The sequence below is a fragment of the Drosophila ficusphila genome, unplaced genomic scaffold (genome assembly GCF_018152265.1).
Source record: "Drosophila ficusphila isolate 14025-0441.05 unplaced genomic scaffold, ASM1815226v1 contig_414, whole genome shotgun sequence".
Taxonomy (NCBI): Eukaryota; Metazoa; Arthropoda; class Insecta; order Diptera; family Drosophilidae; genus Drosophila; species Drosophila ficusphila.
In genome coordinates, this window is record NW_025064328.1 from 17,968,299 (window position 1) to 19,072,537 (window position 1,104,239).

Sequence of the window (1,104,239 nt, forward strand, 5' to 3'; positions counted from 1 at the left end):
GGTTTTTCTCAGTCACCTTATAGTTTTTTCAATTTTTTTATTATTATTTCTTGGCATGTTTTCTTTTCGCTTAACGGCGGCAGATTTGAAAAGAATTTCTGCTCGCAAATGAAATTGTTTCCTGTTAAAAGCTGAAAAGAAGCAGGCAAGAAAACAAACTGAACGGGCGGAGTGGGTAAATGGCGAAGGACGGGAACATGGATATGGATATGGATGTGAATGTGGATGTGGACGGCACCTGCCGTCGCAACGATTGATGAAATTAAAAGGTATAAATAAAAATCTTTTTAATGGTCTGGGATTTGGAACTTAATTTTTTAATTAAACAAGCCACCGAGGAGGAGGCTGCCGCCGGCGGAGAGATAGGCTGGAATCCAAGGAGGCTGGGGCATTTATGCAAAGCAGAAGCCACTTGGCCACTTGTGTGGTCTGTCCACGGTCTGCTGGCCATGAAAAGGAGGAGCCCGCTCGTAGAGGAGCTCCATCAGCGGGTCCCATAATAACTGTGTTTGCCATGGGCGCTGGCCAACACTTTTACTGCCCGAAGGAGTCGAGGGCCCCGGCCATAACATGTTAATCCCCCAGCACCGATGTCAAATGTCAGCACATGTGATTTGTCATCTTGGCCAGGAGGAGCCTTCGCTGCAGAGGACTCTGCGTCGGTGGTCGACTCCTTTGCATTGTCGCCCTGGAGAACATTTGTCACTGGAGGCGGGGACCACCTATCTTGTTCTTGACCGCAGTTTACATGTCCCTCCAACACGGCCAGGAATGTGCAATTGATATTCTACGAAATCAGAGGACCAGACCAACGACTCTGATGTAATTATTCTTTGGCGGACGGCAAAAGGTGATAAGAAACTCTAGAGCTTTAAAATCAAGCTTACTTACTTTTCAGTCCTTAGGAATAAATACGAAAGTCGCTTTGAATTTATATATATTTTTTATTTATACGATTTCTCCGCACACATTCGTAAACCAACAAAAAGGAAACAACTGAGCATTTTGAGAATAGTTTTGAAAATGAAGCAAACTTAAACGAGAAATGAAAAGTGTTGAATATTTTGTTGAGGCTTTTTATTCAATTTCTAGTGTGTTGTTACTCGTTTTAATACAAAGAAATGCAATTAAATAGTCGTTTATATAGTCGTATATATAAGATAGAGATTAATAGAGTTGGGGAGTTGGGGAGACAGACTTGGGAGAAAGTGGATGAGAGTGGGGGTGGCGCAGGTGTTATACATGGGCGAAAGAATCATTTTGCTTTTATACATAAATAATTACATTTAATGCTCGGCTTAGGATTAAAACATATTACAATGTACAATGGTAGAAGTGTTAACTTAGGCGTATGATTAAGTAGTTAATTAAACGTAATTAGTAGAAAGAAAAGTGCAAATGAATTTACAAATGACAAATGACAATCGGTCCCCGCTCCACTCCAATCGACGCGATTCGTTTCGATTTGATTCGGTTCGATATAGGTTTAAATAAATAGTTTCTGCTGTGGTAGATATAGTCATCGGTTAATCGAGTTCCCTCTTCGCCGTCGATTCAACATAAGAATTTTGTTTATATTACAGCAACGCGCATACGTATAAGTACAGTAGTTCAATTCAAGTTGTGTGTCTGTGTTCCGGATTCGATTCGGTTTCGGTTTCGGTTTCGTTTTCGGTTTTTATTTAGTTGAGTGCTGCTTCAATGCCTAGTTAAGTTAATAATTAATCGTTCAATTGTTAAATGGTTTCTTGTCTTAAGTACACACTAATTAAATTTTCACCTAAGCATCTTGCTTTAACTTCTTTTTGTTTGGGTTTTCTTTGTTCACTTTAAATTTACATTCATACATATCTCTACATATAAACTTGACGCTTCAGTTTTCGGTTTTTGTGTTTACGCATTTCCCTTCAAATTGTTTTAATTTCGCATATTTGGTTTGCTAATATGTTTGAACTATTTATTTTAAATATTAATATAAATATATGAGAAACAATTTTTGCATATCTTTTTCCATGTTCGTTCACATATGCCTATATGTGTCTATATATATATATTCGTATGTAGAAAAGCAGCAGTTGGTTTCTTTTTGCTGTATTTTGATTCAATTTGTAGTTTTAGTTTCTTAGTTGTTCAATTGTTCAATTAATGAATATAACGTTGCTTATTCAGTGTGAATTTTGGTGTTTGGTTGCAGTACATATCCGGATACATACGTTAGTAGTTCTTTAAAATTTTCCATTGCTCAAAATTTGTTTCCATCCGCCCTCCAATTTGGATATTGCCCGCAATCTGTGCCCTAAAATCAATTTTCCATGCTGACCACTTCAACAACTCTTTGTATTTGCTTAAAAAATTCGGTTTATTTTGAATGGAGTTCTTCTTTTTCGTTCATCTAGCCCAATTTCGATCGCTTGTGCCTAGTAAAATTGTTTAATATTTAGTTTTTACCTTTTCTTTTTTGGAAGTGTTTTGCTGTGCGAATTTGTTACCGTTATCGTTATCGTAATCGTTATCGTTATCGTTACCGACTCTTAGTTCTGCTTGCGTATGAATTTAAAAAACTTCTTCATTCGTTTCCCGTTCGATTTTTTAAATTTGTTTGCTAATTGGTTTTTGGTTCGTTATAAAATTTTGAAAATATATGCATATATGTATATAATATATATCGATTTTTGTTTGCATTTGTATTTATTAATTCTCATTGCTAATATATTTAATTGATTTAGTAAATCAAAAGTTTGCTACGCTTTTTCAGTGCATTCGAAACGTTTATTTGCTTGCACTTGAATGTCGCGCTTTCATAATTTCCATTTCAACAATTTAGCATTTTGTTTTCGATTATCGCTATCGCTTCGGTTCATCATTTGTTTTTTTTCTTTGTTAGTTTATATAGCACATACTCGTAAATAAAAATCTTATTGTCTTTTCATTTATAACTATGTAGCAGTTCTGCGAGTTCGTTGACTGCGGCCTCCCGAGTGCAGTTGGTGGAGTCTTCACTGTACTCGCTACTGGATGAAGTGCGGCCTGAGTTATCGTTATCGGTTCTGCGCCCGCCGCCGCTTCCGCTTCCGGTTTCGCTTGTGTGCAGTGTGCTTTTAGGCGTGGTGCAAGTGCAAAGTCCTGTCTGAGTCGAGGTACTGAACAGTAAGCAACTCCTTTGTATATCGAGTTCTATATATGTTTATATATATGTATCAGTTCATTATAAATTTGAAATATTTATCCATAAGTGTGTTTCTTCTTCATTTATTTTTGCCTAAATTCATTTGAAAACTGAGTACTGAGTATAGGTATGCCTCTCTTTAGCAGTTCTGCTTTGGATTTCACTTTCACAGATATTGCTTTGAATTTGAATTGAAAAGTTTACTTTTTGTTTAAGCTTCTGTTCTCCATTTCGGATTTCTTAAATTTGGTTTGGAAAAGTAATAAGAAAGAATTTTTCTATCTATGGAAGTGAAACCGATAGTAGAATTGCAATCAAAGAGCTATTAGCCAAATATTGCTAGTCCCTAACTACTACGCGAATCTCTGGTGAGTGAACCAGTGCAGTGTCTTGTTCGGCCTGATCCTGTTCATGCCGATGCGAATGGGTTCCGTCAGATGGGAAGTGGTCGAGGTGGGCAGGAAGCCGCTGAAGCCGCCGTCGGAGCTGTTGGTGCCGCCATTCCCCTCCAGGTCGCCATCGTACACCACGGGATACACGCTGATGTTGTCCAGGTTGTCGATGTCGATGTCCCCGCCCGCATTCCGCACGTAGGTCAGCTGGTGGTAGGGCGTGGCCATCAGCTTCCGGGTGAACTTCCGCACGGGCTTCTTCATGGTTGTTGCCGCCGTAATGCTGGATGTTGTCGCTGCCGTTGGCGATGCCTCCGTCAGCGTGTTGTTCAGGTTGCTGTTGATGTTCTTGTCCACGCTGAAGAGCGAAGGAGCAACATGTTGCTGGGGTGCTGTTGCAGCTGTTGCAGGAGTGCTGGGTAGCTGCTGCTGCTTGGGAGTTGCCAACGAAGTTGCTCGCGTGCTGCCACGTGTTGCAAGCGGCGGCTGCAGGGTCCAGAGCAACTTGCGTGGCTGCTGTGGCTTCACCTCATTCTCGCCCGCCAGCAACATCTTGGAATTGCCCGAGTTTTCCGGGGGATTTTCCCTGCTGTTGCTGCGACGCCTGCTTGGCTGTTGCGTGCTCTGCATTTTTTCAGTCTGACTGGTTGCCGTTGGTGTTGCCCGCGTGCTGCTGCTGCTCATGTTGTTTGTGTTGCTCATGTTGCTGGTGTTGCTCCTGGCCAGCGGCGTCTGCTCGATCACCAGCTGCGATCCCGCCGTCGAGGTAGTTGTGGCCGCTGTTGCCGCTACTGCTGATGTTGCTTTGGTTTCGATTGCTGCTGTGGATTCCGCCTCCGAATACGAATCGTCCACCAACTCGGGCTCGTACTGCAGCAACTCGGTCTCGTTGCCGCCCATCTCGGGCGTCTGGGCCGAAGCCTCGGCCTCCAATTCGGTGATGTAGGTGGCCCAGGCGTCGTAGTTGCTGCTGCTGCTGCTGCTGCTAATACTGTCTTCAGATGTTGCTGTTGTGCTGCTGCCGCTGCCGCTAAAGCTATCGATCGTGGACCAGGTGGACCAGGGCTCCAAACTGGAACTGCTGCTGCTGCTGTTGTAGGGCTCCAAGTCCTCAAAGCCCGTGCTGCTGCTGCTGCCGTAGAGGGTGTCGTCGGTGTACGGCAATGTTGCTGCTGTGGCAAGCAGCTGCAACTGCTGTTGCTGCTGTGCCTTCGGCCTGACCTTGCCCTTTCTTCGCCTGCCCTTGCGCCTGCTGCTCAGTGTTGCTGTTGTTGACAATTGTGTTGCTGTGGTCAGCGATGCTGTTGCTGCTGCTGCTGCTACTGTGGATGTTGCTGTTGCTGTTGCCGGGGATGTGGCTGCAATAGTTGCTGTTGTTGTGGCAGACATTCGCTTCGTTGGACTAGCTGATACTCGTTGTTGTTGCTGCTGCTGTTGCTTCTGTTGCTTGCGTCGCTTCTGCTTCTTCTCGTGTTGCTGTCGTCGCAGCAGCAGCGATGGATCATTGTGATGATGTCGCACCTGGTGTTGCTGCTGCTTCTGCTGCTGTTGTTGCTGCTGCTGCTGCTTCTGCCGGTTTATCGCTAATTGCTTTTTGTTAGTGCTACTTAAACTAGTACTACTATTATTAAGAATAACTTTATTATTATTATTATTATGGCCATGATGCTCCTGTTGCTGTTGCAACTTTTGATTTTGGTTATTCGATTTGTGGCGATTGTTTTTGTTGTTGCGCGGGGGCTTCCGAATGTTGCTGTTGCTGCCACTGCCATTGCCACTGCCACTGCCACTGCCACTGCCACTGTTGTCGTTGCCATTGTCGTTGTTGTTGTTGTTGTTGTTGCTGTTGTGGTGATGGCGGTAGAACTGCTCGGCATCGATCTTGTTAAACATGTAGCAGGCATCGTTGACGCTCTTCTTGGGCCCCACAGGCTTACCTCGGTGCGTGAACCCGACACGTCGCTGCAGATCGACAACGGAACGGAACACGAAATAACCGTGCACGATGGTCTCGTTGAAGTAGCAGGTATCTCGCAGTTCCCTCTGCAATCGGAAAAGATACATAGAGATATATGGCGATTAGCTTCCGCGCACTTCACATGCAATTTATGAGCGGCGTTTCCGTCCAACAAAAGGTCCACAAGGTGTTGTATAGTATATTGTTTGTGGTGGATGTGGATATTCTGATACGCGTATCGACAACGATGACAGCGACATCATCGTGTGAGGAGCGAACGTTTAGTCTGCCTTCTGTTTATTTATAAAACACTTGAAATCTCGAAACGACAACCAAGTGAAACGCGGCTTATGACTTGGATGTTCCAATACCCTGGGATTCTCTTATTCGGGGATATAAGATTGCTCTTCTCTGCTGAGTGGGTTAACTGTGATTTTATAAACAAAAATTATAGGCAATGGGAGTATTGGTAATTTTAAGATTTTTTTACTATATCGAAGTCTGAGGAAATGGTTCTTACGATTGATTGTTAATCTGCTCCACATTGTTAATAAGCTAAATGAATTTGATAATTCCAGGGTACTTAATGAACCTATATTCTATCTCACAGCCTCTCCATCAAAAAGTTTGAGCGCGTGTTGCTGTCGTGTTGGCCATTTCTGCTATCAGCGGTCCGATCTGATCGCTCAGATCGCGGCGATTGCGGCCCAAAGTGTTGCGAACGACGCAGATGGAACATTTCCCAAGCAATTAAGACCTGTGCCATATTTGGCGACGGACTGCTGCTCTTGGCCCCTCGCATATTTATAGCTCTTAATTGCTATTTTTGAGATGCTTCTCACCATTGGTCAAGTGCGCCAGAGTGTTTGGGGTAAACACAGTCGTTCTATTTCGAGAAGCGATCGAGCAGTAATCAATATGTGACTCACATCCCGACTTAGCGACCTCGGCCCACACATTAACCTTCCCGAGAAAAGCCGCCTAAGATATCGAATGGCGTGTAAATCACTGTTATTGTTTGCACAATAATTCAGCATGGATTTTGCGGTCATAATCGAAAGCAATAGAACAGCAATAGAACCGCACTAGAGTGACAAGTGACCTTAGGTGGGCCATTGTTTGCCCAGAGCTCGAGTGCGGTTTAGCTAACTAACTGTACTGCGAGAGTGGGGGAAAGGACATTGAAATGTTTTCGCAATTACCACATAACTCCGGCGATTAAGTGCCGCGTCATCCGACTGATTGATTAGACATATCAAACCGTCAATTGCGAGTTGTTTGATTTTTATGATGGAAAATCTCGTACCTCGAGTGCCGGCACTTCAACGGCTGACATTGAAACGGGCCCGCGAAACTGTTACAATGTCTCGAAAATTTGATTTTCCATTTCCACCGAATCGATCCCCCAAACAGTTTCAATCAATTGCTCCACGCGATATCACGCATACGCCGCGTAAACGTATCTCCACATCTGTGCCACATTCGGCCGTAATTGCATATGAAATTGTTCGCATTTTCGAATTACAAATTACAAAAATATTGTAATAAATATTTTGTTCGGCCCGCTGACAGATTTGGTGCAACCGCAACAGGTTTTCACCCATTGTGGCTGACAATTTGGCCAGGTCGCCGTAATATGGGTATTGTCGTATAAGCGATCGTTTGCATAAAGCCATTATGTGGAACATGTCATAAATTACAGTGTTTGTACAGTTAGTTTGCATAAAAATTAAGCCGGGGAAAACGGAAAAAACGGAAAACGCTTGGCGCTTTGCACTTTGTCAAGTACGAATGCAATGCAATCAAAATCGCTGCAACGGGCCTTGGCTATATCAGCATCTATATACCGGCAGAACAAATATTGTCGAGCATATAATTATGGCTATTGCCGGGCAATTTGCTTGCCCAAGATGCCATAAACTTTATCTATCCATAAACAAATCGTGAGGAAATTCCCTTTCATCTTGGCGATGTGCTTTATCTATTGTGGGGATGAACCTCGAGTGATTCACTTCTCTTTTTGTGAATGGAGAACCCTCAAATTTACAACATACTCACCATGCCAACTAATCTCCAATTGTCGTTGAAACACAAATATCTTTGAGTTTCTTTTGCGTGCAGTGCTATTTTGAATTCGTTGTTCAGATAATCCGGGAAGCCGACTATCGTTATATTTTCTGAAAAATACAAAGGCGAAAACAACAAATTAATGCCATTAGTTAATCAGCTTGGCGAGCGTTTTAATTGATGTAAATATTTGGCGGGCAAAAACATTTTTAATTAAAGGCAAACATGGCTCTTTTCGTCGAAGTGATTAAGCGTGCCAAAACGGAAGGGGGTTTATCATTAACATTTAGGTACAGGTGTGTACAAGACTCGAACTTTGACCTTAGACAAGCCACGTGCATAGGCGGATATTACTTAACGAACGTTTGTTATCTACATAAAATGCTTCAATGGAAACGGGAACACATTAGCATCCTACATATATATTCATATACACTAAGCTCATTGGATTGCAAAGTCTTTTATGGATTGCTAAATTAGTCAAAGGAATAACTTCATTCATGGCTTGATACATTGACTTCTTGAAAGCGTTGTTTTATTTGTCTTCTGAAATTTCAAAGACCAAAACAATTTCCCAAAATAGTCTGAAAATGCATTAAACGTCTAAAAGTCAAGTAGCTAAGGTGCGCATGCTCTCTCCGCTAATTATAAACGAACAATGTAAGTCCGCAGATGGATCCGCAGTATCTGGCGTTGTGTGTTACAGATACAGATACAGATACAGTATCTGTATCTGGCCTCGGCAGGCTATTGAACTTCGGCGGGGAGGACGAGGGATGCGGCCACAAAAGTCACTAATAAGTAAAGCACTTGAAAAGCCAAAGAAAAAGGCAACACGAGGAGAAAAGCCACTCGAGTTAGATTGATAGGTGACTGGGTTCGGCCCCGGTCGCAGTTTCAGTCTCAGTCGTCTGCCATTCTGCCAGTAATTAAATTTATGCACACAAATTCTTGGCAAGAGTCGCTTGGTCTTGGTCTTGGTCCGGGCTATGAGTTCTGGGCTCTGGGTTCTCAGCTCTTGGCTCTTGGCTCTTGGCTCTTAGCTCGTAGCTCTCATATTTCATAAGCCGAGGCAAGCCGAGGGCTTGAGTGACTCTGTGCTTCACACCTTTGGCCGCCGGTGGCAGCCACTTGTGCCTCTTGCCCCAGGGAGCTCCCTCCGTTGTTATTCTTGTGATTCACGGCCCGGCCGCTCGACTGGCTTATTGATTTCATTAGTTTGGCGACACAAACGGCACAAACCAGTGGAGCACCCTCCGCAGGCAGGCTGCACTTGTGAGTGCGCACTTGGTTGAAAACTGGGAGAAAAAATGATATCCTTCAAATACAGACATAAAGGCTATATACGATACTTTTAGAATAAACTAATTTGTCTTCAGAAATACTTAAACAAAGTATTTGTGGTACAAGGAGGAATGCATGCTGAAAAATACTTTGAAATAAATTTATAGTTTCACTGTTAATTTTATAAAACTTTTCCCTCAGTGCACTGCCACTTGGAGTCTCGGTTACAGTACCCTTTTTATTTGCCCCCTGGAGGCAAACTTCGATCCACCGCCATTGTGACATATTTGCCTACTTGATTTCGCAGCCGAGCAGGAAGTGCAAGTCCATCGAGGGTCTAGATGTACAGATAAGCAACGGTAATATTGTTGCGGTCTTGACGGCTTGGTTAAGCCAACAGTCAAGAGCCAATATCGTTGAACTCCGAATGACTTTGACATTGAAAGTGGCAGGGTTCCTATTCCTAACATCTGATTTTAGTGGGCTGCCCCTCCGAAAATAAGCCCCAAACTAGAAAAGCCAAATGTTTATTTTTATTTACCCGACACAATCCGCCGACTCCCAAAAAAAGCCATCAAATGCATTTTAGGCTTCGGAATTTTTATGGGCCTCGATCTTTTTGGATATTTTAGAGATCTTCGCTACGGGTTTGTTTTTCACTCAATAAAAAGCCACGATCGGGTCGCATTTTTGCCGCATGTTATTAAGATTTTAACAACCAAATCTTCGTCTTCTGCCGAGTTTCTAATTAAGTTATTAGTCATGGTGAGTGGAATTTTCGTCTCGTCTCGTTTCGTTTGGCTTCGAAAGGGCGTTCGAACAGAGAAGTGCATCAGCATAAATATGGCAAAATAAAGCCAACGAAAGGCGTTTTCAGATGCTATCGATAGCGATTGAAATGGGGGCGTGATTTGTTTTTGAGAAGTAAAGCGATGGATATAGAATTTCGAGCGGGTCGGTCGTTCTAATTTATTGGTATTTATGGCTTTGAACGATAGCGACTTGTTGGCCATAATTTAATTTCCACTAAATGAAGGCTGCGACGTCATATTATTGACGTCACTAAATGGCGCAGATCCATAAACAAACGATACGAATTTCGTACCTGGTGGGTGAATTGCGAATTTGTTAAAATCTTTATTATTAGCTGTTTTTTAACCCTCATATATCATAACATCAGTTAATAATTTCCTGCTTTTATTCGTTTCTGAGTTTTTATAAATATCTCAGTTTTTGAAACGGGCCACCAGCTGCGCACAGCTTTATTTTGTGGGTCGTAAAAACACAGGGTTTGATATATAATATTGAAAGCTGGAATATGTAACAAATGACACACTCAGAGGGAAGCCTAAAACGAGCGAATCAGGCATTACTATATGCTGGAATGATCAGGAAAACAAAGAACCCGGCCAGCAAACAAACCATAAAAAACACAGCCAGAAACAACGGTCGAATCGCTAATCAAATATGCAAGCAATGAGCTTCATCAACATAAAATTAAAAAATCATAAAATGCTAAACTGCACAGCATGAACAAAATCCTAAAATCAAAACCGAATCGAAATAAAACAAAAATCAGATATCTCGCCAACGAGCCGGGGCGTCAAAATGCCTCGTAATTGCGGCACATGTACGAAACTCATCAGAAACGAAACTCGGAAAAAATTTTACGATCCAGCCGTGTACATATGGATATGGTTAACACCGACTCGATCACTTTGTCATTCCATCAGCATGGTCTTCGCCTCCAACTCCGGTTTGAGTTATGGGATCTGTGTGGATAGTGGCCAAGAGATCGGTGGGCGTTGCCAACTCTCATCTCTTCCCGGCCTGATAGCATAAATCGCAGCTTATCGATCTCTATGATAATCAAGAGCCATTTCCGTGGCATATTTATCGGGCGGGACTAGCCCTATTCGATTTTACTTTCCAGATTCTACTTTCACTCTTGTGTGGCTTATTTATGCGGAAAAGAATTTCACGTCGGCTTATGATTTAAGGAGGAGATTTACAGAGTTGAACTTTAAATAAATGCAAACAAATGACCGGAAATGCAACTTAGATTTTAGAAGCAGGCGATACAAAATCTCTGCAGGTTAACTATAGCATATTCCAAGCTGGCTTTGTATCAATGTAAAAACCTAATGTTATCCTTGGCTTTGGAGCGTAACTTCCCCCAGATCATTGCCCCTAGGAGTCCCAATAGTTCCAGGAATGTCGTCTGAGGCATTCACTTCGATGGCTGCATTCCCGGAACTTTTACGCTGACGACTGCAGTCGGGCTCTTTGGGTTCTGGAGTCTGGAGACTGGGGTCTGTAGTCTGGGGTCTTGCGTTTTGAGTCTGGGTCTGGGTAAAGCGTCTTAGATTACACTCGGCCCTAAGTAATTGCATTTTGCATTTTCCATTTTGCATATGCTGCAACGTCAACAAACAACTGCGATTTGTCACATGCTGCAACTAGTGGCCCTGGTCATCATCGGTATTGCTTTTGGTATTGGCTTGCGTTTTAGTTTTGTTTTTGTTTTTGTTTTTGTTTTAAGTGTGGATATTGGTATTGGCATCGTCATCGGAATCGCCGTAGTTGCAGTCACTATGCGCGGCATAAAGTATACGTGTAGTGGTCGCCAGTTATTGACGATTTTGTCACGTTTCCTGGAAGAAACCGTTTTATTTGCTCGCCTGGTGCCGCGGCTGGCATTTCGGTTTGTTTTGTAAGCGGAGAGCGGCAAACAAACTGCCCTGGGCCTGGGCCAAAGGAAAACAAACCTCAACTTGCAGCCATTTATCAGTTTCGACCTCCACTCGACTCCGCACCCCGCTCCCCGCTCCCCGCTCCACACCCGGATTGCACTACTAGCGCTAATTGCATTGGCACGCCCTGCAGACGAGACCTCGACTCTGGTTCCAGCTCCATTTCCACTGGCCGGCTCCAAAGTCAGCTCGAATGCCACGAAATTAGCGCCATTTAATGTGGAGCGTACTCGGGTTTTACGCACGATTCTTCCACTGACGCCACTCGAATCGCTGCCCCCGGGAATTGGTTGCAGTGCATTGGGGCACAGGGGGCGAAAGGGGCGCAGAGGCCACGGTGTCAATGAGTTAATTAGCGCACGATTTGTCGCCCCCACAACAGTAGACATGCACTGAGAAAAAAGGGGGATAAAGTATAGCTAGTTTAGATCTCCAGAAAAGAAGCACCCATCATTGATGGCATCGTCAAAACCTGATATGATATTTCGTTCTTAATTATCATGCAATAATTATTTCGAATTCACATTTTTATATATTGTAGTTTTTCCCAGTGTATTCAAGTGCAAAGAGGTGGTAGAGAAGAGTATTCCCTCTGCTCTTCATGTGGGTGGTTCCCCTCCAGAAACTCTTGTGAAAGAAAATCTCTTCTTTTATTGGAGTCTCGCAGCCCATTTCTGGGTCACATATCTTGGACTCTACACGGCGTTTTATTTGCTTATAATTTATGTTGCCCCGATTGAATTTTGTGGTCCACCAAATCAAGAAAAAGCAATTAAAATTATAGAAAAATTCGAGATAAAATTTATAAGCGAGACCGTTTCAAGAATTTTTGTTGAATTTGATTAAAATAACCGTAAAATGTAAAAGCCTAAAAGCATTCGATGTTGCTCCAGTTTTTTGTGTTTGAAGTGCAAACTTGTAGTTTTCTGAGTAAAGTGAGTTAGCAGTGAGTTCATAAATGTGTTCTGAGACATTTACGTGATCGTAACGCTTTTGTCATTTCCTTGAACACGTCACTTCAGGCTACTAATTAATTTATTTTATTAATGGAAACCCAATCAATTCGCTGTCTGTTACAATCGAATGACTCACAACTGATCTTTCTCAGCTATAAAATTACTCATCCTGGATATGTACTGTTATTTCAGGGCCCCCCGCTGCTGCTGTTATCGATACACCCGGGCATTTATCAATCGAATGGCCTGCGGACAACATCGATGACAAGGGCAGCAATAAAGGCCGCCTTTTGTAGTCGATACTGAAGGAGGTACGGTATTTTATTTATTTACTCTTTTTGCAGACCACACACGCAGCCCGCTCCGCAAGTTATTTACAGTTAATTGCTGCTGGCGGCGAATGAATGTTAAATTACATTGATAGTTCCATCAGCCGCAAAAGCAATTTTTTTCCAGAGCCCGCTTTTGTTTATTTACTCGGCGGCGATATTGTTGTTTCTGCGGTTTCGCTTTCATTGGCACTCCGGCCAGTCGGGCAGTCAGGGAGAGTAAATGGAAAATAAATTGAAACTGGCATTTAATTAAGTTAAACCGCCCGGCTCGATGGCAATTTATTAAAATAAACACAAGAATATATTGCAGCGAGCTACACTAATTGCAGTGTTATCTAAGCAAGGACGCGGGCAACCCGAAAACGCAAATCAAGCCCCAAGTTGCAACATGGGCAACAAAGTCAGAGTGTGGCACGGATTTGCGGACTTTATTAATTAAGTGCAAACGTGGTCACTTACAAGCCGTTTAAACTGCGTGTTAGCCAACTTGAAATGGCCCGGCTAATGCGCCAACAGCAGGTCCAACCCAAGAGTGAAAAAAACAGAGCCTCAAAAACCGAACCACCCGAAAATTTACTTGGAAAAATTGTCAACCCGGTCCACATAAATTTTGCCGACGGCTGCAGTCGCCGTCACTTGTTTACGCTTTTCGGTATCCCATTTAATGGGTTAACGTTAACACTCTGCTTTTGCAGTTGCAGTTGCAGTTGCAACAGTCGCCGCCACTAAACAGTAAAATTTTGCTGGCTTCCTTTTGATCGTAACTCGCTGAGTTATTGTGACAATTTGAATTGTTTCATTTTTTATCACTTATTTTTCTATTTTGCCGAACTCTGCTGGCCCGGCCATTAACATTTGCCATCGCCTCGGATCGCGACGCACGCGAGCGATCTGAGTTATGGCCAAGATAGATGCAGAAGCATTGATTACGTCACCATAAATTGAGATATAGTTGTCGCGAGATTTATGCAGACAGGTGTTAATATCCATCGATTGGCCAATGATCGTAATTCTCGAGGAAGTTGCGTGGGTGCCACGCCGATCGCCCGGAGTGTTGGCCCCGCGAAAATTTGTCAACTAATGGGTTAACAACAGATAATGCCGGCTTTATGGTTATGTATGGGGTGATTTTGGCACAGCTCCATAAATATCGCGAATTAATTTCCCACAAATTCGTCTCGCAATGGTCTTGTAATTGAATTTCCGCTCACTTCGGGGCGGCGCAAAATTTATTGTTCGCCAAATAGAGTGGCAAATTTATGCGGTTTTAATTAAGAGCTCAAAATCGAATGTTCTTTATCTGCGCATTCCCGAAACGGTACTCTAATTACTTAACAAAATGGAAAGACATTAGCAGTTGATTGGCGGGATTTATGGATTGGAAACTGGGCTTTCAGAACTGGGAGCTGATTTTTCAATCCATAAAAAGCGGTAAAGAATTTATAGCCAGCTTTAATCTTAAAGGAATTTTTTGATAGGAAACTTCTGAATTGTGTTGCGTGGAAAGCTTTATAAAATAGTTTCCGAATATCTATAGAAACCAAAACCCCCAAAAGAGAATATTTTACTACAAATTCAGACCTTCCCTCCTTCCTTTTCCAGTTTCTTGAGACTGGCGACTCAAGTGGGACCACCCAAATATTCCCGGATCGGGATAAGCTGTTTACTTTGGCGCAGGATCCAAATGGGCGGGCGTGTCTGGACCACTTACAACATAATTATCCTTTCGAACGGCTGAAAGATAAACAGAGAGCAGCATTAACATGTCCGAGGGACTCCGAGCCCTGTAATGAGGCCATCAATTAGCTGAAATTACCAAAGCGGCGAGAGAGAGAGAGATGGAACAGAAATGGCTTGTGCAGTTCTAGCACCCTGAATCCCCCCGAGCGCCAAGGATAACACCTTTTGATTTACGCTCCCTTGGCCCGTGGGCCGTAAAACAAAAGTTTAGGGCCAGAACCGAGAGATCTATGTAGAGGAGGTCTAGGGTTACTCGGCAGGGCGCCGTCTGTCTTGCAATTCGTATTTCTTTTTTCTCGTTTTGTTCTTTTTTTTTTTAGGTTCTGGCCTAGAGCAAAAGTCAGACGCTGGGCATAATAAAAACGTCATGTCCTTGTCCGCCCGGCTGGCCGTTTGACGCTGTGTGGCCAACAGGATCGGACCAAAAAGGTGCCAAGTGCGGCCAGCTGGGTTTTGCCCTGGCTCCTAGCCCACTTTTATTGTCTGTCATTTTCGCCAGCCAACATTATTTCAGTTCAGTTTTCGGTCCTCGGTGCCTTTGTTTTATTGTTTTTCGCGCGTCATTATTTCGGCTTTAACATTTGTTTGTTTGTTTTCCAGAGATCCTTGCCTGGGCCATCTCCTTTTCCAGTACTTTCGGCCAGGACTTAATTAAGGCCTCAGGTGTAAAGGGCTCGTAAAAAACGTGGGATCGCAACTCTTTTTGAATTATTTGCTTATTCTCCACCTTCCTGGGAATATTCGCAAATTGATTCGTTGGAAAAATAAACCTGTAATAAGGCCTAAACTGAGCAGTTGTTACCTAGGCTCAGTTTTCATGTTTTATGGCGAAAAGCATGTCACTTAAGCTATGGGAAAATTTTATGCGAAATCGGACTCAATGGCGACGCATTGGACAATTTTATTTATGTTTGCAGTTATGAATTGGAAATGTTACAAACTCCATTTTGTTGAAAATATAATTTGTAAATATTTGAACTTAAAACTGACTTTTATTTAAAAGTTAATATTTATTTGATTTATCATTTAATGCTCACTAGTAAAGGTTTTTGTATCCTCTATTAATTCGTACTATGTATGTGTATTGAACTTCCTTTCGAAGTATATAAGTATCTTTTTCTCAGTTCTTCGATCTTTCTACTCCTTCTTACTCCTTTTAGACCTTCTCCATTCTGCTAATTCCCTTCTTTGTCTTCTGTTTTAATGGCGCTTCCTACTCGTTTAATAATTTCTGCTAATCTTCGCCCCAATACTTTGGGTCAACGGCCGGAAACCCTTTCTGTTTTAGTCTTAATTTTGGTTTATGTGGCCAAAACGACGGTCGAATCCTGTTTCGCGGCACAGCAACCCTTTAATAAGCAGATAAGAGAACATTTTATGTGCCGCCTGATCGGCACCAGGATAACTCTATTAAAGGCCTCGTTTAAAGGCCAAGACTGAATGCCAGTTCCGGCCAAGGCGTCTGAGTGTGGTCTAGACCCGAAGCCGAAGCCAAGTTCATGGTTACGTCAGCGGGTAAATTGTGTGCCAATCGAAAGGCAATTTGCCCCCGCAATCGACAATTACCAGCGCTACAAATGTAGCTGGCAAGGTGTCGGCAGGCACGCATTGTCATCTAACAGATACTTGGATTAAATGGACGAGGTGGGGCTCTTCTGGGGGAACTGGCTTGCGTGCCACGGAGAACAGGCCGAAAGACACGCAAGCCGACTCCTCCTGCCATTAACAACTGCCCAAAATACACGGGTTTTTTATGATTAAAGTACCCATTTGCATGCCCGAAAAACCAAGGAGGTGAATGGGGAGGGGGAACTCAGCCGTTTGAAGTTCGAGTTTGAGTCATGCGAAGTGAGCCACTATACCATTACCATCGCAAGCTCATTAAACGGTAGTGAGACTCGATTCGATTCCGACTGCAGGACCCAGTTGAATTTGCATACCTGCACGCGATCCCCATCCCCAGCTCCTTCCCCACTTTTCCACTCGTTTTCCCTTAAAGACTTTACGTAATTGGAAAGTGGCAGTTGCGCCGAAAAAGAATTCATGAGAATGAAGGAGCCATCTTAGTCGGCGACTCCGCTGCTGGCCAACTGAATTGATTTATTTGGCCGGCACAAGCCAACCGACAAATGAATGCATTTCCGTTCTGCCGCAATGATCAACTGACAGATGTCTTGGCTTTGACCACAATTTATTTACGATTTTTATTTATTTGCCCCGAAGCCTCGAGAGCTTGCGACATTTCCTGCCCAATGACACGGAACGTTTTGTTCTGGGAAGCGATTCGGCTGGCGAATGCTTAAAATAAATTAGGGTAAATCAATTGAACAGACACTCGAGATTATCGATTGGGGGATGGATGTGAATCATGTGCTGGCCGAAAGGGGGCTTCCAAAAATAAATGCATTTACACTCTGAATTAGAAAGCAATCCTTTGGAGCAAGCAATCTATTATTCAAACTCGAATTGGATGGGTATAATAATGGATGGATGGTATAATAGTAAATAAACTTAATAGAGCTTAATGGTTTCAATTGACATACCAAATTAAACATACATTTAATTATCTCCTGATATGTAACCTTTTCTCAACTTTAAATGTACAGTAAAACAACTTATGTATGTTCTTTAATTATTTAGGACACTCAAGAGCAGCTCCCAAGCATCCTTTCCTAACAACAGATGCCTGATCCTCCACTTCAATTTCACATCCCTAAAGATAGCGTATCTCGCCACTCAGGACCAGGGTTAACTCCTCCGAAAAAAAGCGGAAGGGCCCGCCGATATAAATGATGATAAATGCGGTGTGGGGGAATTAAGTTCAATTTAAGGGGTATTTAGGGATCAACAACACATCGGCGACAGCAGATCAGGTCGGTCGATCTATCGATCGATCGTCTCTGCGCGGCAGCGAACACAAAAAGGTAAATTCCATTCTGGGAGTGACGAAAGATCTTGTCCATTAGGTCGTCTGCAGGCAGTTAATGGCTTGCACCACAAAAATAAAAACCAAAACCAAAACCAAAAAAAAACAGGAAAAAGGGCCAGAACGGTGGCTTAGAGAGATTGATATGTTTCCTGGACCCACAGACGATCGGCGCTGATCATAATGCCCTGATTATAGTTTGTGGTTTTTAATATTCATGTCGATCAGCAGGCAAAGCGATATTTGTTTGATGAATTTATTGCCCCACTGATCGTGGAATAGCTATCGGTGATCGCTGATCGGCGGCGTTTTGTTTTATCCGCGGCATTTCTTTAATGGCCTTTCGGTTCTGGCTTTGGATTTGGCTTTGCTTTTGTTTTTGGGCTCGTAAAATGCACAATTTAACGGTGTGCGGCGTGGAGTGTGCTACAGTTATGGGTCTGAGATGGGTCTGGACTCGATTATCTCACAGATAATCGGGCGGCGATGGGGCATGTGGTGGGTTTTATTGATTAGAACATGATTCGGTTGCATGTTTATCTAAAAACTCGGTGGGTTTTGTTTTTATCGGGGTTCAGGATGGGCGAAGGATTAAACAAAGCCAACCCTTTTTCTTTGGTTTGGGTGATTAAGTGATTCCCATTTACAACTCTTGTTGTGAGGAATTTGTTCTTGTCGAATGGGTGCTCTATTAAATTGCAAAAAGTTAGAAGTAAATCGAACTCAATATTTTTATATAATTAATAGAACAAATAGTTTGACTTTTAATACGAGTTAAAATTATATAATTTTCCTAACTGAATCCTCTCATTTCCAACAAAATTATCGTCTTCTCTCCCATAAAACGATGTCGCTTTGGTCACAGCTCTATTCCCACGCTAGACAATTACAGATTCCGAGAACTTTTCTTTCGATTTCCAAGGGATTGGCTGACTAGCCCCCCATTGAACCCTATTGAACGGCTCCTTGGAGCTCCATTGTCAGCCCGGTTTTAGCCGTCAAGTGCGTAATTGCTGACAACCCGGCTCCTTGCTGCCAACCGAAGATCAAACGAACCAATCGCTCATTACCAAAATCGAAGCCGGGAAAGGTCTGGGGAGAATTCGGGAAAGAAAGCCAGCTTTGAAGACGAGCCGAACGGCATTGTTATTCAAATTCAAGGGGGACACTTGACCGGGCCAGAAAGAAAGGGAAGAAATGAAGGGGAAAAACTACCGGGACAAGAAAAACTACATCAAATTGGCGCTTAAATATCTTCTGACCAACTGTGGGAAACAATAATATTGGAACAGAGAGAGCCAGGAACGAAAGCGCATTTGCTTGAACAGTGAACTTGTCCACTTGAGTTTTGAAGCGTTAAGTGGAAATCAATGCAGGCCCCGGCAATACGTATGTGTATCTCTCATTTTCCAAAACTCCCAACCAATTCCAGCCAAGCCGAGCGGACGGACGATCGAGTGAAGCAATTGACCAAAAACTGTCGAACTGACGATCGGCAAGCGGTACACTTGTCCGGCTTTGTTGTTGACCATGTTTTCTTAACCGTTTGAGCCCCTTTATTCCATCGTCTTCTTCGTTTTTTTTGGGCGCGCGGTAGGTAAAAGAATATCGCAGTCGAATCTGTTTGGGAATTTTTCAACATTTTCTTTAGCTTCGTCGTCGGCGTCTCTTGGAAATTTGTTTGTGCCGGCCAACGGAAATGCATTTATTTGCTGACGTCTTGGACCGAAATGAAGGGTCGCTCCGTCTCTTTCTGTCCCTGATCGCCCGTCTCGCTCTCCCGGGGCGTTAATTGATGAATCTGCGCGATCGAACGCAGACGGACTATAGGTTCAATGACTATACCCTTACCCCCCAAAAAGACACCATGTGCTATTTCTTGGAATTTCTTTCGAGCCATGATTTCCTTTTCGACCAAGTCGAACTTTCTGTTCCATCTTTCTGTTTCTGTTTCGGTCGCCCTTTTTTCCCCTGGTTTTCCCTTTTGGGTGTTCATGTTAAATACATCTATTTATATTTTAATGATGTTTGTAATGATGGTGCTAAATATTTCCCACATTATTAGCACCTCTTCGTCTGGGTCTCGTCGCGGGTCTGGGTTTTTGGGCTCAGGGCCAGGCGGCAAAGTCATTGAGGGATTTTCTTTGGGAACGGGTTGTGTGCGATCGTGTCACAGAAGGTAAGCCTGCTGGTGCCGGGGTAAAGTTTGGTGCCAAGAAAAGGATTAACAAATTTGTTTAAGACAGGTTTGGGTAATGCCAAACCAAACACTAAGGAAAATGAATGGCCAACATTTTTGGATAGCCAGAACCAAAGTGATTAGAAGCTATTTACATAGAAAATCTTATTTTTAGTTTGGGAATTTATACAACACCTCAAGAGATAAAAATCTTATTGATCGATGATACCCCAACGATGCTGAACAATGCTAAGCAAAGCATTGAAAACTCAGAAAAATCTGACATGCAAGGGTGTCAAAATTTTGACCACCGCCAAATTTAAATATATAATCGCACATTTTTAAAGAATCCTATCACAAACATTTAGAGTTATGCCACTTTGAAATCGGATGAAAGCTATTGAAAACTTGGAAAAGTCTGACATGAACAGGGGTCAAAATTTCGACTATCTAAAATTGAAAAACTTTAAATGTAGTTGTATCCATGGTACAATTATACAAGCATGGTACAATTATACAAGGTAGTCTCGTCGGCTGCCTATTCATTCGGCTTTTTAGTCAGTGCGTTCGTGCTTGTTGAAGGATGAGCACGCGTGCGGACGAATTTTTTCAGAGTATTAACCCTTGGGCAAAGATGTCGTTCTGCCCTTGGCTGCAAACTTTTTTTGTTTTTTAACATGTCGTTTCAGATAATTTTAGTATAACAAAAAATATAAAGGAGAAACTATTAATAGCTACTAAGAAACATTAATTTAGATATTGCAAAAATTTACTTTAATATTGACATTTATTTTAAAATTAAGAACCTAAACAAAGAAATAACTATCCAAAAATAAAGCAACGTTTAATTTTAAAGTCAAAACTATTAAAAATTAATTTATTAAAAACTTCAACTCCTATTACTATAAATGAGCAATTTAAGACCCATGCACCCATGGTACAATTATATAAGGTAGTCCCGTCGGCTTTTCTTTCCCCCTATCGACACTACAATTAGAGCGAGAGAGAGAGTGTTTTCCTATGGGTTCGGGTCGATAGGGGGAAAAAACCCGAACGATTTTGCAGCCGACGGGACTACCTTATATAATTGTACCATGCATGCACCATCTAAGGGCTAAGCAAAAAGCTCTTTTGTCGTTTCACTCGCACTTACTACGCAGACTCCTCTCACTCGCACTTGTGGTGAGTAATGAATAAGGGAGTGCTTTTTGCCGACGAGACTACCTTGTATAATTGTACCATGGACGAGACTACCTTGTATAATTGTACCATGGTTGTATCAAGGATACGATTACAAACGCTTAGAGGTATGCCACTTTGCAATCGGACTAGAATTGGAAAAATTTACACGCATCCCGTGGTAAGGGTAAGGGTTAGGTGTTGATTGGGCAACGCCCTAAACATACTATATAGCCCGATCCGATAGATGTCCGACAAGAGGGGAGCCAGAACTGATTGCGTTCTTAAATTTATGGCCGCACATGATGAGCTATAAAATGTTTTATGGTCCCCGGTTGCAGTTGCGGTCCTAGGAAAACTACGAGGGGCCTTCCAGCCACGCAGCCCAATCCACAATCCACAAGCCACCTCAACAATTTTCGCCTTCTGTTGGTCTGAAATAAAATCGTGTGATTTATTGACGTGTGGCCCGCTTCTGTTTTGGAAAATGGGAAAATGTTGTGGTTTCCCGTGTGTGTGTTTTTGTTTTCCTTTTCTCTTTATTTTTTTTGGGGTGGTGAAAGTGCCACCTCCCTTTCGATTCGCTTCCCCCAAATTGATTGAGATGTCAGGATTCATTAGCAGCCATCCCCTGTTTTATTTCACCGCTGTTTTTCCGGCTAACCGGGGGTTCGGCTGACCGCCGTAAATCTGCTGGGGAAATTCCCGGCCAAACAAGTGGGACAAACCCGAGGGCCGAGCAGCAGCTTAGTTTTGGTTAGGATCAGGGATTATCCCCGACTACCTGAGCTTAGCCATGCAAATGAATGAAGTTTTCAGGGTCGTCGGCTGCCAAGAGGGCGTGCAAATTGACAAAGGAACTTTTCGCACATTAGGCCTTAAGTGGTCGAGACCCTGTCCCGAACCAGCTGGAAATTTTCACGCGCACTCGCAGCAAACAAAAATAGTTTTGCACCTGTTGTTGCTGCATTTTCCAGCAGTTTGCCCGCTTCTTTTGAACACCTCCATTGTCCTTTCCTTTCCTATTATCCTGTTGTGCGAGGATGCGTAGCTCGTGCTGGTCCTTGTGTTTCTTTTTTTCGGGGTTTCGAGGCAACAGCTGCAGCGGCTCTAATTGGCCATGGCAAGAGCCGAAAAAAGGTTGCGTTGCGTCCAGTGAAAGTTGACCCAAAGCGTAGCAAATTTTTACGATTTTCTTCTTGCTCTTCAGCCATGCTTTGTTTTGCTGCCAGTTTTTGCAATAAATTACGCGTTTTACGGGCGGCCCAAATAAGTGTTGCATACGGAAACGTATTTCTCTGGTTCAAAGTTGTAGGTCAACCTTTAAGTTGGAAATAACTTGGGAAATAGTTAAAGAAGTAGGAAATACATTACATTGAAAGCTGTTTCTTTTGAGTTCCAGTACATAAGATCTTTTCTACCAAAGTATTAAATATTCAAAAACTTCTCACAAGCCCTAATCTCTGAAATACGTTACATAAAAGAAGAAATGTCGAGGTACTTAATAGAAGCCCTAAAAGCAGCTTCATTTGCATTCCATTCTCTGTTGCGGCATCTCAAGTAGCTTTCGTCACGCGTTTGACTGACAGTCTGCAACATTATTAACAACTCGAGTAGAAAAATATTCAACAATTGTGGCACTTTCTGTTATTGTTGTTACCGACTTTTGGACAAGTCAAGTGGAATGCTCCCCCGCCCCCTTCACCCGAACCCATTGTCATGGAAATCGAAAGCAAACAAACAGCAGCTACAAACTACTGTAAATTGTCGAAATATTTTCGTTTTCGGGATGGATATATAGTATTTTTGTGAAAGGTTTGGAGGGCACAGCAGAAAAAGAAAGAGTAGAAATTGTAAATTAGATGGCAATGTGAAGGCATTTCCTGCAGACGTGTCGATAAACAAAAAACACATCCGAACAGGAGACGTGGAGTGTGGACTGTGCAGTGGGGCACTTGAGGTGTTGGGGGCACGAGGGGGTTAAGTAGTAAATTTATTGGAATACTTACGTATCTGTGAAGTGTCCGTCACTGAGACTGTTCCTTCCGCAGCTAGGTATATGGCTTTGTTGTGTGCACACTGTGACATTATTACGTAATCTTCTACTGTACATAATGCACCTGAAATCACCACCTGAAATAAATGGACAGAAAGCTTTAGTTTCTATCAAATCTAAAAAAACTTTAAATTCTTTATTAAACATATAAAGGATGGGCTTGCATTTCGTTAATAATCTATCTTTTTCGCAGTGCAGTTTAAGCGTTTTCTCTTTGTTTTCTCCACTATTTGTGGCCACCTTATCGGCGTGGTATCTGCCAACCGGGCCATCAATAATTGTATCTATCAGATACCAACGGCAGAAAGGGACCAACGGCAATGAGTACAAAATATCAAACCTAAATTGCATACCAATGTTTACACGTTGTCACGACAAATACTTTGATACCCAGGGCACAGTGCAAACAAGGCACAAAAGTATTTCACGTTGTTTGTTTGCCTGTTCCTCTATTGCCATCTTTGAGTGTCCCGCCCCCTTTACCTCCCCCCGCCCCCTTTGCGGCGCCCCTGAAGGGGCGTATGTCGGTAGCCTTTACCTTCCCCCCGAAAGCGCCTTTGTTGGGTAATTTATCATGTTTGATTAGTTGTCTCTTTGGTATTTTATTACATTCATTAATAATCGCGCCTTTGATTTAATGAATTTATTGTTTCGCCAAGCGGGCGGCGCTTGTGTTTTCCCCCTTTTCCTCTTTTCCCCCTCTTTTCCCCATTTGGGTGTTGTATGTTATTGTGTCAGGTCAGGTTGTAAATCAAATCGGACCCAGATTTAACTGCGATATCTGGAAGTCAGGTGCTTCTGGGCTTACGGTAATGTAAAGGTGGCCTTTGGCCATGTAATTTCGATAATTATTGCGCATTGCGAATTTTTTTTAGATTTATTCGCAGATTTATGATCCCCACTATCTCCTCAGGAAATTGTAAAAGTCAGAATGGCATTTTATCTTTATAGATGGTTACGATGTGTTTTCTAAAGTTTCTCTATCTCGAGTTATTTTATAGTTGGGTGTTTTTGAAGCTAGTAGTTTTAAGTTGAGTGTTGTTGAAAACAGCGTGAATAGGCGCTACAATCGTTTCTTGGATATTCCCCCGCCTCCCCTCCCACCTTCTCTCACACATGCCACACCTTATCTCCATTCATAATTTCATCAACCCAGAAAGAAACCCAAAACTTTTGTGTGGGGCCTTGCTACGCTTTATTTATTAGAACTCTGTCGATAATTACAAAATAATGCGTTTTGTTGCCCCTAGCCCCAAAAACCCGGCAACCCTTGCTTTTACCACCACTTCACTTTGCTCCGCCACCCACCTAGAGTGTCTTCAGGTACACTGAGAGAAAGTCTTGCAGTTCAAGGTTCCCATTTTGTAAGTGTGTTTAAAATAATACTTTGATATGTTTGAAATTTGAAATGGTTTGGTTCTTATGAACTTTTTTTTCGGTTGTTGATTAGTTTTTACATAATTTTTTACAGTGCATCCGTGCTTGGGAAAAGCAAGCGTGCACATTGGCTACGGGGGATCGAAACGAGGTTACACCGGGCATAAATTCGAGGCGAGGAAGTTCTCGATAGCATTACAAAGCGTGCGCCTTGATAAGATTTCGAAGCTACCAACTAGAGGGTTTTTCAGTGGGGGTTTGGCGGCTCTCAGTTGAGTATTGAGGAAGTGTTTGGCCCGGGGGTTCTTTGTAACTTGATTGAGGCTGCGGTTTTTCTCGAGAGGCCTTGATAGGTATTGTTTAATAGATTTCGAGGGTAGTGCCATTCGAGTACTTAACACGGTGGCGCTGCAAAGTAAAGAGATATCGCAGTGGCGCCAGTCACTTTAAAGATTTTAATAACGAAAAAAAAAAACCATAAAAAACCATATGATTCCTCTAGGTTTTATAGTAAAATGTAATAATTTTGATTTGGAATTAGCAGATCATTACTTGCTAATTACTATAAGCTAACCATGTTTAAGAAATAAACCCATTGCTACCACTTATGTTCAATACTCCTGGAGTTCTAGAAAAATCGATTTGGGAAACGTGATACATCCTTCCTTTTTGAAGTGTTACAAGTGCCCGCTGTCATAACTTTCGGGAACCCATTACAACCATAATCTAATAATGCCACTTCACCTTCACGCGGCCGGGCCATCGATCATTGGCAATACTCACAATAAAAAACAGCAGTCTCTCTAACTGATTCGACATTCATTCGGCGATTAATGTACATAATTTTAACCCATTTACTGCCGGCACAGAGCAGTAAACTAAAATTCAGAGGTGTCGTGGTCGCTGGTCAAGGGTGATAACGTGCTGGCTAATTGATGTGGCTGACATTGGGCACTTTCGGCGCTGTAATCCCCGTGTAATCGCCCCACTTGACCGATAGCCCCCCGGCTATATGTTGTATATTGGCAATATTCTGCGATACTTTTGCGTTCAAAGCGAAACGAAATCGAAATCGAAATCGAAACTCATTTCTGGCCAACATACACACATACACACACACACACGTGCACACTCGCGGATTCACACACACGCGATGTACTTCCGCTGCGCTTGCAATAGCAATCAAATAATATATATTTCTTATTCAAATTTTTATAGGGGGCACGTGTGTTTTTTTCTTTTTCTTTTTTTTGTAGTTGTTGTGGGGGATGTGTAAGTCGCGTAATGCTCGGGAAATTGGAAGTTGGCTAAAAAGTCGGGCGGTGCGGCAGCGAGACGTTGGACGTCTTGGCAGGGCGATTGAATTATCGAGACTAAACCCAAGCGAAACGTGCGACATTTTTTGGCTTTGTGTTTTTCTTCCTTTCCACACAAGCGGCAGCAGCAGCAGCAGTCGCAGCAGCGACGCCAGCAGCAACGGCAACAGCAGCAACATCGGGCGCAACCAGCAACATTAGTTGGCGCAGCAGCAACGGCAACAGCAAAAACAACAGCAGTTTGAAAACTTGCGCATTTGTTGTTGTTGTCCGCCTGAGAAAGTCTTCGGCTGTGTGTGTGCGAGCGCGGCCATTGCTGCTGCACTGTTCCATTTATTGCATGCGATATTCGCACAGAGAGCAGCGTGCAACACGCTCTGTTAACCGACAGCTGTTGTCGCTCGAACCTGTTGGTTGCGGTTCGAGCTGTTAAAGCAGTGGCCGCTGTTAACGGGCCGTTACGTCCAACATCGAACTCTGTTAACTGCTTGACTCTTGAATTTCAAGTTTTATAGAAATCGTAAAATTATTAGCATTTATTTAATAAAAGTTAAAGAAATGGCACTAATCTTTTATCCTAAGTGTCAATGCCTCGAAAGAAAGTTTAATTAATTAAATCACATTTAATTACATATTTTGGACGCCTTTCCAAAACTCAGTAATAATTGCCCATAATGAGTTTAGCAAACTAATTAGATGGCTAATTGAATTAACCTACCGAGCTTTCTTGGTGACTTCTTTATAAAAGAAATCGTAGTAGCTTACAAGTTTTTCAAGATGTCACTGGTCAAAATCATTCTTGTTATCATATTTCTAAGATTAGTTTGGACAACACCAGATATAATCATTAAAGAATTGACTTTGAAAATGAACATTAAAACACATATTTATTTCGGCTTTACCAAAGACGCATTTAAAGGACTAAACTTCTCTGACAATACACCAAAGTTGTTGATTTATATAAACACAAGTGAAGAGTTGAAAACTACACACGACGAACCAGTGCTTTTTATAGTGCAAATTGTCGAGGACTTCAATATCAATCAGGCAGCTTTGAAAGTGATAAAATATTTTCTCACCGATAGGCAATTCAACGAAATACTGCTCATAGATAATGGTTCACAAAGTGTAGAAAGCTATAAGAAAATTTTTAAGGCATACTGGGATGAAGGTTTTCCTCATGTGCTAATTTATAATCTGCAAAAGCAACTTTGGTCAATAAAATCATATCCCTTTTTGGAAATAGAACCCACTGATTTACTGAGCTATATAAGGAACAGAAAGAAACACAACTTAATGGGTTATCCCCTCCGTGTTTTAGTGACCAATGACCCACCGCATTGTTTTGTAGATGAAAGGGAATCCCCGAATTCATCAAATCGCTATAAGGGAAGTATTATAACCATTTTCAAAATATTTGCCGATCAGCTGAATGCCACTTTCGAAGCGGTTCCTTTCCCTGGACTTCGTCGCTATAACACCGCTGAATGTCTGCAGATGGTGAAGGATAACTTAACCGATGCCTGTGGCAGTATCTTCATAAGGACCTACAGATACGCCACCAGTCAGCCAGTTCGCCTGAATCGAGTGGCTATAATGGCGCCATTTGGCAGCCCCATCGAGAAGTTCTACTACTTCTTCAGACCCTTTGACTTGTACGTTTGGATCGCAACCGGCTTTGTAGTGGTCTATATATCCATAATGGGTTCTTTGCTCCATCGCTGGCATTTCAAGAAGTGGGATGTGGGTCAGTATCTCCTGCTGGCCATTCAAACTCTGCTGACCCGCGAGCTGAAATTGCCGCATTGCTCAAGTGGCTCCAAGCTGATTCTGCTGCTGTTGCTCTTCGCCATCGGGTTTATTCTGTCCAACTTGTACGTGGCTCTGCTCTCCATGATGCTGACCACAAAACTCTACCAGCGCCCCATCGAAAACTTGGCTGACTTGAAGTCGGCCAATGTGAATATACTTCTGCAAGCGCATAATGTCAGACCAAATTCATTTTACGGCGGTTCAAAGGAGTTGAGTGAGAGGTTCCTGCTGGTGGATGAATCCCTGCACAAGGAAAGAAGAGATTCCTTGGATCCCAGTTACGCCTATGTGGATTCAGAGGACAGGATAGACTTCTATCTCTATCAGCAGAAGTTCCTGCGAAGGCGCAGGATGAAGAAGCTATCGAGCCCAGTGGGTTACACCTGGGCCGTTCAGGTAATCAAACAGAACTGGGTGCTGGAACAGTCCTACAACGATCACATACAACGATTGTTCGAGAGTGGCTTGCAGAATAAGTTGGTGGAGGATGTCCACGAGTTGGGCGTAAGAGCCGGCTTCCTGCGCTTCCTCCCCACGCAAAGCCAAACCATCGAACCCCTGCGACTCGAGGACATCGTGATGGCAGCCATGGTTCTGGGCGGAGGACACGCCCTCGCCGGGATCTGCTTCCTGGGCGAGCTGCTCGCCTAATGGGCTCAATCTTAATCTCAATCGCCATCACAATCACGGGAATGGCAATAGTTCCGGCTGGCCGCAGAAACGGTTAACACCCACGCAATAAAGCGGAACCACCCCTAAGTGTATCACAATTTAAAGCGATTAGGGTCACAATAAAGCAACAGAACAGAACGAGGACCCGCATGCGACATCCGCTGCCAGGACACTCGCAAAAACCAATCCACTATTTTCAGCTCAAATATAAATTAAAAGATAATGCTACAATTAAAAATCACCTTTATTAATATTCCTTTCTTGTAAAATATATGCACACATACTTATTTCTTTTCAAAATGTTGTTGATATTTGCAAAATAAAAAGCGCAGTTTCAACAACAAACAATCATATATTTAATTTCGAGAAAGTTATATTAAATCTGTATATTTACTGTTTGTTCAACTCATTATAAATTTACATTGACCAAGTCTCACTCTTTTTTCCCAAGTGCACCAGAAGTGTGTCAATTGGGTGGCATTATCCCTCTTCTCGCATCGGAAGTTGCCAAAAATGCAGCAGTTGATTGAACATTGATTGACAATGGCTCCCGGACAGGATGCGGAACCCAAGAAGGGGGCGCGGTCCACTGACAATCGATTCAGGGACATGGACATCCTCGTGGATGTGGATGTGAATGTGGGTGTGGAAGTGCCACTGCTCCTTGCGATTCCTTTTGTTTGACGAGACAATGGCGATTTGTGCACCGTGAGCAGTCCGCTCCTCGCTCTTTTGTTGCCCTCCTCGCCATCCTTGTAATCCGCCGATAATGGGCCATTGTCAGCTGGGATGTTCGATGTGGACGCCTGATTTCTGATTCCTGATTCCTGACGCCTGCCGATGACGACCAATGACAGCCACTTGGCTCGCCAGTTGATTGCTGACGCACTTTGCCACAGACACGATTCCATTCGACTGGATTGGATTGGATTGGATTGGATTGGATTGGATTGGATTGGATTGGATTGGATTGCCCTACTGGGCGGCACTTTAAGCTCATTAAAGTCCGGCGAAATTAGGTATACGACACTAAGAGCGATTGTAGATTGATTGGAGGGGTGTGAAATAGCCAATAATTAGCCTGCTTAAAAGGATTACCTCGCTATAGTTCGAATAACGGTTAAAGGGGAAGGGCTACATTAAAAGAACAAAGATTTTTAAGTACTTATAATCCAACCTACGGTTAATGAAGGAAAGTACATCTGCACTTGAACAGAATCCGCAACTAGTAAACTCCATTAAAGTGGGGTCTTGTTTCTCAAATAGACTCATGTACGTTTAAAAAGAATAGGAATCTACCCAAATCAAACATGTGGTCAGCCGATGAGGATTGAATCTGCACACCCTGGGGGTTAAAACTTCTAATTCCAATAAAAGCAATGTGACATTTCAATTTCCCCATTTCAATAGTCAAGAGTCACGTTCAGTACTCAAAAGATAATTACACTTTTCAAATGTGAAATGAAAATAACAGAGACCTTAAGTGGAATTAAGTTCTGATGGTTCCAAAGGTTGCTCCTTAAATATTTCGCTGCACCGATTTCATCACACCCGTGACTCAGTTGCCATTTTAAATGGAACCTCTTCAAGGCGCCGTCGACCCGCAATAAAATCGTAAACAATTACTTTTCGCTTTTTGGCCCAGTTATCGGGGCTGTTGCCAACTGGCGAGACCTGTACAGCAGCTCCCCAGTATTACGGGTAGAAAGTCGTCTGAAGTTTCGTGAACATATTGGCCAGAGTCACGGGCCAAAAACAGATTGCTGGATTGCTATCGCTGTGACGTCACAAGGAATGTGCCACGGAGATTGCCACCGATTAGATTCGCTTACAAACAACTCGAAATATGTTAAGTTGTCAAGTGATAGCCGAGGGCTGTTCATTAGCGAAACAAAGTTCTTAGACTTGGCTGTCCTCAAGATTGCTGGGATGTGTTTTTTGCCTACTCAAAAGAGCCAATTAATCGATATTATGTGTTGTTCAGGTCGCTGGGTTCTTGAGATCAACGAGATGTTTTTACAGGGAAATTCTTTGGAAAATTAGTCGTGGGGATTTTTTTAGATTACTGTTGGACCTTCATTTTGGCAAGATAGTGGTTGGAATTTATTTATTGCCTTATCTCTCGATTGAGGGCAAAAACGTGATTTGTATTGGTTAATAGGTGATATAATATCAAATTGCTTTCCTATCTTTGCAGCTGTAATTCGTTCGTTCTTGTTGGCTATGCGAAGCAAAAAGGTTTCTAAATTAAAAATATATTATTTTTAACCCAGTAACATCCTCTTTCCAATCTTTGCTAAGCAGATTAACGATGACCCTGCTGATGCTAAAACAAATACCAAACTCAAATCAATCTTTGTTTTGGCAACTTTTTCGCAGGGCTGGCCGGCAATCAAGCGGATACCGCAAAAAGCTAATTAATTTTTTGCTCTGACCGTTTTGCCGTCAACGGCAGTCGAAAACGCTCATCAAACTAATTGGCCGGCCGACGACGTGGGTGGTCGTTTTCAGCTTTTCAGCATCTCAGCAGCTTGGCCAACTACTCGGCTTGGCTTTAATTGCATGCGCCGGTCGCCGAGAACCTGCCAAAGACAGGCATTTAAAAAGTCGCAGCTTATTGTCTGCCTAATGGCTTCCAGTGAGCCGCGCTGCCGTTTTGGCCAAAACCCATAGCCAACCCAAGGCCCGGCCAAAAGCGTTTGTATTTTCGGTATCTTCGCCGTTTGCCGTTTGGCCTTTTTGACACCGGCGTGTCAACCAGTCGCTGGTATCGTTTAATAAACTTAACAATTTAATTTGCCATTTTGGCAAACAAATTGTTTTGTTATGTCTCGTTTGGCTTCTCTGTTTTGTGAGAGAGTTTTGATTGGTTGGCCATGAGGAGGTTTACATTTTGGACTTCATAATGAATTTAAGTATGATCAAAAAGCTAACATTTAGAGGTCTTAACTAAATATTTTTTAATAGAAAACACTTATATTGAGATTGTTTTTCTGAAAGTGCAAAAGCTTTTCCCACCTCTGAAAAATCTATTAATTCTCGCAAAGAAATAAATATTTGCAGTTGATTATCGCGTTGACAGCCCCATGCGGTTGTGGAACGAGTTGGCAATTCCTCGTTGGCCCCACTTGAACTTTGCGGCCAACTGCTGACCAGCTCCCTAATCGCCCCTCTCCCTCGCACAGCTCCCTCTCTCGCTCGCACACTAAGCGCCGCTATTTGCTGTCAATCATTGGGGTTTTTTTTTCCTTTCATTTTCGAGGCAGTGGGGTGGCGGGGTATCGCCCCCAATCAATAACAATGACTGATTACGATTAAACTCCGTGTCCACGCGCTACTTGGCCATTTGGCTTTTGGCGAGCCTCCATTTGGCAAGGTTTTCACCTGCCGGCGAAAATGCCTGGGAAATGAGTCATACCACAGAGGTATCGTGTGGCCAAAAGTTATAAGGAAACGCTTGACAGTTGGCGCAGGTGAAAGTTTTATTCGGAAGGCTCAGTAAGATCGATGGGGTGAAAACCTTCAAGTGAGCCATTATTACTAGTAAATGCTAGAATAATTATTTTGTTTGACTGTAGTTTGCCATTAATCCTACTTAGAATTGCTTTGCAAATTATAACACACAATCAATTTCGATACGGAAATAAGTTATTTTTGTGGGAGGGTAATAAGTATCAACTAGAATTGAATAATGTTAATTTGGGTTTCAAGCTTCCTATAACATTTCATGCTATATAATTTGTTATGCCCCATTTCTTTGACCTCTAAAATAGAGCTAAGTCAAATAAATGGAACTTAGAGATTCCCGTTCAAATACTGCAGGTGACAGGGCGTTATTTCAGAGTACCTGGTACCTTATCAGTCGATTGGGGACGAAACTCACACCCCGTCTGGGCGGAATGACGTGCGAATCTGGCTTTCGAGCGCCACAGCTGGCGGAGATTTATGGTCCGCATAGTGGAAGCCCCAATCTTTATGGGGCCCGAATGGCAAAATCAAAATAAATCGTAAATAAATCGCGGCGAAATTCCTTGCCAAAGATTCCGTGACACCGCCTCTATCGAATCGTCTCCAGTGGCATCCGCCTTTCTACGCCGGACTTTGCTATCGAACCGTATATTAGCCGTGAGTTCGACGGGCGGACAGCTGCCTTATCGGCCGAGTTTCCTGGCTATTTTGGCCAGGCTAATGAGCTTTAATTGATTCCCTTCCAGACTGGTTTACGACCGTGCCCAGATATCTGGACAGGATCTTGCGGTTTCCGTGTTTTCGGCTTTCTGGCACGTGGCGTCCGCTCGTATCGAATTTTTCGGCCCGACCGCAAAAGCCAAAAGCATATTGAATTTTACACACACACACACATTTGTTGTTCCCAAACATGTAAACAAAAAACCGCAAAGCCAACAAAATATCCACCCCCCGTTTCCCCCCGAATGCGGAAAATGTGGCCTGCGGGCGAATCGTGTTTGACAAGTAATAAAGGTGATTAAAGCAAATCTAAACACTTGCCCCAGGCTGCCCGTTGGCCAGTGAATGAATGCGAATGCCAGTGCTCCACTGGGGGATAACATCCGAATTACGACGGGGACAGGGGTCGAATCATTTGTTAATCAAAATGCAAATGTAATCAATAGAACGGAAGTGCTTGCCCCGCGACAGACCTGTAATTTGGTTATTGTAGTAAATGTAATAACATAATGGATCACTCCCCGGTGAAAGGGGAAAATTGGGTGTTCAAACAGTGGGTGAGGTCTTCAGTTTGGGGTGCATCAATGGAGGGTATACATTTGTAATGAATAAAAGCAGAAATTAGTGGACGAAGATATTTTGAAAGCTACAAAGATCTTGGCTTTGTTTTAAATTGATTGAAGGGGTTCCCTAATAAAAAGTATTAATAATTTTACAATGGATAGAACAGCCGCATATATTTTATAATGATTTTTAATCCTTTTATATATATTTATGATTTTTTCATCTATCGATTAGCCCCACTGTTAGTTGGCTCTAAAAATCGCCCCTTTGCGTAATGAGTCTAGCCGTCGCTCTCCCTTAGCTGCGACCCTACTGCGCCCCAAGTTGCATGTCAAACGGCATGAACATGCTGCAAAAGGTCGCTCCACCTCCGAAAATTCCCCCCCACCCCACCTTCACCACCTGGTCCGCTGGCCTTTTGGCATTTCGGCTGCCATTTTCCTGCGGAAATGTGCGCCAAAATGTTTGCGTGCCTCCAACGAGTATGAGAATGTAATATGTTGGAATATTTGAAATTTAAGAAAAACAACGCGCCAAGGAGGGGTTCGTTTTTTTTCGTATTTTTTGGATATATGTATGAAGGGGGCTGGTTGGGGATGACTTGGCAAACGGCGCCGGCAAATGCGTTCATTGAACTGCCAGAGCGATGCAATAAAATCAACAAAAAACACATTTAAAAGGAAAATAAATATGTGTAGGATAACTGGCGACGAGGAAAAGTTACGACGAAGGGCAGTTGGCTGGGAAAGGGAAAAGGGAAGGGGGAAGTGGGCAAGTGGGAAATGGAAAATGGGAGTGGGACGATCTAAGACAAACAGTGAGCGGATTTATGGGGTCGCCTCGGGTCGCAAGTAAAACGGAAGCGGAAAGACGCGAAACTGGCAACTGACACACAAATGCCGGGCAGAGGGGGGTTAAGACAGGAGGGGGGTTAAGACGGGAGGGGGACTAAGATGGAAGGGGGGAACCGCAAAGGAAGCTGTCGAAGGACTGACAACCCTTGCTGATACGTCTGGCTACAGAGAAGAAAAAAATTAACTGAATAACTGAGCAAATAACAATTATTTAGATAATATATATTTCCTATTAACACATTTTTGTTTAATAAACCAATCTTGTCATTTCAATAATAATAATTGCTTACCAAACCAGTTCCCATAGCTTACTTATTCGATTATCAACAATTCAACATGTTTGATATTATTATCTATCTTCATCTTATGTATTCAAAACAAAACTTTAATGTAGGTGAATTCCTAAACCCAAAGTTTGTTTCCCAGTGCAGTTATCCTTATGAGTTTCTGTCTTGCCTTTTTTGTTGTTTTTTGTTTGGATTGGCAAACGGAAGCGAATTATGTTGCCTTATGCGGCGAAAGGGTTCAAGACACAAGCTCCGTCCGAGGAGACACCAAGCTCCTGGGGTGCAGCGCGTCCTGGGTTGAAATTGATATGCGGACGCAGATGGGGCTCCAAAAAGTCACAGATACTGTATCTCATAGCCTGTTTAATGTGCAGAAAATTTCAGATTTCGGATTTTAATGATCCATTCGGGTATCGGATTTTTCAACGCCCCTGCATTACTTACGCCTCGATGGGCGAGCAATCGCCGAGAGATCTGTAATTGGCACGGTTCGTTGCATAAGCGGTACAACGCGGCGGATTATTAATATTTGCCAACTTGCCGCTGGAAATTCAAAAGATAATCATGCTGGCAAATTATTGTGAACGGGGCCAAACATTTGTAGATTGATTTCCTAATCTGCACTCGCTTCCCGTCGTAAAACAGACTTGCTGCTCCAAAGTATTCAGTAAAACACAAATCAAATCAAAACAGGAGTGACTTCTCGCCTTGTCCAAAACGATAAGATTTATTTGAGCACACTTAGAACTCTGATATAAAATAATTGAACAGCGAAATTCCTCCTGCATTCGATCAGATACTTGCTGCTCAACGATGATTAATCAAATTCCATTGGCAAACAAATAGAGTATGCTTTATATTTAGCGAATGATCACGGGAATTCTCTGAAAACGAAATATCACTTATTTTTACGGCTAAACACGTCACTTTTAAATTCCACATTTGAGAAGCATCCATAAATTTGTTTCGTTTAAGGCCACATAATCCACAAATCAAAGTTGTCACTTTTTCGGTTTCAATGTGAAGTTAAAAGTGAGAGTGAACGATTTTCTTGTCAGCTGCCTGGAAATAAATTCCCAGCGAATATGAAAATCTCTTTCAGTCAGATAGTGAAGTAATCAACACTTAAAGACGCGGTCAAGGTGAAAAGTATTGTTCGTTTCTAAAATAAAACTAAGAGGTTATTAGAGCAATCTTTTTTTAAACCACAAATTATATTTTTAAACTTAAGGAAATCAGTCCACTTCTGGCACCCAGTTTTCCCTGCTATTTTCCAGAAATGGGTGTGTCTGGCTGAAACTGAAACTGTGGCAAATGCCACGCCCCCTTGGCAAAAGGGCAATTTGTTGCGCTTCGTTGCGCGTGGAAATTATGATTTTTGCTTTTGTGAAAATCTCATTAGGCGGTGGAAAAGGATGCCGATTTTTGTGGCCATAAATATAGGTTGCCTGCCCGCGATTTGCAACTCAACTTTGAGCGAAATTGAAAATCTCGACCGCCGTCCTGCGCTTAAACGCGTTACGTGGCATTTTAATTAAGCGCAACGTTTTATGGACACTTCTTTAATGGCACCGCATAAATTCTAGAGGAGAAGTCGGCGGCTTGGATCGGCGGTTTTAGGACCTCTTTTCAGATCCAGGGCATAAAACGCACGGCGGGCAGTCGGAAAGTGAATTTTATGCCAATCATTAAACAAAGTTGTGGGGCCGAACCGCTTTGTATCGGGAGTTTTGTCGTTGATAACTTTATCCCCAACTTTGTAGCGAAGCGGAGCGATCGTCTGCTTATCGATTGCCTGATAAATGTTTGACACAGTGTGCGAGAGCTCCACTCGAGGGTGTCATTCAACCCGACTGCAACTGTATCTGCTGTTTGTATCTGTATCTGGTAAATAGGTTTTATGGTTCTTAAAGCCATGCTCTGTGCGACTAAATGTTTGTACAAGCATAACGTATTGGTCACTGCCGTGAATCACTATTAATGTAAATGTCTAAATATATTTTGAAGGAAAAGTGTTGTTCCCTGCAATATTAGTCACACTTTTAGATGCTTCTATTATATTAGGAAATATGAACTATATAAGAAATTGTCTGTTCCCTAATGCTTTCAAAGAAATACTGAATCAGTGATTTGCTCTATCCCAAACTCAAAGTTTATGAATAAAGATGGTTATTTATATCCACTAAATTATTGGTCTTATGGAAAAATGGCTGTATGCATTCCATCGTGTAAGTTAGTAAACAAACGTCTCATAAATTTTCTAAAAATATTTTGTAACTAAGTGATTCATGTTTTAGGAATGCAAAACTGCTTCTGTAGTTTAGGTAACACTAGTGAATTGGATTATCCATTTATATACGATTTAATTTATAATGAATGCGCAGCCACAAACTGCTCGTGATCAGCGCTGATTTGGCTCATTTGTACCTTAAACGATTCGGAGCTCATTTACTCCTCGATTTTTGCATATCTCGCGAGCAGCACGAATTCCGAATTGGAAACGGAATGATTTATTTGCATATGCAACACCGAAATGCACTCACAAAATGAGCTTTTAAGTGGCCGGCCCTCGACTCTTGACTTATTTCGTTTTTTTTTTTTTTTTTTTTTTGGGCCTGCGTTGACTTTACCCTTTTGGGGGAAAAAAACCCAAAAAGTCGCCGCGAACTGTCACCAAGTGCTCCACATTTGTGTGTAAAGCTTATTAAGAAATGCTTATTCCGCTTTCCGTCCCTCTCTTTTTGGGGGAGCCTCCATCTCCCTCTCGTTTTTTATCGAGTTTAATGGATTTTTAATGAGTCTGAAGCGCGGCTTTTGACGGCATTTTCGGAAAGTGCAGTTTCATTATCGCTTAATCCTGTTTGCCTTCCAGGAAGGCGGAAGATAAATATATTCCGAATGCCAGCTGAGAGGGAGCGTTTTTAAGACCACTGAGATCGGATGTTCGATTATATTATCGAAGTTTTTATTGATTAATCCGATTGTGATTTCGATTTCTATTAAACACTATAAGCAAAATTACCAAATACAAAAAATTTCAATATTATGCAGTAGACTCGAAACTTCTTCCACTCTGGCTTTCACTTTCATCTCCGGACAGTGAATCTTCGTCATCGATTACCACAGTCAACTCGGTATAGTAGGACTTCACCACAATTAGGGAGTAGCCGAGCAACACTACAAAATAAAGTTCTTATTTCTGTTCTAGATACTAAGTGCGACCTTACAGGTTCTTGCGACCATCCAGCCATCTAGCAAAACGGTAATCAAAGTAAACAGAAAAATCATGTAGTTTATCAGCAGCCAGATTCCGATAATAATGCGATTTTTCTAAATCGTATAGACCGTGTTTACATTGCCAATGAGATCCTTTTACACTCACGTATATTGCGGCATAGATCAGCAGGAAGTGATCTATCATCAGCAACCAAAGCAGAGTCGAGAATCCGGCTATGCAGGTCTGGGTGTCCATGGTCCGGAAGAACTCGACCACGTCATCCGGATATTCATTCGCGATGACCATATTAAAACCAATGCCGCCCGTGACAAGATTAAAAATGCCGAACACAGCGCCCACTGTCATCGTGCCGTATTTTAGGGGCACGCAACACAAAAATTTTCGCAAGTGCATGTTTTTTCCAAAATTATTTATAATAAAATATAACGCAAAGAGCTTGTGATTCAAGAAATGTATCAAAAATTGTTGCCTACTTTCCGGTGCATTTTTAGGTGATTTTAAACATTAAAGAAATTATTACGAAAATCCCTTGCAGCACCAACTAAAATTGTTTTAAGAGCTTAGCTTGCTCAATATACGTTATAAATAGGATTCGTGGAAATTGGAGTCCAAAAGTCAATTCGATACTGAATCACCTGTCTGTCGGAAAGTGGCGAGCTTACTGAAATTACAGTTAGTGGTAGCCCGTAATCCTACACACTCGTCTCTAGTATTTGGCCATCGGACAGTTCCGAGAAATCTAGGTTTGTAGACAGCAATTAGATAGACAAAGACAATGCCAAACAAATCAAGTCAAATACAATTACAAATACAAGTACAATAAACGGCCTGGCATTTTATCAGCTCCGAATCAGACGTAACATCAGTCCCAGAGTTCTCGAGTGTCGGGCCCTCAGATCGCCAGGTTTCGGTTTACAACGCAAAAGCGAAAAGAATGTAAAAAGGGTTTGCTGCCCCCACATTCCTTTGATCAAACGAGTGACGCGGAAGCGACGCAGATAGCTGATAACAGATAGCAGTTGGCATTCCAAGACCTCGCCTACGTTAGTCATGGCTAAAATATTTGGCCAAAACCAGCCAGCCCCTTGCATAATGGGGCGCAGAGTCAAGACCCCGAGTTAAGGTCGTTCGCCCGGATCGATCGGATCGATAAGCGAATTTGGTACTGCAAAATGTGCGATCGAGTGGGGGAGTCGAGTACTGGTACTTCACTCCAATTATCAGCTAGGAATTTTAATTGGCCTTCATTGGCTTCAGATCATCGAGACTGCCCTGCATTAGCTAATTGTACGCGATCATCGAGACTGCATTATATTAGCTAATTCAACGCGACTGTACTTCAATAGTTACCGAATGTGACTGACCTAAGTCACACTGATTATAAAACTTTTTTTTAACCTAGGCACTGAAATAGACGGACCTCTGGATTGAGGTTAAGCAAAATAGATCGGTTTTTAATGCCACTCCAGCAAAAGTAATCTAAAATAGCATCATTTGCCATATGTAAACCGTGGTCAAGCTTGGGGATTACCAGGGTTGTTCCTTTCCCTAAAAATAATCTTCATTCATCGGGAGGAAAGTTAGAAGATACAAGGTTAAGTACAGTTGAGCCCGGTTATCGAAGAACCCGTTTGGCGTGTGGCAAGGCTTTCACGCGGTGCTCGGTATCGTTTTATCGATATCGCAAAAAATGTTACTTCAGTGGTTAATCCAAAATACAACAAGGTATTTGACAACCGTACTAATTGATTTGATTCTCGTGCCAGCGGGTTGCGGCAACAATATGTTGGGAAACCATGGCCGATAACCGAAGTCATGATACCCTGTAAAAAGTAAAGTTTTTGGTAATTTAAAGCCTAAAAAGCTATTTTTAAGAAACTTATTCTTTTAGCTTTTAATTAAAAACGGGTTTTTAAGTAATAATTTAAGTATTCTCTGGACATTTATCTATTCATTGATTTTAAGTACTATATTTCTTTATTTTCAGTTTATTTGACAATTAGTTTTACCCAAAAATCGGTGGAAAATTTTCGGTGCATTCTAAATACTTGGAATTCCTTTGGTATAAATATTTACATTCTAGACCCGAATTAAGACCTCATTACCTTCAAGCTTAAAACTAAAGCCTGTCGGAAAGCAATGTAAATTCCCTATTGCTAAGATTTGTTTTTGCGCAATGGAATGTCAGACATTGCTAACACCTAGAACCAAGAAGAAGTCTGGGAAGTTGGATGAAAATTTCCCCTTGGAAACTAGAGGTGTGCATAATTTCGGTGTGGAAAAACCAAGGGAGTCAGCAGTTCCACGGGCGAATTCCAGTCTTTTGTATCTGTTGATAGACAAATACAGCGCTTCGCAATGTGGAATATTCCGAGAGCCTTTTGGGTTCTTTAGCCGCCAGTTGCCTCACTGATAAGACAAAATGCGTTTTGCAATAGCGGAACACGGCTTTATAAGCCCCCATGAGCAGACCTATTTTCTGTTTGCCTTCGAGGAACGGAAGGGGGAGGGGGAGGGTTCTCGGAGGTCTTCGCCTTGCATGTTACAGGAAATAAACAACAGCCCGTAATTATGCAGCCCAAATAGTCGTGTTTATAGCAGATTTCCAGCCCAGACGCTCAGCCAAAACATCCGAATCATGGTAAACCGTATCGCATGGATACGAAGAGTATGGCACATGGCATATGGCACATGGCAGAAATCATCATCATAAACAGCTCGTCGGCTGTCTTTGGCTGGTTTTGTTGTCAGCACAATCACAATTACAATCACAAAAAGACCGCCTGGCGCTCTACTATATACTGGTAAAATCGGTGGGGGCGGGGATACACTGAGCGGAAGTTTGGCTAGCGATAAAAGCCAGCCAGAAAGGGAGAGTTCTCTGTGCATAACCCAAAAAGAAAGCTGCGGTTCCTGCGGGGCTTTTGTGGCTTCGGAGGCAGTAAAATAGGCGGAGTGGGGGATCCCCAAGTGGGTCGCTTGCAGTTGACACAAGCTATTGCAATGACAGGTGGGAGTGCTTGGGGAGACTTTAAAAACAACTGGGGAAAGTGATCGTGGGGAGTCTGAAGTTGTAATAGTGTAATTGCAGGAATTACTGCTGTAAAACACATGAATTGCTTATAGGGAAAAACATCTAATAACAATTTACGAGTGGGATTCACATTTTTTTGCTAAGGAATTTTAATAAATTAAAAAATGTATTTCCAAGACACTTTATAAATATTGTACTCAACTTCATATTTAAGTAGCTTTGGTAATGTTGAACAAGATAAGCACCTGTTAAAATTTCGAAACATATTCGTAGAAATTCCATTCATTTTATTACGTGTGGTTTCGAAACAAAATTCCTTTTGCAAATTTATCAACGATAATTTCCAATGGCCCCTTTATTGAACAGAAGCCATTGTGTGTTTCCGTTTCGCGATAATTCTGCCCCATAAAAAGTGTCCCCGAAACAAAGCTTCCGAACTGGAATGCCGGCAAACAAAAAGCACCTGAAAACCAATCGATTATCACTTTTGATGGGCTGCCAAAAATGCGCTTATCTAAGTGCGCAAATAGCACTTTGGCTAACGCCAAACCAAGCCCACCGGCACCCCCGGAATTTCGCTCAGTGCACTGTCAGTCATCCAGTGAACACTTTATCGATACGGCGAGGGCGCCAAAAGGCGGAGAAATGCGTGTCAGATGGGACAGTCCAAAAGGAGCTCCCTATCTGCCGTTATAACAAATAACGAATAACGAATAACAAATAACAATAATATGAAAAATAATTGTGTCTTTCTGTTTGCTCTGCATGTCAGCCCGAAGCGCCGGCCAGGTGAGAAAGGTGCTCCTCCAGCTCCGGAGGGCCAGTGCTCAGCCTTCCCATTTAGATACAGATACCGCGGCAGTGCGCCGATTGGGCTGTCAGTATCTTTATATTAATCAATAAGAGCAGCCCGATAAGATTGCCGAGCCGCGTCTGCTGCTGCTGCTATCTGGTGGGGCAAAGTGGGTGGTGGGTGGTGGGTGCCTAGTAAGGGGGAGAACTGGGCGGTCAGTGGGTGGCTATCCTCCAAAACCAGACACTTCGGCCACTGAGTAGGAAACTTAAGATAAATAAGTTTCAGTTACTTAAATTGAAAATAATATTATTTATTCTCAGTAGAAAGCACAAATCTGTTGATCCCAGAAAGAAGAAAGGGAAATAAACTTTTTGGTAAAATGTATTAAACTTTCTTTCAGTGGACTCGATAACATTCCTTTTTGACATTCGCCCATTGATAAATGCAATGTTTGTGCAGCATTTATAAGTGTATAAATTATATTGTTTCTCCATCTTGGGGGGTTCTTCTTGTCGTGCCCCCAACTATGTATCGTGAACCACTGTGCCCCATCAATTTCGTGTGCGACAATAATATTTACATAAAAAAGCAAATACTCGCCAGACCAATTTGTTATTCAAAGTAATAACAGGCGAATGCCCCGCAAAACATCTGCGCAGTAAAAAGGCTATCGAAAGGTGCCATTTGTTTTAAGTGCTGTAAAGGCTAATTGCTCAGAAATATGGCAGCTTATATAAGGGTTAAGCATCTTGTCCCTTAGTTGTCCTAGTCTAAGTTTGTTTGTTATTTCTGGCCTTTAAGACCAAAACATCGATAAGAAGCCGAAGCACATGTCTGGCCAAGTGCGAGGGAATTAAATTTATATAAGGTGTGCGATTGGCAAATTACTGGCGGTATTTATAACATTTTAAAGATATGATAGCAAAGGATAGGCCAGAAGCGATTGGCAAAAACAACGATTTCCAGACAATCAAAGCAGTTGGGGGTGTTTATCTGTAGGATATCAATTAGTAAACTTTCAGCCAGACGACATCGATATCAACATGAATCCAGTGGAACGTTTCGTCCCAGGAAAAGTGGAAAAGTGCAGTATTTGCCCACACATTAGCAAAGTCAACAGCGGCAGATTGGAGGAATAAAAGGAGGACTCCGCCACTTCGAAAAGCGGAAATCGCGGCGTGAAAGTCGGAAAAGCATTTTACAGCAAAAGCCTTTTAAGGCTGAAGACCGAATTGATTCCACCATCGAATGTTCCAACGGGGAGCATAAATCAAAATCACTGACATTGTCAAGGGGCCTTAGCTTCGTTTGATTTCGAAGAAACAAAACTTAATTTACGACTTGGCCCCTGGATCATATCATGTTCATATCATATCAAATTATGTCCAGATAGCTAAGGCCCTTGTCCACTTTTCGTAGCCATTCGTCTGGGTCAGCATTATGTTTCTACGTTCCAAGATTGGCAGCTCTGTCTTGATTTCGGGATTTATCTCAGTTTTGGCATCAACAATAAGCAGAAGTAGAAGGCTAATTTGTAAATACCATATTTGTTTATAAACAAGTAAATAATAATGACTAAGGGAGGTAGGAATCCCCAGAGGCGAAGGTCACTCCCAACTTGTTTGTTCGATTTAAAATTCCTGATGCGTAATGACCTTAAGGTAACCCCAAGCAAATGGGTTTTCCGACATTCCCGAAACAACTATCGTTGTCTCCAAAGCTTGTGGCACTTTTATTGAAGCCCAATCCCATTTATCAATGCCATTGTGAGTGATTGCGGAAAACACGTTTCTATTCGCAATTTCCTATCGGCGAGCACGTTTTTAAAACGCGAGGCGAAACTTTCCGCTGTTGACCAAAACAATGCCGATCAAGATAATCACCGATTGGGCCAGAACCGATCACCGATATCGAGACTAACAATGACAAGTTTGGGGCTTTGGATACTTCGGTGGATATGGCCTTGGTTGGATGGATTTCCATAACGAGAAAACCGACCAAATTCGAACCGAATTCTTATCTGGGCAATGCAATTAGAGACCGACTTACATACACTTAGCTCTCGGTATTTATAGAGGCAATACCAAGAAGTACGGGTATATATTCTGGGTGTATATCTCTGGTACGCCTTTCGTTCTCTGCTATCACCGGTTGCCAGAGGGCCAGACACCAAAACAGTTCTGCCTCCCCATCTATTGACAATTCAATTAACGTTTTGAAATTATTTCGTGATAAGCGTCGCTGTTTTGGGGCAACGCCACAGGAAAAAGAGAAATTAAACAGCACCCAATAATGCCCCAGCAACTTACTAATAAAACAAGAACCAGAGCTGCGAAGAACGGAGGTGCATGGTTATCACTAATTGAGCCATAAACGTGGCTCTCAACTTCTTGTTAGACCATTGAAAGAATCGCTCTTCAAAATAAAGCTGTTGTTAACATTAACCCGAATAAATCCCATAGCAACCCAGGATGAATTTCACCAAGGGTTCTCCAATACTTGAGTGGGATTTAACCAGAACAAAATCAGTTAAGGTAGAAACATGACGGAAATTAGGAAAGAGATCCCAAGGTATCTCCTAATGGAAACTTTTACAAAGTTTACGTGAAGTGAAATCCCCGTGTTATCTGTTTTTCATTGATGAACTTCAATGTTTAGACAAAAAGATTGAAGGTCTGGAAAAGAAATAAAATATGAAATGATAAGATTATTTGGAGTATGGGTATAGCCCGCAAGATAAATAAAAATTGTTTGCAAATTAGTATTGCTAAATTAGAAACTAAAGCTACTATGTTATAGGTTGATATGATTAATATTGGAGAATATCTTCTTAACAACATTTTAATGACTGTAAGCTTTTAGAAAAAGGGTTAACATTGCATAAAACTTTTCTTAATAATTTCAATTTGAATTGAATTTAAAATTCAATTTCATTACGGACAGTCGAGATTTCTTGGACTCATTTCTGGATATCTTTGTCTGGTCTTTACGGCGAGGAAGTCACCTGTGAGAACGACAATTGCTTGCCTGGCGCCAATCAAAATCGACACTATCGAAAGCCCCATGTAAAGCTACCATAAAAAGTGCCGCTAATTTGGCCCTTGATTGCTCATTTATTTGCTCGGCGGGCGTTCATTGCCATAATCGGCGATTCCCCAGCAAATATATATTAAGCCCCGGGCACTCCGCTTGCATTAGTTATATTAAATTCCAGCCATCCATCAGCTATAAAGGACACTTCCTTTTCCCGGAACAGCGGAGTATTTCGAGTGAAGTGAGTCAGAAAAGTCAAGGTTCGAACTTATATTGACCCATTAAAGTTTGATTTACGAAGAAATTTAAGCCTATAAACTACTAAAGTTTTGTCAGTCCCAGAATTAATATCTGCCTTGAGTGAGTAGACAAGCTTTTATAATGGGAAATAAAAAAGAGATATGTGAAAGAGAAAAATTAATAAAGACGTTTAATATTACCGAATTACCAAAACAGAAAAGTTTTCATTTATATTTGCTGAAGCCGTGTTAAAATTCCTTCAAGAGTAACGATAAAATGAATTCCCTAGAAATTTAGCACACTTTTGAACGTTTCTCTTTGGGCCATCTTCACATCCGCCTTAATTGCAAGTGGAATTTTACGCATATTGAATACTGCCAAAAATAATCGCACCGGGTCATAATTTGCATATTCGATTTATGAAGGGGTTCAGACAGTGGCGGAGATTTGCGGAATGCCTAGGGCACGATAAATACCTCAGCGGTACAATAAATAATAATAAGAAATACTCGAGGCGTTGAACGATTCAATCAACTCGAAGTCCCAGCCTCGAGCCAACTCATGCCAAAATAATGTTGTTGTTCATTTAGAACAAATAAGCAAATACTGGCTGTAAGCGAGGTGGGTTCAGGAAAAACCTCTGTAGACGGAACTTGGCGAAGACGTCGCCCAGTTTTTGCTTCACGGGTAAGGAATGCCAGGTATTCCAGTTATTTATTTCGGCACATTAACAACCCACCAGACATGGGGACATCCGACCTCCCGCCGACCCCCTTGCCCCTTTGGCCACAATTCAAATTGATTGCCAAATAAATTAAAAGTGTAAGGAGAAAAAACATCCACAAACAGCTGGAGAAAACGTGTAAGAAACGGAGAACAGTATAATTTAATTAGCGTTCGGTTGTTGGCATTTTATAAGTATTCGACACTCGACGCTTCCATTGTAGTGCTCGCTTATTATTATTATTATTTTTTGTCAAATATTTGCCCAATCGCAGCTGATAACGATGTTGAGCGATCGATGTTGGTTTGTGATTTGCAGGGAAATTCCCTTTGATAAAATAATTGGCATACTTTCGGAACCGAAGGTGCTTTTCCCCATCCCCCTCAACAGAAAAAAATGGGCTTGGCCTGGCTTGGCCAAGTTTGTTGCTCTCTGGCGCGACGAGGATGATGATATAACTTGTACAACATTTGATAGTATTATCGAATATTTGCACACGCGTCAATATTCGCCCTGAAGGGCACTCCAACCAAATATTTGATTTCCCGCCGGCGGTGTAAATATCTAAATATGTTTATCAAAACTGTTGCATTGAATGGGCGAGTGTGATGAACTGGCCAGAGAGCCAAGGATTCTGGCTGAGTAACTTGAGATGTTGTCATCAAATTGACACTCATCACCTTTAAATTGTTTTCGACTTACCATCAGGAGGTAAATAATCTTGGCATAGACCGTAAGCTGTGGTAACCTGAAATGAAGAATTGTACTTAGAAGCTGGCAGAAAATTATTAAAACTTATTTCTAAACTTATCAAGGAAACTAAAGAATTTGTAGGTGCAAACTTGCAAACTTATATTTTAGCTTGTAAATCACAATGTGAGATTTATGGTGCAGTAAAACCTTGTTCTACTTGCCGAAAAATCCCCTGCCTAAATTTAGGCAACAACTCTCTTTTAAGATTTATCTGCCACTTAAACTCGAACTTGTCTTTCTCAGATCTACATTTTTGGTTGCAAGATAAACTTAAAGATTTATGCATAACTCGGGTGGAATATAATTATTTGCACAAGGTTGCGCCATAAAATATTATATATACCCAAATTTTAAGCTTAAATAAATTATGTCAAGCAATCAAATGCAAGTAGGGTTAGTGATTTAAGTTTAAATAAATTATGTCAAGCAATCAATTGCAAGTAAGGTTAGTGATTTAAGGCTGTACTTCTCTTGATTTCCATGGACTTCGTATAAATTGAAACCGCAAACAGGAACACCCACAGCACATTCAATTATGACAAAACAATATTATGTGGAGCACTGCGGGCACGTGAGCCTCCAGTTATATGTACATATGCATAAATCACCTACATCGAGCGACTTTTTGACAACGCAAATTAGGAAGGACAGTTGCAGGAGCAGCACCATAAATTCACTTGAATTTATTATGCAATTAGTTAAAGACCTGCATTGTCAGATGGCAAAGGTTCCGGCTGAAAGTGGAGCAAGCCCGGAGGTCTGTTGGCTGTCAGAAATGTTCGGAAGAAAAGAAGGGGACCTTGAGCGGGCTTTTCACTTAAATCTCGCTGGGAAATCCCTGTCGTTTTCTCAGACTTTTATCAGCCTGAACTTGGTTCTGCTCCACCACTCGCAAGAGGCCAACAGAAACCTTGAAAAGTTGAAACTTCGAGACCCGTTGGCCCCACCCGTGACCCACTTGAGCAGCTTGGATTCGCGTTTTCCATTTCCATTTAATAGAACTTTATATCCAGCAAGAAAGTGGCCACCGAACGACGCAGCCTGCCCTTGGGCTTCCCATAGTAATTTGTGTCGTTCAGGCGGTAGAATCCCGCGGGCAAGTAACCCGGAATGCTGTGGTTCTCCAGCCGAAAGTTGCGCACGTTGTAGAAGGCCTGCGGGGAGAAACTTTGACCCAGGCCTTCCAACACATTCAATCACATTGGAATACAGTACGCACTGGCTGGATGGGACAGCGGTCGGCCAGGCTGCCGTACTTGAACACGTTCCGCAGCCAGACCTTCATCAAGCTGGCCTGCAGGAGTTCCCGCAGGGTCTTGCAGGTGTCCATGTCGTAGCTGAAGAGCATCTGGTACCGACTTCTGCCGTCCAGCAGCTGGAGCAGACTAATGGTGGTCCTCAGCCCGTTCCTCAAGGTGCGGTTCAGGTGGATGTCCAGGTTGAGCTCACCTCTGGGGGTCAGCCATCCCCGGATGCCCGAGCAGAACTCATCGCTGCACTCCGCACTCACATTGGTGAACTTGCTGCGAAGAGCTTTCTTATTGTTTAGGAATAATATCTATTACTTTAGCTGCTAGTTACTCACTGAAGGCTTCGCAAAAGAACAGTATTAGCAAGAGTATGAGCAACATATCCAAGTACTGACTAGTAACTAATTTGAATAGTATTTGGTTTGATTCATATTCCACTTACTGAAGGCACTCATTAGTCAGGCTCGAACAATTGACTAATTTCACTAAAAAACTAGGTCATTAATGAATCAAAACAATTTAAATTAGTCAAAATATAATTCATGAAAGAGAAATTTAGTTAATCAGGGAACTACTCATATTGGTACTCTGCTCAGTTCTCCTGCAAAATTATCTTGTGAAATTCAACAGAAGAAATTCCGAAAAATACTTGACTCCGTATCCACCATAAATTACACCACCAAACAGTTAGCAGACAGCGTTTAACACCGATTAAGCCACACTACTCCAGATCAGCGGAAAATCTAAGTCAGCCCCCCACGAAGACCCATAAATCAATCGGCAGTCCATCAATCAATCAATCAGCGGGCCATCAATTACTCAGTCTGTCAGTCCGTATCACACTCCGTCCAAATGGCAGAGCTCTGATCTCGATCTCGATCTGGATCTGGATCTAAATCAGACTTGGGGGACGGGGCTCCAGGCCGATCTGTCTGCCACATAAAGATTCAAGTTCAGTGCAACCGAGTTGCGGGGTAACCGTAAAGCAAACTGAAAGTCGCGCTGACGTTTGGCTGTTCCACGTTGTTTTGGCTCTCTGGGTTGTTTGGGTTGTTTGGCCGCGTTGTTTGGCTAAGCGGCGTTTAATTGGAAACACAGTTGGGTGTTGGTTTTGACCGGTCCGCTGTCTTCATCGCGGGCCATCAACTTTCAGCAGCTGCGGACAGCTGATGGACGTGGACATTTGGATTCTCGTCGTTCTCAGCCCGACTCCTGCGACTACCAGATAAACCCGTTCAAAACTCGACCAGGCTCGGCGATTCACATGCGAATCAGATGCGAATATTACGCATACGTCGTGTGGTCGGTCTTGCGGCGCTTTTGGACACGGCGAAATGTTTGCCATTTTTCTCACTCCCCCGTCTACACTGGCAAAAATTTAAAGTAATTTTTTTCAACTTGATGTGTTTTAATTAGTTAGTAAAAAAATTTCAATACAAACTTTGATTTGTAGGATCTTTAATACTTTCTGATGATGAGAAAACTTCTATTGAGACATTTTGGATTTCTACTGATGTGAATAACAAACCAAGATATTTTCCTCTCTGCACTAGCTCTTCCCCTGCTGCTTCCCCTTGACTCCTTGCTTAATTGCCGAGCCGCGTGGAGCGTTTAATTGCAAATTATTCAAATGCCGCAGCTGTCACTGCTGTCATAACCAGTCGGCGCAGCTGTCCCCTCCGTCCCACTGTGCAAGTCCCCCCTTCCCCTCCCGCTCCACCTTCCCCTCCCCCTTCCAGCACCCCACTCATCCTGGGGAGCTTGCAATTATGTCTCAAATTAACACAGCAGCCACCACAGAGCGCCCCACCAATCCCGCGATTGCCGGCGCCGCTAAAAAAAAAACAACACCAAGAAAATGTGTAAAGTTATTCCCCAACTTTAGCTTTTCGGCGTTGTTGTTGTCAGATGAAATTAGGCATGAAATGTAGTTTGAACCTTTGTGGAAATATTTTTTAGCAGCACTCACAAGTGTTCGCTCTCTTTTATGTGGCCATGTGTGTAAGTCGACCACGTGGACGGGTTGCTGGGTGGTGCTTCCAGTTGGGCTACCTTAATTGTTGCCAAGTCCACTCGGACTGTATCAATATTTATATTCCGGAGCTGATAAAAGCATTTGCCGATCGCCCTCAGCTATCTTTATCTGTTTAGTACTGACCACAGCAGTCGGAGAACATGCCATTATGAACTATATGGCAAATGCAATTCCGATAATCTTTACGGCCTAGCACAGTGGGATAAATTGGGTACAGGAAATGGGAAAAGGTCTCCGATAAGGTGATCAAAAACTCATTAGTACGTATCTCACAAGAACAAAACTTGTGAGCTAATTTGTCTTTGGTAATATGGAAATAAACCTAGAGAAGTAGTAAGCCTTTTGTACTTGTCCTTAGGTTCATATTTTGTGGGGGTGATGGAAAAATACTCGAGATACAAAATGAATTTCAGTACGGAATTAAATTTTTAAATATTGATAAGACCTTTTTAATCCTTTCATTTAAATTTATTTCTGGTGTTGTTGTCCTGCGATTTATTGTTGATAGGGTTTCAAGATCTGTTCCACGGTGGGTCGGCAACATTTTCCGGCAACATTTAAGAGGTGGGCAACATTGCAGCTGCTGGTTGCTGCTGCTGGCCAGCGTCTCAGGTTGCATTTATATGCAAATAGCTAAAATTGTTTTCAATTTGCCACCGCCGAACGCCTTGGCCATCGACAACACATTCCTTTGGCCAACTTGCGGCTAATTTAATGGCTAATTGTCTGCCTGCTCGCCTCTCCGGTTGCAGTGGTTGCAGTTGCTTGTTGGCCGCATTGATTGCTGATGAAGTTGTGATATTTGCGATAAAAAATGTATGTGATAAAAATTACTGAGCAGCCGGGCAGGAATTTCTTAATTGTCTGAAAGAACGGCCTGCTGCTGCTGCTACTGCTGCCCCCTGAATTAATTGTGTGGCAAACTCCACGCACAAGGACACCAAACCTCGGCGGTGACAGCAGCAACATTATCAACGGGAGCAACATTTGCGAGGCGCGACATTAGCGGCGAATGTCAAACGCGCTGAAAGCTTTTAATTAACTTTATGCCAGGGTGTGGTTTTCCAGTGAAAGATAATCGCAAACTGGTTTAACCCAGAATCGAAATGGAGGGCACAGGAAGAATAGGTCGCTAAGTGTTTTTCGTAACTATGTTCTGGGTTAACCAATTTAGAAATTACCCCCATTAAATCATAATAAAACTGGCGAATTCAAAGGTGCTTCTCCAGGTTAAGCTATCCATGAACTACTATTCTACCCAACCCAGGAAAATCCAGCACTTTAGAGGAAATTCTTCCAATTGAATCGAGAGACGTCTGGCCTGGTTGGCGTTTCAAGGAGTTCAAAAATCGAAATATACAACCTCGGGAACTTCAGGGCCACTTGAGCAAGCCTAAAAATAGTCGACCATGTCATTTGCACACAGATTTCCGGGAAACTGCGTGCTATCTATCCGATCTATCGATCTATTGGATCCATTGGGTTAGGCTTAGCCCTTTTCAGCACACACACGCACACACACACACACCCCGCACAACAAACAATAAACAACAAGCGATCGGGCAACGATCGGATCGAATTGAAAATGCGCAGTATGATGTCCGATTTACATTGGCCGAGCAATGCAAATGTGATTGCCATTTTTATGAGCCACCGGCAACTAAGTAGTGGAAATGCCTGAAGTTGGTATTGAGTATTGGTGGACGTGGTGTTTTAGTGCCGTTTCTGATTACAACTCTAGTTTAGTGTATTGCCCAACGAACTTGACATAATGACAACCGTTGCCAGTTCTTGATGAATTAACCGATCTCGCTTTTATGGCCCAATGGGGTGACTGCTGGCCAAGATTTATGCAATAGTTCGATTGAATTGAATAATATGTTGCACCTCGGATAGATTATATCAACGGGTTAATGGCTTGATCGGCGCAAACCCGTTTGACGGGTGTTGATCTCAGGGGTTTCGAGACTACGAGAACACTATTGGATTCGATTTAAGGTGCTTTATGTAAACAATAAGTAAGTATGAATCATAATAGATTAAGTTCCCTTTAACTTTTCTAAAACTATCTCTCCAATTATTCCTCCTTTTCTCAGTCAATTAAGAACTCTTTTCTGTTCACATCACCCTCTTAGAAATGCAATCAGATTTTCATTGAATGCCAAACCCATAAGCATCATTAACATCATCGCCTTCAAATTGTCATTTAATAAAGTGAGTGCCAAGAGCCACGAAGCGAAAACAATTCAAGGGGGATATAGCACACACATTATGTTTGTGGAAGGGGGGAAAGTGGGGGAGCAATCCCATCTAAACGTCTGATGGCACTTTACAGTTAGAGATTCGAGCAGATGCAATTCAATGTCAATGTTCCTTCCACGGAACCCCACCGCCCCCTTCAGCCACCCACAACACTGGCTTTCAGCGTCTGGCAAACTTGTTGTTGTTGTTGGCTCTTGACTGCATATAAATATCCAATAATTATTGGCGTCTAAATGCTTCGCCTGTAATTGCATTCAACATGTGCGATTGCAATTGGCGGCGCCCTCAGTGGAAGCGCTGATGTTGTTGGTTTTGTTAACTGAAGTAATTAAATGGCAATTGAGCTTGGCAGAACATATCATCAAGTGCTCGAAGGAAGTTGTTGAAAGGGTGGAACCATCACTTAGCGGGGGCTTAGCTGGAAATCAAGGGGAAATTATAGGTCTGCAAGTTGCGATTATTAAAGGTAAATGGATGAACTAAGCGCCCTCAAGAAAGCACTTTGATAAATGCAAAAAGGTATAGAACTTACATTTGTACATTTGTAGTTTATTAGTGACACATTTTAACTGCGACACAGCTTTACACCCTCACCTGAGCCATTGGAAAACTCAAACAAAATATCCCCCTATCATAAAATCAGAACTATTCCCCGCTGTTTATGGTCCTTAACCCCTTAAAATTATATTGCCCCCGCCGCCAAGTGCCACTGATTCACACCCATTAATTATTCGGGTAGCTTAGGTCAGTAATGCGCTGTGGAATGCAAAACAAAGCGAGGCAAGACATGTGATCGCAGGCGATAAAATACTTGACGCACGTTTTATTTTTAGTGGATGTCTAGACCCACCTGGTATTTTGGTATTTAATCGATAAATATTGCCAATTGTGTGTTTATATATATTTAGCCATATCATCGTTGTACTTTGCCGTTCGGTTCGCCAGCCCTTGCGAATGCCAGTCGAGCGGCGAGAGCTGTGGAAATATTTTCCCATGGTGTTGAAACAACGCCCACGATCAAGTGCATCTCTCCCCACTCCTTTCACTCGACGGCTTTCCCATGATTCTCCGCCGGATTCCTCGCCTTTAGCAGCCGCTGAAGAGCGGCCCACGTTCTCCATTCTTCGGAGCTCTGTGTGGAGCTCGCATGTACAAATTGGCAAACACGCAACTCATGATCAAGTGCAATCTTTTTGACATTAATATGACAACGGCAGCAGGAGAACACAGGCAGCTGACCAGCGAACAAGCGGCGAAAAATCAATTATGCGCACGCGGCACAAAGGCAAAAGCCCCACCGCACCAATGACAACTGGGACTCCGACTCCGACTCGAAATGGGACTCCAACTGCGGAGTCGGGAGACATAACTCCTGCCCCACCAACTCCGAGTTCCCTCCGCTGATTGAGTATGCGACACAGGCAGCTCCAAAGTGGCGAACGCTGATGAATGTCTGTCAAATTGTTGACACGCCACGCAGACGCAGATGGGAAGATGGAGAGACATCGCTGACATTGACACAATGCACGCGGAGTGGAGGGGATTCGAAAAGGGGGAGGGGGATATAGATTCAGAGGAACCAACCCATTGATACCCAGTAAATCAAAACATCAAGAGGGATATGGATATCTGATATCTGAGTAATTTAAATAGAAGTTCAAATGATTTGTTACACTAATTATTTTATTTGATCTTAAATATTTAGAAAGGTAATCCGAAAGTCTATCATCCCCATTGAAATGCCACATTTTCCAGGGAAACTCCACTCGAGAGGCGACAAAGTTGCACAAAGTCTGCCCATGATGATCACGATCGTAATCAGGATCGGCTGATGATCATTCGCGGAAATATTTTATGCCATTTAATTTCAGGCCTCCCCTCCCCCGCGAAACCATCCCTGTCTGCCATCTAATTGAGTTGTTAGCCAGCTATATAGCTACACAGATATATGGATATATATATGCGAAGATCCGAAGAGAGTCGCACGATGGCTGGCAAATATTTATCGGCATATTAATGCAGCATATTTCAAATGCAAAGTCGACTCTCATCTGACTGACTTACTTCCTCAGTAAGCGGCTCCCAAACATGTTTATGCAATTTCCCCGCCTGGTCTTCGCTCTTCGCTCTTCAGTCTGCCTTCTCCGGTCTCTAGTCTTCAGTCTTTGGTCTTCGGTCTTCTGTCTTCGGCCTCCTTGGTCTATGGCTTGTCTTATCAAATGATTTTATTTATGCTATGGGCGCGCATGTGTGCGATAATTGGATTATTTACTTTCGCGGCTTAGCAGCCAGCGAGTTGTGGAACTCGTGGAAAATTGTCGAGTTTTCGCTTTCTATTAAGTCGACCCAACGGAGACGCCCCTTACACGAGACACTTAGTTTTCAAGTTATCCAAATTAATCCGCAGAAAACAACGAAATTGTTTACAGAAATTGAAAAATGTTTTTGGGTAATCGAAAGTGGGATGTGGCAAGCGATTTAAGCTATTTATGTAAGCTATTATTTGTTGAATTTTGTTGAGTATTAGCACTTAAGTAGGAGCTATTATTTTCAAACAGTTGCAAGTAAAAGAATGCGGAATTTGTTTCGGTTCTTGAACAAATGTTGAGCTGTTTATTTCTGTTACTTTGCCGAAGTTAAATTACCGATTTGACACCTCGGGACGGGAGCTACAAATCAACGGTCATTCCTGCCCACTCGATTCGGGTGGGGAACCAACTGCAGATCCCAGATCCCATTATGTCGGTTAGTTTCTGTGGGTCTTAAGGCTACTTTGTAGCAACACCCAGTTGGCTACCAGGCCGCAGAAAGACGGCCAAGACGCTGGCTTGGCATTAATATGTATGAGCGGTGTCAGGAGGCAATGCCACAACGCGTTTATCAAACATTTGAAACATGCGTTGACTCCTCCCCCGCCCCCCTCCATCCACCCTGCCCTGCCCCCTTTGCTCCCCGCCCCCTCGGGCTGGTTGACCCAATTAACCGGGCATTATAAAGTCGTAAAGCATATTGCCAGACGTGTGCGGGGTGGGGCAAGTGGGGAGGAATTAGCAAATAGTCAGGCCCCCAGGCCAAAGACCGGGCTACAGACAGAGATAGATATATACAGACAGGAAGAGTGAGAAGGAGAGTGAATAGATGCACAGAAAATAAATATTATCGTTGTTGTAATATTGTATATTTGGATCAATGCTACATCATTTTTGTATTCTGCGTACAAAATGTATAAATATATTTATTTGATTTTATAATCCAATTTTTCTGTGGCTAACGTACTTACTAAGTGATTTTGTTGAAATGTATTTGTGCAACCAATTATATCAAATTACTTTATGTGTAAAAATATAGGTGACAACCGCACCCGCCAAATCCCATTCAATATGCAGGCGAAAATCGAGTGAACTCATAAATCACAAATCACTTAGGCAAACTCTTTTTGGTAGCTGAACAAGATGTTAAATGGGCCGCGGAATGCGGGGGCGCCTGCCAATGGTCATGTTTTGTGCGATAATATTGACAAATTGTGCAAACATTCGCACACAATTAATAAGCGCCGCACAGATGGAGCTCCCCCCCAAAAAAAATAAAGAAACGCAAACGGCGGCAGACATTTTCCGCCCACGTGCTGCGGCGCGTGTTCGCATTTTGCAGAAAGTCAGAAAGCCAGAAAGCCAAAAAGGCAGAAAACCAAAAGCCATCTGACAAAGCCAAAAGACAAAGCCAAACGGAGCAAAAACACAAAACAAAGAGCCGGGGGACATGACAACATAATTCAGATTCAGATTCAGATTCAGGGAGGGCGCATTGGCGCTACCTAAAAATAAAGGAGAAATCAAGAATGTCGCCAAGTGTCAGCAGACAATGGCTCGAACACAGTGGTGCAAGCTATTGTTTTAAATCGATATATACCCAAATATTTTGGGGCTTCTTTCAATACATTGCGATACATGATTATATACCAAATAATATTCATAGTAGAAATATTAAGCCACAATGCATTTAATACATTAAACATTTTTCTTACTTTTAATCATTAATACTTATAAAGTCCGATTATTTTCCCCAAGCAATCAATACGATTTAGATCCTATCATAAATCATGTTGCAAAGCCCTCAAAATATTTTGAAGAGCACCTTCCACTGTGCAATTGGACTTACCCCCCATAATTGTGCATCCCACCGAGAATCGCGAGTCGAAGCACGTAAGAAGCGCCCCCACAGAAGGAACTGGGAGCTCTGGATTCGAATGCCTAACCGAATCGGGGAGCATTTGCAGACATGAGTTTGCAACTTTCAGCCGATTGAGTGACCAAGGATGCACACCCTTCCCCCTTCTGGCTGTTTGATTGATGATTGCAGTTAGCGATGCGCCGACGGGCCTTTGAAGTCTTTGAAGCGGCTTTTGGAGCTCGGCCAGCAGCAGCAGCCGACTTTCGTTTTCCAGCCAAAGACTAAAGTCGGCGATTTATGCCGGCATAACTCGTGTGTTTAGGCCAAGTCGCGGCGAGTAAGCGGCTTAGTTGCCCAGGAAGCCGCGACGGACATTTGTGTTGACAAATCAATTAAATGCGAAATTTAAAGGCGCACACAGTAGCGCCGAGAGGCGAGTCGGCACGCAAATGCTGCTCCGAATGTCGGGACTCCCGGGCTAGAGAACGGGGCCGAAACCAGGTTCCACCGCCGACTCCCAACGAAACCTTGTCGACGCTTATCGAAAACATTGATCCGGCCATGCAAATCGTAAAGTGTGAAAACAAATTGCCGAGAGGCCCCCGAGGGAAACGCGAGTGGGGAAGCGAGAACCCATTGGGGGATTGGGGATTGGGGAGACTCATTGCAGCCGTCCCCTCGGATAATTGCACTCGATTTGTAATTCAAGATTAAGGGCAGACAGCTCGTCCGTTTTCCGTTTCTGGACTTAATTTATGTGCAGATCTCGGCCTGGCCATTGTTTCTCCATCGACCCGATGGTAATCACCTGAAATGTGGGCCATGAGTTAAGTGATTATGTAAATTTTGGTTCGCTGACCAGCTGAGTTCGCCAACTGGAGTCTGGATGGATGGCATAACCTTCAATTGGCTTTGGCCAGACTCTTGGTAATTGCGAGCCCACCAGTCAAGATTGATGGCCAATTGGGGGGAGTTAGTGAAAGTCAGCTTTACTACTTAAAGTTATTTTAAAAAAAGTCGAAGAATTCCTTTTCTCCACTGATAAGTTTATTCTTATTCTTAAACATAACTTACTCTTAATTTATAAAATGAAACTGCATACTTACATCGTATTTACTTGACCTCATTTTACCCATTTATTTTGCATCTAATTTTCATTCGTATTTCGTCTACGCTTCTTTGTCAAATTCAATCCAGTCGAACATTTAGAATGCGATTTCGGTGAATCGATTTTGGGGCCAAATTTTCAATGTTCTCTTCGATTATGTGTGTATTTTGGGTATACTAGGCTTAACAATTTTGAACACTTTGCAATTGCGATTGATTTAAGCACTTTATTAATTTGTGTCAGTTGATATATCAATTAAACAGTCTTTCAATATTGTTGTGTTCTGAGTGGAGTGGCGACTGCAAGGGATAAGGAGCCCCGAAAAGAATATTACTCATACGACACGTGCCACGTGAAAAGCAGCAGCTGACTGACTGAAATTGAAACCGAAACCAAGCGAGCTGGAAAACCCCCAAAAGCGAATGGAAGTGGCAAGAAGCAGAGGTAGAGGCAGAGGCAGAGGCACAGGCAGAGGCAGAGTACGGAAAATGGACTACGGAACACGGAAAACAGGCCAAAGGCAGGAAATCAAAAACGATTCCGATAAACCAGGCTGACTTGTACTTTCAGCTGGCTCCCCGCAGAGCCCAAAAACTGTTTACGATTCGCGATTTACGGCCACCTTGCTGTTAATGTTCTCTCGCTTCTCTCGCCGCCCTTTGGGCTTTTCATTTTGGCTTTTCCTTCGGCCTGACACGTTTCAGTCCGCCGTGTTGTTTGCGGGAAAAATCGTTAGGCGGCAACAACAACAACAGCGGGAAAGCCAGAACGGCAGCAAAATGCCAAAACTGCACGAAACAGACGAAGGGAACACTGAGAAAAAAAGAAGCTAGAATCGGTATTTCTAAGACTAAATAGAGGACTATAAGCAAGGATTAAATAAGATGTATTTTTTTACAAATTAATCACTGAAATGGTTATTATGGAACTAATACATTTGAATACTTTTTCAAATTAAATTCTACTAAATTTCAAGAATAAGTTCTGTCGCCTCACATTGAATTTAAAGGTTAAGATCTTTGTAATTTTTTTTTTTAGTCTGGGATTCCTCAAAAGAGGGATTTTCTCTCAGTGAAGGGGGACAGCAGCAGCCACGTGAAAAATGCCGGAAACAGAAATCGATTTGCAGCAGAAAGAAGGCCCCTAAAAAGGGGGAGGTTCGGGCGCGTGGTGTGTTATGCACTCTGAGGTCATGATAGCGAGGCTCGTCTGTGGGGGAATCCTTAAATTAAAGTTCTCGGCGAACAGCAAATTATGTCACACACACGCAGCGCACGAAAGTAGGCAACGATTCGGACTCGATTTACACCGCGAAAGTCACACATTTCCGGTAAACAACATTTTCGAAAGTCTTTTGCAAATGGCAAAAAAATTGTACAATTTTTTGCTGAAGATTTTACCCGATTTTGTGAGCGTTTTACCCGACGTCGCTGGGCGCTGCTGCCTCTGCTGCTGCAGCGCTGAAAATTCACGTAACAATTGATTTGTGTGTCAAAAATGTCACAAGTGTCAAAACTGCGTGGAAGCCCAAGCTGCGTTTTACAGTGGAGAGCGACACTGAGAGAAATGGAGAAGGCGAGAGATTCGGAGAGATGGAGAGCCGGCCGAAGGGGAGCACAACAGCTGCGCCGCTGCGCAAAGAGAGAATAGTTCTCGAAGAGAAAGCCAACAACACGTGTGTGTCCTGCGAAGGAGAAACTAAGCCTTAAGGACAATTCGATAAGAGAATCAAGAGCTTTGAAAGTATTTTAAAAGAAATGCTGATCAAAAAGATCTAACTAAAAAGTTTGACAAAAATAGTCACTAATTTTAAAAGTGAAACTAAATGTCGGTTCTGAGTTTAGTGAACCTACCGAATATTTATTTTTAAACTCGTTTAAATAATAAATGTTTAAAAACTATGCAAACTAGTCATAGTTTAGTGGGACTTTCTAATTATATTACTAACATTAAAGCTCATATTGTAATATATTTCTCACAAGTATATTTGTTATTTAAACTAACTGACCAATAAAAACATTTAAACTTGTTTTTACTTTTGGCAAAGTTGTTTGCGTTAGTACTCACTGTACCCATAACTTTTCCACCTATTTATGAATCACTTGACCATCCCCCGAAAGTTTCAAGCGGAAACCCATACTTTAAGTCCTGGCAGCTTAGCCAAAAAGGGGTTCGTTTTTCGTCTATTCCTTCAGATCCTGGCTAAACGGCTTATAAGGCTCAAATGAACGCAGGGAAAACGTTTTTCTCCTTCATTTTGACCGCAAGTCAACAAGCAAAACAACAAACTGCAGGGGTGGCCAACAAGGTGTTAGGCTCCCAGCGCACACAACACTTTAAAATAAGTTGTCTTTAAGATTTGTTTTGAATGCTAAATATTAGCATTATTAGCCTTAGCTTGGGTGCTTAAAAGGCATAATTATTTTTGGTTTATTTGTAGCGTTATTGTTTAATTGATTAAACTCAAGTTATGTTCGTTAAATTCGACTTGGATTCCGATTTCAAACCGATTCGCGACTGCGGTTTGTTATGTTTTGTTGTTGCGAACCCAACTAAATGCGATGCGAAACTGGCCAACAAAATGCGATATTTTTTTGCTGCCTCGGCTGCAGTCGCAGCCTGCGACGCTGCCTCTGCCTGCGTTGACTGAAGCAGAGCATTGGCTTTTCTTATTGGAACAAATACTCAGGAGACTTTGCGACCGGCCAGTTTTTAATAGTTCCTGGGGAAAGGGGGCGTGGCAGGGAGCGGGCAGGGTATGTGCTTACCACTCGAGGCTAATAAGAAGAAGAACAGCCACAACAACAACAGCCGCACTGAGAGCGAGTTGATTGCAATATATAAAAGAGAAAAGTTTTCGCTCTTTCAAGTTTGCGGAAGCCAATCAGAGAGGAAGAGAAAAGGATAGAGAGCAGTAAATCGCTAACGGTCTATATCAGAAAATTGCATGCGATTTTATACTTTCTTGCGATTACTCTTAAGTTGCACAAAGGAGAGCCGAAAGTTTCTTGGGGTTGATTTTTGACTGACCAGTAAACATTTTTTATAAATTTTTGTCATTATGGAGTGACCATAATCAGGACTTGGAAGCTGTCAAAAGCTCATTGGAATAGTTTGCAATATTTTAGCGTTCAAAATTGATTAATAAAATCAATTGAAAAGAAAGTAATTTATATGAAATTAAAATGGTAAAAGTTCAAGTACATATAGTGCACTTGTTGATTTCAGTATTCTTCATCATAGATTTTAAAAACAATGCATACTCTCTTGTTACAAAACCTCCACAATTATTAATGATAGATCTCTTCCTGCTCTTTAAATTGAAACCCACTAAAAAAGACAGTTAAATTTAAATTTTAAAATTCAGTTAAAACTGGTTAAATCTGGTCACCCCAATTGACTCTCTGGGGGTTGATTGGGCTTTCAGTTTCAGTTGCAAATTTGGCGCCTCTCGCATGCGATAATTGCCCATCAAGGAAACAACAACAGGTTTGAGTTGGCCGACGCAATGGATGTTGCATGAACGGAGCAACATGTTGCAAAGCGGCAATGAGTCAAGCTGTTGGCATTGAACGCGTTTTTGTGTGGTTTTTTTGGGGCAGGATCCCTTGGAGGGAGTAGAGATCATCATTACCCACATGCGGCTGATTACTCACGCGATGCCAAGCACACGCAATATCATCGGGATTGGGATTATAGACACCTTAGCATATGTGATCCGGGGTCGGTAATCGGTTAGCGCAGTGCATTGTGCGTATTGTGATATATTGACAGCATTAAGGCAGCGATAGTCGCGCTTCATTAATCATAGATCCTTACGGATCGAGGCCTATTAATTTGGACGCCACGAAACAAAACAGCTTCCCTTTGGGCCATCTTTAATGGTGTGAACACGCCAGCAGTAACAAATTGCGAAATGGCTTACACTGAGGGAAAATGAATGATGAAGAACTTTAGAATTAAACAAACATTTAATGACAATTGAATAATTATATAAATTTGAAAAGGTAAAGAGTAAAATTATTTTAAAGCTTAACTTGGGTATCCTTTTATAATTCTTGAACCCTCCAGATACTTCCTAATTTTTTCTCAGTGCACAGAGTGAGGGAGAAAGCGCTGGTGAACCCTGCAGAAAGGGAGAGCGATAGCCACCCGCTCTAGACAAAAGACAAAGCGATCCGAAGGACAACAGCAGAGGGAGAACGGCGAAAACAGCATCGTAAAAAAAAGTTACACGCCTGCGCAGCGGGTGGCGCTCGCTTGTAATAAAAACACGCCGGCGCGGAGCGAAAGAGAGGGGTGGAGAGGGAAGAGAAGAGAGAGGGGGAGAGGGAAGATAGCCCGCTCACATATCGAAGCTTTCGATCAAATGGCCTATCGGATGGCCGGGATCCCCAGACTCCGCCGACGATCTCTTCTGTGTTGAAAAATTCATTTTAATAAGCGCCCGTAAAATCAAGCGCGCAATATCTGAGCAATAAATAAATGACAATTATGAATTGTTCCCCGGCCTAAAGCCAAAACCCTTTTCCCAGCTCCTTTCGCATTTCCATCGGCGCCCGTCGAGCGGTATGTGGAATTTAATTCTGGCGCTCACTGTGCGGGGCTGTCATCGTGCAAGGGCATTAATTTGTTGTTTATCGCACCTTGTTAAAAACCTATCTTCCAAAGCGGAAAGATGAGATGGCGATGGAGATGAGATACCTGAGGAATTCCATAGATTCCCTTGACAAATCAAAGGAAATAGCCAAGAACCAGCTTCACGAAAAATAGATTCCTGTTAAAAACTAGACAGCAAACACAATTACAAATGTTTTAGTTTATTAAAGAAACAATAAAGCAAAAAAAAAAAATTCTAAAATTAAAATACTTCAGTGAGCAAAATGATTTGTTATTGCGAATCAACCGCGGAAGCTAAAAATAGATAATATTTATGATCCGAGGTGGTTAACCAAAAATAAATCATATTTAAAGAGTCATTGGGGATTGGTTTTATGACCATAGATAGACGCCTGCGATAACAGAGGAATTCAGTATCTCCACCTTTCTTCTTTTTTCCCAACAATACAAAGAAATTTCTGATGCAGTTTATTTGTTGGGAATTTACCAAGCGATAATATAGGAGGTATCTTATCACGTAAATTGCAAAATAATTAAAACAAAATCTGTTTGTATTTTGGTATTCATACATCAAATAAAACTTTGGACCCAAATCCGGCACAAAAATAAATAGATATGCGATTATTAATAAAAAATACGCAGACCAATGATACTTATCATGGACAGCATACAAAACGCTTGGCTATTTATTTACACAACAAATTCCACGGGCTACTCCAATCATTTTAAGATTATATTTTGCGTTTTTTTTTGCAATTGCGCGTACCAAAAATGTCAACGTTGGTTAAAAGGGGAAAAAAGGAAAAAAATTGACTAACCTGGGAGCAAGATCACGAACTAGTAGGGTAACCTACTACACTATTATGGAAAACGGGTATTTTTAATTTTGTATTCAGCTTGGAAAAGTTGGTAACAAGTAGGATAATAATACTTTGTTTATTTAATTATGTAAGGTTTATAGTACACATAATACATACAAAAAAATATATGTATTTAAGTGGTATTAAAAAACCTTGAAGAGTATTTATTTTCGCTTTGAATTAGGTGTAAACATTTCAGCTTGTTTTTGTCAAATTCCGTGCGTATTTAATTTACGTTTTTTCATTTTTTCCCGACTCTATCTGTATTTTCATATTTTCTGTACAAGTTTATCGCGCTGCCTGTTGATTTATGCAAATTATTAAACGTTTTCTAATAACTCATTATGCCGCGTAAACAACGTGCCGCATGACTTGACAGTCCTCAGATACCGCGGAGATATAGCGCGGGGTATAGCTTCGTTATTGGGAGGCCAGTACCAATAGCCGATAACCAATAACCAATGGCCAATAACCAGAGCCAGAGTTAGAGCCAGAGTTCCATTTCCATTACACCTTCAATTGGCAGTCACTACTGTTGCGTCTTTTTAGTGGAAACTTTTTGTTTTTAACACTCGTCGCCGTTGTCTTTTGTTGTTTTTCCGCTGTTAGCTGTCAGTTTTCGCATCTGTCTACCGTCTGAGTGGCGGAGTTTCGTAGCAGCCAGCTTGGCTATATGCTGGATGTCAACGTTTCTGGCGGCGTGCAAATATGTTTCCATCCGTTTGCCTGGTAATTAGGTAAATATTTTCCTACCGGGGGTCTCTCCATTTGCATAGATTTCAGAGTGCCGTGTGTTGGTTTTTCTTGACCCAACACGATGGCCAAGCTTTTACTTTTATGTGCAAACTTTGTGCTCCGGGGTCAACTGAGGTTGCGATCGCTGGCGGGACATGAACCCCCGTGAAAGGACAGCAAAAGTGTCTGAGGGTCCATAAAAATCGGGTGCTTTAATGTGCGTTACAACACCCTAAGAGAGTCTTAGAAAATTCCACATGGCCATGCGAAAAAATTCCGTAAACTTGGTGGGAACTAGACGGCAACTAAACAGCGATATTTAAGCTTTCTCACATTTTTAATAGCATTTGCACAGTCGCTTCGATAACTCGGCAAATCTTACTCCACTCGCCGATTGACAGATAATCGTTGGCCAGACGTGATTTTGAAGTCCACAAATATTGTCTCATTGTGGGCTTAGCACCTATTTAAGGGTTCCAAATTTTCCACTGAAGAGACATTCAAAACAGTGCTTCGGACTCAAATGTACGTAGAAAAGTAGCCACAAAAACTCAACATATGAAAAGTTTTCATAAGTTATTTATAAATTATCACTCATAAATAGCAGAGGATGTACACTTTAATTTATTTGCCACAACTTCCCAAATCCACAACTCAACTAGCTGCAACTTTAAGCTCAAGGACTGACCTACTAAACAATGGAAGCGGCACACAAGTCGCGGCCAAAACCCAACCAAACCAAACCAAACCAAAGCAAAGCGAACCGAAGCGAAGTGAACACACCTAGGCCAGGTAACACCACATAACAAAGTCATAACAACAAGTGCAACAGCCGGTCGAGAACCACAAGTCAAATGATTTGACCAACATGGAGCTGCGAGCCAAGATGCAATACCCACTGCCACATGCAGATGCAGATGCAAATGCAAATGCAGATGGAGATGGAGATGGAGATGGAGATGCAGATGGAGAGATGCAAGTGCAGACACATTGGTGGGGCAACTATTTGCATTTGCATTTTAGCACTTCAACAAGGTCCGAACCAAAGAGGAGGTGGCTGTGGTTGGGGTTTTGGGGGCTGTTTGCACTGATTGCGCATGCAAAGTCACAGATTCGGACTCCGACTCAGACTTTGTCTGCTCGAAAGCGGGAAAGTGGGACTGGGACCTAGAAGGCCCAACAATCGACTCAGAGTTGCTGGGCTTTCATATAGACATATAGCTTAATTCCCGACCACGCCCACAGCAGAACAAACGCGATTGCCTACAGAGAGGAAAATAATACAGATAAGACCTAGAAATTATTATCAACTAAAAGCAAAAAGGAATAAAAGAATATTAAATAAAAAGTAAACCATTTGAGCTTACTATGTTTTATGACTTGCTATTTATTACTATTTCTAATTAGACTTCAAAACATTTTCACTCCTGTGTAGATTATGCTCACCTGTTAGAGCCTGTGTGGGTTGCTTTGGCGCGTATCTAATTACAAGCCAAGGAGAAATGCCACAAAAAAACAGGATGGAAACAGAGATATAAGCGAAGTCAGGCGCTGATTTCAAAGATAAATTGCCGACGACAACGACGATGACGATGACTGGGGACTTGCACTTGGACTTGGAGCCATCGGTGATGGATGTATTTTGTATTTTTCACATTTTTGTTGCTGTTTTTTGTTGTACTTATGCGCTGCTGCGGCGACGGCGACGCTAGTGAAAATAAACAACAGTTTATTGGCATTGGCAGTCCGCCTCCTCCGGAGTTCTGGCCCTCTTTTCGGACCCACTCCCCTCGTAACTCTTCGCTCCACTGCAGTCGGGGCATTTTCATTGTTTAACAACATTTCGCAGCCGTTGGAAGGTGTCGGTTTTAGGTCCTCTTTTCTCTGCCAGCCTAGAAAACTTTTAGCGGAATTTTTATGAGGAAGCGATTTTTATCGCCCGTCTCCTTGACTCCTCAACTCCTCGATTCTTGGACTCCTCCCGAGACAAAATGACTGACAGCACACGGCGCTTTGCCCTTCGCAAATGGGCGACATTTGATTTATGTTACAGTTTGACCGACGCATTTTGTCTAAGTTTTCCATGTTTTATTGCATGTCTTAGAGGTGGATTTGTTTGGTTATTGCTTAGAAATTTTCCTTGGCAGATTAACTATGAGAGGAGGTTCTAGGAGGGACTTGAAAGCAAAGTCTTTCTGAGCCCCAGGAAATCTAAAGTTGACTTCGGTCATTGTAGGATATTTTGAAAAGAAAATGAAAATATATACAAATTTCTAAAGGAATTTTAGTTTATGAAGACTGACTGTAGAAAAGTATTTCAATTTGTTCATTGTTTTTTACTTTCCTGTCAGCTGCACATAAATTTTAAAAAATAAATACTTGTAAGTCATTGAAAAGTATCCTTTGTTGTTGTCCTTGAATGAAGTGAATCCCGGTCTTAAGCCGCACTTAAGCTGCCGGTCCAGCAGCTCGATCGCATCGCCCCCTCAAGCTAAAGACAACAGATCGAAGTATCGAAGAGTCCGAGGATCGGGGACTCGGCGGGGGCTTCCTCACATAATTCATCAACGGACAAGAACAGCAGCGCGAACAATCGCTGGGGGAATGTGCATATTGAAACAAAAAATTAAAAACTACACTTGACCTCAGCAGTTGAGTCGCTCGTCCGTCTGTTGGCCAGTTGGTCTGTTGGTCCGTTGGTCTGCTGGTCCGTCACTTCCACTGCGGAGGCTGACCAATGATCAAGTGGCTTTTACATGGGACTGGGAACTGAGAACTGGGCACTGAGAACTGGGAACTGGACTGGGAGTATGGAATGGGTCGGTTGGTTTCGTTAAGTAAACATGCCACGCTACGACGCGTTCCTAAAAACCTGGCCGGTGGATCGGTGGACCCATTTCCATTCCCATTCCTTTGGGCTCATTACGATCTTCATCATCGCCATCGTTGTTGGTCATCAGCATCGACAGATTGTGTCGGCTTCGCTTTGCATCTTTTTTCATTTTAGTTTAAATATTGCCTGCCTCCACTCGTTCCCCTTTCCACCACACTCTGTTTGTCCGCCAAAGGAGAGGCGACTCGACTCGAGATGCGAGATTCGAGCTGCGAGTCGAGTAGAGTAGAGTCCCAGCTGCCAATAGTGCATAGCGTTTCATGCACTTTTCATCTTTTTCAATCAATGTGCCCGTCCGTGGGCACTCCGCTGCCACTTCTGCCACATCGGGAACTTGGCCAGGGAGTTGGCCCAAACTGGACAGCTGAGGCAGCCACCGAAGGAGCCGGCTTCCTCCCGATAAACAGAGTATTTCGCCTTTCGAGGGCGCTAGTTGCGGGTTACCCCCGCTCCTGGACTTGAATACACTTAAAAAAAATAACTATGTCAATAAATTACTTTTGTAAATAATATATTAAAATATTTGTAGCTCTGGTGCTTCTTGCAAAAATTTATTATATTGATAAGAATGCTTAATATTACTTTAAGGAAAACTGTTCTTAGATTCGCCTAGCTTTATTTTCCACATCAATCTTAGAAACATTTTATTAAATAATTAGTTTGAAATTTTATTATTTCTATGACCTTTTTCTTTCAGTGTCCGCATTATTTCCCATTTAACCCGTGTGTGTTTTGCTTGGCTCCCTTTCCTACCGTTTGCCTTAGTTGCTCAATATTTTTGTTGAATGTTTGAAGCGCACTTAAATTAATCTCGAAGTTAATTGCTTTTCATATTTTGCTTTGCCTTCTCAGTAGCTTCGCCCTAGTGGTTATAAATATCATTGGACTATTTTTAGTTGCAGTTAGTTTAAACTGTCATTGTTGAGGGCACCTCCGAAGGGCTTTTAAAGTGGTTAGCAACTGACTTTTGATTGCTTATTTAGGGCTGCTGGAAATGTTACCAAGAGTAAGTAAGAATGGGGATTACCAAGTGTCGGACTTGTCGAACACGAATTCCAGAACAACAGTTAAGTCTGGAGCATAACCAAAAGCGTTAAGTTAAGTTCCCCACCCAACGAGAGCTGTCCACTTTGGTCAATTTATGCACAAGTGTTTTGTGGTTCGGCTCTTTGTGCCTGGGCGGAAATGCTGTGCAAAATTTACTGGCCAGCCGAAAAAACAAAAACAAAAAAAAAAACAGAAAAAACAAGGCAAGAGGAGAAACCCCGAGCAATGGCTTAAAAGTGAGGCAAGACCCAGTCCCAGTCCGAGTCCCAGTGCAGGTTCCCCCGGCGGAGAGCGATCCGTCGATCGCGGCGCGCGCACGATAACAAGATTAGAAAATAAGATTTATCTCATAGATTGATAGATTCGATTACACGCAGCGTAGCGGCGACTTTAGCGGCGACTGGGCGGGCGTGTAATTACAACAAAAGCAACAGTCGAACAGCGAGCAGAGCGAGCCAGAACAAAACGAGCTGGGCCCCCGGCCTCAGACCACGAACATCGCACAGTGGAACTTGGCCAGAACGAAAACACGGTTTACTTTTTTATTTCATACAGAAACACCCCCTTCTAGAATGAACTAACATATACCGCACATCATCATTTACTCACTTTGTACTCACTTTAAACAGAGTTCCGTTTGGAAACATGGCCATATTCAAATTAAAGATAATAATTACAAACCAACTTCTTGGGAAATCATAGTTTTTGCCTTAGGTTAAATTTTATGATTTTGTAAGTTTTATGATCACCATTACAATCATTGTAAAATTACAATAGTTAAATTTAATTTGTTTTTAAGTACAAACAAAGTATAAAAGGTAGGTAATTATATAGTAAATTAGAGAATACTATTTAAGCGAAAAATAGTTACATATGTTTTACCCCAAAAATAAATAATGTTTTCTAATAACATTCTCTTTATTACCAATATTACCAACAATATCACTGACAATTCAAAACTTAATATTCTTAAGTAATTGAAATTCTGCAAATGGTAATTGGTTTAAAACTTAGTCATACAATTTTTATTATTATTAATATTACAATTTTATAATATCAGCACCAACTAAAAGCCACTGTGTCAGATTTGGCTGCGGGCAAACTCTTTTTCTCCCTGGCGTTTTAATGGACTTTTAACTGGTTTTGGAGCCTGCCTGAGTCAGAAGCCTGGCTTCGGCTACAGCTCCAGCTGCACCTGCAACAACTGCGGGCTGCGTCGAGATCTGGGATCTGGGATCTGGGAGCTCGGATCTCGCCTCTCGCCGGGCGTTGCATATTTACTAATTTAATAATTCAAAAGCATTTAAATTCCTAATCATATCCAGCAAAGCGGCCGCCGCCTGCGTCTGGATTAGCCGGCTTTATCCTCCCATCCTCGATCCAAGTCGAACTGAACCGAACCGAACCGAAACCCAACCTCATCCTCATCCTCATCCTCATCCTCCAGCAATGCGAAATGAATCGCCTGGCGCAATTTGTGAAAATTTCTCACCATTTTCATGGCCACGCTGGGAGGTGAGGCGGTGGGGTGTGTTAGATTTCCACTTTACTGTCTATGCAATTTGTTGGCTAACTAGATGGCTATCTCTGCCCAGTTTGTGGTAGTTGTTCTCGACCCGACTCCACTCCACTCCACTCGACTGGACTGGACTGGACTTCCCTGCGGAATCCGTGGCTCTTTTCGTGCTATTACTACTTGTATTTTATGCATCGCATGGCGTTAGTATTTTGCGTCTTATTAGACTCTAATTGCACTGCTAGTTTGGCTGCACTTCGATTTCGAGTTGGGAATGGGGAGTGATTGGGAATTTCGGTTATGGGGCCCTGATCATGGATCAAAAGGGTTCTCCGGCTCAGCTGGCAACCTTCAATTATGGGCCAAATGAGCCGCTAGCTGGCCTAGTTCAAACCAATTAACGGAACATTCTTTAGCCAAAATAGTTTACTGTTCAAGCAAAGCATTTACAAAGTGAAGTGGGTTTTTCTAGAGATATTAAATTCTTTAAGTCACCCCAATAATGTATTTTTATAGAAAAATGAAATTATTTACAGAGTTATGCAGTCATATAATTGCTAAATAAAATCCAAATATATATTAAAGTAGTGACTCATTCGCCTAACCCAATAAACATTATAATTAAAACTTTATTGTTTATGCTCGGCCATAATCGTAAACTATTTTAACCCAGCTGCAACCCACTGACCCCGTGAACGCCTCCAATTGGCATAATCCACTTAACGCCACTCCAATTGGATTTAGTCCAACCAGCGCCAGTTGGTCTGCCCCTGTCCATCAGGAAAACCACCGCAAGGACGCACAGCCAACTCGAATTCGAGCCACTTTTGGAAGGTGGGTGCAGTTTTTCCTTCTTTTTTCTGGCGTCAGCGGTTTCGTGAGGAAAATATCTTACGCAATGCACTTGCCATCAAAGTCGGCAAACAACGGGCGGCAATTTCATTGACGCCAACAGCCCAGAACGACGTCATATAGTAGATATAGTCGTAGTGGCGATGTCATGTTCAAAAGTCCTGACGGAGCCAAAAGCTGGCGTCACTTCACCCATTTGTATGCATTACGTATTCAAAATATTTGAGGTCAACTTAAGGCGACGCCACCTCCTTCCATTCGGCCATAAAATATTCAGTTTTACTCGCGGCACTTTATTAGTTTCAGCCTAGCAGCACCCTGATGGCTTTTCATTCTATTTTTAGCCAAGGCCTAAACGCGACCCATCCATAATTGGGCCTATAATTTCGCGTGGGCCAGCTGAACTTGAAAGGGCTTTTAGTTTGTTAAGCGTTAAAAGGTTAAGGAGGCAACAATGTGATCGAACGCTCTTCAAAATAAATAATACTAGAGATGTTCCGTAAAAGAGAAAATGAGAATTCATTTAAGTTTTGTATATAATATATTGCAATCTGTAGATAGCCAAATAAAATCATTTCAATAGACTTTCAATATTTGATCTTTCTCTCAAAACTCTTCTATTTAAGCTCTAATAATAACTCTGAGAATCGGAATTCGATATTATTTGCAGATCCTTCTTGGAACAGCTATGCCTTCACAAAGTGTATAATCATGAGACAACTTTGGCCCACTTGACAGATTTATTTGGCTGCCCGGCCCCCGACCCAAAGTCTGGCTACTAAAAATAAAACTTTTGTCCAGGACAAACTTATTTCTGTACTGCCACATTCATTCAGAGAATTTCGGCAACTTTTTCTGTGTGTTTGCACGACTATGAAAAGTTTTTGTGTAGGCGACGCGGTGTCTGGCAGTCGAAGGAATCGAGGTCGTTTGGGTGGGCGGACAGGGATGAGATTGGGAATGGGGACTCCTCCCCCCGCATGCCACATGATGACGATGCAGCTGTTGTGGGAGTGAAGGAGCCAGGAGAAAAGAGCCAGGAGCCTCAGGGTTCTGTGTCACGTTTCAATAAGCTTTGATTGCCGGCAATTATCTGGTCGCTGGCATCGGCGGGCCTCGAATTTGTCGCTTATCCCTTCGGCATTGTATTATTTATGAGTCCGTGATTTGGGTCCTGGATTCGCTTTCAATTACTGGTACCCGCAGCCAACTGGCTGCCAAAAGTTTCCACATCAGCCTTTGTCGAGATCTGGGACCCTAATTGAATGATTTCGAGAGGAAGGACATTTCTTTTGACGTTGGTCCACGGATTAGGCAGACAGAGGGTTTGGGTTGGGTTTAGCTCGGAATAAAATTCCTAACGATTTCTGGCCATGATACTTCTTGGAATGCCATACCATATCAATTGGCAAACGACTGGCTTTATTGGGGGGCCAACATGTGCGATGATTTATTTGGTAGTGGAATTATATCATCCGGATGTAACGAGTGGGCACGAGTGTTTGCCGAGTGTTTCAGTTTCGCAGCCTGAGTAGTTATGGCACAACTTTGTTAACTCTAGGAATTACTCAATAGATTAGTGGGGACTTACGTTACATTAACTTATATTTGCCGTTTGTTTTGAGGAGCGACGCAAAACAAAGCGATTAGTTGTTAGCGCATATCGGACTCACTTATTAGGCAATAACGCTTAATCGATTATTGGTATTACAATTATATGGGCCTAGTTTTCGTGAAGTAATATTTGTTTTTTTCGTTCAATGAACTTGAGAACGGAATTAGATATATTAGATATATTTACAGATAACAAGAAAGGAATGCCCATGCAGTTCTTAAAGCTTAAATAACTACACTCTTCCTTACATTTAAAGGTTTAATATTTTTGTTTATCATCAGTATGTAATTAAATTTGTAAGCCTTTTTAAATAATACAGAGAAACACGAGACTTAAAATCTCTAAAAACAAACAAAATAAACAAAATAAAAACACAATCTTTCCCCAACTATTTTCATTTAACATTCGTGAAAACTTTTGCATTCTTTAGCCTTTTGAGAGGCGATAAAAAGTTCACTGAACTTTCCCCGAAAAACCACAAAGCTATGTGTGTTTTTTGCACCTTATTTGAGCTCAACACCACCCACTTCTCGGCCCCTGTTCTCGCCTCAGAAAAGCGGAAATGCGACGCGGCAGACATGTCTGCTATTTTGTATTCAAAAAAAAGGACAAAGTAGTCAAAAACGGAAGCAAAAAGTTGATTAAAATTTCATGGCGACGCATTTGCCTCAGGCGAAACGAAGAAGAAGCCAAAGACGCTGCAAAGTGCCTGCAAATGCGAAGGGAAAACATTTTAGCATGCAACAACTGGAGGAGAACCTGAGGTGCATGTGGTGCAAAAAGTTGCTGAAACTTCATTGAATTATCGCACCCGGAGGAGCTGGAAAAGTCAGAAGAGGAGCTCACTCTCGCCCGAAAGAAAGGGAAATTGCAATTCCTTTGCCACCACCACGGAGCCATTTTCCAGCTTAAGAGCTTTTCCCTTCTTAAAGTGAAAATGGTAATGGCCGCGCGAGGGAAATCATTGTGTGTGAAAATTTAACAAGGGTGAATAATTTTCACTCAGCTCCAGCCATACGATTCAATTTGGAGCTGCCATTAAAGTGGGTGAACCTTCTGAACTTGACAGTCATGTGTGCGATTTGATAAACTCCAATCTCCCCTGGTAACTTATTCGCTTTTCATTGACTGTCTGAAATGCTGGTAAGAGGACTTTAGATTGCTGTTTAAGTTCGTCTTCGGATATGGATCTCAGCCAATTTGAGGAGGTTTGAGGCAAACAAGTACATAAATCATTTATCAGGCTCCTTTGGAATAAGAGCAAAGTTTTCAAAGGAGTTTGGGTCCCTCAGGATGTGATTCACCTCATTGTTATCTGCCAGATAGTGAAAGTTGGGACACGAAGTTTTGATAACTTCAAGTTTGGAAAGTGGAAAGTTTTACTGTTCTAATAACAGAAAAGCAGATGGAGAAGGATGGTCTTCACTTTTCACCTTTTCACCTTCATTCCGTTTTCCACATGTCAATTTCACAAATGTCACTTAATCCTGGCGCAGTCAATAAGCCAGGACACCTTTTCACGAAAAAGGCAACACAAACAAACAGGGCTGACATAAATTTCATATGAATTATGACACTTGGAACTATAATGCCAATGCCACACAGCGTCACCTAAAAAAAAGGAATCATATCCCTTTGTCACAAACAAACGAATCCGAAATCGAAACCCAAACACCGGCAACTGCAGCACGTGATTGTGAGTTGCAAACTCGCAATTCCCCTTTAGCGAATGACAGCTCCATAAATATGAAATATGCTGCCGGGCAAAAGTCACGTGCGATTGACAGACAAATTGAAAGTGCCATTGCATTCGGTATTGGCATTCGGCAATTGTCTAATTGCCAGTCATTTATTTTCGTGCCAAATTGAAGCGCGCACTTGTCAATGGCCGAAACGTGTCAGCGCTAAGGATCCAATTAGTTGAATGGGCCAGGAAATCAATAAGCGTTTTGGCAGCAGCGCGAGATGCTTCTCCCAAGGGCGTGCTTCAGTCCGTAAATACTCCGGCTTAATGTGGATGATTTCAGCGGTTCAACAAGTGAACAAATGGATATGTTCATAATACTTGTCGGGCTATTTTTAAAAAGCTGAATTGGCATTTATATAAGCCTTTAATAGAAAGTTTCATTGAAAATAAATCTAATTAAATTTTTTTAATTCAAAAAAAAAAAAAAGGAAGCAGTTTAATAACTCTTTTATGTGAGCTTAAACAATCAGCTGTATGAAATGCTTTTCGAATCATTTATTTAAATGAAAATCACCATGAGAATTACGAATATATAGCCCGTGCCAGGAATATGGCAACCCAGACATTTATTTGATGAGCACCTTGAACATCTCCTCTGATTCTTCCTCAATCCCCCACCCATTTACCCATAGGCTTCAAGTGGTTCCCAGGTCCCTGCGATAAGGTCGGGGATCCAGGTCCAAAAACAAAACCAGTGCCAGTTGTTGACTAAATGTTTTTGGCGTCCGTTAGTGCAAGGCGTAGAAGAAGAAGATTTTGAACGCAAAGATGACCACACTGAAAGAAAAACTATATCTTAAGACAACCATCATATGAAAATACTTGTGTCTTATGTAACATGTTCTTAAAACTAAGTACACTTAATCCCCGATAATGTATCTGATTTATTTAATATGCACCTATTAGATAGGAAACTAGAACCTGTTTCTTACTGAAAATCTATTCTGGGCCAAGACAATTTTTTCTCTGTATCCAGCCACATTTTCTCAGCCGATTGCCAGGTAATGCGTCTAAAATGAACTTCAAACGGCGCCTTGAGATAAAGAACATTTTCCCCTTCGCTCGATTCTTCTCATTCCTTCTCGCTCGGCTGTTTAAAATATGTAAATATAGTTCATTGATGATTTTAGTTGGAAATACGGGTTTATCGATCGATTTGGGTGAGTCACCCATGTTGAATCACTGGATTTAACGAGAAAAATTTCGAGGAGCAGCTGCAGCAATTAAAAGCGCCGCCCACGCCCCTCAAAAATGCAGATCAATTGGGAAAGCGTGCTATTTTGGACCCGTGCCAAGGATAAAAACAATATGTTGTACGAGTATTGTTTGCACCAGCTGTTTCTCCTGCAACAATGTCGCACAAATTAAAGCCAGAGACAATGGCGGAGGAAAACGGCATTAAGGCGGCAAATTGCGGTAACCGAGAAAGGGAGAAAGGCTGGAAAACTGGAAAACTCGGGGAAAGGTGAAAGTGTGCCGGGGTGCGTGTGCCCTTCAGGTAAGAGTTGGCCAAAAGGACGAACATGCACACAAGCTGCGGTCGACTATAAATTATGGGTGAACATTTCATGCCAAATTATTGCGGACCATTTGGAGGCGGAAAAGCCGTTTCGCCACGCCCCCGATTTCGGCTGCAATTTAAAATTGATTTAAATTCGCCTTGGCCTTAGGCTCTGAATGGGGAAATTATTTGCTAATGGGACCCGGCCGACCCATAAATCTCTGCCACCTTTTCCGCCTTATTTTCTGCACATTTTACCCGTAATTTTCCGAGTTGCAGTCAACAAGAGTTGCATACTTACGGGGCACTTTGCATGTACAGTTGTGATTTAGTGGCAATTTCCCAGTGTCAACCTTGGAAACGAGGATCTGAAAGTGCGCTAAATGGGTCTCATTAGAATTCCTTTTCAGTTTGAGGTGAAGGTGAGGTCGATATAAAATACGTTCTCATAAAAAAGAAAAGTGATTTAAATTATGCAAAATAATTCGTGTAGGTTGATTCATTATTGAAATTCAAGTGTATGGTGATAAAGTTCAAACAAAATAAATGTTTATCACAATTTTCACATCCATTAGATTATAATTAAATCAAAAGCTAACAGTGATTAATAAATCAAGTATTGATTTTTTGGGGACCACAAAAAATAAATTATTAAGTGTCCTTGTATTCAGGCTCAGGTTCAATTCGATTTTCCCAGAAAATATATAAGTGGCCGACTCATTAGTTTTACCAAAACAATAATTTTCCTGGTTTTTCCCCAATGGTTTTTCCCATCGCCCTGGCAACAATTGAAATTATGATTTAGGTAAGTGTTTTGATATACGGCCACCAAACAAGTCACGAAAAAAATAAAACATATGGAACGTTTTGATTAATAGCCGCAAATGGAATCCTTCACAAAGGGAAACGAGCCAAATAAAAAAAGAGAAACAAAGGCAGATAAACGAAATTCATTGATTGGCTGGACCGCACACAACGTTGAGAGGAATTTTGATTTATCAGAGGCGGCGGCCATTCGAATAGAGAAATAGAGGGAAATTAGTTAAGGAATTCCCGGCAACACACACCGCACACCGCACAGGTAGAAAGGTGGGGATGGCCAGGAGGATCCAACAGGTGCCCTCGGCTGCTAATTGAGCTCCCTATCCACTCACACACACACAGACAGCTGGCAAATTAAGTTTTCAGCCAGAAAGGCCACAAAGGTAACAAACTGTATGCAAAGGAATTCCCTGGCCCGTCCTCCACTTTTCTCCTCCTTTCGGGCCGCTTCGTTTTTAATTAAGTACAACAACGCAGCAAAATTGATTTCCAGAGTTTGCTTATCGCCGGTTAAGGATCTCTAAGAGATGCGATGCCAGCGATAAGGTCCGCCCCACCCTCCCCAACCTAATATAGATGGTACGATGTGTCCGTGGTCGGTCGGCTAAGGATGGTCCCATTTCATGTTCTGCCGCAGGAGCAGCGAGCCAAGAAGTTGCCAGGTCATTAGGACCTTGCTAATTGCAAGTATTAATAAAATATACTTGATGGGTTTATCCTGCATTATAAATTAGTGAACAAAAATTATTTAAAAAAGCTGGTGTGCAGTGGAAAATTTATGCTTTCAAAGTTCTGGTCGCCAGAGATTCGTATCGGTCAACTCGGAGAAGAATCCACCAGACATTGATCAAAGCGATGATAGTATAAATTCCAATTAAGCCATCAAAAGTGGGGGGAAAACCTAGTGAGATAGATCCAACGGTAAACGGCACTGACAATGCCAAACGAACGTATAAATTTTCCACGTTCTTATCGGATGGGAAAGTATCTAGGGTCTAGAGTTCTCGCTCTCCCCATCCGATGGCCAATGTCTCTATAAAGCGATCATTAAAATTATGGCATATCGGTTGACCGGCGACCGATTCCCGACGTGGCCCTAATGAAATTATTAAAAATGCATTTAACTCCGAGCTCCGGCCAGAGATATTCATATGAGATGCATAAAGGGCCGGGGAACGGGTCTGGCCGACATAAATAACTAACCTCATGCCATCGTGGCCATCTTGGGGAGCAAACTAATTATGCATTCATTTTGTTTGCCAACAATTAAGTGGCCCGGGGGCGTGGCGCATTTTTCATTTTACTTATTAGTAGTCGGACATGCCAGGGCTGCCAGGTCTGCCAGGTCTTCCATGGCCCTCGAGCAGATCCTGTGCTCCGATTTTGATTTATGGCGGGCACGCACTTGATTTAACCAGCCCGCAGGATCGTTAGTGCGGCCAACTAACTCCAGAATCATGACCCACTTAGGGGGATCGCTCCAAGGAGACACCAAGACACTTTGATATTATTGGTCGAATTCGGAGTAAGTTATTTGCGAAATAATCAGAAAGGAATACTCACCGCCAGATGTGGAATTGGTGCACTGGGAAGCTATCTGAAAAATAGGAAATAGAGTTGGTTGAAAATTCATTGATTTTTCTGCATATGCTTAAAAATGGTAACAATACTTTGTAACCTGTGATTGATGTAAACCAAATAAATTATGATATTGCTGCTTTATTAAAGTAATTGCTTTCTTTGATATTTTTTGTCAGTGACCGCTAACCGGTTTGGCAATCAAATGACCATTTATTCAAGCCACATTCGGTTGCAGCGGAGAAAGAACCACCCACGCGACAATTACTTTCTAAAAGCCGAACGATGCCGCCTCGGAAATCAAATTTTGCACCAAATTAGGCGCCAAATCGGTTAAAACGTTCAAATTGGAAGCCACCGGCTTGTCTCGGCTCGGCTCTTGGCTCTTTGCTCTTGGCTCTTCTGTTGGCCAAATGCCACATGCTGTGTGCCGTCCCGTGGCCGCAAAAGAATTCCATTTCATGGGCGTTTTTCTAATTTCTACCAGCAGCCGCTGCTTCTGCCGCTGCCACCGCCACCGCTGAGGCATCAGAAAATTCCAATGAACAAAGTAATGCAGAAAACGCCTTATCCGGTCTGTTTTTATTTTTATTTTTTTCTGTTCGATATCGCGGAGGGGGAGTCTGTTGGCCAGGGGAGCGCAACTGTCAACGCCGAGAGTCCGAGTCCAAGTTTGAGTCTGAGTCGGAGTCGGAGTCGGAGTCCAAGTCGAAGTCGAAGTCAATGTGGCGGTGCCCACCCATGTTGCCGCTGTCCATTGGCTTCTGCGGTGCATTCATTTGACAAACGCTGACAGCGGCGACAATGTCCCGTCCCAGCAGCAACATGAGCAACACGAGCGACACGAGCAACACGGGCAACATGAGCGGCACAACGGCAACATCAGCCGATTGCGGATGCAAGTGGCCATCGTTGGCGGCTATTGGTATTGCTTTCTGAAGAGCCAGCTATCGGGGGAAATGGGGGGAAGTCGCGGGGCAAACCGAAGCGAACTTGATTTCTTATTTGAATATTTATTTCTGGCGGCAGGGACGTTGTCTTCGGCGTCGCCATCGATCGTGACAATCGCCAACGCAAGTGCAAAACTCTTCACTTCATGTGTCGCTCTACATCGGGGCGGTCTTGGATCGCGATATGGTCCGCTACAGTTAGCCAATCGTGCGCTGCACAAACAGAAATCACAGAGGTCTTTCAGATAAATATATCCATCCACGAAGTCATTCAAAAATGATCTACTGTCTTTTAAACCACTTTGATATTAGGTTGCTTTCAAAATTGTTTCAAAACTAACTTTTGCTTTTCATCAAAGTAATTTGATTTTATTAAGTAACAACCTCTTTTGCGGCAGTGTACTTGGCCTATCATAGACGATTAAAATTGACGTTAGTGGAGTTGTGAACGCGTCGCTGCTTACACATCCCCCTCCAAAGTCCCGAAACCCCCCACGTCAACACTTTCTTTGGCTAAACGTTTTCATTATTTATGAATTTATCAATTTGTTGCTGCCGCTGCAGTTTGGCCCTGCAACTAGCGACTCTCATCGGCGACCATCGAGTTGCATCGTTTGGTTTGTTTGTTGTGGCCATTAGCGTCACTTGATCGGGGCTATAGGCCCCCCAATGCCTCTCCCCTCTCCCCACAACTCAACTTAATTTATTTCAAATTGTTGCGGCGCGTCATCAACTGCAAAACTATTTACCCAACTAATTTATGCAGATTTTTCAAAACGTTTCAACTTAGTTGAGGAGTGGGAAAGCGGAAAAGGGGGGTTGGCAAAGGGGTCAAGGGTTCAGGGAGGGGTAGTGAGGGGCTGATCACTAAAATCGGTTGATAATTGTCATTGACTGGAGGTTAAGTGAGGATTGAGTATCGATATTGCAATGGCAAGTGCAGTATAATTTAAAACTCTAATATGCAAGTGGTTAGTCAGAAGCTCTTCTAATTTGTTGTTTGTTTTCAATTTAGAATTAGTTATAGATATTCAAGGACCTCCGCTGAATGAAATTTTAACAGGAGTAAACTGACTGCATGGCGTGCCCTACATTCCTTATCCGAATCAGCAGCAGTTTGAATTTCAGGATAAATGCGTTCAAGGCTGCCCAATTACCGCCAGATATTAACGTACACGACATATATCATTGACATACATCTGACAATGGGCTGACACTTATTTGCTCTTGCGGCCTTTTGTTTCTGTTTATGGACACGCGATGCAGGTGCGGCAATTAAAACTCGGATCCATGCCAGTCGGGAGCCCTTGGCAGAACCGAACCGAGTCTGCCCAGTCTACCCAGTCTACCCAAAACCCCAAGTCGAACTCGGAGCCCAGAGCTAATGAGTCGAGTCAACTATTTGGCCACTCAATTAGCACACAGATGTTAATTTAGGACAGTCCAAACTTTGGCCCCTCTTGGGTGTGCTCGGAATGCGAACGCGGATCGTCATAAATACAGTAGAGCCTCCATAGCAAGGAAGGGCATCTGCTAGATTCCTAATAAGACCTAGTTCTTAAAATGTTTAAATAATAATCACTCTTTCGATTTTATATTAGCCAAAGAATAGTCATTGTATTCTTTTAATACCTTCAAAGTGCTTATTGCTTATATTTAATGCATACATGTTATATGTTACATTCCACTTATTGTGGCTGGACTGTAATAAACTCAGCGGCCAGTTGTTCGTTGACTTCTTCTAAATATTGGTGTCACTCGGGTTGACAGGAAGGCCACGAGACTTCCTCGCAGCCGGATTGCCGGAACATTTCCAGCGGAACAGCTATACTCCTCGTATAGCCGCATTTTGAGGATTGGTGGATTGCAACTGGCCCCGGGGCAACTCCCCACATTCTGGGTCTGCTTTCTTTGGCCGTGTGTATTCATTTCCAAGCACGTTGCGGTCAGGGTTGAGTTCCTGTCCTGCCTCGTCCTTTCTCGTCCTGGCCGATTTCAATTGAAAAACCGCAACCGCTGCAGGGCGATCCTTTGTTGCCGTCAACCGGAAGCCAAGTCCATGTCCAATGTCCTGTCCTCCGTCGACGGGCTTTTATTTAACATGACGCAACAGAATGGGCGAGAGAAAGGCCACAAATGTCCTGCCGAAGTCTGCTACCAAATCACCCCTCCGTTTCACCTTTCACCTTTTTCTGGCCGCCGGCGAAATTCTGGAACAACATTCGTCTCGTGATTCTGCGTTTTTCCCCTCCCTTCCCATTGTGACATTCTGCATAGAGATTTCTGCCTCATTAGTGACTTGAGGCCGCTTTAAACCAAAGGAAATCGAGCGGAAGAAAAACAGCTATTAGCTAAAAAAAGACAAGCGAAACGGAAGGAAATTGGCGATTTGATAGGCAATTAAGTTAGGGAAACGATTGCAGGCTCTCTTTCCCGAGGAAGGAAATAAGAACTTTAACAATCACAAAAATAAAACGTTATCTGGAGCTTATCAATCAAAAGGAAATTGCCAATTAAATACGACTTTACCTCAAAAAAAGAAATAATAATAAAAAACCAAGTGTATAAATAATTTAATAGCAGGGTAATTATCACATTAAGTATCTATTTATGATTAGTGAATCATATTCTTCTCGAGAACTTTAGCTTAACTTTAACATAAAACTCCCCAATTTACACCTCGATCACTGTCAAGTCACATCCGTCTTACGCATCTGGAATTCCCGATAAATCGAATATATTTCCTGCTGCTATCAACATTCCTCGATAAACTTTACACGATAAGGACATTCGCGGAAAAGGAAAGTAGGGTAATGAAATCATTTTTCAGGTATGTGGAAAAGCTAATCAGTCAAAAGGCCTGAAACCTTTAGGCATTTCCTTTAAGCAGCCATATATTTAGCCACTTTGTTGTTTATTTTTGGCCATGGCTTATCGCAGGAGCTATTTGGCAGTGGGAATGTTGGAGGGAAATAACCACTATCCGGTGCGAGTGATCTGTGATCAGTGATCGAGCGGCGACTGCGGATGTTTACACTTCGATTCGGTTATCGCCGCGAGAAGAACATGCGTTTCCAAAACCGAATAAAAAGTATTTCGCACTTGGCACAACCAATTATCGGCGGCGATAACCAGAAGTTGGTAGCCACTAGAGAACCGTGACCTACTACAAAGCCCCGGCAATCGCAGCCGTATGGTGCAATTGGTCAAAGGCGGCGCCTTTTGTGGCATTTACCGAGTACCGGAGGCATTAAGAGCCAGCAATCGTCCGAGGTCCCATTTAAGCCCCATTCGCCGGGCGTAAACAACCTGTAAGCCTCCGCGCAGGTTTACATATCGGACTGCAGGGAGCTGTACTAGGTATATGTCTATATATATCTATATCGGGTGAGAGGGAAAACCGGCACGATCTCAAGGCATGCCGGCGGACTCGAGGTTGTCAACTGGGTATTACAGCCGGGTCTTAGGAGTTCTCCAAAACAAAATAAACCCCAAATAAGATAAAAGTTCGGCTCGTTTCGTTTCCCGTTCAATTCCAGAAAAGCGTTTATCACGAGTTTTTCAGTCAACTATTTTGAGAATTTAAGGTTATAAGCGCGGGCTTATTTGAAAGCTAAAAATAAATGGTGTAATCTATTACGTCCTTTTTGCATTTACCAAATCAGATGATGAGCTGTTTTGAAACCCTAAAATATAATTGACCACACCATCTAAATATACTCATATTACCTTTTTGTTCACCGTTTTGACAACTCGTTTTATGAATGTCATGGCTAAATTTTATTGCAGTCTTTATATCACTAATTGGGTTTATGGCTGGACTGATCAGAACATTCCAAACGAGTGGCACTCGAGAAAGTCACGTGATATATGGAGCCCATAATAAGTAGCTGCACCAAAAATTGAAAATCCCATGGTTTATGGATCTTTCAAAGGCAATCGCCAAATGGCGTCATGTACTCTACTTTCTTTGTGCTCAAGTGGTCGCCCAGTTTGATTCGATTCCGTCACCTGAAAGACCTTGGGTAATCGGTTTTCTGAAGAGGAATGTAGTAATTTTTCCATTGAAAGCTATATAAAGCAAGAGCATTCCTATTGGCAACAAGATTCGGAGAAGGATCTGGTAACTTTTCCATTGAGGGGCGCCAACGGCTAATTGAATGGCTAATTGGTTTTATCAGCTGGAACTGGTGACATCACTTTCCACATCCTCTTGGGCGGTCATTAAGTCGCAATTGGGCCAAAATAAATACCTTCGTCTGACTATCACCTATCGATTAGAAATGCGACTTTATTAACATTAAGGGGGCCCGTTACGCAAACAAAACCTGGCCACTTTTATTGGCCTCCTTTTTGGTTTATCGTTGGCGAATCGTAAATACCTTTGCCATTAGCTGTTGTTTGTTTATGGAGGAAAGGCTCTCTCTGTTGCCGTGGTCAAGCCCTAGACTCCAGATTGGATTTTGTGGTGCTAGGTCAAGGCCAAGTTATCGCATATCCAGATATGCGCAAATGCGTTTGTCAAGCTTACTCGGCACATTCGATAGCCCATAAATACCTGATTGCTCACCCAGTTTAAGGAGGTGTTTTTGGTCAACCAGCAGTGATCACCAATGCGCTTATCAAAACGGAGTTTAATATGGGGACTTTTATGATAGCCAAGTACTAATATTTACCTTACTTTGTGGCAATAATTCACTTGATCCATTTAACGATGTGCTTTAACTACGTAGTGAAATTGAGAAGCGGGAAACCCCTTTTCAATGCCATTTTCGGATGTACTTGTTGAAGTACAAGTTCTCTTTGAGGGCTTCCGCAACTGCGTATTAGATTCGAAGCTAATCAGACATTCCATTTAGCCCTGACCATAGCAATTTGATTCCAGGAATTTACAGGCTAAAAATACAATTATCACCTATCGATTGAGGTGAGTCAGGAAGTGAAAAGATCGGAGGTGCGTCCGCTTAAATTCTATTACTTTTTTTAATCGGAGTGAACTAGGAATGCTAACTGAAATTTACAGATAACGGAGAACCGGTTAAATCCGGTTACTTTGGCTAATTGCGGACTTATCGACGCACTTAGAGCTTAACAATACAGAATTGTCCACTAAGTTGGTTTAGTGCCCGGCGGCAATAACACTCGAGTTGGGTTCACGTGGAGAGGTGTGTTCCGTTTGCCGGGGATTATGTCTTTATGGAGGCACATCCCTCACCCAAGAAGTTTACGAGCCGACAAATCAATCAACCGACCTTGGCGCTAGCCACAATTATCCGCAATTAGAGCCATAGATCAAAATCAAGTCAACGGGAAACGGAAGTCGGAGGCAGCTGTTAATTGGCTGTAGTCAATAAAAATCCGATGCTCAGTCTATCAATGGACAAATAAATCACTCGAATTACAAGGCATCGATCCTTTGATATTCGGCCGACTGGCAAAGGCACACGACGATCAGAGTCCTGAGCAAGGACATCAATGGAATTAAGTTTTACCAGGAAAATTACATACCTATTACCTGGCCCAGCAGTTGCAAAATGCCAAAGGCCTCAATTATGCACGGTCCGTCGCATAAATTGTCAATCCGTTGGACATTTGGGCCAAGTTGGAACCCGGCTTCTACCTGGTTCGCTCCCGTTATCGCCTCATCCCCCGTCGTCCTTTGTCGCATTGTCGCTGCCTTTGTGCAGCTCCCTTCTTCTCGACTTTTTTGCAACAGTTTTCCGAAGCAACTCCTGAGTCCAGATAGCTGGCTGCTATCTGAGGGCAGAAGTGTTTTATCTGGCCCTTTACTTTTTTACTTGTAATTGGCCACGCTGATAAGGAATCCGGGATTGGGTTTGGTTCGGTTAAGTCTTGGGTGGCAAGTGACCAAAAGGTTGGTAGGGGTTTGAATTTTTTAACTATGGTACAAATGTTTAGGGAATACCAAATTGCTTACAATTAAATTTGTTAAGCTACTACCAAAATAGATATGAAAATTATTTATTATTTAAAAAGAGAAATTTTATATAAAGCTTCTATGCTCTGTATGTATTTTGTCGATAACAAAAATTAGAAGACTTCTTCCAAGCTTCCTCACCCCTTATAAGTTCTCTCATTAAGACTCATTAGAGATCACCGAATCACAGCTTACAAATCATCAAAATCATGTCCAACACGCAAAGCCTATGACAACAACAGAAATGCATTTGGAAATTTACATTTTCAAGTGTGTAGCCACCAAAAAAGTTTGGAAAACCTTCTGGCTAACGAACTTTTACTACTTTCTAACTGGATCGCGGGAAAACAAAGTCCGCTCAGCAGTTGGTCGTGGGTGAGTCAAGGTTTATGCTAATTTCGTGCATTTCCCAACCAAAATTTACGGCTACATATTTTAGACACTTTATGTGGGGAAAATAGTCGGCGAATTCCGAAGGGCTGGCTGACTGTGCGACGAACTGACAGGAGGCGACAAAACATTTTGACATTTTCCCAGGCCGGCTCCTCCACAAGATTCCTGCCCCGTCGGGTTCCCTGAGATTTTTTTATTGAGAAAGCCATTAAATTTTAAATAATATTGGCGCGAGAAATTATTTAAAAATATTCTTTGCTTATTCAAATGCGCCGGTCCCCTGATTGACTGCCATGAAGTCATCAGCATTCAGCATTCGGCATTCAGCATCGGCGTCATGATCACGATCATCAAATTGATCGGCCCAATCAAGTTCTCAGGCGGGCGGCGAACAACAAAACCCCGATCGATTGGATCGATTGGATCCATTGGATCGATTGGAACCTGTGACACGGTCGAGTGCCGGGGACAAGTTTTTGAAGTTTGCTCCGGGTTATTGTTCGAGGGCGTCAATAGAACGGAATATTGACACCTCAGCGGAACGGGAGGGGGTCTGAAACTATCATATCGAGATTCTTCCCGTCCACCGATCAGGGAAAGACGGGATTTAATGGTGGACTCGCTGATGTAATTACCAATTCATATTCAAAACTGCTTTATTATACCACAAACTACGTCAAACTACGTCAGAATAGGTAAAGAGTTGGCTCAGTTTGGTAAAACAGGTATGTTTAACTTCTTTGACGCAGATGAAAATTATAAACAAATTAAAAAACAACTCCATTGATAAACAAATTAAAAATTTGCCTATAAATTATTAAAGAGCATACCCTTGTTTAACCTAAAAACCTACATAAACAACATTTAACATATTTCAATTAATAACATTCAGATGATCAGATATTTGATTCTTCATATTTCTCTCGAAATATATATATATATTTTTTTAAGCCTCCACACAGATTAAACTGGATTTCCGTTTTGGCGAGCCAAACAACACATTGTTCAAAAACCCTCTTTCCAATAAGAAGGTAACGGTTAACCAGGCAGCATATAACTCAAACTGAAAGCTTTTTACTTTATCTGATTAGGAGGTGAATAAATCAAAATGCCCCACACCTACCGAAGGGCTTTGGCCGAAACCTCTAAGCCGACTCGACCCAATCAAAAACGCATTAAAGCCAAAGGGCCGACAAATAAACAACAACAATTTGTCAAAGTGGCAACAACAATCAACGCCATTTAATTAGATGCCATTGATTAGGAGCGAAGGGAATGCGCATCTTCGAATGCATTTCTGTAATTTTTCTCCGCGGCTTTTCCCCGCTCATTTCCTACCACTTGAAAACTCGTCGAGCTTGACAAATTTGACAGGCCTGATTGAAAATGAAAAGTTGGACACAAAAAGGTGTTCGACAATAGAAAGGGGCCCCTTCCTCGCGAAGAATCATTAAAAGCCGAAGCTTTTCGGCCAACAAAAGATGGCCCAAACGGCCTGTAGTTTCGGACATTTGAAAGTCTGGGAGTTGGAAAGCAAATGTCAAGTAGGTGGCACTTTCAAAAAAAATAAAAATAAAATCGAACAGAAAAATCTCTGCGCGCCTGGGCTTTTCCCATTGCCTTCGATCGGCTTGTTGCAATGGGTGAGAATTTATGTAGATTTTTTTGCTGCCACCTGGGCAATTTGTCAAGCAGTTAAGTCTTTAGTCCATGAGGGATTGACAGGCGGGCTAACTATCTAGCCGGCTAGCCTCCGTTTCAATTTGGCTTCCACCTTGCCACCTTGCCTTGGCTGCAAAACCCCGGCCCAAACCGAGACTCTCTGATATTGTGTGAATATTTTATGTCTGTGACGCGGCTGCCACGTAAACAAGCCGCTTAGTTGTACAGTTTCTGCAATTGCTGCCACCTCCTTCCAGGTGGTGGCAAATATTTGAAATATTTTGGCAAAGTACAGGCAAATTGCCAAGGCAGGGGGCAATTTTTCAGAATTTAAATGTAAAATACGATGCATAAAGTCGATACGTAAAACACAAGAAGTAAACCAGTGCTCCATATCGAGTGCCTATTTTTTCTGGAACAACCCTAACTCATAAATGTTTATACTAATAAGCAGACACATATTAACTTCGCTTTGGGTAAGGATAAAACTAACAAATGTTAATTTACGTCTTTTCACTCTACATTTACCATTTACATAAGTCCCACCTGAGTTAATCGGTTGAAGTAGAACACGTTTAAAATTGGGAAAAACTGGGACATTAAAATGCTTAAAGACTTTAACCTACTTTAAACGGGGCGTTAAATACCTGAGCGTAAAGGAACAAAAAGAAAAGTAATAGAAAACGGAAAAGAAAATCGAAAAAAAAAACCGAAAACTTATCTTAGAACACAATGAGCTACTGACGAGCTGAACAGTTATGATTGTTTGCACAAGACACATACTAAGTGGACTGCCGGCGAAAACTGGCTTCGAAAAAGGTGCCAAAACCCGAGTTCTGCCAACTGCCAACAGCCAACTACCAACTGCAATGAGGAAGGTCAGTGTGCGGTTAATTACCGAAGCGGACCAAACCCAAAGCAAACAGTTGAAACAAACAAAGATTTTGCTCAGTGAAACTGATTTGAATATCAATAAAATGTTTAATCACGAGATCTCTGTAAATATAGTAAAAATAATCATGAATGGAATAATAAAATATATTTCAATAGAATCCCATTTTCTCGCAGTGCAGCTACAGATTCGCAATCCAAGTCGAAGTTGAAGGCGACGTCGAACTTAAAGTTAATGTCGAGGTGGGAGCAACAGTTAGCATTCCGTCAGTGCAAGTGGCACAGCAACAGATGGCCAAGAGTCTGGGCTAACTGTTTACCGCCGTTTTTACGATGGTCAAGTACTGATGAGGGGGCGGGGGGGAATTCCAGGGGGTTGGATGATGGGGGAGGAGTGCTGATGGGGCGAGGGCGTGGCCAAACATTGACAAATCATCTTGACACCTTGAGACTGTCATAAAAATGGGTTACGGACATGATTTGCAATGCAATAAACTTAATTGAGTGCGCGTCAGATTTTAATTTTAAACTCAGCCCCCGAAACCGGTTCGCCCCTCGCAATCATCGGAATTCCCACCCATCGGATCGTATATAGAATGCACAAAAAATTTCTACAACAGTATCGCGGAATAAGCCAAAAGAACGAGCTGGTTCTAAGGCGCGAAGTCGTAAAACGTTTTTTTGATGCCGTCATGGTACCCTTTCGATATTCGCTTTAACGATGCCATTAAAATCTCCGACATTGTTGTCGATATATAGAAGACAGATTCGTTTTTCGGGGATTTAGTTATTGCATTATAAAAAATCGTGTTAAGATTTTGTCGCCGTTTAAATGGCGCCAAATTGTTAATAAGCGTCGCATATTTCTTTTGGTCATCATTAACGCGCTTTCTGTGACTTTAGTGGCTTGCTATAAATATCATTATAATGGCCATAAATCGGAACTGATTTAATGGGCCAGCTGCTTACGTATTTGGCGAATATATCAGCTTTAGTCACCTGATACAAAGGGACCGTTTTTAAAAGACCTCAGACAATGATTTATAAATATTAATAACCTTGAGGAATAAAAAACCTATTTAGAATCGAAATATCGTAACATAAATTTATAGAATCATAATTATTCACAGCTTACCACATTTCTTTGTAAATCAAGTTTTATTGCAAATTAATTTTCCCATAGCAATCAGCTGTCTTGGATGCAACTTTTCCTTTATGCAAATTTATTTAATTTGCAACAATTAAATTAAGATGCAATCTAATCCCCCGTAATTGCCGCCTGTCGTCGGAGTTGGCTTAATACCCGCTTAAGCTGCACTTGAAAAATGGTTAAAAAATCAACATGAATACGAATGACTTCAAATGTGGGGAAGGGTATGAAGTCGGCAAGAGTGCGCTGGCATTTCCGTCACTAAAGCCGCGGCTTAAAATGTTTCTTCATTAGAATAAGTGTCATAAAAATAAACGCATAAAAACATCTCGCCGATACGGGGCCATAAGCGGATCTAATCATTTTCCCATAAACAGCCGGCGATGCTCAACTAAAATCTGCTTAAATTTCACCTGACACGCTAATTTGGCTAATAAACATTCGACAACAAAAAGTTAAGTTGAGCTGAGAAAAAAATGTAACCACAAAATTCAAATGAAATTTCGGAGGCGCCAAGCCAGAAACCACAAAAAATGTTTATACAAGAAAGTTATAAAATTGTATTCGATGTATACGAATATATCCACCGACATTCCAGCCAACTTTGTTCACGTTGTTCTTGCACTTGGGCTTGGGCTATAAATTAAACTCGAAACCAGTGAGCTATTTGCCGTTGAGTTATTTTGACGCCAAGCCGAGACGTATTCTAATGCAAATTTCGAATTTTATTTGTTTGGGTTTTTGATATTTCCCACTTCCTTCCCCCCACCACCAAAAAAACCTGCTGATCCACCCAGGAAAGGTGTAACATTTAAGTGCCGAGCGAAGCGTTAAACTTATGCGATGGGTGGGTCTAGTCATCTTTTTAAGTTTCTAGGAAAAAATTGAAAAACATGTTGCATGAATAATATTACAGGAAAAAGTTCCGGAACAAGCCTATGTAAATAAATCTTTTGATAGCCAAGAAGAAAGTACAATTTGCAAATGTGACAATGTTACAACCTTGAGAACATTTGTTGTTTCAATCATCTCTCTCCTTATAAACATAAAATTAAATTATCACACCTTAGATCATTGACCTTGGATCAAAAACCCATTTATCCAATGACGAATTCCCCGGCTAATACGCCAATGATTCTATCATCAATTCTACAAATAAAAGCCAAGCCGTGAGAGCATCTCGATAGCCTCGTAGACTGATCGCAGATCGCCGATCGCAGAGCGCCTTACAAAAGTGGCAAGTGCTTCGCGTATTTAAATTTATTGCTTAACAAATTTATTTTTTGTTAAACAAATTTATAAATTATTGCCGCGAGAGTATAATAAAATTTCATTAGCGGCATTTGCCGACTCCGAGTATCCGAGTGAATATCGGTCTAAGGCGTTGGCGTGGCGTGTTTCGTTTCGTTTGGATTCGTTTTGAGCTTTTTGGTTTTTCGCTTAGGGGCGCGATCGGCGAGCGCAGACCGGCGGCGCCAGTTGGCCAAGAGAGAGCTTTGTTTGGGCCAAATCTGTCGGACTGGACGGACAGCTGGTGGCTGGACACTTCAAGCGCAGGTTGCTGATAAATCCGATGTGGGGCCCGAAAAGCTAGCTAGCCAAATTTGCATGTGTCGCTGCGACACAGAAAACGCTGGTTAATTAATTTCAGACACGCCATACATCTCGGGTACTTTGCATAAATTAATATGAAATCTTTATTTATGATTTATGCGGTGTCAACATGGTCCGGACATCTATCAAATAGTTTCCACCGATCGCTGGATTTCTGTACGCACAAAAGAAGATGTGATGGAAATATTCGAAAATCGCCCACGCGTTTTGCACGCGACTTTGCGGCGACTTTGGCCGCCAGATAATAATAATAATTTATTGTTATCCGAACCGATTGAGGTCAGGCAGTCAGGAGATTTACACATTGTCACATTGTTGTAGATTCTTATCAATTGTTACACGATTTTCGAATTAATTTTTGATTCATTCGATTTTTACGATTTGCTGGAATGCGCATTTTGAATGTTCGAATTGGGTGACCACAAAAATCTGAATATGTGGCCATCGGATGTTTCCGGATTGCGAGATGATCTTGGGAAGATATTTCCACAGGCTAGAGAAGATTATAAAATGCTGAAAATGATCAAAGAGTCCCCCCACTATTTTCGAAATAAATATTGCATGTTTGTATTGTACTATATGTGTTTCATATTTATTATTTTGAATTCGTATCGTTTCATCGTCATTCGCAAATTGCTCATTGTAATTACTATTATGGTTATTGTTTGTCAGCAGCCCACTATCATTACCATTATGATTCTGATTATCGTTAACAACATTAATATTTTCGTTAGGGTTATCAATATTAAGTTGTTGCTGCTGCTGCTCGTCGTGTTGCCGTTGCTGTTGCTGTTGCAGTTGCAACTTCTGCAGGCCACGAAGGAGTTTCTTTAGAACTAGCTCCTCGTGCTCCTCGTCGTTCGGATAGCTATCGTCGATTATATTATTAGCATCAATATGATTGCGATTCTCCACGACAGTCTCGCCAACTGTCTCCCCCTCACCTTCACCTCCGCTCACTGATGTCCCAACTTGGCTGGCAGTCGAAACAGGGTCAATTCGATCGTTTAGTTGCTTAAGATTATTGTCAATATTCTGATTGAACGCGCTGTGGCTATGGCTATTGCTATTGCTATTGCTATCGCTATCGCTATGGCTAGGGCTATGGCTATTTGGACTATCGAACTTAGGGCTATCGTCTAAACTACTAGAATCAGTCGTGCTACTTTTAGTATTCAAATTATAATGCTCGTTACTGTACAAGTAGTTGTAGTTTTTTGGCAAGGCAGGTATTGCATGATTAACATTAGCGCTATTACTATCAATTAGTAGGTTTAGGTTTAAGTTTAAGTTACTATTACTATTAACATAGGCTTTTGAGTATTCGTTTGTGTGTGGTGGCTCGTCCTGCTGCTGCAGCTGCCGCTGCGAGGGTAGCTCCACCAGTTGCATATCGGCAGCGGGCGGGCTGCTGTTGCCCCTCACTCCCGCTGCACCACCACCACCTGTGGCACCACCACCAGTGGCACCACCTGTTGCCGCCGTCGAGCGTTTTCGCCTGTCCCGCTTGCGACGACTGGCGGCCATGATGGCCACCAGATTGAAGGCGCTCGGCGCCAACGAGGCGGCCGTGGCGGTCAAGGCCGTCGAGGAGAAGGACGTCGAGGAGGAGGAGGACGAGGCCGAGGAGGCGGCCTTGGGCAGGTGCTCCGCCCGCTCCCTCTCCCGCTCCCGCTCGCCCGCCTCCCGCTGCTCCTGCTCCCACAGCTCCCGCTGCAACTTGTGTTGCTGCCGCTCCAAGCGGCGACGGCGGCGGCGCTCCATCGCGGTGGCATTGTTGTGGTGATGGCGCACCACCAGATTCTTGGGCTGCGGATGGGCCATCACACCCACTGCGCCATGTGGCCGGTGGCGACGGCGATGCTGCTGTTGCTGCGGCAACTGTTGCTTTTGTTGCAACCTATGGCGGCGTTGTTGCTTGCGATTCCTCTGCAGGATCACCTGCTCTTGCAGGTTCAGCTCAATATTGTTGTTGCTATTGGCTTGGTTGTAGGACTTAAGGCTATTGCTGTTGCTCAATTCTTCAGGGATGTTGCTCTTGGTACTATCGCTATTAATACTTGTTGGGCGACGCGACTTTGAACGCGCGCGTTTTGTGACCGCCATTGGGCTTACTGTTGTTGTTGTTGATTTTGTTGTGGTTGTTGTTGTTGTTGTGGAGCTGATTTTGGTAGTACTGGGTGGTGTTGTTGTTGTTGTGGTTGATGTGGTTGTGGTGGTGCTGGTGGTGGTGGTGGCGGCCTTGTGTTTCTCCGAAACTTTCGAAAGGATTCCGCTGAACTTCTGCTCATCCGCAAGAAAGAAGGAGAATATGGCCTTCTCCATCACTCGCGGCTTGGCCAAATCCTTTGGGCCAATTTGCCGAAAGTTGCCCTTGAACCCCAAACGAAGTGACGGATTGTAGGCGCTGGTGTATTCGTGATAGCCACCAACCATCCTCTCCCTGAATTGACAGTCCTTTGTGGCGTTTTTCTGGAAATAATAAAAAAAAAATAATCGATCCTAAGTTAGTTGGTTGTGAGCATTATTTAAAATGTAGCAAATCCACTTTAATAGGTAAGTTATTAAAAGATTAACTACAAATATATTTCTGTTGAAATCTAGATCTTTTAATTGATTATTAAAGTTATGGATTATAGAAATCCCATGATTGCATCTGCGAAAACTCACCTTTCCAACAAGTCTGCCTTGATGGAAGCACAGATAGTAGTTTACATCCGCCGCATAGATGGTCAACTTGAAGTCCGAGCTCAGCACATCGTTGACACCTTCCATCGTGAAGTATTCTAAAGGAGAGACATAAGAAATCCGAAATTTAATTAATTATTGGCAAACAAACACAGGCGACGGCTATTGTGTAAATATTTAATGAAACTGGAACTGGAACCACTTGAGGCGCATACAGATAACCCAATTAATTGAAAGGTTTTCGATAAAGTTATGAAGGGGCTTTCGATTAGAATGAAACTATATGGAGCATTTAATGAAATCAATTACCGGCGCTGAGTCGTTGAACTCCCTCCTGGCGAAAGAGTTTAACCCTGAAAAGCGCCTAAGCCCGATAATTCCGAGCGATTTGGCTGGAGTTTCGGTTTGGATTTGGGTCTTGGGTCTTGGGGGAAGACCTTCGAAGACCCAGCATATCGATCAAACTGCCTCCGAATCACCTGCACTCCGATAAGATAAAAAGCCGAGCTGACAATTTGTTTCCGTTTTTGTTTTCTTTAGAATTGTGGCTTAATTTACGCATAAGGGCGGTGGATCGGTAAAAGTCCCTTCTGACTTATCAATGACGCAAGACGGCGCCCGATTTTGTCACTTTCGCTCAGCCATCAACCCACAATGTGCAGCGAGGGCTGCTCGTGAACTTCAGAACTCCGCAGCTGGGAAACCGCAGCAAATGAATTCCGAATAAATTAAGAGCGGCTGGGCAAAAAAAAAAAAAAAAACAGAGAAAACAAAACAAAACCGCAATGGGCGCCGCTCGAGGCGGTTCATAACATCAATCAAATATTAAATTACCAATAATTTAATTAAGCACACAATATGCACAGCCACAGACGAAGACCCAGACCCAGACAGAGTTCAAACTGTACAGTCGGAATTGGCTATCTTGGACTTGTTTTCAAATATGTAGTTTTTCATATATAAGTTTTAATTATATATTAAATGTGACAAATCCTATTGTTAACTTCTAAGAAACCCATTTAAATGAGAATAAATTCTTTTATACTTGAATATTTTTTCACTTTAAGGAATACATACTTTATCTCTAAAGATACGCATCTGAAAGTACTTGTATAAATGCCAATTTAATTTAAATGCCAATGGCAATTGACGAACGCGAGTTCGCATGAGTAATGCCTGTCTCAGTTCGGTTCCAGTTGGGAATGTTTAATATTTTCCTAAAGCTACATATAGTACACACTCGTATAGTATAGGGAATATTTGGAAGAGTACTTACGATATGTTAGCAATATGTTCGCGGCGGTCACTTTGCCGTGCGAATTGATGTTCAGCGCACGTTCCTTGTTCTTCAATGTTAAAACATAGCGTGTTTTCGCGGCGCATGTTGGCATCGCCAGAACAACCACAGCAACCTGCAAAGGGAAGAGAGAGAGAACTTCGATTAATGGCCGATTCATCTGCATTACAGCCACATCTGGCGACTAATCCCGCCCAACGGAACCCTTTTTGCCCCATAAATTCCCATTAATACGATGAGCTTTTTATTACACCGCCCCGCACATGCGACACGAAGTTTTTATGGTCAAAGTTGAGCCCACTGGCCGGCCAACTGTCCATTAGCCGGGTTATGGTAGTCCAGGTAATTGGTTTCTCAATGGGATCTGTTGTCCTAAGCTTTGACATTCTGCAGATAATCGGACAACCGGCGACTGCGTTCCCATGCATTTAAATTGGCGAGGAGCAGGTTACAGCGAAATGGAATTTAATTGCTTGCGAACTGTAGGATTGCGGAAGGGATTAAGAGAACAACTGGATTTTTCTGGAGATTACTGGAGGTGGTATTTTTAACCTGAGAAATGCGGGTTCCCGAATAGTATTTCACCACCTGACACGTGTGTTCTCCATGGCTCTAATCACGGCACGTTTTCGACCTTTGATCAATCGAATTTCGACGCACCACTCGAATGATATCACAACTATCATTCGATAAAGAAAAAATGCAAATCAGCAAAATAATGCGCTAGGCATATGACATATATAGCGTGGTGAGTGTAAATCGAGTATTTATCGGGGCTTAGATCATACATCAAATCGTTCATAAGGCCTATTTACCGCACGGCCCCAAGAACCGCCAGTAAGCATTATTAGCTATTTATGGGGGAATGGCCGAAAATAACGCAGGACTTTCGGCAGAGGGCTTAAAAGGTCTTTCGGGTGGTAAGCGATCGGTTTTTTGGACACAAGCCAAAACAAATTGACCTAAGCACGGAGATCGAAGCGTGCCGATCGATTTATCGGGGCTTAAGCAATCTATTCGAGCTCCCCAACTTGTTGACATTCCTCGTGTTTCTCATCTTTGAGTTGACGTTGACACAATGTCAGTTTTCCAGATACAAAGACGGATGGGGGGAGAGAGGCCTTCTGTTTGCACTTCCAAAAAACAGAAAAAAAAAAAACAAAATAAAGTAGAGAATGCCTTGCGACCTTTTCCATAGTTCAATGACGTTCCTCGGCGTGTATGTGTAACAATCTTAATAATAATTATTATTATTTTTTATGGGCCGCCTCGAGTGGAGAGACCCCACAAAACCGAGAGCCACTCCAATGTACACACGCTCCCCATATCAAAACTCCGAATGGCTTCGCCCCCCACTCCGATTTCGATTACACACACTCAATCTCTCGAACTTATGAAAATATATTTTGACATTTCTCAAGATAATTATTCAGAGTGTGTTGAAAACAAGGCGGCTTTCGATCGAGATTGAAGATCTCCAGATGGTTTTTCGCCCAGCCAAAATCCGAAATTGGAACAAGGCTTTGGCTTTAGAGTTCTTGGGCAATAGTTCATGTAAATTATGCTAACTATTCATAACCCATAAAATACTTACCATCAGTATAAAAATAGTCCTGACATTGGGCAGCGTGAACTGTAGTAACCTGCAAGTAGGCGAAAAATAATCGAAATGAGTATTCAGCATTCAGTAGTATAGTATTCAGAGAAAAATTACGCTAGCCACTATAAATAAAGAGTTGAGAGTGATTCAAAGGAGACACATTTGCATAAATCTTACAGATTATTATTAATGATTATTATTGGTTTTATTGATTTGTTTTCAACTTTATTCGTCTCGTTTTGTTTTGTTTGCCGAGACGGACTTCCGTCTTAAACAACAATTAAGTCATTTTACTGCCGACGAGATCGTGAGATCTTTAAATGTGTATTTAAATAAAAAATGCGAGACGAGTCCATCGGATTTCCATGAAGAGCCCTTCCAGCGGCTCTGGCTGTGGCTCAATGTCACCCCATCACAAGTGACCACAAGTGGCCACTCGGAAAACGCCAGAGAGAAATGTGCTTTACTATATTTTATTTTTTGCCTCTTATTTTATCGATTCGGGCGAACAAGTCTTGCCATATTTTTTGCACTTTCCGCACTGCATATTCTGTTTCACGAGCAACTAATCCCCGGGACCAAAAGGTCATTGATTTCAGCTTAGCACTGAACTGAACTGAACTACAAAAACCAGCGGACAAGAACAGAACTCAAGACCCAGAAGGGTAGTTTCTTGAGTCGAAGGTCTCTCTGTTTTGCGCTTGAAAAGTGAAAACGCAAAGAATCGAGCCCAAGAAATCAATATACGGCGACCGAGAGTCAAAAGTTAAAAAAGCCCCCGGAGGAGGCGAATTTGCATTGCCTGCAATCCCGGCTCCGAATCCCTAACCCTCTCAGTAGGAAGTCCAAAAAAAGGAAAAGAAATAAGACCAAAACAAAACCCAGCCAAATCAAATGCCTGGTGGCGTGCGATTTTTATCATTTTTCAATTTCACAGCAGACAATAAAGTTCATTTGAAATGTGCAAACACACTCGGCCATTCTAAACGAAATTTCACAATGCCCGTCGAAAGAACAACATTTTTTCAAACGTTTTTATTATTTTCTTTGGTTATTCTTCTTATTTTGCCTTTGCAGGCAATTAAATCGGTTTGACGCTTTCGCAATTTATGCTAAGCTGGCTCTTTCTGTAAATTATGGAACCGCTTTTTCAGCCGATGCCGAAGCTACTTCTGCTGACAGATCAATAAGGTTGGCTTACGAAATTTCAACTAGCTCGGGTAGTTAGACAAAGGGAAAAGCCCTTTTTGTGGGCTGGCAACCGCAGAAAAGGAAAAAACCGAAATTGAAATTGAAACCGAAACTTCAAAAGTTCAGGAGTTCTCTAAGACCAGACAAAAGGCCCAACGCATGAACAGCGTTTGTACAGGCAGAAAAATATAACATTTGATTTATAAGAAATGATTTCAGAATATAACTATTCATGAAATTAAAGCTCGGAAAGTTTACTTCTTCAAATGGCTGCTGTTTAATGGGTGTATTTAAATGAAATCTCTTCGATAAAAGCAATTATTTTGCGCTGTGCACGAGCGGTTCCCATGTATGTAACTCGATACCGCTTCTATGGGCAGTCGCCTCTGTCTGTGCTTCACTTTTGTTCGCTTCTGCAACTCATAATTACCTTATTTGGTATGCAGACAGGAGCCCAGAACCCAGAACGGAGCCACAAGGGTCTCTGCAGTTTCCTCGCTCGGCTTACGCAATGTCTAAGGGCCCTGTACCCCAAATGTGCCCTGAATACCGAATGCCTGGCAATAGTTTTGGATTGGGAATAAGTTTTCCTTTCGCTACGTGCTCACATTTTTTTCTACTTTTCCATTTCGATTGGGACCACCCGAACGAGGAGCTTTCATTCATTCACGGGGCAGCAACGTCACAGTGAAACCTCCTTTCGTAATGTCTACGTCACAGCGAACACATTTGAAATGTGCAATCTAATCGCCGGCGACATTTTCAGGCCTTTAATTAGTTTGTCCACTCGATGGTGCTGGCTTTTGGCTGTCGGCCCCCAGCACATATAAATCTGGAAATTAAAATTAAACTCCAAGTGTTTCGCCCCGATCGCATCGATCGATAATACTCGTATGCTAACCACCAGGTCTTTTCAATCCCATCCGATCGGAATCGAAATCGAATCGAATCGGAATTGGAATCGAATGGAAACTAGTTTGGGCCTCGAGTTGAATCTCGAGAACGGGGCACGTGTTGCCATCTGGACTTTAACACTTTAACACTTGTTGCTTCCAACTCGCAAATGGCCGCATAATTGCGCTCGTACTTTGTATTTATTTAAACAATATAAAATGGCATCTGCGGAATGCGCGATTAGATTAGGCCGCAAGTATTTGGACAGAAAAATGAATTGGCAGAAAGATTTGGCAGATAGGCCAAAGTGATAGCATTGAACTCTGATTGCGGGCACGTGTTCTTGGTAATCCATCAAGTAATTAAGGTCCTGTAACTGCCGATTTTCCCTGCCAACTGCCACGTGTTGTGGTGTGAAATTCAGCGCTGTCAATTGTGCGTATGATTCTGATTGAGCTCGTGATGATTATATAGATGATGATGATGTTGGCCACCCTATATTGTATTTTTTTCTACTTTTTTTCGTCGGCCTGCCCTGCTGCACTTAATGCAATTTTTTGCCTTTGTTTTAAGGGGTGGCTCGCAGGGAACTGGCTGTTACTTAATACTCTTACATCATCCACCTTGCGCTTTTCGCCGAGCCGAGCAACCCCCGAAACCCCTCGGAACCCCGTCCAAATCCCCGATATTCTCCGGCTGCAACTGCAACTTTTTACGTGTTTGCCCTGTCCCGTTCCGTTCCCGTCTTAATGAAGTTCCAGCCGAAAGGGATGGATACACACACAACACACAGCACACACTATGTGTGTGCACAAGTACTCAACTGACTTTGACAGTTGCCAGTTTTGTGTTGCCATTGTTTTTGCAGCAGGGCGCCGAGCTGGTGGGCATTATATGAAAATATTTATATAATGCACATAATGCACAGCAGCAACTGCGGTTGCAACTGCAACAGGCAGTGGGAGTTGGGATCGGATTCCCACTCGGATTCGGATTTGGAATGTGAAGTATGTATTTCAATGCGACTCGAGAAGTAGAACAATATGCAAATCCGATCGGGCGACGCCAAGAGTTGCGGAGTATAATAAACAATAAAAGCTCTTTGAAAATGTTGCAAAGTTTCCTAAGATATTTATTTAATTTCCCTACATTTTCTTGGCCAATTTCCAGACTACTTTAATTAAAACTTAAGACTTAAGACGCAAGATTTCCGTTGGCAGGGCAAAAACTTTGCATACTTTTGGCATCAAGAGGGCTCTCTCCAGCAGCCATCGCTCGTTTGCCCCTCTTGGCCCAGAACCTCTTGAACTTGGAGCCGCCAAAGCAACGCCCCAAATATAATAGAACAGGGAGCACCACCACCACCATGGCAATGGGAATGGGAATGGGAACGAGAGTCCGTGAGAGTTCAGTGTACCCCAGCGATAAGCTAATGTTGTTTTCAGACTGTTCAGTAGATATATAGAGGAGAACGGAACGAATCGGTGGATGTCAAGGCTGCGGGGGAGATGCCGGAATTGCTGGAATGCTGAAAAAGTTGACGTGCCGCCACACAAATCTCGCCTCATTAGCAAGCCGCCCCTATCACCTTTGACTGCACTGAGAAAAAATGGGTTTACCTTTTAAGAAACTCTGAATACCCATTAAATTGTTATAAGATAGATGGTTCCATGATTCATTTGCAGAATCCTCTGTAATTCCAATTTGCGAATATAATTAATGATTATAGGTAAGAGATATTTCTCGCCGTGTTACCACCCCCTTTGTTCCCCCCTCCCACTTTAATCCCACCAATGAGGGGTTGTATCTAATGCGATTTTCGCCACCGGGACAGCTGCACCGACGGAGGTGATAAGCGGCTTTCGGCGCTGCTCTCAGCCCTTTTGATAAGTCCGGGCTACTTAAGTGGCAGCAAATACATATACTTTGTTGAGCATTCAGCAACTTTCCCAAAGTGTCAACACGCCGTCCCAGACGGAGCGAGCGGGATGGGGATAGCGCGGCAGAAAGAGACGGACGATGGCGACGAAATCAATGGGACGATGGCGAGTTTAAGGCAAACATGGCAAGTGCATCCATTGAATTTGTCTAGGGACTGCGAGTTGCGGGCTACTCAAATATGACACCTTTTGCTGGAAGTAAATAATAATTGCCTTGCACCTGAACTGGGAACTGAGAACTGAAAACTGGGAACTCAGAATTGGGAACTGAGAGCTGGCAACTGGGAACTGGTAACTCGGTTTCCATTCCGTCTAAATGGCCGGCTTAAATGGCTAAGCAAATACATTTGATACGGTTCCGCTGGGGATTCAATCGATATATCGAAATCGGGCGCCTTATCAGCGGTTATGGTTCCATAAAATAAAAAGCCAGTTTTACATTACTGTAAATATCTGATAGCAGGCGATAGAGTGTTGCCAATAAATCACCCAGACAATAAAAGCGAAAAGATAAATCAATCGCTAAGCTGATTAGTGCTTGGGGATTCAGAGAAACCCCAACGAAACTTTCTAATTCATCAAAATCTCCCATCGATGCGCTTTATCTCCGATGATTTTTCCCTCTTTTCGTGGGACCTCAAAAAGTGGGTGTGTGGCATTTACGAAACACTGTCCAAACAATGACAACACCAACTTACCAACAAAACAACCAATGGCCAGCATTGTGGGTCAGGTGCAACGGCAATCGTGTGCAATGCAAATATTTGGCATAAATTCGAACAATTAATCGTCGCTCTCTGTCGCTCCGCAAATATTTCAAATTGCCGTCAAAGAAAGCGAACTTATCAGCGTGGAAAACTTCATCGAGTTGTAAAAGCCCCCGCAAAGCGTAGTAAACCTTTTTTTGTGGAGCCCTTTGAGGGGTCGAGCCGTTTGGGGGGAGGGGCTTTTCTGATAGGGCTTCGCCAGTTCTGTGCGAAAAAGCAAAACAAACTATAAACACTTGACGGCCGCATGGTTCTTTTTTGGCGCATTGTTATTATTTTGTATGCATACAGACATGTGTATATATATAGTATAGTGTGGGGAGATATAACTACGCGTAGTACGCCGTGGCGTATATTTTGAACGTGTTCCACGCCGATAAGATAGTGACGAACTCGTTTTTTATTTTCAGCCGGGAGAACTTGGCCGTCGGCTCAGATCAGGGGTTTATTGGGGTTAGCTTGGCCAGATCTTGGCCACTTAGTCACTTCGTCACTGGCATTGAGTCGGCCATAAAGGCATAAAGCCGAGCAGACCGAAAATCGATTGCGAATCGGAGATCGCCAAAAGCCAATCGAGATATCCGTGGCGTGTGGTAGACTCCTATTCCCGGTCTTATCGGCTCGAGAACTCCACTACTCTCAGGTTCAACCCGCTGCAATCCAGACGGAATTAAATCAAACAGGTGGAATGGAAGAGAAGTGACTCTGGAATGCCCTTACCAAATTCCACACGCTGTAAAGTGATAACAGCAAACAAAACGAACTAAGATGCGAATTTGCCGTCGGCTTGCGGTGTATATAAACTCTGATCTCAGCTGTCTATAAGACTAATATTGATATGCCCTGCAAGCTCGACATCATCCTCTTATCTCCTAAAAACTGCAGGGCACCGAGGAACGTGCTTTCCCAGTGCTGATTTTCGATTTCTGCCTCTGGCGTCATATGTTTGGGGACCCAATTATTTAAGCCACTTTTATTTTTCGCAACCCACTCCCTGTGTACAGCTTTTTTCATCCGCGCGTAACCTAATTATAAACCTGGATGTGACATTGTTTTCATTTAGCGGCTTTAGACGCCAACAAACTTTTGTTGGTCTGGTGATTCCCAAAAACTTTCGTACACTTTACATGAGCGCACTGTGAACCTTTTAGAGTAAACCAGGAACTTGACACGTTTAATGATAATTCAATATTTTTAATAGCAATTAGCATAATCGGGTTCAGTGCGTTCTACGAATTACATGTAGTATACCTTACAAATACATGTACTCGGTGAACTTGTTGATTTTCCGACAAGTCATACCAGCTAAATAGTGAAGTTTACTTGGCCAAGGCTGTCTGAACTCCATGAACGGCAACAAATGAGGCGAGATTCGGTTTCTGGGCTCCTCGATTGCATTAATCAAAGCTGCAGAAAAATATGTGCCAAGTCACATGTGTATTTATGGTGTTTTTGGCATTCGAGCTCGTGCCTCTGGCCAAATCGTAAATCTCAATAAAAATCTCGAGGGCCTAGATTAATGTGAGTATTTCGAGGGGTTCCGTTCGATGATCTACTCCTAATGGATCTTCTTTTCCACCTCTGCTTTTCGTGCTTATCAATCGATTTTAGGCCAAGCCCGTGAATTGTGTCTCGAGTGCTATCTCAAAGAATTTCCGTTTAATTAATAAAAGAAGCGAACAAATTCGAATTATCAAATCAAATACTGTCTATTTTTACAAGAAAACGCGTTTGGGTCTTATCGTCTTTCGAGAATATTTTCGGTGGGGCGTGGCTTATGCACTGTTTGCCTTGTGAAATGTTGAACTTGTTTATGATTCGGAAATCGGGCGGGGGACTGCGATCGAGATTAGGCACAATTACTCTGAATTAGTCGGTATTAAAGGACTTAGCTCCGTTTAGTTTTCCGTGCGAGTTGTGCGAGCGATTTTAGCGGAGGGTTGGCGCGTTTGCAATTGATTTATAACTCAGGTAAATGTCCTGAGATCAGAGCACGCCACAAACCCTCGAAAGTTTTTCGAAAAAGGGGTTGTACACACACAGGAGCACACAAGCTGATTTATCCTGACAGCTTGCATGTGTTGGTGCCATAACAAGTTATAAACGGCAATTATGGACCTGAACCTGAACCTGAAACAGAAACAGAAACACAAACTGAAACTAAAACTGAAACTGAAACCGAGACTCGGACTCGAACTCAGACTCAAAATCAACTTGGTCTTCGGCACATTCATATTTCTTGTCTCGAACATATAATTGTGCTTTTTATGTGTGTTTGGAAATTGTTTTTTAAGTGAAATTGCGTTGCGCCTGATAAACAGCCCTCCGTTTATTATATATATTATTTTTTATAGTTGCGTCTGTGTTTGTGTGGAAATTGTGCGAAAAATAAAGGGAGCGAGGAACACAGGTCATGGTATTTGCGAATTATTCCTTTGATTGCGTACGGTTTGCCTTCGGTTTTTGGTTTTCGGTTTGGGATATGGCGTGTTCCACTCTCTTCCCTTCGCACGTGGTTTAAGGATTTTCCCCTTTTCAGCTTAAAACAACATCAAGGATTTATGCCCACAAAAAACTATAAACGAAATTGTATGACTAACACATTTGTATTTCGATGAAAGGATCTGATGATTTTTACAACACCATATTTTTGCTGATATTATCTTTTTATAAGCTTTTCCTGAAAGCATGAGTCTAAATTTCTTTGGAGCGATTTTTATTCGCTTGCCTATTTTTATTCATTTATCAAAACCATATAACATTTCCTTTGAATACTCGCAAATAAAATTAGTGTGTGGCTATCGTAATGTGCGGATTTTAGGGAATTCATATCTATCATTTTATTAATTATATTCAACACTTACATCGTATACTTCTGGCCGCATTGTAGCCCCCAAATTTAAGGGTATAAATTATAATCCAACATGGGTTTGTGCGTAGTATCGTCGCGAGTCTATCATTTGACTGACGAAAGAGTTTTGTTTTCTGCTGATTTTGGCAAAGTCCGAGCGGAAATTCAGAAATCAGAATTCATACGAACTCGAATATGCATAATAGTGTTCACTGCGAGTCGGAATCTGATACTTTGGGACAGAATTGCAGCGTTGAAAATTTACAATTACACCGCAAAAAAATGCAATCAAATCCGGGCGTGTAACTCTGTTTTTGTTTTTTATTCCGATTTCTTGCAATTTGCTTTTCGTCAACCGCACTCTGTGTACTTTCAATATTTCGCCTTGGTTTGCGTATTTAATTACTTTTGATTAACAATATGTAATTGGTTGTTATAAATATATTATTATTCGGTGTATATATACTTGTATGGTATTGCACTTTTGTCAACAGCGACGCAACAACGACACGATATTTAGTTGTATTTATTCGAATATAGATTTTGGGTATTATCGCGTTGCACAAATTTGATTTATTTGCGGGAACTTCTTGCACTGTCACTGGGGCACTCGAAAATATATTTTTCAACTGGTTTTGGGTGTGCGATTTTTAAAACAAAATCAGTATCTGTGTAGCAATGTAGCAATGCACTTTTCACCTCTGGCTAATTTCTCGAACTGAATCGGTTGGCTTTGTGGCTTTGGGTTTTGGGCTTGGAATTTTTCAAAAATATTTTCCAAGGCATTTGTTGCTGGATACTGGCTTTGGTTATCCGTTGGTTTCGCTGGCAGCGATCTTTAACCGTCGAAAGGTGAAAAGAAACTGAATCTGAATCTGAGAGTCGTCGAACGTGGAGCTATAGCGTTTGTCGTCGCTACGAACCGAACCGAAATGTTCGGCTCGCCGCACAGTGGTCGAAAATGCCTGTTTTGCGGCAAAATGTTAATATGTTCTTAGACAAGAAACATGTAGAAACAAACTTGACATGATGGTATAAGTATTTACTGACAAGAAAATTTTTGTGTAGTTTTATTAACATAACATATTTAGACTAAGCCATAGTTACAAAAATTAATTTAAAATTTGGGTAGATATTTTCTCGAAGGGGTTGCTTTTGATATTAGATATAATTCTTTCCTTAGTATTTGTATGGTATTTTGTTGCTTGCTCAATGGAATGAATTCACCACTGTGCACCGCTCGACTAACATCGAACCGCCCCCGCCCCCGCACACCCCCTCTCATTTACAGTTTGTCGTTATAAATTCTTCGAGTCGAGTCGCAGACATGTCCATGTGGGTGATAGATGGTTCGGGGAAAAGGCTGGCCGGAATTCCTAGCCCGCTTTTTAGTTCCTTGCAGATCGCAGAACGCCTTAAGCTTTATTAATTTCAAGTTAAGTATTATATTTTATATGCTAAATACAATTAATAGTTATTATTTGAATCCTTGCTGATTTTATGTTAAAGAATATTTTCTAATTTATTTAAAGTATTATTCTTGGATTATTATATCAAACTAAATGTTCTCACTCCCAGAAGAAATTCAACCACAAACTCAGCCCACTTAACTTCAGTGATCATAAATAAGGAGACCGACAAGTTTGCGTCTGTCATTCCTTGAAATGTTTGCTCCATTTAGCGGAACTAGGTCTCCCGGCCAGATAATGATCTCTAGGTGGCGTCCACCTGCTCCACTTTGCTTTACCAAAAAAAAAAAAAAAAAAAAAAAAAAGTAGTAGTCACCCACCCAATTCGAATACCAAATTTCGAATGCGCCAGGAAAACGCCAGACGTTATTGGGCAAGGTCCAGTTGGCGAGCCATTAGCAAAGTTGCCCCTGCATTTTGATATTGATCGATTAGCCAGCCAGTTGTATCAGGCAGTTTTATTGATCATGCTGTAAATCAAATTGTGTGTGTTGCCAACGACCCAAAAACAAAGCACAAATCGTACATAGATTAAATTAAGCAATATTTATTTTGGTCACCGAAAGGAGAAAATTAAATGACGTATGCTATTTAGCATGCGGATAATTGTATAATATTTATGATTCATTGTAATTCATTATTTTGTTATTAGTTTCTATCGCTGTTTGATATTAAGTACGTCAGCATCTCGAGAGTTTGTCACAAAATAACCCGAGAGACCCCCGACCTTATCACAAGGGGAACTTCCCCCGAAAACGAGAACAACATCTCTGTGGACTTTGTCTCATGTTTCAATTTCCAATTAACTCGTTACCTAGATAACTGCACAAGTTTTGTGATAGGTTCAATTAGAGCAGCAGACTCTTGAGCAAAGATCTGGCCATGAATGAGTAGAACTGCTCCGAAAAAAATCCAGTAGCATTGCTCCCTGTTATCAGAAACACCACTGTGATCACGAATATTCGATGGTGCCAACTATTTGCTTACGCAAAAGATTCCGCCTCGTAATTATGACGCATAATTGGGGGCGAAATTTGAATGGCTTAGAATGCCGATGAAATGCGAGAACAATGATGAAATTGCAGAAAAATCGAAGCGGATAGCTCTGTTTATTTGTCTTGAATTCTTCGCCCCATATTGCCACCCATAAAGCTGATGAAATTGATAAAGGAATTAGGTTTTACATCCGATAAAGTCGTTGGGAATTCAGTTAACATGGATTTTATGGGAAATTCGAAACTTCCATTGACATTTAACAGCTCGAACTTGTTGCGGCTGCAACATGTTGCTTGTCAAGCTGCGTTTCACGACCAACATAGCCCTGTTATCCGGCAAGCAGTGCGCTGTTCAGCAAGGCCAAGCAGTGCGTGTCTAAGCCAGCTGTTATTCGGGGGTTTTCTAACACGTCGGCTCGATATCGAACTTCGAACATGTTGCACAACATTCTGCTTTAAGGGTGAAATTAAACATGTTAAAATTCGCCTAGATAACAATAACACAATTTAAGCTTAAAATAAAAGTATACTATATTATATATTTATATACTATATATATTAATGTAAATTTCGATGTCCAAAAATTTGCATTTGATAATAAAAAAAAAAATATTTTAAAAATAACTTTCGTTTTGATTTTTGTCCTCAGCTACGTTTGCCGGGGAAAACAAAAATGGGCAGTTCATCGAAAGTGTAATATTGTAGTAAAACAATTTCTTGTTTTTCCAGGTTACCCGATCAACTGGCCAAGGTAAGCCATCCCACCCAGATTGTGTTTATCGAATAAAAGCAGATCCAACCGCACAGAAAATTCCAAGTAGCCACAACTGCATAATCGCAGATAGGATTCTTATTGTGGCAGTGCGGCCCTCGTTTTATTTTTTTGGCCAGCTCAGCAGGGCATAAATGGCAGTGGAAATGTCTGTGGCGCCACGTCGCGTCAAAGTGAAAAAATGGCAAACGAGAAAATGTGTGAAGTCTTCACGACTGCGGAAAACAAAGAAAACGAATTCAAATATTTATGAGGATGTCAGGTGTCCTGACAAGTCAATTTTGGGTTTTTTCTCCTTGTTTTCCCAAGCAAAACGCAGCCCTCTGATTTATGAGTCTGTGGGTGTCCTTCCGAGACGAGCTCGTCATATCTGATGCAAATGTGTCACACTCACGACCGAGAGATAATTCCCGCTTTTTGGCCCAGGCGCGAGTTTAGTCCCCTTTTTCAGCGGAGAGAAAACAAAAACCCTGAGAAATATTTTAATTAAAATTCACTGCCCCAAAAAAGAGAAGAAACGAACGAAACTACCAAAACCACAGGCAGACAGGATAAACTTGAGCCTAAAGCCGAACCACCGCCGCCTGATCTCAACTGATAAACGCGAAAAAACCAACAACAACCAACAACCAACTGCAAGAGCGGTCCAAAGGGTAAGGTAAATGCAAAGGTGGGCGTTGGTAAAAAACGATCTGCAAAAAATAAGTAAAGCACAAAAGGAGACAAATGCGAAGGGGAATGGTTTCCAAAGTGACATTGCTAAATACTCTTAAAAAATATATAGATGAAATGAAGGTTAAAATCCCTCAGAGTTATATATCTAACTTTGTGTACAAATAACAAGAGTGTCTAAAGAAAATACATAAATATCTATAAAAATATAAAAATAAAATGCAAAAACTAATCAGGTAACCCCAACATTTTGTAGGGCATCAAAGTCGTAGCAATCGCCGCGTTCCGGGGAACTGCAAGCGATTGTCCCTGGACGAGAAGTGGTGCCGAGTTAACCTTTCAACGCCGATGGTGTTGCTGATGGGCTGAGGCTGCTGGACAGTGCAGCTCCGCAGGATAACACATGATCAATCCATGGAACTCTCCTTCCCGAGGACCCGAGGGTCCCCCAATTTACCGCTTCGCATATCGCACGCATCTCCTTCACTTTTATTGTCTCCGGGTTTGTTTGCTTTCGTGTGCAGCAAATTCAATTGAACCCACAATGCGCAATGAATATTTTTCTGTTTTCGGTTTGGGAACCCTTTTTAATTACCGAAGAAGAGGCACCCGTATTTTGTCTCTTTCGGAACTGGCCAACTGTCGAATCGAATTGGTCACTAACAAGAGTTTTGTTAATGAAAATGTAGTCAACCCCCTTTTCCCACAATTTTCCCTAACCCTCCAGTTCATTTTCCGTTAATTTATGCGTTGGGCATCATTGGGTTTCCATCCGAAGTGAAAGTGATCGGAACTTCTGTTAACATTAACGCGTGGCTGACTTCTGTTTGATCTGGTGAATGGGGTTGAATGTGATGGAGGATCCTATCCCAGATCCTTGATTCCGATCAAAACTGCTTAGCAACTGTTAACAAATGAAGTGAACACAGCGAAGACCTCAGACAATTGTTGATCCCTAAAGATAACAATCGAGTTACCCCTATAGTATGGAAAGTTCCTCAAGCCAGGGTTGGTTCATTTCACTTTCCAAAAAAAATTTCTAATCTAACAGGCTGACAAATTTTCGAGTTTGCCGCCGTCTGATGATCCGCACCTGAAACACGTGTATTTGGGCAAACAATTAACAAACCTCCAATTGCGATGTGAGAAGTCTTAACGTGAAAACAATGGCGATGGTGATTTGCGATTTGCACAGATTTACATAAATATAAGTACGTTTAATTTTATGCTTGTCAATAACGGAAATATGCGTAAACACCGCAAGACGAAAATAGCGATCGATGGCCAAATCTTTATTTAAAAATAATTGCAAAATAAATGTTTTTTATCTTGTCGTTTCCCGAAAAAGCTTAGCAAATAAATTCCGGAATCGCACAAACAGCAAAATTATTAAGAAGAGACGCGTGTGATCCGAAATTGGTAAAATCATGTATCCCCTTTAATTTGGAGCTGGCGCCAGTCTATATACGTTATATTTATGACATTTTACGACTTCTGTGAATCAGCATCATCAAATCGAGATTTGCGTTTTTAATATTTTCGCTGCGAATTATCGCTCTTTTTTCGCGAAAGGTTAAGGCCAAGGCGAAAAGGTTAATGTGTTTCTAAATGCCTTGCTAATTGGCGTGCGGTTTTCGCACCAACAAAAGGGTCTCCTCTCCTTGATTAAACAGGCAGGTATAATAATTTTAATAGAAAACGTATAATAATTAGTTTCGATTGGGCTAACTACGGGTCAACTCAAGTAGGTCAAAACATTTTCAAAAGCTGATCTCAATTGTTGGTTACTTATCACACTTATTGGAAGTAAAAATAATAAGACAGATCACATATAAAAAATGAAAAAAAAAAAACAAAATTGGATACAAATTGGAAAAGTTATGGGCTTAGAAGTGCTGGGGTCTGGTCATTTTTCGCGATTTTGATAAAGGGGGACATCATAAAAAATGGCAAAACATTGACCAAAAAATTTAAAATAAACTAATGATGCAGCTAAATATATATTTTAATAGCAATTTCGAAGAGGTATGCCACTTGGTAATCGAATAAAAATTGGAAAAGTAATGGGCTTAGAAGTGCTAAGTTTTGGTGACTAGCATTTAAACTAAGCAAATGAATATTTTTAGAAAACGTTTAGCACACTGTTTTACATTTAGCCATCTATTTACTGAATAATTTACAAGATCTAAGAAAGTTGTTTCCGAATATAAGACAGAGATATCTCCGCCTGTCTATAAATAAGACGCTTCCTAGTTTGCATCTAAATATGTGGTAATACACACCTCCAACAAAAGCCATTAGCTTACTAGTCGCTTCATTACAAGGCCATTAAGTCGAAGAAGCCACCAGACCGTGGTGATCATGCCGATGCTAATGCTGATGCCGCAGGCAAATATTTTGATCGACAGTTGTAATTTGATGCGCAATATATCGGCGTTTCCCACCTACAAACAGAAAAACAGAGGCGGGTGAAAAGACACACGTATCGAAAATAACAAAAAGCGATGTTAGAGCCAAACATTTTCATTAACCGAACAACTCATGACACCCACAACTCCGATGCTGTTTGCACGCTCATAAGAAGCGGGCTCATAATTCATTGAGCCAATAGCCAGCGCATTGGTAGCTGCTGTGGGCCAAGAAGAGATGCCTAAAACGCTGAATGAAATATTCGGGGCTTTGCCTTACCAATTTTCGCCGCAGTGCGAAGTGCCACAGCCAACGACGCCGGATTATAAAATCTCTTCTCGCTTATAAATACCCCACTAACCAAGAGCCCAAAACCGAACCCGAAAACCGAATAAATCTCGAGCTGACGAATTTCGCGCTGCGACTCCTTATGATATTTAACTCAAATTTGCATTTGTCTCCGCAAAAAGCCAGTTATGCATTCCTCTTCTAATTAGTGAACTCCGATCACTTCCATGGGAATTTGTCTGGAAGTTTATTGGCAGTAAAGCTAATTAGCACGGGAGGCAAATATAGACAACAGGTGGCCGATGTCTCGTGGTCAGAACCAAATCAAACGAGATTTTGCTTAGTTTATTATCTAAAATAAAACCGAAAAATAAATAATGTTCTAGTTCCGGTTGTGATTAATTCAATTAACACTTTCTGTATAATTTTTGATTAGATCATGCAATTTAAACTCTGAGCTAAATAGGTTATTTTTGGAGCACTGACCACGCTTATACTTTTAAAGTATAATATAATTTGGGTTAGTATATAATTACTAGAGTAGGTATGCTAGTCTATCTTCCCTTTCCCAATGATAACGATGATCTTTCAGCATCGGAAACCGCCTCCACGTGGCAAACTAATCAACTCAGCTTGAAGTGCAACTGCCTGCAGCCTCTGGCCATCCAGTTGGCCAAGTTAACCAAGTTCAGGAGCCAATGGCCAAATGAATGGCAATCGGCTGGCAGTCCTTACAGGGCAATCAAGTGAGAAAATTAAAATTACATGACCATGGCTGCTCGACTGCGGATCCGGGGATCCGCCGATCCCACATTTAAAGGTTCATAACTTCCAAGTCAATTACGCGATGCGCCCGCTGCGAGATTCTGGATTCTGGACTCTCGTTCGAAGTTCTGGGATTCCTGGGATGTGAATTAGAAAAATTGCACGCTCAAGTGGAAGAGAGGACCTCTGGTTTAGTCTGGTTTGGCCTGGACCGTTCTGTTCTGTTTAGTTCTGTTCAGTTCTGTTCGGTCTGACTGACTGACATAACTCACGAGTGGCAGACGCGAAAGCAGACGCAGATACTGATGCAAGCAAACACAGATACGGCCTCCGCATTTAACCGCTGCTCCGCTGCAGGTGAACTAGACAAGCAGGAGCAGATCCTCAAGAGCACTCCACAAATAAAAGGGACTACTGTGGGAATCATGCCGATCTGGCCAGAACCCAACCGAACTGAACTGAACAGAACACAGGCTCGCCATCAGCGAATTAATTTGTGACGCGCGCTCTCCACGGAGCTCCGCCACCTTCCCCTCCGCGTCCTCCGTCCCAAGGGACCCATACCCATGGCCATACCCATCCCCATCTTCTTGGCCAGCCATCCCAGTCCAGTTCCAGGTTCCCAGTTGCCGTCGAGGAGCCACGGCCTGGAGGCAATTTACTCTCTTCGCTCGGCGGTGCACGCTGTGGTAGCCAAACTCGTGACTGCAACAATGCACAGTGGTTAGAGGGTATTGAATATGTCCTTCCAAAAATTAAGGAATAGTTACCTTACCTCAAAAGTTACCTTAACAAAAAGGTTATTGCACATGATAGATCAATAATGAAACGAAATAAAATTTTGAATATTTTTTTTATTCCAAATAACACATAAGTTTATTACTTTATTTTTTGAAATGCAAAGGTATTGCACTTTTGATACCTTTGAAATTTTGCTTACCTCTTTTTACTCTATTTTGAACCACTGTGCAGCGGCGTGCTCGTCTTCGTCATCGTCGTGTGGCAAGTGGCTGCTGCTTGACTGCAGTTGCAGTTTTGGCCTCTGCTCGAGCCTCATCTGCCTGAGCTTTTACTTCTTCCGAAGCTCCCTCTTCTGGGCCCAATTCTTCGCGGCCCTCTTCGCGGTCTTCTTAGTCTTCTCGGTGTTCTCGGTCTTCTGGGTCTTCTTAGTCTTTTTGGGGCATCATCTTGGCGGCTTTGGCGCTGGTGTCAAACGTTTTGTAATCTGTCACGTCGCATCGTTTTAATATTTGTGCGCTCATGGCCCAAGTACGAGGAAATGCACTCGGCTGCGTGTAAAAATAGGCGTAACCCTTCGGTATTTATGGCCTGGCCGGCTGGATGATCCCACTGTTGCAGTCTGGGCCATCCTCCCTACAGTCTGCACTGGAGCACAGTGAAGCATCCGCGGCGGCGCTCCCCGGTTCGTTTTGTTTGGTTTTCAGCAGCAGAATCCGATGCCTTTGGGCCTCGTTTGGTGGTAGCAACAGGTTCAAGTGCTTCGCATCGCAGTTGGTCTTTTGGTGGCTTTGGGCCAGCTCCTTGGTTTCTGCCTTCTGCCGCTCATCCAGTCTCTGATTATCTAAATCATTATTAGTTTGACCTTCAGCCCCGGGCTGGATCCGCGCTCGTGCAAGTGCTTCTCTTATCTTATTAATTATTTGCTCTTTATTGCGGGTGGAGTGGGTCGCTGGACTACTGTGCGTATGAGTCATCTGAGAAAAGCCGATGTGGGGAAATCAAAGGAATGTTGGAGGAGGAGAGAAAAACAAAGTAACTGGATGGGAAAGGGAAAATTATGTAAAATCTGTAGATAAATAAGAATTGAATAGTTTCTAGCTGATGTAAACAAAATAAATCACCTTATTTCTAACATAGAATATACATATAATATAACGAATACGTAATTAAAATAATGATATACTAATAAAGATGTTAGGATCAATTTTTAAAAAGATCTATATACTCTGAATGTTCTTTGTATTCAAGGTATTTGCATTTCCGTATGCTGAAACAATTATTACCGAAAAAACGAAGAACGGGAAAAAGAACGCAAAAGCTCAGCTCGAAATATTTCATCTGGCTGTCAGCTGATTCGTTCCTGAGATCCTTCACCCTGTTCCGTTATAATTAGCCATCGCTAATTACCACTTTCGCGAAGACCACCAGAACGTTGACCCACTGAACGAAAGAGTCTTCTTGCTCAAATTCGATTCCCACCAGCTGTCCGTGGGGCATTGAGCACGCAGCTCAGCGCGTAAGTTGCCGACCCTACTCAAAAGCAATAACCAAGCAGAATGCATCCGAAAGATACCATACAGTAGTTGGCCATTACAATGCCTGACAACCTTTAATCAGGCGCCACAAATCAGAAGAGAGCGAGCAGCACACACACTATACTATATAGTATACTATAGGAAGGGGGATTTCCCTGGCTCTCTGATTGGATATTTAGTTAGGGAGAAAATGGCGCTGCAGAGTCTGTGATTTTCCATTCACTCGCCGGATTCGTGATGGCAGCCGCTTCCCATTCCCATGACTGCTCCTTTGTCTCTGCGCGAAAATATTGACACGATCAGCCCCGATTTTGCACGCGCATGAGAATGGATAAGCTAAATATACACACTCGTAAATACCAGCGAATCGAATCACATTGTGATTGTACATTGTGTGCTCCTACCAGTAAAGTGCCCCAATTGCCGCCGAGGATGCGTGGGTGGGATCGTGCTGGAGTGTTAATTGCCCCAGACTCAATCAGGTGGAATGGAATGGAATATTTATGAGGTTGGGCAATCGATTAGACAAAGTCCAGCCCTGTACACTCTGGTCGGATCAATCGTCGGTGCTAATTGAGTTCGAGACTGCGAAAAGAACTGGACAAAGGCGGAAGTGGTCGTGACTGCCGAAAAGTGAGTGCGGAACAGATGTAAGGCTCTCGATGGAGGTGTAACTTGAACTGGAGAAGCACAACAAGTAGAGATCATAATTGAAGTGATAAAATCCAAAGCTCACTGTTAAAGTAGATAGTTATGATACTTTGAAACCTGCTACCAAAAATGTTATTCAAAAACCTATGCAACGGTAAAATATATACTTATTTCAAACTCAATAAAAACAAAAAAACCACTAAAATTAATCTTAATCTTTCCTAGTTCTAATCAAAATTATAAGATCATTTTTCTATAATTAATCCATCCAACCTTTCACTTTCCATTTCATTCCTCATCTCTACCTTAAGCTAACTGAAACTTTTAAGTGACTTTCCTTTCTCTATATCTTTCAGATGATCCTTCAACCTTCTATCAATCTTCTCTTGCCTCTGCTACTAATGGCTATCCCTTTTATAAAAGCTGAAAGTCTAAATCACATTATAAACGAGCTGAACAAACGTTTACTTATCACCACAAACATTTTATATTGCAACCAAACCAACAAACTAGAAAAATTCGAGAACAAGTATCTCCGGCATATGCCACTCATCAACCTTATGATCTTCACCTCAACTGAATCCTTTAACATCAGCCAACTTGAGTATAACCTAGGAGCTGATAACAAACTCTTTCTAATCCTGTGCGATGAACCGCCCTATGATTTCTTTCGGGTCTTAGACTTGCACTTTCAGCACGCTGAATTCGTTTTGGTATTGGATACTCCTTTGGATCTGGAGAGCGACACCAAGTGGTTCGACTTCGTAAGACACCAATGGCAGCAGGGTTACGTACAGTTTCTGTTCTATACCTCCCACGACGAGAAACTCTATCACAAAATCATATTTCCTGAGTTGGTCATAGAAGAGGTGTCCATAGAGACCTATGCATCCTTCCGCGGAGCATTCAGAAACTTACATGGATATCCGATTCGAGTGGCTGCCTACAACAATGTTCCGCGGTGCATGCTTTATACAGATCGATGGGGCAAGAAGGTGATCTCAGGGTTCTACATGAAGTTCCTTCGGGCTTTCATCCACTCCAGGAACGGGAGCTTTGTGCCGGTTCTCACGCCGAGCGATTCCCCCGGAAATTGTACGCTGAACTTGAGGAACGAAACGGTGGACGTGTGTTCAGATGCCCTGGCTGCCAATCCTGCGGCCTTCAGCCTGACCCACGGATTCAGGATAGCCTCGGCGAATGTCCTGGTCACCCATGCCAAGCCCCTGCACTCGTATCGATATCTCACCGCTCCGTTTCAGCTGAGCGTGTGGCTCTGCTTGGCCAGCTATGTGGTGCTGGTGGTGAGCTTCCTCAGCTTCATCCACTGGTTCAAGTGCAGCAAGTGGGACTTCAGCAAGCACCTGCTCGAGGTGTTCAGCTCGCTGCTCTTCAGCGGCTTCTTCCTGAAGGAGATCCGCGGCAGGGAGAGGTACATCCTCTTCGGAGTTCTCTTCATCGCTGGCTTCGTCTACTCCACGATGTACTTGGGACTGCTGAAGAGTATGCTGATCTCCGAGGTTTTCGAGAGGCAAATCGACTCCTTTGAGTCGCTGGTGGACAGTAATATCACCCTGATGGTGGATGCTTACGACAAGACGCTGTTCGCCAAGTACAACATGCCGGAGATCCTCCTCACCATCATGGAGGAGGTCAACTCGGAGACGCTCCTGCGGCACAGAAACCGCTTCGATCAGGACTACGCGTACATCCTGTTCTCGGATCGCATGGCCCTGTACGACTACGCCCAGCAGTTCCTGAAGCACCCGAAGCTGCTGAGGATCCCCATCGACTTCTCGTTCCTCTACACCGGCATCCCGATGCGGAAGAGATGGTTCCTGAAGGCCCACTTGGGTCGCGCCTGGTACTGGGCCTTCGAGAGCGGACTTACGAGGAAACTGGCCCTGGACGCCGACTTCGAGGCGGTGCGCGTGGGCTACCTCAACTTCCTCGTCACGGAGCACCAGGAGGCGCAGCCCCTGGACGTGGATTATTTCGTCATGCCGGCCATCGCCCTCGGCGTCGGCTATCTCCTGGCCCTCATCAGCTTTGTCATCGAGATGACGGCCTGGCGCATGAGCGGATTCCTCGGATGCAAAATGAAGATGGAGAAGAGTGCCGGTTGTCCAGACAGCGCTGATGGTGATTGTGATGGTTATGGTGATGTTGATTGAGTGACGGATTGATGTTGTGTTGTGTGCTTTGCATTCAGTGCTTTTTTGCCATTCTCTTGATGTCTAAAATAAATCCACAAGTCCTTGTCTGCTTATTAAAAGAAAATATGTTGCAAAATAGAAAACTCTTTAAAACAAGAAAGGAAGCTAGCTTCGGCAAGCCGAAGCTTATATACCCTTGCAGTCATCAAATATGTCGAACAAAATGCATAAAGGTTAAACAACATCGAAGCTAAGACGATTTTTCTATTCATTTTCCATATTTTCGACTATAGATCATATGGGAGCTATATGATATAGTTGTCCGATTTTGATCAAATTTAATTCGTAATTCAAGAGTCGTAAGAAAACTCTATATTCCAAAAATCATACTTGTCTGATGAAAAACAACGATGTTATCATTTTATTTATAAACAAATCTATATAGTTTTTTTGATCTTTCTTATGGCAGCTATAAAATATAGTTGTCCGATTTTTATGAAACTTTTTTCTCAATATAAGGGTTGTTAAAAAACTTGATGTTCAAAAAATCAAGCTCGTGGGATAGAAAACAACGATGCCATCAATTTATTTCCATTAACTCTATACATATATATTTTTCGATCTCTCCTATGGCAGCTATATGATAGAGTTATCCGATTTTGTTCAAATTTAATCCGAAATTCAATTACAGTTAGAAAACGCCATCTTGAAGAATTCAAGTCGATCTGATCAAAAACAACAGAGTGAGAATTTTTTATTTCATTCTCTTGTATTGGAGCTATCCGATATAGTCGGCCGATCCGGCCCGTTCCGACTTATATACTGCGTGCAACAACTACACAACTTTTGGGAAAGTTTCAGCACGATAGCTTTAAAACTGAAAGACTAGTTTGCGCGGAAACGGACAGACGGACAGACGGTTGATAGTCATGCTCAAGTAACAATAAACTTTGAATTACAATTATCGAACTCTTTTGCTGTTTATAAAATGTATTACTAGTTATCTGACCCCCACTTAATAAATTTTTGTATCTTTCAGATGATTTTCAACGTAAAAAACATTAAATGGATGCTTCTTGTAATTGTACAAACAGTTCTTATTAACGGAGAAAGTTTGTCTCACGTAATAAACGAGCTGAACGAACGCCTTGAAACCTCCACTAACATTATTTTCTGCAAACAATTTGATCAATTTCAACTCGTCGAAAGCCCCGTATCGAGAATCATATTCACCACTACGGATAACCTACGTATTATCAGTCTTAGAAACCACGAGGGAGCAAAGAAAAGGCTCTTTATAATAGTCACTAATGAGCCGCCATATATACTTATGCTAAAGCTTGAATCGCGATTTCAAAACTCTGACTTTCTTATAGTGATCGATAATGAAATCGAAGAGGACAAATGGAAGCACTTCTTCAATTTTGCTTGGCAGCTTGGATATGTCAAATTCATAGTTTACTCCCTGCACAGCAGAATTGCCTATGATAAACTATTCTTTCCAACATTAAGGATAAGGGAAACCAGTATCAAGGACTATGCAAACTTTCGTGACTTTCGGAACGTGGAAGGGTTCAAGGTTCGAGTGGCGGCCTACAACAGCATTCCCAGGAGTTTTATTTACCAAGATGCCAGGGGCAAAACGATATATGCTGGGTACTATCTGCGATTTATAAGAGCCTTTTTAGACACCAGAAACGCGACCTTTCATGCTGTTTACCCCTCCGATAATTCCCCAATGAATTGCGTACTTTCCCTCAGGAACAATACCGTGGATCTGTGTGCAGATGCTCTGGTTCGAACGCCTAATGTTTTCACCATCTCCAAGGAAGTCAGGCTCTCGTTTGCCAATGTGATTGTGCCTTCTGCCAAGCCATTGAGTTCTTTTCGATACCTTTCTGGTCCCTTCAAGCTCCAAGTTTGGGGTTTGCTCCTCATGTACGTGATTCTAATCACGGGATTTCTGTCTCTTATACACTGGATAAAAAGCGAAAGATGGGGCTTCACCCATACTTTACTCGAGGTGTTTAGCTCAATTTTAAACCTCGGATTTCACCTAAAGGCGATTCATGGAAAGGAGCGCTCAATACTCTTTGGAATCTTATTCTTGTCAGGATTTGTTTTCTCCACCATTTACTTGGGGTTCCTGAAGAGCATGCTCATATCTGAGGTCTTCGAGAAGCAAATAGAAACCTTCGAGGAGCTGCACGAACAAAACATTCCACTTCTAATCGATCACTATGATCGCACGCTCTTTTTGAAACTCTATTTTCCAGAGCCTCTGTGGGCCGTCGTGCAATCGGTTTCTTCGGAGACTTTGACCAACCGTCGAAATAGTTTTGACACGGACTATGCCTATGTGATGTTTCCAGATCGAATCGATATGTTTCACTATGTGCAGCAGTACATGAGACATCCAAAGTTCCGGAGAATTAAAATTGACTTTTGCTTCTTGTTCGCCGGATTCCCGATGAGCAGGAAGTGGTTCCTCAAACACGATCTGAGTCGGGCTTGGCTCCATGGATTCGAGAGTGGCTTGTTGAATAAAATGGTCGAGGATGCGTACCGCGAAACCGTGTTGCATGGATACCTGAAGTTACCTGCCCCAGAAAAACTGGAAGCGAAGCCTTTGGGCCTGGATTATTTTCTTATGCCAGCGCTTTCCTTGGCTCTGGGTTATTTTTTGGCTTTATTGAGCTTTGCACTGGAATTAATTACTTGGAAAATTCGTAGCATTCTTTATTAAAATTTTATTTATTAGATATTTGAAAGAAAAATTACCTAACCAGCTTTTTTATTATCATAGATGTGTTTTACAAATCTAGATGTTGTCTTACTAATATTTTTGCTTAATAAAGAAGTTTTAAACATTTACTTCATTTCCGGATTTACTTTTTTAAATCATCCAACCAAAAAGACAGGTAAACCCGGGGATCAAACTTTTATGCTGGCGCTTATCTGACCAATTTTCCTCGCAGCTTCGGGCAGTATCCAAAACCCACCCACAGGCACCCCATAAAACCATGAGATGGAAACCACCCTGTGGCCGGGAACCCTTCAAAATAAATAGCACTTGAGATGTTTCCAAAACATTTGCCAGCCAAGTCTCCGAGCAATTTGCCCAGCCCATTGTATGCAGTCCGAATGATAACACAAAAATAAGAAGCTGGCCGGGAAGTAAGGGGTGACTTGTCCCAAAATGGAGCTGACTTGCACAAATATTTGCCGAAAATGGAATTTTCGACTCGGAGGCGTGGGTGGAAACCTCCTCACCCCCGTCAGTGGGTGGATTTTTCCTCGGGGCAGCGCATTTTAAAGTTCGTTGACACTCGAGCCTGGCACATTTTCGTGTGTTTTGTCGCTGTGGCGCCATTAAGTATGCAGCAGCAATGTGGCGACAATAAAGTTTATGCCACGGCGCCATGGCCAAAAAAAGAGCCAAGTTGCAATAGCCAAGGATAAGCAGATGGCCTGGAATGCACTCAGTGGGAGTATCAACTGTAGCAAAGTCGTGTGATCTAAAACACCATCATCAGCTCTTCGGGATTTATGTGCACTTTAAGAAAAAAATGCAAAATATAAACTGCTAATATTTGAATTCGATGAATTGCAACGTTCAGAAAATTACGAAGTTTAAAAATGTAAAGGAAATGTTAATGAAAGTTATTATTTTGAAGGCAAGTGTGATTTTGTAATATGCATTTATTTAATACTGCGGTATTGTGTTCTCTGTGTGGCACAGTTTCGAGACAATGGAGTTGGCAACCAGTTTGTATCCCGGTTTGTAGGACTCCTCTTAATGAGTGGGAGGGTTCACGTGCGTGCCTCGCATCCATATTGCAGAAATCGACAATAAACTCTCGCCCTTCAGCCGCTTTAATTGCCCAATTCGTGTGTTTTCAACGCGCTTCGAATCGAATCGAATCGAACTGAATCGATTTCGTGATTGCCCGATCTGTATCGGCTTTAAAGCAAACATTTGTTTTTATCTGGGGGCGGCTTTTAATTAAGATTGCGTACGGCGATAAATGGCAAGTGATGCAGGAGTTCCCCGAATCCCGTTCCAATTGAGGGTAAGTAAAGGGAACTCGAAGGCTTGTCCTCTTTTCCTTGCCTCTGCGTTTTCGTTTAAATAAATATTTATTTTATTTATAAAATTTTATTTTAGCTCACACGAAAGGAGAGAGCAAGCAATTACCCTTAAATACAAAAGACTAAATATTGTTATCTGCTTTTATGTTTTTTAAAGCTGTTGCAATTGTTTGAACACTTTTGTTCTCTTTCATATTTTATATTTACTTCTCTGGCTTTTGGTTTCACCTTATATTTGCTTTAAGCCTGGTGCATCACCTCCTCCCCCTCCATTGTTACCTCGCTTTTCCGACCGACAGTTTGAATGCGTCTGCTCCTGATCCGTCAACTCTTTTATCAGCCAGACAGGACGAGACCGTAAATCACCTGGGGAGCAGACAAAGGGACCTCGACAACAATTGAGAGCTCGGCCTGGTCGGAATTGATACCAGTATCTCTGATTGACTCGATGGATTTTGGCCCGCCCTCGGCTCCCTTTGCCGGCTAATTGAAATGACCAGGTAATTGTCGCCGCTTTTCGCAGCCTTTGCCACTTTCGTGGGGGCTGGGTGCAAAGTTAAACACTATTATTTAAATCAATGCCGCGCTTCCCTTTTTTGCGCCGCCCCGCCACATTCGAGTATGAGATGGCAATTTATGGGCCGTGCCTAATTGTCCGCACCGGACTTCAAAGTGGCCTCGCTCCTCGATCTTGGCCAAGTCCGTGGAATGCAATTATCGCGCTCCAAGTTATGCTAAGATAAATGGCCCAAGTCCGGCACAGTCGGTGGAAATTGGCAACACTTTCCAGTCGTCTTTCGCGGCCATAAACTAAACAAAACGAACGAAGAAACGTATGAAAAAATCGTGTGAGTAGGGAAAAGAGATAAACCGCACGCAACTGACAATTGGCAATTTTTGGTTGATTCAGCAATTTATGGCAGCAAAAAGGGGCGGGGGTGTGTCACTGGTCTCGAGTCGTCGGCATGACCAAAAGACCCTCATAATGATCTGGTATATAACCCTTAAAGGAATCACACTCCACACTAGAGGAGCTACATATATATTTATAAGAATTTGTCTTTGGTTCGGAAGCTCAATTTGGTACCTTAAAAACATACATTTAAAACATAATAAGAAACTAAAATAAATAATCTAAAAGAAGATTTCGCCTGATCTCCTTTTTAATTATCTTAATTTTATTCCAAAAACTGCATCATCCTTTTCCACTTTTTCCCCAATCAGCTCTCAAAAATGTACCATGAAAAAGCCTCCTGCCACCGCTAATCGAATGAAGATCTTTTGCGGACATCCCTTGGAGCGTTTGATGGCACTTTCGCTGGATGCCATTTGGCCATGTCTTTGGGTCAGTCAGACGCTAAAAATAAGGAGTGAGGAAGGCAGGCTAACCAAACCGTCCGTGGCACAGCCGCGAAATGAAACGCTGTCCAATTAAGCGCAACAAACAACTTTACGCCACATGCCACACAACAGGCGTTTATCGGGCAGTCAGATCAGATCCCAGCCGATCGATTCGATCCCTGTTCCGTCCATCGGGCCACATCCCGAGCCTCCTCCTCCTGCTCCCTCGAATCCATCGCGATGCCATTGTAATGGCCAACGATTTGTCGCTGTCCGAGCCTCGGACCCTGGGCCATAATGACAATCGTTGATCGTGCGGCCCCGATAAGATTGCACAAAGATAAAGCGCCGATATCGGAACCCGAGGGCTTCGGGACAAAAAAAAACGTAAGGCGATGGGCGGAGGCGACAGCAGCAGCATTTATGCTAATAAGTTGACATTTGACCACCATGACGAAATAATGAAACGATCAGGAGCCGTCAACGTGACAGGTACTTCAAAAAAGCATTACCATGGGCGATATGTGTGGTATACTATGAAAATATCTAAATAATTATCACAAATTTAATTTACTTTATTTACAAATTTAGTTTCACTTTAGTTGAGCAATATTTAAAAGTTTTAAATCAACAATTATGTATGGTTTCCTTATCCCATTGTATTTTAAATGGATTTTGTTAGAACCTTGGATTGTTCGGGATCTGATTACACCCACTGTAAGTATTAAAGGTTTTGCCAGGCAATCTCGACATTTGTTTTGACACAGGAGCAGGCCCACAGGCACCGCTTTGCACGATGATCACTAATTTCCTGGAATTTCACGCGCTCTCCTCGCTTATCGAGATGCAAATTTTTGCCGGCTTTTATTGTATCTTCACACGATCTGAGCCGACTGCTTGTTAACTACCATAATTTGGTCTCAGCTTGATCGTGTCGCAAATGAATTTTAATTGTTGTACTCGTTGTTGCAGTAAATTAGCAATAATTTACAAATTGCTCAACATGTCAATGGAAATTTATTACGTTCTAATTGGCGTTTTGCTACAAAAATACAATTTTAGTTGCAAAGTATCCAGCTACTCTGCATGCTCTTCGTTAAAGTGGGGTCTGCTATTGATGTTCGTATAGTTTCGCTGATAATTTTGATACCGGTCGTAGCCTCTTGATTTCTGCTGATACCCTGCTGATCTGTGGTTTTGATACACGTCGTTTCGATATCCACGTTCCTGCCGATTGCTGCGGAAGTTATTCCCAGTCCAGTCCTGTTCCTGATCATAGCCATATAGCTTTCTCGATCCCTGCCAATCTGAACTGTTATCCCTGCAGTTCTGGTAGTAGCTTCGATTATCCTGTCGGTTGTCTCTGCTGTTCTGATAAGGGTTGCGATTATCCTGTCTGTGGTTCCTTGGTTGGCATCGCTCATCCGAATAATTTCTCGTTTCTCCGTTGATCCAATTGTGGCTGTTATTATGGGAATTTCCGTATGGAGAATATCCTAAAACGTAAGCACACCATGCGGGATTGTTTTGAAAAATAATTGAAACTCTAGCCAATAAAAGAAAGCTAACTTTAACTTTAAAAAATCATGGAATCATTGTTGTTTTTTTTCTGCGAAATAAAAGTATGCCGAAAACCGAACTCAATTTAAAATTGTTTAAGCTGGTCTACTGTTGTAATACATACTGAAGTTATTGCCACTTTGGAAACTTCTTGCTTGCTGGCGCCAATCTTCATAATTGTGACTGGACGTCTGCTGATGTCTGCTGTTATATTCGTTATCGTTGACTCTGGAAAGAGAAGACCCCTCACTCGCACTTCGATCCGGTAGATTCTTCAAGGATTGCAAGTAGTTCGGGCGCTCGATCCTATGGCCACGGGCAGCAGAAAACGCTGCGGATCATATACAGGGTGTGAATAGTTAAATTGAATTGCCAGGATCAACTCCAGGACCCTACGCACTCTGTATCGCTTCCTCGGGGGACGTCTTCATTACGGAGATCATGAAGTAGCAGATCAGGTAACCAGTTCGATTTACTCCGTGTGTGCAGTGGACTCCAATTAGTTTGTCTGTAGGATAAAGATAAGGCGATTTGACAATAAAGCAATACACTTTAATTGAATTACTTCTTATAACCAAATGCTATTTGTTGGCCTCCTTTGCCAACCGAGTTTTGTGATATTTCTTCCCCGTTTAGAGGCAATGGCACAGGCTTTCTGCAATGCCGCATGCTGCTGCAAATTGCTACAAATTTCATTGCAAACACGGCCACAGGAATGTCCCTCCCCGGCTCCCAGCCCGCCAGTCCCGCTCCACGCCCATTTGGTAACACCCACGCGGCGAGACCGCAACAGAAAACCGGCCTGGCAATTTGGCATAAAAGCAGAAGCGACCTGGGCTAAATCTAGAAAACAGCGCGCTCTGCCAATAATAACATTGGCTATAAATTTCACAAAAACATGTCAGCAGGAGGGATTCGCGAGGGGCGATCGGAGGGGCATGGACAACCCACCAGGTCGCGGTGGCCTGCCTTTGTGCACTATGCGGGTGCTTTGGGCTTCGGGACTCGGGTTTCTGGTTTGGCTTTGGCTTTGGCCTGGTTGTTCGATTCCCTGGTCATTGGCAGCGAACCAAGCTGCCAGTCAGTCAGTACGTCATGTTTAGCGTGCTTTTAAGCCAACTTACAGGCAAAACGAAAAACGAAATTAAATTACGAGAGCGCGCAGCGCATCCTTGTCAAAAAATTAACAGTGGGTGTATTTTTTTTTACCATTCCCAGCGTTGACAAAAATTATCTCAGAAAAAATAAATGATAAAGCTCCTGAATACATAGAATGAAAACATGGAAAAGGATAATGTTAATGAGTTCAGAAAAATATTTTACCAAAATATTATGCAAAGGTTTAAGCATATTTTAATTTATAATCTCAACTTATTTCCACTGTACGTAGACAACGGCTTTGCCTTGTTTTAAGCCTTCTACTCTACCTCATTGGTCGTTGACAAGTTGCGACCACCTTGGATTTGATTTGTTTCGTTGTAAATATGTTGGCAGCCCTCGTGTATTTATTTATTGTTTGCTCTACGCGGCTTTAAGCGGCGCCAGATCGTGTTTTAATTAAGCCCTAGAACGGCATCAGAATCTGCTAAGGCATTTCGGTTGGAATTTTTGCATATTGTAAGGCAAATCGGTTCGCACATATATTAGCGCAAGATGAAAGTGCCTGCGAACCAATAGGCGTCTCTCCGCCCACCAACCCAAAATATTTTCAAGCCAGGACTGAAGTTGGGATACCCTAGGCTATTTTTACAACTTCATATAAAATCAGTCAACTGGATTTAATAAAAACTTTGATGCAGCATATTCATAAGCAAATATTTTTGGGTTCCAATTTTCTTGACTCGTCTTGCAATTATGAAATATATTTAAAGATCGACCTACTGAAATTCCTTTTTCCCCACTCGCTGCATGACTAAGCTCCGTAAGTGATTTGTTTGCCCGGCTCCCGACTGGCAGACAGATTCAGCCACAAAGGCCAAAGAACTGACTAGCTGACTGGCTGACTGGCTGACTGACTGATTGAGTGTGTGCGCCCACATCGGTGCGCCAGTTGGCTGTTAAAGGGCTAAATAGAGTATTTCTCTTTGCAGCCACTTGGCCGCGAGCGCATTTCACCGCTTTGAGCCGTGTTTGCTGTGCGCTTGCCGGCTGATAGGAATCTCTGGAGGCAGTGCAGCCCGGGATTAGGATACGTGGTAATTGCGGTTGCCCCTTTTGATACTATTGCTTGCATATCTTACGGCTCTAATTGCGTGGACAGATATGCATCTGAATTTGCATTGTTGACGGGAAAGCGTTTCCCACGGCTACGTGGCCCAAAGATCAAGATGTGTGGGATGTCTTGTCAGCACTCACCATTATCTGCATTGTTGGCAAGGAAGTCGGCCACGTAACTGCAAAATCTGTAAAGAAATCAAGCGAATATTGACCAGTTTAATCGTGTATAGACATATTAAAGCTAATTAAATGTTATTTGCTTTTACATTTCTTGAGTCTTTTTACTGAAACAAATTATTGATTTAAATTTGCATGTGAGATAAGTTAATATAAATCTTTGAGGTAGAAACTCCTAGATTCTGATTTCAAACTAACAGTTATTATGAAAGGATTCTTAGGTATATATTTAATTAATTTACAACAGTTATGCTTACTGCTCTGCCAACCGACGTGGAGGCGTCTGTTTCCCGGGGATCATCAGTTTTTGGTGGCGCACATCGTGGTTGGTCAGGGAACTGGGCTGATAGTATCGGTTCGTGTTGGTCAGATCGATGATGAGGCCCAGATCGGGAATGGACTGGAGCAGGGACTCGGGCGCCAGGCGAAGGCTCTCCTCCACCTTGGCGTTGACATGCTGAAAGGGAGCAGGTAAGCAAATACACGAGGGCATTACAATGCGCGGCTAAAAATTGCTCAATTTATGCGAACTGCCCGAAGGGCATGCAATTAATAAAGGCAGAAGGCCTCCGCGGAGCCGTGGCGTTATTTAATTAAGCAAAAACAATTTAATTTAATATTCATGTGGGGTCCATGTTCCAGTTGCCACTTTTATGCATAATTATAATGCACAAATTTCGTCGTCGTTCGTTTATTTATTTTTAGAGGGCCGCGCAATGTCGGTGGTCCTTGGTTTTCAACGTCCATCAATCGGTCCTTCTGTCAACCGGTTTCTTGGATCTCGGTTATGAATTTGGAGTGGGGGCTGTCGTTGACTCACCTGGTGCAGCGGCACCTTGAAGGCTATGAAGCGGGTGCCGGGAATACGCTCCCCAATCGGTTTGTAGTTCAACCATCTGTAAGTTCCGGATAAAACGTAAATAAACCGGAAACAGTGGTTTCCGTGGGGTTCCCCCACCTGATACATCTAAACTCTACTCACCGATCTGGTATGGCTTTGGCCATTCTAAAAGCCTGGATTCGAACTTAGTTTACCTTTCTGGGAGTCACTATTTGTAAATATATGTTCTATTTTGGAAAATGTGTTGTAATTAGAGATTAGCGATGGTACCATTGTACTATTCACAGGTGGTAACTATCGATTCGTATTGGTCACACTTAAATATCGATGCTCGAAACTGAATCGATAATTGAAGTGACCATCAAAAATAAAAATATCGTTATTTTGGTTTGGTTATTTTTATAAAATATAAAGCAACCATACTTTAAACCTTTGGACTTTGTTTTGTTGTTGTAGAGGTAAGAGCATTAAGTAAATATTAATAAACTTAATTAATTAACCTTATCCATTCCCGAGCAGGAAAAATACTACCAAAAATGTTCGCAAGCAACACGCGTAATCTTATGCGCAGCAGCATTGTAAGTGGAAAATTGAGAAATTAAAGATAAAAAGCGCAGGCGCTATTTGCTTAAAATGAAGTTTGATTTAAATAAAACTGAATAATTTGATTCCTTATTTGCAGCTGCAGCGATGCAAGAGCACTTTGGTTGTTGCCGAGCACAACAACGAGGCCCTTAACCCGATCACCCTGAACACTATATCCGCGGCCAAGAAGATCGGTGGTGACGTCACAGTTCTGGTCGCTGGCACAAAATGCGGACCTGTAAGTTAAAAAAAAAAGTCCTACAATATTGGGAGCCCTTCAAGAAACCGCCTTAATCGCAAAGCTATGGGTCTTTATTGAGTTGGAGTGAAAAAGCAGCCAACATATGCCGGCAAACATGTTATATAAATACTTGTTTTTACTCGCACCTAATAAATATTTCTTTTTTTCCCAGGCCTCCGAGGCTCTTTCCAAAGTTGAAGGCGTGTCCAAGGTTCTGGTGGCGGAGAACGCTGCCTTCAAGGGATTCACCGCGGAATCGCTGACTCCTCTGGTCTTGGCCGCCCAGTCCCAGTTCAAGTTCACCCACATCCTAGCCGGAGCCTCGGCCTTTGGCAAGAACGTGCTGCCCCGCGTAGCGGCCAAGCTGGACGTTTCGCCCATTTCGGAGATCATCGATGTCAAGTCGGAGGACACCTTCGTGCGCACCATCTACGCCGGAAACGCCATCCTCACCCTGAAGTCCAAGGACGCGGTGAAGGTGATCACCGTGAGGAGCACCAACTTCCCGCCCGCAGCCACCAGCGGAGGAAGTGGTGCCGTGGAGCAGGCTCCGGCTGGGGACTACGCGACTAGCCTCTCGGAGTTCGTCTCCCAGGAGCTGACCAAGTCCGACCGCCCAGAGCTGGCAGGAGCCAAGGTCATCGTGTCCGGCGGAAGGGGCCTCAAGTCCGGGGACAACTTCAAGCTGCTCTACGATCTGGCCGACAAGTTCGGAGCCGCCGTGGGCGCCTCCCGCGCTGCAGTGGATGCTGGCTTCGTGCCCAACGATCTGCAGATCGGTCAGACCGGAAAGATTGTGGCCCCAGAGCTGTACATCGCCGTCGGCATCTCCGGCGCCATCCAGCACTTGGCCGGCATGAAGGACTCCAAGACGATCGTGGCCATCAACAAGGATCCCGAGGCGCCCATCTTCCAGGTGGCCGACATCGGCATCGTGGCTGATCTTTTCAAGGCTGTGCCCGAGCTTACTGGAAAGTTGTAAGGCGAGATTGTCACGTGATGTAGTATAAAGATACGATTATGTACCATTGAATCGATAACTGTTGCATTTATTTGAATTTCTGCTAAGTCCACGGAAGATTATCCTCTCAAATTTTGTAATAAAACCAGCCGAAGACCTACTCTATGTATACATGGCGCAGTCTTATCAGTCAAGAAAAAAGACAAACAAAATAAACACAAATTTCCTTATCAAGATCGCTCCATATGGTAACTTTGCCATTAGCTTTCATTAAAAACTTTATAAATTAAATAAGAATAACCAAACCAAAGCTAAAAGAACGATAGGTTTTAATTAAAAATACGATTTATTTACACTATCGGTGTAGTTAATTCAGTTAAACTACTATTGACATAAATTCTTTAAGTTCAGTTCGTAAATCGTTGGTATATTTTCGGTATTATCGTGTTAATTATGAATCGTAAAACCATAAAAACTAGAATCAAGCCAAAAATTACTCCTATGACCAGCGTGGTCCACTCCAGAGGATTTAGGCTGTTGCTAGTGGGTAAAACGTGTGTGTTGATGCCGCTCTTGAATGGGAAAATATTTAAATTAATCATTTACCATCATAAATTTAATGAGAAAGACCCACCCAACCGCCGTTCTCGTTGATCCAGGGCACCAGCTCGTCCTCGATCACCTCCGAAACGCTCTCCATCAACTTGGGCAGGTATTCCGGGTGTCCTTGGCGCACACAATCCACCGACAGTCCGCCGGCGATGGCAAACAACGAGATCACCTTGCTCCAGGTGATCTCCACCCGGAAGAGCTCTCGACCCACGGCTCCCAGGAGCAGGCTCACGGCATCCGGAGTGTGGAACTCTCCGCCAGGACTCCGGCAAATCTGACGAGCGACTCCGTTGTAAACTCGCGGGTGCATGCGCTCTAATTCGTCGCCCAACTGAGGAATAAATTTACGCAATTAAAATATATTTGTGTAGTAAATAAATTAAATTTATTACCACTTGAACAGCTGGAAATACATCCCGCACTATGCCCATGGAGGTGGATCCTAGAATGCTACGTATGCGTTGTAATCCCAGCTTTTTATTGAACAATCCCGATCTTCTCAGACGTCGCTTGATATAGTGACCGCAGAGGCAACGACCCTTGGGGATAAGAAACATATTTGTATTTAGGATAATATCCCAAGTTTAACATCTTATTTTGTAGAAACACCAATCCACCTGTGTGATGATGTCCTGCGCTGGAATCTGGGCGGCTTTCCAACCAATCGTATAGGACAACTTCCTGGTGACCGCATCGCTCACGTTGCTCAATCTCCTCCGGGTGGTCTCCTTTGGGCCACCACCCACTTCCAAGAGCGATGCGGAATGCAGTGTGGCGGGAAAGCTGAATTTTCTCCGATTCTGGGCCTGCAGCAACCGCTCACTTTGCGTGGTGGCCATCGGAAATCCGTTGCTGAAATTATCATTATTCGTGGGATACGAGGTACCAGGCATTTTTTCGCAGGCGAAATCGGTTGAGATCCTAGGGGGAATTTGCTTATAAGTACGGCAAGAGTTGGCAAGACTAAAATCATAAGATAAAAGCTAGTGAAAGATCCAGTTTCAGTTTTTAACGATCCCCCACGAAGTGTGGAATAGAGTGCCTTGTAAATTCAATTAATTGCATTCAATTTGGCAAATCTTCGCCGCTGGGAATAATAACCAGCTGCAGGAAAAACCAGTCCCACAGTTACATCAAAAATAATTGGCTTAATACATAAATGTCATGTTTAGCCGATTGGAAGCCCATAAATGTCGTCCGAAAATGTTGAATGAACTCTGAAATCAGATTATAGGTAAAGAGAACTCTTCCCACGTGTACAAGTGCTTAAAGATCGATACACAGAACACAATTTATAAATATTATATATTAAAAAAAATCGAGTTACTTAATTATAGCGTTACAACTGACAACATTTTGTAAGTTCGTAAAAATAACTATAATAACTGAATAAAATTATTTTCAAATGTTGTTTCTTAACTTATGAAATGCTCTAAGTTTTTCTATGTTTAATTTTTGTTTATGACGCTCCACAATGAATGTTTTCTTGAGCCTGCCCAAAATGGTCACCTCAGCGGACAGATTGTCGGCTCGTTAGGTTTGATTGGCTTCTGGCTTACAGCGGTCAGAAATCCGCAATATGGCCAAAACGCTGCTGTGTCGCAGCTGTTGTCATTAGTTGTCCACAAGCGAGATGTCAAATGGCAAATGATTTGTGGGACGCCGGCAAGTGAATCGAAGATGGAACCGAGCTCGGATCAATGGACACTGGTGGCCCATTCCCCGGAGAGCACTTCGCAATTAGCTTTACATAACCTGACCCACTCAACGCACTCGTGACCAAGGAAAGTCTGTTGCTACAACGAAATCGTGGGGCACTTTTCGATTTTCGGGGACTACTCGTCCATTAAAAGTGATAGCTGCGAAAGTGCGAGCGTCCAGAATAATTTGGTATCAAATGAATCCAGGTCATAGGCGTCACGCCTTCGTAAAGCCAACCTAAAGCCTTTAAAAAGAGTATCACTTTAGGGCCGATCAGTCAGTAATTGGTCAAAATGTCAACCAAGTGGACGTCTCTAGTCGCAGCCCTTGTGGGATTACTAATCATCAAAGGAGCCCTCGCGGATGTGGCCCACTACTTTGCACCTGCTCTGGATCAATTCGGAAACTATCTCCATGGCCAAGTGCCCTTCCAAGTGGGACTATCTTCCCCCCCATTTGTATGGACCTCCAGCTGCGGTTCCCGTAACTCCTGCCCCGGTGGCTCCGGTCTCCACCACCGAGTTCAGTCTGCCGGAGATCATCGAGAACCGCAGTGTCAAGTTTCAGGGAACAGGACACGGCAACTTCATACCCGTGAGCCAACATTATCTGCCGCCTGCTGTGGAGGAGCGTCCCAACTACGAGAGTCCCAAGCCTAGGTTAGTATAACACCTATAATACAGATACTTCTTCATTTAATAAAGTAAGTGAAAGAGTGTCTAAAGATCATGTTTCATGTCTAATTCATCTTTTGGATCATTAAAAATAATTAAGAACTTGACCCTACTCCTAGTAATCGGATTGAAAGCTCTTCAAATAACATCTCGCATCCATTCTTTAGTGAGGAGACCTATCCAGCTTACTACTATCCCCAACCGCCAGGAGGCAGCATCTTGACCACCTCCACACCCACATCGACCACCACCTCAAGACCCATCATTGTTCAAGATCCTGGCGAGGATATCGAGAACATTCCCTCTCCTGGCTACGATTACCATGCTCCAGTGGCTGTTTTTCCCCAAAAGCCTTCCACTCCTGCTCCAGTTTATTTACCGCCTAGTGATGGAAACCAGGATCAAAACCAACTGAGACTCAGGCTCAAGGACATGCGTTGCCTCTCGGGGGCTTACTTTCGAGCTGTTCTCAAGTTGGATAGTTTCCTGGGAGCAGCACCCACTGTGGATCAGGATAACGATGACCAGCAGGACAAGCGGTGCGAAATGAAACTGTCTCGAAGCTTTCTGCTGCTGGATATTTCTGGAGAGAACTTTGAACGCTGTGGTGTTAAGTCCTGTGGCCAGGATCTCTGCCTACGCCTGCGATTTCCCGCCATCAGGGGGTTAAGAACCGGAGGAGATTCCATCTTAACCCTGCATTGCAAAACCCAAGAGAGAGTGGCTGTGAAAACGCATGCACTGAAAATGGGAGTTGCTAATGATGTGTAGGTTATAGTTTATATTCAAAAAAATGGTGTTATATCTTAACCTTGTTTAACGATTCTTTAGACAAGCTCGCAGTGGAGGTAGCTATGCCCATGGTGGCAATCAGAATGCCTTTCGCACGCATGTGGAGTTATTGAGAAAAGGAAGTACTGGTTATACTCGACATTTGGAGAGCAATGGTGCCGTCCAGTTGGGCGAGGAACTCTTGTTAAGAGCCCATGTTTTAGCTGGAGATGGTAGGTATTCTAAAGACTAATAGTAAGAGATTTCAAAGATTTACTTTTTCAATAACCAGGTTGGAACTACACCAAGCTCAGTGATGTCCAGTTGCAGAGGATTTCAACAGGAGGAGAAATCCTGAATAATGTTCAGCTAATCAGTTCCAGGGGTTGTCTTAATCCCGCAATGCAAGCAATTTGTGGGCATGCCCCCATTTTGGAGCCTCCCCTTGGCCAAAGACTCCACTTCAAGGCCGTGATGTTCCCGGGAATGCGGAGTGGAGATGTGCTGGTCATCTCCATGCGAATTACTGGTTGTCTAGAGCGCGAAGATTGCCAAGTTACAGCTCAAGATTGCCTGCCATCAGTGGGTCAACGGAGACGACGGAACGTTTCACATGGAAACTCCACCGAGATTTCGGAACTATCCCATCTAACATTCAGGGTTATAATGCCAGGAGAAGAGGATGTATTTTCGAAAGAAGGAGATATCCAAGATGTAAATGTGAAGGTCAGAGATGTATCCAAATCCCTAGCTCTCTTTGGTAGCTTGGGTTTTATAGTAATGCTGTTGGGTGTTGCCATTGTGGCTCTATATAAATTTGGAAAATAGTAAAATGAGTTTATGTGAACCTCTTCTTAAATAATATTAATTATCTTTGGTGTTAAAAAACCATACCCTCTCCAGGGGTATAAAAATCTATTAGCAAATGAAATACATAATTCCCTCATTGTAAAACTGGCCATTGGAAGCACTCTACAAAATCTCCATCAATGGCAATCGAAGGCGCCAATCTGCACCACTGAACCACTGAACCTGTCTCTTATCCATCTGTCTGCCAAGCAAATTGACTTATCGCCCCACTGGAATCGGCAACGAGCCAGTGTTTGCCCATTTCGAGCCTAAAACAGAAATTAGCACTTAATAAAACTTTATTTATGTTCATGTCGCTTGTAATTGAACGGGCCTGAGAAAAAGTCTCAAAATAAAATGTAGAAAACCTTTAAAGAGCCAGTAGGCAAACCAAAAGTCTGACTGATTTCCAAACTGCGAGCGCAATTCGCAAATTGCGATCTGCGATTTAGTTTTGGCCAGATAGCCAAACCGAAATTCTATCACGTTTTCACGCTTCGAGTCCGGCTAATGAAACCTCGCTCGCAGCCGTCTTTTGGCTTTGTTATTTGGTGCAATTTGTTGTCGGTTTTCGTATATGATAATCCATCCATTTGGTGGCTGACAGTTTACGCTTAATGGGCATGAAAATCGCAGCCAATTAGCCGTTGATTTTAGCCGCTTTTGCTCGATGGGTGGTCGAAAGTCAACGATAGTTGCAATTTAATTACTCTCTGGGGGTTTAAAAGATAGATGCAAAGGTATTTTGGAATTCGGTTAATCGCTTGGTTGCCTTTAGAAAAATGTATTTATTTATTTTACTGAATTAAAACTAATACTGTAAGCTCTTTGAATACTTTTTATTCATCGCTTGGATGATAATAAAATATTTAAAAATTACTTTAGGCTTACAGAGGAAATTCCTATAAAAGAATCCCATCTCTTTGCATTTTCGCTGACCTAACCCAAGCGTAAAATGCATTCCCACAGCTGAGATCATCGACGGCTCGCCGAGATGCCCTCAATGGCATCCCCATCCCCAGTTCCAGGGGAATGTGGCCCGATGTTTCGCAGGCTTCACCTGCGACGTTGGCTAATTAATAATCCCGACACGTTCCGGCACGAACACAAACAGAATCGGGGAAATCGGGGAAATCTGGAGGGGAACTGGCCGGCGCAGGCGAGGCTACTTTGTCTTTGTCGCCTAAATGGCAGGCAAAATGTTTGCTGAACATAAATTAATGTCGTCCCCAACTGGCGCTTAAGTTCGCCTGAGTTTTCAGCTTGGCCGCGATCCGTGTACTCCACTCGATGAAGTGAAGTTGTGGTGAGTTGGCAAAGGCGCACTTGCCGCTGCAATTTACACTTTTCATTCAGCAGCCAAATCGGCGCAATGGTCCAGTGGACCTGGCCTAAACAATTTTCATGTCTGCTTAAATTATCGACTACTTAGTGCCCGGTTTAGCAATGCCTAATAAATATTTATGAGCGCACTTCATTTTAGTAAGTTTTTAACGGACAAGCAAAACGCGACTCTCTGTTTGTTTTGCGGTTCTATGAATGGATCGGTGTTCATGACTGCAATCGCCGATGTCGCCGATCATTAAAGGCGGTTGACAATACAGAAGAGCCTAATTAAATCATTAAGTTCCCTTTATTCGATGGATGAAGAGTAAAATATATATAACTCATATACACCAGTAATTCCTTTAATTGGATTACTAAATGTCTAACAGATTTATGCACAATTAAAGGGGCTCCCCTCTTGAACCCATTTATACAATGCTCTCCCATTGGCCAGACTCTAAAAAAATAACTAAATCAACATCTCGGAATCGGCGAGTTGCTGGCACTCATTAGCAACTTTTATTAACCAAAAGTGTCAAGTGTTTTATCTCGGGTTTGGATTGGCCCAAACCGAGTTGCCTTTAAAGCGTCGTTAGGCATTTCGATTCATTTTTTTGTTTTGCCATTTTTATTGGCTGCCCGACTCGTTTTTGTTGGCTGCGTTTTTAGCATTGTGAGCATGTAAACATTTGTGTTATTGATTTTTTACAACATTTGACAGTTACGCAGACTCCGATTGGAATTGCGTTTATTTTTTATATTTTTCCTTTGCCTCGAATTCGGAGCGCAAGACAAACGATTTGGAGCAATTTGACTTTCGGTTGGTGATTGGTTAATCAAATCAGAGTTCATTAAATTGCCATTTTGCATTTAATTGCATATTCGATCGCCGGACAGGCGTGACAGCTTGCTGTAATATTATATCTTAAACGACACATCAAGTGTTTGAAAATACTTAAGTCTATTTCAGCCGCAATCTTGCGGCTTTACGGTTTTCTCTGTTTTGCTCAGCTTGAGGCAGAATGAAAATGGGAAATTAGTAGTAACGTCCCGGCTTGACATCGTTGGCAATTGGAAATTTACACCACCCTCAGGCGTTACAGGTAGCAAACATTGTTCAGATCATTAACTGTTGATTTTGCACTTTTGCAGCCGCCAGTTTGCGTCATTCAAATCGATCGTGAACGGCGTTAAAACATGAGGTTTACAGGTTAGGGGAAGGGCAAGGTGCCACAGGTGCTTTTCGCCAGTTAATTGCATTATTTCCACAGGCATTGTGATATATGTACAAGTAGTACGGTCTGATCTTGTTTACGGCCTTAAAACAGTTGCGCTCACAGATCTTAAATGGTTTTGAAAATTAGTAATGCAATCCGGCCATATAATTTAAAAATAACTGCACTGCATTTAGAGTTAAATGGAATAGTGAGTTCAACTCACTAATATTAACAAATTAAAAGGTACTTAAAATGAATAAGTTTGCAATTAAAAGGCTCAAAAAATAAAAAACTAGTTTATTTTTTAAATGTAAAAAATTACAAAATTATTACAAACAAAGAAAGCACCTAATTGTGGTAAATGGCCACAATAAAACCATATTGCACTCCAAAGAAATCTCAAATTTCCCAAACAATCATTGAAATACAGCACGTCAAAATGAATCAAGCTCAGGCATTAATTTTCGCTTAGGTCCATAAATAATTTTCCCCGAATAGACCCACAAAATTAAAGTGTCCAACGCCTTTGTCAATAAACATTTGTCGTTCCACTAATTGCCAACGTATTTCGCCGCTCGGCAAACAAACAAACACACTTAAAAAACGAAGCGAAAAAACAAAGTGAAATCATTTATGGCAATGTCAATTGCTATCTCTTTCGGCGGTGTAGGTGGAAGCATTACGCAGATTATCCAGCAAGAGAGCAACAACAAAAGCCGTATTACACATTAACTGAGCACGCACACAAAACAGCAAAATTTAATTAAATTAAAATTGCTGTTGGTCTGTTTCTCCTTCAGCTGTTGATTTTATTCCGGCTTAAAAAGGGCGTTCAACCCTATGGTTATTATTTACTTGTACTTATTGGTATTTAATTATTAATTTTCTTTATTGATATTCTTCATTGTGTTTTAAAAGAGGTCAGCGTGAATTATTTTTTAAAGGTCATTAACATTTGTACACTCTTGTGTAAGTTTTATTTAGGTTTCTCACATTTTAATTGATTTATTTGTTATTAAATTATTGCAATATATATTTTTATATCTTCCATAAGATTGTCGTTGGGTAAATCTGCTAATTTTCGAAGCATATTAAATATCACCACTCCTTTTATCGGCTTATCATTTATTTGGCAATGGATCGCATTGATACGGATGTTTATCTTTGATTGTCGGATGCGCAATTTGCTGATAATGATAATGGTTCATTTGCTATTATCTTTTTTCCAATTCAGTTTACGACGAGCGAATAATAAGGGAGAACTGTTAAACTCCAGCTGAGCAGCATGGAAATTACTCAATTATTTATGCGCGCCGCGTTCTGGTTGAAAATGGAATCGGAATCAGGTTGCTGAATATTCACGGTCAGGCTTTGTCAGTTGAAGGTTTCCTTTTAATAATCACCGAAATCACCGGAAACCACAAATAATTTATAATGTTGATTTTTGTTAAAGAACTAACCGTTTATTTTTTAACGAAAGCAGAGGTTTGAGAAGCGTGGCCGAAAAGCGCTGCCGCAACGTTCCGAACTCGCCAAAGACTGAAAATGAATTGAAGTACTCAGTTCAACTGAGCCCGAAAACGGAAACCAAAAATCAAACTTACCGCGTAATCGACTGAAATCAGTGTCATCTCTAAGTGATACCGTTTTTGAATTTTGTTTTTGTCTGGTCTGGCCACACTGATTTTTGACTCGAATTTGTTTACATTTGGTTTTGCGAATTTCTGCGTTTTTTTTTGCAAATTGTGGAGTTTTACGATGGCTGATGATCCAGAAAACTCAGTGGACCGACCATCGGAGGAAGGCGATGGAAACAAGATGTTCACCCTGAAGAAGTGGAACGCCGTTGCGATGTGGAGCTGGGATGTCGAGTGCGATATTTGTGCCATTTGCCGCGTTCAAGTCATGGGTAAGTAAATAATTGTTTATTTTTAAGTTTTATCAGTCCTAATATTACTTAAAAGGTTCCCAAACGAATTTAGTTTCCCCTGGCAGCAACTGCTGAAAATCAAATTCATGTCAAATCCATAAAGACAAAGGGAAAGGCAAACAATAACAATCAGCAGTTTATACCCTTTCAAAAAGCGTTACAACTTTTTGAGCAATCTTACAACATTCAAGCAATTGTGCTTTATGGCCCTAATAATTAATCATTAACATTAGTTTAGGAGGCAAAGCATAAAATTATTTTGAGAGCCATTTGGGAATTTTTCTAATCGATATTATAAAAATAAAAAATTATTCCAAACGTCGACGTTCTAATTTTTTTATCATCATTAAAGTTCGGTTTTTTGGATAGTATGGATTCTTCTAATGCTAAAAAAGTGCACTAACCAAATCTTTGCCCAATTCACATTTGCTGATTTTGGGTTTCCCAGTTAAGTTTGCCCAATTCAGTTTGCCCAATTTTGTTGGCCCAATTCTGTATTTCCGATTCGCTTTGTGGAACTCAGTCGTTGAACCCTCAATATCTCTGGCTGAGCCTATAAGAAGCAGACCTATATTTATTCAAAATACTTTTACAAAAATTAATTAAAGCTTTAATATGTTTGATGGGCTCAAAGGGTTATCTAAGAATCCTCTATAACCACCAATAACGCATTTTATTTGCGTCATTGAAGGGACCTATCACTTGGTGACAACGAAATGTATTTTAAAATCAAGTTTCAAATCAGATGTCGATTGCATGCGATTGCATTACCAGTTGAAACTGACTCCATCAATGAAAGGACTTAACGCAAATCAGTTAAATATTATACTATATCACCTATTTCTAGAGGGAACATTTCATAATCGTCCAGTCGTTACATGGATGCATCTTTCGCAATTGTTTATTCGATTTTGCAGCCGCTTAATTGTCTACCGATAAGACTCGAACCTGAACAGATCCGATCCGCCGCGAGGACCATGTAATAATGTTCCCCCTTATCGAGGCGATTCGGTCGAGCGTCAGCAGCGCGATTTTCGCGATGATTGCCAGTGCAAAATCGAGCAAATGCGTTTCTATTTTTGCATTTCATGTGCCTCTGGAATGGCCATCTAACCAATCGGTATATAGACATTCATATACATATATTTAGACCCGAGTGCGGGGACATATTCGGAATGAAACTCACGTTTCTGAGGCGCTGACATTGTTCGAACTGTAAACCGCATTCTGAAGGTCGTATGCAAAGCGTATTTTCCCACTCAATTGTAGCGATTTTTCGACGAAAGTAAACGTAACTTGGATTTGCTTTGATTTGTATTTTAAATTAGTCTACATATAGATACACTTACGGCTTAGATATAGTACAATATATATTCGATTTATAGCCAATTGGTGTATTTTCAGGGAGATTGTATGTTTCTTGGGGGTTTCTGTTGCACTACAACTAACTACGATTCATGTCATTTTTTACACCGATTAATATACGCAACATTCATCAAAATGTCAACAAATTAGTGCTAGAAATCATAATTTACATAATAAAACTATGCACTTAATGATTTTAAATAATAATAACAGTTATGCGTGTAGAAAGGAAATTCTTTTGCTAAGCATTACAAGTTAGCTAGGACTAACAATTTTAGAGCGCCTCGACGGGGGTCCTTGTAATGTTCTCTCGTTCCGCGAGGAGCACCCACATCGCTCGCACGTTTCTTAAGCACTAAAGGCACTAGTCTAGTATTTGGTTTGATCGCGTATTCAGATCCTTGGCAACACGCCGTTTACATGTTGAAGGACAATGGCTTGATGTTGGCCACCGAGGACATGCGGCGCACTCGGCCCATCATCTTCCGCTCGATGTCCTCCAGCGTCTTGCCCTGCGTCTCGGGCACGTAGATTATCACAAAGAAGAGGCCGATGAAGCAGATGGCCCCGAACACCCAGAAGGCTCCATGGGCGCCCATTGCAACTGCACATGGAAAAAACATAAACACATTAACAAACTTTTTCCTTAATCATCCTGGAGTTTGCAGTACTCACCAGTCATGTCCTTGAAGGTCTTGGTCACCACAAACGTGCAGGTCCAGTTGAAGGCCGTTGCCACGGAGGCGGCCGAGCCGCGAATCTTGGCCGGCAGAATCTCGCCCATCATCAGCCAGGGAATGGGCCCGAAGCCCAGAGAGAAGCCCAGGATGTAGACGACGAAGCAGCTCAGCGGCAGCCAGCCCAAGTGGGAGACATCGGGACCGTGCACCTTGCAGTAGAAGAAGCCACCCAAGACGAACAGGGTCAAGATCATGGCAATGTTGGAAACATACAGCAGAATCTAAAAGAAGCAAAAACCAATAAGAAACAGACTCATTTAGTGAGCTTCTTCGAACGCACCTTTCTGCCAGCCCGGTCGATCAGCACGATGCCAATAAACGTGGCCAAGAAGTTGACCACACCCACGATGATCGTGCAGACATTGCCGTCGATGGTGGAACCCGCATCCTTGAAGATCTGCACCGTGTAGAAAATGACCGCGTTGATGCCGCTCAACTGTTGGAAGAACATCAGACCCAGCGAGATGGCCAGTGGCTTCAGGTTGTTGCGCTTCAGCAGCTCCATCATGGTGTTCTGCGTGGCCTGGCGATCGGCATCGGCCTGGGAGCGCATCAAGCCCTTCAGCTCCGGCTCCACATCGGCCTCCTTGCCACGCAGCCAGACCAAAGCCTTCCTGGCGCGCTCCTCGCGACCGCGGCTCACGAACCAGCGCGGTGTTTCCGGGATCATGAACATCAGGATGAGGAAGGGAACGGGCAGAGCTGCTCCCAGGAAGGCCAGCATCGACCAGTCCATGTAGGTGCCCGCCACGAAGCAGAGTAGGATGCCAATGTTGCCGAACGCCGTGGGCAGGAGACCCAAGGTGCCACGCACCTCCGGCTGCACAGTTTCGCCGAGGTAAACGGGCAGGGACAACGAGGCAATGCCCACGCAGAATCCGGCCAGGAATCGTCCGCACAGAACCATGGCCACGTTCACGGCACAGGCGATCAGCAGCGAGGACACGATGAAGGGCACCGCCGTGGCCAGGATGGTGTTGCGCCGACCCAGGTATTCGATTAGAGGTCCACCGGCTATGCCTCCTGCCAATCCAGCGAGTGGCATGATGCCACCAACCCAGGAGCCCTAAAAGAACAAAAAAATTCGGGTGATTAGATAAAAATATAGGAGCTTTTTATGGGTTAGGTAGAAATTTGAAATCGTTTTCTAGAGAAGAATTACATCATATGAAAATTGCAAGCTTGTTTTTAAGCTCTCCGTAATATCAAGAACTTTAAGTAACATATTTCCTTGAAAAACGAGAACAAAGAGCTCAACATTTTCCTAGGAAACAGGTTGTTGTCTGCGTAAACTGTACTTACAGCATCTTCGGTGACCTCGAACGAGGTGATATTCCTATCGGTCATCGACACAAGAGCAGGGGAAGTATAGGCGCTCGAAAATCCGACCACGAGGGAACCCAGTGAGACGCTCAAGGCAGCCAGGACCTGGAAAGATAAGGGTTCAAAGTTAGATTAGTAAAGGTAACTGCTTCCTAAAGTGAATTTAATGTGAAGTGTATGGGAAAATCCTTAAAGCACCAGTAGATTAGCAAACAATATACGGAATTAAATGAGTTAGGCACCTGGGAGAAGGTACAAATGGCCTTGGGCTCCTCCACGGGCACGGAGAAGGACACATGGGTGTCCGCGCGCATTAGGATCTTCATGATGCGGATGTGACTCTATCTGAATCGCGAAGTGAAACCGTTTTTGGCTGGCGAAACGAGGTCGCCGATTTAGCCGATTAAGCTGTAGCTTGCTCTAGCTGGCTGGCTGGCTGGCTGGCTGCCTTTCACTTAGCTCCTTGGAATGGAATGCTTTCAGCGCGTTCGCTCGTCAAAACTCAACTGAAACTTGTCATTTTGCCCGAGTGCAGCGGCAGTTGCATTTTCGCTAGTTTTTCAGTTTTGAGAACAGTTTTCGCCGTGATTCTATGCGGCTCAGGCACGTACACGAAGCCACCGAATGGCTGATCGATCGATATCGCCAATGCGAGGAGAGGGAGATTCTGATTCTGTTCTGTTCTGTTCTGTTCCCAAAGCGACTGATCAAGAAGCGAGCTTATCAGTTTGTTTTCCTGCGACAAAGACAATGGCGATAAGCCGGATTTCGAAAAGCGGTTTGAAGCTGTTTCTGATTCAGTTTCAGTTTCAGCGAACGTCGCCAGCTCGAGTGCAAACTGCAACTGCCAAACATCGGCGGAAGTTGCAGGCTCGACTGTCCGCGGTGGCTCCTCACCTCTCCTGTATGCTCAATCTATTCCGATACGATCCATCCATCAGCCGGCTAGCGGTATTTTTAGTCCGGCCATAACTAAATGCGTTAATTTCAATTAAGGCAAGAGCGACTCAGACTTGCTATGAGCGCGGCGGCGGCATCGTGCGAAAATAGCTCGAAATGGCCCACACGCTCGCAGCTCAATCTGGAGGCCCCTTAAATTGCTCAACGAGTGCTTTATGGTCGCATTAGTGCCATTCATAATCCCGGGACCCGGGAGGCGCCAACGAGCTTAACGAGCGGACAATGCGTGTCCTCCACCGCCCCTTGGACTTCGATATGTCGCCCCCGGAGGAGTACACGCAGAAAATATGCTTTACGAGTAATGCAAAAGTAGTATTCAAAAAGAAAGGTTTCAGATAGTTTCTCATAAATTGAAAAATAATTCTTTGAACCTAATAGGTGCTTTTATCTAGATATACAACATAAACATTCAAATCCCCCTTTAATGAGCATGATATTTTTGCGTAGTGTATGTGCGTTTTGACCCACCTGTGTCCAAATGAAGATGGGATTCGTGGTGGGACGGTAGACCTCCAGCTTGGGCTTGCCATCCTCGGTTATCTGGCGCACGAAGGGCACCGCATGACGGATGTTCTCGCCGCGCTTGTTGCCCATCTCGTCCATCTCGTACAGTCGTCGGCTGAGGGGGAGGGAGGAGAAGAATAGAGGTTGCAAAATTGCGTGTCAGTTTCGGATTGGCTCGGAAGGTTGCCTTCGCTAACAGTCACTTATTGTCCGGCTCATTGCGTAGGCGTAGGCGCGTGTACGGCGGATCAGCCCGAGCCGGAGATACTATAAGATCGCTCAAAATAGTCCGAGCGGCGTCACGGGTTCCCAATTTGTATGCCACTCGGATTAAATTGATCAACGAAAGTGCGCAAATAGCTTGAGGGCAATCTTGGACATGCGAGGAGCTAACTATTCAATTACACTGACTATTCACGTTTTGCTGTGGTTTTATTTTGATTAGCATACTATCTATTTTGAGCCCTGATTAACATGCTTCTTTCAATATTTAATGTAAAACTGAGCTAAGCAAATGAAAGGATTAATAGAACGAATTATGTTGTCTGGAAACACTTTTTTGACTGATTATAGATCTTTCTTGGAATTCAATGGCTCACTTTTCGAAAACTTATCAGTTCTGGGAAATATTTGATTAGTGACTGCTTTCCCTGAACATGATAGTGCGAATCGTCCACAAAGATAAGGAGGTATCCAAAGATTATCAGTTATAAAATATACTTCTTACTTTCCTTTCAATTTGTAGCTTCTGTGCTCTACATTTCCTGTTCGAATTATGTATATATTCTGCCCAGAAACGCAAAAAACGTGTTCAAGATAACCCCCGATTTTGACCCATCGGGGGTTTCCATCCCAATGCTGTCATTCTTTGTTTCTGGTCCCTGACTATCAGTTATCAGCATGTGGACGACACTCACCTCTTGCGGGAATCTGTGCTGATGGAGCGCTGCTGCTGGAAGTGCTGGCGCGAAGTGAGGAAGTCCTCGTCGCTCTCGCTCTCCAGATCCTTGAGATCGATGATCACCGGCTTGGTGATGTCCTTGGGCCGGTGGATCAGGCGCTTGTGCTCGGCGTCCTCGCCCTCCTCGTCGCTGTCGGTGCTCGAGCCCTGAAGGACCTTGTCGAGCTTGAAGGTGACGCGCGGGTCCAAGCTCTGGTGCTTGCGTCCCTGGAACTCCCGACGGGTCTTGTGGAACTCCTCCTCCGAGGAGGACTCCTTCAGCAGGTCCTGCAGAAAGCGGGTGCCCTTCACGTCCAGGGAGACGTGCTTCTTGGCCTGGAACTGCCGCCGGTTGTCGTTGGCCAAGATGTGCTTGAGGTCCTTCAGGATACCCTTGTGGTCGACACTCGTGGCCTTCTGCTGCTGGAAGCCACTGCGCTTCTCCTCGAAGCTGTCCTCGTCGCTGCTCTCGGCCGCTTTGGTATTGCTATTGGTATTGCTATTGCTGTTTCCGGTGTCCCTTCGCTCGAAGGACACCCGTGATCCCTTCAAGCTCTGCTTGCTGCGCTGCAAGTCGTCGCCCTGGGCGCTCCTCTGCTGGCGATCGCGGTGCTCGCGGATCTCCAGGGATGTGGGCGGTGGCGGCAGGGGGGTCAGCTCCAAGCTGCCACTGGCTCTCAGCGGAGTCCTGTGCTGCTGCTGCTGCTGTGTCGGTGGCTCGTTGATGTCGTCGTCCTCTAAAAGTGGACGGAACGACAGCGGTGGCTCGTCCTCCAGCAGGCGCTGTGTCCTCACGGTCTGTGGATGCCTTTGGGGCGACACTTGGGGGAACAGGAACGGATCCTCCGGCAGAATTGTGTCCAAACTGGTGGCTGTGTTCGAGGTGGACAGGTTGCTCTCCACACGATGGTAGCCCAGCTCGTCCTGCGGATCGAATCGATTCGAATCGAGAGACAGTCGCGAATTAATTAAATCGAATCATAAGCGTGGCATAAGCATTAAACCTCTCCATCCCATCAAGAAGCCGCTGCCAACGGACCGAAAACATTGCGATAAAGCGAAATGTGTTCAATCTGTTCTTAAATCTCAATCTCAAAGGTTAAACAAGATTCCAGCATATTCAGGCATGTGCGCAATTGATGCTGCTCTCGTTAAATCTGGTTTTCAACATTAAATTTTACTAACAAAATTTTAAATATTTAAATTTAAAGCATTGATGGTTCTCAGTACTCTTAGTCAAGTAACTCAAGTAACAAAACAGTGTTAATCTCAATGTTTAGAATTTTTCAAGTATTTCTTTTGATTGGAATTTCATTTCTAATGGACTACCCCAATAGACAGTTCTTTGGGATACTTACACCTACTCGGGTCAGCTTCTCCTTGAGCTTGCCCATGGCGCTGCTCAGCGGTTGATGACCGCCGCCGCCACCGGCTCCTCTATTGTCGCGTCCGCTCATCTTATCAGCTCAACAGCTCTATAACTGAACTTGAACTAGTCGCTTTCCTTGGGGAGTTTGTTTTGCCTCAGATTTTCACTTGTTTTGCTGTCTTTACTTGACCAGTAAACAATGTATTCCTCTCCCGATTAAAATGATTTCTTTGTCTTTGCTGTAAGTAAAAGAAAAATATTTAAAAATTAGTTTCAAGGTCTAAATAAATTGTTAAGGGTTTATAAATTAACCTAGTTCGGTAACCTAGTTGTTCGCTTTATTATGAAATCAGCCACTTCAATAGTCTGGGAAAATTACATTGATTTTATCATTTGATTTGATAATTGCGCACTCGAAGTTCATAGATATGCCAATGCTATATATAGTATTAAGGGCAGACGTCTAAAAAAAATTCCAACCAGCCAGCCTAATAATTTGGTGCGAAAATAGTTAGGCACTCGAAAAGATATAGATAAATGCAATGAATCAGCTGTAGCCTGTCTACTTAAAATCGTCTGATGTCTGAGCTGTTATCGGCAAGAAATTTATGGGTTGGGTTTTAGATAACGTTCGAGCCCCCTCAGCACCCAACACACCCACTTTCTGCTGTCGGACGTCCTTGATTTCCACATGTGACCAACTTTTGCGGCAACAATCGAAGAAACTGTTTTTCTCACCGTAAGGTTGTTTTTATTTACTTTTCACGAAAAAAATTTAAGTGTGTGGCTGTTTTGCCCGGCGGCGTGAGTTTTATTTATGATCTTTTATATTCGGCATGCGGCAGTTCAGTTAAAAATATAAAACGTATTTCAAAAATTTTCCACAGCCTTTCCTGTGTACATATATTAGCTGATTAATGAGCGCATCGAAGAAAAAATGGAAATATTGAAATATTTTCATTTGTTTGGTTTTGTCAAATTTTGCCGGTTTTTTTTTATTTGTATTCATTTTGACTTTTTTTGCGTCATGTGATGCCCGGGAAATTGTGTGGGCGCCATGACGTCGACGACTTTTCTATGCTTTTTTTTGCTACCAATTTTCCGCCCGTCTCTTCTCCACTATCTCTTTCATTCTATTACTGGGAAAGTGGGTGTCATTTTTTTCTGCTTTTCAATTCTTTATTTGGCTTTCGTGCAAATATCGTCAGGCGTGACATAACGTTATGCCCACTCATTGGTGAGGGGGCGTGGCCTCCCACCCGAAAGGTTAATTGCAGTCTCATGGAAAGAAATATATTTTGTTATTTTATTTTTTTTGTGAAATATCATTCGCTATCTATAAATAATCGATCAAAACATAATCTATTTTTGCAAGAAAAAATAACAAAATGTAATTATATTATTAGTCAAACAAATTATATATTTTCTGTGTGCGGTTTTCTCTCAAAATACTAAATTAATTGTTAAATGAACGTGCCATCGTCTAAAACGCAATTGCATCGCCTGTGTGTTTATATGCAAATTCTTTCCCTAAAGGCGCTAAAAGTTGCCATTGACCTTGAAGGCCGCCAGAGTGGGCGTGTGGGCGGCAAATGACACATATTTTTGGGGGCCTGCGAGACAAAGAGATCGCAGCACGTTTCTCCCGCTGACGCTCTCTTAAGCCCTGGTTAAGTCAAACCGCTCTTTAACCAACTGTCGCGTGTTCTCTTAATAAACCAACTCACGTGCCGACTGAACCCCACTCTTACACACACGCGCACACAGGCCAAGCCAAAACCCACACAGGTGCGAAGCCTACGTCAACAGTGCAACGTTGCGATTTCGTATTTTGTATTCGTATTCGTCATGATCTTGCGGCCAGTTTTATTTTTAAAAAACGTTTTTCATGCTGACAGCAGATTAACAAAACCGTAATCGAAACTAAAATTAACAAAAGGCAGCCGCCAGACGAGTATTATAAGCAAATTCGCTTCAATTAGCGAAAAAGAACGCCCACACTTGAATTTTAAATTAAAATCATTATTTTGTCCGTTTTCAAACTTTGTTTTCACTTTTTGCGCGGCACTCACAGTCACTGCACAATACAAAATTGTAAGAGATAAAACCAAGTGTCTTGTCTAAATTTAAGAATTTTCACGGTCGCCACTCTCCCAAAAGTTTCTCGACTTTTCTTATGTATTTCCTCGAAAATTGCATTTTACCCTTGGCAAAATAGTCTTTGTCATTTCTTTTTCGTTTGTTGCTGCTTTTACAACATTTTTTCGCACATTACGTAAAATAGTTTGTAGTCCGCAGCAGGTTCGTTAAAATTTCGGCTCATAAATATTTTGTAGTTTTGACGCAGTATGCAAAAATGCGCATAAATTGGCGAGTTTTTTATACGTTTTTGCCAGACAGGCTAGAGACTGTGGTTTCTTATCTTTGTATTTATTTAAGTAGTTTCAAATTTTTCAAGAAACGCGATAAAGTAGCGACCGGAACTGTTCGGAAACTAAATTATAAATAACCAACTGGAATGTAACACTGAGTTTCGTTTGAAATTATGTTTTCTCGCTATTCGTTTTCAGATAAAATTTGCGGCGATTCTTGTGTTTTTTACCTTTGAACAAACTACTAAATGTTATATCCCACTATTGTGGCACTGAAGTTCGAGATTCGAATGCGCAACGCTTATATAGCGCACACCGATTCCGCTGCGGAAGAAGAAGAGACATTTGCTCGAGCTTTTGTTGTTCCCCAACGGTAAAACAGGCACTCTCTTCGCCGTCTCTTGCTCATTTTCTGTTTGTATTGGTGAGTTGGTGAGAGTTGGTTTTTTGTGAGAGAGAGAGCTCCACCGAGCGAAGGTCGAAAAGAAGGCATGAATGAATGGGGCCCGTCGGTGTGGGCCTGTGTCTCTTAGTGTGCGTGGGACGCCTCCTAGTCGTAGGTGTCTCTGGGGTCGTTGTTGTTGCTCCTGCAATTTGGAGGCTGCGAGAGAGAATGACGCGTGTTCTTAAAGAGAAGTCGCGACTCGCGACCCAGTGGCACCATCCGAAACCCATTTTCATACTCTTCGCGGAGGGAGTATCCTGCCTTAACCATAGTCCTAGATCCTTGATTTTCTGTCATTGTTGTAAATATATTATCAAGATTTTAACCCTACTTTAAAATAGGCTAGGACAAAATTAGCCTAAAACTGGATAATTTCGGTTCCATTGAAACGATTCAATTAAAACCAATATGCCAAATTTTACATTGGTCAGTCATACATATTCTATAAAAGGAAATTGTCAAACGTTCCACATTTAAAGTAATGAATTATTTAAGGGGGGGGTAAGGTTTTAAAGGCCAAAAAAAGGGCCATGTTTGATTTTTTTTTTGCGGCAAAATGAGTAAGCTTATTTTATTGAGCTTAATTACATGTTATTGTTTAACTTTTGAAGAGTATTAGAAAAAAAAGTTATTAAAAAATATTAAGAAATAAGCCTGTGGCGGTTAATCTTCCGAAGCGCCTAAAGAAAAAGTTGTTCTGCGGTGAACATCATAGGGCGTTAACGGATCATCTTAAAAATAAAATGTGATATGCGTTGTAAAGATAATGAATTTCCCGAGGTAATCAGGAAGAGTTTTTTTTTAAATTTATTTTTTGTCTATTTTTGGGAGCACTTGAAAGTGAAAAGTGCGATTTTAGCTTAAAAAATCGCTGTTAATTTATTTTTTTAAAAATAGAAAAAAATTAAAAATTAAAAAAAGCTCTTCCTGATTACCTGCGTATTTATGTTGAGAATTTGTGTTAAAAATTTGAAAAGGATCGGTTCAGTAGATTTTGAGTTCTAATGTTCACCGACTTTCAAAATAACGTCTTCGGCAAAATCGATTCAAAGTATTTTTATACGTGAAAATACGCCCACATACGGTTGTTTAAAACGCTGTAACTCCGTTAGTTTGACTTTAATTGACTCAAAATTTTTACACAATGTTCTCGACATATTAATCATTCAGAAAAAAAAAATAAAAATAAAAATGTAAAAAAAAAATTTTTAAAACCTTACCCCCCCCTTAAGTTTAGCAAGATCATTAAAAAAAAAAAAAAACTTATATCTCATAAAAAATCCCAAAACAAACCAGACATTAATCATGCATTTTACTAATGAATGACTCTTGACAGACGTAAACTATAAATATGTATTTCCTTGAGAATGCAAGTGTTTATGGTTACCAACCAGAAATAATTGGTAAGGATAAATGCGCAGTCGGTGCGCTTGCCTCTTACTAAAGTTTATATTTTTATTGATTTGTTTTGGCCGCTACGTGGTTATAGTTATGGTTATGTTATGCTCAATGACCAATTGCTGCGGACTGGATGCTGAGAGTTCCTCGGTGGCATTGTATGAGTGCCTGCCAATTGATTTTTATTTACACACAAATTTTCAATTGATTGTTATTAAATTGACTTTGAGGCGCGTGCAAATTTCTGGAAGCCTTGGGAAACATTTTGCGTGCGACTCCATGTGTCCGCCAGTCGAAGTCAATATCAATTCACTCAGTTTAGTTTTCGGGGGCCTGACGCAAGTGCAACCAAAACAAACGATGATGAATGGTTCGATGAAATGGGGGGAATGAGCATTAGGCAAATAATTAACCAGGACAAGTGCTTCGTGTTTCTGAGACACTCTCGATTGTTTGTTATTTTATTTTATTGGTTTATTTAGAGTTCGGTTAAAATGCCAATCGCGCCCCCAAAAAGCGCGGGGGGCTCGTCTCTCTATTTCATAACATGGTATAAACATTACGCGCAATGAGACGACACAATTTCCAAGTACCAGCCCGCCAGCCGGTTTTGTTTTATTTGCAGATACAGATACGACCGAGCAGCAACAGATACGGATACAAGGCGTTGCTTTAAACTGACTGGTCACACGGGGTCACCCTGACCAACCATAAATACGCAGAATTGCATTTCAACAATATGATTGTTAGGTTCTCAACTAATGAGCAGTCGACTTTTCTTTAGATTGATTGGTTTATGCATTGAGTGCTTACTAACTTTAGCTATTATTGGTCACATATTAGATTACAACCTTTAAATCTAAACCAATTTCCATCAGTTAAAATGTTACAGATAACAATTTTATCAGCTTATATTCTAGCAAGTTCCCACGATTTCGTTATTAATTTCATTTTTTGTTTTTAACAAGCCCCTCTTTTCAAAATGGGACCCCTGCTGCTATCCGCCTCTGATCGAATATTTTGAACAATTAACGGAAAGTTTTTAATCACGATTCTTCGTAGCACGCGTTTGGCATTTCGGCGTTTTAATTTCCACCACATCGACCGTCATTTGCCCTCGACTCTAAGTTGCGATCAATTCGCAGCGGAGCGGAGGTCTTGTGTTTTTGCAGTGACTCAAGGCTCAGCCGGATTGGAGAAAAAGTAATAACACAAACAATAGCAAAGCTCTTAAAATTTTGATGGATTTTGCCGTTTCTCGATCTGGGGAAGGTCAAGTAAAAAATGTTTGAAAACAAAACTTGATTGGCAGGAATCGAGTGAGGGAACGAAAGAGAAAATGAGCTGGCGAAATAGGAATTTAGAGTGGTGAAAAAACCCAAAGTGCAATGAACTTTTAAATAATTGCACATATGTAAGGGCGTACTGAAGTTTTGCATTTGGATCAGCACTGTAAAGAAAAATCGAGGCTTATCGGTAACACGTATCTATAATAAACCACTTTCTTTCGTGATTCATATAGCATAATGAGGTGCTGGCATTAAAAGGGCTTTTCGAATTCAAGGCTTTTAACTTATCTCTCGGAAGATAGTCCTATCAGTTCTGTTTCCCAGCACATGACGTAATTTGAACGGAGCTTTCTCGTAATTACCGAACTGTACTCGCAAATCACAGACCCACTTCCTATTTGGTCTATTTTTAATAGCTCCACCAGTTTAAAAAATAAGCGAAAACCACAGCAGAAATGCCGAAACAAGCGCAGAAAATGCCAAAAGAGACGAGCCCCCAGCAGCACGTACCATTTACGATAAGGGGGCCAAAGGGAGACGGGCGACTATGTATAGTAAGAGAGGGGGCTATAGGGAAAGAGAAGGAGGGTAGAAAAAGGGGTAGAGCACCTGGCAACAGTACAACAAAAAAGAGAGACCCGAAGAGAGTGCATCAACCTATGAAATTTGTGAGGTGGCGCAGGCGCGCGATTTAAAAGCTGATGCAATTGCGCATTTATTGCATCAGATTGTCCCAGCGAGAGTCCACTGTAAAAATAAAACCAACACATATTCTTGGACGTGAGCGGAAATTTTCCAGGCGCTAATTAAAGAACTTCGACAAAAGTCAAATTGAAACAAATGGCAAAAACCATTAAAAGCTTATTTATCTAATTGGTATTGGAGTCACATCAATTTCAGCGAACAAGAGAGTGGCCAAAAGAGAGGCCCCAAGTACACATACACGTGATGACGATCTCTTTCTGCGCTCTTTTCGCTTTTTTGGCAGCTAAAATTAGCGTTAAGATATCAAAATATGTAATGCAAAAAGAGACCAATAAGTTTAGTTAAGCATGTGATGCCGCCCCCGTCTATCTTTCTTCTTGCTTTCTTCATCACGCGCCCAGCCAAAAAGTATTTCGTTTTTTACATAAATAAGCAACAACAAAATTTGTATGATATGATGAGTCATATATTATGTGTACCGTATAATATTAAAAAACAAAGTACATAAATGTAATTCTGATATTAACCTAAGAACCTACATAAATTCTTGCATATAGACATAAAGAATTTTTGTTTTGTTTTTTATATTCACTTTTTTTTTGTGCACGTATCAACTTAATATGTATTTTGCTGAATATACAAGTGCTCATGTGTGTGTGGTGACGTTGCTGCTTTTGGCAAACCAGACGAGCCTCCAACTAATACAAAGAGAGCCCCCAACACACACACAAGCTACATTTACGCAAAATAAAGCTCGACACGGTGACTTTGCTCTACTTCTACATTCTCCAATCAGACTTTGCCTGGTACCTTCAATTTGATTTGCTGATTAGATCCGATTATGACGAACACTTTGGTTTTGCAAGAATTTTTACAATCGCAGCACGTACTTTAAACTTAGTCCAAGTCATTGATACATCCGACGATCGATCGAACGCTGCCCCCAAGTAAAAGCTCTTCGTTTCTCCCGAAAAAAGCTCTATTCGCCAACTAATCATTAGAATTTGACTTTTGTTTTCTATTTATACACGGCTAATTTTCAATGGGAAGTGCTTACCTAGTACAACAACTAACACGTGTGCACATGAGACCTGTTTAGTTATATACGGAAAAAAATTAGACATACTTAGATAAGATTAAAAATAATATTTTTTATTTTTGAGTTACATTTAGGGAAAATTATATAAAAAATGTATAAATTGCTGTATAACAAAAAATTGAGAATGTTGAATCTAATCGACACATTTTATAGTATCAGGTGCTAATTGAAATATTTTTCTGTGTACTGACAGATAAAAAGTGAGACAGCAAGAGGTACTCAGACATCCAGGTAATTAAGGCGAGCTAAATGGCAAGACCGGTGCCCTTCAGCCAAGGTCAAAGTCGCACTGTTCGCCTGTCGGTCGGAATTTCTGTCACCAGCCGCCGGTGACCAGTTCAAAGTTGCGAAGTTGCGTCAGAGCGCTAATAGAAAACCCAACTCTACATACATATATGCACGATATTCACGAGATACATATATGTAGGAATAAACCCACACACGAAACGACGATCAACGGCGTCTGGCTTGACTAGTTAGTCATACGGTTTTAGTCTGCCAGCCAGTATGCAAAGATTAAAATACTTAACAGAGTCTGGTTTTGGCGGCATTAATTGATGGCGTTTATTTATAAATTGTCTCATGAATATGCGCATTCCTTGGAGGGTAAAAAATATAGGTTCCGTTTGGCATGGAAAAAGAAAAGGGGTAACAGACTATCGTACGATAGTCTGCTGACACTAATAAAACTGTTTTAAATGTGCTAATTAACTGGTTTGCGAAAAAGTTGTAAAATAGTTTCTGGAAGTTTACCTATATCCATCTATTAAGCACCAAACATTCCAAAGCATGTCTATTGCTCAGAAAAGTCAACAGTTAAAACTCAAAAATGTCAATAGAACCTTTTATTGTTCGAATCAGGGCGCATTATGTGCTAAGTAATAAATAATAGCCTTGACTTACGTGCAAAAATGTTCATCGCTTTGCAAATAATTTCGACATCGTTTCGTTTTCGAAATACAAAAACAAAAACAAAAGCCTGTCGGGCTAACTAATCCGAAATCCCGTAATTACTCTCGCTCGAGAATTCGCCACGTGGCCAGTCTCAAGTTGCAATCCGTCGGGGCGAAGAACATAGCCTCGGTGGCGCAGTTGGCAGCGCGTAAGTCTCATAATCTTAAGGTCGTGAGTTCGAGCCTCACCCGGGGCATGTAACATTTTTTGTTTTTTTTTTATTTATATATATTATTTTTTTACCTCCCTATAAAATTGTATTTTCAAAAACCTTTCAAATTAAGGACGGCAATAAAATTCAGAAATCATATTCACGCCAAAGCAAATTTAAGGCTAAAAGGAACCCTGGAAAAATTCAAGTGTGCCATTTCGCAAAACAACTTTTCTTTATTTACTCCCTTTTGCAACAGCTGTTGTTTGTTTTAAATATTTTCATTTAATCTAGAATATGCAGTCTAATTTATTTTCTATTTATTTCACTCAAATATTTTGACTGCGTGCAAGCATCTGAGAATCCCTTCCATATTTTGCCATTGCACCACAGAAATCTGTCATAAAATTACGCTGGCGTGCGGCTGGGATTATTACGGTTACAAAAGCCAGTCCCGTAATTCAGTTACAGTTAACGTAAACTAGGTAATTAGCCGGCCATTACGGCTGACATTAGCTTCTTCCCGCTAGCAACGGAGCCACGAGATCGGGACAAAGCAAACAGAACCCGCCACGGGCGGTGCAATGATCAGATCAGGGCGAACAGACCCGGACCCGGGATGATGGGGAATGTCAATATTTGTCGGAAACCCACACCCACGCCGACTGAAAGTCACGAGGCTGTCAGTGGGTTAAGGCTGTTCTAACCAGATTTTTGACATAGGTCGGAGTTTAGGATTATCTGGGCTTTTAGCAGGGGGAAAAAGGCGATAAACAAATGCATACATAATTATAGTAATAGAAATATAGAACATTAGGCATTCTTGAAAACATTTTTAACAACGTTTAATATAAAGAATGAGAAACATTCTATATTTTTCCAGTGGAGCGCTTAATTTCCCGGAACTGCAGCTGTACAGGATTAGATTTCAAACCCTAGTCTGTTTTGAATTGACTTTTTGTTTCATATGACACCTTCTTGCACCTGCCCGAATCGCATGGCTTATGTAAAGCGTGCCAAAAACCCGAAGCAAGGTCAGCAAGATCCGGTAAAATTATGTTGGTTTTCGGAACGCAAATACTGATAACAGAACTAAACACTTGGGGGGAGACACTGCAAGAGATCTGTTGAAAACAGATGTCTGGGGAGTGCGAGTACCAATTTAGGGTCAGTGGAAAATTTCATGGAAAATTACCCGCGGCATTTACTCACAGCGACACAGTACCAAATGCAGGAGTGCAGAGATTTCAAAAAATTCCTCTGAAACAAAAACGAAAATCAAAATTTTCCATTCAGCGACTGCAAGTGATCTTTGAGTGCGAGAGCGAGTGAGAAAGTACCCCAGCCTCACATCGAAACACTTCTCTTATTTTTACCCCCCTGAGAAACGGGAACCCAACCCATCCATCGATTCGGTTCTTCGGCGATCGCCATAAATTTCAAGTTTGCACCGCGTTCGCCTCGTTCTCCGATCTCTGCACATGTGATCGGTCATGTACGTTTGGTATCTGTGTGTATATGGTATAGTATCTGAGTGTGCCAGATATTGCCCACTCGTAAGTGGAACAAGCCAGAAATTGCTACGCTGAATCTTTCATTTGGTATGGTATCTGCAGTTTCGCAGACCATATGCAGTGCAGAAAGGTTCTCGAGATTTTTCTCTGCAGTTCGGTCTTTCCGGTCTCAAAATGCCCTTCTTCATTGACCTTGAAAAGTTGGTGCCAAAATATTGTGTTTCCAAATATTTGTTATGATTTTTATTTCTGAATAATAACAGTGAATGTAGTACACATTTTAAGGAAGTGACCTACGATGTTACTTGCTAAGTTTAAAAATAAATTATTAGCAAGCAAGTGGTTGAGATTAAATCTTACCAACTGTTTGTACACCCAATCAAAGATCACCCACTAATTGCCTGGTCTTAGAACTATAAAATAATATTTATCTTAGCCTTTGTAGTACACTCCCAAGGCATTATCCCTTTGCTCTTGGCTTGTTAATTTCTTCTAAATGCCTGAATTATTTTACTCACCGCCCGACCACTCTGCAAAAATTAACGTTTATCCACTAACATTCACACCTTCAATTCGGTCACATGTGCGACTTTCCACGAAACGATATCGCAGTGTGATCTGGCTGAAGATATGACTGAAAACATCACCCTCACAAAAAGATTCCACGTGTCACAGTTAAAGATTTCCATTATTTATTTGTTTTTACGAAAATTCCAAAAGCTTGACAAGCTAAGATAAATGTTTAAATCGCACAATTTGACTTTCAATAATATTTTGTATAAAAATATTTTGTATAAACAAATATGTAGTGAACATTTCGGTTAGTTATAAAGAAGTTTTTAACCACTACAAAATGCAATGATCCAATTTTTTGGTATAGGGGATTGATTCAATAAAGCAACTCTTTTTTGATGAGGATGCACTTAAGAGAGGATTTTAGCCGAGAGCTAAGAGCAGAAACCCAAAGAGCAGAGAATGAAGAGCGGGTTTTGGGGGCACGTTCGTTGGTTGATTTTCATTTTTTTTTTCACTTTTGTTGTTGTTTTGTTTGCTGGCTGCTGGGGCGACAAGCCCCCGTGCATGACGTCACGTAAGCGAGACCGTTACAGCAAATGCGAAACGGGTTGTACCAGGGGGGAAAGAGACGAAATGAGCCAAACGAAAGAGATAGCAGCAAGTGCAACGTGACACGCTAAGCAAACTAGAAAATAAATAAAATATTAAAATAATGGCGAGCATGTGACCAATTTGTCGGTGAATCGACGGCTGCACCGATAAGACGCATTTATTGCCGCCCCGATAAAATAGCCATCGAGGTGTGGAAAAGGCGGGTGCCCAAGTGCGAATTTTATCGAGCACTCGCTATATGCCACGATTTAAAGGCTATATTTAGGCCCGCTCCCAGACGGATTCGCCAATGCACCCGCCAACCTTGAACTTATACTTGCATAACGGCCAGACATTTCGCATTTGCATATTGGCGTGCACTCGATTAGATCCAATTCCGATTCCGATTCCGATCCGGTCCGATTCGCCTATCCTTATACATATATCTTAACCTATACAGTCGGCGAGTGTCTGGTCAGGTGCAGCAAACTGGAATTTTTAATCGGTCGGCTGTCGACTTGTATCGGCAGACCTGAACTCGAAGCAGTAACGATTTTGTCAGGTATGTCGGACAGGTTTAGCCGGCGATCCACCGACTCACTGTGGAATACAAGGGGTATATGGGTTTAACGGTCATTAAAAACCACTTATCTTCAGGTTTATTTTGGCAATTATCAATCGAACCAAAATTGTACACAAATCGTAGCATACTTTTGGAGGCATTTTTGAGTGGTTTTGAATTTGTTTAATTTTATAATTGGTTTGCAAAATCTCTTTATACCAATTATGAGGTTTCATAGGTAAAAAGATCTGTAGAATCTGTACTTTGAGTACGTACAACAGTTCCGAACTATCGTTACGTCGTTGGGCAAACATTATCGAACGCCCTGAGACCACTCGACTTAGGAACTCCAGGCAGCCAGACGACCGACCAGCTTCCGGCTCGAAAAGTCAGGTGAGCTCGAGCTTGGCTCAAATCGGCTGAGGTGGGCGCGACATTGTCACGTTTCGTTTGTCGGCGATCCGACAGCCAATACGTACGAGTACGAGTATTGTGCAATTAACTCGGTCCGAACGCAATTGTCGATTTGCCTAATGCATATGCATGGGCCTATAAACGGAGTCAAATACCGATCCGCCCGACTTGCTTTCCAGATTCCCAGACACGCCCCCCTTCTCGCCCCCGCCCCCGCCTCTGCTAAAAACTGCTAAACGATGGCAATTGAACTCGAAGAATACTTTGTAGATTGTAGAGCGAGAAGTTCGCAGATTCGAAGATTTGCAATGACGCAGTTCCATTGGTGCGCATATTTTTCCGCTAACTGTACCGTGGGTATTCCATATCGTTCTGCCTAAATGAATCAATTTGCCATACGGGTGTTTGTTTGAATGAAAACTGCCTCCGGACGGCTGTTTGATTGATTATGCACGAGCTGAAAGCGAAATATATTTAATTCCTCTGCCCGGGACACTTTATTTCTTCCACTGTGCCTAGGCCGAGCCCTCTAAAAAATTTTCCACTGCCCGTAATTGTTTATTGACTTGATTGACTTTAACTTGCCACACAGACTTTTATTACGGCAAGGAAATCAAATCGTTGGTGTATGCAAATTGAAACCGGCGATGCCATTCCATCGAGTGTATTTGGTATTTGGAGCTCTTAACTTACGCAATCTAGGGCGCTCCAAACAGAACTAAGAACAACTTGGTGACGCCCGCGTTTCAGTCGACTTTCTCGAAAAACACCTGTGTCAATGTTCGGGCGACGCCGTAGGCATAGAAGGTGAAATCCAAGCGGTACGTTCCGGCGGGCACTGGCATACTAATCTGGCTAAAATTCAGGGCAAAATTCTGAACAGTCATGTGGTTCTGAAAAATAATAGAAATAAGGATTAAACCTTTTATAATAATAAACCTAAACTCACCTCCCTCCACGGACAAGTTTGATTAAAGTTACTCTGTTTTCGGATGGCATCGAATATAAATCGCTCGAAGGATAACTGGTAGTTACTGCTGGCCATCAGCTTGCAAAAATCGAACAGAATGTTGTACATAAACGGTCTATATCCATCCCGCCTTTGAAAGCATTGCAGTCTGGCGGTCAAGTTGCGGATGGGAATCTGCAGCAAGTTGACCTTCAGGGAGAGTTCCACCTGATTCCTGCGCACCACTTTCAAACGACAGTATTCGTATTTGGTAAAACCACGGGAAGTTGGCAGATCCATGCACTTGACGTTGGTGAACTTCAAAAGGCGAGTGGCCTATAAGAAATTTGATAAATAATAGAAACTACCTAATAAACTTATCTTACCATTGAGTCCTGCATTAAAAAATAAACGAATATTAAGCTGCTTAGCTTACTCCGCAACATTTTGAATTGATCTTTTAATGGCCTTTGGCTAAACTAACAAATCAATTTTGAATTGTGAAAACAACATTACCCATTAACCCCAAATCAGATAGCAGATAAATATACAATTATTATAAAATTTAAAAACAATTTAGTAATCATTCTTCTCCTAACTAGAATTAACCCCTCAATAGTTCAAAGACCCAGAAAAACAGCAGTCCAGCAGTTTTGCGGATAGAACGCATTTAAGCCCTCGATTAGAGCCATAGTTCGTGACCAATGGCTATTGACTTCTACTTCAGTTACAAAAAACCATGAAATTCTTGGAAGTATGTTAACAATTTCCTGTTGTTATGATCGTTTTTCGCTTACCCAAAAGTGCTAAAACCAGGGGAAATGGTGAGGCGATTTTCACACCAAAAAAACATAATTCCTTGACTCACGCTGGGTGTACGATTCGCGTGTTCGTTCTTTTTTTTCATTATTGAAGTATGGTTATCGTTGTTTTTACTTTTCTCCGGGTCAGCAGAATTCTCCAGTGCAACGGCAGCCAAAGCGGCGTATACGTGATGCCTCACAGGCCGTCCGACGACGACGCATTTACCTTACCTGCTTGTTCTGTTGATTGTCGTTTTCGAAGGTGTATTGTAAATTTCTGCCGACGCGCTCGTATTTCGAAATGTCAACACCAACACCTGCAGCAGGTATCCCAAGCGGATCGGGTAATGCCCGTTACACGGCAGAAAAAATCTATTTTTAAATAAATATTAAACATAACTTTATTTAATATTATAAAAACAATCATCTCTGAAACTGGGTACTTATGTATACGAATTTAAATTAATAAGTTTGTCAAAATTAACGTATATTTCTAAAGTAAGAATTTCTTGGATGACTATTTCAAAATGAAATATAAACCAATTAAATTTTCACTCTGTACATAAATTGAGCCACTGATTAACCATTTTTGCATTGACTTGTCGAATTTCGGCGGTGGTTCTGAGAAAAATATTTATCGCCAGTGAAAACCGATGCGTTCCCAATTCTGGCCGCCAAGTACAGTGACCTCTCCCACCGAAAATCAACCGAAACACCTGAAATTAAAAGCGGGGGAAGGCTTACTGAATTGTGATTAAGTTTGCACTTATTTTTTATGTGCCCACCTTTTGTTGAATGAACTTTTTTGCCGAATTTGGTGTGAATATTTACTGAATGAAGGCATTTCCGCTGGTCAAGAACATTAATATCGAATAACTGCAATCGGAGGACATTTTCAATAGCTTTTGGCCATAATCAATTCACAGGAAATCGTTCTGGTGTCAAAGATTCATTTGCGTCAGTGGCGCAGAAGTTTGAATTTGTTTTTAGCTAATTGTAACTCAAAGCCGCCAGTGACGCGTTTTGCCAAGAGCACTTGCTGATCACTTGTTTGCACTTTTGACGGTATCGTTCTATTTTTAAAGTGTTCTTCCGAGACACTCGACCCTTTCAACCCATCTCATTGGTTCAATTAAGAGGATTTCCATAATGCCGACAGAGACGAAATGTGGGGTTCCACCTTATGATGATACATCAATCGAATTAGAATTAGTTACTTAAATTCAATGAATTATATTTCTTGACCAATTAGGAGAGATTTTACAAAACATATTTTATTTTGAACACTTTTATATTATCTACAAGTATCTTTAATAATCTTTAAGTATTTATTGGTGTATATCTGCCAACTAAACACCGATTTATTTTTTCCTTTTTAGATTCCTGCCTTCGCTGCCAGGCGGACAACAAGCGGGATGTGATGGGTCGCCAGGATTGTGTGGTGGTTTGGGGCGAGTGCAACCACTCGTTCCACCATTGCTGCATGTCGCTGTGGGTGAAGCAGAACAACCGCTGCCCGTTGTGCCAGCAAGAGTGGTCCATCCAGCGTATGGGGAAATAAGTCCCTCCACCTCAATTTACTTTACTCTGTCTAAGAATCGTGAACAAATAAAAATAAAAGAAAATAAAAACAAAAGCAAAAAGTTTACATGCCCCGGGTGAGGCTCGAACTCACGACCTTAAGATTATGAGACTTACGCGCTGCCAACTGCGCCACCGAGGCTATGTTTGTCGTCTGGCTAAAGAGCAACTCAACCCCCAAACGTTCTACATCGAGAACAAAGCTGTTCTAAACTCCGAAAAAATACTTCAATGTATTATTTAATGTACTTTTTAAATAATTAAAGATGAGAGAAAGCTTGTTCATCCGTTTCGCAGCTGCAAAAACTCCCCCTGGCTCCTATGAGTCATTGGAAAGCCGTCCACCACCTGTCCCTTTGGCGCAGAGGATAGCGCGTTGGACTTCTAATCCAAAGGTCGCGGGTTCGATCCCCGCAAGGGATGAAACACTTGTGTTCACGTAAATTTTTTGGCGTATCTTTTTTTTTTTTTATTGATAACAACTTTCTAATTTAGATAATCTCCCATGGAGGGCAACAACTCTAGGTCTTTGGCTGCAGCGAAGGTGAAAGATTGCGTTCGAGCACAGGACTACTGAGTCGTAATTTCTCCACATTGGCGGCATTTGAGTTCAAACTTTCTTCCGTCAACCGTTTGGCGCGCAACTCTTGTATGGATGCTGTCGGGACATTACAAATTAGGAATATACTTCAACTGGAAAGTTGCCTTTTGGCGCTCGAAAACTCACGACTGTAAGGGGTGTATTTGTCGGATAGCATACTCTCCAAATTGTAGCCGATAAAACCCACCACGCCGGCAATGGGTAAAGTGATGTACACGGCATTACGCCTCAGCAGAGCCATTATAATGGGCCACATCTTGTTTTATCCTTGCTTTCTGTAAATTTGAAGAAATATTTCGAGAAAAACACGAAATATGCGGCGTGCAGAATTATAAAATCAGTCGGACAGCTGATTGGGTTGCCAGATCGTGTGAATAAGTTAAGGCTCAAATGAACTAGTTCGGAAAGAGTTCCAATTGGCAGCTTTTGGTGGATTCCCACGGACAACCATTCATTTACAAAAAAGTGTTTTAATACTGTGTCTACGTGCGGAATCAACTATTAATTAATAATATTAGAATACATCTGCACCGTGTGCACATATGTTTTGTTGTTTAATTCTCTGTTTCATAGCATTTGAAAATTCCACCCGTTCCTCTTTTATCGGCCCGCTTCTAGGCTTTTCGATAGTTTCGGCGGAGCGAACTAATCGATTATTATCTGCCAGCTCCCACCTCTGATCTGTTTCTGCTGCCTCATCTTTGAATTTGACTAAAAGTGCCGATTTTCCAGCTCAACGAATTGCCCGAGTAGCGACGAATTGTACTATTAAGTTAAAAAGTTAAACCGCAACTATTTACCATGGCAGATTCCAAGGGGTAAGTGAACTGGCCGCCCAAAAAGATGCCGACAAGTCGTAACTCGCCGAGTTAGTGCAATTTCGCGCAGTCATTGGCCTGAAAAAATATGCAAGGGCCACATCGCAGACAAATTAATATTTTCGATGGTAATGTCGTTTTCATTACCGCGAAAGCAATATTTTTGGGACTTTTTCGCAGCTCGGTTGCAAAACGTTGCAAAACTAGGGCAAACCGAAAAGCCAAGAAAAAAACACGCCAACGAAAATCGCCATTTGCAGTCCATTGTTGTTGTTGTGTGGTGTTACTGCCCTTGCAGTTGTTGTTGCCGCCTGAAAACTTTCGGTTTTTCTTTGTTGTCCCGAAATATAATTCGTCCTTTTTCTGAAGGATATTATTTTTGAGGGGGAGAGTACGAAGCTGTCGTAATTGGTATCTAGAATCGCTGGATAAAGATTACCATACTGGATAAAAGGAAACTTTTTTTTGTCAATAAGAATTTTGTGAAACTCAACTGTTTTTCTAGAAATACAAAAAATATCCATAAGTATTTGTCTTCTGATGTATTAGATTTCATAATTTCATCACTTCTAGAATAATCATCAAGTTTTGGGTGTCAACAATTACTAAACCAATTAAAAATTTCTCTAAATCAGCAAAATATCAATAAACCAAAGTCCTTATCTGGCAATTTATCTCTTGAATTAACCTAAAATAAAAGGGTTTTTGATACAATTTTATTTTTAGAAAAGTTGTTCTATCAAAACAAATGGCGCCAAAAAGAGTTGGCAGCGAAAGCGAGAAACACAGTCCTCTTTAACTAAAGCAAATGTCCGCCACAATAAAATATAGAATTATAAAATATGTTTGCTTTTTGCTAAGCTCAAACAACTCAATCTCAAACAATACATTTTTCAAAACCCAAGAGCTCATACTCCCTAAAAACCAATACGTTGGCTATGAAATCTAAATCGGCAAGCTGACTTTCCCCGAGGTTTAGTTCCGTTTTGGTTTGTTTGGGAAGCAGTTTCCACAAATTTGATTAAGAACAACAAGAAAAAGGGGAATCCCAAACAAAAAAAAAGGAGGATGTCGGGCAGCAACGATGACAAGATGGATCAGGATGGGGATCCCAGGAACTTTGTGCGGGGCTATCGCAGCGAGCAGGACGAGAAGATGAAGCCAAAGGCCTCGTTCGAAAAGCGGTTGGGAATAGGGAACAAGCTATATTATCCAAGAAAAGTCTAACCAGATCCTTCCCTCCTTCTCCTCCGCAGTGAAGATCTGGCAACGGCGATCCTGAAGCGCAAGGACCGTCCCAACCGTCTGATTGTGGAGGAGGCCCAGAGCGATGACAACTCTGTGGTGTCGCTGTCGCAGGTAAGATTCACCCTCCCAAAGGCCACGTCATCCCAAAGAGGTTAACCACATGCTTGGCCTTTCTTTCCATCTGCTCGGCATTGCAGGCGAAGATGGACGAGCTGCAGCTCTTCCGCGGCGACACTGTGATCCTGAAGGGCAAGCGCCGCAAGGAGACCGTCTGCATCGTGCTCTCGGACGACACCTGCCCCGACGAGAAGATCCGCATGAACCGCGTGGTGCGCAACAACCTGTGCGTCCATCTCTCGGATGTGGTTTCGGTGCAGTCCTGTCCGGACGTCAAGTACGGCAAACGGGTGCGCATCCTGCCCATCGACGACACCACCGAGGGCGTCACCGGCAACCTCTTCGAGATCTATCTGAAGCCGTACTTCCTGGAAGCCTACCGGCCCATCCACATGGGCGACAACTTCATCGTGCGCGCCGCCATGCGTCCCATTGAGTTCAAGGTGGTGCTGACCGACCCGGAGCCATACTGCATCGTGGCCCCCGAAACGGTGATCTTCTGCGACGGCGATCCCATCAAGCGCGAGGAGGAAGAGGAGTCTCTGAACGCCGTGGGCTACGACGACATCGGCGGGTGCCGCAAGCAGCTGGCTCAGATCAAGGAGATGGTGGAGCTGCCGCTGCGCCATCCGTCGCTGTTCAAGGCCATCGGTGTGAAGCCACCGCGTGGCATTCTGATGTACGGTCCCCCCGGTACCGGTAAGACCCTGATTGCCCGCGCCGTGGCCAACGAGACTGGCGCCTTCTTCTTCCTGATCAACGGACCCGAGATCATGTCCAAGCTGGCCGGAGAGTCGGAGTCCAATCTGCGCAAGGCCTTCGAGGAGGCCGAGAAGAACTCGCCGGCCATCATCTTCATCGATGAGATCGACGCCATTGCCCCGAAGCGTGACAAGACCCACGGCGAGGTGGAGCGCCGCATTGTCTCGCAGCTGCTGACCCTGATGGATGGCATGAAGAAGAGCTCCCATCTGATCGTCATGGCGGCCACCAACAGGCCCAACTCCATCGACCCGGCCCTGCGTCGCTTCGGCCGTTTCGATCGTGAGATTGACATCGGCATTCCGGATGCCACCGGTCGGCTGGAGGTGCTGCGCATCCACACCAAGAACATGAAGTTGCACGATGACGTGGACTTGGAGCAGATCGCCGCCGAGACCCACGGACATGTGGGCGCCGATCTGGCCTCGCTGTGCTCGGAGGCTGCCCTGCAGCAGATCCGCGAGAAGATGGACCTCATCGATTTGGAGGACGACAAGATCGACGCCGAGGTGCTGGCCTCGCTGGCCGTGACCATGGAGAACTTCCGGTACGCCATGACCAAGTCGAGTCCGTCGGCGCTGCGCGAGACCGTGGTGGAGGTGCCCAACACCACCTGGACCGACATCGGCGGCCTCGAGAGCGTGAAGAAGGAGCTGCAGGAGCTGGTGCAATACCCCGTGGAGCATCCGGACAAGTTCCTCAAGTTCGGCATGCAGCCCAGTCGCGGCGTCCTCTTCTACGGACCCCCCGGCTGCGGTAAGACGCTGCTGGCCAAGGCCATTGCCAACGAGTGCCAGGCGAACTTCATCTCGGTCAAGGGACCCGAGCTGCTGACCATGTGGTTCGGCGAGTCCGAGGCCAACGTGCGCGACATCTTCGACAAGGCCCGCTCGGCGGCTCCTTGTGTGCTCTTCTTCGACGAGCTGGACTCGATCGCCAAGGCCCGTGGCGGCAATGTGGGCGATGCCGGCGGCGCCGCCGATCGTGTGATCAACCAGATCCTCACCGAAATGGACGGCATGGGTGCCAAGAAGAACGTATTCATCATCGGCGCGACCAATCGCCCGGACATCATCGATCCGGCCATCCTGCGTCCGGGCCGTCTGGATCAGTTGATCTATATCCCGCTGCCCGACGACAAGTCGCGCGAGGCCATCCTGAAGGCCAACTTGCGCAAGTCGCCGCTGGCCAAGGAGGTGGACCTCACCTACATCGCCAAGGTGACGCAGGGCTTCTCGGGAGCCGATCTGACTGAGATCTGCCAGCGGGCCTGCAAGCTGGCCATCCGACAGGCCATCGAGGCTGAGATCCGACGCGAGAAGGAGCGCACCGAGAACCAGAACTCGGCGATGGACGTAAGTCACCTTAGCTAGATGGTCAAAAGAATATCTATTTTTGACTATTTTCCCCCCGTAAACACCAGATGGACGAGGACGATCCAGTGCCGGAGATTACCAGCGCCCACTTTGAGGAGGCCATGAAGTTTGCACGTCGCTCGGTGTCCGACAACGACATCAGGAAATACGAGATGTTTGCTCAGACCTTGCAGCAGTCCCGTGGTTTCGGACAGAACTTCAGGTGAGTAATCAAATCTCCTTCGTTTTGTAATTGATTACTTATTGGACACTTTATGGTATTTTAGATTCCCCGGTCAAACCGGCAACACCTCAGGATCTGGCAACAACTTGCCAGTTAACTCGCCGGGCGACAACGGCGACGATGATCTTTACAGTTAGATTTCTAGTTTTACACCGCAAAACAAAACCACAAAAAAATAAGAAACTTTTTAAATGAATTTTTTCCTGTAAAACCGAGCAAGCAAACAAATCACATTCGCATCCTGGAGGCGGTTAACTACAGCAACCATTTGGCTAAGACATTCAGCCGACAGCGGAATCAGATAAAATACCTAATACAATAATCACTCTTTTTGATACCATCCTTGGTCTTGGTCACGGATCCGTGCAGCAAGATGAAATATTCTGAGGACTTTGGACTTTGGACTTAGGCCTGCCTAATCCGGAACCCAATCGATTGCGACCCAATCCGCGCCCCACACTTATCATTCGTGCATTGTCGGTAGAGTGGCTCCGATATATGAGTTTCTATAAACATAATTATAAACGATACACATACACACATACATTTAAAGATAAATACATATATTAAACACCGTAAAATTATAAGTGTATTTGGAGCTACGTTTTTAAGTGAATAAAAATTATAAATTCAATAAAATGAGCTGGTTTTTTTATTATCTAGGTCAGTCCCGTCTACCCCATTATATAATAAAAAACCTTATTTTGTTTTATCGCATTTATTAAACTTGTATTCATTCGTCATGTTTGCTTTTTCTGGTTTTCATTTATTTTTTCACTTTTATTTTCATGAATGCGTTGCGACATAACAAGGACATCTTAATATGAAGTTAGTTGGATTCTTTCATATTTTAATAATCATCATCATCAGCTTCCGACTTATAAATAAACTGCTATGCCATTTAATTAGCTGCTGGTTTTTTAAATCAATGTTTTGGCATCGGTAAATTAAGATAAAGAAAACCAAAAGGATTTTATTAATGGCAAAAGCAGGAAACTTTAGATTTGATTTGCTTTTTAGTGTATTATTGCAGCTTCTTCGGCGCTTAATTTAAATCAATTTTTGTTTCCTTTTTTTCAGTGTCTACACCTTGAATTTTCCGTTTTTTTTTTTGTATTTATTAATACATACTCTTTTTTGTTTTTCTTTTCGTTTGTATTTGTTTTTCATTTTTATTTTTGTTACACATACATAATTAAATACGCTTTATGCATAATTACAACACAACAGTTAAAATACGAATAGGCTTTACTATTTTTTATTTTATGTATCCTTTCCTCAGTGACTTTAATTTGAAATTTGCGCGTTTAGAGTTTGACATCGGTGATTTCAACGATTTGTATATATATTTTTTGAGCTTTGCTTGATGAAATTATCAGTATGGCTTTTGTGTGCGTGTGTTTATATTGTGTGCGTGTGTGTGGGTGTATTGGCTCGTGTGTGTGTGCGTGTTGTTGTGGTTGTTGTAGTTGGTAAGTGGAAGAAAATGGCCAGCACTTTCTGCATCTTAATTAATTTCTATAATTTTACTCGCTTGATATAATAGTTATTATTTATGTTTTTCTCGAACTCCATCCTCGAGTTCATTTTGCTTCGAAAATTTTCCAAGAATTTGTTGCTTTAAAGTCTTGAACATAGACTAGACACCAATTAGGATTAAAAACATACTTTTATATATTTTAGTTGTATTATTTATTGCTGACAATTTGAACGACTTGTAGCAACTTTACATGTATGATATTTTCGGTTTCTTTATATGTAGTTTCTTTTAGCTTTGAACACCTGTCGACTGTTGGTATGCCAGTTGAATTGATTTAATTTAATATTATACCTACATATGCAAGTTCATTGATTATCCCACTAAGATTTGTTTAGTTACGCTGTTTGTTCAAAACAATACGGTTACACTCATATAAAGTAGTTGGAGTCGTTTAGGTATAGGTTTAGGCTTTACCATAGTTTAAGCTCATTCAGTTATATAAATAGAGATATACAGGCGTGGGTGTATAGGGTAGTACAGGTAGTACAGGTAGTATTGAACAGCAACAAAAACAGGGACATACTAAGTACACATTATCCAGGCCGTCGATATTGCTTTGATTCGTTTTCGCCGGGGGCCCGAAATTAAAAGATATATCTTTGTATACATATTTGAAAGCGATCTAAGCAAATGTCTCCCAGGTGCATACAACTTTTCCCCGTTCTCACTTCGCGCTCTCTGCTAAATTTCGTATTTTTCGCTAGTTTTTCTCAAAGTTTTCTAAGTTGATCCCATGCAACGTATTGATTGTGCCTTTAGCATTACATTTTTGTTTTGTCCTTGCGTTCCGAGAACTGAATAACAACAACATTCTCGTGAGCCTACGGTGAGATCGCTCAAGGAAGTGGAAAGCCTACATCTCGGGGACTCGCAAATCTGATATCTTTTCCTCCCACTCTCTTCAGATGGCCGAAACACCTGTCCTCCAGCTGCTTCATGTATAGACTAGTTCATACATTAATTGGTTGTTAGTATCTGGGGTTTCCCTGGGCGAATACTTTTCGATTTTCCGGGTAAGTATCTCTCGATATACGAGTACCATCATATAGTATGTGGGAAAAGCATCGCTGATGTGTGTGTTTGTGTTCAATTTGCTCTTATGTGATATATTTTTGCTTACTTTTCGCTTATTACTTAATTAGCAGCCAATGAAACAAGTGTATGCGTTACTTTCTAAATTATCAATAAATCAATGGATAACAAAAAGGTATGAATAAACAAAACTTAAATTAGTACTTTTAACATTCCCGTTGAGCCAATCGTTTGTTGTTTCGGTTTGCTGATTGCGTTTGAATTCATTTTCGCCCAATTAAATACATTACAAATTACAATTGCTAAATACATACAATACAATTCTTAACTCGCTTTTTAGCTTGTCTCTCTCTTTTTTTTTGATTAGAAACATTGCTAAGCTTCTCCCCAACATGATCAACACTCTCATCATCATCGTTATTACCGTAGTATTATACTCATTACTCGTAGATTAATTTCAATTATCAAATATTCATGATTAAGTTTAAATGATTTTTGTGTCCTTGTGTGTGTTTGTTTGGTATTTGTGCATTGTTGTGGATTGTGTTCTGCTGTTATTAGCTGTCTGTAGTATTGCTCAATTTGAAAGAAACATGGTTACAAAATAAAATCCTAGAAGCCTGCAAGTGACCTTTTTCAGTTTTAGTAGCTGCTTAGCTGTTTGTTGTAGCTGTTGATGGTGGTTTTGTTGTTGTTGTTGTTGTTGGTTGCTTGGTTGGTTGGTTGGTTGGTTGTTCAGACTTTTTATCGTGTGTCGGTGATATTGTTTTTGCTGCCAAATATCTTCACCAACTGCGACTCGTAGTCGTCAATGTTGCGCTTCATAATATCCATGCAGGGACCCAGCAGACGCTCAAACGCCTTCACATCGAGGACTAAATGGAATAAGAGTCATATAATTAGTCTTGGAAATCTATCTAAAGGAATGGAAAACACTCAGAGCATGCTGGGATTTCTGGGGAAAGGTGGGTTAGTAATACTTAATTAAAAACATTTTAGCACCAATCACCAAACCAATTCCACTTCAAATGCATTCCTTGATCACCACAGGCCCCACTATATCTCAATTAGATATCCTTCTCTTACCGATCCATCAACCTTTAGATGCCTGTGTCAGCTTCAGACATTCAAATTTCAAAGTGCTGTGGGTTTTATTTTTGGGATGGTGAGGGATTGGCCCATAACATATACTCCTGTATGCGTGTGTGTCCGAAAAGAACTACATTTTATTACATACTTAACCATTAAGTAATTAATTTTGAATGGTTCCTTATTAAGTTCGAAATAATTTAAACAATTTGGAATTTAGAATAACAACCTATAAAAATAAAAACATTTTAAACTGATTTTAAGCTGATTCGTTCACAAATTCGTATTGCGGCGTGCCATGTCGGTGAACATTTGCTCATAGATCACAACATTGCGTTTCAGCACATCGGTGAGGAAGCCCATGATTCGTTCAAAGGCCTCGGTGTCTAGGACTGGACGGAGTTTTGAGTTAAAGTCAGGTTTATTTTAAAGTCTACAGACCCATTTTCATGACCTTATTACTTAATAAGAAGCAAAACTTTTAATTGCTCGTAAATAGCTAACTACTTCTGTTTTTGGGGGTCATGAAAAGGGAGTTTGGTCTACTGTAAAACTACAATTACTACTTCTACTACTAATTAGTGGCTAAGTGGCCAAAGTATTCGCGCAGATCCTCCTCCAGGTAGCGATACCCACTAATGCTACGCTGGATGCCCCCACTGCACTTTCCCATGAGGCGCTCGAAGCAGATTACATCCAAGACTACACACAACACACAACAAATACGAGGTTATCGAGCCGGGGAACGGGGACAGGAGGACAAAGAACGAATAAACAAAAGCATTAGGGATTAGGTCAAGCGGGGTTTTCGGGCTGGGGACGAATCGTCGGCTGAAAGGCTTTCCGTGTAGCCAGTCCGCCGGCCAGGACACTCACATGCCAGCTTGACGACGCCTCCTGTGGCGTAGACCGAGGCGGCCCGGGGTCGATGTGTCACCAGCGCCAGCTCGCCGAAGTACTGGCCCTTGCCCAGCTGCGAGATCTCCACCTCGGCGTCGTCCTGGTCCATTCGCACGGACACGGTGCCCTCCTCGATGAAGTACATGCCGTCGGCGGCGTCACCTGGGAATGTGCAGAAAAATCGGTGTCATTAGCAGGAACCCAAAAGGAACAAAAGGGAAGAACATTCTTCACTATGAAGATATAATAAATTCAGTAAATATAGTAATATATTTCCAAAGCTATGAACAGTAGGGTTTGTATTCCATTCATTGTACATACTCCATAAATAACTTTCAAGTCACAAATTTGCATGTTAATAGAACCTTTATTCACTTAGCTAAATGCCCTGTAACTTAATTATTCACTCACCCTGCTTGATGATGCGTTCGCCGTTGTCGTAGCTCTTCGAAACCAAAGCATCCGCCAGATTCATGCGTTCGTAGTTCTGGAGCAAAAGGTTGGATATATACATTATCGATTGGGTTGAGGATGGGTAAATAGAAGAAAGGGGGGAGTGAGGGTGGGGGAGGGACCCACCTGCAAGGCCTTCAGCATGGGCACGCTGTTCAACAGCTCCTCGTACATTTTCCGCTTCCTGAAGGCCGACTTCAACAGGATGCGTCGGAAGGTCTGGCGATCCATGGCCCAGAGTAGACCACTCGTTTCCGCCTGAACGGTGGCCGCTCTACATATTTAAATTCATCATTAGAGACACGTTCACACAGATGTGAGTATACGAGGAGTATATAGAATATAGAGTCATTAGCACATTGTAATTGTGGTTCAGACAGCGCGGAAAATTTGGCATAATGAATCGATCAAATAGAAGAGGGTCGCATACCTGGGCATATTGTAGAGCAGCGCTAATTCACCAAATAGTCCAGTGTGATTGTAGGTGTTAATGTGCCTGTCATTAATATAGACTTTGTAGACGCCCCTGCGGAGTACGGAAAAGTTGAGTTGAGGGTGTTAAGCGACCAGAAAAACACGAAAAATCCACTTTAATCGAATGCAATTTTTAATTGACGCGGTGCGTGTGTGCCCATCAATACGTAAGCACTCATTAATTGCCATATCAAATACTAAGTCCCATTCAAACGCAAATTAATTAAGCCCCACAAAAACGAATGAGGTTGGCTCTGTTCGCCTGAGTAATTATGCGGTTTTACTCTTTCGATTTCGTTCTAAAACGTTTAATTTGTGATGTAAATTATGGGAAATTCATTGGGTTGCGATTTAAAGTGGGTGATTATAAAGAAGCCCTTCAAAAACCTCATATAAAATATTAAAGCTTAAAGTTAATTTTCTACAATACCCAAGAGTTTACAATTTTGCAAAAAATATTCAAAGGTGATATATGAGAGCAATTTTGATTGTTATGTTAACGACAGACAGCCTATTCAAAATCACAAAAAGTTACCCCAACTTCTAGTTAACTTTCGGCAAACAGAGAGTGTATGCATTATTCATCGAGTTTGATTGGAAATTTGTTTTGTTTTACTTACGATTCAATAACATAAAAGTTATCGCCGTCGTCGCCCTGGCGGATGATATAGTCGCCCGGCTGAACCTTCCGCTCAAACATCGCATCCAGAACTTGGTTCATCTGCGAAAACAAATCAGTTACAAGGGGATGATTACCAGGGGAGTCAATGGGGGATGGGGAGGTGGAGGGGGAAGGGGGTGTAAATGGGAGGCCTTATGGGGGATAATCCCCCGTAAAAGGGAAACCGCAGGCAGACACTTATTCGGGTTAAACGTCGATGCGTGTGTGCCTTAGCTCCTTCCCTTTTTTGGGTGCTCCTTTCCCCTCCCCGCAGGACTTATGATTTATGTAGTGTGGATGCCACCAACCTGCTCCTTTTCGAGGGATCGGAAGAGGAGGACGTTCTTCACCGACTCCACCAGGCGGGCCCGCTGCTCATCTGTCTTGGGGAACACGGCGGTGGCACCATCATCGTCGTCATCCGCCTCCGGATCGTAGGCCTCGGCGAAGACTGATTTGCGCCGCGAACTGGCCATAACTGGTGGTTCTGCTGCAAGGATAAACAAATACGAAATACGTAATCACAAATCAGAAGTGAGAGTTATTTGAGCTTGGTCTCGAATCTAAACGGGAACCCCATGAACTGCCGCGTCTGCTCCAAATGATCCATCCGAAAATAGCCTCCCTGTTATCTAAACGATGCCATCAGTCGGGAATTTGCTGCTCTGGCACATCTCCTGCTGGGCCACAATTGCATTTCAAATGGAACTGCAGAGGAGCTCGCATATCAACGGCAGACAGCATAATCCAATGGAATTTTCTGCCATGTACGGCAAACTTTGAAAGCATGAGCACAAATTTTTCACTCTGCCTCGGAATTGTACACCGGTCAAAAGTCGAGTTTAGATTTAGATCTCATAGAAATATTTCAATTAAAATTTACCAACTAAAAATCAGACTGCTTTTTGCTATTATTTTATATCTTCATAGCTGAACTTTAGGTACAATTTAAAACATATTAAAATTTAAATACTTTTTCCCTCAGTGAGTCTAAAACCCATCTCGTTGCTTGTGTCTCTGACAATTAAAATTGCATAAATATGAGGCGCTGTCCAGCTGAGATTTCCATCTGAGAATATTTGTCAAACAAGCTGGAGAATCGTCTTCCTTCCCTGCTACAGATATTTAAATGTTTGCCCAGGTTCACATGACCGCAAAATCAATTGCTGTAATTATACATTCGGGCCGAACACAACACCTTAAGTGAGCATGTTTTCGTCTACTTTATTTTGTTTTTGGTCAACGAAATTCGGTCCACGATACTCACCGGCCAATAAATTACCAGACACCTGAGTGGACATTTTCAATTGCGGCGCTGCTTTGCGAGTATGTGCGTGTTTCCGAATTTAGTTACGATTTCAAATCGGTTGCAACGAGCGCGAAAATGAAAACCAGTTAGGCATGAACACGTTTAAAAATAACTAGAAAAAAAAAACGACGTGTGTGTGTTTATATTTTCGAGGGGTGTATGGTAGGTATATGTGACTCAAGGTGACTGATGTAGCGACAACGAAAAACATACACAAAAAGAAAAAAAAAATCAAATCCAGCGCAAATCGCCAAGCGCTTGGCTTTCCCGTCACACGCTGCGTATGCGTAATAAATATTTATGCACTCTCGAATGTTTGGCGAAGCCTTCAGCAAGTCAGTTGAAAATGTTTGTATATCTGTGTTCCTCCGCACAGCAAAATCAGAGAGTTCGCTTCGTGATTCGGTTGGGGATTTGGATTGGCAGAAAATGTTTGCACTGCAACCCGCAGTTTTCCACTCGCAGTCGTGTCAAGTTGCCAGTTAGAGTGTCAACCTAATGATGCAATTACCAAACAGTTACACAGGCACGCATTCTGGATTTCCCTCGAGTTTTCCCCTAACACCCCCCTCCATCCTCCCTACAACTAAAGCCACAAAAATTGTAAACCAAGACGGCCCAAGTGCACGTCTATTTTGCCCTCAAGACAAGTATTTATCCAAGCCCTGAATATATATACTTATGCCCGTCGTCTGTTTGCATTGTGTGAGCAAAAGCAAAGACGCCCACGTCTGAAATCTTGGACAGCAATTGCCCCCGTGTTCTGGCTTTTATTACATCCTAATGTGCCAGGTTTGTTCAGATTTTTGATTTACAGTCCGGCAATTGGAGGAAGATTTTCCGATGTCCATCAATCAGTAGAATTTCCATTTCCCAATTTGTGGCATTTGCAATTTTTCAACTTGGCAGTACTGGAAAGATTTCCATCAGATTGTTTTGCCAATGAAATACTGCGTTTCCGACTTTTACGACTGATCTGAAGATCATTGTGCCAAATTATTTACTCAGGAGAATATCTCATAATTGAATTGTTCGATTCTGATTTGTACACTATAAATTGAAATTTCGTTTAATTATTGCTCAAAAGCCTTAAACTCATTTGATAAATGCATTTTCCACACAGATTAACATTATGCTCGGCAGGATCTTAAACTTCAACTGAGACCCCTTGGCAAAACTTTGAATATCATTTAGTAATTGATGCAACGAAAGTATTTCAATTAAACAAGTTGCCTGCCCTGCAAACACACACATGCACTCAAGCAAATAAGCTGGGAATTCAATTAAGAATGGCAAATAAAAAGTTGGCTGCATTAATTTCATTAGCAGAATGAGACAACAGCGACGAGGACGACTGCGAGTGACGGCGACGAGATCAACGGGATATATATATATATATATATATATACTGGTATATATATATATAAATATATGTATGTAGGAGGAAAACTTCCGACGCGAGGCGCAATGAATGGGGGAAATTGGCGACAGGGAAGCTGGCTTAAAAAACTGAGTGACAAACCGACTGAAGGACGGTTTCGGATGTGCGTGCTATCCTTGTGACGTCCTCCGAGCGACTGAAAGTGCCAATGGTGCCACAAGAGGCACAGCATCACAAACCGCTGGAGTCGCTGGCGACAGGCAAACGTCAAACCAAGGCGGAAATAGTGCCTGTAAGTAGGCAGCACAACACGCCACTCAAGCGGTCCAGTGGTTGTCGACCGTCTATTTATACAGGCCCCACTGTACACCGTACGGCGTGTGTGTGTGCGCCAGCTGTCTGTCGCTTTGTTGGCCAAGCACTGAGAAAAACAACAGATGAGTTAGCTTACAGTTGGGTAAATACCCAAGCGAATTATTTCCATTCAAGAAACTCTAGTTAAAAAACAAGAAGAATTATATTTTCATTTCCTTGCAAAAAGTTACATTGAAAATTAATAAATTTATTTTTCAATCAATAAACTTTTTTGTGCCGTTTTACTTAACAACACGAATAGTTTTTTTCGCTGTGCCGCTTTATAAATAGCAGCAACACTTTGCTTTGTCTTGATTAACATGAGCATTCCCTCAGCTTTTTCATATAAGCATTCATATACACATTATTATCAAGCGCAACAGGAGGACAGAAAAAAAAAAGGAAAACAGAGAGAGACGGCGCTTCCGTTCAGGTTTTGCCATCATTGCCACCAAAGAGTGGGCCCAGAGTCCTGCCACAAGCGCTGCTGGCATGTCAATAATGTTGAAATGTAACTCACTCCATTGTGGCACGTTCCCCCACCCACTTTTCCTCCCCCCCCCTCCCCTCTTATTCACCCCCTCTTATCCTTTGGAGCATTTGGCACCGCCCTGCGGGGCGTGTCATGCGCCCTGTGCGCCCGATGAAGCGTGTGCGACTGCTGCTGAGCTGAGCTGTTCATCAGTATGCTCCAGTGGTCCTGCCACTCCCGCCAGTCCTGCAAAACATATAACCTATAACCAACCCCCCTTCCTCCCCCTTGGAACACTTACCCCCCGTTGCGAACGTTTTTCCCTCCGCTTGGAGGCTGTGGCCAACAGGAGCGTTAATAAAATGTACCTTTGACCACTGCGCCAGCCGCACACACACCTTATTAGGCCAGAAAGGCCCGTGCGGCCTATGCGGCGTATGCGCGATATTAATGCCCAGCCAACTTTAAGGCCCAAAGTTAAACAAAAAACTTTGCAGCAAGGTTTCCGCTCGCAAATAGACATCAAAGCATAAAAATACAGACACCGATCGATGGCAGCAATCCGGAAAGGTGGGCGGTGGGCGGTGCTCCGTAAGGGGGCGTGGCCCGGAGCTATTTGCGTGCCATTTTCGCTCCAGTTGAGGTTGCAGCGATGAAGCGATTTCGCTGGCTTCACTGCGCAGCGATTGCGGCCAAAGTTGGCCAAGAGGGCAGCCAGACGTTAATAGTGAGACACTGGCTCGCAAACTATCATAAATTGAAGGCTTTGTGGTCTTACTTTAAGGTAAACTAAACCCAAGTTTTCGATTAAAAGTAAGCCACTTAAAAACCTTTGAAAAAAGTAAGCAATAGTTTTTGAGGTCAACAAATCAGAAATTGTTTTCTCGCCTTTAAAGCTGTATGTATGCTTTATAATCTTCGAGGAATAACAACTATTTTATGTTCCTTTTTCTCTTAAATCTCTGCTTATAACCAACCAAACTAAAGTCTCTTTAATTGACATTTTATGGGGTCCCTCGGATGTCTGGCCGTAAGTGGATCTACTATTCAAGCAGCGAACGGATTGGCAGCTGCAAGTTGGCTCAGCTCTTCGGTCTGTGTGCTGTGTGTGCACAATTAATAGATTTTTAATGACAGGAGCAGCTTGGCCCATTTCATTTTCCGCCAGCAGCCAGCATATAACAGCTACCAGCCTCCTGCCACTTGACGTGGCAGCCACCTCCTCCCCGGAGGACTGCGTGTTTGATTAACCGGAAGATAAACACGCAAAAGGAAGCTGTGAACAAAAGCCGGCAGACGGAGAAGGCCGAATGGAGAGGGGGCCTGCATGCTGAATGGGGGGGAATGATGGAGCAAATTGAACTCGGCTAAAGCTTCATCGCCATCATTATTTAATTTGGTATTTTGTATGCTCGTTGTGGGAGCAAAAAGATTTATGGCCATATGCGTGTTGGCCCAGGCTAATTATCCAACCGAAAACGTGCCGAAGAAAAGCTCTCGGAAAGAAGGGAAAATATCGTTCGCTGCCCGAGAAAACTTTTCAATTTTGCGGCCGACAAATAAATCTTGATTTCCCCCGACCTGCGCTCATAACCGAAAACAAAAAATTGGCCAGAATTGTCGGGGGAATTGCACCAGCACCAGAACCAGCACCAGATTGTCTATATGTCGAAGCAAACTGACATTGCTGATGTCAGAGATTTGCAGCCACTACGCAGCAATTCGCAGCAGTTCGCAGCAGATTGCATGATGCGAAAAGCGAAAGCGAAAATAAAACACAAACTGGGCAGAAGGCGCTGTAAAACTGTAGTAAAAGTACGTGAAAAGAGTAAAAATATCCGAGGCAAGTATTTTGCAACACGCAGCAGAGGCAAGAAATGCAAAGCTAGAGAGCTGGAAAAAAGTCACGAGGATGGCAGTTGAGGCAGGAAAAACTTGACAGGACACGCCATCGAATAACTTTGGGCACCAAACCATGGGATTCCGACAGTTTAAGCAGGCAGTTGAAGAACTCGCAAGACTTTAAAACTCCACTTACCATCGGCATCTTGTGAGTTCACGCTCAGCTGGTCATCGGTACTATTATCTGTGTGACCCACACTTGGACGTTCGGCTTGGAGTTTGGTGAAGTATTCGACGGCGTAGTCGATCACATCCGGGGGCTGTTCCACCAGGAAGGAGATCGAGAACTGCAGCAGCACCTCCTTCAGCTCCTCGGGCACCTGGATCCTTCGACTCGAATCGCTAGACATATTTGTGCTGCAAGAGAATCGATATAGAAATTAAATAAATATTTGATACAAAAGCAAGAAATGTATATATTCTAAGTAATAATTATAAACTACTTTGTTTAAATACTTTCAATAACTGCATATCATCATAATCAGATTAAATCGTAATTGCACTTCTGTTTAAGCTTATCCATTTTCATGAAACGAGCTTCATTTGATCTACAACCGCGTTCAATGGAAAATGGAAAAACACTGAAAGTTAAGCCCTGCCCCCTTTAAATTTACTGCACCTCATGAACTGCAATCGGAGACCCGAAAAGTGTCCAGAGTTCAGAGCTCCAAGGCATCGGGGTTTTTCAGGGGGAAGGGGAGATGCGACATTGGATGGAATTCCGAGCTCGACCTGCGGCCAATGGTCACCTGCTGGCTGTCGGTCATTTAGACGGCAATTACCCACCCGCTGCTCCCTGCTCCACCAGCAGCACCACATCGCTGTTATTGTCGTCGCCACCACCAGTCATCAACCATCGCCCACCAGCCATCAGTCAGCCGAAAACCCAACTCGGCTCATGATTCAACAGTGCACAATTCGAGATTTTGGTCCGGTTGGGTCGTTCGGCGACAACGACAGACGTGAGATTCATGTTAAATATCTGCGCCACCCAAAAACGAGCTGCGACAAATATAATTTACGAGTAATTCACTTTTCACTTGGGTTTCTTTATTTTTATAGAAATTGATTTCGCCGGCAGTGAATGTCTGTGCGATTCTCAGTAAAAAGGCGACATGAGGTCACAACTGCTGATGCAGTTAAAAACGTGCTTATAGAACACTTTCAGCCAGAACAGATAACGAACTGATATTCAGTTTTCTATGAATGACGTGATATAATTAGGTTGGTAAACAAAACGCTTCAGCTTCAGTGATATATACAAAACAAACCCCTTAAATTAAATATCAATTTGACAAATTATCGTGCTTGTTAGACATTATATTATATAATTATTATTAACCTGCAATCATTTGTTTAATAACTAAATTGTAAAGAACCTTAAGTAGTGATAAAATAATTTTCCTGATTCTGGACTGCTGGCTGATTATTTGTAAACCTATTTTTCCGAGCTCTCTGGTAAAAACTTCCCCATTCCCCTTTTTCGCCTAGAAAATCACAAAGAACCTCATTTTTGAGGCATCAGCATAAATATTTATAAGTTTCCGTCGAATGTGCGTAATTATGTAAATTGAGTATTGAGACTTGGTTTTTGTGGGGGTGGAATAATTTCTGGAATAACTTCTTGTGCCCGCAACATTTTATTTGGCCCAATTTGAAAATGAATTCTTGCCGGGGCACAAGACTTCAGGATATTGTTCCTGTTCCCTCTGTTGTTTTAGCCAAACTTTTTCAATTAAGTTCATTAATATTCAACTTGCCCTGCGGCCTCCTGGCGGAACAAATAAATATTTAAAACTAATAAAGGTTTGTGCCGCGCCCTCGTTTGCGTTGAAAATTTAATCGAAAAACCTCTCGACTCGACTCGACTCAATAACCAATTGGGCGTTTAAGTGCCTCCACTGATTGGCCAGGTTAAAAGCCGTCTGTCGTCTGTCGTCTGTCGACTGCTTTTTTCAGTTGCCTTTCGTCTGGCTGAGAACATTAGGCATTAGGCGGCGGTGCGATTGCAATTAGAGTGGGTCAAGGTGGTTCACTCAACGCACTGCAACCACACGAATGGCAATTGCACAAACATCTGAGAAAGCTATAAATAGTCCGACTCAAGTAATAAGAGGCTGAATGAAACCCCGCTCCTCCCCCAAACACCCCTCGCTTTTCCCCATTTTCCACCCATCAGTCAAGGATTTACGTGCGGACTGGCCGCAGTAGAAAAAAAAAAAACTAGGAAAAAGAAGCGGAGAGCACACAAGAAAGAAAAGTTAAACCATTTTCATTTCCTCACAATTTCCGCAGCTGCCGGAGAACGAAAGTAAAAATGCACAACCATTTGGCCGACAGTTATAGACGGTATATATGTACATACATACATATATATCTACACACTCGTAAAATAGGAGAAGTCACCTGACTCAGACTTTAAAACCTTTTCGCGACGAAACTGTAAGGTAATTTCTGCCGCTTGCAGGTAGCTCAGTTCAGTTGAGTAATGCTGATTAAATTTGATAAAAAGTTGAAAACTTGATTATTGGCAAGGGAATTTGTTCAATTTTCTCTAGAGTAATCACATTTTACTGGATTTTATTTTTATGCACTAGGGGAAAATCAAGAAGGGAAAAGCTGTTTAAAATATTTCAGCATAAATGTGTGTTCTTGCGTATCTAACCTTTCGTTTTGCTGATTATGTTTTATGAAAATTACACAACTTTACCATCGGCCATAAGCGATTTTAATGAAAGGGATGTTAATTTTTTATTTCTACTAAAAACAGTTGATGGGAATTCTGTGAATATTGTGAATATTTTTCGCTATTGCTGCAGCTGTTTTATATTGGCATTTCCATTAACATTTTCATTTATATTCGCGTTTTGCATTCGCACTCCCATTCCCCCTAATGGAATTTCCCGGGATTCGGTTCATGTCTCTATCCGCTGGTCGAGCTGGCCATCATTATCATTACCATCATCATTATCATCATCATTGTCATCATCATTGTCATCATCATTGGTATCATCATCATCAACACGGTAATCATTAACAGCTGCAGCATGCAGCACTTTTATGGGATTAAGGCAAACTAATTTCGCCACCAGCTCCTCCACATGGTAAACTGTTGCACCCACGGAGGACCCTCTGTCCCCTCCTGATCCCAAGCCCGATCCCAATCCCCATTTCATCCTCCCTCCAGAGGGCCATCAAAATGATTACGGCTTGGTTTTGCGTGGCGAGTTAACCATGTGCATATGACTTCCACTTTAATGTCATTTTTACTGCTGCTGCTGCAGGTGGTGGTGGTGAAATGTGAAAGCACCTGACCGCACACACACCCTCCCACCACCCACCACCGCCCACCACCCACTGTGGGTGGAAAGTGGCGTTCGGTTGCCTGACCCTTGACCCCTCCACTTCGCCACCCATGTTTGCTCTTTTACAAAATTGCGGATTTCAGTTTTGCGCCAGCAACAAAATTGAATTCAACTTTAAAATTGCATTTACATTTGGAATCAGTTTTTTTGCTGTTCACCCATAACTAATCGGTGGAGTTATTTAAGGGGGTTTAAAGGAAATTTAAAGATGTGGTTAACCATTTTAAGTCCCGCTTAAAAACCACTGAAATAACTTGTATTTAAATACATAGTTTAAACTCTTCGAACACAGTTTAATCTTACTAATATTTTAACATAAATATCTCTATCCATGTTGTCCCTTTGATATCGAATAACAAAACAGTTACTTAACCAAAATACGCCACAGAACAGCCTTGAGGACTTCCTGGACCCCAAAGACCAGATGACACAAAATCCCGATGGTAAGTTGCCAACTGGCGTTGTTTTTGTGACTCAGGCGACCTGTTTTCGGGATCCTTCGTCGGAATTCTGTGCCAGTTGGCCTATCCAATTACGTCAACAATTCAGAAATGGGACACCTGTTCGTGGGTTTTGGGTTTTCGGGTTTTCGGGTTCAAGAGCGACGGACGCAACAAACGCTGCTCCGAATGACTTCATTAGGGAACGGCGAACTTAAAATGTGTGCGCCTAATTAGGCAGCCTACATGGACATGGACACATCTCGGATTTGATGGTCAGGCCGTGTGTGTTCAACAGTTGGAAGACCTCAAACAAAGAGGCACTCAAGGCGGCCTAATTATTATGCATGTCCCATGACCATATATCGAGGTCTGTCCGTGTCATTGACAGTTTTTCACCCAGACCCAAAGGCAGCCCGCCAACCCCGCCAGCCCAACCCCACTTGACCTCCCCACTCTATTGAATTCGAATTGGGTTAAGTGTCTTGATGGCAGAACCGGCAGGAGGAAATTCGGATTTTCGAGGAGAAGCTTTTCCAGCAAGGCTACAGTTCGTGTGCAATGTCATTGTCTGTGATTTTATTTCACATATTCATATGGAAACTATCTGCCAAAAACGAGCCAACAATTGAATTCATTATAATTTCCTACAGAATGCAATTAAAAATGCAAGAAACTGATACTTGATAATTGTTGATGGATTAGGAGAAAATTAAGTTACTTTAAAGTTTGCAATTAGAAAGGTCAGTTTCCCTAACAATATGCTTTTTGCAAAAACAATATTTATATTTTGTGCACAACCTGCAGTTTTCGTTTTAATTTTATATTGTTTTAAGGTACTTTACGTTGCGTTAGTTAGACTTCTCATCATTTTGTTTTATTACAGTTCAGCTTTCCCCAGAATTGGCACCTTTCGGGTTTCTCTACCCCGAAATTGAACAGCGCTCAGAAAAGTTTCAGTGCAGAGCTTGTAACGAAACTAAACTTTAGCCCAAAAAGATAAAATAAATCCCTTGATGAAAACATTTCCCAAATGTTACCTGACCTTTGCTGCTTTAATATTTCCCGTTGGCCCTGCCACCGATGTTTATCTTCCCGGCCCCCCGATTCAAATTTTCTGCCATCTTTAACTTCGGGGGAAAATGTTTTCCCTTCTCTTCCGGTCAATGCGTCAAAGTGGCAGCCCGAGATGGAGCAAAAAAAAAAAGAAAAGTAAGGCGGCGAGCACTTAATTCCCGTTGACATTTGGCCCTTAGCGGGTGGCTTTCCATACAGCCAGTCGTACGTATTCGAATGCCCATATGAATATGTGTTATATACATGTTAGTATTTTGACAACAAAATATCGCATCCACATCAAAGCAATTTCAGGGCATACTTCAGGGCGCCGCCGGCACTTGAGCTCAAAATGCGCCACATGACGAGAGAGGTTCCGACTTTGGGTCGTTTGCTCTAAATGTCAGGACTTTACATATACATATGCACATACACATGCACATACACTGACTTCTGTATATCCTGGGCAAGGAGAAGAAAAAGTCCCGCGAGTATTCGACGCAAATTTCACTTCGTCACGCAACTTTAATGGCGAATTTCTTATTTGTTTCTGCCACTGCCATTCTACCCATCTCCCTCCTTTTTGATCATCCCATCTCTTTCTTCATGGGGCATGCCATCTCCCTCTTTGAGGTTAAAGTGAAAAGGTTATCGGCTTGAAAATGTTTGTCAAAATACTACGCCTGGGTATTGATTTATTAACGCCCAGCAGAACACATGTCGTATGCGTAATGAGAGGCTCACTAAACGGTTGCGAAAAGTGGGGGAAAATTGGGGGAAAATCAGGGGTGAAAGCGCGGTGATGCGGTCTGCTGACTCACACATTTCAAATGCCTTTTGTTGCAGGGGTTACATGTACATGTTTACAGAGAAAAAAGGTTTCCACTATTTAAAAGCTTACAAGTAGGTACAGCAAATTAATAATGCGGGCACTTAATTAGCGAAATAAATGGTAAACAAATGGGATTATTTAAAAGCGTAGAGTAGGTATTCATATTTTGTGTATACAATGCCATCTTCTTTTTTCTCAGTGTATGCACATATGGGTTTTCACAACGGGAATGGAACGCTTAAAGCTGTCAAAAGGAATTTTACGGCCCACGCGAAGCGAAAAAGAAAATTCACCAGGGCATACACACGATTTCATATCGAATTCAAACGCATGTCTACATGGCGCCCTTCGCATTCAATTTTAAAATGGAATGAGTGGAGTTATGGTGGCAGTGAGACAACGACTTGTCAGTTAACCTTTGTCTTTTTACTTTTCCCCGGCCGGATCCACCGGTCTCAATTGTTCTTGGCTCTTTTCGCTTTTAGCTTTTTCGCTTTGGTCTGAAGTCGATTCAATTATTTTTTAATCTATTGGATTTCAAGGCGCCCTACAAAATCAGCTCAAATCACTTTACGATATTCTGAAATATGTCTGGCAACTTTTACGGGAGTTTAATGGCATTGTCTCTTGGCCAGACTTTAAATCCTTCCCGTCGGATGATTAACAAGAGTCTAAGTTCCTAATTTAGCTCCCTTGGCGACTCTCAAGATTCGTCAAGGACCTGTCATCTGTCTCCTGCTGTCAGGAGGACAGGAGGACAATCCATCTGTTGGCTATAAATAGTTAATTCCCATGGCTACCTACGCAATGCCTTCTCCCCTGATCCTTCCTGCCATCCCGTGATTATGGCCAGAATGATAAACTGCTGGATGGATGCTCAAATTGATGTCCATTAGCGTTAAATTAGTGAGCAATTATGTTGCCTGTTCGCTGAGGCGGGCAACAGATACAGATACTCGGATACTCGTCTGCAGCTGGAGATTGAGATACTTTAAAGGTGGGAGCTGCAAAACCAACAGCAGATACGCGCGGATACATAAAACGCGACTGCTACAGTGGGCACTTATAGTAAAGTAATATATTTTAAATAATATCTATAAACTACCAATAATAAATTCATTTAATAAACAATTTCCTTGGAAATTCCTTAGCATGTAGTACAGACTATTTCATGAATTTAACATGGAAGATCTTGGGATTATTTTCTTTTCCTGGTGTTTACTGTACCCTCCACCCTTCTCTGTGTGCGTTAACGGATGTACTTGTATCTGTATCTGTGTTTGTATCCATCCTAGGAGAAGCGATTATGGGTTGTAACAAAACGTTTATCTACATTTGTTCCCGCCGACGCTCTTACCCCATAAAAACATTTCTATTCGACGCTGTTGCCTGTCGTTTTCTCAGTTTAATTTTAAACACGGCTCCTCCTTTCCACCGCCGACCGTCTCCCGAAAATTTGTTGCGCGTGGCAGTTTTTAACGGCGCGTGCTCAAAGCAAACAAGCCCGGCCAAAAGGCAAAAAAGCGTTTTGGGGGGAAAAATACCGAAAAACCGAATAAACGGATAGCAAAACGTGAAGAAAAGTAGAACTTGTACCCAAGTTTTTCGGCAATTAACAACATGGCAGTATAGATAAAAGCAAAGGCACACGATAAATAGCAACAAAAGGCGAGTGGCTGAGTGTTTTTGTAGTTCCAGTTCCAGTTCGCTTGCCGCATTGATTGCCCATTGCCATTGCCCAATTCAAGACGATAAACTAAGGGGGCCAAAAACCGGGGATTACAGCCGGGCAAACAGCGCAAAGCAGGCCAATTTGTCTGTGGATATTATCTGTTTGGCTGTTTGCCCCGGGCCTCGGGTTTTCCGATAATTAAAAGTGTTCCAAAACATAATTAACAACACTGTAAAAGCGCTGAGAACCACGTTTTCGCGTGGCCAAGAATAGAAGTATATACACTAAATACATTAAATAGTCAAGATGTGAAAATTAATCCGCATTTCCTAAGCTCTAGCTTTTAATATTTAATCTACTCTTATTACGAAACCTTTGCTAACTGCAAAGTCCTGATTACAGACAACACGACCGCATTGTTCTGCAACATGAGAAACAAAAGCGTCATTTGACGTTCGCAAATTTGCTTGCAATTTGGCAATTACAACTGCATACATTGCGGCATCCTGGAATGGAAATTTGAAAGGCAAACAGAGACGTGTGCTGCATCTACACATTTAGTGTGTGGAAAATAGGAACGCCTACGCAATGCAGCTAAGCCGACTCAATTAATTAGACCTCAGGCGGGGAGGCGAGTTAAATAAACTGGAAGCCCTTGCAAGCGGGCTATAATTATTCCTGGCGGAAATATCTAAATATAAGCACTTGCGTATGTTATGTGCCTTTTTGTAACCAGGTCGCCTTGTTTAGTGTTTGCGTTTCCACCTTCTGGATAATTATGCAAAAAGCCGTTTGAGAAAGGCTTGCTGCCTTGAAACTGGCAAAAAAGACCACGAACAATAGACAAAACAAGGCTTTCCTTGGACGACCCCCCATTTTTTGCATGTGGGTTAATGTGCGAAATGTGCTAAGCGAACGCAAATTTGTGTTTCAGTTTGAGCCATTTTGATGATATGCATGGGGCTGGCTTCCCATGGCCACAACTTCACTTTATTATCCACCGTCGGCCGACACTTATGCAAATCAGTTTCCCCCACTTGGCCTGCATTGCCGCTGACTGCATTGGAAATCACTTAGCCAACAAGACAATGACGTCATGTGCATACAGTTACAGGTCAAACTTTTGTAACCAGAATTTGCAACAATAAATATGTGAGAAAAAGGTTTGTTTTTTACCTAAAGTGTAAAAAAACTTAAACCTCATAGCAATTTCGTACTTGTTTTTAAATTTGCGGTTATTGAAACTATAATTATTATTACTATACTTTAAAAAACATTCTCTTAATTTAAATGCCAAATTTACTATTCTCTTTTAACAAAGTAAAACTTAAACTATCAATCCTACAATAACGATTCGTTTTGCATAGTTTATAGTTTGATTTACTGGGGCTTGCTTGTATGTCCAAGTGGCAGGAAGAGGACTCGACAATTCGCCCAAGGCTGCAATAGTGATTGCCGCTGCGACTGGCGGTGACACCGAGTGCTTGTCCTGCTTTGGGCGCCACTAAATTGGCACTTGAAATTAGTCCGATTCGCAGGTTCGAAGGGAGAGGGAAACAAAGCAAGAAAAACCACAGAAAACAATCGGATAGGTCGAGCGCTTCGAAAATAAAACTGTGGCGATTCATAAGCCGATGACGTGTTACGCCTGTCATTGCACCAAAAACGACCAAATAGTGGTAGAGGTGGAACAAAAAAAAAGTTGAAAAAAAACAGCAAGTATGACAGCCATTTGAAACGGTCGAGTGACATTTGTCGTGCGATAAACAAAACTGAGGCCATTTAGTCGACAGCGACACTCGTCGTGCCCCAACTTCCACTGAATGCATATTTAAATATTCAAATCGCTCAGAAATTCTCGCCATTCCACGCCGAGTACCACAAATTCACGGATTCGGGTATTTGCGTACTTAACTCAAAATATGTGCGCCCCAGACAAATGGGACAGTGATTAGACACAAGCCATTGACAAAGGCCGCAAATTAATTGCATAATTAGCAATTAATCGGGCAGACACAAAATGCTGAATTGTTTTTTTATTATCCAACGTTGTGTTAAGTGTCCAAAAAATTAGCAGCACAAATATTTCAATTGATTTCAAAACAAATGCTTATCGATGCGATTTAAATTGGGTATTTACGGATAATTACAAAAATATCTATTTAAACACATATTCGTATTTATTTAGGTATTTGCTTTTAAAGAGTGGAGTAGATGCTAAGTGGAAAATAATAATTAATTAAATAAAAAAAAACATTTAAATGATAATTCAAATTGACATTTCAAGTGCTAGCATTTATTGTTCAACAGCGCAGTGAAAAAAAATCAAATATAACTTACTTAAACGACAAACAATTAAAGTGACTAATTGAATCAAATCCATCTGCCAGAAAACATTTGGTTGCCGAAAGTTTGACCAATTAAGTTTTAACGCAATAACTCAATAACAAAGTCAGCAGATAAATAAATTGAGTATTAAACTGCCAGGCTCATTAAAATGTGATAAATATTACTAACCGAGCCAAAAGCAACCAGCTGAAAATATTTAAATTCAGAAGCCGTCGATTGTCTGTGGAATAAAATCCAATTGACTCCCCTCCTACGATTTTTAGCCCACTCAAAACTTTATCTTCGCTTTTTTTCGCACTCCCCTTTCGACCGCAGCAACAATGGAAATCGAATAAAAAACACATGCATATCTATGTAAATACATACGAATATGAATATATATAAAATGTACATATGAGAGAAAGAAAATAAGGAATATAAAAACTGCTGCCTGGCGCCCATAAAGAAAAAGAGCATCGAAATGGGAACACCAGCGACAACTTATGTTTATTTATGGGTTGCATATGTTCTGCGAGTTTGTGTGTATTTTTCTGTGGGTGTGGCAGACGTAGAGTTTGCATATGGTGCACGTACATACATATATATATATATATACGTATATGTTTTAAAGAGTCAGCTCAGAAAAGCGCAACATGTAGCTTGGATTTTTATGCCCCCAAGTTCTTCTATCCTGGCAAATATTTTCACTTGCCTCCCCTGTTTGGTATGAAAAATTAAATTTACTCAGCTCGTCGCCTTTTTTTTTTCTTCGGCGGCCTTGCAGGAGCTTTATGGCCATTACACGTGGCGGAATTTGCCAAAACTTTTCAGGTAAAAAATAATGTTGCCCCACAAATTTGGGGTAAGAAAAACCCAAGGTAGATACATAAAAAAGCATGCCAGAAAACAGGGAAGTTGCAAGTCAGATTCCCGATAAACTTGAACACGGCTTAAACTTGTTTAAAGGCTTTAAGCCGCCGGACAATGCAACAAAGGTCCCAGACCTTTGGCCAAAAAGGACAAAAAGCAAATAAAAACACACTTCACAGAACAACGAGATACCAAAAAAAAACAAGCTAGAGGACAAAAGGTTCAAAACGTAAGTAAATAATCTTAAAAACAACCAACAAAGGAAAACGAATTTACTACTGCCGAAAATAAAGAAAACAATTCCAAAGTAATGTCAACAAAAAAAACAACATTTTCGGAGCGGAGATTTTCGCAGAGTACACATGCGCCCAGGATTAAATAATAAAACAGATTTCACATCTCAGTTGAATAAATATTCCATAATTAAATTGCCTGCAATGTCTTGGGGCACTGCAGCTCGATTCAGAGCGAAATAAATTAAATCGTGCTCTCAACTCTCGAGTCCCCGGGTTATTGGGGAGTGGGGCTAGACAGAAAGCCCTTAAATTATCAATTAGGATGCCCCAAAGTCAGCCATGTGGGGGCAGTTATTCAAAGGAAATTCCGGAGAAAAGGTCACCCCGGTATTCCATAAATACATTGAAGTCTGGGCGGGCTTTCTGTTTGCCAAATTGGGTTAGTGGCTTCTTTGAACATTTTCAAAAAGGTGGACCTCTAATCAAGCGCTGCAAGTTCATTAGCAAGCGTTTAAAGTCTTCTTAAAGTTTTGATAAAGCACTAAAGATTTAAAAATAGTTTGTTAATGAAAAATGCATACCTTTCAAAGTAAGTTAACTTGTCACAAAAGCCCCTCAAAATGTTTGCCTTAGCTTCACACGCTTGAGCAGAAAATAACCACCTTTCGCTTGGACAAATGAATCTAAAACAATTATCCAATTTTTGAACGACAATGTGTAGTTGTGAATAAGTGTATGTAACTCGGGGAGAAACTCGCCAACTCGCCAACTGGCAATAGATTACACTACACACTGTACGTGGGCAAATAGAAGTAATGCCGGCCCGTTTTGGTCTGTTCGGGGATGTGTGGGTCGCTCCTCTGACCACACTCTCTATAAGACGGGCCCCAAACAACTGCCACCCACTCCGGCGGCCTTCGGTTCGTGGCTCCAATTGACGTCACGCAGCTGCTTGACTTTTGATGTTTGCCTGTGGGCAACACAACAAGCTCGTCACTGGCCTTCGGCCAGGGGATTGCGGAGCTGGGGGCTGGCGGTCTTGGGTTTGAGTTTGGGTAGCCGGGGTTAAGGGAAAAAATTGTTAAATCGATTAAAGCCAAAGTTCTGTCAGTTGGCCGACGGCAGCGACTAAAGTGCGTGAGTGGAGCAGCCCGCAAGTGAAACAGACCAGCAACAGCAGCCAGATAATGTCGCTGGCCATCAGTCAGTCAATCATTTCCATCCACTTGCCCCCACCTCAGAAAGAAAAGTGGATCCCCAACTTAACCTGGCCACTATAAAAAGCAAAGTTTTGCAATCAACAAAAGTTAAAAGTTGCCAGCGTACTAGAAAAGTTTTTCTAATTAGTGGCGACTCGGAACCGCAGGTGTCATCAGCCAAAAGGCGTCATCAAATCAAACTCATTTCGCCAGCACATAGACACGATACAGTGATAAGCCAAGACTTTGGATATAGATAATGGTAATATTTAAAGCTGCCTGGTGTGACTAATTTTGTTAAAGGGAAACAAGAATCAGTTGAGCACAGTAATAGTAAACATTTACTAGATTAACATTCCTACTCCATGGAGAAACCAAATTTTCCATCAAAGCACATAGTTTTTTAAAGATACTAGTTCCTAGCTAACTTTAAATGAAGAAATGCTTGTATTCATCAGAAAGTGGCCAGCAAAAGGCAGAAATGTTGAGGGCAAACAGCGTCATCAAATCAGAACCTATTTAGCATGCACATAAGAGGTATTTGTATATACAGTGATAAGCCAAGACTTTAGATATAAGTAAGTCCACGGTAAATGCGTCAGTGGAAGCTAGATAAGATATCAGTGGCCGGGGATTTCAGATTGAGACTGACTCGAGACAAAAAAAAAAAACTCAGTGGGTCAATCTGGCCCCGTTTATTGCCATACTTCTTCTCACCAGACTGCTGACATATGCCTTAAATATATATAACATATATATATGTATTTGGGGATCCTATGCGTGGGTGGTTTTTCATTTCGGCATTCAGCGTTTTCTGCTGAGCTGCAGACAAATGCCGTGCATATTAAAAGCCTCACAGAGACAATGAAATTTATGAGTTTCGCACAAAAGCAAGTCCAAATTTACGACTAATAAACCGAGGCGGGCAGAAATGAAATGAAAATGCGGCCAGCTTTTGGTTCGCATTTGGCCGATGACACATTTCAGGGGACCTGTCATCGGTTGCCCCAAAAGAAGTGACATCTGTGGCATATTGACAACCTGGGAAAACTGAGACCGAAATCGAGAAACCTAATGGGGATCAATGGCTTGTAGATCGCCAGTTAATTGGCTGACGGCGGCGTATACTTAATCTATTTTGAACTCTGTCAACTAATAATAGTTTCTGCCTCACGTGCCGCGTCTGCTTATCTCGACTCTGCAACTTTATCGTTTGTTTAATATATATATACGTGGTGTATATACATGGGAAAAATAAAACTTAATCAATATAAGTTTGCCGGGGGCGAGGAGGCCAAGTGGTTGGCATCAGACGGAGGAAAGCCAATGGAAACTTTGGCCCTGCCATCAAAGCAAAATGCGGTTGCCCTCCTAATTAGTTCCAAAAGGTCTTAGACGGCAACGAAAAGAAAACTACGGAAAACTTTCCAAGTTCGTGTAATCAAATGAGCTAAGAAAATGAAGCTGGTATACGGAGAGGCTTCCGGAAAACACGACAAGTAAATCCCACTTGGCACACAAAAAGTTGACAAACAAATTTGTTTGGCATTTCTGCTTTTAACTATTTAAGAAATGGTTTTTAGGTTGTTTGATAAGGTTCGAACCATAAATGTATTCTAAGACCTAAAACCCCAAAATCACATGCTAATAATGTGTCTAATTTCTGGGGCTGTCTCGTATCGATTTTCCCATTCTAATTGCTGGAAGGAATTGCCTCGACGCCATAAAAAAGAGAATTGCTGAAGAGCTTCCCGAATCTGAGCAGAAATCTGGATGCCCCTTGCCCACACTATACGAATATATAGAACGTACATCAAGAAGGAGGAGGGCTGGGTTGGGTGGTTTGATTTAATTTTTTGTTCGCTTTTTCTTGGCCGAAGGTCGTGGCTTTTATTGGCCGTTTTCGTTCCGTTCGTTTCTTCTTTCCTTTTGGCCAAACAATTAAATTTTTGCTGTGTGAATATTTCTTTTCATTTCGTTTTTTTTTGCTCTGATTGGGGTGCTGGGTGGGCAGCGGAGAAAATTATGATTATTTATTCAGGCAGCCACAAAAATTTGTTGGCCACTTTTTGAAGAAGACGCAAATTATGCGCAATAACTTTTCGAAGAGTGTGACTCACTTTGGGCATGAAAATGTTGTATTTACACATAATTTATCAACATCCGTCAGAGTTGCGAGGCATTATCACCGCAACTCACAAACTTGTGCAACTAATTAATAACATCAACTTAAGTTTGACTGCGCTCCAAAGCTGATTTCCATGTTTTTCGGCCAGGTGGAAATTGAATACACAGCAAATATTGCGCATACGCCGTGTTGCCTTTTTTGTTTACCCGATGTGTTCTATTTCTGGATTGCAAAATTAATTGCGAATCAAAATGGAAAAACAATTTTCCCAGCCAATTGTTTGGCATAAAGGGGAAGAGAAATAAAAGATGTATATCGCAGGGAATGAAAACAAAAACGAGGACAATAAAAAGGCGTTTCTCGCCGCCTTTGTCCTTTCAGTTTATGATGAGTTTTTCACGTGCCGCGCTGTTCACCCTTGTCAATTCCAGTTTCAGGTTCCCGAAAAGAAAATAAATAAAAATGGATATGCAACATGAAAGGAAGCCAAAGGAAGGACTCTTGTCAATAAAAATGCCTTAAAGCCGACTGGCAACTTTTTCATTTAGTTTTTTTTTAAGGGGGCGAAACTACAAAATGTGTTTTTGTATTTTTAGAACATTTCCCACTGCCGAACAAATATTATTGATGACTTTCTACTCCGGTACTCGGCCCATTGGCGGAGAGCAGAATCAATCAATAAACGAAAGGAATCCCAGCTGAAACTAAGCCGGGCCATAAGCTCCGCGGGTCCAGGAAACGTGAGGACATGACAGGAATCTGCTCTCGTCCTACGACAATGAAAGAAGGGAATGGAAATGGAAGTGGAAGTGGGCCCACAGCCATAAGCGGAATAAGGGCCTTTCAAGGGTGGCGACCCTCGGGCCATTGAATCGAATACGCATTGAAGTCGTCCTGCCACCGATTTATACATCTATACATACATACATAAATACATACATACATATATTTGGCCCACAGCCCCGCCCTCCCAAGTTGGGATTGAATTTGGCCTGGGAATTGTGTGTTTTGCCGCTGATGGATGGTTGTCTCTCTCGCCTGTTGTCCAGCTGTATTGCCAGGTTTTTATTCTCGTCTTCCCGTTTTCGAACGGAATGGAATTAATTACGAATACAGCTCATCGGGGACGAGCAGAGGAATTTGTTATCGCGATTTCATTAGCAAAAGGAGAAAAGAGGATTTCAAACGAAGAAAAATAGTTGGATTACTGCAAGGGGTAAGGACTTTAGGACTTGAGGTGATTTTAGCACAACATATTTACTATCTAAAGCAATCAGGGAACTAATTATCTTTTTATGAAAAACACCACCTCAACAAAAAATTATGAGTTTCGTTAATCTATAAATCTATTTTAAACTTTAATGAGGTTAGACAAACCTTTTTTATATTGCACAATAAATACTTCCTAAAACATTTTATACAGTCGTATACCTGTTCACCTAGATTTTGGTAATTTTTCCGAGAAAATGAACATTTTTAAAAACATCTTTTTTCGCCAGCACTCCTTTTAAAAAAGCCTTTGATTTTCTGTGCTGGCTAATAATGGAGATATTTATCATTTAGTTAGTCAAGTTATTCATATTTGGTTTCTAAGGCCACTAGCACATATTTCTGCTATCAAAAGTTCCATTATTCCGTATTTTTTTTAATATCTGTTCGGAATTCCGAGCCCACCGATCCCCGATCGCTTCACCTGCTCTCCCGCCTGCTTAAGTAGGCGACTTTTGCTGGCTGTTTTAATTTCTGTTTGCTTTTTAGTTGTGTTTGTTTATCAAGCAATGCCAACCCTTGAGCAATTGATAAGCGCGTGAAATATTTAATCGCACGGGGAGGCAAACAGAAATGGCAGCAGAATCGTAATGAAAATGCGAAAATGAAATGGACTCGAACTCGAAGCGAGACTCACCTGACTTTCTGCTCGGCTGTCACCTGCTGGCGATGATGGTTTCTGTTGGGTGGGTGAATCTTCTGCGTCCACCTGTTTCACCGCCTGGTTTTCCTTTCCCTTACTTCTTGTTGGCCTTTTTCCTTCCTCTTCTCTCTCGGTCTCTTTACGGCTAAAACCAAATTTAATTTGTTACTTTTGTTGATTTTGTTATTTTTACTTTTATTTCGACTGGTTGGTTTTAGTTGTTGTTTTGAGCATTGACTTTGATGTTTTAGCAGAATTTCGTTATTACATTTTGATTTACAAAAATGTATTTGCTGAGGTTTCAATACCTTCTGTTTTCTACACACACCCAAAATGTCAATAAGATGAGAAAACTACTGCCATTAAGCTAATTGAAAAGGTGCACAGCGCATGTAATCTATGATTTATTATTCGGTTTATTTTAAATAAAAGAGAAGTTAATTAGGCGTTTTTAGTGTTTAATTATCCTTTTCTGTATTTTATCAATTAATATCCCAAAAGGGCAATACACAAGATTTTGTTTACTCTTGACTTTTATTGAGCCATTGTTTTAAAATTGTTACCACAGTAAAAAACGTTTTCGGTTTTCAGCCATTTAACGTTTAATTAATTGTTTTTCGTTTAAACAGACATTTTTTGATGTGTATTTTAACATTCAGAATAATTTTAACAGCTTAAGTTTTTATATTTCTTATGGCGAATTTTTGCAACTCGTTAAGCCAATAAAAAAATTATTGAAAAATAAACCAATCTTATCGGAATTTGGCAAGGCGCATGCTTATCAATGATATATGGTTTAATTTTGTTCATCATTAAAAAAAACTGGTTTTATGATTTTTCGCCCATGTAATTGTTCAGTTTATTTCGCATAAATAAAAATGTTTGTTTGTTTATATTTCACTCGGCTGAATTTATCTTGAATTTTTTGCTGTTTGCAACTCCTACACTGGACCCCAAAAACTGCTATAATTTTTTCGTTTCTAAAAGTATATGGGCAAATTCTGATTGGCATCTTGCAAAGTAGGCGCCCATGACCCAATTACCGATTATCGATAGTAGTCGATAAGTCAAGCAGCACTTGCATTTTGCAGTTTTTTTTCGACTGTGTGTCAAGTTACTTTATTTTAAAATGAGATTTTGATCTTGTTAATTAAATGTCTGCTGATTAGGACAAGTAATTAGTAAAATGATCGTAGCACTTGCTTAATAATTGGGGCTAAAAAAAACTGAGCTTAAAACCGGCATTTGAATCATATGCGCAAGCCCCCCTCTCTGCACTCTTTTCTCCCACTCTCTCATTCAAGATCCCCCTGTTTCCACCTGCAATTCACTCTCTCCTCTCGTCTCCTTGCCTCTCCGCTCTCTTTTTCACACGCAGCTCTCGTGTTTATTGATTGTCCCCCACCGAAAAAACCTTCAAGTAACAACAACAACACCAACGGATAGGTAGATTTCTGTATGTATGTATATTTTGTATTTTTTTTGGGGAGGGGGCCACCTACACCACCCCCCGCCCACCGACCACCTCGTTTTTTATTACGCGCACGTAGAGTGTTTTTTTTTTTTTTGTTGCTCTCTTCTCTCACATTTTTACATACACTTGCACAACTGAAGAGAGAGGGGCGTTGAGAGCAGGTGAGGGGGCGGTGGCGGGGGCGGGGCGAAGCTGGAGTTAATTGGCGAGCACGCTTTTCGGTTTTTTGGCTTGCAATTACTTTTTTCGATTTTCAAATGCACATAATCCACCGATCCGACGCACAACGGCTCGCGTTCTATATATTTTTTCCACCGGCGATTTAACCGTAGTTATTTTTTAGACTTCTTTTCAAAATGTTTAAGCCAACGTAAACAAGTGCGGGCGGTGAGATATCGAATGCAGAGCCTCTATATTCCGTGTCAGGCAAAATTACATTACATTGGATTATTTTTGCGAGTTGCTTAAATAGACTCGTTGCTCCCCAAAAAGCTTGCTCTCAGCGAAAGTTCTCTCTTGAGGGGGACTCTGACTTTGGGGGCGAAAAAATACCAAATAAAAATACCGAAACGTAAGAGTGGGGCTTACTTTTACAATGAGTGGCAACGCTCGATATTGAAAATGAATATGTTTGAAATTATAGATAGACTACAAGAGTCAGTAAGTGATTAAAAAAATAAACTTTATTTTTTATACAAAATTATCAGTACAAATTTCTAGTTCAAAACATGAATTCTTAGAACTGTAAATTTAATTGTTTTTGATGGATTGTTTTCAAGGATTTTAGCTTAATCACTATTTTACTATTGTCTCATTGTTATTTGACTAGGTTGCCGAAAAATTTGAATTATAACGTTAGCTGTACATCCTAATTTTCGTTTTGCCGGCTATAAAAATATTCAATGGTTCCATAAAAATCATCGGTGCTGCCAAGCTGTGGAAATCACCGATAGTATCCCACAGTCACGGAGTTTGGTGTCAGCACTAGTTTCTCCAATTTGACAAGCCAAATTTTGTTAATTTTAACTGGATGAGCACAAAAACTGGAAAATAATAACAAAAATGGCGCTGCGTTAAGGTGAAAAGCAGCACCTGTCCTCCCGAAAAGGGGAAGCAATCAGCGGATAGCGCCGAAGAGTGTTTGACAACAGCCAGTGAATCATCTGGCAGATAAAGAAATTGGATTGGCCACAGAAGCGCCCATCTGGAGGAGCAGCCCTCACAATAGAAGCCCTATCGAGTACCCCCAATTCGCTCCAGCTCCAGGTGGAGGTGACCCCAACGCCCCGAGACACACGCGCTGTAGCCGAAGTAGTAGCCCACATCAATAGAATGGGCAACGACGACCATCGACGACGAAAGACACCTTGTGGCTTTTGCATGGCGGTCTTCAAGTGGATCCCGGTGCTGTTCATTACGGCGGTGATCGCCTGGTCCTACTACGCCTACGTGGTGGAGCTGTGCATCCGTGAGTTTCTCGTACAGCGCCTTGTTTCAGCTTAATCTTTATCTGCGCTTTCCTGCCACTGCAGGCAACTCGCAGAATCACATTGGCATGATCTTCATGCTGCTGTTTTACCACCTCTTCCTAACCCTCTTCATGTGGTCCTACTGGCGTACCATTATGACCTCCGTGGGCCGCATACCGGATCAGGTGAGTGAATCACACGCCTTATCGGCTCCCGTTATCTAAAGAAACCGGGACAACCCCACTAATACTATTGTTTACCTTTTTTTAGTGGCGGATACCAGACGAGGAAGTGACTCGACTTTTCCGGGCCGACAGCCCCGACACTCAGAAACGCATTCTCAACAACTTTGCGCGCGATTTGCCAGTCACAAATCGGTGAGGATTTTTTTAATTTTTACTTCGAACTCCAAGCATTTATTAAAAAATTGAAGTACAAAAATGTCCGAATTAACAGACAATATTTATGATTAATTTCGGATTTATTGGTTTCCAGCACAATGAACGGCTCTGTGCGGTTCTGTGAGAAGTGTAAGATAATCAAGCCGGACCGGGCGCACCACTGCAGCGTGTGCAGCTGCTGCGTGCTAAAGATGGACCACCACTGCCCCTGGGTGAACAACTGCGTCAACTTCTACAACTACAAGTACTTCGTGCTGTTCCTGGGCTACGCACTCGTCTACTGCCTGTATGTGGCCTTCACCACGCTCCACGACTTTGTTGAGTTCTGGAAGGTAGGTGCCGTAAGTTTCCGATTTTTCTACTCTTATTACCAACCCATATTTTTACGCTTTTATATAACCGCTGCATGCCAAGACCTGTTAGTTAATAAATATATTCTCTCGTTTCGCTGTAATGTTGTCTTAACTACTTGTACTTACTGATCCAAGTACGATAATAATGGTTACTCGGCACAGGGACAGTTGAATGCCAGCGGAATGGGGCGTTTTCACATCTTATTCCTGTTCTTCATTGCCATAATGTTTGCCATTAGTTTGGTGAGTTTGTTTGGCTACCACATCTACCTGGTGCTGGTGAATCGCACGACGTTAGGTGAGTCAGTAATACCTTTAAATTCAGTAATTTATTTTAATTCATTTTCCATTTAGAGTCGTTTAGAGCTCCCATCTTCCGCGTTGGCGGACCAGATAAAAATGGCTATAACTTGGGTCGCTATGCCAATTTCTGCGAGGTGTTCGGCGACGACTGGCAGTACTGGTTCCTGCCCGTCTTTTCCAGGTATGTCTCGATTATGTTCGCACACTATTCTGATCTTTGGCATACTCACATTCCCATTTGTACTAATCCGTGCTGCACTAGAAGCTCTTTCGCCTTTTAGTTGTTGTTTTTGTGCGCTTTTGTTTTATTTGTTTTAACTTACTTTTTTCGACTTTTTGTTTTTTTTTTAACAACTTGGCAAATTAAAGGCACGCTTCACAGCTAATGCTTAGTAGTTGAAAACCTTTTCTAATTCTCGATGTGTGTTCTGTGTGCTAAGTTAAAACTAAACGGCAAATCTGCTGAAAATCACTAATTTTAGATTAATCAAAAGCAATTTTTAACTTTATTATTTGTGTAAGAGAAAAAATTAATTTGTATGTTTAATAGACTGAGAACAAAAAAGCAACGAAAAAATGTTGTCGATCTCCTTTTGTAATTTAGTTGTAAGCATAATCAAAATTGCCACTTCATTTCCCTTACCTTCGTTGTTTCTGTTTGTAAATAAAAAGAAAAGACTTTGGCCAGCGAGCTTTAGAGATAGCAACTTATACCTAACAAAAACCAGCTTAGTGTCGAGTTGTTCGCGGGATTTAAGTGACCAATTTTAAAAGCCGAAGCCCGTTTGAAATTCTGCGAAAACCCGTGTGTCCTTCAAGCTAATACTAAAAAGCCAAAACACTTGCCACACAAGATCAATCGATCGAATTTCTATATTAGTCCATACACATTCGTACAAAATTATATAACAAACTGCAAGCAACAACAAAAGCTACAACTACAAAAAGCTAAACTGTAAAAAAAAAATAACAAAACAAACAACAAAAACCAACTCGAAAACGATAATTTCTTTTTCAAACTCTCTGTTTAACGCAATACCACCACCTAGTCGCGGTGAAGGCTACAGTTACCCGACCTCCAGCGACCAGAGTCGAGTGTCCACCGCCTCGCCAGTCCAGCGGTACGATGCCATGGGGGAGACGGCCACCAGCAGGTTAGATGGCAATCCGACAGATAAGTTGATTGGCGCTAGTCCCCTCGACACCACTAACTATCACCACAACCAATCGCCTCATCAAGTAAGAAGCGTCAGCGCGCAGGCAGTCCAGCAGTTGCCGATGCAGCCACCATCTCCAAGCCGGGACGAGCGGCTGGCAAACGGCCTGTCATCCAGCAACTCCAGCAAGGCAGCAGTCAGGTCTAGTCAGCCGACGGAGGGAGGAGCCAATGGGGCGGCCGTATACATCGACATGGTCGGGGATCATCCGTTGGCAGACTCCGATTTAGCGAAGAATCCCCCTCGCCCGCTGAATGGAGATCTGCCAGTTTGAATTTCCCCATTTGTCATGTTTCTGTAGATCATTGTATTATGTGTTTGTACTATATAGCCGGGTTAACTGCCAGATTTGTCAGCATTGCAGATTGTAGCAAGCCAATACGTTACCTCTATGCAATTTATCAACTGTTCAGTATAAGCTACTTTTATGTTGAAAGGGCTGGGACCACAATATTTGGCTTAGATATAAATCGTCGGGTATTTTTTATTCACAACCACTTAGCTACATTCGACTAAGATAACATTAAGCAGTATGTAATTGTTACTACACAAGCATTTATCGCTGTTTTAATAGATCGAAATTTGTAATCAAAACTGAGAGATCTTGGTGGTTAAGATCTTTATCCTGCTCAGACATTTGTACCTTGTTAAACACATTCATGGAACCAATCATCCTTGTAGATACCAACCTATCTTCAAGACTTAAACGTAATATTAAGTATGAGATTTCAGTACACTTAATCACACACAGAATTCGGGAATTTCTCTTTGATTTTAATTTATGTAGTTAGTTAATGTTTGAAAATTGATTTTTGTATTTTTTTATTCTTTTGTACACCTATTATACCTAAATACATATTCTATTGAGTAAACTTGTCGACAAGTGACGATCTTGAAATGGATGGAAAATATACTTAAAGCATCAACAAAGGTTTGTTTTTAATTTGCCAAAAACAAGAAAAGAAGTTCAAACGCCTTGCTTCCGAATCACTGCACTGCACCGAATCATGAACCAATAATTAAGTAGCGCACTCATAACTAATCATTTTTCCTGTATGATATATATGATATATAAACTGTTCCATATACATGTTATTCCTGTCCTGATCGAATATAATGCACAACATCCTTTAGCTTTGGCGACGGCAAGACATTCCCGATCCGACATATGGAAGAAGACACAGAATCTTTGCTGGGATATCACAGCGACACGCGCATCGAGCTGGAGGAGGACTTTCTGCCAGAACCGCGGTTCCAGGACTCGATTCCATAGCTAATCATGACTAGCGACAATGTGGCAACATATTACATTTAGAGATTCTGTTGTGAGGCCTTTCTTCGACGGTTCAAGACTCTCTTTCCGACATTCATTTTCAATGTGTAAATAACAGATAGTCAGTCCATCCTATAGGGACAACTAGGTTATTATGTTATGTTTAAGCTTCGAAAGAGTGGATGCAAAATTCTAGTGTACATTTATGTAAGTAAAGTAGCTGGGCGGTTAATTGAAGACGGAAATCCAAAATCTAGCTTTGACATTCGCGTTGAAACTTTTTGAATGTATTAATTTAGTGTGTAAGTAGAAAGTTATTAGGGCGTTAGCAAGTTATGCAAACAAGTACGGAATATATAATACAGATAATAGTTTAACGCCTAGTGGGAAAACAATAAAATCAAACTCGAAACTTTAGGCAACACATATGGATCTGTATATTTACAAAAATAAAATCCCAACTATTCCTTCAATCGAATCGACTTAAGTCGTCATTTGCGCTCGACTGTCGTGCTTCAGAAACTGTGGTGGAGGAAACTATTTCAAAGTCGTCTTCTGCAGGGCTTGATTTTTCTAAACTCTCCGAAGGATCGGCGAAAGGATTGGCAGTTTTTCGAGCCACTTTGATTACAGGTTTTGGAGGTGTAGGTTCGTCATCCACTTGAGCTTCTGTCGTGTCCTCAACCACCTTCCTTTTCTTCTGCTTTTTGCTAACCAAAACATCTCGGCGCACTGGTAAGCCAGTATCCTCACTTTTGGGTAGCAGATCACTTAAGTCGGTCTCAACGTCGGGCACTTCCGGTTGAAGTTTTTCCTGCAGTGCCGCCAGGGCAATCAGTAAGGCCTCTTCTGTGCGAATTGTCCGAGAGCCCTGGCGTGGCAAAACGTTTACATAGTGATCGAACAGCAGCTCCGGATCGTCTACAGTCAGCTTCTCGTCGTTGGCCAGTGCGGATTCAAGGCCCTGCAGTCCGCCAAAGACGATGAGCATGTGCTTAAAGCCATACGATCGGTTGGGCACCTCATGCACGTTGGTGCCACGATCCGAGGTTCCCAGCGTCACATCATAGCCGGAATCGTATGGAGATTTTGTGAAAATCTCCGACAGTGAGTGGGCAATGCGCACCTGGTAGCCCCAGTAGACGCCTGTTTCCCGACGCGGCTCATCTGGGCTGACAAGGGTTCCACGTTGCTTTTTGCTGGTCTCTGGGGTTAAAAAAATCAATAAGATTGGAATTTTCTCCAGAAAACAAAGATTTAGGTCGTACCACTGGGAGGTTCCATTTTAACAGTAACCCTGACGCCCGGTTCAATGGCCTGGTCCACCAGAACGTCGTTGAGCAGCCCCACGTTGGCGTAGCTGTGTCCCTCCTTGGCCTTCTTGTCGCAGATAACGCCCTCGCGGTAGCGGAACTTGCTCTGCTGCCGGAGATGATGCGGTGTGTCTAGGGGGTTAAGTAGCCCCGAGTACTTTAGGTCCTTGTGCAACGGGAAGAAGTATTTGCGCAGGTACTGCGGACACTCCAGGTACTGTAGGATGCGGGCCAGCTGGAGGGAACTGCTGCGCACCGTGCCACTTCCACTTCCCTCCGCGTCCGGCTCGTAGCTGCGCTTCGTTTCGCGGGCAGTGGCTATGCCCACGTCGTCGAAGACGATCACCTCGTTTACCCGGAAGATGCAGGCGGCACGGGCTATTTGTCCTGCCACATAGGAACGCAACTCTGCAGATTGGGCATTCTCTAGTATGGAGCCGGGCACGGCTATGCTCAAGGTGGATGGATTAGGCCTGTTCTTTGTCTGGGCTCCATTGGCAGCCTGCTCTGCTCGACTTTCCGCCTCCTTCGCCTGGTTCAACTCCTTAAGCAGCTTGTCTTGCTTCCGCTGGCGCTTCAGCGCCTTCCGCTCCTCGTTCACCTTCTTCCAAGACTTGTGGGGCTCCGTCTGCTTGCCATTGCTGCGGTCTGCGGGAGCGGCGGGCATGGTTGTTATTTAAAAATTATTAAGTTCGCAACAACCGCTGAAAACAAACCACGCACGTGCACAATAACAAACTTTCAATGTGGCCAAAGCATCATCTTTATTTAAATCTGGTATTTTTTCCTTCTTTCAGCTGGTTTAACGCTCATTTTGGTACATGATCTATGAGTGGATTTAATTTGGGGAGCCAAATTAATGCCTAAAATATGAGCAAGCCCAACGTATTTCGCCGGCTTTTTCTTTTCTTAACTACCATGAGAAATAAAAAAATTAAAACAGCCTCGTGTTTCAAACCCAACCGTTCCCCAATCGCCGCTAAATCTCCGACGTTAAGTTGTTGCACATGAACTTGTCAACATTGCCGGCTTTTTTCTTTGGTTGGAAGTTCATTCGTTTTCGGGATATCCCCCTGAATACATGCTCCTTGGTTTTTTTAAGTTATAATGAGTCGCGAAGTGGTATCCCCGCCTGTCCAAAAAATGAGCCACAACCGGCGCTATAGAGTAAACATGGTACACGAAGATTTCGGAGGAGACAAGTGGAACGGCCAAAATAAAATGGCTAAAAGGGAAAACAAGGCCTACGAGGAGCCAGGTAAGTGGCTATCTTTGTCATTTAATCCATCATAAACATATTTCTTCTCCCAGATTTGTATGGTGAAGACGATGACGAGGAAGATCCAGCTGCCTGCAACATCGAGGAGTCGCCAAATGGCGATTTTAAGTTAGCGCTTCATGTGCCCAAGTAGGTAAAGTTATAGAAGAGAATGACAGTCCCTATAAAATAGTTCCTCGCAGATCATTCTACGGAGGCTTAATAGGCCTCAAAGGCTCCACCAAACGGCGCATCGAGGAGGAGACCAGAACAGAGATCTACGTTCCACGTCATAACGAAATTTCAAACGACATATTGATCAGAGCCAAGCAACGCAGCCATGTATGTGGTGCACTGCGGCAAATCCGTCATATAATCACCTCGCTGCGAAAGAGGATGAAGCCCACCCACTTTTTGGCCGTGGCTCTAAACTCTGGGGAAGTAAAAGATCGTTTTGTAGAACTTAAGGTACAAAAGCATTGGAAAAAATGGTAATAATCATTTCTAAATATGCACTCCCTTTCCAGAAAAGCATTTTGGAGGCCCAGCTGCCAGGCATTGATGAGGAGCTATTCATCTCGGAGCGCTCCATCCACCTTACTCTAGGGGTCTATGTTCTTCTAGATGATGATGAGCGCAAAAAGGCACTAGATGAGCTGGAGGCCTGTCGTCCGCTTCTGGCTGACCTCAACACTCCATTTGATATTAAAGTCAAGGGCTTGGAGATCATGAACGACGATCCCAGCTCCACTCGTGTTTTGTACGGTCGCGTCGAATCTTCTGGCTTGCAGAAGTTCGCGGATCAATGCCTAGCCCATTTTCAGACTACCGGACTTTGCGCCACCGACAACAATCAACGTGAATCTATTAAACTTCACATGACTCTGATGAACAACCGCTATCGCAAGGAGGCGATGAAGTCCGGCGACTCCTTCGATGCCCGCGAAATCCTAAAGCGCTTCGGGGACTTTGACTTCGGTACGGCCAAGTGCCAAGCAGTACACTTATGCGTATTGAAATCTCGCGGAGAGGACGAGTTCTACAAGATAACCGGCAGTCTAGAATTTTAGAAAATTTGTTTTCCACGTTATTTTTTTCAGTTTTATACATATATAAGATTTCAGCTGTATGAAAACATTGAACATGGTCATGGATAAACAAATATATTTTCCTATTATGAAAAATTAATTTCCCTTTTTTTCATCAATAAATGAAATCAAACAGCTACACATACACGATTTATTCGTCGAATATCAATGCTTAAATTGGTTTGTATATCTGATGCAACTGGACTGCATATCGAGATTTTCTCGACAATCAATCGAAACAAATGTGCGAGATTTCTCTTACGGTTAGAGTGGTTTTGTTTTCGTTCTGGTTTTACAAGAAATATAAAAATATATCGTTTATATGTGAGGATTTGTTGCGGAAACATTTATTGGAACTAACAAAATAAAAGGGAAAACAAAAATGGTATATAAAGTGCTTGCCTAAGAGCTACGGATTAGGAAGCCACAAGTGGGAGACACGAACATTTACAAAAAGATGTGGACCAGCTAAAATGCCGCGTTGGGAAGTATATATGGAAGCTGGCTGGAATATCCTTTCCAGACACACTCGCGCAGTTGTACAAAAACTGGATTAAATTGAATATCAAAAACAACTTGACGGCTTACTAACTAACTTTAGCTAGACACAAATTGCTTGGCTTTTGTCTTTCTTTTTTTTTTGTTGCTTAGTACTTGTCAATAGTTTCAGTCTAAAGTTAAGATTTGGTTTACTTTTGTTTTTCGCAGAGCTCGCAAATGACAGTCGGCTGAAAATACAACAAGAAATAGATATTCTTCACTGAGGGGTTTGACTAAAAACTGAAGTCATTCAGTCTTGTCTGTGCCTTTTCTGAATCCATTTGTTAATAAGCTGTTGCTTGCGAGCCCCGTGGATTTTACATTTCTTTTGCTAGAAGAGGATATCATTGGTTCTACTTGTCACGTGACGTTGACGATTTGTTTTCGGTTCTTTCGGGCGGGATTTTAACTACAATAGTACTGAAGTTTGAAAATTGGTTTAGTTGCTCGCACATAGACTATATGGTAAATATTTCAACATATGCTGGTTTACCTAAATATATATGGATTCTATCAAATTGCACGATGCAAACAGCGCGTTTCAAATCTTATTTTGGTGTTGTTAAAACAACTCGTAAAAAAGTTTTGCAGTTGGGTTCAGTCGGCTAGATTTGGATGATTAAAGATCTTCTATCGTTTGGCTTGGCTTGATCAACTTTGGGTTATCCCAGTGGATATGTCTAGGGACTAGCTTTAAAACGCACTGTTCGCCTCAGGACATGGTACTTAACAAATAAACATCTACAAACGTACATAGATTTCTTTTCAACAACAATTAGAGTTTTGGTGCACATTTAGTTAATTTGAACATAGGTTTGGCTGCTGGTATACCAAATATAAAAGTGTATCTTATTTATTATTTGGCTTATAAGCCGCCTTGGACTTCAGTGTAAACAATCTGTGTTCTAAACGACTATCAACTAAAAGTACTCCATTCAAAGTGAAACCAAAGAGTGTCTGCCGTTTGTGTGTGAGCGTGTAGTGTGCGTATATCGTGTGCGTGTCGGATAAACCTGTCAGTTCAATTTATCTATTAATCAGCCAATCCGAGGTGCAGCACCCATTTTGTCCCCTGGCCGCCTCCATTCCCTGCCGTGTCATCTTCTTTGTCGTTGCTTGGTTCGGTCTTCCCACACCTGCTGATCGATGCCACTATTTTGCATGACCGTTGCTAAGCACGGCCGGCACTGCCTGCTGCACCACCGCGTTGATCACCTCGATTTCCTTCTTCAGGAAGGCGGCGCCGTTTTCCTCGAGCGGATGATGGAGGTCGGCGGGAGCATTGCCAGAATCTGTGCCATTGTCATGGACAGAGGATATGTTGCGTTTGCGGAGACCGCCGGTCGTGGAAGATTCCAAGGCAGCGCCGTTGCTGCCGGGCAGCTTTAGTTTGGGAAACTCGATGTCCCGCATCAGATCCTTTTTGAATTCCACAATGCCGCTGACGGTCTCGGTTACAGTCTTATCAATAAAATCCTCAATGTTTTTGGTCTCCGCGTCGATCTTCTCCTTCAGCTTGCTGGACAGTTGGTCCATCTCGCACTGGTCATGGGGCACACTAACTGCGTCGCGTGCGCACCTGATCATCGGCTTCTTCTCCAGATGTGGCTGCTTCTGCTGCTGTGGGCGTGGTCGAAGGTTTACATTGTTCGGTTGCTCGATTGGCTGTTGTTCGGTTGTGTTGTGTAGAACAGCAGTTGACTGCTGGTGTGTGGGCGTGTTGACTTTACGTTGAGCGTGCTTGTCGTCCTCCCTATCCTCGTTGAGATCATTGTCAGCGGTCAGGGCGGCAGCAGACTCCCCGTTTGCGGTCGTCTTCAAGGCGGCATCCTTGACATTGCCTCTGCCCGCCAACTGGCCGTTTTCACCGCCACTCGTGCGAACCCGGCGTTCGCCGCGAATAAACATGGGTAAAATAAATATGGTCACTAGTGAAATGATGTGAAGGCACAAATAAAATCTCAGGTACAATTTGATGCTGCCCTGTAAGACAAGAAAATTAAATGTGTTAAGTGTATTCGAAGATTCGATGATTCGATTAGCAGACTCACCATAAATTCAAGCAGAACGAATGGGAATGTGGCGTAGCCCAGTACGACGCGTGTGATCAGGCAGGTGAGGATGTCGTAGAACATTCGTGTGACCTGCGTGCTCTGGAAGCGGTGGCGGAAGAGGCGCCGGCCGGTGCGAGCGGCCGTCACAACGACGGCACCGGTGGCGAAGGTCAGGTAGTAGCCCGGATAGAAGCCGTGCCAGACGGCGCTGAGGGCGAAGGTGAGGAGAGTTCCGTACTGCTTCGGCACCCGCTCGTAGACAAGCGTTCGCAGCCAACGGTTAGTTCCGCAATTCCAGTTGTTAATGGCATCGCGCATGTTCGTCGAAAACTGTTAAGAAAGGAGACAGAATTAAAAAACGCCTTTAATTTCAATGGACGGAGATACCCACCTCAAACGACAGCACATTGATGTTGGATATCAGGTCCCACTTGGAATTGCCCTCCTTATCGTAGCCAGTGAAACCGAGGCCTGAGTTGTTGCATATGGCATCCGCTAGGAGCCAGGCGTGATAATACTTAAAGCGTATGCAGGTGGTAGCCATCATGGCGTACCAGTACTTGTAAACCATGCTGGTGTTGTTCAGGAAGTCGTCCTCCTTCATGTCTTTCACAGGATACATTTTCACGAACTTCATGAATATGAACGCGCACACCAGACTGCCAACCACTTTACGAATCACCGCCTTAGTAGGTGAAGGCTCCAGCACTACTTCTCTCTTGCTGGTATCCAGATTTCCCTGAGAATTAGAGTTGATTGTTTTCCTTATAATTCTTAAAAAGCAATTATTTTGTATAAGCAATTATAGCACAATGCGTCATTAGAATCTTTAGTTTTTAAATTGGAAAAAGGGAGATTAGTTCTTAATTAAGTGAGAAGATAATTAAACTTACGTTGCCCGGGGGACTGCTCAAAAGGTTGTAGCCTTCCACGAACTCAATATAGTCTTTGTAAAAGACTAGAGGACCTGCCAAAATGCTTGGGAAGTGCCAAACGTACGAGAAGTACTCCAAGGCCGTGGGCATTTTGCGAATGGCGTGGTACTGCTGGGCCTTGGTGAGTTCCTGCCAGGCGAAGAAAAAAGATATTAGGCCCATGATTGATAATAATATCACTACTGCACTCCCACCTCATCCCGCCGCACGAAGCCATCGTGAATGCTAAAGGCCAGACTGGTCACCTTCTGGGTGATGATCATTAGGGGCCCGGTTATGTCCAGGGCATAGGATCCGTAGTCGTAGAGCTGGCGCATAAGGTGCACGCACAGCAGATAGCTCATGGCCACCAGCAGGACGGCTCTGAAATGAAAAGTAATAAGCTGAAGGCCTCAGAATCAGTGGCAAGTGACGATTACCTTTGGACGATGCGCGGATCCTGGGTGCGGATGACGATGTAACATATTGCCGGCAGTCCGGCAATGTGGATTGCCTGCTGGCCAAAGCAAAAGTAGCCGAAGGCCAGGCCAATCGAAAGGGCGAACGTGTGGCGCAGCTTGCTGGACACCTTCGAAGGATGCAGAACGGACCGGAAGAGCGAGGCCAAAAAGAGAGCCGATATTTGACAAATCAAAAAGTTTACCTGCAATGCGGAGAATAAGGTTTTATTGAAATTGGAATGAAATTAAGAAAGTTTTTTTTTTTTTTTAATGTTCATAACAATACTTGTTCTATAAGTTATTCGAAATCTTTGGACTCATTAAAAACCCGAGCACATGTTTAGCTAGACTTGCAATTGAAATGCGAGAACAGCATCCCCCACTCACCTCATCCCAGATCACCACAACCCCCATCGAGAATTGCGGCCACAAGTGCTCGACAACCAGCGCACTTGATCATGGCGATCGCCGATCACGATCACGCTATGTGATCAATGTTCGTTCTCCTCCACTTTTGCTGACCCCCATTAGCCTTGGCTTCTATTCCAATGCAAATGCTTAGGAAAATTAAAGGGATCTCTGCGCAAAAACTATTGCCATTGAAGACCGACCGAGGGGTTTCGGTGTTATTTTCCGCTAATTTGCTTTTTCGCACGGACCCGTGCCAATGAATAAGAAATGGGGGGACTCAAATTAGAACGGTCGAGTGCCGTTTAATTGATATCAATTGCTTGACGCTTTGAACTTGATTCCTATTCCCTGAAACGCATTTTCAACTGCCCTCGATAAGGTGCGATAAGAATGGGTCTTGTGGGGGACCTCACACCAATTCGGGCGTTGTTTGTGGACAACATCATTACCGAAAGCCAAGCGGATGCGACGACTCTGGGTTCGAGGCGCCCTTATCATACAGACACTTTTACAATTTGCTTGCCGTACTCACAGACACAAAATTGTGCTATTATATAGACACGAGTAATCTCGTACACATTCACAAACAGCATACGACGCTCAAATCAAATACTTAATGTAATCGCATTCATTAATTAACAATTTGATTGCCACGATTATGGAGTCAATGACTTAAAAGAGGTCTAACATTAACACACTTTATATTTTATGCGCAGTTTACTTATTATTCTTTGATTTTGTAGTACTTTAACTGTGAGATAGGTGGCATGTAATTAAATCTATAACTAGTTCAGAATTTGAATTTGAAACGCATTTTCAAGATTACTATTCACAAGTCTAGAAGAAATGGCTCAAATTAAGATAGCGGTAAAATCTACGGCTCCCAATTTTTCTTAAAGTAACCCTTGTTCTAATCTACAACCGCTTAAAATTCGACGGTGGCTCTCGTGTGAATCGGTATTCAGTTGTTCACTAAGATTAAGTGCCGATTTATTCACTATATTTATATATGATTTATATGCTGTTTATTGAGTAGGTGGTTACTGTTGGTTACGGATACAAGTTGCATTGCAATCTCAGGCCTCATCCCAGTTGACTCAAGACGGCTGAGAGTCTCAGTTGCGCTGGGCCGGGCAGTTCAGAACCTCGCTTCGCGGAAGGCATTCCCCTGCCTCCGAATCGTACCACAAACCGTAGTTACACTTGCGCAGCAAGCGGCGACCGGCACGGCACTCGTAGTACCTTCTGCAGTGATTTGGATCCTGGACAATAGTACCCTCGGCGCGTCCAACGCACATGGCACTGGTTCCGATCGGAAGAGCAGGTTTACTAATGGAGCTGCTAGAACCATCAAGGAGATCCTTAATTGGCTTGGCAATCACTTGATCGAGGACACTGTTATCACGCTTCGAGTCACCAGATCCGCAGGCGGGTGTGGTTGTCTCTGGTTCACAAGGTGGCGGGGTTGTAGTGGTGGGATCGCAAGGGGGAGGTGGCGCTGGCGTAGTTTTTGGCTGGCAAGGCCTAGGAGGAGCGGGGGATGAAGATGTACTTGTTGGAGCACAGGGTGCAGTTGTTGTTGTTTTTGGAGCTTCTGTAGTGGTGGTCGTCGTTGTTGTTGGGGCTTCAGTGGTGGTCGTTGTTGTTGGAGCACAGGCTTCAGTTGTTGTTGTCGTTGGAGCTTCTGTAGTGGTGGTCGTCGTTGTTGTTGGGGCTTCAGTGGTGGTCGTTGTTGTTGGGGCTTCAGTGGTGGTCGTTGTTGTTGGAGCCTCAGTGGTGGTCGTTGTTGTTGGAGCACAGGCTTCAGTTTTTGTTGTCGTTGGAGCTTCTGTAGTGGTGGTCGTCGTTGTTGTTGGGGCTTCAGTGGTGGTCGTTGTTGTTGGAGCCTCAGTGGTGGTCGTTGTTGTTGGAGCACAGACTTCAGTTGTTGTTGTCGTTGGAGCTTCTGTAGTGGTGGTCGTCGTTGTTGTTGGGGCTTCAGTGGTTGTTGTCGTTGTAGCCTCAGTAGTGGTCGTTGTTGTTGGAGCACAGACTTCAGTTGTTGTTGTCGTTGGAGCTTCTGTAGTGGTGGTCGTCGTTGTTGTTGGGGCTTCAGTGGTTGTTGTCGTTGTAGCCTCAGTAGTGGTCGTTGTTGTTGGAGCACAGGCTTCAGTTGTTGTTGTCGTTGGAGCTTCTGTGGTGGTGGTCGTCGTTGTTGTTGGAGCCTCAGTGGTGGTCGTTGTTGTTGGAGCACAGGCTTCAGTTGTTGTTGTCGTTGGAGCTTCTGTAGTGGTGGTCGTCGTTGTTGTTGGGGCTTCAGTGGTGGTCGTTGTTGTTGGGGCTTCAGTGGTGGTCGTTGTTGTTGGAGCCTCAGTGGTGGTCGTTGTTGTTGGAGCACAGGCTTCAGTTGTTGTTGTCGTTGGAGCTTCTGTAGTGGTGGTCGTCGTTGTTGTTGGGGCTTCAGTGGTGGTCGTTGTTGTTGGAGCCTCAGTGGTGGTCGTTGTTGTTGGAGCACAGACTTCAGTTGTTGTTGTCGTTGGAGCTTCTGTAGTGGTGGTCGTCGTTGTTGTTGGGGCTTCAGTGGTGGTCGTTGTTGTTGGGGCTTCAGTGGTGGTCGTTGTGGTTGGAGCACAGGCTTCAGTTGTTGTTGTCGTTGGAGCTTCTGTAGTGGTGGTCGTCGTTGTTGTTGGGGCTTCAGTGGTGGTCGTTGTGGTTGGAGCACAGGCTTCAGTTGTTGTTGTCGTTGGAGCTTCTGTAGTGGTGGTCGTCGTTGTTGTTGGGGCTTCAGTGGTGGTCGTTGTTGTTGGGGCTTCAGTGGTGGTCGTTGTTGTTGGAGCACAGGCTTCAGTTGTTGTTGTCGTTGGAGCTTCTGTAGTGGTGGTGGTCGTTGTTGTTGGGGCTTCAGTGGTCGTTGTTACTGGAGCACAAACTGTTGTTGTTGTTGTCGTTGGAGCTTCAGTGGTCGTTGTCGTCGCACATGGTGGAGTTGTCGTTTCACATGGCGGAGTGGTCGTCCGCACGCAAGGAGGCGTAGTTGGCTTTGGCTTTGGCCTGCTGATTCTGCGGGCAGATCCGGCACTGACAGCCACAGATGCCACAAGGGCCAGAAGGAAAAGGCTTGCTGCAAGGGATAACTTTAACGACGAGGCCCGCAACACTTTTAAGAAGTCACTTACACAGATTCATCGAATATTTCAGGCGGCGCAAAAGGATAACTAACTGCTGTTGGCTACTTTACCGCTTTCGCTTCGGTGCTCTGACAACTAACCCACCTGCAGCATCTTTTTATACCCATACCCTTGAGTGGGTGCAATGTTTTTGGCTACCGAGTTACATGTTACATTCTACATTTCTTCAAAAACATTTTGCCAATTTGCAAAGTGCAGAAAATTGTGTTCAACGAAGTTACTTAATGCACTTGTACGATTTGAAACCGTGGTCCCAAAAAGCTTCTATTGATTATTATTATGTTATGCAAGCACCGCATAATATCCGTGAACTTAAATGAGATGATTGTATTGGTTTTACTCCTGGGAATTACTCTCCCTTGAAAAATCGAATTGTGATTCCAGGAATTAAATGAAATACACCACTGCAACGCACTGTATTTTAATTTCTCTTTCAGCGGCTATCTTAACATGTTTTTTTAGCATCTTACAAGTTCCGCTGTTGAGTTTCATAATGGGCAGGCACACTTCGACCGTTTCAACCGTTTGCCGATAACGCGTACCCTTATTATATAGATATACTCGTACATTATCTGCCTTTGTTTATCGGGAAGTAGCTCCCACAAAGGGGCCACGTCCCCCAAGCCACACTCACGCCATAGGACAAAAACAAAGGCGCCCCTGCCATGATTTCTGATAGCTAGTGACAAGTCGGGCAGAGCAGCAAAGTCCGTCAATTTACAAGGCTGTAACCGCCAAGTTAAGATTAAAGACCTTTGGGTATCGAACTGATTACAAGGTGAATCACTATAGCAAGAAGAATAGCCATCGAAGCAGCAGTTTTCCCATTCGGACGCATGTTGTAATCATCATTCGAATACCTCATGCGCAATAAGTGGGCTCGCAATGCCGCTGGTCGAAAACCGGTTCTTTGTTGCCTCAGCCCAAGCGACTTGGCTTAAGCACAGCCAAACGAAAGGAAAATCTTGCTCAAGAATTATGGTTCCCAGCTGGGATGAAACACAAAAAAGGGCAACAAGTCAGTGAACACTTGTTGGTTTGGATATTTATAAAATAATATTTTATTAAATGAGTTGTTTTATTATTAACAATACAATTGTTATTCGATCTTATAACCACTATATTTAAAGGACAGGGCTTCTGCGCGAATGGAAATAATGCGGAAATTATCTTCCTAGCTGGTTGGACAAAGAGAAGGGGACGCTTATTGTACTCGTAATTACAGGCAAATCGTTTCTTTTGGAGACCTTGAACACAATACTGGCATTCCTGCCCTGCGCTCGAGTTGAAATAACTATATTGGCCATATACATTTTCAGGTGCAGAGAATGACGATAAATCGAATTTCGGGGCACGCAGTCTAAAAGCCACATGGCGAATTCCAATTACCAAGATATTCCCATTCAACATCCTGCAATATATACTTGATATACCAAATGAACACGACAAATATTGTCTATCGGACAGGCAAACAGTTTAAAGTCAAATGTGTGGACCCAGCCCTTCATCTTCCGTTCAGGCGCATTGTTTCCGTAATTATGGGTAGGCAGCCATCTGCACGTCAAGATAAGATGTTTCCATGGTTTCGGCCAGCAACAATGCAACATGGTTTGCAACGACAGCAATTTCTGAGTACTCATCTGCCATTGTTCACCGGGATTCCTTAGCTACAAGTTTAGCTTAAGTTTCTTGACTTAGCCCTCTCTTCAACCAAGAGATGTCACTGTTATGCACCAAAGGTTTTCCTATGAAAGCTATTACCCTTTGTAACAAAATACAACAAATTGTTAACGACAAAAGCAGAAACGCAAACAGATCAAAGCATTAAAAAACTTTAGATTTATAACCAAGTTAAAGAGCTTAAGAATTAAGATAATAAAGCTTGTACCAAATAAATAAGGTTGCTATTTTGTGCAAAAACTGTCTGAATAACTAATTGTGTTAGTCCATATGATTGGATTGATTAAATATCTCAATCAATAGTGCAAGCAAATATGATAAATCCACGTGCATTGCGAATGAAAACAAATCATAAATCATTTGATTAACATGCTGTATTCCCCATTGCCAAATATTGTACGTAGGATGGCGCAAGTCGGCAAGGGGTGGCAATAAACGAACCGAAAAAAAGTGGCGTGATCACTATAAATAAAACAATGGAAGAACCCGCAAAAGATATACCCAAGCTTCAGGCGAACGCACGATAAAATCAAAAGTCAAAACACAAGCAGGGCGCAAATAAAAAACAAATTGCGAAATTAGTTAAGAATGCAGAGATATGGTAATCGTTTGAGAAACATGAAAACAAAACAAACGGGAAAAATGAAAGAAATTAATTCAAGATTAATACTTCAGCGTAAATCATTTCTGATTTGTTGTGTATTTGATATACCCAAAGTGAAGGGTATGCAAACAACAGATAGAGGCGCCAAACAGCTGTCAAAAGCAAAAAACATAACGCACACCGCAAAACAGAGAAAAAGCAAAATCAACGAGTTCAAACAACTGCGGCACCCCAAACTCAAGGTCACTGAAATTATAATAACATAAAATGCATTTCGGAGCGTTGGGGAAAGTGGGGTGCGCACTGCGCAGCAATTGCATGACTCGCCCTTCATCTTTCTATATATTATTTCCCTTTTATTGGCTTGGCATGCACTACAATCTCAATTGATATTTGTTGGCTACACAGTCTCGATTTTCCCTTTTTAAATGCCTATGTCATCATTCGAACCGGTTAAATATTTCCACGGCAACGCAAAAGTTGGAACATATTATTATTAAATGTATACGGCAGTAAAACAAGCACAACCGTGATGAGTTGTTTATTGATGTTTATAAATAAAATGATCGAACAACACAGACATCAGCGTTTGGAATGCTGTTATGAAAATCTTGAGAAATAAAAAAAGATTAGGACTTTGTTAACGAATCTAAATAGCTACCAATGAACCGACAGAATTACAATTTATTATATTTGTACTAAAGCTACTATTATTTTGAACGCAACTGTATCAAGAAAGTCGGAGCGTGGGAGGCGAACACAAGATTGAGAGAGTAAAGCAAAACAAAACGGTTGAGAATAAAAAGCAACTGACCGGCCGGGACTTCATCTTTGGCCATTAACGCCTCTCGCGATCCTATTAAGCACTATTTGTCCCCTATTTAAGTACTATGTATATAGACGCCTTAACATGGGACGATTCGACGGTACAATTGGCCAATTCACCGGCATTTGCGCAGTTGCGTGCTGCGGCCTTCGCAGCGAATTAGCGTAATAAAACGAAAAAGTGAATAAAATATCAGGCGCAGCGATTTCCAAAATAGTGTCGCCCACCCATATAATCATACTACGAAGTACGGTCTACTCTCACTTAAAAGAAACTTAAAGATGGTATTTTATTTACATAAACAAACATACATACATATTAAGGAATATATTTTAACATAATTTTAATTAAAAAAATGCAACGCGGTACTTTTACTATGAAATTTTATTAGCTTTGCTCGGTTAACTACACCCACCAGTCACCGTTTTTTGGTTTAAAAAGACCGACTGACTGACTCATGGGGTCTACATCAGCTGAGCCAAAACAACTAAAAAACGGTTTACAAATACACAGGCAGCTGTTGATATTTGTTTGCAAACAAAAGAAGCGCTAAAAATTCAATTATCTTGGACGCAGAGTGGGAATAAGAGATATATATGTATATAGTTGGAGCCAAGTCAGTCAAATTGGATTTCGCACAGCTCTTGATAAAGACAGTTGCGAGATAGCAGAATTAACACGGGTTACTGTTAGTGTGCGCGTTTTTGTTTTCCTTACATCGGATGTTGGCATTAGGTCATCGGAATTGAAAAATGTGTCGATTACGAACGTGTATGTCACTTGATTTGGGCCAGAAAATGCCTCAGTATGAATCACATTTCTATATGCCAGCTGCAGTTATGCAAATCGCATTGCGGCAAACGAGTGGACTACGCTACAGCCATGGACAGATAAATAGCACAAATCAGTCAAAGAGGAGTAATGTCCAATATGTTATCGAAAACGCAGCCTATCGGGATAAAGGATATAGTGATTCCATAGTTTATTAAGTAAACTCTGTAATAACTAAAAAATAGTAAATTATTTGACGATAGAACAAAGTTTATAGCTTTTTTTGTCGAAGAGCCTCCAAATCGCATGGACACATAAATAGCACAACATTTTGAAAAATTTTCTTTTTTTAAACCGGAGGTCCTTTTCGTCTTTATTTGGTGTTGAATCCTTCGTAAAGCTCTACCGCTTCACACCTTTGGCTTATCCTTCCCACCAGCTTTCGACAAGAGTCCTTGCAGATAGATTTACAAACTTCTTGGATTCCTGCACAAAATTCATCCAAATTTTAAAATTTCTCATTACTAATTCAAAATTTTTCTGTGATGCAGACGCTTAATATGGTATTCTGATTCAATCTTTGGTTCGGCCAATCCAAAATATCAATTTTTTCGTCCTACAGCCATTTTTTAACGACTCCAGCAGTGTCCTTTGAGTTGTTAAATTGCATAAAAGTCCCTTATACCGGCATATTTTAAATAACCAATAGCTCAATTTCCTTCTGCAGGATATCCAAGTTCTGTAATCGACCCATTAAGCCATTGGATGAGACTATTGGGTCAAAGCCAGGTCAGGAAAACGCAACCCAAATCCCCATTTTTCCTTCTGCATGTTTGATGGTTTTGGTGGTACATCTGTGGTTCAGGAATTGGACTTTAGGGCGACTAATAATGGTTTTTCCATCAAGTTCTACCCTATTTATACTAATTTCATCGGTTCCAAGTTCATTCCTCCAAAAACTCATTGACTCGTTCCTGTGCGCCATAGCAAAAGTTTAGATTTTTTCGATGTGGGGCTTTGTCAAGTATGGCGTTTTTTTTCCAATGCGTTAAAAAAGTGAAACTTTGTTTATTCTTCTTGAAACCAGTTCTCTGGACACATTGAGGTTATATTCTGTGGTAGAATCATTTCCAATTTGACAAAAATTAAAATAGGATCAAGTTTTGTATCCCGCACTGTGAGTCATTCGGTGTGTTTGATCGTTTCTCAAGAAAATTTTTCCGAATTTGGTTTTTAATCGTATAATAGTTACTCTGCCTTTCTATTTTGTTGACAATAATAACAATTTTTGCAGATAATTTTTAAATTTCTGCAATTTCAGCAACGGTTTTGCCGGATTCACTAAGTTCATTACTAAATGTCCTTTTTTGAGAGTACAATGTATAACGCGGCTAATTTTTTCACGAAAATAGTTCAATTAAGTCTCATCTTTAATAAATATAACAAAAAAAAATTAGTATTAAATTTTTACCCTTTGAAAAATACGTGTAAGACCAATGTGTGCTATTTAAGTGACCACATCAAATGGAAGCTGATTTGTTCAAACCATAATAAAAAAGCAATGACAAAATGTAATAAAATTTTGTTTGGCACAATTTGATAAGCAAAAGTACGGAATATATAAGACCTCAAATAATCCAGAGAAAGCTCGCTTAATAACAAAATAAATTGAAGAAAACATTTGATTTTACATTTGTGCTATTTATCTGTCCATGGCTGTATATTGGGGGTAATGAGATGTAAAGCGGGGAAACGAGAGAGAGGTAATAAGTGTGCCTGTGCGACACTCTCTGCGAGGAGATTAATCACCACCCCTTCCCACACCGCACTATTAAGTGATGCAAAACATTTTAAATTTAGCGAAATCAACGGTGCGTCAGTCACAACGGTAGTTATTTTAAAATTTTACGCTAGACAGCCCGCGGCATGGAAAATTCCACAGACAATTCTTGTCAAGTGATAAGCTCTTCACATTTCAAGTTGTCTAAATTAAATTAGAAAACTACAAAGTAGGGAAAATAAAAACGAAATGCCAAATTCGATTAGCTGCCAAATGTAGCAAATGTAAATATCTAACAACTTTAAGGTACAGTGCACCCCGGCTTTAGAAATCCGGAATATTGTTGAAATTTAGGAACTTAAAACAAAAAAAAAAAATACGGTAAAGTTGTGCTTTAGCGGCTTTTGCTAAAAATGGTCTAGGAATTTTATTTTTTTTTTTTTTTAAAGGATACCTTGGGGCCTAAACATTAATAAAAAAGTGGCGGAAAGCTTGATTTTTAATTATTTATTTGTAAAAATAGCAAAAAAGCAACTGGCCATAGCTTTCCTGGGTATTCACTCAGTACTATAAAATCACTCTGAGTCATTTCGCAACCTTTACATCGTTCAGTACTAATATTGGCAGTGTCTGACATGGTGAAATTGTTTAATTTCTTTTGTTTTTAAATTTTCACTCAATTGCAGCACTCTTCATTCACAATACATTTTTCGCGGTAAAGTTTTTCGCTTGAAAAACATGGCAATGTTCTAAAACGGGTTGTCTCGCGGCAGTGATAATTGCTGTTTTAACACATAAATAATTAAAATTTACGCTTTCCGCCATTTTTTTTATTAATGTTTAGGCCCCAAGGTATCCCTTAAAAAAAAAAAAAACATTCCTAGCCCGTTTTTAGCAAAAGCCGCTAAAGCACAACTTTACCAAAAATACTACAATAATTTGTACACAAAAATGAATTTCTAAAATAAATACACAGTCCGCTCTTAGCTTGTTTACTTTATACGGGAACTGTGTTTGGAAAACCGGTAGTATAATTAATTCACTTAGCAGTTGCCAGGTAAATTAATGCTTCCAAAGAACTTATCTTAGGAATATTTTCCGTCGTCCTTTAGGAACCGCATTGTTCTTAAATCCTGAGATTTATACAGCCATTTTTATCCCGTATGATTGGCACACAAACGCGTATACACACGCACACGTGCACACGCCCGATTCGTAAAGAGAAGGTGGGGGTGGGGATTAAAGAACCCATGGAGTTTTGGAGTACAGATAGTAATACTCACCAAGTCCACCGATAGCCCCACCATATCCGCCAACCAGGTGAAGGTCCGGCTGCCGTTGTAGCAATCATTCTCAATGAATTTCGGCGGTTCTAGCATTTTGGTGTGTTTTCTTTATCCGTTCTTTTCTGTTTCGTTGTTGTTGCTGCTGTCGGTCGTTCCGATCTCAGCGCTTCATTGGGAAAACTTCGCGATTCACGGACACTTTCCCCGGTATTTCTGGCCGCCGCCGAACGAACAAGGTCCCCAAGTGGGTGAAGGGGCGCGGGGCGTTCACTTATAATTTTGTGCAATAATTTAAAAGTTTCTAGCTGCTCGGAACAAATCTCGTGCCCGTGCGTATAAATGGAATATTCGAAACGCAATAGCGATGGGCGCGTGTTCTGCTTGTCAGCGATGGCACCCACAGTCGATAGCACTGTGGGTTATCGGGATATTTGCGCACTAATTCAAATATCACAAGAAATAGACGGACTCCACTGAGACCTTAAATATATATATATTATAAATTTGACAGAAAGCCTACATGCTTGAGGTTTATAATGCGAATTGAAAAACAAATAAGTCAACATTGTACTAAAGGGATCGGTTAGAAAAGCTCAAAAAACGTATGTTTTAAGCGGTGGTGTAAAAATGTATGCGATTATTTTGAAGTTTAATTTGATAAGCAAAATAACAACCCCACTACCAGGGCTGCAGAAAACCTATCGGCCAGCTGTCATCTCTAATCCGCGCACCCACTGCGAACTCAGATTTTCTGGAATTGTTATTCAAATCGACTAATTTACAAAATGTTGGGTCGCAGCAGTGTCATTGTACGCAACTTTTCCCAGTCGATGGTTCGCATGAGCGGACACGGCGGAGTTCCCGGCGAGGTGAGTGCCGGAAAAGAACCTTTTCCGGTGGTTACATAATTTTCATGACCACATAGGACAGGATGGAAAATCAATCGTAATACCGTAAAAACCATATTTTCGTTGCAGAATCTGCCTTTTGGACTGACCAACAAGTACAGAATCACCGCTCTGTTCACCATCGGCACTGTTTTGGGATTCGGATCTCCCTTCCTGATCGTCAGGCACCAGCTGCTCAAGAAGTAAGGTGCTCCCCAGGCGACAGCAACAACAAATGTAAGGTTAGTAAAAAGAGATTATGTTATTATTGCTGATCTTTAAAAAATCGTTATTTTTCAGATGTAGCGATATCTTCTGAAGCTGCCGGGAGGCTATTTCAGTGTGTTACAGCTTAGATTTAAGTGAAAAGTGGAAACGAAATAAAGTTACCCGTTACCGTAGACAAAAACAAGAGACGTTTGCATTAAAAAATCCTTGTAAGATGGTTATCAACCTCAGAGGAGTCTATTCTATAAATGAACTAGTAACCTGACGTCTCGGAACGAACCCCTCAATATCGTTTCATTTAAAACTTGATTAGTAGGCTTTTATTTTAAAGTTTCTACTGTCATTTAGTGGAGGGAGAGCATGAATCACATTTTCATTCGCAATCTGTAGAATAACGACAATTCTGTCTCTAAAAGCTGCAATTTAAAATTAAGTTATGTGGACCGTCTTGCGCAAACCTATAAGCAAGCTTTGCGGACCGATAAAGCGAAATGGACATGGGTACTCGGGCGGTTGTCCCGGTGCGGTAATTAAACCAAGCTAAAATCAAGTTGAAGCAAGTTTAGACTATCCTTTATCATAATAGAATTTGCCGTTTGGCTTGGACAGCCCCATGCGTTTCACAGTGTGTTATTTGATTGCGGGTATCGTGGGATTTGGAGCTCCGTTCTTAGTGATTCGCCACCAAATGCTCCGCAATGTTACCGACGATCCGTAAGTACTACCTTTAGAATCCAAGAAACAGTGTCATTTGTTTGTTTTACAGCAAAGAAGAAGAGGGATAAACCAATTGTGATGTAAAACACTTGTTAATAAAATTTAAAGGACATTGCACATGAAATTTATTGTCGTATCTACTTGTTAACAATTGGCATGGTGGTTTCATTACTTTAACTAAACATAATTTTCGTTCGAAAAATCAGTACGAAGATCAGCACTGGCGGCGATCAAGGAAATTCGTTAATTGACTAGGCTATCACTGGACAAGCTACAACTCCTCCTTGCCATCGAAGTCGTACTCCTCCTGGACGGGCGAATCGTCGCAGTACTTTGCCTGTTCCGAACAGATCTTGATATCCAAATCGTTGCTTAGTTCATCGGCCTGGAAGGCTTTTAGGAATATCTCATCGTTGTCCTCCAGCACCTCATTGCAAAAGTGACCCAGGCTCTTGTTGAGATCGCCATCTTGTACAAAGTCAACCAGCGAGGAGTCTGGATTCATTTGGCCATTGATAATCATCTTCAGGAGTGTGAATTTACCATTGCTTTTGTAGGTCGCCTTTAGGTAGTCGTCCATTTTTTCGCCTGCAAGAAGGTTTAAATTATAACACACATTTGGACTATTTTTGATTCACCAAATCAAATGGACCTAAGGGTAAATGCACTCACAGATATTCTCCATCAATTCGGTAAGATACATCTCGGATTTTATCAGGCGCACTTTCTTGCTGATCGAATTTCCTTGGGCATCCAGGCGGAATCCGCTAACATCTGCCATTTTATGACTATCCTCCTTAGCGATTGCCTCCTCCAGTTCCGTTACGACGGCCTTGCACACTGTAATTTATAGAAAAAATCCAATTATCGGGTTGTCAGGGTCAACAAGTGCACAGCCGCCTGTTGCTGATTTATGTGACATTTTCCCTTACCGTGGCACTTGACCTCGCGGGAAGTGAAGCTGTATCCTTGAGCCAAGGCCAGCAGTCCGAAAAGGATAAGCGCCTTGATCAGCATGTTTCTATTTATTATTAATTATTTTAAAGTGTGGAATTATTGGCAACCACCACGTCAGCACAGCGCGTCCGATTTGAAAGTGCGGCGTTGATAAGTCGTGTGCCGTATTAACGACAACTTAGGAGCGACGTGGTTCTCAACGCTTCTTTGCGATAAGTGTGGAATTCTTCTTAATTTATGCCCAAGTGAAGTGGGGATGGCGGTCTTAGGGCAGTTGTCAGAATGTCTCTAGTAAATATTACTAAGAAACCTAAGAAACCCAATATCTGTCTATCGATAGGTATTCCTGGCAATAGTCACTTTTGGTTATCAAAATATTTTATGGGTTACCATCTCTCGGGATATGTAGGTTCTTGAGTAATTAAATTCACTATAATTATTTTGAGAATAATTCGTACATAAAGCATGTGTTTTGTAAATATTTGGCACTAACAAGCCAAATTTATGGTATGCTGTTTTAACTGACTAAAATGGGTTTTCATTTAGATCAGCTTCTTATTTTTATTTCTTACTATCGATAAACAGAGCGCAAATTTCAAATTGGTCAGCATTGCAATTCGAAACTGTAAATATCACTCGGCTTTTCTCTTAGCTCCTGATCGGAAACGTCTGCCAATAATATACTATATAGTGAGCTGATAACTGAAGAGTCAGTTCTATTGGGATATTGCTCGCGAGTGGTTGCTGGGGTTTTTGGCTCGCCACGTGAGTTCACTGGCAAAACGTTCGTAAATTAAAGAAACCCACAATTCAGTCGCTCGCCGATAATTTCTACATACTCTTATTAACCATTGTAATTGGCGTTAATTAAGTGTCGTGTATGTCTCTCTCTGCGTGTTTCTCTTTCTTTTTCCCTTGTTTGTTTGCTGTGTCGATCGTTTTTAGACGACTGTTTGTTTGCTCGGTTAATTGATAAGAGCAAATTGTAGTCGCAATTTGCCATATTTACATAGCAAAACACTAGAAAAACCAAAATGCAACGGAAATTGTTGCTATTCCTTTTTAATTCGCAAAGGTTTAATTTTTTGACCCTGCAAAATGGATCGGTGCTGAGAGATAAGAGATCATTCATTGCGAATAATTTTATGAATGGATTCGATGCACGAGGAGAGTTTTAGTAAAATTATAATCTTATTTCTTATAAATTTAGGTTTTTTCATTTTATTTTTATTTACTTAATATTTAAACTGTGTTCATTACTTTTTTTTAAGTTGTTACGTGCAATGACAAAATCCGTTTACGCAGATCCCAATTCCTCTGCTAAAATCAAAACAAAATAATAAACAATCCCAAGTTTCACAGATGTCTGTTCGCCTTCGGGAGCGAACATTAACCTCCTGGATAGGATTCCCCGAAAGACCTTTCCATAGCTGTTGATCCTTGGCTTCCTGGGGAATATCTTGGGCCTGCATTACGCAAATCGCAGCTAATATTAGAGCCAGGATAAATTTGATCTTCATGGTGTATTGCAAAGTAGACGACTGTTTACCTGTTTCAATTTTCAATGGGCTTTTATAGTTAAATGAACTGCTGATAAAGATTGATTTAATAGTTGCAAAATTGTAAGATAGTGACAAAAACGGTTTCCGTTAAACGAATTTCTAGACATTGTCAAATAAAGCCGTAGAGTGACATAATGATAAAAAAAAACCATTCACTATTTTCTAAATAAAACTACGCAAGGGTGACACAAAGGTTGACTTTTATTTATTTTCAATATTTACACATATTCAGCTTGGCTTGAGGTACAAATCTTAAGAAAACTTCAAAGTTTGCCATTTGGCAAATGTCGATTTGTGGCAGAAATGAATTTTAAATACCTGAAAATGTATGATGTTTAATTCATAAAAAAATAGAATTGATTAAAGGAAACATTTTTTTAAATTCAGTTTATTTAAGGTACTTTATTCTTTTAATTGTTGGTTGAACAGGACTTTTTCATACTTGGTTTCTCGGAAAATTGTCAATTACCAGTTCTGGTACGAAATCACTTTCGGCAAACACAGACGGCCTTGTCGTTGCAATAACCCCCCTTGAACCGCCTGGCGACACAGTGGGCGGCACAGGCGGTATGGTTCCAGTTCCACTTGGAGAGCAGATCGCAGGTGGCTCGCTTTTGGCGACTGTGCTGCACTACCTGCTGGTGGGCATCCTGAATGTCCAGAAGAGAACCTGCCGGATAATTCTCCACCACGGCAACGGGTTGAGCCTGCACCATGCAAGCCATCAAAACCATAGCGAAAGCCAAAAGAGCAAAGATCTTCATGATGGATTGTCAGTGGTGGTACTGTTGTGACCTATCATGGTTTTCCTGAGTTTATATAGCAATCGCGTGGGCATATCGATTCGCCCAGGGAGTCCCAGTCGGTGACTTATTTGCCCATTGTCTCTTTTGCTATGCAGGAACACACGTCTCGGGGATTTTTAATATTTGTAGATCACTGGCAAATGGGAGAAACCCCTGTATAGAGCATTAATTTTATTCGGTTTGCTCTGAGAATATTGACAATCTTTGAAGATAAGAATGGAGTTTTATAGGCAAAGCAAATCGTTGTAATAAGTCATGATTACTTTTCGAGTTGTTTACGGCACACTCATTTAAGAACTTTACGAGAAGTTATTCTCTAAACAAGTCTTCAGTCATCTCAAAAATTTAAGTATTTATGTATGTATTTGTTCAGAAAATGTAAAACTTCCCTTAAACCCTTTTGTTTCAGGATATGCCAAAAACATAGAAACAAACACACATACCACTAGGCCCGAATAGTTTATATTCGCTGATCTAGGGAAATTGTGCCGATTTCAAGCTAACTGTTTCATTGAGTACCAGTTAAAGGGCTGCGCACTCAGATCCACAGACACAGTGAGATACGCAGATCCACAGATACACAAACACAGGCGACAATAAATAATTTCTACCGAAAAGTCTCTTCATAAAGCCAGGCAAATAAACAAACAAGAATCACACAATGATTAGTTGGGCACACAGCGGCCGGGGCGGGAGTTCTTGTATCTGTATCCGTATCGTGCATCTATATCTGTATCTGCATCTGGTTCTGAACCCAGTCGAGCTGACAATCCCGACAATCCCGATCGAATCCCACGACCGGGGTTTTTTTTTTAACTTGCTCCTTGGCTGGCCGCTGGCCGCTGGCCGTTGCCTGTTTACCTTTGTTATCGACCAGGTTGTCTTGTCTTGCATTTTGGCGTCATACTGTCTGCCAGTCCACTCCACTTGAGTTTTCACCCCGCCCCTTTTAACCGTCTAGCGTCTTCTTCGTTTAGCCATCTTTACACGGAGAGAAAGTATTATATACATGAAGTAATTTGTACAAGTTTTGAACCGGGTTAACTCTGAGATTTTGTATTTCCTAAGGGATTGAGTGCAATATTTTTGTAGGTATCAGAAGTTAATCAGAAGATAAACCCCATATTTGGTGCTAAAGATCTCGAAGATAAAATAAGATTCCCCGCAGTTCAAAAATTTATCTAGTTATGTGCATATTTTTTCGAAGTGCATGTACGATCGCCGAAGAAGGCCACAAAACGGAGTGTGGCACAGCCGAAAACAATGCGGAGGCAGGGGCGGGTGTTCGGTGGGTTGGGGTACAAGGAGTGAGAGGGGTATAAGATAGACAGAAGGAGGGGGCAGTTATCGCCGCCGTCAGACTGTCTGGCAGGTTTCACACTGAAACGGAGGCGAGGACCGGCAACGCTACCTTCACCTCCGCCTCCGTCTCCTCGAAATCCTCTCCAGTCGGACTCCTTGGCCAGCGGCTCTATAAATCACAGGAGCGGGGCCCTCGGCGGCTCACGTTTTCCCCCGACCCCCCACCTTTGCCACCCCTGCCCCTCACTCGATGGCTGAGCAGCTGGTGCAACTGTTGGCCGCTTTGTTTTAGACGTTTTTTGTTGCTTTTGTTGGTGAGGCAACCTCTTGAGATGCACAAAGGAAGATAAATTTCACACGCACACACAAGTGCTCTCTCTGTCTGCCGGTGTGTGAATGTGATCGTTTTTATGCTGCTGCAGTGAAGTTTGCCTAAGTAAACCAAATCAATTAGTAATAGAAAAATAAATAGTACCTATATACATATGTATAGAAAAATAACATAAATATTTAAAAAATTTATTGTAAATATCTGTATCTGAAATTAAGTCAAAATATGGAGTCAATTGCTTTATGTTTCTTCTTAGAGGGTTTTCACTGTCCTAGCTGTGCAGTGTCCAAGAGTCGAAGTGGCAAAGATAAGATATTGGAAGCGACACGCCAGACACTCTGGCGGCGACGGGATACCGCTCTCTTTGGTTTCGATGCCGATTCTTCGCCCACAACCTCTCTCTGGGGGACCTGGGGCCTCTCTCCTCTCCTCTTCTCGTCTCTCCTCTCCTCTCCTCTAGTCTCTGCTCCGCTCTTGTGTTTTGGGCCACTCCACTCCAAGGCAAATGGCCAGTCGTGTGTGGAACTCGACTACGATCGGTTGGTTTTTGGCCTGGTCCGCAGCTCAGTGCTCCTCGCTTCTTCTTGATTATTTTCGGGCCGTTTTCCAATCGAAACGAACCAAAATCGCACACATAAAGACACACATTATATAAACAGAAGATCCACAACACCTTAATGCACACGAACACACCTCTCGCACTATAAATAGCCCACGGAAATTGGTAAATAAATAAATCGGAGAGCGGCAAAGTAAAAGTTCTAGGAAGAAAATCTAATTGCGACTTTGCAAAAATGATGGTGAAATAAGCGAAAAACATTGATTATAATGAGTGAAAAGCACTTAATGTAACAACGCGCGTACTTAAACGAATCCGTAACCACAAGAACAGTTAATTGTCGAAATCGAGCTGCAAAGCGAAATGTTGGCGAGATGTGTTTTGTTGGTCACCTGGCTGGCGGTCTTCTTTGCGACTGGAAAAAGTGATGATCAGTTGGTAAGTAAGGAGATATTCAAAAATTAAGCTTAATTAGACTCCGTTTGCCCAATTAAGAATGATTTATTTTATTTTAAGAATCAGTTCCCCAAACCTCTTAGGGCACCAACTAAAGGTCTAAAGACTTTGTTAAAAGAATGTGATATTTTAATAATTTAATTTACTTACAAAAAAATACAGTCCTTCTAAGGAGAATTCTCTTGGGTAATCAATTTGCAGCTCAGCTTAAAATCGCATAAAGAATAATTGTGGGGTTGTAGCGTGCCCAGCAAAACTTTCTGCAAAGACATACAAATGATCACTTCGTAAATCCCAAGAAAACACTTGAATATTCCAGGTATCAAAGGTACCAAAAGTCAGACAAAGAAGAATCTGCGGCTGTTGTTCTTCTCATTCTCCTCCTCTTTCTCCAGCTTGTTCGCCGCCGCGCTGTCTGCCAAACTCCGAAAAGAGAGTCTGCCGGCTCCGTTCTTCTCTCCTCTGCGACTCTTCTCCAGTCTTTAAACCCACACCTTGATTTTTGTTTTTGTTTCATCTGACCGACGGACGAACGTGTTTCTTGTTCCTGCTGAAAAGAAGAAGAATAATAAGAGAAGTTGCAAAAAGGAGCACACAAAATGGTCACAAGTCAAAAGCGATTTCTTTTCTCAGCTTTTTTGCTCATCTTTTTCTATACCTTGCAAATGCAATTAAAGTATCTTGTCAAAAGTACTTCAGATTTAAAATATATACTTAAATTCTAATCTAAAGAATTCGCATATTGTTTCCAACAAGAAGTAGTTTAGTTGAAGTATTCAACCACTATAATAATGTATCTGAAAGAGTATTCCAGCTTCTGTCTTTCCATCTAGCTGTCCTTTCTGGTTTTAATACTTTATTTTTTGCCAATGCCAATAAGCTGGCTGATGATGACAAAGTGTAAAGAAGTATTTAAAGTGTGGAGCTTGTTCTTCTGATTATTCTCCGCCCATCGCAGCCTCCACTCCACCTCCTCGTTCGGCGAGCGTGAGAACTGTCAGTCAATAATTTTGTCGATATCTTGGTAACAATCCTTGAGCTGTCTCCGTTTATAATTTGTGGCTCAAAGGGAATGGAAGACGGGGGTAAAAGGGTGCAACAAGGTGGGGATTTTTTAGTCCAGGCACGTTTTCGGGATAACGCCCTATTTAAAATATAGACAATCGCAAGCGAAGTTGTCATTTGCATTCCTAATCAGACATTTTCAGATGCAGAGGTATCGCAAAATGTATTTAAAAAGGGATTTATAAAAATATAATAGAAGTAAATGAGTATTGGTTATCTGCCTAGTTTAGGAATATTCAAATTTATTGAGAATTTCTTCAAGTTTTTTTATTGTTATTACTTTAGCACGAAAATTTAAATACATAAATAGGTTGAGTACTCAATTCTCAGGAAATACAATATTATTTTATGTGCACTCTTCGAACACATATTTGAGTATTTAAATCGATGTCTTGAATTTCCCAATGTGTTAATTGGCTAATGAGGTATCCGTGTTCGACTTCATAACCAGATGCCCCACACCTGAGTTCTGGGAACAGCCATCGGATCTGCCGACTGCAGCAATATAGTATGCCGTGTTTATATATGTTTGCCCGATATCTGTCTGTGCCCAGTTGGGAGTCGAAAATCACCTGCGCACTCCGATTTCCAGGCAGCGCGTGCTCTGCTGCCCACAAAAAGAATTCGAATTGTTTACAGACACTCTTCATTATATGTTGGGGCAACGAGATAACGATGGGACAGGTATTATTTGTGCTTCTCATAATTGTATAGCATTTCTTGTCGAGCTTCTGGTGTTCATATTCTTGAGGGTAAAATATTGATTGCTCGTTAGGGTTCTCCATAAAAGTACAATTACTAAGCTGGATTATACGGTTTCGATAGTTTTAATGGCTGTTTTATTATTTGATATTCCTCTCTTTTCGCCTTTCGTAAATTATAGAATATATTCCTTCTATGATATTCTACACCGCAAGTATTTATTAATATCTCAATTTAAAGGTTTTGTACTTGGGTTCGAATAAGCTGCCAAAATGAATAATTTGCAAAAATATTTAAATAACCAGAAATTCGTACACAAGTTCGACTTTTGATGCAAAGCTCACATACATTAACTTCCACGAGCACCTCAATTAGTATGCTATATCTTATCCGAAACATGTTTCAGTTATGGTACATTTAGATGGCTTGACGCATTTCACTTTTCAATAACAGCGAAAACTAATTAATGTCCGAGTGGCACGACAAATAAATATCTGTGGGCTGGCCGCAGCAAATTGGCGACAAAAGGCGCTGCACTGGCAAATCCCAAAGTGCTGGGCCTCCCCATCTATATATATATATATATAGATTCGTACATATAGATAAAGATATTTGCGATTTACATACAGACGTGTATGTGATTTTGTGGGCTAAACAAGAATTTGCTCACTCAGCAGCCAGTTGGTCGACGAGAGCAGCAGACTGCCATAATTTTGGTGCCGATTTTGGGGGCTGTGTATTCGCGATGCCGTTCGAGTTATGGGCCTGACAACTTTGATTTTCACATTAGCCGGGTAGCTGGTGGCTTGCCACCCCCGGAGCCCCTCCCCCTTTGGATGCAGCCCCTCCCTCCACACCTCAAAGCCCCTGTCACCACCGCCCCACCAGTCAGCCGTTGGCAACATTCGTATTCCAGTCAGCGAGGCAAAAAGCCCAGACGCTTGGCGACTCGCAGACCTGGCCACAAGTGCAGTAAATCATTTTACGCGTGTTTGAGCACCCCACCTTCTGGGGCTGCCATTTAGCCGAGACTCGGACTGACACCTACCCCGCCTTCCTCCGATCTCTCCCCCCGCAGATGAAGCTCCCCGCCTGCGCCGCCAAGCAGGGCGAGTGCGATGATAACGAGGGTCCCGTCTGCGGCACCGACGACCAAACCTATCCCACCAGGTGTCTCCTGCTGCGGGCCCAGTGCGGCGGCCATCAGGTGAGCCTGAAGTACGGCGGCCCCTGCAATCGTAAGTACATCATATCGTCTTCCTATACTCATACATATATAGTATGCAAAGCTCCAAGAATATAAATCCTTTCCAAGAGATAAAGATCTTAGCTATTAATACCAACTCTTTTGGATTAATTGCTGTTTCCAAAAAAAAACATTTAAAGCTTGAATTAATCCTTCGTTCAAGCAGTAAACTTTCTTTACCTATACCCCATCTACACTTTTATATTGTAATACATTATTTTATATTTCAGCTTGCTTGGAGGCGGTGAAATTCGCTCGTCGCCAGCAGAAACACGATCCCGGATACTTTGTGCCCAGGTGCAGGAAGGATGGCAACTATGCCGCGATCCAGTGCTACGGGAACAACGGATGTTGGTGCAGCGATAGCCAGGGCAACCCCATCGCGGATGACGGCAGGCAGTTCCGGCGGAAAGGAAAGCTCCGCTGCAGGGCCAATCGACGCGATCGTCGCCGGCTGGCCTCCCATCAGATTGGCTACAGTCCGGACACCTCTGCCTCCAAGGGCAGTTCCGAGGCGGGATCCACGGCCCATCGGCCCTGCAGCAAGTCGGATCGGATGATGTTCAACAGCAATCTGATGCGGATGTTCCGCAACGAGGCTCAGATCTTCTTCCGCCAGCCATCGATATCCGACTCCCACATCCTGGAGTGGAAGTTCTCCAAACTGGACACGAACGGCAACAAGTTGCTCGATCGCCAGGAGGTCAGGGAGCTGAAGAAGGTCCTCAGGCGGGTAAGTAATTTGTTTCTATTTCATTTTGCAATGCTAAGAGGGAATTCCTTTTGGTTTAGAACGTAAAACCACGACGATGTGGACGAACCTTTGGCAAATACTGTGATGTCACCAAGGATGCCAACCTCAATTGGCTGGAGTGGAGCATCTGTTTCACCAAAGAGATTCACAACCGTAAGTTGAAAGCCCATATCATGCTATAAATAAAGGAAAGTAGAATCTAACAGCATGTTAATTAACAATCACGATCCATGTTCTCGAACCTTTAAACCATCTTCCATATGTGTGTCACCTAAATCCAGGTAGTGCGATTGTTAATCTTCTGGCGAGCAGTGTAGCCACCGCCCCACCACACTCCACCCACTATAGCATCCACAACACCAACTCCAATGGCCACCACCGAGGTCCCACGAATACCAACACCATCGGTAGTGGCAGTCCTCACTTGTATTCCGAGGATGCGAGTGGCAGTGACGAGCACGAGGACAACTACGAGGACAGTGGCACGGGCTACGGCGGAGAGGAGGACGACTCTCAAGGAGCGGATCTGCCCAGCTCACGAACCCATATTCCATCATTATATAGTACGTAGAATTGTGAGCAAACTAACCAAAACCCAAAAACCTTACATAAATCATAAAAAATCGAAAATTCTATTGATCTATTGAGTTTTGTAAGAAGTATTAATTGAAAAGAAAATGAACTTTTTTATTTAAACAATTACATTTCCAACAATTCGTTTAAAAGTAATTTTTGTATACCTAAGAAGGATAGCATATATCATTTTCTGCATTTAAAATTCAGTTTTCCATTCATCAGTATGAGATAAGATCAGTTTGACCCCAAATTCATATTTTTTTTTTTGTGTTTGCTATCATTTTGCATGCTTCCAAAGGACAGAATAAAATGTATGTCAACGCGCAAATCTTTACAGTGTTGAACTCCAAGCCAGAGGCAACAAGCCAGGACATTGAGAACGACTCCAGCTGCTGGACGGATCAAACGGTCACCCTGGAAGAGCAGGGCGTAAGTATTGCAATTCCCATAACATCACACCTGGATTTAAATATTCACATTTTAATCCAATAGCACGGCGGAAAGAACGTTCTGTTTGTGCCGCAATGCCTGCAGGATGGTCGGTATCAGCCCATCCAGTGCTACACCTCCACCACCTCCTCCACCACAACCTCGTACTGCTGGTGCGTCAACGAGGATACGGGCAAGAGCATCCCGGGCACATCGGTGAAGAACAGGAGGCCGCAGTGCGACGAGAACGTGGCGGTGCGACCCATGAAGGGATGCACCGAGCCGCGCAAGACGCAGTTCCTTAAGGAGTTGAAGGCCTACCTCAACACCTCACTCCTGCCCAGCAGCACCACCAGGTAGGATAAACTGTGTTTATTATGTTATTATTCTCTCAGATAAGTAGAAGATCTACTTCCTTTCTTAACTGAAGTGTAAGCACAATTAAATAAATTACTTTGGAAGGGGTTATATGTTGGACAAATCAATTAAATACCTATATTATAAAACTATTTTTTGTATTCCCAAAATATCATAGTACCAACACCACCATGTGGAAGACGGAAGATGAGCGAATCGCCACGCTGAGTTTTGTCTATCTGGACAAGAACAAAAACAAGTCGTGGGATCGCCGCGAGTGGAAAAACTTCCGTGATTTGGTCACCAGTGCCAGGTAAGCCAATCTATTGAAACCCTTCCTGCAAAAAGTTCACAAATAGTATCCCGTTCCACAGCAATCTGCGCAGATGTGGCAAGAAGATGCCGCGCTACTGCGACGCCAATGGGGACAAGAAGATCTCGCTGGCCGAGTGGCTCAACTGCCTGCAAGCAACTCCGCGGGAAAGTGCCACCACCGCCAAACCGGCGCAGTCAAGTGGGTGAAACTATCATTAACTAAATATAAAATACTTATTCATATTAAATTCTAGATGAGACGGCCAGTCCAAAGCTTCAGGGAGTTAACCCGGTGGAGCGATATCTGAAAGATTAACTGGGAAGGGCGATTCTCTATTTGTGCTGCTGCTACTACTACTCATTAGATGTCGTTGTGCCATGACACACACAAAACCACACGAAAACACACCCTACCACCCACCACCCACAAAAGGGTGGGTCGATTTATAAATGTTGAATATAGACATTTCCGCAATTTAAATTTTGTTCTAAAGAAACATAATTTCAACCTTGGAGAACTAAAAAATACACTTATACAATAGATTTTTGTTCAATATGTTTTAAATTTTGTAAGACACTCATCAAGTTTATTTTACAAGATTATTTAGTATCAATTATCTATTCAATATACAAGAGGTAGAAGTATAATTCTATAGCTTCCGATCAAACTTAAGTCAATTTTTAATTAAGTCATTCTATGCAGATAAAATACTTTTCATTACAATTTCTTGTCAAATCCTTTGAGTATAGATAGAAAGTTTTCTTTGGTTTTTAAAGAACTAAAAACTATCATTTTTATATACAAAAAATCGATCCACCCTGACCCTTACCTACACACAGACACATTCCTAGCATTAGATTCTATAATTTACAAGTGTATGCTACTAATTCTTAATTAGTGTTGTAAATATTATCGGATATAAATGTTTAAGCGTAGCCAACAGTTTTCTCAAGGCGGTTTATGGCTGGTTCGGGTTAGTGATTCTTGGCACTGATCACCTCCCAGTGGATGAGGCGTAACGGCAGACTTCTTATGTTGATTTCCTCCCAAGGGAGTACCAGCAGCAGCTGCTTGGCGGCATAGAACAGCACGAGGATGACCAACGTAGTAACTTCCATGATGACAAAATGCGATATTGAGGTGCCGATGTCCAGCCAGGATCCCTGGTTACGCACTAGGAACAGGAAGTTCAGACCCATCACATCGCAGATGAGCAGCAGGCAGATGAATATCTGCTCCTCGTGCTGGCGGACAAACTCGCTCTGGGCATAGACCACCGACATGATCAGCACCACCGGCACGAGAAGCTTCAGCAGCACCAGGCCCATGATCACAAACGGAGCAAAGTGGCTGAGGTAGCAGCGAGCGATGTTGGGATCAAAGGAGCTGATGGAGGCTATGTTGCCCGAACCAAAGAGCGAGAAGAAAGTGTACAGGAGCAGAGTGAAGGCCAGTCGGAGCACCGACTTCTCCGCCTGTGCATTCTGGGCACTCAGCGATATACTCAGCTCTAGTGTCAGTAGTTGGACAAATACAGCCTCGTATGAGGTGCATAATGTGGCGTACAGGGATCCCAAATTAAAGCCAATCTGGGCCAGACGCAATTCCAGTCTTGATTCTTTGCTCAGCACAACAGATGCGAAGGCGTATACCAGGAACACCCAGCTGGTTACATTAAGGGGTAAAGGAATGTTTCTCCCGTGTGAGTGCAGATAGGCACACAAAATGGTTTGTAGGAGGATCAGAGCATTGAAGAATTTTGTGTGATTGCTGTAGCTTAATCTCGTCCTTGTCTTCCAAAGTGAGTTCAGGAGAATCACAATTACCCCAGCTCCAAGTAGGTAACCATTCTGATAGCCCACTGACAGCGGAAGCAGGGGGAAGAAGGCCAGGACTACGACCAACGTTAACCAGGTGAAAAAATCCCTCGACTTGGGCTCGAAGTTACTCCAGCCATTATAGCAGGCGAAGACGAAGAACGAGAGCGAGATCAGGCGGCGCTCAAAAAAGGTGAATACCATCAGCTCCGCACAAGCTATAATCAATATGAGCTGCCACATTGTGGTCTTCAAGGCTGGAGCACTGTACGCCGATGCTGGTGAGGAGGAGAAGCAAAGATTCCATGGCTGCAAAGCCTTCAGCCAGACGAAGAACGGGAGCAAAAGATAAAACGATATATCCAGGGGTGTTCCTTGGCCCAGCAGAAATAGCACTAACAGCACCACAGAAGTTCCAAGGCTCGTTCTTACGGTTTTTGTGCTCCTCTCCAGAATGAGCTCTACTTTACCGGCCCGGTTCCGAGTCAACAATCGGTACAAATAGAAAATCCATCCGAGGAATGTTGAAGTGGTGCACAGTAGGAGAGCTCTACGGTAATAACCATGGTAGTAGTCAATGCCGTCGAGGGCTTGTGCCATAATGACTTGACTCCTAGCCAATGCTTTTGTATATTCCCTGTTCTTCTGCAGCTTTACAATGCTGTCCTTGTAACTTTTGATTGCTTCCGTGGAGAGAACATTAAACTCGGATAAAACCATCGCAAACATTCCTTTTTTGTGTACCTCTTGAAGGGCTACATATTGCTCCAGCAACTGCAGAGCGTTCAAATAGTTCGCTATTGCCTCGTACTCCTTGCTGACATTCATGTAGCCTATGGGCAGCGTTCCAAAGTTGTTCATTGGCGGAGCCAGGCCCACCAAGGCGGACATCAAGGGTGTGAGCTGTGCCTGCTCCAGTTCGTACATTGGCATCGCGGGACCTTCATTGTTGGGCATAAATGTGCGGCCTCCGGGATTGGGAGCTGTCCTGGCAACTCCTGCGCCCCACAGTACAAAAGGCGTGTCCGTTTCATGGAGCGACCCAGCTCCATGCGCTCCTGTACAACAGAGTTTGAGTTAGTTTGATAAAGTAAAGTTCTATATCGCATACCTGAATCAGTCATTCCATGGTCAGCTGTCAGTAGGTAAGCGGTTCGCTTGTCTGGAAACACCCGCTCGAACTCCTGATAGATTTCGTAAACTCCTTTTTCCGTCTTGTCAACGGTCTCTCGAAACTTCGGTGATCCCGGCTTGTGCACATGTCCCGAGGTGTCCAAGCCCAGGAGATGCAGAAAGAATACCACATTCTTTGACTGCTGCAGAGACTCACTCTTGTCCTGGAGCAACAACTTGACTCGCTTAAAGACCCACTCATCCAGTTCGTAGGCATTGTATCCCGGCGAGAAGTCCAGGTCGTCGAAGTAGGAACGGAAATGCATGTTCTCCCCTTTCGAGATTTTTGAGAACACATGAAGCACATCTTCGGCGCCCCAAGCGTATGTCTGTGAGCTCCGATTGAATACCGTATCGAAGTCGATGGGGTTTCTCTTCCAACCACGCAGCACTGCGGATGGATCTTCGTACAAACCGGCGATCAGGGTTATATGCCCGGGTCGCGTTTCCGTGGGCACACGAGTGCGTGAGACGCCCACCATGCCCTCACGCAGGAAGATCTCGCGCAGGTGCGGCACATAGCGGCAATTTTCCTCAAAGAAGGAGTCAGCGCGGAATCCGTCCAACACGATTAGAACTAAGCGATTCGCCGGTGGCTCCAATCCGTAGAATAATGGACGCTTCTGGGGAGTCAAGCCCGTAATCACCGGTGAACGAAAGTAGATCACAAATATTGAGCCCAGGAGCAGTACGTGGACCACCAGGGCGTAGGGAATCCACATCTTGGCCGCAATGTTTGTTTTCAAATGCCAATCAGCTGTCAGGGGGAGTGAGTAAGCGCCCGATATCGATACAGGCAGTCAGTAATGGCAGAAATTTTAGAGCTAGTGTAAAATGTAAAATAGCTAGAAATGTCAAAAATCTATTTTTACAGTAAGGAAAATGATTAAGAGAGATTTTTATATTTATCTTGTTTTAATCATTTTAGGAACTCACATTTTATGATTGTATTGAAAAATAACAAGAGTTGTTTTAGTTTTTTTTTTTTAAATAAACGACAGCACTGTTTTTGGGTGTATTCGATAACATCCAGCTGTTTGGTTATCAGCGCGTGCCTGCCATCTCTAGTTGTAAAATGTCAGCGGCACGTTTGTACGGAAGTTTTCGTTTATTTTCTTCGAGCGCCGTTCAGCGCAATGCTGTCGGCGGCAAGAGCCTAGTGGAGGCCGTGGCTGTGACCCGGAATGGCCGCACTATTGTGGCATGGCACCCGGACACGCCGATTCCCTACGAGAACACCCAGCCACTGCCGAAGATCACAGAGGTTCAGTCCTCGTCGGTGGTCAAGGAATCGGCGCTGAAAACTGCTATGCGGGCCTTCAAGAGCAAACATCCGGAGGTAGCGCGCCAGGAACTGATGCAGCTGACCCACACGACCAAGCACCGATGGTTTCCAAGGGCCCGCGACAGGAAAGCGAAGAAGACGCCGATGGACCGGCCATTCCTTTAGTTCTCTACCCAGTGCGTTGCATAATGTAATCTACAAATAAATTCGTTCTCGTTTAATCCATGCGCTGGCGCTTAATGAATACATTGAGCAGATCTGAAATGGGAATATCGGCAGGCGGCTGAGCAGGTGGAGCAGCAGGCGTATTGTTCCTGTGCTGCGGGAAAGTGGGCATCATGCGGGGGTCACAAGCTAACATGAAAAATTCCATTAGTAAGGAAAACCAATTGGATTCTATGCAAACTTACCCTGCGGGGGATCCACAAAGTATTTGCTGTTCAGACACTCCTCTGCAGTGGCTCTGGTATTTGGGTTGTAGATAAACAAGATGTTCAGGAGATTTCTGCCCGATTGGCCTAGCATGTGAAACTTGGTCTTGAGGTTATTGTATGGCTGCTGGCTTAAAGTAAAGTTCTGCACCGCGGGCAGATCGGCAAAACCAGGCCAAATAGACTCGGAGGGTGCGCCCAAAAGATCGATTATCAAGTCGAGCTGTGCAATCTCTGAACTGCCGGGGAGTAGTGGTTTGCCCAGCAGCAGTTCACCTAAGATACAGCCAAATGCCCACATATCCACTGCAGTATTGTGTGTCCGACAACCCAGGAGTAGTTCTGGCGCTCTGTACCACAAAGTAACCATCTGTGGGGTCATCGGTTTTGGGGGATTGCTGAACATGCGCGCCAGGCCAAAATCAGCTAGAAATTTATTTGATTAGATAGTAAAGGATTTAAAATTGTTTCTTTAACTTGCCAACTTTGATGCAACCCTTGTCGGTCATCAGGAGATTGGAAACCTTTAAATCCCTATGGATCATATAGCGCGCATGGAGGTATTTCAAAGCTTTGAGCACTTGTAGGGTGATACACTTAACCTCGGACTCGGTGAAAGGTTGAGACATGTTGTCCAGCACGGAGGCCAAGTCCTGCTCGCAGAAATCCATCACCAGGAATATGCTGTCCAAACTTTTTCCCACAACCACTTCACGCAAGCGGACAATGTTCTCATGCTGGCATTGTTTCAAGATCATGATCTCTCTAAGCCCACTGACAGGCAGGCCATCCTTTTCCTGATCCATACGCACCTTCTTTAGGGCCACAATCTCATTGCTGCGGGTGTCACGTGCACGGTCTGCATAAGATTTCAGGTCAAGTCAGTGATTTAATGGCCTTCTTAGCTGAACTTACAAACAATTCCATAGCTGCCTTCGCCCACGCGGTTGAGTTTCTCAAATTCGGAGACTGGACGACAGCGGCCAAACTTAAAAGACACCAAATATAACAAAAATCTAGAGGGGATTAGCCAAGCGAGCCTACTTACCACATTCTGCTCTGGAATGGGCATTGGAGAACCACTGTTCAGTGAAATGAGGAATCCCTTGCGGGTAATAGGCGCCTGGGGATCCGGTGCTGGATTGCTGTCCATTTCGTTCGACTTTAAGCTGGACATAATTCAAGAAACCGGCATTAAATATTTTCAGGCCAAGAATGTTTACAATTTCGTATTAGAGATGATAGTTCTTGCTCGATAGGTCCCTTCCATCTCGATAGCCACCTAGAACTTCCAGGCCGGCTGTCTTTGGCGCGCTTTTGCATAACATTTGAAATCTATTCTGGGGAAAATCGCCAACAGACAATTACCTAAAAATGAGGCTCAAGTCGTAATGTCTTCGTAATGTCTACTAATCAAAACAAAAACAAAAGCATCTAGAAACGCGGGCACGACTTATGAAAGTGAAATTGCACTAGTTTAAAGAAATTTCAAATGCATGTTTTGGGCATTAAACTCGTCATCCGCCGGGCTCTACGCATGTGTGAAAATCTGCGCGTAAAGCCGCAACAGCGCTTCAATTATCACCCTGAACTTGGAGTGGTCCGCCGATAGCCGGTGGTATATAAGCTGGATCCCCGGCTTTGAGCTGCATCATTCGGTTCTGCAGCGACCATCAAAAGCTAAAAGGGATACGAGCTATTTCATCTTCACACCGACAACAATCTATTGACAAAAACATCTACAACCATGCACAAGAACATTATTTGGTATGGAGCAGTGCTTTTAATCGTCTACTTCACCCTGGTATTCTGTGAGGAGACCAAAAACGATGAGCCCCCAGCGGAATTGGATAACCAAGCGGAGGATACCTGGGAGAATCTCGGTCGGGAGTTGATGGAGTTCGAAGGACGTACTCGTCGCCATCGCCACCACATGTTCTGGTGTAAGTAAAATTATATATTCTTCACAAAAAAAATTCACAAAAAGCTACACAATAATAATCAATTAGAAACTTATAAGTTTTGAGTTACTAACCATCTCCAGATGGTTATCAAAAGAGCCCCTTTATATAACAATTAGCAAGCAAGTATTACCATTATTCTGATTGTACAAAATCAGCATAATCAGATCGCCTAGGCGTGAACCATCCCACTTTCTTTGGAAAGTTTCCCCACAGTTCAAGTCCCGAGCCAGACGCACCTCATCCAAATTGGATGATCACGTATGGCTCGCAATTAACACTTTTCACTTTCAATCTTGGGCATAGATGTTGTTTAATAAACGATCGTGAAATCCTCCTTAAAATATAGAATATCGAGCAGTGAAAGTTTCTTAGGTCTGATGCAATGGAAAATTATTTAACCTTCTTCATGTTTATATATCTTCTTTCACAGATCGTCACCTGTGGCCCATTGCGATTGCTTACTGGATCAAGGTGAAAGTGGTGATCGTTTCCTTCTTCGTTGGCAGCGCCATTTACTTGGGCCTCCGCTATTTCTGGCCTCATTCCAGGTGCAACCAGGAGATCATCCTGGATCATCCGTGAGTGGTCTTAAATGATGCGGTCTATTCAGATTTAATTACACCTTAGTTCCTCCTTGTAGTCCTTCGTCTTTCTCCCATCACGATCACATTCCCTACTCCTTGGACCACGATCACTCAGATCACTACGAAGGACCCACTTCCTATGACTCCGGCGCCAGCTTTGAACCCTACTCCGGATACAGCAGCTATGCAGGATCGGACATTGTTTCCGATGTGCACAGCAGCGAATACCACAGCGAATCCCCCTCGGGTCCTGGCCCAACTGGTCCCGTTGATACCCGTCGTCGTGGTCGGCGCAGTACTGAAGATCAGGTTCATTTAATCCAGGATGAAGAGCAGCAGGAGGACGAGCAAGTGGAGATCGTGGACGAAGAGATCTCGGAGAGTGTGGCCCGTCAAATGCCCGCTGAAGAGCAGTAAGTGAAAGTGCTTTGATTATCCACAAGACATGGTTTAATTTCTTGATCCCCTCTAGAATTGCCGACTTTATGTTTGCCTTTTTGGGTCTGGACTCCAAGGCCTGCCGTCGTCGCTTTGTCTGTGAAATGGAGTTCCGTTCCAAATTGAACCCCATGACCAGCATGGCCTTCCGCATTGTAGGACGTGGCTTCTTCGAAAAGTACACCAATGCCAGAAATCCAGTGGCCAGGGCCACCAACTTTGGCGAGTGTGCTGACGTGAATCCCGAGTGCATTTTCGTGGAGAACGAGAACGCCGAGGAGAACCCAGAGGCGGAGGCACATCAGGAGGAGCAGCAAACGGAAGAGGAGGTGCAGCAGCAACAGCAGGAAGAGGAGCAAGCGGTGACGGAGGAATCCGCCGTTGAGGATTCCCAGAACGAGATCAACCTCCAAGCGGAAAGGCGACATGCCAAGCACAAGAATCGCAAACTGAGCTCTATTGCCGAGCACATTCTGATGCACTAGAACAGCCGTGTTAAATTAATCTATTTATTCGTATTTATTTATTTTAGCTATAAGAGTGGATAACGAACACAAAATAAACTTGCCTCAATATCTGTATGAAAAATGAACAAAATTCCAAGTCTTTTTAAATGCAATTCAAAAGTAAAAGTTTAAGTTAAGTTACAACAGGGTTAAACAAAATCTCACAGAAAACAAAACCAGATGAATACCTACCGCAAATACCTCGAAATGTGACTAAATTGATCAACTAATGCGACTATCAGTCGGGACTAAATCTTCTTGGTCTTTTTCTTTTTGATGGCATTGATTTGATCGGCCATCTGCTCGATCTCGCGCTGGTTGATTGGCTCGTTCTTGCGCACCTGCGTCTTGCTCTTCTGTCGCTGGGCAAGATCGGCGGCCACATCGTTCAGCTTGCTCCACACAAAGCTGAGGAAGCTGGTGGCCAGATCTTGCTTGAAGAAGGCGATGGCCACCAGGGCGATGAGCACCAGCGCCGAGATGGAGTTCTGGTTGAGATCCGCTTCGGCGGCGCGCACTTCAGGCTTGAACTCCAGCTGCAGGAACACGGAGCCCCGGTCAGCCACGAATGTCGCCGATGGGAGCTTGTAGGTATATGTTTTGTCGGAGAGTGTGGACTGCAGCTCTACCACGTAGCTTTTGCCGTCCAGGGGAATGCGTGGGAAGAAAACGGTGATGCCCGGATTCAGTCTGGCTTTGGGGTTCACTGGAGTGCCGACCCGCTGCGAGAATACCGGTGAATCGGAGTTTCCCTTGCGGTACATCACAATGCGAAGGGTTTTGTAGTGGTCATTAAGTGTGGCTGTCACCCTGGCGGTGATGTCCACAATCTTAAGGGGGCTAATAGCCACCAGGTTAATGTCGCGCACATCTTCGCTGCCCACCTTCACCGAGTGCTGGGCGGGAATGGAGCGCTCGACGGTTTCCTTGTCAGGCACCACGCGAACGGAGTAACTGCAGCCGGGCTGCAAGCCGCGAATGCGGTATTGTCCGTTCGCCTCGCTGGTGGCCTCCTCCTGCTGTTGGGGACAGCCATCCTCAGCGGTGGCCTGAACATTTACGCCGGCGAAGGGATCACCATTGAGAGAGCTCACTGAGCCAAAGATGGAGTAAGCATAGCGCTTGCCACTGCGGAAATAAGGAGAGTGATAAGTCCATAGTTCAAGCAAGGTTGTTAAATCAACTCACGTTAGGGTAACAGCAACAGTCTCGCCATCCTTAATCTCGATCATCTTGGAGTTGGGCTCGAATTTGTACTCCTTCATCATGGGTCGCAGGTAATATTGCGATGGCGAAAGGGAATGGAAGTTAATCGCACCATTGTCGCCGGTGACCAGGTTCTTGCGATAGCTCTCACCACCGCTCAGCGAAAGGAGTACTCCACTCAAAGTCTGACCAGCCTCATCCTTGACAACCACAGCAATTTCGCACAGTTTGTGGGCACTGAATGAAGCCGACTGGCGGTTGTAATCGCTGAACACGTACGACTCCTTTTCGGCCTTAAGATCAAAGGCCAGAGACTCCTCAATGGGACCGAACTTGAACTCGCCCGTGATCGAAGTAAGGGTTTCCAGGCTCTGCAACTCTGGCTGATCCGGGAAGGACAGTGTGATCTTGGCATCCTTGATGGCAGGAACGACCTTTCCGCGCAGAATCAAGCCCCTGGTGGCCACAAAGTTGAAGGCAATATCCACACAGTCGCTGCCTCCCACAATCTCTTGTTGCTGCGGCGCAAACAGAAGGACATCGCTCACTGGTGTAATGCGAAGGACTTGCTCCGGTTTCAGATACGTTTCATAGCGGTAGGCGAACTTGCCATCCACTTTGTGGGACTCTGCAACTGGTGTGATCACCTCCTGTCCCAGCGCCTCGGATTCGAGCACAAGCTTAATGGACTCAGCGGTGGGTTCGGTGGACAGAACACGAATACCAGTTTTGTGGGCCACTGCATTAATGATCAGAGTTTGCAGCTGATCGGGCTCCGGGGTAATGAATTTGCTGGGCAACGAGCTGTCATACGTGTGGCATCCCTCCAGCTTGAAGTCGTAGCTTCCATATTTGTTCACACAGAAAGTATTTACCCCTGACGCAATTTTTAGGGTTTCGGTAGGCGCCTTGGGTTCAGAGGGTCCAGTTACATGGGTGTATTTCATCTAGGGAGAAATAGGAGTAAGTTATCATCAATCAAAGTAGCTTTTATTAGCAGATTTACCAATGCACGGTGGCTGGATATGATGGACACCTCATAGCCCTTGTGCACAAATGGTGGCGCATCTTCTTCGGCTGAGGCGACATTCAGGAACACACGGGTGGACTCGTAGCAGAGATTTCCCTGGGGAATGGTCAGTTCATAGGGTCCTGGCAGCATATCCTTAAACACGTACTTGCCACCTGCAATTAAAAAAGCATAAGTTGAATGATATGCAATGTTTTTCTTTGATAGGGTTATCTTAAATAAATCTTAACGCCAACAAGAGCTTATCTGTTATTGTAATTTATGGCACTTATCAACGGCAAATGGTAACGTGGTTATTTGTGTCAGCTAAATTTAAAATTCCACTTACGATGAGCTCTGGCCTTCCACTTGTTCTCGGTGGGCTGACCAGTGGCATCCAGAGCCTGCAGAGTTACTTCAGCGGATGTGCAGGTGCCGGTGGCGTCGGGCAGGCACTGGAGTTCGCCGCGGATCTTGGCACGCAGCTGTGAGAAGGTTATGCCATTAACTGGTGCATTCCGAACCTCAGTCTGCTGTTGAACGGGGAAGAACTGCACTCCAGCGGCTTTGTCTGCATCGGTAGTCAGCACTTCAATGGTGTATTTTCCCACAGGCAGGAAGGCACACCACTTTCCGGTCTCTGCCTTTGTGGTAGCCGTCGTATGGAAGGTGGAACCACTCTTTGTCAGTCCCACATTGTGGGATTTTGGAGACACAACTTTGCCGCACACCTCGTAGGCAGATGGCACAATTGTGGGCAGAGAGGCGGTGTTGATCTGGATCTTGACTTGCAGGGGAGTGAACTGGAGCTGGGAAGACTCCACTTCGATATTTACGGTGCCAGCGCTAAGGTTCTCCAAAGTATATGTGCCCTGGGCATCAGTCTCAGCCACCTTCTTGCCATTTACCTTGACCACGGCTGCCTTTAGAGGTTCGCCACCAGCTGAAGTCAGAACTTGGCCAGAAACGGTAAAGCCTGTGATCTTGAACTCCTCTTTAAGTTGCAGTGTGTCCTTGCCGACTTCTAATTCCAAAAACTTGGGGCTCAAGTGCAATTTCAGCTTGGAATCGAGGTTAACAGCTTGCAACAGGTATTTGCCAGAGGGTACATTCTTAAAGTTATATTCTCCTGATTTGTCCAGCTGGGAAAAGCATGAGGCTTCAGATTCGTAAGCACTGTTGGCACTATTTGCCGGCGCTGACGGGGCTTTCTGGCATTTTGGCACTAGAGATTGCTGAGAAGTAGAAATTTTATATTTATTTAGTTTTTTTTTTAAATTAATGTAATGTAAAATTAATGTAACTTACTCCTTTTTTCTTATAAATAGCCACACCCAAATTTCCGGGAAGTTGTGTGCTGGAATCAAAGCGACCCACAACATCGAAACCGGAGACCACAATGGAGTTAGCCGGCAGCTCGGTGTTTCCGCTGACCACGACTACAGTGTGCTCCGCCTTGGAAAAGTGCCATCTAGGATGCGAAGCCTTCACCACGTACTTCCCGGGAATAATGGGAGTGAAGGAAAACACCCCGCTGGCATCCGTCTTGGTACGTCGAACTTCGCCCTGCTCCGATTTAAGTTCCACGTCCACGTCACGAGCTCCGCCCCCGGAGGCAAGTGCCACCTGTCCAGTGATTCCAAAGCCCTTGAACACAAAGTTCACATCGTGGCCCTGACTGCACACGTCAGTCTTGCCATCAAAGCTCAGTTCCACCTGTTCAGGCTCGAAACTCCATCCCGGAGGAGGGGAAATACTCAAGAGGTAGTCGCCCTTATCGTAAATGGGCAAAAAGTAGTATCCATTTGAAGGCGAGCAATCCGTTTTGTCCTTTAGTGATCCCTGCTTCGTCAGCCTGTGAAACAAAGGAAATTAGGTTAATCACATACGGGCTGGTTAATTTATTATTCAATTAGCGGCCACCATGCGACCAAATCTTATCAGGTCATCCCCACTTTGGTGGGTCATCTACTTACAGCTTGATCTCCACCCGGGAAAAGTCGATCTCGGCGTGACTCTTGATGAATCCACCGCAGCCGACGACTTCCACCTCGCCAGCGTTGGCATTTTGGAAAAGTTTAATTAATAAAATTAGAAAAACGCCGGAAAAAAACCTCATTCTGACTACTAGAGCTGGGTTCACCACTCACGAAAGTATCGATAGTGAGCGCTAGGGCTGCAAAATACTCGGTATTTCGATAAAAAAAAAAGAATCGACTACATTGAGTGTAAGAGGGAGAGAGCAATATCCGGCTAAAGAAAATGTACTACAGTATACCACTTATATACCAAAAAAAATAACGGTCTTATTCAATTTAAATGACAAGCTTAATTAATAAATATTTTAATGACCCTATGTTTAATGTAATTGCGATTCAATACTTTTGAGACTTTTTTAATTGTTGTGTAAACATAAATTGGTTTTGGGAGAAAGGCTTTGCGCTATCTGAATTAACAATTAAACTATAAGTCAACTCCGTAATCTAAGAAGCTTAACATATTTTCAATAGTTGATTTTTAAACACGCATTATTATTCAAAATGTAAAACATAATATCTTCTATCAAATGTAAACCGTATTATCGTTTAACTTTGGTCATAAAATAAATGTGATCGCCCGATAAAGTGAATAACATTATCTTTAAACGTTTGCCATTTGGCGCGTCGACATTGAACACACTTTGTTGAAACAGATAATGGCTTGTCGTATATTAATTATCGTAACCAATTTCCAGCACCCCAAAGCGATATAATAACACACACCCAAATGTACATTGCTGAGTGTGCGAATCAATTCGAAGTAAACCGATCTGAGACCTCAGTCCCCGCGATATAGTTCCAAAGAAATTCATTTCAAGCATCGGTGGTGCTATTGGGGCGCTTGTCTAATAAATTTTCTCGATGATCGCTCTCTAGCACATAAAAAATCCACAATATGGAAGACACTTTGGGTATGAGCTCCAGAGTCTCTGATCCAAACAAAGCCCAAGAGTTGTGGAGCTCTGACACATGCTATAATACCGAGGGGGGAGAGACGACAACGGAATGACTGTGTGTATCTGTAAGTTTGCAACGTCAATTGCCCGGCATTGACTTTGAAAAGTGCGCCTTGAGATCGTCTTGCTTCTTGGCTACGCTCGATTAAGTGAGTCTCGGGTTAACCCTCTGTGCAATCACGTGATATATCTAGATCATACAAGATAATGAGTCTCATTTATAAGTTTGTATCTTGAAGATGTTTCTAACCAGAACAGTAATCAGTCGTCTAATGGGGTTTCAGACAGATGAGCATAATTTTATAGCAGCCACTGAGTATTACTGAGTAATTCAAATGCAGAATAATTTTGTGTAAAATAACATATTTTGATGTTATAAAAAGGATACATTGTTTTTGAAGTGAAACTTCTTTAGGCGCGTTATGGATTTTCGGGGACGGAGTAAAACCGATTCATGACCGTCACGAAAATTACCGTCACGAAAATTGCCGTCACGAAAAAGCGAGGATCCCCATCCCTTTCTAACCGCTGACGAACGATGTCTCTATCCTCCTCTATCCTTTCTCGCTCTCAGCGCGCTCTCAGCGCGCTCGCACAAAGTTGCAGTTGAAAAAGGGGTGAGAGGTGTGAATGTCAAAAGGAATTCAAATCGAACAGGTTGCATACAGATATTAATTGGCACCATAATTTCTATCCATTTTATTTGACCTAGAAATGAAAACACATATCGATATGTATTTGTCTTCTTCTTCTTCTCAATCAGTTTGTTAACTTTTGAGAGTCGCCAGCACATTTCGAGACCTCTAAAATGAAGCGTATAATAAGGCTTTTATTCGGTTTCCTACAGAATTTCAATTTTAACAAGAAAGGAAGCTAGCTTCGGCAAGCCGAAGCTTATATACCCTTGCAGTCATCAAATATGTCGAACTAAATACAAAAAGGCTAAACAGTATCGAAGCTATGACGATTTTTCTATTCATTTTCCGTATTTTCGACTATTGTTCAAATGTCGACTATATGATATAGTTGTCCGATTTTGATCAAATTTAATTCGTAATTCAAGAGTCGTAAGAAAACTCTATATTCCAAAAATCATACTTGTCTGATAAAAAAACAACGATGTTATAAATTTGTTTCCATTATTTCGATATAAATTTTTCGATCTTTCCTATGGCAGCTATAAGATATAGATGACCGATTTTTATGAAACTTTTTTCTCAATATAAACGTTGTTAAAAAACTTGATATTCAAAAAATCATGGGATAAAAAACAACGATGTTATCAATTTATTTCCATTAATTCTATATATAATTTTCGATCTCTCCTATGGCAGCTATATGATAGAGTTATCCGATTTTGATCAAATTTAATCCGAAATTCAATAACAGTTAGAAAACGCCATCTTGAAGAATTCAAGTAGATCTGACGAAAAACACCGGCGTGAGAATTTTTCATTTCATTCCCTCGTATGGGAGCTATCCTTTATAGTCGGCCGATCCGGCCCGTTCCGACTTATATACTGCGTGCAATAATTACACACCTTTTGGGAAAGTTTCAGCAAGATAGCTTTAAAACTGAGAGACTAGTTTGCGCGGAAACGAACAGACGGACAGATGGACAGACGGACAGACGTACAGACGTATTCCGATTCTGCTCGTGATGCTGATCAAGAATATATATACTTTATGGGGTCTGAGGTGTCTCCTTCACTGCGTTGCAAACTTCTGACTGAAATTATAATACCCTTTTGCTCTGCAAGTGTATAAAAATGAGTAGTGATGAAGAAGTTTCACTTCTGTCGTGCGTAGGCTGGACACACCCCTTTTTTTTTTTTAATTTGTAGCTTTCTGCAAAAGGTTTTGATATATTCATTGATTTATTTTATAAATCTCATATATTTTCATAATTATAATACACCTTTAAGAAACTGCTAGAATTGATGGGTTAATTGTTGCACCGGAAGCGTGTGACTCTCCGCTCCCCGCTGTTTTGGCCACGATTCTACCTGTGGCTACCTGTCGTCGCCGTCGATTCGAAACTAATTAGCTGACCAGCGCCGGCATTTGCATCTTTCCCGGTTCGCTCGGGTGTCGGTCAGATTTACGATATGGGTCTTTTTGGCAGCCGGCCGGACAGACAGATTGTCGCGACAGTGGCAGATCGGATCGGATCAGCATTAGGTTTTATGGCTTGCCTGCCATTCCCGCAATTAGAACCCGTACTTAGACGTGGCGCTGATAAGCCGGCCAGCGCACTAAGCAATAATAAATACGGTTTTAATGAAGTGCCAAAAGTTCGTCGGGCTTATCTGTGGGTTATGTCAGCGATTCGACGTTTTTCGGAATTCAATTAGCTGCGCCACGGAGATCGAAGATCGGGGATCGGTTCCATGTCCCAAGTCACAAAGGGGGCACAACAGAAGCAAGCCACACGAACAAAAAAAAAAAAGAAACCCTAGGGCTGTGCAGTGAAACTAAACCGCTTACAGTGGTGCATATTTCAAAAAGCAATCAAGCCACCCCTATTATTAACCAGAGGGAGGTTTTAAGTACACAAAGCACAAAAAAAAAATAAAGAAATCAACGGAAAACACTGCGCAAAAAGTCAAACACGCTTTGCTACTTACGATCTCAATATGGACAAGGGGAAGTTTGTACAGTGTGACAAGGTTAAGATAAAAGTGGATTTTGTTTAATGTCCTGAACCTCGAAACTTTGCTTTATATTATACAAATTTCACCATTATAATATTTGAAAAAGAGACTTAAGCAATGAGCTAAACTTATAATGTTTCTTCAAAGAAGGGCTAGCTTTTAAGTATCAACTTAAATTTTTTTGTTTTTGATCTGTTATTCATTTCGACCCAAACAAAATTGTAATGTCCCTTTTAATATAATTTATCCAGAGACCACTGTGTTTCAACTACACCACCACCGGAAGAGTCTTGCCAAAAATTAATCACACAAAGTAAATAGCGCAGGCGCCCTTAAGTATGCCTAGCATCCTCGACATGCGCGGAAGCGAGAGCAAGAGAGTCGCTCCATCTCCCTCTCTCGCCTGCCTGCTCTCGTATGGGAAAGCAAGTGCCGTTCGCTCAGTTCCCGTTCTCAAAATCATTCTCTTTCAAATCGCCAACGCGAACGGACGTTCGTTAAACAAGAAACCGGTAAAATCGAACATATAGGGGCAGGCGCGTGCGTGCGTGCCTAGCAGAATAAGTAAACCTTTTTGTTTAACTACCAAGATCGAATTTCGCCATCGGGTAAATTACTCAAAATAAGTGCAAGTCGTCAACTCTGTGCTTTGCTGGCCTTTTATCGCAGACAAGAACTGATAAAACGAGAAAAATATCTCGCAAAACTCGTTCTCGCCGGTTCTCTTGTGCAAATTGCCGATCGCGGAAAATAAAAACAAGCGGCACCGCGAAGAAAATCCGTCCGTCTAGACAAAGAATATATAGTTTCTCTAAAAAGGGCATCGTCAGCAGCCCGAGAGGGTAATCTCCGTAGATGTCGCAGCTTATCTAAAGCTGTCTCTGAGGCTGTCCCGAGTGCCGCCGGTTTACATAGTGTATATATATAGTGAGTGGATCGTACATATATAGTGTACATAGTGCGACAAAGCTCGAGTGGGAACAGCTGTCGAGTGCCCTTGAGTGGGTGGGCAAGGCGAGATCGTCGTCATCATCGTCAGCAGCATCGTAAGCATCTGGAGGCCCCGGTCGGTCTAAAATCCGCAGTGCTCACCAATTATGACAGCCGAGACCCTCAAGCCGTTTATAACCCCCACGAGTGCCGACGATGGTTTTCCGGCCAAAGCGACCACCACGGCGACCGCCCAGCGCCGCACCCGCCAGCTGATCCCCTTCATCTTGGGGGTCATCGGTCTGGGCCTGGTCGTCGCCATTCTGGCTTTAACGGTGAGTTTCCCCTCAAGAAACAGCAGGTCACCAGATCAACTAGGTGCAGATACTAAAGCCATCTTAAATCCTTAATAGCAGATCATTGAACAATCTTTATCATACCTACACCTTTCTTACCTTATAAATGATATCTCTATTCTACTTTCGATAAATGATCATTATTATTTTAGATACTTTTTCATAGGAAAACAAAAAGTTACACTCAAAACTTGAGTCATGAGAACTCTTTGTTTGTTATCTACCTATAGTGCGAAAATCATAAACAATTTCTGTCAATAATTGGAGTAGTTTTCTTGGCGTTGTATCTGTGATAAGGCGGCCTTTCGTGTGAAGAATGCTATAATTGTATTGCCTATTATCAACTCTCAAAGGGACACAATAATACAAAGATTCCCATTATTGATTTCCGAGTGGAGTAGCAAATCTTCATTTGTTGTTGTTTTGCTTTTGTTACCATGTGGTAAACCATGACTGTTGGAATTCCGAAAGGTGTGGAGATATCAGTTATTGGTGGGTGTTTTCCCCGAATAAAGATATGAATGAATCGTTATTGGCTATGTTGTTAAAAGATATTTCAAGACCCAAAGTGGAGCTATCATGGTTATAATTGCTTTATATGATCGCTAACTTTACCACTTTTAAGCTTACTACTATTTAATAGTTCTCTGTCATCATTAAAAACACTCCAAACGAGCTTAGTTTTAATTTCATTTCAAGATTAAGAGATTCTTTTGACCATGAACTTTTTTTGTAGACTCTGCTCAGACTTAAATCACAGATCCCCCCGATTCTTCGGAAATGTTTATTTCAGTAGCTTGCTAATAAAATTTGCAAGTATATATGTATAGATGCAAATTGGACTTTAACATATATACATATATAGACACCCCCGAATTCGAATTCGCAATCTAAAAATATTTAACCTCTGGCACGCTTCAGCTTATAAAGCTGTTTGTCACAAAGTCTTTGTTGATGCCAAATTAAAAGCGAAATTCCCCAGATGCATATATTGAAATAAAAACAGATTTTATGATCCGTGACCAGATCCGTCGCAGATACATTAACTATAATTTGGCATGAAACTATATTTAGAGTGGGAAAGTCGCCGGCTTCTTGGCTGATCAAGCGATGTCATCACCGGCACGTCTTTAGGCCAAATCGGTTCCTAATGATCCAGCTAATCCAAATAAAGCGGATGCAGATGCCGGCCGAATGTTTATCTGTACTTGTCTGTTTTGTTTTCGTTGAGCCAATTTAAATGGCACTGGGGATTGTTCTGCTCTGCACTCGTAGCCGATAAATCTTCGACTGGGATGGGATGTTGGGTCATGTTTTCGCCTGATAACTTTGTGGATGACTCTGCTCGCCGAAGTGCGATTTCGAATTGCTAAAGATTAAAATTCTAGAGCTGAGTTTGCCGGCCCCCCATCCCCATCCCCAATCTCCATTCCAGAAATCTCCCAAGACCCACTCAGCTTTGGCTTAAGTGAACGGAAATCGTACAATTGTCAATTGACTTGTAAATGATTGGCTTCAGCCACTGACGTGGGCCATAAGTTTTGTTTTCCCCATAAATCTCTGTTATGTCTTAAAGTTTCTGTTGTTTATTGTTTTTTTTTTTTAATTCAATTTTTGCTTCCCGTTTCTGACATCCAATCGAAGTGACCTCGACGGACGACCCTCATCATCTGGGGGTCCCTGAGAAAGTGACAAACTGCAGGCGCTTCAATCGATCTACAGATCGGTCGATAAGACCTAATGGAAAGTGGTTTACTGGAATCCAAAACACGAGCCTCAAACAAGTTTCTTGGGCCGTGGTGTCCATAAATTATACAAGAATTCAGTACAAGTTTTTATTTGTATATTTTTCCCCGTCTGCGCACAGTGGCTTTAGTTGAGCCATTCTTTTTTGATTTCGGGTGGCAGTCGAAACATGAGAAGTGTCTGTATATAAGGCCTGTGCTCGGCCCGAATGTTAATGATCCATTAAGCAGATTATGTGCCTGAGTGGCGATGTCGGTACCTCGGTGTATTTTCTTACGAAACCCCACTCTCTCTCTCTCCTCTGATCCCCCATCCAGTCTTTATCTGTTTGTTCAGTTATATTGTTATGTTTTTTGGGTGTCAAAAGTTCGCGGCACGGAGTGTTATATGATGTGCTGCGCCTTCGCACAAACTATAGATGTTTAATTGGGGCTTACTCAATTAATTGCCAAAGTGCTAATGACTGAATGATTACGATCTAGTTTGGATAAGTCTATATCAATTTAATTCAATTCCAGATCTGGCAGACTTCGCGGGTCACGCATCTGGAAACGGAAATTAAGAGTCTGAGGCGGGTCGTCGATAATCTCCAGCAGCGATTGGGCATCCATTATCTGGATGAAATGGATGAGTTCGAAAAGCAGGTGAGCCATTGTATAAATCACTCTTAAGCATCAATATTTGTATTTTTTTTTCTGTTGCTTCGGGCCGTCTGTAACATTTGTCTGAGGTAAATACAGATCTCTCGCTTTGTTTACAAAGTCGAAACAAAAAATAAGTTGTTATTCTCTGAGGCAAGTACTTAAGATTTTTTAATGAGGGTATGCTGGTCTTTTGTTGTTGAGTCTTTTATCAAGATAATTTTACATACACTTTTTATTGCATTCATTTAACGGTAAAGAACACCCAAGGTATTTCTTAGTCGATAAGACTTGTATTGCTCTTTTAAAAAGAATGCCTCAAAAAATGCCCAGATATATTTTGTGGTTATTGTGTGGGACAACAAAAAATATTTATAGAAATATGTGCTAAAATATAAATTCGGAGCGTTTTCATCTGTTTTTCCGTTTTTTGCCTTCGCTGCCTTACCAAAAGTCTGCTGGGAATTGTGATAGATTATTTTAATTGTATTGTCTCTTTCCCCTGGGAAACAATCAATTAAAATATTAGAAACATTTGGCGCCAGCCGCTGAAAGTAATTTATGGGATGCAAATGCCCCAGTGACACAAGGCAAAAGCCCCAATAATTCAGGAAAGCTACTATATCTGCAGATATATAGAAGTCGTTCAAGGCTCGCGATGGCTATTGGTTTTATGTGACGATTGATCGGATCTCGAATGGCCTAATGGCAAAAGATCGTTTCAAGATTTTGAGATTTATTTATATTTTAATGGCTGGGCATCTGTGGAGGCAATTCGCCCAAGAGTTTGTACGCCTTTAAATATATCTATATAGATATATGTATGTGTGGGTATATATAATATGTTTTTGAGGGAGGCGCCATCAATTAGAATGATGACGAAACAGCTTTTGCCGCGGGCGTGCGTCTAAAAATGAAACGCGCAAATGAATGTGCGACTTGTGGCAGGATTGTTGTGCCAGCTGCAGTCACGTAGTTGACCCAAAATGCTGACCCCGTCCCATCTTCGTTGCAGTACGAGAATGCACTCATCGACTTTCCCAAAAAGTTGGAAGACCCCCTAGACGACGAGGACAGCGACGACGTCGACGGCCAAGATGTGGATCCCATTGAGGACGAGGAGGAGGACGACGAGGTCTACAGCTCTCAGGACGATGACGATGGCATGGACTACGAGGACTACAGCGATATGATAAACAAGCTGCAGCAGGCACACACTGAGCAGACCACGCCCACATCCGAAACCACCGAAGAGGGCGAGGGCGAAACGGACAGCGCCTCCTCCGCCTCCAATGACGACAATGTGTTCGACGACTTCACCAGCTACAATGCCCGCCGCAAGAAGCAGGAGAGGTGAGCAAAGCGGGGATTCCCGGGGATGGTGTGTACTTAATTAATTCATGGATTTCCCTCCGCAGAAAATCTCGTTCGATTGCCGATGTGCGCAACGAGCAGCAGAACATTCAGGAAAACCGCACGGAGCTGCAGGAAAAGCCAGCCAATGAGCCAGCTTCCAAGGAAAGGTAAGAATATTAAATTAGATACATATGCTTAAAATAGAAATATAAATTATAAGTAGAAGAGTACATCTTTATCCCTTTAATTAACTACTAAAATTGTTAAATTTTCACCCACAGCTCCACCCCACTTCACCATCGTCGCAGAATACACTCCCGTCAAAGTCGACTTCTATTCCGCAAAGGTGTGTACTCGAAACAAATCCTTACAATTGGCAGAAAACGAATACCAAATCTCCATTTGCCCCTCTGTTAATTTGCAGGTGAATCTCTTATTTCAGCCAGATCCAAGGACTCGATGCCAGCCGCCCACTTTCACCTGAGCAGCAGAAGGCGTCACCAAGGAAGTTCGGGTAAGAGGACACTTATTCTGCTCCCCGCCGAAATCAATTTAATCATTTAACCCTATTCGATTCCTCAGGCTATCATGGTGACATGTACATAGGAAACGACAACGAGAAGAACTTCTATGAGGGGCACTTTCAAGTGCACAACGGCGTGTTGACGGTGACCAATCCGGGCCTATATTACGTATACGCCCAGATATGCTACAACAACTCGCACGACCAGAACGGGTTCATCGTCTTTCAGGGCGACTCGCCCTTCCTGCAGTGCCTGAACACGGTGCCCACCAACATGCCCAACAAGGTGCACACCTGCCACACCAGTGGGCTGATCTACCTGGAGCGGAACGAGCGGATCCACCTGAAGGACATCCACAACGATCGCAACGCCGTCCTGCGGGAGGCGAACAACCGCAGCTACTTTGGCATCTTCAAGGTGTGAAAACGATCGAGAGAGAGAGAGAGAGAGAGATTATCCCTGGTCAGAGGAAGCCAGCTCAAGCTGCTCAAACTGCTCGTGAATGTGGTTAATCGTCAGCGTTGATCCATTAGTTCGTAGTCCCTAGTCTTAGTCACTCATAACCTAATCTCAATCCGAATCACGCATACTGCATACTGCAAACCACACGAAAATCGTATTTATTTTGTATATACTCTTTGACCTTAACTGAACGATAAAAAAGTGAATAAAATCTAGTTCAACTTAGCTGGAAAGTGTGTGATTCAATAGGGGGAATCTAATACTTTAATAGTCATTACAAATATATCATCCAATGACTGATTTATAATGCTTGTTTTTCTGTTCAACTGAAAAGATAAAACTTAAGCTCCTTAAACTAAGAACCTTTCAAAGGAGATTAGTTTAACATCAGCATCTCCTTCTCGTGAACAGTGTCCTAATTGAAATACCAGCTTACTGCGCTCTTTATTAAAAATTGTATAAATAATTTTGTCAATGGGCCAGTGGACCGCAATGCAGGTGAATAATATCCGGACCGGGATTGTGCAGCGAGTTGAGCTCCTGCCCCGGGAAACATTTGGTGCATCGCCATGGGAACCACAAGAAAGCACCTGCTCCGGATATTTCCGTTCCCTTTGGGCACCAGTTCCCCGAATCCACCTGTACACCGGATTTCGGACAGTTGGACGCCAAAAAAGGGGAAATGCCGAGGGGGCTCGATGCCAACTCCAATGCTGCTGCGCTGCAATCACGATTGCAGATTGAAAGGGACTAAAAGTACAGTCATCACGCATGCACATTAAGATGTACACAGGACAATATTAAGGTGGCATAACAAGCTGATTCGCCCTCAAACAAGCACCTCACAACAATGAAAGAAAATCAAATGGCAAAGCATTAGTGTTGGCTAGTGTTAATAGTAGCTTTGACAAATCTGTAAAAGTAACAAATTTTTAATATGAATAAACCTCGCATGGGAAATTTCTTTTCAATTTTATATGAGTCTGTGTATGAAAGCTATGAGTATTGTAAGAAAGCTATATTATGATTAAATTCTTATTAATATACCATTACGAATAATTTTGTGATAAAATTGTACACAAATCAAAAGATGAATTGCAAAAACCTAAGACTTGATAAAAAAGCAATAATGCTCTGTTCGAAAATTCCAATCCAAGTTGAGTGTGTTACTGAAGTTCACCCCAAAAGCAAATAGTTGAGGAGTTCGTCGGCGGAAATAATTCTGGGAGGAGTGGAGGTCCTCTGGCGAGCGGGCTGAGTAACAGGTGGCTTTTGCACGGGACCAGCTCCACCAGATGCGAAGAGAGCAACAGTTCGTTCCCGGAACAAGTGTGTATGTGCTTTCGGCCTGGCCAGAACGTGTGTACATGCTTCCCAGCTGCTGCACCGCTTTTGGCCAGCCGACACATGTTTATGGCCATGCGCAGTGGCGATAAATCGAATCGAACCTGGACCGAATCCGCTGGGGAAATGGCAGACAGTCGGACGGGAAGCTTTCCCACTATTTACCTGACTTTCTGCCATTTACCCCCGATGCATCAGAAGTCGGAGTGCATTTATTTGGTTGCAAAGCCAGCCTCATTTGCAGTGCGTTTCTGGTTTCGGTGCAGTGCGGTTAACCTTTAACTCCGCGTGTTCAGTGATTTTCAGGCGAGTTTGCAGATTTCTAGTTAACAGGAATGGTAAGCCAGCCATCGATTTTGAAGGTTAAAGCCATCAGCTCGGTGAAAGCTAACAGGTGTCACTTCATTACAGCTAAGCTAAGCTAGCAAACTTAACTGTTATCCCTTCATCTTTATAATAATACTAAAAAAACAAGAAAAGAAGCTAGCTTCGGCAAGCCGAAGCTTATATACCCTTGCAGTCATTAAATCTGTCTAACAAAATACATAAAGGCTAACAACATCGAATCTATGACGATTTTTCTATTATTTTTCCATGTTGTTCATATGACAGCTATATGATAAAGTCGTCCGATTTTGAAGAAATTTAATTTGTAACTCAAGACTCATTAGAAAACTCTATATTCCAAAAATCATGATTGTCTGATGTAAAACAACGAGGTTATAATTCTATTTCTCTTATTTCTAAATAGATTTTTCGATCTATATGATATAGTACTCCGATTTTTATGAAATTTTTTTCTTGATTTAAGAGTATTTAAAAAACTTTATGTTCCAAAAATCATGGTCGTGGCATTGAAAAGAACGACATTATAATTTTTTCCCATTATTTATATATATATTTTTTGATCTCTCCTATGGGAGCTATATGATAGAGTTATCCGATTTTGATAAAATTTAATCAGAAATTCAATAGCATTTAGAAAACGCCATCTGGAAGGAATCAAGTCAATCTGATCAAAAACAACGGAGTAAGAATTTTTTATTTCATTCTGTCGTTTGGGAGCTATCCGATATAGTCGGCCAATCCGGCCCGTTCCGACTTATATACTGCGTGCAATAGCTACAAAACTTTTGGGAAAGTTTCAGCGAGATAGCTTTAAAACTGAGAGACTAGTTTAGGCAGAAACGGACAGACGGACAGACGGACAGACGTACAGACGTATTCCGATTCTGCTCGTGATGCTGATCAAGAATATATATTCTTTATGGGGTCTGAGGTGTCTCCTTCACTGCGTTGCAAACTTCTGGCCAAAATTATAATACCCTTTGCTCTGCAAGGGTATAACAAAGTCTAAGTAAAGCATTGAGATCATTTATACGAACACACATATATAATTTGTACATGACATACTAATCTGTAAAGGGAACAACAAATTTACAACATTGGTAGACATTCCCAGTTCTTCTCTCAAGAAGATTCCCAAGTTCTATACTTTGACAACGAAACAGCTATTCCTTCTTCTCGCCCAGCTTGGCCTGGATCTCGTTGAGGGTCTTGCCCTTCGTCTCGGGAATCAGGAAGAGTACGAACACAAAGGCCACTACCGCGAAGCCGCAGAAGATCCCAAAACAGGCAGCTGCCCCAATCTGCTCGTTGAGCACCGGGAAGAGCAGCGTGACGACGAAGGCTGCCAGCCAGTTGGTGGTGCCGGCAATCGATCCCGCCAAAGCCTTTACGTCCTCGGCGAACAGCTCGGCCATCATGACCCAGGGAACGGGGCCGAATCCCACCGAGAAGCCGATAATGAAGACGCAGATGGCCGTCAGAGCAAGCCAGCCGATGTCCGAGCTCAGGAAGAAGCCAAAGTAAAGGGACATGGTTAGGGTGCTGATACCCATCAGAAAAGCCGAGATCAGCAGCAGTACCTTGCGGCCCAGCTTCTCGATGAGGAAGATCGAGATCACGGTGGCGATGGCCATGACAATGCCCACAATGATCGTGGAGAAGCGGGGCTCCAGCGAGGATCCCGCCGACTCGAAGATGAACGTCGTGTAGAAGACGATGGCATTGATCCCGGTGAACTGCTGGAACACCATCAGGGCGATGGACAGGAAGAGGCCCTTCAGGGTGACCCTTCGGCAGAGCCGGCTGCTGATGCTCGACTGCTCCGTGGGATTGTCGGTGGCCAGGGTCTTCATCTCCGCACTGACATCCGCATCCTTGCCGCGCAGGAACTTCAGCGACTTCTCCGCCCGCTCGGACTTGCCCTTCTGAGCCAAGTAGACCGGCGACTCCGGCATCCACATGAACATCAGGAAGTAGACAACGGGCAGAATGCCGCAGGCGATGTTGAACCACCAGGCATTGGCGAAGGCTCCGATCACATAGGCGTATAGGATCCCGTGGACGATCAGCAGCTGGAAGAAGCAGCCCATGATGCCGCGGTACTGCAACTCGGCTATTTCGGTGGTGTATATGGGGCTGGCCACGCAGAAGGCGCCGCCGCAGAACCCCACCACGAAACGTCCGAGGAGCAGCATCGCGATGTGCATCGCCAGTAGGATCAGCAGCCAGCCGACGACGAATGGCGGCAGCAGGAGCAACATGGTCACCTTTCGCCCGATCCTGCCGATCAGGATGCCCACCGGAATGCAGGAGAAGGCCGCTCCCAATGTCATCAGGGATCCCACCAGACCCCATTCCGTGGTATCCGGGGTGAAGTCGTAGGCATCGCCGCTCTTGACCTCGTTCTCCACGGGTCCCGACCATCCGATCACAGCTCCCAGGCAAAAGGCTCCGAAGGCGGCGATGGCGCCCACTATGAACTGGGTGGCGACTCCCATTTTGGTAGTGAAACGCTACTCAAGTTTTAGTTCGAAAAGTCCTCAGAATCATAAAATACGCACAGAAATGTTTAACAGAACAATGATACGAACACTAGATTGTAAACGACTTATTAGGAGGTAATAAAAAAAAGAAAGAATTTTTAGATTCTATGTTTAAAAAAAATATATTATATGTAAAGATATAAAATTGAATTTGTTACTCTTTTTTATTTTGTCTGTTTAGATCTGTTTTTATTTCAAGAACACAAAACAATTGACATTCTAACCTTTGATGTGGTGTTTAAAACGCATTTTTCATTTATTTATTATTATTAGTTAGTATTTTTTCCACTGTAAGTCTTGGCCATCCTCAACCTCTTTTTTCTCCCTTTCCCAACGAAGCTTGGCTGCAGCTGAAAGCTTTCCTTTCCTCTCCCTTCCCCTCTTTCCCCTCTTTCCCTCGTTTTCCCACCTCCCACACGAAGGCCTTCGGGTGGCTTCGTGTCCTTTCGGCCGCAGCGAGTCCTGTATAAAACGTGGAAGCTCCGGGACTGGCCGACACTCTTGGTTCCGCCTTGGCTGAGCACAGAGGTTGAGAGTAACAGGTACAGTGGCAACTGGCTGGCAGCGACGAGCGCTTCCTTTGTGGTACTGGCGTAGGCGTGACGCCATGTTGTGAAAAGTGTCTGGCGAAAAGTGAAAAATTCGCACGGAAAACTGCACTCGAACGTCGCGAAAATAAACAAAAAACCCCAGAGCAATCCAAGTGAGTTCAGGAAAGTGCAAACTTTTCGGCCAGTGTTTGTGTGCGGGCGAAAATTACGCAAATACTGCACAGGATTTTCCATTTCCATTGATTTCGCTGAGGTGGGCGTGTGTATATATATATATATATATATATAGAATATATATAGATATACGGAGTGTGTTTGTTCGTGGGAGGAAAGAAAGCAGCGCCGACATAATTCCGTTTAATTTATTTGCAACTGCCTGTATTCACTAATTGGACAATGAAACTGATGAATTGTTTGTTGGCCTGTTGACAAAATACCTTGGGCACTTCCCTGAATAACTGATACATACACACACGCTGGCAAAAAGCCTGGCTAACAAGTTGGCAACTTCCCCGAGGACAGGACGTCTCCTTCGTTGGCTTTAAATATTTAAAGCCAGAAAGCTTTTCCCGGCCCCCTAATTAGCCGCTTCCTCCGCTGACAGAATGCATTCACTCAGTTGCCGGCCAAAAGCCCGATTCAATTTGGCCCAATTTTCACAAAAAGGCCCTTTTTTCTGGCCCAAGAATATATATAAAATATCTGTTTGTACGGAGTGGTAGTAGTATCCATGGTTGCTGCGACAAATTCAATTAGGACGCTAATTTAAATGCCCTGCTGGGTCGCATTTGTTCGCTCTGGAAATCTGATTGTCGCTGAAACTCAATAAATTATTAGCACTGACTCCGCGTTTGATGTAGGAAAACCTAAGACGACAGCGGAATCAATCAATATTAATCATACGACCCGTGGGCCACTCGGGATGCGATTTCCTATACCCGTTCTACCTTGAGTCCTCTATTCCTTGAATCAAACCAAACCGCACTTGGGTGGTTTACACTATTAAACTTGGATGGGATCTTAAAAGGAAGTAATTTATATTAATTTATGTTAAGCATACGCCCTGTTGTCCTAGCACACCTATTGATGTATTTGTACAAAAGAGATTTCATGCAAGCAATTCCTATAATGTTATTCTTGCGTTCAAAACTCTCACCTTTCCAATTAAACATGTTACTAGGGAGTATTTAATCTTTAGGATTAATGATTACAAACTTAACGTTATAGATTGTTCTGAAGTGATTTGAAAAGATTTAATGGGATGTCATGAAGAGGAGCTTGATTTAATTTCCCAACAGCACTTAAACGCTCTATAATACCCAAGTTATAAGGACCGCATCACCCCGAGCAACAGGCGAGTGCCTGGCGAAACCCTGCCTGAGAAACCCTTGCAATTGAGGGAAATGGAAATGGAATCTGCTTTATGCAGCTGCAGCTGCGTTTAATCTGGATTAGAGCTGGAAAAACAGACACAAAACCATCAACATCAACAGCAACTGCTAGGGGACTGGTCTTCTTAGACAAAAGCCAGCCAAGCAGCAATAATACAATGAAAGGGGCAACGACGAACCAACCAACAGCTGCGGGCGAGACGCAAAATAAGGTTCTTCACTACAAGAGCGGGAGTGGCCATAGAAAAGCGCTGGAAAGCAGAAAGGAAAGCGAATGAAAGGCGACGGCTGCCTTGACATTTAATGGGGGAAAAATGAAAAGCAAACGTGGCCACAGGTACGAGATAAGTGGGAAGAACTATGGGGCTGAGAGGTAAGGGGAGATCCAATGTGATTACCATATATTTTCCCTCCATGTCATATGTTCTCCGCTTCCAAATGCGTAGCATACTTATGTGCGCCACCATAAAACGGAGAAATGGAGAAAAGGAGAAAGGAGAAACGTAAAACGGAGAGGGAGAGGGAGAAACAAGGACGGGATGAGCATTTCAATGGCAGTTGGCATCCGAGCAGCAATTCAAGTTTCCCATAATTGTCAGCCTGGCTTTTGTCAGCGGCCAAGAATGCGGGAAAGTCAGGAGAAGGCAGAAAAGTCCTGTGCTCCTGCGATGAAGTTTTCCCTCTAATTTGCGAAGAATGCCGGGCATTTGCAGGCACATTGGAATTTTATTGATTTATATGTCCCCGATCCTTTTGTATATGCATGAGGCTGCGGGATTTGCTTCATTAGTCAGTCGACGGAGATGGGCAGATTATTCAAATACCTTTCGCAGTCCCGAAAATTTCGGGTTCCTGCTGCTCGTTTGCATAATTAAGCGGGGAAATATGGAATTTCACACGCCATCAAGTGGCCGCGAAAAGATGACACCTGATACACACACACACACACACAAACACCAACTAACAATCCACCCACACAGTGGCACACATACACGTACAGAAACAGCGAGGACCTCACTTTAAAGTGCAAATGTAATTAAAAGTTTTTACGCACCTGTCGGAACGTGGCAGGCATTAAAATCCGTTTTAATACCTCCTTTTCAACCGTTTTAACTGGATTTTTCCAAACCAACTTTTTCCTTTTCTTTAGAGTTTATCTCTAGAAAAAAATGGGTATTAATTCAACTTGGCTTAACTTGGGAAAGTATAGCTTTTTTAAAAAAATGTCTTTGCCATTGTTTCTATTTCCATGGAATGAAATTTAACAATTATTCTAAGCTGGTATAAGAAAATGCTTCAATTCAAAAAGCGAATAAATTGTAACCATTTATTTTTCTTGAACTATTAACACTTTAAGATTTATAATGGTTTTCAATCAATTCATACTTTCAGATTTAAATTCAAATTCTAGTTTACGAGAGGGTGGCAGCTGCTAGCGAGCCGATGGCCAAACGATTTGAAGGACCCGGTGGTGGGGCGATGGCGGTGCTGCTGGTGGCAGCGGTGGTGGTGCAGTGCATCCAGGCGACTCCGCAACGCACCGCCGCCTTTTCGCTGCAGGCGGCCGTGGACGAACTGCATCGAAGGGAGGCGGCCAAGTATCCACTGAACGCCCCACCGCCACCCAATCTGGACGAGTGGGACGAAGGTGAGTGAGATGGCGTGGGAAAATCTTGCCGGGAAATTGCTTCCCTTAGGGAAAACTGGAGACCTTCACCTTTGCACTCGCGTTAGCTGGCATAAGTTGATCAAGCAATATCCCAAGAAAGTTGAACTTTGATTAACCTTCAAGAAAAAAGGGAGGCAAGTCCTTTCCGTTGTTGTTTGTTTTGTAGTATATCAATATCAACAGATTTCTTGGTATTGGATGATTAATTATCTTGCTTTTGTTGAAAACTGTTTTAACTATGTTGTTGAATAATTAATGGTTTCAAGGATGCTTATATCATCTTACTAAAATTAATCTACAGAAAACTCCAATCTTGGCTAAAAAACTTTTGTTACAAAATTTAAACTTTTAAACAACTAAATGACTCAAATGAAGATTAAAATTAGAGTTTAAAGCTTATTTAGTATTTGTATTTTATAAAGATAAATACACTTTATTATGAGATAATAATTCAAACCTTAACTTAATAAACCAAAAAGACAAAGGCACTCACCTAGAAATTGTTTGACACTTTTGGTATGAGTCAAAATAATCTTGTTATTCACAATCATCTAAAGCTTTCATGTTTAGGCATTCAGTCTCTATCCATCTGCCAATTTTCAGATATAGTTGTTATTATTAGATTTGTGTGACTGGGTTTCGGGACAGGCTGTCAACTGCATGTATAGATTATATAAGAGCAAGTCGTGGCCGAAATCTGAAAGTGATATCCCTCACAGACGGAAAGTCAGAGGGAAAGCGAAAAGCGAGAAGAAAAGTAGGAAACCCGCATGTGGAGTGCACGTGCCTCGGAAAGGCAAACCCTAAGCACAGATTTTCCGGATTTTTCCCCCGCCCCCACCACAGTCACATGTACCGTTGTTACTTTTCCTTCGACTCCCTCGTTTCTTTTCTTTTTTCGGGCACACCTCCACTCACAACCACCTCCACTTGCAACTCCACCCCGCACAGATGGCGATTTGTTTGGCAAGAATAGGAATCGGAATCGCCATCGAGTTAATAAGGCACTTGGCAAGTACTTAGAACGCGACGAGGACAACTACGGCCAGGATCGCAACCTGGGACTGGGATTGGGTCTGGGCCTGGGCCTGGGATTCGAGAACGGAGCAGACGACTTGGGCGTCAATAATCTGCCATTGGGCGATGAGAAGAGAAAGCGCTTCTCCTCATTTCGGGAACGTGACGAGCAGTTCGGTAAGTAAAAGCCACAGAGCGCATAAGCACGCACCACGAAATGGATACTGCCACTATGGAGGTCCTTCAACTAGCACTAGTGCACTCGCCAACTTAATTTAATTAGTACAATTAAGAGATACTCTTCAAGCACGCATGTGTATATCAAATGTTATTCAAGAGCACTTAAATTAAGCCCTTGCAAAGATTACATTTTCAGTTTGAACATTAAGTAGTTTTAAGTCAAATGTTCTAACCAAACGACCACCACTTTCGGGAATTATCCTTTCAAGAAAAGCCTGATTGAGAGCCCCACTAATGTACAATTTTTAGCACCTCACTCGAGTGGCTACTTTTGAATGCGAATGGCCGAAAATAATTTATGGCTCTAATCCCAAAGTGCTTCCTACCGTTCTGACCCAAACTGTACATATCTATGCGTGCGTTCGAGCATGTGTCCACTTGAGGCGCCAATGGCGGAGGCACGGAGTGGATTTGGCCAACAATGGCCTGGCTAAAACCACTTAGCTCCGATTAACTTGTGAGTGCTGAGTGGGAGGATGCCTGTTGGTCCGCTCGAGAGTCCCAATCCCGATGATGAATGCAATCAGCTGGAAGCCGCTCACAGCCGACAGATCCTGCCTGTCTTCCTGTCATTTGATTTAATGGCCGGCCCAACAACTTGATGCATGTCCCGCACACACACACAAGCGCACGCACTTACACACACACACACACTTACACAGGAAGAAGATTTATCGACAGTCTTTAGCCGTTTTTCTGGACTGCCAAGGTCAAAGTGAAGTCATTGCTCATTGATTGGGAAAATAAATGGTCGAAAATCAAGATATTATCAAGTTTAAAGCCGTAAAATACAGGGAAAATGCATTTTATTTAAGCTAAACTTTATTTATGGTGTGATAAGGTGTTGTTTTATTATTTTTCTGAACTTGAGTAATCCATTAGGCTTAACTTATTTTCAAAAGAGCTTTAAATCAATTATTATTTACTTTTACAGGCAAGAAAGGGTTAAAATAAGTTCTACAGTATTTTATAGTATTTTAAAATGTATGTTTCTTTCTAAAAAAGGTATAAATTAATAGTTAATGGAACCACTAGATAAGAAATACATGGAAATTATACATTTGTTCCCCAATCTCTTCCAGATGGACCCGTTCCATCGGCTTTCCGTGAGCGCGAGAACCAGCCATTGAACGCAGAGCCCGCGCACAATGAGCTGACGGAGCAGTTCCTGCGCGAGATCGAGGAGGCCAGGGACCGTGATGCAGTGCGTCAGTGGTGGCGCCATCTGGACCAGGCCAAGAACCAACAGGAGCCGGAGCCCCAGGACGCCGAGCTGTTCGAGCAGAAGAAGCGGATGCGAGTGCCGCCCTACTACCTGCTGATGCAGAAGAAGCGCTCCTACCCGGTCCTCCCGTGGCTGCCCTACAACGGCGACAAGAGGAAGCGCTTCCCGGTGGCCAAGAGGAGCACCACCAACTCAAACCCGGAGTCGCCGCTGGGCAGGACCGATGAGCGAGTGGCCCAGGAGCTGAGCGAGTTGTTTGGCAAGCCCAGCGAGACCCAATCGCACGCCGAGGAGAAGCGCAAGCGATCGGCGGACGAGGAGCCGAAAACCGCCAGCCATCAGCCGGAATCTCCGCCAGCCACGGCCACCGCCTTGGGCGACATGCGGCTGGAGATCAACTTCCAGCGGGTGAACGTCACTGCCAAGGAAGCCTCCACATCCGCTCCCCCGACGGCTGGCGAAATGGTTCAGCACGGCGGACACGCCGGTCACCACGGTGGTCATGTGCCGGGAATGTCACCCGAGTACCGCCACCGCAAGCGCAGTGACCACTCCGCGCATGGCGAGAACGTCGAGGATCCGGAGGCGGATGAGCACGACGAGGAGGGCGAGGAGAGCTCCGACGAGGACGATCATGATGAGTTCGACGAGGAGGATGGCGAGGGCGACTTGGATGGCGATGAGGCCGAGGAGCACCGGCGCAAGAAGAAACGGGCTGCTGCCAGTCTGTCCGGCAGCAGTGGTGGCTCCAAACACCTTCGTGCCCCCACTGTAGGCCACCTGATGCTCCGGGCCAAGAAGTCCATCGATTGGTCGCAGTACTTTGGCTTGGATCGCAAGAAGAAGTCCGCCCAGAAGAATGAGTGAGTTTGCTTGAGGTTCTAATTTCTAAAATACTTTTATTACTATATCTTTGTTAACAGGGAATTCAAGAAGCGGAGCGAGACGGACAGCAGTGGCAACAATGATGACAACGACGAGGATGAGAGCCCCGAGGAGGAGAAGAAGAAGCGCGACTTGGATGTGGAGAAACTGGACAGCATGGACAGGAAGCTGCAGTCCATCGAGGACTTCATCATCGACGAGACCATCAAGTACACGGGTGCCCACGAGGGTCTGAACAGCAAGGAGGATATCCGCAGGATTAAGGACCATGTCCTCTCCCGCTTGGCCACCGCCTACAGCTTGGAGAAGATGCGTCGGGCTCTGGACAAGTTGAGGAGGTCGGTGGAGAACGACAACCACCTGATGCGCAATGCCATCGAACCGGAATCGGAGGAGAACGCCTTGGACTCCAACTACTGGCAGGCCAAGAAGTCCGTGAAGAAGGATCAGGCCGAGGATCTGGCAGAGTAAGCAGTGGTTTACTTGTTAATTAAATATTTATAATCTTTAAATTAATCTTATGTTCTAGGGATGAGAAGCCTCCGAAGGACATGGAGAAGAAGAAGCGCAGTGGCTACTTGCGCTATCCGGAGCAGCCAAACACTATGGAGGAGGCTCTCAGCCTGGGCAGTGCTCCATACGAGACCCTGAACGACGCCTACTTGGGCAACAAGAACTACATCGTGGGATCCAACCAGTGCCCCATCATCGAATCGATGGCGGAGCGTTGTCGCGGCGTTGATCTCATCTCCGGGGACATCAATCAAGAGCTCTTGCCACTCTGCGGCGTTCACCAGATATGCTACTTATGTGTAAGTTATTAAATATTTATTAGGTTTACAAACAGCTCCTGACAATACAGCTTGAATTTCCTTTTCAGGGCGCTTCCCAGGTGGCCTGCGACTATCAGTATTTGGCGGAGGCGGACGGCGTGTGCGGCGATAGCCACGAGTGCCAGTCGGCGGCCCGCTCCATCCTGATGATCCTGCGCGGATCGCCCGGACGGCAACTGGGTCCGCGGGAGTGCTTGAAGAACCCCTGCTTGTACAGGGCCATGAGGGAGATCGGGCTTTAAGCGGACTGTGCCGGACTGCCGCCCAGAGTTTTCCTAACGTCTTTTTGTGTGCGTTTAAAAAGAAAAAACAAAAATCGAATATCGAAAAATTGGAAAAATGGAAATAAGAAAATAATGCCGTAATGCAACCCAGAGAGAGAAGATTTAATATGAGCCCAAACAGAAACAAAATACAAACCATGCTGAACTGGCGAAAATCAAACCAATTGATTCCAAACTAAACAGTCGTCGCATATAAAGACATAATATTTTGATGGATTTTCCTGTCTGCCTTTCGGGGCAGCAGCAGCCAACTAGAGTTTACCAGATACCTAAAGAGATACATCTATATATATATATATACAATTTCGATTCTGTTCATCGCAGTAGGCGCCCGAATGTGGCCCGATTTATTTCGTTTTAAGTGTTTAGTGGGAAATAACATTTTTCGAAACATATTTGCAAGTTTTATGAATGTTTAAGTGTACAAACGTGATCATAACCGAAACATATGCGTAACCAAACAAACAAGTATTTAATCCTCAACCAGCTTCAAGTAATTTGTTTCGCTTCGACATCTTACGGAAAGCAGAGCTCACATTGGCAGCTACTCCTCCAAAGTCATCGCTAGAATGCTTCCATTCGGTTCGACTTGGATGTGCATATATATCACCTATATCGCAAAACAACACATTACACTTATAACGATTTTAGCCTACACCGAGGAATGAACTATCTGTGCGAAACTCACTGGCAGAGTAACTAACTATCAGAGACTTCTCTCTCCCCGCATTACTCTTCTACAGATGAACATATACATAAATGTGTTTCAACGTGCTTACAATAAATGGACATAACTAAGACAAATATTTAAAACTCTAACAAATCTATAGATGTGATTATTAATATACAAGGAGTTTAATAAATGTATAAATCTTTTAGGGCAGCATATACCAATCTGAACAGCAGCAAGACGTTTGGTTGCAAAATCAAAATATTATATTATATTACAGTTTGAAAAACAAAACAAAAAGAACGTATTTGAAAATATTTATTGCTATACAGTTATCATAAATGTCGAATATAAATATATCGGGGAAATCCCATAAAACAATTGTGTTTTACTTGGGGTTTGCTTTTTTGTTAAGCTAGCTGGAGATTGTCTGTCATTCGTAAAACATCGTTTTAAATGTTTTCACAAAATCATGAGCATCAAAGTCACTCCTGCATAATGGATCCTTCTACACAGGCTGTTGTTCCTTTGGGACGCAAAGATAATAACATCCTCTTTCGAAGACGCATTTCCTTTCCCATTTACCGGCGCCCTGGACTACAGAACAGATCAGTTTCCTCGTCATTTACTGCAAACTATCTCAGGAATGTCGAAAAAACAGTAATGGACTAGCGTAATAATTATATTTATTTATCTCTCATAACATTAAACTCATCATATAAAATAGTTCTCGTTACTTATTTTGGGTAACGGCAAACTTTTAAATTTAAATTTTTGTGCTGCCAATCAGACGTCGTCAATGCTGCCAATGTTCTGCAAAAGCTCTCTGCAGTGGTTCGGGTCCTAGTTACCCAGCTATTTACTTTGGTTTTGTTTAGACAATACCGCAAAACGGTCACACTTTAGTGAATACACCTTTGTGTTTAGCCAAGACATGTTCCCAAACTAGCGATGACGTTCTTAGGCCTTTTCGATAGTACCGAACACGCAAATACTTTGTTCCATCTTCAACACGTTAAAAACAACTACTACAACGTCAGAAATATTTTTATTTTTATCTAAGCGCAGACAAAAAATAAATCCAAAAACTTTCTGTTAAACACAGAGATTAGTGGTTCAACAAAACCAGCAATTGCAAAACAGGAAGATTATTTTAATCACATATTGACCCTCAAAAGTTTCCCACCCTGTGGTAAGTAAGAAGCACAGCCAGGCGATTTATTCGCATGACTCATCGCGAAACGAGTTTTTATCAGTCCGTTGTTTGTACTTTTCTCTCGTTCATTCCTCGAAACACAGTTTGACGTCATTGCTTGGGCAATCATGAAAACACCAGTTTCCGCTGCTGCGAATTTAACCAACCCAAATGCTGCCAGTTCTGGAACAGCAGCCGTGCAAATCGTACCAAAAACAGAACCCGTCAGTGAAGAAGGAGTCCCCATGTCGCTGGACTTTCAGAACGCGAACCTTACAACATCCACCCCGAATACCAATAAACGTCCCGGTTCCCTGGATCTGAATAGCAAGGGCGCCAAGAACAAACGGATTTTTGCGCCGCTGGTCATCAACTCACCAGATCTGCAGGCCAAAACACTAAATACCCCCGATCTGGAAAAGATTTTGATGTCGAGCAACCTTATACAGACGCCGCAACCGGGCAAGGTATTCCCCACCAAGGCGGGGCCCGTCACCGTGGAGCAGGAGGCCTTTGGCAAGGGATTCGAGGAGGCTCTGCAGAATCTACACACCAATTCGCAAGCTTTTCCGGCCGTCAATACTGTTCAAAACACCACAACAACTGGCGGAACAACCATGACGGCGGTTAACAATGGCATCAGCGGAGGCACCTTCACCTACGCCAACGTAGGCGACGGCTTCCCGGTGATCAAGGATGAACCTGTGAACCCAGCCGGCTCACCGACTGTCAGTCCCATTGACATGGAAACGCAGGAGAAGATTAAGCTGGAGCGCAAGAGGCAGCGCAATCGTGTGGCCGCCTCCAAGTGCCGCAAACGCAAGCTTGAGCGCATCTCCAAGCTGGAGGATCGCGTCAAGCTGCTCAAAGGCGAGAATGTCGATCTGGCGGGCATTGTGAAGAACCTCAAAGATCATGTGGCGCAACTGAAACAAAAGGTAATGTTGCACATTGAAGCCGGTTGCACAGTTCCCCCGAATTCGACGGCCTTGCACGCGGACCAATAACATTTAAGGAATTCGGATGGGGAGGAGAAGGACGATGGAGAGGAAGATGTGGCACTGGAGACTAATACTCCCTCGAATCGAGAAGTTCCCGAGCAGTCCACGCCTCTGGAACTCTTTTTAAGTGCCACCACAAGTGCTCTAGAGCTGGAGGACACGCAAGATATCTCCATAAACAATAGCGACCTTCTGGGGGAGAATAGCGAGAACGAACAGCCCCTGGTGCTCTACATTCTCTCGGACGATGCAACCTGAGGATTTGTGCCTTTTCACTTCGTACCACGGCTTTTGGTCACTAGCTGCAATATCTGGAATGCTTCTTAAGTGTTTTGTTTACTTAGTTCTTAGTTTAAGCTACCATAAATCAAGTATTATCTGTGTTGAACGTAAGATAATATATAATGTAAAAATACACGTATATATTTGTATGTAATTGATATATACATTAAAAAATTAATTCTACACCTAAAACTAATTTATTCATCATCCTCCTCTTCGTCATCATCGTCGTTGTCTTCCATAGCCTCTGCGTCCTCTTCCATGGCGCTATCGGCCTGATCCTCGTCGTTCACATCGTCCTCTACGTGCAGTTGGAAGCCCTCGCCCTTGGTCCACGAGCACTTCATGGTCAGCCGGAACTTTGCCATCGGTTTGCCGATTAGTTTCAGGATTCTCGCCTGCTCGGGCGTCAGTACCTTGCCCTCCTCGCAAACGGTGTAATCACTGTACAGTGTTACGATTCCCTTCTCCAGTTTTGTGGGCAGACCCAAAGATCGCAAGTGCGGCTCCATTGAGTGGGCAAAGTCTTCCAAAGCACCAGCTGGCAAAGTTACTGTCTCCGTGGCCACAAAACCACTGCGCGCGTACTCCACGGCCCAGTAGTTCTCTGCCCACTCTAGAACTTCCTTCTTGGATTTGTCCGTAAAGAGCAGACCCACCTGTCCAGTCAAGCGCTTGGAGAGCTATATATTTACCATTAATACAAGAAATATTAAAAATCTTGTACTCTTTATTTACCTTGTGCAAATCCGACTCCACTTCCTCGCTTTTGGTGCGACCAAGACCAATCTGCATTACGCGATTCTTGCCAAATATAAACCGAGAGTTCTTTTTCCACTCCTGTCGCAGATCCTTCAGCAAACTGTTCCTCATATTTTGAACTTGGAAAACGAATATGTTTGGGTATTTACCCACACAAAAGCGAATGTCGTCCACAATCCGCTGTTTCCAAGCCAGACCTTTGCGGTCAGTTTTGGTCAGGGAAACTATATCAAAGGAATAGCAGTTGGTTAAATGTCAAAATCAGATCCATTATATTTAAGCTCTCACCTTTCTTATCACGTTTGGAGCGCGGCATGTCTGTATCTGTTCAAAATCAACTTTTTCTGAGCTAAATAGTTTCGCACAACAAGTAAACACGTGCGGGCAACTAGAGATGGTATCGATAGACCATCCAACTATCGTCCATCGGAATTTCGCGCCAAGAGTTGGAAAACTCCTGCGTGCCCAGCCCTGTCCACTTCGACGTTTTCCAACACAGCTGCGCGTTGAGAAGAGGAAGAACTTCAGGTCCGAGCCGTAAGAGGTGAATTAACTAATTAATAAGTGATCAAACGGTGTAAGCCAAGTCTGAAATCAAGTGCTGTGAGCTCAAGGAATACAGAAACGTTTAAAATTCGCTTGAAAACCCAGGCGCAGTGAGTAAATTCACCTAGTGCGTCGTGTGTCGGCTTGCGACCGCCATATTGTCGGCGGTCGAAATTTTCCCCAAATAACTGCGCCCACGCACTTTATTGATTCGCTGGGCTGCTAATTGGATGCTAGCTGCCCTTGGGCCTTTAATATACTGTTGCGTGTGGTACTCGCATTGCGAAAACCCCATTACAAAGGGAAATGGACATAGCTAATTTTCATTACCGAAAGCAAATAGGACGCCGATGACGTAATTTTCTCCGTCTTGTTCTTTGTGAGCCGTAGTAAAAAGTAGGGATGGGGCCGTGAGCCAAATCTCCTTCAAGTCACGCACGGTTTTCTAAGTTAAAATTGCTTCCAGGAATGTAAAAAGTCAAAATATTAAGTTTGGATAGACAATTAATACTCCTGAATAGATTCTAGTATTTAGAAAGTCAGTGTACATTATTGTCATCCTTGGTTTCTCTTTATGATAATATTTATAATTTTATAACATAGCTGAACAACAAAAAAAATTGGGCATTATAAAAAAAATTCTAAGAAAAAACTCAAAGAGAAAGCAATAAAACAAGTCCTGGCTGTGGGTATAACGATTTTGGTTTGGATTCCATTTAGAAAAGCATTAGTAGCGCTGATTTCTGGTTTTATGTATGAGTGCATGAATTCAATGAAATCCAAATTAAAATTAAGGCAATTTACCGTCACCCCCTTATCAATGGCATACATCTCCCGATTAGTTTCCTCCTTGCGGAGGCCATAAAGTTAAGATAAAAGCGTAATCTGGCAGATAGATAAGCGCTCGAAAGTTTCAACAGGTTGGAAACTAACTATAAAATATTACTTCATAAACTGATGAAAAAAAAAGTACATTGACAACAACAGCAGGCTCTTTTAAAGCTTTTTATCTGCAAGTTTCAAGACTGCCGTTAATTAGTATATTGTATCTCAAAGTTTGGGTTTTAAGTTCTACCTGCACACCTGGCAACATTACTGCCGCCGGCAGGTTGGCAACCCTGAGGTCTCTCCTCACTCGCTCTCGCCTGCGCCATTCCCATATGCTGCTTCTCTTTTGCGGCGGCGCATGAGCGTGTGTGTGTGGGGAGAGAGCAGAGGCGAAACACAGATACAGCGGCGCGGCGAGTGTGTGCAACCTTTGCCGTCCGTCATTCTCATTCGTTCGTTGGTAGTGTTCGTTGTCGTTTCAGTTTCAGTTAATCGAGAATGTAAGTAACATTTTTGCTGGCCCAGAGTTGGATGTATCTATGTGTGTGCAACTGATGAAGTGTGTGTATGGAATTATAAAACGAAAATTGCTAAATATCCCGAAGGAAAAACACGTGTAAAGCCGACTATGAGTAATCACTTACATGCATCTATACTTGGAACGCAGAAAAATCGAAATTCGCTCCACCAGGCATCGATCCGATGCCGAAAAAAATTCTACGCAAAAAGTCAAAAGTGTGAATTTGTGCAAAAAAAAAAAAATTGGAAAGAAAGAAAAGAACATTCCCCATTTGCCCAAGTATTGGTGCATGTATGTGATGCGGTGAGATTCGCTTGTAGCTTCGTATTTCTCATCATCATCAGCAGTTCATCGGTTAAGTTGTAGGCGGCGGACATAGCCGACTTCTATATATACGCATATATAGCCAGCTATATGTACACACAGTACGCCAAGATATAGCGATACATATATATATAAACTTGGATGGGGACACGCGGTTAGGTGGGTTTCCTCGCCAAACTCAACATACTTGGCGGCCGCCTGTGGTAGATACATTTTCGGCCTCTCTGCGGCGTTTGTTCGCTCTCTTTTGGGCCCCCTTGCTCTCTTGAGCCCCCTCTTTTCTCCCGATTATTTTTATAATTCTGTAGCGCCGCACTTGGAAACACGATTGGCGGCCCCACCAACACCATTACCACCACCCAGAACGCACCAATACGAACGCACACAGCCGCACGCACACAGCCCCCATAAAAGTTAGTAACTTTTTCGTCCCATGTAGAGAGCCGTAGTAGCGGTATCTACAGTGTAGAGGAATTTCTACATCTTCGGGGAGGGGGAACTGGGTTCTTTGAGGTTCTTAAGCTACTGCGCATGCTGTTCGGCCGGCGCAGATAAAGTTTAAAGTGTACCCGTCATCATCTCGCAGCTTGCCTATGGTATTTGCAAAGTTTTCTAGCCCTACAATTAGCTTGACCATATGGGTTACCCCTCCATAACGCGTATCTAAAACATTAAACCCTCTCCCACCTGTGATTTTTTTTCCTTTCACTAATTAATTCATTCAAGCAGATGAGCAATCTGCGTGGTTGAAACGAGTTTTTTCTTTTGATTTATCCGATAAAAACTACACACATATTTATGCCCATTTAGGGAGTGTTACGTTAATTTACGTTACGCCTGGCTTAATGTTTTGGCATTTGTCGAACAGCCAGAAAAACATGTCAATTGACCTAAAAACGCGTTGGCAGACCGCACCCACCCCCTTCCATCGCCACGCCCCGCCGCCTTTTGTTTTGACAAAGGGTCAATGATTTTTCAATTTGGCGGTCGATCCGTGTATTTGTGTACCAAAAACTTTCATTACTTGATTTTTATGTAACCGTACCGCAATGGCTTCTTGATACCCTCAAACTTATATGTACAAAAATTTATCAGCTTAAATATTTTTCATAGTTCATAACAGTCATATCTTTAAAGTTGTTTTTCGTTTTGAAAAAGATGCTGTGAGTCATTTGTTTATTTAAGACTTTTAATAAAATAAATCATTGTTTATTCGACACATGTTTTGGCCCCAGTTAGCCAAGCTGGACTGTAAATCCAATTGAACGCGGTATTTGTGGGATGGTTGGTGGTGCTTTTATGACGCCAATGTGTGCCAACCAGAGATTTTTCCATTTCAATCATCAGTTGGCTGGCTGCATTAGCTGGCATTCTTGTGCTTGGTTTTCGAGGCTTCCGCCGGGCGGGCAAACAAAATGTTTTTTGTCCAGAGCGCAAGTTGTCTAAAAATACCAGCAACGCCCATATGCATTTCCACACACCGATTTTCACCCCCTCCAATACAAATTTTGCTTTCAAGCTTTCTCCAGGTCGGGCGGAAATTAATCGATTTTCTGTCCTCACGTCCCTTTCAAAAAGCCAAACAGGAAGTTGATCCTCGGTCGAAAGTTTGGATAGATCCTATCAGAAAATTCTAATTGGATTACGTGTGACGTGTGGATTAATGACTGTCGCATATTTTCTTCCTGTTTTTTGTTTATTTTTTCTTCTTATAATTACTGCACGTTTAATCGATAGAAGTTTACTGAGTGGGCAAATAATTGAGTGCGTCACTGTATGGGGACTACAAACAGACTGTCTTTAGCACGTACATAAATATCTATCTTTGGCACACACACAAAAATATATAAACGCATTAAGGCGAGCCGACTTTTGCTCCATTTCTCTCTCTTTTTTTTTTATTCATGGTTTATTTTTATCATTGTTGTCGAACTTGTGTATTTCACATCACACTGCGAAATACTCTCTCCACCTTCGGCCTTCCATAACCCATAAACTGAGCTTCGAATAGTTGCATAGTTGTCACACGTGCGACCATGTCCAGTGCTGGTTTTTTCCTTTTTAAATTAGCCATTCCGTCAGCGATTAGTCAATAAAGACCAGCTGCGAGTCGATGAGTCATCGCAGCTTTAAATTCAACACTTTCCTCGAGCGGAAGCATGACAACAAACTAAATTCGTACGGCATACTCAGGAGTTATCGTAGCAAGTGCATCGCGGGTATATTGGACATGTCTGAAATTTGATTTGTCTTTATCAACAATTGGCACTTCCTGCTTCCTTGGTTGAAGTTATCTATTGCTTAAACCTTTTCAAACGAATGCCTAAACCTAAACCTAAACCTTTAAGCAGTATTTTCTGATACCTTAAATAACTTTCATTGGGTTTAGTTTGAAAATTAGAGTAAATGGTCGCGATGATAGTAGGTGCCTATATACCCCTGCTGTGCCAACTGATCACTACAACTACTTGACTAACAAAAATTCGCAGTGTTGTGCAACTACTGTTGGCTGTGGAATTTCAGCTTAATAACAGTAATCCGCAACAGAAGTCTGTTAGTCAGTCAGGTGTTTTTTAAAGCAAACTGCTGGAAACCGTTAGTCGAGATAACGGGTTAAGGTGGACTCACCTACATTTCTCCTCCACTTAAAAACACACTAATGCTCTTGTTTACGTTCTAATTTATTGCAGAAAGCCATTGTAAGCAACTTTTGAGCGGCATATCGAACTGCGTGGCATATTTTATTAGTTTTGTGAAGTAACCGAAAAAAAACAACAAACAACAAAATGTCGACAGTCGATAAGGAAGAGCTGGTCCAGAAGGCTAAACTGGCCGAGCAGTCAGAACGGTAAGCTGGTACTTTAATATGTCAATCATTTAATTTTGAAAATTGGTAAATAAAATACAATGGAGGGTTTAAAAGTGTTTTTTGGTTTTAAGTTTAGATAAACCTTTAAGAAAATATTTGAACCTATACCATGAGACTCCATTGGGAAAATTAAAGAACGTATTTTATCTCGTCCTAAATTTATCTTCTTTATTTGTGTGACATTTTGCTTTCGATTTCTGTGACACACGAGATTAAATGTTTTTTCAATTACTAATGGATTTATCTCTGTTTAGCTACGATGACATGGCCCAGGCCATGAAATCCGTCACAGAGACTGGCGTTGAGCTCTCAAATGAGGAAAGAAATCTGCTCTCCGTTGCCTACAAAAATGTGGTCGGTGCCCGCAGGTGAGTCGATCAATCACGGGCTGATTAATGTCGCCCCATAGATTGGAGTTCAAGTGCTAAACTGTAAATGTTCTACCCCATCTCCGGGTGTGTTTAACATGTCCAAAACCAGGTCATCGTGGCGTGTCATCTCCTCCATTGAGCAGAAAACCGAAGCATCCGCTAGAAAACAGCAGCTCGCCCGTGAGTACAGAGAGCGTGTGGAGAAGGAGCTGAGGGAAATCTGCTACGAAGTTTTGGTAAGTGGTGGTCCACAATTCTGCGCAAGTCTCTTTTTGACGGATTTATGGGGTTGTAATTGGTGGTCCATCTAATTATTTTTATACCTACAACTCACTTGGGCGTTCAGCTAAGTTGAAGGTGATGAAGCTGGCGAACCTGTCAGTCGCCTTGATGTATATATTTATGTATATCTGAGGACCCCCGCCCTTGGCAAGCCCAGCTGACGAGGGTGTTGCTTTGGCTGGGTTTTCCAGAGGGCGGGCCCCGTTTTCTGCTCTTCTTCCTTGCTCTAGTGAAATATAAAATTTGTTACAATCAATAAATCTATTTTTAAAATGAACATTTTCCATGTTCCCCACACACACTGGTTTTTTGCTTGTGTGTATATGGATTTTATATTGCCTTACACGGATCAGAAAATAGACCATGGCCAGGGTTGAACTTGGGGTTTTCCCCCACTCGCACTTCTTGTGATTGGGGTTCTTATATTGGATTAAACTCAACTCGTGCTTGATGGATTTTTAAATGAAAAATGTGGCAGTACAGGGATATCAATAAGCCAGGCGGCTTATTTGGTTAATTGTTGCGATTGTGCGCTCGTAATTGATCTGAAATTAATTGAAGTGCTTGTTTTCTTTGCTTGCAGGGACTTCTGGACAAATACCTTATTCCAAAAGCCAGCAATCCCGAGAGCAAGGTCTTCTACCTGAAGATGAAGGGTGATTATTACAGGTATTTGGCCGAGGTTGCCACAGGAGATGCACGCAACAGTAAGTATTTTGGAAAGCACTCGATTACAGTCACCCAAGTCCCATTGATACACCTGAATTTTACAATAACCAATTTTTTATAAACCAAACAAAAACTATTCTTGCAAACACAGCCGTTGTCGATGACTCGCAAACCGCTTACCAGGATGCATTTGACATTAGCAAGGGTAAAATGCAGCCAACACATCCCATCCGTTTGGGTCTGGCCCTCAACTTCTCAGTCTTCTACTATGAGATTTTGAACTCGCCAGACAAAGCTTGCCAATTGGCTAAACAGGTTAATAACACACTCCGAGTCTTCTTTGCTCGATCAAGCGAAATGTATGGCAAGCGTATGGCAGCGGGCAAGGGCACACAAAGAATCACTCTCCATCGACATTTAAAACTTTTCTGTTCTTTAAAATTGTTTCTCTAACATTTTGGTATTTGTTTCTTACTTTTTTACATAACTGAATCATGTGTAAATCGTTAAGCCGTCGTTGAGGACTCGAAAAAAGCCTATCAGGAGGCGTTCGATATTGCAAAAACCAAAATGCAGCCCACACATCCAATCAGATTAGGTCTTGCACTCAACTTTTCCGTCTTCTATTACGAAATTATCAATTCACCAGCGAGGGCTTGTCACTTAGCTAAACAGGTTCAGTTCAACTTATACATGTCTCTTCTATGTATACTTAATATCGCGCTTACGATTACTAATAATCCAATGGAAAGATTCAATTATTGTTGTTTTGTGACTAAACTGAGTAAGCTATCCAGCGACTAATCACCAACCTAATAAGCTTTAATCCCAGGGAAGATGTATACTTAAATACCAAGGCGTTGAAAAAGAACATTTTTACAACATTATTAATGACTATTAAAATGGACAGATTACATTTCCACTTCACAAACAAACAAAAAACTAACTTTAGCAACTACTCCCCTTCATAGACAGACTTTTTGAGCCCTACTGAAATTCCACACTTTTCGAAACGCCAAGTATATCCGACCTCCCATCCTCCCCCAAACTGCATGAGAAATGCCGAAAACTTTGCCTGTGAAATAACGAACATGCGGCCTTTGCTGGTGAACACTTTGTTTTTTATTTAGTTAAGGACAAAACCACTCTTTTGTTGTTTTTATTTTGATTTACACACACTTGCTTTCGAGTTTAGTTCGATGAAGTTGTTTAGTGAAGCCAATTATGAATGTATGACGAACCTAACGCCACTTTGAAAATGCTTTTGTTCTACCAACTTGCATTCGCCTTGCCAAACATTTCCATTGATTAAATACTCCTGAGAACAAATACTAACAATAACTTTTTTTAATGCCCAACTAGGCGTTCGATGACGCGATAGCCGAGCTGGACACACTCAACGAGGACTCCTACAAGGACTCGACACTCATCATGCAGCTGTTGAGGGACAACCTGACCCTCTGGACGTCCGACACCCAAGGCGACGGCGATGAGCCACAGGAGGGCGGCGACAACTAACCAAACAACTAAGCAAATGTTTCCTTTTTGACTATGCAAATATTATTCAGTAATACAAAACAAACAAAAACCAGAAACAACAAAGAGAAACAAATATTATAAAACGCAAACCAGCAAAGCAAAACAATTTGAAATGAAACGATAATCCAGGCGAGAGCAGCAGGCAGGCAGGATGCGCGAACATTTGAGACATTTACATACGAATTGAGGGCAGGATGCTTCAGTTCATTTGGGGCCGATGGGCCGGCATTTGAGGCCCTTCCCTCGATTGTCACGGGTAGTTGTTAGCCGGGCTCTGATTGCAACAGAGCCCAAAATACATAGTCAAATGTATAGACAGATGCCGGCCGATCCGACTCAAATGTAGCCTCTGCAACTGCTTAAGAAATACAGAAAATACAGCATCGCCGGGTGGGCCGAGCTATTGCGAAGTGTCCCGGAGTTTGGAAGGATTTTTTCCGATTTTTGAATCAAATTAATCTAGCTGATAATTCGTAAATGTGTGTTTTTCCCGAACAAAACTACCAAACTCTGGGTGCTTCAACTTTGTTCGCCCTGGCGATGCCTCGTGTGGACTTCCTCCTTACAAACAAACAAATAAATAATATTCCTAACTGTATACACAAGAAATGAAATGAGATAATCGGTTATTTTACGTTTTTTGCAAGTCTAAATTAATTATTTAATTTTCGTATGGCAACAGAAACAACTGCAAAAGATACAGCAACAACAACAACAACCAAGCGAACCAAATGAGAAAAACAAAAATAAAAACAAAACTTATGTATTATTTGTAATTCTTTTTCTAAACAAATAAAACCAAAAAAACCTAGTTTCCCGTTTTATGTTTTATTTCAATTCGAGATCCGTTTGATTTTGGTTTTCAACCTCCCCCCACACACACAAAACAGATGCAAACACAGACACACACAGACAGGGTTGCATTTATAATGCACGTGCGGAAATCGGTTCAAATCCCATGAATCAGGAACCATATCTGTTAGAGAAACGTGGAGAGAACGGAAAAATACAGAAAATATATAATTGTTCATTGCTATTTTTTATACATGTCTTACATAAAACAAAAGGGTTAAATCTACAATTGCAATTTCTTTGTTGTTTTCTCTTGGTATAAACAATTGTGAAAAGCATAACTCATATAATACATACATATACCCAACTGTCGGTCAAATGAGTTTTCGAACGAGTAGAAGTCTAATTGTCCGGATTCGGAAGTCAAACAAATTTTGTAAATGTGCAACATGGCGAAGGCACGAGTTTTATTGTGCGGCAATGTCTGTACAAGTTTCCAATTTATTTGGGTATAACTCTATGAAGTACTTAAGCCCAGAAAACGTTTCCCCAACAAAGAAACAGCCATCAATTGTTCCTAAAATCTGGCGATTGTTTCTTAAACTTTAATTTTATCGTTTAACAAGTTTTCGACTTCTTCAATCTATAACAATGCAGCCTGCAAATCAGCAATGGAAATATTATAAAAAATTTAAATGAAGATCGAATCAAAATACATAAATATTGTGAACTAAAACTATTCAATTTTTTAATTTACATACGTGAAAACTTTGCATGTGTATTGAAAGAAAATATATTATTGTCCAACAAAACGGTAACATACAGAACATATGTATGTATGATAAAAGTAAATGTATATTTTCGCAATTGAATTTATCGCTATATTATGAATGTGAGGAATATAAAAAAAAAAAAAAAAAAAAAAACAAAACAAAAAAATATATATTTAAATAAATGAAACACTTTTGCCGCAACGCTAATAAGTCGAATCCCAAAACATATAAAATAATAATATTGTGAAACTGCAATACATTCATGAAACAGAGTAAATGACAACCAGATGATAAAACCGGGTGTAGGCGTAAATTGTATGCATATAACAGAGGCAAAGATTGATGTATGAGTGGAATATTTAAGTTTATTGAAATTACAGTTTCTTAATTACCAACAAAAAAACCAAAAAATTAAATAAATAATACAAAAAAAAACACACCGAATGGATTTCATTTTATTTTGATCGAGGTTGCAGCTTCTAAAATGTCACAAAACAAAAAAAAATGTTAAATTTAGGGGCAAAATTTAATTTGGCATGAACTCAATCAAATTTCGGGTATTTACTAAATTTAAATCTTTGTAAGTAGGTGTCAAAGTATTTTTTGTTAACTTTAACTAGCCTATTTTAAAAAGTTTATTTGAAATTAACGGACGCTTTTATCATGGCCCGCAATCCAAGAACTTTTTACCAGAGACTCCTTTACTTCGCCTACTTGTTAACCAAAGGGTAAGGAAAGGCAAAGATAGAAATCTTTTAACGATTTTTGTCCCATTAGTTGATTCTTCCAAGGGCTGCTCACCATTCTGACAATGGTTCTGGTGATAAAAAGGACAACGACCCTGAAAAAGATGATGGATTGCGCCAAAGATGCGGAAGACATCTACCAGTGGATTTTAATCTTCTTAGTTCAAAAAAAAATTATGAAAAAATTGCTAAAAAGAAGAAAGTTTACCCAAAAAAGAAATGCTTTAAAAACGTCGACGAGCTGCGAAAGTGCTTGAAAACTATGCAAGACGTTATTGATTACGTTCATCCCATGATACCCTATGTAAGTTTTATCAGACACTTATTTGTTGTAGATAAACAGGGAAAGATGTTGTAATTTTATGCTAGATTTTTAAGCAATTTCTTTAGGAGGAAACGTTGCAGTATTCAAAGTTAGTTTAAGTCCCAATGAAACACTAAGAATTCAAAGGGCTCCCCTATCGATAGCGGCTATCGCACATTTCCACCGATGACAGGCTCCAAAGTCCCCCCTTCTCAGCGGTAAAAGCTTACGAAAGCTTTTACTCGCCCAGTGATGAACAGCTGATCACCAGCTGACCGTTTGGGGGCTGAACGTAAACAAATTACTTAAGTGCTATTTTCCGCTGGTTGCGACTCGCGAAAAGTCCGTGCATAACAGATAAAACGTAGCAAAATTCGTCCTAAGGCCAAACAAATTAAAGAAATCCGTGTGAATTGAACGCAGGGGTATTTTAACCACCCAAAGTTTGCATTGCATCAGTACGCACTTACAGAAAGCCCGTGACTGTGTGCGTGTGTGTTGTGTATGCGTCTGGTCTGAAGGTCACCTTGAAACGTCAAAAGCAAAAGCGAAACTTGTGAATACCGCCTGTGAATATATATCGCTAGTAACTGAAAAGCCACGGCAAGGAGCAGTAGTAGTATTTATAGCCCATTTGGACTCGGCCCAGCTCCAGCTGCGCGGTTAAAATAGTTAAAGAGTAAAATAGTGATCGGTGGGGAGATATTATCCCTTTGCCATAGTGCATAACAGTTATTCCCAGTGTGTGTGTTTTGTGCGACATCCGTTAATAACCGAGATACAGATATAGTAGAAAAATGAATTCCGAGATTAATCAACGCTTCCTGGCCCGCGGCTCGCAGAAGGACAAGGGACTGGCGGTCTTCACCAGCGGCGGGGATTCCCAGGGCATGAATGCCGCCGTTCGGGCCTGTGTGCGTATGGCCATCTACTTGGGCTGCAAGGTGAGTTGGTGACCTCTGTCAAGTACTTTCCGCCCCCGCAGCATCGAGTCTGTCGTCCAACCCCAAATAGACCCACATGAACCCCGAAAATTTACGTAAAACACCTGGTAATTTGCTTATCAGCAGCCATTGAACCACGGCAATACAAAATTGTTATGCCAGTTAGATAATCTCTAATCGGTCCGCGAAAGATTTTCAAGAATATATGTGTATATGCACATTGACATTGGGTTTATTTTCGGGCCACTCTCGCATGCGATTTATTTTGGCTAATTTGTTTCGTTTTTTGTTGTCGCTCTTGGTTTCTTTTCGGCTTATTTTCATTTTCAAATGAGTTGTTAAATGTTTTAGGGTATTTGGGCACTTTTTGCCCTCTAAAATATGCAAATAATTGGTGAATTGTGGCCAATTGATGTTGATTAAAATCCATTTATTTGAATTCAATTTTTTGGGGGTCAATGAAAGTGAAATTTATGGCACGTGACAGAAGAAAATTTTATTGCTATACCTCCTACAGATTTGCATAAAAAATTGTATATATTTCATGAGTCTGCTGAATACATTTGCTTTTTAAATGGCTGCTAGGCGCTTTGAGCAATCTAATCTAAATAATCTAATAGTGCCTTGGCATTATTATTGTTTATTTTGTTTTTCACTTTTTAGTTGGCTAGACTATATTTTCTTCCCACATGATTTAAATTTTATATGTTATATTAAACTATAAGCAACAAATAAAATGCAACAACAATAATTTCCTTTTAATCTAAAAGTTGGGAAAAATATTTTAATTAAAGGTGTTAGTTAGTTTGCAAATGCCAGTTTTTTATCTTTTGGTTAACTTTTTCTATGCTTTCGTTAATCTTCTAATAATTATGTCACGAGCAATGTAGAAATTTGGGATTAATATGTTTCCAAGAATTCTGAGGACCCAAAACTGAATCATGTTGAATGGAGTTGATGATGTCATGGGCCGCAGTGAAAATATTTTTCGGGCTTACACAATGTCAATAAAAAATTCATATCTTCTTCCGCAAGATCTCCTTCATCCGCTAGGTTTGTTGATATACTCGTATGCTTTACACAATATCTATAAAAATTTCGTATCTTCTTCCGCAAGATCTCCTTTATCCGCGAGGGTTGCTTATATATTCGTATGCTTTACACAATATCTACAAAAATTGCATATCTTTCACCTCAAAGGTTTACTTCATCCGCGAGGGATATCAGGGCATGGTTGATGGTGGCGACTGCATCCAGGAGGCCAACTGGGCCTCGGTCTCCTCGATCATCCATCGTGGTGGCACCATCATCGGATCTGCCCGTTGCCAGGACTTCCGTGAGCGTCAGGGTCGCTTGAAGGCCGCCAACAACCTGATCCAGCGTGGAATCACCAACCTGGTGGTGATTGGCGGCGATGGCTCCCTCACCGGCGCCAATCTGTTCCGTCAGGAGTGGTCCAGCCTGCTGGACGAGCTGTTGCAGAACAAGACCATCACCCACGAGCAGCAGGAGAAGTTCAATGTGCTGCACATCGTTGGATTGGTACGATCAATTCGTTCTTCTTTAGGGTAAATTACTAATGGGATTTAATGCTCACAGGTGGGCTCCATTGACAACGATTTCTGTGGCACGGACATGACCATCGGCACGGATACGGCCCTGCACCGTATCATCGAGGCCATCGATGCCATTTCCAGTACCGCCTACTCGCATCAGCGCACCTTCATCATGGAGGTCATGGGTCGTCATTGCGGGTAAGTTGATTTTTCCAGAGGGAGAGAGTGAAAAACCTATCCAAGCATAGCTGGGCTGCCTTTGTATTAGCCTAAGTGTCAGTGATTAATTGGGATTTTAGCTAATGCCTGCACCGATACTGCATATCTCTAGCTATCTGCCGGTGGTGGCTGGCATTATCTCCGAGGCAGACTACGTCTTTCTGCCCGAATATCCGCCGCCGCAAGATTGGCCCGATCGACTTGTCCTCAAGTTGGAACAGGCAAGCCCCAACGGAAATCTGTTGAATGTCCTCGAATCATTTCGCACATTTCTGTTTCTTGCCCAAGAAAGTGAAAAAGTGAAAACCCCTTCGAATGATCGTAGTGTTCCCATCTCCCCCAGAAGAAGAAACCACAACCCCCTTCCCCCTTTGACTAATATTTTGTAATGTATTTTTGCAGCTATTTAGCTCTTGTGGGCGGACTGGCGTGCGAGGCCGATTTCATTTTCATTCCCGAAATGCCGCCCAAGGTCGATTGGCCAGACAGGCTCTGCTCCCAGCTGGCCCAGGCAAGATGCAGCTCCATTTCCCATTCCATCTGCACTGAGAATAGAATAGAATCGCTATAAAATCAGGAATACATTCTCGATAATTGCTTCCAAATTTTAAAAAGAAATAAACAAGATTTAGGCCCCCAAAAACAGAATAAGATTTGTTAGAAAAAAAGAAATACAATCTGAAGATAAGATAATCAAATTACTACAATAGGTATCGAGAATGTTATTCCTGCATGTAGATAAAGGTTTTAACTTCAGTGCAGTGGACTTTGCTTTATTTCGTAGAACACAAGTACTTTAAAGTACAACTTTTTTTTTAAGACACTGATTGAGAGCGACACATGCCACACAAATGCTTTTTCTTATACTCCGCTTACTGCACAAGAATATATATATATATCCAGATATACGGAATGTACTATGCACAGTTTTTGTCTGTACCAGCATACGAATATCATATTGTAACTAATCTTAAGTTGACCCCAGATACTCCCAATCCCCCAATAATGATCCCCCACCCCGAAACCGAAACATTTGTGAAACATCTTTTATTTTGTACTTAATCTTCTGTTTTTTAGTTACTTAGCCATATCGGCAGCCATAGCCACAGAGGCTGATTTCATGTTCATACCCGAGGAGCCGGTGTCAGTCAACTGGCAGGACGAGATCTGTCTCAAGCTCCTTCAGGTCAGGCCAAGAGTCCTTCGCTATCCGATTAATTTCTAATTTCTAGTTCATTTTTGTCAAAGTTGGTTTTTTTCCAAATTTTCTACTGCTTTGTTTTTGGCCCGTTCGGCTTTCGGCCGAAACCTCCATGGCGATAAACAGCTCTAACAGCCATCTGACTTACTTGTTTGGGTATTTGGGTCTCTGTTTTATGTACTCCCCATGACGTCACTAAGTTCCCCTACTAACTTTCCCAACTCCACTAACGCCCATTCTCGTTTAATCGATCTGTAAATCTCCATAAATGTTTTATTTACCAACTTACTGTGACTGTGCGTCTATACTTCACTTTCAAAATATGTACTCAGCTACAGTGCGTTTCGAACATGTAAATACTTAAAATTTGAATCACTTCATAAACTTCCATTTGAATGCAATGCTTAATGAATGAGCCATTCCACTTGAATGTATCTCAGATTTAACAATCTGAAACGCACTGTTTTCACATGCTTGCTGTTACACATTTTGTTCGAAACTTTTCAAATATTCTAAGGCAAATCATATGTACATCAAATCCACATCGTAGAAGTGACGATGGCCTTTCGCAAAGCCTCTTCATGAATTGTTTGTGCTGTTGTAGTTTTTGTATCATCCTCCAAAACAATATTGTATCTTTATTTAAATAAGTACTCAAACCATTGTCCAACAGGAGCGTTCTGCTGGTCAGCGCCTGAACATTGTGATCGTGGCCGAGGGAGCCATGGACCGCGAGGGACATCCCATCACTGCCGAGGATGTGAAGAAGGTGATCGATGAGCGACTGAAGCACGATGCCCGCATCACTGTTCTGGGTCACGTCCAGCGTGGTGGCAATCCCAGCGCCTTCGATCGTATTTTGGTAAGAATATTTCTAAAATACGAGGAATTTATCACCCCTTCTATAAAACATTCTAAATCCTTGTTTAATTAAGAGTTTAGAAATGGTTTTCCTTTGATTTCACTTTGTATTCTACTCTTAATTATGATATTTATTTTTTCCAGGCCTGTCGCATGGGTGCCGAGGCCACCTTGGCCCTGATGGAGGCCACCAAGGAGTCGGTGCCGGTGGTCATCTCGCTGGACGGCAACCAGGCGGTCCGAGTGCCGCTGATGGAGTGCGTGGAGCGCACCCAGGCGGTGGCCAAGGCCATGAAGGAGAAGCGCTGGGCGGACGCCGTCAAGTTGCGCGGTCGCTCCTTCGAGCGGAACCTCGAGACCTACAAGATGCTGACCCGCCTGAAGCCCCCCAAGGAGAACTTCGACGCCGAGGGCAAGGGCATCGAGGGCTACCGCCTAGCCGTGATGCACATTGGAGCGCCGGCTTGTGGCATGAATGCCGCTGTGCGCAGCTTCGTGCGCAATGCCATCTACCGAGGCGATGTCGTCTACGGAATCAACGACGGAGTCGAGGGCCTCATTGCCGGAAATGTCCGCGAGCTGGGCTGGTGAGCAAATATCCTTGCTGCCTTCTGTTTAACACTCACTTATTTTAATTTGAATCCCCTTCCAGGTCCGATGTCTCCGGATGGGTTGGTCAGGGAGGCGCCTACCTGGGCACCAAGCGCACTTTGCCAGAGGGCAAGTTCAAGGAGATCGCCGCTCGCCTCAAGGAGTTCAAGATCCAGGGCCTGCTGATCATCGGCGGCTTCGAGAGCTACCATGCCGCCGGACAGATCGCCGATCAGCGGGACAACTACCCGCAGTTCTGCATCCCCATCGTGGTGATCCCCTCGACGATCTCGAACAACGTGCCCGGCACCGAGTTCTCGCTGGGCTGCGACACCGGGCTGAACGAGATCACCGAGATCTGCGACCGCATCCGCCAGTCGGCGCAGGGTACCAAGCGCCGTGTCTTCGTCATCGAGACGATGGGCGGCTACTGCGGCTACTTGGCCACGCTGGCCGGGCTGGCGGGAGGAGCTGATGCCGCCTACATCTACGAGGAGAAGTTCTCGATCAAGGACCTGCAGCAGGACGTCTACCACATGGCCTCCAAGATGGCCGAGGGCGTCTCGCGCGGTCTGATCCTGCGCAACGAGAAGGCCAGCGAGAACTACAGCACGGACTTCATCTACCGCCTGTACTCGGAGGAGGGCAAGGGCCTCTTCACCTGCCGGATGAACATCCTCGGCCACATGCAGCAGGGCGGGTCGCCCACGCCCTTCGACCGCAACATGGGCACCAAGATGGCCGCCAAGTGCGTCGACTGGCTGGCCACCCAGATCAAGGCGAACGTGGACGCCAACGGAGTGGTGAACTGCAAGGCGCCGGAGACGGCCACTCTGCTGGGCATCGTGTCCCGCCAGTACCGCTTCTCGCCCTTGGTCGACCTCATTGCCGAGACGAACTTCGAGTGAGTATAGCCAGTCAGTCGGGGGATATCCTGTGATCAGAGGATACTAACCTATGGCTCCTTGCTTTCCCTCCAGCCAACGCATCCCGAAGAAGCAGTGGTGGCTGCGCCTGCGTCCCCTGCTGCGGATCCTGGCCAAGCACGACTCGGCCTACGAGGAGGAGGGTATGTACATCACCGTCGAGGAGGAGTGCGCCACCGATGCCGTCGCCTAAGCGGATTCGGAATCGGACTCGGACTCGCTCGCCTACGGACTATGGTTACCACCTCCACCTCCGCCTCTTACCGCTGCATCCATCGCTGTATCGCTGCATCGAGCATCTATATCTACATATATATCCGCATATGTTCTTCTTCTACCCGCACCCTCGAATCTGTCTCTGTGTTCGCTTTTGAGTTCTTCTTTTGGCACCGCATCCGATCCGTTCCGTTCCGTTCCGTTCCGTTCTTTTGGTTTTCCACCACGATCAGACGAAGGACAAAGGACAAAGGACGAAGGACGAGAGACCCATGAGAGGCCCATGACAGCAGCACATACGAAAGTATTTCATCATCTACCGACGCATTCAACACGCACAAATACATGATTAATTTATATTGCCCGCCCAGTCGATTTTCTTATGATTTCTCCAAGCAAATATCGTATATCGTATATCGTGTATTCTTGACTCCCGAATCTCGAATACTGAATATCGTTAATAGTTAATTCTACATTGCAGCCGTTCCCAAATGTCTGCAGCCCTGTTAGCGGATCGTTTCGTATGTTATCGTAAATTGTTGGTTAGCCAGCCCAACTAAATTGTATGTTAAAGTATTTACAAATATTACCCACTCTCAACGGAACAAATTCTATCTGCAACTGTTTTTCGAGTATTGTTATCGAACGAAGCAATGATCTATTTGTATCGACGTGCTAAATACATAATCAAAGACCTGTAGGCACAACTAACCTAATGTTTTCTTAATGGTGTTTTGGACTAAGACGAGAAAATAGGTTTACAGGAGAATCTAGGCTGCTTTCTGGGATCTTCTTTCAAATTAACCGCCAAATTGACTAATGCTAAGACCCGTGCCTCAAACCAACTTTGGAAGGTGGAAGAACAAGTTACGTTAACGTAAAGTATAGATTTTCTTTTTAATTTTAAACAATTTTAAGGGTCTCATGTTTTTAGCCAATTTTTTACTCAATAGGCACATAATAAAGGAACAAACAAATAAATGAATTTAAACTTTTCAATCTTGATTAAAGCTCAATTTCTCCGGGGTGGACGAGTCTGATAATTGGGTGCCAAACAGATCGTATTCCGTCTCCGTGTTGGGCATGCTTTCGGTGTTGTGCTCGCTCTGCTTACCAAGTTTTTTCCTCATCACCTATGCCGGACAATTCATTCAAGTAACTCAAATCAAGGACATCCTGATCCTCAGGGCCATACAAATCTGGATCGGTTAAGGATCCTGACAAGTCGTTTGCGTACCCTTAACAGAGGACTTTTAATAGCTAAAATCCTTGATAGCTTGACAAGTATATTCTGCCCTTAAATTAATTCAGGTAAATTTAAGGATCGTGAATGAAAATCCAATGAACTCGAGTTAAAGTAATATTTGTATCCCTTCCTCTCTGTTAACTAACATCACTCGAATCTACGCTCAGCTAAGACCAAAGACAAAAACCAATTTTGATAGGTTGATGAAATGGCTGCAGGAGATTTCGTGTCTCTCAACTAACATCTCTCCAAATTGTAGACTGTTAAGTAACAGGTCTCAAGGCGCTGCAGAGTGACCATCGTGCAAGAATGCCAAAATGGCAAATTGAGGAACCCGCCTTTCGGTATTTCGGCCGTATCGTTTTTGTATTTGTTGTGACCCACACGTTCCACCTCTATCGCTATCTCTGTCCCTTTTCAGCAAACACCGCAGTCGGACGGGGTTTCTGTGCCTTTGTTTAGCGCTCGAAATTCGTTGAAACTCGTAGAAACTCGTAAATTCGTACTGTGCTGACTGAAAAGCGATATTTGTGAACAGAAATAAGTTTTGTGTTAAATGTGGAAAACAAAAAAAAAAAAAAACGAATTTGTTGGCGGCATTTTATTTCATTCCGGACTTCCGAGATGGTTTTCCGGCTTAAACAGTGAAAATGACCAGTGTTTAGTGAGACAAAGTAAGCCAAAATTGTTTATAACAAAACAAAATGCAACCCTCAACAGCGTCCTTTTCATAGGTGTGAGTGTAAGCGTCTGTGTGTGAATGTGTTGCAAGGAGAATCGCCGCCTGCGAATTGTTTATGTTTAATTTGAGACGAAAAGAGAGTGGTTAAATTGCAGCACTAGATTTACCGTTAGGGCGAGAGTAAACACATTCAACATGTTGTTGCAGTTACTAAACTAAAACAAAAGCAAATCGGATCACTCTCTCTTGCGCTCTCGCTCTCCCCGTCTCGCTCACTCCCTCAGATTTAAGTGTACCCGAGTGTTTTTGCCGTGTTTTGTTTTGATTTTCGCACACACACAAAGACACTAATGGGAGAGGGAGAGAGAGTATCTTGCTAGTTGTTATTGCATTGGCCATCTAATAAAATTGTGCCGTACTTGTTGTTGTTGCAGTCGGATTAAAAGTCAACGCAATTATCAGTGCTAAATAGAAGGAAAATACAAATAAAAGGAACCAAATCAAAATCAAATTGGATTATCGCCCCAGCTTCTGGGTAAGTAACTTTTACGCTCTTATCGCCTAATTAGTTTGTAACGTTTTACTGTGTGGGAGGTTTTTGCATTCGAAACCAGTTTTATTTCGGGTTTCGTGCCTTTTTTCTTAGTTTTGATAAGACCTTGAAGCGCTTTTCGTGTAGAACTTCGTTTGATTGATGTATTTATGCTCGAGGGAGCTTGAGCCGAAGCTCGGCTCTTAAAAATAGATCAAGACCAGTTTTTCGAGGCTTTGAAATTGCCAAATAATTCATAAGCCGCAACTGCAGTTTGTTGTTGCCTGCATCGCCTAGAAAATGATGGATGTACATGCCGCTATCTCGCTCTATCCGTGCGCCCGTCTCCCTCGCACACCCAGAAGTTGTCGGTTCAGTTTTTACGGCCGTCTCTCTTGTGTCTTTTCATTTATTTGCCTTTGTCTTTGGACCGATGACTTTGTGTTTGCCTCGTTTCGGTTCTCTGTCTGCTTCTTCTTTATCCTTGATCCTCGGTTTGATCCTTGTAGGTAGCAAAAAGAGAGTGGGAGAGAGTTACCGTTGATTCATTCAGTTTTATCTGCAAGATACTCGAATCTTCTGCTTCAAAACCAATTCGAGAAGTTACCTATTTTTTGATGATGACAATTTCAAGGATGGAAATTAAACTAAATTTAATTTGTAACTATTGCTTTAGACTAGTTTTGAGTGTTAAATTTTTATAATTATTTCACATCTTAGAAAAGACTTCAAGCATGATTGAAAACCGCCAACATGAATCCGTATCTGCTTGAACACCCGCCATCTGTAGTCAAAAGTTTGTATTCTGACAAGCTAAATAGATAGCCTTTAATGCTAATCATTTCAATTTGAATTTCCTTGCTGTTCCGGAAAACTATTTTAGCAATATGTAGAATTTCTGAAATCTTCGATTTATTTGTGTTAACCACACTGTTCCACTTTCGAATATGTCCCTTAACTGCATTCCATTGGAATGGCGATGAAGGCATGCATTTAAGCACAATACCTGGCATACCCGACATTTTAAATACTTTTCTTCACTTGATAAACAGTGTTATTTGTCCGGCTTGTCAAATGTCGTTTTATATGTGTTTCTCCCTCTGTTCACCGCCGTTTGTTTTGCCCCCGTCTTCGCATATGTACGTCTTCGAGTGGTCTAACATGTAATGTATGCCTCGTCTTTGGTTTCTTGTTCGTTTCGTCTTCAAGACACCGGAAGTTGTTGCTAGGCTGAAAAAAAGTTGTGTGTGTTTTCGAGCGGTGCCTCCATCTGTATCTTTATCTCCCTTTTGGAGCCGTATATCCATCTCTATCGGCCGGCAAGTGGCGCGTGTGAATGACCCAATTAAGCTGGAGATAACCCGGCCTAAGCTTCGACTTCGTCGTAGGTGGCTTAAACTACTCGAATGGCCGAGAAGAAGCAGAATCCCCAGAACCTGCCAGACGAACACAGCGCAACAAAAAAGAGTTCACATCGAATATATCGAATGCGAAGTTTGAACTGTAAACAGGTTTACTTGGCCTCACCTCGCTTCGTCTGCTGCAGTTGGCCGGTACAGGTGGGCTTCCGTAACGCAAACTGGCTGCAATGAACCTCTCTTTACAGTGTGTCGTGAATCGTTTAAGCTTTACATAAGATGGCCTACGTAACTCGAGTCTCAGACTGCCAGAGCAATCCACACTTCGTTATTTAACAATTTTAAAGTCAAATAAGATGAACTCTAAAATATATTCTCTTAATCTGAATTTCTACGTAACTCGAATTGAAAAGTTACATTTGAATTTCTATAAAACAAAAACCGGACATACATATGTATATTTAAATAAAACTTACTTATAAGACGTATTTTTTATAGCTAGCATTACTATTAGAAAACTTTTTGATTTTTGTAATGATCATTTTATACATATTATGCTTAAAATTCCTCGACGAATACCATTGCCTTGATAATGTCTTCATTACGCTGCTTCCACTGTATTTGGTTTTGAGCGAGGCTTTATTTTGTCAGGCCAAACTCCTTTTCAGCATTTTTGTATTAAATATTTCGCACCATGTTCTGCATTTATTCGGATACGAGAGATCTCCCGAGGCTCCATCAATATCCCCGTCTCTGTCCGACACTCTGTTGCCGTCTCTTTCACTGGCATATTTCGTCGTTGAGTCAGTTGGGGTCAATGCTGCTGCTGCTCAAGTTAACTCTTTGCTCACTCAACTCACTTTGCTCGGTGGCCAAAACAGGTTTCCGCTTTGGCCGAGCTTTTGTTGTACGCTTTTTTCGGGTTTTTCTCCTGTGCAACAGTGGCCTCACCCACAGCCTTCTTTTTTTTTTTTTTTGTCGGTCCCAATACCAATATGTATGTCTCTGGATTCCCAACCCCCGAGAGAAACATCCCTGCGGCCGCAAAACCGCCCTTTAAAAACTGGCAATCGCAACCTGAGACACTGGGAATGCGAGTGCAGATGGAACTTGGGAATCGCAATGGGACTTACGTATTGGGCGGGGGGAAGGTTGGATCCCGGTTTATCCCGAAGGTGGATGCCCCATTCCAGGTGTTCGACCGCTGCATTGTAGCAGGCGCTCAGCTGCACTCACAGTGCAACTGCGTGTTGCAAGTTGCTGCCTCGGCCAGCAACACACACCAGCAACACCAGCGAGGCTTTCGCGAAAGGCGGAGACGCAGACAGACGGCGACTGCCATTTCTGCACCGGTTTTCCAGCCATTTTCCCCCATTCGAATTGGCCGCCTGTGCTTTCTTCCTTATCGCCTGTTTCGCTGCTGCCACAACTTGCTGCTGTTGCCGCTGTACATGTTGCTGCTGCTGTGCATGTTGCCGCTGTTGCTTGAGCTGCTGCTGCGGCTGCTGCTGCTGTAGATGTTGCCGCCGATGTTGCTGCTGCAGGCACCTCCGCGGTGGCAGCTGCACATGCTGGTGGCCCCCAAAGATGCGGATATCAATTTACTTACACATTTCTGGCTCCTGGTACTGAATGTTTTACTGAAAAGCAGTAGCGGGATAATAAACATATGTATTTACTTCGATTGTCGATGATATGAATTAATAACAAGCATTAGTTTGAAGCATTTGTTTGTTTAATTTGATATGAAAGTAAGTCTTTTGTTTGATTAGACAGAAGGCATAAAAGAAGGGTAGTAGAGTAAAAAGTAAGTTGAATGCAAAATTTATTTAATATGAAGAATCTTTTAAGGTAAACATTGTGAGCTCCAAATTATATAATTAGTAATAGGTATAGACACAATTTTGTAGCATCAACATTAGTTTGCTTTGACTCCAAGGTGATGATAATGTGTGGAATAATCTTGAGCGGTTCTAGAACATAAAACAGCGCACCCATTTCGAAAAAACCAATCGCAACCAGTGCGATCAACCAGACTCCAGCGAATTGTGGTCCGAGTGAGTTTGCTTTTTGCCTTAATCAGCAGAAAATCGTATGCGAATTGTTCGGTACAGATGGGACCGTGTACATAAATGTATATTGTGGTATGGCACTTTATGTAGAGCCCCTTTGGCTCTAGACTCTAGAGTCTGGAGTCTAGACCACATAAGCGCGTATCAATGGCGACGAAATGTGTACATCGCACATGAACGGGCGAGTTTGTATGCCATGGTACAATTTAAGAGAGCACGGCAATACGAAATATAAACAAATAATTAACTGACATATCCGTATGCTTATCGCGCAACAAACCGCAGCAGCAGCAGCAGCAACAGCAGCAACAGCAACAGCACCACAGATACAGATGCAGCAGATACAGATACAGATAGGGATACGGACACAGATACAGATACAGACACAGGCACACTTTCGGGGCGAGAGCGACTCTGAAATTTGTATCTGACAAAATGCCATAATGAACGTGCTGAGTGGCGTCGCCGTTGCTGTCGCGGAACCAGATACTCATGCCCAGATACTCGTACCCGTACTCGTACTCGTACGTCCGAAAAACCCGAGAGATACTTTCGTACTTGCTCGACGTTTTTCTGCGTTTTGTACTTGCGACAACAACAACATGGCCAGAATGTATCTACAACATCAAACGTGCGTTGCCTCTTTGTCGTACTACAAATTCATTCGAGATTCTTCGCCTTTTTTCGGGTTAATATAAATCAGTTTTTCTTCGGCTGCCGAGCGAAGATTCGAAGAGCATCTGTCAGATACTCTGCTCTGCTTGCGATACTTTCTGCCCCGTTGGTTGGGCAATGGTCCGCATCAGGCGGGCAAAATATAAAAAAGGGGTGGCAGTGGGTGGTGGTTTTGGTTGGGCTGTGCAAATAAAAAATGCCCCATCCCCTCGCCTTATTTTCAATAGTTTGTCTGGGCATGCTAATTGGCTAAACTGCTGTTTTGGCTGGCCCTGTTTGTCGTTGTCGCCTTAGTTGGTCAAGTCGAATGCATTTTTAATTAGATCCCAGCCAAAGCAGAGACCAACAAAATCAAACGAAAGCAGTTGGCTGTTAACCTGTTAACTTGGCTCGCTGCTATTTCTATTCCCCCGGCTTTTGTTGGTCGAGTGGGACGCGTGGGAAATGTTTATAAACACACCTTTTGTATACACTAATCTAGTGAGTTATATTCGGTTATAGAAAAATTAGATCTTAAAATATAGTTTATAGAGTCTGTTGCCACAATTACTGATGTAATCTTTTATCTTAATAAGATAGCAATTTAATTAACAGTCAATTTTAAACTTGAAACCTTTTTAATTATATGATGATGTTTTTAAAATCAATCTGTGCTCCAAGCAATCATAAGATATCATAAGGTATTAATCTAAGAGCAATCACAAGTCGGCCTTCGCTGATTGCCTTTCTTTGTTTTATAAAAAATCTGAGGCAGTGATTATCGGATTTTTATATAAAATTTATTTAAATTTTTGCGTCTAAACATATTCTCTTTCTCGCATCGCCTCGACATCGAATTTCCTGCACATATGGACCGTATAAATTCATAGATATGTGCGTACGAATTGTCTGTATAGTATATAAATAAACATTTTTATAGATTTCGAATTGGCTTTGGCAAATAAACTGGTTTAAAACATCTGGCAACAATTGTAGATCCATAAAATGTCGAGATACTTTCGATTGTGACGGTGTGAGCGGTGAAAAAGGCGAGTGAGACTGCGACTGCGAGTGAACTCTTCGAGATTCCCTATATTCATTCATTAAGTTCACTTGCCAGAGCCGTAATTATTATCCCCCTAATCACCCCCTCCCACCCCTCAAATTGCCTCGGTTCGCGTTAGTATGGTCTCCCCGTGGCTGAGTTAGACTTTCACTTTTTTCGTGCTTTTGTTTCAAAGAAACAATTTTTTGTTGCCTTCTTATTGTTTGTTGTTTGTGCTCCGGCGCTTCTCTGATATCGAAATTACGTAAAGATGAATGGCCGCCCATTGTCTGTCCTACGGAATTTGGAGCGCGGGTGGGAGAGGTCGTTGATCGGGTAGATATAGCGGGGATATATGGGGTATCTGGCGGGGATCTGTCGCAACACACAAACTGGTAGTCGTCTCGTTGAATATGCAATGCGAGCGAGATTTCAGGTAATGAGATCCGTCTTCGATTCATCTCCGAGCAAACGGAATCGAGACCCCATCTTTGGGGTCGTACGATCCGCATCGGGAGAACGGAACCGATAAGGGAGTATTCTATATGCGCATGTATAAACAATCCAGTGTAAAAATCTATTTATGTAGTGGCACACTTACTCGCAGATTGCCTGAAAGTACAGTTTTGTGGGTACACACGATTAAGAGAGATTTCGTAGATATCTAGGGATATCATTTCATTGTATATATATATGTTATTTTAATGTAACATTTGTATTCAGTTATCAACAATAAAAACAATAAAACCTTCCTTTAATTGAAAGCAATAATAGTACTACAAGTGTAAGTTCATACTTCTGAAATCAAATAACTATATTATTTACCCCTTCCCTTGCTCAACCCAATATCGGTCTTAGTCATGCAAAGAAGTGTTTCCCTATCGAAGAAAATCACTGTATATGGCGAACTATAGCAAGTTGGGAATCTTGGAGAAACAAAAGCAAGGTTCAGAATTGCCTGCCGAATGTCACATTCGATTAATGTTTGATGATTGCCTTCCGATAGCGTTTCAATTGATGTCAGTTGTCAACATAATTAATTGCGTGTACACCTTTGCAAACACACGCACATATGGCTTGAAATAGAGGTGAGAGAGAGAGAGAGAGAGAGACTCGATTGACAGTGGCAAACTGCAAAGGAAATATGAACACTGAGAGAAAATCATAACAAAGTAGTGTAGGTAATAGGTTTTTCATTTTATATGTGATATTTTTGCATAAGATCATAATCTTTTTGAAACGTAGGATACAAATTATGTATTTATGTTTTCCTTAACTTTATTTAAAACTCACTCAACTAGTTTCGCACTGTGTAGGCATCTCCACAACCCCATCAATTTTCTTGGGCTAACTAAACTCGGTTTCAAATCAATCAAGGCTAAAACCTGGCCACACACACACATCAACATCCACACACATCCATCGGTTCAGATTTCATAGGAAAATGTTTTTGGGTGGGAAACGCAACAGCAACAACAATATGAAGATTGAAGAAGGGGATAAGAAAAGACCGTAACGAAAATGGAAGTCAATTTATTAACTAAAAAAGAAATAATGAAAAACTGGACAACTCAAAAAGAGCCCGCCTCGGTTGGTGTGTGTGTGTTTTTGGTAAGGGGTGTGCGTGTGTCGGCAGTTTTTTTTAGTCTTGTTGGTTGTCAACGTTAATTAATCAATCATTGTACGAAATCTTGACTCAGACATTAATCATTTAAAATCACAAACTTTAAATTGGGATGCGGAAAACACAGAAGGTTGGGGAAACACTCAACTTTTGCAAAAAACCAATTGCCTGGAAAAGGCTAAGAAAGAAGAAGAAGAGGTTGAATATATACATTTCTAGGCAGAGTTTGCCTTATCAGTGTTCGCTATGTTGTTGTTGGCTTGCATTTATGTTAATCTATATTTAACATTTATGACTCAATCTAAAACATATTTTAGCCTAGGCAGTGATAGAAGGTACCTCCTAGTCGGAACAGACGCTTTCTTTCTTGCTTTTTATTATACCCTTGCAGAGCAAAGGGTATTATAATTTTGGCCAGAAGTTTGCAACGCAGTGAAGGAGACACCTTAGACCCCATAAAGTATATATATTCTTGATCAGCATCACCATCTGAATCGAAATACGTCTGTACGTCTGTCCGTCTGTCCGTCTGTCCGTCTGTCTGTCTGTCCGTCTGTCCGTCTGTCCGTCTGTCCGTCTGTCCGTCTGTCCTCCTGTCCGTTTCTGCCCAAACTAGTCTCTCAGTTTTAAAGCTATCTTGCTGAAACTTTCCCAAAAGGTGTGTAGTTATTGCACGCAGTATATAAGTCGGAACGGCCCGGATCGGGCGACTATATAGGATAGCTCCCATACAAGAGATTGAAATACAAAATTCTAACGCCGTTGTTTTTAATCAGATCGACTTGATTTCTTCCACATGGCGTTTTCTAGTTACTATTGAGTTTCGGGTTAAATTTTATCGAAATCGGATAACTCTATCATATAGCTGCCATAGGAGAGATCAAAAAATATATATAGAATTAAAGGAAATTAATTGATTACGTCATTGTTTTTCATCACACGACTATGATTTTTTGAGTATCAAGTTTTTTAACTAGCCTTGGTTCATAAAAAAAATTTCATAAAAATCGGACAACTATATCATATAGCTGCTATAGGAAAGATCGAAAAATCTATATAGAATTAACGGAAATAAAATGATAATATCCTTATTTCTCATCAGAAAATCATGATTTTTGGAATATAGAGTTTTCTAACGACTCTTGAATAACAAATAAAATTTCAGCAAAATCGGACGACTATATCATATAGCTGACATATGAACAATATTCAAAAATATGAAAAATTAATAGAAAAGTTGTCGTTGCTTCGATGTTGTTTAGGCTTTGTGTATTCTGTTTGAAATATTTAATGACTGCAAGGGTATATAAGCTTCGGCTTGCCGAAGCTAGCTTCCTTTCTTGTTATTATTATTTTTTGCCACTCAACACGTTTTCTGGTTCTTTCTTTAGGTGTATGGGTGTGTGCTTGAGCATGCGGCCGCACTTGTGCCACGTACAACAAAAACAACAACCGTACCGGCGTGGAAAGTTCATTTGAATGCTTTTCTTTTATGCCCCGCGAGATACACAAAATAATCTCACAAAAAATTGTTTATAACCACTTGAGCATATTCTTTATGATTTTTTTCGGGAAAGGATTAATATGAATCTGCCCCCAAGATTTCCACTTGGTTTTAATTGGGCTTTTTTAATGGAGACTTGCCACCACTCATTACATATTTATGGCCGGGTTCTTTATACTTTTTCTGCATTTCCATTTTCCAGCAAACAAATTCAGCTGAGAGTTTGGCATAGGGAATTTCCATTTGCAAGATTGTCAATTTAGCAGGCAGTTAAGAGGTGCGAACGAGCTTAAAGCAACAATGATCGAAATGTCAATACACTTTTCTCAGTTATCATGAAAAGTTTTCTTATCGTTGTGCGTACATTGTATAATCATAAAAAACACAATAAAATGTGTGAGAAACGTGGAATTTACTATTCATTAATTTATTGAGTCGTTTAATAGATATTCACCTTGCCTAAGAAACCGTATTAATGACTTTAACTACATTAATGTTCCGATTTTTCATTACTTACATATTTTTTTGGTAGTTGTAGTTTATGGCATTTTACATTATGCATGTTATACTGATTATTTTGCATATTTATGTTAAGCTCAACTTAGGCCCAATATATAAATAACAGATAATTGTTTATGACTTTTAGAAACTGAAGAATCCAGCAGCTGTAACAAAAGATGAGACCTATTTCCATTCGCATAGATCCACAATCACAGGCACTCCAACAATTTGCATCTCCCATGGAGGTTTTTGGATGGTCAGGGGGTTACTTGGGTTTTTGGGGGGGAAGGGTCCAAAGGGTGGCTGATGCTGCGCTTTTGTTGTTGTTGTTGTTGCTCTTGTCGACGACAGTCGTCCGAGCGGCCTGCATGTGTCACACTGTACAGCGTACATCGCTCTCTTTTGTTGTTCGTGTATTGGTAGTGCAACGACCTGTGACAAAAAGCCAACAACAACTACACAGCAGCACAGGAACATCAACAACAACAACAAGCCAAAGGAACAACAAAGACAACAACTCACAGGAACAACAAAAACAACAACAATGTGTGACGCAGGGATGTTGTTACGTGCAGAGAGAACAAAAGAGAGCGGGAGAGCGCCACTGGAGAGACAGAGCGAGAGACAACGCATTTCGGGTACAGCTGTTAACGAAAACTCCCACGCTGCTGCCTCTGCCGCAGCGCAGTCGGCGTCGCTGCTTGTTTGAATATTTTTGTGGGGCTTCATTATACCCTTGCAGAGCAAAAGGGTATTATAATTTCAGTCAGAAGTTTGCAACGCAGTGAAGGAGACACCTCAGACCCCATAAAGTATATATATTCTTGATCAGCATCACGAGCAGAATCGAAATATGTATGTACGTCTGTCCGTCTGTCCGTCTGTCCGTCTGTCCGTCTGTCCGTTTCCGCGCAAACTAGTCTCTCAGTTTTAAAGCTATCGTGCTGAAACTTTCCCAAAAGTTGTGTAGTTGTTGCACGCAGTATATAAGTCGGAACGGGCCGGATCGGCCGACTATATCGGATAGCTCCAATACAAGAGAATGAAATAAAAAATTCTCACTCTATTGTTTTTCATCAGATCGACTTGAATTCTTCAAGATGGCGTTTTCTAACTGTTATTGAATTTCGGATTAAATTTGATCAAAATCGGATAACTCTATCATATAGCTGCCATAGGAGGGATCGAAAATTATATATAGAATTAATGGAAATAAATTGATAACATCGTTGTTTTTCATCAGACAAGTATGATTTTTGGAATATAGAGTGTTCTTACGACTCTTGAATTACGAGTTAAATTTGATCAAAATCGGACAACTATATCGTATAGCTCCGATATGATCTATAGTCAAAAATATGGAAAATGAATAGAAAAATCGTCTTAGCTTCTATGTTGTCTAGCCTTTATGCGTTTTGTTCGACATATTTGATGACTGCAAGGGTATATAAGCTTCGGCTTGCCGAAGCTAGCTTCCTTTCTTGTTTCGATATTGAAAGATGTTATATGCATTTTAGAATATAGTTAAAAATCTGCAACAACATAAATGTAACTAGAGGTTACTTCGAATATAAAATGAAATAATTCAGTAGACAGTCCAGTTTATAGTTTATATGTCCTATAGTACTGCAGACATTTTGTTGCAACATTTCCTCCAATTCAAATTTAACTGTAGTACCAATGCTTCCTCTTGCATTTAATTTTTCTGCTTATAAGCCTGAAGCGTTTTTGGTTGCATCTACTAAATTACAGAGGAAAATAGAGGAAAAAACCTAGAAAATACGAGAAAAAATGTTTTCCCTGAAATTGCTTTTGTTGTGTACACAAGACCAGCGGAAAACAGGTTGCCAAGAAAACGAGATGGAAAATGTTGGGCGAGAAGGCAATACGAGGCTGCATGCTGATGGACTGAACTTCATTAATTAGCCTCATGAAATGCGCCTGCTAAACACGCCTTAATTACTGGGTCAAACATTGTATCTGTGTATCGTATCTGTGTGTTTGCATCTTGTATGACGGTGACTGTGTGTGTGCATTTCCGGGCAGTCCAACATCTCGTTTAGTTCCAATTTGTTCAAATATAAACGCCACTCGCAGCATGAATTAATTAACGTTAATCAACTTTCGCGCCCATAAAGACAATATAAATAGAGAACTGGAAAATGTTCTGTGGGCACGGTTCTAACACATTGGTATTTAGCACTAGCCAAACTGTGAATGGGGCGATGAATATTTGGGCTTTTAGTTGGAAATGCCATAATGTTAGTAATTAGGCCTAGTCGCTCTTAATTACTATTTAACTAATTAACGAGTTATTTTGAAAGTCAATTTGGAACCTATATTGAAATCTTTAGAGATTAAATTTAAAAGCCGTTAGAATTGTTACATCCGCTTTTCGCTTATATTAGGTTAAAGTTTATACTTAAATAGTTTCTGTAAAAACATTTGGGTTGTCTCATTATTTCTTTTGTTAATCATAATCTATTGGCTTATATTTTGCTTATCGCTGAACGACAATTTCATGGCTTTCAGCAGACGTCACGTGTAGCTCATAAATATTTAAGCCCCATAAAGGGGGATTTGGAGAGCGTTGATGGGGGACTTGGGTGGGTAAAGCGAAGACCGGACCGCGGTTTACTTTTTTATTTGTATTTTTTTATAGTTTTCCGCGCGTTGTTTGTTAATTTAGCAAAAAGCATTGCGAAATGGCAGACAATTTAAGACTTCATTAGCAGGCCAGCGGAACGAGGGGTTAATAGTGGGGCATATATACGGGGTCCAGGGGGGAACCGGAAGAAATATAGTGGGTTCTACTTGGAGGATACCAGCGAAAGGCCCCCTTCATCCTGGCCCGTTCCGCACCGAGCGTTTTCGAAGATTACTCGCACCTGCCCGGGTACATTTACATTTAAGTACACACAGATAAACGTGTGTTTGCCGAAGTCCTCAAGGAGGGCCTAAAATATGGGATATCCTTGCTGGCAGAGGACCGCGAAAAACCGGAGTCGTACAGTGGGCACAATCGATGAAACTTTGGCTTTGGCTTGGGCAAAAGTGTTCCATATTCTCAAAATATTAACCACTTCGCAGCAATCAGTAAAAGATCCTAAAGCCTGAACCCTCTGTGCTGAAATGTATATATTGGTTTGCCTTTTTGGATAGAGCCGCAAACGCTTTGAATAATTTTTAATGATTCGAAAAGTGGTGTGCTCCTTGTCAATCGCCAATCGGCAGGCATGAAAACAGAAATAGAAAATTAATTAAAGTTAGCAGGCAGGCAGCCATTTATTCATTGTCCTATCCATTTTATGGGTTTCCCGTCCTTTCCGCCCGTGGAAAGTCACCCTTACGAGCGGAAGAGTCGAAGAGCAGAAAGCAGAAGCAGAAAGCAGAAGAGCCTCAGCGAGTGGTTGGCCGTTAAAATGTTGTACAACATGGGTTAAATGGGCGCAGCTGTGCGAAGACGGGCTGACTGGCAAACAGTGCGACCTCAATATGTGACATCACCAAGCAATCAGTTATAAAATACAGAATACATTGCAGAGTCTGGGATTTTTGAAAATTCCACAATTATAATTAAATTATGATAACCTTTGACAACGCAGCCATATTTATTACGTTTCCGATTCTAAGCCCGAATAATTTGGGTTTTTCCTAATTGGCATTCCATCCGTTTTATACGTAAAAATTCTTTATAGCGGAATATTTATTTTCGTCGAAAAATCATGGGAATTTCTAAGAGATAAACCTTAGAACATTAAAAAAACATTAAGTACGTTCTTTGTTTTATTATAAATATATTTATAATAAGTTGATTCTTTATTCCTATACGGTTGATTTGTTACGCTTGGTCTGAATCTAATTTCCAAGTACAAACTTAATTAAAATACAAAGTCCTTTTCATTAGATTACTTCCCAGGTAATTCTATAAATGTTTGTATTTGAATATTGGATTTTGTTAGTGAACAATATAATAATTCCCGCTGACGCTCGAGAAATCGCTCGAAATAGTTGGGACTTACTGGAAATTGGGAGCCCAGAAGAAGGAGCCATCCAGCAGTCTCCTCTTTTTCCTCGACTACTTTTTGCGCTAGTTTTCGTTGTTGCTTACTGAACAACCGGTTCCGTTGCCGTTGTTGCTTGTGTTTGGTATTGTGTTGTTGCCTTATTGCGAATTTTCCTTGTTCGTCAGTGTGTGTGTGTGTGTGTGTGTGTATATAGTATATCTGTATATGTATGTGTGTGTATCCCGCTGGTGGGGCACTTGCTACTTTAGCATTTTACCACTGTACCAGCACGTTGGGTTTTCTGAGAGCCGCATCGCTGGTGGCATGGAACAACAACAGTGGCGCCCTCTGCAATGTTGCAGCAGCATCGACGATAATGTTGCATGTTGCAGCTGTTGCAAGATGCCCCCAACATCAAATCTGCTCCATGCCCTGCTCGCAAAAATCGCACGACATCTGTTTCGCGACCTGTTGTTGCTGCTGTTGCTGTGGTTGCCGCTTGATGTTGCTGGTGGCGAAGTTGCTGCTGCTGCTGCTGCTGCTTCTGTTAGTGTGCTGCTGTCTCTGTTGCAGCTGGCCAGCAATTTGAATCTACTTGTGGGCTTTCCTTGATTTTTATTTATATCACATTCGCCTTGCGGTTTCAGCACCGCGTGTGAACTAAAGTCCTGGGAATAAGTGTTATTTTTCAGTTCGTTTTGAGATTAAAACGAATTTTTGTTTGAATGAGATAAAGAAATTCAAAGCTTGTTTTTTTCTTATAAAATAAAAACTCTTCAATTTGGCCTAATCAAAATGGTTTAGTAATGTTATTTCGCTAATTTGCCAAATATTTTATTTGTTAATGAAGTTAATAAAGAAGATATAAAACCTTACAAAAATGTTAAGGTGTTACGATTATATAAAACCAGTATTCCATTTAGTATTCGTTTTAAAAAATTAGGGGAGAAGTGGGGGTTGTGGGCATGGGTCGGTTGTGGGCACCCCTACGTATATCTTCACAAAATGAAGATTGAATTTTTTTGGTAATGTCATTCGCAAGCAATTACCCTATGTATGATTTATGCCAAATATCAAAGTAAACGAACGCGTTTGCTTTTTGAAATTAACGAATTGGTTTTTCTTGTGCTTGGAAAAGGTGGTGAAACTTTATTCAAAGATTTTCAATAGTGTATCAATTAAAGTGAATCGATTAAAAAGGTAAGTGTAATGCATTTTTATTTAGTCAAAGCATTATACTACATGGAACAATATCGATTTGAACCAAAAAATTTATGCAAACACATTTTTTAATTACTTCTTAAAATGTCTGCGAAAGTTGGTTGTGGGCACCAAAATTGGGTGGGTTGTGGGCACCCGTTTTTTTTTGGCAAATTTTTTTATTACCTACAATTTCTTTTAAAATTGTTTTCAAAATTTGTTTGGAACCCTCTAGAACATTCTTGTAGAAATCTTAGGCTGTTGGAAAAGGATCCTCTCCCGCTGAGAGGGATTATCACTAAGATTTTCACACTTTATTCTTCATTTTTCGGCTTCCAGAATATTCGTAAGATATAGATTATCACTAAGAATTCCACGCTTTATTCTTTATATTTCGGCTTTCAGAATATTCGTGAAATAAATAAATTGTCATTTTGTTGATATTGGTTGCGGTTTTTTTTCCATATTATTCCATTTGCAGCATTTTTTCCCAGGGTGCCCACAACCCCCCAAAACAAAATTTTAGCTAAAAATTACGATTTTACAAAAATCCATATGAAATTTTTTCGCATGACAAAATCAAGTATGTTTCTTCACAATTAGTTAGCTTAAATCTCTAGCTTTACACAGATACCCATATGTCCAAATAATATGCACTAGTTCGGTAATTATAAGCCAAAAACAAAACTATGCCCACAACCCCCACATCTCCCCTACTATTTAATCACTTTTGGGCTTGCACTTGAAACAATAAAATTTCTTTATTTATGAGAAAGCGAACTAAAACGATTGCCTTTGGGTAAATATAGCTCTCGTTTGGAGTTTTCCCCAGGGCGCATGTGCGGAGACAATCAAGCTAATTGCACGGAGATGTTGTTTCTGTACATTCCACCCAGCCACCCAGCCACCCACTTCCCCCACTTTTTGATAGCCACCTCGTAGCTCCACCCCCTTTTGACCATCTCCTTTTCTTTGGCATTTCCTGCGGTTTGGCTTCAAACTTACCTCGATTTTCCTCAGTCTGCCGCTCGCCTTTGGGCCAGCCGGATGGCTTGGATTTGGCCCGGACTTCAAGGTGGGCGGCCACTCGATTTGGGGGCGTGCCACTGGGCGAGCATTTTGTGCGAGCTGCCTGGCTTTTCGGTGGTTTTTGGCTCGAAAAGCGGATCTTTCTCGCAATTTGGATTAGGCGCCCAGCGCAGCGGAGCCATTGAGAAATAGAGAAAGAGAGCTTTTCCAGGCCAGCGCAAAATGTGGAAAGTCCGCAATGGCTTTCCACCCAGCTTTGCTTTCTCCGGCTGCTTGCAGCCTGTTAGTTTCCGATAAAATTGACTTTTTGTCGCCGCCATCGTTTGTCGTCTGTCGGTTGCCTTTTGTCGTTAGACGCTAGTCGTTTGTTAGTTAGTTTGTCGCTTTCGTCACTGGAGGCGGCACCATTTTGTTTGGCGTCGTTTTCTCATGGGCCAACAGACGTTTCAGCCAGCCGACGATTTCTCAGCCTTATTCGCTTTTCCTCTTGCAATAAAATGTATCTTCTCGCCGGTTGCGTTTTTAACCGCAACAATGCGGGGCGACTAGAAACGCAAGCGGTTTTTGCTGCTCTCATATTAATTCATTAATTCAGTTGCTGACGTGCGTTTTATGATCAGTTTATCAGATTAAATAGCACGACTGAAATTATACTGATTTGTGATGTTCACATAACTTTAATAATAAGATGCAAATTCCATAACAAGAAACGCAGTTCTCTTTTTTTTCTACACAGAGGAAAACAAGTAATTTATATAAAAACCGTATTGATATTTAAAAATAAAATAATTAGGTTACAATATTAATATAAAAAAAGGCATAGCATAATATATCTTTTTATAAATGACACTTAAAATATTTAACATAATTAATCAATAATATTTTTAGTGTAGTTGAAACCATAACACCCATACTGCCGCATAAAGAGCGAATACCTAATTTCCGCTCTCAGCCTTCTCTTTCTTTCTCTCACCCCCTTCACCGGTGTCTCTCTTTCTGTCACGGGGCCAGTACCGTTTTGAGCATTAACAGCGGCTAAAAACGCTCCGGTTGCTGCCGTTTCTGGGCGCCTGTTCGTTTTTGCGATAGACGCGCGACGTAAGTCGCCGCCGTTTAACTTCTGTCTCTGTTTCTGTTTCGATGCGATTCCGCTTCGAACGCCGCACGCTGTTTTTGATTTGGGGCTGCCAGAAACGCGCGACGGCGAGCGCTTCGAGCGAACGGACTGCCGTCCGTTTCTGCCGCGTTTCTGTCGTCGCCGGCGATTTTTTAATTCGCGCCGATTTTGCAATGTTTTCGGCCCGCCGGCCGATGTTAACGCTCCAACATCAGTCGGGTTGTTAACAGTGGGGCCTCGTTTTTCTCTCTCCCTGTCTCTCTCTGCGATTGCGTAGATACATTTTTCGCTCTCTCTTGTGGGCGCTCTATTAAGAACGAGAATTGAGATCATTGCTCAAAAGCGTAAAACATACAATTGAACTGATTTTTGTTTCCTGCAAAATTAGTATTTTGTTTTAACGATTAAAAAATCGATTTAAATCCTACTTGATGTTTATTAAAAATATGAAAAGTGTGATACTAAAATGGTTGCATCTTAAGAAATTAGTTGCCGTATTTTCCTTATTCTGCCTACTAGGTAATTTGAAGGCTTTTGGGTTACACTGTTTTTGGAGGTGCCTTTCATTACAGTTCGTAATCCCCCGGGATGGAAATTTCTTATCAATTTGGGATTTTTCAAGATTCATGGCAAAGAATAATCGAAAATTTTTTTTTTAATTTCAAATTTAATTCTCTATTGCTGATAACTTACATTTGAAAAACATTATAATTTTGGATTTCGTGGGTTTTTAGGTTGTGTAGCTGTACACTGCTTGACATCGCGTACCTCAATGGGTTAACGGAGTTCTGTTCTCTAATTAAACACAGCGGCAGCAGCGATAACAATAACAATATTACGAAGAACAGCAAACAAATCGTTCGGCTCTAAATTGACCTTTTTTTTTTTGCGATTGAGATACTTACTCACTCTTTCACTCAGTTACTTTCTCACTCATTAACAACATTGCTCACTTGTCGACTCTTTTATTCACTGGGTCCCCACATCCCCACTCACACCTGTAGTGAGAGCAACAGCCCTGCTGTCTCGCTCATTCGCACTCGCCAGTCGCTCACTCACTCACTCGCTCGCCTTGCTCTCTCGCTCCCCCAGCCACCCACTCTCCCGGTCTCCCGCTTTCTCTGCCTATAAAAGCTGGGCGCCTGTTACTCGGTTCGGCCAAACCGCCGTTCGTTTGTATGCGAGTGGATTTTTGTTTTTGTTTCGAACGCGAGTAAAGTCGCGCTGGCGTTTCCAAATGTTCCCGATTTTTCGACTTGAGGAAGCCAAGACCCAAAACCAGTTTCCATTGCAGCCGAGAGGAGTTTGGGCTTTAGGGTCTTTTGGCTTAGCCATCTCATCTCGCCTCTTGTTTACAGCTTAATTTGCCTGCATCACCCCTGTGATCTACCCCCTTTTTTATCCACGTGCCGTAGAAGTCATACAGTCGAACTTCCACAATTTAAACCACTGGAACATAAAAAGATACATATGTAGATTTAAATAATATTTTAAAAATTAATTTTACAAATTTTTATAAACAAACTTTATTAAATATTATAAGATACAACTAAAAAAATCTTTGGTGTTTGTATGTAGCATTAAATTTTTCATAAAAAAATAGCTCGCAAAAAGACTATATTTTCAGTTATATAATTGGCTATGACATACTTTTTGTTTGGGGAAACTAAACTAATAAAATATGTATTTTTCCCAAATTATGTTTATGAATGCAGGTATTTTTTCCAATAAAATGAAATATGAATATGAAATAGAATATGAATTTTCTAAGTATTGCATATCAGACATAAGTTGCAAAAGGTTTCTGCTCATTTGCGCGTCTGCAACATTCAGAGTTCGTCGGTTGTCGTTCGCTGCTGTTCGGCTCTTTCGCCCCAACGACCGCTGACTCTTTCCACAGCACAGGCAGAGGCACAGGCACAGGCACAGCCAGAGCTCCATAGACCCACTCGGCGCACTCAGCTCCACCGATTTCTCAGCACCGTCCAAAGCCAAGCACCACCGAGCTCCAACCGCTCGCCGAGTTCCGTTCCGTCCATCAGTCATTCATTCAACCGCCAGACGCGGCGCAGGCCAGTTGAGTTGAGTTTGTCAGTCTCTCATTCCCGACTTCCCGACTTACCGACTACCGATTCCGAATCTGAATCTGAGTCTGAATCTGAATCCGAGTCCGAAGCCATTTGGCTTTGTTTTGTTCACTGTTGTTTCTCGCTTTTTGAGACACGCGAATGCGAATGTGTATAAGAAAACGCGCAACGGCCGCTCGCGTTTTGCCAGCGATTAATGGTTTTAATCAGCTTTGCTTGCTTCACTGCCCAAAATAATGTTTCAATTCAGAAGCTGAACTGATATTAATCAATCTTGATCAATTTTAAGTTGGATCTTTAAAAGTATCTATACTTTGTTCATAAGTTTATGAAGTTATTGATCAGTTGATTTTCATTATTTGTGTGCAAATACATTTTCTCAAGTGTACATTCCTATAAGACAGTTTTGGTATTTGAATACTTGGCCCTTGAAATTCAGCAACAATTGTATTTGTTTAATCTTTTAAAATTAACTTGATAAGACACTTAGTATAGATTAACGTCACATTTTTTGTCAGTGACCGACAACTTTCTTAAACTTTACTGCTGCATTGTTTTTATCAGTTCTATGAATGGGTGCTCGCCGATTTATATTGTTGAATATTTGTTGTGGTTTCTTTATACGTAGCCAATCGCCAATTCAAGTGTGTTTGTATTGACATTGCTTACTATATCTTCTCTTACTTTATTTTCTTGCTCTCACTTTCCGGTTCTTATCAGTTGTGCAGTACAATTTTAATTTCGCTTCCATAAATTGGCTAGTTTTGAAATGGGAACGTAGTATAAATGACCTTGAGATAGATTTTGGGTTTCAGAGTTTTTCATATACGATTTCTGAAGTGATAGTGTTACCTAACATAGAAGTTATATTATTTAAAATCATTGCATTTAATTTCAATAGTTCTTTAAAGTCAAATTAAGGTGATAGAAACCTTTCTACTTTGTATGCAACCACTTTAAGCTTTTCCGGTTTGCAACTAATTGTGTTGTAACTTCTTTCCTTTGCAGGACTTGCCACAGGATGTTGACTCGGCCTTCCCGTGGCTGCTTTTACCTGCCCCAGCAGCGATACTCCTCACACCTCGCCGCGTAGAATAGGCATTTCCGGTCTTGCAGCGCGGAAACAGCAGCAATCACAAGCGCTGTCAGCAACACCAGTCGATATCAGATATAGACAACCGATATACACACATACATATCGGTATATTCGCTGCCGCTGTCGCCGCCTTGTTCTTCGCGATTTCGTCGCCGTCAGCGTTCGCCGCCGACTGAGACGAAAGCTGCGAAGCAACGAGCGCCAGCGAAAGCCTCACCACGGACGCATTTATGGATGCGGGCGGCCTGCCAGTTTTCCAGAGCGCCAGCCAAGCAGCCGCCGTCGCCCAGCAGCAGCAGCAGCAGCAACAACAGCAGCAGCAACAGCAGCAGCAGCAACATCTGAATCTCCAGTTGCACCAGCAGCACTTGGGCCTCCATCTGCAACTGCAGCAGCAGCAGCACAATGCCCAGGCTCAGCAGCAGCAGATCCAAGTGCAACAGCAGCAGCAACAACAGCAGCAGCAGCAGCAGCAACACTCGCCCTACAATGCCAACCTGGGAGCAACAGGCGGAATTGCTGGAATCACTGGCGGCAACGGAGCTGGCGGCCCTGCGAATCCAGGAGCGGTTTCCTCCGCAGCGGGCGACTCTATGCCCGCCAAGCGGCTGCCGGTGGTCGACCGCCTGCGCCGCCGAATGGAGAACTACCGCCGGCGGCAGACGGACTGCGTGCCGCGGTACGAGCAGGCCTTTAGCACGGTGTGCGAGCAACAGAACCAGGAGACCACCGCCCTGCAGAAGCGCTTCCTCGAGAGCAAGAACAAGCGGGCGGCCAAGAAGACAGACAAGAAGCTGCCCGACCCCTCGCAGCAGCAGCAGCAACACCAGCAGCAGCAGCACCAGCAGCAGCAACACCAGCAGCATCAGCAACACCAGCAGGCCCAGACGATGTTAGCCGGACAGCTGCAGAGCAGTGTTCATGTGGTGAGTCCCCAGGATTTCATGTCCTTATCCTTAAACTCTCTACTATGGCATATAAAAGCAGTGGGGAATGATATACATATCTATCTTTGGTTTATTTACATGAGATTTGATATGTTCTATAGAAATGAGTACGGTATAATGTTTAAAAGCGGTTGGGAATTATAATTCCTTTAATATATGGGAATTCCTTTGATTATATGGGATTTTATATGTTCTATAGAAATGAGTACGGTATAATGTTTAAAAGCTGTTGGGAATTATAATTCGTTTAATAAATTATATTGATGAGGTGATTCAAAGATGTGCAAATGATATACATATCTATCTTTGGTTTATTTACATGAGATTTTATAGGTTCTATAGAAATCAGTGTGGTATAATGCTTAAAAGCTGTTGGGAATTATAATTCCTTAAATAAATTATATTGATGAGATGATTCAAAGATGTGCGATGTTTATGGAATTAAAAATTAAAAATCAAAAATGACTAAGTTGAATTTCCTGGAACTGATTCACAGCTTTAATCATCCTAAAGTATTGTTATTAAATTAAAAGCGGATCTCTAAGTAGTCATTCCACCAAGGCTAGCCAAAAAAAGATGATTATTATTTGAATGCAGACACTGAAGTCGCCCTAGAGCTGAGTTCTTGCGAGATGCGATTGTGAAATCGATTCGGAATTTCATGGGGGTTTCGAAAGAGCTTGGGATTATCGCGTCGAATGCAAATCGCATCCAGCAGATATGCTTTGCGAAGCGGCTATGGCTATGGCAGTGGCTATGGCTATCTCATCAATTCGCGTTTGCCTCACATTAGAGCTGGTGCAGTCCGCGGTCTCAAAAGAGCAGCGGAATAAGTATGGAGCCAGCAATCCAAGCGGAGAATGCACGTACAAACATATATACACAAAATAATAATGAGGTCAGCGATTTTTTTTTTGTGTGTGCGAGTGTGCTGTTTTTTTTTGTGTTGCTGCTTTTGTTGTTGTTGTAGTACTCTTTCGGTTTCAGTTCAGTTTCACTCACACACAGCTCGCATTCGAACTGCGCCGCCAACTTGTAGCTACAAGATACATTCGCTGTAGCTACAAGCAATTGTAGGTACTACTTAGCTGACTTTTTGACGTTCCTTTGCCTGGCTGGCTGCATTTGAAAAATACCTTGAAGTAGCGCACCAGCAAAAAAGTTGTGTATTTCGCGAATGCGAAAAAGATTTCTGATTTTATTTTTCCGAGTGATGCAAGCCGCGAATCTCGACGGCCTCTGGCTTATATAATTGTTAGTTCTGTCGACAATCCGTCAGGCGACCCCATCGCATCGCAGCTTGTAATTACCCGGAGAGCCAGCTCGAAGTCGAGATTCTGATTCCGCGTCTCGGAGTTTCTATTTCTTTTATCTGGGCGACGCAGAACGTGAGTTATTCGTCGTCTGGCGAGATCTGTTTGGTTGGCTTTGGCTTTGGCTTTGGCTTTGGGTTGGGTTCGGTTTGGCTTCGAGTCGAGTGGAGTGGAAAAGTTTTTCCGCATCCGCCTGGCCAAGTCATTTGTGTCGTTTTGCACTACTGTGCACACTGCTTCCATTCCCCTCCCTTTCCATCGGCACGTAATTATTCATCGCTGACTGGTAGTTGCTGATGATTTGTCCCCCTTCATTTGAATTCTTTTCATATGCAAAAAGTTGATTTGGCTTGCCCCGCAGCCAAGGATGTTTGAAAAGCCAAGGTGTAGTTGGAAAGAGAAAAACATTGTGTGGAAAGCAGAAGTCATTCGGAATGGTATCTCTTTATTAACTTATCATGTCAAGAAACGTGCTTCTCTCTGCATCTACACATAGATTATTTGGTTATTAGATACTTCAATGGAATGTCAGCATATTTTGTACTTCTCTTTTAGGTTTCAGATTGGCAGACTGTCGTTTAATAGATCTCCAGATACTTACACTAATTCAATTACTTTCTGATTTCGCTGCCGAGTGCTCATCCATTCCATCCATTTTAAGATGTTAGTGCCATTGAATAAGTGATCAATGGAATGGACAGGGAGCGGTTGGTTAATCTGACTCGGCTTTTCACTTTTCATTTCTTTTATTTCGCTGCTTTTACTGTTTTGGAAAACTTTTACTGATTGTTGCCGCCGCCTGCGGTTGCCGGTGAAAATCGCTGGAAATTGCGGCCGATGTAGCCGGTGCAACATGCAAAACAAGAAAGCAACATTGCCACCAACACCAGCAACAATAAACCGAGTCCAACATATTGTTTATAATGCGTTGTTGTATGTTTTATTTTTTTTTTTTCGATTTTTTTTGTATTTTATTTGGGAAAGTCGCGTGTTGCAGTTTCTTCTTCGGCTTCTTCTTGCTGCACTTTTTCCCCAGTTTTATTACTTTTTCGTTGTTGTGTTGCAGTCATTGTTGCCAATTTTCACTTCACTTTGGGTCGTGTGGCATTTTCTGACAGCCGTCAGTCAGTCAGTCAAAGTCTCGAAGCGCAGTCAACAAAACAAAAGTTGCATGAGCGATCTGCCCCGCCTCCTTTTGGGCCATCGGTGCCCCCGCCCTACGATTTTCCCGCTTTTCCGCCCCAACTCTCCGCGCGGATTGTTGTTTGTTTCAAGTGCCTCCGCTTGTGTTGCTGTTGATGTTTTCGTGGCTGTTGCATCTTGATTGACAAGTGACAACATATTATTGGCGTATCGTTGCAAGCTTAGATCAATTGTTGTTGTTGTCGTCGCTGGGTTGTTGTGGTTGCATTGGCATTGTTTATCGCTCCTGCAGAAGCCGCCGCCTTCGACAGTGGGCGTGGCCCAAAGAGTTGCTTAAATTACGACGAGCGGATAATTTATTGAGGCAGTTAAGGTGAAATTGTGAAAGGAGATGAAAAACTAGAGGGGGATGAGCTCTTAAATGTGTTATTGCTAATAATTTAAAGTAACATTGACCTTGGTTATTTAGCTTTAATAGCTCGAATATTAGTATATTGTTTTGGATAATAATCTAAGCTTAGTTGATGCATCTTGAGCTTAGTTATTTTACATCCAAACGTATTTCACTCAGAAAATGTAAATGAAAAGTTCATTTAATATTTATAGACCTTTCCGGAACGTACCTGAAAATCTGCAAGGCAACTAAATTCATTGTCCTGGCTCAATGTTTAATTTATTACACATTATCCCAAAGTTTTCGCTTTGGTTTGGTTTCTTGTTCAGCTTGTCGACAATTTATGTATTTTAAACATTTTACACATTTTTGTTAAATGCATCATTTATCTTCGACTTGCCATCGAACTTTGGGCGGACCGAAAATTGCCACGCCGCCCACTTGGACGAACCCCTTCGCCCCCCGTCCATGTCTTTGGAAAGGGGATTCACCTTAGCAGGCAGCACCCCTTGCGTGCTCTGTCTTTTGGCCCAACGAAGATGTGGAGGGGTTTGAGTGGGGTTTCAGCAAAAAAATAGGGGGGCTGTAAGTGGGAAGAAAGCAGGGGCGGGCATGAAAAAGGGGGAGATAGGGGGCGCGGGCAGAAACAGCGACGCCGCCGCCGCCGCCGTTGCTTCAACAAAATCGATTCCATTTCGACAAATGGGAGAAGGCAAACAGCCGAAAAAAGCAAAGAAAACGAATTGCAGACGGAAAACTGAATGCGGCCTGCACTTGACTGCAGATGAGGGGTACGCGGATACATGGATTGATATATGCAGTATATAGCAAATGATGTGCGGGATATATAGCCGGCGGAATAAATTATTGCCGGATTTCTGGAATAATATTGTTGCAAAGGGCAATGAATTTGCTTCGATTAATTCCCATCATTTATTGCATGCGTTTTGTAACGAGTTGTTACTTATTTTGCGGTATCACAAATTGGATGAGTTTATTGATCAGTTTAAAACCTTTATCTTCTAAAAATCCTTGAACTCCAGTGTCGATTTGCACAGTGGGTCAAATGGCGTGTTTGTCACGCACTGCTCACTTCTACCGAAGAAAAGGGTTGGAATATATAGTATATTCCCCCCGAAACTGGTTGCACTTCAAAGGCTTCTTTTTTGTGCGTGATATCCTTGTGCCTGCCACAGAGGACCTAAAATAAAGCTGGCGGAAGAGAAGGAAGTTGGGAGGAGAGCAGCAGCAGCCCACACACACCTCTACTCCGAATGAATTTTGCATCTTTTATTTATTATGTTTGGCAAATTTCATTGCATATTAAAAATGCAATTTTCCACAAGCAGAGGAGCTTTTCCATCGCCTCCCTGCCATCCCGCCATCCGGCCATTTATCCTTTGCCATCCTTCGAGTTTTTCGGTCTGTCAAAGCTCTTTTCGCCCTGCGAGCTTTAAGTTCTTGAGTCTGGCTTTTGTCAATTGTCTTAAACATTTTAATTGCTTTACGTTTGTCGTCGCAGTCGCTGCAAAGTTGTTGTTATTGTTGTTGTTATTGTTGTTGTCAGGGCAAAAACAATAAACACAATAAACAAGAGAAAGGCGTAACGGAAAAGGCTGAAAAGTATGAGGAGGTGTGTGCGGTTTTGTCGAGTGGCTGACTGTAGATTTTTAACCCTTAAATAATAATCGCTTGGTAATCGCATTTTTTTATTTTCGGTTTCGGGTTTGTGTGTAGGGATTTTCATTGAGAACGCAGAGGGGATTGCTTGCTTGCTTGCTTTTTTTGCTTTTTTTTTCCTGTCAAGCCATCCACACATCATCAGCAAAACAAACCAGGCGGAACTTCCCGTACCTTCTTTTCTTTTGCCGTTGCCGTTGCTGTTGCTCTTTCGCTTTGGCCTTTAAAATCGATAAACTCATTTTGAAGTTGTGCCCACATACACACATCCCATCCCGGCTAGGCAAACACACAGATACAGATACACACGCTAACTCGGATACACTTTACTTACTTTTATTTTCGATGCGCCTACCAACCTCCCCAGAATTTTATCTCTTCGCTCCCCGAAGACTTCCACTGTCCTGCCATAAATATTCGTAAAAGTTCATTACATTTTAGCTAATTAATTTAATATTGAAGGGTCGCAGACAAAGAGATTTTGTATATTCTCGATGATTGGCAAACATTTGTGGAGTCCCCGAAAACTTGAACCTCTCTGCTCAAAACGTCCAGTTCGTGTTGATGGAAATAGTTAACCCTTAAATGACGCCAGTCAGTCGCCATTCTGGGCTTCCTTTATGCACTTTGGCATCCACATTCACATCCACATACATATACACTTTCACATCCACATCCACATCCTCTTTCGCATCCCAAAGGATGTCGGGTCCCCGGGCTTGCATTCAATTTGTGTGTCGATTACATGAAATGAGCTCTTGGCCGCTTGGTCGGGAAATGGAAAAGCTGATGAAGAGCGGGTTTATATGCAAAATTAAGCCAAACACGGCTTGTGTGTCAAAGGCAAATGTGCTCGATTGATTTGTCCGGCCATAAAAACAGTCAACGGAATGAAAACGGAGCTGCGAAATTGGAAGTGGATCTCTATCTATCCATTATACAATTTCACAATCAAAATGCCATTTCATAAAATCCCTGCGAACACAAAATGTAAAGAACCCTCCCCTGAAATCAATCTTTTATTATTTAACCTTTCCAAGAGTGAAATTTAAAATGCTTTACCTTTTGAAATGCATATGGCCTCAGTAAATTGATTTATTATCTCCAAAATCAATTCCATTAAACTTTCATAAATGATTAATGAGTGAATCTGGTTGAGTTATTGATACTTATAGACATATCCCTGCAGAATTCGTCCCCCAAAATCACAAGCATATATCGCTCGCCATCGCAATCTTATCCCCCTAATAAAGTTCATCCCTAAAATCCGGATATTACACCAGATTCTTTTTCCATCACCGCACCGATTCGCAAAGTTTCATCATGTTCGGCTTTTATTTCTCCGTTTTCCATAACCACCCTCGAAAGTCAAACCACCCCCACCCCCCGCTGGCTGTCCTGTGTGTCTATACAGTCCTGCCAATAACCATAACGATTATGTCCGTGCAACATGTGACATCAACAACATCATAACGGAGCCAAATTGGAAGGCAACGCCATTGATTACTTGGAATTTTCCCTAGTACCCAGTACCCATATTCATTTGGTTTTCTCCCCCTTCCCCCGAAAAAAAGTTCATTACATAGATCCTGTTTTTCGTTTCCCACCTGCAGTTTTCAATTTGCATATGAAAAGCGGTGGGAAAAGCAGGGGGTTTAATACGCTAATGAACTTCCCGTTTGAATTCCCGGAAAATTCGCTTAAACTTCATCTTCTGTAAGGCCCACGCGGCGTATACTTAACATACAGCATATGGACAAATGCCCCTCGAAGTGATTAGCGTTTATAGCTAACAACCCGAATCCTAGAACAATGGCACTTGACCAATTCCACGGGGAGAAGGTTCGGGGGATTGTAGAGGGATTTTGGGGCCACTTTACGGGGATTTGTAGAGCAGCAACGGACTGCAGCAGCAGCGGAGAAAAAAAAACATTTTTCATTACTTTACTGGAGCGGAAATGGCAAATTAATTGCACAAATACACGGACACGTGTGTGCGTGAGAGCGTGTTTGTATGCTCATTTATTCATTACATTGCATGTGCCCCTCAGTTAACCCCCCCACCTTCCACCCTCCACTCCCCCCTTCCCCTTCGTCCCATCTGCAACCCCCTTTCACCCATCTTGGCGACTCGATATACGAAAGGTCGATTTGGGCGCAGGGACAATGTGTATCTCCGTCATGATATAGATTTTAATGAAGGTACAGTCCAAGCTATTCGCTTGATGAAATGGTGTTTTAATAGTATTTATACTGTCAATTAAAAATGGTAATGATCTTTGTAGATTGGTTTTATTTTCGGTGATTACAAATCCTACAAATTTCGGAAAAATGGGTCTGCTGAAATTTCACCAAAATTCCCTAATTCTGCGCCCATAACTTTTCTAATTTAAATTCGATTTAGAAGTGGCATACCTCTAAATGTTTGTATTTCATTTCTCTAAAAAACTGCATCATTAGTTTATTTGCAAGGGTATAGTATAAGCTTGGGCTCGCCAAAGCTAGCTTTCTTTCTTGTTACACCATAAAGTACGTCAATCTGCAGATTTAAAACAGCTTTTAACTTTAATAATCATTTTCCTCTGTGCGACAGACTTATCGCTTGTTGCGTCATTGAGACCGCTTTTGTTTGCGCCGTTGTCGTTTTAAAAATGTTAAAAATAAATGGACGTTTAACGAAAAACAATGGGGCTGGCAAAAGGCGAAAAGGAGGCGCAACGTCATCCTCGTCGTCATCAATGTCAGCGATGACGAAATGTTTGCAAATAAACAAAACTCGCCTCCAACAAATAGAAATGTTAAATGAATCGTGGATGTGAGACAATGAGTGTCCATCCGACATGTGGAAAAAGTTTACGTCTGAGTGGGTTTTTTTTTTCGTTTTTGTATTTTTTGTTGTGCTTTCTGCCCTGGGTGATACACTCGTGTACACTGCGAGAAGCGAAAAGCGACGCCGCCGCCGGAAGTTCAAAAGGTGACAATGAGACAACGAGGGAGGCGGCCCCGCCACTGGAAAAAAGGGGGCGCAAAAGGGGGAGGTGCAACTGGACAATTGGCGGCAGAATTCACTTGAAGCAATTAAATTTATGAGATTGTTGATTTTGTGCCTTTGCAAACTCTGCCGGCCGATGAAAGCCGCTCGGTTGGGACAAAAGGCAAAGGGTTGCGCCCCGATCCCTTATTCGATTTTATTTCATTTCACTTGATTTTATTTTATTTTCCCAACCCGGCCATTCGGTACGAATATCTATATAAGCACTCTCGGATAGCTATAAAATATCTTTGGTTTACATTTAAATCCGTAATTTCAATTCAACTTGTCGTGTTTACACACACAATGCATAATTTATAGAAATTTGTCTGCAGAGCGCAGCAGCGACACAAGCAGAGCAGCGAGACAGAGATGGCCGCAGGCGAGTGAGCGAGACGGATAGCGCGGGCTCATGTAACCTGAAGTAGAGGAACGCGCGGTGTGTGCACAGTGGATTAGAAAAAAATCGGAAGGGGGCAGCTCAAACTAAAAGTTCAACAAAGTATTTTTTAAAGAATTTAATGCAGAAAAATGGGTTCAGAAACTTTTATTTGGTTGTTAGCAAGATCACTTTGCTTTAAATAGGCTTAGAAAATGATTTGTTTAATTTTATATTTTGCAATTTAATTTTTAAAAGAGTTTCATTCAAGACACCCCCTATTAAATGTGGCTTTAGTAATTCATTTATTCCTTTATGCCATCCAAAGTTATCTTAAATAGCTACGTACCTAAAGGTTATTAATTTCTTGTTTTGCCTGTAAATCATCTTCTCTACTATCAGCTGGCTTTTTAACTAGTTTGATCCACCTCTGGGGGGTTGTAACCTTTTTGCGGACACTGTGTGTCCGAGGGCCACAGAAGAGTCATGGCACGCAGTCTCTTTTAGTCAGTCAGTCAGTCAGCAATCAGCCCCTCTCTCTTCCATCTCCTGAGAGCCGGATCCCCTGCCCCGCCCCCTGCGCCCTTCTCAAGTGTCACATATGGCAGGCAACGTGTGCCCGCTACTTCTCCCCTCCTCCTTTACCTCCATTGCTCCCCCTTTCTCCCCCCTTCGCTCCCCTTTCTACGGCTCCTCTTCTCGCCTCTTCTTGATTCGCTGTTGTTCGTCGGTTTTGAAGCTTCTGTAATGGGGCGCCTCTGCGGTCCAAAAAGGGGGGTGGCTAGTGCGACAGGGGGGCGGGACAGGTCGGTCCCCATATCACAGTGAGTGCCTATACATGTATTATGGTATGTATGCCGGTGTGTCCTCTGTGTGTGTGTGTGTGTGTATTTGTGTTAAACTCAACGAAGCTTAAAAGCTTTGTTTGCACCATGAAAGACTTCAATATTTGTAGTCTGTATTCCTCCACTTGATTTCCCAGCCGATGGCATGTAAGCCAAAATACAGGCCTTTTCTATTAGCTGCGATTGATTATGAAGTCGGGTAGTAGGGGAAGTACTATGTTTAAATGTCTTAAATTAATATTAAAAGCACCGCTTTTCCTTGCATTTAAATAGAGTTTACCAACTCGTTTCCATATTTTCAACGGCTGATTATAAATTAAAGTGCTCTACTTTTATTTTCATATAAGAGGAATTTGAAATGAATTTGGTTTATGCACTTTTGAATGCAGGAGGAGTTCTCCCGATTTCCAGGAGCGCCCTATCAATGCATGTGGTTGTTCCTGCCCCCTTTTTCCGCACCGCCCCCTGGGGTTTCCCCCCTCGACAAACTGTGCCATTCTATTGAGTGCCGCGCCCACTTTTCACGCACGCCCCTCCGCTTGGCCGAGAAGTGCAAGGAAAGCGAAAACGAGCAAAATGTGGGGTGAAAAAAAAAGATTGTTGAGGCAGCCACATAATCCACTTTTGCATCAGCCAAGCTAGCAGAGGGATCCCCCCGCTTTTTTTTCGCCGGCGCCCCTGTTCTGGAGTGCCTTTTGTTGCTGCGGAGAAATATAAAAAATAATTGGAAGTCGCTTGCAACGATGTTGTCGCTCTCGTCAGCCTCGCCGTTGACGTTTTGCTTGTTAGCTGCACTCTCGCTCTCCCCAGCTTTCCTCCCATTTCCCATTTCCCATTTTGCATTCGCCTTTTCCCCCAATTCACATTTTCTCCCCTATGCTGTGTGGCTTCAATCTTTTTCCTGGGCCTCGCTTCGGATTTGACTTTTGTTTGCTGGTGATTAGGGGCTGCAGAAGGCAAGGAGCAGGTCTTGTTTAAACAATTTACGAATGCTTCATTGAGTAACAAGGGCAGCCATCCATATGCACCATAAATGCATGTACTACATAATATATAAGATATTTAGGTATTATATTGTATATGGTTTCTTGCTTTAAGTAATGTCTGGCAATGTAAATAGCTATTTGCAATTTTCCCTAATTTTACACCCTCTTATTGAAGTATTGAAGTAATATACAAACCCGTTGACACTTTTGCTTGACCCCAAACCCCTTGAGTCCTGCAATCAGCAACTTTTGGATGTTCTGCTAAATTAATAATTTTGATTGAGCCCTACTGAGATCCCTACTGAGTTCTCCCGCCACTCCCCTAATCGTTGTGTTATCCGCCGTGTTTTATCAACACTTTGGCATCATCTCGTCCCATCGTCAGTGTCGTCATCATCATAACCGTAACTATTATTATTAACGGCAGAGAAACGAGCCTATTTAGCGTCAACAAGCACAAAATCGTCTGTTACCCCTTGTGCCAGGAGATATCCTGGTGCTTTGTGCCTTGATATCATCCTGCCCCCTAACGAAATCCTCCCCCGAGGGTTTGACATCCGAAGAAAAAAGCAAATTTCCCACAAAACTTTAGCAGGCGATAAAAATTTGTCTACATTAGCTGAGAGAAAGAGCGAAGGCGGCGCACGTTGCACAGTTTCGTGGCATATGCCGCACGGTTCTGCACTGCTCGAAAAATGTAGTGGGAAGTGCTAAAAGCTCAATAAACAATTAAATTTTAAAAAGAAAGTGGGTATAGAACAGTAACACTTTAGGTCAACTTTGGATTTTACACTTTTATCTTCTTAATTCGAAGTAAAGATTTTAAGGTCACATTCTTTAAATATTTAAATTAATTTACAGTAAGTTTACATCTATTTTATTATTAATACTATTCATAGAAAATTAAAACAAAATTTTTTTTTCTCTGTGCACCCTCACATGGTTAATCTGGCAACTATCTTCATCTGGTGGATTCTATGTTTTGGTTACAATCTTAACGGTATTCGGCATTCGAGGCAATGCTCTCGGCCACCTTCGGCTCGTGTGTGGGTGCCATTTACAAGGGACAACAGTCGGTCTGCTGTCACCCCCGCCCCCTTGGCCGCCTCCATTTCACCCGCCCAAGCCAAAAACAAGAGCCACCCAACTCCTCCCACTTTTTGCAATTTGCGGCCTGGCTTTAAGTTTCTGGCTTAAGTGCGCATGTCCTGGACACGAGATTGTCTGCCCGCTTTCCTTGCTCAATTATTGACGAAAAATTGTGAAATTTGCCTGCCTGCCTGCCTGGATTCTGTTAATTGCTCCCATTTTCCCCCCTTCGCTAGCCCCAGTATCCAGCAGTATCCACCTTAACCCGCTCGCCGCTCGGCCCACCTCAATCTCCGCTGATCGAATTAACTGATTTTGTTGTTGTTATTCCGCAGTGCGTTGACATAAACAAACAAAAGTTCACACCGAGGCAAAATAAATAAATAGAGTGAAAATTTCATTTCGTTAAATGGCGACGTCGACGATGTCGCTTAATTGAATATCGTCCAACAACAAAAGGCAATAGCAATAACAACTAGACTTCTCCACTAGCAAATCCACTTGACGACAAGCAGCTAAGACAATTGCAGAAGGCGTGACAACCCTTCTCGCCACCCCCCTCTCCCACTTCCCACTCCCCTTCCATCCCCCCTTCCACTTTTGGCCCCATCTTTGCACTATGCCTTCGTCATTGCATCAAAACAAAATTCAATTAAGTTGATTGCAAATCGTTGCCGTCAAAATGAAGACGAAAAGAAAAACAAAAGGAAATGAAATCGAGCAGAAATTGCATGAAATAGGCGGTACAAGTCAAAATAGCGAGTTCAAAAATTTATTGTGACATATTTATTCGAAGCTGAAATTAGAATTAAAACAATTAATACAATTTTATTGTTTTCGAAATATTGCCAATGCGGCATTATTTGTATTTGATACTATGCTTCCCATGGCGTATACGTAATATTCGTTATTACATTTCCGATTATACGCTTACCGTGGCGTATTTTGCATGCTATCAGTTTAATATTTTTTCACATATTTTTTTGATCACCCATGGCTATTATTTAAAAAGCATAGCTCTTATCCACTTTTTTCTTTCAAAAATAACCAATTTACCAAACAATTTTATTAACAGTTAGCACTGTTAATTAAAGCTTTCATTTATTCACTCACCCTTAAATTATCCGTCTGTTTTCCCTTGTGGCCTGTTCGTGTCATCTATTGGCCAACTTCTCTTGACCGAAAGGCTAATTGGTATTGTCGCCACTGCCGCTGTCAGTTAGCCAATATAATAATACTATTTTTCATGCAGCCAACAACATTTACTTGCATATTTAACATACAACAAATATGTCAAACTCTTTTTTTTTGTCACTGTAAATGATTTATTTGAACATTTTACTTTTTGCAATGTACTACGTGTATAAAAACTATTAATTAATTTACAAAACATATGCGAGGTTTCAGTGCTTGACAACAGCAAGAGCAAATTCATTTTTACCGATATGGTTTGCCATAGCCCCACACTGCGTATGTGTAATATGACACCTGATTTATGAAGAATAAAAAAAGTATGTCAACTGTTGTATGTTTAAAATTAATGACGCTGATGAAAAACTAGACTCTAATAATTTATTTTCAAAATTCGTTCTTATATGTTTCTGAAATTCAAAGTCTTTTCAGTCTTGCCTTCACATTTTTATTACTTGCTACTACGCTTTTTTTGTTCATACAAATTGGACAAACTTTGGGTAATTGTACCTCTAATTTCTTTATTACACCTTTAATTGCTCGTTCTAAAAACATTGGCTGTTAATTTACAGCTGTTATTTTACAGCCCAACAGAGGGGGTGCGAAAGAGAGAGATGGGTTGGGTTGGAAAGAGAGAGAAAGAGTCACTTAGTCAGGGCGATTGCTTGGCTTGTTTTTGTGATGTTTCCTTTGTTTTGTTTTGATTCGCTTTACCTCCGACTGTTTGTCTATGTTTTCTTTTCTCTCTATTTCCTTGGCTTCCCCTTCTACCCGCTTTTCACTCGGGTTTTCTGCTCGGTTCCCGAAACATGGAGAAAGACCCTTTGTAAATTTTAATGGCAAATCTGCTGCCATTTGCGGCACATTTCGCGTACAATTTTCATTTTTGTTATGCCCACATATTTATTTTCATGGCTTGTTCTAGGTGGATGGGTGTTTTTTTTGGGTGGGGACGGGTAGGCCCTGCGCCTGATATTCAACCACACCCGGAAAAATATATGATCTATTTGACTTAAAAAAAGTGAAATCTTAAAGTATTTTAAAAACCATTTACACAATTGATATCACTTACGGTTATTGCCTTGAAGTATGCTATAATTTATGTTTCTTTTTCTGAAAAATTTGAATGCGTCATAACAGCATACATATTTTGGGCCACAATAATAAGATATTAATTTTTTTTTTTGAACATTTGAAAAAAGACATTTATGGTGAAATCGTTTTAACAATTATCTTTTCATGCTGGTTTCCTTTTATATTTTCCCTCAGTGTATACTACATTGCTAAAGGGGCGCACTTTACATTTGTTTTGTTTATTTTGGCGTGAGCGTTGCCAGCGACGAGAGCATGGAAGACATGGCCACTGCGAGTGAGGGAGAGAGCTCGAGTGAGCGTGCTGATGTGTGTGTGTGAGCCAGCGAGTGAGTGTGAGTGAGTGGGGAGCCGGCAAGAGAGTGGGAGAATGTCGATGGCTGCTCTCCTTATTGTTGGTGCTTTTGCTGCCGCTGTTGCTGGCATGCCATTTCCCGTTATCAGTGGCAGACTTTCTGCCAACCTGCTGTCGCACGCCGTTGGCGTCGACGTCGCTGCGACTGGCTCTGCCGCCGCTCAACGGTGACGCCACAAACGCCATACAGTGGGTGGGAATTTCAGGTTACTTAGATAAGCTTTTGGATAAATACAGAATGAGTTTCTAAAGAAGAAATGGTTTTCTAAAAATGATTATAAATGATTTATAGCATATAATTATCGTAATATGTAAGATAAGGATCAGTCACAAACAATACTTTTGAATTGAGAAGAATAACGAAAGACAAACTCCCCTAGTTTTTTTTCTATAAATTTTAAACTATCAGAGAGTGCAGTTTATCCCACAGTACCTCATTCTGTGTCCCTCATTTTGGATTTTGTGCGCACGCCATGCCAGCTAATTTTGGATTTTCTAAGCGAGCCGAGTGAAATATTTTTAGCTTTTCAACTGCGCTGCAACTGCGAAGTCGACGCAGGCAGCGACGGCAACATGCAGATTTTTGCAATTGTTTGCCTTATTTGGCCGCTGACGTGATTTTGTTGTTGTTGTGGTTGCTGTATTTTTAGCCAGTTGATTTATCATTCTCAATGCGTTTACGCTGCATTTGTGGCTAATCAGTATTTTGTCTCCTTTCTTCTCATTGCAGGTGAGTTACCCCCTTCAATTGCCCCATCGTCACATTGTAGTTTCGTGTAAATATGCATGAAGTGCAGATAAATCCGTAAGTTAAGCTAAGTGTGTGAGTATTAAGGAATCGCCATTACTGGAATGTTTGCATCACCGCTGAGTTATTTTGATAAGCTGAAGTCAAGATCACGGGTTACGTATACGCAGCGTAGGACAGCTTACCGAGTGAGTGTGTATAACAGTTCCCTGATTGGATTCTCGGAAATGGTGGTGTATCATATCATAAAACAGAAAAGTTTTTCAAAAATTAAGATCTATAAGAATACATTTTATTGAATACATTTTATATACGCATTGTTTTAAGTCAAGAATTTTCTTAAGGTATTTCAAATAATTTATTTGTTGCTTTGCAATATACTTTTCTCTGCATGAAACAATAATTGTGTCATTTGCGTTAACAAATCAATGTGCGTGTTTGAGTGAGTGAGATATTAAAGGCCAAGTCAAGCCTTCATACTTCGACTCTCCTGCGCCACCCAACCACTTCCCCCTTTTCCACTCCAAAGCAATTCCACTTCTTGTTCATGTTATTCCGATTTTCCTATGCAACTGTAGTTGTATTTTCTCAGCTTTTCATCCATTTCCCGCCCGCTTTCCCCGTTGCCCGGCTTTGAAGTGTTTACATTTTGCGTTTGAATTATCGCTGCTTTATATGCTTCGCTTTGATTTTCTATTCACTTGTTGTTATTGCCCTGTCTGCTTTACTTATTTTAAGCTAATTTTAGTATTTAGCTTTCGTTTGCATTTCAATTCAATTTGGAAAACGACGGGGAAATCGCTTTGGGCTTGGGAAAGACCGAGGACTGTACTTTTTATTTTTAATTTCCAATTCGATTTAATTGTTGTTCTTACCGTCGCCACTGCTGTTCTTGTTGTTATTTTTGTTTCGCCTGCTCTGATTTGATTTGCTTGAGTGTGTGTGTGCTTGGCGCCGTTTGGCTTGGTGGCAAAGCGTTCTGAAAGATAAAATTTCTAAGGAAAATATGAAGGAATTTTTTCATCTCATAACATATAAAATGTTTTTTTTTTCTCCCATAATTGAAGCTGTTAGAAATCATTGGAAAGATTAACAATATTCCCCAAGATGAATAAATGCAAAGCCAGACTATAAATCTTTTTAGATTAATGTGATATTTCCAATAATTATCTGTGAAATATATGTCTGCCCCTTTTCGAAGAACTTATTATCTGAAAAATATATATTGTTAAAATGTAAACTAAAAATTAGTTACCTCGAATATTTTATTTGTTTAATTTAGAAGGATTCCCCTTTTTAGGGTCCACTTTATCCGAAATCCCTCTGTTAGCTCGGCTTATCTGGTATTTAACCGCTCAGAAAGATCCCTCCTTTTTCTCACTCTCTCGTTGGCTCTCTCTTTCTCCCACTTCACGCAGTTCGCCTTCGGAGAAGCCGAGTTTTGTTTACCGACTTGGCTGTCGCTGTTGTTGTAGTTGTTGTTGCTGTCGCAATTGAAGCGCAGTTTCTGGCAGCAACAACATGAGCTAAACCTATAGATATACCTTATACCCGTAGCTACAACATCGAGGCATGCGAAATCCCTTGAAGCGTTTCAAGCGTATTTTTTTCCCCATTTTGCTGCGCTTCGGTTTGTTTGATTTGGCTTGCTCACCTTCGGCTCGACAACAACAAAATCGAACGGACGTCGACGGCGACGCAGGCCGAGGCAGCGCCGCCGGCAGAGACGACGGACTCAACCTGAAACTCAACCTGAAACTCAAAACGAACCCGAGGCTCGTGCTGTTTCATTTGAATGGGCACACGACGGAGTTCGAGTTGGATTGGCCACAGTGTGCCGGCCAAATTGGAAGCCTTTGGTTCCACTTTGCGAAAACTTTGAAATTTGCTTAGCAAAATTGGCAGCTTGAGGGCCATTTCCACATATTTCGGCACACTTAGGAGTGCAGGCGAAAAACCTATGGGACCAAGGAACTGTTTTGCCAGCAAATTATAGGCCTTTAATATCGATTTGCCAATATATGAACATATGTTTAAGTAACCAAAAAAAAGAAAAACATTTATACACTGATTCATCTTGGTAAGGATAAGATTTTGTACATTTTTCTTCCTAAAATTATGTCATATTATATTTGTTGGGTATTCACACTTTAATTTTTTTTTTAAGTGCATAATCCATTTTTGCACAAAAGACTAACCACTAAATCTAACAAAGCAACGGCAAAATGGATTTACCTAAAGCAGCCTAAGAACTTCAACATTTTCCAAAACGTATTCTTTAAGGACAGGTTTCTTCATTTAGGAAAATGTTCGATTAATTGATTAACTGACAAAATAAAGTAGGAGTAGAAGTAAAATATAAACTAAGCTTAGACCCAACTCGACTTAATTGCAAAAAATATAATTTATGTAGTCTTTGGAAAAAGCAATATTTAGCAGTTTGGGGCAGGGCACTTGGAGCTGTAGTCATTTATCACAGGATTCTTTTGCAAATACCTTGGCTCCCAGGACCCCATTCTAATCTTCTCTCCCTTTTTTGTGTCTCCCCATCTCTGTTTCTCCAACGCCTACGCCAAGGCCATAAATATCGTATTAAATATTTGCCTTAGAATCGCCTGCGATGTCGGCGTTTCGCGTTTGCATTAACGCAAAATGTTGTCTGTTTATCTCGCTAGTTATTGTTCGCTGTCCATAGGTGGTGTTTCGCTATTTTTCGAGGGGTGTCGAGGGGGTGGCTGGGGTGTCAGGGGTGCCAGGGGGAGGGTTTCGCCGCTGGTTCGGTGGTTGCAAACTTTTGTGGCATTGCCAGTTGATTGGATTGCCATGAGATGAACTTGGCGTCGCATGTGAGTGTGCGAGTGAGTGTGGCAAGTGATTTATGGGTCCCCCGTGCTGATATGGGATACGCTTTATGCGATAGATATACAATAGATACAATGTCATTAGCGTCCTACTCGCTACAGTGTTCGATTTCGAGTTGAAAACGCCATTCTTTCATTTTCAAGTTTAAATTTTTTAAATTATTATAGAAGAATAAAACTTTTAATAGGAAGAACCGTTTTTATATAATCATAATTATAAAATGGTTTTTTTTTTTTTTTATCTCTTTATGAATCCATTATATAAGAAGGCATCTCATAATATTTAGACCTTGACTTTGTAGAAAAACAGGAACTGGCGACAATTGTGTTTCGAACATCGACAAATCAAACGAAATTTTTAGCAGTAGATAACTTCTCTCGATCCACATTCAATTTGAGATTTTGGCAGAGGAACGCAAGAGGTGGAAAGATGATCCAGCAGAGGGAGCAGATCTTCTCCTGCGGCTTCGAGGTTTTCGGAAGAGTGCAGGGCGTCTGTCTGCGCAAACAGACCAGGGACTTGGCCACGCTGAACCAGGTGCGCGGATGGGTGATGAACACCGACGATGGGACGGTCAAGGGTCAGCTGGAGGGCACTCTGCCCAAGGTCAACGAGCTGAAGTTCTGGCTCTTGAATTTCGGCAGCCCGCGGGCGATTATCGACCGGGCGGAGTTCACGCCCACCAAGGAGATCGCCTCGCACAACTTCAGTGGCTTCTCGATTCGCTACCACCACGTTCCCGCCCCGAAAAAGACGGTCCAAACTGGGACATGTGTCTAGTGCAAAATTGTAACCGTGCTGTTTGCTGTAACTGTTTGTTTGGACCTTTAAATTGAGCTGCGAATACAAGTAGAGTCGGCGACTGGCTTCTGCGAACATCATTTATAAACCTCAAAAGTGAAAAACAGGCTGCCAGCCACTAATTAAGCCGCACAAAGAAATGCTCAACGCAATTACATAGGGGCTGGCACATCCACTATGTATTTATATCTATATATATACATCTGTATCTACGAAACTATATATATATATAAGAGTATGTGAGATGACTTGGTTAGACAGACACCTGCAGCTTCAGCTTTAGCTTTAGCTTCAGTTTCAGCTTCAGTTTCAGCTTCGGCTTGGCCACATTTCCAGTTGAGCGACGCCCCAAACTGGCAATGAGTTTTTACGACACACAAACAGCAGCCAACAGCCAACAGCCGTGAGTCGGAGCAACAGACAACAGACAATACTGGGTATACGGAACATATAGAATAACTAACAACGGAGGGCAACAAATATTTATCGCCACACACTAACGAGAGTTGAGATTGTGAATAATGGTGAAGGTGGAGGGCCGGATAAAATCGTGCCAATTGGCTTAAGTGAGGTAGAGTTTCAAATTGAGTTCCGAAAAATGAGTTTTTAAAGAGATTGTCGATCAAATTTATGTCTAACTGAGGCTAAACGCTGGAGAACTACGCCAGCTACAATTATAGTGTTTGTAAATTAGTCTTAGTTGGCAGCAATTAAATGTAAATCGTTGGTGGGTAAAATTTATGGGAACGGTGGTAACGTAATCTAATAGTAAATGCTGTTTAAAATAAAATTGTTGATAGGTGAAATTGGTAAAAAAAGAGTAATACAGCTTAATGTTTGCTTAGCTGATATGCATTGAAATTAATATTTGAGCTTAGAGTAGTTATTTTAGGATCTAAGTATATTGTTATTATGTTTTTGTTGTTAGCATTATTAGCATAATTACCCACCAAACAGACGTAATCTTTTGTGGCAAACAATAATTGCTAAAAATCAGAATAAGGCAGAAATCGGGGTGCCACATGCCCGCCGCCTTATCACATTTTCGAGTTGTCCAAGTGTATCGCAACTTGGATGGGGAATTCAGTGGCTCGACGCCTGGCTGTTGTTGCTGTAGTTGCTGCGGTGTTGTTGCTGTTGCCGTTGCCGTTGTGCTCCCAAATGCCCTCCATGGGTCGCTGACTACCACGACGCCTCTGCCGGCGCTGGCGTCGCAGCCAGCTTCTCTGCCGCCGAAGCACTGCGCATAATCACAACGAAATCAAACAAATGAACGACACAGCACACAGCAGCGGCAACACCAACAGCGGCAGCAGCAGCAGCAGCAACAGCAACAGCGACAGCAGCAGCAGCAACAGCAACAGCGACAGCAGCAACATCACCGCCGCAGCAGCAGCAGCAACAGCTAAAGCAGAGGAGTGTGCGTGCATGTGAACTTGTGTTGGCAACTTCGTTGCGTGTGTAACAGGCGCACAGATTTTCCGAGAGAGCCGCAAAGAACATTTTCGCATGCGAAGTGTTCCCATTTGTTCGGTGCTGTGTGTGCGTTGTTGTTGTTGCTGTTCTTGCTGTTGCTGCTGCTGATGTTCGGCTTGCGGAATTTTTATAGGTTAAGCTGTAAGCACTGGAGGGAGGGAGGGGGCGTGGCAGGGAGAGGCTGTGGCCAGCGAAGAGGGTTGTTGGTGGTGGCCTTAACTAGTTTCAGCCGGCCGGTGTCGTTGTCTTCTGAACGAGCAACGAAAAAAGCAGGAGGAAAAGCGGCGAGACAGAGAGAGGGTTTTTGGCTTTTCCACTCACTCGATTTGTGAGTGAATCCCGAACCCAAAACCCCCCTCGGGTTTTCCCACCCTCCCCCTAAAAATTCCTTTGCGCATTCTTTCCGACGTCGACGTCGCTGCCTGTTTCCGGTGTCACTTCCTTATTTAGTTGTTCGCGTTGTTTGTTTGTTGTTCGCTGGCTTTCGGCTAGGATTTCGTCGCCGGGCGTCCTTGTGGGCTCAACCCAATTTAACAGCCATCAAAACTGGCAGCGAATTCAATTTGCCTGAAAGCCAGCCCATCCAAACTAAAAAAGAAAAAAAGACGAACACACAGAAACGACGATCATTAGCCGGATTATTATTAGTCTATTAGTGGTAATCAAATTTATGGCACAAATACAAATTGAGGGAAAACTTTCATGACGCCAAAATGGAAATTGAAAACACAAGCGATGCGGTGGCAGTGGTCGCGGCGGGGGGATGTGGCAAGGGGGCAAGACAGGTTGTCGCGGCATACATAAATGCAAACACTTTGTGCAAATATTTGTGTCATTAAACAAATGACAAACGAATTGGTTTCAACATGAAAGCCGACAGAGAGAGCGAGAGAGAAAGAGAGAGACAGAGAGAGAGAGCAGCTGACATGCAACATGCTAACAGCAACAGCAGCAGCTTATCAGGCGACTGTTAAGGCTAACAGCAACTTCCCCGCAGCAACACCCCCGCAGCAACACTCACACCACCACCCACCCACTCGCACACAGATACTCACTCATCGCAGCGCTGCAACAATGCAAAAAGCAAACTTTCTCGCTGCCGGCGTCGCTGTAGCTGTCGTGTTGCTGCTGTTGTTGCTGCTGTTGTTGCTGCTGCTGCGGCTGGCGTCGCTCGTCGGCGGTCGAAGTCGGTTCGTTTGGTTTCGCTGACAGCGGCTCGTGCCAGTACTCAACCGACTGCCAAACGGCGCACGACAAACCAGCAGCAGCAGCTGAGCCAGCAGCAGCAGCAGCAACACCAGCAACAGCAACACAAGCAGCAGCAGCAGCAGCAGCAGCAGTAATAGCCGCACGGCAGCAACACTAGCCAAAGAAAAGCTGTGCGTTACTTTTTTCTGCGGTTCGTTCACTCGGCGATAAAAACACAACAGCAACAGCAACAACAACAGCAACAACACCAACGACAACAGCAATATAACAAAAGAAAACATATTAAAAAGAAATACTAAACAAAAATGCACTTAAACTTAAAGTGTTCAAGTGATAAAAATGTTAGTGTGTAAAAAGTGAAAACCAAAAAGTAACCAATTAGTCTTCAACAAACAGAAATTACGCAAATATTCTTATCAAAATCGGTGATTTAGCGAAAACATGCAAACATTTCATACAAACAAATAAATCTAACAACATTGTTATCAATGCAAACTCAGTTAATCAAGCAAAACAATTTGATTCTTTAATCTGATCTGATGCGATCGAAAAACCCTTATTTCTGTGTCATGTCATTCGGCTCAAGCTTTTTTTTCATGGAAATATTGTGGCGAAGCGTTTGCTTTATTATAATGTTATTTCAAGCAAATCTCTTACTCATCCCATCATCCCCCGTCATCTGCCCTGTTTATTTATTTGACATTTTATTCGTTTTTGTCCTATCTGGCTCTTCGGCGAGAAATTGTGCATGGCAAATGCAAATTTATTAGGTGCAGAAGACTTCGTAAGACTCACGTAAGACGTAAAATGGCAGAAATTAAAAATCATAAATCAAATGTGCTAAATAAATCAGGAGGAAAATTGAGCAAAAAGTGTGCGTCTGTCTGCCTTTTCCCACTCTTTTGGCTCGATTGAAGCCATTAATTACATTGCAGTAAATCCGTTCGGGAATCTTTGCGTTCTACAAAATTGTTCGGTTTTTCATAAATTTTTAAGTTTTATGTTTAGTGGCCTGCTAAAATATCAAAGTGAACTTTTTCGCCAAAGCCTACGTTAAATTCTGTTTCTGTTTGATTTCTCCGCGTGACTGCGAGTGTGTGTGTGTGTGAGTTCTCGTGTGTTTCAGTGTGTGTTACGCATTTTGCTTAGACAAGTGGCCAAGAAGTGGAGGAAAAGGAGGAACAGATCTGAGCGAGCAATTGGTCGTTTGTTATGCCCTCACCAAAAAGTGGGGCATGCTCACAATGCCATGAAGTAGAGCACGTTTGGAATTGTGTATCTGCACTTACGTATTCATTTCGTTCAGATGTGCATATACTAATGGCCATTTGTGCATTAGTGTGTGTGCCTGCAGTGTGGAAACAATTGGGCTGATTAACGGTTTTGAATTATGCAAATTTCGATAGTGATCAGCGGGGGATTTAGTTATAAATCCGCTGTTACATTTAGATAATTGCTCTGTTTTTCCACGATTTTCTTTGACGGCTTTTTTAACTGCAGTAAAGTGGCGGGGATCCAGAAAAATGAAAGGTTATAAAATATTATAATATACAGTTTATCAGAAGATCATAATGTTGTTTTTTACAGTTTTTTAAAACCATTTTCGAACTTTAGTTTGTTTTCAATTAAAATTGAAATAAAACAATACTTTAGTAAAGAATTTCTAACAGCAGTTCACATTCAGGCAACCTTTCTTTTATTATCAGGAAATCATATGTTCTGGCTAATATTATTCTAGAGTGTTTCAGAGCTGCCCATATTGTTGAACTGCTCCAACGCTTTTGTCTTTTCGTGTATAATTGAATAGTGAGAGACAAACAGCGTCTTGGAATTCTCGGGCGAAACAACAGCAATAGTAATAGCAACAATTGCCGCAGAGCGAGCAACAAGCAAAACTGAAACCAAACCGAGAAATCTGGCTTAGCCTTTTGGCGTTGCGGAAATTGATGCTGCCACTGCCACTGCCTCTGCAGGCGTCGCTGCCTGCGACTACATTAATCTTACTTTTATTGCTTTTACTGTTGCTACTGCTGTTTAATTAATTTTTGGTAAACATAATTTCCCATTGGGCCTCATCCGCCAGCTCAGTTAAATGAGTTGAATAATGATTTATAATTCACTTCATATTTTCGCTGATTTTTTTTCATTTCGCTGCTGCCACCAACTTTGTAATAAAGTGCAAAAAATTAATAGTATGGAAAATGTAATGCGAGTAAGCAAAGAGGGGGTTTCTCTGGGTTGAAAGGCATGTGGAAGGGGCTGCGAAAATAGTGGAACGCTAAACAAGGCCAAAACATTACGCATACGCCGCATGTGCCAGGCGAATATGGGGTAAGAAACGGTTAAAATAGCCAGGAATTAATTGGGGGAGGCGCTCGTCGGGAGGTGGTCGATGCAAAGGGCGAGGGGGAGGGGTGGGGCTTTTCTGTTATGGCTGACACTTGAGCGAACGTTTTAAGTTACACTTTTAATTAATTGTTGTGAATAAATGATGGGACACTGCCAAAGGAGAAAATGCGCCAAAAGAGTGAGACTGAAAAAAGAGGTTGACAAAGAGCTAGGGGAATACATTTCATTTAAATACAAATTAAATTGAACCAGTTGTTTAAATTTATCCTTTTTATATAGTTTTTTTTTTATTATAAAAACTTTGTTAGTTGATCTCCTGATCATGAATTGTGATGACTATGTTTTAACTCACTCAAAATATTATCATTCAAATTCCAGTAAATGCCTGGAACTATTAATCACTTTCCGTGAAATAAATATTAAATACTTAAGCCAGGCGTGCAGTAGCCTTAATCTTGTTGATTACACCTCATATACGCGTTGGCCTTCTCGGCCGCCATTTTCATGGGAATCCATGGCGACTCCTCCTCTATCATCTGCCAGTTCCTGTCTCTCAGCACCCATATACCATTTACCACACAAAGTAGCAAGTAGCAACTAGCTACTGGCAACTGGCAACTGGCAACCCAACCAACTAATCAAACAACACGAGCGCAAACCGAAGGCTTTCCACGAAACATTTGATGTGTTTTTCTGTTGCTTTTTGTTTGGGGACGAGACGATTTCCGTTTTGGGGCTAGCTGCTATATAGCTATATTTTGGTTTTGTGTTTTTTGTTCGTTTTCCTGGTGCTGAGTGGCCGAGAGTGTCGGTTTGGATTCGCCGCTAATTCGCATTAATCATACGACGCGTTGGACGCGCTCTCTTTTGTTTATGCATTGGAATCATGAAAACGAAATTCATGCAAACCGAACGTCGCCAACGTGGAAAGAAGCTTTTCCACATTTTTATTTTTACACGCAAAATTTTTACTAGCTGCGCGGTGGAGCCGGTGGAAGCGAGAGGGGAATACGCGGGGCAGAGAGAGATGGGTGACGTCTTCTTACTCACGCTTTTGTTGTTGTTTATTTTTAATGTGTCAAGGTTCGCGGCATAATTTCTGCTGCTTTATTTCATTTGCGCGTAGAGCAAACAGAAAATGTATCAAAGAGTGGGGCAGACTGATAGAGAGTGAAGATACAGTCAGCGAGTCATGAGCTTTGAAATGTTTGACTTTCTTTTCGGGCAATCTAAAAAATAAAACATAAAATATAAACTAACTAGGGCTTTGAAAAGAAATTTAAGAATACCTTTATAAAAGTCCTTAAAGCTTGGACTTTCTCTTTCTGAAATTGAAAACTTTGTGATCTTTGAAATGGTCCTGGACACAAAACCTTTATCTCTGGCTCTAATTCCGGTTTAACTTTTAACAATGCGAGCGCTACTTCTTTGAGTCGAAGCTTCGATTTTCAGTACACCGTAGACCCCAGGCACTTACCCCACGACAAAGTTATTAAGCTCCACCACCGACAAGCTCAAGACATAAAAGCCAAGCCAAAACGAGGCAAAGGCGAAGATGAGGATGTCGACGTTGGAGGCGACGCATCGATAAATGTAAATGCAGTAAATGTAGTGGGGAATTAGGGGCGGGTAAAGAAGGTTGAAGGGTTGGGGGAGGTGGTTAAAGGGTACGACTATACCATAGTTATAGGTGGAAAAGATGGGCAGTGAGTGAGTGAGTGTGGTGGTGGGGGCGGCAGTACGGAGCGGGCAAAACATTTTTATTACCGCTGTGGAGTCGTAAAAAACTAAATTACTTTTAAGTTTGTAAATTGTGTGAGCTACCGCTCTCTTTCTGCCCGCGTGTATCTTTCTCTTTCTGCAATAGGTTACATATTACACGGGCACCCTTTCCACTTTCCCCCTTCGGTTTTCCCACCGCATTTGGTCAACGCAAGTTTGCATTCTTTGTGTCACGTTTCCATCGGAAGATACGAAAAGCACAGATACATTTACAGATACAGCCAGCGAAAGGGACAGCCGATGTGCAGATAGGGGGCAGTGAAAGAGACGGCATGATCGATGTTGGCAGCAGAAGAAGAAGCGCCGGCAGAGGCGCAGGGAAAAACAAATTTATGAAACGTCATTTATTCATAATGAGCTAAGCGAATGGGGAAAAGTGTTGGCGCGTGTATCGAAACGAACGGTAGTACACACAGAAAATGGAGAAAAGAGGAGCGGAGAGGAGAGGAGCGGGGGAAATGGAAGAGATGGGAGGGAGAAATGGTGGAGTGGAGATGGCCGAAACGGGCCAATTGTGTGCATCGCATTTCGAGTGTTGTAAAGTGCCATAAACTTATTAGGCGAAAGTGTTTCGTGAGTGTGGGCTTGTGCATGAATGTGAATGCGTAATGAATGCTATTCACTCAGTTATTCATTTTGGGGATCGTTTTGCCGGCGAATGTAATTGTTTAACCAGCGATTGAGTGGCTATCGATGACCTGAGGGTGGGAACTTTGCTGGTCAAGAGGATATTCCTTGGGGTTTTGTCGTTAAGTGAGTGGTTGTGGTTTTCTCCTCGCTCAAAGGATTTATTTATAGGGAGAACAGCTCAAACCGCAAAAGGCCAGTTAGTCGGAATTTATGTTTAATTAGTAGTAATTTCTAAACTTGAAATTCTTTGGTTTACTTCAATCCACATTTATTTTTGCTTCCAAACCAGCTTAAAGTGAATAGATTAAAAAGGAGTGTGAATGGAAATTCCTGATTTTGTGGTTCACAATGATGTATTCCTAGTTCCAGACTACTTTTAACGAATCTTGACTGCATTAAGGTAGATGCACAGAACATTTTATAAGTGTGTTGCATTATTCTGCACCCCAGAAACGAGTCACTTGCGGTTATCCAAAGTATTTCGCAACTTTCCGCACACTTGCAACTGAGTCTTCGCTTCTTCTTCTGCTTTACGGTGAAGTATTGTATCGTGTGCACTGAGTACTCACACAGATACTCACGCACACCTCGCGACCCCACTCACATGTCATTGTGTTGGTTGCTGCGCCTATTCGCGGCTATTTTGTATACATTTTGCATTAATTAAAAACAAAATAAACAGCAAAAGTCGCGCGCGCTTGGCCTGTACGGGGGCATGAAAATAAAAACTGAAAAGCAAACACATTCTGATTTAAATGTGATTGTTTTTCTCGCTTTTTCGCCTTCGTCTTCCTTTTTTTCCTCTGCTGTTATTCACTTACAAGCGAGCCAAGTGGGAATGATTCGAGTGGAGTTTTTCGACCATGCGATACTGGGGGATAAATTGTGGTTTATCAGAGTTGAGTAAGCATTAATTGGTGAAGTTCTGAAAGTAGAAGTTACCTTACATTAGAAAATACACATAATTTAAATCATAAGTTTTCTTAAATCAAATTGAGGCAGTTTTTTTTTTCTTAAGAGCCAGATCTTTATTTCCATACAGATTTTCCTTTTATTCATTTTTTTTCTTTATTATTTTGCATCATATTTCATCCCGAAAAGAAATACCCTTCGATTATACGATCAAGGGGTATTAAAAGCGCTGAAGTAAAGCAGAACAGAAACAAAATCAAAGGCAGCGCCGACGCCAACACAACGCACACATCTGCACAATCGCTCACACAGATACGCTGATGTTCTGGTTCTCACTCCTCGGTCGCAGTCGCTGCCTCAGTCGACGTCGGCGCCGGCGTTTCTGCCACTGATTAGAAGTGTCTTGCCTTTTATGTTATTGTTTCTGCTTCTTGCTACCTCTCTGTGTTTTTTACGATTTTTGTATACTTTTTTGTGACATTTTTTTGTGTGTGATTTTTGCCATTTTGCCTTTGCGCACTTGCGATTTTCATGAAATTTCGCTACGGCTTTTCAATAATTTGTGCACGTCTTGCAAGTGAATTTCTTTCGATTACTCTTGCCAAGTCAGCGATGTTGTTGCCATTGTTGTTGAGTGTTAATCGAATCGAGCGGCTCTTCAATGGTGTACATGTGTTTCAATAATTTATGTGTAATTTCTCACTGTGTGCGTCGCAGCTGAACAAATCAAATTACAATCAAAAGAAAAGAACAAAAGATCGACGGAGAAAAACTGTGAAGAAAATCAAAAAGCCAAATGCGCCCGCGAAGCAAACGCAACAAAATGCAAAACTTTCGACGCTGCTCAGCACTGTCGACGTTATTACACAACACTGGCCGGAAAAGTTTTCCCCATCGAGTGGCAGCCTAAAATCTCCCCACAACTTTCCGACTCGAATTTCCCAACGCGCGCCTCGAATTCGAGCCCCAGCTACTTGAACTTCTGTGTATATATATATATCGAAGTGTTTTCCAAACTCGGCTCTTGACTCTTAATGTCTGAACTACTGAAAAACTAAAAACTCAACTTCGCCCAAGCCAGCATAAGCTATAAACGAACTATCTATGAATATTTGGGTAAGACTTCGGAACTGATGTTGACTTTATATAATGTATGTTTATAAATATGATAGGAAGTTAAACTAACTAAATATTTTTAATGCAAATATATAATTTCTTTTTATTTGAATACTTTTTATATTACTATATGATACATTAATTTTTAAATTGCTTCTCAACACTATTCTACACCTTCCCACTAACTTGTACTTTTGCGATCCTCTCTTTCCGTTTAGCAACAAAAATTCCTTAAACGACCTGCGGAGGATGTTGACAATGGCGCTGACAACAATGAACCGCCGCACAAGTTGCCCAACAACAATAACAACAGCAATAGCTACAACAACAACGGCAATTCGAATGCGAACAACGGCGGCAACAGCAACAACAACAATGGCTCCAATACCGGCAATGGCAATGGCAACAACCCGAACCACAACAACAACAGCAGCAACAACAATGGCAACGGCCCCAACAACAACAACAACAATAACAACAATGGCGGCAACAGCAACAACAACGGCTCAGAGAATCTAACAAAGTTCTCGGTGGAAATCGTACAGCAACTGGAGTTCACCACATCGGCGGCCAATTCGCAGCCGCAGCAGATCAGCACGAATGTCACTGTGAAGGCGCTGACCAACACATCGGTGAAGAGCGAACCAGGTGTGGGCGGCGGCGGCGGCGGTGGCGGAGGGGGCGGCGGTGGCGGCGGCAGCGGCAGTGGCAACAACAACGGCGGTCCTGGCAACAACGGTAACGGCAACGGCAACAACAACCCAGGCGATCATCAGCAGCAGCAGCAGCAACAAGGCGGCGGACTGGGAGGCCTCGGCAATAATGGAAGGGGCGGGGGACCCGGCGGCATGGCCACGGGTCCCGGGGGCGTGGCCGGTGGGCTTGGCGGCATGGGTATGCCACCCAACATGATGTCCGCCCAGCAGAAGTCGGCCCTGGGCAACCTAGCCAACTTGGTGGAGTGCAAACGGGAACCGGATCACGATTTCCCCGATCTCGGATCGCTCGACAAGGATGTGGGTGGTGGGGGCAGTTCCCCAACTTTCCCGATCTGCTGGGCGACGACAACTCGGAGAACAACGACACCTTCAAGGATCTCATCAGCAACCTGCAGGACTTCAATCCGAGCTTCCTCGACGGCTTCGATGAGAAACCGCTGCTGGACATCAAAACGGAGGACGGCATCAAGGTGGAGCCCCCGAATGCCCAGGATCTGATCAACAGCCTGAATGTGAAGTCCGAGGGTGGACTGGGCCATGGCTTCGGTGGCTTCGGCCTGGGTCTGGACAACCCGGGCATGAAGATGCGTGGTGGCAACCCTGGCGGCAACCCAGGTGGCTTCCCCAACGGTCCGAATGGCGGCGGCGCTGCTCCCAACTCGGGTGGCAATGGTGGCAACTCTGGTAATCTCATGTCCGAACATCCGCTGGCCGCCCAGACACTCAAGCAAATGGCCGAGCAGCACCAGCACAAGAACGCCATGGGCGGCATGGGCGGATTCCCCCGCCCCCCGCACGGCATGAACCCGCAGCAGCAGCAGCAGCAACAGCAGCAGCAGGCGCAGCAGCAACACGGCCAGATGATGGGACAGGGACAACCGGGTCGGTACAACGACTACGGAGGTGGCTTCCCCAACGACTTTGGCCTGGGTCCCAACGGGCCGCAGCAGCAGCAGCAGCAGGCGCAGCAGCAACAGCAGCAGCAGCCGCAGCAGCAACACCTGCCGCCGCAGTTCCACCAGAAGGGTCCTGGCCCGGGGGCCGGCATGAATGTGCAGCAGAACTTCCTGGACATCAAGCAGGAGCTCTTCTACTCATCTCAAAACGATTTCGATCTCAAGCGCCTGCAGCAGCAGCAGGCCATGCAACAGCAACAGGCGCAGCAGCAGCAACAGCAACACCACCAGCAGCAACAGCAGCAGCAGCAGCCCAAAATGGGAGGCGTGCCGAACTTCAGCAAGCAGCAGCAGCAGCAACAGGTGCCGCAGCAACAGCAGCAGCAGCTGCAGCAGCAGCAGCAGTACTCGCCGTTCAGCAACCAGAACGCGAATGCGGCGGCCAACTTCCTGAACTGCCCGCCGAGGGGAGGGCCGAATGGCAACCCGCAGCAGCAGCAGCAGCCGGGCAATCTGGCGCAGCAGCAGCAGCCTGGCGGTGGACCGCAGCAGCAGCAGCAGCGCGGAAATGCCGGCAACGGGCAGCAGAATAATCCGAATGCCGGGCCCGGCGGCAATGCCTCCAATGCACCGCAGCAGCAGCAGTCGACGACCACAACGCTGCAGATGAAGCAGACGCAGCAGTTGCACATTAGCCAACAGGGCGGCGGAGCCCATGGCATTCAGGTTAGCTTCATTTTATTATATATATACATAGTATCCCTTTGCCACTCAGTTAAAAAACCCAATAAACCCGAAACGAACGAAGCACAAAAAAGTGAGAGCCCTAAAAACAGGCGATGAAGCTCATCCAATAACATAACGCTACTTAATGCCATTGACACGTATGTGAATTTCCATGCATATTTAAGTTATCAGCGTAACGAAGTCAACAGCTTTTCACGAAAATCCCGACAGCAGAAAAGCAGAAAAGCTCCCACGGGGTGGATTTTTCCACATCGAGTGAAACTCGCCGCTCGCCGTTTTCCACTCGAGCATTTCACTCAGCCTGAAAACGGCTTGTTTTCCTTATATTTATCTTCTTTGTTTTTTTTTTTTTTTTGTGTTGGTTTTGTTACTTTGTTGTTGGGAAAGGATCATAAATCATGTTGGGGCAAACAAGCCGAGCAAACGAACCTTTGCCCGCTTTTCCCGCACTCATTCTCTCTCGCTCTCAGCTATTTTTATACCCTTGCAGAGCAAAGGGTATTATAATTTTGGCCAGAAGTTTGCAACGGAGTGAAGGAGACACCTTAGACCCCATAAAGTATATATATTCTTGATCAGCATCACCATCTGAATCGAAATACGTCTGTACGTCTGTCCGTCTGTCCGTCTGTCCGTCTGTCCGTCTGTCTGTCTGTCCGTCTGTCCGTCTGTCCTCCTGTCCGTTTCTGCCCAAACTAGTCTCTCATTTTTAAAGCTATCTTGCTGAAACTTTCCCAAAAGGTGTGTAGTTATTGCACGCAGTATATAAGTCGGAACGGGCCGGATCGGCCGACTATATCGGATAGCTCCCATACAAGAGATTGAAATACAAAATTCTAACGCCGTTGTGTTTGATCAGATCGACTTGATTTCTTCCACATGGCGTTTTCTAGTTACTATTGAATTTCGGGTTAAATTTTATCGAAATCGGATAACTCTATCATATAGCTGCCATAGGAGAGATCAAAAAATATATATAGAATTAATGGAAATAAATTGATAAGGTGATTGTTTTTCATCACACGACTATGATTTTTTGAGTATCAAGTTTTTTAACTAGCCTTGGTTCATAAAAAAATGTTCATAAAAATCCAACAACTATATCATATAGCTGCCATAGGAAAGATCGAAAAATCTATATAGAATTAACGGAAATAAAATGATAACACCGTTATTTCTCATCAGAAAATCATGATTTTTGGAATATAGAGTTTTCTAACGACTCTTGAATAACAAATAAAATTTCATCAAAATCGGACAACTATATCATATAGCTGTCATATGAACAATAGTCAAAAATATGAAAAATTAATAGAAAAGTCGTCGTTGCTTCGATGTTGTTTAGCCTTTGTGTATTCTGTTCGAAATATTTGATGACTGCAAGGGTATATAAGCTTCGGCTTGCCGAAGCTAGCTTCCTTTCTTGTTCTCTCTCTCTTCTGCTCTCGCTCGTTCTCTGGTTTCGCGTTTAACCCTCGATTTTCCATTTCCACTCGCCAGCCGAGTTTATCTCTGTCCATTAATTTTACCACACATCTGTTCATAAAATTGCTCGGCGACCTGGCGCTCGGCTTCAGTGAGTCCTCGGCAGCGAGCGAGAGTCCTGGCGCTCTGTCTCTGCCTCGGTGTCCTTCTCTCGTCCCCGTTTTCCACCCGCCCCTTCGAATGTCCCGAGTTCCAAGTGCGCCATTTTCATTACGTGAGCGTCAACCGAACATTGCTGGGGCGAAACAGGAAAAGAAAAGACTGAGCCAGGATTGCTACGATTGCTTCTACTCTTGATTGTAGCTTGGAGTTTTTCTGGGTTGGAAACTTCATTTTTGAGGAGTAAAAAGAAGCTAGGGAAAAACCAAGAAAGAAACGAAATAAACTAAGCTTTGGGTAGGAAAAGCAATCAAGGGGTGCAAAAGAAACGTGAGAAGCCTTAGAAGATCGAGTTGGAAAAAGTATTTTCAATTTTAGGAAAAACATTTAAGCTGCACTATGTTAATGCCTTTAGATTTATGATATAAAATATTTGTAAAAGTTTAAGTTACTTCTTGTTCTTGTTGATATGAGTATGCTTAAAACATTTGTAAGTGATTTAAAGCTCCTAGTTTCAGTTTCTCACTTCCGTTTATAATTAAAAACCACTTTGCTTCACAGTTAGAAAGGGAAGAGGTCACAGGGAATGCATTACACGTTAGTTACCAAACACGCCCACACCAATTCAAACTTGCTTCCCTGCCAAGTTGAGGATAGCACCCTCTTGTATCTTTTTGATCCGTATTTATGATGAATTTTCGGCATCAACCCCAAGTGCATGAGCCCATGAACATTTACTGGGCTCCGTCATCACTCATCCATATAGTAATGCATTCATCACTTCATTGCCCCGCCCCCTGCCCCCCGCTCCCCGCCCCCTTTGCCTTTGAGGGACTATTTTTGCGGAAAAGCGAGGGAATCGCTCTCACAAAAGCAATATTCCCTGGCCACATGCATCCTCGCACACTCGCAAACACACACACTCACACATATACATATACTCGTATGCACTAAACCTAACCCATATTCATTATCCGCTCCAAATTGTTTTCCTGTTATTTCGCAACAACAACAACAACAAAAGCAACACCAAAAACAACAAAAACAAAAGCAACACCAACAAGAAGAGCACCAACATTTCATTTACAAAATGAAAGTGCAAAACTTTTTAAGTTAAGTTTCATGTCGCTGAGTAGTTTTCATCAGAGAACAGCCAAAAAGCATAAAAGAGAGAAACGGGAAACGAGAAAAGGGAGATGCAAGAGGAAGTGGAAGTGGGAATGGAAATGGAGAGGGGGATAGAAAGATAGAGGGAGAGAGCCAAGTTGGTTTTTGGCCTGGTCGAAAAAGGGACACGGCAACGGCATTTCGTCCGATTTTTGGTCAGCTACACAGGGAAAAACTGCGAAATCTATAATTTCGATCAAAAAAAACTACTTAGTAATTACAGGAAAACCAGTTCAAAATAATAATCAGCATTTGAAATTAGGAAAGATATATAAATATATTAATTTCAAATTGATTTTATATCCTTTGCAATTGATTTTTCCTGTGTAGGGTTTCCTGGGCGCATTTAGCTCAAGTTTTGCCATGAATTTCGTTCATGCATTAACCCTCGGCTGGCTGAGACTTTTCCCTCTTAGCCACCCTAACCCTAACCCCTAGCTGCATAGGAAAATAGTTGAAGCAAGTTGAGAGCCGTGCAAAAAAAAGGGGGAAGAGATTTGGGGGAAGGGGGAAAGGCAGTTTGAGGAGGCGAAACTTGTTGACGATTGAGATTGAAATTTTTGGGGGTTTATTATAATTTTTTATTCCGACTAACCACTGGCCACTCAGCCTTGTTTTTCCTCGCCCTCGAGGCGTCGAGTTTTCCGCCCCCACTGCGATTTCTCCCCAGTGGAGGAGGAAGCTGAAGGCTGGTGGCTGGTGGCTGGCCATAATCAAAGGCTGTCCCGGCGAATCCTTTGGCTCGCTTATCGGGCCAAGACACAACACGTATACACACTTAAGTCTAACGATATATTTGCATAGGACTCATTAAAAATGCCCCAAAGAGGAGGCGGCATTCGGCTGCGAGGGTTGCAAAAAGCCAAAACAGCATCGGACTCAACGAGTTTTCCCAGCTCAATAGTATTTTTCATGGGGGAGCCAACTGTGGGGAAGCCTCTTAAGTGCAAGAAATGAGCGGGCCAAGTGTAAAATGTACAATGGATATGACAAAGAATGGCGGCGCACGAAGCAAATGGTGGAATATGCACAATAAATTAAGCAGGGAGCACACAAAATAGGGAGAATAATATGAATTTGAAGTGGAAAAGCGGAGTGAAGGAGCGGCGGGTTAAAGAAAATTGTACATTTCACTAATGAGGTTTTTAACCAAGAGGAAGGAAAGGACATTCTGAAGGGCTTTTCATTTGGCTCAAAAATATGTAGATTAGTTGGTAACTCAACTCAACTGAATTGCATAGCACCTTCTTGAAAAACCTTCTCAGTTTCAATGATGTTGTGCAGAAAAGAAGACTTCAAATGAGTTGTAACTCCATATCCCAAAAACCCTTCATCGAATACGAAAGTCTACCCTTTCAGTCGGAACAAAAGTTCGACAGCGCCGAAAGAATTCGAATAAAGTTTACCAGATACTTATTGAACAGAATGAAAGCTACACGAATAACCAAAGCAACCGACGGGCCACAAAAACCAGGCAACAGCCAGACCAAAAACAACCGTATCGCCGGCTAAAAGTTCAATGAATTCAAAATGTTGGCCATTTTGCATGTCCTGCATTAACTCGTTAAAATGCCAGCAACAACAGCGTGCAGTTATAGTTCTAGCCACCAGCCAACGAATTTGTATAAAATACAAAAACAAGAAAAAAGAAAGGAGAAATGAGAGAGGAGAAAGAGTGGAGAAAGTGGAGAAAGAGGGACGCAGGCTTCGGTTGGTCGATCCGCAGGCGAAAGCGTCATCAAAATGCCAGGGCGCACAAAAGTATGCAGCGGAAATGTGCAAAACGTGAAAATGTGCGGAAATTATACTTGCCAGGCGGCCGCAGAAAGAGACAGACAGATACACGGACGGGGGCAACGAAAGAGACAGCTAGATGGGCGAAATGAGGAGAGGGCCATATCAGATTTTACGACTTGGCCCGGGCGACTTAATGAAGTAAGCGGGAAATGCGAGCGAGCACATGCGACCAAACCCTCGCAACTTCGAACTTGAAGTCGCCTTGTATCAAAAAGCAATAAATAATTTATAACCTCGTGCAAGTGGAGATCTAGGCAGCATCCAAAGTACTTATAATGAAATGGAAAAGGCGGAAAAAGCGGAAAACGGCGGAAAAGCGCTGGCCGAACAATGCGCAGGCGCCAAGGCAATAAAAACAAATCCCCGAAATTCAGTTGGGCCCGCAGATTCCCGACAACTCTACACATAACTTCGGCTGGCAGGGATTATGGGCCCGGGACTTATTTGGCAGATTCTACAGCCGTATAACGGTATTAACCTCTATAAATTTAACGCCCACGGAAAACGGGAACGAGAACTTCGGCTATAAGTGAAAAAGGGAGACAAACAGCCTATTTATGAGCGAAAAAGTTTGGCAACAAAGGAAAACATAGCATTTTCACTGCTCCTTCATAATTCAACGAATTCGGTGCTCGTTCTCTTTTCTTTTTCGGATACTCCTCCTCCGTTTGTGAATCCAGTTTCAGTTTCAGTTTTTGTTTTTCTGGCTGGGCCTATTACCTAACGCATTTGATGCTCTCAAAGGTCACATTATTTACCTTTTATATTCCCATTCCTGTCAGTTTCAACAGGATTTTCCGGGTGGCGGGGTTGGAAAATGGTTTTTGGCGCATTGAATTGTTGCTCGCTGCGAAAGCGAAGTTTCGTAATATTTTTATTCTGTTTTCCTTCCCGCGCCGCCTTTGGCTGCGTTTCAATCAATTTGCAGGTGTTGAGAGTTTTCGGGAAAAGGTGAGCGGAAAAGTTGATGAACTTTGACGCTGTTTTGGGGTTAAGTGTTTTGCCAGAGTTTGAAGATGTGTGAAAATCATTCTACTTTTACTCTTCTCCTCTCCGCTTTCTACTACTCTGTAGTTTTCCATTTTAATATCTTGAATTCTCGAATCGAAACTATAGCTACCATCTTTTTGCGGTTCGCAGACTTTGAGGGATTATCCGACAGCTTATGCCAGCAATATCAATCAGTTTATTCACACATCCTCAGCATTTAGCTGGAACATTTCATTTTCCTGGGGCTTAGCCTGCTTCTATCTCTTTTTTCGGGGGAGTTTCCCCTCCCTTGGCTTTCCCACCTGGCCACTTTGATTGCTACCTTTCCGCTTTGCCCAGCATTTCCCTGCGGCGTTTTCTTTCAGCACCTCCCCTCAGCTATTTTCCCTGGCTGCCGGCATAAAATTTAATATTTGCGCGTGTTCTTAACCCCCCGAAGCCCCCCTTTTTCTATATAATAGGTTGTAGGGTGCAGAGTGTGTGTGTGTGCCCGTGTCTTTCCCTTCATCGTGATTATTATGCCATGTAATCTGCTTCATATAACACGGAGATGAAGACGTGGCAGCAGGAATGCGTAAGCAAGTGGCAAGTACTTTTAATACTTTCTGTTCCTTGGGGCATCCGGATCGCACCCACACACACACACACACACTTCCTAACAAACACAAACACACACAGACACAAAGGCAGGGAGTTAGGTATATATAAATATTTCAGTTTTTAATCTATTTTAATGGAAATTATTCGCGAACGAAGTTTTAGCTCAAGCTACTGGTTTTGCATTTTATTTGCTATAATTTGCTTGTCGCCACTTGCTATTCAACAGCTACTCCTTCTGCCATATCCTCTTGCCCGCTCTTTTTCTCTATCTCGCTCTCTTATCCTTTTCCTAAGTTTAATTTTTCTAATCTCACAACAAATCCTGGTGGACGCTGCAAAGTATGCTACGCTTTTTACAAGGCTCCCTCTGCAGTGTGTGTGTGTGTGTGAGGCTTCTCTGTGTTGGTGTGCGCTTTCTGCTTTCTGCAAACAGCTCACGTCGCATATTTATAGGCTGCCAGGGCATAAAAAGCGATTCCAACTAGAGCCAAAGCTTGCCAAAAAAGATTTACAAAATGTTTTCCGCCTTTCCTAGCTGTTGTATTATATTATTTTATTTTATATGTATTTTGTTTCGGGTCTATTTAGATTGGCTTTGGGCGGTGTAAAAACTTTCGTTCGCTTAGGTATCAGTTAGTCCGGTATTTTCTGGCTCACAAGTCGGTTGGTTGTTGTTATCAACAATTGCAGCCCCATATTCAAATTAGTTTTTATTTGAGATGGAGAAAGAAAAACAGAGCGAGACAAACTGGCAGACAAGGCTGGCATTCATATCAAAAACAAAGTATTTGCCCAATTTGTTTGAATTTCATGCGCCACTCAGACCCAGAGAATCCAGGCAAAATGTACAGAACACCGACGATGAGCAAACGAGGCAAAGGCAGTGTGTTTGCCACTGGGCAAACAAACGAGTCTTGGTCAAGTGTAAATTCTAGGCAGGATAAAGCAGGATGCTATAGCGACTGCACTTCCAATCCAAACACACACGCACACTAACACACTCTCAGACACACACGCACATGTTACGACATTTGAAATTCCATTAAGTTTTGTTGCTCTGGTCACACGCAAAATAATTTCCAGTGACATTTCCCAGGGTTTTCGTTGACAACCGAACTCATTTCATTAACTGCCCAAACAGAACGCACAATCTGTTGCCACTTCACATACAAGGATACATATATATGTAGGTATGTATATAAATATATATGCTTCTCGGCCATAAATATGTCTGGCTGACCGCCCTTCCCCGCCCCCTTTTCGCCCCCTTTCGCTCATAACAACACCTTGGGCATCCCAGCCAACCCAGCCATCCCAGCCACCCACCAACTGCAGAAACGTTTTGCCCGGCCACTTTATCAAATTAATTACTTTGCCAACAAGCGGGATGAAGGAAAAGGGGGCGGGGCTGGGGATGGATGGGAGGGCTTTCCCGGGAGGTCAAGTGGTCAGGAAAGTTGTTGTTCACTTACATTTGCCACACTTTTACGGCCATAACACGAAATCCGACTGTGAAAACGATGAGGGGATTGCCAAAGGGTGAGAGGATCAAGTGGAATTATGGAATTGCAACTGGATTTGAAATGGTTTCAGGTGGCTCTTGATCAAGGAGGCAGATCTCTCTCAGAACTTTGTGCTTAATCACAGACAAACTATGCAAATCTTTTACCTCTTACTGGTTTTCTTGCAACTACTTCAAAAACTTAATATCTCATTCGATAAATAGCATCTTATATAAACTGAAACCAAATCAGAAGTATTTGCTATATTACTATAATCTATCTTATGCAGTTTGAAAAATTATTCCATTCGGCGGCTTGCCAAAATAGATTTTATATACCTTAAATAGAACCCCAGTTGACGTCATTCGGAAAATACTTTAAATATAGCCGTAGAAAAAGTTGTCTCGTTATTCCTGTCCCCCAGGAAAATCAATATAATGTAGAGGCGAATGGTAATGGTAACCAGTGTCACGCTAAATAATAAAGTAATTTCTGTTCTGTTGGCTCCTTTGTCATATGGCCACATTTCGTGGGTGTTTTTGGGTGGAAAGCCGAGCAGAGCGAACCTTTAATGAAGATTCTTCGCTCCGTGTTTTAATTTGTGCAGAAATAAGCCTTTACATGTCAACGCCTACGCGAGAATCGTATTTCTGCTCTGAGGGCCAACGTGGCGTATGTGTAATTTCATATTGTCTAGCTCCATTCATTTGATCTTAGATGGAGGGGGCGTGGGCTGAGAGGGGGCGTGGCTGCGGTGCGTGTCTAATGCTCGTCACTTGAAAACTCGCCGAGCCAAAGTAATTGAAAATGTAAATGGTTGAGGTTAGTGGCAGCAGTGGAAAGCGGATGAAAATGGAGCGACGAGGATGTGGAAAAGCGGAGAGCGGACTGAATTGTAAGTGCAAAAAGTTAAGTTTTTCGGAGGGACGAACCTTTAGCTTTACTCCCTTTTCGGTGGTTCAGTCTCTTTGCTGGCCAACGGAATGCTTTTATTATAAACAGCTCTTAATTATTCCGACAGGACCTTGTTGCGGTTTGAGTTTTCCGATTTTCGGTATATAGTACGCCATCTCGTATTTTTAGCTAATTCTGCTGGAAAAATTCGAACAGCAAACAACATGCCTTTCGAGGCAGCCTAGTGCCTGCTGTTTTTCATCTGTGGGCTGGAAAATCAATGCCGAATCTCGCATCGCATCGAATTTAGGTGAAAACAGAGGGGGAATTTCCATGCAGGTGATGTGCTGATCCTGAGGGAAAAAGTGAAAAACCGGGGGGAGAAAACAGGGGAGTTGGGTTTCATATGGCCCGATAATTCTGCCAAATTTGCAGCTTTGCTTTTTTGTTTGTTGTTTGCACTCTGTTGTGTCCTCTATTTACCAGTGTATGTGTGTGTAGATATGCGTACGTGTGCGTGTGCCTGCCTGCTTGCGTATGTGTGTGTGTGTAAATAAAATTAACGAATGTTGAACTTTCTGCTGACAAAGTTCCGGCACATGCATAAGCAAATATGTTGAAAATTCGCAACGAGAAATTGATTTTGAATTTATCGCATTTAGAATTGCAAAACTCTCTAATAGTGACTCTATTTTTTCTGTCTTAAATTCCAATTAAATTTGAGAACTTTAAAAATAAATCTTAATATTTTATTTGTAAGCAAAAATGTTATCTCGATTAGTTGGCTTTCTGATTTTCCACTTCCCTTCGGTTCTTCCGTGTTTCATGTTTTTTTTTTCGTAAGCATTGTCACGTTCTGTTTTTTTGCGAATCGCTCGCTGAGTCAGAATCGCCGCGTTGCTTTCGCGATTTCATTTGTATCTCATAGATGCATTCAGCCGAAAAGAGGAAAGACGAGAGAAAGAATCGCGACGAGAAGAATTCTTCTCAATGCTATTTCGATGTTGATCGTGCGCCGGGCCTTTGTTCGTCCGAAGTTTGTTGTTGTTGTTGTTGTTGTTGTATTGTTGCTTTTCTTGTTGTTGTTGTTGAGGTTGCCATGCAGCTGCTTTATCTATCAGATGCCAGCGGTGTGAGTCATCCGATTTCAGTGGATTTTCCGCTTTCAGCTTGTGCTTATCTTTCGTGTGCAGATAAGCAGCATATAAACGCTCTGATCTCATCGGATCCCAATTGCTTTGTTCTTTCGCAGCTCGTTAAAGCAGGAAGCCATATGATTATGATTGGGATCACAGCAGATCGGATCAGATCGGATCGATCGAGTAATGATCCCCATTAGCTGGCACATTATCCGCAGCAATTACGCTCCAAATCAAACATTGGACTGGGCACGCAAAATATTTACACTAATTAGCCGCAGTTTCTCCTCGCTCCAGTACACTCCACTACAAGCGAGTTGTTTTGCAGCGGCATTAAAGCAGCGGCCCATTAAAGCGGCGACTACAGCACTGCGGCAGCGAATTAAAAATGCAATTGCAAATTAAATTTAATTTAAAAATCCATCAAGTCGAGCGAACGACTGGGAACGGCGAACTGCGAATGCCTTTTGATTTTTGCCATGCCGAACTATATGCACTCCCGCCTCGTAATTGACGGAGAGAAATGGCAAAAGGCGGCAGCTGCAACCACAGCAAACATAAATACCAGTAATGGAATCACTGCCGGATTAGGTTCTATATCTGTCGATGTCTCGCATTCACAATTCATGAAGAAAAATGCCGGAATTTCTGGCAACTTGGCAAGCCATCAAGAGGGGAAATTAATTTATTACTTCTTAATTTATTCATGCCAGAGATTCGAATATATATTTTCGCTTGTTCAATATTTAAAATTTCGGTTCTCCATTTAGGTTTTAGTTCATTGAACTGTAGCCAACGAAATTAACCCGTTGATAATTTGTTAGGATATCCAGTGGAATTTCAATGGAGGCCCTATCCGACCTCGTAAACTTCTGACAGACGATCCATTAAAATGCTTTCATAAATTTGCCACAGGTGTGCCTGAGTGGTGCATGTGCCGCCTATGGGTATTTATGTATCTGTATCTGTATCTGTATCAGCAGTACTTGTATCTGTGGCCGAGGGGACCCCTTTGAAATGAAGCCAACAAACAAATCGGCGTCATCCATCGCAACGAGCCAAAGCCAAACCCCAATAATTTAAGCCAGCCAGCAGCGCCACCGTTCCAATTTGGGCTCCACTTCCCCCTTTGACCCACATGACATATGCATATAGTGTAGTTCATTTCGGCCACCACAATGCAACGCCCCCTTTTCCACTCTATACTGCCAGTATATATACATATATATGTATATAGTATAGAGTACATATGCATTTTGGGGGGCGCTCTCATGGCCATTTATGCCAAAATTTAATTTATAATTATTGCGAGTTTAATTTATGATCATTGACATGCTGCAGCAGCCGAAACACACACATACACGTGCAGGGAAACCGCATTGTGGGTGGGGAGTGGTGAGGTGGTGGGGGGTGGGGGGTGGAAAATGCAGGCTGGCGTCCAGCTATTGTATCTATTCCTCGCTTTAGCCGCCCGCCCTCCGCTGCAGATTGTCTGGCATTGTGTGCAAACTGCAACTGTTTCAAAAGTTTTTCTCTCCTTTCCACGGGGGAAAACTACAGTCCTTTGTGGGCAGGAGAAGGGGGAGGGGAAGGAGGAAAAGTGGGGAGGGGGGAGGGGGAAATGGGGAAAACGGGGGCGCTTGCCTCGCTGAAAGTTGGCTGATATGTCGGCATCAACAATGATGATGATGACGGAAATGTGGACGGACCCGTTGCAGTATTCCAACATATGTACGAGTGTGTGTGGGTGTAAGTCTGTGTTAGTGTGTGTGTGTGGCAAGTTGTATGAAGCGCCCAGGAGATTTGCACTCAGCTGGGCAGCAGTTAAGGATTGCCTGCATCTCGGAATGCGGTTGGCATGCGGAATGTGCCGGCAAGCAATCTGCACCCAGGTATTTGCCACCGTAAGTGAGCATAATTACGTCAAATTGAACTCAAAGGAGTTTGGACAGCCATCAGGTTAGCTTGCCTCATTTGCGTAGCATACTTTTCAGGGCAATCACTCAAAACATCACAACTTGAATAGTAATCTACAAAAAACTTATCGAGTTTTATTTGTTTTAAGAGCACCTATATGCAGTATATATTATCCACAACATTGTCTTCTCAGCAATAAGGTTTTTAATCTCCATAAAAAATCACCTTTTACTACTAAAGGCAACCTCTGCCGTAATAAATGCCTTGAATTTTCAATAAAATCGGATTATTTTCTCCACCCCCGCAATCGCATTTTGTTGGCCTGTGTTTTTCCTGCTTGTCGCTGGCAATTAAAAATCAAATTCGCTTTGCTCTAACGCTTTTCCAAATGAGATTTCGCTATATCCTATACCCCCCCTATAGCCCCCTCTTATCCCTCTAAAAACCCCTCCTTCCATGTCGCTGTCATAATTTCGTTAAATAACGCAGCGCGGACACCTCATTGGATGGGATTGGATTGGATCGCAGCGAAGAGGAGCGGAGCACTTCCCAGTTGGGAGTTTTGTGAGGCAGCTAGTTTATGTCACACAAATATCCAATGACAGTCACCCCCCTCCCCCTCCCCTCCCCTTTTCCCCCTCTCCCAACTCCTCCCATGCATTCCCTTGGCTTCATTTTCGATTTTTTGGCTTTGCTGCCAAAATACGGGGGAAAAACAAAATGAAAAGAATATGCGGAAAGCAGCGGAGAAATGCGGGGAAAGCGGGAAACTAAAGCGCAGACTAAATCATGTTGGGGCAGTTGTTAGTGGGCGTCGGTGGGCGTGGCCTCTTTGCTAATTTCATTGACTCTTCAATTTTTGGTCGGCTGCCAAGCGGCCCTAAGTGGGTGGGATGTTTATGAGTTACTTTGGCCCTAGTTCGCTTACAGTGGCAACAGTCTAAGTAAAACTAAGGACTCAGCTTAAATTTAAATTCCGAATAATAAGAGTTGTGATAGCATTTCATTTGGTAATCGCCTTATGCAATTTTCGAAGCTAAATCCTTAGTGGAAACCAATTTAACCATAGTTAAGCTACAGTTTATATAAAATGTTGCTTCAAATTAGAAAGCAAAACTCAGAGAAAGGCTTGCATTGCAATAATAATTAATCATACAACCTTTGGTTGAGATTTCTCGCACCTGCTTGTTTTGAGGGTCTGCGAAGTTTTTCAATTACTTTAAGTGCGAGTGGGCAACAAGTTTGGCCTTCGTGGGCTTCGTCACTTTCGAGGCAGGTACAGTTGTGCCTGGTCACTCGAGTGGAGTTCTTTTAAAGATGTGTGTGTGTGTGTGTGGAAGACCAACACCCCTCGAAAAAGGGGACCGCACTTCCTTGGGAGTTTCATGTTCTTCGTTTCGTATATTTGCTTTGTTTTTTTCATTTATTTTCTTTTTTTTTTCTGTTTTTTTTTTTTTCGTTATACTCCAGCCTTACATGTGTCGCACACACATGCAGGCCACTGGCAGGATAGTCACATATATCATTGTCAAGTCTATATGCAAGGCATCCCCCTGATCCCCACTGCCGCACCACCCATCACCCCACCACCCCCTTTCCTTTCCTCTCCTCCCCTCCCCTTTTGCCATGAGATATCATTCCCTTGACAGCGCGTGGGGCGTGCGGCAATCTTTTTGGCTCGTCAAATGCGCATTTCCTGCTTAGAGTCCTTGCTGCTGCCTCTGTATGTCGTTGTATGTGTGTATGGGTGTGTGCGTGTGTATCTCCTCTTTGGCTGTGTGAGTGTATCTGTGTTTGTCTCCAGCGCAATCAATATGGCGGCGCTGGGTAATAGCTGCAGGATTTACGCGCTCGTGCGGCGTCTCCGGTTTACCCGCAAAGCTCCCCGCTCCCCCTCCCCACTCCCACTCCCCCTCCCCCTTCTGACTTTTCCATCCACAAATCCTGCGCCTTCGTCCTCGCCAGTTACCTTTAAACTTTTTTTATTGATATTTTATGTATTAGTGGGAGTGTTTCCGCCAGTGGGCGAGTTACTGTTGCCGTGCGGCGGGGGTTTTTGTCTTCTTATGAAAGCTGCTGTAATGATTTGTTTTATGAACTTGTTCCTGGCTTCGATCCGCAGCCAATCGATGTTTAACCAAGGCCCATCGACTTCATTTGGGGGAAGGTATTTATGACTGACAGCGGAGGATGAAGCTGGTGTGCTTTGGCTTGGGCGAACCAACAAGTTATTTGGCTTGTCTTAAATGGGAGACTGAGGAGGGGAAATACCCTATTGAGTAATAAACCTTTAAGGCTTAAAATTTTAATTAAAAAGTGTGAAACGTATGAGAAATGGATTCGAAATAGCTATTGGATACTTAATTAGAAACCATTCGATACTTAATCAGTACTTGAAGGATTCTTGTAAGAATGTTAATGGTATTTATCATTTCTTTAACTCTTTTCTCTCTCTGTATATAACCACACATATCATGGCTTAAAGCGAATTCCGTTTTCCACTCAGAGCTGCCTTCTTAAACCTCACCTTCGGGTTCGCAGAGGTAGGCGCATGATTTATGGCCAACATTCAAACGGAGTGGGTGGTGTTTGGGTGGTTGACTTGCTGGTTTGCTGAAGGCCACCACACACACTCATACACACACACACACACACACATCGGCCAATGCCAAAGCCAAGGCACTAAACTTCAATTAGCCCCGACGCGAGTCCATGACTTTTAATCAGCGTACTTTACGCCACTCACTCGCTTTCGCACTCGCACTCTCGCTGTCCTGCTCGCACGCCTGATGAAAATGAAAATGAAAATGCGTGGAGCTGCAGAAAACACACAATAAATTAAACCAACAAGGCAATACAACAACATCACAGAAACAACAAAAGGATAGACATTGAGGTATCCTGCTGTAAAGTATAGATAAAAATTTAAATGGAAATTTAATAAATAGATGGAAATTGGAATACCCTGTTGAAAAGCATTCTTTTTGTAGGAAACCTATGATCATTTTGGCTTTCAAATGGTAGGTTTTTGTTCCGTATTCTTCAATATTTTTCCCCATATCCTAAACACCCTTAATGTAACAATTACTGGGTGCTAAAAGGCAAACGCAAATGCAAAGTTGCTTAGTGCGCTGGTTGCTGCTGCTGCTGCTGTTGCTGTTGCTATTGCTTTTGCTAATGGTCACACATGAAAAGTTAAAACCCCTTGAAGGGTGAAGGAAAATAAGCCCTGAATTTTGCCGCAAGCACAGTGGTTCGCAGTCCGGGAAAGTCGCCCATCGCCATCAGAAGCCATGGAAACTCCGGGCGGAGGGTGTGCGGTGTGTCCGGTGACAGGATTTATTTGCAGCCAGCAGATTCGAGGGTGAGGATGAGGTGGCGGGTTCCCAGTTCCCAGTTCCGAGTTCCGAGGGCAAACACTCGAGGGCAAGCGAGAGGAATGGAAATGAGGATGAGGAGCAGGGGGTTCCGGGTGGAAAGGTTGAGGACAAAGTGGGGAGTCGACCGTGGGATGGCATTGAAGTTCCAGGGTCGATCGCTTTCGCTGTCCTCCGCTCATTTTGCATGTCGCCCGCCGCTCTTTTCGGGGGCCCCATTACAATAACAAATGAATGGCAAATTTGCTGCTCAGTGGGGGGAATCCCCCTCACACACACACACACACACAGGCGCAGCAAAACACAGACAGACAGAGAGACAGACGCAGCAAAGTAGACTATGAAAAAGTGCCGAAAGATTTATGCTTGCCACTGGCTTCTCGTCCTTTCCCCTTAGTTTGTGTGTGTGTGTGCGTGTGTGTGTTTGGCAGTCAATGCGGATTCAAAAGCCATCCTGGCGATAATAAGCTTGAAAGCCTTCCACCCACTCTGCACAAGTGTGGGTGCCACAGAGAGTGTATGAGTGTGTGCGAGATGACAGCAAATAAGACAGCTGCAAATGGAGAAGGTGTTGGCCTCGCCTTGCACCTTCCTCTTCAAGGGGGAGTGGGATCTGGATGCCAAGCTATGTGTCGGGTATTAGCCTCCAAAATCCTTCGCACTGGCATCCCAGGCAAATTACCAGAATGCCAGCAGCCGGTGACAACCATTCGAGTGTCCTGTCAAACTCGGTTGCTTGCTTGCCGGCAAGTCTCGCACATAACGTAAATAAGATCAAAGATCCAACTGATGTGCTTGCACTCGATTTCATCTGCTTTTTCAAATCTCCTTTTAAACTAGAATGCATGGGGGTTTATTCAAGAGTGTGGAAAATATCTCCTTTAGGTATTACCATCTTCTTGTTGATATAAATATAAATGTTCAAAAGGATTCGATTACAGCAATAGAATTAATGTTAAGTACTTGTCACTTTATTAATCCCCATCTATTATTTAATCCTCCTGCAGGTGTCCGCTGGTCAGCATCTGCATCTGAGTGGCGACATGAAGAGCAACGTCTCGGTGGCCGCCCAGCAAGGAGTCTTCTTCAGCCAGCAGCAGGCGCAGCAGCAGCAGCAGCAGCAACCCGGCGGCAGCAACGGACCCAATCCGCAGCAGCAGCAGCAACAGCCGCATGGCGGCAACGCTGGCGGCGGAGTGGGCGTTGGTGTGGGCGTGGGAGTGGGCGTGGGCGTGGGCGTTGGCAATGGCGGTCCCAATCCCGGACAGCAGCAGCAGCAACCAAATCAAAACATGAGCAATGCAAATGGTAAGCAGAATACTTTAAAAACTACAAATAGAGAACCAATTTAAATCAATTGAAAATTAACCAATAAAAATTGTTATCTATATTAATTTAATTCTATTTCAACTATATTTCATTGTTATCTTATATTAATTTAATTGTGTTTTAACTATATTACAGTTCCCTCCGATGGCTTCTCGCTCTCGCAGAGTCAGAGCATGAACTTCAGCCAGCAGCAGCAGGCGGCGGCGGCGGCGGCAGCAGCGGCGGCGGCGCAGCAGCAACAGGCGGCCGCCCAGCAGCAGCAGGTTCCGCCGAACATGCGCCAGCGTCAGACGCAAGTGCAGGCAGCGGCTGCGGCGGCGGCGGCGGCAGCGGCGCAGGCGCAGGCGGCGGCCAATGCGGGCGGCGGTCCGAACGTGCCGCTCATGCAGCAGCCGCAGGTCGGAGTGGGCGTTGGCGTTGGCGTCGTTGGAGTGGGCGTTGGCAATGGAGTGGGCGTGGTGGGCGGAGCCGGCAACGGCGGTCCCAACAACGGTGCAATGAATCAGATGGGCGGGCCCATGGGCGGCATGCCGGGCATGCAGATGGGCGGACCCATGAACCCGATGCAGATGAATCCCAACGGAGGCGGTCCCTCCGCCCAGCAGATGATGATGGGCGGCGGTGGAGGGGGACCGGGCCAGGTTCCGGGTGGGGGACCCGGACCCAATCCCAACCAGGCCAAGTTCCTGCAGCAGCAGCAGATGATGCGCGCCCAGGCGATGCAGCAGCAGCAGCAGCACATGTCCGGCGCCCGTCCGCCGCCGCCGGAGTACAATGCCACCAAGGCGCAGCTGATGCAGGCCCAGATGATGCAGCAGACGGTGGGCGGCGGCGGCGTGGGCGTGGGCGTCGGCGGTGTCGGCGTGGGCGTAGGCGTGGGAGGCGTCGGTGGGGCCAACGGCGGTCGCTTCCCGAACAGCGCTGCCCAGGCGGCGGCCATGCGGCGCATGACCCAGCAGCCCATCCCGCCGTCCGGTCCGATGATGCGGCCGCAGCACGCGATGTACATGCAGCAGCATGGCGGAGCGGGCGGCGGTCCGAGGAGCGGCATGGGCGTGCCCTACGGCGGCGGAGCGGGCGGACCGATGGGCGGACCGCAGCAGCAGCAGCGACCGCCGAATGTCCAGGTCACGCCGGATGGCATGCCCATGGGCTCGCAGCAGGAGTGGCGGCACATGATGATGTCGCAGCAGCAGACGCAGATGGGCTTCGGCGGACCAGGACCTGGCGGACCCATGCGGCAGGGACCAGGAGGATTCAATGGAGGTAAGTTGTTGCTGATTTAAATGCAATAGGAATTTATTTAAATACTCTTGTATTTCAGGCAACTTCATGCCCAATGGTGCACCCAATGGAGCGGCGGGCAACGGACCCAATGCCGGTGGCATGATGGCCGGCCCGAATGTGCCGCAAATGCAGCTGACCCCCGCCCAGATGCAGCAGCAACTGATGCGGCAGCAGCAGCAACAGCAACAGCAGCAGCAGCAGCAACACATGGGCCCCGGCGGCGGCAACAACATGCAGATGCAGCAGCTGCTGCAGCAGCAGCAGTCCGGCGGCGGGGGCAACATGATGGCCAGCCAAATGCAGATGACCAGCATGCACATGAGCCAGACGCAGCAGCAGATCACCATGCAGCAGCAGCAGCAGTTCGTGCAGAGCACCACCACCACCACGCACCAGCAGCAGCAGATGATGCAGATGCAGGGTCCAGGCGGCGGCGGCGTTGGCGTTGGCGGTGGAGTGCCGGGATCGGCCAGCAACAACAACGGCGGCGGCGGCGGCGGAGGCGGCGGGCCAGCGGGTGGAGGCAATGCATCCTCGACCATTGCCAGTGCCAGCTCGATTAGCCAGACGATCAACTCGGTGGTGGCCAACTCGAATGATTTCGGTCTCGAATTCTTGGACAACCTGCCCGTGGACAGCAACTTCTCCACGCAGGATCTGATCAACTCCCTCGACAACGACAATTTCAACCTGCAGGACTTCAACATGCCGTAAAGGAATGTTGTCGGGAAGCACTCAAAAGGATCACCAACAACCACAACCACCACCTCCAGCCAGCACCAAACACAACCACAACCACCACCACCACCACCACCACCTCCATAATAACCACCACGATGTTGCCTCAGTTTTGTTTAGATTTTTATTTTGTTGCCTGTTGTTGTTATTGGCCTGGGCAGCCGAACCCGAACCGCCCTACCGCCTACCGCCCCCCTCAAGGCCCCGCCCCCCTCGTTCCTGCCAACGAAGTTATTTTGTTTGTTATTTGTGTGTGAATTTATTCCTAAGCTAAGTTCGTCGTTCGTCGTTCGTCAATGTACTCTAATTTCGCGGGCTCCACTGTATTTTATTGTATTCTATTCTATTGTATTGTATGTATTATTAGAGCTGTTCCCAAGGTCCAAGGCGTGCGCCCATTTGGGGCGTGGCAGAGCGGCGAGAGTTCGCAAGACATTCCATATGCACCGGTCGAACTGAGGAATTAGGGAAATTCGAAAAGTATTTGCAAGTACTTTAAAAACAACCGAACAGATCTAAAATTCACATACACCGATACACACAGACTCGCTGTGTAACTTAAGCACTTGTACTTAATGCAAATTTGAAAGTGCCACGCCCAGCGGATTGCACGCCCCATTTCGTTTCGATTACTTAAGCAAAAGAAAAACAAAGCAAAAAACAAAACAGATGAAATAATGGAAGCAAACGCAAAAAGAACCAACAACAAAACAAAATCGAAAAACAAAACACAAAATAGTTGTACATTTTATATTGTATTTAATTTTATTTAATTTTTATAAAAACAAAATCGACAAACTAAAACAAAGAAAGAAAGAAACAAACAAAAAAAATGGGAAAACAAAATCGAGAAACTGTCAGAATAAAGAGCAAAAATATTGGTGATATTTTAAATGCTTAAACACAAATTGAGAAATAAGCGAATCAAATGAGAAAACAACAAACAAAAAGCGAAGACCACAAAGCAAAGTGAAAGGGAAGAACTTTTTAAAACAACATAAATTTGAGAATGAGAAACAGTTATTATTATTATAATTCTAATTATTATTGTACATTAATTTTTTTAGACGAGTTCATTTTTAAATGGAATTTTAAACGCGGAGCAACAGTGCGAGAAATGCGCAAACAAAACATATTTAAAAAATATACACTATATATATATATATTATGCGTAGTTTTTGGTAGTGAAACGTAATTAGTAGTTTGTTAAATAAATTGATATACACCCACAAATACATAATATACAAATCATATGTATGCGATCCGATATATTTGATTACTGTAAAAGCAGCGCTAACAATTTACGAGTATATATTTAGTCCTAAGTCGCCACAAAATGTTTGAGGAGATAAGCGGAGATCGAAATTTATATTTACTAGATGCGCCTGGCCGCATTACCAAGTGATGCCATGCCAAGCCAAGCCACGCCCACACAGGATGAGAGTAGGACGAACAATATTAGAGCAAACAAAAAAAAAAAACAAAACAAAACAAAAATCGCGAAAACAAGCAAATGAAAACGCCAGAGATTCCAGCAATGAAATTATTGTACGACAACTAATTAGAGCAATTCCATAAGTCCGTAAGTTAGACGTTCAGTTGAGGCCATAGAAATTTTTGAATCGGGCACATCGGTTGCCACTTCCACAATTATATAGTAACAGACAGCTCACAGCCATTTTTGCAGAGTTTACATTAATTAGGATCAACAGCAACAAATCCATAGCACACGCCTAGCAAAAAAATATATAATAAATTTAATGAAAAGTATTTAAGCCGCAGACAAACAAAACGATAAAAATCTAACAAAATTTACTATTACAATTATAAATGAATAAAAATACGCGAATTGTAGTTTGTAATTAATGCTAAAGATACGAAGTAAAAATTTGTTTATAACTATTATATACCGCAAATTATATATACACTATTATTACTATATACAATATGGCATATTATTATTACATATATATTTCACCATGAAAGCAAACTAGCGAGCAAATTCGTAAGGTGTTCAGCAGCCGCCTCGCTAAGCAGTTCCATTGATTAGTTTTCCCGCGAACCTTTGGCCCAATCCCGGCGAGAAACAGAAGCAAATCCGAACTTGATATCAATTAACAAGAAAGCCACCAGCTGCCAGCGGCAAACCAAAAGCATTAAATACTTACCATTTCAAAACTGCAAAGGAACGAGCAAGAGCATCGCAATTGCCTTAAGCCTGGTTTGATTTCACACACGAGTAACATCGATGTGGGCCGTCGTTTGGTTTTCTATTTGATTGGCCAAAATGCATTGGTGCCTGAGCCTTCTGTTTGCCGTTCTGTTGTTCTCCGAGATTGAACGAATGTTGGGAAGCAAACACAAACATTTAAAGATGTTCTTTTACGATTAAAAAGAAAAGTAACAAAATAAAATAGAAAAATATTACTTTTGTAAATAAACGAGAAGTTGTTTTTATTGTTGTTGGTTGGCACCTCTTCACGTATGTATTACCCCAATAATGATCATCATATAAAGGGTATAGATTTATTTCTTGTTTAGTTTTCATTCATATTTATTGATTCTTCATACGCATGTTCATAATACATAATTGCATATTGTACGACTTATGATAAATATTTCCATATAATTCCGTTTGAAATACTTGCATTTAAAGTGTATGTGTGGTGGTGTGTGCTTTAATCGTTTAACATTATGGGGTGTACGTAGGCATATTCAATAATCCTATATAGATTTCGCAACAAACTCGCGATTTGCCCGTTCCCATCGGTTGGCAATGGGAACCGCAAGTACGCAAGTAGTTTTACATGTGGGTATTATTGGACTTATGTAACTGAGCACTCCACGTGGATTTACTAGGCAGTTGAACTTAAAAATTAACAAGCTTGATGGCTAATCATATTTGTGTACATGTACGCGTGGGGTGTGGGTGGTGGAACTAAAACAATTTACAAATAATTAGCAACTATTGCGAGAACTAAAAAGTGTGCTAGAACCTAGTTAGATACTAAAATTTCCAATATTTACTCGTATGTTAATGTTAATGTTTATGGTTTAGTTTTAGTTTTAGGCTTTAGGTTTTAGGTTTTCTAACTTTTCAACACTTAGATGCTAGTGCTAAGGGTGCGGCCTGCCAATTCGAACGACTTCATTATACTCCCATCCAATTCTCGCAATACCTCAAAGAGTTTTCGTTTAAACAATGTAAATGCATCGATCGCTTGGTTAGTGTTTTTCTCCATTAGAATTCATTCCGTTTGTCGCGAATGCGCTTCGGTTTCGGTATCTGTGTTCTGCTTGTATTATGCAATAAAATCAGCCTTAGTTATAATAATTGTTACTCGTGAAAACGCATCTATAAGTTTGGGTTGCCTATGACGATATTTGCATTAAGCGCGGGCAAATATTTGAGAACCTCTTTCAATACAATACGATCTCCGTCTTAAATCTGCTCCTGTAATACTCTGGCAAGTTAAAGTTTTTCTCTAAAAAAAACAATCATACAAAAAATCTGTTAAAAGTAAAAATCTGTAAATTTTACTAGCAAAAATTTACGTTTTGTTTTCCATTTCGATTTTTTTGTTTCTCCTTTCTTTTTGTTTCGAATATAAAATTTGCCGCCTATTGAAATATTTGTTTTATAAATATTGTATTAAAAACATTATACGTTTTATTCGCTTAGTACTTGTTAGTTTAGTTTAGTTGACTTGACTTGACTGGAAATTCGGCTAAATGCTCAAATTCAAATATTATTGTTACTCGGTGCAACTTCCTTCCCTGCCTTCCTGCCTTCCTGCTTCCTTTAGGCATATAAAACCTACGCTAGTTGTGTGTGTGTGTGTGTGTGTTAGAGTAATGTAAATGTTTATGTTAATGTCCTTTAAATGTTTTGTGCACTAGTCGAACATGAACACGAACACGAACACGAATGATCAATGGATGGATAATGAACTTGCCTGCCCTTCAACATTACGAACTAAGATAGGATGCGGACTGAACTCCACACTATAACTTCTGACACATTGTGCGGCTCGAAAGCAAACTGAAAGATCGGATTCTGAACACCAGAAGTCTGGGCCACTGCCTTTCAGTTTGTTTTCAATGGTTGATTGGTTGGGGATCGGTTAACTAATCATATAATATTGCATACATACTTGCTGTTCGGTTACAGATAGCGATTAGTTGCTGCTCGCGGGCAGCCTACATAAATTTATATCACACGCAATAAATATAATAAAAGTAATGAAAGGTCGAAAGTCGAACGAAACCAAACGAACTGCAGTTCGAACCTCCTCGTGATTTGTGGCTGAAGTGGTTGTTCTTTCTTCTTTTGTTTTTTCTCCGGGTGCAGGCAGTTGCAGCTATTCGTTGTGAGTGGCAATGACTGTTGACTACTAACCCTAACTAACGATGTAACGATTTGGCAAATGGTTCTCCCCCTCTCCTCGATTCCCCCGGGAATATGTATGTAGTTTAGTGCAGCCTGTGGTGGTTGGCCTTCGGCATGGACCCCACAATGCGGACCCTTCCCAAGGTGCCCACGGCTCCAGCGCCAGCGCCGCCGGAGAGTCGCTGGTGCATCTGCAGCATCTGCTGCTGCTGCAGTTGCTGTTGCAGCTGCTGCTGCTGCTGCTGTTGCTGCTGCTGCTGCTGCTGTTGCTGCTGCGGATGGTATTGGCTAGTTGGCAGATGCGGCTGCGGCGCGTGCTTGGCATCGTTGCAATCGCAGAACTGCGGCGGTGGCGCCAACACCAGATTGTCGGTGCACAGCTGCTGCAGATTGTTGTTGCCCGGCTGCACCGCAGCCGCCCCAACGCCCGGAACGCCAGCAACAGCGCCAGAGGCAACAGCCACCAGCTGTCCGCTGGGCAGCATGCCCACAATGTGCGCGGCCATTGGCTGTTGCTGCTGCTGCTGCTGCTGTTGCTGCTGCTGTTGCAGTTGCTGCTGCTGTTGCTGTTGGTTGTGGTGTTGCTGCAGCTGCTGCTGCAGCTGCTGGTGGGGATGTGGGTGGGTCTGTGTGCTCGGGTGGTGGGGCTGCTGGCGCTGGAGCGTGAGCTGCGACGGCTCGCCATCGCTGTCCGCCTCCAGAGGCGGCGGCAGCTGCATCAGGGACACGGCCGTGGTGCGGGTGGCACCCCGCTGCATGGCGATGGCCGCCGCCTGCTTGCGCGTCAGCGAGTTGTGCCGCTGGAAGGCCTTGGCTGGCGGCGAGGGACTGAGGTCGCCGTCGTCGTCCTCCAGGTCGGAACGCGTCTCCATCTCGGACTCGTGGCCACTGCTGGTGCTCTTGTGCAGCTTCTGCTGGTGCTTGGCCACCAGAGCGGCCGTGTTGCTGGCTCCTCCCGCCGCTGCCGCCTTCGCCTTGAGGATCTGCTGCAGGTGCTGCTGGTGGGCCATCTGCTGCTGCTGCTGCTGCAGGATCTGCTGCTGGGTGGCGATCAGCTTCTGGTTGGGATTCGACGACTGCTGCTGCTGCTGCTGCTGCTGTTGCTGCTGCTGGTGATGATGGACGTTGGGAATGCGACCCAGCACCTGGGGACTCATCACGTTGCTGTTCATGTTGATGTTGATGTTGCTCTGCTGCTGCGAGAACTTGTTGCTGTTGGACACAGTTACCGGTTGCTTGCTGCCCAGCTGCTGCTGCTGCTGTTGGATGGCGGGCGCATGTTGCTGCTGCACCAGTTGCTTCACCGTGAGGGTTGCTGTGGGTGGAGTGCCTCCTGCAATCGCACTCGCTCCTCCGCCGCCAATGCTGATGGTGGTCTTGGCCATGGGCTTGGTGGTCAGAGTGCTGTGGCTGCTGTTGCTGCTCGGCTGGTCGGGAATGGTCTTCGGCTCCTCCACGATGGTCACCGATGGCTTCTTCTTGATCGTATCGGTGGGCTTTCCGCCCACTGGCAGGGTCACCCCAGCAGCTAGAGCCATCTGCTCCTGCTCGCTGCTCACGCCGGAGCTGCTGTTGTCGCACTCATCCTCGCCAGGTTGCAGGTGTTGCTGCGGTTGCTGGTGGGCTGACTGCTGCTCCTGCGGCTTCTCCTCCTCCGGCTTCTTGGCAAAGCCGTTGGGCGATGACTTGGAGGTCTTCAGATTGCTGCGAATGCGTTGGATCTCCTCCACGGAAAGGGAGTGCGAAATGGAGGCACTGCCCGAGTTGGAACTGCTGCCACTAGAGGGGGAATTAAATAGAATATCAGTAAGGATTCTGTATTTAAGTATATCCTAGTTAAACTCCTACCTTGCTTGACTATTTCCACTGGTCTCTGGCACATCGAAGAGCGCAATCTTCTCGTTGAGCTTCGTGTTGCGTGCCACCAGAATGGAGTTCTCATCCTCGCCATCCGACTCGCTGCAGCTGTAATCTGGTTCGGGGATCGGAGGAGCAGTGGTTGTAGCTCCACCAGTGCTGGCATTCCCGTTTCCGTTTCCATTGCCATTCCCGTTTTGTGCTGCAACAGGAGCTGCCTGCGGTGGCGGTGGAGCAGGCGGGGATTGGGGAGACTGCGGCTGCTGCTGCTGCACCTGTTGCACTTGCACCTGCACCTGGGGAGCAGCATAGTGAGAGGCCACTGCTGTGGGTTGCTGCTGCACCTGCTGTTGCTGTTGCACCTGCTGCTGCTGCTGTTGCTGCTGTTGCTGCTGCTGCTGCTGCTGGGGACGCATCTGCGTGGGAGCAGCATACTGACTCACTGGCTGCTGGGAGCCGGCGGATGTCTCCTGGGAGGACTTCTCCTGCGCCTGCCGCAGCTTCCAGGCCATCACGTTGCGCAGCTCCTGGGGAGAGGCGTAGATCTTGGCGTTCGCCGAGGGATTGAAGCTGCTCTGGACGCCGTCGATGGCGGCACTGGTCACCGCGTCGTTCTCCGCCCGCTTCTTCAGCTTCTGCTGCAAGGAGATGGTGCTCTCGTACTCGGACACGCTGCTGCGTGTCTCCACCTTGACCACCTGACCCACCGGCGGAGGAGGTGGTGGGTGGTTGGGTGGCGGCAGCACTGCTCCTCCTGCTCCTGCTCCTCCCAATCCTCCCAGCTTCAGCTCCGCCTGGTTGGAGTTCAAGCGCTGCAGCGAGGCGTGCAGAGTGGCCACGTCGTCCTGCGAGTGGTGACCCTTTCCGGCCGCCTGCCAAATGGACGAGGCGGATCCGTGCAGCTGGGGACCGTGCAGATCGGGCGTGGAATGGAACCGCTTCAGGTCACGACCGCCTCCCGGTCCGCCTGCTCCCACGGTGGGCGTGGCCACTGGTTTTCCACGTAGGGTGCCACTGCCATGCTTGCTCCTCGCCGCCTTGCGCTTCATCTCGGCCACACTTCCATAGACCAGAGGACCACTCCTCATGGGCGAACCATTCGCAGCGGGAGGAGTGGCTGCCCCACTGTCCGTTCCGGATTGGAACCGCGAGCTGGTCATCATGGTGGCATAGCGACTGGCGTTCGCGTTGCCGTTGCCCTCGCCCTGCTGCCGCTGGAAGAGCTCCTCCAGCTCGGCGGCCGTGATCCTGCTGGAGGTGGGCCTCGCCTTGATGCTCGCCGTGCGCAGCTGGACGGGAGTTCCCGGTCCCGTCTGGTTGCCACTGGGCGTGGGCGTGGCAATCGACTCCACCGAGTTGGACTTGGTGTGCGGCAGGTCGTCCTCCTTCTCGCCTCCGTTCTCCAATCCCGCCACCATGGACTTGGCCCTGGCTCTGCCCACACTCAGAGTGGTCTTGGGATCCCTGCGTGGTGGCATCGGAGCCATTCGCACACTGCCCCCCGAGGAGGAAGCACCTCCCCCTCCTCCTCCGCCTCCTGCTCCGCCTGGTCCCGTCATCTTCCTGGGCAACGTGGCGCACTGGCGATGGGAACTTTGTGGGGTGCTGGGTCCACTGTTCAGGTGCTGGCTGCCCGCCCTCGCTCCACTGGGCAGGTACTGGGCACTGGCCTGCATCTGGTGGGGGAACTGGGGCGAGACCACCGTCAGGTTGACCAGCGCACCCGCCGAGCGGATCATCTCCACCACCTGCTCGTGCGAGGCGGAGCTCACGTCCTCCCCATTGATGGTGAGCAGGAAGTCACCGGGTCGCAGACCCGCCATGTCGGCCACTCCACCCGGATCCACGTCGTCCAGGTATTGGAGCGCCGGAAAGCGTTCCGAGGGACGCAGCTGCATCAACTGGGAGGAGGCCTTGGCGCCACGAAGGATGAATCCGAAGCCACGCTTGGCGCGATGCAGAACCACCGAACGTGGCGCATTGTAGGCGCTGCAAGAGGGGATTCTTTATTAGTTTGTAATTCCTATCAGGGATTAAGGTATCCTACCTCTTCTTGATGCGCGGAGCAGTGGCGCTGCTGTACTGACCCACCGAGTGGTTGTTGTTCCTGCTGTTCATCCCGTTCCCGGCTGCTCCTCCGCCTCCGTTGCTCTCACCCAACTGCTGGCAGGACCCGTTGCTGGCCACCGAGAGGGAGGGCGACTGGTGCGGCTGCTGCAGCAGAGTGCTGGAGCTGCCCGAGTGGCCGCCCAAACTGAGTTGGGGAGATCCCTGGTAGGAGGCGGCGGAGGAGACGGGCGCCTGCTGCAGATGCTGCTGCTGCTGCTGCTGATGCTGGGGAGCCATTCCCGTGCTGGCGGTCATCACGTTGGTAATGTGCTTCTGCCGCAGACTCACCTCCTGGACGCACTCCGCCGGGAAGAAGCCCGACTGGTTCGTTCCCCGCACGTAGCCCTCGAGGAGTCCGCAGTCGGTGCTGCCCACCACCTCGATGACGTCGCCCGGCTGGAGGCGAATGTGGCCCACTGTGTTGCCCGCGTAGGGCTCCATGCACACCACCGTGGTGCTGGGATGCCCGATGGAGCAGGCCGCCGAGTCCGAGTTGGTTCCCACGCCCGACGAGTCGCTGATTATGTCGCTGGTGTCGCCCAGGGATTTGTCTGTGCGAGGAGGATGACAAAACAGAGGTGAGTGGGTTGGTTCTCTCCGGGATCTTGGTTGTATTGATTATCTCATATGAGGCAGAGGACGAACGAGTGGCATGCGAATGTTCGGACACACAAAGGGAGCCTTTTGCTTTGGTTGGGCAAAGGCAAAGCGGATGCTTTATGTGGGGTAACTGACACGATCGATAATGGAAAAGTACAATGTGGAAAACTGTTTACACTTGGGAGTTACAAAAACTTAAGGTAAAGAATTTGATTCATTGGAGGGAAAGTAATACGGTAAGGTGTATTGAGAAAGTATTTATCGAAAAACTCTTAACTTAGTTGCAATGAAATCTAGAAAATCAGAATTACTTAGAGGATTTCTAAGCATATAAATAATTAAATATTTTACAATTTTGTATATTTAACCTTTGCCAATTGGAATTCACAATTTTAAGACAATGTTAGCTTTCCGATTCATTCATATGTATATCGATTATTTCGATAAATGAGTATGATTTCCTTAGAGATGAGTTTTAAAGTCAATAAAATAATTCATAACAGAAACTCATGCAATATCATATTTATTTAGTTCAAATCTACTTAAACGCATGCTATAATTTTTATAGAAACAAAATTATATAGATTATGAGTGTACTTATCCTTTTGGTTAAAACTAAATATATTATTACTTAAGATAGTTGTAGACCTAACTTTTCAGAGACCCTCTTAAAAAAGAACTAATATAACTAAACATAAGATGCAAATGCAAATGAGATCGAAACCGAACGGAAAACAAGGGCCATTCCTCACCTGTCACGATGCTGATGTCGTCCTCGTGGGAGCGGTGGCCGGAGGAGCCCTCGGAGAGGCTGGAGCTGGCCGAGCTGTAGGCGCCGAGCATGTGCTCCGAGGGGCACGGCGACGGCGGACCATGGAGCTGCAGCGTGTGCAGGTGGGGCATCTGGGCGTGCTGGTGGTGGTTCTGGTGGTGCAGGAGCTGGTGCTGATGCTGCTGCTGGTGGCCGGCGAGGTGCTGCTGGTGGCTCTGCTGGTGGCCAAGCATCAGACCAACACCGCCGGCCGAGCCGTTCCCGTTCCCGATTCCGTTGGCATTGGAGCCATTGGAGCCGACGACCATCGCACCACCGAAACCACCGCCAGCCGCTGCCATCAGAGCTGCGCCGGCGGCTCCGTTGGCGCTCAGCCACCCGATGCCCGAGCGGCGCTTCGGATTGTAGCGCGGCGGTCCGCGGAAGGGAACTGTGTGGCGATCAAGGACATTCGCTTTAAATGTGTGTGTGTGTGAGTTCTTTGTGTGGGTTTAGTGGGTCAGGGAATGGTTAGGTTGGGGGTGGTGGGGGTAAATGTTTTCAGTAACAGTTGGTCGTCTAGTCTGGAAATTATTGGAGCTGTTTGTCGAAGACGAAACCCTTATAAAATCAAGAATATGTTTCATACTAAAATTTCACTTTGAAGTTACATTTGGTTGATTAGATTTAAGTCTCCTAAATAAATACCAATTGTTTGATGTACAATATAACCTACTTACTATCTAGCTTCTTTATTTATTAATATTAAACATCTTGATTTTATAAGGTGCATCTTCTTTGGTTAGTATTTTGGTTTTTAAAAATTCGTTGCTCTAGCCAATTCCCAACGATAGCGTCCGTTCTCTACTCAATCTATTTGGAGTCAATAAAAAATGATAAAGAAATAACAAAAAGGAAATCTAAAACCCTAGACCAAGCCAGTTTATATGGATGCTCCGACGTTTGGTGACACACTTTACTTACACTTACTTACTGCTTATTTGTCGAAGGGTAAGCGACTGTCGTAAAAAGCAGAGGATGGAAGGACACTCTACCAGTGTCCTGCCAGCAAACGAACTCTAGGAAATGTGGTACATGGATGATAGAGCACTAATAACATTAAACAAAACATGGAACAAGAACAGCCAAAAACATTTTGAGTGTGGCATTAACCAAACTATTTGAATCGATTACATTTATGGAGCAAATATCTCAAACAAGCAATGCAAAATACGAAAAAGTGTTTGGGTAAAGTATAGGTTGCACTTGAATAGATCTTAAAAGGAGTACGGATATTTATATATATACGGATACGAGTATTATACATTGATATGGAAAGAGACCTATATTATCAAGGTGGATGGTTGATTGGTTGTTGAATGATTGATTGATTAATGATTTATGCAAGTGTGTTCAAAGAGAGAAAAATGGAGATGAAGTGAGACGCACAGAAATGCTGATGGGGGAAACTGATTCGAACTAAGTGGAAAAGGAAACTAGTTTCGGATGTGACCAATATATAATATAAATCGGAATTAAATAGATTGAGCAGAGCAAACGAATTTCAAATCAAAAACTTAATAAAACAAAGGTAAATCAAGAAGGTGTTTCATTAAAACACCTTCCCTTTGAATGGGATTTTTGGTTTGAGTTTGATGAGCATGAAGTTAGTTCGGTTGCGAGTTCGAGTCGAGTGTTCTTGAGGAGGCGATTGATGGAGTGACTTAGAGATCGTCAAGCACTTACCAATGTCCTCCGATTTGTAGTTCTCAATGATTTCGGCCAGCTCCAAGTTGCCGGCTATGACAGCCACCTGAGAGAAACGGATTTGGGTTAACAATCTGCAGTTCCAGCAACCAGATCAAAGTTATTAAGTCAAAGACTAACTTAGTCACTAGACTGAACTACAAGCGTAACTACAGCAGCACAAAAGTACCAACTTAGGTATAACAAACTACAAGTTTTCAACTAAATTCAAAAAGTTACGGTTCAGAGTATGCACAGAGAAAAAAATCTTGTTTCTTGTTATGTATTTTTATATCATGATGATATATTTAATAAACAGAAATAATATTAACACCCTTATGGAGTACTTAAATATATTTCTCGATAATAATGTTTTAATTGATTATTTCTCAAAATAAGATATTGATAATGGGTATTTATGTTATGCCAGATCTTCTGTAATTCTTTTCTATATTATTTTATAATTTTTTTATATTAGTCAAGATATTTTTCTCTGTGTAAACTCCGGATTGCAGACACTGGGATTTACCTGGTAGGGAGTTTGATTGGCAAAGTTCTGGGCGCCGCGCTGAGCGCCGCGAAAGAGAAGCATTCTGGCACAAGCCTCTTGGTTGTTAACAGCGCACACATGCAGCGGACTATTGCCGGACGCATTGCGGCCATCCATGTCAGCACCGTAGAACAGCAGGTGTTCCAGGTGCTGCACCAGGCCGTGCCGACAGGCCTACGGATCAGATCGAATCAGATCGGAGATCGGAGATCGGAGATCGGAGTTTGGAGACAGCCAAAGGATGCAGCAGAGATGCAAATGCCAACCCGCGGGTTACAAAGTATTAGCAAGCGATTTGGTTTTGTTTTTTGTTTTGTTTTTGTTTTTAAGAGTTAGAAAAGAAAAGTTCAAGAAAGAAGAGAGAGAGAGAATTGAATCATTAATTGGCGTTCAACGGTTGTGGGCCAACACCATTTCACCGGGGATTGGCGCGGGGTCAAAGCAGTTGCTGTTAGGGATCGCCATGTTGGAGAAGGACCGCCACCGACTCACCTGGTGAACCTCGTTCCAGCCCTGGCTGTCCTGGATGCCCAGCGTGGCGTGGTCGTGGAGCAGGCTCTCCGTGATCTTCGCCTCGCACTTCCTCGTGATGGAGATGTACAGCGGGGTGATGCCACGCCCATCTCGGTAGTTCGGGGAGGCGCCCAGCTCGAGGAGGGTGCTGTAAAATCAGTAAAGGATTATTAGGATTGGTTCAAAGATTATAAACAATTACTAGAATGATTAGACTGCATGCAAATCATTTTGTTAATACACTAACGCAATATTGATATATATTTCCAATAATACAATCAACTCCTTACCTGACTGCCTCCAGGGAATCATGCTCCACAGCTCGATGGAGAGCGGTAGTTCCATCCTTGGTCCTGTAATCCAGCAAGGCTCCTCCGTTGACCAGAGCGATGAGCAGCTTGTTCGGCTTCTTGGCGCCCGTGGCCACTGTTAAAGGAGTATCCCCACTCTCCGAGCAGTGGAAGTTGGGATCCAGGCCCTTGGCACACATCTTGGCTATCTTCTCCACGTGGCCGCCGTTGATGCACTCGAGGAAGCGGCGCAGATTGGCCCGCGTGTGAAGAGCCTTCAGCTGGCGTTCGTCCAGGGTGAGCATTTTGTACACCCGCCTTTTGTACTTGAGCTAAGGTTTCGAAAAAGCAATAAGTTAGAGGAACACGTGAAAAAATGTGTGGGTGGTGGGTGGCTCTTACCTCCAAATAGCCAACGGGTCCGTTGAAGGGATAATCGCCCAGGCGGCGTTCTTCATCCAGGAATTTTCCCGCCTTGCCGTTCGCAGGTGGGGCAAACAGGCCATAGTTGAAGCTCTCCTTGAGCTCCTGGAAAAAGGAAGAGGAGGAGGAAGGTGGTTAGCATTTAAGTACGTGGTGCGTTGGCGAATCAGGTGCTCCATTGACGTGCTCAAGTCGTGCGAGTCCTACAAAAGACTTCCGGCCTGGCAATTGCTGAACTTCCTCCTTGTACTTATGCACACATAAAAACACTGACAGAAAATACTGATTCCCAAAGCAATTCAACCAATATTTGAACTTATAGAATATATAGATAAATTATAAAGAAAATACCGAACTTAAGAATGTCCAATTGAATTCAATTTTCTAACTGCTTTAAATTTATTTATATCTGTTTCTTTTAATTCTCAAGGTGTGGTTTCTAGCTTCAAGAATCTAGCTTATTTTTTCAAGTGCACAAATGAGTATTGCTTGCTTTTGTATACATGTGCTGTGTCCTTTACAATGTCCTCGCTAATGAGCGCGTGACTGCAGTGCCAACTACATCGGAACCACCAACAGCCGCCCAACAGACATTCTGGCATTCATAATTCACCGCTGCCTTTAAGTGGCAATTTCTTGTTTTAATTAAACAAAAAATTTCCCAGCACGGGGAGTGCTTTCCCATCCCCATCCCCAGCTCCTCCCCCTTTTGCCACCCCGGAAAAGTCGGTCTATGATGCACAGACTCCCAGAAAATGTCTCGAGTGTATAACGGGTTTGACATTGCCGCTGCATTAATTATGCAAAGTGCGTGTGTGTGCACACACAACACACATGGGTTGGTGTGTGTGTGTGTGTGTTGGTTACCGCTTTTCCGTGTTCTATTTGCCTTTATTCCCAACGCCCTTAAGTGCCTCGAAAGGCAGTTCCATGTTGGCCCATAATGCGCCAAATGTTGCCATTAAAGTGAACAGTTTGTCGTGGATCTCGACTTGGGTGTTGGCCAGATGTGTGGAGATGGGAGGAAATGGGTAGAGCAGATATGGAAGGGGCTCTTCTTCCAATTAACTACCAAGATGTATTGTCTTACAAGCTGGTGGTTTCCTCAAAATGGGTTTCTGTTTATTTGGTTACGGTTTAGTAAAGGAAATATATACAATAAGTAACATATTCATCATTTGAATACTTCTTATCTTTGCATTGTTTTAGCTTACAGATTATTCAGAACTTTGGAGCTCCAACTTTTAATAAAATATAAAAATAGAAGCCAACAAGTTACAGGTTATTTGCATACAGTGAAGCCAGGCAATATCTGAATGCTATTCCGGCTACATGCACTTTTTCTTTCCAGTCACGTTTCCGAGACTTTGTTTATATAGTTGGATCCCCGGTTTCATATGCAGCAGCAGCAGCAGCAGCAGAAGCAGCAGCCCTTCTTCATGAAGCCACCCACCCTTGGACATATAAATTTCAACCACACAAACTAACACGCCCCCAAGTAGCAGTTACGCCCCCTCCCCACTTCATATTTCCCCTCCCCAAAGGAGTTGCCTTTACGAAACAACAAAACACGTTAACGGCTGTGCGCCAAATGGATTTTATGGCGCCACCCCGAATCCTCTGCCCTTCGGACCGCTCCCTTTCCCAGGACGCTCCTCCAGCCCTCGTCCTTTTGGCACCCTGGGTCTCGGTTACAGTCTCAGTCATGCACATGCAAATTGCAGACACGTCGCTGGCCTAGACCCCAACAAAAAGCAGGGAGCTAGAATCCAGAAGCTATAGGATGGCTACGAAGTGGGACATACCCTATCAGCATATATATACATGTATTCTAATGAAACCATAACCATTTGATTATACAACAAAATATACAAAATACATATTTTCTTTATTAAGAATTCCCAAAATAAACTTTACTAGCAGTTGATCAACATAACAATATACCCTTTGTTAGGGTATAAAAGACCAGGAGACCCCAGGAATCCAGAAAGGGATTCCAAACTTTCGGGCTTGGGGGTTGCGCTCTTGCCCAAAGGGAACTGCTCAAAGTCAAGTTGTTTGCGCAAATTGCATTTTTATGAGTTTTGATTTCGATTTTCCAATCCGTAAGACGACTCATAAAATAGCGTCGACATTCGGTGGGGATTACAAAAGCGGGGGCCAGACGAAAAAGGGATGCTGTTGGGAAAAGTAATTTAGAACTTGTGCGCACTTTTTGGCTTTAAAGCACTTTTCAAACTGTTTTTGCTCATTTTGGGGTTTTTTCCGTGCGACTATGTTGGCTGCCGTACGTTGGCCATAAATTCGGTTCGGCTGCAACAAAGTGGAGCAGGCGGAATGTGTATTCGACATATTCGGCTGTATTTTTGCGGCAGCGCGGCCAGGGGGCAGGTGGAAAAGTTGGTGGGGCAATGTCCATAAATCATGGAGGAATTGCAACTGCAGGCAAGTAACATAACCAGCAGACCCAATGGCTCTCTGAAGGGTATAGAAACAAATTGCAATTTGCATGAAATTTACAATATTGCACAGTTTGGGAGACAGCTCGTGCAGTTTACGAGTCTCGTAAAAATTAAGGTGAAGCTTCTTGAGAGCTGGCCAATTAGTTTCGAAGTCGTTTTACAAGGAAAATACGTGTCTGAAACAAAGAACAAGGCTGCAGATAATTTAATTTAATTTACCATAGCTTTCGACTGATTATAAAAGATTATAAGCTTGGAAAGAAAGCCAGATTAGCTGTGTAATTTATAACATTTGCAAAAGAACCTACTTTCTAAACAAGAATTATGTTCTCACTATTGATAAAGAATCATTTAGATTTTGTTTAAGCAAACATATACAGTTGAAGAAGCACTGGGTTATAAACTCAGCTTGAAATAATTCAATTCAATTTAGCAGCAATTGGCAATCTGCATGAAAAGTACTTAGTCGCACAGTTGGAGAGCCACTAGAGCGGCGAGTGTCAAGCTCAGATGCGAGAACTCAAGTAAATGTCAATGCAATGTGTAATGTTCGCTGTGCACTTGCTGCCAGCAAATAAGCGACTTCCTGTTCCAATAAGAAATACTCGAGAGACCCCGAGGCGACTCGGCCAACAACAATGCGAGCAGCAACAAAAGACATCATTGATAAATTGTCAAACAGTAGTTGCTGAGCTGATGCTGCTTACTTGTTGCTGCATTTGTTGCAATTGTTTTCTTGTTGATTGAAAGCAAAGCGAGAGGGAAATAGCGGCAGGTAAGCGTAAACAGTGCCAGCAAAAAGTAAATAGCCAGTCCGATGGACTGGACAGCCTCCAACCATGGAAGTGGGTCGCCGACCATCTGTTGTTTTTCTACACGGGAAAAACTACAATTTTTAATATTTTTTCAACAAAAAATAACAGCGTTCAAAAATAATAAGTAAAATATATAAATAATATGTAAGATATAAAATCATCAGAATAAAGTAATCCATATTTTTTCGTAGTGCCTTAATATTTTTCATATTTATCTAACCTACGTATTTCAACAACTATTTGGAAATCTTAGTGGTGAGGTTTAAATTGCCAAAAATGTTGCAGTAATAGTACCCAAAATTATCTCAATTTTTTCTGTGTAGCTGTAATCTCGTTCTATTGGCGCAATTAAAGTCGCAACTAGCTTAAAGTTTGCAGCCTGCAGTTTTCAGTTTGCTAAAGTCACGGCTTGGATTTGTTTTGGTTTTTGGATTTTTGCCCCTTCCACGGGAAACTTGGTGGTTTTGTCAGGCTCTATACATTTATGGTCTCATTAGTGTCAGCAAATTTTGTATGCCTTTTATTTTTGAACATTTGCGTTAGGTTTACTTTGGCATTTCGGCAACGGAAAAGTACAGTTTGGCAGCCACTGGTGCCTCCAACTCCCACTCAAAAGGTATCGAATAACCAAGGATCTGAGCCAAATGAGTTGACAAAGCAGCAAAGTGATAACGGAAACAGTAAAAGAAGGGAATAACCAGAAAAAAAGATGCTGCACCTTGGGACAAAGTGGTAAAGTGGTAACCAAAACCTGAATGCCACAAGTGTTATTCAGTTTATCGTATTTAATGGTTTTGCAATTACTGAACAAATATTTTCTTAGCGAAATCGGCTTTAAAACTATTATGACCAGAATTCCAGTTTACTTTCCGCCTTGACTCTGTTTCACTTTTCTAAGTAAATATTTACACACATGCGCCAATATTAAGCACACGATCCATTTGCTAAGCAAATATGTTTTCTGGAGCACAATATCTGCGTCAGACTTTGTGAATCATTTGCCAACTTCCTGCTCATTAGCTCCCAAGAAGAAGCCACCTCCAATTGTTTTGACCAAATGCTAAATTTGAGTTCCCTTGTTTTTTCTAACCGACATTCGGCGTTTCCTCTGCCATTGTGCCTGCATCTTTGGCTCGTTCTGTGTTCTTTGTTGTGGAAGAATCTCCGATTCCGCTGATGTCTGGGCTTCTCAAGTTGCAGCCCAAGAGGCTTCAGCATCAATTTATGTAATCTGCCAACTCGCACACACACACAGAAACCCCCAGAACTGGGCTCTGTGTTCTGTGCTCTGTGTTCTGGGCCTGGACTGGTGGACCTGGACTTGGTCACATCATCTTATAAATTTAGCTCGTTTGCCGAAAGGGAGCAGAAGGCAGCAGAAGATGGGATGCCTGTGGTTAACCGCAGAGCCACTTTGAATCGCAGTTTGGAGCCGCGAACAATGCCGCCCGACCATCGCAAACTTGAACCACACACTTAAAAATATCTTTTGTGTTTTTATTAGAATATGAATATTCAAACCCGAAATACTATGTCACAGCTTTCAGCTTGGAATTGTATCCCCCAATTTCTATGATTAATATTTCAATTAAATATTAAACATAATACTTTCTTTTTCTCAGTGTTATAAGCAGGAGATGCGTTTTCAAAACTGGTTTTCATCCGCGGTTTCTGTTCGACATTCGCATTCCTATCGCTCGAGTTCGAGTGTTTGACAATTTAGCGGCGCTGAACTTGGGATGGTTTTGGGTTCGGTTTGTTTGCCCTTACAGATCAGCCACCTTCCCCTCCACCCTTCTGCCCCACCCCCTCATGTGACACTTGGGTAATCCGGAGCTTATTAATTTATGCGTGCATTGACAACGTATTGCGGTAATTAATTTCAAGTTGATTGCATTTTGAGGCGCAGTTCAATTTTTCACGTTTGCTTTTGAACTCAATACCTGGTAAATTCATACCTGAATCTTGGCATTTTTCTTTTATTCAGAAATGAGGAAAACAGCTTTTGTATTGCATAATTAATAAGTAAGTTCCACTGAGGCAAAGTAAAATATGATAATCGGCTATATTGTATTTGATCTATAAATTGTATCTTTTACAACATATCACATATTTTCTCCCTGTTTACAGGTCGGTTGGCTTCCCTTTTCCCGCCAGGAGGTCAATGACGTGTCTTCCGCCTGCAGCAATTCGAGCCGCTTCAAAGTCAAAGTCAAAGCCATTCAGCAACAGAAGGTTTACAAGCCGCGCAGCCGACTCATCCCGAATCATCCCATTTGCTGGCTGCCTGAAACCCTTAGGTTTGCTCTGCATTTTCCTGTTCTCCGTAAGGTTATCACAGAAGCGGCGATGCAAGGGGGGATTAGAGGGGAAAGGTGGGGCTCCACTGCGAAACTAGTTTCCCTTGGCTAGGAAATTCGTGGGCAAGAGCTGTGAGTTTGCTGCTCCTGCTTCAGCTGGCTGGCTGCCTCCTTTTAGATGTCCGTCCGAGATGTTTGGCTTGTCATGCCCACCTACAGCATCAGAATCGGTTCTTTGCCAGCTTTGCCAAGTTAAGTGCACAAAAAAATGGTTCATTTTATTCGCAAAGATACGTCACACTTAAAAGGTGCTTCTAAAACTTTAATTGAGAACGGTTTTGGTTACGGTAAGAATCCAAGAGCACAGAATATCATTGGCAAAGTATGTTAGTTTTGAATGGCTTAGCTATTTGGCTGTGGCTGTGATCTATTTTTCTCCGAGTGCAACTGTTACTGAGGCGAAAAGTTCTCACTGAGGCGTGGAAGAAAGTGTTGATGTTGAAGACTTCTTTCGTGGCACCCAAACTCCAAACTCATCTCATCCCAACCCAACCCAACCCATCCCATATCCCATCCCATCTAGTCCGATCCAACCCACCGAACATTTATCAGAGTCAAGTGCATTGAACTTGCATTCGCCGACATGAAATTTATTTGCCCACTGGGGGCGTGGCAGCGGTGGCGCAACGCCCATCAGCCATTCATATTTTTTACACCCAGATGCATTTGGACAAACAGTTGGGAGCAGCCGAGGGAGCGGGACCTTCTATCTAGGGACAAAAGGACATTGACAGCGAGCGTCGAAAGGTGAACTAAAACTGTAGACAAAAAAAAAAAGAAAAGCATAGAATACGAGAATTTGCAGAAATGTAGTGGCAGGCTAAAGGATGTGGACAAGCTCATGATGATGCCACACAGAATTGGACGGTGGAAGGGGTAAGAGCAGCATAAAACTTGTGAATGCAGGTGACAGGCATTTGCAATAAAGCTGCTATCTGCAAAATGCCACGGGCGCAACACGAGCGGGGGTGAAGGGGGGTGCAGGGAACATCACCTGGAGGAAGAGAAAGGAGACCTTTCAGAGATTAACCGTTGACAATGTTGCACGGAATGCGGCAGTCCGTCCGAAAAGCGAGCTTAAGAGCCAGCAGCATGACAGAACCATGTTGCGAAGATATTTCCCCATCTGGTGGGCTAAGTGCCACGGGCGGGGTTTTCCGGAGAAGCGGCAAAAGTTGGAAAATGCCTAGCCAAAGAACCCCAACTTTAGCTTACAGTTTTACAGGAAGTGGTATGGCAACAGGAATGCAAAACCACACTAAAAGTTCTGCAAAGTATTTCACAGTTTCCTTAATGTTTAACCCGTTGAACAGTTTTAAAGCCAAGAATGGAAAATATCCGTTACGAGTTTAAGAGCCATTGTAAACGTTTTATACCCAAACCTCTCTCCTACCGAAAATATCATTTTACATTCAATTTTTCCCAAACTAATGCAGTTAGCCTAAACAAATTTCCAACGGAAACTGCACCAGAAGGGAAAATCAATATTTGCATAGACACAAGACCCCAGACAACAACGGCTACGGCAGGCAAGCAAACAAAAAACAAGCCACGGCAGACATTAAAAACAAAAACACGGGCCAGCAACATGCAGCCATCTAAGTATGTACGGATATATGCGATATATAAACGTGTCTGGCGATTATGACTGCCGGAGAAGAGTTCCCTTCAGCTGGAGGCTGCAGAAGTCCCCAACTCGACCTGTCTAGGCTTGAATCTAAGCAGCGAAACATGCGACAAATTTCCAGGAGGGGAGGTCCAAGTGTAAAGGCTCTTCCAAGGTATTTCTCGTTCGGGGTTAAAGAACGGTGGAAATGCTTTCAGCATTTTCATATTCATCCTCACGAAGAGGGGGAAAGGGGGGCAGCTGGAGGGAAAACATGCGACTGCATAGCAAACAAACAAAGTAAAATATAAATAAACGGGTATGCAAATAAAAAAGTAAGACGAAGCCAGGATACACTTAGTTAGGGGGAAAAATAGTGGGGCTGAGAACAGCTTCTTGAAACTTCAGAGATTATGTAGTAAAAGAACAAAACATTTGCTACATAGAAGTGTATTTAAATATGTAACCGCTAAGTCTGCACAAACAAATTTGTTATACAATTCAAATTCCTTGGGGAAATCCTTTTTTGGCATAGTAAATCAACCCTCTGCCAAGCAACAGAAAACATAAAGCAAACACAGAAATGCTAAGGGTGGCTGGAAAAATTTTAAGAAATATCTGTCATAAAGCGCTTTTCCAGCTGGACGAGAGTGCATTGGCATCTGGCACAGGCGACAGGCGACAGGAAGGAAAGGATGTGTCACTGGCCAGCAAAATTAGCCAGTGAAAGGCATTTGAGAGGCGCCCGGGTTGGCCATTTCCATTTCTATGTCAAAGTCATTCCGCTGGACAATGTAGAACAATAAAATGCGCCACTAAACGATACACGACACAGAACAGAACACACGACACGAGGCCCAGAAGAACGGGCCAACATAATGACGATAATGATGCCAATGATCGGGAGTTGGAGAACCGGAGAATCGGGGGGTAACATGCTCAACGCGACGTGTCCGACGATTCTTTCACTGACCATTTGCTGAACACTCGAATTGCTAATCGATTCGATGCCAAACGTGCTCCATGCTTAACCGTACTTAGGCGATCCGATCGAGGCGGATCAATGGATCCGATCCATCGGTTGCAACGGCTGGAAGCCAAAGCCATTCCCCCATTTGTTCTGGCCACTTTCTTCTCGACTCGGCTTATTTGTGTCAGCGAGCGGACTTCGGAGTTCTGTTCTCCGTCCACGATGGATTGCTTGAGCAAACCTTTACCGCTCTCGGTCATGCATAAGCCGAGTAATTTCGGCCATTACATTAATTATGGCCAACTGTGTAGGAAGCGTTTGCAGAGCTATGGGAAAAACCCACCCAATTTGTTTGCTTTCTTGGGGGGAAAAGAGGAAGCCACCCTTGAAAAAAGCAAATGAAATTTATACATTTCACTGCGTAAATAGGAAAAGCCAAATCCTGAAGGAATTCGCTTTATTTTTGGGGGTGGCTCAGAAAAGGTTTCCCGAAGACAAACCTTGAAAAATTCGTTTTATTTAGGTAAGGAATTTTCATTTGTAGTTTGTTTTGAAATGTGGTAAAAGTTTGGGTGCCCAGTACCAAACTTGTTTCGTTTTTATAAGACATTAAATAGATGTTATGAAACATTAACGTGTTGCATTGTCATTTCCAGCAATTGTTAAGAGTATTTAAGAACTTATCAGAAGTAAAAGCACGCTGAATCTATTGTAACTAGTATATGCTAAAAATATTGTGCATACACTGAAAGTCCATTCCCCTTATTTACATTTCAAAAGTAGTTACAGCTCCTAGCTTTGCTTTAGTTTTATCTTTACTTTTTATATTTTTAGCTCTTCCCTTTTTGTTTGAACATCCTTACATATCCAAGCCACATTGACCTCTTTCTAGCGTTGCTCGGGGACTAAAACAAGCTCCGCTTGGAACCTCTGGCGAGGCTGGCAGCTATTTGACCAATCAATGCAACACCGAGCGGACTGCGGACTTCGGACTGCAGACTGCTGGCTGCGGACAGCGGCTAACTGCAAACAAGTTGGCAAACAAACTTCCGTCTCAGTGCACTCCAACACTCCAACAATTGTGGAGACGGCAACACGCTGACTGATGCCGCTCGCTGCTGGCAGCTTATTGTGACCCAAATAGACTGCCATCGGTCAACTGGCAGCCAAGCGCCAAAGGAAAGAAAGCGCAGCAGAGGTGTGCTCCATAGAAACAGAGATATACATATACATACATATATTTATATACACCTAGATGTAGATAGAGGGGCCATTAGCTGAGTGGCCGGGCGATGTCCAACTGCAACTGCCACTCAGCTGAAATCAAGACCACAAAACAGCTTGGGGAACTGAGCCCTTCGAGCCGGCATCAAATGATCAAAAGCCGATCAGAGAAGATCAACGAAAGACCTTCGCATTGGTGTTCAATTTTCAAATAGATGTTAATAACATTTGTTTCTATATAAATGTAACTAACAAAGACTACAAAAATCGAATTATACTGCATTAAATCGCATTTTTAATATCTTTGAGCCAGGCACGCATAAAATTACTTTAACAAACTTAAAATCTGTAAAATATTGCATGCCATGAACATTTCTTTCAGCTTCCTTTGGATTAAATCTGATTTCCGGAAAATTCATTGATGCAGCCAGCGATACAATTTTCTTTTGAACCAAAAGCAATTAAGTATACGCAGCGTGCGCAGTCTTTTAGCAGAGCAATTAACACCGAGCATGTGGCAAATGGAAACTCACTTCATATCGCTTAAGTCCATAAACAAAACCGCAAAAAAGCTTTGAATTCCCGGCAACTGCAACTGCAGTTTCAGGTGTGAATAGAAAAAAAAAAAAAGAAAAAAAAAAAAACGGCAAGGAAAAATACTTTTAGGCTCCGCAAACATACTGCAAACTGACTGATAAAATCCAGCTGCTGGCCAAGTGTGAAAATTGGCTAAAACAGCTGGCCGCACTACTGTCAACGATTTTGATTTTTGTGTATTTTTCTTGGTTTTCGATTTCAAGAACGGTACAGCAGGGCTCAAGCCATGTTCCTTTGTGTGTCGTTCTGTGGGGCGGATTGCCACAATTTCAATTTGAATTTTTGCGGGGCTCTTCTAGTGGCAGCAACTTAACGGTAAACGGCGGCAAAAGGGTGCCCACAAATGGTAAGAGCAACTCGAATGCGAAAATTTATGCAGCCACGGCGGAGCTGGAAGTTGCAGCTGCCACGGCAAGAAGTTTTCTCGTTGGCTGGAAAAACTGAAAAACTGACCGCAGCCATATTTGACAACGGAACGTGCTCTCTGGGAGTCTTGGCCGTTGCCCCGTTCTTGGACCCATTCCCGTCCCCATTCCGGCTGCCCACTCTGCGATATTGGCCCGAGCCTTGGCTTAAATCAATCTCTGGAGTGGCTGCGGTCTCGCGGCCCTTTACTTACGGTTCAGCGATTCAGCGATTCAGAGATTCAGCGATTTTCAGCGAGGTGAACGGGACACAAATTGCATCTAATGATGAATTTGTTTCACCTGAAAATAGAGCTGTATGCTCGGGAATGCCGGTCTCCCCGGCTTTATGGGTCAACATTGGTCGGCCAAGTGCCACTTGTAATTAGGAAACGTTTCGCGAATGGGTTTTCGGCCATAAACATAAGGCCAGCGACTCCGGCTATCAGCTGGCCATCGAAGTGGCCAAGGATAGGAGACCCAGAGCCAAGTGTTTGGAGTCTGGAGCCACAACAAACAAGCCGAACTGCTGCAAAATGCTGCCAATTGCAAGGCACGAAATCTCACAGCTCGTAAATCGATGGCAGTTCCTTTGGGAAAAAGGGGGACATATGTATGTACACCGAAAAAAACATGGTATTTAGATATCTTGAAAAAAAGTTAGGAATCAACAAGCAACAAATGTATTTTAGAATTATTGATAAATCAAGTAGCTAATATATGTTTACATCTTGTTTTTATATTTTTGATTGACAAAGCTTAGAGAGGAAACTTCTTCATTAGATAACATGATACATAGCTCTTCTTTTTCCCAGTGAAGCATTGTTTTGGGGCGTCGCCTGGTGCGCGAATTATGCCACCAACGAGCAAGCAAATGCGAAATCTTTTTTCGGCTCACTTCGCTTGTTTTTGGCTCCTCCGACCGCGACCCCCTGCATTCTGCGCTCGGCTTTCTGCCAAATTGCAATTCGAGACTTTGCCAGTTGCAACTTAAAGCTAGGGACTTGCAACTGGCGATGCTGCACGTGCGCCGTATCGGAAACGAGTTTTTGCTACTTTAATTTGGCCAGCCGCATTGTGGCTGTGGAGGTTCGTACCCAAAAAAAAAAAAAAAAAACAACAAAAAAGATAACTGCTGGCAGGCTGGAAAAGCTGGAAAACCATGCTGAAGGACATTTGGTGTCTATGGCAAATGAGGCGGAAAAACTGCGAGAAAACAGAAATTGCCACAGACCGAAGAGACCGAAAAGAAAGGTAAGACTAAAAGTCAGGCAGATACCACAAGAAAAATCCAATAGCGAGATAAGAAAATAGGTTTAGACTAGGGGTTGCCCATTCCACAAAAGTTATTAAGTTTTAAAAGTAACCTAATCTTCTTCTCAGTTTTAACTTCTTCCTTCTTCAAGCTGAACAGTAAGAACTTTTAAGATGCGTTAGAGAAGAATATGTACCATTAAACACTTCACTGTTTACAGGGTATCGTTTACCTCGGCGAAAAAGAAGGCAAAGGCAAACTGTTTGGAAAATTGTATCGAACTATCTGGGGCTTGTTTGAGTTTGACTTGCAGGCTGTGTTTTCCTTCGGCCTCTCGGCTCCTTTAAGCCAGAGTCAATTTTACAAGCAATGAACTCGAGATATTTTCTGCGATCCTCAGTGCGCCTTTCCTCTCGAGTTTTACTACATTTTTGCTGCGAGCATTTTGCTGGCGTCAAAAGTTCTTTTCTGTGGCGTTAGTTTCAACTAGGGCCGGGACACGCCCACTAAATTGCCAGCATACTTGCTGCCAAAGAGATGGAGAGGAGGCCTTACTTGGCCACTTCCCCTCCCCCTTCCCCTTCCCCATCCCCCTTTTCGGTCGCTTTGGCAGTACGTTAAAATAGCTCAAGTGGTTGCAGCTAAGCGATGGGAGGAGGCGGACGAGAAAGGGGCGTGGTGGCGGCGGTAGAGGGGCATTCAACCTGGTCCACACACTTACATTCCTTCTGCACTCGGTGCCTTTGGCACAGTTATGCTTGCACTGAGAAAATAAACTATCACTATATTATTTTTTTTCATTTTTCCCATCATAACATATACCATTGACTGATTATTTCCTTTTATGTGATGATTCAGTAGCTGATAATGCACATCAATTTGTATAACATTTGGGATTACACTTCAATACCATATTCAGAAATACTAATAATAACTTTTGACTTCCAAATACTTAATGTTTTTCTCTGTGTGGGCACTTTTGTTCTTTAAAGGCTGAGTCTGCATTTGGACATGAGCTGCTGAGGAACTCAGGCACCTCCTCAACTGAACTCAAGTCGACTGGATTCGCACCAATTGAGTTGTGATTTAAGTACGCCATAAATGGTGAAGTGCGAGATTGAGATACCCCAACACTTCGACTTCAAACTGGAATACGGGTTCTTACCTGCAAAAACAGAAAAAGAGAGGAGAAAAAGAGGCATTAGTTAAGTCTGGGCAATAATGGCTAATCGTTAGTAATATGGGATCTCCGCCACAATGCTGGTATTCGTATTCCAGCAACCCTCCAGACTTTCAGATCATCATAATTATTATATCCGTTATGGAGGCTGTTTGAGGGTCTACCACCCGCTTTACAGCTCAATTCATATACACATTTCATACGAGTACTCACATACGGCATTTTAAAACAAATTGACGCAAACTAATGAACATAATCTACAACCACACATATGTATGAACACACAGCCACCGGAAGTGCTTCATTGTTCGGCGTTGGGGCGTCGGAAATTGAAAAGCAACCCGAAACCAACATCAAATTTAAATTTGCAAAAAAGTAAAACCAACAAGAACAAAATAAAGTAAGCCAACATAAAAGTGCCATTAAAAATTTAGTTAGAGGGCAGCCCAAACAGAATGGCACACATGAAGAGGAAATTACATTTATGCGAGTGTTTTTTGTGGGTTTTTTTGGAATTGAACTTGCGTTGTTCAATTTGCCTGCAACACTCGAGCGCTCTTCAAAATGCTTTAAACTTTCCGCGCTGTTAAGTCGATGTTCGTCACCTCGTTTTTGTATTTTTCTTAGCAATTATTTAACTTAAGTTTTATTTGATTTAAGAGCAATGATTTTAGATTGTAGGATTTAATGCGGAGCAAAACTTTTTTGCAGTATTTAGACAAGTTTTATTATTCTGCACAATTATTAAGTTTAACATAAGATTATGGTAATGGAAAAAAAAACCCGTATTAAATTGCTACTCATAATGAATTTTGAAACGCCAACTCAAATGCATAGCTGCAACAACTTAAGCTTGATTTGAGGTAGAAAAATTATTTTCTATGCAGTTATTGATTTTGTGACGCATTTAAAAAGAGGTTTTAAAGGTACTGTAACTAATGGTTTTGTTTTCGTTCTGCAAATCGGTTTGCTTTCATTGGCTGACAGTTTGACTACCACTTTGGGTGACTTGTTTTCGCTCACATCAAATCACTGCAATTACTTTTTGCTTTTGTCTGAACTGTAGCACTCCCTCATGACTTTTTTGTAGCGCTATTATTGTTCAAGCCAATTACCTCGCTTTATGCAACTTTCATTGATACATGAAGCGATAATAGTACAGAAACAAATATAATTTCACAGTCAAGGTCGCTTTGAGGGCGACTTACACAATCCGTTTTAACGGGTGCCTTTCATACATTTAAGTTGATTGAACCGTTAAATTGTAAGCCAAAAAGAATGGCAATAAAAAAATTAACAAAAAACACAAAGCGCCGTTTTTATCCGCTTTATGTCCTCAAAAAATTAACAACCATCTGAATAACAGCATAATAAATGGTCCCGGATTCACATAGAAATAAAACCAAAAAACAACAGTCACAAAGTTTGTTTCCAAATATTTATGCTTTTTGTATTGTTTTTGAACTTTGTAAATTATTTGTTTGCCAACCGATAAAATGTCAGAAATTTTGTTGAAATATTTTGTGGTCACAGTCTGCCCCCGATAATGTTATCGAGAACTGTCCGCAGGCAAAAGAGAAACCACTCAAAGTGGTCATGGGGATATGTTTCCATTTGAGGCAGCTCTCCCCCTTCCCCCTCCCCATCCCTATTTATTATCTTTTTTCTTGCTCCATTTGCGAGTGCCTGAAGCGCCTTTTTTTTTGCTTTTTCCTTTTTCTGCATTTTAATTGAATTACAAGGGAGGAGTTGTCAGTCGAAAGGGGATCGGTGGTATATGGAAAAACCGTTCCTGGTCGCGTGTGCTGGGGTTTCGAGGCGTTAGAGGGGTCGGTCCTCCGACTCCTAGCCATAAATCTGTAACTGTTTGCTGTACTTGACACATTTCGTAGCTGGAACCGAAGTTGCCTCGTTGTCTCTCTGGGGGGAAAACAGCGAAAAACGAGTGTTGCAACTTGCAGCCGAATGTTTGCGTAGGTGTTCGAGCGACTGTCGCTGCGGGTTTCGTGTCAATTAAAATTAAACTTAAACTTAAAAATTAATAAATATTTATTGCAGCAGGAAAAGAGAATGTCCTACAACAAGTTTGATACCCTACCAAAAAAATTTAAAATAAATTGTATTTAACTGAAAAAAGCGACTAAATCGTATCTGTTTCTATATTTTACATTCCATGTTTTTAAGCAATTAAATTTCTGCACCCTGATTAAAGGTTAATTTTCCCGGTAACCAATTGATACTTTAATTTCAGTCCTTCCAACCAATTAAACATTCCCTCAAGTGCTGCGAAAATGCATAATTCATGGTATTATCTTTGCATATGTGGATGTATTAATGGGTGTATTATAGCCAGCCACCAACCTTAAACCAAAAGGCAACCTGAGCCAATTATTTGCAGCAATTGCCAGAAGACGAGATCATCGTTGGGCGGAAAACATATCGGTTCAGAGGCGAGTCAAATATTGCGGCATGTAAATTCAATCAGCATTTATTTGTACATCGATTCCATCGCGGTGCAGCAGGTCAGATTGCGTATACGCAGCGTGGGTGGCGTCACGGCATTTCCATTTAACATTTTGTTGTGTTCATCCAACGTTGTCAGCGTTTGTTTATTTAGTTGAAAGTTTTCATTTTTAATTTGTTTGGTATTTAATTAAACAAAAAATGCCAGGTAAAGTACAGAAATTAATGAAAACAAAACATTTTAATTAATAACGAGGAGTCTTGTTCGTGGCGATGGTGGATGTTGTAGTGGCTGTCATGCCGCATAGCAATGTTCTCGTTTTATGCATGTAAATTTACTTTTGTATATACACACGTACTTATATATGGATGGCATTTACATGTTTAGCCCATATATGTTTTACATATCACGCATACGCAATGTAAGCCCGAGCGAGCAAGGCAAATGTCATAAAACTCTTTTTTATGAATTTCATTTAATTTAAGTTTATGATGGCTGAATGTTGTGAATTTTTTCTTGTGGCGAATTAAAGCATGAGCGAGTGGGATGCTGGAATATTTATGCGTAATATACTATACATGCCGTGACCTTTGGATGCTTTAAGCATGCCACACATTGTTCCCTGGGCCATCAAATGGTTATAAAGCTTTACCACTTCATTGTTCCCAGCTCCTTTCGCCTGCGCCTTTTTTCCCCTACTAGAAAATTCAATCTCAGGCGAGGACTACCCGACTACCCAATCGAGTGCAGGGAGCTCTCTATCGGCAGCATCTTTATTGCTGCGAACAATGGCTTCAGCTCGGCAGGATGCCCCTTCCCTCCGGAGGGAGCGAAATTATCCACAAAAGTATGTGACATTCTGGCGTTTTGCTAGGCGGCCGGAATGAATAATGCGACGGCGAAGGCGGGGGCCAAGTAAAGTTCTCACCCAAATTAACGGTTCAATGGAGAAGCGGAGGCCCCACAGATATAGACACAGATGGGTCCTGCAACTGGGTCTCTATGCCACTTAAGCCGAATGCCAGAAGGAGGCAGGAGCAGTGGGGAAAGGGCTCGGGAGTGGGACAAAAGTCGCTGAAATGATGTCGTGCGTGCGCAAACTATGCGGCGTCATTAAATCTAACGAGCGCCAAGAGATTGGATGAGCGGAGAAGTAGGTACAAGGGGTTCGTACACATACATATATAATACATACAAGTACTGCTCGACAAAATGTCTACATTTTCAAAATTTTCGAGGCAGGGCAAAAGTTTTCACAGTAATTCCCCCAAAAGACATTTAGGCTGTCAAGTCACTGAATGTCATTTGAAACTACACATTAACTTGGCTTAATTGAGGCATCACCCATTAACTTAACCAAATTGCCATTGTTGGTTTCCCGGCAGTTTTAGTCCAAGATTTATTGTGTTTACTTTGGCTGGAAATGTGTTCAATTGATTAAAGTTGCGCTGGTCGTAAATAAAGGGCTTTTAGGGGAATATTTTTCTTTGGCAAACACACACACGCCTCTGCTGACCACACTCACACATTCGGCTAAAAGCAATTTTTTCTTCTTCTATTTTACCCCTGCGCTTTGGGATATCCTGTCTGTCAGTCTCTCCTTGTTGGAAAGTTAAGAGCGCATTCGATTAGAAATCCTCTTTGAATTTAACTTAAGTCTTCGGCTGATTTATGGTGGGAATTCGCATGCACTTTATCCAACTACGTTGAAGTTTTAGTTAGAGCAAAGTTTTGAAAACAAAATTTAATACAAACTTTCTTCAGAGTTCATACTCAGCTGAATCGGTAAATAGCAAATTGAAGTATGGAATGTATGAGTTTCAATATCTATTGCTTGTTTTCTTCTCGTAATTCCCTTAAATAAGTGCCCTACACGTATTTTCCATTGGCCACCTTAGACCAAAAATTAAGCCACCAAGAAATCCAAATGCGGCTAAGCTTTCCTTACTGGTTTCTTATCGCCACGAGCCAAAGGTGCTTATTAACCGATCTGAACTTCGGGCCAAGCGAAGCCCGTGCAGCATTACAAGCAAAACAACTTAGCCACAAACCGGTAAGTGACGCCCACCCAGAAATCGGAGCAAAATCTAGCTAAAAATACAAGATCGAATACAGATCCGAAAAGCTTCAATTTGAATTTGATTAGCAGGCGGAAGTCGAGATGCCAGAGAGACCCACACATAACTACAAACTGGAGCAGCGACACATTGGCTGAGTGAATGAGTGACAGACGCATTGACTGACTGACTGACTGATTGATGGATGGATGGATGGTGGTTGGTGTGAAGTTTAATTGAAGCGCGGTATGACTCGGTATCGGACTTTGAAAGCGAATTCCACACCAGACCTAATAATACATTTATGAACCCCGCCGCCATCATCAGGTGTTCCGATAATGCCCGACGACCGATAAAATGTGAAGTTATGGCCACTCACGTTTGTCTTAGTCTTCGGGATTTACTCAACTATTCAACCGTTCTTCAGTTATCGAGGCTCTTAAAAGGTTTCAGCAAAAATGCGCGAGAAAGAAAGACCTCAATTGGAGTGCAAATATTTACGCGATGAAGGCATGAATCGTATTCTTTATGAGGGGCTATATGTGTATATATTATATGGGGTTCTATGTTCGTTCGCAAGAGAAAAGCTGCGATAAGATATGCGACCAGTTTACTGATTGATATATGACTATGGAAGCAGGAAATGTGTCGACAACCTGATATGCTTTCTACTCTTTAAAACCCAGAAACAAGCGGAATGTTTCATGGGAATCAGGAATTATGTAGGGTTTAGAACCAAATATTTTACTTCAAGAAGAACCTACCAGCTTTTAAAATAATAAAATAGAATTCTTATTTATATTGATACCAAATTGTTTGCGAAAAGTGAAATTTATGCAATCTGTCGCTGCTGAATCTTTCAGTGCAAACATATATCCCCCAATGCAGTTCAAAGAACTCAACCAGCATTTGGTTCCCACACCCGGTCAAAATTTACAACATAATTTGCAAAGCTCCAGCTGGAACCACAACCAGGGCGGCCACGCCCCCTGCCGCAGAGCCGCCCCCGAAAAACAAAAACAGGCAAACAGGCAAACAGGCAATGTCTGTCACTTGCCGCGTTGAATTTCGAATTGACCAAATCGAAAACGGAACCGGCACGAAAGACCGGGCCATGCAATTAGCTGGAGGTCATTGTGTTCGGTTCAGCGCAGTTCAACTCGAATCGATTGCAGTGCGATTTCGAGTTCGGTTTCAGTTTCGCACTGGGTTTCCGTTTGCAATTCTGCGGTTTCAATATTGAAATGGGCGCAGCCCCCGCATTGGATTTGAGTTTGACAATGTTTCGACAGCAATTTGCTCAGCAAATCGTTATTAAATGTGTACAATTGATTGGCTATTGTTTGGCGTTCATTAGCACAAAGGAATAGGGGAAGTAACCTATTTCATTTAGTCGATTTCTGACCTGAGGGGGTCATAACTATGTTTCTAGGGATAATTAACAATGTGTGTATACATAAAACAAGAAAGGAATAATACAATTTAATTAGTTGTACTATATTTATTGCTCTATATCCCTGCTAACTCTCATTTAGCTTACACGTAAGTTCTTAGTTCTTCCAACTGAGAGTTACCAAACTTTTACAGCCACTGATTGCAACCTTCTATCTCGTTTTTCCTTTCTTGACAGACTGCCATTCAGTTGTCAAATATCTTTGGATCTGCAGCGTCACGATTTCGGACTGGGTGCACGACTGCAGACGCCGAAGTTGCCGGAAAATTGCATTGAACTTCAAAAATTGAAACTTCACGAGGGCATTTGGCAGCCATTCGAGGGCAGAGGGGCGTGGCCGGCATTATGTTGTAAGGGCACGTGGCAGGCTTAAGATGGATTGAATTTCAATCCCCAACAACTGCTGAGAAATTGCTCTGCAATTCGGATGTAATTGGTTTTCTGTGTGGGTCACTTAGTTTCGCCATTCGGCTTAGATTGCATTTTTCCAAAAATGTATCATTTTTCCCCCCCTTTTTCTATAGCAACAAAAAAGACTAAGATCAACTGATCTTTGCATTCAAGAGTCTAGGTCAAAATTTATGTAGAAATTTATCCAAATTTGTATTTACCCCAAAGTAGTGTGATTTGAGCGGCATGTTTTTTAAGCGGTGTTGCTTTTTCTTGCCTCTGAATGTGGGATGCATGATCATCGCCGGGATATTCATTACTTTTCACGTCGGGGAGCTCATAACGCATACAAATGACACGGTTTTTATCAAGGAGGTATCCCATAAGTCCTGGAGTCCTGTGGTTATGTCTCCGATCTTGATTTTTGGGACCCTGAGCTCCATATTGCTAATCTATGCGGCCTCCAACGTAAGAGATTTGTTTAGTGTGTTAAACTAAATGTTAGTTTTGGTTTTTTGTAGCGCAAACGAGGCTTTGTCCTAACCTGGTTAGTCGTGTATGTAATTATTCTCTGCTTGTATGTCATTCTGACCGTTGTCAACTTAGCTACGTCTAAACCTCCTCCGATTTTATTGAGCGTACAAGTGGTCATTATAGGTGGGTGTTTGCGCTATTTGTTTATATATTTATTGGTCTTGAAAATCTGCTGTTAGTTGGCGTAATATACTCCCTGATGATTGTGCATGCCTACTACAATTACCTAAACAGTGCGGACTCTGACGATGCGATTTGACCAGCTGACGACTGAATAAAAAGGGAAAAAATCAAACTGATCTAGTCATCATGGTGGAATTTGTTCTCTTTTTACGAAGTCGACGAAACAAGAAGTCTTACAGTAATGAAAATTGAACATTGACAACCAAATATAGAAATCTTTTGTCTAAAATTTGTTGACCAGTTTAGTAGTACACACATAATCATGGCATGTCGCTGCAAATATCTTAAGCAGATCCTAAAAAAATGCTGCTATTGCTACTCTCTGAGATTCGGCGTTCTTCTCTTCGGCTGCATCTTCCTAACCTGGTTTCTCTACATAACCATCGGCACTGGATTCATGATGGAGTGCATCTTCCCAGATGAGTACCAGACTTCGGTTTTCCCAGCAGTTGCGGCCCTAAAAGCCACCATGGTTTTCTCCTTCTTCGGAGTTATTGCTTCTGCAATGCTCTGCATTGGAGTGCATTATGTGAGTTACCCTTAAAGTCTCTCTACTCTTTTTATAATTTAGTTGTTATATTTAATCAATTTATAATTTACTACCCCATTCAGAACAACGAGATGCTTTTCTTACCCTTTTTGGGCCTCGCACCAATTTGGATATTGGTTCATATTCTGGTCCTCACTGCCTATTCCTTCAGTTGGATGATAATTGTGCTGACAGTCATCACAATGTGTGAGTATCATAAGCAGACATTTAAGTTTATTTGATTACTAATCTTTTGTTTTCCAAAGTTGTTTTGCTATACGCCTGGTTTGTGGTGTGGTCCTACTACTTAGAACTGCTCTTCGCCTACGACGATGAGTTGGATTTTGGCTATGTCTAACATCTGAGATTACGAATGTCCAATGAAGTCGGTTTTATGGTTTTGCGCAATAAAATATTTACAAATTTTAGAGTATGAAGCAGGCATTTTATAATATTTATTGGAAATGCGAATCAAAATAGCGTATGTAAAATCCCAAATCTTAAAAGCGAATAAGATCTCTTTCTGTATTTTTTGATACACATCATACCTCTAATTAAAAAGGCACAAACTGCAGATGTATTATTTCCCCTGTTTAGTGATTTTCTAGCGCACTGGGGATAACATGCACTGCTCTATATATACGAGTATGCTCTATATACACCGAGAGCTAATGACGAGATCGGAGTGGTAATGACAGTGACCGACTTACCTTTGGCAGCGAGGCGAGCACCTGCTGCTTGACATCCCAGACGAGCCGCTCCGATGGGAACTGCAGACACTTGTAGACATTCAGCTCCGGCACGTGGATGCGCACCAGTAGCCATCCGTCCCGCGGCTCCGGCGGCGGCTCGTCGTCAAACGCCCCCGGCCCGGACATCGCGTCCGTATTGGCCGGGTTCTGTTTGACTTTGGGCGTGGGTGGGTGGTACGTCGTAATCTTGACGGCTTTCTATCACTGGTTCCACGAGAAAAAAAAAAACCGACCTTCTCCCTCGCTTCTCGGGAGTTCCTGTAGACGGTTCTCTTTTGCCTTCTCTTCTTTTTTGCACTTCAAAGTCTTTTCTCCTGGGTTTTGTAAATTTTGGTAATTTTACTTAATTTTTTATTGGCAATCTATTTGATGGGTCGGCTGGTTTGGGCCTTCTGCTGTTGGAATCTGTTTTGCTTAGACATTTCGCTGAGTGGTTTTCGTTGAGTCTGTCGCATGATGGTTCTGAAATTAACAAAACAAGTAAAGGCATAAGTAAGAGCAGGAAGACATATCTTTGAGTTTGCATAGGGCATAACATTTTATTTATTTTTTCGTTACAGCTCATTTAACACTTCAAAGAAAACAAAACAAGTTATTCCTTCAATTAGTAAATTAATATTATCCCTTTAATAGAAGCATTGAATATGAAATGTGAAAGAAACTTGACAACCTTAATAAATGTTGATCAGGTTTTAAAATGATTGAGCACTCAATTATAATTGCCAGTGAAATATGCTTCCTTTCCGCGAGAAAGAGAGCAATGATTTTGCCATAAATTTTCACTCCGCTTTCATTTCCACCAATTTCCTTTGCATGAGAATTTTATTCACATATGCAAAAGTAAGCCAGACATATGTATGGGCAGGCATAAAAAACTAGTTTCCACAGCACTTAGCGTTGAAATCGTAATTTTTAAATTGGTTTACTTCACCGAAATCCCAACTGCAGTTTCCTACGCACTTGGTATCAGTCGGTCAATTGGCTCCGCTTTTCCAACCCCATTTCACTGTCTATATGTCTGGCAGAAAAGAGGAAAAACCAAATTGTAAAAGTGAAAATAAAACTCTTGGGCCGCAGAAACCATTTCTCGCCGTTGATTATAGTTTGATATTGACATTTTGTGGCTGCGGCACTGCAACTGCAATTATGCACAAATTAAATTCACACGCTAACCAAAAGGAGGAGGAGGTGCAAAAGGGGGTGGCGGCATGTAAATGTGTGCCAAAGACCCGCTGACAGTTGTCGCTTTTGTGTGAGGTGGAAAAGGCGGAAAATGGGGGCGGAGCGGGACACGTTGAGGTAACTGGAACTGTGGGCGGAACGGGTTACCCGCCGCCAACTACAACGACAACAAAAAGCACAACATATGCAAGTCTGCACTTTGTCGCATTTAATTGCGAGCGTGTTGATTGCATTCAACTAGTTAGTGCTGGCATTTCGGGGGCGAAAGGGGGTGGGAAATGCGGGAAAACTAGTGTAAATGGAAAACGCTTTCTGCCAAAGATAAATCCTAATTGAGGATAAAAGATGTGGGTGCTCCGGATGAAAGATGAAAGGGCTTTCATCGTTAGATTTAAGTAACAGCAAGTCTTTTAGAGTGTTTGTCTAGATGATAAAATCTTTTAATTCTAATATAATATAATATTACCTAATATTATATAATTATATATTACTATGTCAAAAAATATTAAGTGATTGTAGATAAGCTTATCAGCTATTTGGACTATCTTACAACGAAGGTATAATTACCACTGATTTCGGGAAGCTCCCCCTGAAAAGTGAAACAAATTAAATTTAGCTCCACTTTTCCCTGGTTCACTGCCCCCATTTTCTACGCCACGCTCGGAAATAAACACAAAAATGTGTCACGGTCAAAAAACTCCACCGAAATACATAAATTAAAAGCACAAATGCGCATATCAATAAAAGTAAATACGAGAAATGAAAAGCGCGTTTAAACAAGTGACTCGCGAAGACAAAAGGCCCGTTTACCTTGGCCACCACTCGGCTGTCAATCAAACCTACAAACCCTCAAGCTGCTCGAGTGAAATTATCAACAGAGACGAAAAGCCACGGAGCGAAAATAAAAGGCGAAAACCTCGAGTAAAGTGTCGTCGCCAGACTTCTGTTTTGTGATAAGCGAAGGTGGCCGAGGCATTGGGTATTAATGGTGATAGTGGAAGAGGCCAGAAATGGGTGATAAGCCGAAAGTGGCGTTTGCCAAGATTTCTTGCCTTTTGCTTGGCGCTTTAATTGAAAACGATTTGCGATAATTGCGTATACGCCACGTGGTCGCGCCAAAGTCGTTCAACTCAATTTGGAGACAAGACGGAGAAGTGCGGGCAGGTAAATCGGTAATACCATTCGATGGCCTTTTTATTGGCTATTCCAGCTTAGCCAGTCATGATTTTAATTGAAATTTCAGTGAGCGAGTTCCGGAGGCAGAAGTTTATTTCGCTTTTAATTGGAAAAGTTACTGGTGGTCCATACTTTGGCCCATTATGGGCCTTTGAAATACTCCCTGCTCTGCTCTGCCATGAATTATGCTCTGCGGCATATGGAAGGTCTGCCTGATTTACTGGTCAGTAAATTCTGCCCCATCCTCACAATTCACCGATTTGCAGCGATTTTTCACTTGAACTAATAGGAAAATTGTGCCCGACCTTTGACGATTGTGGGGTGCGTGTGAAATTCGGGAGGCAACTGTCATTCAAGTAAATCAAAATTTATGTTTTCGCTTCTCTTTCTTTTTTTTTTGCTACCCCTCGTAAATGTGGATTTTTTTCGGACAGACAGCTGTCTTGCGGCTGTCACGCCGACAACTTTTGGTGCTCCCCTCTTTCGATCGCCATTACCCACCCTCTTTTTTTTCTGGGGATGTCTGGCCTGTCTGTCCCTTCTATTGTCTTAGCCCTGACAGTTATTTTGTTTTGAGCGGTTCTGGACACGCCAGCTAATACCGAACTTTTTCGCTCGACTCCTCTGAGAAAACATTTATTGCACAAGGTGCATGCTATCTATTGGGGTAGAGCCACTTTATGGTTTCTTTTTATGGCGGAATCAATTGTTGACAGCGGCAAGCATATTTATTGGGTGGGGTAAACATTAATTGGTTTTGTAGCTAGCTGTTTTGGAGATAAGGGATAAATGAAGACAGTCGAGGTGTTGATGAGGCTTTTTTATGGCAGAAAGATGAAAGGAAAAGCCGTCCAAGAAAAGATAGTTTACTATTTTTGGCAGCAACTGCGCCAATGCGCCATTCAATTGTCATGTGTCTCTATTTCAGGTTTGAAGATAAGCTTTAATGAACATTTTTCTCAATTTAAAATTCGTTCAATAATAGCAAATATGTCAGCCCTTAGAAAAATATTTTTTTCATTACAAACTCTCTTTCCCCAACTTTCGGCACATGACGAATTTTCTTTGGCACATTTTGTACTTTTTCGGGCTGGCCCACTTGAGCAGTTTCGAGTGCTGTCTCCTTCACTTCTTACCTCACAGTAGTGCTGTCTCTCTCCCACTGTCGGCACCACCCCTTCGCCGCATGCACCTCCTTGAGTTAAGTGTTTGTGACACTTGCCTCTCAAGGCTTTATGACAGGCGATGAAATTTTATTTGGGCAAAAGTGTGACAAACTGAAAACGACACAGTGCCGCGCTTCGAGCCGAGTTTAAGCCAGAAAGAGAAGGGGTCAGCACGAGCAACTGAGCAACTGAGCAACCGAGTCGGGCTAAAGGTTAGGGTTTAAGCGGGCAGAGGACAGCCATGTAAATTAAGTTTTAAATATGCCACATCGAATGGGCTCTGCTCGGAATTAGTTACAGCATCGGGTCCCTGGAGTACGTGAACCGAACGGGCGGCTTTAGTGGGTCAGTGGAGAGCCCCATTGGGTTTACTCGAATGCGCAACTAAATGCGACTGAAGTTGCATGTGGCACACACCAATAAGTATGGGTACACTGCGAAAATACAATCAGCTTTGCCCATTTAAACATTGACTGACTCAAATAAAGTACTTAATATTGAAAGAAAGTAATAAGCAGTTTTCCCTTAAAATAAAATGGACTTTTTAAAGAAGCTCTTCTAATCAAGATTATTTCCATATTTTAATTTTTCTTCTGTGTACTAATATCTGCGAGAATGGAGAAACACCATCGCCTATGCATAATGGCCCATGCATATTTAAATTGCCTTCGCCCGATGCTGCAGTTGGTGCAGCTTTAAAGGCAAATTACTTTTGTCATTGCAATGGCTGCTGCTCAATCTTGTGGGGATTTCTGGATGGATTGGGGGACGAAGAGGGGAAGCCAGGGGGAAGAGGTCCTTGCGTAGCCACTTACTGTGGCACACTCTGCTGTGGATGCTGTAAATAATTTGCTTGGCAACGGCAGCAGCAAACTGCAGCAAAATCAGAAGCAACAACCACGGCGGCATCAACAAAACGAATGCAAAATCCGCCCGCACGAAACTTAATAATGGTAAACTATTATTCTTCCACCAGCCAGCGCTGTGGACAGTGGAATAAATTGGTTTTAATGGGAAAAACGATTGGGTAGTCCATTAGGAGAAAGCAATCGTTGATGGCGGTTTTCGATGAGAAATAAATAGTGGCCTTAAACAAAGAGGTTTACAAAACAAATCGATTTGCAATGGGATGATTTATATGACTTATTTAAAATGAGTAGAACAGAAACATTTCTAACTGAACGATATCCTTAGAAATTAATTCAAATATGAATAAATAGATATGATCCTTAAAACAGTTTTATAAATCCAATTTAGCAAATTTATTAGGATTGGTGCCCACTGTACCGCTGCTAAATCGAAGACGCCATTTTCCACGCGGACGTCTCTCGGTGCATTGTTGCGTGTGCCGGAAACGGAAATGCGCACATAATTCCGTTAGGAAACATGCAACAAAATGGCGCCCAGACCGCATCCGAACGAAGAAAAAGACGTTGGCGGACCGGCAAGCGCCGAGCAAACTTTAATTAAATAGTACTAAATGCAATTTCGCCTGACTCCTCGTCGGTAAATAAAGCTGAGGCAGCAAAACATGTCACAGAAGTTCATGGCTGAGAGCATCTCCTGGCTAATTTATTTTGCTATTTTCCGTTTTTATTCGAACAGGAGAATCGGTAGAGAAGACCGCAGAGCAGCGAAGCTGGCTGCGGCGAGAGAAAAGCAAAACAAGAAAACTTTAACCCCGAAACTTGTTTTCCAGTCACGTTCATTTTCAATCAAGTGGCATCATTATGCTGGCCAAACAAACTGAAACTGAAATAAAAATCGCAAGGAGAGAGAAATTGGGGAAACGGACGAGGAAGAGCCACCACAATTGGCTAATACAATGGTAGAATTAGTCGGGACTCGAGTGTAGGGTGAGTGTGTGTGGCCAGTGGCCACTGCCTTAACCCTTTGCTGCCCCGGCTGTCAGTCAAGACCGGCAATCAGTTCTTTGTCTAGGCCCACGGACCGGCAACAAATTACCTTTGAATCAGCTGAAGCCCAACCGAACCACCCAAAAACCACAGAACCCACTTACCTAGGTGGCCGACCATCGACTTCCTGTTCAAAACCAGAAATAAGAAACAGAAGTTGGTCCAGAATCAGATAAACCTCGAGGGAATCGCACAGAAGAGCAACGAATGTCGATTGAACGAAATGAAGCATTGACATTTTGGCATTTATTCGAAGAAAATGAGTTTGATTATAGTTTGGAGTTTGTTTTTGGCAAAACTTCGTAGATCAATTCAAGAACTGCAGAGTGGCTTTATCAATTGAACTATGTGAAAGTTTTACTTAAATAAGGAAACATTTTTAGCCGCTCTAGGCCATTTTAAAACATAAAACTACGTCATGTGGTTTAAAAATCGAATTGAATTGACGTGTGTAAAGCAGGTGTTCACTTACAACTACCCACTCGCTAAAATCAATTTCAACGCCTTGCGGCGTGTTTATAACAAATTGCAATGCGAACAGCAAATTAACCAAACTCACAGATCGATTAATTAAATCGCAGCATTTCACAATTTACTGAAAATCCTGCAAGCGTCCGAAGAAATATATAGGTAGGTATTACTACTATTTTGCTAATTTCAGCAGCCAGAATTACGTCACAGAGCCATTAAGTCAAAAGTTGTATATGTGCAATCAATGAAAATAAATTTAAATCTGGCGGTCGGGGAGAAATCACACAGACACGCCGAGTCAAGATAAAAACAGAACAAAACTTTATGCAAATGCTGCGATCGCCACAAAACCAATTCGACCGGTTTCCGAATGCAGTGCAAAACTCAGAGCCAAAACAACAAATGACAACCGACAAGTATACAGATGGACACATGGAAACACGACCATAAAAAAGTAACGACTCTCAGATATAAGATATATACACTTAATGCGAAAAAGTTATGGGTCTTGCGTTTAGCCATAAGTAACACGAGTCGCTCAACTTACCCCTTTCCGTCTGCTCTCGCGGTGGCTAGAACCCAGTGCAGCTCAAACTGTAGGGCCCGACATGTGGGAGACCTGTAATGAGATAATTAAAAGGGTTATTAGAGGGATTCATTTACATTAAATGTACACTGAGATCCGTTGTATTCGCAACGTTGTTATGTGATGTGTATTATATGATGATTCCATTTTTTTCTTCGCTCCCTATTACAATCATGATTGTGATTGTTTTTCCTGCCTGCCTCGACTTCTCTTTTCTTGATTAATTTCTATTTAACGTGCAAATATTTTTTCTGTCAATTTTACCAATAAATGCAATTTATATCTCCAGCCAACAGCAGCAGCTCTGGCAGGGATACTTCCATTTTTTACATCTGGCGGGGACTCCTTCCTCGTTTTCTGCTCCTTCGTGCCCGCAGGCCCATCAATCATACGCCATGTAAGCAGCCGAGAGCAGCAGACGCACACAATCAAATCAATATCAGAGTGGCTTTCAGGGGGTGGGAGTAGAGGAAAGTGCCAGGATTGTGGGTGTGGAACGCCCACGACATAGAGCATAAAAACTACATTTGCCAATTTCCAGCCCAGGCCAACGTGGCCAGCAATCGAAGCTGGCTAGTGGGCAAATTAACCAAAAGTCACTTGGCTTACACTTGCGTATCAATTGTGATTTTCAAATTTATTAGTCAGTTTGGCATTAACTGAGTATGGCAGAAAAAATCTACAATTTCATACTTTGATAGCCATAACAAATCCGCCTAATTTCGTTGGAAACGCTGGCCTGCCTTAAATAAACAAAACGGCACAAATAAATTCCAGCTTATATTAAGTTATATAAACAATCAGCTTTCCAAGAATTTTCAAGTGGTTTTCCGTAGAGTATCGGCAAACTGGTCGCACAACTTACTGCAGACACTGTCGCCAGTAATCATTGTTTGTTATTGTTACTGTCGCTGCTGCTGTCTTTGACACCAAAACAACTTTGTTAAAAAATCTCACTTCGTTTTGGCGGTCTGCCTTTAATAACTCAATTTCGGTCTCGGCCCGAATGCCGCCATTTAAATTTATTGACACATTTCATTTACCCAGAATCGTTGGCGGCAGAATGGGTTTGGGCAGTAATTAAGCCCGATGACGAACCCAAAAATGTCTCGAAACGATTTTGTAACATTTGCGCTAGCTGCTGCCTTTCATGGAGCGAAAACTTGGCCCGCTGACTGGCCGAAAGCCAAAGCCGTTGGCAGAAAAGCCACCATAACTGGTCGGAGCAAATGATTTTTAATAACTTTGACACTCATTAAACTCAAATTACATGCATTTGATTACGCAGCCATATGGGAGTCGAGAGTTGGCAGCCTTTTGCATTTGGGGTTTTATACAAACTAAGCCTCTTAGGTTTCATCATCATCATCAAAAACCATATGACAGCACAGTAGGCTTATGATGAGGATGATGCAGAGAAGCAGCTTTATAAATGGCTTTGGCGATGGAAGGGGAACATTTTGTGTTTACTATAATACCCAGCATTTAGAGTTGCGTGATAAAACGAAGTCAATAAATTACTTCAAAAACAGAAAATTAGTAGTGGAATAAAACCTTTTAAATGATTTTAACAACCACTAAGTAAACATGCTCACTGAAATACCGAGAATTAAATGGGGTTATCTAAAACCTTCGTTTAACAGATTTAAATTAAATAAGAAGCCAAGAATCCCTATTAAATCGAGGTTTAATTGGCCATTAATTAGCCTGATACCATTGAACCGTTTGCAAAAGAACTCAATCCTATGAGAGCGAGCCGTAAAAAACGCATTAAATCAAATGAAAAATTCTCCCACAGCCCAACCCAACTTCTCATGAACTCTTCAAGGGGAAATACAGAAGGGGATTTGATGGATTAAGACGCTTGCAAATTAATTACTCACTTTGTCTTTGGACTCTGACAGGTAATTCCCGGGCCCTTGGAGTAACCCTGAACTTGACATCCACGAACTGTCGCCCTTTCCTCGGGCCAAGTGCTAACTTCTTTTTAATTGCCACCGGTCTTGGCCAAGTCTCGTTCTGAGCCGCAATCGTTAAAAAACCTAGTTTACGACTCGCGAACTCTGCACTTCCCCTATGGTTGGAACGTGCTCGTAAAGTAAGTGCCATCTGCAGCCAGAGTCTTTACTGTAGCTGGGTTTTCAGCAAAAAAAAAAAAAAAAAAGGGCAGAACACCAAGAAATTCACTTTGCCTAGGTTTTTTTCTTTACTGACTCACACTAAAATCCGCAATGGATTGGCTTAAACGCTCGCCAAGATCTGCGAAATGGCACGAACTTGTTGTATTGAAAGTGGCAGCGACAGAAGCTAATGGAAATTCCGGAATGCTGCCACTTCAACTGTATATTTTTTTCTGCAAACAAACTATTCGAATTGTGGCTAGAGTTAGAACAAAATCCGCAAGGAACAAAACTTAGATCGTGTTGACTTGTGATTTAACTGCGGAACTTGACAATGGAAGAATGCTTTTTAAAGAAGAAAGTTTGAGCGATGTTATAAAGTTTGCTTTAAGCAATAACATTTAGCTTCGAATTCGAGTCAAATAAAATTCCCACAAAAATTACAAACCAATAAAAGAAATTACCCACGAATATGGGAATCCACAATTTGCCTTTTAGCCCCATTGAAAGATATGGAATGCACGAAAAAACTATCCAATTAAATCCAATCGGCACTTGCCACAAAAAGATCCAAAACAATGCAAGCTTCAAGCCAAGAAACAAAAGGAGGAAAATCGAGGAAAGACGACACCGTTAGCAGAATGACATGCAAAGTGCAGCTGCTTTTCGTGCCGAGGAAAACTCAGGGGGAAATTCGCAAGGGGTGTCATTGCACATGTGACACGAACAGAGGGCAAAAGAAAAGCCAGAAGCAGAGATTGATTCTCGCCGCGTCACGTGGGAAATTTTCAAGTTCAAAGCAATTTTCCAAGGAAGCAGAAGGCAACTGTAAAAAGCACAATACGCGACGAGCAGAGGTAAAAATAAAAATAAGCAGCAACAAAGCGTGCACTCACGTGAGACTTGATAATAATCGGATTTGGGAAATCGTGAGGCGAGACAACGTGGAAAAGAGGGAAAACAGCGGGCCACCAGCAGGAAAATACTAAAAATACAAATACAACAGACCGAAGAAGAGCCAGTTCCAGTATCGATTACAGAAAAGCGGGGGAACAGGAAAACTGGTTGAGGGTCTCCGGAGTCCGGAGAAATGCCAGCCATCCATCCAACCATCCATCCCAGGTGAGTTCTCGGCCCCCTGGAATCCACCTTCTAGCCCCGGCACTTAATGGATGGCCTTCTCTTCGAACAGTTAGAATTAACTGACGTTAATAATGTTCCGATATCAAGATTTATGCTCATCAAACGGCTTCTGTGCGGCGAGTTCCCTGGAAACCTGTTCGAGCGGTTCTTCTCAGTGAACATTATTCTTAAAGTTACAAAAATAGCGGACAATTTGTCTATAAAAGTCAATTTCATAAAATGTAGAATACAATGTTTACAACCCTGAGCTGCGCTAATGATGATTTCTTTCCATTACCTTGGCGGCATAACTGCAACCATTACCATTAGCGGTGTGGAAATATTAGGATAAACCTCAATTCACCAGCAATTTGCTCAATGACAACCGATAAATATTCAATTTAATGAAATTGCATTTACATTCGCGCAATCACAAAACCACTTGAACCACTTTCGCCCACTCATCTTGATTGCAAAACTGCACCCACCTGCCGTCTGTATACTTTTCTTTCTTTTTTTCCCCTGACCGAGAAAGCCATTACTTTGCCATCCATAATTTTTTAATTTAAAAAGTTTGCCGGTGAATGCCAAGTGAGTGGGTGGATGAGCGGTTCGCCTGTTTTAAATAGCCCAAAGCCATCGCTTGATTTGCATATTAAATTTAAATCAGTTCAACTTTATTGGAGAAAAGTTTATGTGCCAAAATCCTTACACCTGTTGAGATTAACTCGACTGAAATTGCAAGTGTGTCGGCTCCTTTATTTCCGCTTTTTCTGGCGCTCTCCCAGCTGGCTTCTTTGATTTTCCTATTTTGTGGCAAAGATCTAGAGTGTATATGTTTAACGGCATCTTGGATTGCAATTTGTGCACTGGAAAAAATGTAACTCAAGAACAAGCAGTAGAAAACCAAATAATATTGCATATTGTAAGTTAAAATGAATATTTTTTTCTGTGTTAGCTCCATTTTCTGTTTGAGCTTCTGCAAATCCCTCCATTCTCCTTCGGGCTTTTGTAGCTCCTCCGGCCAAACTCCTGCGGGCTTCTGTTTCCTTTCAGCTACTCCAAGTTTCACATCCTTATGCATTTTTAAACAATCGCTAACCCAAATAAAGTTTCTTGCTTTCTGCTTTCATATTTACTGCTTCTCCCAGGAGCCAAACAAAAAGCGGAGCACACAACTGGGCGCTTTGGCCAGAAGAAAACTGTGTGCAAGTGGCAGTGGCTAAGAACTTAAATAAGTAGATGTATCTGCTTTTTAGGGCAATCCGAACCCTATAAATTGCGAGCCCAGAGTGGCAGTGAATTTATTATCTCGATCTGTAAGCGTGTATCGGCGGTATCTGCTCCGCCTTGTTCTTGCCGATTTCTGATTGAATGTTGTTTGAACATTCCTCCGTTGGCTGGTAAATAATAACATGGAATTTACTTCCCAGTGGCAACTTCTGTTCTTTTTTGCCCCCGTGTTGCGAGTTGGTGTTCTAACACGAGTGAAAAAGCCCGCAAGTTACTCTTCGCAACCCATCTTCGTTACAAGAACTTCTTCTTGTTGATGCTCTTTGAAGGGGAGTAGTTAACATGGAGGTTAATATGAATTAAATGTAATAATTATAACTATTCAAAATTATCTTGGGTAAACAAAGGGAAGTGCTAATTGATTGTTTGTAGATGAACAAGTTGTAATTACTATAACTTATAATGTTTTCTAGTCATATTATCTTAATTTTTTATTAAAGTAATAACATTTAAGTATGACTTTAATTTAATACTGACCATAAAGCGTATTTCGTTTTCGTGACTGATGAACACAACTCTCTTTCGTACCCCAACAGTTGCTGTTCTAGTTTGTATCTAACCACTTGTATCTTGTACTCGACTTTCGCAAACAAACGGAGGCGCACTCACAGATACACACTCACACTCACACCGTGAAACATGTGAGATGGCAGCAATTTCCATTGGCAATTGTGTTGGCATCTGCGCTTCTTTCTGCCTCATGTGAAACTTGGCCATTAATTTGAACGCCGTTTTAAGCCATCCAAGGATGGATGTGGAAGTTGGTCGACTACTGCTGGCGTTCTGTATACTCGCAGTATGGAGAATGCGGTGGCACGGCATTAGATATTCTTCTCATATTTTGCATGCTCCTCCACTGCTCATCATGACTCGCTGGCATTTCCTTTTGTCTTCGGCAATTATGCATTATCTTGGATCGTTGACGTTGTCGCTGTTTTCTGTGCTCTGTTCGCTGGTCGTTGTTCTCCTTCTTGCGCTTCGAGCTTTGCATTTAATTACTGCTCACATATCTCAAATTTCTCTCCGTATGAGCTCAGGTGTCTCGGCATTATCATTATCATCTCTATCTGCATCTCGAGTCGTATCTGCAACCGAATCTGCGTCGTGCAGCGCCAACATTATGCTCATTATGCATTTCACTTTGCGGCCGAGGATGCAACTTCCTCAACGTCTCGCGTTTTATTCCCTTCCCGCTCCCATTTCGCTGGGAAAGTTCTCTGAGGAAATCTGAATACCTCCCATCGAGTAATTTGCTTATTAAAGCAATTAAGAATTTACGTGGCTCTTCATGGCTTTTCTGAATAAATTGTGAAATTTTGCCAATAAAAGGGGAAAGGCCTCCCAAAGGCGGATGATAGAAAATCACTGGGAAAGTGCGAGAGTAAAAAGAGCTTACATGAAAATAAAATGCAATCTTATTTCTACAGTTTTAGTGAAAACTAAATTAATTGAAAAGTACAAGAATTATCCACAGGAAGTCTCAAGATCCACATGTAGTTAGATTTACTGATTTATCATGGGTTGTAATGCACATACAACTTTATAAGTGCAGTAGATTTTTACAATTGCCTCGAGCAGGATTGTGTAAACATGAACCATATCATTAAATCTGGAACCTTGGCACACCAGTATCAATTAAGGATCACCACTAATTAATTTATGCACCCTCAACTGGATGGATAGATGCAGCTGCGGTTTTCCTCGAGGAAAGCACTGCCTGATTGACTGTTGCCAGTTTTCCTTGTGATTGCTGGACAGCCACACGATTCAGCTAACTGATTCAGCGATCACATGGACCTGTAACCACTTCTAATTATGCACATTCGCTGGTGGCACTGTTCCTGTCAGACCGAGAAATGGTAAAATGGTAAAATGGGAAAACAAAGCCGAAGCAAAGACAACGTCATCGCAGATGTGGCTGCTGCAGGTGCAATGGGGAAAATGGTGCAGCGTTGCGGTAAAAGGCAATAAAAAAGGCAGGTCGGTGGAAAAGCCATGCAAAGCATCTGGCCGCCTCTCTTTGTGCCTTAATTAATTTTGATTGCACCACACACACAACCACCACACACACTTTGACTTGAGCAGACGCTTTCCACGGCGGAAATGTTCATCACACGCGTGTGGCAACAAGAAAAACTCAGGGAGAGGAAAAAACATAGGAAATTACTAAGCGCTCTCGGCCGGGCTAATTAATTGAATTGCGCTGCCTGAAAGACCGCCGGGCGGCCCGTCATTACAGCCCATTTAGCATTGTTGTCCATGCAAATTGGCCAGCGCTGAAGATTCTCGATCTCACAATTCGCGTCTCGAGCTGATGAGATTATTAACTTGGCCGGCAGAAACCCATCCGAATTGATGGGCCTGGGTAATTGGCAGTCAAGTGTGATCACGACTTGGCTGCGAATCGTCTGCAGCATTCCTCTAGCTTTTCCCCCTTTTCCCGAGTTAGCAAAGGCTGCCTTGTGCCCAAAAATCATTCAGTCCGCCATCGGGCTTGTTTATGGCCATAAAAACGCAATCGAAATGATGCCGCCGTCAGTTGCCTTCGGGCCGCAAACATTTTGTTGACAACGCCCGATGACAGGCCCCAAAAAAGGGGAAAAGGCGAAGAGCGGGTGGTGAACTAACCAACCCGCGAGATGTCTACGCATAATTCATGTTGGCGTCCAGGCAACTGCTCCATGTGGCACAGTGGGTGTCCTGGCCTAATGACCATCACAAACCCTTGACGGATAAAATCACCTCGGAGGTAACACTTTAACTCTTTGAAAAAAACTGCAGAAGTGTCGAAAAATCTAGCTTTTCAAATTGTGCGGGCTAAAAATGTATTAACATAATCTGTCTTTGGTATTTATAACATTAAAACGACGTTGGCCTCTAAAAATTGGCCTTATATTTCCGAAATATATTTCTCTTTCCAGGAAAAATCAAAATCTACAAAGAAGCATTAAAGCTTAACAAATTAAACTAATGTTCGCACAATAACTTATTAAATCACCCATTAATGAAACCCATTAAATAATAAGACGACCGGTCTGAGACTTTAACATCCATATGCCACTCAAAAAGTTTAAAGACCGTGAAAAAGGTTTTTAGGTCATACTAAATATCGATGCGGTAGCCGCAGCAGTGGCGGCTGTATGAATAACTCACAAAAATCATTAACAATGACTGTGCTTTTACGGTTGCACTGGACAAATTGATCCCACTGTAACTCAAGAGTTATTGGCTGCATTACCTCATCTCTCCGTGAATGTTTTTCGGCTCCGCTCGTCGTTTTCGGCGTCAAAAGCATACAAAATTTATGGCCAAATCAACACCAGCAACACGAACGGCAAACACCGAAAACATCCATTTGGATATTATTTAACCACTCTCGGCGGAAAGGGGGTGAGGCCACCTTCTGGTGACCCCATTCCCTGGCTCATCTCGGGTCAGCCTGAGAGCTGGCTTATAATTTAATTAGCTCTGCCTTCGCCGGCTCTTATCTGGACAGAAATCCTCATCCTAGCGACTTGCATAACCGAAAGGAATGAAAGTTCAAAAGCGAACTGGTCACAGCAGGTGGGAGAGTGGGGATAGTTCGGTGCTCTAGGGTTAATTGTCTGCCATCTGTAGTCACGATGCCAAATTTGACTATTCATTAGCCATTTAAAAAGAAGCGATTTATTAAGGGGGAACAGTCAGAGCCTTTCTAACAGGAAATCCGCACGATCGGGGTCACCGATGCCGGCTGACCCACTAAATTGGTATGAATGACAACATTTCACGGCGACTATTTCGCACCCCACCCCGTCAAATGTTTATGCAAATATCTGCGAAATGAGCTGCCGACTTGGACCACTCAAAATGCAAAGTAAACAGAAAAAAGAGCGGCTGCCGCATAAATAAAGCTCGCTCGGCTCGGCTGCAAAGCGAAATCGCTTCGAACGTGTTCCGATCGTGATATCTTTAAGCCAAGACTACAAAAGCCAGTCAAGCGGCGACCTTGTCAAATTAGTGCCAAAAATGCAGGCGACAAAAGAGATCAGATCGCTTTTTGACTGGGTTTCATAAATCAGTGCACAGTGAATAGGACTGGGAATAAACTAAGCGATCGTTGAACGCTTAAAAAATAATACAAAAAAGTGGCTCAAGTAGCTGCGCTGTTGACATCAGCAAAAGTGAACTCACTTTTAGCTTTTGTCAATAGTTTTACTTTTATTTGCGCCCATTTGGAAACTGGTTCAAAGTGGTTTTCACATACTCAGGCTTTTGGTGCACATGGAAGCTGGGAAGCAAATAAATACATTTATTAGCTAATAGAACGAAAAGCGTATCGGGTTTATTCTAAAACTCAGCAGGTTCTTTTGTGTGACAGTCATAAAATTGATCTGTGATTAATAAAATTAATTGAAACTATGTAGGAAATGGGCTAAGATAAAATCAATAAATATAAATAACATATGTTTAGATTAGATTCGATCACAAACTGGTTATGACAGCGCCTAATGACCAATAAATTTAGAGTGTGAAATTTAAATTCAATAGATATCGACAGCAGAATTAATTTGATTTGGTCTATGACCAACCTAATTGGTTTGATAGGCATTCAACTGGAAACCTTTATCTGCAAACTTAATAATAATCATGACAGACATTAACAAGGGTAAAACATTTAAATACTTATGCAGAAGTTATCTTATTATTGGGAGGAATTCGTTTGTTTTTCTTATTATTTTCCTTATAACATTTTTTAATGCACTCAACTTTATTTAGGTAACAGATTATCACTTTTATCCAAAAATTAAACAAGTTTTCTACTCTTCTATCTTTTTATCTACACCGTTTTTCCACCGTCTCCGGCGTTTATTCAATTCTCGGCTAATGTATTTTTCGACATGCCCCAAAAGCCTCAAATACGATTCCATTCAACAAAGCCAGCTCCAATCCCTCAAGTGTTTGCTCAATTTTAGTTGGCCCACCTCTTAGCCAAGCGGCAGCGTTTAATTTACCCAGTTTACGCGGGGCACATGCCAAATTTTGGTCACTTTAAAAAGCCATTAGACCCTTGTTGAGTGGTTGGGTTTTAGGCGGGATCTGTTGGCCGGAATCAGCCAAGCAGAAACTGTACAAATTTGTCTTCATTGTTTCGGCCCGAGATTGTTTCTCAAGCCGGGGGAAATGCTAATTCTGGACTCAAATCAAATGGGGCCCAGATGGGTTCTTTTCCAGCGTTTACCTGACAACTTAGCACGTTCGTGTCACCTTTCACACTGACTGCTAATTGAAGGATGAGGAGGCCGGCAGATAGACACGTGTTTGACCCCTTCGAATGACCCCTGAAAGCCAGCTTAATTATGTCATTATCACAAAAGATGATGTGGAAAAAGAGTGAGGCCATTAACTGGAGCAATACGTAATTGCTGGCATTATCAGTGAAAGTTGGCAATCGGACTTAATAGTTCCCTCCATTCTGTGAGGCCCAAATGAAAAGGTTGAAAATTGTTGCATGTCAGGCGAGTATTAGGAACAGGAAATGTGTTCTTCTTTGGCCTGCGAAAGTGTCGGGCTAAGTAAAAGTAACACAATAGCCGGCAAAGTTCATTCACTTTGGCAGTCATAACTATTTATAAATAATATCCTAACAATGTGCGTTCTCATGTTTCGCAGAACGCACAATCCAACGAGAATTTGCAAACAAAGGAGCCGATTTCTGTTGTCTTCGGCTTAAATTAATGAGCCTTATTTGCCTTAGCCGCATTTCCAGTCAAGTCGAGTCGATTATGAGCCATCATCCGAGCTGTGAGCTGGCTTACTTCGCTAAATATGCCATGAAATCGATGAAAAATTACAATTTAATTACCTGCAAAGAGAGACGGAAAGAGAGAAACGATTAGTATACAAGTTTTGCACAGATAAATCACTTGGTCTATAATTAGGGTTTTGGCTAAGTAAACAAAGTTTCAAAATTTTGAATAATTCATAAGCTGAGCTGTAAGTCGTGTTCAATTCAGAATGTTTTCTTTGGTTCTTTTGTTATTGTTACAATGCTTTTATCAGTTGCAACAGTCAAATATCCAATTTCACAGATATTTGATTTTGAATTAAAAAGTGATTCAATTCAGGTCATTTCTGTAAAAATAAATCGGTTTGCCTCTTTTTTTATATTTGACGCTTTATAGAACATTTCTATTTCATCGAAAGTTCAATTTAAGCTGAATAGCCTAATGCAAATGCAAAGTCATTGGGGTTGCTAATCAATCAATATTTAATTGCTAAAGCTGACCACAAATTCTAAATTTATCTGTAATTCCCAACCCTTTTTGCTGTTTTCCCTCGTCGGGAAGGATCTCTCCTTCAGTTTCCCTGGTTTCCTGGATTAATCATACCCGTTTTCCCCTTGTAACTGCCAACTGGCAATAACAGCCGCGCGGCACGTACAACAAACAGTCGGAAAATAGGCGTAGGCAAACTCCCGGCACCTCGGACCCCAAAGGGGCCCAAAACCCACCATTGGCACCACAGCACCACCTCCCCGCCGCGAACCACTGACACCAACGGCACCACCCACAAATGCAGACGCGCTTTGTTGCTCCAGGGTCGCGTCGTTTTTTTTTCTGGTTGCATTCTCTTCTGCGGCTCCGACTCCAACTTTTCCCCCTCATTTCCCCATCTCGATTTGGCTTTGTCTCGTTTACTTTTCATTCTGTGCCTCTCCTGTTTGGTTTTTCTGCTTTTTTCCTGCCGGGCATGTTAATGACCCTAGAGGCTGCCACGAAAGAGTGGGGAGGCGAAGTGAAGTGAAAGAGCAAGACGGGCCCACACAGTGGCTCCTAAACTGTGGAGCCTTAGCTGATTTTGCACCAAAAAAAAAAAACTTACAAAAACTATAAAATTGCAGCATAATTTCTCAGAATTTCCCTTATTTAATAAAATCATTAGTTCATTTTTCAAGAAATTTCTGTATTTCTGATCTTGGTGTAAAAAATATATTCAGATGTGAATAGATTTTCCGGCGCCACATGTAGGCATGATTAAAACCGGTTTTTCTTTTTTGTTTATTTGAATGAAATTTAGTTTTCAGTGTAAATATAGAACGCCTCGTTGAGTGCTGCTGCGTCCGCTACGCGTCGCTTTCAATTTAGGCGTCTGCGCATAAAATTGCATCGCTCGCCTTGCCTTGCTCCTCTCTGCTTTATTTCGCCCGATTTTACCTCGCTTTGCCGGGGGCAAAATGCAGCATCTGCATCAAGAGCATCTAGCTTGCTGCGCTAATTTATATAAATAATATTTAGCTGCTCAGGCCCTTTGAGTTGCGAGTTCTGTTTGATGTTGGTGTTTATGTTTGCGTGGAAATTAGTTTAACGGAGGGCAGCCACCTTATCGCTGAACTTGAATTTCAAACAGAAGGTAAACTACAGTGGGCAGTAGACGGAGTCATATTCAATATGCATAAAGTGCAATCAAGAGGCGCACAATCTTTCACTTTATGCCAGAGCCACAAAACAAATGCTTCAAAAGTGCTTGTACACATTTTTTAATATTTTTTTTTCTGTTGGAATCATAAACAACTTTTGCAATTGTCAGACTCCATGTCGACACTTCAGACACTTGAACGAAGTGGAAGAGGAGAAGGAGTTTACAGCGCACTGCGCTTCGTGGGCGAAACTCCAGTTCCAGTTCAAAATGCAAACCCAAACCAAAACGCAAGCCCAAACCCCAATTCCAATTCCCCGCCAGCATCCAAAACAAAAGTTGAGTGAGTTGTAAATGAAGCCCACACATGACTTAACTCGAGCGAGTTGCCCCCCGTTTTCCGCCCGCTTCGCATTGCTCAATTGGAGTCAATGTCTCGGAGGAGATTCATGCAGAGATTTTCTGTATCTGTATCTGTATCTGCATCTGCATCCGCGACCGTAAACGTATCCGAGTATCTTAGCATCCGAGTATCTGAGGGTCTAGGCGAGCATCTGCGTTTGCATCCCGCCACGGGCGTCCCGACCAACTGAATCGCTTTCAACAAGCATTCGGCGTGTTAATTGCAAAATGTTGCTTTTTGCCTCTGACAATTATTAAGGTGGTTTTTCTTGCCCCTTCTACGATGCTGATTGGTCTTCAGCAGTAAAACCATAGAGGTCTTACAAAAGTAATGGAAATTGCTCATAGGAAGGTGTTGAAGTTCCCAATAAAGGTTTAATTGCTGCTAAACGGATATAATAAATAATGATGGTATCCTAAGACTTTTAAAATATTACTTCAAGCCTTAAAAATTCTAAGCCATAAAAATGATTAATTGAGTTTGGAAATTCATTAAGTTATTGGAGCCCAAAGCCATAAATTTCACCTACATTCGATTCCAATTTCAAAGTATTTCAAGCGAACACTTTCCCAAGAACCTGTGAGAAAACGATGCAATAATGGATCGTTTACTTGGCCCCGCTTGCACTTCAAAAGGTTAAGGGCCTCCGGATGTTCGCTACCCCGCCCCAAATATCATTTATTATTATTTTTCACATTTTTCTCCTCAGATTTTTCTCATTTCACGCCCATCACTGGCAGTGAAGAACCTCTGAGAGATCGCCGCCCAGGCCAGGTATTCCCTCATGTGTATAATTATTTTCAACTGGGCTTTTTCTCCTGCATTTCGGAGCAACTTTTCAAAGTTGAAGCCTGAACTTTTCAAGCTGTATGGGAGCTGTCACTTAAGCTGAAAGACACACACCAGCTAATATATAATGTGTGCGGCAAATTTTGCCTAATTAACATAATTACAAGTAACTCCGACAATTTCAATTTATTTGCCAACTTGCATTTCTGGTGGTGTTTGCGCTTGCATCACATCCAAATTCATTTTGAATAAATCAGAGAACAATAAATAATTCAGCAGCGCGTTCAATTAGGACAACTATGCGCTACTTATTAGGTGAGGTAACTATGTAATCCTTATCGCAACCTTGCCGATGACTATCAACAAACACTTCAAAGGGCTTTGGCCGCCGCATCCTCCTCCTCCAAGTTTTTCAGGGCCGCCAATCAGCGACTTGTTTGTTGGCTTACAAAAAGCGCAGTTTGAACATAAATCAAATACAAGAGGGAAACACACAACCAAATGCGACAGAAAATAAATAAAAATGAATTCCAATTCGAAATGAAATGAAATGTAAATGCTGAGCCATCAAAAGCTTTGCAACAATAGCAGCCAAACAAAGTGGATAAAAACAAGCTTAGCGAATCCAAGATGCCCTGAAGAGCCGCAAAAAGGAAAACCTTAAAGACAGCTGGTAGTTTCGATATCTTTTCTTCGAAATTTGGGTTTTGGCTAGTCATTCCACTCGCTTAAACCTATAATCCCTTTGGACAGAGTATAAGCACAAGACGTATTTTTTTGGCGTCGGAAATTCGAATGCAAAAGAAGGAAAAACTTGGTTGGCCCACCGAAATATGCACAATATGCAAATAAGCCATAAGAAATAAACAAGAAATGCACAAAAACAGAATTCGAGAGTGACAGGTGGCAACAGGCAGAAACTGAACAAGGTGGATGGGTTAGAAATGACTTCAATAAAACGGAGAAAAAAGAAAGAGGCATAAGAAATTCATCAAATCTCGACTTGAGATGCGTGAGAAATGTATTGAAATATTCAAAATCAAATGGGTCGAATAAAAATTAGACATAAAATGGTAAATAAGAGATAAAAAGAATGTGATAGTTCGACAGCAATTCAATTGAACTGGAAATAAATTAAATAAACTTGACTACAAGCAAATATTTTGCGATGACAAACAAATATGCATTTAGTTTAGTTCACAGTTTAAGAAAATAAATTCCTTTCAATTACATTTTCTATTGAAAAAGCCATATCCATTTGCACATGGCAGTGGGTATTTATTTAATTTATTTCAGATTTCGTTGTCTTATAACCTCGACCAAACGAAATTCCCACATAAATTATTAAAGCCAAAAACCAAATTCCCAAACATTTATCTTGATTGAACCCAATCGCAATTCCAAGCTCCACTGATTGACATTGATTCAATTAATTTGCACAAACTTTGAGCGGCCCTACTGATGATGGTGAATAAAATTTGAGTGCAGTACTAACGACCTTTTTTGTGGTTCATTCAACTTTCTTCTGCTGAAAATTGAATTGAATTTCGGCCGGGATCGAAGCACTTGCCGTCTATGAAAATGGTTATTGAGTGCTAACGGACACGTAACGTTGGCGCTAAGCTAAAAGCGGCTTTTTAATGCGTTACCCCAAGAAAATGACGAGGAGGGGCAGAGACAGAGGCAGAGAAAGGCTTACCAAGAATGTTGGCCCAGACTCGAAACTCATGAAATTCGTTAGTCAGCCGGGGAAAAAACCACTGCCAAAACCGGTTACCGACCTTTAGGAAAGTTGACCAGCAGCCTGTTTTCGTGGCTAACACATTTTTCGTGTTAATTGTTTTGATTAAAGTTCGATTTCCCAACCGCGCTGCTCCGCCGCTCCTTCAAAAACATCGTTCATGTCGGCCAACCTGTAACATCCATCAACTGTCCCATCGTTTGTCAATCAATGTTGCCCAAAATTATTTTATAATAGTTTATGAAAAATTAATTGTCGACATTATTTTGATTTGGCAACTCACTAAGGCCAAAAAAAAATGTTGCGTGGACACCCACCAAAATCAATAAATGGCCAAAAAGTTTGACTGACAGTTAGCTGGCCATGTGGGTCCAATCTGACCAAAATATATACACACTTTGAAATCGAAGTTTCATTGCTGTTTTGGCCACATGTTATGGGAATGTGATAGGGTGTTAGGTACGTTTGTTTCATTTATAAGTAAACAACATTTTCCCCCAACTCAAACTCGATACTTTAACTAATTTCCAGGTTTCAAAGCTTCTCCTCTTACTTGTTTGTACCTTAAATGACTGAAGCTGGTTTGGGCTTTGTTTATGTTGTTTCTCAGTTTACATTTCAGTTTCGTTTGAATTATTTGTTTGGCAGTTTCGTTTGAAAACAAGAGAAACAAGACCCACAGAAACAACCTTTGAGGGCATAATTAATATGAATGATTTTTAATTCGAGCCAAAGACCCAAAGTGGAGAATTTACATGAATGCGAGGCGTGTATGTATGTATGTGTGTATTGCCTGTTCTGTTGGTACCTTTTATTACAGAAAACCGCTTTGCAAATATTTGAACTACGTTTTTCGTGTTTGTTTGCCTTCCTCTCCCTTCCACTTTTTATCCTATTCATTCGTTTTGGCGCTTTTGTTTGATCTACCACTTGTCGTCCAAAGATTCTTGGTTTTTTTTTGTCTTCCTTATTGCGTCGATCAAAAACGTTGGCGTACTCTGTTGCGTTATTTTTAAATTGCTGTGGCGGTTTTGTTTAAATTTTTGGTAAAAAGCCATAATTGCGATAAACTGTCGACCGATAAAGGAGCCGAATTGTGCTCATAAATGGGTCGTAAAGGTGTAACACATATGCATAATTTTATTGCTTCTGTACAAATGTGTGGTCCATAAAATACAAGCGCAATAGTAGTTTATAGTACTCATTAATAATTAAATGCCATTTTATACACATATTTTTTTCTGCAATCTAAGAAAATAAAATAGTAATGGCTTTAAAGTATCGCATAAATATAATTTTCAACACCTTTTAATAATTTCTCAGCAATTGCATGCCACTTTTTTTTTGTTCCTAGATCCATAAAGATAAGATTCCCTTTCAAAAGGTATTTTTCACAACAGGATGCCGTTCACACACCAGAACCACGCCTTTTTCACATAAAAAAATCTTTCCAGTCACATAATAAACTTTTTCTTCTGTCACACAAAAAAAAGGAAAGAAATGCCAGAACAACAAACACACTCGCAAAGACTCCCACATGGATACAGGCGAATGGGCCAAATGTGTTTATGTATCTTGTATCTTAATGTGTACATCTTGTTGTTGGCCATATACGTTCGTTCAAATTGCCAAGGCTATGAGCACACACACTGTAACAAAAGCAGGCCCATACCATCGGCGTGATTTGCATTTTAATGTGGAAATATGTGCGTTTGTATCGGTGTCTGTGTAGATGAGCGCAGGATTCGTTTTCATATTTTATGGAAATCGATTACAATTCGAAATTGTCGAGTCCAGAATGGGCAAATTGTTAAATGAGCTGCCAAAACGACTGCAGTTTGACAGCCAGTGCAAAGAAAATAAAGACACATCGTTTTACACATGAATTACCAGATCTGAATTGCCTTGTTTATGATATCAAGATGAATATCTTTATGGATTCTCCCTATCAATGAGTTTTTCTGAATGTACAAAAATAGCATACATAATCTCAAACTCACTCATGGAAAATTATGATTATATCAAGACTTCAAACTCATTAAATCTTTAAAAATTCATGACTTAAATCTTTTTTTGTGCCTTTGCCTAAATAAACGCGCATTAATCCGCAAATATGTGCACAGCCACGCCCCCCTGCCTCCACTGGTCTGCAACGCCCACTCATTACCGTTTATTAGCCATGCAGCTGGGGCAATTTGTTGTTTAATTTTGTGAAAATTGTAAATGCCTTTGCCTTGCGGCCTTTTTTCTGCGTTTAATTAAGTCTCCCAGTTCTTGTGCCTCCCCTCTTAGTTTTCCAACCCCCTCGCTCCCCACTAATTAGCCTAGGCTGTTCTGATTGATTACAGTTACCTAACTGTTGCTCGACAGTTGGTGTTGTTACCATAGCCACGCCCTTCTGGGCGTTGTGGGCTTCGGTTTGCTTGGCAGACTCAGCTTCTCGCATCGCTCCGTTAAAATTCTATTAACGTATTTTTTATGATTACTCTCTTGCCATTGGCAGCAAACGGGTTTACAATCACCGCGCGAAGCCCAAGAAAAAATCATCATCAGCACTCTAGCACTCTTCAAAGAACACGGAAGCCCTGTCCGAGCTCATATTAAATTTCTTTGAGTTTCTGCTCTTTCGCAGCCAACTTCTCCATTATCTTTGCATCTATCACTCGGCGGAGGCTCTTGATCGATCCATTGATTGATTGATTGCTGGATGGATTGCGACTGTTTGTCGCCAAAGACTCGTGCGGAAATGGCTTGAGCCCACCATAAATAACACTGGGCAACAGGGCGAAATGGGAATACACCAGCTTTAAGGTAGAAAACTGTATACATAAAGTGGTTGAACAACAAAATGAACATAGACTTTTATCACCTCACTTGCGTAGCATTAAAGTTTAAAACAAAGTTTCCACAGGGCTTTAACTTTTTCTCTGAAATTCATTTTTTACAGACTTCCTCAATCTTGTGGTCGAGTGTTTATCAGCTTACTTCTTTGTACTCATTTTCTAAGCGCTCGGTGTGCCAAATATTTTTGACAAATGCCGCTCAGCTTATAAAAAATGTAAGCCAATTTTTCACTTCTCCAGCGCATTTCTGTCTCGGTTGGTGTCATTCTTTCAGCAAAAATTTCTGGCTTCCCCATTAAAAATTAATTATGAATTTTCTGGGTTTTGGTGTGGCGTCCTTATCATCACAGGGGAACCAACTTTGACACTCAAAAAACTGCTAAATAAATGAGAAATTGAAGACCGGTCAAGACACACCCAAAAACAAATTCCTCACTTTCATTTTGCCCATTGATTTCTATTTGATTTCCATTTCATTTAATTTCTTTGGGCTTTTTTTCGTTTTGCCCATTAAAGTGCTGTTCAGTTTGGGGAAGGTTCGTTTTTCACATTTAATTTCGTTTTATTTCTACGGCGGCACTTTCTAGGCAAATGTTCCGCGCTGGAAAAATCATGGCCAGGCATTATATAACTCATAATTTAAGTATTGCTTCTCCACTAATTCCGGACTTTTCTGTTGTTTTTTCCCTTGCACATTTCTCGGCCATTTCGTTTTGTTTTATGCCTTTTTCAAGCGCACTCTGTGCTCTTGGCCAGCAGCAATTAGCGTAATTTAGTTGCATTTAAGAAGCGGAAATAAAACTATAAAGATTTTTTTCTGCTTTGCCGTTTTTTTTTTTTGTTGTGGAGAAAATGGGAGAGGAAAGGCAGTTCCGATTGAAGAAATTTGTTATTGTTTGCGGTTTTTATTTCGCCGACTTTTCCCTCAACTTTTTCAGCTGGATTTATTCATGGGGAAATTTATTGTGATTTTAATTCATAATTTACTGTTCGTTATCGTTGGCCACTTGACAGATTAAGTCTGTCTGGGTTCTGGCACGTTAGAAACGTTGGAAATTTCATTTTAATTTGATTGTGGAAATTATTACAAATTAACTGGATTTTGCTTAGAGCCAAACTTTAATTGAATTCACAGATGAGAAAGTTCTAGCGCAACTTTCTTCATAATTCAACTTTCTTCTCTGTTAATCCCCGTGCTCATAATACCCCCTCAACTCGGCTCTTTATTTGTTTAACTTCGGCACGTTCTTGGCTTCTACTCTTCCTATTTGTTGGCCAAACTTATTTATTGCACCGCCAACACCTCCCTTCGTCCATCCACAGTAAGCCATGGATGTCGTGCCAGGGCTCAGCTAAGACAAAAAGAAAATTCCATCGTCTGCCAAAGAAAATGTTGATTTACCACAATTGCAGGCGATTTTGCTTTCTTCCCTTAAATGGGAAGCCATAAACTTTGGCTTTGGTTGCTGATTTAGTCATGGTAATTTCGGTTTGATTTGACTATGATTACGTTAATAATTTCACAAATGACTCGAAGGGTTCGGCATAAACCGTCAAGTGTAAGGGCATCAAAATAAATTATTGGTAATTATTTGCAATTTTTTAGGGATCACTTAAGTTGAATCCATTATACCATTTATTGAAATTTAATGTAGGCAATGTTTACATTTCAGTTTATTTCTTATTATTCATATTTATATGGGTTTTTTTCGAATTTGAATCCAATTAACATCAAAGAAAAAAGAAATTGTTTCAGCACAAAATCAAGAGCAAAATTTATGCAGAAGGGCCTGAATTAGCATAAAATTCTTGGAAGAGAAGACTTTGATAAACAAGCTTGTTTGCACATGCATCCCATTCTGACGCCCACTTATACCCCCTATTCCTTATTTTTTTCCCCCAATGAACCGAAGCTATCGACTTGAACCAGTTAACCTTGACTCAAAGCCGCAGAGGAAACGCGCGTGGCAGATTATTGCAAAACTTGCGCTAATTTATCAAGCGAACTCCCCCACAGAACAAACAATTAAACAATTTGCAAACGAAATAAAAAGTTATTTGCAAATATAATATATGACACTGAGGAATATTGATAGTGATTTCCTTCAAGCTGCTTATCGATACCCCACAGAAGTGAAATCCCAACTGAACTCAGCAGAACTTCATTGTACTGAATTATGAATCATTGTGCAAAATATTTTTTAAGTACTTTAGAGATAATAAATCCAGCATGGCTTTACAAAAGCTTTATCTCCTAGCTGAATATGTATATAATAATGACTGGCGAATATATATCACAATTATTTTAAAAGCTAATTTCATGTGTTATTTATAAATTACTCAATGGAGTCTCCAAACGACTTCATATTCGTTAAATTTATTTAGTCACATCATAATTGGAAGAATTAATTAAATAATAACGATTGCGTTTATTGTCAAACAAATTGGCGTAGAGAGAAAAATTTTAAATTTAAATTTTTCATTAGGAAAAGTTCGAAAAAGTATATTCAAATACCATGTTTAAGGAAAGTGGGTCGAAATTTGGATATTTGAGACGAAAATAATTCAAATTTGATGGAAATGTGACACTTTGATTCCACGAAAAATATTGCATCATTGAACACAGCGCAAGCCTCTAAATTATTCACAAGGTGTGATTTTTACTTAAAATATGCACGCCCATAATGCGACCCCGTAAATGTTTTGCATTTTGCGTTTTCAGGACATGTGTCTCTTGCATCGTATCTATAATATGTGGACCACATTTTGTGCTAGTACGTGTAGTTTTATCCTTGTGCCAGATTGATTTTCCTTGCTGACTTTCCCACAGCCCATCCTCGTTTTTATTTCTTTGTTGTTACTTTTGTTGTTGCGCGTTGTGGTGGCAGATTCTTTTCTCATACGCCCCATGCTCTTATTGATTTTTCCTTCTGCTCATTCGCTTTTTTCTCGTGTGGTAAAGCAATAAGAAAAATCGTTTTTCTGTTCGATATTTTTTCCTTTTTTAATTGCATTATGCAGTGAAATCACAGGGCGACAAGAGGGGCGGAGGCCAAAGTTAATTTCATTTGCGAGTGTGGACAGGATGCAGTCGAAATCAGAGTCCTATGGCTCAGCTCTGCCCATTGGATCCCATTGTTCGGCCCGTCAAAAGTTCGAACTTTGCTTTTAACTGATTTGCCGGGGGGCGGTAATGCGATTGGGTTGCGCCAAACATTTCCGTTCATTGCATTGTTTGTATTCGGTTCAAGGATTTTCCCCATCTATTAGGGAAACTTTGGATAATTGCACGCGAATCAAAGCTAATTTGGAGTGCAAAATTCAGGAAAATGTTATAAACATGCGCAAATTAAGGAAAAACGTACACACTTTAAATTGAACATTAAGTAAAAAGTACTTTTTACAGTTCTGCTGCAGTTCTCTTTGATTTCTTACAACTTTTTCCATTTCCTTTTATCTGGTTGGCCATAAATCTGCGTTGGGATCATTAATTTGGACCCGCTTAAGGGCTTTCGCCCAGGGACTTCATTTTTGTGCCACAATCCGTTGCACGTGTCCCACTTTGCCCCCACGGTTGATTCCCTTTATCACCTTCCCTTATCAGTGCAGCGACAGACAAAGAAGGGCAGAGTGAAAATAGAGGGAAAATGCCAACTATTAAGTTTTCCCAGCTTAGCAGAAGGCGGCAATATTTTCCGACTTCTCCGGGATTTCGACAGACAGAGTGAGATGGTCGGAGAACTGGAATGGGAACATAAAAATGCTAATCATTTGCTCATTAAATCCGCATCATCCGCTGCCGACGTCGCTGCTAGTGTTAATGACAGGACACCAGCCGGAGTAAAGGGCCGGGAAAACTGCTGAAAAAGGGAGAGAAGGAAGGAAAAGTACCTTGAGGCCCGGGCAAGCCGCACAGCTGTTCTGGGGGCCTCAAAAGTTCAACGAGAATTTGGCACAGCGCAAATAAATAAAAACAAAAACAACGAACAGCAGCAGTCAAAGAAGAAGGGACGAAAACAAGAAGAGAAATAAAGTTCGAGCAGAACAGAAGAAAGAAGTTGGGTGAAGGGCAAGTGAGGGGCATTACAGTGAGTTCTAGAGTTGGTGTAAGAAAAATTCATGGGGCCCTAAACATTTAAAAAAATAAACCGAAAGGTATCAAATCATGTGTTTAAATTTGATTATTGTATATTCTATTCCAGTTTAAATACAAATCGATTCTAAAGCCCATTTGTGCAACCAGCTGTAAGTACCCTAATTGATTATTAATTACATTTGATGGCACTTTGATCCTAAAAATAGCGCAATAATCCTTCTATTCTATGCACTTAGCGAGTGTTGTTCTAAAAATACACATATTCCCAGTCAAACAGCTGACAGTTTTTCGATGTGTCAGCCCCACTGTAGGGGAAATCCGGCCAAAACACCCAACAACCCCCTGCGCAGCCATCCTTACAGCCTGCAAAATATTAGGCCTGGGCCTGGAACTCAGATCTGGGGGCTGGATACAACGCAGTCCTTCGTCAGGGAAACAAAACATGCCACAGGGATACATAAAGCAGAAGGAGGTGGGCTGATAAGGGGGGAAATGGGCTGGGGCAATGCCAAATCATCTGTTTTAAATCGATTTTCCTTGCTTTTGTTGTGCTTTTTTTCCTTTCCTGTTTATATGTATGCTTTTTTGTGCCCTACACAGCAAAAATGAAGGTGTATTTGTAATTTAATTAGTTGGTTACATTTCGTTACTCAGTTTTTACTACACGTGACTCAATTCGATAAATAGATACAACCAACAAAATGTTCATGTTGTCATTTCAATATAGTATATCACCAAATTATTTTCTCGAAGTGTACCAGGACATTTGACTTATCCTCGAAATGAAATATATCTAAAGCCCTTGGGACAGCGAAAGAAAGAAAAATTGCGGCAGTCATTGTCTCTAATACAGGTCTTAAATTTTCCTTTGCAAAATGAAACCTAGAAAAATACTAGTACGCCTACACTGAACTCCCCCTGATACAATCTTGCTCTACGTATCTGTAGGTCCCCCTCGAAACTTAATTGACCCCAAAAATAGCTACGAAAATTGCTTTAAATTTGTTAAACTTCAACGGCAGCCAACCAATCTCAGATCTACGCCTACGGGTTTGAAGAGAGAGGGCGATAGAGATTACTGTAGAAGAAATCGAACGAAGCATTTTTGCTCATTAAATAAATCAAAAATTGCTTGGGCCTCGGTGGTTGCCCATAAAAGTCGAATTTCTCGACTTGGAGCGTTTCAAATGAATCGTAATTTATGCAAATTGGGCGAAATGTTGGCAAAAATGTTGAGCAAAATTGTCACTCTTTTTGGGCCAAATCGAAAACAGATTTCTTCTGATTTATCTTCAAAAAAAAAAAACCTTAAAGTGTTTTTAACAGATTTGATCAAAAAGTGTTGTGTTTTGAAATAAAGTAAGATCACGCAGCTAAAAAGCACTGGGAGAGGAAAGCATTCGAATAATGTATAGGCACCACCTAACGATCACGTTGATAAGTTTACGTGCCAAACTAGAACGCTTGATTATTTAAAATTTAAAGTTATTCTGATCGAGAGAATCTTTTATTCTTTAACATACCATGAGAAATTTTGTGATCTGCAAAATTCAAATCATTGTGCCACTTACTGATGGTATAAATCTTTTTATGTAAATAGTACTAAATTCGCTGGGAAACAACTTTGAACTTAAGTTAAATTCATTTCTGTTTATTTCTGTTTCGTAAGCTTACACCTCATAGAAACTGTAGGCGCAGTTTATATCAGATTTTTTGGAACAATTAAGCCTCATCCACATGAACTAAAACATAAAGCAGCCGCTGACCCAGCTCTCTGATCTCAGATTGTTCTCCTCTCAGAGATCTACGTGATATATGCCCTCTCACCCCGCCCCTATATCAACGAAAAAGTTTAAAACAAACTGTGTTACGTGCCACAAGCGAACAACTATCAGATAAAACATGATCATAACAGCACATATAAAATTTTAACTATTTTCGTGTCGGGCCAGTCTGAAATTTTATTGTTACGCTTGTGTAACAACAAAAACAACAACAAAAGCAATAAGCCACAACAAGAACCAGTCACGTTATGAGTAAGTTGAACAAAAACAAGCAAGATAACTGCACTTTTGTGGTAAAGGGGGAAAGGGTACCGAAAAACAGAGGAGCGTGCAATTTCCAAATCACTCGCGAAGAAAACGAAATTTATAAATCCCTCTTTAAAGGCAGAACCACTCGAGTGAAGGTCAATAAAGCGATGGGCCCATAAAAAGGTGCGATAATTCAAGAAAAAAGCAACTCAAGAAAAACCAAGAAGTAGACTTAAATTCATTGAACATGAGTGTGCTTTTACTGCCGATATTCCCCAACTGCGCCATAGAAGACTGTAGAAAATTGTCTGCAAGTTGTCCTCTTCTAGGGCAACTCACCTTACTAAATGGCCGTTTTCACAAGCTGCTGACCATGACCATGTGAGGGGTCTCAATTAACGGCGATCAAGGCTAAGGGTTAACTGCTACTCCGACTTTGATACTACCAATTTGCGAGGGTGTCCATGGGTGAAGGTCAAATGGGGGACTATTAAAACGCGTTTACTTCAACGCCACTTAAACGCCTTCGGGCTTAACTTTAATTTATTTAATTTTCCGGACAATCAATCGACTTGTGGACTTTGAAAGTAACTGACCTTTTTCTGTGGTTGCAATTTTCCCAAATTCGTTCAGTTTCGGCACAATTTGTTTACTTTTGCAGTTTATCGGCGTGTGTTGTTGTTGGTTTTCGGGAGTTTTTCGTCCAGTTTTCGTGCTCTTTTTTTGGGTTGGGTAATTTGGGGCCTCGAAAAAGGACGAAATCTATATTGGGCTCGCTCTCTCTCCGGCAAACTCTCTCTTCCCTTTTGCTCCTTGCGCGCGCGCTCTGCAAATTGATTTTCACTTTTGGCGATTGTCAAAAAGACGGCAACATATAAAAATAATAATAAACGAACACAACGCAGGAATTTTCACTTGTGCCACTTTTTTTCACCTCTTTTATTTTGTGTTTGCAGGGAAACGGGTTTGCGTCGATTTTTCGGTTTTGGGGAAACAAGAAATTCCTACTACGTTTTTTCCACTGGTTTTTTTTTATTCCTTACGTACGCCTTTTTCCTACCAACTTTTGCGTTTTTCTCCTTCTCCGAGATGCTCACACACACACTGGCGCACTCCCACTCTCACACACACGCACCGGCCAAACAACAAAAATTCTTTCGCTGTCTTTGATTTTTGTTTTTTTTTCCTTTGGCTTTGAGTTTTGCTGCTGCAGAGGCGAACCGGTTTTGTTTTTATTTGTATATTTCTTCTTGTTTTTGCACTTCACTTCGATTGGTTTTTTTTTGTTTCGTTACCTGCAGTTGGCAGTTTGAATTCTAATAATAACGGCAATTATTTCAAATTTGTATTGATTTCATCAGGATTCCTTGCACCGTTATTTCGCACTCACACACACAAGTCTGTCCCGTAACGTCACGCGCCCACACTTACTGAGCCTGAGCGGAAAAACGCGCACAAATCGGTTTGAGATATTTAAAAATTCGATTGCATCAATAGTTGATTTTTCCCGGCGACTCTAGGCCTAAAACATTTTCTGAACGGAGCACGCGAAAATACGTGCAGCACGAACCGCGGTCGAAAGCAACATAACAACTGTAAAAATGGGGGGCCCTCGACTTCTCCATAGGCTGCTGGCGAATATCGTGGTTTTCCCACCTCTAGTTTGAGAGAGCGAGCTCCAATTCGAAAGAGAGTGATTTCGAACTCGAAAAGAGAGAGTGGAGCGTTTTCTGTTATCCGTTGGCAGCAGTGGGTTCGAGACAGCGCTAAGTTCTTATTAGAGTTCTTCACAACGAGTTGAGTTAAATAATACATATTACAAATTTGAAATATAAAATTCCTAATATTTGTTTTAAATTTAAAATAAAATTATTTTTGAGCCATAATAAAATGGTGAGAGTACGATTTATTTATTTTAAGAGAACATATTTAAGCTCATAGAATTTACAGCAAAGTACGAAAAATAAATGTTAACCGGTTTTCCTCTCTCTCAAACAAACAGCTAAGAAAAGGAGAGACAGCGGATGATTTTAGTATGAGAAAACATTCACAGCTTAACAGCGCCCTAACATTTTCGGTCAACATAGCTGTTTTTGCCGGTCACTTTCGTCATTAGTTGGAAAGCATCAAGAGCGGTGGAAAATCAGAAAAACCCCGCCCCCTTCCGTTTATCCACCATACACCTTGAGTATTTTCTTGCACAAGTTCTGGGTCACTTGGGCATTTTCCAACCATTTCTTAGGGTTTTTCCCCGATTTCTTTTGGCTTTTTCGGCGCCCGAATCGTTTTTCATTTTCCTGGCTAAAAGGGGGGCGGGGGGAGGGGCCACGTGCGGCTCATCCACCGGCGATGTTGTTGTTGTTGTTTTAGGGAGCGGGAGCTTTTCTTTGCCGGTCCATTGTTCCCAATTTCCTCGTTAGCTGCTTTTTGTTGTGCAAGGGTTATTTCCACAGGCGCCTTAAGTAGTCGGTTTGTTTTTTCGCAAAAACCTGAAAGTCCAAGTGGATTTCTGCCCACTTTTATTGGCCTACAACAATTCGAAGCTTGGTAGGTTAAACAAAACCTCAAGTTATGGCCATATGAAAATAAATTGAAACCTGAAAAAGGTTTGGCAATTTGGAATTAACGATTTTCAACACTCAAGCTTAAACAAAATTTTAAAAAATTTAATTTGGTTTGTGCTGATGTTGTTACCAAACATTGCATAATTAGCAAACGTTAATAGCTTTCCAGAAATCTTCTTCACATGAGAAGCTTATCCACTTTTCCCCTATTAAAACTCATCACTCATTTTGCATTTCCTCAATCATTGAAATTGACTTGATTTATGCAAAACTCGGTTCCCCCGCTTTTCGGCAAATGAAAATGTTCACTCGACAAACGTGAGCCGAAAAATGATGACCCACGAGGTCAGCTGGAGTACCCCTATTATGAAGAGGGGTTGGCGCTGGCTTTGTATGGAAAATTTAGCAGCGTGGCCGGGAAAATGCAATTTCACTGACGCTGCCGATTTTCGGCTCTAATAATGCCGTGCACTTGTATTAGAGAGGTTTTCCTTTGCACTTTGCAAATTTCACGCATAATTAGATGGATGGCTGATTTTCCAGTCAAGCAAATCCACGTTTTGTGGGGTAGGACTTATTTCCACCAGTAATCATATTAATTTCAAATAGTTAAAACAGATTTGTCGAACAGATAAGTTATTTCTAAAACAATATGCAGATTCCTGTTGGATTTTATAGACAGTTTGCTGCTTAACAAGTTGTAAAAAGCCCACCCACTTTACATTTTCTTTATTGGGTGCGTGCTGGTCTCACAGTTTGAGAGCCACATGTTACCGATAGATGTTGCCAGTCAGTTGCTTCATGTTGCCGAGCGATTTATGAGCCAGCTATTTCGAATGCAACGTGTGCTGCTGGTGCAGCATGTAATGTGCACGACACGCCCCCCGAAACCTCTCCGCCTCCGCCCACCGCTTTTGAAACGCTCTCCGAAAAATGCTTTTGATCCTCCACATCCACTCAGAAATAAAATATTTAGTAATACAATTTAAAAAATTGATTCTTTTTAAGCCAACGGCTGTCTTTGTATCGGGACTTACTTTATCCGTTTACTAGTGGTTTTAAAAAATTAATTAATGAATAATATTTAAATTGTATATCCTTAATAATACATTTTTTTTCTGTGCAACCCAATGGGTGGCAAAGCTCGGCGGCAGCCGTTGAATTCACAATAAATAACAATCAACTGAGAGGGTTAATCAAAGGAGCAGTGTGATGGAAAATTTTGAGAGGCGGTAAATAAACCCCAGCTGCAGAGGATCGTATTTGATCATACAAAGGTCTTAAAACCACCTGAATTAGGTTTATTGGATATTCATCTTTAAATACACTTTTAAGTACTGCCGGTTTCTTTTGTATTATATTGACATAATACAACTTGTTTAATTCGAAATACCCCACTGAAAATTGCAAGTGCGACTGACAACTTTCCTGCCGGTTGCTAATTTATTCGCAAGGCTTATGATCTGTGAATAATTACGATAGCCAATGGTAAAATAATCAAAAGAGCCCCCGCTTTTTTGTGAAGGATCGCGGATCAATTTCTGCGGCTCAGCAAAGCAGAAAAATGGGGGGAAAAAACAAGGCTGTCCAAGTGAAAGTCCAACGCTTCGGCCGCTTCGTTCACATCTCACTAACCTCGTGATTTATATATTTGGCCCAAACCGGCTGTCTGTAACCCCCTGCACCCTGCCCCCTCACCCACCGCCCCCGATTGGCTGACAGTTGGACAGGCGGCTGAAAAAGGGGCGTGGCATGCGTTGCCTGCATAATGAAAACGTTTGCAGACAGTCCAAAACGGCAGCTAAAAACAAATTTGCATACTTAGGCGAAGAGGAAAGTGAAAATTGCATCAAATTTTTTCCAGGCCAAATGAGCGAAAGTAAATCGCAAAAAGGAGCAGCGAAAAGTGGCAGAAGAAGAAAAAACACCAAACAGGAAATGCATTTTGAAGCGTTTGGCAATTCGTAAAGCTTTCCGAACTGATATTTGATATTCAAATTAATTTTTTCGAAGGCAATTATGTAACTGGATTATGATGGAAGATTATGTAAATTACGGTCGAGGCGGCATACTCAAATATTTAAGGTATTTGCTATGCGGCTTCAGCTATAATTAAATAATGAGTAAGTGGCTTATGATTGAAACCGTTTGGATAATGGATTTAGTTAATAACTGGTGAGGTAACGCCTAGCAATAAATGAACACGAATATTTTGACAATCAGATTAAACATTTACTGTGCTTAATTAGACAACTATCATTTACTGGAAAATAGCTATAATCATAATTATTAGGTAAGAAATCTAACTATTTAGAAATATTTCTGTTCCTGTCAAACTGTAATAAGTTAATGAGAAATTTATGCAAAATATCTCGCAGACAGAGCGCAACAGCCGGAAAAGGAATTAAGCAATAAATTTATGTAAAGAACCAACTGAAAGCTGTAAACTGTCTTCTGCTGGCCAGAAAACCAGCTTTTCCTCCTCGCTCCCTTTATTTTTTGCTATTTCAGCACTTACAAGAATTACGCGACCTGAGAAAATTGTAATTCATAATATTCCATCCTGGGGAGCGGGCTAACAAATCCTCGGGGACCGGCATCCTTGCTCTTGCTGTGCGGGATCTGTTTTGTTGTTGCTAAAAATAGCACATGCCTCAAGGTTGCCCTTTTGAGGGGGGTTTGGGGCAGCGGGGGCGAGGGGATGGGGCAGATGGGGCAGATGGCTTCCCACTGCCACCGCTGTTGTTCCTTTAACGTGTCAAACTTTTGGCCAACGCAGCTCCCCCAAGACAGTTAAGAGATGGAATAAGGAATACGGAATGAGGGTGGTGACAGGTGAGCGGACGAGGCGAAAAAAGCACAATAACGCGCAGTCAGTCTTGCCACAATTCCACAGAGCTCTTAAAACTTTTTCAACTGTCAGCTTCAAAATGAAAGAAAATAGATACTCGTTGAAAACACTAAACTAAATTAATTATAAATAAACATTAAACTTAAATGCCAAAGAAGTAAATGCATTTGTTTATTTTTATTATTTTTTTCTAGGAAAATCCGATTCTTGTAAAAAAAAATGGTTGTTGTATCACAAATCAATTGAAATTGCTGCAATTTATTAACAAAGCTTTGTTTTTATTCCATTCTATGGCTTAAATAAGATTTTCACTGCGTGTTGTTTGTTGTTCCAGGCATGTTCCACTACGTCACATCACATGAACTATTTGAACCTAAAACCACAAAAGGACACTGAGCTCCGGATTTAGACAACCGGATTAGTGCCGATTGCGGTTTTGAATCACGTGACTGCAAGGTAGTGGCCAATTCCCGGAATTTGTAAATGAAATATTAATAACTCCAAAAAGTTTGTAAGCGCCGAAATAGAACTAAATCAATAAATTTTTAGTCCCATGTCTCTACGGTTATGCTGATCTGTAGATCTGTAAAATAGAAAAAAAAGTTAAAAAAAATGTTGTGCATTGAAAAGTATAATTTGCCGACAAATGATTGAAACTTAAGATATCAATTCAAAGGAGATTGCATCAAAAATTCACAGAATTTTTTTTTAAAGGTGCAGAAACAAATAATTTAAACAAGACCTTCTCCATTCCACATTTTTTTCTTCGTCGTGCAATCAATTTTTGGAGTAATCAGTTGGTTTGCTGAATGCTTCTGTTCCTGTTTTTCCTCCTGACAATTCCGCTCCCCCCTGGCCAATGCTTGCCGTGAAAAAATATTGAAAGTGTCAGACACACATTGAATAAAAAGGAGCCGAGATAAAGTGGGTGGGAAATGGGCGAGCTGGGCGAAGAGTCCGCGAGATTGCAATGTAAGTGGCACTCGCCATTTTCCCTCCGCTTTCCCATCTTTCGCCGTGCACTTTCACATCATTTGCACGTTATTAAGCGCCATTTGATGAGGGACTGCTGGGCGAAGTGGGGTGCATTTGTAAGGCAAACTATCAGCATTTGCCCGATTCCGGGCTCACTCTCATTTTCCTTTTCCCAGGAGTGTGCAAAATCAAAAGTTCAGCTTTTCCCCCCTCTTTTTCGGACAGCTTTTCGCTCGAATAACCGCGCTTATTAGTATTTGTGCAAAGGATTTGTGGGAAGGATTTGCGGTGTCTTTTACTAGGTTGCTACATTTTCAAAAAGGTGGTGGAAAAATCGGTTTGAGAGGTGAAAGCCTCAAAAGCGACAGATTTTGTGAAATAACTCTGACAGCAAAGAACAAAATTACCTAATACCTTCAATTACTTTTAAAATGTTAAAAGAATATTATTTCAATAAAAAAATTTCTATTAACCCATAAATTTAAGGAGCTCAACCGGGTTAACACAAGACACCAAATTTGCAACAAGCTTGCCAAGAAATTAGGCTAAACACAAAATAATAATAATAGGCAATAAACAAACGCACATGAGGCATTCTGGTGGCTGGCTCAGTGGGTTTCTGTTCGGACAAATTGCCACAAATTAAGACCAGAGCAAAAAAAGATATAAACCAAATGCACCCAGCAGGTGGTAAGCGAAGCGAAGCTGCAACTGCAGCTGAAATTGCATTGCAACTGCAACCAGCAGCCAGCTAAAGACACTTTTAAATCAAATTTCGCGATTTACTGAGTCTGGGAATCGCCCTGGCTCTCCGCATAATTTTCCGATTGCGTAAGCAGCTGGAAAACGATCGGGAAAATATACAAGGTTTTCTTGGATAATAAAAAATGTATCCGAAACTTTAATGAAAATTGTTGATGATTTCATTATTCTGCAGTTGTATTCCGGTTACTAACTTGCAGCAGTTTATTTCGGTTTTATATAAATTATTTTACTTCACCATATCATTACCATATCCTACAACTGTATAAAATTTCCTTTTGTAAGTTGTAAGTTGTTTATATCCTTTACCGTTCGCTGTCGCATCCTTAAAGTTCACTAATAAATATTTGTTGACCGATCAGTTCCTCTTCACGTTTGCCGCGCAACTGAAGACCCAAAATGTTGGTAAAACCCTTGACGCCGAAAAGTCCCATAGATACAATATTTATCATTATGTGCCTGCACGATGTCGAACTGTACATAAAATGTAATAAAATATATATCACTGATACCAATGCAAATAAGAAAGCTCGAATACAAGAAAAAAACATTTTGCTGACCAGATTCGGGATTCGCGACAATGTTCTTTAAATTCTGAGAGCGAGTTGCTGTACAATTTGCTGACTATTCAAAAAGAGTGTTTAACCCTTGAATACCAGCCATATGAACTATTTATTGACAAGTGTGAAAAAATGGTTGTAAATAAATTGTGTTAAAAAATAAAACCTATTATTCCTATACTTTCAGTTAGTCCCATATTTTAACTTGAGCTTAAAAAGAATTATAATAATTTATAACAATTCTCCTAAGTTACCCAAATGGGTTAAAACAGAGTATATAAAATGAAAAGGAATTTACAAAGAAACCCAGATTTAAATATATATAGGTTTGTGTTATTTCCATGCATGTGTCCATAAAGCTTCAATGAAACTTTAGCTTTTTATGCAAGCAACCGACGGAGAGCTATGAAATGCATTTCTAAGCAAAAAGTGTCCACCAAGCCACATTTTGAAAAGCACTGATTGCGGTGCAGCCGTGTGAAAATTTTGAGTTATATAATGCCGGACGAATTCCCCTCTCTGGACAGACCTCTTAATTCAAAGCCGACGCACCTTGGGCATACACGCTTATGGAATTATCATTGTAGAAGGAGCAACAATTTTCTCACGCCGCCGTAGCTTCCTGGTTCTCTCATTTTTCAGCATTTGTACAAAAAAAAAATATATAGACCACATTAAATAAAAACAGACCAAGGTAACCTTATACCCAGACGTGGAATTTGCACAGGTTTGCAAACGAAGCGTTCTCGGAATTCTCAGAACTTGCATTTTATTTTTTTGTTTTTTTTTAGTGTAATAATATTCCTTGAAATAATGGTTGAAGAGGCAACACAAGACCCCTAATCAACAACTTATCATTGACTGTCTTATCGTATTTACATTATATGCTACAATGTAACCATTAATTAACCATCATATTTGAGTAATCCTAGTTTTGGTTTTGGGTCGGAGCAGCCGCTGTTGAAGTCGATGTTGATGTTGTTGCAGCTGCCAACTTCGAAACGGGACCAATGCTCACCACTCGGCGGACAGCAGAGCCCCCCGAAGATGTTAGGGCTGGGGAGCCCACGACTGTTCCACCTGGTATACGATTGGCGAGCATCTGCACCGGAACCTGCTTCAGCCCGGTAGCCGACTTAAAGTAAATATTTCGAATGGGCGTCTTGCCGTCACCGGAAACGGTTTTAGCGGTACCCGAAGCACTGTTGATAACCTGGAACTGTGGATAGGTCTTGGTGACCACGTTTCCCGCTTGACGAAGGGTTCCTTGGGCAAGACCAGAAGTTGACGGCTTGATAGACTGCACGTTGACGGTCTTGACACTGGTAACCAGAGACCCTGTGGCAGGATCCACCAAGAGCGGGCTGCTTGAAGATGTGGTGGTGGTCGCCACCACTCCTCCCGGCTTGGGACTGCTGACAAATCTTATAGGCAGGCGGTGGCCACCAGTCACCACATTCCCCACCGGTTTCATTGTACTCCGGTTGAGATATACCACTTTGTTCTGACTGGAAACTGCTCCTCCTGGAGATTGGGTGAGCAATTGGTGGAGACCCTTGTTCAGCACTATATTCCCTGGCTTGGCGGTACCACTAGTGGTTACCATGCCTGGCGGTTTATTGGCCTCCTTGATGATTTTCTGGCTGATGATCAGCGGGCTCTTATTTCGAATGGGGGCTGTAACAAACAAATAAATGAAGTATGTATTTCCAAAACACATGATTTAACGCACCTGGTTTATTATCCTTGTCCGCCTGTTGCTGACCTGGGATATTGCCTTCGTTGTCGGCAAAAACAATGGGCATATCAATGATGTTTGACAAATCCATATTGCCTGAAGGGCTGCCAGCTGATGTCGAGCTTACGTTTTTGGTAAGATGCAGCATAGTCATACCATTGGCGTTCTTGAACACCGTGTACTTTTGTTGCCCAGTAGCTGGTGCTGTCGATGAGCCTGCACCCGTAGAAGGGGCCGCAGTCGCAAACTGCTGTGTTTGGCCCGAGGGCGTTTTCAGAGTGAAGATCTGCTGGCCACTAACCGATGAGCTGGGTACCGTCTTCACAATGCTGCCAATGGTGGTGGTGCTGGCGGATCCACCACCTGGCTTGTTCATTGTATAGTTGATCAGTTTGCTCTGCGAAGGAATCGATTTGATCTGGACAAACTGGTTGGATGGTATCATCTTGATCTTGGTGCCGGCTGCCAGATTGACTGGGGGCAGCTGTTTTCCCAGAACACCAGGTGTAATCACTTTGGGCAGGGCGGCGGCCCCACTTGCTGGTCCAGCTGCTCCTGAAGCGTCTTCGAAGTCCATGGAATCATCTAGCACGAATTCAATAGGTTTATTTAGTTCTTCACTGCTCAGTTTATGTTTGACTGGATGAGGTGCACCTTTTAGGCTACCAAAGCCGGCCGAGCCACCAACTTTTGGGAGGGGTCGTGTGCGGGGTCTTCCAACTGAAGGGGGTAGAACGGTTAGTAAATGAATCGGGAGTGCGAGCCACAAGTGACATTAAAGAAAGGCCCGAGATGAATTTACCCTTTCGCTTAGCAGCAAACGGATCAATGAGGCGCGGTGGCTTCGGCTTGTGGACGCGATCTTTGTTCAATGAATTGTTTTGATTGGGAATGGTATGGTTGCGTGGTTATTGGATTAACATGCGGGGTGAATAGTAGGATGATAAGGAAGTGCTTCAATGATCGTGCAAATTAGGAAAGTTTATACTTACTGTGAGCCACAAACTTTGACTTGGCCGGCAGACCCATTGAGTCGTCCTGCCCGCCTTCCACCTTTCGCTTGCGCATCTGCTGAACGGCCTTATTTGCATTTCCATCGGCTAGGATGTGCATTGGCTGCTTTTGCAGACGCTGGTAGCCCTGCTGGTGCATAAGCGACGTGGGCATGCGGGGTCCAGGTGGATTGCTAAGGGTTCGGTTCACAAAATCAAACACTTCCTCCTGCAAAAAGTTAAAGCACGTTAATATAGTTTTAGCTGAATTATTTCTTTGACATTGACTTACAACCACCATATAATCCACCATGGACTGTGTGACGCCCTCTATGCGGCGCTTGCTCTTTGGAACACGTAAAGCATCATCAGCGCTGCCCACGACCACCAACGAGGACTCGGACTGCATTCGTTCGCGCAAACCCTCCATTTCCTCCTGGCTGGTACGTGCTGAGTTCTGCCCGATAACAAACAGTATTGGAGCCTTTATGTCCAGCATCCGATCGTCGGGTGTTCCGCGAGGCCCACGCATCGTGTTGTAGGCAAATCCCATGCAAACCACACAGGCTACACTCTCAGAAAGAGCAACTTGTAGAGCTAAGGCTGCTCCTGCATTGAAACCGACGAGAATGATGCCTCGGTTAGGATTATCAGTGCGCAATTCGTGGATCCTAACTCGTGTAAGCGACACAATGGTCTCGGCCACCTGGTCCAGATTCTGATTACCAATTCGGTTGTCTAAAAATTATAAGTAATGTTAAATGTTATATAAACCAGAGTACAATAAATATCTTATATAACATACTTGTGTTGGGTAGTGAAATCTGCACCACCTGAGTAATAGTGGCCAGAGCTTGATACCACTTCTGCATGCGATCCGAAATTGTTCCAGTGATTGGCATAGTGGGCAGCACCACCATGATAGCGTTGTGGGTCAGTTGTCGCCCCTTGGGCAGTATGTTTGGCTCCCAACGCTTTTTCATTACCGGTGCCAGCAACTCCTGGCTATTGTTCAACGGTCTGCTGAAGAGCATCTTATCTACCAAAGTTGGCAACTTGGTCTTTAGCGTTTGAAGAATTTCTAAGTAAGAGGCCATGTACGAGGGCGACAAGTGCTCCATCAGCAAGGCATGAATCCACTGCGTGATGCGCGGTTCCCAGGACACGCTAGCCAAAACTTTTCGTAGCCTGGAGGCAGACTTATCTGCACTCACACGCCGATATATAGCCTCGTGCTGGCGTTTGTCGTTGGCCAATCGGGCCAATTGATCCTGGTCAAGGATGGCACACACCTTTTCGAATAGCGTCTGTTGTGAGGGCGTCCAGCCAAATCTATTAAGGCAATATTATGATTATCAGATATGTATATTAAAAAAGTAGGCCATGTACTCACTGATTCACGCGTGCAACCCAATCTTGTTCGTCAGAATTGTTGTTCTTTACGTATTTAGCAATGCGGGAGCACTCGTTCATGGCCTCTTTTGCGGCAATCTCATCGTAGGCCGGCACATGAGCCTGCTGCATCTCCGACAGTTCCTCGTGCTGCGGCGGATAGGTGTGACAACTGGGGCACTGCGGAGGATGGCGAACTAGTATGTTCCTCGCTGGTGTCAGACCATTGTGGACTTCGCTGCGGACCGGCGTATCGCGCATATAGCTGTGCTCCATTTTCTCGCCGAACGAGGATTCACTGGGGGCCGAAATGGTGCTGGACTGGGAAATAAAAACGAGGTTTATTAATATTTGCTGTTTTAAAAAGAGGAGTTAGTGAGGTGAGTGATTTTGCGGAAACTTGGATTGCATGCAGTGCTGGTTAATGGGTGATATGGTGCCTTTAGTTTTTCATTACACTCTCGGTTGGCGTTGAGGGCGACGTGATGACCAAAGCGGGTGATTTTATCGCCTGTGGTGCCTTCGGCGGAGAACTGATTTTAACGGCTCCCGTCATGGACGCTGCACTGCCCAGGGAGCCGGCCTTCACTACATAGTATGAGGCACTAGCACCGCCCACTGGCGCATTGTTTGTTTTTGTTGCGTTCGCTGCCGCCGATGTTGATTGTGTGTGTGTATGCGTAGTGTAAGTGTTTTTGCCAACACGAGTCAAAAATTTGCTGGGACTGTAGGTTATAATCGAGGAGGTAGCCTCCAAGGATTGGGGCAGATTTCCGCTTGTGTTTGCCATTTCCTTCATAATTAATGCTCAATTTCGCTTTTTAGTGCTGCCCTTAGCTGATTTTCTTCTTCTTCTACGTTGTTGACGCATTTGCGGCGCTGGGCAAACAGCTGAAATGTCCACTACCTATTGGCCGTTGGACCAAGCAAGTGTCACACGCGTCTCACACTGATTTTAACCAATTTTACCAGCAATTCTTATTGATTTTCTGATATTCGTTTGAGCAATAGCGATTTTTCTTTCTTGCAAAATATGGCGTGCCTGTTTCAGTGTTGCCATATCGCCGAGTAAAAAGATCCGGCAACTCTGGCACTGCCCCGACCCGCAGTCCCCGCGCTAATAGTTTGCGCTATTTCACAACAAATTACCAGGGGAATTAATATGCAGTGTTAAGAACCTGTGGAGAAGCTAATGCTTCAGCCTGTACAATACTTACACTCTCGCTAGGGGTCGGAGTGCTGGGCGGCACCAACTCCTTGTCGCCGTCCAGCGACTGGGCCGCGATTTTTTGTTCCTCCTCCTGCGACACATTCTGTGCCACATTGCCGCCGCTCTGCACGAAATTGTTAAAGCACTCAAAGAACGAAGACATTTTCCGATGTGAGTTCGATCAAAAAACAGATCCTTATTTACTTTTGACAACAAAAACGCAAAAAAAATAAGCGGAGCGTCAAAAACCGAGTGATCTGGGGCAGCGTTGCCACCTCTTTGACCCGTTTGGACGCGTTGTCCAACACAGCGGCGTGTATAAACAGCTGATCGTCTTTGTTGCAGAGGGAATTTTTCTGAAATTTCAACAAATTTTGGAAAGGTAGCGTGAAACAAGACTCTCTAGCGGAATGGACGAGCTGCAGAAGTTGGAGTACCTCTCGCTGGTCTCGAAAATCTGCACGGAACTGGATAACCACTTGGGCATTAACGACAAGGACCTGGCCGAGTTTATCATCGATTTGGAAAACAAAAACCGCACGTACGACTCTTTTCGCAAGGCTCTTTTGGAGAATGGAGCTGAATTCCCAGACTCTCTGGTCCAGAACCTGCAGCGCATCATTAATCTAATGCGCCCCAGTCGCCCTGGCGACGCCAGCGAAGAAAAATCCGGGGGCGACAAGAAGGAGGAAAAGAAATCAAAACTAATGAAATTGTTTCCCGGCTTGGCTTTGCCCAATGACAAGTTTAGCAACAAAGAGTGCAGCGAGAATGACGAAAAAGAGGAGAAACCCGCTAAGGAGCGTACCGGTGCACACAAAAAATCCGATATGAGCGATGTAGATGCAGCCATGTTGGAGCTAGAAGCTCTGGCCCCAGGGGAAGGCAAAGCAGAGGTTACTCAGCACAAGGAGTCAAGTTCCAGGGATCGACACAGACACAGAAGCAGAGATCGCGAACGAGACACCAAAAGACGCAGCAGATCGCGGGAGGATAGGCACTCAGATCGCCGCAGAAGCAGGTCGAGAGACAAGGAACGCCGTAGGCGCAGCAGATCACGTGAAAATCGCCGAAGAAGCCGGTCTCGCGAGGATCGCGATCGTGATAGGGATCGTCGTCGCAGAAGATCCAGCTCTAGGGATCGTCATGACCGGCGTCGACGCAGTCGCTCTCGATCTACAGAACGCAGGGACAGAAGAGAACGGTCCAAGGATCGCGATCGCAGCGAGAAAATGCCCCCACCGACCACAGCTATGACCGATGATCCGGAGGCAGGGAAAATCTATTCCGGTAAGGTAGCGAATATCGTCCCCTTCGGTTGCTTTGTTCAGCTCTTTGGTCTGCGCAAACGGTGGGAAGGATTAGTGCACATCTCACAGCTAAGAGCAGAAGGTCGAGTGACGGATGTTACCGAAGTGGTTAGCCGGAACCAGACGGTTAAAGTGAAGGTGATGTCTGTAACGGGCCAAAAGGTATCGCTCTCCATGAAGGAAGTGGACCAGGACTCTGGTCGGGATCTTAATCCTCTGTCTCACGCTCCCGAAGACGACGAATCTCTCAGAGATCGCAATCCCGATGGACCCTTCAGCAGCAGCACTTCCATGCTGAATTTGCAGGGCAATGGCTTGGATGGGGATGAGCACGAGTCCAGGAAGCGTGTGACCAGGATATCCAGTCCGGAACGTTGGGAAATCAAGCAGATGATTAGTTCCGGCGTGCTGGACAGGAGCGAGATGCCAGACTTCGATGAGGAAACCGGACTGCTGCCGAAAGATGAGGATGATGAGGCTGATATTGAAATTGAGATTGTGGAAGAGGAGCCACCCTTCCTTTCCGGGCACGGTAGAGCCTTACATGATCTATCACCCGTAAGGATTGTCAAAAACCCTGATGGCTCTCTTGCCCAAGCTGCCATGATGCAGTCGGCTTTATCAAAAGAACGTCGCGAGCAGAAAATGTTGCAGCGCGAACAGGAAATGGAAGCTCTGCCCACGAGCCTTAATAAAAACTGGATCGATCCGTTGCCAGAGGAAGAGAGTTCTCGAAGCCTGGCGGCCAATATGCGAGGGATGGGAGCCGCTCCCGCTGAAGTTCCGGAATGGAAGAAGCATGTTATTGGCGGTAAAAAGTCCTCCTTTGGCAAGAAAACCGATCTGACGCTGGTCGAGCAGCGCCAGTCGTTGCCCATTTACAAGTTGCGAGACGATCTGATCAAGGCCGTCACGGACAACCAAATTCTTATTGTCATCGGAGAAACTGGTTCCGGCAAAACCACACAGATTACCCAGTACTTGGGCGAATGCGGATTTACTGCCAGAGGGAAGATAGGCTGCACACAACCCAGAAGAGTGGCTGCCATGTCGGTGGCCAAGCGAGTGGCGGAGGAGTATGGTTGCCGTTTGGGCCAGGAAGTTGGCTACACCATTCGTTTTGAAGACTGCACCAGTCCGGAGACAATAGTGAAGTACATGACAGACGGTATGTTGCTTCGTGAGTGTCTAATGGAGGCGGAGTTGAAAAGCTATTCGGTGATAATGTTGGACGAAGCTCACGAACGAACAATCCACACTGATGTGCTCTTTGGTTTACTAAAGACAGCCGTGCAAAAACGGCCTGAGCTGAAGCTTATTGTCACATCGGCTACCTTGGATGCGGTGAAGTTTTCGCAGTACTTTTTCAAAGCGCCTATCTTTACAATTCCTGGAAGAACGTTCCCCGTGGAAGTTTTGTATACTAAAGAACCTGAAACTGACTATCTGGACGCATCCCTAATCACAGTGATGCAGATCCATTTGCGCGAACCACCTGGTGACATTCTGCTCTTCCTTACGGGTCAGGAGGAGATCGACACTGCCTGCGAGATTCTGTATGAACGGATGAAGAGTTTAGGTCCAGATGTTCCCGAGTTAATTATCCTGCCTGTGTACTCCGCCTTGCCGTCGGAGATGCAGACGCGGATCTTTGATCCTGCGCCTGCTGGAAGTCGCAAAGTTGTAATAGCCACCAACATCGCCGAAACTTCTCTGACAATTGATGGCATTTTCTACGTGGTGGATCCGGGTTTTGTGAAACAGAAGGTGTACAACTCAAAAACTGGCATGGATTCGCTGGTGGTCACCCCAATTTCACAGGCGGCTGCCAAACAGCGAGCGGGAAGAGCCGGCCGTACGGGTCCTGGGAAAACCTATCGCCTCTACACAGAGCGTGCATATCGAGATGAAATGCTGCCCACTCCAGTGCCGGAAATTCAGCGAACAAATCTGGCCACCACTGTACTGCAACTTAAAACAATGGGAATAAACGATTTGTTGCACTTCGACTTTATGGATGCCCCGCCTGTGGAATCTTTGGTGATGGCGCTGGAGCAGTTGCACTCTCTGTCAGCATTGGATGACGAAGGATTGCTAACGCGACTTGGCAGACGCATGGCTGAATTCCCTCTCGAGCCGAATCTCTCTAAGATGCTCATCATGTCGGTGGCTTTGCAATGTTCTGATGAGATCCTGACTATAGTTTCAATGCTCAGTGTGCAGAATGTGTTTTACAGGCCAAAGGACAAGCAAGCGTTGGCGGACCAAAAGAAAGCTAAATTCAATCAGGCGGAAGGTAAGTGCAGCCTCTAAATTCCATTTGCTCCAAATTCCATATGCTGAAAATAATTAATTCTGGTTTACAGGTGACCATCTGACCCTGCTGGCCGTCTACAACAGTTGGAAGAACAACAAATTCTCGAATGCCTGGTGCTACGAGAACTTTGTACAGATCCGAACCCTGAAACGCAGCCAGGATGTGAGGAAGCAACTGCTAGGAATTATGGACAGGCACAAATTGGATGTGGTATCCGCCGGAAAGAACTCTGTTCGAATTCAGAAGGCTATCTGCTCCGGATTCTTCCGCAACGCAGCTAAGAAGGATCCGCAGGAAGGCTATCGAACCCTGGTCGACTCCCAGGTGGTTTACATCCATCCGTCAAGTGCACTCTTTAACCGTCAGCCGGAATGGGTTATCTACCACGAGTTGGTGCAGACCACGAAGGAGTATATGCGTGAAGTAACCACCATCGATCCCAAGTGGCTGGTGGAATTTGCTCCGTCTTTCTTCCGCTTCTCGGATCCCACGAAGCTCAGCAAATTCAAGAAGAACCAGCGCCTGGAGCCACTGTACAATAAGTACGAGGAGCCCAATGCCTGGCGTATCTCACGCGTTCGGCGGCGTCGCAATTAATGGACTAAAACCGATTATGTGTGTAATCTTTTTGTATTTTAGACGCTTAGAAATATAATTTAAGTTTAAACTTCAGTAGCCTTTGCGACCGCGAAAACGCTGCCGGTTGTCCAGCTGAAAGGGGGTAAAGAGTTAACTAAGTATTAGTTGATCTGCTATAAGAACCTACCAAAGAGCGCTTGCACTCGTAGAATGTGTTGCGCAGCACCTGACATTCTGGTGGAACGCTGTTGTCCTGGAGACACTGGCGCGGCGTCTTGCCCATTTTGCAGCAATCGCTTTCCAATAGGCACATCTTTAGATCCGCTCGCACTCCCGCACACGCCGTCTCATCCGCCAGCCTTTCGTTGCCTTCGTAGCGCATCATTTTAAATACTTTTGTGATATTTTAATTATTATTTTAAATAAATCTTGGATCAGTTACAAAACCAAAAAACAGCTGATAAAACTATCTGCCGGAAAAGTGTTGGTAAACGGTTCACTGACAACCCTTAAAAAGTTTTTGGCAGCGTCTAACGGCGGGTACTGGGATAAAAATTTATTTAATAAAAAAAATGTCTTTCCATAAACAATTTTTTTTAATTACGATAACCTATCAACTTTTCTATTTACGATATTTCCGTGAAAATATCTTCTTCAAATCCAATGCAACGCGGGGAAAACTTACATGACGTTTCCAACACTACAGTTGATACATGTTGTTGTTTTCGCCCAAATGAATACATTGCAGTCGCCGGAAAATATTTTTTGAAGTGATTCCAATGTAGCTCCCTGTCGGAAGACCCGAAAAACAACAAAAATCGCCTCGAAATGGCCTACGACGAACGTAGTAGTGATGGCAGCAGCTCTAGCGAAGCTCCTGAGTCATACGCCCACTTGCTGGCCCCCAAATCAGGACAATCGCAGACGCCGGCCACCGCCATGCCGAAGCACATTCCCTTTCCAGAGCACGCCACCACATCCGAATGGCTCAGCGAGCTCATAATGTGCGCATTCACTATGGGCTCGGCCATCGTTCAGTTTATCAACATATATAGAACCAACTGGTGGCTGCCCCAAGCCCATACAAGGCATATGGTGGTGGGTTTAATCAGCTTGCGTAAAGTAAAACATTAATGGAACCTCTTTTGCATACCAGAACATAGAGCTCATCGATCCGTATCTTCGGTACCTCCTCCTTATACTTAACACCCGAAGACTAATTTACTGCTTACTGCTGGTGAGACTTAAAAAGGGCAACGAAAAGAGCACTCACCTCATTCGACTGGGCATCAAGTACGGATTTGGAGGTCTGGTGCAGCTGGCATTGGGCTTCTGCGCTATGAAACTCTACCAGAAGAACTCGTACATTCTTCTGCTCTTCCTGTCTTATCCGTAAGCATAAAAAGTCTTTCAGTCTTTCATGAGATACTTTAATAACTCTTCCTCAGAGTGGTCATCTACCTGTTGATCTTTGGCTTCCAGCTGGAGCCCTTCCTGCGCACCAGATTCGAGCTGCCTGGCGTTTATATCAACGATATGCCCGTCCACAGCTGCACCACTAATGCTGTACACATTCGGGACGAAGTGGAGACACTGCGGCATGACTTCAACAAGCGCTTCAAGCAGCTCATATTCACCTCCATGCTTAATGCCTACTACAGTGGGCTGGTCCCCTGCTGTCTGGCCATCAGTGTCCAGTATAACGTGCTCCGTGCTGCTCAGCACTGCATCATCGTGTGCCTCGGAGCCTTTAGCCTGTGTGCCGTTTTTCTGTATCCCGCCAAGTACAGTGATACCCTGCATCGGGCTACGTTGCATTTAGGCTGCTGGCAGCGCATTGACCGAGAGCCTGCGCCATCGCAGTTAATAGTGGCGGCCAATGCGCTCGCTTGGTCAAAATACTCCTCCTACGGCCATGGTACCGTGGTGAAGCACAATGGGGGGCTTTACAGAAGCCAGGGTGTTGTCACGGTGGCCACACCGGGCAACGCCAGCCATGCGAGATTTTATGTAAGTTCATTAGATTAGAGTTTTTCATTTAAATGTATTCCCTTAAAAACAAAAACAGATACAATTTTAACTATATTTAAATTAACATGTATTTGTGTCTTTTTCAGAAACTCTTCCACAATCCCACCATCATTTACTCCACATTGGCCATCCTTCAGGCGGCCGTGCTGTTGGTTGAGATAGGTTCACTAAGCGCCGAGAGCGTCGAGTGGCACTTTGTGCTATCCATTAGCTTCGTGGCCTTCACCAGTATGGGAGCCTTTTTTAAGCTAGTACGAGACTACCTTATCACCAAGGACCTTTACAAAGCGGAGCACGCAGTGGCGCCTGATCAACCATTTAGACTACGCATGAGAGATGCATTTATGTAATAAATATCCCAAAGAATAACATATTAAATTTTATTCGGCAGAGCTCTTGCTCTTGTCATCGGGCTTTTCACAAGAGACGGCGAAAACCCAGGAGCTCCCTTGCTTGTGGTCGCGCACCTGTATGCCGTGCTGTTGCAGCAGACTTCTCAACTCATCACATGCGGCCAGAAGCTGGGGGTTCTTTACATTTCCAGCTGTGGCTTTTTCCCGCATCCTCCCTCGAACGCTTATCACATCGTCTACTAAGAGAGAGGGATCTATACTATGTTCAGCGGATGACACCTTCTCCTGCAACGACTCTCTTTCCTGTAATTCGGACACACCGAAGGTGGTTATCGCTCGGCTAATGAAGTTTCCTGCCGCTAGCAGAAGATCCATGCAGTACGCCGGCTCCTCCTCGGCATCTACTTGCTGCTCATTAATGCAGCGACTGATGCTGCTCATCTGATCTATCAACACGCTGATGGCTCGTGCGGTATCAAAGTCATCGCGCAGGCATCTATCGAACTCAGTGACCGTGTGAGTCAATTGAGCCTTTAGCGCACCCTCATCCAATAGGTGGACAGGCTTTAGGAACTGTGTATAGGCCCTCAGATCCGCATGGAAGTTCTTGAAGCGCTGCAATGTCTGCTGAGCAGTGACCATTAGCTGATCGCTATATGGCATGGCGTTGCGGTAGTTTGACAACAAACAGGCCATCCGAAACTCGTCAGCAGTGTACTTCTTAAGCAGCTCCGAAACGGAGATGGTATTACCTAGGGATTTGGACATTTTCTGCTCGTCCCCCACCATATGCAGCTGACCTGTATGGAGCCAATAGTTCACCCACTGATCGGTTTTGTAGCGGGCACAGCACTGGGCCTCCTCATTTTCGTGGTGCGGGAAGCGCAAGTCCAAACCACCGGCATGGAAGTCCAACTGGCGGCCAAAGAACAGACCAGCGATGGCGCTGCATTCAATGTGCCAACCGGGACGTCCTTCGCCGCCCCAAGGAGCCTCCCATGTCGGCTCGCTTCCACTATCGCGCCCCTTCCACAACGCAAAGTCTGCGCTATTCCGTTTGACCGGATCTGACTTCTCCTCCGTCTGGACAAAATTTAGCAGCTTTCCATAATTTCCGCTTTTGGAAACATCGAAGTAAACAGAGTTGTCCTCCGTAACGTAGGCCTGCTTTGCTCTGATCAGCTCCTGGATGAACTGGATAATAACAGGCATCGTGGTAGTCACATGGCTGCGCACATCCGGTGGTAGGACATTGAGGCGCAACATATCCTGGCGGAACTCCGCCTCGTACGCCCTAGCCATTTTTTGCCAGTCGAGTCCGGCAAGTTGAGCCCTCTTAATAATCTTGTCGTCAACGTCCGTGATGTTCATGGCGGTGACAAGGTTGATTTTGAAGTAGTCCCGGAGTATTCGCTGCAGTATATCAACCTTTACGTAGGTGCTGGCGTGACCCAAATGTGCAGAGTCGTAGACAGTGGGTCCACAGGTGTACCAGGTGACCATTTGTGGATTTCGCAGGATCAGGGGCACCTTCTGTCGCATTCCGTGATTGTAAATGTTGATACCTGTGTGTTGCCCGATTGGTTTTCGCCATTTAAAGGACCGCTCTATTTGGGTTGAATCATCCGAAATGCTGCGCCGGCAAATACGAACAGGTCCTGAAACCATCCGTCCACTGATAGCCCGGAGTGCCTCTTTGCTGTGGTCAAAAAAGGCGGTGAACATAAGTCCAATTACTGTCAATTTAATACTTACACTCCGAGCATCGTCCTTTCCTTAAAATTTTGACTTAGGTCACAATTAAAAGCTATCAGTTTTATAAAATAATAAAAACATATGGTTGAAGGAGCGGTGGTTGCCAGACCTTAGAATTCCAGCTTAATAGAGTGGAAATAATGGATTGAGTAGAAGTAATCAGAAAATTTTTTTTCTATAATCATAGTTTATAAGACAACTTTGAATTGACAATATGATATAACAAAGCCATGAAAACTAGATAACATTTTTGAATACACAGATCCCCCTAACGAACAATGCTGCCACTCGGTCAAAAAAAAAAAACGAAGCCGGCAGAATGCAGTGGCTTAAAATGAAGCTCCGCTTTGTAAATCTAATTTTACTTTTAATCAGCTCAGCATGTGCCCAATTAGGAGGCGATCCCAACGGGTACCTTACTTACTGTCCCTGTATGGGTAAGTTTCTGCTTAAATCATTCAAAGCGCCCCTTAAACCTTGCTTTTAAAAGGACGCTTTGGCAATCAGGCGGATCACTTCCTGGGAGCATTGGCGTTTGCCAAAGCCCTAAATCGCACTCTTATCTTGCCGCCGTGGGTTGAGTACCGCAGGGGTGAACTGCGATCCCGCCAGGTGCCATTTAACACATACTTTGAGGTCGAACCACTGAAGGAGTACCATCGCGTCATTACCATGGCGGATTTCATGTGGCACCTGGCCGATGATATTTGGCCGGAATCAAAGCGTGTTTCTTTCTGCTACAAAGAACGCTTTAGTCTGCATCAGGAAAAGAACGATCCGGAAAAACCCAATTGCCACGCCAAGGATGGAAATCCATTCGGCCCGTTTTGGGATACTTTCCACATAGACTTCGTGAAGTCGGAGTTTTATGCTCCGCTGCATTTCGATGTCCACCACAGCAACGAGGCTGTTAAATGGCAGGCCAAATATCCGGCGGAATCCTACCCCGTACTCGCCTTTACCGGTGCTCCTGCTAGTTTTCCTGTCCAGTTGGAGAACTGCAAACTCCAACGTTATATGCAATGGAGCCAGAGGTACAGAGACGCGGCAAGGGATTTCATCGAGGAACAGCTGCCACGTGGCGCCTTTGTAGGGCTTCACCTGCGCAACGGCATTGATTGGGTAAGGGCTTGCGAACATGTCAAGGATAGCCAGCACCTCTTCGCCTCGCCGCAGTGTTTGGGTTATAAGAACGAGCGAGGAGCCCTCTACCCAGAGCTCTGTATGCCCTCCAAGGAGTCCATTATCCGCCAGCTAAAGAGGACTATCAAGAATGTGCGCCAGACCCAACCAGACAACGAGATCAAGTCGGTTTTCGTGGCCTCTGATTCAAACCACATGATAAGCGAACTTAGCACGGCGCTTAGTCGCATGGGCATCAGTGTGCACAAGCTTCCGGAGGATGATCCCCACCTAGATTTGGCTATTCTCGGACAGTCAAACCACTTTATCGGCAACTGCATCTCTTCTTATTCGGCTTTCGTTAAGAGGGAACGAGATGTGTACGGATTCCCTTCATATTTCTGGAGCTTTCCCAAGGAGAAAGAGCGAAAACATTCCAACGTGCACGAAGAGCTGTAATTGATCATCAGAAAGCAATACTTAAATACTCGAACAGGACAATTTTCGGTTTTCAGTTTCAAAGCTAAAAATCTTTATCAAATTTAAATAATTTTTCTGCCTATTTAAAATAATTTGTTTTATATATCTTTGTCAGTATGTAGTTAAGAATTATTTTTACGTCACTTTCAAAGGATTTTAGTTCTCAGTGTCTAAGCAAAATGTTCCATTTCACAAACTTCAAAAGAATTTAGTTTAAAAGTAAGTCTGTAAGCTTAACACACATAATAAAACAAAAACGAATTTAATTTAAGGATATATTAGAAAATTGTATATCAGAAAATTTGACATTTATTTTTTTAGCTTCAAATCCTAAAAATTTGTTGAAAACCGTTAAATGCCTTTATAAATCTAAACATACATATAGAATATTAAAGTATTCCTCGCATTTATCTAGCCATGTCAATCGTTTTTACTTATAAATTTATTCAAGTGAACCAATCCACACACTCTTGAAAATAATTTAGGTCGTAATTCCATTGCCCCGAGGCTAGCATTTGTTCATCAACTTTGCCGAAACGAGGAGTAAGTGCGCCTAGTGTATCAGCTTTTGGGATCGCGCCAAATCCAATTGCGCCGAAGAGACATTTGTAAGGCCCTCTCGCACGGTGCTAAGGTTCTCCTTCCAGGCCTGCAGCAGATCGCGCAGTTGCTCCCACTGCGGGGCTCCAAAAGTACGGTGCATTGTGGAAGAGATGTGAACCTTGTGGTTGGCCTGATCGAGACGGGCGCGCACCAACTTCGTCTTGAGCACCTCGATGACGAAAGGCTCCACCTCGTCCTCGTTTATCTGCAACTCCTTAGTGAGCGTCTCAAAGGTCATCTCTGGGCTGCTCTCGGCCAGTTGCATGAAGGTCAGTAAACGCATTTTCTTCATGTTCTGCTCATGGTTCAATCCTTGTGAGTTGACAAACTCTCTGTGGTCCTCGTAAAACTGCACATACGCTGGAAGCTTCTCGGACACAAAGATAGACAGCAAGTCGTGGATGAGGTCGCCCTCCAAAAACCGCACAGGCTTCAGCGCTAGCAGAGGATCCAGCAGGAATGTATTGGGGTCGGCTAAGGCGGTCACAATGCACTTCATGGCATCCTCGCGGGCCACACAGGCATTGTCCGCCGTGTAGGTGCCCAACAGCTCGATCATTACCTTGGATGACAGCTCTAGATTAGTATCCTTGGTCACGTCGTGCAGCAGGCGGTACAATTTCTGCATCTGTTCCGACGAGGGCGGGCAGTTGGCAAACTGGGACCTAAGCTGATCCACGCCGGTGAAAACCTCCAGCACCTGCTCGCACTGCTTGGCCACCTGGACCAGGTGGTAGTACACATGATAGCGCAAAGGTGAAGCCGTGTCCAGGTTGTTGAAAAGACGCCACAGCGACTGCAGGCACACCTTGCCCAGAGGAAGATTGGGAGCCTTGGTCATCTTCTCACAGTAGGCCAGAACAATATTTTCTCCGCGATCCAGGGGTATCTACAAAATACAATATCGAAGGGGTTTTTGAGGTGTTTGTTCTGTTTCATCAATTACTCACAGTGATCATGATGGACACAATGCTGTTGAGAATGCCGTCAATCTGCGAGGGCTCCCCATCTTTAAAGCAAACGTCGCAGACGCCGATGATCTTGTGCAAATCATCCTCCACTCCTTTGTTAGACTTTTCGGATGAAATCTCGGCTCCCAGTTTCTTAAAATACTTGCGCAGCTCTTGCACCTTTTAATAAATATTGTAAAATATTAGTTTTGTTTTGCAGAAAGAGGAAGACATAACCTCAAATTAAAAGAGGGGCTTTTCAAAAACACAAATTACATCGTGTACTTTCACTTTACCTGCTCGTCCAAGGACAGGTCTATGAAAACTGGATGAGAAGTCATGCTTTTGATTAATGTTATTCCACTTTTTTAAGCAAATGCAGCTGAAAATAACACGCACACACGTCTTCGGCGCTTTGACAGCTCGAAAGGAAAGAGAGCGACCGGTGCTGACGGTCTGGCGCTTTTCCCGCTAACCAGAGATGCTCACTCAGAGCACCGAAAATGATTAGTTTTTGATCTTTTTATTCCTTTATTTGGAGAAATTTAAAATTAGATTGTTTATCATTTAATTTTTAAATTTGCATTAATTTGTTATAAGATAATTCGTTGATATACAAGTGTCACTAAACTCTTAAAATGTTTTGAATTTTTTTAACAATCTGGCAGCTTTATGGGTCCTCAGCGCCGGGCACACTGAAAATAAAAAATTCCACATTATATTATATTTGTATAACGGGCAAGGGGAGCACAGTCGTGCCTGCTAATCGCGGCGGGGAATTATGAAATACACGGCAGATACGCAGCGTGCGGCTTCCTAGGGCCCGAGATTCTGCATCAGGCGGCACAAAATTTTCTAGTCAAACTCGTCCCTCAAGTTGAACTCGTGATTACATGGCCACCTCGGATTTCGTGCTGGGCGGCCTGGCCTCAGTCGGCGCCACCTTCTTCACCAATCCCATAGAAGTGATCAAGACCCGGATCCAGTTGCAGGGCGAGTTGGCGGCCCGGGGGACCTATGTGGAGCCGTACAAGGGAATTGTACATGCCTTCGTCACGGTAGCCAAAAACGATGGAATGCTGGGCCTCCAAAAGGGTCTGGCTCCCGCTCTGTACTTCCAGTTTATCATCAATTCCTTCCGGTAGGGATTCACTATACTTTTGTAATTAATATCAATTGCCAATATTCTTTTTCCATGCCACAGACTTAGCATTTATTCGGAGGCCATGGAGCGGGGTTGGATGAAAAACCAGAAGGGCGAGGTGTCCTACGGATTGGGACTCATGTGGGGCGCCATCGGTGGCGTCGTAGGATCCTACTGTTCAAGTCCTTTTTTCCTGGTACGCCAAATCTTGAAAAAGTCGCGGGGGAGATTACATAAACAGATAACTTATCTAAATGAGCCGCGTGGTCATCAGCATTTTGGACCTTCCAAAGATAAGAAGTTCTATTGACACCATAATATCTATATCTTACTACCACAAGATATTTAATAAGAAAGAATCTTATAAGCTTATCGGCCTGCTTATGTTTTTTTCAGTAATACCCACAAATGAAAGAATTATTTGCGTTTATTTTAAATCAATTTTATTTAATAGATGTATTTAATTTTGTGCATTACCTCTTATCCTCCTCTTATTTCAGATCAAAACTCAGCTCCAATCGCAGGCTGCTAAGCAGATTGCTGTGGGCTACCAGCACGCCCACACTTCCATGAGCGATGCTCTGCGGCAGATCTATGTCAAGAATGGCATTCGCGGACTGTGGCGAGGATCGGTAGCTGCGTTGCCGAGGGCTGCCCTAGGGTCAGGTGCCCAGATAGCCACCTTTGGCAAGACCAAAGCTCTGCTGGTGGAGTATGACCTGGTGACACAGCCGACGCTGAATTCGTTTTCAGCGGGATTAATAGCCGGCTCCATTATGTCGGTGGCCATAACGCCGCCTGATGTGATCACCACCCGACTGTACAACCAGGGCGTGGACGCCGAGGGACGGGGACTACTGTATCGGGGCTGGCTTGACTGCTTCGTCAAAATCCTGCGCTCCGAAGGGGTCTACGGAATGTACAAGGGCTTCTGGGCCAACTACCTGCGCATTGCGCCCCACTCAACGCTGGTGTTGCTCTTCTTTGACGAACTCATCGCCCTGCGCAAAAAGTATAGCCGTCAATGACCCCAAGGAGCCTTGTTTATCTAGTTTTACATTAAGTACAAAGTTTTTCGGCTCGATTGTAAAATCCACACTAATATTTGTTTGAGCCATGTTCGGACCGACAAAGAGATAAGTTAGTTGAAACATTTTGACTCACTATCAATAAAGATAGTTGAAAAATTTCGCATGTGCGAACTTGGCTCTTGTCTGTAGCGAGTAGCTTAACATCCTAGTTCCAATCTCTTAGCTTAGCAAAGCCCAAGAACCAATTTGTGCCTTCAGTACGCTTAACTTAAAGCTGTTCCTGTAGTCAGTAACTGTGCAATATTTTGGTCAAATAAACCAGTTAATTTGTTACTTTTTAATATACTTTATTGCAAGTCTCCTGCTTATCGCAACTAAAGCGTTAGTGATCACAAGATTGTGAAGTAGAACGCACGTCGCATTGATGGCTACGTCAGATTTTGTACTGGGCGGTGTGGCTGCCATGGGAGCTGGTCTGTTTACCAATCCCGTGGAGGTGATTAAAACCCGCATTCAACTACAGGGCGAACTAGCCGCTCGAGGGTCCCATGCTCAGCCCTATAAGAATGTCTTCCAGGCCTTTGTCACAGTGGCCAAAAATGATGGAATTCTGGGCCTTCAAAAGGGATTGGCTCCTGCTCTATGCTTCCAGTTTGTCATCAACTCCTTTCGGTGAGTGTTAGCCGTCATATTACACAAGAAACTCTTAAACAATTTATCCTTTAATCACAGATTAAGTATTTACACCCACGCTGTGGAAAAGGGTTGGGTGCACAACAGCAAGGGAGAGATTTCCTTCGCAAAGGGCATGTTTTGGGGAGCCTTAGGCGGCGTTGTTGGTTCCTACTGCGCCAGCCCCTTCTTCCTGGTAAGCGATTATGTAAATCAAACATTGGAGGTGTCTGGCTGTGGCAGACATTTGACAATGTCAAGCACAGATAAGATAAGAGCTCTGATTGCTGATAGCTACTTTTCCGTTTCAGATCAAGACGCAACTTCAGGCGCAGGCCGCCAAGCAGATCGCCGTTGGTTATCAGCATCAACATACTTCAATGAGCGATGCGATAAAGCAGATATTTCGAAAGAACGGAGTTCTCGGTCTCTGGCGGGGATCCATGGCCAATGTGGGTCGTGCTACAGTGGCCTCAGCCGTTCAAATCGCAACTTTCGGCCAGGCCAAGTCTTTTTTAAAGGATAACGGCCTTGTATCTCATCCGACGGCTTTGTCCTTTTGCTCGGGCTTAGCTGCTGGGTCCTTTGTTTCAGTGGCAATCACTCCACTGGATGTGCTTACCACTAGGCTTTATAATCAGGGTGTGGATGCCCAGGGTCGTGGGCTTTACTACAAGAGCTGGCTGGACTGTGTGCTCAAAATCCTGCGATCTGAGGGGGCTTATGGCTTGTATAAGGGTTTCTGGCCCATTTACCTTAGGAGTGCTCCTTACTCCACTTTAGTGCTTTTGTTTTTTGATGAGCTTACAGCATTGCGAGAGAAATACCATTTTCATTACTAATTTAATGGAGCATTGAATATAAAAAAACAACTATAATTGACCTATAAACTATAGTTTTGGGTTTTGAATTTCTGAAAAAATTCTTGGAAATGTTGTTGTCAAATATAATAAAAAAATATTTATGTAACGTTTAAAATATTTTTTGAAGTTCCAAAAAATAGAATCACATCGCATATGTTTGGAGTCCGATTACAATAGATCAGTGTTTCCCAAACTTGTCGGGACCGCGACCCATCTACACAAAAAATTGCAAGATCTATATGGCAATTAGTACCCACCAAAAATCTACCCGCGACCCACCAGTGGGTTGCGACCCACACTTAGGGAAATACTGCAATAAATATTTTAAATACATAATCCATATATAAATAATTTTTTCTGTTATTTTCTTATCGATAATATCGATATCACGTATATAATTTATGTGTTTTTGTTCACAGTTAAAAAATGTGTTTTCCAAAAGTACAACAAGTTTTACTTGCACAGTCCCGGTAAAAAACTTTCGTTGCGGAAAGAATTTTATTTATTATTGAATATTAAAGCGTTTTAGCATTTTTAAACTATAAAATTAGTTTCTAATCAAAAATATTCTATTTGTTCTTAAGTTGATGTTTCTGCTTAATCTAAGCGATTTTTACTTAATTTTATGTAAAGTAAGCTTTCGATACTATCGGCTGTGGTTACAACTCTGTTGACCGCTAATTGGACGACAGTAAACAAAATGATAACATGACATTTAAATCAAAAATTAAGCTGGAAATATGACGAAGTCTGATTTTGTGCTGGGCGGCGTGGCTGCGATGGGTGCGGTGCTTTTCACCAATCCCATCGATGTGGTCAAGACCAGGATGCAGCTGCAGGGAGAGTTGGCGTCCCGAGGAACCTACGTGAAGCCCTATAGACATCTTCCTCAGGCAATGCTCCAAATAGCTAGGAACGACGGTCTCCTCGCCTTGGAAAAGGGTCTTGCTCCGGCGTTATGTTACCAATTTCTCCTAAACTCCATTAGGCGAGTATTTGTTGATGCGTGTGGATTATTCTTCTTATAAAACCCCAACTTGACCATATGATTTTGACAAGTAAGGACATTTTTAACAGTCATCTAGGCACTTTTAACAGTCACTATTGACAGGATTAAACAATGTATAAGCTGTTACTTTTTGAATACTTTAAAATATTTGCTTATTATATAATACGAAACTATTACATCACTTTAAGAAATGTTGTTCAGTTTGGTGAGGTTTCAACAAAAAACAAGACAGTATCTCAGAAATTTATCTTATCTATAACAAAATTTGAAGGAGTAATGTGAAAACGATTTTAGCATTTTGTTTTATATATGTAACTTTTTTCTTTTCTTGTAGGCTAAGTGTTTACTCAAACGCATTGGAGCTAGGATATTTGCAAAACAAGGATGGCTCGATATCTTTTTACCGAGGAATGTTCTTCGGCGCACTAGGAGGCTGTACTGGCACCTTACTCGCCAGTCCCTTTTACATGGTTAGTTTGCATAACCTTTAATGAACCTGCTATCTAGTTTTTGCGCATTTTAGATAAAGGCACAACAACACGCCCAGGCTGTCCAGTCGATTGCTGTGGGATTCCAGCACAAACACACTTCAATGCTTGATGCCCTGCAGCAAATTTATAGGAAAAGTGGCGTTCCGGGATTTTGGCGCGGAGCTTTTGCCAGTATGAATCGAACTCTAGTAGCCTCCAGTGTCCAAATCGGCAGCTTTCCCAAGGCGAAGTCGATGTTGAAGGACAATGGATGGGTCACTCATCCTGTGCTGCTTTCCTTCTGCGCTGGCTTAACTTCGGGAACCCTTGTTTCATTGGCCAACTCACCCTTTGACGTGGTTACGACCCGAATGTACAATCAACCTGTAGATGAAAATGGAAGGGGCCTCGTCTACCGAGGGGTAGTAGACTGTTTCACCAAGATCCTGCGAACAGAAGGACTCCACGGAATGTACAAAGGATTTTGGCCCATTTACCTGCGTAGTGCTCCGCATACGACGCTTGTATTTGTCTTTTTTGATAAGTTACTTTACTTTCGCGACAGTTATATTTTTCCCCAGCATACAAATTGAAGGTCTATTTGAAAGAAGTTTTTTTCTGCGGCTTATGTTCTATTAAAAATACAATGACAGTATACAGCAGAGAATAAACATTTTTCCCATCTGACTTAAATAAAATAATTCAACTCTTGTTTTGTTTATGCTTTTACTTTTTTCTTTCAACTAATTTCCAAATAGTGCTTATTTAAATAAAAATAAGGGATATTAAACTCGTTGGTTTGATTAACCGCCAATATTGCCATCAAAGTACGACCAGCTGCTGGGAGGGTAGTTGGTATGGACTCTGGTATTCTGTTCTGCGCTCGCGTTGGGCACACTGCATCCGAATAAGTTGGGAAAGTCGGCGGCGTCGCATATTTTTGATTGACAAAGTACAAATTTAAAAAAGTAATGGCGGCCCAGGTTACTCAGGTGCAGCAGCTCTTCAACGGCTACAAGCAGAACGTAAGTCAAGCACTACGCGATGCTTCCAAACCCTGGACAAAAGCGTTCGATACTGTGGAAGAAAAGACCGGCGTGGACAGAGTCAATATTTTCTTCGGTGAGTTTTATCCTGGCGACGTCATCGCATGTCCTTCTGGGAATACCCTTCGTGATATTCCCGCTTGACCCCGTGGTAATTGACTGCGTAACCAGTGGCTTTCTTCGAGATGCAGTGGAATTTTTCTAGATGCTTATAAATAGCAACCTGTTATATATAAATGTAGCTATGCTGTATTGGCAATCAAAAAGGGGGGGCTTAATCATTGCCCGGTGACCAATTAGGAAATTAATCACTCGACTTAAAACCGAATAAGTCAAATTATATAGTTTTTGTTTTATCACCAGGCGCTACACTACTACACCCAACAGTTTAGTATTTAAGCATGTGATGTGTGCGTGTAAGCAGCTACGTAGGCAACTGCCGAAGTGTGCGTCTGTTATCCACAAAAGTTTCGCGTTTTGTGCTTTTCTTTGTTTACTTCAACGAAAGTACATTTTCTCAGTACGCGGTGAGAAATCCATTTCGCACATTCCATTGCCATAACCTCAGACCGATCTGTGGAAGTTCAGCTCTCGGGTCAAAAGGTTTAAAGTTTCAAACGTGAGACGTGGCGAAAGGCACACGTGGAGAAAATCCACATACCTGTGTGCGTACTAGATCAATAGAGCTTAAAGTTCGGTAGCAGCTCTCCGGAGTTCCCTAATGTGGCTCTGGGAATATATTATGCTAATCAGACAACGACGGGAGACAAGGCGCAATGTCAGAGTTCCTTTGGTTTATTTGGGCACAGGTGAGAATTTGTTCGTACTTACGAAAGGTAGAATACCCTCATTACAAAACTTAGTTTTATGACAGAAACATTTATTAAATAGATTTAATTTAGGCAAAGTTGGCAATCAACTGAGTGTTCAGAAGAGTAGCAGAAGATGGTAAAAAAAATTAGTTCAAATAAATATATAATCTTAATCAAATATTTTATTGGGTCATTTATGTCAACCTTTCATAGCAAACTTCAGGTCAAAATTATAGTACCCACATCTAGTATATAAATATAATTAGCCGTCATCTATCATGAATGACATCATACGTTTATGGCTAAACAACAGGCCGTAGTCCGTTCATCTGGGCGGGCAAAATGCAACTGGCCGGGATCAGACGCAGGTCGAGACATCTACTGACAACAGCTAAGGGTTTATATTTAGCCGACGGCATGGGGCGGTTTAGGAACCCCAGAGATCCGCGAAGGGGCGCCCTCAAAAAGTTTACAGATATCAGGCTAACCCCCTTTCAAATAGTTGGCCTTATCACTACACTTTGTAAGTTGAAAATCCCTTTTGACCACCCTGCGCCCTTTAAAACCGCCCCTGGCTTGGACCTGGTTATAGCCTAAGGGAAAGCACGACATTAGGGCAGTTGGTCAACTAGACGGCAAGCATGACAGTCGAAGAATTGGAGAGCAAAATAATCGAGTTGTTTGTGAAGAACGCCCGCCTGGGCTATGGTAGAGCTCTAAAAGTTGTTAAACTATTTGATTTACAAGTCATAAATTAATATTCTTAGGTGCTGCTGGTTTTTGCGCCCTCTACCTGATCTTCGGCTCTGGCGCCCAGCTGCTGTGCAACATCATTGGCGTTTTGTACCCCGCCTACATTTCTATTCATGCCATTGAATCGAGCACAAAGGAGGACGACACCAAATGGCTAATCTACTGGGTAACCTTTGGCATCTTTACCGTGATTGAATTCTTTTCGGGTGTGCTGACTTCAGTGATTCCCTTCTACTGGCTGCTAAAGGTGGATTTTGAGTGCCCTTATTTATGTGTTCTTCAGTAAAAAAGGTTTTTTACCCTTTGCAGTGTGCTTTCCTCATCTGGTGTATGCTTCCCACGGGACTTAACGGTTCCAATATTATCTACGCTAAGCTGGTGCGACCTTACTTCCTGAAACACCACGAATGTGAGTAAATTGTGCGCTTAAATTCTTAAGTTTTCTTAATAAGAATCCTCTTTTCTCAACAGCCGTCGACAAATTTATCGACGACGGCATGAAGAAGGCCGCTGGAGTGCTGAAGCGAGACTAAGATGCGGAAGTGCCGTAGTTCCGCCCGTTGCTCGCTTAGACATGCATTTGGTTTAGGGCCTGGTCATTACCCTCACCTCGTATCGGTTACGTTTTGCAATAAATTTTAAATCTGTATTCATCTTGTTGTTAATAAGAGCACCAGTGATCGCTGAAGAAAAAAAATCTCCGCTTGTTAAACGTAAAAACAAAAACGAGGTTTTTTATTGAGGATCTACGACCCCTAGGCGGTGGATTCCGCTTTTTCTGAAGTAGCTTCTGCCTCGGCAGCTGCTTTTCGGTTTCTCCAGGCAGACATGTAGGTGCGTGGGTGGATGGGCAGTAGTCCAGCGATTCCCAGGAGTTCAGCAGCCGGCGTGGACAGATGGGCACCTTTGCCCAACCAAAAGCGGATTCTTTCGGTGTTCAGAGCCACTAAACGCTCGTTATAATCATTGGGCAGGGGGTCATAGGAGCCAACTTGTTCAATCACAGGCTGATGCTGGTTCTTGCGCCTCTAAAATTCAATTTTTTAAATGATGAGTTATAAATACTTTTTTGGAAAATAATACCTCCATTACTACAATGTGATAGAAAGGCCGGTTGGTGCAGCCCAGGCGCACGAATCGTATGATTTTAGCCGACTTTGCGTAGAAGCGCCCAATGCCACTTGCTGGCGAAAGAGACATATTTGTTTTTTATATAAAGTACGAAAGTTTTATGAAAATAAAGATCGGAAAATGTGAATTGTTATGCAAAGCGTGACCGTCGAGGAAACTTTAAAATATACCAAAATCAACGGTCACACTGATAGCCTTAAAAGCGTTGCCGGACTCCCCATCAGCGATAGTGGCGGTCACCTGACAACCCTGGGCCGCGCACACACAAGATGGCGTCAGAGAACGAGAAGCACGAACACTAAGGAATTTGTTCAGTGGTGTCTGTGAATTATATTGAAGGAAAAAGAGTGTTTTGTTTATAAATTTAATTGCAAAAAACTGCACATCGTCGGGGGCGCGTGCACACACATGGACGCACACGCACACCCACGCCCACACGTCGCAAGAAAAAACGGAGAGTGTTATCAATGGAGTGCCAGTGCCCCAACGCCAAGTGATTTTTTTTAAGAGAAGACCGAGACCGAGGGACGGAAAAAAATGGCGCCCGCAGCCAGAGCAACTTGACTTTCTTTTCGGTCTATATAGTAGTTCGCCCCCGTCTCGTCGTCGGCGAACGAATGCGGTGATTTTCGTTTTCGTCGCAGTGCGATAGCCCAAAAGGAAAAAATAAACCTAGAAATAGACAGTAAAAGTGCGCTTAAAAATCCCCAAAACGATTTGTGTATATTTTGGCTGCGAACACAGCCGCAAAAATACCATTACCAATTTCCACTTACTACTACTAGAGGAGGCTAGTATTTTGTACGTGCTTTAGAATACATACATACATACCTACATATACCACAAGCAAGCGAGAAGTGCAATTACATTTGCGTTTGGAAATTTTGCGCTTTTTTCTCTTCCGTCCCCCCCGAAATCCCCGTTCCCCACTCTCTTTGCCCAAATATAATGTGCGCCGCCCAGAATCCGCCGCCCTTCGGCTATACCTGGGGTTTTGCGGACAACGGCAGCCGCGCCGCCGAATCGGTACTGGAGATATCGCCCAACATCAACTATACGGTCAGCGGGGGAGTCGGTGAGTTAATATAATATCTAACTCCTTAAGTAAAACTTTGCAAGCTGCCAGGATTTTACCCCTTCCTTTCCCACCCCCAAGTGCGTAAGAGTGTGTGTTGCTGTTGCTTTCCCACACCGAATCGTATTGTGGCATACACACAAACGCACACACGCACTGCGTTACACTCGCTCATTCGCCTCACCAACACTCGCTGCTTTCGGCAACGAACTGTGTATGTATACGGTTCGACAGGCATTCACGTACGGTATACGTGGAAAAACGAGCGACTACTGCGACATATATACAGACATACGATGTATATATGCATACGCCATCACACTTTATGTAACTGCGTTGTCATGCGAATATACGGGAATGGAGCGAATGTGTTAGAATTCTTTTACCATACATCCATAGGGTTTTTTTTCGTTTCCATTTCATTCGTAAACATTCATAATTTTGTATTTGTAAAGCGAATGCGTACACACATTTATGTAGCCCCGTGTGCAGAGAAATTCCCAAAATAAAAACACGCCGTGCACCTGGCAAATAAGTAAATAAATAAATAGAGCCAAAGTCGAAGTTCCCCCATCCAATTCCGCCCAATTAATTAGCGGGAAGGTCGTGAAATTTTTAGCAGTCTGGCAGCTGGCAGAGGCAATCGATGCTAATCGATATTTTCGTAGACTACGTATCGCTAACCCAATTTTAGTTCTATTAATAATTATGGCTTCCCCCTCTACATTTTCTAGTTGAAAGTAGGTTTTGTTTTCTTTTTTGAGTGGCAGAAATTTCTATTGTGCAATTGGCAGGAGAAATTGTTTTTGTTTTTTTTTTGCGGGTAACTTACACATTTGCAAACACGTCTAATTCGCCGCACTTGCGCGCCCGATTCTCTATGTGTGTGCGTCAGAGGCGAATTCGCCGCAAGTGCTTATGTGTGTGTACACGCACGCATACACGGCCAGAAATGACGTGTGCTCTTTGGTGTGCGTTGCGTTTCTCGTGCGTGTGTTTTGATTACTTTTGCCGTACCGTTTTGGCGCCCACCACACACACTCGCAGGTCACGATGTCCAATTGCACTTATACCAAGAAGAAGTAAAAAAGGCGGGCTTTTTGCAAACATCCCCCTCTAGTCGTTACCCCCCTTCACGTCTTGACATTGTTTATCATCTGTTGCCGCACTGCTGCCTGCGCAGGTGTAGCGTTTTAGCGTGGCTTTTGCTTATCAATCAGAGCGAGCAGCGCCAAAAACAACACCGCACGGTTAGAAGCAATAACCGCTAGCTCCAAGCGCAGTCTGCAAGCATAGCGAGTAGCAACTGTACTAGCCCATTAGGTTTAAGTTACTCAGCAAAAGCTTTATTCAAAACGTTCGCTTCATTCACACTTCAGAAATAGTGAAATATTTACATTTAGTTCAAAGTGGGTTTCTTAATTTAAATCATAGTCATAAAAAAATACTAAGCATATGTTATCTTTTCAATTGGATATTTCTTGGGATGGTTTTTAAAAGTAATAATATACATATGTAGTTAATAAAGTGAGACAAATGTATACATATGTATGTACATATGTAGAACAATATATATTTAGCCCGCAATCATTACTAATACTGTTTGTTTCAGATGCCCTATTTGTTATCGACGGATGGATCATTGGCTGTTCAAAAGGATGTCAAGGGCCTCACTGGCGGCAAAAATAATGTCGTACGCCGCATGTTTGTTGTAAACGATCCAAACTTTCCGCCTGGAACTCAGAGGTGGGTTTTGAGCTGTAACTGTACAACAGCCTTATTTCGATCATTTTCCCCTTTTTAAACTGCAGAGTAATTACCGCCGGTGGACCATCGACGGTGGTCAAGAAACAGGATCCCAATCAACAGGTCCTGAGCCTCGACAAGAACTGTAAGTGTATCGATTTAAAGCGAATCAAAAAACCCTTCGAATCAAATCAGTGTTGCACGTTATTGCTGTTACTGTGTTGTGATTATCTATATATTTTTTGGGTTTTCTGTTAATCGATTGTTTTTCTCTCTCTACTCCCGATTATTTATTATAATTATTTGTTTTATATTTTTTTTAATTCTCGCTCGATCTCGCTCGCCCTTGAATTCAACCCGAAAACCGAACCCCAAAATCCACCATCTTCTCCAAAACTCCCACTGTGCTTATGTGTTTGCCCGTATTGCTATTGCACCTGATCCACCACCGACCCACCGATCATCTTGCCAAACGCACCGCACAAACACAAAATCACTTCATCTCACACTCACCTCATCACTTGGCGGGCGGCGGGCGCGGGCTGATCGAAACTTCTGCAACCGAAACGAAATGAAAACATCGAATTAAAACAACAGATCTGCTGGTGGATCCGGCTACCGCTGCAGCAGCTGCAGCCGCTGCTGGTGGGGATCCGGGGCTCGCCCACCACCACACGTTGACGAACGGCAGCATCGTTGATGCCAAGACCGGACAGACGGTCCTCACCGCCGGATCTGCGGCGGCCAAGTCGCACTTTAGCTCGATCGGGGCGCTACATCTCACGCAAGAGGAGTGCAACGAGATCCTGATCAAGCGCGCCATCGCTGCCGGCCACCATCAGACGCACACGATCACCGCTGCCGACGGATCCCATCACCATGCGTCCGGCGGGACACCAAGTAAGCATCTAAAATCTGTGTTTGTTATCCCTGCTCCAGTCCCTCCTGCCACCAACTCCTCCACACACACAACAATCTGCCTGTCCCCCAAATTGAATTGAAGTAGTTACCACCACCGTGTACTACCTGACATATTGGCACATTCTCGGTTCCGGTTGCTTTTACCCGGTTGCGTGGGCATCATTACGTTTTAGTTGTAACTATAGAATTTTGCAGTAGTTCGGTTTGCCTAACGTAGCTTTAAGTTTGATTTAACCAGTGAACCCCCTAACTTGATTTGCATATTCAGTTTGTTCGGATATTTGATTTTTTTTCCTTTTGTTTCTTTTCTATTTTTTTGTATCTTCCTTTGAATTCCATTTGGCTTTTGTTCCGTTGGCGGTGCAACAACACTCTTAGGTGACATACTTCCTGGTATTTCAGTTCAAGTACAGAAAGTAATTCAAGGACTTGAGGATAACGAGGACTCGCAAGGCGACGCACCCAACTTAAAGTTGGAGCCAGGCACATTAGAGTTGTCCCCGAAGACCGAACTACAGGAATCAATGCATTTCAGCGAAGTAAGAGAAATAATTATTAAACTAATGCAAATGGAATAATGGATTTTCTCCAAATAGACGGACGCCACTATCAAGAAGGAACGCCCGTACAGTTGCGACGAGTGCGGCAAGTCCTTTCTGCTCAAGCATCACTTGACAACCCACGCCCGCGTGCACACAGGTGGTTGTTCTTGTTCCTGGCAGATTATTATAAACTTCGGAGCGGGCCTAATCATTGCCTTTCCTTCACAGGTGAACGCCCCCACATCTGCACCCACTGCGGCAAGAGCTTCGCGCACAAGCACTGTCTCAACACTCACCTGCTGCTTCACTCCACGGAGAGACCTTATCAGTGTCAGGAGTGTAAGAAGAGCTTCACCCTTAAGCACCATCTGCTGACCCACTCGCGGGTCCACAGCCGCGAGCGACCGTTTGTCTGCCAGGAGTGCGGGCGCGCCTTTCCGCTCAAGCGGCACCTGGTGACGCACAGCAAGTTCCACGCCGGCGAACGGCCATATGTCTGCGAGGAGTGCGGGGAAAGCTTTGCCCAGGAGAACCACCTGATTATGCACTCACGGTGAGTTGGAAATTACTTCAAAACTATTTTTATCTAGCCTGACCCCTGGCCTCTCTCCCCAAACAGCTTTCATGGCTCATTGAATCCATTTGTTTGCGCTGATTGCGGAGCCTCGTTTCCACGCAAGTTCCAATTGGTTAACCACGGACGTATTCACGGCAAGATTCCCCATTCGTGTACGGTGTGCGGCAAGGAGTTTCTACAAAAGCGAACGCTAGTTTCCCACATGAGGTCAGCTTAGATATTTGGCTTTATTTAATCGTTATCTAATCATTAACGACTCTTTCATAGACGCGTACACACTGGTGAGCAGGCGCATCCTTGCGTCAGCTGCGGCGAGGGTTTCCTTACCAAGGCCGAATTACATCAGCATGTGAGGACGGCGCATAATGGCGTCAATCCGAATACGAGCAGTGCAACCATTATAGCTAATCAACAGGTATGTGGCATAATGCTTTTCTGAAATTCAAAAGACAGAGATTGATTGGTTTCAATTTAAAACTCAAGCAGCTGCAACAGGCCCATCATCATCAGTCGGGACAGCAGACGCATCCGCAGACCATAACCGTGGTTAGCAATCCGGGTAACTCCACGTTGCTGACTGTCTCCACAACGGATGCCAATGGTGTGGCTCGTCCACAGTTTGTGTGCCGGTAAGTTTTGGTTTAAAATTCGCTGGAATCTCCCTACCTCTATCTTAACTTTATGCTTACAGAGAGTGCGGCAGTGCGTTTAATAGCCGAGAGGCCTTGGCACTTCACTTGCGCCTTCACACTGGCGACAAGAGCCTGATGACAGATCTGTGTGCCTTGACCGCCGCGCTGCCGGGACACTTCTTGAGCACGGCCAGCCTGAATCCAGGCACGGTGGTAACGGCCAATCCGAATCTGGTGGGCCAGAGTCCAGTGCCAGTGCAGATCATATCGTCCACCGGTCAGGTGATGTCGCAGACCACGCTGGTGCAGGCCGCCAACTCGACCCATCCGCAAGCGGTGGTCACCGCGGTGCCTACAATGCCCGTGCACGGCCAACAGCAGCACCTGCAGCACGTGGCCCAGCAGCAGCAGCAGCAACAACAACAGCAGCAACAGCAGCAGCAACACATCGTCTCCGCACCGCCGGCCAACAAGCCGAAATCGCATTTCTGCGCCAGTTGTGGCAAGGGATTCGCTGCGAAGCACGGACTCATGCAGCACAATCGGCGTCACCCGAACGGTGGATGCACGGTGCGCACACACGTGTGCGAGTGCGGCAAGGCCTTCTTCCAGAAGAACCACCTGATGCTGCACCAGCGCCAGCATCTGGAGACGAAGCCCGCCATATCGCAGCAACAGGTATGCTAGACTCCAGTCTCAGACCAGTGCCTCTCCGATAGCCCGATAGCCCGATAACCAGTTAACCCAGATCCATAACCTTATATTCCGTCACCAAACGGATCCGATCCGAACCGCTCTGCTCTTAAATGCTTTGATTTACACATCTTAGTTAGCGTTAAGTCTAATTCTAGTTGGGAGTAAGTTAGGCAGCCGTATCGTTCATGTAAAATACTAAGCATTTAAGCAATGTTACCGATTCCAAAATAAACGATTCTTATTGGCATCCCCAAAAGGCTTTGTCAGTCAGTCGGGCAGCGGCCATCTGTTTTAGCTTACTCTTATTAAATTGTTTAAATGTTTTTCGTGTCCTTCTATCTGCAATGCCCGCCCCATCTAACCCACCAATATATACCAATGAACCAATGAAACATAATCGCATTACCTTTTCCAATACTTTGCAGCTTGTTGTACCAACTACTTCTTACTAAGAATTAAACGAAACAGAAAAACTGAAAAAAAGTTAAATAAAACCACAAATGAACGTTAAAACCTAATCAAACGAAAACCAACTCGAGCGACATCCATTCGCACAAGCACACACGCTCACGTTTAAAGCTATATGTTCGTATTCAGATTCGACAGGTATTGAAGTCCGTGGACCGCACCGATCGGATCTGATGTGATGTGATGTGATGTGTGTGCGGGTGTGTCTGCCTATGTGAAGGTGTGTCTGTCTATGCGTGTTCTCTCACCAAATCTATAAATCAAAAGAAACCCATAACTCTGCAATGAATAAAATCCAATCGTATCGTATCAAATCGAATTCCATTCAAAGGCTTCAGTTTGCGCGTTTAGGTGTGTATGAAATATCAAAATTATCGCTAATTGTCTATAAGTGTTCCTATATATCATGATATTTTGTATGTCTTCCGTTGTTTAGCTGTTTTGTTGTTGTTTTTTGTCGTATGCTTAGAGATAATTTTAGTCGACTGCCTGCGTCTGTCCTGTATCTCCCTTATCATCTTTTAATGATTTGTGTGCTCTCTCTCTTTTTTCCCTTTCCCCGAAACTTGCAACACGTTGCTTGCCGCCTTTTTGCCTGAGCGTAATCTTTAGTTTAGTAAAAAATAAATTTTGCATATTAAGTCGTCAAGTCGAGAGGCTGACACGAAAAAAGACCTTCTCGGCTCGATTTAAATCTAACTCATTTTTCAGGAAGCCTCTGCTCAGCAGCAACTGGCGGCTACAGGCGACCAGCAACAGGTGCAGGTGCAAATACTTCCCGATGGCCAGCTTCACGGCAAGGTGATTAAGTACGAGATGTGCCGCAATGTGTTGCCGGAAGATCAGCAGCAGGACCAGGCGGACTTGAGCGCAGAGTAACCGAAAGCGGTTGTAAATACGTGGCAAGTGCAACAGCAACACATTAGTAGCGACCAGCAGACCAGCAGACCACCAGCTGCAACACCATCAGCGCAGGGCAGAACACCATCGCACTCGGAGAGACACAGGTAGATCCCTCCCAGAGGAGTCCTCGGAGTGTGGCGCAAGCGTCGTTAGCGATTCCCTTAATTGTAATATTTTAGTTAGTCCTAGGTTAGCGGCTAAGAAATCGCATTGTACACATGATAGTTGATTAGCGTTACCGACATGAACACACACCTTATATAATATATATATATACAGACATATATAGATTTACGTATATAGAGTATCTGTTAATTTTTGCGATGCCTTGGTCGCATCTAAAACAACAACCTGTATGAGTTGCAAGTTTTAAAGCGTTACGTTCAATTGGTTTTATGCATTACACGAGTTTTAATAACACAACTTATACAAAAACTTATATTCAACTAGACGACAAATATTTATGCCTAAGTGTAACCTGTATACATATTAACACGAAACATAGACGACTACGGATAGTTTTAGGCACTAGCAAGCGTTGCACTTGAATACGTACGTAACCAGCGGCTCCAATCCAGACGTGGCGTGGGCGTTTGCGTGGTCGCAATCGTGGGACTGGTATGGGTATTCCTGTCCAGAATCGCGTTGGTGCAGGCAGCACATTTCGAATGTACATACAGAAACCGGAGCCCGCTGCAAGCCCAGGTAAATGAAGAACAGGTCTACGACTCCAGTTGGAGTCTGGGCGAAAAAGGAATGTGGAGTAGGTGCCTGGCACAAAAACTAGCTAACACAGATATCCAACACGAACAGGGAGAGAAATCTCCAGCGTAGGTGACTGCAATTGTTTGACAACCCAAAACACACAGCCTAGCAAACGAAAAACTTGACACAAAATTATTCAATGAAATTAGTACACATGAAGCAGCTACAAGAACAGACACTCTTATAACCGACCCACATCATCCAATGCACGCTTGGCGACGTATATCACACTGTAAAAAATCGAAGTTAAGTCTTAGGGACGCGTTAAGGCGGACGGAACATAATTGGTAATTATCGTAATCGGATAAATGAAACAATAAATAATAAACCTACACTAAGCATATATTTTAATATGTAAGCCTTAAAGAAATACAAACGGAAGATATGAATTATAATAAACAAAACAATGTGTAATTGCAATGCGGGACGGAGACTTTTTACCTTGCACCTAAATACTTTTTAGGGGGTCTTATCTTAACTTTATATATATATCTATATTAGCCCGGCAAACAGCGATCTTTGGGTTTTCCAATCGCTGATAAGGATAGCGCCACATACAGTAAGTTTTGTCATATTGGGCTTATTCGGATCGTGAACTCATAATCTTGCTCACGATTGATTGGAAAATCAACAGTGTTCGATTAAAATTTCCCTGAACTTGATATGTAGACCCTGAACCCATCGGCTTTATTGTTTCGTCTCGCAGCGTACTGCTTAAGGAACTTTCTTTTGACAAAAATGAATGAATAACTTATTTATAGGTTGGCTGATTAAACAAACAAACGCAAATATTTGCCATATGGATTGTGAGTCAACTCGATTGCAATTTTTCATTAGTAAGTCGATGAGATACTTGTGGTTTGAGTGTGGGGAAGAAACTAACTGAGTGTACAATGTTTGTATGCAAATTCTGTAGAATTCCAAGGCAAAAGTAAGGTCAGATAAGATAACGCTAAAATATGTAGAAATTCAACACAAATTGTTGTTTAATTGTTTTGCCTAAGCGAAAATATTAGGCAAATGTTCACAGGTGGCTTTAAATGGAGTCAAAAAAGCTATAGGCTTTTGGTTTCCTGCGCAATCAAGACGGATAGGACCGAGCACGTTGCCGATGTCCAACATGCGCGGCTAACCGTAGTCATTACAATTCACTCAACACAACCATAACTTTTAATTGTTTATAATTTTTGAGATACAAGTGAATAAAATATTCGCCATGCTACGTGACTGGGCCTTTCCATGCCCATATGGACACCGGTTGAGTCAGTTGGATAAATCGGAGGTAGGAGAATGTCGTTTGCAAGTCTGCCCTAAAAGTGCATTGTGCGATGGATGGGGTTGAAGGCAGTAAAAAAGCACATTTTCGGAGATCTCGACATTTCGGCCAACTGCCAAATAAGGGCTGACATGGACACGTTACCTTGATGTGCATTTCGGCTTATTGTTAAATTAAAATTAATTGAACTTGAGGCTACGCGACAGCCGAAACTTGCGCATAAATTTCGAGCACGCCTCTGTCGTCGTTTCGATCTCAGAACTCAATTTCAATTCCAAGGAAACACTGTGAGCTGAGAGATGTCATCATCCGAACACTCGATACAGCGATCTGCGTAAATGTGCCTGCCTAATTAGTCGGTGGCCATGTTTTCCCGACGCACTGCACCCAGTGGCACAGTTCCCAATTGCCATTTGATCTGAATTGCATCGTGTTCCAGATCCAGTTGCAGTATTTATGCCCGTGCCCATGTCAATTTTGTGTGCCATGAATCGCTAAGCAGGTTTCACTGTGGTCGCTTTTATATTCCACTTTAATTTTGCATTTGTGTCTTACTTCTATTTGTGTGATTTTGTTTTGTGTACCCCGGCCAGCAAACAAGTTTTGATTGCTTTTGGCTTCGCATGAAAATGAGTTTCGGTGCTCGTTGCTCATACGCCGCGTATGACGTCAGGCTCGAATTAAGCAAGAATTTGGGCTTTGCTTTTCTTGATAGCTCGCTATCTGCTTAAATTCACCCGGTATACACACTTGGTTTGGAGGTCACTGGGGGCTCTCTTTCATTATGCAGCTGATCTATTGCACGCCCCATTTGGACATATCCACTTCTAGATACTTCGGACTTGCACCCACCCAAAGGCCGTTATAAATCAATTGGGCTATTGAACGTATCGGGGCGGCGTTATGGCGAATAAATCTTGATCTTAGCGTGGCTTACTCAGCTCCGGCGTTGACGCCCACGTAACGCCGCTGCCGCCCGGCTAGACGATCTCTAAAAAAGTATCTACAAACATGGCCAGCATGTGCTGACTAATCAGTCTCCGCCGAAGCCATTCAAATTTAATTGTGCATCCGACAGACACAGCCGTTAGCCCGGCCTAATTTGGTTTGTCAATTTGGCTTGGTTTTGAGCCAATATTGTTTTCCGACACTGTTTGCTACGCAGGCGCACGCCCTGCAAGTTCGTGCTGCTCTGTTTTGCGTACCTGGCAAGCTCAAACAAAAAGACCGCCGGCATCGGGCATCAAACATCAGACATCTGTTTGTTTTGTTTTTATTGGCACTTTCACAAAAGATCGATGCGGTCGGTGTGCGTGCGGTTTTTATTGGCTTATTGAACTCGGTCTTCGTGGCAGACCGGCCCAGGAGCGGTTCTAGAGTAATATTTTTGTTTAAAATTTAAAGTAATAATACTAAACCAAACGCTCATAAGGTTGAAGGTGTTTGGGTCACCGAGAGTTGACCTTTGTTGAAATGATTATGAAACTATTATGCGGTGAATGGCTCTGTTGTTCAGCCTTAAGAAAACTGCTCTCAGCGTTTTTTAATTTTAATTAAACTTCTTAAATTACAGTCTTTACCCAAGGTTAAAGAGGTTTTTGGAACACGAAGACTTCACTTCGGTTAATTTTCCGACTGAGATTGGTGTTAATTTTGTAGGGGACCTCTCCCCGAATCCAGACCCTCCGAATCCACGCCTGGAGCGGCCTACGCATCCGTCGGAATCCGAAACCTACGCTGGCCGGGCTCTAACTTTTTGCCTTTTGCGAAGGCGTCGCTGCCTCTCGCTCGCGCCAACGGCCGAAAGCCCACAAAAACGCTTCTGCCGGCGCCGCTGCTGCCGCTTTCAGCCGTTTCTGCCGGCAGCGCACAGATAGTCGCTCGAAAGCAGCTCCAGACGCGATCAGTACGTTTTGAGTTGTGCTTCGCGACGGTTGGTGATCTTAAAAGTGCTCCCGAATACGAACAGTGGCCGCAGTCTCTCGGTTTTGGTGATTTTTTTTGGCTCCGCATCTGTATCTGTATCTCGATCGGCTCCAAACCGCTGCATCCGCGACTCTCTCCCCACCTTGGAGCGAGTGTGTGTGTGTGTCCGTGTCGGTGTGAGTGCGAGTGCTAAGCTTTTTGCTCACACGTCTAACGGCTGAAAGTGTGTGCGTGTTGTTGGTGCCTTAACTTGAACTATGGCTCGCTTGTTCGTGTGCGCCTAATAAATATATTTAAAAATAAGTATTTCGACATTCCGTCGTGGAAATTATGTGACACACCAGTTCAGATCCCAAACAACCACGTACCAGTCATTCGCGCAATAATATTAAAAAGCCATCCGAGTGCCAAAACAACGAAGCAACGAAGCGAGCAATAATTGTGATTAATAACAACGAAACAACCGAATACCGACCGCAAATTAGCCCCATAAGGCCATTCAAATAGCAATAGTCCAGCCAGGTGCATTATTCACGGCTCCCGAACAGTGATTACCTCATCTGTGTCAGCGCTCCGCCAGCAAAATGGTATCAAAAAGCAATAAAAAGAAACAAGTGTCTCAGCAGCAGGCGTCGACGTCGACGTCGCAGTCGCAATCGCAGTCGCTGCCACCAGCAACATCGACCACAACATCAACGTCGTCGGCCGAGGCCACGAAGTTAACCAAAAAGCTGGGACCCGATGCGTTCGCCACTCTGACCACCAGCAACAGCTCCAGTTCCATGCAGCACGAGTCGGTGACCTACGGAGAGCCTGTGGCGAGCACCTCCGCCGAATCCGCATCCCTGCCGGCTGCCGGAGTGAGGAGCTACAGCAGCCGGAGCCAGAGCCAGAAGGCCTCCCAGTCGCACTCCTCCTCCTCCTACACAGAGAAATCTCAGCAATCCCAGCAATCCCAGCTGCACAGCAGCAAGATCTCCCGGGACTATGCCAACCAGAAGATCATCTCATCGATCGATCTGCTAGAGAGTGAGAAGAAGGAGCCAGTATTCTCGGTACCCATCGAGGTGGTGGAGATCACAACGCCCACGCTATCCGTCTCCGCCAGCGGGGGCAGTGTCTCGAAAATGTTCACCTCCTCGTCGATGTCTTCCAGCCAACAGCAACATCATCAGCAGCAGCAGCAGCAAGCTAGTAGCTCCAGCTCTTACTTCCAAGCCACAACCAGTTCCAGCCGAAGCGCCAACGAAACGCTGATTGCGAGCGAGAGAGCCGACTCTGCTACCGGTATGACATCATCGTCGGGTCTGAGGAAACAGGTTGGCTTCGATACCGACACCAAGGCAGTGACAAACACCAGCAGCAGTAACATCAGCAGCAGCAACATCAGCAGCACAAATACAAACACAGTCACAAGCACAAACGTAAACATCAGCGGCGGCGGCAAGAGCAACTCGAGCGAATCTCAGAGCGTGCCAAAGCTGAAGGCGGGCGGAACAGCTGATGTTCCCGCATCGGTGACGTCGCAAGGCTACGCCGAACCGGTTGCCGCGACGTCTGGCGCGACTACAACAAAGGCGACGTCATCGACGCGACGCAACGATAAACTGGAAGTGGCCAGCACAGACACAGCTGTTGACAGAGCTACGTCATCGACCCAGAGGACCAGCAAAGAGGTCAGCGAGAGCTCCGTGCTGAAGAGCTCGACGAGCAGCAAACAGTCGAAGACCTCGTCCAAGAAGGAGGTGTACGACGTGAAGACCAAGACCTGGACGGAGTTCAGCGATGGCAGCTCCCAAGGACCCAGCAAGACGCGGCCCACCTTCGAGCGGTACGTCAGCAAGGAGTCCGACGGCACCTCCAAAGTAACGTACAAGAAGAAGATATACGACAGACGCAACAATCGGTGGCGCGTGGTGGACGAACGGACGGTGGACAGCACCGCCGACACGGGCTATCCCGAAATAGTGGATGATGTCATTAACACAACAAGAACCACATACACCACCAAGGTATACGACACGAAGCTCGGCAAGTGGACGGTTGTGGACGAGAAGTCGTTCACTGATACGAAAGCTTTTGTGCCCAATGACATTGCTCGTGAAATCGAGAAAGATAATACCGATGTTGCAAACATAACGACTACAACGGAGGTAACGAAGGTAAGTCGTTGATTGTGCGTGCGGGCGTTTAGTGGACCCTCCCAAAAGCCAAAAGCCTCTGGGTGTGTGCTGTCGTTGTTCGATTCTAAGAACTTTTCCCTCAGATTTTCGATGCGAGCATCAACGACTGGCGCGTTTTGGACGAGAAGGTGCACACGGATGTCATTGAGAAGATCGTAGAGGCTCCCAAGAAGACCATTTACGTGGACGAGTTTGTGGAGATCGAGAAGAACACGTCGATTTCGGAAAACAATGAGAACATTACCCTGAACCTGAATGAGACATCGAAACACAAAAATATTACCGAAAATATTTATGATGAAATCGATTATGTGCGCACTGATAAGCAACGCCTAGACGACTCAAGAACCGTAAGTTGATTAGCTAGGCATTTTCGTTTAGTACTAAACTAAAAATTGTAATATTTATCACCAGCGGGGAGTTGCCAAGAACAAGTCAACGACACATAGTGAGAGGTGCATCTGTGAGATCTGCACATGCGGGTATGATTAACTGCTTTAAAGTAATTAGTTTGTTGTATACTTAAGTCCAAACCCATATTTTAGGCGACATCATTGCTCAAGCAGTACAACGAAATCCTCAGAAAAAACTATTATTCAAACGGATGGTAAGTGAAATACTTTAAATAAACTAATTATTATGAGTTGACCCTTTTAAATTTATACAGACAGCGTCGACGAAGCATATACTAGGATACGTACAAATACATGGTCGAAAAAAGATAAAGGAAACATTCCCAAGCAAAACGAAGACATTTTAGTGGACTACATAGTCATAAAGAAACCAGAAGACAACCTACGACCTGAAGGAGAGTTTATAGTTCCTCCTAGAGAGCCATACAAGCCGGGAGAAAAAAGGGAGAAAATTGTGCATACTGACAACCTACGCACGGAGGGAGAAATGACTTTTGTGGAGAGAGAGGAATATCAATATACCGTCCGTCCTGGATATGTAAAGCCCACAGACAATCTTAAGCCCGAAGGCGAGTTCTACAGTCCTGAAAAGCCGAAGTACCAACCGGGAGATAGGCCTATTCAAGTGCGGCACCAAGACAATCTTAGACCAGAAGGAGAATTCTACACCCCCGAGAAAACAAAATACACTCCAGCCGACCGCCCAACACAAAAGAAACCCGTGGATAACCTTAAGCCGGAGGGAGAATTTACGTCACCAGAAAAGCCAACGTACCGACCTGCCGAGAAACCTGAAAAAATAATCCGCAGTGATAATCTGCGAACTGAAGGGGAGATGACCTTTGTGGAAAGAGAGGAGTATCAATACGTTACTCGCCCTGGACAAGTCAAGCCAACTGACAATCTAAGACCAGAGGGGGAATTTTATAGTCCCGAGAAACCGAAATATCGTCCAGGGGAACGTCCATCTCAAGTTCGTCCTGTTGATAATCTAAAGCCCGAAGGTGATTTCTATACTCCCGAACAACCAGGATTCAAACCAGCTGAGAGGCCAGTTCAAAAGAAGCCGGAAGACAATCTAAGGCCAGAAGGCGACTTCGTAAAGCCCGAGAAACAAGTTTATAAGCCTGCCGATAAAACGGAACGAATAATTCGAACAGATAATCTTAAGACCGAAGGCGAAATGACATTTGTAACAAGAGAGGAGTATCAATATGTGGTGCGTCCTGATCAAGTTAAGCCAACGGATAACCTGAAACCTGAAGGAGAATTCTACAGTCCCGAAAAACCGAAGTATAAGCCTGGCGAGAGGCCTTCTCAAGTCAGACCAGAGGATAATCTCCGACCAGAGGGTGAATTTTACACACCCGAAAAACCAGGCTTCAGACCAGCTGAAAGACCCGTACAAAAGAGGCCAGAAGACAACCTGAAACCTGAGGGAGAATTCGTAAAGCCCGAGAAACAAGTCTACAAGCCAGCAGAAAAAACTGAACAAATTATTCGGAAAGATAATCTTCGCACAGAAGGAGAAATGACATTTATCGAAAGAGAAGAGTATCAATATGTTGTTCGTCCTGACCAAGTTAGGCCTACGGACAACCTGAAACCTGAAGGAGAATTCTACAGTCCCGAGAAACCGAAGTACAAGCCAGGAGAGAGACCGTCTCAAGTCAGGCCAGAGGATAATCTCAGACCAGAGGGTGAATTTTACACACCCGACAAACCAGGATTCAGACCTGCTGAGAGACCAGTACAGAAGAAGCCAGAAGACAACCTGAAACCAGAAGGAGAATTCTACAGTCCGGAGAAACCGAAATACAAGCCAGGAGAGAGACCTTCTCAAGTCAGGCCAGAGGATAATCTCAGACCAGAGGGTGAGTTCTACACACCCGACAAACCAGGATTTAGACCAGCTGAAAGACCAGTGCAAAAGAAGCCAGAAGACAACCTGAAACCTGAGGGAGAATTCTACAGTCCCGAGAAACCGAAATACAAGCCAGGAGAGAGACCTTCTCAAGTCAGGCCAGAGGATAATCTCAGACCAGAGGGAGAGTTCTACACACCGGAAAAGCCAGGATTCAGACCAGCTGAAAGACCAGTGCAGAAGAAGCCAGAAGACAACCTGAAACCAGAAGGAGAATTCTACAGTCCGGAGAAACCGAAGTACAAGCCAGGAGAGAGACCTTCTCAAGTCAGGCCAGAGGATAATCTCAGACCAGAGGGTGAGTTCTACACACCCGACAAACCAGGATTTAGACCAGCTGAAAGACCAGTGCAAAAGAAGCCAGCAGACAACCTGAAACCTGAAGGAGAATTCTACAGTCCCGAGAAACCGAAATACAAGCCAGGAGAGAGACCTTCTCAAGTCAGGCCAGAGGATAATCTCAGACCGGAGGGTGAGTTCTACACACCGGAAAAGCCAGGATTCAGACCAGCTGAAAGACCCGTACAAAAGAGGCCAGAAGACAACCTGAAACCTGAGGGAGAATTCGTAAAGCCCGAGAAACAAGTCTACAAGCCAGCCGAAAAAACCGAACAAATTATTCGCAAAGATAATCTTCGCACGGAAGGAGAAATGACATTTGTTGAAAGAGAAGAGTATCAATATGTTGTGCGACCCGACCAAGTTAGGCCTACGGACAACCTGAAACCTGAAGGAGAATTCTACAGTCCCGAGAAACCGAAGTACAAGCCAGGAGAGAGACCGTCTCAAGTCAGGCCAGAGGATAATCTCAGACCAGAGGGTGAATTTTACACACCGGAAAAGCCAGGCTTCAGACCTGCTGAAAGACCAGTGCAAAAGAAACCTGAGGACAACCTGAAACCTGAAGGAGAATTCTACAGTCCGGAGAAACCGAAATACAAGCCAGGAGAGAGACCTTCTCAAGTCAGGCCAGAGGATAATCTCAGACCGGAGGGTGAGTTCTACACACCTGAAAAGCCAGGATTCAGACCAGCTGAAAGACCCGTACAAAAGAGGCCAGAAGACAACCTGAAACCTGAGGGAGAATTCGTAAAGCCCGAAAAACAAGTCTACAAGCCAGCCGAAAAAACTGAAAAAATTATTCGGAAAGATAATCTACGCACGGAAGGAGAAATGACATTTGTTGAGAGAGAAGAGTATCAATATGTTGTGCGACCCGACCAAGTTAGGCCTACAGACAACTTGAAACCTGAAGGAGAATTCTACAGTCCGGAGAAACCGAAATACAAGCCAGGGGAGAGACCTTCTCAAGTCAGACCAGAGGATAATCTCAGACCAGAGGGTGAGTTCTACACACCCGACAAACCAGGATTCAGACCTGCTGAAAGACCAGTGCAGAAGAAGCCAGAAGACAACCTGAAACCAGAAGGAGAATTCTATAGTCCGGAGAAACCGAAGTACAAGCCAGGAGAGAGACCTTCTCAAGTCAGGCCAGAGGATAATCTCAGACCGGAGGGTGAGTTCTACACACCTGAAAAACCAGGATTCAGACCAGCTGAAAGACCCGTACAAAAGAGGCCAGAAGACAACCTGAAACCTGAGGGAGAATTCGTAAAGCCCGAGAAACAAGTCTACAAGCCAGCCGAAAAAACCGAAAAAATTATTCGGAAAGATAACCTACGCACGGAAGGAGAAATGACATTTGTTGAAAGAGAAGAGTATCAATATGTTGTGCGACCCGACCAAGTTAGGCCTACGGACAACCTGAAACCTGAAGGAGAATTCTACAGTCCGGAGAAACCGAAATACAAGACAGGGGAGAGACCTTCTCAAGTCAGGCCAGAGGATAATCTCAGACCAGAGGGAGAGTTCTACACACCGGAAAAGCCAGGATTCAGACCAGCTGAAAGACCAGTGCAGAAGAAGCCAGAAGACAACCTGAAACCTGAAGGAGAATTCTACAGTCCCGAGAAACCGAAGTACAAGCCAGGAGAGAGACCTTCTCAAGTCAGGCCAGAGGATAATCTCAGACCAGAGGGAGAGTTCTACACACCGGAAAAACCTGGATTCAGACCAGCTGAAAGACCAGTGCAGAAGAAGCCAGAAGACAACCTGAAACCAGAAGGAGAATTCTACAGTCCCGAGAAACCGAAGTACAAGCCAGGGGAGAGACCTTCTCAAGTCAGGCCAGAGGATAATCTCAGACCAGAGGGTGAGTTCTACACACCTGAAAAGCCAGGATTCAAACCAGCTGAAAGACCAGTGCAGAAGAGGCCAGAAGACAACCTGAAACCTGAGGGAGAATTCGTAAAGCCCGAGAAACAAGTCTACAAGCCAGCCGAAAAAACTGAAAAAATTATTCGGAAAGATAATCTACGCACGGAAGGAGAAATGACATTTGTTGAGAGAGAAGAGTACCAATATGTTGTGCGACCCGACCAAGTTAGGCCTACGGACAACCTGAAACCTGAAGGAGAATTCTACAGTCCCGAGAAACCGAAGTACAAGCCAGGAGAGAGACCTTCTCAAGTCAGGCCAGAGGATAATCTCAGACCAGAGGGTGAGTTCTATACACCGGAAAAGCCAGGATTCAGACCTGCTGAAAGACCAGTGCAGAAGAAGCCAGAAGACAACCTGAAACCTGAAGGAGAATTCTACAGTCCCGAGAAACCGAAGTACAAACCAGGAGAGAGACCTTCTCAAGTCAGGCCAGAGGATAATCTTCGACCAGAAGGTGAGTTCTACACACCCGACAAACCAGGATTCAGACCTGCTGAAAGACCAGTGCAGAAGAAGCCGGAAGACAACCTGAAACCTGAAGGAGAATTCTACAGTCCCGAGAAACCGAAGTACAAGCCAGGAGAGAGACCTTCTCAAGTCAGGCCAGAGGATAATCTCAGACCAGAGGGAGAGTTCTACACACCGGAAAAGCCAGGATTCAGACCTGCTGAAAGACCAGTGCAGAAGAAGCCAGAAGACAACCTGAAACCAGAGGGAGAATTCTACAGTCCCGAGAAACCGAAGTACAAGCCAGGGGAGAGACCTTCTCAAGTCAGGCCAGAGGATAATCTCAGACCAGAGGGAGAGTTCTACACACCGGAAAAGCCAGGATTCAGACCAGCTGAAAGACCCGTACAAAAGAGGCCAGAAGACAACCTGAAACCTGAGGGAGAATTCGTAAAGCCCGAAAAACAAGTCTACAAGCCAGCCGAAAAAACTGAAAAAATTATTCGGAAAGATAATCTACGCACGGAAGGAGAAATGACATTTGTTGAGAGAGAAGAGTATCAATATGTTGTGCGACCCGATCAAGTTAGGCCTACGGACAACCTGAAACCTGAAGGAGAATTCTACAGTCCCGAGAAACCGAAGTACAAGCCAGGGGAGAGACCTTCTCAAGTCAGGCCAGAGGATAATCTCAGACCAGAGGGTGAGTTCTACACACCGGAAAAACCAGGATTCAGACCAGCTGAAAGACCAGTGCAGAAGAAGCCAGAAGACAACCTGAAACCAGAAGGAGAATTCTACAGTCCGGAGAAACCGAAATACAAGCCAGGAGAGAGACCTTCTCAAGTCAGGCCAGAGGATAATCTCAGACCAGAGGGAGAGTTCTACACACCGGAAAAGCCAGGATTCAGACCAGCTGAAAGACCCGTACAAAAGAGGCCAGAAGACAACCTGAAACCTGAGGGAGAATTCGTAAAGCCCGAAAAACAAGTCTACAAGCCAGCCGAAAAAACTGAAAAAATGATTCGGAAAGATAATCTACGCACGGAAGGAGAAATGACATTTGTTGAGAGAGAAGAGTATCAATATGTTGTGCGACCCGATCAAGTTAGGCCTACGGACAACCTGAAACCTGAAGGAGAATTCTACAGTCCCGAGAAACCGAAGTACAAGCCAGGGGAGAGACCTTCTCAAGTCAGGCCAGAGGATAATCTCAGACCAGAGGGTGAGTTCTACACACCGGAAAAACCAGGATTCAGACCAGCTGAAAGACCAGTGCAGAAGAAGCCAGAAGACAACCTGAAACCAGAAGGAGAATTCTACAGTCCTGAGAAACCGAAATACAAGCCAGGAGAGAGACCTTCTCAAGTCAGGCCAGAGGATAATCTCAGACCAGAGGGTGAGTTCTACACACCTGAAAAGCCAGGATTCAGACCAGCTGAAAGACCCGTACAAAAGAGGCCAGAAGACAACCTGAAACCTGAGGGAGAATTCGTAAAGCCCGAAAAACAAGTCTACAAGCCAGCCGAAAAAACTGAAAAAATTATTCGGAAGGATAATCTACGCACGGAAGGAGAAATGACATTTGTTGAGAGAGAAGAGTATCAATATGTTGTGCGACCCGACCAAGTTAGGCCTACGGACAACCTGAAACCTGAAGGAGAATTCTACAGTCCCGAGAAACCGAAGTACAAGCCAGGGGAGAGACCTTCTCAAGTCAGGCCAGAGGATAATCTCAGACCAGAGGGTGAGTTCTACACACCGGAAAAACCAGGATTCAGACCAGCTGAAAGACCAGTGCAGAAGAAGCCAGAAGACAACCTGAAACCAGAAGGAGAATTCTACAGTCCCGAGAAACCGAAATACAAGCCAGGAGAGAGACCTTCTCAAGTCAGGCCAGAGGATAATCTTCGACCAGAAGGTGAGTTCTACACACCCGACAAACCAGGATTCAGACCTGCTGAAAGACCAGTGCAGAAGAAGCCAGAAGACAACCTGAAACCAGAAGGAGAATTCTACAGTCCTGAGAAACCGAAGTACAAGCCAGGAGAGAGACCTTCTCAAGTCAGGCCAGAGGATAATCTCAGACCAGAGGGAGAGTTCTACACACCGGAAAAACCAGGATTCAGACCTGCTGAAAGACCAGTGCAGAAGAAACCGGAAGACAACCTGAAACCTGAAGGAGAATTCTACAGTCCCGAGAAACCGAAGTACAAGCCAGGGGAGAGACCTTCTCAAGTCAGGCCAGAGGATAATCTCCGACCGGAGGGTGAGTTCTACACACCGGAAAAGCCAGGATTCAGACCAGCTGAAAGACCCATACAAAAGAGGCCAGAAGACAACCTGAAACCTGAGGGAGAATTCGTAAAGCCCGAAAAACAAGTCTACAAGCCAGCCGAAAAAACTGAAAAAATTATTCGGAAAGATAATCTACGCACGGAAGGAGAAATGACATTTGTTGAGAGAGAAGAGTATCAATATGTTGTGCGACCCGACCAAGTTAGGCCTACGGACAACCTGAAACCTGAAGGAGAATTCTACAGTCCGGAGAAACCGAAATACAAGCCAGGGGAGAGACCTTCTCAAGTCAGGCCAGAGGATAATCTTCGACCAGAAGGTGAGTTCTACACACCCGACAAACCAGGATTCAGACCTGCTGAAAGACCAGTGCAGAAGAAGCCAGAAGACAACCTGAAACCTGAAGGAGAATTCTACAGTCCCGAGAAACCGAAGTACAAGCCAGGAGAGAGACCTTCTCAAGTCAGGCCAGAGGATAATCTCAGACCAGAGGGAGAGTTCTACACACCGGAAAAACCTGGATTCAGACCAGCTGAAAGACCAGTGCAGAAGAAGCCAGAAGACAACCTGAAACCAGAAGGAGAATTCTACAGTCCCGAGAAACCGAAGTACAAGCCAGGGGAGAGACCTTCTCAAGTCAGGCCAGAGGATAATCTCCGACCGGAGGGTGAGTTCTACACACCGGAAAAGCCAGGATTCAGACCAGCTGAAAGACCCGTACAAAAGAGGCCAGAAGACAACCTGAAACCTGAGGGAGAATTCGTAAAGCCCGAAAAACAAGTCTACAAGCCAGCCGAAAAAACTGAAAAAATTATTCGGAAAGATAATCTACGCACGGAAGGAGAAATGACATTTGTTGAGAGAGAAGAGTATCAATATGTTGTGCGACCCCACCAAGTTAGGCCTACGGACAACCTGAAACCTGAAGGAGAATTCTACAGTCCGGAGAAACCGAAATACAAGCCAGGGGAGAGACCTTCTCAAGTCAGGCCAGAGGATAATCTTCGACCAGAAGGTGAGTTCTACACACCCGACAAACCAGGATTCAGACCTGCTGAAAGACCAGTGCAGAAGAAGCCAGAAGACAACCTGAAACCTGAAGGAGAATTCTACAGTCCGGAGAAACCGAAATACAAGCCAGGGGAGAGACCTTCTCAAGTCAGGCCAGAGGATAATCTACGACCAGAAGGTGAGTTCTACACACCCGACAAACCAGGATTCAGACCTGCTGAAAGACCAGTGCAGAAGAAGCCAGAAGACAACTTGAAACCTGAAGGAGAATTCTACAGTCCGGAGAAACCGAAATACAAGCCAGGGGAGAGACCTTCTCAAGTCAGACCAGAGGATAATCTCAGACCAGAGGGTGAGTTCTACACACCGGAAAAGCCAGGATTCAGACCAGCTGAAAGACCAGTGCAGAAGAAGCCAGAAGACAACCTGAAACCTGAAGGAGAATTCTACAGTCCCGAAAAGCAAAAGTACAGGCCTGGTCAGCGTCCGTCGCAAGTTCGACCGGAGGATAATTTGAGGCCCGAAGGCGATTTTTACGCTCCTGAAAAGTCAGGATATAAACCTGGAGAACGGCCTGTGCCCAAAAAGCCTATTGATAATCTTAAACCTGAAGGGGACTTTGCAAAGCCAGAAAAACAGGTTTACAAGCCTGCCGAAAAAACTGAGAAGATCATCCAAAAGGACAACTTACGAACTGAAGGTGAAATGACTTTTGTGGAGAAAAAAGAGTATCATTATGTTACAAGACCTGAGCAAGTAAAGCCCACTGACAACTTAAAGCCTGAAGGCGAGTTTTACAGTCCCGAAAAATCGAAATATCAACCAGCTGAACGAGTTACTATTGTAAGACAGAAGGATAACCTAAAAGTGGAAGGGGAGTTTTACGTCCAGGAAAAGCCTGAATTTAGGCCTGTTGAAAGACCAAAGCAGAAGAAACCTCATGACAACCTGAAACCTGAGGGTGAGATGGTGATCCCAGAAAAAACGAAATATAAGCCTGCCGACAAGGTCACAAAGGTAATTCATAAGGACAACCTTCGCACTGAGGGAGAAATGACATTCACTGAAAAAACAGAGTACCATCATGTCGTACGACCCTCTCCAGTTAAGCCAGAAGATAATTTAAAAACGACTGGCAAGCTTTACGTACCTGAAAAGCCAACTCCAGCAAATGGAGAACGTCCCGAGCCGGTTAGACCTGTAGACAATCTCAAACCCGAAGGCGTTATGTACACCCCGAGCAAACCGAAATATGAGCCGGCCACCCGTCCAGAACAAAAGAAATATAGTGATAACTTAAAGCCGGAAGGTAAGATGCACATCCCAGAAAAAGAAGGCTACCGCCCAGCGGACAGGGTAAAGACGGTCATTAGGAAAGATAATTTAAAAACCGAAGGGGAAATGACTTTCACCCAGAAGGAGGAATACCATCATGTCAGACGACCAGATCAAGTAAAGCCAAGCGATAACCTAAAAGTGGAAGGCGAATTCTATACACCCAACAAGACTGCCTTTAGGCCTGCGGAACGACCCGTTCAAAAGAAACCTAAGGACAACCTTAAGCCGGAGGGAGAATTTTATAGGAGAACCGATCGAACTGAAACCGATAGCACTACGGTGACAGAAACCATTAGAAGGGAAACGCCAAAGCGTCCGGTTGACAACCTAAAGCTTGAAGGCTCGATGACAGTTACAAGAAGGGATGACTATAAGAGTACCGCAAACAAAACCATCGTTGATAAGACTCAACGCACTCAAAAAATCAATCACAACAGTTCCTCCATTACTTTGGGAAGTGACACTGCAATACTCAAGACGACCAACCAGATGAACTATGTGTCCGGCAAGGACGCCGTCAAGCAAGTCGATTCCAATAGTAAAAATCCAGTTGACGGTCTAATTGTTGTGTCCACAACGAAAGTGACCACTGTGGTAGGAGGGCGTCACAAGAAGGAGCCCGAAACCGAGTATGTCAAGAGGCCGGCCAAGATTAACGTTATTGAAAATGTTGCCAAGAATACAACGACGACCAACATCGAAAACATTCAAAACATTCACAAGGAGACCACGTCGATGCAGAGAAACCTCAACGTAGTCCAAAACTCTGCAGTGACCACAGAAAATATCAGAGGATCTGATGTATCTACCAGCGCTATTGAATCGAATCGCAGACAAGTCACCGGTAACATCACAGGGGACACTAGCTCGCGATTGGTGTCAGGTGGCACAACAACAACGAACATTGTAACTGGCGATAACTCATCTACTCGCGTGGTTTCTGGCAGAAACGTTACCAGCAATGTGACAGAGGATTCTTCAACGCGAGTTGTCTCAGGAAGAAACGTCTCCAGCAATGTTATTGGAGAATCGTCAACAACCACCCGTACGGTTTCCGGAAGAAATGTGTCTAATAACATTGTTGGAGACACCACAAGCCGAGTGCTCTCTGGCAGCACAGTGGGCCACAATATCACCGATGATTCTACATCGCGAGTGGTCTCCGGAGGCAGAAGCTCCACCAACAACATTGTGACCGGAAACACAACCACTTCGCAGATGAGCACTTCGAAGCACTTCCATCACCGCAAGAGCGAGTTCTCCTCGGAGGCCGACGTCTCGAACACGGTCTTCCATCGCAAGAACGTAACCAGCGACTTGAACGCGGCCAATGGCAGCCTGACCTCGAACGGAAAGATGCAACGCAAGAGCATACTGAATCTGCACGAGCAGCCCTCTAGCACCACCATCCATGGTGGGGAGCGACAGAGCTACAGTAGCATTCACCGCCAGAATCGGGAGTCTGACGCGAACTCCACCTTCACCAGCGAGCGGCGCACCTGCAATGTGCACAAGGATAACAGGGAGCACAACGTGAAGAACTCATCTTCCATGTCCCGAATCATTTCTGGCGGTTCCGCCGGAACCGACAGCAGATCGAATGTCGAACGGTCGACGGTGACGCGCACCCAAGTGATTGGGGGGTGGTGGCATCGATTTTCCGTCCCAATCTCACTCGCACTCGCACTCGCACTCCGGAAGCCTGACGACCCGTCACCGAGGAAACCAGCATGTGTCCAGCTTGGGCGGCGGCATCGATTTCCCCTCCTACAGCAGTGCCCACGGCGGACACACCGAGCGTGTGGTCACCCGCCGCGGCAACCAGTCCTCAATTAGTCTCGGCAACGACAAGTTCACCGGCTCCAGTCTGTACAAGAGCGAATACATTACTGCCCCGAAAACGACGTGTGCTGTGCATAAGATTAAGCAAGGTGCATTCCAACATACCAGGAGTACTCAAGAACACAAGTTCTTCAAGACCTCAAACTAACAGAGCCCCCCTACGGCTATACAGATATCTTTTGCTTCACTAACCCACATATCCCACATTAATAGTAAGCTAAGCTTCCATGACAATATATGTTTTATACAATATATACAAACCAATTCGCAAACGAAGATTAACAATAAATATATCAAATTTTTGAAACGAACTTGCATTTCTTTTTTTGGCCGAAAGTGGGCTGGTTTAGGATCAACTGGAGATGACGTCTTTATTGAGTTTAAAAGAGGCTAGTGTCGTTTTAGAGGCTAGTATGTAAAGGTAACTGTATATTTAAACGTTAAAAAAATCCGCTCGGCTATATATAAACAATGAGTTCTATCTATAACACTCGTACATTTCGTTTTGTATTTGTATTTGTATTTGTATAATGGTGTACATATGCAGTTTATTGTTTGCTCTGTTCAATTTGTCTATAACTTATTTTGCATATCAACACAATAAATATTTCTCTTCATATTCGTACATATGTATATTTATACTTATATATTCATCGATTTACTTAGCTTATGTGTTGTATATATTATAAATCATCAATATTTATTATATTTTTGTTTGGAAGACATTTGTTCGCTTGTTTGGAAGACTTGCGTTTCGTTTCTTACAGACTAATATTATTGTTTTTACTTTCGTTTCGATAGCACGGTGTGCCTAACTGAATCTTGTGCACTTTGGGCACAGCCAAATGATGACGGAGCATCTGGAAGACTTGCCGCGCCCAAAGGTGCAAAGAATCACAAAATAAGAATCTTTTGATTAGACAGTTTACACTCGACTTAGAATGGAAGACCGATCTCAAATGCATTTATCAGGGCATTGCCCGAATCGTAGATGCCAATGACGCCAAAGAGCACGCCCAGCCCGATGATGAGGTAGTCTTTGGCTATTTCCTTCTGGTCGAGCAGGTGGCCCTTGATCTTGATGTGGAAATAGCAGGGCCAGATAAAGCTGAGCATGGTGCCGGTGAAGCTGCCAATGAAACCCATCAGAATGGAGAAGTGGGGAATGAAGATGGCCATCAGGATGGTGGACACAATCACGCCGACGCGAAAGCCCAGGCCCCACACCTTCAGTTCCCCGTCCAGGTTCCAGATGGTCGGGAACTTGGTCTTCGGCGGACCGCGGAAGAAGTTCCGCTCGAGCAGCTCGCAGGCCGCGTAGTAGGGCAAGGGGTAGCTGAGCAGGGCCTTAATGACCAGGAAGAAGTTCACCATGCCCTTGAAGCCCTGCGAGTGCAGGTTGTTGGTGATCACCTGCTGCGTGTCGTTCTGGAAGGTCAGGAAGCAGATGTACCCGAATCCCGCCTTGAAGACGGCGGCCGCGATGTGCGACCAGTCCAGCATCCAGTTGAACTTGGAGCGGTCGATCATGTTGCCCTCGAGCGTGGGCAGGAAGATCTGGGAGGTGTACGAGAAGACGATCACGCCCAGCGAGATGGGGAAGTTCTCCATGTCGATGCTGAACCGCACCTTGGACCAGCCCCAGTCGCCGATCTGCAGCAGGCAGTAGCCCAGGATCACGGCGTTTATCACGATGTGCGACATGGTGCACCAGAACGACAGCGTCGAGACCATCTTCAGTGACTTGAGGAAGCCCATGGGCAGCAGGAAGATGCCCACGAACAGCATCCAGGACCGCGAATCAAACGATCCCTGCGGATACGTTCCGGCCAGCAGGTCGCCGCAGACCACCACGTACAGGATGCAGGTCATCAGGAGCTCAATCAACTGGGCAATGCTCACGGCCCGGGCGCCCAACTTGGGCCCAAAACATACCTTGGCAATGGCCACATAGCTGTCGCGCACTCTCACCATCTGTCCCGTGGCCGGATCCGGTTCGTAGAGGCACTGCACCAGGACCTTGCCCGTGTAGCAGCAGATGTGCGCGATGCCCACCATGGCGATGATGGCCCAGTAGCCGCCGTGGAGCACGGCGAAGGGCAGCGACACGATGAACATGCCCTGGATGGCGTTTGTCACGTTCCAGGCCGCCTGGAACTCGTCGATCTTGCAGCCGCCGCCACCTTCTCCCTCGCACACAAAGGAGCTGCCCTCCGAGGCGATGCTGCCTTGCCTGCAGAGAAAGTAGAAAGTATGGCTATAGGGATTACAGGGAATACTCTCTATAAGAACCCACCTAAACCCATCCGTTTGCTGGTACCTCCCGTCGTACTCGTTGAAGGATGTGCTCTGGTACTCGGTCTTGTACTCGCCAATGCCCTCGCCCTCGCCCTCGTTCGTCCAGCCGCCGGCGCTCCGGAAGGGATTCGAGCTCATCTCGGTGGTCTGCTCACCGTAGTCCATGCCCGCCTCCATGGCCTTGCTCTGGGCCTGCTGGCTGTGTTGCTGGTGCTGCTGGCTGGCGCTCCCCGGCGGCTGCTCGTAGTCCTTGCGCTCTGGAATTTGCTGTCGGGCCGTTTGCACGGCCACATTGAGTATGTTTCTCAGGGGCGGCAATGGCGTGGCTTTCAACTTGGCTATGAATGACATGCTGGATGCTGATGCTGGCTATAGACGCTCCTGATGATGGTGGGATGGCTTATGGTGGTGCTGTGGTGGCTTAGGGCGGTGGTGGTGGAGTTGGATGGCGGCGGCCGCGGTGGTGGTGTCAAGAAGTTGTGCGAAGCTTATCGATTTTAACTGAATTTGCTGTAACAATTTCGTTGGCCTCCAGATTCCGCAATCGTTCTCGAATTTCGCTCTACTTTTGGTCACATTGGGTTAAGCAATCTAGAAAATAAAACTGAATTTTGTCTCGGTTTTGGTCTCGATTTCTCGTCTTCTTGGCGCCCTTGTGCGAACGGAGCACGTAATCATGCGATTCTCGGATACTTGCACATCCTGCTCACTCGGATCTCGAAGTGCAGCTTAAGCGCAGCCAGAATAGCCCAAAACCAGTGCGGAAATTGTTGGAAAACGGCTTGTGAATTTTATGTAACGTGGGAAATCTGTGGCCGTGCGAATGTGAAAAGAAAATCTTTGCACTCCAACCTGATGGAACTGGCAGTGCGCAGACTCCGGTCGTGTATATATCGGGTGGCTGTGCCAGTCAGTCAGTCATATGGTCACGGTCCAATTTGCGTTCCACCCCCCAGAGAAGCTGTCATTCCACACTCGCTGGCATTGAAATCGATTATGCGATTCGATTACTTATGATTTACTTTATTTCGTTTCGATCTCCTCTCTCGTCTGATAATTGTACAATTCAAAGTGTTCTAGTTCTAGGTTCACGAAGGGTTGGAAGAACATTGTTTTTCGGGGGGGCGGGGAGCAATCTTAAGACTACCTAAACCACTCGCTAAACTTTATGGGTCAAAATTACAATCGTCCGATCGATCGATCGATCGGATCAGTTGCTGTAGCAGGTCTTGCGCACTCCCGCCAGAATGTTGCTAATCTCATCGTCCTTGCGCTGCTGCTGCTCGAATAGCATCTCGCCCACGCCCACTCCGACGCCCACGCCCACGCCCACCATTCCGGGTGCGGGTCCGAAGTGGTGGTGGTGCTGCTGCAGAACCGTTGGATTCGAGGTCGCCGTCTGGTTGGGAGGAGGAGCTGACAGGGAGGGCGGAGCCGAGTGGGAAGCCTGCTGCTGCTGCTGCACTGGCGCCTGATTCTGCGGCTGACCTTGGGTCATTCCCTCGTAGCCGCCGTAGTTGCCATAGTGCAGGTAGCCACTCTGCATGGGCTGGGCTCCATACGCACCGGATGTGGTCTGTTGGAACGCCGGCACCGCCAGCTGGAGCGGAAAGGTGGGCGGATACGGGAGCTGCGTGTAGTAGCTGGCCGCTGTCGCCGGCAGCATGGCGTTGCTGTAGGCCTCCGCCTCATAGTCGTCGTAGTTCTGGTTCGTGTCCGGGTACTTCAGGCACTTGGCCGCCTCCGGAGCGGGTTCCTTGTGCTCCACCGCCGACGTGGAGTAGTCCATCTCGTTGCTCTGGTAGCGCAGGAAGTCCTCGTACTGCATCCCATAGGCATTCGTGCTGGGCAGATACTCATTGGCGGCCAGCTCGTTCATGCTGAGCCGCAGGTTGCCGCAGTTGTCCGCCATGGAAACGGTGTAGCTGCTCATCTCGCTGGAGGGCAGTGGTCCTGCGGAACTGGAGGGCGTGCTGCTGGCCAGATTGCAGTGCTGCTGCAGCACACTTATGCTGTTTCGCATGGAGGAGGTGCTGTCCTCCTCGGAAACGGAAACCGGGGGGTAGAAGGTGCCCTTCACCGAGTGGCCATGATCCAGCAATCCCCGATTGTTGCAGGTCACGTACATTCCCCGGGCTGCCACCACGGCCACGGATGTGGGTGCCAGAGGATACGAGGCGGCATACAGACCCTGCTGCGATTGTCCCTGCGACTGCCCCTTGCCCTTCTCCTCCGACTTGGAGAGCTTTTCCTGGCGGGACTTGGTGGCTCGACTGGGCGGCGGTTTCGATAGCTTCTTGAGCAGCAAGGAGCTGTCGTATCCCCCGCCCGTGGGCGAGGACTCCCCCAGCAGGACGGGCGGACAGTTGGCGGTCAGGGACTCGATCTGCTCCGTGCTGTCCGCATTGCTGTAGCAATCCACGGAACTGGGCGAGTACGTGGGCTTCAGCGGCTGCTCGTAGATTCCGCCCGGAGTCGCCTGGCCGTGGTTCTGGTTCGTGGAGTTGCAGGTGCTCTCGTCGGTGGGCGAGGTGTAGCTGGAGGACGCGGTGGTGGCCAGCGGGGGCGTGGCCAGCTTTGGATTCGATTTGGTGCCGCCACTGGCCGCGTTGGGGGAGCTCTCGCTCTGTTCCTTGCCACCCGGCTGCATGGCCCACAGCTTGGACTGCTTGCGCCGCCGCGGCCTGTACTTGTAGTTTGGGTGCTCCGTCATGTGGATCACCCGCAGACGCTCCGCCTCCTCCACGTAGGGCCTGCGGTCTTGCGGCGTCAGCGATCGCCATTTTTTTCCTGCACGGGGAAGATGAAGACATAAATTATGGAGGGGGTAATAACTATATTACTGATCTTTATTAATTTAAATCAAGAAAGGAAGCTGTATCATTAAAATTAAAAAAATTGACTAAAAAATTCAATTAAATTATAATAACGTAAAAATAATAATAATATAAAAAATTTAATTTAAATAATGATGCAGTTCATTAGTTAGGTTGGAGAATTGAAATACCAACACTTAGAAATATGCCACTTTGAATTCGGATGAAAATTAGAAAAGTTATGGGCTTAGAAGAAGTGAATTTGGTCCATTTCAGCAAGCCCATTTTTTGGAAATTTAAATAGGGGTTCTATCATTAAAATTGAAAAAAATACAAAATCATCTAATGATGCAGTTGGTTAGAGAATTGAAATACAAACACTTAAATCGGATGAAAATTTGAAAAGCTATGGGCTTGGAAGTTGTGAATTTTGGTCAATTTTCAGCAAACCCATTTTTTGGAACTTTGGTAAGGGGTTGTATCATTGAAATTGAAAAAAAATCGTAGAAAAAAATACAAAATTAAATAATAATGCAATTCGTTAGAGAATCGAAATATATACACATTGAGGAATGCCCTTTCGAAATCGGATGAAAATTAGAAAAATTATGGACTTAGAATTAGTGAGTTTTGATCAATCAAATGAAAATATTTTCATAGACACACTTTTTAAAATATAGTTTAAGGATTTAATAAAAGCTTACCCAGCATCTTGCTAAGGTCGGCGTTATGCAGGTCGGGGTTCTCGTCGGCCAGCTTCTTGCGCTCGATCTTGGCCCAGACCATGAAGGCGTTCATCGGGCGGCGGATGCGCGATTCTTTGGCACTTTTTGACTGGGTTCCGCCGGGCCGGTACTTGAGGTCGGCGGGCAGCGGCTTGTGCCGCTCCAGATAGCCACAGTTGGGGGCGCACAGCTCGCCCTTGTAGTCGTAGCTCCACATGGACGCCGGTTCGATGGGCGAGTGCGACGTGCAGTCCTCCAGGGGACCTCCTCCTCCGGATCCCGCGCTCACCATTCCCGCGTGGGGATGCGAGAGGAATTTGTTGAGCACCGAGTTGCCACCGCCGCCCAGCAGCGGGATGTTGCTACTGATCAGGGATCCGGAGGCAGTGCCTCCGCCCACGTAGGCACTGGACACCATCGGCATGGGCGAGTGGCTGTGGCTGTGCGCCGCCAGGACCGCCTCGTTGAGGGAGTGCTCGTTCTCGTACCCGGAACTCTGGATGGCTGGCGAATGGAGGCTGGGCGAGGAGTGCTCGCTGCCCTGGCGCACGTGGTAGATCCCGGCATCGCTGTTGGTCTCGTGCATCAGCCGACCGTCCGCCAGGTAGCCACCGTGCTCCGGGTAATCGCTGCCCGTGGAGTGGCTGTACTCCGGAGTGCGCGACACGTGCGGGTACTTCTTGGAACTGAAAAAAGAAGTCAAATGTAGATATATTGTTATATGTATTTCTATCTATATATAACACACTAAATAATAGTTTATGTCTTAGGTAAATTGAGGTAAGCTTTCTTCTTTAACTTCTAAGAATTCTAAATAACATCGATCTTTTATTCGTGGCTATAAATGTAAGCAATTTTTTAGGCGATATTAATATGATTCAATTCATATCTGATCGTCGAAAGCTCTTTACCAGTTTATGTTTTATTTTATGTTATTTCCTCAAAATAATCAGTAAATAATACGATAATAATATCCATAAATGCCATATATACAATCTGAAAAGCCCAAAAACAAAATGGAGTTATCCCCTGAGTCGCATCCCCGCCTCGTATCACATTCATGCCCGTTGTTAATTCCTCTCCCAAGGGGCTACTGCTGGAAATTACGTACCGTCGGCAAAAATGTCCGACGCTCGGTTCTTTATAATGATATTTAAAAGGGCTGCTAAATACGTTGACAATTTTCGCGTCGCTGGCACGCACAGAGCGACACAAAAGCGAGGGGAGTGGGTATAAAAATCGGAGGGGTCCCTCTCCTCCAACTTTGCATTTATCAGACACCAGAGAGACACAAACTGGAACTGGAGATCGGAACCGAGCGAAACGGATTGGATCGGCTTGGATCGGATCGGATCGGCCGGGCTCCCTGCATCGGTGCGCTCCTTAATGTCAGCGGACATAAATGTAAATTGGGCGCGTGCAGCTATTGTATTATCAAAGGAGGCCGCTTCGAGTCCAACAAGCCACCGTCGCAAAGTCGGCGGCGGAGTAAGCAAAGAAGCTGGAGCAGAAGCCCAGGAACCCAGCAACCCAGGTCCAGACTCCCTCCAACCGAAACCGAAACCCAGATCGGGAACGAGAATAAGACCAAGACTGAGACTCAGAATGAGAATGAGAATGAGAACGAGGCTGGCCGCAGTCTGGCTGCTTGGCTTCTTGGCTGCCTGGTTGGACCTTTATGCATAACTTTTAAAACTTGCGACATATCGACACATTTCAAAGTAATTCGCCTTCCAGGAATTCAGCAGCATTGGGAGCACGGAACGACAAGTTTAAATATTGCCAAAGCTCCCGAGATCCCGATCCTTTGGGATCTCAAGTCGAGCCGCAGTATGCGTGCTCCTCCTGCGATCTCCCCGATTTGTTACCGTTTGAATTTATTGCTGCCCACTACACTTTTGGTCTATTGTGTCGGCCAGCCGCTTTGCCTGCCCACCGAAACCTACCAAAACCACTGGGCCTAATTGTTTGCCTCGGAACTGGGCTTCCAGCCAGCCAGCGAGTTAGCTCTAATTCCACTGGCCTTTCTGCCCAGAGTATTGAGTATCTTAACTCCAAACTCCACACTCCAGACTCTTGGCTAGGTCTTTTGCCAGTCCAAAGATCCCCTTCTCGAGTTCGAGGCGCTCTAGTTCCGGCGACTTTCTTCCTTGAGAATGCCGCCAAAGTTGCAAATTCAGCGCGACTTGGTCTCCAGTTCCCTTAAGAAAGCCCAGCTAACCCCTTTTGAATACTTCTTATGCCAGCCAGAAAGAATACCAGCCCTGGCTGAAGGCTTCGAGCTCGATAATTTATTGAGGGTTTTCGGTGACGTCGTTACGTTTTTGATATTCGGTTGCGGCTGCCGCTAAATACTTGGCCGCTGTCGATACGCCAGCTCTCGGCCAAAAGGGGTACACAAAATTATACCGTCCTGGTCTGCTCCGTCCGCCCGTCCGTCCCGTCCGTCCGTGCATTTCTGTCCAACCTGTCCCAACTGTCGACCGTCTGGCCGAAGTCGGTCTGGCTTTATCCTAAGCCCGCTCACGATCTGCTCGGCTTAGCCAGCTTCTTTAGCTTCTTTAGCTTCAGTTTTCAGTGTTCAGTGCTTGGCTCTTGGCTCTTCAGTTTCAGTTTGTGGCCGCCGACTGCTTAGCCATGGCCCTGATTTTAAAATAGGACACATACAGTGGCCGGTAAGTTGGCATTTTTATGCGCGCAAAATGTCAACATCTTTGCAAAATGCCACATATTCCACATTGCGGCCAAGCTGCCAGGCGATCCCCTTGCCTCCTTTTCTGTCCGAGTACTCGATGTCCGAGCCGGGGACCCATGGAACCAAGGAACGTTTTGTTTACGACAACATCGACTTCTCTGGTGGCTGCCACGGAGTCCCGGTAAAAGTGGAAAGGGGCCTTCGAATGTTGTGCGACTTGAGCGGGAGGGGACTCCCCGTTGCAGGCTGCCTGCCGCAAAAGTAGGCAACTCCTCCCTTTTAACAAGCCCCTTGGCTTCATTCAGGAGCCGCCAACTCGCAACCGATAAAAGCCGCATTGATCTGGAGAGTGTCAGGCGCTTTAGCATATTGTGATTCATGTGACGCTCTGCCGCGCTGCTCAAGACAGCCTTTAGGTTGGGTACCCCAACTGCACATCCCATCCAGAAAATCGGATGCACACACACACATAAATGGGGGACAATTGTCAGAGGAGTTGGCAATAAAGAGCGAATGTGGTGGCGGCTTCCCCTTAATCCATATTTTCCCCATATTCCTGGCTAATTTTAGAAAGCCTTTCGGGAGCCCCACAACTTTCGGTTGACAAACTGACATCCCAGCAAATAGGACAGTAATTAAGACAGAGCTGTCAATACACCTTTGTCTAGCCGTTGGCCCATTTGGCAGATGCGCCAAAAGAGGCCCCCTGAACTGCGGACAGGTATGTGACAACAATTGGGCAGATTTGTCTCGCATTCTAAACAATCACTGCTGCCCAGACTGAAGAACAATGGCATTCTATTATTCGGGAGATTTGTTAGACATTTTTGGTATTTCATAGACCGATTTAGACACTGATATGGAGAACTATTCGAGTACTCTTTAAAGGGATAACATGCGTGGCAGCATTCAGCTGATATTTAACTTGGATTTTCTCAAAGCATTTAAGAAATTTTATTGGGATGAGTGTACTATATGTATTTTGTACATATTTAAATTATAAAGTTGGAAAGAAATGCTTATATTCAAACCATTTTTATGTACCCTTTAATGTTTTTATATAGAACAACAGAAATAATAATATAACTATTTACCTTAAACTAGTTAAGTGTCTTATAAGGTGGCTTAGCCTCCATGATCTTAATTTCAACTTAATTAGTAGAGCAAATGATCTTGGGAAAGTGAAATTCTCTAATTAATTCTTTTATTTAGGTACCTACTCGTGAGAATTTTTCTGCTCAACTGAAACCGCCGTAATGTCCACTCTAAGCTTATGTTTAAGCCCTAGCAACCCAGTGAGCTCTACTTGCTAGCCCGATTGCCCTCATATGCATTTTAGAAAGCCATTGCCCGGTGACATGCTAATTAACAACCTTGGGGAATAACTTATATAGATCCGATTGTGATTGCAATATATAGCTTGGCCCCTTTGATCTGCCCACCGCAGATGCCTGATGCCTGCCCGGGATGGCAAATCATTTGGCGCCTCATCTGCGTTCGCATTGGGCCACATCGGATGGCTCTTTGCAGCTGTAAGCGGTGCGGCAAGGTAATAAAAGCCATTTTGGTTTTCGACCAAATTGCGAGGATGGCGGGCAGTGGGAGAAGGAGGCTGCCGGAGGCGCAGAGGTGGGTGTGGCCAGCGGCCGGCGAGGAGGCTCTCATCTGCCGCGGCTCTCCGTTTGCTCCATTTGCAGTCTATTGGCTGCCTGCTGCGGCTGCAGGCGCCCCAACCCGAGTACAAAATAAAAAGAAAAAAAAAAAAAAAAAAAGAAACAGATTTCCAAGGGGCTCCGCAGTAAGCAAGGCAGAAAACGAGTTTGGCCCAAACGACTTGGCACGACCTGGGCCCAGTTCCAGTTGGCGGCAAGGCAGAGGCGAGCTGGCGAACTGGCGGCCCAGGTGTGATGTACTTGAATAACTTAACGACGCAGGCCCGGTTATTCAGAGAAGCGCGATGAGTTGTCGGCCGATCGGATCGGCCATTTACGCATACATATGCATGACAGCAGCCCCACTCTATATAGCGACTCGAACCGAACTTCTATACATTGTGTGCACATGGCCGCATGTAGATGCTGTTGACCAATAAGCATAAACAGCCCAGCATCCGGGCCCAAAGAGCCGCCATCTTAGCTTTAATGAACGCGAACATGAAGGTGAGTTCAGTTGAGGCGAGGTGCGCTACCTGCTCCGCTGCGAATGGGATCGCTACGCACAATGGATCGGAGCATGGGTATATATGGTATATAAAGGGGATATACATATACTCGTAGACATACAGTGCGGCATACATAATTAAACTAATGAAGCAAGCGAAGAGCGAGGCATCATCATCACCATCCATCTTCGAGGGCCGAGCAAATCCGAAGTCGGTTTCGTTCGTTTCGGCTAATGAGGTTTATTGCGGCTGTCGACGGCGGATTGGATCCCCCTCCTGGGCTCTTTTGGGGTCCCCCACCCATCGAGGAAACGGCGAAGACCCAGTTCTCACACAAGCGATTTTAAGAGCATAAAAAAAGATACAAAAACTTAATGGATTTTAGCACGCACACCAGTACACGCAGATACAGATACAGACATGGACACACAGATACTCCCTCGCAGGTTGGGGCACTAAATTATATGGATTGCATGGAAATGGAGGCAGTGCTACATGCTCGTACCAGTAAGTGGAGTAATTGCATGTGGAGGATCTGTACTTAGCTGGTTGCCGGATTCGGAAAATAACTAGGCGGCAACCGGACTCCAATCGGGGTTGTTGCAGGGCCTCGTTTCCAACAGCAGTCCTGATTTCGGCCAAAGGGGCTAAGTGGTTACAGGGTGTTGACCACCTTAAATGTTTTCAGATCACTAATTGGCCATATTAAAATTAATTACCCAGAAAACTTTTATGTTGCTCATGCAAAGTATCTTTTATTTTGTGTAGCTATAAAAGGGCGGTTTACCAGGAAAATGTTTTGGTGGTCGAAAGCTATTTTTAATAAGGTACCCTTACTTTTGTTGAGCTTTTGTTTTTTTGTAAAACAATGAAGCACAAAAAATAGATGTCTTTCCAAGTTTAAACACAAAATTACTCCATCGGAGAAGGAAATTAGTTTTTTGTCGAATTTAATAGGCTACAAATTAAGAAATGCTTACGACATTCGATTTATTTAAAAACATTACCATAAAAATACCCCTCTTAATATATTGTTTAATTTGGCCAATCAAATCAGATTATTGATATATTTTAAATACTTCGATTATTTGTTTTTGATTATATAAAAATACAATATATAGATACGAAGAAATTCACGACATTCTCGGATGTCAATCGAAGCTTTCTTCTTGAAAATGAAAATGCAGGCTATTGCGTTTTTCTTACTCTACCCTCCAGATTCATCAATACAATTAACCAATTAAGCTGTCGACACACGATTTATAAGATTTGAAAAGATTTATCTCGTGCTTCCAAGAAGTTACAGCCGCTGGAATCTCCTTCTACGTCAATGAAAAGATTTAGTTCCTGTTTGAAGTAAGGGGAACTCCAGAATTGATCAAGTTTATGTTTTTATTGCCGGGAACTCGTTACTTATTCAGCAAAGTTATCATATTTAAGATATATAGTAAACAATTAAAAAATTTCAGTTGGTAATTGAAAGTCAACGAAGTTTATTAAATCTTAAAAGATTTTATACCCAGCTTAGTCACTCAGAAATCTTAATTAATTGCCAAACTTGATTGGAAATCCACGTATACCGACCGTTGTTTATTGGTCATTGAATTTTATTTTTATGTGGAAAACTATTTAGATTGAAACCGGAGTTAGCAAAGTTTAGGTAGATCGAGGCCTTGGCTTGATTTATGGGGGAGCCATAAAAGATCAAACTGAATGAAATCGCATCAAATCGAGTTGATTTGTGGCCCTGTCACGTGCTGAGCCAATCCCAAGCTGGAAGATTCGAAAAATGTGACGAGAAATGCGACAAGCTTTCGCCCATGGGATCTTCGGGTATTTCGGGTTTCGAATTTCTTACGAAAAGTGTGCGGACTTATCGGAGCTTTTCATCTGTACTTAATTTAATTTCATGGCTTCATTTCCATTCATAATTTCCTACAATTTGTAGTCGGGAAATTCCCGTCGGAAACTACGAAAGTCAGTCGGCTAGCAAAAAAAACTACATGGGGGTGTATACTATATATACTGATATTAAAACCTCATGCGTAGCTATCTAGCTGTCCAGATCGGAACTAAATCTTTTTAATGGCCAAAGCCGCATGACCTCTGGCCGAAATATACAGAAATTAAAATGAAAACCTCTTTCGGGGCTTCTATCGTTCTTGCCTCCGCTTTTTCCCAGGGTCTCCACCCCCGTTTCGGCCGGAGTCTTGGTTTACTTTCCACTTGACCAATTTCGAGCTGTGTCCGAAGACGAAGACGGTTCTTAAGTTATTCGCGGCCGACCATTTACATATTTTCATTTACGGAGAGCAGAGGAGCGAAGTGAAGAGGAGCGGGGAGGAAAACTCACACAGTGAAGCGAGAAGCGGATACGAATACAAGTGCAAGTGCTGCGGGGTCTGAAAACTGGGGCCACACCAAGGAAAATCTAAGCAAATTCCCAGGTACTATATACTATTGCCCCTATATGTATATATATACTCGTTTTTATGGTCGCAGCTCTGCTACAGTGTGCATTCGACATCCCCGACGGTGTTTCTCGCTGTCGTGCCCGCCGCCAGTATCTTAGTATCTGTATCTGTCTCTGACTAAGTCTTGAAAAGTCCCAGTCATGGGCCCATGTACACGAGCTATATACGTATATACGAGTATATGTATATATAGCTACGATCTAGAGAATTTCTTCACCACTACACGAGCGCCTTTTCCATTTTTCATTATGGTTATTATCTTGAAGATATGTATCTTCGCTTCGGTTGGATATAATTAAACAGCGAGAAAAAAATTTTAGCATGGGAAAAATGTAAATATTACTTGTAATTTGTTAGCAGATGATGTGGATGTTCGTGATCATATGAGGGTTCCATTTTATACGGCAACGGCGACGTTCGTGGTAACGGTGACGTTGATGTTGTTGCAGTTGCAGTTGTTGCTGTTGCAGTTGTTGCTGTTGCTGCTGTCGCTGATGTTGCTGTTGCCAATGTTGTTGTTATTGCTGTTGTTGTTTTTGTTGACGTCGGTGGTGGCAGGTTGAAATTGTTGTTGTTTTTGTTGTTGTTGGTCGGGGCTTTGCTTTAGCAGGGCCAGCAGCATTTTGCTTAATGTTGCATTATTCCGTTAGTTTTTTTCCCTTTGTCGGTGGATTGGTGGGTGGTTCGGTGGTGCTGGTGGTGGTGCTGCTGCTGCTACTGCTGCTGGTTGCCGGGCCTCGCATTTTGCCCAGTTACAGTTCCAACCATAAATTCATGTGCCGCAGCATGTGTGAATTTGCGTCCATTTGTTGTCAGATTTTGTTTTGTTTCTGGCTCAGACCCTAACCCACATTTTGGCCACGATTTCGCAATCGCCTAATGATGTGGATTTATTTTATTCTCACTCTTCACTGGTTGGCACTCGCACTTGGTTTTTTGCTAGGGGTTATTTTGAAAACTCGATTCGATTCAAGCACTGCGACACTTTCAAAAACCGATTCGATTGGCACTTGGTTTTATTTAGCTTTTCAATATTCGCTTGGGTCACTTGTAGGAAAGATTTTCCCGATTCTTCCCGAACCATAAGATACTGGCTTAATTGTGTTTAAAGATTGTGTTTATCCAGATTGAACTTGGTTGTTTTCCGTTTGGTTCTAGCTCTTAAGGAAAGCTTTTCGAATGGCCGTCGACTAATGATCGTATCGGCTGCCTAAAATCAAGGGCTTCGACATTTCACAAGATACAAACCGACAACAACACTCTTGGGAAAATGAGAATGCACGGCACAACAGCCACCACTGACTAACTAACTAACTAACTAACTGGGCCTATGTACAGCGGGCCAGTCTGTATGTAGATATATTTATGATTACAACCCGGGGACGCAGATGGCGATGTCAATGGAGAGCCGAAGCTAAAGCTCGATTTTAAGTCGGAGCCGCTGAACCACGCTGATGACGAACCGCAGGCCAACTGAACTCGGCGACCGATCGACGCTCTCTCGAGCTCGGAGATTGTGAACTGAACGCCGCTGAACGCTGGAAACTGAGGTAGGTAGGTGTCTCTGCCTTTTTTTTCAGAGACCCGATGCATAAGGCCAAAAAGCGAAAAGCTGAAAGCGCACGGTCGAAACCTTTAGCGCAGTCTTGGGCCAAAACGGCCAGAGAGCGGCGGCAGCTGCTCAGCAAAGCGGAACGAGCAAGTGGCCCAGGTTTCGGCCGAGACTCTGGCCCAGGTGACTTGGCTCCCATATACCAAGCCAAACCGAACCATACCGTACCGTACCATACCATGCCACACCACACCATTCCACTGCGATCTCTCTGGGTCCCCAGACCTCGAAGCACCGCGGCAAGTTCTTTTGAATCTAATGAAACAAACCTTATTTAATATTCGTTCGCTCGATCATTCGTTCTCTCTCGATCGCCAAGAGACCCCAGTCTCCGTCTCAGTGGCAGTCTCACTTTCGGAAATGGAAAACCTGTTTCCCGATCCATTTGTTGTGGGAGAGACGACTTTGCATTTGGTTTGTTTCAATTGGTGGAGGCCCCAATGTCGCTGGGGTCTATATATACACAAGCTGGCGCGCTTGTGTGTGTGCTGGCCACAAATACTCGAGGCGGGGAGCTCACCCATACAAGGAAGCGAGCGTATGCAAATATCGTAATGTGCGGGACCCCTGGGAAAGGTGTTATATGGATCAAATGGGGCATGGTCTTTAAGAAAGATTCACCGCAAATTTGGGAATATTTAAACAGGCAATCTTAGTAAAGGGAGAGCGGAGAAAGTCATTAATTAAAAGCTAAACTCCAAATAGGATAAAACGGAGGTCTTTACTGTTTTCTGTCATATTTACAAATGTTAAAAACAGCATAGTAAATAAATTATTAATTGGCCTTTTTGGCATTATTCATTAGAAAGAGGCTTCTAGAGGGTTTACATATAAGTTTATAATAAAATGCAAAACAAAGGAATAGCACGGTTTAACAGGAAATATCAATGCTGATAAGTCTTGTACTACAGGAGTTAAAATTTGTATCTAAATAGGCGGTCCATCCCAATAATAAATCTAAATTAGCACAAGTTCCAATAGAAATAGCTAATACTATTATCAAAATCGAAGATTTAGATTTTTTTAAGTTCTCCACCATTATCCCCCCAATAAGCATTCGCCCTGTGTGCCCAATAAAATGCACTGCCTGCAAAGCGGGTAATATTCAAATAGAGCCATATTTAATTTTTATTTCACTCTCCACCCACCGAAGTCGGGGCCAAGCTGATTGGTATCCAGCTGGAGATAAGCAGCCAAATTGCATATTGCAACAACTGCTGCCAGCGAACCGCCGCAGCCAAGCCCAAATAAAAATCTGAGGAAAAAAGCGACGAACCTCCCAGAAGACGAGTCAAGTACGAGATGGCAGGTAAAAGTGCATGCGGCCACGCGCAGGGCATTTAATAAACTCGTACTTGGTTGGGGGCCCACCGAACCGGAGTTCATAATTAAGCGCCAGAATGCCGGGAAAGCCTTCTTGCCATAGATGCAAAATATTTGTTTATCACATCGCGATAATTGCCGCCGGCGAAGTGAGGACCGAGACTCTTAGTGGTCGTGGCGCTGGATTTATGTGCAGAGGGGCCGAGCACCGGGCAAAAGGTTCCAAGCATCGGTCAGACCAAAAGAAAGAAAAGCCCAAAAAAAAAGAGGGGAGAATCGCTGAGCCAGCGTGTGCCGATCGAGGAGACTGAAGACTGGCGACTGAACACTGAAGACTGAGGCCCAAAAGACTAAAGACTAAAGACCAAAGACTAAAGACCGAGGCCAAGAACGAAAACGGAATCGGGATCGGGGCCGTGGATAAAGATTGCGAACGAGGATCGGATCAAAGCGTGCCTCGGTGGTGGGTACAAGTTTATTGGCGTGGCGTATGTGCAAATAGCCGCTCCATCGACTGCTCCAAAAATGTGGGCGTGTGACACTTGAGCGGCTATCGCCAGCGAATCTCTGCCTAAATGCTGCAAAAGGAGAAAAACAAATTATTGATAAGCAGATCGGACTGAGGGCACTGCAAGAAATCTCCCTCAGCCAGCCGCAAATCAGACTAGTTCGTGGCCTTTTACTGAAGTGATCCGGTTTCTCGCAGTGCAACCGCCAAGTAGGAGGTGCAGTTTGCGAGTCCTTATCGCTGATGAAGCCCGGCACACGTTGGTTTCGGCCAGGTCCAGGTTCGGGCCTCATGCATTGATGGCTGTCTGTTTCCGAGGCTCTTGCCGTTCTGTTATGTAAGCTAAACCTTGCTAAAACAACTGCGGTAGGTACGAAAACCTGGAGATCGTCGAGTTTGCAACAAGGGAGTGTTCCGGCATTGCACAATTCGGCTGCCAAATGAGTTGACGATGAAGTTATTACAGGTTTATATAGATTTTCACATTAAAACCTAACATTCTTATGCTTTTTTAAACTTGATCTAACCTACTTTAAATTTGAATTCTCGCGGTTAAGTGTTGTGCGACAGATGTGCAATTACGCTTTGCAACACTGATATGGTTGCCAGGTAGTTCGAAAAACCAATTCTTTTAAAAATAACTTAAATAATACAAAAAAATGAGACGCAAAAAAAAAGTTTGGTTCATATTTTTATTACAAGAGATATATATGTATTACCGATACTCATGTAGATATGGTTTACATGTTTCTTAAGCCCTACCAAGTCAATATGCCATGGTCTAATTATAAAATCGGCATCAGTCGACATATTTAAGCCTGTTTTGCTGCAATTTCCTCATCTTATATTTCTCCAATATTAATTATACAAAACAAAAGCTAGATCAGCAATATCGTTTCTACTCGGCAAACCAAAAACATGCGAACCAGAAGTATTCAAAAATCACATTTAATTGAAACATTAACAGCTTTGTTTCTTTTTTGTTTATTTAGATTTGTAAAACCCTAACTCTGCTTGTCTGGAAAAAGATTAGATGCGTAGTCATCTAAGATCTTGGGCGTTCCTTCTTCTCCTTGTAAAGGGCCAGCAGGGAGACGTTGGCCACCTTGACAACCTTAAAGCGCACACCGGGAATATCACCGACGGCATGACCCTTACGACCGAAACCGGCGACCAGGACCTCGTCGTTTTCCTCAATGTAGTTCAAGCTACCGTCACGGGGCACGAAGGCGGTGATCTTCTTTCCGTTCTTGATCAGCTGCACCCTCACGCACTTGCGGATGGCAGAGTTAGGCTGCTTGGCCTCGACGCCGCTGTGGATAAAAGAAAAAGATTATTAATTTTTGCTGCAATAGAACGCACGAATTTAATTCCAAACCGTTTTAGATTTCTTTGGTTGCTGGCACGCTTGTCAGCTCACAGTATAATCCTGTGATTTGAGTTCCAAAACCAACAAAACACAAAAATATACTGCGAGTCGTCGAGACGTGGGTTCTCTTCGGGATGTGGATAACACTTCTTGGGACTGTACTTACACCTTCTCAAGGACGATTCCCTTGGCGTGGGAAGCACCTCCGAAGGGATTGGCCTTCCATCTGGTTCCCAAATGGGCCTTCTTGTAGTCCTTGTCGGCCCAACGCTGGTCGCGACGGTGGTTCACATGCTTCCTGGCAGTGCGCAGACCTCTTGGCTTGCCTATAATTTATCAAAATATTATATTACATGTTCATAATCTATATCTGAAGTGCAACAACACAATGTAAACAAATGGCAGCTTATGCGGCTTCGGTATTGAGGTTATACAGAGGCATTGAATTCAAAACACTGTCAAATGCAATTTTCTCACAAATATTACTAGTATTTTGTGCAGATGGCTTGCTTTTCCGCAGAAAACATTATATTTGCTCACAGCAATAAGTGATTTTCTTGATTTTGTTAGATTGTTGGACAGCTGAAATCGCAAGTCTCCGACTTGTTTGCATTCGCCAGTATTTCGACACTTTCAGCGTAAATTCACTTACTCTTTCACCCGCGCCGCATTCTAAGCTTCGTTTGTTCACTGTTTAGCAACGTTTGTCGTTTTTTTCGCACAAAAACTACGCTTTTCAGCAACTCACCCATGATTTTCCAACTTCCTCGGCAAACGGCGGAAATAAAAAGAAGGATGACAGAGTGACCATTGCAGAGCGTTTCAAAATACCAGCGGGATTGTTGGTGTGACCAAAGCGAGGCCGTTCCAATATACCAAGCAATGATGGGTGTAATAGGACTTCTTCGCTGTTCTGTCCTTTGGCCACACTGTTTTCGGAAGAGCTGCTTGTACAATGTGACCTTTCTTTTATACTATCGAAATATCGAAGGGTAGTTCCTAGATTCAAGCCCATAAGACCTTCAGCCCTGGTTTTCAAAAAGTAACTGAATTCTTAAATGTTACCAAAAAACTAAACTAACCATATTTTCTTTAAAAAATAAATTTTTCGCATCACTTTAGACGTAAAACCTCACATTTTTGAATGTAAATCCCAAAAACTGTTATTAACCCAAATTAAGCAGAAATGCGTCATCAATTTTTTTGGGCTTGTTAAATTTTGTGTCAACGAATTAACGAATATATGAGTCATCCTGTTGGCATTTGCTTCGAGGAAAACGGGATATGCTAAAGTATTTTATGAACAAACATAAAATACGCATTTTTTCCTGATTAATGCTCACATGACTGAAATTTCTAAGCAAAGCTTTCATTGCACTGATAAGAAAAAATAGAAAAATAGAATAAGTTAAGAAAACAGCGAAACGTCACAGATGCTGCGTATATTGATAATACATTTGGCTCTGAATGAACTGGGAAATCTCTAGGAGACTTTTACATAACAATCCTGCTTTAAATATATTACACGTATGTTTTTATTGCACCCAGCCGAGACTGAAGTACATATTTATGTCCTCCGTATTAATGCGATTAGATTAGGCACTAAATCCGGCCAGGTTAGGTAAGAAGTTGGCTGCCAAAGCTGAAAAGAATTTAATTTCTCTAATCTAATATGTTTTTATGACGTGCCACCCATGGTCATATAAATTTCGGGGGCTTATCGCTGCAGCAAGGGGTTTTCGGGGGCCAGAGCAGCGGCTTATCAATCAAAACTCAAAGTTAGCGCACGGCTCGTCGATTGGTCGAGGTGATAGAAAAGCTAAGGAACAAAATTGACCTGAAACGATATCGACACTGAAATGTACTTAAAAGAATTCATTAATAAAGCACCCAAAGGGACCAAAGTTCGAGAGTCCCCGGAAGATAAAACCGAAACCACCAAAACCGGATAAACGCCAGACTGATAAAAACGTATTTCTACTGGGGCTACTTCAACCATTTAGCACTTTTTGAGTACTTACAGTTCAAGGCCCCTTTAATGAATTCGAATCAGCGCCTGGCTTTCGTTTTTGTCTACTAATTACCCACGTCCCGGTTTATCTGAATTACCAGTGCCACAATTTCATAACTTCTGTTAACAGTTTCAAAATGCCCTGTTCTGTGTGTTTTGGGCCATTACGAAGCAGAAAGCCGGTAACCTGCTGATGAGCAAACAGAAGCCCCAGATCCCTAATCCCTGTGAATGAGACCCATTCACATTTTTGAGTTTATCTCTTTGGTAGTGGAAAAAGCCAGAGGCCCACACACCAATAGAAATAGCCACAGCACGAGGGCAAACACTCACACACGGGTTATCCAACTCTTGATATTGTTCGGGAACACAAAAAAGTGATATATATTTTTGTGTAGTTTCTTTTCTCTGGAAAAAAGTCCCAAAAAAGAAAGAGAACCGCCGGGGCAAACACTCCCAAAAATTCAAGTCGAAAAACGGAGGCAAAGTCAACAGCAACAACAGAAATACCAACAGCAACACAAGCAATACCAACAGCAAAAACAACAACAACAACAACAGCAACACCAGCCTCTAGTTCTCATTGCGTATACGACGGAGTGTTCCCGAGCCATTTTGAATGAGAAGAGCGATGGAGCGCACAAGATGCCGGCCACTCTCACTGGGTTTTCCCTCTCGCCAAAGGTGGTTCAGGAGCTAGGGTTTCCTAGACCGAGCAGATCCGATTAGTTCGGATCAGATCCAGGCGATTCCATTCAGAACAACCAGCAATCCGAGCAACCAACGCACACACACACTCTCCCGCGGCGAGACACACAGATACTCACGCACACTGAGAGCCGTGCCGTTGGTGTTGCTGTTGTGTTCTGCTGTTGCTGCTGCTGCCGTGCTGCTTTCTGCTGCGCGGTTTATACTGCCAACACATTCTGATTTCCCTTAGTTATCTTCAGTCCGTCGCGTCGCTCGCATCGATTCATGAGGCGATCAGGCGTCCGTAGCGGCAACCGCAACTAAGTGTTTCAAAAAACGAATAGCTCTGAAAAAACGCAGAAAAAAAGTAAAGCAAATAACACAACTCGCACCGAATCGAATCGCGAAGAAAGCAACAGCAACGGCAACAGCAACAGCAATAGGAAGAGCAACAGCAACAGCAACAGCAACCGCAACGGCAATAGCAACATCGGCGCAGGAACGAACTAGCCGCGCGCACTTTTTATGTGCTCCCCGCATATATACATGCTGCTCTCCTCCGCTCCGTTCCGTTCTGCCCCGACTATATAAACATATGTATAATCAGATACTGATACATATAAATGCTAGAAGTATTTTTAAGCGTGTTGTTTCGCTTCACGCCGATCCCGCTTCCTCGTTGCCGTTTCGCCGTTGCCGTTGACTTTTAACTTTCGCTTTTACTGTGTCGGCGTACGCGTTCGATTGCTTTCGCTTTCTCACACCAGACCCACACATCAAATTCTTTGCAGCGCGCCAAAAATAAGAGCAGAAGTTGCCACAAAAATACCCAATAATACCCAACTGCAACACGCCGCATCATCAACGCCAGCAACATCGACAACGCGACAGCAACAGCAACAGCAACAGCGACACCGAAACCCAAACATATAGGTAAGCCAACTCCCAGAACCTGGAGTTCCCACTCCTCTTGGCCTGGCTGAAAAACGGGTTTTGGCCAAAAACACACGACCAACGACCAACGCAGCGACATGCGGCAAAACTGCGCGCGGCGGGCTGAAAAATTAACCATGTTCCCACTTGATTGGCGGCCCAAAAGGGAAGTGCAGGGAATGGTCTAAAGCCCCCGGCATCGATACCAGGAAAAATATAAAAAAGGCAGCGGCAAACGGCTTTCGAGTCGCAATTTGCAGCCGTCTTTGTTGCTTTGTTTTCCTCCCTGAACTTGAACAAAGAACGAAATCAGCTTACGTTAGATCGATACTAACTAAGCCTATGTTTTTTTTTCCCTGCTCCCGAGCACGAGTATCAATCAGGTGCTACACGGAAAACGTGATCTCGAGTTATGATTCTGGGACCATGAATTTGATATTTCTAGCCACAGTTCTTATTTGCTTTGAATCCAAAAAAAAAGTCGTTGCTTTTGTTTGAAACCCGCTAATAACATAAAAATTATCTCGGAGAAAAAATATAAAAAGAAACTTAATTTGAATCAGAGAAAAGGTTGAACTGATATTAGTTGAGTTTCTTCTTAATCCACTACCTAAAGTTTTGATCTAAATGTGACTCTTGAAAAACTGGTTATGATGAACGAAAATTAAATAGAAATGTGGATATTACAAGCACAGCGGTTGAAATGCAGAAGGTTGGGGTAGAGTATCTGACGGATAGCAAAGTATCTATTGGCACCTGCCAGCTATGCAAATGCAGATCCATTCTGCCCGCTTTTGCCATCATTATCCGCACATTAATTACGGCCAGTAATTTCGCATGCAAATCGACCGGGTAGTTTGGCTTTATATTTTCGATCCCAGTGGATTCGATTCGATTGGATTCGATTCCGACACGCCTTTCGCCATCGGAGGTGAGTCAACGATCGAATTTTTTTTTCGGCATTTGCCCAAGGCTCTCTTTTGGGCCTTACGCGTGGCTTTTGTTGCGTTTTATCTTACAACCGGTTGCCGGCAAAAAACAAACAAAACAAGCCGCAAGCCAAGTGTTAATGGCAGATCCCACAGCTGTCGAGCAGTCAGAAGTTGAAAACACCCAGCTGAAACCGAAACCAAAGTCAGACATCGACAGCTACATCTAAATCTATATATTCATATCAATGGGCCGTGACGTGCGTTGGAAGCATTAGAACTGCAAGATGCCAATGACCCAATTTCCCCCACTCCACCACTAATTGCTCTGCCTTGGCAATTAATCAACCAGAATTCGAATCTAAATCTCAAACTGAAACTGAATCAGAGTCGGAGTCGGAGAGACTGGCTCGCTTGAAACTACTTTTCAATACTTTTCGGTTAATTAGGAGCCGCAAGCTGAAATTAGAAATCTTAAATTCATATTAGCCAGGCAGCAAACATGTTTGCTGCATTCACAATGGCCCCAAGTCATTGCCAAATAAATGGGGTTTTCTCAACAGACATTCTTGCGACTTGGGTTTCTCATTCTTCGGCATGGTCGAGTGCGCTTGCGTGTGGACTGCAGACGGTGGTGGATTGGAAAATCCACACCCATCACCTCCAGTCTTCAAACTCGAATCTTCGCTCTCGCATCTCGAATCTCGCGACTCGAGCCGTGGAAAATTTCCCTCAACTCGGATCGATAATCGCCCTGTAAATATTTACAGCAGATTAAGCCAATTTTAGAGTGCAGTTGCAGTTTGTTTGTTTCCTTGATTTGCTTATCAGATCAACGGCGAAAACAACAATAACAAAACGAACAACAACAACAGCATTTTGGCGCCAATGTCGGGGTCGAAATACATAAGTCGGGGAAATCGGAATCGTTTGCTTAGCAGCTCGCTTTGCTCCGGGGTCGAATCGAGTCGAGTTGGATTGGAGGAGGCAGAGCTCGGGATGTGGAAACTGGGAAACTGGGGCTGCGTCATGAGACAATGACATTTGGTCGATGGGGAAGTGACTGACTGACGCAGCCACGTGCAGATAACCCAATAATAATAAGTGAACACTCAAATAATAAAATTACTCGCCAGCCCCATAGGCAAACAAATAAATCACGACTCCTGCGGTCGATTCCCCTACTCTCGATTTTCAACTAGCAATAATCGCGCTACTTGCACTTATTTTCCATGATTTGAACATGTTAATTGATTATGAATCCATGCTCCACTTCCGACAAAAGAGAGCAGAGACCCCGGCGACCATTGATCATCGCTCCACTAATTGTCGAGGCCTTTGTTCGTGCCGATAGTGGTGGTCTGGTCAACACCACCACGCCAGAAGAGGAAAACCCAGCTGATAGTGCCCCGCATGAGATAGCTAACTGTGTCACTCGCCAGCCGCCTTTCGAGAGATACAAGATACTTCCCTTCTATACCAACCATAGCCGTATCACGCTCCTTGGCTTGGATAACCCGGGTAGCGTAATGTGGAGAGCTCCCCAGGGTGAAAGGCCGAGCGATGAACTTGAGGTGACAGCTGCCCTCGAGTGTTGGCTATTCCACCCGGAATGGGGGCAACTTGAAGTGGCGACACGAGTGCGGAGTCGTGCAGAGCGTGTTCCCCTCCGGAGAAAGCCAGAGATCCCAACTTGTCCGGTGACGAATTCTTTTCCGGATATATTTTTGGATCGTTTCTCCCGGTTTTCGGGGAGGATTGTCATTTGGGGAGGATTGAAATGTGTTTTTTGGAAGACAAAATGAATGGTGTCTGCAGCTGTTTGCTCATATTATTTGAAATTTAACAGAAACTCACTTGTATTTCAATCCATTCACTTTCCTTTAACCAAATGAAACATATAGAGAGTATTTTAAGTCTAATTATTCAAGTACGTTTATGATTAGTCACCAAAATTAAAATATAATCAACTTTTTATGGAAAAATTCCAGAGCCCTATAACATACTTTCAAGATAAATTCTCGGTTGATTAATCTTGACCACAACTCCCTTGGGCTTGCAAAAATATTTGAAAATAATTACTATTCAAAGAGCAGTCATACATTCTCGAAAGACCTTTTTATAAATTATGAAACATATGTAAGCAATCCACTTCAGAATCCTTAAGCGTAGAGCACCCCGCATTCGGTGTTCACCAGCCGAATAATTTCAGCTCACTGCAACCTCTTGGCCAGACTCGCCTTCTAGGGCTCTCGCTCCATTTTGGGGCCGGCTTAGCTAATTAATATTTTGAGCATAAAGTCGTTTAACGATTGCTTCACTTGTACCTACAAATTGCGGCGCTGAGATATGGCTCTCGGAACCAGTCCGAGCGGCCAGCTACCGCCAGACAATCTAAATGGGGCTAAAAGCAACAAGGGGAAGGGGAGGGGAGCAGAGGGAGCTAAGGAGAAGGACGCCCGGACGCGTACGAAGAAGAACCGGACGCCCACTGTTGCACGTTATAAATAAAAGAGCCATGTACTGCACGGGACACATATGTGTGCGATTCGGAGGGAGACGGTCGCCGGAGATAAAGATACTCGAGCAAACAACTTGTAGATACATGTGCACGCTTAGGGAAAACCGGCGGCAGGAGAACGAACATCTTAAGAACTCGCCGTCTGCGTCTGCGTCTGCGTTGTCGTCTAGTCGGGGCACTTCCCCTCCTGGAAACCCCCCTCCTCCTCCTCCTCCTCCACGAGAGGTCCGTCCTCTTCTGGCCATATGTGTTTACCTATAACATTTATTAATTCAATCGACGGGCATCAATTTAAGCGCTGTCACCAGTCACAATTGGCGCGCTGACAAGTGTTCGCGACCCCCGATTCCCCCTTTTTCTCCCGAAAAACAAAAGCGATGGAGGGGGACTGTTTGCTCCCAGCGGGATTAGCTTTCAAAAAGCGGCAGGAGAAGGGATTCGGAGGCCACAGGAGCCACCATGTCACATTATCCACCGCTCAAGGGGCCAAACCCATGGGGAAGCAAACAAAACCGAGAGCGCAATAGCTAGATTTCCCCAGTTCAAAGTGGGAATACTCTTACGCAACAATACCAGGAAGTGATTAGAAATGTGGTATATCATATATGAGGACTTATAATAAATTCTCTTATACAAAAATAGTATAAATTTTATCTAAAAGCACTTTAAAGAACCTATATTTGAATATCCTTAGTTCAATAAATATTAAAGATTACAAATCTAAATATACTTCTCAGATAATAAATACTTTTATTTGCTTCTACAAACCCTTCAAGATACTTAATAAGCCGCTAAAGAAAGGGATTGAAGACCCTTTCTGGGTGCGTCCTCTAGCCAATTTGTAGCCCTAAGATGTCTTCGCCTTCGATATTGTTGCCACAATATGGGATCGGGGCAACAAGTAAATGCTAATGTCTATTTATACTTCTGCTGTTGGCAGTTGCTTTTGCTGTTTCTGTTTCGGTTGCAAGTCAGTTACGCGAAGGCGAAGGCACTTGACGGGTTTCCTTCGATGGGCCCTTTGGTTCCCGGCTCTTGATTCTCAATTCGCAATTCTCGATTCTCGATTCCCGGCTCTCGATTCTGGGCTCTTGGTGTCCCGGCCCTTCCCCAGGCCGGCGACGTGGTCATTTGGGCATGAAAATGAAAACAAAATCTGAAACACAATCGCGGGATGGGAAAGGGGTTCTTCCCCGCGGGCGAGTATTATGTTATTGTGTTTGGATTGGCTCGAGGATGGTTGTCGCAACACTTTCGATTGCACAATAAACAACAAACAGAAACGGGCCAGACCCTTGTGCTATCGGGGCGATTGGTCTTTATGGGATCCCATAAATTCGCATGGTCAATGATATAGCCGAAATTCGGCCATAAAGGAAATGAAATTATCAACCTAGGGCCCCTGTCACGTGGTGCAGGTAGTGGACTGCTCCGTTGCCAGGCGGTGATCCGTATCTGGTGGCCAAAAGCCATCGTATAGTATATAGCACATACTAGCCGGTTAAGCCGTTGCCGGGCCACAAAATCCCCCGTGATAAGGCCAAAATCTGGCGAAATAATCAATTAATTTATGGGCTGCAGCCGCACAAGCCGGCCACTAGAAGCCAGTGATTATCAGCCAGTTATCCGGCTATATCTCTGGTTAATCGCGAAATCTCGGCAACGTTAATCCCTGCAATTCGCACTCCGTGATGGTTACTATCTAGGTAAGTCTGGTGCTGTTTGCCCAGATCTGTGGTGGCATCATTTAGCAGATCAGTTTAGACTTATGGTAGTTACAGAAGATCACATCTCGGTGATCTCGGTGGTTTATGACGGCTTTCAGGCTCCATGTAAGCATCCGCTTCCAGGCGTCCGTGAGTTTGCTTAACGCCATGGCAAATTGCCCCTCGGCAGATCAGATTAGATAATGGCAACAAAGCGAGCGCTGGCCAAGGCCAAGAGTTTGTTAGCCGAAAGATGTGGACAAACAAGAAAGGCAATCAAAAGAAAAGGCAAAAGCCACCGTAGAATGTGTGTACTTGTGTGCCTGCCTGGCATATTGAGTTCTCTGATGGAAGAACCACTTCGGATACATAATTGCGAATTCCTCGCGATGTTTGTGCTTGGCCAAGACAATCGTTGACGCATTTTTGGCCCTGGCATTGGCCAAGATCTGACGTTTGTCAGACCACCACCCACCGAACACCGAACACCACCTGCCACCCCATTAACCCCACCCACCCACCAGCACCACCCTCCGCCACCCTCTTCGCCTCCCTGCGAGGTACGCCCCCCTGTCAATGCCATCTGCCGATTGACGTCGATGTGATAAACACCGCAAAGCCTTTCGCACCACGCACCTTCCTGCGGATATCTCACAGATACATTTGCATAGCCGGGGGAAGAACAATAGTACTCGGTGCCTGAAATCTCCCGAGCGATTATGAAATATGTTCAAATATATTTGTTAATCGCTTTATCAAGCAGACTGTGCGACACTTCGGCAATGTTTGTATTTATAAAAGGTGTAAACTATAAATAGCGTTGTATTTAGGCTCATAAAATGAGGAGCGACTCACCTGTGAACATAAAGATCATAAATAATATCGTCAGACCAAAAAAATTAACTAGTAAAAGCGTTAGCAAATCAAAAAAGATTAGTAACTTTTTGGTTTAAGAGTTAATATATTTAAAGTTCAAATGTTAAGCTAAGTTTCTGAAGCTAAGCTTATTCTAATTGCTTGACCCGCACTGTTCAATGGTGCGGCTATCGGGGCACGTGACATTTAAAAATAGTCTTATCCATGCAAAGTGGTGGGGGCCATGGGGGCGTATGCGCAATGCGAAGGCCACACGGTTTTCGGGTAAACACTTGCGTAACCCCCAAATCGATCATGCTGGGTGCACCTATACTGACGGGCTCTTCCCTCGACCCTTGCAGGAGATGGCCACGCAGCAGACGAAGTCGCAGGACGAGCTGGCCACCAAGGACCTGGTGTCCAAGCAGCCGGACAACATCAAGGAGGAGGACGAGACCGAGGAGGACATCGATGAGGCGGCCGTGGTGGTGCCGCCGGACAGCGGCTGGGCCTGGGTGGTGATGGTGGCCTCCTTCCTCTGCTGCACGGTGATCGACGGCATCGTCTTCTGCTCCCCGCTCATCCAGCAGCAGCTGATGGACGAGTTCAAGGTGGGAAAGGCACGCGTTGCCTTCGTGTCCTCGCTGCTCAGCGGCTGCTACCTGATGGCCGGTCCCTTCGTGAGTGCGATGGCCAACCGGTTCGGCTTCCGTCCGGTCACCATAGTGGGCGCCATCTTCGCGGCCGCCTGCTTCGGGCTGTCGTACTTCGCCACCAGCGTGGAGTACCTGTTCGTCATCTACGGCATCCTCGGCGGCATCGGCTTCTGTATGGTCTACATCCCGGCGGTGGTGATCATCGGCTTCTACTTCGAGAAGTGGCGTGCCCTGGCCACCGGCGTGGCCATGTGCGGCTCCGGCGTGGGCACCTTCGTCTTCGCCCCCCTCACCGAGATCCTGCTGAAGAGCGGCTGGAGGCACACCCTGGCCGTCCAGGGACTCATCGTGCTCTCGTGCGCTCTGTTTGGGCTGGCCTTCCGGCCCATCCAGCCGATCACGCTGTCAGTGACCAACGAGGAGGGCGACGAGCAGGAGAAGAGCAAGCTGAACGGGCACGGCAACACGGTGGCCCCCACCCCGCAGCTCCACCAGGCGGCCTTCACGAAGCCGCTGCCCGAGGGCAGGTTCGCCTACTCGATGCCCAACTCGGCGCACAACACGTACATGGGCGCCTCCCAGCGGCACCACTACCCCACCGCCCAGGAGATCTTCAAGGGCATGAACCTGGAGCGCCGGCCGTCGGGAACCGCCGGCCAGGGATCCAAGGGAACCGAGCTGAAGCAGCTGAGGAAGTCGCAGCCGACGACGCCGAACGGGGATCCCCAGCAGCTGACCTTCAACCTGCACAAGGAGCTGACCACCGTGGGCGAGAACGAGGAGGAGGCGGAGAACGACAACCTGCTGGAGACGGAGGCCAAGCCGGTGACCATCCAGGCACGCCGGCACACCGTTTCCGGACGCCGGCCCCAGGACATTGGCAAGCGATCGGCGGCCGCCGCCCACGAGGCGCACCACGGACAGGCACACTCCTCCTCGAGGCCCATGTACCGAGACGATATCTTCTTCACCGGCTCCCTGACCAGGATTCCGCAGTACCAGTCGCAGACCTCGCTGGCCTACCACATGTCCGTCACCCGGCTGCCCACCAAGCAGGACATGCTGGAGGACCGCCAGAAGGGATGCCGCATCTGCCCGGAGGCAGTGCGCCGCACCCTTGCCACCATGCTGGACACCTCGCTGCTCAAGTCGCCCGCCTTCATGTGCCTGGCCTTCAGCGGCTTCCTGACCATGATGGGCTTCTTCGTGCCCTTCGCCTTCCTGGTGGATCGGGCCAAGGACGCCGGCATGGATGAGCGGGCCGCCCTCGGCGTCCTCAGCGGCATTGGCATCGTGAACACCTTCGCTAGGATCGTGTGCGGATCGATCAGCTCGTTCCCGGCCATCAAGCCGCTCTGGCTGAACAACTTCGCCCTCACCGCCGGCGCCATCGCCACCATCTTCAGTGGCGAGGTGATCACCGTGGGCACCCAGTGGACCTTCGCCCTCTTCTTCGGCATCTGCATCGCCTGCTTCTCGGCCCTGCGCTCCCTGATCGCCGTCGAGCTGATCGGCCTGGAGAAGCTGACCAACGCCTACGGATTCCTTATGCTCTTCCAGGGCATCGCGGCCACCATTGGCACTCCAATTGCAGGTGAGTTAACGGACATTTTAAAAGCAGTTTGGGTCTACATAGGAAACATATTTAGATCACATTTCATGTTCACATCTCAGATCATTTAATTATGTTTTAAAGAAAGGGTCAATTACTTTAGATCTTTAGAGACTTTCCAGAAATCTCTTTCAGTTAAATTTTAAATTCAAATGAAGCTATTTTTTATTACTTAAAAGACATTTGTTAGAATAGCAGTTCCATTAGTTATTTGTATCAAGCTAAATCTATTTTTTTATTTAACCACCCACAGGAGTCCTGTACCAGATGACGGAGAGCTTCAACATGGCCTTCTACTTCGCCGGCGGCCTGATCCTGCTGTCGGCCTTCCTGTGCTACCCGCTCACCTGTGTCAGCAGGTGGGAGGAGCGGCGGAACGCGAAGCTGACGCCCCTGCCGGCGGCCTAAGGAGCTGCGGGAGCTGGAGCTGGAGCGATTGGAGGAGACCTGCCGGACAGCCTGAACACCTTGTCATCGCAGCCACGAGCACGTAACTCCGAGGGCATCTTCGGGGGTCTTTGGCCCCGCCAGGGGCCGATCATCAATCAGCCCGAGAAGGGGTCGGCGGAGTTCCCGATCCCGGAGAGGGGAGCGAGCGCGGAAGCGTGTTCCGAGTACTTGATACGTTAAGATTAGACTAAGCGTAATGTTGTGCCTTCAGCGATATCGAGTGCCTATCATACACAAACACCACATACACCAACACACACACACAAACACACCACCTTAGCCCAGAACACACGCATAACAGCCGAGTTGGGCGGGTGCAATTATGTTTCTATAAGCTTTAGTGGAGGAGCCCGGAGGCGGGGCTAGAATTTAGCAGCTAGGCTAAGCGGAGGATCGGAGCAGGAGGAGGAGGAGGACCGAACACATTATTAATATTATTATGTTAGCCGTAAGCAGCTCTATGGCTGGGCCACAAGTCGACTGCCAAGTTAGGAATCGTTTGTTGAGTTATTTAACATGATAGGGAACGAGAGCATTTGTTTACCTTATAAGACGTACGTACGGTACTGCACCGCCACCACGGACTTGTTACATAGCTAGCTAGATATACGTTTATCAATCAATCAATTAAACTAAAGACGCGGCCAGCCGATCCGTCGAGCGATCGCTTGGGCGGGGTTAATGCACCCGCCGCCGGTCCCGATGGGATTAGCCGATCGTGGACAAAACAAAACAAACAAACAATCAGACCCACGATGAGGCATCTGGTACGAGTGCTGTGCTCTTATGCAAACAGATTTATATATTACACGATTCAGATACAGATACAGATACAAATACAGAAACAGAAACAAACCACGGACCGCTACATACTCAGCACGTTGAGTGCGTTTCGCGTTTACGTTTATCAACTACAATTACATTAACACTGAATGAATAATTTGTATTACATTTAAATTAATGAGTTTACATTGCATTGCATGCGACATAAGGTTACACTTCATAAACAATAAAGACGATTCAGTAATACAAACTAACGATCTATCGGTTTATTACTTTCGCAGCACAAAGTAAGCTTAACTAAGGGGCTCAAGCGTGACTATGAACGAACATTTGAAATGTGGGCTTAGACTATCCAGTTAAATAAGTAACGAATCGGCTTGTGTCTTTGGTCATGGCACACTACTTTTCCTGATTCAGCGAATTGATGAACTCCTCCAGCTTCTCTTGAATCTGTCGCACTTTGACTGTTGAATTGATAACAATTAAATTGGCGCCAAATTCAATTAGGCATCGAAACTCACTTAGTTCCTCGGCCAGCAGCACGCGCTTGCCGGTGAGCAGGTAGCCCTTCTTCTCCTCGTCGTCGCTGAACTCGTCCAGCACCGCCTTGATCTCCTTGTCCAGGCGCCGCGCCTCCCGGTTGATCACCTGCTGCCGCAGCGCATTTCCAGTTATCTTGATCACCTGCTGGATGCGCCAGAAGAGCACGACATCGCTGCAGGAAATCTGAACGGGAACGAGCAAAAGCGTTTCACATTAATTGTTCCAAATAAGGAGAAAACCTTCCGGCTTACCTCACACTCGGCACCCTGTTGCGTGTAAAGATAGTAGGCTTTGCGGCAGTCCTTTGCCCGCTGCAACGCCTGCTGCAGGAAGTGTCTGAAAAGGGGGGACATAAATGTCACTGATTGGCCTAAAAGGATTCGAAAAGGACCACTCACTTTCTGTAGACTGGGAACCACGTTTGTCTAATGTAGTCCGTGTCGACGTCCACGTTATCACGTTGAAGGTTCTTGCGCACCGTCGTCAGTTCGTCGTGAGTGAGGGTGGGCAAATGTTTCTGCAATCAAAGCATGTTATCATTAAAAGGAACAAAAATAACAAGATAGTTTATTATGATTAAAATTAGTCAAGTCTAGTTGACACTATTATTGGTTGTCTTTAAGGCTGACAATATAATTGACCATGAATTGGGAAATTATTGGCGTTAGATTGATATGAATCGGAAGTTCTGGGGTAGCCTGAAGTATCGATTACCACTCACCGTATCGTTTTTGAGTATTTTGTCTAGTTCATTCTTGACGCTTCGCCTCTTCTGCTGATCCTGCGTCAGGTACTGCCAATGGGTGAATCTTCGGAGCTGACCAGGGCCAAACATTTGTGCGAGCGTCTCCTCCGTCTGCACGAGCTTGGCATTCACGGAGGTCTCCAGGAACTTGACCGCCGAGTCCCACTCCTGCTTGTCGTGCACGAAGCGATCCTCCAGCGTGTTCAGCTGGATCACGCGCAGCATGTCGATGGCTTTGTCCTCCCAGCTGTGCCGCCGAATGGCCTCGTCCACCACCGCGGACTTCAGCTGATCGAAAATGCCGTCGTGGTCCTGCGCCTTCTTCGAGCGCTCCATCAGCGAGATGAACTCCTGCTGCAGCGCCTCCCAGCCTGCTTCCACTGATTTGGCGGGCAGCGCCTGCTCCGCCCATTGGCGCAGCTTAATGTCCACCATCGTGTTGAAGGAATCTATAAAGAGCACAATCATTGCACGGAATTAGTTGGGCCAAATTAGCGCGGCACACAAACACTGGGGAATGGTAAACAAAGCCACAAAACACTCGGCTGCCTAACTTGATAGCTGCAATTTGATTCAATTAGACATTGATTTGGTTGAATTCATTGAGCAAATTAACGGATCTGTCATAAAATGCAAAATAAACACCCGCCGAGCGGGCCAAACTTGTTCGGCGGCCATAAATCTCTAATATCGCATACATTTTGGTACTGAGAACATTAACCAAAATCTGGTTTCGTTACAGGTGATCGTAAATCTCCGCCCATAACACTTTCCGGCACATGACTGCTACGCAGACCCTGTGACGATCCCGACTTAGTCACTGCACTTTCGGGGCAAAGGCAAACCGTGTTAATGGAGTCGAAATCGTCCGCCGGGGAGTACACATTAAATTTACACTCATGATTCAAGTGGATGTTCGTAGTCGCAGGAGGCTCAAACCGGTTTAGAAATCTTCGACGCATGTGATTCCCTTGCACGGGAATGGGAACCCAAAAGCGGGCCATGATAAATGCAAAATTAAACAAAACGTTTTAACGACGCGACATTTACACGCACACGTGAAGTTCGAGGCAGGTGCTTTCGTTCCAAGAACAACACACAATGACGGAGCACATGGCGGGCGATTGGATGGACGTGCCCCCAACGATGACGTCGGCGAAGTCTGCTTACAACCTACGACTTAGCACTACAAAATATTACTTTGAGAACCTGACTGAGCGGCGGGCAGGTAGATGGTTTCAAACACATAGTTCGACAGCTTCTCCCAGAGCTTTGTGTTGAGGGCGTCGTCCCACTTCTTAGCGGAGATTTGCGATAGCGTCACCACCTCGTCCAGTATCTCGCCCTTGGCCTTGTCGAACAGCTCGTCTCGTCCGGACTCGCGCAATCTGAATATATCGATTTTAGATGTCAGAAAGCTCAAATTATCTGTGTTAAATTTACCGACCTGGGGAAGTTGTTTTTCCATTCGGTTTCCAGATTGAACCTGGTCGCCTTAAATGCATCTGCCTGCTGCTCGATGGTTTCCCGCACCATCTTCCAGAAACGATCCGACACGGCCAAGCTCAGGTTCCGGCTGGTCACTTGATGGGGCATGATCACTCCGCGACGACTAAGTACAGAGGCAGGTGAAGTTTGGTTCTGACCCATCACATCTGCTCTATACTTACTGGAAAAGCTTGGAATTCTTGAAGAAGTCCTCCTCGTACTGCCTTATGGCATCGATGCTATCATCCTTCCGTCCACGACCAGTCACCACTGCATAGTAGCCAAGAGCCTTCATTGGGAATAGTTTGCCTGAAAGAATTTTCCTTATCCTGTCTGGATCGGCGAGCTCCTCGGCCAGATCCACCTTGGTGAGCACAAAAATGGTGCGTCGGCCCAAGGGATCACACTGCATGACCAAATCGGTGACGTTACTGCGCTCGGCATCCACAGATCCATCCTGAATGCAGAGAATGATGGCGTTTGGGTTGCTCATGTAATGCTTGGTCATCTGGTGAATCGAATCCTTGGTGTCCGAAGCCATGTCCACAGTCATGGTCTAAAAAAAATAGTTGTACATGGATCCAAGAATTAATATAGCTGCATAAATAGTTACCGAAATAATGCCGGGGAGATCCACTAGAACCATGCGCTGCAGACCGGGACCTTTAACAGTCATGGCGATGACTTCATTGCTCACCGTTTTGCCACCCCGCACCGAGGCCTTCATGCGGAACTCAACATCGCGACGCAGGTCTTGCAGATCAGACTCCTTGGTCAGATCGTACTCCCGATCCGAATCACGAAATTGAGCCACATGATAGGGTCCTTCGGCCAGGGTCACCTTGACGGGTGCTCTCGTCATCATCTCTCCACTGCCGCGGGGAAAGATGCGAGCCTTAGCAATGGATTCCAGGACAGAGGTCTTCCCGCTGCTCTGATCTCCCACCACCACAACGCGGGGCAGATGATCGGCCATCGTGTAGCCCGTATCATAGCCAGAGAGCTCATCCAAAACCTCAGAGTACATGTCGATCAGTGACTTCTTGATCTTTTTCGCTGTGGTCTTTTTGTTCGTCTTGAGGATAAGGTACTGCTGGCGCAGCTCACGATTCTCCTTCTCCATTTTCTCCAGCTCCTTTTGGTATTTGATCTGCACGTTCATGATCTCCGTCTGCAGCGTCTCCACTTGACTTTGAAGCTTTTCTGTAAGGATAACATTGATGAGAAATGCATTCCATTTTGGTGTACTAAATTAAGGTACTCACCATACTTCTTGCGACTCTCATCGGTTGTGATGCCCAGAGCGGCCACCGTCGTCTTGGCCTTCAGGTCATCTTTAGCTGCAAGATGTAAGGGATAAGTCTCGAATGCGGTGGGCAGGGTTCTCTCACTTTAAATTGGCCCAACGTTGGGAGTCTGTGTTTGTTTGTGTAACCTACTTTCGACAATCTGAACTCCTTGATAGTCGGCCGCCTCGATGGCATCGTCCAGACGACTGTCGAACCAGCTGCGCCATTCCGACAACTTATCCTCGCCCAGCTGCTTGAGCTTTGGATCTACAAGCAAATGCCCCAATAACAGTATCATTCAGTGCGAAAATCAATCGAAACGAAGTTTTAATGCGAGATTCTGCCCAAGGTGTATGACCATTTAAAGTGAGAGATTGATAGGGCTGTGAAAAGGTGCGCCGTAAGGAAACTTACCAACATCGATGGCATTCTTCACCAAGGAGCCCACTTCGATGAGATTCCGCGAGAACTGGCTCCACCGTTCGCCCTGCGGCATGGCATCCTCCAGCCACTTAAAGTCCGGCAGGCCATCCTTCCAGTCCTCGTATTTCTAGAAAAAAAAACAAATCTGTTTGTTTAGACTTCGGACCAAGTTATATAACTTGCGAAACTCACTTTACTCAGGGACACGCCCCCGCCGATGGCGCCGCCTAGGACGAGGTAGCGCAGCTTTAGGGCTCCCCGCAGGATGCGCACCACCAACATTCCGTAGCCGCGGGACGGCGGAGGCATCTGCCAACCCCTCGCCGGATTGCCGGCGAGCAGGAACTCCTCGTGGCGTTGATGACTGCCATTGGAACTGGAACTTCCAGCGTCCCGAGGACGACGTGGGTGGCTGGTGATCCCGCAGAGCGTGGAATGATTACAGCAGGCGACCTTGGTGGAGTAGACAACAGCTTTTCTCGCGGTGCGCCTGTGGACGAAACATACCGAAACGAGAGATGTGCCGATGACGAAATCGATCAGAAAAGGCCAGGCAACACATAGTTCCAACTCTCTTGGGTGTGGATTCTTACCGGTAAGTGTTCTGATAGATGCGCAACATGATTGCTGGTCAGGATTACAGTTTCCACTCAGTTTACTCTGTTTATTTACGAGAATTAATCAATTTTCCTGCCGCAAAAAACTCATCTCTTTTCGGGACCGATGCCGTGTGACCAGAGGCGGATCAGCTGGTCAGCAGTGTTGGGAAAGGTCATTCAATTCTGTACCTTGGTAAGGTACAAAAGTATGCACACACTGCTTCTGGCGCGGCCAAATTCGAAAAAGTAGAATGCTTATAATACAAACCGTATAAGCGCTAAATTCCGATCCCATTTCCCATTTCCCATTTTCTTGTGCCTAGTCCAGAAACTAGTCACTTTCAACTCCAATATCATATGGGCATTAATGTATTTTCACTAAATATTGCATTGAGTGATTAGACTTACAATTATACATAAATTAATATATTTAGAATAATTTAAGCGTAATGACGACGACAGACAAAACAATTACGCTACCACTAAATTTAAATATTCTCGCGCGCTTTCCTATATACGGGGGATAACGTTGACGTTTATACGTTTTAATTAATACATGCATATTTTCTACGTAGTTCGCTTAACCGAGTTTTTGTTTAATATTTAGAATGCACTTTGCAATGAAGTAACTGTGTCTATTAAGAGAAGTTCATCACGGGAAAGTATTTTCCCAGCCGTCGGATTTTCTTCATGGTGACAAAGCATTTAGAGCCGGTAACGTGTATTGCTTTGGTAAGGCTTTTATCCTCCAAAATCAAGTCGATCTGCTCGATTGAGTTTAGATTATAAATATCTTTTGGTGTTTCGTTGGACTTCTTGCCATTGGCTTTCTGGTTGCTAATGTGGATGATGTTGTTCTGGGTGTGATTGTTATTGTTGTGGTTGTGATTGAAGTTCCTACTAAGGTTGGTATTGTTATTAAAATATTGCTCTTGTTGAAGCGTAGCTTTGGCTGCATTCAAAGTATTCATGATTTGGTCCGTGGCATCTGTGGCGTCTGTCTCCTCGTCGTACTCTTCCTTGGTTTCGGCAACGGAGAATGTGCTGTTGTTCAGGCTGAGAAGTGAATACCTCTGATCGATATGTTGTGTGGACGAGGACGACGACGATGCCGCCTCGCTCTCCGCGTAGCAGCGGTGCCGCATCTCGTACTCCTGAGCCTCTGTGATGCGGTCCAGCGACTGGCTCTCCCGGATGCGCCTCCTCCTGTTTGTGGAGCTTCCGCTTGTAGCTGTGGTGCCCTCTGCCTGCTGTTTCTCAGCGTGGGAATGCTTATCAACATGATCCTTGTGCTGTTTCCGGCTCTTTTGTGTGTGAGATTTTCGATTTTCATCGGATTTGTTATTTGGCTAGCGATAAAGGAAGGAATTAAGGTTGTGTTACTTTCCTATTGGTAATTAGACTTTCTTACCTCTTTGTACTGCGATTGTCCTTCTTTTTTTGCCACTTACGGAGCCGCTTTTCGAGATAAAATTGCCCGCACCGCTGGCCGAACCGGGCGGCGGATAAAGTTGATCCTGCGAGTCGCTGGAGTCATCGTGCGAGTCCCGCCGATGCATGCGAAACCGCACTGGGGTGTCGCCCACAAACTTGTTGATTTTTTTTTTGTTGCGCGTCTTGGTGTCATCATCGGATGCTTCTGAACTGCTGCATGAAGGCGTCCGAATCTTGTTCAGCTTTGTGCGTCGGTGTGTGAGCACCGGGTTCTTGCTGCTGCTGGGTAGCGGCTTCAGCTTGCCAATCTCCAGCTCCTTCAGGCCACTCAGCGTGTCCTCGTCTATCTTGGCACTTTTCTCCATCTGCTTGAGCTTCTGAGCCAGCGTCGCATCAACGGAAACGACAATCTTTGTGCGAGAATGGCTTGGCACCCCACTGTTGGCAAACGGATCACCCCTTGTCTGATTTCCGGGCTCAGAGCTGGAACGCTCATGCAGTGACCTATTGAGGAGTCCGTCGGAGGTACCCTCGCGTCTCGACGCTGTTACCTTTAATTCATTGCCTATGCCTGAGCATTCTGTAGCCGACTCCTCCTCGTCCTCCTCCCGCACTATGCTGCACTTGCGACTGCGCTTGTCCTGTCAAAGCAAGCGCTTTAATTAGATTTGCTGCAGTTAAAATGGATTGCTAATTAACTTACTGGCTTGCCACCATCGTTTGCGAACTGACCCGCTGGAGTCACGTTAATGCTGATGGGTACTCCTCCCTTTGGGGCTTCTGTTGGACTTGGTTTCTCAGGCACGGGTTTGCGACTCGCGTCTCCCACTCTAAATATTACATTTACAGGTTAAGGCTGAAATTCCTTTTCCATTCTGAACTCACTTTATGCTGGGATCGTTGAGAAGCCTCTGTTTTTGGGCCTGCTCTTCACGCCGCCGTCGCAGACGTAATTCCGCCAGCAAAAAATACGTGGCTGTTATGTGATTGTACTTGTTCTTGTCAAGAGCTCTGCAATGACGTCAGTTAGGGTCAACCAGAAATAATTGGCTTAACATTTGCGCTCTACTCACTGTAATATCTCTTCCTTGGACGCAATGTTTCCGTTTATCATTTTCTGTATGATAAAGGCGTGATCCTCTTCGCCCAGTTGCTCGCGACTGACTAAAGGCAGAATGTGCTCCGTTGCGGAGGTGGTAGAGTCGGGCTCGTCGATTGGCTTTAGCCAGGCGGAAGAGGCGATCTCCTCAACGGTAGCCCGCTTCTTCGGATCCCGCACCAGCATCGAGGCAATTAAATGCCGGCAATCAGTGGACACGTGTGAGGGTACCGTGTACTTGCAGTCCATGATCATGGTCAACGTTTCCGAGTCGTTTGCCTTCTCGAAGGGCGCCTGACCACAAACTAGCATGTACAGGATGACTCCCAAGGACCAAATGTCTTGAAGAACAAGATCATAAGGTTATTTAGGGATTGATAAATCATTAAATTTAGCATACCAACTGCAGGTGCATCATAGGAGTCTCCAAGCAGAATCTCTGGGGCCGAATAAGCCAAACTGCCGCAGAAGGTCTCCAATTTCTGGCCCGGCAAGAACTTGTTGCTGAACCCAAAGTCGGTGAGCTTAACCAGGCCAAGCTTTTCGAAAAACACCACATTCTCCGGCTTTAGGTCCCTGGAAATGTGAGGTAAAAGTTACGTAAATCAGTGATCGACTCAGTACGACGTATTATCAGTTAGAATGGGCTCTCACCTGTGAACCACGTGCAACTGATGACAGTACGTGATAGCACGTAGGATTTGGCGAAAATACTTGCGTGCCAACTCCTCGCTGAGCCCTGAATCGTGCTTCATTATGTAATCGTACAGATCCCCACCGTCTCCCAGTTCCAAAACCAAGTACAGCTTGGTCTGGGTGTCAATGACCTCGTACAGTCGCACTACATTGGGGTGCTGCACCAATTTCATGCATCTGGAGAGGAGTGGGATATTATTTATGGTTAATCGATTATAATTTAGCATATACGTACCGCACTTCCTGGAACAAGTGTGCCTTAGAGACTTCGTCCAGCTTGGTCTTGTCCACAACCTTGACCGCTACCTTGGCGCCGGTAAACACATGCCGCGCCAACTTGACGACGGCAAAGTGTCCCGATCCGAGAGTCTCCTCTAGATCATAGAGCCCGGCGATCTTGCCGTCACTCACCCCTCCGACGGGCTGCGTCTCCAGCGTCATTATGGCTCCTCTCCTTGGCACTCTTCCAACGGCCTGCGTGTTGGGCACTACTATCCGCGTTTAGCTGAAACTATAATTATAGAGGTCTATCATTTCGGACACGGGATGTTCGGCTAGCTAAGTGTTGGCTTTTGACCGGAGATTGATGTAATGGGGTGTACTTTGAATGGTGAGGAAAGCAACCCATAACCCAGAGGCACGTGAGCTTCTGCCAATTAATGATTCATTCGAATGGGTCCTTTTCATTTTAGGTTCACAGCAGGAGCAGCGCAATTGCAGGGCTGTTACACAAGGGGATGCGGAAAGGCAGGGCTGCCTTACCTTTTACAGCGGAGGGGAAGTCGAATCTCCGCCAGCAGATGCAGGAAAAACTACGATGCGCGACCCATTCCGGGATTGGGGCGACTAAACCTGACCACTCACTGGCCGCTTGAACGTCTCGCACTGAACAATTGGCTCTTATCACACATGAAAACGCTTAGTTAGACTTTTTGTATACACATTTTCGACTTTTTTTCCTGCGTTTTTTTCTGAATTTAAAATAAGTGTGACCGACTTTTTGAAAAACCGATGGCACTCCAGCGATGGCTCGCAAACGATGTATCGTATTGGCCGTTCAAAAAAAATACTGTATTTGCATGTGATGTGCCGATTATTGCAGTCGTCTGGTGGCGGATTATTGCAAATACGGTCACTCAGATCCGAATTTCTACTACAAATCGTATCTTTAATTGTTAATAACAAAAAAACGGTGCAAAATTTTCACTCTCCGCCAACGGATTTCGAAGTTTTAGAAAAAAACACATCGTTTCCATATTTTACTTTTTTTTAAGCTGTATTACCCGTGCACCGCACTTGTAAACATTTACCGAAAACAGCTGTGTTTACTCTGTTAAAGTAACAGGGCGCAACCAACAGTAAGTATCGATATTTTTGGTCACCTGTGACGAAGCTTTCGCTTTGTTTTTGTTGTTGTTTTCTTGCTGTTGAGAACAAACTTTACACGTAAATAAATCCAATTGCCTTAATTAATTAGGCCCAGCTAAACAAAGAGCTGCAGTTGCAAGGATACTAGTGACGTTACCGAAGACCTGGACTAAGAACTCTCCTGAAAAGAGAACAATGCGACGCAATGCGTAAGTCAACGCCAACTCGACTGTTGCTTTTTCAAGTGAATGTTGGGTGATCGTCTATGTTCCCGTTTACAGGCGCCAGCAGCATCATAACCTGGAGGACATAAACCCCGAAGATGTAGAGGACATCTTTGCCCGTCCCGCCTACGATGACGACGAGTTCGATGATCTTCTCCCGCTGGCCAGAAGGCCGAATGGCCACGCTCGTCTGGGACGGTACGAGAACACGCTTGAGGTGAAGGTTCAGGAGGGCGACACGCTGCAGGCACTGGCTCTGCGATTCCACTCCTCCGTGGCGGATATCAAGCGGCTGAACAAGATCGACCGCGAGAACGAAATCCACGCGCACCGCGTTATTCGCATCCCGGTTACCGTGCACAATGTCCTGCTGGGCAACGGGGGCCTCGAAGCACTGCCCGCCGTTCACCGGAGCGGGAACAACAGTCCAAGGCACAACCTCGAACGGGAACCAGCTCCGGAACGCAATCCCCTCGAGGATGCGCGCCAAATGCTGGACGAACGACTGCTGGTGGCGGCTGTAAACGCTTCAGGTGTCGCGGATCCCGACCAGCCATCGACTAGCAGAGCAGCCAGGCAGTTCTACGAGGGAGCCCAGGGAGCGCCCAATGACGAAGGTGAGTAAAGAAGCTGAGGAAGAACAGAAAAAATATTGTAGAGGTTTTTGGTTACACCTAAAATAACATTAGTGGTAAAGTATTAAGGCTGCTGAAATTAGGTAGGAGTAATTTGCGAAAAAACATCGCAAAATCCAAAATTTAATTAATCAAATTTCGTTATAAAGAAAACATCAATAGTCAGGGAAAACATATTTAAGAATTCAATTTAAAAAAAGATATGTACCAGTTATGTTAAAAAAACGGCTAAGAACTTGTTGCGTTATTCATAGGCACTTTTGGAAATAATTGGAGTAACAAATTGCATTCACAAGTACTAATTCATTTATAGCTGCGTGTAAATGTAGTTGTTGGACTAGCACTAACAAATTTGATATTTTAAATATCACTTTTTTTTCGACGGTTCAAATTTTAACATTAGGTGTTAACAGTGGCAAACATCGATATTCTGCCACAACCGTCAGTGTTGAAAAACAAAAAAAACATCGGTAGTTCAATAGTGCCAACAGTGCTTCTCCCACCTCTATTCCAAATTGTTCAGTCATTCTCGCTGTAAAACAAAAGGAAAATATAGCTTAATCTCGCCTTTTGCACATTAAATCATACCAATTGCAATTGAACACGATGCCGGACTACCTGGGCGACGATCAGCGCAAGGTGAAGCACGACGAGAAGGAGGACAAGGAGATAAAATCGCTGGACGAAGGCGACATTGAGCTGCTGAAGACCTATGGTCAGAGCCAGTACCACAAGTCGATCAAGAGCATCGAGGAGGACATCCAAAAGGCAGTGAAGCAAGTAAACGAGCTTACCGGGATCAAGGAGAGCGACACGGGTCTTGCGCCTCCGGCCCTGTGGGACTTGGCCGCGGACAAGCAGATATTGCAAAATGAGCAACCGCTGCAAGTGGCCCGCTGCACCAAGATCATCAACGCGGACTCCGACGATCCCAAGTACATCATCAATGTTAAGCAGTTCGCTAAGTTCGTGGTGGACCTGGCCGACTCGGTGGCTCCCACCGACATCGAGGAGGGAATGCGCGTCGGCGTTGACCGCAACAAGTACCAGATCCACATTCCGCTGCCGCCCAAGATTGACCCCACGGTGACCATGATGCAGGTGGAGGACAAGCCCGATGTCACTTATAGTGATGTGGGTGGCTGCAAGGAGCAGATCGAAAAGCTGCGTGAGGTGGTGGAGACGCCTCTGCTGCACCCGGAAAAGTTTGTCAACCTGGGCATTGAGCCGCCCAAGGGAGTGCTCCTGTTCGGCCCCCCGGAACGGGCAAGACGCTGTGTGCCCGGGCCGTTGCCAACCGAACAGACGCCTGCTTTATTCGCGTCATTGGCTCAGAGCTGGTGCAGAAGTACGTGGGCGAGGGAGCTCGAATGGTGCGCGAGCTCTTTGAGATGGCGCGCTCCAAGAAGGCCTGCCTTATCTTCTTCGACGAAATCGACGCCATTGGCGGTGCCCGCTTTGACGATGGCGCCGGCGGTGATAACGAGGTGCAGCGCACCATGTTGGAGCTGATCAACCAGCTGGACGGCTTCGATCCGCGTGGTAACATTAAGGTGCTGATGGCGACCAACAGACCTGACACCCTGGATCCCGCGCTGATGCGTCCCGGGCGTCTTGACCGCAAAGTGGAGTTCGGCCTTCCCGACCAGGACGGACGCTCGCACATCTTCAAGATTCACGCTCGGTCGATGTCCGTGGAGCGCGACATTCGCTTCGATCTGCTAGCGCGCCTCTGCCCCAACTCTACGGGAGCTGAGATACGATCGGTGTGCACGGAGGCGGGCATGTTCGCCATTCGGGCGCGCCGCAAGGTGGCCACCGAGAAGGACTTCCTCGAGGCCGTCAACAAGGTTATCAAGAGCTACGCCAAGTTCAGCGCCACCCCCCGCTATATGACCTACAATTAAGTTTATTTTTATTGGCACCATTCTGTATCCTCTGCGAGGTAAACTGTAATACATCCTGCAGTTGGCAATTCTTGAAATAAAACGAAACCTATACCTTCATGAACTAAGAACCAGAAGGATTTTCTTCGATTTCATAAATATTGTTTGTTAATGCTGTTGCACTTAACACTTATTTCTTTTTGCCATCAGCTAATATGGAGCAGCCCTTCGAGGAAAACGCTGCACTGCTGTTGGACAGGCATACTCCGCTGGTGCGTCCCATTCCTGGACCATCCTTGAGTGCCATCGACTGGTCTGGATCGGACTGCGACCTGTCCTGGATCTGTCTACTGATTTTTATACTCGCCCTGTGCGTCGTTATACCGCTGGTTTACGTCATCTACTTGGCAGAGCATCCGCATCACAATCACAGCGCCCAGTAGTACAGACGACTCTCATGGTTAAGGCATGCATCCGAAGAGATCATCATTCCAAATGTGTCGGCCACTCCTCACCTCTCACTCTCTGCAGATCAGCCTTGGGCATTTAAAATGCAGCCACAGGCTACGGAATTTATTTTTATATCTGAACGTTAACTTTATATTGACTCTTGTCGAAAAAATTATATCTTTTTGTACTGTACTTTTTTAAACAACTACATTTTGGGTGCTTCCAAGTTGCATAGAATCGCATTCACTATGCTAAACATCACTCCTTACAAACTGAATTTAATGTCCTGAGAACCGATTGTGTTGTGAATATTCGTAGCCCCCGCAAGTTTTGCTTCACTGTATGTTTTATTGAGTACAATTATATAACATTTAAACTAGTACGGGTCAAGTGTAACATTATTAAGCTGAAATGAAAATCAGTTTCTCTTAGGCCTAGAAAGTACATACATAATACATATCTTAGAGATAAATAAATAGTATCCATGGATATAAGAATTATGTAATAGTAAATACAGACTAAAATTAACAATGGCGCATATCGAGTGCCAATTGAAGTTAAGTAGTTTGTTTAGTGAATTTTCGGGCTGGGAAATGGAGGCCATGGCACATGGTTTTTGGCGAAGATTTGGTTTGGATTATGGGCTGTGTGCCTCGCCATTATAGTGTATTTTCCCCCTCCGAGAAAATCAACCAATGGCCACACACGTACGAAGCTCCGGTCGCGTATTCACTTGAACTTTAAATTCTCAAAGAAAGCAATATTGCTCCGAAGGAAGCCATGTCGCACGGGTACAGGACTCGCCGGCGAGGCTATGGGTGGATTGCCTTCCGAATGGATTGATGGATCTCTGAAGTTAGAAGTGATTTAGATTAAAATTGAGTGAAATTATTTAGTGTATAAAACTAACGTTTCGAGAGATGACAAATCGGAGGCAATCGTCGACTCATCGGCAACTTCTGCCATGGAAACTGCATGCTCCAGTTTATGACGCTTCGTCAGTGAGGAATTTGGCTTTTCCGGCGTATCTGGCGGGACTGCTAATTTGACCTATAAGAGGGTACAAATATTTATTTTTATCAACAAGGTTTAAGGGGCACAACTAGTGTGACATTTCAAAAAAAAATATTTTTTTTTATATTTCGGTAGATTAAACCTTTAAAAATAACATATTAAAATTTCAAATCGATATTTCAAATAGTTTTATCTTTAAACCCCTTTTTATTTCGAAACAGCATTTTCCGAATTTGCTGCAGTGATTACTCCAAAACTAATGATCCGATCACTATCAAATTTTTTTTACATGTTCTATATATAGTTCTCCCTACAATGACCTATCGATTTTTTGATCTGATCAAACATCGAATTTTGGCAGGCCAAAAACGACCAAAATTTTTGGTAAAATTCTATTTTTTTTTTTTTAAATATCAAAAATTGACAAAATGCCGGCGTTTAAAAAAAAAAATCGAATTTTATCAAAAATGTTGGTCGTTTTTGGCCTGCCAAAATTCGATTTTTTTTTTTTAAACGCCAGCATTTTGTCAATTTTTGATATTTTTTTTTTATTGTAGGTCATTGTATAGACAACATTATCTAGTTTAACGAGAATTTTTTTTTAATTTTATCCACGGAGAAGGCCGGAATCAATGCAGCAGTTAAAACTGAGAGACTAGTTTGAAGAGAAACCGACAGACGGACAAACGGACAGACAGACAGACGGACAGACGGACAGACAGACAGACGGACAGACGTACATACGTATTTGGATTCTGATCGTGATGCTGATCAAGAATATATATACTTTATGGGGTCTGAGGTGTCTCCTTCACTGCGTTGCAAACTTCTGACTAAAATTATAATTCCCTTTGCTCTGCAAGGGTATAAAAAGAATGAAATTGTAAAAAACGAATCGTTAAAAAAGGTTTACCAATATGTGATATTAGTTTTTCAAAGATGCAATAATCTTTAAAGCTATCTTGCTGAAACTTTCCCAAAAGTTGTGTATAATAGTTATTGCACGCAGTATATAAGTCGGAATGAGCCGGATCGGCCGACTATATCGGATAGCTCCAATACGAGAGAACGAAATAAAAAATTCTCAGGCAGCTGTTTTTGATCGGATCGACTTGATTTCTTCCAGATGGCATTTTCTAACTGCTATTGAATTTCGGATTAAATTTTATAAAAATCAAACTCTCTATCATATAGCTGCCAGATCAAAAAATATATATTGTATATAAATAATGGAAAAAAAATTATAACATCGTTGTTTTTAATCCCACGAGCATGATTTTTGGAACATCAAGTTTTTTAAATACTCTTAAATCGAGAAAAAAATTTCATAAAAATCTGAGTACTTTATCATAGTATAGCTGCCATAGGAAAGATCGAAAAATCTATATAGAAATAAGGGAAACAAAATGATTACCTCGTTGTTTTTCATCAGACAATCATGATTTTTGGAACATTGAGTTTTCTAATGAGTCTTGAGTTTCAAATTAAATTTCATCAAAATCGGACGACTATATCATATAGCTGTCATATGAACAATATGGAAAATGAATATAAAAATCGTCATAGCTTCGATGTTGTTTAGCCTTTATGTATTTTGTTCGACATGTTTAATGACTGCAAGGGTATATAAGCTTCGGCTTCCTTTCTTGTTTTTAATATTATTTCCTATAGCGTCTTTATAAAAGGCAAACTTGAAAGAGCTCATCTACCAATAAAACGCTAAAATTTTCGAATAACTATGTCACTGGATGTTGTTTATGTCATGCTTTACAAACAAGAGCTGAGGGTTAACTAAATTTTCTTACCTTGGCCCGCCACCGTCGCTGGGGTTGTGTGTGCTTGCTGGTCAGGAGGAAGGCCTGAGCCAGAGCCTTAACAGATGGCATGGAGTGGGCGACTTCATCCTCGATCACGGGCTTTTCCGCCGCGGGAGTAGTAGGTTCGGGCTGCCAAAAAGGGATTATAGAGCCCGACCACTTGGATCAGCTAATAGTCCAAACTTACCTCGTCGTCTTCATCTACAGAGAGCACCTGACTGGGGTCGATGAGGCGGCGTTTGGGCTGCAGGAATCTGAAGGCAGGAGGAGTGGATCCCCGCGTTGGTGTTCCAGCTGGTGAACCTATTGTGGGCGCCGAGTCCCCAGGACCAAACTGAAGAACGACAGGCCGCTCCCGCTTCTTCGAGACCGACGAGTCAATGGAGGACTCCGAAGGCGGAGCACTCTGGGCGGACTCCATTGAGGAGGAAGTGGTGGAGGTGCTGGGCTGCTGCTCCTTTGGAACAGCCTTGATGACCGTCGTTTCCTGCTTATTAAAATCGTAGATGCGCACCGTGTCGGATTCGTCACTGGTATTCGTGTTCGTGGTCTGCAGCGAGTACAACGAGGGATTCGATTGGGAGTCCAGGGACTCGTCCAGGACCTGAACTGGCAGGGCTTTGTACACTGACTCCTGTGCCTGATCCTGCTCTTTGGCAGGTTCGCTTGCCTTTCGAGCCTTTTGAAGAACATTATGGTTTTGGTAGTTGGCAGTTGGTTTTCAGTTTTCATTTTTCGGTTTTTGTTTTGGGTGGGTTTGTGTTGTTTGTTGGTTAGTGTAGTTGGTTAGTTGGTTTTGATGGAAAGAAGAAGTGTAGGTGGTTTAGTATTTCAAATTAGTGTAGGCGTGGCTTTGTTCTACGGCTTAGCAGAGATTGATGGGGTGGAATTTTGCGGGTGAAACGCTCAGGCAGCGGCATGCAGGCAAGGTTAACTTAGTCACATTCACTTGCAATGATTTCGAAACAAATGCTGTTAGTCGGAACCAAAAGCGACCCAAACATAAATGTTACTATTTCGGGTAATACTCACCACTCGATGGGTTTTTGGGTTACTAAAAACATTTGTTTCAGAGTTTCAGAGTTTCGTTATTTGTTTTTCTTGTTGGCTTGTTTATTGTTTGGCTTTATTTGGAATTAACGCATTAAAGATATCGCTAGGCATATGTGTATGGTTGTTCATAAGAAAAGAGCGTTAGCGGTGTGCATACAGATACGGTACAGGAATTATTATATTATTGTTCATATAAAATTAACAGCGGTATAATGATTAAAAACAAACGTTGCATACTCTAGGGCATTAGCGATACGTAAGTGGTATTAACTAAAGGTACGATCAGAACACTAGCTCGACACTCTCGTTTGCAGGATGCTTAATTGGTGCAAGAGGTGGTGCAGTGGAAGGACTCGGAGGACCCTCCAGTTCGGGAGATTCTGTGCGCCGATGTTCTATATTCCCGCCCCTGTCCATCTCGCTTCTATTTACAGAGAAATTGGCTTTGCTATACTGACTAGTGTTTAACATCTGTTTGACTAAGCTATGCGTAATTTGGCAAATATCCCTAAGGGCTAGACCCAACCCGATCCCCCATCCCCGAATGTCCCTAGAAGAGCAGACTGTTGTTGCTGTACTTGCTGTCCGCACCGCTGATCCCGTTCAGGCAGCTGTCCACCCCCGAGTCGCCCTGGTCCTCTGCCTCTGGTCGCAGGGCCAGCTTCCCGCCCAGCGGCTCGCTCTCGAAGAGCGGGTTCATCACGAAGTCCTTCGAGGTGGCCGAAACGGCCCGGAAGCTGTTCCGCTTGAGGTCCTTGTGCAGCAGCTGCTTCTCGAACTGGCTGAGGACGCCGGCGGAGGGGCCGCCTGCCGCCGAGCGCCGCTTGGAAGCGGACGAACCGAAGGACACCCCACTGCCGTTGCTGTGGAGGCTCAGGGTCGACTGGGTGTGCCGCTTGGGCAGCGAACAGTAGCTGCTGCGCCAGGAGCGCTGGGACCGCATGTCGAAGTCCTCGTCGTCACCCAACCCCAGACTGGACTCGCGGTAGTGGGACGCGGAGGTCGAAGGTCGTTCGAGGGGCACCGCCCGCTCGTAGCCCAAGGAGAGGGAGGGGGACGGGGAGGGGCGGCTGTTAATGAACTTGAGCGAACTGCTCCGGCGCACTGGCGTCGACAAAGTCCAATGAGAGAGGTCGGCAGCGGTGCTCTGAGCGCTACTTGAAATGCGGCCATGCGGTGGATGTGGTTCTGGTTCTTGATTTACCTCGTTGATCACGATGTCCTCCACATCCTCGGATGAACGCTGCATCTCGGAGGTGGGGGCTGTAGGCTTTCCACTCCCCGTGCTGTCTGGTGGGGCATTGTTGATGTAGTAGTCGCGGCTATAGCTGTATTTGTTTTATACATATTAAGTGGAGTTCAGAAAGACACCATTAGGAAATTTATTTAGAAACCCACCGCTTGTAATCCGTTCGTGGCAATGGCGGATCCGGATTTTCCGTCAGTGCCGATGCCAGGGCCTTTTGCTCAGCACTCGGGCTGATGTTCGGCACATCCATGTACCGCTCCTGAGTGCCGCTGATGCGCTGCTTTAGGGCCTCCGGGGCGTATGGGTTGTTCGGCATCTCAACGGCATTGTACCACTTCTTCACCTCGCGCTCCGCAATGGAACCTGGAAATGTGTGTGGATTGGGTTGATTTAGAACGTTGTGCCTTAGCCATCATGTGGGTCGATTTATTTTTGATTGAAAATATTTTGCGGAATCCATATAGTCCATGGACTCTTTTGTTTACCGCTCAAAAACATCCCCATTTACAAAAGAAAAACTAAGGCTTTCTCCACAAAAAAACTTGTTTTGTTTGATTCCCATTAAAATTCGGTTCCATCTTCTTTATTAGTTGGTTAATATTATAAGCCATTTAATTCTATTATGTATACAAAGAAGAGTGAATTTTAATGGACTCAAAGAAACATCTTCATACCACAGAGATCAAGCTTTTCTTTTCTTTCGGGGAGTGATATTCACAGAGGAATCACTTTTTCACTCACAAATAAATCGACCCATGATAATATTGGGGATCAGCCTTCGCCGGGTCACAACACACAGAGAGGACAGTAGAGCCAGGCTAACACAAACACATATCAAAGCAAGACAACAAACACCGAGTGATGACAGTTATGGCCACAACCGTGCGTTACCTGGCACAAAGCGCCGCAACAGTACAACATCGTCATCGGCAACATCGTCTGGCGGATTGGCGCCTTTTGGCAGTTCGGTAGTATAGCTACCCGACCATCGAAGGGAACCATTTGTTAGTTTTCCGTTAGTGCGTCTACTACTTGGAGTTGGGTTGTTAGTTCGGGTTAGTGGGAGGTGCAAGTGGGTCTGCAGACTGCTGTTAGAGTTGGTGTTAGTGCTAAAGGATCGCTGGTTGTCCAGGACTAGAACCCTCTCGCTAACAAGCTCCTGTTCAGAGTCACCGTCTCCATTGAACGTCTCACAGGCTGTGGAGGGTTCACTCTCATCGCTCTGAACTGATTCTGAACTTAATTGATCTGAGAAGAGAATTTCGTTGATGAAGTTATAAGTGATTTCACTCAAACTAAATGCGACCATGCAGCCATTTTCTACATCTAATTCATCTGCCAAATCACAGGATGTTTGGCTGGCCGTGTCTAATCGTGGTATTACATGTTCATCTACTGTGACATCTTCTAAATTACCTAAATGATCCTCAGGCTTATCTTCAATGCTGCTCAAACATTTCGATGCATCAGTATCTGAACTGATTTCATTACCTATATCAGTTTCACTTTCTGAGTCAAAACATTCGAGATTGTTCTGGGACTCACTTTCACTTTCTGAACCAAGGAATTCGGATTTGTTCGAGGTGCTAACAATGTTTAGTGAGGAATCCGGTGATATACTACGTTCATTTATCCTAACTACTTTGGCTTTGAAATATTTTACTTTAGAATCAGGTACGTTTTTCTTACTAGACAAACAATGGGAGGAATCTGCTTTACTTTCTGATGCGAGAGATTCGGGTTTGTTTGTGGTTCTTACAAGGTTAAGTGAGGAGTCTGTTGATGTACTACCTTCATTTATCCTGTCAACTTTGCAAAGTCCATTTTCTCCTTCTGAGTCAAGACATTCTAATTTGTTTTGGGCTTCACTTTCTGATGCAAGAGATTCGGTTTTGTCCTGGGTGTCAACAATGTTTAGCGAGGAGTCTGTACTACTACCTTCATTTATCCTATCATCTTTGGTTTTAAAATCTTTAACATTAGATTCAGTTACGTGTTTCGTACTAAGCAAACATTGAGAGTGGTCTGCCTCCATGCTAAGTTCATCATCTACCATATCAGTTTCAGTCTTATCTGTATCAAATGCAAAACAATCATCTATCAAACGAATGGGATCTACTTCAGAAGTGGGAGTTTCTGCTCTCTCTGTTGGGGGATGCATACCCGTGGTGGACTCTAGGCTAACCTCGTTTAGTTCTCCAAAGGTAGTGGAATGGGAATCGAAGGAAACTTCATCTATGCTATCCTCCATGGAATCAAAGGAACTGAGGTACTTGTGCATGATCAAGGAGCGGCGGCGCCTGCGTTCGATTGTGGCCAACAGTCGTTTGTCCTTTATGTAAAACTTGCAAATGGTTCCCAGGAGGTTAACGGGCCCGGCTCTCTTGGGTGAGTCTCCATCGCTCGGTGTTGTGTCGGGAATGTTCGACTGTCTTCGCAGAAACTTGTGGGTCTTCATGGAGTCTATCGAGGCATGTCTTTGGATACCTTCTGCAACAGCATCTCCTGTACATTCATCTGAAGAAATTTCTGCGGGTTCACTCTCTTTATTGACTGGATGAGGGTCCTCCGTCCATATCGCTTCATGCTCTATAGAGGTTGACGTTGTACTTTCCGTTGTGCAATCCATAAGCGGTGTTTGTGGCTCTAGAGTTGCAGATTCAATCATTAAAATGTCTTCTGAAGATGGTGGTGGTTCTTTCAAATCCGTATCCGATTCCTCCACATTAATTACATTTTGTGGTTGAACAGATTCTGTATTAGAAATAACTTCAACTTTGGTGTCTGCTTGTGTTTCTGTGTCCATTTCCATAGAGATGACAGATTCTTCCAAAATAGATTGTGTTTCAGGAAGAACTTCCACTGTCGTTAGAGTTGCAATGGGAACAGACTCGTTATGTTCCGTTGCTACTACAGGTTGTACTTCTGAAGATAATGATGGTTCTTTGGCTTCTGTCTCCGATTCTTTTACGTTATCTGCATTTGGCGCTAGGACAGCCCCTGTTTTAGAAACAACTTTTACTTCTATGATAGCTGGTTCTCCTTCCCCAATTTTCTTAATAATTGTGGATTCTTCTACAATGGATTGTGTTTCGGGTGCAACTTCCACTGGCGTTGGAGATGGATCCAATTCGACAGAGGTTTGCTCAGAAATATTTTCATCACGAGCTGGGGATTCCACATCAGCAGGTTCTGGAAGAGCTGGTGGAGGTGGTTCCATATTATTCGTTGGAAGCCCCACATCGACAGCATTAGCTTGAGCAGTCATTGGGTCCACAGCTGCAGATTCTGTATCTAATATAATTTTTTCACAATTTTCGATTCCCGCATCGGCGGAGGGTGCTTCAACGATTACAGGAACTGAGTCTCCTTCAGGAACATTTGGCTCTGCAGCTGCTGCTGGTTCCAAAACTACAGATTCGGCTTGCGAAATAACTTCAATAGCACCTAAAAGTTCATCGGGTTCTGTAACCTCAGGTGACTTTTCTGCACCAGGTTCCTCACTTTTCAAAGGGAGTTCCGTTTGGGCTGCTTCTGTTATTGCTGGTACATCCAGTTCGACTGCCTTACTTTCTGGGATAATTTCCGAAGGCGGTATGACTTCCACTGCATTTGGTTCGGGATGTACTTCCTCAGGCGGTATTATATCCACTGTGAGAGGTTGCGTTTCTGGAAGTATTTCCACGGCTACTGCGGGCTCCACATTATCGGTTTCTTTTTTTGAAACTAGTTCGGCTTGGGGGTTAACTTCTGCGAGCACTGAAGATTCAATTCCCACGACTTCTGGCGAAGGATCTATTTGGACTCCATCGTTTTGTGTGTCTGCAGTCGCAAGAACTTTGGGATCATCTTTTACCGTATCTGGCAAATTCACGGCAACATGATCAGCCTGTACAGGAATTTCTAACTTCTCTCCACCTTCAGATGATACTTTCAAGTTACCTTCCGTAGGATCTAGTGTATCCTCTGCTGCAGATTGTGTGTTCGGAACACTTTCCAATGAAGTTGGGTTAACCATATTATCGGATTCCTTTTCTTGAGCTTCTTCTAAGGACACTGTTGAATTTATTGTAGAAGCTTCGACTTGGGAAACAATTTCCACATGAGTTATGAGAGCGATAGATTCCGCGACTCCAACAGTTTCTGCCCCTACAATAGCTTCTGAGGAATCTTTTACGGCTGATTGTGTTTCGTTATTTAGTTCCTCTGTCGCTTTGAGTTCTGCATCAATTACTTCAATAATTGCTGATGGATCCACGGCGATGGGTTGAGGCACTGGACCCGATTCCACAGGCTCTAACGTTTCCACTGTAAAGGATTTTGGTTCCTCTGCAATATTTTTAGTTTCAGGAACAAGATCTGAAGTCGGTGGCGGTTGCACTGCAGAATCTAGCTCCACAATTATATTCGGAGGGTCTGCGGCAGATTGTTCCGGCAAAACAGGTTCCACGCTTACTAGGGGTTCAACTTTATCTGGTTTTTCTTCTGCAGGAGTTGGTGGATCAAATTCTACTGCGGGGGCTGGTAATTCTGGTACAGGATCCGCAGAAGCAGGCTGCTCTCGTACTGTTTCGGGATCAGCTACCCCAGAACATGGGGGATCTTCGGGAACAGATTCAGTTGGAGGATGAATTTCCAATGTCTTTGGGGATTCCAGATCGACAGATGCTGTCTGTAAAAATTCTTCTTGGGTGCTTGAAGCATCCAGTGCGTCAGATTTTGTTTCTAAAGGCGTTGGGGATTCGGAACTTTCAGATCCTTTTTCTGGAACTACTTCCAGGGAATCTGGCGAATCCTTAGAATCATTTACGATGGTTTCCGCACTGACAGGTTCTATTTTAGAACTTTCTTGTTCCGATTCTACGGTCTGCGTTTCTAGAACTATTTTTGCAGACGCTGGGGCTTCGGTTTGTAGGCATGGATTATCTATAACTATTTCTTCATTTTTAGGATGCTCTACATTAATAGATTGGATCTGTGATATATCGTCAGTATTCGCTGACGTTTCTAAAATAATTTCCTCAGGAGCTAAGGTCTTCTCAGCGACGAGTTGCACCTCAGCCACTATATCCAAGGAAGCAGATTCAGGCTTACGATCACTTTCAACTGCTGCTGGCGATTCCATTGAAAGAGTTTCAGTTTCTTTAACAATCACAGGCTCTGAAATATTTTCTGAGACCGGCACAGCTTGAGGAGTAGAATACAAAAGAGTTGCCGCCGAGATCTCTACAGCACAAGTTTCAGTTTGAAGTAAGACTGTAGTTTCTGCCAAATCAATTGTGATTGGTTGTGATTCTGGTTCCACTTTCACAGGTGCCTCCTGATTGCTTTCCGTTTGTGCGGCAGATGCAACGGGTTCTTCTTGGGAAGCAACTTCAATAGCAGGCGAAGGTTCCTCAGCCGCAGAATCAGATTGAGTCAATTGTTCAACATGCTCCGATTGCGGATCATTTCCCTCAGACGTAGATTCAATTTTTACAGGAATTTCCGCAGACGCAGGGAATTCCACCGCAACCACTTCAACAGGTGGTGGTGTATTCTCAGGGTCGGTTTGTGCATCGAAAAAGATTTCCGCAGGCTCTGGTTCATCTTGTGAAACATTATTCAACGGCGATTCCGCAAGCTCGACAGGCAACAACCCCTTTTCCAGTTCACTTTGGAGTTCGATAGGAACGGTTTTGTTGGGTTGGGCATCTGGTGAATCAACTACGACTTGTGGCTCGGGATTGACTTCCACTTGCACTGGGAGTTCGGATTGAGTTTGCAGAACAGATGTAACAGATTCTACTTCCGAAGTGATGTCTAAAGGAGCAATAGATTCTGCACCAATAATTGTTACGGCTTGTTGAGCTTCTCCAACTGCTTCAGGCTGATGAGCAGGCGCAGGCGAAGGAATTATATCCACAGCCGCAGAGGATTCAATTGCTGCGGTATTTACTTGTGGTACATTTTCCACAGGTGCTAGGATATTGTCAGGATCTGGTTGTTTATCTATAGCGATTTCCGCAGGCTTTGGTTGTTCCCTTGCTTCCAATTGTGGTTCGGTACTCACTTCAGACTTACAAACTAATTCGATCTCAGTTAGAAGCTCTGCAGGAACCGGCGCCGTTTCCAATGGATTTTCTTGATTGACAAGAGCAGATATTTGTGGAGCAACTTCCATAGTTTCTAGAGGTCCGACGTAATGTTCGGGATTTACTTCTACTGGCATTGGAAGATCGGATTGAACAGATGCAACAGTTTCAGCTAAAGTTTCTGCAGCAGTAGTTTCAGCTTGAGGAACTTTTTCAACTGGTTTAGACTGTTGAACATTTTCTGCAGGAGTTGATTCTGCTTGAGGAATATCATCTGAAGGGGAAGAAACAATTTCCGTAGCCTCAGGGGCTTCCATCGCCGTAGCATCTCCTTGGGGAACAACTTCAACAGATATTGGTGGGATTTCAGGCTCGGTTTGTGTACTTGAAGCAATTTCCGCTGGCTCTGGTGGTCCCTTGACCACTGTTTGGGTTTCCAGATCCACCACGGGTTCACATGGTGGTGCTAAGGGACTAGGTTCATCATGAGAAATGCTTTCCACAGGATCTTGTGATGGCACAACAACTGAATCATTCTGTAAAAGAACTTCTTCTGGTTGCGGTGAAGTCAAAGAATCGTTTTCCGGTTCTGCAAGAGCTTCTACATGGGTTTCTTCAGGTTTCGGTGGTTCTGCAACAGGCCCTGGTGAATCCAATGCAACCGTTGGGATTTCTGAAGAAATTCCAATATCCGATGGGGTTTCGATTGCGATCGTTTCAGCTGCGGCAACCGTTTCGAGTTGTTCTATGTATTGTGCTGGAGTAGTTTGCACTAGGGATTCCAAATTGACCGTTTGTATAGTTGGTTGTTCTAATTCATCAATTGCGACAGGCTGTGCTTCTCGGTTGGAAGATACAGATTCCGTTTGTAAGACTGATTGGGACTCAGAGTTTTCCAAAGTCGGTGTAATTTCTGCTTGAGGAAGGACAGGAGATTCATCTTGAGAAACCATTTCTGGCAGTGGTTCTAATGAAACAGATGCATCTTGGATAACTTTTTCAGCAGACTCTGGTGATTTAATTTCGGCGAGTTCTACTTCGGAAACGATTTCGACAAGGGCTGGTATATCCACATTGGCGGATTCCTCTTGTGGAAGTAATTCTATTGGCTTCACGGCAACAGGATCAATTTTTTCTGCCGAGGAATCTAAGACAAAAGCATCCGCAGAAGCCGAAAGATCCACACCAGAAGTTTCCAACTGGAGAACGACTTCAAGAGGCGCTGGAGGATTCACATCAACTGACTCTGTTGTGGATGGTTGTTCTGCACCGGCCAGTGTTTCATCAATGGGCGTAGGTTCATTCCCAGCAACAGATTCAGATGGTTTTGTTTCTGCAACAATTTCCGGAGGAGCTACTGATTCAACTATTGAAGGTTCCGGTGTTTGCTCCACTGGTACAGACTCAATAGATTGCGGTGCATTTACATCAACAGATTCGGGAGGTTCCACTGCGATTGTTTCTGTCGCTGAAATAACTTCCACAGAGATCATTTCTAAAGGTGCGGCTGCTTCTACAGGGGCTATAGCTTTTACAGCGACAGGTTGCGATTCAGACAATTCTTTCACTAATTCAGGAGGTTCCACTGCGAAAGTTAAAGACGCTAATTGCGGAACATCTATTAAAGTTTCTGGAACAATTATTTCTGTAACAATTTCTAACGGCGGTGGGATATCCACTCCACAGGTCTGCGTCTCCACGGCTTCAGGGATTACCGGTGGCATAACATCGATCGGATCTGTCCTTGAAATAGTTTCAGTAGACCCTGGTGGGTCTGCTGCTACGGGTTCTGGAACAACTTTCTCGGCCGATGGCTCTATCAATGCAAGATTTTCGATAGTTGCTGGTGGATCCACTGGCACACCTTGAGCATCGAGAACAGTTTCCAGAGGTACCACAGATTCCGTTTGTACAGTTTCGGACTGAGAACTAATTTCTGTAGGTGCTGGTAAATCAGCAGTTAAAGGTTGATCCTCTACAACAGTTTCTACTGCTGTCTGGGGCTCCAACTCGAGACTTAAAGGTTTCGGTGGGTCAACTACTTCGGATTGTGATTCTTCCACTTCCAAAGGTGCAGCTAGATCCACAATGGTCGGCCGTACTTCTGGAACAACCCCAGCAGACGCATTTGAATCGACTTCTCCAGACTCTGATTCACAAATTGTTGGCGTTGAAGGTTCCAGGACTACAGACTCTATCTTGGGAGCTTCAACATTGGTTCCATCTGATTGAGTTAGTGAAACATTTTCCGAAGAGGATGGTAGATCTTCGGCAACAGTTTTAGGCTGTGTAACAACTTCACCAGCTGCTGGTTGATCTGTCTGAAGCCATTCCGTGTCAGGAATAGCCTGCGTTGGAAATGGAGGATCCACAAATTCGGTTTCTGGAGCAACAATGGGCGGTGGAGGTTCCACTCTAGAGTCAGCTGCAATTTCTAATCCAGGCGGTGGTGGTAATATTTCTGTTTGAAGTTCAATACTTTGCTCCTCCGAGTTATCGTGTGGTAGACCTGTGATATCTGCGGTTGGTGGAGCTTGTACAATATCAAGTTGAGGCTCTGGGACAGGATCTAAGGCCTCGGTGTTCTCCTCTTCAATGATGTCAAGGGAGTGCGCGTGCACCAGGTCAACAGTGCGAGCGTTGATCTCGGCGAGGGCCAAGTCGCTCAGCTCCTTGAGGGTGTGCATCTCACTGGGGGTCATGGCACCAGGCTGCTCGGACGCCGGGATAGCCAGCATGGGTCCCAAGGCCATGGCAGCCAGGATCTCGATAACCGACGGCACGGTGTCGTGCATTTGCTCCTCGTCGATGTACTCGACTGTGCTGAAACCAGTGCAGCCATCGAGACTGGGAAAATCCTCGGATTCGCCTTGGGCTGTAACACAAACGACTGCTAAGTGCCGATGCTTCAAGATCAAGCACAATGTGGCTGAGATACTAAAGGAGGGGTTCTGTCTACAGCTAATAAGATGTCAACGATCTAAGGGGCTAGTGATTAGGGTGTAAGTAAGGGTTAATCAAAATCGTAGCAGTACGATGAGATACAATGTTTGGAGTTGAAAGGGAAATCCTTCGAGGAAATTACCTGCAATAGGAGTATGGTCCGGCTCCTCATTCAACAGCTCGTCCTGGAATATAGTTGGAGGTGGTGGCGGTATTGGAGAAGGAGCCTTCGCATCGGATGGCACGGCCATTGGGGACACCACGAACTCGTTGGTTGTCTCCGTAAATGCAGGCTCGTGCTCCTCCAGCAATGTGTGGGACGTGAGACTGGTGCGGTCTACCAGCTCATCGAGGACGAGCTTGGTGTTCTGGCCACCAATCAGGTGTTTGCTCAGCAGGCGATCGTTAAGGTCATTGCATCGCAGCAGATCCAGAGAGCTCTCCTCGATATCCGAGCCCATCTCCGACAGATCGCTCACCTCGTCGGTGGTCTTGTCGCCAATCTGGGCCCTAATATTCTCACTTGGAGCCGGCACCAGCATGCCAATGCTGCTCGGAGTGGCCGAGCTGCGCTTCTTCTTGAACAGCCAGTTGTCTTCCCAGTTACCCTCCCCGATCATTCCCGAGGAGATGGATCCAATATCTAGTTTGCAGAGGAATCAAGATGTTAGTAACTCCAAAGCAAGTTCTTACTAGGGGTAACCACTTACCATCCTCGGATTCGGTGACGGATGCTGAAAAGTCTGGCAGAGGCACCATATGTGCGGCTATGTAATCACTGAGGACCGATTCCCTCTCCAAGTCCGTTTGCAGGGATTGGGATTTGCCGTTCTGTAACTGAGAAGTTTAGCAATCTGTTTGAACTTCTAATTGGAAGCCACCTACATCCAGTCCGATTTCATGATCCGTGAGGCTGCAGTCACTGCGTGGCTCTATTGAACTTCCGGACGTTGTGCTCAGCGCTTCGGCATTGAAATTCTCGTCAATGTGGCGACCACTCAAGTCCGGCGTACTCTCCGCCAAGAGCCTTGTATTCCCTTCCTTATCCGCAATCTGGCCGAGGGAAAACGTAAAAAGAAAATGGAAAAATTTTAGCCCATCGCCCTTGGCATTGTGAAATGTAAAAGTTGTTGAACCCCAAGCTCCCGATTTGTTGTGGGTCAACTGCTTGTGCGTCGGAAAAAGCCCTTAAGCAGATTAGACCCGGCAATATTTAACGACCGTTCGTTCTTTCGTTTCGTCATCGATTACCAGCCAATATTGATTGAGTGCCTTGACGAAGTCAATTGCTGGCCACGTTGCATAAGCGCTTTGATTACGGAATTTGGCAGTTAAATGATGACTGGATCAGTGACGCTCTGATAAGATCTCAATACCAAATACCAAACGTGGCTGATAAGGCTGGTTGAGCGATTTCACCAGCTAATCGCGGTAGAAACTTCTCCGGTAATATTTACTTTATCCCCTGGATCTGCCATGATCCGAATATTGCTGATGAAACTCTCTTCGGTATTCCAGCGAACTGATTTATCCAATTAGCGCTGGAAGTGATTGGGGCACTCTTCCGCTGGCTTGTGGGCTAAAACGTCTGCACAGGCAAGACAATGGACTGCAACTAATTAGCCTGGTCCGCTTCGCCGATGTGACAACTGGGCAATGGAAGCCGCCCAAGTGCGGGTCGAATGAAAGTGAAAATGGCGGAAATGGCCAGAAGAACATGGCTTACAAAGTATGGAAAGTTGAGGGGAAACGGAGGAGAGGGGTAGGCACCACAGGTGGCGACCGAGGCACGGGTCAGTGCGACTTACCTTATTCAGCACCGCCGTGGCCAACAGATCCTGGTAGATCTTCGGCTCGAAGTAGTGCTCGGTGCGGTGGCGCCGCTTCAGGCCATTGCCATTGGCCAACTCGGAGGCGTGGGACCGGGTGTCCAGGCTGATCTCGGACACCGCCCCACTGACACTCAAGGTCGAACTCCGCAGGGTCTCCGCTATGATCGTCTCTATGAGACTTCTTAGTCGGGTCTGCGAAATGTCGGCCAACTCGGAGTCGGCATTGTTGTTGTTGTTGTTGTTGTTGTTATTGTTGTTTAGGCCACTGCCGCTGTTGTGGCCATTTACGATGGCCGGCAGATCTGAAAGCAAGTGTTGAGCATTGTTAGCGAAATGTACAAGACCGAGAATGCTGGCCAAAACCACACAGCAACAAAGTGCTTGGTTAGCAGAGATCGATACAATTAAAAGTGAAAACTCGGTTACTTCTAAACGAATGCGAATGCGATTGTGAGTGTGAGTGTGAGTGTGTGAAAGGCAAAGAAAGTAAGTGAGTGTGTGAGTGTTTTAGCCATACCTAATTTCACCTCAATGACGTAAACCACGTAAAAGACAATTACGGCCACCACGGCATACATGCCCGTAACTAGGCCCAAAGTAAAGTCCATGCTGCATGCATACATATATACTAAGTACTATGTATATAGTCGCAAATATCGTGTATGTCTGACACAGCTGAATCGAAGTCGATATCTCGCCTATTTGTTTATTTACGTTTGCAGAGTTTGTGTTTGTACTTGGGTTTTGTTTAGAGCTTTCATTGATACAACGGTCGGCTGAGCTGTTATTTATATCGAGCAAATATTTGAGTTGTATTTTTTTTTGGCATTGTTCCCCTAATTGAGCCCCGAACATACATTTATCCCGCCTTCCCTGAACGCATGAGCAACCGGAGCTCTCCAAACTTCGAACAAATCCACTCGGGCTGAAAATCGCGACCACGGTTCGCATATTTATCATTTTCCTTTGACAAGCTAACTCTATTAACGTATTGCGGTAAATACCCCACCGCATAATGAATAACCCCGAGTTATCTATTTTGCGTTACAATACCGCCCATATTTCTTTATCTGCTCGCTGGCTACCTGTCTGAATGGCTAGACCCCCGTTAGTCATTCAGGTGTGCAAAAGTGTCACAGACGCAGACTTTTGTGTCCAGAACGGGCATCGCACAAGCGAGTCATCAATGGAAATAGCCAGCGAAACTGGCCCCTAGGACAGAACCAGCCGGATCACTTCTCATTGTCTGAGATCGCATTTTGTGCGACTCCAAAGTTCAGGGTTCAGGCGAAATCGCTCTGGCAATTATCACTCGCTGATTCCACTTTATAAACTTAGTACTCCCGCCCCGCCGAGTGGGTCCAAGTGGCCCGATAATGCCCCTCCGGACTGCTCCGACTTCGATCGGTTACTGGACCCGCGATAAGTTAGGTGCACAAGGTTTACTACTCCACTAGGGTTTATTTAGTTAAGGTCAAAGATATACTACGGCCAGGGGTTTCGGTTACGGAAACGTGTCGAAAGTCCATGATCATCGTTTTCACGATCATAATTTGTTGTTAATCTCGGGATTACACATTCAGAGCTCTAAGCGGGGATGCCGGGGATCATTAATATTTATTAGCGTTGATTAAGGCCTCTTCCTCGTCTAACGCGTTGTTTTACCTCACGATTATTGATTGGCATTTTTGCTCATTTTTCTATTTTTGCCAACTTAGTGTCGGGTCAAGGTTGCTGATAACTCGTCTAAGCGACGATGATGCAGTATCTTGGTCTGTTTGTTTAAGGGCCTTATCTCAGCAGTGGGAAAAGTTCCTCTGTCTGCTGGCCGGAGTTCTTGTTCTATGTGCGCGTTGAGTGTTGGCTTATTCCATGTTATCACACGCGTTTTCGACAAATTCCGCTGGCCCGTTGCTGAATTGGCGTTACGATCGCGGCGCGACGCTTCTGGCAACTGAACCGGTGCCGTGCGATTGCCGAGCGGCGAGCGTTTAAACGCTCACTCACACTCCCAAGTTCATATTTTGTATACCTACAGAGACCCTACAGTGGGCCCGACTGTGGTATTCCGGCCGAGAAGCGGAGTTTGGCTTTGTAATTCACAAGCGTTTTAGCGCCCAAATTGCCAAACTCAGCTAGAAGCGTGACCAATTCGATCGGTTGTTAAGACACACAACCCCTTGAGTGGTCTTGTAAATAAGTCATTTCAGCCAATTTTCTGATCACGGAACCTGTTGGTGAGCAATGCGCCAACGGTTCGTATGATTGATGCCTAATGTGTTCTGTCAATTGAGCTAATGCCAATATTTTGAGCGTTGCAGCACTTGCACAAAGTGCTTGCTATGCGTTTTATTAAAATGTTCTCGCTGCCTTCGGCACTTCAATAGCTGAAAACCCTTATCAAAGCTCTGGGACCTTATCACCGACTAGATGACTCTTTGCCGCTTCTTATCAACAAGCATTGACCGCGATTTGAGTAGGTTGGAGAGAGGTGAGAAGATTTCTAGGAGAGTGAGAGAGAGCTATTATGCGTTGGTCTTGCCATTTTAATTGGGCTCTCTGACTAGGCCCTCTGATAAGAACTATAATTTCCCATTGCTGCAATCATTCATGGCCTTTTGCCTTATTGCCTACAATAAAAACCTTTAATGCATGCATGCCAAGGCTAAAAATAGACACACAAGTGAAAAAAACCTAGGGCTGCCTGTTATAATTTAAGGATAATTAATATTATGTTGTTTATCAGGAGTATGTTTTTCCTTGCTGAATTTTGTACTTTAAAAAGTTTCAGATAATCTTTTTTGCCACGATACTAAAACATTTAGTGAACAATTAAATTGAGTAAAATGTATTATCGGTTTATTGGCTTACTCGAAGAATTCGAAAATTAACTCGTTTTCTCTGTGTGATCAGATTTAACTACTTCGAATGGAATATTTTTGACATTTTCATTACCGTACTTAATCAAAAAAACTACATAAAAAAACGAATAAGCTACAAAAAATGGGAAATGTTCTTATTAGCCTGATATAATATCTTTTCGCAATCTTAATTGAACAATACATAAAACAACATGACAGTAAATAGATAGTAGCTGAAAGGAAATAAAAAGATTTTCAAAGAGGATATTACGACTTGATAAGATAAAACAAACTTATGTCGGCCAAACTAATAACCAAACAACTTTTAAGATACTTCCTACAAAAACTACGAGTCCATAGGATCAAGGTTAGCGTACAAAACAGACGATTACAGCGTGCGTGCTCGATCGATTAGTGACAATCGATTACCGATTACTTACCTCCCTTGAGCGCACGCGCGCACAAACCGTTTTCCACATTGATAAGCAGGTTACTCAGCTTCGCATGGAATTTGTCAAAGAGTTGCAAGTCTGATTTGCATGTGTGTGTGTGTGTGGTGTATGATGTGTGTGTCATGTGTGTGTGTGTGAGGTGTGCAAACATCGGTTAATGAGCGAACAAAACAAAGAGGACAGAAATGCTTTCCAGCAAGCTCTCACTGGAAAGCTTGCCTAAAAGTATGCTTCGATTGGAATTTCGCAGGCCAGCAACAAATGTTGCTAACGTGTTTGCAACATTTGTTGCTGGTTCTCAAAATATGTATGTTGCAGCGCCAATTGAATTTGATTCGCACAAATTGCATGAATTGCATTTGCTCTAATCGAATCTCTGACAATCTGGGTACTTACAGTTCTCGCTTTTGGACAGCTGCCCCACTTTGATGTGGTCCAAATTGCCGCCCAGCATTTCGGCCACGATCTCCTCCACGTACTCGCGGATCTTGGCCCGCTCGTCCAAATTGGCAGTCTGGCCACTCTGGCTAACGCTTTCGAACTCTGCAATCGAGTCTGCATCATAATAGCCCATATATTGATTTTTGGGCTTTACTTACGCATGCTGCTGTCGTTTCCATCGCCCAAAATTGGTATGTAGACCTCACTCCTGGCCCTCATCGGATAGACGAACTTGTGCTGGTTGAAGGACATCTGCTCGGCCACCCACGATGAGGTGTGCGCCAGCGATTCCTTTGAGCTCTGGCACAGCTGGCACTCCCACTTGGCGTCCTTGGGCCGCCAGTCGGCGCACTTTGGCCCGCGGCAAACGGATTTCCCGCAGGTGCAACATTTCACAAAGCTGAAAGGATAAGCAGATTAAGAACGATTTAACCTTAAACCTTAATAATTCAAGTCATATATCTAGTATAAGTGGCACATCCACTTTTTGTTAACTTTTAGCTTTCTAACTTTATGAGTTTTATTTCCTAAAAAATCTTTTCACAAGAGTTTAACATGCTTCATTTTTAAAAAGAACGCAGAACTTTAATAATGAAAAGTTGTCTGACATATTTTTCGTTATGTATTATAGTTTTACTGAAAGACATTAACGCAACTGAAGGTTTTTTTAAGACTCTTGAATTTCGACTTCGATTCATGGAAAACGAAATCATACAGCTGCCATAGGAAAGATAGAACAAGAAAGGAAGCTAGCTTCGGCATGCTTATACTTACTGCTAGGGTACAGTAATCAAAATTGGCCAACCAAATAGACTGAGGCTAAAAAACATCAAAAATTATGCTTTTCTGATAAAAAAACAACGATTTTATAATTTTTTTTAGTTAATTTAATATATAGATTTTCTGATCTTTGAATTTTTATTCGATTCAAGGGTATTTAAAAAAATTGGTGTTATAAAAATCATGGTCGTGGGATAAAAACGACATTATAATTTTTAATGATTATTTCTATATAGATTTTTCGATCTTTCATATGAAAGCTATGTGATAATGATGTCGGATTTTAATGAAATCTTTTCTTGATTCAACAGTTATTAAAAACTCCATATTTTGAAAATCATGCTCGTGGGATTAAAAACAACGATGTCATAGTTTTTTTTTTCCATTATTTATATATGTATATATATTTCGATCTTTTCTATGCAAGGCTATATGATAGAGCTATCCGATTTTGATAAAATTTAATCCACAATTCAATAGTAGTTAGAAAACGCCATCTGGAAGAAATCAAGTCGGTCATACGTATTTCTATTTTGATCGTGATGCTGATCAAGAGTATATATGTATACTTTATGGGGTCTGAGGTGCCTCCTTTACTGCGTTGCAAACTTCTGACTGAAATTATAATACCCTTTGCCCTGCAAGGGCATAATAATATCCTTTGCTCTGCAAGGGTATAAAAATTACTATTTCGTCTAACTGTCATACAAACGAAAAACTAATGGAAATTCCTCAAAACTACAGATAAACTATAGGTAACATTATCGCAGACTTATAGATATAGACGATATATAGGCTTCAGTTCGTCAACTCTAGCTTCCGTTATTGTTAAATAGGGGAAAGTGGCGTTATTGTATATATTATATATAATGTTTCCAGATTGATTTAACAAATAATTAAAATTTACCAAGCTGAACTTAATGATTTTATTTGCTAGCAATAAAAACGATTTTAAAACGCTGATAACAATACGAAACAGGTATTCTTTTGGGTGTTTATCGGATTAGGTGGTCTGCCAAAAATAGGGGCGTACTCACCTTTTGGCACTGCTCAGATCCAAGTCCGCACAGCAGACGTTGCAGCTGTGATCCTCGCTGGGCTCCTCCTTCCTCCACTTCTTATTGGCTAGTTTGCTGCAAGAAAAAAGGCGGAAGGAACCGCAGATGTTAGTTCGAGAATGTTGGCGATAAACCGAAACCAGACGATTAGTCAGGTCAGTTCTAATGAACCGGTGGGGTTATTCAACGGTGAGAAGGTCGTTGGCTGAAGCCAACCAATTAGTCGGTAGCCATCGATCGCGTCGCTTAAATTTTGCGCCGAGACAAAACCAAACACTTCCCCAAATTCCAAACCAACAGCAATCGCTCCGCCCATTTGCAATTGCATGGGGCAATTGACTTTCTCCCTGGCGATCCCAGCCAATTGGATAACTGCCCAAACCCGTTGGACCAGGCAAACAAACAAAAAGCCGAGTGGGGTTTTATAGCCGAGTTTAATCAACTTACTAAAGCAGTATCGCATAGCATAGCTTAAAATACATTAATGTAGCTCTATCACACATCTTACAATCTACAATCTACAGAGACACGCTGTCTCGATATGCATTCGGATTATGTCAGTCACTTACAGTTCTTACACAATAGAGAAGAAGGGAATTCCTGGGTGTCTTGTACGTGCTCGAAATGAGCAATCGCCGCCAATCGGTTTGCCGCTCAGCTTGCTCAAGCTATTCAAATGGCAAAACTCGCAATTTCGCTTACAAACAAACAAATATAATTTAGGGAAAAACGTCAACCATAAACGGCTTGCGAAAACACTTCACTGGCGAAGGGCTTCGCAGCCATTAAAACAATTGAATACAGAGGGTGGAGAAGAAAGCTCAGTCGGTTGAACCCGCCCATAACCGCTAACACTAATCTTAAAATCCGGCTTAAATCCCGCTAGGTGGTCATTTGTTGCTGCTGCTGCTGCTGCTGTTGTTGCTGCTGTTGTTGCTGCTGCTGCTGCTGCTGCTGCTGTTGTCTCTGGTGGAAGCGCATCCTCCGGCGAGCCCAGTGCTCGTAGTTGTTCTCGAGGTTCTCGTAGTAGATCTGCTCCTCGGCGTCGGGGCCTCCGTTCTCCTCCCAATCCTCCGCCGGGGGTCCAAAGACCGGGTGGCTGGTGGTCATCTTGAGCAGCACCACCTCGATGGAGCAGGCCATGAAGAGGAAGCCCAGCACCGCGAAGCTGATGGGCAGGCACATCAGCCGCTCCACCTGGCACAGGAGCACCGCGGAGAACAGCATTCTCCCTGGACGCGAACGTGGGTTCCTGGGTTCGATCTGGCTGTTGTTTATGGGCGAACTGCAGGTGTGATCGGGCTCGGATCAGGTATTCGAAATGTTTGTCGACTGATTAGCGCCGCTGGGCTGACTCGGATTTGGCATGGCACTCGCGTTGAACCGATTTCGCCAATGGAAGAAGCACTTAATGCCAATTCGCTATCAAATCGCGATTCACAATCCGCGTCCCACGGCACTGACAACTTTCTCGCACAAGGTTTGCCTTTGTTATGCGCAGTTGGCTTTGAGAGTCGGCGGTCAACAGCTGAGATCGGCGGCTATAGCGGCCATAGTCTCTCTGTTCGCCTCGCCATGAGCTATCCACATCCATATCCCATGCCGGTTTCGGTCGTGGAGAGCGGAAAGCGGAAAGCGGGAGCAGTGCGGAGCGAATCGCCTCTCTAGCGCTAACAAACTCGTTGGTGACGTAAGTTGGCCCCCTGCACACGATCCCGTCGAGCAGGTCTATGTAGCGGAATCCCAGGCATGACTGCGCATATTTCCATGCAGATTTATCGCCTTTCTTCGCCGATCTCTGGGCCCAAAAGCTGGAAACCTGGTCAAGCAGGAACCGTTTTCTGGGGAACTGATCATACGTGGTCCGAGATCAGCAGTCAACATCATCACCTAGGCTGACTGCTGCATTCATTCGTCTACTAATTTATTTTTGGCAATATTTTTCCCGCTCGCCGTCTTGGCCTGAACTTCATTAATTTCCAAATGCTAATTGTGAGAAACATTCCGCAAACGGGTTAGCTTAGTTCTTGTCTGCCAAAAATAATGTATTCATGCGACGAGCGGTTTATAAACTAATCAATCGACTGATGACTGGATTCGAGTTTATTTTAATTATCTTAACTACTTTGGCAGAGATCGGCGCCTCGCATCGGCAACACTTTCATCGGTTCCAAGCCAGGGGTACATTTTTCAAAAAGCGACCTCGTGTCAAAGATTCACCAGAAATCTGTGTTGGGAATCTGGGTTAATACGTGTGAGTCTCATGTGTCCCATTAGCATATTCCCGCTCGAGAAAGCTTCAAGCCCCCGGGTTCTGTCTTTATTAATATCCCAACCAGGCCAAAAGCTTTCACACACGCTTCATTGATAGCATAATCTCCAGAATTTCCCAGAAGAATCACGATTATTAAGTTCTGGGTAAGTGGCATCGTAAATTGTGTTATTGGCTTAGGAGTAATAAAGTTTCATAAACCGCGCAGCGTGTGATGATGGGTTATTGTCCAACTTTTGTGAGATCATCACTGGCCTTATCCAAACGGTCTTAGGAATGCCTCAAATATATCCATTCCCTCTTCAAATCGTTAAATTCACTTCAATTAGACTTTAAGTCCGATGCCTAAAAGCATGCTCTGAATCACATGTGATGGGAGCCATGTTTTCAGCACCTAACACCACAAACCAGACAACCATTCTGCCAAAACATACGTGTATGGCCATAATCGCTTTTGTTCAAATATTTCGCACACATTTCGCGCCTGCAACTCGTTGTTGTTCTCACTGTCGCATGCGGTTTTAGATCCCACTTTCGACCGATGAAAATGTTTGGGATATGACTTTTTTGTGGCTTTTCACTTGCCACAAGGCTGGCATAACTCGTTTGTTCTCACTTTAATAGCAAATAAAAACTCAGAATATCTGTGCATATCTCCGCTATGCCATCGGCCAGACTTAATTGCATTTGGCTGACTTTCCACAATCCACAACTCGTTTGGCTTTTATCGTTGGCCGCTTTTGTGAGACGATTATAATACCAAGACTTCTTTAAAAGCTGGCAATTGATAAGCGGAATAAGATACACTGAAATTTGTTTATGGCTTGGGATTTTGCCAGAATTTTATTTAACCTTCGAAGTGAAACATTAAAACTATAAGCTATCAGTAAGCTTCATAAAAATATCTAAAAGGTATTCTGCTATTGCAGTAATATTTTCAACCACGAAACAACCGCGCAAGGAACGTGGGATCTTTAGACCTGGAAAACCCAAGTTTTGCCAAAAGTCTTACGGTTTTGAAACGCGTAGTTTGCAAACACACTTGCAAGTAATGTGTAACTACCGCAGCAGTAATAACACAAATAAAATGGCCAACAAAGCGGCTAATTAAGCTGTCATTGAATGGTGACGAAAGCCAAACAAGCGAGGTGCCTGTTGGCCACGGCTAATTGTTATTGGCGATTCGTGATGCTTTTTAAGGAAAAGCGAATACAGAGGAGTGGGGGAGGTAGTGCCCTTTGTTGGGCACCGACTTCCGTTGGCCATTCTTCGCGGTTCTATGGTTCTTGTGGCCAAATTCGCGCACTGTCGTTGGACAGTTTGTCTGGGAATGTTATGAAACGGCTAACGGATCGCCGACCATCAATAAGGCGTAACAGGTGCAGCATGGATTTGCAGCAGGTGGCCGGGATTGCGCAATCCCTAATTAAGGCGAAGCTACGTACTCGATGCCCAAAGTGAGCAACTGCAGCCGAGAAAAGTGGCCAGTGGCTAGTGGCAAGTGGCAAGTAGCAAGTGGCAAATGGCGGCCGGAGAAATGGCCACAATTATGTCAAATCTCCTTCGTTGGCCATTTCCCACACGCAAACGCAATCAAGTCATGCGAAACGACGGACACGTAACCGGGTTGAGGCTGCAGCCAAGAAAGTTTAGTTTCGGTTTCTATTTGGATTTATGCAGCACAATAAAGTATTTCTATCTCCAGCTGCGGCAGCATCCGCAACTGAATCTGCAACTGCGTCTGCACGTGCGGATCCGGAGTTTGGCTCACGTACGAAAAGTGCATCCATCGGATGCAATGTTTTGATTTATCCACACTCGATTAACTCACCCCAAGAGCTGCTGGGCGCCACACTGCAGCAGGTAGGCGCCCCCGATGAGTCCCACCACGGAGGTGAGTCCCAGGAGGAGACCTCCACTTCCCGGTCGATTGATTGGCAGCTCCATGATACAGATGTACGGGCGCATCCAGCGCTTCAAGCACTGCGGAGTTCGCATCGAATTCAATTACAATTACAATTACAATATCGATTTCGTTTTCATTTCCAGCAGAACCACACACGCACCCGGCGGAAGTCCGTTTAATTTAATTCCATCACTAATGAAACCTCTCACCCGACTAAGTCAAAGAAATCGCCAGCGGAACGCTCCTCAAAACTATTTCGTATTATCAGAACCAAGAGTTCTTTTTATGTGTGGCTATCATCTCGTGGTGAGTATTTACGTGGTTTTCGGCCAATTCATACTTTGGCCTTAGTCTTATCAAAAAGTTTTTGTTTGTTCGGTTGAAGTGAGTAAGATTTCGAAACAGAGTTGTGTGGGTAAATACCCTACACCGGGAATTTGAGTTTCCAGATACTTAAGTTTTCATATTAAATGTAAATACTCAAACGGAATGTGTGAAATCATCACGTAAAAATATTTAGAGGTGCATAATTGTACACACTTGATTTCGTGACAACTATAAATATCTATCTAGGAAACTAAGAAACATAATGTAAAGTAAGAACTTATCCGTCTTTGAGTGAGTTAAGTGTATGCACAAAGAAACTGTCGTAAATCACTTAAGATTACACTATTCATTCAGGTATACAAATCTTATCGCATAGTAAAGATGCAGTCACTTTTGCGAAGTTAATAAAGAGCTTTGGCTGCAATCGTTTGAATCACGTACTGGTCGTTACTTATTTGTTTATTTATTTGCTTAGGTGAGTTCTTTGTGTTCATATTTTGCCCACCGCGATTAGCAACAATTAAAGTTGATAATTTTAAAGTTGATAAATGTACACTGCATAGCTGTTTGCTGGCAAAATCTCTGACGAGTTGCATAACTTCCTCGGGCTGTGCATAAATTACTTGCCAAAATTATCGCTTCAGGTGTGTGTGGTTCTGAGAAAAATGTGTTTAATTAGCGCGTTATTCACTTCAGTTGGCATTAAAGTTTAGGTTTATTTCTGTTTGGGTTTTATTAGTTGTGGAATCTTCCAGGTGAACCGAAGTGAACTTCGCCGGGGAATATCTGAATAAATAATTACCACAAGTTTTTGATTTTTCGTTTGGCTTGTTATTTCTGTTTGCAGTTATGTACGGCGATTATCAATCACTCTTTCGGGGGAATATCTTTCGGAGGTGTTTGCCACTCGCAGTCAGCCCGCTAATTGCCATTGCCCCCGCACCACCGCCGGTCACCTCACTCCATCTTCAAAAAACCAAAGCCGACGACACCGAAAACAATCCCGAGTGCATGACGCAGAAATTGAAACAAATCGCGGCTATATGCTCGTAACCAACTGATTAAGATCACGCGGCTAAGGGCCTCGTTGGCAACGATCTTCCAGCTAACTGAGCGATTGGAGCAGCTGACTCCGACTGAGACAGGTTTGTTTTAGCCAAGTTATATTCGGTTTTGTTTACTTTTTTGCACAATATATAACTGGGGTGTATGGGCATTATATTGGATTTTGTTTGCCCACTTCGTTATTGCGGATCGTGTATATAAGCCGTCCGTTGATTTGATAAGAGCTCCGCTCGCGTCCAGCGATAAATATATATAACATCTCGGAATGCGACGAAAAACTCGCAGATAAGTGTCAGGTCTTTTTCTGGGGTTAAGTCACAAACAGCTGAATACTCTTTCTTTAATTCTAGGGCCTGATATTGCTTCTAATAATCGTGTTTCCTGGGGGCTATTTCGAAATTTTATTTAATTTTGTAGGTTTTGTGTGCGTTGCGGACGAGTAACCAAATCGGAACTGGCCCTTAGTGGCGCAGTGGGTCAGAGCTTCGTTGGCCATGCAACGCGGGGGTGGAAAGCAAATCCCCATTGAGCCGCCAAAAGATGGACACTTATGACCCCACCGCCTTCAATATTCTGTGGCATTTCCCAGTGTGCAGCGGACCTTATGCAAATGCAAATGCCACTTGGCAGCTGCCAGTCACATGTCCGCGGCTCGAATGGTGGCAAGTTATTGCGGCCAAAAGGAAAAAGCGCTCAAATCGATTGGCCCTGCCATTGGCCATGCAGAGCTTGCGGCAATTAATTGGTATTAATCAACTTAATTATGAAATGTTCGATAAGATTGCGACTCCACTCCTCCGGAGGCGATACTCGTGTGGAAAAACCAAATTATCATGGAATGGGTTACAGGCTTTGGCGTTTAATAGAAAGCCGATTCTGGAATGCTCTTTGCTAATTTTAATTTTAACAGGTTCAACATAACTAAAAACAATAGGAATTTCATTTCCCAACTATCCTAGTAACATGTTGTTACGAATGGTTTACAATTAAAAAAATTTTATATCACAGGAATATAAAAACCTTTTTATACTTGCAGTAGAAAAAATCACAAAAACAATAAAAATATATTTCCTGTGGCAATCAGTATTCCCCATAAACTATATAAATAATTGTACAACAATAAAGTGTACATATTCCTTCAATGATCAGACAACAATATAGCTCAAAGAGGTTTCTTCAATTACGATCGCCGAACTGGGTTGGCCGCCCATTATCATTCCAATGGAACTTCCCCGCCACTTCGTACCTTAGTTTCCCAAACAAATTGCAAACTCATTTGAAAGCGCCGTGGCTAGAAGCACTGGGTTTCTCTTTGACAATTGTCGAAACGGATTCCCAGAAGAGCCAATCTGCTCACGGAATGACTTCTGGCTGAACGAATGACATGGCTGAGTGACTGACTGACTGCGCCCGAGATTTTGTCATTTCCATTTTGAGGCCGGCGAATTTGCATAAATTGATATCCGCCCGCAGTCTGAGAGCTTGAGATGCATGCAACCAAGTCAGTGGGTACACGACCTGTGGGCACCCAAGCCTCTCTGCCAGCAAGCCAATCCCAGCTGCCAGTTGCTTCCGTTACGGCCAAAGGGAGAAAATATCGCCGAAAGGAATTCACATATGTTTTCAGTTCCGAATTATATTCTTCAGCAGCTCGGATTTGGTTCTTTAAACCTTTAATTTTATTTCTAAGCACAGTTAAGACTTTAACTGCCAAGCGTTAACCATATTCGATGGAATTGACCGAAAGTAAGATATAAAACCTGCTTGATTAGTGCTAATTTGGATTAAGTTAATATGGGCATGTCAATCGAATGAGCGATAAAGCTTAGATAAGAATTCTAAAATAGTTTTCGTTCTAGAGCTCCACTCACCTTAATCTATCCCGCAGTTGCTGGTGGTTGAGATGGTCCCGCTGCAGTATCTGCAGGATTCGCTGGCACTGGTGCAACCGCTGGCGCCTCCGCAAGGTGGGAGTTTCCGCCTCCAGCACCGCGATGCCACTGTCCACGCTGGAGTTCAGCTGCTGCTTCACGGGATCGGGACTGCTCTCCTTGCCTTCGCTGTTGTTCTTGCTGCTGTTGTTGTTGCTGCTGCTGCTGCTGATGATGTTGCAGCCCGGCGGCGATGTTGCTGCTGGCGCCTCACCTGCCATGTTGCTGCTGTCGCCAACGGGTGGCGGATGTGTTGCGTAGTTCGTTTGTGAATCTGTGAATCTGTGAATCTGGAGCGGCCCTAGGCCATTTCCGCACTCAGTATCTCATGCAGGCGCACTCGTTCCTCTCACGCACATGAAGCACTTTTGGCAAACAAATTCGCTTCGTCGCCCGGTTTTTTGTGTGTTAATTACGCGCCAGTTACGACCATTGTTTTGCCACTGGAAGCGGGCCCGCACTGCCTTCCACTTGGGCCGCCAAAAAGTCGCTTACGGAGCAGCTTATCAGCCGGCGCGATACACAAACTCAAGACTTCCCATAGAGGGTGCTGGCGGTGTGTTTATGCCTGGGAGCGTTCGCTTTCGTACTGCAATCAAAAGAATTTTGGTTTATTTTTACGGCCGGGACCCATAAACAAATGCGGCAGCAGATAACGAACTGCTCGCCCCCCTTCAGCCAGAATCAGATAACCAGAATCTGGCGATGCCCCATCGCGTTCCATCTCAAAAAAGCCCCCTGACGTCACTGCGTTGGTCTGTCACCTTCGAATCTCTGAGTTCGTGCGATACATTCGGGTGGTGCTGCACCCAAGTGAGATATGTGTGCACTTACAGCTGCGCTTCGCACGCCCAAATATGTAAATTTCGGGCACGTAATTACGCAGAGTGCTTCGATCCGGGCCGCTTAACCCATTTGGCTGACGGCGGGTTAAGTGGCTCAGCGGTTCATCTTCGAAAGAGCCTTCGGCCCCGGGCTGCGAAAAAATATTTGGCAAATTTCGGTGAGCCAAAGAGGCAAAACAGAAATCCCAGCAAATTGGAAAAGAGAAATTCTTGGCCTCCAGTTTCTTTCTCCTCCGTTTTGGCCAGTTAAATGGTTGACTTGAAATGCTGACAGTGTGTCTGCCAGAGCATCTATGGACGGATAGATGGATGGATGGCTGGTTGGCTGGTTGGATGAATGGCTGAATGGCTGGTCGGAGCAAACAAGATGATTACGATTTTGTATTTGACGCACTTGTTGTTCGGTTTTCAAAGTTCGCTGTTCCCTGCTCAGTGTTCAGCGATTGTTGATGGTTTTGGACAAGACAAAGAAACACAAATACAACAAAATGCTGGCCTGCGGGCCAAAGAAATTTGTATTTGGGTGAAAACCGGGCGGACAAAATGTGGATATGTGGAAATTCTCTGAATGGGATTTGCTGCGGATGTGAAAGATAATTTAGGCTTTGCATCAGCATGATATGCAGTTCCCCAAACAATGCGGCAATTAAAAATGCATTTGCCCATGCATAACAAACCAAAATCCGGCGTTTTGCATATCATTTTTGTTGAGGTTGGTCAACAGAAATTGATTTCCATTCCAAGTGCATTACCCAATATGCATCAGTTTTACGTTTACGTTTACCTGCATCTATTCCTGAGTGTCTCTGTGTGCCTGTTTTTGTATCTAATCTACAAGTTGGACTTGTGCAATTTTCACACAATTGTTTGCGGCATTCGCATGGCATGTCGAATTAAGTTGTTACAGTAACTAATCTGATGATTAATTAGACAACAATTTCAGATGCAATTGGGTCGCCGGCAAATGGGTCAGCTCCATCCGGAGAACTGGCTAAAAAGCCGTGCTTAAGCTGGAGTTGCTTGATGGCTCAATTAGTTATGACAGCCTATTTGTACACGGGGAAAAGTTAAGAATGTGTTCTGAAAGCTTAAGTTTATTTTAAAGTACGTATACTCAAAGAATTTCCTTTTCTTATTTTGACAATGTTTTGTGAAAAGTAAAATGTACCTATTAAACTATACTAATTAACTTTTGTATGTTTATCTACCAATTGGTTTGTATGATATGACACAAAAATTAAGCCATCTTAACCCTGAGATCTTCACTTGAAAGAAATCCAAAACTAGGCTAAGTTTGGACTTAATTTTTTCTCTGTGCGCATTTGCAAATATTTGAAGGGAAACTATTTATCAAGCAGCGGGTGCAAAGCGGGTGAGTCGCTATCAACTCAGCTCTTGCTAACGGTTTCACACTCTCTTCCTGGCCAACTTTAATAGCCGTGCCACACACATGGACCCGCACACAGATGCACCTTTATACACATGTATTTATGGTGAAGCCGCAGGGCGCAGCCGCAAATGCCGATTCATTGGGAAATTAGTCAAAGCAATTCCACGCCAATGATGCGTTGTTCGGAGTTTCTTTTTGTGGTTAACTGAGCTGCTTCCCCCTTATGGCCCCCTTTGCCCCTTCTAGCCACCCTGCCCCCATGCCCCTGCCCCCTGCCCCCCTCGACAGCAACAACAATCTGCTTAAATGAACGGAAGTCGACAATGTAGACGCCAGTCGCTGGTTAATACTGTTAACCGATGCTGTCCGATTGGTTTTGGTTATCTCAGTTTTCTCATTTTTACGCTGTTACTCGCTTACTTTTGTTCGTTTTCAATTTACGGGTGAAATGGCTGATATTTGTGTTTTTCGTTTGTAAAAGTTGTTTTCACAGCCATGGCTAACAAGAAAATAATGAACAAAAAAATTGAAGCACACACGCAGAAAATCAATGACAACTATTGGAAGCCAGCGGAAGTGCAACCTGTAGCCATTTCCCACACTCGGGGGTTGTTCCAGGGTTCGCTTCAAAACTCATGCCAACTACAGTGGTCAACCGAATGAGTAAACTTAATAATCAGTAAGGGTACAACAAAAAAAATTAGATTCTACATATGCTTTTTCTTTTGAGCAGTACCCAAAAATCTCGTTTTATGCTGATTAATTTCAATAAATTTCTAAGATGCATATAATAAGTTATTTATTTCTATGTATAGTCCCGAACTTACTGAATAAAAATATCTGTAACATTAGTAAATTGTTTACTGTTGTTTATAGAAAAATTTCAGACTCACTAGAAAAATATTCTTTAACATTCTAATACTTTACAATACTTTTGAACCTATATACTTTTTTTATTTTTCCCAGAGTCTTAGTAGAATCTTAAAAAAATATTTAATTGTAGCACTGCAAAAAGGAATCTATAGTTTGATATATCTATTATTAATTACTATTATTTTAGAAACAAGCCCGGAATAATATTTTAATTACAAAAATCTTAGCTTTAAGGTTGAACTTTTTTTGGCTAAACTATCAATGTTTGATCTTGATGCCCTAATTGTTTCCCCTTTGGATCTCGTACTGTATCGGCAATGTTTTTGTTTTCGGCTGACATTGACACCTGTTCACCTGGCCACCCGGTCACCTCCTCACCCCCTTGGCCCCCACCACTGCCATTTGTTCTTTCCGTTTTTCGTTTGTCGCTTTTTGTTTGCAGTCGTTTGCTTTGCGCATGAGTCGCATGTTTAGTCGTTTAGTTGTTGTTGCTGTCACTTTGGGCATATCGCACGCTCCAGTGACCCATTATATACACAGGGTCTGCTGCGGTATATATGTATAATGGCAGGAGGTGCAGGGCTCTAGCAAACACAATCACACCGCACGTAAAGCACTTTAAATGTTTCGCTTTTGGGACAAGGCTCAGAGGGCTGCCCTTCGAGGTCCCGCTTCAACGGTTCGAGGTTTCGGGGTCCGGGGTTCGGGGTTTCGGGGAGGTATCGTGGTTCGAGGTTTACTTATCGCCCGAGGTTCGTAAAGATCGCACAACTAACTATAGCCAGCACACGTACTCTCCGATTCCGAGCGCCACTCCGTTTGTGCAGAAGGTTGAAACGCGAATGAGCGAGCGGAGAGACGCCAACTTTGAGCTGCGAGTCTGGCTTACCGAAGTGGCTTTAGCTTTACCGTTTGTTGTCGGTTCTCTCTGCCACTCGCATTCTCTCCGCAAAGATATTTGCTCTCTGTATTGTCGCTGCTCAACAGCTGTCACAAAAATTTAGCGGCAAACTTTTGTTCTGCACTCTCCGTCGGTCCTCTGCCACATTTTGCATCAGCTTTTTGGGGGTAGAACTAGTTTTTCGGAGGGGGTTCACGAACGGGTTCCTATTTCAAGTTCGACTCGGGTCTAGGGCATGGAAAGTGCGATTCTGCGGAGGGAGTGCACACTTAACCCTTTGGATTTCGGTTCTAGTTTCGAAATGCATACCAATACAATTTAGAACATTTTTTTTATTACAAAGAAATTTGATTGCATTCATAAAGATTTATAAGTTCATAAAATATATATATATAAATATTTATAAAATGATTATTTATTTAGAAGAGATAATAAGATAAAAAGATATTTGTCCTCTAAAAAAATCTTCCATAAAATTTGCATTATAATCAAAATAGTTCTGAAACTATTTTTGAAGTGACTTAGTTTTTTCCAATGGATATCTAGGGGGTTAATCATTTGCATTGCTTACAATTGTTGTCCCAAGTACTTGACTTTTTCTTAGCTGCTTTCTTCCTAATTCTTTTTCTTTACCTCTCTTATCTCTTTTTTCATTCTTTCTTCCTGTCGTCTTTTTGCTTGCTAAACTTTTCCACTTAGCGCGACGTGTGCTAAAACGTTAATTTGTATGCATAGGGAAGCAATTGAAGATGGGAGATTGCAAGAAAGAGAGGGAGTGTCGGCCAAAAGAAGAAGAAGAAGGGTGGAAGAGAGGGGGAGGGAGAGTGACCACTGGAGATTCGGTTACACAAGTTCAGTTAGAAGGAAGTCTCGCGAAAGTAGAGACAGACAGCTATAAATAGTTTATGGACCGGCCAGTCGATTTGGTTTGTACCCTACCTGTCGAGTGCGACAGAGACGGAAAAGGTCTGGGCCTGGTTTATGTTTATTGCCTCCCCGTTTTGACCCAACTCGGTACTTGGCACTCTGCGCGGAGTAGGAAGCGTTTAACTACCTTTGAAAGACATCTGATACATGGGCAAGTTGAGTTTTGCGGAGTTTATTTTCGTCTGCGTTTTCTTTTCGTTTTATGTGTTTTTAGCCGACACTCCTGCTCCGCTGTAAAAAGCAGCACATTGCACCTGACACACTCACCTGCGATGTATGAACGACATGAGGCACACTGAGGAAAATGGTTTTAACTTCTAAATTGATTTATTAATAAAGAATTTATATATACCCTCGTATACTTGAATATGTTATAACTGTACAAACGTATTTGTTTCGCAGACTTCATTTTTTTTGTAACATTTACTATAATATTCTTTGTCAATACTGTAAAAGTTTTGTGGCTCGAATTTCCATAAAAAGGATGTTCTATATGTTTGACTAGTTTATTTCAAGAAAACTTTTTACAGCGCTGTCTTCAAAGCTTTTGGTGGATATGAAAACTAACTATGTATATCAGAACCAGTTGGGAATTTTATGGGGCATTTGATTTTAATACATATTTCTCTGCTATTTTCCGCAGTGCACTAGAAAACAATATAAATTTTGTATTATACAACAGGCAAACTACTGCAACACTTAGCTCTGGCATTTTGTTAAACTTATTTCTCCGCACTCTTTTAGTTCTGCTATTGAAACGGCAGCGAGAACAGGAAAGAAAAGAACACGGGGCATTACCAGATGACTTTCCGTTCTGCTCAGCATTCACATCAAAATTCCTCGCCATCATCCCGGCAGATAAAATGCGCAGAACCTCTGGAACCGTTAAGATAATCATCAATGAATGCGCGAATGGGTGAACGAGTGAGCGAGAAAAAAGGTGTGTTGGCCACCTCACATGCCATTGTTTATATCCCATGGATTCGGTTATTTATGGCCGAAACGTGGGACCGATCTCCCATATCAAAGAAGTTTTTTCAGTGGCCAATTAAATTCGCTGGCGCTCCGATCGGTGAAAGCATTTCATCAACAACCACCGACCACTTTCGATGGCCAGGGCCAAATGGAGTAATTTGCTTGAATCAATCAAATGACGGCGGATAATTTTATGAATTTATGCAGATTTCCAAACTTTCGAGGCCTGAGAAGTAGGTTTATAGAACCAATTTGGAAGTTGGTTTAATTTTAAGATTGAAATGTAGATCTATAGGAATAAAATGAAATTGTTCAAAGTTATTAAAAACTATTTTATATACATACTTATTCTTTAATAAAGGTAAGACATTTAAGCGCATAATTAACTATAAACTTGCTTAAAATAAATACTCAAATAATTAGGAATTCTGTTCCTATAATTATTATTTACATTTAAGAAAGTGCAAGTTTTGCTCTGACTATATATACAGAAAAGAGGTTCTTCATTTGGTACACTTCGAAACTTAAGCTCTGTAATCTTATTAAAAACTCTAGCATCAAACTTCGGAAAAGCTGACAGCAACAAGTGGCTGATTGAAATTCCCGCCACTGAACGCGAGTCACCCTATTTTCGCGGCAGCTGACGACAGCCAAAGTTGCACACTTTCGGGCGGCTGCAGATAAATTTCCTGCTCAGAGTGGGGCTTATTATTGTAAAACTAATTAAATTAATTCCCGAAATCACCACTAAATATTAATTATGTTGCGGCTAGTGGGCTGCAGGCGAGGATTGTTTGTACCTGCGCAATAGGGAGTCGGGAGAGCAGTCAGCATCCACAGCATCCGCCAGCTGATTTCTGCGAGTGGATCGCAAGCGCCTGGCGTATAAAAGCGACCGAGGCAATAGGATTCCAGTAGTCCTGTTCAGCGATTCCTCCCCAAAGTGTTGGCTCTTAGAAAAGCGAGAACCGAGAACCGAGGCAGCAGCAGAAAAGGAGGGAAATTTTTGCAGTGCAGAGCAAATATTTAAAGTGCCCAAGTACGTGTGTGGGCCTGGCCCAAAGCGAAACACCCAACACCCAAAGTTGACAGTGCCGTGAATTGTGCAAGTTGCCCTGCCCCTTCTAATAAATTAATTCGTTTCGCTCTTTTGTTCCATTCACAAAACCCTCACAAAACCCACACAAAACGAACACAAAACCCACATCAAACGCACACAAACGCCTTGCAACTGCAGCACTTTAGCGCGCCAAGCGAAGATATCTGGCTATATCCTGCATCCTGCGAGGAAGGAGTGAAGGACGCGGCCAAGGGGTAAGTAACGAAGCAAGCGCTTTCGTCTCATTTGATTGCAATTAAAAGAAATTGCGTTAATTGCGAGTTGTGAGTGCGCTGCCAAGCAGGGACCTTCCATCTGAAGGATTCCTTCTGAAGCTTTCCCAGCTGCATCGCTGCGGCATCAACAAGCTGCCAGACAGACACAGCTGAAAGGCTCGAGAGGCGCGAACGTGTCAAAGGCAATAACAACAAGCGTGAACGGAACTAAAATCCATAAATTGATTTTTCCGCCAGCAAAAAACGGGCGAGCGGAACAACAGACAGAAGTGTTGCCCAGATCCGGATCCAGGTGTCTTCGCATTCTCCACATTTTCTGTGTTGCCCCAGCCCCAAAGCCGAATCCGAGTCCGCGTCCGAGTCAACCCCAAAAGCAGGGCTAGACAATTGCAAAACACAGACAGAGGCAGAGGCAGAGCCAGAAGCAGAGGCAGTGGCAGAACCACCATCCGCCGCCCTTAACCCCTGTTTCCCGCTCTTAACCCGCACAGCTGCCCCTGTGGCAAAGCTCGCCCCAAGAAGGATGTGCGAGGAGAGCAGCCTCCATGAATGCTACACCGTCGTATCAGAGTGTCAGTGTGTTGAGTCTGCTGTCAGTGTGTTGGTGTCTGGCCCGCAGCACTTTCCATGTGTGCGCCACTGCCTCCCCGTCTGTGTGGATTCGAGCTTGTGACGTAATGTTTCGGAGGTTTTTGAACTGAAGCACTCTCACACACACACAGCGACGGGCCACAGGCACACACACACTCGCACGCACACGGAGGCAACTGAAAACCAGAGCAAAACCGAAAGCATTGAATGCTTAAGCTCATTACGGCTTTAGCTTTAATAGCCACTTTGCCCAGGGCCATCTATTCTCACCTTTAATCAGCTGGTGTATCAAGTAACTGGCTTGGCATTCAGACCCAAATGGAAGTGCATTCGTAGTAGTATTGTGTTTGAAAGCATCCCTCCAAACTCTTTTTGAAAGAATGCATTAACACCTTCAAATGGAACAAAAACGAGCCTTATAAAACCATTTATTTAGTGGGCTTTCATTACTTAGCAAACTGCAACATGAACTTTGTCCATAAATCAGTTTATATCCCCCAAAGTCATTAGGAATTCGGATAGTTCCCTAAGTTCAGAAGTATGTTAAGTTTCCTCTTGAAAACCACTTCAAAAGTGGCACGCTTTAGTAAAGTGTTAAGACCGTTGGGCAACCGGAGTAAAGTCCCTAATAAATTTAAGATATTCCGAGTTTAGTTGTGTGATTATGTTTAGTAGTCGTAGATGGTTAAAAGTTTGAATATGGAATAACAAAAAATATAATTTATAAATCCCTAACCTAAGAAAAAGATTGTAGTCGAGAAAGCCATGCTTTGAACTAAAGGTAATCAGTTTTATAAGAAAAGTAACACAATCTATTTCTTCCCTTTTCCTAGTAATTAACTCTCTAATTAAAGCTTTTGTGACAAACTCAGCATTCATTATACTCCACTTGCCCTTTCAGTCTGATAAATAGAAAAACACCTCTGTCCTTTCACTTTTAAGCCCTTAAACTTTTAATAAATGGACTGTTGATTTGAAATGGTCTGTACAACTTATATGCTGTCTCTTCATTTAAAATCCTTATTGACACCTTTTCACGCACTATAAAACTTCATGTTATGAATCAGATCTAAACAGCTCAGAGAAACTTGCAAGTGTCGGCAAACAAGCTCAAACTCTCAACCCGCACATTGTGGAGCTTCGTTCGATTGCCAGACATAACAAATTGCATTTATCACTCGCCCAAGCCAGCCACAAACTATTTATCGCATAGGTCAATTGGCACCTTTCAAGGAGGTGCCTCAAAATAGAATGCCACAGAGGTGAACCCAACGTTTGAGACACGTAATTGAGTGCTCGAGAGCTGCGCCACTGCCGAAGACGTGAAACTTGAATGGACAATAGAGCGAACAGAACGACCAGGAAAATTATTGATTTGGGTCCGGCGAAAGTGGGACACTTCCTGGCGGGCAGCACAAATGAATGCTAAAGTCGCCGCTCGACCACAGAATGCACTTTCTGGGCACTCGAGCTGGGTTAATTATGACAAACTGGAGACATTCGCCCGGTGCAATTAAACCCTTTGTTGCCGGCCATTAGTCAGGGGGTTAGCCACCCGCGCTGGCTTGCAAAAACTAGATCCGAACTTTCCACCTCCTCGGGGCAGTCGATAAATAAGAGTCCACCGAAAACTAACGAGCGATACATAAATAACCCTGGAAAAACGCAGGGGAGCTGGGGACAAGAGTCAACTGCATTAAATGCCAACTGCAGGGTGAGAAATGAGGCGGATGTGGATGCGGAAAGCGGACCGAACGAAAAAGTAAAACCCAGCGACTGCCACTGAAGTTAATTACAAATGTCCAATTAGGAAACTGACAAGGCCAGGGTGTCCAGGAACGGAAGCCGTCTTTGATGCAATTAAAAACGCATCTGGCCGCAGAAAGTCGAACAAAACTGCACACTAATCGCAGATACCGGCCACCAGCCAAGCATTGCATAATTGGGCCGAAAGCGCCGCCCTTCCTCCCATTTTAAAATGGACCGCAGCATGTGGTCGAGGCATAAAAAAGGGTACAGGACTGCTCCAGCTGCTGCGGCCAAAACTTTTCTCCTGATAATAGCAAATTCGCAGTGCGCTGGAAAGTATGCTACACGTTTTCGGTGCTCCGCAACTGCAAAAGCTCGTCGTCGCCTATTCTCTTTGTGATTTAGAACTTGGGCAATAAAATACAATTTATGGTAATTTATCTAGCTTACCCGTAAGCCCCGTCGTCAATGGCACAAATTTTTAATTAATAAATAAATGTTGCGGAAATTATATCGCAGTTAGGCGTTTGGGCGTTTGGGAGGCGGCGTTTTGTGTGCCATTGTGTACGTATATAATTACGCGATTTGCAGAGGATTAAGAAGGGCCTGACAAATGCTGTGCCTGCCCCACCAAGGACGCATTAATGAGCCGCCCGACGGTGAGGCACAGAGGCGAGGCATCCACATAAAGAGCCGGGATACCACTTATCCCTCAAAGCGTACACACAAACACAAATACAGTCGAGCTTCATCGCCCAGTCATTAATATTCCGGAACTTAAAAAAAATAATGTGTCCTGGCATTGAGTAATCAACATTTTAGAATAAAAAAAACCAAAACCTGAAAGAGGAGTGTGTGAGGTTTGAGATATCTGATAGAGAAATTTTTATAATTTATACTTACTTTTTCTGTCATTGCATTGGTTAATCTCTTTTTAAAAAGGTTGCCTAGTATTCGGAATCGGAATTTTAACATGCTCGAATTATACATATATTGCATTTAGATACAATAATAAACTGAGCTGGAAATATTATTTTGTATAATAATATAATTTAAATCACAACCCATTTTGCTTATATGCGTTAGTATTTTGGTTTTATTAGCATGCATTACATGTGCTAAATACAGGAAATCGAAAAACTTTTATATCATTTTAATTGTAATTACAATTTTTCAAGTTTTGAAATATGGAAGTTTGTCTCGCAGCCTTTTCACTGTAGATGCTTGATATTGCTTGATGATTTTTCCTGCCACTTACGCTTCAAGGAAGCGTGAAAACGTATTCCTCTCAGGGATGATGCCCCAGCCCTCTCGCTTGATTATGATTTGGAGTTTGCCATTAGATGAGCCCGGCCACAAATGGCCCGGAGGTGCGGGACGCACTCACGTTCAAATTGGGTGCATAAATATTTCCCTTTCCGTGGGTCCTTCTCCTAATTGGCGCGAGGATTGCGTTGGAATTCGCGATTCATTGTGTCCGCCGGCCACTTGTCAGCTACAAATTGCATTTCGAATTCAGCTGCCCGGCTAAGTGAAATCAAGACAAAGCCGGCGGAGCTCGAATGCAATTGTTTCGCGCGTGGCGCATGAGAAATGTTGCAATCGGCCCTCGGGCGCTGCTTGCCCACTTCTCAAGTGGATAAGGTGGGTGGGATTGGGTTAGGAGGTGGCACTGGGGGTGGGGCTTAAAAGGATTACGGCGGGTGGCGCAATGAGAATCCATTAGTAGCGTATACGGTTGTTGATTCCGCCAAAGCGCGTGGCATCCGTTCTCGCATTCGCGCCTTCCCTCCAACATCGAGGTGCAACTGGGCGACCTCTGACCCGCCGGTTGGCAGCTCAGCTCTCCGCTGGCTGCTCCACTTCCCGGTTGGCCGTATCCTCTTTTTGTTGTTACCTCGCCAGCAGAATAATAGATTGACTTAAGCTTTGCGCGGAATTCAAATAACTTGTTAGCCCGTTGAAACACGGCCACGTTTTCCCTGTTTTCTCGTTCGTAAGATTACAGGATAACACCGTGTTCGCCGTCTTTGTATCCGCTAAATAATTCCACGGAGCTTACTTTGGATTCAGGCGTACTTCGAGGTAGAACCAATATTTATTTACTCTCAAATCTTTTCAAATGGGTTTAAGCAAACACAGCCGTACACTGCGTTAATTACCGCTTACAAAATACAAGTTTATCAGCGATTAATTAATTTATTCGCTATATTATTAACTTGTCTTGACACTGTTTAAATGCCAGCTTCGAAGTACTCAATTAAAGGCTTAAAGTAAAACACGTAAGTTCTCGATAAGTACGCTACCGTGAACTACGTTTTTAATTAGCCTGTTTAGAGAAAACTTTATCTAGTAACCACGCTCGTAAAATCCAAAAGCCACTGAATCGTGACCACTCCACATGGCGGGTAAAATCAGTGAAAACATCCGATCAACGGGATTTAGGAAGCCGTAGCACGGGTTGCAATCGCTTAATAATAGTAATTCCCCCTTAATACACCAATCGGCCTAATGTCATGTTGTGTTCTTATCAGCACTTGAATTACGAGGTCATTATCGGCGAATGAGTTGTAGGAACAGATGAGAGCCGCGCGAAATATTCGCATGTCCCAGTGACAAAGTACAATCCGGCGATAAGTCTACACCCAAGGCACTACTTTCTGCACTGCTCAAACATTTCTTTGAAATCGTTTAAGATTTGTAATTACTTGAAAAAAAAAATATTGTGTTGTGTTTTTCAGATATTTAAAATAAAAATATTCACATAATCGTTAAAAACAAGTTGAGTCTTGTGGGGTTTTTTATTACCTCTACAACAACTAATCGCATATAAAGATTTTTTTATTTTCCTTATAATTTTTAATTACACATACATGGAATGCAAATTGTTACCTGACTGAATGGTTGAAGTATTGTTTTTCTCGGCTACAAATTCCGTAAAAAAATCCCAACTTTGTAAAATAAATTACCTCTTTGAGAATAACAACACATATAGTAAACATTTCGAATTGACAACTACAGCGGGGATTTTTCCCTAAGTGCATGGTCCGATGAGAGCCACTCGAAACAAATGAAACCACTTTCACCCCACTCCACCCCGCGGCGAATCTCTGACCACCGTCTGGCGGTGTCTGTGCTGCTATTTGCATTATAAATAATAAAAAATAATAATTTGCCTTAATCGAATAATGACCCCCAGCCAGAGCGATGGCGTCGCCACCACGCTGCGGGCTCCGTCGGATCCGGCAGATCCGTCGTCTGGAACACGAAACAAGACCGGAGAGTCCGACCAGGGAAGTGGAAGTTCCCGCAGGCAAATTATTCAATAAAGGCAAAAACAGCGAAATAAAATATGAAATGGCTTGCAGTGCAAAGGAAGGGAGGAACTCGGGAGACAAGCCAGAAATACACGTGCTACGCTCGGTTAAAAAAGGGGGAGCTCCGAGCTCAAGGGGAGCTGAACAAATATCAGAAAATTTAAAACGGATTGCAAATGCAATTGTGTCCCAAGTACAGGGCGACAGCGGCAGAGTGAACTACAAGAAATTAGATATTAAAATATGCGAATAAGCATTTAGCAAGCGTTAAAAACCCCTACAATTTTACGCCCCACTGCATTTTTAAACCATAATAGAACAAGGTTTTAGTTTATTAAATTGCATTTTATTATTTAAGACCGTTTAGTTAATGAGTTACCTCTACTGGCCAAAGTAATAAAAAGGTATTATATTCAGTACTTCTTAATTCATTTTAATATACATATATTTGTTGATATATAGTGTGTGTGGTACAACCGGAATATGATTTATTCTTAGAACCCATAAATATAATTTATTTTTCAATTTCATTTTGATTAAATTTGAATATTACTTTTGCAGTCACAAAAAGTTTGGGTTTACCATACCTTAAAATACATGAAATCGAATTTGTGCATTTCCAGTTAGAGATCTACTGTAAAGTTATTCCACGCAAAATCTTTTTAAGACTGGGTTAACCCAGGTGGAGCCTTCTGTACGCTGAATCACGACAGCTGGACTTGTTTTCTGGGGCGATACCAGAAATGAGAGTCCGTGCGCTCGGCACAGACGTACATCCAGAAATCGGCTTATTGCTCGGCTTGGAGTTTACAACTCGGGTCCGGAAAACGTGTTTTAATATTTGTCACTCGATGCGGCGATAATGTGAAAGGAAAACAACCATAAACGCCGACTGCGGAACACTCTGAAAGAGAGAAGCGAGGCTCTCGTAAAACAATCAAACAAAGTCAGACGCACTTAATCAGTCCACAATCATTTATCACAGAGGCTCTCGTTCGTAGGGCACTCGAAGTGAGTGTGTTTGGCTTACTTTTTAGTCATCGCCGTCGTTAAATCAGCTGTTTGCAGCAATAACAATAAGTGAACGAGCCGAAAGCGTTTTGCAAATCAACATTGCTGTTTATGACGGAGAGTTGAGCGCTTTTCGGAATCAGTTTCAGTACCGCTTTGTCCGTTCGCGATTGCGTGCTCCGTGCTTCTCCTCTCCGGCGGCTCAGCACCAGCTGCACCTCCTGAACCACCTACACCACCTGCATCAGCTGCTCGGAACCCACTACTCGAGCTCCGTGGCTCCGACTGTTATTGAAGAACGTGTCGAGGAAGACTGCCCAAGTGGGTGAAGGGTGAAAATTCGAAGCAAGGTCCGACCCACCGCCAACCACCACGAACCAACGCGAACCACTCGATTTCGGCCGCGAGTATTGGCCCCCTGTAAATCCCCTTCAAAAATGTACGTGCGTGCCATTGGCGGAGGTGGGCGGTTTAAAGTCAATTTCCGATGGCAGACAGTTTGGGAAGTTATTTACGTTCATTCGAAATCCCTGCAAAAATAGCTACACTGAGGAAAAATAATCCTGAAATCGAAATTTACAAAAAAAACCTAAAAACAGTGTCAACAAAAAGAACATAATTCAGTATTGAACAACTTTATTTTTAGTAAAGAGAAGTATACACCAACCAATTCAAAACAAATTAAATTAAAACATAATTAATTTTTAAACAAAATTTCAAAAACATAAAAATAACATTATGAACGTGTATACTTTAAGCTGTAAAGCGATTGTGAAGTCTGTTCACTTCATTTGAAAATATGAATGTACACCGAATAGCCAAATTCTAAAAATAAAACTAGATCTTTCAAAAGCAGAATCTTATGAAACGAAAATTCGAGGGTCTATTTACATTTTATTTGATGTATTTATCTTAAAATAAATGTGTGCAATAAGAAGAGTGAGATTCAGTTTTAGGTTTCTTCTCAAACTAAAAAGAGTTTTTTTTTTTTGATCCCCGACTGGAATCAGTCTTATCGCAATGTTACCGCGCCAAGTACCAGTTTCATTTACGAGTATTTTATCTTGTCGAAGACCCGCCTCCCACCGATTGTGTTGGGCAACCACCGGCAACTATGACGCTAATCTCAAGTGTTCGAAGGAAATAAAAACAATACGAATTCTTGCGACTCATTGCTGTTCGAAATACTCGAAAGAAATCCACCACTTTAAGGTCTTCGAAATCGGCAATTATCTCTGCTCGACGGACGGCCTCCGAATATGCGAAACTGAATCTAAATGGGGAATCTCCCAGGGCGAATTTAATGAGGCAAATTGATTTAAATGCAGCGATTAACCATTTGAAATTCAATTGCTTGGCATTTGTTCACGCCGCCGAACGAGCGATCTAATTACCAGATATGGAAATGAGGAAAAACTGTTTGCACACGACATGTTTCTTTGCACAAAAAATCAGCTGCAATCATCGCGCTGCTACTAATCACATTAAGCCATTGGCAGAAAATGCATTCGCACGTGCCAAATGATGCGGAGAAGAGCATAAGCGAAAATAAATCCCAAAATAGTGACCCAAATGCAAATCGGAATTCGAACCGGAATTCGGCATTCCAGTTTGCCAATCCACTCAAATTATTTGGCGGCGGATTCAGTCGAAGTCAGTCAACTGTCGCTGATTGCATTTTTGCAGAGCCCCCAGCAAAAGCCAAAGCCAAAAGCTGAAAGCTGAAAGCTGAAGACCGAAATCTGAAAGCTAAAGCTGGAGCCAAAATCTGATAATCCGGATTTAAAAAACCCAGAGGCAGAGCAACAAGTGGCCGTGAGGGTGAATTCCGTGCTTAAATTTGATTCAATGGCTTTATTAAAGCAAATTGCAATGTCACAACAGCAGCAGATGGCCATTCGCGTGTAATCAACTAGTCAACAAGCTAATTAAGGCGTATTAATATCGGGTTCAGCCCTTTAGTGGTTTGTTCAAACCACCGCAATTCGCCATTCGCTAAAAGCTAAAATCATATCAGTCACAAAAAATAATGGACAGGGGTCAATATTTGTTATTAGTTTCTATTATATAATTTGTGCTCTTTTTGCTCGTTAGTTTTACTAACAGCTGGTTAACAACCAAGTGCTCCTATTATAATCAGATTATACACAAGCACTTCATGGATGTAGGAAAATTTGGGTGATTTATGGCTTAGTGTTATTGAATAGGAGATAGTAGGTGTTGCCATTGAATAATTTATGTTATTGCTGGATTGTTTTACTTGAATAACGCTTTCAAGGGATTCCGCATATTAGCAAACATTTAAAGCAAAACATTACTTTTAGCTATCAGCTGAAATGAACACCTCTATAAATGATTTTTAATTCGAGTTTCACTGATGTTTAACCAACTGTTTTAGCTTAAGCTGACCTTAAAACCTATACGTGTATCTTTTAAATACTCGAACTAGAATTCCAAGTTCAAGGTTAGCACACAATAACCTCATTAGTATTAATATTTCCCTTAAACCATAAACGCCGCTAGATAGTTAACCACAATATCATGTAACGTTTCTAACCACCAAAGCACATGCTTATTCTATGCAAATTCGTCGTGGTTATCTAAAGTTCAAACTGAAACTCGTTCGAGTGCTGGGGAAACTAAATTGAATTGCCTGCTTTTGCGCTGATTTATGCATTTTTGCTTGCTTGCTTGCAGAACTCTTTTCGAAAATCAGCTTTAAGCAACCGCGACTGCCCCGATTTATTCGGATTGTCCAAGAGGAGAATTAGGGGAAAGTGCAAACCACCACAGCAAATCAACGACACCACCGATCGCGGCAACCGCTGCCACTGCACAACCGCCCAGAACTACTCCTGCCCCAGCTGCAAGTAGAGCGACCTACAGCCACCCACCACCACCCACTGGATGGATCTGAAGCACAGCGCCAGTGGTGCTGCCGAGAACAGCGAGACCTTCGTCGCCACCAGCAAGTCCACAGACATGATCACGCCCAAGGACAAGGAGGGCAAGGCCGCCAAGGCGGGCGGACCGAACCCCCCAGCCGAAGGTAACATAGCCATAGCAATTCGAACTACCTAATAGCCAAATTTTTAAATGGGGAAATAGTCACATTTAAAATGAATGTTTGGTATCTCATTTTGAAGTAATTTGAAGCATATAAAATAAGAAAAAATTGAGTCAAAAGGCCATCTAGCAACAAGGATAAACAATTAGAAATAACGAAAAATGAAACTAAAATAATTATTTATAATAGTACCTCTTCTACAGCATTCAAAACACTTCAAAATTAGCAAATTTAATTTTTAACTAATAGAAGAAATTATATAAAAATTATAATTCTATTTTTTTTAAGAAGTAAATAGTACCTATCTATTAAAAAAAATAATATTTTGTGAGCTTATCAGAGAATTTATGTCACTGAGATCAATTAAATGGACAGTACAGTTATCAAAATAGTTCCATCTCTTACGTTTGAACAAGCCACTTGAAAATGTCAAACAAATCAATTTGGGAACTCAACGTACTTTTTAATGCGCGGGGCTGAAATAATTGATTTCAATCGAACTGATATGTCTAAACATAAGATAGTAACAATATAATGTGAAATTACTGAGTTGGCAACATGGAAAATTTAACAAATTTCTTATGTAGGATCTTAAAGCTTCCACTCGACTGCTTTATGAATAATTCCGATTGCAATTTATTTAGTTGATCCTCTGAGTTCCGCATCCTTCTCACTCAACTGGCACCAAGCAGGGGCAACACTATATTAGTTAGGCACATGAATAGTTTGCATTTCATGCCACGTGTAGTTACCTTACCGCTCGATGTGCACCTGCACTTTGCATGTCAGACATGAACGACCATTTTGGCTGCGCCTCAAGGTAGGCAATAGTATCGCTGTGTTTGTGTTTGTGATTGTGGTGTGGGTGGTCTTTAATGCGCGGGTGTGTGTGTGTGCGTGTAGGTGAGGCAGAAGGGGGTGTTAAGAGGTGAGCACATTGGCGGGCATTTGTATGCATTGCAATCCGAGCGCCACACAACCACACACAAATGCACTCGGCAAAACCCTGCCAAAGCCACAGCCGCACATTCGCTTAAAAGCAAACCTGCCGCTATACACTGGGAAAAATTAACCATCTAAATTATGAGTAACATATTTATTTTTTATTTCCTGTTCAATTAGAAACAGTTATAGGTTTTTGCACAATAAATATTACATTTGATATTATGTTTTTACACACTAGTTATATTTAAATGCAAATTACTATCTAATTTATATCTACTTAGCCCGAAAATTTGCTCTGTGCACTGTAAACATATGCCCGGCCATTGTGGCTGTATGTGTTTGTGCATACACGTGCTTTAACTGAAAAATACAAATAAAGAACGGCATCAAAGCGTTTTGTACTTTCAATGCCACGCGAGCCAAAAAGTTAGTGACGTCGCTTCTGAATTGTCACAAATTGGAACAAAAAAGGGATGAATATAAATAGAACCAGAGCCCATATACAATATACACAATCCGATGCATGCAACATGGTCGAATGCGCTCAAATAAGCCATTTAATTGGAAATGTACACACCGCGTTGGTGGCCCATTTCCACGGTTTTATTTGCAATCAAACATTTTAATCATAAATATTTGCTAGTGTTTCAGGGAGCACAAATGGCTCCTCTGGGCAAACTAAAAGTCGAAACAAATGAGCGAAATAAAGGCAAATGCCACGAGTGCACTTACTTGCCTTTAAAGCAAAAGTTTTCCACTTCATTCGAATAAATGTTGCTCTTGTTTCACTCAAATTAAGGCCAAAGAGAAAGAAGATAGTTCGGAGAACATTGCACTGTTTCTTTGGTAATGAACCAAAGTCACGACAATTGATTTCTGCTCAGTTTGAGTAAGAGTCGGTCACTAAAAGCTATTTTTAAAGCCAATTGAGCTGTTATTTAAGTTCAAGAATGGCCGAACTCAACATTATTTAAGAAACAGTACAAATATTAATTGTATTATTATCATTTTGTTTAATAGATCTTTCTTTCCTTGGCACACCTACCCTGAATTTATTTTTCAGGAAACATTGAGCTTATTTAGGTTTTGTAGGTTTAAGCCCAGTCATTGCATATTCGTACTGAAAATTCAAAAGGAGCCCCACGCAAAGTTACTCTATTACTTAGCTGTAAAAAGTAGGGCTTCACTATTTATCGACTTTTGGTGTTGAAAGCCTTTAAGTTCGACCTTGACAGAGTACCAAAAAATCTGCTTAAGCCCACTAAGTCACTCGCAAAGCAGAAGGGGCGGATCAACTTATTATGATAATAGCGCGCATTTGCATGGATATTACCTCTTGGATAGGGTCTTAGCCCCGAGCAGTCAGTGAGTAGTAAGTGAGTAGTGTAACCCGGCCCCTAATCCAGTTAATCCGCTGCAGCTACACGGCTCCTCCGGCGCGGGCTGGGAAACCTTGAGCCGTTCCACCGGCGCTCTGAAGTGGCTTTCACCTGGCTCGCCTTCTATTTCTATTTCTATTTCTATTTCTATTTTTCCGTTCCAGGCTACAAAGTCTACGCCCGCCGCTGGGCGGTGCTTATTCTCTTTGTGTTCTATTCATCCTCGAATGCCATGCAGTGGATACAATACACCATCATCAACAACATAATAACCCGGTGAGTGAACGGCTGCGAGGGGCGGTCGAGCGGTTCCGGGATCGGAATCGGAATCGGAATGGTGCATTATATTTCGTTAAAAGTTTTCGCAAAGCTCATTAAACAACTTGACTGTGGGCGGGCCTAATGAATGCGGGTGCATAAATTAACTTCCCGTTCGCCGACGACTGCACTTCCGCCGGGGGAATTCCGCCCATTCTAATCGCGACTCCTTCTGTCCCGCAGATACTACGGCATCAGCGATAAGTGGGTGGACTGGACGTCCATGATTTATATGATTCTCTACATTCCGCTCATATTCCCCGGCAGTTGGTTCTTGGACAAAGTGGTAAGTGCTGGCACAGAGACAACTTAAAGTGTATATTTATAATTAGGGATTTAAACAAAAACAAAAACTTGTAAAAATAATGCTTGTTTCTAGTAAAAAAAGGATTTGCACATAATAAACCTATTCATTAAAAAAGGAAACATTAAATACTAATGTAAATGCAAATTTCCAAATAAGTCATACATTATTAATTAGGCGGTAAATCATTAAAAGAAGTACCATTAAATATTAGTCTAATGAAAAATATTAAAAGGTTATGCATTATCAATAAATCAGTAATTAAAACTTATCTTTTCGCAAAATAAAAAATAAAGAATATTAAAATGTTATTAATAAGATTAAAAAAAAAACCATTAAATATATTTTTGAACACGTTTTCAGTGATAAATGATTCAGAAGTACAGTCTCGGGAGGCATTAAAATTTAATGTAAATGCGAGCTTACCCTTTGTTTGAACCCCTCTAAATTCGTTGTTCATTATTATTAAATATACTAGTATGTATATACCCTTTATAAATCTCTGCCTTAAGACTGCGTGCTTTGTTCCTCAGCACGTTATTAATTGCCCTGCGCTGATTTATTTGTGTGCCATCAACAGGGTCTTCGCATTACCGCCTTGGTGGGAATCGTGGGCACGTGTCTGGGTGCCTGGATCAAGGTCTTCTCGGTGGATCCGTCGCTCTTCTACGTGAGCTTCATTGGCCAGTCGATCGTGGCTCTGGCCCAGGTGTGCATCCTCTCGCTTCCCGCCCGACTGGCAGCAGTTTGGTTCGGACCGGATCAGGTGTCCTCGGCCACCAGCGTGGGAGTCTTTGGCAATCAGGTGAGCAGTTGGTCGCGGAAACTCGCATCTAGCAACGGATCCAAGGGTTACTGATGGCAGATTGGCTTGTAAGCCCGCTTTGACATTGTCTTGTGAGTTAGTGAGCCGTTGAATTTGCATTAACACAGAAAAGGCCGGGGTCCGCCCCAGTTTGCGAGATTGATGCAGCAGTCGGACAAGGACGAGTGCCGACGTGGGCCATGCCCACTTCCGGTGGGCGGAAGTGGCTTCTGCCCGACATTTTTGTCCGCCCGACTGCGAATCTCGGCTGGCAATCATGAGATTGCCCAAAAGAGTTGCGAACTGCAGCCCAAGTTAAACAAAACTGACAACGGCTGGGTCGCCCCGTGCCACGCCCCCTTTCGCCTGAATGGCTCCCAATGCTAATGCATGCGGAAGGCTCTTTGAGTGGATCCAATTTGGCGCACTGCATCCGCATCCGCATCCCACTGCTCTGCACAGCTCTGGCCACATCGGCAAGAGGTTCAATTTATTCAGCAGCGGCAAACAAACGAAATGACCTCTCCGAGTTCCCGGGGCTAAAGTGATTGCCTGGATGCCTTCGCTCTTCAAATGGGCCGGACAATTGAAATGTGACCGGTAAGAGGCAGGTGGGGATGAGCTGCCCCGTGCCGAGGTGACATGCATTATGCGGTTGCAAGTGCTCAGAACGGGATTGTGGAGAGCCGACCAGTTGATTACTTGACTTATGAACCGAATGCGAACGAAAACCTCAACATTCCGCAGGCCAATGACAAAGACATTTTCATTAACCGTAATCCAGCTTGGAATGTGTCAGGGAAAATGGCTCTTTCAGTTATTGGTTCGAATTGAGGTACATTTTCCTGTCTACTGCACCATGGCTTAAGCCGCAAATAGGCTGAAAAATAAAGGAAACTAAACTGTTATGGTTGAAACTGCACAGGAGAAAATATTCACAGATTTACTTCTTAAAAATAACAAGAAACAATTATAATTGAATAAATTTGTGTCGACTAAAGATTAATTCTCTAACTTAGGGCTAACCAAGTTAAGTGCTATTATCATCATTTTCCTTTTTAATTTATGTAAATTAAATTCCTGTATTGCAAGCCATTTTTAAACTTGTTAATCAAGAATCCATAAACATTAATTAATTTTCTTTGGAAGTGTGCAGCTTAAAGCCACATAAATTGGGCAAAATTTAACAAGCACGTGTCACGACACAGAACAATAACTGCATTTTTGGTCTGGACAGGTTATGGGCTTAAACACCGCAAAACAATTAGGCCGCTTGCTTAGCCATTAGCCAACAGTGTCAGGTGCGGCGATGATGAATGACAATGGCCCGGGGAAATGGAGAGTGGAAAGCGGAAAGTGGAAAGTGGGGAAATGGCGGGTGAAATGCGGGGGCCAACGGGATGTGGAACAGTTTGCTCTTTATGTTGATTTACGAGCGCATCGGGCGGCAGGACTGCAAGTGCAAATAGGGGGCTCAAATATCCAAAGCAACCTTTCTCCCCAACAACCAGAACCAGCACCCACACCCACACCCAGACCCAGACCCACTGACATCCCGGCAAGACACATTGCATCCTAAACGCACCTGTGTGTCATATTTGCCTTTCACTCGAGTGCAGATGAAAAGGCTTATAATTTCCGCTTGTCACAGGTAGGAAGTCACAATGGGATGTGACAATGTGGGGTACGTGATGATGGCGAGGCCGAGATGATGATGTAGATGTGGATGTGGACGTGGATGCGAACGCGGATGTGGATGATGATGGAGAGCAGTGGGTCAGAGTGGCGAAGCGCTTTAAGCCAGGCCGGGTAATCTCTTGTCGAAATGCCAAGCCGAACTTGTGCCCGAAAAAAAGAGCCTTCATGAAAAACGCTGCGTGGGGCCACGTAGATGGCCCACATACCGAGTGACATTGAATGTGAACAACCAAGCCTTCCAGCCACCCTGCCTCCCAGCCGCCCACTCAATCGCCTTGGCTGCCTTATCTGGCAAGGACGACGCACCACACGCTCTTGGTTCCGCACCCCCGCGGCCCCCAAATCTCTGATTCCTGACTGGCTGAGCCGAGCCGAAGCGGATTTGGCGGAGGAGCATTGTTGCCAGAGTGCTGAGCAAACACAGTTTCTTTTCCCCCCATTCCCACTGTTTTTGCACGCCGCTTTTTTTCCGGATGGTCATGTAAACACGGCCGGAACGAGATGTGCCGCCAAGTCGAAAATAACATTCTCCAGGGCCGAATGCGAGTGTTCCGGCGCAACGACAGTTCCTCCAAAACGAGGCTCAGACGCTCGATTCTCCGAGCCCGCCCGCCTCCGTCTCCGGTCGGCTCAAATATTTATTCTTGATACCATGGAGGGGCTCAGACTGCAGCCGAGTGTCCCACTCGAATGTCCTTTTGCGTTCCGCCATAAAAGTCCAATAGCCAGAACAAAGGAAACGGACGGGGAGGGCAATCGAAATGGAGATGAGCTCCTGGCATCCGCCTGGTTTATGACCCATCTCTCGAATACGTTTATGCAAATGGGTGCAATTCTATGAATTTACCGTGGCTTATATGCAAGAGTATTTCAAAATCATATTTCTCTTTTACTCGATTATACGAATCCACAGCTTCATTGCCAAATCGAACGAAATTGATTAAATGCGTTGGCGGCCATAAATCCTTAATCTTTATTACTTAATTTGGCGGGAAGTCGCAAGCAAATTTTATGTAATTGGGAACATTGCAAGGCTACAAAATCGCCACATAACTTTATGAATAATTATTCAGTACTATTTATAATCATTGAAAGCCAATAACTTCCACCATGAAAGCCATTTATTTATTGGGCATTGAAAAAAGACAAATAAAACTCAGGGCTTGTAAACTGTCAAAAAGCAACATATTTTATATTCGGATTTTATATCTGTTTATACATAGTTTCATTGATTTGCTATTCTTTTGAGGTATTAAATTCTTCCTTTGTTACTAAATTGTCAAATAATGCTATTTTCTGATGAGTGTTTCCACAGAAATAGGATTTCCTAGAAGTATGAATTTAAATTCAGAACTTCTGTGTTTCCCCAGAGGAAGGGGATGCCATTTAAGAAATCCCACAAACTGTTTCCGTAATCATACTCAATAAATTTGTGGGAGATTCTCCAAGGTGAACCCAGATCAATCTTGATCCTTCGATAGTTGAGCTGCCATAAAATCAAACGGCCAACCCAAATACAATTTTCTTAAGTAAAGATGAAAATACAGAAAGCGGCGATTCTGTTTGCGTGCTCCATAAAACGGGTGTCCCAATCTGAAGCGCAGACCACCTGGAGCTCTGCAATGGGTATCTGGTCCGTTTGGCCACGATAGTGCCAAAGGTTTTCATTTAACGTCGGTGGGAATTCAGTTTTCGCCATTCCTTTGTTTGTGCAAACGCAAAGTTATTGCCAAAGAGAAAAGCTTCATTCGGTTTATTGTGTGTGAAAATGAACTGTTCAACCGACTGACATTTCTTTTGTTTGGACCAAGCTGATTATTTGCCAAACAAAAGGAAGGTGTTTTGATTCAATTAAAATAAAAACACTTTCCGGTAGCGTTTATATATCGAACAAACATTCAACGCTGTTGCGTGCATTTCTTATCTTACTTTAAAGTAGATTCTTAAAGTAACCATCATCTGAGTTTCCGTTAAATTTTGCGCTAGTAAAAAATGCTTTTATAGTCCAATTTATTTTCCTGGCTGTCAAATGTCACTTGGCCCTAAATACCACCACTGCCACTAAAACCGATTTATAGCATTGCAAAAAATGGGTAAATAAACTGATATCTATAAAAGCTCAACAGATCGATACCCATTAAAGTAGGAAGTAATTGCAGGTTTAACATTTCCATTACTTTAAGGTTTCCTGGTATAAAAAGCACAAATATTTATTTCCAACTGATTAGGTCGATGTTTGTGATGGAGAAAGCAGCGATTTTCTATCAGTTACATAATCCACATGATACCCTATCAGTCTTCCACAAAAAATCAAGGAAAATAACTAAAAATTGCATGGCTCAACTTTTGTGCATTGGCGTGTGCGGAAAAAAGCGGAGCTGTCACAGCCGAGCCCGGGGTGTACATCTATTTTTTCCGTGGAACTGCGCCACAAACTTTGACGAAAACAGAAAACAAAACGGCAACAGAGAAGAGGTTTCTGGGGGGGTGGGGTTCCGGAACAGGAGCAGCACATATATCTAGCAGGGCCAGGCCCACTATAAATCAATTTCACAGTTGCAGCGTGAATAACACCGGGCTAAGGGTCGCGGGACTGAGGGCGAAAGTCCGGAAGCGGAGCGAAAATAGCAGCGGATTCGGAGGCAGCACCGGAACCGGAAACAGATTTCGCTTTGAGTAACTTGCGTACAATTGAGAAATCCGCCTGTTCCTTTCTTCCAGCTGGGCGTGGCCGTTGGCTTTGTGCTGCCACCCATGCTGGTGCCCAATTCCCCGGATCTGGAGACGGTGGGCAGTGATCTGCAGATGATGTTCTACCTAGTGGCCGGCCTCACCAGCATCCTGCTCGTCCTAATGGTGTTTTGTAAGTAGCCCTTTTAAGTAAGTCTTTAAGAAGCTTCTAGCGGAAAATACTTTTAATCAATCGATAGATAATATATAGAGTATATCTTATTAAATGATCAGTCATTAATACTATGATAAACATTGAGACATACTGAAATTTAAAGGGCTTCTTAAAGTTTTCTGCATTTAAACTATTTATTACCAAGCAAAATAAACAAGCTTTTAAAATAAATTTACTAAATAAAATCCCAAAGTTTCCACATAGAAACAAATTGAGTTATGGGATGTTCCTAATATTAAAAAACGTCAAACGATTTTGTAGTCTTCCAGGACAAACCACCCACTCCGCCCTCCGCCGCCCAGGAGGCGGCCCAACTTTGGAGAGCTCCGGCGAGGAACAGGTCAGCTTCGTGCAGTCGCTGAAGAACCTGATGACCAACAGGAACTTCATCTTCCTGCTCCTCTCGTACGGCATCAACGTGGGCGTCTTCTACGCCATCTCCACGCTCCTGAATCCGGTATGGGCTCCACACTCGATTAATGAGCGGTTAATGGGGGCTAATTGCCGGGATTTGTTCGCAGGTGGTGCTGAAGTATTATCCCGGACACGAGGTCGACGCCGGACGTATCGGCCTCAGCATTGTGCTGGCCGGGATGCTGGGCTCCGTGGTTTCGGGCGTTGTGCTGGATAAGACGCACAAATTCAAGTAAGTACAACAACCAACTGCTCAAGGGCTTTCACGAACATGGTAGAAACTCATTACGCATACGCCATGTGGCCCCGCTGAGAGTGGGCCGCTTGAGAAAGTTTTAGCACGGCAGCCGCAGAAGTTGTTATTAATTCGATAAGGGGCTCTCAGTGTTTAATGAACGGCACTCAATGTGCTTCAACCATCTTTCTAGGGAAACGACGCTGGCGGTCTACGCGCTTTCCATGGTGGGCATGTGGATCTTTACCTTCACCCTGGACACGGGCCACATAGCGGTGGTCTACCTGACGGCATCGCTGCTGGGGTAAGTTGTAAAAACAATCGGGCGTTAAATTAAGATACAAGCAAAACATTTGTTCAACCCGTTGTTAATAAAATTACAAAGCATAGTTGAAAAATGCTTAGTAAATCCAATTTACATTAATTAACCTAATATTTTAGTATAACAAAATACGCCAAATCAGTTAAAGATGAGTTCTAACACATATTAGATATCTTTTTTAAAGATCTTTGAAAATACTGAAGCTCAAAATGACTTTTTAGTTTACATTTCTTTTTACTTTACAAAAAGCTTTTATTGTTTTTCGATTAGAAGATAATTAAAGTAGCTTCTTCAAATCTCAATCGCAATATAATACTTGATTGCTGTACTCGTATGTAAGTGCAACTTTTTCCCCTAACAAGCTAATTTCTATTTTTAAGAAACATTACGATTGCGGATAAATTTATCAAGTGATAGCTAGTGAGGTTTACCAATAATTGCTGTTGAAACGAATTCCACCCTTACAGCTTCTTCATGACTGGCTACCTGCCGGTGGGCTTTGAGTTCGGAGCCGAGCTGACGTTCCCGGAGCCGGAAGGCACTTCGTCCGGACTGCTGAACGCCTCCGCCCAGACCTTCGGCATCTGCTTCACGCTCTTCTACTCGGAGCTGTTCACCACCTTCGGCGACATCGCGGCCAACATAACCATGGCCGTGATGCTGATTGTGGGCACGATTATTACGGCCATCACCCAGTCGGATCTGCGGCGCCAGAACGCCCAGGTGCCCGCCAGCGGGATCGCAAATCCGTAGGGAACTCGCTCCGGCACGGTGACTGTCTTTTATGTATAGTATTCTACGCATATCGTTTTACCGTTTAATTTATTTAATTGTTTACTGTACATTCCGTTGTAGCCTTAAGTGTTGAATTTTAAAATGTTCATTAAAGGTGCATAGCAACACACACACACACGAACACGAAGACACACACGAATATGATTAAGCTTAGGCAATTATTTTTTCAATTTTATATTGGCCACCGATTAAGGTTTAGTGCATAGGTTAGATGAATCTAAATTCAGCAACCCCAAGACTTGCATCGAAATTCAGCATTATCTTTGCGTTGCCACTGCACCGCCGACAGCCACACACAAAACAGACAATTGTTATATGGAAATATCCTTCAGTATTATATCCCTAATATTCTAGCGAACGTTGACAATTTGATTGCTAAACGGAGTATCCAAAGCAGTTTGAGGCAGTGTATCCGAATCCAGCGAATGCATTACCGAACAGTAGCGGCTCTCGACTTCAATTGTTCCCTCCTTCCGCAGACAGAATGTGTATATAATATATGTAATTGTATTTTCCGGACCCGATGATCCAGAGCGAGAGCGCTACTGTTGTACAAAGCTCAAGTATATCCTGCATATCTGGCAAACTGTAATAATTTTGGAGGATTTACAACTAACAGCAGATTCAAGTCAAAATATATACCTATACGAAATATATCTATACATTTGATAGTGTTGTGAACTAGAGGAAACCCACACTGAACACACCGCCGACGGCAATGCGAAATGCACTTTTTGTAGATAGCCTTTAGGCCGACGGCCAACTGACGTACGACTACACGAGGACTATATCGCCAAACTAGAGTCAATTGAGATCGCCAAAGAAACATACACACTAAACTACCTGACATGAACCACCTACACAGTACAGAAAACCACGCGTGCCGCGTTCAAACGAAGCGGATTACGAGCAACCTGATGCCGGAGCAGAGTTTGGCACTAGAACAGCCGGCGTCGTGATAACACGCAGCTTTAACTCTCACTTGTTGTTAGATTCGAATGGTCAGAGATACAAAGATAGTTAACACGCGGAAACCACGTAGCCATTTCTTCATAGCCACGAGTTCTTGCAAACGATATATGTGAATGTAAATGTGTACGTGTATAAAAGTATTCAATAAACTATAAACTATTCAGTGAACAAATGGCGGCAGCCTCTTACTGGGACTTATACATATTATATATTTAGCGAGACATCCTAAATGCAATGTACATACATATAAGGTATTCAAGCAATACTTTGTCGATATAATACGAACACGAAAGTGTCCTTTTTCGAATACGGAATACGAATACGAATAATTTGAATCGGAAACATAAAACAAATGAAGTCAAACGCGAACGCGATTAAAATAGCAAAGTAGTTAAACTTAAAAAGAGAAAACTTTTAACAACCCGCCCGTTTGGTGTCAGTGTCAGTGTCCTTGCTGCTGACAGGATTGCAGTAGTGGGTCAGCGGGTCAGTGGGTGGTTCCCCAGGCGCGGAGCAATGTGAGTGCCTTGTTCAAGTAGGCGCACCACTCCTCGCGCTCCTCCTTTGTGTCGGCGGAGAGCAGATGCCGCACTGTGGTGGTTCGTCCGTTGGGCACGATTATAAGTGACTCTTGGTCCGTCTCCAGCGCCGGTCGTTCGCACTCCAGCAGCATGGTGTTCAGGCGAGCGCAGATGTCTCGGGGTGCAGTGGTCACCTTTTGCGAGCTGCAGGCGTTCAGATCGATACTGCCCATGGGGGTTTTGCGCTTCTCATCGTCCGGATATTTCCAGTAGTTGATTACCGACCCATTCAGATAGCACCACCGGCGATGCCAGGCGCCAAAGCCAGAGATGTCCTCAAACATGGTTAAGAACCCCTTGTACTCCACGCTCACGGATAGTTCACAATTAACCTTCATATGAACCACACCCTCCAGTGGGCTGACGCCCAGCACCTGGGTCAGTGTCCATGTAGTGCGTTGGATCTCACGCAGAGAAAAGATGGCAAAGCCGTATTGCACCAGTTGCGGTGTCCTTACTACCTGCGGTCCCGCCGGGCTCTGAACCGGCGGCATAACCAGGCGATTTTCACCGCCCTTTTTCTTCGGCGTTTTAACGCCGCCTTTCTTGTTCAAATTAATGTGGTACTTCAGCTCATGGGGCAACTGGTCACGTTGAGCTAGCATGCCATATATTTCCAGAGTGATCTGAAAACAAATGGTCTCCCATTAGATAAAGTTGTTTTTTAAATAAGTGCCTTTAAGCTCACCCTGAAATCGGCATAAACATTGTTCAGCTGCAGAACATCGGGAAACTTGACAGACAACAAGCCAGGCATCGTGGGCACAGTCTTGGTGGCCAGCACGTGCTCATTATACTTCAGTAAACACACGAGGTGATGACCATTGATGTTGCCAGAGGCCATTTTACGCACGTACTCCTGGCGCAAGGGAATGGTTATGTCCTTGACCGTCAGCAGGCCCTTTTCTTTTGGTGCACCCACGGGGCGAATGCTGTTCTCGACTCTTAGTCGCTGAACCTCGTCCAAACACGCCTGGCGGCGATGGGCTGCAAGGAGAAAAAGCGTCAGCCAAATTTTATTCCGGGAATTTTACGGGTTTATCAGTCTCAGTTCCATTCAGAACTTTTAATTAGGGTTGGAATGCAACTTTATGTACAAAAAAAAAAGCAACAAGAAAGATATTTCAGAGACTCACTCGCCAGTAGAAGATATCGTTCTCCCTCCACGGACTCTGTGGAGCCGGAAAACTCGACCGTCGCCGCGCAAAGGTTCAGAGCTTGACTGGCTTGTCCAATAACCTGCTGCTGCTTGCACACCTCGCTCAGCAACTTTTTGATTTTGTCCTGAGCCAGCGAGGCTTCGTTTGATTCCCTTGCATTTTGCATCTCGTCATCGTCCTCATCGGTCTGTTCATCAAGGCAGGCAGTTACTGCTCCTCCGTTTTCCCCCTGCTGAGGTGAATCATACTCCAATCTGTGTTTCGCATGACAATCGGCAGCAAGGGCTGATCGCATTACCTGCTGCTCGCGACAGATTTTGCGCACGGGTGTCGAATTGGAGCTCTAAAAGTAACAAAAATTCGGTAAGTTTTGTTTTATAGTGTCTTATAGTGTTAGTTCACTTACGTTGGCACTTTGCTGACGCCGATAAAAGCTGACCGTGTGAACCAGGGTGACTAAGTTGTCCTTGTCTTGGTTTACGCTTAATTCAGACTTGACCGGTTGCACACCGCTTGGAAGCGGCGTCTGCAAGTCCATCATCTCATGGTGCTCCTCTATAGGCGTGCAGGTTGAGGGTGGATTCTTGCGAAAGGAAAAGCTGTTGGAGGCAGTGGTTCCCTTACTCTGTAAAAGTAAAAAGCGATTACTTTCAATTTACAAAAAACCATGGTTTTAACACTTACCCCCAAAGATAGCCGACTGGAATTGTGCTCATCACCGCTGTCGCTCTCATCATCCTGGGTGCTGACGTAGTCGTCGGCAAGCGCCTCATCCAAATAGTCGTCGATGCCGGCAGAGACTTGCGATGAGTTCATCGAACTGTCGTCTTGGCCCTCGTGATTGTAGTACAAGTCCTTTTCCGCATAGCGCACAGTCTAAAACGATAAAAAGGTGTTAATTGTGACCGCCCGCTGAGTTTTCAATTTTCTACCTGTACTTACCTTTTTACCGGGCTGCTGCTGCATCTCCGCCTCGTTACGCTGCACCGCGCTCATTATCTCGCGGCCCAGGCTGCCGTTGCACATGCCGGCGCTGCTGTCCTCAGTCTGAGACTGGTCCTCCGACTCATCCATGCAACTGCACGAATCAAAGATCAGCGGTTAGTTAAGAAAGAGATTTTATTATTGGTCTTGTCTAGGGGAAGGGGACTAAAGCTATGCGTCTTAGGGCTATCAGTCTTAGAGTCAGTCTACTCGATGCAAAGCAGAAATAGCAAGCAGGAGTAGCATTTGTCAGCGCACCTTTCGGTCTCCTCCTCGTCCAGTTGGTGGCTATCATCCGTGGCGGAGGCTGTTTCGGCGGCACAGCAGTTGTCACCGCTGGAGTCGAGGTCGGGGAGGGCGGGATATAAGCGGTCGGAATTTGATTTACGAGCCCGCTTGGAGTCCTCGTCGGCGGTGGGCGCATCACCAGCTGAAAATGCGGAAGTATCAGCGTGAAGCCCTAAAAAACCAACATTATTTGATTCTTACGTGATCTTCTTTTGCTGCTGGCCAATGCTGGCGAGAGCCCAGCGATAGGGGGTGGTGGAGGCGGCGGCATGGGTCGCACAACTTTGCTGGGAACTGGCGCTGGAGCACGAGCAGGAGCTGAAGCTGGCACTGAACTGAGAGCTGGTTGGACGTCAAACAGTTCCTTTTGTTTGTTGAAGCGATTTGATATAATCTGCATGTCCTCCTGTCTTTGACGATCAATGTCCTTGATGCGGGTTTCTGCATTTGACTGGGCATTGGCTACCAAAGCGGCCACCTTGTCGCGCAGTTTGTTCTCAGGCTTCGGTTTGGTTGCCACAACTATAGTAGTAGCAGCAGCAGCTGTCACCGGGTGAACTGCCACCAAATGCTCTATTAGTGCATATAAAATCAGATTTTAAAGTAAAAAAAACAAGATTGAAGGGCCGCTATACTCACGTTTTACTTCCTCTGCCCGAATCTGGTTAATACTGGGAGCGGATCCTATTGGTGCCATCGGCAACATAGCTTTGTTATTGCCCGTCTCGAACAGTTTCATGCGCTCCTTCAGTGACAACTCGCATGGATCCTTCTGGTTTCGAAGATTGCCTTGCATCTGCCCACCAGCTCCTTTGCTTTCAAAGATCGCAGCACGACCAGAAACCAAGCCAGACTTTACACTAACCACAGGTGCTGCTGATGTTGGCTTGGGCGCAGAACCAGAAGCTCCAAAGTTCTTGGCCACCTGGCTAACCGTTGTCGATTTTTCCGGCACTGGAGGCTTTGTAACTGGCGCTGTCGCTTCCTGTTTGCCAACTGGCGGAGCCTCTCCCTGTTTGGCATAATCATAGGTGTGTTTAATGGTCGACGATTCGCGGCGCTGAAAACCTTGGGCCTCCAGAGAGCTCAGTACCTTGGGATCCCATTTAAGTTGCTTGGTCCTGGAAGCGTCGTCCACTTCGTCCTTCTTCGGGGGCTGTGGAGCCGGGGCCTTCTCCGCCCGGCGGCTGGATAAATGCGGTTTTGGCGGCGGCGCTTCAAGAGGTCGGTGCACTTCGTGGTGCGACGTGTCATCCTCCCATTGATTGATGGTGTCTGCCAAAGCTGCCAGTTTTCCCAACCTCTGCTTGGGCTGCCTGCTGCGGTTGCCGCTATCCTCTTCATCTCCCGTTGTCACATGAAATTGTCCTTCAGTGCGGTGGATAGGCGAGGAGAGGTCATCCGTGTTCGAGTATAGGGCGCCCATCCGCTGCAGTCTGCTGCGCGAGGTGTCTCTGAGCCTGGCTAGCGGCTGATTGACAGGCCCTGCTTCCAAAAGAGGATTCTTGGCCCCTGCTTCCTCGTCATCATCATCGGTCACTTCCTGTTCTTGGATTTCAACTTGCACCTGAAGGAGGACAGTTGCAAATGAGCAAACCTCAGAGGGCGGTGGAACTTCCAAGGAAAGGCGGGAACTTACCCCAATTGGTTTGTCCGTGGTTATGTTTATCTCGATGCCCATCTCCATGTTCTCCTTATTGACCGCCGCGTAGTGCCGAAGCGGCTTGGTTGGTGACGCCTCCAGCGTTGCCTTGTCGAGTACAACGACCTTGCCGCTTCCACTGCCCGTACTTTGAACTCCTGGCGAGTGGCTCCTCGGCGCAAGGACCCTTGCATCCCCGGCAGAAGAGGCGGACGTGGAATTGGGAACGCTGCCCTCTGGAAAGGGTGTAGGAAATTTGCTTGCGTTGCTAATGCCGAGGGCGCGACTGCGCTGTTCCGCCTTCTCGAGCATGTGCTGCAAAACGGAAAATTGCAGTGAAAAATCGCGGATGCAATTACCAATACCAATGCACAACCAGACAAAGGGCTTCGCTGTGTGCGAACAGCCTTCCTACCTGAGTAAACGGGTCCATTGTTGCTGCGGCCTCAAATGCAAATGCTAATTCTAATTGCGCACACTCGATTACTGAATTTACTGTACTGCTCAGCACTCCACGTCGGCGTTTTTCGACAGATGTTTGTTATTTACTACTTGCGTTCTGCGCGTCCGTTTGAATTCGAAACTATGCGTCGCTTCGTTTTTTCGGCGGTTGGAGATTAAAATCGATGTTTAAGCGATGCTATCGATGCTTCCAGGAATTGACTAACATCGATAACAGTCCGTGGCTCACAGAAGTAATCTTATAATTAATGGCCTGCTTCCACTTGCACACATTTTCTTACTCTGCTGATCCAATAATATACGTTATTACTACTGCTAAAACTTTAATAAACAAATAACACCATACTTATTTAAGATATTAATGTTGCTGTTAAGCTGTAGGCGAAAAAAAACTTCATGCGATTTACATGAGTGAAAATAAGCTCTGAAAAATATCACTTGGTTGCTCACAGTTTGCTTTTCTTAGTAATAGTGCATTATTTTAAATCAAAATTATTTTCCACATGGGCTCTAACTGTACCAGTTGACTTAAGCCATCTGCAGTGTGATCATTTACATATATGTAAGTTTAAATATATATCAACTTCTTTTAAACTTTTTAAATGCGCTCGCTTCGATAACTGAGCAAACCAATCCAACCGCGTATTGTATTTTACATGTGGCAGCAGGGTGGCAACTCCGGTATGCTGATTAAATTTTGACTATCGGAATTTTATCGATTGTTTGGAAAAGCAGCTGTTAGCATAATATTTAAAGTGTTTAGCAAATAGATTTGATATAGTTATTATTTTATTAAAAATCCATCTCTTTTCGTGAAGGATATCTATTTTAAGTTATCAATAAACTATTGGTAAGTTGTAAATGCAAAATTTTCCATCAGATTTCGTGTATTTTGACTGTTATATTGTTGTCCTCCCACGTTGCGCCATCAGTGTTGTCTATTTTGACTAGAAATTTAGCGTTAAATCTTGTACTTATTAAGAATAAGAAATTACATTTTATTTGAACGAAAAAAGATTTATAATTTGAAGAATATTTTAATTATAAATTTAACAATCTGGAATTTTCTTTGTATTTTTTTACCCGTTAATCCATTCATATATTTGCTTTTAATAATTGAATTTTAATTTTTAGCCATGAGCGACCAAAAAACAGTTGATTTGCTGTGGAACTGCGCTTCCAAATTATCCGACCAATCTCACACGGAGCGGGTCCTTAAGTCGTACTACATGTAAGTTTCATTTTCAATTCCTAAAACACCCACACTATACTGTTTATCTTGTATTACTCCAGAACCACTTGTCGAAAGCTAGCTCGCCACAATGTCCAATTGCCAGAGGACAGCTTCGGATATGCACGCATGTGCTCCCGCTGCGGCAACCAGTGGACCGATGGTCGCTACCAACTCCAACTCAAGCCACAAAAGCTAAGGCAAAATGCCAAAAACCAAAGACTTGTTGCTCAGCTGGAAACTGTGAAGGCGAAGCAGTCCAAAGGTGAGATGACCAGTGGGGCCAGGAAAAGGGCCAAGTGGATAAAGAAACGCATGGCCAGCCAAATGGTGAGTGTCGGAAAGTAAAGACAGTAAAAGGCATAGTGCCTTTTGTAGTCAAAAGATAATAGAATATTTTTATAGAGATATTTAAAAGTTTTGTTTTTATATTTTGTTTTGTGGTTACAGAATAAGTGCCAAAAAAGTTTAGTTTTTAAGGTTATTATAATCAAATCATCAATAATAATCAAATTAAAATCAAATCATCAATAATATTTTAAAATGCAATTTATAGTAACACCACCAGTCTTAATGCATCCGCTACTATATTACAAATTTAATTTTAACGAGAATAAATTAGGTTTTAAAAGTTTGTCGATCCTCACTTTTAGTTGTGAAGAATAAAATAGTTACAAAATATTTGACTGAGCAATAAATATCATATTCCTGCAAATTCCTCTCCCAGGCTGTGGATTGCGACGTTTGCCAGCACAAGACAATGCTGCCGCTGTTAAAGAACCAAAAACGCTTCAAGCTCAAAGCCAAGGAGGAAACAATAGCAACCATGCAACATGCTGCACCGGAGCAAGGCAAAAAGAAGGCGAAAAAGAAAAAGTCCCAGGCGCCGAATAAAGATATCAATGCAGGTCTGAAAATTCCGTCGAAGCAAAAAACAATCGAGCAGAAACAGCAGCCTGCCAAAAAAGCCTCCCAACCAGTTGGAATAGCTTCCCAAAGCCCAAGTCAGACGTCGAAGAAGAAAAAGAAGAAGCCAACTCAGCTGGCGCCCGCCCCTGCCAAAACGCAGTCCAAGACCCAGAAGCAAAATGCACTGCTTCAACTAGCAGCCCAGCTAAAATCGAACGCGTTTAAAGACGCCAACAAATCGCAGCAGAACCGCCTGCAAGCGTTCCTTAAGTAGCCAGTAAAATCGCTCTGCAAATGCATTTAAGTACAACGATTGTGGTTCGGTTGAATGAAAATACTTGTTGTGGCACACAATTAAGCGTTAGCACAATACTAGAATCAGACTCTTTGTGCCGGTTGATAAAGCCAGCCAGTCAGCCCAAGTGGGAACCTGTTATCCAGCCGCCCGGTCTTCTGGGTCGAGTCACGCAACGGCTATGCACTTATCACTGTTGCCCGAGACGCGACCCAAGGTTGTCCAGATATTGCGCAGCCAACACGGGCAGCATGCTTAATTTATTTCTCGGAGCGCAACGTTTAATTAAAATTGAGTTGTTTGCCATAGCGTCCCATGAACACGTCCTTCAAAGCTGCTCCCAAAAAGGGCAACCGATCGGGACCTCGGACAGCCCGGTTTATCTGCCGCCAATTGCAAAGAGCTCACGCACAGGCGAAGGCCCAGACCCGGGTTGGTTTCGACGTCGGCTTCCCTCTTTCTGCGAAGAACACTCTCAGATTTCTCGGCAGCTGCGGCAACAACATCTGCCTGCCACATTAGAAGATTTCTGGTTTTACAGTCCAGCTTGTATGCATTGAACCACTCAGGCCATGCTCAAAGTGCGCGTTGGAAAATTAAAGCTACAGGAAGGTGTCCTTTTACGTTTAATCTATATAGTTTTATTAAGTAATCGTGCTGTTTGAAACTAAAATATTTTCTAAATATAAACAAAAACAATAAATAAAAATGTCGATTAAAAAATGTTTTTTATATGAAATAAATTTGTTCCTTGTATGATAATTTATTATTTATAAGTTATATGTTAATCTGTTTTTACAAATCACTATACTTATGTGTAATGCCTTTACGTCGATCTAGTTAGTTATGATGTTTAATGATTCTAAGTCGTTCCAGTTAGTGATGTAGTACCGTTGACCGTAGTTGGTCATCCTGTTTTGTTTTTGCCAAAGTGGGCATGATGTTCTCTAAAATATGATATCAGCGGCAAGATCGACTCTCTAAATGTGGCAAAAACGATAGAAATTTTGGTTGCCTAGTCGAGGATGAGGATTGCGAATGGAAGATGGGGATTGGGCGTGGACCTTTATTTCAGAAAGCCGGCCGGCTGTCAGTTTCCCCAAAAACAATGCAAAATAAAGCAATCCGCACTCATTTGATTTTACACGCTGAAAAAAGGTGATTAATTTGAAAATATAATGACCTGAGTAATCATCAATATTTTTCTTAATATAAAAAGCAATTTTCTTAAATTATCTAAATTTTTTTATTTCGTTTGTATTTGTTTTTATATGTATTTATAAAAAAATATATAAGCAAATATTAGTATAACATAGCATTAAAAATAATATTAAAAGTACGTTATTTATATAACGTACTTAATTCTTATAACGTATATAATTCTTTTGTTGTGCACTTTAACATTTTTGGTTAAAAAATAAAACTTAAAATCAACTTTTGATTCAAGTTTACAGCGATATTTTGCGCAGTGCAGAGAGAGCCGCAGCCGAGGGTTCTTCGTCAGCGATCGGGCGACCATCGGCGGGCATCCCAGAGCTGAAGCCCCCAGAGAGGCCCCAATTCAGTCAGTTAAGCTCGAGTGATTCATGGTGGCGGACCAGCCAGAAAGTCGCGCTCGCTTCTTGGCTCCCGCGATGAAAACTTCGCCCGCGAGCGAAAAAAAGGTGTCAACGTTGTCAGAACGCATTGGAAAACCGGATGCAAAATCAAACTCTGTGCGTGGATGCATTTCGTAATTCTTTAATTGGGGGGCGCTCAGTACCGGCAGGAAGTCGGCCCGTCGAAAATGACCGGAAGTGCGGAAGGAGCGCGGGGAAGGCGGTGGGGTGTCAGACACGCCTGCGCACAGGTTTCCACCAAGTTTCGTGGCCGGAAAAGTCTCGCACAGCCAAGCCAGCTGGCAAACACTTTGTTTGGCTTTTCCGCGGAACGAAACTGGCCGTCGAGAATTTGCCGTTCGTTTATCAATTGCAAACAAAGGTGTCGGTGTCGGGTTGCAAATGTTCTGAATCAATAAATATTTTCAACGGCTGGCACAAAGGAAGCAAATAGTCCGGCCGTCCAGTGCAAATTAAATTACATTTCTGCTTTATGGCCACAATAAAAAATCAAGAACCGAAAAGTAAAAGCAGACTTTAGACACGTACTTGCACAAGGTGTATAGAGTATAGCTTAAAGAAATGGTCAGCAATTTGCTTATGTAGTTGGGCTCCCAAACTATAGTAAAAAATCTTAGATATATACGATACACAATTTACAGAGACTATCTTTTAGTATGTTAGGTTAATAATAGAATTAAATGTTTGAAAAGTGGAAGGAGTGCAAATGTTTTACTTCTTAGAACAAATATTATTTTACATTAATTGAAACAAATTAAGAAAATATTGTGCATTGAAAAAATAATGTCAACAGCCTTTAAAGTCATGTAGATACTTGGATTTTAAAAACTATTCGATGCCTGTCCAGCAGACATATTTTTGGATAACAAAAATTCGACAGTATTTGCATTTTTCTGGGCAGACGTCGCTTCTTTGTGGCGACACGCGTCGCCTTTCAGATGAGTCACAATTAAAAGGCTTGGCCCCAAACAAGGGGCCCAATCGGAGGCACAGGTCCCGAGGTCCGAGCTCCTCTGCGTGTGGGCACCCCGGGTTCGTATTCGATTCTTGGCCGCAAAACAGTGGAAACCGCAAATGACAGACACGACGGAAAAGTGAAAAACAAAATTTAAACAAAAACGGAGACACCCAGACAAGTGCGGCACGAAGAGGGATTTCGTAATGGCGTTTAATGGCAGGCACACACAGTCAACGGGCAACAGTTTCCCCACCAACGAATCTAGATACTTTACCCGCCAGATACCCGTACATAACGTCATCAGTTGATTTTCCATGAGGCGCCAAACGAAGCGTGCAACCGAAAAAAGCGAAAATAGCAGTATAAACAGTAGACAATAGTGAAAATAAAACGAATAGAGCGAGAACTGCAGGCGCAATAGATAGATTGCATTGTAGTTCGACGCGTACGGATATCTGGCTGGCTATACTCGTACAGTGGTGCTCGATGGTCCGTCTATTAATAGGATATCTTCCCAGCGGGTTCGCAGCGGGGGAGGTGTTTTCTTTACGACGGCCAGCCGATAATCCAGGAACACCTTCAGTAGCACTCCGGTCGTATCGCGCGCTCGACTCCCCAATCGAAGATATTATTGCATCCCATCGGTCTCGGTCTCGGTTGTGCATGTGATCTTATAAAAAATGTGTTATCCACTTTTGACAGCAAACTGTTAATTCCTAACTCGAAACATTGTGTGTGCAGTTGGTGGATATGCCAGATACAGATACAGATACAGATGACTATTCAGATCCAGATCGGAGAGAAGCCACAATAAAGCCCAGGCGAGAAATCAAACGATCGGCAGCACAACAAGCACTCAACGCACATTAACGCAAAACGCTTCAAATTAACACTGAAGCCAAATACTAAATACAAAATACAAAACAGCAAGAATAGCAAAACCTACAAGCCATGGATACAAAGGCCACTACTAAGCGGCCCGAAATCGAACAGTTTTTGTTGGGTAAGTTTATTTTTTTTGTATGCACACAAAGAAACAATCTGAGGTGATAATTCATTTAAATAGCAGTTACAATAAAGTCAGATTATTACCCCATAAAACGGTTTTGGCAACCAAAAATTAGAATTAATTATATTTTTAGATCGGTTGAATATTTTTTTAAGAACTTTTTTTAGAGATGAAAGTGTTGAATTGATCCAAGAAAACGGTTTACTTGTTCTTTTAGCAAGAACATTAATCTTTGCGATAGAAATGATTAGGTATTCAAGTTAGAAATGATTTTCTGACTGTACAGATCGTTTTAAAGTACGTCTTTGTGTGCAGCTGTGAAAAGAAAAGCAAAATTGAAGCCAGTTAGTGTGAGATAGATCAACAGAGACTTTGTTAATTTAGCCGGGGCAACAGTGCGATCAAAAAATTACACACCGACTGGAAACAGAGGAGGAGACGCAAACTCCGACACACGAGCATTAACAATAACCCACTGCCAGAGTATTATTGACTCATTCCGCAGGCGTCCAAGCTTAATACTCTTTTGTTCTGGTTCTGGCTTATGGCCATCAGACTCTTCTGGCCATTTTTTCCGGCCTCCTCTGCTCTGCGTATATTTCGTACATTTTATCGAGACCGATTTGGACTCCTCGTTGGACTGTTGGACCGTTGGAGCGTCGGACTGTTCCCCCGAATCGTTTATACGTCGTTATACATGTGTATATGCACAAGGTAGACAATAAACAGAGGATTGGACATGCCGCAAAACTAAGCCTAAAGCGCTTGTTTTAGCCTCTTTCGCCTCCCCGGCCGTCTTCTTTAGTCAGTTTAATTTTCTCAGGTTTCGGTTCACTGGCTCTGGCAAGATGAAGGGCATAGGAAGCATATCAAACCCTCCTCCGATGACTGTTGCCTTAATTTATCTTTGCTTGAGTAAATCGCAGCTGAAGTGGCCCCTTTGTTGATGATTTATAAATATTGAGAAAATACGTAAGTCGCTGGGGAGCTTCCATTAATTCTGGTTAAGCCAATGTTTATCAATTGCTTTTCCTGCAGCTGCTCTTTAAGACAAAACACAAGCGTACATTCCAACAAAATTAATTTTATAATCAGTATTTATGCATTTTTGTATTTTTCAACTTCATATCTTAAGCAGCAGTTTATTTCTGAGTATTTCGGTAATGAACAATATAAAAATCCATTCATCTTTATTTTAAATTGTAGGTTAGACTTGTCGTAAAGTTTTTGCCTAAATTAACCGGCGAGAGAAAATATCTTTTTAATGCAGTTTATTTATTCAGTCATGAAAGTCCTAAACGTAAAAGGTTAACTAAACTAAAAAAATTTAACTTTTATTGAAGCAAACAAAATAAGGTGGAAAAAAAATAATTAATCGAAGTAAATGATCACACAAGAAATGTACTAAAAAGATTCGCATTCTTGTTTATGCTTTTTAACTACTTCAACCCAATTTACCACTGAGTGGATTTTTAAGGGCATTTCAAGTTCGGGTTTTGCGAGCACGACTTTCGGGTATTTTGCTTATTGCCATATTCGGACGTATTACGTTTAAAGATCAGCTCTCCAGAGGTTTGCGTGCTCAAATTTTAACAAGATTTCTTGCAAATTTAAGTCTTTTCTGTTTTTCTTTCTTTACCGTTAAATAATTTATACTTGTGGATGTGGGCACTTCTGCTTAGAGGATGGGGGCCCAGAGTCGCAGACCGCAAAGTTAACTTTCTTGTCCAGTGAAATTATTTTTAATTGCCGCGGTCAATTCGCAGTTGACTCTTGAGCGAGAGCTTTATGAGGTCACTTGTGTGTATGTGGTTGGTCGGTCGGTCGGTCGCTCTTTATACTGGGAACCGGAGTACTTAACTTACCGCCCAGTGAGTCACTGCTGCAGAAACTAAAGAAGACAACACCCCACCACACCACTCGACTGGCCCACTAATTGCCCCTCATGGAACCTCATGGAACCTACACTCTTGCTCAACTGCCGCGCCATTAGGGCCAATGATGCGTTTAAAAATTAATAGCTAATGGGGCCGCCGCCTTATTTAGCCAGCTGAAAAACTAAAAGCGGACATTAGAACTTACGATCCTCTCCTTCCCGGTTCCACTGCAGATGTCCGCGCCCATTTCCGAGCCTCGCTGGAGACCTCGGAGTACGAGAACGCCTCGAACCTCTTCCACATGACTGCCGCCGAGCAGACCGCCGAACTTCTGGCCCGCTGCGAGATTCTGTTGGCTTCATCTGCATCTGCTTCTGCATCTGCATCTGGATCTGGATCGGGATGCGCAGACGAGCAGACGGCAGTCAGCCACCGAACCAGCCTGGCCGACTGTGTCGACAGCAAGGTGGGCGCGGAGACCGGTCCCAGCGGCTATCTGGAGATGCTCGCCTCGCCGTCCTCCTCGAAAAACTCGCGTAAGTGCTCCAGGGGAGATTATATGTATATTCAGGCAAACCTTTATAACTCAACGTTTAAAATTCTATCATTAGCCGGTGTCACTAACCCACTATTAAAATATTGATATCAAAAAAGAGCAGGGAAAACACCTATAACAATTTGAATATTGTTTAAAATAAAATTATTGATCTCTTCAAAAATGTTAATCCAATCTCAATCTCGACTAAATAACAAATACACAAATATAGTTTTTATATTGGAATTCAAATGTATACACAAAAAAATAATATATAGTACATCGATAAAAGAAAAAAACTTTAGAATGATCAATTTAGTATTGAAATCAAATTCCAACATCCTAATATTTTCTTAGGACTTTTTAACTGTTTTAAACAAAAATTTTATAAAAATTTGACTTGAATAATTAGTTGCTGACAAATGTGGATAGTAAATGTACGAAAACGTCTGGAGTTATTAAAGTTTTTATTTATGAAAAAAAGTCAAAGAGACACACGGCCTGAAACTTGTTATGGCTTTTCTTAGCATGACTGTTCTTGATGTCTACAACTCTCACTAATTACTCCTAATTGCAGTGTCGGCCTCGCGGGAATACATTGATCTGGGCAGCAGCGGGTCCCTGGACCGTTGCTCCGCCAGCCAACCGGTTGCGGGATCGGCGGACAAGGAGCCACACCAGCAGCTTTACGAGATCTGCCAGGGCCAGGGCCAGGGAACTGGAACGGGAACGGGTGGGGACGAGGACGAGGCCCAGCAGGCGATCACCTTTACCCACGAGGTGATCATCGACTGTCCCTACGCGGACTTGCCCGCTGGCCACCTGTCCCTGCAGAGGTCCACCAAGTACGGACAGCTGCAGCGGATCGTTCCGAAGCGGCTGTTCTTTGACCAAACCCGCAAGTGCTACTGCGGCATCCTCAACGACTGGATGCTGTGCTACGCGGACGGACCGACTGCCTGCCGGCCCAGCAGCACCCTCTACCTGAAGAGCTCCTCCATCGAGATCGAGCACTTCGGGGAGGGCAAGCGGCGCGACATCTGCTTCCAGATCACCACCGACGACCCCAACAAGAAGTTCGTGTACCAGGCCAACAACGAAGTCGATGCCAAAGAGTGGATTCACGCCATCGAGGCGGCTATCCGCGGAGATGCCGGTGCTCACCCGCCGCTGAAGAGCCCACCGCCTCGCAAACTGCCCACGCCTCCGGTCCAGAAGAAATCCAACTACACCGCAGCGGATATCATCTACGAGGAGCCCTCGCCCATTTACGGCCTCATCGACTCGTCGGCCATGGTGCTGCCGAAGCTGCCGGAGAAGAACAACAGTCCCAATTCTTTGGCCCGACGCTTCGAGTACGATGTGCCCAAGTGTCCGGCTCAGCCGCTCCAGGAAGTGGTCTCGCCTGGAGTTGTCTCCTCTGGCGGCGAGGTTGAGTCCCTGGGGCTGCTTCACGAGGTGGAGATCAAGGCGCAGCCGCAGCCGCAGCTTTCCAGCCTGCACGGCAACCTGTCCCTCGATTTCCAGGCCAAGGTGAAGACCGTGCACAGCGAACTCTCCACCCAGCTGTCGGCGGGCGGCCCCAGTCCGGACCGCCTGAAGAAAGCCGTGAAGAAGAGCTACGCGAATGGCGGCGAGCCGGAAATGCTTTCGCCGCTGACCAGTCCCGTTCAAACGCACAGCAAGGAGCAGAAGAAGCAGCGCAAGTCGCCGACCTCGCCGCAATCGAGTCCGGCCAGCAAGGACTGTGACAAGCTGGCCCGGAACTGGTTCCTCAGTCGCCTCAACAAGAGCACCGGCCTGAAGACGACCAGCACGGGCAGTGGATCGCCGAGCAACGGCAAGTGCAAGCAGAGCGAGAAGGAGAACCTGCTGACGGATGCGGAACTGGGCGAGGGCTACGACGCGAGCCCGGGCGATCGGGACCCGGGACTGCCGGGCAGCCAGCCCACGTCGCCGTGCCTAAAGGCGGAGGCCAAGAGCAAGGTGAACATGATCATCAACCAGTTCGAGAGCAGCGGCCACCTGTCCACGATGTTCAGCGTGGAGGCGCTGGCCGCCAACGCACTTGCCTCGCTGACTTCCTTCTGCGAAAGCGACGGCTGCAACAACTACGAGCCGATCATGCCCCTCGCCACGACGCCCAGCAGCTTCCTGAAGAAGGTGTAGGCTGCCTGCCGCACATCCGTCGACTGACAACCGTCATCCACTATTCAACATCCGACAGCCTGGAGAGCCCGTTCGTCTCTGTATTGTAGATTTAATCCTTAGGCTAGTGAAAACCACTCTCCGGGTGTCACATAAACTTTGACATAAAATTTTAATATCAAAACAGAATGGTTGTTAACATCGTAAAAGTACGACACGTGAGTGTGAGTTTTCCAATTGGGAGCATGGTGCAGGTGCATGGTGCATGGTGTCTGGTGCCTGGACAGACAGAATCTTCATGATCGAGGTAGATTTCCATGTCGTTGCTGGTGCAGTGGGGATGTGCTCGGATTATAATACAGCTGGGAAATAAATTCAGGTCTCTTGCTAGTGGTATGACGGGTAGCTGAGGGTTGTCCGTTTCGGATTGGGATCCGCGCGCTGAGATTCAATTATGTCCAACAGGGCGGTACGTTTGCGCTCGTCCTTCAGAATGACCACCTTTCGGTTCGACTCCTTGCTGCTGAATAGACCCAATACCTTCTTGCCATCCGATTTGACAGTGAACTGGACTCCGAGAGATGTGCCAGACACGTCGCTGATCTCAATCCAAAGGTACGACCAGAGGGACTGCGTTTGGAAGAATCATGCATAAATAGTCATGACTAACAGAATGTGTGTTAAATTTACCGTCCAGATGCCAAACATCTCGTTGCGTTGGACGTACATCACGCGGTAGTTGGTTATTACCAGGTACTCGGACTTCTGGATGATCTCCTCACAGTGGATAAAATTGTCCGTGGTGGCAAACTTACCCTTGTCCGTTTCCCTGATGAAAGAGCGATAGGTGTAACATTAGATTTTATGCACTGTTTTAATTATGATTTGCGGGTTTGGGATTAATTAAAATAATCCAAATAATAAATATCACAGAGCCCAAAGAATTGTCCAAGTGTTTCGTGGCAATGTGTTTGATTCATAAATCAGGGAAAATTTAAAAGTTTTGGACCCCACTGTAGTAACTTACTTCATTATCTTGTTGCCTGTTGCCTCCATTAGACAGTAGGGCCTCAGCACGAAGTCATAATGCTGGAAACGCGGCGGTCGCATGCGCTTCACATCCTCGCTCGCGTCCGCCGCTCGTTTCACAGCCTCGAAGCTGCCGCTGGCGAAGTCAACCACACCAGCGGTGGGGCGAGCCACCAGACCGATTGCACCCTTGCCCAGGCCCTTAAAGAAGCCCTCGACTCCGTTGTCGCGAGCCCCAGACACTGGTTTGGTTACAACGCCAGTGACGCCGTCCACAAAGCCCTACATGAATGAAAAGAAATTAGGATATGCTTAATAAAATACAATTGGGAAAGCTCCTACCATCACCAAGCCCTTGCTGCTACGGGCTAAGCCTTCGTGGAAGTTCTTCGGCTTGTTGTGAATTCCCTGTCGCCTTTTCTTTTGATAGTCCTCGTCAAAGGTGAGTGCAGCCAAGCCCTTGCCCATGGCACCAGTGATTCTGTTGGTTGTAAAGGAAATGGTGAGCTAGAAAATCAATTCAATCATTTTTAGTAAAGGTGCAACTCACTTGGACATAGCGCCTGCAGCTCCACCAACCGTGTGGCCAAATAGTGACTTCACGCCCAGTACCAAACCTTCGGCAAACTCACCCGGTCCTTGGATAGCGCCCTTAAAAATACATAATTCAATTTACAGGCCATTCATTAAATGCAATGGAATTAATTTTCACCTGGAACGGTTCGTAGAACAAGTCTTGGACTCCCGTTTTTAATCCTACCACCAGGCCGTAAGGATTTCCCAACACATCCAAGCCAAGGACGAGGACATAAAGCTGTTTCAACGCCTGGCCGGTGTAGTGCGAGGTGATTTCGTTGATCAGCTGCTGCTGGGTGAAGAATTGATATTCGCGTTCGAAAAAGGCCAGTCGGAAGACGACGTCGTTAACGTCTGTTAGAGTCACGCCCACGCCCTGCACCAAGGAGCCCAGAAAACCGGGCAGCGCCTTTGTGTCCGTGCCAGCCATCGAGAAGCTGACATGGATCTTAAGCGGGCCCAGATGCAGATTGTCGTAGAAGCTCTTCTGCTCCTCCAACGAGTGCTCTTCGAAGAAGGCGGAGAGTGGCATCTCAATGGATTCCACGTCCTGGCGGAATTGCTTGGCCGCTGTCTCGTCGGACGTCTCCTTGGCAAACATGTCTGCGATGGCCGTGAGGAAGAGCAAGTCGACCTTGAACAGGAACTCTTGGATCAGGATCTTTGCGTACTTGAACTGCCGCACCGTCGAATTGGGCATGATGCGCTGCACCATGCTACATTCGATGAACGGCTTGAGGGTGACGGTATTCGCCACGCTCTTCGGCGGTGGGATTGGCGCCAAGACCACTGGGAATATTGGATCCATAAACTGGTTGTCGACCTGGATGCGGTTGATCTTCACATGCAACTGGTTCTGGAATGGCGAAGAATTGCGCGTCACCGAAATCGCAGGGTAGAAGCTGCGTTGTAAGTTTCGCTCCACCGTCTTCTTGAGGATCATTCGGTCAAAATCGATCTGAAAGGTAACGATTTAGTCTCCGGGCATCAATACTGATTCGTTGGGTAGTTACCGGGAACTTGTTGTCAAGCTTGTAAGTCTGCACATCGTTTACACTCTTGTGCACCAGGTATTTCTGGTACTCGCTCTCAATAAGCGCGTTGTCGTGAATGGTGAACTCCTTGAAGCGCTTCTTGCTCAACTTCTTTGACTCCCATATGATTCCGGAGCTTGTGATGCCCAGGTACAGAATGTCGAGGCCCGTTTCATTATTAATCACTGACAGACCGATGCCGTGAATGCGCAGATCGATGCTCTGGGTGATGGACTGCAGCGAAGATGTGGTTTCGGTTCGATTCGCAACAGATTGGTCTTCGGTAAAAAGCAGCACTCGTTGCAGGCCGTCCAGGAAGGATACCCACAGAACTTTAGTGCCATCCTGCATGCTAAAGGTACAAACGGGTTACTAGACTGAAATAAAACCTAAAGGATTTCGAGTGACTTACACCACCTCTCCAATGTCGTCGCGTTTAAGATCCGTCTCCTGCTTGTTGGCGCCAAAAACGAGCATTTTGGGACCTGTTGGGTCATCCCAGGCATACATTATAGTGCTCTTGGCATTCAGGATATTCTCGTTCTTTGTCCCCTTCTCGTAGTAGACAACCTGCATGCCAGTGTGGTTGATCAGAAGGCCGGGAGCATCGGCTGGCTTGTAGTCCGTAAACGTGATGTAGACGCCGCCCTCCGTCGTCTGAACGTCCACGTTGATGCCGCCGTACTTGCTGTTCTCTAGCTTCAGAAGCGTGCAGATCACCTCGGTGAAATCAAAGGCCGGCGTCACCTTGCCCTCCACGCGCACCACCAGATTGTTCTTGGAATCGTTTCTCGGCCAGAGGGGCTCGAACTGATGCGGCTCTAGATGAATCCAGGGGTCAGCCGGGCGGCTCTGCTCCTGCAGCTCGATGTCGAAGTGACACTTGTTGCACATAATGTAGAAGGGGATTAAGGTGATCTGCTTCGTCAGCGAGTTCTGAGTCAAGTGGTTGTGAACACCGATCGGATACTTCTGGTTGTTCGCATCGCAGGACACCTCGCCGATCGATCCGGCCACGTCCAGCGGGATCTTCTCACTCCAGCTGCCATTGTCGACGCGGATGGACGCCTTTTTCTTATCAAAGAAGAGCTTGTCGCGGAACGTGAACAATATGGGTCCCGAATATTCGGGAGGGTGGTACAGTACTTCTACGGAGGTCGCTTCAGCTTTGTAGGTGAGCATCAGCCCCGTCTTGTTTATCATCCAGAAGGGGCTGTAGAGGGTGAGCATTAGGCTGCCATGCCGGTTCTCCGACCTGAAAAATAAGAAAGTGCGTATTATTATTAATTAAAAAGGATTTTGTTTGTAATTGGTTTTATGGCTGCTCACTTCACATAGAGATCCATGTCCACCTGCATTTCAGAGTCGTATGATGAGAACGTCCAGGTGACGACATCTTCGCTGAAATCCCAGACCTCGGTGGCACAGGACCAGTCCTTTTCCAGGTATTGAACCAACTAAACAAGAGAAGGTTTCTAAGTTGGAATTCACCTTCTATCAATTGAGATTCACTCACCCGAACAACCAGAAAGCTCTTCGATTCCTTGTTCTTTCCGGCCAATCGAACAGTGGGCAGATGAAGCACATCGCCTGAGTTGACCTCCTTTTCGCCATAGTCGAGGAAGTCTTCTTTGTTGAAACCCCTGTCCACTACCCGCTGCGACGATTGGGCATCCAATCCATCCTCCTTGCGGACCGAGCACCCAGCCACCGACACTTTGATATTGATGGGCAGGGAGTTGCGCAGATAGAGTGGCGGGCGCAGGTGAATTGTGTAAGTGGCGCTCAGCAGCGTGTACTTGGAGGTGTTCTCAAAGTAGACCTCCGTCTTCTTTCGCCGGGCGTTGATGAAGAGCGGCTCAAATGTCTTGGTTGGGCCGCAATGCAGCTGGTGCGAGTAGTTAAGGTCCGAGGGGCTGGCAGCCCACGAAATGCCTTGGACTGAGGTTCTGTAGCCGCGCATCGAGAAGTGAAGCTCCTTGGGTTCCGCGTAGATGGCGTGCAGTGGCACATGGAAAACCTCGCCAGCACGAACACGTCCCACGAAAATATCCTCAAAACTCTGTGCCGTGGGCATGGTGTTGCGTCGATAAATGTTTATACTATTCGTAAAATGATTATGAACCTGAAAAGGTTGGAAGACGATGAAGAATATTTTCATCAACCGCGCATTTTTTATACTTACGCTAACAACTCCGTGAATATTGAGCTTAGTGGTGCCATACTCCTGCTTTACTTCGGAAATTATGCCCCACGGCTGATTAGAAGTGCTGCGCATTAGATTAAAGTATCGGGTATCCGATTTTGACACTGGAAGTGCAATCTCCTTGTCAATGTCGCCAATCTGCCAAATAAAGAGTTTAGATAGTCCGATTTAACGTGGCTAGTTTGTGCTCTTACCGTCACATAGAGAGTGTAGTCCTCGGAATCCTCATCGGACAAGGTGCTCAAGTCCTTGGTCTGCAAATACGCTCTTCCGCCCGACGAAATCGTGCAGGTTTTTATTTCGTTGGGGTCGACCTGCCCTGCGTTGGCAGACAAAACTAGGGTGCTACTTAGACCTGACGGCGTGGCACCGCGGTGCACTTCGTGCAGTGTAAAGATGCCCTTGCACAAGTTCAAGTTAACGTCGAAGCCCGTATCATTCTCTACCACGTAAGGAGCCACAATCTCTGGCTTGGTCAGACCCTTCTGGTCGATGGCTTGCGAGAAGGCCTCAGCCAGTTCACTTAGCAGACCCAGGCACGTCTTGCTCAAGGTTATCTCTAGAGTCTCCGCCGAGTTGATCTTCATGTGCATGGCCTGCTGCTCACCAGCGTCCTCCGCTTCGTTCTGCACCTTCTCCATGCCCATTTCGAACTTCAGCTCCCATGGCGTGTACTCGTGGACACCGTTGCGGCCAACCACTTCGTTCAGCTCAATTATGGGCTCCCATTCGGCAAGTGCTTGGTTGTAGTAGTTCTACATTGAAAAACGGTAAGAAGAAATGGCCAGTTGAATAGTACTTTAGTTATATAGTATAATCCATAGGATTTTTCTCGTTGTAACATCCTAAAAAACATTTAACTAACTTACCATATTTAGTGTTAACGAGCCCTGGGCGGTGAGATTACGGCTCCAGTTGTTGAACACAGCCGTGATGCGCGTGTCCAGTGAGATGAGTGGCTTCGTGTAGTAGCCAACGCCGGACTCGATCACGAGCGTGATGCTGGGAATCTCTATTACGCATTTCTCCGTTTTTTGCTTTAAACTGTCGCTACTAATGTTCTCCATTTCCAGGGCTTCGACGGCCTTCTCCGGTCTAGTGAACCAGTAGGTGCGGTTATGGAAATGTCGTGGATGCCACAGATTTGAATAGTTGCGCGACTCCTCTGCAATGACGGCCTGTGCCGTGGTCCCGCTGGTGACGCTGACCATCGCCTTGTTCAGCAGCTCAATGGTGGCCGGAGAAACGTTGATGATAATGTCGCTCAGCTTTAGGCTGATGTGCATGCCCTCTTCTTCGGGCGTGGAGCCCTGCAGACTAATAACGCATGGATGTAGAATGTAGTGACGAGTCATCTCTCGTCGCTCAGGAAGGAAAGCGCACATGTACATTTTCAGGGCATCGATCTGCCCGTTTATTATCTGCTTGTCATTTATGCTGCGGTAATTCAGATGAGCTTGTGCCTGGAAAATTTTCAAAATCTCTTAGCCACAATAAAATACAGTATAAAACAAACTCACGTTGAAAATAATACAGCTAGTGTTCAGATCTTCCAAGTTCTCCACCAATATTATGTCTGGTTCATCGATGTGCAGTATGAGGTTCATCTTTCGGTTTGGTGCCGCAATAGGACCTGGATGAACAAATAATGTTATGAGGGTATCTGTAAACATATTTTCTTTTTATACGAACTGGTTGATTCCATAGGAACAAGTTCGCTGGCGGCAAGCTTAGCGGAGGAGCGAAGCGTTGCCCTGGCGTCCTGCGCCGTTTCCGCAACCAAGGATGGTTTAACAATTGAATTTTCAGGCGAGGTCTCATCCGGTGGAAGAGCAAGGAACTTTGACAATCTTAGCAGAAAGTCGATGCAGACGATCAGGTCGAAGCCACGGACTCGGACCTCAGCTGCAATAGAGTATATAAAAGTAAGAAGCCAGGACCTCTAAAAGTTAAAGAGCGCACCCACCAAATGTGTCGTCCTCCTTTATTATGGCAGTCACATCTACCATGAAGTTGCGTTCGTTATAGCAAGCATCGATGATCTCGTCCGCCTCCAACTTTGGCTGAACCCAATCCTTGCGGCTAAGGTACTGACGGATCTGGCTGTTAGAATTCTTACGCATATCGTCCATTTGGATATTGCAGAGAACCACCGAGGTGCTCAGAGTGCCATTGTCCAGCTTTGTGCCCTTAATGGATAGGAAATATATCCCAAACCGAGCGAGTCCGGCGTCTTCAGCTAAAAGCATAATATTTGAGCTAATAAGTAAGGCTTCGAATTCCCTCAGCTACTCACCCTCCATCAGATTTATTATCACACCGTCAAACTGAAAGTTAAACTTGATCGCTTCGTGAATCTTCTCTCGTTTTGGAGTAGCTTCGATGTGCTTCGGCGTGCGCTCAACACGGGATGAACGTCTTTCGAAACGGTACTTTGGTTCTGGTGTTGCCTCCTCGCTTGGAGGAAACTCATCCAAGCCCTCGTTTAAATTTCGATTAAGAATCAACATTACCAAAGCATAGTCGTCCGCGAAGAGAGTGAGCTACAATTTAAGTGAGAGTTTTAGCTTTTGCTGAAATTGATTTGCACAGAACTTACTTCAATTGACTTTAGACGACCAGAAAGATTTAGTTCGGGCACATCCCTGTACCAGGTGTACGACAAATTACGGGTAACCAATAAAGTGCAACTCATTGGATTCATCATATTGAATTTCGAAAAATAGCCCACAGCAGCATCCAATTCTGGGGAGAGACAGCATTCGTGTACGAGTATGAAAACAATAACAACCGCTGATCTTACCATCCGCAGTCGACTCGTTGCCATCTAGCAAGACTACTTTGGAAATCTTCACATCGCAAATGTGCAGCTTAATCTCGTCTATAACAGCGAGGCGTTCCTCATTGGGTACCGCGACCTCAACAGTGTTGTTCGTCAACTCCAGCAGACCCAGATCAAGTGACAGGGCATTCGAGTCGTTTGAGCCAATTGGCACAATGATAATGGGCGCCTTAATGCGGACATTCAGCTTCATGCGCGTGGCCGTTTCGTAGGCATCCATTGCCTTCTGGCGAGCGGATTCTGCAGCCGCCTGGCTTGCCTGTGAAATGGTCGCCTGGGCCTCTGAAAAGTTGTTCAGGAAGTTCTGAAATAAGATAATGTGCATTAAGACAATGTGATATTAACGTTGTTCAGTTTAATTAGTTCTTACCATTACGCCTGAGACAAACCAATTTAGGAAGATGATCTTCATGCAGCCAATGTCCACGGTGATTTTCATGTCATCAGAATTGTAGTCGAGAGTCTCCTCTTTGTTGTACAGCACCACCTGGCAGTTGAACGCGTCCTGGCCGACAATACTCAAGATCTAGACAGAACTGTTAAATTAGTTTTCGATTCCTTTTAGGGACATAGCTCCTTACATTTTTGTGAATAGTGTAGGGATTCAGGTCCAACACCTGGATGTCCTTCAGGCCAATATTTACTTCCGTGTAGGAAGACTTAATTATGAGACTGGATACGAATTTCTTCAGATTCATCTCGGCCAATGGCCGGCTCCGGCTGGTTAGCAGCAGGCCCACTTCGTCCAGGTTTGCAATTACACGCACCTTCACAGTCTCTACCACGCGATCGCGACGCGTCTTTCTGCGGCGCTTCATTTGATTGGTGGTCATCATTTCTTCAGTATCCTCCAGGATCACATTGAGTTTCTTTTTAAAGCCATCGCCGCCGCCAATAGAGCCCATCCGATCTTTTGGCCGACTGTATGACATTACAACATCAAGATTTCTCTGGAATTTATTCACAACCTCCAAGATTCGTAGTAGGCACTCCTGGTGCAGCACAATCTGAAGCACCTCGAACTTTGCCACAACCAGCTGTTCTGTAGAGTTGTACTTGGTGCTGAATTCCGGCGATGTCTTGTCTGCAATGGTGCACGATACGGTGAACAGATAGTTGGAGCTATCCTCCTTTTTCGGCGTGTGGATGACGTCCAGCACCTCGTTGTCAGCGTCATTGCAGCCATACTGTCGCAGGTTAATGTCCCCAAGCCTGAAAGTTGCAGTCAAGACATAATTCATGAGCAGCTCTAAACGATTCAATGCACTTACTTGACTGTAGCCACAGACTCGTATGTTCGCGAAACAAAATGAGCCTCTAGGCGGCGAATGTCGATAGAGAGAATCTGACGAGGGGGAGTTTGAAGTGGTGGTGGCTCATAAGCCGGTTCCTGAGGCGCAGCCAGCTGCGAGGGAAGGTGTTCTCCTTCCGGCGTGAGAAACTCGATGGATACGTCGGAGGTAGAATCGCTCCGTACACTGGACTGGAACAAGACGAAGTTGATCTCCCCCAGAGAGAAGTTAACATCCAGGTTGGTGTACTGGGTGATCTCGTCTAGAGACGAGGTTTTGATAGACTGGGCAGGCGAAGCCACGGGACCAATTTTTTTGACTTCCTTATTTATGAAGTTAGATATAGACATCGAGCTTCGCGAGTTGGTTAGCGTCAGCCTTCCTTCCTCTTGCTTTTGCTCTGGCAGTGGAATGCTTAAGCCCACCTTGATAGCCAGAAATACGCGGTCCTCTGACACGTTAACCAGGATCGCTGGAAGGTCAATGTCTACCTTAACCTTCGGTAGTCTCGGATCGTTGTCGACCACACAGAGAGCGGCAGTTACTTTCAGGGAGACGGGCCGCAGAACATGCATCTCAGTTGAATTGGCTTCCCTGAGCGCACTTTGCCACGGCTCCCCAGCTTTCACCACTAGCATCTGCACATCGTTCAGCTCGACGGTGAACCTGTCATACGCATTTTCCATCACCGTTTTGAGGATCTCGTCTTTATCCTCGCCCGCCGCGAACAATTTCTCCAGCTTGGTCGACTCCTTTCGCGGTTGGCTGTACACGTGCACCTGGCCCATGCTCAGAACCAGAAGCGATGTGTTCTCCGCCTCGAAGACTCCTTTATGGGGCAGGACCAGTATGTTTGGCATCAGCATGATGTCCGCATCCAGCACCGCCTTCTTGTCGATCATGTACTGCATTCCGGTGGCCGAGCGCTCCTTAAAGTTGGAGATTTTCGTGCTAGCCACATCCTCGAACTTGGAAAGCGTGACATCGCCAGGCGGCTGGAATGCGCTGATCAGAGCGAGGATGGTGGGGGCATCATACATAATCTGCAGTGGTCGCGCCAACACCTTTACGCGCTGGTCGCACAACTTGTCCAATGGATTCGTTTCGAAGAACACGTCCAGCAGGTTAAACTCGTCGGTGATCTTCGACTCAACCAACAAGGGTGTATAGTCTTTGCGTGAAAGTCCCGTGACCTTCAGCTCCTTCATGCCAGCGGTGATGCTAATGGCTTCGGCAGCTGGCCGTTGTGTAATCGAGGCCGTTGCCATCGAAAACTTAAGAAGGACCAGCGAGGGAAGCTGGTGGTAGTCGTGTGATCTTGCAGAACCCGCTTGATCGTCCTTGTACAATCCAACTTCCAGAGCTATTAGTTTAAAGTTCATCTTAATGGCCTCATAGCTACTCGGCAGATCAGTGGGCTTGGCGTTCTCTTGGTAACCAATCGCCTTGTACATCTTTTCCTTTTCCTCTCCAGTCATTGCAGCTTCGAATTTTTCAACTGGAGAAAGAATATTGCTGTAAAACATAGGATCTTAAGAAATGGGAGAATCACTTGCCCAACTTTTGACCGGCGGTTTGATCTTCCTTTTTGGCTCCACCACCCCATCCCCAACCGCTGAACCAGCCCGGCTTTTGTTCTGGCACTGCCTCTCGCTCCTTGGCTATTTCGATATTGACTCTCTGTCTGATTAACAGCAAGTTGAATATGTCCAATTCGGTTTCCAGCAAACGGCAGGTTTCTGTTAGCACGGCTGGGGGTTTCTTGTTTAGGCATTGCTCTTTGTATTTCTGAAAAGGCAAATGTATTTATAACGCGATAATTCTATATTCAAAGTGAAGAAATTACTTGTGCATAAGTGTGGCAGCGCTCTCGATGCGTCTTAATGTGATTCCAAGTCCAGCTCTGTCGAGGTTTCCTAACTTCCTCCTCGAGAATCGATGTGATGGCAAAGTGCCACCATTGCCTTGCGTTACCCTTGTAGGCTTTAAGTGAATAGCAGTTTTTAATAAAGTGAAGGCTGTTATAGAGGCTATCTACACTTACGTAAGTTGTAAGGACGATACTTCCGATAAGGAAGGCCCAGTTGTTGGCGGTTCATAGCATCTCCAAGCTTCATGAGGTTGTCGAACTGCGTGTTAGTCATTCCAACGTTTAGCTTTTCCATCTCCAGGGTGAGATCGATTTTGGGCTTTTCAAAGGGCGGATCATCAAACTCCGGGTTCATGTTCAGCTTCAGTTTGGCATTACAGGAGATGGGTCCCAGCACTGTCATATGAAAGGAGTAAATTAGCAGGAGTTACAATCAGTTTCAGTTACCTAACCATACCATAGTTGTAGTTTTTGGGCTTTAAATCCTTGGTAGCAATATTAGTCTGAAACTGAGTCGATAGTGTGGTCTTATCGTTCGCATACAGATGTCCACCGCAGTTCAAATAGGCGGACAAACAGGAGAGATTCGCTATTTTAAAGACTTGGGACGCCTGTTGGGCCATATATGACTTTTCCCAGAGGTTATTAGTTGTGTAGAGCTCCAGCTCGTGCAAAGAAATGCCGAAAGAAAAGGGACTGCCTGTTGTGGTGGTGTCCTCGTATCGCAGATGAACATTTGTTATTTGCACCTGAAGGTTGTTTATGATCTGAGCCGTCAGCTTTTCGGTGAAGCCGGCGTCGGGCTTGGGATTATCTGTTAAAAAATTGATATAACTTCTTAATCATTAATTTCTGTTCACGTAACCTCACCCTTTTCCAACTCTTTTTTGCGAGCTGCCTCCAGAGCATCCAGCGCCGCCTTCTTGACATCCATCTCATATTTGGCCTCTTTTTCAGCGTTATACTGCACATTATTGTTGGGCGAAACCAGTACGTAAAGATCCTCGATGTTGACCACCACCGGCTGGCTGTATAGATTCTTCCAGGGGATCTTGAGAACCAATTTACCTAAAAATTAAAAACAGGTCCTGTGAGCGGGTTTGATTCAGATGGTGGACACATTTTACTCACCCAGGTAACCGTAGATAAGCTGGACAGGCAGGTCCAACTCATCCAGGGCATTGTCCCGTATCTTGAGGTTCTTCAAGACCACATCGCCTGCCAAACAAAGTTCGAAATTGATTCCATTAGTCTTATCAATTTCAGTAATCAGTCATCAGCAGCAGTAGAAGTAAATGCTCATTGATTAATTGCTGATTTTTTAAGAAGTAAGTGAACAATAACTTTATTATTTGTACCCGAGGTCACCATTTATATTAAGACCTATACAACTGGGATAAGCAACAACCGAGCCAATATATCAATATTGTCTGGCGTTTTGGGCATGCGGCTTTTTCGATTTAAATGTTTGTTATGCTCGGAATGCGAAATGAGCCCCACAAAACGGTGAATTTTTCATTGAATTACGCATGTGGGTCAATAGTTTAACGACCAAGCAACCCCATCAAAGCTTACGCAACTTCCGAGGCAGCGTGTGCTCTACTGATAATAGAATTTCTAACTGCACTGGCATGATACACTTAATTCTACAAGTGGCTTTCAATTACCAACAGTCGATGCAGTGGTATTTATTTTAACTTATTCCGATAGCGGAGCTGTAACAACCTATAATCGTAGATAACAATAATAAGCAGTAAGTGTCATTAACCCTTGTATATTTCGAATTGCGTTTAACTTGTTGATTGGAAAATGAAAACAAAGATGAATCATAAAACACAAAATCAAGATAAGATTAGATAATGCTACAAATTGTTTAACGTGTAATAAGGTTACAAAAAATTATACAATTTTTCGAACATTTACAAAAAGTGTCATAAAGTGAACAATTAACAAATTAACACATTTGTATACTATAAAAACAATTTAGTTACATTGAAAAATTACTTTATTTATATTGAGCTAGGTAAGTGTAATTTTCTTAATAAAAGTAAAATAATTTAATAATATAACGAAATTGTTTATTGTGGACGGTGCTGATTAGGTCACTTTGTTATTTAAATAAAACAACATTTGTTGTACGCCTAATCGTATTTAATTACTTATTCAGTAGCCCATTAAAACTTTTACCTAAGTAAAATATTTAAGATCACGTACTTAATCTCAAAAATTTAACATAAAAAACCTCGCCGAGCCAACATTATGTCACCGAGTTCAAGCTCAGGCTAACAAAAACAGGCTTGTCGTGGTCCGTCACTCCCGACCTGTGTAACAAATCACAAACAAACCCGTTTGTTCGGCTTTTATATATGTTCCATCTCTGAACTTGAAATTTTTGTGGTGATGTCTCGGGGGTTCACACCCTATTTATAAAAAGTCACAGCCTAATGTGGTCTAACAGCGAGAAACATGGAATGCCAACGCATTGTCGGGCTGAAGTAATGTGAGTACTTTTAGATAAAAGACTGAAAAATTGTTTACGTTCTCACACAGACACCAGACCGTCATTTATATATAAGTGATAAATCAGCAGAGAGGGAAAGATGAGAGCTTCAGCAATACACCACAAGATGCAACAGTTGTCCCACCCATCTAAATCCGTACGTTTCTTGGTTTTTTCTCTTCTCTGAAAATTCATGAGAGTTTTAAATTGTTTTCTCATGAGTTTGCCAATATACAGCTCATTTGGAAACGCGAATGCTTGGCTGCGATAGAATTGGGTCACTTATCGTAATTTGCCAAGGATAAGGTCATCTACTTGCGTGCAGATAAAGAGCAATAAACAATGGGACCTCAACAAAAATGATGGATTTGCGTGAGAGCGAAGCATAATTGTGTCATACTTCCCGAGGGATCTGATACTCACCTCCCCAAATGCCGATTTTCAGCTGGTTGCGATCCAAGTTCTCTATGTAGTCGCCGAGAACCTTGTTCAGGACATCCGTTACCACCGCCTCGAAGACCATCGTGTCCTACCAGATGCTCCTATTGATTTTTCTTCGATGATTTTTTGTATTCCAATTGTTTGTGGCCGTGTTTCAAGCACTCTTGCGTTCGTTGTGTGTTCTTATGTTTTTCTAAAATATACGTAAACACAAAACCAAACAGATGGAACGGTGATGGGGATTAAAAACACAATGTGGATGATGTCATCGTACAACGCATTTGAAATGTTTTGACACAATTCGCCTGGCCCATTGTTTTAATAAAAATAAGGGAATTGTGAAACAGGGCAAACTGCGGCTGATATTAATCAGCTTGTGTCACCACTCCATGCACGTGTAAATAAGGCTGGTCTTATCTCCATTAACTGCACCCAATTACCAGCGGCATTTCCACGCATCAACAAAGTATTACTCCCGTACGACGCGTATACGTTGAATGCTCACCCGAAACTAACAGCTGTTTGGTATTCGCCGTCGTATTCGCCACAACTTTGCTAATCAGCTGTGCGTGCAAGCGTTTCCCTGCGAATGGCAATCTGATAGGTGACGTGTTTGGGTTTGTAATCAAAGGGAAATATAAAGAAAAACTATGCAAATACGACTTGTTTTGATGCTTCTTGCTCTGGCGCCGCTTGTCCTGGCTAAGAAGTTCAAGGAAGAGGAAAAACCGGCGTGGGCCAAGAAGGATATTCGCGACTACAGCGAAGCGGACCTGGAGCGTTTGCTGGACCAGTGGGAGGTGAGTGACGAAACTAATCTAAGGCGATTATGCGGGCGACACCGACTTCAAATTTAATCCTTAAAAATCGTATTACTTTTAAGGCGCACAAAAATTCTTTAAAAAACCCTGGATTTTGTCATATTTTTAGGAGGATGAAGAGCCTCTGGAGGCGGATGAGCTGCCCGAGCATCTGCGACCGCAGCCGAAGCTGGATATAACCAATCTGGACAGCAAAAACCCAGAAGAACTGCTAAAGATCTCTAAAAAAGGGCGCACGCTGATGACCTTCGTCACAGTGAGCGGGAACCCGACCAAGGAAGAAAGCGAAACCATCACCAAGCTGTGGCAGACCAGTCTCTGGAACAATCACATCCAGGCGGAGCGCTACATGGTCGACGATAACCGTGCCATTTTCCTCTTCAAAGATGGTACGCAGGCCTGGGAGGCCAAGGATTTCCTCATCGAACAGGAACGCTGTAAGGGTGTTTCCATTGAAAACAAGGAGTACCCTGGAGTACACTACAAAAAGGACGAACTTTAGGTGGTGAAAAGTGTACTAATTCATCAAATCATTCTCAAACATAGTATTTTTAAGCTCAAAGTTGAACAAATTTAAATAAAGTGAATTTATTGAAGAGTACCCCATTTGTTTGGCCATTCAAACAGCAACGTTGCAACATTCATGACTAGAGATGGGAACTTAAACCAAGGACAGTCTTAAATTTTTTATTAAAAAAAATGACAGGTAATAATATTGTTAACATGTTTTTCCACCCTGTAATTTTCTTATCAGTCTCTACTATTTTAAAATAATTAATAAACTTGTTATTAAGTGTATATTTTACCGTTACACATAATAACACCTTCTTAACATTTATGAAATCATTGTCCACAAAAAACTTTAAAGCTAGAATTTTATTTTTATTACCATTTAATCAAATATCAGTTTTATGGTAAAAATTCATAAGTGTTCATAAATAATATACATTGAGCAAAATGTCTAGCTCCTATATGCTTATAATTTGAGAAACAAATGTTATAAACCAAAACATACTGAATAACACATTAGTGATGAGATTATAATTAACATTAAGACAGAAATCATACATGTTTACGTATCAATAAAAAATCAACTTTAAAATCCAAGACATTTGACACCACACGTTCGCTATTTCTGAAAGTCCCCCTACGCACAATGCCATCTCTATAGTTATCGTGTCGGTTTTCAAATGTTCCGAGCTCCAGCTCCCCTCTGTTTGACCTCCAGTAAACAAGACGGCGTCCTCTAACCGCTCTGTGATCCGTCTCCTCAGCACTTGCGCCATTAAGAAGATGTCAGTGAAAGCCAAGATCGGTCCCAGCATTCTCAATGCGGATCTGTCAAACCTGGCGCAGGAGTCCCAGAAGCTACTGGAAAATGGAGCGGACTACCTGCACCTGGACGTTATGGACGGCACCTTCGTGCCCAATCTCACCTTCGGTCATCCCGTGGTCAAGAGCTTGCGCAACAAGATCAAGGTGGGCAGTCGGTATAGCCAGATATCCAATTACGTTTATCCTCCATTATTCCATTCAGACGGCCTTCTTCGAGACACACATGATGGTCCAGAATCCGGAGCAGTGGATTGAGCCCATGGCCGATGCAGGAGTCAATCTTTACACGTTCCACGTTGAACCGGTTGCGGATGTGGTAAAGGTCAGCCGGTTGGTGCAAGAATCCGGCATGAAAGTGGGCCTGGCCATTAAGCCGGGAACGGAGGTGAGTTGAGGTTATGTTTTGACACTCCATACTTGCAACTGGATTTCTGGATTCAATTTATTGCTAGATTAGTGTTCTTAGGTGAAAGCTCTCTGAGATTTACTCAAAAGTATTTTAATAGGCATTTATTTTAATTTTCATTATAATTTCAATAATTAAATTGCCCTTTCCACTTTATTTATAATCTTCAAGACATAAAGGTACAGATATAGGATATATAGAAAGACTCCTTCGTATTTTTATAAATGGAATTCTCTTACGGATGGTTTTCAATTTAGTTCCTTTTCAAATCAACCACTTGTTGGATATACTACTTAGGTAGGTTACGGCCATATCGGTCTCTTGAATGGTTGTTTGTGAATGTTTTAAAAAAAAATCACTCGTACAGATGTGTTTTATAAGATCAGAAAAAGTAATTATTTTTACAACCCGAGGAAAAATGGTATGAAAAAATAAATACTTTACGGCATTTTATTAAAGGTTAAGGATCTGGAGAAGTACATCAGCATTGCCGACGTTGTGCTGGTAATGACGGTGGAGCCTGGTTTCGGTGGACAATCCTTCATGGCCGACATGATGCCAAAAGTACAGTGGCTGCGCGAGAACTACCCGAACCTGGACATTGAGGTGGACGGGGGAGTGGGACCAAAGACCATTGATTGCTGTGCGAAAGCCGGAGCCAACATGATCGTATCGGGTACAGCCGTAGTCGGAGCCTCCGATCAGCAAAAGGTTATCAAGGACATGCGCGACGTGGTGCAGGGCTACCTCACGTGAAGATGCATTTACTTACGTTACGTTAGCAATAGACGAAATTTTTTATTAAGGCGCAAAATGTTGACAAAATTGCAATAGTAAGTGATTGGAGTTTCTTGGGAAACGACTATTAAAAGACATTTACAATCAAATATTTTTTTATACATTTATTTTCCAACATTTATATAATATATGTGTGTAAGTATATATCATGTTTTGTATGACATGTTGCTTTTAGCATTTAGTTGGTTATACGTGTCTGCGTGTAGTTTTTGTAGTTACATTTAGGATACTGCACTTTCCCAGTTATTGTAGGACATTGACCAAATGTCTATCTTATTGTCATGGTTATTCTCCCTTTGTTTGCCAAAGTAAATGTTCAACAATATTCTCTGATTCGCATCAAAACTTCAAAATCTGAATGTAAAACTGTTCTTAAATTCTCAATGCCTCCGATGCGCTTGTCCAGCTCACAGGAAAAAATTCAGTTTGTATTTTATTGTCAAAGTTTGTTCTTGTAAATTCTTCACAAAGTTCCGTCTGTGCATAAATAACAAGTGCTTCTCATCAAATGATCATCTTTAAACATTTACATATAATATTCTGATACGTGAGTACATATTCTAGCTTCAATATTTTCGCGACACAGGTAAATTCAACTAGTTTGTTAATCAGCTTCTGGTTTTGGGTTTTGCTACATTTACACATAACGTTTCGCTACAATTTCTTGGGATCTTTGGTTTTTAGGGCTTGTGTTTATGTCGTGTCCTCCTAAGCACATGGAGCATGCGGAACTGAATCGAGTCCTTTGGGGCGCAGTCCCCGTTAAGCGCGGAAATTCAACTAGGATTTATGGGACCTGTACAATTCTGAGTCGACGTGTTGATTGTATGCATATTGTACTTAGTAATTATCTATTTTGCAATGTATGCCACGTGTAAATTATTTCACTCTCTCCACTCGCCAATGCTAAGCATTTTACATCTACAATATATATATATAATATGGGTTGTGTTCGATTTCGACTAAATGTACATAAAGCTAAGCGTTTTGATAGTAGCCTGGAGCATGGGTGTATAAAAAAAGATCGCCATGATCCGTGTGATCGTAAATGCACATGGAGAGTAAACCCCAGAAAACTGAAAAGGTGAAGGAGTGGCTTACTGTCCAAGGCAACAGCTAAGGGAGTTAAAACACAAACTTCATCTCGCCGAGGTGCGCCTTAAATTTCTTGTGATTCAACACCTGCACTTCGGGATGGCTAAAATGTGCTATGAAAGAATAGATTCCCTGATTTCGGACACCTTGGGATTTCAGTAACACACCGATATATTTCCATGCAATGCACAATATCGAAGTAAGCATATTTCCTATGATATGGGTATATCTTTATAAGTATGTATTGTCCTGGATCTGTCTGCTGTACTCCCTCACTATAGTTAGAATGCTCGATCTACAACAGCCCACAGATTTGTCTCGAGTATAATCTAAGCTTTCCACTTATCGCTTGGTAATATGCATGTATAAATTTAGACACCATCACATCTGCTTAAAAGCTACCACTACAATATATATATAGAATATATGTATCCGTTATATGTATATTTCTTGTATATATTTCAGTTACATATTGGTTTGTGTTCATGTTCCGCTTAAAACATCGTGTGCCTTGTGTAATATGCGCTTCATTAACCCCCCGTTAAGACTAATAATACTTTCCACTTGTAAACTGATTGTACAAAACATGCATATATGTATATAGGTAGGCATAATATGTCCAACTAGGTCTAGTAGTGATCGGTTATACATTTGCAATCTCTTGTCTAAAGCATTTCAACAGGTTTTAGCTAGAACCGATAAGTGAAAAACATCGAGGTATTGAAATTCCGCCCGAACTGGGCCACGAATCCGACTCGAAAACAAAAAAATATATCAAAGCTATACACGTCGCGAAGCTCGGGTGTTTCTCGTGTATTATAATGTGTGTTGAACAACCGATTTTGAGTCTTTAGTTACGCGTATATTTTACATTCATTTTCGTACGATTCCTGTGCAAAACAGTTGTGCCTACAAATTAGCGTTCGTATTTACTAGATGGCACATGAGGATAATTGATGAGGGGGGATCGAAATTAGGGCGTTACTTTGAGCTTCGACTAAAGCGGCCAGTCTAAGTGGGGCGTGACAAACGAGTTGCTTTGGCGTGTAAATAGTTCTAAATATTAAGTTACATTGACATATCCACTATCGAAGCGTGTATACCTTCTGTAGTTCACCGCAAAAATATTACGAATCGTATGCTATGTGTATAAGTATAATCCTTCTGTTCTGACCATCGTCATTTATTCTTATTTCCTTCTTTTAGTGTTCTTTAAAGCTGAAACCCACGCATTGTAGTTAATATTTTCATGACTTACAGCTATATGCATTTACTTGCTTATTGTGCATTCTTATTATTGTCAACTGCACGTTTTTTATTGTTTCATATAGATCCTTCTTTTAAAACAGCATATTTGGAATAGAGCTTACTGCTAAGTCCATCAAATGCCCAAGATCAGCAATTTTTCCTTGTTTTCTTTGGTTTAGTTATAGTTACACATTGTCTAAATTGATCTGCTTATTTCCTGTTTTAATTTTCAACATTCATTAGCTGTGATTCTACTATTTATGCTTGGCTATATTTTTCTGAATTCTTACTCGTTTTTCACATGATGTTTTTACCGGGACCTTTCAACACAAAATCCAGCTACAAAAACGAATTATTGTCCGGGTTTTTGGGGTATTTAGACACAATTATCAATTGGTTAGATATCGGGTACATATCGGTTATCTTCAATTTACGTGTAAATATATAAATCGCGTATGCAATATGTATTGACATAGGTTGCACCCATTTTCGGTTAATTTCTTTCGTTTGACTCGGTTCGTCGATTCCTTGGGCTTGGGTTCATAGAAATCTCTTTGTAAAAAAATTGACAAATAAATTCGGCAAATTGACATATGATGATGTTGCCCAAATCGGTGTTAGCCGGATGGCCAATACCCTAAGTTCAGTAGCAAAATATATGTATGCATCCTACAGGATCCATCGGTTCTGATTTGTTTTTCAGTTTTTTGTGCAATTGTTTCATGGATATGCTCCGTGTTACAGTGTGTATTTCCACTGTAGCCAATATTAGTTGTTGGACGAGGTCCTGGAGTGTGAGTAGTAGTAGGGTTTTCCGTTCTGCATTGGATCAGTGGCTATTTTGGACAGCATGTCGGGTCCACCCGGATGCAGATCGTACTTGTTCACCCGATCCTCGTTGATGGGACGAGTGTGCTTTGCGATCTGCTCCTGGATCCAGGGCACATACTGCACCACGTTCGCATAGACACCCGGCAGTCGGGGGTGGGCACACATTATGCCCCAGGACACGATGCCGCCGACGAACCAGCGATCCTTCTCCCCAGGATACGGACACAGCAGCGGGCCACCCGAATCGCCCTGCAGATTAGGATGATTCAAATTATTTGGGAGGGAGAATGATAGAATGGTAGTACTTACCTGACAGGCATCCTTGCCTCCGTAATCGAATCCGGCACACACCATTCCTTCCGATACTGTCAAGTTTTCGAGCCACTCGTCGCACTGATTCCTCGTGATGATGGGCACCTGCACCTCGTTCACTATGAACTCGTACGTGGACTTGGCTGTGGGTTAAAGGCAACATTAAAGTGTTTAATTTGACAATTATTTTGTAGACTCCACTTACGGTCCTTGTCCTCCCGCTTTCCCCAACCGATGACAGTGCATAGAGTGCCAGAATGCAGATTCCTGACGCTTGGAGGCGGCAAACAAACGGGCAACAGGTGCTCATGAAAGGCAACTCTCGTGGCCAGCTGTAAGGATTTACCATTCAATTGGAAACAAAACTTGAACAATGGCTTAAGTAGACTTCACCTGGAAGAGGGCAATGTCATTGTCGTGGGCAATAGCCATGTTGTACTGTGGATGGGGGATAACAGCCTTGACCTTGACCTTCTGACCCGAGTAAGTAAAGGAGTTGCGACGGGTTACGCCCAGCTGAATGGTCCAGTCCTCTAGATCGATAACGCTATAGCTGTTAAGAAAGAATTGGGATTTAAACCAAGCTTCATAACTCCTAGGGCACAACTCACTTTCCCACACAATGCGAGGCCGTGAGCACCCACTGATCCGATATCAGGACACCAGCGCAGTAGAAGATCTTCTCGGGACCACCCAAAATGGCTGCGAGGAACGGCCAGTTGCCGGGATTCGCTTGGGTCCCTCCAATAATACGCCTCGACGGCTTGTGCCTGCCCCTCTTCACTCTGCCACACTCTAAAAAAAAAACTTGGTATTAAGCACAAAGTGAAATATTTTGTAACTGAAGAACTCACCATAATTGGAGCAGGTAAGCTCGGCCATCGGATAGTCCTCTGTCTTCTTGCAGTTGGTAAACTCCTGCATCAGGGTGGACTTCCTCTTGGCGTACACCTTCCAAATGTCGGTGGACACATTAACCGAGGCCAACAGGGGGCGATGGGTGCGTTGGGTGAGGACACTGGTAGCATTCACGGCGGAGTAGCCCAGGATGGAGCACACGGCACTGGGCGACACCGCCCGATCCCAGTTCTTCACACAGGCGGGCATCCACTGCCGCTGGCCGATGCGGTAGACCTCCAGCACCCCAGTGCCCACGTCGCCGTTCCGCTCACTCAGCCTCACTGTTTGGGATTGGTAAAGGTAAATGGAAAATAAAGAATATTATTACGAGAACAGCCTATAGCTTTTTTATTTCGATTAGATAAAATATAACGTTCTACTGACCTAAACTAATCATTTAAATTTGAAATATTTGTTTGTGTGTAACTTAAGACCCTGAAACTCACAGCAGTTACGTTCATCCTGGCCGTAGGGACAGTCGATGATCCCATCGCAAATGTGCTTGGTTCCGATGCACTGGCTATCACCGCAGTAGATCTCGTCCGGACCGCACCGTTCGCACTTCGCCTCATCTGCCTGGTCCATGCAGTCCAGGTGGCCATCGCACACGTACTCCTGCGGCAGGCAGCGGTTCTGGTCGCACTGAAAGCCATCGCACTTGGGATGCGTGGCCGCCTGCATCACCTCGCGGACCTCATCCACACCCACGCACTCCTCGGAGCTGGGGAAGTCCTTGAAGAGCTTGCAGTTCAGGTACTCGGGCAGACTCAGACCGAACACGTCGAAGAAGAAGCCGCAGCGTCGCATCGTCTCCGTGCAGAGGGTCTTACAAGGTGGTACTGTAGCACTGTAAGAACGTGACTTTCGTTATTTTTGGGCATCTTAAATACCATATATTAAAAACTATGTATGTACAAATGCCCTATGCAACAAGAAAAATGAATTGAAAATGATTTCTGCCAAAGCAAAGGATACAACCCGGTTTTTGATAAGACATCTTATTAATGAAAATTAAATTGAGTTTACTTCGTAATATCATTTAAGGGTCCTAGCTATAAACAATAAAAGTCAGTCAAGCAAAACCCGAAATCCCGAGTTCCTCAGGTAAGGAAGCATGTACATTGAACTCACTAAGAACTAGATAAAACTAGCATTACGTGTTAGTTAAATCAAAAATGTGCTTCCTGCTATTGATCGTAGTTCATGACTCTTTAAATCTACAAAAACTTTATTTTATATATCTATTACTATTATATTATTTGAATCAATAAAATATTTCGTTCCTGAGCTTTCAGCAATCTAATGCAAAGTTTTTAGATTAGTCTTACCCGCTCTGTCCGCACTTGGGCACGAAAAGCGTGCAAAGAAACAGGGACACCAGTTCGTAGCATCTCACATCCACCAGTGCCTCATAGGAATCCAAGTCCTATTAAGGATTGAAGTTAGTGGAGGTTCTACTGGGCTCCTTACTCATAATTACCGTTTGCGTCTCCACTTGACCAAAGTGACCGATGTAATTCGGGAACACGGTATAGTTGTAAGGGATCTGGGGACCCTGGCAAAATCGCACGATGATGGGTAGGCACGTTCCGGGGGCCGGATTCTTTCCGAAACTCGTGTTGTCCTCCACGTGGATCGTGTTGATGATCGTCTTGTTCACGAACTTGATCGTCGGATAGGCATTAAAGTAGGCAGCCAGTCCTCCGGCGATGGCCAGCAGGGCGAAGGCGTTGATAAGGATCTGGAACAGGCGGAACTTCAAGCGGCCGTTGGTGATGTAAGGATTGGAGCTCTTCCGCCGGTTGATTATCTAAAAAGAATTATTTTGTTGATATTTCCGGAACAGTATTTAGACTTTATGTATACTTGTTAAAATGTTTTATTAAAGATAGGAACTTAGATAGCGAAATACGAGTATGCAGTGAAGCATACTTAAATGTAGAAATTATAAACAGACTATAGAAGACAGTTTCCTTACCTGATGCTGCAAGGACATGGTATGCGGTGCTCCGTTTTGGAATCGCACGATGGTCTGCAGGCTGCTGGGCGGAACAGCCGTCTTGTGGAGCGGGGAGATAGTCTGCGGCGGTTCCAACTCCTCGATGGGCTCGTGCTGCACTCCCTGACGGCACACAATCGGAGCTGGCGCTGGGGAGTCAGAGGAGTCCTGTTAGAAAGGTCAGGGGTGAAGGGGACTTTAAGGGGACTTCAACCTACCACTGCAGAGCCGCTTGGCGGACAAAGATGGCAGCAACGGGGCTTCCATGAGCTTGGGATTGTAGCCGGGACTGGACGTCTGACTAAAACTGTCGCTGGAGATGGTCGAGTCCTGGCGGAAGTTGGTCCGACCTCTCGGAGGCGGCACTGCGGGTGCCGGCTTGCCACTTCCGTTGCCGCCGCTCAAGAACCTCGTGGGAGCCAAATCCATCATCGGAGTTTGTCGCTGAGCGGAGCCGGGAGCGTTGGTCTTTCGCCCCACCTGCTGGGAGCCCAGGAGCGGTGCCTCCATCAGCTTGGAGTTGTAGCCCGGACTGGAGCTGATGGAGTAGCTGTCGCTGGACAGCGTGGAGTCCTGCCGCTGCTGCATCCTCGGGTAGGCGATGGGCGGCGGCTTGTTGCGGCTCAACTTGTTCCGTACGGTCAACGGCGGAGCCGGATGACCCCGCGATCCCGTGTTCTCCGCGGAATCGTAGACGTTCGCCTGACGCAATGGTGGCTCTGGAGGTCCTGGACGTTTGCTGTTCGAATCGATGGCCGGCACGGTGGCTGGACAGGGTCCAGACATGGAGGACATGGTGCCACTGGAGATGGTGCTGGATCCTGCCGAGGCAGCGGACGAAGTGGAGGCCGAGGCCGAAACGCTACTGGGTTCCTTCGAGGACTGCGACTGGGACTCGCTTATCGAGTTGTTGCTGTTGCCACTGCCCTTGGCGGCAGGTGGCTGCTTTCGGGCGGGAACCACTGGCAACTTGGAGCCATCTGCTCCTCCGCTGCTGCTCGAGCTTCCGTTGTTGTTATTGCTGGCCGGACAGAGGGCCAATGCCAGGGTGTTGTTGTTGTTGTTCAGCTTGTGCATGACATCGTTTAGTACGGTTCGCTCCCTGTACACCTCCCTAGTGTCCCTGGTTTCCCTAGTGTCCCTGGTGTCCCTGGTGTCCCTAGTATCCCTCGCATCCCTGGCCAAGGGTGAGTCAATCGAGCTGGACAGGGGCTTCTCGTCCAGCGAGGACTGCGTGTCCACCGAGGAGAAGCGACTGCGGAAGTCGACGCTCGTCGAGCTGCTGGCGAACCGCTCACTGTGCCCGCCCAGCGAGGAGCCGTAGGCAGAGTCCACTGTGCTGCTCGAGGAGCGCTGGGCCCGCTTGGCCATGTGGCCCAGGCCCGAGTAGCGTCCGGCCAGATAGCTGGCGACCTTGACGGGCGTCGAGGTTAGCGACTCGTCGAACACGGAGTTCTCCAGACTCATGCGGTCGTCATCGGAAATCCCATCGGCATCCGCATATCCGTTCGCCGGACGTGAGGCTATGTCAACAAGCAGAGCTGATTGCAGGCCAGCTCCTCCTCCTACTGCTCCTCCTCCTCCTTGTCCATCGCCCGACCCCCGAGCCAGTGCCTCTGCGGTCACGTTTGTTGGCTGCGGATAAACAAACACCGTGCCCGTGGCGTGGGCTCCTTCCTGTCCGCCAGTCGCCAGTGGATTGGCACTCGGACTCGACGCCTGCCAGGCGCTCTTCCCACGGAGCATTCTGCGCGGAATGGGCGGCGGTGGCGTCACCGGGGTGTCCACCCGCACCAAGTGCTGCTGCTGCTGCTGTTGCTGCTGTTGGTGGTGGGGAAACTGCCTGCCTCCCGCGCTGGCCCCCTGGAAAGCTGACTGGCCATATTTCTGCTCCGCCATGTTTACCTGCCGGCGGGAAAACGAGAATGTTCGTTGGTGGAGGACTCGGAAATATGGCAGCGCAAATACAGTGAAGAACCGAGCGAACTAACCGCAAAAGCACAAATGTGAAGAGTTATTAATTTTCACAGATCTTTTTAATATCATCGAGCTTTTGTTCTCTTCAAAAAGATTAATTGCATTTTTAATTACACGCATGAAAACGGCAAAATTATCATGGCATTTCGTATACTATTGTCTTGTCTCAATGAAAAAAGGAAACGACAGAAAAATACACTCGTTCTTGAATATTTTGTAAACCTTTTCATTATAAATGTCGGGTATTGGGTTTCAATAATGAATGCGAAAATGTCTTCTTCTGCTTTGATGAATAGAGTATTTCCCGATGCAGTGTTTACTCCTTCGATCGTACACTGTGTCATTATTTTCCAGTAGCAATATCCAGCAGTTTAAGCTCCTGCCAGGTGCTGAGGACGACGGCGGGCAGGGACTAAGCCTCCGCTAAGCCGAGTGCAGAAATCCTCACGGAAAATAGGAAAAAAAAACTCAGGGGGGATTTGAGGGCCAGGCCCTGCTTTAAACTGAATTCGGGAAGGCGAAATGGTTTTGGCTGCTCTTCATATCGATCTGTGAGTCATGCAAAGCCAGAAAAAATTTGCGGAAATACTTAGGCGGCTAACCTTCAAACTCCCCTCGCTATAACGTCAGTTTAATTACTCTAATACATTTCTTAATATTAACATAACCAACTAGATCATAACTACTGCAATAGGGGAACTAACCACGTAAAAGCGGAAGTCACTTTTACTTGCTCAATTTGTAGTTTAAGCTAATGGTTTAATTTATCGGTGCAGTTCTTTTCGAATTGCTGAAATACAAACACGTACTTCCAGTGAAAATCTGGGGGAAATGTCCCTACTCACAAGCATTTCGGTGGCTGCCTGGGGCAACTGCGACGGCTTCTGCTTGTCCTCGAGCATGGGGTAGTAGTGGGAGGAGTGTCGCCGCACGATGCTGTTGCTGCTGGAGATGTTGCCGCCAGAGGTGTTGCCGCCGTCGCCGATGTTGCTGCTGTAACTGGGCAACGGCAGCAGGGTGACCGACTTGCACTGCTCCTGCTGCTTGTCGTAGAAGTCCAGGAGGGAGTTGAGGGGCAGTGCCAGACTCGAGGCACGCTCCGATCTGGAATGGCAACGGCACCGAGTGCTATCATATGCAACTACGCCAGACTAGAGCAAGTGTTTCCTCACCTTGAGCGACTCCGCTGGTCTGCCACCGAGGTCTGCTGATGGTGCTGATGGTCCTGGGAGACGCTCAGAAATTGTTTATTCATATCGAGTGCGTTCATGACTTAATCGACGTGATTCGGCGAAATCAATCTGCAAGTTCAGAGGCAAATCGGATTGGATTAGTGGGCCTGTGCCATATATGTGATCTGCATGCGAATCGCGCCAACTTTTTGTTTTACGCCCGCGTTGTGCATGCCGCGCATATTAAAAGAAGACTATTCCGCACGGAGAACGGAACTCGGAGTATAGAATGCGGAATACCCATACAGGCCAGGACCAAACCGGTCATGCAAATAGCTGAGGGGCCTTTTGGTTCCTGTGGTTCCGAAATCAATTACACAATAGCCCCGCACACACACACACACACACACGTTGAGGCGGACACGTGACAATAGATCGCACAAAAAGTCCAAATAAATGCAGTCGCTCTCTGTGTGGCGGCCATATGAATGTGTGGTATACGGTGTATGGTGTATAGTGTATCGATGCCATCGGAATCGGGACAAGCAATTTGGCCTTTTGTGTCTAATGGATGCCATTAGTCGGCTCGCAGCACAAAGGACCCCGCTGACCCCTATCCCTATCCGGATCCCCAAGTTCGTATTGTGTGGCCAAAAGCCGATTCGAAGCGAATTTAGCCACTCCGCTCCTGGGATGGCACAATTGAAAGCGAGTTGCTTTCCGAGTCCATCTAGCCGGGTTAATTAAGTGGTAGCAGCAGTTAATTAGAACTTATCCGGAACATTTTCCTTGAAAATGTATTGTTTAACTACTTTAGTTGGTTTTTAATCACTTGGATGAAGACAGGGGATATTTTAGGCTACAAATAATAATTTATGAAATAAAATAATCTAATAATAATCTAGGAAATAATTTAGAGTAAGCTAGGAGGTGCAATGCAAAACAACTTACATTTAAACCTGTATACCTATATCTATGCAATTTAAGTTCTCGCACACATAGCACCTGTATAACCAATAATATAATATAAATTGCCAAAATTAACGAATAATCTTAGATTTTCTTATATCTTTTTTCTTTTTTAAATAAGCTTACATATAACAAGGTTATGTGTTGAAACTTGAATTATAAAACCAATCACTACATAGTAATCTGCAAATTAGTTTATAAATTCACTGCTTTTATTCGTTTAGTCAATAAATCGAGCATCACTGACAATATTGTCATATGTGTGTGGCCGCGTTTATTACCGACCGCTCCTGGTGTTAACTTAGTTACGACGGATACAATTTTTTGCTGGGAGTAAAAAACGGCAACGGGAAAACGGCAGGACAGGAAGGCTCAGCCGTCAAAGTTCGCAATGTGTCAAGGACGAGTTCACCTCGATGAGACACCAGACCGATGCAATACCCCTGAACAGGTGGGGTTCTGGGTTCCTTGTTCTAAGAGCAGAGTCGCTTGTGTGTCAACAGATGGAAGTCCAATTAAGGACTCAATTAGGTCCAATCAACGCAGCACACAGTTCATCAACCGAAGCTACTGGTAAGTTTATTACCTAGAACCAACTTTCGGAATTGAATTTTCAAATACAATATGCAAGTTTAGAGTTAGGCATTTTGAGAAACTTCCGCTGGCACTTTCTAAGCCCTAACAGAAGGTATCTGAATTATCTGACGCAGTATATAAGAAATATATATACTTTTGATTAGCATCGGAGTCGATCTAGGTCTGGACATTCTTGTCTTGTTGTTTCTCCGTAAACTTTTGTTCAGTTTTAAAGCTATCTCGCTGAAACAATGGCAAACATATTGTAAATATTACGAATGTAATATGTCGAAACGGATCGGCGGACTATATCAGATAGGTCTCATAGAGAGGATTCAAAACACTACTGACTTAAAAAACAGTTGTGATGCTCATCAAAAATATATAGGGGAGAAGTGTGGGTTGTGGGCATGGGTCGGTTGTGGGCACCCCTATGTACATTTTCACAAAATGAAGATTGACTTTTGTTGGTAATGTCATTCGCAAGCAATTACCCTATGTATGATTTATGCCAAATATCAAAGTAAATGAACGCGTTCGCTTTTTGAAATGAACGAATTGGTTTTTTTTTGTGCTTGGAAAATGTGGTGAAACTTTATTCAAAGATTTTCAATAGTGTATCAATTAAAGTGAATCGATTAAAAAGGCAAGTGTAATGCATTTTTATTTAGTCAAAGCATTATACTAAATGGAACAATATCGATTTGAACCAAAAAATTTATGCAAACACATTTTTTAATTACTTCTTAAAATGTCTGCGAAAGTTGGTTGTGGGCACCAAAATTGGGGGGGTTGTGGGCACCCGTTTTTTTTTTGGCAAATTTTTTTATTACCTACAATTTCTTGTAAAATTGTTTTCAAAATTTGTTTGGAACCCTCTAGAACATTCTTGTAGAAATCTTAGGCTCTTGGAAAAGGATCCTCTCCCACTGAGAGGGATTATCACTCAATTGACATCTGCGATCGAGCTTTTCATCCGAAATATGTGGACATGCGGGGCAGTCATTATACATGTCAAAATTGTGTTTCCGACGATGAATAACGCCTATGTAGTCTTTGAAATAAATAAATTGTCAGTTTGTTGATATTGGTTGCTGTTTTTTTCCATATTATACCATTTGTATCATTTTTACCCAGGGTGCCCACAACCCCCCAAAAAAAATTTTAGCTGAAAATTACGATTTTACAAAAGTCCATATGAAATTTTTTCGCATGACAAAATCAAGAATGTTTCTTAATAATTAGTTAGCTTAGATCTCTAGCTTTACACAGATATCCATATGTCCAAATAATATGCACTAGTTCGGTAATTATAAGCCAAAAACAAAACTATGCCCACAACCCCCACATCTCCCCTACTATATATATATCATGGGATATGAGGTTCTTTTTCACTGCGTTGCAAGCTTCTAAGTTAAATTATAATATCCTCTGCAAGGATATAGAAATATAGATATCTGTTACTCCACAAAAAGTGCGAAAATCTGTGGCGCCCACAAATTTCATGTCACATTAAATTGGATGATATATAATATTTTGATGTATATAATTTTTGATTGTAAGTCTAAGCGAATGGACCAACCTAAGTAAATGCAGGATTCTTGGTCATTTAAGGCACCTTTCTTCTGGGTTCATATCTGTGTACCGGATATCTACAGCGGCTTATCTTGCTATCTATAGCGGTTTATCTTGTTTTGAGTAAAAAGTAAAAGTCAACTTCATAGCTGTTAACTGTTTTAAAAATGTTGCCATGATAGTTTTCGTTTGAGGCAATTATGTGCTGGCAATCAAATCGTGCTGGCAATCAAATATTTGGCCTTCCACCGTTTAATCGGGCAAATATGCAGCCGCACATGGATATGCATACAGTACTCCGATTTATTCGCAAACACACACTCCCTACGCCATACTAATTCAGTTCGGAATTCAGGGGAGTGTGGCAGGGACAGGATAAACACACAAATTCTATTTGCTCGGCATTTGTATGCTGAACACCAATTCCAAACTCATATGAACCATAAATTGTTTGCCTTTGTGTCGTCCCGATTCCCATCTCCGCCTTGCCGACGATTTCGCAACGCAAAAGCAGAACCACTCGGTCCACGGAGTGGGAAAATCGAAGGCGGGTCTGCGGGACTTTAAATTATATTAAGTCGAAGGCCAGCGACGAGTAGTCAGTCTCGGGAGGAGCATTTGAATTTAAGGTTATTACCCAAATTGTTGGCGCATTTGCCAAGTGTCAGCCGCTCAAATACCAATCACAAATCAGAAATCTCGACCCTGTCACAAAAAAAAAGGTTGAAATTCCAATCTCGCTCGGGCTCAGCACTCAGTTCCCGTGTTCGCCGCCTGATTGCTTTGGTAAACATTATTAAGTATCCGCCCGGTGGTCCCTCGAAAACATTTGTTCAAAGTTGGCGCACCAAATTACATTTTGCGTATGTAAATGGCAAGGCATTCGGAGTTAATCAGCAGACGGCTAAATACGGGCCTGCAAGACTTGCGGAATTGTTTTGTCTGACTCGGATGCTTTCCCCGGGAAGTCCTCGGAGTTAATTTGAACTGGGCAGTCAATGAAACGACTGCAGATTCCTCGACTGCTGACTGGCATTCCGTGAGAAAGAGTTTATCTTCAGTTTCCCCATTATGCAATAAATTCCAGTTCAACCAGTCCTGGGAGCCCCTTTAGTATTTTCAACAGCATAGGGAACATAATCAATCTTGCATAAGTCAGTTGGCTCCACATCCACATCCCGAATTGAAAGGAAATCATTAAAACGACACCACATGAGACCCTAGTTATGTAAGACTTGAGCCAATTACTGCATGTCTGGCGGACATCCCTCGCTCACTCCCGTCGGGCAATCAGCCACATGATCTGGGTACGACAGATTAGGTGTATATAGTATAGCATATAGTATATACGAGTATTTGTTGTGCGAGGCAAATAAGAATTCCAGGCGAGAGTCCGGGGAATTTCATTACAAGGACATCCTGGTCAGACGAAAAAGATACGTGTGCGCCCGCAAGCTAGAATTTTTGCAGGCAAACATTTTTGCACGCACTTCGGCTTATTTATTACGTATTCACTTCTAGCCGGGCATAATTTAAATTTATGGCCCCTCGCTGGTTGCGTTCTCATTTGTCTGGGGCACACATAAATTACGGCTGAGCATTTAATTAGTTTTGTGCAGCCGAATAGCTAGCAGGTGTAGCCTTTGTGATGCTGGCATCTCGGCGATATGAAGACATTTCGGAGGGCAAATTAGATCAATTTTTGACTTGTGTAGCATACATTTGTGCGATCCCACAGGCAACATTAAGTATACGCACGAGCGTTTAACAACAAGCAGCTTACTAGACATCAAAGGATGTCCGCAGGTGAAGGCTACGATATACCCTTTAACATGGCAGGAAAGACAATATCAATGCAAACGGAATTCATTTCAGAAATCTCCAGCTGGTTACCATTACATTACGTATACGCCTAGGTAACACCTGCTCAACGGAACTGCAACTGTCTAGGAAATAAGATTCGAATTATCTGTCGACCTGACACGCGTTGACTTCCCGGCAAAAATTCCCTACCTTCTCGGAATTTTCCACTGGGCTTACGCAACCCGCACCCAAAAAACATTTATGGGAGTTTTCTGTAGGATTGTTGCTCCTCAGACAGGAACAAAAAGAGGCTGGGCGAAGGGCGGAAGGCGGGGGGCGTGGCGCCAGGCACGCCCAAGCAATTAACAAACAAAATATTAGAGACACACACCCACCCACCCACACACACACGCACATACACAGTGAAAGCAAGAGTGCCATTGTTGGTAATTGTGCAATCAGCAATGCGATGGTGTGCGGCATAATGCGATTGTGTGCGGTGAGTGTGAGTGTGTGTTAGCAAGCGCGTGCTGCGAATGGCTTTAACCGAGTGGAGTGGCCAAGAGGGGGAGAAGACGCAGAGCTGAAAGAAGTGGAAGCCCCGGACTGCCTCAAAGTTAAAACTGGAGGAGGGGCTTCAATGTTGCCAACTTCCGCTCGACGCCCGATTCGATTTCCATTTCCATCTCACATTCAAAGGGCGTTCCGTTGACTGACAATCATCGACGATGGGTGTCTGTTTACTATTACCGCCTTATCAACAGTGCCAACGAGGAACCGCAGTCCAATCTCTTGGCATCCATTTCACTGCGTCTCATTTCCGCCGCCAGTTGATCGGCCACATGAGATGCACGCAGCACAAGGAGCTAGTTTTGAACACAATTAACTTGCTCTTTGTGTTTTCTTAAAAATTTACTTCGCTTTTAAAGAAAGTGCAGACCGAATGTATGTTTGTTTGATAACAAGGTCAACAAACATGTCATCTGATATTTGACTATAAGTAACCGATTCGTTTATCACTCGTTACCATGTTAAACAGTGTAACAGGCTGGGTATTAATTATGAATACTAACTTATATTATTAATATCATTATTTTATATTATTAGATTATATTGTAAGCGCTGGTCACACTTCTGATCGGTCGAGAGAGGATGTGCTCTCTCGAGAGAGTAAGAAGCTGGGAATCATAAGAGAACACAATAAAGAAGATCCTGATACACTTGCTCTTTGTGTTTTTTTAAAAATGTACTTCGCTTTTAAAGAAAGTGCAGACCGAATGTATGTTTTATTGATAACAAGGTCAACAAACATGTCATCTGATATTTGACTATAAGTAACAGATTCGTTTACCACTCGTTACCATGTTAAACAGGACGAACAGGCTAAGAAATAAGATTTTCTCTGTGCTGGTGTCCCCGGGAAGGAGACCCTGGTAAATTAATAGCGTGGACCGTTGTTTGCCTGCCACTCAGTCGCCCTGTTTGCATAGTGCTCTCCAGCTTCTGCCTCACTTTTCACGCTTTCCAAGCCGAAGTAACCGACTCAAGTGACATGTATTTGCATACACGCGTTGAGCAAACGCAAACTCAGAGAAATTCTTACAGCACGGGATTTAGGATGCGATACAAGTATGCCAGTAATAAGGTTTATATTACGGAAAAGCACATTTGGGATCTGGGAACTTTCTTCTGAAGTCCCATAATTTTCTTGTTTTTCTTTAGCTTATGTGGCCACTTAAGTTGCCCCACCTTATCCTACTGTTTTCCTATTAGCAGCAATTTTTTCATAATAAGCAGCAATTAAAATAAAATTAGTCACAAAAACTAAATGTACATAATATTGTTAACAGCAAAATTTATAGACAACATCCAAAACTTTAAGATGTTGTACCTACAGTGAAGAGATTTTTTTGATTTCTATTTTCAATTGAATTTAGCAATTCTTAAAAATGAAAAGTTGCACATTAGATTTTGCATAATGTAGACCATTAGACACATATTTTAGACAAAACAAATTTCATATGGGCGTATGTATACGGCTTTAATGTTGTACATATTCCGTCAGTTAGATTGTCATTTAGTGTGTCATTCAGCTAGTCAGTCAATCAGGATTGCAGCTGCCACAAACGGCACACAGGCTATAACAATGGCGAGCATTGAACAATTTACTGGATGCGTTCGCCCGACTGAGTGTGTCAGTATTTGTGCGGGGATACATTGTACGAACAGGATTTACTGTCATCGTCAACGCCATTGTCCTCTTTGTCAATTTACGTCCCGATCAAGGATGGGCGGCCCCCTTCTCTGTTTGCCCAAGTCTGGTCCGGACTCCGGAGCTGGGTCGCCAGTTCCACTTTCATTAGTCAATGCGGCGGTGTTGCCGCTTTGTTTCTGACATCCCAATAAGCGCACGTGCTCTCTCCACGATGTCCCGAATTGAAAGTGCGAGGTGGGTGGTGGGAGGTGGGAGTTGGATGGCAAGTGGTCGGTGGTAGGTGACCAAGTGGGTGGTGCTGGCTGATGTGGCGCCATGCGATGTGGTGCGGCTTATGATGCCTGGCCGAGCACTGATGGCTGCCTGTCTGTCAGTCAGTGGCGCTGGCAATGTGTGTGCAAATAGGTGGAACCACGCAAGCGGAAGTCAAACCGAGGGTTGGGTTGCCTCCAGGCATTTAGAAAAATCCATAGGTTGCTCAATTTTTCCCAATCTAGTAACAATTGAACCATTTTTTGTGCCTGTCTATGAAAAGTGCAGATATGCCGTAAAATTGCAAATCAAATTTCTTGTGAAAAGTTTCTAAATACATATATTAAAGTTCGATCTGATTAATTAAGTAGACAAAAGCTCTAGGATTCAAGGATTAACACGCCGTTGAACGACCATGCATATCATCTTGCGTTGTGATAATTTTCGATATCAGCATTTAATTTAAGGTACATAACAACTTAACAAATAAAAGAGAATCTCTTAGAAGAGTATCAACAGTCTTATGCATCTACCCATAAATGTCCGTATAAGCGTCAAAACTTTTAAAAGTAAATAAAGCTTTAGATCTGACAGTTTGCAAGTGTCTGCATAGACACCATTTTATGTATTTGTTCGTCTCATGAAATCGTGGGGAGCAATTTACTTCAATTTAAGGAGAAAACACGAACCCAAAACGTACTAATTCCAATAGTGCCATAGTGTATTTTGAATTCTGTGTTGTTTTTTTAGTGCAACGAATGGGAGGTTGGGCAGCACAAATGGATATAGGACCCTGTTCGCATCCTGTATATCGTGTGCATCGAACCGTTAACGGCAGACAGTTCAGCAGTGGAGCAAAGGAACACTGGAACAGTGGAGCAATGGAGCAGCTTCACAGCTGCGGTCACATGCAGTCCATAGTTTTCACTGAACAGAACGGGGAATCGAGTCAACAATCCTCCATGGGCCACACACATCGCAGCCCCCTTCTGTGCCAGCTAACTGGTTTGTCGTTCGACTGTCTGCATTGTAGACGTTTTCAGCGGAAATTGATTTTCGTACTCCGACGCCCTGCCACCCACTTGTGGGCGGTAATTTATGAGGGCTTCTCTAGCAGACAACCTCGGGGTATATAGTACTGAGAACCAACTTGCAGTTTCACCGCCTCTGTCAATTAAAGCTTCTACCCCACCATCCTCAGCAATTGCAATCAGTTGACATTCAAGTGAAACCTTAAAACGGTCGATGGCTGGGTGGTTTTTGGGTGGTGACTGAAATCACTTCCCAAGGACACACAAAGAGCCAAAGACCAAAGAACGAGCCAGTTGCAGTTGATAAAAGGAGATCTCTCAGAAACACAATGCGCAGCTCACAGCCATTTAATTATTTCCGCCCACCGCCTACGTTAGATTTAATTTGCCCAGACTGTTACCTCGGATTCCGATTCATTAAAATCATATCAAAGCCGTCGAAAGCAGCAATTTATCTATTTCATTAGGTCCAAGCGATTTCTCGACCCGCACTTAGCTGCCAGGACAATGCCTTTGCTTGTAAATTTCTTGGTAATTTACCTTAGGTAAAGGTCGGAGCCAAAATATTTGCATATTGATTAAGCTATAAGCTGGTTTACAGGATTTCCAAGGAATTTTACAAAGCATTAATTGAACAACAGGATTAAAGTGATTAGGATTTCAGGTAGCGCAATACATACATGACTTTACAAAAACTTAATTAGCCCTGCATAGAAAATATTAATAATCTGGCAATATAATTAAGAAAATATAAGTATAAGTAAAAGACCTAGCTCTTATGTGTGTATAGGAGGTTTGGAATACCGCTCTTCTAAATATACTATATACCGTATATATCTCGCATATATATACTAGAAATATATACTTGTAAAATCCTTTTTTTTTTTTTTCATTTTAACATTTACAAAAATAATATCATTTTCACGCACAATCGTTTATTGGCATTCCAAACTAAGTAGTCGTTTGGAATCGTCCTGATAAGGACCAACTTTTGCAGACTTTTTGAAATACCGTTCAGCTCATTTAAATGCAATTTGCAGCGTTCCCTGAACCCCAAAGACTGTCTGGTCTGTTTTGGTTGGGTTCGATTTTGTTTTTGTGGCCCAGACGCTGCTAATTGATTTCTCATTAGTCCAAAGCGGCCTTTATAGGAAATTGGTTGACTTGAGTCAAACGGGCCAAAGTGTTGCCTAGTTTTCGGGGCCCCAAATTGGACGTGCACAAAAATGTGAAGTTGGAGTCTTGGCAGCCACAAAGGGAAAATCTGATAAGTTAGGGCCGCCAAGGACCAAATAGCGAAATTGTTGTATTTGCCTCTGGCCTTTTTACGCCATTCTTTTTAGTTCCATCGATTTTTGTGCTGTGTGCGCGCGAGTGTGTTGGTATTTGGTCCTGCCAAATTGAGTTCGAATGCTGCGCGAATGGCCGGGGTTCCTGGGACAGCACAAGTTGATACAACTTGGGTAGCGACCGACTTGGCGTTTAAGTGTGATTCCTTGTAGGTGTGCCAGTGTGTGTATCTGCCTTGTTGCCCTGTTTGTTTTCCACTTCAACTCTGCCTGGGCCTAAGGTTCAACAAATTCGTTCTCTCATCTCACTCTCGTCCTGTTTTCTCTTTGTCTTCCGCTGTCTCTTGCTCTCCGTTTCTCCCTCGCTTTCTCTCTCTCACTCGCATTCTCAGGGAAGCTTAACATTTTTCGTGCCTAAGTCAAATAATGCGCTAACACATCATTTCACACTTAAACGCTGTAAAAATATGCATAAAGCTTTTCGCCCATACTTGGTTCACGGTAAATGTACAGGATCACTTCTATATATCGAATTCTAGACGATGAAATAATCCATGACTCTAACTCTCAACTTTATCTACTCTACTCTAAGCTTCAAATATATATAAAGCGTTGAAAATTAAGCATCTAATACAAGTTCTATACGATAAAACGCAATTTCTTCAAATAAAAGAAAAATTGGCTCCCACCGTAAACTTTAAAATTGCATTGCTCGGAGACTCGAATTATCTTAATCAAGTTACCAATTAATCGAGTTGAATGTTCCTCTTTTAAAAGCTTTACAGTGGAAATTGCTTGCCCGCTAGCTGACAAATGTTTACAATATTCTGTTAATTGGACTGTTCTTTGTTTAGTTTTTGCCATATTTACTTTGTTGGGATATGTTTACAAACAAATTTATTTAATATGTAAATTAAATTTTATAAATTTCTGTACACTCATTTCAATAACGTTTTTAATGCCCAAAATGGTGGTTGCAATTATGGGGGCTCGACTGTCGATATGAACGTGTGTCTGTATGCGTTACTTACATATCTCAATTGCTGTCGCTTGTCTGCTCACATTTGGCGGTTGTCACTGTTGTTGTTCGTCGTTTTTCTTGGCCTTATTGTTGTTATTGCATTTCTTGTATTTGTAGTTGCTGTGCGTTGGCAGCCAGCATCAATCTCTGTCCAGCATTTTGGCATCTTTATGGTTCGTTTTTCCTTTTCTTTTTTCGGCTCTGTTTGTTTGCCTTGCCTTTGGGCCACACACCTCAGCGTTGTTGGGTTTATTTTATATTTATTTCGTGCCGTGGGTTTTTTGGCCAAAAATATGAACCTGCTTTGAGCTGTGTGTATGTGTGTTTGTGTGTATTTGCCTTGATATTTTAAGTATCCTGTTTGCGCTGTTTGCTGCGGCTGCTGCTTCTAATTCCTCCGTTGCCTACTTACGCGCCCGCTCTGCTTCTTTTTCTTGGTTGCCCCCTTGTTGTTGAGCATTATTTGCGTAAATAGAATTTACGTCGGCGCTTTTGTGTTGGTAAATTAACTTTGATTACTTGCTGGTTGGGCTTCTCTTTGGTATTATTATTATAGCAAAAATATATAAAACACTCACGACTTTGGTGCAAATAACAAGGTGCAAACTAAAGCTAATTTATTTTCGCATTCTCACAGTCACTCACTCTCGCATTCTTTCTTTCTTTCACACACTTAAACAGTTAGCCTGCATTGATGTATTGTCTCGCTGTTTCCACTTCTTCATCCGCTTAAATTTCACTCAAGTTAGCTTTCTCCTATCTCCCTGCTATCCTCTTCCTCCTCCTGCCTCTCCTTCTCTCCTCCTTGCCTATCCCAAAGCCTTTGTTGTTGCGATAGTAAAGCTGCGCTCTTGTGTGTTGTGTTGTTTTTGCTGTGGCTGCTCTTCGCCTGATACGCTTGTGTTATTATTGTTGCTGGCCACCACAGCTGCTGCTGTTTTTACTGCTGCTGCTGCTGCTTTTTTTACTGATGCTGCTGCACGCGCCGCCTCGGTTAGCACGTGCTGTTGGCCACGACGTCAACGACAACCGCCTACGCACTGCAGGCGCCAAATCGGCGACGCTGGAATTTCAATTACAATTTTCATAGACCCGCTCGCTCCATGGTAGAATAAATATAAGGTAGTCTCGTCGGCTCTGTCAGTCCGATAACAATACTTCAAATGAGCGTGAGTAAAAGGGTGTTTTCTAAAGAGTGCGAAAGAAACAGCTTCAAATTGTGTTCTCTAGACCTTATGGGGTGCATGGGGTTAATAAATTGACTGTCATAATACAATGAGTACATTTATTTGTATATTTTTTTTTTTTTGCAGTCGTGGCGAAAAGAATTATCTCCCATAGGTTTGCCTTGCTAAACATTTTGGTGCATTTACAAATCGTACGCCTTCCACGTGCTTGCAAAAACTGCAACAAGTAATTTTTTTGCGCACAAGGGCTAGCATTAATTTAAAATCGTTTCCACACTTTCAGTTTAAAAGCAAGCACAGCTAACGGACTGAACCCTATCGATTTGGCAGCCGACAAGACTACCTTGTTCTTATTCTACTATGCCTTACTCTACCGCTAACTAAGCACTTTCTCTTTAGTGGTAGGTTATCCCGCGGTAAGAGAGGGCTTCAAGCTGAGCCTCAAGCTAAATTTTCCAGGCAACTGGAGTTCTCAAACATTTAAGTGAACTGACTTATAAAAGCTTGTGGCTTTTAATTACACGTGAAGGTTAAAGCTTGAATTTCTAGTTAAATGATATTTAGCTTAGAGTCACTAGGAACTAGACATGTAGTCTTATTAAAGGATTACACATTTGCAAAACTTGCTAAAGCTGCTTGATAAAAAAAACATGGAGAATTTGGTAAGATAATTGCGAACTGATTAGGAATTTTCAACTAAACAAGTAAAAAATGTGATTTTACTAAAAGAAAGCCAAATTTTCCAGGGTTGTGCACTTGACGTATGAGCAATATTTACAAAAAAATTTTTAACACTTTGTGTTTGAGAAAATTTTTTCAAAATGTGGCAACCCTATTTAAGGAAACAAGAGTGTAAGAAAAGAGAAAGAGAGTAGACTTTCTGGGAGCAATCTCACCACACATCCGATGGCTATGGAAGGAAAGTGAAAGCCATTTGCCGGCTGACAGCTTATTCTCTCTCTTGGCCTGGGACTGGTTCCCACACCACCCCCGAAAAGGTGAGTGAAATAGGTAGAGGTTAGGGGGGAGGGTTTTTCAGCCCCCCGCAAAAAAATGATCCCTAGCTTGCATAATGCGCTTTGTGTTCAATTAATATTCATTGTCGTCGTTGTCTGCCATTTGTGTGTGTTTATTCTTCTTCCGTTTGAATGTGTGCTGTTTATCTCATTTAAGGCGCTTAGCCTCTCCCTTTTACTCACTCTTTCTTTCTCTTTCTGTCCGCTTCCCTTACGGCACTCACAGCTGAGCAAAAACAAAAGCTAAAGGATAACCATGCAACAACAAGTGAGGAAGTCATAAATTTAGCCAACGGTTAACAGGTGCGTTTGTAGTGTTCGCCCTTAAAAGAAAATAAATGCAACTGGGGGCATGCAATAGTGTGTGTGTGCAGTAACTTAGAATTGAAACCATAGAAAGTTAGCTATTTAGTTTTGATATGATTTAATCCTTTTTATTTATATTATTAATTATGTTTTCTGAAAACGTTTTTTATTTTTTAAATTGCAATAACGTTTTTCACAAAACCGGTTCTGGATATGGATATAGTCAATGTTTTAATATTGAATAAAGAAAAAGCTCTAAACATTGCTATCTTATTAAGCCTTTCGCTTCGCATTAATAACCTTGTTCATTAAATTCTTAAAAAATCTACAAAAACTATCTTGATAACTTTTCTAACTTTTCCACACTAATTGTCGCAAGAAGGAGAGATAGCCGCGCCAGCACTTTCAGCAGCTCTTTTTTATCTCCTGACCGGTGCTCAATTTATCATGCAGTGGTCACAACAGACTCACCGTGATATCCTTGCCAAGCTGCTGCAACTGGAGCGACGAGGTCCTCGAAGTGCACTGCTCAACGGCTAAGCCCCAATTCAAAGTCACGGCCAGAAGCGACAGCCGAGGGCATTCGCTAATCGAAATTCCGCAAAGTAGTGTCGCTTTCGGTGGAAATTTATGCAGAAATGCGAGCAGTGAGTCAGCGGGATTTCAGCAGGGAAAAACTGAGTGACGCGCTGACAGCGGAGCTTGGAAAACTCCGTTGGCAGGCAAGCCTGTTGCATGCCACCAATGTGACCCACTAACCAACGGCCCACCACCCACCGACTGAGTGGCAGCTCGACGTGGCGTTAATAAGCGCCTTTTCCACGGAAAATCCTACTCGAGTGGCACTCGAAATGAGAGTGCCCACAATGCCGTTGTTTAATTAAAGCTTTTATTTCAGCTTGTCCATTAAGTTTGAATCTAAACAAACACTCTGACCCCTTGGAAAATCCCAATTGGTTAATCACATTCGAAATCAAAAAGCAATAGATAAAGTCCCATATCTTTGTTAAGGACATTGAGATTTAATGACAGATAAAGGCTTAAATCTTGAATAGTATACCATATTTTAGGGCTGAAGATAAATTCAGAGTGAAGAAGAAACTTTAGGCTCTATAAAAATATGTGTAATTTGGATCCGAACTACCAGTATACGATGTAACTTTTATAGGAAAACCGAGATTCAATAACATGTGAAAAATATTATTTTCCTATAACAATCTTTTTCACTAGTGAACAAAACGATATACCTTTTTAAGTTCGCTTATAAAATGGATTAAAGTTACTACAAACCACCGTTAGTAATGACAATACTTACTCTGTAAGCAATTCATTTCTTTCAGAAGAACTTGGTTCCCAAGCTTTGATGGAAGTACTAATTAAATTTTTTGCTTACAACGCTACTATTGTTAACCCTTCTAGACCATTCCAAGGTTGTAGTTGTGTCTCGCCCCGCCTACAATGGACCAATGGCATATTGAGAGTGCAGCAAGTTGCCGACGGCAGCGAGAAATGCCATAAGGACCCCAAAAGTTTCCACTTTCCACGCCGCACTAATCGGATTTCATTTAATTAGTTGCTCAAAGGCAGCGAGCTGCAGAAAGTGGAAAATACCGGTGGCAACAACAACTATAAGGACTGCAGAGACAAAGCACTTTTTCATTACAATTGGCCAGGCAAAGAGGCCAGATTGCCGCATGTCGCGCGGCAAATTGTCAGGGGCTAAGCTTTGATAAAGTGCGCACTCGAAGGACTCAAAAGGCGATGAATAAAAAAGCTAAGCTTGGCCAGGCGACAGGCGAAAAGAAGGGAATTTTCCCCGAAACAAAAAGCAGACAAGAACATTTATAAAACGTGAATCGTGAACGGCATTTTGTTTGTGTTTGTCCAGAGATAAAATAACACATACTGGGTTTATGCGAAGCGGAAATAGAATAACTGAACCAAAAGTTGAAATGATACAATATTTTTTTGCGTTTTTCTATTAATAAAAAAAATTAAACAAAAATCCATAAATCTGCCAATATAAATAATATGACTCACCCTAACCTTGTGACAAATTTACTAAGTCCTAATTGGACTTTAAAGGCTCAAAAAATATATTTGAGTACGCCTCATAAATTTTTAATTGTTTATCTTTCATATATAAATAAATAGTATTAATTATATTAATAAATAATAGGTTATGTGTTAAAATCCAAGTAAACGACATACAAAATGTTCTAATGGTAGACTTATTATAAATTTGTTGTGACACCTTTTAAAATATATAATTTTTTTAGATAGTAAGATAAATAAATTCAGTGCATGAACCAAAAAAGACCCTCTCCTGCTTTCTCTCAACGCAGGTCAAAGTTTCTCGTTGAAAGTTTCACACGGGAAATAACGGGAAAAGGCGGTGGGTGGGGCTCAGGTAACTGAATCGTTGCCTTCGCTGATTTCGAGCAAATTGGCTCTGTTTACGTATGTGTGTGTGTGTCTATGCGTGTGAGTTGGGTTTTTGTTTATGGAAAGTGTTATTGTTTGACTTTGAACTTTCCGCTTGTTTGCCGTCCTTTCGCCTGTATGTGTGCTTTGGACCAAACCCGACAATGGCCCAAACAATATCATAAAATTTAATGTGCTCATATTTCATGGGCCAACAAACGCACGCACGCACAGTATTCTAAAAAGTGGATTCAAAAACCCAGGGATGGGCAAATATATAAATCATTCAGCCAACTTTATCACTTTATTTTAAAACGAACTGCCGAAATGATTGAAACGTTTCAGCCAAATAAAACGGATTTACATAAACGTGTTGCGATTTACATCACATTTACCCTTTTTTTTTAGATATACTGCCGTAAATGGGTTTTTAATAGGTTTTAATTTCGGTGACAACAAAACAGTATATTTTTGGGAGTTACATTTATTTTCAGCTTGGTGATATCAGCAAGCCAATTTATCTACAAATTGCGTTGTCAAGCCTTTATCTCTTTACCATTAATTGATGTGTTATTTATTTTACCGCTTTCAAACTTGAAAAGTATATATTTTGTGCGACCTTTGATAACATGTTTTGCATTCAACTATTACTTGAAAAATGCTTTTAACATTTTTATATGACAGAATAGATATATTGGAAGTTTTTGTTTTGTGTTCGAAGCCAAACAGTATTTATATGACTAAGATAGTGTTTTAACTATTAACATTTAACATCTTGGCGAAAATAATCTAATTTGATTTCGACTATTTAGTAACTCACAAAAGAATTTAAATAGTTCATACATATATGGAGTTAACTTCATATATTTTAGTTAACTTAACTTAAATAAATTATTCTCCAAGAAAAACAAATTTCAAATTTGAAAACAATTTTTTTGTCGGCTTCTCGAAAATCTATTGTAACGATCATATTTAGTGGACTTTATATTACATTTTTATGACTTAATATTTTGACCAAATATATTTATATGACGTATGGGTACAATAATATACATAGTTGATTATCTTACATTATACATATTATATTTAAACCATATAAGCTATGAAGTGAATCTGCTAATAAGAAATATTTTTATTTGTTTTTTTAATTGATTACTAAGTAAATTTATCAATATTTTTAATAAATCAAATACATAAATATTTTTTTCTGTTTTAATTTAAAAAGATCTTTGATTATTAAATCTAATTGACTTACAGCATCTTTCATCACATTTGCTTTGCCCGCTGAGGAAAGATTATGGGTGTATAAGAGCAAGATAATTATTTTTCTAGAGTATTAAAGCTTCCGTTCTCCGCGATAAGGCATATAATCTTTATATCATAGTTCAGCTTTATAATGGTTTGTTTGTATGCGCCTTACACGTATTGTCTCCTAGATTCGCGAACACTGGAAGAAGTAGTAACAAACGCACGACTTTTAATGCAGACACATGACAGAGGTGTTTTCACAACTGTTTTTAGTAGTCCATAGCTATATGATTTAGCGCTTCTTTGTAGCTCGGATATTCTTGCCGACACTAGGGTTTTGATAAGCTCGCGATTTGCACAATTAACAGTAACAAAGGCGAGGAGAACAGAAGGGGAGGAACAAACATCCGCGGCACTTATTGTGATTTTCTTGCGCTCGGAGCGCGCTTTTGTGCATTAAATGTGTACGATAAAAGAGGCAAAGGTTGAGAAATTGACGCAGCAGTATTTACAATACTGTGGTTTTTACCATGGTTTTTTATTTGCTTTTATCGTTTTTTTCATTAGGCAGCCATTTCGGACTAACTTTTATCAAATGGAACCATTTGAATTTTTGTTTGGCGCCAATGGTAAAGAATCCATCCCTGGTATTCAGCTGTTTTCTGTGCTTGCCCATTTTTTCTTCGACAGCCGATTGCCGCTACTCTATCACATTTCCATCGGACGGGCACACTGCTCGCCAGAATTCTTATTCATTGCAAATTTAATTTCACTTAAATTCCTACGTGTCTCGTTAAGTTTGCATTATGGTCGACAACTTGGAGCCACTGGAGCCCAGCCTGCAGAATCTCATCGAGCAGGACTCGCTCAAGTGGATCTTTGTGGGCGGGAAAGGCGGCGTGGGCAAAACGACATGCAGGTAAGGCAACAACAATGCAGTTTTGACCAATTAAATAAGGCATATGTTTTCATTTAGTTCCAGCTTGGCCGTTCAATTATCGAAAGTTCGAGAATCTGTGCTGATTATATCTACAGATCCGGCGCACAACATATCGGATGCATTCGATCAGAAGTTTACCAAGGTTCCCACAAAGGTACATATGTTATGGCCAGGATTTGTCAAACCTAGTTCTAGAAAAAACCCACATTAATTTGCCAAAACACCGATTTTGTTAGGTACTATTTGTATAGACACCATAAATTGTCGCTTTAGAGATTTCCAATAATAATGTTTCCTTGTGTAGTTTAACCTTAACGCGTCAAAATGTGCAAAAATAAGTGAATTAAAGGCGATTGATTACGAGGGAAAAACATTTTAAAGATTACATTCAGTAAACAAATGTATTAAATGATTTTTTCTGCTCCCCAGGTCAACGGCTTTGACAACCTGTTCGCCATGGAAATCGACCCCAATGCCGGTCTTAACGAGTTGCCCGAGGAATATTTTGAAGGCGACAACGAGGCTTTGCGCGTCGGCAAAGGCGTCATGCAGGAGATGATAAATGCGCTGCCCGGCATCGATGAGGCCATGAGTTACGCGGAGGTGATGAAGCTGGTCAAGGGCATGAACTTTTCAGTGGTTGTGTTTGACACGGCGCCCACCGGACACACGCTGCGTCTTATTGCATTCCCCCAGGTGGTCGAAAAGGGACTTGGCAAGCTCCTGCGGCTCAAAATGAAGGTGGCGCCGCTGCTCTCTCAATTCGTTTCCATGCTGGGCATGGCCGACGTGAACGCAGACACGCTCTCCCAGAAGCTAGACGACATGCTGCGCGTAATTACCCAGGTCAATGAACAGTTTAAGAATCCCGTAAGTTGCTGGGTATCAATCTTTTATCAAAGCTAATCCGCATTACTCCTTCGACAGGATCAAACCACATTTGTTTGCGTCTGCATTGCCGAGTTCTTTTCGCTGTACGAGACGGAACGCCTGGTCCAAGAGTTAACCAAGTGCGGCATCGACGTACACAACATCATTGTGAACCAATTGCTCTTCCTACAGAACTCGCACGACTCGTGCAGCATGTGCGCTTCCCGCTTCAAGATCCAGGAGAAGTACCTGGACCAGATCGCTGACCTGTACGAAGACTTCCACGTGACCAAGCTTCCGCTGCTCGAGAAGGAGGTGCGCGGTCCGGAGAGCATCAGAGCCTTTTCCGAGAACCTTATGAAGCCCTACGATCCAAAGGAGAAGCCCAAGGAGTAGAGCAGGCCGTCCACCCCAGACCCATCCCTTTGTAAGTTTACTCCCCTTATCTGTGTCAACAATAGTGCGTGAAATAAATTTGAGTTGCAATGTGGAAACAGTTAACGCATTCCTAATTGTAAAAGGGGAGAGGGCGACAATGAAGGAAACACTTTACAGACCGCTGCCGGTCTGTTCCATATTCATCAGGGTAGGATAATCGCTGCTGTGCATCTGTTTCTTGTGATCCAGGTACAAGCGGGCGTAACGCAGGTACTCGGTGTCGCCCTGGACTATGGCGGACATGAGCAGCAAAAACTCGTACAGATTGACCTTACCCTGGGCATGGACATCGATGTCCCGGAGGACGTTGTGCATCAAGTCGACGGGCACCTCCTTAACACCCATTGTTTTCATGGCTTTGCAGCATTCTGCGACGGACACATAGCCCGTTCTGTTCTCATCCAGCTGTCTGAACTGCGTAGCGAACTTTCGCACCTGCCCTACGGACATCTTGATGGGGATGTTCATACGCGAGGCGTTCTCTTTGGTCAGCTGGCCCATCTGGGTGTTGAGGAAGGCGCGTGTCTCGCGAATCTGCATCTTCGTTTGCTCCCGCGTCCACCTTAACTCCTTGGCCATGATGTTGGCCACCTGAGGTAGTATCTCCTCGGCCACCTGAACATTCAAAAAGGCTACTCTTAACCTCCGAGCCACCATGTCCTCCAGCGTGCAGGCAAAGTCCCGGACGCCCTGCTTCACTTCCGCCTCGATGTACGGAAACTCCGAGTGCAATCGCTTGCCCACAATGGGCCAGGCCATCCCGCTGCTGTTCGCACTCACGGCCACCTTGAAGGCATTTGATCCGTACGTGTTGGACAGGTGCTCGGCCACATCCGGCTCCATGCCGAAGTCCTGCACCAGCCGGATGAACATCTTCGGGCTCCAGCCACTCGCTCCGTCCAGTTTACAGGACGCGGCCGTCACCGAATCCGTTCGTAGCGGCGAAAGATCTCCCAAGCGGATGGCTGTATTAACTGTCTTCTCGGCCAAAGCCCGAAAGGAAGACCAGGAGGTGCCCACAATCGACAGCATGTTCCTGGGTCCAAGTTGGATTACATGACTCTTAAGCGGAGTGGGGTCCAGGAAGTCCGCTTTCGAGGGCTTGAAGCCGCCCCAAACGGCCAGCACATCGCACCTCCGAACATCAAAGTTGGGCGAAAAGAAGAGCTTGACGCCATCCAAAAGAGACTGGATATCCGTCTCCGAAGGCTGGGTGTCCTGTCCCAGCTGATTTTCTGATTCGTCACTGGATCCCACCAGCGTGTGACCCTGCCAGGGCAGAAAGAAGATGGATCGCCCGCTGGGCGTGTGCGGATCGAAGACGCCCACTTCCTCCGGGCAATAGAAACGCGGCAGGACGAGGATCGAGGACCAGCTGCGCGTGCAGAGCGGCTTGGCCTCCGAGTCCTCCATCCGTCGCACGCTGTCGCTCATGTGCCCGGTGGCGTTGACCACCACCTTCGCCCGGATGCTATACTTCTTCCCCGTCAGCTGGTCGACCGCCTCGGCGCCCGCCACATTGCCATCCTTGTTCTTGATCAGCCGCACCACCTTCATGTGGTTGCAGATGTCCGCTCCGTAGCGAGCCGCTGTCAGGGCCACCGAGAGGCACATCCGCGCATCGTCGTGCTGACCCTCGTAGAAGACGAAGGCACCGAAGAGCTCCTCTCGCCGCAGCATGGGAAACACCTGCAGCGCGTCGTCGGCACTCAGGTACTGGAAGCTCTTTGTGCCCTTGGGCGCCATCAGATGGTACATCCTGAGCTTTAGGTAGTACAGCGGGGCCTCCCACCAGTGGTGAACCGGCAGCAGGATGGGCACCGGCTGGCTGAGATGCGGCGCTAGATTGCTGATGTGTCTGCGCTCACGCAAGGAGCAGCGAACCCTCCGAAAAGCCGCGACGTCCAACCGGGAGACGGCCCGCTCCAGGTCCCTCAGGCCGCCATGCACAGTGCCGCCATGCTTGCTCGACTTGGACGAGGTGCCGCTGCCAAAGTCGTTCGCCTCGACCAGGGCCGTCTTCAAACCACGTGTGGCTGCATCCAGAGCACAACCTGAGCCCACTGCCCCGCCGCCAATGATGAGGATGTCGTAGTGGGTGCGCTTGAAGGCCTCTAGGCACATCTTGCGAGTGGGCAGCTCCCGCTTCATCTGGGGCACGGGTGACGAGTCCGACCGCTCGTCGAATCCGAAGGCGCCGTGGCCGAGCTTGGAGCTGCCCAGCATAACCGCCATCTGCAGGATCTTGGCCATGCTGTTGGTTCCTATGCTTGCCAAGTGGTTAACTCCTGCGATACACGCCAAATTTCGACTTAATCTGTATAAATGGACAAAATGAATGCCTACGGAACAATCGAACTGACAATACTAGGAAATTTACACGGGTTTCTTTTCTTTTGGAAATATGTTTAATGTACATACATGTGAATAAAAACGTTCTGTCGCCGTTTCGTGCCTCAAATGTTGGAATATCATACCATAACTCTAGACCCGCTGGCTGAAGGAATTACATGTGTAAAGGGGTGTACAAAATGCCAAATGCCAAAATTAACTTTAAAACTTAGCACAAATTTACTATTAAAATCGCTCCTGCTCCGCCGGCCCAGCTTCACCTTTGGATCCTGTGACTTTTGAGCTTTGTATATTAACTAAGTGCCTTCGGAGCAGGTTGGAAAGTCTCTGCTGGGCATTGTGGGTGTACTACTGTTTAGCGCCGCCGAAGAAGAACTTGTAGAAGAGCGTGGCCACCAAGCAGAGCACCAGGGGCACTAGCCACGACTTCACCGAGCTCTCCTCGTTCTGCTGCTCCGTGCTCCAGGTGGGCTCCGACTTCTGGGCCACGCTGGTCCTTTCGCTCTCCACCAGCTCTCCCACTTTGTACTTCTTCATCATGTCGCGGGCATCGTTGCTGTGGCCAACGTCCTCGAAGTTTTCTGTGGCATCCTTGCCGGCCTGCTCGATGAGCACCTCCTCACCACCGGGATGCTGTGGTTAAGCAAAAAAGGAGAGATAAATATTCGCATAAATCATTGCTGGCTAGTCTTGAAAAATGCTAATGGTCGTCTGACCGTGAATTTAATAGGTTTAGGGTGCGAAGTCTGGAGTACGCTTTCGTAACATCCGTTTATACGGAAGCAATATGGTAATCCTGCTTTACATTTTCGTCACGTTTGTTAAAACTCAGAATATTCCAAAATTCCGCATAAACTTGTTGCCAGGAGGATGGTTTTTTGTTTAAGTATAAAACAAGATTATAAAAACAAGATAAAGTTTAAATAACTTTTAGCTATATAGCCTTTAAACCCTGATAGAGTCTTAGAGAAGTTGCAGATATTGGATATTAATTATGAGTATAATTAATTTGTATAATAATAATACCCCTTAGGTTTACCATGAGGCAATTATGGTTTAAGTATAGTTAAATGCAAACAAGTTGTTATAGCTTAAGTAGAGCTGTTTACTGGCTGCTGAACGGTCGGCCAAAATATTTTCCCTACGTTTTGAACGTTGGAATGTCAACTAATGTTGATCTTAAAGTACAATAAAAGCTTTTAATTTGACTTATTGACATCTATTACGCCGCATATGAAATATTTTCATAATTTCTTGAACGATTGCCTAATCATCATTTTACCCTAGTTTGAGTTTGTTTTAATTCGCTGCCAGGGTTTTTATCTTAAAGTACATTTATGATGATATTGACTTATCTCCTGATTAAAACGTACAATTATTATTTAGTGGTATAGGTTGGCAGGTATTTTTTGTGTAAAGGAAAGGAAAGTCATTCCCTCTTTGGTTCCTCGTTCATACAATTACAACAGTTTGAAATCTGTAAGTCAAATTCTCTGATAAGTACGAATAAGTTTTGAAACTCCTGGTAACAATATACGTGTTGTGAAAAGAAGAGGATTCGGCAGATCAGATAGGGGCATGTTTAAAACATGGACTGGATCGCTTGACACGATCGGCTTTGCAAACTTTAAAATGGAATAAAAAATGAACCGCTTGGTCACCCTCACTGATGTTATTTGAGGCACTAAAAGCGCAACGTCATCGTTAGAATTGAATATTCAGGTAGCTTATCTTATGGAAGTAGGCGATCTTACAGATAGCACATGTATGTAGAAGACCCGATTGCTGCGTCAGGGTGAGTAATTTTTCGGAACCGGCGAGCGGTGCACTTGCATAAGAATCGGCATGCAAATCCAGGCCCATATATTAAATGAGATGCAAATGCAGACGCAAATTTCGCTTAACACTTGACCTTCTCACAGACAAACGCATATGCATGCAAATCGATAGTTTCGCCATTTGGAGCTCTTGCAAAAGGTTTGGCGTCAGGCAAAAGCGGCGGCTGCTGGAAATTTCCACGTTCATACATATGAGCGTCTCCGTGAATATGCGAAATCCGGACGCAGGTCAACCGCTGGCTGGGGGTCAAAGTTCAGATCTAATTGCGGGGCAGATGATTTCCACACGCGCCCAAATGAACATATGCAGGTGTTGTTGTCGGGGCACAAGTTTGCCTACGTGGGTTCGGCTCTATCGACGCCATTAGATCATCCGAACAAGTGGGAACCCTGATAAGGCCTATTAACGCCCGATGACCCCCATTTCGGGGCGGGGGCCCTCGACTCCAACGTGTTCGATGGAACTCTCACCTCGTTCAGGAAGGCGGTGACGTCGTAGATGTTGTTGTGGATCAGCAGCCAGGTGTCCTTGTTCGTGTTGTGCTTGGCGACCTCGGCCCGCGTGAAAGTCTTTGTTCCTTCGCTCGACATGTTGATCACTTGTTGATTTCTTACTGCGCGTTTGATTTGTGATTGATTCGAATCGTAGAGCTGCGAAAAAATTGGTCCCACAAACGATATTATCGATATTTTGAAATTGTTCGATGCATCGATTTCTTTTATTATATTTTGTTATCGATGCCTGGCCGACATTTCTTTACCGCCTTTTTCCACCATGGTTCAGTGCACCGGTTTTTAATCATGAAGCGTAACAGGGGTAACCGATGCTTCCTCTAACCTAGCGAGTGCAGCCTCCTAAATTGGCTTAGAAAGTGCCTCAACCACAGGTAGCCAATACATACTCCGAAGAAGATCGAATTTAAATAGCCGTATTTTTAGATTTTGAAAATTGATTTAAGAGTTTTATATGAGTCGAGTGCGACCAAGCGCAAAATTTTAATCCAGTACAAAGTACGGTGATTTTCACATTTCAACAATATTCGCATTGTAGTACTATAGTGGATACCCTCTATTTACAAAATGTTAGTCTCTTTCATATGTATTGCATACTTTTGGTTGTTATTCGGCCAGTGTTATAAAACAAAAGTAGCATACTGCCCCCATTTAAAAATTCAAATAAACGGCTAACTAACGAATATTAAAATAAAAAAAGCCAAAAAAAAAGATTATAAATGGTTGTAGCAAGAAATTGCATCTATAAATCTATAAAGGACCGGAACCGGTTCCACAGCAACAAAGAAAACTATTACTTCCATCAACAAAGACTGCGCAGGCTCAGATCTTGTATTTACACTTAGACCCTGCCTTTCTTTCACACTCGCCAAAGGAGACTTCAAAGTCAAAGGTATCCTGCTGTACGCCGTACGGCTGCGGTGCTCCCTAAAGAAAAACAGTTGACAAGCATCGCAAAAAGTTTTACAAAAGATACAGCGCTGTCCAGGCGATCCGATTGAACAACTATTAAAGTTAACAACAGACTAAAAAAATTTTGATAATCAACGGCGGGAGTGTTTATAGTACACCACGCTTTTAACTTTTTTACAAAGGGTAAGTTGCGAGCTAATCCATATTACGCAATTGGTGTACGTGCAGGTTGCCATTTTCTTGGGTACAACTTCCTTTGTGGGGTAGACATCCTTTTCTTTCCGACTGCCTTTGCGGCCACATTGTTAGTGCGTAATTCGATTTAAATAGGGCTTATACACGCCATCGTCGGCTTCAAAAATATGTTTCGAAAAGTTATTTCGTTTTCCAATCATGCCCTTGGAACTGATTCCATGCGTTCGCTAGGAACCCGAGTGTAAACAACTCTTATGGGGAGCAATCCAAAACTTTGTCGAGTGGCTTGTAAATCATCGAGTTTGTTTGTGTCTTCACAAGTATCAAAAAGTAGGCTCCCGTATCATAGACTTATCAGCGCCTGGAGATTTGCGTTGGCAAAAAACACTGAACAGGCTTCAGGGGATTTTTCTTCTTGAAAAAAGGTGAAAGGTAAAAGTGGACATCATAACATCGTAGTAGGGATTTATATAAAATTGTACAAAATTCAGGTGGGCAAAATATGATTGATGACTTGACTAAATCGCGTTTATACAAAATGGAAATGGCACATACTACCGAAATTTGGGCGTGGCGTTTGTTAATTTATAGTTATATTTACTCCAACTCGCTTCGAATATTATATACACTTTACCCCATTAAAACGCAATCAGGGATTGTAAATTAGCGCCACACATGTGTGCTCGGAGACAAGAGGAAAAAAAGAAAAACAAAATTGAAAACTCAGATCTCGAAGGCAATATTCACATTTAAACAAAGGGTGTAAAAATAGATTTCCCCGGCTTCTGTGTTAATTTTTTCCACATGCCGGTTAGCCGACAACGATTACAATAAAATTTGATGTCTCATTGCTGCATAATGAGTTACATTTCCAATCAGGGATTGGAAAACGACACTGGTCCACATTTTTTGGCGCGACAGCTCCACAAAATTTGCATTGCCAATCTCTCATTAGACTTGATTGATTCCGTCATTAAATACAATTGACTAGAATTGACCAACAAATGTTTCCAATTCAATCGCAATGCCACGGCAATAACAAATAAATAAATAAATAATTCAGTAAATATTTTCTCGTGTGCTGATCTTTTGATCGCGATGAGGAGATCGGGGGATATATCTTTGGGGACTGAATTTAATTGGCAAAAAGTCGAGTCCAAGCATTTAATTGAAGACATATGTATGTATGTATTGTTTTTAATTGTTGCGAATTTTACTTATTTTTATGGTACTTTCGCTTTTGCCTTGACCAAATGGGCATTAACTTCGGACCCGCTCATATTCAAAATGGTAGTTATTGGGTCTTGTTTTCGTTACTTTCGGATCCAGGGATACAGCTAAATAAAACTAAAATTAAATTGTAATATTTTTCTTAGTGTAAACGTTGGAGATTGTTGATTAAACCCAAAAAAAGAGCATTTTGGCGTGTCAGGATGCGAATGTGCGAAATGTAACTGCGTAAATATGAGTCGTATTTATAGCGGTTTATTTACGCGTTGTTGTTGTGTTCGGAGAAACAAAGAACAACAACAGAGCGGCACGCACAAAGAAGATGCCAAATTCTATGTATCCCCGCGTTCCATTTTCTGCATTTTTTCTCCACGAAAGAGAAAGATTGGTAGAGAGAGGGAGAAAAACAAAACAAATTGAGGGTGGCGCAAAGTGAGAGCGTCAGCTGGCAATCTCCTCTCTGTCTATCTTCCTATCTCTTTCTCTCAATGGCATTCAGCCAGTGCGTGATAATCATGCACCGAGCACGTGTACATGACTTTGGTTTTGTTTGTGCTTGTTTCCCCCTGCTGTCTCCTTGCGAACTCCCATATTTCCATACAAACATCCACCGTTCCTCGCTCCACAAACACAAACAACAAGCAATCGGAAACTGATACAAAACACATAGATACAGCACGCATACCTTTTCATGCACTTACTGCAGAAAAATTTGCAAGTAATTGTACTATAAACCATAAATGTGTTATGCTTTTGAAAAGGTCTTGAGATCGTATTAGAATGATGTTAACCTGTGCGGGGAATAGTATACAGAACTTAGCAATATTAAAATTAAAAAAAAAAAACTGCTAAAATCGTTCCCCCAGCAAAACTGGTTGTTATCAAAGTAATAAGTTGTTTGTTTGTTTTGCTTTCCAATGGAGGGCACACAATGCAGCTTTATTGCACTGGGTCCAATCAATAGGCTAAATATTTGTTAGAGATCTACCAGTGAGTTGGTTATAATCTGTTACCACCCGCCGAGAACCCGACGTGACTAATGGGGCATCCTCGTCCCACCGTCTCCCTCGAGATCGTTGGAAAACGTTTGTCATCCAAAGTTCTATAAACAAATTTGTTGGCCACTTGGCAACGAAATCTAGAGGGTTCCGTTCTTGGAGAGGGCTTTTTCAACCAGCTCCTGAACTTTGTTTTGGTCATAAATATGTCGCACGCGTTGGCCTAATGCATTTGTTGTTCTTTATTAAATTGTTATGATTGCCACTGCTTTTGTGTTTGTTTTTCTCTCGACTACTGCGTCCTCGATGTTAATTCGAATGTGTAAACAAAAGATAAACAACAATCTTGTTCTCACACACTGGCGAAAAATTGTGATTTAATATAGGCAAAAATACATGTAAATAGGTTTTGCTATTTTCATTTTTAATTTGATCCTGACCTAACAAATTTACATGAGGGACACAAAAGCTAACAGCCTTTAAAGCCTGTTAAGCGATAAAGTTTGTTGACATTGGAAGCTAATAAAAACGATAAAAACAATGCATAATTTAAATCTTATTTAATGTTTTTTTCGAGTAGTGAATAAAAACAACGGGCTATAAATAAATATGGAACGTTCTGTATTCACAAAATATTGAAATGCATTTCTATAGATGCGAATATGGCCATGCAGTCCGAACAAATGAATAAACTCATTTCAAATGTTTCACGCATTCCCTGCGTGCTGTGTATGTGAGAGCGGAGTGACGTAGAAAGAAAATTTTATCAGAGGGATTTAGATATACAAATGTTAAAATTCAGTTAAAAAGTTTGAAAAGATTAATTTTGAGAACCCAAGTGTTCAGTTCTTAAATTTTCCTTAAACTTACCTTAAATTTAAACAAATTCGATTAAAAATTTGACTGATTTGTTGTTTGTGTCTAGCAATAAGACTTTTCCTGTAAAAGATTTTTAAAATAGCTACCCCTTTTACAACGCCACTGTGCGTGCTGTGTGCGTGTGCCTGTGTGAGAGTTCCGCTCGTTCCATTTCGTCACCGGCTTTTTTGCTTTTTAGCTGGCGCATCGACTGAAATCGTTTCAGATGTTCTTTGGAAGTGCGCTGGTCAAGACGTGAAAAAAACAAGCAAGTGCAGCTAAAAGAAAAATCTTGCCAATTTACAAGTAAAAGTGTTAACCAGTTTACCGTTGGTGTAAAAAAAACAATATACAAAGAACAAATACTTAAGAAAAGCAAAGAAAATAATAACGAAGGACATAAAAATGCCGGTCGATATCTACAGTCAACCTCACAATTTGCTCAGTTCAATAAGGTAAACTATTAATTGGCGTTGATTGGATTTTCTCATTCTCGCAATCGAGTTTTCCAGCCACACTAACCTATAAGGGTAAAAACAATATTTTAACATATTTAACCTCGAGAAACATTGATAAATTTTAGAAGTTTAACCGTCATAAGTGTAAGGTGGAAAGATGTTCTCTTGGTTGATTGATTGCAAAACATAGCGATCCTCAGTTTTTTTGTGCATCTGTGTTCAGTTCTGCTGAAAAAATGAAAGTGCAAGTGATGTAGACTTTGCTCGTTGGTTTTCGTCGCTTTTCCTTATCAGTCAGCAATATGCACTAATTGAAACGCCAGACACCAACCAGACTAATATCGTTATTGGCCCTCACACTTTATCTACCAAATTTATTAGCCATAAATTGCCAGCTTTTCTCGCATATTAACCAAATCAAATGTGCGATTCTGACGATACTAGTTATCTGTTAATTAAGGCTTTGGCCAGTTCATTGAAGTGAGGGGATCCGTATCATACAACGATTGCTGCGTCGATTTGTCAATGAACCGGGGCATATCTCTGTATTTATGAAAACCTGCCCACTCAACCTTTCAGAATAAGCCCACTCCACACAATAAAATTACACCACACAAAAAAATGCTAGAATTTGTATGGAAAATGCTGAATTGTTGCTGGCATTGAAAATCAAGATTATGGTAGAAGTGGTTTGTATATAGGAAAGGCAGCCCGAGAATACGAAATAGAACTCGCATATCATGTTGTGGTATTGAAACTATTGAAAAGTACGCAATACCAACGACCTCGGATATGTAATACGTACATACATATGTGTAAGGGATCAATTTATAATTTTATGGCGTAAATTTTGACCAATAAACATTCTGGACAACACTTTAAAATCAAATAGAGTGTATGGTATGAATTACTTTGTTAAATAAATTCCTATTACTATTAGTTTCCAGATAAAATGGGTAAAGAGGTCAATTTGAAAAAACAGAATTTATTTGGCAGAAGTTTTAAAATTAAATTTAAATAAAATTTAGCTAATGACAAGCGGTAGAGCGATCGTTTAAGGTATATACGAATATAGTAGTATATATTCTTAGAATGAGCAAGGCAAAGTTTATTGACCACATCATATACATAGATCCATAAGTATTTTTAGTCCGAAAAATAGAACAAGTCTAATGTATATTATCCATTCCTTTGTCTGATTGCAGCGGAACATCAGATACCTCGTTGTCGTTGAACTCACTGTCCCTGACTTCCGCTCTGCCGCCGACGGATCCTGATCACCACAATCCACACAACATGAACAAGCTGTGCCGCCAAGTGTCAATTGAGTCGCCCGGCCCGGGTGCCAAGAACTGCGTCTTCAACTTCTTTGTGCCCATCGAGGACACGCCGGCGTTGGGCGCCCGCATCCGGATCGTTTGCGCCGGAGCCTGCTACCGTCGTCGGGACCGCTCCAATTCAATAACCAGCATGTCATCGGTTTCGTCGGAGCTAAGCGACTACTGTCCATCGGTGAACTCGATGTCCTCGCCGGCCCACCAGGGCATCCGGGAGGGATCCTTCTTCCCCGGCTTCGAGGTAGCCGGTGTGATCGAGTCTCTAGGCTCAGAGATCACTGAGGCCAATAACCGCGGCCTGCGCATTGGACAGCGCGTGATTGTCTATCCGTTCGACGAGACTCCAGCCGGCTACGCCGAGCTCCTGGTTGTTCCTGATCTGAAGCATGTGGTGCCGATCCCCGACAGCCTGCCCATGGAGGTGGCCGCCATGCTGCCGACAGGCGCCCTCCTCGCCTGGAACGCCGTCTTTAAGGCCCAGGCGGTGGTCACACAGATCCTCAGCCAGCGGGCTGCCACGGAGCCGAAGCGCAAGCCCAAGATCCTTATCGTCGGCACCGGCGGACTGGCACTCTGGGCCGTGCGCATCGCCTCCTATCACTTTGCCACGTCTGGAGCCGACGACGTGGACATCACAGTGGCCAGTCTCAGGGACGAGGGCTTCCGCTTGGCCACGGAGATCAAAAAGTAAGTAGACTAGTTAGGGACTCATAAAACATCCATAATTAGCCAGAAAGAATGTTGATACAAAAGATATTCTAATGCTCGTTCTGTAATACTTGAGTTATTCCTTCAAGTACTAAACAAACTTATCTTTTTAGTGTCAGCGTGGTGCAGTGGAACGAATGCCTGTACGAGCCGCAGCTGATCGAGCGCACAAAAGACGTGTGCGGTGGAGCCGTGGACGTAGTGATCGACTTTGGCACAACTTCCAGGAGTCTGCACCGCTCGATGCACTGCCTCTCGAAGGGCGGCGTGGTCTTGATCAGCGACGAGGTGGCAGAGAAGCTGCTTCCCAAGTTCTCGCGGCTGTCGGAGCAGTACCAGCAGGAGATCATCCCCATTTCAAACGGCACAGCCGAGCAGCTAGCGGAGGTGGTGGAGCTGGTGGCCAACAAGAAGATCGAGCCGCCGCCGCACTCCGTTTTCCCCTGCGAACAGGCAGCTGAGGTTATCGCAAAGCTGTGCAACTCAGAGATCCCTGGACGCGCCATCCTCAGGTTCCACGACATAGAGTAGGAAACTTGAAAGAGGAGCTAGAAAAAGGGAGGAAGACGCCTCCCCTAATCAAGGCATTAACTCATTCAATATGGATATCTGTTAGTTGTATTCAGAAAACACCCGACAAAACACTGCAACCTGCAACACTCTCGAAGCGGATTCAAAATTGCTTATTTTGTAGCCGGCAATTGTTTTGTACCCTTAATTTTTGGACTGCTGACGACCTCCTCGTTTCATTGATTTAGCGTTTTAAGCATTTTTAGTATTATGTACATATAGATTGTGATTTATTTTTATTTGTAAGCAAACCAAACACATGATTTTACTTTTGCAAAGTCACCAATTACATCACCACATTAGCCAGAATCGAGATTCGTACATGCTTCTTAAATGATTTTCGATTACGTACAAGACCCAAGCAGAAGCGGATTAAAGAATAAATGTTATACCTACTATAAACAAAAATTGTTATGCATGCGATGCAAAATGTTTGATTCAATTGCTTGATGTTTGTACTCATTACGTACCCAACATTATATTCTACTCTTATTCACAAATAAAAACCATAAATTATCAATTCATCGGTCAATGTCATCTAGGAAGAATATGAAATCTGCATTTGCGGGATTTTGGCTTTGCAGAATGACTTAACTGTTTCATTTACGAAATTCTAAATTCTTATTTAAACAATAAGACTGCTAAAGGATGTTCTCCTTTTTTGAGATTACCATAAGGGCAAGATAAGCGTTATAACTAAATATTTATAGTACGAGTATAAGGCCAAGGGCGTCGCCAGCCGATGGGGGCAGCTGACCCCCCTTGGCGACGCCCTTGTATATTGCTTATATTTTCCATACAAGCTAGGTTTTTTTATTCTAGGCTTTCCCTCTTTTTCCTTTTGTAGGTTTTATTAAATTGCACAAAAATAGTTCGAGGACTTTACCATATCAACAGGTTTTTTTTCAGTTAAACATTTTAAAACATTTGATTAGAATAGTACATATTTATCGCTGCTTTATCTTGTTAAACACTGTCGGTCTTATTTACAATATAAAAATATTAATTTGCGTTTGATATAGCAAAATAAATTCCACGATATTAAATTTTCAAATGGGTTATCGGCATCGCCGATAAGAAATCGATTACTTTTAATCAAGTTAGCAGTCCGGTTTTGAATTATATAGTGCTGAAAAGCGCCAAACGTTAAATCGCGCCAAAAAACTGTAAACGGCGCGACAAGCTGATCGAAGAAGAGGAAACTAGTCGAAGTGCTACAAAATAGATCGGAACCTAAATAAATTATTGCTGACGTCGGCGAATGTTTGATAAACGAGATGGTTAACAAAGAGAACGCCCTCAGTGTGGGCCAGCAGGTGAAGTGGATCGGAGCTCATGACGCAGTGCAGCCGGTAAAGAATCTCGAGCACAAGAACGTGTTCTTCTACCAGAAGTGTATCTACGGTCCGCTGACTCTGACGGTCGGCGAATTCATATTGGTGTCCAATGCAGATGCAGCCGAGCCGGACACCGTAAGAGGCTGTGACGTGGCTAGGATCTTGTACATGTATGAGCTGCGCGAGCTTACCGACCGCGAGCCTTACCGCGCCATTGTCCAGTGGTATTCCTGGCCAAGGGCTATTCCCCACAATAAATTCGACGACGACAACGTGGCCATCGACTTCAGCCTGGAAGTGGTCGAGGAGCATCGCCCATACGACAACGACGTAGCCCTTGGCGCCATCTACCGTAAGTGTATCGTCCTGGAAGGCACTTCGAAAATCTCGGCGCAGGAGATTCTTAACCGCCACTTGGGCAAAGTTAAGACCACAGCCTGCCCCATGTTTGTCAGCCGATACAGGTTTGTCAAGGTGAAGCGAAGTTATCGCTTGATTCCCTTGGAAATTCACCTAGAGGAGCCGGAGGACAAACCCCGTTTAACACGGAAATCGCTAACTGCCACAAAGAATACAAACGGTCAGCTTCTGCCCGCAAGAATGCCGCATCTGAAGAGGCAGGAGCAGGGGTGGAAAAGCGACGGCGTTCCTCTACGGCGGCGGCCAGTTCTGTGGAATTCGTCGATGTCAGCTACTTCAACTGCGAAAACAAGGTATCGCCCATTAAGATCGTGGGTGGGCGCAGTGTAGTGCGTCTGTCGGAAAAGAAGAAGGCGGCATCGGAGATTAATGCCAACTATCTGCCGGCTTCGCCGCTTACCGAAAAGAATGCCAAAGTTGAGACGCCGAAATCCCGAGCTTCGGCAGCAAGGCGCAACCTCAATCTCAGTTTGGATCGGGGAGCAGACACCACCGCCGACTCAGACTGCCTCAATTACTCGATTGTTCAGCAAACCCCGGATCCCAAGACACCCTCCAACGAGATGAAGATCAAGCTGCGCATCTCAGAGAGAAGACGTTCGGTTCGGCTTGCATCCACGGACGAGGATCCCTTGTCGCTTGAAGAGCTCAAAGAAGCTCCCAATACCCAGGCACGCAAGCGATTGGGCGTATCAAATGGCGATATCTACCACACGCCCACAAAAAAGTCCAAGGAGCTGCTGGAACCAGCGACGGGCAATGAACAGACGCCATCAACGAGGCGCAAGAGTATTCTTAAATCAGCCACCAGCCGATTGGGTAAGTAGAAGTTTTAGTTTTAGTTTATCATGCTTGAATAATCTATTTTGATTGTTTTAGCCGACGGCACTCCCAGACGAAGTATTCATTTGTCCAATATTGTGGAACAGCGCGTGTTCAAGGACGATGACATTATATCCACTCCGAAAAGAGGCCGGCCTAAAAAAACAGTCCAGGATGACGACGAGGACTACTCACCGAAAAAAACTGTTCAAAAGACGCCCACGCGATCGCGCCGCTCCAGCACCACAACAAAAATAGCGATGACTCCCAGCAAAGGAATAGCCACAGCCGCAACAGCAGCCCCAATGACGCCCTCGCAGAAGATGAAGAAGATTCGGGCCGGCGAGCTTAGTCCTACCATGCAGCAGCGCACAGATCGGCCTGCAAAGGAGACTAGCAAATCACAGCTGGAGCTGGCGAGGGAACAGCTTCACGTGTCCGTCGTGCCCAAAAGTCTGCCCTGCCGCGAGCGGGAGTTCGACAACATATACGCGTTCCTGGAGGGCAAGATCCAGGATCAGTGCGGTGGGTGCATGTATGTGTCGGGAGTTCCGGGCACTGGCAAAACAGCCACCACCACCGGTGTAATACGCACCTTGCAGCGTCTAGCAAATCAGAATGAGCTGCCCGCTTTCGAGTTTCTGGAGATAAATGGCATGCGACTAACGGAGCCGCGTCAGGCCTACGTTCAGATTTACAAACAGCTCACGGGCAAAACTGTATCATGGGAGCAGGCACACTCACTGCTGGAAAAGCGCTTTACAACTTCAGCACCACGAAGAGTAACCACTGTGCTGCTGGTCGACGAGCTTGATATCTTGTGTAACCGGCGCCAGGACGTGGTCTATAACCTGCTTGACTGGCCCACCAAGTCGGCGGCCAAACTGGTGGTGGTTACCATAGCCAACACTATGGATTTGCCTGAGCGGCTGCTGATGGGTAAGTGTAATTTCCAAAACTAGGATAAAATTTGGAAAAATTTAATAAAATCTCAATTTGTTTTTAGGCAAGGTTACTTCTCGGCTTGGACTCACCCGGCTTACCTTCCAACCGTACAGCCACAAGCAGTTACAGGAGATCGTCACCGCACGTTTAGGTGGATCGGAGGCGTTCAAGGGCGAGGCCGTGCAGCTGGTGGCACGCAAGGTGGCGGCCGTCTCTGGAGATGCTCGTCGGGCGCTAGATATTTGTAGGCGGGCCACTGAAATCGCCGATACAGCCCAGGTCAAGTGCGTGACCATGCTGCATGTGCAGCAGGCGCTGGCGGAGATGATAGCTAGTGCGAAGGTGCAGGCCATCAAAAATTGCTCGCGGCTGGAGCAGATTTTTCTGCAGGCTGTGGCAGCGGAGGTTACACGAACTGGCGTCGAGGAAACGACCTTCATGGGAGTCTACATGCAGGCCGAGACGATCGCTGCGTTCACTGGTGTGGCCTTACCGCCGCCAGGACGTGCCCTTCGCTTGTGCGCCAAACTGGGCGCCGAACGTCTAATAATCAGCGAGCACTCGCGCAATGATCTCTTCCAGAAAATCTTGCTTAACGTCAGCGCTGATGATATTCACTACGCCCTCCGCGTGGGAGAAGTGGCCAGTTAAGAGAATACTTAAAGAGCAAAGATTGGAAGGTAACCTGGGAAGTTCTTAGTCAATTCATTTGCAATTTTACATTCTGACTTCCACTTATAACACTAAAATGAAAACTGCAAAAGTGGCGAATTTCGCCCTTCTATTCGTCATCAATCATCTTTGTAATAGCTTATGCATTTTTAAATTAATTCTTAGTTTTAAGCATCATGTTTAAACAATCTAAAGTACAAACTCGTTACTATAAAAACCAAATAAAACACCAGCACAGTGTAACAGTCATAGAGTACTTTTGGGGAAAAAACGGAATAGATGAAAAGGTGGTAGCGAAAGCCTACCAACAGAAAGAGGTAGAAAGCCGCCGGCAACATGATAAGCGCGGCGTAGAGTGGAGCTATCAGTGAATCCGCAGCAATGGAATAAGGCGGCTGCAGATGCATGATGCCGACACTCCGCAGATCAGAGCGCAGAGTGTGGACAACCAAATAAAGGAATGCATGAATCTCCGCACTGTAAGTGTTGAGGGTGACGAAAAGGCCAACGATTACTGGGTTGTAACTAGTTTGCCCGATGTAGCCTGGCGTCAGGTCGATCGTGGACAAGCTGTTCGAGTTGCCCTGGTAAAAAAAGAACATTCTGGCCAGGAATATGGTCATTATGATCTTATACACGTGCACCAACCGCACGGAGAACTTTCGGGTACTGGTCCCGAAAACATCGCACAGCTTGTAGGTTTGCTGCAGGGCCACGAGAAGCACTGGCAACAGTAGGATATTTTGGACCTTTTGTAGAAGTGCAGCTAGCAGCAGGGAGCTGGTGAGGTTCGTCTGGAGCAGCTGCAGCAGCACACTTTTGGGAGGAGCACTTTCGAAACTCTGCGTTTGAGGCAGAGCTGCACGGTAGCCCAACACAAAAACCAATGCCAGACAGCACCAGAAGATGACCAACGTGGGCACCATGAGTTTAGCACTGGAAATTGAGTGAGAGATTAGTTTAGTTTTGTTATATAGTTCAATTCAAACATACGCGGCATACTGTGGGACCTCGATGAAGTGCACCTGACCGTTCAGTCCGCGAAAGCAATAAACCATAAACAATGCTGCTGCACTGGCCACCGACTGCGGCAACTGGCTGTGACGATGCAGGCGCGCCCACAGCAACAACAGTGAGAATATCATTATTGTACTTCGGATGGCCTGCAACCTGTGTATATAGCGCATCAATGTGAGCAGCATGAGCATTACGAAAACTTTGCGCATCTGCCAAAGACACGTTGATGCAATGGTGTACAGATGACGACCATCTAGTTCCACGTTAGTTTTAGTGATGCGCCGTCGCAGCGTTCGGAATGCAGTCAGCAAGATAAGGGTATTACCCAGGTAATACCAGGTCTTATACTCGTACTCAATGAACGACGAGGAACCAAGTGTTAAGGTGCGAATAGCAAAACAAGCTAGCAGAGGTAGCGGCAACGGAATGGAGATCTTTAGGCGCCGTGTGTATATCGGAGGCAGTGCAATCTTTAGCAGCGCCTGCGCCACATCAATTATTAAATAAACAGCAATGGCAATAGGTGCCATAAGCAGAATGCTTTGGAGCATGGTGCTGGTTAGGATTATATCCAGTGCATGACTGGCCACATTTAGAAGGACTGCCGCAATCGCGGAAACTAGAAGCTGTCCCCATTTCAAACTGTCCAACTGAAGCTGTTCAGTGAGATCCAAATACAACACGCTGATCACAGTATGGAGGGATGTCTGGAAGATCAACAATTTTTTGATGTAACCATAGTTTTAAACTGGTCTTTAAACATACCGCTGTCGTTAAGGCGAGTCCTATGGCCATAAATCCGTAGTCAAACTTAACAAGGGATTCAGAGAGCAGACCCGAAATCTCACGAGCCACCCGCATGTAATTTAGCTTGGCATTCTGGTAGAACACCTGACTAGCTCCACCAAGCAGCAATTTCTTGTGCAGCAATGTAGCATTCTGATACCACGTGTAGAAATCTGAAGGATCAAGTAAAGAGTATTATTATGGAAACCGTCTACGCGACTACGTTCTCACCACTCCGATGAACTTTTTCATGACCGAACTTTACACGCGCCTTGTTGAGCAAGTGATGGGCGTTGTAAAAATAAGCGTACATCTGGTACTCCAGGGACAACGAGGTCAGCATCTCTGGAATCAAGCAACCGATGGATAGGGTAGGTATCTCAACAGACAGAAGCACTGAGAGAGTGGGCGCTAAGTCGATTTGGTTGTAGCGTTTCGTTGCAGCTGAACTTAAACACAATTTATATAAAAAATAGATTAGGGATATGACTCCCAAAGTAATACCAAAGGCTTACGTGGTCTGGCTGCAATTGTTAGAGTACAGATAAAGAGGTACCAGAGTTTCGGCTGGCGTATTTCCGCCATGTCCACCACCATCAGCCATGCCGTGATCTCCCGTCAGCAAAAGCATTTTATTTGTAAAACTCTGTAAAAAGAACGTTGTTTTGTAAATACGCCTTACATAAATTTTCTAATAGTGGACCTTGTGTTTCAATATTTTCTGCACCACTTCATCCATTTCCCTAAGCTTAAGCGGGATCCTGGGACTGGCATTTCCTTCAACATGGCCGATGTGGTCCAGGCCCAGATAGTGTAAAATTAGCAGGGTCCAGTCATTAATTTCCAACTCCGCCTCCAGGGTTTTGGTCACATTTCTATCTCCTTCGTAAAAATCGTTTACATAAAAAGAGTCATGGTTTTCGGCTTGCCGCGTGAACTCGCTGGGAAATAGTTTTACCCAGGTGTGATCACCGGCAAAGGTAATAAGTCGATTATGGTGATTCAGGCGGTGCAGCAAGGAGTCCTGCAGTTGCTGTGTGTGGCCCACGTTCAAGGCAATGTCAATGAAGTTAGACAGGGTGCCGGTGGTGATGCTCTTAAGTCGAGGCATTGTCACCGTCGGAATGTCTACATGAAGAATCAGCTTCTCGCAGGCTCTTGAATGAGCCACCGGCATAGACGTGGCATTCGGGAAATCATCTCGCAGAGCATCGATCAGTAGCAGTACGAAGGAGTCATAGGCAGGTGGTGGTGGCGTCAGTCTGCAAATGGTAAGTAACCAGCGTTATCGGTCTTATCTCAACGAATATTACCCATATACTTACTTGACGCCGTGCAATGTGGTGGGCCGGCCTTCAGGCACGGTGCTCTGGTCTTCTGCCACGGAGTAGGAGGCCGGAAAGAAGCCGATCAGAAACAGTACTGCGCCGCAGAGGAACAACGAGAGCATGCTGATGGTGTAAACCAGCCGACCCTTGTGCTGCTCCATTGTATCGTTTTCATTGGAAGTTCTCCTCCACTAAAAAAAACCAACAAAACAACAACACCGAAAAATGCCGCCTGTCAGCTGGAAGAAAAATATAAACACTAGCCAATCGATAACCGCAGCATGCTATCGATGAGCGACAAGAACACTTTTCAAGGGCGTAGATTTAGGGTTTTTGTGTCTTGCACTTAATAATAATAATATAATTTAGAAAATGTGTGCTGTCAAAATATTTTTAAATTTCATTTTAAGCTTTCATTACAAACTTAATTTAAGCGCTAATATCAACCATTTTATTTTATTAGTTGGATTCTCTAACAAAATAACCTCAAGTAGATAAACAAACAAAAAATGAATAATATAAAAAAAAACTTTAAGTAACATAAACAAACAAAAGAATTAAATCTAATCAAATGCTTCCATTTCAAAAAATCAATACCAAATATGTCATAAACCCCTTTACGATTTATTTAAACTACACTCATGGCTTCCAATTAGTTAGGATATAAACAAACGCTTCTGATTTTTGTTCCTAACTTAAAATGGAAACTTGCGGCCTTATTTGTGTAAGTGGGGACTACGAGAAGTTTTTGATGAGCTGCTCCCAATGTCCCACGATTGTGGAGGTTGCTCAGTGGCAGGAATTTGTGACCCACATCCGCAACGTGCATAGCAAACACGAGTTGATCCAATTTCGGGAAGATAGTGCTGAAATAGAGGAATTCGAAATGGAATTTAAACAGGAGCATTTAGCTGGGGAACCACAAACGCAAGAACTGATGACTGGGAAAAAGGAATCAGAGGAGGAGGCTAACATAGAGCTCGACATAGAAGCAGTTGGCTCTTCGATTGCCGCGCCAGAGGAGTCTGATCTTTCAGAAGCTTCATGTCAGCAGGAGTCCGACCAGGAATCGGAGCAAAGTGGGCAAACTTCAGAAAGAGTTACATTGTATACTCTGCCAACATATAAGGTATTCGCGTAGAATAAGACAAATACATCAAAATAACCCAGTCTGGTGCTTTAGTTTCTACCATCCTTTTTTCGCCGGGATCCTAGAACTTTAAAGTTTATAGAGCTCTACAAAACACATCCTTGCCTTTGGAACCCAGAAAATAGCGACTACAAGGAGCCCCGGGCATGCAAAGAAGCTCTAAAGCAAATGCAAGCGGATTTGGAGACCTCGGAGTCCATATTCCTAAACGAGATTACACTGAAATTGGCCATCAAAAAAATACACACGCAGTTCAACACCGTTCACAAGCGAGTACTCTCTGGAAATCAGAAACCTTATTCATTGCCTTTTAGTATCTACAATCTATGCAGCTTCCTGAAGGCAAGCAAAGATGACCAAGAGGCTAACAAAAACGATAAGATCAAGGCAAGAAATTGAAACTAGTTACAACAAAATCCAATAAAAACCTACCTTTATTCAACAGCTGGACTTTTCGAAAAAAAACAAGGTGACCACCGACCTGATAGAGATGTATGCCAACTTTCCGCAACTGTATGATTCTACGCATAAGGAGTTTTCTAACATAAATTCACGAAAACAAGCATATGAAAGCATGGCAGCGGAGATCTCTGTGCCCAATGAGGACATCAACAGCGATGACATCTTTCGCGCGATCCAAAATCTTCGTCAGTGGTACTATAAGAGCGCCAAACATCCCATTAATGCTGTTAGTGAGGGCGAGAAATTCTACATGGAGGTGTGCCAATTCATGCCGCCAAAAATGTTCAAACAGCGACTGGTCTGCCAGATCTGCCAGCAAGTCACTTTCTCGGATCACGTACTGCAGTCACATATATTCAAGGAGCACAACATTGGCGAGCTTCCGTTCAAGTGCACTCTGTGCGACCGAAGTTTTATGATGCGTGGTGAGCTGACAAACCACACTAAGAGGGTCCACATCGGCAAGACACACAGGTGCACCCACTGTGAGAGGACATTCGCTGTGCCTTCGGACCTGAGGCTGCATATCCGCACGCATACGGGTAACAAGCCATACATCTGCGAGCACTGTGGCAAGGCCTTCCGACTTAGATCCCAAATGAAGCTCCACGTTACTGCCATTCACACCAAAATCAGAGCCTTCAAGTGCACCATGTGTCCCAAGGACTTCAAAAAAAAGGTCCACCTGACAGATCACGTTAAAGGCCATCTGAATATCCGTGACAAAATCTGCAATGTGTGCGGCAAAGCATTCTACAGCGGTCATTCTCTCATCCGTCACCGGCAGATTCACTCCGATGTAAAGAAGTTCGTCTGCAAACTGTGCGACTCCAGATTTTCCCAATTCGTGGGTCTTAATACGCATATGAAACGCACCCACAACATTGTTCGCAACAACTCTCAAAAGCCTAAGGAGGCTACGGAAGCCGACCACTAAAGTCGGTTAAATATTTAATCTTAAATTAAATATTTAAATATAAATACTTTTTCATTTTATTATTTTATTAACTCATATCCCAGGAGGGAAAACCCATCTAGCTAGGGTATATGTGATTTTCTTCTAAATTATGTTTTTTGGAACCTCTGCCAATTTTTAAGCAAACATTTTTGTAGATGTGCATTATTATATGTACTTACATCAATATAAATCAAGCAGAAAAAAGGTTTTTTTTAATACATATTTGAAAAATATTCCGATAGATGCCGTTACGTCTCGCGATATTCCAACTGATGTATTTCGATTACATTTCATCGCTATGCAACACTGTCAAAAACGTAAAGGCATCGTATCGTAAATAAACGCGGATTTAGTCAGAATATTGTTCATTTTCTTGAATTGGGACCGCCAACACGAGCATGGAGGTGTGCGGCAGCGTGGTTACCAACTCCAAGTACGAGCTATTCCGGCTGAAGTGCATATACTGCACGATAGAGAGCGAACTGAAAGATTGGGAATTGTTCATCGTCCATGTGAAGACCGCCCACTACTGTGAGGAAGAGGACCAAAATCCAGTTGATACAAAACAGGACTTGCCAGCGGAAATATACGCTGCAGACACCGCCATCACCTATGGCCCTGACGATTTTTTTGAAGTAATCGAAAACAATAACACCGAGGATCAATGGCTTCAGCCCGATGGCACTGTAAGGCTCTAAAATGTAAATCCTTATTTTTTTAATTACTTCTGCTTTGTGTTCTACAGGATGTTCAATACCTAGAGGACGCCACCGCTTGGTCGGATCCCACAGTCGATTTTTGCGAATTTATACCGGAGGGAAATTCGGCCGAAAATCCTACAGGAGATACAACCACAAACATGGGTGATGACTCTCAAAATCACATCCCTTTAAACACGGACGACGATGAAGTCGACTGCAGTGACTTCTATATGTCTGAAGATGACCTAGCACCACCAAGAAGACCTGGACGGCCGCCCAGACGAAAAAGACCTGGACAGGTTTTCAAGGTGATCATGATCAAGAGCCATTCATTTGAAAATCGTCAAACTAAACTATATTCTTTAGTTTAAAGTGTCCTTCACTCGAAGCAATCCACGGGTTCTGCATTTGATTCACGCGTACAGAGAGCATCCATGTCTGTGGAATCCCTCTGATGAACATTACAAAGATGATCCAGCGCGGAATATGGCCTACGAGGCTATAATGGAACGTATGGACAACAAGGCCAACGTTCTTTTTAACTTAGATGAATTGAAGAGAACGCTCGAACAGCTGCACGTTCAGTATACCCTAGCTTTGGAGACAAAACAAAAAGGAAAGTTAGTCGGACTGGCAGCGCGGTACTTTGCTAAGTGTGATTACCTTAGTGTGGCACCCACCGTAACTCCCAAAGACGCAGAAGAGGACGACGACTTGACTGTAATAAAGGTAATAAAATATCAACATTCTATTTGACCCAATTTAGTTGAAACCGTTCATTGTAGCTTAACTTTAAGGAGGAAAACCTGGTCACCAGTGCTTTCATCGAGACATACGCTAATTATCCCGGTCTGTACAACAACGAGCTGTCAGACTTCGGATCGGTGGAGGCGCGCGCGAGTGCTTACCGAAAGATGGCCAAGGAATTCCAGCCAGTAGTGAAGTGCAACGAGACGGACATTTACATTGCGGTCAACAAGCTGCGCCGCTGGCTATACGACGCCATGCGTCGCCTGAAATCCAAGGAGCTGATTCAGAAGTGCAGCAAGCAGGAGGTGCAGTACCTGCGCATGTGCAGCTTTCTGCCTGCGAAGGGATCGGAAAGCCAGGTTCTGTACTGCGACTACTGCGAGAAGCGCTTCCACGGAGACTACAACCTGAGAGTGCACATCTTCAAGGCTCATCAGTTGGGCGACCTCCCCTACCTCTGCAACCTCTGCCCGAGACGCTTTGACCGGCAGGTGGACATGGACAGGCACAAGCTGCGATCGCACTTCGAACGAAAGCTCAAGTGCCAGTACTGCGAGAAGACCTTTGCAGTGGACAACGACCTAAAAGTACACACGCTAATTCACACGGGCGAGAGACCACACGTCTGCGACATCTGCGGCAAGACATTCCGGCTCAAGCTGCTTCTGGACCACCACGTCAACGGTGTCCACCTTAATATACGCCCCTATAGCTGCGACATGTGCAGCAAGACCTTTCGAAAGAAGTTCGAGTTGGCCAACCACATCAAGGGGCACTTAAATATTCGTGATAAGAAATGTGAATACTGCGAAGCCACATTTTACGATCATTCTTCGCTGTCCAGACATCGCCGGAGTCACAGGGAGGGAATGAGTTACTGACTAACTTAATCCTTATGCTTTTAAATCATTAGCTTCACGTCATATTTTCTTTGTCAGAAAATAACTTAAGCTGTCGAGAAGCATTTAACAAATAATTAATGTTAATCATAAATTAAACGTCTCCCTATAAGAAAAATATATGAAAATGTTCGAATTGTGTCTCATTTATAATTTTCTGAATCAACGATAAACTTGAAATTAAAATGATTTAAAGTGGTAATTAAAAATTTCATAAACAACGATTATAATTGTAATATATATAAATAACATTTATTTAAGAAATACAAAATGTAGGTTTTCAAAATTAAGCATTGGATATTCGACTCGATTTCTTATCAATCAATTTCTTCGAAGTAATTTTCCAACACTAAACAGCAGGTGCTTATCGATACATGGCTTTGTTGTGCGTGCTTGCATTGGAATTTTTTTGTTTGGATGTAAAGTATGGTGATTTGCGGCAATATTTTGGCCAAGAACAACTACGAGCATTTTGTGCTGTCTTGTCTGCACCAAAATGAGTGCTCCGTGGAAATGGAATTCAGACGGTGGCGGGAGTTCATTATGCATGTCAAGGAGCACCAGAACACGATATCAGAAACGCAGGAAGAACTGGATGCTTCCGGATGCATTTCTTCTGCCGAAAGCGAGACCGAGATTAAGCCAGCAAAAGTGTTTATAATGGAGGAGCCCCGGGAAGACTGCCTTGCCGAGGATATGTATGTGGATCTGCCCGTATCCTCACAGGACGAAAGCGCAAGCGGAGAGGAAGACGTGGCGGATTACCCTTCCATAGCAGTTGACTGCGAACTAGACACCGGCAATTCAACAAATTACGTTCCCCTTTCCAAGGTAAGATACTGTCTTTACCGCAAAACATAAATATTTATTTATCGAGTTATTTTACATTCTGGCAGTTTAATCCCACGTTTTACAGAAGAAGTCCACGAATCACTCAGTTTATCGAGCTCTACAAAAATCAGACCTGCTTATGGGATCCTGCGGATGAGTCGTACAAGAACAAGGAGAAGCGCACAGCAGCCTACGAAGAGATGCTGAAGCAGTTGAAGGCCACCGCAAACCTCCACCTCACATCCTACAAACTTAAGAAATGCATTGCCAGTCTGCACGCCCAGTATGCTGCGATTACGCGGCAGAAAAAAACCCAAAAGCTGACCAAAGTACCACTCTATTATCACAAGAAGTACGGCTTTCTCGCAGATCGTGGATGCCCCGATGAAGCCGATAGCGATGAAGATGACAGCGATGGAAAGATAAAGGTGAGCTGCTAATAAATTATAAGCCAATGCTTCAATTTTACCTCTCGACGACAGCTCGTGTTTACGGAGGAAAACCGACTGACCACTCTTTTCATTGAGCTGTACTCCAAGTATCCGCATTTGTACGATCCGACGCACAAAAACTTCTCCAATCTAAGTGAACGCAAGTCATCACTCATTGAGATGACCGATTTACTAAGTGTGGAGATTTCGCTGGGCTTAATCAATCACTATGATGTTTACGATAGTATTCAGAGCATGCGCCAGTGGTACTCGCGCCGAATAAAAACCCTAACGGATGTGCAATCAGTGGGCCTGTCGCTAGCCGAGAAACGGTACATCGAGTGGTGTAGGAGTTTCATGCCCACCAAGACATTCCGCCAGAAGCTAAAGTGTGAAGTTTGTGAGCAAGCCTTCAGCACGGATCACGCGCTACAGGCTCATCAGTTTCGGGATCACAAGATGGGCGAAGGCGGCTGGTTCCGTTGTACGCTATGCGAGCTGAACTTCGACAGAAGATGCCACCTGCAGCAGCACATCCAGCGTGTACATATGAGCAAGGCGTTCGCCTGCGACATCTGCAACCGGAGCTTCGCCTTTGGCAACCAGCTTGCTAGCCACAAGCGCACCCACGACGAGAAGCACGTGGCCAAGCCGTTTGTCTGCGAGTTTTGCGGAAAGTCGTTCAAGCAGAAGATACAAATGACCACGCACGTGACGGCGGTGCACACAAAGATCCGGGCCTTCAAGTGCGACATGTGTCCCAAGGACTTTCTGACCAAGCGCGACCTGAAGGACCACGTAAAGGCGCACCTTAACATCCGCGACAAGGTGTGCGAAGTCTGCCAAAAAGCCTTTACCAATGCCAACGCGTTGGTCAAACACCGACACATCCACAAGGAGAAGACGTTGCAGTGCTCCCTCTGCACCACGCGCTTCTCGGAGCGGGTGAGCTTGGGCGTTCACATGCGACGCACCCACAAGATCATCAAGAGCACTCTGAAGGTGGCTGAGCAGACAAACGACGCCCTCTTTTCACACACATTCCCCCTGCCCCAAGACATTTCCAACAAGTGAAAAATATTTATCCATGTTAGGCATTTATATTTAGAAAATAAGGTTTACATTTGGGTATAATTTTAAAAATGCACCATTTCTGATAACTCGCCAAGGTAACTTTAAAGTGATGTATTTTAAAAATATCAATCAGGCTTAAAAATCTTTTACATGTAAAAAATAATATAATATTTTAGATACATTTTGACTTAAAACCTTATGCTAAACCTAACATTTCGGATTTAAAAAATTAATTTTTTTATTATTTTTTTTCATTTAATATTTCTAAACTTAATTTAAAAATGAACCATTTGGATATTTAAAAAAAATACAATTTTTTCATTTCATTACATATTTGTTTATTTTTATTGAAATAAAATTTTTTTATATTTTGGTTCGGGATAAATAATAATTAATTTTTGCTCTCAAATATATTGTAACGAAAGTATTATTTTTTTACTATAAATTTTTTATGAGTATTTTTTATAATAAAACTCGGGCTTCACATTTTCAAGAAGATCTTTATTTTACAGCTTTCAAATTTAATAGGAATTAAGATCACCAATTGGGGAGGGTACTTCATAGCATTATCTTTTTGCCTATAATCATTTCTAAACCAGTGTTCGGGATGGCTGGGATCGGTATCCTGATTAAACTTCCATATCCATTCAAAATATTCCATATTTTCTTCCTCAGCGTATGAGATGCGTATGAAGCAAAACTGTCTCAATATATTAATATGGGCCAGAGCCCACTTTTTTTCTACTCAGAGAATACAAAACTTACAACAGAGCATATTTTTTTTTTTAATTTGGTCGATATTTTTACTTAACAAATGGATATTTATGTCTTTAAGGTATTTTTTAGGTGTTTTGAAGATGGGAACGATTTATGTATATAAGCTTTTGATCTTGTTAAACATCGTTCGTTACCTACTTCGTTACCTTCCTTTAAATGGATAGCTGCAAAAACTTTCATTAGCTCTAGAATTTTTTTATTTTTGTCTTTCCCTTCTCTCCAAGTTCTTTGAAAATTATACGCTTGACAGACTAGACTCGGTAAGCCATTCCGACGTAAAAGCCGAATCGCATATGATTTTTTCACAAAATTGGTCATTTATAGAATGACTTACATATATAAAGCCAAGCTCCTAAGCTTTCTTTTTTAGAAACAACCAGAAATATTGCAGAGTTTGATTGCCTGTTCTATATTTTTAGTTTAAGTACAGCTTAATTAATATTAATACCCACCCAAAAACCATAGCACACTTTAGCATTCTCCTTTGTGATATTGACATTGTGTAAATAATTTATGTAATAAATAAACAATTTTATTATATATTTATTTATTAATAATTTTTTCCTATCACTCATATTCGATGTGGACTTTTTGAAAAGTCAAATCTTAAATTTCTAAAATCCTTACGTGCTTGTCAAAATTTGATCGTAAAAGTACCAGTCCACCAATTTTGCGCTGGTTAACACTGGCGGATCAGCTGTTTTTGTTGTGGTTTGCGCTGTGTTACGTGCCCTGCACTCGGATTCTTAAAGGGAGCGATGAGCGGACTGTTTCCCAAATTGTGGCGTCCATGTGACCTTTTGTTTCTGCGCCGGACTACGCAGGCACTTCCGGTTGTCGGCGTCAAGCAAAGCCAATGGAACGGACTCCGTTGGCTGGCCACCAGTGCTGACAAAAATCCGGCAAGCGACCTGCGTGAGTTACCGCACTGCAATGTAGGCACCATCGGTCATGTGGACCACGGAAAAACGACCCTGACCGCCGCCATCACAAGGATCCAGTCCCAAAAGGGCCTGGCGGAGTACCGCTCCTATGACCAGATCGATCGGGCGCCCGAGGAAAAGGCGCGCGGAATAACCATAAACGCTTGCCATATTGGCTACGCCACCACTGAGCGCACCTACGCTCACACGGACTGCCCGGGTCATGCGGACTACATTAAGGTAAAGAGCCAGAGTGCAAAATTTTCCGTTCAATACATTATTTTTCCTGTGAACTGCAGAACATGATCTCGGGGGCCTCCCAAATGGATGGCGCCATCCTTGTTGTGGCTGCCACCGATGGTCAGATGCCACAGACGCGGGAACACCTGCTGCTCGCCAAGCAGGTTGGCATTCAGCGCATTATAGTGTTTATAAACAAGGCCGACCTAGTTGACCAGGAGGTGCTCGAACTGGTAGAAATTGAGATGCGTGAGATGTTGAGTGATTTCGGCTTTGATGGTGTCAACAGCCCTGTGATTTGTGGTTCAGCATTGCTAGCTCTCCGCGAGGATAAGTCTGAATTTGGCGTTCCCTCTATTGAAAAGCTATTGGAACATTGCGATTCCTACATACCAACGCCCCAGCGCGATGTAACTGCCCCATTTATCCTGCCCATTGACAATGCTTTTACGGTCCCCGGAAGGGGAACCGTGGTAGTTGGCACCATTAAACGCGGCACTATTCCCCGGAATGCAGATGCTGATCTGCTTGGCTTCAATCAGAACCTGAAAACAAGCATTAGTGACATCCAGATCTTTCGGAAGAGTGTGCCTCAGGCGCAGGCCGGGGAAAATGTGGGCGCCCTACTGCGAGGCATCAAGATATCTGCCGTGGAGCGCGGAATGTTGCTGTGTGCAACGGGTTCCGAGGACATTTCCAACCATTTTGAGGGTTCCATGTACCTACTTTCGCGGGCGGAGGGTGGTCGCTCCAAGCCAATGCTCTCCAAGTACATTCAGCAGCTATTTAGTCAGACGTGGAATGTTCCGGCACGTATAGATATAAGTAAGTAGTTACATTAGGTCAAACTAATAAGTGATAAGTCAATTTTAACGTTATACAGCTGGAATTATTATGTTTTAGTTCAATTAGTAATACCAGTTCCAAATTAATTTCAGTTCCCAGTGAGGCTATGCTGATGCCGGGTGAGCATGGCCAGGTGCGCGTCACTCTGTTGCGAAAAATGGTCATGACACCTGGTCAGGCCTTCACCATACGCGAGAATGGAGCCACAGTGGCCACCGGAATGGTTATGCAGCGACTGCCCTCCCTGGACCTTCCCAAGAACAAGCTGTCGAAAGCGCTGGTGGATTGTTAACGACTCGCAATTATATTTGTACAAATTCATAAATTGCTATTCATACACGAAAAACTGTTTTTGTTAATATATATGTATCTGTTAGGGTAAATTGCTTAGAATGTTTAAAACAAATGCCAACATATTTTAGGTTTTTTATTACTTTCATAGTCCTAAGCCATGGCCAAAGCAGAAATAACAAATTACAAACAGAAAATGAGAGTAGATAAATAGATGGAATGCAACACCAATGCAATAGTGTTCTCTATGAGTCTTAGCCTATAATCTGCAGTTTCGGCGTTACAAGATTTACTTTAGGCAACAAATTGGCCCGGTTAAGTACATTTATTGTATACATATGTGTATATATATATATTGTTTCTAAGGTACAAGGTTCAGGCAAGGAATGCTCGTTTTTTTATGGTCGGAGTCTTACTCCCGGCACTTATTGCGTTTCACATTATAAGGTTGGTTCATAACCTTTTATACATTTACTACAAATGTTTCGTATTACAAAAAAAGATTGGCAATTCGGGATAGTAGCCATTTGATTATCGGAATGGATACAAATTGAATGGAAAATGGTGGGTAATTTTAAACTAAACAGGAACTACATGTATTGCGGCAACAGTGCTAAGCATCGTTTCATTGTCTAATAGATTTTCTAAGCATAAGAACATTATTCATTTCTCCAAACATTATACCGTATAATACACAAAAAGAAAACGATGTCATGTATGTCGATTGACAAATCCGACTCTTAAATCTTTGTTAGAAACTCGTCCAGATTCAGATGAGAAGGCAGTTCGATATCTTCCAGCTTGATGTCGCTATACCTGAAGACCACCTTGAAAGGCTGAATGAACTTCTGGTCGATGGTAAATTCATCGCTAATGCTCTTTTGCTAAAAGACACATTGGAAATGTAAGGATATCGGATATTTAAATAGTTTTTTTACGTACCGTTTGTCGGGCATTAAGTTCCTTGGTCAGTTTTTCAAGAAATACGTTTGTTATTTCACTCTCGTAATCATCCAGTTTATAGGACTTCATCACCTTAAGCACCTGAGCCGTGCTCAGTGAAGTGCACAGATCGCAGATGGTCTGAACGTCTTGCTCACTTTTCCGGGACTGTAACAGTTGGGATACTTGATTTAGAGGCGCCAACGGTGACAGCACATCGTTTGACTGAAAGAAACAAAACACGTTAATCTATAAACAATAAAGTTAAGTAACCCGACCTACCATCTTTTTGCTACGGACCCAATCCTCAATGCAGCCGATATTATAGCGTATTATCATACCCGTCTCCCACATGCAAATGTCGCCCCTCAGCATCAAACAATTGAGGGCCACAGCACATATAAAGTAAAGTAGCTGATGGAATATCTGCTCCGCATAGCAGTTGTCCAGGCCGAAGTGCTGGAATTGCTTATAGAAGTGTTCCAGCTGCCCGATTAGTTGCTTCCAGGCTGGACCGCCTCCGTGCTCTGGCGATGAGGCGGCTCCAATTGACGTGGCCCGGCTACGCATTCCATGTGCCTGTCGCCCACGCTGGATCTCATCGTTGTTAAGAATGGCTGGCACTATCTTGGGGTCCAACAGGCCCTGGATCTGCATGATCAGGGCCTGATACAGATTGACTATCAAATCAAGAATTACACGGCGGTACTCGAACAGGTTAAAGTTCTTCAGCTGCTGCTGATTCTGTTTCTCAGTGTTAAACTTCACATACTCCTCCACATCGCCGTATTGCTTGAGAAGGTTGAGCAGTCTATTGCAAAAGGGTATAAAGGAACATTAAACTCTATGTTTAGTAGAGTTTTACTTCGCTTACGTTATGGAGTTAACAAGCCAAATGACGCGGTTTTCAATCGGATGCGGCGTGCGGTGCATTTTTTTGATCTGTATCACAAATTTGCTTAGCAACTCGCGCACATCATCGTCGGCATTGGTCAGATCGGTGTATCTTGATTAACAAAAAAAAATATTAATAAATATTCTTATATTGTATTAGCAAGGAAACATACCGGATGCACATAAAGATGAGATAAGCTGGGAAACCTGGCAGAAGGCCGACCACTGTGCGTGGAGTCAACGCGCTCAGCAGACGCTGCAATATTTTGTCCAGATCGCTGCTGTGGAACTTCATGAGACCCTGTGGATTTTGAGACTTTTGCTTGGTCACATTCGCGCCCACGTCGGTGGATGTTCCGTTGGCCTTGTTGCGGCTCATCTCTTCCTCCAGCTTGTGTTCTAACTGGCCGCCATCCTGCCGGTAGGCCTTCAGCTTGGCATTGGCCAGCTTGAGCTCCTCCTGCACAACCAGATACTGAGCCACAGCATTCTGCAGTTCCCGACGCAGATAGCGGTCGTTCTGCTTTAGGGTATCCACATTGGCTTCCTCGAACTCATCGATACTTTCAAAGATCACCTTCTGAAGTTCATCCTTTTCGTTGTTTAACCGTTCAATCTCCTGCGTCATCTCCATAAGCCTGCTGTTGTGTTCCTCCGTAATGGCCTTAAGCTCGGACTCTAATTGACTGCAAAAGTAGGATGAAAAGATAAGTACTTCATTCTTTTTCTATATCGCAACCCACCGATTAATGAGCTTTTGCGATTGGAAGGCCTCCATAAGTTCGTTGACATCGTTGCCCCGCAGTTGCAAGCTCTCCGGCTCTAGAGATCTAATCGACTGGCTTTGCTGCAACAGGACCGCCTTCAGCTGGATGCATTCCTCGCGGCGCCTACGGACTTCTTCCTGTAAAGCTGCATGTTGAGCTGCAATGGCAAAGAGAGGGAGAAGAAGGAAGAACGAAAAGTGGTTCAGTTGGACAACTCTGTGGGTCGCACAGCGTGCGTGGGCTGTTACCATTGAGCTCGTTGATCTCAACACCGTGTTTTATGCTCGTCCGCAGCTGATCGTACTCGCTGCGCAGTTTCTCGTTCTCTACCTCAAGCTCGGAGACGCTATGTTAGTGGTGAGCAGTGTGCGGCAATAACACATAGATGTAGACAAATGTAGTTTGGTTTTAGTTGTAAAGACTTGGGGCAACATCGATCTCGGGTAGCGATCTCGTGTCAGTATTTTGGCAACAGGGTCTTGAGTACTTACCGGAACGAATCCTCGGTGGGCTTGTGGCGACTGGCCAGCTTCAAGTACTGCTCCTGCAGGTTTTTGTGCTTCTGTTTCTCCTCCTCGAGAATGGCTCGCAGCTTTACAACAAGACTGGTAGAATCGTTGTAAGAATCTTAACAGAAACATTATTAATTAGTCTACACAACGACTTTAGATGTAGTGGTCTTACAATTCTTGCTTAGCAGATCCGGAGGCCGGTTAATGTCAAGCGTGTTTTTAGCAGAAGCGTAGCCCACATCGTCCTCGTTTTGACTGGAGGCATTGCTAGCCTTGCGGCCGTGCAAGCTAAAACTGCCGGCCGTGAGTCGACTAAGCTCCTCCTTGAGCATGTAGTTCTCAGTTTCGATGACCTCCTTGTCTTTGATCGCTCGCTGGTAGGCCTCGTTCAGCTCCCTGTTGTCAATCTCAGCCAGCATGCGGTCCTCCTGGGTACGCTGGCTGACCTCTGCGTTCTTTGCCATCTCGATAATTTCGTCGATCTGGCGGCGCAGCTCCTCGTTCTCCAGGCGCCACGTCTGCTTCTGGCTGAGCCACTCCTCCTGCGCATGACCATTCTCCTCAAGCAGCTGCATTTTTTCATCCCGCTCCGCCTCCAGCTGTTTGTTGAGGGCTTCAATCAGTTTGTCCTTGTCCTGGCAGGCGGCCTTTACATTCTTAAATTCTCCCTCCAGGGTCTTTTTTAGTTCAAGCTTCATTCTGCGAAGAAAAATACAATAACAATCTGTATGTCAAAATTCTTATTTCTTTAAATACGGACTTTAATACGCTGATCTCGCTGGTCTTGTGCTTTAGGTTGCTGTTGTCGCGGTTTAACTCATCGATGCGCTGCTGCATAGAGATGATCTTGTTTTCCAGACCCATGTATTTATTTTCCATGTGCGAGATGGTTTTGGCCTCGGCCTTCATGCGCTTAAACTTACGGCGAGCCAGAAACCTGCGAATCGCCGCCTGGCAAATGATGATGTTGCGTCGTCGCTTCTGATAGGCTCGCCTCGCCAGGGCCCCGCGCACAAACCGCTGGATCTGCACCGCCCTGTAGTGATCCCGCATCGCGTTAAATTTGCTGCGGGCCATCATTCCACGAGCATAGGTCTGTATGCCGAAAATAGAATGGCGAAGGCGCAAATATCGACGACGGCACAACCAACCTCGAGCGTATTTTGATAGGATCAGCCCCGCCCGCGCTTCCCGCATCTTCTGAACACGCTGGCGGGCGAGAAAGCCGCGCGCATGCCGCTGTATACCGTTGATCACCATCTGGAGGCGCAGGAATCGACGCCGGTAGATGAATCTTCGCACCACCGACTGCACAATGGTGATGTACTTCTTTCGCAAGTTAGCCCGCACCTGTTCGAGGAACGCCACTTGACCGGCGCGGAAGAAGATCTGAGTGTTTCCGAAGCGATACTTGTCTTCGTCCTGGATCCACTTCATCACTATGTTCTGACACGACTGCTTCATGTCGTTCTTGTCGAGCTTGGAGCGGAAAACCAACAGCTGGTAGCGAGTGTAAAAGTCGGGATAAAGCCACCGCGAGGGGAACCCCGCCGCAGAAATCCGAACTGTTTCCAGCACACCGCAGGCCCTTAGCTGCTGAATAATCTTTGCCGTTTCCCACTTGAAGGCAATCTTGTCGTCGTTGGGCTGCGCGGGGTAATCATAATTGAAGGAATTTATAATTGAAAGTTTCGATTCTCACCTTGATGCAGCGCACGTAGTGCGGTGTTGTGGCATGCAGCGTGGATATTAGCGAGGCCAAGCTCTCCTGAAACTGTGATCCCACCGTTTTCCTATGCTGCTTGGATGGTACCACCTTATAACAAAAATTAAAAAGGATTAATAAAGCGACTTTACAATTTTAAAAACACAAAAAAATGATTTCTTTAAGTTAAACATGTGAAATTAAAATATTTTAGTATATATAGTTTTAAATTATTTCTGAACCTAGAAATTTAAAAGAAATTAAAAAAAAGAGCAAGAGCTATAGTCAACTGTCTCGACTATCAGATAAACGTTACTCAGAAAAGCAATTTTCAATTGGCGGGACAACTTTTTGAAAACTTCTTTCGCCTATTTGCCTATTCGTCACTATAAAAATCTGTAAGTTTAATAACAAAGAAGGGTGAAAGTATAGACTAATTAAAAAAAACCCACTCAGTACGCCATTAACTGAGGGTGGTAAAGAATTTTCCGGCTCGTGGGTGTAAAATTAGGGTGTGGTAAATTTCTTAAAATTTATATCGTTTTCAAGATATCCAGAATGTGGAACAGACATCAAGGTGGACACATCCCCAAAGGGACTGCGTATTTTTGAGTATCCTAACAGTACAGGTGTTATTCTAGCACTTGTAGTTCTAAAGATCTCGACGTTTATACGGGCAGACAGAAATAGCTAGATCAGCTCGGCTGAAATTCCTCATTATGATAATTTAGGGCGTTCGCAGGTTATTCCTTGTACCTTCTTTCTTCCTTTTCAACAAAGTATCGAGTAACGGGTATAAGTGTCTTATCTTACAACTTCAGTATTAGAACTTGGTTAGGGTTAAAATGAACAAAGAAGTGGATGATTACAATTTTATATGTCGTTCTGTTAGTCATTTTTAAAAAATTTAAAAAGGTTGTAACTAACTCTTCGACGGGTGTCGTTCCCTTGCTGTTGGACATTCCGAAGGACGTTGGTGGTGAGCAAACGACAAGCGTATGGAAAATACAGATAGCAATAAGACAACGGTTACAGGTGGACTAATGTACAAAGCAGTTTGATTCATGAGCTCCGTGCTGCATTTGGGTAATCACAAACCTGTTTGCGGCCAGCACTGATCACGACACGACCACCTAAAGTGGACGATTTGGCGGTATCCACGCTTAATGTGTCAATCTCCTCGAGAGTCATCACCTGCTTGACCAGGGACATGTTGGATTCGCTAAGCACTTGGGTTAGCTCCTTGGAGACAGTGTCACGATTCTTTTCCAAGAATCCGTTCACGTCATACTCGACCGTGTCGGAGAAATGTTTAATAAAGAAACCTTAAAACGTGCAATTGAAATAACTGTAAGATTTTAATTGATTATGAATATCAACAACTTACTTGTGGTGCCGAAGCGGGGCTTCTCGAAATGCGGAAATTTACTGCACTTTCCGATGAGCTTGCCAGCCCAGCTCTCGTCTGAGCCCTTGGGCATCTGCATAATCACAAAAATTAATTAACGATTTTAAAACCGAAGAACAGCAAAGTCCTACTCTACACTCCTCGTCGAGCAGGTCCAGCACTCCCAGTCGAGATTCAATTAGATCAATGCACGGCTGATTGTCGTAGAAGTCAATCATAGTCCAGGTTATGCCCTCCTTGAGGTACTCCTCCTGCTCCAACTTGAACACATGCTGGTTGAACTGCTGCTGGAGCTTTTCATTTGCGTAGTTAATGCAAAACTGTTCGAAAGAGTTCACCTCGAACGTTTCGAAGCCGTAGATATCGAGGACGCCAATGAAGCTGCACTGCTTGCTACCGTTGTTGAGGCTTTTGTTTAGCACACCGACGATGTACTGGAACAGTTTGGCGTAGATGTGCTTGGCTAGGGCGTCCCGCGCCGCCTGCGCCGCCTCAATACTATTCGGTATCAGCACATATTCATTGACCGACTCTATCTTACGCATCAAAAGCCACCGGCGCAGATCCTCGGCGCTCACACGTAGCAGATCGCCGGTGATCTGCAGGTGGATGTCATTATGCTAAGGTGTGGATAGATGAAGTACTTAGTACAAAGTATAAGGAATATGATATCGGTTTTGTTAAATATGCCTTACAAATATCTCGCAGGAATCCGTGTCCTCCTCTTCTGTGCCCTCATTAAACTTCTTTGACACTTGAATGTTGCCCAAATGGAGTATTCCGGCCAGGATTTTTACGATATCCGCTATCTGCTGAATGGAGAAACCCAGCACAGTCATGGCCTGTACGGTTTCGTTAAACTGATCCGCATCAGAAACGCGTTCGATGTCTGGAGCGCAGCCCATATTAAGGAACTGAAACTTGTCCTGGTGGTCTGTGATAAAGATGTGTTCAATCAAATACTGTGCGAAAATCAAAGAGTCATTCTGGTCTTACCGAGCACCAATTCCGGGTACTTGGCCCGGGCCGCGCACAACTGGTAAAATATGTGATAATTGCGCTCGCCCTGCGCTTGGTATACTACCCTGGATTTTTCCAACAAGTAGGTGTGCATGGTGGCCCCTTGCAGATACATCACGCCCATTTGATTACGAAAAAGCAGCTTGGTGAACTTTCCGAAGCGAGAGCTGTTGTCGTTCCGGGTGGTCTTTGCATTGCCAAATGCCTCCATGATCGGCGAAGATGCCAGCACCTTACGCTCGACCTGAGTCTCTGACTCGGAGCCTCCTACGGCGGCGAAGTACCTCATCGCATACTTGGCGGACACCGTTTTACCGGCACCCGACTCTCCACTGACTATGATGCTGAGGTTGCAGTTCTCGCGCTCCAATTTTGTGTACGCCTCCTCCGCCAGGGCAAAGATGTGCGGCTCCAGATCGCCCATAGCGTGGCCCCTATATGCCCGGATTATGCTCGGTCCGTAGAGCGGCATCTCCGCATAAGGGTTAATGGCCACCAGGATGATGCCGCAGTAGGTGTAGATAATCTGACGCTCGCAGAAGCGGACACGCAGATTGTGCAACACCCCCGGCTCATGCAGGTAGGACAAGGTGGTGAGGTCGTTTTGTCCCACCAGTATGGCCGGATTGCGCAGCGGGGGCAAGTCGCTGCCATCGGCCTTTAGCTTGACCTCCTTGAGGCTTCCAGATTCGGTGCAAATCTTCAGGAAGCCAGCGCCCCTTCGATAACTCTCCTCTAGTGTGGCACTCTCCCATACCTGTTCCACGTGGGGTATCCAGATTTTCGCGCCCTGAAAAAGAAATGTTTGTGATTATTGGAGGTCATAACAAGCACTAACCCCAGCAGCTGATGGAAGAATACCCAAGTAGGGTAATATAATATAATAATACTACGCTCAGATCTCCCAGAGCTCGGTAAAGTGGTCGATTAGTGAGTGTCACGACCTGCAGTTAACCCGAATCTCCTCCAGAGACGTCATCCAAAACGCTGTTATCATTCTAGCTTATCGCTCGTCCAATTCCCGGGCCGATAAGACCGCCCTGTGATTCACTGCCAAACATTTTTGGGGGCTGCGATGCAGTCATCAGTGGGTAATCACTTGTCATGGAAACAAATCAGGGCCAAGAACTGGAAAATGACCAACACACCTACACAGGCACGCATACTTTGGCCAGGGGAAAATCACGTTATGGGTGCAATTTTATATTGGCACCATTTGCAGACGACACCGACACCGCCGCAATCTGCCACGATGCACTTGTGGGGCATCAATATATATACTGTGTATACCTGCGCATATAGCATCTCCTCGCTCGACATGGTTTACACTTGCGGCCTCGTCCGCTCCTTTTACTCCTTCTTCTCCTTATCTCTCCTCTTCTTCCTACTCCGCGTGGGTGCAAGAGTGATTTGGGCTCATAAATCCCGTTAGCTTTATCCCCTTTTCTGTTTTGGTGAATTTTTTTGCAGGCTCTGTCAGCCTTTTTAAATTTCCATTTTCGCTGTTGCTATGTAGTTTACTAAAAATTTGCAGTCCAAACGCGTTTAAATTTTTTTAATAGAGTTTACAAAATCATTGGTAATTTTAGAACAAAACTCCAAATTATGAGAAAAACAAACAAACTTCCGTCTCTGTCACTAACCGACTGACTGATGTTTTGTTGTTGCCAAAGGGCAGGGTTGCCAAAGGGCGTGCGGTTTGGGCCATGTACAAAAAGGGTGGTTAATTTGCAGGATAAAGATTGAAATGCATGATGCCCATCATGAGAAAGATTCTATTAATTGATTAACAAACTTTACTTTTGCGGAATAAACCTCTGAGAGAGCCTTAAACATTTGGCGCGCAATGCCCTGAGTGAGTTTCGCAACACTGCACATCCACCCAAGGGTATTTATCAGCACTTTCACAGAAAATTTCCCGCGAAATTTTATTTGGCTGCGACACAAGCGAGGCATCGTCTGAATTTTTGTCACAACAGCTACAGTTTTCATCTGGAGCAGACTAAGTAAACATACAGCACTAAGAAAATGTCAAGTCCCGCTCGTTCGCCCAGTGTTGGAGCTGCCACACCCAAACAGGGAGCTCGCACTCCCACAAGAGGTAAGTTTTGGCATGTGAATAAGGGCGATTTCTTTGCAAACTCAGAATCTTTTTACACACAGGCATTGTCGCGCAGGATGTGGAGACGCCCATGCGTATGGGTCCCGGCAGGGCCGGCGTACGACCCTCGGACAACATAAGTTTACCGCCCACTTCACCAGGAAACATTAGTTTGCCGGCTACTAGTCCAGCTCGAGGATTGGGTGCCAACATGAGCGAGATCGATCTAAGTTCGCCGCTTAACTACGGCACGCCAAGTTCAATGGGCTCCATTCGCACCCCGCGCTCCGGAATAAGAGGCACTCCGTTGCGGGCACGACCTGACATCCGGACGGACAAGCGCATCCGCCAGGTGGCTATTAGTGGAGGCTCAGGGGTAAGTGGCATCCGGCAGATCTCCCTCAGAACTTAGACTCACTTGGGCTACTATTACAGCTAGAAACTATTCCCGAGAAAGGCTCTGAGACCACCGATCCTGTCTCTGAATCCTCGCAGGCACCACAGCTTGTTGTCTGGGGCACAAATGTGGTTGTCAGCCAGTGCAAGTCCAAGTTCAAGTCGTTCATAATGCGTTTTATTGACCCGGGTGCAGAGCAGGATGAGATCTCGGAGAACATCGATGTCAATCAGCCGCTTTATCTGCAAAAGCTAGAGGAGATACACACGCTGGAGGAGCCGTATCTTAATCTCAATTGTGCCCACCTAAAGACCTTTGACCAAGATTTGTATCGCCAGTTGATCTGTTACCCGCAAGAGGTTATACCTGGGTTTGACATGGCCATCAACGAGATGTTCTTTGAACGATATCCAGCCGCTTTACTGGAGCACCAAATCCAGGTGCGTCCTTTCAACGCGGACAAGACGCGAAACATGCGCTCCTTGAATCCCGAGGACATGGACCAGCTGATCAGCATCAGCGGCATGGTGATTCGCTCGTCAAATGTTATTCCTGAGATGCGCGAGGCGTTCTTCAGCTGCAACATTTGCTCCTTCAGCACTACCGTCGAAGTGGACCGTGGTCGAATCAATCAGCCAACGCTGTGCACCAACTGCAACACGAACCACTGTTTCCGTCTGATCCACAACCGATCCGAGTTCACGGACAAGCAGCTCGTCAAGCTGCAGGAGTCGCCGGATGACATGGCAGCCGGTCAAACGCCTCACAATGTGCTCCTGTATGCCCATAACGATTTAGTAGACAAGGTGCAGCCGGGTGATCGTGTTACAGTCACGGGCATTTACCGGGCCACGCCGCTTAAGAGCGGTGGCCTTAGTTCATCGGTAAAGAGCGTGTACAAGACCCACGTCGATGTGGTGCACTTCCGCAAGGTAGACAACAAGCGACTGTATGAGGAGGAGGAAGGGTAAGCTCGGTAAACTTAAATAAAATAATAATATCTCACGATAAATACATTTTCAGGAAGGATCACATCTTTCCGCCAGAACGTGTTGAGCTGCTGCAACTGCTGGCCAAAAAGCCGGATATTTATGACCGCCTAGCCAGAGCCATTGCGCCCTCTATTTACGAGAATGACGACATCAAGAAGGGCATTTTGCTGCAGCTTTTTGGTGGCACTAAAAAGAAACATGCAACTCTTGGCCGTCAGAACTTCCGGTCGGAGATCCACTTGCTGCTTTGCGGCGATCCGGGTACATCCAAGTCTCAGATGCTGCAGTACGTCTTTAATTTAGTGCCAAGATCACAGTACACTTCAGGACGCGGTTCTTCGGCTGTGGGCTTGACTGCCTATGTGACCAAGGACCCGGAAACGCGTCAGCTGGTCCTGCAAACGTGGGTTCAAATTGAAATTTTGCAATTCTTTAATATGCTAAACTTTTTTGTGCTTCAGGGGTGCTTTGGTTTTGGCTGACAATGGTGTTTGCTGCATTGACGAGTTCGACAAGATGAACGACTCGACGCGCAGCGTTCTCCACGAGGTGATGGAGCAACAGACCCTTAGTATTGCCAAGGCGGGCATAATCTGTCAGCTGAATGCAAGGACCTCCATCCTAGCAGCCGCCAATCCTGCCGAGTCGCAGTGGAACAAGCGCAAGAACATCATTGACAACGTGCAGCTACCGCACACTCTGTTATCTCGCTTTGATTTGATATTTCTGGTCCTGGATCCCCAGGATGAAATTTTTGACAAGCGTCTGGCAAGTCATTTGGTATCGCTCTACTATGTGACCCGGCACGAAGAGGAAGACACCATGTTTGTAAGTAGTTTTGAATGAATGTACAATTTAGATATGTTATTTTAATTTATTTGTTTGTCACTTTCTATCTAGGATATGAGTGTTCTGCGCGACTACATTGCCTACGCCCGAGAACATCTGTCGCCCACGCTCTCCGATGAAGCGCAGCAGCGATTGATTCAGGCCTACGTGGACATGCGCAAGGTGGGCGCCGGTCGGGGACAGATTTCTGCATATCCTCGCCAACTGGAGAGCCTTATTCGTCTGTCGGAGGCGCACGCCAAAGTGCGACTCAGCAACGAGGTAGAGTTGCAGGACGTGGAGGAGGCTTGGCGACTCCATCGAGAGGCACTCAAGCAGTCGGCGACTGATCCGCTGTCCGGCAAGATCGACGTGGGAATCCTTACCACTGGCCTATCCACTGCAGCCCGCAAGAAGCGAGCAGATCTGGTTGCAGCAATTAAGGAGAATCTTAAGAAGAAGGGCAAGGTTCTCACAGTTCCATATCAGAAACTATTCAACGATATCAAGGAAGGGTCCCAAATAGTTAGTATATATATATTTTATTTACAAGCTTGGGAATATAAATGAATTATTTTTATTAAATAACCTATTATTAATTTTAGATGATCACACGTGAGCAATTCGAGGACGCTTTAAAGGAGGTGCAAGATGAAGGAGCAATTGTTGTCATGGGAAAAAATACCATTCGTATTTGTTAATTTTATAATATTTATCTCATTTGAAATCATAAACTCACTCATTCCTATTTTAAGCGCTATTTCATCAATAATTTAAAAAATAAAAAATGCTTAATTATGCTGCCTTGTTTTTATGACCTCTAATTTCATGAGGAAATTTGTTAAGGTAAAATTTCATTACAAATAGAGTCCAAAACCACATATGCATATTTTTGTTCAAAACTCTATTCGCACTTCAAGAGTCGCTTTAAAACTATATTCCAAAAATCATCCTTTGATGACAAAAAAAAAAAAAAAATGTTATTAATTTTTGGATTCCATTTGCAATTTATTCTAGCTAGCTTCGGCTCGCCGAGGCTTATATACCCTTGCAGTCATTAAATATGTCGAACAAAATACATAACTTCTAAAAAACATAAAAGCAATTACGTTTTTTCCATATATATGAACTATTGTTCATATGGCAGATATAATATAGTTGTCCGATTTTGATGTTATTTATTTTGTAATTTAAGAGTCGTTAGAAAACTTTATATTCCAAAAAGCATGCTTGTCTGCTGAAAAACAAAATGGTTATAATTTCACTTTCGTTTTTTACGGGGGGTTTTCAATTCAACACTCTCAGGAATACCCCTTATTTTTGAAAAACTCAATCGGGGCATTTTTTAGCAGATTTTTGTCAACGAAAAACACATATTTTGGCGCTCTGGCCGCTGCCACACTGTGTGTACGGAAAATGATGGAGTTCGGGAAATCGTCGGAGCATTCGCAGCATAGCGCCTCCGAGGCGTCGGCGGACTCTGGCAGCCTGGCGAACAGCGACCTGGCCGCGACGCCGACGAAGCGGGACCGGGAGCGCCGCAAGTCGCCGGCGACCAGTTCGGACAACACCAGCACCAGCGTCCAGGCACCCATGTCACCTTCCTCCTCAGTGGCGGACACCACCTTTGAGCCAACCATCGACATGATGGTCAACGATTTTGACGACGAGGCCACGTTAAACGAGGAGGAGGCTCTGGCGGACATGGAAGCGCACAGCGCCGAGGACGAGATAGCCACACTGCGAGAGGAGAGCGAGATGCCCATCGAGGAGCTTCTAGCCAAGTATGGGGGCGCGTCGTCCTCGCCGGCGATCAGCAGTTCCAACCGCTCTGGCAGCAGTTCGCGACGAGCACGTCGGGCTACCAAGCGGCAGTACCAGGAGTTGGACACAGAAATGGCGCACACGTCCACCTCAACTTCTAGCGGAGCCTCGCAATTGGAGAAACTCAACGATAGCGGAGAGCAGGAGGAAGCGAAGGAGTTGCCGAACAAGCAAGCATCTCCGCTGGAAACTGGAGAGGTCTCTTTCATGGAAGCGGAGGAAGCTTCGCAGTCAGAAGGAAACAGGAAGCAGCATCGCTCCCATTTGCTTGACCTGTACCCAGACGAATCCTTCACAGATCTGGCGCCCGCATGCGGTGAGGAGGCCGAAAGATGTATGTATAAATGAACTTCAAAATATAATTAACCTACATTATGTAATCCTTTTGTAGTCACTCCACTGCAAACGTTGTTCGATGAAGTTGAAGCGGAAGAGGAGGAGGAAAGTGAGTCCGAGCTAGATGACACCCGAAAGATTATCATGGTGGGCCATGACTATCAGGCTGACATTCCTGAGGGCCTCTCGCAATATGGGGACATATTGCCGTATGAGAACGAGGATCAGTTGATCTGGGAGCCCAGCCAGGTTAGCGAACGTGAGGTGGAGGAATACCTGGCCAAAATTCAAGAAACACGATCAATAGTTCCGCCGGAAGGTGGAGCAGAGGCTGCTGGTGGCGAGGAAACTTCAGCTGCCGAGCAACTAGCTCCAAATCCAACTCCTGCCACGCCGCCAAAGTCAACGCCTACATTTAGTGGCGCCGGCGACCAAGAGCTCGTGGTAAAAGACAACGAACAGGCGCTTCATTTGCTCGTCCAGTGCGGCTATGACTTCAAGGAGGCGCTGCGACGTAAGCGCCTAAATGTCCTGCCTCTCAGCGACACCATGAGCAGCTGGTCCGAGGACGAGTGCCTGAAGTTCGAGGAGGGCATCCAGCGGTATGGCAAGGACTTCTACCAGATACGTCAGAACCAGGTAAAGGAACCAGGTCCGTCGCCCGCCGATCGCCCCTAACGAGTAATCTGTGGGCTCGTTGCGCTCTTTCAGGTGCGCACTAGAACGATGCGCGAGCTGGTCCAGTTTTACTATCTGTGGAAGAAGAGCGAGCGCCGGGACCAGAGCTTTGCCCTCAACGACACTATCGATCACATGGACGTCTTTATCAACGAGGCGGGCGCTGGAAATGGGAGTGGTAATGGTGCTGGAACTGCACCTGGAATCGGGACTGCTAACAGCAACGGCAGTTGCTCCCCGCACAGCAGCAATGGTCACAGCAATGGTGACATATCCACCCTGGAAAAAGATGCCGTTGCCAGTCCGCGAAAACCCGCCTCAAAAAGTTATTCCATTATGACTGGGAGTCAAACAGCAGGTATCGCACCTGGAGGAAGTCGGAAGAGAGGAACATCCGCATCGGCGCCCCTCGAAGACGAGGATAACGTCGATGAAGAACCCAATTTGACTTCTGTGTAAATGACACTCCTCCATCATCAACATTATCATCAATGGGCGCAGGCGTCTTCCATTCGGTTGGGCCAGGCAAAGTATTAGCAGGGCGTCTTCATTACCATTACCACTCACTATAAATATGCATTCTGTACGTGTAGTATATACCATATGTCTAAACATATATATTCCAGATTCTTAAATCGACATCTCTCATACCCCGTAAAGAATTTCTCTATTGTTAAGCGTGCGATTCGTCTAATTGTTACATGTGCGTATGGATTCCGGAACCAAGTACTTATCGCTTATATATACAATATATTTTCGCTCAATCCTTGAGTTTCGTTGAACGTCATGTCAATAAATGTAAAATGTATATCTGTGAAGTCGTCTTACGGTCTTATTTATTAACTTCTAACTTTTCCTTAGCTGATTTAAACATCAGGTTTTCCGGCTAAGTAGAATCAGGTTTTAAATTAAGGAAGTTGAGTATTCTCATATATATACATATATATAAAGGGTCATGTTGGAAAAGGGCTTGTAAAATCTTTAGATTTCAAGATTTTTTGAAAACCATTAACCTTTGACTTAAGCTTTCAACTTATTAACTTTAACTTTATTTTATATTGGGTTAGACCGGTATTTAACATTCATATTTATCAGTCCGTTACCTAAAATTAAAATTCAAGGATTTCGCTTTACACTCATGAAGTACTCCGTACTCCTTATATGCTAACCGGATTGAAAACAAAGAACCGGTCCGTACTTTACCATGTATGTATATATATATATATATATATATGCAAGTATCTTTTTCCCCAGTTTTCTTCTTAATACGTTCTTGCAAATGGCCAATTACGGTGTTGGATTCCCACTTATTGGCCGGTTGCCCGTCCACGTATCTGTGTGTGTATGACCAACTACAAATGCGAAAATGTATGTGAATTTGCGGCGAGGATCAAATGTCAAGATGAAATCCAACCGCAAAGCTATAGATCTGATAAATAACCCCGGTCGCCAATTGTCGTGTCTGCTTCACTTGCATTTTCGCAGTCTTAAGAGAAGGAGACTCAACCCGAAACGTGCAAAGTATATGTACATATATGTATGTGTGCTTTTACATATAGACAACGGATACAGTCTTTGGTTCCAGGCTCACGATCATTCCAGCTGGAGCTTTTGTTCCCACACACCCTCGTATATGTTTTGTACGTTTATATGTACGTGTGGTGGCTCCACTGGCGTGGCGTGAATTTTGTACGTTCACTCCAGCTCCATTTCCATTTCCAAGCAGCCCAGCCAGCAGACCGTAGTAAAATCCAGTTTTGATAAAAATAAACAAAGTACGCTACACCACGCTCTATACGCTACACTATGAATTTCCAGCCAATGCGGCAGGGCCACCTGCAAAAGGATCTTTTTCTGGAATGACAGGGTGGGGCGAAAAGGTTTTCCTCCGCGATAGAAAGTGATATGTTCATGAAAGTCGCTGAATGGATCGGATGGATGTATATGGGTGTAATACTTGGTAGTATAACCCCATTTTTGGGAAATGGCAGAGCATATTGGATTCGTTACGGCGGGCCTACAACGGCGAAGTTAACAACCGTAAAAAGCGCAAATACGACTCAGAGAGTTGCGGCCAGCGGAAGCTTAACATCCGGATAATATTGCCCAGGCAGATTCAGTTGTTGTTCTGCTGCCTCGCCTGCTTCTTCCTCTTCTTCCTCGTCTTCTTCTTCGTCTTCAGTTCGTGGCAAAGGCAAAGCCTGTTGCTCAAGCCACTCTCCTTCCCGTCTCCTCCGTCCCCGCCTCCGCATCTGCCACCGCCTCCGTCCGCTCTTTCCACGATTCTCTCTCGGCACCGCCAAAAGGCACGTAAACTGGTTGTTGCTGGCTGGGCCGTACACATCGTGGTGCCCGTACTTTTCGTATTTTTCGTATTTTCAGTGCTGCCTGAGCACTTGAGCTGCGCGAGTCGCTTGAAATCGGAATTGCCATCGGACGTCGACTCAGGGGAATTGGCAACTCGGATCGCGGACATGGAGCTGGCCTACAATGCGTCATCGTCGGCGGCCTCCGTCGCCCCTGCTTCTTCCCCCGCCTCCTTCGCCTTCACCAACACCGCCAAGCTGCCCATCGAAACCGTGAAGCGGCTGATTGCCGCCGTCTCCCGACGTCCAATGCTCTGGCTGCGCAACAACGCCAATGGCCAAAAGCGCAGCGACATTACGCCCGTTTGGTTTGAGGTGGGTCAGGATGTCAATCTGCCAGGTAACCTTTCGTCTCTCGCACAATCGTTTCCTCTCTAAAACCTTACCTTTTGGCAGCCGACATTTGCCGGATCAAGTGGGGCCACCTGAGGGACAACTTTCGCAAGGTGTACATCCGCAATAACCTGTCCACTGAGACGCCTTCGTCGTGGCGCTTCTACAACGACATGCGGTTTATGGAGCCCGCCGTCCATGAGAACATCATGCGGCAGACGCGTAGCAGCAGCAAGAAACATCCTCCAGGGCACTGGACGGAAAACAACAATGTGCTGGGTCCGGACAAATACGACACAATGTCCATTGTGGCCACGGAGCCCATTTGCGAGATCAGCGACAGCTACGACTCGGAGCTGCACCAGCCGAGTTTCTCGGACATCAGTTCGTTTTTTGAGGACCGTGAGTGCCAACCGCCGGAAAGCAAGAGGTTCAAGCTGGAGCCGCAGCAGCCGGAGCAGCAGGAGGACGAGGAGGACGACGATGACTTCGACGAGGACGCCGCTTCGGAGAACCTGGAGGAAGAAAGGGAGCGGTTCAAGCGGTCGGAGGCCCCAAATCCCGGTGTTTATACAATTGAAGTGCTGGACGATGATGAGGAAATTGAACGGGCGGTAACCAAGACGCGTTGTAACCACAACAACAGCCACGGCTCCAGCGTAAAGAGCGAACCGGAGGCTAAGGTGTTTTCCAACTCGCAATCCCCCTCCTCCGATCTGCCCTTCAAGTACATCAGCACGGATGCAGCCACTAACACAGATCCCTCAGGAGGCGATCTCCAGGACGAGGCGGATCGCATGTTCCTGCTCAGCCTGATGCCCTTCCTCCAGAGATTGGACAATCGTCGCCGGCTGCGCGTTCGCCAAAAGCTGCAGAACGTGCTCATCGAAGAGCTTGAGTTCGGCTGAGGATCCCGTTCCGGAAGCGGATTAGTGGCAGAACTTGGGAAGATGTACTTTATAAGCGTAGCTTACAGTATTATAAGAACCCGACTGACTAACTCTGTGGATCTGCCTACATACGTAGCATGTAATCAGTATTCCGGCCTGCCTTCCTTCATTCACACACACTTGAATACATACCATACTATATATGTACATATATTACAATACATTCGAACGTTTCCAATAGACTATCGCCCAGCGTAATTACTTGTTTTTACACCAGGATAACCACTTGTGTAGTTTTACCTGTATCTGCATTCCGGCGCACCTGCGCAGTTTACCTGTGCGCACCACGCTCTCCTCCCGCAAAGTCGAGTTTCCAATTATCCACGGCCACGGCTGTTGCAATCGCTTTTTCTATGCCACGGGCAACTCGAAATTTCTGTCAGTGCAAAACAAGTTCCTTAAGGGTGGTATATGCGGCAACAACAAACAAAAAAAACAGTCACAAGAGAGCTACAACAGCTAAGCAGTTCCGTCCGAATTTTCGCGCCACATGCGCCGTGCTCTCTCCTACTCTCTCCCGCTCATGACTCTCTTGGTCGCTCCATAGGCTTCGGATGGTTGGCGATTGGAACAGCAAAACAGATCATGAAATACCCTAAAAAGAATTTTTGAGTTGTAAGTTTAAATTTGTTATCTTTATCATCTAATCTTTATCTGTAAGTAGTACACATCGTTATTTATCGATTTCGCTAAAAAGCATGCTACTCATTTTTATTACAAATTTACATTTCCTTTTTTTATAGAGCTGAAGGGATTGCATTAGTCTTTCTAAATTCATCGATACATTAACTAACAACTTATTTCTTATTTGAAAGTGGTTGGCTTTTTATTGAGTAATTGCAGGGAACATGTTATTCCTACAAGCTTAAATATTCTTTAAAAAAAAAACAAATAGTTATAAATTCATAATTGTTTCAAAAGTATGGTAACAATAGTACTACCACAGTTATTTTCAGATTAACCAAAAATACCTTAAAATCTATAAGCCCAAATAATAATCTTATTAAAAGCCTCAGTGTGACCAGATCGCGCACCCTTTATAAAGAACCATCCAGTCGGCTATTCCCAATACCCTCAATAAACAGGGGCGCAAAATATCAACAACAACAATAAAAGGGGCATTGTGAGAGAGCGCACATAGAAGAGGAAGAGAAAACAGCGAGCGCACGAAAGTGAGTTTTACATGCTGAGTTAAATGGTTAAATGCGTGCGTAAAGGTTGGAGTGAAGACAACTAAGAGTCCTAGTCCCGCCGCAAAAACTGGGTCAAAATTAAAACCACTCGATTGGGGCAAACAAAGTTCGGAAAGTTCCGAAAAGTGCAGCAAAATCACACACGGCTAAGTAAATTAAGCAAGAAGCAGACGTACAATAAGAACAATTGTTCATGGCCTTTTAATTTCACGTTCGCTTGCAGGAAAAAAGTGCACGAGGGCGGAAGCAAAAGTAAAAAAAATGGCCCAAATAATGGCCTGAAAAATGAAAACGATTTGAAAACCCTTCAACGATTAGCGATTTCCAGACTCTCTTAGCTTTTTTACATCGACCAAACAACCACATGATAAAGGAACAAGGACGGACTAGCAAACCAAATTAAAGCAAAGTGACGATTATGGATTACCCTACGACGGTGTAGAGTGAATAATTTTATCAAGTGAGTGTGAATTAAGTCGGTTAACCTGAAAAATTAAGTTTAAAGAGGGTTTACCTTTACAATCTTTCATGGGAACAGTAAGCGGCTGTTCATGTAAGTGACATGTTATTAAGCTAACTCATATACCCATGATACCCTGCAACGCAATGGACGCCATTATCCTATTAGCCGTTATGCCCGATCAGACGATTTGATTGTTTGAGGTTAGTAACAGTACATTTAACCAAACTTGTACAACGACCCTCTTCGTTAAATGCAGTTCTGTGCGGCATAAGTGAAAATAAATAGAAGATAATAATAAATGCATGTAGCCTCCCAGACTTATGTGTATGTGTGTGCGAAGGAGAGGCAGAGAGCGAAAGCAATAGGAGAGAGCGAAGGAAAGAAAGAGCGACATTTTTGGAGCGCGCGCGCGCACATTAAAATCAAAAACTAACTGAGATACATTTGGGTTTATTTTTTATATGTTTTGTTTGGGCTACATAGATGGTGATGAGCGGCAAAAGCAACAGAGAGAGAGAGCGGGAGATTATGTTGTGTTTTTGGTTTCGGTGTCGGTTTCGGATGTATCTTCTTCTTCAGACGGAATAAGGAACACACGAGCACGAATGTCGGAGCGAACGGATTACGCATAAGAACTCTCTGGAATCAAAAATCTCGCCTCGCGAAAATCCGCTGAAAAGGCATAAACCATCACAAATCAAAACGGAATCCGCGTCAAATCCAAAATCGAATCAATTAGTTAAAAACGAAACAAACACGGGCCTAACAATAATAAAAGCAAAGCGGCGTGCATGCGGCTGCTAAAAAAGGTGTGTACGAGAAGGAGATGCAAATATAGAAAGCAAAAGAAAGAGAGGAAAGGGAAGACAGTGAAACTATCAACACAAAACGATAAATAGATCTTTAATATTCAATTGCAGTCAAGTGCAAATATTGATTTTTTCGGCTCCCTGAGATTCCCAAAAGATTCCTCTCAACGGTTTTCCAATTTTGAAAACAATACATACACAAATATACACGATTTGCGGCGCAGAAACCACCTACATACGGACATGTAGAGAAACTTGTGTAAATACAACCCTCGTCCTCATCCCCCGACGTTTTGCGCCGTATCCCCGCTGCACGTACACAAATATACGAATGTGCGTGTTTGTGTTTGTGAAAGGACTTTAACTTCTTGGTCGTGTTTTTTTCCACGTCCTGCGACTCGGAGACAGACCCGTTTCAATGGAAAACGTTCAAGGGTGACAAGGGTAGTTTCGCCGCTGCCCCTTCTCCTTTTGCTCCTCTCAGTTCTTTTCCTGCTCTTGTTCTTTTTATCCTTGTTTTTGTTGCCGCTGTCTACACGGTTCGAAAATATCCTAGAAACGCATTCCTTTCCTAGGGCGTTGCATTGTTTCGCCGGAAAAGGGATCAAGGCTGAGACTCTGTATTGATTTCGACAGGATTCTTTTGATGAAAAATTTCAGCAACCCAAACCAATTACTACTCGTTTGCATATTTCGTTCTTATATTTTGGGGTTTCTATATTCTAGATTACATGAAATTTTCATGATGAAAATATGTAAATATCCTTTTTAGATCAAACCTTGATTTGTTAAGTAAAAGTGTTAATAGTCTCTTACAACATAACTGAATTGTTTTTAGTTGTCTTTACAAACTGAAAACCATAAAACCTTAAACATTTTTTATTTTCTGCAAACAATTGCAATACTTTATTATACGATAATCATTCGTACTGAGATGTTTATTGTTAGCCAAGGAACTAACTTTTAGCCCAACATTAAATTCAATTGTATCTTTATTTTAAACGTCTGAACGTAAATTATATTTTCTGTTAGGGTTAACATTTTGACTAAAAACTCGAAATGATTTTTGTTTTTCCATTTCTAATAAAACCATTTGAAAGGCTTTTTAGTTTATAAAGTATAAATATTATAAATATTTAATTATTAAGAAAGTAGAACCAGCTCGAAGCAGCTATATTGACATTAATATTCATCTAAACGGGATCACACCCCAACCCACTTATAAAGGCAAACCCTTTTCCCCTAAACCCCCCACCGGACAAGCCGGATTTGGTAGGCCCACCCTCAAGGTTATTCTATAAATTAACTCAAATCACCCAAAAGCAGAATTACGGAAAAACACGTTTTGTCGTCAGGTTTTCCTCTGAGTGTAGAAGAAGCCGCTCTGAAATCCTGCTTCTGCCAAGGGATGAATGTTGGTCGTTTGATTGGGCGTACATTCCTTGTCTTGAAGATGGCAACCAGTTCCGTCTGTTGTTTCATGACGTTTTCGCCTTGGGTTTTCCACCGCCCAATTCCCTTTTACCCCCTCCCCGGTGGAAAAGTCGCTTGCGCAGTGCAGACAAAGTGAGATGGTGGGTGGAAAAACAGGAAAACGTTATAACTACGCGATAAGGTGGAGTCGAGAGGTGGGGCTCCGCGGGGGTGGGTTCTAATCCCAATCCTGTTTGTTTTTCTGGGGGTATATTTCCGAACTCAAGTATCTGGGTTACAAAAAGTACCTACGTAGTACAGCCAGTTCGCCGAATTGCGCGAGAAAAACTCGCCATTTTGGCCCATAAACTAGGATGTGCGTGGCTAATTCTGAAATTTCGGGATTCCAAATAACTTGACAATGGCTTGAGTGCGGCCGAGCATCTTACAGATACAAAGATAGGCACACAAATCTGACCTGCTGCTGCTCGCGCTACACAGCTGCCATTCTCGGGTTGCATTACGTTTTTTCGGATTTGGGACGGGCCCTGCTTATAGGATCAGGGGTCGGGGATGTAGGACCGAGGATCGGGCATAAGAAGGCAGGCAGGCGGTCGGGGAATTTTCCCGCTACCTAAGATGCCCAAATGCAGCTGCAACTGCCTGTCTAGCACTACTTAATGAAGCACCTTTTCCCTGGCCAATTTAGTTAGCTGCTACCCCTCGCCAACTGACGACGTCCCGCGCGTTCCAAACGCAGTTTAGAAAAAAATACTTTGACTATTTGTTTGTCTCTAAGCAAATTTCCTCTAAGCAAAAAGCTCTTGCAAATTTCAAAAGCCTTGTTAATTTTTATAGCGGAATAGCGCCACTCCATCGACTGCCGCCTTGTGCTATAGAAACGTGATCTCACCACTCTCATGATGGAACTCTTGTCAAACAAATCGGTTCCGCAACAAATGGCCAGCAGCAATGCGTCGAGCGCCAACGGCGTGGCCAACTCCTCGACGGCCAACGGAAGTGGAGGCGGTAGTGTGAGCAGCAATGCCAGCAACTCCTCCGAGCGGCTGCTGGCTGGCATCCTCGACAGCTTTCCCGCCTGGGATCTCAACGTGGGACTGCTTCCCAATGTGGGACAGAGGTGAGTCAAAATTATTTGGAAAAAAATGGGAAACCTTAATTGAAACTCGCGTCTTATCCCACTAGCTCACCACCACGCACCGACTTCTTCATAAATAACTTCTTGGGCGGCCTGGACACGCATGGCGACTTCAGCATCGGACCCATTGGCAGCGGAGCACGCAGCAATCCAAAGATGTCCCCGGAGTCCTCCAACAACTCAAGCATCAGTTGCGGCTGGTGCGAGGTGAGCGCTTCGATACGTTGCCTCGAATGCAACGAGTTCATGTGCAACGACTGCCTGAGGGAGCACCGCAATAGTCCGCTGTCCTCCAACCACTCCATTGTGTCCCTGCCCACGCCCATCGGAGCATCGCCCACGGGAGGCAGCTCGGTGAACGCACAGACTCCGCCCAGCGGCAACTTCATTTGCGACATACACAACGAGATGCTGCGCTACGTGTGCGATTACTGCCGTAAACTGGTGTGCCAGTGCTGCACACTGCACGAGCATAAAGAACACAGCTATGCCTCGATTCAGAGCTTTATGGTGGGCTCCAAGGAAAAGCTGGAGGGAGCCATCGAGAGCAGCCAGGTGGGCACGCGCTGCATTAAGAGCAGCATTGACAAGGCGCTGGCCTTCATTCGGCTGATCGAGCGCAACTGCAGTGAGCTAAGTGACAACATACGCAAGGCCTTCCGCCAGTTTATCATTGCAATTGAGGACCGCGAGCGCTTTCTCCTGGACTTTGTGGAAAAGCTCCGTCAACGTCGCCTGGCCATCCTTCATGATCAGATGGCAGGCTTGAAGTCGGCTCTCGCAGGGCTGTCGGAGACCTCGGATATGCTAAGCAAGGTGGCGGATAATGCCTGCAATATGGACCAGATCGAGATTGCAATGAAGTTGACCAATGGCCAGCGGCAGATGGAACAGTTTGCGGGCATCTATAAGGACCTGCAGCCCAAGCAGGAGGTCTTTGCGTTCGCACCACCGGACTACAGCCTTTTGCAGGATATCCGCAACCAGGGTGGTGTAATCCTGGTGGACGACAAGAACATGCCCATAGTGTCCAGCAGCAACGGCATTGTGCCGAGTGTCTCCAGTGTGAGTGCTGTGGCTGCCGCCTCCGTGGGCGTTGGTGTCGGAGGCGTTGGCGGTGGAGTCGGAGGCGTTGGAGTTGGCGTTTCCAACGGCATGGACATAGCTTTTGGCATGAACATGGCTAGCAATCCTCTAACCGTGGCCTCCTCGAGTGTTCGACGCCCTTTGCTGCGGGACAACAGCTTCCGGATTCCATCACCTATTATGCAACCACGCGGAGGAAGTGCCTGTGGAATGTCTAGTGGCATGTCCAGTGCTGCTTTGGATTGGGAGCTCAACGGACTGCGCAGCTCACCCGGACTTCACTTCAGTGCGCCAAGAACCACTCAGGCGATCCCGGGGTGCATGGATCTGGTAAAGGTGCGGAACTCGAGTGCTCTTTCGCTGTCCTTCGCCACCGAGGGTCATGAGGACGGACAGGTGAGCCGACCGTGGGGACTGTGTGTTGACAAAATGGGCCACGTGCTCGTATCGGATCGCCGAAACAATCGCGTCCAGGTCTTTAATCCGGACGGCTCTCTAAAGTTCAAGTTCGGACGCAAGGGCGTTGGCAACGGAGAGTTCGACCTGCCCGCCGGAATTTGCGTGGACGTGGACAATCGCATCATTGTGGTGGACAAGGACAACCACCGCGTGCAGATCTTCACCGCCAGCGGCGTCTTCCTGCTTAAGTTTGGCAGCTATGGCAAAGAGTACGGACAGTTCCAGTATCCGTGGGACGTGGCCGTGAATTCGCGCCGTCAAATCGTGGTCACTGATTCACGCAATCATCGCATTCAGCAATTTGACTCAGAGGGCCGCTTCATTCGCCAGATAGTGTTCGACAACCATGGTCAAACCAAAGGAATCGCCTCGCCACGAGGCGTTTGCTACACGCCTACGGGCAACATTATAGTGTCTGACTTCGACAACCACTGCCTCTACCTGATTGATCCGGACATCAACGATGTAAATATGCTGGTGTACAGGAAGGTTTTATGGATACTAAATTACATTACATTTTTTGCAGATTCTCTCTGTTAAAGGACACGAGGGCTCAGGCTTCCATGAGTTTAATCGGCCCTCGGGCCTGTGCTGTGACGACGAGGGTCGCATTATAGTGGCCGATTCCAAGAATCAACGCATCCTGGTCTTCAATCAAAACCTGGACTTTATGTGGGATGTAAGTACAATATTATGTTCAGGACTTCTCAAAATTCTATAACAAAAATGAACAATTCCATTGGCAGATTGAGGTGCGACCCTCCATCAATCCTCTAATGCCGCCAACGCTGGACGAGAAGGATCGCACCTGCGATGTGGCCATAATGCCAGACGGTCGCATCGTTTTTCTCATTGAACTGTCGCCAGACTCCAAGGAAGGGTCAAACCCTTACAAGCGGTTTGTGCACGTATTCTAAATTAGGCTACGAGCGCCGATCTTTTTTAGACCATTTACAAGAGCTAAACGTTAGCGTAGAGACCCACTTAACAGGACGATAGAGAGCAGGTGCCGAAACTGAAATAATAAGGGAAAGGGAAAAGTCAGAATCAGAAGTGCATGGAAATTAGCGAAAATTTTTAGCTTAAGTGCTACAACGATTACCTCGATATTGCTTAAGAGTTATGGTTACGATTTGGTAATTTACAATACAATACGAATAACACATATGTATCTATGGATATCTATATCTATACGCATATGCATATATCTAGCGAATATACAAGCCCAACCAACCAACCAATTAAAACTAAAACGAAAATGAAAACTAATGCGAAAGGCAGTTGAAAATGATATAGGAGATATATAGTCGTAGGATCCGAAAGCATTCAGTAGAGTTACCAAACCTAGAAAAGATAAAGCAAAGAGGGAAACTCAACCATTTACTAGATGAAAATATTATTACCTGTTAGTTAGACTGAAAGGCAGTTTGCTAGCTGATAGAACGAGGAGGAGTAGAGAAGGAGGGGTGCGTTTTTATGGGGTTGCTTAGCGGAAAGAGGAAACTACTTTTGACAAGAGTTACTAAACATGATTTGCAGAGACACTGTGGAATGGTATTAATGTTTGTATTATAATCTTAATTCGTTTGTTTAGTTCAGTTTTACGTTTATTTTACAACTATTTTTTTGGTAAATATTTTTAATTATTTTTCTTATAATTGAGACTGAGCAAGTGAGTACACGAACTTTGTAAAACGAAGCAAAGCAAAACAAAGAAACAAACAAAACCGAAAATATTGATGAAACCCGCTGACTTTTGGTTGAACTTTTAACGAAGACTGATTAACTAAATCGCAATTTCGGAGCCAACTAAAGAACCATATATGGTGAGGCCAAAAAGTGAAAAACAAACGCACTCAAATTGCAATGACATTGATAACGTAAAGTAACTTAACATAGCTTAACATACATACTTTCATACATATAGCGATACAGATATCTTATAGATCCGATCATCCAGTCACGAATCATCAAGGGCATAGCTGAAACCGAGTTTAACTGACACTCATCGACATTCACCCACTCATTCATAGCCATTATGCATCACAGGGCTTTAGTTTGTGTTGTTAATTTGTAATTAATGTGAAAGGATTTGCCCGCAGGATACACGTCAGGTTGAAGGGAGGGGTTAGCTGAAAATTAGGAGGAGAGTTGGGGGGTGTTTAACAAACAAAACTTAAAACTAAAAACAAAATAACGAAAAAATTATCATAATTTTTGACTCAATGTGTTCATTAGCATTTAGTAGACTTAGCGGGCGTGGCATAGTGAAAAAATATGGAAAACCAGAGCAATATATGGGCGTATTGAATACACATTTAGGTGACATGTTCCTCGCAAAAGAAACAAATAAAACAAAACGATGAAACTTAATGAAATCACGAATTAGCTGAATTATCTGTCTAGAGGTGGAACGATTTTTAATAGCAAATCTATACACACACATAAATAGAGACGACTAGGACCGATTCTGGGCTAAGGCCAAGCGTTCAAAAATTTAAAAATGTATTAGCAAACTTAGTTACTTAGTTTACGTTATGTTCTTACTGTTTTGAGACGTTCTATTCTTTGTACTTGTGTTCAAACCCGACTTCAACGGATCGACAGAGAGATGATACATAGCTAACACTCCTTCCACGAATAAAGCAACATTGCATAAAATGCGCAAAACAAACAAAAACAAAAACAAAAACCCTAACACTAAAACTAACCTTTAAAAAAAGATGCAAAAAAGCCAAAGGCTCTACGAGAGCTGTGGCAACAAAAAACATATACAATATTTATATACACTTAATATACACCAGAAGGCAGAAGGGAGAAGGCAGAGGGCAACCCCCACATAGAGCTATATAGAGTAGATATCGTAATTATTTTACACCTTAGTTTAGCCAACCCCCGAAATTACGAAAGTACGGGGACCCACACGATCGCCATAACATACTCGTAACCTCATTTTATCCAATCGTAACACCTTAAAGCGCCGTTCATTTCTTGTGATCCAGATCGAATCATTCAAAAACATACTCGCACACAAAGCGCACGCAGAGCATCCCCCACAAATATCGTATGTATATATCATATATATCGCATCGTATCGGGCCTAGCGACATCTGAGAGAATGCCATATTTTATATTTGTGTGAGATTTACTAAACCAATACTAAAGAACTAATACTTATATCATTACAAATGAACGCCGTTTTCTAAAAGCCACAGTTTAGAAATTGTGTAAAAAATGTAAACAAAAACTAAAAAAAAATTAACTTCAAGCAAAACAGATAGGAAGGACAATTATTGAGATTTAAGCGAATACCGAATGCCATAATTCAAAATAAAAAGCATTTAAACATATATATCTATAGAATACTAAAGTATGTTAAACACAACAAATTACTACAAGTCATGAGGATACTGAACAATTTGCCAAAGGCTTAAGAATCAAAATGAAAAGCAAAACCAATAACTTTAAATAACTCCACACTACACTCAAACACACACACACATTCAAACCAATAGTTAATTAAACTTTTTACAAAATACATACCAAAAATACTTAATTAACTGCAAGCAGGTATTTTTTCAAATAAACCGAATATTCCAAAAACACGTTGCCCAAAATACACCTACGATTAATTCTAAAGCAAAAAAATGCTCATATACAAGTAGCTACTAAAATAAAAAACACTAAACGAATCCAAAACTTAAATCAGGTATTCAAATTTTTTTCGTATTACGTACTTAGCATTTAAGGAGAAAAGCGTAATGGCAAACTTAATGACTAAAAATCATGCTGAAAATGATTTTCAAAGGTAAAATAAAAAAAATGAACTTCGCAAAACCACATACATATTTACTAAGCAACTTTTTTATAACAAATCGATTGACGATGCTAAAACAAAACGGAATGAACTCTTATATCAAAATAAAATTTTGAGTAAAACTTTTAATGACAAATGCAAACGCAATTCTCGACAAGCTCGGAGAAATGATTTCATTACCTATAAAGATCTTTGAAATGATTCATTACGCATACATACATATTTTGTCGCTATCATTTAGCCATTAGTTTGTAACAAACCCCCCAGATTGTAACTAAATTTGAAAATATTTCTTATTTGGAAATTATATACATAAACATACGCATACATACATACACGTACTAACATATGTAATAATTATGGAGCAATTGAGTACAAAACGAGTACAAATTTAAAATATAAGCCAGATCAGACGACACAGACACACACACAGCTTAAGTTAAAACATACATACATAGATCGATCGGACGAGCGCAGCATAAGAAATAATGATAGGCCAGCTACTGGTTTCGCATAGCATACTGCATACTGCATATATTCGTAGAGGATCGGGATGAGGGTCAGGATCGAATGGAGAATTCATCGAAATAGCCAGCATACTAACCACACTTATAAGCATAGTCGCATACATACATAGTTACTTAAACATAGACTAACCCCCATATACTATATATCTAGGACAAGCGATTACCAAAATTTCCGAAAATCCCTCCTACTCCTCTTAATCTTCAAATATGATTTGCTTGCGATAAGTAAGGGGAGATCACGTTTGGCATATGCAAAATTTTCTCATACATTCTCACCCACTCAGCAGCGTACAGCGTACATACATACATATGTAGAGGCGTGCGGGTACTAGGTACACCCACCATTAAGCAGCTATTAAGTCATATGGCGATAAATCTAAAGAAAATCTACCAAAATCAAGCGACAAATTCAATAACGAGTTGCAGTTAAAAATTGTAATTGTCTAATAGTGAAAAGCGAGAAAATCTGAAACAAACGCATGCCACGGTTACTACGATACGTGGTTTGTCATTTTTCTATATACATGCGTACACATACATATTTATATACCCAAATATATATATACATACATAGATGTGGACTTGACGAGACAAGAATAAGAGTATATTTTATACGATAAACAAATTTTATAACATATTTAATAATAAATTATACACTAATAATTGTGGACATTGTTGGCTTTTATTTTCTAGATTCGGTTCCCCTTTTGGCTGTTAAACTTTTTTAAGTTTAACAACTGTAGCCTAAAGCTAGGCTTTTGCGTCTTTCGAATAAAGCTTGCAGGGAAATAGTTTTAAAAGCTCCGTATCAAAATAATGATTGATACTAATAACGATCATTTACCAAACCAATATTTATCTGGCAACTTGTTTAATCGCTTAAGACTTTGATCTCTAATTAAATTGAAATTATAACTTTATAGGCAAAACAACAAAGTAAGACTAGATAAACAGGCTTTCGTTTCTATTACTTTTAAAGGGTGGGGTTATAAATTTTTTTAATTTCGTATGTACTAAGTACTTATAAGAAAATGTTATGTAAATATCGCGTTAAATATGGCTTATTTTTTATAAGTTTTTTATAAGTATCCGATAGATACTGCATTCGTGAGTGTCCAGCTAATTTCGATATACTCGTATTAGTTTGCATAAAACCAGCATCTTTAATTGTCTTGTTTAATGGGAGATGCCTTCACGTACACCCGGAACCTGGGTCAAGGTTACCTATTTATCACCATAGAGTCACATACGGCGCAAATGCGTTTCGGGTTTTGTCAAAAATGTTCCGAGAGACCATTAGAATAACAAAAGGAATTGTTAAGTACTTGGCGCATAACGAGGCTTTTATGAAGACACAGCCAAAGCGAACTCAAAAAAGGTGGGATATTATTTTAGATCGCATTTGTTGCGTGACTTTTAAAATTGCGCCAGCTTGTGTGCAAATACTACCATTCGAATAACTTTTACAATTGTTTGCTGGTCGTAAAGTTGAGTAAAACTGATCCAAAGTCCAGATCCATTACCCGCTAATTTAAGCAACGAGAACGAGTAATTAAGGTAATAGAATCTAGATTGACGGGGAGTCAGATTCAAGCAAATGGCAGGTTTGCTGGAGCAGCATAGCCCCCACGCAAACTGTTTAATTTTATTCGATCTTCGGCAGACGCCGAGTGGCACTGAGGGTTTCATGGTCAGGGCTCGGTGCGATGCGATCTGATGCTTAATCAAACTTAAATAGAAAAATATACTTTTCAATAACCGGTTACTTATTTGCCCACAAATCACTTGTCTCTACTCCCCAAACAGCTGTTTCCCAGGCCAAATAACAAATACGAGAAGAGCAAATATTATTTTTTTTACCTGATGATCTTTAGCCTGGCTCGCACGATTCCTAATTGGGTAGGGCATCACGTAACTTAAGGACCGGCACCTTTTGAATATCAAATACTAGAAGCACTAAACTGCTTTCAAAGGGAATCTCAGTTTTAATGTTTATAAGCTTAAGTATATCTTTAGAACTGTTTGATTTTTTTTTGGAAGTAATTTGAGTGTAAGTGCGGACAGAGGTTCCCACTATTAAATGGATCTTATATATTTGAGTCTAATCTTGTGTCAGTGTTTTTCTAAGATAAAACATTCTGAACACGACATTCTAATTTTGGTGTAGCGTCAGAGGAAAATGTTTTTAACAAACTTAAAATTTTTGTTTGTATAAATAAATATAAATTGTTTATAACAAAAGATGTGATCTTTAAATTAGTTTTAAACATAATTAAATACCTAAAGATATTCGTTATTCAAAATATGCAAAAAAAGCCTACTGAAATTGTAAATCCGTATATAAAACATATTTTTTAAACCCCTTTTTCTTTTTTAGAAATATTATATTACCAAATATTCAATATACACTGGGTGTATGACTCAATTTTCAACATACAAGCTTTATTTGAGCAAAACTTTTTAAGTCCAGTTTCTTAATTGGCAGTTGGTAATTCCAGTTTTGTAATTTACAATGTGACAATTATTTTTAGATGTTGAGATGTGGAGTTGGAGCTGTAGAAGCTGGTCTTTATTTTACGCATTGTTGTTAGCCAAGCGGAGGCTGCTATCAATCACCATTATCTTTTGACTTTAGGCCAAGAATGCGTGTGCATCTGTGTGACCTGAGATTACTACCGAAGACCCCGAAAAATTCAAATCCATATTCGAAATAGCAGTGTGTAAACAAGACCGAAAAGAAAACTGAAACTGGAAAAGCGACGGAGCAGCGGCTACGGGCCAACTATGAGTTATAAGCCAGGTTTAGACGTGTTTCGAGCGCGGTGGCGTCAGGTGAATCGGAGAGTCCACTCGAATCCGAATCCAGTGCGTGTTCAATACGCTTTTGAATTGTTTTTTTTAGCTTTGTTTTTCGAGTTGCGGGCGACGCATACAAATTAGACCAGCGAAGAGTGTAATTAAAGCTGGCCGAATCGAAGTAAGCCGCTCCAGCCGAGCGCTGGTGGAGTGCATCGGTCCGGCTTTCTGCTACCTGATACCTAATGGCTGATACCTCAGGTGGTCAGCGGCCAATTGGCCACCATTTCGCTGCTGGACGCCGCTCAAATCAGTTGGCTTTCGGTCGTTATCGTGCGCAGATTCAAACAACACCTCAAGTACCGGACAGCGGTTATTTAATCTAAGCGATTAGCCAACTAGCGGTGACAATTAGTCGACCCAGATGCTGCAATGAAAGTGAAACTGGAGCCAAAACTAAAACCAAGCAAATAATAAAAAAAATAAGAAGCCAGTTACATGATTAATGCTGAATATGTTGTCATACAGAAACGTGATTAGCGCGCCGTCGGATAATACAAAATAAACTCACTGTGCTAATCAATTCATATTGAATCGATGTTGGGAAACTGACATATTTACATGGCGCGGAGTGTCCGGCGGCGGTTGAACTTGAAACTTATTATGGAGTGCTAGTGCATTTGGGTGCCAACTGAACTTTTGTGTGCATAAACTGCATTATCAGCAGCAAAACAATAATACAAAAGCTTTTTTAAATTAATTCATTCCGCCCCTTTAAAACCAAAAGCGACAATTTTTAGGGCTTTATACAAATAGCGAAACACGAAGCGAATTTAAAGACGCTTCTTTTATTTTCACAATTTTAATCTTTTTAGTTTTTTTTTACTTTTGTGAAACTAATAACTATAATTCCTTTATCAGTAATAAAATATAATTGCAATCAAAATGTCGTCTATTTATATTTTTAATTAAAGAACCTTTTAATTAATCTGCAAAACCAGTGTCCATATTATGTCGTTTCTTGGAAAAAAAGAGTATTAGTTAAATTTGAATGTTTTAAAATTAATTTTTACTTTAACAATCAAGAACATTTTTAATTAGTTCCACAAGTGGATATTAAATTGATTTTTCCACGGGGACAATGTGACATTTTTACATGGCTATATAACAGCCTGTTGCCGATTTGGCTTACTTACTTTACTGGGCATAGCTAATAACTCAAGCCGAATATTGGCCAATTTTACAGTTGCCTGTTACTACCTCAATTGCATGGACGTACGGCAGATTTGTGCTATTAAACGTATCCTCTAAAAAGTATTTTAAGGCACAGGAACCACACTCAACGCTCAATAATGTTTGACAATGCGATAAGACCACATCCAGAGGGCAATGGAGGCCAACTTAATAGTAAGCCATTAGACCATTTATATTTGGAAGTGCCCGATTTTTATTGATTTCCCATTTAGCAGGAGATCGGGCGATAACTACTGTCATCAACATTGGTAAGCTTTAATAGGTAACTGTGAAAGCAGTAATTACTAATTATATTGAATTTAGCTAAGCCAAAAAAAACTTAAGTATAAGTTGGCTCCTAAATAAGGCGAAAGGTTCATTTTTAAGTATTAAGGGGCATGAAAAAAAGTTAATTATTTTTAACTTAAAATTAAATCAAGCATACAAGACTAAATATAATGTACATACTACTAAATCTCTGTAGCTAAATTTCTTGAGTCCCCAAATATAGACTCTTTTTTGCCACATCACGATGACTTGGAATAAATGTTAGATTGTTTAATCGAAATCATTGTTATTAGCCATTTTTCTAATCAAAATCACCGTTACAAAGCATTCTTAACGGGAAATATAAAAGTGCAGTTGACAAAAATAAGCGTTTTGTTTCTCGTCAGCATTCTAAATATATTCTTAATAATTTCTACCAATTTATATTGACATATGTAGATAATTGAAGATTAACGGCTATAGCAAAATGCTTTGAACTTGTATTAACAGAGTCCAAAACATAGAGATTGTTATCGGACCGACACGGTTGACTTTCCCCAGTCGAAATCCAGTGCCCATATCAGTTTGTATATAGCCTACATATGTACATTCTAAATAAAATACACATCCATTTAAAGCTGATAATGAATGCCAGCGCCCCTAGTTGAGTATATTTTCGGGTTGTGGAGTAAGAATCCATTCAGTGTCAGCCGGCATTTGTGTTGAAAAAGGTGTGTTGGGTTCTCGACGAAATTAAAAAACATATAAAAAAAAGTGTTTTTTATATAAACCAGATGTTTTTGGCGGAAGACTGGATATGCTAATTTTTAAACGCAGTTAAAGAGCGCATTAATTTTCAACCAGCTGTTCTTATATATAAAGTGCATATTGTATAGGCTATCTGATTAAAGTGTTGAAGAACTAGCAACAAAAAGTAATTATCAATTAGTAAACATTTAAAAAGTGTAATGTAACCGGTATTACAAAATTTTACAGTTCACAACACTTTTTGGCTTATCCGCGACTCAAACCAGGCGTAGATAGTTAAGTTCTTATTGGGAAATATTTTAAAAGCTCAAATAGGAAAACTCTGAACTGAAAAATTCATGTTATTTTAGTAATTATGCATTTTAGCAGAGTTTATAGATTTTGTTGCGCAACTGATTATTTCTCATTATACAAATAAATGTATATCTAACCAGATCCGAAACAGATTCTTATTGGTATATATTTTTAAGCCGCTTCTGGTATGTTTTAGAGACAAATTCGAACACCGGAGCGGTCACACTGGCGTTAGTTTCGCATCCAGATCGGATCCAAAATCTTGAAATATACAAGTTTTTGTTGTCGCGGTGAACGGTTGGCAAAGCGCGTGAACTGCATGCGCCTTACTTTTGCCTCTTGATAGTACAAAAAAGTACAAATAATTTGAACTACAAACAGTAGGCGGACGAAAAGAAAACAAAACGGTAGATGCAAACGAAAGTGAAAGAGTGTCAGTGTTGTTTACATTTCTCAGTGCCACCCCTCTTACGCCCCCTCTTTCTATCTGTCTCTCTTTCTTTCTCCCGGTTTCTCCTGGATCACAGAACCAGAAACTGAAAGTCGAATTGGAATCTTCGCCTCACAACCAGAAAAGCAACAACAACCAGAGCAACTTCAATCCGAATCCGACAGAATGGCCAATTTCGACGATGTGAGTGTCCAATTAGGCAATTTATAGCAAGCGAGAGAAAAAGATGTGTAACGATTATTAACTCTCACACAAACGACGCACACAGGCCAACGCCGTGCACGTAACGAACATTAAGCGCCTTATTTTAGTTTGATTTGATTTTTTATTTGAATTTTTTGTTTTCGCCGATTCGTCGTTATCCTCCCGTATGTATGCGTGTTGCATGTTGCTATTGCGTATGTGAAAAACCAACTGCCTCCTACGAAAAACAACAATAACAACACAAATGGAAACACCAAATGCAATGGAAAACGAAAACAACAACAACAACTACGATCAGACGTTGCAACGCGCTCGACTCGCCTTTTCCAGTGGAAAGACCAGGAACGTCAGCTTTCGGTGAGTTTTTTTCGGTAGTTTCTCGGCTTTTGTTAGTTTTTTGCAAGGCTCCCCAGTTTTGGGTTTGGGTTTAGTTGATGTTTAAACTATCGCTTGAGTGGAGATTGTGTCATGTATTACAGTAGCCATTGGTTAAAAGTATCTGAGTGCTCAGATAAAACTTAATTTGGACCAAAAAAGTCCTTGAAATATTTTAACTTCTTTAAAATTTAATGACTTTTATTGACCTTTATTTATTTAATTTTCAAAATAATGTCATTTCACAAAGAGTTATTAATATTTTTAACATTTCGAACTGCGGATTTTGTTATTTATTGTTTTTGGACTTAACTGTAAATGTAATAATCGTATTATTAAGTATATATATGTACTTTGATTTATTATAGATTTATCCTTTTTCTACTTTTTAACTTAAAAAGTTATTTTTAATGTCTCCAAAGAGCTTATCTACTGCGGTCCAGCGCATAAAAAACGTTCAACAATAAATTGTAGTCATAGTTAATCAGGTTTTCCTTGGCCTGTTTACCACTGTACCTCTGGTTACTGTTATTACAAGTTGTAATTACAGAGCTATTGCGGCAGGGCAGCCGCCGAAATACAATCTTAGCTTGTAGGTATAATAACTTTTCATGGTTATTGTTCCATTTCGGCCAACGAAATCCCGAGATCTCAATTCCACCGACTTTCACACGCAATGAAAAGCTTTGACCTTTGAGCCCTCGCCCCGAGCTTTTCACTCCACGGTGATAAGAATTCCCGAAAGCGGAATACTCTGACGGGGAGAGATGCTAAAGTATAGTTATTGGGTCTAAGTATGTACCGTTCCGATGTGCATTAATGGGCCCGCGACGGGAACTTTGACTCCGCCAAGTGGTTGTACTTTGAATGCAATTAGACCGGACAACGGCGGACTGAATTCGTTGCCTGTAACCGGAATAATTGGCATTTCCACCTCCCGTCCGAACATCAGTGATCGATCGGACAATAGGCACGGACGCAAACATGCACACTCATACTCGTTTATGGATATGTTAATAAACAAAGAGATAAAGAGAAGTAGAAGCAGACGGAAAACGGGCGATATACCATACCCACCGATAGTTTTGAGTGCGAAGTGTGAAACGGAAGTGCGGAAGAATCTCAGCCCAAGGCTGCTGGCCGTTTAATTCCATGATCTTTCAAATAGATCCGGACAAATGAACACGTTCTATGACTGTTTTTCGCCTCTAGCAACTTCTACTCCAATGCGCGGCTCTTTGATTATATTTAAATACATTTGCTGTATACATACAGTTGAACTTCAAAAGCGCAAAACACAGAAACATTTTGACTCGGCTTATAATAAAATAATAAAATGTGAACTTCAGTGCAAAAGTAATAATACTTAGCTAGTAAATTTTGAGCTTAAAATACATAATTAAGTTAGAACGTCATATAATCAGAAATTAAAATCATAAAGTTAAAATAGAATAACAAGAATGTATATCTTAATAGCCATCATAAATACGCCCGTGACACTAAACAATAATGTTTAAGTTAATAGAAGTTTAACAAAAGTAAATCATTTCGTTCCTAAATGCAATGAGGTCGTTGGTTATTAAGTACAGAAGTACTCACGGAAAGGTTGTACCCAATTGTTTAGCCAATTAATGAGGTTGTTTTTCATTTTATTTATGATTTATAGGCAATTTTGGACACTGCGCGGCTAATTGCTTTATTTATATTCACAGCGATCGGCTGCCCGTCTATGGTTTTATGTTTGTCATGAGCAAATAATTCGATTGAATTGCAAGTGCACCACTGGGGGGCTGTTCACCTGCTGCTGCGGATCACCTTGGCTTGATCCGCGCTCCAGCGTGGACTGTCATTATCTCCAGGTCAAAGTAGAGCAGCGCATCGGGTTGTCAAGCCGGTTTCCGCCGTTCTGTCCACCCGGAGTTGACTCACCAGAGCCAGAACCGTAGAATCGTATAATAGTAGAATATCTGAAAAGCAACCGCATACCTAGCATTGACCTTCCCCAAACGCCTCTCGTGCATTGTGATTAGTATTGATTTTGTTTTGGTCTTTGTTTCGCGCTCCTACCGCGGAACTTGTCCCATCATCATCATCATTTGTCCATTAATTATTTTTGGTTTTTGGATTCCGTTTTCGGCTCTATTTTCAGACGCAAGCAGCTGGAGAATCTGCTGCGTTGCTATGAGGAGCACGAGAACGAGATCATCAGCGCCTTGGAGGCGGATCTGCGGCGCCCCAAACAGGAGAGTCTCATCGTTGAGACCGAGTTCATGAAGAACGACATCAAACACATTCTCTTCCACCTCGACGAGTGGGTGGAATCGGCGAAGGTGAGCTGTCCTGAGCAAGCTGCTTGGAATACTTGTCTAATTTTTGTTGTTCTGCTATTTCCTATGTAGCCCAGCAAGCCGTTTGTGAACCTGATGGACGATGTCCAGATCTACAACGATCCCTTCGGCGTTGTCCTGGTGATCGGCGCCTGGAACTACCCTCTGCAGCTGCTCCTCGTGCCCGTGGCCTCCGCCATCGCCGCCGGAAACTGCGTGGTGATCAAGCCCAGCGAGATCGCCGCCAACTGCGCCAAGTTCATTGCCGATGTCATTCCAAAGTATTTGGATAATGTGAGTTTTGTGATGAATCTGATGAAATTAGCTAAGCTTAAAGCGCCTAAAAAGTTAAATTTGAGGTGTCGCATCAACCAGTTTATATAGAATATTATTATACCAAAAATAATTAGTTGACAATTAAAAAAGCTAGCTTGGAATACCTCCAAATAATTAGGATTTTAAATTTATTCTTTTAAAATTTGTTTCAAAACAAGCTTACGAATGCAAATGATAAAAAGTGTATGAGACATTTTATTTAGCATTAAGCAAATTAAATTTTGGTGTTCAAAATGATTTAACTAAAAACATTCCGATTGTTTAGGACTGTTATCCCGTTGTCTGCGGGGGGCCCAGCGAAACCGCTGAGCTGCTTAACCAGCGCTTCGACTACATTTTTTATACGGGATCAACACGCGTTGGCAAGATCATCCACGCTGCGGCCAACAAGCACTTGACTCCGACCACCTTGGAACTGGGTGGCAAAAGGTGAGCTCGCTGGGATCGCCCTTTTATTCAATCCAGCAATTAACACTTTGTGGGTAACTTTCAGTCCTTGCTACATTGACAAGTCCGTGGAGCTGCGCACTGCGGTGAAGCGCATTCTGTGGGGCAAGTTGATCAACTGCGGACAGACCTGCATCGCCCCCGACTACATTCTCTGCTCCAAGGAGGTGCAGGAGAAGTTCATCGCGGAGGCCAAGGACGTGCTGAAGGAGTGGTATGGCGAGAACATCCAGAGCAGTCCGGATCTTAGTCGCGTGATCAATGCCAACAATTTCCAGTGGGTTGTCTTTGCCATTTAAGTGAGCACTGTTTCCAATCTGATGTTATTTCAGACGCCTTCTCGGACTGATGAAGTCTGGCCGCGTGGCCGTTGGCGGAAATTACGATGCCAGCGAGCGCTACATCGAACCCACTATTTTGGTGGACGTAAAGGAAACCGATCCCATCATGGAGGAGGAGATCTTCGGCCCCATCTTGCCCATTTTCAATGTGGAGAGCGCCTACGATGCCATCAAGTTCATCAATTCCAGGTATGCCTGTCCGTGGGCCACTCACCGCCCCTATTTTCCATTGTCGTCGCCCTTTATCATTTAATCACCCCACGGAAACAAACTACAACAACCAATGTCCGATTCGCCGTGTTTTTCTCTTAGAGAGAGTCCTCTTGTCCTGTATATTTTCACGTCGGAAACAGAGGTTCAGAATCTGTTCATAAACGGCACCCAGTCGGGCGGACTGTGCGTGAACGACACGATAATGCACTATGCCGGTAAGAGAGTGACCCAGTCAGCCACTAAATCAATCCAATCGAGATGCTAATGGATGTGGATAATGATAATGAATGCGGCTGCTCGGCCTGTAGTCGGTTGCTTGCCTTTCCTCTGCGGTTTTGGTCTCTCCCAATCTCCAATTCCCCAACTGAACCTGTTTTCGATAGCTTGCTAAGAGCTCTGCGTATCTGTAATTTTTAAAAGCCTTGTCTGGTGACGGTGATTCTAATAATTTCTGTACAGCCCCTGTAGTATATGATTTAAGATTTCCAGTCCAGCGGATTTGAGTAGCTACACCTCCCACACTAGTCATTGCTCATGCATTTGTATATATGTCATCGAAAGTTGCAGATCTGTTAATGCGTATTATTGGCTACGTCTCTGAAATGAAAGTTCTAAATTCCAGCAGATCTGCAATGACCGTTTGTTTGTCTTTATGTGTAACTTTTGTTTTTTTCCAAGAATCTAACGATGTCAAGGAAGCTCAACAGTGTCGTTCTTAATCTTTTTATACCTTTTCCCACTCCCCGTAATTAGAGAAAAACCCCTTGTTATTTACGTGTTCTCCAACTCGAATAAGCTAGTCAGAGAGTTCAGGACCAACACCACTAGCGGCGGATTCTGCAGCAACGAAACAATAATGCACTGTGGAGGTACTGCGCTAAGATATTGTACATAGTAGTTGTTTAAGAGAGACACCTTAATCAGTTTTGTGTAATGCACCAATCTGGGATGTAGAACCTTATTTACACGAATTTTAAGTAGCCGGTTTAGTGCACTCCAGCAATCGATATTTGAAATGCAAATTCTTGTCAATCCCTAGACACCTGACCACAACGAGAACTCGGATAAAGACAACACAAAAAGTAAAACAAAACTCTCAAGTATTCAAATAGTATGCACATTGTTTTGAATATTAATTAAGGCTCAGTGTTTTCTGGTTTCGGACTGTGAAATTGATATGTATTTTTGGCTTGGCAAAATTTTGATTAACACTTAAACGCTTGGTTAAGAATTGCAAATAGTAAATTAATATTAAGAGTGCTAAAATCTATTTGGTGATAGCTTTAGAAAATAAACTACTAGGGTGTGGTTGAACATAAGTTTCGTATCTAGAATTTAAGCTAATACACAAAACATATTGGTATTTGCAAAAATGGAAGTTTTCTTATTAATCTTTTTAAAATACATACATATATAATTTTTTTGCAAATATCAAAATGATCCCGGTGGTTGACTAATACTTAAATTAAAACTTCCGTGCTCCACAGTTGATGTGCTGCCATTCGGAGGCGTTGGCATGAGTGGAATGGGTTGCTATCACGGAAAGTATGGCTTCGAAACCTTCACACACAAAAAGTCTTGCCTGGGCAAGGATTTGTCAGCCTTTGGCGAGAAGTTGGCATCGTAAGTTTTAAATTTTTCACTGCCTGAGGCTTTAAGTGCCTATATTAATGAATGATTTCTTTGCAGAGCACGTTATCCACCGTACTCGGATCGCAAGGGATCGCTGCTGTCCTTCCTCCTGCGCAAGCGCCGTCCGTTGCCAAATCTGCACCTGAGCCACGTGGTGGCCATTGGAGTGGGCGTCGGATTGACGGTCCTGGCCAACTACTACATGCAGGTAAGGAAGGTATAGGCAAGCTGGCTCCAGTTGCTCGATTGTGCCCATTAAAATGTACGCTTATCTTCCATGCCTACACCTCACTGGGAAACACACTCAATATTCGATATTCGACACCATCACACTCCTCGCTTCACTATTTATACATATTCCCCGCCGTTTGTCCACAATTCCAGGGCAAATTGCTGTCGCGTTAGACACGATGAAGGACCCCAGAGTTAAATGCAGCCTGCGCCGCTGGACCGTTACCATTTACTTATGGAATTGTTTGCAATAAATGTATTAGCGTAGCACAAATGTATTTACTGGGCATGCACTTTACTAACTTCATTGCATATTCAGACTCCTTAAACACTACTAAAAATGGGACACAAGACTTCTTTATTGGGATTCTTTACCTACTTTTTTTACGCCTCCCAGCTTAGCAAATGTTTCACAACCTATCCCAATTCTTTATTTTCAGAAAAGCTCAACTGATTAAAACCCAAAAACTTTTTTACTTTTTATACGCATATCGGTGGGTGATGTAAAGCTTTGGATACTTCGTTATACATATAGTTATTGTTATTTAGTTGCTATTTAATACAAATGTGAATGCTCTAATGTAATATATGACCAATAAAAAATATTAAATTACTATGACATATACATATTTGAATTTGAGCTTTGGAAAATGGTGTGACCAGCTGTAGTCAAACGTGTTCGCTTAGCAACACTACTAAAAACTTGTTAAAAAAGGTCACATCTAAGGCCACAACCCATTTTAACATGGTAGAAGAAAAAATTTTGGCTAGTGATGCGAAGTCAGTGGGAGAACTAAGTTGAAGGTGGGAATTTATTGTTGGATCTCACCTCCTGACAACACTGTTGGGTTTTTTTTCGTGTGGAGACACTGGCGTCTGCGATTTTTGTCAATCATTTGCCAGCAGAAAATATATAAAAACTCAGAGAAAAATGGCAGCGCACGGCGACTTGATTGCACAATTCATAGAGATCACCGGAACAGACGAGAATGTGGCCCGGTTCTATCTGTCTAGCTGCGACTGGGACATAGAGGTGAGATTTCGCGAACCGGCGACAACAATGATGCAGCAAATGCGTCCAGTACTAATGCACCCTACCTGCCGAAATGTCACGATTGCAGCACGCTCTGGGAAACTACTGGAGTACCCAGGCGGACCTGCCGGTTCCGCCTGCGTCAGTGGGACACGCGGACAATCCAAGACCGAAGGCGACTCCGAGTAGTGGAGCAAGCGCCGGCCCCGCCGGAGCTGTCAAAACTACTGAAACAGCTAAAACTACTGACGCAACCGCATCTTCTTCAGCTTCAGTTGACGTCGCACCGACTGCGTCCAAGGCCAAGCCAAAGTGAGCGATAGATATTGTCAATAGAAGTCTACAACGTCCAAATAACCCAAACCCGCCCACAGATTCGCCACACTAAGCGACATGTCCAAAGAGCCATCCAGCGACGATGACCAGCAGGCCTTTTACGCCGGTGGCTCAGATCGTTCCGGTCAACAGGTCTTGGGCCCGCCGAAACGAAAGAATTTCCGCGAGCAGCTAACCGACATGATGCGCTCTGCGCAGGAGCAAAATATCGCGGAGGTGGGCCCATCTACCAGCAGCGGAGGTGGCGGTGGAGGAGCTGGAGGCACTGTCTGGGGCCAGGGCATGCGGCTGGGCATGACCGATAACGATCACACTGCTGTGGGTACCAATAAACCTCCGCCGTCCAGTGAAAACAAGCCGGTGGTGGTGCTGAAGCTCTGGAGCCAGGGATTCTCCATCGATGGCGGCGAGCTGCGTCACTATGACGATCCCCAAAACAAGGAGTTCCTAGAGACTGTCATGCGCGGGTAAGTATCATTCATTCCTGGGTGCAGCTTTTGGTAATATATTAGGAAACGATTGCATGTGAATCCCTCAAAATGAGTAAATCTCACAAATTTACCTTGTACATAAATCTATTGTCTGATGGTATTTAGAACGGGGATAAACCGAAACAGGAAATCAATATATTTTTTAACTACCCAACAAACTATATATCTTATTTCATAACATGTGTAAATATCTTCTATTTTTGTGAGTTTAAGCTATTAGACCTAGAACCTAAAACTCAGTTATGAACAAAAATTAACCTTTAACATTTTTTTAGAGAAATTCCGCAAGAGCTGCTAGAGATGGGCCGCATGGTCAATGTAGACGTAGAGGACCACCGACACGAGGACTTCAAGCGCCAGGCGGCTCCACAGACATTCAAGGGATCCGGTCAGAAGCTCGGCAGTCCCGTGGCCAATGTAGTTACTGAAGCGCCAGCAGCTTCTGCGGCAGTATCGCCCGCCGAGGCAGCCAACCAGGAGGCGAGTGCTCGCGATGCCATCAACTTGAATTCCGAAGCACCGTCCACCACGCTGCAGATTAGACTAGCGGATGGTTCGCGTCTAGCTGCGCAGTTTAATTTGACGCATACTGTCTCTGATATACGTCGATTTATACAAACGTAAGTCCTCGACTTGCAGATCTTGCGAGCTGATTAATGTAATGACTTTTTAAATTTCAGCGCACGCCCTCAGTACTCAGCCAGTAACTTCGTTCTGGTGTCCTCGTTTCCCACTCGCGAGCTGAGCGACGACAATTCCACCATAGAGAAGGCTGGCCTCAAGAACGCGGCTCTCATGCAGCGCCTCAAGTAACTCTAAGTTAAGTACTCGTGAAGGCTCCCAGCGGGAGGGAGCGACAACCTATGAAATAAAATTGGATTGGTGAAGTCGGGGATCCTATATGGCCGAATCCGATGTCTATAATTGTCTATTATATATACAATATACCAAAATTGTGTGCTTATTTCTTGTATTTATTTTATGGCAGTCAAGTGATCTCTCAAAGCTACATATAAATCTCAAACTAAAGGCTATAACAAAGTACTCGCTTAGATAAGAAGGTCCACCTCGTTGCGCAGTGCGTTAATGTGTTCCATGAAGTCGGCGCGCACCGCATTCCGCCAGTCGTGCAGGCCATCGCCGCCCACGTGCTCACAATCCACGTAGCGGTGCACGAAAGCGGTGGATAGCGAAAGTTCCACCTCGGCCGTGCTGGCCAAGAGTTGCCCAGGCGCCAGCTCCAGGCGATTGAGTAATGTTTTGTACGCGGATCTTCGCTCGGGATCGTACTGCACGTTGTCCGGCAGAAGTTTCTTTCGCTCATCAAAGCAAACGGCTATTGTCGCCAGTTCAAAACGAGCGGTTTCGGAAGAGAAGTGGCGCAACTGCTGCTGCAGCGATCCTTTTGCCTGACCCATAGAGAATCTGGAGTTGGGGAAAAACAGCTCATTGGGACGCAGTAGAAGAGTAAAGCTGGCTTGGTTCACATTCCGCAGAAGGCAATCCGAGAGGATCAGTTGATGAATCCGTGATTGCGTGCCGTTTGTTTGCCGAAAAGGAAAGTTAAAGGGTAGGGCGTATAGATGAATGTTGGTCCGTCCGAGCAGGTGAATCACTTCCTCGGGCAGCTCATCGTAGTTGTAGACCAGAAAATGTTCGATTCCTATGGCTTGGTGGAACAGGAAGAACTGTAGCAGTGCATTTTCACTGCGAGCAAATTTCGACGTCATATTAAAGTCCACAAGATCCAAGCACACCGTTGCTGGTAGGCGATCGCTCTTCTTTCCTGCTGGTTTTAGGTTCCGCAGGCGTAGCTTTACGGGACTCTTGGTGGTTGTAATGTCCGTGAAGGAGACACTACCTGGCTGTCCGAAATCCCGGCTCACTTGACAGAAGAAGTGATAGCTTGTAAAGTTCGAGGACTTATCGTCCACTAGGCTTTCGATGGAGTCCCGCTGGAAGCGAAACTTTCCCTGCAGACTGCGCCCGCCCAGAAGGTCCAGGCTGCATCGGAAATCAACCACAGCTCCCTTTTTTCCAACCACGAGGACGTGGGCTTCGCCACCGGCTACCAGTTCGTTGCGGATCCAAAAGGCGGAGTAGGCGTGGAACGAGTCGCCGATCACTTGCCACACGGGAAGTGGGCGTCCCAAAAGTGCCTTTGGGTCCTCCTCCTTTGTTCCATTCTCCAGACGCCGCAGCACAGCGGCATCGTTGCGTCCGAAGAAGTTCACGTACTTGAGCACATATTTCAGCCGGTTGTTCTCGGTTTTGTACATCAGAAGTATGCCCACGCTGAGGCACGAGATTACCAGCAGCACCAGCTGTTGGTACTTACGCATTTTGTTTATTTTGATTGCTTTAAAAAATAATAACAATTAAAAATACACTTCCCAATCGGAACCCGCCAGCTACAGCTGTTTTTTAGAGCTGTCGAGTACTGTTTATTTTCAGAATGCTAGTTAACAGATCAATAACAGCTGTTAGGCCTGGGCGCTATAAAAATAAGAAACTTTCAGGAAGTTTAGATTGAAATTAAATTTAATTTATATTTTATTTATGCTTTATTTTACACAAACATTTTTTGCAGGTTTATATATATATTAATTTACATATATATGTATATATATAACACATTCGTTTTCTATGCACTTTTTCTTTCTATGGTTCTAATGGTAGGTTGCCTCTGATACAGTCTAAGGATGGTGGTCTAGTTATTGTGCTATTAAGGGATTAATCTTATTAATTTTATTTTAGTTAAATTTTTTGAATCGCCCCGCCCAAACGAGGTGGCAAGATGTCGTAGTCGAGCGGGCGTTGCCAGATGTCAGCGATTAGGGGTTTGTTTTGATTGATTGTTGTGCTGAACCGGAGAAAACAGAGGGACAGTGAGAAACAGAGAGAATTGTCAATTTGGAAACCGAAATCCCCGTCCTGAGGCGCAATTTCCCGCAGCAAGGTCATGGCCAACAGCAAGGAGTTGTGTTCTATCCGGGAATGGGCACCGCTGACGGATGTCATTGATCACATTCCTGCTCGGCTCCAGCGCGGTCTCTTTCCGGCCAATCTCAACCTGACCTGTGTGGACGCCACCGATGAGTTTCTGGCCGTGGGCAGCGACGCAGGAATAGTGTTTTGGTACAACCGCCAATCGGGTGAGATGCAGAAGCTCAAGGCGGAGGTTAGTGATGACTCATTCTCACTCCCAATAATTGCGTGTGGTTCCCCCATTAACTTTCAGCTCGCATTTATTCCCCTTCCAGGTTCCCACTCGCATTACGTGCCTGCGGATTGTGAATTCAGTGGAGTATATGGTGGCAGCTGGATGCGCCAATGGGCAGGTGAGCATCTTCCAGATCCAAAAGGAGTTGCCGCGAGACCTGGACTTGGTGGCTCCTTGCACCCGCAGCCGGCCCATTGAGCGCTACACCATTCGGGATTTGCACAAGTGCGTCGTCAGCTGCTGCGAGTGGTCCAAGAATGGGATGAAGCTCTACTCCGGCGATCGCCAGGGGGTGGTGGTGCTCACAGAGCTTGACTACCAGGCGGTAAGGCCCTTATTATTTATTAAACCCAAGTACTAACTAATGGTAATCTTCGATCCACCAGCATCTTAGCAAATCTGTGGAGATCCTGAGCGAGGCCTACGAGATCGTGCAGCTCAGTGTGCATCAGAGCCACTTGCTGGTGGCTACCCTCTACCGTTGCATTGTTTGCCAGCATGACGTGCGCACCTCTCAGTGGAACATCGTCCAGGTGGGTAAGAAGGATCGGAAGCAGCTTATCGATTGCGGCGCCATCTTTCTAAAGAAACATGTGACCAACAAGCCACAACTCGTCTGCGGACGACCCGGGCTGCGTTTCTGGATGGCCGACGCCGGCGGCAATGTGTCCAAGACCTTGCTATTCCGAGACGCCGTGCTGCGCAGCCCCACCTGGGAGATACCCATCCTGAACCCCAAGCAGCGCAGTGAGCCGTCCAGCAGTCGCTATGCGGCTGTAGCCTCTGGAACCGAAGCGGGATACGTGGCCAGCAGCAACTTTCGGCAGCTATACTTGTACGATGGCCACGACTCGCTGCTCGTAACACACGACGACGCCACCTTATACATACTCAACTTGGATCGTCTGAAAGTGGAGGCCGTGGCAAGGGGATTTCGGAAGATCCTAGACTTCTGTGTGTGTGGCAAAGAGATCTTTGTGCTGGAAGGCGAACGTACATTGTTGCGTATGGCTCCCCTGCCCGAACCACCCAACAAGACGGTCAAGGTGATCTTCAATCCGCTCATGCCTCCACCAGTTCCTGTTCTGGGATCTGCGCACTACTCGGAGGTGGAGTCGCCGGTGGAGTTGCAGGCGGAGCCCGTGCTTCAGAGCGCACAAGAATGTTTCGAATCGCCTATGGAGGAGCAGTTAAACCTGAATGTGCCCATTGAACTGGCAGTTGAATCGCCGTTGGCTCAGCAGAACCGACGCTTAGAAATATTCCGTCGCATCGGCCAAATGGACTTCGAGGAGTCCATCGTACATTCCAGCCGAAAAACGTGCGAAGAAAAGCCCACGGCAAGCAATGCCTCGGGAATTGTTGAGATTGGTCATGAAACCCAAGAGCTGCGGTTACCGCTAACAAATGCCGCCACTCTTATGGAGGCCAGCTACTGTCAGATGGAAAAGTAAGTATCGCACTTGTATTTAATATGAACATAAATGAATACATAATTTTAAGGTGGTTGGTATGGCTTCAAAAACGCAGTCCTAAGCAGTTGCCAAAGCCATTTGTTATACCCTTGCAGAGCAAAAGGGTATTATAATTTCAGTCAGAAGTTTGCAACGCAGTGAAGGAGACACCTCAGACTCCATAAAGTATATATATTCTTGATCAGCATCACGAGCAGAATCCGAATACGTCTGTACGTCTGTCCGTCTGTCCTCCTGTCTGTTTCTACGCAAACTGGTCTCTCAGTTTTAAATATGGCGTTTTCTAACCACATTGAATTTCGGATTAAATTTTATAAAAATCGGATAACTCTATCATATAGCTGCTATAGGAAAGATATATATAAAGAATGGGAAAAAATTATAATACGTTGTTTTTAATTCCATTAACATGATTTTCAAAGTACGGATTTTTTTTAATAACCTTTGAATCGAGAAAAAAATGTTATTAAAATCCTACAACGTTATTATATAGCTGCCATAGGAAAGATCGTAAAATCTGTATAGAAATAACGGAAATAAAATGTTAACATCGTTGTTTTTCATCAGACAAGCATGATTTTTGGAATATTGAGTTTTCTAACGACTCTTGAATAGCAAAATAAATTTCATCAAAATCGGACGACTATATCATATAGCCCTCATTTAAACAATAGTCGAAAATATGGAAAATGAATAGAAAAATCGTCATAGCTTCGATGCTGTTTAGCCTTAAGTTCAACATATTTGATGACTGCAAGGGTATATAAGCTTCGGCTTGCCGAAGCTAGTTTTAAAACAGACAGGAGGACAGATGGACAGATGGACAGACGGAAAGACGTATCTCGATTCTGATCGTGATGCTGATCAAGAATATAAATTCTTTATGGGGTCTGAGGTGTCTCCTTCACTGCGACTGAAACTATAATACCCTTTGCTCTGCAAGGTTATAACAACATTTATTCAGATGTACTTCTTCCCTTCGATTATATTCTTTATTAGAAAACGTGTCTCGACGTTTATTTAATATATTTTAAATTTTGATTAGTTTTTGTAATTAATTAAATATGTATACTTTTCATTTCTACAGCAATGGGGCGGCTTCTCCGCTTGACATGAAGGCAGCTTTCCTTCAGCATCTGCCCGATGCACTTAGTCCCACCACTCTGCAGAAGACGGTAGCGGAGAAGGCCAAGACACTGGCTGCCGAGCTGGATCTGCCGGAGGTACATCTGGCACCTGTTACCCAGGAAGAGCTGCAAGCGGCCCAGGCGAACGCATCCCGGCTTAGCGAGTCATTGATCAGGTGCTATCCCACTCGTCTAGAGGAGGCCAGTGTCCAAACAACTGATCGACAAAGTTCACTGAAGACGGAGGACGATTATCAATCAGGGCAGCCGGTGGATGGGATTAGGGCTCTGGCTCCACCAAAGCCTAAAATGGCTCCACTTAAGTTTGTCAAGAGCCAGCCGAAGCCGAGACTTACTCTGGAAGAGGAGAGGGATGAAGATGAGTACACCAGCTTCCTGCCCGACTTTCGGCGAGCTGGAGACCCACTGCGCAAGGAAACACCGGCTACCAGTGACTCAAACACCTCCAGCGAGTGGGAGTTCCTGGACAACTAGTTCAGTATTAGAAATAAGTGCATACTCTCATTTGCTCTCGTTTGAATTTTGTGCACATTTATATATGTTTAGTTTTGTTTTGTTTGACAAAGTGTTGTGCTTATCAGATTGTGATCACCGTGATTTCCTTACTCTTTTTAGTGAAATTTACACAATTGTACATAGTTTTAGACATAGAAGATCGGTATTTCTTAATCCCTCTCGAATCTTTATTTAAATTTTAAAAGCAACCAAACCATTCCATTTTGATCCAAAAATTGTAGCTTAGATAGCACCTTAGAATCTGTGTAAAATTATACCATTTATGAAATATCATTGTACCCTAAGTTGTTTAAGATATTCGAATGCTTTAAGTAGTTGCTACTTAAGTTCAAGGTCGCTTTACATACACAAATACATTTATTTTATACAATCGCAAACCTTTCGCTCAATGGGTGTCCCCTCAGCAGGAAATGGATATGGACTGATACCGAGAGTTTGGACGTTGTTTTTTCAGCAACTACGTGTCAGACTTGAGCCGCCGATAAGGTTGCATGTGTGGGAAACGAGACGCCCACGGCAGCATGTGCCGCGTCTGCTGATTGCTGTAGCTGCTGCAAGGCTCGAGCGGAAAAGTTTTGGTGTAGAAACTTCTTGATCTCCAGCAATTATGCAACCCCGTCCAACTCGACGTGTAAACGGATAGGCCCACTACATTGATTGATCAACAAATAGTAATTCGAGTTTGCTCCGCACTCACTCAATTGACTACAATAATGGAAAATTCTAAGAAGAGTCGCCTGCAACTGGCTTCCAGAAGAATCGTAGAAGTCGTCTAGCCTGCCCTCCACAAGAACCAAGTGCAAATCGTTGCAGATTACTGAGAGTTTAGAGGGAGGCGGCTAGATAAAGGCCAAAACTTTATCGTACTAAATAAATTTATGCAGGCATCAAGTAAATGGTGGTTTAGGGGATGTTTGGAGTGAAGTCAAAATATTTAAGGCTTCATTAATTAACCAAACCACAAGGGTATATTGTGCTCAAGGTTAATCTGAACAAAAAAAACGCAAAATGGAAAATGCCATTAAGTTTAGTGTTTTTATTTAAAAAACTTAGACTGAAGCTAATAAATTAAAAACTAAATTTTACAGTCTTAAAGAAATAAAATAACTATTCAAATTAACCCCTCAATCTTTAATTCACATACATCTCCTCCAACCGAATTAAAACCGAAAGTCGAAACTCTAAAAACTCAGATCAATTTTATTCCGACACAGTTTAAGTGAAATTTAAAAAAAAGCTAGCTATAAGCATTGACAAAATAAAAGCACCGGAAATTTTCCTTGGCCAAACCATTCCCTTGAGTTCAATCTCAATTGGCCACTCAATGAATTATGGAAATCGGTGAACTACGATCCCCGGCGAGGAACAGAGATGGAAGGCAGGACTCAGCAATGTTTATTGAGAAATCCCACGCGTGCCGGAAAATTTCCGATATCGTCTGGTTCCCTTAAGTGCGCCGCAGAGCGTTATGGAGAGTGTTTCCGAGTCGAAGAGAGAGTGTTTTATTTGCAGCCGGGAATCTATAAAAGCGGCCCGATTTTCACTCAACCAAGTCATTCGGCGCGAACTTTTGCCTCGACTACATTGCGGTCCTCAGAACCATTAAAACGTACTAAATAAAAAAAAAAGTGTAAGCTAAAAACAAGGTATACAACAAATAAACTGAGAACATGAAGCCCACCAACAATTCGACGCTGGAAGTCGTCTCCCCAAAAGTGAAGCTGGATGATGAATTTATTACCACCGACTACGATTACCAGACGTCGCATGTGAAGCGCTCTGCCGATGGACAATTACAGGTAAAGCTTTATTATTAGAGAGATTACTACCAGAACCGCAGGAAATAGTGGTTTTGCGATCATCATCCGACTGAATGATATTGAACTGGGTGCGAAAAGCCCACTTTCCCGTTGCCGCGCTGACCTTCACATTGAACTTTTCCAACTGGCGGGGATATATTCTCCCACCCAAATGCGCACTCGCCAGCACTCAGAGAACAGGTCGATAGAATATTGTTTAAGTTTTCCGCATAATATTTAAAGTATTTAGTTGAAATACAAATTTGATAAACTCCAAAGTGTTTTATAATTGTATCAGTTAGTGAAAATGTTTTAACGAATCCATCTAGGATGAAAATTAAAATTATTAAAGAAACATTTATTAAAGCCAAATTCATTATCAAAATTATCTCTCTAATATAATATAGAAGAAGTATGATAATAATTTTTCCTGTATTGAAAAACAAATAGGTAAGAACAACACTTATGTTGCTTTTTTTGCAGTCGTTACAGAAAGCTAATATTAGCCATGTGCTCCCTGTTACGGTTAGCTTTGAGTGTACTCAATCATTAAATTAAGTTTCTTTTTTTCCGACTTATGACAAAAATCGCTAATTGGCTTACTCATTTTCACGATAAACAGAATTTGGTATCTGTGTTTTTTGGGTGCAGGGGGCAGCAAAATTTTCCATTATCTGTCAGGAAACCCAGCTGTGCCACTTTCCCTGAGTTTCTTGGACCTGCTCCCCGATTCGCCGTAGATTAAAAAGTTGCGATAAGCGGCGGGGGCGGCGTCTTACTCACTTATGTTACACTAAGCGTGACAGTTAAGTTTATTGATTATTCGGAGAAACAGCTGACGATAAACGCGGCTGATATCTCGTCATTATTCCTATTCCGTGCGCAGGCGCCTTTTCGGAATGCCTAATGGCACCTAAACAAATAGGGAAGGCAAGTGAGCCCAAATCGAATCTGATAGCCCATTTCCAAGTGTTTGCGGTCGCGGTACGGGCTCTGTTTACATCCCCTGCGAGCACCACCCACTCCTACATTAGCCTCACCCTGCAGACACTTGCTGCGTTTCAAGGTCAGGCGATGCCCACAAAGAGAGCCCCGCAAGAGCAACGGTTCTCTTTCTTGACCCCCTAAAGAGAGAGCTTTCGTTCGCCGTCAAAGATAATTTTGCCGGCCGGCTTTTGACCAATTTCGAGATGGACTTTGGACCAACACGTTCCCAAATTATTAATGCAACCATCGCCATCAATATCATTACTTATTCATCAGTTTATATTTGTGGCTCAAATCAAAGAGCGCGTTGACTCGGCAGAAATCGGGCAAGAACTGTTAAAATAAACAACTCGAAAACATGCGGTATAAGACCTGTTGCTACCTGCTAATTTTAACTGTACTCGTTAGTAATATGCAAAATTAGTAAAAGATGGGTTATTTTAAACTGTTTTTATAGCTTAAAAACCAAATTTTAAGAAAGTAAATACTGCTACTGGTTGGTAACGAAACTTTCATTCCACTTTCAGACAAAGATTTAATTTCACGAACTTATTGATTCTTTGTTTTAACATGTGGTGCTAACATATAATATTACCTAACTGACAAGCACTTGGTTAAGAGTTAATTTACTCTCATATTAATTAGTTTTATTAGTATTGATTACAATCTTAGATTGGAAGCCACCTGTAGCTAATTGCCTCTAACGTAATCACAAATATCCCCGTGTGCCAAAAATTCACATGGGGTATCGGCTTTTTGTATCAAGTTCGCTGGGCAGAAATCACGCGATCATAATTTATGTGGCTACCTGATTGGAGTGGCTCCATATAGATATGGTATGACGATAAGGTGGCCGGACCTATAATAAGACTGAACGGGTTGTGCCGTCGCCGAGTCCAATCGATCCTAACCTCTACGTAATCTTCGCAGGTGCACCCCCAGACGACGGCGCTGAAGATACGGACGGGTCGCCAAGTGCCCAAGCTGGGCGTGATGCTGGTGGGATGGGGCGGGAACAACGGCTCCACGCTGACCGCCGCCCTGGAGGCCAATCGGCGCCAGCTGAAGTGGCGCAAGCGGACGGGCATCCAGGAGGCCAATTGGTACGGATCCATCACCCAGGCCTCCACCGTGTTCATTGGATCCGATGAGTCGGGTGGCGACGTCTACGTCCCCATGAAGGAGCTGCTGCCCATGGTGGAGCCCGACAACATAGTCATCGATGGCTGGGACATCAGCGGTCTGCACCTGGGCGACGCCATGCGCCGTGCCGAGGTCCTGGACGTGGCCCTGCAGGACCAGATTTACGACCAGCTGGCCCTAAAGCGGCCACGGCCCTCCATTTACGATCCGGACTTCATCGCGGCCAACCAGTCGGACCGGGCCGACAACGTCATCCGTGGAACTCGGCTGGAGCAGTACGAGCAGATCCGGAAGGACATCCGCGACTTCCGCGAGAGCAGTGGCGTCGAGTCGGTCATCGTCCTGTGGACCGCCAACACCGAGCGCTTCTCCAACGTCCAGGCGGGACTGAACACCACCAGCCAGGAGCTCCTCGCCGCCCTGAAGGCCAACCACTCCGAGGTGTCGCCGTCCACGATCTTCGCGATGGCTAGCATTGCTGAGGGGGTGAGTACTATCTGTAAAGTCTTCAATCGGGGGTTAAGGCCATACACAGAAAAACATTACAAAATGGAAAACTTATACTTAGCAATAATCCGAAATACACCATTAAGGTATTACATTTTTTTATAACATTGCTTTTTCGCGGAATTATATATAATATACTGAATTAACTGGTATGAATTGATACAAGAAACTTTTTTTTTGCTTCTGTACAGGATAGTGTATTACCTGGTTCGAGTTTTTATAACAATACTTTTTTTTTACTTTTGAACGTATGTACGGAAAAGTTCCGTACTTTTAAAATGTAATAATTTTTGATGTTTAAAAATAGTTTTAAATTATTAAATTTTATTCTAGTTTTGGGTACATTTTGTTTCCATTTATGTCGTTAGGCTAACTCCTCCAATTCTTTATTTTCTATATTCATCCTTGATTTGTTATTCCACTCATTACCATTTGTTTTTCGTCGCAATGATTTTCCACAATCCATTTAACGGTTTTTGATTAATATATACTAATCCTCAATCCTCAGTGCACCTACATAAACGGGTCGCCGCAGAACACCTTTGTGCCCGGTCTCATCCAACTGGCCGAGGAGAAGCAGGTCTTCATTGCCGGCGATGACTTTAAGTCCGGCCAGACAAAGATCAAGAGCGTGCTGGTGGACTTCCTGGTGGGAGCTGGTATCAAGCCAGTGTCCATCGCCAGTTACAATCACCTGGGCAACAACGACGGAAAGAACCTTTCCGCTCCCCAGCAGTTCCGCTCCAAGGAGGTAAGTGGTCATGAAGTTTTCACGAGTCTCTATTAATGTATTATTTTCCCTAAGATTTCCAAGAGCAACGTCGTGGATGACATGGTGGCCTCCAACAAGTTGCTGTACGGTCCCGACGAGCACCCCGACCACGTGGTGGTCATCAAGTACGTGCCCTACGTCGGCGACAGCAAGCGGGCCATGGACGAGTACACGTCCGAGATCATGATGGGTGGCCACAACACCCTGGTCATCCACAACACGTGCGAGGACTCTCTGTTGGCCACGCCCCTAATCCTGGACCTGGTGATCCTCGGGGAGCTGAGCACGCGCATCCAGCTGCGCAGCGCAGATAACGCATCCGCCCCGTGGGTTCCCTTCAAGCCGGTCCTCTCCCTGCTGAGCTACCTGTGCAAGGCGCCACTGGTGCCGCAGGGCTCCCAGGTGGTGAACTCCCTCTTCCGGCAGCGCGCCGCCATCGAGAACATCCTGCGCGGTTGCATCGGCCTGCCGCCCATTTCCCACATGACGTTGGAGCAGAGGGTAAGCCGGATTTACACAAATTGCTGTCCTAAACGAAACTAAATCCTTGCTTTATCCACAGTTTGACTTCGCCACCATCACGAATGAGCCGCCCATGAAGAGGGCAAAGGTCTTGGGCCAAGCCTGCGCCGTGGACTCTGCCGCCAATGGCAAGAAGCTCCATGCCAATGGACACACCAACGGCTCCGCCAAACTGTCCACCAACGGAAACGGCTACTGATGCATGACTTTTGAAGGCAATGGGTTTCACATCGGAATTATATAACTTGCATATATATATGATTTTAATTGGATAAATTACAAACTAGACTTAAGCTACTATTACTAACTAACCCGATTAAATATAAAAGGCCTGACGGACTGTTGCTCTGTACCACAAACAAAGTGTTTCTTATTATTGCTATGTTTGTTAGTTTGATAATAAACGCGATTTGCAATTCCGCGATTATGCTGAGATTGATTTGATTACTTTGATTACCAGAAATACGTGTTTGTTGTTCTATATCGCTGCTGCGTCAGCTCTCCTTATCGAGTGCGCTGCTAGTCGCGGATGGCTCCTGAGGCGGCGCACCTGCTTCGCGTCCACAACCCTACCGAGTCTTCTGAATGCTGCGATCGGGCACTTAACGCGCTACTGACTCTTCATGGATTGGGGATGTTAGACTGGACCTCTCTAGCGGGGCTAAGCAAGAAGTGTATCGCGCACAGGTCAGAAAGAGTCCTTCCTGCAGCCACTCCTTTACGCTCCACACCCGGAGATTGGTCTGGATATCGTCGGCCCGGCAATGTCTACGGATTTACCGTTCGACACCGATGCCCTTGGCAGCCAAAGTTTCGAGGTCCAGAGCGGTGCCGTTATTTGCCCGCTTCTCCGCTTGTCTTGGCCTCTCCCGCATCCCAGCCTCTCCCGCTGTTCCTATGTGGGGAGTTTTAGGACTTCTCACGAAGGATCGGATACATTGAATTCAATCATATTACTTTACGCTAAGCTAAGTCGTTTAGTTTTTAAATTTTATCTGCAACTTTCTTGTTATATTTCCTTTTCCAATAAAGAGCATACTTTTGCATACTACATTGCATACTTTTTGGATAGTCAATAAATTGTGTCTCTTAAAACATGGCTGCTATAAAATAGTTTTTTTTTGCGGAAGCGGAAACTAAAAGCTTACTTAACTGACTTACTGATTCCGAGATTTCGAGTTTTGTATAGAACTTTGTTTTCGTCAGAAAAATCAAAATGCATTTAGTGGTTTATTATACTTTGATATTTTGACTACAAATTGGTCACATCGTTATAAATAAATTAAAAAAAAGAAAACGTTTTTATACGAATTCGTACTTTAGGTTTTAACAATAACCATATCAGAAACAATCTGCTTTCTGATACTCAATTTTTATTATGCCTGTTGATATGCACGTATATAGATAACAAATTAGTGCACTAAAAGTCCAGATCTGATTCTTACACACCAAAAAAATTGGTTTTTGTGACCTCAAATTGACTATCTTTCAACATCGTTCAATGTTTTATCCTCTATTGTGTAATTGGGCTTACCTGTAGAATGCAGTATGTTCCCTCGCGTGATTGATGGGTATATCTTTGGCACATTGAAGAGTTATTAGTTTCTGCTCAACGAGTTGATACCTTATCGAAAGTAGTCAACACCCAAGTCAATCAATTTGATTTTCCTCCGGTTAAGTCGATATTATAATTGTTAAGGGGATAAATGCACGCACAATGTTTAATATTTAAAAATTGCGTAAGCGTATTCTAGAACTTATATGGCTGCCATTTAAGCAAGTTCAATCTTTAAATAACACTTTCAACTTTGAACTAGACTTTGCTCAACGAGTATTATTAACTACGATATTGTCTATTATAGTTTGGAAATAACAGGTGGCCACATCCAAACCCTTGCCCTTAAAAGCAAAATAGTTGGTCTAGACATTGGACATTTCTGAAGGCCAAAACCACCCGCAAACTGGTCTTTTGGCTTTGCTCTGAGAACGTAAAGGCGTTTGCATTGCAAATATCCCCTTAGCTTAAAAAAGCTACTTGTGGTATCCGCCTCCAAGGAATTTTTGTGGCGGTAGAATATTGGTTATTTATCTGAATATCTAAATAAATTTCCAAGGCACTTTTATCTGAGTGCATCTAATGTAGTTAGTGCTTACTACAATAGACAAAGGTATCTGGGTTACTCCGCGGTTTCCAGCCCGCAGCGATGCCTTATAAATTCATCAAGCAAATGTTGCTTTTCCAAACTCCCAGTAGGGCCTGCCTTAACCACTTAATCGACTAATGTCAGAAGGGCAAACTACTTATTTCTGTTGAAGCAATAGACCTATAGGGTTTCAATACATCTTTTCTAGAAATCGTTTAACACACTCTCGTGTAAATGGAAACATCCAGTCACAAGGTTGCTAATGCTTCTTTAATCTTTTTAAAATTATAAAATGTCATTGTAAAAATACTAAAAAAATATATATCTTAACATTCATTACAATATTCTTAAAAATCCAAATATTTTTTGTACTTTCCAAACAAATCATAATTTTTATGTTAATGTTAAAACTCTAAATGGATAAATGATATATAAATGATTTCAGGAACACTTCTTAATTTTAATGTTGAATTGCAAATACTTTACTATCAGCTAATCGATTCTGTGTTTTAATAAGTGCTAAATTGTGACTGAGTAATCATAAAACCTATTAGGACATGGTATTTTGAGGTGACTCATTTCAAATGGTTAAAATCAAAGTTATAATACGCAGTGACTCATTCAGGAATCATTTTCGGCATGGCTATTCCAGTCTTCATTTATCGTTATTGGGATCTACGTCAGGATTGTTTAGCAAAATTGGAACACGCGGCGATAGTGGGTTATACAGTGTTTATTGCAAACCGTCCGATAAGAACTTGGTACATTTCGACCGCAGAAAGCCGGTAAGCATGAACGGGCAATCTCTCTCTCATCGGAGAGAACTTTATCATAACTATAACTATTCCAGCTTTGTTTATCTTATCGCTTATACTGCGTGGTCCGCTTGTTTTGTGGCAGCGCCAGGAGCTCCCATGGCTGGAATGGTAAGAAGACAGAGGTAGAGCTAGTTACTAGCACCTAGAGTCTAGCGGCTAGATAGCTCTGAGCCGCGCAGTCGGCGTTTCGGTCGACGGTACGGAAGTGTTGGGTGGGTGGGCCTTTGTACCATAGTTCAGTCGTGAGTTGCGTTGCATTGCGTACGGTCCGAGGCTCCGCTGCCGATTGGAAACCCGGTCTATACCCTAGTATTTTGTTCTTAGCCCTGCGTCCTCGGTAAATAAATAATCAACCAGTACTAGCCTCTAAAATTATGCAAATTGTCGGGGTGAACTACAAGAAAAAAAGTGTGCGAAAAAGCTCAAATGTTTGGAACTTAGCGTTGCTAAAGAGTTATGATAGTCAACTATCTCGGTGCAAGCATTTTTCAATATTTTGTCATCGCCAGTGATAAGATACCCCCAACCCGTCCAGACCGTTGGTTTCGACCCACTGGCTTATACAGGGCATAGCTAACCCGGATAGATAAAGCTTTGCTTGCCATTATCACTCCCTAGACAAAGCCCATTAAGCGCGTGTAAACACGAGTGGGGGACTTCGTTTGATGTATCCGTCAATGGTCCCCGAACTGGAAGTGGTGTGTTGGAAAGGTCTGCGAGCAGATATGAGGACGGGCAGATAGTGCCCAGCCTATCCGCATAGGTGTCAGATATAAGCTATTAATCAATGTGACGCAGCCCCAGGCCCGAGGCTGAGTCAGAGCACCTGCTCCACCCTCTATCGGAGCACCCCGATTTGGGACTTACCACTTGCGACTTTGACAAACGACCCGTCTACTCCCACTCGTCCACACCAAATCCCCGCGCTTACAGGCTCTCCTATCGGAATTGATAAGCAAAACTATATAGACCCTGGGCCACAGACGGGGCAACATCGTCGGTGAAATGGCTTACGCTTAAGTTGGCGCGTAGACCGAAGGCAAAGTCCCCGGCCACGGCCACCAAAAGAATGGAAATGTTTGTGCGGATCCCATATTGGCACTCATCTGTGGAAACCAACATCTGGCGCACAGTGGGAATGCCAAGTTCACTTGATGCAGCACACCCACTTCTCCGCCAGACGGCAAATAGATTCCTTCAGAGCAAATTCTGCATTTCACTGCACGTTGCAATTACGGCCTGCAATTGACTTGGGCTAATCGCTGTAATTGCATCGATTACCGAAACAATTAAACAAATGCAAGCGTGCTGGCTTCTAAACTTTTCCCACACCAATATGAACATTTTTGATATTTATAGTGCCCTCGATAAGAATCCGACAGGTGTTGACTTAAAATTTCTCTTTAAATCGAAGCTTATCTGATATGATACAGATAACACTGCTCATCAATCGCTCATGGAGTTTATTAGAATATAAAGATTTAGTTTACAACAACTCTCTAGGAACCAAGTTTCCTAAGTTGTTAGTTAAGTTGTTAATTACAAAACAAATGAAGTCTTATCTTAAAGCAGTTGTAAAAGGAATTGGAGTACTGACCAAATTTTAGGATCAAATCATACCGTAAAACGACCAAGTTCGAGTTATTCTGATTTAAGTACTTGACTTGCTTAATATGTATTGGTTGCGTCAAGATGAAGTTAACAACGTTCATATTGGCAAGACTCTGTTATGGGTAAAGTTTTAATAATATTCAAAATTTGTTACACAATTAACACTATTTACAACTTAAAAATTACATTTTAGAATCGAAATTTTTTAGGGACTGGGAGATGAAGTAAACGAAGTATGTTTATACATATATTGGTATAATCAAGACATTGAAAACAAAAATCATACATCTTAAGAACAATCTGGACAAATTTTAAATGAATTATTTTCGTTATAAATGCAGCGAAATAATTAGTGTGTTGCACTACACCATTAAGCAATACAATTAAAAGGAAAAGAGGAAAGAGGAAAGAAATATTACGAATCAACTAAAAAAATATAAGACCTGTATAAATTAAAACTATTTATAAACTTTTGGTATCAAAGTAACCCTTTTTGTTTCGCTGAAACCAATGACTAAAACTTCGTCGTAAAAGCGACCTCTGATTTATTGTCGAATGTGAATTCTTCAGGTATTTCGCAATTATCATGAAATCGAGCAATTAGCCAAAATGAACCTTGGTACCATTGATAGTGTTAATCAAATGAAACCTGGTTCCTTTTGTTTCGGTTTACAATTAAGTAAAGGAGTAACTTTCAACCCATAAAGACCCATATTTTTGATCAGCATCACCATCTGAGTTAATACATGGCCCGGACAGACCTTTGCCTGTTTCGAAGTTTAGGGAAAGCTCGCTTAAAGTTGAAGTTTTTCCAAGAAATATAGAGTATTATACATATGTTAGAACGGCCTAAATCGGATGACAATATCATATGAGGATGGAAAAAAATGTACAATGTTATTGTTTATAACTTAATTTCATGGATTCTTGAATTTGTACAATTCAATTTCATAAAATCGGATGGAGAAATTTAAAAAAAACCAATGTAAAATTGTTGCACATCCGTGCAAATAGCTCTACATTTGGTTTATCGTGTAGCTGTCATAGAAACAATTAGGTAATAATGGAAAGTTTAAAATAGCAAGAGGAGAACTAGGTGTAGTTCAGAAACAATTTTTGCTAATCGCCATAAAAGTAGGTTATTATAACATTGTCATTTTATATACACTAATAGCAAGCAAATATGTATAAGCTTGAGGTCGCTGAAGCTAGGGGTTCTTTCTTGTGCGTACTAATGCCCCACTTGACACTGAGATTACTTTTTCTGATTTGGGAAGCACATATTCAATTCTATAGGGAACAAAAGGGGTATATATGGTTATAAAGGTCCACTTACAAGGTATCTTATAAAAATTTAAGTTTTATACATTTTTTAAAATTTTAAATAACCCTTATTTACCATAAAGGAAATTTCACCTACAAATTTTTAATTCCCATTTACTTAATGGCTCTATACCATGATTACAGTATTGCAGGAAAATACAAAATGTGACAAAAAAATGGAATCTTACCATATATTTCAGGCTCTATAATTTTATTGCAAAGTTCTGACAGAAATTATATGAGCGTATAGTTACTGATCGCCATTGTATAGATTTAAGTTGAACGGCTTGTGCTCCATGTTTATTTACTTATTATTTGTAAAGAAAATTGGATTAAGTCACTAAATAACCTGCAAATAAACGATGTTTAATTAAGTTGGAGATAGTGCTGCTTACACAGGCCAAAAATGACCACATAAATATTGAGTGCATTGATAAAAATACTCGTAGCGCATTACACATTTAATTGACCGTGTCTGATACAGACGATAGGAGGATAAACAATATGACATCGTGTTGCTGGGAGGCACGCAAAGTAATTAATTTCGTTGATAACCTGTTACTATTTACTTTGGCCAAGGAAGAACACTTGCTTATCCGATTTTTCACTCATTGCAGTTGCCAAATGAATACCGACGACATGGAAACGCAGAAGAAAGCGGAAGCAGACAACAAGTACATAGTGAAATATCGCCAGCAGTATTACGACTTGTCCAGGTTTATGCACAAGCATCCGGGGGGCATAAACACCCTGAAGGGTCTCAACAATGGAGACATGACGGGTCGCTTTATGAAGGCCCCGCCACATTCGGATGCGGCTATGTACCTTATGAAAGAGTATAAAATTGACCCCGAGGACTACCAAAACACAAAGTTTGCCCAAAAAGAAGCAGATCTTGATGAAAGTAATGGAACCATACGACAACGTGTCAAAGAAACCGAGGACAAGAACAACAACCATACGGACGAGAGCATGGAGGTAAGTTTGATGAGCTGCGTTTAATTTATAACACTAGTTGCTGGCTGCAAGGATCGAACGTTGGCAGAGTGTTTTCAATGATCTCTGTAATCCAAGGCACAGCTAAAAAATATATAATTAACGTAAGGCACGCTTTAAAGGAACACTCGTCAGGGGAATTCCATGTTCCTTGAAGCTTAGTCAGTCGTTGGAACGTTTGAAGATTTTTGGAGCTGCACGAGTCCTTAGAGGTGGCGAGACTTGTTGGCTAGCACGAAGACCTTTGCCTTCGAGTATATGCGAATGTCCTCTTCCACGTTGGTTAACTCCTTGTCAATCTCTGCTTTACGGTTTCGCACCCGTAAGGTCTGCGCAGTCATGGGCATGTGATTTAGCTCATTGACGAGAAGGTCGTAGCCTGTTCAAAACAACAGATTTTTAAAATGTGCAAATATATATATTATTTTACTCACGCTTCTGCGCATTGGTTAGGTGGGTCAGTCGATCCTGATCGCTAAGCAGAACATGGCCGCGCGGACAGTCGGGGTCCTGGGAATCGGCAAGTTGCTTGGCCACCGCCTTTTCTCGCTTCTGTTTCTCCAGGTAACGCGGTAGACGTACCTCATCTCGAGCTGTCGAGTTTCCAGAACGTTTTTGATTAAGTACAAATTTACAAAAAAGTATTTAAAAATGTACACTGTATAGAATGGTAAATTGGATTATAAGATATATGGTTTTATGCCATGCCCTTAAAAACACACAAAGTTGGATTTCATTAGAATGGTTTAACTCAAAAAATGGTTTAAATGAAATAGAATTTTACGAAGATACTTGATTCTTTTAAGACAACTATTTAAATAAAAATACACATTTAAGATATATTTTTCGAAATGTAGGACCACAAGTTCCATTTAAGAGATATACTTACATCCCAGCTTATGCTCACGACGCTTGGACTTGGAAGTGATATTTGTTACATTGGATGCCGTTGTAAAACGGCTACGGGCACTAAGTGGTGCCTCATCGTCCGAAGCTCCATAGTTTATGGGCTCAGTCTCAGTCATGGGCATTGCCTCCATTTCCGACATGTGAAAACGGCTCTGCTTTGAGGAGTTCGAGCGGGCCGACAGCGGCAGTTGTTCCAGTTCCTCCTCGTTTTCATACCGAAATGGTCTGTCGGTATCTTCGTACTTAGTGCGTGGCTCCTCGATCACAGATCTGCCATCGAAACTGCATCTAAAGAACGGCGGAATCATTTAATATACCCTTAACTTCAACCAAAGAAAAGCTACTTTTTAAGCGCGTTTGTGAGGTATAGTTCATCCGTAATGTCCTCGGTCTGAATCCCGATGCTAGTGGAACTGCGATTGGTGCCACAAGATTGGCAGCGATCAGAGAGCGGGTCTGACGAAGGCTCAAAAAAGTTCTCCGCCTCCACCTCCTCGGAGGGATCATAAAGAATGGGATTGCGCTCCTCGAGGCCATCAAACCGTTCACCATCCGCAGGAATGGCCACGGCCAACTGGTGCTGTGAACGTGAGCTGCTTCGGGTGTTCTGCAACGAGTTCTGTTGTGCAGCTTTTAACCTAGCTGGTGGCTTTTCCGCCTTAGACTCCTTAATTTCTGAGGAAGTACGTCGTAACTGGGGCATCCATTTGGGACGTACCGGCTCCTTGGCGGCCAACTTCTGGCTGGTGCTCTTCTCCAGCGAACGAAGGCTCACCTTATTTTCCTTGAGGAAGTTACGGGATTGCGTGACGCCTGTGGGAACGGAGACCAAAACAAATTACCAACTGGTTGCCATGGCTGATTGACTGTTTGGAAAATGGTATCTTACGCGGCACCGAAAAGATGCCCTTCAGCGTTGGGATCGGGCGTACTGATGTATTCGACATGGTCAACCTGCTCCCGGAGAATTAGCAAGGCGACTGGAGTTAGAGAAATCTACTTTTGTCTACGGCGAGTGGAAACTGCGTCGTTATGTGTAAAGTACTGGACAGGTTTAAATGACAGTTTTGAACCAGCTGCTTATGACTTTATCTGCTTATCGATAACCGATATAAGTATTTTTGTATCAGGTGTTGCGGTTGGTAACACTTACAGATATAAAGGGTATTTCACATCGGAATTTTTTTATTAATTCCTAAAATAAAATACTTAGTCATTTTTTTAGAAAACTTTAACCATTACCTAATTGTTCGGAACATTTTCGACTTTCCTTTTATATATTTTAAATATTTCTTATAAAAAAAAAATGAAACTGCAAAAAATGTTATTTATTTTGTTAAAAAAAAAAATAGATAACAACAGTAGCTTAAATTGGTTAGGTAATTAGAATAAAATGGGTGATGAAGACTATTTTAATTGACATTGTTGAACTATATATTTCAGCACTTGGTAGATTGGTCCAAGCCTATGCTTCCGCAGATCGCCAACATAACCGAGTGTTACGATGAGTGGGTGCACAAGCCGGTGGACAGACCTCTTCGGCTCTTTGGGCCTTGGTACTTGGAGATGTGCACAAAGACGCCATGGTGGTTGGTGCCCACATTCTGGATCCCGGTGATTATTAAGAGTGGATTGGAAGAAATTACCAGCAGCTGGCAGTATAAAAACCAGGTGAGAAGTCATTCAGATAATGATTGAATCCCCTTCTGGTATAAACTTTTTCAACTAAGTAAAAATCTTATCTATTTAAGCTTGCGATACTCTTTGGATACTTCTTGTGCGGTGTGCTTCTGTGGTCCTTCCTGGAGTATACACTCCACCGCTGGGTGTTTCACGTAAAGCTGAACAGCAACAGTGGCAAATGGATATGCACGTTCCACTTCATGATCCACGGACTGCACCACAAGGTGCCCTTCGATCCGATGCGACTGGTGTTCCCGCCTCTTCCGGGAGCACTGCTCGCCGCGATCATTTACACGCCTCTCTCCTTTGTCCTTTCGCATTCCCGCATGGTCCTTTGCGGAGCCCTGACCGGTTATCTATGCTACGACATGATTCACTACTACCTTCACTACGGCAATCCCTCCACAGCCGCCTTCGTACACATGAAGCGGTACCACCACCACCATCACTTCTCGCACCAAACTCTTGGATACGGCATCAGCAGTCCGTTGTGGGACGTCGTCTTTAGAACAAGGATTCACCTTCGCAAGCTGAGGTACCAACTGCGCTGGTCCTAGCCGCAATCACAGGCTACAAAACAGTGCCACTACAGAACAAATTAAACTCGGTAAATGAATGCAACAAAGTTGCAGACCGATCAAAAAATGCAATCAAAGGGGCTACATTCGTTTTGTATACGGTCATAATTAAGTATTAGGATTAAAAATATTTTGTAAGTCTTATACTGATTTCTTTTTAACAGGAATAAACTTCCAATGATACCAAAGAAAGAATCGACCACCTCTTTTCAAAAACGTATTTGTATTGCAAATCACTAAAAACTGCGATTACGGCTTAGGTTAAGTATTCAAAATTAGGAAACTGAACACAAAACATATCAGTCTCTAATATGTTAACTAATAAAAAGATAGTTGAATTTATTTGTTGTTCTTGAAACTGTGTTGTTCAACTTGAAAATCTTTGTTCTTCGCATTATTTAAAAATGCGAACCAAAGCTGGTAAGACTTTTAATATTTACTTAAAAATTAAAGCAGGTATTTCGAAAAATAAGCATGAATCTATGATAGTTAATTAGCAACCTTTTAATGGTCATTGCCATTTTTAATTATTTCTCAATCCACCTGTTCAAATTTAGCGCCATTTTTCCATCGGTTATTGGCAACTTAAATCGAAAGACAGCTATGATTTCGCTGGAGACACTTGGTCACACTGGCAAATACCCAGCGAAAGTTTTGTTTATTTTTTTTGGGGCCCCCAATTCTGCTGCTGGAAAAATGCTAAATGCCAAGATCGGCAAGGTCGGCAAAGTGCTGGTTTGCGGAATGAAGGGCGTGGGCAAAACAGCGCTCATCGAGCAGCTGGTCTATGGGCACGTCAATCCGGAAACAGTAAGTTGCCCGCTGGGCAAGCCCAAAGAAATAGGGCTCAACATCGGAATTTAATTACAGGAACTTCATCCCACCATCGAGGACATCTACGTTGCCAGTGTGGACACGGGAAGGGGTGGAGCACGAGAGACCCTGCGCATCTACGACACTGCCGGACTGCAGGGCGAACAGCAGCAGCTGCCGCGTCATTACCTTCAGTTTCCGGACGCCTTCGTTTTGGTCTACGACCCTATGGATCCGCGCAGCCTGGACATGCTGGCCGATATTAAGACTGACATCGAGAAGCACAAGGAGAAGAAGGAGATTCCCGTCGTGGTGTTGGCCAATGTGCGGGCACGAGCAGCTCCCAATCCCGTGGAAAAGGTCATGGACCGCGCCAACATATGGTGCCAACGGGAGCGCATCAAACACTATACGGTGAACGCGATGGAACGGCCTTCCCTATATGAGCCCTTCACTTCGCTGTGCGCCCGCCTGCATCCAACACAGACGAAGAGCACCTTCCCTCAGCTGCGACAGGTGATGCAAAACCGGCAGAAGAGCGAGGCCTAAGTGATCTGATAACCATGACGGGAGCTATAATATTTAAGTTTTATTCAGGGGGCTTCCAAAAGATTTGCTTGTGGGATTCCCCTAACTGTACTTGTACTATTAATCTAACTAGTGTTTACTTGCCTTGTATTAACACTGAGCTTCAATGTGGGCCTGAGCTCGAGCCACTTGTACTTATGACTATCTGTTTGTGTGTGTCTAATTGTATCTAGTATTTATTACACCCAAATGTCTTATCTCATTGGGAGAGCATTATAATCAGTTATCAGTATTCAGCGTTCAATCAAAGCTCTAACGAAGGCGTAGTGATTAAATAACAAACCCAAATTTTTACTCTGCGGAAATCCGTTTGGATCAGATCAGTCGATTGTAGGCCTCTTCATCGCGAGCAATGATTTTCCGTGCTGCCTTTTTAATTGCTTTACTCGTGCCGATCTCAGCCGCTCATGTGGCTTTCGGAATGGGCATTACAGTGCCGGGCACTCGATGGTGTGGGCCCGGAAACCTGGCCGAAAATTATGACGACCTGGGCACTGAGCGAGAAGTGGACATTTGCTGTCGGGCACACGACAACTGTGACGAGAGGATTCCACCGAAAGAGGAGGCCTATGGCTTGACGAACGACGGCATATTCCCCATGTAAGAAAATTGCGATTAAATGAACGTTTGACTCGACTTGTGTGTCAATCCTCCTGCAGATTTTCGTGCGCCTGTGAGTCAGCTTTCCGGAGTTGTCTCTCTGCTCTGCACAATGGACACTCCTTGGCTCTTGGCAGGATTTACTTTCATACCAAGGAGGTATGCTTCGGCTACGGGCACCCTATCGTTTCCTGTCGCGAGAAGCAAGCTGACTTGTTCGAGACACGATGTCTCAGCTACCGAGTGGACCAAGGTCAGCCCAAGCGCTGGCAGTTCTACGACTTGGCACTCTACACACACATAAGTGCGAGCGTAGAGGACTCCCGAGACTGAACTTCGACATCTGCAGGGCGATAAGACTTCGATTGTATACAAAACGGATTGCGTGTAGAAATCTATTATGATTAAGAATTAGAATGTGCAAGTACGAGTGTAATTACATTTATTTGGTCATTAATAAAAGATTAAAACATTTTATAAAAAAGTAAAGCTTTCCAGCTATCCAGCTTTCCATTAATTATAACGACGCTATAAATTTAAAAACCATTTTGCAAAAACTAACATTTTTGAAATTATTTTTACAAATTTATATGGATTGCTTTTTTAAAAAAAAATTTATTAGGTTTCAGAACAACAATTTCTAAACAGCTAACGAACACTTTACATAAATTTTTTGAAATGGGCTATGCGCTTTGAAAACATAATAAATATATTTTATAAAGGCTGTTTTATTTGATTGTTAGTTTTGTTAAAACAATTTAAACATGTAAAGAAAATTCAAATAAGCAAAGGCAAATTCCTATTTTGTTTATAAACCTTCGTTGTGGCAAAGGCAAATTCCTATTTTGTATAAATCTTCGTTGTGGGGTCATCCACTTCTCGCTGGAATCGTAAAAAATGGCATGTCGTAGAACTGCCAAATCTTGGCGTTGGACTTGTCCACCTGATAACGGATGCAGCGCTTGCGGAAGGTGCCCTCCTGGTACTGCTTGCATCCGGTGGTGGGATATCCGTTGGCGAAGCACCTGCTCCTGCTACCATAGTAAATCCGGCCAAGGGTTTTGGAAGTAATGCTGTTCACCGCCTGAAGGCAGTTAATGAACTCCTGTTCGCAGGTGCACTTGAGGCTAAATCGAGTGAGGCGGTAAAAAAATCGATAAGGATTGTTTGAGACCTTCCACTTACATTGGAAACCAGTCCGTGTTGGTGGGCAATCCGTGAAGCGCACCGTGGGACTCGATGATCTCGTCGCAATGGTCATGGGCCCTACAGCACTTGTCAGTCTCACGCTCCCGGCCAAGATCTTCGTAGTTGGCTGCCGTGTTGCCCGGACCGCACCAATTAGTTCCGGGCACCGTGATGCCCGTATGCGGGACTGGAGGCAGCGCCTGGTTATAGATGTCCTCATCCTCAAAAATAGCTTCGTCGCCAAAGGCCCATGCCACCGAAAGAGGGAGACATGCAAGCACAACACGCAACAACCACATCTTTAAGCTTTGCCTGTCGTAATACAACTGAGCATGAGCCGTTCGATCCAGCTGCTACACACGAATGATAAGACCGCCTTACAATACTAAAACAAAATGTTTTTTTCCTCCGAAATCAGACAACTTAATCATTGGCTCTTATGGAATCGTAATTCTCTTATTTACAATATTCTACCACAAGTTCAAAATAGGCACAAACTATTACATTAATGAAGATGCAGTTTATTTGCTAAAGTTGCCTAGCTTCTAACTAAGAATGTCCTTAAAAGCTTCGGTAGCTGACTTGGCCTTTTTTCGTTTCGAATCCTTTGGCTCCTCGGCGTCCAGATTTTTTGACAAACTTTCCTGCCACTGGCTTGGCGAGAGCTTGTATGTGTCTAGACGGTACTTTGTGTAGATGATCCGGCCGTGGGGAGAACCTTTAAGCATATTGGCCTTGGAAAACAGTTCCTTAGCCATGCGCAGCTTCTGCGCCTCCTGCGAGGCCTTAAAGCACTGTTCGAAGACCCGGGAACCATGCCGCGTGATGGCCAAGTCAACGTAAAAGCCATCCAGCTGGCGAATTAGACGCTCTCGTGATTTTTCGCCAATGAACTTGCTCTGCATGAAGGCATCCACAATATGAGAGCCGTTGGGTGTGTTGAAAACCTGAGCCAGCTGGGTAGCGGGCAGATCGAGGATACAGTTTACCAGGAAGATGGGCTTGTTAAACTGCAGCACGTGCTGGGCAATGAGCGACCCGTGCAGGTGAACGAAACCCGACTCGTCGCTGCCGACTACTTCAAAGGGCTTCAACTTGATTAGGCAACTGAAGAAGAGCTTCGCCTTTTCCTTGTCGCCACTGACATGAAGGGCGCTTTGCAGAGCGGCTATCATTTGAGCCTGCTTGGTGCCCAGCCGCAGGCACGCGGCACTAAGAGCGGATACCACGCCAGTGTATCCCATTTTGAGTAGTTCCTCCACATGGGGTTGAAGTTCGGTAAAGACTGACTCGAAATCGGGGACCTCTTTAATGTGCTGGAGCAGCCGCTGGACTGAAAAATTAGTTCCCGCCTGCTGAGCCAGGAAGCCTATGCGGTTGCAGAAGAGCATGGCATACAGTTGGGTCAGCAGCTTGGCTCCTGCCACGCTTAAAATAGTTTCGAGCAGAATGACAGAGCTCTGGTGGTGAAAAACTTTAGGTAAAACGGGCTCAGCTTGTTTCTTTTCTGTGTCTTCTTCCGGCTTCTCCGTCTCCTCATCATCCTCGTCTTTAATTTCGATTTTGGTGTCTATGTCCTTCTTTTCCTCGTTATCATCGTTCGGTTTCAAAAAGCCCGATCGTGAGGATTTTCTTTGCAAAGTGCTTAAGCATGCTTTTGTCCGCAACACTCAGCGCCAAACAAATAACGCCCAGCAGACTTGAAGAGTGCTCCTGGTAGGGAAAGTCCGTAAACTGGGGCCACATCTCCAGACGTTGGGGAAACTCTTTCATCACATCCTGCCATTCATCTGGCACCGAGTACAGCTTTCGGTGCTTGGCCATCTCGGTGCCTCCCTTCTCGAAAGCGATCTTAGGCACGTGCATACCCACCAGGCAAAGTATGCAAGTGCGCATGATGTGACTGGCGCACGTGTCCCAAACAAAGTCCTCCAAATTGTTTAGCATAAACTTCGATATACGTAGCACAAACTGTCTGCACTTCTCACGGTGATCTTCACTGAACTCTGCCTCAAGGTTGTACTCCTCTTCCACTTGGGCTGCATCCGGCTTGGCCCGTTTGTTGGACGTAGCTGCATCGCTGGTCACCTGGACAGCTGACTTGCCCACTCCACGAAGAAAGGCGATCTCTACCATTTTCTGTAGGACGTGTGAGGCAAATCTGTCCGAACACATCGGCCGCAGACTCTCGCCAAATTTACTGAAGTACCGCTCTATCTGGACATCGTCCACGAATCCAACCAGGGATTCCAGCGCCTTGGACACGATTTGATTGGAGGCCAGGTGGATTTCCTGGTCGTGGGTCTGCTCAAATACATTGTTGGCCATGTTTACTGCGGTTAACGTGGGCAATTAAAGCTGATGTTTACGTTGGATTTCATTCACTCACCTCGCTCCTCCACATCCTCGAATCCCACCTTCATAGCATCCAGAATGTTGATGAAGTAATTAAACTGCTCATCGTCAATGTGAGTGCCCCGGCCGAAGATGCCCTGCTTGGCAAATCCCTTAGCGTTTCGCATAAAGCGATTCCCTTTCTTTTTGGGCCGCTTGCGTTTTGAGTTGCCATCTGATTCCATCCTGATTCTGTAAAATTAAAATTAAAATGTACTTTCAACGTGCGCCAGAACACGCTGCTCAAAAATATACCAAAATACAAAGCAAAATATACTACTTTGTGACAAAAGGGTCACACTGCTCGATATATTATGACGATGAATCGATGTTTCGCCCATTTGCGGTTAAATTTAAATTTTATTTAAATGTATTTATCATACTTCATTTATTATTAATTCCATATAAATCAGTAAAAAAAAAGGTTTTTGTATTTATAGATTGTATACTTTTTGGTTCAGATTTTTAGAGTCAAATGAACATATCATTATGCATTATTGTGCGTTTCAAAAGAAATGTTGAAAAATATGATATAGACCCAGTGTTGGGATAATAAGTAAAACAAACTAATTGTACACAAATTTTGATATGTTATTTATGGTAACCTTCAGTTGTTCCACACCCGACATCCCGTGCAGCACAGCATTCCCGGCAGTCCGCTCTCCAGTTCCGGATTCGTTCACGGGATCCAGTCTCCCGGTCTGCAGGAGTCTTCACAGCGTATTGGAGGACCAGGCTAACCGTAGCTTATATTTTTAAAACTATTTTCAGATAAATAAACACTGGTTGACTTAGCGCCGATTTTTTGAAAGTAGATTAAAGTGTTATTTTCCTCTCCCGATCGCCGAGCGCATCACAGCTCATCACCCCAACTTGCTGTTGTTGCTGACCCGAAGCGTCTCCCACCACCAACACACACCTGGCCAGCCCCAATCACTAAAACAGTTATCAGTTAATTAAAAAGTGTTGACAGCTGTGGCTTTTTCTTACTTTTTGCTAGACCCCCTCAAAGTAATGGTTACCAATCTGTCATGGGCCTTACAACCATCAAAAGAACATTGACAACACAAGGACCAAATAATAAAAATACAAAGAACAGAAATCCAGGCATGTTCAATTTTCTGTTGGCATTGTATCCTTTTAAGCCTCGGTAAGGCGTTTTGCAGATTTCCTAATGCTGAAAGACAGCAAAATTGTATGTGAGCCATGTTTAAAATAAATCCTCATTGAGTTCCAATTTTCTTAGAAGAAGAGCAAAAATTTTTCTCACATTTCGACAATGGTGAGAATTGCAGTCCCCTCATTAAACTGAGTTTTGGCATAAGGAGCAACACTTTAGAGACGTTAATTAAATTATCGGCAAAAAGCCGCCGCCGGATAAAAGAAGTCAAAATATTTTGAAACCAGAGACGAGCCATCAATCTCGACCAGACGACACGTGTGTGCTCCCTTCTCCGCCTGGCAACGCCAGAATCCCCAGGATAATGGGGGTGGTGACGTCTGCCGAGTGTAACTACAGTATCAATAAACAAATCAAAGAGCACCGCCCTTGGCCATCCAGTCAGCCAGTCAGACAGCATCCACCCCCTGGCAATGCTGCGCATCCTCCTGGGTTGCCAAGCACCGCCCCGTTGCCAAGTGCTGCTCGAACCTGGCCACCGAGGAACGCACAGACTCATTACTCGGAACGAGACACGGCGCGACCTGGATCCCGGATTTCGAGTCCTAAAAGAAATTCCGGACGCGTGTGAGATGCACGGAACGCACGCGCCGACGCCGTCCATTAGACTCTACCATTAGGCCATTAGCGTTTTCAGGTCTACCTGTCGCCCCGGATTAGAACTGCCGGCCCACTCGCATTGTTGCGGTCAGCCGATGCTAATGGGCCGGGCTAACGCCTTATTGTCGAGCATTTTACGGGTACTGATTGCGTAGAGGGCGTGGGAAATTCGGATCTTATGTATTGATTTTGTACTATCAATCTTTTAAATGTACAAAAAAAAAAAAAAAATCCTTAGAATTTCAAACTATAGAAATGTTGCCTTTTATTATTCTCAAAAAAAATAATGACTCCAAACAAGATTAAGTTAATGGCAGTTTCTGGTATTATTTTCAGGCATTTACTTACCAGAATCATATTGTCCGGATTTGATATTGAAACCTCTTTTTTACGTTGTTGTAGGCGAATGCGTTTGAAAATAATTTAATAGAATTTATTTTTAACAAAAATAGAATTACTAGGGGCTACAATTTAAAGTGTATAATTTATGCATGTACGTATATATATAATTTTTGCACGTTTCGATTTGATTTGCATTTCGGCTGGCCGTCCAACCGCTCTAAAACTAAAGCCTAGCTATTTACACAGATCGATGCAGTAATCATAGTTTCAAGTGTTTTCTTCTGGAGTTTAACCGTAAACTTGTGCTGCAGCTGGGTGCCTTTGTCTCTCCTTTTCTTCATCTCTCTATCTCTCGTTGCGAAAAATGCTTTTTTATCTAGAAGGTGTGGTAGTTTATGATTGCATATCGGTAATAGTCCAAAATTCTGTTATAACTCAAACCACGACTTAGTAGAAAGACAACGGAATTATTTCTCAATATCATGTTTAGTTAAGTGACTCTTATGGCCCTCTGAAGTTTCTGATAATAATGTACAATTTTTGTAAAACAAAAAATAAAATGTGTTCCATTTTCTAGAATTTATGTTTCTTAAGAAATTTTTGTTATATATATCTGCAATATTGGTTTTTTAAGCGAAGGGTTACAAAATGTTGGTGAGGCAAATTTTGGTTTCCTACAGATTCGACTTTTAGTTCACTTTCTCGGACTGTTTTTCCTCCTGTTTATCTAGAATCCTCACATGATGTTGAGAAACCCTTCCAAAAACTTTTTATGGCTTCACCTTTACTCTTGCTAGGTGATGGCAAAAGTATTTTTTATAGCAATCGGTGTGTTTGAGTCATGACAGCCTTTCGGTAATTGAGCGATATGTTGGGTTTGTGTTGCTATGCTGGTGGACTCCTGCAATATTGCTAAGTAACAATCCTCAGAAGAAGAAGCTCTCCGACTGATGCTGCTGCTGGTGGCGCTGTCGCTGCTGCCAGGCGATGTTGGCGCTGCCGGTGACCCCTCCGTCGACCCCCCCGCTGATCGCGCCACTGCCTCCGGCGGCAGCGGCCGCCTCCAACTAGAATCATAAGTGCTGGTACTCGCCCATGTCGTACATGGCGGTCATGGGCATGGCCCCCATCACGCTGTGCAGGTGCGAATAGGCCACGGCGGCGGTGAGCGGAGGCATCTGCATTTGTGCAGTGGCGGCACTCACGCCCCCTCCGCCTCCGCCACCCCCTCCGCTGGCGCTGCTGTTTTTGCTGGCGATGTTGCTGGCGGGATGTTGCTGATGTGGGTGGTGTTGCAGGCTCTGCTCGGCGGCAACATGCTGTAATTGCTGCTGGTGCAGGCCATTGTTGTTGTTGTTGTTGCCACTCCCGTTACCCGGTGAGTGCTGCTGCTGCTGCTGGCCACTCTGACTGGGCAACATGCTGCCCTCCATCTCCGAATCGCTGGAAGAGTCCAAGTGCTGCTTGTCCGTGGAGCCGCTGCAATAAGGAGACAGAAGTTAAATTGTTAATGTGGGGGTATCAAAAGACAATCGCATAATCTAAGGTTGATATTATTACACATTAAAAACTTGGTAAATATATACTGCGCTTAAATTTACAGTGGCGTGCATAAATGAGAACATTTTTGCAACTATTGAATATATACCCGCCTAAAAAGAAAATTGGAAGAGCCAGTGAGTACCCTAAACTCAGAAGTTTGCTTAAAGAACATATAGGACTGCAACATAACAAAAATAATTGTTTTGTTAAATTAAATGTTTAAATTTACTACGTAGCGGACTAATACCACATAAATAATTGAACATAAATATTGAATGATTCGTTTTCGAGGGCCAATGCAATAATTGCTCCAATAAATTTCTGCAACTCAATGTTTTTTGGGCTTTCATAGAAATGTTTGGCATCGCTTGTCGAAACTGTGACCCGAGGCATATGCTTTTGGGTGTCAGCATCGCTTATGTTAAAATGTGTCAATTGCTGCAACTAATTTACTGCTGTCAACACACCCACACACTCGTGCGTGGAGCGCATAATTTATTTATAAACAAATGACAAATGACAGAGGGCACAGCAATTGCAATTGAAATGAATTCCGGAAGGAAACCGTCTGCCTCTCGCGTTTCTATAAATGGTGTCATGTTCGCGTTTGAGGTGTCGCCTCAGGGGCTCCGAGAAGAAGCCAGGGGAGGAAGTGAGAGGGGTATAGAGGGGTATAGCCAGAGGGAAAGGGACAGCGAGCGTTCCCCAGAGCATTCGGATATGCAGCATCTGATTTCACGTCTCCTTCCATGGGCTCAAGTGGGTGCAGAAGTGTTGTTTCGTTCCAATCGTTAGCAGCTTGACTTTTATTATTTGTGGCTGATTCGGTAAATGGCATTAGGATGTCACTTCAGAACGACGGACAACCGCCGACCGCACTTAAGGGTTAATGTAAGACGGCCCCTGGGGGTTGGAATCACCCGGTAATGGCCAATACCGGGCATTAACAAGCCCGAAACTCGGGCAAATGCCTCCTCTCCTCCGCCGCCGGCAATCATCGGCAAAGTGTTAATCTTGTCGCCAATTGCATGGCCGAGCACAATCAGTAATCGGTTATCAGCAGCCGCATCGCAGAACCAGTTTGCGAAGGAATTGATGACAGCAACGGGCAGCATCAACAAACAACATCGGACCTTTGGCACAAGTCGTGCTCCCAAAGTCTGAATACCCTCCTGCAAGGTGGATTGATTGTAGGCGGATTAAATATATCATAGGTTAAATACTACCTATTGCTTATGGGGATCTTTTTATAAAAGGCCTTATGTTTTTTCTAATTCTTTTATCTTTTAATTGTATTATTAATGGTTAAATCATTATTGTGCTTTCATATGACGATTAACTTGGCATTTAAACCAAACATTCTTGAACGGCTAGCATATTTTAATGCTAGTCAACTTCAGGAGTGATAATAAAAAGCGTTCTCCTGTGTTTGGCTTTAAACACCTAAATAGAAAAAGATATAAAAGTATTAACAGAATTATTCGATTGAGCGCTCTTTAATCTTCGATTGTCTGCTTTTCAGTGCAACATGTGTTCAATTAAAGAGATTAGTTCGAGCTCAGCAAAATCGGTTAGCCAGCGGATGAAACCGGACCGAGGGTATTGAGCAAGGAACGAGCCTCTTTGGAGGCAGTGCTAAACATTTAAGCGCACACTCGACAAATTTGCGATCGGTCGCAATGGGACAGAGACGGAGGACAGGACCGATCTGCTGGCCAGTGGATACACCTCCCAGTTATTTGCTGACTCCGCTTCCCCAACTGCCGCGAATTCCGAATGGAGGAGGAGGGGAGGAGCTGTGGGAGGAGGAGCTCCTCTGGGGGCCCACATACGGCGCAGCTGTGCGATATCGGCAATCATGTAATTGTAGATTGTATCCCGCGAGTGGCAGCCACCAACGGCGATGTCATGCCATTATTTCTTGCAGCGTTTGCATGAACTTGAACTTGGACTTGGACTCGTGTTTGGACCAACGATCGCCATGGAACTGGGGTGGGCAGGAGGCCAAGTGACAACTGATGGACACTACTCCCCCAATTTCCCGAGAGCGAGCGTTCGAACATTAAAGTAACGCTCGTCGCGGGCAAAAATCGATGGCCTAAGCACACCAAACATGAGAAAAGGCCCATCCCAGAGCGAAAAGTGGGGAGCAAACAAAAGCAGGCAGAAGTATATAAACAATGATATCGAATTACCACAGTTTCGTAGTTCTGCCCCTCTTCTTTATCCCTCTCCATCTCCATCTCCCTCCACCCCTCTCTACCCCTCTCTTTCCAAACACTTATTAACACATACAGAGAGAGAGAGCGCCCATTATTTGTGGGCATGGCCAACCCGAGTGCATTTCAAGCCCGAAATGCCTCAGTTCGGTTCTCCTATGGAGGAACGGGAGCAGAGCCGAGTGTCTCAAGGACAATTCCCTGGGCCAGAAGTGAATGTCACATAAAGTTTATAACAAAACTCAGGAGCAACCACAGGGGAGGAAGAAGCAGCAGGTTTTGGGTCTCCAGCTTGGTGTGTGGTCCCCAGAATAAAGGTTCTTCTCGGTTCGGGCTTTTCCTTTCCCTGCCCCTCTTTTTTCGGGGTCCGAAAAACCAGTGAGGGGGAATTAATTTTTACTTGTTTGCTCAATTGATTTTTTGTTGCCACAGCCATTTCGGCCGGAGACTGTCTTAAGCAGATTCATTAGCTTGGTAATAATGCATGATCGGATTATGTTTAACTGGAAACGCTGGGGGAAATCGGAGTGGGGGCATTAGAGCCAGAAACAAGTTTGCCACGTGAGTGAGTTGTTCGTTCCCGTTTTCAAATGCAAAAGGTCTGAAGTGGAATAGAGCATTTTTGGAAAAGGGTTAGAGCTTTAGGTAATACGTTCCAAAGGATAGCTTGAATGACAATGGGTTCTAAAGCCTATTTATAACACATTTTTATGTCTGTAAGATTAGTATTTTTTTAATAAATAAAACCAAAATATTCTTGGTAGAATATAGGCAATTGCGATCTGTTTTGTAGAAAAAAGTTAGAAACTTGGTAACACAACAACTTTTTTTAAGACTTCAGAAAAGATGTGGGTGATGAAAATATGAAAAACTTTATAAGCATGGTATTGCAATGCCTAGATCAGTATTTCCCAAAGTGTGGGTCGCGTGTAGATTTTTGGTGGGTACTAATTGTCATATAGATCTTGTAATTTTATTTAGGTGGGTCGCGGTCCCGAAAAGTTTGGGAAACACTGGCCTAGATGATAGATGATTGTCTCCCTGTCCTATTTCCCATGACATAACTGCACGATTTTCACACGAAAGAGGGGACTACCGACCATCATTTGGTTATGGAGGATGATGGCTGGACTGGGGCTTCCAAGGAATTCCATTGCTAATAAAAATTATAAGCCAATAAATCCTAAAAAACAAACAAAACGGACCGAGCCCAGAGAACCAGGCCCTGGAAAACGTGGCTCAGGGGATCGCTGAGATCGGAGAATCGGGAAGATCGGGAGAATCGGGAGGATCGGAAAGATCGGGGCGATCGGCCAGAACGAACAGGTTGAGTTATCGCATTGCGCGATCGGTACACAAATCTCGGGACGTGTGCTCAGCAGGACACCCAACTAAACGGGCAACGGCGATCCATAAGTGGAATCTGAAAAGGTGTTGATCATAAATTATCATTTAATTTACGCATGTGTGTGGCTGTTGTTAATGTTCGTTGCGACCCTCTGACACTCAGAGAAACCCAGAAACGTTCGAGGATGGGGAAATGGGCCGGGGAATACTTGGTCCACCTCACCTGGGGCTTGGGGACTGCGTCTCAGTCTTCGTCTTTGTCTAGCCAATGTCTGAGCGGGCATTGTGCCATTGTCTACAACTATGTAAGATCCCGAAGATTAGCCCAAAGTCCGAGCCCAGCGCTGTCATCGTTATAAGATATTTTATTATCAGTCCCGAGTCGAAGGTGGATAGTTCGTACTTCGTAGCATGTGTGGCGTGTGGAGCATTTTATGCCGGCCGAGGATTGTTTTGACAGTTTTTTATAATTTTGTGGCCTTTTAATTGCCTGTCCGAGGCGAATCAGATGGTACCTGAGAGGCAAGTCGCGTCCCCAAGACTCCCGCTGACTAACCAAACTTTTATGTAATCCTCTGTTCTCTTCAGTACTTTAGGACTTAGAGTGTTTGGTGCAAGTATCTTGGAGAAGCCCTAGAAACACCTTGCGGGTAGAAAATCGGAGGAGCGGCTGAACCGCAGAAAAAACAAATCTTTTTATACAATTGCAATGAATCTGATTAAGTTAAGAGAGAGGGAAAGAGTTTCGTTAGCAAACTTGGAAAAATGGACAAATGTTTTTTTGTTCTTTGTAAACATTCGCTTTAAATTAGCTTCTAATAAGATTTAATTTAACAAGGGAATAAATATCAATAGTTAATGTTCACATTACATGTTTTATATTATAAACAAGATTTTGAAACTTTTCTATGGTTGGTTTTCAATTGCAATAGTTACATTGAACAGAAAATTCAAAACAAATTCTTTAAGACCCACAAATCACCTTCTTTCCCATTTTATTGTGAGCTTTTCACTGTAAGTGACTTCCAGATGAGATCTATTTATTGTCAAGAGACTTGACACCCACTCCCGGAAAAGTGGGATGCGGAGATGGGCTGCCGCGGATGTCACAATGCGAAGATGCCAAGCGCCTCCGAGCGATTCAGTACCACCAACCGGTCCATCATCACCAAAACAACATCATTATCAACGCCATCGGCGCACGGGTATCGGGAATGGGAATGGATGGAACGGGGACGGGAATAGCAGGGAACTGGAACTGAAACTGGGGAATGGGGAACTGAAAGCAAACACAAAGCACAGACGGGAGGAGATGAGAAGAGAAGCGGAGGGAAGATCAGAGAAGAGAAGAGGGCCTCAGACGGGCAAAAGCGCAAAATACATAATAATAAAAACAGAATGTACAATAAAACGAATAAAAATGAATAACGTGCTGGCGGGGATTGGAGTGTATGGAGCAGAGGGGAGGGAGGAGGGTTGTCAGGGCGAACGAATAAAAAACACACGCACATTTTGTGGTAACCCGATATCCTGGCCAGCTACCCTCCAGCCAACCGTGGCATTCGACGAACGCAAAATGATGACGATGTCTGGGGGAGATTCGCGCTGGATGGTGCCAGAGGGGGGTAGTGCGCGGGGAAGGGACAGGGGAGTGGGACGGACTTGGGACTGGAACTGGAAGTGGAACTCGGACTGGGTCGCCTCGGTAGTGCGAGTGCAGAGTAAAAAAGGAGAGGGACCCGGGGGACGCCTGGAAATGGGACTGTGTGAGTGAGTAGGGTGAGTGTAAAAAGAAAAGAAGAAAGCCTTGAGGTTCTGAAACTCCAGTAGAAATGGCTCATAATGCCCGGGCAGATCAATCAAATCCAGCTGAAAGATGGCCCCTGAATTCCTATTTTATTTAAGGGCCGGCTGAAGGAACGTCAAGCTGACTCAGTTTGTAGATAAATTTTTACCTCAGATTCGCAAACGACATTTAACGTATTAATTATTGTGTGCTGTCAATTTAACAAATATTCCCATTTAAACAAGAAAACTTTTCTCGTAAAAAGACATTTTAAATAACACATTTCAAATGTACGAAAAATTTTATATTTACTTGATATCTAAGCAACGTTTGGTTGAAATGAATGAAATGAAGTAGCCATAAAGCTGATAATGAGGTTAACCTACATATTTCATTTTCATTTTTTTTTTTTTTTTGTAAGTACTTGAATTGACTGGAACACTGATCCAGTATTTGTGTAATTCCGAATCCCAAAATGTTGCTGTAAAAGTTTTTCCCTAAGAAAATATCAAATTTCGGCTAGAATATTTGGGTTAGTTGTTTAAAGCTTTTCACCCAACATCGCTCCAAACAATACAGTGGAAATTCGATATTGTTATTGGACGTTATTTCAACACCTTACAAAATGAAGCTCTCAGTAGCCAGAGGCTTTGAGCTAAATTCAAAATTTATATGAAAAATAAAACAAAATTTTCTGTTATCGCGTTAAAATATGCACAAGACCTGGAATAAATCGTTTCACAAGCGAAAAATGGTAAGTCCTATGGGTAATAACTTAATTGAGAATCGAATCCAAAAGCTATATTTTGGTTTTATCCCTTTTCCGTCCAGTGGAGGACCGTATCAAAGCCAGGAAAATTGGTGTACTATATGCAGCCCCTGGTCGAGCACTTCTTCGATATCTGGATGCAACCACTTCCCTTTCCGACTCTCCTCAAGTTCCTCTATAGCTGCGTGCTGCTCTTCTTCATACTGATCCCGATCCTGTTCCCACTACTCGTCCTTCTTTTTTACTATGGAATATGGCAATTCGTGGGAGATCGGCATTTCGGGGTGGTTCCGCCGGATAATTGGGACCTACTAGGAGCCACCTCCCAGCTTTGGCACTTTGAGGTCACCAACAAGAAGTATCTGCTGTTCGTGACCATGTACATCGATAGGTACCGAGTCATTATAACCGCCATATCTTCGACAGTCGACTATATGCGTATGGCTCTCTGCTTCGTCTTCAGCTGAGCCAGGATCGCGAAATAGCCGACGTTTATTTGCCAATTGCGGCCGGGGAGTTTGACTAACCTGTGGTTGTCGGAACGTATTTCAAGAGCTCCTCAAAATGTTAGAGTTTTCTCTAACTATTGGAAAACATGTGTTATGAAGAATATTCATTCCAAATTAAATTTTTTTTTGTAATTGGCCATACAAGTTTTGGCATAAAAATATATATATATATATAAGTTTTTACGAATATAAAAAGTTAAGTTTTCTTTATAAAAGCTAGGTGTATAGAATTGGCTCCATAGTTCACAGCTCACCAGCTACGCCTTCAATACTAAAGTATTTAAATGGTTGAAGATCTTCTTTAGATTTAAAGATCTTTTTATGCAAAACAGTGAACGGTTTACTTTGAACAAAAATGTTTAGGTATCCGTTTATCAGTTTTATTTGTAACTTACTCATCAAAAATATAGTTTTTGACTACTAGTTTAATAATGAAGGCATTTTTGCAAATCTTAGATCGCAGAGCCTAGCCGTAGATCCATTTCATTCCACCTATGTACCTAGTTGGCAATCACTTCTGTCTACAGGGCCTTCTGGCCCTGTAAAGGTAGTGCCTATTCAAACAATAACCACTTTGGCAGTTGTTGGGCTGTTCAAAGTGCCGCTTTAGATTCAGATTTGGCGCCGTTGTGGTTTGCTGGCTGCCACAAAGCTGCATGGAACATAGATACACACCCTCGTGCAAAAACAAAAACAAAAGTAAAAACAAGGAGGAGAGGAGAAAAAACAATATGAAAAAGTTAAAGTAGCAGCACACTGAGTTGCTCATCGAGGCAACAGCCATAAACATATATCAGGTTACCGGCCGAGAGGAGAAGAGGGAGCTACGCAGTGTAAACTATCGCCGAGAACGAACGTGTATCTGTGAGATACTTTTGTCGAGCGGCCCTCTGTGTGTGTGTGTGCCTTGCGGTTGCCACGGCATCCAATTTATAATATTTTTGCATTATTTCTGTTTTTACCATTTTTTATTTCCACTTTTATTACGACAATTTCTCGCTTTTCGCCTGCCTCACCGTTCGTGAGGCGCAGCGCGGAGTGTAGGAGCCGTAAGTGATATACCATTTAGCATAATGGAACTATCCTGGGGAAAGTTCGGGCCTTTTGCCAATCTACCGGCTAATGATAGTTGGCCGGCCGAATGGGTGGGACTCGAACAACTGGCAGAGTGAGCGGAGGAACTGCCGCCACTCGAAAGGGTCCCATTTTCACTTCTTTCGACTGTTTGCACTTCACATGACTTCCAGCGGCTGCAGAAGGACTCGGGCCGGTTGAGCGGACAAACAAAAGGATGCAAGTCGGCCAGAGGATGTCTAATATTTGAGAAAGTATGTCCTATCGGCGGCCAAAGATCTCTCCTTCTTCCATCCTCCATCCTCCATCCTCGATCTCCGTTCCCGAAGAGGAAACACCCGAAAGGAGTGCCGCAACTGCTTGAAACTATTTGCTTTAGCGGAAATGCAGATGTTCGGGGAAAGCGGAAAGGAAGGGGTGGGGGGGGGGGGGAGGGGAAAGGACTGGGGATTTTAATTAGTGACGAGGCCTGCGAGACATATGCCGCAGATATGCACACACCGAAAAGCAAACATCAACAAATCAAATAAAAATAAAATAAATATATAGGATCATTTTGGAATTTGGAACAACATGTTAATGACTTTGTCAGCGACTCGTTCTTTCTCTCTCTCCCCTACCTCCCCCCTCCCCCCTCTCTCACTCTCTCTCTCTCGCTTTCACCCGACCCACAGCGTGCGCCAGTTGCGTGTTGTCCTTGGCACTAATTAGCCAACCCCCTTAGGCCTCCCGCCGCCCACTCGGCGACCTTGAAAGTAAATGCCGTCAGCTTTTGTAATTGAAAATCTTAAATGCAAATTAATATATTTTTTTTTTTTTGAGGTGCCTTGCACGCGTTGACACTTGTCAGATATAGCGCAAATAAAGCATAAATATACATATGGACCTATTTATACTTATACGCGACCGATATAACCCATAGATATAGATCCTTTTTCGAAAACGGAATACACCCGAAAATATCTCAATTTACCAAGCGAATCAGAAAAAATTCGCCATGGATTCTTGGTAATAAAATGTACTTTCAAACTCACTCTTTATGTTCGGCGGCTCGATCTCTTTGTCGTCGATTCTTGAACCAATTGGAAACCTGTAAGAGCATAAAAATAGCTTAGCGACCATTTGTAAACACTCGCAGTTTTGCCCCATGATTAATGAGATGCAATTAACATGTGGAGGATGGCATCTGTGAGGAATTTCAATTGAAATTTGTCAAAAGATGCGTTTGACATTTATATTTCACTTTGCCGTTCGGCTTTCTGTTTTTGGCACCGCCAATCGCCGATCGACTCACCTGCGTGGTGGTCAGTCCTGTGGCCTCCGCCAGATCGCGTTTCTCCCGGGGCGATGGATATGGATTGTGCGAGTACCAGTCTCTCAATACCGAGCGGGATTTCTCCTAATAGAAAAGAGAGGCAAAATATTTGTAAATGAACATTTTTCAAATACGTAACATCCTAAGGGACAGCCAAACAAGCTTAACAAACTCTTAAAATCAAAGAATCTCAAATTTACTAGGGCGTTCCAAAAAATCTTCCCAAAAAATCAGATCTTACATTTATCAGGAAATTGTAAGGAAACTTATTTAATATTTTCATAAAAAATATTTTGTTTATTAGAATCAACGGATTTGTTTAAAAATAGACATCGCTTTACAATAAAAGCTTGGGTCCCAATTTTTGGCCCACAACATTTTCATTTCTAATGATGCAAACAATTCTCGGAAAACTGTAAAGATACAATTAGTATGATGGAGACGGCCACAAGATCCTATGGCAAAATGTGCAAATCTAATTAATATTAGACAAAAGTAAATTCGTAAGAAATTACTACTAATCACAACTTGTAAGAAAGGAAATGTTTAGAGTTTTTCAAAGCTTTTCTTATGAAATGCATACTTGCTTTTTGCTTGAGTAACTTATACTTGGCTTATTAGAAAGGAAATCTCAAGAGCTAAGCTGACCCTTCCGAAATCTACTTGCGCCCACTGAAAGCCTGGCAAAGAGTAAACAAAACGCTTCCTGACCAGGATGTTCCTCCGATAAAACCGAAAGGCGTTACCCCAATCAGCAGTTGGAGGCCTTGCAATCGGACAGGCGAGGCGGACAGTTGTACGATTTCCTCGCTTGCCACAATTAAAATGAAAAGCGGTGCAGGACAGGACGAAGCACTCACCTTAAAACAGTAGCTCGTCTCCTCGCCGTCCCAAATGGTGCGGGGCAGTGGAAATTTACGGCGAACACGATATTTGCCAACAGCACCCAAGGGTCTTCCGCGCAGTTTTTCGGCTTCCACATAATGCGCTACAACCGGGGAAAATGAAAGAGGGAGAAGGAGATGGAGATTCGTTGAGACATTTCGGGGTTAGCTGGAGTGCTGGGGTGCGGGGCTCACCTTTCAACCACAGGGCCTGGAGCTTGGCGTGATTTTGGGCCGAGAAGTGGTGATGCTCGAGCAGGCGGTACAGCTCCTTGTACTGGCCGCGGTGGAATGCAACGACCGCCTTCGCCTTCAGCACGGACTCGTTCAGCTGCAGCTTATCACATTGGGGCAGCGACCAGAGGAAGCGGCCCAGTCGCTCGATGTTGCCCGCCTGCTGCAGGACCTGTGCGGGAGATTCGATCGGGGTTTCATATCATGATCAGTGGCTTTTGGGGGGCTAAAATGGCTACTCTCGCTACTTTCGGGCATAATCAACCTTTCTGCTTTGAATAGCTCTGAATGTTAAGATCTGTTATTGGTTTATACTCAATTGTTCTTTTGAAATTTATCTTGACTCTCTCTATGAGCTTACATAATGAAGCAGGAAGGAAGACTATTTTGAAATTAAAATCCTTGCAAACTTAAATAAGTGGAAGCTATTTTTTTAAAACGTGATTTATGGTGGTCCGTTTATGGATTCGATCTTCATTTTATAAAGGTTTGTTACTAGGTTTATAGTAGGTTGTTACTGCCTGGTTCAACATAACATAACATAAACGTTGTTTCTGATATAGAATATATATAAACCTAACTCTAAGTTCCTGAACCAATTTAACTCGTAAAAAAAATAATAATTGAAAATATAAGATGCCATTATTTTAAGCCAAAGTAGTAAGTATTATCTAATTAATGGGGGCCACTCCTGTTTTCTTACCTCACAGACACAGGCCACCTGCTCCTGGGTGAAGCCGAAGCTGGGAAGGTTCTCCCCTGCCGCCGGAGCCTCCTCCGCTGACCACTCCGCCGCCTCCGTTGCTGCCGCTGTTCAGATGGAGGCCACCTCCTCCTCCGCCGTTGTGCGTCATGATGTCCAGCGTGCTGCTGTTGTTGTTATTGCTGGTGGCGCTGTTGTTGTTGTTGTTGTTGTGCAGCGTCACCGATCCACTGAGACCCGTGGGACTGTAAGGAGGCGTGTGGCGGGCGGTGAGAACAGCAGCCGCATTGGCCGCCGCCAAATCGTAGAAATCAGTGGCGGGATGCTGTAACATTTTCTGCGGGAATCGGAGCTTTAATTGGCTGGTTGGGTAAATTCCAACGACCCCGGGCTAAGTGCAAGACAGAATACTCCAATCGAACTAGGGAATTGAATAACCTAATCTAATATTTGCTTAATTCTTTGGTTATTTGAGCGCTGCAACGAAAAAAATGAAAATATGGGGAAAAGATTATTAAAAAATACATTTTAATATATGGATGTAAATTCAAATCTATACAATTTATTAATACATATTTATTTTTCTTTTAACATCACATCAATGTATACTATTACATAATATTTGTGTTTGTACACAAAAAATAATATTCCAACTTTTGAAATGGGTTGTTATAGTTAAGAGTGGAATATATTATGTTACTGTGGCTTAAAATTAAATTGTCTTCGCTAATCTGTTTGTACAAGGTAACCATTAATCCAAAAACACAACTATTGCAACACCCAATTTGGGCCAATCCATCCCATATTTATCGCGCTAATTAACCCACGGACTTTTCATCTTTTTATTGCCGCCTTCGATTAATATGGAAACAACACTAATTGAGACACATAAAACTGTGGAAACCACCATTGAATGGCAAGTGATTTTCGCCCCTCGCACTTGCACAGATGCTGAACAAAACAAGCGTGTCTGCTCGAATTGCCATATTCATAAGCAGTTTGGAAATCAGGAATGGAAATCAAAACAAAACCTCGGGTCGACCCCATGGTGTCAAACATGATTAGCTTAGTTCGGGCGAAATTATTAATGCGCGATGTTCGATGTTCGATTATCGGAAATCGGAAATATGGTTTGGCGCAGCCAGAGATCTCTAACCTGTCCGCACCCGACCAAGAGATCTCTTACGAAAATAAACTCTTTACACAATATACGTGTATATGGGGCGCATGGTGTTTCGGTATTCCTCTGATTTCAGATTTCTGTATTCGGTTCTAAGAATATTTCTAAAATTACCAACGACGGCGACGGCGACGATCATGCTGCTGCCGCTGCCGCTGCCTTCGCGCGGGAGTGAGCGAGAGGGCCGCTGAACGTATCCCCCGGATAGAATATCCCCGTTCCGGGTGCAGTTTGTAGATGTTTTGATATTTGCAATCGATCTCTGCTTTTGGCCAGACTGTCCAGATAAACCGATATAGATACACGCGCTGCCCCCCGCAACCCCCTCAAATCGGAGCAGACTCACACAGAGTGGAGAGTGGAGAGTCGAGATATTCTTGGATCTGTTTTCGGTTTCAGTTCTCGTGTGTGCCGGGCAGATTATATATACAAAACAAGAAAATAGAGATTTCGTTTTGGCTGCCGCTGTAACGAAAATACCAACGCCAAGTTGGCTGCTCTTGAGTCATCGGCCTAGACCAGAAGATCCCCCGCAGCCGCCCCTCCTCCCCTCCTCCCCACCGCCCCTCCGCAGCACCGCCCCATTTCTTCGTTTCGCTGGGGTTCTTTTCTCTGATTCGATTCTCGTATTTTTGTTGGCCTGTTTCATGTTTGACGCAAGTAAACAAGCAAAATGCGAACGTGAAACGAAATACGCGATAAATTTTCAATCTGTTTTGCGTACAAGTGGATGCTATCCGATAGATACAATGCATCGGCCCTAATGGAACGAGTAATTGTGGATCCAGAAGGGATTATAGGCATTTTACATCTCATCGGGCTGAATTAATAGTACCCCATAGACCTGCAGTCATACGAAACGACCTCTAAAACTTTGAATAGTGACCCACCGATTGCATACCAAGGTTTATGGCCCTGTCCCGTTGGCCGGGTCGAGATCCCTGCCCCCAAAAACCGAGCAAGAACACCAGCAGCTACGACAGCAGCCCCGAAAGATAGTCTATCTGATATCGGGCCGCATCTTTTGGCTGCCTCTTAATTTCCCCTTGGGGGAGATTCCTTATCGCCCGACTGCTTCACTGCTTCACTGCCTGACTGCCTGGCTTTTGTGGCGTTCGAATAAAATTAATTTAATTTATTTTACAAATTTTGTAATTTATTTCCAGTGCTGCGCTATCTATCGGGTTTCTGTTTCTGTCTCGTGTCTGCCCTCCACTCGGTTCGCTTTGTTTGACTTTTATAAGACTTTAATTTGAGTGTTATTGTCCGGCTGTCTCGGGAAATCTGAAAGCGGACACCTAAGCTCGAATCGCTGTATCTCCCAGATTCTATTGGGCTGTTAATCAAATTGAATTGTTGCGCTGCCGCGGCTGCAAGCCTCTGCCTAATTAGTTTGCTATCAAGCGACGACCTACAATAAAACCAGGAATCACCTGCCCGCTAGGTGATGATTCTTCGATGGATTTGATGGCACTCACTCGACGTGATTCACTTTATGGGGCTTTCCTCAGTGGGAATGCTGATTCCTGAGCTGCTCACTCCGAGGGCTCTGTAAGTGAACTGTGGACAGTTTTCCGGAGAGCCCGGATCGGAGAGCCCGGATCGGAGAGCCCGGATCGGATCGATTTGGAGAAGCAGCCAGTGAAATCTGAAAGGCTGTTTTCCGCGACCAATATCGAAATCATCTGCGCCGGCGTCTGTGTTTATACAATGTAATCGAATGGGGAGCCGTGTGCCAAGCAACCTGTTGTGGGCCAGCCCCCGTTCCGGGTAATTCGAACAGTTGTGCCGTGTTGCTGGCTGAAAGGCCGACAGCGGCCAAGACAATCGCTATCCGCCAGATACTTATGAGCGGCCAAGTGTATTTTTAACATTTTCCGTTTAATTGCCGCGTGAAGGGAGCAACGCACAAAGAAATCGAATAGAACGCGTCGTAATGAATGAAATTTGTCAATTTAATGGGTTGCACACATCCACACAACCACATATCCCTGCCCCACAGCTGTATTCGCACGCAATGTAGCTGCAACTCGGCTGCTCTTCGCATTGCTGCGCCACATTAGCCCAAAGTTTGAATGAATCCCATGCGAATTTGTCGAAAGTGCCGGGGGTAGGACCCCTTTGCCCAAATTGCGACGGATTCTGCACGCCTGTGCGTAAAATGATCAAAGCCCCTGCGATCAAGCTTGCGTATCTGCATCTGTTTGCCCGAATCTCGGCGAATGGAATGCGTAAATTTGTCAATTTGGCCACTTCCGAGATGGAATCGGGCCGATCCAGATAATAACCGAATGGCGAACTGCGAATTTCCCCCGAATTGGTTCACAGAATGGTACGCAACATCTGCTCCCATCTCCGCACTCAATTAATCATGCGACTTCTGACGACAAACACGCGCTGGCGAATTCGTTTAAACGTTTCCAATCCCCGAAACGAGTCTCGTATTTAACCGGACAAATGTCCGTCCACGCCCACTCATCGCGATGCCTTGGCAGAAAAGTTCCCAGCAAAAGCGGCGATAAGTTCATAATTTTTTGGATATCTAGCAGAAAATTTCAATGATAAAGCAAAATGATTTTATAAATAAACACCGTTTCCGATGGTCTCGAGTACCAAACTTGAGATGCGGGCGAGAAACATCTTAATGATGAATGAAAGACAACTGGAAGCGGTTGTTCCTTCGATTCGACCATCTATACTTTTCCTCTAATTAATAAACAATTCGGGTGGGCGGGCCGACGTACGTTCAAAAATTGTGGAAGGGCGCCTGGTAATCAAAACAGAATTTTAAATTCGCAGTGTAAGCAAGTAGGTATTCTCTTTCAAATACATGTAAACATGCATTTTCCGAGTGTTTTCCTACGGTTCGCCCCCTCTAAATTTTATTCTCAAGTGCTTCGAGCTGCTTTTCTAATGGCTGCAGGCAATTTGGAATGCGCCAATGCCACTACATACCGCCAAAAAGCGAATTGCACTTTGGATTTCTGTTTTCCCACTCGAGATTGCCAAAAGTTGTGAATATATTGACTTTTGTGCTAGAGTGATCAATTTGAAAAATAAAGGAATGCGACTTGAGTTATTTTGAACGGTTTAAGAGGTTAGACACCCACAATATTATATGCACTCTTGAAAGGGACAAAATAATTAGGAAGTTAAAAAAAAGTGTCGATGATTACTAAATATGTACTAAAATAAGTACGTTCTAAGTACGTTCTGAAATTTAAGTTAAATAAATATTGTAAGCTTTTTTAATTTGTAATATAATAAAATTCTAATAGGTTCACTCTTAAATATTTGCACTTAAATTAAACAAATGTGTGAACAAAGTATGTTTCATTTAACCTGACGATTTATCTAAAATGTAGGTCTACATTTTTTTAAATATAGTTGTGTCCCACCTCTAACAACAACTTTTCAAACAAGCATTTATTTTTCACATATGTGTTTGGTTTAATAACAAATCATTAGCCCTTGGCACTATTTTAAAATAAATTTGTAATAAAAACAAAGTTGTGAAATTTTATATTCAAATTTTTTCTCAAATTTATAATTTCCGTCAGACGTCGGATGACAACACATAATTTAAATAATAATGATTTCACATACTTATATTCTTACCAAAGTAATTTTATGTTTACGTTCAATTTTGTTATCATAAAAGATGTTACATTTTCTTAAAGGTATTTGATAAATATAGCTTTCGTCTGTGTTTTTTTAAATTTGTACATATCTCTGATGAATCTTTCTTTCTTTCTCCCCTTTAAAGTAAACTTTTTGCCGTCGGCAATCTGGAAACCCGTCGAAACCTAATCCCGTGGCTCACCTGTATTTTGATTATTTATTGTTGATACGTATCCGTGTTTGTTTTTAATTTTTGTTTGTTATTTTTATTATGCTTGGATTTGTGCTTTTGTTGCTTAGATTTTCTTATTCTGATAACTCTATATCCACAAATGTTAGAAATGGCAAAACAATCGATGATCTGTGCCGTGTGGTTTTTCCTCGATTTGCATATTTGCCAAACTTTTCAAATCGAAGCCATGTGCCGGTAACGCACGCACACACTCAACTGGATCACAGACACTGGCGCACTAACACAAACTTATTGGGGATATATTTCTCATACGCACTGTGGTATAACACGTGTTGCAAATTATTTTCTCGAGCTAATTTTTTCGCTGTTCTGCCGTGACTCGAATTAATTGCACTTACAAATCAGGGGGCAAAACCTGCGACGACAGTCCTGAAGAAGTGCCAACCAAAAATGGCCGCCAGCGGATTGATTAGATTAATTTTCTTTGCTTGTTTCTCGTGTTGTGTGCGTTGATTTGATGCGTTTTCGTTCATTCATCGGGAATTAAATATAACTTTGTGCGCGGAACGTCGAAAGACCGCCGGATCCGGCCTGGATGGAGTGAGCGACGTGGGGAGATCGGGCAGCGAACCGCTCGCGACGGAATCTCGAAAACAACTGAGAACTCTCCGGTTCTCAAACCTCCACGAACCGAAGGCACGCGAAACAAAAAGGCAGAAAATGGTTGGTGCTGACGTCGGTGTGAGTGCGCCAGAGCGAGATGGCTGACGGGAGGTGCCAGTGTGTGAGTGAGTGTGCATCATGGGGGTGAAAAGGCGCATGCACTGTGAGGCAAGTTACCGATTGCGATGACAGATGACATCTCGAATGAATGTTTTTTTTATAAAAAATTTTTTTGTTGAATGCATTTGAACTTTAAAAACTCGAAAGAACAGCTTAAAAAAAATTTAAAGTTTTAAAATAAGTTTACCACTAGTGGCATATGTAACAATAGACTTTGCGAACTGCATATTACCTCTTAATTCAAAAAATGAGAAAGGAAGACAGCATACTCCACAGGTAAAACAAAAGAATTAAGCATAATTTAAAAGATTATTTTTGTATTCTTCCTTTTTCTTGAGCGTTTACTATCTTGGTAATGATGCTTATCGATTTTATTTTTGGAACGTCTGCTAGAATTTTTGTTTTTGTTGTCGTTTGTACCACAGTGTAATTATTGCTCGACAGTTTTACAGCCACTGCAAACCGAAAAGCGTGTGAAAGAGAAAGGGAGAGCGGCCAAACAGGTTGGCTAAAAGAACGCCCCCTCCTGCTTACCTGTTCTCACACACGGACACTCGCACACAGAGAGACTCTCACGCGCACTGCGACAGTGGAGCAATAACAACTTGCTGATTGGTCAGCCACAATCACTTCCCAGCGAACCGGCATGCGCAATGGGCGCCATATTGAAAGGCCGAAATTGGAGGCAACTGTAAATGCATCGGAACTCCTCCTCCCCAGGAACCCTTTCTCCCCGCAACAAAAAGGATGCTTAATGCGGTACCTGTGAGTCCTGCAATCCCATTTAAGCCATCTACCGCAATTGAGCCTTGCATCTCCTGGATAATTGCAATTACTGAACTTCCTGTCCGAAAATGCAGCAGGATTTGCATTACCTACTTAGCTCTGGTTTCTTAGCTTGTTGCTCTTTGCTCAGGGTAAATTTGGAATTTTTGCCATTAATGAATCGAAGTTCACACTGATTCTAGCTTCATTAACTATTTAAAAATATATGTAAGTGAACAGAAGACCCTATTCTCTCTTTACCACCAACAATTTAATTTAATTTAAAGTTTGATATTATAAGAACTGTAACTCGCATTGTTAATGATGCAGATACTTGTTAACAATTGTTTTTGGGAGCATGTTAATAAAAATTTGCATGCTTAATAAAAAAACTTTTAAATATTAGCAGGACATTACCTTAATGCTTCACTAAAAAATTCAAAGATGACTTTCTATTTATCGGTAGCTCGATCTCAGCATGTGCCATCGAGTCGTCGCTTAGAGGACCACCCGAAATGCAAATTCTGAAAACGAGATGGGAAATTTGATCGACAGCCCCACAAATGTGATGGACTGATGGGGCGCCAGGCTGATAAACCTAATCAAGATCGGCCACTGCCCACACAGATCCTAACTGAAAATCTCCCGCACTGGCGATCCAGTATCGCTTACAAAGTCAGATACCTTTTTTGGCGCCAGGCCTCGACAGTCACCGAGAAACCAAAATAAGTGTTAAAAAATTAGGAAATCGTAAAATTTACATAATAACAGATCATATTTCAATCGAATTAGAAAGACAGACGGCAACGACAACAGTTGGGAATGTCAGAAGAACCAGAAAACACATAAAGATGGACATAAAACAAAGTTTGAACGGAGATGGAGGCAGTGAACAGCGGACACCGATACGAGATCCCACAAAATGTTAATGAAAAAGTGCGATAAAAATCTTGTCCAACATGAATGAGAAAAACGAGGCAACAGCTACAGCAAAAGCAACAACAACAGCTACAGCAAAAGCAACAACAACAGCTACGGCAAAGGCAACAGCAACACAGCCAACAATGCAGCGATCAACACCAAATTCTGAGGTCCGAAGAGGGTGGGAGAAAGTGCCATCATCGTCATCTGTTTGATGGGGGCCCTCGGGTACCGATGGTGTTAAGAATGAAGACAATAACGAGGCTGGCACACGTGCCCCCAAACTCTCCGCCGGACACCTGCTGTGCGGCCCGTGAGGGGTCTCCTCTCGGAGCCATCAACTTTTCTCCGGACTCGAGGCGCCCGAGGAGTCGCTTTGTGCAGCTTATTAGAATTGGTAAACAAACAGCCAAATCGTGTTGGGTTTTATGGTCCTCCAGCCGGATCGTGCGCACATTGTTAATCATCTGGAACTGGCCATAAAGCAGGCTTCATTGGCCATTATTAATTCGGTTGAAATTATTATTAATTTTGCGCCATAAATCTAAGCGCTGCGTGAAACAAACCCTTTTGTGGTACGTGTGGGTAATTAGCTTTGAGCTCTTTGGGATTAGTTGCTCATTAGATTGGTTAGCCATAAATTTGTGGTCAAGATATTCTATTATCGTTTCTTATGGCCAATTAGATTAAAAATAAGTCCCGTTACCTAAAAAAAAACGAATTTGAATTTAACGATTGAGTTAACCTGTGAACAACTCACACCCAAAGAAAAGAAATTCACACATATAGTTTTAGTTTTACAGCTATGCAGTATATACTTTTAAAAAAATATAACCTTTGATTTCTTTCATCATATTCCCGATTTTTCAGGGAATTTCTTAATTTTGGTTCTCTGATTTTTGTGCAAATTGCCTAATTTTCGTATATATGCAAAGGGGCTGATTTTGACCGAGACCGATATATATTACCCTTGCAAAGAGTATTATAGTTTCAGTCATAAGCTTGCAACCCAGCGAAGAAGACACCGAGCTTATCAACGAGTATTAAATTAATAATAATATTACATCAATTTTGGCATTATCATATAGCTGTCATAGGAAAGATCAAAAAAGCTTAATCAAATAAACGGAAAAAAATTATAACTTCGTTGTTTTTTTTTTGGAATCACGACTAACGATTCTTGTATGAATATCGTAAGACTTTATCCTAAAGCTCCCGTAGAAAGTATCGGAGAACAGAAAATTCGTTATAGTTGCGATACTCTTATAAAAATCGGATAATATAGCAGCAAAACAAGAAAAAAATAGATTAATGAAAAGGTTTAATCAATGCAGCGTAGCTTACATTTTTCAAAGTACCAGTAAAACTTTTAAAACAAATCTTAAGAACGTCTTGACCCCTTTGACCCTTAAAGTAGAAGCATAGAAAGCGGATTGCAATAGTAAAGAAAACTGGAATAGTACTAAAAATAAGTAAACAAATAGTTATCTTTATAAAAAAACGGACGTCGCTTAATAGCCGAGGTTAAAAGCGTATTTCTGCATCTCCCTGCTAAAAAGAATAAACAGTTTAACTGTAAGATGAAATGAAAGTAATATAATGCTATCGAGCCTTTCCTGGACATGAACTAATGTTTGCCCACTTCACACTTATTCCAGAACAGCCCACCGGAAATTTAAAAGGTCTCTCACGCGTTCCACAGCAATTCTTTTACAATCTCCTTCCGATAATTGGCCGCCAATTCAATTACGGGCCAACATTCACTCGCTGTCGCCTTGCATACATCGCCGGTTTTGAGGGGCTCTGGCCATTTGCAATTGCCTTGTAATTTGCCACAATTATTCATATTAAAAATGAGTTAAGCGTTGCCTTGGGTGCCAGGTGGGAAGGGGCAGCGGCCGACAAGTAAGTAATTTTCACGCGTAGGTAACTTTAAACGATCTTGGGGCCGGGCAACGGACCCGACTTGTGGGTTAAGGGGTGGCGGGGCGAAGGGGATAATAATCGCTGCCACATAAATATTACAAGCATCTGACAACTGAAAATTATCTCCTTCACTCACGAGCCATTTAAATCAATTTTACACTTCGGATTTCACAGGCGGTCCAAGTGGACGAAGGATACGATACGGGTCCTCCCCGCTCCCCGCTCCCCGCTCCCCTTCCCTTCGCCTCCTGGACCCTCTCCTCGTGGAGCCCTCTTCCGAAGCCTGGAAATTGAAATTTATTGAAAAAATGATGACAAACGAACGAAAATAAGCGAATGCAGCAGCTGCAAGGTGGTCCCGGGGGTGTGACGTGAGAAGCCGACGCCAAAGCTGAAATTTAAGGCCAGCACTCTGGATATATATGTTTATGGCCAAGATAGGCGCTGATTAGGGTTGCCAGGTGGTGTGCCGCGTTATGCTGACAAATTACTGATATTTTTAACTCTTCACTAAAGTGAGGCATTCCTTTACAATAAAAGAGAAACAAAAAAGGTTAAAACTGGTCCACCAAATTAGTCATTTTGTTTTTTCCTTAAATAATTAATCTAGTCATTTTGTTTTTACCTTAAATAATTATTCTACAAGGGTTAGTATAACGGTTTTGAGCAAGTAATGCATCCATTGTGTTCCGCAAAATAATTTCCAAATATTAAAGTGGATTTACAGCTTTCAACTCAAATAAAAAATTGTTTCTTCCTCTGCTAAGCGAATAGTGGACTGTTTTATTTGTATTAATGAACATGTGTCTAAATAAGGCATAAGAGTGACAAAAATTGAACTTAAAAAAAGCCAGTTGATGCTATGTTTTGCAGAAAACACTTGATCATAAAATGGATAAAGACCAGTGTTATTCTTAATCCATTTTATGATCAAGTGTTTTTTGCAAAACATAGCATTCAAAGTTCAATTTGATTAAAAGACTCGTACCTGAAATTACAATTTTTTTAATAAGAAGAAAGCATTGACGCAACTAAAACTTAAGTTTACGATGTTTCATTATACAATAGGAGAACGTGTTGAATATTATAAAAAATAATCATTAAAAGTAAGTGCTTGAAAGGGAAAGGTTTCTTTTTAACAGTTCAATGTCTACTTCGGCTTAACAATAGGGCTTAAAGACAGGACTTAATTCATCAATAGGTTCAGGATAGAGATATAATAAGGAATACTTCTTCCAGTTTATGACTCCTTTTATGTTTACGATTCCGCTGAGCTCGGCAACTCTGGACATGCTTCACATTTCACTGGGGTGTCATAACGAAGTGCTCCCCACTCGCTCCTCCCCTCTTCCCCTCACCAAGCGGAGCACTGTGCAAAAACGTTTAAACCAACAATTACGCGAGCATAAATCAAACAGTCGAGTAGAGTGTCGAGGAGCAAGACGGGCGGTCTGGGTTTCTTTCTCAGTTCTCGCTCCTCGCTTCTCAGTTCCCGGTCCGCGGTTCTCGCTCCTCCATTGGGGATTCTCCATTCCCCGAGTTTGCGGGTCGCGTGCAAAGACAAGCGAGGAGCGAGGAGCAAGGAGCGGGGATCGGGAACAGGAGGAGCATGAAGGTGCCTGGAATGCCGACACCATCTGCTGTCACAGGCGGCGACGCCTTGGCCAACCGTCGACCATCCTGGCCACTTGAGCGACTCCTCCGCCCCATCCTCCTCCCTTCGGAATGAAGAGGCTCATCTTCCTTCCCGGTTTCGAGTGTCAATAAATAATAGCGCCCAGCCCCCAAAGTTTACCGATGCTGCGGAATTCACTGATCTCGTTCTGATCGCTGCGCCGAGATTAGATTGTGGCTTCTCCCGTTCCCCCATCGCCGGATTTCTCCGGCTGCCTGATGCTTCCTTCTGCATCCAACGGACGTGTCGAGGCCAGGGATATTTGAATAATTTTTCTATTAATTAAACAGTTTAAAAACAATTTTCACCTCGGAGGAGGGGAAGGGCAGGAGCGTGCCCGATTCGCCCGGGGCACGCGACGCAGCGGGCGACTGTCCAATTTGCAGATACGATCGTGGGGTGGCCGCATTTAGCGTCCAGCTCGTGGGTGGCCACTCACCTCTGCGACCCTCTCTCGGAAATCGCGTGAGCTGCCACGATCTGAAATGATTTAAATCATACATCCAATTTGAGTGTGAGAAATGGGCTTTATAAAGGTTAGGTATATTTTGCAAAATGCAATGACTTCTTTGCTGAGTAAGCTGACAAGAAAACCCCACATTTGGATCTGAAAAAACAAAGTTTTTGGTTTAATACTTATTGCTTTAGCTTAAAGGGTTCTTATACGAGCATACATATTATATATTGGTGTTTTGTGATAGTGAAATTTATGGGCTTAAGACTTTGATGGATTGTAGAATAGTTAAATAGTAAATGCCTCTTTGATTAGAACAAGCCAAGAGTATACTTGATAAAATACTTATAATTAGCTATGAACTAGAATGAACATAGTCTAGGCTCAAACTATAACTCGTTTTGGATTATCACCGCCAAGAGAATCACACCGATAACAAATTTATTGGAAGTTTTACCTCAACCCAATGATGGAATCCAACTCTTCCTACCTTGTGCTCCAATATGGGACATGGAGAAGGTCTCCGGGCAAGGCACCCACTCCATCGCAGGAACTAATTCGTTGCGAGGCTGATTCCAATTTAATCATCAGCTGACACTTATAAATAACCAATTTCCTCTCGCTACCAGAATTGGTGTCGAGAGGCGAGTGGAAACCCACACACGCGGATCACGCATGGGAGTTCAAAATCGAAGCCGTTGCATAAATCAATGCCACAAAGACACACAAAAGTTGAATTGTGAGCAGCGCCCGCGGCACTTGACCAATGTGGCTTCTCCTGGCCCCTCGATCCCCATTCCCCATTCCCCAAGCGGATTGGAAACCGAACTCGCAGCGAGATCCTCTGCCAAAGGTGTTAATATTCAATTAAAATTCTAGGCTCACCGGGCGAGTGGCTAATAAATTAGCGCTCAACAAGCGGGTTGCCAATTTCAATTTGTTTTCGTATCACTTTGGCCGGGGAGCTGGAGTCGCAGGAGAATCCGAAGTCAAATCCGAAGGCGAAGGAAAGGGAAATGCGGCTGGTCCTGACTGCTGCCAATTTATTTATTAAGCTGCGCAGGTGGCAAGCGGAGAAGGTGGCGAGGATTGAGATTTGCTGCGAATTTGTTTGCATTGCTGACCCCGGAGGAGGGTCAGACATGCTGGGAATGGTGCTGGATCCTAATCAGATCAGATCGGAAATGGAGACCCGGGCGAACCGACGACTCCCTATCGACCAGTCTCAATCACGACTCGTGCCCCGGCTCACTTCGATGCTCCACATGGGATCTTGTAATCGATGTTGTAGCCGGACATTTCGGCTTACACCAATGCTCGACATGCAGCCGCTTAAATGGAGGATCTGGACTTTTGGCTGCCACAGTGCGATATTTATCGCCGGGGATCGAGACTGCCGACCGGCATTCCAGCTTCGATTGGAGGTGGCCACAGCATGAGGTGGGGCAGGATCAATTCACTGGGCTCAGTTCTCAGATGATCTCTGATGGAGCTCGAACCACAATTAGCTGCGATTGTTTCCGATCAGAAGTGGGTAAACAGTAATCAATGTTTGTGCAATGCACTAAAAATACATTTATATCCTTTATCAGCATCACCCAATAAAAAAATCAGTGTGGGTCCATCTGTCTATAAAGGTATCTGTGGAGCATATTTAAAAGCACAACTTAAGACAGAAAACACAAGAGTTCCATACTCAAAGCTAGATCTTTCGGTATCTAGACGAAAATTTAATTTAATTTAATTTTATTTCTCAGGTGAAAATAGTAATATCTTTGTCCGAATTATCTTGGCATAGAAATTCTTATTACACAACAACCTACTGTTGTAATTATCTAATTGTATTACTCTGACGTACTTGTATGTTTTTTTAAGGGGGAAACTATTTCCCCGCCTGCAAGCCTTGGGCTTCAATGAGCTTAACATGCTCATTACTCGTGTGCAGTTCTCTTGATCTCACCAACTGGGGGTCTGTGGTCCGTGGCGGTGCTGCCAAGAGGGGGAGTTCCATTAGAGACATTAAAATAATTTCAAAAGACATAAATTTTGAGTTATGGCCACACAAGGTGGGCCACGTAGTACGTGGCTCCGTACTATGTGTTCTGTTTGCGGTCCGGGCACCGTGATGGCGAGAGTATTTTAAATCAATTTCGCTGGGGGAGTGCTGTGTGCCAAGTGTTTTCACCATAATTACAGACAATTTCAGACATTCGCCGTCGTGCCTGCACCTCTGCTCGCTGAGATGGCCATTTAAATTGATTTATGAGCGCCTGATCGAGCGCATTTGTTCGGGGGGAACCGGGGAAATCGGGGGGCTCGACCATAACTCACGATCGCGTTTTTCGCCCAGTTGCTGCTAATTAAATTTGCATAAGGGGCGCACTTATGTGTTCCCCGGTGGGTGTGGCCCTAGGGGACAGCTGCCGCCCGAATTCCCAGTTCCCAGTTCACAGTTCGCAGTTCTGTTCTCTGTTTTCCTATCAGGTAGCCAGGCACTCGATGCAGACATCGAACCCTCGTCAGAGAAGAAGGAGAAGTGCCCGAGAAAGGATCGCAGAAGCCTGGCCCAGTTTCGTGCGATCGATCCCCTAACAAGGCCAAAAGGGTCAAGGGGTCAAGGGGTTCTTCGTTAGTCCTGCGAAACAATGCCGTCTTTAATTGATTCAAGATTTGCGAGATCCACCGGACCTGAACTCCTCGTATTTGTCAGTGATCTTCGGTGACTTTTAATTGCCTGGGAATTTGTAACTCAATCAGCCCGGCATTGTACCAATCTGGCCCCATCCTAATTGCCGGCGATTCAGAACAAGCCTCATAGATTCGCAGCGATAATTGCGATCCGAACAACGGGAAGCAACGAGTAATGGGAAATCAAACTTTTGGCAGGCACATTTATGCAACAAATGAGCAACTTTGGCCAACGAAAGTGTCGATAGGCGGAACCCCGTTGGCCGAAGGACAAAGCAAGGGATGCGAAGGAGCAGAACAGAACAGACAAACGGAGAGAGAGATAGAGAGAGAGAGGAAGAGGGGGAAGGGAGAAGGGAGAAGGAAGAAGAGAGAAGGGACACAGCGAAACAGGCGGAGGAAGTGCCATAAAAATGCAATTTTAGATTTCATCAACTGATAAGAAAAGTTTTTAAATTAGCCGCCAAATGGGAATGCAAAGTTCGCAACAGTAAAATGAGCAACAGACAGCGAATTTGCTTGATTAGAAAACGGAAAATGAGGGCAACAGTCGCGGGTGGTGGAGGAGCACCGAGAAAGCCGAACATTCGGCCTTCAAATTACCATCGTCACGCCAAGACACCGTTAGAAACTTTCTGCATCGGCTGTTGCACTCGTTTGCCTGCGACCACCCACCTCTTCGCAGCCCGAAAAATACCTGCCTGCTTGCATATCCCCTCAAAGGAAAACGCACTCCACCGAAAAGAGAGCAAAAGTATCAGTTTCAGCTTATCAAATTCCTGCCATCGCAAGTGGGACAGATTAGGAGCGGAATCAAAAGGAATACTGAATGGATATGCAATTCAAAATGTAAATGGAAATGGAAATGCAGTGAGCCGAATTACTTCGGCATTTGGAGAAATCTTAAAGACCTGATCTACGGCTCGAAGGGCCCGAAGGACAGCGCTTAAGTAATTAGCGCTCCTGCAAAAACCGAGGAGCTGCATCCGCATCTTCTGCAGGATCGCACTGAACACAAACAGTAGCTCGCCGACGGCGCCTCGAGGATTTGCGTAGATGTTAATGATGATCCGATCTTCGAGGGGAATCCCCTGTGTGCGTGAGTGCCTAGTGTGTGGGTGTGCGCTACTGTTTTTCCCACTGCAACATAAGGAACACGATCTGGTGCCAAAATAGTAAGGGCGGGTTTCTGTTTGTTTGGCTTTGCCTCGATAATCCCTGATGAGATATTAATTTGACTGATTTCTTGGGCTGCAGATCTTAGTTTCCAAAACCGAGCAAGAGAAAAAAAGAGGAGAAAAATATTGAGAATATCTGGCTTTTGTAAGTAAATTATATTTTTGTGCCTTAGGGGTTACAATCATTCAAAACTTTAAGCTTTTGACATCATAATCGCAGGTTTGTCCATTTCCATGTAAAATAGTAAGCCAGTTTAAGATGTCTGGCAAAAACTTTAAAAAAAATTCTTGTTATTGCATGTAGTACCAGAAATGGAGGGCTCTCCAAGCTCATGGGATGTTTTTTATTTTATATCAAATACATAGTGATCCGTTCTTTATTGAAACGACTTTTTTAGAATAATTAGAATAATTATTCAGTATTAATTTAAAAATGTACCTAATTTATTAAAATAAAAATTATTACGCAGTTGTTTTTTATCACACAAGCATGATTTTTGGAAAATGTATGTTAAAAAAAAAATTAACTACGACAGATTCAAGAAAAAATATTCATGAAAATCTTAGGAAAGATCCAAGACTTTTTAAAATAATTACGCAAAAAATTGTTGAATGTTGGTAAGTATGGAAATGTTTAATAATATCGATGTTTTTGATTTTTCTTAGCGATTTTTTCTAAGTCAGCTAAATTATAAATTCTTCCAATTTTAACAAAACTTGTTTCTTTTTAAACCCATGCAGAGGGTATTATAGTTTCAGTCAGCAGAAATATTTTTGTTACTTTAGATTTGTGATGTGTCTAGTTTTGTACACTTATGTTTCAAAAAAAAGGATATAGTATTGCTTCCTTTCTGGTTTTAAGAGTCAATAACTCCATTGTTAAAAACCATGCTTCTATGATAAAAAACAAATGAGTCATACATCTTTTTGTTTTCTGACTTTATATCGCTACTTCGACGTTTTTTAGATTTGTAAAAAAATATTCAAAAAATCTGCGATAAGAAACACCGACGTTATCATTTTCATTCGTTTAATTTAATTTATAAAGAGCGCAGATTTTTAAGGCATTTTACTTCTACATAAAATAGTTTTTAAATTTTAAAATTTATTTTTCCACTTTCAAAATATTCCAAACAGAACTTAACATTTTCTTTTCTTTTTTATACCCTTGCAGAACAACGGGTATTATAATTTCAGTCAGACGTTTGCAACGTAGGGACGGTGGCCTAGCAGGTAGAGCGCTGGTCTCCGGTCCGGAAGGCCGGGATTGGAGTCCCAGGCTCCCCGAGAAAAAGAAACGGTATCCTTTTCCAAATCCCCACCATTTCTAGGCTCCCCGGACCCGCACACCACCCCATCGTCCACGTTACTATGGACCCAACAATAGAACTTTTCGTCACTCCTAGATGGCGCCAGGTGGCAACCCCATCGCTAGGATAAGTCGCTACTGGCTTATCACCAGTACGATCGAAAACCAAAAGATAAATGAATGCTCTACAAAACTGTAGAGGCTCTATGCTCCCGGGTGGAGTTAAAGAACGTAATTTTTTTTTTGCAACGCAGTGAAACAGTCACCTCAGACCTCATGAGGTATACATATATATTCTTGATCAGCATCACGGTCAGAATCGCAATACGTCTGTACGTCTGTACGCATGTCCGTCTGTCCTCCTGTCTGTTTTTATGTCAACTAGTCTCTCAGTTTTAAAGCTATCTTGCTGAAACTTGACCAAAAGTCGTGTAGTAGGCAACTAAATCGGTTAGCTCCCATACGAGAGAATGAAATATAAAATTCTCATGCCGTTGTCTTTGATCAGATCGACTTGATTTCTTGCAGATGGCGCTTTCTAACTACTATTGAATCTCGGAATTTAGAAATATCGGAAATAATATTATAACATCGTTCTTTTTCATCAGACAAACATGATTTTTGGAATATAGAGTTTTCAAACGACTCTTGAATAACGAATAATATTTCATCAAAATCGGACGACTATATCATACAGCTGCCATATGAACAATAGTCGAAAATATGAAAAATTATTATTATAAATCGTCATATGTAGCTTAAATGTTGTTTGGCCATATGTATTTTGTTTGTCATATTTGATGACTGCAAGGGTATATAAGCTTCGGATTGCCGAAGATAGCTTCCTTTCTAGTTCGTCTTTACTGTTGTATCGGCTGATATACATATGGTATAGATGTAGATGGTATTCTATACTGAAGAAAAATGGAACTAAAAAAAACTGCACTGCCTACCTGCACTGTTAAAAAAAAAACGGTTTAAAAGAAAACCTTTAAACTACAAAAATGGTTTTTGTATAAACTATTGTTCTAGCAGAGCAACGGTCTCTTTACTTTCGATAAATCGTCTCCCAACTTGGTATTTTTGGATTTCCCACCTTCACGGCCACACTAAACTATAAAAAAGTAAAAAGAGAAGCAACAGCGTGAGGTGTAAATATTGTAAGACAATGCAATATTGTCAAAGTGAGCAGGAAATTGATTTAATGCTTTAAATTTAAGCTTGATAGCAGTGGCGGAAAGGGATAGAAATTTCCCAATCTACTTCGCAAACGTGAAAATCACATCACACGCACACACACACCCACGGTGCACACACATGGACTGATACTTTTCGTCTACGTTTCAATTCGATTTTCGGAAATTTCACCTTCACGTTGCTGTTTTTCGGCTATTTCAAACTTGTTTTCAGCTGTGCCCGCCCCGCCCCAGCCATCCGCCCCTTTCGTTCCGTTGGTAGCCGCTCACTTTTAGATTTGCTTACGTATTACGCTCGCGTGCCAATTCGCAGTGTAAATCGTGCATTATAAACGCAAAATTCCCGCATAATTCCACGCACATTATATTCGTTTGCTTTCCAGTTGTATCGCGATCAGCTGTAATTTCCGTGAAGAAATCGTGTGTCGCTAAAAATAAGACGGATGCGAAGGAAAACTGTGAAAAGTAGAGGAAAACACAGTCGAAATGTGTGTCAAAAGGCAGCGGCAGCAGCAGGTGTAAGTGCAGTGCTCTAAAGCGCTGCAATGCTGATTGCTCTCGTGTGTGTGAGTGTCGCAAACATATGGCAGCAAATAAATAATAATCGCAGTTAATTTTGGCAACTCCGCAGAAATGAGGCAAACTGCTGAAGGCCAAGCCAGCATGAACTAAAGATTGAGGTAGCGACCCAACAAATAACCAAATCCAATGACAAATGTAACAACCGAAACTCACCAGCCGCCCTGAGGAAGAAGAAGACAGTGCCGCGAGGTCAACCCACCACCCCCTTTTATTATTTTTTTATTTTCGTTTACTTTCTTAAACCCTCCGCTCGAGAACGTGGTTTCTTTTGCGACGTGCAATTCTTTTGTGGCAAAAGTCTTGCATCGTTCCAAAAGACTAACAGCACGTGGAGCGACAAGTACGGCCGTAAAAATACCCAAATCCGTGGCCACCAAGCTGCAGCGTCTCAAGGCCAAGGCGTCTGCGAGCCAGCACTACGGCGGCAATTATCGGAAGTCTTCGTCAATCGGCAACCAGAGCGTGGGCGGTGACAAGAGTGCAACCTCATCTTCAACTGCGGCCCACGGTGGACAAATCCATCAACGCGGTGGCGCCGCCGAGGAGCGCAGCTTCGTTGTGGCGGACGTGGCCGAGAAGTCATATCAAAACAGCACAACCAACCTCAATAACAACAATTATAAAAAGTCAAACCACACCAGTGCCAATTACAATCACACCAACTATAATAACCACCCACAAAGCGCCAACACCAACCTGCCTTATCAGCCCAATAACAATATTAACACGATGATGATGACCAAACAGAAGAATTCGCTGGCCGAGCGCCTTAATATCGGAGAGGAGGTGCGAGAATTGAAGCTGGGCGCAACCTTCAATCCGAAGAACACCTCGACCGCCTTTCACACCATCAAATGTAAGTGCTTGTAGGGATTCCCACTCCAATTTGCACAGGAGATTCCCTTAACTCACCCTCGTCTTGCAGATGATTTCAAACCAGCGAGCGTGGACACTAGCCGCATGGCATCGGTTGACGTGGGATCCAACAATCAAGTTACTGTTATCGTGCCAAATTCAGGTGAGTGCATTAAAACACATTTACAACTTTCTTATAAGACTCATTTTTCACACTTTTTTTCCTCTATTTCACGTATAGTATTGTCTAATATTAAATAAATTTAATATTTCACGAATTACAAATTTTAATCTTGGGATTTGCTTCTAATGGCACTATCTTTTATCTCTATTTGGTAACCCCGTTTTATGATAACTTAGAATACATTTATGTTTGAGATGCGTTAGTATATTAGTTAGTACATATATTAGTCCGCTTCAGCAAAATATTTAAGTTTCATTTACTATTGAAACAATACCCTTCCGGACCAAACAGCTAAATTGTTAGATTTATTCACTGCTACAATTTCGCCACCATTTCACCAGAACGAATTGATTTTCTTTGTATGACCGTATGTATATTCTTTTTTAAAGGAATATAACTCGTTATGATTAAAATATCAGAAGATTTCTCTATATTAATTAAAAAATTAAAATACGTTAATGAGTCGAAAAAATATCTCAATAACATTTTGCAAGCTCACCAACAAACCTAAAGTTTCGAAACTGAAATATTGTTTCTGTTAGCCAGAATGCTGAAATCGAGAAAGTCTCTCCTTTTTTCTGGCTGTCAGCATCTGTGCTTCCAATGGCTAAGATACGTCTGAAAGAAGCTGGTTTTACTGGCAGTGCACCTGCTTGGTCAAATAATGCACCTGATCAAATCCATTAAACCTATAATGGAATGCGGAAACTCTGCAATAAGATTGGGAGCAATCAAGAACACGTGCCACAAGTAAAGTTCGCAACACCAACATGATTTAGAATATTGTATTTTAAAAACCTTTTTTCTCAGACCTTTAGGCTGTACAATTTATTTAAAAAAAATGCATTTTTGCTTTGGGTATTTGGTTGACAAATTGATGATTACTCCCAAAACTATAGCTTTTAATTGTCCGCTTTAATTTGTAATCTTTTGATGCCGATTTTCTTAAGAAATTATTTTCGAGTTTTTATTCATTTTTCGTTTCTTAAAAGCAAAAAAAAATTATCTACTTTTAGAAGTACAAATCTTAAAAAATTAATTATTTTGTTGACATATTTTTTTAAATCTGATATCTATGAGTATAATGAGCTTAATCATACTACGAATGGACAAATTGTGTACAACAAGAGTTCTGTAATGCTATGTATGTATAGTTTTTATACCCTTGCAGAGCAAAAGGGTATTATAATTTCAGTCAGAAGTTTGCAACGCAGTGAAGGAGACACCTCAGACCCCATAAAGTATATATATTCTTGATCAGCATCACGATCAGAATCCAAATCCGTCTGTACGTCTGTCCGTCTGTCTGTCTGTCCGTCTGTCCTCCTGTCGGTTTCTATGTAAACTAGTCTCTCAGTTTTAAAGCTATCTCGCTGAAACTTTCCCAAAAGTTGTGTAGTTGTTGCACGCAGTATATAGGTCGGAACGAGCCGGATCGGCCGACTATATCGGATAGCTCCCATACAAGAGAATGAAATAAAAAATTCTTACTCCGTTGTTTTTAATCAGATCGACTTGATTTCTTCCAGATGGCGTTTTCTAACTGCTATTGAATTTCGTATTAAATTTAATCAAAATCGGATAACTCTATCATATAGCTGCCATAGGAGAGATCAAAAAATATATATATAAATAATGGAAAAAAAATTATAATGTCGTTAGGAAAGATCGAAAAATCTATATAGAAATAACGGAAATAAAATTATAACCTCGTTGTTTTTCATCAGACAATCATGATTTTGGGAATATAGAGTTTTCTAATGAGTCTTGAGTTACATATTAAATTTTATCAAAATCGGACGACTATGTCATATAGCTGTCATATGAACAATATGGTAAATAATAGAAAAATCGTCATAGGTTCGATGTTGTTAGCCTTTATGTATTTTGTTTGACATATTTAATGACTGCAAGGGTATATAAGCTTCGGCTTGCCGAAGCTAGCTTCCTTTCTTGTTTTTTTTAATTTTTAAAAAGAATAATAAACAGGAAACATTTAGCACTCTACCACGTATAGTTATATTCCCATTGAACTGGAAAGGAATAGGTGTCGATTCACAGCTTTTCTGCCTCGTGACACAATATCTTTCCATTTTTATGTAAGAAACCAGTTGCAGGGCCCATTAAAAGAAACAAATAATGGGTAGCCCTGTGCACTATTTAATTTAAACAAAAAAAAGCCAGTCGATTGGCGGGAGAAGAGGCCAGCGTTGGAGCAATGACGCCAAATTACATCAAGTCAGGCAAATGCAGCCGAGCGTTCAAGTTTTTCTTCTCGGCTTCTCCATACTTGTATTATTTTGCTATGCTCTTTGTGGCCAGACATCGTCTGTGGTTTTTTGCTGGGTTGGACCTCATTGCGGCCGACTTGACTTGTGTAACGCTCCACTGATTGCGAGCAACGAGTCGCCAATAAGTTTTGGAGGCGCCGACGACAATAACTGCGGAATTTGGTCAAGTGTGGGTCTGAAATTCGTGCCGTAACTGCCCGATCTGTCCCGCCTTTCGGTTCCCCTGGAATGGGACGGGTGCAGCCCAGTGCGCACAAAATGCTGAACTAGTTTGCAGTTCGGCATCGGCCAAGCCAAGCATTGAATTCAGTTGAATCCATCAGTTTTTGTAACTAATTCGGTGCACTTTAATAACCATGACAACGTTATCGTTAACCCGAAGCTACAACAAAACGGATAGGACCATATTGTCGGAAAAAACGGCGAATTAAATATACATTTAGTTTTTGTGTGGATATTGTACCCTTGTTCTGAAGGATTAAAATATAAATTGTATTAGGGACAAGAAAGGAGCTAGCTTTGGCGAGTTGAAGCTTAATACCCTTGAAATCATCACAAATGTCGAACTAAATGCTGAAAGGCTAACCAACATTTTGTTCCATTAATTTTATATAGATTTTTCCGATCTTTCATATGGCAGTTCTATATTGAATTAGCTTTTTCTTAATTCTGTTGACGTTAAAAATGCGCCCAAGAGTTGTGGGCGTAAAAGTGAACGTGGCAAAAAAAAAAAACCTTTCGTTGCGTATTTAAATGAAGAATCCAAATATATCGTCCATGTTGTTCAGTGGCGGATCTAGGGTTACTGGCGCCCGGGGCAAAGCGGAAAATTTGCGCCCCCTACCTCTCTGCCTTATGAACGCGACAGATTGTTGCGCCCCTTAGATTTGGCGCCCGCGGCGTGCTGCGTACCAATAACAAGTACCTACAGTTTTATTCCCAATATTCTAGCTCTTATAGTTCCCCATATTTCTACTTTCATTCGGACGGATAATGAGCCTGATGAAGAATATATTAATAATATAATAATAACTAATATTTATATACTTTATGGTACTTCTCATAGACCTGTTTCTTTTCAACAAATACAGTATACTTTTGCTCCACGAGTAACGGGTATAAAAAGATTTCATTTTATAAATGTACCCATAATCTTAATCTTTGTGGTAGTTTCTAATCCGCTTGGATACGGAAAATTGACAAAAGCCATGGTAACTCATAATGCTAAGGTCGATTAAAAGCGGAGCGAATATTGGGTTTTGTGTATCTTTCTTGCAACCATTAAAAAAAATATAGGAAAATTTCAACTTGCATTACTAATCAAGTCCTCCAAGCGACTATCAATGAATATTACGACATTATCGTTTTACAAGACATATGTATTCTTAACTAGGTCTTGACTTATGTCATTGTTTTAAAGCCGATTGCAGACAAAGATGTGACAAAAGTCCTTAGTAAAAAAGACACGGAAAATGAAAAAAAATTTAAGATTCCTTATCGTTGACATACATGTAGTTTCCGAGCCTTTGACCATTCGTCCGATGATCGTGATCAACAACATGTTTACAGTGGCGTGCAGAAAAGAGTAAATGTTTGCAACTATTAAATGTTAACCAGCCCAAAAAAAAATGGGAAATGCTAGTGATTATTAGTGAACTATTACGCCGTTGTTTATTGGAACTCTTAGGACTTTTGAATTTCGAGTTAAATTTCATTGAAATCGGATTACGCTATTATACCTATAGCTGTCATAGGAAAAAAAAAAAGAACATTTATAGAAAAATCGTCTTAGCATCGAGGTTGCTAATTCTTTATGCATTTTGCTCGACACTTGTGATGACTGCAAGGATATTTCGTAGTAGTTCTTGGTTGCGAATCCAGCAAAAGTAAAAACTAAACAAAAGGAAATTTTTGATAATTTGGTTAAAAGTATGCAGAAACAAATAAAAGGTGTACTTTACAATAAGGGTCTATGAATAGCAGAGGCATTTTTCAAAAGATACAAAATTAGCTTTATTGGGTACATGCAAGTTTTTGGTACTTATTTCCAATTTTTATTTTGATCCTTACGACGTCAGCGATCAATAATATATAGTACAATTATTATTGGGTACATGCGAGTTATATTCGTTTTTTATTTCTTGACGGTAAACACCGATAATGAAATAATTTATTTGCGAAGTTCTTAAAATATTCTTAAATTACTTTGGTTAAAGTTAGTTACTCATAAATTGAGTTTTTAACCGGGTGGCAAGATGATTTCCTTACCTTTATCCTCATATCAGGACTGGTTCGCTGAGCTGGCTGTGAAAGAAAGGGGCCACACAATTCTGTGGGTTTCCCGAGTGGACCTTCGGTTGGCAAAGGAATAATCAGGACTGTACCTAATGGGGAAACTAATATCAAGAGCCCTTGGCTAGAAAAAATAACCTTATCCGCATTGTGCCATGCACAAAATCGTAAATGTTTTTTAAAAGTAATTTTCGGAAACATTTTGTGCGAAAAACGTACATAGGCGTTTATTTTGAATCGTTTCCAACTCAATGAAGCCTCTCTTATAATAAGCGGCATAATGCTGCCGTGCAATCTATAATTTATGCGAGTCTATAATTTATGTTTTTTTTATTCATTTAAACAGCTTGCCAGTTCAAAGTTTGGTGAAGTGCACTCTCCTCTTTATTAGTTCGTCAAAAGTACAAACATGTTGAATAAGAAAGACATTGAGTCGCTCGGCAACTAACCAAACTGACCCATAACACCGCTGGCAAGATCTCTCATTGGGCATTGACCCATGTTGACAGTTCTGGACGTAGGCTTAAAGAGCGTCGGGCAGTACGGAGGTTGGCAGTCGATGGGCGGCGGGCAGTACGGTGGCACGCAGGTAGACGTGTCTTCCACGTTGCCGGGAATGCAGTGGGGAGCTTCACATTTCTGTGGGCAGTTGGGATGCCAACAATTGGGTGGCAAAGAGCAGTAGGGAGGCTTGCAGGGCGGGTTGCATCTCGGTGGCAGACACTGAGGATTGCAGAATGGAGCTACACAGGGATAGCAGTACGGTGGATTGCAAAGGCTGGGACAGCCAGGCGGGTAGCACCAGGGAAAGTAGGACCCATCGGGATACGCGTTAATGAACCCAGGGCTGACAATTCCGGGTGGGGGTACCTTAGCTTCTGGGTTTGGTGCGCAGTTCGGATAACAGGCGGGTTTATAGACGGGCTGAATTGGGCAGAGTCCTACTACCTTTTCAACCAGATATTGTAGCATAAAGCAGCGCCGAGATGATATCTTGTGCACCTCCTCGAGAGCCTTTCCCAGGGGCGGCACCCATTTGGATCCGTACTTCTTACCAGTATTGGCTTCTGCAATGGCATTTACCAGATTCGAGGTCAGCTTCTTCAGTTTTTGGTGATCTGTTAGCTTATTCGCTTGGACGAAAAGCACACCTACAAAGGAAGTCGATAAAATTGGAAAAGGCAGATTTCAAAACTTGTAGGCACACTGATCCTATTTAAAATATTTATAGGTTTCATTTTTTACCTACATATTAAAAGTAATAGCGGAAGAACAGCTCCTTTCATTCTAACAGTAAATTATTAAATACATTAGTCAACTCGAATTTATAATAAATTTATTCTTGGTCAACTGTTTTTAAACAAGAAAATACAAATTGGAATGTTATGCTATGCTTGAAAGTCAATCTAATTAATAATGCTTACAAAGCTGTGCTCTTGGAAGTTGTGAATAATCGTTCCCCGACATAAAAACGCCCTTCTGTCACTTAATAATATTTGTAAATAAAATAAAAATATTTAATGAATATCATAAAATTGTCAAGTGAATGTGCCCTCTTTATACATATACTAGAGGTCCTGTGTCCGCTTCGCTGGTCAACACAATTTAACAACATAAAAGTCAATATTGCAACATTTTTCAAATATATGGAAGTATAGAAAGATGGTGATTTAACACTTTTCCAGTTTGACTTTTCCACTTGCGCACCACAATCCAGCCGTTTCTCTTTTAAGCTTTAACGCACTGCAATCTAAATTTTCATTATCACTGTAGTTCGCAGTGGGGTCATATTGGAATGCCATGCGATTGAATGATGCCAATGATCTCCATGTGCTCATTTGTCTTTCTTTGCTTAAGTTTTGTGAATATACTTGTTGCTGGCTTGGATGTCTGCGGCCAATGTTTGCACGTCGTCCTCTAAGCATTTTGGACTATGGACAGAGTGGTGAATTTATCCTCAAATGCACGATCCACATAATTTTCACAGTTCAACTTAAATTGAATAAAAATTTTTTTTTTCACAATTTCACAGTGAACACAAAAATTGAGTTAAAATGCTATGGGAGCGTGTTTGTCGGTGTGATGAGGTAGCAACTCACTTTATATGCGACAATATTGCAATTTTCTTACGGATCCCTAATTTTTTTAAAATAAATTATAGCCTATTTAACTCCACGATAATATAGCTTTCTATCGGCGAAAGAATTTTTTAAATCGGATCAGTAGTTCCGGAGCCTATTCCCTGCAAACAAACAAACAAACAAACAAACAAACAAACAAACAAACAAATTTTACCTCTTTATAATATTAGTATAGATTAATATACATTGAACTTTATTATTAACAAGAAAGGAAGCTAGCTTCGGCAAGCCGAAGCTTATATACCCTTGCAGTCATAAAATATGTCGAACAAAATGCATAAAGGTTAAACAACATCGAAGCTAAGACGATTTTTCTATAAATTTTCCATATTTTCGACTATTGTTCGTATGACAGCTATATGATGTAGTTGTCCGATTTTAATGAAATTTAATTCGTAATTCAAGAGACATATTTGATGACTGCAAAGGTATATAAGATTCGGCTTGTCGAAGCTAGCTTCCTTTCGCGTTTGGTTCTTGGGTTCGCCGAAGCTAGCTTCTTGGTTTTTCCAACCATTTCTAAAAATATAAATTAGTATAATATTTAAAGAGTACTAAATCAAGTCCTCGGAGCGACTTTCAATGGTTATTACTACAATGTTGGTTTTATAGTAAAAATACTGTATGCACCGCACTGTACATATGTATACTCAACTATGTCTTGAATATGGAAGAGTTTGCGGAAAAATGTGTGGCAGGAAGATTCAGAAATGTTTTACATCCGTGTTGAATATAACTTAAGTAAAAAGAGACAAAACAATTTACTGTTTATTTATTTTTTTAGATCCAAAAAAAGAAAAGAGAATTTGCACTGATTAGGTTATCCACTTAGAATTAAGTCCAATGGACTGAAAGAACTATTGGAGACTTTAGCGTCCCCAACAATCTGCAATACCTGTCCAAGCTTGGAACCAACATTACCGCTCTTCTGTATTGAAGTTCCGGTAGCATTCAACACTTTAGATGCCATTTTTTCTATGTGATTAAATAAGCCACCAAAGGGCTCTCCCATGTGCACCTGTAGGCAGAGAACTTTGCTTTGAAATTAGTATGTTCTCGACTTCGGATGAAAAATTCTTACAAACGACTAGAACTGCTATCCGCTTAACAGACATTTCCTGGTGGCGATCAAAGACGGTTTAGACCCCTAGATGATACACAGCTGGCGTGACAATTGCGATATCGGTCACACCATACCCACCTAATATTAGATAACTACCGATACCCGTTTCTTACACGTAGGCGTAATACTTATAACAGGGGAATACCTTTGAACTTCTTATAGAAAATTTTAGTACAAACTTGTTAAGACAGAAATCTATTTATTTCTTAAATACACATAGCTTCCGAGCTCTTGACGGACTAACAGATTCGTCCGATGACTAAAGGTACTCGCATTGTTTCAGCGCAAACTAGTAAATGCGTTTTAAAAGTTATTTTCAGAAACACCTTGTGCGAATAACGCACTTTTGTCCTGGTTTTGCACCGTTTACAATTATTACTTTACAATTTATAACTTTCTGTGAAGATGGCAACGTAATTCCATGTTAAATATTTTTGTCTACCACGAAACCATGCTCCATTATGATTCCTATTTTCTATTTAAGCCTTTATAAGGGGTATTGATTCTGAATCAGGGACATAAATGAGTCGACAGAATATCAAGTATCTTTTGCAGTCGTGTAAATGACCCAAAATATTGTATTATTCGTCGAGTCATTACATAGGGGAGAGTGGGGATAGGTGAACCACTTTTTTTGTTGAACATTATTATGTCTGAACCATTCGACTTTAGGGTCTGCTGTTTATAGGAAACTAAAAGAGCATTCATTCCTTTGCATTTAAAGTATTTTGTGAAAATAATATGTCACGTTTTTTTTAACTTTATGAGCATTTTAAATTTTTTGTCTCAAATGGTTCAGGTATCCCCACCCCGTGGGGATACCTGAACCACCCTATGGGGATAGTTGAACCACCTATCAAAATAACACCAAAACTACAATTGTATAAAAAAAGTGTAATTTATTTCTTTGTGCATGCCTTCTTTCTGTTCGAATATTGTGTTATTGTGTTTTTCCGCGATCAATTTTTCTGCGGTGAGTCTGTAGCAATGATACTCCTTCCTCGTTTTCTTCCCCGAGTCGTCTGTTTTCGTGGTTTAGCCTTTGGGTACCCTCGTAAGTCCTCTGGCGATTTTCCTGACAAGAACCCACGCTTTCTGATCGACAAAGGAACATCATCCAGGTCAATATTGGGAGACATTGCGGACTCGACTGAGTTATTGTTCCTCGCAGGAGTGTTCAGGAGCACAATTTCATCTTGTACGATTGCCATTTGTTGAGAATTTTGATTGTGAGTGTTTTCTGTGTTCATGTCTCTGTTAGTGTAATCACTCCCAAGAAAGTCAGATGCAGAAAACTTTTGTGGGTTGAAGGGAAAAATTCCACTCTTTTCAAAACCTGATTTGATATTTTTCGGAGTAATCCCAGCATCGTGCGCGGAATGCACACATTCTGCAACTTCGTAATTTGTTAATGGTTGCTTCAAAGATTTGATCATTGCATCCAGAGATCGGTTGTAGGCAGCTTTGAAAAAGGAAAGGTGGTTCATGTATCCCCACAAATACTGGTTCATGTATCCCCACAAGTCATTAGCCAATTAGAAGTGATTTGAAGAAAACATGAAATATTTAAACTGCGTGAGCTATCCGTGGAAATATCATAATTTGCGTCTACTTACGATAAAATAAAATTTTATGAAGTTCAATGCCACTGGCGAAGCACGATAAAATTTTTCCAAGAAAACATTAGGTCACAAATGAAGGTGACAAAGGCGAATACAAACTTCGATTAGCGATAAAAACGACAACCATCGTTTGACGCGACTGTGCGTGCGTGTGAGGTTAGGATATCGACTAAGTAAGCAACACACATATTGATGGGGCACAAAATCCTTATAGAAGGTGAAATATTACTAGTGGTTCATCTATCCCCATGGTTCACCTAACCCCACTCTCCCCTATGTTGTTTATTTTATTTGCATGTAACAACAGATTGTCCGTTCAAAGTTTGGTTTATTATTTCGTTATAATAATTTAAATCGCTAGGTGACTAACCATACACAAAGGCTCTGTTGGCAATATCGTGCATTGGACAATGGCCCATCAAAGTTCTGGCCACAGGCCTGTAGATTCTCGGGCAGTACGGCTTCTGACAGTTGATGGGTGGCGGGCAGTATGGTGGAACGCAGCTTTGCGTCGCTACCTCGTTGCCAGGAACGCACTTGGGAGCTTTGCAGTCTTTTGGGCAGTAGGGATGCCAACAGGTGGGTGCATGTTCGCAGTGGGGAGGGTTGCAGGGTGGGTAGCAACTCGGTGGGACACACGAAGGATCGCAGTGGGGAGCTACACAAGGATAGCAGAAGGGTGCGGTGCAAATGGTGGGACAGAAGGGCATGTAGCACCAGGGAAAATAGGACCCATCGGGATATTGGAGATCGTACGAAGGATGGGGCGGGGCGATAATTCCGGAACCGGTGGGAGGAGGTGGAGTCGCTGGAGGTGGAGGCGGAGGCGGAGGTGGTGGTTTTGATGGAGAGTAGCAACTCGGATAGCAGTCGGGTAAATATGAGGGCGGCGCTGGACATAGCTTTGTCACTTTCTTTATTAGGATACCCAGCATAAAGCAGCGCTGAGATGATGTCCTCTGCACCTCCTCGAGAGCCTGTCCCAGGCCCGATACCCATTCGGTTCCGTACTTTTTTCCAGAATTAGCTTCTGCAATGGCATTTACCAGATCCGAGGTCAGCCTTTTCAACTTTGCGTGATCTGATTGATTTTTCGCTTGGCCAAAGAGCACACCTGCAATGGAAGTCGATAAGATTGCATTAAGATTAATTTAAAATTTGGTACTTTTCATGCTTAAACCTCAAACTATAGACAAAGTTCACGCCAAGTTTGAGCATACTTACACATTAAAAGCAATAGCAGTCGAAAAGCTCCACACATCTTAACAGTAAATGTTTAAATACATTACTGCACTCGAATTCTTAATAAATTTTTTCTTGGTCCATTATTTTTAAACAAGAAAATATAAGTGGGAACGCTATGCATGAAAGTCGAACCTAATCTTATTAACGATGCCTCAAAATCTGTACTTTAGGAAATTAGAAATATGTTCCTTTATTATAAAAACTCCCTCCTGGTACTTTTCTGTATTCATAAATAATATATAAATATTTGATAAACATCACGGAATGGTCCAGTGAAATAAAACACTAAATTAAAAAAAATCAATGAATAAAAAGATAATTAGGTTGAGAATTTAAACCATTTCATTTTAAACTGCTTCGCACGCCTCTAAGTGTGCACAATAAAAGAAGGTAAGAAAATAGGCTTTTTCGAAATATAATTTTTTTTATTTTTATTTAATTCTTTAAAATTTTTAATTTTTTTTCCATGCATTCTTTGAAAAGTTCAATTAGTTTTGTGTTACTCGTTCTTGCCGATATAGGTCTTTGTCGCAAATGATCTCCTAAAATGACAACGGTAATGTTTGGCATTTCAATGGGCGGAATGTTTATGACGTTTTCTAAAGTATTTTCATTGTCTATGTCAATCTTTACTTGAGGCTTGTTTCTTCTTCTCACTTCATTAGCGCAAAGCTGTTTGAGTGTTTCTATCGTTGATGTATCTAGCCGCCCCTTTACTTTTGTTTCAAACCAGGACCGTAATTCGGAAAATTGAGCCGTTGTTGTTTTGATTTCTTTTAGAGAAAGGTAAAAGACAGCTAAGAAAACGTTGAGTTATTGTGGTTCAATCAGAACTTTTAGGCCGCCAACTTACCCAGATATACAGCTAAAAGTCGCATCTCAGATTTTAGGGGTATTACTTAGCTTTCACATTCACATTCCCATTCTTATATACCTAGTATATTGAATCCATTAGTCTTGCATGGGAGTTAATGGGTATCGAATTGCCCTAGCAACCATGATTTATAACTGTATAAAACATTCCAACATTCCAAAATAAAAGCTTCCCTCACCCAAAAGCATTAAAAAAAGACTTACAATAATTTTCTTAGTATTAATCCAAGGAATTTATTCAAATGTTTTCATGTAGATATTTTTTTATATTATTTTTGGTCACGGTCTGATGACGTTTAATTCCTTGATTTTCATAAGTACACACCTATTCACGTCCGTAGCCAATCCTTTTCTTTGCGCATCCATTGTTCTTGACGGTGGTTTTAAATGTGAAGGCTCAAGCAAAATGGTGTTGTGAGAAGCGGCTCTCATAGCATTCTTCAAGATGAAAACCGTGATTGGGGGTATTTTAATTTCCGGCAGTTGTATGTTATTTTTGATATTATTTATATTTTTTATACTTTCTGCACGAACTGTTAAATCCAAACCTGGATTTGTAGAGTTCCCTCTTTCTGATTCACAAAGTTTAACCAGTGTGTCTAAAAATTGACTTCCTTTCATATTATCCTTCTTTGGGATATTGTTATTTCTATTTCTTTCGCCAAAAATTTGAGTTTCCAGAAAAGTGAACTTTTTGTTGAAGTGGTTCAAAACGTTATCAAGTGCTTCCATTTTAATTTTTTCAAACATAACAAATGAGTTGGGTCTTAAACTCGCCGATCGCATAACATAAAGAAGCACTATAAGGGCCCTAAAAAAATTTGAATGTTTCTTGGATTTTTAAGATTTTGGAACTCACCCAAGGAAACCACGTTAAGCCGCATGGTGGATTGTTTAAAATGCACTAAATTTTAAACTATAAGTCTGTCTTTAAGCCGCTTAATCGGACTTTTTCTATGCATAATCCATCCATTTCACATAACCTTTTAATTTAGTACTTAAGTCATTCGACTTAAACTTTTGAAGGTTTACTACTTCTAGGGATATTGATATTGATTAATTGTTTGTAAATGCCTAAACCGGATGTGTAGGCATTCATTTCAAAATAAACTTTTCTTAAATGCCTAATTTTCAGAAATGCCTAAGTAGTAACACCTTTGTATTTTTAATTACATTTATATAATGTTCTTGACTTTCAAGAGTTTTTGGGGTTGGAATTACAAAATTACGAATTAATACAAAACACGTGATACGTATTTAAATTTTGTTCAGACATTGGCTGAACCCACAGCAAAGCTGTTTTATTTCAACTTGTTGATTTGAAAGGCTAAACGTTTTTATTTTATTTTATTTATTGGGCAGAGAGTTCCGGTGTGCCTCATACAGTTTATAAGGGAAATCAGAGGGAGTATGCAAAGGAGTGCCTGATGATCTACGACAAGGAGACGGGTGCTATCACGATAGAGAAGCTGAACCACAACATACAAGTGAAGAAGACACGGTGGGTGCATTTTGTACATTGAATTTCATACAGTTAGCAACTACGTAATTGCAGGAGTGAAGTTACCAACAAGCCAGTCCTGCTGCCCACTCAAAATGCATCCGCGAATATGGCTCAGGGCCACAGTCAGGGCACTAACGGATCAGGAGCTCCCGGGCACGGATCCGGAGCTGCCCCCAAAATGGAAAACAGCACCATGCGAATCTCATCGAAGACGAAGGTTTCCACGGGCAGCCGCCGAAATAATATAAGTAAGTAACGAACACTTTAGGGATTTCTATTAGCTCTTTAAGTTATCAGTTTTGGCTTTACAGAAAATGAAATAAATGATGAATCTTTACTTTAAGTATTCAACATGTATAAAAAACAATTTTTGGCTTTATTAATAATAAATAACTCGGATCAAATTTTTTTAAAATGAACAATGTTAGCTTACGATTTTTTTAAAGAACATGAGGTATATCGTTACCTTTTTTTATAGCCACTGAATGATTTTAGAAATGTCATCTCAAAAATGATCAATATTTAAAAATTTGTATGGAGCAATATGTATGTTGCTATATTTATTTTTTATTCGTTTCCCACTCTTTCGTCGGAGCCGTTAAAAAGATAAGTTAACCATTAAGTTTGTGTGTAGCTAGTAACAACTAAGACTTAAGTGTTGTTCTGTACATTTAGTAGGGGAGATGTGGGGGTTGTGGGCATAGTTTTGTTTTTGGCTTATAATTACCGAACTAGTGCATATTATTTGGACATATGGGTCATTGTTGCCATTTTAGCTTATTTCAAGCTAGATTTAGCATATTTTAAAATGAAATAGCTTGAAAAATACTTGAAATGCATATAGCTTAAAATCTGGCTTATTTCAAATTTCATTTAGCTAATTTCGGCTTAAAAAAATTTATAACAAAATATGTTTTGTTTTTTGATTGTATTATAATTTTTGGTAATTTTTTTCGATAATTTGGACCAAAGTCATATATGTTGTACTTTAATAATAATCTTTAGCAAGTTCTGAAATTTTGCACATATTTGTTTTGCGATTGTTGTTGCGTTGTTTTAGAAACGACGAGAGATATGGACTGCGTCATAGCAAATGTTGCCATGACTACCAACTTCCAACGAAATACCTCGCTTTCCGCCAAATATATGGAATCTAATGATGAAGTTGATGAAATTATTTCTTAACTATAATAGTTATATAAATATCATATCAATATCGTATCAATAAAAGTAAAAAAATCAATTATTTTAATGTTTTCCATGATTAGCATATTTTTAGCTTTTTTTTTTTAATTTTTAGCTTATTCTAGCTTATTTTTTTCTTCAATCTAGCTTAATTTATCTTTCAAAATCTGGCAGCACTGATATGGGTATCTGTGTAAAGCTAGAGACCTAAGCTAACTAGTTATGAAGAAACATACTTGACTTTGTCATGCGAAAAAATTTCATATGGACTTTTGTAAAATCGTAATTTTTAGCTACATTTTTTTTTTGGGGGGGTTGTGGGCACCCTGGGAAAAATGCTGCAAATGGAATAATATGGAAAAAAAACCGCAACCAATATCAACAAAATGACAATTTATTTATTTCACGAATATTCTGAAAGCCGAAATATAAAGAATAAAGCGTGGAATTCTTAGTGATAATCTATATCTTACGAATATTCTGGAAGCCGAAAAATGAAGAATAAAGTGTGAAAAGCTTAGTGATATTCCCTCTCAGCGGGAGAGGATCCTTTTCCAAGAGCCTAAGATTTCTACAAGAATGTTCTAGAGCAGTGTTTCCCAAAGTGTGGGTCGCGACCCACTGGTGGGTCGCGGGTAGATTTTTGGTGGGTACTAATTGTCATATAGATCTTGCAATTTTTTGTGTAGATGGGTCGCGGTCCCGAAAAGTTTGGGAAACCCTGTTCTAGAGGGTTCCAAACAAATTTTGAAAACAATTTTACAAGAAATTGTAGGTAATAAAAAAATTTGCCAAAAAAAAAACGGGTGCCCACAACCCACCCAATTTTGGTGCCCACAACCAACTTTCGCAGGCATTTTAAGAAGTAATTAAAAAATGTGTTTGCATAAATTTTTTGGTTCAAATCGATATTGTTCCATTTAGTATATTGCTTTGACTAAATAAAAATGCATTACACTTACCTTTTTAATCGATTCATCTTAATTGATACACTATTGAAAATCTTTGAATAAAGTTTCACCACCTTTTCTAAGCACAAGAAAAACCAATTCGTTAATTTCAAAAAGCAAACGCGTTCGTTTACTTTGATATTTGGCACAAATCATACATAGGGTAATTGCTTGCGAATGACATTACCAACAAAAGTCAATCTTCATTTTGTGAAAATATACCTACGTAGGGGTGCCCACAACCGACCCATGCCCACAACCCCCACTTCTCCCCTACTTAGTTAGTGAAGGATGTTTAGAATTTTTAATCTGCAAATTATGATTTTATAATTTTCTTATGTTTTCAGTTGACTTCAAGCCGCGCAATTCGCCCATGCAGCAGAGCTCACCATCGCGTCCAGTGCCAGTCCACCGCAGTCCACAATCTGCACCAGCGTATGTTTTTTCATTCCGCAGCTTGGCGGTGTTTACCTAATGGATTTTACCTTTTAGTTGGGATGCAAACAATGCACAGCAGACGCTGCCGAGCATTCCCATGATCACCGACGACGATGACTTTGGGCTGAGGGCAGCCCTGCACAACAGCGGTCAAGCGAATACCTCAGGCTCTTCGACCGGCTCGACGACAGGCCAGCCGGACTTTGGATCCACGACCTCGACCTCGCACATGGGCAAGCAGAGGCAGGCTCCCCAGCATGGCCATGGCAAGCGCCAGCAGATGCAGCAGCGCTCGAGTCCCCCGATGGCCCAGCAACATCAGCAGCATCAGCCACAGCACCACCAGCAGCAATCGGTCTATGGTCGTGGCTACAACGGCGGCCACAACCACGCACAACAGCAACAGCCTCGGCTCTCGCCGCAGCAGCTCCACCAGCAGCGACCATCGGCCTACGGCCATGGCAATAGTTTGCCCATGGACTTGGACTCGGTCCGCGAACAGGAACTGACTTCGCAGTCCGTGGCGCAAGCGGCTGCCGCTTTGGAACAGGTGATTTCGAAGACTAATTTTTTCAGAAATAGTACTGAGTATTTTTTTTTTGTTGGTGCTTGCAGCAAATTGGCGGGGCATTGAGTGCCTCCAGCTCAAGCTCCGACTCGGATTCCAGCGACAGTGACAGCGGCAGCGACTCCGATGACAGCACCGAGGACGATCGCCCCATGCAAGAGCAGCATCAGCATCATCAGCAGCAACAGCAGACAGCAGCGCAGGTGTTTCAAACTCAGCAGCACCTGAATCAGTTGCCCAACCTGGGCCTGGGTTCCATATCACCGGCCTACGGCAATAATCACTATCCGCAGCAGCAGATGCATCATAACCAGCAACAGCAGCAAAAGCAACAGTCCGGCATTTATGCGTCCAATGGGGGCTTTCCAAACGATTTGCTACAGAACGATCTACAATTATCGTCAAATTCGTCCGACGATGATGACGATTAGCTGTTTTAGGTTTGTTTTAACATCCTTTATTTGACAAAACCAACGACAAGAGCAACAACAATTATTGATATTCTGTCTATATGCGTGTAATTAATTTGTAGTTTATGAGGGGTGATTTTTCTTGCTAGTGAAATTTTTCTAAATAAATAAATTCTTAGTTCTACTCCACGACACAAAAATATATTAATTAATTTTAATCATTAGTTTTAGTCCATCCCAATGTGCTGGAAAACAATAAATTAAAACGACACAAGAAAAATCAAATTAAACACAAATTACAGCCTTAATCTGTTTTTGTCGAAGCTTATTAATTTTAAATACGAAATTAAAAATTATGTAATGTTTGAAGTCTTAAAAAGGTCGCATGCAAATACACCCACGATAACAAAGAGAAGCAAACAAACGATGTAGAATTGCAACTACGGAAATTATTTAGTTTTTAATCAGGTTGCTGCTAATCTAAAATATACCTTTTAGGTTTCCAAGAAAACAGTGACCGGATGCAGATTTTTGCCATTAATTACGCATTTTATTCTAAGCCTAAATATGATTTTAAAATATTCAAATACCAAAAGGGAAAATACCCATTTTTCGAATGATATTTTCATGTTTTATTTTGTTTGTCTTTATTTCACTTACTTTTCTTAGTCAAGCTTAAAAATATCGTTGTCAATTTTTATATTTTCAAAAACTAAAAATACATCTGAATGTTTGTTTTTGATTTATTTGTTAGCTATATTTATCACGAATGTATTTTAGTCCCTTATCATTATTAGTGACATATTGTGCGGTATAAAGACACTTATGTTTTTAGCTCATGTTTTATTTGAATTTATTTGTAGTTTTTTAATTAATTTTAAATGTATCCTATTATTACAATTTTGTTATGAGCTTGCAATAGTTAAAAGCAACGAAGAAAAATAAATGTGAAAAGAAATAACCGGCCTGGTGAAAACCATTTTTGTTTTATGCTTCCCCAGAATACAGAAAAATTTGTTAAAAGGCCGAGCAGAATACTTCACTCACTCAAAACACAACTCCTTCCAAATGTGCGAGCGTGCACATGGTCCATACACACACTTACTAATATTAACACAATTTAATTTGCCAAGCCAACAAATAATTGTATTTATGAAGTACCATCCACGAGAAAAACGACCAATATCTGAGGATCAGTCAGAGCGAAAGGGAGATAATACCAATTATTTTTTGTACATTCTACATTAAAGTATGTATAGGATTTAATTGTTTTTCGGTCTAGGATGAGTTTTTCGGGAACTCACTCTTGGGCGCACTGGAAGTGAGCATCAATAACAACACCAAAAAAATTATAAACAAATCAACAATAACTTAACGAAAAGAACAAAATGATTCAGATAATCATAAGCACAATATACATATGCAAAGAATCTATAACTAATTCTAAATAAAATCCGAAAATGCCTAAGATCACAATGAAATCAAGCAACTAACATAGTTTAATAAGCAAATATATATATTATATACAAACATGCATGTACACGACTTTATATACAACAAATATTAAAAATATTACTTTCAGTTAAATTAGTTCTAATACCGACCATTAAACAGTCAACAAATCAAATAAAAAAATCTAAACATTTTGAAAAAATCTTTTTGGAAGGGCTAGGAAATTAAGGTGAGAAACCATGAATTAAAAACTAATCATTATCAAGGTGCGCATGAAGAGAATAAATAAAATTATTTATTTTCATTTTCACTATGGCTTTGGTTGAATGTTTTTTTTTAGATTTACTAGTTAACATGAATATTGAAACATTCAACATTGAAAACTGAAAAAAAATTTAAGGTATACTTTAAAAATCTCGTTAAACAGGAAAAAAACAGTTTTTATTACAGCTGCTTAAAATATTTTCATAAGCGCTTGGAAAGTTTCCAATGGAAACCATATCAATTATCAGTCTTTCAATGGAAAGGTTATAGACCGAAAATTTCTAATCGTTATTCTATATTTTTTATTGTTTATCCTTTAAAAGTGTTTTTATTTATTTAGCAAAAATGTATGTAATTGAAACAGAAATCATGAATGTTTTATAAATTGGTGTATGCAATAGTCGGCTTTCTAAGGGTGCTTGCTATCTAGCAAGATCTAGTACATTTTATCAGCACTGTGGTATCGTTTACCGGTCAAGACGCGGTCACACTGAAAACTTCCTCTCGAGTTTTATCAACAGGTGTTGATTAATTGATCAAAAACCTAGAAATGGGAGACGTTACTGGACTCAGCAATGCCGAAGCCGACGAGCTGTGCCAGAAGCCGGATACGTCCACCAAAGTGAGCCAATCCAAAGAAGAAATCCCAACGCAGCCGCCATGTCAAAAAGTGCCACTAACACATGCGGCTTTTGCAGGACTTCCTGTTCCAGCAGACCATGTATAGGATCAAGGATCCACGCAGGTCTTTGCCCTTCTACACCGGTGTCCTTGGGATGACCTTGCTAGTGAAACTGGATTTTCCCGAGGCCAAATTCTCGCTTTACTTTCTGGGGTAAGTTTGATTGCTTTGGCGATATGATGACAATTGGTTTCTTATCTTCCGTAGTTACGAGAATTCCGCCGATGTTCCGAAAGATCCCAAAGAGCGACGCAGCTGGGCAATGAGCCGCAAAGCCACCATTGAGTTAACCCAGTAAGTAAAATAGCAAATTTAAAGTAGTTTTATACATTATCGCTGTCCAGTTCGTATATATGTACATATATCAAGTGTGGTATATACGAGAGTCTCTTTATGGCGATTATTACCATACCATACCATATTGGGATAAATAATCCCAAACAAGAAAGCAAATTAAACAAATGTACTAATTACGAGGTTTTAAGTTTACCTTGAGTAAATGCTTTCTTTAAAAAAAAGTGAAATGCTGAAAGTCTTTTTTTAATACGTAGTTTAAAAACAACATTCCTAACATATAATCATCAATTTGATTTCTTAAAACATAAGGGTATACAAATTATGATTTAGGCAGCTCGTTTCTGTCCTTATTTATAAGAGGGTAAGAGTGTTTAAGAGATTTATTTCGAGAATTGAAAAAAACATTCGTATATATATATGTTTACCATATACATTCATGTTGACCTTGAATAAGTAACAAAAAAAGATTTGATTTTTGTATTAGCTTAAAAAATTGGACAAATTTTATATGACTAAGAATAAGTTTTAGTTTAAATATTGAAATGATGATATGTTCTTATACTATGTAAATCTTATTTGTCTTACCTTTTTTTGTGCTAATGCGTAGCAATTGGGGAACTGAGAGCGATCCGGATCAGAGCTACCACACCGGCAACGCCGATCCCCGTGGCTTCGGGCACATCGGACTCATGGTGCCCGATGTCTACGCCGCTTGTAAACGGTAACAAATCAGTACTTAAATTAAGCTACCTCTATCTCTTCGTTTTGTGCCCTGCAGTTTCGAAGAGCTTGGCGTTGACTTCGTCAAGAAACCCGACGACGGCCGCATGAAGGGACTGGCTTTTATCAAGGACCCCGACGGCTACTGGATCGAGATCTTCAATGCCCACTCAGTCTAGACTGGCTACCACTTACTAATTTAATTAATCCAGCATCTGTCACTGTTCCTTAACGCCTGCACCACGGCACCGGGCTGCCGAGTGGAGACTCCGACGTAGAACCGTTAAAATAAAAGAGTAACTGCTTAACAATTGGGCCGTGGACCTCATTCAGCGGTGTTCACCTGTCGCAGCTGCTGCAGCTGTCAACTCGGGCCCGAAAATAATTGGCTCCTATGTCCTTGCTGGCTTGGTATTTTCACACGCTAATTATTATTTACATCGCGGACAGCGGAGCTTTTTGATAAGCAAATGTGTTACTCACTCGCACATGGGGTGTTTGTCCAGACGGTCTGCCGGAGGGTCCTGCAGGCGCGGGGGTGGTGTTGGCTGGCCACTAATAATAGTCAAATATGGGAGCGCATTATTTGTTTGGTGTCGAATATGGTGTTTTGCAATTTAAGGTCGTGTATTTGGCCACTCGAGAACAGTTCTCATCCGGAGGTCGAGCAGCGAGTATCGCTAGTCCAGTGTAGCAATGGAAATATCTCAGCCCAGCATCAGCATCTTCTACATCAGCAAAGTTCTGGCTCTGGCTCCATATGCCACGCTCCGGAACTCCAAGGGGCAAGTCGAAATCGCTCGCAGCTGGATATTCACGGTTTACTCGGCCACCTTGACAGTGGTAATGGGTGAGTGGGGCATCAAAAAGTTGGTGACTTCTTTCGACTCACAGATGTCAACTTCTCGTAGTTTTTCTAACCTATCGAGGACTTTTGTTTGATGCAAACTCCGAAACACCCGTGCGGTAGGTACTTCCGCGTTTCTCTCGGTATTTTATTTCTTTATACTCGTATGTTCTTCTTCTAAAGGCCGTAGTTCTGTGTCGTTTCTTAATAATCAGTATTCGTGAACGTCCCATACGGACTTTAAAATAATGTCACTTAGGATAAAATCATCGATCAATTCAGATAAAAATGTAGTTTACTTGTAAGAAGTAGTTATTTCTTTGTATTTTACTTAAAGAAAAAATTAACTTTCCTATTAAACTATATTTTTTAATTGTAACAGAAGTTACATAAAATTTCTTATTAATTACTTTAAATCTGTATCTGGACCATAATCCAGCAAATGAGTCTGCATACGGGTGCTAAGTGGCATTATTCGGACCTAATCTGTGTGTTGTTCTATCTCGATTTTCTCTATCTAATCCTCACCTTCGCTTCCTTCTAAACACATTTGATCTTGACAAATTAATTGCTCTGACAAACTGCAAACAAAACCAACCAACAAATCAAAAGTGCATCTTTTAGAATGAAGTCGGCAACGTCGAAGGTGGTGACGGCACTGGACGTTTCTGTGGTGGTCATGGCCATTGTATCGGGTGTGTACTGTGGCCTTTTTAGCCTTAACGACACACTTGAGCTAAATTCTCGACTCAGCAGGGTGAGGTCACATCAAATCGATTTCAATAATCTCTTTGACCGCTCCCACTAGATTGACAACACTTTAAATGCCTACAACAACTTCCGAAGGGATCGATGGCGAGCCCTGGCAATGGCAACGGTGTCCTTGGTGGCCATATCCCTTCTGGTCGGCCTAGATGTGGGAACCTGGATGCGCATAGCCCAGGATATGAATATAGCGCATTCTGATACGGGTAGGTAGTGATCATCGTGTATACCAAAACCAAAAATAAGGGTACTATATGGTTAGTCCCAAGTTTGAAACGCTGTAAAAGAGACACCTCATAACCCCCAGCATATATGTACATACATATATTATTAGTTTAACAATTTGAGCCGATCAAAACATTTACGTCTCTCCGTGTGTCTGTTTTCATACATGCTAGTTTCTGAGTTTTAAAGCTTTATGAAAATCGTACGACTATATCCAGGGTTACCACATCGGTCTCAGTCAAAATCAGTCCCGTTGCATAAACACCACGCCCCGAATAAATCGAATTTGGCCACCAACTTTACGGCCCAACTTCATCGTTTTTATACTTTTACAGAGGATATTATAATTTCAGTCAGAAGTTTGCAACGCAGTGAAAGGACACCTCAGACCCTATAAAGTATGTATATGTATACATATATTTTTTATCCGCATCGAATTACGTCTGTACGTCTGTCTGTCTGTTTCTATGTAAAATACATGGTCTCTCAGTTTTAAAGCTATCTTGTTGAAACTTTACTAAAAGTTGGGTAGTTATTGCGTCATGATGAAAAACAACGATGTTATTATTTTATTTCCATTTATTCTATATAGGTTTTCCGATTTTTTCTATGTCGGGGGGGTCAAGGGTTATTAGAACACTCTATATTTGCTCGTGTAATAAAAAACAACGACGCTATATTTTTTTTTTTGCATTATTTATGTATACATATATTTTTCGATCGTTCTATGGCAGCTTTATGATAGAGTTATCCGATTTTTAGCTTTTCGGGTGTTCAAAAAACACGCGCTGTATTGCGATGCTGATCAAGAATATATACTTTATGGGGTCTGAGGGGTCTCCTTCACTGCGTTGCAAACTTCTGACTGAAATTATTATGCAAGGCCGTTGTATTTCAATTGTTGGCATTAAAAGAAGCTCATACTTAATTTATGCAATAAACGAATTTTTGGCAAAAAAAAAAATGGGAATTATAAAGCTACATCTAAACTGTAAATATTTTTTCGACCAACTTATAACCCTAGGCAACCGCATAAATTCGAAAAGAAAGACGCCCTAATCAGGCACGTATCCAGGGGGGGTGCCCGGGAAATTTTTGAATTCCAAAATTTTTTCTATTAAAGACTTTTCATTAAAAAGTCTTCAGTAGAAGAAAGCTGACCTAACAGGAACGTATAGATCAGTAGACTGATACAAAGCCAAATTTAATTTAATTTATTGAATTTATTCGAATAAGTCCGCATTTTTTATTGATTTTTTTCCTTGAGCCCCCCTAGAAACAAATTTCTGGATACGGGCCTGGCCCTAATTCAGAGAACAAATTTTGACGGCTGATTTTTGTCCCAATTATGCCCCAACATAGTGCCTCAAGTAGAAATGGCCAAGGCCATTTTAAAATTACTTCAAAGTATTCAAATTTGGTTCGCCATTATGCTGTCAACAGACCGAATAAGCTACAATTACTTTAAACAAGATATGTACTTGAAAAGTTGCAGCAAGTATTATTATGGTAAAATTGTTGTATGCTATTACTACAGGAAATTACATACATATTTATATATTTTTTTTCTCGATTGTGCTTAGAAACATTGAATTTCACCCCGGCTAGAAACTCTAAACCGATATATAAATTTCGCTCTAAACATGTTATTCTTATCCTCCATTCTTCTCCATAGAGCTCAACGTGCACTGGTACATTCCGTTTTACGGTCTCTACTTTATCCTCACGGGTCTGCAAGTAAACTTTGCAAACACCGCCTATGGACTTGGAAGGCGGTTTGGACGCCTAAATAGGATGCTTTCCAGCAGCTTTCTTGGTGGTAAGTCGCTTCTAGACTTGCAATACCTTCAGTTAGTTATTCGCAATTCCGCAGAGAACAATGCCTCCAGTGCCGTGAAGCCGCACAAGGTTAGCACTGTGAAGAACGTCAGCGTGAACCGTCCCGCGATGCCACCGGCTTTACACGCCAGCCTCACAAAGCTAAATAGCGAGACTCTGCCCAGCGAATCCGCAGGTGACAAGGCAGCCGCCCGCAGCCTAATCCTGAACGTGGAGTTACTCAAATTGGGTTATTTTCCAGCCAAGAACAAGGGGCTGCTCCTTAAGTCGTTGGCCGACAGTCACGAGTCGCTCGGCAAATGTGTCCATCTCTTGTCAAAGTAGAGCTTTCCTTACCCTGTGCTTAACCGCTTCTAACTCTTGCCGTATTTGAATAGCTCCTTTGGCGTTGCGGTGCTCTTCATCATGGTGTCTTGCCTACTTCACTTGGTTGCCACCGCCTACTTCCTGTTCCTGGAATTGCTCAGCAAGCGGGACAACGGCTACCTGTGGGTGCAGATGCTCTGGATATGCTTTCATTTCCTGCGATTGCTCATGGTGGTAGAGCCGTGTCACCTGGCTGCCCGCGAGTCGCGCAAAACTATTCAGATAGTCTGCGAGATCGAGCGAAAGGTACACGAGCCCATACTTGCGGAAGCGGTGAAGAAGTTCTGGCAGCAGTTACTTGTGGTCGATGCCGACTTCTCCGCCTGTGGATTATGTCGCGTCAACCGCACGATCTTGACATCGGTAAAGACATATCTTATACCGTATTTAAGCAATCTATTATTCTATCCCTTTTAATTTTAGTTCGCCTCGGCCATAGCCACCTATCTCGTGATACTCATACAGTTTCAAAGGACCAACGGCTAATACAAGGAGGCAAATATTATATATATAAAAAGTGGCTTCTTTTATTAACACTATTCACTAAACGGAGTTCTTGGATATTACTGATCTGTTGAAGTGTCTATGTGCTTATGTTTTAATTCAGTAAACGATAAAAAGCAAAACGTCTCATTTTTCTCAGAAAGGTTATCTCCGAACTCTCTAAAATTCACACATTGATATCCATGATCCCCTCCCAATGCGTTTACACCTAGCCATGTCCTTGTGATTTAGAAACCCTTCTGGTATTGCTTGGTCTCCATCCGCTGCTGCAGCAACTCCAGCTGCCGTTTCGCCTCACACTGCGGGAAATTGTTCAGGTCATAATATTGGGGCGCCAGGCTGAGCAACCATTCGGCTAAAATGGGTAAACATGGTTGAAATTATGGTTTTCAGCTTGAGTACAGTTTAAGAAGGACTACTTACGTTTAACATCCGTCACCGTGCGGATGTAGTTCTTTGTGGTCAGCACGAACTCATTGTAAATGACCCAGTCAGGCTTGTGATCCAGGCATGTCGACGGATGCAGCTGCACGTTCTGGTTGTCCTTGATGGTCAGGTAGTGGCCAGTGCGCTCCAGATGGGCCACCTGCATAAAGAAGCCCTGGACCAGGGCCTTGCGGATGTTTACGTAGTAGTCCTTTGAGGTGAACTCAGTGCTCGTACGCCGCAGGCTGAAGCGGTCCATGATTCTGGCGAGTTGGTGGCGCACATTGTCCGCACTTTTAAGCGAGCGAAAGTTTATGAAGTTCTCGTAGCACCAGTTGGGATCCTCGTTGCCTGAAATTGCAGAGGGAAATACCAGATTAGTTTGCGATTCGGCAAGACTCTCTTTTTGATCTACTCACTTTGCTTGAAGGCGTGATAAACGTTTAGCAAGGTCAGGTGGTCTCCGTCAATGTGGGCGAATCGCATCTTAGCCTCGTCAGCTGCTTTCTTGGCCTCGTTTGGACGCACGAAGCATTGTGGCACTTTTGCACGTTTGAATTGGTTTGGTTTCGATTAAGCGTAAGTTCAAAACAATTTCTTACATAAACAAATAGATTGTGCTTACTTTTTGTCAGCTAGGCAATCTAGAGGCTTGATTTAAAGATTGGTTGCATTTGTGAGTTGCAAATGCGTTCGGGTATTTCATAGGGCCAGGCCAAGAGCACAATGTTTAACGCGACAAAGCCTCTCATCATTCCATTTGAATGACGGGCAAATGACTTGGGGTTTTCAACGCATTTGCAACTTGTCTTTTCGAGTTGAATGCAAAGAACAAATAAATTGAATAAACTTTTTTCTTTGCATTATTGCTTAAGAATGACTTAGATCTGTCCAAGTTGAGTCTGTGGGTCGTCCGAAAAAGATAACCAAACCAATTTAGCTCAAAACTTTCGAAGATTTTCAATTTTAAAACGCAGAAGATCTACGGCTGCTACTAAGAAAGTCACAATAATATTTAATTTATATTTAATATTTTGGGAATACAAAATATATAAAATAAAATAATGGAAGTGGTAAGTTAAGGTTTGCAAACTTATCGTCTTCCTATCCTATTGAAAATTTAATGACCTTTTAAACAGCCGTAAAAGTAAATTCCGCCCATAAATGCAAAGCCTAATAGTTCCCTCAACTTAAAGGAAAACGTTTGGTGCTAAAAATTTGTTTATCTCACCCGACAGCATGGCCGTTATGGAAAGTATCTCGTTGGAGCAGTTGTGCTGGCAGCTAGCGATCAGCATCTTGGCCAACTGGGGATCCAAGGGGAACTCGGACATGACGGCGCCGAGGTCAGTTAGATTGCCGTCATCATCGAGGGCCGCCAAGTAGTTAAGAAGCTCAAGGGCACGCATAAGAGTCTCTGGAGCAGGGGGATCCATGAAGTCAAAGTGAACCAGATCGTCGATGCCCAACTTCTTGAGCTGCAGAACAACAGTGCCTGTTAAAAAACACAAAAACAATTATTTATAAGGATAAACCTAAAACATTTTAATAGTCTTTTAGTTACCCAAGTTGGAGCGCAGAATTTCGGGATAGGTGTTATCCTGCATCTCGTTTTTAAAAGCCTTCTCTGTGTACAGACGGAAGCACTTCCCGGGACGCGTACGGCCAGCACGACCAGCTCGCTGCTGAGCTGAAGCCTTCGAGATGGGCGAGACGAGCAGACTCTCCACTCGGATGCGAGGATTGTACACTTTCTGCTTTGCGAAGCCTGGATCAATCACGAACACCACTCCATCAATGGTCAGCGAAGTCTCGGCAATATTGGTGGACACAACAACCTTACGACCGATAGCGCCATTTGCATTCGGCGGTGGAGCCGCCTCGAAGATTCGCTGTTGTAAATTGGGAGGCAGCGTCGAGTATAGGGGAATGCATTTAAGCTCGCCAATTTCAGAGCCAAGATTGTCGATTTCGCGCTTGATGCGCTTGCAGGCCTCCTCGATCTCCTCCTGACCAGTGAGGAACATGAGAATGTCACCTAGAAACGAAAAAAATTTTTTTTTAAATTGAATCATACCTAACAATTTTAATTCGGTAATTGGAGCATAGAAAGAATTTACGAATATAACACTGCTGTTTTCTTGTACACAAAACAATTTTTTCCTATTGTTCTTGCTGTTATTGTAGGCAACTGACACTCTTATTATTACCCCATTTCCTTGTGAATCATTTCAAATAGTACTCATTAATTTCAAAGCTCAGCAAGTTGAAGGGATAGGAGAGATGGGTGAGCCATAAACATTTAGCCGAACAACATGAACAAAAAAGTTTTATTAGTACGACTGTTGCCACTTACCCTCAATCTCTTCGCACATGTGAATCTGAATGACCGTACGAATGGCGGCCTCCAGGTAATCCCTTTCAGGCTCTGGCGTGTAGAAGATCTCCACGGGATGAGTGCGACCGGGTACGTTCATAAGTGGAGCGTTGTCGAAATACTGCTGGAACTTGCCGGCGTCCAGGGTGGCGGACATGACGACGAGCTTGAGGTCGCTGCGCTGCCGAATGACCTCCTTTAGCACGCCCATTAAAATATCAGTAGCCAGGGTACGCTCGTGGGCCTCGTCAAGCAGGATGACCTGGTACTGCTCCAGCATGGGATCGGACATGGCCTCGCGCAGCAACATACCGTCGGTCATGTATTTGAGTAGTGTCTTTGCTGAGGAACAGTCCTCGAAACGGATGGAGTAACCCACTTCCTCACCCAGGTTCACGTCCATCTCCTCGGAGACGCGCTGGGCCACGGACATGGCGGCTACTCGACGCGGCTGCGTGCAGGAGACGCCTTTCCGGCCCTTGGAAACCGCAAAGTCCACACACCACTGCGGTATCTGGGTCGTTTTGCCGGAGCCTGTCTCGCCCACCAGCACGATGCACTGGTGCTGGCTAAGCAGCCTCATAAAATCAGCCTGGTACTCGAATACGGGCAGCGCGATCCGCTTCTTGTAGAGATTCTGATAGCGCTGCGAGTACGGCTTTTGAGTCAGTGGATTCATAGTGGGCGGCTGCTTGTTGGGCACGAATCCGCCTAGGATCTGGGCCACTGTGCCGGCGGCGGCAGATGACGAGGACGCCTCCGACTCCCTGGAAAACGATCTGGTTTAGACTACCGCTGTCTGTTAAGATTAGCGCACTCACTTCTTAGCCTTGCTGCCATAGGTTTCCCCTACTTCGATTCGACGCTTGGACATGCTGTTTTCGTCGATTTGCTAGAAATAATTCCAGAATCGAAGCGTTTTGCACAAAAAAAAAACACGCGCTCAGTGTGACCTTTAACATATACCGACAGCGTGCTGTAAATAACCTTAAAAATACCTCAATTTTCCCACAGTCAGCTAAGATCCTCACCAAGTGCATACACACATTTCAATATTTTGATTCGCGGGTCCACCTTTTTGTAAATAGTGTTCCTGGATTTTGGAAGGTAAAATCCTGTTCTATATAAAACTGAATAAGTTTTAAGAATCTAATGCAATGCTTGAGAATTTGTTATTATTGATCATTTTGCATTTAATTAAGCCGTTAAGAGCGGACTACAAAAATATAATCTATGCACTTTTTGGTATATTCGGTGGTGGGAGTATTTCTCTAATTGCGGTCACACTATCGCATTGTATCGATTCGAAGCCGAAATTTTGCGAGTATTTGAAGCGCTAAAATGCGTAAAAAATCGGAGGAGGGTGAATGAAAGAGCTCCTTCGGGATCAGGACAAAAGCTAGAAATATGGAAATACCTATACAAGTTGCCGTGCGCATTTTCCCGCACAGTGAGCTTAAAGTTTTAAAAGAGAATTGTGCCCCAACAGAGCTGAAAAAGGATGTAAAGGCGGAAAATAAGGGGGCGGACACCAAGGACACTGCGGATCAAGTTGCGGAGGCCAAGGAGGACAGCACTGCGCTGAGGGATCAGAATGGGAATGCGGAGGAGAGTGCTATCGATCCGAAAGAAAATACGGACGCCAACGGCAACGGTAACGGACCAAAAGATGCTCCAAACACCCGATATTGTGTACAGGCAATTCCTATCAGCGCCTCAGCCCTAGGATTGCCCAGTGCTTTGCCGGGCGGCGATCCAATGGAAAGCATCGCGGCTGGACTCATACAAGTGGGTCCTCACACTGTGCCCGTCACCCACGCCCTGGGCAGCAGCACCTCTCAGGAGCAGGTGTACCACCAGACCGTATTTCCGTTGATCACCCTCTTTCTGGAGGGGTTTGACGCATCCGTGGTAACTTACGGCCAGCGCGGCCAAGGCAAGAGTTACACCTTCTACGGAAATGTCGATGAGAGCAACCAATCAGAGGGGGCCACCGAAGGAGTCGTCCATCTGTGCGTCCGGGACATCTTTGCTCACATATCTTCGCACCCAGGTAAGTTTAGTAGCATAACTAAAACTAAGATACTTATTATTTTTAACTCCAGAACGCACCTATGCCGTTAACGTTGGATTCGTGGAAATCTGCGGAGGGGAAGTCTGCGACTTGTTGGGCATGGGCAACATACACTGCACCAACGCAGAAGCCGTCTTTCGCTGGCTGCAGACGGGATTATCGGCCCGCCAATTGTTGCCTGCACACACGCTTTTCACGCTCACCCTGGAGCAGCAGTGGGTGTCCAAGGAGGGACTCCTGCAGCATCGCTTGTCGACGGCGAGCTTTTCGGACCTATGGGGAACAGAACGCTGTGGCGAACCACCCCCCGGACGACCACGTGATGCGGGCTTGCATATGTTGGAGCAGGTCGTCAGCACTCTCACGGATCCTGGCCTGATGTACGGGGTCAATGGCAACATTCCGTATGGCCAAACCACTCTCACGACTTTGCTAAAGGATTCGTTCGGTGGACGAGCTCAGACACTCGTTATCCTGTGCGTTTCGCCCTTAGAGGAGAATCTGTCTGAGACCCTGGGCAACTTGCAGTTTGCCTTTAAGGTGCAATGCGTGCGGAATTATGTGATTATGAACACGTACTCAGACGACAACACACTTATCGTCCGGCCTCCTGAGGAGCTTCCAATTTCCAACCCTGCAGCTGGACCTTTAGCGCAGGCGGGGCCGGGCGACAATTTTGGCTTGCAGTTTGCGGCCAGTCAGTGGTCAAAGCTAGTGACAAACGCTGAAGGATTGTTTGCCAAGTGAGTGGAGACATAAATTATATTTAAACATCTTTAAGATAATTATTATTTCAGGCTAATGGACTCCAAGCTTATCAGTGAACTCGAGAAGGAGCAGATCGCGGAGTGGCTCTACCTCAAACAAGAATGCGAAGAGTGTCTCAGCTCAACAGAGGCAATGCGCCAGCATAAGCATCTAGTTCCAATTCAAGAGGCAGAAGAGCCAGAGGATATCAACTCGGAAGCGGCTAATTCTGACCCAGGGAACTCAGAGCCAGCCAACTCAGAGCCGCCAAACTCCGACAATGAAAATGACACTGACAATGAGTCGCAGCGGCCTGATCTGGACGATAAAGTAGAGGGATTAATGGAAGAGTTTCGCGATAAGACGGACGCGCTTATCCTGGAAAAGCACGCAGATTATCTGTCTAAACATCCAAAAGCGGTTATGCAGAGCCAGGATCGTGAGATCGAGCCACAGCCGCCAGCGGAGAACGGAGAGGATCGTAAGACTAGTATTGGTGGTGAGTCCTCGACTTGGAAAAGTTTTTTTTGTGAGTAACGCTTTGCTTTTTGCTCTATCAGGACGGAGGAGAAGCATTCAACCGGGAGTTAGCTTAAGTACTGCCGAACTAGCCATGCTTAATCGAGTAGCTTCTCAAAATCCGCCACCCGCCATCGATCCGGAGTCGATTGTGGATCCACTGGAAAGTTCCTCGGGAGAGGGTCTCCGCCAGGCAGCTCTGGCCGCCGCCGCCGCGAATGCTCCCATCGAGCAGCTGCAGAAAAAGCTTCGTAAGTTGGTGGCTGAGATCGAAGGAAAACAGCGTCAATTGCGGGAAATAGAACAGACGATTCAGGTAAAACAAAACATCATCGGTGAATTGGTTAAGAACAGCGACACGCGCAGCCACGTCAAGCAAAGGTTTCACAAGAAGCGGTCAAAGTTGGAGGCCGAGTGCGACAAGGCCAAGAAGCAGCTGGGAAAGGCGCTGGTGCAAGGACGGGAGCAGTCGGAAATCGAACGGTGGACCGCAATAATCGCGCACCTTGAGCGGCGATTAGAAGACCTAAGCTCAATTAAGCATATTGCCGGAGAAAGCGGCCAGAAGGTGAAGAAGCTTCAGCAATCGGTGGGCGAGTCACGAAAGCAGGCCGATGAATTGGAGAAAAGGCTCCGCAAGGAGGGAAAATTGCGCGATCAACTGGAGGCAGAGCTGGCCAAGCTGCGGGAATCCCGGGACGCTGGCAAAGAGTTGGTAAAGACCCAGGCGGAATCACCAGAGCATCATGGACGGCAGTTAAAGGCGGTTCAGGCCAGAATCACGCACCTTAATCATATTCTGCGTGAAAAGTCGGATAACCTGGAGGAGCAGCCGGGGCCAGCCCAGCAAGAGAGTTTGCGTCACGAGATCCGTAACCTGCGCGGCACACGCGACTTGCTGCTGGAGGAGCGTTGCCATCTAGATCGGAAGCTCAAGCGGGACAAGGTGCTGACTCAAAAGGAGGAGCGTAAGTTGCTTGAGTGCGACGAGGCCATCGAGGCCATAGACGCGGCCATTGAATTCAAGAATGAGATGATCACGGGCCACCGCTCTATCGACACCAGCGACCGAATACAGCGGGAGAAAGGAGAGCAGATGTTAATGGCTCGTTTGAATCGGCTTTCGACAGAGGAGATGCGCACGCTGCTGTACAAGTACTTCACCAAGGTGATCGATCTGCGAGACTCCTCGCGAAAGCTGGAGCTGCAGTTGGTGCAGTTGGAGCGCGAGCGGGATGCCTGGGAGTGGAAGGAACGCGTCTTGTCGAACGCCGTGCGCCAGGCCAGACTCGAAGGCGAACGGAACGCCGTGCTGCTGCAACGCCAGCACGAGATGAAGCTAACGCTGATGCTGCGCCACATGGCCGAGGAAACGTCTGCCAGTTCGGCGAGTTTTGGAGAGCGAGCTTTGGCCACTGCTTCTTCGCCAGCGCAGGCTAGTAGTGATTTCGACTACGACGATTTCTACAAAGCAGCCGGCAGCAATCCCGGCAAGGCGCTGGTCAAGGCGCCTAAGCCGCTGCCCACTGGCTCGGCACTAGACAAGTACAAGGACAAGGAGCAACGCAGTGGACGCAACATCTTCGCCAAGTTCCACGTGCTCACCCGATACGCCTCAGCTGCTGCAGCCGGTTCGTCAGGCTCCACGGCCGAAGAATCCACTGCTTTGATTGAGTCAACCACCACGGCCACGGCAACGACCACCACCACGACTACAACTGGAGCTGTGGGAAAAGTCAAGGATAAGGCCCTGGTTAGTTTTAGGCCAGAGCAGCTGAAGCGGTTGATGCCAGCGCCGGCGGCCACGAAGGTGACGCGGCAGAAGAACAAGATAATCATCCAGGACGCCAGTCGTCGTAATTAAACACGAATTTAACCATTTCCAGGGCGCTTATATCAGGTTAAGCTAAAAAGCCATAGGCCATGCAAAGCCATTAATCGAGAACCAGGTGCCACTAAGCCAAAAGCGACATTTGTAAAAGTAATGTTTTCTTCTCGTTAAAAACACGGAAGGAGGTGTTTTTGGTTTTAAACGATCGTGAAAGATTCGTGGTAACAAAAAATTAGAATTCAGCTTTAAAACCAAATACTCATATTTATATAACACTGGATTTAGCAACAACCAAGAGTAAAGGAAACCTCCAAAACTTTATTATTTATACAATTGTCGCTTACGGTATTTTTGGGGCTAGGAACTCGATGTTTTTTTACAAGGCACTCGTGCTGAACAAGCTTCGTCCACAGTTACACAAATAGACTCGACACGGTTCTCATTCTAACTCTTTAGCTGGAGAGCATTTATTTTACAAACCCTTACACATAAATCTAGCGTATGAAAATAAATATCCTCATGAGATTCAACTGTAAAGACTTGACCTGCTACTTAAGATACTCGCAAAACAAACTACACAGATATGTATGTTCGCTCAAAATGTTGAATGATAATTCATCCACCGTCTAACCTGTAAATAATTGCAATGTGTTATTTTACCACATAGTTTTAACTGATTTTGTTAGTTTTAGGTTAGTTGTAAACACTATTGTGTCTTCCCTCGACTTTTATTTAACTTTTGTGTCTGCCAAAATACTCGTTCTCGATCACCCAAGTGTTAACTTTTATAGTCTTCACCAAAATAATTTAACCTGCTCAACTTAAATGCATCTACAATACTCGTGCGAAAATTGAATACTCATGTGGCTCTTAATTTTTAATGCAAAAACTTTTTGGTTGTGTATAATATATTTTTGATTAACGATTCTGATAGTCGCAATTTCTAGAGATTGCATTCCATTTTATAGACAGGAATATAATATACTCTATGCATATACTGATATTAATATTGTACTCCCTTACAAAATAAACTTGTAGAAAATCAGCTTCACAACTGGAAGCATTGATATTCCGCCATAATCGCTCGGCATTGCTTTTGTGTGGATATTGTTGGATAAGCAAATAAAATATATGTAAACTTAATTAACCCCTACTAAAAGTTTTTTATTAACTTGCGATTTTTTATTGTTCGTGGGATGGCTGGGTTTTCAATTTACAACAAAACTAAGGAAAGATTTACAACACAACTAAGGAAAAACAAACATCAATACTCCAATGAAAGATACGTAATTCAAATCACTTTTAGTCTAAAGTATTAGAAAGCAGTACCAAAATATGATCAGAGGAATATTATTATTAAGTTGCTGTAAAAAGGTTAACATTCCATTTTTTTTTCAAAGTTAAAAAAAGTTCTTTAAAGCTAAAATTGTTTTTATTTTGGCTACCTTGTAATCTGGATATGAAAATGTTCAATGACTGTGGATTAACCAGAATTAAACTTGCTTCAAATTTTGCAAACTTAGAAATAATTTCTTCGTTAAAGTTCGGTAGTTTTCAACCAATACTAATAGGTTCAGTAACAGCACATGAAATTAAAAATCCAAACAAGTATCGCCCACACTTATTCCACCCAAATGCAACAAGTGGAAAATGTCCCTTGAAATTTCCCAAACAGTTTCCCCTTTGCTCGCACACACACACTTATATTCGGCGAGAGAGAGCTCTTGAGAGAGCAAAAAACCACCGGCTGGCGGAGTATCTGAATCTGAGGCGGGTAGTATCTGAGTATCTGAGCATCCGCTCAGTCTTGTTTGGACCGTCGAGCGATCGAGAACCGGATTCAGCGTAAGTCGGTGAATCGCGAGAGCGTGCGTTTGATTGTGTGTGCGTGTGAGCGTTGTTTTGGGACACGGATACGGATATACGGCAGCGGTTCGCGATTAAAACCCCCCCGCGCGCCCGCCAACCGGTTGCAGTGGTTGTTGTGCACCTTCTGAATAAAAAGTGAATAATAGTATGCAAACTATCTAAAAGATAGCGAAGAGCAGAGCAATAGGTATTTGTGTTTGTGTGTGCGGTGCTTTTGTGCGGAGTCGCCACCCCTGTGGATTAGTGGCACCCTGCTGCAAATTGCCCACCACTCTCACTGTGTGTGTTTGTGTGTGTTAACAACAATTAACGACGTATTAAACTATCAATTTGGCCATCAAAACAAGCTTAAACGGTAAGAAAAGTGGTCATTTTTTGAGCCATTTCCCACTTTGTCTGGCAACTTCTTTGTGCCATTCGTGTATGTATAGGTTGGGTTTGGGTGTGTGCGTGAGTCCTGCCCACGCCCACTGAGTAACGGTAGCTTGCCAAATCTAACGCAGGAGGATTTAATACATTTAATAACCGGTTTACAATACAAATTTGGACACTTTATTGGGGCTTTCTATTGATTTGTCGCAAATTTTAGGTTTTCCTCGTTACGGGAATGCAAAAATGGTTACTTTCTGCACTATAGTTACACACACATGCAAAAGGGTGTGAAAATGTATTTCGATAAGGGAGGAAAGAACCATTTACATGAAAACCAAACAAGTACAATAATATGTTTCTAAATCTTTAGTTTCATCTTTATATAGATTTCAGCTATTTCGCTGGTCTTTTCATTTATAAAATGACTTTTAGACAAAATCATTTCAGTCCCAGAATTTTTCAGCGAATTTTTTTTCGGCGCATGCGCCCTTGGCACCGCAGAAAAGCAACTCTGCGATTACCGTTCTATTCGCTTGTGCGTCGGAGTGTGTGTGCAACCTGTGCCTCATGCTGCTTGGTCCTTGGTCCTTTGTACCCGTCAGGTAGTTTTCCCTACTCAAAAATCTTCATTCTCAAGAACCTTTTAGAATCCCTCGCAGTTTCCATGTGGCACACATACGCTGTGATCCTTTGTGTGCACATGTGTCCTTTTGAGAGTGTTGGTTCAACCCTGCCTGTAAAATCTCTGAAATCCCATGCAGCTGCCTTCGTCCTTTGGCCGCTGGTGTGTCTAAAGTTTCCACTATTTGGTTTTGCAAGTGTTGTGCTACCTTCCCTCCCTCGCTTTGCATTTTCGCCTGCCTGCGATATACTTTTCATTTCCCGACTTCTTTTTCTGGATTTTCGTCGGCTGCCATCCTGTTGCTAGGCGGTAAATGTACCACTAGTTGGGCCTCTTGCCAATTTTCCATATGTCTCCCTGTCCCATAGCAATGAAACGATTAAAAGGTTATGTTTTTAAATTAAATCTTCTCAGATTATTTCTGTTGTTGGTATGTATATAGTTTGTTTATGGGAAACTTGATAAGTGGCATTAACGTTTAATAAATCAATTAAATCAAATTTATATTACAGTTAGTAAATATGGTTAGGAGTTTCCTTTAATGTGTGGGTTTTTTCTCGTCGATTTGATGAACACCCTCTCAACGGCTCAGTTCCAGATGTCAAATATTGATTTCCACTTGGGCACAAACATGACAAAGCGGAAAAGGTTAAAGTGAACAAAGGCTGACAAACGAATGGAGGACCGAATAAATATTTCTTTTTGTTTTTGTTGCCGCCGAGAGCACTTGAATCTCAATTAGGGGCGCAGTGCGGAATTCTTTGAGCGTGAATGGGTCACAGCGGCGGTTCTGGACAATGGAAGTGTCCTCCGCCACCGACGGCGACCCTGCACTGGGCCACTGGCCTCTGTCCACACCGGAACCCTCCATCTCCGCCAGGCACCACCCTGCCAAATTTATTGGCTCGTCACCCCAATTTTTAGTTACACATCCAGCCAGACGGACCAACAAAAAGAACACAAAATGCAAGCATGAGTAATATAAAAAATGCTTTTGATTCGTTGATTTTACCACGCGATTGACCAAACGGATCTGCTCAGCGAGGGGTTGACTGGCTATATGTACATTGTATACATAAATGTATCCGTACATATGCCGTGCCCTGCCGAAATGGACGCCTAGAGCCGCTGACTGATTACCAGATGTTTTCTAAATTGTTTCAGACGAGAATCGCAGAATCATTTGTCGAGATGGGAAACGACCGACTGTTCAACTGAAAACTCAGGGCGAGATGTACGGATGATTCATTACTCGTAATTTACAGTGCGGTTCAGAAGATATTAATAGTTGAAAGTTCACAATTATATTTTCTCGTCTTTTTTTAAAAAACGATTTTTTGATCAAAAAAATTATTTTACTATGAGTATTTGACAATAAAATGTTTAAAAAAATGTTTAATTTTTCAAAAACAATTTTTTTTTTTAATATGTAATATGTATGTATATTAAAATGTATTTATTTAAATTTAATTTTAATTTTTCAAGTAATCATGTTTATGTTACGAATAAGGGAAACTGTATCATCGAAAAGAATTTTTCATACTCAAAAACGAATTCCTTCCTTTAATCCCTCTCAATGACTAAGAAAGCTGGAATTTTTATTTTTCCGATACAACTCATAGACAACTTGTCCATTAATACAAACCTTTACTTTGAGATCTATCCCATTAAGTTGATATTTTGGCCACCCCAAGATCTTCGAAGCAGCTGTTGGCCTTCGAAGCTGCTGAACTACGAGACAGTTAACCCTCGCTGCGAACGACAGCTAGTTGGCTAGCCCAGTTGAAAAGCTAACATTGGTAGATCAGACCCTCCACCAACCACTAATTCTATTCTATCCGACACGTGTGGGGAAGGTTTTCCGCACGCCTTCGCAACCCTCTGAGCAAGCAAAAGCGAGTCGTAGATAAGTTCGAGCTATCTTGCTGAATGATTCGAGTTGAATTGAATGCGGAATAAAAATAAATTCTTTGTCCACAATTTGTGGCAAGCGCGAATGAAGGAATCCACTTAATAGTTAATTAAGCGTCAAAAAGCAGGGCAACTTGCTTTTGAATCTATGTATATACACGCATGTGTGTATTGAACAATTAGAGGCTAGCTCATGGATTAAAATAAGTAGATGGCCATGTGGAGGGGCTGTATATCGTGGGGCCGATGTCAAGTAACAGACATCGAGGGGATTGGTGGGACAGATAGACAGAAATGTGGAATCGTGACTTCCTGCCTGTCATAAAGTGTGTTTTTTTGCCTCCAAGCTAGGATGGCGGGGTGGAAGGAAGGCGCGTGACATTTTATGGATAGCACAAGGCAGAAAACGAAAAGAAGTGTTCGAAGCTGTTGCGTTCTCCTCCCCCTATTGGCCATTTGTGGTTTAATTAATGACATCCATCCGCGGTGTTCTCCCTCCACAGAACACTATTCCCTCGTTCGTGTGGTTCCCTTTATTTTTTATTCCATTTGCTAATCGCTTTTTTAGGGCTTCTCCCGCTGGGAAGAAGTTCTTAAAATGTTTTTGGTTATACAAGTACCTCTAAGTAAATATTCTTCGTTAAGGGATTGCAAGGCTGTTTTTTTAAAGCCCAACAAAAAATTTATAATTATGTATATGAAATTATATGAAAAGATAATTAAAGGTTTGTGGGAACAATTAAATAAATTCCACTAATAAATTGAAAAATTACCTAGAAAATCAAGAAAGGAAGCTAGCTTCGGCAAGTCCAAGCTTATATCGAAGCTATTATGATCTTGCAGTTATCAAATATGTCGAACAAAATACACAAAGGCTAAACAACATCGAAGCTATGACGATTTTTCTATTCATTTTCCATATTATCGACTATCGTTCATATGGCAGCTATGTATATGATATAGTCGTCTGATTTTTATGAAATTTAATTCGTTATTCAAGAGTCGGAAGAAAACTCTATATTCCAAAAATCATGATTGTCTGATGAAAAACTACGGTGTTATAATTGTATCTCGGTTATTTCTATATAGATTTTTCTATCTTTCCTATAGCAGCTACATGATAACGTTGTCGGATTTTAATTAAATTTTTTTCTCCATTCAGGGGTTATAAAAAACTCCATATTTCGAAAATCATGCTCGACGGATTAAAAACAACGACGTTATAATTTTTTTCCATTATTTCTATATGTATTTTTCGATCTTTCCTATGGCAGCTATATGATAGTGTTATCCGATTTTGATAAAATTTAAACCGAAATTCAGTAGTAGTTAGAAAACGCCATCTGGAAGAAATCAAATCGATCTGATCAAAAACAACGGCGTAAGAATTTTTTATTTCATTCTCTTGTATGGGAGCTATCCGATATAGTCGGCCGATCCGGCCCGTTCCGACATATATACTGCGTGCAATAACTACACAACTTTTGGGAAAGTTTCAGCAAGATAGCTTTAAAACTGAGAGACCAGTTTGGGTAGAAATGTATTTCGATTCAGATGGTGATGGTAATCAAGAATATATATACGGGGTCTGAGGTGTCTCCTTCACTGCGTTGCAAACTTCTGACTGAAATTGCGCTGAAAGGGTATATTAACCAAAGGCTTTGACTCCTCCTTAAATACCATATATTTTCTTATGATAATTTCAATTAATTAAACAGTTTATTTGTGTTTTTGGGCGTATCCGTATTTTAAAGTTATTCATTTTTTGTGGGTATTTTATTTTTAAGTCTATGAGTAATTAAGGTATTTGTTAATAAGAAATACCCAATCTCCAATGGTCCAGCAGTCCATAAAGCTCGTGTTAAAGGGGTGAATGGAGCTCAGTTTCGCATTAGAGGGTGGTTTTCTAATCAAATTACTTGCATCTCATTGACAGTGAAGGGGAATTTTAATTTTAAGGGTGCAAAAAAAAAATAGCATCACTAAAGTTGGTAGTGTATAAGTACTCGTTTACCAGAAAATTAAAGTTTTTGTAACTAATGAAACCATACTTCTTTATTATTTTCAGATAATTCGCGTGTGCCAACCGAAGCGAAGGGTGCTTTCCAGTGAATTTTTGCGTAAAATCGATAAACAGATAGACCCCCTACTGCCAACTCCACACAACCCGCTCGGCGGAAACAAGGCATCCAGAATGAATATGCCCAACGAACGCCTCAAATGGCTAATGCTGTACGCAGCTGTTGCCCTCATTGGTGAGTAATTGCACTTGGCTCAGAGTCGATTGGCGTTGGCCCTACACAGTTGTGTTCAAAAGCATTCCATACTAGTGATCTACGTATTCCGGAAGCTACAGAAGTTTCGATATCTATTGGTTCTATGCTTCCATTTAAAATCTATGAATTTCCGGGGCTTTTCTTTTTTTCATATTTTGTTAAGTTAGTATTTTTTATTATTGTTAAGTTTATTATTGTTAACCCGCAATATTTTCTTCACAAATTCTTTTGATTTAGTTTCTGTTTCAGTTCGTTTCTTATCGTTGTTGACACATTCGTCTGGACTTTTTACCCATATTTCCCTTTGCCACTACTTCTGTGGATTTTCCGACCGTATCTATGCATTTTTAATTTTGTTTTCCTTACATTTACTCTGGCTTTCGCTTTTTGTTTCATTGTGCTTGCTGGTTGTTTGCAGTTGGGTATTTACTCGACTGTGCGTCTGGACGGATACATTTGTATCTTTTTATGTGGGGGTTGTGCTGGGGAGCTGATAAACGTGCGGTTCATTGCCTCGACCGTCCGGGAAACAGTGTTTTGGGGGATTGGAGGGAGGATCAGCGGGGTTGTGCAACGTCACTGGGTCAGATTGGGAATTAGTCAGTCCATTTTAGAAGTAAATGAGTAATTCTGCTATCCGTCGATTAACCGCTGCAATATTTTCTTATTTTCTTATGAATGAATTTATCATCGACCTTAGATTTAACACTCTGTTGATAATTTTATGTATAAAAAAATAGCAGCGTTTCCATATTTAAAATAAATAAACCAGTTTTTTCAAATTTGTATTACTTTTATGTTTTTACCTTACCTTTTAGCTTAAATGAGATTCAATTAAGAAGGCCAGTATGCTTGACCCAAACAAAGCATTCGTCTGTGTAACGAATTGATGTGGTTGCTGTCATTTATGTGGTCAATCTGCCCAATTTAGGGGCTTGCCTTATATTCAAACAAATTAACATTTTTATTCAAACCAAGATAAATAAAAAAAATATTTATAACATAATCCGAATCCAAATTTGAAAACGAATATGTTGAATTTAAAATTTTCTCTCGCAGTGGGAATTGCCTGATGTATACATTGCAATTATAAACAAGAAACTAGAAAAAAATTATTTAATGCCAAAATAAAGGCTCAAAGTATTTTTTCAGGTTCCTTAAAGATCTGTAAATGTGATTTCGTAAATAAAAAAAGTAAATTATGCGAAAGCTACAGCACCAGAAATATTTGCCTCTTGGAATGGGAATAAACTGAGCGATACAAACTTTGAGTGAGTGAAGAGGCTTACGACGTCTTACGTTGATTGTGCGGGTCATCATTCAATTGAAATTGATTAAAAACATTTTGCGCCAATTTTTTACTTTTGTTATTATTATTATTATATTTCTGTTGTGGGCCTCACCAAAGCACGACTGTTTTAGTATTAAAGGCCAGACTTAAACAATAAACTGAATTTATAGTCCATGCTCCGTTATGGGAAACTCGGAATGTGATGATTATGTTGTTGTTCCTGTCTCCGCTGCATCGGACGCATTTAATTCGCAATTTCATTCAATTCAATTGAAATTCAGCGCACACACAGCGAACACTGTAATGGAGCTTAAAGTTCACAAGTGGCCACAGTTGAGCTGGAAAAAGTGCAACAAAAAAGCAGCACAAGTAAGCATGTAACACAAAACATATAAACAGGAAGCAGGCACTTTATGTACACATGTGCGAATCAAATGACATAGATAGAATTATGGAATAGACTTTGAAATGCAGACCGATGTCGCTTCCCCATGGCAAAAAAAAATTACATTTTTTAACTCCACCCGGGAGCATATGTAGAACCACTACAGTTTTTTTTGTAGAGAATACATTTATCTTTGGCTTTCGATCGTACTGGTGATAGGCCTGTAAATAAATACTAATCAAAAAGAACCAAGTCAAAATAAAAATTCAATTTTAATTAAAACTAACATTAGGAGCAGCCACTCTAATTAACACATTCGTATTGCTCGCTAAGGAATTTAAAAATAAACTAAACCTAAGGTTTTGTTGGAGCTTTAGCCAAACGTTTTTAAGAGATTTCCTCTTGGGTATTTGCTTTTGCTGGTAACTGATAAGGGAACAACTTCGGAACCACTTATCAACTAGGTCACATTTTCTCGATGCAATCGTCAAGATCTCTTCTAAGTGGATTTCGTAACCAATTAGAAGCACTGCATGCCACTCCAAACACTCTTAAATATGACAGAGATCATCCGAGAGATCACTGAACCAGACCCTGTCCGAGAAAGAACTATTTCCGTTTCTGTAGAATGCCGAATGGGAAAGAATGGAAGAAAGGAGCCGAAAGACGGAAAAAGCCTGCCCGTAATTACAAATGATTGATGTGCCCCTCCTGACACTTTCTCCTCCTCGTCAGAGTATGTGTTATGATACCTCGACGATTGAGGCACATCACACGCGGGGTTTGTTTAAGCAACACTGAGGCGCTGGGCTCCCATCTATTTATACACCTTAAAAAGAAATACTATTCTTTGGAATTGGAGAATTTATTCTTGCATTGTGCTCGCAGGGAAGAAGCTAAGCATGAAAAAGCAATGATGTGTTAATACCAAAACTTTGGTTTCAATATATATTTTTTGCTCAGTGTAACCCATTTTTTTCCTTTTGTATGAAGAACAGCTTCTCGTAGACGGTTCAATAGAATTTTGCCCCAACTTAATGGCATCTCACTCGAATTATTATTAGTTGCATCGCAGCAGGCGAAGGAATGTGACTTCCATTCGGAATGGAGAGAAAGCCACAGGAAAAGTACACAATTCGTCATCTGTGACGTCATGATGCAGTCACAGTTAGCTGTTTTATGAGCCGTTGCAGCCTATTTTTTTGCCCATTTGCAATAGTTGAAAAGCCGTTTGTCAACTTGAATGGAGAATAAAGATTGGAAAAGCTGAAACTGCGGAGCAAGTTTTCGATAATTGCGTAAATAGTTGCCTTATAATTATGCTGAAAGTCGGCAACGTTGCTGAGCTAAATGCACTTCAAAAGAATCTTTTCGTGCTGGCTTCTCTAAAATTCTTTACAAATCCCCTGAAAAGACACGACAACTCAGGGCATCAAAGTGTTTGTTGGCCCATTAAGAGCATTTGTCATATATTCGAGCTCATTAAGTGCTCCCAGAACTTCCCGAACTTTGCGACGCATATATGTAGAAAGTATTAAGTTAACTCAAAATATTTTATGAGCTGCAGCCAGCCAAACAATTTATGGGGCCCGACAGAAAGTATTTTCAGATATTTTAAAGTGGGTGTGGACTGAATGTAGCTCTTATTGGGAATTGTAAAACTTCTGCAGTAATGCTTCCTTTCATCCCCTCCGTTAGTAAAAAGCCCAACGGCTCTCTTCCCTTTGTTGTCACCCTTACTTTGCAGTTGGGAGAAAAAGTTGTGAAAAATGAGAAATGTTTGGTTTAGTTTGCCAGCAAAGATTTGCTCGCAATGTTTGGGTTACACACTTTTGATTTGCCCGAGAAGAGAGAAAAGTGCCATCCACCCTCGGCCACCTCTCCTTGCAGCTCGAACAGCTGTAATGACTGAGGGACACGTTGTCGGCACGCATTTCCTCCTGCTCTCAGCCAAATGGTGTCCCTCCCTCTGAAAAAATTATTATACTTATTTATGTCTCGCTGGCTGACAAGCTGATTTGGAGCGACGCGCTGTTGCCGCACTTCACTCACGAGCTCCTGGCAGCAGGCTTCTCCCCGGTTCTCGGCCAAGTAACGTATTTAGGGTTAGTAAGGAGGGTGGATTTATAATAACACTACTTGCCATTTTAAGCAGTCAAGCCCAAGTGATAAAAAACCATACAAGACCCTTTTTTGTTGCAAATTATTCACATAAATGTGGAAAGCATTGTGCACTTTTATTACAAAAAAATATCTGTTACTTATTTACTGGAAATAAACTTCAATGTGTAGTTATTTTCTTAACTAGAAGCTCTCTTACTTGGGGTTTTTGTTGTTGGAGTATCGATCGTTAGTAAATATTTTAATCTTTTTAATAAGAACACAACATTTTTGTTTCGTTTCAAAACTACATATGTCAAAAGTGTGAAGATAAAAAAAACTAAACACTTTTATAAAAGTCATCTGGAGATTTGGAGTCCAGAAGCTTAACTATATGATAATTTTGTTTCGGCCCATAAGCTATCTTAAGTTATGAAGCGTTAAATGAAAAGAAATCTTTTATGTGGAAAGATACGAGTCAGAGATATCTCAAAAATCAACTTCATGTGTGAATGCGTAAGGGGTGGGAGGATTAACATCATTTTGGCGCCCCCTAAAAATGGAATGGAATCAAGCCGTAATAATAATTTGTAAAATGTGTTCATGGCCTCACCCATCTACCGATCCCAGTTTCAGTCCAACAGCCTCAGAGAACTGGCACTTATCGGGCACACATCATCTATGGATGTGTTCTCGCACGTCCAGGCATTTCGAAGGCGGGATTTGATTGGAAGCCCCCTTATACCTTCTCCATGGTTCCTGAGTCACGTTTGTTTTTTCGGTTGCTTCCAACTCGCAGCCCATTTGTATTTTTTCCATCTCCATAATCTGCATGCGAGAAAAAGTATTTAAAGTTAAATTGTAGATACGTATGTATTTATTTATATACACGTTTTTTAAAAAGTCTTTTGCCGTCTTGCTGGCAGACTTAATTAATGCGTCCGAGACGATGACGACGTCAACTAAATTTCATATGCAAAACGCGTCTGCTGTTGGTCTTCTTCCCTCTCCTTTTTATGCCACTGTCGCTATCGTTGGAGTTGTCTTCATTTGGGCCCCAGGAATACATTATACAGTAGCCTAAGGAGCTAAGAACTTTGGGGTATTGTCGTATTGAAAAACAGTGTTTTATATATTAGTGATTATATGTAAATGATTCAATCCTTTTACATATATTCAATATATAACTTCAAGAGATTTCTCTAAGCCCATTTGTAAAAATTCAAGGTGTATAATTTGTTTGAGTATAATATCGCTAATTAGGTACGAGTTATTTTGTAACTTTTATGTTTGGACCGTGTTGAAAAAGAAAGGGAAAGGGTTTATACACGCAGAGTGGGGGTACAAAATAATAAATTAGCAGAGACAAATCATTTTTATCTCACCACAATTTATACCATACCTCATTAAAAACAAGAAAGGAAGCTAGCTTCGGCAAGCCGAAGCTTATATACCCTTGCAGTCATCAAACATATCGAACAAAACACATAAAGGCTAACAACATCGAAGCTATTTTTTTTTTTTTTTTTTAGACTTTGCTTGTTTATTTTGAATCTTCTCTTACGAGACTAACAAAATGTGTTAAAATCTTAAAGTACTACATTATTCTAACAATTTGTTAAACTGTATTTGTGTTAAACGGTCCTAATAATTATCGCTGGATGGGAAGGTCGTTACGACGAAGGCGGGAGCGGCTACATACCAACGTCAATGCTCTAGCGAGGTGGTTTGGATGAGTTGACAGCTTTGTGTAGTAATTTTGCATGTGCTGCGCTATTACATCTCGGACGGGGAGTACATTCAAGTCTCTCTGAATATTTACACTCCGAACGTACCACGGTGCCCCAGTGATAATTCTTAGGATCTTTGCTTGGGCTCTCTGCACGATTTCTACGTTGCTGTTGCTGGCGCTGCCCCACAACTGGGAGCCATAAGTCCAGATTGGTTTCAAAACTGTTTTGTAGATAAGGACCTTGTAGTCCAGACTGAGTGGGGAGCGGGAGTTGATCAGCCAATGCAAACTATTTGCCTTCAGCCTTAGATGAGTTCGTTTAGCTTCAATATGCGTGCGCCAGGTAAGCCGTCTGTCGAGATGTACGCCAAGATATGTTACATCATCTGACTGGGGGAGCACGATGTTGTTTAGCGTAAGGTTTGGGCAGTTTCGTCTATTTAAGGTAAATGTTACTTGTTTACATTTTTGCTCATTTACTTTTATTCGCCAGTCTGAGAGCCATTTCTCCACTACTTCTAGATGTGCCGCAAGTTGCGCTGAGGCTTGTTGTGGACATCTAGATCGGCTGAGGATCGCGGTGTCGTCGGCAAACGTGGACATAGTCAGTTGACTGCTCGTAGGAATATCAGAAGTGTAGAGTAGGTATAAAGTTGGCCCGAGAACGCTCCCTTGAGGAACTCCTGCTTCGATGTTGCGTTCAGCTGATATGGAAGTATTGCATCTCACCACAAATATTCTGTTGTAAAGATATGACTTCAAGAGTTTATGCGTGCTATTAGGGAGCATTATTTTGATTTTATGCATTAGGCCGTCAAGCCATACTCTGTCGAATGCTTGGGAGACGTCCAAAAATACCGCAGTGCAGTACTCCCTATTTTCAAATGCACTTCGAATTTCTGAAGTTATGCGGTTCACCTGTTCGATAGTTCCATGTTTTTCGCGAAAGCCGAATTGATGTGCTGGGATAATATTATGTCTTCTGAAGTATGGTATGATACGGGTCAGAAGGCATTTTTCAAAGAGTTTTGATAGACAGGAAAGTAAACTTATCGGTCTGTATGAGGAGGCGAGGGTGTGGTCTTTTCCTGGTTTTGGTATCATTATGATGATTGACTTTTTCCACCTCTTTGGGAAGCAGCCCAGTCTTGTCATCGCGTTGAACAGCTGGCATATGGTACCAACGGCGCATAGTGGGAGTTCTATGAGCATTTTTGGAGTTATTAGATCGCAGCCTGGAGATTTTCTCGGTTGTAGCTGCTCTTTTATAATTTTTATGACTTCGCATGGTCGAAATACAATTGGTTCGGCAATAGGAAGGTCGTCTTCAGTTTGCGATCTTATATTACGCACGTTTGTTACTGGATTTGGCTGAAACACATTTTCAAGGTGGGCAGCGAATGTGTCGGCTCTGTCTTTGTCGCTTCTGGCCCAGCAGCCTGCAGGAGTCCTTATTGGCGTAACCGTTACTGTTGGAGGGCTCAGTGTTGAGTGGGCTTTCCATAGTGGGAATTTTGAGCTGAATGGAGATAGTTGTTCTATATAGCGATGTTGGGACCTGTCTTCTTCTTGTCGTAGTGCCTTGGTGAGTCTGCGTGAAGCTTCTTTTAACTGTTGCTTTGCAGATGGCGATCGAAGAGATTGCCAAACACGTCGGGAACGACGCTTTGCTAGGACTAGCTGCTCTATTTCTGCGTTTGTATTCTTTATGTTATGTGTTGTGTTTTGCCTTGGTGGTGTTGCGATTCGTGCCGCTGAGGCCAAAACTGACTCTAGCATGCATACGGTTCTGTTGATGTCGTCTTCGCCGGTTAGCTGTGGTGTAAGTTCGATGTGCGAACTTACGTATTTTTTGAATTTGAGCCAGTCTGTGCTTCTAGAAGTTAGCATGACGGGGTTGTCATTACTAACTGGCTGTTGGTTTAGGCTAAAAAGTACAGGCGAGTGATCTGATGATAGATCCGAGAGAGAACTGGCGCTAATTAGATTTCGTGGGATGTTTTTTGTAACTGCGAAGTCTATCAAGTCTGGCAGTTTTCTGGGGTCGCTAGGCCAGTGTGTAGGTGATCCAGGGGAAACGCAGTCAAGTTTGTTGCTAGGATTTATAATTGCATAATACAGTTGTCTACCTTTCGGCGTCACGAGGCGAGATCCCCAGTGCGTATGCTTGGCGTTGTAGTCTCCTGCTGCTATGAAGTATTTGCCTAGTGAGTTGAAGTAGTCAGTAAACTGGGCTTCGGATATCATGAATCGAGGAGGACAGTATACCGCTGCTAGAGCTAGATTGTGACAACCCAACTGTATATTGATAGATGTGGCTTGCAGGTAGTTAGTAGCAAACGTGTTGTGAAAGTGGTGCTTGATGCGGTTTTTAATCAGGACTCCAGTGCCTCCGTGGGCCTTTCCATCAGGATGATTGGTGTTGTAAAACATATACCCTCGGATTTGGAAATTATATTTGTTGGTAAGGTGGGTTTCTGCAAGTAACATTACGTCGATTTCATTGTCGTTCATAAATTGTGCTAGCTCAAGTTTGTGCCGTGAAACACCGTTGGCATTCCACAGTGCAATGCGCAGGGGAGCCATTGATTATTTTGATAAAGTGTTTTGGAGCATCTGAATCAAAATATTCTGATTTGTCAACATACTTTGCATGGTCGTCCGCATAAATGAAATGAATTCATCCATACTTTGTTGCAAACTGAGCATCATCGTTTCCATTCTATTTTCTGTGTGCTCTGCTAGTTGGTGAGAGACTGAAGGTGGTGGTTGGACATTGTAAGCGGGGCTCGCATGACCCGATTTTAAAACGCTTGCAAAACTTACGTTTTTATTTGTAGTGGAACTGCCGAGTGATGATCGGGCTGCTGACGAAAAGAAGACTTCAGGTGTGAGTTTAGAGGGTATCAATGGTGTGTGGTGAGATCGTGCTGTTGAGACTCTTTGGTTTATCCGACTTTTTAACTCCTTGTATACTGGACAGCCTCTGTAGTTTGCTGTGTGGTCTCCTCCGCAGTTACTACACTTTTTGCTATTTGGCTCATTTTTTAATTCACACTTAGCTGAGGTATGCAGCCCTCCGCAGGCGACGCATACAGAGCGGAGTGTGCAGTAAGATTTGGTGTGTCCGTATTCCTGGCAATTTGCGCACTGGACTGGGCCATTGCGTTTATGCGGCTCTTCAACCGTGATTCTGCGATGCATTAGAAACTGGAGATTGTAGATGGGATGGACTTCATTTTTCTTAAGCGCCTTAGATTCAGGTGCAAGTTCCACTTTAAAGAGAGGTTGCGGTTGTTTATTTCGGTTACGTATGTTTATAACTGTTTTTACGTTAAAACCTTTGTCTTTTAGTGCCTGCTCGACTTCAGCAGTGCTTACGTCTGGTTCTATTCCTTTTATAACAACTTGTTGACCTTTACTACTTTTTAGCTGGTAGGTGTAGTAGTTCTTTTTCTTGGCGTCTAGGAGCTCCGTCAGTTTTCTAAAGCTTTCTTCGCTTTTGACTTGGACCTTTGTTTCATGTATTTCTCCTTTAGTCAAGGGGATTACGTGGAAGCTATCTTTACCAATCAGATCGATTATTATATTAACGAGGTTGTTGGAGTTTTTTTCTCGAATGTAAAGCGGAGGCGGCCTCGGTTTCTTTTTGTCCGTATCCAAAACTGTAGAAGCGATTTCATCGGACGTGTCAGCCAAAAGTTGAAATCTATTTGCAGTATTAGAGTTTTGCACGGTTCCTTGGCTTGGGAAAGCCCTATTGATTTTTGCGGCGTTGCCCATTTTCGTGCCCTGTGGGCTTAGTTTTCTTTTAATGTTTATGTAGCGATCCATGCCAGTCTGTATGGACGGACCTTGCTTTTTAGTTGAAGCTTCTGACGGTGCTGCGCTAGCTGCAGTTGATAAATTCGCTGAGACAGCAGGTAAAACGCTCGACTGTATTGGGCATGCCGACGAAACTGATGTTGTTGTTGTCATTGCATTTACAGTTGCTAATGACGTTACTGTGCTGGTAACCGTGGCCAGGCATGTGGGCAGTTGGGGTGAGGCAGGGCCAGGAAGAGGGGAAATGCATTTGTCGCTTACCCCGCTTTGCATCGCCGCTGACATATATGGAGAAAGAGAGCGCGCCCTATCGTTAAGAATAGGCTTGAGTTCGTTGGAAGGTGTTGGGGTTAACGATCGCGGTTGATCGACTACTGCAGAAGCTTTTGTTGTTGGTGCTTCTGCTGTCGATACGAAAGAAAAGTATGCATTGCTCTTTTGCAGAGAGAGCCGGCGCTCGTCTTGCTTACGTTGGCGCTGCGCCCGAACTTCGTTTGGGTTCATCACCTTATTTGTTTGATTTTTTTATTTGGTTTTATTTGTATTTCAGTATTAGAAGCACTAATTAAAAACACAAAATAATATTAACTTGCGACTTTTCATCGCGATAAGCGTCTTTTCGCCGTTTATTTTTATTTTATATCGGGGTTTTTGTTTTTTGTTTTTATCGATTGTCTTTCGGAGCACAAGAGAAATAAATAAATGCACGTCTGCACTCGCCGACGTTCGGAATCGAATCGAAGCTATGACGACTTTTCTATTAATTTTCCATATTTTCGACTATTGTTCATATGGCAGCTATATGATATAGACGTCCGATTTTGATGAAATTTTTTTCTCGGTTCAAGGGTAGTTCATAAAGTCGATGTTGTAAAAATCATGCTCGTGGAATAAAAAACAACAACGTTATGATTATTTTGCCATTATTTCTATATATATTTTTTGATCTTTCCTATGGCAGCTATATGATAGGGTTATTCGATTTTGATAAAATTTAATCCGAAATTCAATAACCGTTAGAAAACGCCATCTTGAAGAATTCAAGTCGATCTGATCAAAAACAACGGCGTAATAATTTTTTATCCTTTATTTTTTTGACCTCTTGTATGGGAGCTATCCGATATAGTCGGCCGATCCGGCTCGTTCCGACTTATATACTGCGTGCAATAACTACACATCTTTTGGGAAAGTTTCAGCAAGATAGCTTTAAAACTGAGAGACTAGTTTAGGCAGAAACGGACAGGAGGACAGACAGACAGACGGACAGACGGACAGACGGACAGACGTACAGACGTATTTCGACTCAGATCGTGATGCTGATCAAGAATATATATACTTTATGGGGTCTGAGGTGTCTCCTTCACTGCGTTGCAAACTTCTGGCCAAAATTATAATACCCTTTGCTCTGCAAGGGTATAAAAACTATTGTGACTTGGTACCACTGTATCTTTAAGATAAATTCCTATACTGCTTAGAGATGGTGCATGTGTGCGCTCTGCTTTATTTTGCTTTTCTCGCTGGTAATGTTTTGCAACGCTTTCAATTAAACAGCAAATCCACCCTCAAGCCAAAGTTCTCCTTTGTGTATCTCTTTCTTTTTCTTTCTCTTCAATCAGCCCTGCTGTGCAGCTCCTGATGTCCGTCCCTTTCTAAGAACAGTGGTATCCACAGTTACATTTGTGCTGAATATTTAAAACCGTTATTTTCGTTCTGAACAACAGTTTAAACACAGGATCAACATTTGGCATTTCAGGACAAATTATTTTAAAATTAAAGTCCTATTTAATTTAGTAGAAAGCTAGTAAAGTTTACTAAACTGTTCCTAAAAACTTGAAATTTGTTATATGATTTAATGAAGTTTTTGTTTAGTGATATATGAAGTTTTTGTTTATACTGCTATATACTCCGTTAGTACTTCGCCTTCTGCTCAAAAGCATTTGTATGAAATAGATTTTGACCCACTGTGGCGTGACATCCACTGACACTGGAATCAGCCGCATCATCATCACTCCTGAAACCCCGTCACCCCTCTGAAATGTATCTATGTAGCTTCCACGTGGGCTGCTCTAGTTCGTCCCACTTTTGTCTCTTGTCGACTTAACGGTGTTCCTCACGTGCACACCTCTCCACTCCCGATTCTCGCACCTGGCTGAGGTGGCTTGCGGTTTCTCCGCTCTCTTCCCTCTTTCCGCTTTCCGCTGAACTCTCGTTGTCGAGTGCGGCGTGTCGTCACCGTGACTCCCTGTCAACTTCTGAGTTACGTTGAGGTGGACAGGTATACGTATTTACCTGTAGGTTGCGTTATGGGCAGCTTGCGGTCTTCGGACCTCTTCGCGGGTGACTTGCAGTTGACGGCAAACTGAAGGTGGCAAGCTATTTAAACTAAGAGCGCTTAGAATAGCGTGGGCAGTGCGTCTGCAGTTATCTGTGTCACACATTAAATAATTATTTGGTGGGTATGCACTGTAAGATAAGAACTGTTTCAAGCATTGAAACAGAAAAATCATTATATCTCAAGTTATTAAGTTCCTTTTAAAAAGTTTTCTTCCATATGCTAATCAGCAGTTTAAAGAAGATTCTTTACATTGAATTTAGGTAGACCGATATTTGATAATAAAGGTTTTTGGAAAGATTTCCAGATTTTTACATTTGTATGTCAAGGCCAGTATTACTCTCTTTTATGAAAACACAATAAATAACATTAAAGGGAACAAATTCAATGCGACTATTTTTGGAAAGGATATCTGGCATACTAGAGTAGCAATTGTTTTAAAACTTTTTAACAAGGTGTATTTTTTCCAAACTTTGGATTAAAATAAGAGATAATTTTAGTTCCAAAGGGTTTTCTCCGATATGCTTTTTTCTTTTCATTTGTACATACATATATCCACACAGGTAATTGGTAATGTTTCGTGGACTGCAACTGATCGTGATGAGTGTGTGGGTAAATGCCGCACGATTCGCATGAATGAGTGGGTAACTCTGGCATTGAGATACCGATACCTGTTCTCCATTTCCCCCAGCTCGCCTCCACTGAACAGCTGTCGAACTGGTTTTCAAGCTCTTGAGCAGATGTTTCAGCTCTTTAGCTCTTTTACCGACCAGAATCGCGGCGAAATAGTCGAGATTCATTGTGTTCAGGTAGAGCGCAAATGTATTCCCTGTTCAAAGTGGGTGGAGCTACATCCTGGGCAGTTCGTTCCTTTGTGGCTGACCTCGATGACATGAGTGCGTGATGTAGACTAATTTCGGTGGGCGGGGCTCATGCGTGTGTGCTTATTGAACTTTTAGGCCCTTTGTTTTTGTTTAGCCGGAAGTTATTAGTTTCAAATTATCCCCTTTGAGAGGTGTTAGGGGATTGTGTGTGCCACGAATTATACTAATTAGTAAGGCTGTGGAGACGACTTAATTATAGAATATAATACCTTTATTATTAATTAAAAAAAAAAAACTCAGTTCAAGTGTCGATTTTTGGGATGTGAAATACAATTTCAATATTTGTTTAATTTTATTGAGGACTAGAGGTCCTGTGTCCGCTTCGCTGGTCAACACAATTTAACAACATAAAAGTCAATGTTGCAAAATTTTTCAAATATATGGAAGTATAGAAAGATGGTGATTTAACACTTTTCCAGTTTGACTTTTCCACTTGCGCAGCACAATCCAGCCGTTTCTCTTTTAAACTTTAACGCACTGCAATATCGGTATATAGTCGCCATTGGTACAATATCTAAATTTTCATTATCACTGTAGTTCGCAGTGGGATCATATTGGAATGCCAAGCGATTGAATGATGCCAATGATCTCCATGTGCTCATTTGTCTTTCTTCGCTTAAGTTTTGTGAATATACTGGCTGCTGGCTTGGATGTCTGCGGCCAATGTTTGCACGTCGTCCTCTAAGCATTTTGGACTATGGACAGAGTGGTGAATTTATTCTCAAATGCACGATCCACATAATTTTCACAGTTCAACTTAAATTGAATAAAAATTCTTTTTTTTTCACAATTTCAAAGTGAACACAAAAATTGAGTTAAAATGCTATGGGAGCGTGTTTGTCAGTGTGATGAGGTAGCAACTCACTTTATATGCGACAATATTGCAATTTTCTTACGGATCCCTAATTTTTTTCAAAATAAATTATAGCCTATTTAACTCCACGATAATATAGCTTTCTATCGGCGAAAGAATTTTTTAAATCGGACCAGTAGTTCCGAAGCCTATTCCCTGCAAACAAACAAACAAACAAACAAACAAACAAACAAACAAACAAATTTTACCTCTTTATAATATTAGTATAGATTGAATGTCGTAATCGGACAGCTTTTGAATTGCGTGTTTTTGCCAGTTATTTACGATCCATCGCTATTCACGTGTTTGTTAGTTTTGTCAGCCACCCCCTTCATATTTATTGTTATTTTTCCCAGTTAATTTTACTATTTATTACCCCATTCTCTGTTTCTGTTTACCCAAGAAAGTACAGGAAACATTGAGCACCTTAAGCTGAGTCACATTTGCTCCTTAAACTTGAAGAAATGACCTTAAATGCCGACAACTGCATCATCATCATCAGCAGAATTGTCATCAAATTTTGCAAATTGCCCTCTTGAGTGGAAAATTGCGAGGCGAAAAACTTAACTTATTCCGCAAACAAAAATTCGAGCGCTTGATTAACGTGAATTTTGCCGCCGTTGACATCGCTGTTCTGCTTTTGCTTTGGGTTGCTTTTGTGATGATTTGGCTTTGCTTTGCTTTACTTTTTGTACTTATTAAAAGCCGGCTTACTAACCGGTTTCGTTCTGCGTGTTTTTTGTTCGCACAGCTTTGGGTTTTGGAAACGAAAAAAAAGTCAAACAAAATACACCTGCTGGTTTTCTGCATCACAAAGCAAAGCCAAAACAAAAAGCAGGTGTACTTTAAAATGTTGTTAACATGTATATAGAAATCAACTCAAAAAGTAAATTACAATTTCAAAACGCAGCTCGAGAAGAAACGTAGAAAAAGGAAGCGGAGGGAAATAAAAGGATTGCATTTTTTATTTATTTATTCTGCACAATTAATTATCTTTGTTCTCTTCAAGCAACCATAACAACAAAAGTTGCGAAATTTAATTCCCGAAGCGTTTTTCCCATTTCCTTTACCTTACCCGCAGTGTTATGAGGTTTTTTTTTCGCACGTCCTCTATAAATATTTACGTTCTGGTTTCCGTATGGATACCATATGCTGCGTAATATATTTTGATGTGTGTTGGCTTATATGTACAGTCCATCCCGCTGATATAATCCACTTTAAATTTTAAGTGGATGGATTAAATAACAATACACCATTTTTTAATTTTATAATTAATAAACTTTTAAATAAATAAATAAATTAAATAAATATGTTTGTCTGTCTTTTAACACACTGTACTGCTGTTTCTTAAGAGTCTCATCTCGTATGCAACATTTATTGTGTTATAGGAAATTTCTAACATTTAAATATGAAGGCGACGTTTCCTGTGTGCCTCCCTTATTCCCCACTTAATTGAAACCTTAAAACGGCAGCTATTCATTAATTTATTTGAAAAACGGCAGCCCGTGCGTTAGAAATCAATTGAAAAAAGTAATTTGTTGGAATGTTTTGTGTGTGCCACAAGTCGCACGCATTGTACGTTCCTGTCAAATCGTTAATTGAAGTTTTTATAAATTCCGTCTCAATTTGTCATTTCACGAAACTTCCTGTTGATATAAACTTTAAGAATTTCTTAAAATTATTTTAGGCTTTCAAAATTGTTAAAAAAAAAATTAAACAGACAAGATTGTTTTATCTTTTACCGTTTATCGAACCTTAAATTTTTTGTTTTCTAAGCTTATCTTAAAATACTAGTTCTTTAGTAGTATATAAACTTTAAAAGTATTATAATTTCACTTTTTTTTTTATTGTTTACTTTTATTTTTCTTCGTATCCTTGGTTCTTAAAATACCCTTTTTATTATTTGTTTAATCTCCATACGCAAATTAGTTGTACGAATAAAGCTAACAATAGCTTTCGCCCTAGACAAATTGCAGGCCTCGAGAATCGCATCCGAACCAAATGAGTAAGGGGGCGTGCGGGGGCGTGCCACCGCTCGTCAACACCTTTCGCAATAGGAAATTGGCGGGGAGGGGAATTCCGAGCGGCATGGCGATGCATACAGCGAAATATGAAATCGTTTGCCAATGCAACAGTGACGGCATCAACAAATGCTGGGCCGAAGAGGAATGGGTGGAGTCTGCAAAGTGTCAACGAACGATTTTAGCCTGCTTGTCTTTTGTTTGCTATTGGAGGCAGTGGGTGGAAATGGAAGTGGAGCTTTGACTGGTTCTGTTAAAAGGTATGGAACTGAATACAGCTTTTGTCGGGGGTCCAGCACTGGGAAGTCACTGATCCATGGCACACAATTGTCAAACAACCATGGGTGTAACAATAGCCACACTGTTGACATGGATATGAGAATGCACTTCCGGTACGGATGTTCTGACCATAAACCGTAGCCAAATATTTGATGATCGCATCCAGGGAGGGGACCTACATTTACTCTACAATATTGAGTTATATTAATCTATTTATTAAGTAAAAAACTATAAAAAATGCCATTCATTAGTTCGATTTTGATCTCCAATATTGGCGTAGCATATTAATATAATATTACTGCAAGTCGATTTACTTGCCGTATGTAACATGTATCTGAAAATTATCTTATTACAACTATTTACTTGTTTTTGTTATAGCTTGTGGTAGTCAGACCCTTGCTGCCAATCCCCCAGATGCCGACCAGAAAGGACCAGTATTTCTTAAGGAACCCACCAACCGCATTGACTTCTCCAACTCCACCGGCGCAGAGATCGAGTGCAAGGCCAGTGGCAACCCGATGCCCGAGATTATCTGGATCCGCAGCGACGGCACCGCCGTGGGAGATGTTCCCGGACTACGTCAGATCTCATCCGACGGCAAGCTGGTCTTCCCGCCGTTCCGCGCCGAGGATTACCGCCAGGAGGTCCACGCCCAGGTGTACGCCTGTCTGGCCCGCAACCAATTCGGATCCATCATCTCCCGGGACGTGCACGTGCGAGCCGGTAAGTCAACAGGGTTCAGAGGTACATTTAGGGCAGTGCAGGCTTGATTCACGATTTGTTAAATGGTTATTCAAAGTTTATTATAAGGTAATCACTTTAATTGTGACAAAAAATAAGGGTTTAAATTTAATTACATATTTAAAAGCAAATTTTAATAAATGCTATACAGTTTTTTATTGTTTTAGAAAAAGGAAAATTTTTTAAATTTTGTGATACATTTTGAAGATAAATGTACAATTGAGATGAAGGGGTAGAAGTAATATATTTTCTATATAGATGTGTTTTTTTAAGTGCGAAAAAAAGTCCAGAAGTAATTAATAATTAATTTTTTCAAGGCTTGTTATATTTAAAGAGAAAAAATAGAACAAATTATTTGCTTTAAAGGTAAAACAATTAAAAAGTCAAATATTCGAAAAACCTATTTACATATAAATTGAATAGGAAACTTGTTGAGTATGAAAACCAACTACCAGTCTTGCACTGCCCTATGTTTACCAATTATTTTGCAGCTACACCCAAATGAAGACACATCAGCGTTGGTTTCGTATCTCCTCTACTTCGCACCTCGGTTTCACGGCTGCATGTTGCCGGTTGCGATTGCGTGTCAAGTCGCTCTTTGCAGTCTTTAACCCCTTCTGTTTGACTTATTGTTGCACCGGTTGCGGCAATTAAAACAAAGTTTTCACGGGATTTCCATCGAACGTTTTCATGGGATTTCCATCGAACGTTTTGCGAGTTGCCAAAGTTTTCCGCACGCTTTCATTTTCACACACTTCATTGCCAGCATTTGCAACGTTTGGGGGAACGCAAGTTAATGCAAGTTGGCATTTTACTTTAATCGGTTCGTTCACTTCCTCTGCCAGTGTTTTGTCGGCAACTGTACCTGTCATTTGCGAATGTCTATGGTAACCTTTGACAGCTTCTCTGGAAGATGGGCCATCTCCGACGTCCCGACGACGACGACGTACACAGACACACAGATGATGATGAAATTGTCACCCTATTTAGCGCACACCGTATGGGGCTGACGGGTTGCCAGCTGATCGAGTTACGGGCCAGACTCAACTCCCTGGATATCAGCCACTTCCGCTTCCATGAAGCAGTGCCTAAATGGGCCAGACTTGAGCACATTTTAGCTAATTATGTTGGAGCCATGCCACCCGCTTACTCATCGCCGGCTGACGTGTTCCCTGGCAATTAGCCAGCACACCTAGCCCGAACACCACCTCCCGACCCGTTCGCACCCGCTCCTCAAGCCTGACATCATTATTGTCGTTTGCTTTCGCTTGCTATTAACCGGAGGAATTTATCATTTTATAGTATGCTTATGTGTGAATAAAGAGCAGAGGAGGAAAACTATTCTGTCCAGCGGGCCCGGAGCTGGTTGGCCGAAATGAGTTATGGTCTGCACCCTGAACACAAGCTGGCGGATAAAATATTTTGGTTAATTGAAATTAACTTTGCCTGCCAGGCAGCGACAAGTTGATAGTTTCGGGGTTTTTGTTTAATGAATTTCAAACCAGAACGTGGCTATAAAGCCAGACATTTCCAGGAACTTATGTAGCTCCTAGCCCCGTCCAAGGTTGAATTGTGGACTGTGGGAATTTGTACCACGCTAATCGGTAATGATTGCCCTTTTCCCAGTGGTCGCCCAGTACTACGAGGCGGACGTGAACAAGGAGCACGTGATCCGAGGCAACTCGGCAGTCATCAAGTGCCTGATTCCCTCGTTCGTGGCCGATTTCGTCGAGGTGGTATCCTGGCACACCGACGAGGAGGAGAACTACTTCCCGGGAGCGGAATACGGTGCGAACCGAACTACCCATCTACAAAGATAGTTTTGCTCTACTAAAAGCATGCTGGGGTCCCGGTTCCGAGAAATGTCACAGAAAAACCCTCCAATCCATAATTCATTCATTCCTTATTTACGTCTGAAACTCACTTTTATTTTCTCCTACCTGTTTAGTCGTTTCCCAACACTATGAAGAGGATATACACAAGGCTTTTGTCATCCGCGGCAATTCCGCCATCTTGAAATGTGATATACCGTCGTTCGTAGCCGATTTCGTGAATGTTATATCCTGGCATAGCGATGAGCAAGAGAATTTCTATCCAGGCACTGAATATGGTGTGTGATCAAGTGCCCAGAAGTACTCTCTCTGTTTGTGAGCTTTTAGAAAAATAGCACTACTTTAACCACTACTGTACAACACTACAACGGCAAACTCACAGAAACACTTGTGCACAGTGCAAGTACAGTTAACAGGCAACACTAAACAAAAATCTGTAAAAACAACACACTGAACTCAAAACGTAACTTAACTAACCAACACTGGTTAGGCATTAAATGGAATAGTTGGGAATCCTTCGCTCCTTCGTTTTCGCTTCCTCGCTACTTCAGTGTTTAGTTATCCTGAACCATTAAATTTTCGGTTGCATTACGTAAAAACGTTTATTTGATTCCTGTTATTGCTGTTTTAGTCGTTGCTCAATACTACGACACCGATGTAAATAAGGCCTATGTAATACGCGGCAATGCGGCTGTTCTGAAATGCGAAATTCCCTCCTTTGTGGCCGATTTTGTGAGCGTTGTCTCCTGGCACACAGATCAGAATGAGGACTTCCTGCCAGGCAGCGAATACGGTTTGTTCCTTAGTTTTTGATTACATTTTTCGGTTAACTTTACTTAGGGTTTGTACAGTTGCGTGACACAAACGAATTATGAATAAGTACCCTACCATTTTCCCCACTGCATCTTTTATGTTTACTTTATGCATTTATCTTCGCTATCTCGGGCGACTGCGTGTTGATGAGCCATGTTATCAGAACCATTATTAACCTCTTGGCCAGAGACTTTCTCAGGGAAGCATGATTGCGCTCAGAGCCGCATTAAATGCACTCCGCGATATTGTCTGTCGCTGTTAGAAGACACTCTCGTTTCAATTAGCTGGCTTCACATTTTCACACGCCCGCCGCACGCAAGGTTTTGATGTGGACTTGGGTTCTTAAGGCGCCCCTTATTCCCCTGCCTCCCTGTACTTTGTTATGTAATCAGTGGCTATGTGAACTCACCTTCAGTTGTGCAACAGTTCTACGAATCGGAGGTCAACAACGAGTACGTCATAAGGGGCAACGCGGCGGTGTTGAAGTGCTCGATTCCATCGTTTGTAGCGGACTTTGTACAGGTCGTATCCTGGCAGGACGAAGAGGGTCAGCTCTACGGCTCACTTGGCGATCAACAGGGAACTGGTACACATGCACAATCACAAAAGTTTAATGGTTATGTAGGATTATCCAAGCCCCATCCCGCCACCACCACACCCATCACTATTCCATCTTAGCAATTTCATTTCTTTTCGTTTGCTCCTCATAAAAACTCTTGCTTTACAGTCGTGAATCAGTATTACGAGGCTGAGGTTGTTTCCGAGTACGTTATCCGAGGAAATACTGCTGTACTAAAGTGCACTATTCCCAGTTTTGTGGCCGATTTTCTGCGAGTGGAGGCTTGGGTGGCCAGTGATGGCACTGAGTACGCTCCGGAGGAGGATTTTGGTACAGTCATCACCCGCTGAAGTAGTTAAGAAGACTTAGCCTTAAGCAGGAACCCCATTCCTTTCCCAATTCAAACTGCTTAAAACTTCTGTTTAATTTCCGATCTTTGAACTTTCTCGAACCGCAGTTGTGAATCAATTTTACGGCGCCGATATTCTGATGGAGTATGTCATTAGGGGCAATGCGGCGGTTCTCAAATGTTCCATTCCATCGTTTGTGGCGGATTTTGTGAGGGTCGAATCCTGGATAGATGAAGAGGGAACCGAGCTGCGTCCCTCTGAGAATTATGGTATTGGAACAGATTATAAAGTACTTCTACGGCAACACCTTGTGGGGGTTTCATTCCTTTCCAATCCTACCATTATCTTTTCTATATCTTTTCATTATTGCACACCTTTTGCAGTTGTCAATCAGTTTTATGAGGCAGAGATTATGACCGAGTATGTGATCAGGGGAAATGCTGCCGTTCTTAAGTGTTCGATTCCTTCATTTGTGGCCGATTTTGTTCGTGTGGAGTCATGGATCGATGACGAGGGCAATGTCTTGTCCTTTTCGGACAACTATGGTGCGATCCACAGTGTTTTTCTCATAGTTTTAGGCTTAATTTAGTGATTTCACCCATTTCATTCCCAGAATTCCACGCTTCCTCGCTTTCCCTACTTTAATTTATTATTTTCTTCGATTCAAAGTCGTTTCACAGTTCTACATAACCGAGGCCGAGAATGAGTATGTGATTAAAGGCAACGCGGCGGTGGTCAAGTGTAAAATTCCCTCGTTCGTGGCCGATTTCGTCCAGGTAGAAGCCTGGGTGGACGAGGAGGGCATTGAGTTGTGGCGCAACAATGCCACCAGCGCCTATGGTACAGTCTAATCAAAACATATTTTTGTTCGCATAAGTGTTGCAATAGGTTTTAGCCTCCACCCCTCTGATATTCCCAACCAATTTTTCACGCTTGATTTTTTTTTATTCTCTTGGCTCAGTGGTGATTCAAAGCTACGAATCGGAGGCAGACAATGAGTACGTCATTAGGGGGAACTCGGTGGTGATGAAGTGCGAGATTCCCTCGTTCGTGGCGGACTTTGTGTTGGTCGATCTCTGGCTGGACTCGGAGGGTCGCAACTACTATCCCAACAATGCCGAGGAGACGGGTACTTGGCCAGCTTTCCTTTCTATAGTTTTCCTAGGCGGCTCTGACCCCAATATCCAGCAACCTATTCCCCATGTCCTTAAGTTTTTATTTCACCAAGTTCGCTCTCATTTTCTTCAGTTGTCCACCAGTTCTACCAGACACGTGTCATCGATGAGTTTGTGCTCCGTGGCAACTCTGCCACTTTAAAGTGCCTGGTGCCTTCGTTCGTGGCAGATTTCATCGATGTAGAGGGCTGGATTGACGAGGAGGGCGTTGAGATACTCAGGCCCCTTCCAGACGACTCCATGGGTAACCGTTGATAACTTCGGTATAAGCTTGGTTAGAGTAGGAACCTTCCACCCCACAGATCCTTCCCTGCCCTGATTTTAGTTTCACACTTCCCGTCTTGCAGTGGTAAAGCAGTTTTTCGAGTCACAGGTCTACGACGAGTATGTGATCAAGGGCAACGCTGCTATTTTCAAGTGCCAAACGCCCTCCTTTGTGGCGGATCACATAGACATAACCGATTGGATCGATACCGAGGGCGAGGTCTTCACGAAGAACATAACTGGTAGGACCTAGGACCCAGAGTTCCGTAGACTTATCCGATTCGCTTAGCCACATGAATGGGGATCCCCTAGTCGACGCCACTTTTATCCTTATTATTTTACTCCCACTTCCCACTCAATCAATCTCTCCGTAAACTTGCAGTTGTGCCACAATCCTACACCGTCAATGTCATGGACGAGTCCATTCTGAGGGGCAATAGCGCCATCCTAAAGTGCCACATACCCAGTTTCGTGGCCGATTTCATAGTGGTCGATTCGTGGGTGGAGGACGAGGAGCGAGTTATCTATCCCCAGGAGGATATCGCGGAAAGCGGTAAATTAACAGACTAAGAGCTCTCGCATTGCCCACTCACTCCTCCGTAATATCCCGCGTGTCCTATCCAACTCGGTTTGCTTCGATTGGTTTCGATCTGGTCTCAATGGATCCCCCGAAGGAATCTCTTTCTCATTCAGCGCTGCTTAGGCTTTCGATTCGCCTTCAGTTCGTCTTTCTTTCTTTCTGTCCGACTTTCCTTTTTATTTTCTTTTTTATTTCCCCACCCCAGCCTCTTATTAGTTTTCCCTTCCCACAATCCATGAGTCGCTCCTGACTTGCCCGAAGAAACCGAAACCCCTTCATGTAGTTGAACGTAGCGTTGATAAATTAGCGTAGTGTAAATACATACAAAAATGCTAATAAACAGTCAATCGCCTAACAATATGTACATACTCTTCATTTCAATTTAATAATCCAAACATTGTTGTATATATCACAAGTATATACATAATATGTAATCCACATATAATATAAGATTATTGGCATTTTTGTCGGTGCATGTATAGAATAAAATAGTAGTGCCAGGGAAATTGTGGAATATCGAAATAGAAGAACCCGCAATCGATCAGAAATGTAAATGTTATTCTAATCAATCGTGTAAATAGATTACGATAAATCATTCCGTCTTGTTTATTCCACACGTTCCTTGCATTGCTGGTGTATAGTTTAATTTTAAGCATCGAATTCTGTTGAAATAAAATCGATTCTATCAAAACAAGATTGCAATAAAATCGAAATTTCAACAAAGTTCTTAAAATAAAACTGAAGGAGAACTCGAATAATTGAACTTACCCACTAAACAGTGTCTTCAAACACAATTGTAGAAATTAAAAATTGTTCAACCTAGTTAAATATAACTTTTCCTTCAGTTTCACCTCAAGACTTAGTTTTAATCATTTGAAAGTCACGTCGCATGGCCAAAAATTAGTCAAAAACTTTTTGCGCAACGAGAAATAAAACAAAAATTTAACCGAAGGAATTAAAATGCCATGTGGCTTTCAAATTTACTGGGAATAAATTCAATTAAATGCACGTTGGTTAATTGACTTTTTTCAAAAGTATTAAGTGTAAATAAAGTTAATTTGCAACGAATGCTGGCACATTACTAACATATATGTTTTATAATTGCTTCTATCTGAAACATTACGTAATCAGATGGAAAATATCTGGTGCTGCCCTCTGGAGAATTGCACATCCGTGAAGTTGGACCCGAGGATGGATACAAAAGCTACCAGTGCCGAACCAAACATCGTCTGACAGGAGAAACACGATTAAGTGCCACGAAAGGACGTTTGGTTATCACAGGTAAGTCCGCCCTGTTGGCCAATATTTTTACACGCGTCGAGCAAGGAAACTTCAGTTATTTATATTTTCAAATTTTATGTTAAAGAAAAAAACCAACATTGGTGGATTAAAAAACCCCGATAGCTGAAGTTTTCTTACTGTAGAGTAAGTTTCAAATGGTGCCATACAACATTTTTAAAACTATGTCATTCAACTTTACTTAAATATTGAATTTTAAATTAAAAATATCTGTGAAATATATTATTTGAAGCTTACTCTCCGTTAGTCTGATCAGAGTAGTTACAACTCCATTTGTAACTATTTTGAAAAGAACAACAAATGTTGGAAATAGCCCCATACACTTTTAAATTCTTTCATTAATTCAAATTGTTGTTTTGAATAAAAAGGTCATCAATTAACAAAATAAATAAGAATTACGCCCTCATTGAAGAGAGTATCCAAAAATTATCTACTACAAAAAAATTTAAGCTTATTTCCAATATTAGTTGTTCAAAACATCTTAAGTTTTTTATTTGGAAATTGCACTTGGATGAATGGAAACGTTTACAAAATCTCTGCGACTGGAGTTTCCAAATAAATCTTTCGCACATAATATAATAAAGCAACAATTTTTTAGTGCAATCAAAAAGATTTTTAGCTTAAAATCTATTTCTTTGCGCCCAATAAATTAACATCTCTATGCGAAACATATGTATGCTGCAATGAAAAGTATACTTTTAAAAATAGCTGGCCCACTTATGGCCTTAAACAAAAACTTGTTGCTTTAGCATAAGTCTAAATTGAAAACTGCCTGAATGTTGGGATAGGGTACTCGACAATGATGAGAGCTTGAAATAAAGCCGATTAGAGTAGGTGTGGTCCGTTCTCAACTAATCCAAATTAAAGGCAACGTAACAGTTAAACTATAATTCAAGTCCAATTACTTGGCAAATTTCACTTATTATGCTCTTTCGAACTGCGCCCAAGGTAAGTCACTCAACAGCTCATCTGTTCTATCATTATTTATTGGCATTATTTGTAAGGTCTTTAACCTTTATAAATTTCGCTTTATCCACAGAACCAGTTGGCAGGGTTTCACCCAAGTTTCCCAATACTCTGACGAGCAGCAGTTTCACGGGGAATGAAGGCTCTAGTCAAACCCTTCTCTGCCCCGCACAGGCCTATCCAGCCCCCTTGTTTAGGTAGGATTAATAAATCTATTCTGGCCCAGACCAACTAGCACCAGTTTCCAATTGAGACTTGTAAGAAATCCCATTCTATAATCTGCATCCCCCCTTGAAATCTTTCAAGAACCCATTGCGAGCGTTGGACCCAGACTTCTTTCTGGGAACGACATTAAAGTGGTTCAGTTTTCCGCTGGCCAAGCCACCACTTTATTGTGCCCAGCTCAGTCGTATCCAGTGCCAGTCTTTAGGTAAGACATCCGCCTATCCCAACTGAAGGTGTTCCTTTCGAGATATACTAATGGGTTATTGAATCCATTTCCCAGAGCCTGTTGGCAGTATTGGTCCCCGTTTAACCAGCGGAGATGAGTCGCGGATTCTCAGAGTTTATCTGGCAGCAAGTGCCACGCTTCTTTGTCCAGCTCAGGCATACCCAGTGCCCTTCTTTAGGTAACCCAACCCAACATTAAGGCTGTTGAACAGACTTCACTTCCGACCTTGTAACATTATATTTTCGATAGAGCCTGTCGGCAGTGTCAGTCCCCAGCTAAATGGCAATGGCAATCAGGAGCACATAACTCTCACTCGGGTTCCTACGATGGGAAGTGTAACTCTGATGTGCCCGGCTCAAGCCTACCCAGTGCCCTTTTTTAGGTAAATTTCCTAGTCCATATCCCAAACTTCAGGCAGGTGGTCAGATTTATCGAGGCTTATTCGTTTTCGATTACCTATTTTAGAGCCCGTTGGCAGTGTTGGTCCAAAGCTCACGTCTGGCGATGATTCGCGAACGGTGAAGGTTAAACTCGAGGCCAGTGTAACTCTTCTTTGTCCAGCTCAAGCTTATCCAGTGCCCGTCTATAGGTAAATTTCTGTCCCACATCAGGCAGTTTAACCTAGAATTTTTGCTAGTCTCTCAAACGCCATAATTTATTTCTAGAACCCGTTGGCAGTGTCAGTCCCAAAATCAATACGGGTGAAGACTTAAAGCATGTGAAGGGAAAGAGAGGTCAAGATTTGAGCTTACTTTGTCCAGCTCAAGCGTATCCCCAGCCTTTTTTTAGGTGAATGTTTTGTTAAAATCGTCCCTTTGGGCAGTTTCCAATTAGCTTAGCAGACTTTTCAGAAACTGAAATGTTCTCTTGCAGAACCTATTGGTAGCGTCAGTCCTAAGATTACAAATTCCGACGACCTGAAACACGTGAAGGTCAAAACATTGCATAGTTTGAGTCTTCTGTGCCCAGCTCAAGCGTATCCTCAGCCAATTTCTAGGTAAATTTAGTATACTCAGTCCAACATTCAGGTTTTGGTTAGTTACATATTTCGGAGGTCGCCGGGATAGCTTAAAATTTGCCCCTTTATAGAACCCGTTGGTAGTGTGGCGCCCAAGTTGAATTTTCTGGAGCGTTTTAAAATGATGCAGGTTCAGAGCGGCACAAGTTTCAACATTCAGTGTCCGGTTCAATCGTATCCCATGCCTGTTTTCAAGTAAGATTTCGCAAGGCTTCCCCTTTCCAAATGCATTCAGTCAGTTGCACCTTAAGTTTTTGATTCCTTAAATGTATAGAACCCGTTGGCAGTGTCCGTCCCAAAGTGAATCCACAAGACAAGCACCAGTTCATAGATGTGGAGCTTTCCAGCAGTTATTCGCTGCTTTGCATGGCTCAGTCTTTCCCAACGCCATCCTTCAGGTGGGTTTTCCTTTCCCCCAACATCAGGCAGTTTTCCTAGCTTTACCGTGACTCTCTCCATACTTTGCTCGTAGAACCCGTTGGCTCCGTCAAGCCGAAAATAAATGTCCAGGACAAGCTGCAGACACGCGAGATATCCTCGGGCAAAGGATTCGCTTTGCTATGTCCTGCGCAGTCGTATCCGATGCCTGCCCACAGGTTCGCATTGCATGCCATCAATTTGGGACACTTTACAATTTACAGGGCGTTCTCCGAATTTTAGCCAATGCAATTTAATCTACTAGGACTATCCCAGTTCAGTCAGTTAAAAATGGGGTTGTTCGGTTACTTCAGCCTTTGATTCCTTTTTCAGAGCCCATTGGCAGTGTGCCCCCAAAAGTTAGCATAGACGACGAGGTGGCCAATGCCCGTGGTTATGTGGGCAGGAGTTTGAGCCTCAAGTGTCCAGCCCAGTCGTTTCCCATTCCCGTTTATAGGTAAGGTAACAGCCAAAAGGTCCTGTTTTATTTTAAATCAATCTTGCTCAACATGCAGCGCAGCTTTCAATACTTTGTTTTGGATATTTTGGCTACTATTGAATCCTCTAATTTATTATATTCCCCATAGAACCCGTGGCTTCTGTGCCTCCAAAGTTAAATCTCCTAGAAAGAGTTCGCACAATGGAGGTTGCCTTGGGGGCTACATATGCAATGCAGTGTCCTGGTCAGGCTTTTCCCGTGCCCATAAATAGGTAAACCTATCCCAACTTCAATTCAGACAGATCTTAGCTGTAGGTTTCTCAAGATTTTTATTGTACTAAAATGTTTTAGAACCCATTGGCTCAGTGCCACCGAAAATCAACAACATCAACGATAAGTTCCAACTGGTGCAGGTTCAATTGGAAAGCGACTTTTCCATGCAATGTCCAGGGCAAGCATATCCTGTTCCGGTTGTTAGGTGGGTGTCCTTCCATTCCAGCATTTCAGGTGGTTTTTATTTTTTTAGAATATTGCACCTAAATTAGATTTCTTTGAATATTTAGAGCCTATTGGATCTGTTCCGCCCAAGATTACAAGTCTGCACGATAAGTTTCAAGTGCTGCAAGTGAAGCTGTCAGAGGATTTTTCCATGCAATGTCCTGGCCAGGCATACCCAGTGCCCATCGTTAGGTTATCTCCGATACCCTTGACCAACATTCAGTTAAAATTGAGATATAACTAACGAGAGTTTTATTTGTAAATCAGAACCCGTGGGCTCAGTTGCACCCAAAGTGGATACTCGCGATGAGTTTACATTTGCCAGGACTCGTTCGGGATCGTCCAAGGCTCTTATTTGTCCTGCTCAGTCGTACCCCATGCCGTTCTTTAGGTAATAGCCTAGACCAACATTCAGGCTTACATTTCGATGTCAGCTCAAATATGAACTCTTTCCTAGAACCTGTTGGTAGTGTGGCGCCCAAAGTTGATATAAAAGACGAGATTAACTACGCTCGTGCAGCTTTGGGTGAGAGTCTTTCGATAGTTTGTCCAGCTCAGTCTTATCCAGTGCCTGCCTTTCGGTGAGTGGCTTAAAGGTTTGCCCCAACATTTAGACAGCTTATCAAGAGTTAAGGGAATACAACCTCATGATAAATCTTCATAGAGCCTGTGGGCAGTGTAGCTCCCAAAGTGGATCCCAACGACCGGATCAAGTGGATTGACAAACCAGAAGGCACCTCCCTAAATTTGCTTTGCCCAGCTCAGTCATTTCCCATGCCAAGTGCCCGGTAAGCTTTCAGCTCAGGCAGTTTTCTTAAAAGGACATAGATTTTAGGTAGCACTGTAGGATGTTATAAGTTACTTATATTATTTGCAGAGCCTGTGGGCAGTGTCGCTCCCAAAGTGGATGTAAAAGACCGAATAACTTGGTTAGACAAACCTCGTGGTCGGGCTTTGAACCTGCTGTGTCCAGCTCAATCGTATCCCATGCCAGCATATAGGTAGGAATTCTTTTGAGTTCCCCTTTCTCAGGCAGTTTTCGTTAGTTAAGACTGGATTTCTAAGCCACTATCTCACAATCGATTTCAGAACCCGTGGGCAGTGTGGCGCCCAAGGTCGATATGCACGATAAGATGGACTTTACGATTAGAAACTCGAATAAGTCCTTGAATTTGTTCTGCAAGGCTCAAGGCTTCCCCATGCCAGCGTTTAGGTAAAGAAATTGTTGAGAACCTCCTAACATATCAGGCTTTTAGTGTTGGCCATTCATTAAAACGTCATTTTCAGAGCCTGTTGGCAGTGTGGCGCCCAAAGTTGATATGCAGGATAAATTTGGTGTTAATATCAGAGCCTCGAAAAACTCACTGAACTTATTATGCAAGGCTCAGGGATATCCAATGCCAGCTTTTAGGTAAAAACATTGTTGAGTACTGCCCATCAGATCAGGTTTTCCTTTTAAGAAGACTGCTTTAGACTTTGGAACCTATAATTTCAGAACCCGTTGGCAGTGTCGCGCCTAAAGTTGAAATTAAAGATAAAGTGGGCATTTTTGTGGCCAAGTCTAATGGCTCACTGGCTTTACTTTGCCCAGCTCAATCATATCCAGTCCCAGCCTATAGGTAAAGTCCTAAATACACGTTGTCCTGTACGTAAACCCATTCAGTCAGATTATTTGAAATAAAACTAATACCAAACCTCTCACAGAACCGATCGGTAGTGTTGCGCCGAGAGTTAATCGAAAGGATGAGTTTAATCACGATCGCATCAAAAGCTATAAGACCATTGCCATTCAGTGTCCTGCTCAATCATATCCAGTGCCTGTTTATAGGTAATGTCGAGTGCCCAGGCTTCCATCCTCTGGTAGTTTTCATTGGCTAAATGGGTTTTACATTAAATAAACATTTTAGAGCCTGTTGGAAGTGTAGCGCCCAAAGTGAACAAAAACGATGAGTTTAGCCACGATCGAATCGCCAATGGTGGCATTGTGGCACTCCGTTGTCCTGCCCAATCCTTTCCAGTGCCCTTTTATAGGTGGGTCATTGTCGAGATTCTAGTTCCTCATTACGTTAAGGCAGTTTGTTATTAGTCTTGATAATCCCCATACCCAAAACTCTAGAGCCTGTGGGCAGCGTGGCGCCACGTGTCAATAAAAAGGACGGATTCAGCCACGACAGCATCCGACGGGGCAGGACAATAGCCATTTTCTGCCCTGCTCAAGCCTACCCCGTGCCTTTCTATAGGTAACTTGTTGCCAATATCTACAAGCCGTCGAATTATTCGGCTTGTCCAAAGTTTTCCAATTACAAGTGAGCCGAGATTAGGTCACCAAGCCTCATTGGCTGCAAACTCTAATTAGCTTTGTGTCCAGAACTTCCGCTCGATTTAACCCACTCAGTGTCACGCAAACCTGAGACAAGGTCCCCACTCCTCACAAAACTTATTTGAGTGACAGGTAAATTTTATTATTGTCGAGTAACTTGGGCAGTTTTCAAAGTTGGCTTAGGTTTGTGGTCCTCACCTCTCGCTTTCCCTGTTGATTATAGAGCCTGTCGGCAGCGTACCTCCCAAAATTAGTGTTGGTGAGCGTCGCAAAGATGCCGAAGTTCCCCAGCAGGGAGACTTGAGCATATTTTGTCCGGCGCAATCCTATCCAGTACCGGCATTCAGGTGAGACCCGCACCAATATTCCTCAGGCAGTTTTTATTTGAAGAGTTGATTCGTTGATTGTCATAAATAATTTTCTTTTAGAGCCTGTGGCCAGTGTAGGTCCTAAAATCAGTGTGGGTGAGCGACTTAAGGACGCGGGGGCACTGTCCAAAGCCACCTTGACCCTCTTTTGTCCAGCTCAATCTTACCCGGTGCCATCGTTTAGGTAATCCCAAACCATTCAGGCAGATTTCTAGATTAGCTTTTTTCACTCATTTTTAACTAAATTGACAAAAACTTGTTTAGAACCTGTGGGCAGTGTTGCGCCAAAAATCAGTGTAGAGAATCGACTGAAAAGTGCCGAAGCTCGTCTGTCCTCCAGTTGTACGCTCTTTTGTCCTGGTCAAGCCTATCCTGTTCCCTTTTTTAGGTAAATCCTTTGGGCAGTTTTCATGTTTATCCTTTCTTTGTTTTTTACATTCCTTTACGTATCTTATAGAACCTGTTGGCAGTGTGGGGCCAAGACTCACTTCCGGCGATAAGACCCGAAATGTTGATATAGCACTAGGCGGCAGTGGAACCTTGCTTTGTCCCGCTCAGGCTTATCCGGTTCCATTTTTCAGGTGTTTCCCCGCAGTTATTCAGGCAGTTTTCGATAGGGATTGTGTTTTAAACAGTTTGAGAACGTTATGACTTATTTTTTCAGAGCCCGTTAGTGGGGCTGCTCCCAGGGTTGCGCTTATTCAAAAAACAAATATTGAATACGTACGATTGGGCAGAATTGTTGCCATAATGTGTCCAGCTCAAGGTTTTCCGGTACCGGCCTTTAGGTAATCCCGAAGTTCAGAGAGTTTTCAATTTCCATTCTTCTTTTCTATTTAATATTGGTTTCATATAATCTCTTTAGAACCCATTAGCAGTACAGTGCCTAAGGTGATATCACTGGCAAAGTTCGATATGAAGACCTATTCCGGTTCTTCAACTCTGGCGCTTTTATGTCCTGCTCAGGGATATCCAGTGCCAGTGTTTAGGTAAACCTATAATAAATTCAGAAATAAGAAACATTCAGGCAGTGGGGTATGGTGTGAAATGGACAAGTTTTACATTTTGCTTAAAATATTTTTTAGAGCCGGTTTCTAGCACTGCTCCCAAGGTGCCACCTCTGCAGTCCCGACCTTTAGTAGTGCCCGGCCACACCGATCTCTCGATTTTGTGCCCAGCCCAGGGTTATCCCGCTCCCAGTTTTAGGTTGGTTTACTCTTAAATAGGAGCAGTTCTTTGAATAATTATTTGACCTATGATAAGCTTTCCGTATTCAGGCAGTTTTAATATAAAGAGTTTTGCCTTTAGCTTTAAAAATGTTTTCATTTCATTTTCGTAGAGCCAATTAGCAGTAGTCCGCCAAAGATAAACGCCCTTACATATAAGCCCAACATAGTGGAATCTACGGCGTCCACCGCCATACTTTGTCCAGCGCAGGGTTACCCGGCTCCCAGTTTTAGGTGGGTTCTATACCAACATCAGGCTTAAGTTTCAACTTCTTTCAAAAACGTTTATCCTTTCAAAAAAACCAAACTTTGTATATTTTAAACTTCAGAGCCCGTTGGTGGTAAGGCTCCAACTCTGCTCTCCAATGACATTAAGCGCTCTTGGATCGAGCGGATGCTGTCCACCAATCTAGCCCTGTTTTGCCCAGCCCAGGCTTTTCCAGTTCCCGCTTTTAGGTTAGACAAAAATCGAAGTCTAAACATTTTTAGAAAACAAAGTCCTATCAAATCATTTAAGGTTATTGAAATTTATGAACTTCAGTGAGGTAACCAAAATGTTTATGAAAATACCTTAAATCATTCCAGTAGAAATAATAGCAGTTACTATTTGATCGCTTGAATAATGATATTTTTGACATATACTAGGACTTATACTAGGCCGGCAAAGTTCAAATTCCACTACCAACTTTTGGTGTGTAGTGTTGCACTCTTAAACCAACATCAGGCTTAGTTTCCGTTTTATACACGGGTTAATACTTTGTAATAAACTCTTCACAGAGCCTATTTCGAGCACTGCTCCCAGAACTCCTGCTCTAGTTCAGAAACCTCTGGAATTGCTAGAAGGACACTCTATATCCTTGTTGTGCCCGGCCCAGGGGTTTCCGGCTCCTAGTTTTCGGTAAGCAGAAGTCGTATTTTGTCCAACAAAATTAGTTTGGGAGTTTAGAAAACGTACGGATGTGACGAATTAAGAAAATAATTTCTATAAGTTATAGGGGGTCAAAACACATACAGTTTTAGATTAATTTTGTCAAAAGCAATATTTTCATTCGGTAAAAGTAAACGCATTGTAAGAATTCCCCATGCCAATAAATTCATCAGTTTTCGCTGCAGTAAAGGATCCCATTGAGGAAGAGATTTAACCCCGTCCCAAACATTTTAGCTATTCCCAAAACACACCAAAATGTATCTCTTTCCCCAGAACCCATTTCGGCCAAGGCCCCCGTTCTTTCGGTGGACACCAAGTGGTCCGGAATCGAGAGAAATTCCGGAATGGACATAGTTTTGCTTTGTCCCGCCCAGGCATATCCGGTGCCCATTAGCAGGTTAGATTCTTCAGCCCTTTTTAGAGCGTTCCGCGACGTGACATTAATTATACATGAGAAGCGTGAACTTTTACCCCACGTTTTGGTGCTATGCGAGGGGGAAATGGGTGTTATCGAGGGGCGGAGGGTCCATTCATAAAAATGCGCGCGCAAAGCAAAACACAAGCAAAATAGGCGCGCACCCACACTCTCGTACGCAGAAAAGTAAGCTACGTAAACAAACCATAGACGGAATGGCAAAAAGAGGGAATCGTCAAAACAACAGCAGGCATGTGTGGGTGCTGCCACTTCCCCCTTTTCTTTTGCACTGGTGTGAGTGGGAAGTTTGTAAACAAACTCGGCTCAGCTGTTTCTCACTTCGCTCTCTCTCTCAGTCTCTCTCTCTCGTACGACACCGCGCATGCTTGGCATCCACAAGAAATTTCCCAAACAATTACCCCTCCGAAACTCGTGTGGACCGCATCTATCTCGCTCGCACACCCGTTCATGAATGAACGCACGTTTTTGGGTCAACAACCGTTGGTTTGTGCCACTTTCTTGAGGTCGAATGACATTGAAAGGGGGCGGGATGGGTGCTGGTGACCTCCACTTGTTGCGCGCTCAGCTGATTTTGGCCCTATGTCTGCTTTTGCGCATGTCTGTGGCCTTAACTTTGACCGAAATGGAATATGCATTATTTACTTTTGACCCACCGTCACTGCGCTTCTTCTTTCGCTTCTTTTCGGCTTAGTTGCTAACGTTTTTCGGTGTGATTCGGGTCAGGTTCAGATCGGAAGGTCACGTCCAATGCCTAAGTGAAAGTTTGCGGCATCGAATTAAATAGAAAGCACTTGTGGACTTTCGTCGACCCCCAAAGTAACATTCAGTCAGTTTATTGTTTGCGTTTAGGTTAATTATTAGGTGACTTCATTTACAGAGCCCGTTGGCGCCAAGGCCCCGACCTTTTCCCTCGAGTACAAGCTCATCGAGGTGGAAAAGTCAAAGGGCTCGGCTTTTGCTCTTCTCTGCCAGGCACAAGCCTTTCCAGTGCCTATTATTAGGTGAGCGACTCAGTTCCACATTCAGAGCAGTTACACAATATATGTACATATGCAGTTTTTATAAATCGATTCATATTATTACCTGTAACTTCCCAGAACCCATTGGTTCCAAGGCCCCAGCAGTGCCAACAGGAGTGCTAGCATTCCAGCAAAACGTTCCATTGCATTCCACTTTTGCCATGCTCTGTCAGGCTCAGGCATTTCCAGTCCCTGTTTTTAGGTAAAGCCCTTAAGAAAAATTATTTTTTTCGAGAATTGTTTGCTGTTAATGGTTGGGTCGCAGCATTATCTCTGTGTATTAAGATAATAACAATATCAGTTAGCTTTGAATTAAATTTATTTATATGATATTTAAGTTTACCAAAGAACTTAGTCATTGAAAAAAATTAAAATAAAATGCGTAACATTACATGCGAGTAAACAGAATTTTCATTTTAATGTTAGTTAAAATATCCAGGCAGTGTTCTTTTTGTGAGTCCTTCCTTCGTCGAAATGATTTTCATTTTTTTTTACCTTTTAGAACCTGTGGGATTTAAGGCCCCGAGTTTTCCTAGTGTGGCCTCAACATTTACCATTCAGACGCCCCAAAACAGCGAACTGGCCCTCACCTGCGAGGCCCAATCATATCCTGTGCCCATATTTAGGTAGTTAAATCCTTCATTAGTTTAACAAGGGCCAACGCTGCTTAACTGGTTCTGTGTAGGGTTAAATTTCAAATACCAAGTTCCTGAATTAAATTTGTTTATTTTAGAGCCCGTAGGGGCAAAGGCTCCGACCTTTTCGAGTGACTCCAAGGGCAGCATATTCGAGCGTACGATTCATGCCAGTTTTGCCCTGTTGTGCCAGGCTCAGGCTTTTCCCGTTCCCATCATTAGGCAAGTTTCAACGAAAGCTTAAAACATTTATGAGTACTTTGCAGAACCCATTGGAGCCAGGGCTCCAACGTTTTCCTCCGACTACAACTCGTTTTCCTACGCTCGTGCTGTGGGTCAGAGTTTCGCGATGCTCTGCCAGGCCCAAGCGTTTCCAGTTCCCATTATGAGGTTAGCTCAGATCTCGATTTTATCAGGCGGTTTTCATAGATTTCTTTCAGTCATAGCAACTACAATTGTAAAACTTCACATAATTTCAGAGCCTATCGGTGCCAGAGCTCCCACTTTTCAACGGATTCCAACTCATTTTCCTACTCACGTTCTGTGGGCCAGAGTTTTGCGCTGCTTTGTCAGGCTCAGGCATATCCGGTTCCCGTTATGAGGTTAGCAAATGGAGTCTGTTACTTTCAGGCAGTTTTCGAAAACACAAGACGTATTATATGAAATATAAATGTAAATGCCCAATAATTGCTTACAGAACCGATTGGCGCTAGAGCTCCTACATTTTCAACGGATTCGAACATATTTTCCTATATTCGGCCAGTGGGTCACAGCTTTGCATTACTTTGTCAGGCTCAGGCTTATCCAGTACCTGCTATGAGGTAGTTTATATTTTAAACCCAAATCCATTCAGGCAGTTTACTAGTTGCTCTCTAAGAACTCTCCTTAGTCATTTAACTTTAACTTGCAGAGCCTGTTGGTGCCAAGGCTCCAACCTTTGCCACTGTTTCAAAGATTTCCAGTCTACTCGGCGCAAGTTCGAGTGATATTGTACTGATGTGCCAGGCACAAGCGTTTCCAGTTCCCTATACTCGGTAATTTCAAGCAATTCAGTCAGTTTAGGGGTCTTCTCTTTTATTTTTCCCAGAACCCGTGAGTGCCAAGGGTCCCACCTTTGCTTCCGATATGAAAAGCTATACGTTCGTGCGTAACTTTGGTCAGAGTTTCGCGCTTCTCTGTCAGGCACAGGCCTATCCAGTGCCTCTTATAAGGTAGCATTAAAAAGACATACTATAAGACCTTTTTCTTTTAAGCCCCTTCTGAAACATTTTGTTATTCTTGTTTGTAGAGCCAGTTGGCGCCAAAGCTCCCACTTTCTCGGGCGAGTCGAAGAGTTTCACATTTGTCAAAGAGATATCCACTAGTTTTGCCCTGCTTTGCCAGGCTCAGGCATTTCCAGTACCCATAATCAGGTTAGTTCAACATTCGGGCAGTTAAATTCTTGACAGAGGGTGCATCCTTACACAAGCGACAATGTTTTGCAGAACCTGTTGGCAGTGTGTCCCCTAAAATATCCGGTGGGAGGCTGCAGGAAATTACAAAGTCAGCGGGCACTGACTTGGCTGTTTTGTGTCTCGGCCAATCGTTTCCCACACCCGCGTTTAGGTAAAAAGGCAATTAACAATCGTAAACAACATTCAGGCAGATAGAAGCATTCGTATTTAAATACTCATCGAACACTGATTAATTTCAGAGCCCATTGGTAGTGTAGCCCCTACTATATCGGGAGATCGTTTGCAGGAGCAGACCCAGAAATCGGGCCATAGTTTTTCTATTCTTTGCCAAGGACAGGCGTATCCCCATCCCGTTTTTAGGTACAATTATTTCGTGTAATCAAACGAGATATTCAGGCAGTTGTATTGAAAAGATAGATTCACCTTGTGTTGCCCAAATATTCTTGATATATACATACCACACTTTTCAGGACCTGTTGGCCTTGTAAAGCCCCGCATTTCAGTAAAGAGCATTGAGATCAATGAGGTGCCCCTCCAGGGCACATTTGTAGGACATTGTCCTGGACAGGGCTACCCAGTACCGGTTTATAGGTAGTTTATTAGGTTTCCCTTACTAGGTCGAGGTTAGGGCTTTCCCAATCCCCAAAAAGTGGTGCACAGAATGAGCAGTAAATTGAAAATAAATGCATTTCTTCAAGGTAAGTAAGATCTATCTCCAGGCGAGGATAAGGTAAGTAGCTCGGATCTCGGACTCCAAAATTTCTGCTGCTTAGACTGCCTCACTCTGTGCCCACTTGTTTCCAATGCCAACTTTATCCCTCGAACTCCCTATTAACACTCTCCTATCGTTCCAGATGGTACAAGTTCATCGAAGGAACAACCCGCAAGCAGGCTGTCGTATTGAGTGATCGTGTGAAGCAGGTTTCCGGCACTCTAATCATCAAGGACGCGGTTGTCGAGGACTCTGGCAAATACCTGTGCGTGGTTAACAACTCTGTGGGAGGTGAAAGCGTTGAGACCGTGCTGACTGTAACTGCTCCGCTTTCCGCCAAGATCGATCCCCCCACCCAGACCGTTGACTTCGGACGTCCCGCCGTTTTCACTTGCCAGTACACCGGAAATCCCATCAAGACCGTGAGTTGGATGAAGGACGGCAAGGCCATCGGACACAGCGAACCTGTTCTGCGCATCGAATCCGTGAAGAAGGAGGATAAGGGCATGTACCAGTGCTTCGTGAGGAACGACCAGGAGTCGGCGGAGGCCAGTGCCGAGCTGAAGCTCGGAGGACGCTTCGACCCACCCGTCATCCGACAGGCCTTCCAGGAAGAGACCATGGAACCCGGCCCAAGTGTGTTCCTCAAGTGCGTCGCCGGTGGCAACCCCACTCCCGAAATCTCCTGGGAGCTCGACGGAAAGAAGATCGCCAACAACGATCGCTACCAAGTGGGACAGTATGTGACGGTCAACGGGGATGTGGTTTCCTACCTGAACATTACCTCAGTTCACGCCAACGACGGAGGTCTGTACAAGTGCATTGCCAAGAGCAAAGTGGGCATCGCTGAGCACTCGGCCAAGTTGAATGTTTACGGACTACCCTACATCCGTCAGATGGAGAAGAAGGCGATCGTGGCCGGCGAGACCCTCATTGTCACCTGCCCCGTAGCTGGTTACCCCATCGACTCGATTGTTTGGGAGCGAGGTGAGCAGTGTTTGCTGTTTTAGTAAACAAAAAGAACAAAAAAAAAAAAAAAATATTAAATGTATTAAATGTTCCAACAATGGGAAAGGTTTTTAACTCCATTTGAAGTTAATTAGAATTCTTATTCTAAAACGGTGTAAACCTTCTTCCCTTCCTTAGACAACCGTGCCTTGCCCATCAACCGCAAACAGAAGGTCTTCCCCAACGGAACTCTGATCATTGAGAATGTGGAACGAAACTCAGACCAGGCGACCTACACCTGCGTGGCCAAGAACCAGGAAGGATACTCCGCCCGCGGATCACTGGAAGTGCAAGTCATGGGTAAGTCAAATATTCCAACTCTGGCCCAGACTCCCCCTGAATTTCAGGTTGAGCTCTGGTCGATGTTACTCTTTGTGGGCGGGTTCTAGAATTTCAGCGTCATCGATGGTCGCTAGTCCTTCGCTCAATCGAAACTCCAAACCCTTCGATCAGTTCCACCGCAGGTTGTACCCTTCGACTTCGGAGAGGAGACCATCAACATGAATGACATGGTCTCTGCCACATGCACAGTGAACAAGGGTGACACTCCACTGGAGCTGTACTGGACCACAGCTCCGGATCCCACGACGGGCGTGGGTCGTCTGATGTCCAACGACGGCATCCTGATCACCAAGACGACGCAGCGCATCAGCATGCTGAGCATCGAGTCCGTGCACGCCCGTCATCGGGCCAACTACACATGTGTCGCTAGGAATGCTGCCGGGGTCATTTACCACACAGCGGAGTTGAGGGTTAACGGTGCGGTGTTCCACTCTTCGACTCGTAGATTGATTAGTTCTTTGGTTTTTGAGTTCCGTTACCTTGACCCCCCTCGCTTCCTCGCCCCCTTCACAGTGCTGCCCCAGATCGTGCCATTCGACTTCGGCGAGGAGAGCGTCAACGAGCTGGACATGGTCTCGGCCTCCTGCACGGTGAACAAGGGCGACCTGCCCATCGACGTGGCGTGGACGAAGAACGGCGGTCGGGTGTACACCAACGATGGCATCGTGGTGACCAAGACCAGCACTCGGATGAGTGTCCTGAGCATCGAGTCCGCGAGGGCGCGCCATGCCGGGAACTACTCCTGCGTGGCCACCAACAATGCGGGCGAGACCCGTCAGTGGGCGGTCCTTGCTGTGAATGGTTAATAGCCTCGAAGTCCGCTCCTAGGAGCTTTTGATTTTCTTTGGTTCTCTTTCGTTAACCCCACATCCCCCACCCAGTCTTGCCCCAGGTCGTGCCCTTTGACTTTGGTGAGGAGAGCATCAACGAGTTGGACATGGTCTCGGCTTCGTGCACGGTGAACAAGGGCGACCTGCCCGTGGACATCTACTGGACTAAGAACGGAGGTCGAGTCTACACCAACGACGGTCTGATCGTGACCAGGAACAGTCAGCGTCTGAGTGTCTTGAGCATTGAGTCCGTGCGAGCCCGTCATGCGGGAAACTATTCCTGCGTGGCCACCAACAATGCGGGAGCCATCACCCAGTCCGCCATGCTGGCAGTCAATGGTTATTGTCCATCTACGAAGACTTTTTCTTAAGTTTTGTTTTGCCTTCGTTTTCTCCCTCTCCAGTCCTGCCCCAAATAATGCCCTTCGATTTTGGTGAGGATGTGATCAACGAACTTGACATGGTGTCCGCCTATTGCACCGTAAACCGGGGGGATCTTCCCGTCGATATTGCCTGGACCAAGAACGGCGGTCGCGTGTACACCAATGACGGCTTGATCGTCACCCGGAACAGCCAACGCATCAGCGTTCTAAGCATCGAGTCCGTGAGGGCCCGACATGCCGGGAATTATTCCTGCGTTGCCACCAACAACGCCGGGGAAACACGACAATCCGCAATCCTAGCTGTCAATGGTTAACGCCTTAAAGCTCTTGAATTCGCTTTGTTCCTTGTTCGTTTGATTTTCGTTTCGTTCTGAACCTTTTCCTTCACTTCCTTTCACTTCCCTCCATTGCCGTGCAGTTCCACCTTCGATAGCCCCGTTTTCTTTTGGCGATGATCCGGTGAACACGGGCGAGAATGCCGGAGTGCAGTGCATGGTGCAGAAGGGCGACGTGCCCATCACCATCAAATGGACTCTGAACTCGCGTCCAATCATCAACGGAGAGGAGGGCATTACCATCTTAAAGCTTTCTCCCAAGACGAGTGTTTTGAATATAGCCGCCGTCGAGCAGAATCATCGCGGAGTCTTCAAGTGCATTGCTGAAAATAAAGCGGGCTCTAGTTTCACCACTTCGGAGCTGAAAGTCAACGGTACACGGATGCAGCAACCTCCCTCACAGCACTTTTTATTTATTTCAATTATATTTTTATTTTATTTTAATTTTATTTAATCCTTTCGAATTCTACAGTACCCCCTCAAGTGTCGCCCTTTAATTTCGGCAGTGAAGTCTTGAATATGGGTGATGTCTTAAGCATCACTTGTGTCGTTCTTAAGGGTGACTTACCCCTTAAAATTCATTGGTCTCTGAATGATGAGGCTGTGGAAACTGGTGTAAATGGATTCACAGTGATGCAGTTGAACCCACGCACCAGTTACCTGAGTGTGGATGCACTGGAGGCCAAACACCGGGGCTCCTACAGTTGTGTGGCCCAGAATATGGCGGGTCGAGCGATTTATTCCGCTGATCTGCAAGTGAATGGTTGGTCAAACCTCCCTTTGGATCCCTTTGTATCCGTCTGTAAAGTTGCTTTCTACTAACACGAACCTGGTTTATTTGGTGGCTAAGAGCTATGTTGACTTCAAGAGACTTAAAGGATTTCCCTCTGTAGTTGCACCACAGATCAGTCCATTTTTCTTTGGTGATGAGCCCTTGAATCGCGGGGAAGTGGCGAGTGTAACCTGCGTGGTTCCCAAGGGTGACCTGCCCCTCGATATCTATTGGACTTTAAACTCCGCTCTCATTGTAAATGGAGAGCTTGGATTCACGTTGGTTCGACTGAATAAGCGGACCAGTTCGCTGAATGTTGACTCATTAGAGGCTGTCCATCGGGGCAGCTACAAATGCATTGCTAACAACTCAGCCGGATATGCTGAATACGTTTCCACTCTAGATGTGAACGGTTTGTCTAGATCTAATTTTGTTTAATTTTAGAATTTTATTTTATGTTGTTTACATACTTTGATTTCCTCTTCCTCATCTCTATTTCTCTGAAAGTTCCTCCACAAATTCAACCCTTTGACTTTGGAGTTGAGCCAGCAAATACTGGCGAAATGGCTGGTGGTTTTTGCATGGTTCCGAAGGGTGACCTTCCCATGGAGATCCGCTGGACCTTGAATTCAGCACCCATCATAACCGGTGAACACGGATTTTCCCTGTCGCGTCTAAATCCGCGCACCAGCTCTTTGAGCATCGATTCACTCGAAGCCAGACATCGAGGATTGTACAAATGCATTGCCTCTAACAAGGCGGGCAGCACTGAATACAGTGCTGAATTGCACGTGAATGGTCATTACTCATATCATACTCATAACTATTAGTTAAAATTTTATTTTATTTTCCTGATTTTTAATCGTTTGCCACTCACTTCCCACCCTTCAAGTGCCGCCCCAGGTTTTGCCCTTCAGTTTCGGCGAATCTGCCGCCGATGTGGGCGATATTGCGAGTGCCAATTGTGTGGTGCCCAAGGGAGATCTGCCCCTGGAGATCAGGTGGTCCCTCAACTCGGCTCCTATAATTAACGGCGAGAACGGTTTCACCTTGGTGCGTTTGAATAAACGCACAAGTCTCTTGAATATTGATTCGTTGAACGCATTTCATCGAGGTGTCTACAAGTGCATAGCCACAAATGAAGCTGGAACCAGTGAATACGTGGCTGAGTTACAAGTGAATGGTTTGTCCCAACATGAAATACAAAAATATCTGCAAATAAGAGCACGCTTACTATCTGTATTGTCCTCACTTAGTGTTGTCTGTTGGTTCTGGTGTTGGAGCTCTGAGCGGCTTTTTATTACATATACCTATATACCTGCTAAATAATGGAGTGTTCTTGCTGTTTGTAGAGAGTCAGAGCTTATTAGAAAGATTTCAGTATCAGCAAAATTAACAGGATAACCTGAAAAGCTGTTTTGTCATATTGATGAATGGAGTAAGATCTAGATTCCTACCCCCTTTACTGTCTAGTGCCCCCTCAGGTCATGCCCTTTGTTTTTGGAGAGGAGCCTTCCAACTACGGCGATAGTACCGCAGTGCAATGCATGGTCTTCAAGGGGGACACTCCACTCCAACTGCACTGGACTCTGAATGGACAACCAATAACCAACGAACACGTCGGAATCCGGATCATCAAAATGTCTCCCAAATTAAGTTCTTTAAGCATCGACTCTATCAATGGAAATCACCGAGGGCTGTTCAAGTGCATAGCCACCAATGCGGCTGGGGTTTCTGAGCAAAGCGCCGAACTGGTTGTCAATGGTTAATACGCAGTCAAAATATGTGTTTTCAGTTATGTTTCTCTCTTTTTGTTTTCCTATTCCGAACTCCTATTTCCTTTTGAACGGTCTAGTACCGCCTCAAATCCGACCCTTTGACTTTGGCGACGAGGCTTCCAACTCAGGCGAGACCATGGGCATCCAGTGCACCGTGATCAAGGGGGATCTGCCATCAACATTACCTGGGTTCTTAATAACCACACCCTTAACAGTGGTGACTTCGACGTGGTGATCGGTAGAATGTCCAGCAAGTCGAGCACCTTGAACATCGACTATATAGCAGCCGAACACCGTGGGCTCTACACCTGCTTGGCTCGCAATCAAGCGGGCGAGAGCAGCTACAGTGCGGAGCTGAAAGTCAATGGTTACTACCCGTTCAATCTCCAATTTAGAGCCTAGTGCTTATTTTGATTTGTTAACTAACTAATTTTGAATGTCATCCCTCCACCCATCCCAGTCCTGCCCAGCATTCATCCCTTCAGCTTCGACGCCGAGGCCAACGAAGGTGACAGTGTTCAGTTGACTTGCCAAAGGCGATCTCCCCTTGAGAATTCGTTGGACCCACAATGGCTTACCCCTTTTTACACATCTGGGGGTGATGGCCAGCAAAATCGGGGACCGAATCAGCCTTCTCACGGTGGAATCGGTGAAGGCAGCCAATTCGGGGAACTACAGCTGCGTGGCGAGCAACAATGCGGGGAACGTGAGCTCAAGTGCCGAGCTGCTCGTCAATGGTTACTGAAATACTTTCTGTACACTTATATTATAGTTCCGTTATTTGAGATAATTTGACACCCAACCCCAAACAACACTTACTTCCTGTAGTTCTGCCCCAAATTGTGCCCTTCGCTTACGATGACCTAATCAACATGGGCGACTCGATCGACTTGTTCTGCCAAATCCAAAAGGGCGACCGCCCCATCAAGGTGCACTGGAGTTTCGAGCGGAGTGCCGGAGACTCCGGCTTCGACCAGTTGCAGCCTCAAATGCGAACGAATCGCATCAGTGGCAAGACGAGCATGCTGTCCATTCCGAGTGCCAGTCCAGCTCACACCGGAAAATACACCTGCATAGCCAGCAATGCGGCTGGAACGACCACCTATAGCGTTGATCTCACAGTGAACGGTACTAAAATCGACATATAGCGAATACCTATAGCGTTGGTCTTACTAATCGATTGTATCTTGAAGTACTCTCTAATGGTTGCGGTTACCGAAAGTCTTGACTGTTTGCGTTGCTACTAATCTAACCCCATTTCTCTAACTCCATCTGTCTAACTGAGCCTGCGAGGTTTACTGTGAACTGTTCTTGCATTTTGAACTTACCTATTTGGTCCTTGACTTCCACCCCCACAAGTTGCACCCAAGATAGCGTCCTTTGACTTCGGGGAGGAGCCTCTGAACTACGGAGAACCTGCGTCCGTGCAGTGCACCATTTTGGGTGGCGACCTGCCCATGAATGTCACCTGGCTGCTGAACAACGCCACCATCGATAGCTTCCATGACATATCCTTCTCGCGGATCGGGAAGAGGATCAATGTGCTCTCGATTGAGTCCGTTTCCGCGCATCATGCGGGTTTTTATTCGTGTCACGCGCAGAACAAGGCCGGAATCACGGCCCACTCGGCACGGCTGATTGTGAATGGTTAGCTTACTCATTTGGTTGGATTACTCATTTAGATATAAGATTTTTGCGCACAACTTATCATTTTCTTGTGTTGATTTGCATACCTTTGAACCCCAATCTCAACTATTCTCAGTTCTACCAAAAATAAGTCCCTTTAACTTCGGGGAGGAGTCCATGAGTTACGGCGAGTTTGTAAATGTGCAGTGCACCATTTCGGGTGGTGATTTGCCTGTGAACATCACCTGGACCCTGAACAATCAGCCCTTCGAAGATTACCTAGAAATACTGACTACCAAGCGCGGCAAGCGCATCAACGAGTTGACAATCGAGGCGGTGTCGGCCAAACATGCCGGGAATTATTCCTGCATAGCCGAAAACAGAGCCGGAATTGTCAATCACACGGCCGAGCTGAAAGTGAATGGTTAATACTTTTTATTATTTATAATGTGTACTCCTTTTTTTTGTTTCTTACCTCCCTTCCCCGTACCAAACCCCACAAACAGTGGCTCCCAAAATTTCCCCATTCGATTTCGGAGATGAGCCCTCGAACTTTGGGGAATCGGCTAGCGTTCAGTGCCTTGTTACCTCGGGTGACTTTCCGGTTAGCTTCGCGTGGCTTTTCAACGGACGCGAGATCAATGAGAATGTCTACGATGTGTCGATGGTGAAGTTGGGCAAGAAAATCAGCGCCTTGTCCATCGATTACGTCCGCGACCACCACGCAGGGAATTATACTTGTGTGGCTGTCAATCGCGCTACCTCTGTGAACTTTACCGCCGAACTGGTGGTGAATGGTACTGCTAATACTTTAGAGATTTCGTATTCTTTGTGAACTTAATTTTTATATTTATTTGCCTCCTTATCCATTTCCCTTGTCCATTAAGTGCCCCCGAAAATCGCACACTTTGACTTTGGCGATCATGCTGTCAACTTCGAGGAGTCAGTTTCTGTGAATTGTCTGATCTACCTGGGCGATCTGCCCATGGATATTACTTGGTTATTCAACGGGGCTCACATAAATGCCTATACTGGAGTGTCAATAGTGAAGGGTGGCAAGAAGGCGAGCATCCTGACCATCGATTCCGTGCATGCGGGACACGCTGGAAACTACACCTGCAAGGCCAGAAATGATGCGGATTCAGCCGAGTATACGGCCGAGTTGATTGTGAACGGTATTAAGGGCGGTTTTTATACGAGATAGGGCTGGCTTAAATTGGTTCTTTATAATTTGAATCCCTACAATCTTTTCCTTTCCAAAACACAGCCCCACCCAAAATAGCGCCCTTTGACTTTGGCCAATCCCCATCAAACTTTGAGGACTCTGTTTCTGTCAATTGTCTGGTTACCTCGGGCGATCTACCCATCGATATCGAGTGGCTGTTTGGCGGAAAGCCAATTGATTATGCCACTGGCGTTGCGGTTTTGCGCGGTGGCAAGCGGACAAATCTCCTGACCATCGATTCTGTGCACGCGGGTCACGCGGGAAACTACACCTGCAAAGCGAAGAACAAAGCGGCGAGCAGCGAGTACTCAGCGGCCCTGATTGTCAACGGTTGGCAGGGGATCATATTTAGCTTTGATTAAAGCATAGCTTTTTTTTAACTAGTTAACTTTCTTTCATTCCTACCTTACACTTCCTCCAAGCTCCTCCCAAAATTACTCCCTTCAGCTTTGGTGAAGAACCTGCCAATGTGGAGGACTCCGTTTCGGTGACCTGTCTCATATCAACAGGGGATCTGCCTATTGATATTGAATGGTTCTTTAACGACTACGGCATTAGTTCCTACTCGGGAATTTCGGTTATGAAAGGGGGCAAGCGGAACAGTGTGTTGAGCATCGATAGTGTCCAAGCGCGTCATGCCGGAAATTATAGTTGTCGGGCCAAGAATCATGCAGCTGCTGTAAATTATACCACCATCCTGGTTGTGAATGGTATTTCAGAGGACTTCTTTTAATATAAAATTGTTTTAATATTACTTTTTTCATTTCCTTTTATCACTTTACCCCCAAAGTACCTCCTAAAATTACTCCTTTCGACTTTGGAGATGAGCCCACCAATGTAGAGGATTCTGTATCGGTTACTTGTCTTATATCCAGCGGAGATTTACCCATTGACATTGAGTGGTTTTTCAACGATTACGGAATCAGTTCCTACTCGGGAATTTCTGTAGTAAAGGGGGGCAAGAGGAACAGTGTTTTGAGTATCGACAGTGTTCAGGCTCGTCATGCAGGAAATTATAGTTGCCGAGCAAAGAACCATGCAGCTGCTGTCAATTTCACCGCCGTTTTGATTGTGAATGGTATTACCTCTTTGGGGATTTGTTTAAACATTAAAAATATTGTTTTGGTTTCTATTTATTTGTTACTTCCCGTTCCGATTTCAACGTTTTTTACTCCCAAAGTTCCCCCGAAAATAACGCCCTTTGACTTCGGAGATGAGCCTACCAATGTTGAGGATTCTGTTTCGGTCACTTGCTTAATATCCAGCGGAGATCTTCCCATCGATATTGAGTGGTTTTTTAACGATTACGGAATAAGTTCTTACTCCGGCATCAATGTTCTCAAGGGAGGCAAACGGAGCAGTGTCCTGGGAATCGACAATGTCCAAGCTCGACACGCGGGAAAATATAGTTGTCGTGCGAAGAATCATGCAGCTGCAGTTAACTTCACCACCGAACTTATAGTTAATGGTATTTCCAATATTACTTGGGGAGACTTAAGATTAGGCTTTAGACTTTTTATGAGTTTCTGTTATGTTTAAAAAACTCTGACCTCCCAAGTTCCCCCAAAAATCACACCTTTCACCTTCGGCGACGATCCTACGAATGTTGAGGACTCTGTTTCTGTGACCTGTTTGATATCCAGCGGAGACTTACCCATCGACATCGAATGGTTGTTCAACGACTTTGGGATAAGCTCTTATTCGGGCATGACCGTTCTTAGAGGTGGAAAGCGCACTAGCATGCTGACTATCGATAATGTCCATGCTCGTCATGCTGGAAAATATAGTTGTCGGGCAAAAAATCATGCGGCAGCTGTCAATTATACCACAGAGTTGATAGTGAATGATTACGATTTAGTTTGTAAATATTCAGATTTAAATTCATTTGTTTTTTCGTTCGACCCAAAGTTCCCCCAAAAATAACTCCCTTTGGCTTCGGAGATGAGCCCACCAATGTTGAGGATTCGGTTTCGGTGACTTGCTTAATCTCCAGCGGAGATCTGCCCATCGATATTGAGTGGTTATTTAACGACTTCGGAATCAGCTCCTTCTCTGGAATGACTGTCTATCGAGGAGGCAAAAGAACGAGCATGTTGACTATAGACAATGTCCATGCTCGACATGCTGGGAAATATAGTTGTCGGGCTAAAAATCACGCGGCTGCAGTTAATTACACAACTGAGTTGATAGTGAATGGTACATTCGATATGTATATTCAATTTAAGTGAATTATTGTACACAATTTATTTCTAAAAGTCATATTTCTGTTTTCCCTCTCCTTTACACGTAATTTGCACTAAAGCCCCACCAAAGTTAGCACCGTTTGACTTTGGTGAATCACCTGCTAATTTCGAGGACTCCGTTTCGGTTAACTGCCTCGTTTCCTCCGGAGACTTACCCATTGATATTGAGTGGTTATTCAACGGGGATCCAATCAACTATGCCTCGGGTATTGCGGTCTTGCGAGGTGGAAAGCGGACTAGTGTCCTTACAATAGATTCCGTTCATGCAGGACATGCGGGAAATTATAGCTGCAAGGCCCGAAACAAGGCAGCCAGCAGTGAATACTCGGCGGCCCTAATCGTCAACGGTTTAACAATAAAAATAACCTATAAGCTGCAGTTGTTAGTTACATTTTGTTACAATTATTATTTTGTTTCCTCCCGCAAACACTCATCAAGTTCCGCCCAAAATTACGCCCTTTGACTTTGGTGACACTCCGACGAATGTTGAGGACTCGGTTTCGGTCATGTGCCTCATTTCCAATGGTGACTTGCCCATCGACATCGAGTGGTATTTCAATGATTACGGAATTAGCTCGTACTCGGGTATAAACGTTGTGAAGGGTGGAAAGCGGAACAGTATGCTGAGTATAGATAGTGTCCAAGCACGTCATGCTGGAAAATATAGTTGTCGAGCCAAGAATCACGCTGCCGCTGTCAACTTCACCACCGAATTGATTGTGAACGGTACACCTACTAGTTCTTAAAAGTATTTCATAGTCTTAAGGATTTTTTCAGTTAGTTTGCTTTAAACATTTAATTTTTCTTTGAAATATCCTCCACTCAAAAGTACCACCAAAAATCACGCCCTTTGACTTCGGTGACGAACCTACGAATGTTGAGGATTCCGTTTCGGTGACTTGTTTGATTTCCTCCGGAGACTTACCCATTGACATCGAGTGGTTTTTCAACGACTACGGAATTAGCTCATACTCCGGTATCAATGTGGTCAAAGGTGGCAAGCGGAACAGTATGCTGAGTATCGATAGTGTGCAAGCTCGTCATGCGGGAAAGTATAGTTGTCGGGCTAAAAATCACGCTGCAGCAGTGAACTACACCACCGAACTTGTTGTTAATGGTACATTTGGGGATCAATCTGTACTATAATATGTATTTATTTAATTTTTTTTTTTAAGCTTTTGTGTTAAAACCCCCAGCTTTTATAAGCGCTTCCCAATTTCGTTACAAGTTGCCCCGAAAATAGCACACTTCGATTTTGGCGAAGAGGCAGCCAACTTTGAGGATTCGGTTTCTGTGAACTGCCTAGTTAGTTCGGGGGACCTACCGCTCGACATAGAGTGGCTGTTCAATGACTATCCCATCAATCATTACTCGGGGATCTCCACCTCGAAGATGGGAAAACGTCTGAGTGTGCTGATGATCGATGCCGTGAATGCTCGCCACGTGGGCAATTACACCTGCAAGGCGAGGAATCTGTGGGCATCGGCAGTGTACACCGCCCAGTTGATAGTAAATGGTACTCTCTCCGCGGAGACAGCGCTTTTGTACAGCACCTGAGTGTCTTTCTGCTTTAGTTAGTTTCTATTTGTGACCCCGCTCCTGATCTTCCCACACACAATCCAAATACACAGATTGCATGTCTGCTTCAGCTTTTGTGTCTTGGCTTTTGTAGCTTAGATTTAAGGGACAACGAGACACCATAAAAGGGGATATTTCAGAAAAACAAAATCTATCCTTGGCTACATCCTTTGAGTACTCAATTCTTTTAAGTGCCACCCCATATCAGCCCTTTTGAATTCGGTGACGAACCCGCCAACTTCGGAGATTCGGTTACGGTGCAGTGCACCATATCGAAGGGCGATCTCCCCGTGGACATCACCTGGTTGTTCAATGACTACGCCATCAACGAGTACCACGGGGTCACAACTTCGAAGATCGGCAAGAAGGTCAATGTGCTCACCATCGATTCGGTGAATGGCAACAATGCGGGGGACTACACGTGCCGGGCAAGAAACAAGGCCCAAACGGTGGAGTACACGGCTGCCTTGATTGTCAACGGTGGGACAGAGATCCTAATGATTATGGATCCTCCATAAGTAGTTAGACATCACCCTTATTGCTTTACGTTTGTTCATTATTCGTTGATTTTCCTGCTTTTGTTTTGTGTATCCGCAAGTCTTGCCCCAAATCACGCCCTTTGCCACCGGTTCGCAGCCCACCCATCTGGGCCAGTACATAACTTACCAATGCACGCTGACGGAGGGCGATCTGCCCCTCAACATCCGCTGGTCGTTCAACAACCAGCCCCTCTTCAATGACGAGGACCAGGACATCCTGATAGCCAAGATGGGTCGGCGGAGTAGTGTGCTAACCATCGAAAGCGTGGCCGATCGCCATGCGGGCAACTACACCTGCCACGGGGAAAACGCCGCTGGCAGGGCTTCGTACAGCACCCAACTGCGGGTTATAGGTCCGAGAACACTAGTCCTAAGATCGAAAGCCCGTTGCGATTATCGTTTAATTTAGTGCACTTTTTGTTTTACCATCCCATCACCGAAAAACGTACCCCCAGTTCTGCCGCGCATCATTCCCTTCGCCTTCGAGGAGGGTCCTGCCCAGGTGGGCCAGTACCTGACGCTCCACTGCTCCGTTCCCGGAGGAGATCTCCCGCTGGACATCGACTGGACGCTGGACGGGCAGCAGATCCACGAGGATCTGGGCATCACCACGGCCCGCGTGGGTCATCGCGGAAGTGTGCTGACCATCGAGGCCGTGGAGGCCTCACACGCGGGCAACTTCACCTGCCACGCCCGAAATTCGGCGGGACATCAGCAGTTCACCACGCCCCTGAACGTCTACGGTTAGGAATTCCACGGGATTGGGTCTTTCGAGTAGCTTCTTGTGGCCGAGTACTAACCCCCGCGACTGCAAACTCTCTTGCATGACCTTCTGACCATCTGTCTCTGCTGCTGTCCTGAACTCCTCGCTTCTATATCTGATCGAATTGGATCCATCACTGCTAATTAGTTTGGCCTGGCGCACATACACACTGAACGCTTGCATGTATGACTGCACTGAACTGTACCGACTAGATTAGGTATTGTGTTTGAAAGAGCTTATAAGCTCCGAGGGGAATTTAGGCAAGAATGTCAAAATATCGAAAAGAACACAAAAGAATTATTGCAATGATAACGAAGAAGATTATTCCACAATACATTGGAATATCTTTTATTGATCCTTACAAGGAAAACGAAAATGATACTTCGAGGTTGAATTTTTGTTTGGTTTATTGCATTTTTAATATAAAAATACCTCCATGTTCATCTAAAAATGCCATTGGTTGGAAATCTTACAATCGTAGGAATAGCCCATAACGTCATAGGTTTGATTTGCGTTTTGTTAGGGCTACCCCATTTGAAATGTCTCGAAATTTTGCCATACCTTTGGGTTCCCATACCAACAATTTATACTTTAAGTTTAACTATTATTTCTCCCTCTTTTGTTGGAAACCCCAAACAAAGTTCTCCCTAAGCTGGCTCCTCTGCCCGTTAACTCGCCCCAGTACGTGGGAGACTTCTACCAGGTGACCTGCGCGGTGGTGCACGGCGACGCGCCCTTCAACATTACCTGGTACTTCAATGGCGAGCCCGCCGGAGACTTGGACGGGGTCACCATCTTGATGCACGGCCGGCGCAGCAGCTCGCTGAACATCGAGAGCGTTGAGGGTTACCATGCAGGAAACTACACCTGCAAGGGCGCCAATCGGGCGGGCGAAACTTCGGCAGAGACACAGCTGAGTGTGAAGGGTTTGTTTGAAATTCACCTAAGGGGAATATTAGCTTAAAGGTGGCTTCATAGTTGTAGAGTCCTAGCATAGGCATCTGTAAATCCCCACTTTCTGTCTTTGTGTCTGGTGTTGGTACTGCATAAGCACGAACCTGTATTATACAAAATGAGTCGGGGTCACCCAATGTTCCACCTGCTGTACAAATTTTGACCGATTGCACGGCTTCTTATCATCCGAAACCAGAGCTGCCCCAAGTCGACCAGTTTCAGTTCAATGCCAACGGGGTGAATGGCGGCCAGGCGGTGAGGGTTATGTGCATGGTCTCCTCCGGGGACCTGCCCATCGACATCTACTGGCTGAAGGACGGCCAGCCCCTGCTGCGCTCCATCTACCACAAGATCGACGAGTACACCCTGATCCTCTCCCTGCGCCAAACCACCATCAGTGACTCCGGGAACTACACGTGTGTGGCCAGCAATGCGGCGGGATTGGCCAGTCGGTGGTCCGTCCTGAAAGTGAAGGGTACTCGCGGATGTATATAGTCCGGCTTATGAGTTGTTACTTTCTTTCGTTTGAATATATTATAGTTGTCCTCTACAGAGTCCACACGAAATTCCCACAAGACAATTTAAATTCAACAGGGTTGAAGATATGATTGGAAATAAGTCAATCTCCTTTATAAACTAAGATTAGGATATATGTATGTATTATGAAATAGTAGGTTTACTAGAATTAATAGTGCGCTTTAATGGAAATAATACAAAACATATGGTTGTGATTAGCATTTTTAAATTCAAAATTTAAGGCAGTGAATCGAAATAATTTTTCCAGGATGATCATGCTGTTTTATGTTTGAGAGTAGTGCATTTGCAAACTAAATGACTTACTTCTAGTTACTTTTTGACCCGACAACGACATTAATGATAACTCCAATTCCTATTCCCACAACGACTTCTTAAGAGCCACCTGTGCTTTCGTCGCTGCTCCTTTCCGCTTCCGTTTGCGATGTCGGCGATTACGTGCAGCTCACCTGCATTGCCAGTCGGGGTGCCACGCCCATTTTGTTCGAGTGGTGGCTAGATGGGCGGCAGGTGCACGATGACGGCGACGATGACGTCACCCAGGCCACAGTGGGCGAACACACGAGCCTACTGCTGATCAACAGGGCGGGGGAGGGGCATGCGGGGAACTACAGTTGCCGTGCGATCAACCAGGTGGGCGTGGCAGAGCGCCGGACCAGGCTAACTGTGAATGGTAAATGTGGGAATCTGAGACTGCTCGTCCAGCTCACCTTTCTTCTTGTTCCTCTTGCTGCAGCTACTCCAGTTTTTCTCAACTTCCTTGACTTTACCGATACTTCGCTTCATAGGCCCACAAATTAATGGTCCTATATACTTGTGTAAATATGTGAATTTAAACTCGAATCAGTAAACCTGTCAGCGTCGGGCAAAGTTAGCCAAGATCTAACCTAGGTCCCACTGTACACCTATCTACTCAGCTTGTTCGATTGTTATCCATATGTCAAAACAGCTCAGATCTGACTCTGCACCCATACATGCACAGCAACTCCTACACACATACACAGCACTATATAAAGCACTGTCCTTGAAGAGAATTCAGGGATGCGACTCAGAGAATGACAGCTCCTATTTGTTTAACCCCTGAGAGGCTTTGGTTTCATGTAAAATACAAGTTCACAGGGCTCATGCTCCAACACCGAATAAACCAATGAACAATAACCGCAAGATCTATTACCATAATCGCTTCTCATTGTCTACTTAATCCAAACTAAACTTAAACGTAACTAAGGCACTCAGTCTTCCTCCATACGAGACTGAGTCTGTGCGCTTCCACAATCGTAAACAATTCGCCCTGATCTGTCCAGCCCTGAAATAACCCACACATTCCCTCCCGATCCTTCATTAATTATCTTTCATTTATTCTTCATTATTTACATAGATCGTAAAACACAAAACGAAGTCTGTTTACGAAGAAATACAGAATGTATGCACAAAATTGTTGCTTAAAGCAATCTTAAACAGAACTTCGTTTTGCACTGACAGCATGCAAATTAACCATAAGTTTGTTCGTACTTTAGTTTCATTAAACTCCCACTTTCATTTGTCCTTTTTACCTTGGTTATTTGTGCTAATATTTGGTTGTAGTTTGGCCTTTTTAGTTATTGGATATAAGTGAATGTATGGAAATATTTTGCTGTGTTGAAGTAATTTACCTGTAATTTAACATTAAAAGCGTTTCAATAAAAGTAAAGACACAAAAATATTTCCAGACATTACAAGAAAACTGAAATGATACGAGATGGCAATTTTATTCTTCTTTATAAAATTTTTTTCAATTGCTAATTTCAAAAAAAAAAAAAAGTTGTTAACCATATAAAAATCATTTCACTTTGCTTGAGTATAAGTCCGTCCTTCTGATTACTATCAACTCCATGACCTTAATGCATGCACCAAATTATGCTTAGAAGCCACCACAGCTCAACTAACATATTATTTTTCCACATCCGCGTCAACGAAATCCACCAACAGTACCACCCAGATGGATTCTCGAGCCTACCGATAAAGCTTTCGCCCAGGGATCTGATGCCAAGGTTGAGTGCAAGGCCGATGGCTTCCCCAAGCCCCAAGTTACATGGAAGAAGGCAGTTGGTAAGCAATATCCCCTTTTATTCCTGTGAAAAATAACTAAGGGGAATCTCTTTCCTAAGGTGATACCCCCGGGGAGTACAAGGACCTGAAGAAGAGTGACAACATTCGCGTGGAAGAGGGCACTTTGCACGTTGACAACATCCAAAAGACAAATGAAGGTTACTACCTCTGCGAGGCAATCAATGGAATAGGCTCCGGACTCTCTGCAGTGATCATGATCAGCGTTCAGGCTCCTCCAGAATTCACTGAAAAGCTGCGCAACCAGACCGCCCGACGAGGTGAGCCCGCTGTTTTGCAGTGCGAGGCGAAGGGCGAGAAGCCCATTGGCATCTTGTGGAACATGAACAACATGCGACTGGACCCCAAGAACGACAACCGCTACACCATCCGCGAGGAGATCCTGTCCACCGGAGTCATGTCGAGTTTGTCGATCAAGCGCACCGAGAGATCCGACTCAGCCCTCTTCACCTGCGTGGCCACCAATGCCTTCGGATCAGACGACGCCAGCATCAACATGATTGTCCAGGAAGTTCCCGAGATGCCCTACGCCCTGAAAGTGCTCGACAAGTCCGGACGGTCCGTGCAGCTGAGCTGGGCCCAACCCTACGACGGCAACTCCCCTCTGGACAGGTACATCATTGAGTTCAAGCGATCCCGCGCATCCTGGAGCGAAATCGATCGCGTCATCGTTCCCGGACACACCACCGAAGCCCAAGTGCAGAAGCTCAGCCCCGCCACAACCTATAACATTCGCATCGTGGCCGAGAACGCGATTGGAACGTCGCAGTCCTCCGAAGCGGTGACCATCATCACAGCCGAAGAAGCGCCCTCCGGCAAACCCCAAAATATCAAAGTGGAACCCGTGAACCAGACCACCATGCGCGTCACCTGGAAGCCACCACCACGCACCGAGTGGAACGGAGAGATCCTTGGCTACTACGTCGGCTACAAGCTCTCCAACACTAACTCGTCGTACGTCTTTGAAACGATCAACTTCATCACCGAGGAGGGCAAGGAACATAACCTGGAACTGCAGAACCTGCGCGTATACACCCAGTACTCAGTGGTCATTCAGGCCTTCAACAAGATCGGAGCCGGTCCCTTGAGCGAGGAGGAGAAGCAGTTCACCGCCGAGGGAACCCCCAGCCAACCGCCCAGCGATACCGCCTGCACCACCCTGACCTCGCAGACCATCCGTGTCGGGTGGGTGAGCCCTCCCCTGGAATCCGCGAACGGAGTGATCAAGACCTACAAGGTTGTCTATGCCCCCAGCGACGAGTGGTATGGTAAGTAAAGCCAAGTCCAGATAGGAATAACATATTCGGTATGCTCTCTTTCGGAAAGAGTTGGAAAGAAGGTGTTCATTTATGTATGTTTAGGGTATGTTTATTCATTAATAATGAACACTGAATAACTAAGTTGAATTTGCACACGTATTATATTGGTCAAGTAATTACAATTACTTTTTAGTAATGTGCATCCGAAATAGTGCGCAATCCAATACTTTTAAGGAATTGGTTAATAACAAATTAAAACCTCCAGACTTTAGCCATACAAATAAACCTTTGGCACATGTGAAAAAAATTTAGAGAACATATTAGTTACATTTAATAATAGATACCGGTTTTTCCATGGAAAGTCACATCCACTGTTCTTCTTATTAATCCTTTTTTCGCATATTCCTTTCTGTAAACTATGTTAGATGAGACTAAGCGACACTACAAGAAGACTGCCTCCTCCGACACCGTTCTCCATGGACTGAAGAAGTACACCAACTACACAATGCAGGTTTTGGCCACAACAGCCGGAGGCGATGGCGTCCGCAGCGTTCCTATTCACTGCCAAACCGAACCTGATGGTGAGTGAAATGATTCATGATTTTTTCATTAGGAACTACTAACTTAATTTAACTAATAGTTCCCGAGGCACCCACCGATGTCAAGGCCCTGGTAATGGGTAATGCTGCCATCCTGGTTTCCTGGCGGCCACCAGCACAGCCCAACGGCATCATCACCCAGTACACCGTGTACTCAAAGGCCGAAGGTGCTGAGACTGAGACAAAGACCCAGAAGGTTCCCCACTACCAGATGAGCTTCGAGGCCACCGAGCTGGAGAAGAACAAGCCGTACGAGTTCTGGGTGACAGCCAGCACAACCATTGGCGAGGGCCAGCAGTCCAAGAGCATTGTGGCCATGCCCAGCGACCAGGTTCCAGCCAAGATCGCCTCCTTCGACGACACCTTCACTGCCACCTTCAAGGAGGACGCCAAGATGCCCTGCCTGGCCGTCGGAGCCCCCCAACCGGAGATCACCTGGAAGATCAAGGGCGTCGAGTTCAGTGCCAATGACCGAATGCGTGTCCTGCCCGACGGATCCCTGCTCATCAAATCGGTGAACCGCCAGGATGCCGGAGACTACTCCTGCCACGCCGAGAACTCTATTGCAAAGGACTCGATCACCCACAAACTGATTGTCTTGGCTCCACCCCAATCTCCCCACGTCACCCTCTCGGCCACGACCACAGATGCTCTCACTGTTAAGCTAAAGCCCCATGAAGGAGACACTGCCCCTCTGCACGGATACACCCTGCACTACAAGCCAGGTAAGAGATAATTCTTTAAGTAATGTAGTTAAAAAAAACTAACGGAAAAACTAAATATAATGATTAAGAAAAGTTAAAACAACCAATAATACATTAAAAATTATTTTATTAGAAAAATCGCAGCTGATAAAAATTTAAAGATTACTTTCATGTACATGCAGTAGTCAGCTTTGCACAATCTAGATGCGATTAAGTGATTGAATTGCTTAAATTTATTTTCCTTTCAGAATTCGGAGAATGGGAAACCTCGGAAGTTTCCGTCGACTCACAGAAGCACAATATTGAGAATTTGTTGTGCGGTTCCCGCTATCAAGTCTATGCTACCGGATTTAATAAGTGAGTTTTTTTGCATAATAAATATTAGATAGACCCTAAAATCTTTGTCTTTCAGTATTGGCGCTGGCGAGGCTTCGGACATTTTGAATACCCGAACCAAAGGCCAGAAGCCCAAGCTGCCCGAGAAGCCACGCTTCATTGAGGTCTCCTCCAACTCGGTTTCGCTGCACTTCAAGGCCTGGAAAGATGGTGGATGCCCCATGTCGCACTTTGTGGTTGAGAGCAAGAAACGGTAGATCATAGTTTGCAAATTCATTGGAACTGCATCAAATTGTTTGACCCTCCTAGTGACCAAATTGAATGGAATCAGATCTCAAACAACGTTAAGCCCGACAACAACTACGTGGTTCTGGACCTGGAGCCCGCCACCTGGTACAATCTCCGCATCACTGCCCACAATTCAGCTGGTTTCACCGTTGCCGAATACGACTTTGCCACCCTGACCGTGACCGGAGGTATTTATGATCTGTTCTCCGATTCCCGAAATGAATCCTGCATTGCTTTTGTACATAGAGTACTCTACGTTGACGGTGTCGGTGTGGGGTCCTTAAAATATAGCTCCAAGGATATCCAGAAAACCCACACTTTGGGCCTTGATATCTTATGAAGCGATTTTAGGATCCCGTCTCCGAAACTCTGTCCATATACAAATAACAAGATGAAAAGCACCAAGCTATTTCCTGTTGCCAACACAATATTTCCTGAGTTTTTTGTCTTTACCAATCACAATTGTAACATATTTAACTAAAATATGAGCAGTTTATGATTTCTTTGCTTTCAATGTGAACAAATTGCACAGTATTACATGTTCTTATTTGGTTTAAAATCTTTATTTTATATAATTTTTTTTACACAAAGCTTGTCGATATAATAGTTCTTTAAGTTTCTTTATGATTTAATTTTTTGCAAATAGTTAACTTTTTAGATTTTTGAACTGCCAGAACTCTGAACGCAGCCGCACCCGACTAGTGTAAAATAATAATCATTTTTCTTACGTAAATGCAATTTGTTTCGTTCCGTTTTTATCAAGAATCCCCTCGAAGAGCTACTGCAAAGTATATGCATATGTTTAAAACCGAATAGATAAATAACTCACCATACAGCCACGATTATAATTTTATTTAATTTTTTAGTAGATCCAAGCATTTGTAGAGCTCTAGATCACAGAAAACCTTTTTGGGATCTCCCATGTCAAACTAATTTTATGCCCAGTACTAAAAATAGATATCCAAAGTGATCAACAGATCTACTGAAAATGTGACTCCTTGATTCTAATTATTTTAAAAACAAATATCCTAATTGTTATCTTATCTCTTATGAACCAAAATATGTAAAAAGACAATGTATATTTATTTATAAAAAAAAATTAATTTGATGTGTAAAAGTTTATGAATATTTAAAGACATTTTTTTTTCAAGAGATCAAATGATTAGTATTTTAAGGCATATGCCTAGTTGACATGGAACGTCCCTTGCATTATTTCGTACTTTTTTATTTGTTTTGTTTTTCGTTTTTGTTTTGCATTTCTGTGCCCAGTTCGTGAAGAAGATTTTGTATAAAATACACCAAATGTGAAAGAAAAGCTTAGATGATTGTCGTCACTAAACATACGCAATAAATGTTGTTTTTCCCGCCGATCCATTCCCGAATCTATTGATTGTAAAAAATCCAATTGATGTACCACCGCAAAAAAAAAAAAGATTTGAAAACGTTTTCCAGCGGCATAATTTAGTAATTTTCGAGTTATTCCCCATCCACAACTGGTCACAGAGTCACTCACAAAAAACGATAAACTTATAATTTTAGCTAACTTGTTTTGCTTTTATTATTTGATTATTAATAGCAAAGTGCTCATTGAAAAGAAACTTGGAAAAGACAAAGCTAATGTTAAAACTCAATCCCAAGAATCGAGCAGAGCCACCAAGCCATAACAAACAAGCACAACAACCAAAGAATCTTCATTCCTATTATCTGGGAGCCCTGGCCAGAGAGTCTGATCTGAGAGAGTTGATTTCTTAACATTTTACTTATGGTTCGACTCATACTATCACTACAGTCACACGCAGACATTTTGTTTTGGGTTTTTTGCCATTTCGATTCGTTTCAGTTATAGTTACGTCAATTTATAGTTGAGTTCCTATTCGCCTATATTAGTTGGTTTATTTAAAGGATATTGTCTCGTTCTCGGAATGCTGTTCCATTCGTTTCTTCCAGTTCTAGCGATCTAACAACATATCGTACATCATTAATTAGCTTTAAGCGGATCACAAACAAATTGCATTTAAACGTATTTAAAACCTTAACTAAACTGTTTTTATAAAGTTACGACTTTTTCAATAGTTTAACTAGTTCTCATATAAAATTACTCACATTTTGATGCGTGCTTCAAGTTCTGCGCTGTGTAAAATAATCTAAAACAAAACTATAATTACCTTATACTTTTCTCTCTTATGAATATCGAAAACGACTTAATATCGACAAGTTAACCTTTGAACTTTTCCACCTGCCACAGTCTGTATTTGTATATGTATGTGTTAAGTGTCGACGCGGTGTGTCTGGTACAAGGATCGATGTGCCGACGGAGGTCAAAGGGCATATCTGATCTTTCTGTCTCTCTCTCTCTGTTTCTGCCTCTCTGTGTCTCTGTCTCTTTCCGTCCCACTATTTTTTTTCCACCCACTGAAAAAACACCCTTTGGTTGTTGTTGTTATTGTTGTTGCAGGCACTATCGCACCTTCGCGAGATTTACCCGAATTAAGCGCCGAGGACACGATCCGCATTATCCTCTCGAACCTAAATTTAGTTGTGCCCGTCGTGGCGGCTCTGCTCGTCATAATCATAGCGATAATTGTTATTTGTATACTGCGTAGCAAGGGCAATCACCACAAAGGTATCTATGCTGACAACTAATTAAGAAATTCGTTCTTTTTCGGTTCCTCTCTATTTCTCTCTGACACCACGAACACCCAAAAACACAATCCACACTTGCGCTTTTGTCATGAAAACAAAACTATTGCCTGAACTGCCTGCCCCATACTCCCATATTTGTTGTTGTCTATGCCCCACGCGTTGCATGTGCGAATCTGGTTTGTATACCCACTTGAATCTGAACCCCGAAGGCACCATTGCCCCACTGGACGATGGATCCGGTCACGGAAACGTGCACACCCGGATCCGCCTGCCCGCCTGGATGCCCGAGTGGCTCGACCTCAACTTCATGGTGCCCCTGATCGCCACTGTGGTGGTGGTTGCGGTGGGCATCTGTGTGGTGTGTGTGGCACTCTCCCGGAGACGAGCGGACGACATGCGCGGCGGCCAGAAGGATGTGTACTGTAGGTTCTCCCCCAAGGGACTTCCCCACGAGCGCAATGAATTTAATGTTCTAACCAATCTTAACCCATTTACTGCTTGTTGTAGATCCTAGCTCAATATTTTATTTCTGTTTTGGTTTACAAATATCGGCTAAATACTGGTTGGGGAATCGAGGCACTATAAGCATAGGTATTTCAAATATTCGAAAAGGAGTATAATTTTAAAAGATTTTTATTTGTTTAACATTTTATTATGCTATAATAGGGGGATTAAACCTTGTAAAAATACTGAAGTGTCAGTTCTTTGCTTGACTATACAGTGACGTTGATGCTTAATGAAAACTTAAGCATACTTAAAACATTTAAGACAAGCTTATTTTTGTTAGGAAGACATACACTTTGGGTTGTTTTGTTTTTGACTTTTACACTAGTTATTCGAGTGCAGTATATTACCAAACGTTTTGTCTATATGCCGATAATTTTAGCCGTCACTCTTAAAGACAGAATGGTCAACGGAAAACATTTTATTCATAAATGGAATGTCAATGTTTAGTTCGCTTTGCATGTTTCAATTAAATTTGTTAAAACACTTTTACAAGCTACACTTACAGAAATAAACCAAAAGTATGCACTCCAAAAATATACCAACAAAAGCCGCCAACAGTCAAATACTGAAAATATACCAAACTATTAAAATATATATAATACCTATATAATATATTAAATTAGTGTCAATATTTATGTGTTCATATAAAATCAATCATCAATATTTCATCATCATTAAATCCAATTGGTTTATCAATTGCCAAATATGATGACTTTGAAATTTTACCCCAAACATCCAATTGTGACTCAAAAATAGATTTTTGAAAATTTATTTATGCGGAGTTTTAATTGGCTCTTTGGAGTACGATATTTGTATACAATATTAGCTTAACCACAGTAAACGATATATATAGCCTTATTGTTGTAAATACGTTTTGCTTATGGCATAAGCGACTTTCACAATCTTAAAATCAAATAATACTTTTCTATATACTTGTATATCTACAATCATATCCTCCACAAAACAAGACAAATCAAATCTATCGTATTCGTTTTTAAGTTATGAATACTTTCCGTATTACCCCCCCTTTATGTACAACCAAAAACTAAGATGCTTTTTGAAACCACCATCGAGATCCTTGATCGATGCTTGAGTAAAGTCGAGTAAAATCCAAAATTGAAATCATCGCTCATTTCATATCATTGTTGACAATCGTAACCGTAATCGTTGACCAGTTGGTATATTTTAAAATCGAAAACAAAAACCAAAACACTTCACGTAACCTCTTTTGGAATCTTTTTCGCAATTGTAACTTGTATTTTTGAGCTACTAATTAGCACATTTAGTGTGTTGACATGCCGCACCAAAAACAAACAAAGAAAAAACCAAAAAAATTAATTGTTGAATCCAGTAACGAGTGACGGAACAAGTCGAGATCGAAAACAGAAGTAAAGTATGCGAGTTGATTGAATGCGAGCAGCATATAATGAAGGAAAAGCATCTTCAGTGTTTCAATATTGAGTTGGCGATATCATATATTAATTCTAGACGATGTAGTTTACAATCAGACAATGGGACCTGGCGCCACCTTGGACAAGCGCCGTCCGGACCTGCGGGATGAGCTCGGCTACATCGCACCCCCCAACCGGAAGCTGCCCCCCGTCCCGGGATCCAACTACAACACCTGCGACAGGATTAAGCGAGGTACAGTCATAAGTAAGCATCTAAATTTCCAATGCAACATTTATTAATGCCGAGGGTCCATGTCCGGGGTCGAGGGCTTCCCTCGATTCCCGTTCATCGCCCGGGGCTTAGTTCTTTCTTCCATTTACTTTGCGAACGAAAAAAAACACACGAAAAGTATTTTGCGTTGCATTTGCATACACTGAGAGGTAGTCATCTGCCCTATATTCCACACAATCACTCGTGCCAAGCTTTTCCGGACCCAAAAAATTCTTAGTGTTGCTTTTTTAAGCCGCTTTTTTTCCGTTTGTCCGATGTTCCCAATTCCCATTCCTGGCATGAAAAGAACTATAAATGTTGTCGTGAATTTAGAGACGTATTTTGTTGCCTATTTTGTTTGGGATTTCCCCAGCTTAAATCGAAATTATACTTATCGTTTAATCCTCTTGCCTCCCATGCACCAACTCCAAATCCCGCACCTCCTCGGTTGCTTCAATTCGATTATGATTTCCGTTGACTTATCTTTGATGTTGTACGAAATTGGAAATTGAAAAATATCACACACGAACCGAATCCATCCACACAACACCCTCAATCACCACACCAAAATCGAATCTTCAGGCCGCGGTGGTCTGCGTTCGAACCACTCGACCTGGGATCCCCGACGTAATCCCAATCTCTACGAGGAGCTGAAGGCCCCACCAGTGCCGATGCACGGCAACCATTATGGCCACGCCCACGGCAATGCCGAGTGCCATTACAGGCATCCAGGTAGGCGAAACGGAGAGGAGCAGCCACTCCCTTCCTTGGATTTAAGTTCATTATTCCCTTTAAAAATCCCCACTAACCTCACAACCCAACCTTATCAGTGAATTTCTTATTGCAATCATTTCTTCTTCTATTTATCATAAGCAAAATAAGTAACTTTTAGTTTTACTTAACCCTTTAAGTTAAATTATGAAAATGCAAACAATATTATTTTATCTTTTATTTTGTTGTAATTTAATTTAAGCTGTTTGTAATTTCTTTGTATCCTTCAAAATTGATTCCCTGCAATATTAACGTACTTTAAGTTACTTTACCCGCACTAACCAATAGTCTAACTCCTGGTCGCATCCAGCTAATTCGAGCTAACCATCTAGTAAGTAATAACTTGGTAAGGGTAAAGAAACGAGTAACAGGTATCATCGCATCATACTAAAACACTAAACCAAAGCCACTCATACCACACTTGATAACCAAAGCACAAACACAAGCTAATCGAATTATTTTCCCGCAAGGCATGGAAGACGAGATCTGCCCCTATGCCACGTTCCACCTGCTCGGCTTCCGCGAGGAAATGGACCCCACCAAGGCCATGAACTTCCAGACCTTCCCGCACCAGAACGGACACGCAGGCCCAGTTCCCGGACACGCGGGCACCATGCTCCCGCCAGGACACCCAGGACACGTCCACTCCCGCTCCGGATCGCAGTCGATGCCACGTGCCAATCGCTATCAGCGCAAGAACAGCCAGGGTGGACAGTCCTCCATCTACACGCCTGCTCCCGAGTACGATGATCCCGCCAACTGCGCTGAGGAGGATCAATATGTTAGTACAAAGGCTTATAAATTATATGTAGTTGGTTATTTGATGCATTACTTTCTCTCACAGCGCCGATACACCCGCGTCAACTCGCAAGGCGGCAGCCTTTACTCCGGACCCGGACCCGAGTACGATGATCCCGCCAACTGCGCTCCGGAGGAGGATCAGTACGGCTCCCAGTACGGAGGTCCCTACGGACAGCCCTACGACCACTACGGTTCTCGAGGTTCCATGGGACGACGCAGCATCGGTGAGTGAAAAACAATCACACAGAGATATTATTAAATTTAGGGGGGAACAGAATATTTTGTTTTAAAAACACAAAAACATCAACAGTTACAAATCAACCATCTTTAAAATCGTAACACTTTAGTAGGACTTATCTACTGCTCAAAAACTTAAACTAGAATTTATTGGGTTGGTTTCAAAACGAAAACCCTGAAATTTATCGACGTATGTATTATATATCTGTGACATTAAGAAATATTAGGTTCCCTAAAAATAAATATTATTATTTACTTCAAAGCAAACATTTTTATACCCTTGCAGAGCCAAAGGGTATTATAATTTCAGTCAGAAGTTTGCAACGCAGTGAAGGAGACACCTCAGACCCGATAAAGTATATATATTCTTGATCAGCATCACCATCTGAATCGAAATCTGTACGTCCCTCTGTCCGTCTGTCCTCCTGTCGGTTTCTATGTAAACAAGTCTCTCAGTTTTAAAACTATCTTGCTGAAACTTTACGAAAAGTTGTGTAGTTATTGAACGCAGTATATAAGTCGGAACGGGCCGGATCGTGCGACTATATTGGATAGCTCCCGGACAAGAGGTCAAAATATCGAATCGACTTGATTTCTTCCAGATGGTGTTTTCTAACTACTATTGAACTTCGGATTAAATTTTATCAAAATCAGATAACTCTATCATAAAGCTGTCATAGAAAAGATAAAAAAAATATATATATTATATAAATAATGGAAAAAAATTATTAATCCTTAGGCTCTGCTCGCAATCCTGGCAACGGATCGCCCGAGCCTCCACCACCACCACCACGTAACCATGATATGAGCAACTCCTCATTCAACGACTCCAAGGAGAGCAACGAGATCTCAGAGGCAGAGTGCGATCGCGACCATGGACCACGCGGAAACTATGGCGGTAAGTCGGGATTTCAGTAATGCCAATGATACATGAAAGTTAGAAATGTGTATTCCATTAAATACATAAAAAGTTCGCCGTAACAATTGAGAGATTGGTATAATTTTAACAATATCAATTCGCCATCTTTTTTTAATTCTCTCTTTTCCAAATTTTGTGTATATATTAATCAGAAGATTCCAATGAGGGTGAGTGATCTAAGCCGAAGTTGATTTAGTTAGTGTGATTATCACAATCATCTCTCGAAAACTGATCAACCCTCATTCTTCGATTCCTCACAAGCCCCTCGCCCTTCTCTCCATAATCAACTTATTATATTGATTAAGATATATCCAGCGATCATTGTACCTTCGTCATTGCCATCAAAAAGTCCCTGCATTTGTCAGAGAATTTTTTTTTCTCGTTCATCAGTGAATATTCATGCTGTGTTTTGCTAAATTTTATGAAAACATCAACGTTTTAAATGTAATATTTTTTTTACGTTATTACTATTTTTGGTTTTGGTATTAAGTTTTATAAATTAATTTTTAAGACACGACTCTTTTGCACATTTTACATTTCATTTCACTTCATGGAGCACATCGTTTGCATTTCAATGTTTTATGTTTGTAACTAATCATGGGTTTACTCGAATTTTTGTCACCTGAAATCTGCATGGGTGGATCTTTTAGAGATCCCAATAAGTAAGACAAGAGGGCTCAGCACCATTTTTAAGGGTATCTGCACGAAGTTACGCCGAATTTATATTTTTTAGACCTAAGCTTATTTTGTTTTTATGATTTCATATCCATTCCGAATTTTTCTTTCTGTTTTCTTTTATGGAACTTTATTAAATTTGTATATTACCCTACTCTATCGGTTGGGGCAACACAAACCAATTTCTTTGCAATATTTTGAACCCCAAATGCTGAACTCGCAGCAGTGAAGCGGTCCCCACAACCGAAAGATCAGCGCACCACCGAAGAAATGCGTAAACTGATTGAAAGGTAAGACCAGACGAAGGATCCCACACTAGATAATCACAGCTCAATCACACGAAATCAATCACCAGTTGTTGAAACAGTTGCACAGAAGTCAATGTAGTTCTGATGCAATTATCCCTTCACTAACCGCAATCAATTAATCTTCCTTTTCTTCATTTACTTACGTATATTACCCTAAATGTGAATGAATTTGATCGCTGACAATAGTCGACGACATTTGTAAGTCCTAATTAAGTCCCTTAAGAATCGTGACTAATCACTAATATCCTGCATGCCCACTAATACTAACTGAAAGTGCATCCAATCTTAACATCTATGTATAACCCGACTTGAGTTCTGGTTCGTGTTTCGGTTCGAATTGTTTTGGTTTTGTCTTCAATTGTTTTTATTTTGGATTTTGGTTTGAAAGCAAATCACAGTTGAATGTTTTGAAATTCTTTTGATAAATACTCCACATGATAAGCAGACCCTGTAACATATCTGTCTATCACAAAATACTCAAGTGTTTCCATAAGTACTCGTATTAACAGTTTATTGCAGCTTTGCGCTTGGCCTCAGCTTGCCAAAAATGAAATTTCCAGAAGAAAACATTGTTTAGCCACGAACAGAACAAAAAGACACGGCCACCAAGGCGAGATTGGATCCAGGGTATTACTTCGAAACCAAAGAAAACCCAGAAAGATCCCTCCGAAGATCCCATCTCGTTTTCTTGCAATGCTTTGGTTGCAGCATAAACCTAATATTTAATGCCCAATATCAATAAATTTAACTAATCCCTATATCCTTTCATGTGCAGAAACGAAACCGGCCCAAAACAACTCCAACTCCAACAAACAAATGGCGCAGGATTCACAGCCTACGATACTATGGCAGTGTAATTTGTAAGCCCCCTCCTTCGGCGATGGGCGTGGCATTTTAGCTTAGTGTTTTAAGTGCTGGAGGTGCGTGGAAGTTGAATGACACACAAGATCGTACACAGACAGATCATCCACACACAGGAAGAAAGGGGGAGTTATATACCGCATATACACATACAATTATTCAACTACTTCAAGTAATTATAACGCAAAAGGAAAAGAATGCAAATTTCAAGAAAAATATTTATATTGTCTATGCAAGCAGCAAACCAAACATACATAAAATATATAAATACGTTCATATATGAATAACTACTATAAGTGTGTGCAGAAAATACTAAAGGAAATTACTAAAGGTTATACGACAGATAAAACACCCAAGAAAAACGAGAAAAGAATCGCAAAAAACATACTGATGTATTCGCGAACGGATATTTGAATCTAATTTCTGATAATGTATTTTAGTTTTAAGCGGTGTTTACCGAAATATCAGAGGAACAGTAACTAAGACGAATTCTTGTGTGTAAAGAATGATTGATTTCGAATCTGTTTGTGTAAACTTTTGCCATCTATGCCAGGAGCAGCAAACTCATCCTTTGCCTAGCCTAAGTCAAAGTCATAATATTAACTCGATATATTTAGTCATAACATAAAAGAATTGTATACTTCTCCTATACATTTTGTACTTTGTATGGACAGCGCACATTTGGATTTTCGTTTGCGTTTTGCGTTGACTTGTGATGATTGTTAATTTGTAGAACTTTGTAAGTCAGTAATTGTATTCTGTGTTCGCTTTATTCTTTATTTATAGACACGCAACTGTCTTATTTAAACTTAATTTTAATTTCTATTTCGAAAATGCGCTTCCAACAGAACAAATCGAAAGCTGTTCAATGCACAAATCGCAGCCACAACATTTGAATGTATTATACAAGAGCCCCAGGACTCTCAAGTCCCACACTGATACACACTTGCACGATTTATTTAAACCAATTCTGATATATACCGTTTTGAACATGAGTAATACGCATTTGAAGCTTTAAGAAAACGAAATTGTTTACTTCACTTTATTTGATCTACTTTAAGTTTTTAGTTCGTAAGTTTTTAAATATATGATTTTGATTTTATTTAAAACATCTTGCGTTTTGTTTTCGTTTTTTTTGTTTTCGTTTAATCAATTGGTTTTGGGTTCCGCCCATTGCGCCCAGAAAATCCTTGGAGATACCACCAACACTACAAAGACTGACTAATGCAAGCTGAATCGAAATCGGATCAACCCAAGTTTTGCAGAGTGAGGCCAATATGCAGGAGTGACAAGAATATCCAGTATTTTGCTCAACAAATAGAAATAGCGAAGCATTTCCGAAGCAGCTCCTTGAGGCTTCAGCAGGGCACTGCCATGGGATCACAATTATATTTTGATCCTCGACCTTGGGCACATCATTTACTGCATTTAACTAATGGAAAACAAAAGCACCTTTAGAGTTTTTTGTTAGATTTATGATTTTATTCCACTCTCTTTAGTTCAAGCTAACCTATCCAAACAAATAATCACTCCTATCTAGACTATACAGTTTTATATAGATATATATACGTATATATAAATGTAGTGTTGTGAGAAAACTAAGATTGCTTACCTATATGAGTGTACTACAAATTTTCATGGCGAACGAACTACAAATATTAAGTAGTGTATAGTAAAGGAAACGGCATTTAATCAATAAAAGGAAAGGAAATGGAAACACCTACAAATTTTCAAGTAATTAAAATAGCAAGCAATACTCTAGAGTCAAAATAACGTTGGATTTCAGAAATTGTAACGAACAAAACAGATTTTAATTACCCTTATGATAATTATAAACTTTTCGGCAAATCAAAATCAAAACAAAAAACTTTTGGCATTCAAAAAAAAAAGAAACGAATAACTAAACAAGCGGTTTGAAAATTAAATAACTTAGGATAAATACAATATTATCGACACAGCATAATCCATTTTCATACTAATATATTATGCATGAATATTCAACTCAAGCAGATTCCAAAGCTTTTTGAGTTGCTTCATTGTCAAAGGATTATGACGAAATTTCACTTTTGCATTTATTGAACGTCGCTACATACTTGTAATTATTTAAGCGATAAGCGTACATGCATATACAAACATATACAGCTAATTTTTTACCTAACTTTACATAAAACGCATTAATCAAAATTTAACTCCCGAAAAAACATTAATAAGTGGGTCAGACACCACCACACACTCGTACACAAAAGGACATTCAACTTCAACGCACGTCAGGCTCGAAATCGAGAGAAACTAAGCACGATCAGCACACATTTGAATTCTGTAACCAAATGGGTCAAGCAGTTTAAAACGCATTTATACTAATCACTCGCTCCTTCTTAGCAGAACGAATATTATACGAAATTAAGAGAGAATCAATACCCAAGTGGAAACATTCGTAATCATTAAGCGCGGCATTATATGGTAAACCCCAAATTGAATACTACAAATATGTGTATTACTAATTACAATTACGAAAGCAAGCATATATTACCTATATTAAATATTGAATGTATTGAATTGACAAGCATCGGCATGCTGGGTGGAGCCATCTTTCCATGTGGAACCAATTGGTAATCCTCACCCAAAACTCGATCACATTGCATGCCCGACAAGCAAAAGAAAACATTTGTCAGTTTCCAGTTTCAGTGTCATACAAGTCAAACAGAAACCAATTAAAACTAAATAAATGCCAATTTATGTTGGATAAAACCAAACGACTTCTTGCAGCTGATTTCTACTGGTGGGCATACAAATTGAATTTATAATAGTTGAGCTTAAAAGAGCGCTGCAGTTTTTATCTTTATTTTCAGGAGCTATATTTTTGTTACCTACTTTTGGGCACTGGTTATTTGTTTGCACTGGAAAACAACATTTAAAAAAAAGAGGCAAATATTCTATTTCTTTTGGTTTATCCACATCTCAAAAATATTTGTAATCTGCAAATAAATGTTAAGTTTAATCAGTACATAAAGTTAGTTACCAACTGGTTTTGTTAGGCCTTACAATTTTTTTTTAATTTGTATATTTTTTATTGGAAACTGAAGCTAAGCCAAAATGATTTTCAAAGTGATTTTTTGCAATCATTTTCAAGAGGGTCTCCCTTTCATTTGACATTAGTGGCATGTTCACTTCCCTGGCGCAAATTTGGGACAACAAACACCAGCCTTTCCCGCCGCCTTGTTTGCACTCAAATATTTGGCCATCGGAGGCAGCACTTGGGATTTGCACATCCAGTTAGCGGCTGCAAGCTAAGCTCTCTGCAAAGAACAAGTGCTGGTGCAAACACTGCAGTTGGCCATGCCAAATGCTCAGTAGCAGCGACACCTGCAGTTCCAGATTTGCAGAAGTTACCCAAGACTCAGTTTCGGTCATCATCATCACTATTTGCATACCAAGGCTTGCGCTGATTGCCCAATTCAATCAAAAGCCTCTTACAATTCACACTCTCCGACTGGCAGAGTCTTGCGTAATATAATTAATTGTTGCAAAATCCGATGATTTTCAACTAAATGTGGCTCATTAAATATAAATCCAAGCTGCCATGCCCCCATGTATACGCCTTCCCGATAAAACCATGTGGATGTGGTCGGTAGTTAGGCTGAAAGAAAAAAAAAGAAAATTATTCGCAAACAATTGCGATTGGCGCCCAACACATCCAACAATTGTGCATTGTCTTCGCTGCGGCGACGCGCTGCATAACAGAAATTTCAACATTTAAAGGGGACAGGGGACGGGGGAGGGCGCGGGGGAGCCGAGCGTTTAAGCGCTAAATGGCCGGCGAGCTACTGGCGATGGAAACATGACAAATACTCCCATCAAATATTGATCATTTAGCGTATCAGTCGTAGAACTCTGGGGAAGTCGTAAACTGCAGTTGTCTTGGAGCTCCGCCATAAATTATCCAAGGGGGCGGACGGGCTGGACGGGCTGAACAGGCGAAGCTGAATGGGGAGAGAAAATAAAATAAAAACAGAGCAGAAGTAATAACAATGTTTGACAATCAAGTCGTTTGCATTTGAATAGCCGCTGGAAGCAGCCGATGCAAGCCAAAAGCCAGCAAACACTGGAGCTTCAAGCGTTGAGCGTTGAGCGCGGAGCGTGGCCAACATTTGGCTAATGGGGGCGTGGCAGCAGGTGGAACAACTGGGCCACAAAGAGCACTATGGCATAATTTGCATGGGCTCAGTACACACACTGGGAAGTTGGGAAAAATCACAAGTTGATAAAGCATAACACAAACAACATTAATCAATGATTGAGCGTAAAAGGGTGAACGCACTCAAATTTATGGTAGAAGATCTTGAAAGTTTTTATGAGGTGTTAATTGGCTGCCCATAAAAAAGATTACTTTTATGCGCTTTCACTTAAAGATACATAGTTTTATATGTTTGCAGCTCTGTAAACAAAAACCTAATCAAACATAATCAAAAGTTGTTATTCAACGTAGTTGAAACTAGCTTTAAAAAGAATGAGGTAAAAAACATTATGTGTCTTTCTATAATGAAAACTTTGTATTATTAGCTTAGCTTAGCTTAATCTCATATTTAAATGAATTATAAGGTAGCAAGAACTTGGTTAAAAACAAAGTTAGCTGTTAGCAGATAGCAGGTCAGTTAAATACGTAATAATGCACGATAACAACGTAGTTATCACAATACGCACGGAACTTATCAAAGTCCACAGCATTCATCAAAATTGAATAAATTGAAAAATACAGAGTCGCACTTTCGGGACATCTGCAAGTTGGCAAAACGAGTTCGTTGCCTGAGTCTTTTGTTTGGAGAGAGGACGGGTCAGCTATAAAATGGCATTTATATAGATTAGAGATACGGGACAAGCGCGTTGACAACGCAATCTCGGTGCCGCCCTTTAATCATTTTTAACGGCCCTGCAGTTGCAAGTACTCGGTTGCGGCGCACGTCTGCCCGTTTGCAACATCTCGTTTGCCATTTCGGCAGCGTCATGGCTTTCGTGGCTGGTTAGTGCCTGGGTTGCCTCACTGCTCGTTTTTCTCTCAGCGGACTGGCGCTAATTCACGGCTTCCCCGCGTTTAATCAGCCACCGTGTGTTGGCAACGACCTTGCCACACCAGCACTTGCCTAATGTCGCCTGATCGGACCCAGCGACACTGCCACAGCGTCTCTGCTCCAGTTCTCCGAGTCGCCTGCCTCTTGTGACCCACATCCCGGCTGCTGGGAAGAGTCAACAGCACCTGGCGAGCAATAACCCGAGTCGATGGTGCCCACTGTGGCAGCTTCACGCTCCGCGGCCCGGCTCCGCATCCATCACGTGCTCCGCGGCTGCGGTTGGCGTCTTGAACCTGAGCCACTACTTTTAGTTATTTGTACAAGAAATGTTTCTTCGCCGCTTTGCTTGGCTTTTTGCTTTTGCTTTTGGCTTTTTGCTCGTTGCTGGGTGTTGCTGCGTTGCGGGGCGCAAACAAAAGATTTATTACAATCAAATATTTCTGTCGCTCTGCCGTTGTTTTAGTTTCAGCTTCAGTTTTTCTTTTTGTTTTTGTCTCGTTTTGATTTTTTAATTTTTGTTTTGTTAGCTGAAATTTATTTTATTACATTTTTTCAATTTCTTTCACTCGGTCGGTGTGGCTGGCTACGTTTTGTTTCGACCGCGGCGCGGTTTTGAGGCTTGTGCAATGCGAGAGATGTTGCCGTTTCTGTTGCTTCAATAATTAAAACAACAACCATTATGTGCTTCACTCGAATGCGTTAAGTGTCGGTTGTTGTTGCTTGGTTATCATTTTGGGGCTCGTAAGTCTCGGCTTTGCATGACACTTGTTAGGCGGTTATATAAAGGCGGAATGCAATTCAGGCCTCGTTCGAGCATCAGCAATCAGCACGGCTTGCTGGCGATCACTTGCAGGCGTTACAGACACTGATACGGATTTCTTGGCTTGCGACAAATTAAGGCATGACCAGCGCACAAAGTGCCAATGGCATTCAGACTTAAATGGAAACCCAATTGATTTCCTTTGTTGCCACCGAAAGCAGATCTTTGGCGACCTTGGCTTAATTAGGCTCTCGTTGTTCGGCTGAAGGAGAAAGAACCCGAAAACTCTGTTATGCAAAGCTGGAAAATCAATTACCGAAAGTCAAGGAAATCCCCGGAGCGAAGACGAGCCATTGTGCTCATAAACAGCATGTTGCATCTGCGGAGTTATCGCGGCTCATCTTTCGTCTGTCAGCCGCATCCACACCCCCAAAAACCCATTTGCGGGCCACGTCAATTGGGGATTTGCCAAAATCGCTGGCAACATCATTAGTAGGCGGCCTACTACTGCTGGCTGAGATTTGCCAACGGAATGTTTGCTTGAACTCGAACTTTTTGCGGCTGTTACCTAATCCGCGCGGCTCCGCAGGCTCCCATTGCAACTGCAACCGGTGCGGCAGTTGGCTTCCTCTGCTTCGGCTAACCTTATGCGGGCCTCGCTTTTTGGCACACAGACACACTGCGCGATAGCGGGGGGGGGCAGGGGGAGGGGGAGGGGGAGTCAATTAAAGCAACATGTGGTAACCGACCGACTGACTTGCAATTGCCATAGTTGTTAGATGCGATATCGCCGCGCACTCCCTTCGGCGCTGAGGAGGCCAAAACCGAAACTGAAACCGAAACTGAAACTTAAACTGAGACTGCATCCAAAACTGCATCTGAAACCTCATCTGAATCGAAGTTGCGGCTGGGCAGCTGCATTCAACTTCAACTTGGCAACAGGAAGTGGCGGCGGTATTGTTGCCGCTTATCTGGCGCGGAGATGCTTCCTTGAGATTTATTTGGCATCTAGGCAAAAGGCATCGCCATCGCCATAGCCAGCGCCATCGCCAGCAACTCAACATCAACATCAACATCATCATCGTCATCATCGCCTTTGCAGTTGTTGACTTTGGCTCATGGCCTTTTTGCCAATTCCAGCTGAACGTCGGTGCCGACTTCTTCGGGTTTTTCGGCACTTATCTAACTTCCGGGTGTCGTGGGTCGACATCGAATTTTATGAGTTGCATCTTCGCTGTAATGGCCATCGAATCATCGCCGAAACTGCCGAAACTACTGAAATTGCTTTATCCACCCCTAAGAGGGGGCAACGATTCATCCCATCCAAAGATGCTCCAAGTTGGTAATTTCCTCCGAGCCATAATTAAACGCATTTAGTTTTTATGTTTATGTTTATTATTTTTGTTATAGTAATTTTTTTTTTGCTCAGCTCAACAAGAAATCTTTTTGTACATCAATTCGAGAGTGTGGTCCGTAAGGGGTTTATAATTAAGTTTAAGTACGTATTTACAAACAATTTTTTCGCGGGCCTGCTCTGCTACACTTCGCCCATGTAAAAATACCAAATGTTATTATAATTTTTGTTGTTTTATTGAATTTCGTATAACTTAAAGACAAAAACGCGCGCATGACTAATTTGTACACTTGGGAGAGATAGACGGCGATGAGGGGGCAAGGGGAGATGGGTAATTCCAGCGGATGCGGATAACGAGAGGTATGAGTGTGTTTTTACAAAATGCAGGGGGAGTGGGATGGCTTACAACTTTAAGTCTATGTAACAATTTCAGCGGGTTGGTTGGTGTACACAAGGGGATCTGCGGGGTGAATGGGGGGCGAGTGGGTGGCGGAGCGGGATCGTTATCAGATATCAGTGCTGTCGCTTGGCCGAACGGCGGCCAAACGGATCCCATCGGATGCCGCCGATCTAATCCCATCCGTGGCCGTGGCTCACCGGCACCCACACCTTCTCCCAGACGGGCTTCCACACCTTCTTCCACTCCTGCACCTTGACCTCCTTCCAGACGGGCACGTTCACCGACTGCCACTCGTCCTTCCACGCTTGTCGCTTCTCGGTGGCCCACACCTGTCGCTTCTCGGTGCGCCAGATCTGCACCTTCTCCTCGATCCAGGTCTCGCGCTTCTCCTTGATCCAGATCTGCTTCTTCACGGGCTTCCATACCTGTTAAGAGTTCATTAAACCTAATTATAAAGCCACTTTTAATACACTGATTATTGAAAGCCCACCTGGATCCACTCGTCCTTCCACTCCAGCTTCTTGTCCTGCTTCCACTCCTGCACCTTCTCGGTTTTCCACTCCTGCTTCTTCTCGGTGCGCCACTCCTGTTTCTTCTCGGTCTTCCACTCCTGCTTCTTCTCTGTGCGCCAGACCTTCTTCCACACGGGCTTCCAGATCAGCTTCTTGCGCCAGAGATCGTGGCTGGTGTACTCCCAGCCCTCGTGATCCTTGCCCAGGAACTTTTCGCCGGGAATGCCCATTTTCACCTGTTCAAATATCCAACTTAGCTTATATTTCCCTTTGATGTGAGTAGCACCTACCCATTGGGGCTCAAACATTTGCTTCCAGTCTGCCACCTGAACTTCCTTCCAGACGGGAACTTGAATTTCCTTCCAGAATGGCACCTGCACCTCCTTCCAGATGGGCACCTGGATCTCCTTCCAGACGGCCACCTTGGTGGGCACCCAAATGGGTTTTGTTATCTTCTTCCATTCGGCCACCTTGACCTCCTTCCAGGCGGGAACCTCTCGCTCCTCGATTTTCGGCTTCTTCACGATCTTCCAGTCGGGAACCTGTTCTTCCTTCCAAACGGGAACCTGCAGAAACAATTTGGAAATTCCCATAAGTTCCTCTTTGCGAAGAAAGTGCTTCAAACGGCTTTACCTTGACTTCCTTCCAAATTGGAACCGAAACCTTCTTCCACTTGGTTTCCCACGCCTCCTTCTTGACGGTCTTCCATACCTGGACCCAATCCTCCTTCCAGGTCAGCTTCTTCTTCCACACGCCCTCGGGGGGATGGGCGTAGGCTAAACTTAGGATTATCGCGCAGCTGGCGCTGAGTAGCTATTGGAAATAAAGTTGGGAAGGTTACTTATTTGAACAGGAGATTATGAAGGTGTGAAATCATTTGATATTTTGCTTAGATAAGAGAATATATTCCTTATGAATTACAGATTTCACAACATAAACTGATAAAATAAGATAGCAATTTATTTATTTTTTTATAATATATGAGTTCAATGTTTTTTTTGGCATTTCCTTTGACTTTTTGTTATGATCAATTTGAGCTTAGTTTTGTAGATTTTGTACTTTAGGTATTATTATAATTAGTTTTTGATTATTAAGCTTGTAATTTTTAATGCCATAATTGTTTGTGAGTATTTTTTCGCACTGATTTTTTCACTTAAAACGTCTTTTAGAGTTCCACACATATTTCTATAGGTCTTTCGAGGATTCACTTTGGTATCTCTTGTATTTCTTATCTTTGGACACTGACCAACAGACTTAGGGATCTCATGCTTGGTATCCCTTGCACCACCAACAGCGCGTCAAAACAAAAGAAGCTGATATGTGCCTCCTCTGAGGTCTTCTATGAACACTATTCGCATTTCCCTACATGCACATCTATTTATATTTTGAATGGTCTCGTCTCCGAACCACCGACTCCGGCGTCTCAGTCGCGTCGCAGTCGGCGCAGCAGAGCGGCGGTGGCAGTGGCAAAAACAAAACCAAGTGAAAAAGAAACAGCCAAATCCACAAACGCCAGCGGACCAAAGCTTTGGCGCTCTGCCCAGGTGACTTATTCCAGGTGCAAAATGCACGCAACTGAGGCGTCGCGTCGCTGCCGACGTCCCATTGAAATCGAAAGCAAAAACACAAGTAAAAGCAAAAGCCAAAACCAAAGCCAAAGCCAAAGCCGAGCTGAAAACAAAAACCGCAGAGAGTGAGAGTGGAATGGAGCCCAGTTGGCCAGCTGATGGAGCTGCCTCAAGTTTGAACCGCTCTTGGAACGCCGATGACTTCGCGGATTTTCCCAAGGTAACGCCGCAGCCTCAACAACAATACGAAAATACGAATACGACCACTACTACGAATACGCATACGAACCGTAGGCCGGCGATTTCGAACTGTGTACCATTGGACTCGAGTGCTGACCACTTGAGACCCTTCTTCGCGGAATGGATGGACAGAAGAAGACCCCGAGGTAGAATGCGAGGTGCTCGTAATTATGATGTTGGCAGCGGTGATTGGTCAAGTGCAACACAATCCAGTCCTACGCAGATGAAAGATTAGAGGTGTACTCTCAGCCCTTCATTCTCTGCTGAGCTTATTGGTTAAACTAGACACTGTTGACCCTGATTTTATTAATAGAAATAAACATTTGAATTACTGTTTTCAAACTTGTGTAGGTAATTTAAGGCTCATTATAACCCTTTGTGGTAAAAGACAAATTAAATTCTTACAACATTTTAAAAAACGCATATATTTGTAGATTTTTTACTGTTAACGTAGAAATACAATTTTAAATACTTTGTTTATTTCACACCCACATATAAACCAAATTTCGTATCAGATCTTCAAACAAATTTGAAATGCTTGTATATTTTGTAACAAAATCATTATCCACATTAATCTGACTCAAGGATCAAGGTCTCGCAAGAGAAAAAATTGCAGCTACTTAATAAAATATTAAACATTATTCGTCTGCGGGGGTAACAAAAACTAATAATCACTTAACTAAATTTGTGAATGTTTCCCTGGAGCTGCTATAGTAAATTCAAATTACTACCATTCGCCATAATCCGCACTCTGATTATGGGGCGTTGTAGTAATTTGGCTTTACTATAACAGCTTGTACCGAACTTTGGGTCTAGCATTAATCATCTTCCACGATGATCTCCGAAATAAGGTAATAGGGTAACGAAGTCCACCCCTCCGAAAAGCTATCAATCATCGATCGCAGGGCGAAGGGGTTCACCTCCCGCCTCAAATGCTGTCGATAAGGTCAATTGCTGTGGGCGTGTAGCGCCTGCCATCGTTACATTTGGCCAAGACGCTAAGTAGTCTTAAGCTGCAGCTATTTGGGCTACGTGCCCGCATTTTTTATGGCATGATTAACCATGTCCGACTCTGTGCTCTGAACTTGAGTGACAATCAATTAGCACAGCCGCGTTCAGGCAGTCCAGTTGCTTGCGAAGTTGCTTGCTGATCAGGGGAGCAATTCGGCTGGACAAACGAAAAACAACAAATGCCATTTATGGACGCGTCGACCTAACCGCTCAAATGGCGAAGCGACCTCCGCGGCATGAAGACGTTAGCGCCACCAGTGGTTACGGTGCTGATATTCGTGCACTCAAAGAAATTTCACATTCATTTGAAGGCAGAAATTAAATCCTTTCCTGTTATTAGATATACTCGTTGTTCCATCTATGTAAGTATATACAAAAATGACGGAATAAAATATCCAAGGGAAACACTATTTAATTTGAAGTATAAACTGCTCCAATCTATTAAAAGGGTTTTTATCAAAATTCATTTAGTGAAATAAGGATCCAATTTTAGTTTATTAAATAAAGGTTTTACTACTGCTTAATATTTTCAGTAATATTCTGGTAGTCCGCTTCAATGATTTCTAGGGGCCAAATAGCCTTTTCAGCGCGCGTTTTATGAACACCCGAACAGCTAGTTGGCCATTAGGTTTTGATAAACGCGTCAAGACCACGCAGTTGGCAGTAATTAACACCCGAGAAACGGACCAAGTCAGAGTTTTCGCTTCTGATATTGAAACTACACACGGAGCGCATCGAGCTCCGAGTTGACCCTTTGAGGCGATCCGCCTGAGTCGTAAACAATATATTATGCACAAATTGAAAACGACAGGCTGGTCGCCCCAGAAGTTACGCAACCATCCAAGCAGGAGGAGGAGGAGTGGAGAGGGAAGGGGAGGGGGGGGGAGGGCGGGGCAGGCAGACGGCCTTCAGCCTGCAGCTCTGCAAAAGGAGAAACAGACAAAACGAGGCGAAGCCCCGACATGTTAAGCCAATTTAGCAAAAAACCAAAACTCGAAATTAGGTAAAGAAACACGAATATAATGAAGAATGTGCAACAGGCTCGTTGCTGCGCTCGCTCGGAGTTTATTTCGCCCAGCTCGCTTTTTCGCTTTTTGTTGTGCAAAATGAAATTGAAATTCCTGAAACGTGCCCAGCAGATCTGCGACGAGTGTTGACTGGCAATTCGGGTTTTGGCCTGGCTTCCCGCCGAAGATGTCGTGGATGGAGTCGAACTCGCAGTTGGCTAGCAGGATGGATCGATGGATCGTTGGATTGGTGGATGGTGGGCTGCAGGCTCTGTAAACACCTTTCGCTCCGGTTGTCTTGTCCCTGCTCACCCAGTTGCATAATTTACGGCATCTCTTTATTGATCTGGACGTTTATATGTAGGTTATGCAGTGCCTCGTATTATGACTATCGGTTCGGCAGACTGGTTTCCGCTGCACGGATAGGAAGCGTGTGAAATTGGCTGGAAAACGACTTAGACTGCCAGCAGGGAAAATTAAATTAAGAGAAAGGTACGATGCGACTGACATTTCGCTTAAGATGTTTTGACAGTTATTCAACTAATCCCGTAATGGCCAAGGCTCACGAAGGACGCCAGTCAAGTTGTGTTAAAAAATAAACATCAAATTTAATAGGGGTCATGGGATTGTTAAGGAAGTAACTCAAAAATTACTCTACTGTATTTAAAGTGAAAATTAAAACAATGAGCTAATTGATATTCATACTTAAAATAGTTTACAAGAATAGTTTCATTCAACATTTATTTAGTTTTTTTTTGGGTTAAATTGATTAAAGAAAACTAATAATACAGGGCTAGGATTCCACTTAATTTTATTTTATCCGTACTCCTTCAGACGGAACAACTAAAATAGATTATACTATGATACTAGGATAGGAGAACTTACAATTTTCGTCAAGCTCTGTTTTGAATTGCATAAAAAGTCTTCTTGGCAGGATTCCACAAATTGAGTAATTTTCCTTAAAATGTTAACACAAGTTAACCTTGTATCCTACAAATTTGTAACTTTTATTGCCCGATAATTTGAATAACTGCATTAAGATTCCTCACACAATCTCTGTCTGACTTTAGTGCATTCTTGGCAATCAAATGCATTTCCCATTCACTAACTTTATTGCACATACGCCTCATTGAGTGGAACGCTGATGCAACGCGGCTGCCAGCTAGAAATAGCAGGCACTTAGGCGAACAATAAGCCATAACAAAATACCCCGTTCCCACACGGTTAACCTTCAATCAGGCTCTCTTGGATCAGGCCTAATCCGAGATGTGGGGGATGGAGGGAGGCCTCCGTGGCGGTCTGCAGCGTCATCGTCATCATCCCGGTTGTAAATGCCCGTGGCTTTCTTCACTCGCCGCTCGCCGCTCGCCGCTCGCCGCTTGACACCTGGCGCTTGAGTCTTACCTCTTGGCTTTCGGCTCTCGGGCTGCCCCAATTAGTTACGTGGGGCTGGACCCGACAGGGGAACTGCAGGTGCTCGAGTGTTGACGTTAATGTCATTGTTGCCGCGCTCCAGCTGACCCACATGCATCGCAAATGAAGCGGCGCTAATTGCAGGCCGATAAATTGATTTCATTGCGGTGCAGTTGCATCACGCATCACGAGCTTACAGGCCATTCGAGGCGGTGGGTGCGTTTAGTCGGCTTAAACGAAATGCCAAATTAATTGGCCCGGTAATCGGAGTTGAAAGTGCGTGCACACTCAGCCGCAGCAGCTCGTTGACTTCGTTGGATTAAGCAGCAGGTGGCCGAAAGGCCAGAGTGGCGCCAAGTGCCGGCCGAAATTCGAAGTCCGCTCGCAAAGATGAGCGGCACCTCGTTCACTTGTTTCCGCCAAGGTCATCCGCACTGCGAGTTAACAGCATGTCGAACACCGCCAACAGGTATTAACGCTTATTAATGGTAACCACCACCAATGAGCCTTTGTTGCTGCGCCTCTGTTGCAATGGCCATTAAGCCAGAAGATGCTGAGCGCAGACGGAGCACTGATTGCGGCCAGTCGTCCTTTGGCTCAGATTGCAGGCCGAATGTGGCCGAAACCGGCTCAGTGGCTCACTGGCTCATTGGCTCACTGGCTGTTACGCAATCCCTGGCCAAAAAGCGAAGCTAAGCCCATGCAACCGTTTTATTCACACAGTCAGAGGTCTCGCATTCCAATTTGCGTAGACTCGTCGCAAAACTGAAGTCGCTGATGCTGCCCACTCCTGCTCCTAAGTTCGGTTCGGTTCGGTTTGGCTGCTTTCTGCCCGGTTGTTGGCCATTCGAAGTTGGCAGGCAGGTAGGCAGCTGCACCCGCTGCAGTTGATTTCCTCATTGCTACACAGTGCAAAATATTTCCCTGACTCTTGACCCTTGCAAGTATTATGGAGAGTCTGAGTTGACAGGAAATGCGGGGAGAAGATACCAATATCAGTTTCAGTTTGACCATTGACACTTCATTGATACTTCGACACTCCAGGCAAAAATGTTAAGCAACTTTATGATAGGCGAATGTGACAAGTTGCCTTAATGACCCGATCTGTAATTTACAATGAAGCTCTTTAAACACTACAAAAACTGCCACCATTCAGAAAATTGTTGAAGAAAATGTAAAATTCCTTGTTGAAGAGTTGCATGCAAATATTAACCAACCACTGAGCAGATCATTTTTGAAGTGTATTATTATACGAAATATTCAAACACATATCGACGCATTTCCGCGAAAGTATCGTATGTCGTTTTTTTTCGAAATTGAGATTTTAATGCAAAATTGTTAGGCACCTAATGTCCCACTACCCTGTGAAATATTATAACTGAAAGCCCTATAGTTCCGATAGAAATTAAGTTTCAATTTTATCGTATGTTACAATGCTTTTCAATGTGCGCGCGAAATTATCGTATGTCCATACAAATTTTTTTTCATTTGCATGGAAATACTGCAATCGCACAAAAATATCGAAATACAAAAATAAAGAAAAAGCTTCTCCTGTAAAATTTTATTTTTCAACATACGATACATTCGTGGAAATGCGTCGATATAACAAGTCCAGTGCCCTGTTAATTTGATACAGAATACCAAAAGGCGTGATAACTTTTAAGACCATCTTCCGCTGCGTTCACTTCCGTAAAATCGGAATGCTCCACCCCAATACTGTAACTTTCACAGTTTCTAAGAAATTGACGTTTTTTTTAGCTGACAGTCTAATAGACAAACCTATCTCGATCGAAAATAAACCTACAAACAATTCCATGTGCGCTCATATGTTTTTCAAATTATTTAATTTTATATCCATGCTATACAGAAATTGGAAAACCTTAGGAAAGGTAGTAAAAATAGGTAGTAAATAGCTAAGTAACTAGCATAATAACAGTTAAAATGAAATTACTAGTATACAAATATCTAATATATTAAACAATGCAAAGGAGAAAACGAAATGTCTACGACGTCGTCGTAGGCGTATTTTGCAAAATTAAATAGGCAAACAACAATTAATCTCGCTGCTTGCCTTACGTTTTGCATGGTTTTCCAACCCGAATTCAATCCTGACTTCCTGCTCGACGATATCCATTTTCGGCGAGTGTACGTAAGCTGGAGCTCAGCTGCAACTCGAGATGAAGACACCGCCACGAGAAATGAGACCTGCCCAGGCAGTATTTTATAACACTTTGACAAATATTGCTAATTAAACGCCGTTTCTTGGCTGCCACCTGGCCGTCGATTGGCCAACAGTGGGCCACCAAAGGGGGGATTCGGCCAGGCGAAAGGGGAAGAAAGGTGAAACGGGATCGGAGGAGCACCTATTCAAAGAGGAACTGCTGCGGAGACATCTTCGGCTTCCTGCCAGACAATTAGATGTTGCGCAATCGGGCCGTGACTTACCCCATCGATTCGAGGTGGCCAAAAACAAAGAAGATGCAACCGCGTTACGTCACCGCCCCTTTCACTCTTCTTGCTCGTCTTCGACTCCGACTTCAATGGTATTGCCAGCATCATTATGACGATCGCCGCCACATTAATCGCTGCTGCTGCTGCTGATGCTGTTGTTGCTGCTGCGACTGCATTGCGCTCGCCGAGCTGCCCAATTGAATGTCCCCCGGGCGTATGAGTGATGGCCCAGGTGGGCGTAAAGGAAGTAGCAGGTGGCAGGTGGTAGGTGGCAAACGGCAATTGGCAAGTGGCTCAGTAAAAACGAGGAGTCACTGGCATGCGTGCGAATCTCTTTTTGCTCATTAATACGCAAATTCATTCATTTCACGGTTTTTATTGGTGTGTGACTATCGCCGGGTGTTTGTTGCAGTTGCAGTTGCTACTTGAGTTTTGTCGCGCGCCTAGGAGCGTTTTTCTCTTTCTTTTGCCGCCTCTTGGCTGAGGCATGTCTTTGCGGTGGTTCCGCTTGCAGAAGACACAAGACAGAAGAAACCGAAACTAGTCTCCCAGGCACAGTGGGTCTGTATAACTCCTCCGCCGCGCAATCATTTTCTCAGTTTTCCACAACCAATTATCTCACTTTCCACTCACTCCGCTGCCTCCAGTTTGCCTGCTTTATATAATGACATGTGAGATCTGTTTGCGTTGTGGCAAATTTATGCGGCTCGACCCCCAACTTCCACTTGTTGGGCCCTGTGAACTGCTGTCAAGATTCGTCTGCAGTTTCGCTTGGAGTGGCTCAAAACGTGTGTTGACTCGAATAATTTAGACAATGCGTCTATTGTTAGAGGTCAAGAACTGAAATCTTTTAAATGTTATCGGCAGCTAAGAAATTATATTTATGTCTTCACTAATCATAAGCAAATATTTAAATTTTAAGTCACAGAATCAGGCCGATGATGCGGGCAACCTTCATCTACATACGTTGTTTATAGATATTTTTGGTAATTATTTAATGTTACTTATTAACTTTACTTATAAGTAGATTATTATTTTATTTTCCATTTAAATTTGTTACCGCTATAGTATCCACTAAAACTAACGCAAACCCCTTTTAAAAAATATTTACGTAAAATCAAATAAAAATCGACTGACGAAAGACCTAGTACAAAAGTTAATTAAAAATATTGATGGTCTATTAGTAATGAAATTTTTAAAACCTGTACAAATAAAATTTCCTGAGTAATATCAAATTTCAAAATACGAATTAATTTTTATTCGCATACATTTCTCAATCTACGTTCAAGTTTTTGATTGAATTTATGTATGCATAGTAGTTTACATTTCTTGAGTACATTGACTCATTAAATAGCATATTGATTTTTCAAGGTACAGAAAAGATAATCAAATAAAGCTATAAACAAATTACTTGCATTTTTTATAAAACATTTAAATGTTCAATCCCCGCCAACACGTTGGTCATTTCAAAACTGGCAAAATTCATATTTTACGATTCTGCTGATAAATTAAAACATTTCCTTATTACTACGATGCCGCCAGCTGAGAGCCATCGAGGGCTATGATTTATTGAGTTCCTTGGACGACAAGTTAATAAACTTTATTTGTCCAACATCTTCGTACCTGCTCACATATATTTGTTCCCACTTCGCGGTTGTTTGCTCATTTGCCTCAGATTGACAGGCTGGTGACATGGTGACAAGCGACTTGCGGCGAGTGGCAAATAGCAACAATGCCAACAAGGAAGTCGCACTGGCATCTTCCACGCGCGCCCAATTATGACAAACGTCTGCGGTGCCGAACTCGAAAGGGGAACCCCCGCCCCCCAAGAGCTCCACCCACTTCCCGACTTTCCGCTAGACTCGAGGAACTGAGGCACTGAGTTATTGCCTGCAACACCTGCGGACTTGCGGCATTGTCACTGCCGTTGCCGTTGCCGTTGCCGTTGGCGTTGGCGTTGCGTTGCGAAGACGCAACAATGTAACTGGAACCTCGAATGGGCCCTAGGCACAGGTGACAGCCAACAGGTAATTGCCAGCTTTATACGGCTTCAGCCTCAACAACTCGCTTTGTGCAACTCGGCTTATGCGGTTTTGCAGGAGCCCGGCTTGAAATGCATGCAACTCGAAATGTGGGGGTGTCGAATCGGGAGATAGTGTTCCCTGCCCTTGAAATTCAGATTCTCCTCCCTCTTTGTGTCGAAATGTGAGTTATTGGGGTCCCACTTGCAAATACTTATGGTTAAAAAGGTTAACGACTTAGGTGACGTAATTGGAAATGAAGGAAGGTAGATTTAATTGAAAATGTATCTTACACTTGCTTATTGCAGTGGCGAAACAATATGTACAAAGGTATCTTGACAAGCCCATGAATTTTAATTTAAACGCTTACATAGTCCGCCAGCTTCCTATTGTATTTTATTGAGACCATATATTTTGACGAGACTAATTTAATTTTTAGTGACCTTTACTTTTGGTTTTTGCTCAGTTTTTGCTTAGTCATTCCCTATGGAAATTATTACTACTTTTTAAATCAAATCATCTCATGTTGGCAACCTTTAGGAATTCGTAAAAAGAAATTATGAATAATGAGCACGTCATATTTGAAGTAGAATAACCCATACTTACCAGTTTTCTTTGATGTTTTTGAATATATATATATTTTTGTTCACATGAATATATTATAGAGGTGTTAAACCATATCAGAATCTGCCACATCCTATTCAGCCAAATGGTATTTTGGCCACGGATTGACACCTCCGAAGGCGCGAAGGCCAAATTGAGCCGCAATCAATAAATGCCGGCTCTGTGACATAATGTGACCCAATAACAAGCGCAAATCGCTAAAAACTGCACAACAATGCCAAATCGAACCTAATGGAATTTGTGCAGAGCGTTTTATGGCCACGCCGCTTCATCTACGTGATTTGCTTGGAACGGGGCTCAAATGCACGAATTGCTCGGATGGCACGGCACGAAATTGAAAGATTGCAGCGTCATTGCTACAAAAACGAGCAAGAGCAACACATAAAAGTGAAAAGAAAGGAAAATGGGTCAGCGGTGGTGGACGAACACCATTTGCAGATGTAATGAAACGATCGTTTTGAACACACTTTTGAGCAATTTGCGCCGAAGGAGAGCAGCGGCTACTAGTCACCGCAAACGGATAATTATTGAATAAGCGAAATTAAAGCGCCCCGAGGCGCCGATGGCCCAGAGACCGATTCGACCTCCCGCCAAAAAAACAAAAGCAATTGGCGAAACGCCGATTAATTAGGTAGCGCCACTTTGAAGCCCCGTGCGGCATTGAACTTCGACGCATCCACACACAAATTAGCGACAAATAATGGCCAAAATTGATGATCTCTCGGGTTGCGAAGAGTTTGCCTCGCCGACTCTCCGCCCTTCACGTGGCCATCAATTACGTGACATATCTGTAACATGTAATTTTATTTCCTAATCGCTATGTTTTTATCAGGCAGACTTTATCGTTGAGTTTTCGTATAACCAGGAAAGAGATGCTAAACGTTACTTATTAAAAAAAAGGGTTCAATAAGGGAAAATCAAAATGCTTATTGTTTTATTGTATTTTTTTTTTAAACATAATTTATAAAAAGAAAAATTTATACATTATGTTTATTAAAGTCACTTCTCCACAAGCAAATAAAGGAACTTAAAATTAATATCTCCATCCAAAATTTTTTAATATTTCACTGTATGACCTGCGGCACGACGCCGCACACTTGTGTGTTGCGTAAGAAGACTTCAACGCCTTCACGTCTTTCAACAACCGGTGAACTTGCCACACGCAGACGCTCAAAATTTACTTTCTTCATTCTATCAGCTACCCAAACTTATTTATGCGTGTGAACTGCGCTGCGGAGACAGCGTCCGAAAATTGTCATAAATTACTGCGCGTCTTTTCTCTCTTCTTACGTGAAATGTGATAATTCATATACCCTCAACGGAAGGCGACGTGATTACCAATGAAGCGAAAATGGATAAAAGTTTTCACTGGTTCATTTTTAATGAAACAACTTTTCACAAACAAAAAGATTTTTTTATTTCAGGTCGTAACTATTGGAAAATTTAAGAAAATTAAAAATAGTGTTCCTAAATCTTAACTTTTCTTCTTTTCCAAGACATTTGCTTTACTATTATAGTAATTTCTTCTGTACGGAAGGAATATTTTTGACAGCCTTTGAAAACAAAAAGGTTTAAGCTATACAAAATTTCTCAACCAACATTTGTATGAAAAATATAATACTTTAATCCTCTTCTTATTATCAAGTGGTTTTCATTCTCGACCTGGTTCGAAAATTTAAATTTCGCGCCATTTGATCTGTGGGGCTATGCTAGTTCTCCTTCTCTCACCATAAGCAGCTGTTTTCTCGCTCTAACAACCGTTTTAAGCACGTTCGCACTCAACCCCTATGTTAGAGCGGGACAAACCTACCTATCAGTCAGTCTTACAGTTTGAGATGCATTCGGCGCCAATTTTTGAAATATTGAGTTGCTTACAAAGCTTACCTATATTTATAACTCCAACCCTTGTTGTCCATTGGCAGTGCGATTAATATCCACGGTAAATTCAGATCTTTTATTTATTTATATACATAAACAGACATTTTCGCTACATGAACTTAACTAAGTTTATAAATTTTAAAACATTAAAGTAAGCTAAGCAACTATTTTAGGGATTTTGACTTTGAGTGGACAGCAGTGAAATAATTTAAGTTTTTAAAATAGGGTCTAAAATTAATGATTAGTTGTTGTTTGCATCGTGTACGTCTAGATGGAGCCTACTGATAGTCCTAAGTCTACGTTTCTCATGCTAAAAAGGGTCCTTCAAAACGCGTCTCAGCTGCAGTCGCCGCGGGGACTGCAGTGGAAAAGGGTTTTAGTCGCCTTAACCTAGGTTGCATATGTACAGGGTTTCGATCTTCCTCCGACGGGAGGTCACTTCATGTAGTAGCTGCTGGGAGCTCGTCCCGAGGTGTACGTGCTCATGGGAATGCCCTGGGGTCCCGGGATGTGGCTGTGGCCCGACGAGTGCGTCGCCGACTGGTTGTGCGACCCGTACAGGTGATCCACGCTTGAGTTGCCGATCCCGTTGCCAGACGGCTCGTAGTCCACATCGTAGTAGATGCCAGATTGGTTCTGTTTTGGGGAGAGAAAATGTGGGTTTCTTTAATAATAATATTTTTGTGGGTCTCTCTCTATGTTAATATTTCTGCAGAAAGGCCTGTTTAGTAGATAAACAAATCTCGCATTAAGACTGTTCCAATACTCCCATCCTCACTCTCTAATTTGGTTAAAAAATCGTTGTATCAATGAAGTAAATTTGTTCACCCCATTTCTTTACCGAAATAATTGAATATTTAATACTTGTAAAAGTTGTAACTTTCGTCTCTAAATTGTCAATCAGAATTTTATTTATGAAACGCGTTACTTACTCTAGTTCTCTATTTGAGTATTTTAATTTAATGATTCTCACGAGCGACATTTGTTTCGCTTAGTTAAAATATTATATAATTCTGTATTACGTTTTTACAATGATTTAAATTTAGCCTTTAAGAAAAACGTTAACTTGCACATTTTGGTTAGAGCTTTACACACTTAGATGACTGAATGTTAGTCCCTGGGAATGTGAAATATTTTTAGGAACACAGTTAGTTAGTTAGTTTTGGTTGCCTCACAGTCGGGTCACCTGAATGCAGCGCTCTTCTATTCCCATTTAAGGACAATGAACTCGTTTCCTACCGCTATGCTGCCGTTGCTGCGACTCTTGGGGCGCGGCACTTGGAAGTTGCGCCCCAGCAGATCGGCGCGATCCTCCTCCTCGCTCGAACTGGAGTTCTCCAGGGTTCTCATTCCATTTGAGCGGGGACCCAGGCCAAGTCTTCTAAGCCAAAGAAAAAGGGACTCAGAATGCGTTTCAAAACACGTTTTATATACCGATTTGTACCTGGGCAAGGGCACGGGAGGCGCCAGCGTGGCACTGGGGTGCATCTGCATGGTGCTCTGGAGTGACATTCCGCCCAAGGTGCCCATCCCCATGGCTCCCAGGGTGGGGTACGCAAACATCGCCGACGAGGGTCGCGTGGGTCCAATGGGCTCAGCCTGCTGGTACAAAATGCGCAATTAGTAAATAATACATGATAGTGCATTTGTTTCTTAAAACAAAATTTTCACAAAACTTAAACGACGGTTTAAAAAAGTTCCAATTTGATTCATCGGTTACAAGAAACCAAAGAGTTGACCTCAATAAATGTTTTCTAGGTGTTCATCCGCGAAAAAATGCATCAGTAATGTTTGCCAGCTACCTACCCCGTAGTGATTGGTTTGAGCCATGACATCAGCTATCTGCGCCCATCGCATGCGGTCCTCCAAAGTAACCTGGTAACCAGCCTGTGGCAATCCGGCGGACTTCAGTGGCGCGGTGTTCATGTAACCAAATACGGGCGAACCCATGGCGTTCTTCTGCTCCCGCTGCCAACGCCGAGACCACATAATGAGGCAAACCAAAGTCAGGACGATGATGATGATGGCCGCCACGGAGGCGCCGATGGCCACGCCCAGCACCTCGCCGTCGATCTCGCACTGGGCTCCATAATGGCTGGAGTCGCAGGAACACACCTGGGATCCGTCCTCCGCGTAACTGCAGGTGCCATGGTTGTTGCAAACCGAGTCCGCGCATGCCTGGCACTCTCGTCCGGATCTCGCTGGCTGGTCGGCCCACGGATCCCGGAGTCCCGCCTCGCAGGCGCAGCGGAAACTGCCCCAGGTGTTCGTGCAACTGGCTCCAGAGTGGCAGTCATTCAGCTCAGGCGACTGGCACTCATCCAAATCCTGGAGGGCGGACACCGCTCCTTCGGGAGAACTTACGTACAGCACGGAGTTGCCAATGTTGTTGTTTCGTCGGTGGAGAACTCCTAACAGATGTTTCTGAACGTCACTTCGCAGATTGGGTCGCAATGTCTCCACACTCTCGTCCAGCTGGAGTAGGGAAAAGAGAATAAATCTGGTTTCTCCACGAGTATTTTGGGAGTAAATACCTTGATGGTCATGTTCACGTACACTCCGCTGCCACCCAAGTTGGGATCGCCTCGGTAAATGTTGTTCACCTTCGCTTCCATGAACTCATCTGAGTAGGGCGTCATCGACATGGCGGAGTCCAGCTGAAAGACACAATATTTTGGTTGAATTAAGTGAATATGTTAAAAAATGTTCCCTTAAAAACTATTCAGATAAAAATGTGAATCTTCTTCATAATAAAATAAGAACTCTATGTGATTTTTAAAGAACAAAACAAAAGTAAGAGTCACAAAACTTAAGAGTCACAAAAATCTTATCTGATTTATGGGATGGAAATTTTTCATAACATCCCATTGTGTTAATTTATCCTACAACAGTTTTACAGATAGTACGAAAAGGAATCTTTAGTATTTCATTATGTTAATATCATTGATTTGTATACCAAATTACAGAAATTAAAGAAATGTTTGACTTTAAACGAAAAATTCTGAAGGGATAACTTTTTTGAACTCTCCATTCGCATAACAACAACTTACCGCTCTTATGGACTCATAGCTGAGTTGTCCGAAGGGTTCGCTGTGCTTGTCCATCAACTTGGTGTCCCAGACAATTCGGTGCTCGTAGATGCGGTCGACGCGCATGCCCAGATGGAATGAGATGACCCGTCGGCACGGTTCCCGGTGCTTTCGCCGGGAGTATCCTTTAAGAAAACGATGAATTGCATTTAGTTCAACCTTCCTTTTTGGGGATCCCCCTTGAAGTCACCCACCTGGTCTGCAGTGGCAGCTGGAGACGCCGTTGTCCGTCTTGCACCGCTCGTGCTGCGCCTGATCGCAGGTGGAATCGTCGCCCACAATGCAGGTGTCGATCCTCACGGGCGGCTGCGTCGGCCTCTGGCGGTAGTGGGGCCTCGTGGGTCCTGCATTCGTGGTCGAAGGGCCTCCTCCCTGGGGCTTGCTGTGTCCCTGGAGGTCCACCACCTCCGTTTCGGGCACCACGTAGCCACCACTGCTCTGGGTGACCGCGTTCGGTGGAACAGCAGGTGAGCTGGAGCCACCACTACCACTACCACTGCTGGCACTAGCTGCTGATCCCGATCCCGATTCCGATCCTAATCCCGATCCTGATCCCAATCCCGATCCCGATCCCGATCCTGAGCCAGGCAACTGGGGCAGTCGCGTGGCCGGAGAGGTGGCTCCCGCTGGGGCATCTGTGGGGTCACCAAAGAGATTGATGTAAGTGCGCTTGCCGTCGATCGAGACAAAGCCGTCGTCACCTGAGGCGGACACGATGATGTCGCCCTGCCCTCCGCCCGCCGCGTAGGTTCCGTACGGCTTGATGTTGATCGTCTGCTGGGAGCCGCTGCCCTTGGGTCCCGGTCCCTGGATGGCGGACAGGGTCACGTCGAAGATCTCCCCGTAGCCGGGTGGCAAATGCTGCCGCGTGGGCTGCACCGCCGGCAGGGGGAGGGTCTGCTGGGCGTTGGGCGGCCGCTGGTTGGGTGGGCGTGGCCGACCGCCGGGCTTGAACTCGGGGTCATCGAGGACGATCCCGGGACGGGGATGGTAGGGGGCGGGCGGAGTGGCATTGGTGTTAGCATTGGAACTGTTAGGCGGCCCACTCTCCGTGGAACTCGAGGCAGGTGGTGGGTTGGTGGTGGTGGTGGTGGTGGTAGTGGTGGTGGTTGAGATGGAGCTGGTGGTGGTGGTCGTTCTGGAACTGGTACTGGTACTGGTGGTAGTGGATTCTGTGGAGGACGTGGGCTGGATGACTGGAGCGGGACTCGAGGACGAGGAGATGGTCAGCGAGGAGGTGGCGCTGTTTTCCAGCCCGGGTGTTCGGTTGGCGGTCATGAAGATCACCTCCTCGGTGGAGGGATCCAGACCCAGGCTCTCCGAACTGTCCATGGACATGGGCGCATAGGTGGAGGTCATGCCTATCACAGTGTGCACCACCGAGCTGGTCTCGATGATGGTGGTGGTGAAGCCCTCATCCGCGGGGGACTCCTTCCTCTTTTCACCCACTGGTTTCGGCTTGTGCTTCTTCTTCGACGGAGTGGTTGGTGCAGTTGGGGGATTGTTGGTGGTGGACGGTGGAGCGGGAGGCGGTTGCAGTTCATCCTCGACCTCTCCACCACTGGTGGCATCCGTGTCCTGGTCGGACACCTCGATGTACTGGGCGTTGGCGTCCTCGTTGGAGAACTCCGAGTCGTAGGTGGTGTCCGTTGGTAGCACCACATCTTCCCCTAGTTGCGGTTGACTCTGTTCCTTCTCCTGCTCGTTCTTCTTGTCCATCGGTTCCTGGGGCTGGGCAGAAGTCTGGGTCTGGACCTGCGGAGCCGGGAGCGGTTTGTACTGCGGGAGCGGTCTCCGGTTGCCGCCCACACTCGTGGCAATCGGTGGGCGTGGCTTGTTGCGGTACCACGGCGGACGGTTGCTCACGAACCCCGGACGCACGGGCACGATCTGCTCCGGAATGGGGACACCCGTGATGAAGGGACGGTCCGGTCGGTCGAAGGGATACGGCGGCGGTCGCATCGAAGTGCCGGGCTTCTGGGCCTCGTAGTCGATGGGCAGGTTCTGGGCCTCGGAGATCCTCGGCGGACCCCTGTTGTTGATCCTGCTGGCCGAGGGACGCCTCACCCCCTGGGTATTCGCGTGGACATTGACGTTGCCGTTCAGGAGCTTAACGATTCCCGTGATGATGTCCTGGATGTCGGGGTTTCCGTTCTGGCGCGGGTTACTCGGCGACTGGGTGGCACTGGCTACCGGCGTCGCTGAGGTGGCAGAACTGCTCGGACTCGGCCGGATCGGGGACCCCGACACTTGCGGTCGCAGGTCCCCCCGCCCTAAAAAAGACTGCTCCGAGCTGCTGCCGCCCCCCCGAGAGCGTCTTCCCGGCCCTGATCCCCGCGTGCGTTCGCTCAGGCTGCTCTTCCTGGTTGTCGAAGGTGCCCGTCGGCTTGATGTTGTAGTGGAAGTACCTCCCTGCCGAGACGTCCTTCTCCAGGTCCTCCGGGAAGTTGACGTCGTTGGGTCCCATGGGCTGGCGGTCGTTCAGGATGGGCGACGCCGAGCGCTCCACTCGCTCCGCCCGCGCCTCGTTCTCATTGACACCATGGGGCATTGAAAGTCCTTCTGCCAGTCCGTTTATGGAGTCCGCCACGGTGCTCTCGATGCTCAGGCGGGCCGGACTGCGATGGCTGCTCGACTTCGGCGATATCTGCGAGATGCTCTGTTGCTGGCCAGCTAAAAAACGAGGGAAAAACATTTTGTTAGAAAGTATAAGGAAAAAAAATCAAGGAAATTTGGGATCCCAATATTTTTAAAAGGATTTGAGGATATTAAGACATCTTTATTTTTTTTTTTTTTTTGCATATCCAACTCATGTTTGTTTTAGGAGCAGTGTGTAATGCGCACTAGGGTCCTTTCTGATGACTTTCACTACTAAATCGAAGTAATGTGTAAATTAAATATTATAAACATATAATATTATTAATGATATATAAAAGACTTTCCAATTTTCTGGATCCCTTTTATTCACTAAATTCCTTAGCCAACATAAAATCGTTAAATAAAAGCAAAAAGCGTTCAAAATACATATTACAAAAATATAAGAATTACAATACTTCAAATTTTAATAGAAAGATGGGTAACATGACTAAGACACACCATGGTACATATTTTTAATGAAAAAAGTTCGATAAAATATTCTTTGCTTACAATTTATTGAAAGTGATAATACAGAAGAAAAAACCTCTCCCCAAGACTCCTGACAATAATTCAAATTAAACGGGTTGTTTTCACACGTTTTTCAATCGTATTTCTTTTATCCATCAATATTAAGAGTGGCCTTAACGATGCATGACATTTTATATTCAATCATATCACTATCTAATCCGGCCTTCTTTATCTGTCAATACTGAGAATGGCCTAAACGATGCATGACATTTTATACCGCAAGAAGACGAGAAGAAAGGGAAAGATTTCAGTGAAAAGAGCGTCGCATTCCGATGCTCGGTTTCCCTTGAATCCATCATTGCTTCGGAAGAATCTTCACATTGGCGGTTTCACTTTTCACTTGCCCCATGCACCTGCCCTTGCCACTCCAACCGAACCCAACCTGGTTGCCCCTCCCTCCTGCCACTCCGTCATTGTCAACGCGATTCATTTGCATTTGGGAGGAAACAAACAAAGGGCAGCCCGTCGACTCGGATCAGTTTCAATCTCTGTCGCAGGCTTTGCCAGGCATCATTTGTTTTCGATGTCAAGTCTGCGCCGCCGCGTCTTTGTGCTCCGCGTTCTTTTCACTCTCTTTGCATATAATTGAGTGGGTTTTCCTTCAAAATTGTGGGCTTGCAAGCGGGGCATGTGGATATAGCTGATGGCTCGCATATCTGTCACAATGGCGAAGGCCTGTTACTGATTACCCGGGGCACACAAACAGACGTACAATCTCTTGGCTGCAATCGCAGATACAAATACGTGGGTACTTAGATACATGGCCTCGGGCCAAATCTGCACTCGCTTGGCAGCCTCGGAAGAATTTCACAAATTGCTACGTCAAGCGTTGAAAAGATGCCAGCCGAGGTTGTTGCGCGGCTGATTTTCATCATTTTCCTCGGATATGGCAGATAAATGAGAACCGCCACGGGCAACTTAAATATAGATTGTAGTCGCGCAGAATGCAGATGGCAATCGAATGGGGACAAGCACTTGAACCTCCCCTTGTCGAACGCAGAGATCTCGAGTAGGCACTCCTTATCGCAGCTTAGGCCGCAATTTCCCACTCTCATCAAGGCACCAATCACACTGAGAGAAATGGGGGCTACCAAAAACAATTTCTAATATTATATATGCAGTCAAACTTCCGTAAGTAGAACTCCAATCGACCAGTAGAAAACATATCATTTAAAAAGTTCTATTGTTTAGAAAAACTCAATGTAAGGAAGTTTGGCTTCAGCAAATAAGCCGCCTGCTAGTCGAGAATGACTATAATTTTGTGTGATTCTTTTCGGTGCGATATTCGAAACCATCGATAGCTGTTTGAATCTTCAAACAAACACAGATCTCACTCGGCACTGAAGTGGGACCCAGCTATTCTTTGACACCTTCCCGAAAAGATTTATTTGCCGCTGGCTTTCTATGAGTGAGGCCCTTGTCTCCCCCCGATTCCGTTGGTTGTCAGGTGCATGTCATCTTTTGGGCTCTGCAGAGGGAGCCAGAACCAGTTTAAGGTTGGCACAACAATCATAATTCACACTCGCCCGCCGAAACACGTTTAGTTATTGAGCTTAACCCAATTGCCGAGCGGCTTTGGTGGCTCTTTGTGGGTCTCGGGGCTTTTTGATTAAGTTTGGCACAGATTTTACTTTCACCTGTCGCTAAACTGGCTCGACTCTGATTGAAATACACAATATTTGTTTCACTTTCTTCGTGCCAGGTATTTGTTGCGATTTTGATATAATTAACGCTTCCTTTTGGGCAGGCAAAACAAAAGGCGGCGACACAGTTTTCACTTTCTTGCCTGAATTGTTAATTTTCCAGTTTTCCTTTGGATTTGGATTATTGATTTTCAAGCGCGCCTGCGATTGGGATTTTGATTGGGCTCGGTTGGCGGTAAAAGTGAGCCGGCGGCTGTGAAATGCCCAGACATGGACAAAGCTGGTTAAATGTGTAACGCAATTTGGGGTACGAAATTGAATTCCGTTTTGGAGCGGGGCATGCAACACTTTCACGGCCAGGCCGCAACGAAAGTAAAACCCGGACCCCCAAACCCCCAACCTCCACACTCCGATCCCCCTCTTCTATTACACAGCCAGTCGGGTTGGGTTGAATGCACCCGATATGACAACAACATGGAGACAACAGAAACAGTCGTCATTAGTTCCAGTGCTTGCCTCCACTAATTTGGACGCCACTCCGACGAGGACGCACGACTTGTGCCCTGTCTCTTTTTCTTTTTCCCCATTTAAGCCAAGCCCACACCGGCGGCAGTTCCTTCTCCTTCAACCCAATGACAAGCCCACTACAGCTCCATTCAAATTGGCGATTTCAGCGCCTCCAAATTGCCGACAAGAAATCACTTTCTATTTCGCTGCACTTTTCGGCTGTTTCTTAACGTGGCCAAGTGCTGAAACCGAAATGAAGTCCGCCTGCTCGCCTCTAATGTGGGCAAAGCTGGCGGAGATAATTGCTTATGAAATACGACAGTTTCTGTTTCTGTTTCCACTTCGATATTTAACACACGTTCCCAAACATTGCGCATACGACATGTTTGCCCAGTGCGCTTTAGGCGAATATTTTACGGGGGGAAGGGGGTAGGCAATATTGCGCAATAATAACATATAATGGTCTGCTCAAAATGCCGGCGACAATTCGTCGCGTTTTCACCAAAAATAAATGTATGTAATTGCATTTAAATAGGTAAGTTATGCAGGAAGACGAATTTCAATGACAATTGAAATAAAGCGATTACCATTACTCAGCAGTCACTGTATTCAAAAGAAAATGTGTACCAGCTGTGTTTTGTAGTTTATTCCCTATGTATGTTTTTGCTGCTTCGTATTTAAAAGCATTGCATTTAATAAAAATTATATAAATATACACAGACACAGAAAAATAAGAAAACTCGTATAAAATTTAAGCATTTCTTTAAGAAATGACAAAAGACGTTGGGCTCTAGTTCTTTGTCTTTATATATAATAAAGCCTATAAATTGAGAATTTAAAGCTATGACTCCACACATATACACATTTTTTTCTTAACAAATTCCAATCATATCCAATCCATTCACATTTCTCCAACCTCTGATATGTCTACTGCTTACGATCAAAACCATTCAAGTAATCTAAGACAACAAATCTAAACAAATCCCCCAAAAATACTTCTCTCACCTCTCTCCACTTTTTCCATTTTATGAGCTTGTTGCCTAACCTTCTTTCATCTTTTTGAATTGGCCCATAAACACAGCTTATGGGCCGTCCCATTGTGAATTCCGCAGACCCTTCGGCGAAGATTTCTATTAAAAAATATACGTGGTCAGTCCCACATCTCGAAATGCCATCGCAGCTGGCACGCCCTGAATTCGGGGTTTTAGAACGCACTTGAATCGGCTGAGCCCAATCCAATCCACTGTTTTCTAGGCCCTGTCTAACGCAGTCCAAGGCGGGCTATTAAAATTTGATTTAATGCTAATTGATTCTCCGGACATTCGACTTTCGTTGTGGGCGTTGTGGGCCCAAGCCAAGGCAACGGATGAAATGGAACTGCCAGGGAAAGTCGTAGAGCACCGGGTTCTGGGGCGGACTGACCAGCTCGCCTCCGTTCGTGGGAGCTGCAGAGTCATTCCTTGGGCATTTCATTAGCAAAGCAAATAAAGTATCTTTGGCCCGGGCCCAAGCACTTGTGCAATCAAACCGTCAACTGGTCGGTGTTGTTGTTCAAGAGTTGTCTGCACAAACAATTGGCCATGAGCAGAACCTGAAAAGCGCCTTGGCCAGACCATTCTCCACCTCCATCTCCATCTGTATCTCCGCTGCGGAGCTGAGATGCATGAGCTGCAATTAACAAAGTGACGACGACAACGGACACATGGCAGTCCAAGACAAGGTAAACTGCACTCCACACCACTCCATTCGACAAGAAGTTGTGTCTGGTGAAATTGAAGCATTTCGCTGGAGAACCGATTTTCCGCATCCATATTTAGTGGATGGCCATGACTCTTGGCCTTTGGCACTGCACGAGAATTTTGCCTTTGGCAGCTCGTGCCTGGCACTTAGATACGTCTAAAGTATTTTGAACAATATAAATTACTTGCAGCTCTGCAGAAAGGATATATCTTAGGGAAGTTTTCTTAAGGTTTGTTTGTATGTTGAAAACATTAAACTAACCTAACAAAAGATGGTAATTGGGCTACCTATGGTTTATTTCCCCAAACCTTCTCAGGTTCTTAGTTGCTTTACAAAAGCATTATTTGTTTCCATTTCAGTATATAAATTTAAGTACAACTTACATTCATTACCTGTGGGGTATTTTTACAACGCAATCCAATATATGTATTATGTTATGCACTAATGTATGTTTAATGGGAGATCAAGTAGTACCCCTATCTCACTTTGAGTTCTTCGAGTGTGCTGGGCTGTATCCTTCGTGTTAGCCGCTCAGACGCAGGTCCAAAGCGAATGACCTTAATCAAGGTCTAGCTCTGATCTAACCGCGTTTCAGCCAGGTCTGAAGAGGGAGCCAAAGTCGAGTGGAGGCCAGAGGCGGTGCAGTCCGGTGCAGACTGCATTTCTGTTTTGGTCAGGCTTCCGCAGATTCTGCTGCTGCAGTTGGTTACGCTTTGCTGCCTGCTGCCTGCTGTGGGGCCCGTCTTAGCCAGGCCGAAAAGCAGAACGGGAAGGGGGAAATTATAACCTGGATGCGCTCTGCTGGCTTTAATCGGTGCAGTGCAAAAAGACTGCGAGAATCCTCGCATATCAATAGAAAGTCCGGGCAATCGCAGGGATCCCAAGATCTTATTAATGGCCGCCACTTATAGTATCTAATTGTCTCACTTGCTTAATTAAGTCGCAGGTGAGAGCGAACCGCTCGTTGCCGGTCAGAATCGAGGCCCCTAATGGCCTGGCCAGAACAAGACTAAGCCCTGTAACTAGCCGCAATTTACGTGGCGATAAGCGATCTGCACGATCTCCTGGGAATGCTGAAGAATAGTTGAAATAGCGCTCGGTCCAGCCCCCTTAAACATGCCACGGGAATACTTTTGCAGTCAATAACTCGGCTTGGGTCAGTAACCCAATGCCTTGGAAGGTGGCAGAGCCTCCAGCGCTGATTGAACAATTACTTAGAGTCTTTTTCAGCGAGTAGAAATGGACCACTGGACACGTAACGTGGAATTGAAGTCGGAGAACAGATGACGAACCTCCAGGCAAATCGATTCCGCGCCGAGTGCCGGGCTTAAAATACGCTGATTGAAAGCCAATAGCCACATTTCCCATCTCTCCGGCGAAACTGGGTCATTGTACCCACAGTAGCCGGCTTAACTATAGTCGCCAAACGGAAACAAGTCGCCGGCCAATATGGTCTTAATGCTCTGTGACAAGTCCAAGATTGCCAGTGTCTGTGTGTCAAATAAAAGTCCACAGCAAGTGGCCAAGAGAACCGGCTCTCCGTGTGGCGAGAATCCCACTTTACACACAGGCCTGTCAGTCAGGCGTCTTTTTATTGGGCTACTTCTAGCTGCGTGCCAAATAGAAATGGGGGAACTGCGCCAGTGTGCGTGAGCGTGGGCATTATTGTGTCATTCGGGTCTCTGGCTTGTTTGGATAGTCGGCTAACTGCACCCATTTAACGGGTTCCTAAGCCCAGGCTCTTTTGTGATTTATTTATTTGTTGGAATTTGGATTTGACAGGCGTTGGAATCGTTTTATAAGCAAAGCTTGTGAGTTCACCAAGTTCGCTGCCTAAGTCTTTTGTTTTGGCTGTGAGAGCGTTGACTAATGGCGCAGTAAATACCTGCGTTGGCATGTGAAAGTATTAATTGCTAATTAACTGCATACATACTCGAGTTAATTAACTTAAAAAACCAAGTTACGAAAATGTGAAACAAATTTACAATAATAAAATTAAAGTGTTGTGTGAAGTTTGTTTCCCAAGTCATTTATATTTAAAAATAAAATTGCAATAAAATATATGCAAATTGCAATAAAATATATATGTACATATTATTTTAAAAACATTCCTTTTAAAACATCGTTTATTAATTTTACCATTTCTTTATTCTAAGTGCACGGTTTTATATGTCTTACAATTTTTTTATTGCAACCCAAATTATTCGCATAATTTGTTCTTTTTTGCTGAAAGCCTACGGTTAGTTTTTTAACATTTCCTGTGACATGGGTACAAGCCGGCCAGAACTTAAACATTCTGGTTTCGTGTTTGTCTGGCGAAATGAAAGCCATAGATACAGTGATGCCAAAATATATGCCAAAAAGATTCTCAGATTAAAAAATTCCACTGCGAACCGGTTCGAAGCGGTCTCCCAAATAAAAAATGCAAGAGCACAAAAAGAGTATTTTCATTGATTGCCATTGATTGTCAACGCCAATACATGTAGTATAAGGGTCTCCATAATCTCCACCTCCCCCTCCCTTACGGCGGCGCTCCTTTCTGTTCTCCAACTCACTCCAGTTTAATTTGGGCCCACAGCGCCCCAGGACAACCATTAAAGAAGATCGGGGAAAAGGCCAGCAAAAATACAAAACAACAATAAACAAAAAGCAAAAACGAGATAAATTGTGGGTTCAGTTGGCTTTACCTGCCGCTGGGTGTGTCTGTCAGTCTGAACGTCTGAATGTCTGAAAGTCTGAAAGTCTGAGTGTGTGAGCATGCCCGGCAACTTTCGATGTGCTGAATTTCATTGTACAATTTTGGGCATCCCAATCCGAGAGTCGCTTCTCTTCTCACGGGAAAGGGAAAGTATGCAGTTATTGATACGGCTTCGGTTTCATGTTTTGATTGGGCAATCGCATCCCAATCCGAGTCCCAACTCAGTCAGTGCTCGTGAGCTCTAATTGAATGCGCCGCTCAGGGTGGAGAAACGCTTAACTTAATTGAATACGAAAGATCAGCATGTGAGCTGATTACGAGCTTCAAAGTTGACTGCGTGAAAATGGAAATAAACAATCATTTCCGAAGCCATAAAGAGCAGTAAGGGATTGGTGATAACCAATTCTGGAATTCAGGTTAATACGTAAACAGAAAATTAGATCTTTTTGTTAATCAAAAATTTTTAAACCGTACTAAGTAATTAATTTATTAAATAAATATAAATTGCAATACTCAGGAGTGATGGCTTTTGGCATAACCAACTAAAGCACCAAATTGCATATACAGATGCTAGTAAATTAAATTTTTTCCTTTGCCCATCTGTCACAATTCAAGTTCCTAGTCACCTGTTTGAGTTGCTAAAGAATTCCATAATTAACTGCATCAGCATTGGCCGACTTTGAGCAGGTGGCCCACCAAGAATCCACAAAAAGCCAAAGCCAAGATCGAGAAGAAATGAAAAACCTGCCGAACGAACCTGCCTCTTGACCCAATAAAGAGTCAAGCGATAAATTTCTGCTCAGCCTGCAACGTGGTCGGCTTCTTTCTTCTGCCCCTTTCTCATCAGGCAGCGAATTTTTGATTATTTATATATATTTTTCCCTCGCTCTTCGGAGCCTCTTTCACTTACTCCGGGCAAGTGGGCCATGTAACCGAAATGAGCCGAAAAAGCAGAAAAAATGCGAGGAAAAAATTGCTTGCGGAACCAGCTAATCTGAAAATTTAATCAGCTTAACAGTTGCGGCTGGGGAAGATGGGTCTGGGGGGGAAAATTGGGGAACAAAGGGGAATGAAATCGAAAAACCAACAGGTTGTGGCAGTAAGTCAGCGGGTTACAGTGTCACAGCTCACAGCTGACTTCCCCACCGAACCCGAATCCGAATCGGATCCCAGCCATCGATCTTCAAGCGATTCGCTGACTCAGGAGACAAAAGCCCAACTCATGGCGCTTTCTTTGACACTTTTCCAGTGGCCCAAGTGCCCCATTCAGATTTCAATTCGCTCTGTGTATCGAAAGCCCCGAAAAGCCGTTAGCTGGGTGTAACTGTTAACCGTAGCACTATTGCTGCTGCTGCCGCTGCCGCTGCTGCTGCTGCTGCTGCCTTTTTCTGTTTCAGTAAGCCATAACTGAGCTGAACAGTCCGGCGCTCCGAGATTCTGTTTTCTTTTAATTAAGCTTGCTGTAAAATAATTTTCACTTCACCCAATTTTCCCGCCCGAGTCTATGTAAATTCCCCCGGCAGCAGCCCCTGCACTTCCCCCACGCGAATGCGGCTTATTAGCTGCATGAAAGGTTTCGGCCCGGCTCCAAATGGCCCAGTAAACAGTGCAGTTAGCTTTAATTGATTCCAGCCCGCCGAGAGCCCAAGAGCCCGAGAGCCCGAGAGCCCGAGCTGCCCGCCCCAGTTGGCCGGATTCGTGCAATTAAGCGGTTACAGTGGCTGCCTGGCGGAGCATCTCTCGATGGAATGCATAAGTAAATGGCGGCGGTGCCTCGGAGTCCACTCCCCACTGCACTCCTGCTCATAGCCAGGCCTCCAAGCTTAATTGCAGGGTTCACATGGGAAGTTGGCACTCGATGCGCATTAACAAGCAACAAATCTCCGCCTAAGCACTGCACTGAGAACACAAATAAATACACTTTGCGTTTTCTCTGCACCAGCTTCCCTGATTATGGAAATACTGAGTCCTTAGGTGGAAAATACGTTAGTGGGATAAGTCGTTAAGGCAACATGTAGTAAGAGTTTGTAAAAAGCATCTTAGATTACTATTTAACGGGAGTCCAGTGATTTATCTACTACCACATCTTAGACAAAAAACAACATTGCTGACACATTTATCTGTTCAAAAGACACAATTTAATTGGAAATTGTATTGAATAATATAATTTTTAAAAACGCTTTCTAATATTCCTAATTTCGTAGCAGGAGTACAACTCGGTAAACGTTATACTTCCTAAGGTGATTTAAAAAACTATTTGATTGATTGTTATTGTTATTTAAAAATTAAAATTTGGAAATAACGTTGGTTCGAAAATCGAAAATGGTTTTTGATTTTATTTTGTTTAAATTACCCATTTTCAATTTGATTATTATTACTAAAATGCTATAAATTATAGATGAATAGTAACGAAAAACATTGTATTAGCAGTAACTTTTGTTAAGTCATAACTTTTAGCTAATTATTAAAGCGTCGTAAAATATATACTCGTACATGTCTCATTGTAGCTAGTTAGGAATCCATGATATTTTCTTTCTTATCCTACATTCTGATTAGTTTTTATGTGCCCAACTGCAGCTTAATGCTTAATGACGATTTCATTTTCACATATTACATAAGCCCGATTCATCGTCACTTAACGATTATGAACCACGCATGCCCAAGTCATAATAAACTTTAATTAACTTCGATTCACGCACGTCACGCACTTTGTAAGCGACAAAGCCAATTGGAACCAAACAAATGCAAAAAACCCAAGTCAAGCCCAAGCAAAGTCAATGAATCCGGTATGAATAATCGCAATTGTGCAACACACTTGTGCTGCCCTCCGTGGGCAGTGGTCAATGAATCATAGCCACTGCGTGGCGATCAGCTCTAGAAAACGCAGATGCAGATGCGATCGACACAGTTTTGAGGTTTTTAAGCCATTTGAAATGTGTCACGAAAGCAGAAAGAGTCGCCGAGTAACATATCTCGATTTGAAGTGGGTCAAGCCCGTATTTCAGTGGCAAAAAAGAAAATTAACAAACTTCTTGGTGCGCTCGACAATTGAACGCATTTGTGCGGGTGTGCAGACACCTTCAGCTCAGTACAGTTAGCACACTTCATTACGTTTGGCACACTTTGAAGGTACTCACATACCAAGTACCTGGTACTGAGTACTGAGTACCGAGTACCGAGTACCCCTTGGTTCCCCCAACTTTGCATTCTTTGCAACGCCTAATAAATTATGCAGCAAACGCAAGCTTTCTAAAAAGGAGAAGACGAAAATGAGCCGCAGAAGTGGAGAAGAATAAACACGTACGAGTACGAGTGAAAAAAATATATGAGTCTCCCTCGAGCATCTTCATCAACTGACTGGTGGCTTGTCGGGGCGAATTCTTTCTTATTTTCCAGGCTTTAGTGAACCGACATTCCTCGGAAATGTAACAAATTAGAATTACAATTATGTTCACGTGTGGAGAAGGTCTAAGAGTATCTCCCGTTTGTAATAACTAAATGCTCGCTTGAGCAGAACCCTTTGTGAAAACATATGATTATCACAGATAAGATCCATTCAGAACAAGCGTGAGAGATTCGCTTCGTTAAGATGGAGTGGTTAGAGTTGGGGAGTTTCGATTGAGAATGAAGTAGGTTCTTTAAATGACACACAAGAGTGCATTTTGGATTTATGTTAGGGTTTCCTCTCTATTATATTGTTAATCATAGTGAAGTATAATTTTTTGAGCATGCAATCGAATTTAGTCTTCATATTTTTTTTGCATTTAGCACATAAGAGTGCAGCATTGCTTTCATGTTTATTCTTAAAACCTATTTTTTTCATTTTAGCAATATAAATTATTCGAATTCGTTAGGCAAATCGGACAGTGCAATTTGCAATTATGGCCTAACTCCAGTGGATTTTATCAATTGAGAAATCTTCGCTAAGATTTCCTCAAGATCATGGCCTTGCTATCTCCACTTTCATCCTCCCACTTTGTTCGACACCGAGAAAGTTGGCTGCAGGCACAGGCCCCGCAATTAAAGTTCAATTTATTAACTGAATGCATGTGAGATTCTTTTGTTGGGCATGTCACTGTCGAGTTCCCCGCCCCCTTTTCCCCAATAGGCTCCCCTTGTGGAAGAGACTTACCTGTTACTTGAACGAGGAGCAGCAGAAGAGCCAGTGGCAACGTCGACACGACCGCGGCCATCAAGTGTCGATGGTCTCTTGGCATTCTATTGTTGGAACTTGCTGATGGCAGGGAAGTGCCTCGGCCCCCTCCTCCGACTCGCAGAGCCCCTCCTCCGCCTCCGCCTCTGTCTTCGGCTCTACTCGATTGTGTGTTGTGTGTTAAATTCTGTGGCTTTCGTCGCATGTTTGCATAAACTCCGAGTTCCGCGGCCACACTCTTTACCTCTTCGAGGTTATTGTCAGGGGTTTCTATTATTTATTTTCGGTATTTGTTGTTTTTATTGACGAACCGAGCTTTGGCGAGGCATATTTTGGCTTTAACCGTGTGTGTTTAGGCTGAAAGGAGGGAGAAAGGTGGTCAGTCGATTGTAGACAGCGAAAATGATTCTAAGGTTCGTGTCTTGAGTCCTTTGTTTTCGGAACAGTATTTGCCCTAAAATCAGTATTTAACCTAAACCCTGGCTACTTAGCTTGCCACACAAGCTAAAAGATTGAGTCTTGGGTGGACATTACGTCAGGCAGCCAAAGGTTGGACCGCATTGAACGACAGTACCCCGCAAGTCACATAATTTACATAAGCAGCGGCTTAGTAAGTCGATAAACCCGGCTATCTGAACGGCTTGAAAAGAAAACACTTTTAGAAAACACCTGGTTTTGTTTCCCAGTTACGTAAAGTGAAGCGTGCCATTCAGGCAACTAACCGAACTCGTCCGATTGAAATGCTAATTTTGATTGATGTCCAACGCTCAGAAATTGGCTGCAGCGAAAGTCGAGTAACAATTAGAGGTGGCAGAAAGCAAAAGTGAAATTCCGAGGCGAGCACGCAGCTATCAACTGGAGCGATCTGTCGCCCTAATCGATCTCCGAGATTACCCAACTGTAAGCGTGCTAATCAGAAGCCAAAACAAGCTTCAAATCGCCAGCCGCTGTAACTGAAGCAATTGCCGGGCGTTAGACGGAAAGTGAAAGCATCCAGAGCAGCGGCAACGGAGGTAGCAAATGGAAAGGAAAGGTAAAGGTTGCCGCTACAGCATGCGAGTGCTCGTGTATATGTACGTGATCTCAGACCGGATCGGACCGGTCATATGCCGCCTGCAGTTGAGTCATGATTCATGATTCCCTCTGTGGTGTCCAGGTCCGATTTTGGCAGCTCTTTTGCTTTGTTTGTGGTGGTCTGTGTCTTTGTTTGCCGCGGTTCGCTCTCGAAAGGAACCTTGAAATCCACGCTGTACGCTTGAAGAATCCCAGTGAAATAGAAAGTTTTACGTGAGCAGCCAGAAGAGCAAAACCACAACAAACTCCGTCTGTTTCTGTTTTCTTCGTGGGCGAGTTGTCGTTCGCTGGCTGTTGCTTCAGTTGTTTAGTTGTTTTCTGGGCTGTCATTAAATGACTCCATTTTTCAGCGGATCGCTGTGCCTTTCCTCCACTGAGCGAGTCGCCCACGCTGGCGCTTGTTTACATTTTCATCGGAGCCATTTTTCGGTTTTATCAACAGTGCTTTCTTTTCGACCCGGGCTCTGCTCTTCAGACTTTTTCAACACCCAGCGGAAGTTGCACTGGTAATTAGTTTTCATTTCTCTCCGTCTCCTTCGGCTAAATGACTCATGTGATTTTTCATAAGCCACTTTTTTCGGAGCTTGGTCTGTTGCGTAACGTTTTCTGAGCCGGCAAGAGAGTCGGGGAAAGGTGAAGGTGGATAAAGGTGAACAAGAAAAGGGAGTTGGCACATGTTGACAGAGAGAAGGAAAAGAAGAGTGTCCGAAATACGAAATCGAATGTTGCATAAGGCCTGATTTTTACGACTGTCGGTTTGCTAAAAGTGTTGCCTTTCAGGAAAGTAAAGTACGAGTATTATCCGAACAACTGCTAGACTCAAGACTGAATCGAAAATATTTTCCTGGTCTATGGTTTTCCTTTTCGGACTCACCTCAAAGCGTTTCCATTAATCACACGATTGCAATCGCGCGACTTGATTGATGTTTTTGCGTGCAGCGCTGTTGCACGTTATTTTCAATTAGATTTTGCACATAAATAACGCTAATAATGGAAAATTTCACCAGCTGGGCAAAGCCGAATAAGCTGCAAGAAAACGACAAGGCACACCAAATTGAAGATCTCGTCGACCCAAAACCAATTCCAGCTAGAGTTTCGGCAGCGACCGGACCGAGTTGCTCAGTTGCGGTTTTGCGGCTTGAAGGAATGCAAAGCTCTAAATTATCGAAAAGCTGAAATCGAGCGACAGGCGTTTTTCCCGCTCAGCTGCCGCCAGGAAAATTGGCACAAGTGCGCTCGAAATGGCACAACTAACAGTATCAAGTGCTGGAACGGGAACGGGAACCGGGAGTGGGCAGACCACTTGGTCTTGGACTTGGTCTTGGACTTCGCTTGGACTTGGACTTGGCCTGCAGCCGTTTAGCGGACGAGTGTAGGCCGACCGACAGGTTGCAGCGGACCACGTATCCGGTTGGGACTACCTGGCGGATACACGATGCGCAACCTAGCCCGTTCTCGCGGAGAAAAACGCAATTAATTCAGAGCACTCCTGGGCCAGAGTGGCTCTCTAATTGGGAGTGAAACGGCGGACAAATTATGAATTTGCAACCAATTTCACAGCAACCGTAAACAAAAGCCGCAGACAAAACTAACTGCCAGTGGAGGCAAAAAAGGTAGCGCGAAAAAAAGAAAGTTTTTTGAAGTTTTCGTTGCTGCCGCCTTGGGGTTCGGTTCGGTTGTACGAGTATTTCGCTTGTCTACACTCACAACTACCGACGCGGGTCGCACAAATATCATTTATTCGGTATTCGGTATACGTTTACGTATTCGCCGTTTGCTTCACTTCGAGAAAAACACTCATTTCTTTCTGCGGCTCTCTCACACGCATGCACAGCTCTTGGCTTTGGGCCCGCTTAAGTTATTCACTTTTCATAGACTCGCACGCACACACACGCACACGAAGCCCGATCGAATGGCTTCTTCACTTGGCTGGCCCACAATCCGCGCTCACCTACCAGGTAGACCGTCAACAGGTGCGCACCGTTCGAACGCTCGACTCAAACTGACTCTGGCGAAGCCCGAAGACTCCGCGGCGGTCCGAAGAAACCAGAAACCTGGGGAGCGATCGCTGGCTTCGCCGCTCTTCGGAAGAGTATTCGGCGATGGAAGATTCGCTAGCCAGTCTTCGAGTCGCTGTTTTGAAAAAGACGGCGAGTATTTTGCAAATAACTTAACTTTTTCTTTTGTTAATAAATGAAATAAAATATTTACATTTGAAACATTTTTATTACTGACAAATGACTTTAAATTAAGTGGCTTATTTATTCTCTGTCATGTCACAAAATAAATTAAATTATTATTAGTTTACGATTTAATTATTACAAAAATTTCTGTTTATGCTTTGGGTAAGAAATAGCAAAGGCTATTCATTTAAAGGATAGCGATTCCTGTGGGGACAATAATGTATGTCCAGCACCCATTAAAAATTAGCCTTGAATACCAGCAGTGACGAAGTGTAATTAAATATCTAATATCCCAAGTGCATCTCTACTTTTTATTTACTTTTTAATTATTGACATTTTCCAGTGGCGGTTCCGGAGACGATTCTTGGGGGGGGGGGGGGGTTTAAATTTAACTTATTCTTCGATTTGGGGTTCAAACTTATTATTGCGAGAGAAATACATACATACAAATTTTAAAACAAAAATTATCCATCCCAATTTTTAGGTAAATAAAGCGTTAATATTTGAAAAGTCAACCATAGCAAACAAGTAAAATTTTCAGGTTCTGTGGTTCCAAGGGGCGGGAAATTTCCCTAATTTACCCCCCCCGTGGATCCGCCACTGCATTTTCTAGATGGTTTACTAGAGTAACCAATGTTCCACATATGTGATTATGCCATTCTTGGCAGCATATTTTGCGAAGAGGTGAATTCAGTCCCGAGTGGCTTGGGCTTGTGGTGAGTTGGTGCCAACAGCAGCGGTCTCCTCGACGGAAACAATAACAGTTGAAAGTGACGATTTGGCTAACGTATGCTCCTTAGTTCAAACGCGAATCAGGACTGTCCCAGCAAGTCCTAAGTCGATCGGGCTGATTTTCCATTGCAATCAGCGGCAATTACTATGCAAATTGCCAAGCTGATTCTGCTGGTTTTGGCTTTCAATTGAAAATGAGAATGGCTCGGAAGAAAAGTGAGCTGCGCAACGGAAAAATGATGAAAGAGAATCGAATCGGATCGAGGCAGTCGGTCTGTTCGATCGGCTGCTCATCATGCCACAAAACCATGCCCCATGACCAGTGAAATTGTGTTTGGCGGGCTGTTTTCTTTTCTTTTATTTGATTTTATTTTCTTTCCTTCCTCTGCGTTTTCACACTTTTCACGAATCGACGTTTCCATTGTTGGGCAGCTTTGCTAATGGAATCAGCAAGCAGCCACCAGCCACCAGCCACCAGCGAACCATTAATTGAGCACGCTGGCGGCTTTAATAGTTCTTAAGCACCTGGGTATTAGTGTCAGAGTCGCAGTGAATCGGGCAGCGGTACTCCGCTTTAAATTTCACAATTAACTTTATTTATTCGATCATAAACATGTGCATTTACGGGTAAAAAGAACAGGACTACTTGGCTAGTATTTCGGCAGCTCCGAGTAGCGAGGGGGCGTGGACCACAGCACGCTGGAGTTGCGCTTCAGCTGGCTGGGATCGATGTTCGGGAAGATCTGCTTCAGGTCCGGCGTGGTGGGCGCCACCGAGAAGAAGCTGTCGATGATGTCCGTGGGGCAGTGGCTCTGCATGGCGATCGCCTCTCCTCTTACATGGCCTGTGGAGAGAATGGACAATTAGTAAATGATTTCACTAAGCGTTGAGGAGTTTAATTTGCCAGAACGAATATGAATCCTATAGTGGAATAAACTATCTAGTGCCTGGATCATATTTTACAATTTTTTAATCTTATTTGATAGTATAGTTAGGTATAGTTAGTTAGTTATAGTTAGTCAATAGTATATTTGTTTCATTCAACATTAAACTGTGATGAGACTTTCGAATTTTTCAAAATAACAAATTAAAAGCGAGTTGAAAATGGAATTAACCTTATCATTAATCATGGTACATTTAAAGTATAAGTTAAGTGGAATATTAACCTTAATCGAGGGATTGCCTACCGATTAACACTTATGACCGATTAATAATTCCCAATTGTAAATCTGTTGTATGGTATAGCAATCTACAATATAACTTCAATACGAGTAAAATCTTGATAAGATAATTTAACCGATTAAACTTCTTGGAAGTACTTGGTTCAAGGAACTGAGGACTTAAGTTAAATAAAGATAGCAAACTTACTTCGACTCCAGGTGGGTGCGGGTGGGCGCTTGTGAGTGACCTTGCCCTCGTCGTCGGTGGAGTCGTCCTCGTGCAGCATCTCCCAGGTGTACTTCGTCTTCGGGGGCGGAGGAAGCATCTTCTTGGGCTTGGCTCCGGTCAACTGCTGCAGCTTCTGCTGCTCCAGCTCCTTGGCCTTGGCCTTCTTGAGCGCCTCGGCCTCCTCCTGCTGTCGCATCTTGCGCTGCAGCTCCTCCAGTTCCTGCCGCTTGCGCTCCTCAATGCGCTTTCGTTCCTCCTGCTTCTTGGCGCGCTCCGCTGCCAACTTGGCCATTCGCTCGGCCCTCTCCCGCTCCTTCGCCTCGCGCTGCTGGGCAGCCTGCTGGTGCTTCTGCTCGCGCAGCTTTTTGCGCTCCTCGGCCAGGTTGTGCAATCCCTTGCGGAAGTCGTCGCCGCTGTTCTCGCGCGAGAGCGTCTTGGTGGACGTCGACTGGGTGGACTTCAGGTTCGTCCCTGTGGCTGTCTTCATCAGAGGGACGGCCTTCGATGCGCTCGCAGGTCCCTTCTTGGGCTGCGCCGAGCTCAACGGCAGCGTGCTGCACGTCTGTGTGGGCGTGTAGAAGCGACCCACCGTCGGAGCGGGCAGCTTTCCAATCTTGGGAGTGTTGTTGGATCCTGGCGTGCCCTGGTGAAGAGAATGGTAAGTTAATCAACGGGCTGTGTAATATCAAAACGAACAAGAAAGAAAGATTGCTTCGATAGGCGGTCGGACAGACTTTCATATCGAAATTGACTTAGAAGGTGATGCTGATCAAAAATAAGTACATGAGGTGGGAGTTGTTTCCCTTACTGCGTTGCAAATTAGAACACTTTCTGCGAGGGTACAAAAGCACTAACTTCAGCTTTCTAAAGTTAATAAAGGGATCAGAAATTTTGCAAAACTATAATTTTGTTCCGATACTAAAGGGGTCTTAAAAAAATTTTGAAGATGGATATTATCAGGTGGATATCTATGTTATGTTGTACCATATCAATGCAAATTGTGAAAATAGTAGACTTACCACCTCCTTGCCTCGCTTGGGACGCATGTTAGATTGCGCATTGGCCGCATTTTCAAAAGCCTCCACGCGCAGCTTCACGGGACTCTGCAGAAGGGGGCTGCAGAATAAACCAAGATACCAGAATAAACGTTGATAGCCATAAAATTGATTTTGCTACTTACTTGAAGAGCTCGTGGGTGCGAGTTGGTAGCTTTATCGACTTGATGCTGGAAAGCAGCTTCGACGCCGGCAACTTCTCCTCCACCGACTCGTCTTCCGTAAGGAGGCTGTCCTGCTTAGTAGGCAGCGCCTTCTTGTCGGTAGAGTGCACCTCGAAGGTGGCATCGCCAGCTGGCAACTTTGGACTGTCTTCCGACGTGGGCGCTGGACCAATGACCATGGTGGCATTGGAAATGGTCACCGTTTCGTTGGCTGCAGATGGTACAGCAGGCGCAGATGAAGTAACTGGTTCCTCTGCGACGGGCGGTCCTTCCAGAGCATCCTTGTAGATCGATTGCTCCCGATTTGGTCGCGACTCAGTGCTGCACTTGCGCGTGCGTGACGCCACAGGCGAGCCCTTGTCCAGGTCGCTAAATCGCTCCACCTTGATTGGTCGATGGTTTTCCACGTCCTTCTTCTTCTTGCGTCCCTTCTTGGTGACCTCCGTGGTGTTTGTCGTGTTGCTGGCCACTGTATCGTCCGGACGGGCAGCCTCCATCGTTGCGGAGGAGGCGGTGGTCACATTTGTTGTGGTGGTCACGTCAGCAGGAGGGACCAATCCTTCGTTGGTGAGTTTCTCGCGTTTGATCTTTACGCGCAGGGTCTTCGAGGAGTTGGCATCCTCGGAAACTCTTCCCGTGGGCTTTTGCTTATCCACTGCTTCTGCTGGGACTTCTGGCTCCGTCTGCGAATCCTGCTCCGGCTGCTCCTTATTTTGGACAGGCTGCCCGCTGGTGGCGCTGTTGAACTGCGAGACCCTCTGCTCGCTCTCCACCTTGATCTTGACGGTCTCCTCATGGCTGGGCCGCCGCATCTTCCGAATGAGCGAGGGCTCCTTAAGCAGTTTCTCCGACTTCAGCTTAGCGGCGCGCTGAGGCCTGCCCGAGTTGAGCGTAGTGTCCGCTGTGACGGGCACAGGCGGAGGCGGCATCAAGGAGGCTGTTGAGTTAAGCTCATCTTCGGCGATGGCCAGCAGCTGTGAATTGCTGACCCGAACGGTTTGGAACGTGGAGGAGTTGGCCGTTGTGTCCGGAGCAACTGAAAAGGATAGAATCCAGGTCTTACCCCAGCTCGGTAGATTTCATCAGCTGCATACTCACCCTCGTGTTCGTCATGATCCTCGGCCAAGGAGGTGAGTCGTTTGGGTCGCTTTTTCGTCTGCTGCGGGGTCACCGATGAGTTCTCCTGGCTTTTGGCCACCGGAGCAGTGTCTGCCGCCTTGGCCTCCGCCTCTGAATTCGCGGTGCCGTAGAAGAGGTGTTCCAGCTCCACGAAGTGGGCCTAAAAGAAATAAAAATAAGACGCCATGTTGAGTGAGGATAACTGCGGATCCTGATCCTCGACTCACTTTGCGCAGGGCCTCCAGCTCGAGCCGCAGCCCCGAAAGCGAGCCCAGCACGCCCAAGATGTCCTCCATAACTAGCGACTGTATCTGACAAATTGCAAACTCGATCCTCCGATTACTTCGTTTTTTTTCAAATGGCGGCAATTAAGACGCGCGTCGGTAGAGCTGCAAAAACATCTGTCTCAAGCAAAAGTATCGATATTTTAAATTTGCTTGACGGTTTTCCACCGCTCTGGGTGGGTGCCTGAGATAGTCGTGTTCTTCCAGCACGGGTTGGTGCCTCGGTTGACCTAGTCCTACACCGTCCTACACTTTAACAGGGCGTTTTGTAGGGTTGTTGATATTATATCAAAATATCAATATATCGATATTTTCTTTTTAAAATGATATATTTATATCGTAATTTTTTGTTTGCCTAAATATCGGAAAATCGATATATTTTTTTGATATTTTTTGATATTTTTGTCTCGGTTACTTTGTATTCCAAAGCGACTTCAAGTGAACGAATTCAAGCGCAAAATAATATTTTCGCAAAATGCGCGCAAAAGAAGGAATATACATATGTGCTATGTGTGCGTATGGCCAGATTTCGTTGTCTATGTGTGCATATGTAACTTACGCACATACCACCGAAATTTGGCGCCAAACGCGCACACCCACGTTGTTCACAGATATATTAATTAGTTTTCATTCTTAGCTGTCCACGAACTTTGAAGGTATTATGACAATAACGGAGACTTTCAAGAATGCTGAAGTAAGGATTGTTAATAACAAAAAAACGGTGCAAAATTTTCACTTTCCGCCAACGGATTTCGAAGTCCGGACCGCACTTGTAAACAATTACCGAAACTTATTGTCTTTTTATTGTGGGCAGGAAATTTTTTTATTTAACACAAAAAATATCAAAAATATCAATATATCGATATTTTTCGGTGATATTTAGAAATATTATTATCATATTATTTGATAAAAAAAATATCATCGATACGATATTTTTAAAATTTTCGACAACCCTAGCGTTTTGTGCTGTAAGGCGCGATACTGTCTCCGCTTTACAGCACTGCACAGGCGGAAAATTTCCCGCGCAAAATAAAAAACAAAACCAAGAGTGTTGTATAATAGACATGCTTTCAAAGAGTTCTTTGTATAATTTAAAGTAACAATCAATAGCTAGTTTTACCTTTTTAAAGCATGCGTTTTTGAATATGCAAACTGAAGAATAAATATTTAGTTGAATCGGTTCCCTCTGGTCTCACCCAGTACCATCCCTAGCAAGCAGTGCTGTATAGCAATTGAAAGCATGCATTTTAAGTCATTAAAAAAAAAGGGAATAATAAACATAGCACGAAAATTATTTCAATCTTTTGCAAAGCGTTAAAGTACATTATGTGCTGTCAACAAACTATTTAAGTAAAACTAGTTTCCCGGCTCCATTAGTGTTGCAAAGCCTACACCGCCGATAGTATCGCCATGGCGAGCTGACCCAACCGACCATCGCTAGCACATTTGTTAAAAAATTTGCAACAAGCCAACGAAAATCGACCAGGAACGGTGGACAGAGAAAACCGCGCGCTCTGCGACGACCACCGTGGGATGCTCATACGTATGCGCAGCCGTGCCGCGGAGTAGACACAGTGCCCGCGACCCGCAATCCGCGAACCGCCAATCCCCGAGAAGCCAGCTGCAGCAGATCCCGCCGATCGCGCCGCAGACCGAGATCATGGGCCTCGACTTCGATGCGGTCGAGTACTGCAAGGGCGTGAAGAGCCAGCAGGCGCAGCCGCCGTTCGGCTGTCCCGTCCGCGGCTGTGACCGCAGCTACAAGACCATAATGGGCCTGCAGTACCATCTGATGAAGTACGACCACGACAACCCCCAGCCGCTGACGCCAGTGCTGACTCCCAACCGCAAGAAGGCGCGTTCCCGCTCCGGCGGCCACCACTCGACCCCGCGTCCGCCCAAGGACCATCCTGCAACCGGTGGCCTGGGCTCGGAGGCCAGAAACGGCTGCTCCTCGCTCGTCACGGGCGGCGGGGCAGCGGCCGGAGGTGGCCCCACTCGGCAGTATGCCAGCCCCGAGTCCCTGGTGGCCTACAACGAGGAGGAGGCCACGGTTACGTTCAACCTGGACGGAAAAAGTGTGCGCCTGGGCATCGATGATGCGCTTCCGCTCGTGGAGGATGAGGAGTTCGCCGCCCTGGTGGCCAGGGGCTGCATTCTCAACGCCGACGCTCCGCCTCTGGAGGAGAACGCGCCCTGGGCGCGGGTCCAGGTGCCAGTGGCCAGGGTGGCTGAGATCCCCGACTACCGAGTGCCTGACGCCCCGCCGAGGCCGCTGGCTTACTACCGCTTTATCGAGAAGTCGACGGACGAGCTGGACGGCGAGGTGGAGTACGACGTGGACGAAGAAGATTCCGCCTGGCTGGAGCACATGAACGAGGAGCGCCAGCGGCTCGGCCTGAATGCCGTGGGCATCGACACAATGGAACTGCTGATGGACCGCCTGGAGAAGGAGTCGCACTTCCAGGCGGCGGCCAACGGCACGCCCACGGGCGTCGAGGTCGACGACGACGCAGTCTGCTGCATTTGCCTAGACGGCGAGTGCCAGAACTCCAACGTGATACTTTTCTGCGACATGTGCAACCTGGCGGTGCACCAGGACTGCTACGGGGTGCCCTACATCCCGGAGGGCCAGTGGCTCTGCCGGCGATGCCTGCAGTCTCCCAGTAAGCCCGTCAACTGTGTGCTCTGTCCCAACGCAGGAGGCGCCTTCAAGCAAACGGACCACGGCCAGTGGGCGCACGTGGTCTGTGCGCTGTGGATACCGGAAGTTCGGTTTGCCAACACCGTATTTCTGGAGCCCATAGGTGCGTACTTCTATCTATTGTTAATACAGTTTATTATATACAGTTAAACCGTGAAATTCTCTTACAGATTCAATCGAAACCATTCCCCCTGCTCGCTGGCGACTCACCTGCTACGTGTGCAAGGAGAAGGGCCTTGGTGCCTGCATCCAGTGCCATCGGCACAGCTGCTACGCCGCCTTCCACGTCACCTGCGCCCAACAGGCGGGCCTCTACATGACCATGGACACGGTAAAGGACGGCCACAACGATTCGTCCATGCACGTCCAGAAGTTCGCCTACTGCCACTCCCACACGCCGGCGGACGCCAAGCTCAAGATGAACGTGCCCGACTTCGAGGACACGCGCCACAAGATGCGGGAGGCGCGCAAGGCCCTGGCCAAGAAGCGCTCCACTGCGCCCGTGGTGCTGATCCCGACGATTCCGCCGGACCGCGTTCAGGAGATCGCCACCATGGTGACCATGCAGCGCAAGAAGGAGTTCCTCGACCGCATCATCGCCTATTGGACGCTCAAGCGGCACTATCGCAACGGGTGCCGCTGCTGCGACGACTCCAGAGCCAAGGCAACAATCACGGCGTGATCCAGCGGAACGGCATCGAAGGATCGCCGGACACGGGCGAGCTGTACCGGCAGCTCAAGTACTGGCAGTGCCTGCGACAGGACTTGGAGCGGGCGCGCCTGCTGTGCGAACTGGTCCGCAAGCGCGAGAAGCTGAAGGTGGCCTTCGTTCGCATATCCGAGGAGGTGGTTATGCTGCAACTCAACCCGCTGGAGGCTGCTTTGAACAAGCTGCTGGATGCGCTGGAAGCGCGCGACAGCATGGAGATCTTCCGCGAGCCGGTGGACACCAGCGCGGTCCCCGACTACACGGACATTGTGAAGCAGCCCATGGATCTGGGGACCATGCGGACGAAGCTAAAGGAGTGCCAGTACACCTCGTTGGAGCAGCTAGAAGCTGACTTCGATCTGATGATTCAGAACTGCCTGGCGTACAACAACAAGGACACGGTGTTTTACCGCGCGGGAATTCGCATGCGCGACCAGGCAGCACCTCTCTTCGTCCAACTTCGAAAGGAGCTGCAGCGGGACGGGTTGCTGGAGCGATCGCAGCGTTCCCACGTCGACCACGTGGAGGCGGAGGTGGAGCAGGAGCTACGCCTGCTGCTGGCGGCACCGGCCAGCGAAGGCATCGTCCAGAAGCTGCTTATTCTTGCCGACAAGTCCCAGGTTCTGAAGAACCCCAGCTACCGGACCAAGAAAATCAAGCAGATTCGGCTGGAGATCACGCGGATGCGCAAAAGCCTTCAGAAGGCGAGGTTTGCGGCGGTGAGTGTTGAATTTATCGGCTTCAAATGTCAAATCTAATTTGTGACTTTCCCCAGCGCTACTCATCTCACGCCCAATCCCAAAGCGATGAGGAAGATGCTGTTGGAGCCTCGCCTTCGAAAAAACGCACGCGAAAACGGTTGAATAGCAGTGTCGTCGACATGGAGCTGGCACACGACGAGGATGATGAAGATGAGGACTCTGATGATGATTCGATGGGTGAGGGCGACGATAATGTATCGAAGGACTTGCTTAACTCCACGCAAACGCCGCCCTGCAGTCCAATCAAGAGTCTCAACAACAGTAGCTCACCCGTGGGAATCAATCGGAGGTAAGTCAAGTTACCTATACATTTTTACTAGTAATAGGAAGAGAGATTCCTCTGGCCAAAAAAAGCTTATAAAAGCCATTTACTCATATAAAATTAAACGGTCACCACTTGTCCTCATTTAAATTTTGATAGAGTTTTAATGATTTGTATTTAAGTGCTGTTTTATCAACAAAAGAGTTCAACTTTGAGGATATTATTTTGTTACAGGATATTCGTTAATTTCACACATTTCCTTTAAGCTGCATAAAGAAAGAAGTCTATATATAATTAACTAATACTGTTTTGCTCCAAATTATAAAGATTATTCTAACATAACCAAACAACTAAGACTGTGTCAGGCTTGTATTCATCAGTACCATTAGTATAAGTTAATAACACATTAATTCTCTATTAATTCCCTCAGAACGGCCATATTGCTGACGCGCAAGGCGCAAGCTGCTCTGAAGAGACCCTCGGAGCCCTTAACGACGCCTGTGAAGGAGGAACACCACAACTCGCAGTCCTCGAACACCCAGTCCACCAGTGGCAGCTCGTCCTCCGCCACGACGGCGGCCACAGCAGCGTCCAGTGGAACGGGCAACCTGAACCACGTCCTGGCCAGCGCTCCGCCCACGGTTTCCAGCTTTGCGTTGACGCAAAACAGCAACAGTGCTGGCGGAGGAGCCCTTGCATCGGGAGCCGGAGGTGGTGGGACGTCGTCAGCCGGGGTTGTCACATCCGCTGGCCTAACCTCTTCGACGCTCGCCATGAACAGCAAGCTGAACGCGAGTCTGCCCGTCAAGTCGCCAAAGAGGCCGGGTCGTTATCGCCGACTGCCGGAGGTGAGGCACAGCGCCTCGATGTCACCAAAGAAGTCGCCCAATCCGGCGGTGGCCGTCAGTCAAGCGCTGCCTATGCCCGATCCCCTGCCCTTCGAGCGAATACCGGACAGCTTCCGGGTGTACAGGGCCAACAATCAGCGCGACGTGAGCGACAGCGACGACGCGCCCTCGCAGTCGAGCAGTCCGTGCAGCAGCTGCTCCGACTTCAGCATGTCGGGCAGCTGCTCCGACTTCGACAGCGACGAGGCGAGCGAAGGCGATGCGGACGGAGACGGCGGCAGGAGGAGCAGCGAGGAGCGGGACTCGACGTCGCAGGACGGAACCACGGACGCCATGGACCTGCAGCACGCGAGCCTTAACCACGGCCAGGGAAACAACGGCAACATGGCCATCAGCAGTAGCAGCGGAGGGAGTGGCGGCAGCTCCAGCGAGGAGGACGAGGATGAGGAGCGGCCCTTGAGCGTGCGGCAGAACAAGACGCTGAAAGTGGGCACGCGCAGCACCCCAACTCCGACGACAATTGCAAGAACAGCCGCCTTGACGGCGTCACGGGGTCGCGGAAAGCGACGCAGCAATCTCAGCGAGTCCACCAGCTCAACAGCCACGCCCCCACCGCTGCTGCGAAGGGCGGGCAAGCTGCGGTCAGCGACGCCGAACGCATCTCCGCTGGTGAACAGCATCAAAGCGCGGCGGAACACCACGGCAGCTGGGAGCACCATCGCCACGAATAACAACCGCAGCAAGCACGTCGAGGACTCCGCCTCCGCGGAGAGGCACAATCACCACGGCCACGGCCAGAAGCCCACGCTGGAGCCGCTGCAGCTGGTGTGGGCCAAGTGCCGCGGGTATCCTTGGTACCCCGCACTCATTCTCGACCCCAAGACGCCGAAGGGATTTGTGTACAACGGGGTGCCGCTGCCCGCTCCGCCCACCGACGTCCTGGCGCTGCGCAAGAACTGCCTGGACGAGATCGTGTTCCTGGTGCTCTTTTTCGACGTGAAGCGCACCTGGCAGTGGCTGCCGGCCAACAAGCTGGACATCCTCGGGATCGACAAGCAGCTGGACCAGCAGAAGCTGGTGGAGTCGCGCAAGCCGGCGGAGCGGAAGGCTGTGAAGAAGGCGTACCAGGACGCGCTGCACTACCAGAGCCAGGTATCCGACTTGGAGGGCCAAGGACCCGATCCGATCATGTGAAAGCTGATGGCTCGACTGCATCTTTAGGCGCCGCTCGAAAGGCTTTAGCCATTTAGTTAGCTCCCGACAAAAAGGGATCGCTCGTATTTTTATATCTCGTTTGTTGTTACTCGATACTCGAAGATGACGATGTTGAAGAAGGCCCTCCATTAGAGTATTTCGATGGCGAATTTCCAATTTGCACTGCAAGTGTCTTTGATTTTCGTTTGTTGCCAAGTCACCAGGGATCGTTTGCCCCTAAACCATTGTGTACAGTTTTTGTAATACGCGCAGTTAGCGAATTCGTTGGAGGAGGATCCTATTTTTGTACATTATTTGGCTTTTGTGACCACGATTATGAAATGTTAAGTAGATCCCGAAATCGGTTCGAATCACAACAACATGGAATTTATAACCTCAAGTCGATTCACGCGAAATCAAATCAATGTTTAAGTTAAATAGTTTTAAGCTCTCCTACAGTTAAGCCCAAAACAACAACAATAAAAACTAAAAACCACAAAAACAAAGCAAGCGACGCCTCAAGTTAAAAAACGTGTAAAAACTAAAACCGCTGTTTAGAGGATTAAATGATAATGAACATTTACAAATAGCATTACAAATTGTATAGATGTGTGTGTGCGCTTGAGTCTCTACATAAATCGATTTATCTCTATATGCATATAGTGTACGTCTTGATTTCCATATGAACAAAAATATATTTGATTATTATGATGTATTAGAGGATGAAGATTATTATTATTATAATTACTGTGTGTAATTAATGCAAAAATTTCTTATGCCTAAGTGGAAAGCGTAGACAATTAAGTATTGAAGTAGTTGGCTCCCAATCCCCAACGGATCCCCTGACACCCATATCCCCACCCCAAGTTCAATCCGACACCACCACCTTTGCCCTTAACAAGATTGAATATTGTTTAAATCTAATGGTAAATTAAAAACAGAAAAATAAATGTTTTAAACAAAGCCTTTGCATATTTGATGTACTTTCACGGTTTGATGGAAACTGGTGCAAATCTCGGACTCAAATCCACTGGCCCACAGTTTGAGCAGCCTCGTTTCGCAATTGTCGCCAAAAGTGCGTCAGTGAGGTTCGACAGGAATTGACTTATATTTACTTTGATTATCCCCAGGTCGTTCACCGGGTTTTGAGGGGCTGCTGTTGACAGTGTCATATTCACCCCACATCAATTATCGCCCCGGCAGATGTGTTGTTTTACAGTTTCGGAGGTACAGTTTTAGCCCCGGCTCATGGCACGTGATTCACTTGCACTGGCCAATTGGCTTTCGGTTTCATCAGCACGGATTTCAAAACATTTTCAAAATTGATGGAGAGATTAACCATTTACTTCTTTCTCTTGCATTCTTCTTAACGGCCACCTGTTTCAAGACGAACGGCGGTTAAATGCTATGTGCATCAGTCGTATTCTTAACTAATTATTCTGGACCAAAAACTTTTTAATTTAAGCTAAAGCTTCAAATAAATTGTTTACGTACAAAATATTTGTATGTCCCATTTTTTTTGTGATTAACAACTTATTTAAGATTCAGTGTGGGCATTTCTTACCGTTAACTATGAAGATATAGAACGCTAAAAAAAATATTTTCTGAGTAGGCAAGAACTAGACACCTCTTTTTTCGATATCTTCTTATTCTTCTCAAATTGTACTCAAAGTTTATGTTGCGCGGTAAGTAATGTAAGTTGGAAATACTCAACTCACGGTCCAAAAACATGATTAGGCCAATTAATTTGAGAAGCATTAAACCATAAGATTGAACGAACCGATTTAAGAGGCGGTCAAAGCAAAACATAAACAAAGTGTCTTTCTCGTGAAAAATTAAGTTGTTTGCGTGACAATTGCAACGCATAACAAAAATAAATCTTGAAATATTTTCTACGCATTTTTCACGTGCTTAGACTTTAGACTTGATAAACAGCGGCAATTGTGTTTGGGCCTGAATACACAATTCCACAGCTAAGCCCGGCTTAAAGCCGTCCGACGGCAAACATATGTAGCTACTGTTCATTGCCGGCAATCGGGGAGCTATTAAACAACTCAATTTCAATTTAACTGTAGATGATAGAACGCCCAAAATCGCCAGCAGCTGGCCTTAATTATTAATGCAAATTTATTTACGCCTCTCGATTGAAGTGTAGTTGTTGTTGCTCTCGTGATTACCCGGTTTCGCGACGAGTGACCACCACTTTGGTCAGTGCAACTCGGCCAAGTGCCAGGTTGTAGGTCATTGCGTTGGCGCTCCAATTGATGTTTTCATTACGCGCATAATTACTATCTATTTTGCCCCTTCAAACGGAACTGACTGCGCGGGAAGTTCCCAAAAACTCGTTTCTTTATCTGGGGCCATGTGACGTCAAAGCCGGTGCTCCGAATCGGTCGCAAGAGTGTAAAAAAAGAATATCGAGGTTTGAAAATAAATGGCCTTGATGTTGGTTCCACAACGATCACAGCATCAAATTATGAGGAAAAACTTTCAGTAAAGTTCAAGCTCCTGCTCCAAATTAGACATTTTGATTGGGGTTCTTGTAGTTTTGTGCGGCTTGCTGCAGCTGAAAAATGTTTTTGGTTGCAAATAACACATTTTTGTGACGCCCAATCAACGCAAGTGAAAAAATATTTAAACAAATTATGTGTTGTTAATTGTGGGGAATAACTTTGCCAAAAATGTAAGCCCCTGCCCCAGTTCGTTCTCCGTAAGCTGCTCGGCAATTTTGATCGGGGATTTATTTGCTTCTATTTTACTTTACCTTTTGTAAGCCATCAAAATATTTGCTTGGCGAGAAAAATATTTTTTCTGACGTCGGTAACTGATTAAAAGAAGCATTCGAAAGGCAAAACGTAGTTCCTTCAGTTCGCAAATCGTCGATTGGACTGCTATTGAGTTTTCGCCTTTAAATTAATTTAAATTCGCAGGCAGCTAAAATGACGTCTTGGGTTATTTGCTCGCCGCTACTCGCACGTGATTTACCCAGCGTGCACCGAATAACTCGTAAAAGAGGCTCCGCAGAGCTTGATATCATTGGAGTTTGGAATTTTCGGCGGATCTGCGGTTCAAGTGCGTTTGTTGGCCATAAACTTTTGCCTCGCTTTTCGTTACCAAGCAGCTGTGTTTGGGCTCGTGGAATTTATTGACTCACTAAAGATCCGGCGACAGCTGATCCGGAAAAGCAGTCAGAATAGTGCTACACGCAGGCTGTTACACTGGAAAGTGTATCAATTTTATATTTGATGTACGGACGCTAAAACATAATTAAATTATATTTGACTGCACCAAAAGATGTTTACAAATAAAGAAAATTAAAGGAACATTAAGCAATTGATTTTATTGATACAAGTGTTAGAAGCATACAATTTTGTTCTCTGTGCACCTTCAGTGGCGTGACAAGATGGCACACCATGTTCAGACATCTTAATGAACCACCGGGACGCGCTAATCAGCGAGCAGTTAACACCTGATGAATGCAGCGTTCGCAGATTGCGTATCCGCCACCGATTCGCGTTTGGCGGAGTTTCGCATGCAAATCGCTCTTTGCGGCAGATAAGATAAGCAACAACGTGGCTAGCCAGCAAAAAGCACTTTGCGCTGCTTTAATTAGCGCGGACGTGCCTCCGTTTCCATTCATTGATATCGGAACGAGCGGACAACAAAATCATTAAAGAATCAATTGTTCCTGACGCACGCGCCCCGATCTTCACTGCCGAAAAAAGAAATGTTCGAACGGTGCTTTGGTCGTCTGGTGATCAGGGGCATTATCGTCTTAGAAGCTTCACGATCGCATCTCCATACATCTACGTCACATGGGCAACGTGACTGTGGTCAGTTCAAGAAAGAAATCTATACTAGATGTCTCCGCTTCGCATGGCAACAAGATGCCAATCAGCACATATGCCAGCACAAATGTTATGAAATCTTTTAGCTCGGGAAAGTTGAGGCCCCTTTTCGCCAAGTCTTACGTGTGACTTCGGAGGTATGTCCATTACCTCAGAGTGCGAAATTTGAAAACCTCTAAAGCTGCCAAGGTGAATTTTTTTGTGAAAATCCAGTCAATACGCTCAGCAAATGGAGCGGGCAATTGGGCCAGCATGTGATCAATGAATGACTCTCTTCTGACTGGAAATTGCCATCACGATGAAAATAATCAGCACTCGCAAGATAAGCTGCTTTTCTGATGAGATAGCTGTGACCAGACCACCAAATTTTCAGTGTTCTCTTTGAATGTGATCTCTTTTCATCGTCATTCACCTTGCAGAAAGGTTGTGCAAAATAAAATGCTAACTAACATATTAAAAGAGGCATCTTAATCTGAATTATGATTAAAATAAAAAACCTTGGAGGGGCAGGCATATCCAAGGAATTATGTTGCGAAATTCAATCTTAAACTTAGTCTCACGAAAGTTCCCCACAAAAGTGCTTAACTGGTTATACATCGAAGCAGAGATGTCTCCGAATTGTTTGAACTGGTCGAGGCTTAATGATTCAACACCAGATGTGTGTCCCCTGAAATCAGACACCCATTTATATATTAATTCCGCCAGGAGATATATTTAATCTCCCACCTCTTTCTACTTGCAATCACGCCTCTTTTCGGCTTATATGTTATATTTGTCCGCGAATTGATTTAAATAAAAAGCTGATCCCTGATTCGATACTGGAGATTCCTTCAGTCGAAAAACCACAAAAATGCTGCATATAATGCCGGCGCGGAGTGATATAATTTGCCTGATTGACATTGTTTAACCTTAATGCACATTTGCCTCCGTCCAGCGCTTGGATTGGCCATATAACGGCGCCGACTGGAATTAACTTGAATTTATTGAGTGGCGGCTGGATCGCCAAACCGGTTGAAGGAAGCAGCTGAAGAAGGGGATCTTAGCCGTATCGAGTGACTGAGTCGGGGCCTGGTTCCGTCCTGTCCCGATCCCTTCCTCGCGGTCTCCCCTCGTGAGTTGCAGGCGCGACCAGACGGCGACTGTACAAAAATGCCCACTACTAAATATAAATTAACTCCTGCTGGCCATATTTGGTAGCCTGCCAGCCGAATCAGGAAGGGGAAGGGGCGATTTGGCCTGCAAAGTGCGATCATTGAGCCGCTTGACAAATTTAAATAATTGTCCCGCGCATAGAGCGTGTCATTGATGAATCGATAGTCGATGGGCTCCAGAGTCCCTTCACTCGATCGGGCCGGGCCAAGGGCCATAAATTCCCAGTGAACAGGCTAAAAATAAAGCCGGGCCTGACCTTGAAGCATAACGGAAGAAGCCAAGCGAAGGCTGGTCCTGTTTTCCTGGGCCGAGGCGGCGGGGCTTCGGAGGGGAGGGCCAGAAGTCTGTGGCCAATTAAGTTCGAGATAAAGAACCCCGGCGACCTAGGGCAACAGAATATTTATTGACACATCCTGCAGGGCCGGCGGTTCGCTCAAGGACACCCAGAAACTGCTTCCACTTGCGGTTCTTTTCCACTCGCCGAGATGCGGGTATAAAAGCCCTCGGCCGAGACTCCCAATCGCAACAGTCTTCCAGCAGCAGTAGTCGAAGTTGTAGTGAAGTTTTGGAGCACCGAGCCCCAGAAGTCCTGCAAGTCGCTACCCGAAAGTTGAACCCACTCGAAGATAAATCAAACCCCCACAAGATGCGGCTTTTCCTGATCGGCCTGCTGGCAATCGGCTCGGCGAGGGCCTTCTCCGTGATCCGGACGCAGCCGAATCCCCAGCTGGTGGCCTTCTCCCCGGCCAGAGGCGAGTTCCCCGTGGTGAGTGGCCCGGCCCAGGGCTACGTTCGCTACTACGACGGCACGGGAGCAGAGCGCCTGCTGCCCTACACCTTCCCGGAACCGCTGAACGGCATCCGGGACCTGGCCACCTCTAGTCTAATCCGCTCCGGCCTGGAGCAGGAGAACCAGCAGACCGCCCTCTTCCGCGCCTGGTGCGAGCAGCGCTACCAGGCCATGCGCCTGGAGCTGGAGCGCCTGAAGGCCCAGGGCCTCAAGCCCTCGGCCAGCATGCTGGCCCAGTTCGAGCCCCTCGAGAAGATCGTCAAGTTCTCCGCCTTCGAAGCTGTCCCCGGACTTTCTCCGGAGGTCCAGAGGGCCCGCGACGAGCAGCTCCGCATCTGGAACGAGGCCAGGCTGGAGGTGCTCCGCGCCGAGCAGAAGCAGCAGCTGCTTGGCCAGTTCTTAGAGTATCAGTTTAAGAAGGAGAAGATCCCTGTGATTTACGGCCAGCAGCAGGAGCAGCAGCTGCTGATCAAGACCTCGACGCCCCAGTTCGTCAAGCCCATCGAAACCCCGCAGACCCATTCCTACGGGCAGTTTGCCGGCACTCAGGATAACCTTCTCCTTAAAACCTCACAGCAGATTGCTCCTCAACCAGTTGAGGAGACTCCCGAGGTGAAGCTGGCCCGCCAGGAGCACCTCAAGCAGTTCAACGAGGCTCTGCTCCGCCAGCCTGCCCAGGAAACTGCCCAGGTAATCCTCAAGACCACTCCCGGAATTCAACAGCCAATTGCCAACCAGCCTCAGCCGATTGTCAAGGCCACCACGACCGCTTTTGGTAACCTGCCGATCCAGCAGCCAGAAGGCATCTTCACCAAAGGAAGCTTCCAGACTCAGCAGAATACCCAAACCATTGAGGAAACCCCAGAGGTTAAGAGAGCGCGCGAGGAGCACCTCAAGCTGTTCAACGAGGCCCTGCTCCGTCAGCCCGCCAAGCCCGAGGAACCCATTCTGAAGACCACTCCCATCCAGCCCACCAAAGCGCAGGCCATCATCTTCCCGGAACCGAAGGCTCCCCAGCCCATTGAAGAAACCCCGGAGGTGAAGCGCGCTCGGGAGGAGCACCTCAAGCAGTTCAATGAGGCCATCCTGCGACAGCCCATCGAAGTCCAACAGCAGCCACTGATTCCCACCGCACCCATTGCTCCATTCGCTCCCCAGGCGATTTTGAAGAGCCCGATTGCCGAGTTCCAGGGTCCCCAGCCCATCCAGGACACACCCGAAGTGAAGTTGGCACGCGAACAACACCTGCTGCTCCTCAGCCAGGCCAAGTTGCAGGCGGAGGACAAGGTGGCCGACATCGCGGACATGATTCGCCTGGAGGAGCGCGAGCGGGAGAAGGAGCGACTGCAGGACTTGGAGCTGCGCAGGCAGGAGGAGAAGGAGGCCGAGATCGAGCGCCAGCGGGAGGCAGACCGCCTGCGCGAGGAGACCCGCCTCCTGGAGGCGGAGCGCCTCAAGATCGAGCAGGAGGACCGCCTGCGCCTGGAGAGCGAGAGGCTGGAGCAGCTCCAGCTGAGGACCTCCGCCTTCGAGAAGGACACCCCCGAGTACCTGCGCAAGGCCGACCAGTTCAAGATCATCGCCAACCAGGTGCAGCCGCAGCAGCAGCAGCAGCAGCCCAGCATTGTGACCCAGCAGCAGCAGGTGCAGAATGGATTCTTCCTGCGCATCCAGACCAACCAGCCGTCGGGTGAACCTGCATCCACTCCTGGCCAGGTGCTCCCCGAGCAGGGCGGCAATCCCTTCCTGGTGCGCTACACCACCAGGCCTGCGGAACTCCCGGCCATTCCCCTGCAGACCATTCTGCCTGCCCCGCTGCCCCTGCCTCTATCCACCCCCATTCCCGCCGATCTGAAGCAGAAGACCGAGTACGCATCCTCCGGCGAACTGGAGAAGGCCACTCGGGAGCACTTCCGGGCCCACGAGATCGCCCTGGAGCAGCTGCGCCTGGCCAACCTGAAGAACCCCTGGACCCCCGAGTGCCAGCACTAGGAACCCAGTGCATCTCCCGTTCGAATCACTTGCATTGCCCTAGGTTAGATCACCACATCACCGTAACACCCATTACACTCATAACACCCACAGCACAACACCCATACGCATACTCGTACACCTGTGTAGCTTAAGCGATTCGCTCCGAGTCCCGATTCAAAATGCATTCAGTTGAGAAACAACGCAAAAAAGAACAAAACCCAAGAATGGTAAGGGGGCATTCAGCTGGATGTGGGATGTGGGGTGTGGGGTGTGGGATGTGGGGTGTGGGGTATTGGGAGTGTTGGGTGGGTGGGTAAGGTGGCCAGGGGACGGAACAAAGGAAATGGCTTTCGCGACTTTACTGTTATAGAACGTTTCCATGCTAATTTCGAGTCGCCAGATTGTCGGATCGATCAGAATGCGCATAAAATGCTAAACTGCGCCGCAAACTGGCACAGATGAAGATGTTATCTGATCCGCTCGAAATCGGTTCTGATCGATTCAGTTCCTAGCACTTGACGCATAAATAACAAGTTGCTGCTCTATGCACCGCAGCCAGAGGATACCCTTTGCGAAAGGCGGGAAGTGCAGCGGTTTCGAGTTTCGAGTTTCGAGTGCAGTTATACAATAAGTATCGGATTTGGGTAAAGGTAATGCCCACGCCAATTAGAAATTTTAATGCTGCAAGGCGCAGCGTGGATTTGCACTAGATCGCCAGGAAAGTGCAGCCATCAAAAAACAGCACTTACAGCTGCCCGATCTGCATAACAAATTTGGTAACTCCACTCCGAATGGTGTCACACTTCTAGCTGTTTATACAAACTCCGCTATTGACCCTGATCAGGTATATGATATGTACATATGCGCCTGCTTTAGGCCCGTTACACAAATCTCCATAAATCCGATATAGCCTTGCGTCCGTGGAGTAGCGGCTTATGAAAATGCTCTAGAAATGTATTCAGAACGCCGTCCACTTAGCGTCCACAAGCTCCGCACTGACCTATCGCAAGTCGAACGGGCTGTTAATCGCCGCCGGACTTGATGAAATTACCGTTGGCAGAATGCCCACCCCCCTTCTTACCCCACCTGATAAGATTTCTAAGCGATTACGTGGCGTATGAGTAACGGGAGCGTGGCGCGGCGAAAGTGACTAACGTGAAACCGAAGATGTTCTATGAACGGCCTTGTATGGATGGCATCTGATATCTGGTTTGCAGGTGGCGGATGCAGAGACACTTGATAAGACGTTTACCGAAGATTTTCTATATTTGCAGAATGTGCTGTCTCCGCAGTCCAAAGTCTAGTCGGTATGAATCACAGTTGGGGGGCGGAACATTAGCTGATTCTGATTCCGGAATGGCTCACATGATTGTTTGCTGGCGGGGTCCAAAGTCCGGAGGGGAGTTCGTTTCAGCCATCCACCCCTTCTTTTTTCGGCTTATCTAATGCCAATCGAATCGGACGATCTGATTGAGCCATATCGACATGATATGGCTGATGCAACTTTCGGCTTTAGCGCGGCTAGACATTTCAAAGCGTCGGGGTTACGGTCCGGTCGCTGATAAACCGCCTATTTGGCCTTGTTCCACTGGATTTGGGCCACTCCACGGCGAATCGAAATCGAACCTGGCAAAGTGCGCAGTTTTTGCGGCCCTGCCATGTGCGAATTATGCCAGCGTATTTATAGAAACCACAAAGCAAGTCCGAGTTTGTGTTTACATTTTGCAGCAGGCGGCGGCCCACAATGGAACAATATACGGGGAAGTGATTGGACTGGCCAAAACACCTTTCGAACCGAATTCCCCGAATCGGGAAACATTTCAAATATTTGCAATTCGCAGCGAATTGTAATGGGAACTACAGCGAGAAAAGATTCTTTATATTAATGGGTTGAATAAATAAATACATTTCTAGGGGATTCCTGATGGTAAAATGATTTCAATTTGCTTTGTAATCGGTGATGAACTACTTCGGGGATTATCCATTTGGTTCATCTGACTTGTATTGAAATAGTATACGAAATTCAGTGTGTTTGAATTTTCATTTTCAACAAATTAACACGTTTTGCTATTTTACCTTATAAGTTGACCTGATCTATTATTGCATATGCAAATATAAAAAGAAAATTTTTAGCAAATGGCCTTATTTGAAGTTCTTCTAAAACAATCACCCAAATCGCTCAACCAATTATTTAATTTCAATACCGAAAGCCAATATTTTCACCTTCTAAATATCCATTAAGTATCCATCACTTGAACTGAATAAAATGTTTAATTTCACAAGAAATCTCAATCAAAATTGCAAGTGCTCGACACCATAAATATTTAACTCCCCCTTTTCGGACGTTACCTTGACCATAAAAGGAAATGTCAGTCCGGTAGTTCCCCCAATCAAACCGTCAAGTGAAGAGCAAACAACGGCACTTTCAGTCGCAGTCCCCGTTGCTTAAATTTTGTTTTCCTTGGAAGTACTGATAACAAAAGAATAAAAAGCCCAGATAAACAAAGGAAACTGAAAACTGAAAACAAACAATACTGCTGATACAAATTTTCCAACAATAATTTGCCTTAATGCTTATGCAGAATATGTGTTATTGTTGTCGCTGCTATTTTTAGCAAAGGCGACAAGTTATTTTTACCGCTCCAGGTTATTTTTGGGCTGAAATTAGTGCGCCGCGAACGATAATGACAAAGACAGACTCGTGATTGGGCCATCACTCAAAGCGACGTGTTGTCAACCAATTTCGCTTAGAAGCGTTTGCTTTAAGCCATGCAAATACAGCTAGTACAACCAATTAGTGATAACGCTAAGATAAGCCGCACTCATCGACGAGAAAGTGGGGCTTCCTCATGCCAAGAAGAGTTCTCCCTGGCGGACCTTGAGTTTGTTTTGCACAGTGGCACCCCAAGTCGTATTCAATACGTAACAGATAAGATAAAAGCGTAGTAAATCGCCAAGTTAATGGAAAATTTGTTCTTGGACTTACTTTTAAATAACCACATACAATGATTAATTTGGTTTTGCACTTATTTTTAGCTCAACCGGCTTATACTCACTTCTGTTCCTAGAAACAGTGAACCTTGATAAATGTAATGACTTTTGTGGTTCCCGTCGCTCCATATGGTTAATCGTTTAATTTTGGCACCCCCAATAATTGAGATTTACGGCTCATTCAAGTTTGTTGCTAGGCCCAAAATTATGAAAGGCTATAAAACCAGAAACGTGATATGATAGTCACATGCGTGCGATTATCACGTTTTGCGATTATTTTTGTTTGTGCCAGTAACAAACAACTGGGGTATTGGTTGCTTGCGGCGCTTCTTTTTGTTCTGGCTTAAGCAAACTGGAACCACAATATGGTAGCATTACATTTAAAATCCAAGTTGGCATAAATTTCTGTTATATTTGAAAGAGGTTTTTATACCCATTAGGACGAAAGATTCAATAAAAGCTATTAAGTCAAATGTTTCTGCATAAAAATATGATCCATTATATTTCCCCTAACAACTTCAGTTTGCGGAAATCTTGAGCCAACGTATTTTCACTAGCTTCTTTGGAAAGAGAACACTATCGCAATTGTCGAGGTCTATAAAACAGTTTTTTTGGCGTTGGCAAACATTCTTCAAGATATGGCCAGTGGGTCAATCCCCAAAAAACGTACCCCTATCGCTTCGCAACGAAAGAAATTGCCCAGACAGTGTTTCTAAATTCGTATCAGCAGCCATGTGATTTCTCGACATTGACGTCACGAAGACCTTTGCCATCGTCACTGATTTTTGGCAGCATTGATAAATTCGAGCATAATTATAGAACCCCTGGCCATTGTTGTTCGGCGAGTGGGCGTGTCAGGTGGGCGGCATCAGCCTCCTTGATCTTGGGTAAACAATCGGAGTGCGAATGTTTGAATGCTTTGTTTGTCCGATCGGCGATCATGCGATAACTTCATTATGCCCACTGGCGATCGTTAAAAATCATTTTTTACGCCGCCATAAATTCGTATTTATACCCCGGCGATATCGGGATGCATATATTGCATTTGAGGCTGAGCCGCAGTTGCAACAAAGGATAAGCCGAGATTCGGATGACAAGATAGCGGTACTCTCGCTTTTTGACTTACGTGAGAAAGTTTTACGACATTGACGCAGTTGACGCAGCTGCTGCGAAGGGCGGTGGAGGGTGGTGGTTGGCGGGTGGTTGTTGGACGGTAGAGTCGATGTTCTGACACAATAACGGTACTGGCGACACGCTGAGCCGCGGATTGCCGCACAATTTACGTAAGCAACTCGAGACGGAGACGGTTGAGAAGGAGGACTTGTGGCCGCAAGGCTTGCAAAATATGCGGCGGAACCGTAACTCTTATCGAATCGAAACGTGCTCGAGCATGTCGACGGGCGATTCGCCAGGTGCTCTTGGCCTGGCCCTCCAATCAGTCACTCGGTCGCAGATCCCCCGCAATTAATCTAATCAGTGGCACTCGCCACGCGTTCAAGGGAGATCGTGCACTGAAAAAAAATTAGATCATTTTGATTTTGATAAAAAATACGAAATTAATTATTTCACTTGGGGTTATTCAGTGTGTCGGGTTGTGCCTTATTTTTATGATAACGCAAAATGTGTGTGTATTGCGATATATTGCGGATCAATTTAATTATAACTAAATTAGTTATTCAAACATACTTTCTTATCACGTTTTTAATTTTTATTTATTCACACCTTCCTAATATATTATATGAAGTAATATAAAATCAGCATCCGAAAAACCTGTTAACAGCTGTATTTCTGTTTTTTATTGCAACTCAATAAAGGTTGGATAAACTGACAAAAGTCGATTATATACAAAGCAATTGGCGTTTGGATATTTTGGATTTTAAACACCTGATTGTATATGTATAAAAATTGATTTATTTTTATTATATAAAACCAAACTCTTACCACACAATTTTTTTCTGCGTAGAGAGAATTCCCTTGGAAATCTGAGCGGTCTGGGTTATTGTGAAATTCAACGAACCTGCGTTAATTTTCCCACAAAGAGAGCTGCTGCGCTATCTGCAAAAGAATCAGGTGAAGCTCTACAAAGGGAGTCCATTTTTATGGAGAGCGTTATCAAATTTGTTTTATGGCCGCGATAAATGGCAATTAAATACTGGAGTTCGGCCGTATCTGTCTATTTCGCTCTCAATTATAGTTGTGGCGCTAATTTCGCACGAACTTGTTTGTGCAAATATTAAATCTACCACTGGGGGCGGGGGTTAATGGGGTGTGTCATATCGGAAAGTGCAATTGCGTTTCGGCCCAGACTTATTTAACTGTTATATGGAACTATGTTTGCTTTTCCGATTAGTTTTTCCACCGAAATGTGCGATGTGCTCCTGCTGAAATTCGCAGATCATGTGAGAAACCAGACCGAACTGGATTGAGAAGTGTGAAAATCCCTCTGTATGCTGAGCATCTTAGTGGGTCACTTATCTGAAGCTCTGTTTCAAACCAAAGTAAAATTATTCGGAATTCATAATGTTTGGCGACAAACAAGTTGTTGATTACTATGTCTTCCCAAGAAGTACATATACTATACTAAAATCAAAAAATCCCCAGATTTATTTCTTTGTTTTCAAAACTGCTTTCTCAGGAACGCGACCGTAATCTGAAATAAGCTGCACGTGATACTAGAAACAAGTGAATAAAAAGTCCAAGCAAATTTACTCAAAATTATTAAAAACGGAAAATGGAAGCGTGGCTACACAATCTTTGCCTTCTTATCAGCACCAAACTCACGCTGGATTTTGCGGAATCATGCTTAATATTCCCCCAGCGACTCTAGGGCAAATATTTTGTAATAATCACCATAAAAACGTTTAAGGTGTCTGGGTAAAGTTTTATTTGCCTGGTTGTTTGTTTACTTTCTTGGTATAACCCGAGCCCCCAACGGGGTTCATTTGTAAAATTTCCCCATTAAAAAACCCGTTCTCGGCGGCAAAATTCATTCATGAGCAGGCGAACCCTGATTTTCAGGGGAATACTAATCAATCTAATCACTGGTCGTGGAAAAGTTCAATGTTTTTCTGCCAGGGTTAACCGTAGTAAACAAAAGTGCTCCGGCTGGAATTGATTACAGCCAAAAATATGGAAATTTAGGCTGTTTATCAGTGGAGAGCTGGAGAATCCCACTGTTTGGCTTTTGCGTCTAAATGCCTCGCATTTATATCCCAGCTCGCTAAAATCCCATCAGCAAAGTGGTTCTGCTTAAGTCCCGACTGATAATTCTTAGCCGCACAATCCGCCGGATTGGAACTCAAAACACTGATAAGCAGGGTGTATTCCGTTGAATAACGCGGCTTACGGGGAAATCCGCGCTCTTAATGTTCGCTTGAACGCCAGATACCGCGTAAATAATAATAACAATATTTTGCATTTTCGTGTTCAGCCGAAGACAACATGTTTGTCTTCGATCCAGGGCGATTACTCGATCCAAGGCGGTTTACCACAAAGAAAGGGGAGGAGGATTTTCACGCAGGGCGTTTAGCACGCGCTCATGACAATCGGCCGAGTGGCTTGCAGCTGAGGAAACTTTGGCTGTGTGTCGCGCGAATCCGAAACTAGTTGCCAGCCAACAGGTTGTAAGTCGAGTGATTGGACTTGTATCTGGGGGCATTCCAAACGGGCAAACGACGAGCGTCTCGCATTGAGAATTATGCTAATTTCCAGCTGGCCGGGCTAGCACCGCTCGACATGATTCACATTCACCTTCGACGACATCGCCGCCACCGGTGAATCTCTGAAATTTGCACTCTGCGCAGTCTCGTCTGCCTTCGGAATCCAGCCAAGTCATGCTGGTGGCTCAATTCCGTATATGGGCAATTGTCAAGCGATCGGGGGCCAAGTCAATATCTAATTTGCATGGCGCGGGGGTCCAAACTTCCCCTTCTCCAATTCGAAGGGGAAAGCTTGGCCGAGAGCCGACTTCAATTGTTCAGTCAATGGCCGCATGGCCCATTACTCAACGCGGAATGGAGTGAGTTGGCCGGATCGAAAGCGGCATTGAGTACCTGCCCGTTCTTTGGAATTCACGCTCGATCCGCGTCGCAGGGTAAAGTACAGGTGGTGAATAAGTGGGAATCGATTGTGCAAGCGCTGTGCGAATAGCAGATCACCTGGATCTTGCCGAACACCGGGTGCTTAAGCCGTAATCGATCCCAGTACTTCACACCCAATTGTTCTAATGCACTGGGGCAATAGTAAAGGTGATAATTGGGGGGTCATAACTGATTCAGAGCGATCTGAAACCGCTTAAAGCCGATGTTGTGCAATCCCTTTGCAAATACGTCCATATGATCATGTAAAATAATCATTATATATATCTGAGGCCTAATAATTATTTAAGAGATTGCTGACTACCTTTAAAATGCCCCCAGATGGAAAGTTTGTGTTGAACAAGCTTGAGCCGTCGTACCACCCCAAAATCGTGTCCAGACATTCCGCCTAACTGACCTATCTTCGGACCACATGGACCCACTGCTAATGGTCCTAATCAGTGGCAAACTTTTGCCCAGTGATTTTCCCACGGCACGAGCTACTCGCATGCTTTTTCCTCCCATCAGCCGGGCTTTTGTCTCTTCTGGCTCGGTCCATCCATTAATTCAACATTGTGCGATGTCTGGCATTGATTGTATTAACATGTCTCGGCTACTTAACAACTGTCTGCTTAGTTAACTCAATTGCCATGATCGCAGACGTGTTGCGACTCGATACTATAAAACAAAGTGGGTCTTGTTTAAAAATTAGAGAGTGGTGTATGAGCTGAAATAACCATTTGTTCGCTATCAAAGTAGTATCAAAGTACGATCCATTTACCGTTTATACGACACCTTTTGGACTGATTATTAAATTTCACCACTTCGAATTACTTTACAGGGTTTTAATATTTCCTGGTTAATAAGCATGACCTATAATTTTAATTGATTTCGCACCGATCGGTGATTGTGGCAATTCCTTCGGTAAACCGAGGATTTTCACACCAGTTATCAATGAGCCACGGGATTGCCTGAAAAATGTTTAAATTGCAAAGCGAAGATTTTTCGAAATTTGTATAACAATCGCCGAGTTCCTTCTGAGGGCATCACTTAGTCGATTGTTGGCCCCGATTTCGGTGTTTATGCGTGGCTCACATTCGAATCGGTTCCGAGAATTTCATTGATAAGGGGCTCCAGCGAGCGCTCTATATGCATGGCACGCTCGATGGGGAAACCCCGGCAAGTTATGCAAAGATTGATGACTCGGCCAAGCGTTCCATATCCGAGGGATTTGCACCCGTTGACGTCAAAAGAGGTCTTCAGTTACTGGAAGAGATTGCTGAAAAGGCTGGATAAATAAAAAGGCAGAGAAAGTTTGGGTTTTTTCAAGTTTTTATTTTGTTTTTCTTTTTAAAAATCTTTTCAATTTAATTTTGTGCTTAAAATTAAATAACATTTTTTTGTGTATGTGTTTTTTATCTCTCTTGGGAAAAGCTAACATAACAAAACTTTAATTTTTACATGCAACTTGCTGGTCTCCTTCATAAGTGCAATTTACAATTTACGGCGTACAGAATAATTGTCATTATCAGTAAATTTGCGCGACGCTTAAAGCGAAAAAATTATACAGAAACAAATTGGCTATATGTATGCATGTGGGGCTCAGCAGCTGGTCACGCGCTTCGGTGTGTGTGTGATGCTCCCCGGGCGAGTGTGCGTGAGTATCTGTGTGCGACTTCCGCGGGTCTCTCGACTGCAACTGCAGGTTCTGCTGCCTCGAAGGTCGCCTTTCAGTTTCGATTCCCTCCGCTCCACTCCACGCCCCTCTGCTCCTCTCCTCGTCTTTTCGAATACAGCTAGGTTAGGGTATTTGTAGCGTACTCTATATATCCTATGTGCCAGTATGCCTGGCGGGCTGTGGCAACGCCCCCAGAACGTCGGTTTCCCTCGGGAACTCTCCAAGACGTTCGGGGACATCAACCCCGGCAACTGGTTTCTTTTTGGATTTTATGCGTTTTAAACCTTGTGTGGCCCACTGTCAGCGGGGCCTGTTCAATGCGAAGCTCTCTGGCCGTCCCGCTCACACGCGCCTACACAGCCGGCAGCTGGACGATGGGGTGCTGGGGGGCGTCCCAGTGGGCCTCGCAGTAGTCGACCAGCTGGTTCTCGGCCTTGGTCAGCTGCTCCTCGGGTGCGTCGGCCCAGACCTTCTGCACCAGGCAGCAGGACTCGACGGAGTCCTGGCCGAGGATGCGGCTCAGCTTGGTGGCGTCGTCCACCTTGATCACGTAGATGTCGTTCTCGTAGCAGAAGGCCTCCAGCAGCACCTCGTGCATGTGGGTGGCGGAGTCGCCGTCCTTGGGCTGGGCCATCAGGCAGAAGAGGGATCCCTCCGGCGACTTCGAGAGCACGTTGATGGCGGCGGACAGGCCCACGATCACCCGCGCCTCGCTCTGGGCCCTCAGAAGGGCCGATTTGACAGTGCGGCCAATGGGGGCGCACTCCATGGCCAGATCGATGTCCAGCTCCAGGTCCATGTCCATCTCTCTTTCCAGGTGCATGGTGCAGGTCTCCTCGACGACCATTGTGTGTGGGTAATCCGTTTGTTGGGTTTTGGTTGGGGTTTGTTGGGTTATTTTCAAGCCGTTGGCTTCCACTTGGCTGTGCACTTTGGGGCTCTTTGTTTTGTTTAGCACTTTTGGCTGGCACTGGTTTGCTTGTTTTTTTTCGAGTGTTTGTTTTAGCGCTCGATTAACTTTTGATTATGAAATTCTTTTCGCACTGGCTCTGCGTTTCTGGCAACCGTTTGTCCGCGTTGTTTCAATTTTGAGTGGCAATTTCACAATGAATGCCCTCAGTTGGCGAGCGAGCGCATTTATAGCCGCGCTCTCCGCCGCCTGAGAATTCCACTGAATTTCATCAGAAACGCGCGAGCGGGAGCTTTTCGGGGGGGGGGCCGCTCTTTGGCTCTCTGGCTCTCTGGGTTGAGCTCGCTCTTTTCAGCTCAAACCGGGTTTTTTTTGCCACTTTTTGGGGATCCGCAAAGATTTCCGTTGATTTGGACGCAATTAGCAGCTCGGGGGTTTCTTTCCACGGCTTGCAAACTGCATTTTTTTGGGCCCGAACATCGGGGTCAGGCAACTTGACGCTGCTCTCACGAAACTCACGCAATCCCATCGCGAACTTCGAAGGTGAGAAAGTGGCTCCCTTAAGTTAAGAGCTCCGTTTTTTATTATCTTTCGCTGGAAAAAACATGTGCAAACATGATTTGAGTGAATCAAAATTAGCTCATCGAATTTCGAACAAAAGTCTTCAAATAAATTTCACTTGAACGATCTTCCTTATTTTCGGGAATACTACATATTTCGCCAGAATCTTGTGAATGGGCCACGAGATTTTGGCCCTCGGCCAGCAGGTGATCATCAACAGGTCCCGAGTGTTTTCTGTTTCGCATCTTGGCGACCAACGCGGCGTATACGCAACGTATACTAGGCGTATGATTAACGAACGACCTTACTTAACGCACTCGAAATGGATTCGGGTTAATTTTATTTCTGTTCTGGCTTCGCACGATCGGCTGTGAACGAACCCGCCATAAATCCATTATTTTGGGATTTTGCCCAGACCATTGGACAAACAGAATCGGAGTGGACAAACACACCGGAGGCTGCTAATCAATTTATCGCAGTATTTCAATTTCAAATTCCCCCGCTCACGCTGCTCAATCAGCACGTGGGAACGTGTCGAAATCGGGAGCAAAGAGCGCTGAGTGAATTTTATCAATTGAACCCTGCAAACTACGCCGTTTTTCGGTGTTTTCACCTCACTTTCCGGCCCGAGTTCAACTACCGCACTTTAATGCACTTTTCAGTGATTAATTGTTTCTTTTATCGCCGCAATTTTTTGAGTTTTGATGGGGTAAGCATAAGTTGGAGGGCTTTGCACAATTTGTTTTGAATCGAACCACCTGAGTTAAAAATAGCACCTGCAAAATGATATTTACATATGTACTCATGTTTTAGTTGTAGTTCGCTTTTTGAGTTGAACAAACTGCTGAAAGGGCCTACAAAAATGAAAACAAGATTTGGGGGGTGTGCTGGTTGTTAATTATTACCTAAGTTTACAGTTGGTTGGATCGGTCGTTTAGAATCGATAGTTGTAAAACGAATATCTAAGATAATAAATCTGTCCGGAAGCCACATTAAGTGTATACCCTAAGCTCCACACAGTGGGACTCATTGAAAACGAAATCCAAAAATAATGTTCGCAATAGAATTCGATTTCAACTAATATTGCAAGTATAAAGTTTAAAGAACCTTCTGGAATAGCAGAGCCACCAATTGGTCAAGATCGGAGCTGCAAAACAACAAAGCACAGATATATTTGTATATGTATGTATGTACATATAAGCTGATTAAAATATTAATGTGGGTTCTTTGCTTTCTCATTCAACTCCCCCGCCAATTACTGACCTATGAGTTGTCGGAAACATAAACAATTGTTTTGCTTACACAGCGCCTACCTAAATGGATCATCCAGGAGGAATATGAAGGGAAATGCAAACGAGGTAGAAACTGCTGAATCAGTTCAGAATTTGCGCGCCAAATTCGCTTCGAAAGTGGCCAATGAACCTGCAGTTGAGCTTGAAGGGGACCCCAAGAATTGGTGACAAAATAGGGGATTTCAAGCTAGATCATAACTCTAAGTTCTTATGATGTTTGCTATATTTCACTATCTACTTATATTTTTATAGAATCTCACGGCAATATTAAAAAAAGACTCTCTTAATATTTTCTATTTTGCTCATTAAACATTTAATAACTAAATTTATTGATTCAAATTTGTATTATTAAAAATTGAAAAAGATATAGCATACTAGCGTTGCATTCCAGCGAAGAACTTAAATTCGCACAAGTTTATAAACGACAATACCCATACTTTGTAGTACTTGGGCGGACGTGTGAATTTGAAATTTTTACTTTCAGCTATGTACAACGTGTAGTTGTATCCAGACGTCACAATCGAATTCTTATAATACCATCAGATATTTTTAGCTTTTTCCGGGGACTCCAATGGGCAACACTACCTTGGGTTGTTTACGGGTAACATGCCACCCGATTATGTGTGCAACATGCCCTCGGCACATGTGATGGAGCTATGTGGTTGGCTTCTGTTACTGGGGACTGTCATTGAGGCCACAGAGTGATCGGTGCATGGAAGAGTGTCTTCGGATCCCTCCACCCATTGGCGGATGCCCAAGTGCTGAGTCACGCCGGCACAGCACTAAACTGGGCCCAAACCCACGGCAGCCGAAGAGTAGCAGTGATTCAAAGCTGAAGAGCAGCAGTGAGTCAGAGCCGAAGAGAGTGCGAACTGGTTTCACGACTTCCCCGAAAGTGCGTTTGCTCTGGGCCCCAGTTGGCGTTCAAAGCCAGTCCAAAGTCCTCACCTGTCGTACCTGCGGCCAGTCACCAATTCCGAACGTACCAATTCAATATCACGTGCACCAGCATCACGCTTCGAAACGAGTTCTCTTTTGGCCAGTCCCCAAAGTGCATTTATGTATGCAGTGCAGCTATGCTGGGGGGTTTCCCATTTATCGCTCGCTTTTGGGAAAACCCCAATGTCCATGGGAGTTCTCTGCGAAAAAGCCCCACTTCAAAAAGGCAGTGGTTTCATTCGATCTCTGGTCGTTTTTCCCCACTCCGAATGTGGCATTAAAGTCTTAATTGTTTTTTTTGCACTTCAAGATAAAGAGTTATCGGGCCATATTGCAGAGTCCAAGAGGGGAGCGTTCTTCCCAAATCTGAGGGCGTGTCTCTCAGTAAACATTATGAACAAACCTTGCGAATGCATTTAAATTAATGGTGAAATGGTTTTGGCTCTTCTTTGGAGAGATATACATACATATTTGCACTGCAGAGTTCTGTTTATGTTGAACGACTTGTTTTTAAAACCTTGCGAAATTAAAGGTTCACAGAAATAAATGCTTACAAAAGAGAAACAGAAGAGAAAGCACTGTGTTTATGAATTAAATTTTATTAGAAAGATTTTGTTCTCTCTAAAACAAATTAGGTAAAAATTACAATTTTCAATTTACAATAAATTTTATTTAAGTTTGTACATTGTGTAAAAATAGTTTTCAAGACATTTTAGGCCAAAAAGCAGTTTTCACAAATTGTAATTAAAAGTCTTTTTCTGTTTTAATGGTTTTAATATTTAATATTTGTGTCCATTCTATTTAAAATGTCTATAATACACGTAAGGGGTATAAACGTTTATTGTAAACACATTTAAAATGTTTATCGTAATAGATAATTTAAACCTTCTTAATTTATTTAAATTTTTAACGACCATAACCGTTTGGTTACGTTGCAAGTAATGGCAACCCTGGCTACTCTCTTTCTCTCTTGTTATCTGGCTCAAAAAGCTTTATCATCCACGTGCTTTTTCGCCGGCTGAGCTTTTACTTTGCTCTTTCTCTGAATTTTGCTTCCTCTTCCCTGTAAACAAAAACACTTGATCAGCTGTTTCTATCCCGGTTCTAGTGCTGGTTAACATAAAAACATTACACAGGTAATTTATGTAATTCGCCTAATAGTTGCCGTTAATTATACAATAAAGTCATTACCGATAAGTTGATGGCATTTCGAATTCTAATTCTTATCTGAATCACATAAGTTCTGGTGCAAAAAGTTGTTGCGGAACTTTAACGCCAGCGCAGTGCCAAAAGCTCAGTGTTATTGAAAACCCCACAAAGTCAAAAAAGTCGAAGAAGACAAGCAAAATGCGAGGTGGCAGAAAACCAACAAAGAGTGGCTCTTTGTAAGCCGAACGCAAACCGAAAAAAAAGAAGTTGGCTCGATCCGGACTAATTGCCTGAAATGGGCTAGCTGGGAAATAACAAAACACGCTGTCGCGAGCGAGATAAAAACACCGGGGCAAACCGGACAGAGAACTCAGTTCTCCGCCGAACGACAAAAGCGGCGCACCATTATTTCACTTTTCACCCGTGGCTCCGTTCACATCGCACGTTCGAGCAAATAGAACGCGAAAATCCCGGCGGAGCGTTAATTTTTGCATACAATGGAGTACCTGAGCTACGTGTACGAGAAAATCTTCGGGGGCAGTCCACCCACAACGGACGACACGGAAGGGGCTTTCCACACGTGAGTGGTTTGACTCGGAAAAGCTCTCTGTAGCGAAAACCCCCTCTGATTATCGGGTTCTCCCCTTTTCAGACCCCGCAAGGTCATCTGCTTCGGGAACGTCCTGCTAGACCGACTGGTCAAACTCGAGGATCCACAACTCCTGGAGCGTTATGGATTGGAACTGGGATCCAAGGGGGAACTCGACATGGAAAAACTTAACCAGTTGGCGGCCGAAGCGTCAGAGAGGTGAGCATATCGATTTTGTAATCTTCCAGATACTCTAATCCTTATTAAATAATACTTTGAAGATAATTCTTTATTGTAATTAAAAGTAAAGGAAGTGTTCAAAGTACTGAAGTTTTTAATACTTTTAACAAATGGTGTTAACAATAAGTTTTCAGCATTGTGCATAAATCTCCTCACTTTTTTAAATTTTCCGTGTTGCTTGAAAATGATGTTCAAACCGCTGTTAGCCACGAAAAATTTGGACTTGCGAAGATGATTGCGTATTAAAATAAATAGGGCAAGCAAACTGGTTTTGCTTTCAGAAGCCGAAGTTAAGGAAGTCCGAAACAAAGAATATTAACAATAACATACATATATATATATATATATATACATGTACTGAATTACAATTCAATACGTAATTGGTTAAGCATTCTTGGTATAGATACTAATCCGAACCAAATCCCTTTCAGCTCTCAGTGCCTTACAAATCCGGGTGGCTCTGCCCTCAACACTGCCCGCATCCTCAAGCAACTGGGCACGGATGCCCTGTTCTTTGGCGCCGTGGGCGCAGATAAGCACGCCGAGGAGCTGCGCCTGATCTTCAGGGAGCGTGGCATCGAGGCCATGTTGCAGACGGTGGAGGAGGCACACACCGGACAGTGCCTGTGCCTCGTGTACCAGGACAACCCCACGCTGTACGCCAACATCGGGGCCTCGGCCCAGTTCGAGGTGCAGACCCTGAGTCACGCCGTCAGCCACGAGGGCCAGAGCTTCCTGCGGCCCGTGGAGCGCAAGCAGATCCTGTACCTGGAGGGCTTTTTCGTGCCCCAAAGGAGCGAGGTGTGCGACTACATAGTGCAGCACTTGGTGAGGGAGCGGCGGCGACTGGCCCTCAACCTCAGTGCTCCCTATATAGTCAAGAAAAATCCACAAGCAATGCTGAGGCTGGCCCGCGTTGCCTTCTTTCTGTTCGGCAACCGACAGGAGTTTGAGGCGCTGGCTGAGGCAGCGGGAGGATTCCGCGACGTCGACGAGCTCGCGCAGCACCTTCTGCAGTCCGGCGGCACCAAGGTCATCTTCGTCACGAACGGCAGTGCCGGCGTGCAGGTGATCACCAACTATGTGGAGGAGCTGGCTCCTCCTGGGCCCGTCAGCTTCGAGGACTACAGGGCGCAGCGCGTGGAGCAGGTGGTGGATGCCACTGGTGCAGGGGACGCCTTTGTCGCTGGGTTCCTGCACGCCTGGCTGGAGAAGCGGTCGCTGGGCGAGTGCATCCGCATGGCCTCCAACGTGGCCGCCAAGGTCGTCACCCAGGTGGGCTGCAATCTGCCCTAGCCCACATGCAGTGCAATCTCGGAAAGCGCACAATCAAGCACCAAAGTAGAATCATAGCATGTAATTGCTCCCGCAATCTCCACAAACCTTAGGCTTACTCAAACCGTTATCCACGGATTCCCACAAGCAATGATCATTAGTCACAATTTGACTAAATAAAAGTGATTTACATTTCGCCCACTGAAAGATAAGAGAATTAATTGTGTTGTGTGTTTTTTGTATATACATATATTCAAATGCGTATCATAGAGAAATGCCCGTAACAAGGTGAGAAAGTTAGCTACCTCAACATCTAGGTTGTATTATGTTATTGTTTTAAACAACAACATTTCAACTGTATAATACTAGGACTTTTATATTCGGTTTCCAAAGTCTATTCCGCCCACTAGAATATCTATCCAGCTCATGCCATAAAAATTAAATTTGACCTTCGGAAGTACGCGTAGATAAAAAGTGAAATGTTTAGTAGAGCATATAGCCCACATCTTATCATCTTTTGCTATGAAATCACCGGAACAGTCGTTTTAATGTTTAAATATAGATTTGAGAGAAAAAGTTTATGTACAGTGGGTATAAACGTGATAATTTTTCACAAAAAGAGACATCTTCTTTAATTACTTTTTGAAAGGGGAACAAAATTAAATCAAACTTTTAAAATAAAAACAATAATAATTATTTTACATTCAGTGTTTATGCATACATACTATATTCCCACAGTGATTCTGAAGTAATCGTCAGATAAATGAAAGCTGGCGATTGTTCGACCTCAATTGGCTTGCTATTGTTAATACGGCATTATTGCATTATTCACTCGATCGCCGGAGTTCCCAGCGTTGTGCCGTTGTGTGAATCGTCATCCGAAGCCGTTATCGTTCACTTAATTCCCCCAGAGATCCCTGAGTCCATAGCTTTTCCCTGGTCCACATTCCTTGCGATGCAACAAACGATTCTCATTTTCCTACGCCGGCTTAGTCATACGTCTTGTATATATGCGGTGTACATCCCACACGAGTCAGTCAATAAGTGACGACTTGGCCCGCAGAGAACTCGCATGGCCAGATGCCATCAAAGCGAATTCCGCATTTGCCAGTGGTTGTGGGGGAGGATTGGGTTCTGGTTCTGGTTCTGGCGACACACATGTTGGCGAATCGTTAACAAAAACTAAGCCGCATTTGGCATGCTTGTGTGAGCAGGCCAAGAAGACTTAGGCCAGAGCAGCTGATGCCAAAGGAGCTGGAGGACGGAAGCCCTGAAAACAATAAAGAAGCTCGGGCTTAGGCCGAAAGCAATTCCGCACTTTAAAGGCCAATTCCGGGATCAGCGTAGTGAGCTGCCTAATTGGCAAGAAGCCGCTTAAACGGGCCAAGTGGAGCCAGGCGAAATGGCGGTGGGAATGTGCCAAAGCCAATATTGACACACCCACCCAATTGAGTTTATCGAGGGGTTCGCAGTCGGTCCTGCTCAAATCACAACATCCTGCCCCTGTTAATTACTCGATATTAATTTTATACCGGTCGGGAGGGATCCGAGCACCCTTTCTCCAGTCCTTTGCTCCGATGGCTTTCTATGCTCTGGCCACTGGCTCTGAAAGTGCCAGTCCTTTGTCGGGTCCGTAATTAATGTCATCGTGTGGTTTACGGGGTTAACAGACACTCCGCAGACGGAGCTCCACTCCGGCCTTATCCCTTTGATGTCTGCGTGTGTGTAATGGCCCTGGCCAGACTAACCCAAGGCTCGACTAAGATCCTCACTAGCACGTGATAATTAAATGCCCTCATTTGCCCTGCTTAGCATTTTAATTTACAATAAATTGCGCTTCGGAAACGAAAGTTGCCAGGTAATCACTGAACGAAAGCACTTGAAAAGGTTTTAACTGTATGTATTTCATTTTAACCTTAATTAACAGTACTAAGTTGTCATTTTATAACTGTAACGTTTAAATTATACAAATTATTAGTTAACATTTAAGCCAAACTAAACCAAATAAATCCATATTAAAGCCATAAAAATTAAATACTTGAATATGTATTTATCTCCTAATTTCAACGTTTCAGTAGAGTAATTTATTTCAGTGTGGGAAATGCACAAAAGGTTTGCCTGCCGTTTGATTTATGTGCAACGCTGCGTATGAGCAACCAAATGGGGCAGCTGTAACTGACATTGCATATTTGTCCTCCCACCCGCCCTTCCCCTCCCCCTTCTCCTCCTTTTCCATTAGATCCTCTGTCGAGCATGTTTGCACAAAATATTGCGCATACGCCGCCAGTGCCCAACCTTCTTTGCCGTTCGGCTTTGTCCTTTTGCCTTTTTGCGGCATAACGCGCGGTTAAGTGGCCATAATGTGTGCCTTTATGGGCTTGGCATTGGCATTGGCATTGGCACTGAACTCCTCTTCGGCTTGGTGGCTTCGAGGCTTGGTGGCTTGGTGGCTCGTGGCCCTTGTCCTGCTCCCATTTTAATTCCTTTGCCATATTTGCTGAGCCAGCATTGTTGCTGAATTATGTTATGCCAGTCGGTCGCTTGTTGATTTTTATATTGTTTTTTTTTGTTTGTGTGTGTCTGAACTGGACCCGCTTCCAGATCCTGCCTTCCTGGACTTTCGGTTGTCCTCGTCGGCATGATAAGCGACCAGGCCAAAATATTTGGCTCCGGCATGTTTGCCCAGTTGTTTGCGGATAATCCGGTTTTATTGTTTAATAAGTCATGCCGGCTATCGCTCCAGACCGTCCAACCTGTCCGTTCTCCAGCCCCGATTTTCCCCGAGTGTCTGACTGAAAACGTTAGCGGCTCGTTGGCTTTTTGACTGGCTGTGCGACAGAGCGTGGAAGACCTTTTTTTGGAGGGGGATTTCCGCCATGGGTTCGGAGGAGCGTGGCGAAATCGATGGCCAAATTAAGTGGGGATTTGCATATTGCAGCAGCAAGAGCTGTATATTAAAGGGATTTCTCAATGACTCATTTGTTGAAACCAAAGTTCCAGCGGGAGCAAACGCTGTGCTTCAATCTCTATTGCGAAATTGGTACTGTTATTGTTTATGTTTTAAATTATCAATCAGAATGCTATTATTAGTATTGTGTGGCAAAAAATCTTTTTTCCTCCTTTCTATTTTCATGTTCGTAAATTTTAGTAATTAAGGGGAGGTTCTTTTTTTTTTTTTTGAAAAAATCGATTTTTTTTTTTTTTTTTATAAAATGAAAGTTACATATGTTTAGAATATACGTGCCAAAGGATATTTCGATACGACGCGTATTTCTTGAGCTAGAGCGTGTCAAACATACCCATGTCACAAACGCTCTAAAAACTTTAAACGCGTTTTTCTCGGAACCATGTTTTCAAACCTCTTGTCGCGCACAGGGCTCGTTCTATTGATCCGATTTCCTTCATTCAAAAAATTTTTGAAAGTATATACTTTTTTGTATGCCTATACCTAAAATTGGCATAAAAACTTGTTTATTTATAATTTTTAAACGAGATCGAAGTAAAAAAAAAGTCCATTTTTTTTAAATGTCCATAAAATTGGTTTATTTTTACCAAAATTGATTCTAGTTAAGTATAAGGCATAGGAAATTCCATCAATTTTAATAAATAATTTACATTTTTAATTTCGGTTCACTACCAGCGGCCCGACACTCGACAAAGCAGAAAAATAGAGGTCTACGAGATCCGCCATTTTGAAGCCGCCATTTTGAATTTTCTGAATATTGAATTTTTTTTTTAATTGTTAATAAACAACGAATCAAAAGTTCAAAAGCATAAGTTCGTATGTCTTTTCATTTTTCCGCAATTAATTCTCAAAGTTTGCTTAATTTTCGAAAAAAAGAAAAGAACCTCCCCTTAAGCTAAATAAATAATTTTGTTTTAAAATTAAATTGAAATTCGACCTCCCACTCTAGTTTCACGAAGTTTTTCATTGTGGGAATCTTGGGATACGATATTTTTTTTAACTGTGACTACTAGCTTGTTTAAATATTGTCTGAGTTGAAATTTTGAAATGTCCACTGTAAAATTTTCGGAAATATTATTGAGTAGCGAAAAATGAAGCATAATATTGTTGAATTTAAATATACAGTTTCGTGATCCTCTTGTTTAATGTGTTTTAAATAAGTCTCTTTCAGCTCAAATCCAAATCGATAAGTGTAATCAAATTAAATGGCAATCGATCCAAAACAATTTAAATTGGTGAGAAATCGTAGTTATTTTTAGCCTTAAAATTTTATGTAGTTATTAAGTGACATTTCAAAAACGTGAATCTCATTGCTAGGCTTTCCATTTGGGCCTTCGCAATCGCAATCGCACTTCAATTACATTACACTCATCATTAGCCAATTAGCTAAATTATAGGCTGCGCCACGACAGTTGCCAAATGGCTCCAGTTCCCACTTCCATTTCCTATTTCCCACTTCCCACTTCCCGTTTCCACTTCCGTTTCAATTCCCACTCCCAGATCCATTTATATTCCCAATCGCAACCCCACAGATTGCCCTCCTCGATGGCGACAATTGGTGCGAAATAAAAGACATTTGCCCAGCACTTTGCGGCACAGTCTGAAGTGGAATCGGCTTAGATTGAATACGGAGGAATGGCACTCGAGGATATTGGCCTGGTGGGCATCAACGTGCGGATGTGGCGGCACTTGGCCGTGCTGTATCCCACTGCGGAGACCAACTGGCGGAAGTTCGCCTTCGTCCTGCCCGTGAGTGCGATGAATCTGATGCAGTTCGTCTACCTGCTGCGGATGTGGGGCGACCTGCCCGCCTTCATCCTCAACATGTTCTTCTTCTCGGCCATTTTCAACGCCCTGATGCGCACGTGGCTGGTCATAATCAAGCGGGTCCAGTTCGAGCAGTTCCTCGCCCGCCTCTCCGCCCTTTTCTACTCGATTCACGAGTCCACCGACGAGTGGGGGCGTGACATCCTGAGGCGGGCGGAGCGCGAGGCCCGCAATCTGGCCATCCTGAACTTGAGTGCCTCCTTCCTGGACATCATCGGAGCCCTCCTCTCGCCGCTCTTCAGGGAGGAGAGAAGTAGGTACTCTTAGAAAAGGCAAAGCATCAAAACGATGAACTTACACTTTTATTAATGAGTGAAATTAACTTTAAACTTGAAAAAATTAAACTAAAGACACGGCTTTTGTTGAGAAATATTTTGTACACAAAAACTTGTTTCCAAAAAGTTATATTAGCCCAGCCAAAAAAGAAAACTTACAACCTTTTTCTAAAAATATAGGTAAATAGTATTTACATTTTATTTAAAGGTTTGAAGAAGTAACACCAAAGATTACCCCTAATGTAGAAATGTCCTTTAATGTATTTTTTCAATAAGTAAAATACTTGAATTTGTGCAGTTTTCCCTGTCAATTTATTCCTCCTGTTCTCTCGTTTTCTCTTAAATAACTGTATCCAAAAATTAAAGACAATCAAGTTTCAATTATACCAAAGTTCTTTAAAAGACAGATAAGTTGCTTAATAATAACTGATCAGAAATTAGAAATTATTTGCTTAGCCTAAGGAGCAAATATATTGCGGTAGGATTCCATAAAGTCTGAATCCTGGTTGCAAGGTTGGTCATTTACTTGTTGTCTCGTGTTTCCCTGCTTTCAGCTCATCCTTTTGGAATGGCTCTGCCCGGAATGAACATGACCCGCAGTCCGGTGTACGAAATAGTTTACTTGGTCCAGCTGCCCACGCCCCTCCTGCTCTCCATGATGTACATGCCATTTGTGAGCCTCTTTGCCGGCCTGGCCATCTTCGGGAAGGCCATGCTGCAGATCCTGGTGCACAACTTGGGCCAGATTGGCGGGAGGGAGCAGCCGGAGGAGGTCCGCTCCCAAATGCTGACCGCCTGCATTCATTACCACACGCAGGTGATGGGGTGAGCCGCAATGTGAAGGGGATTGGAGGTCGACGGATCTCTAAGCTTCTCATTTCCATTCCAGCTATGTGGGGGAGCTCAACAAACTGGTAACCAACATTGTGGCGGCCGAAGCAATTATCTTTGGCTCGATAATCTGCTCACTGCTCTTCTGCGTGAACATAGTACGATATTGATTTTATCAGCGTTGTCACAAAATACAGAGATTTTCGTTTTCCAATTTTTCATATAATTCAACTACGAAAATAACATTTGAAATAAGTCGTTCATATCTGCAATTCTTTTATTTCAATATTATTTAATTTTGAAGGTATTGCAAATGCTGTTTAAGAACTAAAAAAATTTTATAGAAAATTTATGTACAATTTTAATCAATTTTCATTTTATTCCTGAAGGGTTTGAAAAGCTGCATTAGCAATTTTATCCACCTCTTGGAACAAATTTGAATTTCAGTATTCCATTTTTCTATATGTTTTAATTTAATTCACTTCACAGATAACTTCTCCGACTCAAGTTATCTCAATTGTGATGTACATCTTCACCATGCTCTACGTGCTCTTCACCTACTACAACCGCGCCAATGATCTGAGTATCGAGGTAATCGCAAGAATTGAATTTACTTGTAAACATTATTTAATCTTGTTGAATTCCTGTAGAATAACAGAGTGGCGGAGGCCGTGTACAATGTGCCCTGGTACGAGGGCAGCCCTCGTTTTCGCAAAGCCGTCCTGATCCTGCTGATGCAGGCCCAGCATCCTTTGGAGGTGGGTGATGCAATTCATTTGCGAGTCCGTGATTCTAATCCGTTTCCATTTCGGGTGCGGTGCGCTCCATTTCACTCCGCAGATAAGAGTTGGCAACGTTTACCCCATGACTTTGGCCACGTTTCAGAGTCTGCTGAATGCGTCCTACTCGTACTTCACCATGTTGCGTGGCGTCACCAGCAAATGAGCTGAAGGACCGAAAAAACCGGCATCCATTCGGCACCAAAGGATCCCCATCCCCAAACATCCCCATCCCTTGCTCCCTGTTTTTCCCTTTTCACTTGGCCGGCAATCCGAGTAATGCAAAAAGTTGTTGTTGGCTGTGGTTCTGCTGTTGTTTGGCATTTGCATATGCTTGTCGTTTGAAAGGATTTAATCGGACTGCTGGCACGGAGTCGAGATCCTTGTTCCTTGCTCCTGGCATGCAAATAGTTTGCTGCACGAGGGGAGCACCGCTTTGAATTGGCTTCTTAGATTGTTACACAAAATAGATTGTAGATTACAGCAAAATGTTGTGCTTGAAATAAAGTCAAATGAATGTAGAGTAGGATTCCAGCTCAGGCGATGGTTTACTTCCCCGTTTCCGATTTCTGTTTGCTCGGAGTGCCTAAAAGTATGATTTACAGATATCAAAGGATTTGTGGCGGAGACGGATTTCAATTTGGCTAGCAAGATGGTCCAGAATGATATGAATAAGTAAACATCTGGTCTTCCAGCCAATTAGTGTTCATATTGATTGAGTTTAGTTAGTTGGAGCTCTTGTCGAGCTTCATGCATTTTTTATTGTCGATTTTGCATGCATATTTTCGGGCTGCCGTTGAATATCCCAAATATCTGAGGGTCCGTTCTCTTGCGCTTTTAATTAAAATACCCAAAACTAGTCGTGTCTGCTGCAATTTAATTAACATTAGTCATGTCCTTTATTATGCAAATATACGGCTGCTGGCAGCAAGATCGCTTAATGCCGGCCCGACAGCAATAACAACTTAATTTAAAATTCATTATAACTGACACCAACTAGTTAAACAATTGCCAGCGGCCAAGGGCGGCGGGAGCAAAAACATCAACAGAAACAAAGGACCACCAAACAGGGAACAGGAGCAAAACAACGGCGAAGGGCGCGCTTTGAAAATTGAAATGAGCGGCGGCAGGCGCTCTTGAAATACGCAAATAAACTTCAAAGAAGGACGACTGCACGCTGTGTTCTCCTTGCTGGGTGTCCTGGCGAGCGCATAAATAACAATGGAGGGCGGAGGACGGAGAACTAAGGAAGGACGAGCTCCTGGGCTGCTCCTATCGCCCGGCCCGAGTGGCGTATACTTAATTTTATTATGAGGTGTCAAGTGCGGACCAGTTGACTTGCCAGCCGAACGCCTTTTGTGTTGTATTTTGTGTTTTGCCCCGTTATTTATGTTGCCCGCTGCCCGCCATTTGGTGGCAGGTGAACGCCTACGCGCCACGCCCCCTCCCTTCGGCCAGCAAAAATGTGAACTTCCTCTGGGCTTCTACTTTTTCTTGACACACTGAACAAAATCTTATCAGACATATCCAAAGGTTTGTGGCAAACTTGCCAAAGATGATTTCTATTCCTTTTAAATGTATATAAATGTAAATGTAATCTGTAAGCACTTTAATTCCTTTTTTATGGAGAATATAGAGCTTTACTTTATTTATAATCTAATTTAAAGAAATGTTTCGGAAGCTAAGACAGCTGGAATACAAGATACGCTAAACTAGTCCCCAGTACAATCACTGTATGATTCAAAAACAAAATCATAAATTTAAATATGTATTTGCAATTTAAGCTGTATCTTTAATTTTACTAAGCGATTCGAATTACTTTTTTTTACTGTGCACAGCACCTATAGTTCCGCTGCTCCTGTTGCCAGCTGGTCCTTTGATTTTTTATGGAGGCAATATGCAAATGCCGCCGGAAATGTAAATGCGCCACTCCGAGTGGCAGAGTGGCAGAGGGACACCCTGACAGTATCGTGTCCTGCGAGTCCTCATTGTCTGCTGCATAAAATTAACAAGTTCCGCTCGCGCTGTGGCAAAAAACTGTTTCATTAGAGAACAGTTCGTGGTCGCGGTCGCCTGCCACGCCCCTCGCTACGCCCACCCGCCCAGAGTCACACCCCCGAAGGTTACGTCGTTTTATAATTGAATTCATATGCATCAATGAAGGCAGCTCAACAAACACGGCACAAAACCCAAAGGGAAACTCCAGCTTGGAAGGGGTAACCACAACATGGAAAACAGGCGACACTCGGGGGTGGTGCGGTTTTTCCTGGTTTTCCGGGTTTTCCGGGCTGGGTGGCCCACTTTTTCGGTGGCATTTTCAATTTTAAATGGATTTTCAATTGCGGCGGGGGCATTTTGCATAAATTGCTATAATGAGTTTATTCCGAAGCCCTCCAAGTGGCTTCGTTGGCGTCTCCCCATGTCCGTGTGCAAATATGCCAGGATGATACGAGCTCCGTGCTCATTTGCAGTTGTCACCAGTGACAGTCGTATTGACAGTTGCTTTCGCTGTTAATTCTCGTTTTAATTGTGGCACTCGGTGACAGTTGATGCTGGAACTTTGTTGGCTGTTTTGCGGTCGGCAGAGGGAATTTAATTTGCGTCCGCAGTGGATTTGCATTCCGCAGAGGAGTGGGCTCAGCTTTAAGTGCCGGAAGTTGGTCTCCAGTTCGGGGGGATTGAGTGCTGTCGGTCTAACCACCAACCCTTCGGCTGGGCCATCAAGTATTCCATCCATTGTCTGTCGGGTCATTTGCGAAATCTCTCATAAGCAAAGCATTCATTTTCCAATTATTTATTGATGCCTCTGTGCCGCACTCCCCCACCACAATTCACCTGCAATAAATCTCCGGAGCTCCCTGGCTGCGCCTCTCCCCTCTTGCGAGTCCTTGGACAACCACATTGTCTAGCTTCCTGCAGGATGTTTGTCTGTGCGCTCCACTACTGTGTGCTGGCTGCTGGCTGTTGTCTGCTGCCTGGTGCCTGGTGCTCGGAAAATATTTGCATTTTCACTTTTGATTTATTATTGCCATTGCCATGTGTAAATTGCCAAAGCAGAGGTGCAAACAAGGCAAGGAGTGCGGCAGGCGTCTTGCAGGAGGCGCCGCAACTGCAGCTGCAGGTGCAGGCAGCGTTGACAAGGACACATTATGTTTGGCCAAATGAATGGTAATTGCGGCATCGAAACAAGCAATTGAAGTGCAAGCCAGCAGATTGCCAACTCGGTGTCGGCCAGGAGTCGACCGCACTTCGATTGCGACGGAGTTGGCCCAGAAAGAGGTCATTACAGTTCTGCTAATTACAAGACCGAATTAGAGGGGCTTCCCCGGGGCTCGTTCCTCGGTCCTCTGATGCCATTGCCAATTACTTCCGCCTCTGTGCAATTTCCGCTCGCAAAGGTCGGAGCTCCTAAGCAGCTTTTCTGGAAAACGTCAAAACAGCGACAACTTTATATGGCCACAAAGGCAAACAGTAATGACGGCGAAAAGGGAAACATAAGCAGATAATTACACAGGCGAGCAACTATCTCCGTGCATCTTCTTCCGCCTTCCCCGCTGCCCCGCTGCCCCGCTACCTCGCTATCCACAAAGTAGAAAATTACAAAAATAAAAAACCACAAGCGGAAAATTAAGAGCAGCAGCCTGCGGTCCACAAGGAAGGGCAGACGGCCGGGAAAACTCCATTTGTTTGCGGCCCAACTTGGCCGAACTTAAAGTTCATCTTCGAGTGGCTGCCCGAGGCCTAGAACTTGATCGGGCCTTGATTATCACTGCAAATGGGAAATTCCTGTTCGGCGAAATTCCACCCAGCCGAGACTGAAGACTGGGAGACGCGGGGACATTTTCGGCATTTTTGACTGTCTGCCAGTGCCTGTAAGCGAAATGCAAACACGGAGTCGACTCCCCATCTCCCATCTGCCACCATCCATACCATTTAGAGCACCCCAACTACCCAAACAACCCCATCAACCCCGACCGTTGTGTCTGCCCTGCAGCCACATTTAAATATGCCGCCAAGTTCTACCTTCGCTCCGACGCCCTCGCAAGGCCTCAAATCCGAATCCGAATCCAAGTCCCAGCCCCTCGTTATCATCGTCGCACGGGATGGCGGGGCTGGCACTGATTTCATGCTTTATAACTTTCGATATCCGAATGGCAAACAGCGTTTAGCGCTTTGCCACGCCACCTCGAAACTGCCGGCAAGTGTTGCTCTGCTACCTGAGGGGCCATCACGGCGTATGCGCAATGTTTGCCCAGCATTTTTCTTCGTTTTTTCACCTTTCCGTGGTTCAGTGGTTGTTTTTTCAAGGGCTTTACATTATTCGTGGCCAGGGTTGGGGGGTTGGGGGGCCCTCATGGCGTATGCATGATACATCAAATATTTAAGCAATATTTTAGCTATGCCGACAATGAGTCAAATCTGAAGGAATGTCTGGGGACCTTCCGCCTGCGATAATAAAGTTTAGAGATAAACGATTCGGCAATCGAGTTATGCTGCTCGGCAGCCCAGGGGATTTGATTTTATTTACATATACATATTCCCGCTCGGAGAGCGGAATGCGGAATTTATTGGACTCTGTTTGAGAAGTTTAAAGACCTGGACAAAATCGGTTAACAGGGACCACATGATATTGTTATTCTTGTCGTAATTAAAAACCCATGAAAGCAGGGACGGCGACCAAACAACTGGCTACTGGCCACAATCGCATGGCCAGACACAGATACACACTCAGGAAGACAATCAGACAGACACACACACACACACTCACACACAGACTGAGAAACAGATAGAAGGATCCTGGGGGCCTGCATGTGTGCGGCAAAACAAACATGAAGCGTATTGATGGCAAGGCGTCCTTCCCAGGCAAAAAGTTTCATATCAATTTTAAGCCAAAGTAATGAAAAAGTAACAACAACAGTCAAAGGAACAGGAAACACGAAGCAGAAGGAGCAAAAAAAAAAAATTAAAACCAGCGCTATAGACAAAGCATATTTGCACGCAGCGAAAAGGACTCCCTCCCCTTTCCACCAGGATGATGATGAGAATGATGATGGGAATGATGATGATATCGTTGACGAGGCAGCACACAAAGCAACGCTAACGCTTTATGACAGCCCAATGGGCCACAGGAGAATCTGGGGAATCGGAACCCATTTCTTCGTCCTCTTCGGCGGGAGCTTCTAAGGACGCTGTTTACATTCGCCGGAAAAGGACAAGCGCGGACCCTGTCTGCAGCAGCGAAATTAAAAACCAATAAAAACGCTGCGGGGAACGAAATTAAAAATTATGTTTTCTCTCTTTCAACAACAAACGAAAACAAGCATTCCGAGCCAGCAAAAACACCACCGAAAAAGTTGTAAAACGCGAATAAAATTCCCGGCTTTAAAACGCGCTGCACATAAAACTTTTACAATTAGGCAAAACGATGAAAGGCATAAAAGTTGCCAGAGCCTATGCAACACTTCGATAATTGAATATTTTAGCGAGCGGATCAGCTGCCGCCAGACGAGTGGAAAATGGAAAATGTCTGGTTGGGGGAACTCGGTGGCTAGGAAATAAAACCTAGCTCACATCCGAGAGTCGAGTCGAGGGCATTAATTGCTGCAAAGTGTTGTTGAAACTTTTACGCCGCCGATTCGGCAGTCATTTATTTAATTTACTACCTGCTATAGTGGGCCGAGCTCCATCCCCTCGGACCGAGCTGCATTGCCATGAATAATTTAAGTAAATCGCTGCTTGTCTGACGGTCCCCATGTCCACTCCACGGATTGCTCCTATTCCGGGAACCCCATCCTGTTCCATTTCGCCACGGACTGTTGTGTCTGCGTGTACGTGTCGCCGGGCAGGATTAGGCGGCATTTGCATATTTTAATTATTTAGATTGTTGTGCCGAGCTACTTAGGCCGCAGAGGCAGTGAAACGGAAGCGCAAGTCCCGACTTAATTAAAAGCTCCACTTGCGAAATTCTTTTTGTCTTTTCTCCATCGCAAATGCCTTCGAATCGTTCGTTATCGATGGAGCAAACATATGTTTGTGATTCTTGTGACAGCTTTAAGGAGTTAAACACCGAAACATGGAAGTTAGATGGTTTAGGTTCATGTACTTCTGAACTTAAAGAAATTTTTAACCCCTCAATTTAAATCTGGTAAGCATTTCTGAAGCCACCTCAAGCTTGGCCAATAAACACATACCAGACCCGCCGATCATAAATTCGTAATGAAATATGAGGCTAACCCAGGCGAAACCGACCAAAAGCCACAGCCGAAAGCGAAACAGATACAAATGCTGTGGCCAGACCGAGACCGAATGAAATCCTGGCTGTAAGGAGGGGAAAAAATAACTATAATAAATACGCAACAAAGTAGCAAACAGAACCCAGTCAGAGAGCTGGTCTGGTTTTCGGCAAGCAGTTCCCGAGGAAACGTCTGCTGCATTAGTTTTATGATTATTTGTGGTATTTATTGTGGGGACAGTGGCTACAACCGACTTACTCAAGCCTCCCACTTTCATCGAGTCGCATGTGGGGTCCAAGTTTCTGCCCAGTGCAGCTTTAATTAGATTCGCACATTAGACAAAGACCAAGTCAGTTTGGCTAATGATACGGGCGAAAATCAAATTGCCATGCCACGCACGAAAGTTGTTCTACAGTGGGTTAGGACAAAGTCAAACAAATGTTACAAAATATCCGACCAACTTGGAACCACTCTGATCTGCATTAAAGCTACTTTCCTTAACCTTGTTTTTAAACAATCTGAAGAGAGTAATTGGCAAGGTATTTTATAGTTATAAGAAGTAGGTTGATCACAAAACCATATTCGTCTTTCTTGTGAATCTAAATGGATTTAACATAAGACCTTTAGGTCTTTTTATAATATGATTTGAGAAATCTTCACATATTTACATGTTTTCTATGAAGTAGCTATATATAACTTGCTTAGACTCCACATAATCGCCCCACTGTACTGGCTGCAAGCTGCCTCTTTGTGGCTGACTTGTTGGACTTACTAACTGCTGATCTTCGGGGCGATAAACACCAGACGGTTACAGTTGCCCGGAAAGGAGGACCAGGACATGTGTCCCCATCAATAATGCTTTATTTAATTCGAGCCGTGCGCACTTACTCCCACTTTCTCCCACTTCGACTTCCGGTGTCTCTTTAAGTCCAGGGGAGCGACTGCGTCCGGCATATGATTATTATTAGTTATGATGATGTATCCCTTTTAACGGTTCCGAACGGGGGGTGCGAACGTGCCTGGAAAAGGGGGTGGTGGTGCAGGGGGCTGAGCAGGGGGAGTGGGGCTGCGGGCCTGGCGAATATTAATAATTGTTTCTTTTTTGCTGGCTTACGGGGGACTGCGGAACACGCTAAAAATTAATTAAACGTTCTAGGCGGAGGGCATAAATATATATGTGTGTATATATGGTATACACATATTTTTTCATTTCTGTTTTTGCTCGGCCATTTCGTGGTTATTTATGCGCCTGGCTCGACCAAACCCGTGGACTCCGGACGGACTTCGCCGGACCGGATCCGGGCCTACTTGATTCATTGTTTTTGCTGGCGCTGCTGTTTGAGCGCAGAGTGAGCAGCACGCACTCATATTGCCAATTTATATTTGTATTAATTAATGGGCCAGTAAACAATTGCTGAAAGCTGCCCCATTAGTCCCGTTCCAGTCGATAGTGGGTGGTTCGCCGGGGGATTGGTCCAAATGCCCGAAATGACTGCAATAATAAGCTCCTGCGCTGGCCACATAAATTACACATTTTTTGTGCTCCACTCTGCAGGAGTTAATAACATTTTCATAACCGAATTGTGCGATCCTGACGTTGGTTATTAGTGAGGTATTTTCGTATTGCCTCAGACACCATAAATTCCACTGCCAATTACATTTTAAACTAATCGATATGGAGTAATTACAGTCGTATACGGATGACTACAACATTTAAATTGGGTTTTTGTAATGCCACATGTCGCATTTTTTTTCTTAAAAGAAATTGATCAATTTAGTATGCTTAGGTATTTCAAAAATGCATGTCCCTTATTAGATTTCAAATATTTTTGTTTATTAATTTTCTATTGTGGCTAAATGATTTCCGAAATGATTTTATACGTCATTTAAAATTAAAATTTTTTGAATTATTTATAAATCTTGGCCTGCTCAACTTCTTTTTCTCGCTTTAAGTACGATTTTGCAATAAATGGCGTTGAAAATGCGAAAAACAATCGCTTGAAAAGCGCAGCCAAATGCCAGCAGCAGATTGTCCCGTGCAGTCGCGGCCCCAATAAAAGCCGCCCCACTCGACCCTGGGCTGTTTGTGCACCCAAACACTCGAAAGCGGACTCCCCGGGAAAATAAGTCCGGCAGCTGCACATTTACAATTTGCCGGCGGAGTGTGTGCCCCCGGTTTTCGGTCATGATAAAAATGAGCGTCGGAAATGCGAATATAAATTCTGCCATATCTGATGTACAAGTGTACAACTGTCCGGAAAGTGGAGGAGTATGGGGGAATGTGTGGCAGGATAAACATAATGGCTGCACTGCATTCGGATCCGGAGCCTGTGGCAGTGGCAGGATGCCTGCCAGACAGGAGCAGACCAATCATCAGAAGTATTCCAGCGGCCGGAGGAAACGGCTGCGGAAATGACATGCAATAAAACACAAAGGCGCACGCATCGAGTGAAAGCTGGGAAAGCTGGGAAAGTTGGAGCAGCAGGACAGCAGAGCAGGGAAAGCAGTGAAAGCTGCCCCTTTGTCTGTTGCCTGTCGCTGGATTATAACGAAAAATGGCATCTAACAACAAAAATCTATCTGGCAAATGCATTTGCCCCGCCACCACTTTCGTTGGGAGAAACTTTGCGGAATTACAATTGCAAAAGTTGCGTGCCCGAGAGTCCTTGCCACTGGCTCGGTGTCCAGTGTCCTGATTCGGAGTGTGACTGCCCAACCCCCTGATTTGAGGTATTTTCTGTACGTCTGTGCGTTAACGCCAAAGTCATTTGGCTTATCAATGCCAGACGCAGACAATTTTGGCCGCTTATCGTCGGTCGCATCGCAAGTCCCGCAGCATGCAGGTGGCATTCAAGCACTCGGGGATTCGGGGGAATCGGGGATTCGGGGGATTCAGAGGAGCCCCGGGATGGGTGTTATTAAGTGGCCATTAGCCGGGCCTGGCGACAAACTGGACATGGACTGGGCAGCTCCACAAATTACACAGCTGCCAATGGGTTTGTCGACTATCAGCGGCACGCAGAGAAAATTTCACATTATTGATGGCGTCTATGTCTATAAATGCACTAATTCTTTAGTGGGGAATAAATTATGATTGTAGGCCGACGGATTGGGTATTATCCAAATGCTGGCGAAAGATACCCACCGCAGGTGCAGGATGTTACTTATCGTTATACAAAATCATCTTAATATGGTGAATTAATTGTATGCATTATTATTGTATACACAGCTTGCTGCCTACCTTAAAATTAATAAATACGTATTTTCTGCGAATGTGTATACTCGTATGTGTTTTAAGATGTAAAAGTAAAGCGATAGAGATGGGATTAATGACATATGTAGAAATGTAGAAACTAAATAATAATAATGATAACACAATTAAACCTTAATAAAGTCATGAATTGATACAAGCTGTATGGTATTTCCGCTTCGTTTTCTAGAATTTTTCTCGCTGTTTATCGACAGTGGAATGTACGCATACATTGTTTAGCTGACGGCTGGGGCGCAAGTTGTTGATTCTAACAAAGTAAGCAGGAACAAGGGCTCCCCTCCCCCCGCGGATCCCCTCGCCCTCAGCTTGTGTCCCCCATCGGAGTGCCCGGCATTATTTGCTAATTACGCCCTAGAGCCAGTGTTGCATGCATGTGATTGCTCTTGCTTCGACTGGGTTGCCAACTCGTGGGTTCCTCACTCCGGTCGAAGTACCTGGCCCTTCTCCAGCTCCATCTCCAGCTGCAACTCCACTCCCAGTCCCAGTCCGATCCGAAGAGCCGCTCTGCCATAACTTGCCAACAACTTATTAGCTGGTAGCAGAACTCCGCCTGCCTGCCTTATTTTCGATTTTAATTTCCATGTTGCTGCCGCTGGTGGATGGCCCGCATGCAAATGCTCGACATGCGCGTAATTTGTATTCATTATCCGATGCATAATTACACTGCAGATAAGGCGGCGGAACCGTCGATGCCATCCACCAGGGCGCCAAATTAGGCATTCCGCTAGACAGGACCGATTGTCCCAACTAACGCGAGATTTACCAAATAGGAAATCATCACTGTCTGGTCATTCTGTTTAAATCCAGCTAACATCTATAACCAAATTGTTAGCAGATATTCACCAAAATGTACTTATTTTACTGATAAATAAACTGATTCAGCTTAAATAAATATTTTATGTGTAAACGAAAACTTGAAAGCACCTAAAACTTTCGGATAGAGCAACTGAAAGTAAAATAAACCCTGGACTTTAATAAAACAGTTGAATCTTACTTTCTTTGAACTTTATTCTTGTGAATGTCGTACAGTTTATCGGCTTAAGCTAGAGTTATTGTAGAGTTTCATTAGCCCAATTGCCAGCAGCAGAGTCTTGAGAAACCCTGTGCTTTTCAACTTACTTCCCTAGTTGTAAGTTTAGAGTATCCTTTAAGCCTAGTAATGCAATAAATATAGAGTGTTTGTATAAATAGGGTCATCCCTACGCTACTCGTTATCATAGAAATATGTATATAGGTTGAATCTCCTCCAACTGGCTTAACTAGGGATGTGTATTTGGAACAGTGTTGGCTCTTATTGTAGGGTCTCCTCCTCGGGAGTTGCATATGTGTGTGTGTGTGTTTGTGAGTGCATCTTAACTAGGCGCCTTAATGTCAAGTTGAACTTTACTTTGCTTTGTGATGAGGCGGTTGCCTCCGCGGCGAGGAATTGATGATCCCCGCGAGCGTTCTGGGCCACTTCGTTAGCCACGCGATGGAGTTGCATTAATAACATCTGCATCTGGATCTCTATCTGTATCTGTATCTGTATCTGAATCTGTATCTGAATCTGTATCTGCATCTGTGCATCTGGTCGCTGCTGATTGGCTGCCCCTCCGGCGGACTGCATCACGAGATGATGCAGTTCTTGTCCTTGTCGCCGCCCATCTCGCTGGGCTTCCTCTTGCGATCGTAGGCCAGTGCGTCGTTGGGCACGTAGCTCACCCTCACCCCGCCGTAGTGGCGCCTCTGCGGCAGCTGGTACATCATCATGTAGTCCTCCGAGCTGGAGGAGCTCGACGAGCAGGTGGAGCACACGTCCGACTCCTCGGACTCCTCCCTCTCCCTCTCCCGCTCGCGATCCCGTTCCCTCTCCCTTTCCCTCTGTGGTCGGCCGGGCGACTCCTGCACCAGGTTGGCTGCCTGGAGGGCAGAGGGCGGTCCTTGGTAGGAGGAGGAGAGCGGCTGGGCGGGCGCATAGGTGTCCGCCCGCGTGGTGGAGTGCGAGCGGTGGCCACTCCCACTGCGGTGGTGCGAGGAGCTGGACTTGCGGCGCCTTCGCCTGCGGGAGGAGTGGCCGTGGCCATGACGTCCTCCTCCCTCCTTGTCCTTGTCCTTGTCCCGCTCCCTATCCCTATCCCTCTCCCTCTCCCGCTCCCTCTCTCCGCCACCACCACTGGTTCCCGCTCCGTTGCCCGAGTAGCTCCTCGATCGGGGAAGTGTGTCCGGAATCCCCTCGAAGCGCACGCCCTTCTTCTTCGCTGGTTCCCCGCTCATCGGCGAGGAGGAGGAGGCGCCACTCAGGATGGACACGGGATGCGGGGGGGCGTGGCCCGCCGACTGCGTAGAGAGGGGCGTGTTCAGGGACCGCTCCCCCGCCGAGTGGGTGGGCGATCCCATCAGCTCGGGCGGCAGGGCGGTGGAGGCCACGCTGAGGTTGGGGGGTGGGCAGCTCGGGAACCTCGCCAGGGGGCGGGGGCGGCGGGTGCAGGATGTCCGCGTACTCGTGCTGCTGGAACTGCTGCGAGGAGACGGCGTGCAGCTGCGAGAGGTGCTGCAGGTGGACGGGGGGCAGCTGGCCCCCCAGCTCCGGCATGCTCGCCGTGTGCGGGTTCTCCAGGAGCTGCCGCTGCATCTGGTAGCTGTTCGAGGGCTTCGCCGGCCAGGCCGCGTCCAGGTTGGAGGACATCTCGTTGAAGTTGTACACCCCGTCGCGCTGCAGCTCCATCGGCTTCGGGAGGAAGTGCGGCTGGAAGTCGCCGGGCGAGTTCAGCGGGGAGAGGTTCTGCGAGGTGCTCGAGGCTCGTCCGCCCGAGAAGTCGGTCAGGTCGCCGGCTCCCATGTGCCCGCCCGGCTCCAGGTCCTTGACCACGCCCGCGTCTGAGTCCGAGGTGGCGTAGCTCTTTCCCTGCTCCGCCAGTCCGCCCGCCAGTCCGCCCGCCAATCCTCCAGCCGCCTCCAGCTGCTGGCTCTGCATCTGGTACATCGCCTGGTTAAAGGTCGCCTGGTGGTGCTGCTGCTGCTGCGGCGACATGGGCGGCGAGCTGGAGGCGTGGCTGCTGGGGATGCGCGCGGGGAGAGGTGCCTGCGCGTGGGTCCGCATCCGCTGGGCGGGCGGCGTGGGCGTGGGGTACATCCCGGTGCCGGAGCTGTCCGACGGCGTCGGAGGTTCGCCCTTGCTGCAGGCGATCGAGCAGTAGATCGCCCCGCGGCGCGGCAGGAACGCTCTTCCCAGGAGCGAGCAGCGGCACGTGTTGCACGAGAAGCACTCGTCCGTCGCGTGCCAGTGCTGCCCGTCGTGGCTCATCTGGCCCTGGTCCACCCCGATGGCCTCCCCGCAGTAGTCGCAGTACTCGGCGAACATCGCGTCGAAGCAGTGCAGACAGTACGGCTTGCCCTCCCGCATGATGTACCGCTGCCCGCCCAGCTGCTTGTCGCACTCGTGGCACGCGAAGTGGTTCATGTGCCACGCCCTGCCCTCCGCCTCCGTGCACTCGTCCGCCAGGATGATCTGCGGGTGGAAAAAAGGACTCCGTTAATAATAAATAACGAATGTAAGGATGATGATCCTTGATATTAAAACTCTCTTCATGTACACTCATAAAATTTTGCTAGCCACTATTAAATTGAATTAGAAATCCTTAAAAAGGGGCTTATAGGTTTTTAACTAAGCACCGCCTTTAAAAAAACAAACTTAGCTAAGGAGTCACGAAGAGCGCAGCTAATTTATGACTAAAAGATAAGTATCTGCGCAACGATAATCACTTTTCTATCGTTTAAGATACTCCTTTGAAAAAAACTATTTGGTATTGGGAGTTACTTCACAAGTAGTGCAGGTGTTTCCATTAGCAATCTTTTTAATGACTTCTATTAAATTTGTATATTTTGGCCGATAATACAGTATTTAAGTAAATGAATCATAATCAAAGCACAATGGGAAACACTTTAACTACCGTAATCACACTTGGTACACTGTCTTCTATTCTAACGATTTCAACTTTTTTCCGAGATAATGATCAAACATCGCTGTTTTGATATATTAAAAAAAAAATATCCTTAGAAATTTTAGTATCTTCTCATAAGACAGGCATTAATTCATTCAGTTTAAAAGGTCATTATGAATTCTAAACATCCTCTTAATATCACCAAAAATAGTTCCTACTTTGTCCTATCAACGTATTGGTTCGACAAGAATCGATCGACCACTCACCTCGTCGCAGGCGGAGCAGCGGGGCTTGAGGGTCTCGGCGTGGTGGCGTCCGCAGTACATCCTCCCATCGCGGTGGAAGTAGATGAGGTCCACGAGGAGCTCCCGGCAGACGCAGCAGGAGAAGCACGCCGGATGCCAGCTGGCATTTGGACCGAGTCGCGTGGCGAACACCGCGATGTCGCCCGTGGAAATCAGATCGTCGCACTGCAAGGTGGCACGAGGTTAGGTTGGTTAGGTGGTTGGTGGGAACTCGAGTGGGTGTTCGGGGGGCGGGTGGTACTTACCCCGTCGCAGGGTCGGGCACTCATCAGCTGCCGCACATTTCCACGACCCAGGGCATCGCGCTTTCGCTGCGTGGAGAAGAGCCGCAGCTCCTTGCGCTCCTCATCCGTCAGTGAGTGACAGTAACGAACCTGCAATGACAGCGGGTAACTGAAAACTGTGGCTTTTCCCCCGCCTAGCGGGTCTCGCCTGCCTTCGGGAAAAGACAGGGAAATCATATGTTCAAGTGGGGCTCGACAGCGCGAGGAACCGTGGGTTGAACCGAGCCCAAACCGAATCGCAGCCTGAAGTGATCTTTCCAAGAAGTGCGGTAGGGATGGAGAACGGGAACGAGAACGGGCGGAGATTGTTTGTCTCGGCGGCAGACAGGCCCACATCCCACAAATCCAAATCCCAGTCCAAATCCCAGAGCCGGAGAAACGCAGAGCGAACCGCAAAAGGCAAAACGGTAGCCGGTAGCCCAGGCTGCCTATCAACGCTTCTCCGCCAGCCTCCTGCTGTCCACTCCATCTGCGTCTCCATCTCGCCCCATCTCCATCTCCATCTGCATCTGCCCATCTCCGCCAGAACCACATGCAGAACCAGAACCACAACCAGAAAAAGAACTCCGCTCTGCGGTCAGCGTCTCGTTTGTGTGCTGTATGCAAATTTTTTCGGCTGCCTCCACTTATTTTTCGGTTCTCGTTTTTTCTTATTTTGAGCCGGCCTTCAATGAGTGTTCTAGTCATCGTTAGACGGACCCCAGATCTCAGTCTCCAATCCCCAAAACAGTGATGGGAAGGACAGCGTAGTAGGTTGTGGTTGTGTGACCTTTTAATACCTATTAACTAAGAATTAAATGTGATTTTCTCTATCTACCTTTTAATGTTTGGGAAAGTCTTTGAGAAACACTGTCCTTTAGGAAAAATTACTTAATTTTTTTTGATAATTTCCAAGTTTTTTGTATCAGCCATTGAGGTAAGGAATACATTCATATATACTATTTAAAGCATATATAAAGCATGTATTAAGCAAATTGTATTCTGCCCTTTTAAAGTATTTTCAAATGATTAAGGGCTGTATCCTTATGAAATTATTTATAAAGGAAAATTAAATTGCTCGTACTAGCAACATGTTTATAAAAATATTATCATAACTATAATATTTCTGAAAAACTCTTGAAATACATATTTAATTACTGCAGGCAACTAAACAAATGCAGAGAGTAAAATACTTCCTACCTATCTGGGTACAGTTTTTTAATTAAGTAAGAGACGTCATTGCCATGATATTTTTCCATAGTGTTCCAATATAAACCAATCGTTGTTAAAAAAATAATGTTTTATGTTTGTAAAAAATTTTAAGTAATCAATCTCCTTTTGGCTAACCTATTACGATTTTACCAGTGCATATATCCTGCCATGAAGTGGGTACCTTTCCCATCACTGTCCCCATCCAACGTGTCTGATAACTGGGAATCCGCTCAGCATTCCCAGTCTTTGTTTGGCTAGTTTTTGTGGTCAGCGTCTGCTCTAAATACCAAACTCGGACCGAGTCTGCACTTGTTTCTCCGATTAATTAAAGGTTACAAAACGGGAACTGGTCGGGAGGGATGCTCATGGCAGTGGCCGTGGACTCGGAAAGGAAGGTGTGTGGGAAAATCGTCGCACAATTTGACTTTGAAATGTCATAGCCCGTAATTCGAGTTGGTTTCAATCGCGATAAAGCGGCTGCCATCCGATTGCAGCTCCTCCAGCTGGGATAAATGCCGCGAAATTGACGGGCCCACGATCCCGTGGGGTTTGCAGTTTGGTTTTGGGCTTGGGTTTGGGTTTGGGGGGACCTGGTGTTTAAGGTCAGGTTCCGAGCTGGGAGGCACCCCGAATCTGATCCCAATCCCGAACCCGACTCCTCCTCGTACTTACCTCGTTATCATGCGGCGGAAGTTGGTGCAGCAATTGTCGCACTCGATACTGCTCCCCCGGACTGTTGACGTATGGCACTTTGTCGTCGGGTATTTGCGAGAAATACAAACGAACCTGCGGGAGAACGGAGCAGATGGATTCGAGTGGTAAGTACTTGCGGAATGCATAAAACAGTTAAGGAGTTAAGGAGTTGCGGTGTGGAGGGGACAGCGAGGCACAAAGGGTTAAGAGCCAGCTAAAGCACAGCGGGCAGAGATTTTTGATTTTATTACGCTGATTTCTTGGACGCTCGCGCGGCGACGGCGACGGCTCTTCCATCTGAGCCAGGTTGAAAGGTGCACAACGTGCTAAGCCAACTTTATTTGCCACGCTCGCCAAACGTTCTTTCATCGGCGGCCAAATGGGTAATGGGAAATGGAAAACGGAGAATGCCAGCTCCGCGGCGGCTGACTGACACATGGCTTATGCCGCATCAACGTAAATTGCTGCCACATGGCTGTAAATAAATTTTCAATTCTGTTTGTAAAGTCACACAGGCGAACGGGAGAAGCAAAACGAAGAAATGCCATGCTAGACATCTGATAGGACCGTCGGGATGGGATGGCTTTAACGGAAGTCAAAGAGTTGGACGCAAAACGGCAGAGGGCCCCAAAAAAATTCCGAATTTCAGTTGCAAGTTGCGAGCTGGGAGCTGGGATCTGGTCGCTTCTGCCGGCAGATTGTGAAAGATTTATTCGGCATTGTCGCATATTTTACGCGAATAATTTACGAGTTCGTTTCGTTTCGCGGCGCCTGGCAAATAATTGAAAAAAGCACGGCCGTGGCGCTTGCAGCCACAATTGAATTGGCCATTAAAGTCGAATGCGAATTGAGGCATGGCTGCCGGCCAGCAGCGGAGCCCCTTTCATTAGCGCTATCTAATTCGCCGGATAGACGACCGGACCTTCGCCTAATTGACGCGCTCCAATAGAGCCGGTCGGTGGCAGTCGACTGCAATCGCCTTTGGCCAGCGACTTCCAGCCGCATCATCTGCGACTTGAAGCCATTCTGGCCACCAGTCGCTGATTTATGGCCTCGTCGCGTGTGTTTATTTACAGCTCGCTCCGAGTGACAAAATAACGCACAATAACTCAAGTATCCCGCTTATCGCCAGCCCACAAATCTCGCCTGCCATCCCGGGTCTGCCTTTGTCACTTCGCCTTCTTCCCTGCAACTTGCTCGCTGCAGAGGACCAAGTTGGTGTGTTTATATAGGCTGGAGGATCCCACAGTACTTTAAGAGCCTGTTCCGAACTGGGACATCCAATATTACCGATCTCTCAGGCCAAAGGGTTATTATATGCAGTGCGAACACCTTTTTTTGTAAAATTAATAAGTTACTATGAAACGAAGGTTTAACCAAAATGATTTCAAGGGTGAATTTATTTAAATTTTGGCTGAAATAATGATGCCTTCTTATATTTTATGAGGTATACCTCAACTTTTTACTTCTATTAAAGTTGGTTTCAGAAATTGTGATGAAAATAAAGAAAAATTGACTTCTGTTTTCAATATTAAGGTATTCTAACAGCAGTTTGATTGACCCGTAGGTTTTTGTTCAGTTAAATCAAATATACTCTTATAACTGTCCCTAAGCATTAATTTTATATATTGTTTCACAATGTTGAAATGGAAGAATTTGATTTTGTTTGAAATGGCAAAACAGTATTATTACAGGGGTCTCCCTCCTTTTACTGGGATAATTTAGACCTCTACTATAAAAGAAGTAAGTAGGAGCAGAGGATAACAGGAATAGTCAGTTTCTGGACTCACCTGGTCGGGCCGCAGTCCGGGTGGCACCCACGTGTACTCCTCGAGGGCGCAGCCACTGTCGTCGTCCGAGTGCGACTGCCGCTGCAGGTCCATGTGCGGTCCGCCCAGGAAGGGGGCGTGTCCGGGGGCGGAGGAGGTGCCTCCGGCGGGGTGGTGGAGCAGCGAGGGCGGCGAAGGGGTGGACAGGGCCGGCGACAGCTGGTGGTGGTGGTGCGGCGGGGGCGGCAACTGGGCCGCGTTCGAGTACTTGGGGTTCGGGGAGTACGGGGGGTCCAAGGGGGCTCCTCCTCCTCCCCCGGTCGGTGGCACTCCCAATCCCGGGAGCTGTTGGTGGTGCGGCGGCAAGTACTGCTGGTGGCGCTGCAGGGGCAGCGGGGAGGTGGGCAGGATTCCGGCGGCCGTCTGGGCGGCGTAGAGGGCGCTGGCGGAGGAGCTGCTGGGCAGACCGCCGCTGCCGGCGAGGGCGGAGGCGGGGGGCGTGGCCAGGCCCTGCCCACTGGGCGAGAAGTGGCGCGGTAGCGTGGGGATCTTCTGCAGATAGGAGATCTGCGTCAGCGGAGTGCGGCTGATGGGCCTGCAAGGAGGGGGAAAAGACGGGTGGAAAACGTGACTTGGCGACCAGGCTTGACTAATCAGAATTTAATTAAAGTTTAAAATTTCATTAAAATGTTTCCCGCTTTCCGCACGTTGCAGGGTTAAAGGCCGGCGGAGGAAAAGCTAAAAAAGTGGAGAAAAAAACGCGGTAATCCCTCGCCGCAAAGCCGAATCATATTGTTAATGTAATATAAAACCGCATGGAAATCATTTTCATTGTATTCCTTTTGTAATTCGTTGGATTTATGCGGTTTTGCACTTCCTATTTGCCATCGGACAAGCTGTCAATTTTAGTTTGTTTTTCATGCGTTTTTTATTTTGACGGGTACAAAAGTGCGAGAGGGATGGGGAGGGGGGAGGTGAACGGTTTTTGCAAACGTCAAAATGAAAAATACACGCTTCACAGCACTTACACAAACAAATCGACAGCTCTGCGTTGCTTTTGTTGCTATGTTTTATTTCTGTTGTTGTTGTTGTTGCTGTCAAGCCCGCAGGGCTGTCGCCGTTGTCATTTCGCCATTTTCAGACATTGTTATCCTAGACCGGCTTGAATACCCTGCAACTCATTTGCTATGGTTCCTGCGACCAGAAGGTCTTTTGGAGAAACAAGCTAGGATAGTGAGAATAATATAACTTAGAGCACAATTGGATTGACAACTAATTAATGGTGAAGCAATGAGTGGTCATTATGATATGATCTGATATAAAAGAGTAAGGCAATTCAAGTTTAGCATAGCATCTTAATATTTTATGATTCATAATTTAAATTATTCAATGCTAAATAAATGTATTTATTTATTTATTAAAATGTTTTAATAAATAAATGTTTAATAAATATTTATATATGTATTAAAATGTTGATTAATTTAAATTGCAAATACTATATTGGTTGTCAATTTCTTTAACATGTGTACATGTACATGTTAAATTTTAAAATATTTTACAGACATGGTAAGGCTTATATTCGAAAAGCAAAAAATAATTGAGGTTTTGCGAGTAAACAACCAATTTGTTGTTTTGAAGCAAGGGATTAATTCTATTTCTCGGCCAAAAAAGTTGTCAAGCAACCAAAATCGCTGTTGTTTCAGCTCTTGAACGAGACTTGCGAACCAATTTAGGGATTTATAAAGCACTGCGGCGAAGGATTACAGTCCAGTCTCCCTACCCTTTAATCCCCTTCAATTAAAGTTTCTCCTATTTTTCGCAGCGCACCCGCTTCACTCCTTTGACATCGGGAAATGAACACGCACCATTTCATGGCAGCTCGCTGTTTGCCATATCAAAGGATAACTGTGCATTGTGCAGATACCCACACATACCCACACACTCGGGAATATATATCTCGTGTGTGAGCAGATATATCTGAGTGGGGGCGTGGGAGTGGGCGGGGCGGGGCGTGGCCCAACTGAACCGAACTGGAAATGCGAGTTCATGCGGGCGTTTTATCAAAACAATGCTGTCCGCCCTTTTGTTGTTTTAGCCAGTGGATTCTTTCTTTTCGCCACATCCACATCCACATCCAGCCACATCCCGATTTAACATTTTCCAATTCCATTTCTAGTTCACCAGCAGTGGAGGAGTGGAGCCAGTGGGGCTGGGACCCTCTGACGTGTCAATAGATGGCCGAGTGCCATGTGCCAAGCGGTTCCTGCGGTTTGCCGGCAAATTAATTGCACAGATTGCGACTTTCAATAGGGAATAAGCCCGAAAAAACTGTTTGACATTTGAATTTTGAGCTGCAAATGCAGGAATGCGTGGTGCAACTGTAATGGAGTTGCACTCCGATTTATTTCTGTTCGGCAAGGGGAATTTGAGTAAATGAGAATGCGAATGCGAATTCGAATCTGAATCCGAGTCCAAATCCAAATCCCAAGGCATGCACGTGCAACGTGTCGCAGCTGGGGAGCCGAATCAGCCGCTTTCAAACTCAAATTACCAGTTCCCGACTCGGGGTTCCACCACCAACTGAAACTGTGCCTAAACTCTATAAATTCGCCTGGGAGCCTGCGGGTCTGCCGGCGAGTTTATTGTGCGACCTGCATTTCATCGTGGCCCTCTTTTTCCCGCCGGCACCGGCGCAAATTTATTGTTGACTGCAGCGAATTGCGTGAAATTGGCAAAGCAATTGTGGCAAGTTTCAATTTGGCACAGGTCTATGAAGTCATTAAGGCGGCAGAACAAAATGGAAAGTGCAGCGGCGAGTTTTCCGGCGAGTGTGCGTGCTGCCGATGTTGCTGGAGTTGCTGGAGTTGCGCAACATTGTTGGCCCGGCAGCATTGGCAGCAACAGGAGTGCAACACTGGCAACATTGGCAACAGGAGCGGCAGAGGCGGCAGAAGCGGCAGAGAGTGCAATAAGTGCAGAAGTAAGCCCGCCGGTTTCGGCCTGGCCGGCAGCTGTTGACGCTATTTGCATTGATCGACGGCGGAGGGCTCCGTCTCAATTACTTTGGCAGTCGTTGACCCAGAGAACTGGTTTGGCCCGTCTAGGCCCTCTGGAAAACTAGTTCACAGCCAGAGCGCTTGGCTGTTGCCAGTCGCCAGTTGGCCCATTGAGGGATCGGAGCTGAGGAGTCGGAGCCGGGCTGCAGCTGCGCCTCCTCCGGGTCTCCGGAGAAGCTTGGGAGATGTGCGGCAAGTGCCTATATTTAGCCCCGTCTGCGCTTATCTGGCAGCCAGATGAATGATCATTATGCGGCGGCCGCGTTGACAAATTGCCACAGAGCTTGAGCGATGAGCGACGGCTCAATGCGCGGCTAAAGACAGTTTAGCGGACGGCCGAAAAGGGGACGCGGAGCCAATCTGGGCCCCCAATCGCCGAACACAATGGCCAAAAGGTTAGCCCCAAATCACTTTGGCACTTTGTGTGCGGTTTTCTCAAGTCATTTGTGTGATTTGGGTTAATGTCGGAAGAGCAGCCGAAAAGCAATCGTGTAGGTATTATGTACCCGCTGATACCTTATGTATCCGGAGCGAAAGTTACACCAGGGAGCCCGCTGCGAAAATGTCTGTTTCAGCATACCCTTACACTGAAAGAAAAGTTATTGGAACAGCACAAAAGTAAGGTACGGGTCCTTATTTGCAGCATTTCTTGTTTTCACACGTAATTTTGCAAAATTTTAATGAACACAGAGAATTTACTAAGGTTATTTTTACTGCTATTGCTGTCTTTCAAAAATAAATAGCTTAATAGTACATACTTAATTATAATTCTTTTTTATTTTCAGTTAATTTTCTTAAATTTTATGTTAAATGCCATATTGGCAGTGAATAGATTTAGCACAGAAAGCAATACAAGTTTGTACTCAACAATTAACTACTTTAATACTCAATTTTGACTTAACTCATAGTAAATTGTATAAATTTCTTTGTTGAAATGCTTTCCAAATAATCTGATATAATTATCGGAATATACAAGGCTTGCTGCTCTATTTCTGCAAGTGTAAGGATGGCTTATATGGCCTCTTGTGAGTTCAGGGACAGGTGTCGCACCATAAAGACTTGTTTGCTCTTAGTTTTACGACGTCGCTCAGCTGGACAGCAATTATGTGGCAGGACTGGCACATCCCCAACCCTCCGTCGTCCTGCCCCCGTACATCCTTTTATTGTTTTACTATCCCTGACAGAGCGGCAACAAAAACAGCAACGAAACTTTATTAAAAAGCTTCGCCAGACCCGTGCTCGGTGCGATTGTCATAAACGATTTTTGAATTGTCCATAAAAATCGCTGGCAGGGAGAAAGGAGCGGTGGAAAAGCTCGTAAAGTTTATATGGTGGAGAATGTCGATGTTCTGTTTCCCCAGCCAGAACCACTCGGCATTTTCCAGGGGAGCAGCCCAGCCAGTTGCACACAGCCAACACGTTTTGTTCTGTCTGCCTTGTCAACATGACATTTGCCGTGTTGACATTTTTATTGACTTTGGCAGGCAGCAGGCCATCGCGTTTTTTCTTTCTCTGCTCTCGCCCAGCCAGAAAGTTGATTAAGAATGCCAGTCTGGCGAACGCTTCCCACCTGCGTGTGGTCCTCGGCCAGGTGCGTTTATTACGCATACGCCAAGTGGCACTAATTGCCGCTCCCGAAGGCCGCGACTGTACCGAGCTTGATGTCGCTAATTTGCTGGCTCAATTGGCCCGTTTAGAAAGTCTCACAATGGCGCGGGATCTGCGTTCCACTCATCTGTGGGCCAGAGCCAAACCAATTAAAGTTCGGGCGGTTCGACCGAGTGCGCTTTGCCACTCATTGCAGGCGGCAGAAGGCAAAAAGCTGCTGCCACATGTACTTAGGCCGCTCTTCTTTGTTTCTGGGCCCCTCCTCTGCTAACGGGCAGGAAAATTGTTTCCCGAGCGTGCAAATTTTCACAGCTGCAAACAGCAACTTTAACAGCAACAACAACAACAACAGGCACAGAAGACGGCAGCAAGTATGCCAGCAATTTGTGTGCTAAGCGGCAGACATTGGCCATCTTCGCTGGGAGAAAAAAGAGACCGCGCAGCTCTTCGCTGGAAAAGAGCCAACATGAGAAGCACCAGCAGCACTGGCAACTCAGGCAACACCATCCACGATCAGGTTTGGGCCAGAACCCCGCTTTCGTAATGGCTGCAAGAGAAATTGCATCATCAATGCAAATTCGGCGCGCTGAAGGCGGTGATGGGAGAAGTTCCAATTTGTTTTCAGCGTAATTGATTCAAGGCATTATTTTTATTCGAGCAACCGCCAATTAATTGCGAACTTTGTGGCAAATACATCAAAGCGTAAGCTGCTGTAGAACGCGTGTGGTGTTCTGGGTCGCCCACCAGGTAGTAGTAGTACTCCTGGTTCCCTCTCCCCGATCCCTTGGCCCGATCTGCAGAGCCGATCCAGTGCCATAACCATATATCCGCGGCTGTGTGTGTTCCAGTCGGCGGGGCCCACGGCATTCATCCGGAGAGGCTGCTTCTGCGGTCGTTGTCTTTGGTCTATGAACTTGTTTTCTGCCTGCCCCTTCGCCTAACCCCTTCGTCTTGTGCCTTTTTAATTGAAGCCGTGTCTTTGGCTGTGTTTCCTCTCTTGCTGGCTCTTTCTGGCTGCCCCATGCTTTTTGTTCCCTGTCGTCTCTGGGTTTTTCTACGACTTTTTTGATGCTTCGATTTTTATACATTAAGGCTGCCTTTATTGCCGGAGTGATTATGCTCAATTTTGTTTTTGACCATAATTACATTTCGTTCTCCTCGGGATCCGGCCTCCGTTAGACTGCGAAGACTTGGGCTGACTCCGCTGACTGGGTTTTCATGATGATTCGGTAAACAAATTGGCATTGATTGATTTTCATTCCGCGCTGTGCAAACACGCCGAGTGGAGGAAATCACGCTTCGAGTGTCGGCAGACCTCGTTGAGGTCGCTCTCTGTCCGAGAAGGTCAGTTTTTTGATGGGCCAAGTCCGATGGGGCCGATCTACTACAGACTAAGTGAGATTTCCACTTGAGCGGTGCCCGGAAATCGGAGCGATCCGAGCGGCGGGGCATAAATCAAGGCTTATCCACGGCCAACAAAACTGCATTCAGGCCGTAATTATTAATGACACATTCGGATGCTAAAACATGTCGGCATCGAGCTCCACCAGCCAAATCTGATTTGATTTATGTGGCTTGCATCGCAACAAAACTGTTCACAAATTAACCGTAATAAAGCAAAACTTCAAAGTTGCTGCTGCTGCAGTTGTTGCTGCTGCAGTTGCTGCTGCTGCTGCATGTTGGCTTATTTTGATTTATGGCCAACTAAAATTGGAATCTAATTTCTTGGCCATTAACAAAACCAGCAGCAAAGAAATTGTGTTCGTCTGCCTACGCAGAGAGAGCCAGTTGGCCGGCCAACAAGCCGAGTTAGCGGAGTTCTTGGGCCTTGGCCAGAAAGCCTGCCAGTCGATGGGGAATTGGTTCTGACTCTAAAAGGAACTGCAGTCGGAGATTGCTTTCGGCAGGAGTAAATCAATCCTGGTATCTCCGGCACTGCCGGAGCTGTAAGCTGTAATTGCTTCATTACGATGAGTTATGTATTAACAAAGTGATCGGATCAAAGAGTGATATTTATGGAAAGGTTTCGTGGAGGCGAAATAAAAGGTTTTCAGGTGGAGGAAACTATTAGACTGAGCTTAGAATTCAATATGAAGAAAGAAATAGATATGTTAATAAGTGCATTTATTGTAGGTATAATAAATAGATGCAAATCAATGACTCCTTCTTCCCAGCAGGGTATCCAATCCACCGACTTGTGGCAAGCGACTCTTCCTCTGATTTGCCTCGTTGTTCGACAAAAAGTTAAAACGGTAAACTGCACTTTTGCACTAACTGTTCTCGGAGGCTCGTTGACAACCTGGCAACAGCGATGCGGCCAACGGGCGACATGGCAGAAATAATTAGCTGCTAATTGCGTTTTATGAGACGCCCTGACAGAGAAATGATGCGGCACATTCAAGCTGCAGGTTGCAGCCCGCTGGCTTAATGGCCGCAAAAAGTTAATACCGCCGATTTGTCATCCGACCGACTTGCGGCGATGCGGCAGATTAGCATGTACATATAGTTCTCGTAAGAGCGGTTAAATTGTCAAGCCTTCTACGCCTTCTGCGCCATCTAAGCCCCATCCAAACAATGATAATTCGGTCCCCTTATCGCGGTTACTGGATCGCTGCAAACCCGCTTGGGGCAAGTTCAAGAGCTAACGAGGCAGGAATGCAAAGAGTGTTAATGCAGGCGGAATCTTGCCACTCTGCTGCGACGCAACTACGTTGCAAGTTGCCAGTTGCAAGTTGCTGCTGGCTGGTGGCTGGCGGCTGGTTGCAACCTGCTGCTGTGGTCGCTGGCTGTCCAGTGGCATGCAGGCAATTTAAATGCAAAAAGTGAAGCTGTCAATAAAAATTACGCGACTGCCTCTCCGCTGCACTCAATTGCGCTGCCCCCTCGTCCCCCTGAGCTATTAATTTATTGCCTTGCGTGTCTGTGTGAGTGCGTTAAATGTTTTATTAATTAGTTGCCACGGGCGGGGAATTCCAGGCGGTGCTGCGGCGGAGGAATTTCCCGGGCGTAAGTGTGTGTGTCTTGATCTGTCAGTCAAGTGTCAACTTTTGGCTAAACCAATCCCAATCTCGAAAATCCCTTCAGAGCAACGCACTTGTTTTGACGCACCACTCAGGTATCTATATTTGATCCGCAGCGAATCGCTTTGATGTGGGCGCAGACAAGTCATGGGGGCCACGAAACCAAACCGATTTCAATTTCAGTCGCTTTGACAGCGGCTTAAGCGGCTTGAGAAACGAGCCAGCAAAATGTCGAAGGGGGTGACCCCCTGCCACTCACTACCTTTCCCAAGACACAATTAATATGCGACGCAGTTCTGCCGGCCGTAAATGCGTATAAACATGGCCTAAGCACCGCACCCCGCACCCCGCCCACCGACCGACCGCCCCCCACTTTGGGGCAATTAGCATGGCTAACATGAGCGGAGACGCTTAATGGCCTTGCTTTATTTTCACATTACCGAGGAGCTGTGCAGAAACAAAACGCAAAACACAAACTCGGAACAAAAATGACGAAAACAATCATATTTTATCGCCGTGCATAAATAAATCACGAGAGCCGAGCGCTGTTGTTGTCGCTGTTGTCTCGCACTTTCTGGCGCCGTCTAAAAAGCCAAGTTGAAACGCCTCACCTCGCGGAGCAGAGCCAGTTGGCCAATTGTCTGGGCCAAGTCATGCAAGCTGCCGCCGCCATCAGCGTCGCTTTGGCTGCACTTTGCTGTTGCAATTAAGTTGCATCTGCAACACGGCCAGCGCGGCAGCCACGCCCCCGAAAGCACGGCGCATTTGTCAGGGGCGGAGGCATTTGCAATTCGCAGGCGAGTGCCCCTAATGGCTTTGTTAATTAAAACCGAAATCAATATAAATGGCCGCGGGAGATGGCAAGTGGTTGCACTCGAACTTGATGAAGATAAAACATGGGAAAGCGCAAATAAAAGTATCGAGTCAAGATTTGTCTTATCTAATTAAAAACTTCATAACTCGGACAAGTAGTTCACAACTACTATTCGAAAACTATTTGCAGCCAATTCATATGCGAAACCAAGGCAATAAAATAACAGCTCTACTAAAATAAATACAATAACAACAAAATACTATGGGGATACAAATCTGGAGATGGTTTAACTTCTTTTTTACAAGGGAAATAATTTAGGATAGGGAGAGTTTTGCTGGAGAAAAATTCAAATGTTGCACTATAGAGTATTTTTAAAAATTTAAACCTAAGTTCCATATAAAGGAATTGTTGCCATCCCTGAAACCCGATTTGCCTGCAACAAACTGCTTCCTGCGCAGCCCATAAAAATTGAGTATGACCGCGGAGACACAAGGATGGATGGCTGTAAAGCATCTTTCCCAAGTAAATTCTCATCCGTCAGATTTGTTTTTTGCTCATTTCGACAGCCGAACAAGTCGTAAACGCGACTCCACCCCAACCCGTCGCCCGATGTGGCAAAGTGGGGACACTGGCTGTGACGAGGATCCCGGTTAAGCTGCCCAGATTTATGCGGCACTCGATGGCTGTTAAGATTGAATTGAATGCTTAGACACGATCCGAACACAAGTTAATTGCCTGCGCAGAATGTGAGCAAACCAGAAGCCATTCAGCTGGACGGAGTTGGAGAAATTATTGCACTGCAATTTTTTAATATCTTCATTAAGCGCTCTGGGGCTTAGGCAATTAAAAGGCCAGACGAAACCAGATTCGGAATCCGGGGTTTTGCATAGATCTGGAAACAAATGCGAGTGCGGTGGGACTCGCATCGATGTCAGACGTTGGGCTTCTGGGCGAGAATCGGGATTTGAGAAGTGAGAATCGAGAATGGAAAACTGAGAATCGAGAAGCCAGAATGGAGAATCGGGAATGGGGAATGAAGAATCGCGTGTGGCTACCGGATTGCAGACGGATCGGGTTGAAGCTGTGTCAGAGGCACATCAAAACGGCGTCTGTTATTATTATTAATTATGCTTTGATTGCCTTCTGGCTGGAACCGCTTGAAATCGCTGGCGGTTCCTGTTAGCAGGCCGTTTGGCAATGCAGCAGCTCCCGAGCGAAGTGCTCTCTAATTTGAGGTTGCCAAAGCTGATCATCGTCGTCGCCATCGCCATCGCCGTCGCCATGATGAGCTGGGCCGGCAGCTAATTGAGTTGTGGGCTCTTGCCCCACTCCGTTTCACAAGCGCAGAGTTCGTTGCCTAAGTCTTTTGTTTTCTCCGCAGCCCTGCATACTAAATCAAAGCCCCAAATGTCCATGGAAATATATGCCAATATTGTTTTCCACCCCGCCCCGCCCCCCAGAACGAAAAGGAGGAAATGTCATGCGGCCGAGGGAAAACAATCGCCGGCCATATTTCATAAGCTGCGTGGCTGCCATCCGCAAAACACAATAACTTAGTCTTAGGGCCCTAGCCCGATATTTGCATGGCATTATGCAAAATCATGACATGAAAGCGGAGCTCGCCGGAGCAGAGCGCTGCAATTGCGCCAGCTTTCGGCTCGCCTTTCCATCCTCCCCAGCTCTCTCTTACTATATCTGCAACCGATCTGCCGATCCGCCGACCCGCCGACCCGCCGATCTGCCGCTCTGTCGATCCGCCCAAAGAGCCGCACAAAGGCCCCTGGTAAATCACACTTTGGCAGTTGTCGTTTCTGCGCCGCCGGCCAAGAGGCACCGCGTCGTATGCGTAACCCGAGAATGGCCGCGTAAGTGGAGACCTCGCTCCCGTCGCCGATCTGAGTGATGCGTACGACCAGGGGAGCCAGGCAGCCAGGCAGCCAAGCAGCCAAGGAGCAAGGGGAGCGGAGTGGGAGGGGATCGCCGCACCAGAGTGCAACGCAGCGCATCGAAACCAGACAGGCGAAAAGATGCACACTGGGGCAAAGTAGTTGCGAAAAGAAAACAATGTTGCAAGATGGGGAAGATTTTATAATCATGTTTTTTAACAAAAATAAATTTGAGATAAATCCTTTCGGGTTCTTCAGTTAGATGGTTTCACCCTTGACTAGTGTTAATCAATAATATGGAGATTATTAATGACTGTAGATGGTTTTTAAAATGTCAAGAAATCCAATTTTTTGATTTTAAGGTATCACAGTATAGCAAATGTTATAAAGATTCTGTGACCTCGCCAAATGATTGAACTTCACCGTATAAGGAATCAGTCTTATTATCACAATTAAAGAATTTAAAATACAAAAAAGTTTGGTTACAATAAGTTACAATAAGATTATCATATGATCGGTATTTTAAAGGCTTCCAAGTTGACATTCAAAAAAATATAATTTTTCCCTTAGTAACTCAGTGGCAAAGATAAATGAAACTTAAAGTCACACAAACATATAAAACCACAAAACAAAAATGGTTAGGATCTGTCATTCAAAATATCACTTCCATGTGAGTTTTGTATGTAATATATTGAATTTTAAAATCAATACAATGTGATATACTATTTGAGGTAAGCAACAATTTCTCAATCTATTTCTCAATCAGATTCTTTGTTAACGAGAGCTAACATTGGTGATTTGATCGAATGACTCCAAAGTAGTAAAACATGCCCACTTTCTTCGCTCTGAAGCTCACCACTGTTCCCGGGTTTCAGTTTCAGGCTGAAAAGACAAGAACAAGTTGCCGAGTGGCTGACGTTGCGCAGTTTGTTGCGTGTATTGTGCGGCTCGTCTCGGTCGCAGAACACGCAACGTGTGTTCATTGACTCCTGGCTGGGCCACGTCTTGCGCAACAACTTGCTGCCGCAGCTCCTCCAGAGCTCCCATCTCCCATCTCCCGACTCCCGACTCCCGGTAATCAATCACTGCGCCAACAGAACTTATGCATTTAAATTGTCAGCAGAAAGGGGCAGCAGCAGCAGCAGAAGCAGAAGCAGAAGCTTCTGGCTGCCAAGGGCCGCCAAATTGCATCTGACAAATGGGCTGGCTGGAAGGTTACTCACTCATTTGCCTCCTGCTGGGCGGCTCCTGTGGCCGCCGCTTCCGGTGCGGCGCTCGCGTCCAGTTCGTTGAAAGTGAAACTGATATCGTGGGCATCCTTAAACGGCTTCATGCTGCGCGGTAAGCTGCGGTGCCGCTGGCTCAGGTTCAGGAACTGCAGATCGCCGGCGGTCAGGGGTTGCATTGCTTGCAGGGGCACTTGTGGGGATGCGGTGGGCAGCTCCTTCGCCTGCGTCGTCCTGTTCGCCGGCGGAGGGGGAAGTGGCGGCACAGGACGCGGCTGCTTCTGCTTGGGCGGCAGGGCGGGCTTGGGTGCTTCCTGCTGCGGCGGCGGCTCCTCCTCCTCCTGCTCGATGATCTCCAGGACCTGGGCGGTGGCCTCCTCCTGCTCCTGGCCGTAGAACTTGGCCATGTTCTCGGTGGCGTCTAGAGAGCTGTACCGCTTGCCCCTTACCACCAGGTCACCCAAATGGTCGGCGTCGATCCCGAAGAGGAAGGGATCGTCGAGGACGGTCACCCTGGCGTTCCGCTGGGTCACCTCAACGGACTCATTGGCAGTGGCGGTGGGGATCTGCTTCCCCGACTTCTCCCCGCGGACGTGGGCTCGCAGGGATCGCAGGAGCTTCTTGCTCCGTCGCGGGGAGGAGGAGAGCGGGAAGAGGGTCCTCCCGCCGCCCTTCGAAGTGCCCGCAGAGTCTCCCAGATCGATGCCATCGTCCGCGTCCTCGACGGCATCTAATTGCCCGGCGATAAGATCGCAGTCCACGGTGTCGTACTCCCGATCGCGGCCATTGTCGTTGTTGTTGCCGTTGCCGTTGTCGTTGTCCTGATCCTGATTAGCGTCCGCCAGCCGCTTGGCCGCCGCCTTGCTATAGAGCTGTCGATAATACTTCTGCTGGTCGCCGTACAGAAAGCAGACGCGCCACCATTGTTTGCATGCCAGCAAATTGGCGGTACGTGGCACCATCGCCGGCTCCATGTTGCCGGTGGCAGTAACAGTTGCCGCAGCAGCAGAGGCCACAGAAGCAGTAGGATCTGCTCCCCCTCCTCCTCCTCCTGCTCCTGGTGCTCCAGGTGCTCCTGCTCCTCCGGCTGACAGGCTGCTCATGTTGCTTATTATTATTGTTCTTGGCCCGTAATTATTTTTCAGAGCTCGCTGCCTTCTCTTGTTAGCAGTGACATTCTGGCCTTGTAGCTGCTTTTTTGGCCCCTTTTGTTCCTTCGGCTTATTGAGTGCAGCAGTAAATTCAGCTTCGCTGGGAATTTTAATTACTTGTTTGCGGGTTTTTCATTTTGCGCACTTTTCCCGAAATTGTATTTGGTTCTTCTTTAAGGTTTTTCCTCCTGCAACTTTATGGGTTGTGGGTGGTTTTTCACTGAACTTCTACGGTTTTTATCCTTTTATTTCGTTGGCTTAGAAACGTTTAAAAACTGTGGTAAAGGTATGCAGCTGTTATATTACGCGGAACTTGATTTGTTTGTTTGTTATTTATAAAAACCAGTTGTGTAAAGTTGGGTTGCATTCAGTAGTTGACTTTCGAAAACCATTTTTTTCAGCTTAAACACTTTCTATAGAGCATGGTTCTAAGTAGAATCTTTATTAGCACATATTTTTCCTTCTCAACGACTTAAAATACATAATTTGTTTGTGGTTTCCACTTCATTCGATACAGATACAGATACAGATACAGATACAAATACAGATACGCAGCCCGAGGAAAACCCAACTTTCTCGACTGGAAATCGGAGACTCAACAAAGGCCAGCATCTTGATCGATTGCCTGTAATTTACTTTCCAACCAGATGAAAACCGCCGGGCATAAATCTAACACTTTCCCCCAACCGCACACGGAAGCTGCCTGCCGCAAGAGGAAACCTAATCAAATTTGTGTAGACACTGGAAATTGGCAGGTTGAGCCCTTAATGGCGATGGGATTGGATGTAAGGCAAATAGCGAAGCGTACACGCTTACCACTGCTAATGGCCGAAGGCAGAGATGATGATGGCAGCCAACGGACATCGGACATTGGACCATCATGGATCGGGAATCGGGAATCGGGAATCGGGGATAAGACAGGGTACATAAGACATCGACCATCGGGCATCGGGCATCGGGCATCGGGCATCGAGCCGATTAGTCACGCCTCTAATAAAGACGGCAGACACGTAGAGGCGGCAGGTATCGGCGGAAAATGTGGAAAACAGCGCTGCTAAGTGCGAGGCCAGTGCGGTTTCCACCGCTGCGATGCCCTTGTCAGATAATAATAACTTCATCTCCGTCTTCATCATCATCAGCGACGATGACTGCCGCAGCTGCCACAGAGTGGTAGCCAAATGCCTTGGCAGCACTGCAATTGCGGCTTACCATCATCCAGTCGTCCGAGCACGTAGCACATGTATCCTGAGTGTGTTTGCCCACCTCAGTCTCCTCTTTGGATATCTGAGCATCTGGGTATCCGAGTATCCGAGCATCTGGGCATCCCAGAGTGCATTAAGCTGCTTTTAGCCCACTGCTCGCAGACCGCCTTAATGGAGTCGACAAAAAGCGGGCTCTTGGCTCGTATTTATGAGATCAATGCCGGGGAAAGGCTGTCAATCAGGAGCGGAGGCAATATTTATCAGATTACCGGAGCCTTCGAGATCAAAGATCACGGCTCCAGGCACACGGACAGAAAAAACGGAGCGTTGTCACTTCGCCACTGACAACTCAATTAAAAGTTAAATGGCCAACGGAACCATTTTGAGTGCCGGGCTCACGAGACATAGCAACTGTCATAACAACGTTTATGGTGATCTTTGTGGCAACTTTTAGTATGCCTAATTTCGAAGTTTTGTTTGGCCTAAACGAACACAATATATGGTCATTTCAGATATTCATAATGGCTTGATTTATTATTGACTTCTTATTTGTTTGCACACAAGTTCAATAGCCGATTAATTTGATTTTGTCAATTTCTTAATGGTTTTCGTTTAAGTTGAATTGATGTAAAAGAGGTATCTCTTTAGTATTTTCTGGCTGTGCTATTCTGTTGGGGAAGGCAGTTTTTAATGTGTCACAGAGGAGTTTTTCTTTTTTTCCGGTTTTGAAAACGAGGCGTGAAAAGAAAACCCACTGCGAAAGTTCGTGCCACAGATATAGCAATTTTGTAGCTGAGCATATCCAAATAGAGGAGCAATTATGGTTCTTCCCTGTGCATATAGAACAGCAAACGGAGCACAGGTAAACATTCCACCTCGTCAGCATCTGGGGAAGGAATTCGAGGCAAGATTGCGGCCACATAATTGAATTATAAACAAGAGCAATTGCAGCCATAACCGCCCGAATGGGGCGACTGGCTTCCGGCTAGCACAGAAATTGAAGATGATTTCCAACCGCAACAAAGTCGGGGCCGCAGCACGCGATCTCGGCCAGATTCGCAGTTAGACAGCGGGTGTGATTAGGCCCAATGAGTGGGTAAGTGGGGGAAACTGGTTTCGCATGGGGAAGCGGCACTTGTGCATGATTCACATGTGCCACAAAAAGCTCTTCTGCACCGCACTGCAATGCGATGCGATGCGATGCGATGCGATGCTACTAAAACGCGATCACACAATAATCATAAAGCAAAAATGGAGCCGACCAGCCAGCGAATGCCCAAACAAAGACTTCCGGCGATCAAAGACAGAAGACAGAGGACAAAAGACGGGGCACTGGGGAGCCGAGATTCGTGATCCGAGATCCGAGGCTCCAGATGAAGTGGGTTTTGTGCCGCGAGGCACCGTTAGCATTTATTGATGGCGGTTGTTCGACATGTGTAAGTGACGCCATCGATGCTTGTCGCGTAATTCATCTGATGCCAATTGCCGGCGTTAATATCTGATAATGCCTGACCCACTGGCCACTGGCAGTGGCCGGCCAGTGATTGAAATCGCACCGAAGCATAGTGTACTTAGCATACCGACTGGGCCAACGGGGCGTATGCGCAGTTTGCATGCAACTCAACCGGGGCAAATACAGAAGTTGCTATTATTGTGATTTGCCACACGAGTCCACTTCGGCTGAGTGGCCGGCGGCTCTGTCATCAATCCCCAGCTCGAATTAGCCAGTTTGCCAGTTTGCCAGCTTGCCAGTTGGCCAATTGGCCAGGACCCCTTTTGCATGCTGCAAACAAAATAACAAACGCATGGTGGCTTTATGGAGCCTTTTATTGCCGGACATTTGTCGGCTTCAAGTTTTCATTGCCGGCGGCTGGGAAACTGCGTGGAAAATGGCAGACAGGCGCAATTAATTTTATGGCTATTTACGTAGATTTTCTGCGAGTGTAATTTACGGAGATGCAGGTTAAAAAGTCAATTGCTTTGTCTTGGTTTACTTTCCCGGCCTGCACTCCGAAGTCAAAGCCGTTCACCGCGGCTCTCAACCTTTTGTGTTGCGCCCACTTGAGCTTTGTTCCCCCAGACAGGCCGTCTGTTCAACGCGATGGAATTGTGTTATCAAGAACCCCATTCAGCCGGAGAATCCGACATATCTCTGGACTTATCACTGCCTACCTAAGTGGTTTAGAAAGCCGCAGACGTGACAACTCATTCAGCGGCGGCTGCAACTGTAAATTTCATAATTTATTATGCAGTCGGATGGCCCAATGGCAGCTGGCACATTTCCCGATATTACCATACGAAAGCCGCCAGATCGACAATATAAACAATGAGAATTATGCACTTAATAGCGGACTGGGGCCGGATTCTTTCCGGTTCTGCCGGGCGGAGATGTCTCACTCGCTAATGGATTAACTTGTTTGTCTGTTTTACGGCCCAACTATAATTTAGGCCTCCGATGGGCCGGCCCGCAATAATTAGACAGTTTAGGCCCGCCAGCCGAAACTAGTTTCGGCTAGGCGAAAGCCCAGCGATCTAATGAGCCATTGTCTGAGTCTCATATTTCACTGGGCGGATAATAATCTCACGCTGGAGCTGGGTGTTAAGTGGCTTTGTGTCCGCCGAAATTGATTGCCGCTCAGGAATTCCTTCTCGAGTTTTAATTGAGCTCGCCCCAAACCCGATCGCAGCTCGAAAATCGGTTAAACCGCCAGTCTCGAGCCGCGGAAAACAAAGTGAAAACGAAAATCGGGCCGGCACGCCTCCAAAGCCGAAACCTTGTGGGCGGCTGGCAGTTGCCGGTCTAATCTGCGGAGCACTCGTGTTAAATGTCAAATGCAATCAAAAAACGGCGAGGAGAAGAAAGGAAGCAGGTCGGGCAGCCAACAGCCAACAGCCAGCAGCTAGCGTTGCTCCATTTTCCGGGGAACCCGTTCTTATCTGCCTGGAAGATGGTTGGGAAACTAACGCGGCCTGACAGGATGACAGATCAAATTGGCGTTTGCATACGTCCATCGACGGACGGAACCCGTGTGTTTTTACGACTTCCCGCTCTAAAAGCTCATAACGCGGCCTAATTAATTTGCGACCCAAACATGCTCCCAATGACGAATGGCGGCGGAGTCTGGGAGTTGGTTCGTTGGTTTGTTGGTTTGTTGGTTCGTTGGTTCGACGTTAATTGTGGCTCTAAATGGACGTGAGACATGTGTAATATGCAAATGGAGGGCCAAGCGACTTGACATAACGAAGGTTAGGTTGTTGACCCACTCGGACCTTTGTTATGCTAACCGAGGCGATAACTGTATTGTGGCCAATCTAATCTGGGATTCCTTTGGTATTTGTATCTCACAGTACGAATCTGAGTGGCCGGGTATCTCTTCATGGTCCGGCAATTGCTGCTGCTGCGGCTGCGGCTGGAAAGCAGCCACAAATTAACACGCCATTTAGTTAGTCAGTTAGAGGCGTCGATTGGGGTTAAGCAGCCGTGGCAGCTGGCCCAAAGTGAGGGAGAAAGTTGATGCAGCAGAGCCATAATTGAGCCAACTAGTTGCCGCAACTCGGCCATAAACAACAGTTTTACTTCGCGCCGCCGCCGGCCGACGCTACATAATTATGAAGAATTCCTTAATAAAGCGCGGGGAATCGAAGTTGGCCGCAGCCGCAGTGCGAAAATTGATTTAGTTGGCCGGGCCATAAGCCCCACAGCGAATTGCACTGTTCCGTTGGAGCTTCATGGCGAATCTCGCCGGAATTCGCCTCAGAACCACTATCGCTCGCGCTTTAAATTCAAATCGGCATGTCGGGCAATTAGAAATCGGAGATAAATTTCAACCCCGGCCCACACACTCGATTGCTCCGAGTCAAATGTCGCTTGTCAATAAGGTGTTTCAGCTGGAAACCCGTGTCGAAGCCCACACGCGCTCACTTGGCTCAAAAGCAATTGCTAACAAGCCATTGTTGACACATTGCAGGCCATGTAGGTCCGATCGCCGCGTTCTGTGGGTGGCAGCTGGCTCGGATCCTCGGATCTTTTCAAATAGTGCCATGGAGCACTATGGCTCCGCAGCTGCTAATTGGATCAAGCGATCAGGCGGCGGAGAAAGCCGCTCGCAGTGCGCGGTAATCAAATTATTTCGGGCTTTGGCCAAGTGTTTTCGTGTTTTTATGGCTAGACAAGTCGTGTTTTATGTGCGCGAGCAGGTCGTAAGCCTATTTGGTTATGACTTCATTCCGCGGTCCTGCAGCAAGTTGGTGAAAGTGCGCCGCAGTGCGGCGAATTGAAATGGCGATTAAAGCTTGACGCATCCAAATAAATCAAGCGGAGCACTTCAGTTGACGCGTAATGTGCATAAGCCAACGAGCTCCATTGAGCCGGGTTCGTTGGCCAACTAACAATCCAAGGAACACTCCCTGGAAAACCGATTCTCGACACTCGATAAGCCCATAAAAATATTGAGCTAGGGCAGCCGACCCGACGCCTTGCCTCGCATATCAATCGCTCTCGAGTTTCATTTGATTTTTAATGTAATTTTATTGTTGTCTCTATCTATGAATGTATCTGTATCTGTATCTCAAGGTGTGTGTGTATCTGGGGAAGGGGTTTGGGTATCCGCTCGTATCGTATCCATGTTGCTGCGTTGACAATCCGCAGGCGAAACACGGATTAAGTCGCACCTCACTTGGCCATTTGGCTTATCCCGTGCTTTTAGCATAATTGAATGATTCGCGGGCTTTTAAATAAATTCACTTTGCCCGAAGGAGGAGCACTCTGCCAGTTTCAAAAGGAATTTCCCTGATAGGGATCGCTCTGGATTCTGATTGCACTTCACTTGTTTTTGTCAGTTCCTGCGACTTTTGTTAATTCAGTTAACAGCTTTTTATTGTTGTTGTTTTTTGAGCACTTTGCCCAGATCTAGCTGAAAAACGGTAAATGACAGATCTGGCGCAAGATAATGCGGACCGAAATCGACATCGACGAAGACCCAAGCGATCGATCGATCAGACGGGTTATTTGACAGCAAAGCGCACCTGTTTCCAGGTGTAAACCGCTCGCAACGGACAACGCTTTCAGACTGATCGAACTTGGCCAGATGTGGATCGCCCTCGAGTTGGATCCCCCGCTGCGGATGAAGTTCGATTGGGGTAATGAATAACTGAAGTGGTTTCATAAAAAAGTAGCCAAGTAAATTCTCTTTTGCAAGAAATTGTAACCTATGTAAACATTTATGTATTGAAATACTACAAATATTTGGAATGGCAAAATGGATTATAAATACAATTGGAGTCTAAGCTCCAACTTAAGCTACAACTCCAACAGCGAACACGATACTGGTTCGATGCAACCAGGGTTTATATTAGCGCCCTAAAAATATGCTTCACTTCCAAGCAAATCCAAAAAAAAAATAGCTTGGAATACATGTAGAATCTTGTGTAAATGTAATTAAGAATTCTTCCAACTCTTAATGTAGATCGAATTTGTTTATTCGAATCGTTTTGCACAAATGCATTGAACATTTACAGTAGTCTTAAGAAATCTTTAAAATAATATAAGAATTTTAGCCAAATTTGTAGTTTGTAGCTTGGAGTTTGGTTTTATTCTACATTGGCTAAATGTAGAGTTCTACATTAGCTTGGAGTTTGGTTTTATTCTACATTGGCTAAATGTATAATTCTACATTAGCTAAATGTAGAATAAAACCAAACTCCAAACTACAAACTACAAATTTGTTTTAAATTTTTATATTATGCAAGTATGTATACAATGACGTAAGGAGTTTCTTTTATTGGTTGTTAAGAATAGTTCTCAAACTAACCAGAAAGTGGTCATGGCGCTGATAAAAAATTTTAACTTTTTGGGAGTTAGATATCTCAATAAAATTCGAGTATGAATAAAACGCGACTTTTACTGTTGCCTAGAAATTTAATGATGTCTGAAATATCTAATCGTATTTCACCGAATGGTGGCGTTATGGAAAACAAGCTAATAAATCTGAGTAAACCGGGGACAAATCCAACTTTCAATTTTAAGTCAACTTTAAGATGGTAACCGTGAAATATGATTTCAATAAACAAACTTAAAGTGTAATACAAGACACGTTTGAGGCATGTGACATTATTTAAGGTAGCTCGAATAAGGGGTTAACCCATTTTCAGTCTGTCGCTAGACAAGCATAAATATTTCCCAATTTAGTTTTACAGGCCATAAAAGCGAAGACAAAGATGCGATGTCAACCGTGTTGGCCATGTGAGGGGTTCAAGGTTAATTCGCTGCTGACCATGTTAGTTGGCCACCATGCATGCCAACCTGGCATCATTAAGCCCCACATAAGTACTATCTCAACGCGGTCTGTGGGCTAATTAGACGTGAGTGTGAACGGAAACGCTGCGTTTCTGCTTGCCGCTTTTTGTTGCACCGCTCGGAATGCTCATGATGCATGATTTATGACGTTTTGAATTGTGGATCGGCGGCGTGTGAAGCTCCCGAGGGGCCGGGTCTCCAAAGACTTACCCACAGATGCGTTTTCCTGGGTTCGGGTGGGTGTTTCACTTGTCTTACCTGAAAGGAAAATGGAAATAGAAGGTGATTAGTTAAACTCTAACAGCCCGAAATAAATATGTTCTATGATCCCTTAGGAGCAAGGATTAGGGCTAGTGTTGACGCTATCGCAAAATCAATTTGGCTAATTGCAAGCATAATGGCCTCGTTCGTCGCCACATTTCATCAGACACCGGCGAAAAGGAACTTCAGAAGAGCAGCCCAGAGTGTGCAGACAACTTTTTGACACGCCAGTTTTGGGAGGGAGAGGTCCTGGGGGCGGGACATGGTTCGTTTATTAGTGGAATCGAATAACCCCCAAAGTGTCATCAAATCAATGCAAACTAGCTCAAATCGAAGCCAGCTCCGGAACTTTTCCGGCCGACATTTGCGCGCCATTAAGCTTGATGGGGGTTGCGAGGTGTGGGCCGTGAATTCCTTCCGGGAAATGGGCAATTTTGCTGGCCCATAAAGGGCCATCGTAATGGGAAAAGTTAACGCCACATCAGGGGCACAGGTGTGTCCCCCCCCGTCGGAAAGTAGTTTCCCACCCGCCCGGCTAATAGATTTCCAAATCAATAGACCCTCCCAGGGGAGTTTTCTGGGTTTCCTCGCGAGAAACTTCTCTGTTTTAAGGCCACATTAAATTTGGACGAAACACTGTAACGCACGCATAAAAGGACTTTGGTCGCACTGGAAAACTTCGCAGGAATCGCAACGGCTTAAGCGCACTGGGTGCTCTCGATAACAGACACCACATCCTCGGCCATGTCGCAGAGGTGCGAGTAGGTCTGCATGTAGAGGCTGTCCCTGAAGGACTTCCGCGAGCGCAGTTTCTTGAGCAGGTACAGGTGCAGGTTCTCCCTTCGCAGCTTCCGCATCCAGGGCCTCGGCTCCGATCCCTCGCTCCCGCGGTCCTCGTCCTCCGATAACATCTCTGACAACATCTTTTGGTCCTCCTTGACCTGGAAGCGGTTTATCTCCAGCCTCAGTCCGCTCAGCTCCATGGAGGCCATCGCCTCCTCCCACTCCTGGATGCCGTTGCCGATGCACCCGCGGACGTAAATGAACCTGGACCGCATCCTCTCCTCGTTCTGGGCAAAGTGGGTGAGAGAACCCTTGATTTGCTTGAGGGCTTCTTGAACATCCACTAGCTTAGCATAGTGCAGCTTTCTTTCGTTAGAGTCTGACAACCGCAGGATAACCTGAAGGATCGTCTCGAGTCGGAGATCCCAGGCAGGCTCCCTGGGTTTTTTCAGTTCTTCATAGAGGGCTTTCAGGGTTTCGAGGTCGTCGAACCGCTCGCAGTGGTAACCCGGGTTCTCGGCATTGAACACCTCCCGCTCGTCCAAGGGATATTCGTAGGGACACACCACTTCGGGCGGATGCAGTAGGGGAACAAGGTCGGCGTGCCCCTTTACCAGGTCGTCGGCCAACCGCTTCTTGGACTTGTCCGTGACCAGCGACAGGTTCCGCCTCAGCTTCGCCGTGTACTCCGGTGCGGGGACACAGCGTCCCGACACGCGGGCCACGAACACAGTGCGCACCGTGCCGATGACGTTGGGGAAGATCCTCAGCTCGAAGCGCTGCTTGTGCAGGTAGCAGCCGCGGGGACGGAAGAGCACCCGGCACACCTGCTCCTCGCCCGGGAAGACGGTGAAGCTTCCCAGCGAGAGGAGGAGGGAGTCCTGGCAGAGGGCCAAGCTCTTGGGGTTCCGCTTGCACTCGGGGCCGGACCACTGGCAGGTGAGCACCTGGCGGCCGACGTTCTCCACGCGAGCCACCTCCTTGACCACCTTCTGGTACGGGTGGCACTCCAGGGAGATGTTCGCGATCTCGGGACTCAAGCACCTTCTGCCCGAGTTGAAGTACAGCACGCCGTTGATCTTGACGGCTGCTTTTGGAGTCACATTGGCGGGGTCCAATTCCGGGGAAGTGTCTTCCTGCCGGTCCTCCTTTGACTCCTGCTCCAGAACCTGCGACGAACTGCTCACGCTGAAAATGGTGTCGTCGGGCAGCCGCTCTATCGGATGCTGGTCCGGGTAGCCCCTCGAAAAGCTACCGCCCACCACCTCCAGCTGGTCGACCTCCGGCAAAAAGTCGAGGACCCTCTTGATGTCGCCGCTCTTCCGCTCGATGTGCTGCGCCAACTGCCGGGACTTCAACCACTGGGAGGACTTCTCGGGCTGGCGGAACGCCGCTCCCAGGATCTCCCGCTTGGTGGAGCCGGGCAGACCGCTGACCTCCAGCTCCGCATGTCCGCTTCTCTCCGGCAGCGGTAGAGTCTCCTGCAGTTGGGGCAGGAAGCGGCACTTGTCACAGTCCACTTGCTCGGGAAGAACTCCTGGCTTCTTTTGGACCAAGGTGGTGGGGTTCATCCGGCCCGCGAGGTCCAGCAGCCGCTCCACGGTGGCCCGATCCCTGGGAGCCACCATGCTCGCCGAGTTGATGAGCATCTCGTGCGGACGACGGCCCAGCCTCCGCTGGATCTTCGCCTGCACGGCGGCGCGGTTCTGCAGGGTGTCGTGCCAGTGCTTCAGGCGCGGGTCCATGGCCATCGACTCCCGCATGTCCTCGTCGATGGGGCACGACGACTCGGAGAGTGTGATTGTTCCCCCTTCTTCTCCAAAACATCATCAATGATGTCGTGCACTATGTTCCTGCCCTGCTGCAGCGTGACGCCCTTGAGAACCCCATGCTTCTGGTACACGATTTCCGTGTTATCCGACTTAATCTCCGCCGTGTTCTTGTGGGAGTCGTGCTCCTTGTGAGGTGCCGCGGCCTCCAGGTAGGAGTGCAACCTTGAGCGGAGCCGCACGCCGGTCAAATCGTTTACAATTGACCCTTCCATTTTTTTTTGTTTTTGTTATAAATTAAGTGTGTTTAATTTTTGTATTTTTTTTTCTGTATGTACATGTACTTTGTACTTTGTTTAGGACAGCTAAATCTGTGCTGTGCTCTCGATCACCGACACAACATCCTCAACCGCACTGCAGATCAGTCCGTACAAGTGGATGTAGATGGAGTCGAGGAAAAACTTTCTTTCCTTGTTGCCTCCTCTAGTAGTTCTTGATCTAAGCCAATGCACCCTTTCTTCCCATTCCTTCAATCTACTGGCGAGCATTCCTCGCACATAAATTACCTTTGCGTTGAAGCGTTTCTTTAATCTTAGAAGTGAATCAGCTCTGCAGAATGGCACCTGAGATGGGCCACGCAAGTCGTCGAGCAACTGGGTCAGTTCTGATAAGTTCTGAATACGCTTCCCAGTGTCCTGATCACAACTAATCAGGTGGAAGAGCGAGTGCACACTGTAGTCCCAAGGGAAAGGATTTGATGACGGGCACTTCATTTTCTTGGAAAAGGCCTTCAGTCGCTCCAAATCTTCGTACCTTCGGCATCGGAAACCTCTGTTTCGTCGGTTGAAAACTTCCCGCTCCTCAAGCTCCCTTTCATATGGACATAAGAAAGAAATCGGCTTCACCTTATAAGCTTGAGGCTCAGAAGGCATCATCTGTATCTTCTCCATATCCAGACGGTCCAGGTATTCCTTGGGTGGAGTGCAGCGACCATTCAGGTTCAAGGTGAAGCCAAATGGACGGCAGAAGAAGATTCGTGGCTTGGTGCAGAGCAGCCAGCGTTGCTTTACAATCGCCACGAACCTCGGTTGATAGAGAACCGTGACATCTCGGAATTCGCCTGGAAAAAGTACAAAGGGGCCAACGTCGAACACAAAGTCTCCTGGCTCGGTTTCCATGAGGGTGTCATTGTTCGAAAAGTAGTTCACCTGGTGCCAGCTGAGGTGCAGCTTCTGGCTGCCGCAGTTTTCGATTCGAACGATGGTGCGCAGGTGGCGAAGGAAGGGATTGCAGGTGAAGGTCCGATCAACAACTGGTGAGAACTCCGGAACGCGTGGCCAGTAGTGGACTCCGTTGATACGAACCCCCGGACCACTCGTCGGTTGTTGGGTTGGCTGAATCGATTGCACGACCTCGTCTCCGCCGCTCGACCTTTCATCAGACTTAATAGTGGTTTTGAGGCTTGGAACAGTGATCAGTGCCTTCTGACACTCCTTGTAGCTTCTCCCGACCACCTCCAGGTTACAGATATTCGGAAGTGACTCTGCCAAACAATTCTTCTTAGAGAGAGAGAGTTTAGCACCTGAATGTTTCGGTAGTCCCACTACCTCTGCGAAGCCTTTTACCGACAGTTTCACTATTCCATTCTCACGAGTAAATATTAACTGATTTGGAGATCTTCCCGTTTCCTTCCGAAGTTTTTCTTGCAGCTTCCGCCGTTGGATGAGCATATTTTTCCAATACTCCAGACGACGGTCTACGCTACTCTTGCATTTTCTCAATGGAAGACCTACCAGTGAGGATGAAAGGGATTCGGACTCTTCACGGATTCCTCTTTTAGGGTACTCCTTTAAAATGTTGCCGATGAGGTCATTACACAGCGCTTCTGGGTCAATGTTGCTGTCGGAAGAGTCCTCCTTAATTGTAAAATTCGTCGGACTAGAGCACATTCTTTTTTGTTTTCTGAGTTTTAATTAAATTAATTGTCAACATTCATGCAAGTGTTTTGACATAAACGTCAAGGTGAAGCCTCTTAAAAGGGTGGTAGTTGTAAAGTACACAAAATAAAAATTAAAATTTGTATTGCAATTAAATGGGTTTGCAATTTCATATAAATGGGTTATATTGATATCTAGATGCGTGACTGCTCGAATGCTAGACTTCATCTTTTCAAGGTATTTTATTCGCCTATGCAGAAAACTGGATCTGTGTTAATTACAATTGTTTTGGATTTTTCGAATTTTGTTATAGAAAATGCTATTTTCAAATGTATTTTGTATTTTTTTTATATTTTCCAATTTTTAAGTTTTTAATTTGTTTACTTGCATACGTTGTTGTCTGAAACTATCAAAGAATTTCAACTCTTTTAACCGCACCTAAGCACTTCCCGTTTTATTTCTGATACACGCAAATAAATACACTATGAAGACAACAATCGATTTGTGCTGCCATTTTCCAAAGTAACGCAATTGTTTCAGTTTCCTGGTGAAAGGTCCGGCTCGACTTCAGTGCTCTCGATGACGGACACAATGTCCTCGGCCATGTTGCACAGATGAGAGTAGGTTTGTATGTAAAGGGAGTCCCGGAAGTACTTGGAGTGGTACAACTTGCGCATCACCGCCGTCCGGATCTGTTCTTCATCCATTTGCTCCTCCCCGATAATTTCCATGAGTTTTTCCATATCGATGGGTGTCACGGGACTCGGCTGCTCAGGCTTCTCCTCCTCCTGCTCCTCGTCGCCCTCCTCCAGCTGCCCCAGCAGGTTCCTGTAGAACCGCTGAAGCTCCGGCTTGAAGAACGAGTCCTCCACGTTGAACATGAGATCCTCCCACTCGGCGATGCCATTGCAAATCACCCCGCGCACGTAGATGAACCGTGAGCGTTGATTTTGCTCACTCCGCTGGAAAGGGGTGTTTAGGGGGGATCCAGTGCCCATCAGAGGAGCGAGCAGATCGGTGAACTCGGCAAAGGTCGCTTCCCGCTCCACCAAACTCTCCACTCGCAGGATGTAGTCCTTGATCGTGGAGAGTCGCAGATCCCAGAGCGGTTCGCGTGGCTTCTTCAATCGATGGTGAAGGGATCGGAGGACCTCGAGGTCATCGAACCGGACGCAGTTGTAGCCGGGATTCAGGGCGTTGAAGGCCTCGCGGTCGTCGAGAGCACGATCGTAGGGACAGCAGGTGGGAGGAGGAACCACCAGCGGAGCCAGAGCTCCCAGGTGCGTGGTCAGCTTGTCCATGGCCACCGCGTCCGACTTGCAGATGCAGGCGCACTGGCACTCGAGCAGCTTGGCCATGTAGTCCGCCGGCGGGGAGCAGCGTCCGTGGAGGCGGAGCAGCAGCGACTCCTGCCGGCCGCAGAAGATGCGCGGCTCCACCTGGAGCAGCCAGAGCTCCACGGACATGGCCACCTTCCGCGGCTGGTAGAGCACCGTCAGGTTGCGGGTCTCCCCCTGCGACAGCCGGAACCCCTCGAGGTCGAGGTAGAACTCGTTGTCCCTGGCCAGCAGCAGGGAACCCCGGTTGTAGTAGTAGGTGCTCTGCTTCCAGGTGAAGGAGAGCATCTGCCTGCCGATATTCGTCAGCTGCAGTATGTGCTTAACCCTCCGCTGGAAGGGATCGCACCTGAACCGGGTGACGATCTCGTAGCAGTCCTTTATCCCGCCGGTGTCGCCTTCACCCGGAATGTAGTCCACCCCGTTGACCCGCAGCCCCACTTCGGGCACCACCACTGGTTCCTGGGTCGACTGGTCCTCCGTGGCGCCGCAGGACTCGCAGGACACGCACTCCTCGGAGCAGATGGGCGTACTGTCGCTGTTGGTCACCGAGTGCATGGAGTCCGCCTTCACCAGGATGGTTTTCGGCGGAGGCTTCAGCTTGGCAATGCCCGTTCCCTTGACCTGCAGACTGTCCAGATCGGGAAAGAACTCCACCACGTTCTGGATGGCCGGGAAGCGCTGCTCCAGCCGTTCGTCCAGGAAATCCGACTGTAGGAACCCCGGCAGAGCCCTCTGCTCCAAGGCCTCCTTGCCCAGCAGCTCCCGCTTGCTGACATCGGGCAGGCCTATGATCTCCACGTCCTTGTAGCCCACCCTTTCCGCCTTTGGGGGCGTGGCCTCCAGGCCGGGAATCCTCTGGCAGGTGCAGGGGTCCTGCTGGTCCTTGAGCTTGCCCACCTGCCCACCCGCCGCGGCCATCAAGTGCTCGCACTCCATGCGATCCGCGTAGTCCAGCAGCCGCTTCACCGTCTGCCCGTCGCGGTTGTCCAGCGTGGAGCGGCGGTTGAAGAGCACCTCGCTGGCCAGCTTGCCCGTCTCCTGCTGGACGCGCTTCTGCATCTTCCTGCGCTCGAGCAGCACCTCCTTCCAGTAGCGCAGCCGGCGGTCGACGTGCGGCTCCCGCTCCTCGCGCGGCCAGGGCTTCTCGGCCAGGTGGCAGGAGGAGGAGGTCTCCGGGAACTCCCCGCGGCGCTCCTTGAAGATGTCGTTCAGGATGTCCTCCACCATGCGCTCCGTGTACTTGCCCATCGGCGAGGCGGCGTTCAGCTGCGCCTGCGCCACCATGCGGGAAGTGGGCACCGACAAGGACGAGGGCAGCGACACCATGTTGGCCCTCGTGAACCTGGAGGCGGACTCCATTGTCTTGCGGGTGAACGTGGAGGCCGTCGGGTTGGACTTTGGGGTCTGCACATCGATCAGCATGTGCGCACTGGTCGCCTGCGAGTCTACCTTTTTGGGTGTGTCCATTTTGTGGATTTACATGTAGTAGAAAATATACAACCGATGGACAAGTTTTCCCTCTAGAAATTATAACGAACCAGAGGCACTCGCTTCCAAGCCAGCTAAGTAAGACCCCTTTGTTTTTCGGTGAGAACTAAGCTTGTTGTTATTTCCGAAACAATCATATCCAAATACCCTGCTTAAGCTAAGATTATACGTTCCCCCAATAACTAGATTTAGTTTATTTCTAAATAGATTTCGCTTGTCCTAAATAATAGAAGGTCGCTGCTTGGTGGTGTATCGTTAAATAAATTGAATTCGATAAATAAATCTTACTTTTACTACAGTGCTCTTTAGCACACGCAGAAATGGACAGTGAAGATGTTCAGATAGTTAAACCACTGTTTTATGATTAAACCAGTGAATAGCATTCGTAAAAGTTTAATTGAATAGAAAAGTAAACCGTTTGATTCCAGCTAAGTGGCAATTACAGTTTTACATTATTCCACACATTCAGCGTACTTTTCCACAAAGCAAGTGGTTGAGAAGTTGGAAATCAATTTGATAAGCTAGAAAATCCAGTTAATAAAAGAGAAAAACTACTCAAAGCATTGTAAATGTTAAACCGTTTTACTTAAAAATATAATTATCTTTATTGTTAACTTCTGAAGAACTGAGTGAATAGAACTGCGTTTCCAGGTGCCTTTGATGGTAGTTTCATAGTGTAAAGAGGGAAAAGGCGCCTCGGTGCAATCCGAAGACTGAATCCTAGTCGGCGGTGCTCTCGATCACGGATACAATGTCCTCGACCGCATTGCAGAGCAGATCGTAGGTGTGCATGTAAAGCGAGTCCTTCAGGTACTTGCAGGACCTGACCGTCTTTGAAATGGTTTCCACTATATCCTGCTCCTCGGACGATTCTGACAGACGGCGCAGGCCTTTCCTCGGGGACACTCCTCCGCTTCTTGGAAGGCTGGGATGCTCGCCGAGGCGCCGAAGGAGCTCCAGTTTGAAGAACTGCTCATCCAGACCCCAGGCCATGGCCTCCCACTCGTCGATGGTGCTGCTGATGGTGCCGCGCACGTAGATGAACCTTGCCTTGTCCCGCTCCGATTTGTTATCCAGGATGGCGAAGGGCGAGCAGCTGTTGCACTTCATCGGCTGGAGCAGTTCCACCAGTTGGTTGTGGAGGCTCTCGCGCAGGAGGCGACTCTCCTGCTTGCCGATGAAGGTCCGCAGGGACTCGATGGTCAGGTCCCAGGGTCGATCGCGCGGCTTCTTGGCCAGCGCATAGAGATCCTTGAGGGCCTCGAGGTCCTCGTACCGTTCGCAGCGGTAGGAAAAGTTCTGGGCGTTGAAGACCTCGCGCTCGTCGAAGATCCTTGTATAGGGACACAGCAGGGGAGGATTCTCGATGATCGGAGCCAGGCCCGCGTGCAGCTTGATGAGGACCTTCGCCTGCAACTTCTGCTGCTTGTCCACCAGCAGCTTTTGGTGGGCCTCGAGGCGCCGTTGGAACAGAGCCGGAATGGTGCACTGCCCCTGGATGATCACGTCCAGCCGACGGGTGCCGCAAAAGGGGGACCTGGCGAAGCACACGTTCCAGCGCTGCGTGAACAGACCCACTATCTCGGGCTGGAACATCACTCGGATGACTCGGCGGCCCTGCGGCTCCAGGATGAACTCGGTGCGGTCGAAGATCAGCTCGGAGTGCAGGGTCATTCGGTCGGATCGCAGGCGGTTTTTGGACAGCCAATAGACGTGCACCAACTTGGGACTTAGATTCTGGGGGAGTCTTTCAGTTAGTGAGTTGGCTACCAAATGGTTGTCACCAATATAGTAAGGGAACAAGTATTTAAAAGCTAAAAGTTAAACTCTCTATCCAGATTTGTGAGAATTACCCACACTTAATCAAGCTCAACAAATATTTGTCAATCACCTCCAACAACAATAGCAGGAAGCCTTTGTTGTCGTCCAATTTAAAATATCAAGTGCACCTGCAACATGCTTTTTGAAGGTTATTTTGACAAATTAAAGCGTTGGTTCCTGTTGATGTATACTATTTTAGAACGCGAAAATCAAAAAGAAACATTTCTGAATATACCCCTGACAACACAGATTACCTGGATGTCCAAAAGCACCTTGACCGAGCGTTCGTAAGGATCACATTTAAGCATCATGTTGATTGTTTTGCCAGGGGACCCGCTTAAGTTGCGATAATCGAGGAGCATGCCGTTGACCATCAGTGCGTTCGTGTCCTGTGGATCGTCCAGATCCTGTATCTGCAACTCGCCTTGGCCCCCCTTCTTGCCGACCTTTTCGGGTTCCACCTCTGGAGGAGCCTCCTCCTCGCCACCGTAGGAGAGCAGGTCGAGCAGATCCGCGTCCTCCTCCTCTTCGGAAGTGGAATCCCCGGTGAACTGCAGGCTTTCGCCGTCGTCGATCCTGGTGACCGGAGGCGACTTGGTGACCCTCTCCCCAACTGCCGGCGTGACTTGGAGCTTCTGGAGGTCGGGGGCGAACTCGAGCACCTGCTGGATGAACTCCTTCTTGGCCTCGAGCCGCTGGTCCAGGACCTTGGAGCGCTGCCACTGGCTCTCGACCGCGGTGGGAGGCACCTCGGTGGAGGCCAGCTCCTTTTGGGTCACCTGCGGCAGTCCCACGAACTCCACCTGCTGCATTTGCGGCTTGGCGACGTACAGCTCGTGAATGTCGCGGCAGAGATCGGGATCGCGGCGCGGCTTCAGCGAGTCCAAGGTGGCGTTCTCCTTCAGTCGAACTAGAGGTCGGGATCGGTCGGCGGAGTCGAGGACCCGCAGGATCATCCGCTTGCTGGCCTCGTCGATGGTCGCCGAGCGGTTGAAGAGGACGTCCTCGGCCCGCTTTCCAGTATGCTGCTCGATCCGCTCCTGGATTCGCCGGCGCTGCTCTAAAATGCGGTTCCAGTTGCGCAGCCGGGGGTCCATGTCCAGGTCCTCGTCCCCCTCCAGACACACCTTCTTGTGCGACTTCTGAATCGCCGGGCGGAACGGGTCCACGGAGGAGGACGATGGCTTCAGCTGGAAGTTCTCATCCTGCAGGACCTCGTTCAGAAGGTCCTCCAGGGTCTGGGCCGCCAGATAGTTGCTGGCATTCTGCTGCCCCTCGTCAGGGCTCATCACGCAGTTGTGAATGCTCGTATGGGATCCTCCTTCGTCCGAAAGACCATCAACCTTCGCTAGGGTGTTTATGGTAGATTTCAGCGTGCGTCTCATTTTCAAAGATTGCTTCAGTTTCGGAGTGTAATAGAGTGTGACTATCTGACAGAAAGTTCCTATACTGTATGAATCAGAGCTTATCACCTAAAACTAAGCTACAGGAAGCGTGTGCTTACTAAATTTAATTCGAAGGAGGTCGTGGGCATTGCTAGTTCAATAGCTAGTAGAGAGAAAATTCCTCACTTTGTTCGGCTCCCAGTAAATTGCAATTTATGAGGCTGGCTGTTGTGCTAATTCGCTAACAATCCCCACCAAACTGCTCCAAAAACCTGATAGGAAAACCCGGCTCGTGTGACAAGTCATCGTAATTTCCGCCCAGGCAGTTGGCTCGAATTCGAATTTCCCTCGCCATTTACCTTAGGACTCAATGGCATTGACGTGCCGCCTTCACACAATTCAAAAAGTTGTTAGAAGTTGTTGTTTTTTTGGCTGTTGCTTTTGCTGTTTCTGTTGATGTTGATGTTGCCATTGTGACTGGCAGTGCCAACAAAGAGAAAGGAGTCGCCGGGGCTGTCGTATGTCAACTTACCTGAAACGAGAAGAGGAGAAATATTAAATTGATTTATACACAAGTCATGTGCGAGCTTGCAGCAACTGAATATGAACTATTCCTTATTTATGGACGGTTCAAAGGCTCATTAATTATGTCATCTGTGGTTTGGCTGGAGGTCGAGGTGGAGCTTTAATGTGGTTTGGGGTTAGACGTAGCCAAGGATTTGCCCCGTCCGCTGGAAGGGGGAGGCGAAGTGAGGTTTTCCATTCGAGGAACAAACTTTTTGCTCAACAAAAGGGCGAAACACAGAAAACAGTCGAGCGAAACAAAGCCATATCAATTACCCCGGCAACGAACCGTTCAGAAGTATAAAGTTATTTAGCCCGAACCGCTAAGGGAGGGACGGGATCCTGGCCAAGAACAAAGGCCACAAACCGCAGAAAGGAAGCCGAGTAGGGACTGATAGTGGAAATGGGAGTGGGCCCGAGCTGCGGAAATGCAGCGCATTGTTGGCAATTTCAATACTCATCATTATTACGGCGGCTGGAAGCCCTCGAGTGCATGTGCTCCATCTACGTGCCGGCGAAATGCAATCAACATATTGTAATTCAGAAATGCATATTGAGAACGTGCAAAAGATACTCGTACTTGCAACAATGCTGATTCTGCCACTGCCACTGCCACTGCTTCTGCTGCACTTAACGGCCCGCCGGAGGAAAACAAAACGAAGCCGTGCCAAAAGCAGGGGACATTGTTGCCGCCGCCTCAAGTGGATCCAGCGTAAAAAAAATCTGGCAGCGTTTGCATTTTGATTTCCCATCTCGCATTCTCTCAAGCAACGCATTTATTATTTACCAGCCAGCAACAGGCAGCAAGAAGCCAGAAGCAAGTTGAAAACAGCGAGCTGCAACTCAATTCCGCAGACTCATGCTGCAGTTGTCAACGACTGCGCCGAAGAACCGAAGACCCTTGCCCCCACGATTCCCCACTTCTTCCAGCTGCATGTTGCATACCACTTGGTGTTGACAGTGAGACAACAGCACAACGGCAACAGCAACTCGAGACCCAGACGCCAAATGTGGCGCTCGTTGAGTGAAGTCGGACTGACGGACTGACGGACTGACGGACGGACGGACTGACGGACGGACTGTCAGACAAACAAACCCGTACAATCTGTTTGTACACTATCAATGCAAAAACCATGATGGATAGCGCGGAGTCAGAGTCCTGTGCATATCAAAGACATTTAATTTGATTCCTCCTTAAAGTAAACTTCATACCCTTGAGCCTTTTGCAAGCGATATCATTTACTATAAGAAGTAAATGTATGTTTCAATGTATAAACTATGGGCTATTAGACAATTTTAAAGTAAATTTAAGAACAACCTTAAAATTTTGGATTCCCGACTTTTTTTTGGAGGTTTGTATTATCTAAAAAAATGTATTTCTTCTAAGGTTTAGCTTAACTCAAACACATCGAAGAGAATCAAGTTTACGAGCTAAGCATGTTCGACATTTAATTAACACAACGCTTGTCGATATATGATCCAAAACTAAAGTAATAAAAGTACCCATTGAAAGTATATAAACGGTTCAACTATGTTCAGAAAAATGCAAATTAGCAACTTAAGAGGTTAGAGCTGAAGCATAAACCATACAAAAGTATTTTAAGATTTTACCATGCCTCTTTCACTATTCTAAACTATATTTTGTGCCTGTTACCTACTCTTTAACAAAGCAGTATACCCTTTTTCTATACAAACAAAGGGTATAATAAAAATACATTTTAAATTTTATTGTTTTTTTTATTTTAAAATCATGTTGGGTTCTGTTGGACTTAATTTTCATTCAAGTACCAGTACAGAAGATGCCAAAATTTTGATTGACTTGAAATTGAGTTGATTAAAATTTTAGTTGATTTCTTTTAGTACATCTCTATTAGCAGTTAATGTTTTTAAGGCTTGTAGGTTATTGACTTAATTTCTCTCAGTTGCTTAATCTTAAGCAAATGATTTTTGAAGATCATCTTCAAGATACCTCCTGCTATAATGCAACTTATTATCGTTATGTTAGCGTTTAGCTGATATACCCGCCAACTCCCATAAAAACAGGGTGCTCAAGATACTAAAACGAATTTATTTGCGTTCGGTTAGTTGCTGCCCGACATGCAAATGCTGTTCGCCGCATTGATGACGCCCATAATAATCAAATTTTTATTGAATGAATTGCAAGCTGTTAAAACGCGAAAATATTTGTCAAGCGGCGAGGCCAAATCCATTGAGGTTTCCATTGGCCGGACACGGGACTTGTTCGGGCAGTCCGGATCGGGCGGGTTCGATCGCATGTGTGGCCATAAAAGTGCGTTACAAATAACAGCACTTTTATTGAATAGTGCTGTAAAGACAAGTGCGCCCGCTGCCTTGGACCGTTAGAGAGGTCTGGTGCAATCAAATTCGAGGCGATCACTGCGAAAAACTCACTAGGAGTTTCATGCGGCTAACTCAGATTTAATTTCCTTTTTTTGTAAAAGGGAAACTAACCAAATTCGGTCTTTCAATACTATCGATGTTTTATTAGACATTATTTGAATAAAAATGTTAGTTTTAATTGTGAAAAAAGTGATTGTTAAATGTCCCGCCTTGTATTACAGTTTAAAAATACTGCAAAAGTTGAAAACACTCATTAACCAATCTACAGTACATACACTTAGGATCAAATTGTTTAGAAGAATATAGATAACCTACGCTTTTACCTTACAATGGATGCCATTGTATAGAGAATTCTTTGAATTTCATTCTAACAATGAGAGTTTAAATTTGCAATCCAAACATTCTGTCGGAAATGTTCTTAGAGTTTATATAACCCATTGTGTTTTGATAGATAAGTATTCAATTTGTCAAAGTAAATAAGAAAAATAGTAGTAATGTATTTACATCAACCAAATCGCTAGGAAGTTTTCTGTAAGTCTTTCAAATCCTATCGAGAATAAAACTACATTGCCATTTTCCCCCCTTTTTCACAGTGCAGACTGAAACTCGAACGCAGACTTGAAAATGGTTGATTCGAGTTAATTGCTGTGCAATTTGTGAGCAGCAAAATGGAATGCGCTGTCAAATCAAACCCGAAGCACTTAATTAAAACTTATTGAAGGCAATCGCCAAATGTGGCGCTGGCCACTGCGCTCCTAATTGCATAAGCATGTTGCTGCAGTCGCAGTGTTGCATGTGGCACGCTGCAAGCTGGATGCTGCAAGCTGAATACAGCTGCCGGGATTCGTTTGTTTACCTGACTTCGGCGGACTTGATGATGGCCTTGGGGGAGCGTCCCAATAGTTGGGGGCGGGGGGCACCCACTGGCGCAGCACTTGATAGTTGCCCTCCAGCAGCGCCATGCCCTCGATGACCTCCTCGTCGGAGTCGCCGTCGTTATTGGGTCCGCTGGCGTCGTTGGCGTTGCTGCTGCCATTGTTGTTGCTGTTGCTGTTGCTGACTCGGCCATCGCTATCGGCATGCAAATTATCAAGCGAATTGTTCATTGTTTCGGCCGGAAAGCAAAAACCGGGGAAAAGCACTAGACTAAAATTTTGGCGCCGCTTTCACTGGCACTTCTCTTCTACGAGAGTCGCGGATTTTGCGGGCAAACAAAGATGCGCACTGCCATTTGCGCTGACTCACAGATACAAACACTGACACACTCTCACGGGCACACACACAAAGAACTATTCCTTCTCCGGGAGGAAGAAGCAGCAGCAAACAATAACAAAGGCGGCCGGCAGAAAGGCAAAGATTAAGTTTAACTCGAGTTCACATTCGCGGTCACATTCTGTTTTGCTGTTTTGCTGGCACAGATTCCGCGAATTAGCGATTATTTCCCCACTTCGATTCCGCTTAAAGGTATCTGCGTATCTGTTTCTGGCAACTGTGTTCCTTATCAATCGACGGAATAACGGGAATTTACGCGGAATCGCCGGTCGGAGCGCGTGGCCTCCGCTCGCGTTGCACTCACGGATGGTTCTTCCTTCTAATCGGCGAAATGCTCGTTGCGTTTGTTTTGGCACGACAGGATTGACAAGCACGGCGAAAACCCAAACACATCGCACAAAGGCTCACCAATACCGCGGCACTCTCACACACACACTCTGAAGACTCACACACACACACACCGGAGGGTTAATATCTGGCACTCGCTTTTGCATCCCTTGTCGGCGGAAGAGAACTCGCCCCGGGTTCTCCTTCGTCCTTGGTCCTGCGATTTCTCTGCTTCAGTTTCAGTTTCAGTTTGGGCCGTTCGCCTTGCGATTGCCGGCTTTTTCCTTCCTCTTTTTAGTGTGTGTGCAAAATAAGGGTTCGAAATGTAATGTTTTTATGTCTGATTTCGTTTTCCCAGATTGTGGTGGTGTCGGTGGGTCGCCTGGTCGGCTGGTCGGGGGGTGGTGCACGGAGGTGGGCGCCCGTTCGATGCACGCATATTGTTGAAATTATGTTGCCAAGAGGTGTGCAAGGGGGGTTGGGATGGTGTGGGACCAGGGGAAGGTGTGCAAGAGAGTGGGCTTAATGTTATAAAAACGCTTTTAAACAGTGGTACGAACATTTTTAGAAGATATCAGAGAAATGCCCGTGGAAGGTATTAAAAGTATTGGTAAAGGAACATAAAATTTTACGTTGAATATAGTAAGCTTTTATTCGCATTACTAAATGTACATAATTTACAGTAAAAAGAAAAAAAAAAACATGTTTAAACAACAAGAAATTAAGTAAAAAGTATTCAGAAGTTATTCAACAAAAAGTGTTAAATTTATAAGTAAATCTTTCGCCAACTCTGACTTTCTATTTCTTTAAAGACTAATCATACCAATCATAAAAGCAAATCGTATATTTTTTTGTAACCTATTATTTATATTTAAATATTTCCCGAACCACTGTGCTCAGTTGAAACTTATACCCATTAAAGTCTGGCGAGCACGATCCCCGTGACCTCTCACACACACTCTCGCCGAGACCCTTCGCCGCTCACACACACAAACGCACAGAAAGGAAACTCGAACCGGAGCGAACAAACCCCAAAAACATTGGCAAACGAACAAAGGACGAAAGAACGAAAGGAAGCGAACGCTCGAACGTATGCTCATATTTTGCTACAAAGAGACTCTCTTCTCAGCTGCGATTCTTAGTCTCTCTCTTTCTCCCTCTCTCGAGGACTTCTGCTCTCGTGATTGCCAGGTTTTTTAATTCACTCACTCAATTTGAATGTCGTTTGGCCGCCGGCTGTTGTTGTTGTGGAGAATTCACCCCTAAGCGTCTTCACGGTAATTTGAACACGTGCCGAGCAGCTGAGCGAGTTGGGGGGTGGTTGGGTGGCACCGGTCACCCAAAAGCCACCCCTTGCAACAATCCAGCCAGACAGTCCGGCGATCGTTAAATTTTATGATTTCATATACCGCTTGCATTCCTAACGGGACAGACACCTCGTCCAGTTGGAGAAGAAGAGCTTTGCCGGCAATTAACCATCCAAAGACGAAAGAGTTGGCCGGAGGCAACTGTACTCGACTTATCCCCCCACTAAATGCAGGCCGAAACAATCAACTTGGCAACACTCACGAGGCCCCAGGGAATAGGATGCACAATCACACACTGGGCAAAAAAATTGCTCAGCTCACAACTGTAACTGCCTTCAAAAGATACAAAGTTTTGGATGCTTCGAAACTTCAATTTACTTTCATGTACACTCTCTTATTTAGAAAAAATAGTTTTGGTATATGGTTCGTTTGAAGATATAGAATCGCAACTGAATTTATAAGCTTAACTTTTCAAAAAAATACTTAGTAAGCAAGCTTCGCTACATAAAGCAAATATAAACATTAAAATATTAACTTTGAAAACAGAAGAGAAGAAAATGTTGCCCCCTTCCTGAGCTCCAGATTTTATTGCTTAATATATAAACTTTCTGACCATAAAGTTTTCTAGTATTTTCCTTTGAAAGCACCTATTTTTTCTCGGTGTCAGCACGGGAAAAGTGAAAGCTCCGATGGGTTACGCTACGGTATTTAATGTGCAAATACCCCACTCTCGGTGGCACTCAACACCCACTGACCCACCATTCTGTCGTCGCAAACAACAACAAATTGCGTCGTTTGGCAAATCAACCCTGCAGACAGGACAACAAACATGCATATCCACCAGCAGAGTGGGTGGATCGTGGGTGGTGGTGGGGCAATAACAACCGACACTTCAACAGCCGCACACAATTTCCGCTTTGGATACAGGGCCTTAGATTAAAGCGAGCCCTCCTCAGGATTTTAATTAAAATGCATCTGCCGGGGTTCTTGGTTTTCGTGATGTGAGTCCTTGCTGTCATTAGCAACATGTTGCTGGGAGCGGCCTCAGCAGCGAACAGAGCAACATCGCAGCCAATGACATTTGTGTAATTTAATTTTATTCATTGCATAACTCACATAGTTAGCAACTCGAACGGTTTTGTCGAGAGAAAAGGGCTGACACAACCCCAGGAGATAGGAGCACACGTGCAAAAATACGTCCCAATATTGGCTTTAAATTCATTCAGGAATTGCAGATGTCCTGAAATCTTTAATTGTTTTGTACAAAGCTTAAAACTATTTTTTTTTTATAATCGGTTTTCAAGTTCTGCTGAATAAAGAACTAAGCTACAATACATATATAGAGCAGGTGTCAGCAAATTCGACTTTAAATTCAAAAGTACTTAAAGTTTTTATGGATCTTATTTCACAGAGAACTGATTCAAGATTTTTCTCAGTATGCCCACACACGCTCCACTTCAGTTATGAGAGTCGGCATAAAAATAATTATATAAACTTTATGCCCTTGCCGTCTGGCAGTTCTTCGACGGGTCTTTCCACCCTCGATAATGTCGCAATACGCCCACGCAAGCCGCTTGCTGCACCACCGCCCCTTAACCCACCTCCTCCCCCTTCCCTTCCCTTACCCCTCAACCCTCAACCTCGGACAAACCGCACAGTTTTGAAAGCAGGAAAACCGAGAGCGGTGTAAACATTCTGCCCGCCGGCGTTCTCCCCAGCTAGACGCACACACACAAGCACCCACACACACACCGGTCTCTGGGTCGGCTTTAACATGATTTGTTGGATTTGGCGAAAAAGATTTCCTAATTCCATTTGCTAGACGGGTCTACGGTCCATGACTATTTTCGGGGGTGAATACCCAACTTTGGCAAGGTTTTGTGCCGCTGCAAACTTTGAATTCGGATCGGTGCACTAGAATTTGATCGGATGTAATGGGAAATTAAATTTGCCAATATGTCGGGTTGAAACACAGCCATTTCGATTTAAATTAACTTAATAGAGTTATCAGAGCAATAAGTACTACTCTGCGAACAAATATAATTACATTATGGCAGGGATTGAGTGTCATAGTTTTTGTTATTAATCCTTATACAAAATATATAATTTATAGCACTCACATTTAACTACTAGAGAATCAATACAAATTGCAGAACTAAATATGCAAATGCAAAATTATGCATTAAATTCAGTGTGATTTTGAGCAAACAGAAATATTGTATTAATAAGTTTTATCAACATTCCATGAGACACGTTCAAGAAGTGACGCCCCACCTTGAATTTCAAATTTCGAAATGACAATATCAGACAATATCAGTTGCTGTTTCCCATCATTACCGAAAAGTGCCAAAGTGAAGTAGGCCCGAAATCAGGGGCGTTGTAACCAGCTCAATTACAATTTCGGCTTGTACCAGTAGTGGCTCTGTGGTCTTGGCCCGTCTTGGCCCGCAGTTGAGCATTTCATTAGCGGGCTGTCTGATATTTCCGAACACTTCATTACGGGAGCGCTATTAGTTGTCGCTGTGACTTTGATATGGCCATTGTTGTGTCTTCCTCGCATTAGGCCCTGTCTGAGGTTGTGGGAACTCCCGGTTGATGGCCCACACAGAAGCGGTCATAAAACAGGAGAGAGTACTTGACGCTAACTACTCAGCTTTTTGGTCACCCAAACGAGTTAGTCGATCGGTGGGTCGTTACTCCCGTTGCCAAAAAAAAAGAGTGAAAAGGTTGGAAAGGCGGATGGATGAGCATATGCAAATGTGGAACATATTGTTTGGCAACTTCCTAGATCTGGGCCTGCTCGTGTTTATTTAAAGACTCTCCACGCCTCGTTGGACGAGCCACATGTTGACGAAATCCGTGGCCAGGGAACCACATCAAAGTAGCTGGAAACTCAGGCGAAAGCGAGCATTTCGAAATGGGAAGCCATGTAAGAATTCCAGTTAAACGTTCTCCTCTCGAGGCGGTGTACTAAAAATATATACATTTTCATCCAAACAGACCCAGTCATCGCTGGCGGCCAAGACCAAAACTCAAATAGACCTGGAACACATTTGATGCCTATTTGTGTTTGCCTTCGTGTTTGTTTATTATTAAAATCAGCTTATTTGCACTCATTTCGACTTCGGAGCAGTGCCCACGGGCCATTCGGAATGGGTTTCGTTCCGGCTGAGGGGCAGGGCAGGGTTACCCAGTATTCCGGATCGGGTTCATAAATATGCAAGTCATTAATAGAAATATGATGTACCCCAGGCACTTGCCGTCCTGTCCTGTCCGCTCTCATCAGAGTCGGAAGTTGGCAGCAACCCTCTGGAATCGAGGAGTGGGTGGATTCGGTGATGGAGTGACAGGCTAAGCGATCCACTGGGACCGGCGGGTTAACCGGGGAGAACTGCCTGCACCCACTCACAAATCGAGTCAGAGTTATGCTTCATTTGATTTAACACAATCGGTTTGACTCTGCCGTTGTTGCTGTTGTTCGTTCGAGCCACGTCAAGGCATTTGATGTTGCCAAAAATGGGTGTTTGGGCTGGGCTTCGTCCTTTCAGCGACAATTGGATTAGGCCCAGGATGGCATTGATTTGTCCTGTGTGGGGTGACATGTAAACGAGCGCTCTTCAGGCATCGGCACTTAGTGTTGCCTCGGGGCAGGAATCTGGGACCCAGAAAATGCAATTGCTGTTAGAAGGGCGAGTGGCAATCTTGTGGGTTTGAGATTCCCTTCGCAGAGTTTTGCAGACTAAAGGCTTTACCCCAAGGTTATTTCACGAATCGACTTAGAAATTTAAACGTGTACTGAGTTTATATATTTGGTAAATACATGTAATACAAACCTAATCAGGCACTGGTGGTCCTTATAAATCGCTGTTGTAATAAACTGAAATGTTTTCAGTTCTAAGACACGAAAACATTCGAAACTCTTAATTGATTGCGATTCGAATCTTATCTGGTTGATCTTGTTACAGATTCGAGAGAGGGAAACCAGAAAATCTAGTTTAATAAATAAATTATCCAACTACGTCGACACCGCTCCACATGAAAGTACCTTTGATATTCTACTCGTACATGATTTCAACGCCATTACCCCGCTCCCCTGGAAATCTATAGCCACAATCTATCGCCCGATCTGCCCGCGGCCAAATGCAATAATAAACACATTGTCTTTTCGGGGGCAAGGGGCTTTCCTTTGAGTTTTCCAACCCGATCCAACGCCCCACCCACCGATCGGCGGGCAAACGCTAATATTTCCGCTATTGGCAGGGATTTCTTTCACTTAACCGCGGGCCACTGCAACTTGCACATGTTTTATTTTCCACCGCCACACTTTGCTCTCGGCCCGCTTTTCGTTTTCCCCATTTTCCTTCGGCCTATCTCTGTTTTCTGTTTTTTATTGACAGGCTGCCGCTGGCCAGCGGCTGCAATTGCAACATCCGCACATGTGGCCAGCCAGCAGATCTACTACTACTTCTGGCTCGGCTTTCCTGTTTTCCTTGCAACACAGCAGCAAAGCAGCACAGCAGCATTGTTATTGTTTATTGATGCACTACTTTGCGCTATTTTCGTGTGGCAACTGAAAGGCAGCTCCAGCAGATGGCGATGGCATGCTAGTGGGCGTTCGAGTGGAGTCGACTCGACTCGAAAAACGGAGAACTGCGGCCAGCAACTAGAAACCAGAACCCGAAGAACGAAGAACGAAGAACAGTTGCAGTTGCAGTTGCAGTTGCAGTTTTTTTTTGTGGCCAGCTCTTAAAGTACTCGTAAATAAATTGTTTCCCAACTCGGCAGCAGATGCAGATTTAACGAGCTGCCTCCGAAAAAAGAAAGGAAGGCGACTTTCAATTAGCTGGCTGGGTTTTGACATTGCTCAAATTACACAACGATGGCGGGACGGAGCTGATTATTAGACTTTTCAACTGCAATTGTCAACGGAGCCGAAGTTTTATTGAATTGTCAAGTTGCAGGTAGTACTGCCGATGTGCCTGCAACTGCCACCGTTGCTGTGGCCTTTTCCTGCCAATTACTGCTACTGCTCCTGCTGTTGTTTGGCAATTTTCAGATACTTTTTCTTCAATTACGTATACGACCTGGTTGCTTAGATCCCCGAACCTTCCCTTTCCCAGCGAACTCTGGGCCGTTTCTTTCGCTTTATGTCGCATGTAATTAGTCACGATGTTGGCAGCAGACACACTGCAGGCCAAGCTGATGCTGCTGTCTGGCTCTGGCTTTTGCTTTGGCTTTGGCCTGGGCTCTGGGTGCCATTCCCTGCACTCGATTCTTGCAACTTGCGACTTGCAACTTGTGACTTGCGACTCTTGACTCTCGACTCTCAAACTGTCGACTGTCGAAGCCGCCTGTCTTTGTTGTTTGCCGTCGCCATCGCAGTGGCCATTGCCAGCGCAGCTCAGAGCCGGCCAGCTAAGCAAACTGCGGCCCAATCGCGGAAGTGTGAATTGCAGCCTCTCCAGGCGGCCCAGCTGCAATTTATGTTGTCCTCAGAGCAAACTGCAGCGTAATTAGGCCAATTAGCCGATAAAACTGCTCATAAATTACACAAAAACTCCTGCAATTTGCCGCTGTCATCCTGGACTTTCCATCACCAGTCCGCAGCCTCATTTAACACATTAGAGGAGCAGCCGGCGGAGGAACTTCCATGGTCTACGGACCCATGCGGTGCTGAAATAATCGAGTATTAATCAAAGCACAGTTAATTTTCAAATTGGAGGGGATGGCACGCCGCCTGGGAGGAGGCGAAGGGGAAACTGGTTTCTCGGCCCCAGCCCAAAACTTCTGCCAACTCATTACGCGCCGACATCAAATCAAATACGAAACAGAAACAGAAACCGAAACAGAAACACATATTTCGGCTTCGGATCTGTGGAGTTCGTGTTTCTTTTTCCGTGAGCACTTGAAAACTTGTACTGCTGCGTAATGCTCCCAACAGCAGAACAACAACAGCGCGGATAGGGTTTTCGAAAACAGTTTCTTGTTCCATCACTTCGATGTTTCATTTCGCTCTCCGCCGACGAGTTCGGCGGAGTCTCGCACTTGAGACTCTCCATATCGCGCACTTGAATCTGTTACGCAAATGTGCGTAATGCGCACGAACTCGGATGGATAAAGCCGGGGATACAAATCGAGAGTTGGTAAGAGCCGGGGGGAAGGGTAGCGGAATGGGAAAGGCCTTCGGCCGCCGCTTTTGAAGGCGCGTGGGCCTTGACAACGGCTCGGAGTGAGGAACTTGAGCTACCTACCAAACTCAACCTCGACGACAGCCGTAACTCCGGCGAAACCTCAAGTGCCCTCCGAGTGGACCAGGAGAATAAAGCTTACAAAATGTTGCCCATAACGCTGAGTTTGGAAACCATTTACTTCGAGTTCGTCGCGCTCTGCGGCAGGAGGAACACGCCCAATAAAACTCTTGCCGAGACTCACACATGCACCCACTGAAGGCAGTAGATCAGCGGTCGAAGAACTTTGACATTTGCAATTAGCCATAAATTCTTGGTAAGGCAAGAGGTCTTTTAAACGGACTGAAGTTCTGAAAAACTACAATTGTTGTGTGGAAAAATGTGGAAATAGTTGTGTGAGTTACTTTTTAACAAATATGTTTGATATAAACAGCTGTCCTTGGTTTCTATATGTTTGTTGATAAAGTCGTCATGGGCTTTTCAACTTATACTTATCATCTGAGATACCAATGAGTATAAAAGGGAATTGTTTTCTGGTTTAATATGTGTCATACAATTTCTTTTTATTTCCACATGTATATCAGTGTTTTGTATAACTCAAAAATAATGAGAAATAATTTCAAGAGAATAGAGATTATCTTTAAATACGAGTACATAGTACTCACTTAGCGATTAACTTTGTTCCATATTCAGTTCATTTTCGGAATCAACTAATGCTTTTATTATTTTTTCTTATAATAAGAAATGTTACCTTTTTAATTGTTTCAAAAGGAGTTTATTGTTTACACATCCATTAAAATGATTATTGTTTCCTCCCAGCCCTGAGACCATAAACCGACTTTTCCTTTAACGACTTCGGGTTGGCGCTATAAAGCGTAGTTTATGCGATATTAATGATCCAAGTGCATAACTCTCAGGCGCAACATGAAAATCCGACACAAATCAAACTTTTGATTGCCCCGAGGGGCGGAATGCGGAACCAGCTCGACTCGAGATTGCCCGATTCCAGATTCCAGATCCCAGATCACAGATCCCAGAAGAGTTCAGTGCACCAAGTGCAAGAAGCCTTCAATTGGCTCCAATTGGGGATCATGTCGGGGAATCAATTTCGATTGTCAGGCCCGCGAAAGAGAGCGGCTGCCTGATTGACGGACGCGCTGAGACAAAGCCCGGCTTCCCCGGACAATTAATCCTGTGGCCAACTGCGATGGAGGGCGAGTACATAAATTCAATTTACGGCCAGCGGACCCCGCTGTCACACAATTTGCAATCAGCCGGGCCGAGAGCCCCGCGACATTGGTTTCGGCCGCAGAGCGCGACGTGTTGGGTAATTTGGAGAATTTATGACGGGCATTATGGCAACACTGGCTCACGCTGATCGCTCCACGTATTACCGCTGCCTGTGTGCGTGTAATTCTTAGAGCGGCCGCCCCAAAACCACAAACCAGTTTCATTATTGTACACAATTTTTACTATTTCTTACTATTTCTCCTATTTTTCCTATTTTCCCCCTCCTCCTGCGACTCTTTTCTTGTCGTGTTTTTTGATATTTATGCAACGCGCTCGGCTTTCCGATTACTCACGCTGCAAGAACCGCTCGCTGGTCGTGAATTTTGCAGCCAGCAGCTACCAACTTGCAACCGCATCTACCAGCTCCATAATAAGTCACTGCTAGAGATCCCCGCAAAAAAATTAGAGATGCCAATTATACAAATGGTCAGACGTCCGAGCGCGAACGCGAATCGGGCTTCGACTTCGATTGCGACTTTGAGTTTGAGTTTGATTCCAAGTCGCAGCCGAGACCGAGTTGGTGGTAAATTGTCAAAACGGTTGGGCGAGTGCTCTTGGCCAGTTTTCCAGTTTGACAGGCCGACAAAGGTGCGGCTTTCGAGGCGGAGAGCGATCGGGTCTCAGCTGGATTGCTGGATTATGGCAGCAATCCGAAACAAAAGCGAAAAGCTGAGCGCCGAGGTCCCTGACGCTTTTAAATTGGTTTCCTCGCTGGCTGGCTGGCTGGCTGGCTTGCTGGCTTACTAGCTGGCTTTCCAACTGCCTAAATGTCAAATGCAATTGTCTCGGGTGGATCCGCCAGCGAGGCTTTTGGGCGTTGCATTCGGCGAGTCCAACTTTAATTGCGAGCCGGGAACGAATGTCGGCCTCTCTGGCCAAATGCTAAAGTTGAAGGCGGCCTGGGTGTGTCGGCGCAAAGGGAGTTAAGTAGGAGTTCTTTATTCATCTAAGCCCGATCTACGGGACGGCTGGCTGTGCGTGCAGAATGCGAAATGCAAATGAGACTGGCGAGCGGCGGAGGATGGCCTGGCATTGCGTATACGACGCGTTGGACGGCACCTCCCCACAACCCAATTCAATTAAGTTGTTCGGGAAATTGGCTCTGGCTACGTGCTGGATTTCCCTCTCCCCGACAGCACTGAAGAAAACATTTTAGAAAATACAAATGTATACAAAAAATTACAAGAACCCAGATTGTATCTGTATATTATACAGACAACACTTTTCTGAAACAGTTCGCCATTACCGCCTACAAACATATGCTCATAATTACGCTAATTTGACTTCTGCCGACTTAATGGAAGCCCACTTGATTGAGTTCTTTTATATTGTAATGAAGGGAACGGAGCAGCTGCTCCGCTTTTTCGCAGTGTGCTGTTCTTGGATTTTGCAATGCAAATAAATCATCGTGTCGATGCATTTTGAGCCCGACTCTGCCGTGGAGTACGTGATACCAGCGCACCTTCGTGTCTGGCGGCCCGGCCAATTACATATTTGTCTTGGCTCTGGCCCAAGCTGGGTCCGATTCCCGCCCCGACTTTCCGACTCTCCGACTTTCTGACATTCTGACTTTCTTGGCCTGGCCCTGTTCGTGAGCAAGTGCTCTAGTTTCCCGCTTCCTATGTGGTTCTGGCGTACTACCGCGCGATAATACCGCAATTCATCATTATTTTCTAGTCGGCCGTGTTGGCTTTAGTTTTTCCCCTAATGAAAGGGTCCGCTTCTTTGATATATTAGCAAGTCGCGTAGTAAAAACATCGAATAAACAAAACGCTGTGCTGGTTAGCACCGGCTGCTTGGCATTAGCGGTTGGCTTAGCGGTTCTTCCGCCCGATTTGTGTTTCTGATTCTGATTCTGATTCCGAGTCCCGCTCCCCATTGTACTCCCATTGCATGCCCCAAAAGGGGCGTGGCGCGACCCCAATTAAGCGTTAACTGATTACAATTTTAACGGCGGAGCGAGGCCCGCCAGCCGAGATGACAGAGCCAGAGATTCGGGCTCATTAGCCCGGCTTAAATATATAAGGAAATTGCAGCAGAAGTTGGCCGAATGCAAATGCCAGCTCCACTGCCAGCGGAATGCGGCGATAAGCGGCCAGAAAATCCGCCGAGAAGGAGCCACAAATTTGCAAGCAGCAAATTTAGATCAATAAAGAACACGCAGAGTGCAGGCCCAACCCAAAAATGGGTATCGAACAATGGCCAGAAACCACTGCTGCCTGCTGACCTCAACTCCCGCACGAGTGTGGGTGTTTTGGCGGTGAGTGTGTGTGTTGGCCAGGTTCGCTCCCACTACATGTGTATGTGTGTGTGTGCTAGCCCATTATGGCGCCTAACATACGAGTGGAGAGTGGTGAGAGGGAGGGGGAGGGGGGAGGGAAGGGGGAGGAGAAGGTGAGAGGGGAGCAGGAGAACCGGCACTGGTCTCTCTGACATTCAGAATGATTGCATCACGAAGTACAAATTTAAACAGCGATTACCCCGCCCCCGAATCTTCAGCCACGGATGCTGTCCGTTCTTAAGGCTTGCAGTGAAAAATAAATTTGTATACGAAACTTAGAAAAAATGGAGGAGGTATTTCTAATTCTAATCTTATTCTTTATCTATTTTTAATATTATATTACGAATGAAGAGGACTTAACAACTATCAACTTCATTATCTAGTATAAGTATAACTTTACTCGAGAATAAAAAAGAATGTAGTTATTTAACTTAACTTATTTTTTAATTTTCTGCTAAGAAATTCCCAATAGTTCTTAGCAAACACCAACGCTTTTTCTCTACGTGCGAGCGGAGCTATAAAGAAGGAAAGGGGAGTTAAAGGCGGGCTGGCAATTTCTATAAACGCTGCTAAATGCACGAGCTGCGCAGAGAAGGAAAATGAAGAAAAGAAAAGGGAAGGGAAAGGAAAGGAAAAGGAAAAGCAATGGCTAGAAGAATGCCGACTATGATTAGGCGCAGGAAAATTATAAGCTTCCTTTATGTCGCTTTAATTGATGCTGCTCCGGATGCGGGGAATATCGGAGCTTTTCGCTCAGCTCGTTAACAACATGCTGCCAAAGACCAGCACAGATGCAAACTGAAAGTGCAAATATTGTGATGGTCGGTTCGCGACTTTATGATTCTAACGCCGTAATTATATGCAAATCGCGCCAGTCGTGCGGCTAGCGTGCAATTTAATGCGATTTTGTTGTAAGTGCCGCCAACGGACAGCAATCGCTCCTCATTTGCCACCTCCGCTCCGATCCCTCGATTCCCATCCCATCCGACTCTTCCCCCAGTTAATGGCCCACTGCCTCTCCGTCAACACGCGAATGTCTGAGTTGCAGCCAAGTTGCACTTGTGGTCGCCGCAGCAGCAACATGTTGCCGCTAATTGAGGCAACACGGCAGTGACAACTTGCAATATTTCCATGCGGTTTCTGTCACCACCTGCGGCTTGTGGTGCGGGGGTGTCTGGGTAATTGGCCAAGTAATTGAAGCCAATTGGATAGAATAGTTTCAAAAATACAAGCAATAAGTGTGGGCTTCCTCGAGCATCAAATCACATTGCAGACGGCTAAGTTAAAAGCCTGGCTAGCAAACAATTAAAATATATCAACGATCTAGGAAAATGTGCAACGTGCAGGTGATTTACAATACAATTCTTTACGATTTAATATCTGAGAGAGAACACTTTTCAAGTTTACACAAAATGTTTTTTGGTTCCCCCATTCCAACGATGAAAAGGGTTCAACAAAATTCTCTTCGTGTATTCGATTACTCACTTAAGTCAAGTGAGACCCAATCACTTAACATAAAAATTCAAATTGGTTTAAGATAAGCACTTATAAATGAATCTCAGGAATGCATTAAAGGTGAAATTTTTCGACTTCTTTGTAGAAACCCGATCAGTTCTCAATGCGCAATAGCCTTGTTTTTATTTTTGTGTGTTTTCACATCTCGAATATGTGGTTGATTCAACAGCTGAGTTTTAAACCTTTAATATAAATGTAAAATTGAATAAATTATTATTATTATTTGTAAAACTCAAATATCATTGAAGCATCAAAACAAAAGAAGGAAACAAATCCTTTAAGAAGCGTTCTTCTTACAAACATCTAATTTGCCAATATTCCCAGGCTACACAATTTAATTTTCATTACTAAAATCTCTCTCGTTTCTTGCCTACCTAAACCTCAGTAAATTATCTAATTACAGAGCATGAGCAGATTAAACATCTCATAGCTTAATACCCAACTTCCGCGGAGTCAGTTCACAAGCGGCTTTTCTGCTCCGCGTTGTTTGTTAGTGCTCAGATAATTAAGGCCCTGCGTTGACAGTTGGAAGTGGTTCTCAAAGCGATCTGGAAATGCCCCTGAATGCAGCTGGCTGCTCGGAGCCACCCATGCCATTCATACGGCCAGATCGGATCGGATCGGATCGGAGTGGGACACCTTCGGAACCCCTGCGATAAGTCTGAGGCCAGCCTTTGTTTGATCGGGCAAAACACCAGACGTCATATCAGCCAGGGCAAACACACACAAGAGCTGAATGGATGTGGTAGTGGTAGTGGTAGTGGTAGTGGAATTGGTATGGAGTGGAGAGGAGAGGAGGGGAGTGGGGTGACCCACCTGGTGCGGTGCAATTAACTCGGCTGCTCCTCCACTCCGCTTATCGATTGCATTCTTGCTTCTTGCCTCGCACTCATATCGCCGATGCACTCCGCCTGTGCCCCAATTTCCAGTGCCACGGGGGCGGGGGCGTGGCATCGCACTCTAATTGGAGTAAATTATGTTTACACATTCGGCCGCCGCAATTGGGTCACCGCAAACCAGATTGGGGAGGAGCGGGGGAAGTCGGGGGAAAGAGCTGATACGAAATGCGTTTCGTGTGCGGGTTTACATAATTGGGAGTGCAGGGAAGCCGAGGCTGTGTGGTCTTATCTGGGGATTCTCTTCCGCCGGCGGGGAATACTTAATTAGTTCTCGGGTCGGGCATTTAGAATGGAAGAGTTATCTAATGGGCTGCAGCAGGGAAATGTCAGCGGGAAAGTCGGGAGTTATGGCTCGCTGGCTGGTTGGCTGCGAGATAGAGCATCTGTGGATCAGAAATAGAAATAGACGGAAAACGAAACAGGTTTCCTGGCCGAATCTCCGAGCAGTGAGTCACAGTGGCGGCAATGAAAACTGCAGCTAGAATCGCGACCTACGCGAATCGAGGGTTTAGATGCCAGCGGCTTCGGGAAAAGTAGCGCCCCTCAGAAATGCACTGCATACGCGACGCCGAGTGTTTTCCTTTGTGCAATGCGAATCGGCGGGAATTTCCCAGTCCAGAAAAGAGAGGCTTCCGCCAGCAACTGAGGAGAATCGAAGCCGACTGTTTGCCCGGCTATCGGCTATCCGCTATCAACTGATGCTCAGTAGCTCGCTTCTGGACCGGTTCTCTCCACAAAGCTCCGCTCCGCCGTTCGCGATCGGTTTCGCAACAGTCAGTTTTGCATCGCATCTGAAAACGAGCTGATCGACGGTCGCAAGAACAACTTGAATCGAAACCGTTTTCAGCCAGGAGCAACCGATAAGAAACATGGCGAGCAGAGCGAGTGAGTTGTGGACGGCCACTCGATCTCCATAAGAACTGTACTCTAATTCAAGCTTATCCCGGTTTCCCTTTCCCAGCGATCCTTCTACTTCTCCTGGCCGCAGAATCCTTTGCGCAGTTCAAGCAGCCAGCAGCCAACAACTACTGGGCAAACCAACCCAGTGGCCAGCGACAGCAGCAGGTCACCAGGACGCGGACGGGCATCCAGAGGAGTCCTCAGGTTTTGGGCGACGTGGAGGAAGTGGACTTTAGGAAGCCGGAGCCGACCACCCCGCCGCCGAACAACAAGCCGCCGCCGGCCTTCAGCTACATGGACCGCTTCAGCGGGAAGCTCTTCCAGAAGATCGTGCGCCGGCAGCAGCAGCGCAACGTGGTCATCTCCCCCTTCTCCGTCCACGCCCTGCTGGCCATGCTCTACGCGGCGGCGGACGGGAAGACCGCCGAGGAGATCCAGGAGGCCGGCGTGTTCGGGACGAACGCCCTCAACGTGGCCATCGACTTCGAGCGGCAGGCCAAGTTCAAGGAGTTCGTGCAGGGCGCCGAGCTGACCCTGGCCACCAGGATCTACTACAACCGGCGGCTGGGCGGCGTGAACCGCAGCTACGACGAGTTCGCCAAGTTCTACTACGACGCCGAGACGGTGCCCGTGAACATGGCCAACGGCAAGGACGTGTCGGACAATGTGAACGCCTGGGTGGCGGACAAGACCAGAAACAAGATCCGCGAGCTTGTCTCGTCCGGCGACGTCGACGACCAGACGCAGGCGCTCCTGGTGAACGCCGTCTACTTCCGCGGTCGCTGGGAGCACGAGTTCGCCACCAAGGACACGCGGCCCATGGACTTCCGCCACTCCGACGGCCGCGTCTCCCAGGTGGCCATGATGGACAACGACGACACCTACGCCCTGGCCGACCTGCCCGAGCTGGAGGCCACCGCCTTGGAGCTGGCCTACAAGGACAGCGCCACGAGCATGCTCATCCTGCTGCCCAACCAGAGAAGCAGTCTGGCCAGCCTAGAGCAGCAGCTCGCCCGGCCGGAGTTCGACCTCAACCGGGTGGCCCACAGCCTGCGTCGCCAGCAGGTCCGCGTCCGCCTGCCCAAGTTCCAGATCGAGCTCGAGCAGGACATGACCGAGCCGCTCATGCAGCTGGGCGCCCGCCAGATGTTCTCGCCCAGCTCCCAGCTCACCAAGCTCCTCGACCGGCCGGTGCGCGTGGGGAAGGTGCTCCAGAAGGCCTACATCGACGTGGGCGAGGCGGGAACCGAGGCGGCCGCAGCTTCCAGTAAGAGCCAACCCTTCGAGGAGCACAGAACACAGAACACAGAACTAATCCATCCACTCCCCTTCCAGGTGCCAAGATTGTGCCCCTGTCGCTGCCCCCGAAGATCAGTGAGGTCACCGTGGACCGACCCTTCGTCTTCGCCCTCCGCACCCCCAGCTCAGTGCTCTTCGTGGGTCACGTGGAGAGCCCCACGCCGTGGATACACCAGCCCGAAGAGAGGAGCGAGCAGTACAACTACTAGTAGTAGTTCCATCCCCGGATGGGGAGCCTTGCAGCGTGCATTTGTCAAAATAACAATAAAGTAAAACACGTATTTATGGAGAACTGAACCTCGATAACCTCGCCGGGCTGATAAGCCCAATGCCAGTCCCATTGCGATTGCGGCTCCGATCCGGAGCAGCCGCTTTGTGCCTCTTCCCATTCGCTCGCTGAGACCGCTGGCTATTCTGGATTTCCAGAGCTCGGCCCGCCGGGTTTTCCCGCTTCTGTAAGTTGGCAAACCCGTTTCGCACTTACATACCTCCTGCCGCCTCGCCCCCAGTCGCATATCAAAGGCGGATTTCTCAATCATTTTTCAAACCCAGCGAAACTTCCTCATGAGCACTAGATCTGAGTGGAGCTCCCAGGGAAACCCGTTGTGGGGGCGGAGGAGGAGGGGAATCATAAGACTGCCGGATGAGTAATTGAAATACCCGCTGAAAGCTGGGCATAATTAATAGCGTTCGGCCAAGGTTGCGTACACTCCGCAAAAGAACGGAGTTCCCCGGAATTAATAACGGTGGCATTAATTAAATCTAGCAAAGACATCAAACATCAATAATAAGCAAGTGAAAAGTTATTTTTGGTTTAATCAATTTTTGATTGTTCAATTCTACAGATTACTATTTACATATTTAATATTTTTATATTATTTACTGCATGTGCTTTTTTTTTGAATATAAATTCCTAGAATTTTTAATGGAAATGAATCTTAATTTTATGACTTTTGGTTGAAAGACTTCTGAAATAATTATTAAAAAATATTAAAGATCTTTGCGTAAGAAATGAATGACTCGGAAAAAAAGCACTTTCCAGCAAATAATATTGATTAGCTCATCTATTTTCTTAGCGTAAAAGAAATATGAACTTTTTATGAAAGTGAATTCCCCATCTGGACTAGTTGTATAGAGAATACATATTAGTGTGATTTGCCTAAGACAGAACCACCAATTTTTTACTCTGCATGTGCTTCAATGTAGAATCGAGAGTGAGAAAGCATCCGAACTTGAAAATTGTCCGAGCGTGATAAGAAACTGGATAGAATCGCTGGCTCTCCCTCTAAACGATTCGGAGCTCTCTGGGAATTCGGAGATCTCCGCTCCCCATCGGATCGCTCCGGATCGCCGAGACCTTCGGCGCCGAGCTTTGGCTTTGGACCCCGCCAATCAATGACCTTAAAGCCTCGATATGTCGAGTTTCCATGAATGAGCGCGTAGCTTAGTTGCGTGTAAGCCACTGGATCATTAACACTAGTCGAAGCTCGGCATTCCCCAGCATGATCCACTGGCGCTTGCTTTCCGCCCTGTTTGTGGGGCTCTCCCTGGCTTGGCCGCCTCCAGTCTTCGCTGAGCTCTCGGCCAACTCGGCGGCCACCGTCTCGAATCACCGCTTTGGCCTGCGTCTGGCCACCAAACTGGGCTTGAGCAGGCCAAGCGCGAACGTGGTCGTCTCGCCCCTGCTAATTCAGGCGGCGCTGAGTCTGCTCTGCGCGGGAAGTTCCTCGATCTCCGCAGGGGAACTCCGCCAGGCCCTGGAGCTGTCGCATGCCAGAGGTCCCAGGGAAGCGGTCCAGGGCATCCAGGACCTCCTTACGGACCTCCGGCAGTCGGCGGCTGTGGGCTGTCGCCTCCGGCTGCTGAGCGACTTCTACGCCCAGCAGCGCTTCACCTTCAGCTTCCGCGATGAGTTCGAGGCCCTCGCCCTCCGGATGGGCGTTGGCTGCCACCGGTTGGCCTGGGAAAGCGCGGCGAGTGCCGCCCAGGACATCAACTATTCGTTCCTCGAGCGCAGCAACTTCAGCCTCGGGGAGCTGGTCAGTGGCTCCCAACTGGAGTCCCTGGCCGAGCACAACACCCCCCTTCCTGCACGTCTCCGCCATGACCTTCCGAGCTCCTTGGGCGCAGGCTTTTGACCCTGCTGAAACGCAGAGCGTCAACTTCTTCGCCGGAGGCAGTCGTCCCCGGCTGGTGGAGGCCATGTTCGGCCAGCACCGCTACAGGTACGCCGAGGTGCCAGCTCTGGACGCCCAGCTCATCGAGATACCCTTCGCCTCGGCGGGTCTGCGACTGCTAATCGCATTCCCCAATCGGGCCGATGGACTGGCCCATCTGGAGCGGAAGCTGGCCCAGTCCGACCTCCAGCAGCTGAGGCGGGAGCTCGAGGAGCGGAAGGTGGCCCTCACCCTACCGAAGGTCAGGATTCTGGACCACCTCGTAATGAATAAGGTGCTCGAAGAGGTAAGCTTATAAGAAGGGAGATTTTCTTTGCAACTCTTTCGAAATCATTTTCATTGTAACATCGTAAAGAGATGGTTGCTTTCTTTAGTTTCTGAAACCATAAAGGGTGTGCCCTTAATCATCGTAGAATATAGATCACAAGTTACTCATTAGAAGGTCATAGTGGCGATCAAAATATGAAGCAGCACAAAACAAATTAATTGGTAAAATAAGATTTAGTTAGGCGAAGAAGTAGGAAGAAAGCTGGCTTATCTTCCGAACCTTAACATAAACAATTTTGTTTAATGTGTACTTTGGTGGCTAAGTTTTACAAAAGTTTTAAATTTAATTTAAGGTAAGCTTTTTTTGAAACTTATGTTCCACAAAAATTTGATACTAAAAATACCATTATCGTTTTAAATTTCCGTTTTGTGCACTTTCCTTTTTCCATTTTAATTAAAATTTTTAAGCATTTGGCGGATATTATTCGTTTAAATAGTATATATATTTGTTTATATAGTATAATTTGTAACTTCCATAAAATAACTAAACAAGGATGGGAACAAAAACTTTACGAAAATTTATCAAATAAGCAACAAACTACAAAAAATCTGAGTGACCTACATTATATCGAGAAAAGTGTGCAACATTCCGATTCCGACAAAAGTATTAAAAGTATTTTTTATGGGCATTGCCACACAGAAATACATCATCAAGAACTATTGGTGGCAGCAAAACCCAACTGGATGAGATTTTTAAACTCCCCAACAATTATCTCTTTTGCAGTTGGGACTGGCGAAGCTGTTCACATCGGAGGTCCAGCTGGGCGAGGTCTTCAGCTCCATTTTGGCCAGCTCGGCCCCCCTTTGGGAGCAGTGGTGCAGAGCAGTCTCCTGGAACTCCAGGAGGAGGGAGGCCAGGCCGGCGATTCGTTTTGTAAGTGATCCCGTGATCGCCGAGTGACTGGGAAGCTGTAACCCGATGTCTTTCTTCTAGCCTTCGGGGATCTGTTCCGACGAGCCCTGCCCGTGGTCATCAATCACCCGTTCTTCTACGCCATCGGCAACGACAAGACCCTGCTGCTGGCCGGCCACATCGTGGAGATCTGAGTCGCACAATGCTTACCTAATTTTCGATTCCAATGCCAGCCTAACTGGGGTTATCGCCTTATCAGCACCGCTCAAATCACAAATAAACGGAATCATCTGCGCCGAGCCAAAGGTGACAAATGATTTGTAAACACACACGAGCGTTGTTTCTTTTCGGGCCGGAGAGTCGGCTCGAATTTGGCGTACAATCCGACTTGGAACAGCCTCTAAAGTCGTTCGCCGATCGCTGGGATTTCAGTTCACATTCCGACGAGCTCGGAGAAGTCCAATTGCGAATCAAGCGGACCAGGAGACGCCCATCGACAATTTATGTGACGACCATGGCTGTCATCATCAGCTGCCTATTACGTAAGCCCCAATTAAACGATCTGGTTTATGCACAGTAAGAAATCCGATACTAATCGATGTGGCTATAACAAGAAATGGTCTTCTTGAAAAGTATTTAAAGACCCATCACACAAATTTAAATTGCAAAACGAATTAATGAGTTAAGACAAGGTGGTGTAAATAGCAATTAGCAACATCAAAAGCTTTCCTTTCTCTAATTATCAATACGATAATTTAGGGGTTCAGCCAACAGTCAAAGATTAGCTTTCCAAAAAATTATTGCATTCAAAGTGCTTGTGATGATAACTTAAGTGAGTGTAATTAATTGCGATTATTGCATGTAAACAAGTTTTTACGACAACCTAAATTGCGTTTAAATTACTTTGCTTTCATTTATTTAAAAGTTTAACTATTTGATATTTTGGTGCATTTTTTTGCAAATTTTCATACAGCATATTTTCTCTCAGTGCGCAGTTAAATTGACTGGGCGGAATCCGCAAGCAAATTGCTACTAATGCCATGTTTCGCTTCGGTTCTTTCAGTTCTGCTGGCCTCAGTGTCGCAGGCCAAAACCCTGGGCTACGATGCCTCCGCCGATCGCAACCTGCTGGCAGTGGATCTTTACAATGCCGTGGGCGCCGACCGGCTGAACGAGAACGTGGTCATCTCGCCGGCCACCATCCAGAGCTCCATGGCGCTGGCCTTCGTGGGGGCCAAGGGTCAGACGGCCTCGGAGCTCCAGCAGGGAATGCGCCTAGGACCTGGGGACGCGGACGCGGTGAGCCAGAGGAGCGGCAGCTTCCAGCAGTCGCTGGTGCGGGACAACAACTTCCGGCTGGCCAACCTGATCTACATCAACGAGAACCTGGAGTTCAAGGGCTCCTTCCGCGACGTCGCCCAGCGGCAGTTCGACTCGAACATCGACAAGCTGGACTTCCACCCGCCGTACAACAAGCGCACCGCAGACGGCATCAACCGGGCGGTGGCCACCAAGACCAACGGCAAGATCACGGACATCCTCCGCGCAGAACTGCTCAACGATCGCACCGAGGGCGTGATCGTGAACGGGGTCTCCTACTCCGCCGCCTGGCAGAAGGCCTTCCGGCTGGACAAGACCGAGAAGCGCTCCTTCCGCACCGCCAGCGGGCAGTCCGTCAAGGTGGACACCATGTGGACCCTGCAGAACTTCAACTACGCCGAGGTGAACTCCCTGGACGCCAAGGTGGTGGAGCTGCCCTACCAGAACCAGGACTTCTCCATGCTGCTGCTCCTCCCCAACCGCAAGGACGGCCTGCGATCCCTGCAGCAGTCCCTCTCCGGCAAGAACCTGCTGGCCGAGATCGGAGCCTTGAGCCAGCACAAGGTGGAGGTGCTCCTGCCCAAGTTCAGCGTCACCTCCACCGTGAGCCTGGAGGGACCCTTCAAAAGGTGAGTTGAAGTCCTTGCTTAAGGGTAAATATTCCCCAGAAATCAGAACATCCATAAGATAATTAACAAGTGGTTGGGGCAAAGGAACAGCTTAGTTTTTGAGCTATACAGTGCAGAGAATTATAACAAGTTACCTTATACGCTTGTGCACAGTAAAGGACTTTATATTTGCCACAGTTATTGTAAACAATATTACAACTTTGGATTAGTCTTGTGAATTTTCTTTATATTGCCTTTTGGCAAAAACTTTTTGGAAATAACTTGTTGCTAATTCAGTGTTTTTAAATTATTGCAAAGTGTTTTTGCGACATTGATTTGTGAAATAGTTGTCCAGGTGTGAATTATTGATGGCTTTATATATTCGTATGAACCGCTAATCAATTTTATTTACAACTAATTTTTTTCGGAACCAACCAAAAATATTCAATTTAAAACAATGGGTGACATCTTCATTGACATTTTGGAAGTTGTCTGAAATTTAAATATGAATGCTTGCTGAATTGTGCTATCTTAAATCAAAATATTTAAATAAAAAATTCGTTAAGCTGATTTTTACGAATTTGAAACTGAACTATATTATACTTTTTAAAACAGCTCGGTGTCCACACCATGTTCTCGAGGGATGGCGACTTTGGCAACATGTATCGCATGTTTGTTAGCCATTTCATAAATGCAGTGGAGCACAAGGCCAATGTGGAAGTCACCGAAGCGGGTCTGGAGCAACCCCTGGAAACTGGACGTAAGTACACCCATTCCCCATATGGGATACCCATTATTACATATTTCTTCCTCCTCGAAGTGCTCAAGGGACTCTTCTCGCGATCCAAGAAGTTCGAGGCAGATCACCCGTTCGTGTTTGCCATCAAGTACAAGGATTCGATCGTCTTCATCGGACACATCGCCAACTATGCTTACGTCTAAAAGCAACGGAGCATCAGTCATGATATTTGATAGCTAACTAATTTGTTTATAATGGCAAATATTTCAGAGCAGAATAAAGACTAAATTAAAAGCGCAAACTAGGTTTATTTATGGTCAGCTTTGGACAAAAGATTTATTTGAGCAGTCTTGGAATGTCACACAAGCAAATTGGATAGTTTTGTGAACTTTTTAGAACGTCCTGTTGAGCTTGTGAGCAAATCTCGTCTACACAAATTTGGGTTTGATTTAATACCGGACTGGCACTCACCTTTCAAGCTCCACGGGCATTTGATTTGGGTTATCCATGTTCGGGAGGCAGAGGATATATCCGAGGTTCTTATCGCTGGCGTTTTATCTGCTGATGTCTTTTGCCTTTGCTGTTCGCTTGATTTGCATTCATAGGTATTTCACTGGTGACACTTGAACAAAGGAGGGGCGGGGGTGCTGCCTTTTGGCATTATTTGAATTTATTATCTTATTTTGCGGTTTCTCGGCTGACTGCGTTGTGGCTGTTTCCTTTAATCGCACACATAAATCAACAAAAGCCGAACAAACTGACAACAATTTGAGCTTAGGCGTATTTATTATTTCTTGGCGCGCTCGTGAAAAAAATCTGCGAAGTGCCTGCCTGTCGATATTTGCGCACCAGCGGAAACTGGTTCGCGGACCGAATTAACTTTGGCTATGGTCAGGCCCGATCTCGCGGCCTAATTGTATTTATGCATCGGATTGGGGACATTCCGCGGGGGCTGGGGATGGCTGGCCATTTGAAATAATCGATGCACACTGCCGGGCCGCTCGAAAAGCACACAGACACTGCCTCAACCGTCGGCGGGCATTTCATTATTTGGCGCAATCTCCTTCTCTCCTTTTGGCCACTGCACGCGACAGCTGCCCGAATTTCTGGACTCCCGTTCACGTTCACCCGTTTACGATTCCCGGCACTTGATAAGCGCAAAAACGCAAAGCGCTAAATGCAAAACGTAAAACGCGGGGGCGCTCCGTTCCGTTCCGTTTCTTTCCCTTCCGTTTCGTCTCGTCTCGTCTCGTTTCGTTCCGTGCGATCCGTTCGCGCATGCGCACTGCCGAGAGTTGAAGAGTCTTGCGAGGCGCGCAGCAGACTGAAAGCCATTTTCGATCGGCCCCAAAGACGAACTCCAAAAACGCCGAACTCCCCAGCTGGCGCTCTCTATCTCTGGGGATCCCGCTCTCTCTCTCTCTCTCTCCTGTCTCTCTGCGGAAATACTGGTAATCTAAAAATAATGGGTGCAGATCCAGACAAATATCTTTCTGTAATTGTAATGACCGCAGCGCTCCCTCCGAAACTTCGCGACTGTTCGTCCCTTTGTTAGAATTGCTCGCTTGCCCCCGACAAGTTTTCTTTGTTTCTTCGTCTTGTGAGCGGAATTTTAAAGAGCCCGTCCCGAAAGATGAAAAGGGGAACTTGCAGCAGGTGCACGGTGCATGGTGGTTGACTATGGCGCTTTTAAAACAAATGCCACAAGTGCTGCCCCCTCCTCCTCCTCGAGGGCAGTGGAAACTCGTTTCCCCGCAAGCTGACAGTTCGTTTAGCTAATCCCAGATCCTAGCATCCGGGAGTAGGCATGCGATCTTGTCCAGCCTCCGATCTACTTGTTTCTATAACTCTTTATCTATTTTTTTATGCTTGACTCCCCACTTTGGATTCCAATCCCATAAAATTATGTGGAACCAATACTCATAAAAAATTAATTTACGAGGAAACGAAAAACGCATCGATTTCAGTTCCAAGTTAAAGGCAATTAATGTATGCCTATTATGAATATATGGTTTTTAATGATCAGTTATTTAATATATATAAGGATTATCAATTCACTTCATATAGTCACTGTCCTATTAAAAATTAAAAAATTCAAATTTTGTTCAAAATAGATATGATAAAAAATAAAAAACTTTCAAAGTAGAAGGTCCAACGACATCAGGTCTTCAATCTTCCCCATATATCTTTCGTTTAATGACCAACCAATTTAAAGTGTGAAGCCAAGGGGAAATGTTGAGGCGCAACAGTGCATTCAGTGGTCGGTAATTATTTTTGGGTATTTTCTCCGACTCTTTCCGAATTATTTTTGGGGTCGCACGTTCTGTTTGTCGTTTTCAAGTTAAATATTGCAATTGTCTTCGCCGATATTCGACTTTTAACTCTTTTCACATTAATGTTTATTTTTGGCTTAACCGCTGACGGACCACCAAGTTGCAGTTTATGTTATGAGATATCTCCCTGTACTTAACGGGTTTCTGTGACTTGCATATCTGATAGCCGAGTACACAGGTAATTGGATTTTAACATCTAATAATGAATTCGCCTCGCCTGTCAATAGAAGGGAGGCTTTCCACTCATAAATCTTTCCGAGTCGTTCGGCGGTGAAATGAAGATCTGTTTGGTTACGTTCTTGGTTGTGGCACTAGCCACTCCCAAACTTATTTTAGCCAATGTCGTGGAGCCAATGTCCCACTGCGTGGAGTGTCCGGATGAGTTCAAGGGCAAACTCATCTGCGCCTTCCTCAATGGCTGCCACTTGGAGATGGACTACTGCGCCATGATGGTGTTCAACTGTGCCCGTATCCTGCACCGCAAACACAGTGAGGATCCTGATATAACCGACTATATGTGATACCCCTTTCTAACCCGAGCTTTCTCGTAGTGTTCCTGGTGAAGAACGAGGGCATATGCAAACCAGTTCGGGGATACAAGTGCGAGTACATGGACTTCTAAGTTCTGGCGGAGGCACTCCCCATTTGTTTATTGATGTGATTACAGTTTAAAGTGCTTAATCTGAGTGAATGTGTGGTGGTGTGCTTATTAAAACTTGACAATGTGTCCGGTGAAGTAGACGGCGTGCTTGTCGCGAATGATGAACACAAACGGATGGTCGGCCACGAAGGTCTTGGGGTCCAGGGGCAGGGACATGGGCACTCCAGCTGCATCTATTGATGGGAAGAATGGGTGAATGGGTATTGGGAAATAGGAGGTTAGGGAAATCAGTATGACTTACAACTTGCGCCAGCAGCCTCGCATCCGATCTCATTTACATCGATGAAGGTCTTGTGCTGCACCTTCGTGATCCGAGTGCCGATGGGCGAGTCCTGGAAAATGTTGCTGAAGTCGGCGGCATCCGAGAACATGGCACTGATTCCCATCTAAGGAAGGAAAGATAGTAAAAAAATCTACTAGGAGAAATTCCATGCAAGATATTTAAATATGGATGGCTGTAGGGAAGATTATGTTCCAAACTTTATCTATCTTCCTATGATCCTACTTTAAAATTGAATCAAAAAAATGTTTACCACGTTGATACAAATGCTTTCTGCTTGTGAATCATTAACGAAAGGTCTGGGAAACGGTTCCCCCAAAACTGTTTTACAATCTGAATATTTAATTTCAGACAGACCCATTTCAGATGTTATCTCCCAAATGAAATGCCAATGGGTAGTCCCCTCACCTTGTTCAGCGTGGGCCGGAGATCCGTGTCGAACTCGAACTTGAACTTGGGCAGGTAGACGGAGACGCTCTGCCACTGCCAGCGCTCCTCGAGCAGCTTGAAGTCGACGCCCTTGAGCCGCTGCTCCAGGAGCTGCAGGCCGGAGCGCTGGTTGGGCAGGATGAACCACATGGTCAGGTTGATGTTCTCGAAGAACAGCTCGATGGCCTTGGCGTCCAGCTCGGGGTACTCGGCGTAGTAGTACCAGTTGTCGGCGAACATGGTGGGCACCTGGACGGACTGCCGCTCGCTCAGCCAGAACTCCCGGTCGCGGGTGTCGTCGTCGTTGAAGGGCCGCGCCCAGCGGGCCTTGAAGTAGATGGCGTTCACGAGGGCCACGTTCGTGTCCGGCTCCAGGCTGTCCACCACCCGCTCGATCTTGTCCTGCGTCTGCTGCTTCACCCACCGGTTGATCCGCTCCACGGCCTCCGTCTCGCGGCTGAAGTCCAGCGGCTCCACCTCGGAGTCGAAGTACTTCTGGGCCACCTCGCGGAAGTGCTCCGACACCTTCAGCTTCTCGCGGGTGTACACCTTGTTGGCGATCTCGAGCACGGTCTTCGACTTGATGTACGAGTGCAGCAGCTCGTGGTAGCTCTCGGCCAGCCCGTCCTTGCTCTCCTTCGCGGAGGCGTGGAGCGTCTTCTGCAGCTCCGCGGCGGTTCTTCCCTCGGCTCCATAGTAGGCTAGTCCGAGGGCCAGCTGGATGGAGACCGGCGAGATGATCACGTTCTCGTCCTGGCGATCCGTGGCCAGGGTCTGGAAGAGTTCGGTGGCGAACAGGTTGCGCTCCTTGATGGTGTTTCCATGCCCTCCGATCGCCGAGGTCAAGACCCCAAGGAGAATTACTGGGGGAAAGAGATTAGCTTTGGGAGGAGTTCTAGCAGATCTTTGGTGGGGAGCTCACTGCTTAGCCAGCGGTTCATTGCGCCTGCGTCGACACCTCGAGACTAAAAGTGAAATGGCCCTGCCACCTGTCATTTATAGCCGAGAGTTGGCCAGGAATCCAGACAAAGCCGCGCTAAGAACGACGCCGACCGAGGCAGCGACGGCGACTGAGACGGCGGCTGCGAGGGAGCCTTATGCGCTTTGCATTACAAGCAGCGCCAAAGAAAAGAAAAACCGTAAATAAGAAGAAGCTCACTGGGCAAGGCGACACCGCGAATACTTTATTCGTGTAATCCCTTTTGAAGGGAGTTCAGGCGTTTTCGCGGAGAATTAGCATTTTCGAGTCACATTAAAAATCAAATCGCGCAGTGCTGAAATAACAAATCTTAAAAGCGACGATTTAAAAGGCAAAAAAAAATGGCCGTAAGAATGGGTCGTTTTTCTGTGAATAACTTTAAATAAATTTTTAGGGCTCGAAAACTTTTTCTATACTTAATTTCATAATTTTATTTAAGTCTTAGAAAAAAGTCTAAAACAAAAGTAAACACAATTTAATTGATCCAAAATACAAACAAATGCTTAGTGGTAATACTCATAATTGTAGGGTAGAGAAGAAGAAAGAAAGAAAGGAACTTTAAGCTGGATTGGGTTCTTAACCCGAGCACCTGAAAATACTGGGAAGAGTCTCGCCAGGTAATCTCTTTCTCTGGGACCTCTCGGGCACTCTCCCGCCCAGCTTCTCCGGCTCTCTCGCTCTTTCTCTTTCTCCGGCTCTCAGCGGTGCACTTGAGGCTTTGCCTTCGCCGCTTGCACTTGTTGCCCACCCCCACCTCTCGCCTCGAGAGGCCGCCTTGGGATTTACTCTGCTGTCAAATTATTTACATGCATGCTTGGACCCAGCAGCCAAGTTGGGATGGGTATAGGCTTGGGGATCAGGACGGGGATGGGGATGATGAAGAGAAAGGGGATGGGGATAGGGATGGGGCCCTGAGATCAGAGTTGCATTAACTCTAATTTCTCGTTTACGAACACGAACCAAAATGTTCAGGTTTTATGGCCTTTGCATATAATGAGTTATTTTCGTATTTGTTTAGATAATGCGTCCATAAACAAGAAGCAGCGGGGAAAACAAACAGCATTGCGCATAAATTGTTTATCGGGCTTGCCGTTACCACCTCCCCCACCCCCAATTCCAATTAACGGCAACGCGCACACGCAGATTTACGAAACCCACGAAACTCGGAAAACCAAAATCGAAATGAGATCTCAGCGGGCTCGGGTGAATGCACAAAGCCCCCCAGACGACGGCCAATTTTTTATCATCATGGAAATGGGACGGGGTCCGAGCCGTTCTGCTTACCTGATTCTGATTCCCCCGCTGGTTTATCAAAAGTCCCGAAATTCGCCGGGTTATTTATGCACATTTTGTGTGAAATGCTAATAAATTTTAATGGAATTTTAAAAACATGCTTTACGGACTCGGGACGGCGGGCACCTCCCGAAAAATGGGAAGCGGGCTCGAGGAAGCCCTCTTTTGTACCGGGCCTCTTCGCGTGTCATAAATTGGCAGCTTCCGCGGGTTATTGGGGCTGCCGCTGCCTTGACTGATGGGCTTCTTTGGCCCGCTGGTCTTGCATAATTACGATATAGATATAAGGCGCAGAATCGAGGGGCTGGTGGCAGCATTACAGAGCACAAAACTGAGCGCTCCAAACACTTTCAATCGGCGGCTGGGGGTTGGGGGCTGCCTTAAAAGCACAAAACCAGATTCGGCTTAACCTTATATAACTCACATCCACCAGAGCACGCTGTTCGCTATGTGTGAGTGTGTCCTGTCTCCTGGCAACGACCGAGGAGCTGCTGACCGTTCTGATTGAATGATTTCACTGATCGAGACAAAACATGTTAAAGATCGTGAGATGCCGGCCCGCAGAGCGCTTGTCTCTCCAGATACACACAGCTGCCGGGGAAGCGGGGAGCGGGGAGCGGGAAGGGGATTCAAGTAGGACACTCAGAAAAAATACACAAGACATTTACTGTAAGATACAAATGTTAAGTCACTTATTAACTCACTTCTTTTATCCCTCTTCTGTGGACTTCTGTGTTATACAACTAATAATAACAACCAACGGAAATGGTGTTGGATACTTGGTAGTACTTTTCACAAAAAAAATGAAATGGTAGCAATAAATAAGTTGTAGAAAAGGAAACAATTTAGACTGTGCAAGGTTATCTTTTAGCAGTTAGGTGTTATATAAGTGGAAGCCAGTAAATCTTAAACTTATGTTGGTAGAAACTCTTATTTATACGATTTGCCATACATTTCAATAGTAACTGTTGAGTACATTTATTTAATATTTTAAATTATATATTTATATATATAAATATTTATTACAATATCTTACGACGAAGTTAACAAGAACTCATAGCCAATTCTGGCTACTTTTTGTAACGTAAAATGCATTTTAGTCACGCTTTGAGAAACATGATCGCTTTTACCGGTCAGCAATAACAGTTACGTTTTTAACTAAACCCGAGGCAATTAAAGTGGCTCGGAACACAAGACTTGGCCACAAAACCGTGCACCTTAACAGCACTATAAATGTAAATAGAGAATCTGCAATTTCTTTCCGTGGACCCATCATGCAACATCAGCAAAATGCTGCCGCTGTTGATAAAAATGAACTTGGCAAAAACGTCTTCCTCCGGCGGAGGGGCTGCCCCGCTCCTTGGAGCCCGATCCTCGAACGCGGCTTGGAAAAGCATAAGAATGATGAGGCAGCAACACGAATTATGTGATCGCTGCTGCATCTTGGCTTTCCTGCTGTCTGTGTGCGTGCGAGTAACCCAAAACCAGTTGATGATAGAGCACAAACAGAAACAGAAACACACAGCGCCCAGCTCGCAAAAAACTCCCCAAACACCACCAAAAAATAAATAAATACAAAAGAAGAACAAAAACAATGGCAGCAATCGCTCTCCGCCGCCTTGGCTTCCCCACCGCTGTTGCTTTTTATAAACAATAAATTTGCACATAACTAAAACAGAATGCTCGACATTTGCATAGTATCGAAGATGTATTCCCCAGGGCGACTCGTTTGGCCTCTTCGGCTGTGCGTGTCCTCCAGATGAAGGTGAACAATTGACAGGGCCTCCAGTGATCCAGGGGGGCAGGGGCAGGGGCAGGGGACTTGGGCCAAGACTTTGATCGCAGATTGTGCGGGAGTCAAATGAGCGAGAGCTCTTGTCTATTCAAGCACTCGATGAGTTGATGTTTCCCAGATCCATAGTGTAAAGGCTTAAGAAGATTTCTCAAAATGAAGTAGATGAACATGGGTTTCTTCCTATAAATTCTTTGAAACCACTGAGCTTTAAGTCAGTTACCTACCATTTTATTTTACATAGAACTTTCCATATTGTTTAGCAATGTTCCTATTACATATACGCCTTGTTATTTAATATATAAGCAAAGTAGGTAAGAAACCATTATAAAAAAATGTTCAAAACATAAATAGTCAAAATATCCAAACTCTGTAAGTTACCTATTTTATTTGGGTAATTATTCAGATGAATTAAAATTAATAAAGGCTGATAGCCACTTTCGAATAAAAGACCAGTCCGAATGGAAACACCCAAGAGAAAATACCTGCAAACGTGGTCATAACAGTAAGGCATAAATACTTTTTACGGCCATAAATTCTTATGAATAATACGCGAAATCGTCAAACGAAAGTTATCCACATAATAAAGGCCCAGTTGCTCTTCCTACCAACTTTAATTTTCGAAGAGGTGGCGACTCCAGTCAACCGCTTAACCCGCAACGCCGGCCTCCACAAAGTGGGGACAACTTTTCTACAAGTGAGGTAATTAGCTAAATGCCGCAGCCCAATCTAATCAACAGCTCCGCCGAGGCACTTTAGTGAAAACCGAGAGGCGTTGGTCAGCTCGACTCAGTCTGCCGCGGATCGGAAAACTTTCATTCAATTGCAGCGGCGGCTTCAAGTGAGCAGCAAATCTAGCGTGGCGCATATGCAAATCGAGACTTGCCACACTCTGTACGCACACTGAAATTAAGGGGTTTCAAAAGCAGTAAATCAGCCATTTGTTTTGTAATAACCTCTCCTTTTAATTTTGTAAGATATTTGTTAACGAATTTCCGAATCGTGACTTTTGACTTTCAACATAAACGTGTCAAATATACATACAAATACTTAATAAATGAAATACTTTTGACAGACTCAAAGGTTAGCCAAAAGTTTCATTTACCTATTCCCAAACTTACCTAAATTATATTTAAATATTTGAGAGCTCTTTATTATAGGCATGTTTTTAATGTTGATTAGGTAAATCTAATGGTCAAAAAAAGTTTAAGGAATTTACCACTAACTTACCACTAAGTTAAAAGTCTTTTTTTATTTTATTTTAAAACAGCTCAAAAAAGGATTTTATTTTACATTCTATCCATCTTGTTTCTTAGCTTACAGGACAACTAGATTTTGTTTCTCTCAGTGCATTTTTCGAGACGAACTCCAAAGTCCGGATCCCTGGCGGCGGCGGCGTCCACTTGACCAGGCGACAGACCCAACAGCAACAACGGTGACAGGGACAAACGCAACAACAGGAGCAGGCGCGGTGCAAGAGCAACAACCACAGCTGCAACATGGATGACACGTCAATCTCGGGCTGCCCACTTGGTGCACGCAACAGGGAACTAGGAGCGGGGAACAGGGAACAGGGAACAGGGAACTGGGAACTGGATTTGGCCCGTTCGAGCCGTTTCAGGCGCGACAAATTAAGCTGCAACGACCAGAACGACTCCTTGTACTTCCCATTAATTAGCACTAAAATAAACAGGCCCATGGCGAGGGGTCGGGCCCTGGCCTTTCGGTTTCTACGAAATCACGGACATCTATCAGCAGCAACATGCCACACGACGTTGTAGACTGTCCGTTAAGGCATCTGACAGCCGCCTAAGCAGTCAATTGATATGCCCAAAGTGGGCACAGCCGACATCCAATATCCAACATCCAATATCCACATTCAGCGTCCAACATCCAGCTTCATAGAAGGGCACCACTCACTCGTCCAGATCCAGCAATCCCAACAAATCGAATTCAATCGAAGACGCTGCCGAAGATGACGAGGAACGCTCCCGATATGATGGACAACATATCAATTTGGGGTGGCTGCTGTTCAGCCCGCCATTACACTTTCAGACTGCTTTTTAGTTCGAAGAAACATATAGCAGAACATCATTGAAATCTACTTCAACCAAGTTTAACATCAATGTAAAAGAAGATTCTTAATACTTGAAAAAACTTCACAACATGAAAATATTAAAGTTAAATATTTATTTTCTTTCAATGTGTAAGAATATCATTATATATTCTGACCATTATCATACACAAAATAATACACAAAATCAAGCTATACTAACTATAAACTTAATGAGCTAAAATAGCTTATAAACTGGGTGGATGCTTGCTATATAAAATCCCTTCAGTTTACATACCTTAAATGTTATCGTAATAAATAAGCTAACAATATTCAGTTGCGACTACTGTTTTTTCTGTGTGCACTCCTCAAGTAGTATTTGGGCAACCTTCGACGTTTATTTGTCTATCGGGCAGAAATGTGTCCATCATAAAATGTCAATTAGCTGATTGAAATCAGCGCATGCGATCCTCAATTATTTCAATTTATGGCCAACAGGAAATTGCGGCAACTGCCACTGCGCAGAACAAATGACATGATCAAGATGCCATTGCGGATTGGGCCTGGGATTTGGGCTCGAATGCGGTTGTGCCCCGAGATCCGGGCCTTGCCTTCTTCTATTTCTCCTTCTATTTCGATGGCGCTGTGCGGCTTTAGTGGCGTAGTTTATGTAACGATCGCCATTCGGGCAGCGGGAGCAGCAAATGTTGCAGCTTTGCAATGCAAATTCTGCAGCGGAGATGCATTCGGAATAAAAATGTTTGGGCGAAGCACTCTCAGCGGGACTTGGCACGATGAAGATGATGACAACGACGAAGCAACCATCCCACTTTCAACCAACAAACCGACAAACCGACGAACTGCGGCGATCATCCTCAGCAAATGGTTCTGTCTGCTCCAGCAGCTCCAAACATTTTCCTCCCGCTCCCTGTTTTTTTCTTGTCCTTGTTGGGGTATGCTAATTTGGTTGTCAAACTGACACATCGATCAGGTAAAAAGAAAGGAGTCAAAGAGGTGCTCAAAATCTGATGGACCCGCTTTCTTTGTCTTTGAGCAAAAGCCTAAAGATATGCTACGATATTCTTCCCGTCAATGACAGGCAATTTCCACAAACAATGGATAGCAAATATCGCATGCGACAAGAACAGCAAAGTTATTTGTTTGCAGCTCAGTGTGAATTGAGTTGGTTTACCAATATTACTTTATGTGCAAAGTAATGCTTTTTATAACACTCTAATTAAAACAGATACATACAAATTATTAGAAAATTAAAAATAAATCTAATTGCCATTTAAGTTGTGTATACATCGAGTTAATACCAACTGCAGCAGTAAAAAAAGGAACACTGAGCGCATCAGCAACCTACTATGCTCAGATATCACAATACAAAAAGGGTAACAATTTTAGCAAAAAATCATCGCAGATCCTGCAGCTGCGATAAAGGAAGTTGCAGCAGTTGAAACAATAGCATGTGCGAAATTGAACTGTCTGTCAGTTTTTGCGCTGTTTTGCTGCCACATTCAACCAGTTTATTGACGCATGGGCCTGGCCTAAAAGCGTGTGAATAGCAACAGAAGTTCGGGGCTTCTTCACACACGCTTTTTATGTAAATTCCGCTGTTTTCACCCACACTCGCATGAGCGTTTTAAAAGCGGATTTTCCGCCGTTTTTTACGATCTGAGAGCAGGGTTCTAGACTATTTCGGGGTTGTGCTAACTGGCAGCTGGAGTTAGGTTGCGCTAAATTTACTGTTCGACACGCCCTGCCAAAATAGTTTTAGAGAGTGCGTTTTACGAGCCCACGCGACTTTGGCGCCACACGAGATGTGTTAATGTGTGAGATTCGGATTCGGATTAGGATTGGGCCTGGGGCCCAAAGCGCAGACTGAGCCCCCAATTCCAAATTGACATTTCAATGGGCCTCCCCAAAAGTATGCACTGACATGTGGACTCGGAGTGGGGAGATTGGGGACTTCGGACTGGACGAGGAAGCTCTGGAAGTGGAGGTGGAGTTGCGGCAGCGAGAGTGTGGAACACGGCTAAACAATTGCAAAAGTGTAAAACGCGTTAAGCCAACTGAAATGGGAGCCCTCGACCTCTTTGCCCCACCACGCATCCTCAGCTTAGCAACTTTTGTTGATGCCCCAACTGCGACTTAGTTTCTACTTTGATGGATGTGAAGCTCTTTGTCGTGGCGGGCACTGAAAAAAAACACTGTTAACTTGCTTATTTCCTTAAATTTACTTATATTCATTTATTTTAAAATGCAAGACATTAATCATTATAATTAGAAGATGACTTAAAATGCTTTTTAAGTGTTATTAAATCCATAATTTTTTAGAGTGATAAATAAGGAATTCTGAAATAGTCCTTTAAAATTGTCTAAAAAAAGAGAACATTTTTTATATATTTATATTATTTATATTATTTAAATGAATTATGACTAAGGGTTGATATATAGCTATTGGAAATAATTATCCATTTATTAAAAAAGAATTTTAAAAAGAAAATTAAAATTGTATTTATTTTAAAATTTTTTTTTTTCAAAATAGCTTGAATTAAATTTTTATTCTAGTGTAAGAATGTTTCGCATGTGTTTAAGTGCGTATGTGTTTGTGCTGGATTTATTTGTGGCAACACAAAGATTTTTTAATGGCATCTTTTGTAGCAATTTTTTATACACTCTCCCCGGCTCAAGCCCAAAGCCGTTTCATAAGCACCCTGCCCGTTGTGGGTGGGTGGTTGGACTCGTATTTGCGGGACGGAGCATTTGATATGGCACCCCGACCCAAGGAGCGAGGGTTAAGTCTGAGGAACTCCTTTAGCTCAAATAAACTTGGCTACATTGTTACCGGCTTTTGGCCATCCCCTCCCATACGAAACTCCCTCTCAGCGGGGAGGAAATGGAATGCGAGTGTGTGCGAATGCCTTTGAGTGTGTGCACTCAGGCAAGGTGTTTGCCTGTTAAATTATATAACAATGCAATGAACTGTAAAATACGCAGCTAAGTGCTGCTCCTTAGAGCTCGGCTTATTCCCAGCTCCAACTTCTTGGTTTCTAATGCTCAAAAAGGTGGCTGAACGAACGGAGAAGAGGGCTTGGGGTGGAAATCTAGAAAACGTCATAATTGGACCGAGGTGACAGAAGGTCTTTCTGGCTGCCCAGAACCATTAACTTGCTTAATTAGAGCATGCCAAATTAAACGGCCAAATTATGCAAATGTTTCGGTTTGGAAGGAGGACAGTCGAGAATTATGGGCCACAAAGATATGAAACTAATTTAGATTTGTCATTACAAAAACATTTAATGTTTGAGGGAGAAAGTTGATATTAAATTGATAATTTATTAAGCTTGTATGGAATAATTTTCTCCTGCACTGAATTTATGCAAAACTCACCAATCGTTTGATCCAATATTTAACACCTTTAATATTGCTCAGTAAGCAAAGTTAAGAAAATGATTCTTAACCCGTCAGCTATCAAGATTTACTCTCTGTCACCACAAGGTCAGCGAATTCCCCAATCCCCCAGTACAGCACGCCACGAATTGTGTTAAATAATGAAAAACTAAATTAAACATTAAGATAACAATAAAATGTGAAAATTATGCAGGGCCAACCGTTATTTTATTAAGCAAACACACACGGAAAACTCGGGGCGAAGCACGCTAATGTAGGCTAAATATGAATTACCGCGAAAATATATAGTGCACAGTTAATTAAATCATAATGAGCTCTTCACATGCATCCGAGGTCCGAGGCGAAAATCAATTAAAGCCTGGCACACTTTTGGGTGCCGCCTCTTTTCGGGGAGCTTGTGTGTTGGTTATGGCCGAAAAGCAAACATAAAGCGAAACTTTTCCATTTTGTGGTAAACGCTTTAATATGGGAACAACCCGAAACCATTTAAATTCAAATCGATTCCAAATGACTTTACTTATATGCGAAATTGAAGACGGCCTGCGGAGGGTTGGAAAAGCAGTTTGGGGAAGCTCTGGGGCCCCTCGTAAAACGCAGAAGAAGTAAGCACTGCGACCCTTAATTTAAAGATTACTTTTCCCCCATTTGGCTCTGTTTGCTTTCAATTGTTTTTATCAGTTTACATTCGAAAGTAACAAAACAAAAATAACAGGGGAAGACAGAACGACAAACAAATAAAATTCATCTACCGAGGGAGAGCAGAGATTTGGCTGTGATTTAGTTGGGGAAATCGCTGAAAAACACATAAGCTTTTCGCTCTCGTTGGCTGGGGTTTTATTGGCATTGCTGTCAGCGGATTCTGCTGGGGAGCGGCGACTGCTTCTATTTGTTTCGATTTGTTTGGGCAGCAGCTGAGTCTCGAACTGGAGCTGAAAGCTTCGATTTAATTGAAACTTTGCTCATTAAATGGCTGAGTGAAGGAATGAAAAGTTTCCCCGCATTTTGCATACTTTCGCAGCGCAGAAGGGGAGCTCTGCATCAGTCATATTTCAGAGAGGGGGTGGGGAAAAGAATTGCAGACGAGGTTTCCCAAGAAATTGCAAATGAAATATAATAAATGATGTCACACAAGGCGATGAGCGGCAGCTTGTCAAAAACACATGTGTCTGAAAGAGACGCCACCAGCAGATGAGAGAGTGGCACAACCCACTCAAAAAACTTACTAGTATTCCTTTAAAAAAAAAATTTGTAATTTAATGATTAAGTAAAAGGTAGAGCTAAGTATTTTTATGGTTGTAGCAGATTATTTTCAAAATGCAATCTGTAAAACCTTCAAGGTAAAATGAAAACTGTTCTCTTGAGATTTAATTTTGTTACCATTTTCTCGTTCTACTTTACTTCTAACAACATACTTCTCATGATTTATATTATGTGCAAATTGAGCTCACTTTAAATTACAAGTTCTCTTTAAAATAGTTATTTTACGTACTTCTGCTCTTAATATAGTATTTTGTAGTAAGCCAGTTATTAAACTCTTACATTTTCAAAACCAAATCAGTTGGAATTTCTCTCGGTGCGGGAGCAGATGAAGCCCTCAAAAGTAGACAATAATAATGATTGTTCCTCGAGCAGGGAAAAACTTCTGCTCGAGCACCGTTCCACTCGTGATCCTTTGTGTTGCGATGCATGCTGCTCCGTTCTGTTACATTTGCGCTGACTGATGAGACAATTTGTCATTTGCCGCAGACGCGACTCAGGAAGTCCAGGGGGCGGGGAGGGTTGACAATCGCTGACGGGGAACTAGTCTAAGGTCTAGCACCAACTGGGAACTGCGTACTGGGTCCACCAACCCCTGGACCATCCGCTCCGAGGGCAGCCTCATCTGGCCAGAGAATAATCATAATTCCCCGTACCAAACCATCCGGAAGCGAAAGTGCAAATACTCATGAGCCAGCAGGCCCAAAACAGTCGGCTGACCAAATAGCTGCTGGCTCGAACCCACAAAGTGCGATTATCAAGCAAGGACCGGCTATGAATAATTATTAAAAATTTAAGAGCGCACGCACTTCATTCATGGGCATAAAATAAAAATTTAATGGCATTTAAGTGGCCCCCGGCATGTCCTTTGTGTGCGGAGAGGGGTCCCTGAGCCCAGAAGCCGAAAAAAATATATTTTCTGGCAGGCACAATTAATATTATGGCGTGCCAGCCAACTTGATGTGGCACCTTCCCAAGCCCGGGAAAAAAGCACAGGAAGCACTTAGCGTCGCAACATGCGAAATAAAAAATCGTGTGCCGCTCTTCAGTGGAAAGCGAGTGGGAGGAAGAGAAAGGGGGTTTCACTGTAGCCGAGCCATTGAACTTGTTCGGGTGGCTGGCAAAGGTCGAGGAGTCAGAGTAGCCAAAATGAAACGCCAAATAAATAAAGCGGCGCAGGACAGAACAGTAAAATGCTCATAAGTGCCGGGCCATAACTCAAACCCGACTTTGTGCTCTGTCCAATTACCTTGTCCCAGTGAAACTGCCGGCTGACTTTGTTCGCCTTATCGGCCCGCTTATCGGGGGCATACTGTCGAGCAGGGCCGAGCGTAATTGAGCTAATTTGCAGCCGGATCCGGCTTAAAGCTACACATTCTTCGCTCTCGGCATCCATCATCCGCTTGCCGGAGTCGCAAACTTATGCAAAATAAAGACGAGGAGTGTACGTGACCAAGTGCGTAATATGCAAAAAGTTGAGCCACGTCCCTACGCCCAGCGAATCGCAAATGAATGTCAGCCGAAGGACGAGCACACACCACTCCCTCCCATAAACTTTACATGTATATCCTGCGCAGCCAGGACTCGGAGCTTGTCAGACAAGTCATGGCCATGTAGGATCACCGGAGCAACGCAGCCTGAATTCCTAAGCAGGCAGACAAGCAGCCGGCGCGGGGAAAGTGCGGGGAAAGTAAAAGTTTCCTTTAATTTCGGACAATTTATTTTAATTTGCCAGAAAAGGAGCTGGCATTCTCATTTGCAAATCATGTGGCGTGCAATTAGGCGACGCTTTCACTAACAACAAAGGCGACTCGCAGTAATTTGAATGGAATGACATGGAGCCTGGCACCGTCGACGTCCTGATTCCCCACTGAATCTGCCAGGAGTCACTTCCCCGGTCGCCTCGACAGCTGCTGAACACGGTGCGTATGATTGATGCAGACTACCAGACGCCGCAAATGTAATTTGCGAATGTTCCCAGCCTCCTTGGGGATTCCGTTGACAGATGAAGTTTCGCATAGTTTTCGGCTAGCTTAAAGTTCCGATGTGTTGATGTGGCACTTTGGCCTAAGTAAACAACCGAAGGCCTTCACAAAAGGTTTTCTTACTTGGCGGATACATAATCGATTGGAAGCTTGTATGCGGAAAATGTGACTTAAATAATAAGAGAATGTTCAGATTTTATTTAGTAGATCGATTTTCAAACCAAGAGCTGTAAAACTCTGTAACCTATGTGACAGCTTCTTATATTACATAATAATAAATATACACCACATAAAGGGGAAATATTAGTGGTTTTCCCATTTCCAAACAGTGTTTCTTAAATGGACTTTCCTTTTCTCTTCGCTTGGTACTCGTCCATGCTACAGCTTCAAATCTTTAAGACATCGATCTTGGCTCTGGGCTAGGTAAATTCAATCAAGTCCTTCCATTTGCTAGCCAAATTGAAAACATATGTTCCGGCCTTGGTATTTCGCCGAACCCAAAGACAAACAGGGGGAGGGCGGGGCAGGAAAGCTACTTAAAAATGTTGCACACGTACAGCCAATTGTGAGCAAACAGCTCCGAGGAAGGAGACTGGGGAGGAGTCAAGGAACTTTGCCGCCGGATCCCCAATTCCCCTGACAGGCTGGCGAGGCAGCTTCATCAGGCTTCCACATCCACATCCACAGCCTCATCCTCATCCTCGTCCACACCATCATCATCATCATCGTCTTCATCGGGCACATCATGAGGCTCATCAGCATCAACTTGTCTGTCCCTACATCGCCCCAAAAGCTACTAAATTTCACGCAATCACGACCACACACACACACACACACACGTACATACACACAAGGTCCTTCGTCCTGCTTCAGTTATTCGTCGCTTTTTTGTGTGCTGGCAACTGCCTAATAAAATATTTAGTTGCTGGGAGTCATTGACAAGTTTGCAGACAAGGTTCTTGGTTTGTGGTCTCTTTATGCTCCTTGATGGGACAGAAACGAGGCTGTCAGGTGAGTTGTGCCTGTTTTTTACCTACTGCCTGCCATCTTTTCTTCGACACTGAAAAAAAACACAACAAAGTCAGGCCTACTAACATATAATTTATTTTTGGGTGCTACACGAAATTTATGAGTACAAGTCCAGTAAAATAATTATGATTATGCGACCAATCAATTAGTTATATTAAATAATAAAAACTTTTAATTTAAGCATTAAGTTTTATGTACTTAAACTTTTTCTCAGTTGTCCGATTTCCAGCACCCGCTTTTTACGAGGCCCCAAACGTATTAAACGGTCATTGAAAGCGTTTTGCTCCAGGAAGTGATGAAAAATTCAAAACCAATATTTAAAAAGCCATCAAATCAAACAAAGTGCAACAATGTGTGATCCCGAATCGGGAGAGCCCAGCATTTTGGGCATCCTTTCAGCGTTTAATATCTCATCAAGTGTTACGCTTTACGACTACTTAAAACCCCATAAAAAACAAAACAATATAAAACTGTGGCGGGGAACAGGCAACGAGTCCCACACAAAATCAACGTCGAAAGCCGTAAATTTCCTCCGGTCGGTTTCAGACGGGTTTTCCAGGGAAAATCTGCTGAAAGGAAAGCGAAAGGAAATGCAAAAAGCGAAAAAGCAACGGCAAATAGCTACAAAAGCAGCGACAGCAGCAAGATTTAATGATGCAGCATGATTTGCGCATAAAAAGAAGCGAAATAGAATAGAATGAAATGAAATAGAAAGGGGCGGAGTCGGAGGCTTGGCGGGGGCGTGGCAGGCGGCATTATAGCTTGACAGACATCGGCAACTGCTGGGCAGCTTTGATAAAATGCAGCACTCCCATCCACAATCACTCACATCCTGTCATACAATATATGCATGAGCATATATATTCTAACACTTTAGTTGCGCATAAAATGTTACAGGACTTTTCATGAGTGCCACAGCGGGAAATAGAAGGAAGCTGCCGAGTTTGCTGGGATTCCTATATGTGCACATGTATTCTGGAATGTGAATGCATGCCTGCGTCAAAGGGTGAACAAACCCTTATGAATACAGAAAAGCTACACTGAAACCCAGAAAAATTGAAAATCCATAAGGAACCATTTAAGAGGTGTTTCAAAATCAAAGAATCTGTAATTCGATTCAAATATGCTTGTTATAATTAATTAATTATAGTTTTGGTTATGTAATATTAATTTAACATTACAAAATGTGTAGGAAAATAAAAAACACCATTTTAATATATTTAAATTTACTTTTTTAACGTAAAGTCCTACCCATTGGGCTAAACAAATATCTGCATTAGGCTTTTCGAATCTTACATCTTCGTCAAACCCTCATAATATAGTTTTGTGTGCCGCCACTATATGTTTTCAAGTTTCTAAACTCCACAAAAAAGAGAAGCCAAAACTAAAACAAAACTTAACTCTTCAACAAAACTGTCTAAATATTTAATTATATTTCTCCCATAACGCTTGAGGCTAATTTGATGTTTTAACCGTTTGCATGTTGTTTTGTTTTTGTCACTGGCTTCAGCTTCAACTTGCCTTCGGTCAATATGCTAAATTATTCAAACAGTGAACCCCAACATCAACAAAAGCCAAGTCGAAACTGCTGGTTGGGCCAGGTTTACATCATATTCACTGTGACTGACATGACAGACTAGAGTTCTAGCGGGATGACATAACCACACGCGGTGAGGAGAGCGAAAAGTTCGCGAAACATAATTGATGAGGTGTCAGAACTGTCGGAGCTACCCAGTTTTCTAGGCCACGGTCAAATATTAATTATGAAATTAACCATTTCTCTTTGTTCTAGTTGGGGACTTTATTGAAAATGTTTAATAAATTTCATCAGCCATTAAATAATCTATAATTTGAAGTCCTCTTCACAAAAAAAAAATGTTATCATGATCAACCTTTTGTTTGCATTCCGGGTTTATTATTACTTGACTTTATCTGGATATTGCATTTGGAAATTATTAATGTCGTCAGCTGCCAACAAAGGTACTTTCCAGCCTTTCAACATATTTTACTCTCATTTAATATTGAGTACTCAAAGTTTCACACTTGCACAGATTAAAAACTTGTTTAATGTCATGTGCCATATATGTTTATATTGCTTTTTCAGCACAATAATATACATAAGGTACAAAAAATATTTATTAACTTATTACAATGCCCTATTCGATCGCTATCTATTTCAGTATATAGGAGTACCCTTATCATAAATTGTAAAGCGAATATATATATGTGTAAGAATACTACCACCTTTAAGATATTCCAAATTAAACAATTATAAAAGGCGATTTGACTACACACGTGATAAAAGCCTGAGTAGCGGAAAACTTTTAATTTTGTTGTCATGTGTAATTATTTGTTACCAAAGATTAGATTGTACAGCTTTAGATATGGTCATTTGATTTGAATTGATTCAAAGAGCAGGGTTTTCAAAAGCTCTCGCAGTTCAGTGAATTTCTCAGAAGATAACAAAAATATAAACAAATCAATGAGCGAAAACACGGTACTTTAGATTTTTAATCTCGCAAACCACAACAACTGCCCCAAGAGAGCGGCAGATAAGTGTTCTATATGGTGTATATATGGGCTGAAAAGCGTCTAACCTGTAGAGAACGAAGAAAGATAAACCAATTGCAGTAGGCAAACATACCTATATATTCATTACGCCGGGTATAAATTGCGGTGGCGGGCGGTTGTGAAACTCAGTTAGCAATTAATCGTCCGAGTGGAATAACTGATCTTGCGCGGCAATGGCTCTCTTGGAAATATGTCTGGGCCTCCTGGTCATCGGATACTTGGTCTACAAATGGAGCACTTCCACCTTCAAGACCTTCGAGGAGCGGAATCTGCACTTTGTAAAACCATATCCCTTCGTGGGAAACCTGGGTGCATCCGCCTTGCAAAGGGCCTCCTTCCAAAAACAACTCTCTGAGTTCTACAACCGCACTCGTGAGCAGTAAGTGCATCGCAGTTCCGTCTGCCTAGAGATACGTTTTATGGTATTATGACATTTTTAGCAAAGTTGTGGGCTTCTTCAATCTGCGCACTCCCATGATTCAGTTGAACGATCCCGAGTTGATCAAGAAGATCTGCGTCAAGGACTTCGATCACTTCCCCAACCACCAGCTCTTCCTCACCTCTAACGAGCGTTTGCTAAAAGACATGCTCAGTGTGATGAGAGACCAGCGGTGGAAGCACATGAGGAACACCCTGACTCCAGTTTTTACGGCTGCCAAAATGCGGAACATGTTTACCTTGATGAACGACAGTTTCGCGGAGTGCCTCCAGCACTTGGACCTTTCTGCGGGCTCCAATCCGGGCCAAAAGGGCTTCGAGGTGGACATGAAGGTGTTGTGCAACAAACTCTCCAATGATATCATCGCCACAACCGCATTCGGACTCAAGGTGAATTCATATAACAACCCGGACAATGAGTTCTACGAGATCGGGCAGTCCGTCGTGTTTTCGCGTGGACAGCAGTTCTTCAACTTCATATTGGCCATGCTGGTGCCCAAGATTTTCAACGTGAGTCCTGTTCAGCAGTGTATTGCATTTCCCTGAATTGTATTACTATTTCCTCGTTGCAGTTCATGAAACTAACCATCTTTGAGTCCAGCAAAGTGGAGTACTTTGTTCGACTGGTGGTGGATGCCATCAAGTACCGAGAGCAGCACAACATAACCCGTCCTGACATGATTCAGCTCCTGATGGAGGCCAAGAAGGAGTCCGAAAACAACTGGACCGACGACGAGATCGTGGCCCAGTGCTTCGTCTTCTTCTTCGCTGCCTTCGAGAACAACTCCAACTTGATCTGCACTACCACCTACGAGCTGCTCCGCAATCCTGAAATCCAGGAGAGATTGTACGAGGAGGTTAAGGAGACCCACGACAGTTTAAACGGAGGCTCCCTCAATTACGACGCAGTGCAAAAGATGTCCTACATGGAGATGGTCATATCCGAGTCCCTGCGAAAGTGGACTCTGGCCGCCTTAACCGATCGCCACTGTTCCAAGGACTACACCCTCACAGACGAAGACGGAACCAAGATATTCGACTTCAAAGTGGGCGACCGTGTCAACATTCCCATCTCCGGGTTGCACCGCGATGAGCGCTACTTCCCGGAACCCATGAGGTTCGATCCGGAGCGATTCAGCAGCGATCGACATGGCGAAATGGTGCCGTACACCTATTTGCCCTTCGGCGTAGGACCTCGCAATTGTATAGGTAAGTAAAATCCTTTGTGTAACGTGCTCTCCAAGTTCTATAAATCCCTCATTGCCAACATATTTGTTTAGTTCATTTTTTTTGTTAATAGGAATATTATATTTATTAGTGTCATAATTTTAACAGAATATGTTGTCATTTATTAAATTTTATTAGTGTCATCTTAAATTAGATTGCTTTGTGATATTAGTAATATTAAAGTTGTTTTTATCTTTTTATTACATTCATTATTTAATATAATTTTTTTATTTTAATATCTAAATTATATTCGACTAAATTTCAAAGAACAGCAAAGACATATATGTTTTGTCTGAATTTTTGTCATATATGCTATATGATATTTCCTATGGCAGGTACATATATTTATGTGATATTGTATTTTCGCTTTTCAGGAAATCGTTATGCCTTGATGCAGGCCAAGGGTATGCTCTACAACCTTCTGCTGCATTACAAGATCGAGCCATCCCCAAGGACCACGAAGGATCTGTGGGAATCGGCACGCGGATTTAACTTTACACCCAGGTCCGGATTCTGGATGCAGTTGGTGCCACGAAAATAACCTGATGCCAATATCAAAAAATCTGTTCAGTTGTTTTCAAATGAAACCTGTTTAAAGAAGCACTTGTTTATATAACACAAGTTAGATTAATAAAAATATATAGCAATATATTTTATATTATTTTATATATTGGTCTGGAGGCCAAGTATCCGCTTAATACGGTTTTTTTTTTGACGCCAATTTTATTTTACATCACCTTAAATAATAGTTATTTTTATAGAATTGATCAAGAAAATGTTATTTTCAACTACTTTCATTTATTACTAGAATTGTTGAACATTTGACTTTTATTTTAAAATCTTTAACAATCTTAAAAAGCTCTGTTGAGACCACCTATATAAAATGTGGTGTTCGCCAGATTGTTATTTTCTCCACTGAAGTTCAATATACAAAGGCAGCGACAGATAAGTAATAAATTGTTGACTCACGAATAATTTAAAAAATATATCTGTTAGAACACAATTAGATGTATTTGCCATTGCTTAACTCAATTTTACGTTGCTGCCTCCATAATCCCGAAATCTGAACAGGGGTTCCCCGTTCCTTGCCTTGCAGCTAGATTGGTAAGTAAATTGTAAACTTTTCGTCTAGCTCTCAGTGGCTCTCAAACTTAAAAATAGAAAAATATTCATTTTGGACAAGAAAGTCAATAAATGTTTGTCGGGAAAGGTAATCTTTATTCAATAAAGTTTCCCTATTTTGTTTGAGAAAACTTTCCGAAACCAGCAAATTGTGCAGTCTATTGTACATATTTCTTTTGAAAAATTGCATATATAGTATTTCAAGTTTGTGGCGTACCGACATTCAAGGCGTTGTCAAACCTAGCACAGGCTCATCCGAAGTAACATTGTTTTGATCCAGCTAACGAATTAAGTAAGTATTAAGTATTGAGATTCGTTTCCGGCTACTGCACTATCTGGATAGTTCTAGGTTAGAAACAGGAAGAGAAAAGAAACATCCATAGTGTCTTATGATCCGTTCGATGGCACCTATTTTATGTAGAATCTGAATCTTGTCGTTTTTTTGTTGTGATAAAGAAGTGTCAGTTTTCATAGTGGTTTTTGAACTGTTTATCAGCCTGATTTATACACCATCATGTAATTCTTGAAGTGCTTCATACCAAGTCGACATCAGGAAGAGTTTCTGTTTCGATAAAGATTCTTGTCGTGGTTCTTGAAATAGTAATAAGTTCATATCAGTATGTCAGCTTGGCGTTATGTTTCTTCTAGCGCTTGTTAGCACCGAAGAGATTCCCAATTTGGAGGTGTTTCGTATGGCAGTCTGGATTCCTAGTGCTCCACCTCGGCCTCCTGCTCGTGCTCGGATATGTCGCAGATGACCACGTCGTCGGCACTGATGCTGGGCGAGGGAGAGGTGCCTCCGCTGGGCACATCCTCGGTGCCCGAGCAGTTGGCGGAACAACCCTGCTCGGTGGCATCCACTCCCCCCACGTGCTTCTCCATTGCCTTGGCCACCATGGCCAAGTTAGCGCCGACGACTTGCTCCACGACCTCGCCGGCCTTGATGAACACGAAGGTCGGCATGCAGGAAACGTTGTACTCCAGCGCGATGTCCTCGCACTCGTCCACGTTCACCTTGAGCACCACGGCGCGGTTCGAATACTGCTCGGCCAGCTCCTCCACCTTGGGGGCCATAATCTTGCAGGGGCCGCACCAAGTGGCGAAGAAGTCCAGCACCACCAGCTTGTCCCCGGCGCAGGCCAGTTGCTGGTAGAGATCGTCCTTGTTCCTCAGAAGCCACACCATGGTTTCGGTTGGGGGAATGAAATAAAGTAATCTCGTGGCAGCAGTGACCCGAAAATTAAATCTGATCTGAATACGAACCTCCTGTCGACGGTTTTGATTTAAAAATTTATGGCTTCTTGGATAAATACCTACCTCAAAAATAAAAAATTTTAAAAAAGTATTTCAATTCGTTAAATCAAGTGATTCAAACTAGTTTCTGGGAAATGCCTTAAAAAGTTATTGAATTATTTATACATTATTAAATATTAATCTTAAATTTTTAATTCTTAGGCTTGCCATTTATTGACTTTATTAGAATTTTCTATTAAATTTTCTTTTTTACGACTCTCCTCACAGGGTTTATGATAAACCAAAACAAAGTTTCGAATGAGTAACCATTTTACAAATTTCGATTTTATTTTACTTAAAATTCCTTAGTATGTTGTTTTAACTTACCCCCATTTAAAGTTCCCCAATAACAGCAATAAAAATACGGCGCATTGGTTAAGAATAAAATACACAGACATATATTTTACTTTTGATTATGTTCCATACACACTTGTTGATATAGCATAGCTTAGCATAGACGAACCGAAATGTATCAAATGATTCTTAGCATATGTTTCGATTTACTCTCACTGGTTATAAAACTTTCTTTACTCCAAGTATTCTGGACACACTCCTTTTATATAACAATTTCCCTTTCACGCTGCGGAGAAAGCACGCAAATTACATAAAACGCTTGGCTTGCGAACAAAAGAATCTTCAATTTGACTTGTTAAAAACAATAAAACGCCGAGAAAAGAAACCGCAAATATTGTAAATGTTAATGGTTTTACGACTCGATGTTCGGTTTGTTTGTGGAAGAGTTTTGTTTTCGGCGTTCTGCGTTTGCCATTTTAAATTATTGCACATTTGGCTAATATCTGAAGTTCATATACTTTCACTCTTTCGGAGATTCTTTTGTTGGCCATCGATTGGACTTCGTTGGATGTATTTATTGTTCGTTGATTGCGTTGCTTGTGGTCTCTGCTTTTCGTTTGTTTCTGTTCTGCCTAAGTCTACTCTAGAATACCTTATCTTAGATGCTAATGCCCCCAATGGGCATCTGTATATGAATATGCAAATATGATATAGGTTTGTATAGCTTTGTACAACGATTTCTCTCTCGTCTCTGATCTCATATGTGTCTTCGTGCAGTGTATCATACATGTGGATATGTTATTTACAGACAAACTTGTCGATTAACGTTCATTAAAGATTAAAATCCACTCTTACTCAAAACTCTGGTTCGCCTAAACGCTGTAGAGTCGCCCGTTGCTGGAATGGGAGTTGGAGTTGGAGTACGAGTGGGAGGGGCGGGGCTTGCCCAGCCCGAAGAAGTTCCACACGCGGCGCAGGCAGCCGGGCTTCTTCTCCGGCAGCATGAGGCTCTGCTCCTCGAGGATCGTGTCCAGGATGTAGTAGCTGCTCAGGTTGAAGGGCGGCGGCGGGAGGAGCGGGGGCGGTCAGGAGATCGTGCAGTTCTTGCTCTCGTGCATGATCGCCGGCGCCCCGCCCACGGACGCACTGCCTCCACTGGAGGGCAGCGAGGGGTCCTGGGCCAGCTTCTTCTTCCGCTCGTAGGCCAGCGCGTCGTTGGGCACGTAGGCCACCCGGACTCCGCCGTAGTGCTTCCGCGCGGGCAGCCGGTAGACGTAGTCGTCCATGTCGCTGGAGGAGCTCGAGGAGCAGGTGGAGCAGATGCTGGCCACGTCGCAGTTGTCCAGGTTGTTCAGCAGGTTGAGAGCCCCCGATCCCACCTGCGTCTGGGCGTTGTGCAGCCGCAGGTTCGTCTGGTTGATCTGCATCTCCGAGGAGCTGCGCGACTGGTTGCGCCGCCTCCTCCTCCTCCTTGCGTTCGAGTTGTCCGTGTAGCTCTTGGAGCGCGACATCGTGTCCTGGACGCTGTGGAAGCGCACCTCCTTCAGCGGCCGGTTGTCCAGCTGCTCCTCCTCCAGCTCCTGATCGCCTGGCATCTGGTGCTCCTGCCCGCGGTTGCTGGAGAAGAGCTGCTCGTAGCCGTCGTGGGGCAGCTCCCCCACCGGCTCCTGGTCGAGCTCCAGCTCGTGGGCCAGCTCCTGGGTGCTCTGCGTGAGGTCCGAGTTGCTCGGCGAGTTCAGGTTGATCTTGTCGATGCTCTGGTAGCTGTGCGAGTCCTCTGCCTTCGAGAGCAGCATGTCCGGCATGGAGTTGGTTAGCGTCTGGGTGTCCCCGAAGATGGACTTGTCGCCGGCGCAGATGTTGTCCAGGCTGATGCCCAGCTCGGTGAGGTCGATGGGCGGCGGATGGGCGGGGCGTGGCATGCCGGGCACCCCTCCTCCGAGCAGAAGGTCCGCCACGCCCGCCGCCTCCATGCGCTGCCGCTCCTGCCGCTCGAGCAGATCGCCGGCACTGCCCGTCGTCTTCGGGTGGCCATGGTGGCTCTTCCTTCCGGTGTCCCGCTCCCTCTCCCGCTCCCTGTCCCTTTCCCGCTCCCTGTCCCGCTCTCCTCCCCTGCGGGGGGACCTGGCTATCTGGCTGGAGGTGGAGGCGCGGTGCGTGGGCCGCAGCTGGGGACCCGAACTGGTGTCCGAGGGCGTGGGAGGCTCTCCCTTGCTGCAGGCGATGGAGCAGTAGATGGTGCCCCGCCGCGGGAGGAAGGGCCTGCCCAGCAGGGAGCAGCGGCAGGTGCAGCAGCTGAAGCACTGGTCCGTCGCGTGCCAGTGCTGCCCGTCGTGGCTCATCTGGCCCTGGTCCACCCCGATCACCTCCCCGCAGTAGTCGCAGTACTCGGCGAACATCGTGTCGAAGCAGCCGAGGCAGTACGGCTTGCCCTCCCGCATGATGTACCGCTGGCCGCCCAGCTGGTGCTCGCACTCCTGGCACGCGAAGTGCTTCATGTGCCACGTCCTGCCCTCCGCCTCCGTGCACTCGTCCGAGAAGATGATCTGGGGGAGGAAGGGAAGGAAAGTAGGTTTCGCATTAGGAAAGATACCTTGGTATATCACAAATAAGTGGGTTTAAAACACCAAATTCCTATGGGAAACTGATTTGTTAATAGAGAAACTGCTTTGTTAACAGAGTTGAAGAGTTTAATTAACTAGGCGAATTAAGTTAAAATTTAATAGAATGCAAATGATTAAGCTAATCGCAGATTTTATAACAGAATGTCTAATAAGCTGCTCTTTGTAAAAAACCAAAATCCAAATTTATAGTTGGATAAATCATCAACTTTAGATTTTTGTACTATATGCCTATCTATATAATTTATATATAATAATATACATATATATAATTTATCAATGGCTCATCAATGGAACATTTAAAAGGTCATTGCTGATGTCTTTATATATTTTCGAAGCTACAGCTCTTATATGTGGTTAATGCAGGTGTCTATCGACTTAAATTATGCAGTTCGCCTTGAACAATGACACTAATTTTAAACAAATTCATTAGTCGCACTTCTCAAACAATGGTATTATTTATTAGATAAAGTTCACCAACATTTAATCAAATCATTCAAGGCAAGTTCAAAACTTAAGTTTGAATTAATATTACATTTCCCAACTTCCATTTTGATAGCACCACCTTTAAATTAGCCTTCAAATTCAGTCTAAACTCCATCTACCAACTCCACTTCCCCGTGACTTTTGACGAGCACTTACCTCATCGCAGGCGGAGCAGCGGGGCTTTTGGGTTTCGGCGTGGTGGCGACCGCAGTAGAGGTTGCCGTCCCGCTGGAAGTAGATGAGGTCCACCAGGAGCTCCTTGCAGACGCTGCACACGAAGCAGCCGGGGTGCCAGCACAACTGGGCGCCCAACCTCTGGGCGAAGACCACGATGTCACCGCCCGACAAAGGCTCCTCGCACTGAAAGGGAGAAAGGAGCGGAGGACTGGGAGTGAGTAAGGTAAATCGCACAAACGGGAGAAATATGCTCGAGTTCCTCGAGCGATAAAAATCTGCAGCGTCTGGCTGCTGCTGGGGCAAAAATATTTAAGCGACTATAAATGCTAAATAACGGTAATAAAACGCTTAAGCTCAACGCCCCACAATCCCCCGGAAAAGAGCCGCCAGCAGGGAAAGTCCTGCCTGTCCTGCTCTGCGGTTTTCCCCCCATCTTTGCCATTCCCTCGGCTTTTCCAAAGCGGAAATCATGCAAAAATAGCTGCCGGCCATGTGCCCGTGTCAGCTCGTAGTCGTAGCCGGGTCCACCCTAAAAAGGCTCCTCGGTGGATAAGGACAAGGAAGCGCTTTAAGTGGGACTGGCTGCCGGAGAATTTCTGAAAGCTGGTAAACTGAGAAATGTGAACAGGAAGCTCCGCTTTTAATGACTGCGGGAAAGCCACGCAGCTCGAGACTCGTTAAATTTAAACGCGCTCGCATAATGAACTTATTTCGGTGCAAAAGGGTTCGCAGCCAAAGGCCAGGCTCTGGTGACGTTTTTATGTCCCTAAATGTAGATCCTAATTGTGCTCACTTAGAGGGGAAAACTGAGGAGTCAGCGGTTTTAAAATGAAATATTTTAAAACATATTAAAAGCTAGCTCACGTTGAGGTCAAATGAATAGAATAAGCTGGAAGCTAGAAGTTTCTGTCATCTAAACAACTTTAGAAGACTCTTTATATTTACCATGAACAAATTATTTAACAATTAGATAGTATATTAATTGAAAAGAAATATACTTTCTAATAACATGTATACGCTTACACAAATACAATTAAAGTAGTGGTTAGGAATATATTTTAATTGATTAAACTCAAAAGGAATAACATTGGGCGACTCTTAAATGTTCTGAAAAGCTCCTAAAAACTTCTGGAAACTGTTCAACCTCCTTCCGTCTGTTCAAGTTGGCTCAAACTTGGAAGTGACAATGTTGCTCTTGTGTGTTCTAAGAACTCTATTTGAGTTACCTCCCACACCTGTCGGCACTTTGCACTGTTCCGGCATAAAGCAATTAGCCCGACAGCTCTGATGTATGCACAATCCCCGTACGAAGAGCTCCTCATGCACTTCCTAAGAAGCAGAACCCAAACCCAAAGTTCCTGCCAATTTGCACCCTCATTTCAGGCAGTTGGCGGGACTGTTCGACTGCGTCTCCGTTCTCGGTTTCGGCGGTTTCTGGCGCAGGCAAATTACCCGGGACACCACAGAAGCACCGCATAAGATTCTGGGCCCGATGCCAATGCCATTGCCGATGCCAGTGAGCCAGGAACCAGCATCCAGGAGCTCCTTAACTTTCCAGGCTATTAAACCTCGGCGCGGGCGATGCCCCCGTTGTGGAGCCACATTCCCCACCGAGTCCCGCAATCAGCATTTACTTTTGCAAGCCATTAAGCATTGACAGGCGGGGCTTTGGGCCCCGACTGTACAGGGTTGATAATTTCCCGGGGCGTAAGTGGCTTCCCTCTATGCGTCGTTAATTGTTTGGCAACTCCAAAAATTTATCGCCTCGGGCCACGAAAATCATAAAAACCCAGGAGCTGCGCACTTTAATTGGCCAGTTCCCCTTACCCTTCCCGCTGTCTAATGACGCATTGAAGTCGGAATCAACTTGTCCCTGCACTTTGGCCCGGCTAACCCCAGAAACTCGGCGAAAACTTCTCCCACAGGAAGCACTTTAAGTAGTTTCTGCGGTGGGGACAAAACGCTAAAGTTTTCAGAATGCGATCCCAACCAATTTCGGTCGCTCACCCGCCCCGCCATTGATTAGTTTGTCCGGAAAATCTGTGCACTTAAAACGACATTTTTCACCGGGCTGCCAGGCCGGCTAAATGTCATGTAAATAACAGCAATCGCTGCTCATTTATCTTATCAATCCAATTAATCCCAGTTGGCGTTTGACTGGCGCTTGTTGGCAGCCACTCTGCGCCAGACAATTATGCTATTGACAAATTGTTGCCGGCGGTGCCATCGCGGCACCTCGCCGACTGAAATCGCTGAACTGACTGAACTGGCTGAACCTGCAGGACTCGGAGGGTGGAAGTGTCCTTGCTAACCCATTTCGTGTCCGGACTAATCCCACTCGGAGCGACAAACTTCGCCGGCAGACGGACAAGACAGTTTCCCGTCCCGATGCCATCCAATCCAATCCCGAACCTCCCCAGAAAGCAGCTCAAATTATTAATGATGCTCGTTATCATGCCCTTTTCAGTACATAAACTTTTCGCTTAACAGCCACTGCGCTTTACCTTCCATTTACTGGTTCTTCGTTTTGTTTCGCCCTTGGTACCTGTTACACTGTCAAAAAATCATCCACATTTCTCTATTTGCAAGTTAACATATACTAAAATTTGGAGCCAAAAGCACAACTGGAAACGTGTTCCTTCAGAGTAAATTACCAACTAAAGGTAATGGCATTTTAAGCTCTTAGTTTTTTCGACTGTATTTGACAACACATATATATTTTTTGCAGTAAAGTGCCGAGTCTGAGATGGCTTTTCTTGTAATTATTTCATTGTTGCCGGGGCGACCTTTAGTGTCACATCCTTGTCAAAACTTCAGCCTCCGCTCGTTGCTGTTCGTGCGGAAAATCTGTCAAGAAGTGTGCCCCTCCCACCGCCCCTCGATTCCATTATTTTTTGGCAAAATCATTGCCAGTTGGATGTGACACACGTTTGCGGCCCACGTTGCTGCTCATTTACGCCTGACTGACTGCGAAGGCTTCCTCCCCGTCGGCATTCAGGATCATTGAACGTTTTCATAAATTTTCCCTCATAATTTCCCCATGCTTTCCACGCCATTCGATCTGATGGCTCAGGGTTGAGGCCTTTGTTCGCATTTTAGCGTCCGTTTAGCAAGTCAGTTATGGTCTGTGAATTTTAAGCACTTTCGCCTGGTCTTAAGCTGGGGACAGGGAAAGGCTTCCCTCCGATTTCGAAATCCTTTTTAAAGTTTATCTGATTTTACATGGAAACGAAGTGGAAAGTGGCAAAAAAAAGAACTGATATACGGTTCGCTTAATTCCAACTAAAGAGTTTCCTTTGATTTTACTTTATTTCCTTTCAGCTACCAACCTTTTTTCATGTTCAATGTTGAAGTAAATAGGAGAAGGGGAAACTTTAAGTAAGTACAAATCGATTTTCTAACATCAAGTATTTTGGTTTGTTGTGGCACTTTTGCTTTTCATCGCTTAAAAATATTTTAAACACTTTAACATGGATATGCGAGCTTCTGGGCCAAAGTTCTCACTGATTATTCGGGACACTAATGAACTGCAACCTCAGAGAAGTTGGCCCGTTGTCATAATAAACCCAAGTCTTCTGCCAATCTGGGCTGGCCAAATAAAATCAGACACACGCACATGACTCCGGGCGAATCCCAATCCGGCGGATCCCCATTCGCCCGCGCACGTAGCAGACGGATTCTGAAACCACTCCGATGGAATCCAGCCAGAGAAGACCGGAGAAGACCCAACCAGATCCCAGACACGCGCCATGCGGCATAAAGTTTTAATAAGTTTTACGAGTGGCGAATGTGAGCACAATAAAATCGAGCTGCCAACTAACTATCTTCCGGAAAAGTGCGGAGCTGACCAAGTGCACATCGGAGTGGCAAAGCGGGAGTCCTCCGACGGGCAGCCAATAACAATGCAAATTTCCCAGGCAGACGGGGAAAGGATGCGGAGAAGTGGGTGCCACCTCTGCCACTATTTCATGCCACTGCCATTGTGCTTTAATGCCGGCCACTCCATTCACTTTTCGCGCGAGGAAATAGCTGCGACTCTCTTAGCCTTTATGTTGTCAGAGCCAAGTCGCTGCAATTGTTTTTGCAACAACGTTTTTCATTTCCAGCCCCTCCGCCCGCTGCAAGTGTACTTAATGAAATCTTTTTGTCATCTCTTACTTCGAGACGTTTGAAAGTTGCCAGCACCCCGGACGCCCCTCCCCAATCCCTGAACTCATTGTTTTCCCGGGCCATTGTCAATTTTTTCCTCGTACTTTGCCGGTTTATGCCAGTTGGCAGTTGGTAGAAGGAATCTCTGGCGCAAAACTTCGCCCGGCCAGGCACAAATGAAATCGAAACGACCCTCCGTCTTCTTACTTTCTGCGCATAATAAAATGCAAATTTCTGCAACAATTAGGTGTGCGGGAGGGGGCGAAAAAAGGTGGGGGGGGGGATGTATGGAAAAATTGTTTTGAAACTTACCCCCTTGCAGGGCCGCTCGTCGGACAGCAGCCGGACCGCCCCTCTTCCCAGCGCCTCCCGCTTCCTTTGGGCCGAGAAGATGCGCAGCTCCTTGCGCTCCTCGTCGCTCAGCGAGTGGCAGTAGCGCACCTGCAAAGGACACGTGGACGGGAAAGTCAGCTTGGGTGCTCCTGAATTTTAATTAAGGCAACTCAAAAGGCAGCGGCAAGTTTTTTAATCTCGCCGGGCCTTTTGAAGGGTTCGCTTTATATTCTGTTTTGAATGCCCGCGCCGGGGTAATTATAAATTTTGTCACAACGAGCTGCTTTCAATGGCTTTTTTAAGAAACACTTTTTTGTAAGGCAAATTTCTCAAAGATAATATTTTTATTTTGGTTGATATTGATGAGAAGATTCTTTATTCACAATAACACTAAATGAACAAGTAAGAAAATTTCCAAGTAACTGCATTATTATATATTAGGTAACTTTATAATCATTAAGACGTTAAAAACTAAAAGAATTTTGAATTAGTTTTTCAATGGTAATGATCGAGTAATGAATTTCGGATTCAGCCAATAGTAGTTATTATTTAAAAATATTATTTTTAGTTCCTTTAAAGTTGTTAAATAGTTTCCAAGATCCGACCAGACATTATTTCAAATTGAAAATGAGTTAACTAAATTAGCTCAGCCTTCTAATCGTTTTACTTGCATTTTTCAAGCTAACTTTAAGGTGGCCAGTGGCTAATCGCGTTTCCCCATTGTTTTTATCCTTTTTAACAGCAGCAGTGTTCTTTCAGTCTTTTTGCCCAATACTCACTTCGTTATCTTGCGGCGGCAGCTGGTGCAGCAATTGCTTGACACGATACTTTTCGCCGGGACTGTTGACGTAGGGCACTTTGTCGTCTGGCAGTTGACTGAAGTACAAGCGGACCTGCGAAGTGGAAAATGCAAATCGGAAAGTCAGCTTCTGGTTGAACTTTAGCTCAGGGAAATATCCACTCTTTAAATCGAATCTAACAAATCATAGCGAATTAACCGAAAGTCGTTTCACGCCCCCGAAGTTGTGTAAGTAAAAATGTCGCAATGCTCATGGGAAATTGTGTCCAATAAAGAAAATAATTCAGTCCAATCTCTGCGGTTATTTGGCTTTTCCCAGGAGCACTTATGTAAGCCTCCGCCCCAAAAAAAAAAAAAAAATACGGACATATATCGACAGGCATTTCAAGCTCTAATTGCCGCCAAATGTATCGGCAATTTAATTACAAAGCGCTTTCGCTTTCCACGAGATACCGATGGCGATTCGGTAGCGATAATTTTTTCAGCGTGAAATTAAAGTGGTTTCCCGACCGATTTCCTTAAGCGCGCCAGTGGCCAACGACCAGACATTGAACTGGATTTAGTTTTGGGGATCCGATGGGGAGAGCGTGGAAAATCGATCGAAAGCAAAAGCTGGCAGCGGGTGGCCTGCGGCACGAAAAGGCAACCACCTTGCCCCAATCGCCTCGCCTGAGATTTCGCTTAATTAGTTGCGACAAATCGAACACATGTTGGGATGCCGACGATGCTGATGATGTTGAACATGTTTAAGTTCCCACACTCAGCGAAAGAATAGCTCTGGGTTAGCACTAAATCGAAAGCACACATTTACATGTGTAGTTAATATTGTATCTTTGTAACTAATGTTCATACAAAATTGTCTCTGTCTTATTATTAATATCCTAATTGTTTCTGTTTTTATTTTTATTCCGTTTTAGCAGTCAGAAATGTTATAACCACAAACAGTTAACTTTTTTAACTTAGTTTTGATATTGTCTACATTTTGATGATTGAGTTATTTAAGTAAGCTTCTAATTCGAATAATTTTTATTGGGCCTTAATTACATAAAAACAAAACGGTAGCTATTTCTCTAAAGCCCAAATATTATTAACAGACAAACACTCGACACATTTTATTCCCTATTTAAATTATAAACATTTGAAATGTAGTTTTTTGCAAAGTTCTCGGTTACTGCATTTCAGCGATTTGGGTCGTAAAAGTTCAGATTAACTCTGCATAAACAAATCTGATCAGCTTGGACCTAGCTTTCCATCTCGAGTGGATAGCTCCTTGGGCTCCAAGGGGCATCTTACCTGGTCGGGCCGCAGACCGGGTGGCACCCACGTGTACTCCTCGAGGGCGCAGCCGCTGTCGTCGTCGGACTGCGAGTTCCGCTGGAAGTCGAGCTGCTGGTGGTGGCTGTGGTGGAAGCCGTGTCCCGCGGCAGATGCCGCCGACTTGTAGCTGGCGGTGCGCAGCGGAGAAGCCACCGAGTTGAGCGGCAGGTGGCTGGGCGGCTGGCAGTGGCGGCGCTGCAGGGGCGACACAAAGTGGCTCGCTGATCCCGGGGCCCCTCCGCTCCCCCCACTTCCCCCGCTGCCGCTGGAGGCGACCGAGGGCACGTCGAGATTGGACGTGGATGCCACCTGACTGCCCAGAGACGTCGGCTGCAGGGCACTGACCGCCGTATCAGGACGTTGCACGAGGCAGTTGGAGTTTGAACTGGAGTGGGAGTGGGAGCTGGAGTGGGGGGTGCGAGTGGGTGGCAAAGGTCAGCCCGGTTCCGCCCGCCTCGATCTGCAGCAACTCGCTCTCCGTCTGCGTGTAGTAGCTGCTGCTGGGCGGAAGGTGTGTCTGCTGCTGCTGCTGCTGCTGCTGCAGTGGCTGCTGCGGATGTTGCTGCGGGGTCTGTTGCATGTTGCCGGTGGAACGGGGTGCGGGCGTGGGCTTGAATTTCCGATTGGCTTGGCTCGTCTGGGGGCTGCAGAGAAATGGAAAGAAAAGAGAAATCATTACGAGGTGTCCAGATTACGAAACAAACATTAGATATGGTATCTAGCTTTCAGAAGTAATAACATCTAATTAAAAGAAAGCGCGGACTGTAAAACTAATATTCCATGAAGTGAGATATTTGTTGTTGCTCTTCTGCTTTGTAAATAGTGAGATCAAAAAGCTTGGTCTTTAAATTGTTTAAATATTACTCCAACAAAATTCTAATAAAAATTCTTGCTTGCTTGCTTACTATTACAATTCTTATTCAATGAGATCATAATTCCCAAGAAACAACATTCCCATATCTGAGAACCTAATTTGCAGAATGCCAATCTGTGCAATATGCATCTTAATCGTTTCTGATTCCATCTGTCCGACTCATTTGCAATTAGTCTGCTTGCTAGCGGAAAACACATTCTTTTTGAGTGCCAGCAGGCAGTTCAAATGACTTTTGAGCGCGATGGCGGCGCAGCTGCATGCGTGCAGTTGTCCAATCAAATCTGATGGACCCCGGACCCGAATTTGCAGCCAGGCAGCGCCACAAGGTTTTGCGGCTACCCGCTCGACCGCTGCCCACGGTGGAATCTTCGTGGAATCGCCGCTTTCTGCGGTACTTTCACTCAATTTGTGGCACGCTGCGCGATTATGCAGCCAAGCAGAGACGGCCGAGAAATGACAGCACTTGGCCTGCAGCGCCCGGTCATGTTTCAGCTTTAATTTTTTAAGTTTTTCCTACTCGCCTGTGTGGCAATTAAAGCCATTTGTTTGGGCCGAAGTCGAGCGCGGTGTGTGAGACATTAAACTGTTTCCTCCACAAACGCCTCACATTTGTATATCAAATTGCACAACATTCAGAGCATGAATAACAGCCAAACAGAAATACAAAGCCATTAGGCCTTCCAACATTTTTTCCACTAATCAACGTGAGAAGAAGCCCCGGCCAATTTGCCATTCCATCGAAAGGCGATTTATGAGCAGCTTGTGAGCTTATGCAAATCAAAGACACTCGTCACAATCGCAGTTTAGCCTTCTGCTAATGAACCACGGCCCACGGAGGCCCGGAAAGTGAACGTCTCTCCGGGTCGGAAGAAAATAAGGTACCCTACGTACATTAGTAGCAGATGGATGACCAGGAGCCATTAACACCTCCGTGCGAGTTGCAGATCGCTCAGTGCCACCGGAATGCCACAGCGTGTGGGGAGAAAGTTGGAAGAAAGAAATGCAAATTTGATTTGTTCGCAGGTAGGTTCGGTGCCAAAAGCTGATCGATCACGGGTACTTTCTAAACAGTCGCAGTCGAAGCGGTTCGGGCCAAAACAAACCGCCACAAGCCAGGGCGTAATCTGTCACCCGATGAATTGGGAATTGGGAATTGTGCGAGTGGCTTTCCGATTGACTTTGATAGCGCAAAACGGCGGCCAAGCGCCGGTCTTAAAACTTCGGCCAGATCAGATCAATTCAAATCGAAGCGACACAGGTCCCAGTCCCAGCTGCCGAATATGGCCGGCAGTTGTTTGGCTGCCGCTTTTCGGTCGGCCTAGACGGTATTCGGTATTCGGTTTTCTCTTTTCGGCCAGAGAAACCTGTCGACGGTTTCTGTACGGGTGCATGCGATTTCTGCACTGAACCACAGTTCGCATCGCAGGCGCAAAATGCGAAAAGTACGCAAAAATGCCGCATGACCAACTTTGGTCCGCGGCCTGGACATATACATAAATTTGGGTTAAGAAGATTTGAGTTTATTTGGTTTGATGTCTGTCATTTCCTTGATGGCCTGTCGCAAGCGCGCACGTCTGAGGATAATTAAAAGTAAATTGTTTGACACTCAAATCGGATGGGAATGGTCTGGGAAATATGGCTCTGCCGTTCCACAACGGGCAATCCGGTCTTTTCGCTTGACCATCGCCGAGTGGCTGCCATCAATTTTGGCGTTTCGAAGACACTTTTGGAAATATCTGTGCTAATCGGTGGGGCATTTTAGCTCTTAAGAGTGTTGTATAAATGGGGTCATTATAGAACACCTTACAATTTTAGCAGAGTGTAAATGAATTCCGAGTTAGGTCGCCAAATAACCAAATGCATGAAAACATAGATTGTTCAAAAAGTCTTGCTGGTTCGCTCACTTTTCACTTTCTGTAGAAAGCGAGACTTGAATGGTTTGAGGTTTTACGGCCTATTAAAAAAGTTATTCGAAACACATGAAGTATGCTTGTAACATTCGTAAGCTGCTTTCAAGGTGCCAAATGACCAATACATTTTAGGCTTCACTGCTTACTTTCATAACATACAACCACGGGTAATTTCTTTCCCCATTTTGTGTGCGTTTTACACTCACATTAGCTATTAGCAATTTCAAAAGCCGAGTCCCGCTTTGAGTCCAGCTCCTTTGAACCGATTTCCTCATCTTACGGGGCTTAGCTCCGATCTGATCCAATCCAATCCAATATAATCCAATCATAGTCGCTGCTTATTAACGGACTTTTCAGCAATTTCAGCACGTTTTGTGTTGCTCAAATGCCAAATCCCAGCTGCAATAATATCTCAATTATGTGCAACACCACGGCATCGATAGCATTTCTATTCGTTCCACGGTGTTGCCGCAGTGTTTCCACGATTTCATTAAATTTTAGACACGCAGTTTCCCCAGAAAAATCCGCAGCAGGAACACGTAACTGGTTCAAAATCATTTAGGCCTCTTGCAATCACACACATTCTTAGTGTTGAGATCGCCGGAAAACAAGTTTTCCAATGGATTCCCGATTCTGGGAAATGCTAAATGCACTACGACACAGAACGGCTGCAATTGAGCCAGCAGAACTGGCAGGCGAAATTAATACGTAACATGCAATTGGTAATAATTGAAAAGAGTCGAGGCAGCCAATCCGCATTAAATTACTTTCACAATCGGCCGAAAGATAAACGCCCGTCTCGGCCAGGTTAAGCCTGGCATTAGTCCTAGTAATGCTCGATTATCCATGGCCTGCACACGATCTCCGATCGAGAATCCCTTCTTAATGCACATAACTGCTCGGGGGGCGTGGCAGTTGGGTTCGGTTCGGATTGGTTCGGATCGGTTGGGCTCGGTTCAGGGCAGGGCTATTATGAAATCTCGTTCATTGGCCCCCCAACTCGTGACCTTGTTGCGTTGCGTGCTCCATTGTCTGGCTCCCAGAGCGACTCCCAAGCGGAGCCGCAATTTATTCCTCTATGCCGCCGACTTTCGGGTTAAACTGCCGCGTTTGACTGCCTTTACGTCACTCCGTCGAAACGAGACTCCATCTTTCCAGCTCTCCACCCGAAACACCGGGCTGTAAACAAAAAGTCCGAACATGCAATAGCGTCATATGTTGCACGTGTTGCTGTCGCTCAGCGTTTTTATGCATTTCGCCTCGGTTTCCCTCAGCTTCTTCGCTTTCTTTATGGGTTTTTGTCCGGACATGAGCACATTTGTGTGCCTGTCTGCAGCTCGACTTCACCTCGAATATCGCTTTCGCGATGCGGATAACAGTGGTTCTGGGATCTCGGGATGGAGATGGGGATTCGGTATGGGGGATTTGGTCTGGGTTCGGCAGCCAGTCGAGCCCGTTGCACAAGTTCCTAGAGATCGGCGAGTGTGTGTGCTGCAACGCCTGTTTAAGTACCGCGCGGTGATTTAGTGCAGCGTTACCGTTAGGCGGTACACGTTATTCGCCAAGGCTAGTGATAAGCTATAAGCAATAAGCTGGCTGCACTGAATCAGCAGAGGCGTCCGTTCTGAGAATTTTAAGGGGTTTTACTGAGAGACTTCCCATTCTCAGTAGAGTTTGAAAATAAAGTGGCATGGTTTAGGAGCTAACGTAAATAAATCTCTCAAATATTACTCAAAAGGAGGGAATAACATTTTAATATGAGAATGGTAAAAATTCAGAAAACATAATAAGCACTGTATTCCATGCTTTAAAACTTCCTCACTTGAACTAAATATTTTAAAAATGTAAATGACTTCGAGCGGAAAAAAAGTTGATTTTTGATTGGTGTTTACTATTAAAACCATTGTTCAATGGAAAATGGGTTGCTCGTTGGTGTTTAATATAATACGTAATCGCTTTCTAGTTCAACTTATATTTGACCATGAATGAAAAGTCTTGGTGGAGCATATTAATACGCCAATGCACCCCCTTTCGGTTCACAAATTATTTCAAAACACTTTTTGAATTATGTAACATCGCAATATTGTTATCAGTTGAGCGCCCAAAGGCCCCCTCTTCGAGGACGCCACACCCAGTTTCAGATAGTCAAGTCAAACAAGAGCATCGTAGTCAAGAGCCGCAGCATCTGCATCTGCATTTTCATCAGCTCGGCTTCAGCAGCGGCTAAAATGCATAATTAATCGGAGGGGCCAAGAGCAGCAGCGGCGGCCAAATGCACTTGGCCGGCCAGCCCACACTCCCATTTCGCGATTCGAGAGCGAGTTGCTGATGCTGCAGCCGCTAATGTTGCATGTTGCTGGTTGCTGGTTGCTGAATGCCAGTTGCTACTTGCTGGTTGCATGTGGCATGTAAGGCGAAAAGAACCAGAGAGCAAACTCCACTCAGTTCGGGTTTGAGTCGAGTTTGAGCCAAGTCGCGATCCGTCATTAACAGCTTTTGCTTAATTTTATGCAGCCAGCCACTGCCACAGCCACTCCCCCTTTTGGCCAAACGCCCCCCTTGCCACGCTGTCAACAGCTTTGGACACGTTTCAGCGATTTTCATGTTGCATGGCTCGCTCTAATTTATGCAAAATGTTGTTCTTCTTCTGTAATTCACTTCGTGTTTTCGCTCGCTACTTGTTTGCTCTTTTTCGAGGCGTCCGATGCCGATGCGAGGCATTTTTCAGCGAACTTCAGTACTTATGGCCAACTAGTCGGCTGGCTTCATTAGTCCCCCAAGTTGATGGCCAAGTTTTTGTGGGTCTGGCTTCTCTGCCTTATTGATTTCCCTGACAAAGTGGGGTTCTGTTGCCGGGATTCGTTTGATTTTAATTGCCCTCGAACAGAAACGCATGGTTTCAGCCGCTCCAATTGGTGATGGATGTGAAGAGTCGGGTTCCGTTGCTCTGAACCCGTTCCCAGCATACAATTGAACCATTTAGTTAGCTGTGAATTCCTGGCCCAAAAGATTACTCGCCAGTGATACGGAGATCCCACAGGTCTTAGACATAAATTAAATATCTCCTCTAATTTGATGTGCTGCTCTTAATGATGATGATGATGATTGAAGCCGGTGATAAATGTAATTGCTTTCTCGGCAACAATCTCTCGCAGACTCTCCCATCAAATTAAGGCACATCAAAGCAGAGATTATATTTGGGAATCCGAGAAGAACACAGAGAGAGAGGTGCGCGCAATAAGTTGATTAAATTAAAGTGCGTTAAGATCCTACCAAATAATTGACGCCCCAAGACTGTTTTCGTAGAAGCTCAGAGAAATCATAGGAACACAAAGAACGCAGAACAAAGAACGCGGCCAAACAACCCAAAAAAACAGAGTTGAATTTATTGTCTGTGTTCGTATGACAGCCGAGCGAACCCAACCGAGCGTGAAACGCGGCCAGAGTTCCAAAAGATGGATGAATGAACGGGTGGATGGATGGATGGATGGATGGATGGCCAACAGGTGGGCAGGGCGATGGCACCGGCTTCACCTGTTGGAACGTGGGAATCTAGTTTCGGCAGCGACAACCCCGAAACCAATTACCGAAAATAACGAAAGAGTCCCTCGGCCAGCGTTCTCTGCCCTGCGGTTGCACTTTGCTGAACGAAGTTACCTGGTTCACCTGGTCACTTGGCCGTGACCGCAAGAGGGAAGCAGGAAAAGGCAGGAGTGCAGCCATCTATGACCGCTCTGGTTGGACTCTCTGCTCCGACGATCAGTGAAAATGGCCAAAAGGATGTTCGGTCCCATAATTAATGCCGGCATTTACACACAACAGGCTCTAAACTTCGGCGGGGTAAGCTGTTTTCTCACGCACTGCGAGTCTCCAATTTCCAATTTTCAATTTCCAATTGGAATTCCATTGGGGCGTAAACGGATTATCTTTTGCATGCGTTTGATCAGCCGCCGAGACTTCCTACATGAAACAAGCGGACTTACGGACAAGCGGACTGGCGGACAAGCGGACTTACGGACAAGTGGACTGGCGGACAAACGGACTCACGGACACTCGCACAAACATGGCTAACTGTAACTGTAATGGCAATCGCCATGCCAATGTCAAAATCGTGTAGGTCCCCGCTCAGAACATGACAACTGACAAAAGCAACAAGCATCTGACAGACAGCCGACAGGAGTCGAGGGATGGGGCTTCGGGGAACAGGGAGTGGTACTGGGAATGGGACTGGGACTGGGCACGGGAACAGAAACGGGATGGAAGAGCAAACAAACATCGGAATCAGCATCTGCATCAGCTGGCAACAACAACATTTCAATTAACAAAAGACCAAGGAGAAGGGGGACGGGGCGATGGAGGGACGGGTAACGTCGGCTTCTAATCGCCGCCTGTCAAAATAAAGTTGTGTGGTGCATCACAGGGGAACCTCCTTGGGCCCGAAGACAGGCAGCACTGTTAGAAATGGGATTAGTTGGAAAATTTGAGGGTTTTCGATGGGTTAAATTACTAAGAACTAATTCACCTATCTTCAGACCCATTAACAGCTTCAACGCTTATCGTTTGACTTTAAAGAACCCTACCAATGTCATTAGGGAGTAATCCTATGAAAACAGGAAGCTCCTTGAAATTAATATTTTTCAACACCTCCCTTAAAATTGCACTACTCTATAAAACAATTTAAATATAGTTTTTGTTTTTGGAACAATTATCCAAGCTATTCGTTTAAATATTTTGATGTACAGTAAACCTAAGTAGAATTTACTTAAACTAAGATACTCGAACTTCCTCGCAGTGCACGGCCTGCACTTTCCTGCTGCTTCTAGCTGCATTCATGTGTATCTGCTAAAATGCGCAATTAAGTCATCAAATGTTTGGCCCGAGTGTCCAAGCGACTTGACACAGCCACCAGCCACATCCACACGAAAGACGAGGAGGAGCGACTGTGCGACTGGGACCAAGTTCGCATTAGACTAATGCATTTGGGTGCAACCAGGAAGCCGCCATCCAAGCATCCAGTCCGGTCCGCATTCTGGTCTTGTTCTGCCGCAGAGAGGGAAACTGGCCAAATGCGAAGACCCCGACCGTCGCCTGCCAACTTTTACTGCTTCTTACTCCGCGACCGACTGCTAATGAAGCCTGAATGGCCGGGACCGCGAACAGGATCTTGTTAGAGCGTCTGGGCGGAGAGCGTCCGCAGATCTACAGTTAGGCGCTGGCTCCAATTTATCAAGTGCCAAGTGCCAAGTGCTAGGGCCCGGCCGAAACCCAGCGGCGTCTCATTAACGCTTCCAGTCGCGTAGGCGGCGCGACATATGGGTTTTCGTTGAAATGGCGCGGATTGATGCTGACGATTGTGTTCGTACTGACCCAACTCACGTCCCATCCCGGTGCATGGAGAAAAAAGGAGTGATTTAAGGCCCCAACAACTAGATAAGCACCGCACACTTACGGGTTGCCAAGTATTTTATACAACTCTCAAACTCTAATTAAAATCTTACGATTTAAGCAAACTGATAAGTGGGTTCGCGATGGGAGTTTCCCCATTAGTAACTGAGGTTTTCATTCGTTTCAAGCTGCTCCAACTCAAGTAACTCGGTTTCCCAGTGTAGAAGTAGCCGTAGGTGGATGTACCGGGCCGGCAACACGTGTTTTTTCAGCCAAATTGCTATCTGCAATCGGCAGCCTCGAAATGCATCTATGAATCTGCGAGCCGACTTTCTCCGCAAAGTGCCTCTCAGGCGGGGGGCGAAATTAATTTGCGGAAATCTCGACTCGAGTGGCTAAAATATTTCAAGAAAATCACGATTATCAACTTGAATTCCAGCGGCGGATCTGTCGGCCGATCGGCGTCCAGACACTTTCACAAGCTTTTCGGCCAAGTGACATTTGTGCCAGTTTGCCAGTTTGGCTTGGCTTCATTTGCATCTGGTTCTGATTGATGGCAATTTCTAAAGTGAGTATTTATAGCGCTCCCAAGATAAATCAATTCGATGTGTGGGCGGCTCGAGAGCCCAGCAATGCCATTTGGTAATTGTCCGGCTCCGAGTTGCCACAATTTGGCAACAATTTGTAAGCGGCATGACGGCACAAAATCGCGCGATTGTCCGCTTCCCACCCGAATTTGACCAACAAAGCGATGGCCATTAAATTAATTACATGGGGCTGCGCACTCCTCCGATTTCAATTAAACCCAAATTACGAAAATTAAACGCAACAAAGAGGCAAACTGGTTATCCGCATGGCCGAATCCTGGTCGTGGCTAGAACACTTAGCTCCGTTTACACACGCTCCAAGCCAGCGGCGCGACCTCTTGGCCGCCTCTGACTTATGGCCACTAAATTGCCCCCGCCACATGTGAAGCCTTCCTCTGATGTACTATATATGTAAGTACGGCAAATTGTCGGCGGGGCAACCGCACGGGGCATCCGCGAAGTAAAGATAATCATAATCCGCCGCGGAGAACAGGAAATATAATGAGCTTCCAAAGCAACGCCCTTCAATTTAGCGAGACCCTCCCCTTTCCCCTGCGGGCTGCTTGGCTAATTTTATTTGCGGTTTTCGATTTTATTTCATAAACACATTTTCTGGTAAAATACTTCCCCCTTCCCGCCCCTTCCACCATCACAACTTTTTGATTATAAATTGAATTTCCCCGAACGCGAGGCGAAATCAATCAACTCGTCTGTCTTCTTCCCCATTCACTTGTAAATCTTGTGTTTTGTTAATGCGTTTTATGGATTCACGATTAGGTGTTGAATCAATAAAACTTGGGTTCTTTGGGACCAAGACTCGGGGCCATTAAAATGGCTTATACAAGAACTCGGATTGTGTCACACTCCACGGAGGAGGAGGTTGAACTTTATGAAAAACTACGAAAAGAAGAAATTTTGACTGGCTTCGTCCGCTGACAGCCAAAGAAATTGCCCATACGCCCCTCGAAAAAATTAATTAGAAAAAATGTATGTTGAAGAAAGCCGAGAGAGCAGAAAATCAGCTCCACTTCACTGGAGCGCAGAGCATTAAAGGGGCGTTACTTGATATGTCCGCGAATCAGTTAAAGTCAGATTAAGGCCCACCCCCTCGACCCCTCCGGTTTGTCGGCCTTTTGCCATTTCAATTAAAATGCCATATATCTCGGCCCAGAGCCTTTCGCTCCACTCCATTCCGTCCGATCCCATCCCGACTACTGCGCACATCGAATGCAATTAAAATCAAATGCGTAGCTCATTTTTAAATCAAAGCAAATCGTAAACCGATAAGCCCGCAGTGGACCACCCGAGAGTTTGGCGGACTAGCCTCTTGCCTTCGCCAACTTCAATTAGCCCGGCTAAAAAATAAAAAAGAGGCCGTCGGCAGACCTTATTTATTTACTTTATTGTTGAGACTCTCGGCGAGCGGGGAATTCCTATGCAGAGTGTTCTGCCCGGCGAGGCGCTTAATTACGCTTTAAGTAGCCGCCAGTCAATATTGATTTTGGTTCACTTAAACAGGGAATTTAATAGCCCGACTGATTGCTAATGGGTCGTGTGGATGCGGATTTGGCTGCAAGGGCATCTCAAATTACCGAGTTCTCTCCAGGGGAATTTATGACACGCACTCGATGCAACGAATTTCAGGGCCCGGCCCAAAACAAAATCTAATTAACAGTTTGCGTAGATTTATGAACAGAAGTCCATTCGAATTAAGTATGCGAACGGAATGCGAGGAGTACAAAAGACGGCAAAAGAGCCCGAGATTGCCAAGATGGCCAAGATACGAGATACGAGAGCCACATCGATGAAGGGCACTCAGTCAGGCGGCAAAAGAAGAACTCAATTTACGCAGTCGAGGCTCGGAATTTATGAGAGTGCAGGATCCCTCGGGCGGATGCAAACACAAAGTGACAGGAGGGCTCCTCGGGAGGATGGGAGGATGGGTCCAGTGGAGCCGAAGTTCTGCCAGCTTCATTTAACCACTGCTGTTGCCACTCAGCTGCATGCAATTCATTTGCCCAGTTAACAAAGCCCGACAAGACAGCCGAGGGACGAGCACGTGCTGGCCACAAAGTTGATAAATAACTTTTCGGTGTCAGTTTTGCAAATAGTCGGGCATTAATAACACCTTCTTAGAGAGTCGCCTCCAGGTGACTGAGCCTCTTATGCCGGATTATTTCTACCATTATTCCACGGCGACCTGCAGGATTTTACTTTCAGCACAATTGAAACTGATACGCGAAGCCAACAAATGCCGTTGATCAGGTGAAAATGATAAACAGCGGTCTATTTATAGCAGGCAAGAAAAACATGATATATTTTGCCAGATTTTGTAAAGCCGTTGTACCAACAATATCTTACAAAAGAGAACGTAACATATTGTTTATACAGAGAGGAACAAACTACGAAAATACTAACATGTTTTCAACATGTTTTCGTGGCTTTCTAGCATCTGTAAAATAATGTTTCAATACATGTTGCTTGTCACTATGATGTTGGCACTTGAAACCATAATTTTGCATAAATTTGTAAGATAATTGTTTCCTTACGTGAAACAAGATTACCTCTATTAAGTCCGCGGGTTTAAATTTTCAATATCCACTCCGTAATCTTACAAAGCTATCAAGGCCCGAAAACAACACTTATTGTCCATTAGTCTATTATTTTTTAAACAATTGCAATTTGTTTGGCCTTCATATTTCTCTTTCAAAAAGAGTGAATAGCACGTCGGTAGAAAGTTGCAGACCCACATTTGAACGGCAGCCAAAAGGTATTAAATTACCCAATAGCGGAGTGGCCCAAATTATAATTATTTATCTATTAGTTTTCTAGCCTGTTTAAATGCGAACTGCTGTGCCCATAACTCCTGAATAGTCGATTTCATTTGAGAAGCCATAAAATATGATTTCAGTGATTGGAAACTAATTAAACAGCTGCTCAATTCCGGCCAAGAACAACTCTTAGCATATAAAGCTATTAAGGAGTCGTTAAACTGGGCCGTAAACTCCGAAGTGCGTCCCCTACCAGCGCATCGTTTTATAGTCACTTTGGGCCGAAAAATGCAGAGCTCATCAAATGGATTTCAAATTAGTTGGCCACATTCCTCTTCCCCGATCTCCCCGTTATCGCCAAGAGCTGCGGCCATTAGAGATAGAAGACTTACGCTTTGGCTGCTGGCGGTGGCGGCCTCTTTGAGTGGCCATCAAACCTGGCCAATTGTTCTTCAATATCGCTGAGCTGGATATCGTCGGCAATGGCCTTGTTGAAGTAGCAGAGCGCCTCCCTCCGGTCCGCCTGGACCAGCTGCTCCGTGTCCTTGGGATTCAGCCAGACGGCATTCCGGTTGCGGCAGAGGTTCAGGTTCCTCAGGTCCCCGAAGAGCAGGGACACCTCCTGCCGCCTCTGCCCCTGGATCCTGGCCATCTGGGAGGCACTGAGGCTGCCCGTCAGCATGGCCACCTCCACGTCGTCGTCGGTCTCCCCGTTGCAGGAGATCCCCGAAGAGTGGAACTGCTCCTCCCCGCCGGTCTTGCCCTTCTCTCCCCCTGCGGATTGGGCCACTGCCATGGCCAAAGTGGGAGCGGGCGACTCGTTGGGCAGCTCCAAGGCAATCTCGTAGGGCGCCAGCGTTATCTTGGGCTTCGGCTTGGTCTTGGTGCGCACCGCCGACTTGATGATGCACTTCGCCGCAGACGGGTTTCCCCGGTTCTTGGAGCAGGATGCCTTGCCACTCGGCTTCCGAGGAGTCAGTTTGGTCACCGTCGAGAGGCGCGACTGCTGCCCTTCCCTCACCTCCGGCATCTTGGGCGGCTGCACCTGCTCCTGCTCCACCCGCTCCCGGCTGGCCAGGCGCTCCCTCTCGGCGGAGACGGCCCTCCGACGACTCCTTCGAATGCTGGGCATGTTGCGGGGGAAGAGCTTGCCCGCCTCCGCCTGGGAGCTCTTCGACAGGGCTGTCGCAGCTGCGGTGGCGGGTGGGGCTGCCGCTGCTCTCGGTGGTGGTGGTGGTGGAGCCGTCGCTGATCGTGTTGGCCAGCACCGAGGCGTTCTCGCTGAGGTTCACTATGTCCCGGTAGTTCCGCGACTGGTCCTGCTTGACCACCTGCGGCAGGCGGATCTTCCACCAGCGCTTCTTCGCGAGCATCGCGCCTCAATCACGGACAATCACGGACAATCCCGGACAATCACGAACAACCGCGGAGCAATCAATCAATTGACACATTAACCGCACGCACCGCGGAACACCTTAAGCGGTCTGCAATTACTGTCGCCAGCAATTAACGGGCAATCCGCTTGCTCCAATTACGTGCACTCGCGATCGCTCGATCGATCTGATCGGATTCGATTAAATTCTTGTAGGAAAATATATAATGAAGAGGAGCAACTCTCGCACCGCTCGCTTCGGGGCTGCTCAAACAACTGAAGATCGCGTAGAAAGTTGACGTTGGCCGAAAGGCGGTGTTGGCCAGGTTGGTGCAGGTCAAACTCACCTCTGCCTCGATCGCCGGCTGCTCGGGCCAACTCACCACGCTCTCTCACTCTCTGACTCTTGGCCAAAACAAGTGCAGGTAAAACAGGTGCCAGTTGAGTCGAGTGGTTTCGCCCGAGTGCTTCTGGTTCGAGCCAGAATGCGGTTGCGTTTATTAGCCAGGCTCTGAGTTGTGGCTGCAACTGGTTGCTGTTCCGCAGTCTTCGGGCCATTTGACACATTTCAGGCCGTTTAACCATTTAGCCATTTAGCGATTGACCCATTTCAATCACGGCCGACAAGGGAGGACGATTGCGAGCCCTCCGGTCTTTCGTTGCCACATTAGCGGCGCAGTAATACTCATAGGTGGTCATTAGACTGCGGGCCAAGTGAAAATGTGGCAACCAGGTGAGGCCCCTCACAATGAAATGAAATCCATCCGACTGCTCGGGGCAGGCAGTTGGCCAATGGAAATCAAGACATGCAGTTAGAACGTGGACAAGGGAATAAACCAATCAGTGGAAATTGGGGTTGTGGTTATCCCCGCTGCTGCAGGGGATTCTCATTTCGAGGAAATAGGTGGGAATGGACCCAACGCACTCGAATCCAATTTCACACATTATTCAATTAGCACGCAGCTACTGGATGATGGCTGTTTGGGGTTAATTGTGCAATCAAGGCCTCCAACAAACTGAGAGGTGTAATCAATCTCCGTTTACAAGACCACCTTATATGAACAGGAAAGGCTTTTATGATATAATTGAATATATACGTTTAATAACTGCTAGTTATTGGGGGGTTATTTTTCAAAACATTGCTTTAGTGGCTAAGACTTCAAGAACTTGTACTAAGACAAAGTTACCTTTTACTTCAACATATTAGTTTCATTTGTTTGTAATTAAAATAACTTGCTTGTAAAATGTTTGTTAGTTAATAACCCAATTAACTTCATTGTTAACTCTTAAGTCATCGTTATCAATAAATCAAGACGAAAAATAGTTTTGTAGTTCTTTCAAAAACATTTTTATATTAATATTTAAATACTTTTGCTCCCTTGTAAAGATTTTAATGAATAAGTTGGCTAGACATCCAACCTAATTTTTAGTTAATTCTTAAGTGTTTCCATGCAAATGCAAATTAAAAATTTTTATAGTTAAAGTTTCCAACTTACTTTTAAAACTCTCCCAGTTGAGTTGCCATTGCGTAGCCCGCGTTAAAACAAATTGTTTCGCCAACTGCAATGAAAGTCGAAAGCAAATAAATTAATTTTCTCATTTAATGTTAAATATTTGCACTCTTTTTCGACACTCGAAAGAGTAACGAGCGAAACTGGCCAACTAATTGAGAGCAAGGCGGAGAACCGTCAACATGAAACGGCAGAAAGCAAACGAAATAAGCAAAGTGACTGCCAAAGTATTTTAATTGCCCGGAGTTTTCCCGAAAAGAGGGGGCGTCAAAACTTTATTTGACAGTTGAAACAACTGAACAATTCATGAAACAATTTTGATTAAAACTGAGACACACAGTCTCCAACTGGAGAAATGTCAGCAGAAGCAGTTGGCAGATGCCAGCAGGTGAAAATGAGTACACCGGGAAAACATGGAAATGCATGTGTATTATGCGACTGTTTTTTCGAAACGTTAAAACAAATCTTGGAGCTTAATAACAGAACTTAATCACATTTATTAATATTTTTTGAAAGACGTATGATTCTGGCTTATCTATTGCAAAGCCAAAACCTCTTTTCCTTTGATTTCAAGCCATATTATTATTAGCTGTATAAATATAAATAAGAAGCACTTATTACAAATACTGAATCTGGTAATATAATTTATACTAATTATTAATTAAAAGAAAGATCAGAACAAATGATAGAGCCCCTACCCATGAAAATGGAATTTATAAACAGCCATAAAAAATACAACCATATTGTTTTGAGTGCACTTTCTCACCCCCGATTGTGGCCAACAGGTAAAAGTCAACGTCATCGCAGGAGCACAAAAATAACAAACGCAGAAGTGACGCTAGGAAAACAACGACGATAATATCCTGCAGAGGTCGTAAAAGTTGAGATTTGAACGTGCAGCGTACACGTGTAAGTCAAAAGTTGCCCCGCGAGGAGGGGGCGTGGCAGTTTGGCGCAGCTGCCGCCGCAACGCGACGCAAGATGGCGCTGCAGAGCACACTAAAAAGTATTAAAACAATTTACACTTTGTAAAAAAGCAACAACGGGAGCAATAACATCAACTGTTGTGCGGCTTGTAGCACGTGTTGTTGAAAGTGACGATGGGTAGGAGGTGAAGGGTTTTCTTGGCCCAAACAACATGGCGCCCTGTCATAATCATAACTGTATCTCAGCGGGAAAGACAAAATTGGGAGCGAAAAAGAAGGAAATAAAATCAGGGCTGCCGTTGACAATCGCGTTATCATAATTCTTTTCTGCTAAATTCAAATAGCGTTCTTGCCATTTTGCATAAACAATGTGAAAGTCGTAAAGTGAAAAATTGCAAAATATATATAAAATAAAGCGGCTTGGGAAAGGCAGAGAGAAAGAGAAAGGTGGAGGCGAAAGCACTTGAAAGGGGCGGATGGGTATAGAACGCAGAAAAAGTAAAGCTGCAATTGCTCGCTGAACAGTGAGGGCACAGTGGAGCAAATCAGCAAGAAATGAAAGCAAAACATACAAGTGCCAGAGTGGAGATCTATTCTAGTGGAATAAACTAACTTTCAAACATTAACAGAAAGAGAAATCACATTTTAGCTTTTTTAAGGGAGAGAATCTGTTTGTTACAATAAAATTATAATATTTATTCCAACAAGGCAATTAACAGAACAAAACAACAGTTCAAGTTGCATTTGCATCAATAACATGTAAATTTAAATATATTTTTTATAATTTAATATTTTTCCGCTTAAATACATAGTTTGCAAGTCAAATTTTGTTTTAATTTTGTATCATTACTCTCCATTTCGACCTACACACACATACACCAAAAAACCCAGAATATTTTATTTGCATTTCCGTTAATTAAACGTTTAAGTGAGCTGAAGAGCAAAACTTTTGATGTGCAACGCAACACTTATGTCTAGTAATTTTCGCATTTCTTAGGTAGGACCACCGTAGGCATCCCCATGCAATTCTCTGGTTACATCCGCCCCAGCGTGAAAACCAGCAACAGGGAGCCTTTTTTATGAAAAGCGAGATGCGTAGCCCCAATCCGCTTGCCAATCTCGGCGGCAGTGCCTTCGCCCATCCTCTGCTGACTTCCTCTTAAGACAATAAGCACTGGGCCAGGATTTCCAGGGGGAAAGCAGGGGAAAGCGGGGAGAAAGCAGCGGGAGCTGCCACAATTCACACACTCGCTTGGCAGGAGTGTGTAGGCGGCAAATGTTTCCCTAATGATGACGTCGCTTATGAATTGTTGTTGCTGCCGGGGAAATGTGGCAAAAAATCTCAAGTGTTGCCTCCGTAATATTTATGAAAAATATTTTCGTGCCGCGGAAGGGGGACAATAACAGCGGGGCAGCTGGAAAGTGGGAGGAGCAATGATTCCGTTGATTTGCCAAATGGCGCTGATGACAGTCGGCGGCTGAAGAGCCTCCGCAGAGCCAGCGACAACGTGAGTCTACTGATTTTTAATTAAAAACGCAAAATTAGAGCGGTTGGGGAAGAGCCAACCGAACAGCGGGGGAGTGAAAAGAATAAAACCGGGACCCAAAGGCAGAAACAACGAGAAAAACTCAAAGTGCGCGTCACAAGGTTTCCTTTTGTTAATCGACTTGATTGTAAATATTTTCTTGCACAAACTCCCTGCTTTTTTCTGTCTTCCTGCTCGTCCGTGTCACTCCCCTATATTTGATTGTACAGGAGAAAAAAGTTCCTAAGCCCCATAATTTGGATTCAAATTTAAGAAGGAAAACATACCCTCAAATATAATTGGTTGAAAATTTTAATCAATTTAATAATTATAGGTGCTTATTTTAAGGTCAAATTAATATATATAATGAGCGTTTAAAGGTTACAAAATTAAATAGAATACCATACTGCATATTAATACAATTTCGAACAAACTACAGTATATACCATTCAAAACAATTTTATAAATAGAAACACATATGATAAAAAATTTAATAATACTTGTCACATTTTTCTACTATCATATCTCACCCCAGAAAGTCCAACCCCAATAATAATAAGAAGAGAACGTTTCTTTTCAGGGTTTGAAAGAGCTATGAGAGCTGGTATTTGAATTTAATTTGTAATTTTTAATCCCACTTTTTCCAAGTGTTGATTTGTTTGTCAAAGGCGCTGCGACTGTTGCTGCGCTTCCCGCGGTACACTCACCCAGTTACACCCCCAGGACGACCGCGTCTGCACCTGTCGTCCTGGTTGGCACTGCCAACTTGGCAGCGGCTTCCCTTTCGCCACCCCCTCACTCCACCCATCCGCCCCCCAACATTTGGCTTTGTTATTTATGGCATTGTTGTTGCCACGTGATGCTGTTGCTGTCGTTTTCCGTTGCCGATGTCCCCAGTTGATGCGTGGTGCGTTTTTTATTCCTCACCCACTCCTGTTGACTTTTCACGCCCCTCAAAGGGGAGAGAGTAAGGCACCAGTTTGTGCTTTTAATTTGACAAACATCTCGCGATTCCACAGCTTCTGTCACAAGCAGAAGAAGGAGACTTCCTACTCACATCATGGGAGTCGAAAAAACGAACCGTGTTTTAGTTTGTTACTTTATCCCCTTAGCATCTAGCTGAGTTATTCTTCTAAAAACAACCACAAAAAAACCGTCGATGTTTTTTAAAGGGTGCACCAAAAAGTTTTATTAACCTTTCACATAATACATATTTGTATAAAAACTGTTGTAAGAACCAGTTCTAAATTGATACAATTTCCGTGGATAATTTAATTTATTATAATTTTGTGGCAAAAATTGATTGTATAACTTTCTTTCACATTACTTTTTGATTAAGTTATGGTATTTTAATAATTTTAATATTTTGAAACAAAAAAAAGCTCTTTTTGATTGATTTGTTTACTGAAATATAGAAATTTAAACAGTTATAAAATTAGGCATTCTTTGGATTGAAGAGCTTATACTATTAAAAGTAAAGCTGAGATGCACATTATAAGGGATTTTTTGTTAATATCCCCTGGCCAATTCGGCAACTCAACTGACATACACTGGACAATTAACTAATCTGAAATAGATATTGCCTACTTTTGGGTAACCGTTTTTGAAAAACAAAAGCCATTTTCGTCGATTAAGTGGACGTGACAAGCCGTATTGTTTGCTCATTTGTCAAACAACATGTTGACAGGTAATTTGCGAACACTTTTGCTTTGCCGCTGACCAAAAACGAAAGTGAAAGGCTGCATTGTCGGCATTTGCCGATGATGATGCTTTAAAAATGCAGTAAAAAGTGTGTGTGTAAAAAGTGTGCAATAGCTGTGGTCATTTTCAGAGATATATCAGCACACGACACCCAAAGTAAACTGTGGAGTGGGTAAGCGAAATCAGATGGAGGGATAATTGTGTATATAATTAAATGGCAATGCGTGTGAGCTGAACCGCAGCGAACTGAATTGGTTGGGTTCGATAAACACCGGCCAACACCCCCAATTAGGAGCCGTTGACTCGGGCAAACAGGCAAACAAATAAAAGGAAAGCCCAAAGGCAAACACTTTGCTTTGTCGCCGACCAGACACAATGAAAAGTGCAAGGCAGCTGAAAACTGCTCTCCTTCATCCTCCTAACTCCGAATCCTCAATCCAGAACTCAACCCCCGGGTTCACTAAGCTTTCATTAAGAATTATGAATATTGAACAGACCCACTCCTCCGGGCGGGTTCTTTGCCATCAAATCAGGCAGAAAGCCTTCAGTTTGCATAAGTACTTCATGTGTGAGTCTAAGCTAATAAACATTGCAGGGCGGGTGGGTCGGAGGTGTAAATAATTAAATTCTTAATTATCTCCGGCCACCGGCAAAGAATTCCTCGCACTCGTAAACTCTCATATGGGAAGGGAAAAGGGGCGGGATGTTTCCGGATTCCGACGGTGTCACATTCACTTAATTAACTTTAATAATTCATGTGTGCGCCGAGCCAAACTTTTGCTTTAAGCAGGTGAAAAATCCCCATCCACTCCGCAGGACTAAGTGGAAGTAATGCCTTCCCGACAACGTCATCAACGTCCTAATGAGCGAATTAGTATTCATTATTAGGTGTCGCTCCAAGAGCTTCGCAATTCTTTTCCCGCGCCCTGCATTTGCATAATACTCCGGCTTATCGGGATACACTGGGCGTGGCGCCGCCCCGATCCTTTGAATAGTTGCCAAGCAGAGTGGTTAAATTAAAATTAATTGTAGTTTTCAGTTGTATTAGTTGTAGTTCGTAAGTGGTAACGACGCATTTGCGGTTCACAGAAGGGTTGTCTTTGGCAAATGACAAGGGAATTGCTCTGGGCTAATCCAAATCTAGTGGGAACTTGGGCCCAGATAAGCCAGGTAATTATAAAGACTAATAAAGTAGGTAATTAGGGAATGAATTTAATTTGTTTTGCGTCATAAATGCTTTTATTACAATGTCAGTTTAGTTTCGAAAAAGACTATATCAAATAAATTTAAATTTGGTACTTCCTGATTTTACAATAACTTGCAGTATTTAAAAAAATGTAAATGAAAGCAGTTTACATTCTTGAAAAGTTGTTTGGTCAAAAGTAAAGGAACTGTAAGACCGCCATAAATTCAATATAACTTTTTCTGCTGTCATTATTTTATTTTGGTTATTACAAATTTGATTAAAACAATTAATTACACAATATTATTCAAGCTGCACAATTATGTATTATCATCGATATTTTAATTTGGGCAGGCTTTCGGTTCATGTTTTTATTAACAAATCTTGTTGAGATTTGGTATTGTTAATTTGAAATTTGATTTGAAACCAAACCCTAATACAATTGTAAAGGACGGAAAAGCCTTGTTTAGGGAAATCACTTTCACTTCAGTGGGCTTTGGAATTGCAACCCTAAATTAAGAATCTATTGTTAACTTGCGCTCCTTCTTCAACTTGATTGTTCCGGACATTAATTCCCATTCACCGCCTCTTAGTCATTAGGCCGATATCCCTGGGTGATGGCTCTCTGATTTCAAAGTGAGACAGGAGGGCTTCGAATTAGGCATTCATATCACATGACACCTTCCTGACTCATTACCCTGACCTTCTTTTGGGTTCAAGCACCACCTACATCCCTTCCCCCAATCAATTAGACGCCCATCAGCTTTGGCTTTTGGCCATTATTGGGCTAACTTGGTCACTTCACCGCCAGTTGAGACACACTTGTGCTGGGCAGCTGGAAGTTCATTACGCTTACCAAGCTCGCTCGCCGGGAAATCCCCCGACTTTTCTTGGCTCCGAGTTGGTTGACTTCTAATCCAATTAGAAATTCCGCCGCTGCACGTACTTTCTGCGGGACTTCTTGTTAGACTTTCACTGGCTCGTTAAGCAATTTGCGCGGTGGAGCGCACCGAAATTTAATTCAAAACGGGCGACAAACTCGAGGACAAAGAGTCGACCAGGCAAATTCAATTTGTTGATATTTCAATTTTCAATTTTCACCTTCGTTATTCAATTATGCACACGCGTTCGTGAATCAGAATTCATTAAAGCACGCTTCTTCTCGGGGAACCCTTCTCAGTCATTGCCCAGTCGAGTGGGCTGGAGTAAAGGCGGTAAGCGAAACTCGAGGAACGCGAGGAAGGATCGGGATGTCGAGGATATCTAGGACTTCGAGGATACTCCGCCGCACGTTGTGTAGTGCCGCGATAGCAAACCGCAACTGAACTCCGGCCGGAGACTGACTGTCTGGCCAGGATACTTGGTGGCTCTGCTTTCTGTCTTGGAGCCCGAAAGTCTGGCATCGAACCCTTGTTGCGTGGGTGTTCGTGTGTCGGTGGCACTTTGTTTTGGTTTGCCGCTTCGAACCTCGTTGCATACGCGCAGGCGCCCCTCGAAAAACGCTCTTCGCCGAGTTGCATGCAACGCGTAAGAGAACGCTCGCTCTTAGCCTCCTGTTTTGATTGTCGCACTTGTTTTGATTGGCGACAAAATCGCAATTGTCGTGTTATTGGTGGCTATAAGGATTGATTTGACAATTGAAGAGAATCTATATGAATTGCTTAAGCCGCTTTAATAAAGGTGAATAATATTTCAAAAGCACACAAACGCATTGACTTTATAACTACTTAAATGAAAAGGGAAACCATTCAGCAAGTTAAACTATTAAATTCAAATTTATTTTCGTATTGCATATATATTTTATATAAATTTGCCCATGTAGGTACTTAAAATGTGAAATTTAAAAATTAAACAGTTTCAATGTCAAGATTGGGAGAGGGTTTAGATTTTACAAAAATGTGTTCATTTTTTAATTGATTAAAAAATATCAAAATGAGCTAATACAAATAATGTATCCATATTAAATCACATTCAAACATCTTTTTTCAAATATTCTTGCCTGTGAATAGATTTTAATTCCTTCTAAAAAAGACGCATTTCTGCTAGTTTCGCTTTTCAGCGAACCAAGAGTCTCGATTTCTTTCTCATTAGATTTATATATCACTTGCTTTGCATAAGCCTGTTTCATCGTCCTATTCAATTAAAGTGGCCATCAATTGCCAATTGGCCAATAAAAGAGAGCAATGTATGTAAATGCACGGGAATTAAAATCAGTCAGTTTTAGTGTTAGTTAAGACCGGGCTATAATGCAGCCACTTAAGTCATGAGAACGCCAAGGGGCAGTCCGAAAATGGGAAAGGAGGACGAGTCTGAAGGCCGCATTTATGTCACCCCAGAGACTTGGCCGTTTACGCTGGCTGGTGACCCCGACAAGTGTCGTCCTCGCGCCATTCGGTTTCCCCTCGGCTCTCCCCCGGAAACCGCACACGGAAAACCCGAGGAGGGGGACATCTTGTGGCCAGGACACTGCCTCGCGGTCCTGGTTCGGATGGGGTCCTTTGAAAGAAAAGGCGGAGTGGGATAAGCAGCTTGACAACTTTGCTTAAAGTTATTTGCAATTCTTATAAATGTGCATGCGTTACGCACCGTTGGCCAATTACGTGAGGATGGATGGTGGATTTTTCGGGTTCGGGCGGGCGGACAGAAGGTTTGGGCCATGAATCCGGTGCGAGCATACTTAACGGTTGGCCAAGGTGAGGCTGAGGCTGAGGCTTTCAGCCACCCTCTTTCCCTGCTGAAGGTGCATTTTTACCCCACAGGATTTGAATGTTTCTTTTTTCGCCTGCCTTTTCTTTTGGCTTTTCCTAATTCCTTTATGGGGTGACTAGAGAGGGTGGCTTTTTCGATGGCCTGACAAAATTTGAAATTGAAATTGCCTCTGCAGATTGGCGGCTTTTATTTATACGGCCGACTTTTATTTCCTCACTTTTATTCTTTTGCGTTCGGTGGGCCATTCCCTCCCCGCTGGCAAAGTAAATTAATGAATGTGTGAAAAGCGTTCAGGCCCATTGCCCCACCGTTCTGTACGGACCTCGTCATAAAAGCCGTCCACTATTAAACAGCAATAACGATTGCCGAGTCCGACGGGATCGCCCCCCAAGTCCCTCACAGTAGTCAACACTTTGTTCGCATGTGTCAGACGCAATTTTACGAGCGGAATACTTTTGGCAAAAGTTTTTACGTCGACAAGCGGAAATGGCATTTTTACTGGCCATCTAAGCAGCTTCCCCAGTCCGTCCTCCCATGTGCCTCCCAGAATCGCCGCACAGATTGTGTCCAGCTGTTTGGGGGAAACCCGAATTCCGAATTTAGTTCGCCTTTTGCCTGTTCGCCAATGATGGGAAAATTGAAAACTACGAAAGCTTTTCGAGGGGAGGAAAGTTGTGGCCGGGGGCATTTTCTGCTGCAATGGCACAAAAATTGATTTGTTGTCGATTTCAGTGGGGTTTCGGTTGTGATTCCGTTTTCAATCTAATTTATGGGCACTGCAAGTGCAAGTAAACATGTGCGACAAACGACCTTATGAAGCCAGAACTTTCCTCGTGCCGGAGCTGTTAAATAAAAATGTTTCTCCTTTTCTATATTTTCGGTTTATTAGAATTTGAGTGGCGCGGAGAGCCGACTTGAGGACGGGTTCAGTCGACGGCGAATGGCACAGGATGTGGTGCCTTAAGTTGGTTGTCAGCAGCAGAAGCTTCTGCCATTTGTCTTCCTCGATTCCGATGAGAACTGCAAACGTGTTGAGTATTGTACGGGGAGGAAAACAGCGACGGGGCAGATGGGGCAGATACTGATCGCCAGTCAGTGATCGATTGAACTGCATGTGTTATGCTAAATGTGTGGGAAGACTGTCTCGAATACCCGATGCGCTATGGCTACAGCTATGTCAATTCTCAAACAGGACGATCCGGATTGTGGATGAATTAAAAGCTTTCTGTTAGGAGTCTAGTTTTAAGAAACTTTAGGAAATATGTCAAGAAATTTTAAAAGGTTCTAGGATTTTTGTGTTTAGCAGTTAATTATATTTTGAACTCTTGACCCCTTTTCATAATTACTCATATATGCTTCCTTCCAAGAAAGTGATAAATATTTACTCCTATGAAAATTGAAATTAACCTGTATTTATTATTTTGTATATTGTTTTTGTTTTGCTATAATACGATAATGAAATAATACGAACGAATACACTATTCTGTTATTTAGTTTAAAAGATTATACATTATGTTAATATCAGTAGGTTACAGACCATCTTGATTATTCTTTTTTGTGTTGAAAAATGTTCTTTGTCCTCTTAATTTCATTTCATCTGTTAAATCTGCATCACATAAGCAATCTTACAAGAAGAAGATACTAGACCCTTCTATGCGCTGCTCATTAACATTACTTACATATGCGAGATTTCCCTGAAGGTATTTGATGAACTCCTCCGGTGCTCTTCTCATTAGCAGGAATTACGAATGCTTAACCCCGGAGCAATGTCAAAGCTCAGCACATGACTTTGCCGGAGTCTCTGTTCTCGGAGTCGCCTTTTCTTAGTCCGACTGTCTGTCCACCTACTTAATTATTTAAAGCATTCGCACAATTTTTCACAAACATGTTTTTCTTATTCACTTAATTCACTTTTTGCCTCTGCCGCTCTGACAGACGTATCTGAAGTTCGGGAACAGGTTGCCAGCCATCCGAGATACACCCAATGCAGATGCGAGCAACCAGCCGCGGATTCGGGGACTCAGATACGGGAACGGGGCTCGAGATACATAGATAGCTGGACTGGAACAGGGACTGGGGAAGAGGCATTCCTTAGCTGGAAGCCTCACATTTATGCCAAAGTTAAGTGAACTTGATGCCTTTGCCTGCCTTTATCTGCAGCCCGCGTATAAGTTGTGAGTTTTTTAATTGCAGTCTAAATGGACTTCAATGAATGCAGGCAACAGTGGCGACTCCGGGTTGCCAGTTTCGAGTTGCAACTTGCAACATGGAACTTGCACTGCCACAGCGGCAGTTTATCTTTTGATTGTTGCAGCTCCGGAGCGTTGGAGCATTGGAGCATTGGAAGCCCTCGAAGGGCTCTTAAGTCGAGGCGACGTCGCCTTTTTTAGTGAACTCGAGTTTTTAATTACAGCAGAGGAGCTTCTGGTCCGTCTCTATCAGATCTCACCCCCTCAAAACTGTCGAGTGGGCCGACTGTGTGTCTCTATTCGAAAGAAATTAAGAGTTCTGCCTGAGCAGGGAAATTGTTTCGCTTTTGTTTTCCCTTTTGGCCGACGCTGCTGCTCTTAATACCAGGATTGATGTGGCGCATTAAAGACGCAGGCAACTGGCAACTGGCATTGGCCCGGCATTCTGGCCAAGATTGATGAAGCCACTCTAAGCCGCAAGAGCTGCTGTCCCTGGTTCTGGCTCTGGTTGCAGTTGCACTGGGAGCACGTACTTTGTCTAACTGCCAATGCGGCATTCCCATCGTCCAATCGCCAACCAACCCAATGCCAATGCCAATGCCAATGTCTTGGCCACATGCCGCGCATGGCCACAATTCGTAAATTTATTAAACGTCAACACGGCACTGAGCCAAATAAACTTGTCTCACGACAACAGCCGGCCAGCCCCGGGCCCCTGGCAACCCTGGAAACCCCCTCCTCCCACCACCCCCCGCGTCTTTGCAGTCTCCTCGAAAGCTGGATGGCACGCAGCAAACGGTTAAAATTAATAAAGCATCTTTGCCTCGGCTTCTTCCTTGGCTCCGGCTTTCGCCAGCACAACTGCACTTGAAAAAAAAAGGATTGCATTTCAGTTACAAACCCTAAATGACTTCTATTAAAAGTCAGAGCTTGGGAATAACAATTTCTATTTACCTTGAAAAACGTAGCCTAAAGATAACCCCGATGCATTGCTTCAGATATTCAAACTTGTATACTGAATTAAAGGGATAATATAATATAATACATAAGATTCCAAACATTTAGAGTAATTTCACAAAACTTCATACAATTATTCCATTCAAAGTTTTATATTTTCTTAGAACATCATACAAAATGAAAACGGTTCCAATATGTTTTTTTGACTAATATAAGCTTTACATATTTCTCTCCACGTAAATGGATAAAATAAATAGACCAAGTTTTGAGATTTTCCCCCTTTTCTAGTTACTTTAGGGAAAACGACTTGTACAATTTTCTTGTAATTTATTTCAAGTGTAAAGCGGCAACGTTGGAATGGGAAGTAGATACTCTTGGCGACCAGTCTATCTCGGACTCGTCTTACCATTCCCATTTAGCTGCCACTGACCACTTTTTGTGAGTGCTCGCCTCTGCCAACTGAGCAAACAGCTTCAAAGTTGCCACAAACTGCAGACTGTGGACTGCAGACGGCAGACTTGAGACTCTGGGTCCGTCGTGTGGGCTTCTAACAGTGATATTTATCTACGAGTGCAATTACCGTTGTATGGACTCGATTAGGGTTCGGATCGGTGGCAGGGGCTCATAACTCGACTGAGGAAAGTGCAGAAAGCCCGCTTGACATTTGAGAAATGCGGCAGCACACAATTCTCGAAGGCAGATGCAGATGCGGATGCATAACCCCAGTGGGTGAACCTCTCGAATGCCTCGACCAAATGGTCAGCTATTCGACCGGGACAATCGGATTTTATTTGTATTCCTTGAGATCCCGGTTCACCTTTCAGCTTAAGCAAGTTTATTAAAATAGTAAAAACAATTTTTTTTTAATGACAATTGATTCGGGCTATAGACTTATAACTATCGAAATAAATAAGCCCCACAATTAACAAATTATTAGATAGTCTATTTTTCGGTATCAGTTCTAATAAATTAAATGCATTATTAAATGTATTATAATATTGAAGTATTGTGTTCTTTGAAATTATGTTCAAGACATCCTAGGTTCTGAAGAGTGCCGAAATTCTTACTAAATCACATTTATAGAAAATCCCTTGAAAGTTTGTTGGTAACAGGCATCCTTTGTCTGTCATTAACTTACTACAGTTATCCGAAGACCTCTCAATCATTAAGAGCAGGGCATTCCGACAAACAATCCGAGTTTAATTCTCGTGTAAAATTCCAGAACATTTATCTCCATGTAAATCTGCAGAAATGATTAGAATTTTTTAATAAAGCCAGCTGCCACGGAACCGCGCTTGTTGCTCCGCCGGGTAATTGCCTCCACGGAGTCTTGTACTCCGTTTAGTTGTTGTAATTAAAGTACGAAAATGAACGGGTAACAACAGCAGCAACAACAAGCCCAACAAGCAGCAACAACAAGATGGTCGATTAGGCCGGAGATCCAGGTGAGGAATGGAGCACATACAGCAGTGGTCACAACAATAGTATTAAGTGAGGTTTTCCTCAAAAAATCAAACATACGACGATTGTCGTTCAGTCAATTAGTTTAACCCTCTAATACCCAAATGGAGTTATTATATGTATTTATGTATTATATGTAGGTATTGAAGGGTTGTAAAATGCATTTGAAATAAACTTTCTTCTTGACTACATTCTTCTTTTCAACTACTGCTACTTTTAGTCAGTTGGTAGTGTTCTTTAATTCATTTCCCTAATGGGTATTTAAACATACGGGCACGGATTGTTGAAATATCTTTCTTCAATTTAAAAAGCCTAGAATCCTATATGGTATCTCGTAAGTTGGTTCTGCCATTTTACCCGCGACTGTATCCCACCAGCCTATATCCCCCCTCTCTCCAACAATCTCTCTGTGTGGTTAGTTCTTGATGATCACGGTGATCAGGCGCAGTAACAACAACATATCGTAATTAGACTAAGAAGCAATTTACAATTTCAACTTTAATCTTGTTAGTTGAATGCGGCCAGCAGCTGAAAGTGAAGTGGATCGTTGCGTGTTCTGGGGCTCGTAAGTGTACTTGGGGTGTGGCAGCCACGCCCCCCGCCCCCCTGGGCCCACAACTGCTCGAAGGGGTCAGTGTCAGGGTCTGAAAGGTCTCACACGAGAGTGGATAATCGGAAGGAGTGGGGAGAATTGAGTTGTTGGCTTTGGCCGTCTGGAGCTGGACTTGGTTTGGACTTGGCCAAGACGGGTCTTCCGCTGCCGCTGCCGCTGCCGCTGCCATTCCGTTTCCCGCCAACGACTTTTGTTGACTCTGTGACTTATGTGGCAAATTACAGCGCCTGTGGCTTCCAAGAAGGAATTGAAAAAGCGCCAAATTATCTGCATTGTGTTTTATTGCCGAGCGAAGTCAGGCCCTCCTCTTTCGACGGATGTGGCACGTCATGGCGCCTAATTGAATTTCGCATGCTCCGTCTCGCTGGATCCTTGGACTAATCCTGCCCGGCGTGTAAGTGATAGCTTTGTTTTGGCTTAAAAATGGCTTCGAAGGAGGTTCGGGGCCGTTGGGTGCGGAGGAGGGAGCTCGGCTCGGGGCCAGCAATTAATTTCGCACAGACACCGAAACTTTTTGGCTGCAACAAATCCCCGCCACTTCCCAACTTTTGCGCTTTCCACTCGGAAGCTCAACTCGGATCCAGTTGAGTGTGTGCGGCATAGTTTTGTGTGCAGCTTTTGTGGCCGGGGAAAAGCGGAAAAGTGGAATAGCGGGCCGGGAGTCCTTGAAACTCCCGCTTGGCACAAACAATTTACAGGCTTCCCGAAAACTTGGCTGTTTATTGTTTATGGCATCATTGTGGCCCATTGTTGCTTGCCAAACTTAAATCCTTTTTAGTGCTTTGTTTATGAACTTGCATATAAATTCAAAAATGTTCCACTACAGCAAAAACTTTTCCACACACAGATTTCGGGCTTTTCTCTCCGCTGACGATAATCCCCTTTGGTGGCATGTGTTGCATAAATGTTGGAAAATTGCCGTATCCCCCGCTGGAGTTTCGGCTAAGAGGAATTAACATGCATCAAAAATTTTACGGACTTTGTTGCATTAAAATAAGCAACGTTATTATGGAGATTTAGTTGATGGCAACATAGTTTTAATCTAGTGCGCTAGTGATCGGATTGGATTTCATATATGCTTCGTGCTCTTTTCAGGCAAGCTATTTTTGTTTTTTTTTTTTCCAATTTGTTTTAATTGCATTAACTTTTTCAAAAGTTTGGTAAGTAAATGCGAATCACTTAAACTTGATCATTAAAAGTGACTTGAGTAGTTTCTAATGTCTTTGCTTTTATAACATCATCAAGAGGACTTTTAAAAAATCGTATAAAGACAATCTTATTTTTTTCTTTTTCATATGGAATGGAAACTACACTTAAGTAAAGTAGTTAACGTGCCTAGATGATTGGAAAAATGCCCATAAAGCTTAGAGGGCGTAAGGCGTATAGTGCATATAAATAACAGCAAATGTTTTTGGCAGAGAGTAAGTAGTCCGCTTGAAAACGTAAGACAAGAATTCCGCAACGCCTGCTTACTAATTGAAGAAGGCGTAGTGCGATTTCAATTTCAGTGATTTATAGATTAACTGTTTGTTGCATAAAATAAGCAATATCGCAAAATTTATTAATGGAAACCATAAGTGCATACTTCGTTATGAAATAGAACTGCAATTCACATATGGAGTCAAAAACAAAAACAAAATAACTAACCAACTTTATTAAACTATTTGCAATATATGCAGAGCGCTTCAGAGTGTTGAATATAGTTCATCATTTGTTTATTGGTTGTATTTGACAGTAATATCAACGTTTTCTAAAATCTTTGGTTGCTGTACACTATTTTAAGTGCTGATATATTTTTATACTTAGATGTAGTTCTAGTTCCGTTTGCAGGATATTGTTTATTTCTTGTATCGCTTTTTCAAACCACTGCTGAGCTCTTAAGAAGAAGTCCGAACTTGTTTGCTGGCTGGACGATACCTATGGAGCCCGCCGATTCGTTGTCATTGCGGATCGTTACTTTCATTAGGTCCGCCGTTTGCGCACTTGACAATGACAATGACGTATCTGACGAGGCATGTGAAAAATTGCAGATGAACAAAAACCAGAACCGGCTGCTAGCCACAGAACTACAGCAACTTAAATTGGGTTCTCTTCGGCTAACTTTGTGTTGTTTTTGTGCTTGCTACTTATAAGTTAAAGGGGTATACCTTGCACGAGCAGGCTTATATTTTAATTTCTTTATTGACATTTAACTAAATAAAATAAATACAATAAGAATACAACTCTATAACACACTAGAAACTTCAGGAAAGCTTATAAGACTTTTGTATATCCCAAAATCATTTTTCTTGATTTCGACAGTGGGTACTTCCCAGTCGACTACAGTGGTCCCTATAGTGGTTCTTATATCGTCTTATGTCTCCCTGTTTGCTTAAATGTTGCATTGTGTGCCAGTGGGGAGGGGCCGCTAAGCGTTCATTTGATGAACATTTTACACAGCTGCGGCCACTTGTTCTCCAGAGGAGGAGTGCTGGGAAAGAGGGCCCGGACCAGCGTGGGCCTGGACAGAACGGTGGCCGGGCGGCTGCCTCTCTCCCAAGCCCGAAATGACTTGACATTCCAGTGCCGGGACTGCCGAGTTGCGAGGCATTCTTTTGTCTCCGGCCAGCGCGATTTGAATTCAATCAAAATGAGGCAGAGACGTGGAAACAATGCCGATAAATTGGCCTCTGGCCCCTGGTTCTTTCTTTATGTTTCCTGTTGCCAATTTCCACCTTAATTTCACAATTTAAATGCACCCAATTGACAGTGGTCGGGGTCGGACTGCGATTTGGCTGCGGATTCGGCTCTAGCTGCAGTCTCAAGCACTTCTACTTAAAAGTGGGCTTGTCAGAAATGAATACATGAACTCTGCTGACCGCTGCCGTCGCGGTTGCATAGCCAAAAAAAGATTTATGAGCGCATGCGCCGCCGCCCGAGCTGCAGCTCCTTCAGCCTTTCCACCGGCCAACTGCGTCCGCATCTGTATCTGTATCTGCTCCCGAGCCCAAGCTCGAACCCAGCTATATCCCTGGCCATACCGCCAATTGACGTTAATTTATGGCACATGCACACACGGCGCTCGGCCTAACAAGCCCCGCAGCCCCATAAAGCAAACCGAGTCGCAGAAACAAAGAGCGCTGCAACTTATGAACTGCTTATGAGTATTTATTTTTATAGAAATAATCAAAAAGGCAGTCAAATTTATGGACCACATCACCGGTCATGCCATAAAAGGCGCGGCGAGGCTTCAATTGCGTAATTCCCGGTTCCTGGACCTCAACTCGCCATCCGCTTTGCAGGGCAAAAAGATCCCAAGCTCGGGTTTCACGGGACAGGATCACCGCGAAATCTGGCTTATCAGGGTCCACTGAAAGCGCTGACATGTTTAATTTTCAAGTCGAGCCGATAAAAGCTGCGCTGACTGTCAAAACAAGAGTTGAACAAGCAAGCCACCGAGGGTCGGCTAAGATCTTTTAAATTGTTAAAAATTACTGTTTTATTTTTGTTTTTTTTTTTTTTAAATTAAGCTGTCTTGGATTTTTTCCAACGGAAAAACATAAACTAAGAGCATATACAAAACGGAGTGCCAATTAATCTTGTTCTATCACCAAAATAACATTTTGTTACAAAAGATATTTTTCTTTAGCACTAACAATGTTTGTGAAAAATTTCTGAAAATACAAATCGAAAAATTTATTTATGTTTTAAAATGTTGAGCCACACATAAAAAAAATATAATGAGTATGCCAACTATGGTTTTGCTTTCCTGCTATTTTCTCTACTATCTTTTTGAAGCCAACATATTATCAGCAACATAACTTAACACCCTCTCCTCGCCATGAATTTACCTGCTTAACCACACAGTCAGCGACAGCTGAAACCGCCCGAAAAATCCACTTTAATTCGCTTTTACCGGCGACAAATGGTGGCAACTTCTGTATGGCCTGACAAATTTTATGGCCTGTCAGTGGCCCAAAAATCGAAATTTTAAGGAATGACTTGAAGGAAACACTTATCGGCTGTTTAAATACCCGAATTTAAGGCATATCGGATAAGTGGTCCCCATGGAGGTTTAGTGGGCAGAGTTGGGGGAGGTTGTTGCACAACGCGGCTTTTGTGTCAATTCTGGTCAAACACTGTCGATTTGCCTAGGCAGCAAAGACATAATTTATGCCAGAGTCAATTTATCGTTAGCACAGGGGACCCGATTAGCGATAAACCTGTGTGACTAGATTTAAGCTCTAGAAAAGAGTTTGTTAACATAGCCGCCCACTCGAAGCCCGCCCCATTTTGGAATGGGAACGAATAAGTCGATTTATCCACTTTGTATCACAATATTAGGCAGCTTAATTTGTAGATCTATACTAATATTATAAAGAGGTAAAATTTGTTTGTTTGTTTGT

The 1,104,239-nt window shown here is 43.8% G+C and overlaps 133 protein-coding genes, 3 long non-coding RNA genes and 3 other non-coding genes across 302 annotated transcripts; 75 read left to right on the plus strand and 64 right to left on the minus strand.

Moving 5' to 3' along the window:
• Window positions 1-924: 924 nt before the first annotated feature.
• On the minus strand, window positions 925-59,089 carry LOC108093904 (homeobox protein 13). Of its 4 annotated transcripts, none has more exons than XM_017194263.2 (6): window positions 58,768-59,089; window positions 56,699-56,999; window positions 45,825-45,870; window positions 22,941-23,064; window positions 7,574-7,692; window positions 925-5,601 (listed from the first exon to the last, which is right to left on the minus strand). In XM_017194263.2, coding segments are annotated over exons 2-6 (2,373 nt in total). In that variant the 5' UTR covers window positions 56,701-56,999; window positions 58,768-59,089; the 3' UTR covers window positions 925-3,519. The 4 variants fall into 4 exon arrangements, with proteins under 4 accessions (XP_017049752.1, XP_017049755.1, XP_017049754.1 ...); XM_017194266.2 differs by lacking the exon at window positions 58,768-59,089 and adding an exon at window positions 58,101-58,406; XM_017194265.2 differs by lacking the exon at window positions 58,768-59,089 and having other exon boundaries at window positions 56,699-57,571.
• LOC108093601 (glutamate receptor 3.3) lies at window positions 26,458-28,143 on the plus strand. The gene has a single exon (XM_017193727.1). It carries the CDS (start codon window positions 26,458-26,460, stop codon window positions 28,141-28,143), a length of 1,686 nt encoding a protein of 561 aa, XP_017049216.1.
• Window positions 36,994-37,746, minus strand: LOC108093906. 2 transcript variants are annotated; one of them, XM_017194269.2, is made up of 3 exons: window positions 37,440-37,743; window positions 37,285-37,387; window positions 36,994-37,234 (listed from the first exon to the last, which is right to left on the minus strand). In XM_017194269.2, the coding sequence occupies exons 1-3, from the start codon at window positions 37,686-37,688 to the stop codon at window positions 37,101-37,103; spliced, it is 486 nt and encodes a 161-aa protein (XP_017049758.1). In that variant the 5' UTR covers window positions 37,689-37,743; the 3' UTR covers window positions 36,994-37,100. The 2 variants fall into 2 exon arrangements, with proteins under 2 accessions (XP_017049758.1, XP_017049759.1); XM_017194270.1 differs by having other exon boundaries at window positions 37,144-37,234; window positions 37,285-37,308; window positions 37,440-37,746.
• Window positions 46,868-48,066, minus strand: LOC108093905. Its single transcript, XM_017194268.1, is given in 4 exon segments — window positions 46,868-47,029; window positions 47,095-47,408; window positions 47,969-48,015; window positions 48,017-48,066. Coding segments are annotated over 4 exon segments (573 nt in total).
• Window positions 59,090-77,133: 18,044 nt separating the features above from the next.
• LOC108093603 (uncharacterized protein DDB_G0287625) lies at window positions 77,134-103,154 on the minus strand. The gene is made up of 6 exons (XM_017193729.2): window positions 102,326-103,154; window positions 94,664-94,712; window positions 93,049-93,184; window positions 91,755-91,870; window positions 89,625-91,556; window positions 77,134-77,433 (listed from the first exon to the last, which is right to left on the minus strand). Coding segments are annotated over exons 1-6 (2,535 nt in total). The 5' UTR covers window positions 102,328-103,154.
• Window positions 103,155-112,965: 9,811 nt separating this feature from the next.
• Window positions 112,966-120,292, plus strand: LOC108093602. Its single transcript, XM_017193728.1, has 4 exons — window positions 112,966-114,751; window positions 116,142-116,421; window positions 116,527-117,360; window positions 120,082-120,292. Exons 1-4 carry the CDS (start codon window positions 112,966-112,968, stop codon window positions 120,290-120,292), a joined length of 3,111 nt encoding a protein of 1,036 aa, XP_017049217.1.
• A 904-nt stretch (window positions 120,293-121,196) lies between these two features.
• On the minus strand, window positions 121,197-125,270 carry LOC108093775 (RNA/RNP complex-1-interacting phosphatase). Of its 2 annotated transcripts, none has more exons than XM_017194045.2 (7): window positions 125,135-125,270; window positions 124,973-125,048; window positions 124,410-124,609; window positions 124,114-124,160; window positions 122,159-122,266; window positions 121,883-122,089; window positions 121,197-121,694 (listed from the first exon to the last, which is right to left on the minus strand). In XM_017194045.2, the coding sequence occupies exons 1-7, from the start codon at window positions 125,155-125,157 to the stop codon at window positions 121,276-121,278; spliced, it is 1,080 nt and encodes a 359-aa protein (XP_017049534.1). In that variant the 5' UTR covers window positions 125,158-125,270; the 3' UTR covers window positions 121,197-121,275. The 2 variants fall into 2 exon arrangements, with proteins under 2 accessions (XP_017049534.1, XP_017049535.1); XM_017194046.2 differs by having other exon boundaries at window positions 121,577-121,807.
• Window positions 125,271-125,346: 76 nt separating this feature from the next.
• Window positions 125,347-127,016, plus strand: LOC108093776 (electron transfer flavoprotein subunit alpha, mitochondrial). The gene is made up of 4 exons (XM_017194047.2): window positions 125,347-125,451; window positions 125,513-125,571; window positions 125,676-125,816; window positions 125,992-127,016. Exons 2-4 carry the CDS (start codon window positions 125,530-125,532, stop codon window positions 126,799-126,801), a joined length of 993 nt encoding a protein of 330 aa, XP_017049536.1. The 5' UTR covers window positions 125,347-125,451; window positions 125,513-125,529; the 3' UTR covers window positions 126,802-127,016.
• A 170-nt stretch (window positions 127,017-127,186) lies between these two features.
• LOC108093777 (bcl-2-related ovarian killer protein homolog B) lies at window positions 127,187-135,469 on the minus strand. Its single transcript, XM_017194048.1, has 5 exons — window positions 135,391-135,469; window positions 128,010-128,313; window positions 127,785-127,931; window positions 127,415-127,723; window positions 127,187-127,352 (listed from the first exon to the last, which is right to left on the minus strand). The coding sequence occupies exons 2-5, from the start codon at window positions 128,283-128,285 to the stop codon at window positions 127,188-127,190; spliced, it is 897 nt and encodes a 298-aa protein (XP_017049537.1). The 5' UTR covers window positions 128,286-128,313; window positions 135,391-135,469; the 3' UTR covers window position 127,187.
• On the plus strand, window positions 128,376-131,838 carry LOC108093773. The gene is given in 5 exon segments (XM_017194044.2): window positions 128,376-129,539; window positions 129,541-129,752; window positions 129,935-130,534; window positions 130,599-130,771; window positions 130,831-131,838. Coding segments are annotated over 5 exon segments (1,674 nt in total). The 5' UTR covers window positions 128,376-129,386; the 3' UTR covers window positions 131,367-131,838.
• A 128-nt stretch (window positions 135,470-135,597) lies between the features above and the next one.
• On the plus strand, window positions 135,598-158,459 carry LOC108093778 (RING-box protein 2). Of its 4 annotated transcripts, none has more exons than XM_017194052.2 (2): window positions 135,598-135,839; window positions 135,895-136,093. In XM_017194052.2, exons 1-2 carry the CDS (start codon window positions 135,689-135,691, stop codon window positions 135,933-135,935), a joined length of 192 nt encoding a protein of 63 aa, XP_017049541.1. In that variant the 5' UTR covers window positions 135,598-135,688; the 3' UTR covers window positions 135,936-136,093. The 4 variants fall into 4 exon arrangements, with proteins under 4 accessions (XP_017049541.1, XP_017049542.1, XP_017049539.1 ...); XM_017194053.2 differs by having other exon boundaries at window positions 135,913-136,091; XM_017194050.2 differs by lacking the exon at window positions 135,895-136,093 and adding an exon at window positions 158,203-158,459 and having other exon boundaries at window positions 135,599-135,839.
• LOC108093772 (facilitated trehalose transporter Tret1) lies at window positions 137,157-145,722 on the minus strand. Of its 2 annotated transcripts, XM_017194042.1 has the most exons (8): window positions 145,664-145,722; window positions 143,051-143,300; window positions 141,670-142,616; window positions 140,717-140,867; window positions 139,268-139,393; window positions 138,246-139,031; window positions 137,901-138,186; window positions 137,157-137,829 (listed from the first exon to the last, which is right to left on the minus strand). In XM_017194042.1, the coding sequence occupies exons 2-8, from the start codon at window positions 143,147-143,149 to the stop codon at window positions 137,642-137,644; spliced, it is 2,583 nt and encodes an 860-aa protein (XP_017049531.1). In that variant the 5' UTR covers window positions 143,150-143,300; window positions 145,664-145,722; the 3' UTR covers window positions 137,157-137,641. The 2 variants fall into 2 exon arrangements, with proteins under 2 accessions (XP_017049531.1, XP_017049532.1); XM_017194043.2 differs by lacking the exons at window positions 140,717-140,867; window positions 141,670-142,616; window positions 143,051-143,300; window positions 145,664-145,722 and adding an exon at window positions 139,531-139,797.
• On the plus strand, window positions 151,447-151,519 carry Trnam-cau. Its single transcript has one exon. It is a non-coding gene; the product is annotated as a tRNA-Met (tRNA).
• On the minus strand, window positions 155,707-157,107 carry LOC108093600. Of its 2 annotated transcripts, none has more exons than XM_017193725.2 (3): window positions 156,957-157,107; window positions 156,021-156,356; window positions 155,707-155,964 (listed from the first exon to the last, which is right to left on the minus strand). In XM_017193725.2, the coding sequence occupies exons 2-3, from the start codon at window positions 156,318-156,320 to the stop codon at window positions 155,818-155,820; spliced, it is 447 nt and encodes a 148-aa protein (XP_017049214.2). In that variant the 5' UTR covers window positions 156,321-156,356; window positions 156,957-157,107; the 3' UTR covers window positions 155,707-155,817. The 2 variants fall into 2 exon arrangements, with proteins under 2 accessions (XP_017049214.2, XP_043064251.1); XM_043208316.1 differs by having other exon boundaries at window positions 156,818-157,106.
• A 14-nt stretch (window positions 158,460-158,473) lies between the features above and the next one.
• Window positions 158,474-158,546, minus strand: Trnam-cau. The gene has a single exon. It is a non-coding gene; the product is annotated as a tRNA-Met (tRNA).
• A 208-nt stretch (window positions 158,547-158,754) lies between these two features.
• On the plus strand, window positions 158,755-158,827 carry Trnar-ucu. The gene has a single exon. It is a non-coding gene; the product is annotated as a tRNA-Arg (tRNA).
• A 17-nt stretch (window positions 158,828-158,844) lies between these two features.
• LOC108093675 (small integral membrane protein 12-A) lies at window positions 158,845-159,362 on the minus strand. Its single transcript, XM_017193854.2, has 2 exons — window positions 159,132-159,362; window positions 158,845-159,062 (listed from the first exon to the last, which is right to left on the minus strand). The coding sequence occupies exons 1-2, from the start codon at window positions 159,259-159,261 to the stop codon at window positions 158,926-158,928; spliced, it is 267 nt and encodes an 88-aa protein (XP_017049343.1). The 5' UTR covers window positions 159,262-159,362; the 3' UTR covers window positions 158,845-158,925.
• Window positions 159,363-159,665: 303 nt separating this feature from the next.
• On the plus strand, window positions 159,666-164,188 carry LOC108093694 (transitional endoplasmic reticulum ATPase TER94). Of its 3 annotated transcripts, none has more exons than XM_017193875.2 (5): window positions 159,666-159,823; window positions 161,080-161,182; window positions 161,269-163,305; window positions 163,374-163,528; window positions 163,593-164,188. In XM_017193875.2, the coding sequence occupies exons 1-5, from the start codon at window positions 159,807-159,809 to the stop codon at window positions 163,684-163,686; spliced, it is 2,406 nt and encodes an 801-aa protein (XP_017049364.1). In that variant the 5' UTR covers window positions 159,666-159,806; the 3' UTR covers window positions 163,687-164,188. The 3 variants fall into 3 exon arrangements, with proteins under 3 accessions (XP_017049364.1, XP_017049363.1, XP_017049362.1); XM_017193874.2 differs by lacking the exon at window positions 159,666-159,823 and adding an exon at window positions 160,810-161,007 and having other exon boundaries at window positions 163,377-163,528; XM_017193873.2 differs by lacking the exon at window positions 159,666-159,823 and adding an exon at window positions 160,811-161,007.
• Window positions 164,189-166,168: 1,980 nt separating this feature from the next.
• On the minus strand, window positions 166,169-193,080 carry LOC108093698 (cAMP-dependent protein kinase type II regulatory subunit). Of its 2 annotated transcripts, XM_017193886.2 has the most exons (10): window positions 192,870-193,080; window positions 191,149-191,299; window positions 175,253-175,473; window positions 170,007-170,188; window positions 169,658-169,758; window positions 168,994-169,089; window positions 168,690-168,837; window positions 168,522-168,597; window positions 168,087-168,272; window positions 166,169-166,996 (listed from the first exon to the last, which is right to left on the minus strand). In XM_017193886.2, the coding sequence occupies exons 3-10, from the start codon at window positions 175,464-175,466 to the stop codon at window positions 166,866-166,868; spliced, it is 1,134 nt and encodes a 377-aa protein (XP_017049375.1). In that variant the 5' UTR covers window positions 175,467-175,473; window positions 191,149-191,299; window positions 192,870-193,080; the 3' UTR covers window positions 166,169-166,865. The 2 variants fall into 2 exon arrangements, with proteins under 2 accessions (XP_017049375.1, XP_017049376.1); XM_017193887.2 differs by lacking the exons at window positions 166,169-166,996; window positions 192,870-193,080 and adding an exon at window positions 167,320-167,602 and having other exon boundaries at window positions 191,149-191,470.
• A 508-nt stretch (window positions 193,081-193,588) lies between these two features.
• On the plus strand, window positions 193,589-198,122 carry LOC108093697 (palmitoyltransferase ZDHHC20-B). Of its 7 annotated transcripts, none has more exons than XM_017193883.2 (7): window positions 193,589-194,096; window positions 194,161-194,282; window positions 194,368-194,474; window positions 194,593-194,839; window positions 194,987-195,149; window positions 195,206-195,335; window positions 197,506-198,122. In XM_017193883.2, exons 1-7 carry the CDS (start codon window positions 193,961-193,963, stop codon window positions 197,642-197,644), a joined length of 1,044 nt encoding a protein of 347 aa, XP_017049372.1. In that variant the 5' UTR covers window positions 193,589-193,960; the 3' UTR covers window positions 197,645-198,122. The 7 variants fall into 7 exon arrangements, with proteins under 7 accessions (XP_017049372.1, XP_017049373.1, XP_017049374.1 ...); XM_017193884.2 differs by having other exon boundaries at window positions 195,014-195,149; XM_017193885.2 differs by having other exon boundaries at window positions 194,593-194,830; window positions 195,014-195,149.
• LOC108093696 (putative methyltransferase C9orf114) lies at window positions 198,058-199,706 on the minus strand. The gene is made up of 2 exons (XM_017193877.2): window positions 198,913-199,706; window positions 198,058-198,850 (listed from the first exon to the last, which is right to left on the minus strand). Exons 1-2 carry the CDS (start codon window positions 199,622-199,624, stop codon window positions 198,114-198,116), a joined length of 1,449 nt encoding a protein of 482 aa, XP_017049366.1. The 5' UTR covers window positions 199,625-199,706; the 3' UTR covers window positions 198,058-198,113.
• A 216-nt stretch (window positions 199,707-199,922) lies between these two features.
• Window positions 199,923-201,403, plus strand: LOC108093699 (activating signal cointegrator 1 complex subunit 1). The gene is made up of 4 exons (XM_017193889.2): window positions 199,923-200,215; window positions 200,269-200,365; window positions 200,419-200,683; window positions 200,743-201,403. The coding sequence occupies exons 1-4, from the start codon at window positions 200,065-200,067 to the stop codon at window positions 201,283-201,285; spliced, it is 1,056 nt and encodes a 351-aa protein (XP_017049378.1). The 5' UTR covers window positions 199,923-200,064; the 3' UTR covers window positions 201,286-201,403.
• A 37-nt stretch (window positions 201,404-201,440) lies between these two features.
• LOC108093695 (lysophospholipid acyltransferase 1) lies at window positions 201,441-216,164 on the minus strand. Its single transcript, XM_017193876.2, has 7 exons — window positions 215,795-216,164; window positions 205,252-205,475; window positions 205,027-205,195; window positions 204,791-204,961; window positions 204,289-204,636; window positions 203,895-204,227; window positions 201,441-203,826 (listed from the first exon to the last, which is right to left on the minus strand). Exons 1-7 carry the CDS (start codon window positions 215,888-215,890, stop codon window positions 202,996-202,998), a joined length of 2,172 nt encoding a protein of 723 aa, XP_017049365.1. The 5' UTR covers window positions 215,891-216,164; the 3' UTR covers window positions 201,441-202,995.
• LOC108093700 (mucin-5AC) lies at window positions 206,657-214,850 on the minus strand. Its single transcript, XM_017193890.2, has 2 exons — window positions 208,839-214,850; window positions 206,657-208,783 (listed from the first exon to the last, which is right to left on the minus strand). Exons 1-2 carry the CDS (start codon window positions 208,846-208,848, stop codon window positions 206,799-206,801), a joined length of 1,995 nt encoding a protein of 664 aa, XP_017049379.2. The 5' UTR covers window positions 208,849-214,850; the 3' UTR covers window positions 206,657-206,798.
• A 335-nt stretch (window positions 216,165-216,499) lies between the features above and the next one.
• On the plus strand, window positions 216,500-217,093 carry LOC108094057 (cytochrome c oxidase subunit 7C, mitochondrial). 2 transcript variants are annotated; one of them, XM_017194496.2, is made up of 3 exons: window positions 216,500-216,666; window positions 216,775-216,921; window positions 216,985-217,093. In XM_017194496.2, the coding sequence occupies exons 1-2, from the start codon at window positions 216,583-216,585 to the stop codon at window positions 216,889-216,891; spliced, it is 201 nt and encodes a 66-aa protein (XP_017049985.1). In that variant the 5' UTR covers window positions 216,500-216,582; the 3' UTR covers window positions 216,892-216,921; window positions 216,985-217,093. The 2 variants fall into 2 exon arrangements, with proteins under 2 accessions (XP_017049985.1, XP_017049984.1); XM_017194495.2 differs by having other exon boundaries at window positions 216,501-216,666; window positions 216,775-216,926.
• Window positions 217,094-217,253: 160 nt separating this feature from the next.
• On the plus strand, window positions 217,254-217,753 carry LOC108094056 (cytochrome c oxidase subunit 7C, mitochondrial). The gene is made up of 3 exons (XM_017194494.1): window positions 217,254-217,438; window positions 217,499-217,626; window positions 217,679-217,753. Exons 1-3 carry the CDS (start codon window positions 217,349-217,351, stop codon window positions 217,695-217,697), a joined length of 237 nt encoding a protein of 78 aa, XP_017049983.1. The 5' UTR covers window positions 217,254-217,348; the 3' UTR covers window positions 217,698-217,753.
• Window positions 217,726-218,912, minus strand: LOC108094055 (protein seele). The gene is made up of 3 exons (XM_017194493.2): window positions 218,562-218,912; window positions 218,302-218,469; window positions 217,726-218,217 (listed from the first exon to the last, which is right to left on the minus strand). Exons 1-3 carry the CDS (start codon window positions 218,644-218,646, stop codon window positions 217,901-217,903), a joined length of 570 nt encoding a protein of 189 aa, XP_017049982.1. The 5' UTR covers window positions 218,647-218,912; the 3' UTR covers window positions 217,726-217,900.
• A 442-nt stretch (window positions 218,913-219,354) lies between these two features.
• On the plus strand, window positions 219,355-229,982 carry LOC108093896 (SPARC-related modular calcium-binding protein 2). 4 transcript variants are annotated; one of them, XM_017194254.1, is made up of 11 exons: window positions 219,355-219,370; window positions 223,299-223,584; window positions 226,448-226,607; window positions 226,846-227,348; window positions 227,408-227,522; window positions 227,651-227,932; window positions 228,244-228,374; window positions 228,438-228,730; window positions 228,910-229,044; window positions 229,106-229,245; window positions 229,301-229,982. In XM_017194254.1, exons 2-11 carry the CDS (start codon window positions 223,510-223,512, stop codon window positions 229,360-229,362), a joined length of 1,896 nt encoding a protein of 631 aa, XP_017049743.1. In that variant the 5' UTR covers window positions 219,355-219,370; window positions 223,299-223,509; the 3' UTR covers window positions 229,363-229,982. The 4 variants fall into 4 exon arrangements, with proteins under 4 accessions (XP_017049743.1, XP_017049742.1, XP_017049744.1 ...); XM_017194253.1 differs by lacking the exon at window positions 219,355-219,370 and having other exon boundaries at window positions 223,102-223,584; XM_017194255.1 differs by lacking the exon at window positions 219,355-219,370 and having other exon boundaries at window positions 223,102-223,584; window positions 228,283-228,374.
• Window positions 220,509-220,924, minus strand: LOC108093897 (defensin). Its single transcript, XM_017194257.2, has one exon. It carries the CDS (start codon window positions 220,910-220,912, stop codon window positions 220,634-220,636), a length of 279 nt encoding a protein of 92 aa, XP_017049746.1. The 5' UTR covers window positions 220,913-220,924; the 3' UTR covers window positions 220,509-220,633.
• LOC108093895 (GPI ethanolamine phosphate transferase 1) lies at window positions 229,605-232,857 on the minus strand. Its single transcript, XM_017194251.2, has 2 exons — window positions 231,976-232,857; window positions 229,605-231,922 (listed from the first exon to the last, which is right to left on the minus strand). The coding sequence occupies exons 1-2, from the start codon at window positions 232,757-232,759 to the stop codon at window positions 230,022-230,024; spliced, it is 2,685 nt and encodes an 894-aa protein (XP_017049740.1). The 5' UTR covers window positions 232,760-232,857; the 3' UTR covers window positions 229,605-230,021.
• A 231-nt stretch (window positions 232,858-233,088) lies between these two features.
• On the plus strand, window positions 233,089-233,547 carry LOC108094071 (39S ribosomal protein L42, mitochondrial). Its single transcript, XM_017194512.2, has one exon. It carries the CDS (start codon window positions 233,113-233,115, stop codon window positions 233,485-233,487), a length of 375 nt encoding a protein of 124 aa, XP_017050001.1. The 5' UTR covers window positions 233,089-233,112; the 3' UTR covers window positions 233,488-233,547.
• LOC108094070 (cyclin-dependent kinase 10) lies at window positions 233,514-234,996 on the minus strand. The gene is made up of 5 exons (XM_017194511.2): window positions 234,802-234,996; window positions 234,669-234,741; window positions 234,235-234,612; window positions 233,733-234,179; window positions 233,514-233,676 (listed from the first exon to the last, which is right to left on the minus strand). The coding sequence occupies exons 1-5, from the start codon at window positions 234,928-234,930 to the stop codon at window positions 233,540-233,542; spliced, it is 1,164 nt and encodes a 387-aa protein (XP_017050000.1). The 5' UTR covers window positions 234,931-234,996; the 3' UTR covers window positions 233,514-233,539.
• A 425-nt stretch (window positions 234,997-235,421) lies between these two features.
• Window positions 235,422-237,236, plus strand: LOC108093967. Its single transcript, XM_017194373.2, has 4 exons — window positions 235,422-235,696; window positions 236,148-236,295; window positions 236,358-236,714; window positions 236,774-237,236. Exons 1-4 carry the CDS (start codon window positions 235,501-235,503, stop codon window positions 237,222-237,224), a joined length of 1,152 nt encoding a protein of 383 aa, XP_017049862.1. The 5' UTR covers window positions 235,422-235,500; the 3' UTR covers window positions 237,225-237,236.
• LOC108093966 (nodal modulator 1) lies at window positions 237,235-241,606 on the minus strand. The gene is made up of 6 exons (XM_017194372.2): window positions 241,437-241,606; window positions 240,769-241,315; window positions 239,810-240,695; window positions 239,458-239,636; window positions 238,434-239,398; window positions 237,235-238,373 (listed from the first exon to the last, which is right to left on the minus strand). The coding sequence occupies exons 1-6, from the start codon at window positions 241,577-241,579 to the stop codon at window positions 237,494-237,496; spliced, it is 3,600 nt and encodes a 1,199-aa protein (XP_017049861.2). The 5' UTR covers window positions 241,580-241,606; the 3' UTR covers window positions 237,235-237,493.
• Window positions 241,607-245,592: 3,986 nt separating this feature from the next.
• Window positions 245,593-251,349, plus strand: LOC108094062 (protein eiger). Of its 2 annotated transcripts, none has more exons than XM_017194501.1 (7): window positions 245,593-246,374; window positions 248,660-248,785; window positions 249,798-250,135; window positions 250,201-250,305; window positions 250,420-250,484; window positions 250,563-250,652; window positions 250,721-251,349. In XM_017194501.1, the coding sequence occupies exons 1-7, from the start codon at window positions 246,207-246,209 to the stop codon at window positions 251,083-251,085; spliced, it is 1,257 nt and encodes a 418-aa protein (XP_017049990.1). In that variant the 5' UTR covers window positions 245,593-246,206; the 3' UTR covers window positions 251,086-251,349. The 2 variants fall into 2 exon arrangements, with proteins under 2 accessions (XP_017049990.1, XP_017049991.1); XM_017194502.1 differs by having other exon boundaries at window positions 250,581-250,652.
• A 1,350-nt stretch (window positions 251,350-252,699) lies between these two features.
• On the plus strand, window positions 252,700-264,850 carry LOC108093958. 3 transcript variants are annotated; one of them, XM_017194359.2, is made up of 7 exons: window positions 252,700-252,806; window positions 258,694-258,949; window positions 259,922-260,164; window positions 261,310-262,315; window positions 262,376-262,804; window positions 262,867-263,149; window positions 263,218-264,850. In XM_017194359.2, exons 2-7 carry the CDS (start codon window positions 258,745-258,747, stop codon window positions 263,410-263,412), a joined length of 2,361 nt encoding a protein of 786 aa, XP_017049848.1. In that variant the 5' UTR covers window positions 252,700-252,806; window positions 258,694-258,744; the 3' UTR covers window positions 263,413-264,850. The 3 variants fall into 3 exon arrangements, with proteins under 3 accessions (XP_017049848.1, XP_017049846.1, XP_017049849.1); XM_017194357.2 differs by lacking the exon at window positions 252,700-252,806 and adding an exon at window positions 255,871-256,062; XM_017194360.2 differs by lacking the exons at window positions 252,700-252,806; window positions 259,922-260,164 and adding an exon at window positions 255,877-256,062.
• Window positions 253,840-255,518, minus strand: LOC108093959 (facilitated trehalose transporter Tret1-2 homolog). The gene has a single exon (XM_017194361.1). The coding sequence runs from the start codon at window positions 255,312-255,314 to the stop codon at window positions 253,980-253,982; it is 1,335 nt and encodes a 444-aa protein (XP_017049850.1). The 5' UTR covers window positions 255,315-255,518; the 3' UTR covers window positions 253,840-253,979.
• Window positions 264,851-265,106: 256 nt separating the features above from the next.
• On the plus strand, window positions 265,107-266,794 carry LOC108093739 (transcription factor AP-1). Its single transcript, XM_017194003.2, has 2 exons — window positions 265,107-265,316; window positions 265,424-266,794. The coding sequence occupies exon 2, from the start codon at window positions 265,448-265,450 to the stop codon at window positions 266,324-266,326; it is 879 nt and encodes a 292-aa protein (XP_017049492.2). The 5' UTR covers window positions 265,107-265,316; window positions 265,424-265,447; the 3' UTR covers window positions 266,327-266,794.
• Window positions 266,721-267,788, minus strand: LOC108093740 (mRNA turnover protein 4 homolog). Its single transcript, XM_017194004.1, has 3 exons — window positions 267,653-267,788; window positions 267,341-267,588; window positions 266,721-267,285 (listed from the first exon to the last, which is right to left on the minus strand). The coding sequence occupies exons 1-3, from the start codon at window positions 267,678-267,680 to the stop codon at window positions 266,800-266,802; spliced, it is 762 nt and encodes a 253-aa protein (XP_017049493.1). The 5' UTR covers window positions 267,681-267,788; the 3' UTR covers window positions 266,721-266,799.
• A 1,342-nt stretch (window positions 267,789-269,130) lies between these two features.
• LOC108093741 (14-3-3 protein zeta) lies at window positions 269,131-275,928 on the plus strand. 2 transcript variants are annotated; one of them, XM_017194006.2, is made up of 7 exons: window positions 269,131-269,238; window positions 272,273-272,430; window positions 272,706-272,819; window positions 272,932-273,058; window positions 273,688-273,811; window positions 274,285-274,448; window positions 275,136-275,928. In XM_017194006.2, exons 2-7 carry the CDS (start codon window positions 272,369-272,371, stop codon window positions 275,289-275,291), a joined length of 747 nt encoding a protein of 248 aa, XP_017049495.1. In that variant the 5' UTR covers window positions 269,131-269,238; window positions 272,273-272,368; the 3' UTR covers window positions 275,292-275,928. The 2 variants fall into 2 exon arrangements, with proteins under 2 accessions (XP_017049495.1, XP_017049494.1); XM_017194005.2 differs by lacking the exon at window positions 274,285-274,448 and adding an exon at window positions 273,925-274,088 and having other exon boundaries at window positions 269,132-269,238.
• A 199-nt stretch (window positions 275,929-276,127) lies between these two features.
• On the plus strand, window positions 276,128-285,152 carry LOC108093738 (ATP-dependent 6-phosphofructokinase). 7 transcript variants are annotated; one of them, XM_017193997.2, is made up of 11 exons: window positions 276,128-277,457; window positions 277,512-277,605; window positions 277,655-277,927; window positions 278,770-278,871; window positions 280,072-280,413; window positions 280,471-280,625; window positions 280,759-280,867; window positions 282,521-282,709; window positions 282,853-283,295; window positions 283,361-284,203; window positions 284,280-285,152. In XM_017193997.2, exons 1-11 carry the CDS (start codon window positions 277,414-277,416, stop codon window positions 284,416-284,418), a joined length of 2,733 nt encoding a protein of 910 aa, XP_017049486.1. In that variant the 5' UTR covers window positions 276,128-277,413; the 3' UTR covers window positions 284,419-285,152. The 7 variants fall into 7 exon arrangements, with proteins under 7 accessions (XP_017049486.1, XP_017049485.1, XP_017049484.1 ...); XM_017193996.2 differs by lacking the exon at window positions 280,759-280,867 and adding an exon at window positions 281,724-281,832 and having other exon boundaries at window positions 277,336-277,457; XM_017193995.2 differs by lacking the exon at window positions 280,759-280,867 and adding an exon at window positions 281,049-281,157 and having other exon boundaries at window positions 277,337-277,457.
• Window positions 285,153-286,429: 1,277 nt separating this feature from the next.
• Window positions 286,430-355,944, plus strand: LOC108093683 (neurogenic protein mastermind). Its single transcript, XM_043208324.1, is given in 7 exon segments — window positions 286,430-286,904; window positions 306,108-307,121; window positions 334,744-335,550; window positions 335,553-336,866; window positions 352,862-353,162; window positions 353,319-354,449; window positions 354,508-355,944. Coding segments are annotated over 6 exon segments (4,926 nt in total). The 5' UTR covers window positions 286,430-286,904; window positions 306,108-306,425; the 3' UTR covers window positions 355,185-355,944.
• LOC108093686 (acylphosphatase-2) lies at window positions 324,539-325,289 on the plus strand. Its single transcript, XM_017193866.2, has one exon. The coding sequence runs from the start codon at window positions 324,680-324,682 to the stop codon at window positions 325,028-325,030; it is 351 nt and encodes a 116-aa protein (XP_017049355.1). The 5' UTR covers window positions 324,539-324,679; the 3' UTR covers window positions 325,031-325,289.
• Window positions 355,945-357,744: 1,800 nt separating the features above from the next.
• Window positions 357,745-421,607, minus strand: LOC108093682 (AF4/FMR2 family member lilli). 4 transcript variants are annotated; one of them, XM_017193858.2, is made up of 12 exons: window positions 420,604-421,607; window positions 396,131-396,202; window positions 389,631-390,134; window positions 368,417-368,542; window positions 368,015-368,346; window positions 367,704-367,872; window positions 367,191-367,385; window positions 366,662-366,728; window positions 364,917-365,366; window positions 363,503-364,115; window positions 361,447-363,444; window positions 357,745-361,377 (listed from the first exon to the last, which is right to left on the minus strand). In XM_017193858.2, the coding sequence occupies exons 3-12, from the start codon at window positions 389,796-389,798 to the stop codon at window positions 359,682-359,684; spliced, it is 5,814 nt and encodes a 1,937-aa protein (XP_017049347.1). In that variant the 5' UTR covers window positions 389,799-390,134; window positions 396,131-396,202; window positions 420,604-421,607; the 3' UTR covers window positions 357,745-359,681. The 4 variants fall into 4 exon arrangements, with proteins under 4 accessions (XP_017049347.1, XP_017049349.1, XP_017049350.1 ...); XM_017193860.2 differs by lacking the exon at window positions 367,191-367,385; XM_017193861.2 differs by lacking the exon at window positions 364,917-365,366.
• On the plus strand, window positions 387,833-388,503 carry LOC108093685. Its single transcript, XM_017193865.2, has 3 exons — window positions 387,833-388,142; window positions 388,196-388,331; window positions 388,388-388,503. The coding sequence occupies exons 1-3, from the start codon at window positions 387,921-387,923 to the stop codon at window positions 388,465-388,467; spliced, it is 438 nt and encodes a 145-aa protein (XP_017049354.1). The 5' UTR covers window positions 387,833-387,920; the 3' UTR covers window positions 388,468-388,503.
• Window positions 388,627-389,353, plus strand: LOC108093684. The gene is made up of 3 exons (XM_017193864.2): window positions 388,627-388,920; window positions 389,004-389,127; window positions 389,187-389,353. The coding sequence occupies exons 1-3, from the start codon at window positions 388,654-388,656 to the stop codon at window positions 389,276-389,278; spliced, it is 483 nt and encodes a 160-aa protein (XP_017049353.1). The 5' UTR covers window positions 388,627-388,653; the 3' UTR covers window positions 389,279-389,353.
• A 4,053-nt stretch (window positions 421,608-425,660) lies between the features above and the next one.
• Window positions 425,661-427,544, minus strand: LOC108093691. Of its 2 annotated transcripts, none has more exons than XR_001771516.1 (2): window positions 427,469-427,544; window positions 425,661-426,005 (listed from the first exon to the last, which is right to left on the minus strand). It is a non-coding gene; the product is annotated as an uncharacterized LOC108093691 (long non-coding RNA). The 2 variants fall into 2 exon arrangements; XR_001771515.1 differs by having other exon boundaries at window positions 427,409-427,518.
• Window positions 427,545-428,462: 918 nt separating this feature from the next.
• LOC108093882 lies at window positions 428,463-433,344 on the minus strand. 9 transcript variants are annotated; one of them, XM_017194230.2, is made up of 9 exons: window positions 432,299-432,916; window positions 431,843-432,162; window positions 431,255-431,781; window positions 430,742-431,187; window positions 430,450-430,678; window positions 430,260-430,319; window positions 430,112-430,177; window positions 429,452-430,042; window positions 428,463-429,396 (listed from the first exon to the last, which is right to left on the minus strand). In XM_017194230.2, exons 1-9 carry the CDS (start codon window positions 432,638-432,640, stop codon window positions 428,648-428,650), a joined length of 3,330 nt encoding a protein of 1,109 aa, XP_017049719.1. In that variant the 5' UTR covers window positions 432,641-432,916; the 3' UTR covers window positions 428,463-428,647. The 9 variants fall into 9 exon arrangements, with proteins under 9 accessions (XP_017049719.1, XP_017049722.1, XP_017049717.1 ...); XM_017194233.2 differs by lacking the exon at window positions 432,299-432,916 and adding an exon at window positions 433,059-433,344 and having other exon boundaries at window positions 429,452-430,177; XM_017194228.2 differs by having other exon boundaries at window positions 429,452-430,177.
• Window positions 433,345-433,461: 117 nt separating this feature from the next.
• LOC108093881 (ATP-dependent RNA helicase DHX8) lies at window positions 433,462-437,350 on the plus strand. The gene is made up of 2 exons (XM_017194227.2): window positions 433,462-436,657; window positions 436,728-437,350. The coding sequence occupies exons 1-2, from the start codon at window positions 433,462-433,464 to the stop codon at window positions 437,273-437,275; spliced, it is 3,744 nt and encodes a 1,247-aa protein (XP_017049716.1). The 3' UTR covers window positions 437,276-437,350.
• On the minus strand, window positions 437,290-437,738 carry LOC108093883 (cytochrome c oxidase assembly factor 5). The gene is made up of 2 exons (XM_017194238.2): window positions 437,445-437,738; window positions 437,290-437,389 (listed from the first exon to the last, which is right to left on the minus strand). The coding sequence occupies exons 1-2, from the start codon at window positions 437,640-437,642 to the stop codon at window positions 437,348-437,350; spliced, it is 240 nt and encodes a 79-aa protein (XP_017049727.1). The 5' UTR covers window positions 437,643-437,738; the 3' UTR covers window positions 437,290-437,347.
• A 235-nt stretch (window positions 437,739-437,973) lies between these two features.
• Window positions 437,974-439,659, plus strand: LOC108093812 (transmembrane protein 39A). 2 transcript variants are annotated; one of them, XM_017194125.2, is made up of 4 exons: window positions 437,974-438,355; window positions 438,414-438,649; window positions 438,706-439,267; window positions 439,375-439,659. In XM_017194125.2, the coding sequence occupies exons 1-4, from the start codon at window positions 438,086-438,088 to the stop codon at window positions 439,636-439,638; spliced, it is 1,332 nt and encodes a 443-aa protein (XP_017049614.1). In that variant the 5' UTR covers window positions 437,974-438,085; the 3' UTR covers window positions 439,639-439,659. The 2 variants fall into 2 exon arrangements, with proteins under 2 accessions (XP_017049614.1, XP_017049616.1); XM_017194127.1 differs by having other exon boundaries at window positions 437,974-438,352.
• Window positions 439,655-441,603, minus strand: LOC108093811 (probable cysteine--tRNA ligase, mitochondrial). Its single transcript, XM_017194124.2, has 2 exons — window positions 441,397-441,603; window positions 439,655-441,340 (listed from the first exon to the last, which is right to left on the minus strand). The coding sequence occupies exons 1-2, from the start codon at window positions 441,405-441,407 to the stop codon at window positions 439,669-439,671; spliced, it is 1,683 nt and encodes a 560-aa protein (XP_017049613.1). The 5' UTR covers window positions 441,408-441,603; the 3' UTR covers window positions 439,655-439,668.
• Window positions 441,604-441,676: 73 nt separating this feature from the next.
• On the plus strand, window positions 441,677-443,416 carry LOC108093813 (GDP-fucose protein O-fucosyltransferase 1). The gene is made up of 2 exons (XM_017194128.2): window positions 441,677-441,833; window positions 441,887-443,416. Exons 1-2 carry the CDS (start codon window positions 441,716-441,718, stop codon window positions 442,975-442,977), a joined length of 1,209 nt encoding a protein of 402 aa, XP_017049617.1. The 5' UTR covers window positions 441,677-441,715; the 3' UTR covers window positions 442,978-443,416.
• A 6-nt stretch (window positions 443,417-443,422) lies between these two features.
• Window positions 443,423-444,996, minus strand: LOC108093814 (eukaryotic translation initiation factor 3 subunit M). The gene is made up of 3 exons (XM_017194129.2): window positions 444,848-444,996; window positions 444,552-444,731; window positions 443,423-444,490 (listed from the first exon to the last, which is right to left on the minus strand). The coding sequence occupies exons 1-3, from the start codon at window positions 444,890-444,892 to the stop codon at window positions 443,552-443,554; spliced, it is 1,164 nt and encodes a 387-aa protein (XP_017049618.1). The 5' UTR covers window positions 444,893-444,996; the 3' UTR covers window positions 443,423-443,551.
• Window positions 444,997-445,252: 256 nt separating this feature from the next.
• On the plus strand, window positions 445,253-447,071 carry LOC108093816 (solute carrier family 25 member 35). Its single transcript, XM_017194131.2, has 3 exons — window positions 445,253-445,692; window positions 445,756-445,891; window positions 446,196-447,071. The coding sequence occupies exons 1-3, from the start codon at window positions 445,445-445,447 to the stop codon at window positions 446,721-446,723; spliced, it is 912 nt and encodes a 303-aa protein (XP_017049620.1). The 5' UTR covers window positions 445,253-445,444; the 3' UTR covers window positions 446,724-447,071.
• Window positions 447,072-447,150: 79 nt separating this feature from the next.
• On the plus strand, window positions 447,151-448,376 carry LOC108093815 (solute carrier family 25 member 35). The gene is made up of 3 exons (XM_017194130.2): window positions 447,151-447,398; window positions 447,459-447,594; window positions 447,710-448,376. Exons 1-3 carry the CDS (start codon window positions 447,151-447,153, stop codon window positions 448,238-448,240), a joined length of 915 nt encoding a protein of 304 aa, XP_017049619.1. The 3' UTR covers window positions 448,241-448,376.
• A 386-nt stretch (window positions 448,377-448,762) lies between these two features.
• LOC108093800 (solute carrier family 25 member 35) lies at window positions 448,763-450,758 on the plus strand. Of its 2 annotated transcripts, none has more exons than XM_017194102.2 (3): window positions 448,763-449,249; window positions 449,605-449,740; window positions 449,794-450,758. In XM_017194102.2, exons 1-3 carry the CDS (start codon window positions 449,002-449,004, stop codon window positions 450,331-450,333), a joined length of 924 nt encoding a protein of 307 aa, XP_017049591.1. In that variant the 5' UTR covers window positions 448,763-449,001; the 3' UTR covers window positions 450,334-450,758. The 2 variants fall into 2 exon arrangements, with proteins under 2 accessions (XP_017049591.1, XP_017049592.1); XM_017194103.2 differs by having other exon boundaries at window positions 449,237-449,319.
• On the plus strand, window positions 450,622-453,000 carry LOC108093801 (receptor expression-enhancing protein 5). 3 transcript variants are annotated; one of them, XM_017194105.2, is made up of 4 exons: window positions 450,622-450,862; window positions 452,366-452,598; window positions 452,661-452,760; window positions 452,823-453,000. In XM_017194105.2, exons 1-4 carry the CDS (start codon window positions 450,712-450,714, stop codon window positions 452,882-452,884), a joined length of 546 nt encoding a protein of 181 aa, XP_017049594.1. In that variant the 5' UTR covers window positions 450,622-450,711; the 3' UTR covers window positions 452,885-453,000. The 3 variants fall into 3 exon arrangements, with proteins under 3 accessions (XP_017049594.1, XP_017049595.1, XP_017049596.1); XM_017194106.2 differs by lacking the exon at window positions 450,622-450,862 and adding an exon at window positions 451,222-451,595; XM_017194107.2 differs by lacking the exon at window positions 450,622-450,862 and adding an exon at window positions 452,211-452,306.
• A 55-nt stretch (window positions 453,001-453,055) lies between these two features.
• LOC108093802 (probable 28S ribosomal protein S16, mitochondrial) lies at window positions 453,056-453,651 on the minus strand. The gene is made up of 2 exons (XM_017194108.2): window positions 453,435-453,651; window positions 453,056-453,379 (listed from the first exon to the last, which is right to left on the minus strand). Exons 1-2 carry the CDS (start codon window positions 453,549-453,551, stop codon window positions 453,107-453,109), a joined length of 390 nt encoding a protein of 129 aa, XP_017049597.1. The 5' UTR covers window positions 453,552-453,651; the 3' UTR covers window positions 453,056-453,106.
• A 103-nt stretch (window positions 453,652-453,754) lies between these two features.
• On the plus strand, window positions 453,755-462,227 carry LOC108093799 (zinc finger protein 571). 20 transcript variants are annotated; one of them, XM_017194082.2, is made up of 12 exons: window positions 453,755-454,557; window positions 456,170-456,303; window positions 456,369-456,448; window positions 456,901-457,203; window positions 457,567-457,763; window positions 457,821-457,926; window positions 457,995-458,319; window positions 458,386-458,550; window positions 458,611-458,758; window positions 458,827-458,972; window positions 459,035-459,653; window positions 460,851-462,227. In XM_017194082.2, the coding sequence occupies exons 2-12, from the start codon at window positions 456,170-456,172 to the stop codon at window positions 461,016-461,018; spliced, it is 2,391 nt and encodes a 796-aa protein (XP_017049571.2). In that variant the 5' UTR covers window positions 453,755-454,557; the 3' UTR covers window positions 461,019-462,227. The 20 variants fall into 20 exon arrangements, with proteins under 20 accessions (XP_017049571.2, XP_017049574.2, XP_017049577.2 ...); XM_017194085.2 differs by having other exon boundaries at window positions 458,830-458,972; XM_017194088.2 differs by having other exon boundaries at window positions 457,603-457,763.
• A 2,768-nt stretch (window positions 462,228-464,995) lies between these two features.
• LOC108093838 lies at window positions 464,996-479,056 on the plus strand. The gene is given in 6 exon segments (XM_017194169.2): window positions 464,996-467,171; window positions 467,276-467,542; window positions 467,607-467,674; window positions 467,738-467,799; window positions 467,860-478,538; window positions 478,540-479,056. Coding segments are annotated over 6 exon segments (13,008 nt in total). The 5' UTR covers window positions 464,996-465,593; the 3' UTR covers window positions 478,894-479,056.
• A 168-nt stretch (window positions 479,057-479,224) lies between these two features.
• LOC108093841 (vesicular inhibitory amino acid transporter) lies at window positions 479,225-481,911 on the minus strand. Its single transcript, XM_017194171.2, has 2 exons — window positions 481,042-481,911; window positions 479,225-480,978 (listed from the first exon to the last, which is right to left on the minus strand). Exons 1-2 carry the CDS (start codon window positions 481,392-481,394, stop codon window positions 479,682-479,684), a joined length of 1,650 nt encoding a protein of 549 aa, XP_017049660.1. The 5' UTR covers window positions 481,395-481,911; the 3' UTR covers window positions 479,225-479,681.
• Window positions 481,912-482,037: 126 nt separating this feature from the next.
• LOC108093840 (putative transcription factor SOX-15) lies at window positions 482,038-492,336 on the minus strand. The gene is made up of 3 exons (XM_017194170.2): window positions 492,258-492,336; window positions 484,564-485,270; window positions 482,038-483,833 (listed from the first exon to the last, which is right to left on the minus strand). Exons 1-3 carry the CDS (start codon window positions 492,308-492,310, stop codon window positions 482,254-482,256), a joined length of 2,340 nt encoding a protein of 779 aa, XP_017049659.2. The 5' UTR covers window positions 492,311-492,336; the 3' UTR covers window positions 482,038-482,253.
• A 3,989-nt stretch (window positions 492,337-496,325) lies between these two features.
• On the minus strand, window positions 496,326-497,603 carry LOC108094063 (40S ribosomal protein S23). The gene is made up of 3 exons (XM_017194503.2): window positions 497,475-497,603; window positions 496,893-497,052; window positions 496,326-496,670 (listed from the first exon to the last, which is right to left on the minus strand). Exons 1-3 carry the CDS (start codon window positions 497,476-497,478, stop codon window positions 496,403-496,405), a joined length of 432 nt encoding a protein of 143 aa, XP_017049992.1. The 5' UTR covers window positions 497,479-497,603; the 3' UTR covers window positions 496,326-496,402.
• A 2,053-nt stretch (window positions 497,604-499,656) lies between these two features.
• LOC108093629 (monocarboxylate transporter 3) lies at window positions 499,657-510,126 on the plus strand. 3 transcript variants are annotated; one of them, XM_043208332.1, is made up of 5 exons: window positions 499,657-499,794; window positions 500,058-500,059; window positions 500,219-500,360; window positions 506,734-508,621; window positions 508,893-510,126. In XM_043208332.1, the coding sequence occupies exons 4-5, from the start codon at window positions 506,737-506,739 to the stop codon at window positions 509,045-509,047; spliced, it is 2,040 nt and encodes a 679-aa protein (XP_043064267.1). In that variant the 5' UTR covers window positions 499,657-499,794; window positions 500,058-500,059; window positions 500,219-500,360; window positions 506,734-506,736; the 3' UTR covers window positions 509,048-510,126. The 3 variants fall into 3 exon arrangements, with proteins under 3 accessions (XP_043064267.1, XP_017049270.1, XP_017049271.1); XM_017193781.2 differs by lacking the exon at window positions 500,058-500,059; XM_017193782.2 differs by lacking the exon at window positions 499,657-499,794 and having other exon boundaries at window positions 499,805-500,360.
• On the minus strand, window positions 510,117-515,096 carry LOC108093627 (dynamin-like 120 kDa protein, mitochondrial). Of its 4 annotated transcripts, none has more exons than XM_017193776.1 (14): window positions 514,954-515,096; window positions 514,553-514,850; window positions 514,352-514,487; window positions 514,088-514,204; window positions 513,914-513,988; window positions 513,262-513,851; window positions 512,831-513,204; window positions 512,608-512,772; window positions 512,370-512,548; window positions 511,137-511,609; window positions 510,814-510,932; window positions 510,667-510,751; window positions 510,394-510,598; window positions 510,117-510,336 (listed from the first exon to the last, which is right to left on the minus strand). In XM_017193776.1, exons 1-14 carry the CDS (start codon window positions 514,980-514,982, stop codon window positions 510,272-510,274), a joined length of 2,910 nt encoding a protein of 969 aa, XP_017049265.1. In that variant the 5' UTR covers window positions 514,983-515,096; the 3' UTR covers window positions 510,117-510,271. The 4 variants fall into 4 exon arrangements, with proteins under 4 accessions (XP_017049265.1, XP_017049264.1, XP_017049267.1 ...); XM_017193775.1 differs by having other exon boundaries at window positions 512,361-512,548; XM_017193778.1 differs by lacking the exon at window positions 514,088-514,204.
• A 209-nt stretch (window positions 515,097-515,305) lies between these two features.
• Window positions 515,306-519,063, minus strand: LOC108093628 (SNF-related serine/threonine-protein kinase). Its single transcript, XM_017193779.1, is given in 10 exon segments — window positions 515,306-516,308; window positions 516,371-516,400; window positions 516,402-517,034; window positions 517,097-517,223; window positions 517,279-517,404; window positions 517,467-517,833; window positions 517,893-518,068; window positions 518,147-518,365; window positions 518,424-518,699; window positions 518,951-519,063. Coding segments are annotated over 9 exon segments (2,595 nt in total). The 5' UTR covers window positions 518,630-518,699; window positions 518,951-519,063; the 3' UTR covers window positions 515,306-515,597.
• A 399-nt stretch (window positions 519,064-519,462) lies between these two features.
• LOC108093633 (lysM and putative peptidoglycan-binding domain-containing protein 4) lies at window positions 519,463-523,312 on the plus strand. Its single transcript, XM_017193791.2, has 4 exons — window positions 519,463-519,546; window positions 519,666-519,765; window positions 519,838-520,397; window positions 522,512-523,312. The coding sequence occupies exons 2-4, from the start codon at window positions 519,752-519,754 to the stop codon at window positions 522,742-522,744; spliced, it is 807 nt and encodes a 268-aa protein (XP_017049280.1). The 5' UTR covers window positions 519,463-519,546; window positions 519,666-519,751; the 3' UTR covers window positions 522,745-523,312.
• On the plus strand, window positions 520,897-522,432 carry LOC108093632 (26S proteasome regulatory subunit 7). Its single transcript, XM_017193790.2, is given in 2 exon segments — window positions 520,897-521,664; window positions 521,667-522,432. Coding segments are annotated over 2 exon segments (1,299 nt in total). The 5' UTR covers window positions 520,897-521,021; the 3' UTR covers window positions 522,323-522,432.
• On the minus strand, window positions 523,080-555,793 carry LOC108093623 (flocculation protein FLO11). 13 transcript variants are annotated; one of them, XM_017193761.1, is made up of 17 exons: window positions 555,729-555,793; window positions 551,767-552,415; window positions 544,305-544,400; window positions 542,646-542,887; window positions 542,443-542,589; window positions 542,035-542,124; window positions 538,710-539,035; window positions 537,787-537,954; window positions 537,612-537,732; window positions 537,044-537,544; window positions 528,776-529,132; window positions 528,034-528,247; window positions 527,840-527,963; window positions 525,770-526,261; window positions 525,571-525,711; window positions 523,662-523,801; window positions 523,080-523,601 (listed from the first exon to the last, which is right to left on the minus strand). In XM_017193761.1, exons 2-17 carry the CDS (start codon window positions 552,045-552,047, stop codon window positions 523,481-523,483), a joined length of 3,561 nt encoding a protein of 1,186 aa, XP_017049250.1. In that variant the 5' UTR covers window positions 552,048-552,415; window positions 555,729-555,793; the 3' UTR covers window positions 523,080-523,480. The 13 variants fall into 13 exon arrangements, with proteins under 13 accessions (XP_017049250.1, XP_017049251.1, XP_017049252.1 ...); XM_017193762.1 differs by having other exon boundaries at window positions 555,711-555,770; XM_017193763.2 differs by having other exon boundaries at window positions 555,675-555,742.
• Window positions 544,741-545,842, minus strand: LOC108093634 (serine/threonine-protein kinase CBK1). The gene has a single exon (XM_017193792.1). It carries the CDS (start codon window positions 545,550-545,552, stop codon window positions 545,208-545,210), a length of 345 nt encoding a protein of 114 aa, XP_017049281.1. The 5' UTR covers window positions 545,553-545,842; the 3' UTR covers window positions 544,741-545,207.
• Window positions 555,794-558,466: 2,673 nt separating the features above from the next.
• LOC108093631 (feline leukemia virus subgroup C receptor-related protein 2) lies at window positions 558,467-579,048 on the plus strand. Its single transcript, XM_017193784.2, is given in 12 exon segments — window positions 558,467-558,776; window positions 558,975-559,051; window positions 568,438-568,789; window positions 571,296-571,407; window positions 571,633-571,735; window positions 572,334-572,558; window positions 576,978-577,119; window positions 577,423-577,473; window positions 577,476-577,618; window positions 577,683-577,807; window positions 578,004-578,114; window positions 578,600-579,048. Coding segments are annotated over 10 exon segments (1,440 nt in total). The 5' UTR covers window positions 558,467-558,776; window positions 558,975-559,051; window positions 568,438-568,647; the 3' UTR covers window positions 578,886-579,048.
• A 1,036-nt stretch (window positions 579,049-580,084) lies between these two features.
• On the minus strand, window positions 580,085-585,180 carry LOC108093622 (anillin). 2 transcript variants are annotated; one of them, XM_017193760.2, is made up of 12 exons: window positions 584,970-585,180; window positions 584,552-584,869; window positions 584,006-584,479; window positions 583,552-583,924; window positions 583,114-583,485; window positions 582,883-583,054; window positions 582,583-582,718; window positions 582,325-582,516; window positions 582,047-582,265; window positions 581,617-581,983; window positions 581,169-581,467; window positions 580,085-581,106 (listed from the first exon to the last, which is right to left on the minus strand). In XM_017193760.2, the coding sequence occupies exons 1-12, from the start codon at window positions 584,985-584,987 to the stop codon at window positions 580,387-580,389; spliced, it is 3,660 nt and encodes a 1,219-aa protein (XP_017049249.1). In that variant the 5' UTR covers window positions 584,988-585,180; the 3' UTR covers window positions 580,085-580,386. The 2 variants fall into 2 exon arrangements, with proteins under 2 accessions (XP_017049249.1, XP_017049248.1); XM_017193759.2 differs by having other exon boundaries at window positions 583,552-584,479.
• A 559-nt stretch (window positions 585,181-585,739) lies between these two features.
• Window positions 585,740-588,611, plus strand: LOC108093766. Its single transcript, XM_017194035.2, has 4 exons — window positions 585,740-585,866; window positions 586,151-586,247; window positions 586,310-586,577; window positions 586,975-588,611. Exons 2-4 carry the CDS (start codon window positions 586,153-586,155, stop codon window positions 587,428-587,430), a joined length of 819 nt encoding a protein of 272 aa, XP_017049524.1. The 5' UTR covers window positions 585,740-585,866; window positions 586,151-586,152; the 3' UTR covers window positions 587,431-588,611.
• Window positions 588,612-589,014: 403 nt separating this feature from the next.
• Window positions 589,015-595,806, plus strand: LOC108093763. Of its 3 annotated transcripts, none has more exons than XM_017194032.2 (4): window positions 589,015-589,166; window positions 590,731-591,031; window positions 593,148-593,450; window positions 594,027-595,806. In XM_017194032.2, exons 2-4 carry the CDS (start codon window positions 590,980-590,982, stop codon window positions 595,616-595,618), a joined length of 1,947 nt encoding a protein of 648 aa, XP_017049521.1. In that variant the 5' UTR covers window positions 589,015-589,166; window positions 590,731-590,979; the 3' UTR covers window positions 595,619-595,806. The 3 variants fall into 3 exon arrangements, with proteins under 3 accessions (XP_017049521.1, XP_017049523.1, XP_017049522.1); XM_017194034.2 differs by having other exon boundaries at window positions 589,019-589,115; XM_017194033.2 differs by lacking the exon at window positions 589,015-589,166 and having other exon boundaries at window positions 590,142-591,031.
• Window positions 595,751-609,947, minus strand: LOC108093762 (vacuolar protein sorting-associated protein 13). The gene is made up of 30 exons (XM_017194031.1): window positions 609,828-609,947; window positions 609,370-609,580; window positions 607,578-607,664; window positions 607,317-607,514; window positions 606,904-607,260; window positions 606,621-606,842; window positions 606,423-606,559; window positions 606,133-606,364; window positions 604,556-606,074; window positions 603,866-604,496; window positions 603,655-603,810; window positions 603,246-603,588; window positions 603,042-603,187; window positions 602,739-602,985; window positions 602,409-602,681; window positions 602,135-602,347; window positions 601,963-602,075; window positions 601,312-601,905; window positions 600,637-601,197; window positions 600,422-600,580; window positions 599,753-600,361; window positions 599,566-599,693; window positions 598,649-599,491; window positions 598,216-598,588; window positions 597,339-598,160; window positions 597,177-597,277; window positions 596,969-597,107; window positions 596,625-596,908; window positions 596,288-596,426; window positions 595,751-596,227 (listed from the first exon to the last, which is right to left on the minus strand). The coding sequence occupies exons 2-30, from the start codon at window positions 609,467-609,469 to the stop codon at window positions 595,985-595,987; spliced, it is 9,969 nt and encodes a 3,322-aa protein (XP_017049520.1). The 5' UTR covers window positions 609,470-609,580; window positions 609,828-609,947; the 3' UTR covers window positions 595,751-595,984.
• LOC108093768 lies at window positions 608,742-609,450 on the plus strand. The gene is made up of 3 exons (XR_001771517.2): window positions 608,742-608,946; window positions 608,997-609,103; window positions 609,184-609,450. It is a non-coding gene; the product is annotated as an uncharacterized LOC108093768 (long non-coding RNA).
• Window positions 609,948-609,953: 6 nt separating the features above from the next.
• LOC108093767 (LDLR chaperone boca) lies at window positions 609,954-610,809 on the plus strand. Its single transcript, XM_017194036.2, has 2 exons — window positions 609,954-610,187; window positions 610,318-610,809. The coding sequence occupies exons 1-2, from the start codon at window positions 610,038-610,040 to the stop codon at window positions 610,708-610,710; spliced, it is 543 nt and encodes a 180-aa protein (XP_017049525.1). The 5' UTR covers window positions 609,954-610,037; the 3' UTR covers window positions 610,711-610,809.
• A 550-nt stretch (window positions 610,810-611,359) lies between these two features.
• On the plus strand, window positions 611,360-612,836 carry LOC108093822 (ribulose-phosphate 3-epimerase). The gene is made up of 3 exons (XM_017194138.2): window positions 611,360-611,687; window positions 611,746-611,928; window positions 612,409-612,836. Exons 1-3 carry the CDS (start codon window positions 611,502-611,504, stop codon window positions 612,703-612,705), a joined length of 666 nt encoding a protein of 221 aa, XP_017049627.1. The 5' UTR covers window positions 611,360-611,501; the 3' UTR covers window positions 612,706-612,836.
• Window positions 612,836-634,039, minus strand: LOC108093824. Its single transcript, XM_017194140.1, has 14 exons — window positions 633,023-634,039; window positions 622,282-622,410; window positions 621,955-622,213; window positions 619,351-621,037; window positions 619,112-619,281; window positions 618,614-618,943; window positions 618,462-618,559; window positions 617,580-617,980; window positions 617,088-617,414; window positions 616,845-617,028; window positions 616,627-616,786; window positions 616,439-616,565; window positions 616,231-616,376; window positions 612,836-616,170 (listed from the first exon to the last, which is right to left on the minus strand). The coding sequence occupies exons 2-14, from the start codon at window positions 622,377-622,379 to the stop codon at window positions 615,859-615,861; spliced, it is 4,299 nt and encodes a 1,432-aa protein (XP_017049629.1). The 5' UTR covers window positions 622,380-622,410; window positions 633,023-634,039; the 3' UTR covers window positions 612,836-615,858.
• Window positions 634,040-639,895: 5,856 nt separating this feature from the next.
• Window positions 639,896-641,497, plus strand: LOC108093821 (ATPase ASNA1 homolog). The gene is made up of 4 exons (XM_017194136.2): window positions 639,896-640,112; window positions 640,170-640,287; window positions 640,563-641,003; window positions 641,061-641,497. The coding sequence occupies exons 1-4, from the start codon at window positions 640,000-640,002 to the stop codon at window positions 641,397-641,399; spliced, it is 1,011 nt and encodes a 336-aa protein (XP_017049625.1). The 5' UTR covers window positions 639,896-639,999; the 3' UTR covers window positions 641,400-641,497.
• Window positions 641,484-643,733, minus strand: LOC108093820 (glycerol-3-phosphate dehydrogenase, mitochondrial). Its single transcript, XM_017194135.1, has one exon. It carries the CDS (start codon window positions 643,692-643,694, stop codon window positions 641,553-641,555), a length of 2,142 nt encoding a protein of 713 aa, XP_017049624.1. The 5' UTR covers window positions 643,695-643,733; the 3' UTR covers window positions 641,484-641,552.
• Window positions 643,734-643,826: 93 nt separating this feature from the next.
• On the minus strand, window positions 643,827-646,312 carry LOC108093823 (cytochrome b5). Its single transcript, XM_017194139.2, has 2 exons — window positions 646,103-646,312; window positions 643,827-644,426 (listed from the first exon to the last, which is right to left on the minus strand). The coding sequence occupies exons 1-2, from the start codon at window positions 646,220-646,222 to the stop codon at window positions 644,142-644,144; spliced, it is 405 nt and encodes a 134-aa protein (XP_017049628.1). The 5' UTR covers window positions 646,223-646,312; the 3' UTR covers window positions 643,827-644,141.
• Window positions 646,313-647,009: 697 nt separating this feature from the next.
• Window positions 647,010-653,930, plus strand: LOC108093834 (zinc-type alcohol dehydrogenase-like protein C1773.06c). Of its 2 annotated transcripts, none has more exons than XM_017194166.1 (3): window positions 647,010-647,239; window positions 652,001-652,819; window positions 652,954-653,930. In XM_017194166.1, the coding sequence occupies exons 2-3, from the start codon at window positions 652,092-652,094 to the stop codon at window positions 653,369-653,371; spliced, it is 1,146 nt and encodes a 381-aa protein (XP_017049655.1). In that variant the 5' UTR covers window positions 647,010-647,239; window positions 652,001-652,091; the 3' UTR covers window positions 653,372-653,930. The 2 variants fall into 2 exon arrangements, with proteins under 2 accessions (XP_017049655.1, XP_017049654.1); XM_017194165.2 differs by lacking the exon at window positions 647,010-647,239 and adding an exon at window positions 650,554-650,792.
• A 613-nt stretch (window positions 653,931-654,543) lies between these two features.
• LOC108093832 (origin recognition complex subunit 1) lies at window positions 654,544-657,849 on the plus strand. Its single transcript, XM_017194161.2, is given in 4 exon segments — window positions 654,544-655,306; window positions 655,309-655,986; window positions 656,047-656,928; window positions 656,996-657,849. Coding segments are annotated over 4 exon segments (2,769 nt in total). The 5' UTR covers window positions 654,544-654,687; the 3' UTR covers window positions 657,586-657,849.
• LOC108093833 (GPI ethanolamine phosphate transferase 2) lies at window positions 657,717-660,993 on the minus strand. 2 transcript variants are annotated; one of them, XM_017194162.2, is made up of 7 exons: window positions 660,735-660,993; window positions 660,113-660,671; window positions 659,925-660,055; window positions 659,641-659,858; window positions 659,389-659,582; window positions 658,600-659,330; window positions 657,717-658,542 (listed from the first exon to the last, which is right to left on the minus strand). In XM_017194162.2, exons 1-7 carry the CDS (start codon window positions 660,896-660,898, stop codon window positions 657,774-657,776), a joined length of 2,766 nt encoding a protein of 921 aa, XP_017049651.1. In that variant the 5' UTR covers window positions 660,899-660,993; the 3' UTR covers window positions 657,717-657,773. The 2 variants fall into 2 exon arrangements, with proteins under 2 accessions (XP_017049651.1, XP_017049652.1); XM_017194163.2 differs by lacking the exon at window positions 660,735-660,993 and having other exon boundaries at window positions 659,641-659,853; window positions 660,113-660,229.
• Window positions 660,994-661,287: 294 nt separating this feature from the next.
• LOC108094042 (zinc finger protein 287) lies at window positions 661,288-663,330 on the plus strand. Its single transcript, XM_017194476.2, has 3 exons — window positions 661,288-661,866; window positions 661,921-662,274; window positions 662,333-663,330. The coding sequence occupies exons 1-3, from the start codon at window positions 661,438-661,440 to the stop codon at window positions 663,284-663,286; spliced, it is 1,737 nt and encodes a 578-aa protein (XP_017049965.1). The 5' UTR covers window positions 661,288-661,437; the 3' UTR covers window positions 663,287-663,330.
• Window positions 663,331-663,426: 96 nt separating this feature from the next.
• Window positions 663,427-665,793, plus strand: LOC108094041 (zinc finger protein 287). 2 transcript variants are annotated; one of them, XM_017194474.2, is made up of 4 exons: window positions 663,427-663,993; window positions 664,053-664,316; window positions 664,375-664,737; window positions 664,794-665,793. In XM_017194474.2, the coding sequence occupies exons 1-4, from the start codon at window positions 663,706-663,708 to the stop codon at window positions 665,637-665,639; spliced, it is 1,761 nt and encodes a 586-aa protein (XP_017049963.1). In that variant the 5' UTR covers window positions 663,427-663,705; the 3' UTR covers window positions 665,640-665,793. The 2 variants fall into 2 exon arrangements, with proteins under 2 accessions (XP_017049963.1, XP_017049964.1); XM_017194475.2 differs by having other exon boundaries at window positions 664,806-665,793.
• A 229-nt stretch (window positions 665,794-666,022) lies between these two features.
• On the plus strand, window positions 666,023-668,278 carry LOC108094066 (zinc finger protein 62). 2 transcript variants are annotated; one of them, XM_017194507.2, is made up of 3 exons: window positions 666,023-666,488; window positions 666,554-666,916; window positions 666,971-668,278. In XM_017194507.2, exons 1-3 carry the CDS (start codon window positions 666,084-666,086, stop codon window positions 667,991-667,993), a joined length of 1,791 nt encoding a protein of 596 aa, XP_017049996.2. In that variant the 5' UTR covers window positions 666,023-666,083; the 3' UTR covers window positions 667,994-668,278. The 2 variants fall into 2 exon arrangements, with proteins under 2 accessions (XP_017049996.2, XP_043064047.1); XM_043208112.1 differs by having other exon boundaries at window positions 666,376-666,488; window positions 666,574-666,916.
• A 1,094-nt stretch (window positions 668,279-669,372) lies between these two features.
• Window positions 669,373-671,125, plus strand: LOC108093877 (elongation factor Tu). Its single transcript, XM_017194222.1, has 3 exons — window positions 669,373-669,933; window positions 669,993-670,758; window positions 670,872-671,125. Exons 1-3 carry the CDS (start codon window positions 669,529-669,531, stop codon window positions 671,069-671,071), a joined length of 1,371 nt encoding a protein of 456 aa, XP_017049711.1. The 5' UTR covers window positions 669,373-669,528; the 3' UTR covers window positions 671,072-671,125.
• A 66-nt stretch (window positions 671,126-671,191) lies between these two features.
• Window positions 671,192-679,956, minus strand: LOC108093876 (unconventional myosin-Va). 3 transcript variants are annotated; one of them, XM_017194219.2, is made up of 18 exons: window positions 679,609-679,956; window positions 678,295-679,108; window positions 677,994-678,232; window positions 677,430-677,918; window positions 677,278-677,371; window positions 676,989-677,215; window positions 676,818-676,841; window positions 675,888-676,001; window positions 674,946-675,832; window positions 674,358-674,884; window positions 674,165-674,300; window positions 673,922-674,019; window positions 673,650-673,830; window positions 673,080-673,592; window positions 672,887-673,018; window positions 672,295-672,823; window positions 672,013-672,237; window positions 671,192-671,954 (listed from the first exon to the last, which is right to left on the minus strand). In XM_017194219.2, the coding sequence occupies exons 1-18, from the start codon at window positions 679,636-679,638 to the stop codon at window positions 671,811-671,813; spliced, it is 5,403 nt and encodes a 1,800-aa protein (XP_017049708.1). In that variant the 5' UTR covers window positions 679,639-679,956; the 3' UTR covers window positions 671,192-671,810. The 3 variants fall into 3 exon arrangements, with proteins under 3 accessions (XP_017049708.1, XP_017049709.1, XP_017049710.1); XM_017194220.2 differs by lacking the exon at window positions 676,818-676,841; XM_017194221.2 differs by lacking the exons at window positions 671,192-671,954; window positions 672,013-672,237; window positions 672,295-672,823; ... (1 more) ...; window positions 673,080-673,592; window positions 673,922-674,019 and having other exon boundaries at window positions 673,691-673,830.
• A 271-nt stretch (window positions 679,957-680,227) lies between these two features.
• LOC108094027 (DNA replication licensing factor MCM4) lies at window positions 680,228-683,434 on the plus strand. The gene is made up of 7 exons (XM_017194458.2): window positions 680,228-680,419; window positions 680,482-680,795; window positions 680,855-681,783; window positions 681,840-682,211; window positions 682,270-682,636; window positions 682,709-683,161; window positions 683,242-683,434. Exons 1-7 carry the CDS (start codon window positions 680,347-680,349, stop codon window positions 683,335-683,337), a joined length of 2,604 nt encoding a protein of 867 aa, XP_017049947.1. The 5' UTR covers window positions 680,228-680,346; the 3' UTR covers window positions 683,338-683,434.
• A 586-nt stretch (window positions 683,435-684,020) lies between these two features.
• Window positions 684,021-686,292, plus strand: LOC108094038 (mesoderm induction early response protein 1). The gene is made up of 3 exons (XM_017194471.2): window positions 684,021-684,794; window positions 684,852-685,435; window positions 685,508-686,292. The coding sequence occupies exons 1-3, from the start codon at window positions 684,053-684,055 to the stop codon at window positions 685,931-685,933; spliced, it is 1,752 nt and encodes a 583-aa protein (XP_017049960.1). The 5' UTR covers window positions 684,021-684,052; the 3' UTR covers window positions 685,934-686,292.
• A 718-nt stretch (window positions 686,293-687,010) lies between these two features.
• Window positions 687,011-689,321, plus strand: LOC108093819. Its single transcript, XM_017194134.2, has 2 exons — window positions 687,011-688,180; window positions 688,237-689,321. Exons 1-2 carry the CDS (start codon window positions 687,949-687,951, stop codon window positions 689,079-689,081), a joined length of 1,077 nt encoding a protein of 358 aa, XP_017049623.1. The 5' UTR covers window positions 687,011-687,948; the 3' UTR covers window positions 689,082-689,321.
• Window positions 689,322-690,267: 946 nt separating this feature from the next.
• Window positions 690,268-700,719, plus strand: LOC108093817 (protein wech). 2 transcript variants are annotated; one of them, XM_017194132.2, is made up of 6 exons: window positions 690,268-690,466; window positions 690,540-690,776; window positions 693,860-694,142; window positions 694,208-696,170; window positions 696,232-696,384; window positions 696,452-700,719. In XM_017194132.2, the coding sequence occupies exons 3-6, from the start codon at window positions 693,922-693,924 to the stop codon at window positions 696,620-696,622; spliced, it is 2,508 nt and encodes an 835-aa protein (XP_017049621.1). In that variant the 5' UTR covers window positions 690,268-690,466; window positions 690,540-690,776; window positions 693,860-693,921; the 3' UTR covers window positions 696,623-700,719. The 2 variants fall into 2 exon arrangements, with proteins under 2 accessions (XP_017049621.1, XP_017049622.1); XM_017194133.2 differs by lacking the exons at window positions 690,268-690,466; window positions 690,540-690,776 and adding an exon at window positions 691,235-691,588.
• Window positions 700,720-703,129: 2,410 nt separating this feature from the next.
• Window positions 703,130-712,589, plus strand: LOC108093944 (aldehyde dehydrogenase, dimeric NADP-preferring). Of its 11 annotated transcripts, none has more exons than XM_017194330.2 (14): window positions 703,130-703,204; window positions 704,092-704,252; window positions 704,312-704,347; window positions 705,935-706,041; window positions 706,361-706,419; window positions 708,587-708,767; window positions 708,837-709,058; window positions 709,366-709,529; window positions 709,594-709,824; window positions 709,880-710,077; window positions 710,855-710,970; window positions 711,589-711,724; window positions 711,791-711,950; window positions 712,118-712,242. In XM_017194330.2, exons 2-14 carry the CDS (start codon window positions 704,198-704,200, stop codon window positions 712,136-712,138), a joined length of 1,686 nt encoding a protein of 561 aa, XP_017049819.1. In that variant the 5' UTR covers window positions 703,130-703,204; window positions 704,092-704,197; the 3' UTR covers window positions 712,139-712,242. The 11 variants fall into 11 exon arrangements, 10 of the variants coding, with proteins under 10 accessions (XP_017049819.1, XP_017049825.1, XP_017049821.1 ...); XR_001771530.2 differs by lacking the exon at window positions 703,130-703,204 and adding an exon at window positions 712,405-712,589 and having other exon boundaries at window positions 704,069-704,252; window positions 712,118-712,220; XM_017194336.2 differs by lacking the exons at window positions 703,130-703,204; window positions 710,855-710,970; window positions 712,118-712,242 and adding exons at window positions 710,201-710,316; window positions 712,405-712,589 and having other exon boundaries at window positions 704,069-704,252; window positions 711,791-711,941.
• A 212-nt stretch (window positions 712,590-712,801) lies between these two features.
• LOC108094019 (NSFL1 cofactor p47) lies at window positions 712,802-714,788 on the plus strand. The gene is made up of 5 exons (XM_017194449.2): window positions 712,802-712,997; window positions 713,086-713,309; window positions 713,372-713,800; window positions 714,100-714,444; window positions 714,505-714,788. Exons 1-5 carry the CDS (start codon window positions 712,896-712,898, stop codon window positions 714,635-714,637), a joined length of 1,233 nt encoding a protein of 410 aa, XP_017049938.1. The 5' UTR covers window positions 712,802-712,895; the 3' UTR covers window positions 714,638-714,788.
• LOC108094018 lies at window positions 714,778-716,251 on the minus strand. The gene has a single exon (XM_017194448.1). The coding sequence runs from the start codon at window positions 716,164-716,166 to the stop codon at window positions 714,874-714,876; it is 1,293 nt and encodes a 430-aa protein (XP_017049937.1). The 5' UTR covers window positions 716,167-716,251; the 3' UTR covers window positions 714,778-714,873.
• Window positions 716,252-716,662: 411 nt separating this feature from the next.
• On the plus strand, window positions 716,663-720,563 carry LOC108094036 (WD repeat-containing protein CG11141). The gene is made up of 4 exons (XM_017194469.2): window positions 716,663-717,005; window positions 717,088-717,372; window positions 717,434-718,497; window positions 719,610-720,563. Exons 1-4 carry the CDS (start codon window positions 716,787-716,789, stop codon window positions 720,142-720,144), a joined length of 2,103 nt encoding a protein of 700 aa, XP_017049958.1. The 5' UTR covers window positions 716,663-716,786; the 3' UTR covers window positions 720,145-720,563.
• A 1,161-nt stretch (window positions 720,564-721,724) lies between these two features.
• On the plus strand, window positions 721,725-726,275 carry LOC108094030 (inositol-3-phosphate synthase). Its single transcript, XM_017194461.2, has 5 exons — window positions 721,725-721,985; window positions 723,903-724,601; window positions 725,131-725,373; window positions 725,428-725,895; window positions 725,957-726,275. Exons 1-5 carry the CDS (start codon window positions 721,857-721,859, stop codon window positions 726,113-726,115), a joined length of 1,698 nt encoding a protein of 565 aa, XP_017049950.1. The 5' UTR covers window positions 721,725-721,856; the 3' UTR covers window positions 726,116-726,275.
• A 2,833-nt stretch (window positions 726,276-729,108) lies between these two features.
• Window positions 729,109-736,173, plus strand: LOC108094035 (dihydroceramide fatty acyl 2-hydroxylase FAH2). The gene is made up of 4 exons (XM_017194467.1): window positions 729,109-729,215; window positions 732,430-732,790; window positions 735,161-735,388; window positions 735,469-736,173. The coding sequence occupies exons 2-4, from the start codon at window positions 732,437-732,439 to the stop codon at window positions 735,955-735,957; spliced, it is 1,071 nt and encodes a 356-aa protein (XP_017049956.1). The 5' UTR covers window positions 729,109-729,215; window positions 732,430-732,436; the 3' UTR covers window positions 735,958-736,173.
• On the minus strand, window positions 732,792-734,798 carry LOC108094034. The gene is made up of 5 exons (XM_017194466.2): window positions 734,607-734,798; window positions 734,062-734,530; window positions 733,698-734,005; window positions 733,243-733,401; window positions 732,792-733,187 (listed from the first exon to the last, which is right to left on the minus strand). The coding sequence occupies exons 1-5, from the start codon at window positions 734,662-734,664 to the stop codon at window positions 733,015-733,017; spliced, it is 1,167 nt and encodes a 388-aa protein (XP_017049955.1). The 5' UTR covers window positions 734,665-734,798; the 3' UTR covers window positions 732,792-733,014.
• A 430-nt stretch (window positions 736,174-736,603) lies between the features above and the next one.
• LOC108093954 (NF-kappa-B inhibitor-interacting Ras-like protein) lies at window positions 736,604-737,581 on the plus strand. The gene is made up of 2 exons (XM_017194354.1): window positions 736,604-736,788; window positions 736,849-737,581. The coding sequence occupies exons 1-2, from the start codon at window positions 736,675-736,677 to the stop codon at window positions 737,338-737,340; spliced, it is 606 nt and encodes a 201-aa protein (XP_017049843.1). The 5' UTR covers window positions 736,604-736,674; the 3' UTR covers window positions 737,341-737,581.
• A 140-nt stretch (window positions 737,582-737,721) lies between these two features.
• LOC108093957 (phospholipase A2 large subunit) lies at window positions 737,722-738,468 on the plus strand. The gene is made up of 2 exons (XM_017194356.2): window positions 737,722-737,979; window positions 738,039-738,468. The coding sequence occupies exons 1-2, from the start codon at window positions 737,732-737,734 to the stop codon at window positions 738,310-738,312; spliced, it is 522 nt and encodes a 173-aa protein (XP_017049845.1). The 5' UTR covers window positions 737,722-737,731; the 3' UTR covers window positions 738,313-738,468.
• LOC108093956 (phospholipase A2) lies at window positions 738,405-739,553 on the minus strand. The gene is made up of 2 exons (XM_017194355.2): window positions 739,165-739,553; window positions 738,405-739,106 (listed from the first exon to the last, which is right to left on the minus strand). The coding sequence occupies exons 1-2, from the start codon at window positions 739,464-739,466 to the stop codon at window positions 738,848-738,850; spliced, it is 561 nt and encodes a 186-aa protein (XP_017049844.1). The 5' UTR covers window positions 739,467-739,553; the 3' UTR covers window positions 738,405-738,847.
• Window positions 739,554-739,667: 114 nt separating this feature from the next.
• On the minus strand, window positions 739,668-741,805 carry LOC108093953 (nucleolar protein 9). The gene is given in 3 exon segments (XM_017194353.1): window positions 739,668-740,777; window positions 740,779-741,500; window positions 741,557-741,805. Coding segments are annotated over 3 exon segments (1,977 nt in total). The 5' UTR covers window positions 741,747-741,805; the 3' UTR covers window positions 739,668-739,712.
• Window positions 741,806-743,748: 1,943 nt separating this feature from the next.
• On the minus strand, window positions 743,749-761,712 carry LOC108094006 (protein sine oculis). The gene is given in 8 exon segments (XM_017194433.2): window positions 743,749-745,162; window positions 753,964-754,019; window positions 754,224-754,328; window positions 755,105-755,232; window positions 755,324-755,534; window positions 756,066-756,119; window positions 756,121-756,542; window positions 761,069-761,712. Coding segments are annotated over 7 exon segments (1,239 nt in total). The 5' UTR covers window positions 756,400-756,542; window positions 761,069-761,712; the 3' UTR covers window positions 743,749-744,756.
• On the plus strand, window positions 751,196-752,053 carry LOC108094007. 2 transcript variants are annotated; one of them, XM_017194434.2, is made up of 3 exons: window positions 751,278-751,331; window positions 751,409-751,713; window positions 751,773-752,053. In XM_017194434.2, the coding sequence occupies exons 1-3, from the start codon at window positions 751,290-751,292 to the stop codon at window positions 751,870-751,872; spliced, it is 447 nt and encodes a 148-aa protein (XP_017049923.1). In that variant the 5' UTR covers window positions 751,278-751,289; the 3' UTR covers window positions 751,873-752,053. The 2 variants fall into 2 exon arrangements, with proteins under 2 accessions (XP_043064180.1, XP_017049923.1); XM_043208245.1 differs by having other exon boundaries at window positions 751,196-751,331; window positions 751,409-752,032.
• Window positions 761,713-773,848: 12,136 nt separating the features above from the next.
• Window positions 773,849-793,871, plus strand: LOC108093851 (ell-associated factor Eaf). Of its 7 annotated transcripts, none has more exons than XM_017194190.2 (9): window positions 773,849-773,918; window positions 773,979-774,520; window positions 774,586-775,392; window positions 775,462-775,554; window positions 788,525-788,663; window positions 788,718-788,914; window positions 791,149-791,236; window positions 791,294-791,789; window positions 791,855-793,871. In XM_017194190.2, exons 3-9 carry the CDS (start codon window positions 775,266-775,268, stop codon window positions 792,236-792,238), a joined length of 1,524 nt encoding a protein of 507 aa, XP_017049679.1. In that variant the 5' UTR covers window positions 773,849-773,918; window positions 773,979-774,520; window positions 774,586-775,265; the 3' UTR covers window positions 792,239-793,871. The 7 variants fall into 7 exon arrangements, with proteins under 7 accessions (XP_017049679.1, XP_017049681.1, XP_017049680.1 ...); XM_017194191.2 differs by having other exon boundaries at window positions 773,856-773,918; window positions 774,338-774,520; XM_017194189.2 differs by having other exon boundaries at window positions 773,858-773,942; window positions 774,338-774,520.
• Window positions 777,713-781,495, minus strand: LOC108093853 (keratin-associated protein 9-1-like). The gene is made up of 2 exons (XM_017194195.2): window positions 781,408-781,495; window positions 777,713-781,309 (listed from the first exon to the last, which is right to left on the minus strand). The coding sequence occupies exons 1-2, from the start codon at window positions 781,442-781,444 to the stop codon at window positions 780,603-780,605; spliced, it is 744 nt and encodes a 247-aa protein (XP_017049684.1). The 5' UTR covers window positions 781,445-781,495; the 3' UTR covers window positions 777,713-780,602.
• Window positions 783,056-783,910, minus strand: LOC108093857. The gene is made up of 2 exons (XR_001771525.2): window positions 783,381-783,910; window positions 783,056-783,331 (listed from the first exon to the last, which is right to left on the minus strand). It is a non-coding gene; the product is annotated as an uncharacterized LOC108093857 (long non-coding RNA).
• LOC108093852 (leucine-rich repeat extensin-like protein 3) lies at window positions 785,356-786,363 on the minus strand. Its single transcript, XM_017194194.2, has 2 exons — window positions 786,269-786,363; window positions 785,356-786,158 (listed from the first exon to the last, which is right to left on the minus strand). The coding sequence occupies exons 1-2, from the start codon at window positions 786,303-786,305 to the stop codon at window positions 785,410-785,412; spliced, it is 786 nt and encodes a 261-aa protein (XP_017049683.1). The 5' UTR covers window positions 786,306-786,363; the 3' UTR covers window positions 785,356-785,409.
• On the minus strand, window positions 787,372-788,056 carry LOC108093855. The gene is made up of 2 exons (XM_017194196.1): window positions 788,022-788,056; window positions 787,372-787,962 (listed from the first exon to the last, which is right to left on the minus strand). The coding sequence occupies exons 1-2, from the start codon at window positions 788,044-788,046 to the stop codon at window positions 787,442-787,444; spliced, it is 546 nt and encodes a 181-aa protein (XP_017049685.1). The 5' UTR covers window positions 788,047-788,056; the 3' UTR covers window positions 787,372-787,441.
• A 536-nt stretch (window positions 793,872-794,407) lies between the features above and the next one.
• LOC108093980 (lactoylglutathione lyase) lies at window positions 794,408-795,943 on the plus strand. Its single transcript, XM_017194389.2, has 5 exons — window positions 794,408-794,555; window positions 794,632-794,768; window positions 794,823-794,909; window positions 795,520-795,633; window positions 795,691-795,943. Exons 1-5 carry the CDS (start codon window positions 794,484-794,486, stop codon window positions 795,809-795,811), a joined length of 531 nt encoding a protein of 176 aa, XP_017049878.1. The 5' UTR covers window positions 794,408-794,483; the 3' UTR covers window positions 795,812-795,943.
• Window positions 795,944-796,051: 108 nt separating this feature from the next.
• On the plus strand, window positions 796,052-800,180 carry LOC108093979 (gustatory receptor for sugar taste 43a). Of its 3 annotated transcripts, none has more exons than XM_017194387.1 (8): window positions 796,052-796,482; window positions 796,544-796,598; window positions 797,092-797,236; window positions 797,288-797,450; window positions 799,145-799,288; window positions 799,343-799,628; window positions 799,686-800,037; window positions 800,098-800,180. In XM_017194387.1, the coding sequence occupies exons 1-8, from the start codon at window positions 796,329-796,331 to the stop codon at window positions 800,158-800,160; spliced, it is 1,362 nt and encodes a 453-aa protein (XP_017049876.1). In that variant the 5' UTR covers window positions 796,052-796,328; the 3' UTR covers window positions 800,161-800,180. The 3 variants fall into 3 exon arrangements, with proteins under 3 accessions (XP_017049876.1, XP_017049877.1, XP_043064135.1); XM_017194388.1 differs by having other exon boundaries at window positions 797,104-797,236; XM_043208200.1 differs by lacking the exons at window positions 796,052-796,482; window positions 796,544-796,598; window positions 797,092-797,236; window positions 797,288-797,450 and adding an exon at window positions 797,775-797,867.
• Window positions 800,177-803,945, minus strand: LOC108093978 (putative pre-mRNA-splicing factor ATP-dependent RNA helicase PRP1). Its single transcript, XM_017194385.2, has 7 exons — window positions 803,803-803,945; window positions 802,961-803,748; window positions 802,169-802,642; window positions 801,836-802,099; window positions 801,024-801,146; window positions 800,602-800,955; window positions 800,177-800,533 (listed from the first exon to the last, which is right to left on the minus strand). Exons 1-7 carry the CDS (start codon window positions 803,853-803,855, stop codon window positions 800,406-800,408), a joined length of 2,184 nt encoding a protein of 727 aa, XP_017049874.1. The 5' UTR covers window positions 803,856-803,945; the 3' UTR covers window positions 800,177-800,405.
• Window positions 803,946-804,263: 318 nt separating this feature from the next.
• LOC108093962 (kinesin-like protein costa) lies at window positions 804,264-809,314 on the plus strand. The gene is made up of 4 exons (XM_017194367.1): window positions 804,264-805,034; window positions 805,087-805,798; window positions 805,853-806,301; window positions 806,363-809,314. Exons 1-4 carry the CDS (start codon window positions 804,389-804,391, stop codon window positions 808,183-808,185), a joined length of 3,630 nt encoding a protein of 1,209 aa, XP_017049856.1. The 5' UTR covers window positions 804,264-804,388; the 3' UTR covers window positions 808,186-809,314.
• Window positions 809,315-809,966: 652 nt separating this feature from the next.
• Window positions 809,967-883,743, plus strand: LOC108094287 (Down syndrome cell adhesion molecule-like protein Dscam2). Of its 50 annotated transcripts, none has more exons than XM_043208092.1 (24): window positions 809,967-810,376; window positions 814,995-815,181; window positions 831,283-831,627; window positions 833,272-833,433; window positions 838,350-838,499; window positions 840,400-840,523; window positions 851,547-852,391; window positions 852,551-852,712; window positions 854,386-854,676; window positions 868,283-868,402; window positions 868,462-869,688; window positions 870,105-870,260; window positions 870,320-871,003; window positions 871,231-871,339; window positions 871,395-871,571; window positions 871,628-871,794; window positions 874,459-874,671; window positions 876,245-876,400; window positions 877,001-877,150; window positions 877,660-877,970; window positions 878,034-878,214; window positions 878,967-879,125; window positions 880,045-880,111; window positions 880,905-883,743. In XM_043208092.1, the coding sequence occupies exons 2-24, from the start codon at window positions 815,121-815,123 to the stop codon at window positions 880,984-880,986; spliced, it is 6,099 nt and encodes a 2,032-aa protein (XP_043064027.1). In that variant the 5' UTR covers window positions 809,967-810,376; window positions 814,995-815,120; the 3' UTR covers window positions 880,987-883,743. The 50 variants fall into 50 exon arrangements, with proteins under 50 accessions (XP_043064027.1, XP_043064007.1, XP_043064041.1 ...); XM_043208072.1 differs by lacking the exons at window positions 840,400-840,523; window positions 854,386-854,676 and adding exons at window positions 841,024-841,147; window positions 852,866-853,171 and having other exon boundaries at window positions 876,245-876,412; XM_043208106.1 differs by lacking the exons at window positions 840,400-840,523; window positions 854,386-854,676; window positions 874,459-874,671 and adding exons at window positions 846,334-846,454; window positions 855,967-856,257; window positions 874,062-874,229.
• A 4,641-nt stretch (window positions 883,744-888,384) lies between these two features.
• Window positions 888,385-890,421, minus strand: LOC108094235 (golgin subfamily A member 6-like protein 22). The gene is made up of 5 exons (XM_017194693.1): window positions 890,329-890,421; window positions 889,716-889,895; window positions 889,373-889,648; window positions 889,061-889,318; window positions 888,385-888,995 (listed from the first exon to the last, which is right to left on the minus strand). The coding sequence occupies exons 1-5, from the start codon at window positions 890,347-890,349 to the stop codon at window positions 888,741-888,743; spliced, it is 990 nt and encodes a 329-aa protein (XP_017050182.1). The 5' UTR covers window positions 890,350-890,421; the 3' UTR covers window positions 888,385-888,740.
• A 10,929-nt stretch (window positions 890,422-901,350) lies between these two features.
• LOC108094316 (mucin-12) lies at window positions 901,351-920,390 on the minus strand. The gene is given in 11 exon segments (XM_017194854.2): window positions 901,351-901,931; window positions 902,535-902,676; window positions 902,740-902,897; window positions 903,102-903,770; window positions 903,830-903,952; window positions 904,346-904,509; window positions 904,579-905,019; window positions 905,086-906,691; window positions 906,693-907,057; window positions 918,270-918,647; window positions 920,239-920,390. Coding segments are annotated over 10 exon segments (4,095 nt in total). The 5' UTR covers window positions 918,496-918,647; window positions 920,239-920,390; the 3' UTR covers window positions 901,351-901,730.
• Window positions 920,391-922,811: 2,421 nt separating this feature from the next.
• LOC108094323 (inner centromere protein A) lies at window positions 922,812-926,482 on the minus strand. Its single transcript, XM_017194867.2, has 6 exons — window positions 926,234-926,482; window positions 925,986-926,166; window positions 924,849-925,923; window positions 924,688-924,784; window positions 923,648-924,311; window positions 922,812-923,123 (listed from the first exon to the last, which is right to left on the minus strand). Exons 1-6 carry the CDS (start codon window positions 926,300-926,302, stop codon window positions 922,930-922,932), a joined length of 2,280 nt encoding a protein of 759 aa, XP_017050356.1. The 5' UTR covers window positions 926,303-926,482; the 3' UTR covers window positions 922,812-922,929.
• Window positions 926,483-927,695: 1,213 nt separating this feature from the next.
• On the plus strand, window positions 927,696-933,488 carry LOC108094308 (bromodomain-containing protein 1). Its single transcript, XM_017194829.2, is given in 5 exon segments — window positions 927,696-929,097; window positions 929,165-929,626; window positions 929,629-930,422; window positions 930,479-930,753; window positions 931,157-933,488. Coding segments are annotated over 5 exon segments (4,290 nt in total). The 5' UTR covers window positions 927,696-927,950; the 3' UTR covers window positions 932,769-933,488.
• A 4,926-nt stretch (window positions 933,489-938,414) lies between these two features.
• LOC108094262 (trichohyalin) lies at window positions 938,415-940,550 on the plus strand. Its single transcript, XM_017194727.1, has 2 exons — window positions 938,415-939,050; window positions 939,108-940,550. Exons 1-2 carry the CDS (start codon window positions 938,415-938,417, stop codon window positions 940,548-940,550), a joined length of 2,079 nt encoding a protein of 692 aa, XP_017050216.1.
• Window positions 940,551-948,913: 8,363 nt separating this feature from the next.
• Window positions 948,914-950,370, minus strand: LOC108094233 (growth arrest and DNA damage-inducible protein GADD45 alpha). The gene has a single exon (XM_017194692.1). It carries the CDS (start codon window positions 950,122-950,124, stop codon window positions 949,630-949,632), a length of 495 nt encoding a protein of 164 aa, XP_017050181.1. The 5' UTR covers window positions 950,125-950,370; the 3' UTR covers window positions 948,914-949,629.
• Window positions 950,371-954,122: 3,752 nt separating this feature from the next.
• LOC108094330 (adenosine kinase) lies at window positions 954,123-956,449 on the plus strand. The gene is made up of 3 exons (XM_017194881.1): window positions 954,123-954,708; window positions 954,781-954,936; window positions 955,389-956,449. The coding sequence occupies exons 1-3, from the start codon at window positions 954,626-954,628 to the stop codon at window positions 956,251-956,253; spliced, it is 1,104 nt and encodes a 367-aa protein (XP_017050370.1). The 5' UTR covers window positions 954,123-954,625; the 3' UTR covers window positions 956,254-956,449.
• A 4,383-nt stretch (window positions 956,450-960,832) lies between these two features.
• Window positions 960,833-963,075, plus strand: LOC108094240 (odorant receptor 43a). The gene is made up of 6 exons (XM_017194699.1): window positions 960,833-961,277; window positions 961,854-962,124; window positions 962,189-962,288; window positions 962,620-962,721; window positions 962,781-962,888; window positions 962,971-963,075. Exons 1-6 carry the CDS (start codon window positions 960,833-960,835, stop codon window positions 963,073-963,075), a joined length of 1,131 nt encoding a protein of 376 aa, XP_017050188.1.
• Window positions 963,076-973,403: 10,328 nt separating this feature from the next.
• LOC108094263 (protein prickle) lies at window positions 973,404-993,454 on the minus strand. Its single transcript, XM_017194729.2, is given in 7 exon segments — window positions 973,404-974,831; window positions 974,833-975,900; window positions 976,600-976,803; window positions 976,884-977,012; window positions 978,786-978,899; window positions 980,597-981,170; window positions 992,183-993,454. Coding segments are annotated over 7 exon segments (4,008 nt in total). The 5' UTR covers window positions 993,289-993,454; the 3' UTR covers window positions 973,404-974,018.
• Window positions 993,455-1,001,667: 8,213 nt separating this feature from the next.
• Window positions 1,001,668-1,003,921, minus strand: LOC108094267. The gene is given in 2 exon segments (XM_017194738.2): window positions 1,001,668-1,003,687; window positions 1,003,690-1,003,921. Coding segments are annotated over 2 exon segments (2,127 nt in total). The 3' UTR covers window positions 1,001,668-1,001,792.
• Window positions 1,003,922-1,004,000: 79 nt separating this feature from the next.
• On the minus strand, window positions 1,004,001-1,005,836 carry LOC108094268. The gene has a single exon (XM_017194739.2). It carries the CDS (start codon window positions 1,005,593-1,005,595, stop codon window positions 1,004,012-1,004,014), a length of 1,584 nt encoding a protein of 527 aa, XP_017050228.1. The 5' UTR covers window positions 1,005,596-1,005,836; the 3' UTR covers window positions 1,004,001-1,004,011.
• Window positions 1,005,837-1,006,007: 171 nt separating this feature from the next.
• On the minus strand, window positions 1,006,008-1,008,888 carry LOC108094264. Its single transcript, XM_017194736.2, has one exon. The coding sequence runs from the start codon at window positions 1,008,388-1,008,390 to the stop codon at window positions 1,006,120-1,006,122; it is 2,271 nt and encodes a 756-aa protein (XP_017050225.1). The 5' UTR covers window positions 1,008,391-1,008,888; the 3' UTR covers window positions 1,006,008-1,006,119.
• An 86-nt stretch (window positions 1,008,889-1,008,974) lies between these two features.
• Window positions 1,008,975-1,039,155, minus strand: LOC108094265. Its single transcript, XM_017194737.2, has 3 exons — window positions 1,038,316-1,039,155; window positions 1,010,487-1,012,149; window positions 1,008,975-1,010,148 (listed from the first exon to the last, which is right to left on the minus strand). The coding sequence occupies exons 2-3, from the start codon at window positions 1,011,615-1,011,617 to the stop codon at window positions 1,009,132-1,009,134; spliced, it is 2,148 nt and encodes a 715-aa protein (XP_017050226.1). The 5' UTR covers window positions 1,011,618-1,012,149; window positions 1,038,316-1,039,155; the 3' UTR covers window positions 1,008,975-1,009,131.
• On the plus strand, window positions 1,030,338-1,032,112 carry LOC108094269 (alaserpin). Its single transcript, XM_017194740.2, has 3 exons — window positions 1,030,338-1,030,506; window positions 1,030,583-1,031,788; window positions 1,031,857-1,032,112. The coding sequence occupies exons 1-3, from the start codon at window positions 1,030,491-1,030,493 to the stop codon at window positions 1,032,027-1,032,029; spliced, it is 1,395 nt and encodes a 464-aa protein (XP_017050229.1). The 5' UTR covers window positions 1,030,338-1,030,490; the 3' UTR covers window positions 1,032,030-1,032,112.
• Window positions 1,032,186-1,035,506, plus strand: LOC108094271 (alaserpin). The gene is given in 5 exon segments (XM_017194743.2): window positions 1,032,186-1,033,901; window positions 1,033,903-1,034,283; window positions 1,035,049-1,035,118; window positions 1,035,121-1,035,198; window positions 1,035,259-1,035,506. Coding segments are annotated over 5 exon segments (1,221 nt in total). The 5' UTR covers window positions 1,032,186-1,033,322; the 3' UTR covers window positions 1,035,372-1,035,506.
• On the plus strand, window positions 1,035,587-1,038,145 carry LOC108094270 (serine protease inhibitor 42Dd). Its single transcript, XM_043208033.1, has 4 exons — window positions 1,035,587-1,035,719; window positions 1,036,241-1,037,125; window positions 1,037,719-1,037,865; window positions 1,037,926-1,038,145. Exons 1-4 carry the CDS (start codon window positions 1,035,692-1,035,694, stop codon window positions 1,038,045-1,038,047), a joined length of 1,182 nt encoding a protein of 393 aa, XP_043063968.1. The 5' UTR covers window positions 1,035,587-1,035,691; the 3' UTR covers window positions 1,038,048-1,038,145.
• Window positions 1,039,156-1,040,447: 1,292 nt separating the features above from the next.
• LOC108094335 lies at window positions 1,040,448-1,040,918 on the plus strand. Its single transcript, XM_017194884.2, has 2 exons — window positions 1,040,448-1,040,666; window positions 1,040,729-1,040,918. The coding sequence occupies exons 1-2, from the start codon at window positions 1,040,453-1,040,455 to the stop codon at window positions 1,040,797-1,040,799; spliced, it is 285 nt and encodes a 94-aa protein (XP_017050373.1). The 5' UTR covers window positions 1,040,448-1,040,452; the 3' UTR covers window positions 1,040,800-1,040,918.
• LOC108094334 (serine protease inhibitor 42Dd) lies at window positions 1,040,785-1,042,577 on the minus strand. Its single transcript, XM_017194883.1, has 4 exons — window positions 1,042,470-1,042,577; window positions 1,041,527-1,042,410; window positions 1,041,080-1,041,224; window positions 1,040,785-1,041,011 (listed from the first exon to the last, which is right to left on the minus strand). Exons 1-4 carry the CDS (start codon window positions 1,042,486-1,042,488, stop codon window positions 1,040,887-1,040,889), a joined length of 1,173 nt encoding a protein of 390 aa, XP_017050372.1. The 5' UTR covers window positions 1,042,489-1,042,577; the 3' UTR covers window positions 1,040,785-1,040,886.
• A 15,495-nt stretch (window positions 1,042,578-1,058,072) lies between these two features.
• LOC108094201 (cytochrome P450 9b2) lies at window positions 1,058,073-1,060,239 on the plus strand. Its single transcript, XM_017194656.2, has 4 exons — window positions 1,058,073-1,058,302; window positions 1,058,364-1,058,871; window positions 1,058,934-1,059,570; window positions 1,059,963-1,060,239. The coding sequence occupies exons 1-4, from the start codon at window positions 1,058,097-1,058,099 to the stop codon at window positions 1,060,127-1,060,129; spliced, it is 1,518 nt and encodes a 505-aa protein (XP_017050145.1). The 5' UTR covers window positions 1,058,073-1,058,096; the 3' UTR covers window positions 1,060,130-1,060,239.
• Window positions 1,060,240-1,060,785: 546 nt separating this feature from the next.
• LOC108094231 (thioredoxin-2-like) lies at window positions 1,060,786-1,062,005 on the minus strand. Its single transcript, XM_017194690.2, has one exon. It carries the CDS (start codon window positions 1,061,893-1,061,895, stop codon window positions 1,061,419-1,061,421), a length of 477 nt encoding a protein of 158 aa, XP_017050179.1. The 5' UTR covers window positions 1,061,896-1,062,005; the 3' UTR covers window positions 1,060,786-1,061,418.
• A 1,282-nt stretch (window positions 1,062,006-1,063,287) lies between these two features.
• On the minus strand, window positions 1,063,288-1,085,738 carry LOC108094198 (protein espinas). The gene is given in 8 exon segments (XM_043208024.1): window positions 1,063,288-1,064,843; window positions 1,065,561-1,065,764; window positions 1,070,043-1,070,171; window positions 1,070,843-1,070,956; window positions 1,072,156-1,072,513; window positions 1,072,596-1,072,823; window positions 1,084,099-1,084,886; window positions 1,084,888-1,085,738. Coding segments are annotated over 8 exon segments (3,474 nt in total). The 5' UTR covers window positions 1,085,080-1,085,738; the 3' UTR covers window positions 1,063,288-1,063,382.
• Window positions 1,085,739-1,104,239: the final 18,501 nt, after the last annotated feature.

What these genes read in the sequence shown, in the direction of transcription:
- LOC108093601 (XM_017193727.1), top strand. Translation starts at nt 26,458, where the DNA reads ATGTCACTGGTCAAAATCATTCTTGTTATCATATTTCTAAGATTAGTT.
- LOC108093906 (XM_017194269.2), bottom strand. Translation starts at nt 37,688, where the DNA reads ATGCACTTGCGAAAATTTTTGTGTTGCGTGCCCCTAAAATACGGCACG. An exon ending in TGATCTATGCCGCAATATAC is followed by an intron (nt 37,388 to 37,439) that starts GTGAGTGTAAAA and finishes TATACGATTTAG; the next exon opens with AAAAATCGCATTATTATCGG. An exon ending in CTGGATGGTCGCAAGAACCT is followed by an intron (nt 37,235 to 37,284) that starts GTAAGGTCGCAC and finishes TTTATTTTGTAG; the next exon opens with TGTTGCTCGGCTACTCCCTA.
- LOC108093904 (XM_017194263.2), bottom strand. An exon ending in GACGGACACTTCACAGATAC is followed by an intron (nt 7,693 to 22,940) that starts GTAAGTATTCCA and finishes TGTATTTTTCAG; the next exon opens with AAAATATAACGATAGTCGGC. An exon ending in ATTGGAGATTAGTTGGCATG is followed by an intron (nt 5,602 to 7,573) that starts GTGAGTATGTTG and finishes TTCCGATTGCAG; the next exon opens with AGGGAACTGCGAGATACCTG.
- LOC108093603 (XM_017193729.2), bottom strand. An exon ending in GGACTATTTTTATACTGATG is followed by an intron (nt 93,185 to 94,663) that starts GTAAGTATTTTA and finishes TTCCCTTTGCAG; the next exon opens with GTTGCTGTGGTTGTTCTGGC. An exon ending in CAATATTTATTTCGAAAATA is followed by an intron (nt 77,434 to 89,624) that starts GTGGGGGGACTC and finishes TTCCCCCGATAG; the next exon opens with CTGGCTCTTCAGAAAGCAAT.
- LOC108093602 (XM_017193728.1), top strand. Translation starts at nt 112,966, where the DNA reads ATGATCCTTCAACCTTCTATCAATCTTCTCTTGCCTCTGCTACTAATG. An exon ending in GGCAAAACGATATATGCTGG is followed by an intron (nt 116,422 to 116,526) that starts GTACTATCTGCG and finishes ACTTTCCCTCAG; the next exon opens with GAACAATACCGTGGATCTGT. An exon ending in GTGTTGCATGGATACCTGAA is followed by an intron (nt 117,361 to 120,081) that starts GTTACCTGCCCC and finishes TTCCCCAATCAG; the next exon opens with CTCTCAAAAATGTACCATGA.
- LOC108093775 (XM_017194045.2), bottom strand. Translation starts at nt 125,157, where the DNA reads ATGGCCAAAGCCATACCAGATCG. An exon ending in CCACGTCGGTTGGCAGAGCA is followed by an intron (nt 124,161 to 124,409) that starts GTAAGCATAACT and finishes ATTTCTTTACAG; the next exon opens with ATTTTGCAGTTACGTGGCCG. An exon ending in CCCCGAGGAAGCGATACAGA is followed by an intron (nt 122,090 to 122,158) that starts GTGCGTAGGGTC and finishes TATGATCCGCAG; the next exon opens with CGTTTTCTGCTGCCCGTGGC.
- LOC108093776 (XM_017194047.2), top strand. Translation starts at nt 125,530, where the DNA reads ATGTTCGCAAGCAACACGCGTAATCTTATGCGCAGCAGCATT. An exon ending in ATCTTATGCGCAGCAGCATT is followed by an intron (nt 125,572 to 125,675) that starts GTAAGTGGAAAA and finishes CCTTATTTGCAG; the next exon opens with CTGCAGCGATGCAAGAGCAC. An exon ending in CTGGCACAAAATGCGGACCT is followed by an intron (nt 125,817 to 125,991) that starts GTAAGTTAAAAA and finishes TTTTTTTCCCAG; the next exon opens with GCCTCCGAGGCTCTTTCCAA.
- LOC108093777 (XM_017194048.1), bottom strand. Translation starts at nt 128,285, where the DNA reads ATGCCTGGTACCTCGTATCCCACGAATAATGATAATTTCAGCAACGGA. An exon ending in TATTTCCAGCTGTTCAAGTG is followed by an intron (nt 127,724 to 127,784) that starts GTAATAAATTTA and finishes TTTATTCCTCAG; the next exon opens with TTGGGCGACGAATTAGAGCG. An exon ending in TCAACGAGAACGGCGGTTGG is followed by an intron (nt 127,353 to 127,414) that starts GTGGGTCTTTCT and finishes TTCCCATTCAAG; the next exon opens with AGCGGCATCAACACACACGT.
- LOC108093778 (XM_017194050.2), top strand. Translation starts at nt 135,689, where the DNA reads ATGGCTGATGATCCAGAAAACTCAGTGGACCGACCATCGGAGGAAGGC. An exon ending in TTGCCGCGTTCAAGTCATGG is followed by an intron (nt 135,840 to 158,202) that starts GTAAGTAAATAA and finishes TTTCCTTTTTAG; the next exon opens with ATTCCTGCCTTCGCTGCCAG.
- LOC108093772 (XM_017194042.1), bottom strand. Translation starts at nt 143,149, where the DNA reads ATGAGCGGACGCGACAATAGAGGAGCCGGTGGCGGCGGCGGTCATCAA. An exon ending in AGCACAGATTCCCGCAAGAG is followed by an intron (nt 140,868 to 141,669) that starts GTGAGTGTCGTC and finishes CCTCCCCCTCAG; the next exon opens with CCGACGACTGTACGAGATGG. An exon ending in GACCTTCAAGGACATGACTG is followed by an intron (nt 137,830 to 137,900) that starts GTGAGTACTGCA and finishes TTCCATGTGCAG; the next exon opens with TTGCAATGGGCGCCCATGGA.
- LOC108093600 (XM_017193725.2), bottom strand. Translation starts at nt 156,320, where the DNA reads ATGGATCTGCCAACTTCCCGTGGTTTTACCAAATACGAATACTGTCGT. An exon ending in AAACTTGTCCGTGGAGGGAG is followed by an intron (nt 155,965 to 156,020) that starts GTGAGTTTAGGT and finishes ATTATTTTTCAG; the next exon opens with AACCACATGACTGTTCAGAA.
- LOC108093675 (XM_017193854.2), bottom strand. Translation starts at nt 159,261, where the DNA reads ATGTGGCCCATTATAATGGCTCTGCTGAGGCGTAATGCCGTGTACATC. An exon ending in CAAATACACCCCTTACAGTC is followed by an intron (nt 159,063 to 159,131) that starts GTGAGTTTTCGA and finishes ATGTCCCGACAG; the next exon opens with CATCCATACAAGAGTTGCGC.
- LOC108093694 (XM_017193873.2), top strand. Translation starts at nt 160,892, where the DNA reads ATGTCGGGCAGCAACGATGACAAGATGGATCAGGATGGGGATCCCAGG. An exon ending in CTGTGGTGTCGCTGTCGCAG is followed by an intron (nt 161,183 to 161,268) that starts GTAAGATTCACC and finishes TCGGCATTGCAG; the next exon opens with GCGAAGATGGACGAGCTGCA. An exon ending in GGTTTCGGACAGAACTTCAG is followed by an intron (nt 163,529 to 163,592) that starts GTGAGTAATCAA and finishes ATGGTATTTTAG; the next exon opens with ATTCCCCGGTCAAACCGGCA.
- LOC108093698 (XM_017193886.2), bottom strand. Translation starts at nt 175,466, where the DNA reads ATGTCTAGCGATTCGAGTCGAAGGATCCAGGTGCCCGAGGAGCTGAAG. An exon ending in GATCCCTCGAAAAGGAGCAG is followed by an intron (nt 169,759 to 170,006) that starts GTTGGTGGCATC and finishes TTGTTTTCGCAG; the next exon opens with ATGAACCAAGTTCTGGATGC. An exon ending in CGAACGCATCATCAAGCAGG is followed by an intron (nt 168,273 to 168,521) that starts GTGAGTGAATAA and finishes GCACATTCCCAG; the next exon opens with GTGACGCCGCCGACGGCATG.
- LOC108093697 (XM_017193879.2), top strand. Translation starts at nt 193,961, where the DNA reads ATGGGCAACGACGACCATCGACGACGAAAGACACCTTGTGGCTTTTGC. An exon ending in TGGGCCGCATACCGGATCAG is followed by an intron (nt 194,283 to 194,367) that starts GTGAGTGAATCA and finishes ACCTTTTTTTAG; the next exon opens with TGGCGGATACCAGACGAGGA. An exon ending in GGTGAATCGCACGACGTTAG is followed by an intron (nt 195,150 to 195,205) that starts GTGAGTCAGTAA and finishes TTTTCCATTTAG; the next exon opens with AGTCGTTTAGAGCTCCCATC.
- LOC108093696 (XM_017193877.2), bottom strand. Translation starts at nt 199,624, where the DNA reads ATGCCCGCCGCTCCCGCAGACCGCAGCAATGGCAAGCAGACGGAGCCC. An exon ending in TAAAATGGAACCTCCCAGTG is followed by an intron (nt 198,851 to 198,912) that starts GTACGACCTAAA and finishes TTTTAACCCCAG; the next exon opens with AGACCAGCAAAAAGCAACGT.
- LOC108093699 (XM_017193889.2), top strand. Translation starts at nt 200,065, where the DNA reads ATGAGTCGCGAAGTGGTATCCCCGCCTGTCCAAAAAATGAGCCACAAC. An exon ending in CAAGGCCTACGAGGAGCCAG is followed by an intron (nt 200,216 to 200,268) that starts GTAAGTGGCTAT and finishes TTCTTCTCCCAG; the next exon opens with ATTTGTATGGTGAAGACGAT. An exon ending in ATCGTTTTGTAGAACTTAAG is followed by an intron (nt 200,684 to 200,742) that starts GTACAAAAGCAT and finishes CTCCCTTTCCAG; the next exon opens with AAAAGCATTTTGGAGGCCCA.
- LOC108093695 (XM_017193876.2), bottom strand. Translation starts at nt 215,890, where the DNA reads ATGCTAGAACCGCCGAAATTCATTGAGAATGATTGCTACAACGGCAGC. An exon ending in TGGGGCTATCGGTGGACTTG is followed by an intron (nt 205,476 to 215,794) that starts GTGAGTATTACT and finishes TCCGCATTGCAG; the next exon opens with GTAAACTTTTTGATTTGTCA. An exon ending in TCGTTCTGCTTGAATTTATG is followed by an intron (nt 203,827 to 203,894) that starts GTGAGTCTGCTA and finishes CTTGTCTTACAG; the next exon opens with GGCAGCATCAAATTGTACCT.
- LOC108094057 (XM_017194496.2), top strand. Translation starts at nt 216,583, where the DNA reads ATGTTGGGTCGCAGCAGTGTCATTGTACGCAACTTTTCCCAGTCGATG. An exon ending in ACGGCGGAGTTCCCGGCGAG is followed by an intron (nt 216,667 to 216,774) that starts GTGAGTGCCGGA and finishes TTTTCGTTGCAG; the next exon opens with AATCTGCCTTTTGGACTGAC.
- LOC108094056 (XM_017194494.1), top strand. Translation starts at nt 217,349, where the DNA reads ATGTGGACCGTCTTGCGCAAACCTATAAGCAAGCTTTGCGGACCGATA. An exon ending in CGGGCGGTTGTCCCGGTGCG is followed by an intron (nt 217,439 to 217,498) that starts GTAATTAAACCA and finishes TTATCATAATAG; the next exon opens with AATTTGCCGTTTGGCTTGGA.
- LOC108094055 (XM_017194493.2), bottom strand. Translation starts at nt 218,646, where the DNA reads ATGCTGATCAAGGCGCTTATCCTTTTCGGACTGCTGGCCTTGGCTCAA. An exon ending in CCGCGAGGTCAAGTGCCACG is followed by an intron (nt 218,470 to 218,561) that starts GTAAGGGAAAAT and finishes TATAAATTACAG; the next exon opens with TGTGCAAGGCCGTCGTAACG. An exon ending in CGAATTGATGGAGAATATCT is followed by an intron (nt 218,218 to 218,301) that starts GTGAGTGCATTT and finishes ACCTTCTTGCAG; the next exon opens with GCGAAAAAATGGACGACTAC.
- LOC108093897 (XM_017194257.2), bottom strand. Translation starts at nt 220,912, where the DNA reads ATGAAGATCTTTGCTCTTTTGGCTTTCGCTATGGTTTTGATGGCTTGC.
- LOC108093896 (XM_017194254.1), top strand. Translation starts at nt 223,510, where the DNA reads ATGTTGGCGAGATGTGTTTTGTTGGTCACCTGGCTGGCGGTCTTCTTT. An exon ending in GAAAAAGTGATGATCAGTTG is followed by an intron (nt 223,585 to 226,447) that starts GTAAGTAAGGAG and finishes CTCCCCCCGCAG; the next exon opens with ATGAAGCTCCCCGCCTGCGC. An exon ending in TGAAGAAGGTCCTCAGGCGG is followed by an intron (nt 227,349 to 227,407) that starts GTAAGTAATTTG and finishes CTTTTGGTTTAG; the next exon opens with AACGTAAAACCACGACGATG.
- LOC108093895 (XM_017194251.2), bottom strand. Translation starts at nt 232,759, where the DNA reads ATGTGGATTCCCTACGCCCTGGTGGTCCACGTACTGCTCCTGGGCTCA. An exon ending in CCATGGAATGACTGATTCAG is followed by an intron (nt 231,923 to 231,975) that starts GTATGCGATATA and finishes TCTGTTGTACAG; the next exon opens with GAGCGCATGGAGCTGGGTCG.
- LOC108094071 (XM_017194512.2), top strand. Translation starts at nt 233,113, where the DNA reads ATGTCAGCGGCACGTTTGTACGGAAGTTTTCGTTTATTTTCTTCGAGC.
- LOC108094070 (XM_017194511.2), bottom strand. Translation starts at nt 234,930, where the DNA reads ATGTCCAGCTTAAAGTCGAACGAAATGGACAGCAATCCAGCACCGGAT. An exon ending in CCATTCCAGAGCAGAATGTG is followed by an intron (nt 234,742 to 234,801) that starts GTAAGTAGGCTC and finishes GTGTCTTTTAAG; the next exon opens with TTTGGCCGCTGTCGTCCAGT. An exon ending in AGGCAGCTATGGAATTGTTT is followed by an intron (nt 234,613 to 234,668) that starts GTAAGTTCAGCT and finishes AATCTTATGCAG; the next exon opens with ACCGTGCACGTGACACCCGC.
- LOC108093967 (XM_017194373.2), top strand. Translation starts at nt 235,501, where the DNA reads ATGCACAAGAACATTATTTGGTATGGAGCAGTGCTTTTAATCGTCTAC. An exon ending in GAGATCATCCTGGATCATCC is followed by an intron (nt 236,296 to 236,357) that starts GTGAGTGGTCTT and finishes TCCTCCTTGTAG; the next exon opens with TCCTTCGTCTTTCTCCCATC. An exon ending in CAAATGCCCGCTGAAGAGCA is followed by an intron (nt 236,715 to 236,773) that starts GTAAGTGAAAGT and finishes GATCCCCTCTAG; the next exon opens with AATTGCCGACTTTATGTTTG.
- LOC108093966 (XM_017194372.2), bottom strand. Translation starts at nt 241,579, where the DNA reads ATGAGGTTTTTTTCCGGCGTTTTTCTAATTTTATTAATTAAACTTTTC. An exon ending in TCCCGGGTGGAGATCAAGCT is followed by an intron (nt 241,316 to 241,436) that starts GTAAGTAGATGA and finishes TTTGTTTCACAG; the next exon opens with GCTGACGAAGCAGGGATCAC. An exon ending in CTATTTATAAGAAAAAAGGA is followed by an intron (nt 240,696 to 240,768) that starts GTAAGTTACATT and finishes TCTACTTCTCAG; the next exon opens with CAATCTCTAGTGCCAAAATG.
- LOC108094062 (XM_017194501.1), top strand. Translation starts at nt 246,207, where the DNA reads ATGACAGCCGAGACCCTCAAGCCGTTTATAACCCCCACGAGTGCCGAC. An exon ending in TCGCCATTCTGGCTTTAACG is followed by an intron (nt 246,375 to 248,659) that starts GTGAGTTTCCCC and finishes ATTCAATTCCAG; the next exon opens with ATCTGGCAGACTTCGCGGGT. An exon ending in GAGCCAGCTTCCAAGGAAAG is followed by an intron (nt 250,306 to 250,419) that starts GTAAGAATATTA and finishes TTTCACCCACAG; the next exon opens with CTCCACCCCACTTCACCATC.
- LOC108093959 (XM_017194361.1), bottom strand. Translation starts at nt 255,314, where the DNA reads ATGGGAGTCGCCACCCAGTTCATAGTGGGCGCCATCGCCGCCTTCGGA.
- LOC108093958 (XM_017194359.2), top strand. Translation starts at nt 258,745, where the DNA reads ATGGCCAAACGATTTGAAGGACCCGGTGGTGGGGCGATGGCGGTGCTG. An exon ending in TCTGGACGAGTGGGACGAAG is followed by an intron (nt 258,950 to 259,921) that starts GTGAGTGAGATG and finishes CACCCCGCACAG; the next exon opens with ATGGCGATTTGTTTGGCAAG. An exon ending in ACCAGATATGCTACTTATGT is followed by an intron (nt 263,150 to 263,217) that starts GTAAGTTATTAA and finishes TTTCCTTTTCAG; the next exon opens with GGCGCTTCCCAGGTGGCCTG.
- LOC108093739 (XM_017194003.2), top strand. Translation starts at nt 265,448, where the DNA reads ATGAAAACACCAGTTTCCGCTGCTGCGAATTTAACCAACCCAAATGCT.
- LOC108093740 (XM_017194004.1), bottom strand. Translation starts at nt 267,680, where the DNA reads ATGCCGCGCTCCAAACGTGATAAGAAAG. An exon ending in CTCCAAACGTGATAAGAAAG is followed by an intron (nt 267,589 to 267,652) that starts GTGAGAGCTTAA and finishes CCTTTGATATAG; the next exon opens with TTTCCCTGACCAAAACTGAC. An exon ending in TGGAGTCGGATTTGCACAAG is followed by an intron (nt 267,286 to 267,340) that starts GTAAATAAAGAG and finishes GTAAATATATAG; the next exon opens with CTCTCCAAGCGCTTGACTGG.
- LOC108093741 (XM_017194006.2), top strand. Translation starts at nt 272,369, where the DNA reads ATGTCGACAGTCGATAAGGAAGAGCTGGTCCAGAAGGCTAAACTGGCC. An exon ending in AATGTGGTCGGTGCCCGCAG is followed by an intron (nt 272,820 to 272,931) that starts GTGAGTCGATCA and finishes GTCCAAAACCAG; the next exon opens with GTCATCGTGGCGTGTCATCT. An exon ending in CTTGTCACTTAGCTAAACAG is followed by an intron (nt 274,449 to 275,135) that starts GTTCAGTTCAAC and finishes ATGCCCAACTAG; the next exon opens with GCGTTCGATGACGCGATAGC.
- LOC108093738 (XM_017193997.2), top strand. Translation starts at nt 277,414, where the DNA reads ATGAACTCAATCAAATTTCGGGTATTTACTAAATTTAAATCTTT. An exon ending in TTCATCCCATGATACCCTAT is followed by an intron (nt 277,928 to 278,769) that starts GTAAGTTTTATC and finishes CGCGGCTCGCAG; the next exon opens with AAGGACAAGGGACTGGCGGT. An exon ending in TTGTCCTCAAGTTGGAACAG is followed by an intron (nt 280,868 to 282,520) that starts GCAAGCCCCAAC and finishes ATTGTCCAACAG; the next exon opens with GAGCGTTCTGCTGGTCAGCG.
- LOC108093686 (XM_017193866.2), top strand. Translation starts at nt 324,680, where the DNA reads ATGATCCAGCAGAGGGAGCAGATCTTCTCCTGCGGCTTCGAGGTTTTC.
- LOC108093685 (XM_017193865.2), top strand. Translation starts at nt 387,921, where the DNA reads ATGTTTTTTAAGCGGTGTTGCTTTTTCTTGCCTCTGAATGTGGGATGC. An exon ending in TAATCTATGCGGCCTCCAAC is followed by an intron (nt 388,143 to 388,195) that starts GTAAGAGATTTG and finishes GGTTTTTTGTAG; the next exon opens with CGCAAACGAGGCTTTGTCCT. An exon ending in CGTACAAGTGGTCATTATAG is followed by an intron (nt 388,332 to 388,387) that starts GTGGGTGTTTGC and finishes ATCTGCTGTTAG; the next exon opens with TTGGCGTAATATACTCCCTG.
- LOC108093684 (XM_017193864.2), top strand. Translation starts at nt 388,654, where the DNA reads ATGGCATGTCGCTGCAAATATCTTAAGCAGATCCTAAAAAAATGCTGC. An exon ending in TCTGCATTGGAGTGCATTAT is followed by an intron (nt 388,921 to 389,003) that starts GTGAGTTACCCT and finishes TACCCCATTCAG; the next exon opens with AACAACGAGATGCTTTTCTT. An exon ending in GCTGACAGTCATCACAATGT is followed by an intron (nt 389,128 to 389,186) that starts GTGAGTATCATA and finishes TGTTTTCCAAAG; the next exon opens with TTGTTTTGCTATACGCCTGG.
- LOC108093682 (XM_017193858.2), bottom strand. Translation starts at nt 389,798, where the DNA reads ATGTCCGGGCCGGGGGCGTTTGACGACGAGCCGCCGCCGGAGCCGCGG. An exon ending in TGCTCGCCTCGCTGCCAAAG is followed by an intron (nt 368,543 to 389,630) that starts GTAAGTCGGTCA and finishes TCCTTTTTCCAG; the next exon opens with GAGCTCAAGGAGAGCTTCAA. An exon ending in GCTGGAACGAGGTTCACCAG is followed by an intron (nt 367,386 to 367,703) that starts GTGAGTCGGTGG and finishes TCTGATCCGTAG; the next exon opens with GCCTGTCGGCACGGCCTGGT.
- LOC108093882 (XM_017194228.2), bottom strand. Translation starts at nt 432,640, where the DNA reads ATGAAGGAAATGGCAAACACAAGCGGAAATCTGCCCCAATCCTTGGAG. An exon ending in TGGTGGATTATATGGTGGTT is followed by an intron (nt 430,679 to 430,741) that starts GTAAGTCAATGT and finishes AACTTTTTGCAG; the next exon opens with GAGGAAGTGTTTGATTTTGT. An exon ending in GGACAAGGATAATAAACCAG is followed by an intron (nt 429,397 to 429,451) that starts GTGCGTTAAATC and finishes TGTTTGTTACAG; the next exon opens with CCCCCATTCGAAATAAGAGC.
- LOC108093881 (XM_017194227.2), top strand. Translation starts at nt 433,462, where the DNA reads ATGGACGAGCTGCAGAAGTTGGAGTACCTCTCGCTGGTCTCGAAAATC. An exon ending in TAAATTCAATCAGGCGGAAG is followed by an intron (nt 436,658 to 436,727) that starts GTAAGTGCAGCC and finishes TCTGGTTTACAG; the next exon opens with GTGACCATCTGACCCTGCTG.
- LOC108093883 (XM_017194238.2), bottom strand. Translation starts at nt 437,642, where the DNA reads ATGATGCGCTACGAAGGCAACGAAAGGCTGGCGGATGAGACGGCGTGT. An exon ending in ACGAGTGCAAGCGCTCTTTG is followed by an intron (nt 437,390 to 437,444) that starts GTAGGTTCTTAT and finishes ACCCCCTTTCAG; the next exon opens with CTGGACAACCGGCAGCGTTT.
- LOC108093812 (XM_017194125.2), top strand. Translation starts at nt 438,086, where the DNA reads ATGGCCTACGACGAACGTAGTAGTGATGGCAGCAGCTCTAGCGAAGCT. An exon ending in CCCATACAAGGCATATGGTG is followed by an intron (nt 438,356 to 438,413) that starts GTGGGTTTAATC and finishes TTTGCATACCAG; the next exon opens with AACATAGAGCTCATCGATCC. An exon ending in CCAGCCATGCGAGATTTTAT is followed by an intron (nt 439,268 to 439,374) that starts GTAAGTTCATTA and finishes TGTCTTTTTCAG; the next exon opens with AAACTCTTCCACAATCCCAC.
- LOC108093813 (XM_017194128.2), top strand. Translation starts at nt 441,716, where the DNA reads ATGCAGTGGCTTAAAATGAAGCTCCGCTTTGTAAATCTAATTTTACTT. An exon ending in TACTTACTGTCCCTGTATGG is followed by an intron (nt 441,834 to 441,886) that starts GTAAGTTTCTGC and finishes TGCTTTTAAAAG; the next exon opens with GACGCTTTGGCAATCAGGCG.
- LOC108093814 (XM_017194129.2), bottom strand. Translation starts at nt 444,892, where the DNA reads ATGACTTCTCATCCAGTTTTCATAGACCTGTCCTTGGACGAGCAG. An exon ending in ACCTGTCCTTGGACGAGCAG is followed by an intron (nt 444,732 to 444,847) that starts GTAAAGTGAAAG and finishes ATTTATTAAAAG; the next exon opens with GTGCAAGAGCTGCGCAAGTA. An exon ending in TTGTGTCCATCATGATCACT is followed by an intron (nt 444,491 to 444,551) that starts GTGAGTAATTGA and finishes TGTATTTTGTAG; the next exon opens with ATACCCCTGGATCGCGGAGA.
- LOC108093816 (XM_017194131.2), top strand. Translation starts at nt 445,445, where the DNA reads ATGGCCACCTCGGATTTCGTGCTGGGCGGCCTGGCCTCAGTCGGCGCC. An exon ending in TTTATCATCAATTCCTTCCG is followed by an intron (nt 445,693 to 445,755) that starts GTAGGGATTCAC and finishes TCCATGCCACAG; the next exon opens with ACTTAGCATTTATTCGGAGG. An exon ending in GTTCAAGTCCTTTTTTCCTG is followed by an intron (nt 445,892 to 446,195) that starts GTACGCCAAATC and finishes CTCTTATTTCAG; the next exon opens with ATCAAAACTCAGCTCCAATC.
- LOC108093815 (XM_017194130.2), top strand. Translation starts at nt 447,151, where the DNA reads ATGGCTACGTCAGATTTTGTACTGGGCGGTGTGGCTGCCATGGGAGCT. An exon ending in TTTGTCATCAACTCCTTTCG is followed by an intron (nt 447,399 to 447,458) that starts GTGAGTGTTAGC and finishes CTTTAATCACAG; the next exon opens with ATTAAGTATTTACACCCACG. An exon ending in GCGCCAGCCCCTTCTTCCTG is followed by an intron (nt 447,595 to 447,709) that starts GTAAGCGATTAT and finishes TTTCCGTTTCAG; the next exon opens with ATCAAGACGCAACTTCAGGC.
- LOC108093800 (XM_017194102.2), top strand. Translation starts at nt 449,002, where the DNA reads ATGACGAAGTCTGATTTTGTGCTGGGCGGCGTGGCTGCGATGGGTGCG. An exon ending in TTTCTCCTAAACTCCATTAG is followed by an intron (nt 449,250 to 449,604) that starts GCGAGTATTTGT and finishes CTTTTCTTGTAG; the next exon opens with GCTAAGTGTTTACTCAAACG. An exon ending in TCGCCAGTCCCTTTTACATG is followed by an intron (nt 449,741 to 449,793) that starts GTTAGTTTGCAT and finishes TGCGCATTTTAG; the next exon opens with ATAAAGGCACAACAACACGC.
- LOC108093801 (XM_017194105.2), top strand. Translation starts at nt 450,712, where the DNA reads ATGGCGGCCCAGGTTACTCAGGTGCAGCAGCTCTTCAACGGCTACAAG. An exon ending in CCTTCTACTGGCTGCTAAAG is followed by an intron (nt 452,599 to 452,660) that starts GTGGATTTTGAG and finishes TACCCTTTGCAG; the next exon opens with TGTGCTTTCCTCATCTGGTG. An exon ending in CTTCCTGAAACACCACGAAT is followed by an intron (nt 452,761 to 452,822) that starts GTGAGTAAATTG and finishes TTTTCTCAACAG; the next exon opens with CCGTCGACAAATTTATCGAC.
- LOC108093802 (XM_017194108.2), bottom strand. Translation starts at nt 453,551, where the DNA reads ATGTCTCTTTCGCCAGCAAGTGGCATTGGGCGCTTCTACGCAAAGTCG. An exon ending in ATCACATTGTAGTAATGGAG is followed by an intron (nt 453,380 to 453,434) that starts GTATTATTTTCC and finishes ATTGAATTTTAG; the next exon opens with AGGCGCAAGAACCAGCATCA.
- LOC108093799 (XM_043207987.1), top strand. Translation starts at nt 454,431, where the DNA reads ATGTGCGCCGCCCAGAATCCGCCGCCCTTCGGCTATACCTGGGGTTTT. An exon ending in TTTCCGCCTGGAACTCAGAG is followed by an intron (nt 456,304 to 456,368) that starts GTGGGTTTTGAG and finishes TTTAAACTGCAG; the next exon opens with AGTAATTACCGCCGGTGGAC. An exon ending in CCACGCCCGCGTGCACACAG is followed by an intron (nt 457,924 to 457,994) that starts GTGGTTGTTCTT and finishes TTTCCTTCACAG; the next exon opens with GTGAACGCCCCCACATCTGC.
- LOC108093841 (XM_017194171.2), bottom strand. Translation starts at nt 481,394, where the DNA reads ATGTCATTCATAGCCAAGTTGAAAGCCACGCCATTGCCGCCCCTGAGA. An exon ending in CAGCAAACGGATGGGTTTAG is followed by an intron (nt 480,979 to 481,041) that starts GTGGGTTCTTAT and finishes CTTTCTCTGCAG; the next exon opens with GCAAGGCAGCATCGCCTCGG.
- LOC108093840 (XM_017194170.2), bottom strand. Translation starts at nt 492,310, where the DNA reads ATGGAACCCTCATATGATCACGAACATCCACATCATCTGCTAACAAAT. An exon ending in CATCTGCTAACAAATTACAA is followed by an intron (nt 485,271 to 492,257) that starts GTAATATTTACA and finishes TTCTTTTTTCAG; the next exon opens with TTCCAAGAAGTACCCGCACG. An exon ending in CGACCTTAGCAAGATGCTGG is followed by an intron (nt 483,834 to 484,563) that starts GTAAGCTTTTAT and finishes TTCCCCGTGCAG; the next exon opens with GAAAAAAATGGCGATCGCTG.
- LOC108094063 (XM_017194503.2), bottom strand. An exon ending in GGAATCGTCCTTGAGAAGGT is followed by an intron (nt 496,671 to 496,892) that starts GTAAGTACAGTC and finishes TTTTATCCACAG; the next exon opens with CGGCGTCGAGGCCAAGCAGC.
- LOC108093629 (XM_043208332.1), top strand. Translation starts at nt 506,737, where the DNA reads ATGGCCACGCAGCAGACGAAGTCGCAGGACGAGCTGGCCACCAAGGAC. An exon ending in CATTGGCACTCCAATTGCAG is followed by an intron (nt 508,622 to 508,892) that starts GTGAGTTAACGG and finishes AACCACCCACAG; the next exon opens with GAGTCCTGTACCAGATGACG.
- LOC108093627 (XM_017193775.1), bottom strand. Translation starts at nt 514,982, where the DNA reads ATGTTGCGCATCTATCAGAACACTTACCG. An exon ending in ATCTCCCCGGCATTATTTCG is followed by an intron (nt 513,205 to 513,261) that starts GTAACTATTTAT and finishes TATTTTTTTTAG; the next exon opens with ACCATGACTGTGGACATGGC. An exon ending in AAGAATTCCAAGCTTTTCCA is followed by an intron (nt 512,773 to 512,830) that starts GTAAGTATAGAG and finishes CTCTGTACTTAG; the next exon opens with TCGTCGCGGAGTGATCATGC.
- LOC108093633 (XM_017193791.2), top strand. An exon ending in GGGAGCGCCCAATGACGAAG is followed by an intron (nt 520,398 to 522,511) that starts GTGAGTAAAGAA and finishes TTTTGCCATCAG; the next exon opens with CTAATATGGAGCAGCCCTTC.
- LOC108093634 (XM_017193792.1), bottom strand. Translation starts at nt 545,552, where the DNA reads ATGCTGTTCTCCGCGGTGCTCCTGTGCCAGGTGGAGCGGCTGATGTGC.
- LOC108093623 (XM_017193761.1), bottom strand. Translation starts at nt 552,047, where the DNA reads ATGGCAGGTGAGGCGCCAGCAGCAACATCGCCGCCGGGCTGCAACATC. An exon ending in ATCATGAAATCGGACTGGAT is followed by an intron (nt 537,733 to 537,786) that starts GTAGGTGGCTTC and finishes TCTCAGTTACAG; the next exon opens with AACGGCAAATCCCAATCCCT. An exon ending in AGCGACGGTGGCGGGCCAAG is followed by an intron (nt 523,802 to 525,570) that starts GTAAGAAAATTT and finishes ACCCTCTTATAG; the next exon opens with GTCAAATTAGCAGTCCCGCC.
- LOC108093622 (XM_017193759.2), bottom strand. An exon ending in GACGAGGAGGAGACCGAAAG is followed by an intron (nt 582,719 to 582,882) that starts GTGCGCTGACAA and finishes TGATTCGTGCAG; the next exon opens with TTGCATGGATGAGTCGGAGG. An exon ending in AGCAGCAGCCCGGTAAAAAG is followed by an intron (nt 582,517 to 582,582) that starts GTAAGTACAGGT and finishes TTATCGTTTTAG; the next exon opens with ACTGTGCGCTATGCGGAAAA.
- LOC108093766 (XM_017194035.2), top strand. Translation starts at nt 586,153, where the DNA reads ATGAGCGACCAAAAAACAGTTGATTTGCTGTGGAACTGCGCTTCCAAA. An exon ending in GTCCTTAAGTCGTACTACAT is followed by an intron (nt 586,248 to 586,309) that starts GTAAGTTTCATT and finishes GTATTACTCCAG; the next exon opens with AACCACTTGTCGAAAGCTAG. An exon ending in AACGCATGGCCAGCCAAATG is followed by an intron (nt 586,578 to 586,974) that starts GTGAGTGTCGGA and finishes TTCCTCTCCCAG; the next exon opens with GCTGTGGATTGCGACGTTTG.
- LOC108093763 (XM_017194032.2), top strand. Translation starts at nt 590,980, where the DNA reads ATGGATACAAAGGCCACTACTAAGCGGCCCGAAATCGAACAGTTTTTG. An exon ending in AATCGAACAGTTTTTGTTGG is followed by an intron (nt 591,032 to 593,147) that starts GTAAGTTTATTT and finishes GTTCCACTGCAG; the next exon opens with ATGTCCGCGCCCATTTCCGA. An exon ending in GTCCTCCTCGAAAAACTCGC is followed by an intron (nt 593,451 to 594,026) that starts GTAAGTGCTCCA and finishes TCCTAATTGCAG; the next exon opens with TGTCGGCCTCGCGGGAATAC.
- LOC108093762 (XM_017194031.1), bottom strand. Translation starts at nt 609,469, where the DNA reads ATGGTCTTCGAGGCGGTGGTAACGGATGTCCTGAACAAGGTTCTCGGC. An exon ending in GAAAATCGGCATTTGGGGAG is followed by an intron (nt 607,665 to 609,369) that starts GTGAGTATCAGA and finishes TTTGTTTGGCAG; the next exon opens with GCGATGTGGTCTTGAAGAAC. An exon ending in GTCGTCTAAAGTCAATTGAA is followed by an intron (nt 602,986 to 603,041) that starts GTAAGTTCTGTG and finishes CTTAAATTGTAG; the next exon opens with CTCACTCTCTTCGCGGACGA.
- LOC108093767 (XM_017194036.2), top strand. Translation starts at nt 610,038, where the DNA reads ATGCAAATACGACTTGTTTTGATGCTTCTTGCTCTGGCGCCGCTTGTC. An exon ending in GTTTGCTGGACCAGTGGGAG is followed by an intron (nt 610,188 to 610,317) that starts GTGAGTGACGAA and finishes TCATATTTTTAG; the next exon opens with GAGGATGAAGAGCCTCTGGA.
- LOC108093822 (XM_017194138.2), top strand. Translation starts at nt 611,502, where the DNA reads ATGTCAGTGAAAGCCAAGATCGGTCCCAGCATTCTCAATGCGGATCTG. An exon ending in GCTTGCGCAACAAGATCAAG is followed by an intron (nt 611,688 to 611,745) that starts GTGGGCAGTCGG and finishes TATTCCATTCAG; the next exon opens with ACGGCCTTCTTCGAGACACA. An exon ending in CCATTAAGCCGGGAACGGAG is followed by an intron (nt 611,929 to 612,408) that starts GTGAGTTGAGGT and finishes ATTTTATTAAAG; the next exon opens with GTTAAGGATCTGGAGAAGTA.
- LOC108093824 (XM_017194140.1), bottom strand. Translation starts at nt 622,379, where the DNA reads ATGAACGCACTCGATATGAATAAACAATTTCTGAGCGTCTCCCAGGAC. An exon ending in AGGCAGCCACCGAAATGCTT is followed by an intron (nt 621,038 to 621,954) that starts GTGAGTAGGGAC and finishes TCCCGCCGGCAG; the next exon opens with GTAAACATGGCGGAGCAGAA. An exon ending in CCAGGATGAACGTAACTGCT is followed by an intron (nt 617,415 to 617,579) that starts GTGAGTTTCAGG and finishes AATCCCAAACAG; the next exon opens with TGAGGCTGAGTGAGCGGAAC.
- LOC108093821 (XM_017194136.2), top strand. Translation starts at nt 640,000, where the DNA reads ATGGTCGACAACTTGGAGCCACTGGAGCCCAGCCTGCAGAATCTCATC. An exon ending in TTACCAAGGTTCCCACAAAG is followed by an intron (nt 640,288 to 640,562) that starts GTACATATGTTA and finishes TCTGCTCCCCAG; the next exon opens with GTCAACGGCTTTGACAACCT. An exon ending in ATGAACAGTTTAAGAATCCC is followed by an intron (nt 641,004 to 641,060) that starts GTAAGTTGCTGG and finishes CTCCTTCGACAG; the next exon opens with GATCAAACCACATTTGTTTG.
- LOC108093820 (XM_017194135.1), bottom strand. Translation starts at nt 643,694, where the DNA reads ATGGCCAAGATCCTGCAGATGGCGGTTATGCTGGGCAGCTCCAAGCTC.
- LOC108093823 (XM_017194139.2), bottom strand. Translation starts at nt 646,222, where the DNA reads ATGTCGAGCGAAGGAACAAAGACTTTCACGCGGGCCGAGGTCGCCAAG. An exon ending in TCACCGCCTTCCTGAACGAG is followed by an intron (nt 644,427 to 646,102) that starts GTGAGAGTTCCA and finishes GCTTAACCACAG; the next exon opens with CATCCCGGTGGTGAGGAGGT.
- LOC108093834 (XM_017194165.2), top strand. Translation starts at nt 650,743, where the DNA reads ATGCCGGTCGATATCTACAGTCAACCTCACAATTTGCTCAGTTCAATA. An exon ending in AATTTGCTCAGTTCAATAAG is followed by an intron (nt 650,793 to 652,000) that starts GTAAACTATTAA and finishes GTCTGATTGCAG; the next exon opens with CGGAACATCAGATACCTCGT. An exon ending in TTGGCCACGGAGATCAAAAA is followed by an intron (nt 652,820 to 652,953) that starts GTAAGTAGACTA and finishes TTATCTTTTTAG; the next exon opens with TGTCAGCGTGGTGCAGTGGA.
- LOC108093833 (XM_017194162.2), bottom strand. Translation starts at nt 660,898, where the DNA reads ATGGAGCAGCACAAGGGTCGGCTGGTTTACACCATCAGCATGCTCTCG. An exon ending in ACCACATTGCACGGCGTCAA is followed by an intron (nt 660,672 to 660,734) that starts GTAAGTATATGG and finishes TACCATTTGCAG; the next exon opens with ACTGACGCCACCACCACCTG. An exon ending in GACTCGCCTTAACGACAGCG is followed by an intron (nt 659,331 to 659,388) that starts GTATGTTTAAAG and finishes TTGATCTTCCAG; the next exon opens with ACATCCCTCCATACTGTGAT.
- LOC108094042 (XM_017194476.2), top strand. Translation starts at nt 661,438, where the DNA reads ATGGAAACTTGCGGCCTTATTTGTGTAAGTGGGGACTACGAGAAGTTT. An exon ending in ATACTCTGCCAACATATAAG is followed by an intron (nt 661,867 to 661,920) that starts GTATTCGCGTAG and finishes CTGGTGCTTTAG; the next exon opens with TTTCTACCATCCTTTTTTCG. An exon ending in ACAAAAACGATAAGATCAAG is followed by an intron (nt 662,275 to 662,332) that starts GCAAGAAATTGA and finishes TTTATTCAACAG; the next exon opens with CTGGACTTTTCGAAAAAAAA.
- LOC108094041 (XM_017194474.2), top strand. Translation starts at nt 663,706, where the DNA reads ATGGAGGTGTGCGGCAGCGTGGTTACCAACTCCAAGTACGAGCTATTC. An exon ending in GGCTTCAGCCCGATGGCACT is followed by an intron (nt 663,994 to 664,052) that starts GTAAGGCTCTAA and finishes TGTGTTCTACAG; the next exon opens with GATGTTCAATACCTAGAGGA. An exon ending in GACCTGGACAGGTTTTCAAG is followed by an intron (nt 664,317 to 664,374) that starts GTGATCATGATC and finishes TATATTCTTTAG; the next exon opens with TTTAAAGTGTCCTTCACTCG.
- LOC108094066 (XM_017194507.2), top strand. Translation starts at nt 666,084, where the DNA reads ATGGTGATTTGCGGCAATATTTTGGCCAAGAACAACTACGAGCATTTT. An exon ending in ATTACGTTCCCCTTTCCAAG is followed by an intron (nt 666,489 to 666,553) that starts GTAAGATACTGT and finishes ACATTCTGGCAG; the next exon opens with TTTAATCCCACGTTTTACAG. An exon ending in ACAGCGATGGAAAGATAAAG is followed by an intron (nt 666,917 to 666,970) that starts GTGAGCTGCTAA and finishes TCTCGACGACAG; the next exon opens with CTCGTGTTTACGGAGGAAAA.
- LOC108093877 (XM_017194222.1), top strand. Translation starts at nt 669,529, where the DNA reads ATGAGCGGACTGTTTCCCAAATTGTGGCGTCCATGTGACCTTTTGTTT. An exon ending in GTCATGCGGACTACATTAAG is followed by an intron (nt 669,934 to 669,992) that starts GTAAAGAGCCAG and finishes TGTGAACTGCAG; the next exon opens with AACATGATCTCGGGGGCCTC. An exon ending in TCCGGCACGTATAGATATAA is followed by an intron (nt 670,759 to 670,871) that starts GTAAGTAGTTAC and finishes AATTAATTTCAG; the next exon opens with TTCCCAGTGAGGCTATGCTG.
- LOC108093876 (XM_017194219.2), bottom strand. Translation starts at nt 679,638, where the DNA reads ATGTCGAGCGAGGAGATGCTATATGCGCAG. An exon ending in GTACCCGGAATTGGTGCTCG is followed by an intron (nt 678,233 to 678,294) that starts GTAAGACCAGAA and finishes TCTTTATCACAG; the next exon opens with ACCACCAGGACAAGTTTCAG. An exon ending in TCAGTGCTGGCCGCAAACAG is followed by an intron (nt 676,842 to 676,988) that starts GTTTGTGATTAC and finishes AATGTCCAACAG; the next exon opens with CAAGGGAACGACACCCGTCG.
- LOC108094027 (XM_017194458.2), top strand. Translation starts at nt 680,347, where the DNA reads ATGTCAAGTCCCGCTCGTTCGCCCAGTGTTGGAGCTGCCACACCCAAA. An exon ending in AAGAGGAAGACACCATGTTT is followed by an intron (nt 682,637 to 682,708) that starts GTAAGTAGTTTT and finishes CTTTCTATCTAG; the next exon opens with GATATGAGTGTTCTGCGCGA. An exon ending in TCAAGGAAGGGTCCCAAATA is followed by an intron (nt 683,162 to 683,241) that starts GTTAGTATATAT and finishes TATTAATTTTAG; the next exon opens with ATGATCACACGTGAGCAATT.
- LOC108094038 (XM_017194471.2), top strand. Translation starts at nt 684,053, where the DNA reads ATGATGGAGTTCGGGAAATCGTCGGAGCATTCGCAGCATAGCGCCTCC. An exon ending in CGGTGAGGAGGCCGAAAGAT is followed by an intron (nt 684,795 to 684,851) that starts GTATGTATAAAT and finishes ATCCTTTTGTAG; the next exon opens with TCACTCCACTGCAAACGTTG. An exon ending in ACCAGATACGTCAGAACCAG is followed by an intron (nt 685,436 to 685,507) that starts GTAAAGGAACCA and finishes GCGCTCTTTCAG; the next exon opens with GTGCGCACTAGAACGATGCG.
- LOC108093819 (XM_017194134.2), top strand. Translation starts at nt 687,949, where the DNA reads ATGGAGCTGGCCTACAATGCGTCATCGTCGGCGGCCTCCGTCGCCCCT. An exon ending in TCAGGATGTCAATCTGCCAG is followed by an intron (nt 688,181 to 688,236) that starts GTAACCTTTCGT and finishes ACCTTTTGGCAG; the next exon opens with CCGACATTTGCCGGATCAAG.
- LOC108093817 (XM_017194132.2), top strand. Translation starts at nt 693,922, where the DNA reads ATGATGGAACTCTTGTCAAACAAATCGGTTCCGCAACAAATGGCCAGC. An exon ending in CTTCCCAATGTGGGACAGAG is followed by an intron (nt 694,143 to 694,207) that starts GTGAGTCAAAAT and finishes TTATCCCACTAG; the next exon opens with CTCACCACCACGCACCGACT. An exon ending in ACCTGGACTTTATGTGGGAT is followed by an intron (nt 696,385 to 696,451) that starts GTAAGTACAATA and finishes TTCCATTGGCAG; the next exon opens with ATTGAGGTGCGACCCTCCAT.
- LOC108093944 (XM_017194330.2), top strand. Translation starts at nt 704,198, where the DNA reads ATGTTTGACAATGCGATAAGACCACATCCAGAGGGCAATGGAGGCCAA. An exon ending in AACAATAATGCACTGTGGAG is followed by an intron (nt 710,971 to 711,588) that starts GTACTGCGCTAA and finishes CGTGCTCCACAG; the next exon opens with TTGATGTGCTGCCATTCGGA. An exon ending in ACTACATGCAGGTAAGGAAG is followed by an intron (nt 711,951 to 712,117) that starts GTATAGGCAAGC and finishes CCACAATTCCAG; the next exon opens with GGCAAATTGCTGTCGCGTTA.
- LOC108094019 (XM_017194449.2), top strand. Translation starts at nt 712,896, where the DNA reads ATGGCAGCGCACGGCGACTTGATTGCACAATTCATAGAGATCACCGGA. An exon ending in CTAGAGACTGTCATGCGCGG is followed by an intron (nt 713,801 to 714,099) that starts GTAAGTATCATT and finishes ACATTTTTTTAG; the next exon opens with AGAAATTCCGCAAGAGCTGC. An exon ending in ATACGTCGATTTATACAAAC is followed by an intron (nt 714,445 to 714,504) that starts GTAAGTCCTCGA and finishes TTTAAATTTCAG; the next exon opens with CGCACGCCCTCAGTACTCAG.
- LOC108094018 (XM_017194448.1), bottom strand. Translation starts at nt 716,166, where the DNA reads ATGCGTAAGTACCAACAGCTGGTGCTGCTGGTAATCTCGTGCCTCAGC.
- LOC108094036 (XM_017194469.2), top strand. Translation starts at nt 716,787, where the DNA reads ATGGCCAACAGCAAGGAGTTGTGTTCTATCCGGGAATGGGCACCGCTG. An exon ending in CAGAGCTTGACTACCAGGCG is followed by an intron (nt 717,373 to 717,433) that starts GTAAGGCCCTTA and finishes TCGATCCACCAG; the next exon opens with CATCTTAGCAAATCTGTGGA. An exon ending in AGCTACTGTCAGATGGAAAA is followed by an intron (nt 718,498 to 719,609) that starts GTAAGTATCGCA and finishes TCATTTCTACAG; the next exon opens with CAATGGGGCGGCTTCTCCGC.
- LOC108094030 (XM_017194461.2), top strand. Translation starts at nt 721,857, where the DNA reads ATGAAGCCCACCAACAATTCGACGCTGGAAGTCGTCTCCCCAAAAGTG. An exon ending in AGCAGTTCCGCTCCAAGGAG is followed by an intron (nt 725,374 to 725,427) that starts GTAAGTGGTCAT and finishes ATTTTCCCTAAG; the next exon opens with ATTTCCAAGAGCAACGTCGT. An exon ending in ACATGACGTTGGAGCAGAGG is followed by an intron (nt 725,896 to 725,956) that starts GTAAGCCGGATT and finishes CTTTATCCACAG; the next exon opens with TTTGACTTCGCCACCATCAC.
- LOC108094035 (XM_017194467.1), top strand. Translation starts at nt 732,437, where the DNA reads ATGAATACCGACGACATGGAAACGCAGAAGAAAGCGGAAGCAGACAAC. An exon ending in ATACGGACGAGAGCATGGAG is followed by an intron (nt 732,791 to 735,160) that starts GTAAGTTTGATG and finishes TATATATTTCAG; the next exon opens with CACTTGGTAGATTGGTCCAA. An exon ending in GCTGGCAGTATAAAAACCAG is followed by an intron (nt 735,389 to 735,468) that starts GTGAGAAGTCAT and finishes TATCTATTTAAG; the next exon opens with CTTGCGATACTCTTTGGATA.
- LOC108094034 (XM_017194466.2), bottom strand. Translation starts at nt 734,664, where the DNA reads ATGTCGAATACATCAGTACGCCCGATCCCAACGCTGAAGGGCATCTTT. An exon ending in TCGTGAGCATAAGCTGGGAT is followed by an intron (nt 733,402 to 733,697) that starts GTAAGTATATCT and finishes GAAACTCGACAG; the next exon opens with CTCGAGATGAGGTACGTCTA. An exon ending in CCTAACCAATGCGCAGAAGC is followed by an intron (nt 733,188 to 733,242) that starts GTGAGTAAAATA and finishes TGTTTTGAACAG; the next exon opens with GCTACGACCTTCTCGTCAAT.
- LOC108093954 (XM_017194354.1), top strand. Translation starts at nt 736,675, where the DNA reads ATGCTAAATGCCAAGATCGGCAAGGTCGGCAAAGTGCTGGTTTGCGGA. An exon ending in GGCACGTCAATCCGGAAACA is followed by an intron (nt 736,789 to 736,848) that starts GTAAGTTGCCCG and finishes ATTTAATTACAG; the next exon opens with GAACTTCATCCCACCATCGA.
- LOC108093957 (XM_017194356.2), top strand. Translation starts at nt 737,732, where the DNA reads ATGATTTTCCGTGCTGCCTTTTTAATTGCTTTACTCGTGCCGATCTCA. An exon ending in AACGACGGCATATTCCCCAT is followed by an intron (nt 737,980 to 738,038) that starts GTAAGAAAATTG and finishes ATCCTCCTGCAG; the next exon opens with ATTTTCGTGCGCCTGTGAGT.
- LOC108093956 (XM_017194355.2), bottom strand. Translation starts at nt 739,466, where the DNA reads ATGTGGTTGTTGCGTGTTGTGCTTGCATGTCTCCCTCTTTCGGTGGCA. An exon ending in AACACGGACTGGTTTCCAAT is followed by an intron (nt 739,107 to 739,164) that starts GTAAGTGGAAGG and finishes CACTCGATTTAG; the next exon opens with CCTCAAGTGCACCTGCGAAC.
- LOC108094007 (XM_043208245.1), top strand. Translation starts at nt 751,290, where the DNA reads ATGCACAAGACCTGGAATAAATCGTTTCACAAGCGAAAAATG. An exon ending in CGTTTCACAAGCGAAAAATG is followed by an intron (nt 751,332 to 751,408) that starts GTAAGTCCTATG and finishes TTTTCCGTCCAG; the next exon opens with TGGAGGACCGTATCAAAGCC.
- LOC108093851 (XM_017194190.2), top strand. Translation starts at nt 775,266, where the DNA reads ATGATGATGACCAAACAGAAGAATTCGCTGGCCGAGCGCCTTAATATC. An exon ending in CAGCCGCCGAAATAATATAA is followed by an intron (nt 788,915 to 791,148) that starts GTAAGTAACGAA and finishes TTATGTTTTCAG; the next exon opens with TTGACTTCAAGCCGCGCAAT. An exon ending in AGTCCACAATCTGCACCAGC is followed by an intron (nt 791,237 to 791,293) that starts GTATGTTTTTTC and finishes TTTACCTTTTAG; the next exon opens with TTGGGATGCAAACAATGCAC.
- LOC108093853 (XM_017194195.2), bottom strand. Translation starts at nt 781,444, where the DNA reads ATGAAAGGAGCTGTTCTTCCGCTATTACTTTTAATAT. An exon ending in TCCGCTATTACTTTTAATAT is followed by an intron (nt 781,310 to 781,407) that starts GTAGGTAAAAAA and finishes CTTCCTTTGTAG; the next exon opens with GTGTGCTTTTCGTCCAAGCG.
- LOC108093852 (XM_017194194.2), bottom strand. Translation starts at nt 786,305, where the DNA reads ATGTGTGGAGCTTTTCGACTGCTATTGCTTTTAATGT. An exon ending in ACTGCTATTGCTTTTAATGT is followed by an intron (nt 786,159 to 786,268) that starts GTAAGTATGCTC and finishes CTTCCATTGCAG; the next exon opens with GTGTGCTCTTTGGCCAAGCG.
- LOC108093855 (XM_017194196.1), bottom strand. Translation starts at nt 788,046, where the DNA reads ATGCGGCTTAACGTGGTTTCCTTGG. An exon ending in GCTTAACGTGGTTTCCTTGG is followed by an intron (nt 787,963 to 788,021) that starts GTGAGTTCCAAA and finishes GGGCCCTTATAG; the next exon opens with TGCTTCTTTATGTTATGCGA.
- LOC108093980 (XM_017194389.2), top strand. Translation starts at nt 794,484, where the DNA reads ATGGGAGACGTTACTGGACTCAGCAATGCCGAAGCCGACGAGCTGTGC. An exon ending in AGCCGGATACGTCCACCAAA is followed by an intron (nt 794,556 to 794,631) that starts GTGAGCCAATCC and finishes CGGCTTTTGCAG; the next exon opens with GACTTCCTGTTCCAGCAGAC. An exon ending in GCCACCATTGAGTTAACCCA is followed by an intron (nt 794,910 to 795,519) that starts GTAAGTAAAATA and finishes GCTAATGCGTAG; the next exon opens with CAATTGGGGAACTGAGAGCG.
- LOC108093979 (XM_017194387.1), top strand. Translation starts at nt 796,329, where the DNA reads ATGGAAATATCTCAGCCCAGCATCAGCATCTTCTACATCAGCAAAGTT. An exon ending in CACCTTGACAGTGGTAATGG is followed by an intron (nt 796,483 to 796,543) that starts GTGAGTGGGGCA and finishes AACTTCTCGTAG; the next exon opens with TTTTTCTAACCTATCGAGGA. An exon ending in TGTGTCCATCTCTTGTCAAA is followed by an intron (nt 799,629 to 799,685) that starts GTAGAGCTTTCC and finishes GTATTTGAATAG; the next exon opens with CTCCTTTGGCGTTGCGGTGC.
- LOC108093978 (XM_017194385.2), bottom strand. Translation starts at nt 803,855, where the DNA reads ATGTCCAAGCGTCGAATCGAAGTAGGGGAAACCTATGGCAGCAAGGCT. An exon ending in TATGGCAGCAAGGCTAAGAA is followed by an intron (nt 803,749 to 803,802) that starts GTGAGTGCGCTA and finishes ATCGTTTTCCAG; the next exon opens with GGAGTCGGAGGCGTCCTCGT. An exon ending in CATGTGCGAAGAGATTGAGG is followed by an intron (nt 802,643 to 802,960) that starts GTAAGTGGCAAC and finishes TTTCGTTTCTAG; the next exon opens with GTGACATTCTCATGTTCCTC.
- LOC108093962 (XM_017194367.1), top strand. Translation starts at nt 804,389, where the DNA reads ATGGAAATACCTATACAAGTTGCCGTGCGCATTTTCCCGCACAGTGAG. An exon ending in TCACATATCTTCGCACCCAG is followed by an intron (nt 805,035 to 805,086) that starts GTAAGTTTAGTA and finishes TTTTAACTCCAG; the next exon opens with AACGCACCTATGCCGTTAAC. An exon ending in GCTGAAGGATTGTTTGCCAA is followed by an intron (nt 805,799 to 805,852) that starts GTGAGTGGAGAC and finishes TTATTATTTCAG; the next exon opens with GCTAATGGACTCCAAGCTTA.
- LOC108094287 (XM_043208062.1), top strand. Translation starts at nt 815,121, where the DNA reads ATGAATATGCCCAACGAACGCCTCAAATGGCTAATGCTGTACGCAGCT. An exon ending in CACCCTGACCGTGACCGGAG is followed by an intron (nt 871,795 to 874,458) that starts GTATTTATGATC and finishes TGAACCCCGAAG; the next exon opens with GCACCATTGCCCCACTGGAC. An exon ending in ACCACGCGGAAACTATGGCG is followed by an intron (nt 879,126 to 880,044) that starts GTAAGTCGGGAT and finishes CTGAACTCGCAG; the next exon opens with CAGTGAAGCGGTCCCCACAA.
- LOC108094235 (XM_017194693.1), bottom strand. Translation starts at nt 890,349, where the DNA reads ATGAGATCCCTAAGTCTGTTG. An exon ending in AAATGTTTGAGCCCCAATGG is followed by an intron (nt 889,319 to 889,372) that starts GTAGGTGCTACT and finishes ATATTTGAACAG; the next exon opens with GTGAAAATGGGCATTCCCGG. An exon ending in GGAAGGACGAGTGGATCCAG is followed by an intron (nt 888,996 to 889,060) that starts GTGGGCTTTCAA and finishes AACTCTTAACAG; the next exon opens with GTATGGAAGCCCGTGAAGAA.
- LOC108094323 (XM_017194867.2), bottom strand. Translation starts at nt 926,302, where the DNA reads ATGGAGGACATCTTGGGCGTGCTGGGCTCGCTTTCGGGGCTGCGGCTC. An exon ending in GGATCATGACGAACACGAGG is followed by an intron (nt 925,924 to 925,985) that starts GTGAGTATGCAG and finishes TATCCTTTTCAG; the next exon opens with TTGCTCCGGACACAACGGCC. An exon ending in CCAAGCGAGGCAAGGAGGTG is followed by an intron (nt 924,312 to 924,687) that starts GTAAGTCTACTA and finishes TCTCTTCACCAG; the next exon opens with GGCACGCCAGGATCCAACAA.
- LOC108094262 (XM_017194727.1), top strand. Translation starts at nt 938,415, where the DNA reads ATGCGGCTTTTCCTGATCGGCCTGCTGGCAATCGGCTCGGCGAGGGCC. An exon ending in AGACCTCGACGCCCCAGTTC is followed by an intron (nt 939,051 to 939,107) that starts GTCAAGCCCATC and finishes GCCGGCACTCAG; the next exon opens with GATAACCTTCTCCTTAAAAC.
- LOC108094233 (XM_017194692.1), bottom strand. Translation starts at nt 950,124, where the DNA reads ATGGTCGTCGAGGAGACCTGCACCATGCACCTGGAAAGAGAGATGGAC.
- LOC108094330 (XM_017194881.1), top strand. Translation starts at nt 954,626, where the DNA reads ATGGAGTACCTGAGCTACGTGTACGAGAAAATCTTCGGGGGCAGTCCA. An exon ending in ACGGAAGGGGCTTTCCACAC is followed by an intron (nt 954,709 to 954,780) that starts GTGAGTGGTTTG and finishes TCCCCTTTTCAG; the next exon opens with ACCCCGCAAGGTCATCTGCT. An exon ending in GCGGCCGAAGCGTCAGAGAG is followed by an intron (nt 954,937 to 955,388) that starts GTGAGCATATCG and finishes AATCCCTTTCAG; the next exon opens with CTCTCAGTGCCTTACAAATC.
- LOC108094240 (XM_017194699.1), top strand. Translation starts at nt 960,833, where the DNA reads ATGGCACTCGAGGATATTGGCCTGGTGGGCATCAACGTGCGGATGTGG. An exon ending in TACCACACGCAGGTGATGGG is followed by an intron (nt 962,125 to 962,188) that starts GTGAGCCGCAAT and finishes TTTCCATTCCAG; the next exon opens with CTATGTGGGGGAGCTCAACA. An exon ending in CCAATGATCTGAGTATCGAG is followed by an intron (nt 962,722 to 962,780) that starts GTAATCGCAAGA and finishes GAATTCCTGTAG; the next exon opens with AATAACAGAGTGGCGGAGGC.
- LOC108094268 (XM_017194739.2), bottom strand. Translation starts at nt 1,005,595, where the DNA reads ATGTGCTCTAGTCCGACGAATTTTACAATTAAGGAGGACTCTTCCGAC.
- LOC108094264 (XM_017194736.2), bottom strand. Translation starts at nt 1,008,390, where the DNA reads ATGGACACACCCAAAAAGGTAGACTCGCAGGCGACCAGTGCGCACATG.
- LOC108094265 (XM_017194737.2), bottom strand. Translation starts at nt 1,011,617, where the DNA reads ATGAGACGCACGCTGAAATCTACCATAAACACCCTAGCGAAGGTTGAT. An exon ending in AGGTGCTTTTGGACATCCAG is followed by an intron (nt 1,010,149 to 1,010,486) that starts GTAATCTGTGTT and finishes AGACTCCCCCAG; the next exon opens with AATCTAAGTCCCAAGTTGGT.
- LOC108094269 (XM_017194740.2), top strand. An exon ending in CGAGGCGGCCGCAGCTTCCA is followed by an intron (nt 1,031,789 to 1,031,856) that starts GTAAGAGCCAAC and finishes CTCCCCTTCCAG; the next exon opens with GTGCCAAGATTGTGCCCCTG.
- LOC108094270 (XM_043208033.1), top strand. Translation starts at nt 1,035,692, where the DNA reads ATGGCTGTCATCATCAGCTGCCTATTAC. An exon ending in CCTGGAGGGACCCTTCAAAA is followed by an intron (nt 1,037,126 to 1,037,718) that starts GGTGAGTTGAAG and finishes ACTTTTTAAAAC; the next exon opens with AGCTCGGTGTCCACACCATG. An exon ending in GCAACCCCTGGAAACTGGAC is followed by an intron (nt 1,037,866 to 1,037,925) that starts GTAAGTACACCC and finishes TCCTCCTCGAAG; the next exon opens with TGCTCAAGGGACTCTTCTCG.
- LOC108094335 (XM_017194884.2), top strand. Translation starts at nt 1,040,453, where the DNA reads ATGAAGATCTGTTTGGTTACGTTCTTGGTTGTGGCACTAGCCACTCCC. An exon ending in TATCCTGCACCGCAAACACA is followed by an intron (nt 1,040,667 to 1,040,728) that starts GTGAGGATCCTG and finishes GCTTTCTCGTAG; the next exon opens with TGTTCCTGGTGAAGAACGAG.
- LOC108094334 (XM_017194883.1), bottom strand. An exon ending in TCCGGCCCACGCTGAACAAG is followed by an intron (nt 1,041,225 to 1,041,526) that starts GTGAGGGGACTA and finishes TTCCTTCCTTAG; the next exon opens with ATGGGAATCAGTGCCATGTT. An exon ending in CGAGGCTGCTGGCGCAAGTT is followed by an intron (nt 1,041,012 to 1,041,079) that starts GTAAGTCATACT and finishes TCCCATCAATAG; the next exon opens with ATGCAGCTGGAGTGCCCATG.
- LOC108094201 (XM_017194656.2), top strand. Translation starts at nt 1,058,097, where the DNA reads ATGGCTCTCTTGGAAATATGTCTGGGCCTCCTGGTCATCGGATACTTG. An exon ending in TACAACCGCACTCGTGAGCA is followed by an intron (nt 1,058,303 to 1,058,363) that starts GTAAGTGCATCG and finishes TGACATTTTTAG; the next exon opens with CAAAGTTGTGGGCTTCTTCA. An exon ending in AGGACCTCGCAATTGTATAG is followed by an intron (nt 1,059,571 to 1,059,962) that starts GTAAGTAAAATC and finishes TTCGCTTTTCAG; the next exon opens with GAAATCGTTATGCCTTGATG.
- LOC108094231 (XM_017194690.2), bottom strand. Translation starts at nt 1,061,895, where the DNA reads ATGGTGTGGCTTCTGAGGAACAAGGACGATCTCTACCAGCAACTGGCC.